The following is a 1,133,431-nucleotide window of genomic DNA, read 5'->3' on the forward strand; positions in this document are numbered from 1 at the left end:
TTTCCTGTTACAGCATTTTCTTACCCATCTAACTTTCCTTGATTTTCTAGTCATGTTTAGAAGTTAAGGGCTAAGAAGCCATCTGAAATCTATTAACCCGGCCTGGCGCAGTGGCTCACCCCTGTAATCCTAGCACTTTGGGAGGCCGAGGCAGGTGGATCACGAGGTCAGGAGTTCAAGACCAGCCTGGCCAAGATGGTGAAACCCCGTCTCTACCAAAAATACAAAAATTAGCCAGGTGCCATGGCAAGCGCCTATAATCCCAGCTACTCGGGAGGCTGAGGCAGGGGAATCGCTTGAACCCAGGGGAAAAAATATATATATATATATATGTGTGTGTGTGTGTGTGTGTGTGTGTATATATGTGTATGTGTGTGTGTATATGTGTGTGTGTGTGTGTGTATATATATATATATATACACACACACACACATAAACCCTTAGACTATGGCCTTGAATGGAAGGTGGTCTGACTGGGTCATTTCACTGGAAATACCCTTGTGGAAAGACCCTTAAGTCTTTTTCCTGGGCTGGTCAGGATCATTGGCAGAAGGTCGTCTGCAATAGTTTAGAAACAGAAGAGGGCTGGGGTGGATCACTGCTCTCAGAACATAAATGCGAGGCCAGGCACGGTGGCTCATGCCTGTAATCCCAGCACTTTGGGAGGCTGAGGCAGGCGGATCACCTGAGGTCAGGAGTTTGAGACCAGCCTAGTCAACATAGCGAAACCCCATCTCTACTAAAAATACAAAAAATTAGCTGGGCATGGTGGTGGGCGCCTGTAATCCCAGCTACTTGGGGTGCTGAAGCAGGAGACCTGCTTAAACCTGGGAGGTGGAGGTTGCGATGAGCCGAGATCACACCACTGCACTCCAGCCTGGGTGACAGAGCAAGACTCTATCTCAAAATAAATTAATTAATTAAAAATAAAAGAACTTAAATGCTTGTTTTCTTTCTTTCTTTCTTTCTTTTTTTTTTTTTAGACAGAGCTTTGCTCTTTACCTCAGCCTGGAGTGTAGTGGCACCATCTCAGCTCACTGCAACCTCCACCTTCTGGTTTCAAGTGATCCTCCTGCCGAGTAGCTGGGATTACAGGTGCCCACCAACATGCCCAGCTAATTTTTGTATTTTTAGTAGAGACGGGGTTTCACCATGTTGGCCAGGCTGGTCTCGAACTCCTGACCTCGTGATCCACCTGCCTCGGCCTCCCAAGGTGCTGGGATTACAGGCGTGAGCCACCGCACCCGGCCTGCTTGTTTTATTTCTATACAGCTCACCTGCCTTCAGATGGGCTAGTGTCCTCCACCCTCCACAACTTACACCCACTTTTCAGGTAATGCACCTCTAGTCTTCTGCAGGGTGGAGGAAGGAAGTTGTGAGATGTGCAGAGTGGGAGTCAGGAACTGAGTGTTCACTGACTTTATAATTTGTTTTAATTGTAATTTTGACATAATTTTAGACTTCATATGGAAGTTGCTAAAGTAAGTAGTGGATATTGACAAATTATAATTGCGATATGGTTTGGCTGTGTCCCCACCCAAATCTCACCTTGAATTGTAGCTCCCATAATTCCCACGTGTTGTAGGAGAAACCCAGTGGGAGATAATTGAATTATGTGGGGGGTGGGAGGTTCCCCCCATACAGTTCTCATGGTAGTGAGTAAGTCTCACAAGATCTGATGGTTTTATAAGGGGTTTCCCCTTCCACTTGGCTCTCATTCTCTCTTGTCTGCCACCATGTGAGACATACCTTTCGCCTTTCATCATGATTGTGAGGCCTCCTCAGCCACGTGGAACTGTGAGTCCATTAAACCTCTTTTTCTTTATAAATTACCCAGGTTCTGGTATGTCTTTATCAGCATCCTGAAAATGGACTAATACAAATTGTATATATTTATGGGGTACAAAATGATACTGTGAGAGTTGAATATGATATGGAATAATTAAATCAAGCTAATCAATGTATCCATCACCTGAAATACTTATCATTTATTCCTCTCGTCTGAGACTTTGAACCCTCTGACCATCCTCACCCTATTCTCCCCACTCCTATCTCTGGTAACCACCATTCTGTTCAATTGTTTTAGATTCCATGTATAAGGGAGAACATATGGTATTTGTCTTTCTGTGCCTGGCTTATTTCACTTAGCATAATGTCCTCCAGGTTCATCCACGTTGTCACAAATAACAAGATCTCCTTCCTTTTCAAGGCTGAATGGTACTCCATTGTGAATATAGATCACATTTTCTTTATTCATTCATCAGTTGATAGACACAGTTTGATTCCGTATCATCGCGACTGTGAATAGTGCGGCAATGAACATGGAGGTGCAGATATCTCTTGAACATACTCATTTCAATTCCTTTGGATATATTCCCAGAAGTAGGATTGCTGGATCGTATGGTAATTCTATTTTTAATTTTTTGAGAAACCCCTATACTGTTTTCCATAATGGTTACATTCATTTACATTCTCACCAACAGTGTACTAGCGTTCCCTTTTCTCCACATCCTCATCAGCACCTGTTAAATTTCATCTTTTGTTTTTGCTTTTTTTTGTTGTTTTTTTTTCTTTTTTGAAATGGAGTTTCACTCTTGTCGCCTAAGCTGGAGTGCAATGGTGCGATCTCAGCTCACTGCAACCTCTGCCTTCTGGATACAAGCGATTCTCCTGCCTCAGCCTCCTGAGTAGCTGGGATTACAGGTGTGTGCCACCACACCTGGCTAATTTTTTGTATTTTTTAGTAGAGATGGGGTTTTGCCATGTTGGCCAGGCTGGCCTGAAACTCCCAACCTCAGGTGATCTGCCCGTCTCGGCCTCCCAAAGTGCTAGGATTACAGGTGTGAGCCACCATGCCCGGCCAAATTTCATCTTTTAATGTAATAGCCATTCTAATAAGTGTGAGGTGATACCTCATTGTGGTTTTAATGTGCATTTGCCTAGTGATTAGTGATGTTGAGCATTTTTTCATATCTGTTGGCTATTCGCATGTCTTCTTTTGAGAAATGTCCTTTGCTCATTTTTTAAAGAGGTTACTTGTTTTCTTATGAGTTGAGTTCTTTATATATTTTAGATAATAACCTCTTGTCAGATATATGACTTGCAAATATGTTCTCCCATTTAGTAGGTTGCCTTTTCGCTCTGTTGTTTCTTTTGCTGTGCAGAAGCTTTTTCGTTTGTAAACTGAACTTTTTCGTTTGTAAGCTTTTTAGTTTATAATCCCATTTGTCTACTTTTGGTTTTGTTGCCTGAACTTTTGAGGTCAAATCTAAAAACTCATTGCCAGACCAGTATCATGGAGTTTTTCCCCTCTTGATGTGAAAGTTTAGATTATTGGTTTGAAATCTTTCACCTTTCCTGGTGTAACATTTCTCCCTATGAATTTCCTTCTATACTCTGCATGTATATTCACAAATGCTAATCTATTGTATTTTCATTATTAATTCAGTTCAAGATATTTTCCAATTTCTCTTTCCAATTTTCTTATTTGACCTGTGGATGATTTAGAAACATGTTAGTTTCCAGATATTTGGAGCTTTCCAGACATCTGAAATTTCTCATTTAATTCCCATTTAATCAGATGCTATTCTTTTAATGACTTGCATCTTTTTTGAATGTATTGAATCTTCTGGCCCAGAATATGGTCTATCCTGAAAAGGATATGGCTTTTCTGTTGTGAGATGGAATGCTCAATAAATATCAATTAAATCAAGTCGATTGATAATGTTAAATTCTTCTACATTCTTAACTGATTTTCTGTCTACTTGTTTTTTCAGTCAGGTTATTGAAAATTGAAATATTCAACTATAACTGTGGCTATAGTCATTTCTGCTTGTGTTGCTGTTAGTGTTTGCTTCGTATATCTGGAAGCTCTCTTTCTTTTATATATATATATATATTTTTTTTTTTTTGAGACAGAGTCTCTCTCTGTTGCCCAGGCTGGAGTGCAGTGGCACAATCTCGGCTCACTGCAAACTCTGCCTCCCAGGTTCAAGCAATTCTCCTGCCTCAGCCTCCCAAGTAGCTGGGATTACATGCATCACCGTGTCCGGCTAATTTTTGTATTTTTAGTGCAGACAGAGTTTCACCATGTTGGCCAGGCTGGTCTTGAACTCCCGACCTCAAGCTGTTCGCCCACCTCAGCTTCCTAAACTGCTGGAATTACAGGCATGAGCCATCGCACCCGGCCTAGAAGCTCTCCTTCTAGATGCATAAATATTTAGGATTGTTGTGTCCTCCTAAATAATTGAACTCTTTATCATTATGATAATGACCTTTATCCTGTCTGGTAATATTCTTTGCTCTGAATCTACTTTGTTTGATATAAATATAGCTACTACAGCTTTTTCTTTAAAGTTAGAATTGGCATGGTATATTTCTTTTCTTCTTTTTACTTCTTTTTTTTTTTTTTTTTTTTTTTTTGAGGCATAGTCTCACTCTGTCACCCAGGCTGGAGTGCAATGGCGCGATCTTGGCTCACCGCAACCTCCACCTCCCAGGTTAAAGCGATTCTCCTGCCTCAGTCTCCTGAGTAGCTGAGATTACAGGCTTGCACCACCACATCCAGCTAATTTTTTTGTATTTTTAGTAGAGATGGGGTTTCACCATGTTGGCTAGGCTGGTCTCGAACTCCTGACCTCAAGTGATCTGCCCACCTTGGCCTCCCAAAGTGCTGGGATTACAGGCGTGAGCACCACACCTGGCCTATATGGGCAAAACTTTCTAAGTATAAATAATGAAAGGAAGTAGAAATAAAACATTAGAAGACTAATTTTTTTTGTTTTTAATAAAGTTCCTATTTTGGAATAATTTTAGATTTTCATAGAAGTTGCAGAGATAGTACAGAGAGTTCCCATATGCCCCTCACCCATTCCCCTCAATGTTATCATTTTACATTACCATGGTAACTTCATCAAAACTGAGAAATCAACATTAGTGTGTTACTATTAACCTAATTCCACACTTTATCCCAATTTCCCCAGATTTGTTGCTAATGCCCCTTTTCTGTTCAAGATTTAACGTATCCAACCCAAGACATATTGCATTTAGAAGAGTTATATTTCGACTGTATAAAAATTACTTAATTACTTATTTGAAAATGCAAAAACAAAATAGGGGCCGGGCGCAGTGGCTCACACGTGTAATCCCAGCACTTTGGGAGACCAAGGCAGGTGGATCAACTGAGGTCAGGAGTTTGAAACCAGCCTGGCAAACATGGCAAAACCCCGTCTCTACTAAAAATACAAAAATTAGCTGGGTGTGGTGGCACATGCCTGTAATCCCAGCTACTTGGGAGGCTGAGACAGAAGAATCGCTTGAACCTGGGAGGTGGAGGTTGCAGTGAGCCGAGATTGCCCCACTGCACTCCAGCCTAGGTGACAGAGCGAGACTCTGTCTCAAAAAAATAAATAAAAATAAGAAACTAATAAACTGACAAAAAATAATAATAAATCTAGGGAACGTAAAGATCAACAGCCTAAATCAATTAGTTCTTAAAAACCAATACGTAAAATGCCAACCCACCCACAGAAAAATAGGCAAAGGACATAAATAGATAACTCAAAACATAAGAAATTTTATTAATAGGCTAATGAACATAAAGAACTTTGGGCCTTTACTAGTCCTCAAAGATTAATTTAACCTATCACACTGGTAACGATTTAAAAAATAATACTAGTCAGATGTCATTAGACAGGTCCCCTCATACGCTGATGGGGAGAGTATGTTACACAACTGTTCTGAAAAGCCTTAAAAATGCAGCTTCTTGCATCCCTAATCCATGTCTAATGCATGTCAGATTTCTTGGCCTGTTTTTGTTTGTTTTTTGTTTTTGTTTGTTGTTGTTGTTGTTGTTGTTGTTGTTGTTGTTGTTGTTGTTTTCAAGACAGAGTCTCGCTCTGTTGCCCAGGCTGGACTGCAGTGGTGCCATCTCGGCTCACTGCAACACCTGCCTCCCGTGTTCAAGAGATTCTCCTGCCTCAACCTCCTGAGTAGCTGGGATTATAGGTGCACACCACCACACCCGGCTAATTTTTGTATTTTTAGTAGAGACGGGGTTTCTACTAAACCCCGTTAGTAGCTGGTCTACTAATGGTTAGTAGTGGCTAACCATGTTAGCCAGGCTGGTCTTGAACTCCTGACCTCAGGTGATCTGCCTGCCTCGGCCTCCCAAAGTGCTGGGATTACAGGCATGAGCCACCGTGCCTGGCCCTTGGCGTGTATTAAAATTCAGATTCCCAGGCTCCCCCACCCAGAGATTCACCTTTGGTAGATCTGAGATGAGGCTCTGGAGTTTGGCCATATTCAGGAATTAATCAGAATGTTGGGCAAAAGTGGCTGAGCACACGGCCACCAATCATCCATGTGACAACCCAACTTTCTTGCCTGTTGCTACAGCCACTGGGGACACCCCACTAGTGCCTCCATCTCCCCTTGTTTGGCTTCCCCAAATTAAAAGAGAACACAGGAAGGAAAGAGAACATGAGAATAAAAGAGAAAATGGGAAATTTACATTTAAAAGAAAAAAGTCAGAAATAATCTAGATATTCACCAACAGGCAGATGTTAGATATATTATATATATATATCTCATGCAGTCATCAAAAATAGGCTTTGAAAGAATGTCTGCTGGCATAAAAAATTTCATAATAAATTTAAGTGGAAAATAGAGACTAAAAATTATCATTCCAATTTTTTAAGAGTTAAAAAGTATATGTTTGTGTAGGCATAGAAACTCTAAGCATAGTTATCTGAAGGTAATTGAATTTACTGACGTTTTTGTGTTTTTCCATATCACCTAAATATTCTACAAAAATACAACTTTAAAAACACTGAATATTTCCTTTTAACAAGTTCTAATTTCTGCATAACTTCCATGTGGCTTATGGGACTGGAAATATGTTTTTCTGGTTCAGTATCATGCTTTTGGTCCCAATGTTCCTGTCTTTCAGGAGCCTGCCTGCTGTGCAAATGATTAAGTACATAGATTTTATTTTGAACCAAAAAGAAAATGTTTTTGAAAGTTCTTAGGAGATCAATCCAGAAGAACTAAACTAATTCTCCAAAAGAAGAGCCTTCGGGGACCATCTGTGTTCAGTGGGCTCTTTCTCTCTTTCTTTCTCCCATGTCTCAGTCTTGGAACAAAGCTCAAAGCCAAGCCTGGCAGAGTAACCAGTTGACTTGTTTGGTGGGGAAAAGAATAAGCAGTGTCAAGGACACCCAGGGAATGGCAGGGAGGAATTTTTCGGAGCAATGAACAAGAGGAAGCAGGAGCAAGACCTCAGTGGGCCATCTGAGGACAACTGCTGTCCCAGGAATGGGGCTGGGCTGGACTCAGTCTTTATGAAAACCTGGAAAAGAGATTTTGCCATATACCACTTAAAGAGACATAAAGAGCCTTAAAGACACATAAAGAGCCTTTACAGGACAATTCAGGTAGTGACTGCAAAACCTACACTCCATATTCAAGGAAGCTTCTGTGTATATGTAGTAATAGTTGCTGGTTCTTTGTATCAGTGTTGCTCAAAGTGGCCTGCCGACCAATATGAGAAACCATTAGAATCTTCTGGATGGGGGACAGGCACGGTGGCTCACGCCTGTAATCCCAGCACTTTGGGAGGCCCAGGCGGGCAGATCACTTGAGGTCAGAAGTTTGAGGCCAGCCTGGCCAACATGGCAAAAACCCATTTCTACTAAAAGTACAAAAATTAGCCAGGTATGATGGTGCATGCCTGTAGTCCCAGCTATTCAGGAGACTGAAGCAGGAGAATCGCTTGAACCCAGGAGATGGAGGTTGCAGTGAGCCGATCGTGGATCATGCCACTGCACTCCAGCCTGGGTAAGAGAGAGACTCAGTCCAAAAAATAATAATAATTTTTAAAAAAAAGGGCTGGGCGCGGTGGCTCACACTTATAATTCCATCACTTTGGGGGGCCAAGGCAGGCAGATCACAGGGTCAGGAGTTTGAGACCAGCCTGCCCAACATGGTGAAACCCCATCTCTACTAAAAACACAAAAAATTAACCAGGCATGGTGGCAGGTGCCTGTAATCCCAGCTACTCGAGATGCTGAGGCAGGAGAATCGCTTGAACCCGGAAGGCGGAGGTTGCAGTGAGCCGAGATCGCGCCACTGCACTCCAGCCTGGGCAAAAAGAATGAAACTCTGTCTCAAAGAAAAAGAAAAAAAGAATCTTCCAGTGTTGCTAGTTCAAAATGCCAAACTCCAGAACCTCATCTCAGATCTACCAAAGGTGCATCTCCAGGTGGTGGAGCCTGGGAATCTGAATTTTAATACACACCAAGAAATCTAACATGCATTAGACACCAAGAATCATTTCTCCATATTCTGCTATTATTCATCAATGGAGGAAAATAGGCAAAGCTAATCAGATATGTAGAGAATTTTATTTTTTCATGCATCACTCAGTACAAATGTATAGTCACTACTATATATCAGGCAATGAGTCTAGTCCTGTTAGGTCACACTATAGGAGAAAATTAGGTCTCCTATAGGAGAAAATTGCATATCTGCTCATAGTTTGGAGCCATTAGCTTTGCTTGGGGAGGTTGTATTGGTGAAGATGTATTCAGCTGCAAGTTATGGAATATCCAACCAAAAGCAGCTTTAAATTACAGATATTTAATTGTCTATTAAATTAAAAAGTACAGCTGGATAGAGTTCTGGATTTGGTGAGCAGACCAACAGCAAGCCTCTAGCCACTTACTACCACCCTGCTTGCCATCCTCAGCAAGCTGCCAGAGTGGAGAAGATGTCACCTCCTTTGTCCTAGACATAGTATTTCTTTTAATTCAGCCTGAAGTCACATTGGCACTTTTTTCTTTTTTGGCAGCCACATCAATTCCAACTCATTTGGAGTCAACTAGTACTCTCAGTTTTTTTTAACATGCTGCTGCTGCTAAGCCACTTCCCACTGACGTGTATTTTGCACAGATTTTGCTTTATTTTGCTGTGTTGTTTTTGAGAGGTAACAATTTCCCTTGCATGGTAGCTTTGCAGAAAGGGAATCACTCTCCTGCAAAGGTGCACAAACTACAATCCAGTACAAATCCATCCTGTTCAGCCACAAGGCCTGGTTCTCAAGCCCCTAATTATGCCACAAAGGAGGAAGTGCTTCTTCAGCTATGAACTCTTACGCGGCAAATCCTGTAGATAATAATCCCAACCTACTGATTACGCCAGGGCAGGTGCTGATTCCTATTCCCCCCAAACACACATCTCAAGCTGGTAGGATGGGGCTGAACCTAAGATTCTGTCATGTCATATGGTTATTTTACCTTCTGACTACATAAAGTGCCTGTTGGGACCTAATTTTTTGTTTGTTTGTTTGTTTGTTTTGTTTTGTTTTGTTTTTTGAGACAGAGTCTCATTCTGTTCCCCAGGCTGGAGTGTAGTGGCATGATCTCAGCTCACTGCAACCCCCGCCTCCCAGGTTCAAGCAATTCTCCTGCCTCAGCCTCCCAAGTAGCTGGGACTACAGGCGGCACCACCACACCAGGCTAATTTTTGTATTTTTAGTAGAGACAGGGTTTCACTATGTTGGCCAGGCTGGTCTCGAACTCCTGACCTCAGGTGTTCCACATGCCTCAGCCTCCCAAAGTGCTGGGATTACAGGCATAAGCCACCAACCACAGCCCCTAATGTTTTTCTTATCATGCAGCTTGAAAGTCCCTCAGCTTGACAGTGTGGGGAGATGAAGGCAAACCCGCATACAGGAAAGGAGAGAGCTACACAGAGAGAGAACCCCAGAGAGCCTGATATGGTTTGGTTGTGTCCCCACCCAAATCTCATCTTGAACTGTAGCTCCCATAATTCCCATGTGTGTGGGAGGGACCCTGTGGGAGGTAATTGAATCATGGGGGCGAGCCTTTCCCCGCTGTTCTCGTGATAGTGAATAAGTCTCATGAGATCTGATGGTGTTGTTCCCCTACACAAGCTCTCTTGCCTGTCACCCCATAACACATGGTTTTGTTCCTCCTTCACCTTCTGCCATGATTGTGGAACTGTGAGTCAATTAAACGTCTTTCCTTTATAAATTACCCAACCTTGGATATGTCTTTATTAGCAGCTTGAGAACAGACTAATACAGAGCCAAAGAAAATCTCCCTAGAGAATTCACCCAAATATTGATTAGCACATCAGCATGATGAAAAGTGCCTAAGGCCAGGGGAGAAAAGCTGTCTGAAAGAAATAGATTGAACAGTGCCCAGCACTAACATAGGGCCTAGAAGGATGTCCGTTCCCATTAATCAGGCTGGAAAAAATTCATAATGCATGAGGCACTGGGTAGAGTATTAGGACAGGTCTTATCTTACACCACTCTGGTTCCACCTAAGAAATCGCTGTGTTTTTTAGGAAACAGAGTCTCACTCTGTCGCATAACCTTGGATCACTACAACCTCAGCCTCCCAGGTTCAAGCAATTCCCCGGCCTCAGCCTCCCAAGTAGCTGGGATTACAGACGCCTGCCACCACACCTGGCTAATTTTTGTTTTTTTGGTTTTTGGTGGGTTTTTTTTGTTTTTTGTTTTGTTTTGTTTGAGACAGAGTCTTACTCTGTCGCCAGGCTGAAGTGCAGGAGGTTGCTCACCGCAACCTCTGCCTCCTGAGTTCAAGCAATTCCCCTGCCTCAGCCTCCTGAGTAGCTGGGACTACAGGCGCCCACCACCACGCTCAGCTAATTTTTGTATTTTTAGTAGAGACATGTTGGCAAGGATGGTCTCGATCTCTTGACCTTGTGATCCGCCTGCCTTGGCCTCCCGAAGTGCTGGGATTACAGGCATGAGCCACCATGCCCGGCCTATATTCTTTAAGTTCAAAATGTTAAGTAGAGACATGGGAGATATTTTTTTAAGACTCTAGAGATGAAAACTACAATGTTTAAGTTGAAAAATACAATGGATGAGATTAATGGCAGATTAAACATGGCAGAAGAAAAGAGCAGTACATACACTTGAAGATTTAGCAAGAGAAATTATCCAAAATAAAACACACAGATTAAAAAACAGAATTTTAAAAAGCTAAGAGGCCGGGCATCGTGGCTCACGCTTGTAATCCCAGTACTTTGGGTGGCCAAGGCAGGTGGATCACCTGAGGTCAGGAGATTGAGACCAGCCTGGCCAACATGGTGAAACCCCATCTCTACTAAAAGTACAAAAATTAGCCGGGTGTGGTGGTGTGTGCCTGTAATCCCAGCTACCTGGGAGGCTGAGGCAGGAGAATTGCTTGAATCCGGGAGGCAGAGGTTGCAGTGAGCCGAGATTGCACCACTGCACTCCAGCCTGGGTGACAGAGCAAAACTCCATCTCAAAAAAACAAACACGAGGCTGGACGTGGTGGCTCACGCCTGTAATCCCAGCACTTTGGGAGGCCGAGGCGGGCAGATCACGAGGTCAGGAGATTGAGACCATCCTGGCTAACACGGTGAAACCCCATCTCTACTAAAAATACATAAAAATTAGCCAGGCATGGTGGCAGGTGCCTGTAGTCCCAGCTACTTGGGAGGCTGAGGCAGGAGAATTGCTTGAACCCGGGAGGCAGAGCTTGCAATGAACCGAGATCTTATCACTGCACTCCAGCCTGGGTGACAGAGCGAAACTCTGTCTCAAAAAAACAAAACCAAAAACAAAAAAACACCTGAAAACAATGTATTGTGAAGTTTACAGCATATGTAAAAGTAAAATATACGGCAGCAATCACATCAAAGTTGAGGGAGGAGAAAGAAAGTACACTATTGAAAGGTTCTTATCCTCTAAGTGAAGTTGTTTAATGTCACTTGATGTATTCAATAAACCCTGAAGCAACCACTAGAACTTTTTTAAAGTTTTACAGCTAATGAATGAGTCAATGAAGGAGGCTGAAATAGGATTATTCAAAAATACTCGTTAGGCCAAAAGAAGGCAGAAAAAATGAAAAAAAAAGAAAGGAACGAACAGTGGATAAGACAGATAGACAACACATAGCAATAGCATAGATATAAATCTAACTGAATTATCACATTAAATGTAAATTGCTCTAAGCCGGGTTTGGTGGCTCAGGCCTGTAATTCCAGCATTTTGGGAGGCCAAGGCGGGCAGATCACTTGAGGTCAGGAGTCCAGGACCAGCCTGGGAAACATGGTGAAACCCTGTCTTTACTAAAAATACAAAAATTAGCTGGGTGTGGTTGTGCACGCCTGTAATCCCAGCTACTCAGGTGGCTGAGGTGGGAGAATAGCTTGAACCAGGAAGGCAAAGTTTGCAGTGAGCCAAGATTGCACCACTGTACTCTAGCCTGAGCCACAGAGCAAGACTACATCTCAAAAAAAAAAAAAAAAAAAAAAAAAAAGTAAATTGCTCTAAATATCTCAAAAGGCAGAAGTAGTTAGACTGGTTAAAAAGAAATCAAAACCTAAAAAAAAAAAAAAACAAGACCTAATGATATGCTGCTATTAAATTGTACTTAAATATGAATAAATGAAGAGATATACTTTTTATAATAAGCAATTTGAAAATGTTGTATCATATAACAGTAGCAAAAAAAAAAATCTAAAATGGCTCTATTAATATTGGCAAAGATTTCAGAGCGAAGACTACCAAGAAGGTCTCATTATGATAAAAAGATCAATTAAGCAAGAGGACATAGCAATTCTTTTTTTTTTTTTTTTTTTTTTTTTTGAGACAGAGTCTCACTCTGGAGTGCAGTGGCGCAATCTCGGCTCACTGCAACCTCCACCTCCTGGGTTCAAGCGATTCTTCTGCCTCAGCCTCCCAAGTAGCTGAGACTACAGGCGCATGTTACCATGCCCAGCTTATTTTTGTATTTTTAGTAGAGACGGGGTTTCACCACATTGGCCAGGCTGGTCTCAAACTCCTGACCTTGTGATCCACCTGCCTCAGCCTCCCAAAATGCTACAATTACAGGTGTGAGCCACTGCGCCCGGTCAACACAGCAATTCTTAAATGAGAATATACCTAATCATAGAGCTTTAAAATACATGAGCAAAAACTGACAGATCACAAAGAGAAATCAGCAAATCCACAATTACAGTCAGAAAATTCCATGCCCTTTCTCTTAGTAACTGATAGAATAAGTAGACAGAAAATCAACAAAGACATAGTAGAGTTGAACAATATTAATTTAATCTGATTGGCATTTGTAGACCACATCATCCAACAATAGCAGACTGCATATTATTTTCAGGGGCACAGAGAACATTTAACGAGATAGACCATATTATGGGCCATAAAAACCCATCACAATAAATTAGAGGGACTGAAGTCATGAGGAGAAGGTATCAGAAATAAGTGAGGTTATATTACTACATATTCAACAGATATTACAAAGGTAATAAAGAAATATTAACAACTTCATGCTTATAAATGCAATCACCTAGACCAAACGGACAAATTCCTTGAAAATCACAAAGCTCACTCAGGAAAAATTGAGAACCTAAACTGTTTATATCAAAAAAATTAAATTTGTAGTTCAAAAACTTTACACAAAGAAACTGCTAGGCCCAGGTGGCTTTTCTGTTGAATTCTACAGAAATTTAATGAAGAAATAAAATCAATTCTACTCAATCTCAACCAGAAAATTTAACAAGAGGGAATAATTGTCAACTCATTCTATGAATTCAGCATTACTTTAATACCAAAATTAGATGAAGACACTAAAAGAAAATAAAACACAGCTCAGTATTTCTCATGAATATAGATGCAAAAACTTTTAACAAAGTTTAGAAAATTGTGTGATATAAAAAGGATATATCATGACCAAGTGAAGTTTAGCCCAGGAATGCAGGGCTGGTTTAGCATTTGAAAGCCAATCAGTGGAAATTACCATATTACAGACTAAAAAAGAGAAAACATACCATTATCCCAACAGATGCAGAAAAGCATGTGAACAATTCTAACGTCTATTCTTGATAAAAAGTCACAGCAAATTAGGCCTAGAAGGAAACTTCCTCAACCTGACCAAGAGTATCTACAAAATACCTGTAGTATTTTGCCTCTAGTATTGTATTTAAGAAATCTTTGTCTAACTCAAGGACACAGAGGTTTTTCTCCTTGTTTTCTCTTAGAGGTTTTATAGTTTGGGGTTTTATATTTAGGTCTCTGATCCATTTTGAATTAATTTTTACATATAGGGCTAGGTATGGATCAAACTCCACTTTCCTTTCTCTTTCTCTCTTTCCCTCACCACCTCTGCATATAAATATCCAATTGTTCCAGCAACATTTGTTGAAGAAGCCAGGCCCCCTACCCCCTGGCAAAACAAACAAACAAAAAAAACAAGAGTACATACTGTATGATTGATTCCATTTATGTAAAACTCCAGAAAATGCAAACTAATCTTTAGTGAAAGAAAGCAGATCACTGGATAGGGCAGGGGAGGGGGAATGAAAGGAGGAATTATAAAGGAACACAAAGAAATTTCACTGGTGGGGGTGATGCACCTGTCCACTATCTTGATTAGGGTGATAGTTTCATCAGTGTATACATATGTCAGATGTATCACTTTGCATTTTAAATATGTGCAATTGATTATAGGCCAGTTATATCTCAATAAATTCATTGGTAACAACAACAAAGTTCTCAGTCCAAAGTCTGGGGTCCTCTCCTGGAGTCTGAAGTACTCAGCAAGCCACTTGGCTATTAGCAAGTGGCTTCTTTCTGCATTGAGACATGAGAGAAGTTGTTGCTTGATTGGTGCAGAGTTCTGTGGCTTCCAAATAGGCTGCCCATCATGTTCTCAAAGTGGAGGGAGTGACAGACCTGCTCAGAAAACCTAGGCTCCTGGTTTTGCCTTAGACCTGATAAGCAGAATGTGCTAGAAATCCGAGGGATTTGAGCCTTTGTCACACAGATAATGATGGAAACAACTGGTATATGGGTTTGGAGAAGAGGGAACAGAAGCTCAGTAAGCAGTTTTAACTGACTCTATGCTCCCCATACCAGGACCAGGACATGCCGTAACCACCAAAACAGCCCAATTCAATTCAACTTTGTGTAATAAAATGGAGAGTTTTCTGTTGCCATGTACCTCCAAGTTAAAGGTCACATAATCTGAGCATGCCCAGACGAACCAACTGTGCAACCATGAGCAGAACCTAAGTGTCTGGCCCAAGGAATGAGGACTGAATTAAGAAATGGACATCACATGTCAGGATCCAATCAGATGAATCCCTGGCATCACCCCATGGCAGGATCCAGTCAGAGCACACCTCCCAGTATCACCTCATCACCTCATTTCAAGATCCAATCTGATCACACCTCACTACCCTACGCTTATAAAACCTATCCCAGCTCTCAGCTCAGGGAGACAGATCTGAACATTTCTTCCTATGTCCTTACCAGTCGACTTGCTTTTCTTTCCTCAAAAGCTTGTCCCATGGTATTGGCCACTCTGCACATCAGGAAACAAGCCCATTCATTGCCTAGCAACGATGGAAACTACTGGAAAAGATTTATTTCAAATCTTCAGTGATTTCATCTCTGTAAAGGTGTGCTCCCCTGAGTGTGGTAAGGTCCTCATCACTAGAAGTATTCAGTTATGAACTGGACAACCATCCGGTTAGGATTCTTTAGAAATAATTGAAACACTGGTTGGGTGTTTCTGGGATTTTGAAAATCTTTTCAAGCCATTGAAGTCTTTACTTTTCTACTTAAAACCTCTACACGTTTGTGTGCGTGTGGCTACTCACATGGAGGAAGGAGAATTTGCCTCTGAATTAATCCTCCCTTGAGCCTCATCCATATCAGATTTTTTTTTTTTTTTGAGATGGAGTCTTGCTCTGTCACCCAGGCTGGAGTGCAGTGGTACGATCTCAGCTCACTGCAACCTCTGCCTTCCGGGTTCAAGTGATTCTCCTGCCTCAGCCTCCTGAGTAGCTGGGATTACAGGTGTGCACCACCACACCTGGCTAATTTTTGTATTTTTAGTAGAGACGGGGTTTTACCATGTTGGCCCGGCTGGTCTCGATCCCCTAACCTTAGGTGATCCACTTGCCTCGGCCTCCCAGAGTGCTGGGATTACAGGCATGAGCCACTGCACCCGGCCCCATATCTGATTTAGAGGAGAGATGAGATTTTAGACTTCAGACATTTGAGTTGATGCTAGAATGAGTTATTAGGTTGGTGCAAAAGTAATTGAGGTTTTTGCCATTGAAAATAATAGCAAAATCTGCAATTATTTTTGCATCAACCTATAAGACTTTTGGGGCTATTAGGACGGAAGGAATGTATCTTGTAAACCTATTCCCTAATATGATAGTGGGCCTTTGGGAGACAATCACTGATTCACCAGAGAAACTTCCAGTCCTGCAAGCTCCATTCATGGCAAGTGCCTTAGACAGGTGTACCATTTTAATCTTTTTTTCTTTCTTTCTTTTTTGAGAGCAGGTCTCACTCTGTCACCCAGGCTGAGTACAGTGGCATAATCATGGCTCACTGCAGCCTCAGCCTCCCAGGTTCGAGTGACCCTCCCACCTCGGCCTCCTCAGTAGCTGGGACTACAGGTATGCACAAACATGCCCAGCTAATTTTTTTAAATTTTTTTTGTAGAAACAAGGTCTCACTGTGTTGCCTAGGCTGGTCTCAAACTCCTGGGTATCTCAAAGTGCTGGGATTACAAGCATGAGCCACCATGCCTGGCCCATTTTAATCTTTTATACCAAATTTTTACTGGACATTTTCTACGTTTTGTTTTTTGTTTTGTTTGTTTTGTTTTGGTTTGGTTTGGTTTTTGTTTTTTGAGACAGTTTTGCTCTTATTGCCCAGGCTGGTATGCAATGGTGTGATCTCAGCTCACTGCAACCTCTGCCTCCCCAGTCAAAGTGATTCTCCTGCCTCAGCCTCCTGAGTAGCTGAGACTAGAGGCGTGCACCACCACACCCGGCTAATTTTGTATTTTTAGTAGACACGGGGTTTCACCATGTTGGTCAGGCTGGTCTCAAATTCCTGACCTCAAGTGATCCACCCACCTTGCCTCCCAAAGTGTCGGGATTACAGGCGTGAGCCACCATGCCTGGACAACATTTTCTATGTTTAGATATGTTTAAATACACAAATATTTACCATTGTGTACAATTGCTTCCAGTGTTCAGTACAGTAACATGCTGTACAGGTTTGTAGCCTAGGAGCAGGAGGCTGTACCAAGCAGCCTGGGTGTGTAGTGTGCCATACATATGATCTATGTTTGTGTAAGTACACCCTGTGATGTTTGCACAATGATGAAATCACCTAACGACCCATTTCTCAGAACATAATCCAGTTGTTAAGTGATGCATGACCCTACTCAATGTGCTGAATACCTCACTCCAAACCATTTCAGAAAATTCAGATATTATCAACCCTCATTGCACTGCCTTCCATTAGAAACATGGGAAGTTGTTTTGGAAAAGATGTACCTGCCCCTCAACCAGGCCCAGGCGCCTGCTGAGCCTACGACAGAAGTTGCTACCCCTACCCCAGGTGAAAGTACAGCAGGACACTCTTTCCAAGTTTATCATGAGAAACTAAGCAAACCACCATCCGATACCCAACCCAGGCCCCTGTTCTACATAGAAGACAGATAGGAATATTCACTCAGATTGATAAGAAAAGCATCCTGCACATCTCAGGATGGTCAAACCTCCATGATTGCTATGACTCTTGAATGACACCTTCCCCCGGAGAAACAGACAAGAGGAAATGGATTGAAATTGATGATAGGCCGGGCATGGTGGCTCACGCCTGTAATCCCAGCACTTTGGGAGGCAGAGGCAGGAGGAGGATCACTTGAGGTCAGGAGTTCAAGATCACCCTGGCCAACATTGCAAAACCCCATCTCTACTAAAAATACAAAAATTAGCCGGGCGTGGTGGCACATGCCTATAATCCCAGCTACTCAGGAGGCTGAGGCAGGAGAACCGATTGAACCCAGGAGGTGGAGGTTGCAGTGAGCCCAGATGGAGTCACTGCACTCCAGCTTGGATGACAGAGTGAGACAGTCTCCAAAAAAAAAAAAGAAAAGAAAAGTTGATCATAAAAAGGAACACAATTCTCTTGGTTTTCCTTTAGAAATAACTCAATGCCTTTCAATTAATTTATAGAATCCATCTATTTATGACAAAATAGAGGAGACTCTCTCTCAAGGATGTGCTTCAGTTTCTGTGCAGAAAGGAAAGAGACCAAATCCCTCATTAATGTTTTCACATTTTGTTCTGTGGCAATGATGAGACGAGGAGATTCAGAGGCTGTCGGGACTCAAATCAGAAAAACATGAACTAATTCTAGGGCATGTTATTCCATCTAATTTCCATTTGTACCTGAACAAACATGGAATATTTTATCAGCCTGAGAGAGTGAAACCATCAGAGGAAGTTTCCAGAATCAGAGAGAGAAGTGAGTGGCTGCCCAAATCTAAGGGTGGCCGTGGAAGGGCCCTCCTAGGCTGGGGGCTTCTCCTCCCACGGTCCACAAGGACCTCGTGACAGCTGGGGCAGCGAGCTGGCTGGCCACCGGCGAGGCTGGAATAGGCATGTTGTACCAACACCTCTGTGCGTGGGCTTCTCGGGTGCCCCCTAAAGCTCAGTCAAAGGACTCTCCCGTCAGCATTGCCTAGCATGACAGTTCAGTGCAAATCTGCCATGCAAGTTTGACTTGTATGTGTTTTGAAGGTTTTTTGTTTTTTGTTTCTTTTTGAGATGGAATCTTGCTCTGTCACCCAGGCTGGAGTGCAGCAGCACGATCATGGCTCACTGAAGCCTCAACCTCCCAAACACAAGTGACCCTCCCACTGCATCCTCCCTAGTAGCTTGGACCACAAGAAAGTGCCACCATGCCTGGCTTATTATTTCTTTCTTTTAGGAGATGGGGTCTCACTATGTTGCCCAGTATGGTCTCAAATTCCTGAGCTCAAGTAATCCTTCCTCCTTGGCCTTCCACTGAGATTACAGATGTGAGCCACTGCACCAGGCTGAGAATTCTGCCTTGCAGAAGAGTACTCCAGACAGGTGCGATGGAAGTTCAGCCCTGCCTGCTAGAATGGGACCTCCCCTGCCTACCTCCTGGCACCCATTTCCCCTTTTTTTTTTTTTTTTTTTTTTTTTTTTGGAGGCAGAGTCTCCCTCTGTTTCCCAGGCTGGAGTGCAGTTGTGCGATCTTGGCTCACTGCAACCTCCGCCTCCCAGGTTCAAGCAATTATTCCCGCCTCAGCCTCCCAAGTAGTTGGGATTACAGCCACCTGCCATCACCCCCAGCTAATTTTTGTATTCTTAGTAGAGATGGGGTTTCACCGTGTTGGCCAAGCTGGTCTCAAACTCCTGACCTCAGATGATCTGCCTGCCTCAGACTCCCAAAGTGCTGGGATTACAGGCGTAAGGCACCGTGCCTGGCCCTGGCCCCCACTTTCTTTGGGGTTTGTTTTCTAACCCTCTCCTCCTGCTCCAGCTGCTGGTGAGAGTCTGGCTGAAAATGCATGACCCTCAGTGCACAACATCCAGGCCTCTGTCCTCTGAGGCTTCCATCCTCAGCTGTGTGTGCCCCCTGCCTCGTGGGGCCTGCTCAGATGCTGGGGAGTGGCCAAGCTCTGGCACTGCCATGCCTGCAGACTCCTGGGGGCCAGCCTCGGGTCTGCTTCTGGCTTCTCTCCCCAGCTGCAGGCCTATGTCACGGAGTCCCTCCTGTGGTGCCTTAAAGCCAAGCTTGCAAGAATAGGGTATGTGTGCAATGGCACAGGCACAAGTCACTTCAACCATCAGAATCAGGTGCAAGCATGGAAAGTTATAAGGCCGTTGATTTCCACAGCCCAGGATTGAAACTTCTTTCTTATTTATTTGTTTTTGAGAGGAAGTCTCACTCTGTTGCCCAGGCTGAAGTGCAGTGACACGATCTCGGCTCACAGCAACCTCCACCTCCCAGGTTCAAGCGACTCTCCTGACTCAGCCTCCTGAGTAGCTGGGATTACAGGTGCCCACCACCATGCCCAGCTAATTTTTGTATTTTTAGTAGAGATGGGGTTTCACCATGTTGGCTAGGCTGGTCTCAAACTCCCGACCTCAGGTGATCCACCTGCCTCGGACTCCCAAAGTGCTGGGATTACAGACGTGAGCCACCACACCCGGCCTGAATCTTCTCTTTTAAAATATCCAGGTATATCTCTTTAGTGAAACAAAAGCAATAACCAAAACCAAGACTTCCATGTAGGAAGGGAAGAATGAGAGATGCCAGCCCCTGGCAGAGACGTGGACTGTTTGCACTGGTTTCAATTTAACAACCTCAGAGCACACGTGATTCATCAGAATGCTGGGGGCTGGCCAGGTGCCGTGGCTGATTCCTGTAATCCCAACACTTTGGGAGGCCGAGGTGGGAGGATCGTTTGAGGCCAGGATTTCAAGGCCAGCCTGGGTTAACAAAACAAGACCCCATGTCTACAAAAAATATATAAAATAAAACATAAATTAGCCAGGGGTAGTGGCGTGCACCTGTAGTCCCAGCTACTTAGAAGGCTGGAGGCAGGAGGATTGCTTGAGCCCAGGAGTTGGAGGTTGCAGTTAACCATGATTGTGCCATGGCACTCCAGCCTGGGTGACAGAGTGAGACCTTGTCTTTAAGAAATTTTAAAAATAGACGGGCACAGTGGCTCACGCCTGTAGTCCCAGCACTTTGGGAGGCCGAGGCGGGTGGATCACCAGGTCAGGAGATCGAGACCATCCTGGCTAACACAGTGAAACCCCATCTCTACTAAAAATACAAAAAATTAGCCGGGCGTCGTGGTAGGTGCCTGTAGTCCCAGCTACTCAGGAGGCTGAGGCAGGAGAATAGTGTGAACCCGGGAGGCCGGAGCTTGCAGTGATCCGAGATCGCGCCATTGCACTCCAGCCTGGGTGACAGAGCGAGACTCCAACTCAAAAAAAAAAAAATTTATGAAAAATAACTTTTGCTGGGTTATGATGTCTGTCATGTCTCCTCACGTGTCATTGGCCACAGTAAGTCAAAAAGCCATCCCTTACACCAATGGGATGAGAAGAAAGTACACCACATTCTAGGGGAGGCAGCAGGGATGGCACAAGTGATTAGTCCAGAGAGGGGCAGTAAATATTTGGGACAAATTATCTAAACTACACTACTGCAGGCCGGGCACAGTGGCTCACACCTGTAATCCCAGCCCTTTGGAAGGCCGAGGCAGGAGGCTCACCTGAGGTCAGGAGTTCGAGACCAGCCTGGCCAACATGGCAAAACCTCGTCTCTACTACAAATACAAAAATTAACCAGGCATGGTGGTGAGTGCCTATAAACCCAGCTACCCGGGAGGCTGAGGCAGGAGAATTGCTGCAACCTGGGAGGCAAAGGCTGCAATGAGCCAAGATTGCACCACTCCACTCCAGCTTGGGCAACAGAGCGAGACTCCATCTCAAAAGATAAATAAATAAATAGCCAGGTATGGTGGTGCACCCCTGTAATCCCAGCTACTCAGGAGGCTGAGGCAAGAGAATCACTTGAATCAGGAGGCGGAGGTTGCAATGAGGTGAGATCACACCACTGCACTCCGGCCTGGGTGACAGAGTGAGACCCTGTCTCAAAAAAATAAAAATAAAAATAAAAATAAAAATAAGCTACACTACTGCAGATCCCAGGGAGCCTTAGACATCTGAAAGGGGGGCCCTGGTCTGCTGACATCACATCACAGACAAAAATATCAAAGATACAAAAATATTTTGAATCCGCTGGAAGAAAGCTGTGATATAGATATTATGACTCATTCCAAAATGTTCCCGTGGCAGATTAGTATACCTTAAAAGGATATATCAATCCTGCTCAAACTCAGAAAACCATTTAGGGCCTTTCAAAACCAAAGGAGGTGCCAAGGCATTTTGAAAGAGGCCATTAGTGAGAGACATGGCAAGTTACCTCTGACTTATTAAAAAAGCAAATGATTTTATAAATGAGCCCATTACAAAGTATTCATGAGATATTAGAGCTCTGAGAACTGGCTGAATAGGAGGGAATGGAGGATAATTAGGGCAGTTAGAAATCTGTTATTTTGGGAGTTTGCCAAAGGAAATAATTCCTACATTTGTTCTTGGGCAGATAGTTACGATGGCTTTGCAGAGGGCCTGAGTGACAAATCTGGCACTGGGAAAAAAAAAAAAAAAGGTGGTGATGACACCGTCCCTGACTCAGGGACTCACATCTGGGTTGGGGAGGGGAAGCAAATATTTACAGCAATAAACCACAATACCATGTGCTATGGTAATACTAGAAATATGGGCCAGGTGCAGTGGCTCATGCCTGGAATCTCAGCTCTTTTGGGAGGCCAAGACCAGCCTGGGCAACATAGCAAGGCCCCTATCTCTACAAAAGCCTACAAAAGTTAGCTGGGCATGGTGGTCTTCACCTGCAGTCTCAGTTACTCGGGAGGCTGAAGTGGGAGGATTGCTTGAGCCCAGGAATGGGAGGCTGCAGTTAGCTATAATCGCGCCACTGCACTCCAGCCTGGGTGACAGAGTGAGACCCTTTCTCTATAAAAAAAAACAAAAAAACAAAAAAACGGCCAGGCGTGGTGGCTCATGCCTGTAACACCTGTAATCCCAGCACTTTGGGAGGCCAAGGCAGGCAGATCAAGAGGTCAGGAGATCGAGACCATCCTGGCCAACATGGTGAAACCCTGTCTCTACTAAAAATACAAAAAATTAGCCGGGCATAGTGGTGTGCACCTATCATCTCAGCTACTCGGGAGGCTGAGGCAGGAGAATCGCTTGAACCCAGGAGGTGGAGGTTGCAGGAAACTGAGATCACCCCACTGCACTCCAGCCTGGAAAACAGAGCGAGACTCCATCTCAAAAAAAAAAAAAAAAAAAAAAAAAAAAAGCGGGTCACTCTGGCTGCAGGGAGGGTGTGGGAGGCTGAATACGATCCCCCCAAACACCCAGGTCCTAATCCTGGAAACCTGTGAATGCCACCTTACATTGCCAAAGGGGTTTTGCAGATGTGAGTACATTAGGGATCTTGAGATGGAGCAATCATCCCAGATAATCTGGCTGGGCCCAAAGTAATCACACATGTTCTTACGAGACGGGGGTAGAGAGAGATTCCATGACAGAAGAGGAAGGAGCTGACATGACAGTGCATGCAGAGAGATTTGAGGATGCTTTGCTGCTGGCTGTGAGGACAGAGGACAGGGCCCAGAGTTAAGGAGTGCAGCTCTAGAAACCAGAAAGGCAAAGAAATGGATTCTCCTCTGGACCCGCTAGGAGCATGGCCCTGAAATACCTTGGTTTGAGCCCCAGGAAACCACTTGCAACTTCTGACCTTCAGAAGGGTAGGAGGATAAATTTTTTGTCTTTTGTTTTGTTTTGTTTTGTTTGAGACAGCCTCACTCCATCACTCAGGCTGGAGTGAAGTGGCGCGATCTCGGCTCACTGCAACCTCCGCCTCCCAGATTCAAGCAATTCTTCTGCCTCAGCCTCTCAAGTAGTTGGGATTACAGGCGCCCACCATCACGTCTGGCTAATTTTTGTATTTTTAGTAGAGATGGGGTTTCACCATGTTGGCCAGCCTGGTCTCAAACTCCTGACCTCAGGTGATCCACCAGCCTCGGCCTCCCAAAGTGCTGGGATTACAGGCATGAGACACTGCACCCAGCCAAATTTTTGTTTTGTTTTTGTTTGATTTTTGTCTTTTGTTTGAGACAGAGTTTCATTCTTGTCACCCAGGCTAGAGTGCAATGGCGAGATCTCGTATCACTGCAACCTCCGCCTCCTGGGTTCAAGCGATTCTCCTGCCTCAGCCTCCCAAGTAGCTGGGACTACAGGTACCCACCACAATACCCAGCTAATTTTTGTATTTTTAGTAGAGATGGAGTTTCACCACGTTGCCCAGGCTGGCCTCCGACTCCTGGCCTCAGGCGATCTGCCCGTGTCAGCCTCCCAAATTGCTGGAATTATAGGCATGAGCCATCGTGCCCAGCCAAAAACATGGATTTTTATCCACCTCGTTTTGCATCATTTTACATGTCTATTTTGGTGAATGTTTTAGCGTACACTAGTAAAAAGTTGATGCATATGATGTATAAATACACATATATGTCCTTGGGAATGCCTCCTAGAATTTTTTTGTTTGTTTTGTGATAGGGGCGCATGATCAATAAACATGCAGAGGCCCCGGCTTAGAGGCAGGAAGAGCAATAGCAAGGCCTGCGAAGACCCAGACAGAGGAGCTAAGGGCTTGACCTGAAGGGGCGGCGGCAGCTGTCACAGACAAGTTTACCCGATCAGATCTGCTGAGCAGGAGGAGCCCGTGGGCGTCTACAGCAGTTGAATAAACAGGTTTGTGGTTCAGATGGGAAACAGGCTGGGAATATCCATTTGAGAGTGATCAGGGCCGGGTGCAGTGGCTCACACCAGTAATCCCAACACTCTGGGAGGCCAAGGAGGGCAGATCACTTGAGGTCAGGAGAGACCACCCTGGCCAACACGGTGAAACCCTGTTTCTACTAAAATACAAAAATTAGCTGGGTGTGGTGGTGTGCGCCTGTAATCCCAGCTACTCGGGAGGCTGAGGCCCGAGAATCGCTCAAACCCAGGAGGTGGAGGCTGCAGTGAGCTGAGCTTGCGCCACTGCAGTCCAGCCTGGGTGACAGTGCAAGTCTCCCTCTCAAAAAAAAAAAAGGGGGGGAGATAAATGCTACATCCATTATAAACACACCCTTTATTTTATTTGTAGCATGTTTGCGTCTGTTTCTCTGTGTGTCTATATAGCATTTTCTTATTTTCCAGTAAAATTAAATGAAGACTTATTAGCTTTAGTAAACAGAGCACAAATAAATTAGTGTGCAGGGATGAGAGGCTGTTTTAATGAAAAAGGTTTTCATCCTTCCTTTCATCCCCACTCTGCCCACTGCAGCCAGCACTGAGCTTCTACCTCCCACGGTCATCTCTGTAATATGGTGAATGACATCAGCGCCCCTTCTTCCTGGAACAATAGGCTGACTGTCTTGGAGGGGACACTGGGAAGAGTGGGACAGGATGCAATGGCCAAAGAAATGGCCAATTTGAGATTCTGAGTCATAAATTGTCATAATTAGAAGGCAGACAGAGTGTGTGGCTGTTGCTGTATTTGCTGCCTGTTCTCTGTAAAAAGCTTCGGGAATTAAAATAATAGGCTTTTAAAAGAAGCACCACGCAGGGCTTTACTTAATGGCCTGCACATGAAGCATTCGCTGCAGACAGACCCAGACAGACCGGTGGTCAGATTCAAATGTCAGCTCTGGTACTGGTCCCCACCCCTCAACCAGGGCAAAGAAGCAAATAGGGAACCCTCATTATTCACTAGAACAGGCTAGGAAAGAGTCCCCGGGAATCTGCCTGCAAGGGTTAAGGAATTAGGGTGACCTATTAAAGAAGTACAGCTTTGCAATGACAAAGTAAATCACTTGGCCGGGCACGGTGGCCCACACCTGTAATCCCAGCTCTTTGGGAGGCCGAGGCGGGCGGATCACGTGAGGTCAGGAGTTCGAGATCAGCCTGGCCAACATGGCGAAACTCTGTCTCTACCAAAAATACAAAAATTAGCCTGGTGTGTTGGCATGAGCCTGTAATCCCAGCTACTCAGGAGGCTGAGGTGGGAGGATCGCTTGAACCTGGGAGGCAGAGGCTGCAGTGAGTCAAGATCACGCCACTGCAATCTAGCCTGGAAGACGAAGCGAGACTCCATCCCAAAAAAAAATAAAAATAAAAATAAAAGAGTCCCAGGGAATCTACAAAGTAAAAGTAAATTGCTTGGTCAACGCATTGGCTCAGGCCTGTAATCCCAGTGCTTTGAGAGGCCAAGGTTAGAGGATCGACTAAAGCTAGGAGTCGAGACCAGCCTGGGCAACACAGCAAGACCCCAGCTCCACCAAAAGAAAAAAAGTCAATTACTCAAGGGCAATTACAAAGTACCCAATCCTAACCATCCATCTGTGACAGCAGGGCCTGGCAAAGACAAGGCCTTGGCAGGAGGTGGGAAGGCTCAGGAAGGAGAGAAACGGCTGAGGGGAGGGAAATTTCCTACTCTGCAAATCAGACTTCTCCATGACATTGGGAGATCCCTGTGGGGTCAGCCACACTCAGCATTCCTCATCTGCAAGAGCCTACCCTGGCTCAGCTTATCACAAGATCAGCATTTCATATTTGGATATCCCGAGAAGAGGAAGAAAAAGAAGGCAGGCTGGAGGGTGGGGGTAGGGGTAACGTCAAACCATCCTGCCTCTTAGGCCCACATGCAAATCCCCACTAAACAATCCAAGTCCTTTGATAGGCCCTGCGGTTGATCTTGCCAACCCGGTTTTCTAAGGAGTCACACTGGGTGACCCATCTCCTCTTGGCCACCCAGGGGACTTCCCCCCAGGGCATTAGAAAGTGCAAGTGAGGCCGGGTGCAGTGGCTCATGCCTGTAATCCTAGCTCTTTGGGAGGCCGAGGCAGGTGGATCACTTGAGGTCAGGAGTTCGAGACCAGCCTGGCCAGCATGGTGAAACCCCGTCTCTGCTAAAAATACAAAATCAGCCAGATGTGGCGGCACATGCCTGTAGCTACTCGGGAGGCTGAGGCAGGAGAATTGCTTGAACCCGGGAGGTGGAGGTTGCAGTGAGCCGAGATCACACCATTGCACTCCAGCCTGGGCAACAAGAGTGAAACTCCATCTCAAAAAAAAAAAAAAAAAAAAAAGTGCCAGTGAGCTCCACCTCTGAGCTGCATCCCTGCCTTCCTGCCAACTTTCCATACCTGTCACTTCTAGAATGAACCTTTGGAAGAAGAAAGAATAGAAGGGGCTGTCTTCTTGTCTGCTCATTGGTCTAAAAAGTCCTTGCCCAGTAGACATTGGCCTAGGGTGTTAGCCACTGAAGCTGTCTCCCCTTCCTCCTGATTCTGTTCAGGCACCAGGTGGAGTTCCAAACAACTCCCAGGTGGAGGATTTTTTGAGCTCAGGAATTCAAGATCAGCCTGGGCACCATAGTGAGACCCCATCTCTACAAAAAATAAAAACTGAGCCAGGCATGGCAGCACACACCTGTGGTCCCAGCTACTTGGGAGGCTGAAGTGGGAGGATCATTTGAGCCTAGGAAGTCAAGGCTGCAGTGAGTGAGCTAGGATCACGCCATTGCACTCCAGCCTGGGCAACAGAGTAAGATCCTGTCTGAAAATGAAACAAAACAAAACAAAACAAAAACGGAGCTTGCAGTGCTGCTGACATCTCTATTTTTTTTTTTTTTTTTTTTTTGAGACGGAGTTTCACTCTTTTGCCCAGGCTGGAGTGCAGTGGCATGATCTTGGCTCACTGTAACCTCTGCCTTCCAGGTTCAAGTGATTCTCCCGCCTCGGCCTCCTGAGTAGCTGGGATCACAGGCGCCCACCACTAATTTTTGTATTTTTAGTAGAGACGGGGTTTCTCCATGTTGGCCAGGCTGGTCTCGAACTCCTGACCTCATGATCTGCCCGCTTCAGTCTCCCAAAGTGCTGGCATTACAGGCGTGAGCCACCGCGCCCGGCCCGTTGCTGACATTTCTAAACAGCGAAACAAATGCAGAACAACCACCTCAGACTGGTTACCGTGTGAGAGGGTTCATTGTCTTTTGTGCTTAAGCCACTCTTGACATGGGGTTGTTACTTGTAGCCAAATGCACATGCCAAGACCTTTCTGGTCTTCATCGGTGTCGACTTGTCGGTGAGGGGGTGCACTCACTGAGTCCCCAGCCTGACGGTTCCACCTATGCCTCCTGGATCAGCCTGCTTTTTTTTTTTTGTTTGTTTTTTTTGCCAAGAGATAACACAATTTATTTAAATATATTCCAACTCAAGATGAAGGCAAGCGGTTTACCTAGAAAGGTTTACATATTTTAGCTATAGTTTTTCACTGAACCATTTTTTTTGAAATGCCATTCTTTTCATTCATGCTTCTTTTATTCTCTCTCTTTAGAAGTTCACAGTGTTATATAAGTCAAAAACAAGACAAAAACCACCCTAAACATATGGCTTTATGTACATAAAAAATTCAATAATGTTGCCATAACCCCTAATACAGTGCTGGATCAACCTGCTTTAAGAAGCAGGTGGCGGCAGGTCTCAGCATTGTAGAACCCCAATATTTAGGTCCATGTATCCGATTCACAGTAAGGCAAACATTGAAACATCAGCGCTCAGGAGCAGAGAAAGATACATTCAATTTGGCCAAAGCAAGAAGGCGGGAGACCTGAACTCTCACAACCGACTGACCTGAACTCTCACATAACTGGGGGCTTTCATGAGTGAGGTGGGTATCCGGGAGGTGACATCCCCAATGATCAACACTGTCTGCACCCCTCGGTCAAACTTCTGGATGCCATCAGGGAGGTCTGCATGACCTAAAGATCGTTGTTCTTTAGAAGAAAGACAAGTTCATTAATCATGCATGCAGCCCCTGGGGGTCAGGATATAAAATTTATCAGTGATTAGTGACTCCCCTCTACTGAAATGACTATGAAATGAATCATGCACAAAGAAACAAAAGGACAAAGAAAAAGGAAAATAAGTGAAACAAACACCTTATTTTTTTTGTTCGTTGGTTTTAAGTTCTAGGGTACATGTGCACAACGTGCAGGTTTGTTACATATATGTACATGTGCCATGTTGGTGTGCTGCACCCGTTAACTCGTCTTTTACATTAGGTATATCTCCTAATGCTATCCCTCCCCGCTCCCCCCACCCCCTGACAGGCCCTGGTGTGTGGTGTTCCCCACCCTGTGTCCAAGTGGGAACTGAACAATGTTTTTGTTTTTGTTTTTTTGACACGGAGTTTCTCTCTTGTCGCCCAGGCTAGAATGCAATGGCATGATCTTGCATCACTGCAACCTCCGCCTCCTGGGTTCAAGCAATTCTCCTGTCTCAGCCTCCTGAGTAGCTGGGATTACAGGCATCCACCACCAGGCCCAGCTAATTTTTGTATTTTTAGTAGAGACCGGGTTTCACCACGTTGGCCAGGCTGGTCTCGAACTCCTGGCCTCAGGTGATCAGCCCACCTCAGCCTCCCAAAGTGCTGGGATTACAGGCATGAGCCAATGCGCCCGGCCACCTTATGATTTTTATAACACAGGCTCGGTTGCAACAGGACTCAGACTCTGGAATGGCACTGGGAGGAACCGAACATCGTGGCAAGGCTAGCTGAGTCTGCTGGCAGGGACAGCACCCTAGGACTTCGGGTTCCAAACAGAACGTTAGTGAGAGGTTGCCACGGTGGCCCAAAGACATCCTGGCTCGAAGTCTCAATTAGTTTCCTGAATCCCCATAGCAAGGTAGAAACATCGGCTGACCCGGGGAAGTGGGGAGACTCAGGCCCTTTTCTTTTTTTTTTTTTTTCCTTTTGAGATAGAGTCTCGCTCTGTCACCCAGGCTGGAGTGCAATGGCGTGATCTTGGCTCACTTCAACCTCCGCCTCCCAGGTTCAAGCAATTCTCCTGCCTCAGCCTCCCGAGTAGCTGGGACTACAGGCGCGTGCCGTCGTGCCTGGGTAATTTTTTGTATTTTTAGTAGAGATGGGGTTTCACCATAACCAGGATGGTCTCAATCTCCTGACCTCGTGATCTGCCCGCCTTGGCCTCCCAAAGTGCTGGGATTACAGGCGTGAGCCACCACTTCCGGCTGACTCGGGCTCTTTTCTATGGAGCTAGCCAGGGACCAATGGGACAGCCCCCAAGGCAGCCCTCAGCAGGTGCACAGGTGATAAGAATGTTGTGGAAGTGGCAGCCGCCCCGTGGCTGGCATGGGGTCAGCCTCTGTATCTGAGGCACACAGTGATGCATGTTGTGACTTGAAGGGCCTCAGGAGCCCACTCCACCCCTAAGAAGTGCCCCACATAGGACAGTGCAGTGGCTCATGCCTGTAGTCCCAACACTTTGGGAGGCTGAGGCAAGAGGATTGCTGGAGGTCAGGAGATCAAGACCAGCCTGGACAGCATAGCAAGACTTCATCTTTATGAAAAAGTTTTAAAATTAGCCTGGCATGGTAGCACACACGTGTAGTCTCAGCTACTCAGGAGGCCAGGGTGGGAGAATTGCTTGAGCCCAGGAGTTTGAGGCTGCAATAACTTAAGATCACACATACCACTGCGCTCCAGCCTAGGAGACAGACCAAAACCTGGGGAGGGGAGGGGAGGGGAGGGAGAGGAGGGGAGGGGAGGGGATGGGGAAGGAAGGGGAGGGAAGAGAGAAGGAAAAAAAAAGGGGGGAGTCCCTAACCTGAAATTCCAGCACTAACAAATTATTTGATTTTAGACAATGGTCTCTTTCTGTGTCCCCTTTAAACTCTAAGTCCCCACAAAGGAACAGCATAATGAGTGTTCCGTTCCCTTAGAAGATTTGCGTGGAAGAGAAGTCACCAGAAAGCTGAAGGGAAAAGATAGGGCAAGGTCCCCAAACCTTTTCTGGAAAGGGTTGCGTGGTCTCTGGCCCACTATTCACTCTCTGCCATCACAGCATGAAAACAACCACAGACAATTCACAAATAAATGAGTGTGGCAGTGTTACAATAAGTCTTCAGTTACAGACACTGAAATCAATTTCATGTGATTATCACATGTCAGGAAATACTATGTTTCTAATTTTTTTCCAACCATTTAAACATGTAAAAGCAATTCTTAGCTCACAGTCACGAGGAAATAGGTTGCAGGATGAATCTGAATCATAGATGATAATTTACCAGTCCCCAGGACAGAAACATGCCTGTAATCCCAACACTTTGAAAGGCTGAGGGGGGAGGATCACTTGAGACCAGGAGTTTAAGACCAGCCTAGGCAACACAGCGATTTCTCATCTGTAGAAAAAAATTTAACAATTAAAATTAGCTGGGCATGATGACCTGTGCCTGTGGTCCCAGATACTTGGGAGGCTGAGGCAGGAGGATTGCTTGAGCCCAGGAGGTCAAAGCTTCAGTGAGCTATGATTGCGCCACTGCACTCCAGCCTGGCTAATGGAACAAGACCCTGTCTCGATTAAAAAAAAGAAGAAGAAGAAGAAGATAGAGAGAAAGGAAGGAAGGAAGAAAAGGAAGGGAGGGAGGGAGGAAGGAGGGAAGGAGGGAAGGAAGGAAGAAAGAAAGAAAAGGAAGAGAGGGAGGGAGGGAGGAAGGGGGGAGGGAGGGAAGGAAGGAAGGAAGGGGAGAAAGAAATGTGGAGCCGAATGATCATTTATCTAATACTAGGATAATCTTTTATTTATTTATTTATTTATTTATTTATTTATTTATTTATTTATTTGAGATGGAGTCTTGCTCTGTTGCCAGGCTGGAGTACAGTGGCATGATATCGGCTCACTGCAACCTCTGCCTCCTGGATTCAAGGGATTCCCCTGTGTCAGCCTCCCAAGTAGCTGGGACTATAGGTGCACGCCACCACACCCGGCTAATTTTTTGTATTTTAGTAGAGATGAGGTTTCACCATGTTGGACAGGATGTCTCGATCTCCTGAGCTCATGATCTACCTGCCTCGGCCTCCCAAAGTGCTGGGATTACAGCCGTGAGTGATAATAGGATAATCTTATTATGGGGGGCATAGACTCTTGGCTTCCTAAAGTTTCACTAAAAATCACTGACTTGAGGCAGTTTGATTAACAGGAGAAAAGACACACAAATTTATTTAACGTATATACAGGGGACCCTTCAAAAGGAAGACCCAATCTCCCAAGGAGTTACAGAAACTTAAATACCATCCTGATGCCACAGTAGAAAATGCAGACTCAGCCAGGCTCGGTGGCTCATGTCTGGAATCCCAGCACTTTGGGAGGCCAAGGCAGGTGGATCACCTGAGGTCCAGAGTTCAAGACCAGCCTGGCCAACATGGTGAAACCCCATCTCTACTAAACATACAAAAATTAACTGGGCATGGTAATCCCAGCGGGCGCCTGTAATCCCAGCTACTCAGGAGGCTGAGGCAGGAGAATTGCTTGAACCCGGGAGGCAGAGGTTGCAGTGAGCCAAGATAGTACCATTGCACTCCAGCCTCAGCAACAGAGCAAGATTCTATCTCAAAAAAAAAAAAAAAAATACACATGCAAATTTCCCCCAAAAAACAACTTTGCAAGGTCCCCACATCTCCCCCGACAACATTTTTTAGAGACAGGGTCTTGCTGTGTTGCCCAGGCTGCAGTGCTGTGTTGCCCAGGCTGCAGTGCTGTGGCACGATCATTATTCACTGCAGCCTCAAACTCCTGGGCTCAAGCGATCCTCCCACCTCAGCCTTCCAAGTAGCTGGGACCACAGGCATGTGATACCACACCCAGCTAATTTTTTAATTTTCTTTTTTAATAGAGATGGGATCTCACTTTTTGTCCAGGCTGATGTTGAACCCCTGGCCTCAAATGATCCTCCCACCTTGGCCTCCCAAAGTGCTGGGATTACAACTGACAGCCACTGTGCCCAGCCCAAGGCTACTTCTGTTTACTGGCGAAACAGCAGCCATTTCAAAATATGTGAAAAATATATATTTTGGGGTAAAATATGTTCATTTCCTTCACTGTTAAAAGCTCTGAAAAGCCCCAGCTGGGGCTGGCTGCCTGGTGAAGGAAACTCATCAATCCCACAGAGGTGGGAGAGGTGCTGATTTTGCCCGGCCTCGGTGCTCTGGCTCTGAGTCAGCTACTTAATGAGCTCCCTCGAGCTGACCCCGACCACAGCAGGAAGGTGTGAACACTCCCTCCCAAGAGAGTGAAAAGGTGGAGGGAGTTTTGTCACCTGCTGTAGGCTCCAGCTGCTCCCAGGGGTGATGGCCTGGGCGGCATTCACACCCCCACTTAGCTGTGGGCAGGAAACTCACAGCCAGGCTGCTGGGACGAGAAGAGCCATGTGACGGCTTGAAGTGAAAGAGAGCCAGAGGGATGTCTTTGGAGAGATGAGAAGAGACACACTAAAGCAGAATTCGCAAGGAATTATTTTCTTCCTCCTTCCAGACTCAGCAGGATGGAGGGAAAGTCTCACTGCAGACAGGGACACAGTCAGATGACGTGGCAGCCAGGCAGCAGACAGCTTTTGCTGATGATGAGCTACTACATTAGTCAAGACTTTATTGCAGGTGATAAAACCCACTTCCAATACACCCAAGTGAAAAAGAAGGTGATTTGTGTTTCCCATGACTGGGGTGTGTGGGGGCAAAGCTGTGCTCTGGAATGATTGGGACCTGACGGGATATGGGCTCCATCTCCAGATCAGCCTCTGCACACAGTCAGTGTGGACAAAAGGAGTCACACTGTAAAATATTTGAGGAGATTTATTATGAGCCAAATATGAGTGACCGTGGCCCATGATACAGCCTCAGGAGATTCTGAGACAAGTGCTCAAGGTGTTAGGCAACAGCTTGGTTTTATACATGTTAGGGAGACACAAGACATCAGTCAATACATGCAAGGTGTACATTGGTTCAACCTGGAAACGTGGGACAGCCTGAAGCAGGGGAAGCCGGGGAGGGGGGTGGGGTGATCTGAGGTCATAGGTGGATTCAGAGATTTTCTGATGGGCAATTGGTTGAAAGAGTTAAGTTATTATCAGGCCGGGCACGGTGGCTCACGCCTGTAATCCCAGCACTTTGGGAGGCCGAGGCGGGCGGATCATGAGGTCAGGAGATCGAGACCATCCTGGCTAACACGGTGAAACCCCGTCTCTACTAAAAATACAAAAAATTAGCCGGGCGTAGTGGCAGGCGCCTGTAGTCCCAGCTACTCGGGAGGCTGAGGCAGGAGAATGGCGTGAACCCGGGAGGCAGAGCTTGCAGTGAGCCGAAATAGCGCCACTGCACTCTGGCCTGGGTGAAAGAGCAAGACTCCGTATGTAAAGACCTGGAATCAATAGAAGGGAGATCTTTGATTTTTCCCAATATTGAACCCAGACAAGGGGCTGTAGAGACCAAGGATCTTATTATGTACATGAAGCCTCCCGGTAGCAGGCCTCAGAGAGAATGGATTGTAAATGTTTCTTATCAGACTTAATAAGGTGCCAGAGGCCAGGTGCAGTGGCTTGTGCCTGTAATCCCAGCACTTTGGGAGGAAGAGGCAGGCGGATCATGAGGTCAAGAGATAGAGGCCATCCTGGCCAACATGGTGAAAACTCATCCCTACTAAAAATACAAAACTGAGCTGGGCCTGACGGCACGCACCTGTAGTCCCAGCTACTCAGGAGGCTGAGGCAGGAGAATCGCTTGAACCCAGGAGGCGGAGGTTGCAGTGAGCCAAAATCGCACCACTGCACTCTAGCCTGGCGACAGAGCCAGACTCCATCTCAAAAAAAAAAAAAAAAAAAAAAAAATGGTGCCAGACTCTTAGTTAATTCTCTCCTGGATCAGGGAAAAGACCTGGAAAGGGAAGGGGATTCTGTACAGAATGTAGATTTTCCCCACAAGAGACAGCTTTGCAGGGCCGTTTCAAAATATGTCAAAGAAATATATTTTACGGTAAAATACTTCAATTTCTTTTGGGGGCTGCTATTTGTCATGTGACGCTATACTAGAGTCATGTTGGAATGTGATATCTTACTGCTCCAAAAAGTCTGTTTTGTCAGTCTTAAGATCTGTTTTAATGGTTAATGCAGGTCAGCTGTGTTGGAATTTCAAAGAGCTGAGAGTATAATGAGGTATGCCCACTTCCATCAAGATCTGAACTAGATTTTCAGGTTTACTTTGGAAAGCCTTTTGCCAAGGGCTGGTGGGGGAGGGTGGTCCATCAGTCAGTTGGGGGGCTTAGAATTTTATTTTTGGTTTATACCAGGGATAAGGGAATGGGCAGTTCTGACCTTTCATCCTTTCCAAAGAGGAAATAAAGCCCCTTTTTTCAGCGTGATTTGCAGAAATCCAGGTAGGTCCTCCAGTTGGTGCAGCGTGGGTCCTGCACACATCCAGACCATCACCATCTCCAGGGGCAGCTATAGCAGCTGACCCAAGTCACAGTGATGTGGCCAATCTCAGGGCCACGACGGTTAGGGAGGCTGAGCCCCCCAGCTTCAGTGAGTGAGTGTACCCCACAAAAGGGGATGCCATTGTAGGCGGAACAAAACAAATGCCCCGCACAGCACCCCATCCCTCCCACTATAATTCTGAAGGACATGACTGCCCTCCAAATGAAGAATCCCCACGTGGAATGAGCACAACATCTCCACTACTCTAAGAACAGCCAAAATAGGCAGTGAAGCTCGGCTTTCAGGAAGCGTTGCATTCATTCAGAGTGGGTGTGCTGATGGAGACGGGAGAAAACTCAAAAGGGGGTGGTGGTTATTGTCAAAAACAAAAGGCATTTTAAAAACTCTGGATATGCTCTTTCTACCCCTAGGCCTTAAATGGCCTTTCCTGTCTTCTTCATCTGGGAATCTCCTATGCGTCTGTTAAAACACTGCTCAAGGCCTGGTGCAGTGGCTCACACCTGTAATCCCAGCACTCTGGGAGGCCAAGGTGGGCAGATCACCTGAGGTCAGGAGTTCAAGACCAGCCTGGCCAACATGGTGAAACCCCACCTCTACTAAAATATACAAAAGTTAGCTGGGTGTGGTGGTGGGCACCTGTAATCCCAGCTACTCGGGAGACTGAGGCAGGAGAATCACTTGAGCCTGGAATGTCAAGGTTGCAGTGAGCCAAGATCGCACCACTGCACTCCAGCGTGGGTGATAGAGCAAGACTCCATCTCAAAAAAAAAAAAAAAAAGGCATTGCTCAACCATCGCCTCCTCCGTGAAGCCTGCCTTGGTTCTCCAGGACAAAGTTGGTATCTCACTGCTGCTCCAGATTCCAAGAGTAGTTTGCATTTACTTCACTGGTGTTTGTTTTTTGTTTGTTTGTTTGTTTGAGACAGGGTCTCACTCTGTGAGGCTGGAGTGCAGTGGCACCATCTCAGCTCACTGCAACCTCCACCTCCTGGATTCAAGCAATCCTCATGCCTCAGCCTCCTAAGTAGTTGGGGTTACAGGCACACACCACCACACCCGACTAATTTTTGTATTTTTAGTAGAGATGGAGTTTCGCCATGTTGGCCAGGCTGGTCTCGAACACCTGACTTCAAGTGATCTGCCCATCTCAGCCTCCCACAGTGCTGGGAATACAGGTAGAGCCGCCACGCCTGGCCTCTTCACTGGTTTTTAATCTCTGGCTCATGGGTACTGCCTCTCTCCTGGGTACTTCACTATGTGAAGTTTTTCTTCCAGCACCCCAAGCAGAAACCTAACCCTCAGCAGATGTTCCTGACCGGTTTGGTGGGTGGTTAAACTACACAGCAAGATGTATATTTCCTGTGACAGATGGTGTTCTTTACCACGTGGTTTTCTCCTAATAGAACCCACCTCCCATAATAGAGGCTGTAAATTCCACCAACTTCTGCTCCCAGCCTCCCTTGCAAATGGAGGTTGACAAGGGACTCATTTATGGTGAATAAGACTTAAGAAGTCTCCAAGGGGCTTTTCCCCCTCCTTGATATAAAGAGCACCTCAAAAGAGAGAAACTCTCTTGCCTGTCCTCTTCCTTCCTGTCTCTGAACACAACTGTGAGAGGATGTGATGCCTGGAGCTGCAGCAGTGATCTTGAGATGATGAGGCAACAGCTGTAGTGGCCATCTTGAGACCATGAGGCAACAGCTGTGGTGGCCATCTTGAGACCAGGAGGCAACAGCTGTGGTGGCCATCTTGAGACCATGAGGCAACAGCTGTGGTGGCCATCTTGAGACCATGAGGCAACAGCCTGGAGACAAAAGCCAACATGTTCAAAATGATGCAGTAGAAAGGTTGGAAGTGTGTCTTTGATTATTCATCCTTAGATTCAAGGTGGGTAACATACTTCCGTATTGCTTCAAAGAGAAAATAGAAACCTCTATTGTTTAAAGGCATTTTTAGTTAGTGATTCCATTACTGGAACCAGAGAGCATGCTAACTGACATATGCTTTCTTACTCATGGCAGCAGTTAGAGACTCCACAGTACAAACATCTTTTCCCATCTAGCACCAGTTTAGAAAAAGGAGGGCCAAAAACCACCTCAAAAATTAAAATTATGGCCAGGAGCACTGGCTCATGTCTGTAATCCCAGTACTTTGGGAGGCCGAATCAGGTGGATAACTTCTGATCAGGAGTTCAAGACCAGCCTGGCCAACATGGTGAAACCTTGTCTTTACTAAAAATACAAAAATTAGCCGGGCACAGTGGTGTACGTCTGTAATCCCAGCTACTCAGGAGGTTGAGGTAGAAGAATTGCTTGAACCCAGGAGATGAGAGATTGCAGTGAGCTGAGATCACACCATTGCACTCCAGCCTGGGCAAAAAAGTGAGCTATGATCATGTCTCAAAAAACGTATATATATATATTAAAATTATGGGTCATGTATTATGGCTCATACCTGTAATCCCAATGCTTTTGGAGGTTGAGGCAGGAAGATTGCTTGAGGCTAGGAGTTTGAGACCAGCCTGGGCAACATAAGACCCTATCTCTACCAAAAAATATTTAATAATTAAAAAAATTAAAATTATGAAGGTATTGTCCTTGTTTTGTTTCCAACTATCAATTTATTTGAAGTTAAACACTAAGTGAATAATAATGTTCTGTGGCTTGAGCATAAACTCAAAGATCGGACCTCCTGGTTGGTCACCTGAGTACATGTCTAAGTCACCTATCTATTCAGTCTTTCCCCTCATGTTTTTGTTTTGCTTTGTTTTGTTTTGTTTTTGAGATGGGGTCTCGCTCTGTTGCCCAGGCTGGAGTGCAGTGGCATGATCTCAGCTCACTGCAACCTCCACCTCCCAGGTTCAAGTGATTCTCCTGCCTCAGCCTCCCGAGTAGCTGGGATTAAAGGTGGCTGCCACCATGCCTAGCTAATTTTTGTATTTTTAGTAGAGATGGGGTTTCGCCATGTTGGCCAGGCTGGTCTCGAACTCCTGAGCTCAAGCGATCCGCCCGCCTCGGCCTCCCAAAGTGCTGGGATTACAGGCATGAGCCACACGACCTCCCCTCATGTTTGTGAAGCATCATGTCCCTCCCCAACCATCTGACCCTGAAGATGGCACCATGAATAAGGATGGTGTGCCACAAGGGTAATATTTCACTCAGTAATTTACTCAAAGCCTATGAAATATGCAAATATGCTGAAAAGCTATGTGCTGAGTTGCCTTAGGTGAAACAAAAATCAGGCAAATATGTACTTTAACCATCAAGCCAATGCAATAATCTGAATGTTAACTGCAAATCACAACTCAAAAGTTTGAGTTCAGAAGCTAAGCAGGAGCTGGTCAGGTGGATGGAGGTAGGGATGGGTATTATAGACTGAAACAGTGAGCGGTGGGGAACAGCCAAATGTCCTCAGGCTGATAAGCTATTCCACAGAACTCAGGAGTGAAATGTGTCAGAGCAAGAGGTCGGAGCATGTGGAGCCAGCCGACATGCTGAGGAGTTTGCACTTGCCCATAGGCTTGAAGGAGACATTGGAGGGTTTAGGTGGAAGAGACGTGGTCAAGTACGCATTTTAAAAGCCAGGTGCAGTGGTGCACACCTTTAATACTAGCACTGTGGGAGGCCAAGGCAGGAGGACCGCTTGAGGCAGGACTTCAAGACCAGCCTGGACAACACAGAGAGACCCAATTTCTACAAAAAAATTTGGCTCATGTCTGTAATCCCAGCACTCTGGGAGGCCAAGGTGGGCGGATCATGAGGTCAGGAGTTCGAGACCAGCCTGACCAACATGGTGAACCCTGTTTCTACTAAAAATACAAAAATTAGCCGGGCGTGGTGGCACATGCCTGTAATTCCAGCTACTCGGGAGGCTGAGGCAGGAGAATCGCTTGAACCTGGGAGGTGGAGGTTGCAGTGAGCTGAGATCACCCCACTGCACTCCAGCCTGGGCAACACAGCAAGACTCCATCTCAAAACAAACAAACAAAATATTAGTCAAGCGTGGTGGCATGTGCCTGTAGTCCTTGTTATTCTGGAGGCTGAGGTGGGAGGATCACTTGAGCTCACGAGTTTGAGGCTACAGTGAGCTATGATCATGCTTCTGAACTCCAGACTGGGTGGCAGACCCAGTTTCTTAAAAAACAAAACAAAACAAAAACAACATACACATTTATGCATTCTAGGATCATCACTCTGGAAGCTCTCTGGTGGCTGGACAGAAAAGAGGGAGATGGAATTTGGGTTTAGTCATAGAGTTATAGTTTGTTTTGGGATTTTTTGTTGTTGTGTGTTTGTTTTTTGAAACAGGATCTTGCTCTGTCACCCAGGCTGGAGTGCAGTGACACAATCACAGCTCACTGTAGCCTCAAATTCCTGGGCTCAAGTGATCCTCCCACCTCTGCCTCCTGAGTGTCTAGGACTACAGGCATGTGCCACCATGCCTTGCTAACTTTTTAACTTTTTGTAGAGACAGGGTTTTGCCATGTTGCCCAAGCTGGTCTCAAACTCCTGGCCTCTAGCAATCCTCCTGCCTTGGCCTCCCAAAGTGCTTGGATTACAGGCATGAGCCACTGCGCCTGGCTAAGTTATAGTTCTCACCAGTGTCTGCCATTTAAACCCTGAATCTAAAGCATGTGGGTCATGCACAGTGCCCGACATATAGGAAGGAGGAAGGGCTCAATAAGTAGCCACCGTTATTATTTCTATGATTATGTGTCCACCACCACCATCTGCAGAATGATGGCTAGATAAAACATATCAGCTAGAGGAGTAACTCAGCTAATACTGCAACCTCCACCTCCTGGGTTCAAGTGATTCTCCTGCCTCAGCCTCCTGAGTAGCTGGGATTACAGGCACCTGTCACGATGCCCAGTTAATTTTTTGTATTTTTGTAGAGACAGGGTTTCACCATGTTGGCCAAGTTGGTCTCGAACTCCTGACAAGTAATCCACCCACCTCAGCCTCCCAAAGTACTGGGATTACAGGCGTGAGCCACTGCGCCGCTGGCTGATACTGTTTCTATCAGCAACACCTAACACCACCAACCCCAATGACATGCCACACACACTTGCTGACGACCTGCTATGGCAGCCTTTCAACTGCGCCTTCATGCTCCATGTAGGCCCCTGTCTTTCACCACTCCACATTCTACCTGATTCACTAGGGCCTCACTTTTCACACTGAACCCCAGCTCTCCCCATCCTAACACTGGCAGTCAGAAGCTGGCTGTGTTATAGAGGAAGTGCTGTCTTCTTGTCCCTTGGGTAGGGTCTAGGTCAGAGATAAGTCATAGGATCCCAAGTCCCTAGGAAGAAATGTTTCAGGGGCCATGGGAGCCTTTCACCAGGAATTACCATTCTGTGTGTGGCAAACAAATGGTGAGAGTTCCCAGACCATCCTGTGCCCCTGCAGACATCACAAATCGATCACTGCACTCTTTCCTGCTAAACCAGATGTGCCTGAATGTCCTCCTCAACATGGTGCCCAGGCAATCATTAGTAGCAGGTCTAAGCGAGCACATGCTTTACTAGGGGCCTTAGTCTGTTTATGCTGCCGTAACAGGATACTTGAGACTGAGTGATTTATAATGAACAGAAATTTATTTTCTCGTTCTACAGGCTGAGAAGTCCAAGATCAAGGTGCTGGCATTTTGCCAGGGCCTTCTTGCTGTGTCACCACATCCATGGCTGAAGGTAGAAGGGTCAAGAGAGGGTGAGAAGCTGGGCACGGTGGTTCACGCCTGTAATCCCAGCACTTTGGGAGGCCAAGGTGGGTGGATTACTTGAGCTCAGGAGTTCAAGACCAGCCTGGACAATATGGTGAAACCCTGTCTCCACCAAAAATACAAAAAAAAATTAGCCAGGCATAGTGGCATGCAACTGTAGTCCCAGCTACTCAGGAGGCTGAGGTGGGAGGATTACTTGAGCCCAGGAGGAGGAGGCTGCAGTGAGTCAACGTTGCACCACTGCACTCCAGCCTGGGCAACAGAGTGTGACCCCATCTCAAAAAAAAAAAAAGAGAGAGAGAAGGAGAGAGGGCAAGAGAGAAAGTAAAAGAGAGCTGAACTCACCCTTTTATAACAAACCCACTCTAGCAATAACAACATTAATCCATTCACTGCACCCTCATGGCCTAATTGTCACAGGACAGACTCCAAAATTGGGGTTCATCTTGGAAGGCCACACGGATTTTTGGCTTTGTGCAGGAAGGAATTCAAGAGCAAGCCGACAGAGTGAAGTGAAAGCAAGTTTATTAAGAAAGTAAAGGAAGAAAAGGGTGGCTACTCCATAGGCAGAGCAGCCCTGAGGGCTTCTGGTTGGCTATTTTTATAGTTATTTCTTGATCATATGCTAAACAAGGGGTGGACTATTCATGAGTTTTCCAGGAAAAGAGGCAGGGAATTCCCAGAACTGAGAGTTCCTGTCACTTTCAGACCATATAAGATAACTTTTGGATGCTCCCATGGCATTTGTAAATTGTCATGGCGCTGGTGGGGCTTTCCTTTGGTATGCTAATATATTATAATTAGGGTGTAAAGAGCAGCGAGGATGACCAGAAGTTGCTATCATCACTATCTTGGTTTTGGTTGGCTTTTTTTTTTTTTTTTTCCCGAGACGAGCTCTTGCTTGCTCTGTCGCCCAGGCTGGAGTGTAGTGACGTAACTATAGATCACTGCAGCCTAGACCACCTGGGCTCAAGCAATCCTCCTGCCTCGGCCTCCCAAGTAGCTGGGACTACAGGCACATGCCACCACACCCAGCTATTTTTTTGTATTTTTAATAGAGGTGAGGTCTTGCTATGTTGCCCAGGCTGGGCTTGAACTTCTGAGCTCAAGCAATCCTCCAAGTTTGGCCTCCCAAAGTGCTGGGATTACAGGCATGAGCCACCGTACCTGGTCTTGGCAAGCTTCTTTACTGCACCCTGTTTTATCAGCAGTCTTTGTGATCTGTGTCTTGTGAAACCAGTCCTGGTGAACTCCTATCTCATAATCACGTCTCATTAGGCCCACCTACCAATACTGTTGCATTGGGGATTAACTTCCCATCACATGCTCTTTGGGGGATACTTTTTTTTTTTTTTGAGACGGAGTCTTGCTGTGACATCCAGGCTGGAGTGCAATGGCACAACCTCGGATCACTGCAAACTCTGCCTCCCGTTTTCAAGTGATTCTCCTGCCTCAGCCTCCTGAGTAGCTGGGACTACAGACATGCACCACCAAGCCCAGCTAGTTTTTGTATTTTTAATAGAGACGGGGTTTCACCATGTTGGCCAGGCTGGTCTCGAACTCCTGAGTTCAGGTGATCCGCCTGCCTCGGCCTCCCACAGTGCTTGGATTCCAGGCATGAACTGCCGTGCCCGGCCTAGGGGATACTTTCAAACCATAGCAGGGCTCTTATCTCCTATGCTCATGTTTTTCTGCTCCACTGCTCTGGAGTGAATTAGATTATGCTGACACTCCTGGGCCCTCGTCTCTATCCCCTCCTTAAGGGAGGAAGATGCTTCGTAGTGGTGAGAATGGCGTTTCCTAATCCCCATCTGATATGGTTTGAATATGTGTCTCCACCCAAATCTCATGTTGAAATGTAATCCCTGATGCTGGAGGCAGGTCTTGGTGGGAGGTGATTGGACCATGGGGGTAGTTTCTCATGGTTTAGTACCATCCCCCCTTGGTACTATACAGTAAGTTAGTTCTCATAAGACATGGTTGTTTAAAAGTGTGAGGCACCTCCCCTGTCTCTCTTCCTCCTGCTCCTGCCATGTAAGACGTGCCTCTCCTTTCTCTTCACCTTCTGCCACGATTGTAAGTTTCCCGAGGCCTCCTCAGCCGTGCTTCCTATACAGTCTGCAGAACCAGGAGCCAATTAAACCTCTTCCCTTTAAAAATTACCCAGTCTCAGGTATTTCTTTATAGCAATGTGAGAACAGACTAATACACTACCTGAGCAAGGGTTAATGTGTTGGCAGACAGCCCAAGCCCTCTGATTTACTGAGTCACAGCACAAAGGAACTGCAGGCTCCTCCCTGCAGGTGCGTAGAGGGACCCTCTCTCTTCCATCAGCATGCACACAAATCTTGCAGGGGAAGGGAGGCCCCAGTTGATTGAAAAAACTATTTTGACTTTTCAACAGTCCAAGTTATTTCATCCAACTTCTCCTAAGCCAATAATCAGAGTATAAATTTCTAGTAGTCCTCAGTAAGAGACAATTAATTAGCTACCCAGTTAATTAGCTTCCTCAGTAAGGGGGGAGGCAAAGACATTAACGGAGGCTTCAGTGTCTTTGATAAGTGTTTGCAAGTAGAATAAGCCCAGAGAATTGCAGAACGTTTGCCTGCTGCGATTTTTTTTTCTTTTTTTTTTTTTTCAGACAGAGTCTCGCGCTGTCGCCCAGGCTGGAGTGCAGTGGCGCAATCTCAGCTAGCTGCAAGCTCCGCCTCCCAAGTTCACGCCATTCTCCTGCCTCAGCCTCCCAAGTAGCTGGGACTACGGGGCCTGCCACCATGCCCAGCTAATTTTTTGTATTTTTAGTAGAGACGGGGTTTCACTGTGTTAGCCAGGATGGTCTCGATCTCCTGACCTCGTGATCCGCCCACCTCGGCCACCTAAAGTGCTGGGATTACAGGCATGAGCCACCGCGCCTGGACTGTGATTTTTTTTTTTTTTACAAAGATGCGCTGTCTTTGTTCCCCCAGAAATGTGTTGTTTCCCTGACAGTCAGATGCATCCCTGCCTGCCTTAAACAAACAAAGGTCTGTGATCACTTTCTTTAACATCAAGGCCAGAGTTCCTGAAATCAATGAGAAATTCTAAACATACCAGGATGGCTTCCAAACAGGTGGGCTTTTTGTTCTCCAGAAAATGCAATGAATTTAAAACATTGTACCAAACATCTTCAAAACCTAGTCATGAAAGTAACATGCTTTATTACATTAAATGAAATTAAATCAGTAGAGGACAAATGCACTAAGGAGGCTAATGGCCAACATGATTAGTCACTGCTAACTTGCATGAAATCAATAGTAACCAAGAGGAGTTCCATCAGTTTGCACTGAAACAAAACGTGAGAGAAGAATCCAGCATACTGGAAGAACAACGAAAAAGATGAAATAATCTTTTAGCTGGGAAAAATATGTTGTTTTGAATATTTTGAGTATATTTTAACTTCAACGATAAGCTTAATTCCAATTTCAGGATATTATTTAAGGAAAAGCTTAGAAGTGTACTCCACAAAGAATTAAGAAACACAAGTCCTCATAACTTTTATTATGTTCTTTTGATTAAAATAATACATATTCATTCCTATATGCTCCTTCATATTACAAATGATTTTTACATCATGAAGATGATGCTATTCTGTGCTCTGTATTCTGTTTCAAACTTAGAATTATACTTCATAAACATCTTCTGTGACTAAAACTTCTCCAAAAACTTTCACTGGCAGCTGGCGTTCCACTAAAAGTGTCATCAATGACCCCATCAAAGGATATTTTTCTGTCATCCTCCCAGAATTCACTTCTCATTGGCATCTGGTCCTGTCAATTCGTCTTTTTTTTTTTTTTTTTTTTTTTTGAGATGGAGTCTTGCTCTGTCACCCAGGCTTGGAGTGCAGTGGTGCGATCTCACCTCACTGCAACCTCCGCCTCCCAGGCTTAAGCGATTCTCCTTCCTCAGCCTCCCAAGTAGCTGGGACTACAGGTGTGTGCCACCACCTCCAGCTAATTTTTTGTATCTTAGCAGAGACAAGGTTTCACCATGTTAGCTAGGCCAGGCTCAAACTCCTGGCCTCAAGTGATCTGCCTGCCTCAGCCTCTCAATGTGCTGGGATAACAGATATGAGCCACCGTGCCTGGCTGATTAGTCTTTTCTTGATCCACTCTTCCCACTGGATTTCTGTGACTCCATGGCCTGGTGTCCCTCCTAAAACTGTCTTTGCAAAAAATTATAACAGTAAGGAAATTACGACAGTGAAAGATTGGGTCTCACCAATCCCCATCTTGCCTTCAACATCCAAACTGCCTTTAATCATATCTGGGCTTGGGCCAAGCAAACTTTGGGAGACATTTAGTTTATAGTTTAAATGATAATATCCCTTCTCCAAAACTCAACCGCCTTCGTAAAGCTAATGAGAGACCGCCAGGCGAGGAGGATGAGAAGAGCCTGAATTCTGCTGAGATGTAGACTAAACGATTACCAGCCATTATTCCAGAGGTCACAAGATTTGCAACCCCCCAATAACTCCTACAGATTACGTCACTATTACAGAAACTAAGATTGGCCTTTTGAGATAAGGTTTCAGGTTTGTGCATTTCTGACAACCAACGGCTCCACTTGGACCCGCCAAACTCCCTCTGGCCCCACCCAGAAGTGAACTCGGCAGACAAGGACCATTTTTCACACCCCTATGATTGCATCCCCAACCAGTTAGCAGCACCCCTACCCTAGCCCCCTGCCCACCAAATTATCATTACCTCTGAATTCTCAGGGAGATCAAGTTGAGTAATAATAAAACTCCAGTCTCTCATTCAGCTGGCTGTATGTGAAGTAAGCTCTTTCTCTATTGCAATTGCCCTGTCTTGGTAAGTCAGCTCTCTCTGGACAGCCAGCAAAATGAACCCATTGCACACGGTTACAGTCTCATCTCTACCGGCTGTAGACTTGCCTCCTCTGTTGGAGCTCATCAAGGCTGGGTCTTTCCTGTTCTCATTTTATTCTCTCTCTTTAGGTGATCTCAGCCCTCCTCTAGGCTTCGATTATAACTTACAGGATTGTGATTCACACATTTCAGTTTCCACCACAGGCCCCTCCAGACATGTCCATCTGCCTGCTGTGTTGACTTTTCCCTTTGGAGTCTTGAGGCAGCTACAAGCTTACTGACCAGAAATGAACTCAAGCTCTCCCCGAAGCCTGGTCCTCTTCCAGGATCAGCCAGCCTGGAAGATGGCACTGTCATCCACCCTGTTCTCAGGCCTGCCACCCAGGAGTCAACCTTAGCCCCATCTAATTGTCAGAGGCATCTGAACCAGAGCAACTCCATCTTGAGTAGGGGATGGGTAAAATGAGGCTGAGACCTGCTGGGCTGCATTCCCAGACAGCCAAGGCATTAGCCACAGGATAAGATAGGAGGTCGGTACAAGACACAGGTCATAAAGACCTTGCTGATAAAACAGTTTGCAGTAAAGAAGCCAGCCAAAACCCACTAAAACCAAGATGGCAACGAGAGTGACCTCTGGTCGTCCTCACTGCTACCCTCCCACCAGCACCATGACAGTTTACAAATGCCATGGCAATGTCAGAAAGTTACCCTATAGGGTCTAAAAAGGGGAGGCATGAATAATCTACCCCTTGTTTAGCATATCATCAAGAAATAACCATAAAAATAGGCAACCAGCAGCCCTCAGGGATGCTCTGTCTATGGAGTAGCCATTCTTTTGTTCCTTTACTCTCTTAATAAACTTGCTTTCACTTTACTCTATGGACTCGCCCTGAATTCTCTCTTGTGCAAGATCCAAGAACCCTCTCTTGGGGTCTGGATCGGAACCCCTTTCCTGTAACATAATCAATTTGGTGCCAAATGCATGAAGTGTTATCTTCTAGGTCTCTCAAATCCATCCACTGTTCTCCATCCAGGAGAGTGTCACCAGGGCTGGCACAGATGGTTGCATACTGCAGAAAGGTCACCACGCAAGCCATTACCTCTCACCTGTTCCATGAAAATACCAACTCATCTCCTTCCCTTTTGGCCTCTCCAAGCCATATTCCAATCCACAGCTAAAACGATTTCATTAAAATGCAAATCTAATCCCGTTGTTCCTTTGCATAACTGCCCTGGGGAGAGGCCCGGCCTCTGTCTCCCCGAGTCATCACCCATTATGTGCCCCTGGTGTCCCCGTGTGGCCTGGCTCTTCCCTTCACTTCCCACATCGCCCTTCAGCTCCAGCCACTGTGGCCTTCCTGCAGCTGCCCAGGTGTGTCACGCTCCAGTATTTGTCCATTTTCACGCTGCTGATAAAGACATGCCCGAGACTGGGTAATTTATAAAGAAAAAGAGGTTTAATGGACTCACAGTTCCATGTGGCTGGAGAGGCCTCACAATCGTGGTGGAAGGCAAAAGCCATGTCTTACATGGCGGCAGACAAGAGAGAGAGTGAGAGCCAAGCAAAAGGGGAAATCCCTTTTAAAACCATCAGATCTCGTGAGACTTATTCACTACCATGAAGACAGTATGGGAGAAAGAGTCCCCATGATTCAATTACCTCCCACCAGGTCCCTCCCTAAACATGTGGGAATTATGGGAGCTATCATTCAAGATGAGATTTGGGTGGGGACACAGCCAAATCCTATCAGCCCCAACCCCTACCCCAGGAATTGGAAGAATTCTTCTCTTAGGCACCAGCACAATCAGTGCATGCCTCCTCCCACATCTCTGACTCCATCTCTCCAATGACACAATCACCCAGAGACTGTCCCTCTCTTTTGTGGCTCTTACCATCACTTGTGTTTGATGTATAATATTTATTTCTGTGGATCTTTGTCTTTGATGAATGTCTGGCACATCATAATGATAAGAAATATCCTTTCTTTTTCCTATCCTCCTTTCTTTTACTTATCAATAAATCCCCTGTAACTAGAACAAAATTGGTATTCAGTAAACATCTGTTGAATGACTTGAATTATCTAGACAATAGGGTGTACTGTAATGATTTTGCCATGCTTTCCAGAAATATTAAATGCCTCCTGTATTTTATTTCATTATTTATTTATTTATTTATTTATTTGAGACGGAGTTTCGCTCTTGTTGCCCAGAAGAGCAACAAGTTTGCTCTTGTTGAATTTCCCTTCAAAAGTTCAGCCTGTTAACTTCCTTGTTCTTTGTTCTCAAACCTAACTTTCTTGTTCTCCATGCCTCCTTGCCCCTAGTTACTGTAAACAACTTTTCGGTCAGCTCTAATCAATAACTCACATCTGTTCCCTTGGTTACTCCCTCTGCACCCATTCCACCCTTTGAAACCACACCTCCCACACATCCCACCATTGTAACTCACATCCCCCTTCCCCCTTCCTTATTTGGGAAAACTATTCAGAAATACCCAGTTGGGTCACTTTAGATTGTGTGGTCAAACCCCAGCCCATGGGGGAGTAACACAGAGGTAGGGATTGCGTTAAGAACAAAAACCCCCATTTTCCTTTGTTCCCTGTGCTCCTGCAATCATGATTGACGCAGGCAGCACCCTTCTGCAGAAGTAAATTGCCTTGCTGAGAAAACTTTTGCCTGAGTGAGAGTACTGGTTTCACTTTGTGGCACCAAGCATTTACTTCTAACATAAATATATTTAAATACATATATATATTTTTTTGGCCAGGCATGGTGGCTCACACCTGTAATCCCAGCACTTTGGAAGGCTGAGGCAGGCGGATCATGAGGTCAAGAGATCAAGACCATTCTGGCCTACATGGTGAAACCTCATCTCTACTAAAAATACAAAAATTAGCTGGATGTGGTAGCGTGCACCTGTAGTTCCAGCTACTCAGGAGGCTGAGGCAGGAGAACGGCTTGAACCTGGGAGGTGGAGGTTGCAGTGAGCTAAGATCATGCCACTGCACTCCAGCCTGGCAACACAGCAAGACTCCGTCTCAAAAAAAAAAATATATATATATATATATGTGTGTGTGTGTGTGTGTGTGTGTGTGTGTGTGTATGTGTGTACACACATATATATATATATATAATTTTTTTCTTTAAATCATTTAACCCAAAGGTAACGATAAAAGTTCTCGGTATGCATTGTCAAACTGCTTTTGAAAAATCTGTATCTGGGCAAGTGCGGTGGCTCATACCTATAATCCCAGCACTTTGGAAGGCCAAGGTGGTTGAATTGCTTGAGCCCAGGAGTTTGAGACCAGCCTGAGCAACAAAGTGAAACCCTGTCTTTACAAAAAAAATACAAAAATTAGCCAGGTGTTGTGGTGTGCACCTGTAATCCCAGCTACTTGAGAGGCTGAGGTGGGAGCATAGCTTGAGCCTGGGAGGTCAGCGTTGCAGTGAGCCATGCTCATGCCACTGTACTGGAGCCTGGGCAACAGAGTGAGACCAAGTCTCAAAAAGGAAGTCTATATTTTATTGTAATATAATAATTTTTAAAACTTTTGCTAATTTTGTAACTGCCTGATAGGTTCTTTCTGCCCACTGCACAAACAAAATAGACCATGGCATTGCAATAAAGAAAAACTTTAACTGACACGCCAGCCACATCACGTAGGAGACAAATTTACTACTCAAACCTATCTCCGTGAAGGCTCAGAGGTTAGGGGTTTTTCAAGGATGGTTTGGTGGAGGCTGGGCGCAGTGCCTCACGCCTGTAATCCCAGCACTTTGGAAGTCAAGGCAAGCAGATCACTTGAGGCCAGGAGTTTGAGACTAGCCTGGCCAACATGGTGAAACTCTGTCTCTACTAAAAACACAAAGATTAGCTGGGCGTGGTGGTGCAAGCCTGTAATCCCAGCTACTTGGGAGGCTGAGGCAGGAGAATTGCTTAAACCCAGGAGGTGGAGGTTGCAGTGAGCCAAGATCATGCCACTGCACTCCAGCCTGGGCGACAGAGACTGCAACTCAAAAAAAAAAAAAAAAGGTTTGGTGAGCTAGGGATAAGGGTGGCTAGGCAGTGGGTGCTTGCTGCCGATTGGTGGGTGAGAGAGAAAATCCTAGGGAGCTTGGCCAGACATGGTGGCTCATGTCTGTAATCCCAGCACTGTGGGAGGCCAAGGCAGGTGGATCATGAGGTCAGGAGATCGAGACCATCCTGGCTAACACGGTGAAACCCTGCCTCTACTAAAACTACAAAAATTAGCTGGGCGTGGTGGCGGGCGCCTGTAGTCCCAGCTACTCGGGAGGCTGAGGCAGGAGAATGGCATGAACCCGGGAGGCAGAGCTTGCAGCGAGTGGAGATCGTGCCACTGCACTGTAGCCTGGGCGACAGAGCAAAACTTTGTCTTGAAGAAAAAAAAAAAAAATTCCTAGGGAGCTGAAGCTATCTTCTTGTGCTGAGTCAATTCTGGGTGTGGCCACAGGAGCAGCTGGCAGGTCCAGGCAGAGCCAGGTGTGGAAAAGATATCTCAAAAGGTCAATCTTAGGTTCTACAATAATGATGTTACCTGCAGGAGTAATTGGAGAAATTGCATATCTTGTGACCTCCAGAATAATGGCTGGCAATTGTTTATATTTACAGATAGTAGAAATCAGGCTTCTCTGTCCTCCTCGCCTGATGGTCTCTCATTAGCTTTATGAAGGCAGTTGAGTTTGGGGAAGAGCTATTACCATTTAAACTATAAACTAAATGTCTCCCAAAGTCGGCCCAGTCTAATCCCAAGAATAATTAAGGCAGCTTGAAGGCTAAAGTCAAGAGGGGGGTTGGCTAGATCAGATCTCCCCTGCTGCCATAATTTTCTTGCTGATGTAATTTTTGCAAAGGTGGTTTCAATTTGATGAATAAAATATTCTTTTAATTTGCATTTCCTTGGAGAAAGTGAACAGTTCATATTTTGTAGCCATCTGTATGTCCTCACTGATAACACTTTATGTCCCATGTCCTTTGTTCATTCAGCCAGTCAAGTCTTAACATTTTTAAAATTCAACTATATGAGGTTTTTGAGGATTCATCTATCACACTTCATACAAATTATTTCTCCCAATCTTTGCCTTTTGAGTTTATGTGATGTTTGATATATCAAATGCTTAAACATATTCTACAGTCAAGGATTTTTCGACCTTTCCTTTATGAGTTCTTACACTGGCTTTAGACCAACAATGGTTCTGAAAGTGTGGTCTCTGGGCTAGCAGCATTAGCAGCATCTAATGAAACCACCTTTGCAAAATTATGACTGAGACAGTGAAAGAGATATAACTTCACTGACTCCATCTTGCTTGCCGTCCTTGTTCATTCCTGGGCATAGGCTGAACTAACTTTGGGAGAAACTTGGTTTATAGCTTAAACAAAGACGGTAACAGCCCTTTCCCAAAGCAAAACCCTTCTTGCCTGGGGACTAGAATGCCTTTGTAGGACTAACATTAACCACAACATTAGATATTATGGTTTAGGAGTCATGCTGCTGGAGGCTACAAGATTCTGACCCTCCCTAAATTGCTCCTTAGATCAGTGCTCCAGATATTTTGCAGACGCTGCACTTGATGGATCAGCTGGTGCCACCCAGATTGATAAACTGGCTCATCTGATCTTGTGGTTCCCACCCAGGAACTGACTGAGCACAAGAAGACAGCTCCGACTCCCTGTGATTTCATCTCTGACCAATCAGGATTCCTGGCTCACTGGCTTCCCCCCACCCATCAAGTTGTCGTTAAAAACTCTGCTCCCCAAATGCTCTGGGAGACTGATTTAATAATAAAACTCCAGTCCCCCGCACAGCCGGCTCTGTGTGAATTACTCTTTCTCTGTTGCAATTCCCCCATCTTGATGAATTGGCTCTGTCTAGGCAGTGGGCAAGGTGAACCCCTTAGGCGGTTACACTAGGAGCCTTTTAGAAATGCAAATTCTACTCACTGAAGACCTATGATATCAGGATATCAGATACTCTGGGGCTGACCCCAGTAATCTGTATTAACAAATTCTCCAGGAGATTTCTTATACAAAGGAAAGTTGTGGAAGCCACTAGTCAAGAAATGGCGTCCTTACGTAAGCTTTCTTCTGAGCATTTTGTTTCTCCTGATTCCTTTTGGTATATAATAGCACTAAATGTTTTTCTCCCAAACCCCCACCGATTTAGGATGCTTCCTTTATCTTAAGTTTTACAAACATTCAGATTTGCCTCTGTGCTTTCATTCTTTTTTAACAGCTTTATGAGATAAAATTCGCATACCATAAGATTCACCCATTTAAAGTATACAACAGTAAGGGGAGCCAGGCATGGTGGCTCATGCCTGTGAATCCCAGCACTTTGGGAGGCTGAGGGTGGATCACTTGAGTTCAGGAGTTCAAGACCAGTCTGGCCAACATGGTGAAACCCTGCCTCTACCAAAAATACAAAAACTAGCCAGGTGTGGTGGCGCACGCCTATAGTCCCAGCTACTCAGGAGGCTGAGTCATGAGAATCGTTTGAACCCGGGAGGTGGAGGTTGTAGTGAGCCAGATCTCACCACTGCACTCCAGCCTGGGTGACAGAGCCAGACTCCATCTCAAAAAAAAAAAAAAAAAAAGTGTACACAACAATTTGGGGACTTTCAGTATATTCAGACTCGTGCCAACATCACAGTGTTCCCACATTCTGATTTTAGTCATTTGCATCTTCTCTTTTGTTCCTGGTGAGTCTAACTAAAGGGTTGCCAATTTTGTTGATCTTTTCAAAGAACTAACTTACTATTTCACAGATTTTTCTCCACCGTTTCCTTTTCTGTATTTCATTTATTTCCACTCTAATGTTTATTATTTTCTTCATTCTGTTTGCTTTGAGTTTCATTTGCTCTTCTTTTTCTAGTTTCTTAAGGTAGAATGTTAGATTATTGATTTGAGATATATCTTCTTTTCAATGTAAGCATTAACTATAAATGTCCCTCTAAGCATTGATTTAGTAGTATTCCATAAATTTTGGTGTTTTTATTTTCATCCATCTCAAAGTATTTCCTACTTTCCCTGGATGATCTCTTTTTTTGACCTGTCGATTCTTTAGGATTTTTTAAAATGTTTACATATTTGTGAATTTCTTAAATTTTTTTCTGTGGTTGGTTTCTAATTTCCTCCCATTGGTTGCAGAACATAACTTGTATATTTTCAGTCTTTTTTAATTTACTGAGACTTATTTTATGGTCTAACATATAGTCTATCCTGGAATGTTCCATGTGCCCTTGAGAATAATGTATTGCTAAATGGAGTGTTCTGTCATGTCTATTAGGTGGAGTTAGTTTATAGTGTCACCCAAATCTTCCATTTCTTGCTGGTCTTCTGACTAATCCTTCTATCTATTATTGGAAGTGGGGTATGTAAGTCTCTATTATCGTGGTCTTTCTCATATACATTCTGTCAGGTTTCGCTTTATATATTTTGGGGCTCTATTGTTAGGTGCATGTATGTTTATAATCATTATATCTTTCTAGTAAATTGGTCCTCTTATCATTACAAAATGTTCTTTGTTTTTAGTAGCAATTTTATCTTAAAGTCTCTACATATTTTTTTCACGCCTGTAATCCCAGCACTTTGGGAGCCCAAGGCAGGTAGATCACGAGGTCAGGAGTAATGGTGACCAAGATGGTGGTCACCATCTGACCAAGATGGTGAAACCCTGTCTCTACTAAAAATACAAAAATTGGCTGGGTGTGGTGGCATGCACCTGTAATCCCAGCTACTTGGGAGGCTGAGGCAGGAGAATTGCTTGACCCGGGAGGTGGTGTTTGCAGTGAGCCAAGATCGTGCCACTGCACTCTAGCCTGGGTGACAGAATGAGACTCCATCTCAAAAAAAAAAAAGTCTCTACATATTTTTAATATTGCTGTAGCCACTCCAGCTCTCTTTTGGTTACTGCTTTCATGGGATATCTTTTTCCTTCCTTTAACTTTCCACCTATTTGTCTTTGAATCTAAAGTATGTCTCTTATAGACAGCATATAGTTGGATTTTTAAACAATTTTATTGTCTTTTTAAAATTTTAGATTCAGTGGGTACATGTGCAGGTTTGTTACAGGGGTATACAGCATGATGCTCAGGTTTGAGGTATGATTAAACCCATCACCCAAGTAGTGAGCATAGCACTCAACAGGTTTCTCTCAACCCTTGCTTCCCTTCCTCCCTCCCCAGTTTTGTAGTCCCCAGGGTCTATTGTCCCCATATTTATGTCCATTTGTACCGGTGAAAACAATGCAGTTATTGGTTTTCTGTCTCTGCATCATTTCACTGAGTAATGGCCTCCAGCTTCATTCATGTTGCTGCAAGGGACATGATTCCATTCTTTTTTTATGGCTATGGGGTATTCCATGGTATATATGTGCCACATTTTCTTTTTCTTTTTTTTTTTTTTTTGAGACTGACTTTTGCTCTTGTCAGCCAGGCTGCAGTGCAGTGGCATGATCTCAGCCCACTGCAATCTCCCACTCCCGGGTTCAAGCGATTTTCCGCCTTAGCTTCCTGAGTAGCTGGGATTACAGGTGCCTACCACCACGCCTGGTGAATTTTTGTATTTTTAGTAGAGATGCGGTTTTACCATGTTGGCCAGGTGGTCTTGAACTCCTGACCTCAGGTGATCCACCTGCCTCAGCCTCCCAAAGTGCTGGGATTACAGACATGAGCTACCATGCGTGGCCACCACATTTTCTTTATCCAATCCACTGTTGATGGGCATCTAGGCTAATTCCATGTGGTTTGCTATGGCAAATAGTGCTGCAATGAACATAGTTAATCCATTCTTCCATCTCTGTCTTTTGATTGGGGTGTTTAATCCATCCACATAGTACAGTTACCTATAAGGTAGAAGTAATCTCTGTAATTTTTGCTACTTCTTTTTTTAATGTCTTATGATTATGCTGTTCTATTCCTCCATTACTGTCATCTTTTGTATTCAAAAGATATTTTCCATTGTATCTTTTAAAATTCCTTTGTTATTTCCTTTACCATATGTATTTTAAATGTATTCTCTTAGTGGTTAGCCTGGGGATTACACTTAACATCTTAAAACAATCTCTTTTGGATTCATATCCACTTAATTTCAATAGTGGCAGTCAAGAGTCACTCCAATATACCTTTATTCTCTCCTCACTCCCTTGTGCTATTATTATCATACAAATTACATCTCCATATATTATAAGCCCATCAACACAGTTTTATAATTATTGCTTTAGGCAGCTGTCCTTTAAAACAGAAAAGTTACAAACAAAACTGTTTATATTGTCTTTCACCATACCTACATAGTTACCCTTACCTCTGCTCTTTATTTCTTCATCTGGATGCAAGTTAATGTCTGGTGTTCTGGTCGGGCGCAGTGGCTTATGCCTGTAATCCCAGCACTTGGGGAAGCCGAGTCAGGTGGGTCACCTGAGGTCAGCAGTTTGAGACCAGCCTGGCCAACATGCTGAAACCCTGTCTGTACTAAAAATACAAAAATTAGCCAGGCGTGGTGGTGTGTGCCTGTAATCCCAGCTACTCGGGAGGTTGAGGCAGGAGAATCGCTTGAACCCGGTAGGCAGAGGTTGCAGTGAGCCGAGGTCGCACCACTGCACTCCAGCCTGGGTGACAGAGCGAGACTCTGTCTCAAAAAAAAAAAAAAAAAAATCTGGTGTCCTTTCATTAAAGCCTGAAAAAACTCCCTTTAGTACTTGTTTGGGAAGGTCTGCTAATGACAAATTCTTTCTTTGTTTATCTGGCAATGTCTTCATTTCTCCATTAATTCTGAAAAAGGGTTTAACTAGATAGAACATTTTTGGCTAACCATCTATTTCATCCTATCTTCTGGCCTCCATGTTTTCTGCTGAGAAGTCAACTGCTAATTTTACTGAAGTTCATTCGATAGATGATTTTCAGTTTGTGGTGAAATTCCGGTTTATTATCAGAATTCTAAAATTGGTTTATTTTAGTTGTATTGCGCATATTTTCATTGTTTTAGAGGGAGACAGAGTTCACTGAGGCCCCCACTCTGCCATTTTGGAACTGATCTCATTTCATTTTAATTATTTAGGTAGCATATTTTAACATCTTATAAACCAACTTTCACTTAATAGTTATTTTTTCTAAAATTTCTTAACTATTGTCTGTTTGGCTAATTTTTCAGTTAGAATCATTTTCTTAAGCTCCAAAAAGAAATTCTGATAGAACTTGGGATGTTATTTTGCAAACAGATCACCTTCTTAGAACATTCAGGTTTCCCATTCTCTCCCACTTTTATACTGTTCAGCAAACTTAATGAATGTTTTCATGTAGATTGCACTGTATTTTCCTTAGACATTTCAAATGTTCTGTTGTGACTGTGAACTGGGCTTAAAGTGTTGTTATTTTAAATATGAATCAATACATCAATATTTTCTGGGATGAAAGAAAAACACTCATCTATTGATGAGTGTCAGGAGATTGAGATCATGAGGTCAGGAGATTGAGACCATCCTGGCTAACACGGTGAAACTCCGTCTCTACTAAAAATACAAAAAATTAGCCAGGCGTGGTGGCGGGCGCCTGTGGTCCCAGCTACTGGGGAGGCTGAGGCAGGACAATGGCGTGAACCTGGGAGGCAGAGCTTGCAGTGAGCTGAGATCGTGCCACTGCACTCCAGCCTGGGTGACACAGCGAGACTCTGTCTCAAAAAAAAAAAGTTAATGGAATCAGGAGGGTTCATTCTGTAGGTAAGAGGTTTGCTTTTTTTTTTCTTTGAAACAATAAAATATCTTTGTTCAATTTAAATCTTGAGGCCACGCATGGTGGCTCACACTTGTAATCATAGCACTTTGGGAGGCTGAGTTGGGCGGATCACTTGAGGTCAGGAATTCGAGACTAGCCTGGCCAACATGGTGATACCCCCCTCCCCCCATCTCTACTAAAAATACAAAAATTCACCAGGCATGGTGACTTGTGCCTGAAATCCCAGCTATCAGGAGGCTGAGGCAGAGAATCACTTGAACCCGGGATGCAGAGGTTGCAGTGAGCTGAGATCACACCACTGCACTCCAGCCTGGGTGGCAGAGCAAGACTGTCTCAAAAAAAAAAATCTTAAGCAGCACACCAATTCATAAAAAAGAAAAGCAGACCTGTGTGGTTGAAAAGAGGTTGAGGAGTAGCACAAAGTCCTGCATGCTCTGCCTCCTTCCTCGCTCCTTAGGGCAGCCTCCGAGGTGCTTTCCAACAACTGGATGCTTTGTTAACTCTCCTGTATAAGAGCCCATCTGTGGGCTCCTTAGCATAAGCTCTTACTTTCTAACATTTCATCCTACTTGAAAGACTTTTTCCATCTCTCTTCAATGACCACTAACACATCTGTGTCTCAGTGAGACCCTGCTTCACTGACTTGGACCACCTGGCCCTGTCTGTTGCATTAAATCAGCAGAACAGGGGACTGAACAGAAGCTGAAAGATGTGGCAGGGACCAGGCATGGTGGTTCACACCTATAGTCCCAGTGCTTTGGGAGTCTAAGATGGTAGAATTGTTTGAGGCCAGGAGTTCAAGACCAGATTGGGTAACACAGCAAGACCCCATCTCTACAAAAAATTGAAAATTAGACAGGCGTGGTGGCATGTGCTGGTGGTCCCAGCTACTCAAGAGACTGAGGTGGGAGGATTGTTTGAGCCCAGGAGTTTGAGGCTGTGGTGAGCAGTGATTGCACTGCTGCACTCCAGCCTGGGTGACAGAGTGAGACCCCATCTGTTAAATTTAAATTAAATTTAAAAACAAAAAATGTTCTTAAAGACCTGGTGACTTGGGCCAATCGCAGTGGCTCACACCTGTAATCCCAGCACTCTGGGAGGTCGAGGTGGGTGGATCACTTGAGGTCAGGAGTTCGAGGCCAGCCTGGCCAACATGGTGAAACCCCATCTCTACTAAAAATACAAAAATTAGCCAGGTGTTCGTGGCACATGCCTATAGTCCCAGCTACTCAGGAGGCTGAGGCAGGAGAATCACTTGAACCTGAAGGCAGAGGTTGCAGTGAGCCAAGATCTCACCACTACACTCCAGCCTGGGCAACAGAGTGAATGAAACTCCATCTCAAAAAAAAGACCCAGTGACTTCAAGAAAGATAACACTTCTGTGCTACTTTGTCACTATCCCATCTGTGACATAATTTTATATATTTGATATTTAGTCTCTGTCCTTGGTACCTGGCACAGAGCTCTTGAAACCCTTGTAATCTCCTGAGTGCACCCAGCACGGGTGCAGCTTTTATCCTCATATTTGCTTTTTGACCCAGCTCCTGCCATTGAGCTCCAAATCTCTTGGAATGTCCTGGGTTACAGGAGCATCTTTTGTTCTAATGAAGTGGGCTTGTTTTTTGGTGGGCTCCTGGATGGAGGCTGGCCACCAGAAGGACCGACATGATTAGAAGATTGGAACTTTCAGCCCCACCCCCAATCTGCTGGGGTGCCTACATGATGAAGCTTCCGTAACCACCACTAACTATGGCACATAGGGAGCTTCCAGACTGGTAAATACATCAACTTGCTGGGAGGGTGGCACAGCTCAACTCCCCAGGGACAGAAGCTTCTCTGCCCAGGATCTTCCCAGACCTTGCCCTCTGTATCCTTTCATCTGCCTGTTCATTTGTACCCTTTGAAATATCCTAATAAATTGGGCGCGGTGGCTCAAGCCTGTAATCCCAGCACTTTGGAAGGCTGAGGCAGGCGGATCACTTGAGGTCAGGAGTTCAAGACCAGCCTGACCAACATGGTGAACTCCTGTCTGTACTAAAAATACCAAAATTAGCCAGGCGTGGTGGTTCCTGCCTGTAATCCCAGCTACTTGGGAGGCTGAGGCACAAGAATCCCTTGAACCCAGGAGGCAGAGGTTGTACTGAGCTGAGATTGTACCACTGCACTCCTACATGGGCAATGGAGCAAGACTGTTTCAAAAAAAAAAAAAAAAATCCTAATAAATCAGCAATAGTAAGTGAATTGTTTTCTTGGGTTCTGTGGGCTACTCTAGCAAATTATTGAACCTAAGAATGGGGTTCCTCTGATTTACAGACAAAGAACCTCTGATTTATGGCCATGTCAAACAAGCTGTGGGTAACCTGGGGACCTCCTACCTGCAACTAGTGTCTGAAGTGAGGGGCAGTCTTGTGGGACTGGGCATTTTTTTTTTTTTTTTTTTTTTTTTTGAGACGGAGTCTTGCTTTGTCACCCAGGCTGGAGTGCAGCGGTGCGATCTCAGTTCACTGCAACCTCCGCCTCTTGGGTTCAAGCCATTCTCCTGCCTCAGCCTCCTGAGTAGCTGGGATTACAGGCGCACAACACCATGTCCGGCTAATTTTGGTAATTTTAGTAGAGACGGAGTTTCACCATGTTGGTCAGGCTGGTCTTGAACTCCTGACCTCAGGTAATCCGCCTGCCTCAGCCTCCCAAAGTGCTGGGATTACAGGCGTGAGCCAGGGTGCCCGGCGTTGGGACTGAGCTCTTAACTCAGGGAGTCTTTGTTAATTCATTAGCATCAGAATTGAACTGAACAGTAGGATGCCCGGCTGGTGTCAGAGAATTGATTGGTATAGCAAAAAGCCCCACAAATTTGGTGTCAGAAGTGAAGGATTGAGTGGTGTGAGTACAGAGGGAAAAACGACTGGTCTTTCCTGTATTCAATGATCCATGTAACAATACAGAAAAGTATTTTGATTCTACCATTTAGAAATAAGTATGGTGGGGTGGGTGCAGTGGCTCCCGGCTGTAATCCCAGCACTTTGGGAGGCCGAGGCGGGTGAATCACAAGGTCAGGAGTTTGAGACCAGCCTGGCCAATATGGTGAAACCCAGTCTCTACTAAAAATACAAAAATTAGCCAGGCGTGGTGGCGGGTGCCTGTAGTCCCAGCTACTCGGGAGGCTGAGGCAGGAGAATCGCTTGAACCTAGGAGGTGGAGGTTGCAGTGAGCCGCGATCACGCCACTGCACTCCAGCCTGGGTGACAGAGCAAGACTCCATCTCAAAAAAAAAAAAAAAAAGAGAAATAAGTACGGTGGCCAGGTGTAGTGTCTCATGCCTGTAATCCTAGCCACTATCGGAGGTTGAGGCGGGAGGATCTCCCAAGTTCCGGAGCTCAAGACCAGCCTGGGCAACATAGTGAGACCCTGTGTCTACGAAAAACATCAAAAAAATTTAGCTGAGCTTGGTGGTGTATGCCTGCAGTCCCAGCTATGCAGGAGGCTGAGGTGGGAGGACTGCTTGGGCCCAGGAGATTGAGGCTGCAGTGAGCCGTGATTGTGCTACTGCACTCCGGCTTCAGCAACACAGCGAGACCCTGTTGCCAAAAAAAAAAAAGAAAAAAAAAAGGTGTCCAGTTTTCAACTGGGTAGGTAGATTATATATCTATGAATTTTATTTCAGCACAGAATAGAGGATAGAGTTACAAAAGGTGGGTCTAACAGGGTTTAGGACTGCAGGAGTGGTGGCTCATGCCTGTAATCCTAGCACTTTGGGAAGTTGAGGCAGGAGGATCACCTGAGGTCAGGAGTTCGAGACCAGCCTGGCCAACATGGTGAAATCCCATCTCTACTAAAAATGCAAAAATTAGCCAGGCCTGGTGGTGCATGCCTGTAATCCCAGCTATTCGGGAGGCTGAGGCAGGAGAATCAGTTGAACCCGGGAGGCAGAGGTGACAGTGAGCCAAGATTACACCACTGCACTCCAGCCTGGGTGACAGTGAGACTCTGTCTCAAAATAAATAAATAAATAAAAATAAAAAATAACTAAAAGAGTATAATTGGATTGGTTTTAGCACAAAGGATAAATGCTTGTGGGGATGGAGACCCCATTCTCCATGATGTGATTATTACGCATTGCATGCTTGTATGAAAACATCCCATGTACCCCATATATATACCTAATATGGACCCACAATAATTAGAATAAAAATTTAAAAAAACTCATGCTGCAAGTCTTTACAAAATATTATTTTATTAATTCAATTTTTGCATAAAAGACTGTTAAAAGAATTTGCTAACTTGAAAACAATTTTGAGTATTTATGATCTTTCCAACTTGAAAACACCTGAACCTTATAGAACAGATTGTGTAAAGCAGCGAGGGCCACAGGAGTCAAAGAAGATGGAGACCCGCCGTCTGGTCGTGATATGAGAGGCCCGGACAGTGACCTCACGAACAAAAAGAAATGATCCTCTTCAGTCCAAAGTGTGTTTGTGAGACTAATGACTCCATGCCCTCACATGGCCACTCCTCTTACAGCAGACAGCTTCACTCCGCTCCAGCCCCGGTACTGCGGTCTGTGGTAATTTACATGGGAATGGGATGAGATCTAGTAGTTTTAGATCCGATGCAATTTTGGGAAGGGTTAGTAATAAACCAAAACTCAATCTATGCAGTATTTAAAAAATAATTGAGAGTTGTGACAACTTCGATTCTTTTCAGGAGGTGCTGTCTTAAGACAGAAGAAAGGGATCAAGCTCTTATCTTAGAAAGCACAGACACGTTTAGCTCAGGGTAGTGCAATTCAATGCTAAGTGGCTGCTCCATGAAATCCAAGGGCCAGGTGAGGGGAAGAGGCCCAGGGATTTCTTCCTTGTCTGACACTCTCAGGACTAGCATTCTGGCAGGTCTTAGAAGTTATAATACAAAACCATCAGTTAAATTCTAATCACGACTGTGTAGTTCCTCCCCAAAATAATTTTCCTCTTAGAAGTAAAATCAGGAAAGGGGCTGAGTTCTGAAAAGAAACATCGGGGCTGTGGCCCAGGCCCTCTGAGTGTGGACGCTGTCCCCCGTGTCTCCATGTTTACTGCCTTATCGTCTCCTTTGTATGAAAGTATAATTTACGTAATTCGTCCTTGGAGAATCAGAGTGGTGTTCAAGAACCTTTTGAGGCCATCCAAGTTTTTGTCCTTCAGTACCTTGAAATCAGATAATCTCAACATCCAGAAATAGCCTTTGATTTGTTCTTTCTCTGATGTCTTGTGTCCTTGGGATCAAAGCTTCTTTCATTGGCACCAAATAATGCCCAGTGAGGAGTTCTGGCCATATAATCCTTTGCGCTGAACGTTTTTGATCCACCACTATCTTCATATTCCTGGATGAGCTCCTGGAAGCGGTTATAATCGATCCATGTCCACCATTCACCACCAATTTTAAACTGGAAAGAAAAAAATGTGTCAAGTCAGAAGTAAAAACATCCCTAGAAAAAAAAAATGAATGTTTTTAAAAATCATGAACAAGTCTGATCTTTTCTCCCTATCACGCCAAGAAAACAAAAACAAAAACAAACACAAAAAAACCTCTTCCATGTTCCAGACATGACTTCCTATCAAAGCAAGATGCGCTACAATCACAGGAGAGCTTCCTTTCCCTTGGGCCTGCAGTTTTGCTGGGCCCGGAAGACAAGTCAAGTTTATCTCAAGCAGTCCCGCTGACACAGGGTTAAATGTTTCCGTGTTACCATGTGACTAATTCAAACTCATTCTAATTCCTGCTGTTGCCGCTTTTGATCGGTTACAAATTTTCAAGGCTGTGTTAACAGCATCTCGTGGAATCCTTTTTAGACTCAACTTGGCTTGAGTTATTAGTGAAGGTTTCATCAATAACTTCTAATTCAAACATGCTAACTAAATGACTCAAACTAGCTTTTCTGGCCTAACGTGGATACAATATCTCATTAGTGGAAAGCCTGAACAATTTCAATTCAGTAAGAGGGGATAATCCAATTTGTACTCTCTTAAGAAAATTGCTTCTCAAAAGTCACGGTAGAATAATGACCTGGAATGAAGAAAACAGAAAGAAAGTTGAAGAGGCTCAGAAGGAAATACTAATTGAACTGTGAAGGCTTTTAATTCAAAGCATTTGTTTGGCATTCATTTGTGTAAATGTATTAACTAATACGCTGATACCTGACTCATAAACAGACAAGTACTTGTCATGCCACTGTCTTTTTTTTTTTTTTTTTTTTTGAGACGGAGTCTCGCTCTGTAGCCCAGGCTGGAGTGTAGTGGCCTGATCTCGGCTCACTGCAAGCTCCGCCTCCTGCGTTCACGCCATTCTCCTGCCTCAGCCTCCTGAGTAGCTGGGACTCTTGGCTCCCGCTAGCACACCTGGCTAATTTTTTGTATTTTTAGTAAAGACGGGGTTTCACCGTGTTAGCCAGGATGGTCTCGATCTCCTAACCTCGTGATCCGCCGGCCTCGGCCTCCCAAAGTGCTGGGATTACAGGCGTGAGCCACCACACCCGGCCCATGCCACTATCTTTTAAAAAACTTCGACTAATGGCCGGGCATGGTGGCTCATGCCTGTCATCCCAGCACTTTCAAAGGCCGAGGCAGGTGGATCACCTGAGGTCGGGAGTTCAAGACTAGCCTGGCCAACATGGTAAAACCCCATCGCTACTAAAAATACAAAAATTAGCCAGGCGTGGTGGTGTGTGCATGTAATCCCAGCTACTTGGGAGGCTGAGGCAGGAGAATCACTTGAACCTGGGAGGTGGAGGTTGCAGTGAGCCAAGACCATGCCACTGCACTCTAGCCTCAGTGATGAGAGTGAAACTCTGTCTCAAAAATAAAAATAAGAAAACTCCGACTAACTAAATGAACTAAGGAAAAATTTCCTGTTCTAGCCACAAAAAAAAAAAAGAAAAGAAAATACATAGGTTCCTGAATTTAGAATATTAAAATATGTTGAATTTAAATGACATCTGATTTTTTACCCACTAGCTAAGAGCTTTCTAGGGGGAAAATGCTGAATATGCGGAAAAGTTTAATTACTCTATGAATTAGAGGAAATTTTCTTGTAATAAGACCATTCTTGGAAATGGTGCCTCAAGGGCCCTGTGAACTCTACAACCCAAGATGTAAAATTTATATCTCACCATCATTCTCTCTCCCAAGACAGACTGTCCCTGAAGTGTTGTCTACTGTTGTGGAAGCAATCACTGTCATTCCCAGGCACTGAGCCTCGAAACTGCAGAGTCAAAGGTGACCTCCTTTTCCCTGGCCCTTCACACCTCCATCGATTCTCCCTGGGCAGCACTTCTGCCGCCGGTGGCGTGACTTGGTCACGCAGGCCCTTCCTCTGGGCCGCAGCCACTGTCTTCCAGCCAATTGACCTTCTGATTCCAGCTGTGGCTTCTCTCAACTTCACACAGACGGCCTGAGACTGTGCCGACAGCAGAATTGATTCCTACGATCCTGAATGTAAAGTCTGAGTATCAAATCTGCATCTCTTGGTGAGCTGTGGTCCTCTCACGTGACGCCCAAGCTGTTCCCTCTGTCTAACTCACATGTCCTTCATCCTCTGCTCTGGGGAGTCTTCCTAAATCCTGTTAGTTCGGTTGCAGTGAGAGAGTTCCCATGTTAGACAGTTTCTGTCAGTTTTCTGGCCACAGGACCTCACTGTCCTGAACTTCCACAGACACTATAATGGCCCCTGCAGTTTCCTCCTGCATTCCACCCCACCAAGCCTGCTGGCTCTGTGAATATATGACCTTAACAACGTATGCCGTCACCCAGGACATGCGAGGGCCCAGCCTCTCTTCCTCACCATTTTTTTTTTTTTTTTTGAGACGGAGTCTCGCTCTGTCACCCAGGCTGGAGTGCAGTGGCGCAATCTCGGCTCACTGCAAGCTCTGCCTCCCGGGTTCTTGCCATTCTCCTGCCTCAGCCTCCCGAGTAGCTGGGACTACAGGCGACCACCACCACGCCTGGCTAATTTTTTTTGTATTTTTAATAGAGACGGGGTTTCACCGTGTTAGCCAGGATGGTCTCGATCTCCTGACCTCGTGATCCGCCTGTCTTGGCCTCCCAAAGTGCTGGGATAACAGGCATGAGCCACTGCACCCAGCCCTTCCTCACCTCTTAACAAAGCTAGAAGACCATACAAAGAATCAAAATTCCACCTGGTCTACTGACATCTTGAGACATGATGGGATTTTGCTGCTACTGGCTCCATAGAATAGAAGGGACTGCTTCACTGTGTATTCATGACAGAGGCATGACACTCACCCTTGACTGAGCCTGGGGTGACTGACATGACATTAACATGTAATTTAACATGCATGACAGTCAAATGAGGCCAAAAATCATGATCCATCCATCAACATGGGCCAACTGGGCCAACTATGGACTTGGCCCAGTTACATACATTTAGAAAATAATTATAATACAACATAGCGTGTATAGTGGGTGAGGTTATGTACAAGGCACTTGGGGAGTACAGGGACAGGTGTGATAAATCACAGAAGCTTGGCCCCGTAGAGGAGTCTTTTTCGGGATCCCAGTGTTGCTTGCTGAAAGACAGAGATGACCATTCTCTCTTCTTCCCTATTTGTGTCCCTTTGGTGTTTCGATTTCTAGGTCTGAAGTCTGACCCCTCTGGTTCATAATCCTGATGCTCCTTCACCCTCAAACTCTAACATAATTATTTGCCATGGGTGTTCTAAGAGAGAGTAAAGGATTGGTTTGAGCAATACAATGGACTTAATTTTTTTTTTTTTAACCATACTTACAGTCAAAAATATACTTTATATCTCAATCTAGTACACGCAAATATACACACACAAGCTGGGAATACAACTTTCACAAAACTGCAGGCAATGCACTTCATAAGAGAACTGCTGGCTGCAACTCACAAAACCAACTTCCTCACTTCTAATGCAGTTTGAAAACTTCTGCACTAAAAGATCTGGTTTCTTTTGACTCTAAAACTCTGCTCTGCTTTAAAATGGAAGAAATTTCTGTTGCACAGGTAGGACAACTGTAAGCTAAAATCTGATAACTGACTGCTCTGATTCCCAAAGTCTAAAAAAACTAACTGGAAGACCAAGTAAATGCAGGACAAAGTAGGAGTATTAGCTCAGGCTGCCGTAACAAAATGCCATAGTGTGGGGAACTGAAACAACAGAAAATTCTTTTCTCACAGTTCTGGAGGCTGGAATTCCAAGGTTCTGGCTCAGTTTCTGGTGAGGGCTCTCTTCCTGTCTTGCAGGTGGCTGCCTTCTTGCTTTGTCCCACATGGCCTTTTCTTGGTACATGTACACGGAAAGTGAGTGAGCAAGTGACTTGGGCCCTCTCATGTCTCTTCTTCTTCCTTTTTTTTAAGAGATAGGTTCTCACTCTGTCACCCAGGCTGGAGTGCAGTGGTGCAACTATTGCACATTGCAGCCTCAATCTTGTGGGCTCAAGCCATCCTCCCACCTCAGCCTCCTGCGTAGCTGAGACTACAGGTACATGTCACCATGCCCAACTAATTTTTAAATTTTCTGTAGAGAAAGGGTCTAGCTATTTTGCCCAGGCTGCTCTTGAACTCCTGGCCTCAAGTGATCCTCCCACCTTGATCTCCCAAAATGCTAGGATCATAGGCATGAGCCACCGCACCCAGCCCTGATGTCTCTTCTTACAAAAACACTGATCCTATTAGATCAGGGCTTACCCCTATAACCTCATTTAATCCCAGTTGCTTCCTTTGAAACCCCATCTCCAAATATAGCCACACTGGGAATTAGGACCTCAACCTATGAACTTGGGAGGGGAGGGGGGCCACAAACATTCAGTCCTTAAGAGTAAGTTATTCTGAAATGAACAGAGCCACTAGACCCAAAAGACAAAACTGAACCACATGTGCCACCTCTCAGGGCAATCGGAGACGAATCATACTGAATAATCACAGCTCAGAAAAAATCAAAGTGTTCCATGTAAAAGGCAGAAGCTGAAAGAGCAAAACTTGGTATGACTGACACACAAACAGCGCTGAGAGACAGCTGCATAAACAGAGGCATGAAACCCCAAATCGTAAAATCTGAGGTTAAGTATCCTGAGACACGAGGTCACCCTGCTAAAAGAATCCCTCGAATCCAACAGTAAGGGAAGAACGGAATCTATGCAGAATTACAAATAAACTCAAAAGGTCATAAATGATCTTAAAAACACACAAGCGCAATAAGATACAGCCTGACTTAATAAAGCCAGGCTGCTAAGGGTCTGTGGCCTTGCTGGCTAGATGAGGCAATGCAGGCTCCCACTCTCTGCAAGAATCAAACTGCTGTACAAAGGGGCCTTGTTCTCCTTATGTTCTCCTCTTTCACACAGGGAGAATTTCACTAAACAATAATAATGGCATAGGTTCTCTGTTAGTGTAAATGTTTAAAAAGATTCCATTAAAGATGGTAGATTAAACGCATGCATTTACTATTACTTCCTCTTGAAACCCCACTAAAATGACAGTAAGAACATTTAAAAAAGATATATAACATAAAAATAAAGCTACCAGGAGAGGAGAAAACAGTATTGGACTTTCAGAAGCTGAACAGATGATGGGTGAGCAAACTGGTTTAGCAGACCCAAGAGAGCTGAATCCTAAGCCAGCAAATAGAGAAATCCAAGATTCAGCCCAAATTATGCTTTAGAATTCCTCAAAGGCTCAGAAACTGGCTGCACTAGTTCCCCCGACAGGAAGCATGGATTGAGGAGGTACCAAACCCACTCCCCACCAAAAACCCAAAGGCAGGTTTATATTCTGTTTAAGACACGATTAGAATCTCAAGTTCCTGAGCCCCCTGCATATATTCACAGCTGAGCACCTGCCCACTCCATGCCCCGACAGATGCTTAGAGGTTTCTTCTCAGAAGACAATTCAGAAAGGATCTGTGGTCTGTGGGACAGCAGGTATAGCTGAGAGCAGGGCTGCCATAATAAAACTATTTCCTTTCCTGTTTCTGGACCACCAGGGACCATTGCAAGCTGCAGAAAATGAGAAGACCCTACTGACCAGCCCAAGAAGACAGATGACAAGATACTGAGGTTGGGATTCCCTAAGGAAATGATCCAGCAGATCACTCCAAGATAGAGTCAGCCCCATACCATAAGGGTGCTCTTTATTTTTTATTATCATTTTTATTTATTTATTTTTGAGACGGAGTCATGCTCTGTTGCCCAGGCTGGAGTGCAGTGGCGCAATCTCGGCTTCACTGCAACCTCCACCTCTCGGGTTCACGTGATTCTCCTGCCTCAGCCTCCTGAGTAGCTGGGATTACAGGTGTGCACCACCATACCCAGCTAATTTTTGTATTTTTTGAAGAGATGGAGTTGCACCATGTTGGCCAGGCTGGTCTTTAGTCTCCCACTCTCAAATACAAGCATATAACCAATGACCATCAGCCACCTCAGAAAAACTTCTAACATGATAGAGGGATAAAAATAAAAAGAGGCTGGGGGCAGTGGCCAGGCGCAGACACTCTGTCACCCAGGCTGGAGTGCAATGGCATGATCTCAGCTCACTGCAACCTCTACATCCCAGGTACAAGAGATTCTCCTGCCTCAGCCTCCAGGGTAGCTGGGACTACAGGCACACGCCACCACGCCCGGCTAATTTTTTGTATTTTTAGTAGAGATGGGGTTTCACCATGTTAGCCAGGCTGGTCTTGAACTCCTGACCTCAGGTGATTCACCTGCCTAGGCCTCCCAAAGTGCTGGGATAACACGTGTGAGCCACTGCACCTGGCAAAAAAGATTTTTTTTTTTTTTTAATATTAAAGAACTAGTCCATAAGACCCAATTTAAAACTTTTCTTTTTAGTAGTTCTAGACAGAAAGGAGAAAAAAAAAATAGAAGAGAGGATATATTCGTTGAAATAATTCTGGAAATGTTAAGAAGTGAAGGACATGAGTTTCCACATTAAAGGTGTCTACAATGGATAAAACCAGACACACCGTCTGAGGCACATTATAGCGAAATTTCAAAACAATGGAGACAAAGAGAAAATCGAATGAGAAAAACATGGTCATACACAGAGGATTAGGAATCTGAATGCCTTTTGAGTTCTCAATTACTGCAAGGAAAGCTGAAAGACAGTAGGTCCAACCTCAAAGGGGGAATAGTTTCCAGCCAAGAATTCTATATCCAAATCAAATGCATAGGGAGAATGAAAACACGTTTGGACATTAAAGGTCTCAAAAAGTTGTACTTTTTACATGCCAGTTTCTTAGGAATCTCCTAGAAGTTGCGTTTCCTGTGAATGAAAGAGTAATTTTAGGAAACACGGGATCCCAGAGACATTTCACTCAAGACAGAGCTGGTGATCTCAGGATAACAGCTGTGAACTAGGTGGTAGAGAGTGAACTGTCCAAGGTAGGTGGGTAAGTAAGTGTCCTGCAGAGACTTCTTCAAAAAGATGAACCTGATAGCAAATCCAACGCATCTGAAAGTCTGAGAGGCAATATATTTGAGATGGCAGAGAGTTTGAGAGTTGTTAACAAAAGAACACAGAAATCTAGATGAAGAAAATAATAAAAGTTAACCAAAGGTGGCACTGGAAACAAATAGCAATTGCAGGAGATGGCATGGCTTGACTGTGAACAGTGTTCACGTGGTTATAATAATGCAAAAAAAATCATCTAAACAAAAATCTGGTATGTGTATGTTAGGAGGGTGGGGGAATGGGAAAGGATATTCCAGGAGAAGGTAGAAGCAAGCTCGAGCCTCATCTTCCATGGTACACAATAAAGAGATAATAAGCGGCCAGGCATGGTGGCTCACACCTGTAATCCCAGCACTTTGGGAGGCCAAGGTGGGTGGATCATTTGAGGTCAGGAGTTCAAGACCAGCCTGGCCAACAAGGTGAAACCCCATCTCTACTAAAAATACAAAAACTGGCAGCCTCCTGCAGTCCCAGCTACTCGGGAGGCTGAAGCATGAGAACTGGTTGAACCCGGGAGGTGGAGGTTGCAGTGAGCCGAGATCGTGCCACTGCACTCCAGCCTGGGGGACAGAGCAAGACTCCGCCTCAAAAAAAGAAAGATAATTAGCAAAATGGCGGGTTGGGGGTGCAGGGGCGAGCAGCAATATAAGTATGCTATTTAGAGATACGGAGATAAATACCAAATGAATCACCTAGAAAATCTGAAAGTGGTTGTTGTTTGAGAGGGGGAAATGGAGGTGTGTTTGTGTTTGAGGAGGGTACAAGGAAATGCTGTTTTTTGTTTTTGTTTTGTTTTTTAATAAACTTGGACTTTTTAACTGTCCATGTAGAATTTTGACAAAACTAAAAATAAGGTTTAAAATAGTGGTGACTGTATCCATCCAAGAAAGGAAAAAGCACATCAACAACCTCAGCCAAAAAATGTAGGGCAGAGGAAAGGAGAGGACTGGCAGGCAAACAGTAGTGACAAATCCTTGTGAAGTGTCCTACTGGGTACTAGGTGCTATGTTTGGTTCTCTATCTTGTGTAATCCACATAATAAACATGTTGTAGTCACATTCCTATCTTTAGAATGAGAGCAAAAGTCCAAAAAAAGCTAAGTGATAGATGTGCTTAGGCCATATCCTCAGGAAGTAGAAGGGCCAAGATTCAAATTGGAGGGTGTTAAAGAGACCGTGGCCATTACATGATCCCATGTTACTGGTAGCTTTCAAACTGGAAAATGACAGAACTAATAGTCATGTCTTTCAAATATTTCTCAAGGAAACGGCAAAGAGAGGCTTTTTGTTTTGTTTTGTTTTAGAGACAGGGTCTTCCTCTGTCGCCCAGACTGGAGTGCAGTTGTGCAATCATAGCTCACTGCAGCCTCAACTTCTTTGGCTCAAGGATCCTCCCTCCTCAGTCTCTGGAAGAGCTGGGACTACAGTGCATGCCACCATATCCAGCCAATGTTTTAATGTTTTGTAGAGAGACAGTCTTGCTATGCAGCCCAGGATGGTCTTGAATTCCAGGGCTCATGCAATTCTCCCATTTCAGCCTCTTAAAATGCTGGCAATATGGGTGTGAGCCACCTCACCTGGCCAGAGCATTGTTTTTTGTTTGTTTGTTTGTTTTACCCCTTATTTGTGTGCAATATCCCTAAGTTAACTCCCTTTGTTTAACTTATCTAAAACTTACAGAAAACAGTGTATATTCCAATTTTTTTTTTTTTTTGAGATGGAGTCTCACTCTTGCCCAGGCTAGAGTGCAGTGGCACAATCTTGGCTCACTGAAACCTCTGCCTCCCAGGTTCAAGAGATTCTCCTGTCTCAGCCTCCCGAGTAGCTGGGATTACAGGCATGCCCAACCATGCCCAGCTAATTCTTGCATTTTTAGTAGAGATGGGGTTTCGCCACGTTGGCCTGGCTGGTCTCGAACTCCTGACCTCAGGTGATCTGCCTGCCTCAGCCTCCTGAAGTGCTAGGATTACAGGCATGAGCCACCGCACCCGGCCTATATTCCAAATTCTTAAGGTACTTCAACTTCTGTTGGCATTCAGTCTAAACAATGAGTGCACTAAAAAGCCTACTGTCTGTTAATTATTTCTCTACTCAAGTACAGCACAAGAGGCCTTAGGCAAACGAGGGGAGCCGAAAGCTTTTTATGCAGACCTCTAAAGTCAGTGTGCTCTGCCTTTGATTTGTTTGATTTTATTTACAAGCTTCCATCCCTTCTCAGAAAATAATAACCAAAAAAATAAAACTGCCACAGTGAAGTATATTCTCCTCCCATTACATGAACTAGTTCCTAACAGTTACAGGCAAGAGGTTGCAGATGAAGAACTGACTTCCCATCGGTTTCCCTTGTAACTTCTCCGTAGAGTCATCTATATGGGAGATCCAGTCACCTCAAACTCAAAATGTCACAAAGAAAAAACTTGTATCATTCAGCTGGCCCCCAGCCACTGTCTCAAACCAGGTTCTGCTAAAAGTTGTTCCAGCTTTTGTTACAAATACTGCAGAGTCACTGAAAAAAGTTCTAATCATACAAAGGTCTCATAGTTCTACACATTCAAGAGTTGAAATAAGAAGGAAATCTTATATATGAGCTGAAAAAAGAGTATCCCACAAGCTATTTATTAGCATCAACATTGGAGGTGGTTTGTATGACTATTCCTCCACGTAACACTATACCATTCTTTATTTAAAAAGCAAATGGTCAGAACCTTTAGGAAAAAGCCTTTATTAAGAAACTGCTTGATACAGTTTGGCTGTGTCTCCACCCAAATCTCATCTTGAATTATAGTTCCCACAATTCCCATGTGTTGTGGGAGGGACCAGGTGGGAGGTAATTGAATCATGGAGGAGGGCCTTTCCTGTGCTATTCTGGAGACAGTGAATAAATCTCACAAGATCTGATGGTTTTACGAAGGGGGGTTTCCCTGCACAAGTTCTCTTCTCTTGTCTGCCTCCATGTGAGACATGCCTTTCACCTTCTGCCATGATTGTGATGCCACCCCAGCCACGTGAACTGTGAGTCCATTAAACCTCTTTTTTCTTATAAATTACCCAATCTCAGGTATGTCTTTATCAGCAGCATGAGAAAAGACTAACACACTACTATAGGCAAGGCACAATTCTAGATGCTTTTTATACTTCACTTCATTTAGCCATCACAATCACCCCAGAAAACAGAGCTACTCCCATATTGCAGTTAAGAATGAGAAATTGTGAAACGAGGATTGGAAAACACATTCACCAGCGCAAAGTTCAGGGGCCCCCAAGACCACCTCCAGATTTAACAGTTCACTAGAAGGACCCACAGAACTCTCTGAAAGCTGTTATATTCATGTATGTTTTATTATAGCAGGAGGACACACATTAACGCTAACCGAGGGAACAGGCATGTGGGACCGAGTCTAGGAGAATTCCATGCTTGGAGCTTCCAGTTGTCCTATCGCAGAGGGGTTATAGACAGAGCTAACTTCTCCCAGCAGGGATGTGTGATGATATGCACAGAGTGCTGCCAACCTTGGAAATGCACCTGAGTCTTGGTGTCCAAAGATTTTACTGCAGCTCAGTCACCTAGACACAGTTGACTGCTACATGTCTGACCTTAATTTCCAGCCCCTCCAGAGGTTGAGCCAATAACTGCATGGCCCAAAGCCCCAACCATATGAAATCATTTGGTTGGCAGAGAATATCTGGTGTGGGGGCTGGGTTTGGTGGCTCACGCCTGTAATCCCAGCACTTTGGGCAGCTGAGGTGGGAGGATCACCTGAGGTCAGGAGTTTGAGACCAGCCTGGCCAACATGGTGAAACCCCGTCTCTACTAAAAATACAAAAATTAGCCAGGTGTGGTGGTGCATGCCCGTAATCCCAGCTACGTAGGAGGCTGAGGCAGGAGAATCACTTGAACCTGGGAGGCGGAGGTTGCTGTGAGCAGAGATCGTGCCACTGCATTCCAGCATGGGTGACAGAGTGAGACGCCCATCTCAAAATAATAATAATAATAATAATAATAATAGAATAGCTGGTGTGGCCTAAGGCCTACAAATAAAGAAAGGTACTCTATCAGGCAGGACATTCCAAGGGCTTAGAGGTCACCTCCTAGAAGCTGAGGGCAAAGGTCAGCCCTTTGTTTGGGTAAAATTCATCTATCTGCACAATCAGCATTTCAAAGGCCATATATAATAGACAAAACGGAATAAAACAAAAATAAAAAAGAACACTAATGCAAAACGAATCATTCATATTATTTTCATTTCTACACTCAAGGGCTTTTATGTAATCTTAGTGTCAATTATTATTTTCTAAATGGGTCTTCCAAACATACAATCATACTTACAAGCCACAGAGCAGGGGGAGTACTGATGAAAGAAGAGAGGCTACCGGACCTTCTCACAACTCAAAATTAATGTTAACTGCGTGGGAGTAGAGGAAGTCCAGGGGTCGTCTGAGGGAGAAGTGATTTTGGAATACTGAGGGGTGATTTTTAGACTACAAAAAAGAGTGTTACTGAAACCACCCAGTGGGTTCACCTTGCCCACTGCCTAGACAGAGCCAATTAATCAAGACAGGGGAACTGCAATGGAGAAAGAGTAATTCACACAGAGCCAGCTGTGCGGGAGACCGGAGTTTTATGATTACTCAAATCGGTGTCCCTGAGCATTCAGGGAGCAGAGTTTTTAAGGACAACTTGGTGGGTGGGGGGAAGCCAGTGAGCCAGGAGTGCTGATTGGTCAGAGATGACATCATTGGGAACTGAAGATGTCCTCTTGAGCTGAGTCAGTTCCTGGGTGGTGGCCACAAGATCAGATGAGCCAGTTTATCAAGCTGGGTGGTGCCAGCTGATCCATCAAGTGCAAGGTCTGCAAAATTTCTCAAGCACTCATCCTAGGGGCAGTTTAGGGAGGGTCAGAATCTTGTAGCCTCCAGCTGCATGACTCCTAAACACTAATTTCTAATCGTTTGGCTAATTTCTTAGTCCTACAAACGCCATCGGGTCCCTAGCAAGAAGGAGGTTTGTTTTAGGGAAGGGCTATTATCATCTTTGTTTTAAATTATAAACTATAAACTAAATTCCTCCCAAAGTTAGTTCAGTCTACACCCAAGAATGAAGAAGGACAGCTTGGGGGTTAGAAGCAAGATGCAGTCAGTTAGGTGAGATCTCTTTCTTTGTCTCAGTCATAATTTTGCAATGGTGGTTTCATTACAGTGGTATCTTTTGAACTTCCCAGATTTACCAAAATTTGTTCTTGCCGGTTGTAGCTACAACTGTATAGTTTCTTCTTTGGGTAAGAAGAGGCAGAGATCACAAGGGCAGACTTGTGATTGCCTGCAATAGTGGAATGCTGAGAGCTGTTGCCACCTTCTTCTGAGTTTACTGGTAATAAGTAGGATTCACATGGTAACAGTTGCCCGTGGAACCATTTTCACAGACAAAACTATAACCATAAGATTACATTCTTGACATAGCCAAGTGCAATTCTAAAAGTTTATCTGGAAACTCATTTTCTGAAGTTTCAACTTTAATCTCCAATTTTGTTGGAGTGGAGCTAAATCCTCTGATCAGCGTTACCAAAATGCCAATTTCCTCTGATACTTCTCTAAAAGCAACTGCTGCTGGGAGCAATCAGGCCTCTGATGAGGGTGAGTTCCACATGTACCACAGTCACTAGGTTTTGCTAAGAGAATACTGTGCAAAACCTAAATGGAGATACACAAGTCCCTTCTTATTCCAAGATGGGAGGGTGTGGGGGTGGTGATAGCTCTTCTTCCCCTCCCTTCACAGACTACAAGTTTTATTATCTCCAAGGAGGAGGTCCCTGTGATCAGTGCCTAATTATCTACAGGGTCTTAATTATGGCCAGACTCTCAGAGCTAATGATCATGGAGATCAAGGAGACTGCTGTTGGCTGTGCTGGGACAGGGACTCTGTCTCCTGTTTCCAAAGGACATTTCACCTTCCCTACCTTGTCTGTACAATGTACTTGTTCAAAGTAGACTTTGTATTTGGAAACACTTGGGATTGAATTCTAGTTGTGTCCTATTTGCCCTTGGACAAGACTTGCACTTTTTTTTTTTTTTGAGACAGAGTCTTGCTCTGTCATCCAGGCTGGAGTACAGTGGTGCAATCTTGGCTCACTGCAACCTCTGCCTCCTGGGTTCAAGTGATTTTCCTGCCTCAGCCTCCCAAGTAGCTAGGATTACAGGCAAGTGCCACCATGCCCACCTAATTTTTATATTTTCAGTAAAGATGGGGTTTTGCCATGTTGGCCAGGCTGGTCTTGAACCCCTGACCTCAGGTGATCCACCCGCCTCAGCCTCCCAAAGTGCTGGGATTACAGGCATGAGCCACTGCACCCAGCTAGACTTGTACTCGTTTAAGCCTCAGTTTCCTCCTTTGGAATATGAGAAAAAATAGTATCTATGATCCAATAGACTTCTGTAAGGATTAAATGAGTTATGGCATGTGTAGTGCTTACCACGGTAACCTTAATAAATGTTACTGGTTGCTGAATTTATCAGCAGACTCCAAAACTAAGGAATGACACCAGACATTTTCTTCGTGGTGATGAAAGACACTAGAAGATAATGAAATAATTTTGTGGGAAGGCAATAGAGGAATATCCTCAAAGTGCTAATAGGAAATACCTCGATTTAGAGTTTCTACTCTGATGATCTATTATTCAAGAAAGTGAAATAAAGATGTTTTGGGGAGAAAAAAGAAGGCTAAGTTTACCACTGAGTTCAGTAAGAAGTAAACTGTGCCAGCAGGAACAGCTGGGAGTGCCAGAAACAAAGGTGAACTGAGAAAGTGGTATGTATGAGGACACATCTAAACAAGTATCGGCCGGGCATGGTGGCTCACGCCTGTAATCCCAGCATGTTGGGAGGCCAAGGCAGGTGGATCACTTGAGGTCAGGAGTTCAAGACCGGCCTGACCAACATGGTGAAACCCCATCTCTACTAAAAATGCAAAATCAGTCAGTTGTGGTGGTGTACACCTGTAATCTCGGCTACTTGGGAGGCTGAGGCAGGAGAATCACTTGAACCCGGGAGGCGGAGGTTGCAGTGAGCTGAGATCGTGCCATTGCACTCCAGCCTGGGCAACCAGAGCGAAACTCTGTCTCAAAAATAAACAAACAAACAAACAAACAAGTATCAACTTGTTTAAAAGGAAACTTGTAGGAAAAAGCACAGGAAAGTCCTTGTGTTGTGCTGAAGGAGAATAGCAAAGTTAATTTACTTCAGAATTCAACTAAGTATAAATTTTAAAAATATCCAGGTAGAGGATTCTGGGAAGATGCTGGAGTAGAAAGCACGAGGAATACTTTACCCCACCCAGACAAAAATTACACTGGCAGAATTTGTCTGATGTAACTATTTTGGAACTCTGGAGTCTATTGAAGGCTTGTAACATTCAGGGGAAGGCTTGACAGTAAATTGCAGTTATTTTCAGTCAATCTCCGCTCTTAGCTCCAAAGCCACTACCAGTCCCTGACGACTCAGCCCCATGGCAGGCAGCTGTGTACATGTTATGGGAGCAGCTTGCATGTAGCTTCTAAGAGCCAGGATAGGCAATAAGAACACTGTCTTCAAAATATTAAGGATCTGTGTTCTTGTCATGGAAGGGCGGAATAGAGGCAGCCAGTCAGGGTGCCAAGCCCCTCCCCATCTAGCTTAAGTGACTCCCTGGGGACTTCAAGGGCCAGTGCTTCCCCCATCCCTACTCTTTCACTTTTCTCTTTCCCACCTTTGGGAGGTGTACATTAAAGACTAAGACATTAAAAAATAAACATATTTATAGGGAAATTATAGTTACCATGGATGCCCAGGGAAAGGTACAGTCTTCAAAGAGAACTGAAAAGACTAAGTTCATACCTCGGGCTGATCCTTGGCACAGAGACAGCCTTCAATAATCAAACAAAACAAAACAAAGCAAAACAAAACTCCAGAAAACACTGAGAGGCAAAGAATCTGATTCCCACGGTGGCCACATGATAGGATACAAATGTCCAGTTTTCAACAAGAAAATCACAAGGCACACAAAGAAACAGTGAAGTATGGTCCATCCAAAAGAAAACTACAAATCCAACAGAAACTGACCCTGAGAAAGGGTAGATGGCAGATCCACTAGAAACAGACTTTAAAACAGCCATCTTAAAGATGCTCTAAAAACTACAGGAATATGTGGGAAAAGTCAAGAAAAGGATATATGAACAAAACAGAAATATCAATAGGCATAGAAAACCTAAAAAGAAACCAAAAAGAAATTCTGGAACTAAAAAGTATAATAACTGAAATGAAAAATTCATTAGAAGAATTCAAAGGCATATTTCTACAGGCAGAAGGATTAGTGAACCTGAAAACAGGACAATGGAAATGATCACATCCGAATAGCAAAAAAAAAAGAAAGAAAAGAAAAAAAGTGAACAGAGATTAAGGGACCATGAACACCATCAAGTGAACTGACATTTGCACGTGGCAATCTCAGAAGGAGAGAGACAGAAGACGACAGAGAGAATGCTTGAAGAAATAATGGTCAAAATTTTCCCTAAATTTAATGAAAGACATAAATATAAACATTGAAGAAGTTCAAGGAACTCCAAGGATAATGAACTAAAAAAGACACACACCAAGACACATTATAATCAAACTGTCAAAAGTCAAAGACAGAGAATCTTGAAAGCAGCAAGAGAGCAGTGACTTGTCACACATACAGGGGATACTTAATATGGTCATAGAAGATTTCTAATCAGACATTTTGGAGCTCAGAAGGCTAATAATGTTTAAAGTGCTGAAAGAAAAAAAATGTCAACCAGGAATCCTATACTGGCAAAACACGAGGAAGGAAATAAGACATTTCCAAATAAACAAAAGCTGAGGTAGTTCATCACTCTACTAGATCTTCCCTGTAAGAAATGCTAAATGGAGTCCTACAGGTTGAAATGAAAGGGCACTAGACAGTAATTTGAAGCTGCATGAAGAAGTAAAGATCATAGTAAAGGTAAATATATGGGCAAATATAAAATTGATTGTTATAGCTTTGTTTTGTAACTCTATATATTTTTTCTTTTATTTTTATTTTTTTGAGATGGAGTCTCGCTCTGTTGCCCAGACTAGAGTGTGTGTAGTGGTGTGATCTCAGCTCACTGCAACTTCCATCTCCCAGGTTCAAGGAATTCTCGTGCCTCAGCCTCCCGAGTAGCTGGGAATACAGGCGCCCGCCACAATGCCTGGACAATTTTTGTATTTTTAGTAGAGATGGGGTTTTGCCATTTAGCCAGGCTGGTCTCGAACTCCTGACCTCAGATGATCTGCCCACCTCGGCCTCCCAAAGTGCTGGGATTACAGGCGTCAGCCACCACACCCAGCCTCTATGTTTTGTTTTCTATGTTAACACACTAATGTGTTAAAAAAAAAAAAAAAAAAAAAAAAAGACAAGTATTAGTTTATGTTTTGGGGCACACAATGTATCAAAAAGGTGTTATTCTGTGACATCAACAACTGAAATGAGTGGGGACAGAGCTGTAAAGGAATATAGTTTTGTATGCTGTTGAAGTTAAGCTGGTATAAATTAAAATTAGAGTATTAAAACTTTAGAATGTTAAATGCAATGTCCATTGTAAGCACAAGGAGAATAGCTACAGCATCTACACAAAAGGAAATGAAAAGGTAATTTAAATGTTTCACTGCAAAGAATCAACTCAACACAAAGAAGACAATATTCAGAAAATGAGACAAAAAAGCTGTAAGGCATATGAGAAATAACAAAATGACAGAAGTAAATCCCTCCATATCAGTCATTACTTTCGATGCCTATTAATTAAACCCTCCCATCCAAAGACAGAGATTGGTAGAATAAACAAAAAGATATGATCCCATTCTATGCTATCTACAATAGATTCGCTTTGAACCCAAAGATACAAGTGGATTGAAAGGGAAAGGATGGAAAAAGGTATTCCATGCAAACAGTAACCCAAAGACAGCAGGAGCGGCTCTACTAATATCAAAGAAAATACGACTTTGAATTAAAAAGGTTATGAAACAAAGAAAAATATTACATATTGATAAAAGGTTCAACAGAGCAAGAACATATAACTATTATAAACATTTAGGCACCTCATAACAGATAATCAACATATACAAAGCAGATACTGATATAATTGAAAGGAGAAATGACAATTCTACAACAATACTCAGAGACTTCAATACCTCATTCTTTTTCATAGATACAACAACCAGAGAAAGATAAGCAAGAAAATAAAGCACTTGGATGGGCACGGTGGCTCACACCTGTAATCCCAGCACTTTGGGAGGCCAAGGCAGGTGGATCACCTGAGGTCCCGAGTTCAAGACCAGCCTGACCAACCCCATCTCTACTAAAAATACAAAATTAGCTGGGCATGGTGGCACATGCCTGTAATCCCAGCTACTCGGGGGGCTGAGGCAGGAGAAATTGCTTGAACCTGGGAGGTGGAGGTTGTGGCGAGCCGAGATCACGCCACTGCACTCCAGCCTGGGCAACAAGAGCAAAACTCCATCTCAAAAAAAGAAAAAGAAAGAAAGAAAATAAAGCACTTGAAGGGCACAATAAGCCAACTTGATTTAACAGGCACACAGAACACTGTACCTAACAACAACAGAATACACATCCTTCCCAAGTACACATGGGACATTTTCCAGGAAAGGCGGTAAGTTAGGCTACCAATTAGGCCTAGATTCAAAAACATAGATATCATACAAAGCATATTCTCCAAGAACAATGGGATGAAGTTAAAAATCAATAAACGAGGCCAGGCGTGGTTGCTCAGGCCTGTAATCCCAGCACTTTGGGAAGCCAAGGCGGGCGGATCACAAGGTCAGGAGATCGAGACCATCCTGGCTAACACAGTGAAACCCCGTCTTTACTAAAAATACAAAAAATTAGCAGGGCATGGTGGCGGGCGCCTGTAGTCCCAGCTACTCGGGAGGCTGAGGCAGGAGAATGGCGTGAACCCGGGAGGCGGAGCTTGCAGTGAGCTGAGATCACGCCACTGCACTCCAGCCTGGGTGACAGAGCCAGACTCCATCTAAAAAAAAAAAAAAAAAAAAAAAAAAAAATCAATAGATGAATGAAACTAAAAAATTCACAAATTTGTAGAGATTAAGCAACACACCCCTAAATATTACCAATGGATCACAGAAGAAATCACAAGGGAAATTAGAAAATGCTTACAGACTAATGAAAATGAAACCACCACATATCAAAACGTATGGGACACAGTGAAAGCAATGCTAAGGTAAAAACTTATAGCTATAAACACTGATTTTTAAAAAAGAAGACCTCAAATCAACAACCTAACTTCAAAACTTCAGGAACTAAAAACAGGACAAACTGAACCAAAAGCTAGCAGAAGGAAATAATAAAGATTAGAGCAGAGATTAACAAAATAGAGAATAGAAAAAAACAAAACAAAACCCACAAAACCCAAAGCTGGTTCTTTTAAAAGATCAACAAAATTGACAAACCTTTAGCTGGATGAATTTTTAAAAAGAGAGAAATAAGACTTGAATTACCAAAATCAGAAATGATTTTGCTACCAATTCTGCATTAAAAAAAAAAAAAACTGTAAGAGTGTACTATAAACAATGGTACGCCAACAAATGGATAACCTAGATGAAATAGACAAATTCCTAGAAACATGAAATCTACCAAGACTAAGTCACAAAGAAACAGAAAATCTGATTAGACTCATAACTATTACGGAGATTAAATCAGTAATTTAAGATCTCCCTACGAAGAAAAGCCCTGGACCTGATGGCTTCACTTGTGAATTCTACAAAACATTTAAAAGAGAACTAACACCAATCTTTCTCAAACTTTTCCAAAACACTGAAGAGGAGGGAATACTTTCAACTCATTCAGTGAGGTCAGCATTATCCTGATACCAAAGCCAGACAAAGATCGTACTGGAAGAAAACTGTATATGAATATCACTTTTGAATACTGACACAAAAATCCTCAAAACACCAGCAAGCCAAATTCAGCAGCATATTAAAAGAATTATATGCCCTGGACAAGTGGGATTTATCCCTGGAATGCAAGGATGGATCCATGTAATATACCACATTAATAGAATGAAGGACAAAAACCACATGATCATCTCAATTAATGCAGGAAAGGCATCTGACAAAACAACACCCTTTCGTGTTTTTCATGATAAAAACACTCAACAAAGAAGGAACAGCTGGAAACTATCTTAACGTAATAAAAGCCACATATGAAAAAACCTACGGTGAGTATCATACTCAATAGTAAAACATTGAAAGCTTTTCCTCTAAAATAGAGCAAGGCAAGGATGACCATCTTCACTACTTTCCTTCAAAATAATAATGGAAGTTCTCACCACAGCAATTAGGTAAGAAGAAGAAATACAAGGTATCCAAATTGGAGAGGAAAAAGTAAAATAATTTTTGTTTTTAAATGATATGATGTTATATGTAGAAAATTATAAAGATTCAACCAAAAAACTGTTTAAACTAATAAAGGAATTCAGCAAAGTGGCAGGATACAAAGTTAACATGCAAAAATGAGCTGCATTTCCACATACTAATAATGAACAATCTGAAAAGAAAAAACAAAAACAAAAACAGGTTCATCAACAATAGCCACCATAGTGAGTGGTGGCTCATGCCTGTAATCCCAACACTTTGGAAGGCTGAGGTGGGCAGATTGCTTGAGCTCAGGAGTTTGAGGCAAGTCTGGTCAACATGGTAAAACCCTGTCTCTAAAAAAATACAAAAATTAGCCAGGTGTGATGGCATGCACTTGTAGTCCCAGCTACTCAGGAGGCTGAGGTGGGAGGATCTCTTGAGTCTCAGAGGTGGAAGTAGCACCAAGTTGAGACCGTGCCACTGCACTAGAGCCTGAGCAACAGGGCGAGACTCCATCTCAAAAAATAAATAAATAAATATAAATAAAACAAAATTAAAAATAAGATAGCATCAAAAATAATAAAATACTTCAAATTAAATTTAACCAAAGAGATGGAAGACTTGTACAATGAAAAGTATAAAACATTACTGAAAGTAAAGAACACATAAATAAATAGAAATACATCCCATGTTCATGGATTGAAAGACTTAATATTAAGATGTCAACACTGGCCGGGCACGGTGGCTCACACCTGTAATCCCAGCATTTTGGGAGGCCAAGGCAGGGAGATCACCTAAGGTCAGGAGTTCGAGACCAGCCTGGCCAACATGGTGAAATCCCATCTCTACTAAAAACACAAAAATTAGATGGGCATGGTGGCAGGTGCCTGTAATCCCAGCTACTTGGGAGGCTGAGGAAGGAGAATCACTTGAACCCGGGAGGCAGAGGTTGCAGTGAGCCAAGATCACATCATTGCACTCCATCCTGGGCAACAAGAGTGGAAAAACTCTGTCTCAAAAAAAAAAAAAAAAAAAAAAAAAGACATCAACACTACCCAAAGTTACCTACATATTCAATACAGTATCTATCAAAATAACAAAAACATTTTTTGTAGAAATAGAAATCTATCCTAAAATTCATATGGATTCTCATGGGACCCTTAATAGCCAAAACAATCTTGAGAAAGAACACAAAACTGGAGGACTCACACTCCCTGATTTCAAAACTTACAACAAAGCTATAATAATCAAAACAGTGTGATACTGGCATAAAGACAGATATGTAGAACAATGGAATAGAGAGCCCAGAAATAAACCCTAACAAATATAGTCAAATTATCTTTGACAAGGGTGCCAAGACTACTCAATGGGGAAAGGGCAGCGTCCTTAACAAATGGTGTTGGAAAAACACTACATGCAAAGCAATGAAGCTGGACCCTTATCTAACACCATATGCAAAAATTAACTCAAAATGGATCAAAGACCTAAACATAAGACTTAAAATTATAAGACTCTTAGAAGGAAACATATGGCAAAGCTTCATGACATTGAACATAGCAGTGATTTCGTGGGTATGGAGAATAGGCAAGAAAAGAAAGAGTAGACAAACTGGACCTTATGAAAAATTTTAAAAGGCATGCATCAAAAGGCAGTATCAACAGAGTAAAAAGGCAACTCAGAAAATGGGGAAAAAAATTGCAAATGATGTATCTGGTAAGGGATACTACCCAAAATATATAGAGAATGCCTAAAACTCAACAACAACAACAACAACAAAATCCCAATTCTTTTCCAAAGAAGATATAGAAATGGACAATAAGCACAGAAAAAAAGTGCTCAGCATCACTTATTAGGCAAATATAAGTCAAAACTACAATAAGAACTCAGAGTATTGATAAAATTATCTGCACACCAAGCCACATAACCAGTCTCAAAAAATACTCCAGATAAATATAAGGCAGACCACTACATATGAATAAAATGCAATAAAATTCAAATCAAAATAATGAAAAATATTCATATGACAGATTAAAAGATACTACTAAATAATTCATAGATTGAATAAGAAATCATGATGGAAATTGTAACAAACTTAGATCTCAATGACAAGAAAAGTTCTATAGGGGCAAAATTTGTGGGATGCAGCTAAAGTAGTACCTAAAGGGAAAGTTATGGCCCCAAATGTCCATGTTAGCTTAGAAAAAAAGAGGTAGAGTAAAATATTATGAGCAACGTAATCAACTCAAGATAGAAAAATAACAGAGTCATTTCAAAGAAAGTAGGAAGGAAAGAAACAATAAAAATAAAAAGCATTCTAGTGAAATAGCAAACAAGAGAAATAAGCAAAAATTCCAAATGCTGGTTCTTTGTAAACACACTGAAATAGACACACCTCGTCTATGGCGGTACCACCCTGAACGCACCCGATCTCGGCTGAACTAGACACACCTCTGGGCAAGACAATTAAGAAAAGATGAGATGAGACCAATAGTGACAATGATAGGATTACAGATTTGAAATTTTTTATCATAGAGAAAATCATAAGTAACTTTTGCCAAAATTTTGAGAACTTAGATGAAATGCACAATATTCTAGAAAAATACACATTACAAAAAATGATTCAAGGAGAAAAACTTGCATCATATTATATCCATTAAAGAAAAAAATTATCTATAGAAGGCAGCAGCCCTAGATGACTTCAAAGAACAAGCAACTTCAGGGAAAAGAAAGAAAACACTCCCTATCTCCTATTATGAGCTGAATATTACCTTAAGTCCAAGGTAGATAAGGACAGTACAGAAAGGAAAAAGAACAGATTAATCTCATGAGGACAGATTCGCACATGATGGTTAATATTGAGTGTCAACTTTGATTGTATTGAAGGACACAAAGTATTAATCCTGGGTGTTTCTGTATGGGTGTTGCCAAAAGAGATTAACATTTGAGTCAGTGGGCTGGGGAAGGCAGACCCACCCTTAATATGGTGGGCACAATTTAATCAGTTTCCAGTGAATATAAAGCAGGCAGAAAAACATGAAAAGGTGAGACGGGCCTAGCCTCCCACCCTACATCTCTCTCCCATGCTGGATGCTTCCTGCCCTCGAACATCGGACTCCAAGTTCTTCAGGTTTGGGACTCATACTGGCTCTCCTTGCTCCTCAGCTTGCAGACAGCTTATTGTGGGACCTTGTGATCGTGTAAGTTAGTACTTAATAAACTCCCCTATTAGTTCTATCCCTCTAACAGAACCCTGACTAATACACATACCAAGTAAAATATTACACAACAAAATCCAAAATATGCAGGAAAAGTTGTACAGAAAAGGGAGAGATGACAGGAAGAGTGGAGGTGTCTTGAGGCCAGAGCTCTCAATGAGGCTGAAAAGCAGGTTTATGTAGAAGAAGTTTTAAAAAGTAAATGAACTGGAAGAAACATGAAGAAAAATTCATTTTGTCCAGTAATGGCTTTAGTAAGTTTAATAGCCTGAGGAGTTATTACAAGTAAGAGTGGGCTACTCAACTGGATCAAAGGGAATGGGCTGTTAAGAGTTAAACTAGGTTAATTTTGTGTTGAGAATTTGGGACTTGTGACTGCGTCAAGTGGGGGTGGGTGCTTGAGCTAATCTGGGGCTACAGCAGGTGATTTGAAAAATTAAAATGCAAAAAGAGCCCAGAGAGGAAGGAGGAAGGGATAAACAGGTGGAGGAAGACAGACAGACAGGTGGAGGTGAGGAGTGGCCTGATAGTTTCCTAGTTCCTTGTCCTAGGTGGGTTCACTGGTGAATCCTACCAAACATTTAAGAAAGGAATAACATCCATTCTCTGCAGTATCTTCATGAAAACAGAAGCAGAGGAAACACTTCCTAACCCATTCTATGAGACTGGCATTACCCTGATACCAAAATGAGATAAAGATACTACAAGAAAGGAAAACCACAGAACAATAATTGCCATAAACACAGATGTAAAATCAATAAAATGTTAGCAAATCAAATCCAACAATGTATCAAAAGAATTATATGCCATGACCAAGTGGGACTTATTCCAGGTATGGAAGACTGGTTCAACATTCAAAAATCAATTAATGTAATCCATCATATCAATAGGCTAAAGAAAAAAAAAATCACATGATCTTATCAATAGTTGAAGAAAATCAATTTGACAAAATTGTAACTGATTTATGATTAAAAACCCTCAGCAAACTAGAAACAGAAGGGAACTTTCTCAACCTAATAAACAATATATACCAAAAAGCCTTCCGCTAAGATCATACTTAATGGTGAGAAGCTAGATATTCCCCCATTAAGATCTTAATAAGGCAAGGATGTCCCCTCTCACCATTCCTATTCAAGATTATACTGGAAGTCCTAGCTAATACAATAAGAAAAGGAAATAAAAGATATACAGATTAGGAAGGAGGAAATAAAACTCTCTGTGTACAGGTGACGTGATTATACATGTAGAAGATCCCAAAGAATCAATGAAAAACAAAACCCCCTAGGAACTAACAGGTGATTATAGCAAGGTTGTAAGACACAAAGTTAATATATATATAAAATTAATTGCTTTCCTATATACTAGCAAGGAACAACTGGAATTTGAAATTCAAAACAATCATGTTTACATTAGCATCAAAAAATTGAAATATAAATCTAACAAAACAGATACACGATATATATATGTAGAAAACAAAGTCTGATTAAAAAAAAATCAGGCATATTTCAGTAAATGGCAGGATATTCCATGTTCATGGATTAGAAGACTCAATACAGTTGTCAGTTTTTCCCAACTGTGTTTGTAGATTCAGGGCAATCCCAATCAAAATCCTAGAGAGTGATTTTGTAGACATTGACAAACTGATTCTGAGGTTTATATGGAAAGGGAAAGGATGTAGAATAGCCAACATAATAGTGAAGAAGAACAAGTTAGAAGAGTGACACTACTCAGCTTCAAAACTTACTATAAAGTTACAGAAATCAAGACTGCATGGTATTGGGGAAAGAACAGACACATAGATCAATGCAGTGGAATAGAAAGGCCAGAAATAGATTCACACAAATACAGTCAACTCATCTTTGACAAAGGAGCAAAGGTAATTTAATGAAGAAATGATAACCTTTTCAACAAATGGTACTTTAACAATTGGATGTCCTCATGCAAGAAAGATAAATCTAGATACAGATCTAACTTATCTCTTTCAAAATGGATCACAGACTTAACCATAAAACATAAAACTTCTAGAAAATAGCACGGGAGGAAATCTAGGTGACCTTGAATGTGGCAATGAATTTTTAGATACACCATCAAAAGTGGGATCCATGAAAAAAAATTAGTCAGTTGGACTTTATTAAAATTGAAAACATTTGCTCTGAGAAGGGCATAATTAAGAGAATGAAGAGTCAAACCACAGACTAAGAGAAAATATTTTCAAAATACATATCTGCTAAACAATTTGCATCCAAAATATATAAAGAACTCTTAAACTCGGCCATAAGAAAATAACCAACTACCAGCCTAGGCAACAAAATGAAACCCTGTCTCAACTAAAAATAAGCCAGGCACAGTGGCATGAACCTGTAGTCCCAGCTACTTAGGAGACTGAGGTGGGAGGATCCCCTGAGCCCAGGAATTAGAGGCTGCAGTGAGCCATGACTGTGTCATGGCACTCCAGCCTGGGCGACAGAGAGAGACCTTGTCTCTTAAAAAAAAAAGGGCCGGGCGTGGTGGCTCACAACTGTAATCCCAGCACTTTGGAGGCTGAGGAGGGCGAATCACCTGAGGTCAGGAGTTCGAGACCAGCCTGGCTAACATGGCGAAGCCCTGTTTCTACTAAAAATACAAAAAATTAGCTGGGTGTGGTGGCAGGCACCTGTAATCCCAGCTACTTGGGAGGCTGAGGCAGAAGAATCGTTTGAACCCAGTGAGCTGAGATCTCGCCATTGCACTCCAGCTTGGGCAACAAGAGCGAAACTCTGTCTCAAAATATAAAAAAAAAAAATAAAAATAAACCAACCTAATTAAAAAATGGGCACAAGATCTGAGCAGACACATCATAACACAAAATACACAGATGGCAAATAAGCATATGAAAAGATGCTCATCATTATTTGTCATCAGGAAATTTCAAATTAAAGCAACAGCGATATGCCACTACAAATCTATTAGAATAGCTAAACCTCAAAAAAAAAAACAAAAAAAACCTGATATACACCAAATTCTGGCAAGGATGTATAGCAACAGGAACAGCCATTCATCAATGGTGGGAATGCAAAATGGCACAGCTACTTTGGAAGACAGTTTTTTACAACACTTAACATAATCCTACCATATGATCCAGCAATTGCACTTAGATATTTACCCAACTAATTTGAAAACATATTCACACAAAAACCTGTGCATTAATGTTTAGAGCAGCTTTGTTCATAATTGTCCCAAACTGGAAGCAACCAAGATGTCCTTCAATAGGTGAATGAATAAACCAACTGTGGTACATCCACACAATGGGAGTTTTATTTGCCAATAAAAAAAAAAAATGAGCTATCAAGCCAGGAAAATGCACGAAAGAATCTTAAATGCATATTGCTAAGTGAAAAAAAAAAAAGGTTAAAAAAAAAAAAAGAAAGAAGCCAGTTTGATAAAACTACATAGTATATACTTCCCATTATATGACCTTTGGAAAAGGCACAACTATAAATATAGAACCATAATCAGTGGCTGCCAGTAGTTCCAAGTTTGGCAGGAGGGACGAAAAGAGGAAGTGCAGGGGCATTTTTAGGGCAGAAAATTATTCTAAGTGATACTGTCATGATAAATGTATGACATTATGCACTTGTCAAAATCTATAGCATTTTATAGCTGAAATGCTGAATCTTAATGTATGCAAATTTTTTTAAATGCAGAAGTTAGGAGATCCCAGGAAGGAGTGAAGACTGATAAGATAATGGAATTCTATTACAAATGTATGAAATAATCTTGCTGAAGGGCATAGAGGGGGAAAGACACTGACCTAAGTCATTTTGGAAACGGGTGGAGTCTGCAAGACTAGAGGCAAAAGGAACTGCACATAGCGCTGTGCTCCAGGGTTAACAACTCCAGCGCCGCTATATACACTGCAGTCGAATAGTGAAGTAAATGGATGGCTGAGGGTGGGAGCCAGGTCTCTCACTGTTGGGTTGGGAATTTACAGATGAGCAAGGGGAGGAGGCTAGAATGATCCATCGGGGGATGGATTAGAGACATCGGTGTGTTCACTTGAATATAGGTATAGACAGAAATATAGAAATGTGGATACACACATGTATTTCTCTGCTTTGTCAGCTGAGAGGGCCTAAAAAGACAGCCCAACAATGAGCATACCTTCCCCAGAGCTTGATTTCTAACACCATTCTCCAATAAACCATGGCTGAGGCAGAAAATACAGATGCTCCTCAACTTACAATGGGGTTATGTTCTGATAAACCCATAATAATTCAAAAACACGTGGCTGACTGACAGCTGCAGCTTACTGCCAGTGCCCAGCATGGCAGCATACATACAGTTTCCACTGAATTTGTATCGCTTTCACACTATCATAAAGTCAAAAGACTGTAAGTTGAACCACTGTAAGTTGGGACCATCTGTGTGTGAGATAATCCTGGAGAATCTTGTAGTGCCAGAAAGAAAGTGCTCAAAACACACACACACACACACACACACACACACACACACACACACACACACACACAATGTTGATGGGGTTATGGCAAAGTAACACAGGAGCCAACTGAAAGAGATCCGAATGGCCAAAGCTGGGACAATTTGAGCAACAAAAGAAATAAGGTAGTACTGGATTATAACCCTAGGTAAAAAATAAATATTCATGCATTCACACTGATATAGACACATAGACAGACAGGCAAGCAGGCAGACACAGAAAGACAGACAGACAGATGATGGATGGATGGATGGATGGATGGATGGATGGATGGATGGATAGATGGATGGACAGATGGATAGATGATAGAAGATGGATGGATGGATAGATGGATGAACAGACAGACAGAGATTAGCTGGACAGATAGACACAGACAGATGATGGACGGACGGATGGATGGATGGATGGATGGACAGACAGACGACAGACAAACAGATGACAGATGATTGATGGATGGACAGATAGATGATGGATGGATGGATGGATGGATGGATGGATGGACGAATGGACGGATAGACAGATGATGGATGGATGGATGCACAGAAGGATGGAAAGACAGAGATGGTGATACAGATATATAACTGAATACATTAATAAATGAGGGAGAAGGGACAAGCCTTCGGTATGGAAGAATTCCAAATAACTTACATAGATACTCTGCCCTCAAGGACGGGGAGCCTAACACTGCGCCCCCTGGATATGGACCACACACGGTGATTTCCTCCCAAAGAGCACAGTATGAAAAGCAGGAGCAGAGGCAGTAATTTGACAGTGGAGAAACCTGACAAATACTGCCTCAGTTGGTGGATCGAGGTCAGCATTGTTAGTCATAAGCCATGCTGGCAGTAGGTGCGTGTCCTTGACATGATGTGATGAAAACGGCACTTCACCTCAGTGATCTTCCTCCTAAAAATTCATAACCCAAGTCTCATGAGAAAAACATCAGACAAATTTCAATAATAGGGCATTCCACAAAATCCCTCGAGTACCCCTCAAAGCTATCAAGGTCATCAAAAATAAGGAAAGTCTGAGAACTGCCACACCAAGAGGAGCCTAAAGAGAACTGACAACTAAATGTAATGGGATCCTAGAACAGAAAAAGGACATTAGGTAAAACCTAAGGAAATCTAAATAAACTGTGGACTTCAGTTAACAATCATAAATCAACACTGGCTCACGAATTGTAACACACGTACCACACCAACATAAGATGCTAATAGGACAAATCTAGGGTATATGGGAACTCTCTATAATACAGTCTCAATTTTTCTGTAAGTCAAAAACTTCTGTAAAACATAAAGTCTATTGAAAAAAATAATAATAATTGGCCAGGTGCAGTGCTCATGCCTGTGATCCCAGCAATTTGAGAGGCCAAGGTGGGTGGATCACTTGAGGTCAGGAGTTCAAGGCCAGACTAGCCAACATGGTGAAACCCTGTCTCTATTAAAAATACAAAAGTAGCCGGGCGTGGTGGCGTGCGCTTGTAATCCCAGCTACTCAGGAAGCTGAGGCAGGAGAATTGCTTGAACCCGGGAGATGGAGGTTGCAGCGAGCTGAGATCACGCCACTGCACTCCAATCTGGGCGACAGAGTGAGACTCTGTCTCAAAAAATAAAAAAATTTTTAAAAATTTTACAGGAAGAATGAAGTTTTGAAACACTGCTATGTGGATTCCGCAAGCCATATATATCACTTATCACTCAGCTTCCACTGGCTGTGACCCGCTGTACTAGGATATTGCCAATATGTGGAGGGAATTTCAGTGTTTCTGCACTAAAATTATCAAAGCTTGTTGGATTCTCATGGTCTAATTAATTTCTAGACTGATAGGACCAAGGTTACATTTAAGCTGCTAGGCTGAAAGCCCACAAACAGCTGACTGTACCACCTTGTGCCAGCCACCCCCTCCAAAGCACAGAGGCCCACCCTCCCCTGTAGGCAACTGTGGTCATCTCCTTGTCCCTCTAGCTTAACCCTGAAACTAAAACATGCAGGCTCATTTACCTGAACGTGAGTGGGATTTGTCTTTCCGCTGCTCAAAGCCAAGGTCATTGAGCTTTCTGCACCCTTCTATTACGTTGGTGCAAAAGTAATTGTGGTCTTTGCCATTGAGTCATACTTACTATCCTAGCCGCTAAGTAGCCTGCCTCTTATCAAATGCAGAAGCTCCACTCTCTAGACTCTGACATTATATCTACATGACAAAACTCAGAAGGATATTTAAATAAATCATCCATTTTCAAAAATATTTCACTACAATTAAGAAATGATTTGCATGTGGCATAGAATATGACAATGACAATATCACTGCACTGCAAACGACCACGAAGTATTCCAGGTATGAATAGGGTGATACAGATCATAAGACACTCTCCAGAGGCTATATCATGTTGTGAAAATCTTACAAATTTAATGCAGGATCTTTAAAGGTCATGTAAATGTAAATATTCAACTGATGTCTGGAATCCCTCTGGAATGTTGTGGTTTTTTTTTTGTTTGTTTTGTTTTTTTTTTTTGAGACAGCGTCTCACTCTGTTGCCCCGGCTAGAGTGCAGTGGCGCAATCTCGGCTCACTGCAATCTCCGCCTCCCTGGTTGAAGCGATTCTCCTGCCTCAGCCTCCTGAATAGCTGGGACTACAGGCACGTGCCACCACGCCTGGCTAATTTTTGTATTTATAGTAGAGATGGGGTTTCACCATATTGGCCAGGCTGGTCTCGAACTTCTGACCTCATGATCCGCCCACTTCGGCCTCCCAAAGTGCTGGGATTACAGGTGTGAGCCACCGTGCCTGGCCACATCTCTGCTTTTCAACACTAGTACCCTTAGAGTAAATTGCTAGCCATTTATTAAATGGGATCTGATGAGATCTGATTAGGATTAGGAAAAGATGTTTTCATGTAAGTGTCAGGAAATTCTTTCCAGTAACACTGCAACAGCAGCCATACAACCTTAACTGGACAACACCTTTCAATTAAATAAAGAAAATGAGTTCACCTGGAAATAATCTACCAATATCAAATAGTCCCATCTGGATTGGCATTACTGTTCACTAGGAGATGCGAACCCCAACTCTACAGTGGTATAATGTCTGGTTCTGGACAAGATGGAGTAGACGTGCCTCTCCCTATTCTGCCTGCTAAGTACAGCTAAAAACAGAGGATATTACATATAAGGCAAGCAAAAAGATTCTCAAAGGTAGAGATAAGAAGGCACACTGGCTAGGGGCCTTGGGATCTGAGGAACAACATGGTGGTGAGTTTCTTGAGTTTTATTTTTGGCTCAGATATCCTGGACTCGGCTGCAAGCCAGAAACACCAATGGCTGCAGACAACTATTGGATAAAAAAAAAAAGAGTCCCAAGTAAAGGCTGCTCTCTTAGGACAGCAGGAACAGGGCAGCCTAGGAAGACAGAAAACTTTTAGACAATAACCAACCTAGGCCATGAGAAAAACGGGCCTCATTCCCATCCGGTCAGCAAACACTGAGTGGGGAACCTAGACTCCCACCTTCACCTGGTTATAACGAGGCACCCCTCTTGACTCCTACTACCAGGGCGGTATCAGAGAAGGTGAGTGGGGAATCCTGCCCTCCTCCTCCCCTCCAGCTGTAATGTCATACAGACTACACAGAAAGCCTGGACTTTCACTCCACCTAGCAGTAACAAGGCACCTCTCCCCCATACACTCGAGTGGTGTCAGAAGAAGCTTAGTGGAGAACCAGGACTTCTGCCACCACCCAGCAGCAATAAGGCCCCCCCCCCGCCTCCATCCTATAATGTCAGTGGAGTCTAAGGGGGGAACAGTCACAAGATGGCTCTCCCTTCTTCATCAGAATGGTATAACAGGAGGCTGACGGGAGCCAGAATTTCTGCCTCTACTTGGCAGTAACAAGGCACCCTTCCTACAGTAGGTCAATAGAAGCTGAGAGGGGAACTGGACTTTTACCTCTCCCTGGAAGTAAGGAGGTAACACCCTCTCATGCCATCCCCACAGTGCAGTGTCAAAGGAGGCCGGCTAAGACAGAAGATTTATTAATAAATAAGATCCAGAGTCTCCTAACATAACACCTAAAATGTCTGAGAAACAACTGAAAATCACTTATCACACCTAGAAACAGGAAAATCTCAACTTGAATTAGAAAAGACAATCAAAAGATGCCAACGTGGTATGTGTGTTGGAATTATCTGATTAAGATTTTAAAGCAGCCATCACAAATGTGCTTCAATGGGCTATTAAAAACGGACACAATAAATAGAAAGTTGGCTGGGTGTGGTGGCTCATGCCTGTAATCCCAGGGAGGTGGAGATGGGTGGATCACTGGAAGCCAAGAGTTCAAGACCAGCCTGGCCAACATGGAGAAACCCCATCTCTAATAAAAATAAAAAAATTAGCTGGGTGTGGTGGTACACGCCTGTAATCCCAGCTACTCAGGAGGCTGAGGCAGGAGAATCACTTGAACTCAGAGATGGAGGTTGCAGTGAGCCAAGATTGTGCCACTGGATTCCAGCCTGGATGACAGAGTGAGATTCTGTCTCTCAAAAAAAAAAAAAAAAGAAAAGAAGAAGAAAGAAGAAAGAGGAGGAAGAAGAACAAGAACAAGAAGAAAGAAAAGAGAAGAAGGAAGAGAAGGAGAGAGGGAGGAAGGAAGGAAGGAAGGAGAAATAGTTAAATAGAAATAGGAAAATAATCAAATGGAAATTTTAGAACTGAAAAATACAATAACTAAAATAATAAATGGTTCAACAGAATGGAAGAGTAAAAAGACAGAATGAATCAATCTAAAGTTAGGACAAGAGTCTAAAAAACAGAGACTAAAAGAGAAACAAACAAAGCCTCAGATACCTGTGGGACCATAACAAAAAAAAAATCTAACATTTGTGTCATCAGAGATCTAAAAAGAGAAGAGAAATAAGATGAGGCTGAAAAAAGTATCTGGAGAACAACTAGAAATTTCCCCAATTTGTAAAGGGCATATACCTGCAGATTCAGGAAGCTGAGCATGCCTCCAAAACAACAGACCCAAAGAAATCCAGGCCAAGGCAACCTGTAATCAAACTTCTGAAAACTCAAGACCTGAATATTTTTAAAAATCTTGAAAGCAGGGAGAGAGAAATGTCTTACCTAAAGGAGAAAAACAATCAAATGACAAAGGATTTTTCATCAGATACCAGAGAAGTCAGAAAGAAAGAAAAGAGCTGTCAATCCAGAATACTTTACCTACCAAAAATATCCTTCAGGAATGGAGAGGAAACCAAGACAGTGGCAGATGAAGGAAAACTAAGAGGACTGGTTGCTATCACACTGGCTCTAAGAGAATTGCTAAAGGAAGTTCTTCAAACAGATGGGGAAGATTCCAAAGGAAACTTGGACCATCTGGAAGAAAGAAAGAACAACAGAAGGAGTAAGAATATGAGTAAATACAATAAACTCTTCTTCTCTTGAGTTTTCTAAGTTACCTTTGATAGTTGAAGCAAAAATTGTAATATGATGCCATGTGATTTTCACTGTGGGTGCAGGAAACACCTAAGACATTCTAAGCAAGGGAGGGAAAAGAGATTTAAGAGGGGTAAAGTTTCCACATTTCACTCAAACTGCTAACATGTTGACACCAGTAGACTGTGATATATTATATATGCATAATGTAATATGTAAATCAACCACTAAAAAGTCTATACGAAGAGATGCACTCAACAACAGTGCAGAGAAATAAAAATGGAATTCTAAAATAGATTGGCAGAGTAGACTAAAAAAGTATGACAACTGTATGTTGCCTATAAGAAACTCACTTCGAATATAATGATACACGCAGGTTGAAGGGCAAAGGACAGAAAAACATATACCATGCAAACACTGATCAAAAGAAAGTCGAAGTGGCTCTATTATTGTCAGATAGAGTAAACTTCTGTTTATATATCCTTCTTGCAATGAGAAAATTACAGAGATAGAGGAGATTAGCGGTTGCCAGAGGCTAGGGATAGTTGGTATCGGACTACAAAGGAATAGCATGAGAAAGATCTTTGTGGTGATAGAACAGTTTTCTATCTGGGTCGTGGTGATGGCTACATAAATCTACACACAAAACGGCACAGAACTAAACACACACATGTGAGTGCATTTAAAATTGGTGAAATCTGAATAAGGTCTATGGGTTGTACCAACGTCTATTTCCTGATTTTGATAACGTACTATGATCACGTAAGACGTTATCACTGGGGGAAACTACATGAAGGGTACCTGAGACCTTTCTGTACCATTTTGCAGCTTCCTGTGAATCTATAATTGTTTTAAAGTAAAGACTTGGTATTCAGTTTTCTTTTGTGGCTGTCTTGGTATAACAATAGGAAAGTAGTCCTTCATTCAACATGACTGCAGCAGCTTGCACTCTCTTTCAGAAGTCCCAGGATTATTAGTAGAAATTGAGGCTGGGCACGGTGGCTCATGTCTGTAATCCCAGCACTTTGGGAGGCCGAGGTGGGAGGGCTGCTTGAGCCCAGGAGTTTGACAGCAGCCTGGCCAACACAGTGGGACCCGATCTCAATAACAAATTTAAAAATTAGCTGGGCATGGTGGCTCATGCCTATAGTCCCAGCTACTCAAGAGGCTTAAGCAGGAGGACTGCTTGAGCCTGGGAGGTAGAGGTTGCAATGAGCCATGTTCACACCACTGCACTCCAGCCTGGGTGACAGAGTGAGATGAGACCCTGTCTCCAAAATAAAAAAAAATAAATAAATTGAGCAATCTCCTGAGAAAGCTGAGAATGATAAACAGGTATTTGATGATTTGGACCTCTCTGGTTTCAGGTCACCTGACCCAGCTCAGGAGCTTGAAGAAAGGGCCAATGGACCAGGCCTGAGAAGTGACTACTTCCTAAGAAATGGTACCATATTTTCATTTCTTTCACTAGACACTAGTATAAGAATAGAGAGGCCATGACTGGAAAATGACAAGATCTGCATACTCCGAGATCAACAACGAAAAGGAAAAGACGTGCCAGAAAACACATAATTGGAAGGAATCTAAATGAGCCTTGTTTTACTTTTTGGATGGGTTTCTGTATTATTTCCTCATGGCTGTGGTTCCCAAGCAGTGGGAACAGAGTACTCACTGGGACACTGAAGGGTATCTTGAATTTTAAAGAGGAGCGCAGTGACACTGGACATCTGTTGGGCATTTCAACAACTGCTAGCTTGAGATAGTTCCCAGTTTCAACGTTAGGCTGTGTCACACTTCTTTCAATGATGTCATAACAAATAGAACTGCTAGGTATCTCTTGACCTACAGGTCTTGTGAAAAAGCTATTGAGGCACTAGAGCACTATGAATGTGCAAGTTGGAAACCTCCACGTTAGGGTATATCTGGTGTTTAAGTAATTAATTTCAAGCATTTTGGATGCTTGACCATCTGTCTCACTCTGGGCATTCTAAGGACAACTTATAATCTGGACTCCATAATTCGATATCTATATCTTTGCTGGAATTTCTTCCTGACGTCACCGAGTCAACCCATTCACTCTCTACCTACATGAAAAATAAATATGCAAGTAACATCATCTCCATGGACGACACCATCACAATCACTCATTTCCCAGGTTAGAGGCCAGGGAGTCATGCCTGAACCTGCACACTCGTTAATGGTCCTCATTTAATACTTTGCCAGGTCTACCACTCACCACTCTCATTCATCACAGCCTTTGTCTCAGACCCCCATTTCACCCTCAGATTGCTAGACCTGAGGGTGAAACAGTTGCTGGACCTGAGGGTTATAACAGGTTTGTTGTTGTTGTTGTTGTTGTTGTTTTAGAAATGGAGGAGGGTCTCACTCTGTTGTCCAGGCTGAGCTAGAATTCCTGGACTCAAGTGAGTCTCCCGCCTCAGCCTCCCGAGTAGCCAAGACTACAGGCACACAACACCACAGCTGGCTATCGCAACAGTGTTTTAACTGGTTTCTCTGTCTTGCAGCTTTTCAATCCATCCCCTGTAATGCTGCCAGACAACTTTTTCTGAAACACAAATCTTCACTGTGGCACTCCCCTACCTAAAGCTCTTCAGTGCCTCCCCATGCCCTTTAGGGAAATAGGGAAAATGACATTTAGGATGCCATTCAATGCTATCTGTGATCTTAACCCTGCCTAATAATCTCCTTTCCCTGCAACCCTTCTCTTGACCTTCAGCCATCCCAAACTACTTGTGGTTCTCAATGTGCCATGTCTCCGTGCTTCTCCTTTGGACCTCTGCTTGTTCTGTTTCTGCTTAAATGTTTTTCCTACTTCAGCCATCATTTAAGATCCAGTTAAATGGCGCCTCCTCTGTGAAGCCTCTCCTGATGGGACCAAGTAGTCCTCAGAATGCACCCATTGAGCTCCATTCCATTCTTCCATCATAGCTCTGATTACACTTCTCAGCACTTTTTTTGTTGAGATATTTGTCTTTTTCTGTTAGCCCATTCTTGAAGGCAGGAACTGATATGGTTTGACTGTGTCCCCACCCAAATCTCACCTTGAATGGCAGTTCCCATAATTCCCACGTATTGTGGGAAGGACCTGGTGGGAGATAACTGAATCATGGGGTGGTTTCCCCCATGCTGTTCTTGTGATAGTGAATAAGGCTCATGAGATCCGATGGTTTTATAAGGAGTTTCCTCTTTCGCTTGGCCCTCTTTTCTCTCGTCTGCCACCATGTAAGACGTGCCTTCTACCATTATTGTGAGGCCTCCCCAGCCATGTGGAACTGTGAGTCCATTAAACCTCTTTTCCTTTATAAATTACCCAGTCTCGGGTATGTCTTTATCAGCAGCGTGAAAACGGACAAATACAGGGACCATTGTTTACTCATCTTTGTATTCTCAGAGTACCCAGCCCTCTGTATTCTCAGAATACCCATGTGCCTGACACACATGGGTATTCAACAAACATTATAGAGAATAATGAGGGTCTATCTCAGATTCTCTCCTTTGTCCTGGCGCACACTTGGTGCCATGTCTGCTTTTGCACTGATCACACTGATTTTCAGTCGTTTTCCCCACTAAACCACGAGCTCCTTGTGGGTGGGGAAAGACCAATAAAAGCAGCAGTAACAACTATTTATTAACTGCCTACTTCACTTCATGTTCCCTTCTAAGTTCTTTCTTTCTTCTTTTTCCTTCCTTCTTTCCTTCCATCCTCCCTCCCTCTCTTCTCTTCTTCTCTTTTTCTCTCTCTCTCTTTCTTTCTCGATGGGTTCTCGCTCTGTCGCCCAGGCTGGAATCCTTCTAGGTACTTTAAATATGTTACTTTTAATCTTGATAATGGCCTTGAAAGCAATACTATTAGTATCAATTTTGAATAAGGATAGGAGGGATTTAATTAGAGAGAACGAAGAGACAGAGAGAGAGGAACAGGGAGTCTAGAAGAGTGGTTTAAAATCAGTACAGTAATGAATAATGACCCACTGGGACAAAAAGTAGAATTCCTGAGTCCATACTGATAAATAAATATATAAATGGGAGGAAAGGGAGGGCTTTTGTTTACAATAGAATGCTGAAGGCAAATGTGGAAGGAGTGGTACACTTACAAAAATCACTATTTTACAATCAATAAAACATTTTATCAGGCAGGAACCATCAATAAGTGCTAAGTCAATGGGGAAACTTTGGTAAGAAGCGAGATACTGCATTGTCTTAAGGTACCTTTTCATAGATAGCTTATCAGGTGCAAAGGAGAGAAACAGAAGAACTGGGTCAAAGTAGTTGGCTGAACAAAATCATCACCACTAACGAGGGAGATGTGGACACCAGGTACCAAGTGTGAGACTCTGAAAAGGACACGTCGCCAACACAGTATTCCATCTGAGGACGTACAACCTCAATCTAGCCACAAGGAAAAATCAGGCAAATATAAAACAAAAACCATTTCTTTTATTTATTTATTTTTTTTTTTGAGATGGTCTCACTCTGTTGCCCAGAATAAAGTGCAATGGCATAATCACGGGTCACTGCAGCCTTGACCTCCTGGGCTCAGATGATCCTTCCACCTTAGCCCCCTAAGTAGCTGGGACTACAGGTTCGTGCCATCACACCCAGGAAATTTTTCTATTTTTAAATAGTGATGGAGTCTCACTATGTTGCCCAGAGTGGTCTTGAACTCCTGGGGTCAAGGGATCCACCTGCCTCGGTCTCCCAAAGTTCTAGGATTACAGGTGTAAGCCACTGCACCTCACCAAGAAACATTTCTATTAAAAGAAAGGGAAGGGGGGAACTGTATTCTTTTGAAATAGCAACATCATAAAAGACAAAGGAAGACTGTGGAAATGTTCCAAATTGAAGGTGACTACAGAGACTTGAGAAGAAAATATAGTATCTGCCTAGATTAGGGGTTGGGTAACTGTGGCTGGTAGGCCCAATCTGGCCACATTTAGCTCACAAACCTGTTTTAAGGACAGTCTTTGCATTTTTAAAAGGTTGTAAAATGAGTAAACAAGCAAAGAAGAATATCTGACAGAGGCTGTATGTGCCTTGCAAACCTCAAATATTTACTTTATATAAAAATTAAAATATTTACTTTATATCTTCTTTTTTTTTTTTTTTTTTTTTTTTGAGATGGAGTCTCACCCTTTCGCCCAGGCTGGAGTGCAGTCGTCCAGGCTTGACTCACTGCAACCTCCACCTCCCGGGTTCAAGAGATTCTCCTGCCTCAGCTTCCTGAGTACCTGAGATTACAGGCCCCCGCCACCACACCCAGCTAATTTTAGTATTTTTATTAGAGATGGAGTTTCACTATGTTGGCCAGGTTGGTCTCGAACTCCTGACCTCAAGTGATCTGCCCACCTCAGCCTTCCTCCCAAAGTGCTGGGATTACAGGCATGAGCCACTGCGCCGGGCCCATATTTTCTTTATAAACAAAGCTGGCTGACTCCTATAGAGTAGATCCTGAACTGGAGGGGGAAATGCTATAAAGGACATTACAAGCTGATCTGACAAAATTTGAATATGGATGGTAGATTAAAGTCATGTATCAGTTTACAATTTTGAAGTTGATAACTGTATCGTGGTTGTAAGAGAAAATATTCCTAGTTTTAAGAAATTCACACTGAAACATTTAGGGCAAAGGACCATGACCAATGCAACATTTCCTCAAATGGTTCAGAAAAGACGATGTGTGCACATGTATGCTGGGGGGGTGGGGGGCAGGGGTGGGGAAGGGAGGGAGAGAGAACGAGAGAGAACGGGAGCAAAAGAGAGAGAGCAAGAGAACAAGCAAATGGCAGAAAAATGGTAACAGGTGATTTTGCAAATCTGTGTCCTTTGTTCTATTTTTATCATTGCACTTTTTTGTAAATTTGAAATAATTTCCAAATTTAAAACAAAAGAAAAAGAAAGAAGGAAGGAAAGAAGGGAATACAGGCTCTGGAGTCAGATGCCAGGGCTTAAATCCCATTTCTACTCCTTACTGGCTGTTTCATCTTGAACAAGTTACTGAACCCCTTGATGTGTCAATTTCTCATCCATAAGACAGAGGTCAGACTGGGCATGGTGGCCCATGCCTGTAATCCCAGCACTTTGGGAGACTGAGACAGGCGTATCACTTGGGGTCAGGAGGTCGAAACCAGCCTGGCTAACATGGTGAAACCCTGTCTCTACTAAAAACACAAAAATTAAATGGGTGTGGTGGCTCACGCCTGTAGTCCCAGCTACTCAGGAGGCTAAGGCAGGAGAATCGCTTGAAGGGAGGAGGCAGAGGTTGCAGTGAGCCGAGGTTGCGTCACCACACTCCAGCCTGTGCAACAGAGCAAGACTCCATCTTAAAAAAAAAAAAAAAAGAAACACAGAGGTCTTGATAGTACCTACCTTGTAGGGATGCTGTGAGGATTTAAAAATACACTTGGCAGTGTCTGTCACATACTAAGCATTCACCAAATTAGGTGGTTTTATAAAAATAAAAATAACTGAAGCAGCAATAACTGAATCATGCTATGAGCCAGGTGCTGTGTTAACAATGTATTAACAAAGCTATGTTAACAAAGTGTTTCATAACAATGGCCTCGGCTAGCAATATACCCATTTTCCAGATGAAAAGCTAGACAGGGGCCAAGATTAAAGCCCTCTAATCAATCTGACTCCACTCATAATCTCTTCTCATTCATTACACTACAGAAAGATGAAAGGACTTGCACAAAGTCACCTAGTCAACAAGTGGCAGTGTAAGATTTGTGCCAAGTCTACTTTTCAATTAACCCTGTGGCTTTCCATTCTTCATGTCTGAGCACTGTGTCCCTTGCTGCACAGCCTGGTGTCCAGAACTCAGCAGGCATTCAATAAACACTTGAAGAACTGAATTGGCTTGAATGAGATGGTTTGCTATCTATTTCCTCTATCCTCATGGGAAAAGAGAAGAAATCTTACAGACTGAAGTAAAGGATTAGACTAAAATTAAATTGTCCTGTTTTAAATGTTCCTTTGAATACTGCCAATGGTTTTGAAAGATGCCTTGTAGTATAAAAAAGATCAATGGACTAGAGGGAGAGAAGGCTGTGATTCCAGTTTGACACAGCCATTTAAGCCAGTTTCTTCACCGTTCAGACCTCAGATTCCATACGGAAAAAGTGAGAGGGTTAAATCACATATCTAAAACACCTCAGAAGAGATCTTCTGATCCTAGGCTTGACTTGATTTCTAGAAATAATCTTCTAAATACAATGTACAGAATGCAATCACAGGTAACAACAAGGCACTGGAGAAGACAAGGCAACATGAATGAGAACCTGCAGAAATGACAGACAACAAACACACGCCCACAGGAACTTTAGTCATTGGAATTATCAGATACAAACCATAAAACAACTCACTTCCAGTACTCAAGAAGATAAAACCCAAGCTTGAAAACTTCGGCAGGGAAATAGAAATTATACAAAATAGCATTTTTGAAATAAACCAAGCAGAAATTATACAATTAAAAAAACATAAAATACAAAATTAAGAAATTAATGGTTGAATTTAATAGCACAGGAGACACAGCTGAAGCAAGACTTAGTGAACTGGAAGATGAATCAATAGAAACTACCCAAAATGAAATATGGAGAGATGGAGAGACAAAAGCACAAAAAATACAAATGAGAAGGCAAGAGATATAAAAAAATAAATATAATGACGTCTAACATATGTTTAATTGGAGTCCTAGAGGAGAACATATAATGAGAAAGAATAAGTATTTAAAGAAATAAAGACTAAGAAATTTTCCAGAACTTCTCTAGAAAATTAGCAAATTATTTTAGTGGCCCACCTCTATCAAGAACTGGATTTTTCCTTTGCTAGGAGTTATTTACTTAAGAAAGATACTAGATTCATATACTTGTTCTATCTAATAAAAGGACTAAAGGGGGAAAAATGGAAATAGTGTTATAAACTAAAATCCCAAACAAAATTCTCCAGATGCCAAGATTCAAGCAATCTAAAATTTGATAGATACCTCAATATTGCTTCTGACAGCTAGAAACCCATATGGGGACTATTTACTATTTTAGCTTTTCCCTGTCATTCCAGGAAAGGACTAGAGGTTATTACAAGGGCATTTTGCTTTTGTTTTGTTAGCATGCACCTTCTAAAATTGCAAACCAGAAAGTACTTCAAGGTGTCCAGAGGAGGGCTAAACAAGAAGCAATTTCACATGGAAAAGAGTTTATGAGCCCAGCAGACAGAATTTAGTGCTTTCTTATTTTTGTTTTGGGAAAGGTAGCAAGCACGCAGATCATCCCTATAACAACGTAAGAGGAAAATAAAGAGAGAAGAGAAGGAAAGAACAGCAGGGTCAGGGAACAGAAGATTCCATGTTTGAGTTATTCTTACCTTTCTGTGTGCTATCAGGAGGCAATTAGAGTGTTCGTGTTCACATGCAATTTCATATTCGGGGATCAGATCCACCAGCTCGCGGACAAACTGTACCACTTCCTCATGCCAGGGCACATGGGCCATGGTAAGACTGCTTGCTGAACTTTCTCTGCAGTAGGTAACGCCCTGTGGAAACAGTATAACCATCAGAGATGACTACAGACCTACCTGCATGTCATAGAAGACTTTCAGAGCCGGAAAGCCTTCTTGAGGTCAACCAATGCAATCCAGTCCGTATTTTACAGTGAAGGAAGTGAATATAGAGATGATAAAATCTGCCTAGGAGACCATACAAGTAGCTACTGACAAAGACAGCAGGCTGATGCTCTTGCTACTCTATGACATTGCTGGGGCTTAAGTACCTGCGCTTTCTACCGTTGTCACAATCTAGGCTGTCTGGTCACAATAATGTATTTGAATCAATAGCATGTCTTTTGATTCAGATTCATCTGTGCACTATAATTGAGGAATTATGAAGGGGTTATCACCCCTTAGGACAATAATGGGGGCATAGTGGACACTCATAAAAATTCACTGACCAAGTAATTGATTCACTGGGAAAATAAGCTGAGCTTCCATTTTCTAGTATAATTGAGATTGAAACTGGCAAACTTTTTCCTTAAAGTGACAGATAAGGATCCCTTTAAAATTATTACTATTATCATTATTTTTGAGACAGAGTCTTGCTCTGTCACCTAAGCTGGAGTGCAGTGGCACAATCGCGGCTCACCACAACCTCCACTTCCTGGTTCAAGAGAGTCTCGTGCCTCAGCCTTCCGAGTAGCTGGGATTACAGGCGCCTGCCACCACGCCTGGCTAATTTTTGTATTTTTAGTAGAGATGGGGTTTCGCCATGTTGACCAGGCTGGTCTTGAATTCCTGGCCTCAAGCAATCTACCTGCCCCGGCCTCCCAAAGTGCTGGGATCACAGGTGTGAGCCACTACACCTGGCCTAAAATTATTCTTTAAGGAGTTCATTTTGTAATGCACTTTGAATGTGGTTACATAAACAATCATGCCAAAAGGGAAATATATTTGTGCATGTACCTACATACCTTTACACACAACTACATATACACATGTATTTCACCAACACAGAAATTCTTAAGTACAACTGCAGAAAGTTAAATTATCTAACTCTTTTGGACTCTACCTAATAGCCAAGGCACACAAGACCCCAGAATTTCATAACTAAGTTCTTTATTTGGTAAATTACATAATGGTAAAATGATTAATTTTCTAATACTAAAAGATTTATCTTATTTCTTGAAATAAATCTTACCTCTGTGGGCTCTTCAAATACCCACAAATCAAACTTTTCTCAACAACTTGTTGAGAAAATCCCAGAAATGATTCCGCTAAGTGGGGAATAACTGGGAGGGAGTGGGGAGAAAGGCATGTGCACCTCTCATACACATTCACTCACAGACACACACACAAACACACACAAATACATATAAAGACAGGACACACACACACCACAGACAAATTGGAGAATGCAGAATGACACTGAATTTTTTTTTTTTTTTTTTTTTTTTTGTTGCCCAGGCTGGAGTGCAGTGGCCTGATCTCGGCTCACTGCAGCCTCCGCCTCCTGGGTTGAAGCGATTCTCCTGCCTTAGCCTCCCAAGTAGCTGGGAATACAGGCATGTGCCACCATGCCCAGCTAATTTTTGTATTTTTAGTAGAGATGGAGTTTCGCCATGTTGGCCAGGCTGGTCTTGAACTCCTGACCTCAAATGATCTGCCCATCTCGGCCTCCCATGTGCTGGGATTACAGGTGTGAGCCAACACGCCTGGCCAACACTTAATTTTTAAAAACCAACAAATGAGCAGAGTGACCCTGACCCTGATGACAGAGCTGGGACTTGGACGAAGACTCACATGAGCTTTGCCAAACACTCGACTCAAGACAGCTGTTCAAAAAGATGACTGGTGCACTAAACTGTGATGGCCTTTGTGGAATATAAACCACAGCCACCCAGCTTAATTACAATAAACAAGAGAATCTTCTCAGTTTGCCCAGTGATTTAGAGAATTCATTAAACGGAGTTGGAGCTGAAACTGTGCCCCACAGAGTTAAAGAAACCAACGACTAACAGAAATCCTTGTGTTTGCAGGATGGCAGTGTAAGAAAATAAACAACTTGCTAAAACTGCTGAAACTCCCTCTGCTTGTGAGATTTAAAAAAAATGGATGAAATTGGTTGGAACCAACATGGCCAATGGAGTCTGAGTAGAAAGAGCTTGCTGACGTCACAGCCCGAATTTCCACCACATTTCATACTAACTCCCCCTAAATTTGCATATGCAAACCACGAGCAAGGATGATCAAACAGACAACTGCGCATGTCCGAGGACTTTCCAGATCTCCCCTTTCCTTCCACCAATCACTTACTAATCTGAGAATCCATCCCCTAATAAAATCACTGCCTTAAAACCTGCACAGGAAGACAAATTTGAGCTGGACTTAGTGTCTCTTTATTAGTCGACTTGCAATAAAAAAGCTTTCTTTTCCCCCCTCAAAAACCCTATGTCAATTAGTATTGGCTTCCAGAGCATCAGGCAGTGAGCCCCTTTTGCTCAGTAACAGAGCTTAAGGTGAATAAAAAAGGAAAATAATGATATGGTTCAAGAAATCATTACGGGCCGGGCGCGGTGGCTCACGCCTGTAATCCCAGCACTTTGGGAGGCCGAGGCGGGTGGATCATGAGGTCAGGAGATCGAGACCATCCTGGCTAACAAGGTGAAACCCCGTCTCTACTAAAAATACAAAAAATTAGCCGGGCACGGTGGCGGGCGCCTGTAGTCCCAGCTACTCGGGAGGCTGAGGCAGGAGAATGGCGTGAACCCGGGAAGCGGAGCTTGCAGTGAGCCGAGATTGCGCCACTGCAGTCCGCAGTCTGGCCTGGGCGACAGAGCAAGACTCCGTCTCAAAAAAAAAAAAAAAAAAAGAAATCATTACGAAAGCATGGCTGAAAAACTGCTAGCCTTACCAAGTGCATAAAAAACATGAAAATTATTTATTGATAAGCATTAGTCATAAAAGTGTACTCTATCTCAATTTAAATACTGCTTATGTGTGGATTACACAAACAACCATGTATGCAGTAGCTACTTCAAAGGACTTTCTTTTTAATATTTAAAAAGTTAGTTCACTGAATCAGAGTTGTTAGATAAGATCTTGTCTTCGTGAGAACAGCTTTTGAAAATATTTTAATATTTTATTACTCAGCAAAAATAGCCATGAAACACTGAGGGGAGATTTAGTTTGGGAATGGAATGAGAGAATGCCTGCTGCGGTTCATTATCATGACTCCACCCATTCCTTACAACTCTATGATGCTTTATGGTATTTTCACATAAAAGTTCTCATTTTTGCCAGATAAAACCCTTTGAGGAGGCTAGGCACGGTGACTCATGCCTGTAATCCCAGCTCTTTGGGAGGCTGAGGCGGGCAGATCACTTGAGGTCAGGAATTCGAGACCAGCCTTGCCGACATGGTGAAACCCTGTCTCTATTAAAAATACAAAAATTGGCTGGGCGTGGTGGTGCCCGCCTGTAATCCCAGCTACTTGGGAGGCTGAGGCAGGAGAATCGCTCGAACCCAGTAGGCGGAGATTGCAGCAAGCTGAGATAGTGCCTCTCCACTCCAGCCTGGGCAACAGAGCAAGACTCTGTCTCAAAACAAAACAAAACAAAAACCAAACAACAACAACAAAACCCTCTGAGGGAAGCAGTCCTGGGTAACTTCCTGAGTCAACCGCAAAGCCAGAGGCTGCACCGTGACAGAAATGCTCTGGGCAGAAAATGTTCTTGGTGACTTAGACTGGGGGTCACCTCAGGGACCCCGAGCTCTCACTCAGAGCCCAATGGCTCTGTCTGGTTTTCTCTCTGCTGCGACTGCCCCACTTCATCCTACCCTCTAGTCTACTGATGGCTTGCCCTGACTTTATTCCTGAGCACAGAATTATCTAAAAAACTTTCCCTTCATATCACAGCTGTCTGCCACCTTCTCACCCACTCTCACCCTCACCCTCACCCTCACCCCCAACTCCATTTATCAGAAGCAGCAAGTTCTTCACCCAAAACTCTGAATAAAGAACAGTCTGAAGAAAATAGATGGGTACAGCGTGGTGATGGAAAAGCCAAGTCACTCACATCAGAATCTGCAGGCTGAGGAGTAACAAGCAGACCCCAAGAATGTTCGTGAAGAACAGGATCATTTATGCATCCTTGAGTTTGCAGTGAAAAGCATAACCCACACTTTTATAGCCTGGTAGCTTTTGGACCCACCCCCACTGCCCTAGGAGATGGGGGCTGCCATACTGTGGCTATCTGAGCGTTCAAACCTCATGCTGAAATGTGATCCCCAGTGTTGGGGGTGGAGCCCAATGGGAGGTGTTTGGGTCACAAGGACAATGTCCATCTGTCTGTCTCTCTGTCCGTCTGTCTGTCTCTCTTTCTCTGTCTTCTGCCATGACTGAAAGCAGCCTGTGGCCCTCACCACAAGCAGCTGTTGGCACCATGCTTCTTGTAGAGCCTGCAGAGCCATGAGCCAAACAAACCTCCTTTCTTCATAAATGATTTTTTTTTCCCCACAATAAACCCCAAATACTTCATTCCTTTATCCTAAAAATGCTTCAATAACTCCCCTTTAAACCAGCCTGAGCTTCTCACCACGGCACGAGGCCTTCCTCACCTGCCTCCGTAGCTTGCGCTAACAATGGACCATCAGCCATTCAAGCCCCTGTCTTTGGCCATATGCACAAGTAACTCTAGAGCTGGACTGCCCACTCAGCATCCTGTCTGCACCTGGCTAAACCGACCCATCATTTCTTTAACCTCCATTCAGGAACCTCTACGCTATCTGACCCTGATCTTATCATATCCTGTGTAGTTATCTGTTACCAGGTAACTGGTATAAAGAAGCGTCAAAACTCTGAGCCCTTTGAGGGCAGGGGCTGTGCCTTGCTCTTCTTGGCACCCCAAATCAATCTATGCTAAATGATCAAAAAATCAAGTCAGACATTCTCCTACGACATTAAACTCCACAACTCTTTTCTAATCCAATACAAAATTTCATTCACATGACTCAGGAGTTTTCTACTCTGTAACAGGTATGAACCAGCTGATAAACGCTGGTTAGGGACTGCTACGTATAAGAAAAACTGACAGTATTCCTCACCTTTGTGGGAGAGAGTGAGGCTATGCTAAGACAATCATTTTGCAGGGTGCATTCTGCAAGGATTGAGCACTACACACAGCTAGGGTGCCAACAGTAAGTAGTTTTAAATCATTTGACAACAAATAATTACTGAGCACGTCCTATTCTCAAGGTGTAATGCTAGGCAGAGAACACACAGACAGTATTTCATTTACAAATGGATTGTGTTACAAAAGTTTTCAGCAAGACAGATGGTTGTAACATGAAACCTTTTCACAAGCAAGCAAGCAAATAATGACAAGGAAGATTCTCAGGCTAGCAAATAAAGGCCTCTTTAAGCCTAATGAAGCTAAGATACATGCTAATTTACAAGGAATATAGCAGAAAAATATTTTACAAGACTGGTAAGGAAAGAAAAGAGGAAACCGATATGATAAAGCAGTAGCCTCTATTGATTTCGTTTAAATAAATGTGCTTAATGGAAAGTGATCTAAAAACTTACTGAATCTGGGCATACATTACCCCATTGAATTCTCAAAACAAACTTATTAAAGAGATATTCTTATGCTAATTTTAATATTGACAGAATTTAGGCTCAAGGAGGATGAATAACCTGTCCTAGGCTACATTGGCACATTTTACGTAGGTATCAAAACTGGGCACTGCCTCTCACCCCACATGAGACTCTAGTAAGTGCAGACTATGGGAGACCCCAGATCTGACACGCACACACGGACACACACAAACACAAACACACACACATACAGACACATACCACACACACATGCACATACACATAACACATACACATGCACACAACACACACATGCACACACACAACACACATACATGCACACATACAACACACACAAGTGCACACACCACACACATGCACGCACACAAAACACACATGCATAACACACACAACACACATGCACACACACTACACAAACACACCACACAAACACACCACGCACTCACACATGTCAGGGAGAAAAGATGCCGAGGGCATGCCTGGCCATGACGCCACTCCCGCATTTACAGTCGCCCTTCCTGACCCAAGGGTTGTTCATGCTACCACTTCTATGACCAAAGTTAAGATGATTTTTCCTTTGACTCACAAAAGAGAAACTGCACACAGGGTAGATAGAAAAAGGAAGGAAGAGTTTCCTAAATCCAATTAGGTTAGTGCTACAAGCAAAATGAGAAAAAGAAGTTGAATTGGGTGATACATACATGTTAGAAACCTTCCTCAAACTGGATTTAGAAATTTGTCAACAATTCAGTACAGTACTCTGAATGCACACACATACACATACGTGTGTGTTTCCATTTTAAAATCAAAGAACTTAATAACAAAAAGATAAGCAACTCAATTGAAATACAAAGGGTATGAACAGCATTGTGTCTGCATCTGCAGGGAGCTCCAGGCATATCTGTGAATCTAGGGCCAATTTGTATTATTGATTTCACATCTTGGGGGCATTTATATGACCTTGAGGTACCATAATACTAAATTTGAATTCCAAGGCCATTTGAGGGTAAGGCCCTGGAGAGACTTTTCCTTTTTACCAAGCGCACGGGTACAGAACAAGCCTTCCAAGTGTTACTGTGTCCGTGGGTAAGTTTTTCCCTAATCCATCCTTTCATTGAAGGTGAAAGGGCCTAGTCTTCTGTCCTTTAAACCCTAGTCCTGTCTACTAGGACCATGGAGTACTTCCAGAATGGTCTCTTTTCTTCCAGCTCCAAGAGTGTCTCCCTTACAGCCCTGACAGATATGCACCTTCCCAAACGTATGGTTTTCATAACAGATTCACTTCTAAGTGTTAATCCTTAGAGAGGTTTGAGGTTATAGCCTGCCATATTGCTAGTTCTTATCAAATGTTTTATGGAGAGGTCTTATTATTATTATTGCTGTTGTTATTTATTAATTTTTTTTTGAGATAGAGTCTTGCTCTTTTGACCAGGCTGGAGTACAGTGGCACGATCTCAGCTCACTGCAGCCTCTGCCTCCTGGATTCAAGTGATTCTCATGCCTCAGCCTCCTGAGTAGCTGGGATTATAGGCACCTGCCACCACACCCAGCTAATTTTTGTATTTTTAGTAGAGACAGGGTTTCACCATGTGGCCAGGCTGGTCTCGAACTCCTGACCTCAAGTGATCTGCCTGACTCGGCCTCCCAAAGTGCTGGGATTACAGGCATGAGCCACCAGGCCCAGCCAATGATTTTAAAAACTCCTCTATTTGAGAAATTTTTAACTTTAATTAATAAGACAACAATGACAAAAAGATGTATTTTCAGACATTCTGTAGTTTAATCCTATTGAACAGGAAAAGCATGCCTTCTCCATTTACTGATTTCATTTGTCTTTTGAATTACAAACCAATGCATGCTCGTTGTAATAATCCACACACTACATAATTACAAAAAGTAAAATTAATAAACATTTCCCTCCCCTTCTCCCAAATAGGTCACTGTAAACAATCTGACAGATATCCTTCCATACTTTTCTTACATAAATACATCTGAACATACAACATTGAAAATGTAATCAAGGATGTAAAATGCAAACTAAAATTTAAAAAATGGAACTGCATAATAAATATTATTCTAGAATTTGTTTTGCTTCTTAGTAGCAGTATGCTCTATTCTGTAAATATCCCTTTTGCGACTACAGCATCCAAGGAAGAATCTCATTAACTTGCTGGACAAATGACAGGTAAGTTCACAAAGCATGAGACTGACCTCCAGTGACCAGGCATTTGACATTCATTGCAGGACATTTCTCCCTGGGGTCTTTTATCAAAGATATGACATGACTGAATGTGCCTCCCTCTGAAGTAACATGAACTGTTATTTATTACATTATATTTTATCATCAAAATATTTATTTTAAGCCAGGCGTGGTGGCTCACGCCTGTAATCCCAACACTTTGGGAGGCCAAGGCGGGTGGATCACCTGAGCTCAGGAGTTCAAGACCAGCCTGGGCAACATGGCAAGACCCTGTCTCTACAAAAAAGTACAAAAATTGGCCAAGCGTGGTGGTGTACACCTGTAATCCCAGCTATTTGGGTGGCGGAGGCATGAGAATTGCTTGAACCCAGGAGGCGGAGGTTGCAGTGAACCGAGATTGTGCCAGTGCGCTCCAGCCTGGGAGACAGAGTAAGAACCTGTCTCAAAAAAAAAAAAAAAAATTTAATTGTGGTTATACATTTCTCCAAGAGTTTTCAATTATAAAATCTCTCAGAGTAGGTCATTTTACTTTTATAGATTTTTGCCTATTTTCAATAAAACATTCATTTCCCAAATAGCACATTCACATAAAATTTTTCATCTCCAGAGCTTTAACAAGGCCTATCACATGGAGAGAGCTCAAAAATATTGTTGAATGCAAGGACAAAATAGTAAAATGGAAATTTGGAAAGAAAACTCTGTTGTTAATAGCATCTTAGCTAGGCCAGGTGCAGTGGCTCACGTCTGTAATCCCAGCACTTTGGGAGGCTAACGTAGAAGGACTGCTTGAGGCCAGGAGTTCAAGACCAGCCTGGGCAACATAGTGAGACCCCATTTCTATAAATACAAAAATGTTTTAAATTAGCCAGGTGTGGTGGTGTGCGTCTGTCATCAAGCTACTTGGGAGGCTGAGGTGGGAGGATCACTTGAGCCCAGGAGCGGGAGGCTGAGGTGGGAGGATCACTTGAGCCCAGGAGCTGGAGGCTGCTGTGAGCCATGATTGCACCACTGCACTCCAGTCTGGGCAACCGAGCAAGACTGTCTCAGAAAAACAAAACAAAACAAAACAAAACATCTCAGCTATAGACAGAAGGCTTTATCTATTTCCTAGTGATGTTCATAGTTTGGTGAACCAAATAATACCCATCAGAGAATTATACTGTTTACCAAGTAGCTGTCTTTCTTTAAAAAATGTTGACTGATTTTTTTCAGATTTAAAATACCTGTTCTTTATAGAAAAACATGACTGCGAAAGTAAGAAAGGAGGGGGGAGAGGTGGGGCGGGGGGGGGGGAAGAAAGGAAGGAAATGAAAAAAGGGGAGATCCAGCCAAGCTGCTTTATTATAATAGAGGTTTTACTGCAACATAATTTGAGGCAGCATTCTTTAATAGCTAAATCATAAATTAAAACACCACTAATCTCTGATGTTGGCAAGGTTTGCTTAAGCTGATACATATATTTTCAGCTGCAGTTTGTATCTTTGCATCATTAGAGCTCCTGCCAAGAGTAGCCTTTTGAAATTAAGTGCAATTTCAAGAGTGTCTTCAGCCTGACCAGAGATAAAATGTTACGTACTCAGACAGCAGTATTTCATCTGTTCCCACCTCCCCACCCCTCTAGAGTAACACCAAAAGCTAAACTCACCAAAAGACAGCTGTAAAACCTCTGATATGACACAGACAGGGTTCAGTTTCAAAGCCATAAACGGAAATGAGCAGAGTTGGCTTTCCCAGACAGGGTACATTTTCTCATCACTTCTCTTGTCTTGTGGACTCTTAGTTGCCCAAAAAAGCCATTACTTCCAATCATTATTTCTAGCCCTATCTTATCCCTGAAACTTCGAGCTTATAAAACCTATGATCTATTTAAACTTCTACTTGGATATTTAAAAGATATCTCAAATTTAATGTTGCCAACAGGGAGCTCAACATTTCTCCCCAAATATGTCCCCTTTTCCCTCCTGGTTTCCTGTATCTCAGCAAACAGTTTCGCCATCCACGCAATGGCTTAAGCCAAAAACCCAGGTGCTATTCTTGATTCTTTTTTCGTTCAGCCCGTACCTATAACCTAGCAAAACGTTTTATTGGTTCTACTTCCAAAAGGAATCCTAAATGCACCCACTGCTCTCCAGCCCTAGTCCCACTGACCTTCCCCAAACCATCTCTTGCTTGGACTAACCACTCACTTTGTGACTGTTGTGCCTACTCTACTGCCCTCTATAACCAAGCCATGCTGCAGCAGTGGGGTGATCTTTTAAAATCACAAATCAGACTGCATCTCTCCCCAGCTTCACGCCCTTTCCTAGTGCACCTATATTTACAAAGCTTACCATCAAACTTAGTTTAAAATCCAATCCCCTTATCTTTGCTTGAAAGGCCTCATAAAAGCTGCCCCAGCCCACTGCTCTGATTCATCCTACGCCACTGCCAACCTCAGCCACTCCACTAGGATAGCACAGGACCTCCATGCACTAGCACCACCTGCCTGGAATGCCCTTACCCCAGGTTTCTGCTTACCATTTACGTATCAGTTTTTAAAATGTCATCTCAGGCCCGGCGCGGTAGTTCTAACCCTGTAATCTCAGCACTTTGGGAGGCTGAGGTGGGTGGATCACTCAAGGTCAGGAGTTCGAGAGCAGCCTGGCCAACATGGTGAAACCCCGTCTCTACTAAAAATAGAAAAATTAGCCAGGTGCGGTAGTGGGCAGCTGTAGCACCAGCTACTTGGGAGGCTGAGGGAGGAGAATCGCTTGAACCCGGGAGGCGGAGGTTTCAGTGAGCCGAGATCACGCCACTGTACTCCAGCCTGGGTGACAGAGTGAGACTTCATCTCAAAAAACAGTAACATAACATAACATAACATAACATAACATAACATAACATAACATAACATAACATAAATAAAATAAAATAAAATAAAATGTCATCTCAGAAAAGCTTCCCTAAAATAGTCAACCACCATATCTAGTAAAATAATATATGCATTTACCCTTTGACCCAGCAATACACTCATCGGAATCTATCCCAAAGAAACATTTGCAAAAATGTGAGAGGCAAGCAGACATTATGTGACTCCTGATTGGAGTATACAGGACCACCAGTGAAATATTCCTGAAATACAAACAAACCCACACACACATGCACCCCTGAATTTAATCAATCTTCTCTTGATCTAACTATAGGCACCAATCCACAGGACGCACAGAAACATGCAATCAACAAAATCTAAAATATAAACATAGGGCATCAGCCAAGATGCATGATCCATTTTCTACAGCAAAGTGATTTCTAAGAGGAAAAACAAAACACATGGAAGACGAAATTAAAATTTTTAGTTGAAAATTTTTAGGTATGAGCCCAGTACTCTGAATAACTGTTTCGAAAGAATACACATCAGCCGGGCACAGTGGCTCACACCTATAATCCCAGCACTCTGAGAGGCCGAGGCAGGAGGGTCGCTTGAGGCCAGGAGTTTGAGACCAGCCTGGGCAAAACAGTGAGACCTTCTCTCTACAAAAAATAGCCAGGCATAGTGGCGTGCACCTCTAGTCCCAGCTACTCAGGAGGCTGAGGCAGGAGGACTGCTGGAGCCCAAGAGTTGGAGGCTGCAGTAAGCTACGATCACAGCACTGCACTCCAACCTGGGTGACAAAGCGAGTCCTTGTCTCAAAATAAAATAAAATAAAATATGAAATAAAGTAAATAAAATAAGAGTAGAAATCTTTTAGGAATATATGCTGAAATAATTCTGGGTAAATGATATAATTTTGGTGGTTTGCTTTAAAATAATCTGGGCTAAGAGCAGAGAAAATGGGTAAAGGTATAATTGAAACAACTCTGGGTCATGAGTTGATCATTTTTGAAGGTGAGTGATGGGTGGATGGGAGTTCATTAGACCAATCTCTCTATTTCCGTCTATGTCTGAAATAAAGGTTTATGTAAAAGTCAACCAATTACTCACCACCACACTATTTTATTTCTCAGCATATTCATGTCACTACATGGTTTTTAATGACTCACTTTGTGTGGACTGTCCATCCTCCCACTAAAATACTAGCTTTATAAGAGCAAGAGCTTGGTCTTCTTGACTGCTATTATCCCCAAGGCCTAGAACAATTCCAGGTTCTTGATGAATATCGATCACGAAATGAATACATCAATAAAATTCCTGGGACCTCTAGAGTTTTACAAGGTTTTAACTCCACGATGGCCAACGAAGCACCACGATTCTTTGTCACTCCACCACGGCCACCAGAGTCAGCAGGGGCTTACCTTCACTTCGATGAAGTCAGGATTCCCCAGGGACACGAGCTGCGCGTAGGCCTGGAGCTCGTCCACGTTCCATGCTTTCACGAGCATCAGTCTGTAGACAGTTCGTTGTTGCTAAAACAAAGGAAAAGCCAACTTCGTTGTTATCTTGGTGGATGTCACCTCTTAACCTAGAGGGTTTCTCAAGCTTTTTCAACCCAGAGAACCCAGGGCAGGCAAAACTCATCATGAACTTTTGTAAACTGAAGCTATATTTTGAGGAAAGATGAAACAAAAATAAACACTATGATTCTAACATGCCTTATGGAAGGCACATGAGATACTGACATATTTCTTTTCTCTGCCCCACAACATTTAACATTATGCCAGGCACCCAGAGGTTTCTTGACACAGACACACTGAATTACATTTAGTAAGGAATGATAAACTGACCAAACAGTGTTAGGCCATAAAAAATTAATTGAAATGCCCTCTAGGCTTTCAGGTAATAATCACCCAAGTTGTTAGTGACAAGAATTGTTAGCAAGTCCTGTCTTCTTTCCTACTCCCTCATTATTTAATGATCTCTTGGCATTTCTTGCTGGCAGAAAAGGTACATGGATGGATTATCAATGTTGCCATTTGTGTGCCACATAACCACAAGAGGGACTGGCTTTCTTTCTTTTCTTCTTTATTTTTTTAGAGACAGAGTCTCGCTCTGTTGTCCAGGCTGGAGTGCAGTGGTGCAATCATAACTCACCACAGCCTCTATCTCCTGGACTCAAGTGATCCTCCTGCCTCAGCTTCCCAAGTAGCTGGGACTACAGGCACATATCATCATGCCCGGCTAAGTTTAAAAATTTTTTTAGAGATGGGGTCCTTGCTGTGTTATTCAGGCTGGTCTCGAACTCTCGGCCTTAAGTGACCCTCATGCCTGAGGCTTCCGAAGGGCTGGGATTATAGGCGCACACCGAGCCAAGCTAGATTTCTGAAAATGTAATTAGACAATAGGCATTAAAGCCTTTAAAAAGCTTACACTCTGACTTTGTAGCTCCCTTTTAGAACCCAAAACAAATGATTAAACATTCAAAAACACTAAAAAATCTCAGGACAACATTATTAATAATGGCTTAAGGCCAGGTGTGGTGGCTCATGCCTGTAATCCCAGCACTTTGGGAGGCCGAGGCAGGGGGATCACCTGAGGTAAGGAGTTTGAGACCAGCCTGGCCAACATGGTGAAACCCCACCTCTACTAAAAATACAAAAATGAGCCAGGCGTGGCGGCGTGCACCTGTAATCCCAGCTACTTGGGAGGCTGAGGCAGGAGACTCGTTTGAACCTGGGAGGTGAAGGTTGCAGTGAGCTGAGATCATGCCACTGCACTGAGACAGAGCAAGACTGTCTCAAAATAAATAAATAAATAAAAATAATAAGAAGAATGGCTTAAAATCTAAAGTGAGACCCACCCCTTGAGTAGGTGCAGGACCTGTGACTTGCCTATAACCAACAGACTATGGCAAAGGTGATGGGATGTATGTGGTTCTAGGTACATGATTACATGCATCTGTAGCAAATGCCCAGGTAACACTCAGGCTGCCAACCCTCAAACCACACCTTAAGTAGCAATGCTCAAAATACTCAAGAAAAAAAAAAACAGTAAAGTGAAAGGGATGCACAAAATGATACCAATCTTATTACTTTAGTCTATGTTTGAAGACTTCCAACATTAATAAAAAAGAAGAAACACTTGAAATCTTCATTGAAGGAAACTAAGAGGTCGTTAATAAGGAATATTAGGCAGCCACACCAGAAATTAATGTTTTCCAAGCATATTTACTCATGTGTACTCAAAAGTTCCTTCTAAAATGCAGTATATCATGCAAGGAAAGACAGAAATCTTCCAGATTCCCTTTATATACTTATAATTCAGAAATCTTCCAGATTCCCTTTACATACTTATAATCCTTCCAATGCCAAAAGCTAACAAAAATAGTAGAAAACTGCAGACCTATCTCACTCATACTTATATATGTAAAAATCTTATAGAAATTTTAGCAAGTAAAATTCAGCATTTTGTTAAAAATCCCGGGATTGCAAAAACAATTCAATATTAGGCTATACAGTAATATAATTCATTATACTAGTAGTTCAACACAGAAAAACCACATGATCATCTTCATAGATACCCAAAGGTATCTGATATAGTTTAAAAGCCATCCCTGCTTTTAAAACAAAACAGAATGAGCAAATCAAACGCCATTTGGTAAATTCAGTTAATTAAACACATCCTTAACATTAAAAAAAAAAAAATCCACAACATTCTCCAGTCAATAGTCAACACTATTCTTACTGGCTAAAAAAATAGAGGGGCCGGACGTGGTGGCTCACGCCTGTAATCCCAGCACTTTGGGAGGCCGAAGTGGGTCGCTCACTTGAGGTCAGGAGTTCGAGGCCAGCCTGGTCAACGTGGTGAAACCCCGTCTCCACTAAAAAATACAAAAATTAGCCAGGCATGGTGGCAGGCACCTGTAATCCAAGCTACTTGGGAAGCTGAGGCAAGAGAATTGCTTCAACCTGGGAAGCAGAGGTTGCAATGAGCCAAGATTGCACCACTGCACTCCAGCCTGGGCAACAGAGTGAGACTCTGTCTCAAATAAATAAATAAATAAATAAATGCATTTCTATTTAGTTGGACTAACAGAAGAATTTCTACTCTTTCTTAAAAAACACTTTTCTACAAGTTATAATCAAAGCAACAAGGCCAGGATAAGAATTACTGGAGAATATATGAAAAATAATTAATTGTAAATAATATGACTGGTTTCTTGGAAACCTAAGAGAATCAACTAAAAATGAGATTAGGCCAGTTACCAAAAAATATATATATATATAAACAAACAGCTTTCCAAGGATACAGTAGTGAGTTAAATGTGCACACAGGGGCCAGAATGAATCCCAACCCATGTACTAGGTATCATTACCTCTCTGTTCTTAGTTTCTACCTGAATGTAGCATTTAGCATGTGGAATCTAGAACCAAGCCTGGCAGCAGCGTATCATACCAAGTATTAGCTATTATATGCCAGCAATCAGCAATTACAAAATTCAAGAGAAAGCATATTCTACTTATAATTATGAAATGCCTAGTGTTTCAGCTGGGTGCACTGGCTCACGCCTGTAATCTCAGCACATTGGAAGGCCAAGATGGGAGGATTACTTGAGGCCAAGAATTCGAGACCAGCCTGGGCAACATAAAGAGACCCCATCACTACAAAAAATACAATAGCCGGGCATGGCTGAAGCAGGAGGATTGCTTGAACTTGGGAGGTGGAGGCTGCAGTGAGCCATGATCGTACCAACGCACTCCAGCCTGGGTGACAGAGCAAGACCCTGTCTCCAAAAAATATATATATATATATACGTGTATATATATATATACGTGTATATATATTATATATATTATATATATATACACGTATATATATTATATATATTATATATATACGCATATATATTATATATATACGTATATATATATAATATATATATACATATATATATAAAATATATATATACGTATATATATAAAATATATATATACATATATATATAAAATATATATATACACATATATACATATATATTATATATATTCCTAATGATTAAATTATGAAATAGCATGCAGGACAGTGAGTAAAATAAACTTTTCTAAGAGACCTAAACAAAAACCAATCTACATGGAGAGCCATGATGGATTTATAAATATAATGTAATTCCAATGAGAGTTTACAATTCATCTGAACAAATAAACTGGCAACAGTAACCATAAAAATAATAGCAGGAGTTTGCAATTACTCAGCCCTTACTATGTGGCAGCTGTTGTTATAAAGTGCTTTGTAGCTTGGCAAAGATTCCAATGTCTGTCTAATCTTTACAACAAATCTCACAAAATAGATTGGATTATTACCTTCACTTTACAGATATGAAGGTGAGGCTGACAGCTGTTAAGTAAATTGCCTGAAGTTACACAGCTGGAGGGCAGCAAAGCTGGGGTGTGAACCCAAGCAGTAGTGAGGTGGGAGACTGGCAGGACTTGTTTTCTGGTCACAACCCTGCTGACCAAAACAGGTCCAGACAGGATGAAGTGAAGAAACCAGCAGGAACCAGCAGATGGTCACTAAGGTGATCCCAAGATAGCCTTCTTGTGCATTAGCATAAGACACTCCCACCAGGGCCATGACAGTTTACAAATGCCATGCAACAACCCAGAAGTTACTGCCCCTTTCCTAGAAAGTTCTAAATAACACACCCCTTTATTTGCATTGGCCTGCCCCTTAATTTGCATGTAAATATGTGCATAAATACAGTTGCCAGGAGCCCATACAATGCCCATTCTGGGTGCGCTGCCTATGAGTTAGCCCTGCTCTGCAAGGAGCTGTACCCTTCAATAAAAGATTCCCGTCTAACACCACTGGCTTGCCCTTGAATTCTTTACTGGACAAAGCCAAAAACCCTCCCAAGCTAAGCCCCAGTTTTGGGGCTCACCTGTCATGCAACAGTAGGAACCAGAATAGGCTCTCTCTCACTTTGCTAAATCTTCTGAAACTGTGAGATGAAACACAAAGAGAAATGTACACAAAACATGAATGTATAACTCCAGGGATTATCACAAAATGCCCATCACCCAGACACCCTTCTGCTCCTCCCAGTGAATATCCACTCCCTTCACCTGACTAATATCTAATATCCTGACTTTAACATAATAGTCTAGTTTTTGCCTGTGTTTGGAATTTACGTCAGTGGAATCATACATTATTTTGTGTTTGGTGTCTATCACTCAACACTGTGTTTATAAAATTCACCTATGTTGCTCCATGTTTAGGTTTGTTCATTTTCATTATCTAGTATTGGGTTGCATGAATATACAACAAGTTATTCAACCATTCCCTAAACATTTGGATTATGTCCAGGTTTTAGCTATTATAAAACAATGTGGTTATCTCTTTGAACACCAGAGTTTAGTTTTGCCTGTTTAAGGAAATTTTATAAAATGCTACTGGGACATACATTCTTTTGTGTCTGGCTTCTTTCAGTGAATTCGATGTTTGCAAGATTCATTCATGCTGTTGATGTAACTGGAGCTCCAGTGGCCCAGTAGAGTGCATGGTACTTATGTGTCACCATAAATACATCTTTATGGCCACATTGTATGAACACACTACTAGCGAACGATTTTAACCCCCTACTTTGGGTTTCTTAGAAAATGCTGCTGCCATGAGTGCTACTGTACTCATCTCTCTCTCCCTCTCCCCACCTCCTTTTTTTTTTCTGGCTTGAGATAGGGTCTGGCTCCACCACTCAGGCTGGAGTGCAGTGGCATAAGCACGGCCCACTACAGCCTCAACCTCCCAGTCTCAAGGGATCCTCCTGTCTCAGCCTCCTGAGTAGCTGGGACTACAGGCACATGCTGCCACTCCTAGCTTTTTTTTTTTTTCTTTTTTTTTTTCTGTAGAGACAGGCTCTCACTTTGTTGCCCAGGCTGGTCTCGAACTCTTGGGCTCAAGCAATCCTCTTGCCTTGGCCTCCCAAAGTGCTAGGATTACAGGCATGAGCCAACGTGCCCAGCTGTACTTGTCTCTTGATGCACAAGAACACACATTTTCTAGGATCTACCTAAATATGGACATGCTGGGTCATGGGGGATATGTATACATTCGACCTTAGCAGATATTGGCAATCTGATTGCCAAAGACATTTTGCCACACTTTCACCCACGTTGTATCAGAGTTTTGGTTGGTTGTTATCTTCAACAACACTTAGTGTTGCTAGTTTTCACCACTTTTGCATTGTTTTGGTTTTGCATCTGCCTGCAGATGTAAGCAAGCTGAGTTCATATGTTTTCTGGCTATCTGTATCTCTGTTTTTGTGAAGTACTGGTTCAAATGTCTTGAATATGTCTCTGTTGGAATATTTGTCTTTTTTCCAACTGATTTTCAATAAATTATTTGCATTTGCTGGAAAGAAAAGCTCTGTTATAAACGTATTAGAAATAATTTCATCCACTTTATGGCTTCCTTTTTTTCACAATGTCTTCTGATCAATAAGAATTCCTAACTTTCATACATTTCCACTTTCTTTCCTTATTAGCGTTTCTTTCATATTAGTGTTTCTTATGTCTCTTTAAAGGATCATTCCATGCTATCAAGAGCATGAAGATAAGCTCTTACATTTTTTTCTAAAGTTTTATCATATTGCCACTCACATTTGTGTCAAAAATCCACCAAAACTGACTTTTGCGTGTGGTGTTGAGAAGTTAAACTTATTTAACATATGGATAGTCCACTGTAATAAATATGATAGAATCATTGTCTATGCATGTGAGGGTCTCCTTCTGGTTTTTTCTATTCTGTTCCACTGATCTAATTGTTTCTCATTGTCTCAATATCACACTTTTAATTACTGTTGCTTTACACTAAGACTTGATATCCAATAGAGACGGTTCTCAACCAGGAGCGATTCTGCACCGCAGGGGACAATTAGCAACATCTTGAGAAAATTTTTTGGTTTTCACAAATGGGGGCTGCTACTGACATCTAGTGGGTAAAGGCCAGGGCTGCTGCTGAATATCCTACAATGCACGGGACAGTCTCCCCAACCCTTTTCCTGAAAAGAACTATCCAGTCTAAAATGTCGATGGTGCCAACGTTGAAAAATCCTACAGTGGAGCAAGTTCTCTTATGTCGTCCTTCTGAAAGAGTATGGTGGCCATTCTTGGCCCTTTGCATATCCATGTACATTTTAGAATCAGCTTACTAATTTCCATAAACGTATACAACCCTTTATGATTCTGCCTGATATGGCATTGAATCTATAAGCCAGTGTTGCTCAATAGAAATATAAGTTCACAGGTGAAATTTTTAAAAATGTATTTTAACTTAACATATCCTCAAAATTATCAACTCAAGAAGAAATCAATATTTAAATATTGGGATACCTGACATTCTTTTTACCAGACTAAGTCTTTGAATTCCATCTCTTCTTGGCCTTTTGGCTAAGATCAAGTGTAGTCTTTGAATTCCAATGCGCAGCACGGCTCAATTCAGGGTAGCCATGTTTCAAGTACTCAATGGTCACATGTAGCTAGTGGCTACCATAATTAAATATAATCAGTGTATGGAGAAATGATACTTTTACAACCCTGAATCTGCCAAAATAATTACCTTTATTTAGATCCTTTAAAATTTCTCTCAATGATATTTTATAGTTTTCAATATAAAGGTCAAAAACATATTTCCATAGATTTATTCCTAGGTAATATACTTTTGATGCTTTGTTATGGTACTATCTTTTCTATTTTTCCTCTTTTAACTAATATTTAACTGATATTTTAATAGCTGGTATACAGAAATATAACTGATTTTTGTAAGCTGACTGTGTATCTATATAGCAGTCTTGTAAAATACATTTATTAAAGCGAATAATTACAAATTTTGGAAAGGATTGTTTATGTACACATTTATTTACTAAAAATGACATCTTCCTTTCCAATCATAACTTTTTCCCCTTTTTCTTGTCTTTTAGCACCAGCCAGAACTTTGATTCCATGTTAAATGGAAGTGGTGACAAATATAGTGGGTATGCTTGTCTTATTCTGCACAGTAAGATTTTAAACATTTACTCAAGAAGTATGACTTTTATGGGTAAATATCTTTATCAGATTAGGAAGTTTCCTTCTAATCCTAATTGGCTACAAGATTTTAATCATAAATAAATATTGATTTCTGTCAAATTCTTTTTATGCATCTATTAACCTTATCCTACCAGCTTTCTTTTTTATTATGACATCATAAATAGGTTGATTTTTACACGTTAAACAAAACTCGCATTCTTAGAATAAAGCCAGTTTTTCATGGTTTTATAGACTGCTGTATTTAGTTTGCTGACCTTTTCTTTAAAATAGTTGCTTCTATGCTTATGAGTAAAAATCGCTTTTGTCTTATTCTTCTTAGAATTTGGTATAAATATTCTGAACTGGCTGGACGCAGTGGCTTATGCCTGTAATCCCAGCACTTTCGGAGGCTGAGGCAGGTGGATCACCTGAGGTTGGGAGTTTGAGACCAGCCTCACCAACATGGAGAAACCCCATCTCTACTAAAAATACAAAATTAGCTGGGCGTGATTGAGCCCAGGAGGTGGAGGTTGCAGTGAGCTGAGATCACGCCATCGCACTCCAGCCTGGGCAATAAGAGCAAAACTCCATCTCAAAAAAAAATTATTCTGAACTAATGAAGTGAGATGGAAAGTGCTACTATTCCTCTCTGGAATAGTTGTGTAGGGTTGGTGTTAGTTCTCCTGATGACTGGTATCATCAAGAATTGGTATAATTCAACGATGAAATCATCTGGGCCTGGAGTTTCCTTTGGACGAGGTTTTAAATTTAAAAAAGCAATTTATTTAACAATTATAAGTCCATGTAGATCATTTCATCTAGTATTAATTTTCTTAAGCTTCATTTTCTAGGAATTTGTGTATTTCATCTAAATTCCCAAATTAATTGGCATAAAGTAATTCAAAATATCCTATCTTTTTAATGTCTATAGGATCTATAGTGATGTTTCATTTTCATTTCTAACATTACTTATTTGTACCATCTCTCATTTTATTGATTAAACTTGCCAGGTAATCATCAGTTTTGTAAGATTTTTTGAATAACCAACTTTCGCTTTTTTATAATCCTATTTTATGGATATTTTTTATTTCCTTAATTTCTGCTCTTTTTGTTTCCTTCCAAGTACTTACTCTATGTTTAATCTACTGCTCTTTTCTTTTTAAAAAAAAAAAAAAACATTGTGGGTACCAATTAACTTCTTAATATATGCATTTAGCTTATTGATTTTTAACCTATTTCCTTTACTAAGTAGGCATTTTGTCTTCTTCAAAACTTTTTTTTTCTCCTTCACTCTTGAAAAATATTTTCATTGGGAACAGACTTCTAGATTGGCAGCTCTTGGCAAATTTCAGCCCTTTGAGGCTCCATGGTTTGTGCTCTCATTTCTGTTGTGCAATCAAGTACTGGCCTATTGTTGCTCTTTTGAAAGTAATCTCTCTTTATCTCTGCCTGCTTTTAAAAATTTCATAAAATGTTTTTATTTATCCTGTTTGGGTTTATGTTTTCCTGTATTGCCCCAAATTTCTACAGTAAATGAGTAAAACTTTTGTAATGGGGGAAAAAAACACATGCAGAAATGTTAATCTGATAAGCAGCATAATGGTAAATTCAGAATATCCCAAGAGCATAGGGGAAGGGGGTCCTAATGTGACAAATGTCCCAAACAGTCTAACTACAGACATCTTGGTTATCAAACAAAAGACCAGCACTGTGCAATAGAGCTTCTCACAGTTCTCCACTAAAATACTCCCAGGAAAACCATTTGCCATTTGTATGTAAGCAAACAAAATGGGTTGTTTGTCTGCAACCCACCTGTAGGTAAGGCTGATTCAACATTTGAAAATCAGTTAATGTAATCCATCACATCAACAAGATAAAGAAGGAAAATCACGTGATTATATCAATAGATGCCAAAAAGCATATGACACCATTCACCACCCATTCATAATAAAAACTCTCAGCAAACTAGGAAAATTTTCTCAACTTAATAAGGATATCTACAAAAAACCTACAGCTAACATCATACTTAATGGCAAGAACCTGGAAGCTTTCCCATTAATATCAGGAGCAAAGCAAGGATGTCTTCTCTCACCACTGCTTTTCAACATGGTACTGGAAGTCCTAATCAATGCAGTAAGACAAGACAGGGGAATACAAAGAAAACAGATTTGGAAGAAAGAAATAAAACGGTCTTTGTTTAGAGATAGCATGATTATCTATGTAGAAAATCCACTAATCAATCTTAACAACCAGATGTTGTGTGCCACTTGATTGATGCACTAGGGAACAGTACAGCAACAATTATTAAGTATTCTTGCCAAAAACTGAATATATCGTCAATCGAGCCTTTAGTTGTAACTACCATTTTACAGGAATTACAAAGAAACACAGACTATATTAAAAGATACCAAAAGGACTCAATCAGCCAAATTTGGGATGTTGCAAATTCTAACGACAAATGACCCACCTTCTTCCACAAATAAGTAGCACACAAGAAAGGGAAACAGGATTGGAGCAATCACATTACAAGAAGTATAAACAAAGTACAATGTGAGAATCTTGTTTAGATATTACTCTGAGAAAAAAAGTTATAAAAACACATTCTTTTGGAAACTATCAGAGAAAATGAGATACATTTGAATTTTCAGGAAATGCATTAAAATGCATTGTTAATTGTATTAGGAGTGATAATGGTATTGTGTTTATTTTTTTAAATTTTTTTTAAATTTTTTGTTTTTTTGAGACAGGGTTTCACTCTGTCACTCAGGCTGGAGTGCACTGGTGCATCACCATACCCAGTTAATTTTTTTACTTTTTGTAGAGACAGGGTCTCATTATGTTGCCCAGGCTGGTCTTGAACCCCTGGACTCAAGTGATCCTCCTACCTTGAACTCCCAAAGTGCTGGGATTACAGGTGTGAGCCACCACATCCAGCTTGTTTGTTTTTTAAAAAGTCCTTCAGCTGGAAGAAGAGACATAGGAAAGACTGAAGAGAAAATTTGTGGTTAAATCATGAATACCGACTGTATGAAACAAGAATGGTAAGGTCTTAGCTGGGCACAGTGGCTCATGCCTATAACCCCAGCACTCTGGGAGGCCGAGGTGAGCAGATCCCCTGAGGTCAGGAGTTCAAGACCAGCCTGGCCAACATGGTGAAATGCAGTTTCTACTAAAAATACAAAAAAAATAGCCAGGCGTGGTGGCACGCACCTGTAATCCCAGCTACTCGGGAGGCTCAGGCAGGAGAATCACTTGAACTCAGGAGGCAGAGGCTGCAGTGAGCTGAGATTGGGCCGCTGTACTCCAGCCTGGGCAACAGAGTGAGACTCCATCTCAAAAAAAAAAAAAAAAGAATGGTAAGGTCATGTGAGGTTCAAACAATATGCAAAAGTAAAATGTACAACAAAAACAGCATAAAAGTTGGGATGGAGTTAATGGAGTTAAGTATTCTAAGTGCTATTGCTTATAAAATGATATAAACGTTAATTTACATTGACTTTAATAAGTCAAGCATGCCTGCGTCAATCACGAGGGCAACAACTAAAAGAACAATAATAAAAAAATAAATATTAAAAACCAACAGAATGGAAAACTTATAATAAAATTCCTTAGTTAAAAACAAAAGAAAGCAAAAAAATAGAGAAAAAGACAGCTGAAAAGGGGAGGAAAATAATGCAAATAATTAGATGCTAAATTTAAATTCAACTATATCAATTATCGTATTTCATGCAAACAGATAAACACTCAAAAAGATGAAAATTTTCCAAATGTTTAAGAAAACAAACCCAATTACATGTTATTAAAAAGTCCTTCAGATGGAAGCAGAGACACACGAAAGACTAAAGAGAAAATTTTTGGGTAAATCATGAATACTGACTGCATGACACAAAAATGGTAATGTCTTGTGGAGATATAACTTAAATATAAAGATACAAAAAAGGCTGAAAATAAAAACAAAAAGAAAAAAGTTGTACTATGCAAGCACTGACCTAAAAAAAAAAACTAGTGTTGCTTTACTAGTATTAGACAGACTTTAAGATGAGAAGGTGAGAAGGGCATTATAAAAAGGCCGATTCACCAAAAATATGTAACAATTCTTAACTAGTATAAACAATATACTAGTACCTAACAATATAGCATCAATATGAAGTAACAATTGACATAACTAAAATGAGAAATTAACATAGCCATAGTCACAATGGAACATTTGTACACATCTCTCTCAGTAACCAATAACATAAGACAAAAGAACTTTCTCCGTAACTAACAATTAAAGACAAAGGAGTAAAAGCACAGAACATATGAACGACATGATTAACTTAACTCTCCTCCAAGACCTAGCAAAAGAAGAGTAAATTAAACCAACAGGGTTAGGAAAGAGAAACAAAGACTAGAACAGAGGTAAAAGAAATAGAGAACAGAAAAACAACTGGGGAGAACAAAGAAACCAAAAGTCTGTTCTATGAAAAGATCAACTAAATGGACCCTTAGCTAGACTAAGAAAAAGAAGACACAGATAACTAAAATCAGAAATGAAAGTGGAGATAATACTACTAACCTCACACAAATAAAAGGAATTATAAGAAAATACTATGAACAACTATATACCAAAAAAAGTGGATAACCTAAATTAAATGGACAAATTCTTAGAAATATGTAAATTACCAAAAATGACTCAAGGAGAAATGGACAATCGGAACAGACCTACAAGTCAAGAGATTGAACAATCAAAAAACTCCCAACAAATAAAAGCTTAAGAGCAGATGGCTTCATTGCCAAACATTTTAAGAAGAATATTCTCAAACTCTTCCAAAAAAAATAGAAGAGGAAACACTTCACACCTCCTTCTCCGAGGCCAGCATTATCTTCATAACAAACCAGAAAAAGACATCACCAGAAAAGAAAACTATAATCCAATCCCTTATGATGTAGAAATTCTCAGCAGAATACTACCAAACCAAATACAACATCATATTAAAATATTTTACATTATTACCAAGTGGGATTTATTCCAGGAATGAAAGCAAGTCACATAATACATGAATCCATTTATATGAAATTTCCAGAACAGCTATATCCATAGTAACAGAAAACAGATTGGTGGTTATAAGGGACTGGTTTACGAGGTATGGGGAGTAACTGCTTAATGGGTACAGGATTTATGTTGGAGTAATAAAAATGTTTAGGAACTAGATAAAGGTGATAATTACACAAGACTGTAAATGTATGAAATGCCACTTCGTTGTTCATGTTAAAACAGTTCATTTTATGTTACGTGAATGCTACCTCAATAAAAAATTTTAAATCCCTGTTAAAGTTCCAGCTGCCTGTTTTGCAGGCTTTAAAAGCTGATCCCAAAATGCATATGGAAATGCATAGGAACCCAAAGACCCAAAATAATTTGAAAAAGAAGAAAGAAGATTCAAACACTGTGATTTCAAAACGTACTCAAAGCTATGTTAATCAAGATTATGTGGTACCACCATAAGGATAAAAGTGAAGATCAAAGGAACAGAACTGGACAGTCCACAAATAAAACCCATACACTTAGCGGCCAATTGATTTTGACAAGGGTACAAAGACAATTCAATGGGGAAAAAATAGTCTTTTCAACACATGGTACTGAGACAACTAGTTATTCACAGGCAAATGAACCTCTCACATTGTCCACCAAAATTAACTCAAAACTGCTCAAAGAGCTAAAACAATAAAACTCTTGGATGAAAACATAAGGTAAATCTCTGTCACCTTGCATTAGGCAATTAGATATGACACCAAAAACATAAGCAACAGAAGGAGGAAAAAAAGATACAATGGACTTTTCAAAGTTAAAACTTTTTGTGCTTCAAGTTGGCAGCTCCTGAAAAAGTTAAATATAGAATTACTATATGACCCAGTAATTTTACTCGTAAGTGTGAACTGAAACATATATTCACACTAAAACCTGTGCATGAATATTCCCAGCAGTATTACTCATAACAGCCAAAAGCTGGAAACAATGCCAACGTCCATCAGCTGAAGAACGGACAAAGAAAATATAGTACATATCCATCCAAGAGAATAGTATTCAGCAAAAAAGCTGAAGTTCTAGGCTGGGCGCAGTGGCTCACGCCTGTAATCCCAGCACTTTGGGAGGCCAAGGCAGGTGGATCACAAGGTCAGCAGTTCGAGACCAGCCTGGCCAATATGGTGAAACTCCATCTCTACTAAAAATACAAAAATTAGCTCGGTGTGGTGGAGGGTGCCTGTAGTCCCAGCTACTCAGGAGGCTGAGGCAGGAGAATCATTTGAACCCGGGAGACAGAAGTTGCAGTGAGCCAAGATCACACCACTGCACTCCAGCCTGGGGAATAGAGCGAGACTCCGTCTCAAAAAAAAAGATGAAGTTCTGATTCATGCTATAACACGCGCTAACTTGGAAAACATTATACTAACTGTAAGAAGACAGACACTATTGGAAGTTCTGAAATTAAATAATCCACATGATCACACTGTTTTGTAAATAAACTAAAAGCCACTAAATTATATACTTTAAAAAGTCATTTTTATGCAAAGTAAATTATTTCTTAATTTTAAAATGGAAAGGATGAGCATCTATAATTTACTATGTACAAGATGTTAAAAAGTAAGCAATAATATAAATATAAGAAAAAAGGAAACAAAAGAACAGAAATTAATAGAAGAAATGCCATAAAATAAGGATGGCAAGTATTCCAAAAATTACTTGTAAAAAAATTTAACAAGAGTTACAAATTAATGGAAAGAATAAGAAACAGGCCGGCCACAGTGCTCACGGCTGTAATCCCAGCAGTTTGGGAGGCCGATGTGGGCGGATCACCTAAGGTCAGGAGTTCGAGACCAGCCTGATCAACACTGTGAAACCTCGTCTTTACTAAAAATTCAAAAATTAGCCAGGCATGGTGTTGCATGCCTGTAGTCCCAGCTACTCGGGAGGCTGAGGCAGGAGAACCGCTTGAACCTGGGAGGCGGAGGTGGCAGTCAGCCAAGATCGCAACACTGCACTCCAGCCTGGGCAACAGAGCCAGACTCCATCTTAAAAGAAAAAAAGAAAAAAAAAAGAATAAGAAATAAAAATATGCATACTATTATTAGGAATGAGGTACTATTTGGGCTTATCAAATTGGCATTTGATATTTGATATTTGGCATTTGAATATTAGGGGCAGTTACACAAAGTCATTTTGAAAATTTAAATGAAATGTACAAAGTCTTAAAGAAAACACAACTTAATAAAATTGATAAACAGAAAATCTAAATGGTCCTACAATTATTTATGGTGTTTGATTTGAAATACTAAACTCTTCCAGAGAACAGAAAAAGAGGCCCTATTCTCCTTACTCATTTTATGAGGTCACCATAATACTGATATTGAAACTTAAAGTCATTAAAAGAAAGAAAATGACAGTTCAGCATCTCTCATGAACAGAAATGGAAACATCTTTTAAATAATAGTATACAAAAGAATCCCAAGATACACAAAAAAGATAATACATAGTAACCAAGATGAGTTTACTGCATGAATAGAATTTGGTTTGTTATTTGAAAATCAACGCAATTCACCATATTAGCAGAATAAAGGAAATCATATAATCTCAATAGACGCAAAAAAATGATATGATAAAAACCCAATAGCCATTGATAATAGATAGTCACATAAAGCTAGGAATAAAAGGAAATTTCTTCAGTATGGTGGAGTATTTATAAAAAATCAACAGTAGGTAGGGGGCTGGGGCTCACACCTATAATCCCAACACTTTGGGAGGTTGACGTGGGCGGATCACAAGGTCAGGAGTTCGAGACCAGCCTGGCCAAGATGGTGAAGCCCTGTCTCTACTAAAAATACAAAAATGAGCTGGGCGTGGTGGTGGGTACCTATAATCCCAGCTACTTGGGAGGCTGAGGCAGAAGAATCGCTTGAACTCAGGAGGCAGAGGTTGCAGTAAAATGAGATCGTGCTACTGCACTCCAGCCCGGGCGACAGAGTGAGACTCCGTCTCAATCAATCAATAAATATAAATAAATAAAAACAAATAAAAACAGACCCAAACATGTAAGGATGCTTAATTTATGACAAAACTGACACTGCAGAACAGGGCAGGAAAGGATTCTTTTTTAAAAAAATAAACAGCATTGAATCAAATGGATACCCATTGCAGTGGGGAAAAAAATCCCCACTTTAATGACTTTAAAAAAATTACAGACTTCAAAATGTGAAAGGAAGGAAAAACAACACAATGTCTAGAAAATTACATAAGAAACTCTCTTCATGACTTTCCTTTTTTTTTTTTTTTTTTTTTGAGACAGAGTCTCTCTGTTACCCAGGCTGGAGTGCAGTGCCGCGATCTCGGCTCACTGCAACCTCTGCCTCCCGGGTTCAAGCGATTCTCCTGCCTCAGCCTCCCAAGTAGCTGGGACTACAGGCGTGTGCCACCAGGCCCGGCTAATTTTTTGTATTTTTAGTAGAGATGCGGTTTCACCGTGTTAGCCAGGATGGTCTTGATCTCCTGAACTCATGATCCACCCACCTCGGCCTCCCAAAGAGCTGGGATTACAGGCGTGAGCCGCCGCGCCCAGCCATGACTTTCTTAAACAGGATAAAATGCACTCACCAGATAAAGACACCTGATAAACTGACTACATTGAAATTGGCTACTTCTTATCAAAAGTCATGAGGCAATGGAGAGAGAAGATATAGAGCAGAAAGGGACATTTACTCCTATCTAGAATACATTTAAAAATCCTATAAACCAATAAGAAAAAGACAATGCAAAAGAAACATTGACCAAAGCCTTGAATGTTCTTATATGGCCTTGCGATTGTCTGGCACTATCTACTAATGATGACTGAACGCAGAACACCCAATGAGGCAGCAATTCCACTTCCAAATACACAGTGAACATCAGTTAGTCCATGTGTATATCAAAAAACATGTACAGAAAGGTTATTAGTGCAATTATTCATCATAGCCCCAACCAGGATGCAATGTGAATATCCCTCAATAGTGGAAGGAATAAATCGTGGCATACTCATACATTGACATATAGCAATGAAAATGGGTGAATTACAGCTGCACACATCATGGATGAATCTAACATACATAAAGAAAAAACACATATATTCACAAAAGAATTTAAATTGTTAGGATTCCACAACGTTCAAAACCAGGCAAATCTACCTTACGGTGTTAGCAATCAAAATAGCAATTATTTTTAGAGAGGGGAGGGGCTGATGACCAGGAAAGAACTCTGAAGGTGCTATTAACATTCTATTTCTTGAGCTATTTGCTGGCTGTGCTCATTTTGTAATAATTCATCCAGCAGCTCATGTAAGACCTGTGCCCTTTTCTGTGTGTATGGTATACTCCAATTAAAAAACTTATTAAAAATCATGTATATATGTATTATATATAATTATATATTATATATATTACATATGTTATATGTTATATATATTATATATATAAAGTACTGGGAGGAGGCATCCAAATTTTAAAAGTCTTTTCGTTTGTTTTTTGTTGAGAGGTTCACGCTCTGTCACACAGGCTGGAGAGCAGTGGCACAATCATAGCTCACTGTACCTGGAATTCAAACTCCTGGGCTCCTCAAAAGATTCTCCTACCTCAGCCTCCTGAGTAGCTGGGACTACAGGTGCACACCACCATGTCCAGCTTATTTTTTTATTTTTAATTTTTTTGTAGAGATGGGGTGTCGCTATATTGCCAGGCTGGTCTCAAACTCCTGGCCTCAAGTGATCCGCACACCTTGGCCTCCCAAAGTGTTGGGATTACAGGCATAAGCCACTGTGCCTGGCCTAAAAAGTCTTTATTTTATTTTATTTTTGAGACAGGGTCTCATTCTGTTGTGCAGGCTGGAGTGCAGTGGCACGATCTTGGCTCACTGCAGCCTTCACCTCCCTGGCTCAAGTGATCCTCCTGCCTCAGCCCCCCAAGCAGCTGGGACTACAGGTGTGTGCCACCGCACCTGGCTAATTTTTGTAATTTTTCTGTAGAGACGAGGTTTTGCTATGTTGCCCAGGCTGGTCTCAAATACCTGAGCTCAAGCGATCTGCCTGCCTCGGCCTCCCAGAGTGCTGGGATTACAGGTGTGAGCCACCACGCCTGGCCCTAAAAAGTCTTTATATGTTGTATACGGAAGTATTCACGGATAAAATGATATTATGTCTGTTATTAGATTTTAAATATTCCAATGCCTTCCCTACTGCCAAAACTGGGAAGATAGACAAAATCAGAACTGTAGAATGCTGATGGTTGTCAAAGCTAAGATGATGGCTACAAGGAATTGGTTATATTATTCTCTCTCCTCTTGAGTATTATAAAAATCCACAATAAAAAGTTTAAAAATATATAGTCATGAGTTAGAGTTCTGTTGCTTCTAATTAGGCAGCTTTCAGTGCTACATAGACTGGATGAGGTTATTATAACCCAGGACTACAGCTTTTAATTTCAATGATTTATCTTGACAGTTGCAATTCAAGACATACTGTAGTTGAGGCTGTGTCAAAACAAGATAAAATGGTCTCCTAAAATATGGTACTGACTTACTGGTAATCAAAGAAATGCAAATTGAAGCAGTAATGAGGTACTATTTGGGCTTATCAAATTGGCAAAGATTTTTTTTAAACAGCAATATTCAGTGCTGCCTAGAGTTTAGCACGACAGGCATATTTGTTCGTTGACGGTGGGAGTGTAATTCAGTACCAACGTTTAGAAAAGTAACATGGCAAGATGATTAAAGAATCTGAAAAATATTCAAATCTGTTGACCTAGTAATTGCATTTCTAAAAATGTAGCCTATGGACATGATGAAAATTATGAACAAAGACTGATGAATAAGCATGTTTATTCTAGCTTTATAATAATGAGACATTACAAACTCAAGATGATGACAAGATGTTCAATCCCAAGGAATGGCTAGATGATTTATGATATCACCCTTTAGCTAACACTAAAGATGTTATTTCAGAACAATGGTCACGAAACCCAACATATCTGAGGAACATCCTCCTAACAATAGCAGGGTCAATCTAGATGTGACTCTCAGAAAGAGGGAGACTTATGTTTTTGTACCTCGTTCCCATTGAGAATAACTGTTTTAGAGGAGTATTTGTTGACAAGGGGTAACTTTTTTTTTTTTTGAGACAGTTTTGCTCTGTCGCCCAGGCTGGAATGTAATGGTGCCATCATAGCTCACTGCAGCCTCGACTTCCCAGGCTCAAACCATCCTCCCACCTCAGCCTCCCGAGTAGCTGGAACTACAGGCACATGCCATCACATCCAGCCAATTTTTTTTGTATTTTTTAGTAGAGATGTTTCGCTATGTTGCCCAGGCTTGTCTCGAACTCCTGACCTCAAGTGATCCACCCACCTCGGCCTCCCAAAATGCTGGGATTACAGGCCTTAGCTACAACACCTGGCTGCAAGGAGTAATTTTTATGTTACAATGATGAATTTTTTAAAAGCTGAAAACAAACTTATACATGCAGCATGGCATTAATAATATAAATATATCTACACCAAAAAAATTAAGGTTTAGAAAGAAATACAACAAAAGTTTTGGGATCAGAAAACATGTATACATATACACTTTTTAATAGTATTGATACTTAAGATGAGATTGATTGGGTTTAACAGTCTCTTGATATGCCTGATCTCCGCTATCCATTACAGTAGATACTTAAAACTCCCCTGCTCTGCCAGGCGTGGTGGTTTACGCTTGTAATCCCAGCACTTTGGGGGACTAAGGTGGGCAGATCATCTGAGGTCAGGAGTTTGAGACCAGCCTGGCCAACATGGTGAAACCCCATCTCTACTAAAAATACAAAAATTAGCTGGACTTGGTAGCGCATGCCTGTAAACTCAGCTACTCGGAAGGCTGAGGCATGAGAATCACTTGAACCCAGGAGGCGGAGGTTGCAGAGAGCTGAGATCACACCACTGTACTCCAGCCTGAGCGACAGAGCAAGACTCTGTCTCAGAAAAAAAAAAAAAAAAAAAATTCTCCTGCTTAAAGATCAGAAATTTGGTAGAGAGTAGAAAAGACATGCCTTGAGTTCAGTAGAACCTAAGAAGATCATGCACATCAACTGAATCGTAGGACAGTGTGGCCAGAGTTTGAAGAGTCATGTACTCTACAGGTTACTTACAACAGGAAAGAGAAAAACAGAGCTTGACATCCACCCGGCAACTTGGTTAGTGTGCAGGAAGATATCACCTGTGTGAAGGAGTAAGCGGAGGGTGAAACCACAAGAAGAGATGAGTGCAAGAAAGCTGAGAGGCGCAAGATGCACACAGAAGAGGCTCAGAGCACTGGCAGCAGAATGTGAAAAAGAGGTACTGTAAGCAAAGTAACCATGTAATGGCAGAAATAAAATTCCCACTGGAATTTTAGTGTAAATACTACTGTGGTATTTACACTTTGGGAAAATCAAATGAGTAGTATGGAGCAATGTTTCCTCATCCTTTGGAGGTTGGGAGAAATTAGGTGAGGGTGCTTACTGACATTTTGAACAAGACAGTCCATAGTATGAAAATGACATGTGCCCTGAGAAGCAGAACGCAGAAATTTACAACATGGGAATTGTATGGAAAAGGACAAAGAAATGAGAATACTCAAAGAACGAATGACTAGTAAGGAATACAAAATGTAAAGAGCTGAAGACAAAATAGCTGAAAGAGAATAAATAAGTGGTAAGGTTTCTAGAGAAAGAAAGATGCAACTATAAAATCCTAAGGGCTACTCTATATACTTTCCATCTGAGAGAAGAGCTTTCTGAAAAATCTAAAACCACCACCACAAGATGAACAAGAGAGGTGCCCTATCTACAGAATACTAAACAGAAATAAGAGAAACAATGTCATAAAAATCAATCAGCAGAAGATCATGTTATTGCCTAAACCAGGATGTCATCTCAGACTCCCATGACTTCAAGCAACGTACTGACTTGGATGTCCGAGGATACTGACAAAAGTAAAATCTCTGGTAATGTTCCTGCACACAAAATCTATCCATCACTCCTGCATCAAATACAAATGAATAGAAATAATTGGACTCCATGTGTGCAGAAGACAGGGTATGAGAAGGATATTTAAGACAGCCAAATTATGCTTCACAAAACGACTGAGACAAAGTAAATTTTAAAGGAATATAGGGCAGCCCAAACTATACATCTCTAAAATCAATAAGCCCTAGAGCAGGTCTATTTCTCCAGAAATATTACTTGTACCAATCTACAAGTTCCCAAAGTCCCAAATATTACAGCAAATACTCCCTCCCTGGAAAATTAATCATTCAAATGCAAAAACTCTACAGTCCAGGGATGTTCAGAATTTTTATTTTTTGAGACAGAGTCTTGCTCTGTCGCCCAGACTGGAGTGCAGCGGTGCAATCTTGGCTCAGTGCAAGCTCTGCCTGCCAGGTTCATGCCATTCTCCTGCCTCAGCCTCATGAGTAGCTGGGACTACAGGCACCCGCCACCATGCCTGGCCAATTTTTTTTGTTGGTTTTTTTTTTTTTTTTTGGTATTTTTAATAAAGACGGGGTTTCACCGTGTTAGCCAGGATGGTCTCGATCTCCTGAACTCGTGATCCACCCACCTTGGCCTCCCAAAGTGCTGGGATTACAGGAGTGAGCCACCGCGCCTAGTCCAGAATGTTTTTAACCCATCAATTAACCTCCCTGTGCCGAAGCTTGGTCTTGCAAAACAACAAAAACAAAAACCAGACTCATTAGAAGGTGACTCAGTCTGTGAAGTAAGCCCATAAAGTTTCCTCCCTGGAAAGCTTATTAGTGACAAGATGTGCCTGGGGGTACAGCACTCTACTTTATGTCTGACACATAAGAAAGTGAATCTGGAATGATAGGAAGATGAGCCCAGAAAGAAGAGTAGACCACACTTACACTAACATTAGGATGCCAAAAATTAAGCCTTCCATGCAAAATCCTTCTTTATCTAATGTGCATTATTTACTAAATAATATATATATAATGGACACATGGTCAAATAAGTGCTATAAATTCATCTCCTGAGACATCCCCACTGCAACACAGATAAAATGAAAATCAAATAAAGCTGGTTAAAACATACAATGAAACAAGCTCCTGGCCAGGAATTGGACCTAGCTGCCTGTTAGAGCACACATGCATGCAAAAATAACACCTACTCAAGATGAGCCTGTAAACCAAAATTCCAAAAGATACGTGGTAATCTAACATTTCAGAAAGAGAGCCAACCTAATCTACAATTAGAACATAGGCTTTAGTGGAAGAAAATTAAAGTGACAGGACAGGCAATTTTAAAATAAATGGAAGACATGGCTTCATAAAGATGGCAACTTTTCCATATTAACCTACAAATTCAATGCATTCTAATCAATATCTCAAAGTCGTATGTGTGTGAAAACAAAAAACTGATTCTAAAATAAATATGAAAATGTAATTAAAGGCTAAGCACAGGCAAGACCATTTTGGAAAAAAACAATTTTGAAGAACATAGCATGTCTTTTATGCTAGAAAACAAGGCTTACTATAAAGCTATGCTAACTTAGTGAGGTAATGTGACAAGAGAGAAAAACTAACCGATATAACACAGTAGAAAGCTCAGAAATAGATTCATGCATATACGGAAACTTAATTATGAGAGGCAACCATTACAAATCATGGAAGTACAGAATGAATTATCCAACAAATGATGCTGGTTCAATCATTTATCCACTTGGGGAGGGTGAAATATCCCTGTGTCTTATCATACCTTAAAAAAGAAATAGAGAGGCCGGGCACAGTGGATCACGCCTGTAATCCCAGCACTCTGGGAGGCCGAGGTGGGCAGATCACTTGAGGTCAGGAGTTCGAAATCAGCCTGGCCAACATGGTGAAACCCCATCTCTACTAAAAGTACAAAAATTAGCTGGGCATGGCGGGCACCTATAATCCCAGCTACACAGGAGACTGAGGCAGGAGAATTGCTTGAACCCGGGAGGCAGAGGTGGCAGTGAGCCGAAATCGCATCACTGCACTCCAGCCTGGCCAACAGAGTGAGACTCCAACTCAAAAAAGTTAAAAAATTTAAAAATACATAGATAAATGTGTCTACATGTATATGTATATGTATATACATACCTTAAGTCCTTAAGTCCTTAATAAAACACGTTTGCAAGTCATAAAAAATCACAAACATCTCAAAAGAAAAAACTGGCAAGGAACCAAAACAGATACTTCAAAAAGAACAGAAATTGTTAACAAAAATATAAATTATTTCAATATCACAAATGATTAAACACATATTACAATAGACACATGTAATAAAAATATTCAGAGTTGCAATGTTCATAATAGACACAAATTGGAAACAATTTTAACTAATTAATTAAGAGATAGGGTCTTGCTCTGTGGCTCAGGTTGGAGTGCAGTGGTGCAATCACAGCTCACTGCAGCCTCAACCTCCTGGGCTCAAGAGATTCGCCCACCTCAGCCTCCCGGTAAGACTACAGGCAGCAGCCACCACCTCTGGCGCAACTTAAAAATGTTTGGGGCCGGGCGTGGTGGCTCATGCCTGTAATCCCAGCACTTTGGGAGGCTGAGGCAGGCGGATCACGAGGTCAGGAGATCGAGACCATCTGGCTAACACAGTGAAACCCCGCCTCTACTAAAAAAATAAAAAACATTAGCTGGGTGTGGTGGCAGGCGCCTGAAGTCCCAGCTACTTGGGAGGCTGAGGCAGGAGAATGGCATGAACCCGGGAGGCACAGCTTGCAGTGAGCCGAGATTGCACCACTGCACTCCAGCCTGGGCGACAGAGCAAGACTCTGTCTGAAAAAAAAAAAAAAAAAAAAAAAAAAAAATTTTTGTGACATTGTTACAATGGAATTCTTCAAAGCAATGAAAAAAATTAACTATTACTACATACAACATGGCTAAATGATAGACATAATGCTACTAAAGAAGCTAGTCAAAATAAAAGACTATATTGAATGATTGGGAATAGTGGCTACCTTTGGAGGTGGGGGATGACAGGGAAGAAACAGGAAAAATGCCTTTGGAGTGCTAGTTATACTGGTGAGTTGAACTTACAGAAAGTCAGCTGTACACTTTTTATACACCTTAGTGATATAGTATACTGTAAAACATTAACATTAAAAATCAGACTTATATATGTTATTGTTTATAAAGCTGATAATGATGAAATATTAACATGTGGAGTTGTACTTCATCATGTAAGAATGTGCAAAAATGACAAGACCATGAGATGTAACCTTACTAAAGGGCAAATTCGGAAATATCTGTTAAACTTTACAACTGTAGCCTCCTATCCCTGGAATTTGCCTTCCAGAATTTAAGTAAATGATCCGAAATATGTGCAAAGGTGTACATAAATTTTTGCAGTGCTATTTAATAGTAGATGGGTTAAGAAAATCATGACAAACCCAACTAATGAATATGCAGCAATTTAAACTTGAGGTAATATAATACTTAGACAAAGGATCATGATATATTACTAAGTGAAAAAAATCAGTAATCGAATCCTTCATTTTAGGAAAGTAGAAAAACAAGAGCAATTTAAGCTAAAGCGAGCAGAGGAAAAGAAATTATAAAAGTCAGAGCAGAAATCAATAAAATAGGTAAGAGAAAACCAAAAGAGAATAATCAACAAAACAAAAATTTGGCTCTGGAAAAATAAAATTACATTAACAAACTTCTAGCCGGGCTAATCAAGAAAAATGGAGAGAAGACACAAATTACCAATATCAAAAATGAAAAGAGGGCGGGCGCAGTGGCTCACGCCTGTAATCCCAGCACTTTGGGAGGCCGAGGCGGGCGGATCACGAGGTCAGGAGATCGAGACCATCCTGGCTAACACAGTGAAACCCCCGTCTCTTCTAAAAATACAAAAAATTAGCCAGGCGTGGTGGCGAGCACCTGTAGTCCCAGCTACATGGGAGGCTGAGGCAGGAGAATGGCGTGAACCTGGGAGGCGGAGCTTGCAGTGAGCCAAGATCATGCCACTGCACTCCAGCCTGGGCGACAGAGCGAGACTCCGTCTCAAAAAATAATAATAATAATATACCTGCTAACCAGCTGGGATTTATTCCAGGTATGCAAGGCTGGTTCAACATTCAAAATTCATTCAACATCACACATTGGCAGGCTAGTACAGAAAAATAATATGATCATATCAATTGACAATGAAAAGCATTTGACAAAAGCCAACGTCTATTCATGATAAAATCCTTAGCAGGCCAGGCGTGGTGGCTCACGCCTGTGATCCCAGCACTTTGGGAGGCCGAAGCGGGTGGATCACAAGGTCAGGAGTTTGAGACCAGCCCAACCAACATAGCTGAACCCTGTCTCTATTAAAAATACAAAAATTAGCCACATGTGGTGGCGCACACCTGCAATCTCAGCTACTCAGGAGGCGGAGGCAGGAGAATCACATGAACCCAGGAGGCGGAGGCTGCAGTGAGCTAAGAGCATGCCACTGCACTCCAGCCTGGGCGACAGAGCAAGGCTCCATCACAAAAAAGAAAAAAAAAAAAAAAAAATCCTCAGCAAACAAGGAATTAAGGGGAACTTCCCCAACATAATAAAGAATATCTACAGAAAACCTACAGCTAATAGCAAACTTAACAGTAAGAAACTGCATACTTTCCCCCTAAAACATAAGTCTTTACTAATCAAAATCACAGAACTTTATAGCACAAAGAATGAGCCTTAATATATACAAATTCTATTACAGCTCTCTGGTCTTCTCCCCAAAACACATAAGCACAATTTAATCATAAGAAAAGTATCAGAAAAATCCTAATCAAGGGACATTCTACAAAATACCTGACCAGTCCTGCTCAAAACTGTCAAGGTATCAAAGACAAGGGAAGTCTGAGAAACTGTCCAGCCTAGAGAAGCCTAAGGAAGTAAGTCCATTAAATGTAAGGTGCTATCCTGAATGGGATCCTGGAATATAAAAGGGGCATCCCTTCAGCCAAACCTAAAGAAATCTAAATAAAAGTATGAATTTTATGTATTAATACTGGTTATAGGCCGGGCACGGTGGCTCACGCCTGTAATCCCAGTACTTTGGGAGGTTGAGGCGAGTGGATCACCTGAGGTCAGGAGTTCAAGACCAGCCTGGCCAATACAGTGGAACCCCATCTCTACTGAAAATACAAACATTAGCCAGGCGTGGTGGTTGACACCTGCAATCCCAGCTACTTGGGAGGCTGAGGCAGGAGAATTGCTTGAACCCAGGAGGCAGAGGTTGCAGTGAGCCGAGATTGTGCCATTGCACTCCAGCCTGGGTGACAGAGAGAGACTCCATCTCAAAAAATAAACAACAAAAAATATTGGTTCATAAATTGTAACAAATGAACCGTAGTAATGTAAGACGTTAACAATAACAGAAACGGTGTGTGCTGGGAAAGGGGGTGTGCATGGGAATTCTGTACTATCTTTGTAATTTTTCTGTAAATCTAAAACTGTCATAGGAGATGTCATCAAGATGGTTGACTAGAGGCGCTTGGTACTCACCTCCTCCACAAAGAAGGACCAGAATAGCAAGTAGATAACCACACCTCGAAAAGAGCATCTAAGAGACAATATGGGATTTTTGGCAGGGAAGTGATTGGGAATGTCTAAGACACAGAAGGAGAGGGGAAAGGTAAGTGAGAGGTCCCCAGTGGCCCACATCCCCACCACTGACACCTGCAACCCTACCCCCAGAAGAGTCCCTCAGCTCTCACAAGCCCTAAGCCTGGTACAGGAGGCTTTCTGGAATCCACATGACTAACCGTTCCAGAGAGAGAATTCACACTGGGTCCCACTCACACCAGGAGCCCCAAGCAACTACATCACAGCACCGTATTGAGCTCAACCCCCACCAGACTGCATCCTGCCCTGGAGCCCAATAGCCCCTGCATCTCCACATCCCTGGAGCCCTGCTGGCATCCCCCATGTTCTTCCAGAAGGCTGTAGCAGCACAACGCCAGCCAGACCCAGTGATGTGGCCAGGTCCCCAGCACTCTAGTCCACCCCATGTCCTATACCTTGGGAAACAGATGGCCAACACACCAAGATGACTACTCCCAGGACAAAAAGAGCCAAAACATGTGTTCTCCAAAGCCTGGGAGCTACCTGCCTAGGGCCATAGTCACCGGTAGCAACCCCTGGCAGGGCCGCCAATGTACCTGCATACACCTTCAGGTGCCCTGAAAACGTGGTTTCTCTGGGCATGAAGATGTGTCTGCCCATCTGCACACACTGTCCAGGAGCCTGGGGATCAACCCACTCCACCTGTCACCGCCCACTGTCACCAACTGCATGTCTCCCAGGGGCCTGAGGATTGGTCCACTGCCACTACTGCTAGAGCCAGCGCCATGGCACACTGCCTGGGGCCTAAGAACCCACAGGCCCAGCCCATGACTGCCACCACTATTGCATGAGCATGCCACCTGGAGGCCCAAAGACTGGCCCGACCAGGACCCCACAGCCACTACTGGCATCTTTGTCTGCCATCCAGGGCCATGCTGCCACCACCACTGACTGGCGCCTTACAAATGATTGGGCTGATATCCCCTTCCCAGCAAAGCCCTACCACAGCCTCCACTAACAACCACAGCCTATGCCACTGAGAGGAACTCTCACACACCACTGACATTGATTACAATCCAAAAAGTCATAAAAAGACTACACTGCTGCACCCACCCAGAACTACTACCCAACCAACAGTATAAATACATCTACAGGAAAAAGTCTTTGCCTCTGAAAGCTAATCCATAAAATTGGAAGAAGGGATCATTAAACCAGGTGTAAGATATCAATGATAAGGACACAAGAATGATGAGGAAGCAAGAAAGCATGATACCTCTTGTGTTAGTCCATTTGCACCACTATAAAAGAATACTTAGCCGGGCTCAGTGGCTCATGCCTATAATCCCAGCACTTTGGGAAGCTGAGGCATGAGAGTCGCTTCAACCTGGGAGGTGGAGTTTGCAGTGAGCTGAGATCGAGATCGCGCCACTGCACTCCAGCCTGGGTGACAGAGCAACTCTGTCTCAAAAAAAAAAAGAAAAAAGAGAATACCTAAAGCTGGGTAATTTATGAAGAAAAGAGGTTTAATTAGCTCACAGTTTTGCAGGGTGTACAGGAAGCATGGTGCTGCGACCTGCTTCTGGTGAGGCCTCAGGAGGCATACACTCATGGTGGAAGGTGAAGGGGGAGCAGGTGCATCACATGGTGAGAGTGGGAGCAAGAGCAAAGGAGGAGAAAGGTGCCACACACTTTTACACAACCAGGTCTTGCAAGAACTCACTCGCTATCACAAGGACAGCACCAACTCATTCCTGAGGGATCTGTCTCCATGACCTAAACACCTTCCACCAGGCCCCACCTCCAACATTGGGGATCACATTTCAACATGAGATTTGGAGGGGACAAACAACCAAACAATATCTCCTCCAAAGGAAAATCGTAATTCTCCAGTAAAAGATCTCAAAGAAAAGGAAATTTATGAAATGCCTGAAAAGAATTCAAAATAATGATCTTGGGGAAACTCAGTGGATTATAACACAGATCAACAATACAAAGATACAGATATCCTAAAATAGAACCAAATCAGAAATCTTGGAACAGAAGAATTTAATGAATGAAATAAAAAATAAAATCAAGAGCTTCAACACGAGATTAGAGTGGAAGAAAGAACTTCTGAACTTGAAGACAAGGCTTTTGAAACAACTCAGATTTTTTTAAAAAAGATAATTTAAAAGTATATAGAAAGCCTATGTGACATGCAGGACACCATAAAGCAAACATATATTTGAATTTCAGGAGTTCCAGAAAGAGAAGAAATGGACAAAGGTATAAAAAACCTATTTAATAAAATAATAGTTTAAAATTTCTCCAAGTCTTGAGAGAGAGATATAGATAACCAGATACAGTAGGCTCAAAGATCCCCACATATATTCAATCCAAGAAGGTCTTCTCTAAGGCACACTATAGTCAAGCTGTCAAAAGTGAAAGAGAATTCTAAAAACAACAAGTGTCAAGTCATATATAAGGGAATCTCCATTAGACTAAGAGCAAATTTCTTAGCAGAACCCTTATAGAACAGGAGAGAATGGGATGATACAATCAAAGTACTGAAAGAAAAAAACTGCTTATCAAAAATACTACATCCAGCAAAACTATCCTTCAGAAATGAAGGAGAAATAAAGTCTTTCCCAGACTAGTAAAAACAGATAATTCTTCACCACTAGACTGACTGTACAAGAAATGTTTAAGGGAGTCCTATATCTGGAAGTGAAAGAATATCTACCATCATAAAACTGTTCCAAAATACAAGTTTATTGAAAAATAAAAGTATGCTCAACTGTTTATAATCACAGACAAATGGAAGTAACTATCACAAAGTCGTTAAATGGGCCAGGAGCGGTGGCTCGCACCTGTAATCCCAGCACTTTGGGAGGCCAAGGCAGGTGGATCATGAGGTCAGGAGATCAAGACCATCCTGGCTAACACAGTGAAACCCCGTCTCTACTAAAAAAATACAAAAAAATTAGCCAGGTGTGGTGGCGGGCGCCTGTAGTCCCAGCTACTTGGGAGGCTGAGAATGGTGTGAACCCACGAGGTGGAACTTGCAGTAAGCTGAGATCGCGCCACTGCGCTCCAGCCTGGGTGACAGAGCGAGACTCCGTCTCAATAAAAAAAAAAAAAAAGAAAGTCATTAAAATGAATGACATATCCATGGAATAAAATGCAACTAATTTAACACTGAGGTAAAACTGCTTGTATACAAAGAGGTAAAACACATTAAAAATATTGTTACACAAACAAAAAAAGCAACTTGTAGGCAGTATGCAAAGCACGATCCAATTTGTACTTTAAAAATTCAAGTATAGTTAGTATAAACTAAACACGTCAATAAAGATGGTTTCTAAATTATAAATAGATACTCCTTCTAGGGAATGAAACTTAAGCGGGAAGGAAATGGGGGTCCAACCAGGGTGGTTTTCATTTTTATATTTCTGTATATTTTATGAGAGCAAATTTGATAAAGTAATTATTTTCCTTAAAAAGAAACTACATTATACATATAGCATGATACATTAAAACAATATGGATATGTATGTACAAATATACATCTACATATATAAACATAAGACTATTTTGTATTGTTTTGTTTTTTGAGACTGTGTCTTGCTTTGTCACCCAGGCTGGAGTGCAGTGGCACAATCTCGGCTCACTGCAACCTCCACCTCCCGTGTTCAAGCGATTCTCCTGTCTCGGCCTCCCAAGCAGCTTGGATTATAGACGTGCACCACAACACCCAGCTAATTTTTGTATTTTTAGTAGAGATGGGGCTTTGCAATGTTGGCCAGGCTGGTCTTGAACTCCTGACCTCAAGTGATCTGCCCACCTTGGCCTCCCAAAGTGCCGGGATTACAGGCATGAGCCACCACACCCACCCATAAACATAAGATTTAAAAAGCATGCATTCAGCATGTATTACCTTAATCATTAGGAAGAAAGCCCAAGAAACCTAATATAAACATCATCTAGCAACTGTGAAGGCTGGGGCTAAATGTGACAAGAACAGAAAAATGACCTCCCACCCCCGGTGTGGTGTGACTGGAGAACTACACAGCTGGAGCTAGCAAGGAGGAAGGCAGGCTTCAGAACAGAGACAATAAGCTCAGTTGTGTTCCTTTAGATTCCAAGGTGCCAGCAAAAAACTGATGAATATGGCAGGGCGTGGTGGCTCACGCCTGCAATCCCAGCACTCTGGGAGGCCCAGGCAGGTGGATCACCAGAGGTCAGGAGTTCAAGACCAAACTGGCTAACATGGTGAAACCTGTCTCTACTAAAAATACAAAAATGAGCCAGGCGTGGTGGCCCACACCTGTAGTCCCAGCTACTAGGGAGGCTGAGGCAGGAGAATCACTTGAACCCGGGAGGCTGAGGGTACAGTGAGCCGAGATCATGCCACTGCACTCTAGCCTCGGTGACCGAAGGAGACTCTGTCTCAAAGAAAAGAAAAGAAAAAAACAAAAAACTGGTGAATATGTGTAAGAGGCAAGTTGAGGTCAAAATACGGAAACAGAACCTAGGTGTGCAAACCGGGTGGTGGGGTGAGGGAGGATACAATGATATGCTCAAGCAAGATTGTCAAAAGACGAGGGGAAGATGCCAGCAAAGAAGAAAAAAACAATGAGAGCAAAATCTTCTAAAACCCCCAAAGGAGAGAGTTTCAAGAGGCAACTGATGGTGAGCAAGGTGAAACAGCACTGCATTCAGGAGGATGAACGAGGAAGCCGTTATAGATATGGCAATTCATGAGTAAAGCCTTAGCAGAGCAGTTTCCGAGTATCCTAATGGTGAGTCTAATCCAGGGGTCAGTTAACTTTTTCTATAAATAACATGTGAACATAGTAAATATTTTAGGCTTTGAGAACCAAATGGTCTCTGTGGCAGCTACCCCACTCTGCCAGTGTGGCAGGAAAGCACCACAGACAATATGTAAACAAGAATCATGGCGACCAGGTGTGGCAGCTCACACCTACAATCCCAGCACTTTAAGAGGCCAAGGTGAGAAGATCACATGAGCCAGGAGTTCGAGACCTACCTGCACAACATAGCAAGACCTCATCTCTACTAAAATTAAATTTTAAAAATTAGCCAGGTGTGATGGTGCATGCCTGTGGTCCCAGCTACTGGGGAGGCTGAGGTGGGAGGATCGCTTGAGCCCAGGAGATCGAGGCTGCAGTGAGCTGTGATTGGGCCATTGCACTCCAGCCTGGTCAAAAGAGCAAGTCCCTGTCTCCAAACAAACAAACAAACAAACAAACAAAAAAAGGAGCAGCAGCATGGCTGTTCCAATAAAACTTTATTTATAAAAACAAGTCACGCCAGATTTGGGCCCTGAGCTGCAGTTTCCCAACCCCTCACACCAGTCTCTACCATTTCTGTTGAGAAAGAACTACTTTCAGATTCTGCCATCCGACACAATGATTCTTGTTTGAACACCAGTTTCCCGTTTGCAAAATCCTGCTACTGCTTATAGATATATTCCTCTATGTATTTTCCTTAACTGTGAAGATTTAAATGAAAATATATAAGAATTCTGAATCACTCCTAAAGGAGACATTAGGAAAGAGAAAGACCTAGGTATTGGTAAGAGAGAAAGGGATATAAAATAAAAGGCAGAGCAGTAGAAGGTTCTGGATTACAGTCACAAGTAAGAATTAAAAGACAAAACAAACCCAGGCCTTAAAAATGCACTTTAGAATTAGGTTCTAATGGTGAGCCAGGCACAGTGGCTCATGCCTGTAATCCCAACACTTTGGGAGGCTGAGGCGGGTGGATCACCTGAGGTCAGGAGTTCAAGACCAGCCTGGCCAACATGAAACCTCATCTCTACTAAAAATACAAAAGATTAGCTAGGCGTGGTGGCACGCACCTTTAATCCCAGCTATTCGGGAGGCTGAGGCAGGAGAATCGCTTGAACCCAGGAGGCGGAGGTTGCAGTGAGCCAAGATCTCGCCACTACACTTCAGTCTGGACATCAGAGTAAGACTCTGTCTCCAAAAAAAAAAAAGAAGAAGAAGAAGAATATAATGGGAGGAAAAGAATCAGCTGAATAATTGGAGCAGCTCTGCTGAATTCTAGGGAGGTCTGGTGGGGGGCGGGGGGGCACTATAGGTAACTAATGTGTTAGAAACTAAGTTTGAAATAGGATACATTAAATGGATTAAATAAAATTTACCCACAGGTTTTTAATTTCAAGCACGAAATTCTCTGGGTTTCTTGAGCCCAGTGGACCCTGAAAGTCAACAGCTCAGTCATGGGTCAGACAGGGGGGAAAAAAAAGACAAGGCCTGTATTTACTATGCACAAACACAGGACAAAACAAATTTATAATTATCACGTGGATGCTGTAGGAGAATCTGAAATTTTAGTTGCAAGAAAGAAACAGAAAAGTAGAAATTCATTGAATAGTACTCATTACTAATTAAAGGTGTATAAAATGTTACTAATATTCTCTATTCAACATTATTTCCTTGGTCCTTTTGCTAAATGAACATAATATTTAGAAGGGTTTTCACTGATTGCTACAATTCCCAACTTTGATTTAAATTTTGCTTTAAAGAGCTTAATTCTTCAAACTTGACTTCCCCTATCACACAGATGTTGTAGGATATAATCTTTGTGTTTGATAATGAAATGACTGTATTCAAACTGCACCTCCACTAAGAGATGGGCAGGTGGTAGTTTTTTTGTTTTGGGTTTTGTTTTGTTTTCCTGATCTGAGAATGACACCAAAGGTGGTAGGTTTGTGTTTGTTGTGGACTCTGCTTCTCTACTTCCCTATTTCCCTTTCAGAGATTATGAGGAAGTTCTAGAAAACTAGGCAGTCTCTAGCTTTCCTCTAATCCCTGTCCTCAGTCCTACCAAACCCAAAAAATGGCAACCAGAGTCCAAAAAGAATCACTGCCTTTACGCTAGGAGGAATGGTGAAGACATGGTCATGTCATAATGGGTTATAAACAGACAAATGGACCTACAACCTGGGAATTCTCCAGTGTTTTTCAGGGTCTACCAGATATTTTCAAAGAACATAAAGGCAAAAGATGGTAATTTGCTTTCATAAGCCAGGAGAAGAAAAGAAGGGAAATGTGCTTTCTGGTGATATAAATCTTTAAATAGTTAGCTTTGAAAGTCAATGGAGTCAACAGATAACAGTGAACAAAAATAAAATGAAGTGTTCCTTCAGCCACTGGACCAGGTCGGGGTCTCCCCACATCTCGTGATGTGGTTCACGTGTTAGGAGGAGAAATGAATGATGATATATCCCTTCAGGTTTTTAATATATATATATAGATAGATAGATAGATAGATAGATAGATAGATAGATAGATAGATAGATAAATTTTTTTCCTTTTTTCACAAGCTCCAAAGCTAGAAAAATATCACATCAGAAAGATTCTAAAACTGGTAGAGAAAAAGCTAACAAACTCTAAGAGCTGCTCAAATTTTATTTACATGATTTTTAACATTTCTAACAGGCAAAACACATTTTTCCCCCCAGTGTGTGGAAGGGAAGGTGCAAATGGCTGAATATAAATGGTATTTATTTCAATCCAATATCTCAGACTATGAAGGAACTAATGGCATAATTTTTTTTATTCCTATGAAAGTGGCAAATGAGTTTTTGCCATGTACATGAGTTTCTTATGGACCCACATCAGAAGAGCAAGCCATCTTCACACTGCCATAAATCAAATAGAACCCATATAGTTTCTATTATCTTCATTTCCCAAATGCACTAATAAAGGTTTTCAAATGTCAACTTGAGAAAGTGCTTCCTTCTTTCTAGTTTCAATGAGCAAAAGAAATTAGCTTCTGATCATTCTTTTTTATTTCCCTTTCCTGTAAATTCTTTTTTTCATAAATCAAACATGATGATTCTCATAAAAAGGTTCAACTCTAATCTCCAAAATGGCAATAGCCAGGCTAAAAATTTTTAAACAAGTGGTGAGATGAATGGCCGTGAATGATTCCATGTAGAAGAAATTAAGGAGGATGAAATCTACTTGGTAATGGGGTAAAATGCCACTGGTCTCTTAGTCAAGGCGGGGGGTTGTGGGGGGGTTGGCGGCACGATGACTTCTTTGTTATCTGTTTGTGGCAATGGGTCACCATCATTTTAAATCCCAAACCACTTTTGATAAACATGAAAATGTTCCTTCAATGCTATTTGAAATTTCAAAGTAAATATCATTAAAAACAAATTGAAAGCAATGGTTATTTTTTAAAATGTCAGTTCAAACCACCCGGGTGCTCTTGGAGTGCCCCCTCCCCCAGTTCTCTGCTAGGTGAAAATCCATGATCTATGTGACCTAAAACAAATAAAAATCACTTTCAAAAGCCGGGCACGGTGGCTCCCACCTGTAATCCCAGCACTTTGGGAGGCCGAAGCGGGCAGATCACGAGGTCAGGAGATCGAGACCATCCTGGCTAACACAGTGAAACCCCGTCTTTACTAAATATATATATATAAAAAATTAGCCGGGCGTGGTGGCAGGCGCCTGTAGTCCCAGCTACTAGGGAGGCTGAGGCAGGAGAATGGCGTGAACCCGGGGGGCGGAGCTTGCAGTGAGCCGAGATCACGCCACTGCACTCCAGCCTGGGAGACAGCAAGACTCCATCTCAAAAAAAAAAAAAAAAAAAAAAAATCACTTTCAAGTAAACCTTGTTAAGTGACCTTAGTTCCAACTTGGAGTCTCGGACTCATGTTAATTTTTTTTTTAATCTTACGACACTCTGTTGAACGAGTACAAACCATTTACACATATATCACAATAACTCAAGAATCCTGAGAAACAGGTGAAACCATTATTCTAGATATTAGAAATAAAATGTATCTCTACTGAGATATATAAACATCAACTCTCTTACATCTTCTTTTCTACCTACGTGTCCATGTTCAAGTCTCCCCACTTCAAACCAACAGACCAACAACCCTCCCCTCAAAGCACCCCCACAAACCCCAAAGCCTTCTGTGACCCTTCCTCCCAAGATGACCATCTATTCTCTTTCTTGCCAAACATTATGACAATCTGCCGTCCATCTCCACCAAACCATTGAGATTACTTTGGTAACAGGCATCAATAATCTCCGATTTGTCAAATATTTGGGTTTCTTTTTTTTTTCCAAATTAATTTATTTTTTCTTTTACCTTGATTCTTTCCTTCTTCCTAATTTCCATAGGCTTATTTTGCTGTTTCTTAGATTTAATGCTTAGCTTACTGAGGTAACTAGTAGATAACTAGTTGCCCACCAATCCCTATTCTCCCCTTTGTCCTTATAAGCAAAGTACCTTGCAGACATAAAAAAGAACAAGATCATGTCCTCTGCAGGGCCATTATCCTTAGCAAACTAACACAGGAATGGAAAACCAAATACCACATGCTCTCACTTATAAGTGGGAGCTAAATGATGAGAACACATGGACACATAGAGAGGAACAACACACACTGGGGCCTATCACAGAGTGGAGAATGGGAGGAAGGAGAGGATCAGGAAAAAAACAAATGGGTAGCAGGCTTAATACCTGGATGATGAGATAATCTGTACAACGAATTCCCACGACACAAGTTTATCTATGTAACCAATGTGCATATATACCTTTGAACTTAAGAGTTTAAAAAAAAAATACAGAGCATGCTTGAGCTACTTGGTCACAGCAATATATGATCTATGGGGGATTGGTTCCAGGAACCTCATGGACGGCAAAATCCATGGATGCTCCAGTTTCTTATATAAAATGATGTCATATTTGCATTTAATCTATGCACATTCTCCAATATACTTTAAATAATCTCTAGATTACTTACAATAGCTAATACAATGTAAACGCTAGGTAGTCTTTACACTGTATTTTTTTATTGTTGTATTGTTATTTTTTTCTGAATATTTTCAATGTGTGGTTGGTTGAATCTGCAAGGACACAGCCTGTGGATACAGAGGGCCGACTCTGCTCTGCTAAAAGAACCTATTTCCCAGTCTCCCTCTAGCAAGGGGTGGCTAAGACACCTAGTTCTGTCTAACAAGATGTAAATGGAAGAGTTATGCAAATAATTTTAAAAGAAAGAAGATGTGCCCTTCTTGTACACATCTTTGTACTGTCTACTCAAAATGAAGGCTGGAATGCCAACATGATGGCTGGAGCTCTAGCAACCATTATGAACCATGAAGTAAACTGCAGAATGAAAGTCGTCTGTTCAATGTCAAAGAAGACAGGAATCTGAGTCTCTGATGACACTGAGAAGCCACTGTATCAACCTCTGGTTCACCTACAATCAGGCTTCTGTGACATTAGGAGAAAAGATATTTCTAATTTGATTAACCCACCATCTGGGGATGTTATATGCAGCTGATCTGAATCCCAAGTGATATAATTCATGTTTGGTCCAATTCTGAATATTGTTATATAATATTCTTATTTTCACTATCTTACAAGTACCTGTAATTGTAGTTTTGAATTCCCTTTCACTTAATGAAAATTAAAAGTGATTCTTCTGAATTACCAAGTGGTTGCGCTTTGTTTACACTTTTGTTGGTCTTGCTCCATTGTGTTCAGTGGCAGTAGCCTATGTTATATTTTTGTTTATTTTTTGTCTCTCCTATCAGAAAACAGGGGCCTTATCTGCCTATTTGCTTGTCCTCAGAAGCTAGAAGAATCTTTACCAGATATTAAGCACTCAATAAATATTTGTTGAGTGAATGAATACAGTTTGGACAGTTCAGATCTTTTTAACATTTGTTTATGGTCTAGTATATTAAATGTTATGCAAACATAAGAAGGCATCATAAAAATAAAAATACAAGGGAAAATGGGTAAGTACTGGAGGAAGGCAATCTATCACTATGAAGAAATAGAGCAAGATTCTATCACAGGATGGAAAACTACTTATGTTACAAAGGAGATAAAGTTATGCACATAGTATGATTATAACTATGAACCCCAAACTTAAACTTACATCTAAATAAGTACCATAAAAATAATAAAAAAGAACAAAGGCCAGGCATGGTGGCTCACGCCTATAATCCCAGTACTTTGGGAGGTCCAGGTGGGCAGATTGCTTGAGCCCAGGAGTTCAAGACCAGCCTGGGCAACATGGCAAAACTCTGTCTCTAAAAAAAATAAATAAATAAAATAAAAATTTAGCTGAGCATGGTGGCACGCACCTGTAGTCCCAACTATTTGGGAGGCTGAGGTGGGAAGATTGCTTAAGCCCAGGAGGCGGAGGCTGCAGTGAGCTGTGATTGTGCAACTATGCTCCAGCCTGGGCAACAGAGCAAAACCCTGTCTCAAAAAAAACCCAAAGAAACAAAACATAAAAATGATAAGCTAAATACTATAAATTTGAAAAATGCTACTTGAAATACAGTGGGCAGCAGGAAGGCATTCAGAAAAAAATGACCATAGGAAATATATACCCAATACATTTAAAGAACCACCATATCACTGGCTGATCTAAGATGATGAAACAATAGTAACACAGGAATCTCCTAGTTGAGAGCACCAACCTGTTCCTGAAAATGCTAAATGAAGCATATTTCACACTATTTTAATTGGGAAAAATTAAAATGTGTTACACATCAACTCAAAATCTCCAGTTTTTAAAAATGAAACCAGTCGGGCGCGGTGGCTCACACCTGTAACCCCAGCACTTTGGGAGACCGAGGCGGGTGGATCACGAGGTCAGGAGATCAAGACCATCCTGGCTAACACAGTGAAACCCCATCTCTACTAAAAATACAAAAAAATTAGCCAGGCGTGGTGGCAGGCGCCTGTAGTCCCAGCTACTCAGGAGGCTGAGGCAGGAGAATGGCATGAACCTGGGAGGCGGAGCTTGCAGTGAGCCGAGATCGCGCCACTGCACTCCAGACTGGGAGAGAGAGCGAGACTCCGTCTCAAAAAAAAAAAAAAAAAAAAGAAACTAAAACAGGGTAAAATGCCCATATGTACAATAACCATTGTATTGGTCTGTAAAATATGTAGAAGACTGCTAACAACTGAAAACAAAAAAACAAGATTCACATCAACTGCTCAGGATGGGAAAGTGGCCTCTCTCAGTGCCAGCACCAGCAAGAAGCAAATTAGTAGGCCTTTCAAATCACCCACATCTGACTCTCATCATTGACTGATTATATTTGGAGCTGGCATTCTGGATTTTTCCTGCACATGTTTTTGTTTAAAATGCTGTATTAGTTTTTGGAAATAAATATAAATGTTGCCTTTGTAAGTATCAATTTAAAACGTTGTATTGAAAGACTGCTGTGCTGTAGGAAGTTTGGATATTAAAAACAAAGAGGAGGCCAGGCGCGGTGGCTCACGCCTGCAATCTCAGCACTTTGGGAGGCCAACCCGGGCAGATAGCTTCAGCTCAGAGTTCTAGAAGAGGCTGGGCAACACGGCAAAACCCTGTCTCTATAAAAAATACAAAAATTAGCCAGGTGTGGTGACACAGGCCTGTAGTCCCAGCTACTCGGAAGGCTGAGACAGGAGGATCGCTTGAGCCGGGAGGTGGAGGCTGCAGTGAGCTGAGATCATGCCACTGCACTCCAGCCTGGGTGGCAGAGCAAGACTCCAGCTCAAAAAAACAAAACAAAACAAAGAGATGTTGTAGTGGAAAACCAGCAACACAAAGAGGTGACCTGTAGGGTATGCCTGTATTTGGAAGAGATGTCTGTTCCTATACTCTTCAGGCAATCTGATGATATATGAATCAAAAGTCAAAGGGTAGAGAAAATTCTATTCCCTTGTGGCTAGCCAGATCTTTAAAACCATTTTTCTTATTTTTTAGGTAGTTGTGTGTCACTACTATTCAAGCCATAATTTACTCAAGGTTGACCTTAACACAGCTAGTGTCACATAAAAGATACTTTCTCAAATGAAAAAAGTCTTTAAGTCACCCTCCCATGACACACACTACCCATGTATTTGGTCATCTAGGCCTCGGAGTCCTAGAAATGTCTACTGAATTAATGATCCACTGCTACATTAATGACCTACATAAAATTTCATTAAACTTTTAAAGATAAAATACAAATTGTTTTTCTGTAATGTTATCATAGATTTTGTTTGTTTTCAGTGGAAACTGGAAAACAGGAGAAAATGTCATCCATGACTCAATACTTATACACTATTATAGATGTTTTTGTTCAACCGTTTTTAAGTCAAAAAAGTAGCTAATTAGCATATATATCAAAAAATGCTTTCTCAGCTTCTGTCAAATGATTACTTGAATGTTTTTAGAATCACAGAATTATTTAAACAGCCTTTTAAAAGCTCTCTCAGTGTGCTAGGCACTATCAGCTTGTGGACAGCTAGATCGTTAAGACCATTTCCCATTTTTGGAGTAGTGTAGATTTGTTTTTTAACATGAAGGCCGAGAAAACTCCTTCTCAACACCCCAGCTTATCCACTGTCATTCCACTCCCCATCCGACCCCATGCTCTTGGACTCTGGTGGAACTGAACTGCTCCACAAGCCACACGTGCTTTCCCAAATCGCCAAACTCTGCCTGCTTCCACAAACAGGAAGGCTCTTTAGTAATCAGTGGTGGCTCTTAAGGAACACAGAGCAGCTGGAGGTCAGAGTGGAGGGAAAGCTTACTTCTAACTCCCTATCAGTCTGTGACATTTTAAGTTTATGCCAGATGAATAAAGTATGCATTAAATAACGCTAGGTTTTAAGTCTCAGTTCCGCTATCACTTCTTGCAGAATGCCTTTTCTGATGTCAATGTCAGCATCTCTCCTCATGCTCCTTGTAGCCTAGCACTTGTCACCAAGTCCTGAAACTATCTGTCTCCCACACAAACAATTCCTCTAAGGCAAAGACCACATCCCAGTTGTAACTATATCCCCCTGCCTAGCACAGAACTTGAAATATACTACACACAAAGCAAGAGTTGGTGGAAATTATTATAGTATAAACAAAGTCTCCAAAATATTGACAGTCATTTATACACAAAAATTATTCTAAGAGGCAAACAACCACTATTTAATTTTAAACTTTTTTTTTTTTTTTTTTTTTTTTTTGAGATGGAGTTTTGCTCCTGTTGTTCCAGGCTGGAATGCAATGGCGCTATCTCGGCTCATTCCAACTTCCGCCTCCTGGGTTCAAGAGATTCTCCTGCCTCAGCCTCCCAAGTAGCTCAGATCACAGGCGCCTGCCACCACGCCCGGCTAATTTTTTGTGTTTTTAGTAGAGATGGGGTTTCACCATGTTGGCCAGGCTGCTCTTGAATTCCTGACCTCAGGTGATCCACCCACCTCAGCCTCCCAAAAATGTTGGGATTACAGGCATAAGCCACTGCACCTGGCCTAATTCTGAACTAATTTTATTAATAATAGCACTGGCTGGCCAGGCGCAGTGGCTCATGCCTATAATCCCAGCACTTTGGGAGGCCTAGGTGGGCAGATCATTTGAGGCCAGTTGTTCAAGACTAGCCTGGCCAACATGGCGAAACCCTGCCTCTTAAAAAAAAAAATCAGCCAGGCATGGTGGCATGGTGGCTTGTGCCTGTAGTCCCAGCTACTTGGGAAGCTGAGGCAGGAGAATTTCTTGAACCCGGGAGGCAGAGACTTCAGTGAGCTGAGATCACGCCACTGCACTCCAGACTGGGTGATAAAGCGAGGCTCTGTCTCGGAAAAAAAATAATAATAAATAAATAACAATAATAACAGCACTGGCTGGATGTGGTGATTCACATCTATAATCCCAGTGCCTTGGGAGGCCAAGGTAGGAAAACCACTTGAGGCCAGGAGCTGAAGACCAGCCTATGCAACACAGTGAGACCCCATTTCTACAAAATAAATAAATAAATAAATAAATAAATAAATAAATAAATAAATAAAGATTAGCTGGCTGTGGTGGCACATGCCTGTAGTCTCAGCTGCTCCGGCAGCTGAGGTGGGAGGATTGTTTGAGCCCAGGGGTTCAAGGCTGCTGCGAACCATGATTGTGCCACTGCACTCCAGCCTGGGTGACAGAATGAATCCCTGTCTCTAAATAGTAATAGCACTGACATTATTGAGCCCAGGTGCCAAGCAATGTATTCAGAGTTTTCATGTGTTATCTTTTTTTGAGACTGAGTTCCACTCTTGTTGCCCAGGCTGGAATGCAATGGCATGATCTTGGCTCACTGCAACCTCCGCCTCCAAGGTTCAAGCGATTCTCCTGCCTCAGCCTCCCGAGTAGCTGGGATTACAGGCGCCTACCACCACGCCCAACTAATTCTGTATTTTTAGTAGAGAGGGGGTTTCCCCATGTTGGTCAGGCTGGTCTCTAACTCTTGAACTCAAGTGATCCACCCGCCTTGGCCTCCCAAAGTGCCAGGATTACAGGTGTGAGCCACCACGTCTGGCCTCATGTGTTATCATTTAATTCCAATTAGGAAGTACTCTTAACCCCACTTTACAGTGAGGAAGTAAAGACTTCACAGAGGTTCGGTGGTTTGGCCAAGGTTGCATAGCTATTATAGCATGGTGCCCTGGGAGTCAAACACTCGCATTCTGCTCGCTTTCTGAGGAGTAGAAAGACCCCCATGGGCTTCCAGTGAAATATTTTGGCTAGACAAACACGAACTCTAAAAATGTCTGAACACTTCCAAAAGGCGGGGGAATAAATGGAGTATGAAAGGAAACACTCAGTGCTTTTCAGTAGCCACTGTACCAAATGGTGCTCAAACAACATATTCAAGTTGAGCCATTACTAGTCTAAGACTTGGAAAATTATTTTGCGTGTTGGTTAGAATATTTAGGGAAAATAAATATACACGATGTATTTTTATTTTTATGATGGCCTCTTAGGTTTGCATAAAGCTTAATATTCCAGTCTGTAAATAAATGTTAAAAAGAACTAAACTGCACAAACTGTATTGATTCACTCAGCAAATATTTATTGAACGTTTAATATCTGGTAAAAGTTCTTCTAGTTTCTGGGGACCAGTGACTAAGGCCAACAAGGGCCCTGTTCTCTGGTCAGAGAGACATAAAATAAATGAATAAACACTTATAGGCTATTTTTCCCCAGAAAAATAACCTACAAAATAGAAAATACTAGCTTTCTAGGTTATTATTCCTTAGAAAAATGATCTTCTTAGGGGTGGCTTCTGACAGTTGTCCTTTTTAAAAATAAGTAACACTCAGAAAAGGTACAAGGAAGAATACAGCCAAAGGTCTCCCTCCACCCCCAGACACTTGGGTCAAAACCAATTCAATGTGTGGTTGAACCATAACTTATTTTAACTGGCTCCTGACTGATGGATAGTTTGCTTCTAATCTTCTGCTATTAAAAATAATGTCACAATGAATAATCTTGTATATATTTTTCTTCACATGAATGTATGTCTCAGGGTAAATTACTAGATATGAACTGTTGACTCAAAGTGCACATTTTTATTTTAACAGCTACCATAAAAGTGACCTTCAAAGATGAAGCTGAAGCAATTTATAGTCTCACCAGGTGTATGAGAGTACTTACTTCTTCACTAATATTTTTATCTATATTTAAGGGCTGTGTGGATTTCATTAAAGGATTTCTTTTCCTTATTTTTCTATTTTCTTATTTTCTATTGGCTTATAGGTCTTTATTTAATGATTGGCAGTAGTATTTTCAGTATGTTTAGGACATTTTAGTACCAACTTTAAACTTTTTTTAAAAGTGTACCAACTTTATTCACTTTATTAACTTTAATTTCTTTTAAAATTGTATTTAAAAAGTCTTTTTTTTTTTTTTCAGAACTATTCAATCTCAAAACACACCATTATGTAAGTGAGAAAAATTCAAGGAAAGAATAGGAGGCTGGATAAATATTTTATAAAGTCTAAAGGCAAAGAACAAGGTGATATGGTTTGGCTGGGTCCCCACCCAAATCTCATCTTGAATTCCCACGTTGTGGGGGGACCTGGTAGGAGGTAACTGAATCATGGGGCAAGTGTTTCCCATGCTGTTCTCGTGATAGTGAATAAGTCTCATGAGAGCTGATGGTTTGAAAAAGTGGGGTTCCCCTGCACAAGTTCTCTCATTTTTTTGCCTGCCACCATCCACGTAATAAGACGTGACTTGCTCCTCCTTGCCTTCCATCATGATTGGGAGGCTTCTCCAGCCATGTGGAACTGTAAGTCCCATTAAACCTCTTTGTTTTGTGAATTGCTCAGTCTCGGGTGTGTCTTTATCAGCAGCATGAAAATGGACTAATACCCAAGGGATTCTGTTCCTCTTACATTAACAGAGCATGAAGCAAAATGATGATTCACAAAAAAAGATAATTTTAAGAGGGAAATCTTTTTTAAATATGGTGATCATTACAGTTTGAGGACCTGAATTTATTTGGGCATACACACACAAACACACACACACACACACACACACACACACACACACCTGTATACACAGGTATGTAATATGCAGTTAGCCTTCTATATTTCTGGGTTCCTTCAGCATCTGCAGATTCAACCAACTGCAAATAGAAAGGGCAGTACTCGAGGGATGTAGGAACCTCGAATAGAGAAGGCCAACTTTTCATATCTGTGGGTTCTGCAGGGTGAACTGCAGGACAGTAACTGTAGATTTTGGTATCCATGGGGGTCCTGGAACCAATCCTCTGCAGATACTGAGAGACAACAGTATATATGTACATATATACACATATGTGTGCATGCATATGTATGTGTGCATACACATGTGTGTACATTTTGTTTCAAAGATTACAAATACTTGCTCTATTTTAGAAACTCAAGATTTCAAAAGATCCATAAATAGGCCGGGCATGGTGGCTCATGCCTGTAATCCCAGCACTTTGGGAGGCCAAGGCGGGTGGATCACTTGAGGTCAGGAGTTGGAGACCAGCCTGGTCAACATAGTGAAACCCCATCTCTACTAAAAATACAAAAATTAGCCGGGTGTCGCGGCGTGCACCTGTAGTCCCAGTTACTTGGAGGCTGAGGCAGGAGAATTGCTTGAACCCAGGAGGTGGAGGCTGCAGTGAGCCGAGATCGGCCACTGCACTCCAGCCTGGGCGACAGAGCAAGACTCCGTCTCAATAAAATAAAAAGATCCACAAATAACTACAGGTTTTGAAGTAAGGCATTAGAGAAGTTTATATACTACATATATTTGTATCAAAACTCTTTTCAGATCAGTATATCGAACACGGAAGAGACATCTGCACTCCCATGTTTATTGCAACACTAGTCACAATGGCCAAGATTTGGAAGCAACCTAAGTATCCAATGGCAGATGAATGGATAAAGAAAATGTGGTATTTATATACAATGGAGTACTATTCACCCATAAAAAAAGAATGAGGTCCTGTCATCTGCAACATGGATGGAACTGCAGGTCATTATGCTAAGTGATATTAGCCAGGCACAGAAAGGCAAACATCACGTGTTCTCACTTAATTGTGGGATCGAAAAATCAAAACAATTCAACTCATGGAGACAGACAGTAGAAGGATGGTTACCAGAGGCTGGGAAGGGTAGTGGGGGTGTTGGGAGGAAGGTGGGATGGTTAATGGGTACAAAAAATAGAAAAAATGAATAAGACCTAGTCTTTGATAGCACAACAGGTTGACTATATAGTCAAACTTAATTTAATTGTACATTTAAAAGTGACTAAAGGAGTATAATCGGATTGTTTGTAACACAAAGGATAAATGCTGGAGAGGATAGATACCACATTTTCTATCACGTAATTATTACATATTATATGCCTGTATCAAAGTATCTCAGGTACCTTATAAATATATACACCTACTATGTACCCACAAAACTTAAATTTAAAAACAAAACTCTTTTTAGAACCCTCCTCCTTCATAGAGTTATTATTTTTTTAAAAAGGTAATTTCTGGTCTAGAGAATAAACACCTGAAGCAGAGAAACCAGGAGGACTACCAGTTCAATACCCACCATTCCCTGTGGGCATCATACAGATGGCTTGCTAGGACACTGCCTAGGCTTCATAGGGGATGGTACAACCCCACTCCTCTCCGTGAAGTGTGGAGTGTCAGCAAAGCAAGCCCTTAGCCACAAGGAGGTAGCTGGCCAGCCCATTCTCAGAAAGTCACTTTAAGCATTAACAAGAGCACAAGGCCTAGTCCAGATTGGCAGCAACCTCCCAGGTTTCTTAGTCCAAAAGTCTTTTTCGGTACCCTAGGATCAAGAGGAAGAAGTGCATGGTGTGACATTGTGGGCCTCTCTCTGCTGCTAAGATGAGGTTGTTTTCGGCAGTGGCTGTGATGTCTCCTTAGAGAAACACTTACTAAGCACCACAGAGATGAGAAAACCAGGCCCTTCAGACAGGATGTCTGATGCAGGGTGTCTTCATGGATTCCTCCTATAGGTTTCATTCCAACTCAAAGATTTTTTTTTTAATTAGGTCTTAATCCACACCTCCATACACACCAATCTTTCCATATAGAGAAGCTGTAATGCTCAGCCACGCAGACCAAGTCACCCAACCACGCCTCCCAGAGCCTTGTTTAAACTGGCCACATAGTGTTGAATCATTCCACTCCAACTAAGGTTGATTCCTGTGCTTAAAAGCATTTTACCCCACGGAATTGTTTCCTGTTAGGTAGGCTATCAAATATAATCTTTTAAAAAGCACAGTTTCAAATTTTCCTTTTCTCTCTTTTTTTTTTTTTTTTTTAAAGAGATGGGGTCTTGCCATGTTGCCCAGGCTAGTCTCAAACTCCTGGGCTCAAGAGTTCCTTCCACCTCGGCCTCCCAAAGTGCTGAGATTACAGGTGTGAGCCACCATGGCTGGCTTAAAATTTTCTATACTTGTCCTTAGAAACGGATTTCTAGCCTTAGAATAAAAAGAGTACCAAAAAATAAGGGATGACTTGCAAATAAGTGGGAATTCCAAGGACCTGCTTAGAATAACTTTTAGTTCTAGCATCTTTCTTTCTAGAAAGTGCTGGAGGAAGGAGTTTGCTTGAAACAACCGATTCCCAATGAAAAACCTGTAGGAAAATGACAAAACAAAGGCCAGGTGCGGTGGCTCACACCTGTAATCCCAGAACTTTGGGAGGCCGGGGTGGGTGGATCACCTGAGATCAGGAGTTTGAGACCAGCCTGGCCAACATGGTGAAACCCCGTCTCTACTAAAAACACAAAAATTAGCCGGGTGTGGTGGCAGGCACCTGTAATCCCAGCTACTCAGGAGGCTGAGGCAGGAGAATTGCTTGAACCCAGGAGGTGGAGGTTGCAGTGAGCCGAGACTGTGCCACTGTACTCCAGTCTGGGCAACAGAGTGAAATTCTGTCTCAAAAAAATTAAAAAAAGAAAACAGGAAAACTTGCAATTTTTTCCAATCACTAAGTCAACTGGAAAAGGACAACTACACATTATTAGTTTTGACAGTCAATAGTTTTAGTATTTTTATGTTGCCCTAATACAGTGATGTCAGTATATATATATATATATACACACATATATATATACACACACACATATATATATATACACACACACACATGCACTGTATATACACACACACATACTAATATATGGTATGTGGATCTACGCTTCATCAAATTACAAACACTACTCCACAGTCATCATAGTTCATCAGCTAACACTTTAAATGTCACATTATTAATTACAATGATTAAATACAAAACAATTTTCTTCTCATGTGAAAAAAAGCCAATTTATAATAGATTATTCAGATCAGATGAAATCTTCCTCTAGTACTAATAATACCTTGGCAACAGATCATTACAGAATAATGTAATAGTTTCATAACTATTACATAATATTTCATAACTGTAATAGTTTCATACGCTAACCCATGAAAATCTTAACATCACACTACATAACATGGAAACATACTATGCTGTTCTGGTTCAAAGAATAAATAAGAGAAGGAAAAATGATAACTTTAGGTAGCAGGACTAACTTCTGTGTTCTGGAAACGGTTATGGTTAACAAACTGAAGCTCTTTGGGGCTAAACAGGGGTTCAAATACCAGTTTGATTTTAGTGGCTGGTATTCAGGTTCCCAGAAACGATCACCTCCACTTTGGGCTATGTCAAATAAACAAGTGCTAAAAGATAATAAAAATATACCATGAAGCCAAACAGCTCTGTGACCTTCAATTTCCTCGTCTGTAAAACAAGGTGAACAATATCTACGACTCATATAAAAGGTATGAAGATAAGATGATACGTACTCAGGATTAGCAGTACCAGAATTTAGTAAGAGGTTGTTTAACAGATGTTAGCTATTAGAGCTATGATTATTAAATAAAAGAACTTATGATAAGAATGTTCTCTGCAGGACCCAATGTCTGCTGTACACTATATTTAGTTCAATAATGAAACACAGCAGAGTCTCAACAGCAAACCCTGAGTGGTACAGTGACTGGCTTCCCAGGGCAGACACCAGGAACTGGTGGGGCTGCCATACCTGGGCAGGGTGGATTTGCTGGCCAGGTGCTGGAAGAGCAGCAGCCCTGGGAGTGAGCACATGCTTTATTTACAGAGAAACCCAGTTAGTTGGATGCTTCAGCATAAACCATAAAGGCTTTAAAAAAAAAAACTTTTGGCTGGACGTGGTGGCTCATGCCTATAATCTCAGCACTTTGGGAGGCCGAGGCGGTGGATTGCTTGAGGCCAGGAGTTCAAGACCAGCCTGGCCAATATGGGGAAACCCCATCTCTACTAAAATACAAAAAAATAGCCAGTGTGGTGGCATGTGCCTGTAATCTCAGATACTTGGGAAGCTGAGGTGGGAGGATCGCTTGAACCCAGGAGGCGGAGGTTGCAGTGTGCTAAGATCACGCCACTGTACTCCAGCCTGGGTGACAGAGCGAGAGACTGTCTCAAAAAAAAAACCAAACAAACCAAAAAACTGTTTTAACATCATATTCAAAAAGAAACTTGGTTGGGGTGATGACAATGTTCTCGAGTTAGGTAGTGATGATTTCACAAGCTTGTGAATATACTAAAAATCATACTTTAGAAGGGTGAACTTCTTCTTTCTCTCTCTCTGTATGTATGTATGCATGTATTCATTGATTCATTCATTCATTCGAGACAGGGTGTCACTCTGTCACCTAGGCTGGAGGGCAGTGACACAATCATAGCTCACTGCAGCCTCGGCCTCTTGAGCTCAACTGATCCTCCACCTCAGCCTCCTGAGTAGGTGGGACTACAAGAATGCCTTAGCACACCTGGTTGATTTTTTTTTTTTTGGTAGAGAAAGGGTCTTGCTATGTTGCTCAGGCTGGTCTCAAACTCCTGGGCTGAAGCAATCCTCCCACCTTGGCCTCCCAAAGTACTGGGATTACAGGCGTGAGCCACCACATCCTGAACTTTATGATATGTAAATTATACCTCAATTATAAAAAAACACATGGGCATGGAACATTTGTCTCCTGATTTCCAGGATTCTGAGTTTTTATACAGTTGAGGGAGGTTGGGAGCCCTTGGCGGAATGAAAAATGGCTACCTGTATCTTTGACAGCTTCCGCTTCCTGGCCTAGCAGAAACTTTTTCTGCTTTTCCCTGGGTTCTCCGACATGCACCCTGCTAAGGTTCACAGAGTTGTGTGGATATATGGTATCCTTTTATTTATCTTTTTTTTTGAGATGAAGTCTTGCTCTATCACCAGGCTGGAGTGCAGTAGCGTGATCTTGGCTCACTGCAACCTCCATCTCCCGGGTTCAAGTGATTCTCCTGCCTCAGCCTCCTGAGTAGCTGGAATTACAGGTGCCTGCCACCATGCCCGGCTAATTTTTGTATTTTTAGTACTGACAGGGTTTCACCATGTTGTCCAGGCTGGTCTTGAACTCCTGACCTCGAGTGATCCACCCACCTCAGTCTCCAAAAGCGCTGAGATTACAGGCGTGAGCCACCGCACCCAGCACCTTTTATTTATCTATTAGCACTTGTTTACTCCACCTAGCCCAAGGTGAAGGTAATCATTTCTGGGAACCTGAATACTAGGATGCATGAATTATTATATTAATTCTATTTTTATTAAATGCATACTACAGGCAAAGCACTATCCGGGGCACTGAGGATACTGCAGGGAATAAGAAAATGTCTCTGCTTTCACAGTTGAAAGGAAATAAAAACCAATAACATGCAAGTCTGGTGCTGATGCTGCTATGGAAAAAAACAATCAAAGAGGGATGGGCAGTGCTGCTGAGGAGGGATATTATTTTCCACAGGATGAGGAGGGGCTAACTCTCTGATAAGGTGATATTTGAGTGGAGTCCTGAAGGAAATGAGAAAACAAACCATATCAACATAGAGAAGCCCATTACAGGCAGAAAGAATGAATTCTAAGAGTCTAGACAAAGGCAAACAGCCAATGGAGAAATGGGCAAGGTATGGAAAGGCTATTAAAGACATGGCCAAACACAACAAAATGCTCACCCACTCCTGGGAGGATTATAAAATAAAACCTCAAATCAGACTGGCAAAACCTAAAACCCTGACAATGGCCAGGCATGGTGGCTCACACCTGTAATTCCAGCACTTTTTTTTTTTTTTTTTTTTTTTGAGATGGAAACTCGCTCAGCCGCCAAGTAGCTGGGACAACAGGCGCGCATCATCACGCCCAGCTAATTTTTGTATTTTTAGTAGAGACGGGGTTTCACCATGTTGGTCAGGATGGTCTCGATCTCTTGACTTCATGATCCGCCTGCCTCAGCCTCCCAAAGTGCTGGGGATTACAGGTATAAGCCAACGTGCCCGGACAATCCCAGCACTCTTGAAAGCCAAGGTAGGAGGATCACTTGAGGCCAGGAGTTTAAGACAAGCTGGGCAACATAGTGAGACTCCATCTGTACAAGTTAAAGAATCAAAAAAATTAGCCAGGCATGGTGGTGCATGGCTGTAGTCTGAGCTTCTTGGGGGACTGAGGTGGGAAGATTACTTGAGCCCAGGAGGTTGAGACTGCAGTGAGCCGTGATGGCACCACTGCATCCAGTCTGCCAATAGAGCAAGATCCTGTCTCAAAAAACAAATAAAATAGAATCAACAACTAACAAGACCAAGTATTCGTGAGGATAGAAAATAGAAATTTAATGCAGTAGTCTCATAAGTATAATCATGTAGGACAGGCTACGGCGACAAAAATCTAATCAAGTTCAAGTTTAAGATGTACATATCCTATGATCCAGCAACTTCCAACCACAGGTTAGTTCCGAAAGAAATTATTGCACATGTGCACAAAGAGACACTCTCAATAATGTTCACTGCAGAGTTAGAAACTGTGAAACAATCCAAATGCCCATCTGTAGGAGGATGAATTTCTCCTACATCAGGGAATATTTACAGGATAGAAGGCTACATAGCAGTTACAAAGTCTCAAAGGCTAAATATAACAATGTGAATACGTCACGAGCATAATATCAAACAAAAGAAAAACAGGTTGCAGGGAGGAAGAAATGAGGGAGGCTACTATTTAATGGGTATGAAGTTTCATAGTTTGGGGGAAACAATGGGGAGATGAAACAGCTCTGGAGATGGATGGTGGTAATAGTTGCATATAATATGAATGTACATGATACCACTGAACTGAATACTTTAACATGGTAAAAACGTAATTTTTTATTTTTAAAAAAATGGTCAAAAATTAAATCAAGTTGCATAAGGATACATATAGGGTTACATTATTATATAAAGTTTTAAAATATGGAAAACACTATGCTCTGTTACTTACGGAGTTATACATAAGAGTGAAGTATAAATATGGAATGATAGGCCAGGAGCAGTAGATCACCTCTGTAATCCCAGCACTTTGGGAGGCCAAAGCGAGAGGATCACTTGACGCCAGGAGTTCGAGACCAACCTGAGCAACACAGTGAGACCGTATCTCTACAAAATGCAAAAATTAGCCGGGCGCAGTGGCGGACACCTATTGTCTCTAGCTACTTGGGAGGCTGAAGTGGGAGGACTGCTTGAGTCCAGGAGTTCAAGGCTGTGGTGAGCCATGATCATACTGTGGCACTCCAGCCTGGGCAACAGAGCAAGACCCTGTGTGATGGTTAACACTGAGTGTCAACTTGATTGTATTAAAGGATGCAAAGTATTGCTCCTGGGTGTGTCTGTGAGGGTGTTGCCAAAGGAGATTAACATTTGAGTCAGTGGACTGGGAAAGGCAGATCCACCCCTCAATCTGGGTGGGCACCATCTAATCTACCCCTCAGTCTGGGTGGGCACCATCTAATCAGCTGCCAGTGCAGCCGGAATAAAAGCAGGCAGAAGAACATGGAAAAACTAGACTGGCTGAGTCTTCTGGCCTTCATCTTTCTCCCGTGCTGGATGCTTCCTGCCCTCGAACATCAAACTCCAAGATCTTCAGCTTTTGGACTCTTGGACTTACACCAGTGGTTTGCCAGGGGCTCTCAGGCCTTTTGGCCACAGACTGAAGGCTGCAATGTCAGCTTCCCTACTTCTGAGGTTTTGGGACTTGGAACGGCTTCCTGGCACCTCAGCTTGCAGACGACCTATTGTGGGACTTCACCTTGTGATAGTGCGAGTCAATTCTCCAATAAACTCCCCTTCATATGTACATCTACCCTATTAGTTCTGTCCCTCTAGAGAACCCTCATTAATACAATATGGAATGATAAACACCAAACATGAAATACTGAAGACGATATGGAACGATAAACACCAATTACAGGATACTGATTCCCTCTGAAAGAAAGAGAAGGAAAAAGAAGTATGATAGAAATGAGGTCCACAGAGACTGCAAATGAATTTGTAATATTTATTTCTTAAGCTAGACTATAGTTACAGTGGTACTTACTATCTTATTCACTGTATCTTTTCATATGTATAAAATATTTAATCATATACACAAAAATGATAGTAGAGGGCATCATTTTGTAAAATTCAAACAAAATTACCTACTGTAATGTTTCTAGGTGTTTTTGTCTAGACCCTATAAGGTAGGCACTGTTATTTACCCCATTTCACAGGTGAGAAAAGTGAGTCCCTTGCCCAAAATTACACACACAATAGGTGGCAGAGCCAGTATCCAAACCTTGGTAGCCTTGTTTCAGAGACCCAAGCTTTCAATTACTAAACCAAGCAGGTTGTTGGGAAATAACAGAATATACACCAAGAGGAGATCGGATAAATGCAATTTGCTCGTTCACCAAATACTTATGTGGCAATCATGTGTCAGTCACCGTGTTAAGGGCTTTGAATACCACAGTGAACAAAAAGGCATAACACACATCTTGCCTTCCCTAGGGGACCTTACAATTCAGAGCAAGGACGATTAAATAAGCAGTCACACCAACCCCTGCTGTCCTGGGTGGTAAAAGAAAGCACAAGTACCCTTCACCCAGAAGTGCCCAATGCAGACTGTGGGAGGGGAGGGAAGGAGTTAGGGAAGGCTGCCAAAGATAAGACTTGTGAGGCTATTTGTTAAATCCATATTAAAAAAATATTATCCAGACAGTAAGAAGAGTGTTGGAGTGTTATATTTACTTCTTTTTTTTTTTTTTTTTTTTTGAGTTAGAGTCTCGCTCTGTCGCCCAGGCTGGAGTGCAGGGGCACGATCCCCACTCACTGCAAGCTCCACCTCCCAGGTTCACATCATTCTCCTGCCTCAGCCTCCCGAGTAGCTGGGACCCACCACTATGCTCAGCTAATTTTTTGTATTTTTAGTAGAGACGGGGTTTCACCGTGTTAGCCAGGATGGTCTCGACCTCCTGAACTCGTGATCCACCCACCTCAGTCTCCCAAAGTGCCGGGATTCCAGAAGTGAGCCACCGCACCCGGCCGTCTGTTTTTTTAGATGGAGTCTCTCTCTGTCTCCCAAGCTGAAGTGCAGTGACGCAATCTCGGCTCACTGCAACCTCCGCCTCCCGGGTTCAGGTGATTCTCCTGCCTCAGCCTCCCGAGTAGCTGGGATTACAGGTACCCACCACCACACCCACCTGATTTTTGTATTTGTAGTAGAGATGGGGTTTCACTGTGTTGGCCAGGCTGGTCTCAAACTCCTGACCTCAGGTGATCCACCCACCTCAGCCTCCCAAAGTGCTGGAATTAAAGGCATGAGCCACCACACATAGCCTATAATTACTTATATAGAAAGATATGACACTCTGTTAACAAAAAAAAAAAAGTAGAAATCAACACACAGGGCATCTTCTGGGAATGGAACAGCACATATATCAAGTTTCAATACGTAGTAATGATAGCTTATCAAATCTGTACTTTAAAGATGGTTCATCAATAAATGGTACTTGGGAATGACATAAAAATGAATGCTAAGTTATATCCCAACTGGATTAAAGAGTTGAGATTTAAACAACTGGGCTAGGAAAGAACCAGAAAATATACATAAGAATTTTTATATCCTAAGGGTCTAAGCATGACACTAAAAGGAGAATTCACAAAGACAAAAATTACTAGGTCTTAAAGAAAAAAGCTGTGAGCCTTATACTATCAGATTTTACAACTTAAAATTAACCCCTACGAGCCTTCTAGTTTCCAATGCAGCAAGAAAGTTGCTTGGAAGTCATCACTGTGTCTTAACAAGTAAAAAGCTGAACAAATTGAAAAATCAACAACTGTTCTTAGATCCATCAGAGAAGTGAGGTCACAGGGCAAACCTGCTGTCCCCATAATTGGAGGGAAAAACAGGCAGGCACAGAGAATCACAACTTAACAGGAGCAGAAACCTCCACAGAGACCAGCGCCAACACAGGGAAACTGAACTGTAATTGACGAAGTGCTGGAGGCTCAGTGTGGACAAGTCTGACACATAAAAATTCCAGACAGATCCAGTCATTAGGGGCCCTACACTTTTGTGAGTTTTACCTACTGGAGCTCTGCCAGATTCTCACAGTGAATATACAGGGGGAAATCCCTTGTGCTTCTGGTAAGGGGAGGGAAACAGGAACCATTTGACATGTGTCAGAGCATTGTGTTGATAACAAGGTCTGCTCTCAGGAGAACCGATTTAACCAGAACCTAACTTGCTTGGTTTTATCAGAGCCTAACTAACCAAGTGGAAGAGAAATACCCAACTCCAGCCAGCGCCGGCCTTCCATGTAAGAAAAGGGAAATAGCCAACTGCAGCACACTCTAGCCAACCTGTCCCAACGGGGAAGAAAAAACTGAGAAGTATTTGTGAAGTTCACAGTCCAGGGGTACAGCCTCACTAAAAGACTGAGACCTAGACTGGGCGCAGTGGCTCACACCTGTAATCCCAGCACTTTGGGAGGCCAAGGCAAGTGGATCATTTGAGGTTAGGAGTTCAAGACTAGCCTGCCCAACATGGTAAAACCCCGTCTCTAGTAAAAATACAAAAATTAGTGGAGCATGGTGGCAGGTGCCTATAATCCTAGCTACTTGGAAGGCTGAGGCAGGAGAATTGCTTGAACCTGGGAGGCAGAAGTTGCAGTGAGCCGAGATCGTGCCACTGCACTCCAGCCTGAGTGACAGAGCAAGACTCCGACTCAAAACAAAACAAAACAAAACAAAACACTGAGACCTAATCATAAGACTACAGAATGCTTCCCTTCCCCATATACCATACCATCACATTATTAAAGGTCTAGTGAGAGCAGTTCCTTTTACCCAGGATATCACATTCAGTAACAAGAAGTTACAAGGCACACTAAAAGGCAAAAAGCAAAGTTTAAAGAGATAGCACAAGCATCCAAACCAGGCTCTGACACGGCAGGGATGTTGGGATAACCCGACCAGATGCAAAGGGCTCCAGTGGATAAAGTACACAGCACACAAGAACAGATGGACAATGTAAACAGAGATCAAAATCCTAAGAAAGAACAAAACCGAAATGCTGGAGCTCTAAAACACTCTAACTTTGGAAATGAAGAATGGCCTTGAGACTAGACATGGCTGAGGACGAAATCTCTGAGTTTAAGGATTCTCAACAGAAACCTCTAAAACTGAAAAGCAAAATGAAAAAAGACTGAAATAAACCAGAATGGAATATTCAGGAGCTGTGGGATAACTACAAAGGGTGTAATGTATGTGTAACAGGAATACCAAGAGGAAAACAAAGAGAGAAAAGAACAAAAGTAGTATTTGAACAAATAATGACTCAGGATTTCCCCATGTTAATGTCAGGCCCCAAACCACAGTTTGTCAGGAGGCTCCCACAACACCAAGTAGGATAAATGCCAGAAAAACTATAGATAAGCATGTAAGTTTCAAACCACAGAAAATCAAATATTTAACAAAATCCAGAAAGAAGACAGAGGGAAAAAAGCCTTATCTATAGAAAAGGAAAGAATGATTTCAACTTCTACCCAGAAACCATGCAAGCAAGGAGACGGCAGGGTGAAATATTTAAGTACTGAAAGAAAAAATCACCACCTAGAATCTGCACCCTATGAAAATGTCCTTCAACACTGAGAGAGAAATACTTTTTCAGACAACCGGAAACTGGGGGAATTTGTTGCCAGTAGATCTTCCTTGAAAGAAATGTTAAAAGAAGCTCTTCAGAGAAAAGGAAAATGATATAGGTCAGAAACTCAGATCTAAGAAAAGAAAGGAAGAACATCAGAGAAGGAGTAAAATAAAAATGTTTATTTTTCTTATTCTTAATTCATCTAACAGATAGCAATTTGGCCAAAATAATAAGATAGCAACAATATATTGATTATGCATGCCTATGTATAAGTAAAATGAGTGATGGCAATGATACAAGGACAGGAGGGAAGAATCAGGATTATTTTGTTATTGTAAGGAGGCTGGGCACAGTGGGTCAAGCCTATAATCCCAGCACTTTGGGAGGCCGAGGAAGGCGGATCACTTGAGGTCAGGAGTTCAATACCAGCCTGGCCAACATGGTAAAACCCTGTCTCTAATAAAAATTTAAAAAATTAGCCAAGTGTAATGGCGAGTGCCTGTAATCCCTGCTACTTGGGAGGCTGAGATAGGCAAATTGCTTGAACCTGGGAGGCGGAGGTTGCAGTGCGCCAAGATCAGGCCACTGAACTCCAGCCTGGATGACAGAGTGAGACTCAATCTCGAAAAAAAAAAAAAAAGAAAAAAGATTATTTTGTTATCATAAAGTACTTGTCCTACTCAGGAAGAAATATAGTGTTCTTTGAAAATGGACTTCAATTACTAGTAGACCTATATTACAAACTCTAGGGAAAACACTAAAAAAAAACAAGTGAAGTATGATTAATATGCTAAGAAAGGAGAGAAAATGGAATCATATTTAACATACTCAAAACCACAAAAGAAAAAATGTGGAATACAAAAATAGAAACAAAGAACAAGACCAACAAATAGAAAACATTAACAAATACAGTAGATGTTAATCCAACTATATCAGATCCCCTGAAATGTATGTGATATTGTTGCAAGAACAGACAAATAGACCAAAGGAACAGAATACAGCCCAGGAAAAGAGTCACACAAATGTAGTCAACTGATCTTTAGCAAAAGAGAAAAAAGTAATACAATGGGGAGAAGATAATTTTTTTCAACAAATAGTGCTGGAACTAGAAATCCACATGCAAAAAAAAAGAATCTAAACGAACACCTTATATCTCTCCCAAAAATTAACTCTAACTGGATTACAAAATTAAATGTAAAAGGCAAAACTGTAAGAGTTCTAGACGATAACACAGGAGAAAGTCTAGATGACCCTGGATTTGGAAATAACTTTTTAGATAGCAAACCAAAGGCATGACCCATGAGAGAAAAATTTAGTAAGTATTAAACATTTTTGCTCTGCAGAAGACACTGCCAAGAGATGAAAAGACAAGCTACAGACTGGGAGAAAATATTTGCAAAAGACGTATCTCATAAAGGACTCCAAAATATACAAAGAACTCTTAAATCTCAACAATAAGAAAATGAACAACCCAATTAAAAATGGGCCAAAGACCATAACAGACATCTCTTCAAAGATATATGAATGGCAAATAAGCATATGAAAAAATGTTCCACATCACCTGTCATCAGGGGAATGCAAAATGAAACAACAGTGACAGAAACTCTCATCCATTGCTCATGGGAATACAAAATGGTACAGCCACTTTGGAAGACAGTTTGGCAGTTTCTTAAAAAACTAAACAATACTCTTATGAAACTACCCAGCAACTACATTCTTTGGTGTTTACTCCAAGGAGCTGAAAATTTATATTCAAACACAAACTTGCACACAGATGTTTATAACAGCTGTGTTCAAAAATTGCCAAAACTTGGAAGAAACCAGGATGTCCTTCAGTAGGTGAATAAACTGTGGTACATCCAGACAATGGAATATTGTTTAGCTCTAAAAAGAGATGAACTATCCATGTGAAAACACATGGAAGGAACCTTAAATGCATATTGCTAAGTGAAAGAAGCAAATCTGAAAAGGCTACATACGGTATGATTCCAACTATATGACATTCTGGAAAAGGCAAAGCTACGCAGACAGTAAAAGATCCATCCATGGTTGCCAGGGATGAGGGAGGGAGAGATAAACAGGCAGAGTACAGGAGATTCTTAGGGCAGTGAAACTACCCCATATGACACTGTAATGGTGGATACATGTCACTATACATTTGTCCACACCCACAGAATGTACAACCACAACAATGAACCCTAATGTAAAATACAGACTGTGGCTGATAATGATGGATCCGTGTAGGTTCATCAGTTATAATAAATGTGCCACTCTTGTGGGTGATGTTGATAAGGAGGTAATGTATGCATGCATGGAATAGGGGGGATATGGAAAATCTCTGAACCCTCTGCTCAATTTTGTTTTGAGTCTAAAACTGCTCTAAAATATAAAGTCCATTAAAAAAAAATCCAGACCCCCTACCTTATGCAATACCCCAAATTAATCTCAGATGATTCACAGACCAAATTGAAAAATAATAATAACAACATTTCTGAAAGAGGAAAACATAAGAAACTATCTTCATGACCTTGGGGTGGGCAAAGATTTCACAAATAGGACAGGAAAAGCACTAAACATATGCTTTTTTAAAAGTGATAAACTAGACTTTGTTAAAATGAGGAGCTCTGTTTATCAAGCAATATTAAGAGTTTAAACTGGCAAAGACAGGCCAGGCACAGTGGCTCACGCCTGTAATCCCAGAACTTTGGGAGGGTAAGATGGGTGGATTACTTGAAATCAGGAGTTCGAGATCAGCCTGACCAAACTGGTGAAACCCCATCTCTACTAAAAATACAAAATTAGCTGGGCATGGTGGTGCATGCCTGTAATTCCAGCTACTTGGGAGCTGAGACAGGATAATCACTTGAAGCCAGGAGGCGGAGGGTGCAGTGAGCAAAGATCACACCATTGCACTCCAGCCTGGGCAACAAGAGTGAAACTCCACCTCAAAAAAATAAAATAAATAAACTGGTAAAGACAGACTGGGAGAAGATATATTCAGTACCTGTATCTGGACTTGTATTCAGAACCACTATTACTTGCAAAATCATGGAGGAATCTCTGAACACTATGTTGAATGTTATTATAATATTATAATTGAGTTATTATATTATAATGTTGAGAAATCAGACACAAAGGCATAAACAATCGTTTCATTTATATAAAGTTCAAAAACAAGCAAAACAAAAATAAATTCAAAAGTTCAATAATAGGCAAAATTAATCTACGATGATAAAAGTTGGCATAATTGTTCATAATATATAAACTATATAAAAATATAGTTGAAGGCCAGGCACAGTGGCTCATGCCTGTAATCCCAGCATTTTGGGAGGCCAAGGTAGGAGGATCACTTGAAACCAGGAATTCAAGACCAGCCTGGGCAACAAACAAGAACCCATCTCTCAAAAAAAAATTTTTTAGCCAGGTGTGGTGGAGCACATCTCTATCCCAATTACTAGGGAGGCTGAGGCAGGAGGATTGCTTGAGTCCAGGAGTTCAAGACCAGCTTGGGCAACAAAATGAAATCACCATCTCCACAAAAATAATAATAATTAATAACATATATATAGTTGCAAAAATATGTACAACATGATTTCAATTTTATAAGTGAAATATAGACACATATGTATGAACATGCATAAAAACTGTAGAAGATGTAATACAATATAGTAACTGTTTACCTTTGAATTCTGGTAAAGTATGAGTCATTTTCTTCAATATTTATTTTCTAAATGTAAAGTTTTTAGCAGATATGCTATGCAATTCTTTAAGCTGATGAAAGGAAATGCCTTTGACTTCTTTATTATTGATACTCTTGGTTCAAAAGGTCAGTATTCATTACATTCAGATCTATTATTTGCTCTCCCCATTTCCATCTTTCCCATTCATCCCTCCATACAATGGCTTCCACACAAAACACTGCACCATACTTTCTTTTTGACATAGTAATTAAAGACCAACTGGTAAAGCTGTTTTCTTTTTTGTCGTACCTTTACTTGGTAATCTTTCTGGAAACTCACTGTTTCCTTGAGTTGCATGGAATTGAACCAATATCTTTATCAAATTCTTCCCAGACTCACTCTCTATGTGCTTCACGTTGAAAGCTTCAACACTTTTGTTCCCGCAGGCTCCCTCTTTGCCTTCTTTAGGCACTTCTTGGGTCATCCCATCTGCTTACTTGCCTTTAACTACAATCCGTTGCTAAAGAGATGACTTTCCGATCTACCCCGGTATTCCTTCCCCAATGTTCTCCTGAGTCTCCAAACCCATAGAAGCTATTATCCACTAGACATTACCTGATGCCTCAACACGAACTTAAGATGCAATACACTTACATTTCTCTAAAACGATATTAGGTAAAAGGTCTGGAGGGAACCAGTTTACTAAGGAGTTAGCCAGCTTGCAGACACTGGCTTTAGACAACACATTTGCACAAATCAAGCACAGCAGTCTTGTCTGATTTCAGAAGTGGCTGAAAGCAGGATAACATTTTAGCTAAGCAGAGCAGGGTAAAATGGCATTAAATCCAAGCTGAATGGAATCAGCCCTGGGGGATCTATGCCTGTGGATAGGGGTCCCACGGTTTACATGAAAGTTAAAGCCTTCAAAAAAGTGGTAGGAAACAGATATCCAGATTAGCCAGATGGGTTAAGGCTCAAGAATAGACTTTGGCACCGATGATGAGAGGTGGAAATAAACCAAATAGGTCAATAAGAAGGGAAACTTGTCAGAACCATGAAACGGAGACGAGCTCATCCTAAAGGAAAGGAAAGAAGAAGATATATTTCATCGACTACAAGAAACTCTAGGATAAAGGCCATGCCATGATTTAATGTATCATTATCTTATTTTTCTCCTTTGTGAAAGTCTCAATGCCACCAATTAAATGCAACATGTCATTTCTGGCTGCATTCAATTTTCAAAATGTTCAAAAGTGACAAAATGTGCATGCTGCAACTTGGGAGTAGCTGAGACTTTGTCCTCAGTGTGCTAAGGACAGAAAATGTGACTGTCAGGCCTCTAGGATGGGAAGGATGCTGGGACATCACACACTCCTGCTGCTCCCTACTACTGGCCAACAAGCAGGAAACTGAGCAGGATGAATGACTACACTGTCTTTAACATGACAGTCATAGAGAAGTGTAATGACAAGGAAAAATACTTATGACACGATGTTAAACAAAAACAAAAGTAACATATAAGATGGAATTAAATTTGCAAAAAAGCATGCCCTCCCCCAGTGGATTAAGTAGAAGTACTTCAAATGTTAATTACTGTGTTAAGGTCCTGGAATTATAGGTATTTCTTTCCTTGCTTCTTTGTATTTCTCTTTACTTCCCCCAAATTTCCATAAGCAGCACATAATATTTTTATAATCTGATATAAGGTCAAATGTGAAATGTTTGTTTTTTAATTTGCAAATTGTGGGCCACACACATAAATTGGTTTATTTAAATATTAGATAGAGGGCTATCTCATTAATGTACAATAAGCCCTTCGTAACAATGGAACAACCATTATTCAAATAATGATGTCAGGTCAGAGTATCCTAACATCTGTAGAGAGAGGGCCAATGGTCATTGTTAAGGTGCAATGCAAGAAATTATGTTGGTCATTTTTCTTTTTTAAATATGAGGTTTCAAGAATGTTAATGCTATTACTTAAACAGAGAAAAGAATTAAATAGTTCAGTTTACTACTGGATCTTGACCTTGGCATAATCATAGTTCAGCAGAAACACATCTGGTCACATTGCTGATAAAAGTTTACTGCTAAAAGCTGGCAGTGTTTTCTTGTATAAGATATATTTCTCTTTTTTTAAAAAAAGGACTGTTTGACAAGTAGCTATCGTGGACGGAAATTGAAGCTAACACATTTTTTACTCTGGTATCTTGATGGAAGTGGTTTTTAGCCCACATACTCAAGTACCAATATATTTCTCTCCTCATATTGAAAAGGAACATTTTGACAAAGGATAAAGATCTGGAAATGTAAACACTGTACTTGCCAAGAGTTAAAAACAAAATATGCTACCTTCTTCTTTGGGTAGTACTAGATCAGAAATAGGCTGAAAATCTTGGGACAAATCAAAATTTTTTGTTTATAAAGTTTAAGAAATTCTCTTCAAATGCCTTTCCTTGCTCAGGCATAGTAAAAGTCTAATCAAATAACAGAAGATAACAGTATGGATGTTCTAATTAAAATATCTGAAATAACACTCTTATTTATAGTAATCTGGTATCATTTGAGTTTTTATTTTTTATTGTAATATATTTATTTTGAGACAGTCTCGCTCTTGTTGACCAGACTGGAGTTCAATGGTGTGATCTCGGCTCGCTACAACCTCCGCCTCCCGGGTTGAAGCAATTCTCCTGCCTCAGCCTCCCGAGTAGCTGGGATTACAGGTACCTGCCACCACTCCTGGCTAATTGTTTTTTTGTATCTGTAGTAGAGACGGGGTTTCACCATATTGGCCGGGCTGGTCTTCAACTCCTGACCTCAAGTGATCTGCCCGCCTCAGCCTCCCAAAGTGCTGGGAATACCGGCGTGAGCCACTGCGCCCAGCCAGCATTTGAGTTTTTATATGTTTGACCCTAGCTAACCCATATAACTACAAAATATATGTTTTAAGTGCTAAACAACAGTAAAACAAATCTTTCTTAATAGCATCTACTATGTCTTATAAGATCAGACATTCAGAAGGAAGTAACAGCTTGAGTCAATTTAAAGGAAAAGTTTTAAGAGCAGCATCCTGCCACACATCTTCTCTCACAAGGCAACAAAAACAATGCCAAGAACGAGAAACAACAACTCTAATTGCTACAAAATGCTCAGAAAGTCACTGCCCTAATGTGTGGGCAGTTTAAATTGCCCAAAGAAACATTCCAACAAGAATTACATAGAGACAATAATGACTTCTATTTAAGATGCTCCTGGGTTGAAATTATTTTCTAACTTTAAGTTACTGCATTACTGTCATGAGCAAACCCAGAGTGATTACAATTGAATTCATCACCCAAAGGCCAGTGACTTCAAGGTAAGAATTCAGTTTTTGGAACATTTTGACCAAAGACAGGAAGTAAACTATTAAGCTATTGTGTTAATGTTTCCTTGTCATTTTCCATACTCAAAGAACACAGCCTAGATAACAATGTCAGATGGGCCTGACTTTGCAAGCTCCTGCTGTTTACTCCCATTTAAATCCATTCTAATTTTTATGCTATGTAAATCCAAGACCGCTTAGAAACTAAAGAGGCCTTTTTGCATTTCTTAAATAACATCAGTATTAATAACCAAAGAAGGCATGGATTTAACTTCCCGGGCATAAAACAGCAAAAGAAACCCACAAAGACTTAATCGGCTGGACAACTGGTAAAACACATATAGTACTTTACAAATCTCTGTTGAGTTTCCACCCATTCATTCTTTTAAGAAACAGGCTGGGTGCAGTGGCTCACACCTGTAATCCCAGCACTTTGGGAGGTTGAGGCAGGCGGATCACTTGAGGTCAGGAGTTTGAGACCAGCCTGGCCAACATGGTGAAACCCCATCTCTACTAAAAATACAAAAACTAGCCGGGCATGGTGGTACGCACCTGTAATCCTAGCTACTGGGGAGTCTGAGGCATGAGAATCACTTGAACCCGGGAGGTAGATGTTGCAGTGAGCCAAGATCACGCCACCACACACCAGCCTAGGCAACAGAAAGAGACTCCATCTCAAAAAAAAAAAAAAAAAAAAAAAGAAGAAAGAAATAAAAAAAGAAACATTTATCAGGACTGGAGCAGTGGCTCATGCCTATAATCCCAACACTTCCAAGGCAGGAAGATTGCCTGAGGCCAGGAGTTTGAGACTGTCTCTACAAAAAAAAAATCAAAAAATTAACTAGGCATGGCAGCATGTGCCTGTGGTCCCAGTACTTGGGAGGCTGAGGCAGGAGGATCATTTGGGCCCAGGAGTTGGAGGCTCCAGTGAGCTATGATGGTGCCACTGTGTTCTAGCTTTGGTGACAGAGCAAGACCCAGTCTCCAAGAAAAAAATGGAAGCATTTATCAAATACCTTAAAGTGTACTATGCTAGACATTGTGCAGAATTCAGACATAAGGAAGGAATCCAGCTCAGGAGAGAGCAGCTAAGACAAAACAGAAGAAAAACAGTGTTTTTTAATAGATATAAAACTTAGGAAGGGAAAAAGGGGCAGCTAATTGTAATCAGAAAAGACTTTGCAGTAGTGGTAATCACAAAACTGGGTCCAGGAGGTGCACAGAATTTCTACAAGTCAAAGAATGGAAAGAAAGAACATTCCTTCCAAAATCTGGGGAGACAGTAACCGAAGACTCAGAAGGGAGAAGATGGTGGGCACGTGTGCAGAAATGGCAACGTAAGCAGGGAAGCATGGCCCTCCTGGGGAATAAGGTGAAAAATGAGCCAGGAAATGTACATCGAGGCCAGACAGTGATGGGTTAGGAATGTCAAAGTAAGCGCTGGGCACAGGAGAGAAAGGCAAGTTTTCTGGGACAGTGACTCCCATATCTGGCTGCATACCAAATGACGCCTGGGATGTCTAACAAGCAGATCTCAGATGCCATGAGGACCAGGAAACTGTCATTTTTTTAAGCTCCTGGGGTGATTCTCATTATCAGTCAGATGTCAAGAAGGCACAAAGAACGCTTAGAAAAGTGACAGAAAGGAAGCAAGGAAGGAAAGAAGGAGGATTAATGGAAAAGCAGAACCAGATGATTACTTTAGGTGAAAAAGAAAAGGAAGCTAAGTATGCCATATGAAAACACACAAGAAAGGCCAAATGTTTGCAGAAAATGACATTCAATGTGAACATTCTGAGGCTATTGATGGCTTAGGAAATTTGGTTCTAGAAATTCAGGAAAATTAACTTTATATTTAAACGTATACTATTTGCAGACATCTTTTTTTTTTTTTTTTTTTAGATAGGGGTCTCACTGTCACCCACACTGGAGTGCAGTGGCGCAATCTCGGCTCACTACAACCTCTGCCTCCCAGGCTCAAGTGATTCTCCCACCTTAGCCTCCTGAGTAGCTAGGACCACAGGTAATTTTTGTATTTTGTTTTTTGGTAGAGACGGGGTTTTGCCATGTTGCCCAGGCTGGTCTTGAACTCCTGACCTCAAGCGATCTGCCCACCTTGGCCTCTCAAAGTGCTGGGATTACAGGTGTGAGCTACCACACCTGGCCTGCAGACGCCTCTTTTAAGGTGGTTACGTACAGTCGGTCCTTCATATCTGTGGGCTCCATTTCCACACATTCAACCAACCATGGATGAAAAATATTTGGAAAAAATAAAACAATTAAAAATCACACAAATATTTAAAATGCAGTATAACAACCACTTACATGGCATTTACATTGTACTACATATTATAAGTAATGTAGAGATGATTTAAAGTATACAGGAAGATAAGTGTAGATTATGTGCAAATACTATGCCATTTTATTTTTATTATTTATTTATTTTTTTTGAGACAGAGTCTCACTCTGTCACCCAGGCTGCAGTGCAGTGGCATGATCTTGGCTCACTGCGGCCTCCACCTCCCAGGTTCAAGTGATTCTCCTGCCTCAGCCTCCCAAACAGCTGGGATAACAGGTGCATGCCATCACAACTGGCTAATTTTTTGGTATTTCTAGTAGAGATGGGGTCTGACCATGTTGGCCAGGCTGGTCTTGAACTCCTGACCTCAAGTGATCCGCCTGCCTCACCCTCCCAAAGTCCTGGGTTTGCAGGCAGGCGTGAACCACCATGCTTGGCCTATGCCATTTTATATAAACTTGAGCATCTGTGGATTTTGGTACCCATGGGGAGTCCTACAACCAATCTTCCATAGATTCCGGGTTGGGTATCTATGGGGAATTGGTTCTAGGACCAATTGTTATTAATTAACTTTGGGAGTATATATACCCCTCTCCTTAAATGAATGAAAGGCAAATGATACATACAAAGCATTGTGCTACAAACTTAAGAAGAACTCAATAATTATTTAACAAATAGTAAATGTTCAAAATTCCTTGAAGAAGTCTCTAAAAAGTTGAACGCTATATTTCATCTTTTTTTATTTTAAAGAGAAAAGAGGAAAAAGTACCTCTGTTCTTTTCTTCCATCTTTCTTTCTTCTTAACTTCAGTACACACCTGAGGGTTGTTTATTTATTTTTAAGATGTCATAATTCTTACCTTGACTGCCAAGGCTTTTAAACTGTCAAGGAATTGCTGCCAGAAATCCTTGAAGAGTGGGCGGTCGATTTTCTTCAGGCTGTCTTTGGTACTGGCATCCACACTGACATACAGCTGAGTAACTGGCTCGAGGTTCCTTAGTAATTTTTTTTTTTAAAGGAAGAAAGAAAAATTATTCCTCTATCAGGCTTTCCATGATATAAAACCTGTAATAGACATGGGTATTAAACACTTCACAGGGTCTAGAGACTTCCACTTCCCCCAAAAGACTGAACTAATGATTTTAATCATGTGACAAAATGGGACGGCCTCTGGTTGTTTTTTAAATGACTGGAAACCATCCCTAATACATTGAAAATATTGAATTACTTAAAATTGGCCCTTCTTCAAATACTAAGTTTGAATGGAAAATAAACAAAATGTGATCTAACTTCAGGTATGACAGCATCAGCCCAGCACAATTAGAGGGGCTCTCTGATCTAACTTTCCCACCCACACACTCTGCCGACCACATGGGGTCTGTGCTGCTGGGCCACCTCCCTCCATCAATCACTGACGGAAGTCTTCTAAGGAACAAGAAACAATCCCAAAAGCTCAGGCCTTATTCAAAGGACGCTGAGTCACACCTATGCTTCCATAAGCAGGACTGGGTTTCATGTCAAGCCTTGGGTGGGCAAACAATGATCCATCTGGGGAACTTTATGTAGTGCAGACCTAAAACAGTAGAAACCTCATACTTACACAGGAGCACAGCCCAGAAGAAAAAAATGAATTCTTATTTTCCTTGCCTTTACAATCAGTTTCCATGAATACCACTCATTCTCCGCTTCTCTCAAATTCACTGCCTCATTTCATAATTTCATTCCTACCTACTAGATTTCTAGTAGGTCCTTCTCCTACTAGGTCTTTTCCCCCGGCCCAGTCCCCAGACAGGATCTCATTCTCATCCAGGCTGGAGTGCAGTGGCACAATCACAGCTCACCGCAGTCTCAACCTCCCAGGTTCAAGTGACCCTCTTATCTCAGTGTCTCAAGTAGCTGGGACCACATGCATGTGCCACCACGCCCGGCTAATTTTTAAAATTTTTTTGTAGAGACAGGGGTCCCACTACGTTACCTAGGCTGGTCTGGAACTCCTGGGCTCAAGCGATCCACCCACCTCAGCCTCCCAAACTGTTAGAATTAGAGGCGTGAGCCACTGCACCCGACCCTACTAGATTTCTTGCAAGTTATACATTAAACCTAGACTATACTTTTTCTTTTCTTTTTTTTTTTTTTTTTGAGATGGAGTCTCCCTCTGCCATCCAGGCTAGAGTACAGTGGTGCAATCTCAGCTCACTGCAACCTCTGCCTCCAGGCTCAAGTGACTCTCCTGCCTCAGTCTCCTAAGTAGCTGGGATTACAGGTGTACCCTGCCACATCCGGCTAATTTTTGTATTTTTAGTAGAGAAGGGGTTTCACTATGTTGATCAGGCTGGTCTTGAACTCCTGACCTCAGGTGATCCACGCACCTTGGCCTCCCAAAGTGCTGGGATTACAGGCGTGAGCCACTGTGCCTGGCCTAGACTGTACTTTTTCTAAAGCCTCTCCCCTTCTCTCTTCAAATAGGTCTCATAATTCAATCTCTTCAGTAAATTTAGAACTAGAAAAAACAAATTCCCCCTTAATCATCTTCTGATCAAATTCTCCCAATATTCTTTTTCTATAAGGATTCCACAATTTATTCCACATTTCCACCTAGAAGTTTTATGCATTTTTTGTTTCAAAGTCCATGCATTTTTAAAAAATGAAAATATCATTCACATTCCATACAATTCACCACTTTAAAATGGTTTATGTGCTTTATATACGTATCAGTAGCAGCCTTATCAATCTTTGAGTGTAAGATCTTGAAGAGCAAGAATCCTGTTTTTCTTTTTATCCAGCCACACAGGCAGATATTAAAGCTACTTTTTAGGAGATATTGTTGATTTCAGCAGACAGAATTTTTAAGGGAATATAGGCCAAACAGATGCTTGCAATGATGTGGCTTAGTGATATATAGAAAAATCACAAGTGTCTAGACTTCTGTTCACTTCTGTTAAAAGTGGAGAGGCTCTGACCAAATGTAGGACAGAGGTGATTAAGATCCTGGCAGGCTCTCATTGCTTTAATGCCTCTGCAATACCGATGTACTAAGGGGATCCTTTGAAGTTCAGGTAATGTGTCACTACTGAGCAAAGCACGTTAATTACTGAAAATGTAAAACAAAAGCATCAGTAATAACAGCATTCTGTCTCATCACCCCTTTGCTGAGTGCCTCTTTAATAAAAGACAAGCTATGCTTCCTTAACTGGATTTCTACTTAAAAAAAAAAAAAAAAAAAAAAAAAAAAAAGGACTGTCTTAATGGTTACTGCTGGCTATCATCATCTGATAACTAACAGGACTTTGTCAAAAGCTTCCTGATGCAAAATGAGAACTGCCCTGACCTTTTCACTATGCTTCCATAACTACTTAAGATTATGAACAGTACATTCCAAAGGCCATACTCCTTTTACAAACCTCTATCATTTACAAAATAGGAAGGCCTGGACACTGATACTACTACTAAGGAATTCTAGCCTATACTAGATGTCTGAGATGCTACACCCAAGGAAGTCCAATAAGGAATTCTAGTCAATACCAGATGTCTGAGATGCTGCACTCAAGGAAGTCTACAGATCTCTCGTCAAGGAGCAGAGGAAGAATGGAGAAGAGGAAAAGGTCCCCAGGAATTACAGAGCTCATTTCTAAGGGGCTCAAAATTAGCAAAGAGACTTTTGGAGATGTTTTCTGAGCTTTAGGGATCTTATTTCTGCCTCACACTGGTCTCTATTCACCCAGAAGAGATAATGAGGCTCCCAGTAGAGTCACTTATCTGTCTCTATTCTATACAGGATAACAAATGTTCCCAAAAAGCAAAAAAGTCTTACATCATCAAAATCACCATAATAATTCCTGTATCTGAGAATCTCACAGCACTGCTGGGAGTAATTAAAAAGGATATCCTCTGCTCTCCCAAAAAAAGACAATATTTAAGATAGACAACCTTAAGCCCAATCCTCTGTACAAATGCCCCAGGATTCTTGATGTGAGTACTGTAAGGACCCTTCATCTTAATTTTAAATCTCTGAGTGAAGAATTATCATATATAAAAATGTGCTGATGAACATAAAAATCCCTCTCCCATGTTGCCTTTCTGTAGAGATTATCAGGCCTCTTTCTACCTTCCAAGGCTCAGAAGGTAGAATGAGGCCTGACATATCTGCAGGAAAAAAAAGGAGAGAGATTTATGTTTGTAAGAAATTCAAGTAAACAGTGACTTTGAAGCTCCTCCTTGGGATAAAAAAAAATAAGCAGAGTGACCCAAACAAGCAATGATATTAAAACCTAAATCTCTAAGACAATCTGGGGCTGTCAGAACAAGCCAAATAGCTCAGGAGGAAGAGAGGAGGAGGGTGAAAGAGAAGGAGAGAATTATTTACCACTCACCGAGCTGGCACACTCTGCCGTGTGCTTTACCCTTCTTGATCAGTTCACTGAATCCTCACAATAAAATGACCATGTAGTTGCTACTTATGCCCATTTTAGAGACGATGAAGCTGAGGTTCAAAAGGTTAAGTAACATGTGCAAGGATCTATAAAGAATAAGCATCAGGCCGGGCACAGTGGCTCATGCCTGTAATCCCAACACTTTGGGAGGCTGAGGCAGGAGGATCACCTGAGGTCAGGAGTTCGAGACCAGCCTGGCCAACATGGTGAAACCCCATCTCTACTAAAAAATACAAAAATTAGCCAGGCATGGTGGCGCATGCCTGTAATCCCAGCTACTCAGGAGGCTGAGGCACAAAAATCACTTAAACCCAGGAGGCGGAGGCTGCAGTGAGCCGAGATCACGCCACTGTACTCCAGCCTGGGCAACAGAGCAAGACTCCATCTCAAAAAAAAAAAAAAAGAAAGAAAGAAAGAAAAGAAAAACAGTAAGCATCAAGGAGATTCAAGTCCAGAGATGAACCCAGAGCCTTTCTCCTAACCCTGCACCATGATGGCAAAATCCACAGTGTGGCTCAGTGTTCAAGTCACAGCGGTTACATGTAACAAACAGTATTCCATAAATGAAAAATCCAAGAGAATACGGATGATCTGTGAAATGCAGATTCTGACTGCAAAGTCCTAAGAGAAGCCAAAACAACAAGTCCTCAGGAAGAAATTCTGAACTTAATTCTCTTCAGGGGCTTATGCACTTCATTCAACATTTATTCAGGGATTACTACGAACTGGACACTGAGGCCAAGAGGCTCAGCCCTTAATATTTACATTCTGGAGGGAACAGAAGATGGATGAGAGTCCCACCACGCAGCGCCATGACTAAGGTGGGGAAAATGTAATGGGTATAAATGGAGGAGTGAGTTGATTTTGCTTGGCAAAATCATACAAAAGACGTAACAAGGTCAAAGTCAAAGCTGATCTCTGAAGGACACAGAGTTCATCAGGAAGAGAATGAGATCATTTCCAGGGATGTCCAAAGAAGAAATGCAAAGGCCCGCAGCTGTGAGATGCAGCAGGATAAAGGAATCACAAACTATCCCCCCATGGCTCTAACATGGCAAATGGAATTGGGGGATGCCTGCAGCCAGGTCTCATGTCCTGCCAGGGTTAGGTTTGGCTTACTGAAGTTTTATGTAGCCAGTGACACAGTCAGATCAGTGCTGATGAAAGTCACGTGGCTCCAGTGTGATGGACGGATTAAAAAGCCAGCACAGTGCACCGTTCTGCATCTGGCTCCCCTGTGCCTCCCACTTATCACCAATCCAACAACCTCTTAACCACAATTTAAAAATCCAAAAAGCTCTAATAACCGAAAGGTTGCTTTTCTAAGTTGGGAGACATACTTACCTCAAAGTAGAATCTGACTTACAAAGCTGTTTGTATTCTTAATTTTTCTTTTCTTTTTTTTTTTTAAAGACAGAGTCTTGCTCTGTCACCCAGGCTGGAGTGCAGGGGCGTGATCTCGGCTCACCACAACCTCCACCTCCCGGGTTCAAGCAATTCTCCTACCTCAGCCTCCCAAGTAGCTGGTTCTACAGGCACGCACCACCACACCTGCCTAATTTTTGTATTTTTAGTGGAGATGGGGTTTCGCCATGTTGGCCAGGCTGGTCTTAAACTCTTGGCCTCAGGTGATCTGCCTGCCTCGGCCTCCCAAAGTACTGGGATTACAGGCGTGAGCCACTGTGCCTGGCCAAATTTTTCCATTTCTGTGACTAAGCATACTTTATTGTAGAACTAATTACATGTGTGTGGCTCTAGGGTGGTGGAGATATTCCATAAAATACAGTGGATAAACTGTATTGTCTTTCTAAAATTCTGAAACACTTTTGGGCACATGGGATAAGAGATTGTGAACTTGTAGAAATCATTCCATATCAATACATAAAGAGCTTTTACACTTTTTTTTTTTTTTTTTTTTTTTTTTTTTTTTTTTGTGAGACAGAGTCTCGCTCTGTCACCCAGGCTGGAGTGCAATGGCACAATCTTGGCCCACTGCAACCTCTGCCTCCCAGGTTCAACCGATTCTCCTGCCTCAGCCTCCGGAGTAGCTGGGATTATAGGCACCCACCACCACGCCCAGCTAATTTTTTGTATTTTTAGTAAAGACAGCGTTTCGCCACATTGGCCAGGCTGTTCTTGAATTGACTGCAGGTGATCCACCTGCCTCAGCCTCCCAAAGTGCTGGGATTACGGGTGTAAGCCACCACGCCTGGACCTTTCTTTGATTTTCTAACAACTACAAAGAATGCACTTTGTGATTTCTCTTTGATATCCTGGTTATTTAACAGTGTGTTGTTTAATTTCCACATATTTGTGAATTTCCCAAATTCTAGTTTGTGAAGTTCTTGGTCAGTATTTGTTCAAATATTCTTTCTTCTCATTTCTCTCTCTCCTGTCCTTCTGGAATTCCCTTTATAAATATGTTGGCATGCCTGAAGGTGCCCCATGGGTCTCTGAGAGACTTCAGTGATAGTCTATTTGATGAGTCATCATTTTCATACTTTTGTTTCTTTGAAAATGTTTTTCTGGCCAGGTGTGGTGGCTCATGCCTGTAATCCCACCACTTTGGGAGGGCGAGGGGGGCAGATCACTTGAGGTCAGGAGTTCAAGACCATCCTGGCCAACAAGATGAAATCCTGTCTTTTCTAAAAATACAAAAATTAGCCAGGAGTGCCACATGCCTCTAATCCCAGCTGCTCAGGAGGCTGAGGCAGGAGAATTGCTTGAATCGGGGAGGCGGAGGTTGCAGTGAGCTGAGATTGTGCCACTGCACTCTAGCCTGGGTGACAGAGCAAGATTCCATCTCAGAAAAAAAAAAAAAGAAAAGAAAATGCTTTCCTGTAGTTCTTTGAACACATTTAAAATAGCCAATGTCAAATCTTTGTCTAGTAAGTCCAACATCTAGGCTTCCTTGTAGATGGATTCTATTCTGTTTCCTTTCAACTGTATAGGACACATTCTTGTTTCTTTGTATATCTTGTCAGTTTCTTTAAACACTAGACATTTTCTTTTTATTTATTTTTTGCGACAAGGTCTCACTCTGTCCCCCAGGCTGGAGTGCAGTCGCATGATCATGGCTCACTGCAATCTTGAACTCCTGAGCTCAAGCAACCCTCCTGACTCAGCATCCTCAGTAGCTGGGACTACAGGCATGCACCAAAACACTTGGCTAATGTTTTAATTTTTTGTAGAGACAGGGTCTCACTATGTTGCCCAGGCCAGTCTCAAACTCCTGGCCTCAAACAACCCTCCCGTCCCAGCCTCCCGAAGTGCTGGGATGATAGACATGAGCCACCACGCCTGGCTATTGTTTTAAATATCATTAGTGGCAACTCCGGAAATCAGATACCTCTCAACCCAGGTTTGTTTGGTTTGGTTGGTTACTTTGGTTTTGGGCATATTGTTTCATTCATTTCTTGGTTTTCTTTTTTGCTGTTTGTTGTGTTTATTTTTGCTGAAATAATTTTGTAAATCCGATATTCATTGTTGTGTTTGGCCACTGAAGTCTCTGTTTGGTTAGCTTAGTGGTCAGCTCATTAATGGACAGAGATATCCTTAAATGCTTCCAACTGGTAAGCCTCCCAGCCTTTGTCAAGGGGCTCTGTGTTTTTGTTAGGGAATGTTCTCATCACCCAGGCAGGCAGTTTGCAACTCTGCCTTGGTTTTCGCTGCCTGCTTACTCGGTAAGAACCAAGAGCACAGGGCCTTCTCAAGTCTTCTCTGGCATGCCCACAGCCCTGATCGTGTGAGTGGGGTTGGAGATTCCCAGGAATACGATGGAGCTTTTCAAAGTCCCCTATGACATCTCATGGCCCAGCTTTTCCTTTTCCATTTATTGGTGAGCTTCTTGTTTGCCCTAGCTGTTAATGCCACTTGAGGCAGCTTTGTGAAGCTAAACAATTGTCTATAATTGTTTAGGAGAAACATCCAAAGGCTTTTTGCACCAGACAAACTTGAGTCACTTCAAATAAAGACAACCCCTGTGAGAGAAAGTTTCCAGGTTTGCCATACAAGTCATATATAATGACAATTTCCCAGGAATGAGACTTTGAAGGAGTTCCCACTCTGTTTTGCCCCCTCCCACAGCTGCCGGGCTGCTGGTTTTTACCGTGGTTGTGAGTTACTGGTTTTCTTTTTTATTTTCTTTTGAAAGGGAGTCTTGCTCTATCCCCCAGGCTGGGGTGGAATGGTGTGATTTCAGCTCACTGCAACCTCTGCCTCCTGGGTTCAAGCGATTCTCTTGCCTCAGCCTCCTCAGTAGCTGGGATTACAGGTGCCCGCCACCACACCCGGCTAATTTTTATATTTCAGTTGAGATGGGGTTTCACTATGTAGGTCAAGCTGGTCTTGAACTCCTGACCTCAAATGATCCGCCCACCTCAGCCTCCCAAAGAGCTGGGATTACAGGCATGAGCCACTGCTCCCAGCCGAGATACTGGTTTTCAAGGCTAGGGAAAGTGAGAATGGAATATAACAAGTTAACATCACAAAGCTCTTTTTTCTTGCTGAGATGCAACCATTTTTTCGTGAATATATGCTCCTCACATTGTTGCATGCCTTTGGTTAATTTCCACAGGTAAAAAAAAGTCGCTTGTGATCATTTTTGCCAGTATTCTCATTGTTTTCACAGAGAAACAAGATTTTTAAGGTCTGTGCTCTGCTATTTCTGCTGACATCCAACCCACATATTTTGTTTTCTTATCTATCATCATTCATCTATCTATCTATCTATATATATATATATATATATATATATATATATATATATATTTTTTTTTTTTTTTTGAGATGGAGTCTCGCTCTTTCTCCCAGGCCAGAGTGCAGTGGCACTATCTCGGCTCACTGCAAGCTCTGCCTCCCGGGTTCCCGCCATACTCCTGCCTCAGCCTCCCGAGTAGCTGGGACTACAGGCGCCCACCACTGCGCATGGCTAATTTTTTGTATTTTTAGTAGAGACAGGGTATCACCGTGTTAGCCAGGATAGTCTCGATCTCCTGACCTCATGATCTGCCCGCCTCGGCCTCCCAAAGTGCTGGGATTACAGGCGTGAGCCACCGCACCCAGCTTATCAGTATATTTTCTATTTCCACTGTAACTTCTTTTTGACCCACAAGTAAATAAGACGTGTGTTGCTTAAATTCCAGAATATTCTAATTATCTCTTGGTATTGGTTTCTAGTTTAATTCCATTGTGTTCAGATATCATGCTCTATACAATTTCGACCCTGTTTTGAAATGTCTATAATGTTCAGCAAATGGCCATTTGGTAATTTTTCTGTGAACAAGTTCTGTGCTCTTGAAAAGAATTTGTATTCAGACCAGACGCGGTGGCTCATGCCTGTAATCCCAGCACTTTGGGAGGCCAAGGCGGGCATATCAGCTGAGGTCAGGAGTTCGAGACCAGCCTAGCCAACATGGTGAAACCATGTTTCTCTCAGAAAATAAAAAAATTAGCTGGTGTGGTGGCGCGCGCCGGTAGTCCTAGCTACTGGGGATGGTGAGGTGGGAGAATCACTTGAATTCGAAAGGCAGAGGCTGCAGTGAGCCAAGATCTCACCACTGCACTCCAGGCTGGGTGACAGGGTGAGACCCTGTCTCAAAAAAAAAAAAAGAAAAGAAAAAGAAAAAAGAAAAAATCTGTATTCCAAAGTTTCTGGTTGGAATGCTCTATTTCTGTGATATAGGTTAAATTTGTTAACTCCATTGTTCAAATCTTCAATACTCTACTAATTTTATCAGTTTGAGAGAAATCAATTAAAAATCTACTACTGTTCCTCCCGCTTTGTAGTCTGTCATTCTTGAGACTATATTATTCAGTGTTAAAAATTTTGAGTTGTTATATGATTTTATGTTTCTGGTGGGCTTAACGTTTTATTATTAAGAAATGTCCATCTTGTCTGGGCGCAGTAGCTCATTCCTGTAATCCCAGCACTCTGGGAGGCCAAGGCAGGCAAATCACTTGAAGTCAGGCATTTGAGACCAGCCTGGCTAACATGGTGAAACCCTGTCTCTACTATAAAGACAAAAATTAGCTGGGCATGGTGGTGCATGCCTGTAATCCCAGATACTCGGGAGGCTGAGGCACGAGAATTGCTTGAACCTGGGAGGTGGAGGTTGTAGTGAGCCCAGATCGCACCACTGCACTCCAGCATAGGAGACAGAATGAGATTCTATCTTAAAAAAAAAAAAAAAAAAAAAAAAGTCCATCTTGGCCAGGCATGGTGGCTCCCACCTGTAATCCCAGCACTTTGGGAGGCCAGGGTGGGAGGATCACTTGAGCACAGGAGTTCAAGACCAGCCTGGCCAATATAATGGGACCCTGTCTCTGAAGAAAAAAAAAAAAAAAGTCAATCTTATCTCAAGTAATGGGTTTTGCCTTAAAGTATATTTTGACCAACATTACTTAGCCTGCCTTGCCAAAGGTGAAACTTCCGTGTTTCATGTCTTATCTCACATACTCGCAATGCCACCATAAGGTAGTCATTATTATTATTATTATCATTTTACAAATGAGGAAAGTGGGCACTGAAAAGTTATCCTCCAACGTCAGAAAGACACCAGGAGATCCAGTCAAGATTGAAACCTAGATCTTTTCTAGCCCAGAGCCCAAGCTTTTTGCCACCTCTCTGCACTTTCTCTCTCTCTCTTTAGCCCATCCAGACATGCATGTTTCAGAGAAATATTCCATGAATTCAAAGACAGGAGAGAAAATTAGATTTTAAACTTCATATGTTTAGTGCAAACAAGATAGGCTGGGGGGCGGGGAACTTCTATTGAAAGAATCAGGCCGTATTTACTTCTATTGAAAGAAACTTCTATTGAAAGACTCAGGCAGTATTTACCTCTATTGAAAGAAACTTCTATTGAAAGAATCAGGCAGTATTCAATCTTCGTTTCATTGTAGCTGTTTTCTGGAACCATTCTGAGCTAACTCATACAAGAAAACTGCATGTTTATTAAACTTCACTCATCTCTTCAAACATATACTATGCACCTAATACATAAAGAGACATCCAGTTTATAGAGGTTCTCTAAAAGATGGGGTGAATGTCTCAGCAAAAACTAGAGAAAAAACACAAAGCAAACAAAACAGAAATACAGAAGCAGCAGAGGAAAGAGAATAAAGTTCCTACATAGTTTCAATGAAAAGGTGTTCGAAAGTAAATGTACACAGGGATGAAATTTGGGAGCAGGAGGTGAGTCTGAGAAGTTAATCATGTCATAGTTAAATGCTGAACACAGCTCTGTCTTCTTATGATAAACCTGCTAGCAGCTAAAAAGCTTTAGATTTACAGTACTCACCAAAAAAGAGCTATGAGATTCTAAATGTAAATTTTAAAATAATGTAAAATAGATGATTATGATACATAACAGTTAACGTGGACTAAATATGAAGATAAGAGTTTGTGAGTCTACAAATGACTACAAATTTGACTCTGAACTCTGGCACACTCATGAAGTGGGAGATGCTGTTACAGGATTCAAATGTCCACAAGATAAGAACAAACCAGTTCTCTGAGGTTCCTCAGAGGGAAGAAGCTATTCAGTGTTGGGAAACATCCTCCTCAACAACTTCCTTGCCTTACAACACGATGCCATACAGAGATCTGCTTTTACAAGGTGTCGTCAGCATTACAGCGTGGAGCTATGTATAAGAAATGACTCCATGGAATCTTCCATCGCAGCAATAACATCAGCTATGATGCACCTCTCTAGGACTGCAAAGCTGAATGCACAGATGGTACAGTGTTCTGGAACAAAGTTCTAAACTCACATGTCTACAGGGACCAGGAAATAATGTGAGTCAAGTAAGCCACTTTTAAGAGGGAAAAGAATTCTTTGTGTATCAAAATGCGGATTGCATATGAAACACACATGAATATTCTCTCCGGCCAGGCACAGTGGCTCACACCTGTAATCCCAGCACTTTGGGAGGCCGAGGTGGGGAGATCACCTGAGGTCAGGAGTTTGATACCAGACTGACCAACATGGAGAAACCCGTCTCTACTAAAAATACAAAATTAGCCGGGTGTGGTGGCAAATGCCTGTAATCCCAGCTACCTGGGAGGCTGAGGCAGGAGAATCACTTGAACCCGGGAAGTGGAGGTTGTGGTGAGCCGAGATCGCACCAGTGTACTCCAGCCTGGGCAACAAGAGCGAAACTCCTCCATCTCCAAAAAAAAAAAAAAAAAAAAAAAGAATATTCTCTCCTCTCTCAAAAGTTCTTTGTGTACCAAAATGGAGACTGCATATGAAACACACAAGAATATTCTCTCCTTACTCAAAGTGATATGCTTTCTTCCATTGTTCTGGGACTATGTGGCCTCTCAGTCTACCTTTATTTCACTTTTTTAGAAATGGTGACAGGAATTTCTCTTATAAGAAAATCAACCGTGCAATTCCTCTGACAAATGGCAGATGACACTCAGCCTCAGGGCTGAAGAAACAGCAAGACAAGAGGAGTGTGGGAAACTGAAAACCACAGGGCTTCCTGGAAAAAATAACTACTCCTTGGATCTTGACAACTTTTGCCAGATCATCTTTTCAAAGTCAAAAGTCCAGATTTTATGTAAAACCTCTTGGTTTTTCAATGTTGGCTCCAAAAAAAAGTGATAAACAGGCTGTAGGAAAAGCAAAACCTACTTCTTACCAACTGAGGGTTTGAGACCTCTGGGCTTAAGGAGAAAATGGATTGCATATCATCTGGGCTATTCACATAATTATAATCATCAACTGAGTTTCTGAAGAATACTGAGCCCCAGTAGGTTCAAGGTTATACTCCTTGACAAGTGTGGTCTGTTGTGCTGTATGTAGACTGCAAATGTGGCCATCGACTCCTCCTGTCCCAGTACCCAAGTGCCCCTGCCCTGTAGATCTGAGTGCCTTCTCATTGACTTGAAGCTCCGCTGTGTGACTTGCTTTGGTCCATGGGAAGTGAGCAAAGGTGATACAAGCAAAGGCTTGAAAGATGCTCGCGCATTGGGGCTTGCCCCCATCGCTGCTCTTTGAAACCCTGCCACCCTGTGATAAAGTGCAGCATAGCTGCTGGGGGATGAGAGGTCATGTGAATAGAGGCCCCTGGGCCCCAGCCCAGCCCATCATCAACCAGCAAAGTCACCCAAGACCAAAAGACTTCCAGGCTGATCTGAAGAATTATGAGCTAAATAAATGATTGTTAGTTAGTTTGAGATGGGTGGTTGCAGCAAAAGAGAACTGACACATATTAAAATATATCAGTACCTTCCTATCAAGAAATGGCTTTTTTCTTGTCTAATCACCACCAGGCCTATTAACATGAAGTGTGTTACACATTCTTGTCACTTTTATTAACCTCTGTTTTGACAAACAAAAGCATAAAGCTACTCAGAGAGCAAAAGCTTTCTCATTTGCCTAAGGTGTTTGCTTCTACACAGCATCCACAACAAATACCTGGCTCTCCCAAAAGTCCTGGTGGACCACTCACTGTGAAAACTCCTCTAAGGGGCAGAACTGTCAGTAAAGAGTCTGATATAATTTGGCTCTGTCCCCACCCAAATCTCATGTTGAATTCGTAATGCTCAATGTTGGAGGAGGGGCCTGGTGGGAGATGGCTGGGTGATGGGGACTTCCCCCTTGCTGTTCTCGTGATAATGAGTAAGTTCTCACGAGATGTGGTTGTTTAAAAGTGTGCAACATTTCCCTTCCCCCTTCATTCTCTTCCTCCTGCTGTGTGAAGATGTGCCTGCTTTCCCCTTTGCCTTCCGCCATGATTGTAAGTTTCCTGAGGCCTCCCCTGCCGTGCTTCCTCTACAACCTGCAGAACTCTGACCCAATTAAACCTCTTTTCTTCACAAATTACCCAGTCTCAGTTAGTTCCTTATGGCAATGCGAGAACAGACTAATACACAGTTACATGCTTTGGAGCTGGAGGGAAGACTGAAACCCTTTTAGGGAAAGGTTTAGTACCCTGAAAAAGCCACTAGCCTGAATATAATACAGACTATTGACAAAGTCTAGATTCCCCTGAAAAGATACCAGAGTACAGGTGGTATTGCAGTTACTTAGAAAAAAAAATTCTAATTAAAAAACTAAAAAATACATAAGCCACCCAACCACAAGAGAACATTATTACTTCCTAGTGTATGTGTAAGGTCAAAAGCCCCTCCCAGGTTTAAAATAAACCTATTGACTGTCAAGCTGCCCTTCTTGTTTCTCTCTTCTTTAATTCTTACAGTGTGCTCAAAGATGAAATGGCTGCAAGAGGCTCAGCAAATAGCTGAACTTGCTGACTTGCTGTATGAGCTGACTTGCTGTATAGAATTAGCATTATCAACATTAAAGGAAACTTCCAAAATACATGGCCTCTGTGTCCTATTAGTTAATCTACAGCCTTATTTTTCTGAAAGAAACTGAGATACCAGAGACAGCTGGTATTTTGATTCCTCCTATCCACAGAAATAAGTAAGATTATCTCCTCTTAGAAAACTTTTTCTTTCTGTTTTCTCTTGGGATATCGGGGTTGGCAGGGAGCATCCTTAGTTTAATTCGGAGAGGCCTCAAGTCCTGAAAGAATTAGTTTAAAAGTAAAGGCTTTCTGAAGACTATCTTGTTGCACTACTCTATAGCCCAGAGTGTTTGAAACTTGTGGTTTTATGACACGTCATAATATCTAGCATGGCAATCCTAATCATTTTGTTTTTGAAATTTTTTCTAGATAATTCACATCTTTCATTGGAAAAATGTGGGGCTAGGAGGGTTGTCTTATACTTAGGACTTCCTAACATTTGGACACACATTATTCCCAAGCCAGGAGGACTGCTCTGTTTCAGAAAAAGGTAAGATGAAAGACTATGTCCTCAACCCATGTCTACCAGACTTCCATTATCAGAAATTCTTCCCATATCCTAGCAGTAATCTGCAGATCTCAGACTTGCTTTTGTTCTTCTCTTTCTAGATAGGTATTTCAATGGATAACAAAGACGTGCCCACTTTTTGAGATCTAAATCTAGAATGGCTACTTTCTACATATTCTGTCTTGTTCCAGGGAAGGACATACCCTAAAAAATGCAACACAATTTGCCTGCTTACTCCCTGAAGCACAGCACCCTTCATATTAGGAGCTTCAAGGATGCTTTAAAAATCCAAAAGCGTGGCCGAGCGTGGTGGCTCACGCCTGTAATCCCAGCACTTTGGGAGGCCAAGGCGGGCGGATCACAAGGTCAGGAGATCGAGACCATCCTGCTAACACGGTGAAACCCCTGTCTCTACTAAAAATACAAAAAATTAGCTGGGGGTGGTGGTGGGTGCCTGTAGTCCCAGCTACTCGGGAGGCTGAGGCAGGAGAATCACTTGAACCCTGGAGGCGGAGCTTGTAGTGAGCCGAGATGGCGCCATTGCACTCTAGCCTGGGTGACAGAGCGAGACTCCGTCTCAAAAACAAAAAAAAAAATTCCAAAAGCGTAACCTCTATTTCCTAAGCATTCCTTCTTTCTTGATGATTCCTGATAGAGTAAACCCATCCACTTTTTAAACTCTCATTTTCAGGATCGGAGAAATTTGCTAATCTTCCTATTAGCCCAATCCTGCCACCTTACTTCTTCCTTTTTGTCTCCCTCCTCATTTCCCAGTCAGGTTTAGTAAATGAAGAATTATTTCTTTGGAATCATATGCCATCCTATCTCATTTGTTTGTTGAAGATGGCAATCAAGGCTAGTACGAACATCTTGTCGTATTCCACGATCCCTCTGCAGGCCTGAGAAGACTCACCAGCAAGAGAGGGAAAGAGAGACTCGATAACATCTAACAAATGTGCCCGGCATTTTGCTGGACGTTTTCGGGTAAATATCTTATATCATACTCTATAATTTTCCTCAATCCATGATGGCATTCCCAGACAATTCCATTCATGATCAAACAATGAATCATCTTCTCTGGTTATCATTTTGCAAAAAATTACTATATCCTACTACTAACAGATTCCATTCTTTTTGGGGATATATGCCTTTAATTTAAGACAGACTCCCTTTCTTTATGCATATACCCCAAACACCACTCTATCCCAATGTCCCGCACATCAGCCATGTGAAAATTCAGGAATTTAAAACCCAACTAAAGTTTAAAAACAGAAATGGCAACCCTATGTAAAATAGACACATTGACTTTTAAAAAACATTTTAACTTCACCTTTTTATACAACTTCAAAAAGTAATAGCTTAGTTATCTTTATGACAATACACTGATTTTCATATTATTGCCTGGTAGCTAATAATTTTAATCAACTCTTCGATTTCCTATGACATTAAATTTCAGCCTGGGCTCGGTGGCTCACGCCTGTAATCCCAGCACTTTGGGAGGCCGAGGCGGGTGTATCACTTGAGGTCAGGAGTTTGAAACCAGCCTAACCAACATGGTGAAACCCTGTCTTTTAGCTGGTATGGTGGCGTGCGCCTGTAGTCCCAGCTACTGGGGAGACTGAGGCAGGAGAATCGCTTGAACCTGGGAAGCAGAGGTTGCAGTGAGCCAAGATTGTGCCACTGCACTCCAGCCTGGGAGACAAAGCTAGACTTTGTCTCAAAAATAAATAAACAAATATTTCAAGCTGACTCTGTGTGTGCGAATGTATGTGATCAATCTTTCTAGAAATAACCGTGGTCTTAATTTTTTGCAAATACTTTCACCTTTTTTCACATCTTTGACAGAGCAGGAGCACCGTCACCTCGGACAAACCCCGCCACTTTTAAGTTCCACCTCCCTTTCTAGCTTCATGCATTTCAAGGAAATCACTTCCAACTACAAGCAGCCAGAAACAGCAGACAGTAAAACACAGATAAGACCCCTGGGGCACAGAGGGAGGTGAGGGAAAAGTCTCTTGGGTAACTGCCAAACTTCACCCTCATACACTGGGCCCCAGTAAAACAGTGGGCCTTAATAAGCACATTCCTTTCCATTCAGGTGCACTAAGATAGGGAGGCTAAAAGCAGACTCGGGGCTATGCCTGCCGCGCAGAAAGATATATGGGAACAGACACACACCTCTCCCTCCCAGATAAGCATAAGCACCACAAAGAGACACAGAAGCAGTCCAGGCTTCTGATAAACTCTCCCGCCCTGAATCCTTGAAAACTCTTAGTCTGTAACAGAGTGTGGCTTCTGACCTAACTCAGTCAGAAGTCCCTCCCAGGTTCAGAATAAACCTGTTAACTGTTAAGCAGCCCTTCGTGTTTCTCTCCTCTTTAATTCTTTTTTTTTTTTTTTTTTTTTTTTTTTGCTCTGTAGCCCAGGCTGGGGTGCAGTGGCGTGATCTTGGCTCACTCCAAGCTCCGCCTCCCAGGTTCTCACCATTCTCCTGCCTCAGCCTCCCGACTAGCTGGGACTACAGACAACTGCCACCATGCCTGGCTTATTATTATTATTATTATTTGTATTTGTATTTTTAGTAGAGACGGGGTTTCACCATGTTAGCCAGGATGGTCTCAATCTCCTGACCTGGTGATCCGCCCGTCTCAGCCTCCCAAAGTGCTGGGATTACAGGCGTGAGTCACTGCGCCCTGCCCCTTTAATTCTTACAATCTTATACTTTATTGGCCAGTGTTTACGAAACAAACTTGAATTCAAAAAGATCTTTTTTTTTTCCTATTTCCCCAATATTTCACTACCCATGTACTGAGCACCTTTAGGGCACCAGGCAAAAAATGCACTGAGATAAATAAGCAGAGGTCTTGACCTCAAGGAACTTGCAGTCTAATCGGGGAAAACACCAATACATAACAGATGAGTAAATGTAATAATAGTTTTGGTGTTACAGCATGTGCCTAGTCCCAGTATGACACAAAAACAGATCATTTCCCCAGAGGCCCCAGGAGATGCCTTTGATCATCCCTATAAGGAGAGCCCTCCCTTAAGTCATCCAACCCAACCTCATCATCCTACCACCTAAACCTGACCCTTCCTTACAAGAGCCCTCTGCTGTTATGGGGCCCCATAATCCTAGCAATCAACATGGCTGGAACCCTCGGTGTAATTACCTAGTCCTCTTCTCCGCTAGCCTCTCAGAGCCATACAAGCAGTTTGCCAATCATACCTAGCAATCCTCCAATAGCATCTTTTTTTTTGAGTCAGAGTTTCACTCTTGTTGCCCAGGCTGGAGTGCAATGGTGCGATCTCGGCTCACCGAAACCTCCGCCTCCCGGGTTCAAGCGATTCTCCTGCCTCAGCCTCCCGAGTAGCTGGGATTACAGGCATGCACCATCATGCCCAGCTAATTTTGTATTTTTAGTAGAGATGGGGTTTCCCCATGTTGGTCAGGCTGGTCTGGAACTCTCAACCTCAGGTGATCCACCGGCCTCAGTCTCCAAAAGTGCTGGGATGACAGGCATGAGCCACCGCGCCTGGCTTAACAGCATCTTTTTTAAGACTCCCTCATTCACATTGACTTGCTTCCACCCTTATAACTCTGACCTAAGCAAACATCATCATCTCCTATCTAGGCTCCTGCTGCTTCTTGTCTCCCCAATTGCATACCATGCCAGCAGACTGCTCTGCAGGAAGCAAGATCTTTCCAAGGGACCGCATTTGAAGTCCTAGACCATCTAATCCCAACCTTTCTAACTTGACTTCCACCTGCCACTCTCTTTCACACATTCTGTGGTCTAAATAAACTACACTTACATAATGGTTATCACAAATACCCCAACTCCACGTCTTTCTCAGGAAGTTCCTTATTAACAACAATATAGTTTTCAACCTTCTCAAGTACCAATCCCAGACATAAAGATAAAAATTAGACCAGGCGCAGTGGCTCACACCTGTAATGCCAGCACTTTCAGAGGCTGAGGCGGGAGGATCACTTGAGGTCAGGAGTTCAAGACCAGTTTGGCCAACATGGTGAAAGCCCATCTCTATTAAAAAAAAAAAAAAATTAGCTGGGCATGGTGCCAGGCACCTGTAGACCCAGCTACTCAGGAGGCTGAGACAGGAGAATCACTTGAACCTAGGAGGCGGAGGTAGCAGTGAGCCATGATCACGCCACTGCACTCAAGCCGGGGAGACAGAGTGAGACTCCAACTCAAAAAAAAAAAAAAAAAAAAAAAAATCAAATGACAGCTTCTCTGGTAAGTTTTACCCTGCCTCTCCCATTTGGAAAAAAAAAATTCATTCTCTTTTCAATTCCCCTAGCGACATATCTGTGCCTCTAGTCTTTTTACTAATGTTGTTGTGCCTAATAGAACAGATTTTGAAGAGCAGGACCATCTTCACCTCCCAAAGCCCAACATTTGTATGTAGTAAGTAATCAATAAATCCTATTTGATTGCATTAATGCCTATTAGTTTTACTTTGCAGTGAAACATAGATTCAAGCAGCATCTCTCCATAGGCTGGAGAACTCACCTGATTTCCGCAGGAAATTGTGCATTTGTGACCAGGAAGCTGGAGATTTTACACTGGTGGAGTAGCTTCAAAAACCTGTTGATCTCTGGGTACATTATTGGTTCTCCCACGAGGGACAATGCACAGTGCTTTACCGTCATTCCTTCTTCAAAGCGTTCTGCTTTGACGCCCGGTACTCCTGGAGAATACAGTGAGAAGGACCCAGCTACATAAGGCACAGATAGAGGATGTCACGTTTTTCTTAATGATGCTTTGATTTTATAGAGCAAATTCATTTTTGATACCAAAGAATACAAAACAAAGGCTAAAGGGCAGGGCAGGACTAGAATTATTAAATCAGAAAAATCAGTCAGTAACCTCATTCTTAGTTTTGGTACCAGTTAAACTACATCAATACAAGCAGGCAAAACTAGCTTTGTTAGCTAATTATTTGGAATGCAGAATAAGTCCCTTTGCATAATTTGCTTAGCTTTGCATTCTTTCATGTTGATCTAAGAAAATGAACTCAGTATATCTGCATAAGAACAAGCTTCTTCTAGACCAATCATTCCTCAAGTATCCTGAACTGGGAAAGTAAATGTAGTTGGTCCAAAGCTGTACAGGAGAGAAAAAGAAGAGACCTAATCGTTCTTATCTTTGGCTTCATACTGGAATACTTCATAATTCATACTTCATACTGGAATCACCTGAGGAGCTTCAAAAAATACTTCTACAGGCCAGGCGCAGTAGCTCACACCTGTATTCCCAGCACTTTGGGAGGCCAAGGCAGGAGGATTGCTTCAGCCAAGGAGTTCAAAACTAGCCTGGGCAATATAGTGAGACCTTGCCTCTACTAAAAATTAAAAAAAAAAAAATAGCTGGGCATGGTGGCACATGTCTGTGGTCCCAACTACTTGGGAAGCTGAGGTGGGAAGATCACTTGAGTCTGGGAGATTGAGGCTGCAGTGAACCACTATCATGCCACTGCACTCCAGCCTGGATGACAGAGCAAGGCCTGTCTCAAAAAACAAAAATAGGCTGGGCGCAGTGGCTCACACCTGTAATCCCAGCACTTTGGGAGGCCAAGGTGGGCAGATCACTTGAGGTCAGGAGTTCAACACCAGCCTGGCAACATGGTGAAACCCTGTCTCTACTAAAAATGCCAAAATTAGCTGGGCGTAGTGGCGGATGCCAGTAATCCCAGCTACTCGGGAGGCTGAGGCAGGAGAATCGCTTGAACCCAGGAGGCACAGATTGCAGTGAGAGGAGACGGTGTCACCGCACTCCAGCCTGGGCAACAGAGTGAGACTCCGTCTCCAAAAAAAACCAAAAATACTGCCACCTAGGTCCACCTCTAAAGAGTCTGTTTCATCAGAGTGGGTGCAAGGCTGGGCAATAAGTTTTGTTAAAGCTTCTCAGATGGTTGTTATGTATAGCCAAGGCTAAAAGCCACTGCATGAAACCAGAGGGGCCCAACCTGTCTGCACATTGGAATCACCTTGGAATCTTAAAATTCCCACAATCCAGGCCACAGCTCAGATCAACTAAACGCCAATCTCTGGCGGAGGGGTGCAGGCAATTCGCAGTTTCTGAAGCCCCCCAGGTGATTCCAATGTGTAGACAAGTTTAGTAGCCACTAGCACACACCACTCGTTCTGAATCCTAGCTGGACACTGGGATTACCCAAAAAACATTTAAGAATCCCAATGTCCAGGCCATATCCCAAACATATTAAATCACGGTCTCTGGGGAGGGGCCTCGTGCATCAGGATTTCTAAAGGGCTCTCCGTGTGATTCCAGCATGCAGCTTGGTTTGTCAGGTACTGCTCTTGACTCAATGTAGAAGGCATTAAGAGATATGCTGTCCTAAAAGTCCTTCAGTCTAACAGAGAATGTGAAAGACTCGGAAAGAGTGTAAATAGGCAAAATTATGTATCCTAAGAACACATGAACACATAGAGGGGAATGACACACACTGGGGCCTATCAGAGGGTGGAGGGTGGGAGAAGGGAGAGGATCAGGAAAAACAACTAATGGGTACTGGGCTTAATACCTGGGTGATGAAATAATCTGTACAACAAACCCCCATGACACAAGTTTACCTATGTAACAAACCTGCACTTGTACCCCTGAACTTAAGAGTTAAAAAAAAAAACAAAGAAAAAATATATATCACCTTGACTCCTGATAGTTCTAAATCAATGATTTCTAGGTTCCTTTTGAAGAACATATTCTCTCTGCAGGATAGGGGTTCCTCATGGAGCTTGGGCCTAGGGGAGAAGCGTGTTCATGTGTCTTCTCCGACTCCTATTGGACATCTTTGTTTTGTTTGTTTGTTTGTTTGTTTTTGAGATGGAGTTGCGCTCCATCACCCAGGCTGGATTGCAGTGGCACAATCTCAGCTCACTGCAAGCTCCACCTCCTCGGTTCAAGCCATTCTCCTGCCTCAGCCTCCCGAGTAGCTGGGACTACACCGGGCTGGTGCCCACCACCATGCCCGGCTAATTTTTTGTATTTTTAGTAGAGATGGGGTTTCACCATGTTGGCCAGGATGGTCTCGATCTCCTGACCTCGTGATCTGCCCGCCTCGGCCTCCCAAAGTGCTGGGATTACAGGCGTGAGCCACCATGCCCAGCCATTATTGGCCATCTTTGAAACATAACTTTCTTAGCTGTGAATGGTAAGTACCTTGAAGAATTTTTGTTGGGATTAAATGAGATAATGCATGTAAAGGCCTTAGCGGAGTGTCTGGCACACAAGAAACGTTCATTAACAATTTGCTATTACCACCTTTATCCTAGTTTATGAAACTGATTCGATCCCAGTCACTGTCACCTTAACAACAGTAACAAAGAACGTGGGCGAAATAAAGTTAAATTTCACTGCTCAGTTGTGCCTCAGTTTTCAGAAAGTGATTTTATTTTAGACACACTGTTCCGCCAGACCCTGATTGACTTCAGTAGGGATAGCACCATGTGTGAGGGGCTGGCAAAGAGATGCAGAGCCAGTGAACGAGACATAGGGGCTGTGGCTGTTGTTGTTGTTGTTGTTGTTTTTGAGACAGAGTCTCGCCCTGTTGCCCAGGCAGGAGTGCAATGGCATGATCTCAGCTCACTGCAACCTCCGCCTCCCGGGTTCAAGCAATTCTCCTGCCTCAGCCTCCTCAGTATCTGGGACTACAGGCACACACCACCACGTCTGGCTAATTTTTTTTTTTTTTTTGTATTTTTAGTAGAGATGGGGTTTCACTATGTTGGCCCGCCTCAGCCTCCCAAAGTGCTGGGATTACAGGCGTGAGCCACCATGCCCAGCCAAGACATAGGGTTCATTGAAGGGACTCACAAACTCACAAACAGGGCAGTCCAGTGGCAGTGGGCTGGGCAGGAGAACCACAGTTGCTTGTAAAAAGCATGCAGTTTGGCTGGGCACGGCAGCTCATGCCTGTAATCCCAGCACTTAGTGATGCCGAGATGGGTGCATCAGTTGAAGTCAGGAGTTCAAGACCAGCTCGGCCAACATGGCAAAACCTCATCTCTACTAAAAATACAAAAATTAGCCAGGCGTGGTGGTGCATGCTCGTAGGCCCAGCTACTCAGGAGGCTGAGGCAGAAGAATCACTTGAACCCTGGAGGTGGAGGTTGCAGTGAGCTGAGACTGCGCCACTGCCCTCTAGCCTGGGCAACAGGGCAAGACCCTGTCTGGAAAAAAAAAAAAAAAAATCATGCAGTTTATACAGCATTTTCACTTAGTACCTCCCCCACCAGCAATCTCCACCAGGCACCACTTTATTTAACCCAAAACAACAGGCCTTGATCCCCTGTACAACCTGCATTCCACAGGAAGCGCTAGGGATTCAGATGTTCCTCATAGATAGAGAATGATCTGTCCAAAATAAAGCCTTCACAGAAAAAAACAAAGAGAATGAATCCCCGGGTTGGCCACTCCTGGATCTCCTAGTTCAGAGCTCAGAACACACATTCTTCTTAGAACATACAGTCATTCTCCGGGTATGTTTAAGTTAAGGTATTGGTGTCAGCTGTGCTTGACACACACACACACACACACACACACACACACACTCTAATTCTCTCTCTCTCTTCCTCCTACACCTTAGAAATACGAAAGTGTAAGTTACGTGAAAAAAACACTCAGCATTACTAATAATCATTTGCAGAGAAATGCAAATTAAACTTACAATGGGATATCATCTCATACTAGTCAGAATGGCTATTATTAGAGCAAAACAACAGAATTGGCGTGGATTACACACTATTGGTGGGGATGTAAATTAGTTCAACCTCTATAGAGAGATTTCTCAAAGAACTAAAAATAGAACTACCATCCAACCTAGCAATCCCATTACTGGGTATCTAACCAAAGGAAAAGAAATCATTATATTAAAAAAAACCTGTACCCACTCGTATGTTCATCGCAGCACTATTCACAATAGCTAAAAGTCATGAAACCATGACCTAAGTGTCCATCAATGGTTGACTGGATAAAGAAAATATGGTACATATACACCATGGAATACTATGCAGCCATAAAAACGAACAAAATCATGTCCTTTACAGGAACATGGATGAAGCTGGAGGCCATCATCCTAGGTGAACTAAAAAACAGAACATCAAATATCACACGTTCTCACTTTTAAGTGGGAACTAACCAATGGGTACACACGGACCTAAAGATGGAAATAATAGAGACTAGAGACTCCAAAAGAGGATGGGACGGGGCGACAGTTGAAAAATTGCCTATCAGGTACAATGTTCACTATTTGAGTAATGGGTATGCAAGAAGCCTAATTCCTGCAGTACACAATACACCGATGTAAATAACATGCACATGTACCCCAATACAAAATAATAAATAAAATGAAACACAAAGTGCAAGTAAATCCCCAAGAGATCAAAGCAACAGAGTACAGACCAAAATGAGAACAATCTAAGCATGACAGGTGATGTCTTCTTTTATGACTATGTAACTGCAATTGTAAGAATGTATTTCGTGTCAGTATTTTTGGATGGATGAATAATTTTTTAGGTTATTGAAATCTAAGATCTTAACTCAAGTAAAACAAGGTTTTTAAATAAAATTTGATCCTTAAGCTCATTCTATGTTGCCAAGACAACTCAGCATTAAGCATAACATTTGCTTTTCAAAAAGCATATCATTAACTATAATCCCCACCATGAGCAGCTGAGTAGAAAGGCAGGTTGAACCTGAACTCCAAAACCAACCTAAAACTCAGAAAGTGGAAGGAGCATCGGCTAGGCCCTGGCCTCTGGGATTCAGATGCACCGGGTTCACACTCTAGCTCCACCGCGAAGGTAGTTTTATATCCTTGGTCAAGCCTCTCCCACCCTCTCCAAGCCCATTCCCTGATCTTTAAAATGGAGATTTTACACACACACATACAGCTATTATAACAATTAAATGAAATAAGCTACATGAAATACTTAATGGGGTGCCAGGCCCAGCACATACACATGCAAAACATGCTAGCTGCAAATATTTTTATTTTGTGAACTGAAAAATAAATTCAATTATTATTATTTTTTTTTTTTTAGACAAGGTCTGCCTCTGTCACCCAGGCTGGAGTGCAGTGATGTGATCAAGCTGACTGCAGCCTCAATCTCCTGGGCTCAGGTGACCCTCCCGCCTCTGCCTCCTCAGGTGCTAGGACCACAAGCATATGCCACCACACTTGGCTAATTTTTTTTAAATTTTTGGTAAAGACGAAGTTTTGGGCCGGGCGTGGTGGCTCACGCCTGTAATCTCAGCACTTTGGGAGGCTGAGGCGGGTGGATCATGAGGTTAGGGGTTCGAGACCAGCCTGACCAACATGGTGAAACCCCATCTCTACCAAAAATATAAAAACATTAGCCGGGCATGGTGGCAGGTGCCTGTAATCCTAGCTATTCGGGAGGCTGAGCCAGGAGAATTGCTTGAACCCAGGAGGCGGAGGTTGCAGTGAACCGAGATCTCACCACTGCACTCCAGCCTTGGCAGCAGGGTGAGATTCCGTCTCCAAAAAAAAAAAAAAAAAAAAAAGAAGGTGATAGGCACGTGGAGAAGAAAAGAAAGAGCAGGGCAATGAAGATGTGGGGTGCCAAGAGGAAAAAGAGGCAGGCTGACCTGTCAATCAGGCTGGTCAGGATAAGTCTTGCTGAAAAGGGGAGTGTAGCTGGAGGAGGTGAGGGAGTAGGCCAAGAGGGCAAAGACGGAAGAGCATTCCAGTCGGAGGAAAGACCCCAAGGTGGGAGCCTGCCTGATTATGTCTAGGGAACCTGAGTCACATGGGTAGCCAATGCAGGATTTTGAGAAGAGGGTGGCATAAACTAATTTTTGTTTTAAGTAGATCACATCGGGTTCTCCGTTGAGAACAGAGGGGCAAGGAGAGAGGATAATCTGCCGACAGACTATAATATAATACAAAAAGGAAATGGTGGCTTGGACCAAGGTGGTGACACTGGAGGTGGCACGATAGTGGAGGTGGCAAAGTCAATCAGCTGGCTCTACTTTCAAGGTATCATCAAGAGGGATTTTCAAATGGATTGGATGTAGGGTATGAGAGAGTGAGAGGGCTCAATGATTTCTACAAAGTGTTTGGCTCCAGCAACATGGCTGCCATCAACTCAGACAAAGCAAGCATTGGAGCTAACAGGACAGGGAGGAGGACCACGGACTGAGTCCTACAACACTCACAGTTCTGGGGAGAGGAAGAGGGATCAACAAAGGGTACTACCACAGAGCAGCCAGGGAGGACAGGAGGAAACCTAGAAGCAAAGACACCAAAGCCATCCTTTCCAGAAAGCTACAAATAAAAATATCATAATCATATTCCCCCATTTAGACAATCACAAAAACAAACAAAATACAAGACAAAAAAAATTCTTGATGATCAACTTTTTAAAGTAATGGATTCTTAGATTTTAAAGTTATCCTGATTCTTTCACAAGTAAGATATTGAGAAGCTTATGTAAAACCTTGGTTCTCTCCTTCCTAAGAGCATGTTTCTATTTCTTGCTCTCTGCCAGAGGCTGTTACACTGGTCCTCCCAAAAACAAAGCCTCAAGGACTCCACTTCATGTCTTCTTGCACTGGCCTCAAGGAAATATGACAGAAATTGAAACAGCCTCTAAATTTCTTTATTATTATTATTATACCTTAAGTTCTAGGGTACATGTGAGCAATGTGCAGGTTTGTTACATATGTAAACATGTGCCATGTTGGCGTGCTGCACCCGTTAACTCGTCATTTACATTAGGTGTATCTCCTAATGCTATCCCTCCCCCCTCCCCCCAACCCATGACAGGCCCCGATGTGTGATGTTCCCCTTCCTATGTCTAAGTGTTCTCATTGTTCAATTCCCACCTATGAGTGAGAACATGCGGTGTTTGGTTTTCTGTCCTTGCGATAGTTTGCTCAGAATGATGGTTTCCAGCTTCATCCATGTCCCTTAAAAAAACATGAATTCATCCTTTTTTGTGGCTGCATAGTATTCCATGGTGTATATGTGCCACATTTTCTTAATCCAGTCTATCATTGATGGACATTTGGGTTGGCCAAGTCTTTGCTATTGTGAATAGTGCTGCAACAAACATACGTGTACATGTGTCTTTATAACAGCATGATTTATAATCCTTTGGGTATACACCCAGTAATGGGATGGCTGGGTCAAATGGTATTTCTAGTTCTAGATCCTTGAGGAATCACTACACTGTCTTCCACAATGGTTGAACTAGTTTACAGTCCCATCAACGGTGTAAAAGTGTTCCTATTTCTCCACATCCTCTCCAGCACCTGTTGTTTCCTGACTTTTTAATGATCACCATTCCAACTGGTGTGAGATGGTATCTTATTGTGGTTTTGATTTGCATTTCTCTGGTAATAGCCTCTAAATTTCTAATGGAAAGGATTCCTGGAGAAGAAAGAAAGAGTCCACATGAGACACAGGACATTTCAACAGCAAATCGATAGTGCTGTTTCCCATTATCTCACACTCACACACACACACACATGCACACACACACACGCACACACACACAGGCACACATACACGCACATGCACACACACGATCTGTTCTCTTCATGGTGCCCAAATCTTAACCCTTTCACAACTAAACTCTGCTTTGTTATTCTAGTTCTTTGGGTTTTTTGGTTAAGCAAGTTTTCTGACATTTTTCTTATTCTGAACATCTTTCTGATCTTGGATAATCACAATTACAGTCAGCAGAGTAACTAACAAGCGGACTTCATCTCATTGAAAGATGACAAAGCCAGAACTTAAGATCCTAAAATTTTCATTCTAATGTCATAGCGATAAACCAAATAACACACAAATAAACATGATGTAATGCTCAGTATATTCCTATTTCTAAAGTTTGGGCCGATCAGAAATAAAACATTCTCTTCTTTCTTCTCATAACAATGCAGTTCCGGGCCAAAAATCTTCCCAACAACCTGTCCTGACTAAAAGTCATAAATAATACCTGTTTGATACAGATACTCCACTTGAGGTTTTTCATAAATTAGTTTCTGAAAACAATTAACAGGTGGTGTTCTCTTCCCCACCTTCACATTTTCTTTATGATGTGTATGTTAGCATACCTAGCTTGTGAAAACCATCTGTTGGAGATCTTTTATTTCTTGCAGTACTTTGCTTCTAGCCTAAAGTATAGATAAAAACACCTAGCAATAAATGAGGTCTTTTTCATCTTTGCAGCTTTAGTACTGAGGACGTTCCTGACAAAGACAGTGCAATCACTTGATGTTTGCTGAACGAGTGGAAAACTGAGCTAAAGAAACCTCAGCCCCATTTTCTGGGAACTATTTCTCCCTGCCATGGTAGTACTTAGAAGGGGGCAGGCAGCATTTTGAATAGACACTGAGTGGCACTGAAATTCTGACCCACTTTTAATCAATGCAAAGTTAATTTTGTATGTATATAAAAGGAACGCTAATAAAGGTCAGGAAAAGAAAGATATTTTTATAACTCAGTGAAATAACTGAAAAGACAATGATTGCCCTCAGAATTAAGAACACAAAAGACAAGCATTGAAAACATCAGGAATTATCTTCCAAAGCTGCTCAGGACTGGCCACTTAGCTCCAGTTGGGGAACTCAGACAATAAGCAACAATCCCCACAGCCAGTTCCACCTTTCACACAACTGAACCAGACCCAGGACAGACGGCAGGCGTTCTTTGTCATGGGGTGGGAACTCACACTAGAAAGCAAAGGACTCTCCAAGCCAGAGTGAGGTAAATAATTAATGAGCATTCCTGTCTCAAGGCCACACCTTCCACCTGCAGTGGAGTCTTCCACACCCAGCGCTTCGACCTTTACCAGCAGGCCTCCCCACCAGATGCCCTGCACTGGATACCTAAGCCTTGGGAATGGACACGGCCGCCACCTCGAAAAGGGCCCTCCCAAAAGGCAGAGGAGCCTGGGTCCCAAGGGGACAAGGAGCCTGGTTTGCCCCCACCCCACTGAGGGAGTTCCTCTTGCCCCCTACCCCCAGGGCTTGTATATAGATTATAAATATATAAGGGGGAAAGGGGTGGCGAGGGAGGGGTTGTGGGGCTGGGGCCTCACTTCCCCTCCTTCCCTTTCCCCTGGTCCCCTGTCCCTGGGGTTATTTGTTAAAAAAAGAGTAATAAAAGGATTTAAAAAATAATAATAATTAATGAGCTAAGAGTGGACCTCCAAAAAGAGGCCAAAGTGGAGATACCAGGAATATCACAAACTACGAAGGAAATGCCTTCAAGCCTTTGAAATTGACTATAATTGCCATTTATACAAGAAATCTGTTCGTAAGCATTTCTGTTTAAGCCTGAAATTTGTATTCCCATAGATACAATATTATTAAAATGAAAATTAAGGCCAGGTGCAGTGGTTCACACCTATAATCCCAACACTTTGGGAGACTGAGGCTGAAGGATTGCTTGAGCCCAGGAGTTCGAGATCAGACTGGGCAACGTAGTGAGACCCCCCATATCTACAAAAATGTTTTTTAAAATATTAGCTGAGTTTGGTAGCATGTGCCTGTAATCCCAGATATTTGAAAGGCTGAGACAGGAGGACTGCTTGAGCCCAGGAGGTTGAGGCTGCAGTGAGCTATGATCATGCCATTGCATTCCAGCCTGGGCAACAGAACAAGACCCTATCCCTTTATGGTCTTTTTCAGTTGAAATTACTTGCTGCCAAGAGAACAGAAAATATAATCAATATTCTGAAGTACTAAAATTCTATAATGCTGTCAAAGTTATCATTTTAAAAGAAATCACATAACATTTTTTTCTTTGAAGTGTTACAGACTACCACCAGTTTTCTAGAAGGGCTCTGGATTCTTACAAATTATGCACTTTACCCTTTACTAATTAGGGTTTTTTTTTCTTTTCTATTATCATAATTTTACAGCAAGATTTACTATGACTATTATAGCAATAAGATGGATTTTCAAAAATAATGGCTTGTTTAACCTAACTTAGAACACAGAAAAAAGCATTAAACAAATAGTCACCAGGGCTCCAAAATTACAAATTAAGGGATCTCTCATTCATTGTGAAAATGTAAAACAAATGAGAGCCAGGCACAGTGGCTCATGCCTGTAATCCCAGTACTTTGAGAGGCCCAGGCAGAAGGATCATTTGAGCCCAGGAGTTCAAGACCAGCCTGGGCAATATAGGGAGAACCCATCTCTATTAAAAATTTTTAAATTAGCTGAAGCGCGGTAGCATGCATCTGTAGTTCCGGCTACTTGGAAGGCTGAGGTGGGAGGATCACTTGAGCCCAGGAGGCAGAGGTTGCAGTGAGCCAAGATCGTGCCACTGCACTCCAGCCTGGGCAACAGAGTGAGACCCTGTCTCCAAGTAAATAAATAAAGTAAAATAAAATAAAAATAAAACAAATGAGGCTCTCTTATGCCTACGTGCTGACCCGTCTACACCCTCCACACCTTCAAACATGCACCTGTTTTCTACTAGCTTCAAGAAAAACTGCTTTGCTAACCTGAAGAGCATCAATGCACAAATATCAACCAGTTCCACTCTGAAAACCCTTCCAGCAAATTTGCTGCTGATTAAATACACTGATGTTTTCCTGACATGGTAACATGTTATCAAGTCAATCCATTCAGATATGAAAAAAAAATCCATTGTAGGAATTACCAGGGTAAAATAGATATTGTATAAATACCATTTTTAAGAATGAAATTGGTGGCAGTTGTTGAATTTCTGGGGATCATTCCTTCCGTCTTATGCATTCTAATGCCTACTCAGGATTCATGCATCCATAGACGTGCTCTATTCTTTCTCTCTGCTATCCTGCATCCTATCATCCCTCAAGAGAATCTAAATTTTAAAACTCTTTTGTTTTCCTCACATCGTAAGAACCCATAGACAAACCATTTGAGATGCCTGCTGATTAACGTTTAAGCCTAAGGTCACTACTGGACACCCCTTTCTGCACAGGACAAGACCCTCAACAGGCCCAGCAGACAATGAAAAACACGTGCTCACGGAACTCACCTAACACATTTTATTAACATCAACAAAGTCTACCTCATGGTTTATTCATTACATATTTCCATTTAAAGTGCATTTGCAAAAACGCTCCTGTCAGAAAAATTACTATCCAAACTCAGATCGTCATTCTGTAGGAAGGACATCCCAGCAGAAAGAAATGAAGGTGTCTATTCTTCAGGGCAGAGCTGATTCCTCCTCACACAAACTGCCCGAGACACAGTTCATTCAGGGAGACTCCAGGATGTCCAGGAAACACACATCCTCAGTCATCGTCCCATTAGCTCCTTAAGCACTAACTCAAAAATCAACTTCACATAAAAATAAAAGTACTGGCATTTCCTGCTTCTGATATTACTATCTGTGATGGTTAATTTTATGTGTCAACCTGTCTGGGTCACGGCGTCCAGATATTTGTTCAGCCATTATTCTGGATGTTTCTGTGGAGGTGTTTTGGATGAGATTAACATTTAAATTGCTGGGCTTTCAGTAAAGTAGATTGCCCGTCATAATGTGGATGGGCCTCATCCAATCATCTGAAGGCTTTAATATAAAAAGATTGACCTGTTCCAAGCAAGAAGGAATTCTGCCAGGAGAATGCCTTTGAACTTGAACTCCCACTCTTCCCTGAGTCTCCAACCTGCCAGTCAACTCAAGAGATGTTGAACTCACCAAGCCTCCACAAATACATTAGCCAACTCCTAAAAATGAACAAATGAATCTCAATCTCAGTCTCTCTGTCTCTCTCTCTCCCCTCACACACGCACACACATACACATACACGTACATACACACACACCCATTGGTTCTGTTTTTCTGGAGAAGCCTAACACACTCTCCAAAGGAAAATACGACTTTGCCTTGAAATTAAAAAGACACATAGCTTACTTGAAGATCAACAATCAATTATTAACTAAACCAACAATGAGTCTAGGAAAAGCCAGTCAAATTCCAGATGTGGAGCTTACTAGTTCTTTACCAACAGTTTCATTTAATTTTCCAAAACACTGGTAAGAGACACTGCTTTATCCAAGTATAAGAATGTAATTTGTACCCCTACCTCCCACCATCGAAAAATGCTTGAAACTAAAAATCAAGATGAGAAATTAAAATAATCATTAGCATCTTTGTAAATGTACAAAAAAAAGTCAGCCTACCTACAGATATACACAAATATGTACAGGTCAACTTTCCCTAGAAAATTCATAAAGAATAAAAGTATAATTATTGACTAATTTTTTTTGTTTTTTTTGAGATGGAGTCTCACTTTGTCACCCAGGCTGGAGTCCAGTGGCATGTGAACTCAGCTCACTGCAACCTCTGCCTCCCGGGTTCAAGCGATTCTCCTGCCTCAGCCCCCCGAGTAGCTGGGATTAAAAGGCCCACACCACCATGCCTGGCTAATTTTTGTATTTTTAGTAGAGATGGGGTTTCACCATGTTGGCCAGGCTGGTCTCAAACTCCTGACCTCAGGTGACCCGCCTACCTCAGCCTCTCAAAGTCCTGGGATTACAAGCGTGAGGCACCGTGCCGAGCCTACTGAATAATTATCTTTTATAAATTACTACTGATCTTGAACCATTATTTGCATGACTTTTCTCCATTTCTCATAAGAATGAGAAATAAGTATGAGCCCATTTTCATACTGCTATAAAGAACTGCCGGAGACGGGGTAATTTATAAAGGAAAAGAGGTTTGATTGACTCGCAGTTCAGCATGGCTGGGGAGGCCACAGGAAATTTACTATCACAGCGGAAGGCAAAGGGGAAGCAAGGCACCTCCTTCACAAGGCAGCAGGAAGGAGAAGTGCAGAGCAAAGGGGGAAGAGCCCCTCATAAAACCATCAGATCTCGTGAGAACTCACTCACTATCACGAGAACACCATGGGGGAAATGGCCCCCACGTTTCAATTACCTCCACCGGTCTCTCTCGACGCATAGGGATTATGGGGATTACGGAGATTACAATTCAAGATGAGATTTGGGTGAGGGGGACAAAGCCTAACCATATCAAGTGGTAAGGAGTATTATAATATTACGAATGAGTGGCCAGAACAGAACAAATTTCCTTACGTGAAAGAATCACCTGATCTTCAGAATGCTAATTACTGAGGTTTCTAAAGACTCCCATATGTGCTATTAATACCTTAAGAGTGTCTATATTAAAACAGTCTTGGCTGGGACTATTTTTTAATGGTTGCATATGACGGAAAAGAAGAATACAGGAGAGAAGGAGTCACCAGTGGTAGGTAGAGACCAGAGCATACAGATTCAACAGGGAACCTAACAAATTCCAATTCATCACCTACAGCTGTTGCTTTATGAAGCCATCACATGTACAGTAGTGGTTCTCAAAGCGTGGTCCCCAGTTGAATAACATCAACACCAACCAGAAACCTGTTAGAAATGCACATTCTCAGGTGGCTCACACCTGTAATCCCAGCACTTTGGGAGGCCAAAGCAGGCGGATGGCTTGAGTCTAAGAGTTTGAGACCAGCCTGGGCAACATGGCTAGACCCCATCTTCACAAAAAATTAGCCAGGCGTGGTGGCCAGCGCCTGTAGCCCCAGCTACTCAGGAGGTAAGGCTGAGGTGGGAGGATCATCTGAGCCTGGGAAGTGAAGGTTGCAGTGAGCCAAGATAGCACCACATACTCCAGCCTGGGTGACAGAGTGAGATCCGGTCCAAAAAAAAAAAAAAAAAAAAAAGAAGAAAGACAAAAAAGCATACTCTTGCGCTTACTGACCCAATCTCTGGGAAAGGAAACCAACAATCTGTGTTTTAACAAGCTCTCCAGATGATTCCGATGCATGATAAAGTTTGAGAACCCGTAACCTCCAGTGAAGTCAATATTTGTTAATATGAGACAGAATTAAATCAGGAAATTCAAAAAAATGGAGTGGCTGAATTTTTACCACATTACTGTGCATTAGATGGAAGAAACTGTTATTTATATTATCCCTCCTTTTTTTTAAATAAGGAATTCATTCAAAACCGTTTTTCCATCACTAACTAACATTATTTAAGACTTTCCACTAACCTAAAATTTCCAATCCATTCAAAAGGCTGCTCAGCTCAACGAGACAGAACAATAGCAAAGGTTTCTAGGAAGATTGATGGTACATTCCCAGGTAAATCTTTCAAGTTGAATGCAGCATATTATAAGTTGCTAAACTTTTTATTTATTTATTTATTTCTGAGATGGAGTTTCGCTCTTTTTGCCCAGGTTGGAGTGGAGTGGAGAGATCTCGGCTCACTGCAACCTCTGCCTCCCAGGTTCAAGCAATTCTCCTGCCTCAGCCTCCCAAGTAGCTGGGATTACAGGCAACCACCATCATGCCCAGTTAATTTTTGCATATTTAGTAGAGACGGGGTTTCACCATGTTAGCCAGGCTCATCTCGAACTCCTGACCTCAGGTGATCCGCCCGCCTCGGCCTCCCAAAGTGCTGGGATTAGACAGGCGTGAGCCATCACACCTGGCCAAGTTGCTACATTTTAAATTTTTAGTTCTTCCATCATATGGGAAGTAAAAGCTAAAAAGGCAAAATATATATAATATTCCTACGAAGTTTTCACTTCCTTAGAGGAAAATTTGCCAGTGGGGACAAAATCCTACCAAAGAGGCAATTCTTCTGCCAATCTGATTCAGACTATTAACAAGTATTAGCATTCCTCTGTAGAGGGAAGATAAATACCTTTAAACTGCTTAATCATGTTCTGATGGTTTTCAATGGCTTCCTTCAAGATCATTTCAGGCTGGTCCATCTTCCACAACCATTCAGTGCCCACAGGGTTGTTGTGGTGCCTAGGAACAAGACGCAAAGTTCTAAAAGACCCTTCTGTAATAAGATCTGGGCTAGTCATTTATGATGAAGTCGTCCATTTTTAAAAAATCACAAAATCAGGACTGGTTTCCTCCTCAGAGTTCAACCACGTATAGTGGTATTTTCCAACTTATTTTAAATCGTGACACCCAACAGAGAGGGGTGAATAGAGAAATCATTCAACTCTTCCCAGAGATGTTGGGCACCTAATTCACTCAATTCCAGTTACAGGTTGACAGAACACTCTCTGCTGCTTTAACCATGTTAACTATGAATGTACACAAACAAGGCAAACTGTCACCATCATGTTACTGTCATCTACGTCGACACTTCATAAAGTGAGTGAGGACAGCTGGAACACTTGCTTGGAAATCACACTGACAGGGCCTGAGAATGAGTTTCTCCTGATGCAGGCCTGGGGAAAGGACAAGAACCTCCACCTGGGACCCAAGCAGCTACAACACAATGTCATTTTGAGACCAAAACCACTGCTAGAGTGTATCCTGCCCTGGGAGCCAAAGCCCCTGTATCTCCATATTCCTGAGGTTCCACTGCCATCACTCCATGGCCATATAAAAGATTACAATGCCATAACCCAAGCTATAACTAGCAGTACAACCATATCCAAGCACCTGAGCCCATGCAGAACCTTGTAGTCCAAAAAAAACAGGCAGCACAGTACAGCAAGGAGACCACCCCCAAGACAGACACAATGCCAGAGCCCAAGGACCAGCTCCCCAGTGTCCACCACTGCCAACCATCTCACCCTCCCGACAGGCAGAACTACCGTGTGCCCTACAGGCCCCTCAAGGCCCAAGGACCATTCTGCCCAGAAACCAGCACCACTGAAGACACTACCCCCATAAGCAGCAGAGCTACCAGAAATAGCACAAGCTCCCCTAGGGTCTAAGAACCAGCAAGCCCAGCAACACCGACCCTAGCAAAGCCATGCCACTGCCTCCACAAACACCCACAGTCCAGGCCAGTGAGGCACTCACAGGAACCACAGGCACCGATTATGGCCAAAGAAATCACATGTACACTACTATACTACTACACTACTGTACCCGTCTAGAGGACAAGTCAAAGCACCCCATTCAACCAACACTATAAAATACTTCTCCAGGAAAGTCTTTCCCTATGAAAACTACTCCATAAAAATGGAAAGGGTGACTGTTATACCAGATGTGCAGATACCAATGTAGTAAAAAACAAAAACATGAACTAGCAAGAAAACATGACACTCCCAAAGAAACATGATTAGTTCTCCAGTAACAGACCTGAAAGAAAGGAAAATCAAGGCCTGTAACAGAATTTAAAATAATGATCTTAAGGAAACTCAAGAGAGATACAAGAGAATACACATAGACAATTCAATGAAATCAGGAAAAGAATTCATGATCTAAATGAGAAATTCAACAGAGATAGATATCACAAAAAAGAGCCAAACAGAAAACTTGAAGGTGAAGAATTCGATGAATGAAATAAATACAACTGAGAGTTTCAACAACATACTAGATCAAGGAGAACAAACAATGTCTGAATTTGAAGACAGGACTTTTGAAATGACCCAGTCAGACCAAAAAAAAAAGGAAGGAAGAAAAAGAAGAAAAGGAGAAAAGAAAAAGAAAAGGAAAAGAAGAAGGAGGAGGAAGAGGAGAAGAAGAGGAGAAAAAGAAAGAAGAAAAGAAGAAGAAGGGAGAAGGGAGAAGGAAGAAAGGATAGAGGAGAGAGGAGGAGGAAGAGCAGGAGGAGGAGCAGCAGCAGGAGGCGTAGGAAAAAAAGCCTACAGGAATGATGGGACACCATTACATGAACAAATGTTTGCATTTAGGAATTCCAGAAGGAGAACAGGTGGGAAAAGACATGGAAAAGTAAACAGGTTTTAATGAAATAAAAGCTGAAAACTTCCCACATTTTGGGAGAGATATGGACATTCAGATCAAGCAAGCTAAAAATTCCTAAAATGGATTAAATGCCAAAAAAAAAAAAAAAAGCCTCCTTGAGACACATTATAGTCAAACTGTCAAAAGACAATGACAAAGCAAATTCTAAAAACAGCAATTGAAAAGCATCACGTCACATGTAAGGAAACCTCCATAAGAATAACAGCAGATTTCTCAGCAGAAACCTCACAGGCCAGGAGAGAATGGGATGATATATTCTAAGGGCTGGAAAAAAAAAAAAAAAAAAAAAAGACCACCAAGCAAAACTATCCTCTGGAAATGAAGGAGAAATAAAGCCTGTCGCAGACAAGTAAAAATTGAGAGAATTCATCATACTAGACTGGCCTTACCAGAAAAGCTTAAGGAATCCTACATCAGGAAGTGATTATTACCATCATGAAAATATGCAAAAGTATAAACTCACTGGTAGGGCAGATATACAAATGAGATTAAAAAAAGTATTCAAATGTTACCACTATGGAAGACTACCAAACTGCAAAAAAAAAAAAAAAAAAAAAACAAGAGAGTAAGAAAGCAAAAACAATATACAAAACAACATGAGTAAGTTATCATCTACCATGAATAACCTTGAATGTAAATGGATTAAAGTCCCTTGTTAAAAGATATAAACTGGCTGAATGAATTTAAAAAAAAACACCCAACTATTTGTTGCCTACAAGAAACTCACTTCACCTGTAAAGATATACACAGACTGAAAGTGAATGGGATGGAAAAATACATACCACACAAACCAAAACCAAAAGCAGCTGGGTGTGGTGGCTCACACCTGTAATCCCAGCACTTTGGGAGGCTGAGGCAGGGGGATCACGAGGTCAGGAGTTCGAGACCAGCCTGGCCAACACGGTGAAACCACGTCTCTACTAAAAATACAAAAATTAGCCAGGCGTGGTGGTGGGCACCTGTAATCCCAGCTACTTAGGAGGATGAGGCAGGAGAATTGCTTGAACCTGAGGCGGAAGTTGCAGTGAACCGAGATTGTGCCACTGCACTCCAGCCTGGGCAACAGAGCAGGACTCCATCTCAAATAAAAAAATTAAAAAATTTAAAAAAAGCAAGCAAGAGTAGCTATCCTTGTATAAGATAAAATAGACTTTAAGTCAGAAACTGTAAAACAACACCAAGGAAAAGGTCATTGTGTAACGATAAAGGAATCACTGCAGCAAGATCTAACAACTGTAAATATTTATGTACCTAACACTGGAGCACTGAGATATAAAGCAAACATTATGAGATCTAATGGGAAAGATAGACTCTACTACCATAATAGTCGGGGGCATCAACATCACACTCTCTCAGAATTGGACAGATCACCTAGACAGAAAATCAGTAAAGAAACACCAGATTTAAACCATAGGACAAACTGACCTAACAGACACTGACAAAATATTTCATACTACACCTGCAGAATACACAATCTTCTTATCCATACATAAAATATTCTCCAGGGCAGACCATATTTTAGTCTCAAAAAATGTTAAAAAATCAAAATCCTATCAAGTATGTTTTTGGACAATGGAATAAAACAAGAAATCAGTCATAAAAGGAACTTTGGAACCTATACAAAGTAATGGAAACCAAATAGCACACTCTTGAACAGCCAATGAGTCAATGAAGAAAGCAAGAAGAAAATTTAAATATGTACTGAAACAAATGAAAGTAGAAGCAAATGTCAAAACTTAAGGGACAGAGCAAAAGCAGTACTAACAGGGAAGTTTATAATAATAAACAACTATATCAAAAATGTAGAATGATTTCAAATATCAATCTAACAATGCACTTCAGGGAACTAGAAAAGCAAAAACAAACCAAACCCAAAATTACTAGAACAGAAAAAAATAATAATCAGAGCAAAAATAAATGAAGTTGAGACTAAAAGAACACAAAAATCAACAAAACAGAAAGTTCATTTTTTAAAAAGATAAACATCGACAAACCATTAAACTAACCAAGAAAAAAAAAGATCCAAATAAATATATCAGAAACAAAAAAAGAGACATTACTACTGATACCACAGAAATACAAAGAATCATTAAAGACTGTTATAACCAACTGTACACCAACAAATTGGAAAACCTAGAGGAAACGTAGAAATTCCTGTACACACACAACCTACCAAGAATAAACCAGGAAGAAAGAGAAAACCTGAACAGATCATTAACAAGATTAAATCAATTATAAAGTCTTCCAACAAAGAAAAGTACACGGCCAGATGGCTTCCCTGGTAAATTCCACCAAACCTAAAACACACACACACACACACACACACACACACACACACACACCTCTCACACTAATACTTTTCAAACTATTTCAAAAAATTAAGGGGGAAGAAATTCTTAGAAACTCAGTATTATACGAGGCCAGTATTACCCTGAAAACAAAACAGGACAAAAACACAACAAAAAAGAAAAGGAAAATAGCATGCCAATATCCCCGATGAACAAAGGTATAAAAATCCTTGGCCGGGCGCGGTGGCTCACGCCTGTAATCCCAGCACTTTCGGAGGCCAAGGCGGGCGGATCATGAATTCAGGAGATCAAGACCATCCTGGCTAATACGGTGAAACCCTGTCTCTACTAAAAAAATACAAAAAATTAGCCGGGCATGGTGGCAGGCACCTGTAATCCCAGCTACTCAGAAGGCTGAGGCAGGGGAATCGCTTGAACCCAGGAGGTGGAGGTTGCAGTGAACTGAGATTGTGCCATTGCACTCCAGCCTGGGGGACAGAGCGAGACTCCGTCTCAAAGAAATAAGAAAGAAAAAAAAGAAAATTGCATATCACTGAGGAAAGAAATTGAAGAGAGCACACACACAAAAATGGAAAGACATCCCATGTCCATGGGTTGGAAGAATAAATATAGTTAAAGTTATCATACCACCCAAAGCAATTTACAGATTTGATGCAATCCCTATCAAACCACCAAAGACATTTTTCACAGAAATAGAAAACAATTCTAAAAATCACATGGAACCACTAAAATCCCCAAATAGCCAAAGAAATCCTATGCAGAATGAACACAGCTCAAGGCATCACAGTACATGACTTCAAAATATACTATAGCCAGATGCGGTGGCTCACACCTGTAATCCCAGCACTTTGGGAGGCCGAGGCAGGCAGATCACAAAGTCAGGAGTTCAAGACCAGCCTGGCCAACATAGTGAAACCCCATCTCTAATAAAAATACAAAAAATTGGCCAGGAGTGGTGGCAGGCACCTGTAATCCCTGCTACTTGGGAGGCTGAGGCAGGAGAATCCCTTGAACCAGGCAGGTGGAGGTTGCAGTGAGCTGAGATCACATCATTGCGCTCCAGCGCAGGCAACAGTTTAAAACTCCATCTCAAAAAAAAAAAACACAACAAAAAAACTATAAACCTATTGAAACCAAAGCAGCATGGTATTGATATAAGAACAGACACATCGACTCACAGAACAAAATAGAGAACCCAGAAATAAATCCAAATATTTACAGGAAACCAATTTTCGACAAAGGTGCCAAGGTCATGCAGTGGGGAAAGACAATATACAAAAATCAACTCAAAACAGATTAACAACATACACGTAAAACCTGAAACTGTGAAATTACCTACTGTGAAAACACAGAGGAAACACTTTAGGACATTGGTCTGGGCAATGATTTTATGAATAAAACTTCAAAATTACAGGCAACAAAAGTAAAAACAAATAAATAGGATGATATCAAACTAAAAAGCTGCTGCACTGCAAAGGAAACAATCAACAGGGTGAAGAGACAACCTGCAGAATGACAGAAGATATTTCCAAACCATTCATCAAACAAGGGATTAATATCCAGAATATACAAAAAATTCAAACAACCCAACAGCAAAAAAACCCACAAATAATCTGATTTTTAAAAGGTCGAATGATGTAAATAGACATTTCTCAAAAGAACATATACAAGTAGCAAACAAATACATTTTTAAATGCTCAACATCACTAATCATCAGAGAAATGCAAATCAAAACCGCAATGAAATTCCATCTCACCCAAGTTAAAATGACTATTATCAAATAATAACAAATGCTGACAAGGATGTGGAGAAAGGGAACTCTTATACACTGTTGCTGGCAATGTAAACTACCACAGTCATTAGGGAAAACAATATGGAGATTCCTCAAAAAACTAAAGCTAGAACTACCATATGATCCAGCAACCCCACTACTGAATATACATCCAAAGGAAAGGAAATCAGTATGTTGAAGAGACAGCTGCATTCTCATGCTTATTGCAGCACTATTCACAATCGCCAAGATACAGAACCAACCTAAGTGTCCGTCAGCAGATAAATGGATAAAGGAAATGTGATATATATTCACAATGGAATATTATTTAGCCCTATAAAAAAGAATGAGGCTGGGCATAGTGGGTCACGCCTGTAATCCCAGCACTTTGGGAGGCTGAGGCCAGTGGATCACTTGAGGTCAGGAGTTTGAAGCCAGCCTGGCCAACTTGGTGAAATCCCGTCTCTACTAAAAATATAAAAAATTAAGCCAGGCGTGGTGGCACGAGCCTGTAATCCCACTTATTCAGGAGGCTGAGGCAAGAGAATCACTTGAACCTGGGAGGTGGAGGTTGCAGTGGGCCAAGATTGTGTCACTGCACTCCAGCCTGGGCAACAGCAAGACTCTGCCTTAAAAAAAAAAAAAAAAAAGGCCGAGTGCAGTGGCTCAAGCCTGTAATCCCAGGACTTTGGAAGGCCAAGGGAGGCAGATCACCTGAGGTCAGGAGTTCAAGATCAGTCTGGCCAACTTGGCAAAACTCCACCTCTACTAAAAATACAAAAATTATCCGGGCTTGGTGGCGTGTGCCTGTAATCCCAGCTACTTGGGAGGCTGAGGGACAAGAATCGCTTGAACCTGGGAGGCAGAGATTGCAGTGAGCTGAGATCAGGCCACTGCACTCCAGCCTGGGCAAAAGAGCGAGACTGTCTAAAAAAAAAAAAAAAATTCACATACCGTAACATTATCCTATTTAAGGTTTATAAATCATTGGCTTTTGCTATACTCACAGAGTTGCACATTGTTAGAAATGCTTGCTCCCCAGTGCTACAAAGAAATAGCAACTGAACAAAAATTTAATTTTCTCAGCAAGGCCATTTTTTTACTTTCTGCAGAAAGGGTACACTCGCCAGCACTTCTGCCACGAGAATACACTGAACAAAGGAGACAGGGACATTTATAACCTGACACATTCACCCTACTGCTGTTACCAGTTTCCATTGGCTGGAACAGGACCTCACATTCTGTATTTGTCCCAATTGGCTAGCAACTTAGAACTTTTCAAAAGAGGCAAAGGCAGAGAACAAAGGAAGGAGGAAGTAACTTGTGGAATGCTCAGAAAGGTAAAAACACCTCCAAAAAAGGAAGAGGAATAGGCTACGACCTAATGCTTGCTGGGACCAGTATAAGCATGCCAGGGCAAATATTTAGGCCAAATTGTGGGAGCTAAGAATACAAAGTACATTGATTTCTTTATTACGGCTAGCAGATATCTAAGAATGTTAGCACAGGTCTTTGAATAAATTTTGCTTCTAAGAGAAGTTACTATTTATTCTTAATTAGATGGGGAGGAAAATCTCTTTGAAGAGGAGCCTCTACTTCACTTTTTACATGCATCCATGACCAAAATCCATTTTAAACGTTTTGTCATTCCCAAAAAGAAACGCTATCCCCTCGGGTATTGCTCCTCAACTCCCATATTCCCTCCGGCCCTAGGCAACCACTAATCTACTTTCTGTCTCTACAGATTTGTCTATTCTAGGCAATGCACAGAAATGCAATCTTACTATAGATGCAGCCTGTTGTGATCGGCTTCTTTCACTTAGTATAATATTTTCAACATTAATCCATGCTGTAGCATGTATCAGTACTTAATTTCTTTTTATTGACAGATGACATTCCTTGGAATGGATACACCACATGTTGTTTCTCTGTTCATCAGTTAATGGACATCTGGAGTATATCTACTTTTTGGATATTATGAATATCTTTTTGAGGCACAAGAATCGCTTGAACCCAGGAGACAGAGGTTACAGTGAGCCAAGATCACACCACTGCGCTCCAGCCTGGGTGACAGAGCGAGACTCCGTCTCAAAAGAATAAAAAAAACCCCACTGTCATATACAGAACCTCACTCAAGCAATTAAGCCTTACAGCAACCCTGTAAGGAAGGTATGTTGTTTTATTCTACAGCTGAGAAACTGAGGCTCAGAGGCTATTTTAAGAATCCACTGCAAGAAAAGGACAATAACAAAAGCATTTATGTAACATTTAAATCAATTTTCAATGAACCTTTTCTGACATTCTTGTTATATATTTAATGGAAACAGATGGCAAATTCTAATTTTAAAAGCTCACATATTAGTCCTTCTTTACCAGAAGCCATGGTAAATGAAATATCTCCATTTAATTAGACCTTTCTAAAAATCTCATTAAGGAATGTGTTAATCATACTGTTTGCTTTCCAAAACTCTGGGTAAATGTACTGCTCAAGAAACTGAAAGACTGCATTGTTGGCTATGAACAGGAAATTAAGATTGAGGAGCACTACCCATTAGATCCTGTTATTTCTTTTGAATTTTGACCTGTAAAAAAACCAACTACTTATGCCAACAATCTTAAGAAGAGATTAGGATTTATACTTAGTGTAAACTGTGAAACAAGAAAAACTAGAACACAAAATACTTGATTATTTGTCCTACAACCTCAGTATGATGTGATCCCAATACTTCAGTCTACATAATCATATGGCTAACATACTTTTGTCTTGCAAGCGCTCACCTTATAATATCTCAAACTCTGTAAGCACATACTCTATTCCTAAAAAGTGGTTTTTTGGTCACATTTTACTTCTTTTTTTTTTTTTTTGAGATGGAGTAGCCCAGGTTGGAGTGCAGTGGCGTGATCTCGGCTCACTGCAAGCTCCACCTCCTGGGTTCACACCATTCTCCTGCCTCAGCCTCCTGAGTAGCTGGGACTACAGGTGCCCGCCACCAAGCCCGGCTAATTTTTTCTATTTTTAGTGGAGACGGAGTTTCACCGTGTTAGCCAGGATGGTCTCGATCTCCTGACCTTGTGATCTGCCCGCCTCAGCCTCCCAAAGTGCTGGGATTACAGGCGTGAGCCACCGCGCCTGGCCATATTTCTTTCTTTCTTTTTTTTTTTTTGAGGAGTCTCGCACAGTCACCCAGCCTGGAGTGCAGTGGCGTGATCTCAGCTCACTGCAACCTCCACCTCCTGGGTTCAAGCAGTTCTTCTGCCTCAGCCTCCCAAGTAGCTGGGATTACAGGCGCCTGCCACTAAGCCCAGCTAATTTTTTGTATTTTTTTAAGTAGAGACGGGGTTTCCCTCTGTTGGCCAGGCTGGTCTTGAACTCCTGACCTCGTGATCCGCCTGCCTCAGCCTCCCAAAGTGCTGGGATTACAGGCATGAGCCACTGCGCCCGGCCTGGTCACATTCTGTTTCAATGCTGCCATGTTTCAGCAATACCCTTCACTGAAATAGTGACTGTAGACCATGGCACACAGGTTATTTCAACCTCAGCACAATTGCCATTTTGGACTAGATAATCCTTTGTTGCGGAGCACTGTCCTATGCATTAGGGAATGCTTAGCAACATCCCCAGCCTCTACCCACCAGATACCAGCAGCACTCTCCTTGGTTCTAACAATAAAAAATATCTCGAGACATTGTCAAATGTTCCAAATCTCTGTGTGGGACAAGAAATAGCAATTTTGCCCCCAGCTGAGAACCACCGATTTAACAGGATGACCTAAGAGATACTTTTAGTGTTTTGTTTTTTGTTTGTTTTTACCACATCTCTAGATAACTAAAAGAGGAAATACATGTAAAAGAATATGGTATAGTAGCCCACGCCTATAATCTCAGCACTTTGGGAGGCTAAGAGGGGAGGATTGCTTCAGGCCAAGAGTTCGAGACCAGCTTGAGAAACATAGCGAGACCCTGTCTCTATCAAAAAAAAAAAAAAATAATAATAATAAACTGGATAGGCATTGTGGCACAAGCCTGTAGCTGGAGTTACTCAAGTGGCTGAGGCAGGAGGATCACGTGAGCCCATGGGTTCAAGGTACCAGTGAGCTATGATTGCACCACTGTACTCTAGCCTAGGTGACAGGGCTTAATATGGGATGATAGTATTGTGGCTATATTATTTTTTAACAGATCTTATTATTTACATTTTACATGATCTGTCAATTGAAGTATGTACAGATAAAACAATATGATGGCAAGGATTTGTATTAAAATAGGTAAATGGAATATGATTATCCATATGATGATAAACGTTCACCGAGGTTTAATATACTATTCTCTCTCTGCTTACGTTAAAAAAACTCTATAATAAGAATTTTTTTAAAGTGGGTAGAGAGGGGTCAGGCGCAGTGGCTCACTCCTGTAATCTCAGCACTTTGGGAGGCCAAGGAGGGCAGATCACGAGGTGAGGAGTTCAAGACCAGCCTGGCCAACATGGTGAAACCCTGTCTCTGGTAAAAGATACAAAAAATTAGCAGGGCATGGTGGCACGCACCTGTAATCCCAGCTATTCAGGAGGCTGAGGCAGGAGAATGGCGTGAACCCGGGAGGCGGAGGTTGCAGTGAGCCAAGATCATGCCATTGCACTCCAGCCTGGGTGACAGAGTGAGACTCCGTCTCCAAAAAAAAAAAAAAAAGTGGGTAGAGGGGTTAACAAAGGTCTCAGTAGGTACATGAACAACTTGCTGTTAAGAAAAAAATTATAGTTGAGGTAAACAATACACAGCTGAATGCCTGGGAAGAAGAGCTAGGCACCAAGGCTAATGTGGTGAACTGGAGCACTGAAAAGCACCTGCATGCGCCTGGGATTTAGAAAGGCACACTGGACAGGAGACATGCTAAGAAGCGGCCTAGGAAGAGTCTAAACTTTCACCTCTGCCCGATCTTTAGGCTCAGCACAAGCAGGAAGCAAAGGCTAAGGCAGAGTTGTAAATGGCCTGGCTAAACATTAAAAGAGTGTTCCAGGCCGGGTATGGTGGCTCAAGTCTGTAATCCCGGCACTTTGGAAGGCCAAGGCGGGTGGATCACTTGAGGCCAGGAGTTCGAGACCAGTCTGGCTAACACCGTGAAACCCCATCTCTACTAAAAACACAAAAAATTAGCCGGGTGTGGTGGCGGGCGCCTGCAATCCCAGCTACTCAGGAGGCTGAGGCAGGAGAATGGCATGAACCTGGGAGGTGGAGCTTGCAGTGAGCCGAGATTGCACCACTGCACTCCAGCCTGGGCGACAGAGTGAGACTCTGTCTCAAAAAAAAGAAAAAAAAATTAGCCAGGTGTAGTAGCACACACCTGTAATCCTAGCTACTCAGGAGGCTGAGGCATGAGAATTGCTTGAACCCAGGAAGTGGAGGTTGCAGTGGGCCAAGATTCCACCACTGTACTACAGCCTGGGTGACAGAGCAAGACCCTGTCTCAAAAGGAAAAAAAAAAAAGCGAAAGAAATGTTCCAAGACAGAGTCAATCTGCAAAGACTGGGAGAAGCTTTTTTTTTTTTTTTTTTCTCCAATTTTTTTCCTTTGGCTCCATGAGCTCAAGGAAATCTCTGTCAAATCATTAGCTGACCCCTGAGCTTAAGACACAGACTTCAGAGGTAATATAAAACAAAGAATAAAATCTTTACAAGCATAGTTTAGAAAACTCACTAAACAAACAAAACCCAGAGCAAGCAATAAAAAACAAACCCTGAAGAGTGAGAAAAATCTGACTTCCAGAGTTAACACATTCTAATAATCAAAATATGCAGTTTTCTTTTTTTTTTTTTTTGAGACGGAGTCTTGCTGTGTTGCCCAGGCTGGAGTGCAGTGGCGTGATCTCGGCTCACTGCAAGCTCCACCTCCCGAGCTCACGCCATTCTCCTGCCTCAGCCTCCCAAGTAGCTGGGACTACAGGTGCCCACCACCACGCCTGGCTAATTTTTTGTATTTTTAGTAGAGACAGGGTTTCACTGTGTTAGCCAGGATGGTCTCAATCTCCTGATCTCGTGAGCTGCCCACCTCGGCCTCCCAAAGTGCTGGAATTACAGGCATGAACCACCATGCCAGGCCAAAATATGCAGTTTTCAACAAAACATTTCTTTGCATACAAACCATGCAAAGAAACAAGTGTGGCCCATTCCCAGCATGTATTAGCAAAAACTCTCCCTGAGGAAGCATAGACATTAGACCAACTAAAAAAATACTTTAAGCCAACTATCTTAAACATGCTCAAAGAGCTAATGGAAACCATGTACAAAGAGATGAAGGAAACCAAGAAAACAATGTCTAAACAAATCCAGAATATCAATGAAGAGATACAAATGATAAGAAGGAACCAAACAGAAGATGTGAAAGAATAATAACTGAAATGAAGACTTCACTAGAGGGTTTCAACAGAAGATTTGAACAGGCAAAAGAAAAACCTCAGTGAAGTGGAAGACAAATCAATTTGGAATTATCTTGCCTAAGTAGAAAAAAAAAGTGTGAAGAAAATTGAACAGAGTCTTAGCACACCATCAGATTGAAAAGAGCTGGGGGACACCATCAAGCATACCAACATATGCATAATAAAAGTTCCAGAAGGAGATAAGAAGGAACAGAAAGAACATGTGAAGAAATAATTATTGAAAAATTCCCAAATTTGGTAGAAGACTTGAATTCACAGAACTAAGAAGCTCAACAAACTCTAAGTAGTACAAACACAAAGAGATCCATACCAAGATATGTTATAATCAAACTGCTGGAAGAATAAGACAAAGAAAGTAACTTGAAAGAAGCGAGAGAGAAGGCACTCATCACGTATAAGGGATCCTTAGTAAAATTAAAAGCCAATTTCTCAGCAGAAACCATGGAGGCCAGAAGGCAGTGGGAGAGTACATTTAAAATGTTACAAGAAAAAAACTGTCAGTCTAGATTTCTATATCTAGCAAAACAATTCTTCAAAACTGAAGGAGACATTAAGACACTGACAAATAAAGGCTGAGGGAGTTCACTGCTAACAGACCTGCCCTACGATAAATGCTAAAGGGAGTCCTTCAGACAAAAATGAAAGGACACTAAACAGACCCATATCATACAAATATACAAAGAACAACATAAAGGTAAAATACATAGGTAAATACAAAAGTCACCACTGTTGTATTTTTGGATTTTTATTTGTTTGTGTTTGTTTTTCATTTGTTTGTTTTGAGACAGGGTCTTGCTCTGCCACCCAGGCTGGAGTGCAGTGGCACAATCAAGGCTCATTGCAACCTCCACCTCCCAGGCTTATGATCACCCCCACCTCAGCCTTCTGGAGTAGCTGGGACCTCAGACATGCACCACCATGCCCAGCTAATTTTTGCATGTTTCGTAGAGACAAGGTTTCATCATGTTACCCAGACAGATCTTGAACCCCTGGGCTCAAGTGCTCCACCCACCCTGGCGTCCCAAGGTGCTAGTGTTACAGGCATAAGCCACTGCACCCGGCCAGTATTTTTGGATTGTAACTCCTCTATTTTTTCTCTTGATGACGTAAAAGACAAATGTATAAAACAGCAATTATAAATCTATGTTAATGGGCATACAGTATATAAAGTTGTAATTTGTGACAATGACATAAAGGAGGCGGGACAGAGCTGTTTATGGGCAAAGTTTTTGACTATTATTGAGTCAAATAATATCAATTCAAAATAGTGTTACTAATTCAAAATAGTCAATCCCATTAATAACTGATTTCATATTTGTAACATTGTCTACTTGCTAAAATTTATTTGTAATCCCCAATAATCATAACAAAATAACCCCCAAATCAAGTTATTATAAGCATTTATAATAATCAAAACAATATTTTTAATAACTGGAAAAAAAAAGAATTATAACTCTTGTGCCAATATGGAGATAAATTAAGAGATGACATTGACTAGAAAGTATTAAATCATTTTGGTTGCTAAAGGGAGAAATAATGAGAATCTGAAACATAATCAATAGAATTAGATAAGCAAATGGATATAGTGGGTTTGAGAAAAAGAGAAGAAATGTCTAGTCTGGGCCATTAGATGGCTAATAGTGCCATTACCCAAAACAGAACAAGTTAACACAAGCCTAATAAATTCCATGATAAATACATTAAGCTTGAAATGACTGTGGATGATCCAAGAGAAGATATGCAACAGGAAATTGGAAATGGAGAAGGAAAATTCAGAAAAGAGACTGAGACTGGAGATAAAGTATTTAAAGGTGTCAAACTACAGGTAAATGAAGCCACGGAAATGGTTTACTTCTCCTACCATCATAACACAGAGTCATAAAAGACGGCTGAAGGACAGAAGCAGAAAGAAGAGCTAACAGGGGAAACTGAAAAGAAACTGACAAAGGTGGGTGGGATACTAGAAGAGACTGGTATCTCTGAATCCAACAGAAGGAGTGGCGTCCCCCTTCTTTCCTAGCATGCCTCACTGGAGTTCAACTAAGATAAGAATTAAGTAGCTTCTATTAGATCTGATAGTAAGGAAGTCATTAGTGACCACAACAAAATGAGCTGCTATGAAGACATGAGTTGGCATAGAGAACTAGGAGTTGAAGAGTAAGCAGTTGTAAGTGAAGGAAAGAAATGGGTTAGTAGGCTGGGTGCAGTGGCTCACACCTGTAATCCCAGCACTTTGGGAGGCCGAGGTGGGCGGATCACCTGAGGTCAGGAGTTCAAAACCGGCCTGGCCAACATGGTGAAACCCCATCTCTACTAAAAATACAAAAATTAGCTGGGCGTGGTGATGCACACCTGTAGTCCCAGCTACTTGGGAGGCTGAGGCAGGAGAATCACTTGAACCTGGGAGGCAGAGGTTGCAGTGAGCCGAGATGACGCCACTGCCCTCCACCCTGGGCAACAAGAGCGAAACTCCATCTCAAAAAAAAAAAAAAAGAAAGAAAAGAAAAAGAAATGGGTTAGTAGCAAGCACCACCACCCCCAAAAAGAGAGAGGCAGAATTGTGCAATTTAGCCATTTTCTTTCACTTAAACTATTCCCAATTGCTGTAAAGACTCAATTCTGCATACAATGGGCTGTAACCAGCTGAAACACAACATTCACTGCTTGTATTTCCAGCAAGATAAACTGAAAAGCCTCCAATAACAAGACACCCAAGCTGATACCTTAGCATAAAACTAGTCGTAGATAGAAAAAAAAGAAAACAATGTAGGAGAGCAAGATAAACAGAAAGCACAAAAGGATAGAATAAAAATAAATTTTTATCACTAATGTATCACTATTTATCGATAATCACTATAAATAAGACAAACTAAACTCACCAGTTAAAAAAGACAAACTGTCCAAATGGATGTTTACAAATCCAGCAATTCCTCACAGTGTTTGTCCAAGAGAAACAAAAATATTTGTCTACAAAATTTTTATACACTAACATTCACAGTGAAAAAGATTAATCACCAAGACAGCAGAGCTCTTGGGTAAGTCTGAGTGTGAGCTGGGCAGATTGATTACCACAGCTCATTACATATTCGATCACCATGACCTTTCATTTTTACTTACCACCAACAGAAGACACATTTATTAGCACACGCCAAGCTCGGGGTGGTTTCCATGCAGCGATGGCTCTCATTCCATAGAATGTGTGTTTGTAACAAGCTCCTCTCCCTCGGAGCATCGACTATGACAAGTAAACAAATCACAATTTGAATAAAATCGTCAAAGCACAGAAACAAACCACCAAGGCATCATTTTTAAGAGAAACCATGTGTTTCGTAACCATGAATACTCCTACTAGTATCTGCATGACGCAGGAAATTCGCATCAGAGCATTTTAGTGTTTTGGCAGTGCTTTGGGTTTTTACTAAAGCCCAATGAAATAAACCTATGATTCATTAACTCTGAAAACTCTACAGGGAGAACCACTAATGCTTTCATTTTCAAATCCATCAGACTCCTTCAAATAATATTAGTACAATAGTATATAATGCTAGGAAACAGATAAAACAGACTCCTAAAAAATGGGGGCTGTCTGCCTATGCAAGCATATCCCTGCTCTGAGTAAAGAAGGATGGGTAAGGGAATGCATCCTGGAGTGTCGTTCTTTTGTTTGTTTTGTTTTGAGACAGGGTCTTGCTCTGTTCCTCAGGCTGCAGTGCAGTGGTGCAATCATAGCTCACTGCAACCTCCAACTCCTGGGTTCAAGCAATCCTCCTGCCTCAGACTCTCAAGTAGCTGGGACTATGGGTGTGAGCCACCATGCCTGGTTATTTTTTAATTTTTTGTAGAGATGAGGTCTCACTATGTTGCCCAGGCTGGTCTTGAACTCCTGGTCTCAAGCGATCCTCCCACCTCAGCCTCTCCAAATGCTAAGATTACAGTTGTGAGCAAACCACTGTGCCCAGCCCTGGAGCATACATATTTGAGACACTGTGGAAGCAAGCAGCAGGTATACAAGAAATACATTATTCCCATTTCCAAAAAGATCACTATTTGATGATGCAAGGGATAAAAACAAATATCACGAGTCATATAAGTTGGTACATGTAGTAAGTAGGTAATCTAAAGAAATATCTAGATCAACTAGGGATGGAATCAAGATAATATCAAGCTTTAAAAGGTAAAATCAGATCTGTCCAGAGCTCTGGGTAAGATGAGCTTGATTTCAGTACAAGTGAAAGCAGTGAAGCCTGGGAGGAGGTTATGTCAGACAGGTAATGATGACTTTCTCCTAAGGTCAGTGGAATGGGTAGGTTACTAAAGAAGTGAAATCAATGTCATTCCCCACTGAGGGGCAAAACAGAGGAAGTCATCCAAAATAACTGATTTTGAGGCCAAGTGACTGAAATAATATGGAATTAACAATACCAACAACGAACAAGCAGAAGGAAAGCAGAGACACGAATGAGTAGCCTTTACACGTGTATAGGGGTGTGTGTGTGTGTGTGTGTGTGTGTGTGTGTGTGTGTAGTCTCACTCTGTCACCTAGGCTGGAGTGCAGTAGTGTGATCTTGACTCACTGCACCCTCTGCCTCACAGTTCAAGTGATTCTCCTGCCTCAGTCTACCAAGTAGCTGGGATTATAGGCATATGGCACCACGTCCGGCTAGTATTTGTATTTTTTGTAGATACAGGGTTTTGCCATATTGGTCAGGCTGGTCTTGAACTCCTGACCTCAAGTGATCTGCCCGCCTCGACCTCCCAAGGTACTGTTATTAATATAAGCCTATCCACAGTGAAAGAACATTACATAAAAGTCTACTAGCTTATTTACTGTCAGTTGACCATGATGCCTTTTAACTATTTTTTGTTCTAATTTAAAAAAAAAAGTTTCCCTGTCCATCTTAGTACTGCATTTGAAAAAAAGGAGTGAAGGGAAAACCTGTGCCTACAAACCTCTTCCAAGTTCCTAATAAAATGTACAAGGCAGCAAACAAAACATTCAAATCTTGTAAATAGCACTGAAAACCGAAATGTCCAACAAATGCTAGTCACAGAGTAATTTCCACAAAATCTCATGCCACTAGAGAAACAAAGTTGAAGAAATGTACACTTCAATCACTATTGATTAAGAAGTTAATACGCTTTGTTCTGAACTGCCCTATGCTCCCCTGTCCCATTCAGGTTGAAGTCCTAAACCTCAATGCAATGCAATGGCATGTGGATATAGGCTCTTTAATGAGGTATTTAAGGTTAAGTGAGGTCAGGTGAGTGGGACCCGAATCTAACAGAACTACTGTCCTTATAAGAACAGGAAGAGAGACCAGAGATCTCTCTGCACGTGCACAGAGGACAGATCATGTAAGAACTAGAGCCCATAAGATGGAAGAGCAACCAAGGTAGCTTCGCGAAAGGACCAGTGAGAGCTTCCCAGAGGTGTGCGGTCCAAATCCAATACTGAAGGACTAAAAGGATTTTTCAAAAGGACTCTCTAAGACACAGGCAAAGAAGCATGTGAGAAGAGGATGGAATGTTTTTCGTTTTAAAAAATGATGTCTCCAAATGTTTAAGTCTGTGATCCATTTTGAATTAATTTTTATATAAGGTGTGAGGTTTAAGACACTCTTTTTTGTAATTTGTTGGGAGGAGCAGTATTTGGGTCTTTTATTTTTTTCTGTTGGTTTTGGCCTATGGATATCTAATTGCTCCACCAGCATTTGTTGAAAATTTCAACATGGAACTTGATATGGTTTGGCTGTGTCCCCACTCAAATCTCAACTTGAATTGTAGCTCCCAGAATTCCCACGTGTTGTGGGAGAGACCTGGGGAGGAACTGAATCACAGGTGCCGGTCTTTCCTGTACTATTCTTGTGATAGTGAATAAGTCTCAAAAGATCCGATGGGTTTATCAGGGGTTTCCACTTTTGCTTCTTCATTTTCTCTTGCCACCACCATGTAAAAAGTACCTTTTGCCTCCTGCCATGATTCTGAGGCCTCCCCAGCCATGTGAAACTGTAAGTCCAACTGAACCTCTTTTTCTTCCCAGTCTTGGGTATGTCTTTATCAGCAGCATGAAAACGGACTAATACAGAATTGCTTTTGCATTTTTGTAAAAAAAACAGTTAAACATATTTTGTGAGTCTATTTCTGGGATCTCTAGTCTCTCCCTTGATTTATGTCTATCTCTCTACCAGTAGTACCACACTGTCTTGAAAACTGTGACAGCACAGTAAGCTACAAGATCAGAGTGAACTATTCCTCCCAGTTCTTTCTTCTTTGTCAACATTGTTTAAGCTATTCTAGGGCCTGTGTCTTTCAAGTCTTGAGTAAGTTTGCCTATTTCTACAAAAGTCTTATTGGTATTTTTGTAAGAACTGCATTCAACCTACAGAATCAATTTGGGGAGAAATGACAGTTTATTATACTGAGTTTTCTAATCCATGAACATGCTATGTCTATTTGTTTAGATTTTCATTTATTTTTTTATCAGCATTTTTAAAATTTTCAGCATCCAGTCCTGTGTATGTTTTGTTAAATGTAAATCGAAGCATATTACTTTCGTTGGAGTGACTGTAAATGAAATTTTTAATTTTGGTTTTCACATGTTCATTGTTAATATGTAGAATACAGCCGGGCACAGTGGCTCACGCCTGTAATCCCAGCACTTTGGGAGGCCAAGGCGGGTGGATCACAAGGTCAGGAGATCGAGACCGTCCTGGCTAACATGGTGAAACCCCGTCTCTACTAAAAATACAAAAATTAGCCGGGCTTGGTGGCGGGCGCCTGTAGTCCCAGCTACTAGGGAGGCTCAGGCAGGAGAATGGCGGGAACCTGGAAGGCAGAGCTTGCAGTGAGCCGAGATGGCGCCACTGCACTCCAGCCTGGGTGACAGAGCGAGACTCCGCCTCAAAAAAAAAAATACAGAATACAATTGATTTTTGTGCTTTGCTATTGTATCCTGTGACCTTGCTGAACTCAGGTTCTAGGAAATTTATTTGTCATTTCCTTGAGATTTTCTACATAACAATCATGTCACCTGCAAAACAAGACAGCTTTATTTCTGCCTTTGCAACCTGTATGCATTTTCTTTTTCTTGACTAATTCCAGTGGCTAGAATTTACAATACTATGTAAAACAGGAGTGGTGAACGCAGACATACTTGTCTTGTTCCCAATCTAATGGGAAAAGCATTTACTCTCTCATATTAGGTATGATGTTAGCTGTAAGAATTTTGTAGAGGTTAATATTCCTCTATTTCTAACTTGCTAAGAGTTTTTAATGATGAAGGGTTAGACTCTGCCAAATGCTTTTTCAGAATCAATTGATATGACTGACTGATTTTTTTCTTCTTAGCATGTTTGATATGGTGGATTGCTTTGGTTTTTAAATGTTGAACCTGCCTTGCATACCTGGGAAAAATTCCACTTGGTTATGGCATATAATTCTTTCTATACTTGGCTGAATTCTATTTGCTCATATCTTGTTGAGGATTTCTACATCTAAATTCCTGAGAGATTAGTCTTTAGTCCTCTTTTAGTGCATTATCTTTGTCAGGTTTTATCAGGTTAATATTGGCCTCATAAAATGAGTTCAGAAATGTTCCCCACCTCTTGTATTTTGGGGAAGATATTAAGTAAAACTGGCATTAATTCTTCATTAAATATTTGGTAGAATTCTTCAGGAAAACCATTGAAAACTAAGATTTCACTTTGGGGAGGCTTTTAATTACAAAATCAGTTTCTTCAATGATTACAGGATTATTCCGATTATATATTTTGGTTGAGTTTTAATAAGTTATAGTTTTTGAGGAATAGATGTATTTCACCTAAGTTGCCAAATTTATCAACATAAAATTGTTTGCAGCACTCCCTTATCATCTTTTCAATGGCTGCAGGACCTGTAATAATATTGTTTCATTCCTGATATTGATGACTTGAGTTTTCTTTTTTTTGAGATGGTGTCTCGCTCTGTCACCCAGGCTGGAGTGCAGTGGCACGATCTCGGCTCACTGCAAGCTCTGCCTCTTGGGTTCACGCCATTCTCCTGCCTCAGCCTCCTGAGTAGCTGGGACTACAGGCACCCACCACCAAGCCCGGCTAATTTTTTGTATTTTTAGTAGAGACGGGGTTCACTGTATTAGCCAGGATGGTCTCTATCTCCCAACCTCGTGATCTGCCCACCCCGGCCTCCCAAAGTGCTGGGATTACAGGCGTGAGCCGCCGCACCCAGCCTCTTTCAAGTCTTAACTAAAGATTTATCAATTTTATTGATATTTTCAAAGAACTAGCTTTTTGTTTTATAGTGATTTTTTATTACACTATTTTCAGTTTCATTGATTTCTATTCTTCACTTCCTTCCATTTTCTTTTTTTTTTTTTACTTGGCTCTTCTTTTCTGTTTCTTGAGGTAGGAACTAGATTGCTGATTTGAGACCTTTCCTCATTTCTAATGTAAGAATTTAATGTTGTAAATTTTCTTCTGAGAACTGCTTGAGCTGCATCCTACAGATACGTTTAATTCTCATTTTCATTAATTCTATGTTGGTTTTTTTTGTTTTTTTTTTTTTTTTGAGACAAGGTCTCACTTTGTCACCCATCATAGCTCACTGTAGCCTCAAACTCCTGGACTCAAATGATCCTCCCTCACAGCCTCCCAAGTAGCTGGGACTACAAGACACGTGTCTGAACACCTGGTGGGGGGGTGGGTATGTGTATAATTTTTTTTTGAGATGGGGTCTTGCTATATTGCCCAGGCTGGTCTCAAACTCCTGACCTCAAGTAATTGGCCCACCTCAGCCTCCCAAAGTGCTGGGATTACAGGCGTGAGCCACTGCACCCAGCCCTGAATTCAGCTTGAAGAACTTTCTTTAGCCAATATTTAAGGGCATGTCTGCTAGCAACAAATTCTTTCCATTTTCCTTCATCTGATAATGCCATTATTCATCCTTCATCCTTAAACAATATTTTGCTGCATATGAAACTCAAAGTTCGTCGTTCTTTTCTTTCAACACTTGAAATCCTATTGTGCTACTCCCTTCTTGCTTCCATGGTTTCAGATGAGAAACGTGCTGTCATTCAAATTGGTGCTACCTTATAGGTAATAGATTGTTTCTCTCAAGGTGCTTTACATATTTTTTCCTTTTTCAGTTTTTAGATGATTAGTTATATAAAGTATTGGTATGGATTCTTTTGGTTTTATCCTGTTTGGGGTTCCCTCAAATTCATGAAGCTGTAGGTTGATGTCTTTCATCAAATTTGGGCTACTTTCAACCAATTATTTCTTCAAATACTCTTTCAGCACCACTCATGAAATTTCACTCTCCTTCTGCAACTCTGATGACATAAATATTGGATCTCTTACCACAAATTAAGCATCCCTTATCCAAAATGCTTGGGACCAGTAGTGTTTCAGATTTCAAATTTTTTCAGATATTCGAATATTTGCAATATACTTACTGGTTGTGCATCTTTAATCCAAAAATCCGACATCCAAAACATTCCAATGAGTATTTCCTTTGATCATCATGTCAGTGCTCAAAACATTTTTAATTTTGAAGCATTTCTGACTTCAGATGTTTAAATTAGGGATACTCAGCCTAAACTGCCACGCAATCTCTAAGGCTGTACTTAATGTTCTTTTCCAGTCTACTTTTGTCTATGTTGTTCAGATTGGGTAAATTCCCTTTTTTTTTTTTTTGAAACAGAGTCTAGCTCTGTCACCCAGGCTGAAGTGCGGTGGTATGATCTTGGCTCACTGCAACCTCCACCTCCTGGGTTCAAGCAATTCTCCTACCTCAGCCTCCCAAGTAGCTGGGATCACAGGTGTGCGTCAGCACACCCAGCTGATTTTTGTATTTTTAGTGGAGATGGGGTTTCACCATGTTGGCCAGGCTCGTCTTGAACTCCTGACCTCAGGTGATCCACCCGCCTCGGCCTCCTAAAGTGCTAGGACTACATGCGTGAGCCATCACACTCGGCACAGATTGGGTAAATTCTCTTGTTCTGTCCTGTTCACCAATCGTACTATTGATCTGTTAAGGTCACTGATTCTATCTTGTCATCTCCACTTGACTACTGAGCCAATCAATCAGAGATATCTTTATTTCTCTTACTGTACGTCTCAATTTTAAAATTCCCTCTTGTTTCTTTTATAACTTGTCTTTGCTGAGATTTCTTTTTCATTTGTTTCAAGACAATTTGTAACTGATGGCTGAAGCATTTTTATGACAGCTACTTTAAAATCCTTGTCAGTTAATTCCATCATTTGATTTATCTGGTGTTGCTGTCAGTTGATTATTCTTATTCAAGGTATGATTTTCTTGTTCCTTGGTATGGCAAGAGATGTTTTCTTGTGTCCTAGACATTCTGTCTATTATGTTGGAAATTCTAGACCCTGGTTCATTCATTCTTTTATTTCAGTACATTATTTCAATTTAGCATGCAGGTCCTGGCCTACTTCTATGTGCTATGGTTCCAATGGCAGTTTAATTTTCAGAACCTTTGCAGTGTAATTTTTCTTAGACTCCCACTGGTCCCTGCTGGAGCTATCTGAGGGGGAGGGAGGGGCTCCTCCAGACTGGCCCACTGGGAGTCTCTCAGTGGAGAAGGAGAATGTCAGGCCAGCTGACTTCCAAGGCCAGGCTGCTTTTGTGGCAGCTTGTCTGGCTTATGCCCTCTGGCAGCCCCAGTATCTCTGGGTAGAGAGGGAAGTCTCAGACCCACAAGGACAAAGAGGGTCCCCCAGCTGGGCCACTTGTGGTGGTGGGGCCCCTCTTGCTAGTGCCACCCAGCCAACATCATAACTCTTGGTGGGGAAGAGAGTCTCAGGCCCAGCAGGGATCGACAGCATTTCACAGGCCAGGCCACTTGAGGGGGCTGCAGGCTGGGGAGAAGGATCGTGTCTCTCTAATTAATATACAGTGACAGAAAGCAAATCAGTGGTTTCCAGGAAGGAAAGAGAAAATTTGGATTATAAACTAAGAACAAGGAAATTTTTGTATTTTGGAAATACAAAACATTCTGTATTAAGGAAATATTATCTTAACTATGGTGATAGTTTCACAGGCATATACATGTATAAAAACTTATCAGGCAGAGCAGGGTGGCTCAAGCCTGTAATCCCAACACTTTGGGAGCCCGAGGCAGGTGGATCACTTGAGGTGAAGAGTTCGAGACCACTCTGGCCAACATGGTGAAACCCTGTCTCTAATAAAAATAAAAAAATTAGCCGGGCATGGTGGCAGGAGCGTGTAATCCCAGCTACTCGGGAGGCTGAGGCAGGAGAATCTCTTGAACCTAGGAGACAAAGGTAGCAGTGAGCCAAGATTGCACCACCGCACTCCAGCCTGGGCGACAGAATGAGACTCCGTCTCAAAAACAAACAAACAAACAAACAAACAAAAAAACCTCATCAACTTGTACACTTTAAATATGTTCAATTTCTCATATGTCAATTATACAGCAATAAAACTGAAAACATTTTAAAATTTAAAAATAAGACACAGGAATCCGCTGAAAAATGTCCCACCAGCCAAAGTGTGAAAATTTGATGATCAAAACAGAAAATAACTGTAATGGATGGAGTTGATGAAAATGCATCATTACATTCAAAAACAAGGGGAAAAAGTCACCATTTGAAGCTTCAAGTAAAACAACTCCTACTTTGAAAATTGGTAATTTAAGAGAAAACAAATCAGGCATTTATCATGCCATATCAATATGAACTGTATTTCAGAGTAACTAAATATTCTTGGTTGATTAAAAAAAAAAAGAAAGAAGAGCTCGCCTTTACAGAATAATGCTAGCTAGTAAATGCAGAATAAATGACAGAATTAAAAATATGATTTTACAAACTCTAATTAGATATTATTTCAGGGAAGTATTAGTATTATCAACTGGTGGGATTTTTTTTTAAGACAAACATTCGCTTAATGGTTGACAGAAAACTAGATGTTATAATAATTCCATAATAAAGTTCTAAAGACATAGAAGAAAGCATAACTGAACAAAGGAAGCAGTAGAGTATCATTACCATGTTTCAACTGTCAATATTAGCATCGCAAATGGTGGGCTGACCAGCAAAAAGACTATGACTCGCTGAAGGCTCAGATGATCATTAGCAATTTTTTTTTTTTTTTTTTGAGACAGAATCTTGCTCTGTTGCCCAGCCTGGAGTGCAGTGGCACAATCTTGGCTCACTGCAACCTCTGCCACCCGGGTTCAAGTGATTCTCCTGCTTCAGCCTCCAGAGTAGCTGGGATTACAGGTGTGTGCCACCACGCCTGGCTAATTTTTGTATTTTTAGTAGAGACGGGGTTTCAGCACCTTGGCCAGGCTGGTCTTGAACTCCTGATCTCGTGATCCACCCATCTCAGCCTCCCAAAGTGCTGAGATTACAGGCGTGAGCCACTGCGTCCGGCCCAATCATTAGCAATTTTAGAAATAAAGTATATTTTAATTAATTATGTTTTTTAAATTACTTTTTTTTTAGACATAATGCTATTGCATACTTAACAGACTATGGTATAGTGCAAACATGACTTTTATAGGCAATGGGAAACCAAAACATTTGTGTGGCTCACTTTACTGTGATATTTGCTTCGTTGCAGTGGTCTGGAACGAAACCTGAAATATCTCCAAGGTACGCCTGTCATTTGTTGGCATGCTAGCCCTACTTCAACAAGGGTTATTTCCCTCTCTTATCACATATAAACAAGCCTGTCTTGATATTCTTGTAAAAAAATAATAACAATAACCGCTAGTCCCTCTACTTCTGTTGTTTGTTTTTTGTTTTGGTTTTGAGATGGAGTCTCGCTCTGTTGCCCAGGCTGGAGTGTGGTGGCACGATCTCGGCTCACTGCAACCTCCACCTCCCGGGTTCAAGCAATTCTTCTGCCTCAGCCTCCTGAGTGGCTGGGACTACAGGTGCCCGCTGCCACCACGTCTGGCTAATTCTTCTATTTTTAATAGAGACGGGGTTTTACCATATTGGCCAGGCTGGTCTCGAACTCCTGACTTCGGGATCTGCCCACCTCGGCCTCCCACAGTGCTGGGATTACAGGCACGAGCCACTGCACTAGGCCTGTTTTTTTTGTTTGAGACAGAATCTTGCTCTGTCGCCCAGGCTGGAATGCAGTGATGCAATCTTAGCTCACTGCTACCTCTGTCTCCCAGGTTCAAGCAATTCTCATGCCTCAGCCCCAACAAGTAGCCAAGACTACAAGCACATGCCACCATGTCTGGCTAATTTTTATGTTTTTTGAAGAGATGGGGTTTCATCATGTTTGCCAGGCTGGTCTCCAACTCCTGACCTCATGTAATCCACTTGCCTCGGCCTCCCCAAGTGCTGGGACTACAGGTGTGAGCCACTGCAGCCAGCCACTTTACCTCTGTTAAAGCTAAACTTACCCATTATAAGATGGTGCAAATAGCTAACTGCTTCCTGACACCTTCTAATGTAGTAATGCCAGACTATGTTTGTACAGAAATACATAATATTTAATATAAAGGACTTCCCTTTTTCTCTCATTATCTTATAGTTTGGGCAAAACACAAATTTTGTAAAATTATGTATGTGATATTATATTATCCGTAAATTTACTTTAACAATAGTATAGAGTATGGTATAAACAAAAGGCACTGAGTCTGATATTACTGAAAATCACTATATTGGAAAGAAGAAACTTGGGATATGCAAAGTATTAAAAATAAATAAAATAAAGTGACAGGGTTTAGCACACTGCTATCAAGAGTAGATGGAATAACAGAAGTGTCATCTGGCGGGGCACAGTGGCTCACACCTGTAATCTCAGCATTTAGAGAGGCCAAGGCAGGTGGATCACTTGAGTGCAGGAGTTCAAGACCAGCCTGAGCAACATAAGGAGACCCTGTCTCTACAGAAAAATTTAAAAATTAGCCAAACATCGTGGTGCGCACCTATAGTCCCAGCTACTCAGGAGGCTGAGTTGGGAGGATCACTTGAGCCAGGGAAGTCAAGGCTGCAGTGAGCCATGACTGCATTACTGCACTCCAGCCTGGCCGGGCGTGATGGCTCATGCCTGTAATCCCAGCACTTTGGGAGGCAAAGGTGGGCAGATCATGAGAGTCCAGGAGTTCAAGACCAGCCTGGGAGACATGGTGAAACCCCATCTCTATAAAAAATACAAATGTTAGCCAGGCGTGGTGGTGCATGCCTATAATCGCAGCTACTCCAGGTGGATCACTTAAGCCTGGGAGGCTGAGGCTGCAGTGAGCCGAGATCGTGCCACTGCACTCCGGCCTGGGCGACAGAGTGAGCCTGTCTCAAACTGAAAAAGAAGGGAAGCGTCATCTGTCAGAATATTCCTGCCCCATAGGATAAAGCCAGAGGAAAAGGAGTGAAAAACAGGAAGAAGAGTTTCTCAAATATCCACAAATAATAGCAACAGGCCTGTGGAGCAGATTGTACTAAAAAGATTCAACAGAGAAATCTGGAGAATGTTATTTTGACAATGGCAGAGGCCAAGAATCGGGTTCTTTATTAGGAAGGACCACCAAGGTAAATGAAGTATCAAGCAAAGATCAGGTGTGGATTGTGAAAACGGGCAGGGGCAGTCCAAGAGAAAAATAAAGACAAAGGGATGTTTCCTGCAAAGCCCAAGAGGGCACAATGGAAAAGGCTGGCACAGGGAGAGACAGGGCTCACACTAGAAGGAGCATGTAGAAATGGAGAGTGAAACATAGTCAGCAGAAGGGAACATAAGTATGAACCCAGGATAGAAATGTTTAAGAACAGTAATAAAGAATGTAAAAAGTCAAGCATGGTTGGAGAAGTTGGTTTAATTAGAACTGCCAGTTTATTATTTTTTTATTTTATTTTATTTTATTTTATTTTATTTTATTTTATTTTATTTTTTGAGAAGGAGCCTGGCTCTGTCGCCCAGTCTGGAATGCGGTGGCATGATCTCAGCTCACTGCAACCTCCGCCTCCCGGGTTCAAGCGATTCTCCCGCCTCAGCCTCCCAAGTAGCTGGGATTACAGGCATGCGCCACCATGCCCAGTTAATTTTTTTTTTTTTAGTAGAGACGGGATTTCACCACATTGGTGAGGCTGGTCTCGAACTCCTGACCTCAGGTGATCTGCCTGCCTCGGCCTCCCAAAGTGCTGGAATTACAGGTGTGAGCCACGACACCCGGCCTAGTACCGTCAGATTTGAGCTAACCAATATCAGTAAAGAGACTGAGTTTTGTATGGGGAATCTTGCTAGGGCAGAACAGGCTGAGAAAAGGTCTGGCAGACAGGACTGGAGGTGCTTCGTCACCAGGAACTGAGTTACTGGTAGCCTGCGGTCGCTCAGCTCCTGGAGATACAGCCACAAACAGTGACAAGAGATGCAAATCAGGTACCTGATAAAGAGCCCTTAGCCAGAATATATAAAGAACTTTTACAATCCAACAACAGACACATAATCCAATGTAAAAATGGGCCAAGGATTTGAAGAGACGTTTCTCTAAGGAAGATATACAAACATCCAATTTGCAAGTGAAAAGATGCTCAACATCACTGGTTGTTAGGAAGATGCAAACCTCTAAGAGATACCACCTGATACGCCCTAGGATGGCAATAATCAAAAAAATGAACAATAACAAATGCTGACAAGGCGGAGGAGAAATCGGAACCCTCATACACACAGGTAGGAAATGAATAAAAACGTATCTCCATGCGAAAATATGTACATATAACAATGTCGGCCAGGCATGGTGGCTCATGCCTGTAATCCTAGCACTTTGGGAGGTTCAGGTGGGCAGATCGCCTGAGGTCAGGAGTTCGAGACCAGCCTGACCAACATGGTGAAACCCTGTCTCTACTAAAAATACAAAAATTAGCCAGGCGTGGTAGCGCGCGCCTGTAATCCCAGCTACTCAGGAGGCTGAGGCAGGAGAATCGCTTGAACCTGGGAGGCGGAGGTTGCAGTGAGCCAAGATCGCACCACTGCACTACAGCCTGGGTGACAGAGCGAGACTCCGTCTATGGAAAAAAAAAAAAAAAACCAGAAATGCAAAGAATTAAGAAGAGTGGAAGTAATCTTGGCTATAAAAAAAAACAATGGAGAACTTATACTACATAATTTCAGACTGACTACAAAAGCTCACATAATCAAGACAATGTGGTATTGGCACAGGATAGACAAATACATCAGTGGCACAGAATTTGGAGAGACCAGAAATAGGCCTGCCCATATGATGGACTGACTGTCTACAATGGCCTAGAAAGCAATTCGATGGAGAAAGGAAAGTATGAAGTTATCAGAATCAATATGGAGTTACTGATGTTAAGAAAGCCCTGACAAACAGAGCTGGGGAAGGGCATGAAGAGAGGGCTATCATGCTTGTATGCCTGATAACAAAAAAAGATTCTACAAAAGCCACAACCTTGAACAAAGGCCATCACAACCTTACACAGAAATACTTCTGTAAGGACATCAGCCCAGCAACTGCCTGTCCAACCTTCAACAGCATCACCCTTGTTATTGATCTTTGTAGCTAAGAATAATGACTTCAAAACAATTCTGTAACACTCCTCATTTTTTCCTTTATAGCTGGGTGTAGGCCGGGCGTGGTGGCTCATGCCAGCACTTTGGGCAGCCGAGGTGGGCAGATCAGTTGAGGTCAGGAGTTCAAGACCAGCCTGGCCAACGTGGCGAAACCACATCTCTACTAAAAATACAAAAAAATTAGCCAGTCGTGGTGGCGTGCGCCTGTAATCCCAGTTACTAGGGAGGCCGAGGCAGGAGAATCCCTTAAACCCGGGAGGCAGAGGTTGCAGTGAGCCGAGATTGTGCCACTGTACTCCAGCCTGGGTGACAAAGGAAGACTCTCTAACAACAACAACAAAAAAGCTGGGTGTAGTAGGTACAATAGTTCCAGCTATTTGAGGGGACAAGGCAGGAGGATCACTTGAACTCAGGAGTTCAAGTGCAGCATAACAAGACCTGTCTCTTAAAAAACAAACAAACAAACAAAACCCATTGTCTTCCTGAAAGTGGACCTAATTTATTATGTTCCCATTGCTATGTTCTATTCCTAAATAAACATTTTTTTCTCTTAGAAAAAACATTTTTTTCTCTTAGAAAAAAATTTTTCTCTCTCTGTTTGTTATCTGGTTCACATAATTGGTGTCAGAAATGGGACCTGAAAGAGAGCACTAAGAATTGCTGATTCTTGGCACCACTGCAGTACTCACTTGAGCCCTTGAGCTCTCCACCACCATGATTCGCCTTTTCTGCCCTGGTATGTCTTCTCTCAGTCTGAGCCTCCTTCCTTTTAGTAGAGGCTTTTTTACTTTATTTGGAATGTGGTTTGGATAAGGCCACCTTAATAATGAATCACACATCCCTCTTGGGATGATAGACTTTTTACCTTTTCTGGAAAGTATTTTCTAGTATAAAGAAAAGTGTCTTTCTGGATTAAGTACTCTTGGTTTCTACAAAATCGACATTCTGTCTGGGAGGCATGACTTCTCTGGTTTGTGTGCCTCATTTAATATCTCATTTGATCTGCATGCCTAGGTTAAAATGTTTTTGAACACTCTTATCTTGGGTTATTTTCATTTGGTTTGACTCTTTTCCCATGCTTCTTTCGGAAAACTTTCTGAGACCAAAATAAATGTTCTGGATAATGGGCACAGAATGGCTAATTAAAAGCCACTAGGTGGCCAGGTGCGGTAGCTTATGCCTGTAATCCCAGCACCGTGCGAGGCCGAGGCAGGCAGATGACTTGAGCTCAGGAGTTCGAGACCAGCCTGAGCAACATGGCGAAACCTCGTATCTACCAAAAAATACAAACAATTAGCCAGGCGTGGTGGCACGCACACCTGTAGTCCCAACTACTCGGGAGGCTCAGGTGTGAAGATCGCTTGAGCCCGGGAGGTGGAGGCTGCAGTGAGGTGAGATTGCACCACCGTAATCCAGCCTGGGTGACAGAATGAGACTCCATCTCAAAATTTTAAAAAAGCTACTAGGGTGGTTGCCACCATCTGAAACAACAGTCTGAATTCCTCATGGAATTTACAGAATTTTCTTTGCTCTCGAGAGATTAATAAGAAATGGAATAAGATTCTCAAACATTTAGGCATGCCAGGTTTCCCAGGACTATAGAAGGCTATATATTATGGCCCATTCTTCTGCACATTTTTCAATTGATGGGCAAATTACAAGGAAAATTCAGAGCACTAAGGATCATTATTCAAAAAGACCTGCAACTATGGAGTTAACATGTTGAGTCTTCTAACTCACTATCTCTCTATTTGTTTTTCTGCCTATTTTAAATCTGCTGACTTTTCTATTGGTGTTGAGATGAAACTCACTGCTTATGGCATTCCAGCCAAGATATTCTTAAAAAGAGAGAGAGAAGTCTTTTAAAGGGCTTTCAAATTAATGCCTTTACGAATTACAACAGCTCCATGGTAACCAACAACTTTGACACCTTTTAGAAATATAAATTTAGGTTTGCCTAACTAGCAACTGTGTATGGTGATGAAACACTTAATTGAAAAATTAATCTCTAAAAGAAAAAGAACTAGATAGATGTTTATAATGCTAGACACTCAAGTCAAACAGGTCAAAATCTTGAGCTCAGAGCAATAATAAAAAGTATGTCTGTCCAGCATATACACACAAAAAAAATCTTGCTTTTTCCGGCACACAGAGGCAAAAAGAAAAAGCCAAAACAAAAAAACCCTGCTAAAGTTCTTCCCTGCCTATATTTGCTAATTAAGCAAACCAGACAGGCAAACAAAAGATAGATCTGTTACTAATCCAAGGCTACCTGGAGATTTTATTTTACTTATACAATTCAACCAGTCCTAGCTATTATGTAAATGTTGAAAATTTAAGCCTAAATTCATCTGAAACTACAAAAAAGTGGCAGGGGTTGGGGGATGGTATAAAAGATGTTTTAAAAATCAAAGTGCATGAAAACTGCTGTACCCAAAATTTTGGCCCATGGCCTTCATTAGATTAGCTATTGAGGCAAATAAAGTTTAGCCATATGAACAGGTTCCAGTTTTGCCAGAAATATAATTTGGATCCAACCGTCTTATAAACCAGTGAGTTTGTATTATAATCTCATGATGAAAATTCAAAAATGAAAACTATAAGATCTTTATTTGTGTGCATATTTATGTGTTTATACGTATGCACATGTATTGTATGTTGTGTCTACATTGTATAACTTGGCATAGTTAGTTGGCAAGAAGTCCCTTAAAGAGAAAGGAGTGCTCACATAAAATATATACTAATTAACCCAAATGCCTTTCAGTTCACATGACTTATGTAAATCTTTAATCAATAAGCTGGTTTTAAAGTTATTGGTAAAATAAAAATTAAAATATCTTCAAATTTGTCAGCAGGCATCTTTGCCTAGGTTTACTGCTCAGACAGTTTATATTTGTCTCTACTAGACATTTTAAGACATCAGGGTTTCACAACAAGGTTATAAAACTATAAACCCAGCCTACAACAGAATGATCTTCGTTTGTGTAATGTTTTGATACATAGGACTAAGTTATCACTGTTGGTTGAAAAAATAAAAACAGGTGTATATCCTGAATTATTGGACACCGGATATTCACAGGCTATAAAAATGATTAATAGAGAAATAACTTGAAATGACAACTAGCTTTGTCTAATATCTCAATTCTCATAAGAAATCTAGGTAAATTGTTAATAAATAAATTACACCAATGTAAATGGGATAAATGCTTATAAATGAATTTTTCAAGTAATTTGAAATCCTAAAGTTATGTTCAATTAAATAATAAATACTCATTAAATGTCTGGGTTATTTCCAACTAAGATTTTTAAAATTATGTTACAGGGAAAGAAACTTCTAAAAATTATAAAATGGTTCTCATCTATAAAACAGTTATAAGTGAAAAACAATTCAAGATCTTGCTTTCTAGGTTTTCACTAAAAGTAAAGGTTACGAACAGTTAAAAATTCTAATGAATATGTATAATTCTATATATAAAATGTGCCTAAAATATATAAGGTATGTTTTTAATAGGAAAAAAGTATAAGATGGGCATAAAAATGTGTTCCTTATTGAGAAAAGAATGATTTTGAGTCAGACATAGTGGCTCATACGAGGGAGGCTGAGGTAGAAGGATCACTTGAGGCCAGGAGTTTGAGGCTGCAGTGAGCTATGATTGTGCCACTGCACTCCAGTCTGGCTGACAGAGTGAGACCCTGTCTCAAAAAAAAAAAAATTAAAGTTTTTTTTAATTTAAAAATTTTTTAAAGAATAATTTTGTCTAACGTAGAGGTTATTTAAAGGCTATTTCAAAATATGGATATGGAAAGAAATAGAATACCGAAAGGGAGAGAGAGAGATGTGAAAAAAGTTATGGATATGAAGATATATTTTTTAAGAAAGGTTACAAAGAAAAGAATAACTTTGTATGAGAAAGAATCTCGTATGACACATTTTTGTTCTAAACTAAAATGACTGCTTATTTAAGTTAAGGAAGTGTAGGATAAAGCAGAAAGTCCCAGCACATCAACAATGATCTGAGAAAAGTCATGATAAGGTTCATGAAAACACAATTCATAAAAGGAATTCTGCACGTGATTAAGTTGGCTATAATTAAAAGAGATTGTTTATATTTAGTCTTTCTAAAAACTGATCTATTATGCTAAAAATACACTAATACAAAAATTTTAAAATTTGGTTACCTATATTAAAACAACATGGTTTACCTAAAGTATTTGCTTTTAATAAAATTGCAAGAGGTTTTGATTTTTAATTCTGAAATCTGTTTCTTTAACACTCATCTTCTAAACTATTTCTATTTCTTCCTGAGATGTAATTAATTTTCCTACTCTCAGGTTGGAGATGTAGTGTTTTTCATTTCACTTTGTGAGGAAAAGTTCTTTCTTTTTGAAATTTCTCAAATTTATATCAGAAGTTCAACCTTTGCTGTACCTCACTGCAAATGATTTGCAGGTCACACATCATTGCCTTCTGTTCTTTCTCCTCTTAAAAAGGTATATACCTTTTTGCTTGGCTGGGGTGATAACTCTCTCCTTCAACCTTTTTGTCAACTCCTGTAACTTTTGTTTTTCCTAGTTCTAACTCTGCTGTTAGGGCCTGAAACTAACATGTTTATCTTAAAAGCCTAGAAAGCAATGTTTTCCTTCAGTATAATTTGATTCTGTACTCTTGGCTTTTCTTGATATGTCTGAATTGTTCCCTGTAATGAGGAAACTTCCCATGCTGTTACTAAGAGTCATGTATTCCTCTACTCAAGGTACTAGGGTGTTTTTTGTTTTGTTTTTCTTTTTAGACAGTGTCCCACTCTGTCACCCAGGCTGGAGTGCAGTGGCATGATCTTGGCTCACTGCAACCTCCGCCTCCCTGGTTCAAGCAATTCTCCTGCCTCAGCCTCCTGAGTAGCTGGGACTACAGGCGCACCCCACCATGCCCGGCTAATTTTTGTATTTTTAGTAGAGATGGCATTTCACCATGTCGGCCAGGCTGGTCTTGAACTCTTGACCTCAAGTGATCCATCTGCCATGGCCTCCCAAAGTGCTGCGATTACAGGCGTGAGCCACCACACCCAGCCACAAGGTACTAGTTTTCTTTTACATTTCTCTATAATATAGTATACACTCATGACCCTCGATATACTCTTTCTGTTTCTGATTAAATTCAAGTACACTTTTAATCAGGTTTGTCTTCCAGGTTACCTAAATGGGTTTCCCATAAAGAGAGGCAATCACACCACAAAAAGTTTTCTTTGCATTTTTGGTAACTGGCCTTTAAAAAAAAAACCAAAAGATTTTATGTTTTATCAAGATAATTTCCTATGCTATCTTTATTAGATTTTTGATTACTTGGGAAAACTGAGCTTTAGAGGGTTAAGGTTTTGTTTTTTCTTTTCTTTTCTTTTTTTTTTTTTTTTTGAGATGGAGTCTTGCTCTTGTCACCTAGGCTGGAGTGCAGTGGCGTAGTCTCGGCTCACTGCAACCTCCGCCTCCTGGGTTCAAGCGATTCTCCTGCCTCAGCCTCCTGAGTAGCTGGGATTACAGGCGCCCACCACCACACTCGGCTAATTTTTTGTACTTTTAGTAGAGATGAGGTTTCACCATGTTGGCCAGGCTGGTCTCAAACTCCTGACCTTGTGATCCACCCGCCTCGGCCTCCCAAAGCACTGGGATTACAGGCGTAAGCCACCACACCCTGCCAGATTAAGGTTTTTCTATCTATGTGAATTTCCATATTGCTTTTGAAGTATTTTAATTATCACTCTGATTAAATGAGTAACTACTATTTATGAGTGACCTATGATTCTGTTTTGATCAAGTGTTTTGAACCTTTTGGCATCTCTGGCAGGTTTCCACAGAATCAAAATCCAAAATTGTTTCTGACCTAAAATTAACTTTGGCATTGTCCAGTTAGGCCCCTGAAAAGCTTCAAAGAATGTATGTCACATCTTACAGAGATATTAAATTATTTGTCTTACTTGGAAAATTATATGGAATGCATTGACAAATGGTAAGTGATATTAGATCTTCTTTCAGTTATTTCTGTGGGTATGTTATTGATATAAATATTCTAAAAAGTATATAAATTCATTAAAATATGTTATCAGTCATAATTGATTCTTTTTTAAAGTTATATTTGTATGGGGATATGTTATTAATGTGAATATTCAAAAGATTATATGAAATTTATAGAAGTCTGATGGCCCTATGATCCTGGTTGTTATCTTAAAATACTGCATGTAAGAAATAACTAAATTCCTTGTCAACTGGGAAATTTCATCGGATCTTAACCATGGCTTTCCTAAGTTGTTGTTGTGAACCACTGTTACTGTTCTGAATTATTCTCTGAAAACAACTGCAATCAGCTACATTCCAAAACTGCTTTTTATGAAAATGACTTCAACAAGTCCTTTTTTTTCTTTTAAGACAGACTCTCTGTCGCCCAGACTGGAGTGCAGTGGGGCGATCTCGGCTCACTGCAACCTCCGCCTCCCGGGTTTGAGCGATTCTTCTGCCTCAGCCTCCCGAGTAGCTGGGACTACAGGCGCCCGCCACCACGCCCAGCTAATTTTTGTATTTTTAGTACAGACAGGGTTTCACCATATTGGCCGGGCTGGTCTCAAACTCCTAACCTCGTCATCCGCCCACCTCGGCCTCCCGAAGTGCTGGAATTACAGGGGTGAGCCACCGCACCCAGCCCAACAAGTACTCTTGAACACATTTCTGATAATTTTAAGATCAATGGACTAAATGACAACTTCCAGAACTCTAATATATTAAAAAAACTGATTGGTGCATAAAACTGTTAATGGCCAACCTCACAGTACAACGGTACTGCGTCTGACTCCATAAAACTGCTAATCAAGATCAAGCAAAACTAAAATTTAATGACTTCAAATTAAGTAATTGATGATGATGATGTGTTTGTGACTTTTCATTTTTGGTTCTTTACTTAAATATTTTGTCTTACAGATTTAAGACATTTTTCTCACATAAGCTATCTATAGTATACAACAATTTGGTAAAGTATACTTTTGTGAACAAAGATGGAACCATTTGCTTTTCCTTCCTATTGGATTCCTCCCAAAATTCACAAACGTTACTATTCTTATTTTTATTTATATAAATTCAATAAAAATCTGCTCTCAAGTAGGATACAATTGGAAATATAAACATCGGTTATATACCACCAAGGCTTTGGCTGAAATGTCTTATTTGAAAATGTGCATTGAATGCCTGGCTTCCAGAGTTCCCAGACTTCCAGTGAGTCAGTAAAAATGGTCACTTCCTGGAAGGCTCACGATCCTTAAGATTGTACGTGAGATCTAAAATCTGCCCTGGTTTGGCTTCCTAGCTCAGGAGGTTTTTAAATCTGAGATTCCTGTGTGATCAATGTGGGAAGAAAAAGTTATGTCTCTATAGAAAAACTATAATATACCTATTCTTATTACAGATTGTAGCCCCATGCACTGTTTTAAAGTTCTTGTTATCTACGTGTAGACTGGACTAGATTCTGAATTCTTCTAATTTCCTCCAATACTTGGTCACAGTTCTCCAGCTGGCTTAAAAAGCTTTATTAGCTGAAACTAGATAATTTTTTTTGAGATGGAGTCTCACTCTGTCGACCAGGCTGGAGTGCAGTGGTGCGATCATGATTCACTGCAACCTCTACCTCCTAGGTTCAAATGATTCTCGTGCCTCAGCCTCTCGAGTAGCTGAGACTACAGGCACACACCACCACACCCATCTAACTTTTGTATTTTTAGTAGAGATGGGGTTTCACAATGTTGGCCAGGCTAGTCTTGAACTCCTGACCTCAAGTGATCTGCCAGCCTTGGCCTCTGAAAGTGCTGGGATTTCAGGTGTGACCAACTGGTACCTGGCTGAAACTGGATAAATTTTAAGAAACAAGCCTCATGTCTGATTTATGAACCACAAAAAAGGTTCACCCAACTGCCCAATGTCATGACCAAAGATATTCAAACTACAAACCGGAAGAAAAAGTTGCTATTTTCACACTGTAAACAACTTTCTCCAAGAGGTTGGAATAAGACTTCATATCATAATGAGACTTTTACTCCTCTTAATGCTACTTTTCTCACTTGGCAGACTTGTAATTGAAATTTTACAATCAACAGCCTCTGCTGGTAACTTAACAAAACCTAACTTAAGAAATACTTTTGTATCGATTCATTAAATAAGAAAATGTCTGCGTTATTTCTAATATTACAAGCTGTACACCTGGATAAATTCCTCTGGGAAAGCTGAAACCCATATACACAAAACAAAACAGCTCATAACGTTACAGCAGGTCTTACCTAATTCCCTGTGGTGATTTAACTTATTCAATTGGTTTTCTTTAAGCCTAGATTCACGACTCAAAGCCATTATGCAAACTGACATTGTCATATTAAGTTTACCTTTTATTTTCCCTTTTTAAACTTTGAATCTGGGCCAGGCGCGGTGGCTCACGCCTATAATCCCACCTTTGGGAGGCCAAGGCGGGTGGATCACTTGAGGTCAGGAGTTCGAGACCAGCCTGGCCAACGTGGCAAAACCCTGTCTCTACTGAAAATATAAAAATTAGTTGGGAGTGGTGGCACTTGCCTGTAATCCCAGCTACTCCGGAGGCTTAGGCAGGAGAATCACTTGAACCCAGAAGGCAGAGGTTGCCGTGAGCCAAGATCACGCCACTGTACACCAGCCTGGGCAACAGAGTGAGATTCAGTCTCAAAAAAAAAAAAAAAAAAAACATAACTACAGGGCCAGGCGCAGTGGCTCACACCTGTAATCCCAGAACTTTGGGAGGTCAAGGCAGGTGGATCACTTGAGATCAAGAGTTCAAGACCAGCCTGGCCAACAAGGTGAAACCCTGTCTCTACTAAAAATACAAAAATTACCCAGGCATGGTGGTGCATACCTGTAATCCCAGCTACTCAGGAGGCTGAGGCAGGAGAATTCCTTGAACCCAGGAGGCGGAGGTTGCAGAGAGCTGAGATCACACCGCTGCACTCCAGCCTGGGTGACAGAACAAGACTTTGTCTCAAAAAAATAAATAAATAAAAATAACTACAGGATAAATGATCAGTCATGCTTTCTGAAAAAGATCTTGATCAAAAGGAAGAAATGTAAAAGTTGTCAAAATCAAAATGGAGTCACTAATGTTAAGAAAAACAGAAGCAGGGAAGACCATGAGGAGAGTTATCTTGTGTGCCTGAAGACTCTACAAAATGAAAAAGACTCTACAAAAACCACAACCTTGCACAAAGGCTACCACAACCTTACACAAAAAAATGCTTCTCTGCCAACGTCATCTGCCCAGCAACTGCCAGCCTACCCTCGGACTGCCGTCACCCCTGTTATTGATCTTTGCAGCCAAGGATAATTATTTCAAAACAATTACATAATCCTCCTCAATTTTTCCTTTAAAAATCTTTGTCTTTGGCCAGGCACGGTGGCTCACATCTGTAATACCAGCACTTTGGGAGACCAAGATAGGTGGATCACGAGGTCAGGAGATCGAGACCATCCTGGCTAACATGGTGAAACCCATCTCTACTAAAAATACAAAAAAAAAAATTAGCCGGGTGTGGTGGCGGGCGCCTGTAGTCCCAGCTACTCAGGAGGCTGAGGCAGGAGAATGGTGTGAACCTGGGAGGCGGAGCCTGCAGTAAGCTGAGATCACACCACTGCACTCCAGCCTGGGTGACAGAGCAAGACCCCGTCTCAAAAAAATAATAAAAAAATAAAAAAATAAAAAAAACTTTGTCTTCATTGACTTATAGTAACTCATAAAAAATTAAAAAGTAAACTTTGTCTTCCTGTACCTCCCCAAAAACACAGTTTACTGTGGCTTGCATATTCACATTGCAGTGCTCTATTCCAAAATAACCATCATTTTCTTCTAGAGAGCCCCTCTCTGTTTGTTATTCAGGTTGACAAAAGTCTTCAACAAATGGTGCCAAAACAACTGGATATCCATATTGGCAGAGGTGGGATAAATCTTAACCTTTACCTCACACCATTCATAAAAATTAATTCAAGACGAATCACAGGCCCAAACATAAAAGTTAAAACTACATATGGGGCCAGGCACAGTGGCTCATGCCTATAATCCCAGCACTTTCAGAGGCCAAGGCAGGCAGATCACTTGAGTCCAAGAGTTCAAAACCAGCATGGGCAACATGATGAAACCCTGTCTCTACAAAAAATACAAAAAAAACTTTTGCCAGGCATGGTGGCACACTACTTGGGAGGCTGAGGAGAGAGGATCGCTTCAGCCCAGGAGGTGAGAGGCTGCAGTGAGCCGAAATTGCACCACTACACTATAGCCTGGATGACAGGGCAAGACCCTACCTCAAAAAAAAAAAAAATTTTAAAAAATGGCTTCTTCCATACAGGTTGCTTAGGAGGAATCCGCCCAAACAACTCTGTCCGCCCCCTCGGCCACTGACCCCCCGAAGAGCTCCTGCCACCGCTCTAGGAATACAGACATTGAAGTTTGGGGACAATATGTTTATCTAATTTCTGTATCAAAACTAAAGACCTGCTATGGCAGTGAAAAAAGAAACTGAATTTGTCATTTTCACCTAAAGAAAAACGACAGACAAAAATCAAACCTGTAGGCCAGGCGCGGTGGCTCACGCCTGTAATCCCAGCACTTTGGGAGGCCGAGGCGGGCGGATCACGAGGTCAGGAGATCGAGACCATCCTGGCTAATATGGTGAAACCCCGTCTCTACTAAAAATACAAAAAATTAGCCAGGCATGGTGGCGGGCGCCTGTAGTCCCAGCTACTTGGGAGGCTGAGGCAGAAGAATGGCATGAACCCGGGAGGCGGAGATTGCAGTGAGCCGAGATTGCGCCACTGCATTCCAGCCTGGGCAACAGAGCGAGACTCCATCTCAAAAAAAAAAAAAAAATCGAACCTGTGGTGCAGGACAGGATCCTGTGCCCTATATGACTTCTCTGATTCACAAACTCTAAGAATGGTTTACTGTGGAGCAGTTGGAAGACTATTTGAATTTTGCAAACCACCTCTTGTGGGTTTTTACACCATTAACACTTCTAATACTTCCTTACTTTACTATCTTTCTTCTCTACCTTACTATTATTTTCCTACACATTTATAAGAGAAAGAACGTATTAAAAGAAGCCTACTCTCATAATTTATGGGATGGTGCAAGGAACACGGAGGCTAGTCTGTGGGATGGGCATGCAGCAGTTTGGCATGGTAAGCGAGGATGCTTTCATCTCTGTGTTGCCATTCATGTGTGCTGCATTGGAACTGTGTTACCATGCCATTTTATTGACTGAGAAGATACTGAAAAATATAACAGAAGTGATATTTACTATTCCCTGTTATCTGTTTGCATGCATTGTGCATATGTATGTGTCTTCCTTAAAATGAGTTTTCCCACAGAGATTAGTTTCCATTAAACAGAGAACCACGCAGCACTGTAGACTATAAGCTGACATGTGAAAATGTATATTTAACACATCTAAAAGAGTAAGAGACTGATTAATTAAAACTATAGAAAACTGCTTTAAAAAATTAAAACTACATACAAAGCTTCTAGAAGAAAATCTAGAATATCTTTGTGACCTTGTGGTTGGCAGAATTCCTGTCCTGCACCACAGAAATACAAAAAACACTAACCATAAAAGAAAAATATGATATAGTGAACTGTATCCAAATTAAAATTTTCAAAAGATACCTTTATGGAAATAGAAAAGCCACAGTCTAGAGAAATATTCACAGTGCACATTCAACAAAAGATTCACATCCACAACATATAAAGAACTTCTAGAAATCAATAATATAGAGTCAAACAACTCAGTCTGAACAAAGATGTGAACAGACATTTCACAAGTATAAACAGCCAATACGCACAACACAAGATGTTCTTGGCTGGGCATGGTGGCTCACGCCTATAATCCCAGCACTTTGGGAGGCTGAGGCATGTGGATCACTTGAGGTCAGGAGTTTGAGACCAGCCTGGCCAACATAGTGAAACCCTGTCTCTACTAAAAATACACTAATTCAAAACTTAGCTGGGCGTGTTGGCACACGCTTGTAATCCCACTTACTCAGGAGACTGAGACATGATAATCACTTGAACCCGAGAGGTGCAGTGATACAAGATTGCACCACTGCACTCCAGCCTGGGTGAGACAGCGAGACTCTGTCTCGAAAAAAAAAAAAACAAAAAAAATGTTCCCAATCATCAACCATCACCAGCAAAATGTAAATTAAAACCACAATGAGGGCCAGGCACGGTGGCTCAAACCTGTAATCCCAGCACTTTGGGAGGCCTAGGTGGGCAGATCACGAGGTCAAGAGATCAAGACCATCCTGGCTAACATGGTGAAACCCCATCTCTACTAAAAATAGAAAAATTAGCTGGGTGTGGTGGTGCGCGCCTGTAGGCCCAGCTACTCGGGAGGCTGAGGCAGGAGAATCACTTGAACCCAGGAGGCAGAGGTTGCAGTGAGCCAAGATCATGCCACTGTACTCCAGGCTGGCAACAGAGTGAGACTCCGTCTCAAAAAAAAAAAAAAAAAAAGAAAAAAGAAAAAACACAATGAGGTACCACTTCACAACCATTTCACAACCATAAAAATGCCTAAAAGACAATACCACATGATGGTGAGAATGTGTAACAAATGAAACTTTCATAAATTGCTGAGCAAGTATAAAGTAGTACAACCACACTGACAACAGTTTGGGAGTTTCTTCTAAAGTTAAATATATACCTACTCTATGACTTAACAATTGCACTTCTAGGCATTTACCCAAGGAAAACTGAAATGTACATTCACAAAGTCTTGTGAAGAATGCACATAGTACTTTTTTTCATAATAGCCAAAAATTAAAAGCAGACCAAATGTCTATTTACAGCTCTTTAAAAACTGGTATATTCATACAATGGCATACTACTGAGCAATAAAAGTGAATGAACTACTGATGCATGTTACATGATATGACACGGATGCATCTCAAAAATAGGTTGAGTTTAAGAAGCCAGTTGCAAAAGACTGCACATTACATGATTCCACTCATATGAATTTCCTTTTTTTTTTTTTTTTTTTTTTTTTTGAGATGGAGTCTCACTCTTATCACCCAGGCTGGAGTGCAGTGGCACGATCTGGGCTCACTGAAACCTCTGCCTCCTGGGTTCAAGTGATTCTCCTGCCTCAGCCTCTCGAATAGCTGGGATTACAGACGCCCACCAGGACACCTGGCTAATTTTGATATTTTTAGTAGAAACGGGGTTTCACCATTTTGGCCAGGCTGGTCTCGAACTCCCGACCTCAAATGATCCGCCCACCTGGCCTCCCAAAGTGCTAGGATTACAGGCGTGAGCCACTGCATCTAGCCACTCATATAAAATTCTAAAAAGGCAAAACTAAGTAACAGTAATAGCAATTAGAACAAGAATTCCCTAGGGAAAAGGAGTTATTGACTAGAAATGGGCACAATAAATTCATTGGGGTGGGGATAATAACTTATATCTTAATTGGAGTTGGTGAATATAGGTTCTACATCTATCAAAATTTGCTGAACTCATTTTAAAGAATCATTTAAAAATCTGTGCATATTAAATGTAAATTATACCTCTAAATAGTAAATTTATTGACAGTGTATAATAATAGCTATTTAAAAGTTGCATGTAATAGACATACTGAATAAAAACAAACAAAAAAAACCTGCAAAGCTTCACCCCTGAGTGGCTCCCAATCAACTGATAACCTGAGTGGAAAAGCAGGGAACACAAAGTTGGACTGATCCAAAGCGTCATATCAAAAAGTGACATTAAAATTTAGCAAAATTTTTTTTTTTTGCTAAATTATTGCAGTCAACCAACCCATGGCTGGAAACATTAAAGATTTAATTCAGCAAGATGAGAAAACAATTTAAAATCTATATGTATCTAATAATATAGACTCAAAATACATAAAGAAATGATTTTTTTTTTTTTTTTAAAGACAGTCCCGCTCTGTCACCCAGGCTGGAGTGCAGTGTCTTGATCTCAGCTCACTGCAACCTCTGCCTCCCGGGTTTAAACGATTCTCATGCCTCAGACTCCCACGTAATTGGGACTACAGTTGTGCTTCACCCTGCCAGGCTGATTTTTTTGTATTTTCAGTAGGAATGGGGTTTCACCATGTTGGCCAGGCTGGTCTCGAACTCCTGTCCTCAAGTGATCCATCTACCTCCGCCTCCCAAAGTGCTGGCATTACAAGCGTGAGCCACCACACCCAATCATGAAACAATAAATTAATCCAAAAATTATACGAGGAGATTTTAACCTCTCTGTCTCTAACAGATCTCATAGGTAAAAACTCGGTAAAGCTCTAAAAGATGTAAGCAACACAACACATAAACTTGACCAAAAACACACAGAGCCCTGCACTCATCAACTACAGAATTTACATTCTTTTCATGGACCAGTGAAACATTTATAAAAATGAACGGTATGCTGGGCCATAAAACAAAAGTAATGATATATTTCAAATGAATGAATGGGGAGCTATCATCAGTAATCTTTGAAAGAAGATGAAGAACCAGATGTCAGTGGGAGATTAAAACAAAGTAATGTTGACCCAAAGAGAGAAAAATCCAATTCTAGGAACTACATCTTAAACGTGAATTCTCAGTAGCACTATAACCTGTCATTTCAAATTTTTGAGCTACATAGGACATGAAAAGCATGGAAAAAGCCAGGCCAAAGTAATCTCATTTCCTTTTTAAACAAACTAGTAGTACAAACAAGTAGTACATTCTGATTTCAGAAAGCATTCAATACCGTTTCTCATGAGGCTTCAGGTAATAAGCCACAATTATCATGAGTCACTCTCACAAAAAGACTCTTGCAGGCAAATAAGGCAAATGGAGAAATACAGTCTGGATGACAGCATAAGTGGATCAGTGGCTGGTTAAACATCCATATTCACACTGTGATGATTATTGGAGCAATGTCAATTTGGATTACAAGTCTCCAGAGGTAACATTTACAGGGCTTTGTCTTGTAACCTCTTCTGTATTTATGTAAACATCTTGCATATAAATAAACAAAGGACTGCTTATATATTCGAAGGTGGAACTGAGTCCAACTGAATAACTCATCTCTGATACCAAATATGCATTTAAAAGATCCCCAGAAGAAATTCTAGTTCCTCTCGTGGAATTCCATATTATACTGTTCATACTATCATAGAAATCATCCTCTATTAACTCTTTATATTTTTCTCTCCCAAGATACATAGGTTTCTATAAATTTTGCATTTAGGTAAAGAAAAAAACTGTACATTACAGAATGGAGAGATCTGTAGTTGACCACAGCACAAATATAAGCCAACAGTGTACAGTTGCTGAAAATCATAGTGTGGAATTCTGCTTCTAGCCAAGATGGAGTAACAGAGAGGATTTACAATCCTACTTGAAATACCAAAAAATGGACAAAATATATGAAACAACAGATTTCAGAACATGAGACATCAGGCAACAAAAGATGGTGATCCCATAGAGATAGGAAACACTTAAGGTGAGCCCTCCCATTACCTCAGCTTACTGTCTTGAAACCTTCCAGGCCATGTAGCAAAGAGAGACGACCCAAGCGAAGCCCAGTGGACTCTTGAGTTTGGAAAATGCAACAGAGCCTGGGGAGACAAAGGTGGCTACAGTTTGCAGGATTGAAAGCTAGAGAGATGAAACCTACAAAGAGACTCCAAGAGTCTACAGCGGATTTCTCTCAAGTATTTGCCCAAGTACTGTTCAGCACATTCACAAGAGAAACACTACCCAAGGATGGGAAAGAACCATTTTTGGAAGACTAGACATTTAGAGAAGAAACAATTACTGAACTTGAAGACACAGTGATAGAAACTATCCCAAATGGGATGGGCATGGTGGCTCACACCTGTAAATCCCAGCACTTTGGGAGGCCAAGGCGGGTGGATCACCTGAGGTCAGGAGTTCGAGAACAGTCTGACCAACATGGTGAAACCCTGTCTCTACTAAAAATACAAAAATTAGCCAGGTGTGGTGGCGCATGCGTGTAATCCCAGCTACTCGGGAGGCTGAGGCAGGAGAATCACTTGAACTCAGGAGGAGGAGGTGGTGAGCCAAGACCACACCACTGCACCCCAGACTGGGCAACAAGAGTGAAACTCCATCTCAAAAAAAAAAAAAAAAAAAGAAACAAAGAAACTATCCCAAATGAAAAGAGGGAGAGAGGAAGGGAAGGACTGAGGAAGGGAAGGACTGGGGGTAATGCCTGATGCTTACAGCAGGCTGAGAATTGTACCTGTTTCTGCCAGTCAGACTAGAAATCTAAAGATGCACAAGGCATTAGGTAGACTACATAGAAGTGTTTTGCCTCAACAGTGAAGAATAATTAGCCCTATACTGAGCCGGCTCTTGTCTCACCTAAGAAGCCATAAAAGTGAGATATAAAAGCTCATATTATTTCAAAGTAACTTAACCTTGTCCCAGGGGAAAAAAAAAAAAAAAAAAGCTTAAAACTGTTTATAAGAGTGTTTATATAAAAATATCCAGGCCAGGCACCGTGGCTCAAGTCTGTAATCCCAGCACTTTGGGAGGCCAAGGTGGGCAGATCAGGAGGTCAGGAGATAGAGACCATCCTGGCTAACACGGTAAAACCCCGTCTCTACTAAAAATACAAAAAATTAGCCAGGCGTGGTAGTGGCAGCCAGTTACTCAGGAGGCTGAGGCAGGTGAATTACTTGAGGCAGGAGAATCGCTTGAACCTGGGAGGCAGAGGTTGCAGTGAGCCAAGATCACGCCACTGCGCTCCGGCCTGGGCAACAGAGTGAGACTCCGTCTCAAAATAAATAAATAAATAATAAAAATAAAAATACCCAGTACCTAATAAGGTAAAATTAGGTCTGACATCCAATCAAAGATATGAAGCATGCAAACAGACAGGAAAACATGATGAATGAGGGAAAAAAATCCATTGATCCAAGCTGATCCAAAAATGACAAAGACATTAGCAGATTAGGACATTAAAACAGTTATAACTGTATTCTATAGGCTCAAAAAGGTAACAGATGTGGAAAATATAAAAAGACCCAAACTGAACTTCTAGAAATGAAAACTACAATGTCTAAGTTGAAAAACCTATTATATAGGATTAATGGAAGATGAGACATTACAGAAGAAAAGATAACTGAACTTGAAAACATAGCAATAGAAACTATCCAAAATGAAAAGTGAGACAGAAGAAAGAACTTTTTTTAAATGAATAGAACATGAGTGAGTTGTGGGTCAAATTCAAGCAGATTATTACATATATAACTGTAGTCTTCTAGGAAGCAAGTGGGTGGGTGGGGAGGAGAATATTTGAAGAAATAATGGCCAAAATTTGTCCGAATTTCATGAAGACCATAAATCCACAAAACCAAGACACTCGACAAAACCCAAATAAAAGAAACATGAAGAAAACTAAACTGAGGCACATTATAATTAAATTGCTCAAAATCAGCATTAAGAGAAAATCTTCCAAGTAGCAGGAGGTTGGGAGAAGGAGGATCCTATTTAAAGGAACAAACAAAAGGATGACTGCTGAACTCTAATCAGAAGCAATGTGAGCAAGAGGACAGTGCAGTAACATCTGTAAAGTACTGAAAGAAAAAACAGCTGTCAACCTACAATTCTATATCCAGCAAAAAATTACTGAACTTGAAGACACAGTGATAGAAAATGAAGGCAAAGTAAAGCCATTTTCAGATATACGAAAGCTGAAAGAATTCATCACCAACAAACCTGCACTATGAGAGATCTTCAAAAAGTCCTTGGAGTCGCCACAGGTAAGTTTAAATTAGAAAAAAAAAAAACAAAAAACAAGTAGTCCTTCAGGCAGATGGAAAAGGATACCAGACGGAACACAGACCTACATGAATAGAACATGGTAACTACATGAGTACTGAAAATGGTAACTACATAAAGTAAATATGTGAGATTCTAAGATTCTAAGTATATAAATCTTTAGTACATAATTAAATAGATGTTTTGATTGAGTTAGATATAAAAATAGATATTTTTGTTGAAGAAAAAATAATAATAAAGTGTAGGCTTTAGAGCATACGTAAAACACTCAGTGTGGTGGCTTACACCTGTAGTCTCAGCTATTCAGGGGGCTGAGGCAGGAGGATTCCTTGAGCCCAGGAGTTCAAGGCTACAGCGAGCCATGATCATACCACTGCACTCCAGCCTAGGCAAAAGAGCAAGACCCGACTCAACCAAAAAACAAAAGTAAAAGTAAAATGTGTGATAAAAATTACATACAGGTTAAGAAAGAAATAATGGAAGTATAGTACTGTACGGTTCTTCTACACATTAAGTGAGATAACATCACTCAAAGATATACTATGAAATGATAAAGTAGTATGGTGTAGGCCAGGTGCAGTGGCTCACACCTGTAATCCCAGCACTTTGGGAGGCTGAGGTGGCAGATCACTTGAGGCCAGGAGTTCAAGACCAGCATGGCCAACATGGCGAAAAAATTAGCTGAGCATGGTGACATATGTCTCTAGTCCCAGCTGCTCAGGAGGCTGAGGCAGGAGAATCACTTGAACCCAGGAGGCAGAGGTTACAGTGAGCCAAGATTATGCCACCGCACTCCAGACTGGGTGAGAGAGACTCTGTCTCAAAAAAAAAAAAAAAAAAAAAAAGAGGTATAGTGTAAAACCTTGGGCAACTATTAACAAAAATGTTATTGCTAGTAAGCAAACAAAATATAAAATAGAGCCACTTTTTAAAAATGAATTAATTTGAAAGAACACAGAAAAACAGGAAAAGGGAAATAAAAAAGCAGATGAAATAGAAAATAGCAAGATAAATTTAAATCTATAATGAAATCACATTAATATAATCTACCCTAATTAAAATATAGACATAGATATTAAAATACAAATATATATATATATTTCTCTAGTGTACCAGACCGACAGTTTCTTGAAGCAGATATAGTTTCCTGTGTTTCTCTGCATTGCCAGAACTGTCACGTAAAAGGCCTCTCATAAATATAGAGGGGAAGTGGGGAGGGGGAAGAAGGAAAGGAGGTCGGTCTACTGATTCCCATTTTACTACTCTTTCCTCCACAGGAAACTAATATTATTAATCATTCATGCAACTATAACCTCCTTAATAAGGTAAGACCACAAAAATCCAGATACGATACCTCTACATAAACACTTCTAATTAACCCAGTCTCATATCATATAAGCTTTTCTATGCATTTTTAATAGCTTTCCCAATGACAGCACTTTTGATCTGTGAACTTGACCCACACTGATAGTAATATCCCAATAAACCAAGAAAAAAGGTAACTCACTGGTGCAGGCAGCCAACAGAAGCGATCCACAGAAGTAAGAAGGTAAATCTTTAGACTGTTATATCTGCCACTATGAACAGCTGCTGAGCTAATTAGAGAGAGACTTCATTCTAGGTATCAAATGAGAATGCCTAAGACTATAGTCATATAACAACAATTCTTGAAGATTTTCACCTTGTTTAGTAAGGGCTTCTCGGAGAGCAGGAGTTATCATAGCTCTTCTTTCACCATCTTCATTCCTCCCCATGTTCCTGAACAAACCAGACTTCTCTTCCTGCTGTTCCTTTTCTCTCTGCATTAAAATAAAAGAATGAAATCCAGAATTGGCAATGTGCAATGTAAATAACAGCACAATCATGAACACCTAGCATCAATAAAAAGGTCCATTATGAGGCTGGGCATAGTGGCTCACGCCTGTAATCCCAGCATTTTAGAAGGCCAGGGTAGGCGGATCACCTGAGGTCAGGAGATCGAGACCAGCCCGGCCAACATGGCGAAACCTCATCTCTACTAAAAATACAAAAATTAGCCGGGGATGGTGGCTCACACCTGTAATCCCAGCTACTCAGGAGGCTGAGGCAGGAGAATCGCTTGAACCCGGAAGGCGAAAGTTGCAGTGAGCCAAGATCACACCACCATACTCCAGCCTGGGCAACAGAGAAAGACTCTGTCTCAAAAAATAAATAATTATAAATAATTTTTAAAAATTGTTTTAAAAAAGGGCTGTTATGAACCATGGCCCACAAAACCCATCCTCTGCAAAGTGAACACAATCCCAATGAGACAACAATCTAAAGACATGCCAGGATGCTCTTTTGTTAAGTAACTATATATTCAAACATACACATCCAAAAACCATAAATCTACAATTCACTTAACTAAGTGTCAAACATTTTCAGCAATCTGAGTACAGATAGCTGCCTAACTTTAGCAAGTTGTTTATTTTCTCTGAATTTCAATTTCCTCACCTGAAAAGGGGGAAAAATAATAATAGCAACAGAGAAGAAATATGTTGAAGGTTAAATGAAATAAAATCACAACACAACACCTGATGTACAATAGGCGTTCAACAAATTATAGCTGCTGCTGGTATTACATCTCTAAACCCCAAAAACAAATAAAAAAAGTAATCTAAGCCACCCTGAGAGCCATCAGCTCAGAGACCAAGTTACCCCACTACCACCAACAGCCATTCCAATGGTTCCCTCTCCCTTATTTTATTTTTTGAAACAGAGTCTCGCTTTGTCGCCCAGGCCAGAGTGCAGTGGCACGATCTTGGCTCACTGCAAACACCACCTCCCAGGTTCAAGCAATTCTCATGCCTCAGCCTCCCAAGTAGCTGGGACTACAGGCGTGCACCACCATGCCTGGCTAATTTTTTTGTATTTTTAGTAGAGACAGGGTTTCCCCATGTTGGCCAGGCTGGTCTGAAACTCCTGGCCAATGTCTACTTCTAGAAGATCCTATGCAGGATATTTTTCTTCAGTGATAGAAAAAGAAACACTTAAGAAATCCAAAGGATAATATAAAAATAATTGTGTTTCCTGTTGACTTTGGCCACCAGGAAATTTCACCAGCACACCTTTAATTACTGTTACAAAACCTTGCAGCATGCTGGTCTTCTATTCATTGTAACTGGCTTGATATGACAAGATGACCCTCATTCACTCTGTCCACTGATTTCTTCTTCTCTTTTTAAAAGTTTATTTGTGTATATTTTTAAGGATATCTCCCTATCTTTTTGGGAATGGCAGAGTGCTGAGTAATAATTTCAGAGACAACACACGAGATCTGTGTTACACTTTAGGGGAGATACTCATCAAATCTTACTGACAGCTGCAGAAATTCACAATAACTCATCCAGGCAGTGGCCCTACCACCAAGCCCCAGCCCACCCTTGGTCCCTGTCTATTTTAAATGTCCAGCCATCCAGCCCCCAGGTGAATAAGTGAATGGACTCACTGTAACACCATTTCTACTTTAACATGAGAATATCTCACAGATGAGGTCTGACATTTGCTTCAAACTAAAACAGAAAGGGGTATACAAAGGGTACCTAGGGGAGGATGGCCCATAAGTTGCTGGTTGATGAGGCCAGGCAATAGGTAATAAGAATTCACTATATCACTCTGTGTACTTTTGAGAACATTCGATGTCTCCCATATATAAAACAGATTAAAAATTTTAACACGTGGCCGGGCACGTTGGCTCACGCCTGTAATCCGAGCACTATGGGAGGCTGAGGCAACTGGATCACCTGAGGTCAGGAGTTTGAGACCAGCCTGGCTAACATGGTGAAACCCTGTCTCTACTAAAAATACAAAAATTAGTCAGGCATGGTGGCAGGCACCTATAATCCCAGCTACCAGGGAGGCTGAGGCAGGAAAATCGCTTGAACCCGGGAGGCGGAGGTTACGGTGAGCCAAGACTGTGCCACTGCACTCCAGCCTGGGCGACAGAGACTCTGCCTCAAAAAAAAAAAAAAAAAAAAATTAACACTCACAGAAAGTAAGTGAAATTTGGAGTCAATATCTCTACATTCTCTGTTACTTCAGGGACTTGCTCTGAAATAGGACATCAGTGAAAAAAGTACTTTAGAGAATCAAATGTACCAAATGAGAAAAAAAAAAAAAAAGCCGCATTAAGTCCTATCTGTCCTAAAAGTCAGCATTCCAAATTACTAAATATAATCAAAATGCAAGGCAAATGAACATTTTTGCTTCCAGTAATAGGGTTCTTAATTACACATTACTGGATGGAGCTGAAAAAATTCATAAACAAACATCAATCATTTGTTCTTATAATAAATGTAATTAGCTTAATGCTAGGCCTTTTATACAAATAAAAAGGCTCCAGTTATTATTTTGTTAAGATAGTTTAAAATAGAAGGAATCCTTTGCCTTTTGTTTTCTGAGATGAGGTCTCGCTATGTCGCCCAGGCTGGTCTCAAACTCCTGGGCTCAAGCGATCCTCCCGCCTCAGCTACCCAAGTAGTTTGCTTTGTTTTTTTTAATCTAAAAGCAAAGGTGTGAGCTTGATAAAGAAGTCTTGTGGTGAAGCAAAATGAACAAATCTCAACCTTGAAAGCATTTGAATTCTCTGAAGCAATTCTATATAGCGAGTCTCTATAATTCCTCTACAAATCATGTAAAAAATTGAAAAGACATGGCAGTATTTGCCCTCAAAAGCCTTGTCACCACAAAACATCACAAGCTTATTTGCTTAACCCAAAGGCCAGATAAATCCAAAACTGGACCGAGGTCCATGACACTGGCCTCTGACCACTATGCCCAAAGCTCCACAGACACCCTCTTGGGGTTTTAAACAGAGACTTCTGGCCCCTACAAAATGAACAGACTCCAAAGGACGGCCATGGAATACTGTCTCTGTCCCTTCACTAGAGAAAGTATCTATTATAAAATGTGAGTGTTGCAACCCCAGAGTCAGTCATAAGGGCTATGATTAAAGGTCTTGAGCACTCAGGACAAACAAAATTCATCACTCCTTCCCTCTAAGGCAGCTCACTCCTAACCTCCATATGCAGTAGTAATTTCGTTTCTGAAAAGAAATGTAATGGTTTATAACACTCCGCAAGGGAGTTTAATGCACCATTCAAATTCTAACTCTAATCTGCTAGGTGTAGACATTGTTTACTCTCTGCCCAGAATGTAACAATATAACAACCATGTAAGATCCATATATTTTTGTGTATTTATTCATTTATAGCTGTTACATGGCCTAAACAGAAATAAATAAGATCCCAGAATCAGCCAACCTTGATTTCTTCCTCTCCTGTACCATCCCATTTAAAGATGAGTGGCCAAGTTCTGTAACCACATAACTAGCCCAATCTGGTTCAATTATGTGCAGTAAACTAGTAAGTTGTATTTCAGTTGCCATGAACCCCCAGGTTGTAGGTCAGGTAACTCGAGCACAGATGAACCCAGTGTGCCCAACGCGTGATACCAGAGGCAATCAGAACTAAAAAGTCAACCACAAGCAGAACCAAAGGGCTCTGATCAGGGAAAAGAAAGAATTAAGAAGCAAGCCTCGGCATCACCTCAGGGCATGAGCCAATCAGATCATGTCTTGGCATCACCCCACGGCATGCTCCAATCAAATCACACCTCCTGGCGTCACTTCGTTGCAAGATCCAATCAGATCACACTTCACTAATTATATTGCCTCATGGTAATCCCTCTGCCTATAAAACCTGCCCCAGCCTCCAGCTCAGGGAGACAGATTTGAGTGTTTCTTCCTATCTCCTTGCCAGTCGACTCCCAGTAAAGCCTTTCTTTTTTCAAAAGCCAGTGCCACAGTATTGGCTTCTATATACATCCAGCAGTGAGCCCACTGCCCAGTAAAACAGTTCTAGGGTTTCATTTCCCAACATAACTGTTCTCTCCACCTACAATGCCACCGTTCTTGTCCACGGTCTTGCTTTCTCCTAAGGGACGACGGCAAAAGCCAAACTAAATGGCCTCCCTGTCTCCAACCTCTACTTCCACTCCTCCCATCTCCCATACCCATCACACTTGCGTTGAAAGAAAACTCATATCCTCGCCAAGCTGCAGTGGTCTGACATGCAAACAGGAAAGTCAATTATGAGCTAACTTCCTAAGCACTTATGAAAATGGCAATGAATACACAAAACATTCTTTATAAACTGACAGGACTACATGAATCTTATAGAATAACAGGTATAAAGCAGTGTTACTAATGTTTTTTATTTGTTTTTGTTTTAAATATCATATAATACTGGTTGGGTGCAGTGGCTCATGCCTGTAAACCCAGGACTTTGGGAGGCCAAGGCAGGAAGACTGGTTGAGCCGAGGAGTTGGAAACCAGCCTGGGCAACATAGTGAGATCCCAGCTCTACAAAAAAAAATTTTTTTTAATTAGCCAGGTGTGGTGGCACGTGCCTGTCATCCGAGCCACTTGGGAGGCTGAGGTGGCAGAATCACTTGAGCCCAGGAGTTCAAGGCTGTGGTGAGCTATGATCACACCACTGCACTCTAGCCTGGGTTACAAAGCAAGACCCTGTCTCTAAAAATAAAAAAATTTAAAAAAAATCATACAATACCACTTAATTCATTTTGATACCATCATCCCAGAAACCACAGTACCATCCAATTTTGCCTAGGATAAAAACAAGGCCGAAAACTGATTTGCTGAAGACTTTAAGGTAAAATGCTATACAGTCGGAAACTGATAAACAGGAGTTTTACAACAAACAAGCTTTTTCTTACCAAAACATACATTTCTCCTGGGAAAGAGTCTTTCTGATTGTTTGATCCTTTTTTACCATCAGGTGATTCCTTTTCTTATCAATTCCTATAGAAAAGGTTGACTAGGCCAGTTGTGGTGGCTCACGTCTGTAATCCTAGCACTTTGGGAGGTGGAGGTGGGTGGATCACCTGAGGTCAGGAGTTTGAGACCAGTCTGGCCAACATGGCAAAACCCCATTTCTACTAAAAATACAAAAATTAGCCAGGCATGGTGGCAAAGGCCTATAATTTCAGCTACTGGGGAGGCTGAGGCACAAGAATCACTTGAATCCAGGAGGCAGAGGTTGCAGTGAGCCGACATGGTGCCACTGCACTCCAGCCTGGGCAACAGACTCTGTCTCAAAGAAAAGAAAAAGAAAAGATTGGCTATAGAATGCCCAAATTCTCCAGAGGTCATTTTTCTAGACAGTTAACCTGGCTAGACCTGGAGCCATGCCAGCACAGGATGGGCATTCGGTAAATGTTGGCTGAATAAATGAAGAAATGCCTCAAAACTATCAGACAGCTATTTCTAGACCCAGACATTTAGACCACATTTCTTTCAGTAACTAATTCTAAACCTGGTAACTTTCAATATTAAAAACTCAGGTCGGACGTGGTGGCTCACGCCTGTAATCCCAGCACTTTGGGAGGCTGAGGCGGGCAGATCACTTGAGGTCAGGAGTTCGAGAACAGCCTGGCCAACATGATGAAACCCATCTCTTCTGAAAATACAAAAATTAGCCGGGCGTGGTGGCATGCGCTTGTGGTCCCAGCTATTCAGGAGGCTGAGGCAGAAGAATCACTTGAACCTAGCAGGCGGAGGTTGCAATGAGCCAAGATCACACCTGGGCAACAAAGCAAGACTTCATCTCAAAAAAAAAAAAAAAAAGAAACTTTTATTCATGTTTAATTATACATGAAGTAGAATTTTAATATTAATCTAAACTAATAAAAATCATATCACTGAAAAGGAGTCACGGTAAAAAAATTAAGTAAATTATTAATATTTAATAACTTTTGCTGCAATTTAACCCCACATTTAGATTCCTATTTCTTTAATAAATGAATCTCTAAGATATCACTCACTGGTCACCGTTCAGTTTTAAAATGACCAATTTTCACCATTACTCAAAGCTTTTGTATATACTGAGTTCTAAAAATGCCTTTTGAACTGGTGGAAAAGCAGCGTGCCCAAGCACGTCAAGAGCTTTACTCTGACACAGTAATTCTATTTTGGATAACCTACCTTAAGAAGACAACATGGGGACTCATTGTTAAGTGCTCCTAGCTACAGAGACCATGGTGAGTCAAGATGGTTTAAGGGCAGCGTATTGGGGTTGAAAGGATATCACCTCTTGTTTCTAGGTGAAGTAAACACTCCAAAGCCTTAAAAATAATTCTGAAACTAGCTTCCTGTTATTCCACTGCAATACCAACAGAACTTTATAATCAGAACTGGACATACTGAGATCCTTCTGCAATTTAAATAGCTGGCAAATGGAAATGTTTCTCCAGTGAGTAACTGTCAAGCATTTGCCATTTATTTCCAAAATTAATGATGCTGATGTTAGTCTTTGTCTGCTTAGCCAGAACATTGCTGTGGGGAGTATTTAGCAACATTTATTTACTGCAGAAAAAAAAAAAAGTAGCAATAGGCTTTACATTTACAAATCACAACATAAGAGAAAGAGAAAATAAACAATATAAAAATTATCAGGCTCCTCCTGACTCATGGTTCTCTAAACACTACAGCTTCTGAGAACCACTCCTCCCTGGGGAAGCAGCCAAGAGGAGTGACACAGACAGATGGAGTCCAGGCTTGAGGCTGTCAACTTACCAGCCATCTGATGATGGACAAATTGCTTAAACTAAGCCTCAGTTGCTATCTGTTAAATGGTAAATTGCAGATGATAATAGTTTGATCATCTCAAGGTCACTGTGAGGATTGAGTGAGATAATCTAGTTATGTATTTTGATTTCTCCTTTTTTCCTTTATTCTTTGAGACAGGGTTGTCTCAGGCTGTTGCCTAGGCTGGAGTACAGAGGCGCAATCTCGGCTCACTGAAACCTCCATCTCTCAGGCTCAAGCGATTCTCCTGCCTCAGTCTCCCGAGTAGCTGGGATTACAGGCATGTGCCACCACATCCCGCTAACTTTTGTATTTTTAGTAGAAATAAGGTTTCACCATGTTTGCCAGGCTGATCTTGAACTCCAGACCTCAGGTGATCCACCAGCCTCAGCCTCCCAAAGCACTGGGATTACAGGCATAAGCCACTGCGCCCGGCCTCCTAATATTTTAAACCTACACTGGAACTCTCCTCTCTCCCCACACCCCCTAACCCATTCTCCAATTCAATCAAATCACATTGCCTCCCACTGCCTTCAGGAGAAAGCTCAGCCCCCTCCACTGCAGGACTTGAGAAGCCTCTAGGATCCTACCCCATCTTCCTTCTCTATGTCACAGCTCCAAATATCCCTACCCCCCAGTCAACTCTAGGCACACCAAACTGTTTAGGGTTCCCCAAACATGCCACCCCTAACACCCCACTCCCCCCATATCTCCATCTGTCTCCCTAACATTCCAGTGTTTCAAACTTTAGTGCTCTAGTTCTTAGAAACCACTCTCATACTTCAAATTATCTTCAGTCCTAGAAGAAGTCTTAGATAGTACTACAGAGAGAGGGAGGTAGAATACCAAGGTGGTGTTTTGGTAGGACCAAATCTATCCTATTTGAAGACATATTCTTATATAAGTTAATTATTAATTATTATAGTTAATATATTCTAATTCTAATTATATTGGAATAGTTAATATATATTCTAATTCTAATTATATATATTAATATATAATTATATTAAATTAAAGTTATATTCTAATTCTAATTATATAATTCTAATATAATTATATAATTAATTCTAATATAATTAGAATTAGAATATACTATTATTTTATAAAAAATATATTAACTACTATACAAGAAAATACAGTGTGGCTGGATTAACTTCTTTAATCTACATAAGAACTTTATAAGGCAGATACCGTTATCTCTCACATTCCAAATGAGAAAACAGAAGCACAGAGGGGTAAAATAATTTGTCCAGATACACAAGCTGAGATGTATGACTCCATGAAAGTTAGTGAATATTACTCAAAAACCAGTCTTACAATGACAGTGCTTCGGCCCAACTCTTAAGCACTGGCACATACTACTTCCCTCGACAGTAACAACTAAGGCAATTTCATGTGGTGTGTCATGGATGATCATGCGGAAAGCACTCAGGGAATGTGTGAGCCAGCCCCAAAGAAAATGCCAGAAAAAGCCAGGCTTAGTGGCTCGCACCTGTAATCCCAGCACTTCGGGAGGCTGAGGCAGGTGGATCACCTGAGGTCAGGAGTTCAAGACCAGCCTGGCCAACATGGCGAGGCGCTGTCTCTACTAAAAATACAAAAATTAGCCGGGCGTGGTGGCGGGCGCTATAATCCCACCTACTCGGGAGGCTGAGGCAGAATTGCATGAACCCGGGAGGCGGGGGCTGCCATGAGATGATATTGTGCCACTGCACTCCAGCCTGGGCGACACAGCAAGACTGTCTAAAAAAAAAAGAGAAGAAAAAACAAAATGCCAGAAAAAGAAAAAGAAAAGCCAAACAGTAAAAACCTTCATTGCCAAGTTTAGTATCCCATATCCCCTAGAAATTGAAAACAAGATCTATTTGAACACTCTGCTGTAACCTAACAATCATGAAAAACGAAAACTGGTAGCTTATTTTTGTGTCATACTAAAATTGGGAAAAAATAGGTATCTTTCCCAAAGATCTGATGATTTTATGAGAGATTTTTATGAGAAAGCTGAAATATCATAAACCAGCTGCTTAAAGCTCATAAAGCCCAAAATCATTTCATTTCAAAAAAATAATGTACATGGATGTCTGAAATCTTCATTAGTGTTTTCTCCAGTGCCCTCTAATGGCCATAAGATGAAAAAGCAAAGAAAAATACATACCCACAAATTATCCCAAACTCTTCACCCACTATAAACAAAGTTTTTAAATTCTTTTTTCTTTTTTTTTTTTTTTTTTTTGAGATAGGGTCTCGCTCTGTCACCCAGGCTGGAGTGCAGTGGCGTGATCTCGGCTCACTACAACCTCCGTCTCCCGGGGTCAAGCAATCCTCCCACCTTAGCCTCCTAGCAGCTGGGATTATAGGCACGCACCATCACGCCAAGCTAATTTTTGTATTTTTTGTAGAGACAGGGTTTCGTCATATTGCCCAGGCTGGTCTCGAACTCCTGAGCTCAAGCGATCCACCTGCCTAGGCTTCCCAAAGTGCTGGGATTACAGGCATGAGCCACTGCGCCCTGCTAAACAAAGCTTTTAAATAAAGCTTAACCTGGTAGAAAATACAAAAATCTCTCAATCAGCTATCACATGCATCATTTTCAGACAATTTCACCAATGAAAATTACTCAGATTTTTAATTAAGAGTCATAACATTACACATTCACGTTGACCCAGTATATCAATATGGGGAATGTGTAAATGTAGGAAAACATTCATACATTTTTCAAAAGTAAGAAAGGTCTCAGACCAGTGTTAATTATAAGAGCAGAAAACTTGAAAGCACATCAAATGACCAACTCTAAGAAAATGTATAAGCAAATTTAAAATGTCTAAGCAAGACCAGGCCCGGTGGCTATCCTAGCACTTTGGGAGGCCAAGGTGGGTGGATCACTTGAGATCAGGAGTTCAAAATCACCCTGGCCAACATGGTAAAAACCCCGTCTCTACAAAAAATACAAAAATTAGGCAGGCATGGTAGCACATGCCTGTAATCCTAGCTACTCGGGAGGCTGGGATGGGAGAACTGCTTGAACCCAGGAGGCAGAGGTTGCAGTGAGCCAAGATTGCACCACTGCACTCCAGCCTGGGCGACACAGTGAGACTCCATCTCAAAAAAAAAATAGGCGAGGCATGGTGGCTCACGTTTGTAATCCCAGGACTTTGGGAGGCCAAGGCAGGTGGATCACAAGGTCAGTGGATCACAAGGTCAATGGATCAAGACCATCCTGGCCAACACGGTGAAACCCTGTCTATACTAAAAATACAAAACTTAGCTGGTCGTGGTGGCGCGTACCTGCAGTCCCAGCTACTCGGGAGGCTGAGGCAGAACAATCACTTGAAAGAGGGAGGTAGAGGCTGCAGTGAGCCAAGATCGTGCCACTGCACCCCAGCCTGATGACAGAGTGAGACTCCATCTCCAAAAAAAAGAAAAAGTAATTAAAAAATAATAAAATGCTCATTTCAATGTCTGTCCGGCTTTTCAAGATTATAAAGCACTTTCATATACAACAACTCTATGTTCCTCAGGAAAGGAGATTAAAGCTAGGGAAGGTTAAACTGTACATTTAGATCACCAAGTTATAATCTCGCTGGACCAGACCTTGTACCCATATTCCATCTACTTGTCATTCTTTTTTTCTTTTTGAGATGGAGTCTCACACTGTCGCCCAGGCTGGAGTGCAGTGGCACGATCTCGGCTCACTGCAAGCTCCACCTCCTGGGTTCACGCCATTCTTCTGCCTCAGGCTCCCGAGTAGCTGGGACTATAGGCGCCTGCCACCACACCTGGCTAATATTTTTGTATTTTTTAGTAGAGATGGGGTTTCATTGTGTTAGCCAGGATGGTCTCGATCTCCTGACCTCATGATCTGCCCATCTCAGCCTCCCAAAGGATTGGGATTACAGGAGTGAGCCACTGCACCCGGCCTCCTTGTCATTCTTAATAGCTCCTCTTCCCGGGCTTCAAAATACAAAAGCTACTAAAAATGACAAAGACCACATGGCCACATGGAAGTACAAGTTGAGTAGCTTTAGCTGAAATGCTTAGGGGATCAGAAGTTTTTCAGATTTCAGAATTTTTTTTAGATTTTCAAATACTTGCATTATGCTTACCAGTTGAGCATCCCAAATCTTCGAAGCCAAAATCTGAACTGCTCCAATGAGTATTTCCTTTGTTTTGTTTGTTTTGTTTTGTTTTTGAGATGGGAGTCTTGCTGTGTTGCCCAGGCTGGAGTGCAGTGGCACAATCTTGGCTCACTGCAACCTCCGCTTCCGGGGTTCAAGCGATTCTCCTGTCTCAACCTCCCAAGTGGCTGGGACTACAGGCATGCGCCACCATACCCGGCTAATTTTTGTATTTTTAGTAGAGACGGGGTTTCGCCATGTTGGCCAGGTTGGTTTCAAACTCCTGACCTCAGGTGATCTGCCTGCCTCAGCCTCCCAAAGTGCTGGGATTACAGGTGTGAGCCATCATGCCCGGCCACATGTTTGTATTTTTGAGACAAGGTTTTACTCTGTTGTCCAGGCTGGAGTGCAGTGCTGTGATCATAGCTCACTGCAGCCTTGACCTCCCAGGCTCAAACAATCCTCCCACCTCAGCCTCCCAAGTAGCTGGGACCACAGGTACCAGCTACCACGCCCAGCTAACTTTTTATGTTTTGTAGAGACAAGGGTCTCACTATGTTGCCCAGGCTGGTCTCAAACTCCAGGGGTCAAGAGATCCACCCACCTCAGCCTCCCAAAGTGCTGAGATTACAGGAATGAGCCACCAAGCCCGGCCTGGTGCAGACGTGAATTTATTTTGAGACAGTCTCACTCTGTCACCCAGGCTGGAGTGCAGTGGCGTAATCTAGGCTCACTGCAACCTCCGCCTCCCGAGTTCAAGCGATTCTCCTGTCTCAGCCTCCTGAGTAGTTGGGACTACATGCATGTGCCACCACGCCAGGCTAATTTTTATATTTTTTTAGTAGAGACAGGGTTTCACCATGTTAGCCAGGCTGGTCTCGAACTCCTGACCTCAGGTGATCTGCCCGCCTCGGCCTCCCAAACTACTGGGATGATAGGCATGAGCCACCAAGCCCGGCCCGAGTATTTCCTTTGAATGTCATATCAGGACTCAAAAAGTTTCATATTTTGAAGCATTTTGGATTTCAGACTTTTGGATTAAGGACACATGACATGTATTAGGAAGTAAGTAACAAAATGCTAAAACAAGAGAAAGATGCTAATTTTAAATTTAGAAAATAACTATAATGTTATAGTTAGAGTATTATATTCATCACAGTATTTTTTTAATTTTTTTTATTAATAGAGACAGAGTGTTGCTATGTTGCCGAGGCTGGTCTCAAATTCCCGGGCTCAAGCAGTCCTCCCACCTCAGGCTCCCAAAGTGCTGGGATTACAGGCAGAGCCACCACACCCAGCCTGGAATTTTTTTTTATGATAAGCTTTACAAAAGAAACCAAATAATCCAATATAAAAATAGATGAAACACAGTGTACAATAAAGAATAAGATGTCTAGCCTTTGTCCCCAGCTCCTGGAAAATTAACCTCTAAATCCTTGAACATTCTCAAGTGATAGGATTATCTTTTTTTTTTTTTTTTTTTTTTTTTGAGACAGAGTTTCACTCTTGTTGCCCAGGCTGGAGTGCAATGGTGCAATCTTGGCTCACTGCAACCTCCACCTTCTGGGTTCAAGGGATTCTCCTGCCTTAGTCTCCCAAGTAGCTGGGATTACAGGCATGCACCACCACGCCTGGCTAATTTTTTTTTTTTTATTTAGTAGAAACGGGGTTTCACCATGGTGGTCAGGCTGGTCTCCTGACCTCAGGTGATCCACCTGCCTCGGCCTCCCAAAATGCTGGGATGACAGGTGTGAGCCACTGTGCCCGGCCAGGAGTATCTTTGTTACTCATGGTGAGCCCTTCAGACTACATCTGATGTTTTATGCTAATTAGGTGTCTCATGGCGGACCCATAGGGCAATGTGGTATCAGCCCAAAATTCAGGAGGAAGAGGGGGTGCTCAAGACTGAGCCCTACCACAGAGGCAATCAATTAATCAATCATGCCTAGCTAATGATAGCTCAATAAAAACTGGGCCAGGCACAGTGGCTGACGTCTGTCACCAGCTGCTGGTCTGCCCCACTGGGTCTGGCAGCCCTCCCAGGATGGGCCCACACCCTCCTCCTCCAGTCCCTGCCCAGCAGCTGCACTTGATCCCTCTGTAGTCTCTTTGCTTCTGGCTGGTAAATGATGTCAACCTGCTGCCTTGGCTGCCAGACCCTGTACACAACTCAACTTCTGTTGTGTGACCAGTTCATGGTTTATTCTCTATTTGTCTCTCATGTCTTCCTTTTCCCCTGAAGAATCCTGTCTTCTCTTTGGCCATCTCAAATTGAAATCCTAAACTATTCCTGCAGAACTGCCTGGCTGGCACCCACAAGCAATACCTCTTGTTCCAGCACGACCAAGGGAGCCAGCCTCCAGTGAGTGACTCCAGCAAGTGCGGTCACCTCTCCCTTGAGGGTCTGGGAGCCCGGCCCCAGCAAGGGGCCCTCCTGACCTCTGGCTCTAGTGAAGCTGAATGTCCTCACTTTATGGGTCACACTCTTTCCATTTCTGTAAAGAATCTTGGCATACCTGGGGCTTACCAGTGGCCCAGGTGATTTTTGTTTCATGGACTATGGACTGTTTCAAAGGGATCTGATCCTTTTGAATTTTGCACAGCCCTAGATATAATCTCTTTTGATAAAAGGGTCTTTGCTTCTGATTAGAGGAGCGCTATGGAACGTCTGTAAACATGTTTTTATAATCCCATGTATAATTGGTATGCACTCACATAATACCAGTCCCCAGCAGCCGCTCTTCTCTGTATAGGGCCATAATAGGATTCCGAAGAAACCTTGGGGAGGGAGGGGGAGTTGGAACAAATGTCTATTCCCTGGAGCCCAGTCTGGCGCTCAGACCTTTAGACTCATTATAAGTTGCCACTGCCAACATGACACCAAAGTGTGTGAGTTGTCAATGCAGCGCGACAGCATTAAAGACTGATGCTAAACCTCAAAAAAAAAAAAAAAAAAGGAAATATCAAAACTATTCTGACCTGAGGACAATGGGAGCCTTGGACTTAAGAACAATAGAACAGGACGGGCACAGTGGCTCACGCCTGTAATCCCAGCACTTTGGGAGGCCAAGGTGGGCGGATCATAAGATCAGGAAATCGGGACCATCCTGGCTAACATGGTGAAACCTCGTCTCTACTAAAAACACAAAAAATTAGCTGGGCATGGTGGCATGCACCTGTAGTCCCAGCTACTCGGGAGGCTAAAGCAGGAGAATCGCTTGAACCTGGAAGGTGGAGGTTGCAGTGAGCGAGATGGCGCCACTGCACTCTGGCCTGGGCAACAGAGAAAGACTCCGTCTTAAACAAACAAACAAAAAGAACAATGGAACTTCCCAGGCATTGCCTTGTGCATGTCTTCCCTTAGCTGATTTTCTGTATCCTTTCCTCTATACCCTTGAGTATAAAAGCTTTCAGGGAGCTCTGTGCGTTTTTCTAGCAAATTATCAACCTGAGGATGGTCTAAGGACCGCAACAAATCTGTAGCTGGTGTCAAAAATGGGAGCAGTCTTGGAGACTGTGGTCTCAAACCTTGCAGTTTGTCTAATTTCAGGCAGACAGAAAGAAATGATTCAGGCCAGGCGCAGTGGCTCACGCTTGTAATCCCAACACTTTGGGAGACCGAGGCGGGTGATCATTTGAGGCCAGGAGTTTGAGATCAACCTGGCCAACATGGTGAAACCCCATCTCTACAAAAAATACAAACTAGTTGCGCATGGTGGCATGCACCTGTAATCCCAGCTACTCGGGAGGATGAGGCAGGAGAATCACTTGAAACTGGGAGGCGGAAGTTGCAGTGGGCCGAGATCACACTACTACACTCCAGCCTGGGCAACAGAGCAAGACTCCATCTCAAAAAAAAAAAGAAAGAAATGTTTCACAGGAAAAGAAAAAAGAAAGAAAAAATGCAAATGAACAATAAACACAAAATGCATCCAATCTCACTCAAAATTTTAAAAATGCAAATTAACACAAAGCTACTGTTTTTCAGATTGACAAGATTTGAAAGATTGGTAACATCTCAGATGTAGAGAACAAGTACTCTCATTTCTCTTCTACAATGGAAACAGAAGGGAAACTTTTTGCAACTTTTACAAGGCGATTTGGAAATATCAAAACTACAAACTCCCTTAGATGCCGGAATTTCAATTTTAGGAATTTATTCTTCAGATAAGTTTATATCAGCCACAAAAAATATGAGCAAGAGTATCCATTACCAAAATGAGAAAACACCTGAATGTTAATGAACAAGAGCCAAATAAATTGTGGGACATCATTATGAACTACCTTAAAATGAACCTTACATTGAATTCATCTAATATGACAGGACCAGAAAGTTGTCATGTTAAAGCGAAAGAAAAGCAGTCTGTAGACCAGGAGTACAAAATGATCCCATTTGTGTAGCCAAAAAACAAAATTATACCAAAACAAATGTGTTTATAAAAGGCAATAAAATACCTGCAAGAATATTGTCAAACTGAAAACTGTGGTTACTATGAAAAGCGGATCCAGGAAAAACAGGAACAGAGGACTGCTGTCTGTGAAATTTTAAAACACATGTCAACAGGGTTTTAAATTAAAGGAGGCCAGGCACGGTGGCTCTCAACTGTAATCCCAGCACTTTGGGAGGCCAAGGCAGGTGGATATCTTGAGGCCAGGAATTTGACATCAGCCCAGCCAACATGGCAAAACCCCGTCTATACTAAAAAAATACAATAGCCAGGTGTGGTGGCACACATCTGTAATCCCAGCTACTCGGGAGGCTGAGGCAGGAGAATTGCTTGAACCCAGAAGGAGGAGGTTGCAGTGAGCTGAGATCGCATCACTGCACTCCAGCCTGGGCAACAGAGCAAGACTCCATCTCAAAAAAAAATAAAAAATAAAAATAAATTAATTAATTAAATGAAACTACAAAGAGAGGATCAGATCAAGTTAAAAATTTTCGAAGAAATATCTGAGAAACAGTTTTACAACATTAAAAATGGCTCCCCTGGCCGGGAACGGTGGCTCACGCCTGTAATCCCAGCACTTTGGGAGGCCGAGGTGGGCAGATCACAAGGTCAGGAGTTCAAGACCAGCCTGGCCAAGATGGTGAAACCCCGTCTCTACTAAATCTCTACTAAACATACAAAAATTAGCCAGGCATGGTTGCAGGCGCCTGTAATCCCAGCTACTCGGGAGGCTGAGGCAGAGAATTGCTTGAATCCCAGAGACGGAGGTCGTATTGAGCCAAGATCACACCACTGCACTCCAGCCTTGGCGACAGAACGAGACTCCGTCTCAAAAAAAAAAAAAAAAATGCTCCCGCAGATCACAGAGATGAAAGAGTAGAGAGCATGGAGGTAATGAGAGAGGGTTTTTGAAGACTTCTCTAGAGAATGTTGGTAAGGTACTTTAAGTTCTCTCCACTCCCTCAAAAAGAGAGAGGCTAGAGGGAGCTGTCAGCCTCTTACCTCTAGCCCCACAAGAAAACTGCCAATCCAGCCTCTCAAAGAAGTTGCGCTGTATCCCCCGCCCTCAGAGGATTACAGATTGACGTACGGCTGCTGCCTAGGAAATTCAGAAGCAAACGGATCAGCTACTTGCATTAGCAAGTGAGCACTGCTGCTAGGTAGGAATTGGCCTGTCCCCTCCAAATAAAGAACTCAGGCGTGTTCCCCTGACAGCAGGATGGGGGCAAGGGAGATCTCAGATCTTGACCCATTGGTCAAGTAGAGCAGAGAGCAGGTGACAGACTTCAAAAGAGAAGCCAGAGGGACAGGGCACAGAGGAGGAACTAAGCAGCCATCAGTATACTTCTTGGCCAGGTGCAGTGGCTCACGCCTGGAATCCCAACACTTTGGGAGGCTCAGGCAGGAGGATCGCCTGAGGTAAGGAGTTCAAGACCAGCCTGGCCAACATGGTGAAACCCCATCTCTACTAAAATTACAAAAATTAGCCGGGCGTGGTGGTACGCACCTGTAATCGCAGCTACTCAGGAGGCTTACACAGGAGAATCGCTTGAACCTGGGAGGCAGAGGTTGCAGTGAGCTGAGATTGTGCCACTGCACCCCAGCCTGGATGAGACAGCGAGATTCTGTCTCAAAAAAAAAAAAGGTATACTTCTCTGCTGCCGGAAAATGGGCTCAAAAAAGAAGGAAAAAGAAAGACAAAGTACACTTCTCAGCTTCTCAGAGTACATTTTGCTCAGCGCAAGGGACTTGCCAGGGAGATGGTCATGGAAGATATCTCCAAAGAAGCCATGAAAACATTCCCTGGAAAGAGAGTCAACTCAAAACACATGACTAGGAGAGTGAGCACAAAGACCTCTATGACAGCAGTGATCAAGTAACAACTTCCCCACTTTTCTTTTTTTTTTTTTTTGAGACAGGGTCTAACTCCCGTCGCCCAGACTAGAGTGCAGTGACACGATCTCGGCTCACTGCAACCTCTGAATCCCAGGCTCAAGCGATTCTCCTACCTCAGCCTCCCAGTAGCTGGGATTACAGGCGCCATCACACCTGGCTAATTTTTGTTTTTGTATTTTTGGTAGAGACAGGGTTTTGCCATGTTGCCCAGGCTGGTCTCAAACCCCTGAGTTTAAGTGATCCATCCATCTCGGCCTCCCAAAGTGCTGGGATTACATGTGCAATTCAGCATGCCCGGCCTCCTACTTCTGTTTATCTGTCCTGCCTCCCCCCAGCTGCTCCCAAACCCTACGGAGATCCAAAACAGCAGCTAACAAATAGGCTGGGTGACAGAGTGAGACCCTGTCTCCAAAAAAAATAAAATAAAAATAAAACAAAAAAATCCACTGCAAATTTCCCAAAATGTCCAGACAATGGTCTTTTCTCTTTGATCCAAGACTAAAATTTACAAAATGCTTTTGGATTTTCTCATCGTCTCTTTTAATCCTAGAATGGTTATCGCCTCACCATGTTTTTTTGTTGTTATTGTTTATGATATTGACATTTACAAAGTCTAAAAGGCTTGTGGCAAATACTGGATTTGTCTCATTGTTTCCCCATGATGAGATTCAAGCTAAACATTTTTTGACGCGAAACTACAGAGATGATGTGTATGTGTCTTGCTATACATCTTATCAGCAGGAACATGGGTCACATTTTAGTAGAAATGATGATGCTAAATTTGGTTGGTTGGTGTAGGTGGGAATCACCTGATCTCTCCATTTGTAAAGGCACATTGTTCCCTCTGTAATTAGAAACTAATATGTGGGGGGTTTTCCCCACTCATTCCTCATTTCTAGTTGGTTTAGTTTGTGGGATGATATTTTGAGACACTGAGTATCTATTCCCCAAAGACATTTCACACAATCCTTGCTTAAACCAATTTGTTTTGTTTTGTTTTGTTTTTGAGAAGGAATCTTGCTCTGTTGCCCAGGGTGGAGTGCAATGGTGCAATCTCAGCTCACTGCAACCTCCGCCTTCCAGGTTCAAGTGACTCTCCTGCCTCAGCCTCCCCAGTAGCTGGGACTACAGGTGTGTGCCAACACGCCTGGCTAATTTTTGTATTTTTAGTAGAGACGGGGTTTCACTATGTTGGCCAGACTGGTCTCGAACTCCCGACCACAGGTGATCCGCCCACCTCGGCCTCCCAAAGTACTGGGATTACAGGCGTGAGCCACCATACCCGGCTGAATCCTTGCTTAAATCAATTATTACACTAGGAATTGCAAACAGCTGATTTTCTAATTCTCTCATGCCTTACATAGTTAGTATCTAGAAGCCTTCTCCTACACAACACGCCTCCTGTTTGAGCCGCACACAGACTGATTTTTTTTTTTTTTTTTGAGATGGAGTCTCGCTCTGTCGCCTAGGCTGGAGTGCAATGGCGCAATCTCAGCTCACTGCAAGCTCCGCCTCCCGGGTTCAAGTGATTCTCCTGCCTCAGCCTCCCGAGTAGCTGGGATTACAGGTATGCGCCACCACGCCCAGCTAATTTTTAGTCGAGACAGGGTTTCACCATGTTGGCCAGGTTGGTCTTGAACTCCTGACCTCAGGTGATCCACCCACCTCGGTCTCCCAAAGTGCTGGGATTACAGGCATGAGCCACCGCGCCAGGCCAACTAATTTTTTTTTTAATTTGATGTAATATAATCTATTACGTTCATTAATCTTTTTGAAGCTCAAATTGTTCCAAGTTTGGCCTGTAAGAAACCCTTCGAGTTGGTTCCTACGTCTTTTTGGCAGGTGTCCATAAGTCTCTGAGGCCCCACTTGTTCAGTAAGATGTCCCAGGGCTCATCTGTTACCCTTCTTTCACCAGTCCTGAAACCAGCCCTTTATCATAAGGAATGCTATTCAGAAAAACAAGATCTGAGTGCTTAGTACATTGATTATTTCTGGGTCTGCGGCACAATAAAGAATATATCTGGGCCAGTCATGGTACAATGGTGCAATCTCGGCTCACTGCAACCTCCACCTCCTGGGTCAAGCGATTCTCCCGCCTCAGCCTCCTGAGTAGCTGGGATTACAGGCACGTACCACTATGCCCAGCTAATTTTTGTATTTTTTTTAATAGAGATGGGGTTTCATCGTGTTGGTTAGGCTGGTCTCGAACTCCTGACTTCAGGTGATCCGCCTGCCTCAGCCTCCCAAAGTGCTGGGATTACAGGCATGAGCCACCACACCCAGCCATATATATCTGGTCTTTGACCCTGGTTCTTGGTACACAGCTTCAAAAAACCTTGGCATTTCCTAAGTAATAGATTCAGGATGAAAGCTGATCACCAGAAAGAAACCATGTGATTAGAGGATTAGAATTTAGGGCCAGCCTGACCTTTGAGGAAAAGAAGTATACTGGAGATTGAGCTTAATCAACTGCCCAATGATTTAACCCAATAGTGCTTGCATGATGGGATACCAATAAAAACCCTGGACACTGAAGCTCAGTGGGGCTTCCTGGTTGAGGAACACACTGATGTGCCTGGATTCCAAGAGGACAGGACACAGAAGCTCTGTGTCTCTCCCTCATGCCCACTCCCCAGAGTATCTCTTCCATTTGACCGTTTCTGATCTGTGGCCTTTATAATAAAACTGCAACCTAGATCAGCCTGGGCAACATGGTGAGACCTTGTCTCTAGAAAGAAATTTAAAATGACCTTTGCATGGTGGTGTATGTCCATAGTCCCAGCTACTCAGGAGGCCAAGATGGGAGGATCCCTTGAGCCCAGGAGTTCAAGGTTGCAGTGAGCTGTGATCACACCACTGCACTTCAGTCTGGATGAAGGAGTGAGACCCTGTCTCAAAAACATCAAAAAACAAAAAACAAACCTGCAATCTTAACTATAGTGCTTTCAGGGAGTTCTGTGAGTCATTCCGGCAGAAAAGTAGGTAGCCGTGAGACTTCCAGCAGGTATCTGAAGTCAGGGCAGTCTTCTATAGGACTCTGCCCTAAACATGTCCAGTCAGACACTAACTCTGGGTAGGACATATCAGAATTGAATTGAACTACAGGATACCCATTTGGTGCCACAGATCGATGTCAGAACATGCAAAGTCTTTCAGTGAACCCAGCTAGAAAATACTATTTATATATATACACACACACACACACACACACACACACGCACACACATATATACATGCATATTTAAACTAAGTTTGCAAATATAAACGCACATTTTTTTAAATCTTAAGTCCGTCTCAGCCGGCCGGGCGCGGTGGCTCATGCCTGTAATCCCAGTACTTTGGGAGGCCGAGGCGGGCAGATCACGAGGTCAGGAGATCGAGACCACGGTGAAACCCCGTCTCTACCAAAAATACAAAAAATTAGCTGGGTGCAGTGGCAGGCGCCTGTAGTCCCAGCTACTCGGGAGGCTGAGGCAGGAGAACGGCGTGAACCCAGGAGGCAGAGCTTGCAGTGAGCCGAGATCGCGCCACTGCACTCCAGCCTGGGCGACAGAGCAAGACTCCGTCTCAAAAAAAAAAAATAAGTCGATATCAGCCTCCAAATAAAATCCAACACCACTTGGAAATCACATTAATGCATATCAATCCACCATAGTATTATTCAGAGCCACACAACAATATTCCATTGTGTGGATATACCATGCTTTTTTCAACCAGTATTCGACAGAGTTGTTTGCTATGTATGCTGCAATGCATAAGCCTGTGGAAATGCTGTTTTGCATTAATGAAGCTGTATCTTTAAGGCAAATTCATACAACTGGGCCTGCTGGATCATGGATAAATGCATATGTGATTTTGGTAAAAACTGTCAAAAGCCCTTCCATACAGGCTAGACCATCCTGGACTCCCACCTGCAAGGTATGAGTGCCTGTTTACTCAGAGCCTCGCCTAACTGAGTATGTCATCCAGCTTTGGAGTTTTGTTATTATATTCTGAAAGGTGAGAAATGTTTATCAGTGTAGTTTTCATTTGTATTTCTCTTATTATGAGTAAAGTTAAGCATCTTTTCATGTTTAAATCTCTCTGTAGAGCCATTTGTGAGAAATTCTTATTCATGTGTTTTGCCAACTTTTTCTACTAGGTTTTTGGTCAGCTGGAATTACAGGCATGCACCACCACACCCAGCTAATTTTGCATTTTCAGAAAAGATGGGGTTTCACCATGTTGGTCAGGCTGGTCTCGAACTCCTGACCTCAAGTGATCCACCTGCCTTGGCCTCTCAAAGGGTTGGGATTACAGGCATGAGCCACGGCAACTGACCGGGTCTGCCTTTTTTTTTTTTTTTTTTTTTTTTTGAGACAGAGTCTTGCTCTGTTGCCCAGGCTTGAATGCAGCGGCATGATCTCGGCTGACTGCAACCTCTGCCGCCAGGGTTCAAAAGATTCTCGTGCCTCAGCCTCCCAAGTAGCTGGGACTACAGGTTTGCGCCACTATGCCCGGCTAATTTTTTTTGTATTTTTTAGTAGAGATGGGGTTTCACCATGTTGGCCAGGCTGGTCTCGAGCTCCTGACCTCAAGCGATGCACCCACCTCGGCCTCCCAAAGTGCTGGGATTACAAGCATGAGTCACCACATCCAGTCAGGTCTGCCTTTTTTTCTTTTGAGACGGAGTCTCGCTCTGTCACCCAGGCTGGAGTGCAGTGGCGCGATCTCGGCTCACTACAAGCTCTGCCTCCCAGGTTCACGCCATTCTCTTGCCTCAGCCTCCCAAGTAGCTGGGACTACAGACGCCCACCACCACACCTGGCTAATTTTTTGTATTTTTAGTAGAGACGGGGTTTCACCGTGTTAGCCAGGATGATCTCGATCACCTGACCTCGTGATCTGCCTGCCTCGACCTCCCAAAGTGCTGGGATTACAGGCATGAGCCACCGCACCTGCAGGTCTGCCTTTTTTTTAAAAGAGTTCATTGTATAGTAAAAAGATTAACACCTTGTCTGAGATATAAGGGGCAAATAGTTCCTCCTGTTTTGCCTTTTGATTTTCCTTATGGCCATATAAAACACTTTAAAGTCATTCATAAATTTAATATTTTTTCATTGCTTCTAGATTTTGAATCATACAGAAAAGCTTTCTCCAGGTTATACAATAATCCATCTGATTCTACTATGGCCATGTAAAACACTTTAAAATCATTCATAAATTTAATATTTTTTATTGCTTCTAGATTTTGAATCATATAGAAAAGCTTTCTCCAGGTTATACAATAATCCATCTGATTCTACTATCTATATAATTTTTTCAACATTCAGCATTTAGCTCGCTCATCCATTTGGAAATTATTCTGACATATATACAAGCTAACAGATGTTTCACATCTTTTTTTTTTTTTTTGAAACAAGGTCTCCCAATGTCATGCAGGCCGGGGTGCCGTGACATGATCACAGCTCACTGCAGCCTCAAACTCCCAGGTCCAAGCAATCCTTCCACCTCAGCCTCCCAAGCAGTTGTGACTACGGGCACATGCCACTACATCTAGCTAAATTTTTTTATTTCTTGTAGAGATGGGGTTTCACTATGTTGCTGAGCCTGGTCCCAAACTTCTGGCCTCAAGAAATCCTCCCATCACGTCAGCCTCCCAAAGTGCTGGGATTACAGGGTGAGCCACCGCACTCAGCCAACATAATTTATTTTTAGAGTCCCTTTTAAACTCCAGGTCTTCAGAGTCCACTTTTAATATATATGAAATTCCTACATATTCTTAGAATTTTATTCTGTTGCAAGGGTCTTTGTCTCATCATGAGCCAGTACTACAGTTTTAATTAGAGATACCTTGTGGTATGTTTCAATATGTGGGAGTCTTGACAGAGCAAGACTCGAAAAGTCAAAAAAAAAAAAAAAAAAAGGCAGACCTGGCTGGGTGTGGCGGCTCATCCTTCTCATCACTACTTTCACCAGGGTTTTCATAACTATTATTCCATGTTTATTTTTTCCACATGACTAGATCAATCTAGATCTAGGAGGCTAGAGGACCTACTAGAATTTTTATTGGGATTCCATCAAACTTATATATTAAGAGAACTGATATGTTTACCATTGAGTCACTCTACCTAAAACAAGGAATGTCTTTCCATTTGTTCGAGTCCACTTTGATATCATTCAGGAATGTTTTAAAGTTTTCCAACGTAGGTTTAAGACATTTCTTTTTAAATTAATCTGTAGGTAGGCCAGGTGTGGTAACTCATGTGTGTAATCCCAGCACCACAGGAGGCCAAGGCGGGCAGATCACCTGAGGTCAGGAGTTCGAGACCAGCCTGGCCAACATGGTGAAATCCCGTCTCTACTAAAAATACAAAAATTAGCTCAGCGTGGTGGTGTGCACCTGTAGTCCCGGCTACTCGGGAGGCTGAGGCAGGAGAATCACTTGAACCCAGGAGGCAGAGGTTGCAGTGAGCCGAGATCCCACCACTGCGCTCCAGCCTGGGTGACAGAATGAGACTCCATTTCAAAAAAATAAAAAATAAATTAATCGGTAGGTAATTATTGATCCTTTATGTAGCTAGTCTAAATGAGGTGTTCTCTTTTACTATAGCTTCTAACTGGTTATTGTTTGGAAATATAAAGTCTATTGACTTTCTACATTGTGATATCCTGCTAACCTTACTGAGTTCATTTGAATTTGTATAGGTTTTAGCATTGATTTTCTTGGATTTTCTAGTAGCTTTTTTTTTTTAAGGCTTATGGACTACATATAATTTTAATTTAGGGGAGTCTCATTTTCCAAAACTCACAGTTAAATTGAGGCTGTTATTTTTATAGTATAGTATGTACAATATTACTTCAATTTTAGATCACTGGAATCTGCATGAAATCCTACTGCATCGTACATTCTCACATTCATCTAGTCACTGAAACAGTCACATCCCAGATTGGTATTTCCTGGATTCCTAGGGGCCCCACTCATGCTGATCTCCACACCCACAGACCAGGCTGCCATCCTTAAGCCCCAACACCACTTAGTCTATACAGCAGAGAAGCAAATTTACACTGGAGTTTCACTTGGAATCTCAACCATAATAAATCCTATCATGCTGTTCATCTTCAAATAGCCCTGAATAAAATCTTTCTAACCATCTACAACAAGCTTGTCCAACCCACAGCCCACTGGCCCAACACAAATTTATAAGCTTTCTTAAAACATTATGAGATGTATTTTGCGATTTTTTTTTTTTTTAGCTCATCAGCTATCATTAGTGTATTTTATGTGCGGCCCAAGACATTTTTTCTACCAATGTGGCCCACGAAAGCCAAAAGATTGGACACCCCCGATCTACAATGTCCTCAGTCCTTGTTCTCAAATCTCCTGCTTATCCTCTGATGAGCTGACTTTCACAGGCCTGAGAGGGGAGATGCTCACCACGCTCATGAAAAATGGCAAAAAAATTATAAAACTCTCAAGACAGAAGCTAGAGAAATGAAACTCCTCTGTGAGCTCAGATGGACTACACAGTAATAAAGAAATACTAAATGTTAACCAACTGCGGGAGCCAAGTGCAACATTTCCCAAAGTAATGGTACCTTTTCTTTCTTCACGTGATCCATAATTTTGCCCAAATCTTCAACATCAACAATGGAATTTAGGCTCTGATGGTCCTCACCACCAAACTCTTCTTCACTGGAGCTCTCGAAGGGTTCTTCCTCCTGGAAGAGAAATGCTTCAGAAATACATTGTTCAAAGGGGCAAAGGCAAAGTTCTCTCACCCTCCCTCCCACACTGAGAATTCACTATGTCTCTAAATTCTTTTTTTTTTTTCTTTGAGACAGGGTCTCGCTCTGTCGCCCAGGCTGGAGCGCAGTGGCGTCATCTCGGCTCACTGCAACCTCCACCTCTCAGGTTCAAGCGATTCTCCTGCCTCAGCCTCCCAAGTAGCTAGGATCACAGGCGCCTACCACCACGCCTGGCTAATTTTTGTAGTTTTAGTAGAGACAGGGTTTCACCATGTTGGCCAGGCTGGTCTCGAACCCCTGACCTCAGGTAATCCACCCACCTCAGCCTCCCAAAGTGCTGAGATTACAGGCGTCAACAACAGCGCTCGGCTGTCTATAAATTCTTACTTTAAAAATAAAATCTAGGCTGGGCATGGTGGCTCACACCCATAATCCCAGCACTTTGTGAAGCCAAGATGGGAGGACTTTGAAACCTCAGGAGTTTGAAACCAGCCTGGGGAACATAGCAAGACCACATTGCTACAAAAAATGTATACAATTAGCCAGATGTGGTAGCACATGCCTATAATCCCAACTACTTAGGAGGCTGACGCAGGAGTGTCACTTGAAGCCAGGAGTTCAAGACCAGCCTGGGCAACATAGTGAAACCCTCATCTCTACAAAAACAACAACAACAATGAAGAAATAAATCTTAAGTCTTTAGCATCAGACTAACAACTGTGAAAGGGCATGACGGAGTGGGAACAACTAACACTTCACCTGCCCTCTCACGTCACAGTGACATGAGCTGGGCTCAGGGGAACGAGACACATGCCAAGCAGAAGTAGAGGAAATGTGACATCACTGGGAAGACACATTTGCTGAGTATCTACTACGTACCCCAACACAATGTTCATATACCCATTCATTTCATCCTTAACTACTTATGATGTAGACAGGTTCAACATCATCTCATAGATGAGGAAATTAAAGGTAGAGAAGTTAAGAAATCACGGCTAATACGTGGCAGCCTTCATCCCTTTCTCCAATGAAGGATAAGGCAGAATCAAACGTTAGAGAGATTTTTTTGTTTGTTCTTTGTTGTTGTTGAGTCTCGTTCTGTCACCCAGGCTGGAGTGCAGTGGCGTGATCTTGGCTCACTGCAACCTCCACCTCCTTGGTTCAAGCAATTCTCATGCCTCAGCCTCCAGAGTAGCTGGGACTACAGGCATGCACCATCACACCCGGCTAATTTTTGTATTTTTAGTAGAGAGAGGGTTTCACCATGTCAGCCAGGCTGGTCTCAGACTCCTGACCTCAGGTGATCCGCCCGCCTCAGCCTCCCAAATTGCTGGGGTTACAAATGTGAGCCACCGTGCCCAGCTGATAAAGAGATTTTTAAGAGGTGAAGTAGTTGTTTGTTTTCAACAGCAGGTACTTTCTCAGTAACTCAAGGGTCACTTTAAAAGAAACAGGCTGGACACAGTGGCTCACTCCTGTAATCCCAGCACTTTGGGAGGCCGAGGCAGATGGATCACCTGAGGTCAAGAGTTTGAGACCAGCCTGATCAACATGGTGAAACTCTGTCTCTACTAAAAATACAAAAATTAACCGGGCGTGGTGGCGTGCGCCTGTAGTCCCAGCTACTCCAAAGGCTGAGACAGGAGAATTGCTTGAACCCAGGAGGTGGAGGTTGCAGTGAGCTGAGATCGTGACCCTGCACTCCAGCCTTGGCAACAGAGCAAGACTCCATCTCAAAAAAAAAAAAAAAGAAAAAAATTAAATTAAAACAAACAAAGTGTCAATAACCATATGCTGGCCAATATGCCCCACAGTATAGCAGAGAGATGTCATATAATCAGATGCTGCTGATCAAGTGTTCAATACAAAATAAAACAGCCCCTCTTAGGCGAGGTCATGCCTGTCCTGCGCCAGATGATAGGATTATCACGGACAGCTATGACAATACATAAATGAATGAGCATGGCCATGCTCCCAAAACTTTTATTTTAAAAAATTAAAAAACAAGCTGGGTGCAGTGGCTCACACTTATAATCCCAACACTTTGGGAGGCCAAGGCAGGAGGATCACTTGAGCTCAGGAGTTTGAGATCAGCCTGGGCAACACAGTGGGACCTCATCTCTACAAAAAATTTAAAAAACTTAGCTGGGCATGATGGTGCATGCCTGTAGGCCCAGCTACTCAGGAGGCTGAGATAGGAGGATCACTTGAGCCCAGGAGTTAGAGGCTGCAGTGAGCTATGCACTACTGCACTCCAGCCTGGGGGACAGACTAGCCCGTCTCAAAAAAAACAGGCAATAAGCTGGATCTGGCCAGTGAGCCTGTTTGCTGATCCCTGTCCTAGACTCTCCTTGATAACTTCTCCTTAGACTCAAGTTTCTAATGGAAAGACTCATGTTGAGAATTTACTTTTTCCAAAAGGAACCTATTTCGTCTTCACATCAAATCAAATCAAAACTGCTAACTTGGTTCTGCGACCTTGGGAAACTTCAAAAGTTATCTTGAACACTGCATATACTCATGGTAGCCAGTACTGCTTGAAAATTAATTCGACACATTCCTCTGGTCCTCACAAAGATGCCAATCCAGTAAGAGACACACAGATACTACATCAAAAGGGGCAATGCTTTAATGAAAGGGTTTAGGAATACGAAAAGGAGCCATGCAGTGGGCTCCAAATCCACGGGTGGCTGCCTGAATGATCTACCCGCCTCAGCCTCCCAAAGTGCTGGGATTACAGGCGTGAGCCACCACGCCCGGCCAGATCAAAAGAATTTTAAAGGCCAGGCACAGTTGCTCATGCCTATGATCCCAGCATTTTGGGAGGCCGGGCCAGTGGATCACTTGAGCCCAAGTGTTCAAAACCAGCCTGGGCAACATGGTGAAACTCCATCTCTGCAAAAAATAGACAAATTAGCTAGGCATGGTGGCACATGCCTATAATCCCAGCTACTTGGGAGGCTGAAGTGGGAGGATCACCACTGCCTGGGGAGGTTGAGGCTGCAGTGAGCCATGATCATACCGTTGTACTCTGACTGGGGGTGACAGAATGAGACCCTTTCTCAAAAAAAAAAAAAAGGAGTGTTGTTAAAGTAGAGGCCACAGAATGAGGTCATAGTAAGCATGAGAGGAACTTGAATTTCAGATGTGCCTATGTAAGGGAGAGACCAAGGTCAGTGGAGAAATGGTTGCTGGAGGTGTGAAGGCCAAGAAACTGCAGGCCAGGGTGCTAGACAGATCATCCGCAAGGATGCCACAGCCCCAAAGAATAATGATAGGAACAGGGATGGAGAGAGAAACAATGAGTCAGAATGTAAAGTTGCTGCTGAATTATGCAACTGACCAGGTGGCCAAAAGATAACAGCTGTGAAGATGACAGGAGTGTTACAGCCTGAAGACAGGAGCTTCAAAGGAATTGGGGTATTTAAAGAAGGAAGCAAGAGAAATGCTCAGAATGTGAGGGAAAAAGCGGAATCTAGGATGACTTGCAGCCTTCAGTTTGAGTGACTAATGGAGTCATTGAAGTCAGGAGGTATGTGTGATCTCAGGATAATGAGACGTGAGCTCAGGCTGGGACAAATTTAACTTCTCTGTGGCTCCGTTTCGCAACTTGCAAAATGTGGTAAAAATCTACTTGACTCTAACAATGCAAGGATTAAAGAAGACGTTTTGGTTGTGTGTGTGTGGGTTTTTTTTTTTTTTTTGAGACTGAGTCTCACTCTGTCACCCAGGCTGGAGTGCAGTCGCGTGATCTCAGATCACTGTGACCTCCACCTCCCGGGTTCAAGCGATTCTCATGCCTCAGCCTCCCGAGTAGCTGGGATTACAGGTGCCCGCCACCACACCTGGCTAATCTTTGTATTTTTAGTAGAGGTGGGGTTTCGCCATGTTGGCCAGCATGGTCTCGAACTCTTGACTTCAAGTGATCCACCCACCTTGGCCTCCCAAAAGTGCTGGGATTACAAGCGTGAGCCACCGTGCCCGGCCTAAAGAAGAGATTCTGGAAAGCATCTAGCACGATATGGCTTAATTCCTAAGGCCTCTCTCTCTCTCTGAAACACCACCACATGAGTTTCACATCTTCCTTCTTTTTTTGTTATTTTTTCTGTCTTTGTTTTTGGGGCAGGGTCTCACTCTGCTGCCCAGGCTGGAGGGCAGTGGCATGATCACAGCTCACTGCAGTCTCAAATTCCTGGGCTCAAGCAATCCTCCCAACTCCACCTCCTACGTAGCTGAGACAACAGGCATGCACCACCATGCCTTGCTAAATTTAAAATTATTGTGGTAAAGATAGGGTATTGCTATGTTGCCCAGGCTGGTCTTGAACTCCTGGACTCAAGCAATACCCCCACCTTGGCCTCCCAAAGTGTGGGGATTACAAGTGCGAGCCACTGCACTCAGCCAGATCTTCCTTCTAACCAGAAGCCAACGAGATGGTTTATTGAGGAAGAGCTCAAGCTCGAGATCTCCAAGCAGAGGGGGAAAGCATCAAGAGATGAACACACAGGCGGTATACCTTGGTGTCTCTGTGATGCAATTCGTCCTGCTCTTGAGATCCTTCCTCCCTCTCCTCTGAGCCATGTTGGTGAGATTCACATTTGCCTTTCTTGCAGTGGCCGCCACAGGACTTCTTTCTCTCCCCTTTCTGAAGTGCCTGCAGCTGGGAGATGAACTTGGTCTTCCATGCTCTGAAGTTGGCCTCAATGCTGCCGTGCTTGCTTTTAACCACGTCGCAGTCGCCCTCCCCTCGACTCATCACACGATGCACGCCAAGCATCCAGAGCCACTTGTCAACATTTTTGCCAACCTGCGAGGAAAAGATAGATAGGCTAAAAGCACGGTTCTCTAAATCAGGGTTTTCCAGACTGCTCTGCAAAAGCCCAAAGTCCTTCTGGGGCCCCTGGTCATGGGCTACCACTAAGAAAGAGGAAATTGCTGGCAAAATGACCTTCAAGCCTTCAAGCTCCAGCCTTGACCCAGAAGAGGGTCATTTTATGTATTCTACTTTTCTGCCTTAGATTTATTGTTTTAAACAAAAGGACAAACAAACCCCCTTTATCAAATGAAGGGTTAATGACTAAAAAAAAATTTGAAACCTACCATTCTATATCATGATAAGAACAAAACAGGAGTTAACAAAATAAATGAGTTCCAAAAATGTAACAAAGCCTATGGGGCCTAAGCCTATTCCGTTATAAAATGAAAATATAATCAATTTGGCAAGATTCGTAATTTCCTAAACTCAGTAATTTATTTCACTGTGATATGAAGCAATTAAGCTGAGGAACAGGGGTTATCAGAGGCATAGTTAAGAGTTCAAAAACTTAATAAGCTTCCTGAGTGGCAAGGCATTAAACAAAATATTTACATATCTACGCCAGGCGAAGTGTCTCACGTCTGTAATCCCAGCACTTTGGGAGGCTGAGGCAGGCAGATTGTTTGAGGCCAGGAGTTCAAGAGAATTCCTTGAACCCTGGAGGCAGAAGTTGCAATGAGCCGAGATTGTGCCATTGCACTCCAGCCTGGGCAAGAGAGTGACTCTGTCTCAAAAAAAAAAAAAAAAAATTTACATATCTGAATTTTCCCATTCATAGTCTAATTTATTTGAAAATATGGGGAGAGGCCAGATGCAGTGGCTCACGCCTATAATTCCAGCACCTTGGGAGACCGGAGTGAGAAGAATGCTCAAGCCCAAGTTCAACACCAGCCTGGGCACCAAAGTAAAACCCCATCTCTACAAAAAATACAAAAACTAGCTGGATGTGTGGTGGGCGCCTGTGGTCCCAGCTACTCAGTAGGCTAAGGTGGGAGGATCACCTGAGCCCAGGGAGGTCGAGGCTGCAGCAAGCCACTGAACTCCAACCTAGGCAACACGGTGAGACCCTGTCTCAAAAAACACATAATCAAAAATGTTTTTAATGAAAATATGGAGCAAAATCTACACAACAATAGAATGAAAACAGCTTTTATTTTATTTTACTTTTTTTTTTTTTTTGAGACGGAGTTTCACTCTTGTTACCCAGGCTGGAGTGCAATGGCACGACCTCGGCTCACTGCAACCTCTACCTCCCGGGTTCAAGTGATTCTCCTGCCTCAGCCTCCCAAGTAGTTGGGACTACAGGCATGCGCCACCATGCCCGGCTAATTTTGTATTTTTAGTACAGACAGGGTTTCTCCATGTTGGTCAGGCTGGGGTCGAACTCCCGACCTCAGGTGATCCGCCCGCCTCTGCCTCCCAAAGTGCTGGCATTACAGGCTTGTGCCACTGCACCCGGCCGTAAACAGCTTTTAAAGAAAATTCCCCACCTCCACCGTCACTCACACTCCACCAGAGACAGACAGCTAGGCAGGGCCCATCCCTAGGAAGAGGTACACAATGCAAATGACCAAGAAACTGAGAGGCTCCATCGTTTCATTTTTTCAAGTGTAGAGAACAGGATGAAAAAGGAGCCAAGTTAATTTTTTCCTCCATTTCCCTTGAAAAATTCATGATTTTTTTTTTTTTTTTTTTGAGATGGAGTCTCACTCTGTCGCCCAGGCTAGAGTGCAGTGGTGAGATCTCGGCTCACTGCAATCTCCGCCTCCCAAGTTCACGCCATTCTCCTGCCTCAGCCTCCCGAGTAGCTGGGACTACAGGCGCCCGTCACCACACCTAGCTAATTTTTTTGTATTTTTAGTAGAGACAGGGTTTCACCATGTTAGCCACGATGATCTCGATCTCCTGACCTCGTGATCCGCCTGCCTCGGCCTCCCAAAGTGCTGGGATTACAGGCGTTTGAGCCACCAGGCCCAGCCGAAAAATTCATTTTTTAAAACTGAGCTCAGGCTGGACACATTCATGCCTGTAATCCCAGAAATTTGGGAGGCTGAGGTGGGTAGGACTGCTTGAGGCCAGGAGTTTGAACCAAGCCTGGGCAACACAGTGAGACCCTCATCTCTAAAAAAATTGAAAGATTAGCCAGGGGTAGTGGTGCACGCCTATAGTTCCAGCTACTAGGGAGGCTGACTTGGGAGGATCCCTTCAGCCTAGGACTTCAAGGTTCAGAGAATGCTGATCAGGTCACTGCATTCCAGCCTGGATGACAAAGCAAGACCCTGTTCTGAAAAAAATAAACATAATTAAAAAAAAATTTTTTTTAAGAGTTCACCTGCATAAAGAGCTTGGGCAGGCTGGGCATGATGGCTCACACCTGTAATCCCAGCACTCTGGGAGGCCGAGGTGGGTGGATCACCTGAGGTCAGGAGTTCAAACAGCTTGGCCAACATGGTGAAACCCTGTCTCTACTAAAAATACAAAAAAATTAGCCAGGCATGGTGGTGGGTGCCTGTAATCCCAGCTACTCGGGAGGCTGATAAATGAGAATCACTTGAACGCAGGAGGCGGAGGTTGCAGTCAGCTGAGATCACGCCACTGCACTCCAGCTGGGGGATAGAGCAAGACTCTGTTTCCAAAAAAAAAAAAAAAAACACAGAAGAGGCTGGGCACAGTGGCTCACTTTGGGCAGATCACATGAGGCCAGGAGTTCACAACTAGCCTGGCTGGCATGGTGAAACCCCGTCTCTAGTAAAAATACAAAAATTGGCCAAGCGTGGTGGCACATGCCTGTAATCCCAGCTACTCGGGAGGTTGAGGCAGGAGAATCACTTGAACCCGGGAGCTAGAAGTTGCAGTGAGCTGAGATGGTGCCACTGCACTCCAGCCTGGGTGACAGAGCAAAACTCTATCTCAATCAATCAATAAATAAAATAATAGAAGAAATGTATTTATTACTAGCTACCAAAGTTTGTGGATTATTTCACATACATGTGTGTTTATGTGTGTGTACGTGTGTGCACGTGTGTTTGTGTGTGTGTACGTGTGTGTGCGTGTGTGTGTGTGTTTATGGGGAGAATTTATTCCTATAATTCAATATAGACCTACCTTGTTGAAGTGGCTAGCATAGGCAGAATTTCCCAGGCCAAATACCGCATCTCTCATACCCTTCAGGTAAGTTTTGCCAAATCGAAAATCAATGGATGCTTCCTCTAACCATTTGCAGAACCACTCTGCACTTTCGGTTGGTAGGCCGTCAGTGTATGTCGCAACCAGGAAGACACAGACATTTTTACTAGTCACCTAACCAAGAAAGTAATTGTTTCAGTGGAACATACAAGGCATAAATTATCTCAACGAAGAAAATCCTTTGAAAAAAAGCATACTCATCTCAAAGAACAAAGGGTACCTTCATAAACATGGCTCATTTTCGAAAGTGAAGGGCCTGACTAAGAAACACAGCAAGAACAGCTTGCACGGGGGAGAAAACCCAGTCCCTTGCTCCTGCCAATATACCTCCTGGTATATTTCATCATATACGCCATTCCATTATCCAGACTATACATTCTCATCATTGCTGATTTGCCACAGTGGAAACAAAATCCAAATCAATCAAGAAAAAATACAGGCCGGGTGCGGTGGCTCAAGCCTGTAATCCCAGCACTTTGGGAGGCTGAGGCGGGCGGATCACAAGGTCAGGAGATCGAGACCATCCTGGCTAACACGGTGAAACCCGGTCTTTACTAAAAATACAAAAAATTAGACAGGCGTGGTGGTGGGCGCCTGTAGTCCCAGCTACTCAGGAGGCTAAGCCAAGAGAATGGCGTGAACCCAGGAGGCAGAGCTTGTAGTGAGCCGAGATCGCGCCACTGCACTCCAGCCTGGGCGACAGAGCAAGACTCCATCTCAAAAAAAAAAAAAAAAGAAAGAAAGAAAAAAGAAAAAAGAAAAGAAAAAATGCAGAGAGATGGCCAGGCACGGTGGCTACTAATGGAAGAACACACCTGGGGAAAATAAGGCACCTGAGTTTCAAACCTGAAGAGAAAACAACAGCTCACGTTACTGCTTCCTTAGAGTGGAAGCTGCTCTGTGGTGTCAGAAAGACGAGGAATGTGGTGACCTTGCTTATCCAATAAGAGTTGTATTTGGTGTTTGAGATTGTTTTAAATCTCTGAAATCTCCAAAGAATAGGGGAACCATGTTCTCGGTTCATTACCATCTCCTCAGGCAGGAAGCTGTGAATATCCATATCAAGGCAGTGGATGTTGGCTGGGCCCAGTGGCTCATACCTGTAATCCCAGGACTTTGGGAGGCTGAGGCGGGTGGATCACTTGAGGTCAGGAGTTCAAGACCAGCCTAAGCAACAGAGTGAAACCCCGTCTCTACTAAAAATACAAAAACTAGGCAGGCGTGGTAGTGGGTGCCTGTAGTTCCAGCTACTCGGGAGGCTGAGGCAGGAAAACTGCTTTAGCCCAGGAGGCAGAGGCTGCAGTGGGCCACAATCACACCCCTGCACACTGCACTCCAGCCTGGGCAACGAAGCGAAGACTCCATCTCAAAAAAAAAAAAAAAAGGAAAAGAAAAGAAAAAATACAGAGAGATCTCTAAAAAATTATCTAATAAATTAAAGCAATAAAAATTTTTAAACATTAAGTAATTTAACACTTGGCACCATTATCTAAACAGAACTGTTGCAAATCCCAGGGAAACAAAATACAGGCTGGGTATCCATTATCCAGAATGTTTGGGATGGGAAGTGTTTTGGATTTTAGAGGTGTTTTTTTTTTTTAAATCTGCATATACATAATGATGTACCTTGGGGATGTATCAAGTCTAAACACAAAATTCCTTTGTTTCATATACACCTTACACACATAGCCTGTAGATAACTTTATACAATATTTTTGACAATTTCATATATGAAACAAAGTTTCGACTGCGTTTTGACCTTGACCCATCACAGGAGGTCAGGTGCGAAATTTTCCACTTGTGGCCTCCTGTCAGCGCTCCAGAAGTGTAGATTTTAAAGCATTTCCAATTTGCGGTTCAGGGATTCTCAACCTGTGTATCCTTAGTCTTGATAGCCTGGTGTTTGAATTCATCTTAAGAGTTCCAAGTCATGAGGTAAGTTACAAGTAATCTCTTAGTTACAAGTATCAAAGTTTGCTAATAATTTTTCACAAATAATTTAGAGCACATTCAAGCTCACTCATGTGCACACCAATACATTTTCTTGGGGGACAAAGAAATGGACAGAGTTAAAGCTAGATATTTAACCACTAAGACAGGGCCGGTAAACTACAATCCACGAGCCACATCTTGCTTGCTGCCTTTTGGGGTTTTTTTTTTTTTTTTGAGACAGAGTCTCACTCACCCAGGCTGGAGTGCAGTGGCATGATCTCAGCTCACTGCAACCTCCACCTCCCGAGTTTAAGCAATTCTCATGCCTCAGCCTCCCAAGTAGCTGGGACTACAGGCGTGCACCACCATGGCTAATTTTTCTATTTTTAATAGAGACAGGGTTTCACCACATTGCCCAGGCTGCTCTCATATGCCTGAGCTCAAGCGATCCACCAGCCTTGACCTCTCAACTTGCTGGGATTATATAGGCAAGAGCCACCCCACCTGGCCTCTGTTTTTTTTAAAGAAAGTTTTAGTGGAACACAGCCATATTCATTCATTTACATATTATCTATGGCTGTTTTGTGCCTCAGTGGCAAAACTGAGTAGCTGCCCAGCCCACAAAGGTGAAGATACTACCTGGCCCTTTACGTGAAAGTTTGTCAACCCCAGCTCTACATACTTCTTCTTTTTTTTTTTTTTTTTTTTTGAGACAGAGATTTGCTTTTGTCGCCCAGGCTAGAGGGCAATGGCGCAATCTCGGCTCACTGCGACCTCCACCTCCCAGGTTCAAGCAATTCTCCTGCCTCAGCCTCCCGAGTAGTTGGGATTACAGGCACCCACCACCAAGCCCAGCTAATTTTTGTATTTTTAGTAAAGACGTGGTTTCACCATGTTGGCCAGGCTGGTCTCGAACTCCTGACCACAGGTGATCCACCTACCTCGGACTCCCAAAGTGTTGGGATTACAGGCGTGGGCCACCACGCCCAGCCTCTAACTGCTTCTCTAACTCTACCTGCGTCAGCATCACCAGGAGCATTGTTTAAGCTCTACAGTGCAGCCAGGCTAAGACCTGAGATTCTGCATTTCTAGCAAGTTCACAGGAGATGCTGATGCTGCTGGCTCAGGGGCCACACTTTGAGAACCACTGCTGTAGGGTGAAATCCCCTAACTGGGCATGACTGGAGAAAAAAGGGGAGGAATATTTTTCAGATGAAGAAATTAAATCTTCATAGATATTAAGTAATGCGCCCAGGCACAGTGGCTCATGCCTGTAATCCCAGCACTATGGGAGGCCGAGGCAAATAAATCACCTGATGTCAGGAGTTCGACACAAGCATGGCCAATATAATGAAACCCCATGTCTGTTAAAAATACAAAAATTAGCCAGGTGTGGTGGTGGGCACCTGTAATCCCAGCTACTCAGGAGGCTGAGGCAGGAGAATCACTTAAACCCTGGAGCTGGAGGTTGCAGTGAGCCAAGATCACACCATTGCACTCCAGCCTGGGCAACAAGAGCAAAACTCCATTAAAAAAAAAAAAAAAAGATATTAACCAATGCATTGAGGTCACACAGCTAATAAGAGATTTCTCTGATTCCGAAACCCATACTCTCTGCTCTTGACCTTTTGGTTGGATCGCCCATGGCCTACCAGCATAGCACACTGCCATCAATAACAACCCTTCCTTGATTAAGAGATTCGAAATACGGGGGAAGGCTGGGCATATCTGTAATCCTAGTACTTTGGGAGACTGAGGCCAGGAGTTCCAGACCCGCCTGGGCAACACAGTGAGACCGTATCTCTATAAAAAATCTTTTGGCCGGGCACGGTGGCTCATGCCTATAATCCTAGCACTTTGGGAGGCCGAGGCGGGCGGATCACGAGGTCAGGAGATCGAGACCATCCTGGCTAACACGGTGAAACCCCATCTCTACTAAAACTACAAAAAATTAGCCGGGCGTGGTGGCGTGTGCCTGTAGTCCCAGCTACTCAGGAGACTGAGGCAGGAGAATGGTGTGAACCCGGGAGGCGGAGCTTGCAGTGAGCCGAGATCGCGCCACTGCACTCCAGCCTGGGTGACAGAGCGAGACTCCGTCTCAAAAAAAAAACAAAAAAAACTTTTAAAATTAGCAGGGCATGGCAGCACATGCCTATAGTCTCAGCTACTTTAGGAGGCTGAGGAAAGAGGATCACTTGAGCCCGGGAGGTTGAAATTGCACCACTGCACTCCAGAGCCTGGGTGAGAGAATGAGAGCCTGTCTCAATAAAATAAATTCAAAAAAAATAAAAATAGTAGGGGTCAGGCACAGTCGCTCACGCCTATAATCCCAGCACTTTGGGAGGCCAAGGCAGGTGGATCACTTGAGGCCAGGAATTTGAGACCAGCCTGGCCAACATGGTGAAACCTCAACTCTAGCAAAAAAAAAAAAAAAAATTAGCTGGGCATGGTGACACATGCCTGTAAATCCCAGCTACTTGGGAGGCTGAGGCAGGAGAATCACTTGAACCTGGAGACGGACACTGCACTGAACTGAGATTGCACGACTACACTCCAGCCTGGGTGACACAGTGAGACTCCATCTCAAAAAAAAAAAAAAAAAAAAAAGAAAATTGTGGGAAGGAGTGAACTTCCAACCACCCAAGCTTTCTCACCTCTAGTCCTGCCCCAGGAGAATTTAACACACCTGAAGAACAAGCCCCACACCACGTGAGAATCAGTGAACCTCACCCCACATTCAGTTCTCTGATTCACACTGGAATTCAACTAACTGAAATCCCTTAGCACGAAAATTAAATTTATTCTGAAGATTCTAGTTATCTAATTAAATTTACTGTGAAGATTGCAGATCAGTTAAATTTGAGAGTTTTGATTGAAGAAAAAGACAATTACCAACCTCTTCTATCAGATGATCATCTGGATCATATTCTTTTAGATTAATAATGGCCACAGGCAGATCCAGGGACGTAACTGCTTCAGCAAGAACTGTTGCAAATCCCTAATAGGACAAAAAAAAACTTCAAATAAAGTCTTCAATGAGCCAAATATAGCCCTCATTTACCCCTGTTGGCACAAGAATGTGGCATTCCTCATGAAAAATGTTTTCAGTGACTGATATGAACCCAAATTCTATCCGCACTCTTACCATTTTCTTGGGCACCATTACCGAGATCATTCAATTGTGTTGTTCTCACCCGATCAGGGTTTACGTAGGACTGAATCTAATTTGGCTTTGGATGATCAATCTGCCTTGCCCTACTAGAATAAACATATCAGCCAGGCAAGATGGCTCATGCCTGTAATCCCAGCACTTTGGGAGGCTGAAGTGGGAGGACCACTTGAGGCCAAGCCTGGGCAACAAAGTGAGACCTCATCTTTATAAAAAAAATTTAAAAATTAGCCAGGTGTGATGGTACACACCTGTAGTCCCAGCTACTCAAGAGGCTGAGAAGGAAGGATCCCCTGAGCCCAGGGGTTAGAGGATACAGTGAGCTATGATCACACCAATGCACTCTAGCCTGGGCCACAGACTGAGATCCTGTCTCATAAAGAAAATAACATATTAAAAAACAATAAACACAGAGAAGTGCAAAAAGAAATAGTGAAGAATGGGCTGGGCACAGTGGCTCACAACTGTAATCCCAGTACCTTGGGAGGCCGATGCGGCTGGATCACTTGAAGTCAGGAATTCGAGACCAGCCTGACCAACATGGTAAAACCCCGTCTCTACTAAAAATACAAAATTAGCCAAGCGTGGTGGCACACACCTATAATCCCAGCTACTCGGGAGGCTGAGGCAGGAGAATCACTTGAATCCAGGAGGCAGAGGTTGCAGTGAGCCAAGATTGCACCATTGCACTCCAGCCTGGGCAACAAAACTCCATCTCCAAAATAAATAAATAAATAAAATAAAAGAAAGAGTGAAGAGTGAAAAGAATGGGAAACATGAAAAGAAGACGGTTGACAGACAGGAAAAAGCCCTAGGGAAGAGTTCACAGGGCTGTCAGAACCCCAGAGAAGCTCTGGGTTGGGAGCAGCCACTACAACAAAAGATGGAATGAATATCTTTTGTACGCTAATGAGATGACTTACTGGGGTGAGGCCTCAGGTAGCTTCAGGACAGAGGCTCATTGCCAGAGAAACTGATGAGAGGTTAAACTCAGCACCTCCTACCCCAGCCCCAACAGAGAACACTAAGGAAAGAAGAGGGGCTGGAGATTGAGCTTAATCACCAAGGCCAATGATTTAATCAATAGTGCCTATGTAATGGAGCCTCCAAGAAAAACCCCTGAACAATGGAGACTGTTGACTTGGTGAACATACCAACGTGCTGGGGAGAAGACACGGCCAGAAACGGCCTGGAAGCCCTGCTCAACCCCCACCCCTCCATAGCTGGCCCTGTGCAGCTCTTCCATTCGGCCGTTCCTGAGTTGCATCCTTTATAATAAACCAGTAAACATAAGTCAAGCAACTTCCTGAGGTCTGTGAGTCATCCTATAGAACCTGAGGAGGCAGTGGTGTGGAACCCTAAATTTAAAGCTGGGACTTGTGACTGGTGTCTGAAGTGGGGGCAGTCTTGTGGGCTAATGATAACTCCCAATAGTAAGCATGAGAACTGGTATAGAAAAAGGACAGGTTGGCCGGGCGTGGTGGCTCACACCTGTAATCCCAACACTTTGGGAAGCCAAGGCAGACAGATCACCTGAGGTCAGGAGTTCGAGACCGGCCTGACCAACATGGTGAAACCCCATCTCTACTAAAAATACAAAAATTAGCCGGGAGTGGTGGTGGGCACCTGTAATCCCAGCTACCTACCTGGGAGGCTGAGGGAGGAGAACTGCTCGAACCCAGGAGGCGGAGGTTGCAGTGAGCCGAGATCGTACCACTGCACTCCAGCCTAGACAACAGAGCGAGACTCCATTTCAAAAAAAAAGAAAAAAGGTATTTGGGGGTCAGAAAACAGTACTGCAGCAGGCCTCAAGGACTGATATGGTTTGGATATTCGTCCCCTCCAAATATCATTAACACGTAATCTCCAATGTTGGAAGTGAGCTCGAATAGGAGGTGTTTGGGTCATGGGGGTGGGTCCCTCATGAGTGGCTTTGTTACCAGTGGAGGGTCTTGACTAGGAGTTGTCCAGGTTCTTCACATGTTGAACAAAGAATTGAAAAAAATGCACAAGTGAAGCAACAAAAACACAGATTTATTGATGGGAAGGTACACTCTACAGAGAGGAGGCAGGCTTGAGCAAGTGGCTCAAGAGCTCCAGTTGTAATGTTCCTTGGGTTTTTATTAAGCTAGAAGAATTTGGTAACACCCCCAGGTACCCTTTGGAGGCTTCCAATTGGTTACACCCTATGCAAATGAAGAATTGGCTCATGGCCAATCAGAGGCTGCAGTGGAGTTACACCCTCTGCAAATAAAGAATTAGCCCACAGCCAATCAGAGGCTAAAGCTTTCCTTTCAGTTTAATTCAAGGAAGTCAGCCACAGGTTGGCCTTAGGCTCTGTCTCCAGACTCTACTTTCCTACCTCAGCTTGCCGCCCTCCCCTTGGTGTTGAGTTCTTGCCCTATCAGTTCATAGCTGGCTGTTAAAAAAAAAAAAAAAGCCTCACATCTCTCCCTACTCCTTTGCTCCCTCTCTCACCATGTGGTACCTATTCCTCCATGGGTGGAAGCTTCCTGAAGCTTTGCCAGAAGCCAAGTGGATGTTGGCACCATGCTTGTACAGTCTGCAGAACCATGAACCAAATAAACCTCTTTTCTTTATAAATCACAGTATTAGTCCATTCTTGCATTGCTATTAAAAAATACCCGGCCGGGCATGGTGGCTCATGCCTGTAATCCCAGCACTTTGGGAGGCTGAGGCGGGTGGATCACTTGAGGTCAGGAGTTCGAGACCAGCCTGGGCATGGTGAAACCCCATCTCTACCAAAAATACAAAAAATTAGCTGGGTGTGGTGGCATATACCTGTGGTCCAGCTACTTGGGAGGCTGAGGTGGAAGGATCGCTTGAGCCTGGGAGGCAGAGGCTGCAGTGAGCCGAGACCACACCACTGTACTCCAGCCTGGGCAACTAAGCGAGACTCCATCTCAAAAAAAAAAAAAAAAAAAAAAAGGAAAAAAGAAATACTTGAGACTGGGCAATTTATTAAAAAAAAGACGTTTAATTGGCTCACAGTTCTGCAGACTGTACAGGAAGTGTAACGACATCTGCTTCTGAAGAGGCCTCAGGGAGCTTCCAATCTTGGTGGAAGGCAAAGGAGGAGCAGGCACATGACATGGCAGGAACAAGAGAGAGAAGGAGGAGGTGCCACACACTTTTAAACAGCCAGATCTCATGAGAACTCACTCACTGTCACGAGGACGGTACAAGGGAGATGGTGCTAAACCACTCATGCGAAATCTGCCCTCAAGATCTAAGCACCTCCCGCCAAGCCCCACCTCCAACACTGGGGACTACGATTCGACATCAGATTTGGTGGGGACACAGATCCAAACCATATCAATTACCCAGCTGCAGGTATTCCTTTATGGCAATGCAAAAGAGACTAACACAAGGATAAAGTGAGATTTGAGCCAAAGCTGAAGGAACTGGGAAAACCATGAGGTTATCCCAGGCGGCAGGAACAGTGAACTGCAAAGGCCCAGTGGAGGTTATTAAGACTGAAAAAAAGGGAACCAAGGAGATGGGGTAAGAGAGTTAACAAAGAGCCACACGTGTAGGATCTCTGGGCCACTGTGAGGACTCAAGCATTGACTCTTGAATGAAGGGGTCAGCGCAGGGTTTTAAGCAGAGGGATGACATGATTTCACCTAACTTTTCAAACAGTCACTGAGGTTGCTGAGTTGAGAGTATACTGGAGTCAGAAGAGGGCCGAGTGGTACTGAATCAGAAAGACTGTCTTAGTCCATTTTGCTATAAAGGAGTACCTGAGACTGGGTAATCTATGTCTTTTATTTTTTTGAGAGAAGGTCTCACTCTGTCGCCCAGGCTGAAGTGCAGTGGCACAGTCACGGCTTACTGCAGCCTTGACCTCCTGGGCTCAAGCAATCCTCCCACCTCAGCCACCCGAGTAGCTAGGACTACAGGCACACGCCACCATGCCTGACTAATTTTTGAATTTTTTGTAGAGATAGAGTTTTGCCGTGTTGCACAGGTTGGTCTCGAACTCCTGGGCTCAAGTGATCCACCTGCCTTGGCCTCCCAAAGTGCTGGGATTATAGGCGTGAGCCACTGTGCCTAGCCCAATCTATGTTTTAAAAAGGTTTATTTAATGCAGAGAACCCCAGTGAGATATTACATAAGATGGCCATCCCCAAGACACAAAATCATCAGATTCTCCAAAGTCGAAATGAAAGAAAAAATGTTAAAGGCAACTAGAGAGAAGGGGCAGGTCAGCTACATAGGGAATCCCATCAGGGTAACAGTGGACCTGTCAGCAGAAACCCTACAATCCAGAAGAGATTGGGGCCTATATTGAGCATTCTTAAAGAAAAGAAATTTCAAGCAGGGCATGGTGGCTCACATCTGTAATCCCAGCACTTCGGGAGGCCAAGATGGGTGGATTACCTGAGGTCAGGAGTTTGCGACCAGCCTGACCAACATGGTGAAACCCCATCTCTACTAAAAATGCAAAAATTAGCCAGGTGTGGTGGCGCACACCTGTAGTCCCAGCTACTCGGGAGGCTGAGGCAAGAGAATCACTTGAACCCAGGAGGCGAAGGTTGCAGTGAGCTGAGATCGCACCACTGCACTCCAGCCTGGATGACAGAGAAAGACTCTGTCTCAAAAAAGAAAACAAGAAATTTCAACCAAGAATTTCATATCCAGCCAAATTAAGCTTCATAAGCGAAGGAGAAACAAGATCCTTTCAGGCAAACAAATGCTAAGGGAATTTATTACAACCAGACCTGCCTTACAAGAGGTCCTTAAGGAAGTGCTAACTATGTAAAGGAAAAACTGTTATGGGCCACCATAAAAAGGTTTATTTGGTTCACAATTCTGATATCTGAAAAAGTTCAAGATTGGACATCTACATCTGGTGAGGGCTCCAGGCTGCTTCTACTCCTGGCAGAGTAGAAGTGAAAGGGAGCTGGCGAGCACAAAGATCACATAGCAAGAGAGGAAACAAGAGTGCAGGAGAGGTTCCAGGCTCTTCTTACCAACAAGCTCTCTTGGGAACTAAGACAGCAAGAACTCACTCACCCCTCCCCCAGGGATTCATCTATTCAGGAGGGATCTGCCCCCAGGACCCAAACACCTCCCATTAGGCCCATCACCAATGTGAGGGATCAAATTTCAACATCAGTTTTGGGGGAACAAACAACAAATTATAGCAGAAGTCAATGGTGAGATGACTGTCCAAATCCAGACAAAATATCATGGCGGTGTCAAAGCTGTGAGAATCAACAACATGGAGTTACTTATGCGAAAATATCCCTGACAGTAAGAGCTACGGAAGACAAAGAATTCGCACACTTAGATTTTTTTTGTTGTTGTTGTTGAGACAAGGTTTCACTCTGTCCCCCAGGCTGGAGTGCAGTGGCGCCATCTTGGCTCACTGCAACCTCTGCCTCCCGGGTTCAAGTGATTCTCGTGCCTTAGCCTCCCATGTAGCTGGGATTACAGGCATGTGCCACCACACCAGGCTAATTTTTGTATTTTTTAGTACAAATGGGGTTTTGCCATGTTGGCCAGGCTAATCTCAAACTCCTGACCTCAAGTGACCCACCTGCCTCAGCCTCCTAAACTGCTGGGATTACAGGCATGAGCCATCACACCTGTCCTCACACTCAAATTCCTGATAATGAGAAAGATTCTACAAAAAATACAACCTTGCACAAAAACCACTGCAACCTTACACAAAAAATACTACTGCAAGGACATCTGCCCAGCAACTTCATGTCCAACCTTGGATTGTGTCACCTTTGTTATTAACCTTTGTAGGCAAGAATAATTATTTCAAAACAATTCTGTAATCCTCATTTTTTCCCTTAAAAATCTTTGCCTTCCTTTACTTCCCTGAATACATGCAGTTTACTATGGCAATTGTATCCCCATTGCAATGTACGTGCTATTCCCAAACAAACATCTTTTCTTTTGGAGAGCCTCTCTATGGTATTTAGGTTGACAATGGCATGGACCAGGGGAGTAGCAGTGAAGGTGGTAAGAAGTGATTGGAAACTGAATCTATTCTTAAAGTAGAACAAACAGAATCTGCTGACAAACTGGACATGGGTTGTATAAAAAGAAGTCAAAAGGTGTTTTGGACCAAGCAACTGGAAGGATAAAGTTGTCATTTACTGAAATTGTAAGGATTACAAGTAGAGCAGGCTTGGGCAGAAAATTGGGAGTTCAGTTTTGAGCAAACTGATGTTAAGATGCTTACTAGACATTCATATGATGCTCTAAGAAAGGTAACTCGATATGAAAGTCTGGAGTTGAGAGAAACAGTTAAGATTAGAAACAGAAATTTAGGGCCAGGCACGTGGCTCAAGCCTGTAATCCTAACACTTTCAGTAGCCGAGGCGGGTGAATCACTTGAGGCTAGGAGTTTGAGACCAGACTGGCCAACATGCAGAAACCCCATCTCCCCTAAAAATACAAAAATCCCAGCACTTTGGGAGGCCAATGCCACTGCACTCCAGCCTGGGTGACAGAGTAAGACCCTGTCTCAAAAAAAAAAAAAAAAAAAAAAGAAGAAGAAGAAAAAAGAAGAATAAAAAGAAAAAGTTACAAAAATATAAGAGAAAAGATCTGAGACACAGAAGACGATCCAAAAGGTAGAACATCCCACAGGAATCCCAGAAAAAAAGAAATGAAAAGGGAAAAAAAATTCATCCAAGAAATATTAACAGAACTAATGCACACAAATCGTCAAAATGCATACAAATCGTCAAAACAAAAAAATTCAAGTATACAGAACAATAGCTGAAAAAGATCCAAATAGTCACCTTCCCATAAAATTTCCAGAAATCAAGGACAAAGAAATGATCCGAAAATCTTCCAGAAACAAAATAATCAAGTCATCTACAAATTTGCCTTCTCATTAGCAATACTAACATGCTGGAAGACAATGAAGCTACGCCTTCTGAGGCAAAAGTTTTTAATAGTCTTCTATACATGACCAAATCCGAATCAATCAAATCCAACAGCAGAATGAAGAAATATTGAGATGGGCTGGGCACAGTGGCTCACACCTGTAATCCTATCCTGTAATCCTAGCCCAATATTGAGATGGGCTGGGCATGGTGATTCATGCCTCTAACCCTAGACAGAAGGATCGCTTGAGGCCAGGAGTCAAGACCAGCCTGGGCAACATAAGGAGACCCCATCTCTACAAAAAAAATTTTTTTAATTAGCCCAGCATGGTGGCACAAGCCCATATTCTCATCTACCCAGGAGGGTGGGTCAGGAGAATTGCTGAAGCCCAAGAGGTCGAGGCTGCAGTGAACTAAAATCATGCCACTGCACTCCAGCTTGGGTGACAGAGCAAGACCCTATCTCTTTTTTTCTTCTTTCCTTTTTTTTTTTTGTTTGAGACAGGTTCTCACTCTGCCACCCAGGCTGGAGTGCAGTGGTGCAATCTAGGCTCACTGCAACCTCCACCTCCCAGATGCAAGCAATTCTCCTGCCTCAGCCTCCCAAGTAGCTGGAATTACAGGCGTGCACCACCACGCCCAGCTAATTTTTTGTATTTTTAGTAGAAATGGGGTTTTGCTTTGTTGCCGAGGCTGGTCTTGAACTCCTGGCCTCAAGTGGTCTGCCCACCTCGGCCTCCCAAAGTGCTGAGATTACAGGCGTGAGCCACCACGCCGGGCCAAGACCTTGTCTCTTAAAAAATAAAAATAAAGGCCGGGCACGGTGGCTCACGCCTGTAATCCCAACACTTTGGGAGGCCAAGGCGGGCAGATCACGAGGTCAGGAGTTCGAGACCAGTCAGACCACCATGGTGAAACCCCATCTCTTCTAAAAATACAAAAACTAGCTGGGCGTAGTGGTGGGCGCCTATAGTCCCAGCTACTCAGGAGGCTGAGGCAGAAGAATCGCTTGAACCCGGGAAGCAGAGGTTGCAGTGAGCCGAGATCGCGCCACTGCACTCCAGCCTGGCGACACAGGGAGACTCCATCTCAAAAAAATAAATAAATAAAAAATAAATGAAATAAAATAAAATAAATAAAAATAAATTCAGATGGCGCAGCTTTAAGATGGAAGATGGCTATCTACCCCAAAATCAACTATGATATGGACAGCAACATTAAGCCACTGAGACTTGAGGGCTGTTTGTATAAACTAATTAATATAGTCAATAACTTTTATGTAATGTTGATAAATCTAGAAACACAGCATAAGCATCAGAGGAACTAAAAATAGAAATAGTTACAAGGTTTCTGGAGAGTACATTTCATTATTAACTTTCTGTACACCTGGATTTGTTACCATCTGCAAGTATTCGTTTGATCTTTTTGATCATTTTTTTTTAAAAAGGTAAAAACATGCATAAAGAGGCTCTGAAAAAGGTTTTTTATAAGTAACATTAAAAGGACTTTGCTTTGGCTGCTCAGACACCTTTTTGCTTTTTTTCAGGTTTCCCACCTCCACTGCTTAAGGTTTAACTTAACAACTGACCTTCGACTGTAAAATGAAGCAAAGTATCTGCACTCAAGTAGTGAAAACCTAAGAAGTACTATTCTGCGCAACTTCCACAAGAGGGCAGTAGAACCCTCTGAAGTAGTCCACAAAAATAACAGACCTTGATTTTTCCTCTAATTTATTTTCATGCTAGCCTTCCTTAAAATCTTTTCCTAGAAAGCACTAACTACCTGTGACCTGGCTAGGCCTGGTGGCTCATGCCTATCATCTCAGCACTTTGAGGGCCAAGGTGGGTGAATATCTTGAAGCCAGGAATTCAAGACCAGCCTGGACAAGATTGCAAGATCTTGTCTCTACAAAAAAATTAAATAAATTTTTTGGCTGGGAGCGGTGCCTCACGCCTGTAATCCCAGCACTTTAGGAGGCTGAGGCGGGTGACTCATCTGAGGTCAGGAGTTCGAGAGCAGCCTGGCCAATATGGTGAAACCTCGTCTCTACTAAAAATACAAAAATTAACCAGATGTGATGGCAGGCACCTGTAATCCCAGCTACTAGGGAGGCTGAGGCAGGAGAATTGCTCGAACCCAGGAGGCGGAGGTTGTGGTGAGCCGAGATCACACCACTGCACTCCAGGCTGGGGGACAGAGTGAGATACCATCTCAAAAATAAAATAAATTTTTTTTAAATAGCTGTGACCTTGTAACACAGAAACAGGTAGCATCTAGATATAATTAGAGAATGGGACTGGGCACGGTGGCTCACGACTGTAATCCCAACACTTTAGGAGGCCAGGTGGGCAGATTGCTTGAGCCCAAGAGTTTAAGACCAGCCTGGGCAACATGGCAAAACCCCATCTCTACAAAAAATACAAAAATTAGCTGGGTATGGTGGCATGCACCTATAGTCCCAGATACTCAGGAGGCTGAGGTGGGAGGATGCCTTGAGCCCGAGAGGCAGAGGTTGCAGTGAGTGAAGATGGCACAACTGCACTCCAGCCTGGGCAACAGAGAGACCCTGTCTCCAAAAAAAAAAAAAAAAGCAAAAAGGAGAAATCAAAGTACATACCAGATAATCTCACTAAATCCTCACAGTGACCCTGAGATAACCACACTATTACCATCTGCAATTTACCATTTCACAGATAAGCAACTGAAGCTTAGATGGCACTACAGCCAGACACTGTTCCCCCCCAAAAAAGAGAGAATGGGAAGCATCTTTCAACTAGATATCAGCTGTATTTACTTTAGTGTCTACCTTTAACACTTTTAGCACTATTAGAAATCAAAACAAGTTTCATTACATAGATGTGTGACGTGAGGCCAGGTGCAGTGGCTCACGCCTGTAATCCCAGCACTTTGGGAGGCCGAGGCAGGCGCATCACCTGAGCCCAGGAGTTTGAGAGCAGCCCAGCCAACGTGGCAAAACCCCATCTCTACTAAAAATACAAAGATTAGCCAGAGCGTGGTAGCAGGCACCTATAATCCCAGCTACTCGGGAGGCTGAGGCAGGAGAATTGCTTGAGGTGGAGGTGGAGGTTGCAGTGAGCCGAGATCGTGCCACTGCACTCCAGCCTGGGTGACAGAGTGAGACTCTGTCTCAAAAAACAAAATAAAAAATAAACATAGATGTGTGATGTGAAAGTCAGGCCCATATTGGAACTATTGGTGCCATCCTTTTTTCCCTATTCCCTACTTCCATACCCATGGGCATCGATAATGGACTCACAACTTTCTCTAGCCTGCTGAGGCAGAAGCAAGCTTCAGAACAAAGGCCCCCTCAAGACAGTGACCATCAGACACCACCAGTCAGCTCTAACTGGGCACAGGAGATGAAACCCGCCTACCATCGCAGAAAGGAAAAATATTTGAGGGGAAAAGGCTGGGAGAAAGAATAAAGAAGGTTAGATGACCAATTCAGTTCACTGCTAAAGGACAGTTCACTGCTAAAGTTCACTGCTAAAGGGATTTTCTTAAAATGTCAGGAAACCAAAGGAAAAGCATCATATAAACTTCTTAACTTTGCTGTTCCAGTCTGAGAACCATAAAAAATCTTCACTCCAGACACAAAGATGTCTTTCTCTCGAAGGGAGACATAACCATTTGTCATCAAATCCTGAGCTGCTTTTGGAACAGATTTTTCCTGTAAGTTCCTGCCCTTGAAGACAAATAATTACACAAAATCCATCAAGCCTAAATCGTTTCCCAACTTCAGCAGGGATGAAAGGTAGCACAGATACTGACACACTTTATTTTTCTCTTAATCTGACACACCTGTATTTTTCTCTTAAATCTTTCTGGTTGTATTCCTCAAATATTAGCCCCTTGGTATAATAAGGTCCTTTAATAGGCAGGACCCACATTTTTAAGGCTCATGATTTCCATTCCCTCCAAGAAAAAACTTTACATACTTTTATCCTATAAGGTATTTTAGTAGAATAATAGTAGGAACTTATTTTCTGATCCTTAATTAATGGAAAGAGAGGACTACTGACCCTTAAAGGTATAAAACAAATTTGTTTTTCATATAAAAGGTTCACTTTTCATTACAAAAATCTTCCTGTATCTTAAAAATGAGACACACCTATCAAAGAAAAAGTAAGTAACTTAATCCAAGATAACTTAGTCTCCAAAAACTTAGAGAAGAAATTTATTTTAGGCATTTCATTAAAATGTCTAAAGACCAAACACAAAAGTAATTAAAGGTTCCTTTTAGTGTTTAAATCCTCTATAAAATCTGATGCCTAAATACTCTATTAAAAAAAATAACTCCACTTACCTGCATCTCGATGACAATCTGGACACAAATCCAAAGGCTAATGCTAACAGCAAAGCCCAGATAAATGTAAAACCTGTTTATCCATAATGATATTAAAGGTGAGGAGAGGTCCCATGTATCCGCAGAAGGATCTAAATTTAAAATGACACACACAGATAATTTCATTTAAAGCTACATATACAAAGATATCCTTCCCGATTTTAAGAAGAAAATAAAACCAACCTTACATTCAACAACCCAGCTAAGAAATCTAATTTAAAAATCAACTGTTGGCCGGGCACAGTGGCTCATGCCTGTAATCCCAGCACTTTGGGTGGCTGAGGCGGGCAGATCACCTGAGGTCAGGAGTTCGAGACCAGCCTGGCCAACATGGTGAAACCCCGCCTCTACTAAAAATACAAAAATTAGCCGGGCATGGTGGCGCGCGCCTGTAATCCCAGCTACTCGGGAGGCTGAGGCAGGAGAACTGCTTGCACCTGGGAGGCAGAGGTTGCAGTGAGCCAAGATTGCGCCACCGCACTCCAGCCTGGGCGACAGAGCAAGGCTCCATCTCGTGGGGGGGGCGGGGGAATCAACTGTAATAAAAATAACACACTATGTAGTAACGTAATAAAATTATCATACTGTTAACACTAACTCAAAGAAAAAACAGAATATAAAACTGTATCTTCACTTCGAAATGAGCATTTAGAAGCAAGAGAAGGAACATAAAGTAAAAATACTTCATGTGAAATTAAGTTAATTGTTTTGTTGTGCTTGCTCCATAAAAAAAGCTTAAGTAGTAAAAGTATTCTTTTTACTAACTGTACTTTCAAAGGCTCACGGTTAAACTTGTAAAAGATTCTCAAGTAACTGACCTTACGTCTCATTTTTTTTTTTAAGAGAGATATGGAAGGACCTGGCTTCAAACGTTCAACCTGGCAGCAATTTCAAAAGTCGAAGCCTGAAATTTAGGCTTTACAGGTGCAAAAGTCCTAATACACGTGGGTAAAGTGGGAGGGGTAGTTTTCTGTCTAACCCCCTAGCCTCAAAAGGCAAAAGCCAGGTCAAAAGTAGGGATCGGTCCTCCTTGCTCTCAGCGGCGGCTAGCCGGTGCTGTCAAGTGCAACAGTCTCCGAAGGAAGGGGACCGAGGACGCCACTCCGCCCGGAGAGGGTCTCAGTAAAACGTTTACCTCCCCTGCCGCCCCAGGGTCCTTGCCCGCCGAGTGCCCTTACCCATCCTCCTCAGAGCCGACAGGAGACTAGGATCTCGGACCTGGAGAGCCCAAAGGTTCGCACTGGTACTGCGAGACGCACCGAGCTACCTCGCGGCGTTAGCGCCGTACCGAGTGGCTGCAGAACTGTGGGCAGCTACGACGCTGCCAGGCCCGTCCTGATTGGTTCAGAGGACGAAGAGGTGGGCCCAGAGGAAAGCCCGGAGCTCCGGGAAAGGAAGCCAGTGCCCGGTGCGCTCTCGGCCCTGCTCCGATTGGCTCAGAGGGGAAAGGGGGCGTGTCCAGAAATAAGCACCGCCCGGAGTTCCGGGCGATGAGGGCGGAGCGCTTCCGCCTCCGTTTGGATTGGCTCAGACTGGGAAAAGGCGGGTCCAGAGAGAAATGATTGGCATGGGAAAATTAAAAGAGGAAAGGAGTGGGGAGCGGGGGAAATGCTATGTGGGCCTGTTTGGATCTTAATTGAAATAAACCGACTGTAGAAAGGCATTATTTTTGGGAAACCCCGAGGGTAAACCCCGAGGATGACTTAATATCATCTAATAGATGATATTAAGGAATTGTAGTTAATCTCGTCGCGTGTATCTGTTAAGGGCTATAGGCTGAAGTATTTAATGCTGAAACCATATGATGCTTTCTTTAAAATACCCCCAACCGGCCGGGCGCTGTGACTCAAACCTGTAATCCCAGCACTTTGGGAAGCCGAAGCGGGAGGATCGCTTGAGCCCAGGAGTTCGAGACCAGCCTGAGCAACATAGTGAGACCTCGTCTGTACAAAAAATTTTTTTAATTATTTATTTAATTAAATTAGCTTGGCGTGGCCGCTCACACCTGTAGTCCCAGCTACTTGGGAAGCTAACGCTGGAAGATCGCTCGAACCCAGGAGGTCGAAGCTGCAGTGGGGCCATGACCCTGCCACTGCACTCCAGCCTGGGTGACAGAGTGAGACTGACTTTAAAAAAAAAAAGTAAATAAAAAAGCAACAAAAAAAATGAAAAAAGAATAAAACAAGGATGGCAAAATGTTGATAGCGCGGTGATGGGTACATGGAAGGTTCATTACACTTTTTTGTCTACATTTTATGTTAAAATATTTCTATTATAAAAGGGTGAGTAAATAAAAATATTTATCATAAAATAATTCCATTATAAAAAAATTTCTATTATAAAGTGGGTCTGGCCCTTGAATTCCGCGGAACGAGGTGGTGCCAACGCTGTGTTTCAACCCGGTCACTAAACATCCGCGAGCATCCTGTCAGAGCTCTCAGCTCATTGGCGAAAGTAAAACGCCAAGGAAAAGCACCTCCCTTTTTGGGCGTGGAAAGATGGCGGTAAAAGCCACAATGCGCAGGCGTCATCGCTCACTTCTCCCCTCCCGGCTTCTGCTCCACCTGACGCCTGCGCAGTAAGTAAGCCTGCCAGACACGCTGTGGCGGCTGCCTGAAGCTAGTGAGTCGCGGCGCCGCGCACTTGTGGTTGGGTCAGTGCCGCGCGCCGCTCGGTCGTTACCGCGAGGCGCTGGTGGCCTTCAGGCTGGACGGCGCGGGTCAGCCCTGGTTTGCCGGCTTCTGGGTCTTTGAACAGCCGCGATGTCGATCTTCACCCCCACCAACCAGATCCGCCTAACCAATGTGGCCGTGGTACGGATGAAGCGCGCCAGGAAGCGCTTCGAAATCGCCTGCTACAAAAACAAGGTCGTCGGCTGGCGGAGCGGCTTGTGAGTAGCCCCCTCCCTCGGGCCTGGGCCTGGGCCTGAGCCGTCACCTCCGAGGCGGCCTGTCTCTGCCCAAGTCGAGTGAATGGGCCAGGCTGGGGTGTTTGTTGGCCCGGGAGGAAATGGAACATTCCTGCTGTGAGCATGAGACGTCGCTGTCCGAGCTTGGCGCCTAAGCCAAGGGTTTCTTTATTTGGTTGGTTCCGATTGGGTTGTTGGTTTGGGGTTTTGTTTTGTTGGTGTCATAAAAGCTGCAGCCAAGAAATCTCATAATTGTGGTCCTTTTCCTAGAATAATGATGGCTGAGAACCTAGTGTTCCGAATACTGTCATAGATCTCAGTAGCCCTAGCAGTTTAAAGTGCGTAGTGTCTTCACTGCTGCCATCTAGGGACTGGCATTCCGTGGCAGCAGCTGTCTGCACCCCACCCTTGTGTTTCTTACGTCCTCCCATGACATTTTTCTCCAGTGAGCAAATGGTAGGGCAAATACAGTTCTGAGTTTTGAAAATGTTCCCTCAGGCCGATGCGGGCAGATCACTTGAGGCCAGGAGTTCGAGGCCAGCCTGGCCAACATGAAACACCATCTCTACTAAAAATACAAAATTAGCCGGGTGTGGTGGCGCATGCCTGTAATCCCAGCTACTCAGGAGGCTGAGGCAGGAGAATCACTTGAACCCGGGAGGCGGACGTTGCAGTGAGCCGAGATCGCGCCATTGCACTCCAGCCTGGGCAAAAACAGTGAAATTCCATCTAAGGGCGGGGGGGGAAGAAAACTGCCCTCTACACTAAAGGTCATCAGGGGGATTTGTTGTGTCTTGCCGTTCATGTTGTTGCCATCTCGTATTTAAATGTAAATGCATGTCCAAGTTTCAAGTATATTCACATAGGACTTTCTCTCCTGCCCTCACAAGGGAAAAAGACCTTGATGAAGTTCTGCAGACCCACTCAGTGTTTGTAAATGTTTCCTAAGGTCAGGTTGCCAAGAAGGAAGATCTCATCAGTGCGTTTGGAACAGATGACCAAACTGAAATCTGTAAGCAGGCGGGTAACAGCTGCAGCATAGCTAACCCTAATAACCATTTATAACGTATTTGTAGATATATTAAACATTAAAGGCTGTTTTTCTGGAGGAAAGACTAACCAAGCAATAATGTGAACTGCACAATATCACTTCTAATAATAAAGAACTTGGTGGTTTTGTTTTTTTGTGTTTTTTTTTTTTGCCAAAACCTCCTGAAATCAGATTTTCTACTAAATTACCTCATTTTTCTATAAATTACCTCATTTATAGAATGTGGTATACCTGAAAACTGAATTTGTTTTCAAGTATTTCATCTTTCAGACCCTTTTATTTTTTTGGCAGGGGACAGAGTCTTGCTCTGTTGCCCTTGGCTGGAGTGCAGTGCACTTCACTGCACTCAGCTCACTGCAACCTCTGCCTCCTGGGTTCAAGCGATTCTCTTGCCTCAGCTTCCAGGGTAGCTGGGATTACAGGTGCCCACCACCCTGCCCGGCTAATTTTTGGATTTTTAGTAGAGATGGGGTTTCACTATGTTGGCCGGGTTGGTCTCAAACTCCTGACCTTGGGTGATATGCCCACCTCAGCCACCCAAAGTGCTGGGATTACAGATGTGAGCCACTGCGCCCAGCCAAAAGATTCTTGCATCTTTTGGGCAAAGCTCAAACCATTACTTACATATTAATAGCTGGAGAGGATGAAATTTAATTTTCTCCCCAGTTACTCATTTTTTGTCGTTAGTTAATAAATAGTGTGTGATAGAGAAAGATAGTGATTTCTTAACTGTGTTGGCATTTTTTTAGATTTTGACTAAAGGAGAAGTTCAAGTATCAGATAAAGACACACACAACTGGAGCAGATGTTTAGGGACATTGCAATTATTGTGGCAGACAAATGTGTGACTCCTGAAACAAAGAGACCATACACCGTGATCCTTATTGAGAGAGCCATGAAGGACATCCACTATTTGGTGAAAACCAACAGGAGTACAAAACAGCAGGTGAGTGGTCTCTCATGTCATCAAAATATAGCCATGGAAATCAGTTTTCTCTGAAGAAATCATTAAAATAATGGGTCTGGGGCCAGGCACAATGGTTCATACCCGTAATCCTAGCACTTTGGGAGCCAAGATGGGAGGATTGCTTGAGGCCTGGAAACAGCCTGGGAAACATAGGGACGCCCCATCTCTAAATTTTTTTGTTTATTGTTGTTTTTTTGTTTGAGACAGAGTCGCACTGTGTTGCCCAGGCTGGAGTGCAGTGGCACGATCTCGGCTCACTTACAATCTCCACCTCCCGCGTTCAAGCAAGTCTCCTGCCTCAGCCTCCCAAGTAGCTGGGATTATAGGCACGCGCCACCACACCCAGCTAATTTTGTTATTTTTAGTAGAGTTGAGGTTTTACCATGTTGGCCAGGCTGGTCTTGAACTCCTGACCTCAGGTGATCCGTCCGCCTTGGCCTCCCAAAGTGCTGGGATTACAGGCATCAGCTACCGTACCCTACCTCTAATTTTTTTAATATAAAAAATTAAATTTAAAAAAATGGGTTTGCATGGAAGCAAGTGGGTAGAAGTTTTGTGGAAGAGATGGAGGAAAAGGACGGGGTTGTAAAGATAGGTAGTTTTTTTTTCAAGTAAACACAAATATGTATATAGGACTTTCTTCTTCCTATCCAAATCAAACTTTTAAAAACAAAACTTGAGTTTTTAAAGGGTCATTTTAACACCTCTTTTTGAATTTTTCAATTTACATATAATTCACATACAATAAATTTCACACTCATAAAGTGTGTACACTTTAAGTGGTATATTAACAAAGTTTGGGAACCTTCCCTGCTACCTGGTTTGAGAACATTTTCATCACCACAAAAAGAAAGTCAGTATCCATTAGTAGCTATCCCCCATTTTCCCCCCACAGGCCCTTCCCAACCACTAATCTCCTGTCGTTATGGACTTGTCAATTCTGGACATTTCATATAAATGGAATCATACAATATATGGCCTTTTCAGGGTTCATACATGTTGTAACCTGCATCAGCATGTCATTTCTTTTTTATGCCGGAATAATAGCCCGCTGTACAGAAAAAAACATATTTTGTTCATTCATTTATCAGTTGATAGACATTGGGTTGCTTTCACTTTTGAGCTATGATGAGCAATGCTGCTATAAAATTTCTTGTATGTTTTTGTGTAGACATATATTTTCATTTCTGTATACCTGGGGACTACCAAACCTATTTCTAAAACAGCTGCACCATTTTACATTACCACCAACAGCGTTTAAGAGTTCAGTTTCTCCACATCCTCAGTAATACTTGTCATTGTCTGTCTTTTTGATGATGGCCATCCTGGTGGTATCTTGTCGTCGTTTTGATTTGCATTTCCTTAATAATGATTTGAGCATATTTCCATGTGCTTATTGGTGCCTCGTCTGTCTGCTTTTGAGAAATCTCTGTTCAGGTTCTTTGCCCCCTTTTTATTCTCGCTCTGTCACCCAGACTAGAGTGCAGTGGCGCGATCTCGGCTCATTGCAAACTCTGCCTCCCGGATTCAAGCAATTCTCCTGCCTCAGCCTCTTGAGTAGCTGGTACTACAGGCGTGTGCTACCACACCCGGCTAATTTTTCTTTTTTTGTATTTTTAGTAGAGACGGGGTTTCACCATGTTGGCCAGGCTGGTCTCGAATTTCTGACCTTGTGATGCACCCGCCTCGGCCTCCCAAAGTGCTGGGATTAGAGGCGTGAGCCACCACACCTGGCCTTCACTTTCTTCATAATTTTTTGAAACACAAAAGCTTTTCTTCTTGATAAGTCCAATTTTTCTATTTTTTTTTAACGGTCACTTATGTTCTTAATGTTATACCTAAGAAACCATTACCTAATCCAACTACATGGAAACTACTTTGTTTTTGAAAACCTTATGAAATAATATAGTAGAAGAAATTGCATTCTCGATTTTGTCTTGGTAGGCTTTGGAAGTGATAAAGCAGTTAAAAGAGAAAATGAAGATAGAACGTGCTCACATGAGGCTTCAGTTCATCCTTCCAGTGAATGAAGGCAAGAAGCTGAAAGAAAAGCTCAAGCCACTGATCAAGGTCATAGAAAGTAAAGATTATGGCCAACAGTTAGAAATCGTAAGAGTCAAATATTTTCTTTGCTTCATGTTACCTAAATATTGTATTCTCTAGTAATAAATTTGTAGCAAACATTCAGACATTGTAAACAGTCAGATATTTTCTTTTCTTTTTTTTTTTCTTTTTTTTTTTTTTTTTGAGATGGAGTCTCGCTCTGTTGCCCAGGCTGGAGTGCAGTGGCGCAATCTCAGCTCACTGCAAGCTTCGCTTCCCGGGTTCATGCCATTCTCCTGCCTCAGCCTCCCGTGTAGCTGGGACTACAGGCGCCCGCCACCACGCCTGGCTAATTTTTCGTACTTTTTAGTAGAGATGGGGTTTCACCGTGTTAGCCAGGATGGTCTTGATCTCCTGACCTCATGATCCACCCGCCTCGGCCTCCCAAAGTGCAGGGATTACGGGCGTGAGCCACTGTGCCCAGCCAGATATTTTCTTAAGACTAAAGGTTGGTCAGCCTTGTTTACCACAAATCCTTTTATTTTTTTCCCAGCATTTATTTTTGTCATATATTATGCATAGTGTTTTAGATACATGATTTTAGCAAATTTAGCAACTATTTAAAATAAGCCACTTAAAAATTGCTATTTTAGTGGAAGATTGATAATTCCAATTACCTGAAAAATTTTGCAAAAATTAGTACAAAGCACACTATGGGAATTTATATTGAGTTTTCAGAGATAGCTCAATTGCGTGCTTTACTCCAGTGCTGATCATAATCCTAAAAGACAATCCCAAATACCACAATCCCAATGTTGAAATCATAAAAAAATCAAAATCTCTAAAGTCCAAAGCCTGAACTTCTAATATCTTGAAAATCACAGTTCCAAAAGATTGAATCCTGGCTCGGCGCAGTGGCTCACGCCTGTAATCCCAACACTTTGGGAGGCTGAGGCAGGCGGATCACCTGAGGTCGGGAATTCGAGACCAGCCTGACCAACATGGAGAAACCCTGTCTCTACTAAAAATACAAAATAGTCAGGCGTGGTGGCACATCCCTGTAATCCCAGCTACTTGGGAGGCTGAGTCAGAAGAATCATTTGAACATGGGAGGCAGAGGTTGTGGTGAGCCAAGATTGCACCATTGTACTCCAGCCTGGGCAACAAGAGCGAAACTCCATCTCAAAAAAAAAAAAAAAAGATTGAATCCTGAATGATGAAATTCTGAAAGCTGAATTCTGGCAAAAGGATTAGCACTCTTTGAGTTGTATGCAGGATAGTCGCGTCTGGTTAATTGCATCATGTGAGGAAAAGCTAGGACCTTGTTATTGTCTTCATTTGAAAATTAAAAATGGTTTAAAGAGATGAGTCTGGGTGCCAAGTTGATAAGGGGTGGAATTGTGGATGTAATTTTAGGTGTCAACTTGACTGGAAAGGAATCCCTAGAAGCCTGATAAAGGATTATTTGGGGTATGTCTGTGAGGGTGTTTCCAGAGGATATTAGTGTGTGAACCTGGTGACACTAAACACAGAACATTTTAAAGAAGCAGCGAAACCATTATGTCCTTATGACCTCACCCCACAGCTTCAAACACAGTGTAAATTCAGCTGTCTACAAATTCATGTTTTCAAGGCTTTGCAGCTTATTTATTTATTTATTCATTTATTTTTGAGACAGAGTTTCACTCTCGTTGCCCAGGCTAGAGTGCAATGGTGTGATCTCAGCTCACTGCAACCTCTGCCTCCCGGGTTCAAGCGATTCTCCTGCCTCAGCCTCCCGAGTAGCTGGGATTACAGGCATGTGCCACCTCGCCCAGCTAATTTTGTATTTTTGGTAGAGACAGGGTTTCTCCATGTTGGTCAGGCTGGTCTCGAACTCCTGACCTCAGGTGATCCACCAGCCTCGGCCTCCCAAAGTGCTGGGATTACAGGCGTGAGCCACTGCGCCCTGTCTGCAGCTTCTTTTTAAAAGTAAATGACCTGTAGAGAAGTGTTGAGTATGTGAGTATCCACTGTAGATGTGAACTAACCCATCTGACACTACTTGAAGTTCTAAAATCTTTGCAAAACTGTACACGTGGGCCAGGCACAGTGGCTCATACCTGTAATCCCAGCACTTTGGGAGGCCGAGGCGAGCAGATAACACGGTGAAACCCTGTCTCTACTAAAAATACAAAAAATAAGCCAGGTGTGGTGGTGGGCGTCTGTAATCCCAGTGTCTTGGGAGGCCGAGGCAGGAGAATCACTTGAACCTGGGAGGTGGAGGCTGCAGTGAGCCAAGATCACACCACTGCACTCTATCTCAAAAAAAAAATAAAACAAAAACATACACATGGTGTCTACGTAAGTCTTCACATTGCTTTTTCTCCTTCATACGTGGAGGTGACTTTACTGAGCTATAAAATGTAATGCTAAATTTTAGTATGAGAAGAATCAGAGTTTTCTAGTTTGTCCCTTCCATTTACAGCGGAAGAATCAGAATAAGTGTTTAAACATAGGGATTAATGCCTTGTCACAGGGGGCTACATGGATACTTGAGGGCAGAGGCTGAACTGGAACCCAGTGTGCCGCCCTACCCATTGTCTTATCTATTGCACCATAGAACTGTGGTATTAGAGATCTGGACAGCATTGTGCTTGCCTCAAAGTTAAAGCTGAGTTTATTCTGTGTCTTGCTCATCCTCATTTGGTAAACTGCTACGTTAAATGTTTCAGGTATGTCTGATTGACCTGGGCTGCTTCCGAGAAATTGATGAGCTAATAAAAAAGGAAACCAAAGGCAAAGGTTCTTTGGAAGTACTCAATCTGAAAGATTTGAAGAAGGAGATGAGAAATTTGAATGACACCCATCAGTCTCTTCACCTCTAAAACACTAAAGTGTTTTCGTTTCCAACAGCACTGTTTCATGTCTGTGGTCTGCCAAATACTTGCTCAAACTATTTGACATTTTCTATCTTTGTGTTAACAGTGGACACAGCAAGGCTTTCCTACATAAGTATAATAATGTGGGAATGATTTGGTTTTAATTATAAACTGGGGTCTAAATCCTAAAGCAAAATTGAAACTCCAGGATGCAAAATCCAGAGTGGCATTTTGCTACTCTGTCTCATGCCTTGATAGCTTTCCAAAATGAAAGTTACTTGAGGCAGCTCTTGTGGGTGAAAAGTTTTTTGTACAGTAGAGTAAGATTATTAGGGGTATGTCTATACGACAAAAGGGGGGTCTTTCCTAAAAAAGAAAACATGATGCTTCATTTCTACTTAATGGAACTTGTGTTCTGAGGGTCATTATGGTATCGTAATATAAAGCTTGGATGATGTTCCTGATTATCTGAGAAACAGATATAGAAAAATTGTGTCGGACTTAAATAATTTTCGTTGAACATGCTGCCATAACTTAGATTATTCTTGGTTAAAAAATAAAAGTCACTTATTTCTAATTCTTAAAGTTTATAATATATATTAATATAGCTAAAATTGTATGTAATCAATAAAACCACTCTTATGTTTATTAAACTATGGCTTGTGTTTCTAGACAACTTCCTAACTCCCTTTCTTTTCTCTGCCTGTGTCTGTGGTAGGGTTAGGGAGTTGTTAGGAGAACTAAATAAGTCCATATGAAGAGTGCTTAGAACAGGGCCTGTACTTGTAAACGCCTGAAAAATTTTTGCTAACACTTGGGATGTAACTGAAGTATTATTTTAGTATTTAAACACGTAAATGGACAAGGTGCAAGCTTTTAAAAATCTACTTCAAGGCCAGGGAGGTGACTCACACCTGTAATCCCAGCACTTTGGGAGGCTGAGGCAGGCGGATCACCTGAGGTCAGGAGTTCGAGACCAGCCTAGGCAACACAGTGAAACCCCGTCTCTACTAAAAATACAAAAATTAGCCAGGCATAGTGGTGCATGCCTGTAGTCCCAGCTACTCGGGAGGCTGAAGCAGGAGAATCGCTTGAACCCAGGAGGCAGAGGTTGCAATGAGCTGAGAACGTGCCGCTGCACTCCAGCCTGGGTGACAAGAGTGAAATTTGGCTCCAAAAAAAAAAAAAAAAATCTATTTCAAAAGAGATACATTCTAGAATATAAATCAAATTCACTCAAAATAAATATACAGATGTATTTCTGGACAGCAGTTTTTATTTTAACTGAAAACAGGCTTCTTGACTTGAAAAGGTACTGATTGGTTTATAAGCACACAGAACTCCCTGCTAATACAAGCTCTCAGAAATGTCCCTTTAGTTCAAAATAATTGAGATTATAAAGTCAAAATTTTTTCTTACAGTGTTAACAAAATATATTCTTGTTTGATAACATGGGAATGAACTCTTTTTCTGTTAATGCTAAAGCTAGGCTGCTGTTTTGATACAGCTACTTGTTCAATATATCAATAGCTCTATCTTTCTTAGTAAGAAAATATAAACATTTAATGAAACATTTCCTTAAGATTTTCTGGGGCCAGGCGCAGTGGCTCACACCGGTAATCCCAGCAATTTGGGAGGCCAAGGCGGGTGAATCACTTGAGCTCAGGAGTTCAAGACCAGCCTGGGCAACACAGTGAAACCCCATCTCTACCAAAAATACAAAAAATTAGGCACGGTAGTGTGCACCTATGGTCCCAACTACTTGGGAGGCTGAGGCAGGAGGACCACTTGAGCCCGGGAGGCGGAGGTTGCAGTGAGCTAAAATCACCCCACTGCACTCCAACCTGGGCAACAGAGCCAGACCCCATCTCAAAACAAAGATTTTCTGATTCTGAATATTCATTTTTTTCTAAAAAGCTGGAACTTCAAGAAATGTCAAATGTAGATCACATCTGAGTCATCATCTAAACTTATTTTTTTAATTTTATACTAATTTCATTATCAAAGAACTTAACATTTTTGGTTCATGATCATCTTCCCAGTACCACAGCCATAATGGATTATTTTAACGATTGATTGATTGGACTTTTTCAGTGCAAGCTGATGGTGTGTGCATTTGGTCACAATGACATTTCAGACTTAGGCCTCTTCTTTTACCACAGTTCTTTTCTCTGAAGCTTCCCTTGTACCCCATACAGAAGTATTTGCTCCAGTTGCTGGAACCCAGTACTCTACTTAAATTCCTTCATGGGTCTAGATTTATTCAAACTTGTATTAGAGCTGCTTAATTATCTGCCTTCAGGCTAGACTGTGAGCTCCTTAAGGGCAAGGGAGTTAGCAATGTGTGTGTATATCCCACCATGCTTTGGACCTAGTAGATGTGGAGTAAATGTCTGAAATAATAAACATGTGGGCCAGACACAGTGGCTCACGCCTGTAATCCCAGCACTTTGGGAGGCCAAAGCTGGTGGATCACTTTAAGTCAGGAGTTCAATACCAGCCTGGGCAACATGGTAAAACCCTGTCTTTACTAAAAATATAAAAAAAAAAAAAAATTATCTGAGCATGGTGGCACGCGCCTGTAATCCCAGCTACTCAGGAGGCTGAGGCAGTAGAATCATTTGAACCTGCAAAGTGGAGGCTGCAGTGAGATGAGATCATGCCACTGCACTCCAGCCTGGGTGACAGAGCGAGACTCCGTCTCAAAAAAAAAAAAATTCAAAAATCAAAATGCTCAGGGACCATTTCCTTTGAGCATTATGTTTCTAATTTGGGGGTTTTTCGGATTAAGGATACTCAACCTGTAGTTAAATGAATTGTAACATCTCCTTATTGTGGATTTTTCTTTTTTTTGAGATGGAGTCTCGCCCTGTTGCCCAGGTTGGAGTGCAGTGGTGCAATCTTAGCTCACTGCAACCTCCAACTCCCGAATTCAAGCGATTTTCGTGCCTCAGCCTCCTGAATAGTAGGGACTACAGGTGCGCACCACCATGCCTGGCTAATTTTTGTATTTTTAGTAAAGACAGGGTTTCCCTATTTGGGCCAGGCTAGTTTTGAACTCCTGACCTCAGGTGATCCACCTGTCTCAGCCTCCCAAAAGTGCTGGGATTACAGGTGTGGGCAACTGCACCCAGCCTATTGTGGAATATTAAGTATATTTTAACAAATGAGACATCTTCCCGTATGTCCTATAGCGATGTCCATGGTAATAAGTGGAGGAGGGGTAGAGACGGAAGAGGGAATAAAACTACGGAGGAATGTATTATGGTGTGATCCCATTTTTGTCACTTTTTTGGAGGAAAAACCCTAAATATGTGTGTACAGGTTTATATACGGTTGAAAGAGCATAGAAATTCTGTGGAAAAATACACATGTAACCTACACAAGCATATTACAACCAGCATGATTAGTTTTGAAATAAAGTTTTCAGCCAGTCACGGAGGCTCACACCTGCAATCCCAGCACTTTGGGAGGCAGAGGTAGGCAGATTACCTGAGGTCAGGAGTTCGAGACCAGCCTGGCCAATGTGGTGAAACCCCATCTCTACTGAAAATATAAAAATTAGGCCAGGCGCAGTGCCTCATGCCTATAATCCCATCCTTCTGGGATGCCAAGGCTGGTGGATCACTTGAGGACAGGAGTTCAAGACCAGCCTGGCCAACATGATGAAACCCCATATCCACTAAAACACAAAAAATCAGCTGGATGTGGTGGCGGGCACCTGTAATCCCAGGTACTTGGGAGGCTGAGGCAGGAGAATCACTTGAACCAGGGAGGTGGAGGTTGCAGTGAGCCAAGATTGCGCCATCGCACTCCAGCCTGGGCAACAAGAGCAAAACTAGCGAAATCTGTCTCAAAAAAAAAAAAAATACAAAAATTAGCTGGGCATGGTGGTGGTGCCACCTGTAATCCCAGCTACTCAGGAGGCTGAGGCAGGAGAATCGCTTGAGCCTGAAAGGCAGAGGTTGCAGTGAGTCGAGAGCACGCCACTGCACTCCAACCTGGGTGACAGAGTGAGACTCTGTCTCTAAATAAATAAATAAATAAATAAATAAATAAAGTTTTCAAAAGCACATGAAAATACTAATTTAATAAGCTTTTTGGAAAATTTAAAGTGAAACTGCATTTTTATACTCATTCAGATTCACTTTCAAAGATCTCTTCTGCCCTGCCCTTTAGAAATTGTGAGAGGCTTCCCTGGGTCTTGGAAGTTGAAATCTTGAACTTTTTCCCTAGCATGACCAGTGCTGTTGCCAAAATGCCGGGGATTTGGTGTAGGTCCTGCCGCTTGCTGCACAGAAAGCCAATCAGTAGTGCCAGGGAAGAAGGCTTTAATTGGGTGCTCCAGCCAAGGAGATGGGAGATCAGTTTCAAATTCGTCTCCCTGACCAACTAAAATTAGAGGTTTATACAGGAAGGAAGAAATGTAACTACATGCAGTAAGACAGGAATTAGGGAGGGGTAAGGAAGAGGAGTTGATCAACAGGCAGCAGGTGGTCTGTTAGGCCATTATGACAGATGAGGGGTCCCGCATCTCCTTGTCCAAATGCAGTGATCTGGTAAGTTTCAGTTCCTTGATACCATCTGGGAGGCCTGATGGTTGATTTCCTGAGAAAGGAACTCAGATAAGGCAAATGTCACTTTCTCAAATTTCAAGACTGGAAAGGTCAATTTGTTTCTCTTTTCGCTTTTGCTTTTGCTTTTGTTTTGTTTTGAGACAGGGTCTCACTATGTTGCCCAGGCTGAAGTGCAGTGGCTGTTCACAGGCGTGATGCCACTACTCATCAGCATGGGAGTTTTGACCTGCTCAGTCTCTGACCTGAGCTGGTTAACCCCTCCTTAAGCAACCTGGTGGTCCCCCACTCCCAGGAAGTGGATGCTAAATTTAGTGCAGACACCTGACTGGCATAGCACACTACAGCCCAGAACTCCTGGGCTCAAGGGATCCTCCCACCTCAGCCTCCCAAGTAGCTGGGAATACAGGCACACTCCACCACACCAGGCTAGAAGGATCAATTTCTATGTTTATTCAAAAGAAACCATAAACATCTGCTCTGTGAAAGAACTGAGTCAGTTTCAGTACCTTAGCAGGTGACACAGACTCTGTTGTGAGAACGGAAAGCCCAGGAAAGAATTGCAGATTACTGGTTTCAAGCTGTCTTATACCTACACCTCAGGCACTAGGAGCCATGGAGAGTTCGCAAGAAGTGATGAGGAGATTTAAAAAGAAAAGGCAGAAGAGATGGAGAGTGGATGGAAAGCTCCCAATAAAGAGAGGCTGGCCGGGCATGGTGGCTCATGCCTATAATCCCAGCATTTTCGAAGGCTGAGGCAGGCGGATCACCCAAGGTCAGGAGTTCGAGGCCAGCCTGGCCAAAACGGTGAAATCCCTTCTCTACTAAAAATACAAAAAATTAGCTGGGAGTGGTGGTAGGTACCTGTAATCCCAGCTACTAGGGAGACTGAGGCAGGAGAATCACATGAACCCAGGAGGCACAGGTTGCAGTGAGCCGAGATCGCACCACTGCACTCCAGCCTGAGCGACAGAGTGAGACGAGAGAGAGAGAATAGGAATGTTTTGAGCAGAGCAGTTACTTCTTGCTGCAGTTCCTTTTCCCCAGAACAGTCAAAATGTGCTGGCCCTTACTTTTCTTCATGTCCCTCTCCTCCTAGGCTGGGATCCAGCAGCCCCAGGACTTCGTGCCACTAAAATAACTGCCGCATTTTTTTTTGTCCTTGAGTTTCATGGCATGGATCGCAGATTTCAGCTTTGAATCTTTGAATGTTTTGAATGTTTCAGCTTTCAAATGTTTTGCTTTTCTCCAAATAGCCTAGGCTATAGTGAACCATAGAAGGGCAAATGAGCAAGCCATCATCCCCAAACATTTCTAAATCAATCCATTTTCCATCATGACTCAGTACATGTATACATCTGTAACAGAGTGCAGTGGCGCAATCATAGCTCTCTGCAGCCTAGAACTCTTAGGTTCAATCAATCCTCCTGCCTCAGCCTCCAGAGTTGCTGGAACTACAGGCTTGTGCCACCACGCCTAGCTAATTATTTTAATTTTTTATAGGGACAGGGTCTTGCTATGTTGCCCAAACTTAATCTACTATTTTGTTTGTTTGTTTGAGACAGAGTCTCGCTCTGTTGCCCAGGCTGGAGTGCAGTGGGACGATCTCTCCTCACTGCAATCTCCGCCTCCTGGGTTCAAGCGATTCTCCTGCCTCAGCCTCCCAAGTAGCTGAGATTACAGGCGCCCCCTGCCATGCCCGGCTAATTTTTTTTTTTTTTTTTTTAGTAGAGACGGGGTTTCACCACAGTGGCCACGCTGGTCTCGAACCCTTGAACCCAGGTGATCCACCCCCCTCAGCCTCCCAAAGTGCTAGGATTACAGGCGTGAGCCACTGTGCACGGCCTTAATCTACTATTTTTTGTGGCAATAATTAGATGCTTAATTCTCTAAGTAAAAATTAAATTCAATTCCAAGGTTTGCAAAGCATGCTAAGTATACCCAAACATCTTCAGAGAAACTATGCTGAGCAATTTCTTTACCGTATTTTGCCCAAACACAGTAATGAATACAGCTGAATATTCCCTGCATGTTTTGCTAATTTCATACTTTCCGTCAGTACACAGAACATGGCAACTGTGTGTCTCAAGTGTTTTTCAGACATCATCTGACTTACCGTAACTGTCTGCATAGTAGACCTGGTATTATGCATCTTACACAGATGGAGAATTTGAAGTTAAATACGGGCCCAGGTGCACAATTACATTTCAGGGCCCAGAATTTAGGTATAAATGTTGGACTTAAAGAGTGCTGTTTTATTTTTAGAACACTAATTCAGTAAATAAAGCAGCAGACATGGGCTTATGATTCATTCACCTTATTTGTGAAAAGAAAAACCTAATAACCTCAGCTTCTTTGTCAAGTGGTTTAGCAAGTCACATAAAGAGAAAAGGAAAGCGCTGGGTGCGGTGGCTCATGCCTGTGATCTCAGCACTTGGGAGGCTGAGGCAGGCATATCACTTGAGGTCAGGAGTTCGAGACCAGCCTTGCCAACATGGTGAAATGTCGTCTCTACTAAAAATACAAAAATTAGCCAGGCGTGCTGGCAGGCGCCTGTAATCCCAGCTACTTGGGAGGCTGAGGCAAGAGAATCGCTTGAACCTGAGAGGTGGAGGTTGGAGTGAGCCAAGATTTTATCACTGCACTCCAGCCTCGGTAACAAAGCAAGACTCGGTCTCAATTAAAAAAAAAAAATTTAAAAATAATTATTTTTAAAAAAAGAAAAGAAGCGGGAAAAAATTAAATGAGACCGTAAAAGTTACTAAAAATTAGCCCAAACCTTTTAACAAAAGAAGCTTTGAGGCCAGGCGGTGGCTCAGGCCTGTAATCCCAGCAAGTTGGGAGGCCAAGGCGGGCGGATCACCTGAGGTCAGGAGTTCGAGACCAGCCTGACCAACATGGAGAAACCCTGTCTCTACCAAAAATACAAAATTAGCTGGGCATGGTGGCGCATGCCTGTAATTCCAGCTACTCGGGAACCTGCTCTGCTCACTGCAACCTGCTCTGCTCACTGCAACCTCTGCCTCCCGGGTTCAAGTGATTCTCCCGCCTTAGCCTCCTGAGTAGCTGGGATTACAGGTGCCTGCCACCACGCCCGGCTAATTTTTGTGTGTTTAGTAGAGACCGTGTTTCGCCCTGTTGCACAGGCTGGTCTCGAACTCCTGACCTCAAGTGATCTGCCCGCCTCAGCCTCCCAAAGTGCTACGATTGCAGGTGTGAGCCACTGCGGCTGACCAGTCCAGAGTCTATTTGTAACAGAGTTGGAAAGACAGGAATTTAAACCTTACTAGTTGTGTAAAGTTGGTATGCAGCAGGCACATTTTAGGGTATCTGCCCAGCCCACGATTCTTCCATTTCTTCTCTAGAATCTCTGTCTCTCAACACAAGGGGGAAGAAAGAGAGAGACAGACAGACAGACACTTATGCAACCACATAAAACGAATAACCTTTGCTAAGAAGATACAATTGTCTAAGGAGTTTAGAATATGGACAGAACAATAATCATGGATTTTCGCAGATGGCTGAACCTGTCTTCTGTGACTCCAGGAGTTGTGGGGCAGCCATGCTTCTCTACAAGGATACAGATGCCAAGAGAAAGAACACATTCTGCACGTGGAGAAAAAGAGGACTCTGGGGTCTGTTACCTGAGTTTCCAGCTCTCTCCTGAGCCAGGTTCAGCACCTTCCTCTGTCTCGTAGCAAATCAGCCCCTGGATTCAGTGAGATATCCTGAGAGCCTACAACTAACTTTGGCTGCCCACCTGTATTCTTTTTCTTATTTGTTATTATTATTTTAATTTATTTAGAGACAGAGTCTTGCTCTGTCGCCCAGGCTGGGGTGCAATGGCGTGATCTCGGCTCACTGCAATCTCCACCTACCCGGTTCAAGCAATTCTCCTGCCTCAGCTTCCTGAGTAGCTGGGACTACAGGGGCCCGTCACCACGCCTGGCTAATTTTTGTATTTTTAGTAGAGACAGGGTTTCACCATGTTGGCCTGGTTGGTCTCAAACTCCTGACTTCAGGTGACCCGCCTGCCTTAGCCTTCCAAAGTGCTGGGATTACAGGCATGAGCCACTGCGTCTGGCCTAATTTTAGTATTTTTAGTAGAGATGGGGTTTTGCCATGTTTCCCAGGCTGGTCTCAAACTCCTGACCTCAAGCAATCCACCCACCTTGGCCTCCCAAAGTACTAGGATTACAGGTGTGAGCCACTGTGTCCAGCCCCACCTAACAAATCATAAAAGCAAGGATCAAAATGTTTCCAAGTTACTTAGCTGTATTCCACAAGAAATGTCATGAATATAGGATTACAAAAAATCCGGCATTTAGGCCGGGCACGGTGGCTCACGCTTGTAATCCCAGCACTTTGGGAGGCCCAGGCGGGTGGATCATGAGGTCAGGAGATCGAGACCATCCTGGCTAACACGGTGAAACCCCGTCTCTACTAAAAATACAAAAAATTAGCCGGGCGTGGTGGCGGGGGCCTGTAGTCCCAGCTACTCGGGAGGCTGAGGCAGGAGAATGGCGTGAACCTGGGAGGCGGAGCTTACAGTGAGCCGAGATCGTGCCACTGCACTCCAGCCTGGGCAACAGAGCAAGACACCGTCTCAAAAAAAACAAACCCGGCATTCAATAAGATAAAATGTACAATGTCTTGCAGCCAATCAAAGAATAGAAAGCTTGCAAAGAAGCAGGAAAACAGAACCCATCATGAGAAGAAAAGCCAGTCAATTGAAAATGACCCAGAACTGACAAATATATTCAAATTAGCAGATGGGGACTTTAAAATATTTATTATAATTATATTCTTTTTATTGTTGTTGTTGTTGTTGTTGTTGTTGTTGCTGTTTCTGAGACAGACTCTTGCTCTGTCTCCCAGGCTGGAGTGCAGTGGCACGATCTCAGCTCCCTGCAGCCTCCACTTCTCAGATTCAAGCAATTCTCCTGCCTCAGCCTCCTAAATAGCTGGGACTACAGGCACCCCACCACACCCAGTTAATTTTTTCTATTTTCAGAAGAGAAGGGGTTTTGCCATGTTGGCCAGGCTGGTCTCAAACTCCTGGTCCCAAGTGATCCACCTACTTCGGTCTCCCAAAGTGCTGAGATTACAGACAAGAGCCACCACGCCTGGCATTTTTTCCTTTTTTCCTTTTTTTGAGACAGGGTCTCACTCTGTTACCCAGGCTGGAGTGCAGTGGCGTGATCGTGGCTCACTGCAACCTCCACCTCCCTGGGCTCAAGCAATCCTCCCACCTCACCCCCATAAGGGACTACAGTGGGACTACAGGTACATGCCACCATGCCTGGTTATTTTTTGTATTATTTTGTAGACACGCAGTCTTGCCCCGTTACCCAGGCTGGTCTTGAACTCCTGGCCTCAAGTGATCCACCTGCCTGAGCCTCCCAAAGTGCTGGGATTACAGACATGAGCCACCATGCCCGGCCTATATTCTTTAAGTTCAAAATGTTAAGTAGAGACATGGGAGATATTTTGTTAAGACTCTAGAGATAAAAACTACAATGTTTAAGATGAAAAATACAATGGATGAGATTAATGGCAGATTAAACACGGCAGAAGAAAAGAGCAATACATATACTTGAAGATTTAGCAAGAGAAATTATCCAAAATAAAACACACAGATTAAAAAAAAGAATTTTAAAAAGCTAAGAGGCCGGGCATGGTGGCTCATGCTTGTAATCCCAGTAGTTTGGGTGGCCAAGGCAGGTGGATCACCTGAGGTCAGGAGATTGAGATCAACCTGGCAAACATGGTGAAACCCCATCTCTACTAAAAGTACAAAAATTAGCCGGGTGTGGTGGTGTGTGCCTGTAATCCCAGCTACCTGGGAGGCTGAGGCAGGAGAATTGCTCGAACCCGGGAGGCAGAGGTTGCAGTGAGCCGAGATTGCACCATTGCACTCCAGCCTGGGTGACAGAGCGAAACTCCATCTCAAAAAAACAAACACGAGGCCAGGCGCGGTGGCTCACGCCTGTAATCCCAGCACTTTGGGAGGCCGAGGCGGGCAGATCACGAGGTCAGGAGATTGAGACCATCCTGGCTAACACGGTGAAACCCCATCTCTACTAAAAATACAAAAAAATTAGCCAGGCATGGTGGCAGGCGCCTGTAGTCCCAGCTACTTGGGAGGCTGAGGCAGCAGAATTGCTTGAACCCAGGAGGCAGAGCTTGCTATGAACCGAGATCTTATCACTGCACTCCAGCCTGGGCGACAGAGTGAAACTGTCTCAAAAAAACAAAACCAAAAACAAAAAAACACCTGAAAACAATGTATTGTGAAGTTTATAGCATATGTAAAAGTAAAATATAGGGCAGCAATCACATCAAAGTTGAGGGAGGAGAAATGAAAGTACACTATTGAAAGGTTCTTATCCTCTATGTGAAGTTGTATAATGTCACTTGATGTATTCAATAAACCCTGAAGCAACCACTAGAACTTTTTTAAAGTTTTAGAGCTAATGAGTCAATGAAGGAGGCTGAAATAGGATTATTCAAAAATACTCATTAGGCCAAAAGAAGGCAGAAAAAATGAAAAAAAAAAATAAAGGAACAAAGAGTGGATAAGACAGATAGACAACACATAGCAATAGTATAGATATAAACCTAACTAAATTATCACATTAAATGTAAATTGCTCTAAGCCAGGTTTGCTGGCTCAGGCCTGTAATTCCAGCATTTTGGGAGGCCAAGGCGGGCAGATCACTTGAGGTCAGGAGTCCAGGACCAGCCTGGGAAACATGGTGAAATCCTGTCTTTACTAAAAATACAAAAATTAGCTGGGTGTGGTTGTGCACGCCTGTAATCCCAGCTACTCAGGTGGCTGAGGTGGGAGAATAGCTTGAACCAGGAAGGCAAAGTTTGCAGTGAGCCAAGATTGCACCACTGTACTCTAGCCTGAGCCACAGAGCAAGACTACATCTCAAAAAAAAAAAAAAAAAAAAAAAGTAAATTGCTCTAAATATCTCAAAAGGCAGAAGTAGTTAGACTGGTTAAAAAGAAATCAAAACCTAAAAAAAAAAAAACAAAAAAAAACAAGACCTAATGATATGCTGCTATTAAATTGTACTTAAATATGAATAAATGAAGAGATATACTTTTTATAATAAGCAATTTGAAAATGTTGTATCATATAACAGTAGCAAAAAAAAAATCTAAAATGGCTCTATTAATATTGGCAAAGTAGATTTCAGAGCGAAGATTACCAAGAAGGTCTCATTATGATAAAAAGATCAATTAAGCAAGAGGACATAGCAATTCTTTTTTTTTTTTTTTTTTTTTTTTTTTGAGACAGAGTCTCACTCTGGAGTGCAGTGGCGCAATCTCGGCTCACTGCAACCTCCACCTCCTGGGTTCAAGCGATTCTTCTGCCTCAGCCTCCCAAGTAGCTGAGACTACAGGCGCATGTTACCATGCCCAGCTTATTTTTGTATTTTTAGTAGAGACGGGGTTTCACCACATTGGCCAGGCTGGTCTCAAACTCCTGACCTTGTGATCCACCTGCCTCAGCCTCCCAAAATGCTACAATTACAGGTGTGAGCCACTGCACCCGGTCAACACAGCAATTCTTAAATGAGAATATACCTAATCATAGAGCTTTAAAATACATGAGCAAAAACTGACAGATCACAAAGAGAAATCAGCAAATCCACAATTACAGTCAGAAAATTCCATGCCCTTTCTCTTAGTAACTGATAGAATAAGTAGACAGAAAATCAACAAAGACATAGTAGAGTTGAACAATATTAATTTAATCTGATTGGCATTTGTAGACCACATCATCCAACAATAGCAGACTGCATATTATTTTCAGGGGCACAGAGAACATTTGTCGAGATAGACCATATTATGGGCCATAAAAACCCATCACAATAAATTAGAGGGACTGAAGTCATGAGGAGAAGGTATCAGAAATAAGTGAGGTTATATTACTACATATTCAACAGATATTACAAAGGTAATAAAGAAATATTAACAACTTCATGCTTATAAATGCAATCACCTAGATCAAACGGACAAATTCCTTGAAAATCAAAAAGCTCACTCAGGAAAAATTGAGAACCTAAACTGTTTATATCAAAAAAATTAAATTTGTAGTTCAAAAACTTTACACAAAGAAACTGCTAGGCCCAGGTGGCTTTTCTGTTGAATTCTACAGAAATTTAATGAAGAAATAAAATCAATTCTACTCAATCTCAACCAGAAAATTTAACAAGAGGGAATAATTGTCAACTCATTCTATGAATTCAGCATTACTTTAATACCAAAATTAGATGAAGACACTAAAAGAAAATAAAACACAGCTCAGTATTTCTCATGAATATAGATGCAAAAATTTTTAACAAAGTTTAGAAAATTGTGTGATATAAAAAGGATATATCATGACCAAGTGAAGTTTAGCCCAGGAATGCAGGGCTGGTTTAGCATTTGAAAGCCAATCAGTGGAAATTACCATATTTACAGACTAAAAAAGAGAAAACATACCATTATCCCAACAGATGCAGAAAAGCATGTGAACAATTCTAACGTCTATTCTTGATAAAAAGTCACAGCAAATTAGGCCTAGAAGGAAACTTCCTCAACCTGACCAAGAGTATCTACAAAATACCTGTAGTATTTTGCCTCTAGTATTGTATTTAAGAAATCTTTGTCTAACTCAAGGACACAGAGGTTTTTCTCCTTGTTTTCTCTTAGAGGTTTTATAGTTTGGGGTTTTATATTTAGGTCTCTGATCCATTTTGAATTAATTTTTACATATAGGGCTAGGTATGGATCAAACTCCACTTTCCTTTCTCGTTCTCTCTTTCCCTCACCACCTCTGCATATAAATATCCAATTGTTCCAGCATCATTTGTTGAAGAAGCCAGGCCCCCTACCCCCTGGCAAAACAAACAAACAAAAAAAACAAGAGTACATACTGTATGATTGATTCCATTTATGTAAAACTCCAGAAAATGCAAACTAATCTTTAGTGAAAGAAAGCAGATCACTGGATAGGGCAGGGGAGGGGGAATGAAAGGAGGAATTATAAAGGAACACAAAGAAATTTCACTGGTGGGGGTGATGCACCTGTCCACTATCTTGATTAGGGTGATAGTTTCACCAGTGTATACATATGTCAGATGTATCACTTTGCATTTTAAATATGTGCAATTGATTATAGGCCAGTTATATCTCAATAAATTCATTGGTAACAACAACAAAGTTCTCAGTCCAAAGTCTGGGGTCCTCTCCTGGAGTCTGAAGTACTCAGCAAGCCACTTGGCTATTAGCAAGTGGCTTCTTTCTGCATTGAGACATGAGAGAAGTTGTTGCTTGATTGGTGCAGAGTTCTGTGGCTTCCAAATAGGCTGCCCATCATGTTCTCAAAGTGGAGGGAGTGACAGACCTGCTCAGAAAACCTAGGCTCCTGGTTTTGCCTTAGACCTGATAAGCAGAATGTGCCAGAAATCCAAGGGATTTGAGCCTTTGTCACACAGATAATGATGGAAACAACTGGTATATGGGTTTGGAGAAGAGGGAACAGAAGCTCAGTAAGCAGTTTTAACTGACTCTATGCTCCCCATACCAGGACCAGGACATGCCATAACCACCAAAACAGCCCAATTCAATTCAACTTTGTGTAATAAAATGGAGAGTTTTCCGTTGCCATGTACCTCCGGGTTAAAGGTCACATAATCTGAGCATGCCCAGACGAACCAACTGTGCAACCATGAGCAGAACCTAAGTGTCTGGCCCAAGGAATGAGGACTGAATTAAGAAATGGACATCACATGTCAGGATCCAATCAGATGAATCCTTGGCATCACCCCATGGCAGGATCCAGTCAGAGCACACCTCCCGGTATCACCTTATCACCTCATTTCAAGATCCAATCTGATCACACCTCACTACCCTACGCTTATAAAACCTATCCCAGCTCTCAGCTCAGGGAGACAGATCTGAACATTTCTTCCTATGCCCTTACCAGTCGACTTGCTTTTCTTTCCTCAAAAGCTTGTCCCATGGTATTGGCCACTCTGCACATCAGGAAACAAGCCCATTCATTGCCTAGCAACGATGGAAACTACTGGAAAAGATTTATTTCAAATCTTCAGTGATTTCATCTCTGTAAAGGTGTGCTCCCCTGAGTGTGGTAAGGTCCTCATCACTAGAAGTATTCAGTTATGAACTGGACAACCATCCGGTTAGGATTCTTTAGAAATAATTGAAACACTGGTTGGGTGTTTCTGGGATTTTGAAAATCTTTTCAAGCCATTGAAGTCTTTACTTTTCTACTTAAAACCTCTACACGTTTGTGTGCGTGTGGCTACTCACATGGAGGAAGGAGAATTTGCCTCTGAATTAATCCTCCCTTGAGCCTCATCCATATCAGATTTTTTTTTTTTTTTGAGATGGAGTCTTGCTCTGTCACCCAGGCTGGAGTGCAGTGGTACGATCTCAGCTCACTGCAACCTCTGCCTTCCGGGTTCAAGTGATTCTCCTGCCTCAGCCTCCTGAGTAGCTGGGATTACAGGTGTGCACCACCACACCTGGCTAATTTTTGTATTTTTAGTAGAGACGGGGTTTTACCATGTTGGCCCGGCTGGTCTCGATCCCCTAACCTTAGGTGATCCACTTGCCTCGGCCTCCCAGAGTGCTGGGATTACAGGCATGAGCCACTGCACCCGGCCCCATATCTGATTTAGAGGAGAGATGAGATTTTAGACTTCAGACATTTGAGTTGATGCTAGAATGAGTTATTAGGTTGGTGCAAAAGTAATTGAGGTTTTTGCCATTGAAAATAATAGCAAAATCTGCAATTATTTTTGCATCAACCTATAAGACTTTTGGGGCTATTAGGACGGAAGGAATGTATCTTGTAAACCTATTCCCTAATATGATAGTGGGCCTTTGGGAGACAATCACTGATTCACCAGAGAAACTTCCAGTCCTGCAAGCTCCATTCATGGCAAGTGCCCTAGACAGGTGTACCATTTTAATCTTTTTTTCTTTCTTTCTTTTTTGAGAGCAGGTCTCACTCTGTCACCCAGGCTGAGTACAGTGGCATAATCATGGCTCACTGCAGCCTCAGCCTCCCAGGTTCAAGTGACCCTCCCACCTCGGCCTCCTCAGTAGCTGGGACTACAGGTATGCACAAACACGCCCAGCTAATTTTTTTAAATTTTTTTTGTAGAAACAAGGTCTCACTGTGTTGCCTAGGCTGGTCTCAAACTCCTGGGTATCTCAAAGTGCTGGGATTACAAGCATGAGCCACCATGCCTGGCCCATTTTAATCTTTTATACCAAATTTTTACTGGACATTTTCTACGTTTTGTTTTTTGTTTTGTTTGTTTTGGTTTGGTTTGGTTTGGTTTGGTTTGGTTTGGTTTGGTTTGGTTTGGTTTGGTTTTTGTTTTTTGAGACAGTTTTGCTCTTATTGCCCAGGCTGGTATGCAATGGTGTGATCTCAGCTCACTGCAACCTCCGCCTCCCCAGTCCAAGTGATTCTCCTGCCTCAGCCTCCTGAGTAGCTGAGACTAGAGGCGTGCACCACCACACCCGGCTAATTTTGTATTTTTAGTAGACACGGGGTTTCACCATGTTGGTCAGGCTGGTCTCAAATTCCTGACCTCAAGTGATCCACCCACCTTGCCTCCCAAAGTGTTGGGATTACAGGCGTGAGCCACCATGCCTGGACAACATTTTCTATGTTTAGATATGTTTAAATACACAAATATTTACCATTGTGTACAATTGCTTCCAGTGTTCAGTACAGTAACATGCTGTACAGGTTTGTAGCCTAGGAGCAGGAGGCTGTACCAAGCAGCCTGGGTGTGTAGTGTGCCATACATATGATCTATGTTTGTGTAAGTACACCCTGTGATGTTTGCACAATGATGAAATCACCTAACGACCCATTTCTCAGAACATAATCCAGTTGTTAAGTGATGCATGACCCTACTCAATGTGCTGAATACCTCACTCCAAACCATTTCAGAAAATTCAGATATTATCAACCCTCACTGCACTGCCTTCCATTAGAAACATGGGAAGTTGTTTTGGAAAAGATGTAGCTGCCCCTCAACCAGGCCCAGGCGCCTGCTGAGCCTACGACAGAAGTTGCTACCCCTACCCCAGGTGAAAGTACAGCAGGACACTCTTTCCAAGTTTATCATGAGAAACTAAGCAAACCACCATCCGATACCCAACCCAGGCCCCTGTTCTACATAGAAGACAGATAGGAATATTCACTCAGATTGATAAGAAAAGCATCCTGCACATCTCAGGATGGTCAAACCTCCATGATTGCTATGAATCTTGAATGACACCTTCCCCCGGAGAAACAGACAAGAGGAAATGGATTGAAATTGATGATAGGCCGGGCATGGTGGCTCACGCCTGTAATCCCAGCACTTTGGGAGGCAGAGGCAGGAGGAGGATCACTTGAGGTCAGGAGTTCAAGATCACCCTGGCCAACATTGCAAAACCCCATCTCTACTAAAAATACAAAAATTAGCCGGGCGTGGTGGCACATGCCTATAATCCCAGCTACTCAGGAGGCTGAGGCAGGAGAACCGATTGAACCCAGGAGGTGGAGGTTGCAGTGAGCCCAGATGGAGTCACTGCACTCCAACTTGGATGACAGAGCGAGACTGTCTCCAAAAAAAAAAAGAAAAGCAAAGTTGATCATAAAAAGGAACACAATTCTCTTGGTTTTCCTTTAGAAATAACTCAATGCCTTTCAATTAATTTATAGAATCCATCTATTTATGACAAAATAGAGGAGACTCTCTCTCAAGGATGTGCTTCGGTTTCTGTGCAGAAAGGAAAGAGACCAAATCCCTCATTAATGTTTTCACATTTTGTTCTGTGGCAATGATGAGACGATGAGATTCAGAGGCTGTCGGGACTCAAATCAGAAAAACATGAACTAATTCTAGGGCATGTTATTCCATCTAATTTCCATTTGTACCTGAACAAACATGGAACATTTTATCAGCCTGAGAGAGTGAAACCATCAGAGGAAGTTTCCAGAATCAGAGAGAGAAGTGAGTGGCTGCCCAAATCTAAGGGTGGCCGTGGAAGGGCCCTCCTAGGCTGGGGGCTTCTCCTCCCACGGTCCACAAGGACCTCATGACAGCTGGGGCAGCGAGCTGGCTGGCCACCGGCGAGGCTGGAATAGGCATGTTGTACCAACACCTCTGTGCGTGGGCTTCTCGGGTGCCCCCTAAAGCTCAGTCAAAGGACTCTCCCGTCAGCATTGCCTAGCATGACAGTTCAGTGCAAATCTGCCATGCAAGTTTGACTTGTATGTGTTTTGAAGGTTTTTTGTTTGTTTGTTTTTTGTTTCTTTTTGAGATGGAATCTTGCTCTGTCACCCAGGCTGGAGTGCAGCAGCACGATCATGGCTCACTGAAGCCTCAACCTCCCAAACACAAGTGACCCTCCCACTGCATCCTCCCTAGTAGCTTGGACCACAAGAAAGTGCCACCATGCTTGGCTTATTATTTCTTTCTTTTAGGAGATGGGGTCTCACTATGTTGCCCAGTATGGTCTCAAATTCCTGAGCTCAAGTAATCCTTCCTCCTTGGCCTTCCACTGAGATTACAGATGTGAGCCACTGCACCAGGCTGAGAATTCTGCCTTGCAGAAGAGTACTCCAGGCAGGTGCGATGGAAGTTCAGCCCTGCCTGCTAGAATGGGACCTCCCCTGCCTACCTCCTGGCACCCATTTCCCCTTTTCTTTCTTTCTTTATTTCTTTTTTTTTTTTTTGAGGCAGAGTCTCCCTCTGTTTCCCAGGCTGGAGTGCAGTTGTGCGATCTTGGCTCACTGCAACCTCCGCCTCCCAGGTTCAAGCAATTATTCCTGCCTCAGCCTCCCAAGTAGTTGGGATTACAGGCACCTGCCATCACCCCCAGCTAATTTTTGTATTCTTAGTAGAGATGGGGTTTCACCGTGTTGGCCAAGCTGGTCTCAAACTCCTGACCTCAGATGATCTGCCTGCCTCAGCCTCCCAAAGTGCTGGGAATACAGGCGTAAGCCACCGCGCCTGGCCCAGGCACCCACTTTCTTTGGGATTTGTTTTCCAACCCTCTCCTCCTGCTCCAGCTGCTGGTGAGAGTCTGGCTGAAAATGCATGACCCTCAGTGCACAACATCCAGGCCTCTGTCCTCTGAGGCTTCCGTCCTCAGCTGTGTGTGCCCCCTGCCTCGTGGGGCCTGCTCAGATGCTGGGGAGTGGCCAAGCTCTGGCACTGCCATGCCTGCAGACTCCTGGGGGCCAGCCTTGGGTCTGCTTCTGGCTTCTCTCCCCAGCTGCAGGCCCATGTCACGGAGTCCCTCCTGTGGTGCCTCAAAGCCAAGCTTGCAAGAATAGGGTATGTGTGCAATGGCACAGGCACAAGTCACTTCAACCATCAGAATCAGGTGCAAGCATGGAAAGTTATAAGGCCGTTGATTTCCACAGCCCAGGATTGAAACTTCTTTCTTATTTATTTGTTTTTGAGAGGAAGTCTCACTCTGTTGCCCAGGCTGAAGTGCAGTGACACGATCTCGGCTCACAGCAACCTGCACCTCCTGGGTTCAAGCGACTCTCCTGCCTCAGCCTCCTGAGTAGCTGGGATTACAGGTGCCCACCACCACGCCCAGCTAATTTTTGTATTTTTAGTAGAGACGGGGTTTCACCATGTTGGCCAGGCTGGTCTCAAACTCCCGACCTCAGGTGATCCACCTGCCTCGGACTCCCAAAGCGCTGGGATTACAGACGCGAGCCATCACACCTGGCCTGAATCTTCTCTTTTAAAATATCCAGGTATATCTCTTTAGTGAAACAAAAACAATAACCAAAACCAAGACTTCCATGTAAGAAGGGAAGAATGAGAGATGCCAGCCCCTGGCAGAGACGTGGACTGTTTGCACTGGTTTTAATTTAACAACCTCAGAGCACACGTGATTCATCAGAATGCTGGGGGCTGGCCAGGTGCCGTGGCTGATTCCTGTAATCCCAACACTTTGGGAGGCCCAGGTGGGAGGATCATTTGAGGCCAGGAGTTCAAGGCCAGCCTGGGTTAACAAAACAAGACCCCATGTCTACAAAAAATATATAAAATAAAACATAAATTAGCCAGAGGTAGTGGCGTGCACCTGTAGTCCCAGCTTCTTGGAAGGCTGGAGGCAGGAGGATTGCTTGAGCCCAGGAGTTGGAGGTTGCAGTTAACCATGATTGTGCCATGGCACTCCAGCCTGGGTGACAGAGTGAGACCTTGTCTTTAAAAAATTTTAAAAATAGATGGGCACAGTGGCTCACGCCTGTAGTCCCAGCACTTTGGGAGGCCGAGGCGGGTGGATCACCAGGTCAGGAGATCGAGACCATCCTGGCTAACACAGTGAAACCCCATCTCTACTAAAAATACAAAAAATTAGCCGGGCGTGGTGGTGGGCGCCTGTAGTCCCAGCTACTCAGGAGGCTGAGGCAGGAGAATAGCGTGAACCCGGAAGGCCAGAGCTTGCAGTGATCCGAGATTGCACCACTGCACTCCAGCCTGGGCGACAGAGTGAGACTCCATCTCAAAAAAAAAAAATTTTAAAAAATAACTTTTGCTGGGTTATGATGTCTGTCATGTCGCCTCACGTGCCATTGGCCATTGGCAAGTCAAAAAGCCATCCCTTATACCAATGGGATGAGAAGAAAGTACACCACATTCTAGGGGAGGCAGCAGGGATGGCACAAGTGATTAGTCCAGAGAGGGGCAGTGAATATTTGGGACAAATTATCTAAACTACACTACTGCAGGCCGGGCACAGTGGCTCACACCTGTAATCCCAGCCCTTTGGGAGGCCGAGGCAGGAGGCTCACCTGAGGTCAGGAGTTCGAGACCAGCCTGGCCAACATGGCAAAACCTCGTCTCTACTACAAATACAAAAATTAGCTGGGTGTGGTGGTGAGTGCCTATAAACCCAGCTACCTGGGAGGCTGAGGCAGGAGAATTGCTGCAACCTGGGAGCCAAAGGCTGCAATGAGCCAAGATTGCACCACTCCACTCCAGCTTGGGCAACAGAGTGAGACTCCATCTCAAAAAATAAATAAATAAATAGCCAGGTATGGTGGTGCACCCCTGTAATCCCAGCCACTCAGGAGGCTGAGGCAAGAAAATCACTTGAATCAGGAGGCGGAGGTTGCAATGAGGTGAGATCACACCACTGCACTCCGGCCTGGGTGACAGAGTGAGACCCTGTCTCAAAAAAATAAAAATAAAAATAAAAATAAGCTACACTACTGCAGATCCCGGGGAGCCTTAGACATCTGAAAGGGGGGCCCTGGTCTGCTGACATCACATCACAGACAAAAATATCAAAGATACAAAAATAATTTGAATCCGCTGGAAGAAAGCTGTGATATAGATATTATGACTCATTCCAAAATGTTCTCGTGGCAGATTAGTATACCTTAAAAGGATAAATCAATCCTGCTCAAACTCAGAAAACCATTTAGGGCCTTTCAAAACCAAAGGAGGTGCCAAGGCATTTTGAAAGAGACCATTAGTGAGAGACATGGCAAGTTACCTCTGACTTATTAAAAAAGCAAATGATTTTATAAATGAGCCCATTACAAAGTATTCATGAGATATTAGAGCTCTGAGAACTGGCTGAATAGGAGGGAATGGAGGATAATTAGGGTAGTTAGAAATCTGTTATTTTGGGAGTTTGCCAAAGGAAATAATTCCTACATTTGTTCTTGGGCAGATAGTTATGATGGCTTTGCAGAGGGCCTGAGTGACAAATCTGGCACTGAAAGAAAAAAAAAAGTGGTGATGACACCGTCCCTGACTCAGGGACTCACATCTGGGTTGGGGAAGGGAAGCAAATATTTACAGCAGTAAACCACAATACCATGTTCTATGGTAATACTAGAAATATGGGCCAGGTGCAGTGGCTCATGCCTGGAATCTCAGCTCTTTTGGGAGGCCAAGACCAGCCTGGGCAACATAACAAGGCCCCCATCTCTACAAAAGCCTACAAAAGTTAGCTGGGCGTGGTGGTGTTCACCTGCAGTCCCAGTTACTCAGGAGGCTGAGGTGGGAGGATTGCTTGAGCCCAGGAATTGGAGGCTTCAGTGAGCTATGATCGCGCCACTGCACTCCAGCCTGGGTGACAGAGTGACACCCTTTCTCTATTAAAAAAAAAAAAAAAGGCCAGGCGTGGTGGCTCATGCCTGTAACACCTGTAATCCCACCACTTTGGGAGGCCAAGGCAGGCAGATCAAGAGGTCGGGAGATCGAGACCATCCTGGCCAACATGGTGAAACCCTGTCTCCACTAAAAATACAAAAAATTAGCCAGGCATAGTGGTATGCACCTATAATCTCAGCTACTCGAGAGGCTGAGGCACGATAATCGTTTGAACCTGGGAGGAGGAGGTGGCAGTGAGCTGAGATCGTGCCATTGCACTCCAGCGTGGGCAACAAGAGCGAAACATCATCTCGAAAAATAAAGAAGTCCGGGCGTGATGGCTCACACCTGTAATCCCAGCACTTTGGGAGGCCAAGACGGGTGGATCATGAGGTCAGGAGTTCAAGACCAGCCTGGCCTAGATGGTGAAACCCTGTCTCTACTAAAAATACAAATATTAGCTGGGCATGGTGGCACACACCTGTAATCTCAGCTACTCAGAAGTCTGATGCAGGAGAATTGCTAAAACCCGGGAGGGAGAGGTTGCAGTGAGGTGAGATCACGCCACTGCACTCTAGCCTGGGTGACAGAGCAAGACTCCGTCTCGAAAGAAAGAAAGAGAAAGTAAATTCCCCAGGGAAGTACCTCGGCTTATTTCATGAAGAGGTACTGAAGGAAGCAGAGGCATGTAGAGGACTTCCCCACCTCGTGCAGCTATTTGGGCCATGGCATCTGAAATTTATTATTTCAGAGTCACCTCTTTGATGACCTTGGCAGTGGACTGCAGTCATCTGTTTAGGCCTTTCCATGGCCCACGTCAATGCCGGTATTTCTGTCTGTTGCACATTTGATTTCCTTGCTGTTGGCATTTAGAAGGCCCCCTGTTTCCCAGATCACACCACGGGCATGGACTGCAGAGATTGCATCTTGGGAGTCTGTAGAAACGGTCAAGTCCTTGTCCTGTCTTAGGTCCAGAGCTCAGGTTAATGCAGATTTTCCCGGCCTTCTGTGCTGAAGTCCCTGCAGGGAGGCTCCTGGCTGGTTTCCCGTAGGTAGACAGCTACACATCCTTGCCCTTCATTGGCGTCTTTTCATGAAGCTCCTGCCGTCTACAAAACATGTCTCCCTTTTCTTCTTGAATCACATCTCTGTTATTGAAACTCTAGAAGTCGACTGGGCATGGTGGCTATGCCTATAATCCCAGCACTTTGGGATGCCAAGGCAGGCGGATCACCTGAGGTCAGGAGTTCTAGACCAGCCTGGCCAACATGGCGAAACCCCGTCTCTTATACAAATACAAAAATTAGCCAAGCATGGTGGCCACTGTACTCCAGCCTGGGCAACAGAGCAAGACTCCGTCTCAGAAAAAAAAAAGAAAGAAAGAAAGAAAGAAAGTATCATGCTTTTCTGCATTCTGTGAATTGTTTTAGTGAGTTATCGAACTTGAGGGCATGGTGGGAACCTCCAAATTTGCAGCCGGTTGGTGAGAAGTACATGTGGTCTGAGGACACCCAAGCCTGCAGCTGTGTCTAAAGCGAGGGCAGCCTAGTGGGGGCTGGTGGCCTTAACCTGTGGCATTTGAGGTAACATCAGGGAGTTGACATCAGAATTGCATCACACAGGCTGGGCGCGGTGGCTCACGCCTGTAATCCTAGCACTTTGGGAGGCCGAGGCGGGCAGATCACGAGGTCAGGAGATTGAGACCATCCTGGCTAACACAGTGAAACCCCGTCTCTACTAAAAATACAAAAAATTAGCTGGGCATGGTGACGGGCGCCTGTAGTCCCAGCTACTCAGGAGTCTGAGGCAGGAGAATGGCGTGAACCCAGGAGGCGGAGCTTGCAGTGAGCCAAGATCGCACCACCACACTCCAGCCTGGGTGACAGAGCGAGACTCCATCCCAAAAAAAAAAAAAGACAAAAAAACAGAATTGTGTCACACAGGCCAGATGCAGTGGCTCATGCTTATAATCCCAGCAATTTGAAAGGCAAGGTAAGAGGATCGCTTGAGCTTGAGTCTGAGGCCGCAGTGAGCTATGACCACACCACTGCACCCCAGTCTGGGTGACAGCACAAGACCCCAACTCCAAAAATAAAAAAGAAAAATCACAAAGAATTGCATGGCAGAGTGCCTGTCTTTCACAGCTTTAACTGCTGCAGGAACTTTCTTTTTTTTTTTTGAGAGGGGGTGAGGAGACACAATCTCTGCTAGTGATTCTCCTGCCTCAGCCTCCCAAATAGCTGGGATTATAGGCTTGCACCACCACACCTGCCTAATTTTTGTATTTTTAGTAGAGACAGGGTTTCACCACGTTGGCCAGGCTGGTCTCAAACTCCTGCTGGGATCATGGGCGTGAGCCACCACGCCCGGCCACCTTTAGAGTTTTCTTACCACCTGGTTTTCCTCTCTCAATATCTTTCTCTCATTTCCTGCCTTAAAACTCTAGCTTGGCATCTGGGCGCAGTAGCTCGTGCCTGTAATCCCAGCACTTTGGGAGGCCGAGGTGGGTGGATCACTCGAAGTCAGGAGTTCGAGACCAGCCTGGCCAACATGGTGAAACCTTGTCTCTACTATTTTTACAAGTTAGTCGGACATACAGACTGGTGCCGGTAGTCCCAGCTACTTGGGAGGCTGAGGCAGGAGAATTTGTTTGAACCCCGAGGTGAAAGTTGCAGGGAGCCGAGGTTGTGCCACTGCACTCCAGCCTGGGAGACAGAGCAAGACTCTGTCTCCAAAACAAACAAACAAACAAAAAAACCCTGTAGCTTGGGATCAGCCTTCTCTTCTATTGTTTTTCTTTAAAAAATAAAAATTAAAAATAGATGTAGATGCTATGTTGCTGAGGCTGGCCTCAAACTCCTGGCCTCAGGTGATCCTCCTGCCATGACCTCCAAAACTGCAGGGATTGTAGGTGTGAGCACTGCACCCAGCCTTATGTTTTTTTCTACATAAAAAACAGCACAGGATTATCTTCCAGAGCTAATAAATATGTTCAAATAACCACAACCCGATTAAGGAAAAATATCACTGGGCAGCAAATAATCAATCCAGACCAATATGATCACAATTGCTGTGAAGGTGAGAAAAGTTCATTTTTATTATGTTTCCCCAAGAGACGCACTCTATTGTTCTCTTGAAAACACACAGCTCATGTCCTCCTTTAGCACACACATCCTCTTTAAAGTAACATACAAACATGCCAAAACAAGGTAAAAAATTACATCTGTATTCTCACATTTCAGACATATATGAAATATCAAATAAAAATTTATTTTTACAAGAATTTAAGGGAACTACTACATAGCTATAAATGTAATATATATGTTAACTAAGTATCATAGATAAAAACCATGCTCCCTTCAGCAGCATGTGTAATAATAGATACAAAGATTGAAAGGTAAAAGATTTAGGATGAAAAGAATCCTCTCTTAAAAAGGAAAACAAAATTATATGTATGTGTATATAACAGTTATAACACCCATCACACAGCTTTATAGAAACAGCATCTATTCAAAAATACCAGTATTTCCAAAATATTTAAAATAATATTTAAAGTAGTAATAATATTTAAATAAATAAATATATTTAATAAATAAATAAATAAAATAATATTTAAATAATTCTATACCCATGTTTTTCAAAATAAACCAATAAAATAGATAGTATATATTAGACATGTTAGTATATATATCTGAGACATGTTAAAAATCACAACTGAATTCTCACAATTCAGTCACAAACCTAAATAGCAAATAAAAATTTCAATCACCAGAATTATGTTTTTTTCTGGTAGGGAACTACCAATAGCTATAAATAGAAGAGATTATTATGGAAGTATCATAGATAAAAAGAGTGCTCGCTTCAGGAGCACATATAATAATACAGGAACAAATTTAAAGATAATAAAATATTTAGGATAAAAAGAATTGTCTCTTAAAAATGAAAAGAAAATTATCTTTATGTATATATAACAACTATAACTCTCATCAAAAAACTACAGGAACAGCATGTTTTCAAAGGTACAACAATTTCCAAACTATTTGAAATAAATCTATGAATAATTCAATGGCCAACATTTTCCAAACAAACCAATAAAATGCAGAGTGTGCATGAAGCTATCTGTTACAATCTGTGGCACTGATATTTCACAAAAGAATTCTGTGCCAATCTGAGCCCCTGCATTGTGCCTTCAAATGCTCCTGGACTGTGGCAACCAAGTCCGTAAGAAATAGGACCTCCAGGTTCCGCCCCAGGGAGGTTGGAATTCAGCAATATAAAAAGGGTGGTGGTGCCGCAGGAAAGGGTGGAACTGGAAACACTCCTGGTTTCTTACTTTTCTCCAAGGACTCCTAGAAGGACCCCACCCCCCTCCCCCTGCTCCTAGGTAGGACAACATGATCACTGTATTCAGCTCCATCAAGAATGGTCCAGGTTCTTCTAGATGATCTGCACAAATGGTTCCTCTCCTTCTTCCTGGTGTCTGCCATTAGCATTGGAATAAAGTTCCTGCTGAAAATCCACATCTCCCCTGGGTCCGGTGTTCTGGAAGTGAGAGAGACGATGTCACACTTCAAGGAGGCAGCTCTCTAGACAGGAAGGTTATTCACGTCCCATGTGAAGTCTAGAGTTCAGAGCAATTGAGAAATGCAATTGTATCTCCTGCCTTTCATTCTATACCCTGCTTCTGAACCATCGTGTTCAACTGTGAAACTCACACTTTGGTGACCATGACTCCAAAACTCACTTAATACACCCAAGGTCAGCCCCAGTGATGTGCTTCATAGCAAGGACTTTGGGTGGGTTTGCCTAGGGAGTAGGGCACCCTCAGAGAATGTGGCTTTGGACTTCATCACAGCTGGGGCCTTTTGTGTCACTTAAGATCTAAACTTGTAACCATGCTAGATGTGTTTTTAATGTGACAACATCACGAACCACGAGTCCAGAAGCCTGATCCTTAATCCTACCTCCTCATGATGAAGTCTCATGCTCTGTGCTCACCGTGGTTAGCTGCACAAGATGTAAACCAAAGCTTCACTGAACCCTCGACCCAAATCGGTAACTCAAGTGCGTCAATCATAATGAACCTCCCCAAACTCAGTATTTATGATTATTTTTGAGGCAGGGTCTCACTCTGTCGCCCAGACTGGAGTGCAGTGGCAGGATCAGGGCTCCGTGCAGCCCCGACCTTCCAGGCTCCAGTGATCCTCCCGCCTCAGCCTCCTGAGTAGTTGGGAGTAGAGATGCGTCCCACATCACCTGGCTAATTTTTGTATTTTTGTGGAGAGGGGATCTCGCCACGTTGCCCAGGCTTGAAGCCAGATCAAGCAATTGGGTTCCTCGGATTTCCAAAATAGACCCCAATATTCTGCCTTTACCCCGGAGGATGCAGAGGTACCTTCTCTCAGGCCGATGACCTCAGGCCTCCACGGTCCCTGGAGCTCTAGGAAAGGCGAGCGCGATCTCGCGCCCACACCCAGTGCTCTGGGTCATAAGCCTGGATCTGGAAAAACAAACGCCCTTTGAGAAGATGGGGACTCGCCAGGATACCCCTCTCTCCCCTCATCCAGCCTCCAGCCCACCCGATTCCTCCCCACATCCTCCACCTCCCCAGGCCCCACTCACCTCCTCCAACTCCTCCGGGGAAACCCAAGCCCTGCAGCTCATGGAACAGAAGAACTGGAACCGAAGTTTCTGGAACAGGACTATCTGAGAGCGGTTCTTCCTGGCCCTCGGGTTCATGCAACGGCATAACTGGAACCGACGCTTACGGAGCAAGGGTATGCGAGAGCGGGTCTTCCCATACAGGAAGTAGAAGATGTTTTGTTTGGGGTCCTCGTCGTCCTCCTCCATGTCATTGGCCAGGTAGCTGAGGACAGAAATCAGGTTGCTGCTCAGGGGCACCACCAAGAGAGGCCTCCGGCTGAGGTCAGCTTCCCAGAGAGGAAGGTAAGGGACCGTCCCTAGCTCAGGACTGGCACCCACCCTGCAGAGAGCCACGCCTTCCTCAGGAGGGCTCTGCTGGACAGAGACCTGATCAAGGGTGTCTCCCACTCCTTCAGGATGGAGACAAAAACCCAACTGGTGGCCGAGAGTGGTGGCTTACGCCTGGAATCCCAGCACATTGGGAGGCCAAAGCAGGAGGATCACTTGAGGCCAGGAGTTTGAGACGGGCCTGGGCAACATAGCAAGACCCTCATCTCTATTAAAAATATAAGAAATATGCCAGACGCGGTGGCTCATGCCTGTAATCCCAGCACTTTAGAAGACTGAAGCAGGTGGATTGCTTGAGACCAGGAGTTGGAGACCAGCCTGGTCAACACGGAGAAACCCCATCTCTACTAAAAATACAAAAATCAGCCTGGTGCGGTGGCACACCCATTAGTCCTAGCTACTCAAGAGGCTGAAGCATAAGAATTGTGTGAACCCAGGAGGCGGAGGTTGCAGTGAGTCGAGATTGGGCCACTCCATTCCAGCCTGAGAGGCAGAGCAAGACTCTGTCTCAATAAACAAACAAACAAACAAACAAACTGTCCAGGTGTGGTGGCACAGCCCTGTAGTCGGAGCTAATAAAGAAGCTGAGGTGGGAGGATCGCTTGAGCCCAGGATATGGAGGCTGCGGTGAGCTATGATCTCACCACTGCACTCCAGCTTGGGGGACAGGGCAAGTCTGTCTCAAAAAAATAAAAGAAATTGAATACATTGATATTTTGCCAGGACCCTGCCTTCTACAGGCATCTAGTCTAATGGGACTGGGAGTAATCAAGGCAGATGACCTAATCCCAGTGTCCAGGATGTAACTAGAGAGCTACGGGCATGCAGAAGTTGGAAGATGAGGGAAGGCATCACAGAGGCTGTGGGGTGAACTGACTTCAAGGAATGGGTCCTTCCCTTCAGAGCCACATGTGTGCGGGACACCCAGACAAAAACACAAACACAAAGTCGAGTGGAGGGCATTTGGAAGGAGCAGTGAAGCCAAGCCAGGAAATACCAAGATGGCGAGCCAGTGTGGTTGTAGAGATTGTAGAGAGGGTAGAATTGGCACTGTGGACCCTGGCCTCGATAGAGAAAGGCATCAGCTAAGGAAGTTGTTCAGGTGGGCAGTGAGGTTGTCGTGCTTTGGAAAGATGTTCAGGCTGCACTAGGAAGCCCCCTGGCTTGGGGAGAGACTCCAGGAAACCCCAGCAGGGAGCATTTGACAGTGGATTCGAGTGATGCGAGGGGGACCTGAACTGTGGCCTCTGTCATGGGAACCCAGAGGAGGTCGATGGCGTTTGTGGTTGATGTGGGAAGGAGAGAGAGAGAAGAACCAGAAACGTCTGCTTGCTGGAGGAAGCGGCATGTCCGCTCCTCCACTCCTTTTCTTTTCCCCTTAGGAGCGGTTTATGGTTCCTTTTGTTTTATTCTTTTATTTGTACACTGGCATTGGAGTTTGTTTTTTTGGCTTTTTTTTTTTTTTTTGAGAAAAAGTCTTACTCTGTCACCCAGGCTGGAGTGCAGTGGCTCGACCTTAGCTTACTGCAACCTCCACCTCCTGGGTTCAAAGGGTTCTCTTGCCTCAGCCTCCCGAGTAGCTGGGATTACAGGTGCACACCACAACGCCCAGCTAATTTTTCTAGTTTTAGTAGAGACGGGGTTTGACCATGTTGGCCAGGCTGGTCTCGAACTGCTGACCTCAGGTGATCCGCCTGCCTCGGCCTCCCAAAGTGCTGGGATTACAGGCGTATGCCACTGTGCCCAGCCTGAGTTTCTTTTTAGAAACAACAGTCTATGATAGTATAATCCTCTCTTTTTTGTACACAGAGTAAAGAGGACAAATAGGTAAAAGAATAAATGAAAGGCTGGAATCCCACTTCCCCCGCTGTCCCAGGGCATTGGATATCGATGGATAGGAGGCAGCAAACCACTCACAGAGCCAGGAAGAAATGAATGCATTGGTATTGCCAGGAGGGGAGGCCGGCCCGGCTGAAATACACTATGACCATAGCCAGGAGATACTGATGGAGAGAAAGGAACACAGAGAGGGAGAGGTCACATCTTGGAAGAGGAAGATTGTGGAGAGGGGGAATGAGGGTCTGGGGAGGGGCTGCCCATCAGAGAAGGGACCTCAGTGTTGGGGTGACTGTACTCATTTGGAAATTGCGGGATGGAGGGGTATTCGAAGGTCGGATGCAAATCCGAGAAGCCAGAGGAAGGGTTTTGGGTGATGCTCCCAGGATGGTGGGCTCCGATGGGATCTTTGGAGGGGGTGTGTCTAGGTCGGCTGGTGTCAGGAGGGTCTTTTGTGTGCCAGGCAGAGAACTGTCCGAAGAGCTGAGAGTAGAGGGGCCAGAAGCTTCAGGGCTGTGGCCAGACTGTGGCCCAGAGCTCAGATCCCAAAGGACCCATAGGAGAGGCAGGGGCCACTCATTCACTCTGCAAGAGACCAGCAGAATCCTGAGGGAGATGCTGACAAATCATAAAAAGACCAAGAATAGCTCGGAGTGGCGGCCCAAGCCTGTGATCCCATTACTTTGAGAGGTGGAGACAGGAGGATCACGTGAGCCCAACAGTTTGAGAACAACCTGGGCAACTAGTGAGACCCTGTTTCTACGAAGATTTCAAAAATTAGTTGAGCATGGTGGCATGTGCCTAGTCCCAGCTCCTCAGGAGGCTGAGGAAAGAAGATTGCTTGAGCCCAGGAATTAGAGGGTGCAATGAGCTATGATCATGCCACTGCAGTCCATCCTGGGGAAAAGAGCTAGACTCTGTCTCAGAAAAAAAAATTTGTGGGTGCCAAGACTCAAGACCATGGGAGCTGGTCGGGCACAGTGGCTGACGTCTATAATCTCAGCATTCTGGGATGCCAAGGCGGGTGGATCGTCTGAGGTCAGGTGCTCAGGACCAACCTGGCCAGCATGGCAAAACCCTGTTTCTACTAAAAACACAAAAATTAGCCAGGCGTGGTTGTTCATGTCTGTAATCCCAGCTGCTTGGAGGCTGAGGCAGGAGAATCACTTGAACCCGGGAGGCATCGGCTGCAGTGAGTCAAGATCGAGACACTGCCCTCCAGCCTGGGCAACAGAGCAAGACTCTGTCTCAAAAAAAAAAAAAAAAAAAAAAAAAGACTGTAGGAGCATCTGGTGGGAGGTAGTGGAGGGAGAACTGTGGGTTTGGAAGCTGCGCCCTCCCCCCAGCCATGCGTTGGAACAGGAACAGTTACATGGAGAACAACCTTACCTTGTCCGACACCCTCAGACCTTTGTCCCAGGCCAGGAATCTTTTAATGACAGGATCCTCTGTGATTAGAGATCAGATGTCAGTGTGAGAAGCAGGACAGGGTTTCCATGGGAGCAGCAGGGCAGAAAGGAGAAGTGTGCCTCCCGGGGGGAAGTCTCAGGATTGTGGCCGCGGGTGAGGTGGATGGGAGAGGGGAGAATGACTTTCACTGGGCAAGGGAGAGAGGCTCCTGCTCTGAGACTCCCCTGAGAAGAGGCCGAAGGAGGCCCTGGGTGTGAGAATCTACAGGATGTAGAGCTGGGAATCAGCCAGGACCCCCTCCAGCAGACACGGAGGGACCACTGCAGAGTCATAAAGGAATTCCCATCATTTCCTCATGAGACAGTCACATCAGGGTGTGACCATGGCCTTGGTATCCCCCACTATGGATGGAAACACTTAGGTTTAGAAAAGTCAGTAAGAAACATTAAGTTTCAGAGGGCACAGCTGAAACCACTTTTTTGATTTTTGATTTTGTTTTTCTTTATTTGATTTTTATTTTTATTTATTTATTAATTTATTTTGAGACAGAGTCTTGCTCTGTGGGCCAGGCTGGAATGCAGTGGCCTGATATTGGCTCACTGCAACCTCTGCCCCCCGGGTTTAAGCAATTCTCCTGTCTCAGCCTCCCGAGTAGCTGGGATTACATGCATGAGCTACTGTGCCCAGCCTTGGTTTTTCTTTTGAGATAGGGTTTTGCTCTGTCACCCGGGCTGGAGTGCAGTGATGTAGTCATAGCTCACTGCAGCCTCAAAGTCCTGAGTTCAAGCAATCCTCTTGCCTCAGCCTCCCAACGTGCTGGGATCTCAGGCGGGAGCCACCGCGCCTGGCCCGAAACTAAGCTTTCTTATCCCAAGCGCCGAACTTTATCAAGTCGACCCAATCCTTTATCATCTCCTAAGTGTCCCTCATGAGTGATCACTTCACAGTCCTCCCACATGGAGAGCTCACCCACTGGGGCATATTTTTCCCATTGGAAAAGTGTGGTTATTGGAAGTTTCCTCTTTTTAGAAAGAACAGGATTGGAGGTGCTCTCTGGGGTGTCCTCCTACCAAGCAGCCTGTTGAAGGCCTCGTGGTGCTCAGGGAGCACGAGCGACACTCGCCGTCGCTTCAGCTTCATCTTGAGGCCACACAGCATCTCCGCCACCCAGATCTCCTCAGGCTCAGGGGCGAGCACCTTCCGTGGCTCCTCCTCCAACGACTCCTCAGATTTGTCCCACCACTCCATCTTCCTTTTCCAGCAAAAGGACCTATGCGGGGGGCTGGGATCTACCCCAGGGGCTGAGTAAAGAAACCAGGCCACGGTGTAATGCTTCTGCAGTTGATCACACTAGAGCCCGACCCAAAACCCCAAATCACTCTCCATCCTCCCCAGCCTCCCAGACTGCTGGCTTCTCCAAGCCATCTTTCCTTCTGTCTGTCTCCTCTGCTGAGCTCCATGTGCCGCTCCTTCTCCTCCCCATTCTCCCGTTTCTCTGTCCTCAGAACACTTCCTCATATCCTTCCCTGGTCCCTGGCTTTCTGAGTCCCTTCTTTTTTTTTTTGTTGTTGTTGTTGTTGTTGAGAAACAGTCTTGCTTTGTGGCCTAGGCTGGAGTGTAGTGGTGCGATCTCGGCTCACTGCAACCTCCGCCTCCTGGGTTCCAGTGATTCTCCTGCCTAAGCCTCCCAAGTAGCTGGGATTACAGGTGCCCACCAGAACACCCAGCTCATTTTTGTCCTTCAAGAAGAGACAGGGTTTCACCATGTTGGCCAGGCTGGTCTCCAACTCCTGGCCTCAAGTGATCTGCCTGCCTGGCCTCCCAAAGTGCTGGGATTACAGGTGTGAGCCAGTGCACCCTGCCTCAGTACCTCCATTCTTCCCACACACCCTCCTCACGTGCTCCTTCCTGACTTCTGGGCCCTTCCTTCCTTCTTTTTTTTTTTTTTTTTTTTTTTTGAGACAGCGTCTCACTCTCTTACCCAGAATGGAATGCAGTGGCGCTATCTTGGCTCAAAGCAACCTCTTCCACCTGGGTTCAAGCGATTATCCTGTCTCAGCCTCCCGAGTAGCTGGGATAACAGGCATGCCTGGCTAATTTTTGTATTGTTAATATAAATGAGGTTTCGCTATATTGGTCTGGTTGGTCTTGAACAACTGACCTCAAGTGATCCACCCATCTCAGCCTCCCAAAGTAATGGGATTACAGGCATGAGCTACCACACCCGGCCTTCGTTTTTCTTTTGACTCAGGGTTTTGCTCTGTCACCCAGGCTGGAGTGCAGTGGTGCAGTCATAGCTCACTGCAGCCTCAAAGTCCTGAGTTCAAGCAATCCTCTTGCCTCAGCCTCCCAACGTGCTAGGATCTCAGGCATGAGCCACTGCACCTGGCCCGAAACCAAGCTTTCTCATGCCAAGCGCCAACCTTTATCAAGTCTAGCCTAGTCCTCTATCGTCTCCTAAGTGTCCCTCATGAGTGATCACTTCTGAGTCCTCCTGCATGGAGAGCTCACCCACTGGGGGCGTATCTTTCCCATTGGAAAAGTGTGGTTATTGGAAGTTTCCTCTTTTTAGAAAGAACAGGATTGGAGGTGCTCTCTGGGGTGTCCTCCTACCAAGCTGACTGTTGAAGTCCTTGTGGTGCTCAGGGAGGATGGGTGACACTCGCTGTTGCTTCAGCTTCATCTTGAGCCCACACAGCGTCTCCACTACCCAGGTCTCCTCAGGCTCAGGGGCGAGCTCCTACATGGGGGGCTGGGATCTACCCCAGGGGCTGAGTAAAGAAACCAGGCCACCGTGTAATGCTTCTGCATCTGATCACCTTAGACCCCGACCCAAAACCCCAAACCACTCTCCATCCTCCCCAGACTCGCAGACTGCTGGCTTCTCCAAGCCATCTTTCTGACTTTCTCCTCTGCTCAACCCCATGTGCCACTCCTTCCCCTCCCCATTCTTCTCTCTCTCTGTTCTCGGAACACTGCTTCATGTCCTTCCCTGGTCCCTGGCTCTCTGAGTCCCTCCTTTTTTGTTTTGTTTTGTTTTGACACAGAATCTTGCTTTGTCACCCAGGCTGGAGTGTAGTGGTGCAATCTCAGCTCACTGCAACATCCATCTCCTGGATTCCATTTATTCTTCTGCCTCAGCCTCTCAGGTAGCTGGGATTACAGGTGCCTGCCATAATGCCCAGCTCAATTTTGTACTTTTAGTAGAGACAGGGTTTCACCATGTTGGCCAGGCTGGTCTCAAACTCCTGGCCTCAAGTGATCCGCCTGCCTTGGCCTCCCAAAGTTCTGGGATTACAGGTGTGAGCCACTGCACCCAGCCTGAATTTCTCCATTCTTCCCACACACCCTCCTCAGGTTCTCCTTCCTGACCGCTGACCCTTCTTTTCTTTTTTCTTTTTTTTTTTTTTTTTGGAGTGCAGTAGCGTGATCTCAGCTCACTGCAACCTCTTCCTCCCAGTCTCAAGTGATTCTCCTGTCTCAGCCTCCTGAGTAGCTGGGATTATAGGTGTGCACCACTACCACTTGGCTAATTTTTATACTTTTAGTAGAGATGGGGTTTCACCATATTGGCCAGGCTGGCCTTGAACTCCTGACCTCAGGTGATCCGCCCGCCTCGGCCTCCCAAAGTGCTGGGGTTACAGGCGTGAGCCACCACACCCGGCCCCCTTCCTTCGTCTTAGTCAATCCTATCCCACCTCTTCTTCCACCAGTCCCCTCATCTGATGGTCCCAACACTTCATCATCCACCACCTCCTGGAGGGGGTACCCCGAGGTGCTCCGCTGGGGACTCTGCTCATTCTGGGGGTGCGGTTGACGGCTGGTCGTGATCTTTCCCGTAATCTGTCCCCTCTTACGGAACCTAGTCTCCGTTCTGTCCATGGCCTTCTTCTGGACACTGCTAGGATCCAGAAGAGTATGTTATCAATTCTCAAGCCTAGGAGCAGTCAGGAGTGGAGAACAGCTCTGAGAAGATACTATTGTCCAACTGATCTCCAGGCACCACGGAGTCCGGTCCCTCCAATCAGGAAGGTCGGAATCTCTGATGTCATCGTTCATGCCAACCTGGCAACCAGTTTGAAAAAAAAACACGTGTAACTGCCAGGCTGATCTCTTGTACTGGAGATCCTGGGTGAATGGTATCTCCTGCCACTGTCCCAACCTCAGACCATTGTCCAAAAGCATCTTCAGGGACTCCACATCCCTCTGTTCCCTGTCCCAGCAGAGGCTGTGTCCTCTCCACTCAAAGCCTGAAGCATATTGGGGTCTCTTCGTCTCTGTACATGCCCATTTCAGTGTCCAGTCTGGTGGGAGAGGGAACAGAGTGGGAAAGAAAACTAGGGTAAGCAGAAACGATGAAACCTTATAAGAGTGAGATTATCATGTACAAGAGTGAGATTATCATGTACAAGAGATCCCAAGAATACTGACTTGATGAAAAAGTCACATCAGAGCACTCAGTTTGGCAGAGCTTTTCTGCCGAATGTTTACTCACATTCACTCTCTGAGATTCTATACTGGGGGTACACACGTCCTCTGCCCTAAGGCAATTTTGAGTCCAAGAGACATTTTGAGGCCTAAAAATCATAGGAAACTGCCCCTGAGCTCACACATATTTCCAATGGTGTCCCCAATTTCAGGGAATCCATGGATTACCTAAGCCAGCCTCTCCAGTTCGGCTAAGAAACTCTAGTCTATATATCAAGTTTTGTATCATATGTATTGCTCTGAACTCAGAAATTTCCCTTCCATTTATGGATTCTATGAATAAAATATCACATGTACAAAAAGACTAAGTCGAAAAATTTCAGCTGTGCACAGTGGCTCATGCTTGTAATCCCAGCACTTTGGGTGGCCAAGGGAGGAAGATTGCCTGAGGCCAGCAGTTCAAGACCAGTATAGGCAACATAGCAAGAGCCCATCTCTAAAAAAACAAAACCAAACCAAATTAGCCAGGTGTGGTGGCTGGCACCTGTGTTCCAACTACTTGGGAGACTCATGTGACAGGAAGATCACTTGAGCCCAGGAGTTAGAAGCTGCAGTGAGCCATGATCTTGCCACTGCACTCCAGTCTGGGCAACACAGCAAGATATTGTGTCAAAAAAATTTTTTTTGATAAAAAATAAAAGAGTTACATGACATTCAGAGACCATCCAAAAAACCTGTGGGTTCCCAGCTTGGCTCAGTGGCTCATGCCTGTAATCCCAGCACTTTGGGAGGCCAAAGTGGGTGGATCACTTGAGGTCAGGAGTTTGAGACCAGCCTGGACAACATGGTGAAACCCCATCTCTACTAAAAATACAAAAAATTAGCCAGGCATGGTGGTGGATGCCTGTAATCGCAGCTACTCAGGAGAGGGCACTGGAGAATCACTTGAACTCATGGTGCGCAGGTTGCAGGGAGCCAAGATCGCACCATTGTGCTCCAGCCTGGGCAACAAGAGCAAAACTCCATCTCAAAAAAAATAAAGAACCTGCGAATGAGTTCCCACACGTTTTCCTAATGGGCTGCTGCTTTCCTAGGAGTCTCTCGCTCACAGAAAAGGCACACACTGAAAGAGGAAGCAGATCCCATTGCTGTGGAAGTCCCATTGTTAGGAAGCTCTGCTTTTCTGGAGTTCAAATTCGCATTCATGACGCTTTAAACCGTCAGAGCTGGGTGGGTCCTCCTACAACAAAATCGTTCGCTCTCTCTCTCCTAGTTAACAGGCTTTCAAATATTAGAAGATCAATGTTCTGACCCCATTAAAATTTCTCTTTTGTGGAATGAAAAGCTCTGATTTAACCCATCTTCAAGCCTGGTTTGCATATTCCTCTCTCTTCCGGCCACCTTGTCTAGACACACTACACTGAGGCCATGCCCATCGTAAATGATGTTGATATGTTGTCAAAAAATTGGCAAACCAGGCGCGGTGGCTCGTGCCTGTAATCCTACCACTTTAAGAAGCAGAGGCAGACAGATCACCAGAGGTCAGAAGTTCGAGACCAGCCTGTCCAACATGTTTAAATCCGTCTCTACTAAAAATACAGAAAAAATGAGCTGGGCGTGGGGGTGCACATCTGTAATCCCAGCTACTTGGGAGGCCGAGGCAGGAGAATCGCTTGAACCTGGAAGGCAGAGGTTGCAGTGAGCCGAGATTGCATCACTGCACTCCAGCCTGGGTGACAGAGCGAGACACCATCGCAAAAAAAAAAAAAAAAAAAAAAAAAAAAAAAAAAAAAAAAAAAAAATGGCTAAATAGCCCAGGTTTGGTCTGATATGTTCAGAAAAAAGCAAAACAGTCACCTCTCACCTTTTCTTTTCCCACAGTGATGCAGTTGAATACAACAATGGCTGTAGGTATGCTGCAGAAATATCATTCAAGTGAAACAGAAGGGCTTTCCTGGCCAGACACAGTGGTCACTCCTGCAATCCCAACACTTTGGTTGGCTAAGGTGGGAGGATTTCTTGCGGCCAGGGGTTCAAGGCTGCAGTGAGCTGTGATCCACCACTGCATTCCAGGCTGGGCATCAGAGTGAGGCCTCTCTCTAAAAAAAAAACCACTCCCCAAAAAAAGGGATTTGCAAATACCAGCCTTTCAGCATGAGGATCACATGGAGGAACATTAAGATACAGATGCTGCGACCCAGCCCTATTGATTGTAATTCAAAAACTAAGGTGGGGCCTGATTTAGCTCCATCATTGGAATCCATTCCGATTTGAAACTCTCTGGGTTGGACAGTTCAAGAGAGATCCTAAAGAAAGCAAAATCACTGTGGACTGAAATGAGCAGACAAGGTTTTCTGAGCATGGTGAAATATGATCTGGGCCTCGCTTGGGAGGGCTGTGGCCAGGCCTTGAGTCCTTGGCTCAGTGGGACCTTCTGAAACAGCCTCCAAGCTGCGCCCCTGCTTCCTTTGCTTTTGGATGACCCCCTCCAGCAGCTTTGGTGCTGATGGGAATAAGTCGACCTGCAGCGGAAGTTCAGCCCAAGTCTCAGCCCAGCAGCCTCCCCAAACCTGGCCAGGGTCTGGTCATGCTGCCGTCTCTGCGGTTCTCTGTGGAGTTGTGGTTTCTGTACCTTGAAGAGAACTTCCCCTTCTGGGACCCAGAAACCCAGTGAACCCTCAGGAAAAAAGGGAATGAAATTACTGAAGACAACTCTGTGGCAGGGAGAGGGAAAAGAGGCTCTTTGTTTTTGTTTTTTATTTTTTATTTTTTTATTTTTTGAGACAGAGCTTCACTCTTGTTGCCCAGACTGGATTGTAATGGCTCAATCTCGGCTCACTGCAACCTCTGCCTCCCATGTTCAAGCACTTCTCGTGCCTCCGCCTCCAGAGTAGCTGGGACAATAGGCACACACCACCACACCCAGCTAATTTTTGTATTTGTAGTAGAGATGGGGTTTCGCCATGTTGCCCAGGCTGGTCTCGAACTCCTGGCCTCAAGTAATCCACCTGCCTTGGCCTCCCAAAGTGCTGGGACTACAGATGTGGGCCACCATGCCCAGCCCTCACTGTATGGATTTTCTAAAAAAAAAAAAAAAAAGATTACATTTGTCTTACTTGCCAAAAGGGAAATTAACCTTATCTCCTCTCCTTTTTAAAGAGTATTTCCTTGATAAACCTTGTAATATAAATAACTTCTTTTGTGCCTTTGATATGTACCTAAATCTTTTAAAAAGGTAAATGAACTTCTTGCCAACATTACAACCCAGGAATTTTTTTTTTTTTTTTTTTTTTTTTTTTGGAGACAGAATCTCGCTGTCACCCAGGCTGGAGTGCAGGGGTATAATCTCGGCTCACTGCAACCTCCACTTCCCGGGTTCAAGCAATTCTCCCATCTCAACCTCCTGAGTAGCTGAGACTACAGGCGTCTGCCACCACGCCTGGCTAATTTTTGTATTTTTAGTAGAGACAGGGTTTCACCTTGTTGGTCTGGCTGGTCTTGAACTCCTGACCTCAGGTGATCCACCAGCCTCGGCCTCCCAATGTGCTGGGATTATGGGCGTGAGCCACCGTGCCTGGTCACAATCCAGGAATTTTTTTCTTAAGAGCCTAAGAGTCTTGTCTTTGAAATGTAAACCTGGAGGAAAATAGTGTCCCTATCTTCCTGTTGCCTAGGGAGTTTAGCCTAGGCAACTTGAGCTGTTACTACCTGCTTGTCAAGGAGATGTGAGAAGTTTTATTTTTTCATTGGATATAGGTAATTAACTAGCATGGATGGCCACGTTGATTTCCAGGTGAATTTAGGATGAGTGTTTAAGAATGCATAGCAGGCCAGGCACGGTGGCTCACACCTGTAATCCCAGCACTCTGGGGGAGGCTGAGACGGGCGGATCACTTGAAGCCACACAGAAATCGAAAGAAGGAGTTTGAGTCCAGCCTGGCCAGTATGGCGAAACTCTGTCTATACTAAAATACAAATATTAGCTGGGCATGATGGCACATGTCTGTAATTCCAGCTACTTGGGAGGCTTAGGCACGAGAATCACTTGAACCCAGGAGATGGAGGTTACAGTGAGCCAAGAAGATCACACCACTACACTCCAGCCTGGATGACAGAATGAGACCCTGTCTCAAAAAAAACAAAACAAAAAAAACTGCATAGCAAGTCCTTTTGCATGAGGATGAGTTACTATTTATCTTGAGAGCATGTATGCAATGGATTGTATCTGCCAGGCTATATAAAAAGGACACTTTGGCCGGGTGCAATAGCTCACGCCTATAATCCCAGCACTTTGGGAGGCCTAGGTGGGCGAATTATGAGGTCAGGATTTCGAGACCATCCTAGCTAACATAACGAAACCCCATCTCTACTAAAAATACAAAAAATTAGCCAGGTGTGGTGGCACGCACCTGTAGTCTCAGTTACTTGAGAGGCTGAGGCAGGAGAATCGCTTAAACTGGGGAGGCAGAGGTTGCAGTGAGCCGAGATCGCACCACTGCACTCCAGCCTGGGCGATAGAGCAAGATTTTGTCTCAAAAAAAAAAAAAAAAAAAAAAGGAGGGTTTATTTCTCTTTGCATCTCATTAATGGATCACCTGTGATGGGCATCACAGTCTGGTTTAATGCTTATTCAATAATAAAATTGTTTTCTTTATTTTCTGAATTTGTGGAGAGAATATTCTAGGTTAACAGAATAATCTATTTATTTACTTATTTATCTTGAGATGGAGTCTTGCTCTGTCTCCCAGGCTGGAGTGCAGTGGCCTGATCTCGGCTCACTGCAATCTCTGCCTCCCAGGTTCAAGTGATTCCCCTGCCTCAGCCTCCCAAGTATCTGGGACTACAGGCACGCACCACCGCACCCAGCTAATTTTTTGTGTTTTAGTAGAGACGGGGTTTCACCATGTTGGCCAGGATAGTCTTGATTTCCTGACCTCATGATCCGCCGGCCTCGGCCTCCCAAAGTGCTGGGATTACAGGCGTGAGCCACTGCACCTGGCCTCAGAAGTATTTATTTTTAGTCTTTTCCTTACCAGTTTTTATGAAACAACTGGGCAAGAACACTGTTAGATTTCACCAAAAAATTGTGATGAATCATTGTCTTTATGATCCCATTTTTGAAAACTGACATTTTAATTGTAAACCAAAAATAAAATTCTAAGCCCCCACAACTGACTCAGTGGACTCCCCTGTTGGCCAACAGGATCCAAAATAAACATGGAAAACTAATTTAGGTCATGATGGGAAGGAGGGGGTTGGACATGCCTTGTCATAATTCTCCTCCCGTCAGAGTTTAGGCACAGCTGACCAACATTATGATCTCTATTAGAATAGAGATCATAGGACTGACAAAACAGGCTCTTTTTATCAGTAAGATACCCATCTCCAACCAGACTCTGACATAGCATCACATGACAGATAGCAGTCCCTGAAGTAAATCACAGTATTTTACCCCATAACATATTTTCTTTGACAAATTTTAAAATAGTCCTGCAAAGCCATCTCTTTGGGGGAAATTTGCATTCTGTAGAGAATCTCTTTCCCTTACAGAAAAGACTCCAGGTCTTTTCTGGAGAGTCTGACACCTTTTAAGATCCAATAAGAGATATTTATCATCTATTCTCTCTGAAGCCTGTTCTGAGGCTTCACCTACATAACAAGAACCTTGGTTTCCACAATCCCCCTTATCTTAACTCAAACTTTTCTTTCTTTTTTTTCCCTCCCTCTTTCTTTTCCTTCCTTCCTTCCTCTCTCTCTTTTTCTCTCTCTCTCTTTCTTCTCTGTTGCCCAAGCTGGAATGCAGTGGTGCCATCATGGCTCACTGTAGCCTCAACTTCCCAGGCTCAAGCGATCCTCCCACCTCAGCCTTCTGAGTAGCTGAGTCTACAGGCATGCACCACCACACCTGGTTAATTATTTTTTTTTGTAGAAGTGGGGGGTCTCACTGTGTTGCCCAGGCTGTCCTTGAACTCCTGGCCTCAAGGGATCCTCCCAGCTCACCCTCCCAAAATGCTGGGATTATAGGCATGAGCCACCGCAATAGCCCATTTCTTTATGTAGTCTTCCAGCTGTTCAGCCAACACTTAACTCTGAACCAACTGCCAATCTTTCAATCTACTAGTGACCTGAAAGCCTTTCCTGGCTGACCCAACATATACTTCCCGTGTATTGATTTATGTCTTTGCCTGTAACTACTGTCTCCCTAAGATGCATAAAACCAAGCTGTAACCCAATCACTTTGGGCTCACGTTCTGAGGACCCCCTGAGGCTGTGTCACCAGCCATGGTCACTCAAATAGGAGGCCCAGAATAAAACTCTTTACAGACTTTGACTCTTTTTGGTCAACATAACCTAACCCTAAACATAATCCTCCTGGGGAAGGTAAGATCACAGGTATCTCTTCTTCGTTCAGTTTGTGTGTGTATGTCCTTATTTCTCTACAGTTTTTAGGCATTCGCTGTGTGATCTAGAAAAGCTATGGAGTCTCGCTTTGTCGCCAGGATGGAATGCAGTGGTGTGATCTCGGCTCACTGCAACCTCCACCTCCCAGGTTCAAGTGATTCTCCTGCCTTAGCCTCCCGAGTAGCTGGGATTACAGGCACACGCCACCACGCCCAGCTAATTTTTGTATTTTTAGTAGAGACAGGGTTTCATCATGTTGGCCAGGATGATCTCTATCTCTTGACCTCGCGATCTGCCCGCCTCGGCCTCCCAAAGTGCTGGGATTACAGGCTTGAGCCACCACACCCAGCTACAAATTCTATTTTCTTTTTGTTCCTTGGAAAGCATCGCTGGGCATTTATCCTGTCCCAGTATTTGAGTGAAACTTCTCAGCATTTCAGAGCAGTGACCATGATACACCCTTTCCTTTCCTTCTCCTTATGGGAAACTTGGTTCTAACCCAGAGGACTTGGGCTCCAGGACCCAGTAACGCAGCCCTGGACTTGACCCTAAAAGGGAGTAAAGACAAAGGTGAAGTTCAGTCTGGGGTTCAGGGCTGCCAAAGCTCATAGCCTGGAGCTTCTTAACCTTTAGGCGGGGTAGAGACATTTAAGACGGCCCCTAAACTTGGGGAGCGCGTAGGCTCATAGGAAATAGAGTCCGTTACTTGTCCTGGGAACGGCGGTGGGTGTCCCAGGAGGCGGACTTCCGGTGCACTCCTGCGCGTGTGCACCTCTCCCTGCGTGCGTGTTCGCGCGTGCGTGCTCGCACATGCGCGCCACCTCCGCACTGCCCTCGCTTCCTGCGCCTCTTCAGGTCACCGCTTGCTCTAGTTCCCAGGCTTTGGCCTCTAGTGGATGAGAATCACCGAGTCTGCGGGGCTGGACGCTGACCGCCCGGGCCAGCACCTAGGCGGGCGGGAGCTGTGCGGCCCAGGGTTCGCGCGGGCCGGGTAGAGGCTCGAGCCGGGACCCCCGAGCGTGAACCCCGGAGCCAGCGGCGCTGGGGCCAGAGGGGCCAGGCGGGAGGTGGTGGCGGAGGCGAAGGGGCGACGGGACCTGGGCCTGGCCCGTGTGTGTCCTCGGCGGCCTGGCGCCGGCCGTCGCTGTACGGTGAGCCCCAGGGAGGCGGATCTGGGCCCCGAGAAGGACACCCGCCTGGATTTGCCCCGTAGGCCCGGCCCGGGCCCCTCGGGAGCAGAACAGCCTTGGTGAGGTGGACGGGAGGGGACTTCGCGAGCAGACGCGCGCGCCAGCGACAGCAGCCCGCCCCGGCCTCTCGGGAGCCGTGGGGCAGAGGCTGCAGAGCCCCAGGAGGGTAAGTCTTGGGTTTTCGGGCCCGGAGCGAGAAGGGCCTGAGTGAAGTCACCGTGTGTTGGGGACCTTAGAGTGTGGGGCAGAGGGAGCGTCCCGATTGCTTGCCGGAGAGACATGTGTTGGGTTTGAGGGCAAGGTCCGGCTGCACCGAACAGGCGCTGCATGGGAAGATCTGGGAGGACAAGGCTTACGGAAGCGTGGAGGGTGTCACCACCCTCAGCTGCGGACGTCATCTCCACTCCCCGCTAACCCCTAACAGTCCTTCCTCCTCCTCTCTGTGCTCCAGATTTCGACCGCCTCTAAACGTCCGTCAGCACTTCTATTCTCTCACTTAAGTGTCTGCTGATCACCCCCTTATATCTGCCCTGGGAGAATCGTAGTAATGCAGGAACAGTCTGCAGGGATTCTCTGCTGCTGCCTCAGTTGCTAGGGGAAGAGACTGGGCCTTAGCAGGTGGGTGACTTGACCAGGTCACCGGCTTTGTGGGTAGAGCTGCTCATAGTAGAACCCAGGAGACTTATCTTCCAGGCCAGTGTTCTTTCTCCCGTATCCTAGTTTTCTTAATAGAAGATTATTAGGTGCAGCAATAACCAACTTCAGTTAGATAATTTAGAAACAAAACCATATTTTATACACATTCATTTCATTTCTGAGAGCTCACATACTCAATTCCTATGGCTTATTTTATTTTAAGCAGTTTAAAGAGACAATAAGAAAATGCGGGCGGGATGCAGTGGCTCACACCTGTAATCCGAGCACTTTGCGGGGCTAGGGCAAGAGTATCTCTTGAGACCAGGAGTTAGAGACCAGCCTAGACAACATGGGGAGACCCTGACTACAAAAAATACAAAAGTCGCCAGGCATGCTGGGATGCATCTGTGGTCCCAGCTACTCAGGAGGCTGAAGTGGGAGGATGGATGGAGCCCAGGAGGTCGAGGCTGCAGAGAGCCGTGAATGCACCACTGCACTCCAGCCTGGGTGGCAGATTGAGACCCTGTCTCAACCAACAAACCACAAAAAACATGAGCCGTATAATGGGAATTTTTTTTTCTTTTTGCACCTTGTATTTGATGATGATGGCAGACTATTTGTAAAAGGAGTCGTGCTACCCATGAGAGTCTAACTCATCTAATTACTACCTGATTATCTTAGAGTTACAGGCGCATGCTTCCCCTATCACTCTTTTTTTTTTTTTTTTTTTTTTGAGACAGTGTCTCTCACCCAGTCTGGAATGCAACAGCGTGGTCTCGGCTCACTGCAACTTCCACCTCCCAGGTTCAAAGGATTCTTGTGCCTCAGCCTCCTGAGTAGCTGGGACTACAGGCATGTGACACTATGCCTGGCTAATTTTTTTGTTATTTTTAAGTAGAGACGGGGTTTTGCCATGTTGGCCCAGGCAGGCGGATCACTTGAGGCCAGAATTTGAGACCAGCCTGGCCAACATGGCGAAACCCTGTATCACTCTTTTAGACCCTTCTGAGTGTTTGCAGGTTGAGTGTTCACAGGGTGTTAGCCTATTGAGCTTTCTTTTGCGGTTCTTATGCAGGTGATTTCTGCCTTTGCAGGCCGGAGCCCTCATGACTTCAGTGACCTGCTTCTGCCCCTCTAGGTCTATCAGCCACAGTCTCTGCAAGTTTCCAAGAGCAGCAGAAAATGAACACATTGCAGGTGAGTTTTCCTGCTTGTGTATATGTTCCTCAATTTTATTTTATGATGCATTTTAAGAGGTTTGTAAGGATTCATACTTTTTTTTTCTTTTTTTTGAGATGGAGTCTTGCTCTGTTGCCGAGGCTGCAGTGCAGTGGCATGATCTCGCTTCACTGCAGCCTTCACCTCCTGGGTTCAAGTGATTGTCCTGCCTCAGCCTCCTGAGTAGCAGGGATTACAGGCGTGCGCCACCATGCCCAGCTAATTTTTTGTATTTTTAGAAGAGATGGGGTTTCACTATGTTGGCCAGGCTGGTCTCAAACTCCTGACCTCAGGTGATCCTCCTGCCTCAGCCTCCCAAAGTGCTGGGATTACAGGCATGAGCCACCGAGCCCAGCCAGGATTCATACTTTAAAATGGGAAAGTGGAAATAGACATTATCCTGTAAAATACAGTTAGTGTGGCAGATCAGCACCAAAAATGATTTGTGAAGCTTGTATGTATGGGTAGTATATTTTAAGGCTGTTGAAATTGAGCCGCACCAAGGACTGATATTCTTGGCAGTCATCACAAAAGGAAAATGCCATCTGTATTAGTCCATTCTCACACTGCTATAGAGAAATAACCAAGACTGGGTAATTTATAAAGAAAAGAGGTTTAATTGGCTCACGTCTGCAGGCTCTATCATAGGAAGCATGGCTGAGGGGGCCTCAGGAAACTTACAGTCAGGTGAAAGGTGAAGGGAAAGTGGGTGCATCTTCCATCACCAGAGCAGAAGGAAGAGGGAACATTGGGGATTACAATTGGACATGAGATTTGGGAGGCGACACACACCGAAACCATATCACCATCCATGACATCGTTTGCATTGATTATAAGGAGAAACCAGTTTTGTTACTTGTGGATTTAAAAGATTTTCTAGGACTTTGAAAAATTTCTTCATTCAAGTTGGTATAATTGTGGATAGCTTTCCTAACAACAACCATTAAATTGCTGACTTATGGCTTATTCTTGGTGCTTATGTAAGCAGAGGGCCTGCTGCCCAAGGAGAACTTGGTGCATATAATTTTTCCAGGGACGGAAATATCGTGATCCAAGTAAACAATTCTGTTTTTACTGTTGAGTCCTAGATCATGGGGGGAATGAATGACGTGATCATCCGTCAAATATTTGTTCGTCTTTTTGTTCGGGTTGCACAGCAAACAATACAAACAGTTACTCTCTTGTGAAGATTTCCTCATTTCTGTTTCTCATTTCACTTCTCAGTGTTTTCGTTTTGTCCTTTTCACTTTGCTAAGTCAGTCAGTAAAGGTGACCAGTGATTTAATTGCAGTCAAATCCAGCGGGCATTTCCTAGCCCCTTCCTCACAGGACCCTTTGTCTGCCTTTGACATCCGTTACTTCCAAACTGATATTTTCTCCATGGAGTCTCTCTTTTCTTGGCTTTTAAAAAGATTCATCTGTAAGTATTTGTTTGTCTTTAAATGGTGAAGTCTGTTTTGTTTTGTTTCTTTTTTTCTTTTTTTGAGATAGGGTCTTGCTCTGTCACCCAGGCTGGAATGTAGAGACGTGATCACAACTCACTGCAACCTCAATCTCCTGGGCCCACACGATCCTCTTGCCTCAGCCTCCTGCGTAGCTGGGACTACAGGTGCATGCTGCCACACCTCGCTAATTTTTTTTGTATTTTAGTAGAGACTGGCTTTCACCGTGTCATGCATGTCGAACTCCTGAGCTCAGGCAGTCTGCCCGCCTCGGCGTCCCAAAGTGCTAGGATTACAGGCGTGAGCCACTGCTCCCGGCCTAGAAATGTATTCTCACTGTATTGCTCAGGCTGGTCTCAAACTCCTGGCCTCAAGCAGTCCTTTCACTTTGGCCTCCCAAAGTGGTAGGATTACAGGTGTAAGCCACCACACCTGGCCAATAAGGAATCTTTTTAAAAGGGGCTAGGAATAACCCATAATACTCTCTTTCTTAATACATGTGGCAGTTGGGTTAAATCTTTTAATAGTTCCCATAGTATGTCTCCTGCGTGCTCATTGTTTTGAAGAAACTGGGTTGGTTATCCTCAGTTTGGATTGTGTTACCCTTGTTTCACCTTTAGCACATTTTTTAAAAATATCTTGTATGCCTTGGTAAAATTGGTAGTTTGATCTGGAAGTCTAATCAGGTTTATGTTCAGTTCTTTTCACACAACTATACCATACGTGGCATTTGTCTACTTCTGGAGGCACGTGTTACCTTCTTTGTTTTTGTGAAGTTAAGAACTATTGACTGTTGATTATTGCTGTGATTTACTATTGCTGTGATTTGCCTTCATTAGGGGAGGCAAAATGGTGATCTGCTAATTCTACCATTTCTTCTTTATTTACTAGCCAACATACTTTTCTTTTCTTTTTTTGGAGACAGAGTCTCACTCTGTCACCCAGGCTGGCACATTTATGGCTCACTGCAGCCTCAAACTCCTGTGCTCAAGTGATCCTCCCACTTCAGCCTCCCAAGTAGCTGGGAGTATAGTCATATGCCACAATGCCCAGCGGATTTTTTAATTTTTATTAGAGACAGGTTTCTCTATGTTGCCCAGGCTGGTCTTGAACTGGGCTCAAGTGATCCTCTTCTTTGACCTCCCAGTGTTGGGATTATAGGCATGAGCCACCACGGCTGGCCTAGAATACTTTTCTAAAGATAAATTTCTATTCTCTATTTGTTTATGTAATTCATGCAGGAAAGACAGTTTCTAAAATATTGAGTAGGCTTTTAAGCAGGAGGGTATTTTGTTTTGTTACCATCATGAGCTCATGGGTTTAAACAGATAGTAAATGTTTCAGTACATAGAAGTTGTGATTCTTTTTGAAAATTAAGTGGTTCCATCTTTGGCCAGACGGAATCCCTTTAAGTTGGTTTCTGAGTCCTTTTGAAATATATTTGATATATATGATAGCAAATATATACATATAATATATATTTGATAGCAAATATATACATATAATATATATTTGATAGCAAATATATACATATAATATATATTTGATAGCAAATATATACATATATTTGATAGCATTATTTTCTATTTAGCATTTTATTTTGAAATCATTTCAGATTTTCAGAAAAATTGCAAGGATTTTACAAAGAAATCCCAGATACTTCCTTTTGTTCAGATACTTCATTCTTAACATTTTCCCACATTAATCATTTATATGCCTATATACGTGTGTGTATATATATATTTATATATATATATTTTTTTTCTGAACTATTTGAGAGTGGGTATAACGTGTCATGCCTCTTTACCCTATAAAGTTTTAGATTGTAGCTCATAAAATCAAGAATATTCTATTAAATATCCATAGCACAGTAATTGAATTCAGGAAATTTATCATTGATTTAATACTTTTATCTAAACTATAGTTCATTTTCCAGTTTTGCCAATTTTCCAATAATTTCCTTTATAGCAATTTTTAATTTTTGGTAGAAGATTCAGTCTAGGACTGTTAATTGCCTTTAGTTTTCATGCTTTTTAAGTCTGTTTAATACGGATTTGTTCCGCAGTGCCATTATAACATTTGAAGAATACAGGCCAATGATTTTATAGAAGTCTTTAAATTTAGGTTTCCCTGATCTTTCTTCATGATTAGATTTAGACTGTGAATTTTTGTCTGGAATGCTACATGGAACCTCTTAAATTTATGGCTCAGAACAGGATCTGTCTTGGGAAAATTCTGTGCATGCCTGAGAAGATGGCTTGTTCTGCTCTGGTTGGGTGGAGTGTTTGATAAATGTTAATGAGATCAAGTTGGTTGGTTGTGTTGTTCAGGTGTACTATATCCTTGTTGATTGTGTGCCCACTTGTATCAATTGTGGGGGAGAGGGGATTGAAATCTGCTGCAGTTGTGGTTCTGTTTCTCTTTGCAATTTTACCACTTTTTGCTTTATGTGTTATGTTAGATACATAAATGTTCAAGGTTATTACGTCCTGTTGATTAATTAACCACTTTGTAAAATGGCCTTCCTTATCCCTGCTAATATTCCAGGCTGTGAAATGTACTTTGTTATTTATGTAGCATTCTTTTGAGTAATACATGCATGGTATATCTTATTCCATCCTTTTACTTTTAACCTATTTGCATCTTTATATCTAAAGTATTATTTCTTACAGGCAGCAAAATTTGGATCTTGCTTGTTTTCATCAGTCTATTTCTGTCTCATAATTGGGGATGTATAAACCGTTTACATGTAATGTGATTATTGATAAAACGAGTTAGGTTATAGTCCGTTGTCTTTGCTTTCTTTTAGTCTCATCTTCTTTGTTTCTTTTTAAAATGTCTCTGTTTGTCTTCCTTCCTTTTGATTAGTTGAGAATTTTTTATGATTCTACTTTATATCTTTTGTTGAGTTTTTAGCTATCACACTGTTTTGTTATTTTAGTGAGTTAGAATTTATAGTATGCAACTTTAATTGTCATAGTTTATTCTTAAGTAATATCCATTTTTCTTAGAATAAGAGAAGCTTACAATAGGACACTTCCATTTCTCTCCTCTTGGTCTTTACACCGTTGTTCATTTTATTTTTACAGGTGGTATCAGTGCCACACACTATCTATTACGTTGTTGTTAATTAAACAGTATTTATTTATTTATTTATTTATTTATTTATTTATTTTGAGACAGAGTCTCACTCTGTCCCCCAGGCTGGAGTGCAGGGGTGCTATCTTGGCCCACTGCAACCTCTGCCTCCCTGGTTCAAGTGATTCTCCTGCCTCAGCCTCCTGGGTAGCTGGGATTACAGACACCCACCATCACGCCCGGCTAATTTTTGTATTTTTAGTAGAGACGAGGTTTCGCCATGTTGGCCAGGCTGGTCTCGAACTCCTGACCTCAGGTCACCCATCTGCCTCAGCCGCCCAAAGTGCTGGGATTACAAGTGTGAGCCAACACACTTGGCCCAGGTATCTTTTAAAGAGATTTAAGTAATGAGAGAAAATACACAGTTACCATTTCTGGTACTCCTCATTCCTTTGTGTAAATCTAAATTTTTATTTGCTGTCATTTTACTTCTGCCTGAAGGAGTTTCTTTAACATTTCTTCTAGTTGATGATGAATTATTATATGTCTGCAAATGTCTTCATTGTGTCTTTGCTTTTAAAGGTGTTTTTGCTGGATTTTTCTCCACAGTGCTTTAAATATGTTTCTCTGTTGTCTTCCTGCTTACATTTTTTTCTAAGAGAAATCTGATCTCATACTCATGTTTGTTCCCCTATATATAACATGTCTTTTTTTCTTCCCCCCTTATTGTTTTAAACTTTTTATCACTAGTTTTGGACAATTTGATTGCAATATGTCATGGTATCATTTTTTTCATGTTTCTGTTTTGGGGATCATTGAACTTCTTGGATCTTGGGTTTATGGTGTCATCACTTGGGGGAACATTTTTATCATTATCTCTTCAAGTACCCGCCACCTCCCCTCCATTGATTCTTGTTGCCTGTATATTAGGCCACTTGAAATTTTCCCACAACACACTGTTGCTCTTTATTTGCTTTTAATTCTTTTTTCTCTGTTTCATTTTATGTAACTTCTGTTGCTGTCTTTATATTCACTAATCTCTTTTTTCCACGATACTGTTCATCTTTTCCAGTATAATTTTCATCTCAGATATTGTACTATCTGTAGAAGGTTAGCGTGGGTCTTTTTTACATCTTGCCTGTCTTGATTTTTTTGAACATTTGGAATAGAACGATGAACTCTCTCAGTGCTCTGTGCCGGTTGTGAACTCTGTGTCAATTCTGGGCCAGTTTTGATGGACTGATTCTTTTCTTCCTTATGGGTTGTAATTTCCTGCCCATTTTCCCATCCCACAACTCTTTCTCCTCACATCTGCCTCGGTTCTTCTTCTCTGCTCCATGGCCTGGAAACGCTCAAGGCAGAAGTTGATTGGTTCACCTTGTTTATTTCCCATCACTCATAGATAACTCTACTGCCTGATAATCAGTGCCTTGGAAACCACTGCTTCAGCCCAGGCATGGTGGCTTATACCTGTAATCACAGCAACAACAACAACAAGGCTAAGGCGGGCAGATCACGAGGTCAGGAGTTCAAGACCAGCCTGGCCAACATGGTGAAACCCCATCTCTACTAAAAATATAAAAATTAGCTGGGCATGCTGGTGCACGCCTGTAATCCCAGCTACTCGGGAGGCTGAGGCAGAAGAATTGCTGGATCCCGGGAGACAGAGGTTGCAGTGAGCCGAGATTGTGCCATTGCACTCCAGCCTGGAAGACAAGAGCGAGACTTCATCTCAAAAAACAAAAAACAAAAACAAAAACAAAAAAACAAATCATTGCTTCGTATATGTTCTTGTTTTATTTTTCTTTCTGTTTTTGATTTTGTTTTTCTTTGGTGTGTGCTGTTTCAGGTTGGAGGGTATATCCAGTACTTGTTAATTTATCACACCTGAGGGCAGAAGTCCTCATGTCTCTGTCTATATGTTTTTTCTAATATATATATTTTTTTCTTTGTAGAGACAGGGTCTTGCTATGTTGCCAAGGCTGGTCTCAAGCTCCTGGCCTCAAGCAATCCTTCTGCCTCAGCTTTCCAGAGTGCTGGGATTACAGGCATGAGCCACCACACCTGGCCTGGATCCAGTTTTATCCATGTCCAAATTTTTTTTTCCCTGAGCTGTTTTTGATTTTCTTCCACCTCATATGAACTGTAGTGTCAGCTTATCTAGTTCCAGGAAAAAGCTTTTTGGTATTTTTATTGGGATTGCATATTTATAAAGTAATTTAGGGAAACTGGTATCTCTGTATTATTAAGTTGACCTTAATAATACAACTAATTTTGTCGTTGTTTTTGGATTTTTAGTAGAGATGGGGTTTCACCATGTTGACCAGGCTGGTCTTGAACTCCTGACCTCAGGTGATCTGCCCACCTTGGCCTTCCAAAGTGTTGGGATTACAGGCGTGAGCCACTGTGCCCAAGCACTTTTACTTTTTCTTAGTTATATTCCTCTAATTGTTTTCTCTTCTCTAATTGTAGATAATGAGCATTTTATTAATACCTTGTTCTTGATCTTAGTGGGAAGATATGTAGTTTTTCCCTGTTAAGTAAAATCCTGACTTTCGGACCGAGAAGACTGAGGCATAAGAGTGTGTGTGTGTGTGTGTGTGTGTGTGTATACACACAAACTGTATATATGTGCTTGTGTGTAATTGAAATACATATGTCACATATCATACGTACTATGGCATATTAGGGTGTAATATTTATATTTGTGTATATAATAATATTGATGTTAATGAAGTATCCATCAGTTTCTATTTTCTTTAGTTTGTTTTTTTAAATCAGCTTTTTCTGTCAAGCTTTTTCAAGTATCTTCATGGATACAAGATTTTTCTTCTTTGCTGTGTTATAGTGGCTTATCATATTAATAGATTTCCAAGTATTAAACTAGTCTATATTATTGGAATAAGTCCTATTTGTCTGTTGTATATTATGTTTTTAATCTGGTACTGGATTTTGTTTGGTTATGTTTCATTTTGGGTATTTGTATTGATGTAAGTGGTATTGACATGTAATTTTATGTTATTTATTGGTCCATCAGTCTTCTAACCCCTACCACCTCCTTGCTTTCTGGACTAACTTAACCCAGAAAGTTATTACTCTCTCTTGGTGATTTTATCAGCTCCTTTGGCCTGCCTGTGGATAAGCTTGGATGTTCTGCTTTAGTTTCTCAGCCCACCAGCCTAGCGGCTCTGCCTCTGCTATCTCTTGGGATCTACATGGTCCTAGCTGTATCACTGGGTTTGAACCCCTTGTTGATATGTTCTTTATAAATAACAGGATAATGCAACATGCTTATTGGGCACTTCCTTTTTCTAAACTACAAGTTTGGGCGGGGCATGCTGGCTCAAGCCTGTAATCCCAATACTTTGGGAGGCCAAGGCAGGTGGATTGCTGGAGCCCAGGAGCTTTGCATTTTTCTTTTTTTTTTTTTTGAGACAAGGTCTCGCTCTGTTGCCTAGGCTGGAGTGCAGTGTTGCATTCACAGCTCACTGTAGCCTTGACCTCCCAGGCTCAAGCCATCCTCCTGCCTTAGCTTCCCAAGTAGCTGGAACTACAGGCATGTGCCATGATGCCCAGCCAATTTTTAAAAAAATTTTTATTTTTAGCAGAGATAAGGTTCTTACTATGTTGCCCAACCTGGTCTCGAACTCCTGAGCTCAAACGATCTTCCCATCTCGGCCTCCCAAAGTGCTAGGATTATAGGCATGAGCCACCATGCCCAGCCCCAACCTCTTAAAAATTGAAGCTGCTTCATGTTTGCCATTGGTACTTTTACACCTCATCATATTCTTCCTCCCCTTCATCCCATAGAATACACAATTCATCTTTAAGGACTTCAAGTTAACTGAGTCTGTGAAGCCTAATCTGATGGCATAAAGTTAAACTAATTTGATCCTCTTTTGTTAAATCATTCTGCACCTTGTCTGCATTACTCTAATAACAGCTTTGGGCATTCATTCATTTAACGAATATTTATTGCTGTGAGATTGAGATGTTTGAGATAAAATCAGTCATGCAGATAGCCAGAGGCCACTGGCTATGAGAATAAAAGAGCCAAAAGAACAAGGAGCTGAAACTAGGTGAGAGCCCCAGAGCAGTGAGTTAGGAAGAAGAAGACCAGGAACTGAGTGGTGGGCACTCCAACATGAGGAGGTCCCGGAGAAGGGGAGCGCCTGGCAGCAAAGAAGACTAAAAGAAGTGACAAGGAGTAAAATGCTTGTGTTTGTTTACATGTTTATCTCCTTATTAGGTTGTCTGCTTTCTGAGAGCAGGCATGGTGTTTCACTCATCTCATATCCCCAAAACACAGTTCAGTTGCAAAATAGGAGCTCAGTTGTGTTTTGGGTTTTTATTTTTGTATATATATAAAGGACCCCAAAGGATATGTGTTTCCAATATGATTTCCCTTCCATAATCTGTAACATAAAATAAGGTATACAATGTTCATGGTTAACTTCACCAGTGAGCTTTGTAAAATGTTATCCCCCTATCCCTTTTCCATATCTCCCAATTCTGATCATGTTGCCATTACAGGGGCCAGTGTCATTCAAAGATGTGGCTGTGGATTTCACCCAGGAGGAGTGGTGGCAACTGGACCCTGATGAGAAGATAACATACGGGGATGTGATGTTGGAGAACTACAGCCATCTAGTTTCCCTGGGTGAGGATAGCTTGCTTTCTGAATGCTCTCAGTTGAATGGGGTTTTATGCTTGAGTTTGAAGAAATAAGTGACAACACCATTTAATTCCTTGTGGGCACTAGCTGCAGTGTTTATATTATTCTTCATTGAAAGGTTCTAACTTTGATAAGGTAAAAAATGGAGCATTTCTGTTATGCAGCTTATGAGGTGGCAACATCTTGTACTTCGGAGATCTGAAGCCGAGCAACTTGCCCAAGTCCTTCTTCTTTTCCCATTAACAAGATATGATATCACCAAGCCAAACGTCATCATTAAGTTGGAGCAGGGAGAGGAGCTGTGGATAACGGGAGGTGAATTTCCATGTCAACATAGTCCAGGTAAGTTAGTAGAGTATCAAATGTTAAAAAATGCTCATCCCAGACCTTTGGGAGTGACTAAAGAGTTGTTTATATGTATTCGGTACCCTCAGTAACACCTCCCAACCCCCAAATATCACTTTCCTTCCTGCACACATACATGAACTCTTTTGTTTATTTTATATTTGATTTACATTGGTAGGGATTTTTTCATTCTAACCTATACTGGGGACCCATTCACTTCCTCTTCCTCCAGCATTATCGGTCACTTATTTACTCCCTCACCATTAGAGAATTGTTGTGGGCTGTTTGTTTGTTTTTTTGTTTGGTTTTTGGAGACGGAGTCTTGTTCTGTCACCCAGGCTGGTGTGCACTGGTATGATCTCAGCTCACTGCAACCATCACCTCCCAGGTTCAAGCGATTCTCCTTCCTCAGCCTCCTGAGTAGCTGGGATTTCAGGCACATGCCACCAAGCCTGGCTAATTTTTGTATTTTTAGTAGAGACAGGGTTTCACCATGTTGGCCATGCTGGTCTTGAACTCCTGGTCTCAAGTGATCCGCCCACCTCAGCTTCCCCAAGTGCTGAGATTACAGTCCTGAGCCACTGCTCCCAGCCTTACAGAATTGTTTCATTCTGGGGCATTCAGAAGTCTGACATAAAAATTAACTTGAGACTTTTATGTTCATTCTTTTTATCTTCCAGTTTCTTTCCTTCCTTGCTTTAAAAATACCTTGGACTTATTTTCTGCCCTCGATTTTATTTATTTCTTTAGGCATTCAGATACCAAAACCTTGTCCTCCACCTGTGCTTGTGAATTGAGTCACAGCTTGTGGTGTACGTTATTTCCCCAAGTCCATGCTCAGTTGATGTGATGATGTAGCGCTCCCTCAGCTTTCCCCTCTTTCCCCAATGCTCATTTATGACCTGTCTGTGTGTTCATTTCCCCTTCCCCATAACTGGAATCATGCTCTGTCCATAGTAGACATTCAGGAAGTGTGAATTTCATAAGTGAATGTCGGTTCCTTTTCTTGCCTTTTCAGGAGTGTCCTCTTAGAACCCATTTTCCACTTTTTTGGTTTTCTTTGTATCCCGTAAAAGAGTTTATCTAATCTCAACTTCTAAGACCTTTTTTCTTGTGTATTTTTGCAGCTTGCCTCCAAATTGATATGTCTGACACTTTTAACCTAGTTGAATATTTTACTTGACAATATAGCAGTACCAGTGAGATAGTTCACTTCCTTCTTTCTCAGAATGTCTGATGATAAACTGTGCATGTTCCAAAATCATGAATTCTGTCTACCTTCCTCACCTCCCAGTATTTGATTGTGCTAGTCTTCTCTCCATGGTTTGTGTTCTTTGTCTTCTGTGAAATGCCTTGCAGATCGTCAGCACATTCTGTTTCTTTTGACATTAGTGTTCAGTATTCTCCCATACCTGGATTACAGTGGATCCATCTTCCATTCAAATGATCATTGTCCTTTTCCTTCATCTGCATTTCACTTGCCGAGATAATACATATTTTCCCTTCCTTTCTTCCTCTCTTCCCTCCCTCCCTTCCTCCCTCCCTCCCTTCCTTCCTTCCTTCCATTTTGAGATAGTGTCTCGCTCTTGTCGCCCAGGCTGGAGTGCAATGGCATGATCTCGGCTCACTGCAGCCTCCCCCTCCCAGGTTCAAGCGATTCTCCTGCCTCAGCCTCCCAAAGTAGCTGGGATTACAGGTGCACACCACCATGCCTGGCTAATTTTTATATTTTTAGTAGAGACGGGGTTTCACCATATTGGTCAGGCTGGTCTCTAACTCCTGACCTTGTGATCCACCTGCCTCGGCCTCTCAAAGTGCTAGGATTACAGGCCTGAGCCACTGTGCCCAGCCTACTTATTTATTGAGACAGAGTCTCACTCTGTCACTGAGGCTGGAGTGCAGTGGCACAATCTTGGCTCACGATAACCTCTGCCTCCCAGGTTCAAGTGATTCTTGTGCTCAGCCTCCCGAGTAGCTGAGATTACAGGCGTGCACCATCACGCCCGGCCTATTTTTGTATTTTTAGTAGAGACGGGGTTTCAGTCTGTTGGCCAGGAGTTCTCTGTTGAACTCTTGGCCTTGTGATCTGCCCACCTCAGCTTTCCAAAGTGCTGGGATTACAGGCGTGAGCCACTGCACCCAGCCCCCTTCATTTAATTTTAAATTGTGGTTAAAAACCACGTAACATGGCCAGGCACGGTGGCTCATGCCTGTAATCCCAGCACTTTGGGAGGCCGAGGCGGGCGGATCACGAGGTCAGGAGATCGAGACCATCCTGGCAAACACGGTGAAACCCCGTCTCTACTAAAAATACAAAAAAATTAGCCGGGCGTGGTGGCGGGCGCCTGCAGTCCCAGCTACTTGGGAGGCTGAGGCAAGAGAATGGCCTGAACCCGGGAGGCAGAGCTTGCAGTGAGCGGAGATCACACCGCTGCACTCCAGCCTGGGCGACAGAGCCAGACTCCATCTCAAAAAACAAAAACGTAACATACGATTTACCGTCTTAACCATTTTTAAGTGTACGGTAATGTTAACTGTATTTGCATTGTTGAGCAATAAACTTTAGCATTGTGCGTTGTGTGCCGGGTTTTGTCAAGCACGTGACAGCACGTAGTAGGTGTGGAGTGTGGCTCGTCAGCAAGCGCTCTGGCAGGTGGTGCTTTCGCCATCTTCATCCCTACTTACTGTGCTTCCGCTCCCTTGGGTCCCAGGATCCCACTCCTTCGATGAAACTCAGTCTTCCATCTCTGCCTGGTGCTTCTGCCCTGGTTTCTGCTCAACTCGGCGCCGTGTCTCTGTTCCCCAAAGTTCTGTTTCTGTTCTGTGCTGCCCCCTCCCCCTGCCCCCGTTTTCTCTTTTTTAAGAGACAAGGTCTCGGCCGGGCATGATGGCTCACACCTGTAATCCCAGCACTTGGGGAGGCTGAGGCGGGTGGATCACTGGAGGTCAGGAGTTCCAGACCAACCTGGCCAACAGAATGAGACTACGAAAAATACAAAAATTACCTGGGCGTGGTGACACGCGCCTGTAGTCCCAGATATTTGGAGGCTGAGGCACAAGAATTGCTTGAACCCGGGAGGCAGCAGTTGTGGTGAGGAGAGAACGCACCACTGCACTCTGGTGCAGAGCCTGGGCGACAGAGCGAGACTCTGTCTTAAAGAAATAAATAAATAAAGACTCTAGGCCAGGCATGGTGGCTCACGCCTGTAATCCCAGCACTTTGGGAGACCAAGGTGGGTGGATCACCTGAGGTCAGAAGTTCAAGACCAGCCTGGTCAACATGGTGAAACCCCGTCTCTACTAAATATACAAAAATTAGCTGGGCGTGGTGGCAGGCGCCTGTAATCCCAGCTAGTCAGGAGGCTGAGGCAGGAGAATCGCTTGAACCTGGGAGGCGGAGGTTGCAGTGAGCTGAGATCGTGCCATTGCACTCCAGCCTGGGCAACAAGAGTGAAACTTCATTAAAAAAAAAAAAAAACTCTTTCTAGAGAGAGAGAGAGATGAGAGAGAGAGGAGAGAGAGAGAGAGAGAGAGAGAGAGAGAGAGAGAGAGAGAGAGAGAGAGAGAGATCTCCGTCCCTGTCGCCCAGGCTGGGAGTGCGGAGGTGCTATCATGGCTTACTGCAGCCTCCAACTCCTGGACTCAAGAGATCCTCCACCCCACCTTCCAAGTAGCTGGCACTACAGGTGCGCACAGCTGACCATGCCTGGCTAATTTTAAAAGTTTTAGGTAAAAATGGGGTGTCCCTATGTTGCCCAGGCTGGAGTGCTGTGGTGTGATCATAGCTCATGGCAGCTTTGAACTCCTGGGCTCGAGCAACCCTCCCACCTCAGCTTCCACATAGCTGGGACTACAGGCCTGCCCACCACGCCCAGCTAATTTTTAAAAATTTTCTATAGAAGTGGAGTCTTGCTGTGTTGCTCAGGCTGGTCTCCAACTCCAGACCTCAAGCCGTCCTCCCACCTCCACCTTCCAAAGTGTTGGGATGACAGGCATGAGCCACAGCACCCGGCCTGTCTGTTCTGGACACACTTGGAGCACTTCTTGCTCTTCCACACCATCTCAATGACCAGGGTTGTCCAGATGGCTCCTAAAGGCTCCCAACAGGGCATATCATGTGAGGACTGCATTTCATCTGTTTGTAGGACAGTTGTATGTACCTTTTTCATACCTCAGACCCTGTCTAAATCTGAAGTGGTGGTATTTGCTTCCTCTCCCAGCCTTTCACCTCCTGTGCGTTCACTAAATTCACCAGTCACTAAGGCATGAAACTGACAGATTTTACTCTGAACGTCCTTTTCCTTCTGGGAGATGCCAGGTCCTAGACAGCTGTCTCCATTTTTCTGTTCTTTGCATTCTCACTGCTCTTCCCTGGCCCCTCCTTCTGTACTTTAAGTATTAGCTTGACTATTGCAGCAGTCTTCTCTTTGATATTCCTGATTGCCATCTCCTTCTGTCATCGTTCAGTCTACCCATTCTCTTGAGACTAATCTTCCTAAAGCATGGATCTAAATATATCATTTAGGCCGGGCGCAGTGGCTCACACCTGTAATCCCAGCACTGTGGGAGGTGGAGGCAGGTGGATTACCTGAGGTCAGGAGTTCGAGACCACCCTGGCCAACCCGTCTCTACTAAATATAGAAAAATTAGCCAGGCGTGGTGGTGCACGCCTGTAATCCCAGCTACTCCAGAGGCTGAGGCAGGAGAATCACTTGAACCCAGGAGGCAGAGGCTGCAGTGAGCTGAGATCGCGCCACTATACTCCAGCCTGGGTGACAGAGCAAGACTGTCTCAAAATGAATAAATCAATCAAATCTATCATTTACCTGCTCAAAAACTTTCAGTGGCTCCCAACTGTGGTCGGTTTAGATGCTTAGCTCATTAGAATGCCATCCAAGCTCTAGATCTGTGGCTTTCAAGCTGGGCTTTGAGACGCATCATGAGTTCAAAGGGGAGAGTAAGGGGAAGAAGCTGAATTGGGGATTTCTGGTTTTCTAGCCCGTTGTCAATCTTTGGGTTTTATTCCTTTTTCAGATTGTGCTTCCATTTAAAAAAATGAGTTCCAGTTTAAAAATATATATATATGCTGGACTGGGCATGGTGGCTTATGCCTGTAATCCCAGCACTTTCGGTGGTCAAGGTGGGCAGATCACTTGAGCCCAGGGGTTCGAGGTCAGCCTGGGCAACATAAGGAGACCTCATTTCTACAAAAAAATTTAAAAATTAGCCAGAAGTGGTGGCATGCACTTGTAGTCCCAGCTATTCAGGAGGCTGAGGTGGGAGGATTGCTTGAGCCCAGGAGGTCAAGGCTGCAGTGGGCTGTGATAGTGCCACTGCACTCCAGCCTGGGTGACAGGGTGAGACCCTTTCTCAAAAAAAAGAAAAAAAGTTAAATTAGCTGGGCATGGTGGCACGCACCTGTAGTCCCAGCTACTTGGGAATGTTGAGGTAAAAGAGGATTGCTTGAGCTCAGAGTTCTCAGGTTGCAGTGAGCTGTGATTGTACCACTGCACTCCAGCCTGGGCAAGAGTGATACCCTGATTCTGTAAAAAAAGAAAGAAAGAAAAGTGCTTGAAAACCATTGCAGTAAATGATCCATTCTAAACTATTTTTGGCCATGACTCCCACTGTTTACCCATCCCACGAAGTGTTCATTTCCTACTTCTATTAGAACATGTCACATTCATTCACAAAATATGTACTGATCATTAACTATTTGCCTGCCACTGTTAAGCACTGGGAATAAGACAGTGAACTGAACACGTTACCCTAATAATTATACACTTTATTGCAGGAAAAGATGGACACTAAAATATATGTGTCAAGGCCGGGCGTGGTGGCTCATGCCTGTAACCCTAGCACTTTGGGAGGCCGAGGTCAGGAGTTCGAGACCAGCCTGGGTAACATGGCGAAACCCCATCTCTACTAAAAATACAAAAATTAGCCAGAAATCGCTTGAACCTGGGAGTCTAAGGTTGCAGTGAGCCGAGATCGTGCCACTGTACTCCAGCCTGGGCAACAGAGCAAGACTCTGTCTCAAAAAATAATAATAATAAACAAAATAAAATATATGTGTCAAATGGTGACAATTACTGTGACGGGAAAAAAGTTCCTTGGGAGTGAGAAGTGATTACTTTTTATAAGGTGGTTGAGAAAGGCCTCACTGATAAGATACTTAGAGAGCTGAAGGAGGTGGAGAGAGAGCCATGCTTACCTCCAAAGGAACAGCATTCCAGAGAGGAATATGCATGGCATGTTTAGAACAGCAGAAAAAGCCAATGAGGCTGGAGTGAAGTTCAGCAAAGGCAAAGGTGGAGAGAGTTGAGATCCAAGAGGGAGCAGGGAGTCATGTCACGCCCTGGTGAGGATCATAAGGATTGTCTTTTACTCTGAATAAAATGGGAATCTTTGCAGGTTGAACAGAGGACTAATGAGATTCAACTTAGTGTTTTTAAAAAGATCTCTCTGGCCTCTCTGTTGAGAACAGTTCATAGGAGAACTCTGGTCAAAACAGGGGTCCTGGTTATAAGGCAGCACTCCAGGCAAAACAAGCCAGAGGTATGGATGAGAGAGGCAGCTGCAGATAGAAGTGGTCACATGCAGGATGTATTTTGAAAGCAGACCTGGCCAGGTGTGGTGGCTCAGGCCTGTAATTCCAGCACTTTGGGAGGCCAAGGCAGGAGGATCACTTGAGCCCAGGAGTTCAAGGCTAGCCTGGGAAACATAGCAAGACTCTGTCTCTAAAAAAATAAAAAATTAGCTGGGTTTGGTGGTGCGTGCCTGTAGTCCCAGGGACTTGGGAGGCTGAGGTGAGAGAATCGCTTTAGCCTGGGAAGTCATGGCTGCAGTGAGCTGTGATCACGCCACTGCACTCCAGCCTGGGCAACAGAGCAAGACCCTGTCTAGGAAAAAAAGAAAGAAAGTAGACCCAAAAGATTTGCAGATGCTTTGCATGCAGTGTGTAAGAGAAAGAGAGGAGTCAAGGATGACTCCAGGATTTTTGTTAGGTGAACTTTAAGAATGGAGTTGTTATTTATTGAGTTGGCAAAGACTGTGGGAGAAACCAGTTTGGTGGGAGAGTGCGAAATTGGGAATTTGGTCTTGCACGTGTCAGGTTTATTTTTTTCTTTAAAAACAATTTTTAATGTTTTGAAAATAAATAGACAGATGGAGTCTCACTAAGTTGCCCAGGCTGGTCTCAAACTCCTGGGCTCAAGCGATCCTCCCGTCTTGACCTCCCAAAGTGTTGGGATTATAGGCATGACCCACTGCACCTGGCTTTGCACATGTTTAGTTTGAGGTGTTAGTTAGATATCCAAATGGAAACATCAAGTAGGCAGTTGCATATGTTGGTTTTGAGTTTAGGGATGAGATTGAGATGAAGATAAAAATGCTGGAGTCAGTCAGGCGTGTTGGCTCACGCCTGTAATCCCAACACTTTGGGAGGCCAAGGTGGGTGGATCACCTGCGGTCGGGAGTGTGAGCCCAGCCTGGCCAACATGGCGAAATCCTGTCTCTACTAAAAATACAAAAAATTAGCCAGGTGTGGTGGTGGGCGCCTGTAATCCCAGGTACTCGGTAGGCTGAGGCAGGAGAATCACTTGAACCTGGGAGGTAGAGGTTGCAGTGAGCCGAGATTGCACCACTGCACTCCAGCCTGGGTGACAGAGTGAGACTGTCTCAAAAAAAAAAAAAAAAAAAAAATGCTGGAGTCTTCAATGTGGCAACAGAATTTGGACTTAAGAAACGGGATGAGATACCTGGGAAGGCGTTGTATAGTTTGTCTCCGACTGGCGAGGGTGAGTTCTTTGAGAGGAGAGGCTCTGTTTTATTTTGTGTTTCTGTGTTTCTTTTTCTTTTCTTTTCTTTTTTTTTTTTTTTTTTTTTTTTTTAGACAGAGTCTCTGTTGCCCAGGTTGGGGTGGAGTTGTGCCATCTCAGCTCACTGCAACTTCTGCCTCCTCAGTTCAAGCAATTCTCTGGCCTCAGCCCCTGAGTAGCTGGGGATTATAGGCACTGACCACTACACCTGGCTAATTTTTTTGTATTTTTAGTAGAGATGGGGTTTCATCATGTTGGTCAGGCTGGTCTCAAACTCCTGACCGCAGGTGTTCTGCCCACCTTGGCCTTCCAAAGTGCTGGGAGTACAGGCGTGAGCCACAGTGCCCGGCCTATTTTGTGTGTTTCTGATACCCGCAGCACATTTCCTCACACATAGGTAGGTGCTCAATGAGTGCTTATTACACTGAGCAGGGACTTTGTGATGCAAATGACTGTATCCCCAATACCTAGCACAGAGTGGTACCCAGCAAATATTTGACAAATAAATGTGTATTTGAATAAAGTGGAAAAATGTTAACTGCCATGGGAAATGTCGGAGACGGGTGTTCCAGATCATGATTTCTCTCAAGAGCATTCACCCGGTCACCATCACAGGATTTATTCTGCCTGCTTGATATTACATTTTTTTTTTTTTTTTTTTTTGAGACAGAATCTCGCTCTGTCGCCCAGGCTGGAGTGCAGTGGCGCACTCTCGGCTCACTGCAAGCTCCGCCTCCAGGGTTCACACCATTCTCCTGCCTCAGCCTCCCAAGTAGCTGGGACTACAGGCATGTGCCACCACGCCCGGCTAATTTTTTTCTATTTTTAGTAGAGATGGGGTTTCACTGTGTTAGCCAGGATGGTCTCAATCTCCTGAACTCGTGATCCACCCACCTCGGCCTCCCAAAGTGCTGGGATTACAGGCGTGAGCCACCACGCCTGGTGCTTTATATTAAATTTAAACGTACTTGAGCACCAGATTTTTATGATTTTCTCTACAGTCGTCATATGAGTGAAGGTGGTAATGTGGGACACAGCATTTTCTAAACCTGGCCAAGCAAGAGAACCATCTTTTGAGCTTTTGGCATTTTCAGAATATTAGGCATCACTCCAAAACCTACTGAATCAGAATCTCAGGGGTTGTGCCCTGTAGAATTATTTTTTAAAAGCTCACTAGGTGCTTCTGATTTAGCTCGTTTTCTGATGGCATTTGGATAATCAGTCCTAAGGCCCCAGGCCCTGCTCTGTCATTGACTGTCATTTTGAGTGAGTCATTTGATCTCTGGGTCTTTTTCCCACTTATAAAAAATGAGGGTGGGAGCTGGGTGCCTAGATTTGTTTGTAATATTTAATCTCATTTTGATGCATGCAGGGTCTGTGCTAATAGCCTCCCTTTTATTCCTGATGCTGGTCATTTGCATCCTCTCTTTTTGCTTTTTTTTTTTTCTTTGATTAGTCTGGCTAGGGATTTCTTATTTTTAATTGATCTTTTCGAAGAGCCAACATTTGGTTTAATTGATTTTTTAAATGTTTCTATTTTAACTTCACTGATTTCTACTCTTACATTTTTATTTTAATTTTTATTTTTTGAGATGGAGTCTTGCTCTGTCACCCAGGCTGGAGTGCAGTGGCGCAATCTTGGCTCACTGCAACCTCCACCTCCTGGGTTCAAGCGATTCTCTTACCTCAGCTTGGGAGTAGCTAGGATTACAGGCACATGCAATCACGCCTGGCTAATTTTTGTATTTTTAGTAGAGATGGAGTTTTACCATGTTGGCCAGGCTGGTGTTGAACTCCTGGCCTTAAGAGATCTGCCTGCCTCAGCCTCCCAAAGTGTTGGGACTAGAGGTGTGAGCCACCCCTCCCAGCCTGCTCTTATATTAATTCTATTTCCTTCTTTCTGTTTGTTTTGTGGTTATTTTGCTCTTTTTCTAGTTTCTTAAAATGGAAGCTCAGATTCTTAAGTTTTTTTTTTTTTATTATTGCTTCTTCTGTAAGCATTTAGGGCTATGAATTTACCTAAAGTTTACTTTGGCTGCATCTCACAGAATTTGGCGTTTTTTTTTTTAAGAGATGGCATCTCCCTTTATTGCCCAGGTCAGACTGCAGTGGTGTAATCATAGCTCATTGAAGCCTCAAACTCCTGAGCTCCAGGAATCCTCCCACCACAGTCTCTCAAATACTTGGGACTACAGGTATGCGCCACCATGCCCTGCTGACAGGTTTTTATATGTTTTATTTTTTTTAATTGAGGTGAAAGTCACGCACCTTTTTTTCTTTTTTTCTTTTTTTTTTTTTTGAGACAGGGTCTCACTCTGTTGCCTGTGCTGGAGTGCAGTGGTGTGATTATAGCTCTCTGCAGCCTTTAATTCCTGGGCTGAAGCAATCCTCCCACCTTATCCTGAGTAGCTAGGACTCAGGCTAATTTTTTTTTTTTTTGAGACAGAGTCTTGCTCTGTGGCCCAGGCTGGAGTGCAGTGGTGTGATCTCGGCTCACTGCAACCTCCACCTCCTGGGTTCAAGCGATTCTCCTGCCTCAGCCTCCAGAGTAGCTGGGATTACAGGCGCCCGCCACCGTGCCTGGCTAATTTTTGTCTTTTCAGTAGAGACGGAGTTTCACCATTTTGGCTAGGCTGGTTTCGAACTCCTGACCTCATGATCCACCTGCCTCGGCCTCCCAAAGTGCTGGGATTACAGGCATGAGCCACTGTGCCTGGCCCGACTCAGGCTAATTTTTTATTTTTAGTTTTTGTAGAGATGGGATCTCACTGTGTTGCCAGGCTGGTCTTGAACTCCTGGTCTCAAGCGATCCTCCTACCTCAGCCTTCCAAGGTGCTGGGATTACAGGCATGAGCCACCACACCCAGTCCATATACCATTTTAAAGCATACAATTCAGGCTGGGCACGGTGGCTCACATCTATAATCCCAGCACTTTGGGAGGCCGAGGCGAGCAGATCACCTGAGGTCAGGAGTTCAAGACCAGCCTGGCCAACATGGTGAAACCCCATCTCTACTAAAAATACAAAATTAGCCGGGCATGGTGGCGCATGCCTGTAATCCCAGCTACTTGAGAGTCTGAGGCAGGAGAATCACTTGAACCCAGTAGGCAGAGGTTTCAGTGAGCCGAGATCGCGCCATTGCACTCAAGCTTAGGCAACAAGAGTGAAACTCATGAAAAAAAAAACAAAAAACAAAAAACTGTGGACAGGATAGTTTCATCTACCTGTCTTCATGTGTTCAGTGGTTTCCATCTGCTCAAATGAATTCAAAATAGTCTGGTGAATTTTTCATTTCCATTTTTATACTTTTCTTTTTCTTTCTTTTTTTTTTTTTTTTTTTGAGATGGAGTTTCGTTCTTGTCTTGTCACCCAGGCTGGAGTGCAATGGTGCGATCTTGGCTCACTGCAACCTCTGCCTCCTGGGTTCAAGCAATACTCCTGTCTCAGCCTCCTGAGTAGCTGGGATTATAGGCACCCACCACCATGCCTGGCTAATTTTTGTATACTTTTCAGCTTCAGACTTTGATTCCTTTCAATAATTTCTATTTTTTTCCTTTTTTATTTTTTTCTATAAGCTTTAGTTTGTCTATAATACATTCTTTTCTTTTTTTTGAGACAGGGTCTCACTCTGTCACCCAGGCTGGAGTGCAGTGGTGCAATCTTGGCTCACTGCAGGCTTGACTTCTCACACTCAGGCAATTCTCCCACCTCAGCCTCCCAAGTAGCTGGGACTACAGGCGCATTCTACCACACTTGGCTAATTGTTTGTATTTTTTGTAGAGAGGGGGTTTCACCATGTTGCTGAGGCTGGTCTTGAAATCCTGGCCTCAGGTGATCTGCCTGCCTCAACCTCCCAAAGTGCTGGAATTACAGGCATGAGCCACTGCCCCTCACCTGTCTATGATATTTTCTATTTCTGTATCGATGTTCTGCATTTTGTTGAGACATTGTTCTCCTTGTATCCTTTAACTCTTTATTCATCGTTTCTTTTAGCTTTTTGAGCAGATTTCAGACAGCTGATTTAAAGTCTTTGTCTAGTACTTTCAATGTCTGTGCTTCCTTAAAGACAATTTGTTTCTTTTGTGAATGGGCTGTACTCTCTTATGTCACTGCATGGTTTGTAATTTTTTTTTGAAAATTGGAGTCAGGCACAGTGATTCACATCTATAATACCTTTTCCCCCCAAAAAGAAAAAAGTAAAATTAAAAAGAAAAAAAGAGGCCAGGCATAGTGCCTCACGCCTGTAATCTCAGCACTTTGGGAGGCCAAGGTGGGCAGATTGCCTGAGGTCTGGAGTTCAAGACCAGTCTGGCCAACATGGTGAAACCCCATCTCTACTAAAAATCCCAAAACTTAGCCGGACATGGTGGTATGCGCCTATAATCCCAGCTATTTGGGAGGTTAAGGAAGAGGAACTGCTTGAACCAGGGAGGTAGAGGTTGCAATGAGTGGAGATCACACCACTGCACTCCAGTCTGGACGACAGAGCGAAGACTCCGTCTCAAAAAAGAAAATCAGATATTTTGAGTATTATAATGGGGTAACTGGAAATTATTTTATCCTCCCCACCATCCCTGGGTTTGCTTTTGCTGTGGGCTGTAGCTGTTTGTTCAGTGACTTTCTAAACCATTTTTGCAAAGTTTGTCTTCTTTTACATGTGCAATCTCTGAAAGTCTCTCTGCCATTAGCTTGTGTTCAACTAGTGTTTTAACAGAGATTTCCTTGAATGCCAGGAGCCAAAAACGAGAAAAAAAAAGAAAAACCCAGCTCTTTCCCTCTTTGTGGATTGCCACTGTGCTGGGGCACTGGAGCAGTCCTTCAGGGCTTAGCCAGTCTGTGTACAACTTTTTATTTATTTATTTTTTAAGATAGAGTCTTGCCCTGTCACCTAGGCTTGAGTGCAGTGGCACGATCTCGGCTCACTGCAGCCTCTGCCTCCCAGGTTCAAGTGATTCTCTGCCTGAGCATCCTGAGTAGCAGGGATTACAGGCTTGTGCCGCCACACCTGGCTAATTTTCCACCACACCTGGCTAATTTTTGTATTTTTTAGTAGAGACGGGGGTTTCACCATGTTGGCCAGGCTGGTCTCGAACTCCTGGCCTCAAGTGATCTGCCCGCCTCGGCTTCCCAAAGTGCTAGGATTACAGGCATGAGCCACTGCACCCGGCCCAGTCTGTGTACAGCTTTGCCCTAGGCTTTACTCCCTGCCTGCAGGGAGGATGGAGAGGAGCCACAGATGAAAGCTCAGCATCCTTTCTCAGGTCTATTCTGAGAATGTGCTCTGCACTCAGCATGTGCATGGCTACTGAAATTCCATAGTACACATGGGCAGGTCTGAATTTCAGTACCCGAATTTCCCATAGAAACTCTCCACAACTTCTCCCATGCTGTTAGCACGCCTCTAGTTTGCCTCAACTGTAATCTTTTGCCTAGGCATCAGTGGGGTATGCATTTGATTTACAGTGTTTTCAAGGAATACCCTCTGTGTGGCCACTTTTCTGCCCTACGTGAGTTCTGGGTTAGGTGAAACAAAGGCAGATCAGTCCTTTTGGCAGCCCTCGGGCAGCTGAGAACAGGAAAACACAATGCTTTGAGAATAAGGTCTGCTCTGTTGCCTTCAATACCAGAAACCACGCTGGGAATGTGGGCTGCCATCTTCAAGGCTCCCACTGAACTATGGAAGGTTGTGGGGCAAGGGCAAGTAAAAAAACCCAGTTTTCCTACCATTTTGAAGTTGCTTTTTTCTTGATTCAGTGTTCATTTGGAGTATTAGTCAGTTTTCACACTGCTGGAAAGAATTGCCTGAGCCTGGGTAATTTATAAAGAAAGGAGGTTTAATTGATTCACAGTTCCACTTGGCTGGGGAGGTCTCAGGACACTTACAATCATGGTGGAAAGCTAACAAGAAGCAAGTACCCTCTTCACTGGCTGGCAGGAGAGAGGAGAGAGTGCAGGGGAAACTGCCACTTAAAAACCATCAGATCTCGTGAGAACTCCCTCGCTATCACGAGAACACCATGGGGTGAACCGCGCCCGTGATCCAATCACCTTCCACCAGGTCCCTCCTTGACCCCTGGGGATTACAATTCAGGATGAGATGTGTGTGGGGACAAAGAGCCACATCAGATGATTTGGTTATTGTAAACCTTTGATTATTTTTCTACAGTTCTCATGAAGTTGATTCAGGCAGTTTTGCTTGGTTTATCAATGTTTCTGTGGGGGGATGGGGACTTGGAGATACCTACTCTGCCATTTTTGCTGATATCAGTCAACACGTTATATTTTCACTTTTAAATAATTCAATATGTTTTCCAGTTTCCCTTGCGACTTACTCTTTGACCCATGAATTATTTAAAAGTGTATTTAATTTCCATGTGTTTAGAGATTTTCTGGTTTCTTTTTTAAATTGATTTAGTTTAATTCTTTTACGGTCACAGAACATATTTTGTATGATTTCAGTTATTTTACATTTCTTAAGATTTGTTTTGGCTGGGCATGGTGGCTCACACCTGTAATCCCATCACTTTGGGAGGCTGAGGTGGGCAGATCACCTGAGGTCAGGAGTTTGAGACCAGCCTGGCCAACATGGCAAAACCCCGTCTCAAAAACAAAAAAATTCACCAGGCATGGTGGTGCATGCCTGTAATCCCAGCTACTCAGGAAGCTGAGGCAGGAAAATTTCTTGAACCCAGGAGGCGGAGGTTGCAGTAAGCCAAGATTGCACCTCTGCACTCCAGCCTGGGCGACAGAGCGAGATTCCATCTCAAAAAAAAGATTTATTTTATGACCCAGGTTCTGGTAAATCTTGCTGAATCTTCTATGGGCGAAGAATGTGTACCCTGCTATTGCTGTGTGAAGTCTCCTGTAAATGTCAGTTAGGTTCCATTGGTCGATGATGGTGTTCAGTTACTGTATTGTTTGCTGATTTTCTTTGCTGTTTTTTTCCTGTAATGGTCTAAGCTTCCGTATATCCTGTTTCTTTGTATATTTTATAGTTTTTTGTTGAGAACGTTGCATTTTAAGTGTTACAATGTAATGACCCTCAAAATGTGATTCTCTCAGTCACCTGGGATTGCTGGGTTTTGCTTGTTGAGGTCTGGAGCTCTCGGTTTGTTACTTTTCCAAACTATTTTTGCAAAGCGTTTCTTCCTTGTGTTTGTGTGGTCACTGAAATTTCTGTGTCATTATCTCTGCAGTCAGCCAGCCACCTAACATCGATTTCCTTAAATAGGGGGCTTTAAATGGGGTGAGGCAGAGGAGGATTTTGTCTCTTTAATAAAATCTTCTGAAGGATGTCCCTGGGGAAGCCACTGTTGCTGAGAGGGCCAAATAAACCAAGGCAAGCATCCGGGCTGGTCCTCAGAGACCCATCGGACCCACCAAGGTGCAGAACCCACGGTTTTGGAGGACAGAGTTCCGCTGCTCGCCCTGGCATCAGCCAGCTGCTTCGGGAACTCAGGCTCAGGAATTGGGGAGTGTTGGCTGGTTGGCACATGCCACTCACTGGTGAAGATCAGCAGCCTCTCCCTTCATTGTTTAAGTATGTCTCTGGTTGTTAGGAGTTTCTGGTCATGTTTCAGAGTTCCAAAAGAGCTGATTCCAATCACTCTTTCTAGCTCAGTGGTTGCTTCAGTGAAGGGACTGATCTCTACACTACAGCTTCCTACTCTGCCATCTTATGTGACTATTGATATTTATTTATTTATTTATTGAGACAGAGTCTTACTCTGTTGGCTGGAGTGCAGTGGTGCAGTCACGGCTTACTGCAGCCTTGACCTCCTGGGCTTGAGTGGTTCTCTCACCTCAGCCTCCCGAGTAGCTGGGACTATAGGTATGTGCCCCCATGCCTGGCTAATCTTTTTTTTTTTCTTTTTGTAGAGATGGGGTCTCACTATCATGCCCAGGCTGGTCTCAAACTCCTGAGCTCAAGTGATTCCCCCCGCCTCGGCCCCCTAATGTACTGGGATTACAGGCATAAGCTACCACACTTGGCCATGAGTCATTTTTAAAAAAACAGATTCCAACAACCTTTTTGATTGCTGTGTTTAGAAGATTTATACTTAATTTTAGATGGGTTTTTATTATCTCTTTTCTAAGTTGTTCCCTCTGGGTTTTTTTATACCTGTTTGCCTTTTCTTGCCTTTTTATGGGGTATTTAGACATTTCTTAGTATGCCATTTAACTTCATATGCCGTGCTAAATCAATTCAGTATGCCATTTAGTATATATTTTTGTATAGGATTTTATAGGTGGCTGTAGAGATTATATTATACATACTTATGATTGTTGGCTAGTATCAACCTTTTACCAGTTCAAGTGGAATGTAGAAACTCTACTTCTTTCTAGGCCCCTTTGCCCTTTTTTATGGTATTGTTGTCTTGAATATCACCTCTACATATGTTGAGAACCACGTGAGATAATGTTATGATTTTGCTTTCGCCCATCAAATATAATTTTTAAACTCAAGAAATTATATTCACCCAGATATTTACCGTCTTATTGCTTTTTTAAATTTCTTTTTTAAAATTTAATTTGTATACTTTTTCTTCTGAAAAAAAATCTTTCTGGATTTTTCTTCATTGCTTTTTTTTTTTGAGACAGAGTCTCACTCTGTCGCCCAGGCTGGAGTGCACTGGTGTGATCTCAGCTCACTGCAACCTCCACCTCCCTGGTTCAAGTGATTCTCCTGCTTCAGCCTGTTGAGTAGCTGGGATTGCAGGCATGCACCGCCACGCCTGGCTAATTTTTATATTTTTAGTAGAGATGGGGTTTCACCATGTTGGCCAGGCTGGTCTTGAGCTCCTGACCTCAAGTGATCCTCCTGCCTTAGCCTCCCAAAGTGCTGATATTACAGGCGTGAGCCACCGCGCCCAGCCTCTTCAGATGTTTTTTGGGCACTGCACTCTTTCCTCTCCTTCTGGGAATTCAGTGACATGAATGTGAGAGCGTTTGCTGTTGTCCCATTGTTCTTTTTTTGTGTGTGTGTTTGTTTTCTCTCTGTTGGTCAAATGGGATTATTTCTATGTAATTTTTTTTCTTATGGCAAGATTGTTATGATACAGATTGGATCATTTCTGCTGCTCTATCATCAAGGTCACCAATTTTTTTCTCTGTTGTATCTCCATTCTGCTATTGAGTTCACCCATTGAGTTTTTTACTTAGTTATTGTAATTTCTAGTTCTGAAATTACAACGTAGTTCTTCTACATATCTTCAATGATGTCGGGGGAACCCGCCCCTGATAATTCAACGTGAGTCCTTTTCTATTTTCCCTAAGTGTCAGCCAGTCTGAGAAATAAAGGGAAAGAGTACAAAGAGAGAAATTTTTAAAGCTGGGTGTCCGGGGGAGACATCACATGTCGGCAGGTTCCGTGATGCCCCCAAAGCTGCAAAACCAGCAAGTTTTTATTAGTAATTTTCAAAAGGGGAGGGAGTCTATGACTAGGGTGTGGGTCACAGAAATCACATGCTTCACAAGGTAATAAAATATTACAAGGCAAATGGAGGCAGGGCGAGATCACAGGACCAGGGCAAAATTAAAATTGCTAATGAAGTTTTGGGCATGCATTGTCATTGATAACATCAGGAGACAGGTTTGAGAGCAGACAACCGGTTTGACCAAAATTTATTAGGCGGGAATTTCCTCGTCCTAATATGCCTGGGAGTGCTATGGGAAACGGGAACTTATTTCCTCCCTTATCTGCAACCGTAAAAGACAGACGTTCCCAGAGCGGCCATTTTAGAGCCCTCCCCCTAGGAACGCATTCTCTTTCTCAGGGCTGTTCCTTGCTGAGAAAAAGAATTCAGCGTTATTTCTCCTATTTGCTTTTGAAAGAAGAGAAATATGGCTCTGTTCCACCCAGCTCTCAGGCAGCCAGACCTAATGGTTATCTCCCTTGTTCCCTGAACATTACTGTTATCCTGTTCTTTTTTCAAGGTGCCCAGATTTCATATTGTTTAAACAATTTGTGCAGTTAACGTAATCATCACAGGGTCCTGAGGCGACATACATCCTCAGTTTACGAAGATGATGGGATTAAGAGATTAAAGACAGGCATAGAAAATCACAAAAATATTGATTGGGGAAGTGATAAATGTCCATGAAATCTTCACAATTTATGTTCAGAGATTGCAGTAAAGACAGGTGTAAGAAATTATAAAAGTATTAATTTAGGGAACTAATAAATGTCTATGAAATCTTCACAATTTATGTTCTTCTGCCATGGCTTTAGCTGTTCCCTCTGTTCGGGGTCCCTGACTTCCTGCAACACAGTGAGACTTTATATTTTTCAGTGTGTTTCGAGAGTGTTCATAATTACTTCTTGGGCCATTTATAAGATAGCTCATCTAAAATCCCTATGCAATAATTCCAACATCTTTGTCATCTTAGTGTTACCATCTGTTGATTGTCTTTCCTCATTCAGATTTTTTCTGGTTTTTAGTATGAGGAGTAATTTTTCTGGGTTCAGATTTTTCTGGTTCTTAGTATGAGGAATAAGTTTTAACTTTATCCTGGACACTTTGAGTGTTATGTTATGAGGCTGTATGTAGTTCCTGTATAAATATTCTATATTAGCAGGCACTCAACCTGTTTAGATTCGGGTTGCACTTTCTGTGGCCAGCAGGGCTCTGGTTCTAAGATCAATTTAGTTTTCTAAGTTTTTGCAGAGCTCTTCTGGCCTCCCACACCTGTGTGCAACCCAGAGGCCAATTTGTTTTTTTGTTGTTGTTTGGAGACAGTGTCTTGCTCTGTTGCCCTGGCTGGAGTGCAATGGCCCAGTCATAGCTCACTGCAGCTGTAACCTCCCAGACTCAGTCACTCCTTCTTCTCAACCTCCTGAGTAGCTGGGACCAGCGGTACACACTACCATGCCCAGCTAATTTTTTATATTTAGTAGAGACAAGGTCTCACTCTGTTGCCCAGGCTGATCTTGAACTCCTGGGCTCAAGTGTTCCTCCCATCTCGGCCTCCCACAGTGTTGGGATTACAGGCATGAGCCACTGCACCCAGCCCTGGAGGCCAGTTTGAAACCTCAGAGTATTCCACATTGCCGTTGAGCTCTCAAAGCTTTTGCTGTGTTGATCCTGGTTGTTTTCACACATGGGCACTTCGAGGGCATGGCCAGGACTTCTACACATATTTAACCCATTTCCCATTTAGGAAAAAAAAAGTGCAGCTTGCTGCTAGCGTTCATTTAATTTTGCATAAACACACTTTTGAGACTGAAGTAAATCTGACTGATTTTCAATGCGAAAATAAAATATGAAAACTGGGTTTGGCCTTCTTCCAAGTGTACTTTCCTTCCCTTCCTTCCTTTCTTTACTGCTTTAAAGCTTTTTAATATACTTTCACTCCTGTTCTAAAAGAAAAAAATATATATCAACTGTTCTTGGAGTTATTATTAAACAGAACTTGTCTTTAATCCGAATGTAACAGAAATGTACACGACGTTATATTAGGATTAGAGAGGAATATTCTGCGGTGGGTGGGACGGGGAACGGGAAATGGGTTGGAGAATCCTTGCTTCTAGCTCCTCACTGTCTTTGAGAGAGGATGGGGTGCCACCTTGTTACTGTGGTTCAGTCTTGTGCAGGTTGTGGATGGTCAGCAGGGCCCTTCCACACAGTCTTTCCAGTGCTTGGTGGAGAGGGGAGAGATGCCACCTCTGCTTGTGTTGGCCCAAGGTGGGGAGGGTCAACAGGTCTTTGTTCCACAGTGTCTACAGTATCTGGGGCAGGGGAAGGTGCAGCTTTTTTCAGGCTGTTTTCCTAGAGTAGGGTGTGTGTAGTCAAAAGGGCACTGTCCCGCAGGGCCGCCCTCTTCGCTGTCATTTGGCTCGAAAGATGAGGCTCCTTTTGCGGGGGTTAGGGGATGAAGGGGGCACTGGGATTTCCTGGTTGTAGACTCTGCTCTAACAGATAAGACAGGGTATATAGGAGGCCAAAGAACAAACCATCAAACCACCCCAGGAACTCACCACTGGGTCAGCCCTTCTCTTCTCTACCTTTCCAGAATTTGTTGGTTTGATTGATTGGATCGTTGCTTCATGTATTTATTTATTTGTTTTTAATTGAGATAGTCTGGCTATGTCCGCCAGGTTGGAGTACAATAGCGCAATCTTAGCTCACTGCATTCTCCACCTCCTGGGTTGAAGCAGTTCTGCCTCAGCCTCCCTAGTAGCTGGGATTACTGGCGCTCGCCACCACGCCCAGCTCATGTTTGTATTATTAGTAGAGATGGAGTTTCACCATTTTGGCCAGGCTGGTCTCAAACTCCTGACCTCAGGTGATCTGCCTGCCTCGGCCTCCCAGAGTGCTGGGATTACAGGCATGAGCCACCGTGCCCAGCTGCTTCATGTATTTTGAACAGGGGTTTTAGTTGTAATTAGAAGAGAAATGTAATGGGTGTGCTTATTCCATCTCCTATGGAACTGGAAACAACATTTGGCATTGAAAATTGTTGTCTTGATAACCTTCAGGGTGTTACTTCTCATTTTAGCGGCAATACATTTTGCTTCCGTGTGATGAAACATCCTACCCATTTGCATGTTGATTGTGTCTCATGTCCCATCTCGCAACAGGCAGTAAAACCCCATCTCCAGCCCAAAGCACCTTGCTAAAGAGCCTGCACCGCAGTCACTGTGCCTTTGCGCTCTGGCTCGTGCGACCTCTCCAGATCTTCTTCCTCATTTCGTCTGTTCACTGGGGCCCTCTTCTCCCTGTGACTCGCCTCAGCCTTTTCACTCCTTGCTGGACATGGAGTAGGACTATTGGGAGGATGAAATAGACGAATGCGTGGCAAGCATGTAGGAGAGCCTGTGGCACAGAAGCAGCACTCGGTACATGGTGCTTGTTGTTATATCCCTAGTTTTGACATAACCTCAGCCTCAAGTAAAAGATAACCCAAACTCCCACCAAAGTACAAGAGTCAGATTCCTGTTCACTTCTGTTTATAAATGAACTTTCTATTTTTTTAAGAGCAGGGTTGCACTCTGTCACCCAGGCTGGAGTGCAGTGGAGCGATCATACCTCACTGCAGCGTTGACTTCCTGGGTTCAAGGGATCCTCCTGCCTCAGCCTCCTGAGTAGCTGGGACTACAGGTTCACGCTACCATGCCCAGCTAGTTGTTGTTGTTTTGGTACAGATGAGATCTCTGCTATGTTGCCCAGGCTAGTCTTGAACTCTTGGGCTCAAGCAGTCCTCCCTCTTTGGCCTCCCAAAGTGCTGGGAGTACAGGCATGAGCCACTGCGCCTGGCCTGGATGAAGTTTTTCCTCATGCAGTACTCTGCACACCTTTAGTGAGTGCTCGCCACGCACCATATCCTATGTGAGGGATCAAAAGATAGGCGAGATACAGCCCATGTCTTCAAAGAGCCCACAGGCCAGAGTGGGAGAAATAAGACACGCAGCACAGTGCAGTAAACTGATAGGAATGTAATGAAAAGAGACACGGGAGAGAGGGGACCCCAAAGGGAGGGTGGCCATATGTTTGGGACTGAGGACAGGTTCCCAGAGGTGGTGACAGTTGGGCTGAATCTTAAAAGATAAGTGGGTTTTCTGGCCGGGCGTGGTGGCTCACACCTGTAATCCTAGCACTTTGGGAGGCCGAAGCAGGTGGATCATGAAGTCAGGAGATCGAGACCATCCTGGCCAACATGGTGAAACCCCGTATCTACTAAAACGCGCACACAAAATTAGCCAGGCATGGTGGTGCATGCCTGTGGTCCCAGCTACTTGGGAGGCTGAGGCAGGGGAATCGCTTGAACCCGGGAGGCAGAGGTTGCAGTGAGCCGAGATCGCGCCACTGTACTCCAGCCTGGCAACAGAGCAAGACTCCGTTTCAAAACAAGATCTAAGTGGGTTTTCCCAAGTTGAGTCAGGGCATTTCCCGCAGAAGCAGAATGAGCAAAACTTGAGAGCCACAGACCAGCACGGCGGGTAATTCAGTGTCCGCGTCATCAGTGGTACATGCCTACAGCCATGTCGAAATTGTGTCTGGAGAAGCACATGACGCAGACTCTCCCTGATTTACAAGGCTCTTCATCATCAGGTCCCTACTTAACTCTAATTTCATCTCTTGTCTTATCTATTATTTAGTCTGATATCATGCATTAATTATATATACTGTACATTGATACACAGCATTTATTTGAAAGATAAACCTCTTGGATGTGACTCTGGAGACAAGACCAGCAGCTCGAGACCATTCAATCCAAGGTATAAAATGGGAGAAAATCAGCTCCATCATGGTCTGAATTGAGGATGAGGCAGAAGAGCAGAGAATAGCGGATGCCCAGGTGGCAGCAACTTAACTCTTTTCCTGTGGACTTGCGGGGTCTCCCCACCTCCACTGCGTCGGGACATGCCGTGTGCCGTCTCTTTATCCATAGCTGCCTCCGGCATCAGCAGAGAAAGTCATGGGCAGATGGAGCCGTGGATTAGTTCTTTTTTCCAGTCTTCCTTTACTTTATCTGGATAAGATTGGGCAGATTGAATTTGATCTTCTATACTGGGGCCAGGGAGCAGGGTGGATCTAGACCATGCAGCTTTTCCCCACTGTCACCAGTTTGGGAGCAGGGATTGGCTGCCATTGTCCTGTCTAGCCTCCGTGTTCCTGGGACACCGCTGACTGGAGGCTGCTCCTCTTCTAAGGGAGTCTGGCATAGAAGACACGACCCAGAGCACATGGCACCTTCTCTCTTCTCCTGCACCAGTCTCCTTGCCCCTCTGTATTGTCATCATACTGAAGCAAACCATCCAACTCACCAGCGTCTCTGGACTCGTTTCATTGATTCCTCTCCCTGAAACTCTTCCTCATTCTCCTTTTAGCCCTTCACATCCTCAGCCGAAGATCTCACTTCCTCCCAGAGGCCTTTGCTGACTGACCCCTCAGGTAGGCTAAATCCCCATCCTGCGCTTCCATGACAGCCTGTAGCAGATGCTGTTTTCTGCAGGTGGCCACAGCCCTATCTCCCATCCCACACACTCCTCTCATAACATGACCGTGTCACTTCTTCCATCGCGTGGTCGGGGTTATGTCTCTTTTCTTTGAGCCTATGCACATCTTTGTGATTGCCCTGACCAATAAATAAAGTAGGACAGAAGCGACGCTATGAGATTGCCAAACTTCACTGTAAAAATGCCATGCCCTTCTGCTGTGTTGTCGTGGAATGCTTGCCCTTAGAAGTAAGCTGCCGGACTGTGATGAAGCCCAAACCAGCCCAAATGGGGAGACTGCAAGGAGGGGCCACATGGACAGGTTCTACATAGGTCAGTTGAAGTCCTGGCTGACAGCCAGTATCAGCTCCTGGTTTTGTGAATGAAGATGCCTCTAAATGATTCCAGCCCCCTCCCACTGATCACACTTAAGACTCCATGTCTTCCCAGCTGAGGCCCCACATGTCGTGGACCAGAGACAAGCCAGGCCTGTTGGAATCACAGAATCCCGGATGATAATGATTGTTTTTTGCCACTATGTTTTGGATTGGTTTCTGGTGCAATTAGTAACTGAAACAGACTTCACTTCTTTATACTCATTAAGGAATGAGACTGTGTCTTTTTTTTTTTTTTTTTAACTTTTTGTAGAGATAGGGTCTCGCTGTAGAGATAGGGTCTCGCTGTAGAGATAGGGTCTCGCCGTATTGCTGAGGATGGTCTTGAACTTCTGGCCTCAAGCGATCCTCCTACCTCAGCCTCCCAAAGTGCTGGGAGCACAGGCGTGAGCCACCATGCCTGGCCTGACACTGTCTCCAGTGTTTATTGGTGTTTCCTGTGTTGCACAAAGCAGGTGGTGGTAGGTGCACTGTCAATAGTGAGTTTGTGAGTAGAAGGTGTGTGTTTCTCCTTTTCGTGTGGGTGTCACACAGTTGGTGTCTGTGTGCCTGGAAGCACACACCTGTTTCTGCTTCCAGAGTTGTCTCTGGCCTGCAGTTCTGTGCTTCCCAGCTTGATCCGTTCCTCTCCAGGAATCTCCTCTCCCTCCCCACCCTGACCCACCTGTTGGTGAGATGCAACTGACTTTCTGCCACATTTTTTACTTACAGGTGGTACCTGTATTATTCCCTCCACCTCTGCAGGGAAGAGGGTGAAGAAATGAGAGGCTTAGGGGCTCCAAACACAAACTTGACCAGTTTTACAATTTTGTTAGCAACAATCTTGAGAGAATCAATACAAACTTTAGGTAGCTTGGTACTTTGCCCTTCAGGACAGTTCTTCCCTGGTAATGTTAGATTGTTGGGGTTAACCATTACTGTGCCATTACAGATGAGCTTCGGCTGCCCTCTAGTGGCAGCAGCAACCTGGATCTCAGGAACAAAGATCATTCTAGCATTGGGACCAGCTCTGCGTCATGAGTATGTCATCAGTGCCTAGCATATTACCTGGCATCTATTCAGAGCTAATAACTAACTAATATTGATTAACAAACTAGCCAACATGCACTGCTTTTTGTTTGTTTTTGAGACGAGTCTCACTCACCTAGGCTGGAGTACAGTGGCACGATCTCGGCTCCTCCTCCGCCTCGCACCTCCCAGGTTCAAGCAATTCTTCTGCCTCATCCTCCCTAGTAGCTGGGATTACAGGTGTGCACTACTACACCCGGCTAAATTTTTTGTATTTTTAATAGAGACAGGGTTTCCCCATGTTGGCCAGGCTGGTCTTGAACTCCTGACCTCAGGTGATCCACTTGCTTTGGCCTCCCAAAGCACTGGGATTACAAGTATGAGCCACTGCGCCCAAGCTTTTTGTTTGTGTTTTGAGACAGAGTCTCACTGTGTTGCCCAGGCTGGAGTGCAGTGGCGTGATCCAGGCTCACTGCAACCTCCGCCTCCTGGGTTCAAGAGATTCTCCTGCCTCAGCCTCCCAAGTAGCTGAGATTATAGGCGCCCACCACCATGCCAGGCTAATTTTTGTGTTTTTAGTAGAGTAATTTAGTAATTTTTGTATTTTTAGTCTTGAACTCCTGAGCTCAGGTGATCCACCCACCTTGGCCTCCCAAAGTGTTGGGATTACAGGCGTGAGCCACCGTGCCTGGCCCTTTGCCCACTTTTTGATGGGGTTGTTTGTTTTTTCCTTGTAAATTTGTTTAAGTTCCTTGTAGTTTCTGGATCTACAAGAATCTACAAGATCTGGACCTGACCTTTGTCAGATGGGTAGGTTGCAAAAATTTTCTCCCGTTCTGTAGGTTGCCTGTTCACTCTGATGCTAGTTTCTTTTGCTATACAGAAGCTCTTTAGTTTAGTTAGATCCCATTTGTCAATTTTGGCTTTTGTTGCAATTGCTTTTGGTGTTTTAGTCATGAAGTCTTTGCCCATGCCTATGTCCTGAATGGTATTGCCTAGGTTTTCTTCTAGGATTTTTATGGTTTTGGATTTTACATTTAAGTCTTTAATCCATCTTGAGTTAGTTTTTTATAAGGTGTAAGGACAGGGTCCAGTTTCAGCTTTCTGTATATGGCTAGCCAGTCTTCCCAGCACCATTAAATAGAGAATCCTTACCCCATTGCTTGTTTTTGTCAGGTTTGTCGAAGATCAGATGGTTGTAGATGTGTGGTGTTATTTCTGAGGTCTCTATTCTGTTCCATTGGTCTATGTATCTGTTTTGGTACCAGTACCATGCTGTTTTGGTTACTGTAGCCTTGTAGTATAGTTTGAAGTCAGGTAGCGTGATGCCTACAGCTTTGTTCTTTTTGCTTAGTATTGTCTTGGCTATACAGGCTCGTTTTTGGTTCCATATGAAATTTAAAGTAGTTTTTCTAGTTCTGTGAAGAAAGTCAGTGGTAGCTTGTTGGAAATAGCATTGACTCTGTAAATTATTTTGGGTAGTATAGCCATTTTCACAATATTGATTCTTCCTATCTATGAGCATGGAATGTGTTTCCATTTGTTTGTGTACTCTCTTATTTCCTTGAGCAGTGGTTTGTAGTTCTCCTTGAAGAGGTACTTCATGATTTATGAGAGTTTTTAAAAAGTTTTTGTCTGCTAAGTCCAACGTCTGGGCTTCCTAAGGGCTGATTTCCATCAATTTATTTTGTTATTTTGGATACGTTCCTTTGTCTTGGCATGATTTGTGACTGTCATTGAAACATGGACATTTGAATATTGCAAGGTAGTAACTCTGGCATTTAGATGATACTTCTCATTGTTTGCTATGTGTCTGTGAGTGAGTGTGTTTTTAATCATTGAAGGCTGTAGTAGTACATACATTTAGTGACTTCCAAACTATTTTTGCAAAGATTTATCATTTTCATGTGTGGTCACTGAAGTCTCTGATTCTTTTAGCTTGTGTTCAGCTCACATTTTGATAGAGATTTCCTTGAATACTAGGAGCTAAAAATGGAAGAAAACACCTCTCCCAGTCTTTGAAGTTTGCCTTTGCACCACAGCTTTTCTTCAGCACTTAGCTGGGCCTGCACTGACCCTCGTAATCAGGCCAAGGTGAAAGCTTAGGTCTTTCTGAGCGAGCATCCTGCCCTGGACAAAGCCCGTGTAACACCTGAGTGCTTGTGACTGCCCTGCTTTCCCAGAGGAATTCTCCCCAGCTTTTCTGCTTTCCCAGAGGAATTCTCCCCAGCTTTTCTGCTTTCCCAGAGGAATTCTCCCCAGCTTTCCTTCTCGGATTTAGGAAGTCTGTATTAGTTTGCTAGGGCTACCATCACGAAATGCCACAGACCATGTGGTTTCAACAGCTGGAAGTTATTTTCTCACAGTTCTAGAGGCCAGAAGTCAAAGATCAAGGTGCCAGCTGCAGGGACCAGCCCCACAGGGTCGGTGGGCTTCTCCCTGTGTGCAGCGATGAGAGAGTGTAGAAAGAAAGACACAAGACAAAGAGATAAAAGAAAAGACAGCTGGGCCCGGGGGACCACTACCACCAATGCGCAGAGACCGGTAGTGGCCCTGAATGTCTGGCTGCGCTGTTATTTATTGGATACAAAGCAAAAGGGGCAGGGTAAAGAGTGAGTCATCTCCAATGATAGGTAAGGTCACGTGGGTCACATGTCCACTGGACAGGGGGCCCTTCCCTGCCTGGCAGCCGAGTCAGAGAGAGAGAGAGAGGAGACAAAGAGAAAGATAGCTTACGCCATTATTTCTGCATATCAGAGACTTTTAGTACTTTCACTAATTTACTACTGCTATCTAGAAGGCAGAGCCAGGTGTACAAGATGGAACATGAAGGTGGACTAGGAGTGTGACCACTGAAGTACAGCATCACGGAGACAATTAGGCCTCCAGATAACTGCGGGCAAGCCTGACTGATGTCAGGCCCTCCACAAGAGGTGGAGGAGCAGAGTCTTCTCTAAACTCCCCCGGGGAAAGGGAGACTCCCTTTCCCGGTCTGCTAAGTAGCCGGTGTTTTTCCTTGACACTTTTCGGTACCGCTAGACCACGGTCTGCCTGGCAACAGGCGTCTTCCCAGATGCTGGCGTCACTGCTAGACCAAGGAGCCCTTCTGGTGGCCGTGTCTGGGCATAACAGAAGGCTCACACTCTTGTCTTCTGGTCACTTCTCACTGTGTCTCCTCAGCTCCTATCTCTGTATGGCCTGGTTTTTCCTAGGTTATGATTGTAGAGCGAGGATTATTATAATATTGGAATAAAGAGTAATTGCTACAAACTAATGATTAATGATATTCATATATAATCATGTCTGTGCTCAAGATCTAGTATAACTCTTGTTGTTTTATATATTTTATTATACTGGAACAGCTCGTGCCCTCGGTCTCTTGCCTCGGCACCTGGATGGCTTACTGCCCACACCAGCAGGGCTGACTTCTTCAGGGTCTTCTCTCGTTGGCTTGCAGATAGCTGCCTTCTTGCTGTGTCCTCATGTGACCTTTTCTCTGCACGTCTCTGGCATTTCTGCTTGTTTCTTCCGTGTTTTTTTGAGATGGAGTTGTCACTCTGTCTCCAGGCTGGAGTGCAGTGGCGCGATCTCGGCTCACTGCAACCTCCACCTTCCGGGTTCAAGCGATTCTCCTGCCTCAGCCTCCCTAGTAGCTGGGATGACAGGCACCCGCCACCACACCCGGCTAATTTTTTGTATTTTTTTGGTAGAGACAGGGTTTCACCGTGTTAACCAGGATGGTCTCGATCTCCTGACCTTGTGATCTGCCTGCCTCGGCCTCCCAAAGTGCTAGGCTAATTTTTTATTTTTAGTAGAGGTGGGGTTTCACCATGTTGGTCAGTCTGATCTAGAACTCCTGACCTCAGGTGATTCACCCGCCTTAGCCTCCCAAAGTGCTGGGATTACAGGCGTAAGCCACCATGCCCAGCCTTTTTTTTTTTTTTTTTTTTTTAATATGTTTCTGTTGGGTGATGGGAGCTTGGAGCTGTCTTACTCTGCCCTTTTGCTGATATCATTCCTCAATTATATTTTAAAGAGATTTAAAAAGGAAAAACAGGCATATATATTTACTCAGGTAGTTACCATTTTCAATGCCTGTCATTCCTTTCATTCCTTTGTGTAGATCCAGATTTCCATCTGGTATTTTTCTTCTGCCTGAAAGACATCCCTTAACATTTCTTATAGTGTTTGTTGGTGATGAATTCTTTCAGCTTTTTATTTATTGTTTGAGAGTCTTGCTCTGTCACCCAGGCTGGAGTGCAATGACACAATTATGGCTCACTGGAGCCTTGACCTTCCAGGCTCAAGCAAACCTCCCAGGCTCAGCCTCCCAAGTAACTGAGACTCCAGGCGTGTGCCACTATGCTTGGCTATTTTTGTATTTTTTTTAGAGACAGGTTCTTACTATGTTGCCCGGGCTGGTCTCGAACTCTGAGGCTCAAGCGATCTGCCCACCTCAGCCTTAAAGTGTCTTCCAGCTTTTATGTGTCTGAAAATATCTTTATTTCACTTCGCTAAAATATATTTTCATCACACATAAAATTCTAGGTTTGCAGTTTTTGCCTTCAGCACTTTAAAGATCAAGTTGCACTGCTGTCTTCTCACTTGCACTATTTCTGACAAGAAATTTGGTATCATTCTTATCTTTGTTCCTGTGTAAATAACATGTACTGTTTTCCCAGCTGCCTTCAGGATTTGATCTATATCATTGGTTTTGAGCAATTTGATTATGTGACTTGTTACAGTTTTCTTTGTATTTCTTGTACTTGATGTTGAGCTTTGGGTCTGTGGGTTTATATTTTTCATTATGTTTGGAAAATGTTTGGCCATTATTTCTTCTAATATTTTTCTATGTCTCAGCTTTGTAAACATGTGGGATATAGTTAAAATTAATGTTAATGTCTTTCTCTGCTTATTTTAATATGTGTCAGTTTGGGGTTAGTTTGGATCAAAATAAGGATTGATTGGTTGTTCTTATTATGGGCTGTGTTTTCTTGCTTATTTATATGCCTAGTAATACGATGTCAGGATGCCACACATTGGAAATTTTACCTTGTTTGAGTAATGGTCTTTTTTTTTTTTTTTTTTTTTTAGTTGGAGTCTGGCTCTGTCACCCAGGCTGGAGTGGAGTGGCGCAATCTCGGCTCACTGCAAGCTCCACCTCCTGGGTTCACGCCATTCTCCTGCCTCAGCCTCCCGAGTAGCTGGGACTACAGGCACCAGTCACCATCACCACGCCCAGCTGATTTTTTGTATTTTTAGTAGAGACGGGGTTTCACCATGTTAGCCAGGATGGTCTTGATCTCCTGACCTCATGATCCGCCCGCCTTGGCCTCCCAAAGTGCTGGGATTACAGGCGTGAGCCACCGTGCCCAGCCAATTTTTTATTCCTATATACATTTTCTTGAGCTTTGTTTTGGGATGTATTTAAGATCATTGGAAAGTTGGATCCTTTCAGGTCTTGTTTTTATGATTCATTAGGTGGGTCCAGAGCAGTGCTCAATCTAAGACTGATTCTTTCCCATTCCTGCGGTGCTTGAGTACTCCACACAGAGCCCTATAAATTGTGAGTTTTTCCAGTCTGACTTGTGGTGGCCCCCATCTCTACAAAAATTAAAGAGGCTGGGCACAGTGGCTCATGCCTGTAATCCTAGCAGGTCTTTGAGAGGCCGAGGTGGGCAGATCACCTGAGGTCAGCAGTTTGAGACCAGCCTGGCCAACATGGTGAAACCCAGTCTCTACTAAAAATACAAAAAAGTAGCCGAGTGTGGTGGCGGGTGCCTGTAATACCAGCTACTCTGCTGAGGCTCAGGCAGGAGAATCGCTTGAACCTGGGAGGCGGAGGTTGCAGTGAGCCGAGATCGCGCCACTGCACTCCAACCTGGGCAACGAGCAACAGGCCATCTCAAAAAATAAAAATCAGTAAATAAATAAAGAAAAGACTACCTCATCCAGAAATGCCTTTATAGACACACCCATAAATAAATGTTCAACCAAGTATCTGTGCACCCCATGGTCCCTTCAAGTTGACACTTGAAATTACCCATCACTCCAGCCTTCAGCCGTGGGTTTGTTTCATATATAGATTTCTAGAACTCCCTCTTTGCATAGTGCCCTCCTTTCTTTTTTCTGCCCCATTTCTCTGCCATTTCAGCCATCTCAGCCTGATCTCTGCCTCCTCAGCCCGGTGGGATCTCCCTACTGTGCTCAGACTCCAGCTCTCTGCACTGCAGTTGGGAAATTATCCCCAGGTAGAGGAACTAGGTGACTTTGGGGCTCATCTCACAAGTTTCCTTACACTTAGGGATCAGTCTTTTGCTTCCTGTTGTCCTCTGCCTGAAAGTAGTTGCCAAGTTGTACTGTTTTATATATCCACAACAGCATGCGTTAAACCAAAGTCTGGATCAGCAGACTGCCAGATTTTTTTAACAGCTTTATTAATCAATACATTTTGTCCATGTCTACAGTTGTTTATGGTAGGAGGACTAACCTATAGCTGGAAAGATTAATTTTCAGCTGCTTTATAGTATTTTATTATATGAATTATACCAGTTTGCCCATCCTTGTGTTGATAAACATTACCCATGAAGTGTGTTCGAATTGTCTGTGATACAAATAATGCTTCAGTGACTATCTACCCAGAATGGGATTGTGGGTTTATAGGATACATACTTCTTCACCCTTATTTTTTACTAGATATTGCCAAATTGCTTTCCAAATTGTGCTGTTTCATATATCCACAACGGCATGAGTTCTGTTTGTTCCACATCCATACCAAGACTTGATCTTGTTAAATTAATTTTTCTAGTGTGTAAATGAGTGCAAAATCCTGTTACTTTAGTCTTTACTAGATTACTAGTGAGGTTAAATGTATATGTGTATGTATATATATGCACATATGTGTATATTATTAGGTATTTGTGTTTCCCATTCAATAGCTTTTTTGTATCAATTGTCCTTTTTAAAAATTGGGTTATCTTTTTGTTATTGATTCTTTGGAGTTCTTTTTAAATTCTACTTACTAATCCCCTTTTGGTTATATGTATTAGAGTTGTTTTTCCCAGTCTTGGCTTGTCTTTTAGATGCATATCTTGTCTTTTCCCATATAGAAGTATTAACTTTTTTTGGGGGGATGGAGTCTCACTCTGTTGCCCAGGCTGGAGTGCAGTGGTGCGATCTCGGCTCACTGCAACCTCTGCCTTCTGGGTTCAAGCGATTCTCCAGCCTCAGCCTCCTGAGTAGTTGGTACTACAGGCACGTGGCACCAGGCAAATTTTTGTGTTTTTTTTTTTTTTATCAGAGACTGGGTTCTATCATGTTGCCTAGGCTGGTCTCGAACTCCTGAGCTCAAAGCGATCCGCCCACCTTGGCCTCCAAATGTGCTAGATTATGTGTAAGCCACCATGCCCGGCCCAGAAGTGCTAACTTTTAATGTAGTCATATTTATCTATATTTTCCTAAATGATTTGTGCCCTTTGTGTGTTCATCTCTTGAACTCTAAACACAGGAGTGCCCCGAGGGCTCAGGCTATGGACCTCTCTATTTACATTAATTCTCAGTCATCTTGCTTGGTTTCAGGACATCTGTACCCTGACGGCTTTTATGTGTAGCTCCTCCACTTAACTCCAGCCACACACAATAGTTTAAAGAGCCCCTACTGACCTAGACACTATGTTTCTTCTTCCCCTGTTACCCAGGTTTCTTGAGTAGGGAGTCTGCAGTCACTGCCTCCATTTCTTCACCTTCCAGTCACTGTTCAACCCAGGGCAGCCTGGCTTTTGTCCCACTAGTCTACTGATACTGAGATTTTTTTCTTAAGCAACACAGCTCCCCCCCAACCCCCCCCCCCTTTTTTTTTCAAGTTAAGTCTTATGTGAAATCGCAGTATATTAAATAGAAGCAGAATTGCTTTGGGACTGGGTTGGGGAGGATCTGGAACCCAAACTGCACTTTCTTCTCATCTCTCTGTGTTGCCCCAGAGGCATCTATACCTTTCCAACTTTTCTATCCCCCTAAACACCCTAATCTCCAGCGATACTGAACAATTCCATCTCTGGACTTCTGCACAGTGCTCCTTCATCTGCCTTGAACCTGCCAGACCTCTCAGCTCCAGGAGCACTTCCCTGTCTACCTTCCCCTTTATCATAACTTTTTTTTTTGAGACGGAGTCTTGCTCTGTCGACAGCCCAGGCTGGAGTGTGCAGTGGCACGATCTCGGCTCACTGCAACCTCCACCTCCCAGGTTCAAGCAATTCTCCTGCCTCAGCCTCCCGAGTAGCTGGGACTACAGGCAGGCGCCACCACGCCCGGCTAATTTTTTTTTTTTTTTTTTTTTTTTTTTTGAGACGGAGTCTCGCTCTGTCGCCCAGGCTGGAGTGCAGTGGCGGGATCTCGGCTCACTGCAAGCTCCGCCTCCCGGGTTCACGCCATTCTCCTGCCTCAGCCTCCCAAGTAGCTGGGACTACAGGCGCCCGCCACTACGCCCGGCTAATTTTTTGTATTTTTAGTAGAGACGGAGTTTCACCATATTGGTCAGGCTGGTCTCAAACTCCTGACCTCAGATGATCCGCCCACCTCGGCCTTCCAAAGTGCTGGAATTCAGGCACGAGCCACCGCGCCTGGCCTTCTTATTTTTTTTTCCTGTTATCACACTGATAACACTGAATTGCAATTTTTTTTTCTTTTTTTGAGACGGAGTCTCGGTCTGTCGCCCAGGTTGGAGTGCAGTGGCGCAATCTCGGCTCACTGCAACCTCCGCCTCCCGAGTTCACGCCATTCTCCTGCCTCAGCCTCCCAAGTTGCTGGGACTACAGGCGGCACGCCCGGCTAAGTTTTTTTTTTTTGGTATTTTTATTAGAGACGGGGTTTCACCATGTTAGCCAGGATGGTCTCGATCTCCTGACCTTGTGATCCGCCCACCCCGGCCTCCCAAAGTGCTGGGATTACAGGCGTGAGCCACCGCGCCCGGCCTGAATTGCAATCTTCTACTTACACATCTTCCTAACTAAACAGTTTCTAAAGATCAGAGATCCTATATTTTCCCCCTTAATCTCTTTAATGTACATAAACAATGGAATGAATAAATCAATGAATGAATGGCTGAGGAAACTGAACTACACCAAAGTGTATTGGCAGACTACCAGACTTTTTAAACAGCTTTATTAAGATATAATTCACATACCATGCAAATCATAGGGTGGTGCAATCACCACCACAATCTAATTTTAAACTATCTTTATGGTGCTACAAAAAAGCCTATAACCATGACCAGTCACTTTCTATTCCCCACCCCCAAACCCACTCCCTAGCCCTAGGCAACCACTAATCTACCTTCTCAGACCGTTAACTTTAGCATAGGTATAAGTCGATCACAGAGCCACAAAATCCACCCGATATCTGGGCCATGATGTGAAATTTGGTAGGTAATCGTCCCACGTTTTCAATTTGTAACATAGAAATGGAGGGGGGAGGGACTCACAACCGCTAGTAGCGTTTGTGAAAAGTACCTGGTAACAGGCTGTGCTGGAGGGGAATTCAGCCCCCATAAAAGATCACGGATTAGGAATTACGTAAGCATAGGTCTCGGGCCCTTTTATCTTGGACGCGATCCTTCCACGGGATCGCCTCCGGATGGATGTGGCGCTGGGAGCCACGCGGAAAACCTCAAGAGTCAGAAACAGGCGTTAAAGGCAGGCGGCATTTTCCAAACCAGTTGGGTCTCGGGCGCTGCCGGGCGGTAGCGTCTCCCGGAGTCGCGCGCGCATGACGTAGAGGGCGCGCGATGACGCGACGCGCGGCGCGGTGCACGCTGGGATATTTAAGTCTCCTCCGCGGCGCGGAGCCGCGATGTCTCCGGCGGCTGCGGCGGCTGGAGCAGGCGAGCGGCGGCGGCCCATAGCGAGTGTCAGGGACGGCCGGGGCCGGGGCTGCGGCGGGCCGGCCAGGGCGGTGCTCCTGGGCCTGTCGCTGGTTGGCCTCTTACTGTACCTCGTGCCGGCTGCGGCTGCACTGGCCTGGCTGACCGTGGGGGCTACCGCGGCCTGGTGGGGACTGAGCCGCGAGCCCCGAGGTTCGCGCCCCTTGTCCTCCTTCGTTCGGAAGGCGCGTCATCGGCGCCCCTTGTCCTCCTTCGTTCGGAAGGCGCGTCATCGGCGAACACTGTTCGCTTCGCCTCTGGCCAAGTCGACAGCCAACGGAAACCTCCTAGAGCCGCGGACCCTGCTCGAAGGACCTGACCCTGCGGAACTGCTACTCATGGGCAGTTACCTGGGCAAGCCCGGGCCGCCGCAGCCCGCCGCCGCTCCGGAGGGCCAGGACCTGCGGGATAGGCCTGGCCGCCGCCCACCTGCCCGCCCGGCGCCGCGCTCCCCACCGCCGCGCTCCCCACCGCCGCGCTCCCCCCCGCCCTCCCCGCCGACCCATCGCGCTCACCACGTTTACCCCTCTCTGCCCACTCCTCTTCTCCGACCCTCCAGGAGGCCTTCCCCACGGTAAGATGCGCTGATTTTGTCAGATCATCCTCTGGCTCGGCTGGCTTGAAATCGAGGACTTGACTTTTAAATCCGATTTGCTTTTTCATCAAGTCCCAAGGGGATTGTGTGTGGTTTTGCCCTCCTTAACACCTTGGTGTGTGCCAGCTGTCTCCTGGCCTCTGACTCTTGGAATGAGATGTTGTGTTGCCAAAACGATTCTCTTCTTTCCAGTTCTAAAAACTCCTCGAATTTTAGTGCAGCCTAGATGTAGTCTAGATTTAGATTTTCCCTCTCAAACTGTTGAAATCCATTGTTGAGACAGCTGTTAAGCAGCTGTCACTCTCTGGCCTTAGATGGAATAAGGGAAAGTTGCCATAAAAACACCGTGTTCTGTGTTGCTTAGAAAGAGACTTAAGTTCTTTGGAAAATGTCTGAACTGGTGGGTTTTTAACCGTTTAAAAATTTGACATTCTTTTTTGCTTTGGTTCCGTGATTTGTCTCGCATTCTCTGCAGGGATTGTGGGACTTTACCAAATCGGTTTGTAATAACACCTAGAAGACGCTATCCGATCCATCAGGCCCAGTATTCCTGTCTGGGGGTACTTCCCACCGTGTGCTGGAATGGTTATCACAAGAAGGCTGTGCTGTCCCCTCGCAACTCCAGGATGGTGTGTAGCCCAGTGACTGTGAGGATCGCCCCTCCTGACAGAAGATTTTCGCGTTCTGCGATGTGAGTATTATCGTTGGAAGAATACTCTCCCTTTTCGTGTCCACTTTATTCTTCTCCAGTTGTTCCTATGACATGACTACAACGCAGAAAAGAAAGGACGAAGCTGCTTATTTGATGAGAAATACCAAATTCTAGTAAACCCTTTTGTTTTTCACTTTTTGCTCTTAACGAAAAAGTAGCTTTACTTGCTAACGGGAACTGCTGTGAGTGTATAAATTATACTTTGGCCTGTTGGTTAGCTTCTGATTTCTTGTTTCTGAAGTCTGTGCTATATGGCATGGGAATTAAAATATCTTACAGCTAGAATCTTGTCTTTCATTGTAGACCAGAGCAGATAATCAGCTCAACACTGTCCTCACCATCAAGTAACGCCCCAGACCCATGTGCAAAGGAGACAGTACTGAGTGCCCTCAAAGAGAAGGAGAAGAAAAGGACAGTGGAGGAAGAAGACCAAATATTCCTTGATGGCCAGGAAAATAAAAGAAGGTAACAGGCTCAGGAGAGTACTAAGCCGGTTTCGCGCTTGGACTCCTATGGGATGAGATGTAGACATTCCCATATAGATACAGAGGCCATCTCCAGTTTATGAGCCTTCGTAGGCCCCCTTCTTTGGCTTACATGGAGGAATCTAATAACAAGGGTTTTAATGCTGCTCTTTTCAAGGCACAGGTTAGATCGATGTTGTAATTTACCTTTTCCGTGAGTAGTAGAGATAAGCTGACTGCTATTAGCCACGCTACCCTCATACTTTTGTAGAAATGTGTTAAAGTTTATTTTCAAGAAAGAAGGCTCTAAGTCTTCCCGTCGGAATTTTGTGGTGTTCAGTTACTTGGGTAACCACCAGTTCCATGTTCCAGTGTCTTAATTGTGCTGAAGGAAATGCTTGTGAAAGAAAAATGAAAACTAGAGTTTGGTAGATTTATCAGTAATGAGGTTAAAACCAATTTCCTGGCAGGGCAAGGTGGCTCAGGCCTGTAATCTCAGCACTTTGAGAGGCCGACACGGGTGGATCACCTGAGGTCAGGAGTTCGAGACCAGCCTGGCCAACATGGTGAAACCCCATCTCTACTAAAAATTCAAAAATTAGCTGGATGTGGTGGTGGGCGCCTGTGATCCCAGCTACTCGGAAGGCTGAGACAGGAGAATTGCTTGAACCCAGGAGGCGGAGGTTGCAGTGAGCTGAGACTGCCACCATACTCCAGCCTGGGTGACAAAGCGAGACTGTCTCCAAAAAAAAAAAATCCTTATGTGGTTTATAGAATAAGCTAATGAAAATGGAATAAATAAATAGTTTTCTAAGTATAGAAAGAAAGGAAGTTGAAGTGGCTGAGCATTTATTGAGCACCCACTGTGTATGGGACCCTACTCCAAGTGCTATGGATAGAGCGGTGGACAAGACAAAATCCCTGCTCTCATGGGACTCTTGAGGGAAACACCATTTTATAAGGCTGGGTGTGGTGCTGCACGCTTGTACTCCTAACACTTTGACAGGCCAAGATGGGAGGATCGCTGGAGCCCAGTTGCTCAAGACCAGCCTGGGCAACATAGTGAGACCTCGCCTCTACAAAAAATTAAGAAATTAGCCAGGTGTGGTGGTGCATACCTGTAGTCCCAGCTACTCTGGAGGCTGAGGCAGGAGAATCGCTTGAACCCAGGAGGCAGAGGTTTGTTGCAGTGAGCCAAGATCGTGCTATTGCACTCCAGCCTGGGCAACAAGAGCGAAACTCTGTCTGAAAAAAAAAAAATTTACCTTTCAGAAGCTTAGGGATTTTAAACAACCATTTTCTGGTCTATCATGGAATCTGTGCTCCATAGAGATAGTATAAGGTCCCAGAAATATGAGAATACACTTTAAAGGGACAAAAAAAGTCATGTCATTTCATTGAGACTTTTTTGATTTGTCGCAGGCGCCATGATAGCAGTGGCAGTGGACATTCAGCATTTGAGCCCCTGGTGGCCAATGGAGTCCCCGCTTCTTTTGTGCCTAAGTAAGTGGGAGTCCATCCGGATGAAATACCAACTGTTTGGAAAAAGGCCTGATCAGAGCTGTTGCCCTATAGATTTTCCTCTTTGTTTTTTGCATTGCTTAATTGGTTCAGGTTCACGTCTTTGAAATTAGGAACGTTTTGAGTAACTTGCCACAGTTAACTGCCTTCTGTCTAATTCCTTTTAATGTTCTTGCATTAATATGGATGAAATATGCTGAGACTTAAGAGGTTTTATAAATATATTTAATAACCAAGCACATACACAGAAGGATTGCAAAGTTTGTGCAGTGGATAAAACAGTATGAAACCTAAATGTTAAATTTCTACATGTCAGTTTAAAAACAAATTGGAGGAAGAATTGGGTGGAAAGGAAAGTGGCTCAAAAGTATGTGTGGAAAGACTTAGGATACCTTAGGTACCTCATCTGAGTCAGCAGTGTGATGTGGCCGCCAGGAAAGCTAAAGTGCTCCTGGTCTGTGCTGTTAGAAGAAAGACTAGAATGAGGCAGGTGGATGGTATTCCTGCCTTCCGTAGTTCTGCTCACTGTCCGTGGAGCACTGTGGTCAGATCAGTGTACTGCACTGCGAGGGAGGATGTACACAAACGGAAATTCATTCCCAGTGAAGCAATGAAGATGTTAAGGAGATTTGCAACAGCCCAAAGGGGTGGTGGTGGATGTTGGGGTTTTGGAGGTATGGAAGTATTAGCCCAGAGGAGAAAAGTCTCAGGGGGAATAAAGAAATAAGTGAGGGAAGGACAATGGTCTCCAAAAAACCAAAGGACTGTCCCTTGAAAGAAGCAAAATAACTTGCTCTGTTTGACTTCAAATAGGATCCGTGGGTGAAAGAGGAAATACACTGTAATCCACTGTAAGAATAAACTGGTTCATGGTTGACGTGGGTCACTCTAGGAGAGAGTTGTCTATATTGTAACAGGTTGGATGACTGTCCTACAGAAAAGATGCGTAGGAGATTTCTGTTTCCATTGGAGGTTTAGTAAAATGATGGGTTCCTCTTAACTCTGATTTTTTTTTAATAGCTTTGTTGAGATATAATTGACATAAAATAGACCGTACTTGTTTAAAGCATGTGACATTTTGACACACATACACCTGTGGAACCATCCCACCACTAAGATAATGAACATCCTTCACCTCCAAAAGTTCCCACATGCCTGTAATCCCTCTCTTTACTTCCACCCCTGTTCCCAGGCATCCACTGATCTGTCTTCTGTCACTGTAGATAGGTATGCATTTTCCAGAATATTCTATAAATGGAAATCATACATTTAAGTTTTAAATATTTGGCTTTTCTTACTGACTTTGTCAGATAGATTTGGCCAGATTGTTAGCAGTAAAAATTAAAAGCATTATTCTCTTCCCTTCATGTTATTAAGAAAGATGTCATGACCGTGGATGAAATCGTAAAAGAATTTTGCCTTCAATAAAGCATCTAACTGTCTTCTCTTTTATTAGGCCTGGGTCTCTGAAGAGAGGCCTCAATTCTCAGAGCTCAGATGACCACTTGAATAAGAGATCCCGAAGCTCTTCCATGAGCTCCTTGACAGGCGCTTACGCAAGTGGCATCCCTAGCTCCAGCCGCAATGCCATTACCAGTTCCTACAGCTCCACTCGAGGCATCTCACAGGTACAAGTACAGCTCTTTTAATGTGGGGGACATGAATTCCCAGCGTTCATTCATTGACTAGGGCCAGACATGGTAGCTTAGCCATGTAATCCCAGCACTTTGGAAGGCCAAAGCGGGAGGATTGCTTGAGCCCAGGAGTTCAAAACCAGCCTGGGCAATATAGTGAAACCTTGTCTGTACAAAAGAATTTTTAAAGAAAATTTTTTAAATAAAGTAATTGATTAGCAAAGGTTTACTGATCACCTTCTATCTGTCAGACATTAGAATTGTCTTTAAGCTAATAGAAAATACAGATCATTGAGTGATCAATATAGGCCAGCGGAATGGAGTAGAAAGCCCAGAATGTACAGCAGTGCATGTGTGCGAGCTGATTCGAGACAGAGCTGTGTTGTAGATAAACGGACAGAGGGTGATTCGAAAGGTAGACTGAGTCCAGCTTGTATTGGGTCGTAAAAGAGATTTATCTTATAGGCGTTTAGAATTGAAAGCGGGGTTTTTAAACAAGTGGTCATGATTTTTTGGAAAAGGGATTATCGCATAGTATAGGGAACAGGGCAGGCTTTGCTGCTGGACAGACTTAGATTCAAATCTTGGCTCTGAGGCTGGGCGGGATGGCTCATGCCTGTAATCCCATCACTTTGGGAGGTCAAGGTGGGAGAACCTCTTGAGTCCAGGAGTTCAAGACTAGCCTGTGCAACAGAGCAAGACTGTGTCTCAAAGAAAAGGAAAAAAATGCTTGGCTCTGACATCTAGTAGCTATAAGGTCTTGGGCAGACAATCACATAACATCTCTTTTTCTTATCTCTGAAGTGCTGTTGCAGTGATTGAGGGTAATATTTAAAAAGCACCTATTACAGTGGCTGTCAGTAAGTGGGTACCCAGTATACAGCAGCCAGACAAAAAGATGTAAAGCATGTATGGAGAAATGTTTTTGAGAGGAGGAAGATTTTGAGACGAGTTCATCAGCCCAGAAGGCTCTGACAGTCATATAAATGAACATTAATGACCGTAATATCATTATCCCTCTTAATAATTTAAGAGGGATAATTAATATTATTTAATATCTAGTTATTATTTTTGATATGCAAACTTTTCCAGCTTTGGACTATGGGTTCCAAACTGGCTCCTGTATCCTTTATTTTGATCCCAGCAGTCTTCGACAGATAGCTTCATTGCTTTTTGCCCACCTTCCCAAAGTCCATTTTTAGCCTATACCGAAGTTGGGTGTTTCTTCAGAAAGCTTTGGTTTCTTCCAGTTAGAACTGTAGAGACTACAGTCTAAGTTTTAGGAGAGATAAGATAGACAGATCCTCTAGAAAGGGGAATATAAATAATTCATAATATTCCAAATTCAAATTTATGATAGTAGGATTTTTTATGTAATTTATTTGATTTTATATTTTTATGTATTACACCAAAAATGTCGGTTTATAATTACTTTGATCCTAGTAACACGCAATTTCTTTTTTTTTTTTTTTGCCGGAGTCTTACTCTTGTCGCCCAGGCTGGAGCACAGTGGTGCGACCTTGACTCACTGCAATCTCCGCTTCCTGAGTTCAAGCGATTCTCCTGCCTCAGCCTCCCAAGTAGTTGAGACTATAGGTGCCCGCCACCATGCCCAGCTAATTTTTGTATTTTTAGTAGAGACGAGATTTCACCATGTTGGCCAGGCTGGCATCGAACTCGTGACCTCAGGTGATCCACCCACCTTGGCCTCCCAAAGTGCTGGGATTACAGGCATGAGCCACCACGCCTGGCCCATGCAATTTCAAAATAGCGGTATCAGTGTCATTGTTAACACTGTCATTATTAAGACGGCTGAAGTCAGTTTAAGAATTGTGATTCATTTGTCTTTATATCCCTGTGTGAATGCTACGGACATGTAATCAATATATCGTGTTTTAAAGTAATGTTAATTGTCCTTTGGGTACACCAACTTTATATACAGTGAGGTTCGTTTGTTCAGTATGTTTGAAAGTTACAGGGATTTCTGTGTTTTCCTTTTTGAAATAGTTCTGTTTTAAATTATGTAAAATCTTTGAAACAATAAGTTGTTTCAAAAAAAATACACTAAAACAAGATACACTCAAAAATTCAGTTTCCATCCCTTTCCACTCTACATTTTTCCTTCCTCTCCATTTTTATTTTTTGATTATCCTTTATTGTTTTTTAAACGGTATGCATATCAGTGTATCTGAAAACCGCCACCTTCTAACATTTAAGGTAGTAGACAGTATATACAGATTTGAACCTTGCTTTTTCACATAATAGATAGTTGAGGTCATTCCATAGCAGTACACAGAAACTCATCTTTGGTCTTAAAACTGCATAGGTACTTTAGTCCTCTGTTGACAAATGTTGGGTTGTTTCAGTCTTCTGCTATCACAAATAATGCTGCAAAGAATACATTTGTTCATATGTCATTTCATCCTTGGCAATTTTGCCTCTGGAAAGTTCCTAGAAGTCAGATTCCCAGGTCAAAGGTTAAATGCGCATGTAATTTTGCTGGATATTGTTAAATCCCCCTACAGAGCATGCACCACTCAGCATTCCCCTCAGCGTTGTATGAGAGGGACCATTTCTCCATGGCCTCACCAGCAGATTTGGTTATTGTAGCTCTGGGCTTTTACCAATTTCACAGGTTAAAAATAGTATCTAAGACAGGCGTGGCAGCTCATGCCTGTAATCCCAGCACTTTGAGAGGCCGAGGAAGGCAGATCACTGGAGGTCAGGAGTTCGAGATCATCCTAGCCAACATGGTGAAATCCTGTCTCTACTAAAAACATAAAAATTAGCTGGGCATGGTGGCACATGCCTGTAATCCCAGCTACTCAGGAGGCTGAGGAAGGAGAATATCAGGAACCTGGGAGGCAGGGGTTGCAGTGAGCAGAGATAGCGCCACTCCACTCCAGCCTGGGCGACAGAGTGAGACTCTGTCTCAAAAAAAAAAAAAAAGCCAGCCGAGCTTGGTGGCTTACACCTGTAATCCCAGCACTTTGGGAGGCTGAGGCAGGTGGATCACCTGAAATCCGGAGTTTGAGACCAGCCTGGCCAACGTGGCAAAAACCGGTTGCTACTAAAAATACAAAAAATTTAGCCAGGCGTGGTCGTGTGTGCCTGTAATCCCAGTTACTTGGGAGGCTGAGGCAGGAGAACTGCTTGACCCTGAAAGGCAGAGGTCAAGTGAGCCGAGCTCACGCCACTGCCCTCCAGCCTGGACGACAGAGTGAGATTCTGTCTCAAAGAAAAAAAGGTATCTAATTTTTGTCTCTTATGAGTAGTTTGATCATCTGTTCATATGTTGAATGATTATTTTCAGTTCTGTTTCCATGAGTCTTAGTTCATATCCTTTACCCATTTTTCTGAAGGGCTACCAGCCAAATCTCATGTTCAAGAGTTTTTCCTATAGTAGAGAAACCTATTCCAAATGAAGCAAAGTTTTGAACGTAAAATAGAAACCATAGAAGTGCAGTGTTAGAAGAAACAGGCTCCTCACGCGTTGCTGGTGGGAGTGTCAGTTGGTACAGCTCTCTAGAGGGCTTTGTGACAGGAATTGTCCACATAAGAGATACATGCACCCTTTGATCAAGCAGCTTTACCTTTAGGAAGTTATCCTACACACATACTGGGAAATGGATACAAGGATTTAATGTAACATTGTTTTAATAATAGCAGCTTGGAAACAATGTACATGTTATCTTTTCAGGGAGCTGACTGAATAACTTACAGTATTGGTGTAAGTTGGAATATACTATGTAACTATGAAAAAGAATAAGGCAACTGAAGAAGTACTCATGAGAATGATCTCAAAAAGCAATTACATAAAAACAAGGCTCAGAACTGTATAGTATCCTCTATTATTCGGGCTTTTAAAAATCTTTTAATATGCATAAAATAATTCTTACAGGATATATTAAAAACTGGCAATCATTACTGAGATAAAAAGGAAATTTACTTTTTACTGTACAGTCTTTTTTTTTTTCTTTCTTTTGAGACAGAGTCTCGCACTGTCGCCCGGGCTGGAGTGCAGTGCTGTGACCTTGGCTCACTGCAACCTCCACCTCCTGGGTTCAAGCAATTCCCCAGTCTCAGCCTCCCAAGTAGCTGGGATTACAGGCACCCACCACCATGCCCGGCTAATTTTTGTATTTTTAGTAGAGATGGGTTTTCACCATGTTGGCTAGGATGGTCTCGAACTCGTGACCTCAGGTGATCCGTCCGCCTTGGCCTCCCGAAGTGCTGGGATTACAGGCGTGAGCCACCACACCTGGCCCCAAGTTGTTGTCTTTTTCTTAGAGATTTGAATACGCTCTTTATATGTTCTAGATACAAGCTGTCTGTCATGTATGTGTTGCAACAAAAAAGTGTCCTGCTCTTGCCATTCTACTTCCTTGTGGTTAGCATACTTTGTGTAGTATTCAGGAAATCTTTGCCTACCTAACCTAAGGTCATGATAATTTTCTTCTGTGCTACCTTCTAGAAGCTTTATTATTTTATTATTACTTTTATATGTAAATCCATAAACCACCTGAAATTAATTTTTGTATATGGTGTGAGGTTGGAATCAAAATTAGTTTTTTTTGTGTTTGGTGGTGTTGGTGGTTTTTGTTGTTGTTGTTGTTGTTTTTTACTGTAGAAATACCCATTTCTCTTAGCAACATTTATTGAAAGGACCATCCTTATTTCTCTGCAGCACCGTCTTTGTCTAATTTAAGTGTCTGTATATATGTGGGTCCATTTCTAGACTCTGTTTTGTTCCATTGGTCTATTTTTCTACCTACCCTTGTGCCAGTCTTTGTTTTACCCCTAGCCTTATACTTTAAGTCTTGATAGAGTCAGTCATCCCACTTTCTCATTTCTCTTCAGGACTGTCTTGTATCTTGGCCTTTTGCATTTTCATATAATTTTTAGATCAACTTGTCAATTTCCACAAAAAAAAAAAAAAGTTCTGAGATACTGATTGGGATTGCCTTTCATCTACTGATTACTTTGGATGGAATTAACATTGTTACAATATTGACCTTGTTTACTTCTAATCTATGAACATGGAATGTCGTTATTTATTTATTTAACTTTTGAGACAAGGGGTCTTGCTCTGTGGCCCAGGCTGGAGTGCAGTGACATGATCATAGCTCACTACTGCCTTGAACTCCCAGGCTCAAGCGATTCTCCTGCCTCAGCCTCTTGAGTAGCTGGGACCACAGGCATGCATCACCACACCTAGCTAATTTTTAAAAACTTATAATAGAGACACAGTCTCACTATGTTGCCTAGGCTGGTCTCAAACTCCTGAGCTCAAGCAATCTTCCCACCTTGGCCTCCCTGAGTGCTGGGATTGTAGGCGTGAGCCACCATGTCCTGCCTCCTTCATTTATTTACATCATCTCTATTTCTTCTCTGTAGAGGTTTTACTTCTTTTTTATTAGATTTACAATCTCGGCTCACTGCAGCCTCCACCTGCTGGGTTCAAGTGATTCTCCAGCCTCAGACTTCCGAGTAGCTGAGATTACAGGCACGTGCCACCACACCTGGCGAATTTTTGTAGTTTTAGTAGAGACAGGGTTTCACCTTGTTGGCCAGGCTGATCTCAAACTCCTGACCTCAGGTGATCCACCTGCCTCTGCCTCCCAAAGTGCTGAGATTACAGGCGTGAGCCACGGCGCCTGGCCCTAGGTATATGCTATTCTAAATAGTGCCTTCATATATGCTATTCTAAATAGTGCCTTCAAAATGTGATTGGCTGTGCTGGTGTGTAGAAATACAACTGATTTTGTATTCAGAAAGTTTGCTAAATCTGTATGTTCTTTAGGATTTTAGTACATACACTCAGGTCTATGATAATGAGTTTTTCCTTTCCTCTGCAATCTTATTCTGTTTATGTCTTGCTGCACTTGGCTAGGACTTTAAGTTGAATAGACATGATAATAAACATCCTTGTCTTGTTAGATCTGAAATGAGTGTGTATGTACAGTCAATGAAGTAGAGGAGTAATACTTTTTTCCCCTAATTGTTAAACCAGTTGTTCAGTTGTCTTCCAGTCCTAGCTAATCATTACAGTCTCCTTTGGCATTTCTGTTTTTTCTTTATTTTTTCTTGGTAGAGATGAGACTTCACTATGTTACCTAGGCTGGTCTCAAAACTCTTGGGCTCAAGTGATCCTCCCACCTTGGCCTCCCAAAGTGTTGGGATTACAGGCATGCACCACCACACCTGGCTAATTTTTGTATTCCTTTTTTTTTTTGAGACGGAGTCTTGCTCTGTCTCCCAGCCATTCTCCTGCCTCAGACTCCCAAGTAGCTGGGACTACAGGCACCTGCCACCACACCCGGCTAATTTTTTGTATTTTTAGTAGAGACGGGGTTTCACCATGTTAGCCAGGATGGTCTCAATCTCCTGACCTCGTGATCCGCCCACCTTGGCCTCCCAAAGTGGTGGGATTACAGGCGTCAGCCACCGTGCCCAGCTTGTTTTTGTATTTCTAGAAGAGATGAGGTTTCACCATGTTGGCCATGCTGGTCTGGAATTCCTGACCTCAGGTGATCCTCCTGCCTCAGCCTCCTGAAGTGCTAGGATTACAGGTGTGAGCCACCTCGTCTGGCCCCTTTGGCATTTCTGACCCTTGCTTGCTCAGTGATGTGTATCCCTCAGTGTCTGGAGCACATTGTGAAGAAAAATGCAAGGTTTATGGTTTTTATTGTTTTAATTTTATTACTTTAACTACAGGTAAGGTCTTGCTATGTTGCCCAGGCTGGTCCGAAACTCCTGGGCTCAAGCAGTTCTCCTGCCTCAGTTCTGAAAGTGCTAGGATTACAGGTGTGAGCCACCGCACTCGGCCATCTATGTGCTTTTAAAGTTCCACAGGTGGCTAGGTGTGGTGGCTCACGCCTGTAATCCCAGCACTTTTGGAGGCCAAGGCAGGCAGATCACGAGGTCAAGAGATCAAGACCATCCTGGCCAACATGGTGAAACCCTGTCTCTACTAAAGATACAAAAATTAGCTGGGTGTGGTGGCATGTTCCTGTAGTCCCAGCTACTCGGGAGGCTGAGGCAGGAGAATCGCTTGAACCAGGGAGGCGGAGGTTGCAGTGAGCTGAGATCGCGCCACTGCACTCCAGCCTGGTAACAGAGCAAGGCTCCGTCTCAAAAAAAAAAAAAGTTCCACAGGTGACTGAGCCGTCCTTTGAGAACCAGTGAGGTAGTGTCAGGGATCTGAAGTGATTGAAAATGCCGCTTATATATTCAATCCTTGGATCCCTTTGATGAATTTTTGTATTCTGCTCTTTTATATGCCTGTAATCCCATGTTTTTTAAACCATTGTGCTCTGGCCTTTCTTGCTGTTTGAGCGTAACTTCAACTGTTATTGCCGTGAGCAGTCTTCTCAAGCTCCTCCTGGGCCCGGCTTCCTGATGGTGGCCTCACTGAACTGTTCTGCTGCTTACCACTTGTCTGAAGCTTCCTCTTTTCCCTTTTTGAACTCTTATTAAGCATTGCTGGCTTCCTGTTTGTACTTATATGATGTAGCTGGTACTGGGTAAGAAATCACTAGCAGCTTTTCAAGTAGGAAAGACGGTCTGAGGTGACAGTTTAGTGGCTTTGTAATTAGGCTCAGCACTTACGAGACTATTTGCAGTGTCCGCTCTGTGCCATCTACTTTGCTGCTGGTCTGTGGAGGAAGCAGAGATGAAAACACCGTCTTTGCTGTCAAGAACTCACCTGGTGGAAGAGGCAGATGTATGGATAATCATCACATGATGATAAATGCCATCGTTGTTGCAAAAGTCATAAACGTTACGACAGCATATTTTTAAAATGAAGTTAGTAAATTAAAATAGAAAATTTAATAGAAGCAAGACTAAATTAGTTTACTGGGTTATCTTCTTTAATTTACTTCTATCCTCTCCGTAGACAGTCTGGCACAGGTTTGAATGTGTCCTGGCTCTTCATTACTGAGGCTAACGTTCCACCTAATATATGCAAAAGTGTGTCCATCCCTTCTACCTTTATTCGCATTCCATTACTTTTATAGACTTTTCTTCTTTTGCTTTCATAATTAATACTGGCAGTTGACTTTCTTTTCAGGGGTCTTTCTTCACAAACAAATTTTTTTCATTTTCTTTTCTTTTTTTTTTTTTGAGACAGGGTCTCACTCTGTCACCCAGGCTGGAGTGCAGTGGGGCAATCTCAGCTCACTGCAGCATCCTGAGTAGTTGGGACCACAGATGCAAACCACCACACCCAACTGATTTTTCAGTTTTTTTGTAGAGACAGGGGTCTCGCTATGTTACCCAGGCTGGGCTCAAATTCCTGGGCTCAAGCGATCCTCCCACCTTGGCCTCCCAGCATGCTGGGATTACAGGCATGACTAACCATTTAACCATAAAGAATGTTTTTTTAGTCACTTGAAAAGAGACTTTGTCGTGTTGAGGGTCAGATGCTAAGTTATCAGCAGGCTCAGTCATGTCCCTCTTGATTTTTAGCTCTGGAAGAGAAATGGCCCCAGTTCATCACCCTTCTCTAGCCCAGCCTCCTCCCGCTCCCAGACACCGGAGAGGCCAGCAAAGAAAATAAGGTACTTGGCATTCTCCTGCAGTTTTCATTTGCTGCGTGGACAGGCGGGGGTGAGGAAAGGTGGGAAACGAACCTGGCTCTTAGGCTTTGTGCTGCTGTGACTTGGAGAATCAAAGAAACTTAAGTCCCTGAGAGGTACAATGCAGTACCCACCCGAAGTGCTGTCATCCCTACAGTCTTGGATACTGACTCCAGTGGCCTCTGGCTGTCGCCTCCCACTCCAGCATGAGGGATCGGGTGCAAGCACAGAGGCCATGCAGAGTGGAGAGCAGAGAGAGTCAAGTCAGCGGGCAGTCGCCTTCAGGTTCTTGACTCGAGCTGACCCCCTAGGTGCTTGCAGTTGGCTGGAATGCCACTCCCTCAGGGATCACATCTGTGTCTAGAACTCCCAGGGACTTGATAGGTTGTAAGTAAGGTTTGAAGATTATTGTTTTGTGCTTGTTTTAAGACAAAAGCTGTCTTCATGGCCTCTGTGAACAGCCTCCCTTCATTCTGTTGGAATTTCCTGTTGACTTTTTTTATCCTGGCATACTGAGATCTTAAATGATGGTTGTTTTAGACATTGGCCACTTGGTAGTTAGGAGGGTGTGAGAAATTATTTAATACTTCAGCCAAGAAGCCTTTCTAGACTAAATTGTTCCTTTTTTCCTGACAGAGAAGAGGAGCTGTGTCATCATTCCAGTTCTTCAACTCCATTGGCAGCAGACAGGGAGTCCCAGGGAGAAAAGGGTAGGTTGCTGAGCCAGGAGGAGGGGCTGCTGTTGGTGGTGGAGGTGTTTGTGGAGGATGTAGAGATTAATACCTATTGAAAAAAGGTCTTGAGCATTGCTATGTCTAAGGCATGTTAGATACAAAGAGAGAGATTTCCTCTCCTTCAGAAGTTTATAGTCTGATGAGGGAGAAAGGCTACAGACAGGGACTAACGATTGGATAGAGGTAAGCTCAGTTTGAGTCACCTGTGGGTGATCCCAGTAATTACTGCACAGTAAGCGGTTTGTGTGCGCGCCTTAATCTTGCAAACACCATCCAAGCAACCAAACCATAGAAGATTGAATCTTTTCAGAGATACCCATTGAAAACTCAATGTGAAATGCGAAGTGGGTAGACACAACCATCCATTTCTGGAAGAGGGAAGGAAGCAAACGAGTCTTGATTTCTTTCTTTAGCTGCAGATACAACCCCAAGGAAGAAACAAAACTCGAATTCTCAGTCTACACCTGGCAGCTCTGGGCAGCGTAAGCGGAAAGTTCAGCTGCTGCCTTCTCGGCGAGGGGAACAGCTGACCTTGGTATGGTCTTGTCCATCTACTCCTGCCCTCCCCGGCTTAGCTCTCCTAAGTATTAGGAACGCTAAGGACAAGTTTCTTCTGATTTTTTTTCTAATTTATTTTTGTTTTTGTTTTTTGAGACAACATCCCTCTGTCACCCAGGCTGGAGTGCAGTGGCTCGATTTTGGCTAACCGTAACCTCTGCCTCCTGAGTTCAAGCAATTCTCCTGCCTCAGCCTCCCAAGTAGCTGGGATTACAGGTGCTTGCTACCACGCCTGGTTGATTTTTTGTGTTTTTAGTAGAGATGGGGTTTCACCATGTTGGCCAGGCCGGCCTCAAACTCCTGACCTCAAGTGATCCAGCTGGCTTGGCCTCCCAAAGTGCTGAGATTACCGGTGTGAGCCACCATGCCTAGCCTTCCCGTTTTTTCTGATTGGCCTGACTTCTTCTTTTTCACTTTGGTAGCCTCCACCTCCCCAGCTTGGCTATTCGATCACTGCCGAGGACCTAGACTTAGAGAAGAAGGCTTCATTACAGTGGTTCAACCAGGCCTTGGAGGACAAGAGCGGTAAGGAGCACAGATTGTTGCACACTGGAGAGGTTTCAGGTGTCTGTTTTCTTTGGTTTTATTTTGGTGTTTGAAAAAATGGGTTTCTCTGGGAAAATCCCAAGTAGGGTTCCATGTTTTCTTGTGGTCTTTCTCACCTGAGATATCCGTGTTGGTCTTCACGGGAACTGGACAGCAGGGACCACTGCAATTGAGGGCAGGCATTCCTCCATGAGCTGTGCTGAGAGCCTGCTCTCCGACAGGCATGTGGAAAGAAGTCCCAGACAAGCCAGGACTGCTTCACCTTTCTTTCTTTCTTAGATGCTGCCTCGAACTCTGTCACTGAGACCCCACCTATCACTCAGCCTTCATTTACCTTTACCCTGCCTGCTGCTGCACCTGCCTCCCCACCCACCTCCCTCCTGGCCCCAAGCACCAACCCACTGTTAGAGAGCTTGAAGAAGATGCAGACTCCCCCGAGCCTGCCACCCTGCCCAGGTGAGCTGGAGTGGGGCCGTGGATCCAGCCTTCTGAGCAGCATCCCCGGCTTGAGTTGGAATAAGGGCGTCGTGCCTGTCAGTCGCTGGAGATTGCTCTGCAGGCCGAACGCACCCTGGCTCAGCACACCGGAGCGGGCCCACGTTTAACAGCGCCAGAGCCCGCATCAGGAAGTGTTAGAGAAGGGGTGCTGCGACGCTCAGGATCTGAAGCCTGGCTCGTAGCTGCCCTGAGCCTCGCCTTCCTCATCTGTCAGATGAGAATGATCTTCCCTGTGCGGCACCTCTGAAGTGTGAATGTGGTGGCGTGGTCAGGATATCCTTGCCTGTCAGAACCACTGGTCCAGAACAGCACTGCTTCCTTTCCCTCCAGCACTTCGAGGGCTGCTGGTGTTCCCGGCCCAGGCCTTCACGGCACTGCGCGCGCACACCTCTTTATCAGACGGTAACCTGGGGTTCGTACGCACCCTCCCTGCTCAAGGGCAGAGACTTCCCCATTCATAGTTGTGTGCTCTTAGCGCCTGGCAGGTGAGCTTAGTAGGCAAATAAAGTATATCTAGATTCATACGTGAACTTCAGAGTTCAGACAATTGGACTGTCTTAGTCTCTACACATTAGGCCCCCATTTAGGCCCCATTTTATCCCCTTCTGTCTGATGATCTGTGAGGTAGAAATAACACTTCCTTGATTTACTGTACAGGCCTGTAGTGTAGACTTAGCTGAGTTTATTGACTGACTCTTGGATCCCAGGCTCTGTGGTAGGCGTGGGGAGGACACTGAAATACTGAATACCATCATCTTTGAAGTGTTTATTCCAATTTCACATTTTCTATTCTTCTTCCAGAATCTGCTGGAGCAGCAACCACTGAGGCCCTCTCACCTCCAAAGACACCCAGCCTCCTACCCCCGCTGGGTTTATCACAGTCAGGGCCGCCAGGGCTGCTCCCCAGCCCCTCCTTTGACTCCAAACCCCCGACCACTTTGCTGGGGCTGATCCCTGCTCCATCCATGGTACCAGCCACTGACACCAAGGCACCTCCAACCCTTCAGGCAGAGACGGCTACCAAACCCCAAGCCACATCTGCCCCGTCCCCCGCCCCCAAGCAAAGCTTCCTGTTTGGAACACAGAACACCTCACCTTCCAGCCCTGCCGCCCCTGCTGCATCTTCAGCACCTCCCATGTTCAAGCCCATTTTCACGGCTCCACCCAAGAGTGAGAAGGAAGGCCCCACACCGCCTGGCCCTTCAGTCACAGCCACAGCGCCCTCCAGCTCCTCCCTCCCCACGACCACCAGCACCACAGCCCCGACCTTCCAGCCTGTCTTTAGCAGCATGGGGCCACCTGCATCTGTGCCCTTGCCTGCTCCCTTCTTCAAGCAGACAACTACTCCCGCCACTGCTCCCACCACAACTGCCCCGCTCTTCACTGGCCTGGCCAGCGCCACCTCTGCTGTGGCTCCCATCACCTCTGCCAGTCCATCCACAGACTCTGCTTCGAAGCCTGCGTTTGGCTTTGGCATAAACAGTGTGAGCAGCAGCAGTGTGAGTACCACGACCAGCACCGCCACTGCCGCCTCACAGCCTTTCCTCTTCGGGGCGCCCCAGGCCTCTGCTGCCAGCTTCACCCCGGCCATGGGCTCCATATTCCAGTTTGGCAAACCTCCTGCCTTGCCCACAACCACCACAGTCACCACCTTCAGCCAGTCCCTGCACACTGCCGTGCCAACGGCCACCAGCAGCAGCGCTGCCGACTTTAGTGGTTTTGGCAGCACCCTCGCCACCTCCGCCCCGGCCACCAGCAGCCAGCCCACTCTGACGTTCAGTAACACGAGCACCCCCACGTTCAACATTCCCTTTGGCTCAAGCGCCAAGTCCCCGCTCCCATCATATCCGGGAGCCAACCCCCAGCCCGCATTTGGGGCCGCTGAGGGGCAGCCACCGGGGGCCGCCAAGCCGGCCCTTGCCCCCAGCTTTGGCAGCTCTTTCACTTTTGGAAACTCTGCAGCCCCGGCTGCTGCACCCACACCTGCACCTCCGTCCATGATCAAGGTCGTGCCTGCGTACGTGCCTACGCCCATCCATCCTATCTTTGGCGGTGCCACGCACTCGGCGTTTGGGTTGAAAGCCACGGCTTCGGCCTTCGGCGCTCCCGCCAGCTCACAGCCCGCCTTTGGCGGCTCCACTGCTGTCTTCTTCGGTGCAGCCACCAGCTCCGGCTTTGGAGCCACCACCCAGACCGCCAGCAGCGGGAGCAGCAGCTCGGTGTTTGGCAGCACAACACCATCACCCTTCACGTTTGGGGGTTCGGCAGCCCCCGCTGGCAGTGGGAGCTTTGGGATCAATGTGGCCACCCCAGGCTCCAGCACCACCACCGGAGCTTTCAGCTTTGGAGCAGGACAGAGTGGGAGCACAGCCACCTCCACCCCCTTCGCAGGGGGCTTAGGTCAGAACGCCCTGGGCACCACCGGCCAGAGCACACCGTTTGCCTTCAACGTGAGCAGCACAACTGAGAGCAAACCTGTGTTTGGAGGTAAGGAGGGGCGTGGACTTGGGCTACCGGGCCGGACACTGAAAAGCTGTGCCTGCGAAGCCTGTGGTCTCGGGGAGCTTATGCTGTGGCAGTGAAGAGACAGGCACTGAATATAGAACTCAGTGAGATGCCAGGGAACGATACATGTTTTGCTAACGTAGTAATGACTGGAGGAGCCATTGTGGATTTAACTGGTCAAAGGCCTTCTGAGTAGTTAACAATTGTAAGCTGAAGGTTGGGCGCAGTGGCTCACGCTTGTAATCCCAATATTTTGGGAGGCCAAGGAGGGTGCATCACTTGAGGCCAGGAGTTCAAGACTAGCCTGGACAACTTGGCGAAACCCTGTCTCTACTAAAAATACCAAAAAATTAGCCGGGCGTGGTGGTACCCACCTGTAATCCCAGCTACTCAGGAGGCTGAGGCACAAGAATGGTTTGAACCCAGGAGTTGGAGGTTGCAGTGAGCCAAGATCATGCCACTGTACTCCGGCCTGGGTGACAGAGCAAGACTCTGTCTCAAAAAACAAACCGTAAGCTGAATATGGGGGTGGGCACAGCACAAGTGGACATGCCTTTCAGGCCCAGGATGGCGCATGCAAAGGCCCAGAGGCAGAAACATGTTTGGTATGTTGAAGAGCAGAACAAAGACAAGCATGGCAGGAGGGCAGGAGCTAAAGCAGTGGTGTGGAAGGAGGCCAAGAGGCAAGGATTGTTTGTGGCCAGGGTTGGGTGTTTGGGTCTTAAGTGTTCAGGAAAACCATTGCAGAATCAGGCAGAAGGATGCAGTGATGGTTCCTCCCATGTGGAAGATGAATGTAGATCCCATGGCTTCTGTTTGCTTCGTGAAGTAGAGAAAATCTGGGAGAGAGAGGGTCAGGATAAAGTGTATAAAAAAAGGGGTCTTTTGAAATAGTCATTTTGGACAGTGGGGGAAAGGAACATCATATTAAAAAGTGTGATCAGTTTCCAGGCAGTTTGTGGGCTGGAAAATTGTGATTGTGAAGTTAAAGTGAGGCCAGTTAGCATGGCATGTGTTTCCCAGCGACACTGTGGGTGTAGACCTAAGGTCAGCGGACAGCTGGTGCCACCCGGCCATGGAGACCCCAGCAAGCACAGCAGGAGGGGCAGCGGGTCAGTGCCCCGATGCAGCTCAGGGGGTGCAGGAGTGGAGAGCGGGTGAAGTCAGCTGCAGGAGGGGTGGTGCCTACAGGAGATTCGGGAGCCGGAGCAGTTGTGGTGACAGTGTGGCTGCAGGAGTGGTGGCAGGGGTCGGGGAGAGGAGGTCATGGGGGTGGCAGGGTTGAGGGGCTGAGAGGACCATCAGTCAGCCTCACAGGGCGAAGTCACCGTGAGTGGTGATGGGAAGGAAGCCAGTGAGCCAAGGGTCCTCTGTGAATCAGGGAGTGACCTGGCAGTTGACAGGTGACATGAGGACATGGCAGATTAAAGTGATCTGAACTTGAGTTACGGTATTTAGGGAAGGAAGAGAAACAGTGTGGAAGCAGCGTGGGAGCACAGGGAGCTTCCTCTTGTCCGGGCCGGAGGCCAAGCCCTGAGAGCAGCCATCCCTGCAGAGGGGCTGCCAGAGAGGGCCTCGGGCAGGCAGCCAGAGCCAGTCAGGGCAAGGCCGGGGAAGGGAGGGGACCACGGGGCATCACAAAAGACGCGGGACGGACAAACCAGGCTTCAGAGGGGAGGGGACGGTGGCTGGGGGAAAAGGCCTGAACAGAGGAGGTAGCCAACCCAGGTACGCTAGGAGGCGGGGGCCCCAGAGTACTCCCCTCTGCAGCGATGGTCAGGAGGCCCACGAGGTGGCTGCGGGGCAGGGGGGCTTTTTCTCTGCCCTGGCGTGGCCATTAGCGGGTGGGAGAAGCAGGCTGAGCTGGGGCACCAGGCATGAAGACTCGGTTGTCTGGCTCAGCTGCTGATGGAGGAGTGCCCCAGAAGCAGAAGTGGGGCTGAGGGTCCCGTGGGAAGTGCCCTGCGGAGCACAGGCTCCTGCCCGGCTCCTCGCTTGCCTCTGCCCTCTGCTCACTGGCCAGCTCTCTGTTCTCTTCATTCCAGGCACCGCCACCCCCACCTTTGGTCTGAACACCCCTGCGCCTGGAGTGGGCACATCAGGCAGCAGCCTCTCCTTTGGGGCATCCTCAGCACCCGCCCAAGGCTTTGTTGGTGTTGCACCTTTCGGTAAGCAGCAAGCCACCCTGTGGCCCTGCTCATCTGTCTGAGGAGGGGTTGGGCGGGGTGGCAGGTTCCTGGTCCTCTGAGGCCCGGTGAAGATCAGGTTCAGCACAGGAAAGACATTTCGGGTTAGGAGTCCAGCACAACCCAGGGATGGGAGTTGGATGGCAGAGATCAGAGAGGAGCTGTCCGGGGTGGAAGTTTGCCTCCCATGGGAAGCCAGGTAAAAATGGATTCTTGGGCCTCGCTCTGAGACTCTCTGGGAGTTTGCATTTCAGGAGGCTTCTCCCGTACAGTGTTTCTGATGCAGCGGGGAAAGCCCTATTGAGGCACCCTGTGTTTTATTACTGGCCTGGCCTTCCAGAGATTTGGGCACCCAGAGTCAGAGTCTCAGGTAGCAGCTGCCCTGATGAGGTCTTGTTGAATCTTTCCAGGATCGGCGGCCCTTTCATTTTCCATTGGTGCGGGATCCAAGACCCCAGGGGCTCGACAGCGACTGCAGGCCCGAAGGCAGCACACCCGCAAAAAGTAGCCTTTGTCCCCTGTCCCTGTTCCCCCCACCCCTTCCCTAAATCTGGACCTTGGCACCTGCTAGGAAGAGCCTTGGACCCTTCCAGTTGCGTAAAGCAAACCTACCCCGGATCTCTGGCTTCAGCCGCCAGGGGGCAGTGGCAGCCCTGGGGCCCTTTCCCTTCTGGAGGAAGCACAAGCCTCAGGGAAGGGGAAGCAGGATGCGGAGGGCCAAAGCCCGGGACCTCTACTTGAACAGTTCTACTGGGGAGGCTGGAGAACTAAGGAAACACCTGTACATAGTGTCCGCTGCCCTGACTCCCGCTTAGCACACCCTTAGGCAGGCGCCCCTTCCACCTTTCCCCGAGACCGTCGTCGCTGGAGGGGGCAGGGTCCAGCCCGCCTGGATCGGTGGTGTGCACCTGATGGGATTTGGGAAATGGGCTATCCGTAAAGCTTTATCTTGCTTGGCTTAGCTGTGAGAAGTGGTTCTCTTCCTCTGGTCCCTTCTGGGGACTCTGTTTCCCCATTTCTTGCTGCTGTGTCCCTCACCAGTTCCTTGCAGGATTCCTTCGTTTTTAAATGCCCTTGAATCTAGCTTTGCCTTGGAGACCCCAGTGGGTGCTGCTCCTGCCGTTTTCTTCCTGCCAAGCCTGAATCAATGTTTCATCTCCAACCCTCTGCCAGTTTGGCCCCTCAGAGCTTGGTGGCTCAAGACTGTTAGCCTGGCAGAGCCAGGGGTGAAGGGAGAAGCTCTTGGAGCAGGCAGGATGCCCACCGCTGCTTCAGCTGCCTCCTCGCCCAGCTACCCTTTGGCCCCATTGGGCCCTCGTCTGCCTCTCCAGGATTGTATGTTTCAAGCCTTGTCCTGTGTTCCTTTGTCTGATGCTCTGTGTATTGCTCTTTGAATCGAGTTTGGAGGAAGAGTTGAGTTGTATGAGTGGCGGCATGTTGGTAGTGCCGGACTTCCTGTTTCAAGTTTTCTGGGGCCTCGCTAATTGAATGTGGAAAGTAGCACCACTTGACGGCTACAAGTGCCGACTCCTGAATTTTCCCATGGTGTTCTGACTTCAAGGGCTGGCAGCCAGGGAGAATGGGCCCAGGGGAAGCAAAGACCTCTTCCCTCTGCCGTTTCTGTCCCACTTAACTGACCTCACTGGAGGCTACATCACCCAAAGTAGATGTTAGAAAACCTAAATTAATGAACCATATTTTTAAAATCCTATTTTTCCCAAACAGGGCCCTCTGCAGCCCATCCTTTCCTTCCGTCCTTCTGAAACCACATACCCCAGGCCCAAGCGCCTTGCTGCCACGCCCAACCTCTTTGGGAGAAGTATGAATGCGTGTGTCTAAATTAAAAGAAAAAAATATTTAAACGTTTTTTAACAAAAATTTATTTTTGTATTTAAGCTAAATTGCCTTTTAAATTCCTTCAAGCTTGGTTCATTGAGGTGGTTAAGTATAAATGCTATTAACTAGGAATTAGCTGTATAGTTAAGTTATGCCTGTGCAAAGAAGAGGCTCAAATGCTGTCCCCGGCAGCTTTCCTGGGGGACTAGAGCTCCTTCTGGCCATGTTATATGAAATGTAATTCTTATTTTATAAATAATGTGATGTAAATGTAACTGGTGCCCCCTCCCCGATGTGACTGAGGGTGAGTGAGTGGTGGCGGGGCTGCTCCTTCCCACCCCTCAGAACAGCTCTGATCCTCGTTAATACCTGGCTGCGTGTGCAGCTGAGGAGGGAGTGAACCTCAAGCCTAAATACCTGTTAGGATTGGAGGGTCTGGGTGGGCCTGGGCCTAGCAATCAAGCTTCTACCTGTACCTTATGTAAGGTAGACCCTCCTAGTGTCAGTACCTGAGCTAGTTTACCTCAGTTCCGCAGGCAGGACAGCCGGTCCGGGAACCCTGAGTGAGAATGAGTGTGGATGTGTACAGTACACGCACTGGACGGCAGCGGGAGGCTGGGACTTTCCATTACAAATAGAGACTTCATTCCTGTTGAGTCTAGTTGGAATTTTTAGTATGAATGTGAGATTTTTCTCCTGCTTGTGACATTAAGAATAAAAAACTGTGATCTATCGTAGAGTACGTTCTGCATTTTATTTCTGCAGGCAACACTTTTGCTCACCAGCAAGAACACAGCCCGAGGAAGGGACCCAATAACCTTTCAAAACGCAAACTGCTGCCTGCGGTGAGGGCCCAGGGTCTTCCACGGAGAGGACAGGCATCTTCCTTTCCCACCAGGAAGGAGTGAGCCCGGAGCCTCTGCTATGTGCAAGGCGGTGTGCAAGCACCGGCTGCAGCTTTTTGCTCTCTTCTTTCTCTTTGGGGCTGGGCTGGGTGTGCGTTCTGGTGCTGATGCTTTGGCCTGTGAGGCTGAGCTAGAGAAATGTAGATGTTAGATGTGCCAGTACCATCCTGCGCCTCCCAAGCATGCCCCCACTCACTCACGTCGGCATCTCGACCCGTTCAATTACAGCAACGAAGAAGCCACCGCTAAGCGTGGTCTTGGGGGAAGCCCGGAGGCAGTGCTCGGCACCCGGGAACGTGCTCAGGCCTCGGTGGGGCCGGGCAGGCAGGGCGGGAGCTAGCCTGCAAGAGAAACAGCCCCAATGCTGGGTAAGAGAGCAGTTCACCCCATCCCCCCCTCCACGACCCTGGCGCACGCCCTGTACCTGAAGGCGCCCGGGTTCTGCTGCAGCGCATCTTGTACCATGTCTTCATTCTCCTCCTGGCAGAGGGAGCACATGGAGTAGACGAGCCGCTGCAGGGAAGGGAAAGTGAGCGCGTGGCACAGGGCTCGCTGCTGGAACCCTGCCAGGGCATGCAGACGCACCGGGCTAGGTGTCCCTGCCCCGGGCTCCTCCAGCTGTCTGCTCGGCATACCTAAGGAAAAGCGTGTCTCGGTTACACAGCTTCACAGGCTGCCTCAGTCCTGAAATCCTCGCTCCTGAAATCCTCGCTTCACAGAGGAGAACTTTTGCTCCAGGGTCCCAAGCCCATTAAAGTGTCAGAACTAAGACCAAAACAGATGACTCCAGGTCTAAGCTGCTGTGGACCTCTGAGTCCCTCAGCCACGCCTTCTCACCATCTCACCCGAGCCACTGCAGGAAGGATCCAGCAGGACATAGTGGACCTCACGATAGCGCGGATCTAAGGGGGAGACCGCCAGGAAGTCCTCCTCAGCCAGCTCACAGCAGGAGACGCCAGCCCAGGCCAGCAGCGTGGCCATGGATGCCAGCCGCCTGGCATCCAGGTCAAAGGCAAAGATCTTCCTAGGGCAGAGGGCAGAGCAGGGGTGAGCTGAGCATGCATGGAGCAGCTAAGGGCCTGTCACAGCTGACACAGACAACCAGAACATGCAGGTTAAGCCAGGACACACAATATTGAAACAGCCTATATTTAAAGGGCCCAGGGTCAGAGGTAACTGGCCTGGGGTCTCTGCCCCAAGGGCTAAGGGATCCACATCTCACACCTGCAGTGGGGAAAGCTTAGCTTGGGGCAAATACCGTGAACTACTTTGGTGCAGCAGGAAAGAGTTAAGCGAAAGTCATCCTTTCAGCCTTCATTACCCACTGAAAGGCACAAAATCAAACCCCATGTCCTCCTCCTCCTCCTGTGGCACTCACCCTTGGTTCTTCAGAAGAGCAGCCAAGTGACTGGTCTTTATTGCCTGGGGTGGCACAGGCATCCATGACATGGGAGCCTGGCGGGGGTCCAGCAGCATGGCTGGGAGACAGCTGGCCTGGCAGGCAGAACACAGGGGCCGGGTAAACAGAGACCCCAGGCTAGGCCCTTCCCGTGCCTACACATTCTTCCCTTTTCTATTCCTCTTGCCTACCCTGTCCTGCAGAATGAGGTGTCCGGCCCGGTACAGTGGGTGTTCATGCAGATCTGTCTGGGCGGGAAACACCAGCAGCTCCGGCATCAAGGGGTCCAGGAGAAAATGCTTCCCCTTGAGGGCTCGTAAGTCATCGAGGCTGCCAGGGAAGAACCATTCATTCATCATTTCCTGAATTTCTCCCTGCCAGGCCCTATTTCAACGGTCCATTCATGCAACAAATGTTACCACAGCTATGGAGAAATCAACAGGGTGATAAGGGAATCCGGGATCCGCAGTTGAGGGAATGGGTTGTCAAGCCAGACTTATGGGTCAGGAGCCCCCTCTACTGTTTACCAGCAGTGGGAGCCTGGGCAAGTGATTCAATCTCAAGCCCCACTGGCATCTCTGTAAAATAGTAGGTGTGAGGATTCAATGAGCCAATATATCCAAGATACTTACGTGCCACAATTTAATAAATGTTAGCTATTCCTGTTGAAGCATAACCTTGGAGAAAGGTTACTTTACAGGGGGGTGAGGAGTGGGGAAGTGAGAGCTGAGCTCATTCTTGATGGATGAGGAGTTAGTCATGTGAGGCGCTTAGGTTAAAACTACATTCACTATAACTCAGTAAAGCAGTCCCGCCCACTCTCCGACCCATGCAGAAATAGGCCTAGGGAGTCACATGTCTCAGTTCAGAAATCTATCGAAGTGGCAGAGCTGGAATTCAAACACAAGCAGCCGTTCTCTGCTATTCCACCCTGGTGTCCAAGCAACATGGTAGGGCAGAAGGAAGAGGATCTTACAAAGAGTAAGGGAAAGGGAGAGGGGCAGAGGCTGCTTCTCAGAGCCACCAAAGGACAAAATAAGACAGGTGTGAGCCCAGTGGAGGAGGCACGGGGCAGAGACCAGCCACTGTTGCTGGCACGCTGGTGCACGTAGCACTGTGGCAGATGGACCTGGAGAGGAAGCAGGAGGGACAGCACAATGGAGCCAAGAAAGGACTTAGCATGGCCGGGCGCGGTGGTTCATGCCTGTAATCCCAGCATTTTGGGAGGCCAAGGTGGGCAGATCACCTGAGGTCAGGAGTTTGAGACCAGCCTGGCCAACATGGAGAAATCCCGTCTCTACTAAAAATACAAAATTAGCCAGGCATGGTGCTGCATGCCTGCAATCCTGTAGGGAAAAGAAAGAGAGATCAGACTGTTACTGTGTCTGTGTAGAAAGGGAAGACATAAGAAATTCCATTTTGACCTGTACCTTGAACAATTGGTTGGCTGAGATGCTGTTAATTTGTGACTTTGCCCCAAATTTGAGCTCACAAAAACATGTGTTGTATGGAATCAAGGTTTAAAGGATCTAGGGCTGTGCAGGACATGCCTTGTTAATAAAACGTTTACAAGCAGTATGCTTGGTAAAAGTCTTCGCCGTTCTCTAGTCTCAATAAACCAGAGGCACAATGTACTGTGAAAAGCTGCAGGGACCTCTGCCCTGGAAAGCCAGGTATTGTCCAAGGTTCTCCCCATGTGATAGTCTGAAATATAGCCTCATGGGATGAGAGGCTGTGCCCCAGCCCGACACCCGTAAAGGGTCTGTGCTGAGGTGGATTAGTAAAAGAGGAAAGCCTTGCAGTTGAGATAGAGGAAGGGCACTGTCTCCTGCCTGCCCCTGGGAACTGAATGTCTCGGTATAAAACCCGATTGTACATTTGTTCAATTCTGAGATAGGAGAAAAACCACCCTATGGCGGGAGGCGAGACATGTTGGCAGCAATGCTGCCTTGTTATGCTTTACTCCACAGATGTTTGGGCGGAGGGAAACATAAATCTGGCCTACGTGCACATCCAGGCATAGTACCTCCCTTTGAACTTAATTATGACACAGATTCCTTTGCTCACAGGTTTTTTTGCTGACCTTCTCCTTATTATCACCCTGCTCTCCTACCGCATTCCTTGTGCTGAGATAATGAAAATAATAATCAATAAAAACTGAGGGAACTCGGAGACCAGTGCTGGTGCAGGTCCTTGGTATGCTAAGTGCCAGTCTCCTGGGCCCACTGTTGTTTCTCTATACTTTGTCTCTGTGTCTTATTTCTTTTCTCAGTCTCTTGTCCCACCTGATGAGATATCCCACAGATGTGGAGGGGCAGGCCACCCCTTCATAATCCCAGCTGCTCAGAAGGCTGAAGCAGGAGAATCGCTTGAACCCAGGAGGCAGAGGTTGCGGTGAGCCGAGATCGCGCCAGGGCACTCCATCCAGCCTGGGAAACAAGAGCAAAACTCTCTCAAAAAAAAAAAAAAAAAAAAAAGGCTTAGCAGAGGAGTAATGCATCAGATCTGCCTTTAGAGCTTCCTACAGTCAACCTCAAGGAAAATGCAGTGAGACAGTCTGGAAGCAGAGAGACCAGTCTGGGAAGTTCTTGTGGTCATCCCAATAAGAAATGAGTGCTTAACCTAGGCAGTGTCCGGGGGAATTAAGAGAAAGGAGTGGAGGCCGGGCACTGTGGCTCACGCCTGTAATCCCAGCACTGTGGGAGGCCAAGATGGGCAGATCACCTGACGTCAGGAGTTTGAGACCAGCCTGGTCAACATGGTGAAACCTCATCTCTACTAAAAATACAATAATTAGCTGGACATGGTGGTGGGAGCCTCTAATCCCAGCTACGCAGGAGGCTGAGGAAGGAGCATTGCATGAACCTTGGAGGTAGTGAACCAAGATCATGCCACTGCACTCCAGCCTCGGTGAGAGTGACAGAGCGAGACTCAGTCCTAAAAAAAAAAAAAAAAAAAGGAGTGGAGCTGAGAAAGATGCTCAAGGTGGAGGAGTAAATGATTGGAGGGAGGGGAAGGAAGCACCTAGGATGACTCGGTTTCTGGCTTGACCAAATGGGTGGAAAACGGTGACATCTGTTAGATTAAACTGGGGATGTACTAAGTGTAAAGTCTGAGAGGAAAGATGAATGCAGCGACTGTGGCATCTGTGGTGCATTCATGTGAACCTAAGGAGGGAAGAATGCAAAAGGGAAGTCTACACTGGGCGGTGAGAATCACCAGGTGGGAGGCAGGAGCTAAAGTTAGAGAAAAAACGGAGAGCTCCGGAAGAATGTAGGATGGGGCTCCTAGGAGTTCGATGTTTAAGGGATGCGAGGAAAACAAACCTTGGAGATGGAGAAACTGCTGGAAAGGTAGGAACAAAGCCCAGAGAGCAAAGTCACAACTATCCAACCACTTCTCTTCCCAGTACCCCAGACACCTCCCTAGATGAGGACAGCCAGGGCTCTAAGCTCTCACCTGGAAGCCCGACCCTGATAGGAGAAACCTTGTCTCTTGAAATAACTACATAAACGGAGCAGGTCTTGAGAGTGTTCACACGCACAAATCGAGGCAGCTGGGAGGCTAGGTAGGACGCAATGAGCAGTGAGTAGGCAGGAGCAAAGTTCCCCACCTCCCCCGCCCCTCAACTCCTTCCAGCTCACCTGGACCAGGCCTGGATCCCACTTCCAACAGGTCCTCATGCCAGCTCACACCCCGAAGAACCTTGAGCCGAGCCAACTCAACACCTCGCCTGGTGCCGTCCCAACAGAGCCTTCCATTGGCCCCCACCCCCTCGAAAGCCCTTTCCCAACAACTCATACACTAGCACCTGGGGATGAGGGATCAAAGACAGAAACGCCCTAAGCAAGAAGTATGAATGCCTTAGAACTAACTCTAATAGAGCCCGGGCACTGGAATGGCTAAAGAGATCACCTGACTAGATGGTTACAGATAAAGGTGGGGTACCTTACTCAAGACCACACCAGAAATTAACTACACAACAGGATCGGAACCTGGCGTCTCGCTTCCCAGCCTTAGACCCTTTCCCCACAGATGTTCACCAGTAGACCTCTGCACCCAACTTCTTGCCAACATTACCCTTTCGTGGGTGTGGGTTTGGGGTTTTTGTTTTTTTTTAGAATGGGGTCTAGATCTGTCGCCCAGGCTGAAGTGCAGTGGCCACATCACAGCTCACTGCAGCTTCGAACTCCTGGGCTCAAGTGATCCTCCCCCCTCAGCCTTCCGAGTAGCTGGGACCACAGGTGCGCGCCGCCACGCCCGACTTCCTTACTGTCTCCGCTACTACTACTTTGTACTTCGGTTATTTAATCCTTCAAAACACTCGAAGTTAAAGCATTTTCATCCCATCTCAATTCGTAACCCAGGGAAGGTCTGCTCATACTCATTTCAGGTGAGCGACTTGCTCCAGTCCCGCCGTGCACGGCAGCGGGGCTGAAACCAGATGACAAAGCGCTGACCGTCGGGGTTCACTTCCCCGCCCCGCCCCTACCCTTGGCCAGGTGCGGCTGCAGCTTCTTCGCACTGAGGAGGCCGGCGCTGGAGATCACGGCATCCAGCACGGCGGAGTAGCGCTGCGTTTCGCACACCAGCGCGTACAGCTGCTTCACGTTCTGTGTGGCCGAGGGAGACAAGCTGGGTCGGGGGCTCCCCCGGCCCTCCTCGCCGGGCCCCACCTCCCGACCCCATCCGGGCCCGTCCCACCCCACCCCGGGTTCCTCACCCCCCACCCCTACTTGTGGCGCGCGGGCCCGCTACCTGGAAGTTGCTGGAGTACACCAGCCCCTTGATAGAGCCCTGGCGGCTCTCCACGCCGGCCAGCACGCCTGCCACCGCAGCGTACAGCCCCATGTTCCCGCGCGCCTTTACGGCTCTGTCGCAAAGCGCACCCGGCTCTGCCCCCGCCCGGACTTCCGGGGTCCAAGGGCATGCCCTTCCGGGACCGGAAGTGCCGGTCGAAGTCCCCCTGCAGGGTGTGTGTGTGATCGCGCACCTGCCGGGCTAGGGAGTGCGACGCTGCGGGCGCACCTGCTGGGGTAGGGAATGCGACGCTGCGAGCCCGTTTCGCCACTTCTTCTCCAGTTCTTCAGTCTTTGTCAATCTGATGGATAAATAATGGGATTTTACTGCTGTTTAACCGCAGTTATTGCGTTGAATATGTTCACATGTGTATTGGTCATTTCATATATATATGTGTGTGTGTATTATGTGTGTATGTGTGTATATATATATATATATATATATATTTTTTTTTTTTTCAGACAAAAAGACTCACTCTGTCGCGCAGTGTCGCGATCTTGGCTCACTGCAACCTCCGCCTCCCAGGTTCAAGCAATTCTCCTGCCTCACCCTCTGGAGTAGCTAGGACTACAGGCCCGTGCCACCACGCCCGGCTAATTTTTGTATTTTTAGTAGAGACGGGGTTTCACCATGTTGGCCAGGCTGGCCTCGAACTCCTGACCTTAGGTGATCTGCCCACCTCGGCCTCCCAAAGTTTTGGGATTACAGGCGTGAGCCCCCACGCTGGCCATAATTATGTGTCTCTGTTTATTGTCTTATCTTCCTCTGCCATGTGTCCTCCAATGGCTGTGTTCTCAGGGAGGATTTTTCTGTGTAATGGCAGAAAAGGTCCTAGCAACTCCAGGTCCACAATGTGGTTCATGATACCTGCCACTCACCCTGCACCAGTAACCACATTAGTCCCAGAGCCAAGCAAGAAAGCACACGGGGTATTTGGGTACCTGAAATGGGCCGGTTTGGCCAAATTAAATGATGTAGTTATGATCCAGGCCTCAAAGCCACAATAACGGTTTTGTTTTTGCTTTTGATGAGGTCCCACTCCGTCACCCAGGCTGGAGTGCAGTGGCACCGTCATAGCTCACTGCAGCCTCGAACTCCAGGGCTCAAGTGATCCTCCCACTTCACCCTCCAAGTAGCTGGGACTACAGACGTGCACCACCACACCCAGCTAATTTTATCTTTTGTAGAAATGCGGTCTCACCATGTTGCCCATGGATGGTCTCGAACTCCTGGCCTAAAGTGATCTTCCCACCTCGGCTTCCCAAAGCAGTGATTACAGGCATGAACCACTGTGCCCAGCGAGGATTTTGTTCTTTCATCTTGAGATAAATGGTAGTCCTCTTAAGGGTTTTAAGTCATGGAGTGCTGTGTTCATGTATACTTCTTTAAAGATCAGTCTGGCCAGGTGCGGTGGCTCACACCTGTAATCCTAGCACTTTGGGAGGCCAAGGCAGGTGGATCACTTGAGGTCAGGAGTTTGAGACCAGCCTGGCCAACATGACAAAACCCGTCTCTACTAAAAATACAAAGATTAGCCAGGCATTGTGGCAGACACCTGTAATCTCAGCTACTTGGGAGGCTGAGGCAGAATCGTTTGAACCTGGGAGGCGGAGGTTGCAGTAAGCTGAGATTGTGCCACCGCACTCCAGCCTGGGGGATAGAGCAAGCTTCTTTCCCCAAAAAATAAATAAATAAATAAATAATCAGTCTGGTTACAGTGTGGGGATATAGGATGGAGGGGACAGAGTTGAGGCAGGGAGAGACCAATGGGGGTCATGGCAGTCACCTAAACAAGAACTGGTGGCCTGGACTGAGTTGGTGGCAGTGGAGTTCGGTTGAAGTTGGCAGTGTGACCGCTAAGTTAAATCCACAGAACTTGCTCAGGAAAAAGGACAGGTCGAGAATAACTCATAGGTTTTCAGTTTGGGCAGTTGACACAATGCTGCTGTGTCTTTTGGTAGGATGGGGAAACCTGGGGTGGTGGAGTGAACAACGGCCACCCAGAGAGAGCAGGTCCTAATTCCTAGAGCCTGGAAATGTCACCTTCTATGGAAGAGATCTGTAGGAGTGATCAGGGGAAGGATTTGGAGAGAAGGTTATCCTGGATTATCTGGGCAGGTCCTGCATGGCATCACAAGTATCCCTATAAGAGAGAGGCAGAGGAAGGCCTCTCTTATAGGGAGAAGCGCAGTGGGTCACACCTGTAATCCCAGCACTTTGGGAGACTGAGGCTGGTGGATCCCTTGAGCCCAGGAGTTCACAACCAGCCTAGCCAACATGGTGAAACCACGTCTCTACTAAAAATACAAAAATTTGCTGAGTGCACGCCTGTAATCCCAGCTACTCAGGGGGCTAAGTTAAGGGAATTGCTTGAACCTGGGAAGTGGCGGTTGCAGTGAGCCGAGATCACACCACTGCACTCCAGCCTGGGCAACAGAGTGAGACTCTGTCTCAAAAAACAAAAAATAAGAGAGAAGCAGAGGAAGATTAGACCGGCACATACAGAAAAGGCCACGTGAAGATGGAGGCAGAGATTGGAATGATGCGGTCACAGGCCAGGAAACACCAGGGCATGGCAGCCACCACCTGAAGCTGAAGAGGAAAGGGGCAGGTTTTCCCCGACAGTCTCCAGAGGGAGCGCGGCCTTGCCATCATCGTGATCTTGGACATCTGGCCTTCAGAACCATGAGAGATTAAATTTGTTTGAAGCCACCAAGTTTGTGGTCATTTGTTACAGTAGCCACAGGACACCACAGCCACAGGATAAATCTCAGGGATGGGGGAGTAGGAAGATCATGAGCGCGGTTTTGGACATGCCCTTGACGTCCAGGCGGAGCTGCTGAATGGCTGGAGCGCTACTGGATGTGGCCTGTAAGGGACGGGTCTCCCGGAGAGGGAACTTCTGAGTCATCCCTGTGGAAGTGATGACTGGAGCTATGGGTGTGGAGGGGTAGACAGCCAGAAGAGGAGCCTGGAGGCCCTCAGACCATAAGTGGTGAGGACGAGAGGCTGAATCCTCAAAGGAGACCGAGGAGAGGCAGGAGGAGAGGCAGGGCTGTGGGGAGGCTGAGGGTTGCTGTTCACCCCTGCTAGGCTCCCTCATGCCCTCTCACTGGTCTGTGCACCCAGTTTGACTTCCAGTGGCCCGAGCCAGCATCTTGGTTAGAAGGCTACCCCGGAGCTTCCAGGACCCACTTAGCCTATGAGTATCGTGAATCAAAGGGTTATGGGAGGCTAAGCACAGTGGCTCACACCTATAATCCCAACACTTTGGGAGGCCAAGGTGGGAGGATTGCTTGAGGCCCAGACCAGCCTGGGTAACATAGCAAGATCCCATCTCTACTAAAAATTTAAATATTAGCTGGGTATGGTAGCAGACACTTGTCGTCCCAGCTACTCAGGAGGCTGAGGCAGGAGGATCACTTGAGCCTGGGAGGTCAAGGCTGCAGTGAGCTACAGTTGCACCACTGCGCTCCAGCCTGGGTGACAGAGCAAGATCCTGTCTCTAAAAATAAAGACTCAAGGCTGGGCACGGTGGCTCACGCCTGTAATCCCAGCACTTTGGGAGGCCGAGGCAGGCGAATCATTTGAGGTCAGGAGTTCGAGACCAGCATGGTCAACATGGCAAAACCCCATCTATATTAAAAATAAAAAAATTAGCTGAGCATGGGGTGCACACCTGTAATCCCAGCTACTCGGGAGGCTGAGGCAGGAGATCACTTGAACCTGAGAGGTGTAGGTTGCAGTGAGCTGAGATCGTGCCACTGCACTCCAGCCTGGGTGACAGAGCGAGACTCCATCTCAAAAAAAAAAAAAAAAAAAGCAGACTTGAGCATAAAGTGCTGGGATTATAGGCATGAGCCACCATGCCCGGACTTTTTTTTTTCTTGTTTTCTTTTCTTTTTTTTTTGAGATGGAGTCTTGCTCTGTCACCCAGGCTGGAGTGCAGTGGAGCAATCTCAGCTCACTGCAACCTCCACCTCCCAGGTTCAAGAGATTCTTGTGCCTCAGCCTCCCGAGTAGCTGGGATTACAGGTATGTGCCACCACACCCAGCTAATTTTTGTATTTTTCATAGAGACAGGGTTTCACCATGTTGGCCAGGCTGGTCTTGATCTCCTGACCTCAAGTCATCCTTCTGCCTTGGCCTTCCAAAGTGCTGGGATTACAGGTGTAAGCTGCTGTGCCCAGGCTCTGTGCCTTCATTTAAACCCATGTCTCCTGACCAAATTGTCTCTAAGACTAAAAGAAATGTGAGAAACAAGGAGTCTCCCATAAACAGGGAGTGAGGAAGGCTTGGGAACTGCACGTGTTCGTTTGTTGGGTCTAGAACATGGATCCGCTCTCTTCCCACAATCTGCAGAGCAAGTTTCAGGCAGGGCTGATACTGCCTGCTGCGCAAGGGTGAGGACGGTAAGCAAGGGATGCCTGGTGCTCCTGGATGTTGCTTCTGGCCATTTCCCACCTCTCCCAGCTCCCACTCCTCCTGATATCCTGCCTTACATCCAGCCACCCTGAACTTCTCATAACCAGAGTCCGCACGCCACTCCCCCTTTTACAGGACTGTTCCCTCGGCTTGCCTGGCAAACTCGGGTCCTGGGCCCTTCTCAGCCATCAGGCGTGTGCCCCTCTGCCAGGCCTCCCAGACACCTGCTCCTCCTCTAGTGTTTTGTTTTCTGAGACAGGGTCTCGCTCTGTCACCCAGGCTGGATCATGCAGTAGCATGATCATGACTCACTGCAGCATCAAACTTTGGGCTCAAGCAATCCTCCCACCTCAGCCTTATGAGTAGCAGGGACTATAGGCGCATGCCACCATGCCCAACTAATTTTTTTATTTTTGTATTTTTTGTAGAGACGGGGGTGTTACTACATTGGCCAGGCTGGTCTCGAACTCCCGGCCTCCAGCAATACTCCTGCCTTGGCCTCCCAAAGTACTGGGATTGCAGGCATGAGCTACCCTCCTCTAGTATTTCTGTAGCTTGAGTGAACTTCTGCTGTTCTAGGTACCCACAGTTCACCATCTGCCTCCCCACCTGTCTGCGAGACCCTTGAAGGCAGGGACGTGACTTTCCTCTATCTTCCCCAGGCTCAGTTATAGAGCCAGCTATAGGCAGCTGCTTGGGAGGCGCTGGTTAAGCTGAATGGAGGAACCAGTGGAGCTGAGATGCCCGTGCCCGCAGCCACCAGACCCTGGCTGAGCTCTCTCCAAGGTTATTACCTGGAGGCCATGGAGTGGAACTTCTGGAAGGCAAGAGAGAGGGAGGTTAAGGCTAGAAGGTGGGAAGCCAGGGCACTGTTGGGAAGGGGAAGGCCCTGGCGGGTATGGGGATGGGACGCCTCCCTGTCCACTCACCCAGATGAACTCATGGTGGTCCTCATTTCCGAACTGTTCCAGCACACACTCGGCTTGGGCCAGCCGCTCCCGGGTTCCCTGGGCCTGCTCCAGCTGCATGTCCAGGGAGGCCACCAGGCCACGGGTGTGACCCCCTATCCCCTCCAGGCAGCGGGCCTTCTCCTCGTCCACCGGGTGGCGCAGCTCCTGGAACTCGCGGCGGATCACCCAGCTGAAGACATCCGACTCATTCTGGGACAGGGAGGGCTGCTCACTGCAGAGTCACAGCCGAGCTGCCAGGCTCTGTCTGGCTGGCCTCGGTGTCCCCAGGGCCTTCCTGACCGGGTTGGTCCTGGGACCTGAGTCTCAGGGGAGGCTGCATGGCCTGGCGCCGGGCAGGGAGTTCACCCCATGCATGGGGAGCCCTGGCGGTGGCCGTGGGGAGGGTGGCCCCAGCTCCCATTTCAAATGGAGAGGCTCTGCTTTGGCCTGTTTTAATTTTTAATTTTTTTTTTAACAGACAGGGTCTCACTCTGTTGCCCAGGCTGGAGCGCAGTGGCACGATCATAGCTCACTGTAGCCTTGACCTCCCAGCCTCAAGCAATCCTCCCGCCTCAGCCTCCCGAGTTGCTGGGATTACAGATGCACGCCACCACACCCCACTTTGCCTATTTCAGCTATTAAATGTGCATATCCCAGAGTTCCACAACTGAAGGAAAGCAGGAAGGCCCTGGGCGAGCGGGCTTTGCTGTGAGGGAGCCAGAACTCCCTGCAGAACCCTGAGCTCCGCCTCCACCAGGCAGGGCTGATACCGCCTGCCGCGCAAGGGTGAGGAGGGTAAATGAGGGAGGCCAAGTGCTTCTGGATCTTGCTCGGCTCCTGTTTCTGTTTCACAGCCACCTCCAGGGCCGGGGCACTATGCGTCCCAGCCCCATGTGCCTCTCAGTTCAGGAGATCAGCCAGGGCCCAGGGCTGCCAGCCTCTCCACGCCTGCGCACCCAGGTACTGGGAGGGCACCATGACAGGCTGGCAAGGTCAAGCAGACACAGGTGGCACAGGGGCGGAGGAGTCACGCCCATGCTTTCAGCTGTTTACCCCCGAGACTCAAGTCCTGGGTTATCTCAGTCTCAAGGACACAGAGGGCAAAAGCCAACTTGGAGCCAGTCCTAACGACAACTGGGTTGAATTCCCCTGAGAGGATTTGCGCTTTCCCCACCCCGCCCCGGAATGCTTTGAGTTCTGGCTTTATATGGAAGGCATGGTTTTCTGTAAAGGACCAATGAGAACTGAGCTCTACAGGAAAGTGAAGGTGGCCGGTCCCAGGCAGGGGCAGAGGGAAGGGGCACTCACGACGATTCGGGTCCGGTTTTTCACCAGTTTGGCGATGAGCTCATCCACCTTCTTCTGCTCCTGCTTCAGCTCAGAGAAGAGGGCTGCGAGCTCCTCCTGGAGGCAACAGGCCATGGCCCCATGAGCAGCTGATCCCTCCCCTTCTCAGCTCCTTGGATCACCTTCTTGGGAGTATCCCAATGGCCACAAGCACTCCCAGGGAAACCAGGGCGGGAACCAGAGCCACCCAGGTACCCTTGAGTCCAAAACAGGTTAAATTGTTCAAGAATAGTCTGGGCGCAGTAGCTCACGCCTGTAATTCCAGCACTTTGGGAGACTGAGGTGGGACTTCACTTGAGGTCAGGAGTTTGAGACTAGCCTGGCCAACATGGTGAAACCCCATTTCTATTGAAAATACAAAAATTAGCCAGGTGTGGTGGCACACACCTGTAGTCCCAGCTACTTGGGAGGCTGAGGCACGAGAATCGCTTGAACCTGGGAGATTGATGTTGCAGTGAGCTGAGATCATGCCATTGCACTCCAGCCTGGGTGTCACAGTGAGACTCTGTCTCAAAAAATAAAAATAAAAAATAAGATAATTCAAGAATATTCTAAGGGCCGGGCGCGGTGGCTCACGCCTGTAATCCCAGCACTTTGGGAGGCCGAGGCTGGCTGATCACGAGGTCAGGAGATCGAGACCATCCTGGCTAACACAGTGAAACCCTGTCTCTACTAAAAATACAAAAAAAATTAGCCGGGCATGGTGGCGGGCACCTGTAGTCCCAGCTACTCCGGAGGCTGAGTCAGGAGAATGGCATGAACTTGGGAGGAGGAGGTTGCAGTGAGCCGAGATTGCGCCACAGCACTCCAGCCTGGGCAACAGAGCAAGACTCCATCTCAAGAAAAAAAAAAAAGAATATTCTAGGCTGGGCACAGTGGCTCATGCCTGTAATCCCAGCACTTTAGGAGGCCAAGATGGGAGGATCACTTGAGGCTAGGAATTTGAGACCAGACTGGGCAACACAGTGAAATCCCATCTCTAATGTTTTTTTTTTCTTCAAAGAATATTCTGGGCCGGGCGCGGTGGCTCACGCCTGTAATCCCAACACTCTGGGAGGCTGAGGCGGGCGGATCACGAGGTCAGGAGATCGAAACCATCCTGGCTAACACAGTGAAACCCTGTCTCTACTAAAAATACAAAAAATTAGCCGGGCGTGGTAGCGGGCGCCTGTAGTCCCAGCTACTCGGGAGGCTGAGGCAGGAGAATGGCGTGAACCTGGGAGGCGGAGCTTGCAGTGAGCCGAGATCGCCCACTGCACTCCAGCCTGGGCGACAGAGCGAGACTCCGTCTCAAAAAAAAAAAAAAAAAAAGAGAATATTCTGCATTGACAGCAGGAACTTCCCAGGCATAAGAGGGTCTCGATGTCACCCCTGTGCATGACATGGAGACAGTCACTAAATGTTACAGCTACCAGAAGTCACCATGTGATGCTGGCACTTCCTGGATTGAATGCTGCCTGTAGGGGACCCATCAGGTGAACTCTGTGGTCACCAGCAGATCCAGAATTAGTGGGTATTTAATCAGGAGCCATCACAAAAAGGCCGGCGCCAGGTGAGGCTAATTCTAGGGCCAGTGGTGCTCACACGGGCCTGGGTTTAACCTGGTGAATCCCCACACCTATAAACACCTGAATCCATTCCTGGTGGGCTTGGACACAGCACGGATTTGCGACCTCCCCAAGCTGACATAAATGCACTTCTCCTGGACTGCCCGGGCCCCAAATCTGACCTAGCCTTGGGGGTGCCAACCAGGACTCCTGGACCACCATCTACTCCATGACTTGACCAGAGCCCCCGTCGGTTTATACCCATGCAATGTACAGAATTTTTGGCTTGGATCGTGCCCAAGCACCAGAGAGCTGCAAGGGGCTTTCAGGAAGGGAGTTGGGTAAAGAATCAAGCACTTGCTGGCATAAACGGACAGAGTCCTTGCTCTGGAGAATGAGGCATCAGAACATCTCACAGAGGCCTAAGAACAGCATTCCAATGTCACCCTCCCCAGGCAGACAGACGGGACTCATTCCTTCCCCGTGAGAAGAACTAAGTTATGCAAATCAATGCACCCATCAATCGAGCATCTCAAGATCTCAATAAACAGGAGGCAACGGGAACACCTTAAAGAGGGCAATAAAGGAGTGCAATTTAGTTGTATTCTGTGTTGCAACAGAGAAGAGCCTCGGGATCATCAAAACCCAAATCTGGCCGGGAACAGTGGCTCATGCCTGGAATCCCAGCACTTTGGGAGGCCGAGACGGGAGGATCACTTGAGGCCAGGAGTTTGAGTCCAGCCTGGACAAAATAGTGAGACCCTGTCTCTACCAAAAAAAAAAAAATTAAGCCCAAATCTAAAACAGGGACCCAAGCTGAGCTGCTGGATCCTAACTACAAAGGACAGACAATCTCCCAGCCTGTTCCCTCCCTCCTTCCCATCAACTAATAAAACATAAACTCGGCTTCCTCACCTGCAGTTGGCTTCCACCTTCCATACTCCCCTAAACCTGCTCTTGCCAAGATAATCAGTTCTTACTGCTACATTTAACACTTTTCAGTCCTCAGAGACATTTCACACACGTGATCTCCTCCTTCAGTCTGTCTCTCTGATTTCCGGGAGGCCACACTCAGCCGGTGTTCCTGCTCTGAGGATTCTTTCTATTCCTTTTTCAGGGCTCTCTCTCTCTCAATCCAGATTTTAAGCCTGGTACCCCTTGGGGTCATCATCAGTGTCTTCCCTTATCACTATGTAGACTCTCCTGGGTTGGTCTTCTCCACCAAAGGGGACTTCAGTGACCACCAAGAGGAAGGACCCTCCACACCTCTTGCCCTGAGCCCCACCGCTGTCCTGGTCTGCACACCCCTCAACCCGACTGCACATCCCCAGGCACCTCCCGCTCCACCTGCCCACGCCGGATCCTCCCCTGCGATCACTTCCTCTGTGCAAGGGGGAATTACAGAGCTGGAGTCAACCTCCCCATCCCTCACCCTCCTTGCCACACACAGTTGTCAGGGTTTTTTTCTGTTTGAAATTTGTCTTTGGTCTGCCCCAGGCCTTTGTCCCAGTTCCCACCAACTTAGGTCCTGGCACCTTCATCTCTCACTGTCCTTTTGCCTCACCCTCAAAGCTCCCCTCTGCCAGAGAGATCTGAGCATGTCATCACTGGCTTAAAACACTCCAGCCCCCGCCTTTCTCCCTCATCCTGTGAATAAACTCCAAATCCATTCCCGGGTCACACTGGCCTCTCCATGCCCCAGCCGCAGCTTACCTCGCTGGCCCTATCTCGCCCCCACCCATGCTCCCTCCAGCTTTATGCTGGGATTACAGGAGTGGCCACTGCGCCTGGCCAACCAGGCTAATTTTGAAACTTTTGTAGAGGCAGGGTCTCACTATGTTGCCCAGGCTGGTCTCAAACTCCTGGACTCAAGTGATCCACCCACCTCGGCCTCCCAAAGTGCTGTTATTATAGGCATAAGCCACCCAGTCACGTGTTTTATAACAGGTGTTTTATATATATAACACCCAGTCAGGTATTATTATTACTCATCTTAAAGAATGATCTGCTAGGTTTGGTGATGGCCTATAAAGGCAGGAATTCACTGATTCAGCATTTTGGACATTTACAATGTGCCAGGCATGGCTCCAGGCACTGAAATACACCAGGGGACAAAATGAAGTCCCCACTCTCATGCACCAGAGAGTGCAAACAGGGGAGTGTCCAGACACAAACAAGGGGCGTAGGGCAGTGGTGCATGCCTATAATTCCAGCACTTTGGGAGGCCCAGGCAGGAAGATCGTTGGAGGCCAAGGAATTCAACACCAGCCTGGGCAACATAACCAGACCCCATTTCTACAAAATATAAAAAATGAGCTGGGCATGGTGGTGTGCACCTGTAGTCCCAGCTGCTCGGGAGGCTGAGGTGGGTGGATTGCTTGAGCCTAGGAGTTGGAGGCTGCAGTGAGCCATGATCACACCACTGCACTCCAGCCTGGGCAACAGAGTGAGACGCTGTCTCCAAAAAGAAAGAAGAAAAAGAAAGGGGGGGCGGGCGAGGGAGGGGGAGAGAGAGAGAGAGGAAGGGAAGGGGGCGGGAGAGAGAGAAAGAAAAAAAGAAAAAGAAACAAACCAGAACTGCAAACAAAAAACAGGAAGGGGTGAGCACGTGACACCAGGGAGCTCCCATCCTGTGCGTGTAGCTTCAATCCCCAGCACCTGGGTTTAGCTGCCGCTCAAACACTAAGGAATGAATGCGCCAGGGCAGGGCTGCAGGGAAATCGAGGATAGCTGGATCCGTTTTGGTGCCAGTTGATAGCGCCAGAGAGCACAGGATCCAGTCCCCGCGGGCCCCGCCGCCCCGCCTGCACCCTCACTCCCCACCTTCATGCGGCTGCAGACGGTGGAGACGGGCGTGACCGGGTGGTGTTGGTGGGAGCCCAGCAGACCGCAGAGGCCACAGATGAGCTCCTGGTCCTTCTCGCAGAAAAGGCTGAGCGGGTTCCGGTGGTGCACGCAGACCTTGGGCTCCGGGTCCCCAGGGAGCCTCAGGGCTTCGATCACCCAGGCCAGGGAGACGTTGGGCAAGGAGCTGCTGCCGTCCACCACCTGCCAGCACATGGGGCAGCGCACCTTGGTGTCCAGGTGGTAGGACAGGGAAACCAGGCAGCCCTTGCAGTAGGAGTGGCCGCACTGTAGCATTAGGGACTCCTTGAAGACCTCCAGGCAGATGGGACACTGAAGCCAGTCCTCCAGCTCCAGCAGGCTCACCTGCCAAGCCATCCACACTCACTGCCCGGGCTGAAACACAGGCATCCGACCTCAGTCCTGTCCACTCCCCTCCCCCTGTCCAGCACTCACCCACCACCCTCAACCCTAAGGAGCACCAGAATTTTATAAGAAACACTTTGAGTCCTGGATCCCAGTCCTAACCCACATGACCTTGGGCCTCAGTTTCCACAGCTGTAAAACAAAAGACTGCAGTGAAAAAACTGGTCCCTTGAAGATACGTGTGTGTGTGTGTGTGTGTGTGTGTGTGTGTGTGTCTACATTTTTTACTCAAATTTGGAGACAAGCATGAAAGGGGCCATCTGCAGGGTCATTTGCAGTGACACTAATAATGCAAGGTCCAGCCCCAGCATGCATCCGGACCTAGAACTGAACAGCAAAACCTAGGCAAGCTCCCCACCTTCTAGATCAGTTCCCAAACTTTCAGGAAACTGTTGAAAGCATAGGTGTAATAGAGATTCTAGAGGCCCACCTTCAAAGGATCTGCTTCAGGGGGTCTCCAGTGAGACCCAGAACTCTACACTTATAGGTGACACTCCCAGGTAATTCTAGAGAGCCTGGAACCTACAAGGCCTCTACCCTGATCTCCCACCTGCTCCCCTATGAAAGCTTGTCAGTGAGACAGAAGAAGCACCAGAAGCCCCCAGCGAGAGCCCGACATTGGAATACCTAGCTTCTCAGGATCCACTGGGCCTCCCACTATGGCCTCAAGCCAGCATCACTGGCTTTTCTTCTTCCCAGCAGGGAACAGCAGGCACAGAGTCAGAAGTGGGAAGTGCAGCTGGACGCCTGCACCACTGCCTGGTCTCTGCCCCTTCTCTCCTCCCCTTCCCCAGCAACACCCCTGTGTCCCCAAGGTCACCAGAATCAGGTGGAAACTGGGTTACATCACAGGACTGGGGAGGCAGCCTTTGTTGGGCCTGCTCTGATAACATTCAAGTGCTGGCCTTGGCCACTGTGGAGGAGGGGCAGAAACAGAGGGACTAGGCACACTGTCCACACCTCACGACCCCGACAGGAGCAGACAGGTGCTGGGAAACAGTTCTTTCTGAATCTCAATCTCTTGCTCTTATATCCTTTTTTGGGGGGGGTGGGGGGCTGGGGGGCAGGGGAAGACAGTGTCTTGCTCTGTTGCCCAGGCTGGAGTGCAGTGGCGTGGTCACAGCTCACTGCAGCCTCCAACTCCTAGGCTCAAGCCATCCTCCTACCTTAGCTGCCTGAGTAGCTGGGACTACAGGCACGTGCCACCATGCCAAGCTAATTTTTAAAATTTTTTTTGTAGATACCGGGTCTTGCTTTGTTGCCCAGGCTGGTCTTCAACTTCTGGGCTCAAGCAATCCTCCCACCTTGGCCTCCCAAAGTGCTGGGATTACAGGCATGAGCCTTATTGCACGCAGTCTTCCTTCTCTCTCTCTTTTTTTCTAATACAAACTGGCAGATGATGGTTCGATCTCTCGAATTTTTTTTTTTATTTTATTGTTTTATTTACTTTAGTAGAGACAGGGGTCTCACTTTGTTGCCTGGGCTGGTTTTGAACTCCTGGCCTCAAGCAATCCTCCTACCTCAGCCTCCCAAAGTGCTGGGATTACAGGTGTGAGCCGCCGAACCTGGCCTCTTTTTTTTTTTTTTTTTAAAGATTTGAAGGTATCTTTATTTACTTATTTAGATTTTTTAAATCGAGGTATAACATATACAAGTGTGCAAATCTTAACCACACAGCTTGATAAACACTTGATGTATATACGTGCACTCTCAAGAGCAAGATGTACAGTGTTTCCAGAAAGCTCCCTCCTGCCTCCTTCCAGTCATAACTCCTAACAAGGACAGCCACTGTCCTTATTACCATGTTGTCATGTGGCCTGTTTTTGAATGTCACATAAACAGCATCATATAGAATGTACCCTTTTGTGTCTGGTTTCTTTCACTCAATAATATTAAATTGTGAGTTTTTTTTTAATGTGAAGTCTTTCAACGTTTAGAAATTCAATGACACTCTGTTATACAGGTTTTGTTTGTTTGTTTGTTTATTGAGACAGAGTTTTGCTCTTGTTGCCCAGGCTGGAGTGCAGTGGTGCAATCAGGCTCACTGCCACCTCCACCTCCCGGATTCAAGTGATTCTCCTGCCTCAGCCTCCCAAGTAGCTGAGGTTACAGGCGCCTGCCACCACACCGGCTAATTTTTTGTATTTTTAGTAGAGAGGCGGTTTCATCATGTGGGCCAGGCTGGTCTCAAACTCCTGACCTCGAGTGATCTACCCACTCTGGTCTCCCAAAGTGCTGGGATTACAGGTGTGAGCCACCGCGCCCAGCCTGTTACACAGTTAATGAATATTATGGTCATAATATACTGCTGTGGTTTGAATGTATCCTCCTAATTTCATGTGTTGGAAACGTAACCCCCAATGGGGCAGTATTGAAAGTTGGCTGTAGCCTACGCCTATAATCCCAGCACTTTGGGAGGTCAAGACTGGAGGATCGCTTGAAGCCAGGAGTTCAAGACCAGCCTAGGCAACAAAGCTACAAACCATCTTACCAGCAAATTAAAAACTAAAAAATAAATTAGCTGGGCCTGGTGGTGCACGTCTGTAATCCCAGCTACTTGGGAGGCCGAGGCAGGAGGATCTCTTGAGCCCAGGAGGTGGCGGCTGCAGTGAGCTGAGATCCATCACTGAACTCCAGCCTGGGCTCAGAGCGAGCCTCTGTCAATCGATCAATCAATCAATCAATCAGTGTCTTGTCTGGGCCTAAATTCTCTAGAATACAATGGAAGAGGGAAAGTGAAAGAAGGTGGAAGTAACCCACAGCTGGGAGCCCTGAACCCTGCTGGTGGCAGGTGGCTCTCGTGTCCTCACCAGGTTGCCCTGCAATCACATGCTGCATCCTTTTTCCTGAACCTGCCCCACGTGCCCCACCACGCAGCCACTCCGAGGGCTCCTTCAAGGGCGGCAGCCCTGTCACTCACGTGTTCCAAAAGTGCTTCCCCTGTGCCCTGACGGCCTCGCCATGTGTCCCATCATGCCCCACGCGCTCCCACTGTGCGCCCCACCTCGCACCCGTGCCCCATCATGCTCTGCGTGCTCGTTAGGTGCCCCATCATTTCCCGCTCGCTCTCATTACGTACCCAGCCTCCGGCCCCTGTAAGTGCCCCATCGTGCTCTCTGTCGCTCCAGTTAGATGCCCCATCCTGCCCCGCGAGCTCCAATTACGTGCCCCACCTAACCCCCCATGTCCGTGCCCCATCATGCCCCGCACGCTCTGGTTACATGCCCCGCCTGGCGCTCCCGCACATGCCCCATCATGCTCAGCGCGCTCCCATTACGTGCCGCCACCTCGCGCCCCTGCAAGTGCCCAATGTGCCCTGTGTGGTCCCGTTACGTGTCCCATCATGTTTTGTGCGCTCCGATTACGGGCCACACCTGGCAACTCACCGTGCGACCTCTGTAGTTCCAGAGCTCGCGAGGGCCAGGGCCGTTGGCGGCGGTTGGAACGAAACGATGAGTGCCTCCTCGTGGCCCCAGAATGGAATGCCGCCGTCGGTAGGGGTCTGCCGGGCATAAAGGGGCCTTCGGAACCCCACCAGAGTCACAGCCAGGAAGGGCAGCGGGGCGCACCAGGCCGAAGGCTCACGCCACAGGGAGGGCAGCTAGGACATGGGGGGAAGCGCGTTAAACCAGGGAGTCCTGGAAGGGGACGACGCCCCCGGCCAGGTGAGGGCCCAGACGTGGGGGCGTAGACGCTGAGGGGTGGCCGGGTGGGTCTGCGGCTCTGAGGCCTGGCTTTCATTCTCCATCAGTCCCTGTACGAGCGGTTAAGTCAGAGGATGCTGGACATCTCGGGGGACCGGGGCGTGCTGAAGGACGTCATCCGAGAAGGAGCTGGAGACCTAGTGGCGCCTGATGCTTCGGTGCTAGGTACGCCCTGGGGCGGTTTGTCCGCAGGATCCATGTCATCGCACTCTGTTGGGAAGAGAGAGGCCTCATTTTCAAAAAGCATTTAATGGGGTTGGAAATGCTTTGTTTGAAGTGGATTTTTGTTTTTGAAACGGGGTCTCGCTCAGTTCCCCAGGCTGGAGTGCAGTGGTGCGAACATAGCTCACTGCAGCCTCTGCTTCCTGGGCTCAAGTGATTCTCCAGCCTCAGCCTCCCAAATAAGAGATTTACAGGCGCAATCCACCATGCCCGGCTAATTTTTAATATTTTTGTAGAGATGGGGCACTTTCTATGTTGCCCAGGCTGGTCTCAGACTCCTGGTCCCAAGTGATCCTCCCACCTCAGCCTCCCCAGTAGCTGGGATTACAAGCGTGAGCCGCTGCTTCTGCCATGAATTAGTTTTTTTAAGAGGAAAGCTAAGGACCCCTATGTCCCCTTTGCGTGATGCTTCCATGAAGCTCTTGAACCTCTGAGCCGAAGGGCAGGCTCCTAAAATGCAGAGAGATTTATTCCTGTACCTCGTGGTGTCGGGCAGCTTAAGCTCATCTGATCGCATTGTTTCTGTGTGATCATGAGAGACTCGATATTATGGAGGCGTGGGTGTTTTGGGTCCATTTTCCTTACATTCTTTCCTCTATTCTAGTGAAATAGTATGGATACCTGGAACACTTGGACAGACCCTTCGATTCTAATTACTTTAGGAAAACTCCTCGGCTAATGAAACTTGGAGAGGGTAAATTCAGAGTAGGAGCTGGAGAAGAAGGGATTGTTTAGGAGCGAGATGAGGCACCATGCCTCAGGCTGGGAAGACTGCTCAGAGCGCAGGTTCTTTGAATTGACTTTGCTGAGGCTGGGTTTTGGTAAAACAGCCATGTTCTCTCCCCTTGAGACCTAGGCATTTGGGAGATGGCTTAATGGGCAAGGTATAATCTTTGCACTCTGACTTAACTCACCACTGGGAATGTTTCTTTGTTCATTTATTAAGTAAAAATCGACGAATGCTTACTTCCCACAATACATGGTGAAAAGAGAGGTTGTACTCAGAAGATTAGAACATCTCCACCCTTAAGGACCTCACAATGTAGTAGAGGAGACTGACCTGCACTCAGCTCACTTGGTAGAATCGGATGAGTGCCTGGGAGGTGAAAGCAGTGTTGTGGGTGTGCTTAATGAAGGCATGATTAATTCTAGCTGGGAAGTTCAGGGAAGGCTTCCTGGAAGAGGGGGCATTTGAACTGAGCCCAGAAGTTTGAATAAAATTTCTATCACTAGAAGCTGGGCACAGGCTCAGGAGGAAGACATTGCAGGAAGAGGGAACTGTGTGAGGGAGACATGGAGGCCAGAGTACTGCTGACTTAGAGGGGGAAGAAACTGATAGCATTAAGCAGGATACTGAGCAAGCTTCACCCACCTTCTTTGTCCCTTCTTACAGATATTACATTGTGGGGCATGGAGCTGGGCCTTCTGAGCATGCAGAGAGGAGAGCTGGCCAGGTTTCTGTTCAAACCGAACTACGCCTATGGAACGCTGGGCTCCCCTCCCTTGATCCCCCCAAACACCACTGTCCTGTTCAAGATTGAGCTGCTTGACTTCCTAGACTGTGCTGAGTCAGACAAGTTTTGTGCTCTCTCAGCTGTACGTTGCAGAGCACAAATGTCAGCACTTTATAGAGAGACAAATGGGTTGGTGTTTTTGGTAATTCTTCTAGATGGCCTGCCCTGAGGCTGATCGTCCGCCACTGCACTCCAGCATGGGCAACAGAGCAAGACTCCATCTCAAAAAAAAAAAAAAAGCCAGCTGGGATTTTTTTTTTGAGACATGACCTTGCACTGTTGCCCAGGCCGGAGAGCAGTGATGTGATCATAGCCCACTGCAGCCTCAAACTCCTGGGCTCAAGCGATCCTCCTTCCTCAGCCTCCTGGGTAGCTGGGACTACAGGCTGGCACCACAACGCCTGGCTAATTTCTATATTTTTTGTAGAGATCATGTTGCCAGGCTGGTCTCAAATTTCTCGGCTCAAGCAATCCTCCCACCTTGGCTCTTGAAGTGCCAGGATTACAGAAGTGAGCCGCCACACCCAGCCACAGCTGGGATTTTGATAGGGATTGTGTTGAATCTGTAGATCACTTCTGAAGTAATGAAATTTTAATAATATTAAGTCTTTTAATCCATGAACATGATTTCCTTCCATTTATTTAGGTCTTCTTTAGTTTCTTTCAATGATGTTTATAGTTTCTTTTTCTTTTGGAGATGGAGTCTTGCTCTGTCACCCAGGCTGGAGTGCAGTGGCATGATCTCGGCTCACTGTAACCTCTGCCTCTCGGGTTCAAGTGATCCTTGTGCCTCAGCCTCCCGAGTAGCTGGGATTACAGGTGCACTGTACCCGGCTAATATTTGTATTTTTAGTAGAGAAGGGGTTTCACCATATTGACCAGGCTGGTCTCGAACTCCTGACCACAGATGATCCGCCCACCTCGGCCTCCCAAAGCGCTTGGTTTACAGGCGTGAGCCACTGCGCCCAGCCTTATCTTTTCTTCCACACAGATGCTTCGTCTTGGGTAAACTCCTCGACTCCCAAGGCCCCAGCCTCCATCTTTACCTCAGAGCCTCCTGAACCTCCTCCTCCAGCCTCACCTTCCTCCAGCCTCACCACTCCTCCCTGGACCTGCAGCTCCGCACCCCCGGGGGCCTCAGAACTACCCCTTCCAGGGCCTCAGAACTACCCCTACGGTTTCTCCTGCGTAACCTTCTGCCTACCTTCCTGAGAGTGGTTGGTGACAGCAGCCGGGGCTAGAAACCTCGAGGCGACTGTGCTTGAGTCCTCTCTTGCTCTTTACATCCCAAATCCCATCAATTGTCACGCCTTGTGCCTTCCGCCTCTCAAATATTCAGAAAGCAGATGTATGCTGGGCACGGTGGTGACTCAAGCCTATAATCCCAGCACTTCGGAAGGCGGAGGCAGGAGGATCGCTTGAGGCCAGGAATTTTAGACCAGCCGGGGCAACATAGTGAAACCCCATCTCTACAAAATAAAAATAAAAATTAGCTGGGCGTGGTGGCGTGTGCCTGTAGTTTCAGCTACTGGAGAGGCTGAAGCGGGAGGATCACTTGAGCCCGGAGTTCAAGGCTGCAGTGGGCTATAGTCGTGCCACTTCACTCCAGTCTGGGCAACAGAGCAAGATCCTGTTTAAAAAAAAAAAAAAAGCAGATCTAAAGAGGGGCCTGGCGTGGTGGCTCACGCCTGTAATTCCAGCACTTTGGGAGGACAAGGCGGGCAAATCACCTGAGGTCAGGAGTTCAAGACCAACCTGGCCAACATGGTGAAACCCCATCTCTACTAAAAAATACAAAAATTAGCCAGGCGTGGTGGTGGATTCCTGTAACCCCAGCTACTCGGGAGGCTGAGGCAGGGAGAATCGCTTGAACCCAGGAGGCAGAGGTTGCAGTGAGCCAAGATCGTGCCACTGCATTCCAGCCTGGGCAACAGATTTGAGACTCCGTCTCAAAAAATAATAATAATTGGCCAGGCGCAGTGGCTCATGCCTGTAATCCCAGCACTTTGGGAGGCCAAGGCGGGCAGATCACCTGAGGTCAGGAGTTGGAGAGCAGCCTGACCAACATGGAGAAACCCCGTCTCTATTAAAAATACAAAATTAGCCAGGCGTGGTGGCACATGCCTGTAATCCAAGTTACTCGGGAGGCTGAGGCAGGACAATCGCTTGAACCTGGGAGGCAGAGGTTGCGGTGAGCCGAGATTGTGCCATTGCACTCCAGCCTGAGCAACAAGAACAAAACTCCGTCTCAAATAATAATAATAATTTAAAAATTTTAAAAATAGGTATAGAGCAGGCTCGTGCCTCCAGCACCCAATTCTGCACACTGGGTAACAAGATGGGTGGCAGCCACCCAGCCCTAAGCATCGGGAGCTCAGGTGTCAACACCTGAGGCAGGTGCAGGACCAGGGCAGGAGAAGGGGCTTCTACAGAAAGCGCCTAGGGGAGGTGGCACACACTGAGCTGGTCTGAATCAGCAGAGGAGAGAAGGAAGCATTTGAGTCACACTGCACGGTGAAGATGCCCAAGTGCAGAGGTCAGGAACAGTCAGTCCTCGGGGGAAGAGGGAGAGCAGGGGAGTGAAGGTGAGAGTGGGGGGTGGAGTCAGATGAGGGGCTCAAGTTCATTCTCATCCCCCACTGCCTGCGTGACGTGGGGTACAGTACTTCCTACTGAAGCCTCGGTTTCCTTATCCGAAACCTGGGGTGTGGTGGGGTCACCTCCATTCATGCTTGTGAAAGTCCTTTGTAAATGAAATGTACAGGACAAGCTTAAGGGGGGCCCAAGGAGGGGAACGCATCTTACACCTTGCAAAGGCCACCAATACCAAGCCCAAGTGCCCAGGCTTTATTTTTCAGATGGGGTGACCTTCACTGCATGAAGGTATTCGGTGGGACTTCTTTTTTTTTTTTTTTTTTTTAGACAGGGTCTTGCTCTGTCACCCAGGCTGGAGTACAGTGGTGCCATCATAGGTCACTGCAGCCTCCACTTCCTGGGCTCAAGCAATCCTCCCACCTCAGCCTCCCCAGTAGCTGGGACCACAGGCACGCACCACCACACCTAGCTAGTTTTTTTTCTTTTCGTAAAGACAGCGTCTTGATAGGTTGCCCAGGCTGCTCTGGGACTCTTGGCCTCAAGCAATCTTCCTACCTCCACCTCCCCAGTTGTTGCGCCATGGTGCCTAGCCAAGATGAGACTCTCATTCAAACAGTCAAAAACCCGACTTAAAGTAGCTCAGACACGCATAGAATGGATTGGCTGCTGTTGTGGACTCTCCGAGGGTGGCTCCATCTGCAGGCACTGTTGGAACCAGTACCCAAGGATGATGTCCCAGCATCTGTCTCTCCGGGATCTCACCTTTGTACCCTGCCCTCACTGGCTGCGTCTCATTTCTGCTTCCCTCTGTGTGGCTTCCTGTTGGTGGCAGGGTGAGGCCCCCAGGACAGCAGGCAGCCTCAGCCTCACCCTTTCCCAGTACTGAGACCCAGAATCTCACTGCGGACTCCTTGAGACAATCCCAGGGAAGGCTTTGATTGGCTTAGCTTGAGGCATCACTGCTCATCCCTGGACCATTCAGAACCTCGGTGGTGCTCCCTGATTGACCACCTGGTTTAGTGCCGCTTCTGTGCTGGAGGTAGGAGCCATGTGAGGAAGTCCTGGAATTGGGCAAGCACGGTCTTGGGAGGCCAGGCTGGGACCTCCTTCCCTAGGGAGTCCTGGGGATTCTGAACAGAGTGATGAATCCTCTGTGAGGGGCAGGGAGCCACAGATGGAGAGGGATGATGGGGGTGGATCTGGGCTGTGCCCGGAGAGGGGACCCTGCCAGGAGTGAGTGTCTTATGGAGGCAGAACGGGCTCCTGCAGTTCCCAAGGTGCCCTTAGGCCCCAACAAGCCCCTGTCCCCAGCCTTACACAGAGTCCTGAGACTTCGGGGAAATGACTTCACTGTGCCCGTTTCACCGGTGAGGTTCAACGACTTTCCCAACATGATGGGAGTCAGAGGCCCCAGGTCGCAAATCACTAGAGCACCCAGCCGCCACTCAGTCCAGGGGGACTTCCACGGGAAACCAGCACTGGGTGTCCAGGGCCAGTGGCAGAACCATGGGCCCTTCCTTCATCGAACCAATACGTTTGGGTGGGGGCGAGCTCCTCTCGCCCTAGTTGGTGGCGGGGCTGCAGGAGAGGCACAGACCTTGCAGGGGGTGGGGGAATTGGGGCCAACAGGGGCCGCGAGGAAGGCCCAGGGGTATTGCCTGTGGGAGTCCAGCGGAACCTGGGCAGGCTTCCCAGAGGAGGCGGCCTCCGAGCCCCTGGGCACCCGTGATCCGCCAGGGCCTGGAAGAAAACGGACGGAGCAGGAGCAGAGGGAGGGGAGACGGGCAGTGGTGCGGCCCCCACCCGGGGGCTCGGGGCGCACAGGGGTCCCCGCCGCCCACCCGGCCGCCCCGCGATTCCTGCACGTCAGCAGAGCGGAAACGCGGAGCAGCGCCAGCCGGGGCGGGCTGGATGGGGCCTGGCAGCGCGGCCGGCGCTCCGCGGGTTCGGTTCCGCCCGCGTTTGTGTTGGCAGCGGCCCGCGGCTCGCGGCCGGGCGCATGAAAGGGGCCTCTGTCTGCGCCCCAGCCGCCCCGCTTGCCTTTCACTCTTAATATAATCTTCATTTTTAACCCAGCGGAGGTTCTCTTGGAATTTTTCCCCTTCTTCCAAAAATACATGTGCGTGCGTGTGTGTTTGCAAAAGGCCTTGACGGTGAAGGTCGGGATTGTCCCCGGGAAGGGAAGGGAAGGGCGAAACCTGAGGCGGGGAGGGAGACAGAAATATCTTTCTTTCTTCCTGTGCCCAGGCCTCCTCGGGGTCGCCACCGCTGCTAAGGGTCCCCCATCCTGCGCCCCCCCGGGGACTGGGGGTGCAGGACAGGATGGGGGGGTCCTCCTCCGACCACCCCCACACCCCCAACCCCGGGATGAATGAATGGGCTTTTTGGAAATTGGGGTCAGCAGGGAGGGGTGGGCGCCTCCTCCAGGGGTCCCTCCCCGGAGCTGGTCAGAGAATGGTGTCACCAGGTGTGGCCAGCGGGGGCTGTCCTCCCAGAGCGGGTAGGAAGGGAGACAGGACATCAGTCCTGCTAGGAAAGACCCTACTCTTTTTTATTTTTATTTTTTTTCTCTGAGACAGGGTCTTGGTCTGTCACCCACGCTGGAGTGCAGTGGTGCAATCATAGCTCACTGCAGCCTCTACCTCCTAGGCTCAGATGATCCTCCTGCCTCAGCCTCCCAAGTAACTAGGACTCCAGGCAGTGCCACCATGCCCAGCTAATTTTTTTTTTTTTTTTTTTTTTTTAGAGATGGGGTCTCACTATGTTGCCCAGGCTGGTCTTGAACTCCCAGCCTTAAGCAATCCTCCTGCCTTGGCCTCCCAAATTGCTGGGATTACAGGCATGAGCCACTGTGCCCAGCCCTAGACCCTACTCTGTGTTGATGCTTGCTTGCAGGCTTAAATAGCCTGCGACAGTGTCCAGAAACTGTCACCAGTCAGCCCTTTGTTCACTTGCTGGGCAGAGGAGCGTTACACCTGAGGGAATTTTCCAGATTATGCCCACAGTGGCTGTTTGGAGAGTTCTCACTTCAAACATCTCAGGGCTCATCACAGAGCTTTCCATGCATGTTCCCAGGCAAGTCTCTTGTGGTCAGGGAAGTCAAGTAAGATTATCCCCGCAGAAGGGAAAAAGAAGGCTCAGAGAAAACAACTAACTTGTCCCCAAGTTGTGGAGCATGAGGGAGCTAGGGTGGGAATGAAAAAGCGGGTGATGGGAAGCCCAGGTTCTCCCTGCTGGATGCCTGGTTTTCAAACTGTTTTCTGCAGAGCTTCTGTTCATATTGGGGGTCTTGGAAATGTATGATTCTAATTATTTAAATATATATATTTAGGCCAGACACAGTGGCTCATGCTGGTAATCCCAGCACTTTGGGAGGTCCAGGTGGGAGGACTGCTCGAGCCCAGGAGTTTGAGACCAGCCTGGCAACATAGTGAGACCCCATCTACAAAAGTAACCTTCTGCCGAGTGCAGTGGCTCACACCTGTAATGCCAGCACTTTGGGAGACTCAGGCAGCCAGATCACCTGAGGTCAGGAGTTTGAGACCAGCCTGGCCAACATGGTGAAACCCCATCTCTACTAAAAATACAAAAATTAGCCTGGCGTGGTGGCACACCTGTAATCACAACTACTCAGGAGTGTGAGGCAGGAGAATCGCTTGAACCTGGGAAGAGGAGGTTGCAGTAGCTGAGATCGGCACAGCAGTCTGGGTAACAGAGTGAGACTTGGTCTCAGAAAAAAAAAAAAAAAAGACTTATTAAAAAAAAAAAAAATAGCTGGGCATGGCCATGGTGGCACATGCTTGTAGTCCCAGCTACTCGGGAGACTGAGGCAAGAGGATCCCTTGAGCCCAGAAATTGGAGGAGGCAGTGAGCTATGATTGTGCCACTGCACTCCATCCTGGGTGACAAAGCAAGACTCCATCTCAAAAAAATATATCTAATTTGTGTGTATATTTGGACTTCTGGTGTGAGCAATATAGTAGTAAATTTGATAGCCTGAAAACCATCCTACTCTAAACGTCTTGGTTACAAAACACCAACCACATCCTGTTTTTTGTTTTAATTCCAGAGTCGGGGTCTTGGTCTGTTACCCAGGCTGGTCTCCAACCTTTTTTTTTTTTTTTTGAGACGAAGTCTCGCTCTGTCGCCCAGGCTGGAATGCAGTGGCGCGAACTCGGCTCACTGCAAGCTCTGCCTCCCGGGTTCACGCCATTCTCCTGCCTCAGCCTCCCGAGTAGCTGGGATTACAGGCGCCTGCCACCACGCCCGGCTAATTTTTGTATTTTTAGTAGAGATGGGGTTTCACCATGTTGGCCAGGCTGGTCTCGAACTCCTGACCTCAGGTGATCGCCCACCTCCGCCTCCCAAAGTGCTAGGATTACAGGCGTGAGCCACCGCACCCGGCCTGTTATTGTTTGTTGACACAGAGTCTTGCTCTGTTGCCCAGGCTGGAGTGCAGTGGAGCCATCTCAGCTCACTGCAGCCTCCGTCTCCCCAGCTCGTGATCCTCCCACCTCAGCCTCCTGAGTAGCTGGGACTACAGCCTCCACCACCACACCCAGCTTATTTATTTATTTATTTATTTATTTATTTATTTAGTATTTTTAGTAGAGATGGGGTTTCACCATGTTAGCCAGGCTGGTCTCAAACTCCTGACTTCAGGTAATCCACCCACCTCAGGCTCCTAAAGTGCTGGGATTACAGGCATGAGCCACCTCACCCAGCAGTCAGGTGGTTGGTAACTGTCTCTCTTAAAATAATAATTGGTTGCAACCAACACCAGGGAAAGGCCGTTTCCCAATAGATAGAAAGCACCTGGAACTGGTGATCAGCAGCTTCCCGATAAGATCTCAGGAGCTGGGCGAGTGGGCTCAAGCATGTGCACTAAGAGGCAACATGGTGGAGTTTAACTGGCATATGACCTGGGAGCATTTGACTGGTAAAGGAAGAATGCCTCAAGTGAGCATGCGCACTTCAGTAAACACGCTGCGCATGAGGCCCCTCCGGAGCGCTGGCAGGCCACTGCGCATGCGGACAGACCACCCCAAGGGAAGAACCAGGGGAAAGTTAACGCAAGCCCCGGAAGGATGCCAACCTATCAAACCCCAAGTCCAAGATCAAACAGTGCACTTGACTCTCTCAAGTCACCTGCTTGACCCTCTTCCAAGTGTACTTTACCTCCTTTCCTTACTGCCCTAAAACTTTTTCTTTGTTTGGTTGGTTTTGTTTTTGTTTTGAGATGGAGTCTTGCTCTGTTGCCCAGGTTGGAGTGCAGTGTTGTGATCTCGGCTGACTGCAACCTCCACCTCCCGGGTTCAAGCAATTCTCCCACCTCAGCCTCCCCAGTAGCTGGGATTATAGGCATGTGCCACTATGTCTGGCTAATTTTTGTATTTTTAGTAGAGACAGGGTTTGGCCATGTTGGCCAGGCTGGTCTCAAACTCCTGACCTCAACTGATCCAACCACCTCGGCCTCCCAAAGTGCTGGGATTACAGGCGTGAGCTACCGTGCCCAGCACCTGCCCCAAAACATTTTAATAAACTTTCACTCCTGCTCTAAAACTTGCCTCGGTCCCTCACTCTGCCTCATGCCCCTTGGTGGAATTCTTTCTTCTGAGGAGGCAAGGACTGAGGTGAATCCATATGGATTCACCACCACTAACACTTCCCCCATATATCTCCCCACTGCTGGGCCCTGCTCACCTCAGTCCCCAAGGCCTCAGTGTGAGTGAGTTTATCAGATGCATTCACGAGTGGCAGGTGTCTGGGAGCCGATTCTGATGAGGGAAGAGAAAGAGAGGGGCTTTGAATTTGAGGTTCACACTTTCTTCAAGGAACAGGTTTAGCTGGACATAATGGTATACCTGTAATCCCAGTACTTTGGGAGGCCGAGGCAGGAGGATCACTTGAGGCCAGGAGTTTGAGACCAGCCTGGGCAACATAGAGAGACCCCCATCTCTACCAAAAAAAAAAAGAAAAATAAGCCAGGCACAGTGGTGTGTTCCTGTAGTCCCAGCTACTCTGGAGGCTGAGGCGGGAGGATCACTTGAGCCCAGGAGTTTGAGGCTGCAGTGAGCTATGATAGCACCACGGCACTCCAGCCTGGGCCACAGGGTGAGACCCTGGCTCTAAAATAAATAAATAAATAAATAAATAGATAAATAAATAAATAAAGTATCCCATGTGGGTTGATGTGGGTGAAATTCAGGCCAGGCTGGACAGACAAGGGCGATTTTCAGGGCAGGCAGCCACTGTCAAACATCACCCTCTCCTCTGAGGATCCCTGGTCCCTCCTCCATGAAGTGGGGGGCACAAGCAGCTGGAAACAGGTCCCCACCACTGCTCTGCCCCGGAAGGAAGGCTGGGCTGCTTCCCTTTGAGCTCCCCGGGCACTCAGTTCCTTTGCTCAATTCAATGCAGCATCCAGTCCAGAGAAGTGGGTCTTCCAATTTGGCTGAAAGGCCGGGAAAGGTCCCTCATAGACACTCGAAGCTTCCAGGGGCCTCAGGGTTCATCTGATTGTACCCGTCAGCCACTGCCCCAGTGAGGCTGCCTAACACACCACCCCAAAACCCAGAAGCTTAAAACAAGCATTTATCACTGGGCGAATTGGCTCATGCCTGTACTTTGGGAGGCCGAGCCGGGTGGATCACTTGAGGTCAGCAGTTTGAGACCAGCCTGGCCAACGTGGTGAAACCTCATCTCTACTAAAAATACAAAAATTACCTGGTCGTGGTGGTTCGCACCTGTAGTCCCAGCTACTTGGGAGGCTGAAGCAGGAGAATAGCTTGAACCTGGGAGGTGGAGGTTGCAATGAGCTGAGATTGTGCCACACTGCACTCCAGCCTGGGCGATAGAGCGAGACTTAGTCTCAAACAAAAAGACCAAGCATTTATCTCTCGCTCAAGCTTCCAGGCTTGCTCCCAGCCACGGCTGGGTCCAGGACTGTGCCACATGCCTCTCATTCTCCCCAGGGCCAGAGGGCTAAGGAGGGGCTGGGGAGTGTGCTTCCCCTGGCTAAAGGCAGGAGCCCCGGAGGACCAGCACCAAGCACAAGCCCACTGCAAATCTCTGCTCACCTTGTCAGTTACATTCTATTGGCCAAAGCGATTCACCTGGCCAAGCCTAACAGGAATGGGTGGGGAGGTACATTCCTCCTAGAGAGGGGAGTTTGTGGGAAAGGAGTGGTTACTGCTGAGCAATAATCTAGTCTTCTAATAATCGAACTAACTGATTTTTCCTTTTTTCTTTCTTTTTGTGTTTTGTTTTGTTTTGTTTTTTGAGACAGTTTCACTCTTGTTGCGCAGGCTGGAGTGCAATGCTGCAGTCTCGGCTCACTGCAAGCTCCACCTCCCAGGTTCACGCCATTCTCCTGCCTCAGCCTCCAGAGTAGCTGGGATTACAGGTGCCCATCACCACGCCCGGCTAATTTTTTGTATTTTTAGTAGAGACGGGGTTTCACTGTGCTGGCCAGGCTGGTCTCCAACTCCTGGCCTCAGGTGATCTGCCCGCCTCAGCCTCCCAAAGTGCTGGGATTACAGACATGAGCCACTGCACCCAGCTGAACTAACTGATTTTTCAATTGCTCCCTGCACAATGGCAGAAATTCCTGGAGATTCTCTGAAAGGGGAGGGAGAAGGGGCAGGGAGGGCTTGATGTCTCCATTGAGAGCCAGAGCGCTTTTGGTTTTAAGGTGGGGAGTGAGTTGGGTGCAATGGCTTACGCCTGTAATCCCAGCACTTTGGGAGGCCAAAGCAGGTGGATCACTTGAGGTCAGGAGTTCGAGACCAGCCTGGCCAACATGGCAAAACCCCATCTCTACTAAAAATAAATAAATAAATAAGAAAATTAGCCAGGTGTGGTGGCGGGGACCTGTAATCCCAGCTACTCAGGAGGCTACGGCAGGAGAATCGCTTGAACCCAGGAGGCAGAGGTTGCAGTGAGCCAAGATCGCACCACTGTACTCCAGCCTGGGCAACAGAGCGAGACTCAGTCTCAAAAAAAAAAAAAAAAAAGTGGGGAGCGAAGGGAAGACGCCTAATGATTCATGATTCATGATGTTTCATGATGACTCTTTTGCACTTCGAAGCCATGCCCTTCGCCTTGTCAGCCTGGAGAAGACTGCGATTTGCTACAGAGGGAACACAAAGAAAAAGAGACAATTGTGGATTTCTGACATTCAAATGTACAATTTCGCCTCCTTGATAAAGAATGGACTTAACACCAATACCTCCCACTTTCTTTCTTTTCCTTTTTAAATTCTTTCATAAAGACAGGGTCTCGCTATGTTGCCCAGGCTGGTCTCAGACTCCTGGCCTCAAGCGATCCTCCTGCCTCAGCCTCCCAAAGTGCTAGGCTTACAGGCATGAGCCACTGTGCCTGGGCCAGTATCTCACACTTTGACTCAGGTCCAGGCTTCATGAACTGGAGTAGACCATAGGGTTTTCCAGAGTTTATTTATTTATTTATTTATTTGTTTATTTAGTCAGTTTGTCACCCAGGCTAGAGTGCAGTGGCGTGATCTTGGCTCACTGCAGCCTCAACCTTCCAGGCTCAGGCCAGGCGCGGTGGCTTATGCCTGTAATCCCAGCACTTTGAGAGGCCAAGGTGGCAGGATCACCTGAGGTCAGGAGATCGAGACCAGCCTGACCAACATGGAGAAACCCTGTCTCTACTAAAAATACAAAATTAGCTGGGCATGGTGGCACATGCCTGTAATCCCAGCTACTCGGGGGGCTGAAGCGGGAGAATCGCCTGAACCCGGGAGGAGGAGGTTGTGGTGAGCTGAGATCTCACCATTGCACTCCAGCCTGGGCAACAAGAGCAAAACTCCGTTTAAAAAAACAGACAAACAAAAAAACACCAAAAAAAAAAAAACCTTCCAGGCTCAAGAGATCCTCCTACCTCAGCCTCCCAAGTAGCTGGGACTACAGGTTGTACCTCCATGCCTGGCTAATTTTTGCTTCTTTTTTTTTTTTTTTTTGGTAGAGATGGGATTTCACCACATTGCCCAGGCTGGTCTCGAACTCCTGGGCTCGAGTGATCCGCCCACCTTGGCCTCCTACAGCACTGGGACTAGAGGCATGAGCCACTGTGACCTGCCTATTTATTTAATTTGTGTTTGGCTCGTCCAGTGAAGCAGTGGGAGTGGAGAAGGAACAAAAAAATCTGTAAGTCGTTGTGATCAATTAACTGTAACCACCACTGCACTCGGGCCAGCTCCATCGAGTTCATTATGAGGAAGGAGAGAAGAGGGGAGAACCTTCTACTTTCTAGACCCTGGGGTTTGTGGGGAGAGGAAGGCCGAGGGAGGAGAGGAAGAGATTGGATCCGGCGCCCTGCTATGGGTGTCTCCATCTGGGCTGCTGCTAGAAGGGGCAGTTGTTCTCTTTTTTTTCTTTTTTAGACGGAGTTTTTTTGCTCTGTCACCCAGGCTGGAGTGCAGTGGCATGATCTCAACTCACTGCAACCTCCGCCTCCCAGGTTCAAGCGATTCTCCTGCCTCAGCCTCCTGAGTAGCTGGGACTACAGGTGCCCACCACCAAGCCCAGCTAATGTTTGTATTTTTAATAGAGATGGGGTTTCACCATGTTGACCAGGCTGGTCTCGAACTCCTGACCTTAAGTGATCCGCCCGCCTTGGCCTCCCAAAATGCTGGAATTACAGGCGTGAGCCACTGCGCCTAGCCAGTTGTTCTCTTAAGAGGGGCAGGATTCTCTGGCCCTGCTGCCCTGGGGACCCATGGAGGAGACCCTTGCAGGCTGCTGCACCATCCTGGGCTGAGAAGCATCAAAGCAGATGTGGGGCCAGCATGCTTACAGCGGGGACACCACTTCCCAACAGCCTGAAAAACTCCCATTTCACCTTAAAAACTCATCAGACCTGGCTGGGTGTGGTGGCTCACGCCTGTAATCCCAGCACTTTGGGAGGCTGAGTCAGGCGGATCACGAGGTCAGGAGTTCAAGACCAGCCTGGCCAACATGGTGAAACCCCGTTTCTACTAAAAATACAAAAATTAGCCAGGTGTGGTGGCAGGCGCCTGTAATCCCAGCTACTTGGGAGGCTGAGGCAGGAGAATTGCTTGAAACTGGAAGGCCGAGGTTGCTGTGAGCAGAGATCCAGCCACTGCACTCCAGCCTGGGCGAAAGAGTGAAACTCTGTCTCAAAACAAAAATAATAAAAAAAAACTCTTCAGACATCTTTTCTGCAAGGCCCCGCTCCCCAAACTCTCATAGACAGAGCTAGCTGCTCCCCATTGTGGGTCCCCTACTCCACTGTCAGAGTCATTGAAAGGCCTGTCCCTCCAGCCAAGCAAACGCAGGGCAGGCAAGGGGGTCACACCCTAGGCTGTGCCACATGGTGTGGGGCTGTGAGAGCCCCAGGCGGAGACTCCGCGGTCTCCTTAGGGAGCCTCTGGGAAGAGGTTCTGGACAGAGAAGACGAAGGGGCTGTGGTGGTGTCAGGGCTGGGGAGGAGAGGGAAGGGCTGCACCAGGGAAGTGCCAACTCCTCTCCCTAGAACCTTCCACCGCCCACCCCTGGGCAGACACAGTCCAGGCATCATTGCTGCAGCTGTAGGAAGGACCTGCTAGGTAAGCTTATCTCTCTGAGCACTGACTGGCAAGGGAGCCCCGTTCGTAGCTAGTGTTCCTCTGAAACAGCGATGCTATCAGAGGGCTGGCTTCAAGTCCCTGGGGCCTCACCCTTCCTGGGCACTTGCTGTTTCCCCGCCTCCTCTTTCTCTGTGTGTCCAGAGAGGAGGAACCCCTGCCTTGAGGACTGGCCCCTTGCACTGCAGGGAGAGGAGTAGGGCCCTGACACCAATGGCGGGCACCTGGTGTCTGGCCTCAGGGATCCACATGTTTTGAGAACAGATATGGTCCCAACTTCAGACTGAGCCCTGCTGTTCTAAGCATATCCATATGTGGCTGGGTTGAAGTCAATATTCCAGAGAAAAAATCCATCTGTCCCTAAAATTTCGGTTTGTTTGTTGGTTTGTTTGTTTGTTTGTTTTTGAAATGGAGTCTTGCTCTGTTGCCCAGGCTGGAGCGCAGTGGCACGATCTCGGCTCACTGCAACCTCCACCTCCCGGGTTCAGGCGATTCTCCTGCCTCAGCCTCCCTGAGTAGCTGAGATTACAGGCATGCACCACCACGCCCAGCTAATTTTTGTTTTTTGGTGTTTTTTTTTTTTGGAGACGAAGTTTCACTTTTGTTGCCCAGGCTGGAGTGCAATGGCGCAATCTCCAGTCACCGCAACCTCTGCCTCCCGGGTTCAAGCAATTCTCCTGCTTCAGCCTCCCAAGTAGCTGGGATGACAGGTATGCGCCACCATGCCTGACTAATTTTGTATTTTTAGTAGAGACAGGGTTTCACCATGTTGGTCAGGCTGGTTGCGAACTCCCAACCTCTGGCGATCTGCCCGCCTCGGCCTCCCAACGTGCTGGGATTACAGGTGTGAGCCACTGCACCTGGCCACCTTTTTCCTTTTCTTTTTTTTTTTTTTTGAGACAGAGTCTTGCTCTGTCACCAGGCTGGAGTACAGTGGCACGATCTCGGCTCACTGCAACCTCCACCTCCCAGGTTCAAGCAATTCTCCTGCCTCAGCCTCCCAAGTAGCTGGGACTAAAGGCATGCGCCACCATGCTCAGCTAATTTTTGTACTTTTAGTAGAGACGGGGTTTCACCATGTTGGCCAGAATGGTCTTGATCTCTTGACCTCGTGATCCACCCACCTTGGTCTCCCAAAGTACTCAGATTACGGGCCTGAGCCACCGTGCCCGGCCAATCTCTTTTATCTTGTTTCCAAACCAAATCATACCTGAAGACAACTTCATTCTCTTGGACAAAAGAGCACCGATCTCCAGCTGATCCTAACTCACACCTCCCACCTTCTCCATGGCTCCTGCTTAGACACCAGGACACTCAAAGCTGTGGATGCCTCGGGCCCTCCCCCATCTGCCTTTCCTGAGACTTTCAGAACCCCCAGGTCAAATTGACACCCTTACCCCCACCCCAACATAGCCCACTGGCATCAGACATGCTTTGCTGTAGTGTACACTTCTTTTTTCTTTTTCTTTTTTTTTTTTTTGAGACAGAGCCTGGCTCTGTCCCCCAGGCTTGAGTGCAGTGGCACAATCTCATCTCACTGCCACCTCTGCCACCCAGGTTCAAGTGGTTCTCCTGCCTCAGCCTCCCGAGTAGCAGGAGGGATTACAGGCGTCCACCACCACGCTCGGCTAACTTTTTGTATTTTTAGTAGAGATGGGGTTTCACCATGTTGGTCAGGCTGGTCTCAAACTCCTGACCTCAAATGATCCACCTGCCTTGGCCTCCCAAAGTGCTGGGATTACAGGAGTGAGCCACTGTGCCCAGCTATACACTTCTTTTAAAGAAATAAAAATGATCAGAAACCATAAATAGGCCTGGCTTGGTGGCTCATGCTTGTAATCCCAGCACTTTGGGAGGCTGACGAGGGAGAATCCCTTGAGGCCAAGAGTCTGAGACCAGCCTGGGCAACATAGTGAGACCCTGTCTCTACAAAAAATAATAACGATAAACTAGCTAGGCATGATGGCACATGCCTGTAGTCCCAGCTACTCAGGCATGGAAGGAGGATCGCTTGAGCCCAGAAGTTCGGGCTGCAGTGAGCTATGACTAAACTGCTGCACTCTAGACTGGGCAACAGAGTGAGACCTCATCTCAAAAAAAAAAAAAATTAAAGCCTTAGTTTACAGGCATATATTATCATTGCAAAGGATGACTGCAAAAGAGAGTTCTCACTGTGACCAGTCATGGGATCTTTAAAAGTTGTCATTGATAAAAGATGACAGAGTGGGAGGAAAGAAAAAGGAAAGGAGGCTGGGCGCAGTGGCTCACGCCTGTAACCCCAGCACTTTTGGAGGCCGAGGTGGGCGGATCACTTGAGGTCAGGAATTGGAGACCAGCCTGACCAACATGGTGAAACCCCCTCTCTACTAAAAATACAAAAATTAGCTGGGCGTGGTGGCTGGTACCTGTAATCCCAGCTACCTCGGAGGCTGAGGCAGAAGAATCACTTGAACCTGGGAGGCAGATGTTGCAGTGAGCCGAGATTATGCCACTGCACTCCAGCCTGGCGACAGAGCGAGACTCTGTATCAAAAAAAAAAAAAAAAAAAAAAAAAAATATATATATATATATACACACACATATACACACACATATGTATATATATACACATATATACATATATATATATAATGAAAGAAAAGAAAAAGGAGCAGCGGGGTAGGCAGTGGGGGGGTTGGCGGGGGGTTCACCATGTTAGCCAGGCTGGTCTCGAACTCCTGACCTCAGGAGATCCACCTGCCTCGGCCTCTCAAAGTGCTGGGATTACAGGCATGAGCCACCGCGCCTGGCTGAACAAGTTATTGTTGAAATAAAAATGAAAATTTCAAATCCTCAAGGAATTTGAAGATCTCTCCAAATGCATTTTCACGTCCCTGTTTTGAGAGCCATCCCTGGGAAATCACCCCCGCCCACACACAGCAAGACCCCAGGGTCCAGGGCCACCTCATTGTATAACGTCCAGGACAGAGCAAGCACTTGGTAAATGCTAACAGGTGATTAAGTGAAGGAAGGAAAGATCTGGAGTGCAAGCAGGGGATGAAGACACATGCAAAACGTTGGTTCAGAAGGTGCCCCTTCCCACAGTGGAGTGGAGGAATCTCCAAGGCAGGGGTCCATGGTCCCCAGCTGGTCCGTGACTTGTTAGGAATCAGGTTGTGCAGCAGGAGGTGAGTGGCAGGTGAGGGAGCATTACCGCCGGAGCTCCGTCTCTTGTCAGATCAGCGGTGGCATCAGATTCTCATGGGAGCGTGAACTCTATTGTGAACTGCGCACGTAAGGGATCTAGGTTGCATGTTCCTAATGAGAATCTAATGCCTGATGATCTGACATGGAACAGTTTCATCCCCAGACCATCTGGCTAACTCCTACCCCCAACCCCACCCCCATTCGTTGAAAAATTGTCTTTTTTGAAACTGATCCCTGGTGTCAAAAAGGTTGGGGGTGCTGGGCACAGTGGCTCACACCTGTAATCCCAGCACTTTGGGAGGCTGAGGTGGGTAGATCACTTGAGGTCAGGAGTTCAAGATTAGCCTGGCAAATATGGCAAAACCCTGTCTCTACTAAAAATACAAAAATTGGCCGGGCATGGTGGCTCACGCTTGTAATCCCAGCACTTTGGGAGGCCGAGGCAGGCGGATCACGAGGTCAGGAGATCGAGACCATCCTGGCTAACACGGTGAAGCCCTGTCTCTACTAAAAATACAAAAAATTAGCCAGGCGTGGCAGCGGGTGCCTGTAGTCCCAGCTACTCGGGAGGCTGAGGCAGGAGAATGGCGTGAACCTGGGAGGCGGAGCTTGCAGTGAGCCGAGATCTCGCCACTGCACTCCAGCCTGGGAGACAGTAAGACTCCATCTCAAAATAAAAAAAAAAAATAATAATAATAATAAAATTAGCTGGGCGTGGTGGCACATGCCTGTAATTCCGGCTACTCAGGAGGCTGAGGCAGGAGAATCACTTGAACCTCAGAGGCAGAGGCTGCAGTTAGTTGAGACTGCGCCACTGCACTCCAGCCTAGGCAAGACAGCAAGACTCCATCTAAAAAAAAAAAAAAAGAAAAAAAAAATGGGGACCACTGTTCTACGGGATAGAGGACAGGGAGGTGGAAGAAAGAAAGGGAGAAGTGTGAGGGGCATTTTGTCTGCCCTGAGCTCTCTCATACCCACAGCCCAGGGCAGGCAGGGCTGGGCTTGGAGGGTGGAATGGTCTGGGCAGAGGTCAGTCCGAAACTTCAGCCCTGGAGGGAGCTGGAGCTGGGGCTTTATCTTGCTCTCTTTCCTTATTTTAACTTAATCTTGTCTTTATTAGTTTTATAGAGATAGGGTCTCACTATGTTGCCCAGGCTGGTCTTGAACTCCTGGGCTCAGGAAATCCTTTCACCTCAGCCTCACAAAGTGCTGTGATTACAGGTATGAGCCACTGCACCCAGCTCTTTCCTCCTTTTAAAAACAAGAAACCTGGCCAGGCACGGTGGCTCATGCCTATAATCTCAATACCTTGGGAAGCTGAGGCAGGCTGATCACTTGAGGCCAGGAGTTCGAGACCAGCCTGGCCAACATGGTGAAACCCTGTCTCTACTAAAAATTCAAAAATTAGCTGGGCATAGTGGCACATGCCTGTAATCACAGCTACTCAGGAGGCTGAGGCAGAAGAATCGCTTGAATCCAGGAGGTGGAGATTGCAGTGAGTCAGGGTCATGCCACTGCACTCCAGCCTGGGTGACAGAGTGAGACCCTGTCTCAAAAAAAAAAAAAAAGAAAGAAAGAAAGAAAGAAAGCCTGAGTCACAGGGAGAGGCTTCTCCCCAGCCCCTGGGAAGCCGAAGAAGCCCTGGCCAGGCCGGCTCCCAAACTCAGGGGTCCTGCTAGGCACCTGCTGTCACTCTCACTACCGACCTGGGAGAAGGCAATGGCCCATTTATGACACTGGAGGCGAGGGCCATGCACCCCCTAAGCAGGCAGCACCTCTGGAGCCATTCTGCAGCTGGAGGTTCATTTCCTTCCTGATGTCATAGTGCTCCAAGGTGGCACAGCCAGGACGGGAGCCTAGGGAATTGTCATCCACCCTGGAGCCCTTTCTGTCTCTCAGCGGCTGTCCCAGCCCTGCACTCAGGCAATTCCTGCAGGAATCGGTGGCCCCTGGGCGTCCTGGATGGGGAACCACAGCCCCTGAGGCAGAGCGGCACAAACCCTCCAGTGGATCCTGTTCTCTTCTCCCAGGGATCAATGAAGCCCAGGGTGTGGGAGCTCAGCCTTGGTGTCCCGGTCCCTGTGGTCACACAGCAGCTATTGCTATGGGGTTGGGATGCAGGGAGGAAAAGCCCAGCATCCCCCTTTCCACCCCAGGCCCCAACTTCTCTGTATTTGTTTATTTACCTTGGAAAAGGCCCCACGGCCCAGGCAGGAAATGGGCCAATTCCAGGAGGCCAAGGCGGGGAACAAGGAGCTACATTGTGCTCGGGCGGTGGCTCCCCACCCGGGCCTACTGGGAGCCCAGAAGGTGGGGGGGTCTGCATGGGGACCGGGCGGGAAGGAGGCGTGGGGCTGAGGGGCTGCCAGTGCTCCCAGCCAGCCGGCCGGCCTGTCAAAAGGCTTCTGTGCTGGGGGTGGGATGGGGGCTGTGGCTCCCTGTCCCACCTGGGAATGAACAGAGGCTGGGCAGTGGGGGAGGCAGACGCTGGGCTGGGGCTGGCCCCCAGTGGTGACCCAGGGCCCACCTGGCACCCATCTGCCTGCCCAAGGCAGACCCTGGCCTGGGAACCCCATCTCCTTGGGCTGAGATCCCACCCTGGGGCTGGGGAATGTTCCTGCCCTCCACCTTCCTTCTGGGGTCTCAACTCCTGCCAGGCAGCTGGCCTGACCTCAGATTTCCCCTAGCCCAAGGCTATGTCATCATGGGGGCGGCCTGAGGAGGGCTGAGCTCTCCCTGACCCTAGACTCTTCTTTACTGACAGGCTAGTGTCCATATGGATGGATCATTCATTCACTCATTCATTTATTTAATACACTCCCTGTCTGTTCGATGCACACTCCCCTTCTCTCCACTTCTGGCCCCGTTTCCTCTAATCCTTCATTCCTTGGTTCCCAGAGGGTTAAATGTAGATCGATATGTCACCTCTGGCTCCAAAGGTCTCTGAAGGGCCAGGTGCGGTGGCTCAAGCCTATAATCCTAGCACTTTGGGAGGCCGAGGTGGGTGGATCACCTGAGGTAAGGAGTTCGAGACCAGCCTGGCCAACAAGGTGAAACCCCATCTCTACTAAAAACACAAAAATTAGCCGGACTTGGTGGTGGGCGCCTGTAATCCCAGCTACTCAGGAGGCTGAGGCAGGAGAATCACTTGAACCTGGGAGGCAGAGGTTGCAGTGAGCCAAGATCACACCACTGCACTCCAGCCTGGGCAACAAGAGGGAAACAAAAAAACAAAAAACAAAACAAACAAAAATAAATAATTTAAAAATAAGGGTCTCTGAAGACTTCCTGCTACTTTCTGGGTCCATGCCCCTCCTCTCCGTCCTCCACTTCCCACCGGGCTCTTCAGGCTCCAGCCTAGATAACACCAGGTTAAATTTTGATCTCCCGGGGACTGGGTGTCGGGAGGGAAAGGCGGGGGGAGTGTCAGAGAGGGGATGGATTTCTCCCACCACACTTGGGGAGGCCTCCGGATGGATATGTCCTTCCAGCTGATGGACCTCAGGATTGGGAGAAAGATCGGGGACAAGAGACGGGCACAACAGTCACCTGGTTTCTTTTTCTTCCTTTATTTTTTGAGACTGAGTCTCGCTTTATCACCTAGGCTAGAGTGCAGTGACACGATCTTGGCTCACTGCAACCTCCACTTCCCAGGTTCAAATGATTCTCCTGCCTCAGCCTTCCGAGTATCTGGGATTACAGGCGTGCACTGCCATACCCGACTAATTTTTGGATTTTAGTAGAGATGGGGTTTTGCCATGTTGGCCAGGCTGGTCTTGAACTCCTGACCTCAAGTGATCTGCCCACCTTGGCCTCCCAACGTGTTGGGATTACAGGTGTGAGCCACCGTGCCCAGCCACATGGTGTCTTCCATGACAGCTCCCTCTCTGCTGAAATAGCATTTCCCACCCCCACCCATGGCATCACTCTTCTGCTGCCATTTTCATCAAAGACTGATGTCACTTGGCATGTTTTTAGGTTTTTTTCTGGTGGCTTTTATTTTTTTAATTTTAGAGATGAGGTCTCACTATGTTGCCCAGCCTAGTCTCAAATTCCTAAGCTCAAGGGATCCACCTGCCTCTATCTCCCAAAGTGCTGGGGTTACAGGCATGCACCACCACGCCTGGACCACATTGCATGCATTTTATTTAAATTTTTTTTTTTTTTTTTTTAAGACGGAGTCTCATTCTGTCACCCAGGCTGAAGTGTAGTGGTGCGATCTTGGCTCACTGCAATCCCGGGTTCAAGCAATTCTCCTGCCTCAGCCTCCCGAGTAGCTGGGATTACAGGCGTGAGCCACTGTGCCCGGCCTTTATTTAAGATTTGCCTCCTTAACCATTACACCTGTAATCCCAGCCCTTTGGGAGGCTGAGGTGGGCAGATCACCTGAGTTCAGGTGTTCAAGACCAGCCAGGCCAAGATGGTGAAACCACATCTCTACTAAAAATTCCAAAATTAGCCAGGCGTGGTGGCAGGCACCTGTAGTCCCAGCTAATCAGAAGGCTGAGGCAGGGGAATTGCTTGAACCTGGGAGGTGGAGGTTGCAGTGAGCCAAGATTGCACCACTGCACTCCAGCCTGGGCAGCAGAGTGAGACTGTCTCACAAAAAAAAAAAAAAAGAAGTGTCAGGTGCTGGCAGAGACACTGCTTTTCCCTAATTGACCCGTTTGGTCCTCACATTAACCATATTTTACAGCTACTCTCATTTACAGATAAGGAAACTGGGCCAATGAGGAGGTGAGAAATCGCTCAAGGCTGCCAGGTACAGTGGCTCATCCCTGTAATCCCAGCACTTTGGGAGGCCAAGGGAGGAGGATTAATTGAGGCCAGGAGTTTGAGACCAGCCTAGGCAACATAATGAGACTCTGTCTCTACAAAAAATTTAAAAATTAGTGGGGTGTGGTGATGCATGTGTAGTCCCAGCTACTCCGGAGGCTGAGGTGGGAGGATCGCTTGATCCCAGGTGTCTGAGACAGTAGTGAGCTACGACTGCACCACTGCACTACAACCTCGGTGATGCAATGAGATGCTGTCTCAAAAAAAAAACACACACACACACAAAACAACAAAAAAACAAATTGTTCAAGGCGAGCCTGGTGTGCCAAGCCCTTGTTCTGGGCACTTGGCTTATATTATCTCCCTTAATCCTTCCCACCACCCCAAGTGCTAGATACTGGGATTAATTTAGTTGAGCTGTAATACATCAATACTGTGTGAAATGCTATGCAACATCTAAAAGGAAGACAGGTGGAGCTTTTATTTATTTTTTATTTTATTTATTTTTTGAGACACAGTCTCGCTGCATTACCCAACCTGGAGTGCAGTGGCACAATCACAGCTCACTGTAGCCTCAACCTCCTGGGTTCAAACAATCCTCCCACCTCAGCCTCTCAAGTAGCTGGGACTACAGGCTTACACCACCAAGCTTGGCTAATTTTTTTTTTTTTTTAAGAGATGGTGTTTTGCTAAGTTGCCCACACTGATCTCAAAATCCTTTTGTTTTTGCTTTGGAATGGTCTGGAACTCCTGAGCTCAAGTGATCCTCCCACCTTGGCCTCCCAAAGGCCTGGGATTACACGTATGAGCCACCGCACCAAGCCCAGGTTGAGCTTTTAAGGTATTAAAGATCCACTAGGTGAAAAAAAAGAGTGAAAGATACATATGCCATTTAAGGGAAGCACAGGAAAACTCCTATTTTGTTTATATGTGAATAGAGGCGCATAGATGCCTAGAAAAGTGTCTGGGAGGGAATGAAACCAGATTGGCCACAAAAATCACCTCTGGAAAAAGGAAAAGAATGGGGACTTTCACTTTTTGCTTCATATGTTTCATGCACCTTTTTTTTTTTTTTTTTTTGAGATGGAGTTTCACTCTTATTGCCCAGGCTGGGGTGCAGTGGTGCAATCTCAGCTCACTGCAACCTCTGCCTCCTAGGTTCAAGCGATTCTCCTGCCTCAGCCTCCCGAGTAGCTGGGATTACAGGCATGCGCCACCACGCCCGGCTAATTTTTTGTGTTTTTAGTAGAGACGAGGTTTCTCCATGTTGGTCAGGCTGGTCTCGAACTCCTGACATCAGGTGATCCGCCCACCTTGGCCTCCCAAAGTGCTGGGATTACAGGCGTGAGCCACCGCGCCCAGCCGCTTTTTCTTTTTAAAAAGTAAAATATAACAGAGAAAACTGCACAAAACAGAAGTGTTCAAATTAAATTTTTTTTTTTTGAGACAGGGTCTTGCCCTGTTGCCCAGGCTGGAGTGCAGTGGCTCATTCATAGCTCACTGCAGCCTCAAACTCCTGGGTTCAAGCGATCCTCCCACCCCAGCCTCCTGAGTGGCTGGAAGGCGAAGGGAGGATCGCTTGAGCCCAGGAGTTTGAGGCTGTGCCACCACACGCAGCTGGGTTTTTTTTTTTTTTTTTAATTTTTTGTAGAGACAGGGTCTCGCTATGTCACCCACGCTGGTCTCAAACTCACGGGCTCAAGCAATCCTCCCATCTTTGGCCTCCCAAAGTACTGAGACTACAAACATGAGCCATCTTGCCCAGCCCCTAGAACGTGTTATCAAATAAACACCGATGCAACCCTCACTCAGCCGAGAAGTAAAACATTGCCAGCCAATCCCTAAATGCTTCTGCTTGCCGCTTCCCAATCCTAACCAATGCCTTCTCCTGACAATTATGATGGTCATGTCTTTGCATTTCTCTAATGTTTCCCATCACGATCAAACTAGTTTTGTTTTGCCTGTGTCCAAACTTTGCATAAATGAGCAGCATGTGTCTGGTGGACCTGGCTTCTTCCACTCAACATTATGATAAGAAGATTGACCATTTGGTGCCCATAGCTATTGCTCTTGCATTTTCATTGCTCTATAGATTCTTACTCAACATACCTTAAAATTTTTTTTATTCTGAAATAAGAGCGGGATGCTATTAAAAAAAGAAAAAAGAAGAGAACAAAAAAGTCCTCCAGTAAATTTAAAATATGGTAGTCAAGGCCGGGCACGGTGGCTCACACCTGTAATCCCAGCACTTTGGGAGGCTGAGGTGGGTGGATCACCCGAGGTCAGGAGTTCGAGACCAGCCCGGCCAACATGGCAAAACCCTGTCTCTACGAAAAAAATACATAAATCAGCCAGGTGTGGTGGTGTGCACCCGTAATCCCAGCTACTTGGGAGGCTGAGACATGAGAATTGCTTGAGCCCGGGAGGCAGAGGTTTCGGTGAGCTGAGAACTGCCACTGCACTCCAGCCTGGGTGACAGAATGAGACTATAAAAGAAAGAAAGAGAGAAAGAGAGAGAGAAAGGAAGGAGAGAAGGGAAGGGAGGGGAGGAGAGGGGAAGGGAGGGGAGGGGAGGGGAGAGAAGGGGAAGGGAAGGGAAGGAGAAGGGAAAGGGAAGGGAAGAAAATTAGAGATTAATTCAGGAGATTCAACATCCGCCTAATAGAAATTCTAGAAAGAGGAAGTAGAGAATAGAGAGGCCAGGTGCAGTGGCTCACACCTATAATCTCAGCACTTTGGGAGGCTGAAGTAGGAGGATTGCTTAAGGCCAGGAGTTTGAGGCTGCAGTGAGCTATGATTGAGCCACTGTACTCCAGCCTGGAAAACAAAGCAAGACCTCGTCTCTAAAAGTAATAATACGCCGGGACGGTGGCTCCCCACACTTTGGGAGCCTAAGGTGGGCGGATCACTTGAGGTCAGGCTTTCGAGATCAGCCTGGCCAACATGATGAAACCCAATCTCCACTAAAAATAAAAAAATTAGCCAGGTGTGGTGCTGCACACCTGTAACCCCAGCTACCTGGAGGAGACAGGAGAATTGCTTGAACCCGGGAGATGGAGGTTGCATGAGGCGAGATTGCCTCATTGCACTCCAGCCTGGGTGATAGAATGAGACTCTGTCTCAAAATAATAATAATAATAATAATAATAAAGTTAAATATAAATAAATAAAAGCAAATGAATATAATGAGTTTTATTCATTTGTTTTGCTGTTGTTATTGTTTTGGAGACAGAGTTTTGTTCTTGTCGCCCAGGCTGGAGTACAATGATGCGATCTGGTCTCACTGCAACCTTCGCTTCCTGGGTTCAAGCGATTCTCCTGCCTTAGTCTCCTGAGTAGCTGGGATTAGAGGCGTGTGACACCACGCCCGGGTAATTTTTGTATTTTTAGTAGAGATGGGGTTTCACCATGTTGGCCAGGCTGGTCTCGAACTCCTGACCTCAGGTGATCCACCAACCTGGGCCTCCCAAAGTGCTGGGATTACAGGTATGAGCTATCATGCCTGGCCCCATTTCTTTTAAAATCAGAAGGAAAAAATATATATAACTTTTAGGCCAAAAATGTCTTCACGTATATTAATAGATTGATCTTTTCCCAATGCAACCATAAATATCATTTTTTAAAATTATTATTATTTTAGAAACAGGGTCTCACTCTGACGCCCAGGCTGAAGTGCAGTGGTATGATCTTAGCTCACTGCAGCCTCCAATTCCTGGGCTCAAGCGATCCTCCCACATCAGCTTCTTGAATGTGACCTCAGGCAGAAGTCACCGTGCCTGGCTAATTTTTAATGTAATTTTATTTTTTTGGTAAAGATGGGTTCTCATTATGTTGCCCAGGCCAGTCTTGAACTCCTGGCCTCAAGTGATCCTCCTGCCTTGGCCTCCTAAGGTGCTGGTATTATAGGATTGAGCCACCAAGCCCGGCCCGAATATAATTTTTAATTTTTTTTTTAAGACAGAGTTTCACTCTTGTTGCCTAGGCTGGAGTGCAGTGGCATGATCTCGGCTGACCGCAACCTCCACCTCCCGGGTTCAAGCGATTCTCCTGCCTCAGCCTCCTGAGTAGCTGGGATTACAGGCATGCACCACCACACCCAAATAATTTTCTATTTTTAGTAGGGACGGGGTTTCTCCACATTGGTCAGGCTGGTCTTGAACTCCCGACCTCAGGTGATCCTCCCACCTCGGCCTCATAAAGTGCTGGGATTACAGGCATGTGCCACCACGCCCGGCCTAATTTTCTAATTTTTTTTTTTAACTGAAGAAGGACCCCAGGAAGTCAAAAGTGCCTATAACCCATGAAAGTCTAAATGAGGACAACGGAGGCTGGGCATGGTGGCTCACTCCTGTAATCCCAGCACTTTGGGAGGCCAAGGTGGGCGGATCACCTGAGGTCAGGAGTTTGAGACCAGCCTGGCCAACATAGTGAAACCCTGTCTCTACTAAAAAACACAAAAATTAGTCGGGTGTGGTGGCGGGCACCTATGATCACAGCTACTCAGGAGGGTGAGGCAGGAGAATCGCTTGAACCTAGGAGGCGGAGGCTGCAGTGGGCTGAGATCGCACCACTGCACTCCAGCCTGGGGGACAGAGCGAGACCCCGTCTCAAACAAACAAAACAAAACAAAATGAGGACAATGGGGCTTCCAATGGCAACTCGAGACGTTAGTTTACTCCAGAGTCATGGAGACAGAGAATGGAGTGTGTGTGTGTGTGTGTGTGTGTGTGTGTGTGCGTGTGCGTGAGTGAGAGAGAGAGAGAGGAAGAAGGGAGGGAGGGAGGGTTACAGGAGTGTGGGAAAGTCAACAGGAAAAGGAGGGAAGGTTCGCTGTGAACTGACAGTAACTGTGACATCACAGGCATGTGCGGAGTCCCCGCCCCCCCAGGCACTGTGCCAAGGCCAGTACCTTCATGTCATGAGACCCTCTCAGCAACTCTGTAACCTTGTCCCCACCAGAATATTCCTTTCACAGCTGAGAAAACAACAGCACAGAGAGGATGAATTAAAAATTGTCTAACATGCTGGGCGCAGTGGCTCACGCCTGTAATCCCAGCACTTTGGGATGATGAGGCAGGTGGATCACAAGGTCAAGAGATCAAGACCATCCTGGCTAACACGGTGAAAACCCGTCTCTACTAAAAATACAAAAAAGTTAGCCAGGCGTGGTGGCGGGCGCCTGTAGTCCCAGCTGCTCGGGAGGCTGAGGCAGGAGTTGCTGGGCACTGGACACAAGGATTTCTATCAGTGTGCTCTCCTGCACATCACCCAGGTCTGGAGTGCCAGGAGGATCAAAAACATAGAATCAAAGATTAGCCACCTTCCAACTCCAAGTTTCCCCCACCCCATGCCACCGTTCCTGCCTTGTACAAGTGAAGCAAGCAATCTCTCCTGGTTTCACCCTAGGAGGTGGAAGGTCCCTGGCCCTGGCTCCATGTGGCACGTGCTCTGGTCCTTCTCCAGCAGCAGGCTTGTCAGACCCTCCCAGTCCTTCAGCTGAGTCCCTGCACAGTCCCACAGGTTGTCTACTAAGTAAGCAGCGTGGTCGTGGAGCTGGGGAAGGAGGTGCATGGGGATTTAGTGATGGCATGTTAAAATACCCTAGGAAGTGGTTACTGATTAAATATCGCTCTCCTTCCTACAGTGTACACCCCCATCCTTCTCCATCTGTCTTTTTTTTTTTTTTTTTTTTTTGGTAGAGACAGGGTCTCACTATGTTGCCCAAGCTGGTCTCAAACTCCTGGGCTCAAAGGATCCTCCCACCTCAGCCTCCCAAAGTGTTGGGCTTACAGGCGTGAACCACCAACCCCAGCCCACTTGTAGGTCCTATGCACAACAGCCAGAGTTATCTCTGTGTATGTCACCTTGCTCTCCACAAAGAAGGACAGCAGAAGCTGGAAGAAAGTCCTCTGGGCACCTGGGCTCTGGCGTTGCTCTCTTCCACCCATCGTTCTTATCTCGCACTCAGGGTAGAAAAGTCTGGTGGAATGGACACAAGGAAAGGGCTCAGCACAGGAGGAAACAAGGAGGTGTAATGATGACCACAGAGGGAGGAGATGGCCCAAGGAGATGATAAAGGAAAAGGAGGTGCAGAGCTAAGGAAAGCCCCAAGGAGCTGAGAGAGGAAAAGAGACAGCAGAGAGACTTCCACGGAGATGGGGAGGCCTTAAGTAGGGCAGCAGCACATGTGGGAGAGAAACCGAGAGGGTGGTGTTAAAGAAACGTAAAAGGAGCCCCACTCACTTCCAGTACAGAAATTCACCCACAGCAGAGGCCAGGCCTCAATTAGAGGCCTACACAATGGGGTAGACGCTCTCACAGTCCACGTCCATCAGCACCCCTTCCATGTTCCTGCCCACAGAAAAGCAGAAAGAGTGTGTGAATAGGGACATTGTCTTCTGGCACAATCAAGGCTAGAAAGAAAAAGAGGCAAAAGCAACAAGGACATAACTCACAAAAAACTCCTAAATGGAGAGTGGAAGACAAGGGAGTATGGGGAGTTAGAGAAGACAGAAATATTACCCTCTCAACATACTGCAACTCAGGAATGACCTCAGTCAACCTGCACAGATGGAAGAGTCAGCTGTGACAGGTGGAGGGAGATGACCCTGGAAGGGCAAAGGTCTGAGACACTGGCCTCCCCTCTTCCCAGGACTCACTTAAGGATAAGTATCAGTAATCTGACGGCCTCCACTGCCACACTGTACTCTCTGTCCATGATCATGGAAACCATCCAGTCCTGCAGAAAGGAGAAAGTCACTCAATATCTCATTACGCCCATTCCAAATATTCTGTTCTCTTAGAATCAGAGCCTCCTAAAGAGAGTGCCTACGTAGAGGCAGATGCTGGGATAGCCAAGACATCTTAGAGCATGAAGGGTAGAAAGATACAAGGTGGGGAAACGGGAACCACGACAAAGAGCCAAGCCAAGGAGCACCACCCGTCTCACCTTGAAGCGGCCAGTGAAGAGCTCCAGGCGTGCGGTCAGGTCCCGGTTACCGTACAGCCCTTTCAGAGCCTTCACGCACTTCACGCGGACTTCTCGGTGCTGGTGAGGAGGGAAAACCAAGAGAATGGAAATAAGACCAACCACACTCTACTCGCCCCTACTGAGCGTCCAGACTCCCCTCTCCGATCCCTCATTCTAGCTTGGGTGTCCCCTCTACTGAGGACTCTAAGATGTCAGAAACAATGAACAGCTGTCTTCATACTTAAAAAAAAAAAAGGATCACAGCAGTACTCATGATGAGAAGGATCCTTTGGCTGCCCCTTAGCACCTGCATTACCATCCATCAATAACTGTCTTCCATTGTAAAGTCTCTCTCCCCGTACCTCATGTTTTGAGTCATTTCATCTCCTGGGTATGTCTCTCTCTACCTTATCCTACCCTCCCCAGTGCTAGCGGAGTTTCAAGGTTCAGCGCCTTGATGGGTTAATCATTGGTCACTAGGTAAAATATCTCAGTGGCAGGCCCAGGAAAAGGTGAAGTGTCCTAGGACAGGAAAAAGATGAAGGAAACGGAAAGGGAAACTGACTCGAATCCCACCTTATCATGCAGAGTCCAACCAATATATTTTAAATAGCTGTCGGTGAGGAAAGACGTGCTGTAGCTTTGCATCCAACACCCAATTTCCTCAATGCAGATAGCACGGATCTCAGGAAGGACATCCCTAGACACAGACAGATAAGTTGACTCTTAGAGCCACCCTCTCTCCAAACTCACTTTCCATCCTACCAGTTAACTCCCTCTCATGGAAGAATTTATTTTCTTGAAATGCCATGTACCCCATGCCTTTCATTTCTTCCTCCCGATGTAAATACTATATATATAGTAAAATACATGTAAATATTTTTTCTCTTTTTTTTAAGGGATGGGGTCTCTTGCTGTGTTGCCCAAGCTGGCCTTGAACTCCTGGGTTCAAGTCATCTTCCCACTTTGGCCTCTCAAGTAGCTAGGACTACAAAAATGTGCCATACCCAGTTAGTAAATATTTTCTTTCTGTTACCAAACCATAAAATAGTTAAACACCAGCCTTGTACAGCCTAATTCTCCACTCCACCTGTTGCCCAGGCTGGAGTGCAGCGGCACAATCTCAGCTCACTGCAACCTCTACCTCTCGGGTTCAAGTGATTCTCCTGCTTCAGCCTCCTGAGTAGCTGGGATTACAGGTGCACCACCACGCCCAGCTACCTTTTTGTATTTTTAGTAGAGATGGGGTTTCACCATGTTGGCCAGGCTGGTCTCGAACTTCTGACCTCAAGTGATCTGCCCGTCTTGGCCTCCCAAAGTGCTGGAGTTACAGGTGTGAGCCACTGCACCCGGCCTCCATACCTCTTTTAAAAACCAATTTTGAAAGTTCATTCAGGCTGGGCATGGTGGCCAAAAATTAGCCAAGCATGGTGGCGGGTGCCTGTAGTCCCAGCTACTTGGCAGGCTGAGGCAGGAGAATCGCCTGAACCCGGGAGGCGGAGGTGCAGTGAGCCAAGATCGCGTCACTGCACTCCAGCCTGGTGACAGAGCAAGACTCCGTTTCAAATAAAAAACTAACACACTGTACAACTGCATGTAAGGTGGAAAAGACAACTGGAATTAAAATGTGCTCAGGTCCTTGTAGAAGATAAGAAATCCAGAGGAAAGCAAGCAAAGGGGGAAAAAGAAACAGAAAAGATAAAATGATTGTGCCAACTCAATACTAGGCCATAAGGCTAAGTCTCCATAAATTTTTTTTTTTTTTTTTTTTTTTTTGAGACAGAGTATCACTCTGTCACCCAGGCTGGAGTGCCGTGGCACAATCTCAGCTCACTGCAACCTCCACCTCCTGGGTTCAAGCAATTCTCATGCCTCAGCCTCCCAAGTGGCTGGGATTACAGACAAATGCCACCACATGCAGCTAATTTGTGTATTTTTAGTAGAGATGGGGTTTCGCCATGTTGGCCAGGCTGGTCTCGAACTCCTGGCCTCAAGTGATCTGCCTGCCTCAGCCTCCCCAAGTGCTGGGATCACAGATGTGAGCCACTGTGCCCAGCCCCCACATAAATTTCAAACACCACATTCCCTGACTACAACACAATAAAGTTAGAAATCAAATAACGAAAATATAACTAGCAAAATTCTGTATGTTTGAAAATTTTAAATATTTTCCCAGAAACTATAAAACTACATGTTAATGTGGATAAATCTCAAACAATCTTAACTGAAATAATTAAATCACAGAAGCCTGAATAATGGATTCATTTACATAATTAAAGAACACATTCATAGTGGTAACACTATAATGAAAGATGAGAAAGATTAACGCAAAGTTCACCCTAGTGTTTACCTATGGGTAATAAGGGGACTGTGAGGTAGGGTAGAAAGAAGGTACACAAAGGATCTCTACAGCACTATTAATGTTTCATTTCTTGAGCTGGGGCTAGAGATCTGGGTGATATCTCATTTTTATTTTTTAAACTACATATACGCTTTGTACACTTTCAGATATTAGAACTTCAATAAAATTATAAAAAAAGAAACAGGGAAAAAATAATTAAGTATAATTGTCAAGATGGAGCTAAAAAATAACACGGGTGAACAAGGTGCCACCCACATCTAAGCTTCCTTCCCATGTCATGCAATGCCTCTCCTCATCTGCTCCATCAATCAATAAAGGCATAATCACTCCTGTGATACCTTTAAGAAAAGAACACGCTTTAAGAAAAGAAACGCTCTCTCGAAGCCGGGTGCGGTGGCTCACACCTGTAATCCCAGCACTTTGGGAGGCCGAGGCAGGCGGATCACCTGAGGTCAGGAGTTGGAGACCAGCCTGGCCGACATGGCGAAACCCCATCTCTACTAAAAATACAAAAATTAGCTAGGCATGGTGGCACATGCCTGTAAGCCCAGCTACTTGGGAGGCCTCAGCCTCCCAAGACCATGAGAATCGCTTGAACCCAGGAGGCAGAGGCTGCAGTGAGCTGAGACTGTGCCACTGCACTCCAGCCTGGGCAACAGAAAGAGACTGTCTCAAAAAAAAAAAAAAAAAAAAAAAGAACATGCTCTCTTATTCAAGGTTACCCTTCTATCACTCCAAGGATTCACCCCATAATCTTATCTTTCTTGATATGTTACACTCACTAAAATGTTCACATCAAATCAAGTTTGTAGACACTTGTCCTTACCACCTTACAAAAAGTGAGATGGTATCAACAGAGGTAAGACACTGCTTTTACCTGCATGTCACTTTTGGCAGCTTTCGCAGCATTGAAAAGATCATTGGCTGGTGGCTCTGACTGTTTCCGGCTATGACGATGTACCGCTTGGGACCCTTTCTTTGGATATTTTGCCACCTGATACACATAAAAAGATCAGAAATATGAAAAAAAGGTAACAGTGACATTAACACTTGGTTTCATCATTATCACACAAGTAGGCTTACGCTGCCAATTCCACAGCAGTCTGAGTTAGACTCAGTCCTGAAATAATTGATTTTTATATTATGAAGTTTATTAACTTTTTTCCCTTTAAAAAAAAAATTCCTTGAGTCTCCTTCCCGTATCTCTATAACCAAACATCCTTTTCTTTTCTTTTCGAAATTTCTCTTCTTCCTATTTCCGTCCCTTAATACTTTGTAAATCTTGTCCTTTTTTGAACCATATCACCTGAACCTCTTAGGTTTTCTCTTTTTTTTGAGACGGAGTCTCGCTCTGTCGCCCAGGCTGGCGTGCAGTGGCGTGATCTCGGCTCACTGCCAGCTCTGCCCCCGGGGTTCGTGCCATTCTCCTGCCTCAGCCTCCCGAATAGCTGGGCTGCTTCCCCCACAAGATTCAAAAACAAAAGAAAACTGGCTGACTCACCGGCGTTGTTTTCAGTGGTCGTTTTGCTGCTTTCTTCTTCACACCGCGATTGAAGCTGTCCTCAAATCATTTTCTTGTCTTCTTGTCTATTTGTATGAATTACTGAGTTACATTCTCATTGCTACTTATTTAAGCAAAGTATTCTTAGTTTGTTAAGAACAAAGAACTACAAATTGTGTTCATTTTCTGTCCTTTCCTGTTCTTAGACTAAATTACCTGAAATACATCAAAATATATGCTGTATGCTTACCTATATCAAAACTATGTTGTTTAGGTGCCGGGCACAGTGGCTCACACCTGTAATCCAGCACTTTGGGAGTTCAAGGCGGGCGGATCGCCTGAGGTCAGGAGTTCAAGACCAGCCTGGTCAACATGGCAAAACCCCGTCTCTACTAAAAATACAAAAATTAGCCAGGTGCAGTGGACAGTGCCTGTAATCTCAGCTACTCATGAGGCTGAGGCCTGAGAATTGCTTGAACCCAGGAGGCCAAGGTGGCAGTGAGCTGAGATCATGCCACTGCACTCCAGCCTGGGTGACAGAGTGAAACTCCGTCTGAAAAAAACAAAACAAACAAACAAACAAAAAACCAGACCATATTGTTTAGGGATACTTAGCTGACAAAATAATAGAGACAAGCATGACATAATTACCATAAAAATCAGGCCCTGGGGTGCTGGTGGGGAAGGTTTAAGTGGAAAGAATGGAGCGGTGACAATGTGTGTCAACCTGGGAGGTGGTGACCCTGGGGTTCGCTTTGTAATTCCTCAAAATGAGCATTTATGTGCTATTCACTTTTCAGAGGATAGAATTCTGAACTAAAATGTTTAAGCAGCCATACGCAAAAAAAGAAAAAATATGGATAGATTTTTATTTTAATTAAAACATTTAAAAAATAGAGACAAGGCAGCTGGGCGTGGTGGCTCACGCCTGTAATCCCAGCAATTTGGGAGGCCGAGGCAGGCGAATCACGAGGTCAAGAGATCGAGACCATCCTGGCTAACACGGTGAAACCAAGTCTCTACTAAAAATACAAAATAAAGTTAGCCAGGCGTGGTGGCGGGCGCCTGTAGTCCCAGCTACTGGGGAGGCTGAGGCAGGAGAATGGCGTGAACCCGGGAGGTGGAGCTTGCAGTGAGTCGAGATCAGGCCACTGCATTCCAGCCTGGGCGACAGAGCAAGACTCCAACTCAAAAAAAAAAAAAAAACATAGAGACAAGGGTCTTGCTATGTTGCTCAGGGTGGTCTCAAACTCTCCGGGCTCAAGCAATCCTCCCGCTTCGGTCTCCCAAAGCGCTGAGATTCCAGGCGTGAACCACCGCGCTCGACCAGGAAAAAAATATATATATATATAATATACAATATATTTTATAATATATTATGTCATATATTACACATAATATACAATATGTATAATACGCATAATAAAGGTATATTTAATATATATAAAGATATATATGTATATAATAATTTTTTTTTTTGAGACGGAGTTTCACTCTTGCTGCCCAGGCTCGAGTGCAATGGCTCGATCTCAGCTCACTGCAAGCTCCGCCTCCAGGGTTCAAACCATTCTCCTGCCTCAGCCTCCCGAGTAGCTGCGATTACAGGCGCCCGACACACGCCCGGCTAATTTTTGCATTTTTAGTAGACACGGGGTTTCACCATGTTGGCCAGACTGGTCTCGAACTCCTGATCTCAGGTGATCCGCCCGCCTCGGCCTCCCAAAGTGCCGGGATTACAGGCGTGAGCCACGGCGCCCGGCCTGAATAAATCTTTTAAAACATAAAAATCTGGGTGAGCCCCTGGCCGGCCGGCACAGATGCCGGGGTGGGGCCGCGAATCGGTTGGGACGCACTCTATCCGGCCTAGGGGCACCCGGGCCAGCACCCGGCCGCCGCGCGTGCGCAGTGGGCGGGGTGCCCCGCGCTCCTACCTGCAAGTGGCCAGTGCCAAGTGCTGGGCCGCCGCTCCTGCCGTGCATGTTGGGGAGCCAGTACATGCAGGTGGGCTCCACACGGAGAGGGGCGCAGACCCGGTGATAGGGCTTTACCTGGTACATCGGCATGGCGCAACCAAAGCAAGAGAGGGTGGCGCGTGCCAGACACCAACGGTCGGAAACCGCCAGACACCAACGGTCGGAAACCGCCAAGACACCAACGCTCGGAAACCGCCAGACACCAACGCTCGGAAACCGCCAGACACCAAGGCTCGGAATACACGCCAGACCACGACGGAGGGCGACCACCTCCCTTCTGACCCTGCTGCGGGCGTTCGGAAAAAAAACGCAGTCCGGTGTGCTCTGATTGGTCCAGGCTCTTTGACGTCACGGACTCGACCTTTGACAGAGCCACTAGGCGAAAAGGAGAGACGGGAAGTATTTTTTCCGCCCCGCCCGGAAAGGGTGGAGCACAACGTCGAAAGCAGCCAATGGGAGCCCAGGAGGCGGGGCGCCTGTGGGAGCCGTTGAGGGCACTTTCCCAGTCCCCGAGGCGGATCCGGTGTTGCATCCTTGGAGAGAGCTGAGAGCTCGAGGTGAGCTGGGCTCGCGGTCGCCCCTCTCGCTCGCCCTCTTTGAGAACCACGGCTTCCGACCTCCCTGGAAATGGGGGGAACATGGCCGAGGCGCGTGGGAGGCCGCCTCGTGGAGGCCCCGGAGCGGCATCCTCAGCGCCCCAGCGATCCGGTGCCCATTAGGTGCGCCTTGAAGCCGAGGCAAGCTCCTTCGGGGTGCTGGGCTGCGGGCAAAGAATTCGGCCCTGTGAAGAGTTGGGTTCGGCCTGTCTCAGGCCCTGCCCACATCCCATCACAGGGCCGTGGACTTGAAGCCGGAACGTGAAATCCCCATAGACTGAATGCATTTCCTTTCTACCTGTTCTCTCTCCCCTTTTATTTTTATTTTTATATTATTTTATTTTTAATTTTTATTTTATTTTTTTGTAGAGACGGGGATTTCGCTATGTTGCCCAAGCTGGTCTGGAACTCCGGAGCTCAAGCAGTCCGCCCGCCTTGGCCCCCCAAAGCTCTGGAATTACAGGCGTAATGCACTGTGCCTGGCCTTTTAAAAAAAAATTGAGGTTATTTTGGGGACAGTAGAGCGTCCAGACACATCCTAATTTGCGTAGCTGCTCAGTTTTAAAAAATGCAATGCATTTTTACCTCTTAGGGTATGTGATTTCTGGCTGGTAAGCTACACCGAATCTTGGCTAGCACAGTTGAATTCCATGTCAGATTTGTAAACGCAAATTTGCTCTCTGCATTTAAATATATTAGATATATTTAGGTAACTACATTTAAATGTATTGAGACATTTAAATACACTTGCCGTCTGTATCTAAATATCTGAAGTGGACCAGGTGCGGTGGCTCACACCTATAATCCCATCACTTTGGGAGGCCAAGGCAAGTGGATCATGAGGTCAGGAGTTCACGACCAGCCTGGCCAACATGGTGAAATCCCATTTCTACTAAAAATACAAAAATTAGCTGGGCGTGGTGGCAGGCGCCTGTAATCCTAGCTACTTGGGAGGCTGAGGCAGGAGAATCGCTGGAACCCAGGAGACAGAGGTTGCAGTGAGCTGAGATTGCACCACTGCAGTCTAGCCTGGGTGACACAGCAAGACTCCATCTCAAAAAAAAAAAGAAAAAAAATCAGAAGTGAACCTGTAGCCTGTAGTGTGTTGCCAAATAAACTTATTTTTAGAGATACTTCTTTCCATTTTCTGTGAGGTCATCTGCAGTTTCACATGGTAGACAGACTTAGGTGAGATTCTTAGCAACATAGAATGAACAGTAAAGAGGTTTGTTTATTTCACAAGGGTTTATTGAAGGCCTACGATGTGTTAAATGCTGTAGGAAATACCCACTGATTTCTCTTTTCATGGAGGTTTCCCGCCTTCTCTTAACGAGTGATCAATTAAACTGTTTACTGGGAACTTGCTAAGTTAATGAACACACGGGATACATTCTTTGGATGAGCAGACATTGGGCAGAGGGGCAAGAGGAGAGCAGTTTAGACAGAGACCTGCTTATACACTGTAGTGTCTAAGAGAGCTTGTGATGTTCAGGAAACAGTTGTTCACTGTGCTGCAATATAGGGGACGGCCAGTTGCGGTGGCTCACACCTGTAATCCTAGTGCTTTGGAAGGCCAAGGCGGGCAGATCACCTGAGGTCAGGAGTTAGAAACCAGCCTGGCCAACATGGTGAAACCCCATCTCTACTAAAAACACAAAAATTAGCTGAGTGTAATGGTGGATGCCTATAATCCCAGCAACTTGGGAGGCTGAGACAGGAGAATCACTTGAACTTGGGAGGTGGAGGTTGCAGTGAGCCGAGATCATGCCATTGCACTCTAGCCCAGGTGACAGGGTGAGACTCTGTCTCAAATAATAATAATAATAATAATAATAATAATAATAATAATAATAATAATGTAGGGGACTTGATGAAGGGAAAGGATCAGAGAGATTCTGAAAAGAAGGTAGTTTGGGGCCCAGTGATGACTAGATTTTAAGTTTCATATAGTAGGAAGTGGGGCACTAGTAATTTTTCAAGCAGAAAAATTATTTGACCAGATTCGTGATTTCAAAAATAGCTCTGGTGATAGAGTGGAGGATGGGTTGGAGCAGGGAATAAGGGGAAATGAAACTGTTATAAAACTCTTAAAGTGGGCTGGGCATGGTGGCTCACGCCTGTAATCCCAGCACTTTGGGAGGCTGAGGCGGGCGGATCACGAAGTCAAGAGATCGAGACCATCCTGGCTAAAACGGTGGAACCCTGTCTCTACTAAAAATACAAAAAATTAGCTGGGCATGGTGGTGGGCGCCTGTAGTCCCAGCCACTCAGGAGGCTGAGGCAGGAGAATGGTGTGAACCCGGGAGGCAGAGCTTGCAGTGAGCTAAGATCGTGCCACTGCACTCCAGCCTGGGCGACAGGGCGACAGAGCAAGAATCCGTCTCAAAAAAAAAAAAAAAAAAAAAAAAAACCTCTTAAAACAAGTACAGCAAGAACTTTGAGGGTCTTTGCTAAGACAGCAGCTGGCAGCTTCAATTTGGAGTAGGGTATCAAAGGCAACTGTGTATAAGGAATAGTTATATAACTGGTATCCAATTTCTGAGATGATTTTGACTTAAACATTGTGTATTTCCCAGCATACTGTTGGTTTTTCTAATTATGTGGGAAATTATGTTGCTTTTACTTTTTTTTTTGCTCATTGCCCAGCCTAGGGTGCAATGCTGCAATCTCAGCTCACTGCAACCTCCGCCTCCCAGGTTTAAGTGATTCTTCTGCCTCAGCCTCCCAAGTAGCTGGGATTACAGGCGCCCACCACCATGCCTGGCTAATTTTTTGTATTTTTGGTAGAGACAGGGTTTCACGACGTTGGCCAGGCTGGTCTCAAACTCCTGATCTCAAGTGATCCACCTGCCTCTGTGTCCCAAATTGCTGGGATTACAGGCATGAGCCACCGCACCGGCCATGCTTTCAGTTTTCAAGAAAGAAGACACCATTATTGCCAAAGATTTTGGTAATTTGAGAGATACAATGTATGTTTTCTCCATGTGGATACTAGATAGTAAGGATGTGTTGAATTTGAAGTGTCTATCCAGAAGTATTTTGGGTACTTGTTTAAGGATTGTAAAACAATGTTTCCATTTCTGGATATAATAAATGTATTTGTTAATATAATAAATGAATAGATTAGACCCATAAACTATTTGCAGTGTTGAGTCATTTCCCACAGTTAAAATCAGGATGAAAATATATAGCTGAATACTTGCTTTGTTTCTTGTAACTGATTTCTTTAGTACAGAACCTGCTAAGGCCATCAAACCTATTGATCGGAAGTCAGTCCATCAGATTTGCTCTGGGCCGGTGGTACTGAGTCTAAGCACTGCGGTGAAGAAGATAGTAGGAAACAGTCTGGATGCTGGTGCCACTAATATTGGTAAGTTTGGGAGAGTTTTAAGCCACAAGAAATGATCAGTGAATGTTGTTGTAGTCAAGAAACATTTGTTATTGAAATAAGACTATCAAGTGTTGATGTAGTAATAAACTATTATTTTTAAGTTAAAGTTAGCACCTATTATGTGCCTAGTACTTAGCTAGGTAGTAATAATAATAACGACAGCTTTTCTTGTGTTCTTATGGTGTGCCAGGCAGGTGTTATGCTAAGAATTGCACAGAAATATCTCATTTAATTTGCAGAATAGCTGGGCGTGGTGTCTGACGCCTGTAATCCTAGCCCTTTGAGAGGCTGAGGTGGGGGGATTGCTTGAAGCCAAGAGTTCAAGACCAACCTGGCCAACATGGGGAGACCTCGTCTCTATTAAAAAATAAAGCAGGCCGGGTGTGGTGGCTCACGCCTGTAATCCCAGCACTTTGGGAGGCCAAGGCGGGTGGATACCTGAGGTCAGGAATTCGAGACCAGCCTGTCCAAAATGGTGAAACTCTGTCTCTACTAAAAATACAAAAATTAGCCAGACCTGGTGGCAGAAGCCTGTAATCCCAGCTACTGGGGAGGCTCAGGAATGAGAATTGTTTAAATTTGGGAGGTGGAGGTTGCAGTGAACCGAGATGGTGCCACTGCACGCCAGCCTGGGGACAGAGCAAGACTCTGTCTCAAAAAAATAAAATAAAATAAAATAAAATAAATCCTGGAGTAGTGGCTCACATCTGTAATCCCAGCACTTTGGGAGGCTGAGGGGGGCTGATGCTTTGAGGTCAGGAGTTCAAGACCAGCCTAACCAACGTGGTAAAACCCTGTCTCTACTAAAAATACAAAAATTAGCCAGATGTGATGGTGCATGGCTGTAATCTCAGCTCCTCAGAAGGCTGAGGGAGGAGAATTGCTTAAACCTGGGAGGTGGAGGTTGCAGTGAGCCAAGATCGATTGTGCCACTGCATTCCAGCCTGGGTGACAAGAGCAAAAGTCCATCTCAAAAAATTAAAAAAAAAAAAAAAAAAAGGAAAGAAAAAAAAGAAAATGACAAAATTAAAAAAAAATTATTAATCTGCCAAATAACTTTATGAGATAGAACTTATTACCTCCATTTTACAGTTGAGGAAATTAAGGGACAGTAAATTTCCTTTTTTTGAGATTATAAAGCTAATAAAATAGAATCTAGGAAGTCTGATTCCAGAACCAGTTCTGTTTTTTTTTCTTTTTTTTTTTTTTGAGATAGAGTTTTGCTCTTGTTGCCGAGGCTGCGGTGCAATGGCACGATCTCAACTCACTGCAACCTCCACCTCCCAGGTTCAAGCGATTCTCCTGCCTCAGCCTCACAAGTAGCTGGGATTACAGGCATGCACCACCACGCCTGGCTAATTTTGTATTTTTAGTAGAGATAGAGTTTCTCTACGTTGGTCAGGCTGGTCTCGAACTACTGACCTCAGGTGATCCGCTCGCTTTGGTCTCCCAAAGTGCTGGGATTACAGGCATGAACCACTGCGCCCGGCCCCCGTTCTCCTTACTGGGTATGTTAAAATTATTTCTTTCAAAGGAAAAGGCTGGTCAAAGTGCAACGGTCTTTACAACTAATTGATCACAACCAGTTACAGATTTTTTTGTTCCTTCTCCACTCCAACTGCTTCACTTGACTAGTGTAAGGAAAAAAAAAAGAGGAAAGAAAGAAAATGCTAAACTATTTAATCTGGGCTAGTAAATGGCCAGAAAGAACTTTATAAAAATGAAATATACAAAATGACACTAGTATGTTTAACTAAAGGTATAGTTACGACACTTAAATTTGCACGTTATAAATAATATCAATATAAAAGCTGATAGCGTGGGTCCATTTTTAATAAATATATAAATATTTTAAACTTTCTAGATCTAAAGCTTAAGGACTATGGAATGGATCTCATTGAAGTTTCAGGCAATGGATGTGGGGTAGAAGAAGAAAACTTCGAAGGCTTAAGTAAGTTAACTTTCTAATCCTATTACAAAATAATTGGGCCACATGTCTTAGAATTTTGAGTAACACTGTCTTGGGAAACACAAAAACAGTTTTTTAAAGCCAGTTACTAGATATCATGTATATTTGTTGTTATAGCACTTGAGATATCTTAGTCCTTACTTTACAGTCTCTTTCAGCTCTGAAACATCACACATCTAAGATTCAAGAGTTTGCCGACCTAACTCGGGTTGAAACTTTTGGCTTTCGGGGGAAAGCTCTGAGCTCACTTTGTGCACTGAGGTGAGAAAATATTTTTATCCATTCACTTGACCCCTTAGAAAAACCTCTCTGAAAATTAATTGGAATCATTATTATTTACAATTTTCTATCTCAATATCTCAGCTTCTAGCTTCTGAATTCTGTTTTGTCTCACTGCCAATCTAAGTCCTAGTACTTCTGAAATGTGAGCAATAAATGAATGAAATGAAGCAAATAGTATTGTTTAAAAAATTGGTTACCCTTATTAAAACAGTAACTTCTCAATTTGAACATAACATATAGATAATAAATGATAGTTACCATTGGTTTTCATTATCAATTTTTAGGGAAACATTTCACCAAAGCACTATTTAATTACAGCACAGATACTAAATTTTTATAAATAATTACATGCACACACACATATATATACATATATATACATATATATACATATATACATATATATATACATATATATACATATATACATAAATATATACATATATATACATATATACATATATACATATATATACATATATATATACATATATATACATATATATATATATATATATTTTTTTTTTTTTTTTTTAGACAGAGTCGCACTCTGTCACCCAGGCTGGAGTGCAGTGGCACAGTCTCAGCTCACTGCAGTCTCTGCCTCCCAGGTTCAAGTGACTTTCGTGACTCAGCCTCCTGAAGAGCTGGGACTATAGCGTGCACCACCACTCCTGGCTAATTTTTATATTTTTAGTAGAGATGGGGTTTTGCCATGTTGCCCAGGCTGGTCTGGAACTCCAGGCCTCAAGTGATCTGCCCTCCTTGGCCTCCCAAAGTGCTGGAATTACAGGCACGAGCCACCGTACCCTGCCCTACATATACATTTTAATTATAATATCTTTTGGATTCTTTAAAAAAAATTTTAAAAATTTTAAAAAATTCTTTAAAAAAATTCTTTTAAAAAATTTTGTTTGAAGAGTAATAACAAAACAAATCTCTATTTGAGAATCAATAAATCTTGAGATCATTTATGGTTTTGCAATTCAACCTGAAAAATGAAGTCAAAGCTTTTATCAAAACAAAGCATGTTTAGTGCTCTCTGTCTCACTGTCTTTTAGATGCCAGACCTTAGATTTTGTGATGACTCCTCAACCGTTTAGATCTCGGTTATCTCAGAGGGATCATCAGCTTTTTAAGAAAATTTTGAGAGAAAAGCAAGTGAAGAAAAGAGTAGTCAGTGCCCAACATCATGGATCTCTCACTGAACACACCATGCCTGGTATTCTCTCACAGTGATGTCACCATTTCTACCTGCCACGTATCGGCGAAGGTTGGGACTCGACTGGTGTTTTTGATCACGATGGGAAAATCATCCAGAAAACCCCCTACCCCCACCCCAGAGGGACCACAGTCAGCGTGAAGCAGTTATTTTCTACGCTACCTGTGCGCCATAAGGAATTTCAAAGGAATATTAAGAAGGTACAGTAAATTAATCCTGGTTTTCAAGAGTATTGGTTAATGCACATGAGCAAAAGATTTACTAAAGATGTTTATTCTTCAGTTGATTCTCTTCCCATAATTTATTGAGAAATGCTTTATTTGCATTTCTCATTAAAGACTTAACTTCAGGATGATTTACTTTTTTCTTTTTATCACATAATGTTTATTAGGACTGGGAAACATAGTGAGACTCTGTCTCTATGAAAAATTAAAAAAAAAATTGACTGGGCATGGTGGCATGCACCTGTAGTTCCAGCTACTTGGGAGGCTGAAGTGGGAGGATCACCTGAGCCCAGGAACTTGAGACTGCAGTGAGCTATGATTGCGTCACTACACTTCAGACTGTGAGACAGAGTAAGACCCTGTCTGGAAAAATATATATACATATATATACATTTTTTTTATTTTTTATTTTTATCTTTTTTTGAGATGGAGTCTCACTTTGGCACCCTGGCTGCAGTGCAGTGGCGCGATCTCAGTTCACTGCAACCTCCACCTGCCAAGTTCAAGCGATTCTCCTGCTTCAGCCTTCTGAGTAGCTACCATTACAGGCGCGCGCCACCACGCCCGGCTAATTTTTGTATTTTCAGTGGAGACGGGGTTCCACCATGTTGTCCAGGCTGGCCAGGCTGGTCTTGAATTCCTGCCCTCAGGTGATCCGCCCACCTCGGCCTCTCAAAGTGCTGGGATTACAGGCGTGAGCCACCATGCCTGACCTTATGTACTTATATTTTTATGAGAATATTTCTCTTGGTTTTCTGATAAATGAGTTACTGGAACCCTTATGAATTTGAATGCAAATGAAACAGCTAAATGTTATATAATTGTTGTGTTTAAAAAGCAGATTATAAAACTGTCTGTATTATATGATTACAGTTTTATAAAAACAAAACAGGCCTAAATGTGTATAGTATAAAGACTGAAGAGTCAGCACTTCCATGTTCTCAGCGGTTATCCTTGGATGTGAGATCTCATGCACTTTTTGCTCTCTTCTTTGTGCCTTTCCATTTTGCATGCGTATTTCTTATAATCTAAAAAGTTACTTAAACATATGCAGCTAAAAACTTTTTTTACTTGTAAAGCGTTTGGTGCTAATTTTAACTTTTTTTTTTAGACGGAGTCTTCTCACTCTGTCGCCCAGGCTGGAGTGCAGTGGTGTGATCTTGGCTCACTGCAACCTCCGCCTCCTGGGTTCAAGTGATTCTCCTACCTCAGCCTCCCAAGTAGCTGGGATTATAGGTGTGTGTCACCACACCCAGCTAATTTTTGTATTTTTAGTAGAGATGGGGTTTCACCATGTTGGCCAGGCTGGTCTTGCACCCCTGACCTCAAGTGATCTGCCCACCTCAGCCTCCCAAAGTGCTGGGATTACAGGCGTGAGCCACCACGCCTGGCTTTTTTTTTTTAAAGCTTTTTTGTAAGTCAGCCAGCAAGAACACAGGAGGAAGTACTCAAATCTCCCTTACACAGCTGGGGGCTGTGTCAGGTTTTATAAGCATAGGGTAATGAGGTGTGATTTGATTGGATCTTGCAATAAAGTAATGCTGGGAGGTGTGATCTGACTGGATCCTGCCATGGGGTGACACCAAAACTCAATCTGATTGGATCCTGGCTCCTGCCTGGGGGTGTCTGGTTCTTAAATCGGTCCGGGCTCTTCAGGCTGAGCTCTTAGGTTCCACTCCACGGTGGCACGCGTGGTTAACCTGGGCATGCACAGGGTACATGACCTTCAACCTGCAGGTCGATGGCAATTGGAAAACAACTGACAACTTCATTACATAAAAGTTGAACTGATTCGGGTGCGGTGACTCACGCCTGTAATCCCAGCACTTTGGGAGGCCAAGGCAGGTGGATCACCTGAGGTCGAGGAGTTCAAGACCAGCCTGGCCAAAATGGTGAAACCCCGTCTCTACTAAAAATATAAATATTAGCCAGGCGTGGTGGCGCACCCTTGTAATCCCAGCTACCCCAGAGGCTGAGGCAGCAGAATGCTTGAACCTAGGACGTGGAGGTTGCAGTGAGCTGAGATCGTGCCATTGCACTCCAGCCTGGGTGACAAGAGTGAAACTCCATCAAAAAAAAAAAAAGTTGAACTAGATTTGGTCTGATGCAGTTACAGATTTACAAACCGCGTCCCACCCTCCTGCCAACACCTTCCACTCCTCATTCTTGAGGGATTAGGGATGGAGGTCATGCTTCTGTATCGACTTCATGCTGACCAGGGGCACTTAGTCCCCTAAAGTGAGAGGAATGAAACTCTTGGGCTTCTGAGTTCAGATGAGTTCTGGGGTCACCCGGAGTAGCTTGAAAGGCTGGTATTGTTGTAATACAAGCTGAAGGTGGAAGTGTTGGATCCTGGAGGACAAACAGCTCACCATCCATTTAAATAAATAGGACCAAAAAGTAACAGAACAGTGGCCACGAGGGGCCCCAACAGAGGAAGAAACCAGGTGAGGTGTGGTATAGTGGACTCGACTGCCTTCTAAATCTCAGTGGTTGTCCGGGTGCGGTGGCTCACGCCTGTAATTCCAGCAAAAGAAGAGCCGAGGCAGGGTGATCACGAGGTCAGGAGTTCAAGACCAGCCGGGCAAACATGGTGAAACCCCGTCTCTACTGAAAATACAAAAATTAGCCAGGTGTGGTGGCGTGTGCTGTAGTCCCAGCTACTAGGGAGGCTGAGGCAGGAGAATTGCTTGAACCTGGGAGGCGGAGGTTGCAGTGAGCCGAGATTGTGCCACTGCACTCCAGCCTAGGTAACAGAGCAGGACCCCATCTCAGTCAATCAATCAATCTCAGTGGTTGAACTACCCTTGATATGGTTCAGCTCTGTATCCCCAACCAAATCTCATGTCCAATTGCAATTCCCAGTGTTGAGGGAGGGACCTGGTGGGAGATGATTGGCTCATGGCGGCTGACGTCCCCCTTGCTGGTCTCGTGATAGTGAGTGAGCGCTCATGGGATCTGGTTGTTTAGAAGCATGCAGCACCTCCTGCTTCACTCTCTCTGTCTCTCCTGCTCCACCATGGCCAGAAACGTGCCTGCTTCCCCTTCGCCTTCTGCCGTGATTGTCAGTTTCTTGAGGGCTCCCCAGCCATGCTTCCTGTACAGCCTGCAAAACTGTGAGTCAACTAAACCTCTTTTCTTCATAAATTCCCCAGTTTCCAGTAGTTCTTTATAGCAGTGTGAAAACAGACTAATGGACCCTTCTGGTTGAAGGAATGTAGCCATTCTGCTTGTTTAAGTATTTCCTTTCTATTCATCTCTATTTCCCGGGAGGTGTTTATCCAAGTGCAATAGGAGATATTGGTGACTGCAGAGTCCCCTCAGTGTTCTGCTAGTAAATAGTTGAAGGTTGATCAGTGATCTCCAGCATTTTCAGTCTGGCATGGAAAAGCCCCCATGTAACTGGTAAAGGTATCAGTAAGCACCAGGAGGTATCTAAATCCACCAGGAGCCATAGGCATCATGTTGATGTCCATTTACCAGTCTTCCCTGGCAAGATTCTCTGAATTGTACTGCCTTGGCCAAAAGAGGTATGGGAGGGGCTGGGCACAGTGGCTCACGCCTGTAATCCCAGCATTTTGGGAGACCAATTCGGGTAGATCATTAGAGGTCAGGGGTTCAAGACCATCCTGGCCAACATGGTGACATTCCATCTCTACTAAAAATACAAAAAGTCAGCGGGGTTTGGTGTTGGGTGCCTGTAATCCCAGCTACTCGGGAGGCTGAGGCAGGATAATCACTTGAACCTGGGAGGAGGAGGAGGTGGCAGTGAGCTGAGATCTCGCCATTGCACTCCAGCCTGGGCAACAAGAGCGAAACTTCATCTCAAAAAATAAAAAAAGAAGTCTGGGTGTGGTGGCTCGTGCCTGTAATCCCAGGACTTTGGGAGGCCAAGATGGGTGGATCATGAGGTCAGGAGTTCAAGACCAGCCTGGCCTAGATGGTGAAACCCTGTCTCGAGTGAAAATACAAATATTAGCTGGGCATGGTGGCACACACCTGTAATCTCAGCTACTCAGAAGTCTGAGACAGAAGAATTGCCAAAACCCGGGAGGGAGAGGTTGCAGTGAGCCGAGATCGCGCCACTGCACTCTAGCCTGGGCGACAGAGCAAGACTCCGTCTCGAAAGAAAGAAAGAGAAAGGAAATTCCCCAGGGAAGTACCTCGGCTTATTTCATGAAGAGGTACTGAAGGAAGCAGAGGCATGTGGAGGACTTCCCCACCTCGTGCAGCTATTTGGGCCGTGGCGTCTGAAATTTCTTATTTCAGAGTCACCCCTTTGATGACCTTGGCAGTGGACTGCAGTCATCTGTTTAGGCCTCTCCATGGCCCGTGTCAATGCCGATATTTCTGTCTGTTGCACATTTGATTTCCTTGTTGTTGGCATTTAGAAGGCCCCCTGTTTCCCAGATCACACCACGGGCATGGACCGCAGAGATTGCATCTTGTGAGTCTGTAGAAACAGTCAAGGCCTTGTCCTCTCTTAGGTCCAGAGCTCAGGTGAATGCAGATTTTCCCGGCCATCTGTGCTGAAGTCCCTGTGGGGAGGCTCCTGGCTGGTTTCCTGTAGGTAGACAGCTACACATCCTGCCCTTCATTGGCTTCTTTTCATGAAGCTCCTGCTGTCTACAAAACATGTCTCCCTTTTCTTCTTGAACCACATCTCTGTTATTGAAACTCTAGAAGTCAGCCAGGCACAGTGGCTATGCCTGTAATCCCAGCACTTTGGGAGGCCAAGGTGGGTGGATCACCTGAGGTCAGGAGTTCAAGACCAGCCTGGCCAACATGGCGAAACCCTGTCTCTAATACAAATACTAAAATTAGCCAAGCATGGTGGCCACTGCACTCCAGCCTGGGTGACAGAGCAAGACTCTGTCTCAAATAAAGAAAGAGAAAGTATCATGCTTTTCAGAGTTCTGTGGGTTGTTATGGTGAATTATCAAACCTGAGGACGTGGTGGGAACCTCCAAATTTGCAGCCAGTTGGTGAGAAGTACATGCGGTCTGTGGACACCCAAGCTTGCAGCTGCATCTGAAGCGAGGGCAGCCTAGCGGGGGCTGGTGGCCTTAACCTGTGGCATTTGATGTAACATCAGGGAGTTGACATCAGAATTACGTCACACAGGCCAGGTGCAGTGGCTCATGCTTATAATCCCAGCAATTAGAAAGGCAAGATAAGAAGATTGCTTGAGCTTGAGTCTGAGCCCACAGTGAGCTATGACCGCACCACTGCACCCCAGTCTGGGTGACAGCACAAGACCCCGACTCCAAAAATAAAAAAGAAAAATCACAAAGAATTGCATGGCAGAGTGCCTGTCTTTCACAGCTTGAACTGTTGCAGGAACTTTCTTTTTTTTTTTTTCTTTTGTGATGGAGTCTCGCGCTTTCACCCAGGCTGGAGTGCAGTGGCGCGATCTCTGCTCACTGCAGGCTCCGCCTCCTGGGTTCACACCATTCTCCTGCCTCAGCCTCCGGAGTAGCTGGGACTACAGGCGCCTGCCACCGCGCCCAGCTAATTTTTTGTATTTTTAGCAGAGATGGGGTTTCACCGTATTAGCCAGGATGGTCTTGATCTCCTGACCTCATGATCCACCCACCTCAGCCTCCCAAAGTGCTGGGATTACAGTCCTGAGCCACCGCGCCTGGACTTTTTTTTTTTTTTTTGAGAGGGGTTGGGGAGACATATTCTCTGCTAGTGATTCTCCTGCCTGGTCTCGAACTCCTGCTGGGATCACAGGCGTGAGCCACCACGCCCAGCCACCTTTAGAGTTTTCTTACCACCTGGTTTTCCTCTCTCAATATCTTTCTCTCATTTCCTGCTTTAAAACTCTAGCTTGGGGTCTGGGCACAGTAGCTCATGCCTATAATCCCAGCACTTTGGGAGACTGAGGCGGGTGGATCACTTGAGGTCAGGAGTTTGAGACCAGCCTGGCCAACATGGTGAAACCTTGTCTCTACTATTTTTACAAAAGTTAGTCAGACGTACAGGCGGATGCCTGTAGTCCCAGCTACTTGGGAGGCTGAGGCAGGAGAATTTGCTTGAACGCGGAGGTGAAAGTTGCAGGGAGCCGAGGTTGTGCCACTGCACTCCAGCCTGGGAGACAGAGCGAGACTGTCTCCAAAACAAACAAACAAACAAACAAACAAAAAAACCCTGTAGCTTGGGATCAGCCTTCTCTTCTGTTGTTTTTCTTTAAAAAATAAAAATTAAAAATAGGCTTCAAGTGATCCTCCCGCCATGACCTCCAAAACTGCTGGGATTGTAGGTGTGAGCACTGCACCCAGCCGTATGTTTTTTTCTACATAAAAAACAGCACAGGATTATCTTCCAAAGCTAATAAATATGTTCAAATAACCACAACCCCATTAAGGAAAAATGTCACTTGACAGCAAATAATCAATCCAGACCACAATATGATCACACTCACTGTGAAGGTGAGAAAAGTTCATCTTTATTATGTTTCCCCAAGAGATGCACTGCACTGTTCTCTTGAAAACACACAGCTCATGTCCTCCTTTAGAACACACATCCTCTTTAAAGTAACATACAAACATGCCAAAACAAGATAAAAAATTCCATCTGAATTCTCACATTTCAAACATACACTAAATATCAAATAAAAATTTATTTTTACAAGAATTTAGGGGAACTACCACATAGCTATAAATGTAATATATATGTTAACTAAGTATCATAGATAAAAACCATGCTCCCTTCAGCAGCACGTGTAATAATAGATACAAAGATTGAAAGGTAAAAGATTTAGGATGAAAAGAATCCTCTCTTAAAAAGGAAAACAAAATTATATGTATGTGTATACAACAGTTATAATACCCATCACACAGCTTTATAGAAACAGCATCTATTCAAAAATACCAGTATTTCCAAAATATTTAAAATAATATTTAAAGTAATAATAATATTTAAATAAATAAATATATTTAATAAATATTTCAGTAAATAAAATAATATTTAAATAATTCTATACCCATGTTTTTCAAAATAAACCAATAAAATAGATAGTATATATTAGACGTGTTAGTATATATATCTGAGACATGTTAAAAATCACAACTGAATTCTCACAAGTCAGTCACAAACCTAAACAGCAAATAAAAATTTCTATCACCAGAATTATGTTTTTTTCTGGTGGGGAACTACCAATAGCTATAAATAGAAGAGATTATTATGGAAGTATCATAGATAAAAAGAGTGCTCGCTTCAGGAGCACATATAATAATACAGAAAAAAAATTAAAGATAATAAAAGATTTAGGATAAAAAGAATTCTCACTTAAAAATGAAAAGAAAATTATCTTTAGGTATATATAACAACTATAACTCTCATCAAAAAACTCTACAGGAACAGCATGTTTTCAAAAGTACAACAATTTCCAAACTATTTGAAATAAACCTATTAATAATTCAATGGCCAACATTTTCCAAACAAACCAATAAAATGCATAGTGTGCATGAAGCTATCTGTTACAGTCTGTGGCACTCATATTTCACAAAGAATTCTGTGCCAATCTGAGCCCCTGCACTGTGCCTTCAAATGCTCCTGGACTGTGACAACCAAGTCCATAAGAAACAGGACCTCCAGGTTCCGCCCCAGGGAGGTTGGCATTCAGCAATATAAAAAGGGAGGTGGTGCCGCAGGAAAGGGTGGAACTGGAAACACTCCTGGTTTCTTACTTTTCTCCAAGGACTCCTAGAAGTACCCCACCCCACCCCTGCTCCTTGGAGGACAACGTGATCACTGTATTCAGCTCTGTCAAGAATGGTCCAGGTTCTTCTAGATGATCTGCACAAATGGTTCCTCTCCTCCTTCCTGATGTCTGCCATTAGCATTGGAATAAAGTTCCTGCTGAAAATCCACATCTCCCCTGGGTCCGGTGTTCTGGAAGTGAGAGAGACAATGTCACACTTCAAGGAGGCAGCTCTCTAGACAGGAAGGTTATTCACGTCCCATGTCAAGTCTAGCTAGAGTTCAGAGCAATTGAGAAGTGCAATTTTATCTCCTGCCTTTCATTCTATACCCTGCTTCTGAACCATCGTGTTCAACTGTGAAACTCACACTTTGGTGACCCTGACTCCAAAACTTAATACACCCAAGGTCAGCCCCAGTGATCTGCTTCATAGCCAGGACTTTGGGTGGGTCTTCCCAGGGAGTAGGGCACCCTCAGAGAATGTGGCTTTGGACTTCATCACAGCTGGGGCCTTTTGTGTCACTTCAGATCTAAACTTGTAACCGTGCTAGATCTGTTTCTAACGTGACAACATCACGAACCACGAGTCCAGAAGCCTAATCCATAATCCTCCCTCCTCATGACGAAGTCTCATGCTCTGTGCTCAACATGGTTAGCTGCACAAGATGTAAACCAAAGCTTCACTGAACCCTCGACCCAAATCGGTAACTCAAGTGCATCAATCATAATGAACCTCCCCGAACTCAGTATTTATGATTATTTTTGAGGCAGGGTCTCACTCTGTCGCCCGGGCTGGAGTGCAGTGGCAGGATCAGGGCTCCCTGCAGCCCCGACCTCCCAGGCTCCAGCGATCCTCCCGCCTCAGCCTCCTGAGTAGTTGGGAGTAGAGATGCCTCCCACATCGCCTGGCTAATTTTTGTATTTTTGTGGAGAGGGGATCTCGCCACGTTGCCCAGGCTTGAAGCCAGATCAAGCAATTGGGTTCCTTGGATTTCCGAAATAGACCCCAATATTCTGCCTTTACCCCGGAGGATGCAGATGTACCTTCTCTCAGGCCGATGACCTCAGGCCTCCACGGTCCCTGGAGCTCTAGGAAAGGTGGGCGCGATCTCGCGCCCACACCCAGTGCTCTGGGTCATAAGCCTGGATCTGGAAAAACAAACGCGCTTTGAGAAGACGGGGACTCCCCAGGATACCCCTCTCTCCCCTCGTCCAGCCTCCAGCCCACCCGATTCCTCCCCACATCCTCCACGTCCCCAGGCCCCACCCACCTCTTCCAACTCCTCCAGGGAAACCCAAGCCCTGCAGCGCATGGAACAAAAGAAGTGGAACCGATACTTCCGGAACAAGGCTATCTGAGAGCAGTTCTTCCTGGCCCTCGGGTTCATGTAACGGCATAACTGGAACCAAAGCTCACTGAGCAAGGGTATATGAGAGCGGGTCTCCTCGTACAGGAAGTAGAAGATGTTTTGTTTGGGGGCCTCGTCGTCCTCCTCCATGTCATTGGCCAGATAGCTGAGGACAGAAATCAGGTTGCTGCTCAGGGGCACCACCAGGAGAGACCTCCGGCTGAGGTCAGCTTCTCAGAGAGGAAGGTAAGGGACCGTCCCTAGCTCAGGACTGGCACCCACCCTGCAGAGAGCCACGCCTTCCTCAGGAGGGCTCTGCTGGACAGAGACCTGATCAAGGGCGTCTCCCACTCCTTCAGGATGGAGACAAAAACCCAACTGGTGACCAAGAGTGGTGGCTTATGCCTGGAATCCCAGCACACTGGGAGGCCGAAGCAGGAGGATCACTTGAGGCCAGGAGTTTGAGACAGGCCTGGGCAACATAGCAAGACCCTCGTCTCTATTAAAAATATAAAAAATACGCCAGACGTGGTGGCTCATGCCTGTAATCCCAGCGCTTTGGAAGGCTGAAGCAGGTGGATTGCTTGAGACCAGGAGTTTGAGACCAGCCTGGTCAACACAGAGAAACCCCATCTATACTAAAAATACAAAAATCAGCCTGGTGCGGTGGCACACCCATTAGTCCTAGCTACTCAGGAGGCTGAAGCATAAGAATTGTGTGAACCCAGGAGGCGGAGGTTGCAGTGAGCCAAGATTGGGCCCCTCCATTCCAGCCTGAGAGACACAGCAACACTCTTGTCTTGATAAATAAATAAATAAATAAATAACTGTCCAGGTGTGGTGGTACAGCCCTGTAGTCGGAGCTAATCAAGAGGCTGAGGTGGGAGGATCGCTTGAGCCCAGGATATGGAGGCTGCGGTGAGCTATGATCTCACCACTGCACTCCAGCTTAGGGGACAGGGCAAGTCTGTCTCAAAAAAAAAAAAAAAGCAATTGAATACACTGATATTTTGCCAGGACCCTGCCTTCTACAGGCATCTAGTCTAATGGGACTGGGAGTAATCAGGGGAGATGACCTAATCCCAATGTCACATTATAATAGGATGTAACTGGAGAGCTACGGGCATGCAGAAGTTGGAAGACGAGGGAAGGCATCACAGAGGCTGTGGGGTGAACCGACTTCAAGGAATGGGTCCTTCCCTTCAGAACCACATGTGTGCGGGACACCCAGACAGAAAACACAAATGCAAAGTCAAGTGGAGGGCATTTGGAAGGAGCAGTGAAGCCAAGCCAGGAAACACCAAGATGGCGAGCCAGTGTGGTTGTAGAGATTGTAGAGAGGGTGGAATTGGCACTGTGGACCCTGGCCTCGATAGAGAAAGACATCAGCTAAGGAAGTTGTTCAGGTGGGCAGTGAGGTTGTCGTGCTTTGGAAAGATGTTCAGGCTGCACTAGGAAGCCCCCTGGCTTGGGGAGAGACTCCAGGAAACCCCAGCAGGGAGCATTTGACAGTGGATTCGAGTGATGCAAGGGGGACCTGGACTGTGACCTCTGTCACGGGAACCCGGAGGAGGCTGATGGCTTTTGCGGTTGATGTGGGAAGGAGAGAGAACAACCGGAAACGTCTGCTTGCTGGGGGAAGTGTCATGTCCGCTCCTCCGCTCCTTTTCTTCTCCCCTTAGGAGCGGTTCATGGTTCCTTTTGTTTTTTGTTCTTTTTTTTTTTTTTTTTTGAGACTATAATCCTGTCTTTTTTGTACACAGAGTAAAGAGGACAAATAGGTGAAAGAATAAATGAAAGGCTGGAATCCCACTTCCCCCGCTGTCCCAGGGCATTGGATATTGATGGATAGGAGGCAGCAAACCACTCACAGAGCCAGGAAGAAATGAATGCGTTGGTATTGCCAGGAGGGGAGGCCGGCCCGGCTGAAATACGCTATGACCATAGCCAGGAGATACTGATGGAGAGAAAGGAACACAGAGAGGGAGAGGTCACATCTTGGGAGAGGAAGATTGTGGATATAGTGGAATGGGGGTCTGGGGAGGGGTTGCCCATCAGAGAAGGGACCTCAGTGTTGGGGTGACTGTGCTCATGTGGAAATTGCGGGGTGGAGGGGTATTCGAAGGTCGGATGCAAATCCGAGAAGCCGGAGGAAGGGTTTTTGGTGATGCTCCCAGGATGGTGGGCTCCGATGGGATCTTTGGAGGGGGTGTGTCTAGGTCGGCTGGTGTCAGGAGGGTCTTTTGTGTGCCAGGCAGAGAACTGTCCCAAGGAGCTGAGAGTAGAGGGCCCAGGAGCTTCAGGGCTGCAGCCAGACTGTGGCCCAGGGCTCAGATCCCAAAGGACCCATAGGAGAGGCAGGGGCCACTCATTCACTCTGCAAGAGACCAGCAGAATCCTGACGGAGATGCTGACAAATCATAAAAAGACAAAGAATAGCCGGGAGTGGCAGCTCAAGCCTGTGATCCCAGTACTTTTTGAGAGGTGGAGACAGGAGGATCATGTGAGCCCAACAGTTGGAGAACAACCTGGGCAACACAGCGAGACCCTGTTTCTAAGAAGATTTCAAAAATTAGTTGAGCATGGTAGCATGTGCCTAGTCCCAGCTCCTCAGGAGGCTAAGGAAAGAGGATTGCTTGAGCCCAGGAATTAGAGTGAGCTATGATCATGCCACTGTACTCCATCCTGGGGAGCAGAGCTGGACTCTGTCTCAGAAAAAAAAATGTGTGGGTGCCAAGACTCAAGACCATGGGAGCTGGTCAGACACAGTGCTGACGTCTGTAATCTCAGCACTTTGGGAGGCCAAGGCGGGTGGATCACCTGAGGTCAGGTGTTCGGGACCAATCTGGCCAACATGGCAAAACCCCGTCTCTACTAAAAACACAAAAATTAGCCAGGCGTGGTGGTTCATGTTTGTAATCCCAGCTGCTTGGAGGCTGAGGTGGGAGAATCGCTTGAACCCAGGAGGCATCAGCTGCAGTGAGTCAAGATCGAGACACTGCCCTCCAGCCTGGGCAGCAGAGCAAGACTGTGTCTCACAAAAAAAAACAAAAACAAAAACAAAAAAAAACTGTAGGAGCATCTGGTGGGAGGTGGTGGACGGAGAACTGTGGGTTTGGAAGCTGCGCCCTCCCCCTGGCCGTGCGTTAGAACAGGAACACAGTTACATAGAGAACAACCTTACCTTGTCCGACACCCTCAGATCTTTGTCCCAGGCCAGGAGTCTTTTAATGACAGGATCCTCTGTGATTAGAGAGCAGATGTCAGTGTGAGAAGCAGGACAGGGTTTCCGTGAGAGCAGCAGGGCAGCGAGGAGAAGTGTGCCTCCCGGGGGAAAGTCTCAGGATTGTGGCCGCGGGTGAGGTGGATGAGAGAGGGGAGAATGACTTTCACTGGGCAAGGGAGAGAGGCTCCTGCTCTGAGACTCCCCTGAGAAGAGGCCGAAGGAGGCCCTGGGTGTGAGAATCTACAGGATGTAGAGCTGGGAATCAGCCAGGACCCCCTCCAGCAGACACGGAGGGACCACTGCAGAGTCATAAAGGAATTCCCATCATTTCCTCATGAGACAGTCACACATCAGGGTGTGACCATGGCCTTGGGATCCCCCACTATGGATGGAGACACTTAGGTTTAGCAAAGTCAGTAAGAAACATTAAGTTTCAGAGGGCACAGCTGAAACCACTTTTTTGATTTTTGATTTTGTTTTTCTTTATTTGATTTTTATTTTTATTTATTTATTAATTTATTTTGAGACAGAGTCTTGCTCTGTGGGCCAGGCTGGAATGCATTGGCCTGATCTTGGCTCACTGCAACCTCTGCCTCCTGGGTTTAAGCAGTTCTCCTGTCTCAGCCTCCCGAGTAGCTGGAACTACAGGGATGAGCTACTGTGCCCAGCCTTGGTTTTTCTTTTGACGCAGAGTTTTGCTCTGTCACCCAGGCTGGAGTGCAGTGGTGCAGTCATAGCTCACTGCAGCCTCAAAGTCCTGAGTTCAAGCAATCCTCTTGCCTCAGCCTCCCAACGTGCTGGGATCTCAGGCGGGAGCCACAGCGCCTGGCCCAAAACCAAGCTTTCTTATCCCAAGCACCGACCTTTATCAAGTCTACCTAATCCTCTGTTGTCTCCTTAAGTGTCCCTCATGAGTGATCACTTCAGAGTCCTCCCGCATGGAGAGCTCACCCACTGGGGCATATTTTTCCCATTGGAAAAGTGTGGTTATTGGAAGTTTCCTCTTTAGAAAGAACAGGATTGGAGGTGCTCTCTGGGGTGTCCTCCTACCAAGCAGCCTGTTGAAGGCCTCGTAGTACTCAGGGAGCACGAGCGACACTCGCCGTCGCTTCGCCTTCATCTTGAGGCCACACAGCGTCTCCGCCACCCAGGTCTCCTCAGGCTCAGGGGCGAGCTCCTTCTCTGGCTCATCATCAGATTCATCCAAACATTCCCTCTTCCTTTTCCAGCCAAGGGACCTACGTGGGGGGCTGGGATCTACCCCAGGGGCTGAGTAAAGAAACCAGGCCACCGTGTAATGCTTCTGCAACTGATCACGTTAGACCCCGACCCCAAACCCCAAACCACTCTCCATCCTCCCCAGCCTCGCAGACTGCTGGCTTCTCCAAGCCACCTTTCTGACTTTCTCCTCTGCTCAACCCCATGTGCCACTCCTTCCCCTCCCCATTCTTCCCTCTCTCTGTCCTCAGAACACTGCCTCATATCCTTCCCTGGTCCCTGGCTCTCTGAGTCCCTCTTTTTTTTTTTTTTTTTTTGTTTCGAGACAGAATCTTGCTTTGTCACCCAGGCTGGAGTGTAGTGGTGCAATCTCAGCTCACTGCAACATGCATCTCCCGGATTCCAGTTATTCTCCTGCCTCAGCCTCTCAGGTAGCTGGGATTACAGGTGCCTGCCATAATGCCCAGCTCCATTTTGTACTTTTAATAGAGACAGGGTTTCACCATGTTGGCCAGGCTGGTCTCAAACCCCTGGCCTCAAGTGATCCGCCTGCCTTGGCTTCCCAAAGTGCTGGGATTACAAGTGTGAGCCACTGCACCCAGCCTGAATTTCTCCATTCTTCCCACACACCCTCCCCAGGTTCTCCTTCCTGACCTCTGACCCTTCTTTTTTTTTTTTTTTTTTTTTTTTTTTTTGAGATAGCATCTCACTCTGTCACCCAGACTGGAGTGCAGTAGCACGATCTCGGCTCACTGCAACCTCTTCCTCCCAGGCTCAAGTGATTCTCCTGTCTTAGCCTCCCAAGTAGCTGGGATTGTAGGCACACACCACTACCGCCTGGCTAATTTTTGTACTTTTAGTAGAGATGGGGTTTCACCATGTTGGCCAGGCTGGTCTTGAACTCCTGACCTCAGGTGATCTGCCCGCCTCAGCCTCCCAAAGTGTTGGGGTTACAGGGGTGAGCCACCACGCCTGGCCCCCTTCCTTCATCTTAGTCAATCCTATGCCACCTCTTCTTCCTCCAGTCCCCTCACCTGATGGTCCCGACACTTCATCATCCACCACCTCCTGGAGGGGGTACCCTGAGGTGCTCCGCTGGGGGCTCCGCTCTTCCTGGGGCTGCGGTTGATGGCTCATCATGATCTTTCCCAAAATCTGTCCCATCTCACCAAACCTAGTCTCTGTTCTGTCCTTGGTCTTCTTCTGGACACTGCTGGGATCCAGAAGAGTGTGTTATCAATTCTCGAGGCTGGGAGAAGTCAGGAGTGGAGAACAGCTCTGAGAAGTTACTGTTGTCCAACTGAACTCCCAGGTGCCGACAGAGTCCGGTCCCTCCAATCAGGAAGGTCGGAATCTCTGATGTCATCGCTCATGCCAACCTGGCAACCAGTTTGAAAAAAAACACATGTAACTGCCAGGCTGATCTCTTGTCCTGGAGATCCTGGGTGAATGGTATCTCCTGCCACTGTCCCAACCTCAGACCACTGTCCAAAAGCATCTTCAGGGTCTCCGCATCCCTCTGTTCCCTGTCCCAGCAGAGGCTGTGTCCTCTCCACTCAAAGCTTGAAGCGTGTTGGGGTCTCCTCTTCTCTGTACATGCCCGTTTCAGAGTCCAGTCTGGTGGGAGAGGGATCAGGATGGGAAAGAAAAGTAGGGTAAGCAGAAACGATGAAACCTTACAAGAGTGAGATTATCATGTACAAGAGATCCCAGGAACATTGACTTGATGAAAAAGTCACATCAGAGCACTCAATTTGGCAGAGGTTTTCTGCCGAGTGTCTACTGACATTCACTGTCCGAGATTCTGTACTGGGGGTACACGCGTCCTCTGCCCTAAGGCATCTTTGAGTCCAAGAGATATTTTGAGGACTGGAAATCATAGGAAACTGCCCATGAGTTCACACATATTTCCAATGGTGTCCCCAATTTCAGGGAGTCCACGGATCACCTAAAGCCAGCCCCTCCAGTTTGGCTAAGAAACTCTATATATCAAGTTTTGTATCATATGTATTGCTCTTAACTCAGAAAATTCCACCATTTATAGCAGTGGTTTATTTATTTATACCATTGAAGGAAATGGTTTATTTATGAATCTATATTATGGATATTCTATAAGATACTGGGTGTACAAAAAGACTAAGTCGAAAAATCTCAGCTGTGCACAGTGGCTCATGCTTGTAATCCCATCTCTTTGGGTGGCCAAGGGAGGAAGACTGCCTGAGGCCAGCAGTTCAAGACCAGTATAGGCAACATAGCAAGAGCCCATCTCTAAAACAAAACAAAACAAAACAAAACAAAATTAGCCAGGTGTCGTGGCTGGCACCTGTGTTCCAACAACTTGAGAGACTGAGGTGGCAGGAGGATTGCTTGAGCCTAGGAGTTAGGGGCTGCAGTGAGCTGTGATCGTGACACCGCACTCCAGTCTGGGCAACACAGCAAGACCTTGTGTCAAAAAAATTTTTTTAATTAAATATAAAAGAGTTTCATGACATTCAGAGACCATCCAAAGAACCTGTGGGTTCCGGCCAGGCACAGTGGCTCACGCCTGTAATCCCAGCGCTTTGGGAGGCCATAGCAGGTGGATCGCTTGAGGTCAGGAGTTTAAGAGCAGCCTGGCCAACATGGTGAAACCCCATCTCTTCTAAAAATACAAAAAATTAGTCAGGCATGGTGGTGGGTGCCTGTAATCCCAGCCACTCAGGAGGCGGGGACAGCAGAATGGCTTAAACTTGGGAGGCGGAGGTTGCAGTGAGCCAAGGTCACACCATTGCACTCCAGCCTGGGCAACAAGAGCAAAACTACATCTCAAAAAAAAAAAAAAAACAAAAAAAACAAAAAGAACCTGTGGATGAGTTCCCACATGGCTTCCTAACGGGCTGCGGCTCTCCTAGGAGTCTCTCGCTCATGGGAAAGGCACAAACTGAATGCGGAAGGAAATCCCATTGCTGTGGAAGTCCCATTGTTAGGAAGCTCTGCTTTTCTGGAGTTCAAATTTGCATTCATGACGCTTTAAACCGTCAGAGCTGGGTGTGTCCTCCTACAACAAATCACTTTACTCTCTCTCCTAGTTAACAGGCTTTCAAATATTAGAACATCCATGTTCTGACCTCATTAAAATTGCTCTTTTGTGGAATGAAAAGCTCTGATTTAACCCGTCTTTAAGCCTGGTATGCATATTCCTCTCTGTTCCGGCCACCTTGTCTAGACACACTACACTGAGGCAGTGCCCATCTTAGATGATGTTGATACATTGTCAAAAAATGGGCAAACCAGGTGCGGCGGCTCACACTTGTAATCCCAGCACTTTTGGAAGCTGATGCCGACAGATAACCAGAGGTGAGGAGGTTGAGATCAGCCTGGCCAACATGGTGAAACCTGTCTGTTTTTCTGTAAAAATACAGAAACAATGAGCTGGGCGTGGGAGTGCACTTCTGTAATCCCAGCTACTTGTGGGGCTGAGGCAGGAGAATCACTTGAACCGGGAAGGTGGAGGTTCCAGTGAGCCGAGATCACGACACTACACTCCAGCCTGGGCGACAGAGTGAGACTCCGACTCAAAAAAAAAAAAAAAAAAAGTGCCAGACAGCCCAGGTTTGGTCTGATATGTTCAGAAAAAAGCAAAACAGTCACCTCTCACCTTTTCTTTTCCTGCAATGATGCCGTTTAATACAACAATGGCTGTAGGTCTGCGGCAGAAATATCATTCAAGTGAAACAGAAGGGCTTTCCTGGCTGGACACAGTGGTCACTCCTGCAATCCCAACACTTTGGTTGGCTAAGGTGGGAGGATTTCTTGCGGCCAGGAGTTCGAGGCTGCAGTGAGCTGTGATCCACCACTGCATTCCAGGCTGGGCATCAGAGTGAGGCCTGTCTCTAAAAAAACCCTTCACTCCCCAAAAAAAGGGATTTTCAAATACCAGCCTTTCAGCATGAGGATCACATGGAGGAACATTAAGACACAGATGCTGGGACCCAGCCCTATTGATTGTAATTAAAAAACTGAGGTGAGGCCTGATTTAGCTCCATCATTGGAATCCATTCAGATTTGAAATTCTCTGAGTTGGACAGTGCAAGAGAGATCCTAAAGAAAGCAAAGTCACTGTGGACTGAAATGAGCTGGCAAGGTTTTCTGAGCGTGGTGAAATATGATCTGGGCCTCGCTTGGGAGGGCTGTGGCCAGGCCTTGAGTCCGTGGCTCAGTGGGACCTTCTGAAACAGCCTCCAATCCGTGCCCCCACTTCATTTGCTAGTGGATGACCCCCTCCAGCGGCTTTGGTGCTGATGGGAATAAGTCAACCTGCAGCGGAAGTTCAGCCCAAGTTTCAGCCCAGCAGCTTCTACACACCTGTCCGTGGTCTGGTCATGCTGCCATCTCTGCGATTCTCTGCGGTTCTCTGCGGAGTCGTGGTTTCTGTACCTTGAAGAGAACTTCCCCTCTGGGACCCAGAAACCCAGTGAATCCTCAGGAAAAAAGGGAATGAAATTACTGAAGACAACTCTGTGGCGGGGAGATGGAAAAGAGGCTCTCTCTCTTTTTTTTTCCTAATATTTTGAGACAGAGTTTCGCTCTTGTCACCCAGGCTGCAGTGCAGTGGCTCCATCTCGGCTCACTGCAACCTCTGCCTCCCAGGTTCAAGCGATTCTCCTGCCTCAGCCTCCCGAGTAGCTGAGATTACAGGCACCCACCACCACTCCCGGCTAATTTTTGTATTTTAGGGTTTCGTCATGTTTGCCAGGCTGGTCTTGAACACCTGACTTCAAATGATCCACCCGCCTCTGCCTCTCAAAGTGCTGGGAATACAGGCATAAGACACTGCACCCGGCCTGTTTTTGTTTTTTAGAGACAAGGTCTCTGTTGCCTTGGCTGGGGTGCAGTGGTACAATCAGCTCTCTGTTGCCTCGGCTGGGGTGCAGTGGTACAATCAGCTCTCTGTTGCCTCCTGGGCTCAAGCAATCCTCTTCTCTCAGCCTCCCAAGTAGCTGAGACTACAGGTGCATGCCTGTAGTAGATATAGCATCTTGCTCTGTTGCCCAGACTGGTCTTGAACTCTTGGTCACAAGCGATCCTCTTGCCTTGGCCTCTCAAAGTGCTGGAATTACACGCGTGAGCCATTGAGCCCAACCAGATAAGATGATCTTTAAGGGCCCTTCCCATGGCACCATAATCCAAGTCAGCGAGACTGTGGCTATAGCAAGTTTAACATAACCAGATACGCTAGTATTATGGGCTGCATGGTGTGCCCCCCACCCCTAATTCATGTATTGAAGCCATGACCCTCCAGACCTTAGAGGTGACCTTATTGGAACCAGAGTCTTTACAGAGGTGATCAAGTTAAAATGAGGTCACTAGAGGCCAGGCACTGTGGCTCACACCTGTAATCCCAGCACTTCGGGAGGCCGAGGCAGGCAGATAATGAGCCCAAGAGACCGAGACCATGATGTCCAACATGGTGAAACCCTGTCTCTACTAAAAATACAAAAATTAGCCAGGCGTGGTGGTGTGGGCCTGTAGTCCCAGCTACTCAGGAGGCTGAGGCAAGAGAATCGCTTGAACCCGGAAGGCAGAGATTGCAGTCAGCCAAGATCATGCCACTACACTCCAGCCTGGGTGACAGAGTGAGACTCTATCTCAAAAAAATAAAAATTAAAAAACTAAAAACCTACAGTACCGCCTTTTACATAATGCAATGGTTTGGTAAGCACATGCACCCCAGGGAGGTAGTGGCAGATTCAGTCAACCTTCCCAGCAGCGTGGAGACGCAGTCAGGCATAGCAGGTGTTGATGTGGTTTGAACCCACAGCTTGGCTCAAATCCACACTCCCCTACTTAGTACCGAGTGAAGCCACTTACCCTCTAAGTGCCTTACTTTTCTTTTCTTTTCTTTTTTCTTTTTTCGAGACAGAGTCTCGCTCTGTCACCCAGGCTGGAGTGCAGTGGCATGATCTTGGCTCACTGCAAACTTCGCCTTCCAGGTTCAAGCAATTCTCCTGCCTCAGCCTCCCAAGTAGCTGGGATTACAGGCGCCCACCACCATGCCGGGCTAATATTTGTATTTTTGATAGAGATGGGGTTTCACCATATTGCCCAGGCTGGTCTCGAACTCCTGACCTCAAGTGATCTGTCTGCCTCGGCCTCCCAAAGTACTAGGATTAGAGGCATGAGCCACCACACCTGGCCACTTTTCTTATCTATATTTGTTATGTGGATGACTTGTGTTAACGCAAATAAGATGCTGCTCGTCATCTTTAAAGAAAATAGGTGGCAACCTGTTATAGCAAGTCCTGTTTTTATTTGTACTTATGAGGCTTTAATTAAACGCTAAGAATTAAAATGCACATAATAATAGACTTTACCTCACAAACTGGCTTCAAATATTCGATGAGACTTACATGTATTACTTAAATGAGGTTAAATTTAACCTTTTAAAAATGATTTATTGTGGCTGGGCACAGTGGCTCACACCTGTAATCCCAGCACTTTGGGAGGCCAAGGCAGACGGATCACTTGAGGCCAGGAGTTGAAGACCAGCCTGACCAACACGGCAAAACCCCATCTCCGCTAAAAATACAAAAATTAGCCAGGCATGGTGGTGCACACCTGTAATCCTAGCTACTCAGGAGGCTGAGACACAAGAATCGCTTGAACCCGGGAGGCAGAGGTTGCAAGGAGGTGAGATCACACCACTGCACTCCAGCCTGGGCAATAGAGTGAGGCTCTGCCTTAAAACAAAGAAAAATGATTTTGGGGGATGATGGGGTGTCACTGTGTTGACCAGGCTTGTCTCAAACTCCTTGCCTCAAGCAATCCACCCACCTCAGCCTCCCAAGTAGCTGGAACTACAGGCGCATGCCACCACGCCTGGCTAATGTGTGTGTGTGTGTGTGTGTGTGTGTGTGTGTAGAAACAAGGTCTTACTGTGTTGTTTAAGCTGCTCTCAAACTCCTGGGCTCAAGTGATCCTCCCACCTCGGCCTCCCAAAGCATTGGAATTACAGGTGTGAGCCACCTCACTGAGCCCTCCACCTTTCAGCTGAACGCAGAAAAGTACAATCTTTTAACCCAAAGCGTTCCTCACACTTAGGGTCAGGAAGAGCCCTTCATGCCCTGGAGGCAACTACTAACCCTCTGCTAAACACTCTGACTCTGGGTGTGAGAAACACACCTACTGTGCCCCACATATTTTTCCAAATACAACTTAATTTAGCCTTCACGACAACCCTGGAGTGAAGGATCATTAACTTTATTTCATAGATGTGGAAACTGAGACTCAGAGGCAGGAAATGACCTCCTTCTGGAGGCTGCAAATTCTTTGATGCTCCTTTGATCAACAGGTGGGAGCTGGCCAGAGGTGGTGGCTCACACCTATAATCCCAGCACTTTGGGAGGCCAAGGTGGGAGGATTGACTGAGGCCAGGAGTTTGAAACTAGCCTGGGCAACATAGCAAGACCTCATCTCTACAAAAAATACACAAATTAGCAGGGTGTGGTGGTGCACACCTGTAGTCGCAGCCACTCGGGAGGCTGAAGTGGTAGCATTGCTTGAGCCCAGGAGGTTGAGGCTGGAGTGAGCCATGATCAAGCCACTGCACTCCAGCCGAGGAGATGGAGATAGACCCTGTCTCAAACAACAACAAAAAAATAGGTGAGGATCAGCCAGGCATGGTGGCTCACGCCTGTAATCCTAGAACTTTGGGAGGCCAAGGTGGGAGGATTGCTTGAGGCCAGGACTTCAAGACCAGCCTGGGCAGCCTAGCAAGATCCCATCCCTTAAAAAAAAGTTTTTAGGCTGGGCATGGTCACTCATGCCTGTAATCCTAGCACTTTGGGAGGCCAAGGCAGGCGGGTTGCCTGAGCTGAGGAGTTTGAGACCAGCCTGGGCAACATGGTGAAATCCTGTCTCTACTAAAATACAAAAAATTAGCCAGGTGTGGTGTTGGGCACCTGTAATCCCAGGTACTCAGGAGGCTGAGGCAGGAGAATTGCTTGAACCCAGGAGGCAGAGGTTGCAGTGAGCCGAGAGCGCACCACTCCACTCCAGCCTGGACAACAGAGCGAGACTCCGTCTCAACAAAAAAATGTTTTTAATTAGCCAGCTGTGATGATGCATGCCCATGTCCCAGCTACTTGGGAGGCTGAAGCAGGAGGATTGCTTGAGCCTGGGAGGTCAAGGCTGCAGTGAGCTATGATTGCGCCCCTGCACTCCAGCCTGGACAGCGGAGGGAGACCCTGTCTGAAAATAAAAAAAGAGGTGGGGGCCTATGACCCCCCCTTTAATTTTGGCCCAACCTTAGTAACAGGATAGTCATTGAGTAGGGCAAAAGTGATGTTATGATGTTTTTCAGCCTCCAATTTACAGTCTAAAACATGTCTTGGGTAAACACAGCAAGACTCCATCTCAAAAAAAAAAAAGAAAAAAAATCAGAAGTGAACCTGTAGCCTGTAGTGTGTTGCCAAATAAACTTATTTTTAGAGATACTTCTTTCCATTTTCTGTGAGGTCATCTGCAGTTTCACATGGTAGACAGACTTAGGTGAGATTCTTAGCAACATAGAATGAAGAGTAAAGAGGTTTGTTTATTTCACAAGGGTTTATTGAAGGCCTACGATGTGTTAAATGCTGTAGGAAATACCCACTGATTTCTCTTTTCATGGAGGTTTCCCGCCTTCTCTTAACGAGTGATCAATTAAACTGTTTACTGGGAACTTGCTAAGTTAATGAACACACGGGATACATTCTTTGGATGAGCAGACATTGGTTGGGCAGAGGGGCAAGAGGAGAGCAGTTTAGACAGAGACCTGCTTATACACTGTAGTGTCTAAGAGAGCTTGTGATGTTCAGGAAACAGTTGTTCACTGTGCTGCAATATAGGGGACGGCCAGTTGCGGTGGCTCACACCTGTAATCCTAGTGCTTTGGAAGGCCAAGGCGGGCAGATCACCTGAGGTCAGGAGTTAGAAACCAGCCTGGCCAACATGGTGAAACCCCATCTCTACTAAAAACACAAAAATTAGCTGAGTGTAATGGTGGATGCCTATAATCCCAGCAACTTGGGAGGCTGAGACAGGAGAATCACTTGAACTTGGGAGGTGGAGGTTGCAGTGAGCCGAGATCATGCCATTGCACTCTAGCCCAGGTGACAGGGTGAGACTCTGTCTCAAATAATAATAATAATAATAATAATAATAATAATAATAATAATAATAATAATAATGTAGGGGACTTGATGAAGGGAAAGGATCAGAGAGATTCTGAAAAGAAGGTAGTTTGGGGCCCAGTGATGACTAGATTTTAAGTTTCATATAGTAGGAAGTGGGGCACTAGTAATTTTTCAAGCAGAAAAATTATTTGACCAGATTCGTGATTTCAAAAATAGCTCTGGTGATAGAGTGGAGGATGGGTTGGAGCAGGGAATAAGGGGAAATGAAACCGTTATAAAACTCTTAAAGTGGGCTGGGCATGGTGGCTCACGCCTGTAATCCCAGCACTTTGGGAGGCTGAGGCGGGCGGATCACAAAGTCAGGAGATCGAGACCATCCTGGCTAAAACGGTGGAACCCTGTCTCTACTAAAAATACAAAAAATTAGCTGGGCATGGTGGTGGGCGCCTGTAGTCCCAGCCACTCAGGAGGCTGAGGCAGGAGAATGGTGTGAACCCGGGAGGCAGAGCTTGCAGTGAGCTAAGATCGTGCCACTGCACTCCAGCCTGGGCGACAGGGCGACAGAGCAAGAATCCGTCTCAAAAAAAAAAAAAAAAAAAAAAAAAAAACCTCTTAAAACAAGTACAGCAAGAACTTTGAGGGTCTTTGCTAAGACAGCAGCTGGCAGCTTCAATTTGGAGTAGGGTATCAAAGGCAACTGTGTATAAGGAATAGTTATATAACTGGTATCCAATTTCTGAGATGATTTTGACTTAAACATTGTGTATTTCCCAGCATACTGTTGGTTTTTCTAATTATGTGGGAAATTATGTTGCTTTTACTTTTTTTTTTGCTCATTGCCCAGCCTAGGGTGCAATGCTGCAATCTCAGCTCACTGCAACCTCCGCCTCCCAGGTTTAAGTGATTCTTCTGCCTCAGCCTCCCAAGTAGCTGGGATTACAGGCGCCCACCACCATGCCTGGCTAATTTTTTGTATTTTTGGTAGAGACAGGGTTTCACGACGTTGGCCAGGCTGGTCTCAAACTCCTGATCTCAAGTGATCCACCTGCCTCTGTGTCCCAAATTGCTGGGATTACAGGCATGAGCCACCGCACCGGCCATGCTTTCAGTTTTCAAGAAAGAAGACACCATTATTGCCAAAGATTTTGGTAATTTGAGAGATACAATGTATGTTTTCTCCATGTGGATACTAGATAGTAAGGATGTGTTGAATTTGAAGTGTCTATCCAGAAGTATTTTGGGTACTTGTTTAAGGATTGTAAAACAATGTTTCCATTTCTGGATATAATAAATGTATTTGTTAATATAATAAATGAATAGATTAGACCCATAAACTATTTGCAGTGTTGAGTCATTTCCCACAGTTAAAATCAGGATGAAAATATATAGCTGAATACCTGCTTTGTTTCTTGTAACTGATTTCTTTAGTACAGAACCTGCTAAGGCCATCAAACCTATTGATCGGAAGTCAGTCCATCAGATTTGCTCTGGGCCGGTGGTACTGAGTCTAAGCACTGCGGTGAAGAAGATAGTAGGAAACAGTCTGGATGCTGGTGCCACTAATATTGGTAAGTTTGGGAGAGTTTTAAGCCACAAGAAATGATCAGTGAATGTTGTTGTAGTCAAGAAACATTTGTTATTGAAATAAGACTATCAAGTGTTGATGTAGTAATAAACTATTATTTTTAAGTTAAAGTTAGCACCTATTATGTGCCTAGTACTTAGCTAGGTAGTAATAATAATAACGACAGCTTTTCTTGTGTTCTTATGGTGTGCCAGGCAGGTGTTATGCTAAGAATTGCACAGAAATATCTCATTTAATTTGCAGAATAGCTGGGCGTGGTGTCTGACGCCTGTAATCCTAGCCCTTTGAGAGGCTGAGGTGGGGGGATTGCTTGAAGCCAAGAGTTCAAGACCAACCTGGCCAACATGGGGAGACCTCGTCTCTATTAAAAAATAAAGCAGGCCGGGTGTGGTGGCTCACGCCTGTAATCCCAGCACTTTGGGAGGCCAAGGCGGGTGGATACCTGAGGTCAGGAATTCGAGACCAGCCTGTCCAAAATGGTGAAACTCTGTCTCTACTAAAAATACAAAAATTAGCCAGACCTGGTGGCAGAAGCCTGTAATCCCAGCTACTGGGGAGGCTCAGGAATGAGAATTGTTTAAATTTGGGAGGTGGAGGTTGCAGTGAACCGAGATTGTGCCACTGCACGCCAGCCTGGGGACAGAGCAAGACTCTGTCTCAAAAAAATAAAATAAAATAAAATAAAATAAATCCTGGAGTAGTGGCTCACATCTGTAATCCCAGCACTTTGGGAGGCTGAGGGGGGCTGATGCTTTGAGGTCAGGAGTTCAAGACCAGCCTAACCAACGTGGTAAAACCCTGTCTCTACTAAAAATACAAAAATTAGCCAGATGTGATGGTGCATGGCTGTAATCTCAGCTCCTCAGAAGGCTGAGGGAGGAGAATTGCTTAAACCTGGGAGGTGGAGGTTGCAGTGAGCCAAGATCGATTGTGCCACTGCATTCCAGCCTGGGTGACAAGAGCAAAAGTCCATCTCAAAAAATTAAAAAAAAAAAAAAAAAAGGAAAGAAAAAAAAGAAAATGACAAAATTAAAAAAAAATTATTAATCTGCCAAATAACTTTATGAGATAGAACTTATTACCTCCATTTTACAGTTGAGGAAATTAAGGGACAGTAAATTTCCTTTTTTTGAGATTATAAAGCTAATAAAATAGAATCTAGGAAGTCTGATTCCAGAACCAGTTCTGTTTTTTTTTCTTTTTTTTTTTTTTGAGATAGAGTTTTGCTCTTGTTGCCGAGGCTGCGGTGCAATGGCACGATCTCAACTCACTGCAACCTCCACCTCCCAGGTTCAAGCGATTCTCCTGCCTCAGCCTCACAAGTAGCTGGGATTACAGGCATGCACCACCACGCCTGGCTAATTTTGTATTTTTAGTAGAGATAGAGTTTCTCTACGTTGGTCAGGCTGGTCTCGAACTACTGACCTCAGGTGATCCGCTCGCTTTGGTCTCCCAAAGTGCTGGGATTACAGGCATGAACCACTGCGCCCGGCCCCCGTTCTCCTTACTGGGTATGTTAAAATTATTTCTTTCAAAGGAAAAGGCTGGTCAAAGTGCAACGGTCTTTACAACTAATTGATCACAACCAGTTACAGATTTTTTTGTTCCTTCTCCACTCCAACTGCTTCACTTGACTAGTGTAAGGAAAAAAAAAAAAAAAAGAGGAAAGAAAGAAAATGCTAAACTATTTAATCTGGGCTAGTAAATGGCCAGAAAGAACTTTATAAAAATGAAATATACAAAATGACACTAGTATGTTTAACTAAAGGTATAGTTACGACACTTAAATTTGCACGTTATAAATAATATCAATATAAAAACTGATAGCGTGGGTCCATTTTTAATAAATATATAAATATTTTAAACTTTCTAGATCTAAAGCTTAAGGACTATGGAATGGATCTCATTGAAGTTTCAGGCAATGGATGTGGGGTAGAAGAAGAAAACTTCGAAGGCTTAAGTAAGTTAACTTTCTAATCCTATTACAAAATAATTGGGCCACATGTCTTAGAATTTTGAGTAACACTGTCTTGGGAAACACAAAAACAGTTTTTTAAAGCCAGTTACTAGATATCATGTATATTTGTTGTTATAGCACTTGAGATATCTTAGTCCTTACTTTACAGTCTCTTTCAGCTCTGAAACATCACACATCTAAGATTCGAGAGTTTGCCGACCTAACTCGGGTTGAAACTTTTGGCTTTCGGGGGAAAGCTCTGAGCTCACTTTGTGCACTGAGGTGAGAAAATATTTTTATCCATTCACTTGACCCCTTAGAAAAACCTCTCTGAAAATTAATTGGAATCATTATTATTTACAATTTTCTATCTCAATATCTCAGCTTCTAGCTTCTGAATTCTGTTTTGTCTCACTGCCAATCTAAGTCCTAGTACTTCTGAAATGTGAGCAATAAATGAATGAAATGAAGCAAATAGTATTGTTTAAAAAATTGGTTACCCTTATTAAAACAGTAACTTCTCAATTTGAACATAACATATAGATAATAAATGATAGTTACCATTGGTTTTCATTATCAATTTTTAGGGAAACATTTCACCAAAGCACTATTTAATTACAGCACAGATACTAAATTTTTATAAATAATTACATGCACACACACATATATATACATATATATACATATATATACATATATATACATGTATATACATATATATACATATATACATATATATACATATATACATATATACATATATATATATACACATATATATATACATATATATACATATATACATATATACATATATATATACATATATATACATATATACATATATACATATATATATACATATATACATATATACATATATATACACATATATACATATATACATATATATACATATATATACATATATATATACATATATATACATATATATATACATATATATATACGTATATATATATACATATATATACATATATATATATATATATATATATATATTTTTTTTTTTTTTTAGACAGAGTCGCACTCTGTCACCCAGGCTGGAGTGCAGTGGCACAGTCTCAGCTCACTGCAGTCTCTGCCTCCCAGGTTCAAGTGACTTTCGTGACTCAGCCTCCTGAAGAGCTGGGACTATAGCGTGCACCACCACTCCTGGCTAATTTTTGTATTTTTAGTAGAGATGGGGTTTTGCCATGTTGCCCAGGCTGGTCTGGAACTCCAGGCCTCAAGTGATCTGCCCTCCTTGGCCTCCCAAAGTGCTGGAATTACAGGCACGAGCCACCGCACCCTGCCCTACATATACATTTTAATTATAATATCTTTTGGATTCTTTAAAAAAAATTTTAAAAATTTTAAAAAATTCTTTAAAAAAATTCTTTTAAAAAATTTTGTTTGAAGAGTAATAACAAAACAAATCTCTATTTGAGAATCAATAAATCTTGAGATCATTTATGGTTTTGCAATTCAACCTGAAAAATGAAGTCAAAGCTTTTATCAAAACAAAGCATGTTTAGTGCTCTCTGTCTCACTGTCTTTTAGATGCCAGACCTTAGATTTTGTGATGACTCCTCAACCGTTTAGATCTCGGTTATCTCAGAGGGATCATCAGCTTTTTAAGAAAATTTTGAGAGAAAAGCAAGTGAAGAAAAGAGTAGTCAGTGCCCAACATCATGGATCTCTCACTGAACACACCATGCCTGGTATTCTCTCACAGTGATGTCACCATTTCTACCTGCCACGTATCGGCGAAGGTTGGGACTCGACTGGTGTTTGATCACGATGGGAAAATCATCCAGAAAACCCCCTACCCCCACCCCAGAGGGACCACAGTCAGCGTGAAGCAGTTATTTTCTACGCTACCTGTGCGCCATAAGGAATTTCAAAGGAATATTAAGAAGGTACAGTAAATTAATCCTGGTTTTCAAGAGTATTGGTTAATGCACGTGAGCAAAAGATTTACTAAAGATGTTTATTCTTCAGTTGATTCTCTTCCCATAATTTATTGAGAAATGCTTTATTTGCATTTCTCATTAAAGACTTAACTTCAGGATGATTTACTTTTTTCTTTTTATCACATAATGTTTATTAGGACTGGGAAACATAGTGAGACTCTGTCTCTATGAAAAATTAAAAAAAAAATTGACTGGGCATGGTGGCATGCACCTGTAGTTCCAGCTACTTGGGAGGCTGAAGTGGGAGGATCACCTGAGCCCAGGAACTTGAGACTGCAGTGAGCTATGATTGCGTCACTACACTTCAGACTGTGAGACAGAGTAAGACCCTGTCTGGAAAAATATATATACATATATATACATTTTTTTTATTTTTTATTTTTATCTTTTTTTGAGATGGAGTCTCACTTTGGCGCCCTGGCTGCAGTGCAGTGGCGCGATCTCAGTTCACTGCAACCTCCACCTGCCAAGTTCAAGCGATTCTCCTGCTTCAGCCTTCTGAGTAGCTACCATTACAGGCGCGCGCCACCACGCCCGGCTAATTTTTGTATTTTCAGTGGAGACGGGGTTCCACCATGTTGTCCAGGCTGGCCAGGCTGGTCTTGAATTCCTGCCCTCAGGTGATCCGCCCACCTCGGCCTCTCAAAGTGCTGGGATTACAGGCGTGAGCCACCATGCCTGACCTTATGTACTTATATTTTTATGAGAATATTTCTCTTGGTTTTCTGATAAATGAGTTACTGGAACCCTTATGAATTTGAATGCAAATGAAACAGCTAAATGTTATATAATTGTTGTGTTTAAAAAGCAGATTATAAAACTGTCTGTATTATATGATTACAGTTTTATAAAAACAAAACAGGCCTAAATGTGTATAGTATAAAGACTGAAGAGTCAGCACTTCCATGTTCTCAGCGGTTATCCTTGGATGTGAGATCTCATGCACTTTTTGCTCTCTTCTTTGTGCCTTTCCATTTTGCATGCGTATTTCTTATAATCTAAAAAGTTACTTAAACATATGCAGCTAAAAACTTTTTTTACTTGTAAAGCGTTTGGTGCTAATTTTAACTTTTTTTTTTAGACGGAGTCTTCTCACTCTGTCGCCCAGGCTGGAGTGCAGTGGTGTGATCTTGGCTCACTGCAACCTCCGCCTCCTGGGTTCAAGTGATTCTCCTACCTCAGCCTCCCAAGTAGCTGGGATTATAGGTGTGTGTCACCACACCCAGCTAATTTTTGTATTTTTAGTAGAGATGGGGTTTCACCATGTTGGCCAGGCTGGTCTTGCACCCCTGACCTCAAGTGATCTGCCCACCTCAGCCTCCCAAAGTGCTGGGATTACAGGCGTGAGCCACCACGCCTGGCTTTTTTTTTTAAAGCTTTTTTGTAAGTCAGCCAGCAAGAACACAGGAGGAAGTACTCAAATCTCCCTTACACAGCTGGGGGCTGTGTCAGGTTTTATAAGCATAGGGTAATGAGGTGTGATTTGATTGGATCTTGCAATAAAGTAATGCTGGGAGGTGTGATCTGACTGGATCCTGCCATGGGGTGACACCAAAACTCAATCTGATTGGATCCTGGCTCCTGCCTGGGGGTGTCTGGTTCTTAAATCGGTCCGAGCTCTTCAGGCTGAGCTCTTAGGTTCCACTCCACGGTGGCACGCGTGGTTAACCTGGGCATGCACAGGGTACATGACCTTCAACCTGCAGGTCGATGGCAATTGGAAAACAACTGACAACTTCATTACATAAAAGTTGAACTGATTCGGGTGCGGTGACTCACGCCTGTAATCCCAGCACTTTGGGAGGCCAAGGCAGGTGGATCACCTGAGGTCGAGGAGTTCAAGACCAGCCTGGCCAAAATGGTGAAACCCCGTCTCTACTAAAAATATAAATATTAGCCAGGCGTGGTGGCGCACCCTTGTAATCCCAGCTACCCCAGAGGCTGAGGCAGCAGAATGCTTGAACCTAGGACGTGGAGGTTGCAGTGAGCTGAGATCGTGCCATTGCACTCCAGCCTGGGTGACAAGAGTGAAACTCCATCAAAAAAAAAAAAAGTTGAACTAGATTTGGTCTGATGCAGTTACAGATTTACAAACCGCGTCCCACCCTCCTGCCAACACCTTCCACTCCTCATTCTTGAGGGATTAGGGATGGAGGTCATGCTTCTGTATCGACTTCATGCTGACCAGGGGCACTTAGTCCCCTAAAGTGAGAGGAATGAAACTCTTGGGCTTCTGAGTTCAGATGAGTTCTGGGGTCACCCGGAGTAGCTTGAAAGGCTGGTATTGTTGTAATACAAGCTGAAGGTGGAAGTGTTGGATCCTGGAGGACAAACAGCTCACCATCCATTTAAATAAATAGGACCAAAAAGTAACAGAACAGTGGCCACGAGGGGCCCCAACAGAGGAAGAAACCAGGTGAGGTGTGGTATAGTGGACTCGACTGCCTTCTAAATCTCAGTGGTTGTCCGGGTGCGGTGGCTCACGCCTGTAATTCCAGCAAAAGAAGAGCCGAGGCAGGGTGATCACGAGGTCAGGAGTTCAAGACCAGCCGGGCAAACATGGTGAAACCCCGTCTCTACTGAAAATACAAAAATTAGCCAGGTGTGGTGGCGTGTGCTGTAGTCCCAGCTACTAGGGAGGCTGAGGCAGGAGAATTGCTTGAACCTGGGAGGCGGAGGTTGCAGTGAGCCGAGATTGTGCCACTGCACTCCAGCCTAGGTAACAGAGCAGGACCCCATCTCAGTCAATCAATCAATCTCAGTGGTTGAACTACCCTTGATATGGTTCAGCTCTGTATCCCCAACCAAATCTCATGTCCAATTGCAATTCCCAGTGTTGAGGGAGGGACCTGGTGGGAGATGATTGGCTCATGGCGGCTGACGTCCCCCTTGCTGGTCTCGTGATAGTGAGTGAGCGCTCATGGGATCTGGTTGTTTAGAAGCATGCAGCACCTCCTGCTTCACTCTCTCTGTCTCTCCTGCTCCACCATGGCCAGAAACGTGCCTGCTTCCCCTTCGCCTTCTGCCGTGATTGTCAGTTTCTTGAGGGCTCCCCAGCCATGCTTCCTGTACAGCCTGCAAAACTGTGAGTCAATTAAACCTCTTTTCTTCATAAATTCCCCAGTTTCCAGTAGTTCTTTATAGCAGTGTGAAAACAGACTAATGGACCCTTCTGGTTGAAGGAATGTAGCCATTCTGCTTGTTTAAGTATTTCCTTTCTATTCATCTCTATTTCCCGGGAGGTGTTTATCCAAGTGCAATAGGAGATATTGGTGACTGCAGAGTCCCCTCAGTGTTCTGCTAGTAAATAGTTGAAGGTTGATCAGTGATCTCCAGCATTTTCAGTCTGGCATGGAAAAGCCCCCATGTAACTGGTAAAGGTATCAGTAAGCACCAGGAGGTATCTAAATCCACCAGGAGCCATAGGCATCATGTTGATGTCCATTTACCAGTCTTCCCTGGCAAGATTCTCTGAATTGTACTGCCTTGGCCAAAAGAGGTATGGGAGGGGCTGGGCACAGTGGCTCACGCCTGTAATCCCAGCATTTTGGGAGACCAATTCGGGTAGATCATTAGAGGTCAGGGGTTCAAGACCATCCTGGCCAACATGGTGACATTCCATCTCTACTAAAAATACAAAAAGTCAGCGGGGTTTGGTGTTGGGTGCCTGTAATCCCAGCTACTCGGGAGGCTGAGGCAGGATAATCACTTGAACCTGGGAGGAGGAGGAGGTGGCAGTGAGCTGAGATCTCGCCATTGCACTCCAGCCTGGGCAACAAGAGCGAAACTTCATCTCAAAAAATAAAAAAAGAAGTCTGGGTGTGGTGGCTCGTGCCTGTAATCCCAGGACTTTGGGAGGCCAAGATGGGTGGATCATGAGGTCAGGAGTTCAAGACCAGCCTGGCCTAGATGGTGAAACCCTGTCTCGAGTGAAAATACCAATATTAGCTGGGCATGGTGGCACACACCTGTAATCTCAGCTACTCAGAAGTCTGAGACAGAAGAATTGCCAAAACCCGGGAGGGAGAGGTTGCAGTGAGCCGAGATCGCGCCACTGCACTCTAGCCTGGGCGACAGAGCAAGACTCCGTCTCGAAAGAAAGAAAGAGAAAGGAAATTCCCCAGGGAAGTACCTCGGCTTATTTCATGAAGAGGTACTGAAGGAAGCAGAGGCATGTGGAGGACTTCCCCACCTCGTGCAGCTATTTGGGCCGTGGCGTCTGAAATTTCTTATTTCAGAGTCACCCCTTTGATGACCTTGGCAGTGGACTGCAGTCATCTGTTTAGGCCTCTCCATGGCCCGTGTCAATGCCGATATTTCTGTCTGTTGCACATTTGATTTCCTTGTTGTTGGCATTTAGAAGGCCCCCTGTTTCCCAGATCACACCACGGGCATGGACCGCAGAGATTGCATCTTGTGAGTCTGTAGAAACAGTCAAGGCCTTGTCCTCTCTTAGGTCCAGAGCTCAGGTGAATGCAGATTTTCCCGGCCATCTGTGCTGAAGTCCCTGTGGGGAGGCTCCTGGCTGGTTTCCTGTAGGTAGACAGCTACACATCCTGCCCTTCATTGGCTTCTTTTCATGAAGCTCCTGCTGTCTACAAAACATGTCTCCCTTTTCTTCTTGAACCACATCTCTGTTATTGAAACTCTAGAAGTCAGCCAGGCACAGTGGCTATGCCTGTAATCCCAGCACTTTGGGAGGCCAAGGTGGGTGGATCACCTGAGGTCAGGAGTTCAAGACCAGCCTGGCCAACATGGCGAAACCCTGTCTCTAATACAAATACTAAAATTAGCCAAGCATGGTGGCCACTGCACTCCAGCCTGGGTGACAGAGCAAGACTCTGTCTCAAATAAAGAAAGAGAAAGTATCATGCTTTTCAGAGTTCTGTGGGTTGTTATGGTGAATTATCAAACCTGAGGACGTGGTGGGAACCTCCAAATTTGCAGCCAGTTGGTGAGAAGTACATGCGGTCTGTGGACACCCAAGCTTGCAGCTGCATCTGAAGCGAGGGCAGCCTAGCGGGGGCTGGTGGCCTTAACCTGTGGCATTTGATGTAACATCAGGGAGTTGACATCAGAATTACGTCACACAGGCCAGGTGCAGTGGCTCATGCTTATAATCCCAGCAATTAGAAAGGCAAGATAAGAAGATTGCTTGAGCTTGAGTCTGAGCCCACAGTGAGCTATGACCGCACCACTGCACCCCAGTCTGGGTGACAGCACAAGACCCCGACTCCAAAAAGAAAAAAGAAAAATCACAAAGAATTGCATGGCAGAGTGCCTGTCTTTCACAGCTTGAACTGTTGCAGGAACTTTCTTTTTTTTTTTTTCTTTTGTGATGGAGTCTCGCGCTTTCACCCAGGCTGGAGTGCAGTGGCGCGATCTCTGCTCACTGCAGGCTCCGCCTCCTGGGTTCACACCATTCTCCTGCCTCAGCCTCCGGAGTAGCTGGGACTACAGGCGCCTGCCACCGCGCCCAGCTAATTTTTTGTATTTTTAGCAGAGATGGGGTTTCACCGTATTAGCCAGGATGGTCTTGATCTCCTGACCTCATGATCCACCCACCTCAGCCTCCCAAAGTGCTGGGATTACAGTCCTGAGCCACCGCGCCTGGACTTTTTTTTTTTTTTTTGAGAGGGGTTGGGGAGACATATTCTCTGCTAGTGATTCTCCTGCCTGGTCTCGAACTCCTGCTGGGATCACAGGCGTGAGCCACCACGCCCAGCCACCTTTAGAGTTTTCTTACCACCTGGTTTTCCTCTCTCAATATCTTTCTCTCATTTCCTGCTTTAAAACTCTAGCTTGGGGTCTGGGCACAGTAGCTCATGCCTATAATCCCAGCACTTTGGGAGACTGAGGCGGGTGGATCACTTGAGGTCAGGAGTTTGAGACCAGCCTGGCCAACATGGTGAAACCTTGTCTCTACTATTTTTACAAAAGTTAGTCAGACGTACAGGCGGATGCCTGTAGTCCCAGCTACTTGGGAGGCTGAGGCAGGAGAATTTGCTTGAACGCGGAGGTGAAAGTTGCAGGGAGCCGAGGTTGTGCCACTGCACTCCAGCCTGGGAGACAGAGCGAGACTGTCTCCAAAACAAACAAACAAACAAACAAACAAAAAAACCCTGTAGCTTGGGATCAGCCTTCTCTTCTGTTGTTTTTCTTTAAAAAATAAAAATTAAAAATAGGCTTCAAGTGATCCTCCCGCCATGACCTCCAAAACTGCTGGGATTGTAGGTGTGAGCACTGCACCCAGCCGTATGTTTTTTTCTACATAAAAAACAGCACAGGATTATCTTCCAAAGCTAATAAATATGTTCAAATAACCACAACCCCATTAAGGAAAAATGTCACTTGACAGCAAATAATCAATCCAGACCACAATATGATCACACTCACTGTGAAGGTGAGAAAAGTTCATCTTTATTATGTTTCCCCAAGAGATGCACTGCACTGTTCTCTTGAAAACACACAGCTCATGTCCTCCTTTAGAACACACATCCTCTTTAAAGTAACATACAAACATGCCAAAACAAGATAAAAAATTCCATCTGAATTCTCACATTTCAAACATACACTAAATATCAAATAAAAATTTATTTTTACAAGAATTTAGGGGAACTACCACATAGCTATAAATGTAATATATATGTTAACTAAGTATCATAGATAAAAACCATGCTCCCTTCAGCAGCACGTGTAATAATAGATACAAAGATTGAAAGGTAAAAGATTTAGGATGAAAAGAATCCTCTCTTAAAAAGGAAAACAAAATTATATGTATGTGTATACAACAGTTATAATACCCATCACACAGCTTTATAGAAACAGCATCTATTCAAAAATACCAGTATTTCCAAAATATTTAAAATAATATTTAAAGTAATAATAATATTTAAATAAATAAATATATTTAATAAATATTTCAGTAAATAAAATAATATTTAAATAATTCTATACCCATGTTTTTCAAAATAAACCAATAAAATAGATAGTATATATTAGACGTGTTAGTATATATATCTGAGACATGTTAAAAATCACAACTGAATTCTCACAAGTCAGTCACAAACCTAAACAGCAAATAAAAATTTCTATCACCAGAATTATGTTTTTTTCTGGTGGGGAACTACCAATAGCTATAAATAGAAGAGATTATTATGGAAGTATCATAGATAAAAAGAGTGCTCGCTTCAGGAGCACATATAATAATACAGAAAAAAAATTAAAGATAATAAAAGATTTAGGATAAAAAGAATTCTCACTTAAAAATGAAAAGAAAATTATCTTTAGGTATATATAACAACTATAACTCTCATCAAAAAACTCTACAGGAACAGCATGTTTTCAAAAGTACAACAATTTCCAAACTATTTGAAATAAACCTATTAATAATTCAATGGCCAACATTTTCCAAACAAACCAATAAAATGCATAGTGTGCATGAAGCTATCTGTTACAGTCTGTGGCACTCATATTTCACAAAGAATTCTGTGCCAATCTGAGCCCCTGCACTGTGCCTTCAAATGCTCCTGGACTGTGACAACCAAGTCCATAAGAAACAGGACCTCCAGGTTCCGCCCCAGGGAGGTTGGCATTCAGCAATATAAAAAGGGAGGTGGTGCCGCAGGAAAGGGTGGAACTGGAAACACTCCTGGTTTCTTACTTTTCTCCAAGGACTCCTAGAAGTACCCCACCCCACCCCTGCTCCTTGGAGGACAACGTGATCACTGTATTCAGCTCTGTCAAGAATGGTCCAGGTTCTTCTAGATGATCTGCACAAATGGTTCCTCTCCTCCTTCCTGATGTCTGCCATTAGCATTGGAATAAAGTTCCTGCTGAAAATCCACATCTCCCCTGGGTCCGGTGTTCTGGAAGTGAGAGAGACAATGTCACACTTCAAGGAGGCAGCTCTCTAGACAGGAAGGTTATTCACGTCCCATGTCAAGTCTAGCTAGAGTTCAGAGCAATTGAGAAGTGCAATTTTATCTCCTGCCTTTCATTCTATACCCTGCTTCTGAACCATCGTGTTCAACTGTGAAACTCACACTTTGGTGACCCTGACTCCAAAACTTAATACACCCAAGGTCAGCCCCAGTGATCTGCTTCATAGCCAGGACTTTGGGTGGGTCTTCCCAGGGAGTAGGGCACCCTCAGAGAATGTGGCTTTGGACTTCATCACAGCTGGGGCCTTTTGTGTCACTTCAGATCTAAACTTGTAACCGTGCTAGATCTGTTTCTAACGTGACAACATCACGAACCACGAGTCCAGAAGCCTAATCCATAATCCTCCCTCCTCATGACGAAGTCTCATGCTCTGTGCTCAACATGGTTAGCTGCACAAGATGTAAACCAAAGCTTCACTGAACCCTCGACCCAAATCGGTAACTCAAGTGCATCAATCATAATGAACCTCCCCGAACTCAGTATTTATGATTATTTTTGAGGCAGGGTCTCACTCTGTCGCCCGGGCTGGAGTGCAGTGGCAGGATCAGGGCTCCCTGCAGCACCGACCTCCCAGGCTCCAGCGATCCTCCCGCCTCAGCCTCCTGAGTAGTTGGGAGTAGAGATGCCTCCCACATCGCCTGGCTAATTTTTGTATTTTTGTGGAGAGGGGATCTCGCCACGTTGCCCAGGCTTGAAGCCAGATCAAGCAATTGGGTTCCTTGGATTTCCGAAATAGACCCCAATATTCTGCCTTTACCCCGGAGGATGCAGATGTACCTTCTCTCAGGCCGATGACCTCAGGCCTCCACGGTCCCTGGAGCTCTAGGAAAGGTGGGCGCGATCTCGCGCCCACACCCAGTGCTCTGGGTCATAAGCCTGGATCTGGAAAAACAAACGCGCTTTGAGAAGACGGGGACTCCCCAGGATACCCCTCTCTCCCCTCGTCCAGCCTCCAGCCCACCCGATTCCTCCCCACATCCTCCACGTCCCCAGGCCCCACCCACCTCTTCCAACTCCTCCAGGGAAACCCAAGCCCTGCAGCGCATGGAACAAAAGAAGTGGAACCGATACTTCCGGAACAAGGCTATCTGAGAGCAGTTCTTCCTGGCCCTCGGGTTCATGTAACGGCATAACTGGAACCAAAGCTCACTGAGCAAGGGTATATGAGAGCGGGTCTCCTCGTACAGGAAGTAGAAGATGTTTTGTTTGGGGGCCTCGTCGTCCTCCTCCATGTCATTGGCCAGATAGCTGAGGACAGAAATCAGGTTGCTGCTCAGGGGCACCACCAGGAGAGACCTCCGGCTGAGGTCAGCTTCTCAGAGAGGAAGGTAAGGGACCGTCCCTAGCTCAGGACTGGCACCCACCCTGCAGAGAGCCACGCCTTCCTCAGGAGGGCTCTGCTGGACAGAGACCTGATCAAGGGCGTCTCCCACTCCTTCAGGATGGAGACAAAAACCCAACTGGTGACCAAGAGTGGTGGCTTATGCCTGGAATCCCAGCACACTGGGAGGCCGAAGCAGGAGGATCACTTGAGGCCAGGAGTTTGAGACAGGCCTGGGCAACATAGCAAGACCCTCGTCTCTATTAAAAATATAAAAAATACGCCAGACGTGGTGGCTCATGCCTGTAATCCCAGCGCTTTGGAAGGCTGAAGCAGGTGGATTGCTTGAGACCAGGAGTTTGAGACCAGCCTGGTCAACACAGAGAAACCCCATCTATACTAAAAATACAAAAATCAGCCTGGTGCGGTGGCACACCCATTAGTCCTAGCTACTCAGGAGGCTGAAGCATAAGAATTGTGTGAACCCAGGAGGCGGAGGTTGCAGTGAGCCAAGATTGGGCCCCTCCATTCCAGCCTGAGAGACACAGCAACACTCTTGTCTTGATAAATAAATAAATAAATAAATAACTGTCCAGGTGTGGTGGTACAGCCCTGTAGTCGGAGCTAATCAAGAGGCTGAGGTGGGAGGATCGCTTGAGCCCAGGATATGGAGGCTGCGGTGAGCTATGATCTCACCACTGCACTCCAGCTTAGGGGACAGGGCAAGTCTGTCTCAAAAAAAAAAAAAAAGCAATTGAATACACTGATATTTTGCCAGGACCCTGCCTTCTACAGGCATCTAGTCTAATGGGACTGGGAGTAATCAGGGGAGATGACCTAATCCCAATGTCACATTATAATAGGATGTAACTGGAGAGCTACGGGCATGCAGAAGTTGGAAGACGAGGGAAGGCATCACAGAGGCTGTGGGGTGAACCGACTTCAAGGAATGGGTCCTTCCCTTCAGAACCACATGTGTGCGGGACACCCAGACAGAAAACACAAATGCAAAGTCAAGTGGAGGGCATTTGGAAGGAGCAGTGAAGCCAAGCCAGGAAACACCAAGATGGCGAGCCAGTGTGGTTGTAGAGATTGTAGAGAGGGTGGAATTGGCACTGTGGACCCTGGCCTCGATAGAGAAAGACATCAGCTAAGGAAGTTGTTCAGGTGGGCAGTGAGGTTGTCGTGCTTTGGAAAGATGTTCAGGCTGCACTAGGAAGCCCCCTGGCTTGGGGAGAGACTCCAGGAAACCCCAGCAGGGAGCATTTGACAGTGGATTCGAGTGATGCAAGGGGGACCTGGACTGTGACCTCTGTCACGGGAACCCGGAGGAGGCTGATGGCTTTTGCGGTTGATGTGGGAAGGAGAGAGAACAACCGGAAACGTCTGCTTGCTGGGGGAAGTGTCATGTCCGCTCCTCCGCTCCTTTTCTTCTCCCCTTAGGAGCGGTTCATGGTTCCTTTTGTTTTTTGTTCTTTTTTTTTTTTTTGAGACTATAATCCTGTCTTTTTTGTACACAGAGTAAAGAGGACAAATAGGTGAAAGAATAAATGAAAGGCTGGAATCCCACTTCCCCCGCTGTCCCAGGGCATTGGATATTGATGGATAGGAGGCAGCAAACCACTCACAGAGCCAGGAAGAAATGAATGCGTTGGTATTGCCAGGAGGGGAGGCCGGCCCGGCTGAAATACGCTATGACCATAGCCAGGAGATACTGATGGAGAGAAAGGAACACAGAGAGGGAGAGGTCACATCTTGGGAGAGGAAGATTGTGGATATAGTGGAATGGGGGTCTGGGGAGGGGTTGCCCATCAGAGAAGGGACCTCAGTGTTGGGGTGACTGTGCTCATGTGGAAATTGCGGGGTGGAGGGGTATTCGAAGGTCGGATGCAAATCCGAGAAGCCGGAGGAAGGGTTTTTGGTGATGCTCCCAGGATGGTGGGCTCCGATGGGATCTTTGGAGGGGGTGTGTCTAGGTCGGCTGGTGTCAGGAGGGTCTTTTGTGTGCCAGGCAGAGAACTGTCCCAAGGAGCTGAGAGTAGAGGGCCCAGGAGCTTCAGGGCTGCAGCCAGACTGTGGCCCAGGGCTCAGATCCCAAAGGACCCATAGGAGAGGCAGGGGCCACTCATTCACTCTGCAAGAGACCAGCAGAATCCTGACGGAGATGCTGACAAATCATAAAAAGACAAAGAATAGCCGGGAGTGGCAGCTCAAGCCTGTGATCCCAGTACTTTTTGAGAGGTGGAGACAGGAGGATCATGTGAGCCCAACAGTTGGAGAACAACCTGGGCAACACAGCGAGACCCTGTTTCTAAGAAGATTTCAAAAATTAGTTGAGCATGGTAGCATGTGCCTAGTCCCAGCTCCTCAGGAGGCTAAGGAAAGAGGATTGCTTGAGCCCAGGAATTAGAGTGAGCTATGATCATGCCACTGTACTCCATCCTGGGGAGCAGAGCTGGACTCTGTCTCAGAAAAAAAAATGTGTGGGTGCCAAGACTCAAGACCATGGGAGCTGGTCAGACACAGTGCTGACGTCTGTAATCTCAGCACTTTGGGAGGCCAAGGCGGGTGGATCACCTGAGGTCAGGTGTTCGGGACCAATCTGGCCAACATGGCAAAACCCCGTCTCTACTAAAAACACAAAAATTAGCCAGGCGTGGTGGTTCATGTTTGTAATCCCAGCTGCTTGGAGGCTGAGGTGGGAGAATCGCTTGAACCCAGGAGGCATCAGCTGCAGTGAGTCAAGATCGAGACACTGCCCTCCAGCCTGGGCAGCAGAGCAAGACTGTGTCTCACAAAAAAAAACAAAAACAAAAACAAAAAAAAACTGTAGGAGCATCTGGTGGGAGGTGGTGGACGGAGAACTGTGGGTTTGGAAGCTGCGCCCTCCCCCTGGCCGTGCGTTAGAACAGGAACACAGTTACATAGAGAACAACCTTACCTTGTCCGACACCCTCAGATCTTTGTCCCAGGCCAGGAGTCTTTTAATGACAGGATCCTCTGTGATTAGAGAGCAGATGTCAGTGTGAGAAGCAGGACAGGGTTTCCGTGAGAGCAGCAGGGCAGCGAGGAGAAGTGTGCCTCCCGGGGGAAAGTCTCAGGATTGTGGCCGCGGGTGAGGTGGATGAGAGAGGGGAGAATGACTTTCACTGGGCAAGGGAGAGAGGCTCCTGCTCTGAGACTCCCCTGAGAAGAGGCCGAAGGAGGCCCTGGGTGTGAGAATCTACAGGATGTAGAGCTGGGAATCAGCCAGGACCCCCTCCAGCAGACACGGAGGGACCACTGCAGAGTCATAAAGGAATTCCCATCATTTCCTCATGAGACAGTCACACATCAGGGTGTGACCATGGCCTTGGGATCCCCCACTATGGATGGAGACACTTAGGTTTAGCAAAGTCAGTAAGAAACATTAAGTTTCAGAGGGCACAGCTGAAACCACTTTTTTGATTTTTGATTTTGTTTTTCTTTATTTGATTTTTATTTTTATTTATTTATTAATTTATTTTGAGACAGAGTCTTGCTCTGTGGGCCAGGCTGGAATGCATTGGCCTGATCTTGGCTCACTGCAACCTCTGCCTCCTGGGTTTAAGCAGTTCTCCTGTCTCAGCCTCCCGAGTAGCTGGAACTACAGGGATGAGCTACTGTGCCCAGCCTTGGTTTTTCTTTTGACGCAGAGTTTTGCTCTGTCACCCAGGCTGGAGTGCAGTGGTGCAGTCATAGCTCACTGCAGCCTCAAAGTCCTGAGTTCAAGCAATCCTCTTGCCTCAGCCTCCCAACGTGCTGGGATCTCAGGCGGGAGCCACAGCGCCTGGCCCAAAACCAAGCTTTCTTATCCCAAGCACCGACCTTTATCAAGTCTACCTAATCCTCTGTTGTCTCCTTAAGTGTCCCTCATGAGTGATCACTTCAGAGTCCTCCCGCATGGAGAGCTCACCCACTGGGGCATATTTTTCCCATTGGAAAAGTGTGGTTATTGGAAGTTTCCTCTTTAGAAAGAACAGGATTGGAGGTGCTCTCTGGGGTGTCCTCCTACCAAGCAGCCTGTTGAAGGCCTCGTAGTACTCAGGGAGCACGAGCGACACTCGCCGTCGCTTCGCCTTCATCTTGAGGCCACACAGCGTCTCCGCCACCCAGGTCTCCTCAGGCTCAGGGGCGAGCTCCTTCTCTGGCTCATCATCAGATTCATCCAAACATTCCCTCTTCCTTTTCCAGCCAAGGGACCTACGTGGGGGGCTGGGATCTACCCCAGGGGCTGAGTAAAGAAACCAGGCCACCGTGTAATGCTTCTGCAACTGATCACGTTAGACCCCGACCCCAAACCCCAAACCACTCTCCATCCTCCCCAGCCTCGCAGACTGCTGGCTTCTCCAAGCCACCTTTCTGACTTTCTCCTCTGCTCAACCCCATGTGCCACTCCTTCCCCTCCCCATTCTTCCCTCTCTCTGTCCTCAGAACACTGCCTCATATCCTTCCCTGGTCCCTGGCTCTCTGAGTCCCTCTTTTTTTTTTTTTTTTTTTGTTTCGAGACAGAATCTTGCTTTGTCACCCAGGCTGGAGTGTAGTGGTGCAATCTCAGCTCACTGCAACATGCATCTCCCGGATTCCAGTTATTCTCCTGCCTCAGCCTCTCAGGTAGCTGGGATTACAGGTGCCTGCCATAATGCCCAGCTCCATTTTGTACTTTTAATAGAGACAGGGTTTCACCATGTTGGCCAGGCTGGTCTCAAACTCCTGGCCTCAAGTGATCCGCCTGCCTTGGCTTCCCAAAGTGCTGGGATTACAAGTGTGAGCCACTGCACCCAGCCTGAATTTCTCCATTCTTCCCACACACCCTCCCCAGGTTCTCCTTCCTGACCTCTGACCCTTCTTTTTTTTCTTCTTTTTTTTTTTTTTTTTTTTTTTGAGATAGCATCTCACTCTGTCACCCAGACTGGAGTGCAGTAGCACGATCTTGGCTCACTGCAACCTCTTCCTCCCAGGCTCAAGTGATTCTCCTGTCTTAGCCTCCCAAGTAGCTGGGATTGTAGGCACACACCACTACCGCCTGGCTAATTTTTGTACTTTTAGTAGAGATGGGGTTTCACCATGTTGGCCAGGCTGGTCTTGAACTCCTGACCTCAGGTGATCTGCCCGCCTCAGCCTCCCAAAGTGTTGGGGTTACAGGGGTGAGCCACCACGCCTGGCCCCCTTCCTTCATCTTAGTCAATCCTATGCCACCTCTTCTTCCTCCAGTCCCCTCACCTGATGGTCCCGACACTTCATCATCCACCACCTCCTGGAGGGGGTACCCTGAGGTGCTCCGCTGGGGGCTCCGCTCTTCCTGGGGCTGCGGTTGATGGCTCATCATGATCTTTCCCAAAATCTGTCCCATCTCACCAAACCTAGTCTCTGTTCTGTCCTTGGTCTTCTTCTGGACACTGCTGGGATCCAGAAGAGTGTGTTATCAATTCTCGAGGCTGGGAGAAGTCAGGAGTGGAGAACAGCTCTGAGAAGTTACTGTTGTCCAACTGAACTCCCAGGTGCCGACAGAGTCCGGTCCCTCCAATCAGGAAGGTCGGAATCTCTGATGTCATCGCTCATGCCAACCTGGCAACCAGTTTGAAAAAAAACACATGTAACTGCCAGGCTGATCTCTTGTCCTGGAGATCCTGGGTGAATGGTATCTCCTGCCACTGTCCCAACCTCAGACCACTGTCCAAAAGCATCTTCAGGGTCTCCGCATCCCTCTGTTCCCTGTCCCAGCAGAGGCTGTGTCCTCTCCACTCAAAGCTTGAAGCGTGTTGGGGTCTCCTCTTCTCTGTACATGCCCGTTTCAGAGTCCAGTCTGGTGGGAGAGGGATCAGGATGGGAAAGAAAAGTAGGGTAAGCAGAAACGATGAAACCTTACAAGAGTGAGATTATCATGTACAAGAGATCCCAGGAACATTGACTTGATGAAAAAGTCACATCAGAGCACTCAATTTGGCAGAGGTTTTCTGCCGAGTGTCTACTGACATTCACTGTCCGAGATTCTGTACTGGGGGTACACGCGTCCTCTGCCCTAAGGCATCTTTGAGTCCAAGAGATATTTTGAGGACTGGAAATCATAGGAAACTGCCCATGAGTTCACACATATTTCCAATGGTGTCCCCAATTTCAGGGAGTCCACGGATCACCTAAAGCCAGCCCCTCCAGTTTGGCTAAGAAACTCTATATATCAAGTTTTGTATCATATGTATTGCTCTTAACTCAGAAAATTCCACCATTTATAGCAGTGGTTTATTTATTTATACCATTGAAGGAAATGGTTTATTTATGAATCTATATTATGGATATTCTATAAGATACTGGGTGTACAAAAAGACTAAGTCGAAAAATCTCAGCTGTGCACAGTGGCTCATGCTTGTAATCCCATCTCTTTGGGTGGCCAAGGGAGGAAGACTGCCTGAGGCCAGCAGTTCAAGACCAGTATAGGCAACATAGCAAGAGCCCATCTCTAAAACAAAACAAAACAAAACAAAACAAAATTAGCCAGGTGTCGTGGCTGGCACCTGTGTTCCAACAACTTGAGAGACTGAGGTGGCAGGAGGATTGCTTGAGCCTAGGAGTTAGGGGCTGCAGTGAGCTGTGATCGTGACACCGCACTCCAGTCTGGGCAACACAGCAAGACCTTGTGTCAAAAAAATTTTTTTAATTAAATATAAAAGAGTTTCATGACATTCAGAGACCATCCAAAGAACCTGTGGGTTCCGGCCAGGCACAGTGGCTCACGCCTGTAATCCCAGCGCTTTGGGAGGCCATAGCAGGTGGATCGCTTGAGGTCAGGAGTTTAAGAGCAGCCTGGCCAACATGGTGAAACCCCATCTCTTCTAAAAATACAAAAAATTAGTCAGGCATGGTGGTGGGTGCCTGTAATCCCAGCCACTCAGGAGGCGGGGACAGCAGAATGGCTTAAACTTGGGAGGCGGAGGTTGCAGTGAGCCAAGGTCACACCATTGCACTCCAGCCTGGGCAACAAGAGCAAAACTACATCTCAAAAAAAAAAAAAAAACAAAAAAAACAAAAAGAACCTGTGGATGAGTTCCCACATGGCTTCCTAACGGGCTGCGGCTCTCCTAGGAGTCTCTCGCTCATGGGAAAGGCACAAACTGAATGCGGAAGGAAATCCCATTGCTGTGGAAGTCCCATTGTTAGGAAGCTCTGCTTTTCTGGAGTTCAAATTTGCATTCATGACGCTTTAAACCGTCAGAGCTGGGTGTGTCCTCCTACAACAAATCACTTTACTCTCTCTCCTAGTTAACAGGCTTTCAAATATTAGAACATCCATGTTCTGACCTCATTAAAATTGCTCTTTTGTGGAATGAAAAGCTCTGATTTAACCCGTCTTTAAGCCTGGTATGCATATTCCTCTCTGTTCCGGCCACCTTGTCTAGACACACTACACTGAGGCAGTGCCCATCTTAGATGATGTTGATACATTGTCAAAAAATGGGCAAACCAGGTGCGGCGGCTCACACTTGTAATCCCAGCACTTTTGGAAGCTGATGCCGACAGATAACCAGAGGTGAGGAGGTTGAGATCAGCCTGGCCAACATGGTGAAACCTGTCTGTTTTTCTGTAAAAATACAGAAACAATGAGCTGGGCGTGGGAGTGCACTTCTGTAATCCCAGCTACTTGTGGGGCTGAGGCAGGAGAATCACTTGAACCGGGAAGGTGGAGGTTCCAGTGAGCCGAGATCACGACACTACACTCCAGCCTGGGCGACAGAGTGAGACTCCGACTCAAAAAAAAAAAAAAAAAAAGTGCCAGACAGCCCAGGTTTGGTCTGATATGTTCAGAAAAAAGCAAAACAGTCACCTCTCACCTTTTCTTTTCCTGCAATGATGCCGTTTAATACAACAATGGCTGTAGGTCTGCGGCAGAAATATCATTCAAGTGAAACAGAAGGGCTTTCCTGGCTGGACACAGTGGTCACTCCTGCAATCCCAACACTTTGGTTGGCTAAGGTGGGAGGATTTCTTGCGGCCAGGAGTTCGAGGCTGCAGTGAGCTGTGATCCACCACTGCATTCCAGGCTGGGCATCAGAGTGAGGCCTGTCTCTAAAAAAACCCTTCACTCCCCAAAAAAAGGGATTTTCAAATACCAGCCTTTCAGCATGAGGATCACATGGAGGAACATTAAGACACAGATGCTGGGACCCAGCCCTATTGATTGTAATTAAAAAACTGAGGTGAGGCCTGATTTAGCTCCATCATTGGAATCCATTCAGATTTGAAATTCTCTGAGTTGGACAGTGCAAGAGAGATCCTAAAGAAAGCAAAGTCACTGTGGACTGAAATGAGCTGGCAAGGTTTTCTGAGCGTGGTGAAATATGATCTGGGCCTCGCTTGGGAGGGCTGTGGCCAGGCCTTGAGTCCGTGGCTCAGTGGGACCTTCTGAAACAGCCTCCAATCCGTGCCCCCACTTCATTTGCTAGTGGATGACCCCCTCCAGCGGCTTTGGTGCTGATGGGAATAAGTCAACCTGCAGCGGAAGTTCAGCCCAAGTTTCAGCCCAGCAGCTTCTACACACCTGTCCGTGGTCTGGTCATGCTGCCATCTCTGCGATTCTCTGCGGTTCTCTGCGGAGTCGTGGTTTCTGTACCTTGAAGAGAACTTCCCCTCTGGGACCCAGAAACCCAGTGAATCCTCAGGAAAAAAGGGAATGAAATTACTGAAGACAACTCTGTGGCGGGGAGATGGAAAAGAGGCTCTCTCTCTTTTTTTTTCCTAATATTTTGAGACAGAGTTTCGCTCTTGTCACCCAGGCTGCAGTGCAGTGGCTCCATCTCGGCTCACTGCAACCTCTGCCTCCCAGGTTCAAGCGATTCTCCTGCCTCAGCCTCCCGAGTAGCTGAGATTACAGGCACCCACCACCACTCCCGGCTAATTTTTGTATTTTAGGGTTTCGTCATGTTTGCCAGGCTGGTCTTGAACACCTGACTTCAAATGATCCACCCGCCTCTGCCTCTCAAAGTGCTGGGAATACAGGCATAAGACACTGCACCCGGCCTGTTTTTGTTTTTTAGAGACAAGGTCTCTGTTGCCTTGGCTGGGGTGCAGTGGTACAATCAGCTCTCTGTTGCCTCGGCTGGGGTGCAGTGGTACAATCAGCTCTCTGTTGCCTCCTGGGCTCAAGCAATCCTCTTCTCTCAGCCTCCCAAGTAGCTGAGACTACAGGTGCATGCCTGTAGTAGATATAGCATCTTGCTCTGTTGCCCAGACTGGTCTTGAACTCTTGGTCACAAGCGATCCTCTTGCCTTGGCCTCTCAAAGTGCTGGAATTACACGCGTGAGCCATTGAGCCCAACCAGATAAGATGATCTTTAAGGGCCCTTCCCATGGCACCATAATCCAAGTCAGCGAGACTGTGGCTATAGCAAGTTTAACATAACCAGATACGCTAGTATTATGGGCTGCATGGTGTGCCCCCCACCCCTAATTCATGTATTGAAGCCATGACCCTCCAGACCTTAGAGGTGACCTTATTGGAACCAGAGTCTTTACAGAGGTGATCAAGTTAAAATGAGGTCACTAGAGGCCAGGCACTGTGGCTCACACCTGTAATCCCAGCACTTCGGGAGGCCGAGGCAGGCAGATAATGAGCCCAAGAGACCGAGACCATGATGTCCAACATGGTGAAACCCTGTCTCTACTAAAAATACAAAAATTAGCCAGGCGTGGTGGTGTGGGCCTGTAGTCCCAGCTACTCAGGAGGCTGAGGCAAGAGAATCGCTTGAACCCGGAAGGCAGAGATTGCAGTCAGCCAAGATCATGCCACTACACTCCAGCCTGGGTGACAGAGTGAGACTCTATCTCAAAAAAATAAAAATTAAAAAACTAAAAACCTACAGTACCGCCTTTTACATAATGCAATGGTTTGGTAAGCACATGCACCCCAGGGAGGTAGTGGCAGATTCAGTCAACCTTCCCAGCAGCGTGGAGACGCAGTCAGGCATAGCAGGTGTTGATGTGGTTTGAACCCACAGCTTGGCTCAAATCCACACTCCCCTACTTAGTACCGAGTGAAGCCACTTACCCTCTAAGTGCCTTACTTTTCTTTTCTTTTCTTTTTTCTTTTTTCGAGACAGAGTCTCGCTCTGTCACCCAGGCTGGAGTGCAGTGGCATGATCTTGGCTCACTGCAAACTTCGCCTTCCAGGTTCAAGCAATTCTCCTGCCTCAGCCTCCCAAGTAGCTGGGATTACAGGCGCCCACCACCATGCCGGGCTAATATTTGTATTTTTGATAGAGATGGGGTTTCACCATATTGCCCAGGCTGGTCTCGAACTCCTGACCTCAAGTGATCTGTCTGCCTCGGCCTCCCAAAGTACTAGGATTAGAGGCATGAGCCACCACACCTGGCCACTTTTCTTATCTATATTTGTTATGTGGATGACTTGTGTTAACGCAAATAAGATGCTGCTCGTCATCTTTAAAGAAAATAGGTGGCAACCTGTTATAGCAAGTCCTGTTTTTATTTGTACTTATGAGGCTTTAATTAAACGCTAAGAATTAAAATGCACATAATAATAGACTTTACCTCACAAACTGGCTTCAAATATTCGATGAGACTTACATGTATTACTTAAATGAGGTTAAATTTAACCTTTTAAAAATGATTTATTGTGGCTGGGCACAGTGGCTCACACCTGTAATCCCAGCACTTTGGGAGGCCAAGGCAGACGGATCACTTGAGGCCAGGAGTTGAAGACCAGCCTGACCAACACGGCAAAACCCCATCTCCGCTAAAAATACAAAAATTAGCCAGGCATGGTGGTGCACACCTGTAATCCTAGCTACTCAGGAGGCTGAGACACAAGAATCGCTTGAACCCGGGAGGCAGAGGTTGCAAGGAGGTGAGATCACACCACTGCACTCCAGCCTGGGCAATAGAGTGAGGCTCTGCCTTAAAACAAAGAAAAATGATTTTGGGGGATGATGGGGTGTCACTGTGTTGACCAGGCTTGTCTCAAACTCCTTGCCTCAAGCAATCCACCCACCTCAGCCTCCCAAGTAGCTGGAACTACAGGCGCATGCCACCACGCCTGGCTAATGTGTGTGTGTGTGTGTGTGTGTGTGTGTGTGTAGAAACAAGGTCTTACTGTGTTGTTTAAGCTGCTCTCAAACTCCTGGGCTCAAGTGATCCTCCCACCTCGGCCTCCCAAAGCATTGGAATTACAGGTGTGAGCCACCTCACTGAGCCCTCCACCTTTCAGCTGAACGCAGAAAAGTACAATCTTTTAACCCAAAGCGTTCCTCACACTTAGGGTCAGGAAGAGCCCTTCATGCCCTGGAGGCAACTACTAACCCTCTGCTAAACACTCTGACTCTGGGTGTGAGAAACACACCTACTGTGCCCCACATATTTTTCCAAATACAACTTAATTTAGCCTTCACGACAACCCTGGAGTGAAGGATCATTAACTTTATTTCATAGATGTGGAAACTGAGACTCAGAGGCAGGAAATGACCTCCTTCTGGAGGCTGCAAATTCTTTGATGCTCCTTTGATCAACAGGTGGGAGCTGGCCAGAGGTGGTGGCTCACACCTATAATCCCAGCACTTTGGGAGGCCAAGGTGGGAGGATTGACTGAGGCCAGGAGTTTGAAACTAGCCTGGGCAACATAGCAAGACCTCATCTCTACAAAAAATACACAAATTAGCAGGGTGTGGTGGTGCACACCTGTAGTCGCAGCCACTCGGGAGGCTGAAGTGGTAGCATTGCTTGAGCCCAGGAGGTTGAGGCTGGAGTGAGCCATGATCAAGCCACTGCACTCCAGCCGAGGAGATGGAGATAGACCCTGTCTCAAACAACAACAAAAAAATAGGTGAGGATCAGCCAGGCATGGTGGCTCACGCCTGTAATCCTAGAACTTTGGGAGGCCAAGGTGGGAGGATTGCTTGAGGCCAGGACTTCAAGACCAGCCTGGGCAGCCTAGCAAGATCCCATCCCTTAAAAAAAAGTTTTTAGGCTGGGCATGGTCACTCATGCCTGTAATCCTAGCACTTTGGGAGGCCAAGGCAGGCGGGTTGCCTGAGCTGAGGAGTTTGAGACCAGCCTGGGCAACATGGTGAAATCCTGTCTCTACTAAAATACAAAAAATTAGCCAGGTGTGGTGTTGGGCACCTGTAATCCCAGGTACTCAGGAGGCTGAGGCAGGAGAATTGCTTGAACCCAGGAGGCAGAGGTTGCAGTGAGCCGAGAGCGCACCACTCCACTCCAGCCTGGACAACAGAGCGAGACTCCGTCTCAACAAAAAAATGTTTTTAATTAGCCAGCTGTGATGATGCATGCCCATGTCCCAGCTACTTGGGAGGCTGAAGCAGGAGGATTGCTTGAGCCTGGGAGGTCAAGGCTGCAGTGAGCTATGATTGCGCCCCTGCACTCCAGCCTGGACAGCGGAGGGAGACCCTGTCTGAAAATAAAAAAAGAGGTGGGGGCCTATGACCCCCCCTTTAATTTTGGCCCAACCTTAGTAACAGGATAGTCATTGAGTAGGGCAAAAGTGATGTTATGATGTTTTTCAGCCTCCAATTTACAGTCTAAAACATGTCTTGGGTAAACACAGCAAGACTCCATCTCAAAAAAAAAAAAGAAAAAAAATCAGAAGTGAACCTGTAGCCTGTAGTGTGTTGCCAAATAAACTTATTTTTAGAGATACTTCTTTCCATTTTCTGTGAGGTCATCTGCAGTTTCACATGGTAGACAGACTTAGGTGAGATTCTTAGCAACATAGAATGAAGAGTAAAGAGGTTTGTTTATTTCACAAGGGTTTATTGAAGGCCTACGATGTGTTAAATGCTGTAGGAAATACCCACTGATTTCTCTTTTCATGGAGGTTTCCCGCCTTCTCTTAACGAGTGATCAATTAAACTGTTTACTGGGAACTTGCTAAGTTAATGAACACACGGGATACATTCTTTGGATGAGCAGACATTGGTTGGGCAGAGGGGCAAGAGGAGAGCAGTTTAGACAGAGACCTGCTTATACACTGTAGTGTCTAAGAGAGCTTGTGATGTTCAGGAAACAGTTGTTCACTGTGCTGCAATATAGGGGACGGCCAGTTGCGGTGGCTCACACCTGTAATCCTAGTGCTTTGGAAGGCCAAGGCGGGCAGATCACCTGAGGTCAGGAGTTAGAAACCAGCCTGGCCAACATGGTGAAACCCCATCTCTACTAAAAACACAAAAATTAGCTGAGTGTAATGGTGGATGCCTATAATCCCAGCAACTTGGGAGGCTGAGACAGGAGAATCACTTGAACTTGGGAGGTGGAGGTTGCAGTGAGCCGAGATCATGCCATTGCACTCTAGCCCAGGTGACAGGGTGAGACTCTGTCTCAAATAATAATAATAATAATAATAATAATAATAATAATAATAATAATAATAATAATGTAGGGGACTTGATGAAGGGAAAGGATCAGAGAGATTCTGAAAAGAAGGTAGTTTGGGGCCCAGTGATGACTAGATTTTAAGTTTCATATAGTAGGAAGTGGGGCACTAGTAATTTTTCAAGCAGAAAAATTATTTGACCAGATTCGTGATTTCAAAAATAGCTCTGGTGATAGAGTGGAGGATGGGTTGGAGCAGGGAATAAGGGGAAATGAAACCGTTATAAAACTCTTAAAGTGGGCTGGGCATGGTGGCTCACGCCTGTAATCCCAGCACTTTGGGAGGCTGAGGCGGGCGGATCACAAAGTCAGGAGATCGAGACCATCCTGGCTAAAACGGTGGAACCCTGTCTCTACTAAAAATACAAAAAATTAGCTGGGCATGGTGGTGGGCGCCTGTAGTCCCAGCCACTCAGGAGGCTGAGGCAGGAGAATGGTGTGAACCCGGGAGGCAGAGCTTGCAGTGAGCTAAGATCGTGCCACTGCACTCCAGCCTGGGCGACAGGGCGACAGAGCAAGAATCCGTCTCAAAAAAAAAAAAAAAAAAAAAAAAAAAACCTCTTAAAACAAGTACAGCAAGAACTTTGAGGGTCTTTGCTAAGACAGCAGCTGGCAGCTTCAATTTGGAGTAGGGTATCAAAGGCAACTGTGTATAAGGAATAGTTATATAACTGGTATCCAATTTCTGAGATGATTTTGACTTAAACATTGTGTATTTCCCAGCATACTGTTGGTTTTTCTAATTATGTGGGAAATTATGTTGCTTTTACTTTTTTTTTTGCTCATTGCCCAGCCTAGGGTGCAATGCTGCAATCTCAGCTCACTGCAACCTCCGCCTCCCAGGTTTAAGTGATTCTTCTGCCTCAGCCTCCCAAGTAGCTGGGATTACAGGCGCCCACCACCATGCCTGGCTAATTTTTTGTATTTTTGGTAGAGACAGGGTTTCACGACGTTGGCCAGGCTGGTCTCAAACTCCTGATCTCAAGTGATCCACCTGCCTCTGTGTCCCAAATTGCTGGGATTACAGGCATGAGCCACCGCACCGGCCATGCTTTCAGTTTTCAAGAAAGAAGACACCATTATTGCCAAAGATTTTGGTAATTTGAGAGATACAATGTATGTTTTCTCCATGTGGATACTAGATAGTAAGGATGTGTTGAATTTGAAGTGTCTATCCAGAAGTATTTTGGGTACTTGTTTAAGGATTGTAAAACAATGTTTCCATTTCTGGATATAATAAATGTATTTGTTAATATAATAAATGAATAGATTAGACCCATAAACTATTTGCAGTGTTGAGTCATTTCCCACAGTTAAAATCAGGATGAAAATATATAGCTGAATACCTGCTTTGTTTCTTGTAACTGATTTCTTTAGTACAGAACCTGCTAAGGCCATCAAACCTATTGATCGGAAGTCAGTCCATCAGATTTGCTCTGGGCCGGTGGTACTGAGTCTAAGCACTGCGGTGAAGAAGATAGTAGGAAACAGTCTGGATGCTGGTGCCACTAATATTGGTAAGTTTGGGAGAGTTTTAAGCCACAAGAAATGATCAGTGAATGTTGTTGTAGTCAAGAAACATTTGTTATTGAAATAAGACTATCAAGTGTTGATGTAGTAATAAACTATTATTTTTAAGTTAAAGTTAGCACCTATTATGTGCCTAGTACTTAGCTAGGTAGTAATAATAATAACGACAGCTTTTCTTGTGTTCTTATGGTGTGCCAGGCAGGTGTTATGCTAAGAATTGCACAGAAATATCTCATTTAATTTGCAGAATAGCTGGGCGTGGTGTCTGACGCCTGTAATCCTAGCCCTTTGAGAGGCTGAGGTGGGGGGATTGCTTGAAGCCAAGAGTTCAAGACCAACCTGGCCAACATGGGGAGACCTCGTCTCTATTAAAAAATAAAGCAGGCCGGGTGTGGTGGCTCACGCCTGTAATCCCAGCACTTTGGGAGGCCAAGGCGGGTGGATACCTGAGGTCAGGAATTCGAGACCAGCCTGTCCAAAATGGTGAAACTCTGTCTCTACTAAAAATACAAAAATTAGCCAGACCTGGTGGCAGAAGCCTGTAATCCCAGCTACTGGGGAGGCTCAGGAATGAGAATTGTTTAAATTTGGGAGGTGGAGGTTGCAGTGAACCGAGATTGTGCCACTGCACGCCAGCCTGGGGACAGAGCAAGACTCTGTCTCAAAAAAATAAAATAAAATAAAATAAAATAAATCCTGGAGTAGTGGCTCACATCTGTAATCCCAGCACTTTGGGAGGCTGAGGGGGGCTGATGCTTTGAGGTCAGGAGTTCAAGACCAGCCTAACCAACGTGGTAAAACCCTGTCTCTACTAAAAATACAAAAATTAGCCAGATGTGATGGTGCATGGCTGTAATCTCAGCTCCTCAGAAGGCTGAGGGAGGAGAATTGCTTAAACCTGGGAGGTGGAGGTTGCAGTGAGCCAAGATCGATTGTGCCACTGCATTCCAGCCTGGGTGACAAGAGCAAAAGTCCATCTCAAAAAATTAAAAAAAAAAAAAAAAAAAGGAAAGAAAAAAAAGAAAATGACAAAATTAAAAAAAAATTATTAATCTGCCAAATAACTTTATGAGATAGAACTTATTACCTCCATTTTACAGTTGAGGAAATTAAGGGACAGTAAATTTCCTTTTTTTGAGATTATAAAGCTAATAAAATAGAATCTAGGAAGTCTGATTCCAGAACCAGTTCTGTTTTTTTTTCTTTTTTTTTTTTTTGAGATAGAGTTTTGCTCTTGTTGCCGAGGCTGCGGTGCAATGGCACGATCTCAACTCACTGCAACCTCCACCTCCCAGGTTCAAGCGATTCTCCTGCCTCAGCCTCACAAGTAGCTGGGATTACAGGCATGCACCACCACGCCTGGCTAATTTTGTATTTTTAGTAGAGATAGAGTTTCTCTACGTTGGTCAGGCTGGTCTCGAACTACTGACCTCAGGTGATCCGCTCGCTTTGGTCTCCCAAAGTGCTGGGATTACAGGCATGAACCACTGCGCCCGGCCCCCGTTCTCCTTACTGGGTATGTTAAAATTATTTCTTTCAAAGGAAAAGGCTGGTCAAAGTGCAACGGTCTTTACAACTAATTGATCACAACCAGTTACAGATTTTTTTGTTCCTTCTCCACTCCAACTGCTTCACTTGACTAGTGTAAGGAAAAAAAAAAAAAAAAGAGGAAAGAAAGAAAATGCTAAACTATTTAATCTGGGCTAGTAAATGGCCAGAAAGAACTTTATAAAAATGAAATATACAAAATGACACTAGTATGTTTAACTAAAGGTATAGTTACGACACTTAAATTTGCACGTTATAAATAATATCAATATAAAAACTGATAGCGTGGGTCCATTTTTAATAAATATATAAATATTTTAAACTTTCTAGATCTAAAGCTTAAGGACTATGGAATGGATCTCATTGAAGTTTCAGGCAATGGATGTGGGGTAGAAGAAGAAAACTTCGAAGGCTTAAGTAAGTTAACTTTCTAATCCTATTACAAAATAATTGGGCCACATGTCTTAGAATTTTGAGTAACACTGTCTTGGGAAACACAAAAACAGTTTTTTAAAGCCAGTTACTAGATATCATGTATATTTGTTGTTATAGCACTTGAGATATCTTAGTCCTTACTTTACAGTCTCTTTCAGCTCTGAAACATCACACATCTAAGATTCGAGAGTTTGCCGACCTAACTCGGGTTGAAACTTTTGGCTTTCGGGGGAAAGCTCTGAGCTCACTTTGTGCACTGAGGTGAGAAAATATTTTTATCCATTCACTTGACCCCTTAGAAAAACCTCTCTGAAAATTAATTGGAATCATTATTATTTACAATTTTCTATCTCAATATCTCAGCTTCTAGCTTCTGAATTCTGTTTTGTCTCACTGCCAATCTAAGTCCTAGTACTTCTGAAATGTGAGCAATAAATGAATGAAATGAAGCAAATAGTATTGTTTAAAAAATTGGTTACCCTTATTAAAACAGTAACTTCTCAATTTGAACATAACATATAGATAATAAATGATAGTTACCATTGGTTTTCATTATCAATTTTTAGGGAAACATTTCACCAAAGCACTATTTAATTACAGCACAGATACTAAATTTTTATAAATAATTACATGCACACACACATATATATACATATATATACATATATATACATATATATACATGTATATACATATATATACATATATACATATATATACATATATACATATATACATATATATATATATACATATATATATACATATATATACATATATACATATATACATATATATATACATATATACATATATACATATATATACACATATATACATATATACATATATATACATATATATACATATATATACATATATATATACATATATATATACATATATATATACATATATATATACGTATATATATATACATATATATACATATATATATATATATATTTTTTTTTTTTTTTAGACAGAGTCGCACTCTGTCACCCAGGCTGGAGTGCAGTGGCACAGTCTCAGCTCACTGCAGTCTCTGCCTCCCAGGTTCAAGTGACTTTCGTGACTCAGCCTCCTGAAGAGCTGGGACTATAGCGTGCACCACCACTCCTGGCTAATTTTTGTATTTTTAGTAGAGATGGGGTTTTGCCATGTTGCCCAGGCTGGTCTGGAACTCCAGGCCTCAAGTGATCTGCCCTCCTTGGCCTCCCAAAGTGCTGGAATTACAGGCACGAGCCACCGCACCCTGCCCTACATATACATTTTAATTATAATATCTTTTGGATTCTTTAAAAAAAATTTTAAAAATTTTAAAAAATTCTTTAAAAAAATTCTTTTAAAAAATTTTGTTTGAAGAGTAATAACAAAACAAATCTCTATTTGAGAATCAATAAATCTTGAGATCATTTATGGTTTTGCAATTCAACCTGAAAAATGAAGTCAAAGCTTTTATCAAAACAAAGCATGTTTAGTGCTCTCTGTCTCACTGTCTTTTAGATGCCAGACCTTAGATTTTGTGATGACTCCTCAACCGTTTAGATCTCGGTTATCTCAGAGGGATCATCAGCTTTTTAAGAAAATTTTGAGAGAAAAGCAAGTGAAGAAAAGAGTAGTCAGTGCCCAACATCATGGATCTCTCACTGAACACACCATGCCTGGTATTCTCTCACAGTGATGTCACCATTTCTACCTGCCACGTATCGGCGAAGGTTGGGACTCGACTGGTGTTTGATCACGATGGGAAAATCATCCAGAAAACCCCCTACCCCCACCCCAGAGGGACCACAGTCAGCGTGAAGCAGTTATTTTCTACGCTACCTGTGCGCCATAAGGAATTTCAAAGGAATATTAAGAAGGTACAGTAAATTAATCCTGGTTTTCAAGAGTATTGGTTAATGCACGTGAGCAAAAGATTTACTAAAGATGTTTATTCTTCAGTTGATTCTCTTCCCATAATTTATTGAGAAATGCTTTATTTGCATTTCTCATTAAAGACTTAACTTCAGGATGATTTACTTTTTTCTTTTTATCACATAATGTTTATTAGGACTGGGAAACATAGTGAGACTCTGTCTCTATGAAAAATTAAAAAAAAAATTGACTGGGCATGGTGGCATGCACCTGTAGTTCCAGCTACTTGGGAGGCTGAAGTGGGAGGATCACCTGAGCCCAGGAACTTGAGACTGCAGTGAGCTATGATTGCGTCACTACACTTCAGACTGTGAGACAGAGTAAGACCCTGTCTGGAAAAATATATATACATATATATACATTTTTTTTATTTTTTATTTTTATCTTTTTTTGAGATGGAGTCTCACTTTGGCGCCCTGGCTGCAGTGCAGTGGCGCGATCTCAGTTCACTGCAACCTCCACCTGCCAAGTTCAAGCGATTCTCCTGCTTCAGCCTTCTGAGTAGCTACCATTACAGGCGCGCGCCACCACGCCCGGCTAATTTTTGTATTTTCAGTGGAGACGGGGTTCCACCATGTTGTCCAGGCTGGCCAGGCTGGTCTTGAATTCCTGCCCTCAGGTGATCCGCCCACCTCGGCCTCTCAAAGTGCTGGGATTACAGGCGTGAGCCACCATGCCTGACCTTATGTACTTATATTTTTATGAGAATATTTCTCTTGGTTTTCTGATAAATGAGTTACTGGAACCCTTATGAATTTGAATGCAAATGAAACAGCTAAATGTTATATAATTGTTGTGTTTAAAAAGCAGATTATAAAACTGTCTGTATTATATGATTACAGTTTTATAAAAACAAAACAGGCCTAAATGTGTATAGTATAAAGACTGAAGAGTCAGCACTTCCATGTTCTCAGCGGTTATCCTTGGATGTGAGATCTCATGCACTTTTTGCTCTCTTCTTTGTGCCTTTCCATTTTGCATGCGTATTTCTTATAATCTAAAAAGTTACTTAAACATATGCAGCTAAAAACTTTTTTTACTTGTAAAGCGTTTGGTGCTAATTTTAACTTTTTTTTTTAGACGGAGTCTTCTCACTCTGTCGCCCAGGCTGGAGTGCAGTGGTGTGATCTTGGCTCACTGCAACCTCCGCCTCCTGGGTTCAAGTGATTCTCCTACCTCAGCCTCCCAAGTAGCTGGGATTATAGGTGTGTGTCACCACACCCAGCTAATTTTTGTATTTTTAGTAGAGATGGGGTTTCACCATGTTGGCCAGGCTGGTCTTGCACCCCTGACCTCAAGTGATCTGCCCACCTCAGCCTCCCAAAGTGCTGGGATTACAGGCGTGAGCCACCACGCCTGGCTTTTTTTTTTAAAGCTTTTTTGTAAGTCAGCCAGCAAGAACACAGGAGGAAGTACTCAAATCTCCCTTACACAGCTGGGGGCTGTGTCAGGTTTTATAAGCATAGGGTAATGAGGTGTGATTTGATTGGATCTTGCAATAAAGTAATGCTGGGAGGTGTGATCTGACTGGATCCTGCCATGGGGTGACACCAAAACTCAATCTGATTGGATCCTGGCTCCTGCCTGGGGGTGTCTGGTTCTTAAATCGGTCCGAGCTCTTCAGGCTGAGCTCTTAGGTTCCACTCCACGGTGGCACGCGTGGTTAACCTGGGCATGCACAGGGTACATGACCTTCAACCTGCAGGTCGATGGCAATTGGAAAACAACTGACAACTTCATTACATAAAAGTTGAACTGATTCGGGTGCGGTGACTCACGCCTGTAATCCCAGCACTTTGGGAGGCCAAGGCAGGTGGATCACCTGAGGTCGAGGAGTTCAAGACCAGCCTGGCCAAAATGGTGAAACCCCGTCTCTACTAAAAATATAAATATTAGCCAGGCGTGGTGGCGCACCCTTGTAATCCCAGCTACCCCAGAGGCTGAGGCAGCAGAATGCTTGAACCTAGGACGTGGAGGTTGCAGTGAGCTGAGATCGTGCCATTGCACTCCAGCCTGGGTGACAAGAGTGAAACTCCATCAAAAAAAAAAAAAGTTGAACTAGATTTGGTCTGATGCAGTTACAGATTTACAAACCGCGTCCCACCCTCCTGCCAACACCTTCCACTCCTCATTCTTGAGGGATTAGGGATGGAGGTCATGCTTCTGTATCGACTTCATGCTGACCAGGGGCACTTAGTCCCCTAAAGTGAGAGGAATGAAACTCTTGGGCTTCTGAGTTCAGATGAGTTCTGGGGTCACCCGGAGTAGCTTGAAAGGCTGGTATTGTTGTAATACAAGCTGAAGGTGGAAGTGTTGGATCCTGGAGGACAAACAGCTCACCATCCATTTAAATAAATAGGACCAAAAAGTAACAGAACAGTGGCCACGAGGGGCCCCAACAGAGGAAGAAACCAGGTGAGGTGTGGTATAGTGGACTCGACTGCCTTCTAAATCTCAGTGGTTGTCCGGGTGCGGTGGCTCACGCCTGTAATTCCAGCAAAAGAAGAGCCGAGGCAGGGTGATCACGAGGTCAGGAGTTCAAGACCAGCCGGGCAAACATGGTGAAACCCCGTCTCTACTGAAAATACAAAAATTAGCCAGGTGTGGTGGCGTGTGCTGTAGTCCCAGCTACTAGGGAGGCTGAGGCAGGAGAATTGCTTGAACCTGGGAGGCGGAGGTTGCAGTGAGCCGAGATTGTGCCACTGCACTCCAGCCTAGGTAACAGAGCAGGACCCCATCTCAGTCAATCAATCAATCTCAGTGGTTGAACTACCCTTGATATGGTTCAGCTCTGTATCCCCAACCAAATCTCATGTCCAATTGCAATTCCCAGTGTTGAGGGAGGGACCTGGTGGGAGATGATTGGCTCATGGCGGCTGACGTCCCCCTTGCTGGTCTCGTGATAGTGAGTGAGCGCTCATGGGATCTGGTTGTTTAGAAGCATGCAGCACCTCCTGCTTCACTCTCTCTGTCTCTCCTGCTCCACCATGGCCAGAAACGTGCCTGCTTCCCCTTCGCCTTCTGCCGTGATTGTCAGTTTCTTGAGGGCTCCCCAGCCATGCTTCCTGTACAGCCTGCAAAACTGTGAGTCAATTAAACCTCTTTTCTTCATAAATTCCCCAGTTTCCAGTAGTTCTTTATAGCAGTGTGAAAACAGACTAATGGACCCTTCTGGTTGAAGGAATGTAGCCATTCTGCTTGTTTAAGTATTTCCTTTCTATTCATCTCTATTTCCCGGGAGGTGTTTATCCAAGTGCAATAGGAGATATTGGTGACTGCAGAGTCCCCTCAGTGTTCTGCTAGTAAATAGTTGAAGGTTGATCAGTGATCTCCAGCATTTTCAGTCTGGCATGGAAAAGCCCCCATGTAACTGGTAAAGGTATCAGTAAGCACCAGGAGGTATCTAAATCCACCAGGAGCCATAGGCATCATGTTGATGTCCATTTACCAGTCTTCCCTGGCAAGATTCTCTGAATTGTACTGCCTTGGCCAAAAGAGGTATGGGAGGGGCTGGGCACAGTGGCTCACGCCTGTAATCCCAGCATTTTGGGAGACCAATTCGGGTAGATCATTAGAGGTCAGGGGTTCAAGACCATCCTGGCCAACATGGTGACATTCCATCTCTACTAAAAATACAAAAAGTCAGCGGGGTTTGGTGTTGGGTGCCTGTAATCCCAGCTACTCGGGAGGCTGAGGCAGGATAATCACTTGAACCTGGGAGGAGGAGGAGGTGGCAGTGAGCTGAGATCTCGCCATTGCACTCCAGCCTGGGCAACAAGAGCGAAACTTCATCTCAAAAAATAAAAAAAGAAGTCTGGGTGTGGTGGCTCGTGCCTGTAATCCCAGGACTTTGGGAGGCCAAGATGGGTGGATCATGAGGTCAGGAGTTCAAGACCAGCCTGGCCTAGATGGTGAAACCCTGTCTCGAGTGAAAATACAAATATTAGCTGGGCATGGTGGCACACACCTGTAATCTCAGCTACTCAGAAGTCTGAGACAGAAGAATTGCCAAAACCCGGGAGGGAGAGGTTGCAGTGAGCCGAGATCGCGCCACTGCACTCTAGCCTGGGCGACAGAGCAAGACTCCGTCTCGAAAGAAAGAAAGAGAAAGGAAATTCCCCAGGGAAGTACCTCGGCTTATTTCATGAAGAGGTACTGAAGGAAGCAGAGGCATGTGGAGGACTTCCCCACCTCGTGCAGCTATTTGGGCCGTGGCGTCTGAAATTTCTTATTTCAGAGTCACCCCTTTGATGACCTTGGCAGTGGACTGCAGTCATCTGTTTAGGCCTCTCCATGGCCCGTGTCAATGCCGATATTTCTGTCTGTTGCACATTTGATTTCCTTGTTGTTGGCATTTAGAAGGCCCCCTGTTTCCCAGATCACACCACGGGCATGGACCGCAGAGATTGCATCTTGTGAGTCTGTAGAAACAGTCAAGGCCTTGTCCTCTCTTAGGTCCAGAGCTCAGGTGAATGCAGATTTTCCCGGCCATCTGTGCTGAAGTCCCTGTGGGGAGGCTCCTGGCTGGTTTCCTGTAGGTAGACAGCTACACATCCTGCCCTTCATTGGCTTCTTTTCATGAAGCTCCTGCTGTCTACAAAACATGTCTCCCTTTTCTTCTTGAACCACATCTCTGTTATTGAAACTCTAGAAGTCAGCCAGGCACAGTGGCTATGCCTGTAATCCCAGCACTTTGGGAGGCCAAGGTGGGTGGATCACCTGAGGTCAGGAGTTCAAGACCAGCCTGGCCAACATGGCGAAACCCTGTCTCTAATACAAATACTAAAATTAGCCAAGCATGGTGGCCACTGCACTCCAGCCTGGGTGACAGAGCAAGACTCTGTCTCAAATAAAGAAAGAGAAAGTATCATGCTTTTCAGAGTTCTGTGGGTTGTTATGGTGAATTATCAAACCTGAGGACGTGGTGGGAACCTCCAAATTTGCAGCCAGTTGGTGAGAAGTACATGCGGTCTGTGGACACCCAAGCTTGCAGCTGCATCTGAAGCGAGGGCAGCCTAGCGGGGGCTGGTGGCCTTAACCTGTGGCATTTGATGTAACATCAGGGAGTTGACATCAGAATTACGTCACACAGGCCAGGTGCAGTGGCTCATGCTTATAATCCCAGCAATTAGAAAGGCAAGATAAGAAGATTGCTTGAGCTTGAGTCTGAGCCCACAGTGAGCTATGACCGCACCACTGCACCCCAGTCTGGGTGACAGCACAAGACCCCGACTCCAAAAATAAAAAAGAAAAATCACAAAGAATTGCATGGCAGAGTGCCTGTCTTTCACAGCTTGAACTGTTGCAGGAACTTTCTTTTTTTTTTTTTCTTTTGTGATGGAGTCTCGCGCTTTCACCCAGGCTGGAGTGCAGTGGCGCGATCTCTGCTCACTGCAGGCTCCGCCTCCTGGGTTCACACCATTCTCCTGCCTCAGCCTCCGGAGTAGCTGGGACTACAGGCGCCTGCCACCGCGCCCAGCTAATTTTTTGTATTTTTAGCAGAGATGGGGTTTCACCGTATTAGCCAGGATGGTCTTGATCTCCTGACCTCATGATCCACCCACCTCAGCCTCCCAAAGTGCTGGGATTACAGTCCTGAGCCACCGCGCCTGGACTTTTTTTTTTTTTTTTGAGAGGGGTTGGGGAGACATATTCTCTGCTAGTGATTCTCCTGCCTGGTCTCGAACTCCTGCTGGGATCACAGGCGTGAGCCACCACGCCCAGCCACCTTTAGAGTTTTCTTACCACCTGGTTTTCCTCTCTCAATATCTTTCTCTCATTTCCTGCTTTAAAACTCTAGCTTGGGGTCTGGGCACAGTAGCTCATGCCTATAATCCCAGCACTTTGGGAGACTGAGGCGGGTGGATCACTTGAGGTCAGGAGTTTGAGACCAGCCTGGCCAACATGGTGAAACCTTGTCTCTACTATTTTTACAAAAGTTAGTCAGACGTACAGGCGGATGCCTGTAGTCCCAGCTACTTGGGAGGCTGAGGCAGGAGAATTTGCTTGAACGCGGAGGTGAAAGTTGCAGGGAGCCGAGGTTGTGCCACTGCACTCCAGCCTGGGAGACAGAGCGAGACTGTCTCCAAAACAAACAAACAAACAAACAAACAAAAAAACCCTGTAGCTTGGGATCAGCCTTCTCTTCTGTTGTTTTTCTTTAAAAAATAAAAATTAAAAATAGGCTTCAAGTGATCCTCCCGCCATGACCTCCAAAACTGCTGGGATTGTAGGTGTGAGCACTGCACCCAGCCGTATGTTTTTTTCTACATAAAAAACAGCACAGGATTATCTTCCAAAGCTAATAAATATGTTCAAATAACCACAACCCCATTAAGGAAAAATGTCACTTGACAGCAAATAATCAATCCAGACCACAATATGATCACACTCACTGTGAAGGTGAGAAAAGTTCATCTTTATTATGTTTCCCCAAGAGATGCACTGCACTGTTCTCTTGAAAACACACAGCTCATGTCCTCCTTTAGAACACACATCCTCTTTAAAGTAACATACAAACATGCCAAAACAAGATAAAAAATTCCATCTGAATTCTCACATTTCAAACATACACTAAATATCAAATAAAAATTTATTTTTACAAGAATTTAGGGGAACTACCACATAGCTATAAATGTAATATATATGTTAACTAAGTATCATAGATAAAAACCATGCTCCCTTCAGCAGCACGTGTAATAATAGATACAAAGATTGAAAGGTAAAAGATTTAGGATGAAAAGAATCCTCTCTTAAAAAGGAAAACAAAATTATATGTATGTGTATACAACAGTTATAATACCCATCACACAGCTTTATAGAAACAGCATCTATTCAAAAATACCAGTATTTCCAAAATATTTAAAATAATATTTAAAGTAATAATAATATTTAAATAAATAAATATATTTAATAAATATTTCAGTAAATAAAATAATATTTAAATAATTCTATACCCATGTTTTTCAAAATAAACCAATAAAATAGATAGTATATATTAGACGTGTTAGTATATATATCTGAGACATGTTAAAAATCACAACTGAATTCTCACAAGTCAGTCACAAACCTAAACAGCAAATAAAAATTTCTATCACCAGAATTATGTTTTTTTCTGGTGGGGAACTACCAATAGCTATAAATAGAAGAGATTATTATGGAAGTATCATAGATAAAAAGAGTGCTCGCTTCAGGAGCACATATAATAATACAGAAAAAAAATTAAAGATAATAAAAGATTTAGGATAAAAAGAATTCTCACTTAAAAATGAAAAGAAAATTATCTTTAGGTATATATAACAACTATAACTCTCATCAAAAAACTCTACAGGAACAGCATGTTTTCAAAAGTACAACAATTTCCAAACTATTTGAAATAAACCTATTAATAATTCAATGGCCAACATTTTCCAAACAAACCAATAAAATGCATAGTGTGCATGAAGCTATCTGTTACAGTCTGTGGCACTCATATTTCACAAAGAATTCTGTGCCAATCTGAGCCCCTGCACTGTGCCTTCAAATGCTCCTGGACTGTGACAACCAAGTCCATAAGAAACAGGACCTCCAGGTTCCGCCCCAGGGAGGTTGGCATTCAGCAATATAAAAAGGGAGGTGGTGCCGCAGGAAAGGGTGGAACTGGAAACACTCCTGGTTTCTTACTTTTCTCCAAGGACTCCTAGAAGTACCCCACCCCACCCCTGCTCCTTGGAGGACAACGTGATCACTGTATTCAGCTCTGTCAAGAATGGTCCAGGTTCTTCTAGATGATCTGCACAAATGGTTCCTCTCCTCCTTCCTGATGTCTGCCATTAGCATTGGAATAAAGTTCCTGCTGAAAATCCACATCTCCCCTGGGTCCGGTGTTCTGGAAGTGAGAGAGACAATGTCACACTTCAAGGAGGCAGCTCTCTAGACAGGAAGGTTATTCACGTCCCATGTCAAGTCTAGCTAGAGTTCAGAGCAATTGAGAAGTGCAATTTTATCTCCTGCCTTTCATTCTATACCCTGCTTCTGAACCATCGTGTTCAACTGTGAAACTCACACTTTGGTGACCCTGACTCCAAAACTTAATACACCCAAGGTCAGCCCCAGTGATCTGCTTCATAGCCAGGACTTTGGGTGGGTCTTCCCAGGGAGTAGGGCACCCTCAGAGAATGTGGCTTTGGACTTCATCACAGCTGGGGCCTTTTGTGTCACTTCAGATCTAAACTTGTAACCGTGCTAGATCTGTTTCTAACGTGACAACATCACGAACCACGAGTCCAGAAGCCTAATCCATAATCCTCCCTCCTCATGACGAAGTCTCATGCTCTGTGCTCAACATGGTTAGCTGCACAAGATGTAAACCAAAGCTTCACTGAACCCTCGACCCAAATCGGTAACTCAAGTGCATCAATCATAATGAACCTCCCCGAACTCAGTATTTATGATTATTTTTGAGGCAGGGTCTCACTCTGTCGCCCGGGCTGGAGTGCAGTGGCAGGATCAGGGCTCCCTGCAGCCCCGACCTCCCAGGCTCCAGCGATCCTCCCGCCTCAGCCTCCTGAGTAGTTGGGAGTAGAGATGCCTCCCACATCGCCTGGCTAATTTTTGTATTTTTGTGGAGAGGGGATCTCGCCACGTTGCCCAGGCTTGAAGCCAGATCAAGCAATTGGGTTCCTTGGATTTCCGAAATAGACCCCAATATTCTGCCTTTACCCCGGAGGATGCAGATGTACCTTCTCTCAGGCCGATGACCTCAGGCCTCCACGGTCCCTGGAGCTCTAGGAAAGGTGGGCGCGATCTCGCGCCCACACCCAGTGCTCTGGGTCATAAGCCTGGATCTGGAAAAACAAACGCGCTTTGAGAAGACGGGGACTCCCCAGGATACCCCTCTCTCCCCTCGTCCAGCCTCCAGCCCACCCGATTCCTCCCCACATCCTCCACGTCCCCAGGCCCCACCCACCTCTTCCAACTCCTCCAGGGAAACCCAAGCCCTGCAGCGCATGGAACAAAAGAAGTGGAACCGATACTTCCGGAACAAGGCTATCTGAGAGCAGTTCTTCCTGGCCCTCGGGTTCATGTAACGGCATAACTGGAACCAAAGCTCACTGAGCAAGGGTATATGAGAGCGGGTCTCCTCGTACAGGAAGTAGAAGATGTTTTGTTTGGGGGCCTCGTCGTCCTCCTCCATGTCATTGGCCAGATAGCTGAGGACAGAAATCAGGTTGCTGCTCAGGGGCACCACCAGGAGAGACCTCCGGCTGAGGTCAGCTTCTCAGAGAGGAAGGTAAGGGACCGTCCCTAGCTCAGGACTGGCACCCACCCTGCAGAGAGCCACGCCTTCCTCAGGAGGGCTCTGCTGGACAGAGACCTGATCAAGGGCGTCTCCCACTCCTTCAGGATGGAGACAAAAACCCAACTGGTGACCAAGAGTGGTGGCTTATGCCTGGAATCCCAGCACACTGGGAGGCCGAAGCAGGAGGATCACTTGAGGCCAGGAGTTTGAGACAGGCCTGGGCAACATAGCAAGACCCTCGTCTCTATTAAAAATATAAAAAATACGCCAGACGTGGTGGCTCATGCCTGTAATCCCAGCGCTTTGGAAGGCTGAAGCAGGTGGATTGCTTGAGACCAGGAGTTTGAGACCAGCCTGGTCAACACAGAGAAACCCCATCTATACTAAAAATACAAAAATCAGCCTGGTGCGGTGGCACACCCATTAGTCCTAGCTACTCAGGAGGCTGAAGCATAAGAATTGTGTGAACCCAGGAGGCGGAGGTTGCAGTGAGCCAAGATTGGGCCCCTCCATTCCAGCCTGAGAGACACAGCAACACTCTTGTCTTGATAAATAAATAAATAAATAAATAACTGTCCAGGTGTGGTGGTACAGCCCTGTAGTCGGAGCTAATCAAGAGGCTGAGGTGGGAGGATCGCTTGAGCCCAGGATATGGAGGCTGCGGTGAGCTATGATCTCACCACTGCACTCCAGCTTAGGGGACAGGGCAAGTCTGTCTCAAAAAAAAAAAAAAAGCAATTGAATACACTGATATTTTGCCAGGACCCTGCCTTCTACAGGCATCTAGTCTAATGGGACTGGGAGTAATCAGGGGAGATGACCTAATCCCAATGTCACATTATAATAGGATGTAACTGGAGAGCTACGGGCATGCAGAAGTTGGAAGACGAGGGAAGGCATCACAGAGGCTGTGGGGTGAACCGACTTCAAGGAATGGGTCCTTCCCTTCAGAACCACATGTGTGCGGGACACCCAGACAGAAAACACAAATGCAAAGTCAAGTGGAGGGCATTTGGAAGGAGCAGTGAAGCCAAGCCAGGAAACACCAAGATGGCGAGCCAGTGTGGTTGTAGAGATTGTAGAGAGGGTGGAATTGGCACTGTGGACCCTGGCCTCGATAGAGAAAGACATCAGCTAAGGAAGTTGTTCAGGTGGGCAGTGAGGTTGTCGTGCTTTGGAAAGATGTTCAGGCTGCACTAGGAAGCCCCCTGGCTTGGGGAGAGACTCCAGGAAACCCCAGCAGGGAGCATTTGACAGTGGATTCGAGTGATGCAAGGGGGACCTGGACTGTGACCTCTGTCACGGGAACCCGGAGGAGGCTGATGGCTTTTGCGGTTGATGTGGGAAGGAGAGAGAACAACCGGAAACGTCTGCTTGCTGGGGGAAGTGTCATGTCCGCTCCTCCGCTCCTTTTCTTCTCCCCTTAGGAGCGGTTCATGGTTCCTTTTGTTTTTTGTTCTTTTTTTTTTTTTTTTTTGAGACTATAATCCTGTCTTTTTTGTACACAGAGTAAAGAGGACAAATAGGTGAAAGAATAAATGAAAGGCTGGAATCCCACTTCCCCCGCTGTCCCAGGGCATTGGATATTGACGGATAGGAGGCAGCAAACCACTCACAGAGCCAGGAAGAAATGAATGCGTTGGTATTGCCAGGAGGGGAGGCCGGCCCGGCTGAAATACGCTATGACCATAGCCAGGAGATACTGATGGAGAGAAAGGAACACAGAGAGGGAGAGGTCACATCTTGGGAGAGGAAGATTGTGGATATAGTGGAATGGGGGTCTGGGGAGGGGTTGCCCATCAGAGAAGGGACCTCAGTGTTGGGGTGACTGTGCTCATGTGGAAATTGCGGGGTGGAGGGGTATTCGAAGGTCGGATGCAAATCCGAGAAGCCGGAGGAAGGGTTTTTGGTGATGCTCCCAGGATGGTGGGCTCCGATGGGATCTTTGGAGGGGGTGTGTCTAGGTCGGCTGGTGTCAGGAGGGTCTTTTGTGTGCCAGGCAGAGAACTGTCCCAAGGAGCTGAGAGTAGAGGGCCCAGGAGCTTCAGGGCTGCAGCCAGACTGTGGCCCAGGGCTCAGATCCCAAAGGACCCATAGGAGAGGCAGGGGCCACTCATTCACTCTGCAAGAGACCAGCAGAATCCTGACGGAGATGCTGACAAATCATAAAAAGACAAAGAATAGCCGGGAGTGGCAGCTCAAGCCTGTGATCCCAGTACTTTTTGAGAGGTGGAGACAGGAGGATCATGTGAGCCCAACAGTTGGAGAACAACCTGGGCAACACAGCGAGACCCTGTTTCTAAGAAGATTTCAAAAATTAGTTGAGCATGGTAGCATGTGCCTAGTCCCAGCTCCTCAGGAGGCTAAGGAAAGAGGATTGCTTGAGCCCAGGAATTAGAGTGAGCTATGATCATGCCACTGTACTCCATCCTGGGGAGCAGAGCTGGACTCTGTCTCAGAAAAAAAAATGTGTGGGTGCCAAGACTCAAGACCATGGGAGCTGGTCAGACACAGTGCTGACGTCTGTAATCTCAGCACTTTGGGAGGCCAAGGCGGGTGGATCACCTGAGGTCAGGTGTTCGGGACCAATCTGGCCAACATGGCAAAACCCCGTCTCTACTAAAAACACAAAAATTAGCCAGGCGTGGTGGTTCATGTTTGTAATCCCAGCTGCTTGGAGGCTGAGGTGGGAGAATCGCTTGAACCCAGGAGGCATCAGCTGCAGTGAGTCAAGATCGAGACACTGCCCTCCAGCCTGGGCAGCAGAGCAAGACTGTGTCTCACAAAAAAAAACAAAAACAAAAACAAAAAAAAACTGTAGGAGCATCTGGTGGGAGGTGGTGGACGGAGAACTGTGGGTTTGGAAGCTGCGCCCTCCCCCTGGCCGTGCGTTAGAACAGGAACACAGTTACATAGAGAACAACCTTACCTTGTCCGACACCCTCAGATCTTTGTCCCAGGCCAGGAGTCTTTTAATGACAGGATCCTCTGTGATTAGAGAGCAGATGTCAGTGTGAGAAGCAGGACAGGGTTTCCGTGAGAGCAGCAGGGCAGCGAGGAGAAGTGTGCCTCCCGGGGGAAAGTCTCAGGATTGTGGCCGCGGGTGAGGTGGATGAGAGAGGGGAGAATGACTTTCACTGGGCAAGGGAGAGAGGCTCCTGCTCTGAGACTCCCCTGAGAAGAGGCCGAAGGAGGCCCTGGGTGTGAGAATCTACAGGATGTAGAGCTGGGAATCAGCCAGGACCCCCTCCAGCAGACACGGAGGGACCACTGCAGAGTCATAAAGGAATTCCCATCATTTCCTCATGAGACAGTCACACATCAGGGTGTGACCATGGCCTTGGGATCCCCCACTATGGATGGAGACACTTAGGTTTAGCAAAGTCAGTAAGAAACATTAAGTTTCAGAGGGCACAGCTGAAACCACTTTTTTGATTTTTGATTTTGTTTTTCTTTATTTGATTTTTATTTTTATTTATTTATTAATTTATTTTGAGACAGAGTCTTGCTCTGTGGGCCAGGCTGGAATGCATTGGCCTGATCTTGGCTCACTGCAACCTCTGCCTCCTGGGTTTAAGCAGTTCTCCTGTCTCAGCCTCCCGAGTAGCTGGAACTACAGGGATGAGCTACTGTGCCCAGCCTTGGTTTTTCTTTTGACGCAGAGTTTTGCTCTGTCACCCAGGCTGGAGTGCAGTGGTGCAGTCATAGCTCACTGCAGCCTCAAAGTCCTGAGTTCAAGCAATCCTCTTGCCTCAGCCTCCCAACGTGCTGGGATCTCAGGCGGGAGCCACAGCGCCTGGCCCAAAACCAAGCTTTCTTATCCCAAGCACCGACCTTTATCAAGTCTACCTAATCCTCTGTTGTCTCCTTAAGTGTCCCTCATGAGTGATCACTTCAGAGTCCTCCCGCATGGAGAGCTCACCCACTGGGGCATATTTTTCCCATTGGAAAAGTGTGGTTATTGGAAGTTTCCTCTTTAGAAAGAACAGGATTGGAGGTGCTCTCTGGGGTGTCCTCCTACCAAGCAGCCTGTTGAAGGCCTCGTAGTACTCAGGGAGCACGAGCGACACTCGCCGTCGCTTCGCCTTCATCTTGAGGCCACACAGCGTCTCCGCCACCCAGGTCTCCTCAGGCTCAGGGGCGAGCTCCTTCTCTGGCTCATCATCAGATTCATCCAAACATTCCCTCTTCCTTTTCCAGCCAAGGGACCTACGTGGGGGGCTGGGATCTACCCCAGGGGCTGAGTAAAGAAACCAGGCCACCGTGTAATGCTTCTGCAACTGATCACGTTAGACCCCGACCCCAAACCCCAAACCACTCTCCATCCTCCCCAGCCTCGCAGACTGCTGGCTTCTCCAAGCCACCTTTCTGACTTTCTCCTCTGCTCAACCCCATGTGCCACTCCTTCCCCTCCCCATTCTTCCCTCTCTCTGTCCTCAGAACACTGCCTCATATCCTTCCCTGGTCCCTGGCTCTCTGAGTCCCTCTTTTTTTTTTTTTTTTTTTTGTTTCGAGACAGAATCTTGCTTTGTCACCCAGGCTGGAGTGTAGTGGTGCAATCTCAGCTCACTGCAACATGCATCTCCCGGATTCCAGTTATTCTCCTGCCTCAGCCTCTCAGGTAGCTGGGATTACAGGTGCCTGCCATAATGCCCAGCTCCATTTTGTACTTTTAATAGAGACAGGGTTTCACCATGTTGGCCAGGCTGGTCTCAAACTCCTGGCCTCAAGTGATCCGCCTGCCTTGGCTTCCCAAAGTGCTGGGATTACAAGTGTGAGCCACTGCACCCAGCCTGAATTTCTCCATTCTTCCCACACACCCTCCCCAGGTTCTCCTTCCTGACCTCTGACCCTTCTTTTTTTTCTTCTTTTTTTTTTTTTTTTTTTTTTTTTTTTTTTTTTTGAGATAGCATCTCACTCTGTCACCCAGACTGGAGTGCAGTAGCACGATCTCGGCTCACTGCAACCTCTTCCTCCCAGGCTCAAGTGATTCTCCTGTCTTAGCCTCCCAAGTAGCTGGGATTATAGGCACACACCACTACCGCCTGGCTAATTTTTGTACTTTTAGTAGAGATGGGGTTTCACCATGTTGGCCAGGCTGGTCTTGAACTCCTGACCTCAGGTGATCTGCCCGCCTCAGCCTCCCAAAGTGTTGGGGTTACAGGGGTGAGCCACCACGCCTGGCCCCCTTCCTTCATCTTAGTCAATCCTATGCCACCTCTTCTTCCTCCAGTCCCCTCACCTGATGGTCCCGACACTTCATCATCCACCACCTCCTGGAGGGGGTACCCTGAGGTGCTCCGCTGGGGGCTCCGCTCTTCCTGGGGCTGCGGTTGATGGCTCATCATGATCTTTCCCAAAATCTGTCCCATCTCACCAAACCTAGTCTCTGTTCTGTCCTTGGTCTTCTTCTGGACACTGCTGGGATCCAGAAGAGTGTGTTATCAATTCTCGAGGCTGGGAGAAGTCAGGAGTGGAGAACAGCTCTGAGAAGTTACTGTTGTCCAACTGAACTCCCAGGTGCCGACAGAGTCCGGTCCCTCCAATCAGGAAGGTCGGAATCTCTGATGTCATCGCTCATGCCAACCTGGCAACCAGTTTGAAAAAAAACACATGTAACTGCCAGGCTGATCTCTTGTCCTGGAGATCCTGGGTGAATGGTATCTCCTGCCACTGTCCCAACCTCAGACCACTGTCCAAAAGCATCTTCAGGGTCTCCGCATCCCTCTGTTCCCTGTCCCAGCAGAGGCTGTGTCCTCTCCACTCAAAGCTTGAAGCGTGTTGGGGTCTCCTCTTCTCTGTACATGCCCGTTTCAGAGTCCAGTCTGGTGGGAGAGGGATCAGGATGGGAAAGAAAAGTAGGGTAAGCAGAAACGATGAAACCTTACAAGAGTGAGATTATCATGTACAAGAGATCCCAGGAACATTGACTTGATGAAAAAGTCACATCAGAGCACTCAATTTGGCAGAGGTTTTCTGCCGAGTGTCTACTGACATTCACTGTCCGAGATTCTGTACTGGGGGTACACGCGTCCTCTGCCCTAAGGCATCTTTGAGTCCAAGAGATATTTTGAGGACTGGAAATCATAGGAAACTGCCCATGAGTTCACACATATTTCCAATGGTGTCCCCAATTTCAGGGAGTCCACGGATCACCTAAAGCCAGCCCCTCCAGTTTGGCTAAGAAACTCTATATATCAAGTTTTGTATCATATGTATTGCTCTTAACTCAGAAAATTCCACCATTTATAGCAGTGGTTTATTTATTTATACCATTGAAGGAAATGGTTTATTTATGAATCTATATTATGGATATTCTATAAGATACTGGGTGTACAAAAAGACTAAGTCGAAAAATCTCAGCTGTGCACAGTGGCTCATGCTTGTAATCCCATCTCTTTGGGTGGCCAAGGGAGGAAGACTGCCTGAGGCCAGCAGTTCAAGACCAGTATAGGCAACATAGCAAGAGCCCATCTCTAAAACAAAACAAAACAAAACAAAACAAAATTAGCCAGGTGTCGTGGCTGGCACCTGTGTTCCAACAACTTGAGAGACTGAGGTGGCAGGAGGATTGCTTGAGCCTAGGAGTTAGGGGCTGCAGTGAGCTGTGATCGTGACACCGCACTCCAGTCTGGGCAACACAGCAAGACCTTGTGTCAAAAAAATTTTTTTAATTAAATATAAAAGAGTTTCATGACATTCAGAGACCATCCAAAGAACCTGTGGGTTCCGGCCAGGCACAGTGGCTCACGCCTGTAATCCCAGCGCTTTGGGAGGCCATAGCAGGTGGATCGCTTGAGGTCAGGAGTTTAAGAGCAGCCTGGCCAACATGGTGAAACCCCATCTCTTCTAAAAATACAAAAAATTAGTCAGGCATGGTGGTGGGTGCCTGTAATCCCAGCCACTCAGGAGGCGGGGACAGCAGAATGGCTTAAACTTGGGAGGCGGAGGTTGCAGTGAGCCAAGGTCACACCATTGCACTCCAGCCTGGGCAACAAGAGCAAAACTACATCTCAAAAAAAAAAAAAAAACAAAAAAAACAAAAAGAACCTGTGGATGAGTTCCCACATGGCTTCCTAACGGGCTGCGGCTCTCCTAGGAGTCTCTCGCTCATGGGAAAGGCACAAACTGAATGCGGAAGGAAATCCCATTGCTGTGGAAGTCCCATTGTTAGGAAGCTCTGCTTTTCTGGAGTTCAAATTTGCATTCATGACGCTTTAAACCGTCAGAGCTGGGTGTGTCCTCCTACAACAAATCACTTTACTCTCTCTCCTGGTTAACAGGCTTTCAAATATTAGAACATCCATGTTCTGACCTCATTAAAATTGCTCTTTTGTGGAATGAAAAGCTCTGATTTAACCCGTCTTTAAGCCTGGTATGCATATTCCTCTCTGTTCCGGCCACCTTGTCTAGACACACTACACTGAGGCAGTGCCCATCTTAGATGATGTTGATACATTGTCAAAAAATGGGCAAACCAGGTGCGGCGGCTCACACTTGTAATCCCAGCACTTTTGGAAGCTGATGCCGACAGATAACCAGAGGTGAGGAGGTTGAGATCAGCCTGGCCAACATGGTGAAACCTGTCTGTTTTTCTGTAAAAATACAGAAACAATGAGCTGGGCGTGGGAGTGCACTTCTGTAATCCCAGCTACTTGTGGGGCTGAGGCAGGAGAATCACTTGAACCGGGAAGGTGGAGGTTCCAGTGAGCCGAGATCACGACACTACACTCCAGCCTGGGCGACAGAGTGAGACTCCGACTCAAAAAAAAAAAAAAAAAAAGTGCCAGACAGCCCAGGTTTGGTCTGATATGTTCAGAAAAAAGCAAAACAGTCACCTCTCACCTTTTCTTTTCCTGCAATGATGCCGTTTAATACAACAATGGCTGTAGGTCTGCGGCAGAAATATCATTCAAGTGAAACAGAAGGGCTTTCCTGGCTGGACACAGTGGTCACTCCTGCAATCCCAACACTTTGGTTGGCTAAGGTGGGAGGATTTCTTGCGGCCAGGAGTTCGAGGCTGCAGTGAGCTGTGATCCACCACTGCATTCCAGGCTGGGCATCAGAGTGAGGCCTGTCTCTAAAAAAACCCTTCACTCCCCAAAAAAAGGGATTTTCAAATACCAGCCTTTCAGCATGAGGATCACATGGAGGAACATTAAGACACAGATGCTGGGACCCAGCCCTATTGATTGTAATTAAAAAACTGAGGTGAGGCCTGATTTAGCTCCATCATTGGAATCCATTCAGATTTGAAATTCTCTGAGTTGGACAGTGCAAGAGAGATCCTAAAGAAAGCAAAGTCACTGTGGACTGAAATGAGCTGGCAAGGTTTTCTGAGCGTGGTGAAATATGATCTGGGCCTCGCTTGGGAGGGCTGTGGCCAGGCCTTGAGTCCGTGGCTCAGTGGGACCTTCTGAAACAGCCTCCAATCCGTGCCCCCACTTCATTTGCTAGTGGATGACCCCCTCCAGCGGCTTTGGTGCTGATGGGAATAAGTCAACCTGCAGCGGAAGTTCAGCCCAAGTTTCAGCCCAGCAGCTTCTACACACCTGTCCGTGGTCTGGTCATGCTGCCATCTCTGCGGTTCTCTGCGGTTCTCTGCGGAGTCGTGGTTTCTGTACCTTGAAGAGAACTTCCCCTCTGGGACCCAGAAACCCAGTGAATCCTCAGGAAAAAAGGGAATGAAATTACTGAAGACAACTCTGTGGCGGGGAGATGGAAAAGAGGCTCTCTCTCTTTTTTTTTCCTAATATTTTGAGACAGAGTTTCGCTCTTGTCACCCAGGCTGCAGTGCAGTGGCTCCATCTCGGCTCACTGCAACCTCTGCCTCCCAGGTTCAAGCGATTCTCCTGCCTCAGCCTCCCGAGTAGCTGAGATTACAGGCACCCACCACCACTCCCGGCTAATTTTTGTATTTTAGGGTTTCGTCATGTTTGCCAGGCTGGTCTTGAACACCTGACTTCAAATGATCCACCCGCCTCTGCCTCTCAAAGTGCTGGGAATACAGGCATAAGACACTGCACCCGGCCTGTTTTTGTTTTTTAGAGACAAGGTCTCTGTTGCCTTGGCTGGGGTGCAGTGGTACAATCAGCTCTCTGTTGCCTCGGCTGGGGTGCAGTGGTACAATCAGCTCTCTGTTGCCTCCTGGGCTCAAGCAATCCTCTTCTCTCAGCCTCCCAAGTAGCTGAGACTACAGGTGCATGCCTGTAGTAGATATAGCATCTTGCTCTGTTGCCCAGACTGGTCTTGAACTCTTGGTCACAAGCGATCCTCTTGCCTTGGCCTCTCAAAGTGCTGGAATTACACGCGTGAGCCATTGAGCCCAACCAGATAAGATGATCTTTAAGGGCCCTTCCCATGGCACCATAATCCAAGTCAGCGAGACTGTGGCTATAGCAAGTTTAACATAACCAGATACGCTAGTATTATGGGCTGCATGGTGTGCCCCCCACCCCTAATTCATGTATTGAAGCCATGACCCTCCAGACCTTAGAGGTGACCTTATTGGAACCAGAGTCTTTACAGAGGTGATCAAGTTAAAATGAGGTCACTAGAGGCCAGGCACTGTGGCTCACACCTGTAATCCCAGCACTTCGGGAGGCCGAGGCAGGCAGATAATGAGCCCAAGAGACCGAGACCATGATGTCCAACATGGTGAAACCCTGTCTCTACTAAAAATACAAAAATTAGCCAGGCGTGGTGGTGTGGGCCTGTAGTCCCAGCTACTCAGGAGGCTGAGGCAAGAGAATCGCTTGAACCCGGAAGGCAGAGATTGCAGTCAGCCAAGATCATGCCACTACACTCCAGCCTGGGTGACAGAGTGAGACTCTATCTCAAAAAAATAAAAATTAAAAAACTAAAAACCTACAGTACCGCCTTTTACATAATGCAATGGTTTGGTAAGCACATGCACCCCAGGGAGGTAGTGGCAGATTCAGTCAACCTTCCCAGCAGCGTGGAGACGCAGTCAGGCATAGCAGGTGTTGATGTGGTTTGAACCCACAGCTTGGCTCAAATCCACACTCCCCTACTTAGTACCGAGTGAAGCCACTTACCCTCTAAGTGCCTTACTTTTCTTTTCTTTTCTTTTTTCTTTTTTCGAGACAGAGTCTCGCTCTGTCACCCAGGCTGGAGTGCAGTGGCATGATCTTGGCTCACTGCAAACTTCGCCTTCCAGGTTCAAGCAATTCTCCTGCCTCAGCCTCCCAAGTAGCTGGGATTACAGGCGCCCACCACCATGCCGGGCTAATATTTGTATTTTTGATAGAGATGGGGTTTCACCATATTGCCCAGGCTGGTCTCGAACTCCTGACCTCAAGTGATCTGTCTGCCTCGGCCTCCCAAAGTACTAGGATTAGAGGCATGAGCCACCACACCTGGCCACTTTTCTTATCTATATTTGTTATGTGGATGACTTGTGTTAACGCAAATAAGATGCTGCTCGTCATCTTTAAAGAAAATAGGTGGCAACCTGTTATAGCAAGTCCTGTTTTTATTTGTACTTATGAGGCTTTAATTAAACGCTAAGAATTAAAATGCACATAATAATAGACTTTACCTCACAAACTGGCTTCAAATATTCGATGAGACTTACATGTATTACTTAAATGAGGTTAAATTTAACCTTTTAAAAATGATTTATTGTGGCTGGGCACAGTGGCTCACACCTGTAATCCCAGCACTTTGGGAGGCCAAGGCAGACGGATCACTTGAGGCCAGGAGTTGAAGACCAGCCTGACCAACACGGCAAAACCCCATCTCCGCTAAAAATACAAAAATTAGCCAGGCATGGTGGTGCACACCTGTAATCCTAGCTACTCAGGAGGCTGAGACACAAGAATCGCTTGAACCCGGGAGGCAGAGGTTGCAAGGAGGTGAGATCACACCACTGCACTCCAGCCTGGGCAATAGAGTGAGGCTCTGCCTTAAAACAAAGAAAAATGATTTTGGGGGATGATGGGGTGTCACTGTGTTGACCAGGCTTGTCTCAAACTCCTTGCCTCAAGCAATCCACCCACCTCAGCCTCCCAAGTAGCTGGAACTACAGGCGCATGCCACCACGCCTGGCTAATGTGTGTGTGTGTGTGTGTGTGTGTGTGTGTGTGTGTAGAAACAAGGTCTTACTGTGTTGTTTAAGCTGCTCTCAAACTCCTGGGCTCAAGTGATCCTCCCACCTCGGCCTCCCAAAGCATTGGAATTACAGGTGTGAGCCACCTCACTGAGCCCTCCACCTTTCAGCTGAACGCAGAAAAGTACAATCTTTTAACCCAAAGCGTTCCTCACACTTAGGGTCAGGAAGAGCCCTTCATGCCCTGGAGGCAACTACTAACCCTCTGCTAAACACTCTGACTCTGGGTGTGAGAAACACACCTACTGTGCCCCACATATTTTTCCAAATACAACTTAATTTAGCCTTCACGACAACCCTGGAGTGAAGGATCATTAACTTTATTTCATAGATGTGGAAACTGAGACTCAGAGGCAGGAAATGACCTCCTTCTGGAGGCTGCAAATTCTTTGATGCTCCTTTGATCAACAGGTGGGAGCTGGCCAGAGGTGGTGGCTCACACCTATAATCCCAGCACTTTGGGAGGCCAAGGTGGGAGGATTGACTGAGGCCAGGAGTTTGAAACTAGCCTGGGCAACATAGCAAGACCTCATCTCTACAAAAAATACACAAATTAGCAGGGTGTGGTGGTGCACACCTGTAGTCGCAGCCACTCGGGAGGCTGAAGTGGTAGCATTGCTTGAGCCCAGGAGGTTGAGGCTGGAGTGAGCCATGATCAAGCCACTGCACTCCAGCCGAGGAGATGGAGATAGACCCTGTCTCAAACAACAACAAAAAAATAGGTGAGGATCAGCCAGGCATGGTGGCTCACGCCTGTAATCCTAGAACTTTGGGAGGCCAAGGTGGGAGGATTGCTTGAGGCCAGGACTTCAAGACCAGCCTGGGCAGCCTAGCAAGATCCCATCCCTTAAAAAAAAGTTTTTAGGCTGGGCATGGTCACTCATGCCTGTAATCCTAGCACTTTGGGAGGCCAAGGCAGGCGGGTTGCCTGAGCTGAGGAGTTTGAGACCAGCCTGGGCAACATGGTGAAATCCTGTCTCTACTAAAATACAAAAAATTAGCCAGGTGTGGTGTTGGGCACCTGTAATCCCAGGTACTCAGGAGGCTGAGGCAGGAGAATTGCTTGAACCCAGGAGGCAGAGGTTGCAGTGAGCCGAGAGCGCACCACTCCACTCCAGCCTGGACAACAGAGCGAGACTCCGTCTCAACAAAAAAATGTTTTTAATTAGCCAGCTGTGATGATGCATGCCCATGTCCCAGCTACTTGGGAGGCTGAAGCAGGAGGATTGCTTGAGCCTGGGAGGTCAAGGCTGCAGTGAGCTATGATTGCGCCCCTGCACTCCAGCCTGGACAGCGGAGGGAGACCCTGTCTGAAAATAAAAAAAGAGGTGGGGGCCTATGACCCCCCCTTTAATTTTGGCCCAACCTTAGTAACAGGATAGTCATTGAGTAGGGCAAAAGTGATGTTATGATGTTTTTCAGCCTCCAATTTACAGTCTAAAACATGTCTTGGGTAAACACAGCAAGACTCCATCTCAAAAAAAAAAAAAGAAAAAAAATCAGAAGTGAACCTGTAGCCTGTAGTGTGTTGCCAAATAAACTTATTTTTAGAGATACTTCTTTCCATTTTCTGTGAGGTCATCTGCAGTTTCACATGGTAGACAGACTTAGGTGAGATTCTTAGCAACATAGAATGAAGAGTAAAGAGGTTTGTTTATTTCACAAGGGTTTATTGAAGGCCTACGATGTGTTAAATGCTGTAGGAAATACCCACTGATTTCTCTTTTCATGGAGGTTTCCCGCCTTCTCTTAACGAGTGATCAATTAAACTGTTTACTGGGAACTTGCTAAGTTAATGAACACACGGGATACATTCTTTGGATGAGCAGACATTGGTTGGGCAGAGGGGCAAGAGGAGAGCAGTTTAGACAGAGACCTGCTTATACACTGTAGTGTCTAAGAGAGCTTGTGATGTTCAGGAAACAGTTGTTCACTGTGCTGCAATATAGGGGACGGCCAGTTGCGGTGGCTCACACCTGTAATCCTAGTGCTTTGGAAGGCCAAGGCGGGCAGATCACCTGAGGTCAGGAGTTAGAAACCAGCCTGGCCAACATGGTGAAACCCCATCTCTACTAAAAACACAAAAATTAGCTGAGTGTAATGGTGGATGCCTATAATCCCAGCAACTTGGGAGGCTGAGACAGGAGAATCACTTGAACTTGGGAGGTGGAGGTTGCAGTGAGCCGAGATCATGCCATTGCACTCTAGCCCAGGTGACAGGGTGAGACTCTGTCTCAAATAATAATAATAATAATAATAATAATAATAATAATAATAATAATAATGTAGGGGACTTGATGAAGGGAAAGGATCAGAGAGATTCTGAAAAGAAGGTAGTTTGGGGCCCAGTGATGACTAGATTTTAAGTTTCATATAGTAGGAAGTGGGGCACTAGTAATTTTTCAAGCAGAAAAATTATTTGACCAGATTCGTGATTTCAAAAATAGCTCTGGTGATAGAGTGGAGGATGGGTTGGAGCAGGGAATAAGGGGAAATGAAACCGTTATAAAACTCTTAAAGTGGGCTGGGCATGGTGGCTCACGCCTGTAATCCCAGCACTTTGGGAGGCTGAGGCGGGCGGATCACGAAGTCAGGAGATCGAGACCATCCTGGCTAAAACGGTGGAACCCTGTCTCTACTAAAAATACAAAAAATTAGCTGGGCATGGTGGTGGGCGCCTGTAGTCCCAGCCACTCAGGAGGCTGAGGCAGGAGAATGGTGTGAACCCGGGAGGCAGAGCTTGCAGTGAGCTAAGATCGTGCCACTGCACTCCAGCCTGGGCGACAGGGCGACAGAGCAAGAATCCGTCTCAAAAAAAAAAAAAAAAAAAAAAAAAAAACCTCTTAAAACAAGTACAGCAAGAACTTTGAGGGTCTTTGCTAAGACAGCAGCTGGCAGCTTCAATTTGGAGTAGGGTATCAAAGGCAACTGTGTATAAGGAATAGTTATATAACTGGTATCCAATTTCTGAGATGATTTTGACTTAAACATTGTGTATTTCCCAGCATACTGTTGGTTTTTCTAATTATGTGGGAAATTATGTTGCTTTTACTTTTTTTTTTGCTCATTGCCCAGCCTAGGGTGCAATGCTGCAATCTCAGCTCACTGCAACCTCCGCCTCCCAGGTTTAAGTGATTCTTCTGCCTCAGCCTCCCAAGTAGCTGGGATTACAGGCGCCCACCACCATGCCTGGCTAATTTTTTGTATTTTTGGTAGAGACAGGGTTTCACGACGTTGGCCAGGCTGGTCTCAAACTCCTGATCTCAAGTGATCCACCTGCCTCTGTGTCCCAAATTGCTGGGATTACAGGCATGAGCCACCGCACCGGCCATGCTTTCAGTTTTCAAGAAAGAAGACACCATTATTGCCAAAGATTTTGGTAATTTGAGAGATACAATGTATGTTTTCTCCATGTGGATACTAGATAGTAAGGATGTGTTGAATTTGAAGTGTCTATCCAGAAGTATTTTGGGTACTTGTTTAAGGATTGTAAAACAATGTTTCCATTTCTGGATATAATAAATGTATTTGTTAATATAATAAATGAATAGATTAGACCCATAAACTATTTGCAGTGTTGAGTCATTTCCCACAGTTAAAATCAGGATGAAAATATATAGCTGAATACTTGCTTTGTTTCTTGTAACTGATTTCTTTAGTACAGAACCTGCTAAGGCCATCAAACCTATTGATCGGAAGTCAGTCCATCAGATTTGCTCTGGGCCGGTGGTACTGAGTCTAAGCACTGCGGTGAAGAAGATAGTAGGAAACAGTCTGGATGCTGGTGCCACTAATATTGGTAAGTTTGGGAGAGTTTTAAGCCACAAGAAATGATCAGTGAATGTTGTTGTAGTCAAGAAACATTTGTTATTGAAATAAGACTATCAAGTGTTGATGTAGTAATAAACTATTATTTTTAAGTTAAAGTTAGCACCTATTATGTGCCTAGTACTTAGCTAGGTAGTAATAATAATAACGACAGCTTTTCTTGTGTTCTTATGGTGTGCCAGGCAGGTGTTATGCTAAGAATTGCACAGAAATATCTCATTTAATTTGCAGAATAGCTGGGCGTGGTGTCTGACGCCTGTAATCCTAGCCCTTTGAGAGGCTGAGGTGGGGGGATTGCTTGAAGCCAAGAGTTCAAGACCAACCTGGCCAACATGGGGAGACCTCGTCTCTATTAAAAAATAAAGCAGGCCGGGTGTGGTGGCTCACGCCTGTAATCCCAGCACTTTGGGAGGCCAAGGCGGGTGGATACCTGAGGTCAGGAATTCGAGACCAGCCTGTCCAAAATGGTGAAACTCTGTCTCTACTAAAAATACAAAAATTAGCCAGACCTGGTGGCAGAAGCCTGTAATCCCAGCTACTGGGGAGGCTCAGGAATGAGAATTGTTTAAATTTGGGAGGTGGAGGTTGCAGTGAACCGAGATGGTGCCACTGCACGCCAGCCTGGGGACAGAGCAAGACTCTGTCTCAAAAAAATAAAATAAAATAAAATAAAATAAATCCTGGAGTAGTGGCTCACATCTGTAATCCCAGCACTTTGGGAGGCTGAGGGGGGCTGATGCTTTGAGGTCAGGAGTTCAAGACCAGCCTAACCAACGTGGTAAAACCCTGTCTCTACTAAAAATACAAAAATTAGCCAGATGTGATGGTGCATGGCTGTAATCTCAGCTCCTCAGAAGGCTGAGGGAGGAGAATTGCTTAAACCTGGGAGGTGGAGGTTGCAGTGAGCCAAGATCGATTGTGCCACTGCATTCCAGCCTGGGTGACAAGAGCAAAAGTCCATCTCAAAAAATTAAAAAAAAAAAAAAAAAAAGGAAAGAAAAAAAAGAAAATGACAAAATTAAAAAAAAATTATTAATCTGCCAAATAACTTTATGAGATAGAACTTATTACCTCCATTTTACAGTTGAGGAAATTAAGGGACAGTAAATTTCCTTTTTTTGAGATTATAAAGCTAATAAAATAGAATCTAGGAAGTCTGATTCCAGAACCAGTTCTGTTTTTTTTTCTTTTTTTTTTTTTTGAGATAGAGTTTTGCTCTTGTTGCCGAGGCTGCGGTGCAATGGCACGATCTCAACTCACTGCAACCTCCACCTCCCAGGTTCAAGCGATTCTCCTGCCTCAGCCTCACAAGTAGCTGGGATTACAGGCATGCACCACCACGCCTGGCTAATTTTGTATTTTTAGTAGAGATAGAGTTTCTCTACGTTGGTCAGGCTGGTCTCGAACTACTGACCTCAGGTGATCCGCTCGCTTTGGTCTCCCAAAGTGCTGGGATTACAGGCATGAACCACTGCGCCCGGCCCCCGTTCTCCTTACTGGGTATGTTAAAATTATTTCTTTCAAAGGAAAAGGCTGGTCAAAGTGCAACGGTCTTTACAACTAATTGATCACAACCAGTTACAGATTTTTTTGTTCCTTCTCCACTCCAACTGCTTCACTTGACTAGTGTAAGGAAAAAAAAAAGAGGAAAGAAAGAAAATGCTAAACTATTTAATCTGGGCTAGTAAATGGCCAGAAAGAACTTTATAAAAATGAAATATACAAAATGACACTAGTATGTTTAACTAAAGGTATAGTTACGACACTTAAATTTGCACGTTATAAATAATATCAATATAAAAACTGATAGCGTGGGTCCATTTTTAATAAATATATAAATATTTTAAACTTTCTAGATCTAAAGCTTAAGGACTATGGAATGGATCTCATTGAAGTTTCAGGCAATGGATGTGGGGTAGAAGAAGAAAACTTCGAAGGCTTAAGTAAGTTAACTTTCTAATCCTATTACAAAATAATTGGGCCACATGTCTTAGAATTTTGAGTAACACTGTCTTGGGAAACACAAAAACAGTTTTTTAAAGCCAGTTACTAGATATCATGTATATTTGTTGTTATAGCACTTGAGATATCTTAGTCCTTACTTTACAGTCTCTTTCAGCTCTGAAACATCACACATCTAAGATTCAAGAGTTTGCCGACCTAACTCGGGTTGAAACTTTTGGCTTTCGGGGGAAAGCTCTGAGCTCACTTTGTGCACTGAGGTGAGAAAATATTTTTATCCATTCACTTGACCCCTTAGAAAAACCTCTCTGAAAATTAATTGGAATCATTATTATTTACAATTTTCTATCTCAATATCTCAGCTTCTAGCTTCTGAATTCTGTTTTGTCTCACTGCCAATCTAAGTCCTAGTACTTCTGAAATGTGAGCAATAAATGAATGAAATGAAGCAAATAGTATTGTTTAAAAAATTGGTTACCCTTATTAAAACAGTAACTTCTCAATTTGAACATAACATATAGATAATAAATGATAGTTACCATTGGTTTTCATTATCAATTTTTAGGGAAACATTTCACCAAAGCACTATTTAATTACAGCACAGATACTAAATTTTTATAAATAATTACATGCACACACACATATATATACATATATATACATATATATACATATATATACATATATATACACATATATACACATATATACACATATATACATATATACATATATATACATATATACATATATACATATATATATACATATATACATATATACATATATATACATATATACATATATACATATATATACATATATACATATATATACATATATATACATATATATATACATATATATGTATATATATATATATATTTTTTTTTTTAGACAGAGTCGCACTCTCTCACCCAGGCTGGAGTGCAGTGGCACAGTCTCAGCTCACTGCAGTCTCTGCCTCCCAGGTTCAAGTGACTTTCGTGACTCAGCCTCCTGAAGAGCTGGGACTATAGCGTGCACCACCACTCCTGGCTAATTTTTGTATTTTTAGTAGAGATGGGGTTTTGCCATGTTGCCCAGGCTGGTCTGGAACTCCAGGCCTCAAGTGATCTGCCCTCCTTGGCCTCCCAAAGTGCTGGAATTACAGGCACGAGCCACCGCACCCTGCCCTACATATACATTTTAATTATAATATCTTTTGGATTCTTTAAAAAAAATTTTAAAAATTTTAAAAAATTCTTTAAAAAAATTCTTTTAAAAAATTTTGTTTGAAGAGTAATAACAAAACAAATCTCTATTTGAGAATCAATAAATCTTGAGATCATTTATGGTTTTGCAATTCAACCTGAAAAATGAAGTCAAAGCTTTTATCAAAACAAAGCATGTTTAGTGCTCTCTGTCTCACTGTCTTTTAGATGCCAGACCTTAGATTTTGTGATGACTCCTCAACCGTTTAGATCTCGGTTATCTCAGAGGGATCATCAGCTTTTTAAGAAAATTTTGAGAGAAAAGCAAGTGAAGAAAAGAGTAGTCAGTGCCCAACATCATGGATCTCTCACTGAACACACCATGCCTGGTATTCTCTCACAGTGATGTCACCATTTCTACCTGCCACGTATCGGCGAAGGTTGGGACTCGACTGGTGTTTGATCACGATGGGAAAATCATCCAGAAAACCCCCTACCCCCACCCCAGAGGGACCACAGTCAGCGTGAAGCAGTTATTTTCTACGCTACCTGTGCGCCATAAGGAATTTCAAAGGAATATTAAGAAGGTACAGTAAATTAATCCTGGTTTTCAAGAGTATTGGTTAATGCACGTGAGCAAAAGATTTACTAAAGATGTTTATTCTTCAGTTGATTCTCTTCCCATAATTTATTGAGAAATGCTTTATTTGCATTTCTCATTAAAGACTTAACTTCAGGATGATTTACTTTTTTCTTTTTATCACATAATGTTTATTAGGACTGGGAAACATAGTGAGACTCTGTCTCTATGAAAAATTAAAAAAAAAATTGACTGGGCATGGTGGCATGCACCTGTAGTTCCAGCTACTTGGGAGGCTGAAGTGGGAGGATCACCTGAGCCCAGGAACTTGAGACTGCAGTGAGCTATGATTGCGTCACTACACTTCAGACTGTGAGACAGAGTAAGACCCTGTCTGGAAAAATATATATACATATATATACATTTTTTTTATTTTTTATTTTTATCTTTTTTTGAGATGGAGTCTCACTTTGGCGCCCTGGCTGCAGTGCAGTGGCGCGATCTCAGTTCACTGCAACCTCCACCTGCCAAGTTCAAGCGATTCTCCTGCTTCAGCCTTCTGAGTAGCTACCATTACAGGCGCGCGCCACCACGCCCGGCTAATTTTTGTATTTTCAGTGGAGACGGGGTTCCACCATGTTGTCCAGGCTGGCCAGGCTGGTCTTGAATTCCTGCCCTCAGGTGATCCGCCCACCTCGGCCTCTCAAAGTGCTGGGATTACAGGCGTGAGCCACCATGCCTGACCTTATGTACTTATATTTTTATGAGAATATTTCTCTTGGTTTTCTGATAAATGAGTTACTGGAACCCTTATGAATTTGAATGCAAATGAAACAGCTAAATGTTATATAATTGTTGTGTTTAAAAAGCAGATTATAAAACTGTCTGTATTATATGATTACAGTTTTATAAAAACAAAACAGGCCTAAATGTGTATAGTATAAAGACTGAAGAGTCAGCACTTCCATGTTCTCAGCGGTTATCCTTGGATGTGAGATCTCATGCACTTTTTGCTCTCTTCTTTGTGCCTTTCCATTTTGCATGCGTATTTCTTATAATCTAAAAAGTTACTTAAACATATGCAGCTAAAAACTTTTTTTACTTGTAAAGCGTTTGGTGCTAATTTTAACTTTTTTTTTTAGACGGAGTCTTCTCACTCTGTCGCCCAGGCTGGAGTGCAGTGGTGTGATCTTGGCTCACTGCAACCTCCGCCTCCTGGGTTCAAGTGATTCTCCTACCTCAGCCTCCCAAGTAGCTGGGATTATAGGTGTGTGTCACCACACCCAGCTAATTTTTGTATTTTTAGTAGAGATGGGGTTTCACCATGTTGGCCAGGCTGGTCTTGCACCCCTGACCTCAAGTGATCTGCCCACCTCAGCCTCCCAAAGTGCTGGGATTACAGGCGTGAGCCACCACGCCTGGCTTTTTTTTTTAAAGCTTTTTTGTAAGTCAGCCAGCAAGAACACAGGAGGAAGTACTCAAATCTCCCTTACACAGCTGGGGGCTGTGTCAGGTTTTATAAGCATAGGGTAATGAGGTGTGATTTGATTGGATCTTGCAATAAAGTAATGCTGGGAGGTGTGATCTGACTGGATCCTGCCATGGGGTGACACCAAAACTCAATCTGATTGGATCCTGGCTCCTGCCTGGGGGTGTCTGGTTCTTAAATCGGTCCGAGCTCTTCAGGCTGAGCTCTTAGGTTCCACTCCACGGTGGCACGCGTGGTTAACCTGGGCATGCACAGGGTACATGACCTTCAACCTGCAGGTCGATGGCAATTGGAAAACAACTGACAACTTCATTACATAAAAGTTGAACTGATTCGGGTGCGGTGACTCACGCCTGTAATCCCAGCACTTTGGGAGGCCAAGGCAGGTGGATCACCTGAGGTCGAGGAGTTCAAGACCAGCCTGGCCAAAATGGTGAAACCCCGTCTCTACTAAAAATATAAATATTAGCCAGGCGTGGTGGCGCACCCTTGTAATCCCAGCTACCCCAGAGGCTGAGGCAGCAGAATGCTTGAACCTAGGACGTGGAGGTTGCAGTGAGCTGAGATCGTGCCATTGCACTCCAGCCTGGGTGACAAGAGTGAAACTCCATCAAAAAAAAAAAAAGTTGAACTAGATTTGGTCTGATGCAGTTACAGATTTACAAACCGCGTCCCACCCTCCTGCCAACACCTTCCACTCCTCATTCTTGAGGGATTAGGGATGGAGGTCATGCTTCTGTATCGACTTCATGCTGACCAGGGGCACTTAGTCCCCTAAAGTGAGAGGAATGAAACTCTTGGGCTTCTGAGTTCAGATGAGTTCTGGGGTCACCCGGAGTAGCTTGAAAGGCTGGTATTGTTGTAATACAAGCTGAAGGTGGAAGTGTTGGATCCTGGAGGACAAACAGCTCACCATCCATTTAAATAAATAGGACCAAAAAGTAACAGAACAGTGGCCACGAGGGGCCCCAACAGAGGAAGAAACCAGGTGAGGTGTGGTATAGTGGACTCGACTGCCTTCTAAATCTCAGTGGTTGTCCGGGTGCGGTGGCTCACGCCTGTAATTCCAGCAAAAGAAGAGCCGAGGCAGGGTGATCACGAGGTCAGGAGTTCAAGACCAGCCGGGCAAACATGGTGAAACCCCGTCTCTACTGAAAATACAAAAATTAGCCAGGTGTGGTGGCGTGTGCTGTAGTCCCAGCTACTAGGGAGGCTGAGGCAGGAGAATTGCTTGAACCTGGGAGGCGGAGGTTGCAGTGAGCCGAGATTGTGCCACTGCACTCCAGCCTAGGTAACAGAGCAGGACCCCATCTCAGTCAATCAATCAATCTCAGTGGTTGAACTACCCTTGATATGGTTCAGCTCTGTATCCCCAACCAAATCTCATGTCCAATTGCAATTCCCAGTGTTGAGGGAGGGACCTGGTGGGAGATGATTGGCTCATGGCGGCTGACGTCCCCCTTGCTGGTCTCGTGATAGTGAGTGAGCGCTCATGGGATCTGGTTGTTTAGAAGCATGCAGCACCTCCTGCTTCACTCTCTCTGTCTCTCCTGCTCCACCATGGCCAGAAACGTGCCTGCTTCCCCTTCGCCTTCTGCCGTGATTGTCAGTTTCTTGAGGGCTCCCCAGCCATGCTTCCTGTACAGCCTGCAAAACTGTGAGTCAATTAAACCTCTTTTCTTCATAAATTCCCCAGTTTCCAGTAGTTCTTTATAGCAGTGTGAAAACAGACTAATGGACCCTTCTGGTTGAAGGAATGTAGCCATTCTGCTTGTTTAAGTATTTCCTTTCTATTCATCTCTATTTCCCGGGAGGTGTTTATCCAAGTGCAATAGGAGATATTGGTGACTGCAGAGTCCCCTCAGTGTTCTGCTAGTAAATAGTTGAAGGTTGATCAGTGATCTCCAGCATTTTCAGTCTGGCATGGAAAAGCCCCCATGTAACTGGTAAAGGTATCAGTAAGCACCAGGAGGTATCTAAATCCACCAGGAGCCATAGGCATCATGTTGATGTCCATTTACCAGTCTTCCCTGGCAAGATTCTCTGAATTGTACTGCCTTGGCCAAAAGAGGTATGGGAGGGGCTGGGCACAGTGGCTCACGCCTGTAATCCCAGCATTTTGGGAGACCAATTCGGGTAGATCATTAGAGGTCAGGGGTTCAAGACCATCCTGGCCAACATGGTGACATTCCATCTCTACTAAAAATACAAAAAGTCAGCGGGGTTTGGTGTTGGGTGCCTGTAATCCCAGCTACTCGGGAGGCTGAGGCAGGATAATCACTTGAACCTGGGAGGAGGAGGAGGTGGCAGTGAGCTGAGATCTCGCCATTGCACTCCAGCCTGGGCAACAAGAGCGAAACTTCATCTCAAAAAATAAAAAAAGAAGTCTGGGTGTGGTGGCTCGTGCCTGTAATCCCAGGACTTTGGGAGGCCAAGATGGGTGGATCATGAGGTCAGGAGTTCAAGACCAGCCTGGCCTAGATGGTGAAACCCTGTCTCGAGTGAAAATACAAATATTAGCTGGGCATGGTGGCACACACCTGTAATCTCAGCTACTCAGAAGTCTGAGACAGAAGAATTGCCAAAACCCGGGAGGGAGAGGTTGCAGTGAGCCGAGATCGCGCCACTGCACTCTAGCCTGGGCGACAGAGCAAGACTCCGTCTCGAAAGAAAGAAAGAGAAAGGAAATTCCCCAGGGAAGTACCTCGGCTTATTTCATGAAGAGGTACTGAAGGAAGCAGAGGCATGTGGAGGACTTCCCCACCTCGTGCAGCTATTTGGGCCGTGGCGTCTGAAATTTCTTATTTCAGAGTCACCCCTTTGATGACCTTGGCAGTGGACTGCAGTCATCTGTTTAGGCCTCTCCATGGCCCGTGTCAATGCCGATATTTCTGTCTGTTGCACATTTGATTTCCTTGTTGTTGGCATTTAGAAGGCCCCCTGTTTCCCAGATCACACCACGGGCATGGACCGCAGAGATTGCATCTTGTGAGTCTGTAGAAACAGTCAAGGCCTTGTCCTCTCTTAGGTCCAGAGCTCAGGTGAATGCAGATTTTCCCGGCCATCTGTGCTGAAGTCCCTGTGGGGAGGCTCCTGGCTGGTTTCCTGTAGGTAGACAGCTACACATCCTGCCCTTCATTGGCTTCTTTTCATGAAGCTCCTGCTGTCTACAAAACATGTCTCCCTTTTCTTCTTGAACCACATCTCTGTTATTGAAACTCTAGAAGTCAGCCAGGCACAGTGGCTATGCCTGTAATCCCAGCACTTTGGGAGGCCAAGGTGGGTGGATCACCTGAGGTCAGGAGTTCAAGACCAGCCTGGCCAACATGGCGAAACCCTGTCTCTAATACAAATACTAAAATTAGCCAAGCATGGTGGCCACTGCACTCCAGCCTGGGTGACAGAGCAAGACTCTGTCTCAAATAAAGAAAGAGAAAGTATCATGCTTTTCAGAGTTCTGTGGGTTGTTATGGTGAATTATCAAACCTGAGGACGTGGTGGGAACCTCCAAATTTGCAGCCAGTTGGTGAGAAGTACATGCGGTCTGTGGACACCCAAGCTTGCAGCTGCATCTGAAGCGAGGGCAGCCTAGCGGGGGCTGGTGGCCTTAACCTGTGGCATTTGATGTAACATCAGGGAGTTGACATCAGAATTACGTCACACAGGCCAGGTGCAGTGGCTCATGCTTATAATCCCAGCAATTAGAAAGGCAAGATAAGAAGATTGCTTGAGCTTGAGTCTGAGCCCACAGTGAGCTATGACCGCACCACTGCACCCCAGTCTGGGTGACAGCACAAGACCCCGACTCCAAAAATAAAAAAGAAAAATCACAAAGAATTGCATGGCAGAGTGCCTGTCTTTCACAGCTTGAACTGTTGCAGGAACTTTCTTTTTTTTTTTTTCTTTTGTGATGGAGTCTCGCGCTTTCACCCAGGCTGGAGTGCAGTGGCGCGATCTCTGCTCACTGCAGGCTCCGCCTCCTGGGTTCACACCATTCTCCTGCCTCAGCCTCCGGAGTAGCTGGGACTACAGGCGCCTGCCACCGCGCCCAGCTAATTTTTTGTATTTTTAGCAGAGATGGGGTTTCACCGTATTAGCCAGGATGGTCTTGATCTCCTGACCTCATGATCCACCCACCTCAGCCTCCCAAAGTGCTGGGATTACAGTCCTGAGCCACCGCGCCTGGACTTTTTTTTTTTTTTTTGAGAGGGGTTGGGGAGACATATTCTCTGCTAGTGATTCTCCTGCCTGGTCTCGAACTCCTGCTGGGATCACAGGCGTGAGCCACCATGCCCAGCCACCTTTAGAGTTTTCTTACCACCTGGTTTTCCTCTCTCAATATCTTTCTCTCATTTCCTGCTTTAAAACTCTAGCTTGGGGTCTGGGCACAGTAGCTCATGCCTATAATCCCAGCACTTTGGGAGACTGAGGCGGGTGGATCACTTGAGGTCAGGAGTTTGAGACCAGCCTGGCCAACATGGTGAAACCTTGTCTCTACTATTTTTACAAAAGTTAGTCAGACGTACAGGCGGATGCCTGTAGTCCCAGCTACTTGGGAGGCTGAGGCAGGAGAATTTGCTTGAACGCGGAGGTGAAAGTTGCAGGGAGCCGAGGTTGTGCCACTGCACTCCAGCCTGGGAGACAGAGCGAGACTGTCTCCAAAACAAACAAACAAACAAACAAACAAAAAAACCCTGTAGCTTGGGATCAGCCTTCTCTTCTGTTGTTTTTCTTTAAAAAATAAAAATTAAAAATAGGCTTCAAGTGATCCTCCCGCCATGACCTCCAAAACTGCTGGGATTGTAGGTGTGAGCACTGCACCCAGCCGTATGTTTTTTTCTACATAAAAAACAGCACAGGATTATCTTCCAAAGCTAACAAATATGTTCAAATAACCACAACCCCATTAAGGAAAAATGTCACTTGACAGCAAATAATCAATCCAGACCACAATATGATCACACTCACTGTGAAGGTGAGAAAAGTTCATCTTTATTATGTTTCCCCAAGAGATGCACTGCACTGTTCTCTTGAAAACACACAGCTCATGTCCTCCTTTAGAACACACATCCTCTTTAAAGTAACATACAAACATGCCAAAACAAGATAAAAAATTCCATCTGAATTCTCACATTTCAAACATACACTAAATATCAAATAAAAATTTATTTTTACAAGAATTTAGGGGAACTACCACATAGCTATAAATGTAATATATATGTTAACTAAGTATCATAGATAAAAACCATGCTCCCTTCAGCAGCACGTGTAATAATAGATACAAAGATTGAAAGGTAAAAGATTTAGGATGAAAAGAATCCTCTCTTAAAAAGGAAAACAAAATTATATGTATGTGTATACAACAGTTATAATACCCATCACACAGCTTTATAGAAACAGCATCTATTCAAAAATACCAGTATTTCCAAAATATTTAAAATAATATTTAAAGTAATAATAATATTTAAATAAATAAATATATTTAATAAATATTTCAGTAAATAAAATATTTAAATAATTCTATACCCATGTTTTTCAAAATAAACCAATAAAATAGATAGTATATATTAGACGTGTTAGTATATATATCTGAGACATGTTAAAAATCACAACTGAATTCTCACAAGTCAGTCACAAACCTAAACAGCAAATAAAAATTTCTATCACCAGAATTATGTTTTTTTCTGGTGGGGAACTACCAATAGCTATAAATAGAAGAGATTATTATGGAAGTATCATAGATAAAAAGAGTGCTCGCTTCAGGAGCACATATAATAATACAGAAAAAAATTTAAAGATAATAAAAGATTTAGGATAAAAAGAATTCTCACTTAAAAATGAAAAGAAAATTATCTTTAGGTATATATAACAACTATAACTCTCATCAAAAAACTCTACAGGAACAGCATGTTTTCAAAAGTACAACAATTTCCAAACTATTTGAAATAAACCTATTAATAATTCAATGGCCAACATTTTCCAAACAAACCAATAAAATGCATAGTGTGCATGAAGCTATCTGTTACAGTCTGTGGCACTCATATTTCACAAAGAATTCTGTGCCAATCTGAGCCCCTGCACTGTGCCTTCAAATGCTCCTGGACTGTGGCAACCAAGTCCATAAGAAACAGGACCTCCAGGTTCCGCCCCAGGGAGGTTGGCATTCAGCAATATAAAAAGGGAGGTGGTGCCGCAGGAAAGGGTGGAACTGGAAACACTCCTGGTTTCTTACTTTTCTCCAAGGACTCCTAGAAGTACCCCACCCCACCCCTGCTCCTTGGAGGACAACGTGATCACTGTATTCAGCTCTGTCAAGAATGGTCCAGGTTCTTCTAGATGATCTGCACAAATGGTTCCTCTCCTCCTTCCTGATGTCTGCCATTAGCATTGGAATAAAGTTCCTGCTGAAAATCCACATCTCCCCTGGGTCCGGTGTTCTGGAAGTGAGAGAGACAATGTCACACTTCAAGGAGGCAGCTCTCTAGACAGGAAGGTTATTCACGTCCCATGTCAAGTCTAGCTAGAGTTCAGAGCAATTGAGAAGTGCAATTTTATCTCCTGCCTTTCATTCTATACCCTGCTTCTGAACCATCGTGTTCAACTGTGAAACTCACACTTTGGTGACCCTGACTCCAAAACTTAATACACCCAAGGTCAGCCCCAGTGATCTGCTTCATAGCCAGGACTTTGGGTGGGTCTTCCCAGGGAGTAGGGCACCCTCAGAGAATGTGGCTTTGGACTTCATCACAGCTGGGGCCTTTTGTGTCACTTCAGATCTAAACTTGTAACCGTGCTAGATCTGTTTCTAACGTGACAACATCACGAACCACGAGTCCAGAAGCCTAATCCATAATCCTCCCTCCTCATGACGAAGTCTCATGCTCTGTGCTCAACATGGTTAGCTGCACAAGATGTAAACCAAAGCTTCACTGAACCCTCGACCCAAATCGGTAACTCAAGTGCATCAATCATAATGAACCTCCCCGAACTCAGTATTTATGATTATTTTTGAGGCAGGGTCTCACTCTGTCGCCCGGGCTGGAGTGCAGTGGCAGGATCAGGGCTCCCTGCAGCCCCGACCTCCCAGGCTCCAGCGATCCTCCCGCCTCAGCCTCCTGAGTAGTTGGGAGTAGAGATGCCTCCCACATCGCCTGGCTAATTTTTGTATTTTTGTGGAGAGGGGATCTCGCCACGTTGCCCAGGCTTGAAGCCAGATCAAGCAATTGGGTTCCTTGGATTTCCGAAATAGACCCCAATATTCTGCCTTTACCCCGGAGGATGCAGATGTACCTTCTCTCAGGCCGATGACCTCAGGCCTCCACGGTCCCTGGAGCTCTAGGAAAGGTGGGCGCGATCTCGCGCCCACACCCAGTGCTCTGGGTCATAAGCCTGGATCTGGAAAAACAAACGCGCTTTGAGAAGACGGGGACTCCCCAGGATACCCCTCTCTCCCCTCGTCCAGCCTCCAGCCCACCCGATTCCTCCCCACATCCTCCACGTCCCCAGGCCCCACCCACCTCTTCCAACTCCTCCAGGGAAACCCAAGCCCTGCAGCGCATGGAACAAAAGAAGTGGAACCGATACTTCCGGAACAAGGCTATCTGAGAGCAGTTCTTCCTGGCCCTCGGGTTCATGTAACGGCATAACTGGAACCAAAGCTCACTGAGCAAGGGTATATGAGAGCGGGTCTCCTCGTACAGGAAGTAGAAGATGTTTTGTTTGGGGGCCTCGTCGTCCTCCTCCATGTCATTGGCCAGATAGCTGAGGACAGAAATCAGGTTGCTGCTCAGGGGCACCACCAGGAGAGACCTCCGGCTGAGGTCAGCTTCTCAGAGAGGAAGGTAAGGGACCGTCCCTAGCTCAGGACTGGCACCCACCCTGCAGAGAGCCACGCCTTCCTCAGGAGGGCTCTGCTGGACAGAGACCTGATCAAGGGCGTCTCCCACTCCTTCAGGATGGAGACAAAAACCCAACTGGTGACCAAGAGTGGTGGCTTATGCCTGGAATCCCAGCACACTGGGAGGCCGAAGCAGGAGGATCACTTGAGGCCAGGAGTTTGAGACAGGCCTGGGCAACATAGCAAGACCCTCGTCTCTATTAAAAATATAAAAAATACGCCAGACGTGGTGGCTCATGCCTGTAATCCCAGCGCTTTGGAAGGCTGAAGCAGGTGGATTGCTTGAGACCAGGAGTTTGAGACCAGCCTGGTCAACACAGAGAAACCCCATCTATACTAAAAATACAAAAATCAGCCTGGTGCGGTGGCACACCCATTAGTCCTAGCTACTCAGGAGGCTGAAGCATAAGAATTGTGTGAACCCAGGAGGCGGAGGTTGCAGTGAGCCAAGATTGGGCCCCTCCATTCCAGCCTGAGAGACACAGCAACACTCTTGTCTTGATAAATAAATAAATAAATAAATAACTGTCCAGGTGTGGTGGTACAGCCCTGTAGTCGGAGCTAATCAAGAGGCTGAGGTGGGAGGATCGCTTGAGCCCAGGATATGGAGGCTGCGGTGAGCTATGATCTCACCACTGCACTCCAGCTTAGGGGACAGGGCAAGTCTGTCTCAAAAAAAAAAAAAAAAGCAATTGAATACACTGATATTTTGCCAGGACCCTGCCTTCTACAGGCATCTAGTCTAATGGGACTGGGAGTAATCAGGGGAGATGACCTAATCCCAATGTCACATTATAATAGGATGTAACTGGAGAGCTACGGGCATGCAGAAGTTGGAAGACGAGGGAAGGCATCACAGAGGCTGTGGGGTGAACCGACTTCAAGGAATGGGTCCTTCCCTTCAGAACCACATGTGTGTGGGACACCCAGACAGAAAACACAAATGCAAAGTCAAGTGGAGGGCATTTGGAAGGAGCAGTGAAGCCAAGCCAGGAAACACCAAGATGGCGAGCCAGTGTGGTTGTAGAGATTGTAGAGAGGGTGGAATTGGCACTGTGGACCCTGGCCTCGATAGAGAAAGACATCAGCTAAGGAAGTTGTTCAGGTGGGCAGTGAGGTTGTCGTGCTTTGGAAAGATGTTCAGGCTGCACTAGGAAGCCCCCTGGCTTGGGGAGAGACTCCAGGAAACCCCAGCAGGGAGCATTTGACAGTGGATTCGAGTGATGCAAGGGGGACCTGGACTGTGACCTCTGTCACGGGAACCCGGAGGAGGCTGATGGCTTTTGCGGTTGATGTGGGAAGGAGAGAGAACAACCGGAAACGTCTGCTTGCTGGGGGAAGTGTCATGTCCGCTCCTCCGCTCCTTTTCTTCTCCCCTTAGGAGCGGTTCATGGTTCCTTTTGTTTTTTGTTCTTTTTTTTTTTTTTTTTTGAGACTATAATCCTGTCTTTTTTGTACACAGAGTAAAGAGGACAAATAGGTGAAAGAATAAATGAAAGGCTGGAATCCCACTTCCCCCGCTGTCCCAGGGCATTGGATATTGATGGATAGGAGGCAGCAAACCACTCACAGAGCCAGGAAGAAATGAATGCGTTGGTATTGCCAGGAGGGGAGGCCGGCCCGGCTGAAATACGCTATGACCATAGCCAGGAGATACTGATGGAGAGAAAGGAACACAGAGAGGGAGAGGTCACATCTTGGGAGAGGAAGATTGTGGATATAGTGGAATGGGGGTCTGGGGAGGGGTTGCCCATCAGAGAAGGGACCTCAGTGTTGGGGTGACTGTGCTCATGTGGAAATTGCGGGGTGGAGGGGTATTCGAAGGTCGGATGCAAATCCGAGAAGCCGGAGGAAGGGTTTTTGGTGATGCTCCCAGGATGGTGGGCTCCGATGGGATCTTTGGAGGGGGTGTGTCTAGGTCGGCTGGTGTCAGGAGGGTCTTTTGTGTGCCAGGCAGAGAACTGTCCCAAGGAGCTGAGAGTAGAGGGCCCAGGAGCTTCAGGGCTGCAGCCAGACTGTGGCCCAGGGCTCAGATCCCAAAGGACCCATAGGAGAGGCAGGGGCCACTCATTCACTCTGCAAGAGACCAGCAGAATCCTGACGGAGATGCTGACAAATCATAAAAAGACAAAGAATAGCCGGGAGTGGCAGCTCAAGCCTGTGATCCCAGTACTTTTTGAGAGGTGGAGACAGGAGGATCATGTGAGCCCAACAGTTGGAGAACAACCTGGGCAACACAGCGAGACCCTGTTTCTAAGAAGATTTCAAAAATTAGTTGAGCATGGTAGCATGTGCCTAGTCCCAGCTCCTCAGGAGGCTAAGGAAAGAGGATTGCTTGAGCCCAGGAATTAGAGTGAGCTATGATCATGCCACTGTACTCCATCCTGGGGAGCAGAGCTGGACTCTGTCTCAGAAAAAAAAATGTGTGGGTGCCAAGACTCAAGACCATGGGAGCTGGTCAGACACAGTGCTGACGTCTGTAATCTCAGCACTTTGGGAGGCCAAGGCGGGTGGATCACCTGAGGTCAGGTGTTCGGGACCAATCTGGCCAACATGGCAAAACCCCGTCTCTACTAAAAACACAAAAATTAGCCAGGCGTGGTGGTTCATGTTTGTAATCCCAGCTGCTTGGAGGCTGAGGTGGGAGAATCGCTTGAACCCAGGAGGCATCAGCTGCAGTGAGTCAAGATCGAGACACTGCCCTCCAGCCTGGGCAGCAGAGCAAGACTGTGTCTCACAAAAAAAAACAAAAACAAAAACAAAAAAAAACTGTAGGAGCATCTGGTGGGAGGTGGTGGACGGAGAACTGTGGGTTTGGAAGCTGCGCCCTCCCCCTGGCCGTGCGTTAGAACAGGAACACAGTTACATAGAGAACAACCTTACCTTGTCCGACACCCTCAGATCTTTGTCCCAGGCCAGGAGTCTTTTAATGACAGGATCCTCTGTGATTAGAGAGCAGATGTCAGTGTGAGAAGCAGGACAGGGTTTCCGTGAGAGCAGCAGGGCAGCGAGGAGAAGTGTGCCTCCCGGGGGAAAGTCTCAGGATTGTGGCCGCGGGTGAGGTGGATGAGAGAGGGGAGAATGACTTTCACTGGGCAAGGGAGAGAGGCTCCTGCTCTGAGACTCCCCTGAGAAGAGGCCGAAGGAGGCCCTGGGTGTGAGAATCTACAGGATGTAGAGCTGGGAATCAGCCAGGACCCCCTCCAGCAGACACGGAGGGACCACTGCAGAGTCATAAAGGAATTCCCATCATTTCCTCATGAGACAGTCACACATCAGGGTGTGACCATGGCCTTGGGATCCCTCACTATGGATGGAGACACTTAGGTTTAGAAAAGTCAGTAAGAAACATTAAGTTTCAGAGGGCACAGCTGAAACCACTTTTTTGATTTTTGATTTTGTTTTTCTTTATTTGATTTTTATTTTTATTTATTTATTAATTTATTTTGAGACAGAGTCTTGCTCTGTGGGCCAGGCTGGAATGCATTGGCCTGATCTTGGCTCACTGCAACCTCTGCCTCCTGGGTTTAAGCAGTTCTCCTGTCTCAGCCTCCCGAGTAGCTGGAACTACAGGGATGAGCTACTGTGCCCAGCCTTGGTTTTTCTTTTGACGCAGAGTTTTGCTCTGTCACCCAGGCTGGAGTGCAGTGGTGCAGTCATAGCTCACTGCAGCCTCAAAGTCCTGAGTTCAAGCAATCCTCTTGCCTCAGCCTCCCAACGTGCTGGGATCTCAGGCGGGAGCCACAGCGCCTGGCCCAAAACCAAGCTTTCTTATCCCAAGCACCGACCTTTATCAAGTCTACCTAATCCTCTGTTGTCTCCTTAAGTGTCCCTCATGAGTGATCACTTCAGAGTCCTCCCGCATGGAGAGCTCACCCACTGGGGCATATTTTTCCCATTGGAAAAGTGTGGTTATTGGAAGTTTCCTCTTTAGAAAGAACAGGATTGGAGGTGCTCTCTGGGGTGTCCTCCTACCAAGCAGCCTGTTGAAGGCCTCGTAGTACTCAGGGAGCACGAGCGACACTCGCCGTCGCTTCGCCTTCATCTTGAGGCCACACAGCGTCTCCGCCACCCAGGTCTCCTCAGGCTCAGGGGCGAGCTCCTTCTCTGGCTCATCATCAGATTCATCCAAACATTCTCTCTTCCTTTTCCAGCCAAGGGACCTACGTGGGGGGCTGGGATCTACCCCAGGGGCTGAGTAAAGAAACCAGGCCACCGTGTAATGCTTCTGCAACTGATCACGTTAGACCCCGACCCCAAACCCCAAACCACTCTCCATCCTCCCCAGCCTCGCAGACTGCTGGCTTCTCCAAGCCACCTTTCTGACTTTCTCCTCTGCTCAACCCCATGTGCCACTCCTTCCCCTCCCCATTCTTCCCTCTCTCTGTCCTCAGAACACTGCCTCATATCCTTCCCTGGTCCCTGGCTCTCTGAGTCCCTCTTTTTTTTTTTTTTTTTTGTTTCGAGACAGAATCTTGCTTTGTCACCCAGGCTGGAGTGTAGTGGTGCAATCTCAGCTCACTGCAACATGCATCTCCCGGATTCCAGTTATTCTCCTGCCTCAGCCTCTCAGGTAGCTGGGATTACAGGTGCCTGCCATAATGCCCAGCTCCATTTTGTACTTTTAATAGAGACAGGGTTTCACCATGTTGGCCAGGCTGGTCTCAAACCCCTGGCCTCAAGTGATCCGCCTGCCTTGGCTTCCCAAAGTGCTGGGATTACAAGTGTGAGCCACTGCACCCAGCCTGAATTTCTCCATTCTTCCCACACACCCTCCCCAGGTTCTCCTTCCTGACCTCTGACCCTTCTTTTTTTTTTTTTTTTTTTTTTTTTTTTTGAGATAGCATCTCACTCTGTCACCCAGACTGGAGTGCAGTAGCACGATCTCGGCTCACTGCAACCTCTTCCTCCCAGGCTCAAGTGATTCTCCTGTCTTAGCCTCCCAAGTAGCTGGGATTATAGGCACACACCACTACCACCTGGCTAATTTTTGTACTTTTAGTAGAGATGGGGTTTCACCATGTTGGCCAGGCTGGTCTTGAACTCCTGACCTCAGGTGATCTGCCCGCCTCAGCCTCCCAAAGTGTTGGGGTTACAGGGGTGAGCCACCACGCCTGGCCCCCTTCCTTCATCTTAGTCAATCCTATGCCACCTCTTCTTCCTCCAGTCCCCTCACCTGATGGTCCCGACACTTCATCATCCACCACCTCCTGGAGGGGGTACCCTGAGGTGCTCCGCTGGGGGCTCCGCTCTTCCTGGGGCTGCGGTTGATGGCTCATCATGATCTTTCCCAAAATCTGTCCCATCTCACCAAACCTAGTCTCTGTTCTGTCCTTGGTCTTCTTCTGGACACTGCTGGGATCCAGAAGAGTGTGTTATCAATTCTCGAGGCTGGGAGAAGTCAGGAGTGGAGAACAGCTCTGAGAAGTTACTGTTGTCCAACTGAACTCCCAGGTGCCGACAGAGTCCGGTCCCTCCAATCAGGAAGGTCGGAATCTCTGATGTCATCGCTCATGCCAACCTGGCAACCAGTTTGAAAAAAAACACATGTAACTGCCAGGCTGATCTCTTGTCCTGGAGATCCTGGGTGAATGGTATCTCCTGCCACTGTCCCAACCTCAGACCACTGTCCAAAAGCATCTTCAGGGTCTCCGCATCCCTCTGTTCCCTGTCCCAGCAGAGGCTGTGTCCTCTCCACTCAAAGCTTGAAGCGTGTTGGGGTCTCCTCTTCTCTGTACATGCCCGTTTCAGAGTCCAGTCTGGTGGGAGAGGGATCAGGATGGGAAAGAAAAGTAGGGTAAGCAGAAACGATGAAACCTTACAAGAGTGAGATTACCATGTACAAGAGATCCCAGGAACATTGACTTGATGAAAAAGTCACATCAGAGCACTCAATTTGGCAGAGGTTTTCTGCCGAGTGTCTACTGACATTCACTGTCCGAGATTCTGTACTGGGGGTACACGCGTCCTCTGCCCTAAGGCATCTTTGAGTCCAAGAGATATTTTGAGGACTGGAAATCATAGGAAACTGCCCATGAGTTCACACATATTTCCAATGGTGTCCCCAATTTCAGGGAGTCCACGGATCACCTAAAGCCAGCCCCTCCAGTTTGGCTAAGAAACTCTATATATCAAGTTTTGTATCATATGTATTGCTCTTAACTCAGAAAATTCCACCATTTATAGCAGTGGTTTATTTATTTATACCATTGAAGGAAATGGTTTATTTATGAATCTATATTATGGATATTCTATAAGATACTGGGTGTACAAAAAGACTAAGTCGAAAAATCTCAGCTGTGCACAGTGGCTCATGCTTGTAATCCCATCTCTTTGGGTGGCCAAGGGAGGAAGACTGCCTGAGGCCAGCAGTTCAAGACCAGTATAGGCAACATAGCAAGAGCCCATCTCTAAAACAAAACAAAACAAAACAAAACAAAATTAGCCAGGTGTCGTGGCTGGCACCTGTGTTCCAACAACTTGAGAGACTGAGGTGGCAGGAGGATTGCTTGAGCCTAGGAGTTAGGGGCTGCAGTGAGCTGTGATCGTGACACCGCACTCCAGTCTGGGCAACACAGCAAGACCTTGTGTCAAAAAAATTTTTTTAATTAAATATAAAAGAGTTTCATGACATTCAGAGACCATCCAAAGAACCTGTGGGTTCCGGCCAGGCACAGTGGCTCACGCCTGTAATCCCAGCGCTTTGGGAGGCCATAGCAGGTGGATCGCTTGAGGTCAGGAGTTTAAGAGCAGCCTGGCCAACATGGTGAAACCGCATCTCTACTAAAAATACAAAAAATTAGACGGGGCCAGGTGCCATGGCTCATGCCTGTAATCCCAGCACTTTGGGAGGCCAAGGAGGGTGGATCACGAGATCAGGAGATCGAGACCATCCTGGCTAACACCCCATCTCTGCTAAAAATACAAAAAGTAGCCAGGCATGGTTGCGGGCACCTGTATTCCCAGCTACTCAGGAGGCTGAGGCAGGAGAATGGCGTGAACCCAGGAGGCGGCACTTGCAGTGAGCCAAGATCATACCATTTGCACTGTAGCCTGGGCTATAAGAGTGAGACTCCGTCTCAAAAAAAAAAAAAAATAGCTGGGTGTGGTGGCACGCACCTGTAGTCTCAGCTACTCGGGAGGCTGAGGTGAGAGAATCGCTTGAATCCAGGAGGCGGAGGTTGCAGTGAGCCGAGATCGCGCCATCGCACTCCAGCCTGGGTGACAGAGTGAGACTCTGTCTCAAAAGAAAGAAAAAGAAAAAAAAAGAATATGCCGCAGTGCATTTGTTCATTTCTCCTGCTGGTGGACACTTGGGTCCTTCCAGCACCACTGTGAACATTGTGATGAACGTTCCTGCACACACACCTCTCTAGAACAGTCACCAGGAGCGGAGCTGCTGGGTCATGGGGTGTGGCTGAGTCCATTGCTGGTGCTGGGGTTTCCTTGGTGTTTGTACACCTTGCATTCCCACCAGCACATATGAGAGAATACTTTGTTTCAAATCTCTGCCAACACCGAGTATTCATGACACTGATCTTTTTGCAAGTGTAAATCAGATCATGTCACTCTCCCGATTTAAGCCCTATTTTTTTTTTTTTTTTTTTGGAAACAGAGTCTCACTCTGTCACCCAGGCTAGAGTACAGTGGCATGATCTCGGCTCACTGCAACCTCCGCCTCCCGGGTTCGAGCGATTCTCTGATCTCAGCCTCCCAAGTATCTGGGACTATTGGCGCACGCCACCACGGGTGTCTAATTTTTTGTATTTTTGGTAGAGACGATGTTTCACCCTGTCGTCCAGGATGGTCTTGAACTCCCAAGCTCAAACAGTCTGCCCACCTCGGCCTCCCAAAGTGCTGGGGTTACAGGTTGGAGCCACCCAGCCCAGCCTAGATTTTTAGCTTGATGAAAATCCTGGTTTGGGAACAGAGTCAGCTCCACAGCGGGTCATCTGATTTTTTTTTTTTTTTTTTTTTTGAGACGGAGTCTCGCTCTGTCATCCAGGCTGGAGTGCACTGGGCTCACTGCAACCTCCGCCTCCCGGGTTCAAGCGATTCCCCCACCTCAGCCTCCCGAGTAGCTGGGATTACAGGCACCCACCACCACGTATGACTAATTTCTGTATTTTTGTAGAGATGGGGTTTCACCATGTTGACCAAGCTGGTCTTGAACTCCTGACCTCAGATGAACCACCCGCCTCAGCCTCCTAAAGTGCTGGGATTACAGGTGTGAGCCACCACACCTGGACTGTTCTTTTCTCTTACGTTTGGTCACCTGGTGCCTCTGAACTCCCTCTTCCACTCTCTCTACATCCTGATGCACAATTTATTTGAAAAGGAGGAAACATTTTCCGTCCCAAGTCCCTTTTTACTCCTTTCTTTCCCAACAAAACCTGTACAGAATCCTCACACTACTGTGTTCTGTAGAGGAGCGGAGAGGGAGACCAGTTCTCCACTCCCCTGGCCCTGCTGACACCTGGAGGGTGCCAGGCATGTTCATGGAAACAGCAGCATTGCAGCCTTCCTTCCTTCCCCACAGCTGTATCCGTGTGAGTCTGGACAACAAGGACTTGTCAACACGAATCTCTCTCTTCTCCTGGTGTAAGACAGAACAAAAACAAAAGACGTTGGAGTAGAGATCAGAAAAGGGTGGGTTTGCGATGTTTGGGAGGGTTGAGTGGGCATTTTGACAACTTAGCTTCTCCTTGGGTGGTATTTAGCAGATGCCCTTGTGGTTTAAACTGTAGCTTTAGATATAAAATCCACTCCTGGTCAGGTGCGGTGGCTGACGCCTGTAATCCCAGCACTCTGGGAGGCTGAGGTAGGCAGATCACGAGATCAAGATCAGCAGATCGAGACCATCCTGGCTAACACGGTGAAACCCCATCTCTACTAAAATAATAATTAAAAAAAATTAGCCAGGCATAGTGGTGGGCACCTGAAGTCCCCGCTACTGGGGAGGCTGAGGCAGAAGAATGGCATGAACCCAGGAGGCGGAGCTTGCAGTGAGCCAAGGTCATGCCACTGCACTTCAGCCTGGGCGACAGAGCGAGACTCTGTCTCAAAAAAAAAAAAAGAAAAAAGAAAGAAAATCCACTTCTAATGCTACCTGGGGCCCTGCTGCTTGATGGAGAAACTGAAGAACGTAAAGGATCTTGTTTGAGGGTTTGTGTTGTTGTGTTGTTGTTGTATATTTGTTTGTTTTGAGGCAGGGTTTTGCCCTTTCACCCAGGCTGGAGTGTGGTGGCACAATCACAGCTCACTGCAGCCTCGAACTCCTGGGCTCAGATGATCCTCCTGCCTCAGCCTCCCAAGTAGCTGGGATCATAGGTGTGCACTGCCATGCCTGGCTAAATTTTGTTATTTTTTTTAGGGACGAGTTTTGCCATGTTGCCCAGGCTAGTCTTAAACTCCTAGGCTCAATCTAGCCTCCCACCTCAGCCTCCCAAAGTGCTGGAATTATAGGCATGACCCACTACACACTACACCTAGTTTTTGTTATTTATTTATTTCTTAGAGACAGAGTCTCCTCTGTTGCTCAGCCAGGCTGGAGTTGAGTGGTGCCATCATAGCTCACTGCAGCCTTAAACTCCTGGGCTCAAATGATCCTCCAGTCTCAGCCTCCCAAGTAGCTGGAACCATAGGTGCACATCACCATGCCAGGCTAAATTTTAAAATTTTTTTGTAGAGATGGGGTCTCTGATACTGCCCAGGCTGGTTTCAAGCTTCTGGGCTCACATGATCCTCCTGCTTCAGCCTTCCAAGTAGCTGGGACCACAGGCATGTACCACCATGCCTGGCTTCTATATTTTTGTAGAGTTGGGGGATCTTGCTACGTTGCCCAGGCTGATCTCAAGCTCCTGGGCTCAAGCATTCCTCCCGCTTCAGCCTCCCAAAGTGCTGCAATTACAGGCATGAGCCACTGCACCCAGCCTCAGCCTAACAGATTTGTTTTTTTTTTTTTTTTGAGACAGAGTCTCGCTGTGTTGCCCAGGCTGGAGTGCAGTGGTGCAATCTCGTCTCACTATAACCTCCACCTCCCAGGTTCAAGTGATTCTCGTGCCTCAGCCTCCCAAGTAGCTGAGAGTACAGGGCATGCCACCATTCTCGACTAATTTTTGGGTTTTTTTTTTTGTTGTTGTTGTTTTTTAAGATTGAGTCTTGCTCTGTCGCCCAGGCTGGAGTGCAGTGGCACGATCTCAGCTCACTGCAAGCTCCGCCTCCCGGGTTCATGCCATTCTCCTGCCTCAGCCTCCCGAGTAGCTGGGACTACAGGCGCCCGCCACCACGCCCGGCTAATTTTTTGTATTTTTAGTAGAGACGGGGTTTCACCATGTTAGCCAGGATGGTCTCAATCTCCTGACCTCTTGATCCACCCGCCTCGGCCTCCCAAAGTGCTGGGATTACAGGTGTGAGCCACTGCGCCCGGCCTAATTTTTGTATTTTTAATAGAGACAGGGTTTCACCATGTTGGCCAGGCTGGTCTTGAACTCCTGACCTCATGTGATCTGCCCCTGCTTAGCCTCCCAAAGTGCTGGGATTACAGGCATGAGCCACCATGCCTGGCCAGATCTTATTTGGAAATGGTATTCTGCATTGTAATTTTTGTTCTGTTTTATTTTTACATTTTCTTTTTATGACATATCTAGGATTTGCTTTAAAACATCCCAGCCAAGAAAAAGAGGGGAAGGGGAGGACAGTTTGGAGCACATTGGCAAAATCCTGATTGCTATTTAAGCTGGGCAGTGGGTCCATGGGGGTTCACTGTACTCTTCTGTCTACTTTTGTAAATGTTTAAAAATGTTTGTTGTAAAAAGTTCCTTGGTTTTCCTTATGTTTCTCCAGAGAGGAAAAAAGATGTTCAGTTTTATATCTTAAAATGTACAAGCTACCTTGTTAGAATAAAACTAAATGTGTATGCTGCTGGGCACCAGGGCTCATGCCTGTAATACCAGCACTTTGGGAGGCCAAGACAGGTGGATCACCTGAGGTCAGGAGTTCGAGACCAACCTGGCCAGCATGGTGAAACCCCTGTCTGTACTGAAAATACAAAAATTAGTCGGGAGTGGTGGTGCACTCCTGTAATCCCAGCTGCTCAGGAGGCTGAGGCAGGAAGATCACTTTAACCCTGGAGGAGAAGGTTGCAGTGAGCTGAAATCGCACCACTGCACTCCAGCCTGGGCGACACAGCAAGACTCTCTGTCAAAAAAAAAAAAAAAAAAAAAAAAGCCAGGACTAGTTCATCAAGAAGCAAAATAATATGACAAACCCTACTTAAATGATTTCATCTGGTTTCAACCACTGCCAGCTGGTTTGATCCAGTTTCAGCTGGTTTCAAATGACTTCATCCAGTTTCAGCCAGGTTAATTCAGCTTCAGCTGGTTGTGAACAGTTTGTGGCTCCTTTCAACCAGTTTCAGGTGGTTTCAGCCAAAGTCATCCAATGTTGGCTGGCTCCAACTGGTTTAACTCCTGTTTCAACTGGATTCAGCTGATTTCCACTCTCCTTAAGGCTGTGCTGTCCAATTCAGTAGCTCCTAGCTACATGCAGCTCTTTACATTTAAATTGATTAAAATTAAAGGAAGGCCAAGTTCGCTGGCTCACCCTGTAATCCCAGCACTTTGGGAGGCCGAGGTGGGAGGATCACTTGAGGTCAGGAGTTCGAGACCAGCCTGGCCAACATGGTGAAACCTTGTCTCTACTAAAAATACAAAAAACATTAGCCAGGCATGGTGGTGGGTGCCCATAGTCCCAACTATTCAGGAGGCTGAGTCAGGAGAATCATTTGAACCTGGGAGGTGGAGGTTGCAGTGAGCCGAGATCACGCCACTGCACTGCAGCCTGGGCAACAGAGCAAGACTCTGTCTCAAACAAATAGATAAAATGAAATCAAAATTTCTTTTCTAGTGTTACAGGCAGAATGTTTGTGGACTCTCCAAAATTCATATGTCAAACTCCTAACTCCCAATGTGTTGGTATTTGGAGGCGAGAAGTTTGGGAGGTGATCACGTTGAGAGGAGGTTATAAGGGTGGAATTCACTTGATGGGATTAGCAGCCTTTTGAGAAGAGTCATCAGAGAGCTTGCTTCCTCTCTCCCTGTCTTGGTCCATTCTGGCACTGCTATAAAGAAAAACCTGAGACTGGGTAATTTATAAAGAAAAGAGGGGTGTTTTGTTTTGTTTTGTTTTTGGAGATGGAGTTTCGCTGTCATCACCCAGGCAAGAGTGCAATGGCACGATCTTGGCTCACTGCCACCTCCATCTCCTGGGTTCAAGCCATTCTCCTGCCTCAGCCTCCTGAGTAGCTGGATTACAGGCGTCTGCCACCACGCCCAGCAAATTTTTGTATTTTTAGTAGAGACGGGGTTTCACCATGTTGCCCAGGCTGGTCTCGAACTCATGACCTCAGGTTATCCACCCACCTTGGCCTCCCAAAGTGCTGGGATTACAGGTGCAAGCCACCACACCCAGCCAAGAAAAGAGTTTTAATTGGCTTACATTCCATGGGCTGTACAGGACGCATGATTCTGACATCTGCTCAGCTTCTGGGGAGGTCTTAGGAAACTTACAATCATGGCAGAAGGTGAAGGGGAAGCACGCACATTTCACATGGTCAGAGCAAGAAGATGAGAGAGAGGTGGGGAGGTGCTACTCACTTTTAAACAAGCAGAGCTCATGATAACCTTCTACCATGAAAACAGTACGGAGGGGATGGTGCCAGCCCATTCATGAGAAATCCGCCCCGTGATTTAATCACCTCCTACCAGGCCCCACCTCCAACACTGGGGATTACAATTTGACATGAAACCTCTTTTTTTTTCTTTTTTTGTTTTTTTTTTTTTTTGAGACACAGTTTCACTCTGTCGCCCAGGCTGGAGTGCAGTGGTGCCATCTGGGCTCACTGCAACTTCTGCCTCCCAGGTTCAAACGATTCTCCTGCTTCAGCCTCCCGAGTAACTGGGATTACAGGTGCCCACCACCACACCCAGCTAATTTTGTATTTTTAGTGGAGACAGGGTTTCACCATGTGGTCCAGGCTAATCTCGAACTCCTGGCCTCAGGTGATCCGCCCGCCTTGGCCTCTCAAAGTGCTGGGATTACAGGTGTGAGCCACTGTGCCCGGTCTCGGCATGAGATTTAAGCAGGGGACACAGAGCCAAACTATATCACTCCCCATCATGTGAGGATACAGGGAGAAGACAGCCATCCACAAACCAGGAAGTGGGCCCTCACCAGACACCAATCTGCTGGTTCCTCAATCTTGGAATTGTGAGAGAGAAATGTATGTTGTTTAAGCCACCCAGCCTATGGTTTTCTGTAACAGAAGCCCAAGTAGACTAAGATACTCAGTCACGCTGCTCACAATTCCAGTGCCTACAAGGGCCAGGACCACATGTGTTCAAGTGGCCAGCATATTGGATGGTGCATTCATAGAACATTTCCATCACCACAGATGGTCCTTCTGGGCAGCTCTGCTCTCGGGAGGAGTTCAGATGTAGAGATCATGGCAGCAAAAGTCTCTCAGAGTCAGGTGAGAGGCAAAAAGATAAGTCTGTTATTGGCTGGGTGCGGTGGTTCACACCTATAATCCCAGCACTCTGGGAGGCCGAGGCGGGCAGATCACAAGGTCAGGAGATCGAGACCATCCTGGCTAACATGGTGAAACCCTGTCTCTACTAAAAATACAAAAAATTAGCTGGACGTGGTGGCAGGCACCTGTAGTCCCAGCTATTCAGGAGGCTGAGGCAGGAGAATGGCGTGAACCCAGGAGGCGGAGCTTGCAGTGAGCCAAGATCGTGTCTCTGCACTCCAGCCTGGGCAACAGAGGGAGATTCTGTCTCAAAAAAAAAAAAAAAGGAAGTCTGTTATTAACACCAGGAATGATCATTGTCACTTTTTTTTGAGACAGAGTTTCACTGTTGTTGCCCAGGCTGGAGTGCAGTGGCCCACTGCAACCTCCACCTCCTGGGTTCAAGTTGTTCTCCTGCCTCAGCTTCCTGTGTAGCTACAGGTGCCCACAACCACACCCAGCTAATTTTTGTATTTTTAGTAGAGATGGGGTTTCACCATGTTGGCCAGGCTGGTCTCGAACTCCTGACCTCAGGTGATCCACCCGCCTCAGCCTCCCAAAGTGCTGGGATTACAGGCATGAGTCACGGTGTCCAGCCCATTGTCACTTTTTACTGAGCACCTGCTATCTACCAGGGAGTGTCAAATGTGTAAAAATGCTATCAGTATGCCTTCCAACAACTCTATAGGGTGGGCATTATCACCCATATTAACAGAGAAGGAAAATGAGGGTTTTTTCCTTTTTTGTTTGGTTGGTTGGTTTTGGTTTTGGTTACTGAGACAGGGTCATACTCTGTCTCCCAGGCTGGAGTACAGTGGCAAGCCTCATAGCTCACTGCAGCCTCAACCTCCCAGGCTCAAGTAATCCCCCCAAGGAGCTGGGACTACAGGCATGCACCACCATGCCTGGCTTTTTTTTTTTTTTTTTTTTAGAGGTGGAGTCTCACTATGTTGCCCAGGCTGGTCTCAAACTCCTGTTCTCAAGCGATCCTCCTGCCTCAGCCTCCCAAAGTGCTGAGGTTACAGGCGTGAGCCACTGCACCTGGCTAGGAAACTGAGTTTTTTCAGTGGTAGAGGCTCCTAGCCAGTGGCCAAGGGAAAGAGAGAGTTCTGGGTTCAGGGGCTGGCAGGAAGTTAGCAAGACACCAGGGACTCAGCTACACTGGCTGGATCTCAGAGAAGAGCAACTGCCACAGTGGGGACCTGGAGCACAAGGGGAAACTGGGGCAGCAGCTGCACCACAGGGTTGGCGGTACCTGATAAGGGAAGAGGATGACTTCCATAAGTAGGCCCACAGGTGCCCAGGGCTCCCCATACCCACTGGGTGCCAGGTCTAAAACCATGAGACCAGTACCAGCACCAACCACTCAAGGAGCTGAGACGGCTGACCCACTCTCTGCCCTGGCTAGGACTGGCCCCAGCACCCCCAGTGGGGAGGCCTCAATGATCCCAGCTGCCAGGGGCCCAGGAACACTAGCAACAGAAGAATGGCCAAAGTGACAGGGAACCCTTGAGACCCTAGAGCAGCAATGCCTGGGCCGGGCCTGATCCTTCCCACCAGCCCCCAGCCATTCCTGGCCTTCTGCCATGCTTCCTGGTTGGTCTGCAAAGTGCCTGGGGCAAATACCTTCTGGGAGAAGAGTAGAGAGGGTATCCAGGCTCCATGGGCCTCAGGATTCCTGAAGTAGGAGGCTCTGATGGGGCCACCCTGCTCTGGACAGAAATTCCCTAGCCTCAGGGACATGTTGAATCTTGTCACCCAGAGGAACCAAGTGGCTGGGTGGTAGCCCAGTGCAGTGGCTCATGCCTGTAACCTCAACACTTTGGGAGGCCAAGACAGGCAGATCACGAGGTCAAGAGATTGAGACCATCCTGGCTAATATGGTGAAACCCCGTCTCTACTAAAAATACAAAAATTAGCTGGGTGTGGTGGTGGCAGGCACCTGTAATCCCAGCTACTCGGGAGGCTGAGGCAGGAGAATCGCTTGAACCTGGGAGGCACAGGTTGCAGTGAGCTGAGATAGCGCCACTGCACTCCAGCCCGGGCAACAGAGTGAGACTCCATCTGAAAAAAAAGAAAAAGAAAAAAAAAAGAAAGAGGCTGGACAGCAAAATAAAATGGTTCCCCAGTTCAGCCTTTGGAGGTACCAACCGTCTGTTAGCAGAGCTCTAAGACCAAATGGGCTCCCACTCCAGGAACGTCCCCCTTCCCACAGGGGCTGGGGAGATGGAGTCCGGGGCTGTGCTGCCCTCTGGAGCAGCAGGTGGAGGCCAAGGCAGCCTCACTGTTCTCCGGGGCCCTGGGAAGCCATGCAGAGAGGCAGAGGTCCTTTATGTGCCAGATGAGGCTGCTGTCAAGGGACTGCAAATCTGCTTGAGGTGTGACATATCTGTTTTTAGAACAAGAACATCACATCAGGAGGAGCCGGTGGCCAGAGCTTGGGGAAAGGGGGGATCCAGGTCCAATTCCCATGTATCTAGGGCACATGTGCACAGCACTGAGGGCCACTCCAGCCCCTCCCCAGCTCTCAGAGGACCCTGCTCCCACCTGCCTTTTGCTCTGCTATCGGGCAGATGGCATTGTCTCTGCTTTGCAACTGATGAAATAGGAACTCTGGCTTCTGGGCTAGGCTGAGAGGGTGCTTGCTGCTGCCATTCCTGGCCCAGGTGAGACATTCGGTCATGAGCATCTGTAGCTCTTGCCTGAGCCTCTGAGCCTGCCAGGGCAGAGCAGAAGCAAATGCATGAAGGCCCCTCCCCCAGGGGCTGCTCTTAGCCAGTGACTGATGAAAATGGGTGTGTAAACAGCTTAGCCACATGACCCCACACAGGTGGGACAACCATGGGTTTCCACATTCTGTACTGCCTCCCAGAGGTCCCCACCAGGTTTAAGCTCAATTGCCCACACTGGTAACTGGTAACTTCCTTGATAGCACTCATTTCTTTTTTCATTCTTTTGGTGTTTTTTTAGATGGAGTTTTGCTCTTGTCGCCCAAGCTGGAGTGCAGTGGTGTGATCTCAGCTCACTGCAACCTCCGCCTCCCAGATTCAAGCAATTCTCCTGCCTCACCCTCCTGGGATTACAGGCATGTGCCACCACACCTGGCTAATTTTATGTTTTTAGTAGAGAGGGAGTTTCCCCATGTTGGCCAGGCTGGTTTTGAACTCCTGACCTCAAGTGATCTGCCCACCTCAGCTTCCCAAAGTGCTGGGATTACAGGCATGAGCCACTGCGCCTGGCCATTTCCTTTCTCTCTCTCTCTCTCTCTCTCCCTCTCTCTCTCTCTCTCTCTCTCTCTCTCTCTCTCTCTCTGGCTGGAGTGCAATGGTGCGATCTGGGCTTACTACAACCTCTGCCTCAAGAGTCCCTCTGCTGGGACTACAGGTGCACACAACCACGTCCAGCTAATTTTTGTGGGGTTTTTTTGTTTTTTTGTTTTTTTGTAGAGATAGGGTTTCGCCGTGTTGCCCAGGCTGGTCTCAAGCAGTCCTCCTAGGTTCAAGCAATCTTCCGGCCTCAGCCTCCCAAAGTTCTGGGCTTACAGACCTGAGCCATTGTGCCTGACTAACACCCCTTTCTTGGCAGCCTTCCTGTCCATATCTGGCCTCTCTACTCCCCTACCTGGGTTTCTGGGATGACTTGCACTTAAGTCCTTGGAGGGAACTTTAAGCAGAAGGATAGAGGAGAAAACTCAGAAATGGTGTGGGACCAGCAGCTTCCCCATTGTCTGGTCTGGAGTGGAGGTGGTCCAGGGATCCGGGGAGCCTGGCTCAAGCAGGATAGAAGTGACATCCAGGCTGGCCATCAGGGGGTGCAGTTCAGCAGCAGAGTCTCCAGGCCTGCTCACACTTGGACTGGTGCAGGATTCTCTTCTGGATAGCCTGTTTAGATTGCAGTAGGACCTGAAGACTTGAAATTGGTGTTCAGCCCTGGGAGAGGGGTCTGGCCAGGCTTGCACAGCTGGGTCCAGGCTCAGGACTGAGGTAGAAGCATAGTATTCATCACAGCTGGAGCAAAAGTCCAGAAGAATGGACTTAACACTCCCAGTGGGTCAGAGGAGAGGCTAGCACGGGGTACAGACAAGATTCTGCAGACAGAGGCCAGAAGATTTTGTAGGCTACAAGATTCCGTAGACAGAGGCTCATGCCTATAATCCCAGCACTTTAGGAGGCCAAGGCAGGTGGATCACTTGAGGCCAGGAGTTCAAGACCAGCCTGGCCAACATGGTGAAACCCTGTCTCTACTAAAAATACAAAAATTAACCAGATGTGGTGGCGCATGCCTGTAATCCCAGCTACTCAGGAGGCTGAATCAGGAGGATCGCTTGAACCCAGGAGGCGGAGGTTGCAGTGAGCCGAGATCACACCACTGCACTGCAGCCTGGGTAACAGAGCAAGACTCTGTCTAAATAAATAAATAAATAAAGAAATAAAATCATGCAGACCTCATCCCCAGGAGGCAGTCTGAAATGGCTCAGGAAAAAAAAAACAGCAGGTGAAATTTGTGCAGGGGGATCTCACCTGAACAAGGATCAGAAAGACAAGGGGTTGTCCCCAAACCTACCCACCCTCCTAGTGGCAGCTGGACCCTGGACCCCCTCACCACCACCAGCCTACCCCATGCTATCCATCACCGGCCAGCTCATGTCCTAAACATCTCTGCATCCCTCCTCTCTCTCCATCCACGCTGCTGCCTCACTGGTCCTGGCCACCACGGCTCTCTCAGCTAGGCTGCAGTCACTTCCAGGCTGGATTCCCCACCCCTGCCCTTGACCTCCTCCTGTCCTCTACTCCACAAGGCAGCCAGAAGAATCTGCCAATGTATCCAGTCTTCTCTTGGGCTAGAGCCTTCTGGTGGCTTCCAATCTGCACCCATCCAAGCCCTTTGTGTCAGGCACCATCTCATCTTCATAAATCCTGTTTCTATTGCCTGGAGGACTCCCCCAGCCCTAACTTCCCCTGTTCCTAAATGACATTTCACCACCCTTCAGATCTCAATGTCACTTTTGACAGAAACCTTAGCCAGGCATGGTAGCACACACCTGTGGTCCCAGCTACTCTGAAGACTGAGGAGAAATGATCTCTTGAAGTCAGGAGTTGGGGGTTGCAGTGAGCTAGGATTGCACCACTGCACTCCAACCTGGACAACAGAGCAAGACCCTGTCTCTAGGCCAGGTGCAGTGGCTCACACCTGTAATCCCAGCACTTTGGGAGGCTAAGGCAGACAGATCACCTGAGGTCAGAAGTTCGAGACCAGCCTGGCCAACATTGTGAAACTCCATCTTTACTAAAAATACAAAAATTAGCCGGGTGTGGTGGCATGCACCTGTAATCCCAGCTACTTGGGAGGCTGAGGCGGGAGAATTGCTTGAACCTGGGAGGCAGAGGTTGCAGTGAGCCAAGATTGCACCACTGCACTCCAGCATAGACAATGAAGCAAGAAAAAAAAGAAAAGACCTTGTCTCTAAAAAGAGAGAGAGAGAAACCCTGCATGGACCTCCATTCATATGGCCGTTCTGTTACTAGAAGGGTCCAGACCAACACAAGAGCACTAGGAGCCAAAGATGAAATTCACAAAAGAGCAATTATGAGAAATGGGAGAAAGATGGAGGGACTGCAACATAGGGCTAATGGAAGTTTTAGAAAAACAGCAGAAAATCACAGAGAAGCAATATATGATGGACAATCAATGAGAATTTTCAAAAACTAGGCTGGGCGTTTTGGCTCATGCCTATAAACCCAGCACTTTGGGAGGCTGAAGCAAGTGGATCAACTGAGGTCAGGAGTTCCAGACCAGCCTGGCCAATATGGTGAAACCTCGTCTCTACTAAAAATACAAAAATTAGCCTGGCGTGGTGGCGTGCACCTGTAGTCCCACCTACTCAGGAGGCTAAGGCAGGAGAATCACTTGAACCCGGGAGGCAGAGGTTGCAGTGAGCCAATATTGTGCCACTGCACTCCAGACTGGATGACAGAGCAAGACTCCATCTCAAAAAAAAAAAAAAAAAAAAAAAGGAAAAGAAAGAAAAAAGAACTAAAGAGTCATACAAGTCCTCAAATCAAAAACATACTCTAAGAACAAACAGCATAAATTAATATGTCTATATAGGGTTCTATCATTATTAAACCACTTAACATCAAGGATAAAGAGGAATTTTTTTTCTTTTTTTTTCTTTTTTTGAGATAGGGTCTCACTCTGTCACCCAGGCTGGAGTGCAGTGGTGCAATCATAGCTCACTGTAGCCTCAAACTCCTGGGCTCAAGCAATTCTCCCAAGTAACTGGGACTACAAGCCTGCAAGCAGGCACCACCATGCCTAGCTAATATTTGTATTTTTTTAGAGATGGGATCTTGCTATGTTGCCCAGGATGGAAATCTTTATTGTTGTTGGTGGTTTTTTTTTTTTTTTTTTTTTTTTTGGAGATGGAGTTTCACTCTTGTTGCCCAGGCTGGAGTGCAATGGCGCCATCTCAGCTCACTACAACCTCCACCTCCCGGGTTCAAGTAGTTCTCCTGCCTCAGCCTCCCGAGTAGTTGGGATTACAGGCATGCACCACCACGCCTGGCTTTTTTTTTTTTTTTTTTTTTTTTTTTTTGTATTTTTTTAGTAGAGACAGGGTTTCTCCATGTTGGTCAGGCTGGTCTCAAACTCCCGAAGTGAAGTGATCAGCCTGCCTCGGCCTCCTGGAGTGCTGGGACTACAGGCCTGAGCTACTGCGCCCAACCTCAGGATGGAAATCTTAAAAGTTACTAGGCCAGGTGTGGTGGCTCATGCCTATAATCCCAGCACTTTGGGAGGCCGATGTGGGCAGATCAGCAGAGGTCAGGAGTTTGAGATTATCCTGACCAACATCATGAAACCCTGCCTCTACTAAAAATGAAAAAAAAAAAAAATTAGCCAGGCATGGTGGTGTGCGCTTGTAATCCCAGCTGCTTGGGAGGCTGAGGCAGGATAATCACTTGAACCTTGGAGGCCAAGGTTGCAGTGAGCCAAGATCACGCCACTGCTCACCAGCCTGGGCAACAATCTGTGAAGAAGGAAAAAAGAGAAGAGAAGGGAAGGGGAGGGGAGGGGAAGGGGGAGAGGAAGGGGAAGGGGAAGGGAATGGAAGGGAAGACAATTAAAAAAAAAAAAAAAAAACAGGCAAAGAATATGAACAGGCAATTCACAGAAGGAAAACCCAAATGACCCACAAACATGAATAGATGTTCAACCACAATGACAATCAGAGAAATTGTAAAAATAAAGCAGCAACAATATATCATTTTACATTTATCAGCTAAGCAAAAGCTAAAGTCTGATAATCCCAATTATTGATGGGTGTGTAGAAAAAGGAGATTCTGACACATGCTGGTAGAGTGTCAGTTGGTATAAGCCCTTGGAGAGCAAAACAGAGATATTCACCACCCTCTTATCCCAACCATTCCACATACTATTCTACGTAAATATCTTGCAGAGAGATTCCAGCACTAGTGCTATAGAATACATTTACAGGAATGTTTATTGCAACATTGTTTAAAACAAGAGAAAAAAACAGAAACAAAGTAAATGTTCACCAACAGGAGACTGGATAAACAAAGTATAATGTATAATGGAATATGTTGTAGCAGTTAAAATAAAGAAAGAAAAGCTACATATATCATTATAGTCTACGTAGTATCAACTTGGATAAACCTCAAAAGTCATTAGTAGTGAGCAAAAAAAGCAGGTTGCAGAAGGATACATACAATATGATACCAGTTATATACAATGTTTATGGTTCAACTTTTCCAGTCTGGTTTATTGAGCTACAATTTGCATACAGTGAAATTGACTAGTCTTTGTGTACAGTTTTGTGAGTCTGGCAGAATGCATACCTTTAGGTAGACATCATCACAATCAAGATATAAAAGGGTTCCATCATTCCCCAAAATTGCACACTGCCCTATTGTAGTCAAGTCTTACCCCCACCTCACATCTCCTGTAATCATGGAGCACATAGCATTTTGAGTCTGTCTTCTTCCACTTAGCATAATGCCTTTGAGATTCATTCATGTTGTTGAGTATCTCAACGGCTTTTTTTTTAACTGCTGAATAGTAGTCTACTGTATGGATGTACCAATTTATCCATTCTGTAGTTGAAGTGCATTTGACTTGTTTGTACTTTGGGGCAATTATAAATAAACTGACCATAAATATTTGTGAACCGACTTTTGTTTGAATACAAATTTTCATTTCTCCTGGTTAAACACCTAAAAATGGGATTGCTGGGTCATGTGGTAAGTGTATGTTACATTTATTTATTTATTTATTTATTGAGACCAAGTCTCACTCTGTCGCCCAGGCTGGAGTGCAGTGGCACCTTCTCGGCTCACTATAGCTTCTGCCTCCCAGGTTCAAGTGATTCTTCTGCCTCAGCCTCCCAAGTAGGTGGGATTACAGACACCAGCCACCATGCCGGGCTAATTTTTGTATTTTTAGTAGAGATGGGGTTTCACCATGTTGGCCAGGCTGGTCTCAAACTCCTGACCTCAGGTGATCCACCTGCCTAAGCCACCCAAAGTGCTGGGATTACAGGCGTGGGCCACCATGCCCGGCTGTATGTTCACTTTAAATTTTTTTCTTCTTCTTTTTAATTTAAAATTATTTTTATTTATTTATTTTTTGCTGAGGCTAGAGTGCAGTGGCACAATCACAGTTTGCTGCAGCCTCAACCTCACAGGCTCAAGTGATCCTCCTACTTCAGCCTCCTGAGTAGCTGGGACCACAGGAACACACCACCATACCCAGCTATATATATTTTGTAGAGACAAGGTCTTACTGTGTTGCCCGGGCTGGTCTTGAACTTCTGGACTCACGCGATCCTCCTGCTTTGGCCTCCCAAAGTGCTGGGATTACAGCCATAAGCCACTGTGTTGGACTTTTTGGTCATTTTAAATTTAGTTATTTTCTTACTACTGACTTTTGAGGATTCTTTACATTCTCAATAAAAGTCCTTTATCATTTATGTGCCTTGCAAACATTTTTTCCCGGTTTGTGGTTTGTTTTTCCATTTTCATAAGAGTGTCTTTTGAAAATCAGATGTTTTTAATTTTTATGAAATCTAGTTTAGCATATGTTTTTGTTTATGCTTCATGGATATAGAAGCTATATCTAAGAAACTTTTTTCCTAATCTAAGCTCACAAAGATTTTCTGCTATGTTTCCTTCGGGAAGTATTTTAATTTTGAGGTTGGATTTAGGTCTATGATCCATTTTGAAATAACTTTTGTTAAGTTGTAAGGTAGAGGTGGTCAAGGTTCTCTCTTTTTTAAAAAAACATATGCACGACTAGTTATTCCAATATCACTTGTTGTTTGTTTGTTTGTTGTTGAGACAGAGTCTTCCTCCGTCAACCAGGCTGAATAGAGTGCAGTGGTACAATCACAGGTCACTGCAGCCTCAAACTCAAGCAATCCTCCCACCTCAGGCTCCCAAGTAGCTGGGACTACAGGCACATAGCACCACACACAGCTGCTGCTTCTTTTTTTTTAGTGACAGGGTCTTGCTATGTTGTCCAGGCTGGTCATGAACTCCTGGCCTCAAGCCATCCTCCTGCCTCAGCCTCCCAAAGTGTTGGGATTACAGGCGTGAGCAGCCATGCCCAGCTGCAACACCATTTGTTGACATGACTACCATTTATCCATTTGATTGTCTTTGCCATTTTGTAAAAACCAGCTGACCCTGAGGTGGGCAGATTGCTTGAGCCCAAGAGTTCAAGACCAGCCTGGGCAACATGTTGAAACCCTATCTCTATTATTAAAAAAAAAAAAAAAATCAACTAACCATGTATGTGTTGGTTTATGGAGTTTCAAAACATGGTTAACAGGATAGAGCTTTTCGTGTTAGGGAGAAGGAAAGGGGAATTTAGATAGATAAAATTCTTTAATTTTTTCAAGATTTTGTTTGTTTTATTTATTTAGTTAGTTTAGTTTAGTTTTTGAGATGGAGTCTCACTCTGCTGCTCAGGGTGGAATGCAGTGGCACAATCTTGGCTCATTGCAACCTCCATCTCCTGAGTTCAGGCAATTCTGCCTCAGCCTCCTGAGTAGCTGGGATTACAGGCATGTGCCACCACACCTGGATAATTTTTGTATTTTTAGTAGAGACAAGGTTTCACTACATTGGCCAGTCTGGTCTCAAACTCCTGACCTCAAGTGATCTGCCTGCCTCAGCCTTCCAAAGTGCTGGGATTACAGGCATAAGCCACTGCACCCAGCCTGTTTTGTTTCAATTGCAAATAAGAATTGCACATATTTATGGGGTACCTAGGGATGTTTTGATACATATGCACAGGTTGTATGTGCAACCTCACAGATGACGTTCCCCATGAAACGCTCTGAGATGGATTGAGCAAGCAGGATATTTATTAAGCAGTGCCCTTGAAGGCCAGGCACAGTGGTTTATGGCTGTAATCCCAGCACTTTGGGAAGCTGAGGATTGCTTGAGCCCAGGAATTGGAATTCAAGACCAGCCTGGGCAACATAGCAAGACCCCCACCTCCACAAAAAATAAAAAAGCTGGGCATGATGGTGCATACCTGTAGTCCTAGCTACTCAGGAGGATGAGGCAGGAGGATCACTTGAACCCAGGAGTTAAGAGGCTGCAGTGAGCCATGATTGCACCACCGCACCTCCAACCTGGGTGACAGAGCAAGACACTGTCTCTTTAAAAAAAAAAAAAAAAAAGGTGTTCTTGAGAGCAAGAGGCCAGAAGGAAGCAGGAGCAAGCAATGGAGAAATGGTGAGAAGGTAAGCTTCCACTGAGCCCAGGAGAACAGGAGCTGAAACAGCCATTCACACTTGTCCAGGCTTGGCCAAGGTGGTTGGACCTCCACCCTTCCACGGCCATGGGATATTGGGAGAAGGAGTTCCCTGTAGTTGAGACAGTTCCTGTGGACAGCATTCACAGAGGGGCCACAAACCCTTCATGGAAGGTGGTGTGAACCATGTGCCTCTGCACTCTGCCACAGTAGGGCTGTACTTTGTGCTTTCTTTTTATTTTTCTTTTTCCTTTTTGAGACAGAATCTCACTCTTGTCACCCAGGCTGGAGTGCAATGGTGCGATCTCGGCTCACTGCAACCTCCACCTCCCAGGTTCAAGTGATTCTCCTGCCTCAGCCTCCCCAGTAGCTGGGACTACAGGTGTGCACCACCACATCTGGCTAATTTTTGTATTTTTAGTAGAGACGAGGTTTCATCATGTTGGTCAGGCTGGTCTCAAACTCCTGACCTCAAGTGATCCCCCCACCTCAGCTTCCCAAAGTGCTGGGATTACAGTCACGAGCCACCACACCTAGCCTTACGCTTTGTGTTTTCATCTGCATCTGCCATGAATGAGGAAGAATGCCTTTTCATATTCTTGGAGGGAAGTTCTAGAGAGGGTGACCAAGTGGCTCCAGGCCTTCGTGAGACAAAAGGGAACCCCTCTGGAGCAGCCTCTAGAGTAGTGGAAGGCCAGGCAGACCTGGATCTAATTTTAGTCTTTTGTGACCTAACTCTGCACTCCGAAGGGAGTGACTCAACTCCTCTGAGCCTCAGTTTCCCTCTCATAAAATGACAGAGATTGTGATTGTAGTGGAGGATAAAAAAGGAAGGGAAGGAGATGTCCTCACTTTAATCTAAACTCTGATCCTGTCCACAGAATTTAAGGACATTTAGTCAAATTCAGAGGCCCAGCAAAGTTGTTCCCATGGGTCAGTTTGCAAGAGGGACCCAAGAGCTAGGAAGAGGCTGGGCACAGTGGCTCACACCTGCAATCCCAGCACTTTGAGAGGCCAGGGTGGGTGGATTGCTTAAGATCAGGAATTCAAGATTAGCCTGGGCAACATAGCAAGACTCCATCTCTAAAGAAAATGAAAAAAACTAGCCAGGCATGGTGGTATGTGCCTGTAGTCCCAGCTACTCGGGAGGCTGAGGCAGCAGGATCCCTTGAATCCAGGATTTTGAGGCTGCAGTGAACTATGATCACATCACTGCACTCTAGCCTGGGTGACAGGGCAAGACCCTGTCTCAAAAAAAAAAAAAAAAAAAATAGATCTGAGGACCATTGACAACATGCTGGGTTCAGTGTGGCCTCCTGAGCCTGGTTCCAGCCTTCTATCTCCTTAGGCCTGGGGTGCGGATGATGCCTTACCCACTCACTCTGTTTGGGAGTTGAACAGTAAATTAAAGTGCTTCGTTATCTCATTTGAGAGTGGCGTAAAACACTTTGGAAAGGCTGGAGCATTCACAGCAATCAAGCTCTGAAAGGTTCTCAGTTGCTGGAAGGAATATCCTCTGATAGATTGCTCTTTTCTCTGAAACGTGGCTTACATCTCATGAGCAATTCCAGCAGTGTCCACTGCAGATGTTTTTGGCATCTTCACAAAGGAGTTAAAGAGATCAGACTCGTTCCCAAGAGAGAAAAATCATCTTTGCAATGTCCAAAAAGATTCCCTGGGCACAGCTCCCTCTGCTGTGACCTGCCAAGAAATTTTGGGGCTGCTTAGGACATGGGGTCATTCTCTAGCTCCAGTATACTCACCAGTGGTCAGTCACCACCTATGCATCGTGAGTCACTCCACAAACCTTAAATGAACATCATGTTGGGGAAGGCCATGCTTCGTCTCAGCCCTGCCCTCCCTGGGCTTACCATCCAAACTTGGCCCTGTGTAAATTCTACAGGATTCACCCCTGGTTTTCCTGTCCACTGACTCAAATGACCAACATCTCAACACCTTCCTGGGGGTCAGACATGCAGAGACTTGCATTTTCGTGATCATAAAATTGAGGTACAATGTATCCAAAATAAACCTTCAGAATCTCAGACTCCAGTCCTCTCCAGAATTAGTTTCCAGATTTTTAAACATTTAATTTTATTTTTAGAGAAGGGGTCTCACTATGTTGCCCAGGCTGTTCTTGAACTGCTGGGCTCAAGCAATCCTCCCATCTCAGCCTTCCAAAGTGCTGAGATTACAAGCATGAGCCACCATGCCTGGCCACTTAAAAATAATAATAATAATAATTTCTTGCTCTGTCACCCAGGCTGGAGTGCAGTGGTGCCATCATAGCTCACAGCAGCCTCAAACTTCCAGGCTCAGGTGATCCTCCCACTTCAGCCTCCCAAGCCACTGGGGGACGACAGGTGCTCACCACTGTGCCTGGCTACTTTTTTATTTTTTCATAGGGAGAAGGTCTTGCTAGGTTGCCCAGGCTGGTCTCAAACTCCTGGGCTGAAGTGAGCCTCCCACCTTGGCCTCCCAAAATGCTGGGGTTATAGGTATGAGCCACTGTGCCATCCCAGTTTCCAGAATATTAAAGAGCTTCTGTTGGGTTAGGCTTAGGAACAGGCAAAATAATAACAACAACAATTTTCCTCTGTTGGGCACTTCCCATTGGCCAGAACTGTACTCAGAACCAACACACATCACCCAGAATCCTTATAACAACCCCAATTTATAGATGGAAAAGTTGAAGCATGGAGGTATGAGTAGCAGGGGTGTGGAGGGCCTGCAACCTCTATCTTCCACCAGGTCAACCTTTTGGTTCTTAGAAACTGTGCAGGCAGGCACGTATGTTTATTGCGGCACTATTCACAATAGCAAAGACTTGGAACCAACCCAAATGTCCATCAATAATAGACTGGATTAAGAAATCCATTTATGGATTATGCAGCCATAAAAAAGGATGAGTTCATGTCCTTTGTAGGGACATGGATGAAGCTGGAAACCATCATTCTGAGCAAACTATCGCAAGGACAGAAAACCAAACACCGCATGTTCTCACTCATAGGTGGGAATTGAACAATGAAAACACTTGGACACAGGGTGGGGAACATCACACACCAGGGCCTGTTGTGCGGTGGAGGGAGGGGGGAGGGATAGCATTAGGAGATATACCCAATGTAAATGATGAGTTAATGGGTGTAGCACACCAGCATGGCACATGTATACATATGTAACAAATCTTCACATTGTGCACATGTACCCTACAACTTAAAGTATAATAAAAAAGAAAGAAAGAAAAAGAAAGAAAGAAAGAAAGAAAGAAAGAAACCGTGCAGGCAGGACAGGCATAATGGCTCATACCTGTAATCCCAGAATTTTGGGAGGCTGAGGCGGGCAGCTCACTTGAGGTCAGGAGTTCAAGACCAGCCTGGCTGACATGGCGAAACCCCGTCTCTACTAAAAATACAAGAATTAGCCAGGCTTGGTGGCATGCACCTGTATTTCCAGCTAGTTGAGAGGCTGAGGCAGGAGAATTGCTTGAACCCAGGAGGCGGAGGTTGCAGGGAGCCAGGATCATGCCACTGCACTGCAGCCTGGGCAACAGAAACCGCACAGGCAAGTCCTCAGCCATGGATTAAGACCAAAAAGAAAGAAAAAAAAAATGCTGAAAGGGCACAAGCTGAGGAGTGGGGAGGAGAGGAGAAGAGGCAGATGGAAGTGAGCCCAGGTGCAGAGAGAGATAGGAGGGAAAGACTGAGTGGCCTCTTGTCCTGCTGCAGCCTTGCCTATGGACAGCCTGGAGCTGTCATCCTCACCATGGTGCCTAGTGTTCCCTCACTGATCTGACTCATAGGTGTTCCTTCACCACCTCTGCCTGCTCAGCCCTGGGGCAGCCCTGGGGAGACCCAAGGAAAGCTGGGTCCACGTGCACCTTTCCTCCTAACCTCCTCTAGCCTCAGTCTCCCCATCTGTAGAAAGGGCACATGAATCCCTACCTCTCCAGAGGATCAGACGCAACAATGTACCCACGGGCACCAAGGAGAAGCCCTGGACACACACCCGTTTCCTTCCTTTCCTCCTTCATAAGTCAGGAAAGAGTACAGAATACAAGCCACAAAGGGAGCCTGCCCTTAAGCAAGACTGCCAAAGAATTGCTTTGTCCACGCATTCATTCATTCATTCATTCATTCATTCATTCATTCAACAGATACTTCCTGAGCATCTACTGTGTGCCAGGAAGAGCATTGAGGCTTTCCTTTCCTAAAGGCATTCTCTTTTCTTTCTTTTCTTTTTTTTTTTTTTGAGACAGAATCCCACTCTGTTGGCCAGACTGGAGTGCAGCGGTGCAATCTTGACTCACTGCAACCTCCGCTTCCTGGGTTCAAGAGATTCTTGTGCCCCACCACTCGAGTAGCTAGGATTACAGGCATGCATTGCCATGCTTGGCTAATTTTTGTAGCTGGGACTACAGGCACCTGCCACCATGCCGGGCTAATTTTTTGTATTTTTAGTAGAGACGGGTTTTCACCAAATTAGCAAGCATGGACTCAATCTCCTGACTTCGTGATCCCCCCACCTCGGCCTCCCAAAGTGCTGAGATTACAGGCATGAGCCACCACCGCACCCGGTCTTTTTTTTTTTTTTTTTTTTTTTTTTGAGATAGAGTTTTGTTCTTGTTGCCCAGGCTGGAATGCAATGGCGTGATCTCGGCTCACTTCAACCTCCACCTCCCGGGTTCAAGCAATTCTGACTCAGCCTCCCAAGTAGCTGGGATTATAGGCATGCGCCACCACACCCAGCTAATTTTTGTATTTTTAGTAGAGATGGGGTTTTACCATGTTGGCCAGGCTGGTCTTGAACTCCTGACCTCATGTGATCCACCTGTCTTGGCCTCCCAAAGTGCTAGGATTACAGGAGTGAGCCACTGTGCCTGGCCTATGTCTTTCTTTCTTTCTTTCTGTTTTTAATTTATATTTGTTTGAGCCCCTCCTTTGACATCTGTTTGTTTTTGTTGTATTGGTTTTTTTTTTTAGAGATAGGGTCTCATTCTGTCACCCAGGGTGGAGTGCAGTGGTGTGATCACAGCTCACTGCAACCTCCAATTCCTGGCCTCAAGTGATCCTCCTGCCTTAGCCTCCTGAGTAGCTGGGATGCAGGTGTGTGCTGCCACACCCAACTAATTTTTTTTAAATTTTAATATTTTCTTTTAGAGATAGAGTCTGGCTGTTTCACTCACGCTCCAGTGCAGTGGCAGGAGCATAGCTCGCTGCAACCTCAAATTCCTATGCTTAAGCAATCCTCCTGCCTCAGCCTCTTGAGTTGTTGAGGCACCTGTCATCACAACCAGCTGATTTCTTTTTTTATTATTACATTTTGTAGAGATGGGGTCTTGCTTTGTTGCCCAGGCTGGTCCTGAACTACTGGTTTCAAGTGATCCTCCCACCTCGGCCTCCCAAAGTGCTGGGATTACAGGCATGAGCCACTGCACCCGGCCTATTCAATAAACATGTATTCAGTCTGTACCTACTGTTCTAGGGACTGTGGACAGAGCACTGAGCAAGATAGGAAAAAACCAGCATGCACTCTGGGTGAGTGTCAGCAGAGCCGGTCTCAGGGGGCATGAGCCATGCAATTACACACTCGGTTTCATGCTGTACGGTGGCCATTTTGAAATCCTTAATAATTTTTCAACAAGAGCCCTCAAGTTTCATTTTGGAACGGGCCCTGCAAATTATGTAGCCGGTCCTGTGTGTCAGGCCAAACTAGCAGATAAGGAAATGAGGCACAGAGAGGGAAATAACTCCACCAAGGTTCACACAGGATGCAAGCCACACAGCTGGGATTGAAACCCAGGTTAGACTGGGTGCAGTGGCTCATGCCTGTAATCCCAGTACTTTGGGAGGCCAAGGTGGATGGATCATCTAAAGTCAGGAGTTCAAGACCAGCCTGACCAACACGGTAAAACTCCATCTCTACTAAAAATACAAAAATTAGCTGGGTGTGGTGTCTCACGCCTGTAATCCCAGCATTTTGGGAGGCCGAGGCGGGTGGATCACGAGGTCAGGAGATTGAGACCATCCTGGCTAACACGGTGAAACCCCGTCTCTACTAAAAATACAAAAAATTAGCCGGGCGAGGTGGCAGGCGCCTGTAGTCCAAGCTCCAAGCTACTTGGGAGGCTGAGGCAGGAGAATCGCTTGAACCTGGAAGGCAGAGGTTGCAGTAAGCCAAGATCGTGCTGCTGCACTCCAGCCTGGGCAACACAGTGAGACTCCAAAAAAAAAAGGAAAGAAAGAGAGAGAGAAAGAAAGAGAAAGAAAGAAGAGATGAAAGAAAGAAAGAAAGAAGAGATGAAAGAAAGAAAGAAAGAAAGAAAGAAAGAAAGAAAGAAAGAAAGAAAGGAGAAAGAAAGAAAAGAGAAAGAAAGAAAGAGGAGGGGAGGGGAGGGAGAGGGGAAGGGAAAGGGAGGGGGAGGGGAAGGGGGAGGGGAGGGAGAGGGGAAGGGGGAGTGGAGGGCGAGGGAAAGGGGAGGGGAAGGAGAGGGGAAGGGGAGGGGAAGGAGAGGAGAAGGGGAGGGGAAGGAGAGGAGAAGGGGAGGGGAAGGAGAGGAGAAGGGGAGGGGAAGGAGAGGAGAAGGGGAGGGGAAGGAGAGGGGAAGGGGAGGGGAAGGGAAGGGGAAGGGGAGGGGAAGGGAAGGGGAAGGGAAGGGGAAGGGAAGGGACCCAGGCTAACAGACTCCAGATACCAGCAGCAGCCCTTGAGCCATGTTGCCTAATTGTCCCCAAGGAGAAAACTTCCCAGGTCTTCGGAGGCAGCAAAAGCTTTCCTGGCACAGAGCTAGAAAAGAAGATTCTCATGGTGTCCCATGTGGCAGGAACTACAGGAGCTGGGGTGGGTAATCCATTTAGGCCACTTGACAAACACCTATTTTTAGGTCAACTCTGAGAATAGAAAGATGAAAAAGGAGTGGCCTCTGCCATCCTGGAGCTAAGCAACTGGTATAAGGGAAGTGACAGCCCCCATGGAATCGGACCATTTCAACTTCATGCGATGAATGACAGGTCAGGGCTTCTGGGCATGACCATAGGAATGACCACAGCTAACATTGACCATGGGCCTAATTTGTGTGCTGTTTGCTTTTTTTTTTTTTTGAGACAGAGTCTCACTCAAGTCACCAGGCTGGATGGAGTGCAGTGGTGCAATCTCAGCTCACTGCAACCTCCGCCTCCCAGGTTCAAGCGATTCTCCTGCCTCAGCCTCCCGAGTAGCTGGGATTACAGGCGCGCACCACCACGCCCAGCTAATTTTTGTATTTTTAGTAGAGACGGGGTTTCACCATGTTGGCCAGGATGGTCTCAATCTCTTGACCTCGTGATCCACCCACCTCACCCTCCCAAAGTGCTGAGATTACAGGTCTGAGCCACTGCGCCCAGCCATGCTGTGTGCTTTTTAGCATTTTCTTCAGTTTTTGTTGCAACCTATGAGTCAGGAACTCTTATTATGCTATTTTACCTAGGAGGAAAAGAGCATTCACAGAGATTAAACAGTGTGTTCAGGCCGGGTGTGGTGGTAATCACATCCATGACCGTAATCCCAGCACTTTGGGAGGCCAAAGCGGGAGGATTGCTTGAGTCCAGGAATTCAAGACCAGCCTGGGCAACTTAGTAAAACCTCCATCTCTTTTGTAAAAAAATAAATAATAAAATACTTTAGGAGGCCAAGGCAGGCAGATCACTTGAGGTCAGGAGTTCAAGATCAGCCTGGCCAACATGGTGAAACCCCGTCTCTACTATAAATACAAAAATTAGCTGGGTGTGGTGGCATGCGCCTGTAGTCCCAGCTACTCAGGAGGCTGAGGCAGGAGAATTGCTTGAACCTGGGAGGCAGAGGTTGCAGTGAGCTGAGATCACGCCACTGCACTCCAGCCTGGGTGACAGAGCGAGACTCTGTCAAAAAATAATAATAAAAATAATCATAAAATAAGATAAAAATATAAATAAAAAATAAACAACATGCCTAAAACCACGCAGCTAGAAGAAGGCAGTGTCAGAACTCAGCTATGTCTGACATCAGAGACCACGATTTTTTTTTTTTTTTTGAAATGGAGTCTTGCTCTTGTCACCCAGGCTGGAGTGTAATGGGACGATCTCAGCTCACTGCAACCTGCGCCTCCCAGGTTCAAGCAATTCTCCTGCCTCAGCCTCCCAAGTAGCTGGGATTACAGGCGCCCGCCACCACACCTGGCTAATTTTTGTATTTTTAGTAGAGACAAGGTTTCACCATGTTGGCCAGGCTGGTCTCGAACTCCTGACCTCATGATCTGTCCACCTCAGCCTCCCAAAGTGCTGAGATTACAGGCATGAGCCACCACGCCCCCTGGCCTTTTTTTGTTTTTGTTTGTTTGTTTGTTTTTTGTGTTTTTTTTTTTCTTTTGAGGTGGAGTCTCCCTCTGTTGCCCAGGCTGGAGTGCAGTGGCGCGATCTCGGCTCACTGCAAGCTCCATCTCCTGGGTTCACGCCATTCTCCTGCCTCAGCCTCCAGAGTAGCTGGAACTACAGGCACCCACCACCATGCCCAGCTAATTTTTTGTATTTTTTAGTAGAGACGGGGTTTCACCGTGTTAGCCAGGATGGTCTCGATCTCCTGACCTTGTGATCTGCTCGCCTAGGCCTCCCAAAGTGCTGGGATTACAGGCGTGAGCTACAGCGCCCGGCCTTTTTTTTTTTTGAGACAGTCTCTGTCGCCCAGGCTGTAGTGTAGTGGTACAATCTCCACTCACTGCAACCTCCGCCACCTAGGTTCAAGTGATCAAGTGATTTTCCTGCCTCAGCCTCCCAAGTAGCTGGGATTACAAGCATACACCACCACACCCAGCTAATTTTTGTATTTTTAGTAGAGGGGTTTTGCCATATTGGCCAGTCTGGTCTTGAACTCCTGGCTTCAAAGTGATCCGCCAGCTTGGCCTCCCAAAGTGCTGAGATTACAGGCATGAGCCACCATACCTGGCCAGAGACCATGATCTTAACGAGCATATGGCCCTGCCCCAAAGAACTGTGGACATACAGATGAGAGGCAGGTACCCCACACTGCTGGGAAAAATCACAGAAAGCTTCCCGGAGGAGGTGATGACAGAGGTGAAATAAATATGGATCTGTCAGCCTGTACAAGGGTCAGAGGCCATGAGAGAGTATGGAAGAGGGAGAGAGATCTTTCACTGGAGGGTAAAGTACTAGGCTGGGAATGGTGGCAGATGGGACCAGAGATATAAGCAAAGACCACACCACAGTGAGCCTTGAATGCCAAGTACATCAGTTATGGGTCTTAGCTGCAAGCAACAGAATCCATTCTGGTCAGTCTACATAGCAAAGAAATGAATGAATGAATTTATTTATTTATTGAGATGAATTCTTGCTCTATCGCCCAGGCTGGAGTGCAGTGGCACGATCTTGGCTCACCGCAACCTCTGCCTCCAGGGTACAAGCCATTCTCCCGCCTCAGCCTCCCGAGTAGCTGAAATTACAGGCATGTGCCACCATATCCAGCTAATTTTTGTATTTTTAGTAGAGATGGGGTTTCACCATATTGGCCAGGCTGGTCTCGAACTCCTGACCTCAAGTGATCCACCCCCCTTGGCCTCCCAAAGTGCTGGGATTACAGGTGTGAGCCACCTCACCTGGCCAGAAATTTATTTTTAATATGTCAAGTAAACTGACCAGGTGTGGTGGCTCACAACCGTCATCCCAGCTCTTTGGGAAGCCAAGGCAGGAGGATCACTTGAGGCCAGGAGTTTGAGACCAGCCTGGGCAACATAGCAAGACTCCATTTCTACCACACACACACACACACACACACACACACACACACACACACAGACAAAATTAGCCGGCGTGAGGCTTGAATGCCAACTGCATCAGTTATGGGTCTTAGTTGCAATCAACAGAATCCATTCTGGTCAGTTTACATAGCAGAGGAATTTATTTTTAAAACATCAAGTAAACTGGCCAAGTGTGATGGCTCCTACCAGTAATCCCAGCACTTTGGGAGTCTGAGGCGGGCAGATCACCTGAGGTCAGATCACCTGCGGTCAGGAGTTCAAGACCAGCCTAGCCAACATGGTGAAACCCTGTCTGTATTAAAAATATGGGAGGCTGAGGAGGGAGGATCACTTGAGCCCAGGAGATTGAGGCTGCAGTGAGCTATGATCACACCACTACTCTCCAGCCTGAGTGACAGAGTGAGACTGTCTCAAAGAAAATTAATTTTTTTTTGTACACTATCACAGCCAAGAAGAGCCCAAGAAGACATTACTACTAACTGTCACATGGTGTCACGGATGGGATCTTCGGACAGAAAAAGGAAATTGGGCCAGGCGCGGTGGCTCACGCCTATAATCCCATCACTTTGGGAGGCTGAGGTGGGTGGATCACCTGAGGTCGGGAGTTCAAGACCAGCCTGACCAACATGGAGAAAACCCCGTCTCTACTAAAAATACAAAATTGGCCAGGGTGGTGGCGCATGCCTGTAATCCCAGCTGCTCGGGAGGCTGAGGCAGGAGAATCACTTGAACCCGGGAGACGGAAGTTGCGGTGAGCCAAGATCGCGCCATTGCACTCCAGCCTGGGCAACAAGAGTGAAACTCCGTCTCAAAAAAAAAAAAGAAAGAAAGAAAAAAAAAAGAAAAGAAAAAGGAAATTGGTAAAAATTAAGGAGATCTAACTAAAGTATGGACTTAAGTTAATTACAATGTATTAATTTCAGTTCATTAACGGTAACAAATATACTATACCAGTGCAAGATGTTAATAAAAGGGGGAAATGGTACAGGATATATGCGAATCCTACTGTCTTAACAATTTTTCTGTAAATTTAAAACCATTGTAAGATGAAGAGTCTATTTTTAGAGTACTGAGTAAATTGTATGGAACTAAACACACACGCACAATTACATGTAAAACTGGTAGAACCTGGATAAGTTCAGTGGATGGTATCAAAGGCAATTTCCTGGTTGTGAGATTGTACTACAGTTTTGCAAGCTGTTACCATTGGGGGAAATTGCATGAAGGGCACGAGGGCTCTCTGGGTATTAATGTCTTACAATTGCAAGTGAATCTACAATTATCTTAAGATAACAAGCCTAATTTTATTTATTTATTTTATAGAGACAGGCTTTCACTGTATTGGCCAAACTTGTCTCAAACTCCTGGCCTCGAGCGATCCTCCCACCTTGGCCTCCCAAAGTGCGGAGATTACAGACATGAGCTATATAGTACCCGGCCAAAAAGCTTAATTTTAAAACATTGAACAGAGAACAGGATCTTTTGGAAAGCTGAAGAAATAAAGTCTAGGCTTAAAGTTATAGGACCCTTACCCAGCACCATGGGGCAGAACTGTCCTGATAAGAAAATGAAGCTGTGGGCCAGGCACAGTGGCTGATGCCTGTAATCCCAGCACTTTGGGAAGCTGAGGTGGGTGGATCACTTAAGGTCAGGAGTTCGAGACCAGCTTAGCCAACATGGTGAACCCCCATCTCCGCTATACAAAAATTAGCCGGGTGTGGTGGTGGGCGCCTGTAGTCCCAGCTACTTGGGAGTCTAAGGCATGAAAATCACTTGAATCTAGGAGGCGGAGATTGCAGTGAGCTGAGATCACACCACTGAACTCCAGCCTGGGCAACAGAGCAAGACTCTGTCTCAAAAAAAAAGAGAGAGAGGGAGGGAGGGAAGGAGAGAGGGAGGGAGGGAGGAAGGAAGGAAGGAAGGAAGGAAGGAAGGAAGGAAGGAAGGAAGGAAGGAAAGAAGGAAGGAAGAAAATGAAGCTGTGGCAGCTTCCACAGCCACACCTTCTGCAGGACTTCACCTTTCTAAATGTCAAGTTGTATTTTCCCAAAATGGCTACAAAAGTAACTTCATCCAACATGCTCTTCTGCAAAGTAACTTTGTCCTCCTCCATCAAGAAGCAGGGTCTATGACCCTGTCTTAGTCTGTTTTTGTTGCTATAAAGGAATACCTGAGGCTGGGTGATTTATAAAGAAAAGAGGTGTATTTGGCTCGTGGTTCTGCAGGCTGTACAAGAAGCATGGTGCCAGCATCTGCTGCTAGTGAGGACCGCAGGAAGCTTCCTATCATAGTGGAAGATGAAGGGGGGCCGACAAGATCACGTGGTGAGCAACAGACATGCCAGGTTCTTTCAAAGATCCAGCTCTTTGAAAGAATGAGTGAATAGAGCAAGAATTCACTCATTACCACAGGGAGGGCACCAAGCCATTCATGAGGCATCTGCCCCCATGACCCAAACACCTCCCACTTGGCCTCATCTCCAATACTGGGGATCACATTTCAACACGAGATTTAGAGGGGACAAATATTCAGACTATATCAGCCCCCTCCCCTAACTCAAGCTGGGGTTGTACCTGTTTCAACCCAGAGAATACCATGCAGGTGACATCCCTATGATTTCTCTTTTTGTGTGTTGTTTTGAGATGGAGTCTTGCTCCGTTGCCCAGGCTGGAGTGCAGGGGCGCAACCTCGGCTCACTGCAACCTCTGCCTCCTGGGTTCAAGCAATTCTCATGCTTCAGCTCCCGAGTAGCTGAGACTGTAGACATGCACCACCACGCCTGGCTAATTTTTGTATTTTCAGTAGAGACAGAGTTTCACCATCTTGACCAGGCTGGTGTCAAACTCCTGGCCTCAAGTGATCTGCCCACCTCAGCCTCGCAAAGTGCTGGGATTATAGGCACGCACCACCACACCCAGCTAATTTTTGTATTTTTAGTAGAGACGGAGTTTCACCATGTTGGCCAGGCTGGTGTCAAAATCCTGGTCTCAAATGATCCACCCACCTCAGCCTCTCAAAGTGGTGGGATTACAGGCTTGAGCCACCGCGTCCAGCAGCCACCGCACCCAGCTTGATTTCTGAGGTTAGGTCATAAAAGGCCATGTGGCTTCCAGCTGACTTTCTTGGCACATTTGCTCTCCAGACTCTCCCTGCGATATCCTCTCTGGGAATCCAGCTGCCAAGCTGTGAGAAGCCCTAGCCCCATGGAGAGAGGCACCCGTCAACCAGGCTTCAGACACAGAGTAAAGAAGCTTCCAGGCGACCCCAGCCCCCAGGCATCCAAATCACCGCCAGCATTCAGGTCTTTCCAAGTAAAGGCCAGATACCACAGAGCAAAGACAAACTGTTCTCACAGGCCCTGTCTGAATTAGCAACCTATAGAATTTGTGAGTTCAGGCCAGGCATGGTGGCCCACACCTGTAATTCTAACACTTTGGGAGGCAGACGTGGGAGAATCACTTGAGATCAGGAGTTTGAGACCAGTCTGGGCAACATGATGAAACTCCATCTCTACCAAAAAATACAAATATTAGCCAGGTGTGGTGGTGTGTGCCTGTAGACCCAGCTACTTGTGAGGCTGAGGTGGGAGGATCGTTTGAGGCTGCAGGGAACCGTGATGACGCCACTGCACTCCAGCCTGGGTAAGAGTGAGACCCTGTCTCAAAAAAAAAAAAGAATTCTCCCAGCACTTTGGGAGGCCGAGGCGGGAGGATCACCTGAGATCAGGACTTCCAGACCAGCCTGGCCAACATGGTGAAACCCCGTCTCTACTAAAAATACAAAAAAAAAATTAACTGGGCATTGTGGTGTGCACCTGTAATCCCAGCTACTCGGGAGGCTGAGGCATGAGAATTGCTTGAGGCAGAGGTTGCAGTGACTGAGATTGTGCTACGGCACTCCAGCCTGGGTGATGGAGTGAGGCTTCGTCTCAAAAAAAAAAAAAAAAAGAAGAATTAATGAGTTAATATAATGTCATGTCCTATTTTCCTTCCTTCCTGCTTTTTCTTTCTTCTTTCTTTCTTTCTTTCCTCTTTCTTTCTTTCTTTCTTTTCTTTCTTTCTTTCTCTTTTTCTTTCTTTCTTTCTTTCTCTTTCTCTCTCTCTTTCATCTTTTCTTTCTTTCGTCTTTCTTTTCTTTCTTTGGCCTTTCATTTCTTTCTTTTGTCTTTCTTTTCTTTCATTCTTTCTTTTTGACAGGGTCTTGCCTGGCTGCCCAGACAACAGTGCAGTGGTGCAATCACAGCTCACTGCAGCCTTGAACTCCTCAGTTCCAGTGATTCTCCTGCCTCGGCCTCCCAAGTAGTTGGGACAACAGACGTGCGCCACCATCCCCAGCTATTTTTTTAAAAAAATGTTTTAAGACAGGATCTTGCTAGTCTCAAACTCCTGGTCTCAAGCAATCCTCCCATCTCAGCCTCCCAAGTTGTTGGGATTACAGGCATGAGCCACCGTGCTTAGAGGCATAAGCCACTGCACCGGGCTATTTTGTCATTTTTCTCCACTAAGTGTGAGCTATGTAGTATACAGTAATTGTTACCAGACAAATCCCTGCTGCCTTCTCTGAAATCCCATCCATGAACCTTGTGCTCACTTCTGAACCTGAGCCATACACAGTTCTGATGTGCCTGCATCTTAGCCACAGGGAGGCTGCAGAAGCTCACCTTGTGAAGACAAGGCTTGTGACATGGGAAATCATCAAAATCTATGCCGGGCGGCCGCCATGCACAGAAGGCCACTAGGTCAGACCAAGTGTGGACTAACGGTAGCCTGTAACAGAAGAGACCTCCCCTCATCGCACCCAGCCCCATCATGATTTGAACCTCTCTAGAACCTGCCATGTTGAATTGGGTGCTGACTTCACTCTGCTATTTTTTTTTTTTTTTTTTTTTGAGACAGAGTCTCACTCTGTCGCCCAGGCTGGAGTGCAGTGGCATGATCTCGGCTCACTGCAACCTCTGCCTCCCAGGTTTCAGCAATTCTCCTGGCTCAGCCTCCTGAGTAGCTGGGATTATAGGCGCCCGCCACAACACCAAGTTAATTTTTTTGTATTTTTAGTGGAGATGGGGTTTGGTTTCACCATGTTGGCCAGGCTGGTCTCAAACTCCTGAACTCAAGTGATCCGCCTGCCTCGACCTCCCAAAGTGCTGCCAAAATATTAGCATTTTGACCAGGCACAGTGGTTCACATCTGTAATCCCAGCACTTTGTGAGGCTGAGGCAGGCAGATCACCTGAGGTCAGGAGTTCGAGACAAGCCTGGTCAACATGGTGAAACCCCGTCTCTACCAAAAATACAAAAATTAGCTGGGCATGATGACGCGCGCCTGTAGCTCCAGCTACTCAGGAGCCTGAGGCAGGAGAATCGCTTGAACCCGGGAGGCAGAGGTTGCAATGAGCCAAGATGGTGCTGCTGCACTCCAGCCTGGGCGAGGGAGCAAGACTCCATCTCAAAAAAAAAAAAAAAAAAAGTTGGTGCGGGGGCTCACGCCTGTAATCCCAGCACTTTGGAGGCCGAGGCGGGCAGATCACTTGAGGTCAGGGGTTCCAGACTAGCCTGGCCAACACAGTGAAACCCTGTCTCTGCTGTAAAAAAAAATTAGCTGGGCGTGGTAGCGCATGCCTGTAATCTCAGCTACTCAGGAGGCTGAGGCAGGAGAATCACTTGAACACAGGAGGCAGAGGTGGCAGTGAGCCAAGATTGCACCACTGTACTCCAGCCTGGGTGACAGAGTGAGACTCCATCTCAGAAAAAAAAAAAAAAGTGTTTCAACATATAATCAATATTTTTAAATTATTAATAAAATACTTTGAAGTTTTTTCATAATAATCTTTGCAATCCAGGGTTCATTTTACACATGATAGCACATCTCAGTTTGGATGCTTAATTTTCATTCACAATACTCGATCTGTATTTAGAGTTCATAGATTTACATAAGTAAATTGTTTCAAAGTCCTGTGACCAATTTGTCTTCCTGGAGAATGTCCTGGTTTCAAAAATGAAAGTCTTACATCTTGAAATTCTCCTTGGTCCCAGGAAAATCAGGGCAGTTGGTCAACCTCTTCCAAACATACTTGGAGATTTTTCTTTTCTTTTTTTTTTTTTTCTTTGAGACATAGTCTCACTCACTCTGTCACCCAGGCTGGAGTGCAGTGGCGCCATCTTGGCTCACTGCAACCGCCATCTCTCAGGTTGAGGTGATTCTCCTGCCTCAGCCTCCCTAGTAGCTGGGATTACAGGCACATGCGACCATTCCCAGCTAATTTTTTTGTAATTTTAGTAGAGACGGGATCTCACCATATTGACCAGGTTAGTCTCGAACTCTTGACCTCAAGTGATCTGCCCAACTCAAGCCCCTCAACATGCTGGGATGACAGGCGTGAGCCACTGCACCCAGCTGGGTTTTGTTTTTTGGTTTGTACTGTGTTTGTTTTGTTTTTTTGAGATGGAATCTCACTCTATTGCCCAGGCTGGAGTCAGTGGTGCAATCTCAGCTCACTGTAACCTCCGCCTCCCAGGTTCAAGCGATTCTCCTGCCTCAGCCTCCCGAGTAGCTGAGATTACAGTCACTCACCACCATGCCCTGCTAACTTTTGTATTTTTAGTAGAGGCAGGGTTTCACCACGTGGACCAGGCTGGTCTCAAATTTCTGACATCAGGCGATCCACCTGCCTCAGCCTCCCGAAGTGCTGGGATTACAGGCATAAGCCACCATACCTGGCCTGTTTTTTGTTTGTTTGTTTGTTTGTTTGTTTTTTGAGACAGAGTCTAGTTGCCCAGGCTGGAGTGCAATGGCATGATCTTGGCTCACTGCCACCTCCGCTTCCCCGGTTCAAGCGATTCTCCTGCCTCAGCCCCTCAAGTAGCTGGGATTACAGGTGCATGCCACCATACCCAACTAATTTTTTTTTTGTATTTTTAGTAGAGATGGGGTTTTCACCATGTTGGCCTAGCTGGTCTCAAACTCCTGACCTCAAGTGATCTGCCTGTCTTGGCCTCCCAAAGTGCTGGGATTACAGGCATGAGCCATCATGCCTGGCCAGCAAGCAAGACATAGGGTTTATTGAGGGGACTTACAGGGTAGTCCAGACATGGCAGGTGGAACAGGAGAACCACACCTGCTTATAAAAAGCATGCAGTTGGGCCCAGCACGGTGGCTCATGCCTGTAATCCCAGCACTCTGGGAGGCCAAGGCGGGTGGATCACAAGGTCAGGAGATCGAGATCATCCCGGCTAACACAGTGAAACCCCGTCTCTACTAAAAATACAAAAAATTAGCTGGGCGTGGTGGCGGGCACCTGTAGTCCCAGCTACTCAGGAGGCTGAGGCAGGAGAATGGCATGAACCTGGGAGGCGGAGCTTGCAGTGAGCCGAGATGGCGCCACTGCACTCCAGCCTGGGTGACAGAGCAAGACTCCATCTCACAAAAAAAAAAAAGCATGCAGTTTATAGAGCATTTCCACTTAGCACCCTCCCCCTAGCACCCTCCCTCTGGCAACCTTCATTTAACCCCAAACAAAGGCCACCATCCCCTAGATGGTCCAGGGGTTCAGATGTTCCTCATAGATAAGAAATGAATCTCCGGGTTGGCCACTCCTGGATTCCTTAGCTTAGAACTTTCAACACATACTCTTCTTAGACCATGGGGTCATTTTCAAGGTATGCTGATGTTACTGTTGCCAGATGTGTTTGCCATGCATCATAGCTAACCACTAGGAAGTTCTATAAGTGAGGGAGGGCCTTAAGAACATACTCTGAGCTGGAAGTGTCAAGTTGGAGGCCCTTGACATTAGAAGCCAGAGACTGGGTACACCCACATAGTGAGAGAAGGTGAGGGCTGCGGGGATGTGTCAGCTATATCCATTGCTACCCAACAAACCATTCCAAGTCTTAATGACGAAAAATAACTTTTTTTTTTTTTTTGTCAGAGGCAGGTTCTCACTCTGTCACCCAGGCTGGAATGCAATGGTGCAAACACGGCTCACTGTAGTCTCAACCTCCTGGGCTCAAGTGATCCTCCCACGTCAGCCTCCGAAGTAGCTGGAACTACAGGCGTGCGTCACCATGCCCAGGTAATTTTTGTATTTTTTTGTAGAGAAGGGGTTTTGCCATGTTGCCCCGCCTGGTCTTGAAGTCCTGACCTCAAGGGCTCCACCCGCCTTGGCCTCCCAAAGTGCTGGGATTACAGGTGTGAGCCACTGTGCCCAGACAACAGCTATTTTTTGGGGGGGCGGGGGACAGAGTCTCGCTCTGTCACCCAGGCTGGAGTGCAGTGGCGCAATCTCAGCTCACTGCAAGCTCCACCTCCTGGGTTCATGCCATTCTCCTGCCTCAGCCTCCCAAGTAGCTGGGACTACAGGTGCCCGTCACCATGCCCGGCTAATTTTTTGTATTTTCAGTAGAGACGGGGTTTCACCATGTTAGCCAGGATGGTCTCAATCTCCTAACCTTGTGATTCACCTGCCTTGGCCTCCCAAAGTGCTGGGATTACAGGCGTGAGCCATTGTGCCCAGCCAACAGCTATTTTTTTATTCATCGTGTTTCTATTGGTTGGCTGGATAGTTCTGGTTTCACCTGGGCTCATGTGTGTGGCTGCACTCAGTTAGACAGTCAGATGCAAAGTCCAAGATGGTCTCGTTCACATCTTAGCATGCTCTAGTAGTTGGTGCTAGCTGTTGGCAGAGGCCTGACACAGCTGGAACACCTGGACCTCTTCATGTGATCTTTCTTGCAAGCTTCTTTACAGCGTGATGGTCTCAGGGCAGCATTCTTTCCGAGAGGGCAAGTCCCAATGCACAGGACTTAGGGAGCAGATTTGCCAATACCCCATTGGCCAAAGCCGTGAAAATCACATAGCCAGACCTAGAGTCAATCAGTGAAAGACCAGAAAAGGGCAGTGCTAAGGAACCCAAAGAGGAGGGAATTCTACCAGGACGGTGCCCATCCAACACTTGTGTTACCTTGGGAGCCAGTACCTCCTTAAATTCAGGGCCCAAAGTGCCTCAACTTGCTTCACCCCAATTCCAGCCTGAATCCTCAGGACTTGGCAACTCAGAGGTCAATTTCCTTAACACCCCAACATGAATTTCGGAAGTTAGTTTCACAGAAATCTTAAGCACCAAATACAACTGAGCGAAAGCAATTCTGCAAGTCAAAAACAAGGTGGTCTAAATTTGCAAACTTTATGGCAGTCTGGCTTGATGAAATATAAAGCCCACAATGCTTTTAAACAGTTTTGGCCAGGCACAGTGGCTCACGCCTGTAATCCCAGCATTTTGGGAGGCTGAGGCGGGCAGATCACCTGAGGCCAGGAGTTTGAGACCAGCCTTGCCAACATGGTAAAACCCCGTCTCTACTAAAAATACAAAAATTGGCTGGGCGTGGTGGCTCACACCTGTAATCCCAGCACTTTGAGAGGCCAAGGTGGGTGGATCACGAGGTCAAGAGATCAAGACCATCCTGGCCAACATGGTGAAACCTTGCCTCTACTAAAAATACAAAAATCAGCTGGCATGGTGGCACATGCCTGTAGTCCCAACTCCTCGGGAGGCTGAGGCAGAAGAATCACTTGACCCTGGTAGGAGGAGGTTGCAGTGAGCTGAGATCATGATGCTGCACTCCAGTCTGGCTACAGAGTGAGACTCTGTCTCAAAAACAAACAAAAAAATACAAAAATTAGCCGTGGGTGGTGGCGCGCGCCTGTAATCCCAGCTACTCGAGAGGCTGAGGCAGGAGAATTGCTTAAACCCAAGAGGCAGAAGTTGCAGTGAGCTGAGATCATGCCATTGCACTCTACCCTGGGTGACAGAGCAAGACCCTGTCTCAAAAAAAAAAAAATATATATATATATATATATATATATATATATATATATATATTTTTTTTTTTTTACCAAGACCCACAGTAAAACATACCTTTATATCAAGTTCTAGTGCACATAGGCAGACACACACAGGCACGCACCCCTTACACACATGGACAAGATTAAAGTGCCCTGGGGTATAGAAAAGATGATAGTAACCTACCCATTTTATATGCAACACTGTGTCATTTTCTAGTCTATTTAAAATTTTTTTTGTGTTTTTTTTTGCCGGGAATTTTTCCATTTTGTTGAAGAGACGATGTCACTCTGTTACTCAGGCTAGAGTCCAGTGGTACAATAATAGTTCACAGCGGCCGGGCACAGTGGTTCACGCCTATAATCCCAGCACTTTGGGAGGCCGAGGCAGGTGGATCAAGAGGTCAGGCGTTCAAGACCAGCCTGGCCAACATAGTGAAACCCCGTCTCTACTAAAATAAAAATAAAAATAATTAGCTGGGCATGGTGGCAGGCACCTGTAATCCCACCTACTTGGGAGGCTGAGGCAGGAGAAATGCTTGAACCTGGGAGGCAGAGGTTGCAGTGAGCCGAGATTGTGCCACTGCACTCCAGCCCGGGGAACAGCGTGAGACTCCATCTCAAAAAAAAAAAAAAAAAAAAGAAAGAAAGAAAAAAAAAAACAATAATAGTTCACTGCAGCTCCGAACTCCTGGGCCCAAGGGATCCTCCCACCTCAGCCTCCTGAGTAACTAGGACTACAGGTGCACGCCACCACATCTAGCTAGTTTCTTATATTTTTATTTTTGTAGAGATGAGCAGTCTTGCTATGTTGCCCAGGCTGGTCTCAAACTCCCGGCCTCAAGAGATCCTCTTGCCTTGGCCTCCCAAAATGCTGAGATTACAGGCATCAGCCACTGTACCCAGCCTGTTTAATTATTTTTTTAAATAATTGCCATGCCCTGCTAAATTGATTTCACCATCCACTACATGGGTCATACACAGTCTGCAGATTGAAAAATGCTACCTTAGGCCATCCAGAGCAGAAGTCAGAAAACTAGCCAAATCTTGCCTTTAGCCTTGTTTTGTTTCACCTGCTTTTTTTTATTGTTGTTGTTTTGTTTTTTGTGTTTTTTTTTTTTTTGAGGCAGAATCTCATTCTGTCGCCCAGGCTGGAGTGCAGTAGTGCAATCTTGGCTCACTGCAACCTCTGCCTCCCAGGTTCAAGTGATTCTCCTACCTCAGCCTCCCAAGTAGCTGGGATTACAGATGCACACCACCATGCCTGGCTAATTTTTGTATTTTCAGTGGAGACGGGGTTTCACCATGCTGGCCAGGCTGGTCTTGAACTCCTGTCCTTGTGATCTGCCTGCTTTGGCTTCCCAAAATGCTGGGATTATAGTTGTGAGCCACTGCACCCTGCCAGTTGTTTTTTTTTTTTTAAGAAACTGAATTTTATGCCTTCAGGCAGACTTCCCTTCACCTGTACCATTTCCAACATTTTTTTTTTTTTGAGATGGAGGCTCACTCTATCACCCAGGCTGGAGTGCAGTGGCGCGATCTCAGCTTACTGCAGCCTCCACCTCCTGGGTTCAAGCGATTCTCCTGCCTCAGGAGAAGGCACCACCATGCCCAGCTAATTTTTTTGTGTTTTTAGTAGAGACGAGGTTTCACCATGTTTGTCAGGCTGGTCTCAAACTCCTGACCTCAAATGATCTACCCTCCTTGGCCTCCCAAAGTGCTGGGATTACAGGCGTGAGTCACCGCGCCCAGCCACATTTCCAACTATCTGATAGCCAACTGCTTCACACATCTGTGTAATCTGTCTGGCCCCTGAATGCATTTCTGTTTGGGATTTCTGGATCTCTAGATTCTAAAGGCATAGATAGGTGCATTGATGCATTCCACAAATATTGAATGAGTGTCTCTCATAGGCCAGTCACTATTGCTGACAATGGGAACACAGCGGAGAACAGACAAAAATCACTGCCTTTGTGGAGTTGAGATTGTGTAGGGGAGAGACAGATAAGCTTTAAAAAAAAAATGCTGAGGCTGGAGGATCACTTGAGGCTGGGAGTTCGAGACTAGCCTGAACAACATAGTGAGACACCCCTCTCTACAAAAAGTAAAAAAAAAGGCCGGGTGTGGTGGCTCACGCCTGTAATCCCAGCAATTTGGGAGGCCGAGGCGGGCGGATCATGAGGTCAGGAGATCGAGACCATCCTGGCTAACACAGTGAAACCCTGTCTCTATTAAAAATACAAAAAAATTAGCCGGGTGTGGTGGCGGGCACCTGTAGTCCCAGCTACTCGAGAGGCTGAGGCAGGAGAATGGCGTGAACCTCGGAGGGGGAGGTTGCAGTGAGCCGAGATCGTGCCACTGCACTTCAGCCTGGGTGATGGAGCAAGATTCCGACTCAAAAAAAAAAAAAAAAAAAAAAAAGGCCAGGCATGGTGGCTTATGCCTGTAATCCCAGCAGTTTGGGAGGCCGAAGTGGGTGGATCACCTGAGGTCAGGAGTTCAAGACCAGCCTAGGCAACATTGCGAAAAATACAAATATTAGCCAGCCGTGGTGGCCAGCACCTGTAATCCCAGCTAGCTGGGAGGCCAAGGCACGAGAATCGCTGAACCAAGGGGGAGGAGGTTGCAGTAAGCCAAGATCGCGCCATGGCACTCTAGCCTGGGCGACAGAGCAAGACTCCATCTCGGGGGGGAAAAAAGAAAGTTAAAAAAAAAAAAAAATTAGCCAGGCATAACTGTAGTCCCAACTGCTGGGGAAGCTGGGGTGGGAGGATCTTTTAAGCCCAGGAGTTCGAGGCTGTAGTGAGCTATGATTGCGCCCCTGCACTCCATCCTGGCCAACAGAGCAAGACCCTGTCTCTAAAAAATAAATAAATAAAAGAAAAAGAGTAAAAGAAAATAAAGTGGGAGGGGGATATGCATGCTCTAAGATCTATCTACCACAGATTACAGGCTTTTCACCCTTTTGTGGAAATGACAAAACCTAGTATGTTCCTACCTAACAGAGGAGGGCTGAGGGAAGGTGAGGGAGCACAACTGCAATTTTCCCCTGAAAAAGAGTTCTCAGCCTGCCCTGGCAGATAGATCTCACCCATCGCGTCCCCAGATTACTCTGCCAAAGGTGGAAGCACCAATCACTTTAACCCAGAACATTTCAAAACCAGACAGCCATGAAGGAGGAACCTCTGTGGTCCGGGCGCGTGGGCCCTGGGGTTGGAAGTGCCTCAGACGCACTTTACATTTTCCCCGAATTCACCCTTCGCAGTCCCCATCACCCCCTCTCCAGTGGGATAAATGGCCACCTCATTAGCTCTGCACACATGACCCTCCCGACCTGACTCCTGGTGACTATGCCTGCCTTATCTCTTTTCTCTCCTCCCTCACATTTTCCGCTGCAACAAAGCCAAACACAGCACCGTGGGGGCTTTCACGCTTCTGTGCCCTAGGACACGCTGTTCCTGCAGCTTGGAAGGCCTCTGTCCTCCATCCGCGCGCCCTCACTCTCTTGCTAGGAACTCCCATTCATCCTTCAAAACCCAGCCTGAGTGTCCCCTCCCCCGGGTCACCCCCTTTGACCTGTCAATCCCCTCCCTCCGGGTCCCCAGCAAGCTTTTCGGTTTGGCTTCTCCGCACTCTCATGACCGATTGCCCTACATCTTGGCGCTCCCAGACTCGGGCCTTCTCCAGCACCGGAGTCGTCTGGTTTGCTCGCTTTACACTCCAAGCACCTAGTACCGAGCCTGACTGGGTGCCAGAGGGCGCGCCTAGGCTCAGGCTGGCTCCACCCGCCCCGTGCCTCCCCTCGGCCTTCCCCTTAGTCCTGAGGGTGCCCGCGCTCCTGCATTTCCCGTGCACCGGGCTGCCGGTAGCTCCGGCCGCCCAGCCCCCGCGGCAGCAACAGCAGCAACAGCAGCAGCAGCAGCAGCACCGGGGGAGCCCCCCCAGGCGGACTACAAGTCCCGGCAGGCCGCGCGCGGGCCGCGCATGCGCAGCGGGGACCGGCGTTTGAGTGGCAAGTTGTTTGTTACAGCGAACACCAGCTGCTCCCCCCGCGCCGGGCGCCGCGCGCCGCTGCTCCGCCGCTCGGCCCCTCGGCTGCTGCTCTGCCGGCGCTGCCTCCCTCGCCCCGCGGCTCCCCCTTGCAACTTGGCGGGCCTCCTCCCTTTTGTCCGGCCCGGCCCGGCCGCCGCCGCCCCCCGCGCCCGGCGCCGAGCTCCCGGGTCTCCGGGCCGGCTGTCGGTGCCGGCAGGGCGCGGAGGGGGCGGGGGCCGCGGCTCGTCCCCCCGCGGATGAGCCGCCGCGGACGGGGCGCGGGCGGACGATGGAACTCCACATCCTGGAGCACCGGCTGCAAGTTGCCAGCGTCGCCAAGGAGAGTATCCCGCTGTTCACCTACGGCCTGATCAAACTTGCCTTCCTGTCCTCCAAGACCAGGTAAGCGCGCGGGGACGCGGCGCCGGCCGGGGACAGACAAAGGGGGCGCACCCCGGGCCGCTGTCCTCGCCGCCGCGCCTCGGAAAACAACTTCGGGCCCCGGGAGCGCCCCCGCCCCGCCCCCGCCGCCGCTTCGCTCGCGTCTGACAAAGCCGGAGCCGCAGGGTCCTGGCTCCCGGACCCCTCGCAACCTTCCACCCCCCGGTGCGCCACCCCCCACCTCTGTCGTCCCCCCATCTCCCACCCCCTCCCCCATCGCAGCCCCCTCCCCGAAATCCGGGGGGCTGGGGCGGCTGCAGTGACGGATCCGTGAATGGATGAAGGAACGAACGAATGAATGAATGAAAAACAGGTGTGGGGACGAGGCCGTGGAAAAAACAAACGCCCCCATCCCCCCATCCCTCGGTTGGGCCGGCCCCGTCGCCACGGCGGGGGGAGGGATTCCGCTGAGCGCGGTTACCCAGAGCAGAAAATCATAAAATCATTAGTGGGTGTTTATCTCAAGGTGCCTACGAGGCTTGCTGCGGACGGCCTGGAATTGCGGGGGGGAAACGGGGGGTGGGCGAGGGCCAGGGAGGGGCTGCAGAGGACGTGATTCTTTCTCCTTGGGGTCCTGGAAAGGGGGTGGGGGGGTGTTTTGCCCAACCGTAGAAGGGGAGGAGCAGGCATGTTTATGCATCTGCCTTGAGGCTGGGCTTGGATGCTGCAGGGGGAAAAATAGTTGAAGGCCTTGGAAGGTAAAAGAGGGAATCACACACACACACACATACACACACACACACACACACACACACACTCTCTCTCTCTCTCTCTCTCTCTGTCTGTCTCTCTCTCTCTCTCTCTCTCTCTCTCTCTCTCTCTCTCTCTGTCTCTCTCACTTGGATTTTCCCTATGCCAGGTAAGGGTTTGACATTGTGAGCCCCGGTGGGTGCTTGCATTAGGGTTTTGTTGTTGTTGTTTAAGGAGCCTGAGCCGAGGGGAGTGTGAGTGCCAGCTAGCTGCTGTAACTTAAGTCTCATTTGCCCACCATTGTGACTGTTAAAAAGGAATGATAAAGTTGTTACTGGTTGGTTTTTCGCGGTTTGGGGCGGTGGTGGCTCTCCCTCACTGCAAAATGAATGAATACTTTTCGGGTCAAGGTTAGCGTGAAAATGACAGCCCCCTTAGGCTGCCCCCTTTGGCACTGAGCTCTAGGGACACAGGGAAATAATTCCAGCCTGTTATCTGCCTGTGAAAAGTTCTTGCTTGGAAATCTCACTTTGATGTGTGTGTCTGAGCCGGGTGCTCAGTCCGGCTATTGTTTGCGAGATGGAGCCAGACCTGCCGGTGGCATCTTGTTTACTTTCGTCTCCGGCTGCTCAGTAGGGGATGGAGATTTGAAATAGTCGCCAAGCCTCTGCCACGGAGCCTGTGCTCCCCGTTGATTGCAAAGGGTAATGATTAAACAGGTCATTTGAAAACAAAAGCCAACAGCTCGGATTCTGAACCGCGCCCCCACCCCTCACACAAAGCCCCCTCTGGCTATTGACACCTTCAGATCCTGCTTCTGCCTGCCCTCTGCCCCCCACTCCCTAGCCGGGCTTGACGTTCCAAAGCTTGGAGGTAACAGAACAGCCTTGTTTTTCCTAGCCTTGGCCCTCAGCCCTGGGCAGCCCCCTGGCTGATTTCTCGGCCACCATTCAAATGAGAATGATGACTCAGGCTGCGGCTGTGCACAGGGCCTGGGTGCTGGAAGCGGGGGGCATTTGGGGGCTTCTTAGAAAGGCAGCAAAGGGCAGGGTCCCTCAGCCCCTTTCCCTTGGTGGAGAGACTGGCCTTCTTCCAGCCCCCAACTCAGGATCCCCTTTGGGTACTCATGGATAGGCGTGTCTCTGGGGTCAAGCCCCCCTGCTGGCCTCTGGGAACACAAGAAGACCTGTCCCTCAGTGGGTCCCCCTTCCTCCCTCCTGCAGAAAGCAGCCTGTCCTGTCCCAGGCCCAGGTGACCCAGCTGACTAGTCCAGTTTCAAGATGACTCAGAGGCCAAAGGCCATCGCTGTGTTTCCATGGTCCGGCCTCAGAAGGTGCGGAACATTCGTCAAATGCCTGAGGACCTGCCACCCCATGCACTCTGAGCCCAGATCATGGCTTCAGGTCATGTGTGACCACAGCCCCCTGCCTGCCTGGCTGAGGCGAAGTCTGTCTCCTCTGGCTCACACTTCGTCCGTCTGTAAAATAGAGATAGCACTATTTGGCCCCCTCATGGACACAGAACTGCTGTGTGGATGGTGTGGGACGATTGTGGGAAATGGCTTTTTAGCAAGTGTTAATGGGTTGCAGCCTGCCGACATAGCATTTAAACTGTTTTCAATAATCAGCCATCCAGGTAGAACCCCTTAGATTGTTCCTGCAATACCTGCCCCTAGGTGGTGACCCATAGCTCTGTCACCTCCCTCTCCAAAACCTAAGTTTAGCCCAGACTAGCACAGCATGCCCTGAGGGTCCCTGTGCCACCTGTTTACTTTTTTTTTTTTTTTTTTTTTTGAGACTGAGTTTTGCTCTTGTCCGGGCTGGAGTGCAATGGCGCCATCTCGGCTCACTGCAGCCTCCACCTCCTGGGTTCAAGTGATTCTCCTGCCTCAGCCTCCCGAGTAGCTGGGATTACAGGCATGCGCCACCACACCTGGCTAATTTGGTGTGGAGACGGGGCTTCTCCATGTTGGTCAGGCTGGTCTTGAACTCCCGACCTCAGGTGATCCACTGGCCTCGACCTCCCAAAGTGCTGGGATTACAGGCGTGAGCCACCGCGCCCGGCCCGTTTACAGTTTTGTCAGTCACTCTATAGCATCAAATCATTGACATGGCATTCGAGGCCCTTTGGGATCTAGATCCTGAATCCTCATCTTTATTTTTTTTATTTTTTATTTTTCTCTTTTAGAGACAGAGTCTTGCTCTGTCGTACAGGCTGGAGTACAGTGGCGCCATCATAGATCAATACAGCCTCCAACTCCTGGGCTCAAGCAATCCTCCCACCTCGACCTCCCAAAGTCCTGGGATTACTGCTCCTGGCCTTGAATCCTCATCTTTAGCCCTCCCCCAGCAAATACACAATTTCCCTTATTGTTCCCTACATACCTCTGTGCCTTTGTATCTACCTCTCTTCCATTTGCCTGGAATATTCTCCCCCACCCACCCCTAGTAAATTCCTATTCAGTCCTCAAGAGCTAATGATAGCGCTAATGATAGCATGCTGAAACCTTCCTGAACTTTTCCCTCCGCTCCTTAGCAGGCTTAAGTCACTTCTCTCTCGTGGAGTGGAGTTGTGGAAAGGGAATGGCATTAGGAAACATTCACTCTGTGTTGGGGTGTGGCTGGGTCCAAGGGATGCAGAGATACCTTGCCCCTTCCTCTGCCAAGCCCTAGAGCCTGGTGGAAGAGAAAGAAAGAGGCCATCATTCTACAGCAGGGTGGAGTCAGGGAAGGGCTGGTCTAGCAGGGTACCTAGAACGCCGGGTGCCTACCTGTAGGAGGTGGCACTAGATCTTAGAGCTTTTTTTTGTTTGTTTTTAAGAGATGGGGTCTCTGTTGCCCAGGCTGAAGTACAGTGGCACCATCATAGCTCACTGCAGCCTCGAACTCCTAGGCTCAAGCAATCCTCTCACCTCGGCCTCCCAAGCACCTGGGACTGCGGGTGCGCACCACCACACTCAGCTAATTTTTAAATTTCTTGTAGCGATGGGGGTCTCACTGTGTTGCCCGGGCTGGCCTTGAACTCCTGGCCTCACATGATCCTCCCACCTCAGCCTGTCAGAGGTGCGTGCGGACATAACATTTAAACTGTTACAGGCATGAGCTTACAGGCATGAGCCATTGGCCCTTAGGGCTTTTGAAGTAGGAAAGCCAGTGGCTCACATTTGGAGTTAACTAGTTGGAAGAGAGGATCTAGACCCCAGGACCCCCAGGTACGTTCTGTGTATTAGGTATTAAACCTGCTTTGCAAACCAGGAAGCTGGGGTTCAAAGATTAAGTGACTTGCTCAAGGTCAGGCAAGAAGTGATAGATCCGGGATTTAAATGTGCCAATCTGCACCTTTCTGGCACAAGCTCTGAGATTTTGCTATTGTAGGTTGCAAGAGATGCCCCCATTGAATGGTTATGTCCAGCCCTTCTGTCTACAGCACAGTGTTCTGAAAGGCTTAGGAGCACAGAACTGAAATGCTGGCCTTTCTGTATTCCTGCCTATTTGGCTTTGGTGGGCCTTTTCTTTTTTTTTTTTTTTTTTTGGAGATAGGGTCTTCTTCTGTCACCCAGGCCGGAGTGCAGTGGCGTGATCACGGCTCACTGCAGCCTACACCTCCCGGGCTTGAGTGATCTGCTACCAGAGCTGTTTTCTTCTCCCAGGGATACTTGGTCCTTATCACTCCCATCTAGACGGTTACTTCCTTTTTTTTTTGAAACGGAGTCTTGCTCTGTCACCCAGGCTGGAGTGCAGTGGTGTGTTCTCAGCTCCCTGCAACCTCCACCCCAAGAAGCTGGGATCACAGGCGTGCGCCACCACGCCCGGTAAATTTTTGTATGTTTAGTAAAGACTGGGTTTCGCCATGTTTGCCAGGCTGGTGTCGAACTCCTGACCTCAAGTGATCCACCCACCTCGGCCTCCCAAAATGCTGGGATTACAGGCGAGAGCCACCGCGACCTGCTTAGACATTCTACTTCGTTAGAGCCTTAGAGCCTATCTCAGATACTTTCTTCCGGGCACCTTGCGTATTTCTCAACTTTTGCCGATAACAACATGTTATTGGCTTGTCTTTTTCTCTTACCTAGATTATCAACCTTCAAGTTTTTTGTGCATGATTTGATCCACCCCTTCCCACCACATCACCACAGTACCTACCAGTGGTGATGAGAGCTACCGTTGACTTTGCCATATTTTGCAGAGCGGTGAAGACACTAGCTTTGGAGAAGTACAATGGCAAGGTCGCACAGCTGGAAAGAAACAGAATTGGGATTTGAACTAGGTCCCGTCTCCGCTGCGTGTAGCACCCTGCTTTGTAGGCACTTAGTAAACGTCTGTTTGATGGATTTCTGACCATCAGAGTGACCCAGATTTCAACCCAAGTATTTGCCAGAGTCTCATAGGAGTGCCCTGGGGCTGGAAGATATGTCGTTGTAGAAGGCAGGATCACACCTGCTAGAAGCAGAGCCCAGCGACCCTGTCCCGGGTCTGCTGAACCAGGCCTCTGCCCAGGACCTTTGGAGGAGCATCTGGGTGTGGCTGGACTAGGCGAGGAATGTGCTTACTTATTCTCAGCATAAAGCCAGAAGGCAAGACCCTGGGTAGGTCTGTCCGATGAGCTTCCCTTGTCCTCTGTGGTAACCCTGAGGCTCTGTGACCTAGCTGAGGGCCCTCTGTGGCCCACCTCACCTTGTCTCTCCAGCCTCACCTCGAAGCTTCCAGCCACACCCTAGCGTGCCTCCAGCCTTCAGGCCTTTGTTCTTTCTGCCCAGAGTATTACTTCTTGCCTTACCCCTTTCTTCCCCGTGCATCCTTCTAGATTCCATTTCAGCTTCCCTGAGGGCACGTTGGGCTCACTCTTCTTCTGGTAGGACGGGCTTAACTCAAAACGATAAGGCCAGACCCAGTGGCTCCTGCCTATAATCCCAGCATTTTGGGAGGCTGAGGTTGGAGGATCCCTTGAAGCTAGGAGGTTGAGACCAGCCTGGGCAACAAAGCAAGACCCCATCTCCACAAAAAAAAATTTTTTAAAATAACTTTTTAAAAAATAGCCAGGCATGGCGGTGCACACCTGTCTCAGGAGGTTTGGGTGGGAGGATCACTTGAGCCCGGGAATTTGAGGCTGCAGTGAGCTATGATGGTGCCACTGCACTCCAGCCTGAGCGACAGAGACCCTGTCTCTGAAAAATAATAAAAAAAGAAGAAGAAATGTAACCAGGGGCTATCAACAAGGATGCTTTGTGGTTTTTGTTTGTTTGTTTGAGATGGAGTCTCACTTGGTCACCCAGGCTGGAGTATAGTGGTACAATCTCGGCTCACTGCAACCTCCGCCTCCCTGGTTCAAGCAATTCTCCTGCCTCAGCCTCTGGAGTAGCTAGGATTACAGGCACCCACCACCATGCCCGGCTAATTTTGTATTTTTAGTAGAGACGGGGTTTAGCCGTGTTACTCAGGCTGGTCTCGAACTCCTGACCTCAGGTAATCCTCCCTCCTTGGCCTCCGAGAGTGCTGAGATAACGGGCGTGAACCACTGCGCCCAGCCAGCAAGGATGCTTTGAGCTACAAACAACAGAAAGCCAGGACATAACCAATAAGAAGTTTGAACTTTGTGTGATCAGAGTTTATGGGTTGGGCTGCCCCAGGCTTGGATAACTTAAAGGCTTGATGAGGTCATCAATTTATGCTTGGCTACCCATGGCACAGAAGCATAGCCCCACTGTGATGGCTGGGGTGGCTCCGGGCATCCTGGGCAGTCAGGAGGAAACTCCATGAAGGAAGGAGCTAACCTTTCTGGGGGTACCCCTATCCCAGCACAGACTTCCTCATCTCATTGGTCAGAACTGGGTCACATGAACATGCCTCAGCCTATCACAGGCACAGGGAATGAGACCATCATGGACCAATCAGGATTCACCACTCAAGGTGGGGCCTGCCATCCGGATGGATGCTCTCCGCCACAGGGAGGTGGGGGACCCAGAAGCTGTGGGCAATGGCCATGTGCACAGTAGGACTGAGGCACTCAGTCCCGTAGCTGACCTACCTGGGACAGGCCTGGAGGCTGACTTAGGTGTGAGGGGCAGAGAGATTACTGTGCACAGACCGCTGTGTGACCCCAGATCTAGGTGGGATCCCGGTGTGCCCCATCTGCCTGGCTTACCCCAACCCCTCTGGAACCTGAACCTACTCCCAGAGTCCCCTCTGTTTTTTTATTAATATTATTATGGAGACATCTCTTTATTTATTTATTTTGGAGACAAGCTCTATTGCCCAGGCTGGAGTGCAGTGGCACCATCATAGCTCACTGCAGCCTCAAATTCCTGGGCTCAAGGTATCCTCCTGCCTCAGCCGCCCGAATAGCTGGGACTCCAGGCATGCAGCACCACACCTGGTTAATTTATTTTACTCTGTTTTTAGTAGAGACAAGGTCTCACTGTGTTGTCCAGACTGGTCTTGAACTCCTGGCCTCAAGCAATCCTCTCACCTCGGCCTCCCAAAGTGCTAGGATTACAGGTGTGAGCTACCATGCCTGGCTAATTTTTGTATTTTTAGTAGAGATGGGGTTTCAACATGTTGGCCAGGCTGGTCTCGAACTCCTGACCTCAGACGCTCCACCTGCCTTGGCCTCCCCAAAGTGCTGAGATTACAGGTGTGAGCCACCATGCTCAGCCAAGCAGCACTCTCCTTTTTGCCCATGAAATGCTGTTATCTTTAAATTCCATTCTAGAAAGTCCATTGGATTGGCAAAAACTACACAGGCAAGTATGCAGTAAGCATGGGCCCATGGAAACTTCCTGCTGCCTTCCTGGGCCGGATCTGCTGAATGCAGGTCTCTGGTTTGTTTTGGCCTGCACTGGGTCATTCGTGTTCCTACATGCAGGAAATCTTGCAAACGAGCCATGGTGAACACTAAAGTCTTTTGTTTTTTTTTGTTTGTTTGTTTGTTTTTGAGACAGAGTCTTGCTCTGTCGCCCAGCCTGGAGTGCAATGGCGCAATCTCGGCTCACTGCAACCTTCGCCTCCCAGGTTCAAGCAATTCTCCTGCCTCAGCCTTCCGAGTAGCTGGGATTACAGGCGCATGCCACCACACCCAGCTAATTTTTGTATTTTTAGTAGAGACGGGGTTTCACCATGTTGGTCAGGCTGGTCTCGAACTCCTGACCTTGTGATCTGGCCGTCTGGGCCTCCCAAAGTGCTGGGAGGCGTGAGCCACCATGCCCGGCCAGTGAACACTAACGTCTTACGAGGTATTTATGAGAGAAAAGCTTAAAATTGCAAAAAGTCCATGCAGAGCCCTCATTCCTCGCAACACATTGGGCTGAGGCCACTGTCTAATTGCAGTTTAGGGAAAGACAGGCTATCCCAAGGGAGTTAGAGCCCTGGGACACCTGGGCTGGAATCCCAGCACTGCTCATCCTGGCTGTGTGACCTTGGGCAAGTTGCTTGACCTCTCTGTGCTATGTTTCTTACCTGTAAAACAGAGATGATGATCATGCCTGTAACGTAAGTGGTTGTGAGGGCTTGATGAGATAAACCACGTCAAGCACTCTCAAGAGTATCTGGTCCACTAGAAGCTCCAGTAAGCTTTTTTTTTTTTTTTTTTTTTGAGACAGAGTCTTGCTCTGTTGCCCCGGCTGGAGTGCAGTGGCATGATCTCAGCTCACTGCAACCTCTGTCTCCCAGGTTCAAGCGATTCTCCTGCTTTAGTCTCCCAAGTAGCTGGGATTACAGGTCTCTACCACCATGCCTGGCTAATTTTTGTATTTTTAATAAAGACACCTGGAACTCCAAAAGTGCTGGATTACAAGTGTGAGCCACTGTACCCAGCCATTAAGCATTAACTGGGAAGGCCCTGGGGCCACTGGCCAGCACCAGTTTGTGAGGGCAGAGCCAGAAAAGCCCAGGCTTAGAAGACTACACACACACATAATCGCATCCTGATTCTGGAAAGTGGAGATGCTGTCACTGCTCTCGCAGAATTAAGCCAAGGACCTCACCTGTCATTTAGGTGTCAGGCCTCTGGCAGGGGCAGCCAAAATGCTCTAGGACCACAGAGCTGCAAGCCAGTAAGGCTTCCTAGAGGAGGCAGCACCATCTGAGCCAAGAATGGGGTGATGGCTGGCATGAGAAAATGTCAGGAGGTGCTGGGGTTAAAGCAAGATGAGCAAGCAGGGAACAGGAGTGGGTGGCTACAGATGGATCAGGGGAGGGGTATAGGTGAAGAGGGTACGGGGTGAGCCCCAGAGCCTTGCGTGTGCCCACTCAGGACAGCCATAGTCTGCTGCTGCCCAGAGAAAGGGGCTGGCTCAACCCTAGCTCCCAAATCTTTTTCCTATGCCTTTTTCCTTTTTCCTCATCTCTTTCCTGAACTATCCAGATATCTTCCTGCCTCCTGCCTCCTGCTTCTAGGGCGGCTCAAATGCTCATTGCTGCCCCATCCCTCTGGGCTGGAGGAGCAAACGCCTGGAGGCTGAAAGAGTAAGTTGTCTGCAGGGAACAAGCCACTGTCCTGTGGCGGGTGCAAATTGGTATGCTCTGTTCACTGAGAAACCCCGCAGTGTATACCTGCGGTAGGCAGGGCCTGATAGGAAGCGCGAAAGGAGTTTCTGTCCCATGGGAGGAAAAGACGTGAGTCCTGTATGTTCTCCAGCAAAGGTAGAGGGTGAGAGGACCAGAGGCCCACACAGGGGGCATGGCTGGGAGTGCAGGGGCAGGGGGTAGTCTGGGAGGATGGAGGGACACAACTGGAGTGGGTGCTGGGTGGACTTCATGCATTCCTTCAGAAGCCCTGGCCACATCTCTGCCTTGTTGGTTTTGTTTGTTTTTTGAGACAGGGTCTCACTCTGTCACCCAAGCGGGAATGCAATGGCGTGATCTCAGCTCACTGCAACCTCTGCTTCCTGGGTTCAAGTGACTCTTGTGCCTCAGCCTCCTGAGTAGCTGGGATTACAGGCGTGCACCACCATGCCTGGCTAATTTTGTGTATTTTAATAGAGACGGGGTTTTGCCTTGTTGGCCAGGGTGGTCTCGAACTCCTGACCTCAGGTGATCCACCCACCTTGGCCTTCCAAAGTGCTGGGATTACAGGCGTGAGCCACCACTCCCGGCCTGAATCTTTCTTGATCAGATGTCTTCTGTCTATCCACTCTGGCTCTGTCTACTCCCTTCCCAACACATGCCCTATTTTAGGTAACCATGGTAGTTTTGTTTTGTTTTGTTTTGCTTTTGTTTTTGGAGATGGAGTTACACTCTGTTGCCCAGGATGGAGTGCAGTGGCACGATCTCGGCTCACTGCAACCTCTGCCTCCTGGGTTGAAGTGATGCTCCTGCCTCAGCCTCCTGAGTAGCTGGGGTTACAGGTACCACCACCATGCTCAGCTAATTTTTTGTATTTTTAATTTAGATGGGTTTTCCCAGGTTGGACAGGCTGGTCTTGAACTCCTGACCTCAAGTGATCTGCGCGCCTTGGCCTCCCAACGTGCTGGGATTACAGGCATGAGCACTGCGCCTGGCCAACCGTGGTAGTTTTTAGATTTTTTGTACAGAGGGGGTCTCACTCTGTTGTCCACGCCGGTCTCAAACTCCTGACCTTAAGTGATCCTCCCGTCTTGGTTTCCCAAAGTGCTGGGATTACAGGCATGAGCCACTGCTCCCAGCTGCTGGTGGTTTTAAAAGCTAGGATTGGCTGGGCGCAGTGGCTCACGCCTGTAAGGTCAGGAGATCGAGACCATCCTGGCTAACACGGTGAAACCCCGTCTCTACTAAAAATAGAAAAATTAGCCAGGCGTGGTGGCGGGCGCCTGTATTCCCAGCTACTCAGGAGGCTGAGGCAGGAGAATGGCGTGAAGCCGAGATCGCGCCACTGCATTCCAGCCTGGGCGACAGAGCCAGACTCCATGTCAAAAAAAAAAAAAAAAAAACCTGGGATCCCTCCACCCCCCTCTCCTTTAAATGTCTGTCTTGGCTACTTTCTTCTAAGTCACTAGGAGATGGTAAAAGCAATACCATGAGACTTCCGAGGCTAGGGCACGAAAGGATGGCTTCTGCGTGGTGCTCCCTCTCTCCCAGATCCCTTGCTCTGTAGGAAACCAACCCCCAAGGCCTGAAGACACCCAAGCAGCCCCATGGAGAGGCCCATATGGAGAGGAACTGAGGCATCCCACCCCCAACCGGCAGCTCGGGGCTTTGAAAACAGATCCTTCCGCCCCAGGCAAGCCTTCCAATGGATTGCAGCCCCAGCCAATGCCTTGAACTGCCAAGTTCAGCCACACCTAAATTCCTAACCCATAGGAACTGTGAGAGATAATAAAAGTTTGTTGTTGTTTCAAGCCACTAAGATCTGGGGTAATTTGTTATGTAGCAACAGATAAGGAATGAAATGACCCTGCCATTTATCATTGAGATGGGAATAAACTTTTTTTAGAATAGCAGGAAGTACTTTAAATAATTACTAGATTGGCCAAGCACAGTGGCTCACGCCTGTAATCCCAGCACGCCTGTAATCCCAGCACTTCAGGCTGATCGCTTGAGCTCAGGAATTGGAGACCAGCGGAGGCAACATGGTGGGACCCCGACTCTGCAAAAAATACAGAAAAATTAGCTAGGCATGATGGCGCCTGCCTGTGATCCCAACTACTCAGGAGGCTGAGGTGGGAGGATTGCTTGAGCCTAGGAGGTAGAGGTTGCAGTGAGCCGAGATTGCACCACTGTACTCCAGCCTGGACAACATAATGAGACCCTGTCTCCTCCTCCTCCCCCTCCTCCTCCCCCTCCTCCCCCCCCTCCCTCTCCTCCTCCTCCTCCATCGCCATCATCACAATAATAACAACAACAACCTGCAGACAATAAGGCAAACCTGACCATGTGATCACCCTACCTTTAGTCCAGCCAGAGAAGTCTTGTGAGTCCTTAAACCTAACACAGACACTTCTTGAGGTCGGCTTCGGCATCCTCTCCTCCAGGAAGCCACCCTGGTGCCTGGTGAGTGGCTTCCTGGGATCACCCATGCCTCAGTGTGCAGGATGAGAGGGCTGGTCCTGATCCCCTTCTGTCCTCACCCCCAGGTCCATGTCCAGGGCTTAGGACTGGTCGTCCCTTGGTGTTGACTCATCTCCCAGGGATCAAAAAAGTCAGTTGTAGCTGGGCGCAGTGGCTCACGCCTATAATCCCAGCACCTGTGGGAGGGCCAAGCGGGTACATCGCCTGAGGTCAGTAGTTCGAGACCAGCCCGGCCAACAAGGTGAAGCCCTGACTCTACCAAAAATACAAAAATTAGCCGATGTGGTGGTGGGCGCCTGTAATCCCAGCTACTGGGGAGGCTGAGGCAGGAGAATCGCTTGAACCTGGAAGGCAGAGGTTGCAGTGAGCCGAAATCGTGCCACTACACTCCAGCCTGGGTGACAAGAGTGAAACTCCATCTCAAAAAAAAAAAACAAAAAAACACCTTGTAAAAGGTTTAATTGGTCTCTCTTCTGAGCCTGCACACGGCTGGAAAGGTTTTCTCTTATAACAGATCTGCAGTATGAGAAACCAGCCCAGTTGCATCCGTTCTGGGCCAGTGGGATTCTGGGTGTCCAAGGTCCCTGTGGGCCATCTACGGTGCTAAATTGAAACTTTTTGAAAAGCATTTTTTTTTTGAGATGGAGTCTGGCTCTGTCACCCAGGCTGGAGTGGAGTGGTGAGATCTTGGCTCACTGCAAACTCTGCCTCCCGGGTTCACGCCATTCTCCTGCCTCAGCCTCCCGAGTAGCTGGGACTACAGGCACCTGCCACCACGCCTGGCTAATTTTTTTGTATTTTTAGTAGAGACAGAGTTTCACTGTGTGAGCCAGGATGGTCTCGATCTCCTGACCTTGTGATCTACCCGCCTCAGCTTCCCGAAGTGCTAGGATTACAGGCATGAGCCACCGCACCTGGCCTGAAAAAAATTCTTGAGACAGGGTCTCACTGTGTCACCCAAGCTGGAGTGCAGTGATGCAATCTCAGCTCACTCCAGCCTCGATTTCTCAGGCTCCAGCAATCCTCCCTGCCTCAGCCCCACTGAGTAGCTGGGACTGCAAGCACTCGCCACTACACCCAGATAATTTTTGTTTTTTTTGTAGAGATGGGGTCTCGCTATGTTGCCCAGGCTGGTCTCGAACTCCCGGGCCCAAGTAATCCTCCTGCCTCAGCCTTCCAAAGTGCTGGGATTACAGGTGTGAGCTACAGCGCCTGGCCTAAATGGAAAACTGGTGTCTAGGTGCCATATTCTCAGGCTTGCCCTCACCATAACACATTGAACATACTCCAACCTCTGAGCTAGATCTCTGCATCTCTGCTTAAAAGCCTGAGGTTTTGCTTGCACACCCCAATTTTTTTTTTTTTTTTTGGAGACAGGGTCTTGCTGTCACCCAGGCTGGAGTGCAATGGTGCGATCTTGGCTCATTGCAACTTCCATCTCCTGGGTTCAAGCAATTCTGGTCCCTCAGCCTCCCGAGTAGCTGGGATTACAGGTGCACGCCACCACGCCTGGCTAATTTTTGCATTTTTAGTAGAGACGGGGTTTCATCATGTTGCCCAGGCTGGTCTTGAACTCCTGACCTCAAGTGATCCACCAGCCTCGGCCTCCCAGAGTGCTGGGATAACAGGCATGAGCCACCGCGCCTGGCCATGCACCCACATTTACAGCAACCTTATTCACTAAGGCCTAAAGATGGAAGTGACCCAGGTGTCTACTGATGGATGAACAGATCAACAAAGTGGGATGTATTCACACAAAGGAATATTATTCAGGGGGGAAAAGGAAGGAAATTCTGACACATGCTACAACATGAATGAACCTTGAAGACATCATGCTGAGTGAAATAAACTAGTCACAAAAGAACAAATACTGCATGAGATCCCACTTGTATGAAATACCTGGTGTAGCCGGAGTCATAGAGACAGAAAGAATGGTGGTTGCCAAGAGCTGGGGAGTTGGTGTTTAGTGGGTATGGAGTTCCTGTTGGGTAAGATGAAGAGTTCTAGAGATGGATGGTGGCAATTGCTGTCCGTATTGAAAATGTGCTTAACACGATTGAATTGCACACTTAAAGATAGTTAAGATGGTAGGTTTTGTTGTGTGTATTTTACCACAATTAATAAAATTTGAGGCCAGGTGTGGTGGCTCATGCCTGTAATCCCAGCACTTTGGGAGGCTGAGGTGAGTAGATTGGTTGAGCTCACAAGTCGGAGACCAGCCTGGGCAACATGGTGAAACCTCATCTCTACAAAATATACAAAATGTAGCTGGGCTTAGTGGCGTGCACCTGTGGTCTTAGCTACTCAGGAGGCTGAGGTGGAAGGATCGCTTGACCCCGGGAGGTAGAGGCTGCAGTGAGCCGAGATTGTGCCACTGTACTCCAGCCAGGCAGTAGAGCCAGACCTTGTCTCAAAAAAATAAAAATAAAAATTAATGTTTAAGATTTTATTTTATTTTAGATTCAAGAGGTACATGTGGATGTTTGTTACATGGATATATGGCATACTGGTAGGGACTGGGCCTCTAGTACGCCCATTACCCAAATAGTGAACATTGTACCCGATAAGTAATTTTTTTAACCTTCCTCCCCTTCCCAACCTCCCCTCTATTGGAATCCCCAGTGTCTGATGTTCCCATATTTTTTTTTTTTTTGAGACGGAGTCTTACTCTATTGCCCAGGCTGGAGTGCAGTGCAATCTCGGCTCAGTACAGCCTCTGCCACCTGGGTTCAAGTGATCCTCCTGCCTCAGCCTCCCGAGTAGCTGGGACTACAGGCATGTGCCACCACACCCAGCTAATTTTTGTATTTTTTAGTAGAGATGGGGTTTCACCATGTAGGCCAGGCTGGTCTCAAACTCCTGACCTCAGGTGATTCGCCTGCCTCGGCCTCCCAAAGGGCTGAGATCATACGCGTGAGCCGCTGCTCCCGGCCATGGCAGATCCTTCTTGAACACCCACTATGCATGAGGCCTCCGCTGGGAGTTCCCATCATTCACCCTCATAGCAGCTCTACAGGAAGGAGCTGTCTGCCCCCAAGTCACACAGTGGACAACAGCAGTTTGGGGGTCAGCCTTGGCCCCCCCACTCCGAACTCCTCGCCGCCTATGCCCTCCACTCCTTTCCACTGTTAACCCAAGATGGAAAAGCTTATGCCAAGGGTCATTTCTCAGGATATGCACATAACAGGAAAATGTGTTTTTATCCAAATTCCCACAACCCACCAGCCATGTGATCTTGGGCAACTTAGAACCTCCAAGGAGGGTCTGGCTCTGTTATCTATGCTAGAGTGCAGTGGCATGAGCATAGCTCACTGCAGCCTCAACCTTCCAGGCATAAGCAATCCTCCTGCCTCAGCCTTCCAAGTAGCTGGGACTACAGGTGTGCACCGTCATGCCCAGCTAATTTTTAAAAAAGATTTTTAGTAGCAACAGGGTCTTACTATGTTGCCCAGGCCAGTCTCAAACTCTTGAGCTCAGACAATTCTCCTGCCTTGACCTTCCAAAGTGGTAGAATTATAGGCGTAAGCCACCACACCGTGGCCTGGTTTCATCTTTAAAATAGGGATAAGGTGAGGCATGGTGGCTCACACTTGTAATCCCATCACTTTGGCAGGTCGAAGCGGGAGGATTGCCTGAGCTCAGGAGTTTGAGATCAGCCTGGACAGCATAGTGAGACCCCATCTCTACCAAAAAATAACTGAAGATAACACTATCAACATCTTGGGTGGTTGTGAGAATTAAATGGGGAATTTTATGTTAGGGACTTAGTGAGGTGTTGATTACATAGTGAACCTATTATTCACAGAAATTCAATGGATGTTTTGAGGTGCCCTCTACTTGATGCAAGCCTCAGCGAGGTGGCAGTGGTGGCCTCTGTCCCCATGGCACGGATGGTCTGTTCTGCTTTGGAAGCACTGGAAGGGCACATCTGACAATTGCAGGATGGCTGGTTTTTATTGGAGGAAGGGAAGCTGTTTATTTGTTTCAGATTGGCTGAGCTGTGGGGATGCGGGAGGCTGGCAGGAGGGGAGGGGTCTATAGTAAGGAGACTGGAGAAACTCTGGGGACCAGGCAGGCAGCCCCCTGGTAAGAGCTGCTTCTTGGAACACAAAGAGCCGTTGCGTCCTCCAGCCGGCCTTGAGGAAGGTGTGACTTCTCTGCTCCCAGCAATGTCTTGGGCACCCTTCTCTGCCCTGCACACCAGCTCTGCCTGCAGGGTGCCTGGACACTCTGGGTGTCTACTGTGTCCCCATATGGTGCTTGCAAGTCTTCCTCCCAGACTGCCCCCTGCTTCTGTGTCCCCTCCCTGGTGCACAGCACCACATCCAGCCCCCCTCCCACCCAGCCCACCCAGGTCCTGCCCACGTGACCCCCAGTCTTTCTCCAGTCGCACCTCCTCTGCACGCTGACCGCCATGTCTTGTCCTCTTTTTCTTTTTTTTTGAGACAGAGTCTTGCTCTGTCATCCCGGCTGCTGGAGTGCAATGGCGCAATCTTGGCTCACTGCAACCTCCGCCTCCCGTGTTCAAGTGATTCTCCTGCCTCAGTCCTCCCTGGGACTACAGGGGTACACCACCATGCCTGGCTAATTTTTATATTTTCAGTAGAGTCAGGGTTTCACCATGTTGGCCAGGCTGGTCTCGAACTCCTAACCTCAGGTGATCCACCCGCCTCGGCCTCCCAAAGTGCTGGGATTACAGGCGTGAGCCACCGTGCCCAGGCTGTGTGCTTCTATTCTAGCTCCCCGACTCCTGATCCCCTGACTCTGAGGCCTCAGGACGAAGGTCTCATCCCCTCCAGGCAGGCCCTCCTTGGCAGGGCAGCTTCAATTTGTATAGGAATCAAATCCATCCTGTTGGGGTTTTACCATGTTCCCCAGGCTGGTCTTGAACTCCTGGGCTCAGACAATTCTCCTACCTTGGCCTCCTAAGGTGCTGGGATTACAAGTATGAGCTACCATGCCGGGCCTATTTTTTTTTTAATAATTTTTTTTTTAATGTGGGAGAGTTCAAATGTGAAATCAAGGCCCGGTGCGGTGGCTCACGCCTATAATCCCAGCACTTTGGGAGGTGGAGGCAAGAGGATCGCTTGAGGCCAGGAATTCAAGACCATTTGGGGCAACATAGCCAGACCCCGTCTCTACAAGAAATTTTAAAAATTAGCCAGACGTGGTAGTGCACACCTGTAGCCCCAGCTACTCTGGAGGCTGAGACAGGAGGATCACTGGAGCCCAGGAGTTGGAGGCTGCAGTGAGCTATGCTCACACCATTGCACTCCAGCCTGGTTGACAAAGTGAGACCCAGTCTCAAGAAAAAAAAAAAAAAGTGGGAAGAAGCATACCCCACCACACTTCTTCTTTGGGGTTAGAATTTTGGGCCTGCACTGGAATGTGGAACGCTGATAGGGGATGGGGACAGGTGGAGGTGTCAGGGGCGCCCTCAGACTCTACCCTCCTTCATTGCCTTAGAGGTGAGGCTGGGGAACGACCCTGGGGTAAGGGGTTGCCCGTGCCCACTCCCCTGCATGCAGGAGCTGGATCTCTGCTTCACTCTTCCCCTTTCCTGATGGGAACTTGCTCCTGCATTTGGCCCCTGGGCCTCTGGGTAACCTGCCCCAGCCACCGAGGGCTTGGCCCCAGGCGAGTGCATCTGTAAGGGCAGATCCCGCGGCGAATTTCCTGGGTGACTCCTTTGCACACACCCAGGCTGGACTCCCTCCACCCCCTCCCAACTGAGCAATGCTTTGGGGCTGTTTCGTCCACTAGAGCAGCACAGTCAAGAATGAGGGGGTGTATGGGCTGGGCGTGGTGGCTCACGCCTGTAATCCCAGCACTTTGGGAGGCTGAGGCAGGCGGATCACAAAGTCAGGAGTTCAAGACCAGCCTGGCTAATATGGTAAAACCCTGTCTCTACTAAAAATACAAAATTAGCCGGGTGTGGTGGTGCATGCCTGTAGTCCCAGCTACTCGGGAGGCTGAGGCAGGAGAATTGCTTGAACCCGGGAAGCGGAGGTTGCAGTGAGCAGAGATCACACCACTGCACTCCAGCCTGGGCAACAGAGTGAGACTCTGTCTCAAAAAAAAAAAGAATAAGGGGGTGACACCTCAGAGAACAAGCTGCAGGCCTGGTGTCACCTGCAGATGACAAGGCTACCGTATCCATTCCTCAAGCCAGGCCTCTGAGGAGCCCTGGTGGGTAGGGTGCTGGAGGGAGAACTCGAGCTTGCAGGCAGTAAAACGCATTTTTTTTTTTTTTTTTTTGGTGGCGGGGACAGAGTCTCACCCTGCCGCCCAGGCTGGAGTGCAGTGGCGCAATCTCAGCTCACTGCAAACTCTTGACTCCTGGGTTTGAGCGATTCTCCTGCCTCAGCCTCCCGAGTAGCTGGGATTACAGGTGTGCACCACCACACTCAGCTAATTTTGGCGTTTTTAGTAGAGACAGGGTTTCGCCATGTTGGCCAGGCTGGTCTCAAACTCCTGACCTTGGGTGATCAACCTGCCTCAGCCTCCCAAAGTGCTGGGATTACAGGCGTGAGCCACTATGCCTGGCCACATTTCTTTCTTTCTTCTTTTTTTTTTTTTAATCTGTGCTTTTCTCCACCCTCTTCAGACTTTGTTCTAGTCTACAATTTCCCTCCTGCAGCTTCTCTCTGATGACGTCCCCACCCAGCCCGTCAGTCCAAATTAGCCTGGTTTAACTGCGTTTGTCAGTTTCTGTAGAAGAATGAAGAAGGTGATAGCACCCACGTTATAGGGCTGTTCACGGGAGGTTGAAGTGAGATCTTACAGAGAAAGTGCTTAGCAGGTGCCCCAGGTCCAGAGTGTGGGGTTGGCTGGGAGTCGTGTGCATTTCCTGCCCTGACCCCCTCTGCAAGCTTGGTTCCTGAGTGCTTGAGTGAGGCACACTTGACCTGCTTATGTGATTCCCATGGCACCATGGTGTGGGGAATGTCTCCCAACAAGACACCTTATCAAGCGCTCTCTCTCCACTCTGCTGTTCCTACCACATATTCCCAGGCAGGTCACCCTACCTTTCTTGTTTTCTTTTGAAGACAGGGTCTCGCTCGGTCACCCAGGCCAGAGTTCAGTGGCAAAATCATAGCTCACTGCAGCTCCTGGACTCAAGGGATCCTCCTGCCTCAGCCTCCTGAATAGCTGGGGCCGCAGGTGTGTGCCACCACACCTGGCTAATTTTTACAATATTTTGTAGAGACAGGGTTTCACTTTGTTGCCCAGGCTGGCCTCAAACTCCTGGCCTCAAACGATCCTCCTGCCTCGGCCTCCAAAAGTGCTGTGATTTCAGACGTGAGCCACCTCACCTGGCCTGACCCGGCCTTTCTGAGCCTTCAGCCCTCATCTTTGTCTGGGGGCATTCTAAAAACCAAGGAATAGAATACCAGGGTCAGACTCAGACTTTGCGTTCAGTAGGCCATGAATACTTGGGTTTTCGCTCAGTTTCTGGGGCATTGAGACTGATAGAAGCAACTGACCCCCTTAGCTAAGGCAGGCAGGCAGGTATTGTCACCAAGAGACCCTGGAGATCAGGAGAGGTTATTTGGGGTTGGGGATCTCCAAGGAGGGGCAGGGAAGTTAGTACCATCGTCGGGCTGGAAATGGGAAGCGTTTGGCTCGTTGGAAGTGGTGAGGCTGGGGTGTGGGACCCTCGCCATGTGACCTACGTGGGGTGATCTCAGTAGAAATTGGGACCTGCCAACCATGGTTGCCTGGGAGAGTTGCCTGGGCACCTGCCTGTGATCCCAACTACTCAGGAGGCTGAGGTGGGAGGATTGCTTGAGCCTAGGAGGTAGAGGTTGCAGTGAGCCAAGATTGCATCACTGAACTCCAGCCTGGGCAACAGAACAATTCTCTGTCTCAAAAACAAAAACAAAAACAAAAACAAAAAAACAAAAAAAAACTATTTACCCAATTTCCCTTGCTTATGCATGCTTAAATTTTGTATAAGCTTAAATATCTTTTCCATCTAAGCTGTACTCTATCCCCTTTTATAACTTTAGGTGGCTGTCTTTATTAAAAGTTTTTTCTTGAAAGTCTTAAAACAATATAGTTCTTGGCAATTTGAAAGTTATTTGAGAAGGGGAAATTTATAATGACAATTCAAATGAAGCAAACTAAAAAATAATGAAGAAAGACAGAGGAAAAAGCAGTATTCACTTGAACACATCCCAAACAAAGAAAATTTCAAATGTAACAAGGAAAAAGCCTGCTAAAGCTCACAATACAGAAATAACTATTGATACTCAAAATAGCTTTAAAGCCCTGCTCACCTTTTGAATGTTGGGAATTGACCAGGAGGTGACTGTAACTGTAAGATGGTTCTTCCAGTAATGACCATTTTCTTTTTCAAGATGATGATTATTCTCCACCGTCTAAGAGACCAAAGGCCAATGAGCTACCGCAGCCACCAGTCCCGGAACCCGCCAATGCTGGGAAGCGGAAAGTGAGGGAGTTCAACTTCGGTAAGTTCTCAGCGAACGACGTGACCTTTTCCTTCATCTTCTGGATTCTCAGTGTGACTGATAAATGTTGCAACATGCTCTGCAGGGGGAAAATGCTTTAGCGTCTATTACTGCATCATAATCTCATCTTTGGAAAGCCAGGAGCATTTTGAAAATTACATTACAGACATTGTTTAAACATAGTTTGGATTTACCAAAGCATAGGACATTGTCTTGTCTGATGTTAATTAGTCAGCTCAAGATTAGTGCTAAAGACTTAGTAATTTAGTTATTTCTCTTAGCTTTAAAATCTTTATTTCAGAACTATTTCACCTCTTGGTTTTCTTTTTTTTTTTTTTGCTCTGTGTTACTGCAGCTGCTAATCTGTGAGCTCTCAATGGATGATGTATCCTAGCAAGGGACTGAATGAGATATTAGCGGCAAATTATGTTGATGATTCATATTTTGAATAAATGGAATATTAAGCTTGTATACATCTTGAAAATAGTACTTTAATATTCTACTGTGTCATAGTCACAATGATTGGATATGAATTGAATTTTTGTACTTTTTAAATATGTTTTTGTTCTTTATTTTTAATTTTTATTATTATTTTTTTGAGACAGAGTCTTGCTCTGTCACCCAGGTTGGAGTGCAGAGGCACGATCTCAGCTCACAGCAACCTCCGCCTCCCGGGTTCAAGTGATTCTTCTGCCTCAGCCTCCTGAGTAGCTGGGATTACAGGCGCCCACCACCATGCCCAGCTAATTGTTGTATTTTTAGTAGAGATGGGATTTCACCATGTTGGCCAGGCTGGAATCGAACTCCTGACCTCAGGTGATCCGCATGCCTCAGCCTCCCAAAGTGCTGGGATTACAGGCATGAGCCACTGCACTTGGCCTGTTCTTTAGCATTTTAAGTTGCAACTATATATCCGTAAAGTCTTATTTCCACACAACTAACACATGTTTTAGGAAGTTTGCTAAAAGACCCCTGGAGACCTTTATCGTGGTCTCCCTTTTGTCGTGTTTCATTTGCTTGATCTTTTCTGCCCTCCTGCTTTTCAGAAATTAAAAGGCTAAAAAGAGGTGCTAAATGTTAAAACTTCTCGTGTAGTCTCCCATGAGACTATTAAAAGTAATGGCAAAAGCCACAGTTACTTTTGCACCAACCTACTAATTCTAAGAACCACCAAAAAGGGGAAAGTTCTTGGAAAGCAGTAAAATGATATGGACAGTTGGGATGTAAAAATGTAGAAAATATGTCATTGTATGTTCAGTCATCCCAAGACCCTAGTGCTGCCCCGATGGTAGGGACTTCTTAATGAGAATTAACTTTTGCTCAATTTTCAGAGAAATGGAATGCTCGCATCACTGATCTACGTAAACAAGTTGAAGAATTGTTTGAAAGGAAATATGGTATGTCTAAATAGGAAAATTCCTGTAATACTTTGTTCATGAGCATTTACACAATGGCGTTACTGTTCATCATGGGGGTGATGTGGACAAGCCCAGCCCAGGGCTGCCAGTGAACCGTGCCACACTTTCTTACACGTCTCTCATTGTAAGGTCCTTAGTAGTGTCTGTCTAAATATTAGAAACAGTCTTTGTTTCTAGATTACAGTAAAGCTAAGGAAAAGTTGTATTTCTGTAGTTATCAGCTAACATTTCTTTTAAACTTCCAGCATGGATATTTGGGAATTTATTTACATATTTATTACAAAGCTCTGGATCTTGGGGGTTTCATTAAAAATTATTTTTTTAACTGATAGTTTCTGTTAATCTACTTTGTTAAATCCAGTATTTGCTGAGATCCCCCTATTGTCTCTACTTTTATCTTTTTTTTTTTTTTGAGACGGAGTCTCTGCATTGCAGTAGTACGATCTCGGCTCATTGCAACCTCCGCCTCCCGGGTTCAAGCAATTCTCCTGGCTCAGTCTCCCAAGCAGCTGGGACTACAGGTGCCCGCCACCATGCCCTGCTAATTTTTGTATTTTTAGTAGAGACAGGGTTTCACCATGTTGGCCAGGCTTGTCTCAAACTCCTGACCTCAAGTGATCCTCCCGCCTTGGCCTCCCAAAGTGCTGGCATTACAGGCGTGAGCCACCCTTCCCGGCCACTGCTTTTATCTTGATGTATAACTGAGTTGATGCTAGATTTCAATTCCTTCTTTGTCCTTTTACTATTCTGTCCTATAGCCACCTTTATATAATGATCAAAGAAATTCACAATTTGTTATCATTTTTATTTTTTATAAAATATTTAAAATGATTTAAAATAAAAATCATTTTATTTTTATCATATTTATTATCATCTGTTATCATTTTTATTTGGATGACTATTTACTTTGCCATTAACTAGCAAGCGGTAAAATTGTATGATATGCAGTTTTAACTGAATTGCTATAAGTGAAAATTTAAATGCAATAAACCATATTGATGGTATTTGTGTTAACAAACTTAAAATGAGCATTTTTTCTTCATCATGAGTAATATAACCTACCCCTCAATGAAAATCTACAATTAGAGTAAATTTGCTAATGAATTCAGTAACTTTTCCATATTTTTAGTGGTTTACTTAAGGTTCTCTTAGTGTTTCTCCCAGTTTTTAATAGCTTACACCTTTTTTGCCCGTGGTTTTTTGTTTTTTGTTTTTTTTTTTTTTTTTTTTTTTGAGATAGAGTTTTGCTCTTGTTGCCTAGTCTGGAGTGGCACGATCTCGGCTCACTGCAACCTCTGCCTCCCAGGTTCAAGCAATTCTCCTGTCTGAGCCTCCTGAGTAGTTAAGATTACAGGTGCCCGCCACCATGCCCAGCTAATTTTTGTATTTTTAGTAGAGACAAGGTTTCACCATGTTGGCCAGGCTGGTCTTGAACTCCTAACCTCAGGTGATCCACCCACCTCGGCCTCCCAGAGTGCTGGGATTACAGGCGTGAGCCGCTGCGCCCGGCCTCATGTTTTCTATTGGTTCATTATGAAGCAAAAACTTCATAGCATGTGCTACCTGGAAGCACTGTGACCTAGTGGTAAGATCATAGGCTCTGGGGACACAGTGCCTTGCCACGTCTCTTCTCCTGTCTGAGTCTTAGTATCCTCTTTTGTGGTCATGAGAACTGAAGATCTATCCTGGAGATTGATAAGATAGTAAAGTGCTTCACGTAATACCTGGCATACATGTAATAAATGCTTCCTGTGTGTATATATATACACACATATACATATATATGTATATGTACATATACACATATACATATATATATATATACATAAACACATATACATATATATATAACACAGTGAAACCCCCGTCTCTACTAAAAATACAAAGAATTAGCTGGGCGTGGTGGCGGGCACCTGTAGTCCCAGCTACTCGGGAGGCTGAGGCAGGAGAATGGCGTGAGCCCGGGAGGCAGAGCTTGCAGTGAACCGAGATCACGCCACTGCACTGCAGCCTGGGAGACACAGCAAGACTCCATCTCAAAAAAATAAAAAAAAAGTTAAAGAGCACTACAGATTCAATGATTTATTATTCTTTTCTACAAATTGTGTTTAAATGATATCTCTTTCTCTTTTTGTCCTTATAGCTCAAGCCATAAAAGCCAAAGGTCCGGTGACGATCCCGTACCCTCTTTTCTAGTCTCATGTTGAAGATCTTTATGTAGAAGGACTTCCTGAAGGAATTCCTTTTAGAAGGCCATCTACTTACGGAATTCCTCGCCTGGAGAGGATATTACTTGCAAAGGAAAGGATTCGTTTTGTGATTAAGAAGTAAGACTCTTGGATTCCTGTTGAACTCTTGTCTCTTTTCTGAGTAATACGTCTTTTTTATTGTTGACCAATATTCATTCACCACTAGGGTTCTATGTGATGAAGTTTGAGTTATTTTATGTATTTTTATCTTGCACTTTTTAATTTATCTGGGTCCAGCATTGCATCAGTCATGCAGTGTTGGCATTCGAAGCATGAACAGTGCCCGCACTGGATTGGCATGCAACTCACATTTTCTTTCACAATTTTCTGCTACTTTTGCTAAAGAACATAGAATCCACGCCTTGTTTTTAGGCCTGATATATATATATATATATATTTTCGAGATGGAGTCTCACACTGGAACCCAGGCTTGAGTGCAGTGTCGCAATCTCAGCTCACTGCAACCTCTGCCTTCCAGGTTCAAGCGATTCTCATGCCTCAGACTCCCGAGTAGCTGAGATTACAGGCGTGCGCCACCATGCCTGGCTAATTTTTGTATTTTTAGTAGAGACGGTGATTCACCATGTTGGCCAGGCTGGTCTTGAACTCCTGACCTCAGATGATCTGCCAACCTCGCCCTCATAGGCCTGAGATTTTTAAAGCATGCGTGGGAATATATGATTGTTTTTATAGATGTGCAGAGGAAGATAGTCTTGAATGCAATATGACATTAAAGGATCCCATTTAAGATTTTTGTAATATGCTTCAAAGACCTGTGGGTTGCAAAGTTACCTCTTTACTTGTGAGGATACATGCTCCATGAAGCACCTTATGAGACAACTTGCAATTATTAGTTTGCTTTTTACTCTGTAGAAACCTCAAATTAAGATTTAGTTGTGGGCTGGGTGTAGTGGCTCACACCTGTAATCCCAGCACTTTGGGAGGCCAAGGCGGCTGGATCACCCGAGGTCAGGAGTTCGAGACAAGCCAGGCCAACAATGGTGAAACACTGTCTCTACTAAAAATACAAAAATTGACCAGGTGTGGTGGTGGGCGCCTGGAATCCCAGCTACTTGGGAGGCTGAGGCAGGAGGATTGCTTGAACCCGGGAGGTGGAGGTTGCAGTGAGTCGAGACTGCGCCATTGCACTCCAGCCTGGGAACAAGAGCAAAACTCCGTCTCAGGAAAAAAAAAAAAAAAAAAAAAGATTTAGTTGTGCTCAAGCATCCAGATTATCTTTTCTTTTCAAAACCAGCCTTACTGACTAAATGTTAAATATGTACTAGTCGTTATTAGTTTGCTGAATATTACCTAGTGATTATTGAGTATTTATTCTCACCTTTCAGACATGAGCTTCTGAGTTCAACACGTGAAGATTTACAGCTTGATAAGCCAGCTTCAGGAGGTAGGTCTTCAATCTCGAGGCAGATCAGAAGATTATGTGCAATAATTATTTCACGCTTAACATTGATTTCTTCTTTATGTTACCTTCCACATGAAATAATATGTCTCTAACTATTAATTATGTGCCATTACAGGAGAATTCATGTTGTCAAAATTCTAATAATTTCTAGAAGAATAAACGCATCTTCTTTTTATTAACCCATTGTAAATACTTATAAATATTGCATTTATGGGTAGACAGAAGTAAAAGAACAATATTTGTTCTACTTTTGATGCAAGATTTATCTGGCATAATGCATTGAACAGTTTATTATTGAAGTCTACACGAGTCAATGGAACAAGCATTCATTGAATGTCCATGATATGCAGGACATAAGAAGGTTTCCTTTTAGAGCATGGAGCCATTTATATCATCTCTTAATTGTTAGATGTATTTTGTTTTGTTTTGTTTTGTTTTTTGAGAGGGAGTCTTGCTCTGTTGCCCAGGCTGGAGTGCAGTGGTGCGATCTCCGCTCACTGCAACCTCCCGCCTCCTGGGTTCAAGCAATTCTCCTGCCTCAGCCTCCCTGTAGCTGGGATTACAGGTGCCTGCCACCATGCCCAGCTAATTTTTGTATTTTTCGTAGAGACAGGGTTTCACTATGTTGGCCAGGCTGATCTCAAACTGCTGACCTCAGGTGATCTGCCCACCTCGGCCTCCCAGAGTGCTAGGATTACAGGCATGAGCCACCGCGCCCAGCCTGTTAGATGTGTTTTAAAATAAATAGAAATATAATTGATTTTCTTGCTTGCTTTTGCTCTGGAGTGGAGTGGAGTGAGGATAAAACAGAATGGAATCACCCTGTTGATATTTACTAAGATAGAAGGACTGCAGCAAGATCATAGCCCTAATCTTCCTGTAGCAAGTGTTACCTGCTAGCTGTTCCTGAATACACTGAGTTTTGCTTTTTCCTAGCTCTAATGAATGTTTCGTTCTTCCTCTTTTTGTACAGTGTCAGCATTGTTTTAGAAATAAATACATTCTAGAATCTTAGGAATAATTTTATTATTGTCTTTTTTTTTTTTTGAGACGGAATCTCATTCTGTTGCCCAGGCTGGAGTGCAATGGCGCAATCTCAGCTCACTGCAACCGCTGCCTCCTGGGTTCAAGCGATTCTCCTGCCTCAGCCTCATGAGTAGCTGGGACTACAGGCGTGCGCCATCACGCCTGGCTAATTTTTGTATTTTTAGTAGAGATGGGGTTTCACCATGTTGGCCAGGCTGGTCTCAAACTCCTGACCTCAAGTGACCCGCCTGCCTCGGCTTCCCAAAGTGTTGGGATTACAGGTGTGAGCCATTGCACCTGGCCACGAATCTTAGAAATAATTTTGGCCATAGGAAAAGGAAAAGTTATACCTCTTATTTTATAGTAATAATGTTTAATAATCAAGTTATTAAACCCATTAAATTGAGAACACTTGTATTACTGTTATTTTGACAGTAAAGGAAGAATGGTATGCCAGAATCACTAAATTAAGAAAGATGGTGGATCAGCTTTTCTGCAAAAAATTTGGTAAGTCTGTTTTTTTTAATTACCCCTTCAACTAAAATGTATTACTGAGTAACATTTTTTTAAATGTTGTTTTATTTTAGGAAAGTAAATACAGTGAATAGGACTCAGCTTTAGTTTTCCCTGTTTTTTTTTTGGGTTTTTTTTTTTTTTCTTGAGAAGGAGTCTTGCTCTGTTGCCCAGGCTGGAGTGCAGTGGTACGATCTCAGCTCACTGCAACCTCCTCCTCCCGGGTTCAAGCAATTCTCCTGCCTCAGCGTCCCAAGTAGCTGGGATTACAGGTGCCCGCCACCACGCCTGGCTAACTTTTGTATTTTTAGTAGAGATGGGGTTTCGCCATGTTGGCCAGGCTGGTCTCAAACTCCTGAATTCAGGTGATCCACCCGCCTCAGCCTCCTAAAGTGCTGGGATTATAGGCGTGAGCCACCGCGCCCGGCCCCCATTCTATGAATTATCTGTGGAAAGTTATTTCCTTTAAAATGGCATGCTCGTGAGGTTGAAGGGGTAAAGAACATTGATCTGGTTGCCACGCAGATGAAAGTGTAGTCGGAAATGTGTTACCAGTTTGCCATAGCCGATGGAGGAGGGTAATTACGGTCCTGAACAGTTAGTAGCAAAAGGCTGCTTCCAGATAGTATTTAGGTTGTGTCCTCTATTGTCCATGATGATTTTCTTTCTCTCTTTTCTTCCTAAGGATATTGAAAAACAAACTTTAATCTTTTAAAGATCTCAGAGCTATTAAGATTGTCTTAGGACCAGGACACTTAAATCTGCCCAAATCTGGCTGTTGATGATCGGTCATCTCTACTTGTCTTTGCTGTATTAAGTCTATTCAATAGTTAATAAATATGTTTCTAGAAAGAGTTTTTTTCAAGTAAAACAAAATTGACCTGTGCCTTTCTTTGGATTGTACTAAAATCTGATTTCAATACAAATGTAGTCTCCCGAATTGCTTTGATTTTTGTCCAGCGGAAGCCTTGGGGAGCACTGAAGCCAAGGCTGTACCGTACCAAAAATTTGAGGCACACCCGAATGATCTGTACGTGGAAGGACTGCCAGAAAACATTCCTTTCCGAAGTCCCTCATGGTATGGAATCCCAAGGCTGGAAAAAATCATTCAAGTGGGCAATCGAATTAAATTTGTTATTAAAAGGTAAGATGATAATCTGTAGAAATAGTTTCAGTGTCTTCCCTGAGAAGAGGTTAATTTGATGAAGAAGGGCCTTTTGTTTACCTTATGACTTATTTCTATTGACAATGAAGGCATTAATATTTAGATTCACTTAGTGAACAAATATTAGTATAAGCATCAGATGTGCAAAATTGGGTCTAACAAGAACACTGTCCTTGGGGCCTTCATACAAAGAAAAATGCACTGAAGGCCGGGCGCGGCAGCTCACGCCTGTAATCGCAGCACTTTGGGAGGCCAAGGCAGGTGGATCACTTGAGGTCAGGAGTTCAAGACTAGCCTGGCCAACATGATGAAGCCCCATCTCTAGTAAAAATACAAAAATTAGCTGGAAGCGGTGGTGCGAGCCTGTAGTCCCAGCTACTCGGGAGGCTGAGGTTGGAGAATCACTTGAACCCTAGAGGCGGAGGTTGCAGTGAGCCGAGATCGTGCCACTGCACTCCAGCCTGGGCAACAGAGCGAGACTCCATCTCAAAATAATTAAAAAAAAAAAAAATAGAAAAATGCAACGAAGTGTTATTGAGCGTTTTTAAGGGAGAAGGCAAGGATGGCACACCTAGCTCGGTCACTTGTGCATCCAGAAGAGATGGAAGGTGTTTCAAGTGAAGGAAATCATATGAGTAGGGGGAGGAGGTGGCAAATATGCCTGCGTATCCACAGAACTCACCCACCGTGTGTGGAGTGAGGACTGCCACGTGGGCGTGGTGGGGTTGCATGGATCGACTTGGGTGGGCAAGTGGAGGAAGGCCTGAGATCCTACGAACACAGAGGCAGTCACGAAGTGGTCTCGAGGCAGATGCCTCTGAAAATAATGTGGATCCGCCCTTTAGAAAGGTAATTCTGGCTTGATTTTGAAGGATAACACAATGGTTAGTTTGGGTGCGGGGTTAGGAACAGAAGGCCTCTCTCCACTCATTGACGGGATGTGGAAGGGTAAACCTTCCTTACTGATTGGGGTCATGCCTCTGTGTGTTTGTTGGGACTGAGTTATAAGGGATAGGAAACGTTTAAGATGCTACAGCGAGCTGCTTCTGGCTGTGCTGTGGGACAGTTCATCTAAGATTCAGAAACAGAATTGAGCTGGTTTGGGGGAAAAGTGACTTTCGCCTGTTTATCTTAAATATAGGATGATTTTGAAGGTCTCACCCGAATATCTGAAAATTGCCATTTTCAAAATAAACTCGTCACCAAAATGATTTTTTTTTCACTATAAAATGAAGGCAGGATGAACCATATTTATAACTAATTGGCAATGAACAGCTGGTGAGAAAGGCCTGTGAGTTGCTTCTAAATGCTTTATTACTAATATCAACTCTGTTTCTACAGACCAGAACTTCTGACTCACAGTACCACTGAAGTTACTCAGCCAAGAACGAATACACCAGGTAAACTAGTTGTGAAATCCTTTTTTAAAAACACAGATCAGCCAGGCTCGGTGGCTCACACCTGTAATCCCAGCACTTTAGGAGGCTGAGGCGGGCAGATCACAAGGTCAGGAGATCAAGACCATCCTGGCTAACATGGTGAAACCCCATGTCTACTAAAATACAAAAAAATTAGCCGGGCCTGGTGGCGGGCACCTGTAGTCCCAGCTACTCGGGAGGCTGAGGCAGGAGAATGGCATGAACCCAGGAGGCGGAGCTTGCAGTGAGCCGAGATCACGCCATTGTACTCCAGCCTGGGCAGCAGAGCAAGACTCTCTCAGAAAAAAAAAAAAAAAAAAGCACAGATCAATACTTTGTAAGCTTTTAAAAGTTAATCTTTTAAAATTATGGAAGTCCCCCTTCCCCTGCCTCCCCAAAAAATCATTTGCAGAAGCTCAATCCAGCCACTCCTTGATTTATCAATGTGAACACCTGCAGTGCACAGATAACTCAAGCTTTGACCGTAGACCACTGCTATCCATGAGAAAGGCAGTGTGCCCCACAAATGCAAGCCACATGTGTAATCGTCCACGTTCTAGTTCAGCCTGTAATCATTATAAAGAAATACACAGGGAAGTATTTCACGGTCTTTATCCCATGTTCTTTATTTGACAGTTGGCGCGTCTTTCATACTCACAGCATATTTCAGTTCCAAGTAGCCACATTTCAAACATTTCAACTGCTCGGGGATAGTACCTGCTATATGCATTTAGACCTTAATGTTTATTCATATGTATCGTGTTCCTAAAATGGCAAAGACTGTAACTCTGACCTGCACACAAATATCACAGCCTAATAGGGAAGATCTAAGAAGTCTCTGTTCAATGAATGATGTTATTTTCTTTATTAGAGCTCTAAGTGTGCCTTTATTTCTTTCCTATCTTTTTTTTTTTTTTTTTTTTTTGAGACGGAGCCTCACTCTGTCATCCAGGCTGGAGTGCAGTGGTGCAATCTCGGCTCACTGGGGCCTCCGCCTCCCGGGTTCAAGCAGCTCTCCCGCCTCAGCCTCCCGAGTAGATGGGACTACAGCTGCACGCCACCACACCTGGGCTAATTTTTGTATTTTTAGTAGAGATGGGGTTTCACCATGTCAGTCTGGCTGGTCTTGAACTCCTGACCTCAGGTGATCCACCTGCCCTGGCCTCCCAAAGTGTTGGGATTATAGGCATGAGCCACTGCACCTGACCTCTTTCTTTTTGTTTGCCGTTGTGTAATGTCAGAGGAAGTGACCACACTCTGTAGATCATCAGCCACCTTAGGAACTTCTGTTGCCAAGAACCAATAAATGCCCATACCCTGTAGTGTGTAAATGCCCATACCCTGTAGTGTGAAGTTTTCTGTTGTTAGAAATAAGTGTTAGGAATCAAGTATGAAATTTGTGTGTGTACTAGGTGTATACAGATTGGTGCAGTTAATCATGCTCACGACTACTAAGGTGAACAAATGTTTCAAGTTGGGTTCCTGGGTGTGCCCTAAAATACTTCTCCTTCAGCTCTCACAGCACCTTGTGGACATGAGTGAAGGTCAGTCAGTGTGCCAAATAGATTTTGTGTGGATTATGGCATGGAAAGTGGCTGAGAAATTCTGTAGCAGGGTAACAAAATTATCTTGGTCCAGGAGTCCTGTAGTGGAGAAGATAAAAGTCAATGCTTAACTCATAGGTTAACCTCAGCATGCTTTTGATTTGGTCAAGCAATCAAAGTACTGGTGAAGAATTGAAGATTGGAAGTGACACATTTTTTGCTCAGGGAAGTAATGGAGAAAGAAAAATCTTCCTGGAGGTAGATCTTCAGTTTGGATTAGTCTGAACATGATGAAACCTGTAGAAACCTTCATTTCTCAAGACAAAGCTCAAATTCAAGGTTGTGAGGAATGCAGTCACCACTTTTGTTAGGGGCAGTTGTGACAGTGAGTGACTGCAAAAACTGAGAATGCGAAGCCTCTATTGTAAAAAGAATGTGCAAGTGCCATAGAAGTCACTGCAAGGATTGGGTGCTGGAGCAGTGCCGGACCTGCCATCGTCACCAGAGTGCAGCAGATTCACCAGAAGGAGAATCTCCACTCTTGTCGTCACTAACAGCACTTGACTTTGTCCCATTCATAAAAGATCTTGGAAGGAATTAAAGGTGCTTGGTGGTTCCTCATTCCAACAACACCTTACTTGGCCTGCCCGTGGAACATGCGTTAGTCTTTGGACAGGACAACTCGAGTCACAGACCACAAGAGAAAAGAATTTTGTGGCCATCAGAATTGTCTGCTTAAACACACCACGGGTGCACAGTGTCCTCAGCTTGGTGAAAGGGAGATGTCACACGCGAGAAGGCAGCGGAGCCAGGCATGTGATGGAGTGGGAGGTGGCACCTGGCTCTGTGAGGAGGCTGTGAAGTCCTGCATGGGAGGAGCAAGGTGGGGGAGGAGGGGGTGGGGGTGGGGCAGAAGAGGAGGCTGAGCAGTTAATAGAGGCGCTCGACCTTAGAGGAGGAGAGTCCGAGGTCTTTATTGGTAGTATTCAAATGTGGTTCATCCAGAGTTATTTTCTGTGGCTGAATGGCCTACTCTGAAATCCACAGGGAAAAAACAACTCACATTCAACCCTTGAGATGCTAAGTTTTCTTTTAAAGTAAAGGAAATGTTATAAGATTTTCTGAAACCACCAACCTTTAGCGATATTGTCAGACCTTCTCCAACATTTTCCACTGCATTTGTCAGCAATCAGAGATGACCTCCACACCGAGGCGAACCCTCCACCCCCCGACCCGTTTCCTCTTTCTCTCTTTCCCTCCTTTGCTCATCCAGAAACACTTCAGTCATCCTGCATTGTCTCCAAGTTGACCTCCCTCCTCATCCGCACCTTGTCCACACCTGAATACTCTGTCCACATCAGTGATATTCTACATGTCTTTATAATAGCTTTTTTGTTTGTTTGTTTGTTTGTTTTTTAAATTTTGATGCTTAAAAGGCAATGGTTGTCTTAGGGATAGGAAAACACACCCCACTGTCACTGTGAGTGAAGCTGAATAACGTCTCTAGGTCTTTTACCATTGCTTTCTTTTTTTTCTGAAGTGATTTTTCCTTTTATGTCCATTGCTTTAAGCCATTCGTGAAATTGCACAGTGATTTCTGGAGTGGGGACAGAAGGAAGGCGGTAGTAAAAGTCATTGGTGCTGTGGCCCAGTTGGCTGGAGGAGGTGCAGGGCAGGGCGGCCTGCGCTGGGGCAGCTGGAGGAGCACAGATGTCCCCACGGGCAGGTGGATGAGTTCTGAGAGCTGGAGGGCCGGTACAGTGTCCTCCATGGTTCCAGCTTGTGGGCTTGATCAGGCCGTCACCTGCGGTGGCCACTGAGCTGGCGATGAACTCCGTGGCCTTGGAGTCGCCCTCGGCAGAGATGATGGCCGCCGTCTTCTGCTGCTCAGCCCTTGCCACCACAGATCTGGCCCTCTCTTCTTCCTGCTGAGCCACCTCTTTGGTTCCACTGCTTCTGCAAATTCCTTCCCGAAGGTCAGATCCAAGGTCACAGCATCCAGGAGGAACCCAAAGGTTGCTGCTTGCTCCGAAGTTAATTGCTCACCTGTCTGGAGCCCAGCTCTCCCTGCGTGATCAGTTCTCCAGCGTCAGCCTGAGCCGCCCCCAGCTTGAGGAGCTCCGCAGTGATGGATGGCAGCACATTCTTCATTGGCTTCTCCAGTAATTGGAAGATGCAAGGACCTGGCCAGCAACAAGGCGGGAAGAGGACGCCCAGTGTGATGGTGACAATCTTTGCTCACAGTGATGATTGGTGCATAATGTGGTCAAGAGCAGCAGTCAAAAATAATTGGTTTCTTTTCCCATGGGATGAGAAAGTGCGTTCCTTCCCCTATCACAGTGTCCTGAATGCCATGGAATTGGTCGAAGATGACAGACAGCTCTCTGTGCAGCATCACATTGTAGAAGGCAGAGTTCCCCACACCTCCTGCAGAAGCTAAGGACAGGGCAGACTTGGCAGCTGTGTTTCCATCTGCTGGACCCACTCACGCCTGCGTCCACTCCAACCCCCCACATGAATTCCGTCCCTTTATCATTGATTTCTGATGCGAAAAGTCACTTTGATTAGTGAAGTGTTGCTTTATGTAGATTTTTAGGCACACATCTGTTAGATAAAACGAGGATTGCCTGTAGAGAAAGCAAATAAAAGCAAAGTCCCTCTTGTTGAAACTGGTGTGGGAGCCCTTGAACCTCATGCAGCTGGCCTCCCTGCTCTGACCGAGTTCCCTGAGGGACTTCTCCAAGGAGGAATGTGTGAGAAGCACTGATTTTGAGCACTCTTTCATGTGGACAAATTTCACTTTATTTACAATGTAAACTTAAATTTAAATTCTGTCTTTCTAGGCTGGGCACGGTGGCTCACGCCTGTAATCCCAACACTTTGGGAGGCCGAGGCGGGCAGATCACTTGAGGTCAGGCATTCAAGACCAGCTTGGCCAACATGGTGAAACCCTGTCTCTACTAAAAATATAAAAATTAGCCGGGCGTGGTGGCGGCTACCTGTAATCCCAGCTACTCGGGAGGCTGAGGCAGGAGAATCGCTTGAACCCAGGAGGCGGAGGTTGCTGTGAACTGAGATCACGCCACTGCACTCCAGCCTGGGCGTCATAGCAAGACTCTTTCTCTAAATAAATAAATTAATTCTGTCTTTCTGCAGTTTTTCTGATATTTGGCAAGTACTGGAAATTATTATTTTCCTTAAGACCCCAAATTTTCACACCAACATGGCACATGTATACATATGTAACAAACCTGCACGTTGTGCACATGTACCCTAGAACTTAAAGTATGATAAAAAATAAATAAATTAATTAATTTAAAAAAAAGACCCCAAATGTTTGCTTTTAACAAAACTGAATTAAGAGAATCACTGCAGGCCGGGCATGGTGGCTCACGCCTGTAATCCCAGCACTTTGGGAGGCCGAGGCGGGCAGATCACGAGGTCAGGAGATCAAGACCTTCCTGGCTAACACCGTGAAACCCCATCTCTACTAAAAATACAAAAAGAAATTAGCTGGGCATGGTGGCGGGTGCCTGTAGTCCCAGCTACTCAGGAGGCTGAGGCAGGAGAATGGCGTGAACCTGGGAGGCGAAGCTTGCAGTGAGCCGAGATCGCGCCACTGCGCTCCAGCCTGGGCGACAGAGCAAGACTCTGTCTCAAAAAAATAAAACAAAACAAACAAAAAAGAATCACTGCAAACAAGAGTACTTTCTAGCAAAATCCATTCTGATTTGCAACAGCACTGATAAATAACATGGTTATTGGGTTTCTTTTTGTTTTCCAGTCAAAGAAGATTGGAATGTCAGAATTACCAAGCTACGGAAGCAAGTGGAAGAGATTTTTAATTTGAAATTTGGTAAGTAAAAGCCAGTATTTATGTCTTTAATAACATATCAACAAAGGGCCATGTCTGAATGAAGTATAGAAGTTCGGGACCAGCCGGGTGCAGTGGCTCACGCCTGTAATCGCAGCACTTTGGGAGGCCAAGGCGGGCGGATCGGGAGGTCAGGAGATCGAGACCATCCTGGCGAACACGATGAAACCCCGTCTCTACTAAAAATACAGGAAAATTAGCCGGGCGTGGTGGCGGGCGCCTGTAGTCCCAGCTACTCGGGAGGCTGAGGCAGGGGAATGGCTTGAACCCCAGAGGCGGAGCTTGCAGTGAGCCAAAATCGCACCACTGCACTCCAGCCTGGGCGACAGAGTGAGACTCTGTCTCAAAAAAAAAAAAAAAGAAGGAAAAAAAGTTCAGGACCTAAAGAAGGAAGGTCCCAGAAACTGGGTTTCTGTTTCTTTCTACCACTACACTTGCTACTGAAACCAAGCAGATGACTTCATTTCTCTTGGATTCCACTTTCTCACGTGTCAGAATGGGAGAGGAAGGGAGGTGTTGGGATAAGTTTCAGTTCCACTGTTTGTACTTCTCGTCTGGCTAACACCCATGTGGCAAATAGGTTTCATCATTTGTTTCAGCTTAGATTTGTTGACAGCGGTTTCCTGGAGTGCTGTCTTGAGAACGATTCTGAGGAGGCTCAGCAAGAAAGAGTGTTTCAGTTGATTGGGTGTGTCTGTCATGGAGAAGGAAGTAAGGAGTGGGCAGTGCTAGCAAAATTCCCGGGGCACTTCTGTCCATTATCTCAATACCTGGGGTTGACATTTCCTGTCTCAGATCAGGAGTCCTGACTACCCTGCCTCTGACCACTCGAACTGAGTGCTGCTTAGCTGTATCGTAGACACCGCCTGTTTGTGAACAGACACCCTGCTTCTTGATAACACAAAGGCCAGCAGGGTCCACTGCTGTGTGGAATGGCCTTCGGTCATTTCTGCCCAGAGCATAGAGGTCATTTTCACTAATAACATAACTCTCCTTTTGATTGAAAGTGTTAAAATGTTCCTCCTAAAAGCACTTATTTTTTAGGCTCGTTCTTCAGATTTGCCCCATATCCTAAGCAAAATGCCTTCAATATGAAGTGGATATTGCTTGACCGTAGGGAGCTTGTCCATACTGTACTCGAGAATGTAGACACAAAGAAAGAATGTCTGTGTCAAATGTTATCCTCCGCAACTTAACGTTCTCTTGCACTTTCAGCTCAAGCTCTTGGACTCACCGAGGCAGTAAAAGTACCATATCCTGTGTTTGAATCAAACCCGGAGTTCTTGTATGTGGAAGGCTTGCCAGAGGGGATTCCCTTCCGAAGCCCTACCTGGTTTGGAATTCCACGACTTGAAAGGATCGTCCACGGGAGTAATAAAATCAAGTTCGTTGTTAAAAAGTAAGTTCTTTTTGCCACTGTAGTCGTTTCTGGAATCAAAACAATAAAATGACATTTCTGTTAAGATGTTTTTCAAGCTAGAGGTGACAGGCGTGGCTGTAAGTCCTTGATGGCAAAGCCTGGCTGTGAGCTGCAGTCCGGGTACTGTCCATTGCCCCTGCCCATACTCAATCATCTTCATCCGTGCAAGGAAAATAGTGACAATCGCCTCCGCGGAGTCACCGTGAGGCCCCGTGGTGACTCGCAGTATGCCTGAGTACTTGAATGGAAGTTTAATTTGCTGGTTTTTATCTGCTCTGTTATTCCTGGTCAATCTTGAGAGCGACTAAATATTGATGATTGAGTTTCTTTCTTTTTTTTGAGACGGACTCTTGCTCTGTCGCCCAGGCTTGAGTGCGGTGGCGCAATCTGAGCTCACTGCAACCTCCGCCTCCTGGGTTCGAGCAATTCTCGTGCCTCAGCCTCCCGAGTAGCTGGGATTACAGACTTGCACCGCCACGCCTGGCTAATTTTTGTATTTTTAGAATAGATGGAGCTTCACCGTGTTGGCTAGGCTGGTCTGGAATTCCTGACCTCAGGTGATCCACCCGCCTCAGCCTCCCAGAATGCTGGGATTACAGGCATGAGCCACCGTGCACGGCCTAATGATTGATTTTCTTATCTACATTTCTGCAGAATTTTAGTGGCTAAAGAAAGTACACTAGTGTTTTTTTTTTCTTTTTTAATGAAAATAGTCACTTATTTACTCTTCATAAAATGGCTTACCAGTCATGGGAAGGAAAAGTCAGGGTCTTTTGTCCACAACACTAGGAATTATTGTGTTACAGGATGATTCTGTGAATGCCTTTAGAAAAAAAAACCCTGATCACATCACGACCGTTTTACTAGCTGTGAGGCCACCACTGTACTGGCTACTGTAACACTTCTTGGTTTTCTTTCTAGACCTGAACTAGTTATTTCCTACTTGCCTCCTGGGATGGCTAGTAAAATAAACACTAAAGGTAAGAGACTACGTGTACTCCGTATCCTATTTGAGCGCATTAAGACACTCTTTATCCGCATTCCTTAAATCATACGGAATCGGCCAATATCTCTGTGGGGCTTGGAGTTGTTTACTTTGCTTTCTAAGGTATTTTATTTAATGGAACTATTTTTCTTTTTTTTTTTAAAAAAAACAAAACATTTCATTGGAAATGTCACATTTGCAATCCCAGTTCATTCATGTTTTCACAGCTTTGTTGAGCCCCTGTGGAGGATTACACTACAAGTTTAATTCTGCAGGTTTCTTTGAAAAGAACCAAACTGTATGAATTTTAATACTCTGCTCTTATAAAGCATCTCCTTCTGTATTTTTTTTTCCCTACAATATACAAAAGGAACTCTGCTTATTTTACAGCTTTGCAGTCCCCCAAAAGACCACGAAGTCCTGGGAGTAATTCAAAGGTTCCTGAAATTGAGGTCACCGTGGAAGGTAAGGGCCAGTCCTCGGTATGTTTCTGTTCATTCTCTAGTTTACTAATTATGTCAGTTCACTAGCTATGTGTTTATACAGGTTTATACAGATGACGTTAACCAAACTAGCTTTTAACTGTGAACAGCTGCCTGTGATAAAGCTAAATTTCTGAATGCTTCTAATTGAAAATTTTTAAATCCTTAATAGAAAACAGATAACATGGATCACATCATAAACTTCCCCCAAGAAAAGTCCTAAAATGCTTTTCCTTTATCATAACAAATAAGGGTGCAGAGTCATGTGGAATGTTTTATCTTTTTTTTCCTCTTCATTTTTTTCTATTCTTTTAAGGAAAGAAAGTTTAGGGTGGTTTAAACAGCAGTGCCTTGAATAAAAGTATTTTCTTTTTCTTTTTTGAGACAGAGTCTGGCTCTCTTGCCCAGGGTGGAGTGCAGTGGCACAATCTCGGCTCACTGCAGCCTCCGCCTCCCGGGTTCAAGTGATTCTCCTGCCTCAGCCTCCCAGGTAGCTGGGATTACAGGCGTCCACCACCAACTCCAGCTAATTTTTATATCTTTAGTAGAGATGGGGTTTTACCACGTTGGCCAGGCTGGTCTCGAACCCCTGACCTCAAGTGAGCCACCACGCCCAGCTGGTTCTTGTCTTTTCAGGCTCACAGTGTTAAAATACTGCATACAATACTAAAGACAATCTCCAACCAACTGTCAAGTATGGATATTTCTTCCATCTCTTCATAAATGCAGAAGGAAATCACTGCATTAGGATCATTCTCTACATCCCAGGTGTCAAGTTTTTAAATAAGAGTTTGCCGTACTGGTGTTGAGTGGCGCAGAAGTCCCTATTTAGTCATGTGGCACACTTTCAGAGAGCCTGCTTTCTCATAAGATAGCCAACAGGCATCCATGGACAACTTACACCTGATTAATTATTTCTGTTCAAAAATGCCAAGAATTAAAAATATATTGAACCCTTGACTTTCCTCCTTCCGGAAGAGATCAGAGGAAGATCTCTCTTATATACAAGATGCCAGCCTTTCCTAAAGGGCAGAGCCAAGTTCACGGGGCCTGGGAGGCCTGCTTTAAGAATACAAAATTAGGGCCAGGCGTGGAGGCTCACGCCTGTAATCCCAACACTTTGGGAGGCCGAGGCAGGCGGATCACCTGAGGTTGGGAGATCGAGACCAGCCTGACCAACATGGAGAAACCCCATCTCTACTGAAAATACAAAATTATCTGGGCCTGGTGGCGCATGCCTGTAATCCCAGCTACTCAGGAGGCTGAGGCAAGACAATCGCTTGAAACCAGGAGGCAGAGGTTGTGGTGAGCCGAGATTGTGCCATTGCACTCCAGCCTGGGCAACAAGAGCGAAACTTTGTCTCAAAAAAAAAAAAAAAAAAGAAGAAGAAGAAGAGAAGAAAAATGGGTTTCTGTAGAAATAGAAAAATGGTTTCTGTGGAACTCGCCGGAATGACAAGAATACCCATTTCAATTTGAACCTAGCTTTGTTTTCTGGCACAGGCTGGACTTGAAGATTGTAACCTAGAGACACTTACGTCATTAAATGTGTGTTGATTATCATTATTTTTTCTGTCTTTTAGGCCCTAATAACAACAATCCTCAAACCTCAGCTGTTCGAACCCCGACCCAGACTAACGGTTCTAACGTTCCCTTCAAGCCACGAGGGAGAGAGTTTTCCTTTGGTAAGTAAGCGTTTTATTTTTCTTTCTTTCATAGTTTTAAATAGAATACGTTCATTATGTTTCATTTTACCAGGTGAATTGTTCCTATTGGTGAGTCAGTATATATCAAAGGTTAAAGGAATAGCCCGTAGAGCCAGGCTGCCTGAGTTCAGATCTGAGTTCAAATCCGATGCCACTTGGGCAGGCGAATACACCCTGCCTCAGTTTCCCTTTGTGCAAAATGGTAATAACATTACTTTCTTTCTCATGAGGTTATGGTGAGGATTATAAATACTGTCATTTAAAGTACTTAGAACCATACCTCGCATGTAGTAGAGACTATAATTTGTGGGGGCATTTTGGGGGTTTTCATTTGTTTTTTCTTTATTTTAGCATTTGTTCACTTATTTGTAGTCAACATAAAAACAATGTACTAAAACAGTTTGCTTATGTATCAGGATGGGAGTAGTTGTCAAGTCATATCATGGTAAAAGATTATGCATTTTTTATTTCTTCTTAAAGATGCACAAATAAGGCCAGGCGCAGTGGCTCACGCCTGTAATCCCAACACTTTGGGAGGCCGAGGTGGGCGGATCACCTGAGGTTGGGAGTTCGAGACCAGCCTGACCAACATGGAGAAACCCCGTGTCTACCAAAAATACAAAATTAGCCAGGCATGGTGGCGCATGCCTGTAATCCCAGCTACTCAGGAGGCTGAGGCAGGAGAACTGCTTGAACTCAGGAGGTGGAGGTTGCAGTGAGCAGAGATCGCACCATTGCACTCCAGCCTGGGTAACAAGAGCGAAACTCTGTCTCAACAAAAAAAAAATAAGATGCACAAATAAGATGAAACACTCCTGCCTGTGAATGTGTATTGATAAGTACTGTGATAAGTATTGCAATTTAACTCTCTTATGTTTTATATGCAGAGGCCTGGAATGCCAAAATCACGGACCTAAAACAGAAAGTTGAAAATCTCTTCAATGAGAAATGTGGTAAGTCTATTTTGAAACCTTCTTACTGCCACGCAGGGTGCCTTCATGGGAGTAGGAGGGAGCAGAGTGGGATACTGAGCGTTGGAGTATCCCTGTCATTGGCAACGTGTGGGTTTTTCGGGATTGAATGGCGTCATTTCGCCCATGTTCTGTTTCGTGTACGCGGCTGTTTTGCAGGGGAAGCTCTTGGCCTTAAACAAGCTGTGAAGGTGCCGTTCGCGTTATTTGAGTCTTTCCCGGAAGACTTTTATGTGGAAGGCTTACCTGAGGGTGTGCCATTCCGAAGACCATCGACTTTTGGCATTCCGAGGCTGGAGAAGATACTCAGAAACAAAGCCAAAATTAAGTTCATCATTAAAAAGTAAGGAAACTGGATGAAGTGGGATTAGCATGAGTTGATTGTGTTTGACACTGGGAGATGGGTATGTGGGTTTGTGTTTGTGGCAGGGCTGAATTAGCTCTGGAGTCAGAAAAACTGCTTTTTAAGCTGCACTCTTGTATATGTTTAAAACTTCTGGCCAGGTGCGATGGCTCACACCTGTAATCCCAGCACTTTGGGAGGCCAAAGCAGGTGGATTACCTGAGGTCAGAAGTTCAGGACCAACCTGGCCAACATGATGAAACCCATCTCTACTAAAAGTACAAAAATTAGCTGGGCGTGGTGGCACGTGCCTGTAATCCCAGCTACTTGGGAGACTGAGGCAGGAGAATCACTTGAACCCAGCAGGCAGAGGTTGCAATGAGCCAAGATCGTGCCACTGCACTCCAGCCTGGGCAGCAAGAGCAAAACTCCATCTCAAAAACAAAAAAAAAAAAAAAAGAAGAAGAAATTTTCCTTATGCTGCTGGTAGAAGGGAAGGAGGACTCCACCATACTAGAGAGATAACGACTTTTAGTTGCTAAATCTACACAGCTATGTTGTTACTATTTGATGCTGCTGGAATCTGAGCAGCTGTTTAGTTTTTCAAGTCCTTTTATTTCTCCAACTTAATAGAATATTTTCAATTTCTCCTGTTTGCTTGAACATCTGTGGATTAGGCTAACATAATTGAAATAGATAGGAATGGGCCGGGTGCGGCCATAAATCCCAGCACTGTGGGAGGCTAAGGCAGGCAGATCACTTGAGGTCAGGAGTTCGAGACCAGCCTGGCCAACATGGTGAAGCCCCATCTCTACTTAAAATACAAAAAAAAAAAAAAAAAAATAGCCAGGGGTGGTAGCTGGCACCTATAATCTCAGCTACTCAGGGAGGCTGAGACAGGAGAATCACTTGAACCCAGGAGGCGGAGGAGATCGTGCCATTGCACTCCAGCCTGGATGACAGAGTAAGACTCTGTCTCAAAAAAAATTAAAAAAAGAAATAAGAATAATTGGAATTTTATAGTACATGCTAATGCACATGAATTATTTGAAATCAATTGAAATGAATTTTAGGTTTCATTTGCTTGGTGTCAGGCTTAATTTTGAGTCACCCAGGGATGCTCTCAAGCAAAGCTGGCCACTTTTTTTTTTTTTTTTTTTTTTTGAGACAGAATCTCGCTCTGTACCCAAGACTGGAGTGCAGTGGTGTGTGATATCGGCTTACTGCAAATTCCGCCTCCTGGGTTCAAGCGATTCTCCTGCCTCAGCCTCCAAAGTAGCTGGGATTACAGGCATGTGCCACCATGCCCAGCTAATTTTTGTATTTTTAGTAGAGAAGGGGTTTCACCATGTTGGTCAGGCTAGTCTCAAACCCCTGACCTCATGATCCGCCTGCCTCGGCCTCCCAAAGTGCTGGGATTACAGGCGTGAGCCACCGCGCCCGGCCAATGGCCACCTTTTATGCTTTTGGCCAGGTCTGCAGAGGTTTGGCAGCCTCTAAGCCCTCTGCTTCTGCTTCCGGAGTGAGAGCCTCAAGTGCTCCTGTTTTCACAGCCCATCTTGTGTTTCCATGCTGCGTTTGTGGGGCGTTTTCTCTTTCCATCCTCAATTCTGGCGCTGATTCTTTTCAGGATACATTCTAACCTTGGAAAGAAGATGCCAATAAAACCAGTGTAGGGGAAGGGCAGCCAATGAGAGGCAGCAATGGATGTTAAATTTACAATTGTGGTTTGTCTTTTTGGCTGTGGTTCTTTAGATAAGCATGTGATTTCTGTTCTTCATGACTAAGAATTGAATTTAGACTTTACAGAGTTACTGGTTTGTAAATCTTTGAGTTGTTTAAATTTTAATGTTAGAGTTTTACTGTTTGATCAGCACATTTTTTTTCTCTTTTGTCTATAGGCCCGAAATGTTTGAGACGGCGATTAAGGAGAGCACCTCCTCTAAGAGCCCTCCCAGTGAGTGTATTTTCTGTATTTTCATTGCTATAGAACACACGCTCTTAGGCATGCATTGTGCAGCTGTGGTTTACAAACATTGTTTAAAGAATAGCCATTGAGGCCAGGCATGGTGGTTCACGCCTGTAATCCCAGCACTTTGGGAGGCTGAGGTGGGTGGATCACCTGAGGTCAGGAGTTTGAGACCAGCCTGGCCAACACGGCAAAACCCTGTCTCTACTAAAAATATAAAAAATTAGCCAGGCGTGGTGGCAGGCGCCTATAATCCCAGCTACTCAGGAGGCTGAGACAGCAGAATCACTTGAACCCGGGAGGCGGAAGTTGCAGTGAGCCGAGATCGCACCACTGCACTCCAGCCTGGACAACAGAGCAAGACTCATCTCAAAAAGAAAAAAGAAAACCCATTCAAAGTTGTAGTTCAGGCTATTTCACAATTTTTAGTTATTTAATAATTGGGTGGCTCTGTGAGTGTGTGATGATCTCCTAAGTACCCCCAGGAAGAGAAAAACAGTGAAAGGCAGCCCTTCAGGGGGCATCATGTCTTCTTGAAATGATCTACCATGGAAAGAAAGAACCTTGAACAGGACTGAGATAAAACAGTCTCAGACAGCATGATTATTAGAGATGTTGACCGTGTTTTCTACAAATTCTGATTTTAAATGTATATTTTCAGGAAAAATAAATTCATCACCCAATGTTAATACTACTGCATCAGGTGTTGAAGACCTTAACATCATTCAGGTGACAATTCCAGGTATGATTTCTCTGCTTCCATCAGAGTTTTTGGGGGTCTCTTCAGGGCCTCTTGGACTTTCCCAACTAGAGAGGTTTGCTCAGCTCATCCGGGGACTCGGATACATTACACGTTGCCTGGTGCTCCTCCCAGACTCCTACAGCAGTTGCCTTCCAAATACAGTTGCTCTCCAAACAGCAACGGCAAGTTTTGGCACTTGGCATGAGCTAAATCCTGTTAACCACCCAAATGTCTAGTCTGTTCCTTAAAAAAAGTCTATATGAGACCGGGCACGGTGGCTCACGCCTGTAATCCCAGCACTTTGGGAGGCTGAGGCAGGAGGATCGCTTGAGGTCAGGAATTCAAAACCAGCCTAGCCAACGTGGTGAAACCCTGACTCTACTAAACATACAAGAAAAATTAGCCAGGCCTGGTTGTGTGTGGCTGTAATCCCAGCTACTTGGGAGGCTGAGGCAGGAGAAGTGCTTGAACCCGGGAGGTGGAGGTCGCAGTGAGCCGAGATGGGGCCAGTGCACTCCAGCCTTGGTGACAGAGCCATACTCCATCTGGGAAAAAAAAAAAATCTATATAAAACAGCAGGTAAAGGTCTTTATAACAAGAATAAATTTGTAGCATTTTTAGTTAGGCATTATTTTAAACAATTTCAAATTTAATTAGCTCAAAGTGCTCAAATACTTAAATCATTAAAAAATGGAAAATGCTTGAAAACATTACACAGAGCTCCTAAAAATTGGGATTAAAAGTGCATCATTGAGCAGCGGCTTGTACCTGTAGTCTCGGCTACTTGGGAGGCTTAGGCAGGAGGATCGCTTGAGCCCAAGAGTTCAAGGCCAGTCTGGGCAACATCGTGAGATACCATCTCTTTACCATAAAAAAAAAAAAAGTAGTATTTAAGTTTTGGGTTTTCTCTGAACTGTTTCAGATGATGATAATGAAAGACTCTCGAAAGTTGAAAAAGCTAGACAGCTAAGAGAACAAGTGAATGACCTCTTTAGTCGGAAATTTGGTAAGTTTTGCATTTGCAAAGTACAGTTGCTATAAGCAAAGAGATTTGTTTTAATAAGATCTTTTCAGCAGATGATGGTTAGATGGTTGTAATCCTATATAAAAGGAGTTAAAATTTAAAAGTGAGTTGTTTGTGCTAAATTTATTTAATAAGATACCATTAGTGTTACACTATTGATTGTCAGTATGAAAGTTAATGAATTTAAGGTTCACCATCTGGCAGTGTGGCTCACACTTGTAATCCCAGCATTTTGGGAGCCCGAGGCAGGTGGATCAGTTGAGGCCAGGAGTTCGAGACCAGCCTGGCCAACATAGTGAAACCCTGTCTCTACTAAAAAATTCAAAAAATTAGCCGGGTATGGTGGTGCACACCTGTAATCCCAGCTACTCAGGAGGCTGTGGCACGAGAATTGCTTGAACCTGGGAGGCAGAGATTGCAGTGAGCTGAGATCAAGCCACCACACTCCAACCTGGGTGACAGAGCAAGACTCTGTCTCAAAAAAAAAAAAAAATTTAAGGTTCATATTTAAATTTGTTTGAAGTGTACAAAGACCTTAGTTAACAGCAGAGACAGTCTTTAAAATAAATGTTGATCTTGTGCTTTTGACAGGCTGTTTAAGGCGGTGGGTTAATCTGTGCTGTTGTGCTGTTTGTCTCACTGTCCCTGTAGGTGAAGCTATTGGTATGGGTTTTCCTGTGAAAGTTCCCTACAGGAAAATCACAATTAACCCTGGCTGTGTGGTGGTTGATGGCATGCCCCCGGGGGTGTCCTTCAAAGCCCCCAGCTACCTGGAAATCAGCTCCATGAGAAGGATCTTAGACTCTGCCGAGTTTATCAAATTCACGGTCATTAGGTAAGTGAGAGTTTCCTGCTTAGTCACAGGAGCGAATCTGGAGCTCATGAGGCTGACTCTTCTAAAATGCAGCCACAGGTAGTCATCGAATCCGGCTTCCTATGCTGTGCAATCAACAAATCAAAATAACTTGTGTCATCATTAGAATGTCAGATGTGCTTCTACGAACTAAGCTGACTCTTTTAATTCTTTGGCAAAGGGTTGGCAAACTAGGACTGTTTGCCAAATTCAGGCTGCCTCCTATTTTTAGAGTCTTCCTGAAACACAGCTACACCCGTATTATCCATGGCTGCTTTCCTGTCACAGTGAGTAAGTAGCTGGGACTGAGAAGGCATGGCCTCCAAAGTCTAAAATATTTACTCTCTAGCACTTTGTAGAAAAACCTTAGCTAGGCACAGTGGCTAACGCCTGTAATCCCAGCATTTTGGGAGGCCAAGGCAGGCAGATCACCTGAGGTCAGGAGTTCCAGACCAGCCTGGCCAACATGGTGAAATCCCATCTCTACAAAAATAAAACAGTTAGCTGGGCATGATGGCGGGTGCCTGTAATCCCAGCTACTCGGGAGGCTGAGGCAGGATAGTCGCTTGAACCCAGGAGGTGGAGGTTGCAATGAGCCAAGATCATGCCACTGCACTCCAGCCTGGACGACAGAGTGAGACTCCATCACAAGAAAAAAAGAACTTTGTCAACCTCTGTCTTAGGGCGCCTTGTCACAGGCTTCGGGTCAGACGGATTCAACCTCGCATCAGCCATTTGTTAGCCAGGTCACTCTGTTCTTTGTCTGTAAATGAGATTGATCGTTGTTCCCACTGAGAGTGTCAGCTCCTTCCCATAGAGCAGGCATGATGATTGTACTCACCTCTGACACCATTGTGAGTGCCACATTCCTTCCCACGTCCTTGTCACCGTAAGAGATGCCCACCTGAGCACCAACCCCAGGTTATCTTCCCCTTTGTCTTCCAGCCCCCCAGAAACAGCTACGACTCAACCTACCCAATCATTTCATCATCAGATTGCCACTGTCTCTAGTTCAGGTCTCTTGGGACTGGCACTCAGAAATCTCATAATAAATCCTCTTGAGGCTTCTCATACACTCGTCTTCTTCCAATCTTCTTTCCCTCAAAATCTCATATTTTGGTTCCACTTCACCCACGGTCATTCTCCATATCACTCCCAGGAGTTAGGCAAAAAGCCCCTTCCGTTCTTCCGTATGTTAAACTTAGAATCACTCTGTTCCCTGCTCTGCGTTTCTATTTTTTGTTTTTCCTCCATTTACTAGTAGCTTAACACTTTCTAACAGTGTTCTTATTATTGATACGTATCTATCTCTTCCATAAGCTTATAAGGTCATGGATAATACTTCTCATTGTAGTACGTAAATGACGTGGGCTAGATATGAGTTGAATAAACAGTTATACCTGTAAATTCTTACAGAGTGAAAATAAATTGTTATACTTTACAATTTGTTTCTCTCTTTAGACCATTTCCAGGACTTGTGATTAATAACCGTGAGTATTTTGTGAAGTGTTTTGTTTTTGTTTTTTCCTGGGGTCTGACGTGTGTGCGTGTGAGTGTGTATACATGCTTAACGTATATCACGTTACTTCACCTATGTCAGTAACCAGGCCAAATACTTGTTTTAGCCCTCAGTAAAAACACCAGGCACTTCCTAGTTGTAAAATTATTCAAGCTTCTTAACTTCCTATCCTCGATGCACTTAATCATAAAATGGTAATAATAGCACCGATTTTGGGGGAGTCGTTCCAGTAGATGGAAAGCATCTGGAACAGGTGTCAGCAAGCTCCTGCCGACGTGTATGCATAAAGTTTTATTGAAACCACCATCGTGTCCATTTGTTTATGGCAGAACTGAGAGATGGCAGCAGCAAGTGTGTGCCTGCAAAACCTAAAATATTTACTAATTGGCTCTGCAAGAAAAGAGTTTGCATCCCCCTAACCTAGAACAGTGTCTAGCCTCTAGTATGTGTTTAGCCTACAGTATGTGCTCAGCGAATACAATCTATATTTATTACTGCTTTTATGACTGTTATAATTACTGTGCTTGGATTTCGTTACAAAGTAAGTCACAATGTGCCTGCTTCTGTTAGTATTTCAGCACAGTGCCTGGCACACATGGGGCTCTCAAATATTGCTGAGCGAGTGAACAAATGTCCTTTCAATTCCTTAACGTTGATGTCATTTTCAATAGTATTTTGAGCCAAACTTAATTTTGCGAGTGTGTTTTGTTTTCTTAACTTTATTATTAAAAATGTATAAAAGTGAGGCCAGGCGTGGTGGCTCACGCCTGTAATCCCAGCAGTTTGGGAGGCTGAGGCAGGCGGATCAGTTGAGGTTGGGAGTTGGAGACCAGCCCGTCCAACATGGTGAAAGCCTGTCTCTACTAAAAATACAAAAATCAGCTGGGTGTGGTGGCGCGTGCCTGTAATCCCAGCTACTCAGGAGGCTGAGGCAGGAGAGTTGCTTGAATCCTAGAGGTGGAGGTTGCAGTGAGCTGAGATCGTGCCATTGCACTCCAGCCTGGGCAACAAGAGCAAAACTCTGTCCCAATAAATAAATAAATAAAATGTTCTCTTTTGTTCCTGTTCTTGTGCGGTAGTGTGGTATAGAGTTTTATGGTAATTACTGTGAATTAGTGATTCTGAGGGACATATCAGAACTCTGAGGTTTGTTTCCTTCTCATCTTGAGGGAAACAGCAAATGTATGTTAAAATGCTTTTCCAAGGGAACAACACATCCTTACATTATTTAAACCAATCTGCTTCATTTTCAGAGCTGGTTGATCAGAGTGAGTCAAAAGGCCCCGTGATACAAGGTGAGCGAGGCAGGGGAGGGCCCGGAGCTACTCCTGCCTGCACAGTGGCACACATGGCGTGCCTGCGTGTGGCTTTGGCTCTCAGTCACCTGCCCTGAGGGGACTCAGTTACACAGCACACACATGCTTCTCTGTGGTTTTCACTCCTGGGTTTGACAGCTGATCAAAACATAAATTCAAGCTGTGGGTCCTGATTGAGAACTGGGGGCTGCAGACCATTTGCACCCCCTATCCCAGCTCAGGCCTAACATCAGGAACCCCAGGATTAATGGGTAGGATGAAATGGCAGAGCAAGAGGGCCGTCACTTTAACCTGACTCTGCCATCCATTTCTAATGTCTGCCATAAGTCAGTGAGCAAAATGTTCTTCAGTAGAAATGTACAGATTGTGCTCTTAAAAAATTCCTTAAAAAACAAGTGGAATGGCCTGGTGCTGTGTGAGTCATTGAAAGTAATGAGACTGGGCGCGGTGGCTCACGCCTGTTATCCCAGCACTTTGGAAGGCTGAGAAGGGTAGATCACTTGAGATCAGGAGTTCGAGACCAGCCTGGCCAACATGGTGCAACCCCGTCTCTACTAAGAATACAAAAACTAGCCAGACGTGGTGGCGTGTGCCGGCTACTCAGGAGGCTGAGGCAGGAGAACCGCTTGAGCCTGGGAGGCGGAGGTCGCAGTGAGCCAAGATCGTGCCACTGCACTCCAGCCTGGGCAACAGAAAGGAGATTCTGTCTCAAAAAAACAAACATACGAAGAAAAACAAAAAAAGTAATGAAAAGCTTTTATTAAAGGGAGTAAACAGAAGGATAAGGGAGAAAGCATAACTAAGGAGCTTGTTTTCATGGTAGAGCTATGTTAAGACTCTGCTCTTTCAAACTTCAGTTGTATATGTGAACTTAGGACCACATTTGAAAAACAGAAATTTGAAAGTACACTTGGATAATCGTGTGCTCCATCTCAAGACCGTGAGCATTGTTTCATCATGCACCTGTGTTTGTACAGAGTCTAGAGGGCTTTTCTCCTCTTCCTCCTCCTGGGTTCTTTACATAGTATAAAGCAGCTGTTGAACAATGTGGAAATCAGTCTCTGTGTTTCTCTTTAGAATCAGCTGAACCAAGCCAGTTGGAAGTTCCAGCCACAGAAGGTAAAAGGGTGGGGTGGTCCTGCAAGTCCTTAAGACTTCTTCTTTCTTCTTCTTCTTTTTTTTTTTTTTAAAGACAGAGACTTGCTCTGTCACCCAGGGTGGAGTGAGGTTGCGCGATCTCTGCAACCTCCGCCTCCCGGGCTCAAGCAGTTCTCCTGCCTCAGCCTCCCGAGTAGCTGGGATTACAGGCCTGCACCACCATGCTTGGCTAATTTTTGTATTTTTAGTAGAAACGGGGTTTCACCATGTTGGCCAGGCTAGTCTCAGACTTCTGACCTCAAGTGATCTGCCAGCCTTGGCCTCCAAAGTGCTCGGATTACAGGCGCGAGCCACCTTGCCCAGCCAAGACTTTTTTATCAGGACAAAGGATTGTGCATTTAAACTATTTCACTAGAACTGGGTGGTGGTTTTGCTCTCTTTCTTCTGGGTGAATTGGATTTGCAGGTTATGCTGTTGAGTGATGACGCATAGCTGCTTTTGCTCCATTTTCCCCAGATGACTTGGTAAATTCTCCGTGAATGACTCTGCTACATAACCTAGATAACCTAAGTGTGTCCTTTAAATGCATGTAAGCCAGAAGATGTATGTTACTTTGAAAACATAAGTAACAAAATTTTGAATGTATTGCTAAAGAGATGTCTCTCTGAAGCTCTTTTGATGTTTGGTGTCTTGTCCTTCTTATTAAACCATATCTTAGTAAATAGTTTGGTACGAATGGATTTATCACTGAGCAGGTCTGCAAAATAATTAATCGGTACCGTTTTGTTTCTGTTGATAGAAATAAAAGAGACTGATGGAAGCTCTCAGATCAAGCAAGAACCAGACCCCACGTGGTAGACCTCTTCCCTCCTAGGGTAAATCAGCTTCTGTGTCAGGGATGCTGTGTGGCGTCCATCTGAACCCCCTGCATACGCGTAGCTAATGTGATCTCCCCACTTTCACATAAGATGGTGGCCCTGCCTTCAGGGAATGTGGGAGCCAGGTGGGAGCCTTCCCGGATATTTAAGCTAGAAGATTCTACAGGGAGATTCTCCTTGGATCAATATATGTCTCTCAGTCAAAGATGTAAAAGCACTTTTGCCTTAAAAAGAATGTTCTGTTTCTAAATAGAGTCAACGTTGTCCTCCTCATTGGAATTCACTATGAGTCAGAATCATTAGACTGACTTTTTTTTTTCCATAGTAATAGTATTTTGCAGAGTCTCACAGAGCTGCAGATCTTTTGTTCATCTTGCAGAGTTAACAAGTCTGATCCTGTTAGTCCAGATTTCTTAAATTTGGCCAAGTTATAATAGGAGCAGTAGCTTGAGACCCGAAGTCAGGAAACTTTGACAATGGATTTTTTTTTTTTAATCCAGAGACTTGTACTGGAATTTGCCTTACCCTGTCAGCTCATGGACTTAAGGTTTCATCCCGCTTTATGAGTGCTTCTGAATCCAAGTCATTGTTACCTGAATTTGCAAATTAAGTTGTGATATTCGTGACTGTTAAATTCCTGTAATTAGATTAACCTCTTTGCTTGCTTGTTTGTTTTCTCTCCTATTTTAGCTTAAAGTATCAGTGGTTGAGAAGAGCTTTTCGGACCTGTTACTACCCCAAGCTGTGTAATATACTTGTATAACAGAAATACCTTCTATACAAACCTTTTTTTCTACTTTTAGATAGAAATGTCTACTTTTTCAGCAGTTCTGTGAATTAAAGAGCAGAGTGACTGTGGGTCTGGAATGGCTGGTGTACTTGGGAATGTACTATCAGGATTTTACAGCAATGCTGGGAAATGACAGGGAAAATGACAGGAATGAATCTCACCAGATTTTTTATGTACTCAGCAGAGCCTTGAGTTACGGTGTTTATTTTCCAATCAAGTGAAGATATCTCCTACTTCTCCTACTGGAACATCTCAGCTTCTGCAGTGAAGAAAAATTCCTGTGATAGTTCAGTTCTTTAGTTTTTCTATTTGAAAAAAAAAAATCATTTAAATGATCCTTTGTTCACGGCTCTCCTTAATGACTGAGTGAACAGTTCCTATCTGTATATTTGACTAAACCTTTTCCTAAGCTATCTCTCATGGTTCCTATGTTTTTTTATCATAATTAAAAGCAAAACCATCTGGATCACCTAACAGTCAGAGGTCAGTATCTCAGCGTGTGAATTATAGAGGAAATACAGAGAGAACCTCTTCCACTTTTACTTTTCGTCCAAATAAAATGCATGGTGTACCAGAAGTTGAAGATCGGGTTGAGGATTGGGGCTAGCTCGATGACACTAAGGCCCCAACATCGCGGGACCTGCTGTGGCGCGGATTCTTAGGAACGCTGTTCTAGCCGGCCCCCTCTCCAGGGGTCGCCGTGGCCGGCATTATTTCCTAGTTCTTCTTGTAACCCTGAGGTGCCAGCGCGGGGAGTGAGGAGGGGTCAGGGGGCTAAGGATGCAACCTCTGACGTTCTGCGCCTTCCTAGGAGAGTCTTACATGTGTTGAGATTTCACAAGCAATGCGAGTTGTAAAATACCAGCTCTACAAGAAGCTAGGCTCTGTGACGGCATAGTTTTCAGTAGCTTTATCACAATATTCACAATGGAGAATTATATGACATGGTAGCAGAAATAGGCCCTTTTATGTGTTGCTTCTATTTTACCTCAAATTGTAGATATAGGGTAATCAATAAAATCCATCCATGCCTTTCACACACTAAGTCATTGCTCTCTCGGCTGTTTTCATGGTCCTGTCTGGGGAAGCTTGGGGGTGGCTCGGCGTAGGTGGGACGCAGACCAAGGCCGAGGCTGGCGCTGGGCAGAGCCCGCCGGGCCTCCCGGGGACAGCGCCACTTGCGGTGTTTCTCAGACCGCTGCTGCCCATCTCCTCTGAGCGGGCCAGGGCCCCCACCCTTCCATCTGGGCCATGCCAGCTGTGTATGGAGAGCCGCTCACATACGACATTGGGTGCCAAAAGCCCCTGCCATCGAGAGCTCATGCAGCAGTCCCTCCTGCCTGAGCCCACACACTGACTCTGAGGCTCTTCTGTTCTCAGCGTGGTCCCTGCCTCTGCCGTGCCCTATCCGCGTGTGCCAGAAAGGGAAACTGATCTCACGATTCACCTGCCTGCTAACCTGGGAGGAGACTGCTTCTCTGATAGCATCTCACAGTTCTTTTAACATGTTCTTAAAATGTGTCCTGCCGCGCCACCCTCAGCCACACCTCCCAGCACCCATCCTGGAGAATCAGGGCCATGGCAAGGCTGCCGTTGGCAAAAGCCCAGCTCTGCCATGAATCTCCGTTCAGTTACTGGTTTCACACTCATTTGTGAGGTCACAGACTTGCCAAGGATATTCATGATTCAATCCATTACAACAATTCTGTGTGTACATAACACATTTTTTCCTTTCTTTTTTTTTTTTTTTTCCTGAGACAGTCTTGCTCTGTTGCCCAGGCTAGAGCACAGTGGTGCAGTCTCAGCTCACTGCATCCTCCACCTCACAGGTTCAAGCAATTCTCCTGCCTCAGCCTCCCGAGTAGCTGGGATTGCAGGCACCCACCAACACACCTGACTAATTTTTGTATTTTTAGTAGAGACGGGGTTTCAGCATGTTGGCCAGGCTGGTCTCAAAATCCTGGCCTCAGGTATATACACATATTTTTACACACACACACACACACACACACACACACACACATAAAGGATTTAAGCCAGGTGCTGTGGTGTACAACTGTAGTCCCAGCTACTAGGGAGGCTGAGGTGGGAGGATCACTTGAGCCACTGCAGTGATTACACCACTGCACTCCAGACTGGGTGACAGTGAGACCCTGTCTCTTAAAAGAAAAAAGAAGAGGCCTTAGCTGCCTGCATTAATTAATGAACAGGCAGTGTATTTCTGTTCTTTTTTTTTTTTTTTTGAAGACGGAGTCTCACTCTGTTGCCCAGGCTGGAGTGCAGTGGTGCAATCTTGGCTCACTGTAACCTCCGCCTCCTGAGTTCGAGATTCTCCTGTCTCAGCCACCCCAGTAACTGTGATTATGGCCACCTGCCACCATGCCCGGCTAATTTTTGTATTTTTAGTAGAGACGGGGTTTCCCCATGTCGGCCAAGCTGGTCTCGAACTCCCAACCTCAAGTGATCCACCTGCCTCGGCCTCCCAAAGTGCTGGGATGACAGGTGTGAGCCACCAAACCCAGCCTCAGGCAGTGCATTTCTAAAAGGCAGATAGTGTGATTGTTCAGAGGGTGAAGGGGAAGTTAAACTTGTCCAGTAAAATCTTCGTTAGCCCGGTATTCTGGATTGAAAAAGCAAAATATAGTTCAAGTAGGTCTCTTCAGTGTATCTAATAAGCTCTTGTTTCTGAAACAACTGATTCCTTGGCCGGGCGCGGTGGCTCACGCCTGTAATTCCAGCACTTTGGGAGGCCAAGGAGGGCAGATCACTTGAGGTCGGGAGCTCAAGACCAGCCTGGTCAACATGGTGAAACCTCGTCTCTAGTGAAAATACAAAAATTAGCCGACTGTGGTAGTGCACACCTGTAATCCCAGCTACTCGGGAGGCTGAGGTAGGAGAGAATTGCTTGAACCTGGGAGGCGGAGGCTGCAGTGAGCCAAGATCACACCACTGCACTACAGCCTGCGTGACAGAGTGAAACTCTGTCTCAAAAAAACAAAAACCTCCTGATTTTTTTTTTTTTTTTTTTTTTTGAGATGGAGTCTGGCTCTGTCGCCCAGGCTGGAGCGCAATGGTGCGATCTCGGCTCACTGCAACCTCTGCCTTCTGGATTCAAACGATTCTCCTGCCTCAGCCTCCAGAGTATCTGGAACTACAGGTGCCTGCCACCACGCCCAGCTAATTTTTTGTATTTTTAGTAGAGATGGGGTTTCACCATGTTAGCCTGGATGGTCTCGATCTCCTGACCTCGTGATTTGCCCACCTCGGCCTCCGAAAGTGTTGGGATTACAGGCATGAGCCGCCACACCCGGCCGCCTCCTGATTTCATAATAATTCAAGGGACAAACATAATTACTTCCCAGGTAAGGCAGTAGAGTGACTAAGAACAAATCCACTTCTGGACAGCCATTATATAGGGGACATTTTTATCAGAAAAACAGTAAAAGCAAGGAAATGTCTCCCTCCCAGGACTGTATGAATTAAACCCTGCCTGCTGATTGCCAAGTGACAACTCCCATTCCAAGCCCCTGGTCCTCAGTGGGGAGGAAACCAAAGCTTTGTCCCTGGAGGGAGGTCCTGCGGGAATGGCCAGGGACGCATCCGCTCTCAAATGCTAGAGCTGGCAGTTGTCATCTGCTCGTGAGAAGGTTTCGCCTTTGCCTGTCCCCACCCCCGTCCCTCCCAGGCCATCAGCGCACATCAGAGTTAGCACATTACATGATGCCTTAATCTTCTAATTGGTTTAAGTCAGCTGACATGTAAAGTGAGGTCTGGGAGACTGTTCTGGAACTGTATAGATGAGGACGTTGTTGCCCCAGTCTTATTCAGAAGCTTGAGGATGCAACTTGGACCTGGGTCTGTGGTCCCCTAGGACCTGAAACTCATATAGAGCCAGCCGCCAGTTCCATTTTGAAGTAGGTTGGTCTCTCTCTCTATTTTTTGAGACAGAGTTTCGCTCTTGTTGCCCAGGCTGGAGTGCAATGGCACGATCTCAGCTCACCGCAACCTCCACCTCCCAGTTCAAGCGATTCTCCTGCTTCAGCCTCCCGAGTAGCTGGGATTACAGGCATGTGCCACCACACCTGGCTAGTTTTGTATTTTTAGTAGAGATGGGGTTTCTCCATGTTGGTCAGGCTGGTCTGGAACTCCTGACCTCAAGCAATCCGCCCGCCCCAGCCTCCCAAAGTGCTGGGATAACAGGCATGAGCCCCTGTGCCTGGCTGTAGTTTGGTTTTTCTGAGCCTCCTCCTGGTTCCCATTTCTGTTTTTTTGTTTTTGTTTTTGTTTTTTCTCCAAAGACCAAAAGTTCCACCAGAGAGGAAGATCGAGGGACCAGGCCTTTCTAGTTTCCACATTACACTCTAAGTGCTGGTCTTAGTAAATTCAAGGCACCTGGTGGGCTTGACCATTCGGGGGCAGATAATTGTTACACACCAAAGGGGCATCTTTTGGAAAGTCACTGCCCAGTAACCACTTCCATCTTCTGGAAGGTCGCTGCTCATCTTCCTAAATGGAAGCCCCAGTTTCTGGACTTGGATGTGTTTTGAGGATCTGATGTTCTCCCAAAGTGCCTCAGTTTCCCTATGATGGGGAAAGAGGAAGGGGACGGATTTTAGGAATGGAGGTGACCTGGAGGCCGCTGTCCCTGTCCTTAGACCTGCGAGTCCAGGGGGATGACCGCAAACAGGGCTGTGGGGCCTTTCTTTACTCTCAAAAGCATCACTTCCCCTGCCTGGAGTTCAGATCCTGCCTGGATCCACGGTGGGAAGGGAGCCCTGGCTCTCTGTACTTCACCCACGGCTGCCCACTCACCTGGCTCACAGGGCAGACTGGATGCAGCTTTCAGCCAGTTGTAGAAATCACAGGTCCCTGGCCGGGAACGGTGACTCAGGCCTGTAATCCCAGCACTTTGGGAGGCCGAGGCGGGCGGATCATGAGGTCAGGAGATCGAGACCATCCTGGCTAGCACGGTGAAACCCCGTCTCTACTAAAAATACAAAAAATTAGCCGGGCATGGTGCTGGGCGCCTATAGTCCCAGCTACTCGGGAGGCTGAGGCAGAATGGCGTGAACCTGGGAGGCCAAGCTGGCAGTGAGCCGAGATCGCACCACTGCACTCTAGCCTGGGTGACAGAGCGAGACTCCGTCTCAAAAAAAAGAAATCACAGGTCCCTAGGGTCCTAGTGGCCCATCGGTGACAAAGGGCAGGTGGACCTGGTGTGGCTGCACCAGAGGGGCCTTCTCATCCTGGGAACTGGGCTAAAAACCAAGCCCAGACTGAGGCCCATGCTTTTGTCCCCCCAGCCGCCTCGAGGTCCCTCCTTACCTGCCCCCTGCACCCCTACCCCATCTTAACTCTTTTTTTTTTTTCCAAGATGGAGTCTCGCTCTGTGGCCCAGGCTGGAGTGCAGTGGTGCAATCTCTGCCCCCTGCAACCTCTGCCTACCAGGTTCAAGCTATTCTCCTGCCTCAGCCTCCCGAGTAGCTGGGATTACAGGTGTCCACCACCACACCCAGCTAATTTTTGTATTTTTAGTAGAGACGGGTTTCCCCATGTTGGCCAGGTTGGTCTCGAACTCCTGACCTCAAGTGATCCACCTGCCTTGGCCTCCCAGAGTTCTGGGATTACAGGCGTGCGTGAGCCACTGCGCCTGGCACCGCACCTTAATTTTGAGGAAGTGTTGGGAAAGCTGGCTCTGACATCTCTTGTGAGGCAAGCCCAGCTGGGGAAGGTGTTTCCTGCCTGACTTCCTCCCCAGAAGCAATAGCAGGGCTTGCTGTGGCATCCGCTTCCTGCGGGGGCTCAAGGTTGCTCGTTCCTCAGGCTACATAAAGCAGTAAGGACCCACCCAGGAGGACCCCTCCAGAGGTGTGAGGGCGATTTGGTGGACACAGGTAGGGCCAGCGACAGAGCAGAGGGCACACCTCCCAGAGCCCCAAATGCCACAGGCTGAGAAGGTCTAGCTCTAGCTGCATCCAAAGGACCTGTTGAACTCCTGTCCCGATTGACACTAAAACTGTCCCCTCCTGTATGGTGCCCACACCCTTCAGGGGAAACCCCTGGATAAACAGCAGTCACTGCAGGTCTCCAAAAAGACAAGGCCGGAACAGGGAACCTGGGGTGCATGTTCAGGAAGCTGTGGCAAGTGTTGACACCACAGCCCCAAGTTTCTTTTTCTGGCCCGCGGAAGATGAGCTTCAGTCCCATGGAGGTGACAAGGTTGTCCTCCTGCATGATGGGGCTCTGCGGTGCCTCTGCGCCTGGGTAACCCCTCACCGAGAAAGCCACGTCTACAGGTCCCACCTGTCTGCAGGTGTGCCGCCCCCAACTCCAGGCCTGTGTGACTTAGCGACTGTCCCAGATCTCTCCTGGGAAGTGGCACAGGGGCCTGGCCCTCAGTGAGTCCCAGAGGGACCGCACCACCACTGACTTCACTGTGCTGCTTGGAGCTGGGGAGATGTGGAAACGGCCACTCCAGACCCAGTGACTGGCTGGTGCTTAGGATGTGATTTCCTCATTACTGAAATTTGTTTCAAGTGTACAGAAATCACCATCGGCCACGTGCAGTGGCTCACGCCTATAATCCCAGCACTTTGGGAGGCCGAGGCGGGCGGATCACCTGAGGTCAGGAGTTCGAGACCAGCCTGGCCAATATGGAGAAATCCTGTCTGTACTAAAAATACAAAAATTAGCCGGGTGTGGTAGCGGAAACCTGTAATCCCAGCTACTCAGGAGGCTGAGGCAGGAGAATTGCTTGAACCCAGGAGGTTGGAGGTTGCAGTGAGCCGAGACTGCGCCATTGCACTGCAGCCTGGGCAACGGAGTGAGACTTTGCCTCAAAAAAAAAAAAAAAAAAAATTTCACCAAAGCCCCTGGGGGTGGTGGTGCACTGCGGAGTTTATAGCCTTCCTGGGTGGCAGAGGGCAACTGGGCCCCTGAGCACAGAAGTGGGGCTCCCGCGGGGGGTGGGGCTGGCTTGGAAGGTCCCCATTCCTGTGGTGCATATTTGATGAGGGCCCATGTCGTGCCTGGAGCTGGGCCAGAAGCCACAGTGCAGTGCAGTGGGGACAGACCCAGCCTGTCCATGGGCTTGGTTACTGTCAGCCTGGCCGTGTCAGGGAAGGCTTCCAGGCCACCCACACAGCTGCACCACACCCAGACAAGCTCTCCAAGGGACATCATGAGACTGCTCCACTGTCAGAGCCCCGGGCCGGTGGTCCCAGCAACTTGGGGTGCCTGCTGTCCTTCATGTGACATTTTCTTCATTCAAAGCTCAATTTAAACAGCAAGAAGCCTCCCTGCCTCCTACCTGGCAATTTCCCTGCCCCGCACCTTGGAGGCAGCCCCTGCGCAGTTTGCATCTGGTGATGGCCAACGTTTGCCACCCTAGTACTTGACCCTATTTAATCCTCACGGCAGCCCATGAAGTGGGTACAGTGGTCAGTGCCATTTCACAGATGAAAAGACAGAGGCTCAGGGAGCTTCAGCCACGTGCACAGCTCAGCCGTCAGCCTGCACGTCTCCCCACGGGGCCTGGGTCTCCGTCTGACTCCCCTGAGTTGAATGCCTGGGGCCTGGAGCCCATTCTCTTGTGTCCCTAGGCCAAGGGCTGGAGATCAGGTCTAGGGGAGAAGGGAATTCCCAGGGGTGTGGTTCAGGTGTGTCCTGGGACAGTCTCCCAAGGGCAGGTCCCTGATTCCCCTCTGCCGAGGCCTCAGGGTCCACCCCTGCCAAGCAGAGCCCAGCGCAGGTGATTTGGCTGATAAAGGAAGATGGGTCTCTGGGGAGGCAGCGAGTGGCCCACTTTCTTCTTTGCTTTTTTTTTTTGAGATGGAGTCTCACTCACTCTGTCTCCCAGGCTGGAATGCAGTGGCACGATCTCGGGTCACTGCAACCTCCGCCTCCCGGGTTCAAGAGAGTCTCCTGCCTCGGCCTCCTGAGTAGCTGGGATTACAAGCACCTGCCACCATGCCCAGCTAATTTTTGTATTTTTTGTAGAGATGGGGTTCACCATGTTGGCCAAGGCTGGAGTGGCCAGCGTTTCTGCCTATTGACACCTGCCTGCCAATACAGGGTCGGTCACACAGAGCCAGCGTCATAGGTACCTTGGGGCCCATCCTGCTGCCCTAGGCAGGAGGGAGAGCTGGTCCTGTGGGCTGGCCCAGGAGACGGTCACCCAGGGCTGTCCAAGGGGATGGATCCTGGCTGTCACTCGCTCAAGAAGAGGCAGCAGGAGAGGCTTAGGTTAGATCTGGGAAAGAACTGTCCCACCCAAAGGCTGATTTGCTCCAGTCCTGGGAACTGCTAGATTCCCTCTCCTGATAAAATGTCCCAGAGGGCACTGCGTGGGTCCCATGCCCTGATGCCAAGTCGCCTTTCTCCTGATATGGTACCCACTGGCCTGGCCTTGGGGATTTCCTGGTTAAAGAAATAGCGAGCTCAGCCCATCTGGGGAAAGCCAAGTGGCCTGAGGGCGGAGAAGGTGACATTTGGAAAAAGGCCAGGACTGGCAGCTCAGACCTGGAAGCCCCCACTCCCTGCCAGCCTGGCTTGAGGTGAGAGCCTTCCTCATGAGCCCCCTACCCCCACTCATTCATTCATTCATTCATTCACATTGTTCAAGGGCAAGGCATGAGAGTGCAACAGTTAAATCATGGGCCTGGGTCCAGACTGCCCAAGTTCAATCGCGGTTCTAGCCTGGCGCGATGGCTCATGCCTGTAATCCCAGCACTTTGGGAGGCCGAGGCAGGCAGATCACTTGAGGTCAGGAGTTCGAGACCAGCTTGGGCAACATGGTGAAACCCCATCTCTACAAAAAATACAAAAATTAGCCGGGCGTGGTGGCACGAGCCTGTAATCCCAGCTACTCGGGAGGCTGGCACAGAATTTCTTGAACCAGGGAGGCGGAGGTTACAGTGAGGCAGGATTGCGCCACTGCACTCCAGCCTGGGTGACACAGCAAGACTCTGTCTCAAAACAAAAACAAAACAAATCCCAGTTCTGCATATACCAGCTGTGGCAATCTGTTTTCCTCTCTGTTTTCCCATCTGTGAAGTGGGGAAAATTGTACCCACTCCCTGACAGCCTCCTTGTGAGGAGAAGATACGGTCATAAATAGAAAGCACCTAGAATAGTGCCTGACGTAGGGCAGGGCGGCGGGGTGCGGGGGGCCCTTCCTATTAGCACTCGGGACGTGGGGGAATTCTTGGGGCCCTGGTATTGTTCTAACACCCAGTGATGGTTCACCAGCTGTCTCCTTTATAATAATTAGGTAAGAGATGTGGTTTTCTACATATTTCACAATACAAACATTTTTAGAAATTCTATTTCCTTCCCCTGAAAAAACTCTCTTATCTCTTTATTACTTCCTTCCTTAACTTTATTTTATTTTATTTTATTTATTTATTTTTTGAAACCAAGTCTACTCTGTTACCCAGCCTGGAGTGCAGTGGTGTGATCTCGGCTCACTGCAACCTCTGCCTCCCAGGTTCAAGCGATTCTTCTGCCTCAGCCTCCCAAGTAGCTGGGATTATAGGCTTGCAATGCCATGCCTGGCTAATTTTTTTATTTTTAGTAGAGACCCGGTTTCACCGTGTTGGCCAAGCTGGTCCCGAACTCCTGACCTCAGATGACCCACCCACCTTGGCCTCCCAAAGTGCTGGAATTACAGGCATGAGCCACTGCACCTATCTTTTTTTTTTTAATTAAAAAAATTATTTGGTACCTTGTTTCATCCATGCATTAAATTAAATCCTGGCCAGACACAGTGGCTTATGCCTGTAATCCCAGCATTTTGGGAGGCTGAGGTGGGAGGACCACTTGATACTGGAGCTTGAGACCAGGCCGAGCAGCATCTCGAGACCCCGTCTCTACAAAAAAAAAAATAATAATAATAATAATAATAAATAAAAAGTGGAAAAAATCCTATGTCATCCTGAAAAAAGGCTGTAAGCCTGCTTACAGAGGTCATTACAAGGTCAAACTCAAGTTCAGAGCGCTTCCTGCCTCTGCTCATCCAACAAACTTGCTGGATACCTCCTGTCTGCAGAGCACTTTGAGGGAACATAACAGGGTCTTGGGAGGCCACAGGAGGAGAGTTGAAAGATCACAGCCAGGGGCTCAGGGTGTCCACAGGACAAGTACCCTTGGCCAGGCAGTTACGCAAGTGTGGAAAGACCGCTAGAGGAAGGGAAGGAAGTGCCGAGAGCCCACAAAATTCTCTGCTTACAACCAGCCCCACTAGAACCTTCCTCTGCCCTGCCTCGACATGCCCAGGAGAGCACCGCTGCAGGTCTGGCCTCTGTGCTGAGCCTTTTTTTTTTTTTTTTTCCTGAGACAGAATCTCACTCTGCTTCCCAGGCTGGAGTGCAGTGGCAGGATCTCGGCTCACTGCAACCTCCACCTCCCTGGTTCAAGTGATTCTCCTGTCTTACCCTCCGGAGTAGCTGGGATTACAGGTGTGTGCCACCATGCCCAGCTAATTTTTGTATTTTTAGTGGAGACTGGGTTTCACCATGTTGGGCCAGCTGGTCTTGAACTCCTGACCTCAGGTGATCCGCCCACCGTAGCCTCCCAAAGTTCTGGGATTAGAGCTATGAGCCACCATGCCTGGCTACCATGCTGGGCCTTTCGAGGAGGCATTTGACAGGGAAGATGAGAGACAAATTGAGTGTCAGGGAAGGGGTGTTGATAGAAAAATTACAGGAGAGCACACAACTTTCAGCGGGTGAGCCCAGTGCCTGAGCTGCGGGACCACCCTACCAATGACCTTGAACTTATCTGACTGCAGCCTTGAACTCCTGAGCTCAAGGAGTCCTTCTGCCTCAGCCTCCTCCCAAGTAGCTGGGACTACTGGCACATGCCACCATGCCCAGCTAATTATTTTATTTATTTTATTTTATTTTATTTTATTTTATTTTATTTTGAGATGGAGTTTTGTCCTTGTTGCCCAGGCTGGAGTGCAATGGTGCAATCTCAGCTCGCCGCAACTTCTGCCTCCCAGGTTCAAGCGAATTCTCCTGCCTCAGCCTCCTGAGTAGCTGGGATTACAGGCATGTGCCACCACGCCTGGCTAATTTTGTATTTTTAGTAGAGACGGGGTTTCACCATGTTGGCCACGCTGGTCTCGAACCCCTGACCTCAGGTGATCCACCTGCCTCGGCCTCCCAAAGTACTGAGATTACAGGCATGAGCCACCGCACCTGGCCCCACTTGTGGAACTAGCATCTATCTGGAGAGGAGGCAAACATCGCCCACCACCTCCCGCTCTCTCCTGTCACCACTGTCCCCACCATCATTCCAGAGGTCACCCTGGCTTCCAACACCACAGCCTGGCTTGGGCAGTTTTCAAGCCTCGTATAAATGACATCCTCCAGAACATGTGCTCTGTGCCTGCCTTCCTTCCGTCAGTGATGTATCTGGAAGATTCCACTGTGTCGCCCTGTGGGACAGGTCCTTGTCATTGCTGAGTAGATCCTGTTGCAAATGCCTATCTCTCTTCATGGAAAGATCCAAGATACACAGATGGAAATCATCATAGGAAGGGCTGGCAAGGCCGTTCACACCCAGGGCTGGGGACCTCAGGGTGGAGGTGGGGGACAGTAAGGACCAGAAGGAGCAGGTGCCGGCGGGTGATGTGAGCTTTCTTCTCTATAGAGAAGTGAAGGCCGGGTGCAGTGGCTCACTCCTGTAATCCCAGCGCTTTGGGAGGTCGAGGCGGGCAGATCACTTGAGGTCAGGAGTTCGAGACCAGCCTGGGCAATTTGGTGAAACCCCATCACTATAAAAATACAAAAAATTAGCCGGACGTGGTGGTGCACGCCTGTAATCCCAGCTATTTGGGAGGCTGAGGCAGGAGAATTGCTTGTACCCGGAAGGTGAAGGTTGCAGTGAGCCGAGATCATGCCACTGCATACCAGCCTGGGGGACAGAAAGAGACTCTGTCTCAAAAAAAAAAAAAAGAAAAAAAGAAGTGAAGCACTTGCCAAGCAAATCTTTCAGAGCAGGTGGAGTGGACCCTACACCTCTTGGATAATAAATGCACTGGATAATAAAAGCAGGAACAGGCCAGGTGTGGTGGCATGTGCCTGTAGTCCCAACCTACTGGGGAGGCCAAGGCAGGAGGACTGCTTGAGCCCAGGAGTTGGAGGCTGCAGTGAGTTATGACCAGGCAACTGCACTCCAGCCTGGGTGACAGATAGAGACCCTGTCTTTAAAAAAAAAAAAAAAAAAAAAAAAAAGGGCCAGGCACAGTGGCTCATGCCTGTAATCCCAACACTTTGGGAGGCTGAGGCGGGTGGATCTCCTGAGCTCAGGAGTTCAAGACCAGCCTGGCCAACAGGGTGATACCCCTTCTCTACTAAAAATACAAAATTAGCCAGGCGTGGTGGCGCACACCTATAATCCCAGCTACTTGGGAAGCTGAGGCAGGAGAATCGCTTGAACCTGGAAGGCAGAGGTTGCAGTGAGCCGAGATTGTGCCACTGCACTCCAGCCTGGGCAACAAGAGCGAAACTTCGCTTCAAACAAATAAATTAACGCCCAGCATGTCTTGGCTTTCATCTGCCAGACCTCAACCCTCACCCCCAGGAGATCAGGTCCGGACCACGAGCTGACCCTGGACTCAGGCAAGGGTGAGTTGGTGCAGCCCTGGCCTGCTGGGAGGCACAGGCTGCAGCAGGCTGCCTGGGGCTGAGGCCCACCACTCATGAACTCATGACCTTGAATGAGCTCCAAAAGCTCTGGGCCTCCCAGGCTCTAGGGGGAGTGGGAGAGAGAGGCCTCAGCCTGTCCCTGGGCATGCTGCCCCCTCCTCACCTCTTTGTCCCAAATCCCCTTCCTGGCAAAGCTGACAGTCTTAATATCACTCTGGAGAAAACTGAGTCAGCCCTAAGGAACAATTCAATGAACCATTTGCTTACTTGAGGATTGGAACTCAAGTCTCACTCAAAGTCTGTGCCATTTTCGTCCCAGCTGTCACTGGCCCTCATCCACACACACCCAAGGATGAGCATCTAACGCTTGCATGCACACTCCCATGCCCGCGTTCATTCACTCATTCATTCATTCATTCACTCATTCATTGACTCATTCATTCATTCACTCACTCATTCATTCACTCAGTGAATGTTGCAGTCACGATCCAAATATTTATGGCCTCTGTGTGCCAGGCACTAGCTGGAGGGGCTGGGGCTAGAGCCCCTGATAACCCGGTCATGCCCTAGCTTTCCTGGGACACACATTGTGGTAAGGGGAGACTAAAAAAATTAAGTCAGGCCAGGCACGGTGGCTCATGCCTGAATCCCAGCACTTTGGGAGGCCGAGGCGAGTGAATTACCTGAGGTCAGGAGTTCAAGACCAGCCTGGCCAACATGGAGAAACCCAGTCTCTAATTAAAAAAAAAAAAAAAAATTAGCCAGGTGTGGTGGCACATGCCTGTAATCCCAGCTACTCAGGAGACTAACGCAAGAGAATTGCTTGAACCCAGGAGGCAGAGGTTGCGGTGAGCCGAGATCGCGCCATTGCACTCCAGCCTGGGAAACAAGAGCGAGACTCCATCTCAAAAAAAAAAAAAGTGGGAGGCAGAGGCAGGAGGATCACTAGAGGCCAGTAGTTTGAGACCATCCTGGGCAACATAGCAGGACCCTGTCTGTACAAAAAAATTAAAAAAAATTTAACCGGGCATGGTGGCACACACCCGTAGTCCCAGCTACTCCAGAGGCTGAGGCAGGAGGATCGCTGGAGCCCAGGAGTTGGAGGCTGCAGTGAACTGTGATCCCACCACTGCGCTTAAGCCTGGATAACAAAGCAAGACCCTGTCTCAAATAACAATAGCAATAATAATAAAGAAAAATTAAATGCAATTTGCGATGCATCAGTGATAAGTGCTCTGCAGAAAAAGGAGGCAGGAAGAGGCTGAGAAAGGTATGAGGTTTGCTATGCAATGTGAAGTTATCAAGGAAGGCTTCTCGGAAGAGGTGACATTTGAGCAGAGAAATGGAGGAGAGTTATGGAGGGAAGATGGTGAATGGGGGGAACATGGTCAAGACCAGGAATATGGTCAAGGGGGGAAAGATGGTCAAGGGGACGCAGCAAATGCAAAGGCCCTGAGGCAGGAGCAGCTTGATTCACCCCCAAAACCCGTGGGGCCCGTGCAGGCGACGGGAAGGACAAGTGTAAACCCTTTTCCTTGTCCCTGCAGGTGTGTGTGAACATGAGTCTGCCCATGTTTACACCCTGCAAGCCTGAAGAGTCCCCAGAAACTGAAAGAAGAAGCAAAGCCCTTTCTGTACCCTCCCTGCCCCCTGTCCCGACCGCGACAAAAGCGACTTCCTCTTTCCAGTGCATTTAAGGCGCAGCCTGGAAGTGCCAGGGAGCACTGGAGGCCACCCAGTCATGGGGGACACCTTCATCCGTCACATCGCCCTGCTGGGCTTTGAGAAGCGCTTCGTACCCAGCCAGCACTATGTGAGTAGCTGGTGGAGGGCATCCCGTGGGGGGAATACGGGAGGGACAGCACGGCCACCCTTGCAGTCCCAGGGCCAACCAGCTCCAGTGAGGACTAACGGGGCAGGGTCTTGGGCACCTGGTCCCTGGTCTTTGAGCCTGGATCTACCCCTCTGATCCCTGGGAAGACAGTTCCCTTGGACCCGCCCTGGGCCCCAGCCCTTTACTGTCCCCGCCTGTGTCCCCAGCCAGGCCCTCAGCCTTAGCCAGGAGTCCTCTTTCTGCTCCCCTGCCATGGCCAGGCAGCCCAGCGCTCTCTCAGGTCCGAGGCCCACTCCTCCAGGAAGCCTTCCCTGACTAGCCCAGCTATCAGAGAGTGGCCCTCCCAAGAGGGAGGCCTGGAAACTAAAGCTCTCTCTCTCCCCAGCTGCCTGTAGTGTCAGTTAGAGTCTTATCCTCTCCAGTAGGGTGACACCATGACAGGGGCCAATAGAGTCCTCCCATCTGTCCCCAAGGAGGCTGGACAAATGCCTGCTCAGACACACAAGTCCACTGGGTCCCCTAATCCCATAGGAAGGCCAGGGAGGAACTACATTTAGGAAATTGAAGCTTGTATGGAACATTTAGTCCTATGTGCCAAGACCTTTCTCTTTTTTGTTATTTTTTTGTTTTTTGAGACAGAGTCTTGATCTGTTGCCCAGGCCAGAGTGCAGTGGCACGATCTCAGCTCACTGCAACCTCCGCCTTCCAGGTTCAACTGGTTCTCCTGCCTCAGCCTCCAGAGTAGTTGGGATTACAGGTGCCCACCACCACGCCTGGCTAATTTTTGTATTTTTAGTAGAGACAGGGTTTCACCATGTTGGCCAGACTGGTCTCAAACTCCTGACCTCAAGTGATCCACCCACCTGGGCCTCCCAAAGTGCTGGGATTACAGGCATGAGCCACCGTGCCTGGCCTGTTTTTTTGAAATGAGGTCTGGAGTGCAGTGGTGCGATCATAGTTCACTGCAGCCTCGACCTCCCAGGCCCAAGTGATCCTCCTGCCTCAGCCCCTTGAGTAGCTGGGGCTACAGGCGCACACCACCATGCCTGGCTAGTTTTTAAAATTTTTGTGGAGATGAGGTTTCACTATGTTGTCCAGGCTAATCTTGAACTCCTCGGCTTAAGCAACCCTCTGGTCTCAGCCTCCCACAGTGCTAGGATTACAAGCGTGAGCTACCGTGCCTAGTCACTTTTCTCCTTTTCTTTGTAACTTTCAGTTTTGAAATTTCAAATTTACAGAAAGGCTACTGGGTGTCAAAACGGTACCAGTCACTCCAATAGTCTTTCACTCACCTTCATCCACACCTCTCTTTCTGGGGATATTTTCTGAATTATTTGAGAGTGAGTTGAAGACGTGTTTCTTTACCTCTAAATACTAGTTGTTGGGCATTTCTTAAAATCAAGGCATTCTCTTACATAATCACAACACACGTGTCAAAATCAGGAAATTAACATGGACAAAACACCATTATCCACCCACAGACTTTACTGAGGTTTCCCCGATTATCCTGCTTGTCCTCTGCAGTGAAAACTTTTTTCAGGTCTAGGATCCAGTCAAGGATCAATGTCATAGCCTTTAACCTTCTTTAATCTGGATCAGTCTTTTTTCTTTTTCTTTTTCTTTTTTTGGACACGGAATCTCACTCTGTCACCAGACTGGAGTGCAGTGGTGCAATCTCGGCTCATTGCAACCTCTGCCTCCTGGGTTCAAGAGATTCTCCTGCCTCAGCCTCCTGAGTAGCTGGGAATACAGGTGCGCGCCACCACGCCCAGCTCGTTTTTGGTAGAGACAGGGTTTTGCCATTGATTCTGGATCAGTCTTTTTTTTTTTTTTTTATGAGATGGAGTCTTACTCTGTCACCCAGACTGGAGTGCAATGGCACAATCTCCACTCACTGCATCCTCCGCCTCCCAGGTTCAAGCAATTCTCGTGCCTCAGCCTCCCGAGTAGCTGGGATTACAGGCATGCGCCACCATGCCCGGCTACTTTTTGTATTTTTAGTAGAGACAGGGTTTCACCATGTTAGCCAGGCTGATCTCGAACTCCTGACGTCAGGTGATCTGCCCGCCTCGACCTCCCAAAGTGCTGGGATTACAGGCGTGAGCCACCGTGCCAGCGGATTCTGGATCGGTCTTAATCAGTCTTTGTCTTTTGCAACTTTGATGTTTTGCAGAGAGCAGACCAGTTACCTTGTAGAATGTCCCTTAGTTTGGGTTTATCTTCATTAGATTCAGTTTGTGTATCCAGGGCAGTGGATCTTAGATGCAATTCTGTCTTCTTTTTAATTTTTTTGAGAGGGAGTCTCGCTCTGTCACCCAGGCTGGAGTGCAGTGGCACAACCTCAGCTCACTGCAGCCTCCGCCTCCCGGGTTCAAGCAATTCTCCTGTCCCAGCCTCCCAAGTAGCTGGGATCACAGGTGCCCATCACCACTACCGGGTAATTTTTGTGTTTTTAGTAGAGACAGGGTTTCACCATATTGGTCAGGCTGGTCTTGAACGCCTGACCTCAGGTGATCCACCTGCCTTGGCCTCCCAAAGTGCTGGGATTACAGACGGGAGCCAACATGCCCAGCCTTCCTGCCCCTCCCGTCCCCTCCCCTCTCCTCCTGTCCCCTCCCTTCCCCTCCCCTCCCCACCCAAGCTGGAGTGCAGTGGTGCAATCATAGCTCACTAAAGCCTTGACCTCCAAGTCTCAAGCAATTCTCCTGCCTCACCTGGGGCCACAGGTGTGCGGCACCACACCCGGACAATTTTTGTGTTTTTAGTAGATATGGGGGTCTCGCTATGTTGCCCAGGCTGGTCTCAAACTCTTGGACTCAAGCGATCTTCCCACCTCGGTACTAAAAAGTGCTGGGATTCCAGGTGTGAGCCACCGTGCCCAGCCTAGGTCCTACTTTTATCTCCAATTTACAGATGAGTCCATTTGAGAGAAGCTGACCCTCTTGCCCTGGGTCTCAAGGCTGGGGCGTGGCAGCACTTGGGTCCACGTTTGTGCCCTTTCTGCAATCCAGGACAACTGCAAAGATGGTCCTCACCCCAATCCTCTGGGCTTCCTCCAGTGGGTAGTGGGATCCTGGGTGCACACAGCAAAGCCTCTTTGGAGGCTGAATGGGGTCCCCCGACTCTGGCTTTCCCCCAGGTACATGTTCCTGGTGAAATGGCAGGACCTGTCGGAGAAGGTGGTCTACCGGCGCTTCACCGAGATCTACGAGTTCCATGTGAGTGTGGGGACGGAGGAGGGACAGGGACCCACCGTTCCAGCTCCACCCTTTGGGAAGGACCTTAGCCCAGGTGATGGGGAAACTGCAGAACCCAGAATCCCCTCCCAGACCACAGTTAAAGGGGATTTATTTATTTATATAAATTTTTGTGACAGGGTCTTGCTCTGTCACCCAGGGTCTTGCTCTGTCACCACTCTGAACACCTCATGTTCTCTGATTACAGGCATGAGCCCCCACGGTCGGCCTTTTAGGTGGTTTTGAGAGGTATTTAGGTTTGCAGTGCAGGGGCGCAATCATAGCTCACTGCAGCCTCAACCTCTGGGGCTCAAGCGATCCTCCTGCCTCAGCCTCCTGAGTAGCTGGGACTATAGGTGCGCATCACCATGTGTGGCTAATTTTTGTATTTTTTATAAAGATGGGGATCTCACTATGTTGCCCAGGCTGGTCTTGAACTCCAGACCTCAAGTGATCCTCCTGCCTTGGCCTCCCAAAGCTAAGGGGGCATTAAAAGAAAAAAACATTTTTCCCCCTGAAACATTTAAGTAGTCTTACTGAAAACAATAAAACACAGAAACACCAGATTCTCATTTTAAAGTAAAACAGACAGGATCTCCCAGAACCTTCCTAGAATGGAACCATTCTTGTCGCTTTTGAAAAACAAAGCCAAGTTCTAGATCCCAAATAAATGCACCTGCTGGTGAACATTCTCCTTGTGGTTCTCGTCCCTATGTTAGTTATTTTCCTAAATTTTACATTTGTACCTTTTTAAGAATGAGTTATCAGTTTTTTTATATTTGCTTTTCTTTTGAGATGGGGTCTTGCTCTGTCACCCAGGCTGGGGTGCAGTGGTGCAATCACGGCTCACTGCAGCCTCAACCTCCAGGGCTGAAGCGATTCTCCCATCTCAGCCTCCCATGTTGAGATCACAGGTGTGCACCACCACACCTGGCTCCTTTTCCTGATTTGTTTTTTGTAGAGATGGGATTTCGCTATGTTGCCCAGGCTGGTCTCTAACTCCTGGACTCAAGTGATCCTCCCGCCTCAGCTTCCCAAATTGCTAGGATTACAGGTTTGAGCCCCTGCACCTGGTCAACCTGAGTTTTAAGAGGATCCCTTTGGCGACTGGATTGAGGACAGACAAGAGTGGACGGGGGACACAAGGAGGCCATTTTCGTTATCCAGGCCTGGTAGTGGCTAGGGCCAGGAGGGTGGGGTTGGTGGGAAGCAGTCAGATCCCAAAGAGATTTGGGGATTGGAAGCAAAAGGATTTGCTGGTGACTTGCACATGGGAGGGAGAGAGGTCAGTGCCTCTGTTAATCAAGGAATCCAGATTGCCACCGAAATTTCTAGGCCCGAGATATTTAGGTAGTGTCTCACTCTGTCACCCAGGATGGAGTGCAGTGGCGCCATCTCGGCTCACTGTAACCTCCGCCTCCCAGGTTTAAACGATTCTCCCACCTCAGCCTCCTGAGTAGCTGGGATTACAGGCATGTGCCACCACTCCCGGCTAATTTTTGTATTTTTAGTAGAGACGGGGTTTCACCACGTTGGCCAGGCTGGTCTTGAACTCCTGACCTCAAGTGATCCACCCACGACAGCCTCCCAAAGTGCTGGGATTACAGGCGTGAGCCACCATGCTCGGCCTTTTAGGTGGTTTTGAGAGGTATTTAGGTCACTTCCAATCTCGTGCTTTTCCAAGTGTTGTAAACTACAAATATTCCTTCACGTCTTCTTGTCTTTTTAATGTTTAGAAAACCTTAAAAGAAATGTTCCCTATTGAGGCAGGGGCGATCAATCCAGAGAACAGGATCATCCCCCACCTCCCAGGTGAGCACGGGGCTGAGCCGCCTGTCAGGGGGTCATTGGCGGGGGCTCACCTGCCCTCCCAGCACCTCTCGGGCTTGACCTCATGTTCTCTGGTGCCAGCTCCCAAGTGGTTTGACGGGCAGCGGGCCGCCGAGAACCACCAGGGCACACTTACCGAGTACTGCGGCACGCTCATGAGCCTGCCCACCAAGATCTCCCGCTGTCCCCACCTCCTTGACTTCTTCAAGGTGCGCCCTGATGACCTCAAGCTCCCCACGGACAACCAGTGAGTGAACTTTTCACCCTGCCAGGTGGGAGAGGGAAGGAGGGGTGGGACTTTCTGTGTTTTGCAGATGAGGAAACCAAGGCTCAGAGAGGGAAAGCCACCTTCCCAGAGCCACACAGCCAGAAAGAGGAGGCAAATTCCACCTCCGGCCCCTGTGACCCCGCCAAGCCTCCACCTTAATCTTTCACACCTCAGGGCACTGGGGGAAGCACTCGGGGCTGGAGGTTCAAAGTCCTGGGTCCTCATCCTGACATTATGGCCACCTGGCTATGGGACCTGGAGCCAGTCACCACTGCTCTCTGAATGCAGGTTCTCCATTTCTATAATGGGCAGTGAGGATCAGATGAAGCATTGGGTGTCTTGCGGAGCCCCCCAGAAGGATGTGGGGTTGATGCCTCTGCTAAGTGCTGAGCATGTCTGGGGTCTCCTGTACCCAGGACCCTGTGTGGAAGGCACCTGAGAGGCTGAGGGAGCTCCAGGCAGGCTGGGGAAGTCCCCTTCTCCACTCCTCTCTGGTCACTGAAGCTCGAAGTGGGGAGCATGAGGACAGGACGTTACCCCTTGTCAAGGCACCCAGGCTGCCAAGACAGAGACAAGCAGCATTGCTCCGGCCAGCACTTATTGACGCTTGAAGGTGTCCCCTGGCCCAAGGAAGGGCAGTTATCATCAGCCCGGGAGGCGGGGGAAGGATGGACTCTGCAGTGGGGTCCGCTCCTCATTGCCTGCTCTCTCAGGGCTCCAGAAGGAGGAAGAGGCCGGGCACAGTGGCTCACACCTATAATCCCAGCACTTTGGAAGGTCGAGGTGGGCAGATCACCTGAAGTTGGGAGTTTGAGACCAGCCTGGCCAACATGGTGAAACCCCATCTCTACCAAAAATATAAAAATTTAGTCAGGCATGGTGGTGTGCGCTTGTAATCCCAGCTACTTGGGAGGCCGAGGCAGGAGAATCGCTTGAACCCGGGAGGCAGAGGTTGCAGTGAGCTGAGACTGCGCCACTGCACTCCAGCCTGGGTGACAGAGCGAGACTCTGTCTAAGAAAAAAAAAAGAAAAGAAGAAAGAAGATGGCCTGGGAGCCCGCAAGAGCATTTTCCAGGCTTAGGGCATCCTTTGGGTCTGCAGAAGGCTATGCAGTGTCCTCCTCATGTCCCTCCCTTGGGCTGCCCGAGCAGATCCGCCCGCCCCCATCACTTCCTGAAGCCCTTCCTCAGCCAGTCCAGTTGCTGTCTTCTCTCCGCAGTGCCCCTTCCCTTTCCCGGGTCCCTCTTCTCTTGGGAAGTTCTTCTGCAGGTCTACCCAGTGCCTCTTCTTCCTCCATGGGAAGCCAAGGGTCTCACCCAGACTGTTCTCTCCTCAGGACAAAAAAGCCAGAGACATACTTGATGCCCAAAGATGGCAAGAGTACCGCGACAGGTGAGAGGACGGGGGGCAGCCGGCGGGGGGGGACACCCTGAGGAGACCCAGAGTGTTCAGGGAATGGAGCAGGGGCTGGGAGCAGGCTGGGAGGGCTCACAGCTACCCTGCTGAAGAATTGGGTCTTTGGGCCGGGTGCGGTTGCTCATGCCTGTAATCCCAGCAGTTTGGGAGGCCGAGGCAGGTGGATCACTTGAGGTCAGGAGTTTGAGACCAGCCTGGCCAACATGGAGAAACCCTGTCTCTACTAAAAATCCAAATTAGCCAGGCGTGGTGACAGGTGCCTGTAGTCCCAGCCACTTGGGAGGCTGAGGCAGGAGAATTGCTTGAACCCGGAAGACGGAGTTTGCAGTGAGCCGAGATCGTGCCACTGCACTCCAGCCTGGGCAGCAGAGCCAGACTCCATCTCAAAAAAAAAAAAAAAAAAGAAGAATTGGGTCTTTGGAAGGTCCCTGGAGACTGAAAGGAGCCCTTTGCAGGTGGCAGTGCAGAGACCAGCGCAGACCCTTGCTACTGGCAGCCGGGGGAGTGTTTGCGGCTGAATGAATGAACAGGTTTTGGAGGGCAGCGTGGCCTTCAGAGGCGATGCAGGGCTGTGGCAGTTTCTAATACTTATTGCACAGTCACTGCTAATAACAATAATAATAATAATACCTAACATTAATGGAGTGCTTACTCTGTGCCAGCCACTATTTTGTTTTTGTTGTTTTCAGTGACAGGGTCTCGCTCTGTTGCCCAGGCCAGAGTGAAGTGGTGTGATCATAGCTCACTACAGCCTCGACCTCCTGGGCTGAAGCGATCCTCCCACCTCAGCCTCCCAAGTAGCTGGGATTACAGGTGTGTGCCACCATGTCCAGCTAATTTTTAATTTTCTGATAGAGATGGGGTCTCACTACATTGCCCAGGCTGGTCTTAAGCTCTTGGCCTCAAGCAACCCTCCTGCCTCAGCCTCCCAAAGTGCTGAGATTATAGACATGAGCCACTGTGCCCGGCTTTTTCTTCTTCTTATAAGGACATGAGGCCTGTTGGGTTAGGGCCCACTCTACTGACCTCATTTTAACTTAATTACCTCTTGAAACGTACTTAAGAGTACCTTTCTCTTAATATACCCACGCTGTAAGGTACTGGGTGGTTAGGACTTCAACATATGAATTTTGAGAAGGCAGATGTCAGCCAATACCAAACAGCATCAGCACCTCCACGGTTGGATGAAGGGCTGGTCAGAAATGCACACTCAGGTCCCACAGTGGACCTACTGAACAGGATAGGCATTTTAGCAAAATCCCAGGTATTCGGGTGCACCTTAAAGTTAGGAAAAGGTCAGGCACTGTGGCTCATGCCTGTAATCCCAGCACTTTGGGAGGCCGAGGCGGTTGAATCACCTGAGGTCAGGAGTTCGAGACCAGCCTGACCAATATCGTGAAACTCCATCTCTACTAAAAATACAAAAATTAGCCAGGTGTGGTGGCAGGTGCTTGTAGTCCCAGCTACTTGGGAGGCTGAGGCAGGTGAATTACTTGAACCTGGGAGGTGGAGGTTGCAATGAGCCAAGATTGCACCACTGCACTCCAGTGACAGAGCGAGACTCCATCTCAAAAAAAAAAAAAAAAAAAAGTTGGGAAAAGGCCAGGTGCAGTGGCTCCACGCCTGTAATCCCAACACTTTAAGAGGCTGAGGTGGGAGAATCCTTTGAGCCCAGGAGTTCGAGACCAGCCTGGGCATTGTCCCAAGACCTTGTCTTTACAAAAAATTAGCCGGGTGTGGTGGCATACGTCTGTGGTCCCAGCTATTCGGGAGGCTGAGGCAGGGAGATTGCTTGAGCCTAGGAGTCTAGGGCTGTAGTGAGCTGTGATCACGTCACTGTACTCTAGCCTGGGCAACAGAGCAAGACTCTGTCTCCAAAAAAGAAAATAAAGTTGGGAAAGGCTCACTAACTTCATCAGATGAGAACAAAGACATGTTTGAAGTGTGAGGCCGAAGCCTGGAGAACGCTATGCGCCCAGGAAATGCAGGGCAGCAGAGACTCAAGATGCCAGCGCCTGTTCTGGAGGCCCAGATGGGCCCTGCAATGCCCACTCACCCTGCCCTCCCTCTTGCCCCAGACATCACCGGCCCCATCATCCTGCAGACGTACCGCGCCATTGCCAACTACGAGAAGACCTCGGGCTCCGAGATGGCTCTGTCCACGGGGGACGTGGTGGAGGTCGTGGAGAAGAGCGAGAGCGGTCAGACCTCCCACCTTACGGGGCTCCTTCCCCTGGTGCTCAGGAACCCACAGCCACAAGCCCCCTGCCAAGGCTCAGGCAGCCTGGCCCCTGGGAGGACTCCGGCTCTGTTAGGGGCCCTAAATGTCCTCCCCACACTGTGGGTCGCCTTCTCTCTTAGTGTGCACCCTGTGGTGGCTGTGGGCATCTGTGCATGGCAGGCCGGGGCGGGGCATGTCTGCGTGTTCTGTCTGGATGGGTATGGGACCGTCTGTTCATTATGAAGTGGGCTCAGAGCTGTGATTCTGTGAGCATGTGTGCATGCATGCATGTGACCTCATTGTCCAGTGTGGTGAAGGTGACATTTCCAAATCTGAGCATTGGACATCAGTGTGTCTGTGTCCCTGTGTCCTCACCATCCCTGATGGCTGCAGGGAGCCGCTGGGCCCTGCCCCTCAGTCACATTCCCGCACCTCTGGCACAGGTTGGTGGTTCTGTCAGATGAAAGCAAAGCGAGGCTGGATCCCAGCATCCTTCCTCGAGCCCCTGGACAGTCCTGACGAGACGGAAGACCCTGAGCCCAACTATGCAGGTGCCCCCTGCCCTCCGAGGCTGTAGGGGTGTGGGAGAAAGGGGCAGGCAGGGCTCAGGGATATTGAGTGACTGCTTTGGAGTCTGGGCTGGTTGCTGGCTTGGCAGAAAAGTCAGGGCTAAGATCTCATCGTCTCTGGCTTGGGGGCCCTGGCAGGTTGTGATGCCCTTGGTCTGGACAGGGAACCAGGAGGAGGAGCAGACGACTCGGGAGAGTGGGAGGCCAGTGGTGTCTGTGGATATGTGGCCAGGTTCAGTGGGAAGCTGAAGGATGAGCAGACCTTAGGCTCAGGAAGGAGGGCTGCCTGGAAGTGGGGGCATCATCACTGACCAGAAAGGGAAAACTGGCAGTGCCAGGGCTGGATGGGGCCTGCATTGAGCTTGAAAAAAACTATAATAGAATTGGTTACCATTTTATTTTATTATTTATTTATTTATTTTACTTTTTTGAGATAGAGTCTCACTCCCTTGCTAAGGCTGGAGTGCGGTGGTGCTATCTCAGCTCACTGCAACCTCTGCCTCCCAGGATCAAGTGATTCTCCAGCCTCAGCCTCCCCAGGTAGCTGGGATTACAAGCATGCACCACCATGCCTGGATAATTTTTGTATTTTTAGTTGAGACGGGGTTTCACCAGGTTGGCCAGACTGGTCTCGAACTTCTGACCTCAGGTGATCTGCCTGCCTTGGCCTCCCAAAGTGCTGGAATTACAGATGTGAGCCACTGTCCCTGGCCTGGTTACCCACATTTTAAAATGGAGTGATTTCACCCTTTTATGTGGATTTACAGCTTTTTTTTTTTTTTTTTGAGACAAAGTCTGGCTCTGTCACCCAGGCTGGAGTGCAGTAATGCAATCTCAGCTCACTGCAACCTTAGCCTCCTGGGTTCAAGCAATTCTCCTGCCTCAGCCACCTGAGTAGCTGGGATTACAGGCATGCACCACCACGCCAGGCTAATTTTTTGTATTTTTAGTAGAGATGGGGTTTCGCCATGTTGGCCAGGCTGGTCTCGAACTCCTGACCTCAGGTGATCCGCCCGCCTTGGCCTCCCAAAGTGCTAGGATTACAGGTGGGAACCACCTCGCCCAGCCTGTGGCTATCGTTTAAACACTGGGAAGGCCTGCAGCCCCCAGGCCGACAGTTAGCTGCAGCTGAGCAGTTCCCAGTGCCAGGTAGACGGATGCTCCACCCACCTACTCATGGCTGATCTCTTGTCATAGTGAAGTGTCTGGACAGACCTTCATCGTTATGGGATCTCTGGTCCCCAGAGTGGGTGGCAATGAATGGGAGTGGACAAGCTCACCTGGGTGTAGGGGGCAGAGGGCCGAAGTCCAGAGTGTACCCCCAGAGTGGGTGCCAGCAGGAGCTTGCCGAGGGATCTGGGATGGAGCAGGAGGGTGGAGGGAGGAGACCCAGAAGAGGGGGAACTGTGGGCCCTGGGTGGGTCTGGAGTGCCTGGAGGAAGCCCAGGCGCAGAGAGGAGAAGATGGGATGGGTGGCGAGCCCCAGGCTGGGCCGACCTCACACTGTGCTCTGTGCCCCTGCCGTGGACCAGGTGAGCCATACGTCGCCATCAAGGCCTACACTGCTGTGGAGGGGGACGAGGTGTCCCTGCTCGAGGGTGAAGCTGTTGAGGTAATTCACAAGCTCCTGGACGGCTGGTGGGTCATCAGGTAGGAGGGCCCCTCTCCATCCAGAGCACCCATCTGAGTCAGCCCCAGCCAGGACGGGGTGTTTAGGGATCTGGGGTGACTTGTCCCTGGGACTCTGGGTAAGCCACTGCCCCTCTCTGGGCTTAGTTTCCATCTCAGTAGCAGGGAGGGATGAGCCCACCCTTGCCTGTCTTGTGGGGATCCAATGTCCTTGTCCAAGTGGGTGCATTTCTCCTTTGTGATTTAGGGTCTCTTCCCAACCATCTATTATTATTCCTTCTCTGGCAACATGGTGAACTGTTGTATAAATAATTACATTCCTAGCTAGGCGCAATGGCCCAGGCCTGTAATCCCAGCACTTTGGGAGCCCAGGGCAGGACGATCACGTGAGGTCAGGAGTTCGAGACCACCCTGGCCAACATGGCAAAACCCTATCTCTACTAAAAACACAAACATGAGCCGGGTGTTGTGGTGGGAGCCTGTAATCCCAGCTACTCGGGAGTCTGAGACAAGAGAATCGCTTCAACCCGGGAGGCGGAGGTTACAGTGAGCCAAGATCGCGCCATTGCACTCCAGCCTGGGCAACGAGAGCGAAACTCCGTCTCAAAAAAAAAAAAAAAAAAAAGATTACTTTCTTTTTATCATTCCTTTATCTTTTAAAGCTTTCTTGCAGTCAGGTGCAGTGTCTCATGCCTGTAATCCCAACACTTTGGGAAGCTGAGGTGGGAGGATCACTCAAGGCTACAAGTTCAAGACCAACCTGGGCAATGTAGGGAGACCTCTGTCTCTACAAAAAAAATTAAAAAATAGCTGGATGTGGTAGCACACACCTGTAGCCCCAGCTACTCAGGAGGCTGAGGTGAAAGGATCACTTGACCCCAGGAGTTGGAGGCTGCAGTGAGCTATGACTGCACCACTGCACCCCAGCCTGGGTGATGGAGCAAGACCCTGTCTCAAAAAAAAAAAAAAAAAAAAAAAAGCTTCCATTGCAATTCCCATCTGTTTATCCTCCAAATGAATGCAGAAATACTAATTATCTTTTTTCTGGTTCTGGGGAACACAGAATTCTAGCGGCTTGTGGAGCCATTTCCCTGGAGCCATGGGGCCTCCCAGGTCCTTTCCTGTGTCTTCATTTTTTACGAATTTTTTCATTTTTTGAGACAGGATCTTGCTCTGACTCCCAGGCTGGAGCACAATCATCGCTCACTCAAGCGATCCTCCCACCTCAGGCTCCCACGTAGCTGGGACTACAGGTGAGCACCACCACATCTGGCTAATGTTTTTTAATTTTTTTGTAGGGGTGGGGTCTCACTATGGTGCCAAGACTAGTCTTAAACTCCTGGCCTCAAGAGTTCCTCCTGCCTTGGCCACCCAAAGCACTGGGATTACAGGAATGAGCCTCCATGCTGGGCCTTTGCTGGCGTCTTCAGAGCCCTAGGTCACAGGGCCAGCCTGGCGCCCTGCCGCAAGCTTATCTTAAAGCTGGGACCACAACATGCATACCTGCAGCCGGGCCCGGGGCCAGAGGGCTTTGAGGCAGCATTTCTCAGCCTTTTAGACACACACTCTGTTAACCCCCATCCTGTGTCTCTGATAATCTTCTTGTGATCCTCCCACCAGCCAAGAATTGGGTTTTATGTGAACCTTGTATTATGCAAAGTTTTCTTTTGTTTTTTTTTTCACTCCCAAATATAATATTGAGAATAGAAAGAAAGTCTTTTCAACAAATGGTGCTGGAACAGATGGATTTCCATACTGGAAAAAAAAAAAAAGAGCAAAAAACAAACCTAGACCCCTTCCTCACACTGTACACATATGTTTACTTCAGATGGATCACAGGTTTATCCCAGAGTAAAACCTGAAACTAAAAACCATTTGGGGCTGGACAGGGAGCTCACGCCTGTAATCTCAGCACTTTGGGAGGCTGAGGCAGGTGGATCACTTGAGGTCAGGAGTTTGAGACCAGCCATGACCAACATGGTGAAATCCTGTCTCTACTAAAAAAATACAAAATTAACCAAGTGTGGTGGTGCATGCCTGTAATCCCAGCTACTTGGGAAGCTGAGGCAGGAGAATTGCTTGAACTTGGGAAGCAGAGGTTGCAATGAGTCGACATCATGCCATTGCACTCCAGCCTAGGCAACAAGAGCAAAACTCTGTCTTGGGGTTGGGTGGGGGAAAAGCATTTGGAAGAAAGCATAGAATTTGGTGGCTTGGAGGTAGGCAAAGGTTCGTAGGAGACAGAAGGCAGTTAACATAAAAGAAAAATTGGCAAATATAATCTGCCAGTGTCTTCTTTTTTCTTTAATTTTTTCGGGAGGTAGAGATAGGGGTCTTGCTATGTTACCCAGGCTGATCTCCAACTCCTGGCCTCAAGCGATCCTCCCACCTAGATCCCTCAAAGTACTGGGATTACAGGCGTGAGCGACCGTGCCCTGCCCATTCTTGCCAATGTCTTATAGCAAATACCTGTCCCCTGCGGTGACCTGGATCTGCTAACCTCCACCCCTGCCTAGACTGTGGAAGGATTGCTGGAAGGGTCTCAGTTGCACAGACCAGGAAACTGAGGCCCACAGAGGCAGGTGTCCGGTTGTTTGCAACCTCTCAGCCTGTGCTAACCCCAATTGTTCAGAGAGAGCCCTGAAACCCTCTCCTCTGGGCGCCCCCAGGTGACTGCCCCAGCCTCAAGGGCTGCCTCTGTTGCAGGAAAGACGACGTCACAGGCTACTTCCCGTCCATGTACCTGCAAAAGTCAGGGCAAGACGTGTCCCAGGCCCAACGCCAGATCAAGCGGGGGGCGCCGCCCCGCAGGTAAGCGGGGGTCCCCGGGGCTGGGCGGGGTCGAGCGGGGCGCACCACGGGTTCGCTCTGTCTAGGCCATAGCTTGGCAGTGCCGGGGCGGGGGCTCTCAGCCTGGCAGGAGAGGCAGGACCCTCACGGGGGAAAGGGGCTGGACGCGCCTGGCCGCGGTGTGGGGCTGGCACGGGGGCGGAAGGAAAGCGGCGATGCCCGGGGGCTTTGGGGATGGGCAGTCCAGGGGGGCTCCCCGGAGAGGGGGACGACAGACCGAAGGCTGGTGAGGGGCGTGGAAAACCGCCCAGGCTCTGCTGCAGGGCAAGGGTCCTTGTCGTGACGGGGGCAGCCGCCTCTTGTCCCGCCGGGGTCGTGCAGACTACCGGCCCCCTACTGCCCCCCACTTCCTCGGACCAGGGGTGCCCATCTGAGTCCCTGGGGGCAGGGGCGCCCTCGGGCTTTGACGACGCCCCGTCCCGCTGGGCCAGGTCGTCCATCCGCAACGTGCACAGCATCCACCAGCGGTCGCGGAAGCGCCTCAGCCAGGACGCCTATCGCCGCAACAGCGTCCGTTTTCTGCAGCAGCGACGCCGCCAGGCGCGGCCGGGACCGCAGAGCCCCGGGAGCCCGCTCGGTGAGTGCAGCGGGAGAGGGCAGGAAGGGCAAGCCCTAGGGGCGGAGTCAGCGGGAGAGGCGGGGCCAGAGGTAGGGCCAGAGTAGCGGGGCGGGACCAGAGGGCGGAATCAGAGGGAGAGGCGGGGACTGGAGGCGGGGGCAGAGGAGGAGCCAGCGCTAGGGGGCGGAGCGATCCCTAAGAGGCGGAGTCAGAGGGAGAGGCACAAGCGGGAGGCGAGGCCAGAGCGCGGAGCAGGAGTTGGAGACCGCGGCGGGGCGAGGCCAGAGAGCGCTGTGGGCGGGGCCAGTGTGCGGGGCGGGGCGTCTGACTCGGCCCCGCTCTCTGCCCGCAGAGGAGGAGCGGCAGACGCAGCGCTCTAAACCGCAGCCGGCGGTGCCCCCGCGGCCGAGCGCCGACCTCATCCTGAACCGCTGCAGCGAGAGCACCAAGCGGAAGCTGGCGTCTGCCGTCTGAGGCTGGAGCGCAGTCCCCAGCTAGCGTCTCGGCCCTTGCCGCCCCGTGCCTGTATATACGTGTTCTATAGAGCCTGGCGTCTGGACGCCGAGGGCAGCCCCGACCCCTGTCCAGCGCGGCTCCCGCCACCCTCAATAAATGTTGCTTGGAGTGGACCGAGGCTCTGCAGGAATGCAGGGAGGGCCGGGCTCCGCCCCAGGGTTATTTCTAAGTTGAGGACAGGAGGTTGTGAGTTCTGCTGGGGGGAAGTTGCAAGAGCCGAGGTCTGGTTGCATGTTGCCCTGGTCTTGGCCAAGAACAGGTTTGCACAAGGCCAAGTTCAAGAGGAACTCCCGGTTTCCTGCTGACCGTTTGGTCAGAAACCACCTGCTTGGACTCTGGCGGAAGAGTCCTGAAGATGGGTGCACACAGTGCAGCAGGGCAGCCCTGTCTCATGGCAGGAGACAGGCTGCCGTCCAGGGTGTAGGAGTGACCTCATAGCTGGGATAAAAAATATATTATAACTTAGGTTCGGGCGCGGTGGCTCACGCCTGTAACCCAGCGCTTTGGGAGACCGAGGTGGGAGGATCCGTTGAGCTCAGGAGTTCGAGACCAGCCTGGCCAACATGGTGAAACCCCATCTCTACCAAAAATATAAAAATTAGCTGGGCGTGGTGGCATGCATCCATAATCCCAGCTACTGGGGAGGCTGAGGCATGAGAATCGCTTGAACCGGGGAGGCAGATGTTGCAGTGAGCCGAGACGGCGCCACTGGACTCCAGCCTGGACAACATGGTGAAACCCCATCTGTACCAAAAATATAAAAATTAGCTGGGCGTGGTGGCATGCATCCACAATCCCAGCTACTGGGGAGGCTGAGGCATGAGAATCGCTTGAACCGGGGAGGCAGATGTTGCAGTGAGCCGAGACGGCGCCACTGCACTCCAGCCTGGACTACAGAGCGAGACTCCATCTCAAAAAAAAAAAAAAAAAAAAGTAACTTAGGTGCAGGGTGTCCTCTGTTATTCACTGAGACCGTGCCCCGGTTATGAGGTTGTACCAGAAAGCAAGTATTCACTATGCACACTATTCACCGCTCACCCTAGCATTGAAGCCAGCCTGTAGCCTGAAAGCCTTTGCTTTGAGGGCAGGTCTTTCCCCAAAATGCAGACACGAAGGTGCAAAGTGAAGCTGCCAGTCTTGCAAAAGATGTAACTTGTCACGAAGGCCACGAGTGGCAGGGAGAGCTGTCCCACATTTGCGGAAGTGGCTATGTGAGGACGGGGGAGGCGGGTCCCTTAGAGATAAGAGACAATCATAAGGGGAGATATCAGAGAAAATCGTAAGGGGAGCAGATGGTTGTCAAGAGAATAGGCTGACCATCGAAGGACTGGCAGAAGCTTTCAGAAAACCACTGGACGGCTGGGCACAGTGGCTTAGGCCTGTAATCCCAGCACTTTGGGAGGCTGACGCGGGTGAATCACTTGAGGTCAGGAGTTCCAGACCAGCCTGGCCAACATGGTGAAACCCCATCTCTACAGAAAATATAAAAATTAGCCAGGCGTGGTGGCACAAGCCTAGAATCCCAGCTACTCGGGAGGCTGAGGCAGGAGAATGGCTTGAACCCAGGAGTCAGAGGCTGCAGTGAGTCGAGATTGTTCCACTGCACTCCAGCCTGGGTGACAGTGCAAGACTCCTTCTAAAAAAAAAAAGAAAAAAAAAGAAAACCACTGCAGCTCTAAACTAGTTCTGCATTTTTGCCGACCCTGGTTTGCTGGAAAAGCCCAGCACCAAAGGCTATCATACAAAGCTGTGGGAAATTGAATCACCAACCTCACCCCTTCTGCTTGTTCAGTTGCAGTTATAACCCTTTTATTAAATACAGTATAAAATACCACGCCTCTAATCCGAGTGCTCTGGGAGGCCAAGGTGGAAGGATTGCTTGGGGCAGGGAGTTCAAGACCAGCCTGAGCCACACGGTGAGACCCGTCTAGACAAACATTTTAAAAAATTAGACAGGTGTGGTGGTGTGCACCTGTAGTCCCAGGTTGGGTGGGAGGATCGCTTGAGCCCAGGAGTTTGAGGCTGCAGTAAGCTGTGATCGTGCCACTGTACTTCAGCCTGGGTGACAGAGCAAGACCCTGTCTCTTAAAAAAAAAACAAATTAAGGCCAGCCACAGTGTTTCACGCCTGTAATCCCAGCACTTTGGGAGGCCGAGGCAGGCGGATGACTTGAGGCCAGGAGTTCGAGACCAGCTTGGCCAACATGGTGAAAGCTTGTCTCTGCTAAAAATACAACAACAACAAAAAAATTAGCCGGGTGTGGTGGTACACGTCTGTAATCCCAGGTACTCAGGAGGCTGAGGCGGAAGAATCACTTGAACCCGGGAGGCAGAGGTTACAGTGAGCCGAGATCACGCCACCACACTCCAGCCTGGGCGACAGAGCATGACTCTGTCTCAAAAATAAATAAATAAATAAATAAAAATTAAAAAAAATACATACATATAAAAAAGAAGACAAAATACTTATTTTCATGATTGTTTCATTTTTTTCCAAGCTGAGGTCCTGACCAAATGTTTCCCCGTGGTTTTTGTATATTTCTGATCCCCTTAAAGTGGCCCTTGCAGCGTGCTGGGGAGGAGGCCTCTCGGTGGGTGGGTGATTGGGAAGCCACGCCCACAGGGAAGGGAGAAAAAAACTGAAGTTGCCTGCTCTAAGGGCTGCACCTCTGTTTAGCCAACAATTTTCTTGAGGCCAGTCATAGTGCTGGGCTCATTCCATCATCTCCAGTTCTGAGACCAACACTGTCTGGTAGGTGTTTTATGGATGAGGAAACCAAAGCTCATAAAATTAATTAAGTGGTTTGCTTATGAAATAATGCAAGAAAGCAACAGTGCTGGGAGGTGGAACTGGGTTTTTCTTTTCTTCTTCTTTTTTTTTTTGATGGAGTTTCGCTCTTGTCACCTAGGTGGAGTACAATGGAGCGACCTCAGCTCACTGCAACCTCTGCCTCCTGGGTTCAAGTGATTCTCCTGCCTCAGCCTCCCGAGTAGCTGGGATTACAGGTGCCCGCCACCCTGCCCGGCTAATTTTTTGTATTTTTAGTAGAGATGAGGTTTCACCATGTTGGCCAGGCTGGTCTTGAACTCCTGACCTCAGGTAATCCGCCTGCCTTGGCCTTCCAAAGTGGTGGGATTACAGGCATGAGCCACTGCGGCTGGCCCAGGCTTTTCTTTTTGATTCTAAGGCCTTCCAGATCCAGTACTTTATCCTGACCCTGCAGAGCTCAGGATCTGTGGTTCAGGCCTGTGGCTCAGAGGAGGGAATACGGCACACAGGTACGTGCCAGGCCAAGTGTGAGGGGGTCTGGCTTCCAGGGCCCTCTGCAGACCCCTAGTCCCAGGGCCTGTGTTGGAGGAGAGATTGGCTCTTTCCTCTGTCCATCCTGGGATGAGAAGTCGGGGACTTGGGATAGATGCAGTGCAATCCCTGCCCCTGAAAATTGACAAAGACCCACCAAATCTAGCCCCTACTCCTAGGCTGGGCCCCTGCCCATCTCCCTGGACCACACCACTCTCAAGGGCTCTCGTTTGCAGACACCCCATTGCCCTACTAAAAACCTCTCCTGGCCAGGCTTGGTGGCTCACGCCTGTAATCCCAGCACTTTGTGAGGCTGAGTTGGGTGGATCACCTGAGGTCAGGAGTTCCAGATCAGCCTGGCCAACATGGTGAAACCCCGTCTCTACTAAAAATACAAAAATTAGCTGGGTGTGGTGGGGGGCGCCTGTAATCCCAGCTGCTCGGGAGGCTGAGGTAGGAGAATTGCTTGAACTCGGGAGGCAGAGGTTACAGTGAGCTGAGATCGTGCCACTGCGCTCCAGCCTGGGCAACCGAGCAAGACTCCGTCTCAAAAAAACAAACGAAAAACCTTTCCCAGCCATTCAGTCATTCCCACAGTCTCAACTCAGTCCTATGAGTGACAGTGCATGTCAGTGGCCATCATATCTCAAGCCATCCTGGTCCCAACACACATTCCTGGGGCCTTGGGAATTGATTCAAAGCAGAACAGCTTCATGAATGGTCCGGCCAACAGGAGGCAGCTTAGGCTGAGCCCTACTGTCCCCTCCCTATCATCTGATTGGTGGACCACCAGGGAGCCACACACATGACAGATGATGAGGGCAGAGGCTGCATGACAGATACCTGCTGGGTCTCCATGTCAGGCACAGTGGCTGCTTAGGAATGAAGCACATGGGTCAGGTGTCGTGGCTCACACCTGTGATCCCAGCACTTTGGGAGGCCAAGGCGGGTGGATCACTTGAGGTCAGGGGTTCAAGATCAGCCTGGCCAACATGGTGAAACCCCGTCTCTACTAAAAAATACAAAAATTATTCGGTTGTGGTGGCGCATGCCTGTAGTCCCAGCTACTCGGGAGGCTGAGGCACGAGAATCACTAGAACCCGAGAGGCGGAGGTTGCACTGGGCCAAGATCACACCACTGCACTCCAGCCTGGGCGACAGAGCGACACTCCATCTCAAAAACAAAAAGTGAAGCACATGGACTTTGGAGTCACATGGACCCTGGTTTGAATCCTGACAACTCCTATAATGGCTGCGTGACCTGGAGCGAGCCACTTAGCCACTCTGAGCTTCAGCTTCCCGTCTATGAAAGGGGGCTGCTCTGGTCCTGCTGCTCGGCCACACCTCTGATATGTGGTGTGAACGAGTGCTCACTTCCACCAAGACCTGGACTCCCCTCCAACTCCCGTTATAAACCAGCCTATCTGGGATTCCTTCTCCAAAAGAGCGCTGAGCTTGCCAGAGCCAGCTGTACCTGAAGTCAACGACAGGAACTGCCTGGAGTGGGGTCATTTCCCTGTGTCTAAGGATAGGCACCTGGGCTCCAACTGGGCTCCTGGCCTGGGGGTTGCTCTCTCCCTCCTGCACCCCCTGTCATTTTTATCAAAGTCCTTTTCTCCATTGCTTCCTGAGTGGGTCATTAGGTGGAGATCCACAGCCTTCCTCCACGCTGGTCGCGTGAATTCCCCCAATCTGGAAAGTATTCACAATTTTGTGTCACTAATTCCAGTGACTAATAGAGATTACACACACACACACCTTCAAATGACAACCTGCCAGGAGAAAAATGCTATAAAGGGAAAGATATCACTTTGGGAAGCTGAGGCGAGTAGATCGCTTGAGCCTGGAAGTTTGAGACCAGCCTGGGCAACAAAGGGAGACCCTGTCTCTACAAAAAAAAAAAAAAAAAACTCCACAAAAATTAGCTGGGCATGGTAGCATGCACCTGTAGTCCCAGCTACTTGGAAGGCTGAGGTGGGAGGATCACTTAAACCCAGGAAGCAGAGGTTGCAGTAAGCCAAGGTCGCACCACTGCACTCCAGCCTGGGTGACAGAGCGAGCCCATTTCCTTGTTTCCAAAAATAAAAAAGGGAAAGATATTATTGGGTCAACAGGGAAAACTAGAGTATGAACAGTAAACTGGATAAAATAATTGCAACAACGTTCAATTTACTGAAGTTGGTAAAGGAAAGGTTATTGTGTAAGAGAATATCCCTGTTCTCTGAAAATACTCACTGAAGTATTTAGGGGTAAATGATATACGTAACTTTCCCTTGAACGGTCCAGGAAAAAAATGCACATCCATTTATACACATATCATAGATACTCATAGACATTTGCTTATACACACTTACCATAGGTACTGATTATAGATACACATACACACATATGAGTGAGAGGGAGAAGGAGGGAAGGGGGTAGGGAGACAAAGTGATCCAATAATGAAACAAGGGTGAAATGTTAACAATTGAGAGTCTGGCTAAAGGGCATGTGAGTATTTTCCATACTATTTTTATTTTTGCAACTTTTCTTTTTTTTTTTTTTGAGACAAAGTCTCACTCTGTCACCCAGGCTGGAGTGCAATGGCACAATCTCGGCTCACTGCAACCTCTGTCTCCTGGGTTCAAGTGATTCTCCTGCCTCAGCCTCCTGAGTAGCTGGGATTACAGGCACGTGCCACCATACCCGGCAAATTTTTGTGTTTTTAGTAGAGACAGGGTTTCACCATGTTACCCAGGCTGGTCTCGAACTCCTGACCTCAAGTGATCCACCCACCTTGGCCTCCCAAAGTGCTGGGATTACAGGTGTGAGCCACATGCTTGGCCACAACTTTTCGGTAACTATTCATAGTAAAAAACAAACAAAAAAAACCCTCTAAACCTTAACTTACTTTGTCTAACTTTTATAGACAAAGTCTACGTTATTTGCTCTGGGGCTTTCCATTTTAAACCTGACCTTTCTGGCTCTGGGTTTTTCCATTTTAAACCTGACCTTTCTGGTTCCAGGTGAAGGCAGAGACAGATAAAATAGGATTATTGTATGTCAGTATGTTTTCAACTATTTCTCCTGAAACTTGGAAACGTATTAGACCATGTGGGATACCACGCGGACGGGAACGGGGGATAAATGTGTGTTCATATATACTCCTCCACAAATATACATGTCTCAGGCTGGGCGCAGTGGCTCACGCCTGTAATTCCAGCACTTTGGGAGGCCAAGGCCGGCAGATCACTTGAGGTCAGGAGTTTGTGACCAGCCTGGCCAACATGGTGAAACCCTATCTTTACTAAAAATACAAAAATGAGCCGGGCGTGGTGGTGGGCACCTGTAACCCCGGCTACTCGGGAGGCTGAGGCAGGGGAATCACTTGAACCCGGGAGGCAGAGGCTGCAGTGAGCCCAGATCGCCCCATTGTACTCCAGCCTGGGTAACAGAGTGAGACTCCGTCTCAAAAAAAGAACCCCCAAAACCAAAAAGCAAATATACACGTCTCTCTCCCTATTTCTCTGTTGATTGATTTAAACTTCAAGATGCCAACTACAGTGCCTATCAGGGTGGCAGGCAGGTAATGTGAATGAATGAAACAAGCCAGGCATAAGAAAAGTCAACTACCAATAATACAATAAAACTTTCTTGATTTTTAATGAATAGTGAGGCATACAATGTAATATAAACAAGTATGATACTGCAGATTATATTTCTGATTCAAAGTGGAAAAAAAACTGAAAAAAAAAAAGTTTAAGAACTCATTTCGTCAGCTGGGCACAGTGGTTCATGCCTGTAATCCCAGCACTTTGTGAGGTCGAGGCAGGTGGATCACCTGAGGTCAGGAGTTGGAGACCAGCCTGGCCAACATGGTGAAACCTCATCTCTACTAATACAAAAATTAGCCGGGCATGGTGGCGCACGCCTGTAGTCCCAGCTGCTCGGGAGGCTGAGGCAGGAGAATCGTTCGAACCCAGGAGCTGGAAGTTGCAGTAAGCCGAGATCACGCCACTGCACTCCAACCTGGGCGACAGAGCAAGACTCCATCTCAAAAAAGAAAAAAAAATTCATTTTGTCATCTCCCAATCCCTTGGGACTAGAAGACTCCAGCCTTTCCCACCATAGGGCCCTGCCAGGAGTTTTCTCTCCATCGCGTTGCGATGTGGAGTACAGAATCCCACTGGGAATCCTTTAACTGGGAGCAGTATTTTGTTTTGCTCAGTTTCATAATGGAGAACAGCTGTTCGCAGATGTAGGTGCTCCCGAACATGGAAAGAATCTTTGCGCAATGGTGCTTGTATTTCGGGTAGCTACCCCAGAGGTACTTGTAGAATTCTGGTATTCCCACCTTGTCGTATTTCGTCTTCAGGACCGCGTTGCATTGCAGGTCGATAACCTCCATCTGGAGCTCCTCGTGCACACTGTCGATCTTCGTGGAGAACGGGGAGCTGAACAGAGTCAGTTCGCTTTCGTAGAGTTTGAAATCAGACAGCCTTTTCTGGAATTCGGTCTTGAGTTCCGCGATTTTGGGAATGTAGTTCAGGCCATCGCTTTCATTTCTGGAAACCAATTTCAGGGTGGGAAAGTGGGCCAGATTATTCCTCGTCAAGTGAGTCTCCCAGAGGCACAGTTTTGCTAGGAACACCCGGATCAGGTCATACATCTGCGTGACGATTTGGGAGTGTCCTTGGAGAGAGATGTTCAAAGTGTTCAGATGCATCGTCATGTCAACCAAGAAGGCCAGGTCTCGGATCCAATCTATGGAGCTCAGTTGAGGCAGGGGTTTCCCTCTGGATGACATGAAGGAGTCGATTTCTTCCAAGGATTCGAAAAATCTCTTTAGCACGAGCCCGCGACTGAGCCACTTAATCTCCGTGTAGTACAGGAGGCTACCATACTGGCTGTCCAGCTCATAGAGCAAGGTTGTGAACTCGCTGTGGTTCAGTCCCCGGGAGCATATCCAGTTCACGGACTTCACTACCACGTCCATGACGTGGTCCATCTTCAACTTCTGAGCACAGAGTGATTTCGGATGAATTATACAACAGATGGACTTCAGTTCCGCACCCTTGCAGAACGTCGCCACCCTGGACTTCAGTTTTGTAACAAGCCCGTTATTGGCATCCACCATCGCTGGGGTGCCAGTGGAGGCCACGCTTACTAATTTCGACCAGTCGATACAGAACTTTTTCAGGCTCTTCTCAACACGCGAAAAGATCTCGTTTCCAGATTTTGTACCCGTCGTGGGCACCGTATCCAGAAGTTCTTCGGACACATCGAAATTCTCATCGACACCACGGATGAATATGGCCAACTGGGTGGTATTATTTATATCGGTGATCTCATCGATTGCGATAGAATATGCCACAAAAGACCTGATTTTTTCACGTAACTTCTCCCATAAGTTCCCAGCTAGGTCCTCTACAGGCTGCACGGGGGATTTCTGGGTTGGACTTGGGTTTGCAAACACTTGTTTTTGCTCGGGACACTCGGTGTCTGACGAGCCTAAGAGATACTTCCTGAGCCCTTTTTTCAGCTCGTGAAGCTTCTCGTCACGCATTCTTTCCGTATACTGGTCATAATGCTTGCTGTGATTGGTTTGATAGTGGCGTCTTAGGTTATATTCTTTGGACACAGACATGCTTTGTTTGCATATGAGACATGTTGGAATATTCTGTACTTCCACGAAGAAAAATGCTCTCTCCCACTTTTCTTGAAACACACGGCCCTCCTGGTCTATCTTGCATTTTCCCACTTTTGACAGAGACAGGGAGACAAAGATATTTCACTTTTCTCTTATCACTACTATGAGGAAAACAACAGCAAATGCTTGATGACGCACGAGAGGGAGGAAGCGGGGCGGGGCAGGGCGTGGTTAACAGGAGGGTGACCCACCCTGCAGAGGGACGGCTGACCATCAACTCCAGCAAACCGCTGCCAGGACGCCAGCTGTGGCCAGATCTTCAAGTTTTCTAAAGAAAACCTGAAGACTGAATTTTTGTTGTCGTTGTTGTTGAGACGGAGTTTTGCTCTGTCACCCAGGCTGCAGTGCAGTGGCGCAATCTCGGCTCACTGCAACTTCTGCCTCCTGGGTTCAAGCGATTCTTCTGCCTCAGCCTCCTGAGTAGCTGTTATGACAGGTGCCTGCCACCACGCCCAGCTAATTTTTGTATTTTTAGTAGAGATGAGATTTCACCATGTTGTCCAGGCTGGTCTCGAACTCCTGACCTCAGGTGATCCGCCCACCTCAGCCTCCCAAAGTGCTGGGATTACAGGCATGAGCCACTGCACCCAGCCAGATCTTCAGGTTTTCTAAAGAAAACCTGAAGATTGACTTTTATGAAAGAGTGCCTGGTTTGTGGTGATAATGGCTCACTGCAGCCTGGAACTCCCTGGGCTCAGGTGATCCTCCCACTTCAGCTCCCAGTTGCTGGGACTACAGGCATGCACCACACTGAGCTATCTTTTCTTTCTTTCTTTCTTTTCTTTTTTTCTTTTTCTTTTTTTTTTTTTCTTTTTTTGTAGAGCTGGAGTCTTACCTTGTTGCCTAGGCTGGTCTGAAACCCCAGGCTCAAGCGATCCACCCGCCTTGGCCTCCCAAAGTGCTGGGATTATAGGAGCCACTGTGCCAGGCCTCATCCTTATTTTCAAAAGTACATGAGCCAAACAAAAGACACCTTTGATGAGGTTCAGCATGTAGCTGTGCTTGTTATGTCCAGTTTAAACAGGAATTATTTGATAATATGTTTGCATTTTCTTTTTAGAGACAGGGTCTTGTTCTGTCACCCAGGCTGGAGTGTAGTATTGCAATTATGGTTCTCTGCTGTCTCAAACTCCTGGGTTTAAGTGATCCTCCTGCTTTAGCCTGCCAAGTAGCTGGGGCTACAGGTGTGAGCCACTGTGTCCAGCTAATTTTTAAATTTTTTGTAGAGATGGGGTCTTGCTATGTTGCCCAGGCTGGTCTCAAACTCCTGGCCTCAAGCAATCCTCTTGCCTTGGCCTCCAAAAGTCCTGGGATTATACGTGTGAGCATTTTAATATATTTTCTCATTTGATTCCCAAGAAAACTTTGTAATAACAGAGATGGGAATGAGCACAGAAAGGCATATGATTTTTACCTACTGTGAGTCTCAAATGACAAGGGTGACGGCCACAGATCCACACAAAACTCATTCATATAAGTGTGTTCGAGTGTACAGGGGCTAGTGTTTTAGATTTAAAGAACCTGGCCACGCTGCAGGTAATCAAGGTATTTCCAGAGTACACACACATAAAAGTGCACCTTAAGAAAATGTAGGCCATGTACAGCGGCTCATGCCTATAGTCCCAGCACTTTGGGAGGCTGAGGCAGGAGGATCGCTTGAAGCCAGAAGCTCAAGGCCAGCCTGGGAAACATAGTGAGACCCTGTCTCTACAAAAAAAAAAAAAAAATTATCTGGGCATGGCAGTGCTGTCCCAGCTACTCGGGAGGTGAAGGTGGGAGAATCACCTGAGGGCAGGAGTTCCAGGCTGCAGTGAGCTATGATCATGCCACTGCACTCCAGCCTGGGTGACAGAGTGAGACCTTGTCTCTAAAAAACCCCAATAATAATACAATAAATAAATAAAGATATTATAAAAGATCAAAAAATCATTTAGCAATCAGATGCGTTTGGGAATAAAAATGGAGCATTTTAATAGGATACTTTGGTTTTCTTTTCTTTTCTTTTTTTTTTTTTTTTTGAGACAGAGTCTTGCTCTGTCACCAAACTGGAGTGCAGTGGCACGATCTCGGCTCACTGCAACCCCCGACTCCCTGGTTCAAGTGATTTTCCTGCCTCAGCCTCCCGAGTAGCTGGGATTATAGGCACGCGCCACCATGCCCGGCTAATTTTTGTATTTCTAGTAGAGACGGAGTTTCACCACGTTGTACAGAAGGGTCTCCATCTCCTGACCTCATGATCCGCCCGCCTCGGCCTCCCAAAGTGCTGGGATTACAGGTGTGAGTCACCGCGCCCAGCCTACTTTGGTTTTCAAATGTTACATTAGGAGGTTCCCTGGTGACTCATGCTCGTGAGAACACCTCTCCGTATTCTACTTGACAGGATACTGACTCACTTGCAAGGGCTCCGGGGAAGACATTAAGAATATTTAACAGGGTGGGGGCGGGTAGGGGGAGGGAGAGCATCAGGAAGAATAGCTAATGCATGCTGGGCTTAACACCTAGGTGATGGGTTGATAGGTGCAGCAAATCACCATGGCACACATTTACCTATGTAACAAACCTGCACATCCTGAACATGGACCCTAGAACTTAAAATAAAAGTTGAAGGGGAAAAAAAAGAGAATATTTCAGAAGCAGAGTGCCTGGGCATTGCTCAATCAGAACAGATGCTGAGCCAGGTGCAGTGGCTTACATCTGTAATCCCAGCAGTTTGGGAGACCAAGGAGGGTGGATCACTTGAGGTCACGAGTTTGAGACCAGCCTGGCCAACATGGCTAAACCCTGTCTCTACTAAAAAATACAAAAAGTAGCTGGATGTGGCGGCACGCACCTGTAATCCCAGCTAATCGGAAGGCTGAGGCAGAGAATCGCTTGAACCCGGGAGGCGGAGGTTGCAGTGAGCCGAGATCTTGCCACTGCACTCCAGCCTGGGTGAGAGAGCGAGACTCTGTCTCAAAAAAAAAAAAGAACAGATGCTAGTCTCAGCACTGGAAGGGTTCTAGGGGCCTCTGCTGTGCCAGGTGGAACTCCTTTTGCTTCAGCACTGTAGGGAGGTCAAGCCACGGTCGGAGGGTACTAGGGTGGGACTGCATGGCCAGGCAGGCACTATTTACCAACACAGAGGAGATCGGTACTGTGATCCTGAGTGCAGCTGTGCGGGTGGCCTCAGGGGAGCCCCCACCACAAAGCACACTTGAATAGTGTGCCACATCAGCCATGCGTGGTGGCTCATGCCCGTAATCCCAGCACTTTGAAAGGTGGAGGCGGGCGGATCCCTTGAGGTCAGAAGTTCGAGACCAGCCTGGCCAACATGGCAAAACCCCATCTCTACTAAAAATACAAAAATTAGCCAGGCGTGGTGGCACACGCCTATAGTCCCAGCTACTCGGGAGGCTGAGGCAGGAGAATCACTTGAACCTGGGAGGCGGAGGTTGTGTGGTGAGCCGAGATTGTGCTGCACTCTAGCCTGGGTGACAGAGCGAGACTCTGTCTCCAAAAAAAAAAAAAAAGAGTGCGCCACATCACACGTCACACTCATGGTGTGATATAGATCACTCTCCTTCAGACTGGTTAATCAAACTCAAGTAACAGAGTTATCTAACTTTATCACATGCAGGAAAAATAAAGCATGCATCGAAGGCTGCATACTTGGGTCCCAGGCTCACGGAAGCAAAAACCCCGTGGTGAGCGCCCACCAAGACACTTCCCATGGCCCAACATTGCCGGAACGTTCTTCTCACCTGTAGAATACTCACCATTACTGAGCTCAAGCCCTGGAAGCGGCCTGAAGAGAAAGACACATTGATAAATGCGACAAGCTCACGTTTCCTCTTTTGCCCACTTAGTTTTATTTTTTTTTAATTTTTACTTATTTATTTTTTTACAGAAGAATATTTATTTATTTGTTTGTTTTGTTTTTGTTTTTTTTGAGACAAGAGTCTCGCTGCGTCACCCAGGCTGGAGTGCAGTGGCGCGATCTCGGCTTAGCGCAACCTCCGCCTCCTGGGTTCAAGCCATTCTCCTGCCTCAGCCGCCTGAGTAGCTGGGATTACAGGTGCCCGCCACCACGCCCAGCTAATTTTTTGTATTTTTAGTTTCACCATGTTGGCCAGGCTACTCTTGAACTCCTGACATCAGGAGATCTACCTACCTTGGCCTCCCAAAGTGCTGGGATTACAGGCATGAGCCACTGCGTTGAGCCTTTTGTTTTTGTTTTTTTTGAGACGGAGTCTCACTCCATCACCCAGGCTGGAGTGCAGTGGTGTCATCTGGGCTCACTGCAACCTCCGCATTCCAGGTTCAAGTGATTCTCCTGAGTAGCTGGGATTACAGGCACGTACCACTACACCCAGCTAATGTTTATTTTTAGTAGAGATGGAGTTTCACCATGTTGGCCAGGCTGGTCTCAAACTCCTGACCTCAAATGATCCACCTGCCTCAGCCTCCTAAAATGCTGGGATTACAGGCCTGAGCCACCATGCCCAGCCTATTTATTTATGTTTTGAGATGGAGGCTCATTCTGCTGCCCAGGCTGGAGTGCAGTGGTGCCATCTCAGGTCACTGCAACCTCCACCTCCCAGGTCAAGTGATTCTCACGCCTCAGCCTCCTGAGTAGCTGGTATTAGAGGCGCACGCCACCACACCCGACTAATGTTTGTATTTTCAGTAGCAACGGGGTTTCACCATGTTGGCCAGGCTTGCCTCATACTCCTGACCTCAGGCGATCTGGCCCGCCTCAGCCTCCCAAAGTGCTGGGATTACAGGCGTGAGCCACCGTGCCTGGCCCCACTTAGTTTTATTGGACAAATTTTTGCAGAGTGTTAACTCTACGCTAGGTGCTGGGTGAGCTAAAACTGGGACGGGCTGCCCATGATCACCGAGGAACAGGGACATGGACACATCTCAAGGAAGCAGAAGATGATGAAGTCAGTGTGAGAGGCAGCATGGCCCAGCGGTCAGCTGCGGGAACAAACCCCCAGCCCAAGTCATGGGACAGACATTCCTGGGCAGCCACATGCCCACCTCGGGCAAGTCAGAGTCTCCAGATTCCTTCTCTTGACTCACTTACCTGATGACTGTGAATTTGATAAACTCAGCTGCCTCCAAGATCCTCCTCATGGAACTGATTTCCAGATAGCCGGGGTCCTTGAATACCACCCCCGGGGGCATGCCATCAATCACCACACAGCCAGGGTTGAATGTGATCTTCCTGTAGGGAACTTTCACAGGGAAATCCACGCCAATTGCTTCACCTGTGACGGGATGAGCAGCATAAAACCAGCTGAGTTTGGCTGGGCACGGTGGCTCACACCTGTAATCCCAGCCCTCTGGGAGACTGAGGCGGGTGAATCACTTGAGGCCAGGAGTTCGAGACCAGCCTGGCTAACATGGTGAAACCCTGTCTCTACTAAAAATACAAAAATTAGCTGGGCGTGGTGGCGCATGCCTGTAATCCCAGCCACATGGGAGGGACCCAGGAGGCAGAAGTTGCAGTGAGCCGAGATCGCCCCACTGCACTCCAGCCTGAGAGACAGAGCGAGACCCTGCCTCAAAACAAAACAACACAAAACAAAACAACAAATTAAAAAAACAACAACACAAATAAAACTAGCTGAGTTTGTTCCTTACATTTCCTAAACCAGGATTTATCTTTAATGTCAGGATTTAGAAGCATCAAATGACAATACTTATGATCAGTCATTTTATTTTCCAGTGCTACTATGATGTGTGAATATAATTTTAAAAGTTTGGAATTAGCATGGGTAGTAGGCAAACTCAGTTTCTCCATCCATTACACAGGGTTATCATGGCGCCTACCTGAAAGGTTTTATGTAAGGATTAAATGATCAAACACATGTTGAGCACAAAAAATAATACACAAGGTAAGCACTCAGTAAAACAAAGATAGCTATTATTATTATTATTGTAATTAGTCAATGATACCATGCAAAAGCTCTTCTGTAAAAAGACATATTGACTAATTTTTATCATAGCTCTTTCACAAAAAGATCAATTTCTTTTTTTTTTTTTTTTTTTTGAGACAGGGTCTTGCTCTGTCGCCCAGGCTGGAGTGCAATAGCGCGATCTAAGCTCACTGCAACCTCTGCCTCCCAGTTACAACCAATTCTCGTGCCTCAGCCTCCTGAGTAGCTGGGATTACAGGTGTGCGCCACCACACCCGGCTAATTTTTTGTATTTTTAGTAGAGATGGGATTTTGCCATGTTGGCCAGGCTGGACTTGAACTCCTGGCCTCAAGTGATCCACCCACCTTGGCCTCCCAAAGTGCTGGGATTAAAAGTGTGAACCACTGCGCCCAGCCAAGATCAAATTCTTATAAGATAAAGTTTTGTTTTTTTTCCTTTTGTAGACCTGGGGTGTCACTTTGCTGCCCAGGCTGGTCTCAAACGCCTGGGCTCAAGTGATTCTCTAGCCTTAGCCTCCTAAAGTGCTAGGATTACAGGTATGAGCCAATGCACCTGGCCAAGTATTCTTTTAAAAAGAAGTATTTTAGGTATATGAATTCTGGATATAAAAAGATATAAAAACTTACCAAATTTTCGGCTAAAGAGGTCATTAACTTGTTCTCTTAGCTGTTTAATCTTTTCAATGCTTGATAATCTTTCCTTCTCATTATCTAAAAATAATTAAACAAATAAACAAACCAAGGTTATTAATGTATTTTCTCCCAAGAAAGCTGTTGGGAGAAATGCCTGTTAGCACCCGAGAAAGTGCTTTACCTGGATTGTTATTCAGTCTACTTTTAGCAATAATTAAGCATCTTGGAAATTTGGAAATGGAAGCCATTACAGACAATAGAGAATTTTCCAAATTATAACCCTATATAAACATACTACATACTACTTTTAAGGAATATTTTCAATATCATACAAGACAAGGATGTTTAGGGCCAGGCGCGGTGGCTCACGCCTGTAATCCCAGCACTTTGGGAGGCCGAGGCAGGTGGATCACGAGGTCAGGAGATGGAGACCATCCTGGCTAACATGGTGAAACCCCGTTTCCACTAAAAATACAAAAATTTAGCTGGGCATGGTGGCAGGCGCCTGTAGTCCCAGCTACTCGGGAGGCTGAGGCAGGAGAATGGTGTGAACCCAGGAGACGGAGCTTGCAGTGAGCCGAGATCGCACCACTGCACTCCAGCCTGGGTGACAGAGCAAGACTCCGTCTCAAAAAAAAAAAAAAAAAAAGACAAGGATGTTTACTTTCACCACCACTTTTCGGCCTTAAAATAGAAATCTCAGCCAATGAAATATGACAAGTAAAAGGAATAAGAGGTACTAGGATTAGAAGGTAAGGTATATTTTTATTTTCTTTCCTTTTTTTCCTCTCTTTTTTTTTTTGTTTGTTTTGTTTTGTTTTGTTTTGAGGCTGAGTTTTGCTCTTGTCACCCAGGCTGGAGTACAATGGTACAATCTTGGCTCACTGCAAACTCCTGGGTTCAAGCAATTCACTGCACCCCTCCTGGGTTCAAGCAATTCTCCTGCCTCAGCCTCCCAAGTAGCTGGGATTACAGGCACCCACCACCACACCCAGCTGATTTTTGTATTTTTAGTAAAGATGGGGTTTCACCATGTTGGCCAGGCTGGTCTCGAACTCCTGACCTCAGGTGATCCACCTGCCTCAGCCTCCCAAAGTGCTGGGATTACAGGTGTGAGCCACCGCACCCGGTCTGTTTTTCTTTTCTTTTTGTTTTTTAGAGACAGAGTCTCACTGTGCTGTGCAGGCTGGTCTCAAACTCCTGGGCTCAAGTGATCCTCCTGCCTCAGCTTCCCAAAGTGCTGAGATTACAGGCACATGCCACCATGCCTGGTCCTTTTTTTTTGTTTTTATTTTTTAGATATTTTTCAACACTTTAAAACTTTATTTACTTTTGAATAACTAAAGCAATCACATGGCTCAACATTCAAGAGGAGTAATATACAGAAACATCTCAAACGTCTCTCTCCTATCCCTATCTCAGCGGTCAGTTTCCTTCCCTGGAGGAACTATGTAATTAGATTCTCTTGTATCTTTCCAGATATATTTTACATACAAATATTCAGAAAAGAAGATTATTATTATTATTATTATTTATTTTTTTGAGACAGAGTCTCGCTCTGTCGCCCAGGCTGGAGTGCAGTGGAGTGATCTCCGTTCACTGCAAGCTCCGCCTCCCAGGTTCACGCCATTCTTCAGCCTCAGCCTCCCGAGTAGCTGGGACTACAGGTGCTCGCCACCACACCCGGCTAATTTTTTTTGTATTTTTAGTAGAGACAGGGTTTCACCGTGTTATCCAGGATGGTCTCGATCTCCTGACCTCGTGATCTGCCCGTCTTAGCCTCCCAAAGTGCTGGGATTACAGGCGTAAGCCACCGTGCCCGGCCAGAAGATTGTTAATGATGAGCAACAAAACATTTCACCTCTGTGGCCAATTCCAATTCAACCATAGCTGGTGCTCCATGCTGCCTGCTCTGAGATGCATTTTCCAGGTAATGCCCGGGCTTGTCCAGGAGAAGCAAAATATCCGATTAATAATGTCTGATGTGAGCAAGATGCTCGTTGTGTAGCAACTTGCAGAATATTTTATATTCCCAAAATGTCATTTCTTAGCTATCAGGGTGAACTAAGTGAAAAATGACAGGTCCAAGAGACCACCCTATGTCAAAAAATAATTAAGACAAAAGGAAAAATGTAACATTAGTCCATACCTGGAACAGTCACTTGAACGATGTTAAGATCTTCAACACCTGCTGCAGAATTTGTAACACTGGATGAATTTGTGTTTCCTTAAAACAGAAGTTGAAGTTTAGAATTTACCAAGAATAAGACCAATTCTCCTTTAAATATGTCTAAGTGCTGCTTTGATCAGAAGCCCAGACTGAATTTTTTTTTTCTTTTTTTTTTTTTGAGACAGGTTCTTACTCTGTCATTCAGGCTGGAGTGCAGTGGTGTGATCCTAGCTCACTGCATCCTCGACCTCCCATGGTCAAGTGATCCTCCCACCTCAGCCTTTTGAGTAGCTGGGACCACAGACATGCACCATCATGCTTGGCTAATTTTTTTTTTTTTTTTTTGAGACTGAGTCTATCACCCAGGCTGGAGTGCAGTGGTGTGATCTCGGCTCACTGCAACCTTTGCCTCCCAGGTTCAAGTGATTCTCGTGCCTCAGCCTCCTGAGTAGCTGGGATTACAGACACCCACCACCATGCCCAGTTAATAATTGTATTTTTTTTTTAGTAGAGACGGAGTTTCACCATGTTGGTCATGCTGGTTGAGAACTCCTGACCTCAAGTGATTCACCTACCTGGGCCTCCCAAAGTGCTGGGATTACAGGCTTGAGCCACCACGCCCGGCTCTAATTTTTGTATTTTTAGTAGAGACAGAGTTTCGCCATGTTGGCCAGGCTGGTCTTGAACTCCTGGCCTCAAGGGATTCACCCACCTGGGTCTCCCAAAGTGCTGGGATTACAGGTGTGAGCCACCCACCACGCCAGCCTTAAATCACACTTTCAACTTCACTTCCTTTAGATACTTGCACTTCAACTGAGTTCACCGGCTGCAGGCCTGCGGAGTTACCTTTGATATTTATCTGTCCACTCCAGTAGCAAAGGGGCTATGTCTGAGTGAATCGTCCTTTTCTTTCCATTCTCCCCCCTTATGTACCCTCAACCCTTCATTCTTTCCTCACGTGAACACAGCACAGTTGAGGCCCAGTTGTGGGTCAGTGCTAACGTGCAAGACTTAAAAAAAAATTTTTTTTTAATTTTTATTTTTAGAGATGGAGTCTTGCTCTGTTGACCATGCTGGAATGCAGGGGCATAATCACAGCTCACTGCAGCCTCAAAATCCTGGGCTCAAGCGATCCTCCCACCTCAGCCTCCCAAGTAGCTGAGACTACAGATGCATGCCACCATCCATGGCTGATATTTTTGTTAGTTTGTTTCGAGGCAGGATCTCACTCCCATCACCCAGGCTGGAGTATTGTGGCACAATTATGGCTCACTGCAGCCTCGACTTCCCTGGGCTCAGGTGATTGGCCCACCTCAGTCTCCCAAATAGCTGGGACTACAGGTGTGTGCCACCATGCCCTGCTAACTTTTTGTATTTTTAGTAGAGACAGGGTTTCACTATGCCCAATTTGGTCTCAAACACCTGGGATCAAGTGATCTGCCCACCTCAGCCTCCCAAAATGCTGGGATTACAGGCGTGAACCACTGTGCCTTGCCTAACTTTTTCTTAATGTTTACTTTTTGCAGAGATAGTCTCACTATGTTGCCCAGTCTGATCTAGAACTCCAGGGTTCAAATGATCTTCTTGCCTTGGCCTCACAAAGTGCTGGGAATACAAGCATGCACCATCATGCCTAGTTATTATTTTTCTTTTCTTTCTAATTTTTTTTTGCACAGCTAATTATGTTGTCTACAACACCTCAAAGCACTGGGCCCTAATGGGAATGGCTGCTCTATTATATATACACATTATACTACATCAGAGATTTCAATCTCTTCCCCACAATTTTTTTTTTTTTTAGATGGAATCTCGCTCTGTCACCCAGGCTGGAGTACAGTGGTGAGATCTCAGCTCACTGCAACCTCCGCCTCTCAGGTTCAAGCGATCCTCCTGTCTCAGCCTCCCAAGTAGCTGGAAATACAGACATGCACCACCACGCCTGGCTAATTTTGTATTTTTAGTAGAGACAGGGTTTCGCCATGTTTCCCAGGCTGGTCTCAAACTCCTGGGCTCAAGCAATACACCTGCCTTGGCCTCCCAAGGTGCTGGGATTACAGGCTTGAGCCACTGAGCTCTGCCATCCTCCCTGCAATTAATCCTGTTAGAAAGAATGAAAACCATACTTGGCAATGGGGCTTTGGGCAACTAACCTTCGATTTTCACCTCGGCTTCAGGGTCCTCATTTGGTTCTTCTGAAGGGACCAGCGGAGTGGAATCTTGAAAAAAAAATGTCTAAAATGACATTCATTATTAAGTATTCTCCTCATATTCCAACACATTAATGCTCCTATACCAAAAAAGTAGCTTATCCTGGCATTTTAAATATATTTCATATATAAATAATATAAACATAATTTTAATTTTATAAGCAATAATAATAGGATAATAAACAGTAACTGGGCCGGGCACGGTGGCTCGCACCTGTAATCCCAGCACTTTTGGGAGGCCGAGGTGGGCGCATCACTTGAGGTCAGGAGTTGAAGACCAGCCTGGGCAACATGGTGAAACCCCAACTCTATTAAAAATACAAAAATTATCCAGGCGTGGTGGCGCACACCTCTAATCCCAGCTACTCAGGAGGCTGAGGAAGGAGAATTGCTTCAGCCCGGGAGGTGGAGGCTGCAGTGAGCCAAGGTCGCGACACACTGCACTCCAGCCTGGGTGACAGGGTGAGATTCTGTCTCAAAAAAAAAAAAAAAACAGAATCATTTTGGTAGTCCATGTGTCACTATCTCTCTAAGGCAGATATTACAACTAAAAGTAAGATCACATTGCCTGTAAATGGCAAAGATGTCCCACGCCACTAGGTTTGGAAAGGAAATCTTTATTATTATTATTATTATTATCATTATTGAGACAGTCTCACTCTGTCACCCAGGCTGGAGTGGAATGGTGCGATTTCGGCTCACTGCAGCCTCCGCCTCCTAGTTTCAAGCAATCCTCGTGCCTCAGCCTCCCGAGTAGCTGGGATTACAGGTGCCTGCCACCACGCCTGGCTAATTTTTGTATTTTTAGTAGAGACAGGGTATCACCATGTTGGCCGGGCTGGTCTTGAACTCCTGACCTCAGGTGATCTGCCCACCTCAGCCTCCCAAAGTGCTGAGATTACAGGCATAAGCCACCATGCCTGGCCCTTTTTTAAAATTATTAATTTTATCTTGGACATACACAAACCACCGTAGGAATTTAGGCTTTATTCATATGATGCTCAAGATTTATATATGAATGGAGGGAAGTATTATCAAATTTTACTTCTAATGCAAGGATTTCCTAAAATACTATTCGACTCTGTCCAAAAGAATTATGTCATGCCATCCAAAAGACAAAGCAAGAAACAGCACCACTGCAAAGTTAACTTCCATATTCGGGTGCTTTAAGTAGAATCACTCACAGATCAGAAGCACAAGAAGTGATAGAGCCCTTCATGTTATATCTTAGGGCAAGAGCTCAACTATTCATAGTTTTCTGAGAAGACAGGCATGCCAGAAAGTCACCTTCCTTATTTTCCAACTTACATGTATAAAAGAGTATGTTCTCTGTAAAATACTATAAACTTTCAGGTGGGCATGGTGGCTTACGCCTGTAATCCCCGCACTATGGGAGGCAGAGGCGGACGGATCACTTGAGGTCAGGAGTTCGAGACCAGCCTGGACAACATGGTGAAATCCCGTCTCTACTAAAAATACAAAAATTAGCCGGGCGTGGTGGCACGCGCCTGTAATCGCAGCTACTCAGGAGGCTGAGGCACATGAATCGCTTGAACCCAGGAGGCAGAGGTTGTAGTGAGCCGAGATTGCGCCACTGCACTCCAGCCTGGGTGACAGAGCGAGACTCTGTCTCAAAAAAGAAAAAAAAAGTATGTTCTTTGTAAAATACTATAAACTTCTATAAACTTTTCTTAAAAGAGAGAGAAAAAATGCTGCATTTTTCTAACCTTCCATTGGTAATTCCATTTCTATTACTTCATTGCTTGTGGAAGAAGGGTGGCTTCCTGAAAGAAAAATAAATAATATATAACAAAGGAGAAATACAAAAATGTAAAAAGAAATCACTGAATACAATGCAAACAAGTCAATACCCACACAGGAATACACCTGAAATACTTCTACCCCTTGAAATAAAACTGGCTGCGCGTGGTAGCTCACGCCTGTAATCTCAGCACTCTGGGAGGTGGAGGCGGGCAGATCACCTGAGGTCAGGAGTTCGAGACCAGCCTGGCCAACATGGTGAGACCCCTTCTCTACAAAAAAATACAAAAATCAACCGGGTGTGGTGGCACACGCCTGTAATCTCAGCTATTCTTGAGGCCGAGCCAGGAGAATCACTTGAACCTGGGAGGTGAAGGTTGCAGTGAGCCATGATCACGCCACTGCATTCCAGCCTGGGCGACAGAGCGAGACTCTGTCTAAAAAAAAACAAACAAAAAAAACATAAACCAATTAATTTCTCTGAGTTTCTCACATTCTGGATTTTATTGACTACATCCTTGTGGTGATGTTTTCATATGTGCCTGTATTCCATGCATCTCCTAAAAACTGCTGGTTAGATCTAAATGCTGGATCAGACTTAGGTCTGATTGTTTTGTTTTGTTTTGTTGTTGTTTTGAGAGAGAGTCTCACTCCAGCACCCAGGCTGGAGTGCAGTGGTATGATCACAGCTCGCTGCAGCCTTGACCTCCCAGACTCAAGCGATCTTCCCACCTCAGCCTCCCAAGTAGCTGGGGCTACAGGTGTGTGCCACCATGCCCGGCTACTTTTTGTATTTTTTGTAGAGACGGTGTCTCACCATGTTGCCCAGGCTGGTTTTGAACTCCTGGGCTCAAGTCATACACCTGCCTTGGCCTCCCAAAGTGCTGGGATTACAGGTATGAGGCACTACACCTGGCCAGGTTTGATTTTTTTTTTTTTTGGAAGAATCCTTGACAAAGGTGGTGTGGTGTACTTCCTACTGGATACCGTCAGACCAGTGACCAGTCAGTTCAGGAACTGTCAGTCAGGTCTGCCCATGATAAAGTCCCCATCAGACTTTTATAAAATGGTTTTAATGACCACTGACAATTATTGCCAAGATGCACTGCTTCATTAGGTGGTGCAAAATCATGACAGTCGTGACAATTTATGACTTCTTTTTAAAAGCCTTATGGGTCAGGTGTGGCGGCTCATGCCTGTAATCCCAGCATTTTGGGAGGCCAAGGTGAGTGGATCACCTGAGGTCAGGAGTTCGAGACCAGCCTGGCCAACATGGCGAAACCCCGTCTCTACTAATAATACAAAAAATTAGCCAGGCGTGGTGGCACACGCCTGTAATCCCAGCTCCTTGGGAGGCTGAGGCACAAGAATCATTTGAACCCAGGAGGCAGAGTTTGCAGTAAGTGGAAATAGTGCCACTGAACTCCAGCTTGGGCAACAGAGTGAGATTCTGTCTCAAAAAAAAAAAAGAGTATGTGGATTTAGCCCAGGCATGGTGGCTCACGCCTATAATCTCAGCACTTCTGGAGGCCAAGGCTGGAGGACTACTTAAGCCCAGGAGTTAGAGACCAGCTTGGGCAACAAGGTGAGACCTCATCTCTGTAAAAAAACAAACAAAAGAGTACATGGATTTAGGCTAAATAGAATCTATTTTATAACTGTAGGATTATTTACTCTAAATGGCAGCATGCTTGATCCTAGGTAAACACACATGGGTGCTCGCCAGTTTTTCAGACAGGTAGTAATTAAAATCTTCCATCCCAAATAACTTTTGGGGAAGAAAATTATTATCAAACAGTATTACCTTGCATATTATATTGATAGTAATTAGGATCTTCTGATTCTTTCTTGACTGAGACAGCTTCTGCTTTCAGTGAAATGCCTTGGAATGTAATGGAAATGATAAAATTGTATGTTAGGTTAAGTTTGCCAACAAAGAAATACGACTAGCTAATATAAGTTGATTAATACAGCAATGTTACAATCAGCAAAAGAACTTGTAGCTCACTCACTATGAACAAATTTGACCTCTTGATACAAAAATAGAAATACTATAAATTAAAATAATATACATATAGAAAACATACATTTGTGTATTTATGTATGTTTATATAAAAATAATATCAATTGTAAAATCAATAGAAAAGGAAAGAAGGAAGGAGGGGACCGGGCACGGTGACTCACGCCTCCAATACCAGTACTTTGGGAGGCTGAGGCGGGCAGATCACTTGAGGTCAGGAGTTTGAGACCAACCTGGCTAACATGGTGAAACCCTGTCTCTACTAAAACTACAAAAATTAGCTGGGAGTGGTGGCGGACGCCTGTAGCCAGCCACATGGGAGGCTGAGGCAGGAGAATTGCTTGAACCCAGGAGGTGGAGGTTGCAGTGAGCTGAGATCGAGCCACTGCACTCCAGCTGGTTGACAAAGCGAGACTCCATCTCAAAAAAAAAAAAAAAAAAAAAAGAAGGAAGGAGAAGAGGATGAAGGAAGGCATCGTGAAGATGGGAGAGCTTAGTTCTGATTCTAGTCCTAGTTTTGGGAGATTTTCCCCTTCAGGGTGGCTGAATATCCACGTGCATTTACATGAAATGCTGTGAAGATTCTTCTGTCATGAAGCCTGAACTGACATATATAACCATTTTTTTTTTTTTGAGACAGAGTCTCACTCTGTTGCCCAGGCTGGAGTGCAGTGGCATGATCTCGGCTCACTGCAACATCCACCTCCCAGGTTCAAGTGACCCTCCTGCCTCAGCCTCCCAAGTGGCCCACGCCACCATGCCTGGCTAATTTTTGTATTTTCAGTAAAGACGGGGTTTCACCATGTAGGCCGGGCTGGTCTCAAACTCCTGACCTCCGGTGATCCACCCACCCACCTTGGTCTCTCATAGTGCTGGGATTACAGGCATAAGCCACCGTGCCCGGCTAGGCACTTATAATCTTAACTTACTCACTATAATGGAATGGATTTCAAAACCTGGAGAAGCTATATCAGTACAACCTAACGCCTTTATCAGAGAAGGGTGCGGTTGGCTGCAAAAATTAGCTCAAGACCTCTCCCATCCCAGGATGTACATCCCTTTGCAATGTGACTATCCCATGCTTCTTTTCTAGAAGTAAAGTCTGTTTCTATGCCATTTTGTTATTATTTTTTGAGACAGAGTCTTGCTCTGTTGCCCAGTGGAGTGCAGTGGCATGATCATGGCTCACTGCAACCTCTGTCTCCTGGGCTCAAGTGATCCTCCTGTCTCAGCCTCCTGAGTAGCTGACTATAGGCATGCATCACCACGCCTGCCTAATTTTTGTATTTTTTGTAGACATGAGGTTTCACCATGTTACTCAGGCTGGTCTCGAACTCCTGGACTCAAGCAATTTGCCTGCCTTGGCCTCCCAAAATGTTGGGATTACAGCTGTAAACCACGGCGCCAGGCCATTCTCTGCCCTTTAAATCTGGCCCTGGCTGTGTGACTTGCTTTGGTCAATGCGACATCAGCCGATGGGATGCAAAGAGAGGCTTGAGAAGAGCTTGATCATCTGTGCCTGCTGCTTCTAGAACTTCATCACCATGGGAGCCAGCCTAGGGTGCCTCCAAAGGGTATGAGGCCACAAGGAGAGAGACCCTGATGTCCCAGCCGGGGCCTCAGACACACAGCCATCCGGCCCTTGCTGAGCCAGTCCAGCCAACACACAGAAATGTAGGAAAGACTAAATATTCCATTCCATTCCATTGGAGCCCTTCCCCTTCTCTTTCCAGCCCAGGTTGGAGTGCAATGGCATGATCTTGGCTCACTGCAGCCTCCACCTCCCAGGTTCAAGTGATTCTCCTGCCTCAGCCTCCCAAGTAGCTGGGACTACAGATGCGCACCACTACGGCTGGCTAATTTTTGTATGTTTAGTGGAGACAAGGTTTCACCACGTTGGCCAGGCTGGTCTCCAACTCCTGACCTCAGGTGATCCGCCTGCCTTGGCTTCCCAAAGTGCTGGGATTGCAGGCGTGAGCCACCACACCCAGCCTCATTTCAGGGGTACTTTTAAATACAGCAATAGATGACTGATACTAAAATGTACATGTAATTTAACCATGAATGTTTGTAATAGCAAAACAAAAAAACTGTGGCATAGCTTGGGGTTCATTGTTTAACATAATTTATAAGTTCTGAGGGGTCGTCTGAAAACCTTTAACAGCTCTGTTGGTATAAGGACAGTGAAGCTAAACATTTAAAAATCTGATTTTCAGCTGGGGACAGTGGCTCAGACCTGTAATCCCAGCACTTTGGGAGGCTAAGGTAGGCAGATCATTTAAGGTCAGGAGTTCGAGACTAGCCTGAACAACAGGGTGAAACCCCGTCTCTATTAAAAATACAAAAACCAGCCAGGTGTGGTGGTGGGCACCTGTAATCCCAGCTACTCGGAAGGCTGAAGCAGGAGAATCACTTGAACCCGGGGGGCGGAAGTTGCAGTGAGCTGAGATCACACCACTGTACTCCAGTCTGGGCAACAGTGAGACTGTCTCAAGAAAAGAAAAAAAAATTGGCCTGGTGCGGTGGCTCATGTCTGTAATCCTAGCACTTTGGGAGGCCGAGGAGGGTGGATTACCTGAGTTCAGGAGTTTGAGACCAGCCTGGGCAACACGGTGAAACCCTGTCTCTACTAAAATACAAAAAAATTAGCCAGGTGTGACGGCGTGCACCTATGATTCCAGCTACTCAGGAGGCTGAGACAGGAGAATCACTTGAACCTGGGAGGCAGAGGTTGCAGTGAGCTGAGGTCGTGCCACTGCACTCCAGCCTGGCAAGACAAGAAAGAAAGAAAGGAAGGAAGGAAGGAGAGAAAGAAAGAAAGAAGGAAAGAAAGAAAGAAGGAAAGAAAGAAAGAAAGAAAGAAAGAAAGAAAGAAAGAAAGAAAGAAAGAGAAAATAAATTAAAACCAGGGAGATGGTTTGTTTTTGTAGCAAATGCTACACACATATCACAAGAAATAAGGACCAATTGAGGACCAGCTCTCAGGAGCCTGCTGGCAGCTGGTAGCAATCCATATCGCTTTATAAAGTCTACAGTAGGAAGTTTTGTGAATAAGGAAGCATATTTTTGTTCAAATGAAACCACATCTCCAACAAAGGCACGTGAGAACCACAGATCTAGCCCAACAGCTGGTGAGGAAGGAAACTCAGCCCCTGGGGACACTGATCACTTCTCACTCTCACCCCCTTCATCTTCCCAGGTTCTTTCTTTTTTCTTTTTTTCTTTTCTTTTTGAGACAGTCTTGCTCTGTCACCCAGGCTGGAGTGCAGTGGTGCCATCTTGGCTCACTGCAACCTCCGCCTCCTGGGTTCAAGCAACTGTCCTGCCTCAGCCTCCTGAGTAGCTGGGATTACAGGCATGCACCACCACGCCCAGCTCATTTTTGTATTTTCAGTAGACATGGGGTTTCACCATGTTGGCCAGGCTGGTCTCGAACTCCTGACTTCAGGTGATCCGCCCACCTTGGCCTCCCAAATTGCTGGGATTATGGGCGTGAGCCACCGTGCCTGGCCTCATCTTCCCAGTTTGTATGTGGAGCCTGTGGCTTGGGGTATTCTTTTAATTCTCTGTGACCAGGTAAGACACAGGCAGAAGATATCTGAGCTCTGAAAACATCCAAGGCTAATATTGAGTGGGCAAGAGTTTGAGGCCTGTCACGTCAGAAACGAGACCAAGATTCCACAGCTGACCTGTGCTCACAGCTGAATTGTGCTGAGCTGAAATACTGCGCCCGTTTCTTTCCATTCAACTTGTCTTGGTTTGACCTAGAACCACACTGCACAGGAGAAGCACCATTTTTTGTTCAGACTCTCATCTGAAGCTGGAGCTTCTGCTAAGCACTTGTTTGCATGGGAGTGGAAGGGGACATGCGCACCCACAGTTGTGGCGAAAAGATCCTTGGGTGTGACAAAGGAGGAGGCGGGCCAAGGAGACCCATCCACTGTGTCCCTGGACCCTCCCAAGGAATCCCAGGAACTGCGAAGCATAAACCACATCTTCACTGTCTTAGAGACGCTGCTGTCCTTCCTTCATTTTACTCATGCTAAAGGCTCTATTTTTCTTTTCTCTAGAACTTTCTTTCTTTCCTTTTTTCTGAGACGGAGTTTCACTCTGTCACCCAGGCTGGAGTGCAATGGCGCAGTCTCGGCTCACAGCAAACTCTGCCTCCTGGGTTCAAGCGATTCTCCTGTCTCAGCCTCCCAAGTAGCTGGGATTACAGGCGTGCGTGGTGGCGCCTAATTTTTGTATTTTTAGTAAAGACAGGGTTTCACCATGTTGGCTAGACTGGTCTCAAACTCCTGACCTCAGGTGATCTGCCTGCCTCCGCTTCCCAAAGTGCTGGGATTACAGGCGTGAGCCACTAGACCCAGCCAGGTCTTTGTTTCTTAACACAGAATATTGTTTTTCTTTTGGATTATGATTATTATTCTTTGAAGCCAGGGTCTCGCTCTGTCACCCAGGCCGGAGTGCAGTGGTGCAATCATGGCTCACTCCAGCCTTTATCTCCTGGGCCCAAGTGATCCTCCAACCTCAGCCTCCCAAGTAGCTGGGATTATAAGTGCGTGCTACGATGTCTGGCTAATTTTTTATTTATAAATATTTTTTGTAGAGACAGGGTCTCGCTTTGTTGCCCAGGCTGGTCTCAAATTCCTGGACTCAGGCGATCCTCCTGCTTCAGCCTCCCAAAGTGCTGAGATTACAGGCGTGAACCTTTCAACTTGTAATGCTTTCAGTATTTTCCCATCCCTTGATTGAACATTTGGGTTTTAAATTATTTTTGTTGTTGTTTCTTTTTGAGACAGAGTCTTGCTCTGTCACCCAGGCTAGAATGCAGGGGTGTGATCTCGGCTCACTGCAACCTCTGCCTCCTGTGTTCAAGCGATTCTTGTGCCTCAGCCTCCTGAGTAGCTGGGATTACAGGCGCCTGCCATGATGCCCAACTAATTTTTTGTATTTTTAGTAGAGACAGTGTTTCACCATGTTGGCCAGGCTGGTCTCAAACTCCTGACCTCAAGTGATCCGCCCACCTTGGCCTCCCAAATTGCTGGGATTACAGGTGTGAGCCACTACACCCGGCCTAAGCTTTTTTTTTTTTAATCTTAACCTGTTAACATTTTTCCTCTAATTAATGCTGGTTTTCTTTTATTGAGGAGTGAGGAGAAGCAAGAATGGGGTCAACCCCATTGAAGAGGGATTTTTTTTCCAGTATACACTGTCATAGTAATGTACCTATATTGTAAAACATTTAGAAATGACAGAAAAGTCCAAAAAAGCAGTAGTATATGTCCAAAAATGAAAACACTGCTCTATTTGTGAGTCAAGTAATAATTCCAAATTTATATTCAAAATGTTTTACTCATTTCAAATTCAGGTTCTCATTCAACTATAAATAAAATAATATTCTGTCCAAAAGTATGTGTATTTAATAACATCTTAGTCCCCATTTATGTACTGAATTAGAAGGCTCCCTCTCTCTCTCTCTCTCTCTTTTTTTTTTTTTTTTTTTTGAGACAACGTCTCTCTCTGTCACCCAGGCCGGAGTGCAGTGGTACCATTACAGCTCACTGCAGCCTCAACCTCCTGGGCTTAAGCGATCCTCCCACCTCAGCCTCCTGAGTAGCTAGGATCACAGGCATGCACCACCATTTTTTATATGTTTTGCAGAGATGAAGTCTCGCCATGTTGCCAGGCTGGTCTTGAACTCCGGGGTTCAAGCAATTTGCCTGCCTCGGCCTCCCAAGGTGTTGGAGTTACAGTCATGAGCCCCCACACCCTGCCAAGGCTTGTTTTCTAGATATTTGAGTAAAATAATGGTTCTTCTGCAAATGAGGCTCCACTGAGGTTAATTCACGCCCTGGTCTTTATTTATTTATTTATTTGATAAAACAAAAGAAAGGTGTCAAATGATAACCTGCTAGATACTTGGTTCTTTTTTTTGTTTGTTTTTTTTTTTTGTTTTTGTTTGACACAGAATCTCACTCTGTAGCCCAAGGTGGAGTGCTGTGGTGCGATCTTGGCTCACTGCAACCTCCACCTCCCGGGCTCAAGCAATTCTCATGCCTCAGCCTCCCAAGTAGCTGGGACTACAGGCGCACACGACCATGCCCAGCTAATTTTTTGTATTTTAGTAGAGACAGGGTTTTACTATGTTGGCCAGGATGGTCTTGAACTCCTGAGCTCAGGCGATCTGTCCGCCTCAGCCTCCCAAAGTGCTGGGATTACAGGCGTGATCCACCGTGCGCAGCCTTGTTTGTTTTTTTGAGACAGGGTCTTGCTCTGTCACCCAGGCTGGAGTGCAGTGGCGCCATCTCAGCTCACTGCAGCCTCAGCCTCCCAGGTCCAAGCAATTCTCCTGCCTCAGCCTCCCTGGTAGCTGGGATTACAGGCACGCACAGCCACGCCTGGCTAATTTTTGTATTTTTAGGAGAGACGGGGTTTCACCATGTTGGCCAGGCTGGTCTTGAACTCCTGACCTCAAGTGATCCGCCTGCCTCGGCCTCCCAAATTGCTGGGATTACAGGCGTGAGCTACCACGCTTGGCCGATACTTGATTCTAAAAGCATCTTGGTACCCACCAGAATCTTCCATGGGTTCAGTTTTCACATTGATGGGGCCGCAGCTGCAAGGAGAAGGGAACCCTGGTCAGATGGGCAGGGTGAGGACCAGGCACAGCCGCCTGGACACGATGAGCTCAAATGCCCTGGATCTCCGCAGCACCAAATCCCCCTCCTCCCCTCAATCAAATGCAACAATGCCTCCATTTTAACATTAATGTCTTAATAAGTTGTTCCCAAATTAAACGTGTCTACCGAAAATAGTCTTCTAATTCCAAAGGTCCTTTTGGACAAAGAATAGGATAGAAAATAAGGAAGGGAAGAAGCACATTAACCCTTTACACTCCACTTAAATGCTGTAAGGAGGCCTTTCTGTCATCCAAAAACGAACACTGTGCATAGTTGTGGATTTTGGTTGCTGTGATTTATCTTTTACCTTTCACTTGGTGATACTATGGATCTCTCCGCATCTGTTACCATCCCAGGGCCACCTGTAGAGGAATGAAAAAACACACACCAGCCCCTTTTAGCACCTCGGAAAATGACTAACATCCAAAGGCATAGAAATTGACAGCAAATACACAGAAAACGGAACTCCCAGATCGAAGCCAACGTGGAAAAGTCATCGAGAGAGAAACTGACTCAAAGCAGCCGCTGTGTTCCGGGGCCATTTGTGTGGGCAGGATGGGGGTTACCGAGGAGTGTTTTGGGGCCAGAGCACGGTCGTGCGGCTGAGCCTCAGCTCACCAGCTGGGCTGCCTCCAGCAACTCACTAAACCTCCCTCTGCCTCCGCTTCCTCGTGAACACGGTGGTTGTGGGAGGATTCATGAATATACGCAAAATGACTAGAACAGTGCCTGCATGTTGTAAGCACTAAGTTAGAGCTGCTATGACACGAGCTCCCCCTTGATCTGTGGTTTCGCGGTCCTCGGTTTGCTCCCCAAGGTCAACCAAAGTCTGCAAAGAGTAAACGGAAAATTCCAGAAATAATTCAGAAGTTTGAAATCACACGTTGTTCTGAGCAGCGTGATGAAGTGTCGTGCCGTCCCGCCTGGGACGTGACTCATCCCTTTGTCCTGCAATCCACGCTGTCTACACTACTCTCCCACTAGTCACTGAGTAGCTGGCTCTGTTATCAGACTGACAGTCCTGGGAAGGCCAGGGTGCTTGTGCTCAAGTCACCTTTATTTGACTTCATAATAGCCCCAAAGTGCAAGAGTAGTAATGAAGGCATATTGTTATAATCATTTTATTTTATCTTTAGTTATTGCTGTTAATCTCCTACTTTGCTTGATTTATTGATTTATTTACTGAGATGGATCTTGCTCTGTTGCCTGGGCTGGAGTGCAGTGGCACGATCTCGGCTCACTGCAACGTCTGCCTCCCGGGTTTAAGCAATTCTCCCGCCTCAGCCTCCCGAGTAGCTGGGACTACAGGCACGCACCACCACGCCCGGCTAATTTTTGTATTTTCAGTAGAGACAGGGTTTCACCATGTTGGCCAGGCTGGTCTCAAACTCCTAACCTCAGATGATCCACCCGCCTCGGCCTCCCAAAGTGTTGGGATTACAGGCGTGAGCCACCACACCTGGCCTGTGCTTGATTTATAAATTAAACTTTCTCTTAGGTATGTATGGCTAGGGAAAAACATAGTATATGAAGGGTTCTGTACTACCCATGGGTCCAGGCATCCACTGGGGGTCTTGGAGCATATTCCCCGAGGATAAGGGGGGACCACTGTATTATTGTTTTTCTATGATGATGATACAAGTCAGTTGGGACAACAATCCATGGCCACCTGCCACCCTGCCCCTCTCATTTGTCCTTTAATGTGAGTTAGAGGATGACAGGAACTCACCAACCCTCCCGAAACAGACTTTCCACTGTGTTTAGTCCCCGGCTAAGAAGAACTGAAGCATGTCATACACCCAGCAGGTGCCTTGTGAACTGTGCCACCCCCCACCCCTGCCGTCTCCTTACTCCACTTAGGCAGTCTCAGCAAGACATCTTCTTTTATTCTTCTTTATTTATTTATTTTTGAGGCACAGTCTCATTTTGTCACCCAGGCTGGAGTGCAGTGGCACAATCTTGGCTCACTGCAAACTCTACATCTCGGGTTCAAGTGATTCTCCTGCCTCAGCCTCCCGAGTAACTGGGATTACAGGCACCCGCCACCATGCCTGGCTAACTTTGGTATTTTTAGTAGGGATGGGGTTTCACCATGTTGACTAGACTGGTCTCGAACTCCTGACCTCAAGTGATCTGCCCACCTCTGCCTCCCAAAGTGCTGGGATTACAGGTGTGAGCCACTGCGTCCGGCCAATTTTTTTTTAATAGCTACAAATGTATTTTTCTTTTTTTAAAAAATATTCTTTATTTCTTCTAAAAAAAAAAAAGGGGGGGATACATCTGCAGAATGTGCAGGTTTGTTTCCTAGGCACATGTGTGCCACGATGGCTTGCTGCACCTATTGGCCTGTCCTCTAAGTTCCCTCCCCTCACCCAAATTCAAGTTTTGTTTTTTTTTTGAGACGGAGTCTTGCTCAGTCGCCCAGGCTGGAGTGCAGTGGCGCGATCTCCGCTCACTGCAAGCTCCACCTCCCGGGTTCACGCCATTCTCCTGCCTCAGACTCCCGAGTAGCTGGGACTATAGGCACCCGCCACCATGCCCGGCTAATTTTTTTTTGTATTTTTAGTACAGACTGGGCTTCACTGTGTTAGCCAGGATGGTCGCGATCTCCTGACCTTGTGATCCACCTGCCTCAGCCTCCCAAAGTGCTGGGATTACAGGTGTGAGCCATCACGCCCGGCCCCCAATTCAAGTTTTAATGAAGAAGAAGTGGTTCAGCAGCTCAGAAGAGCCACCAAACCTGAGAAGCTGTCACTTACCCAGCTGACTCTCTGGTCCTAGGAAGGGTCTGCAAGAAAAGCAACACCATTACCCAGCACGGACCAATGAAAAAAGCATGACACATCTGAACAGTCAGCTCTGAAACGCAGCAGGCGGGATGCACGAGTGAATTAAAATTAGGCTATTGGTTTCATCTTTAAATGAACTGAAGGGGCGGGGGTGCAGAGTGTGTCACCTATTTATGATGAATGAAATCCCTGCTTTGTTCTCCAAAATCCATTTCAGGGTTGCAAGGTCGTAATTCTCAGGGTGTTGAAAGGCAACGCCTTCCGGAAGCCCCTGCACTACCACAGCCGACTGGTCTCGCAGCATCTTCTCATAGGGAACAGACACCATCACTGTTGTCCCTAAGGCTTTACCTACAAGAAGATGCAAACGTCTTTGGATGGTGTGAACCTAACGTTCTACCAGTTTTTTTTTGTTTGTTTTTTGTTTTTTGTTTTGTAGAAACAGAGTCTCGCTCTGCCACCCAGGCTGGAGTGCAATGGCAAGATCTCGGCTCGCTGCAACCTCCACCTCCTGGGTTCAAACAATTCTCCTGCCTCAGCCTCCCGAGTAGCTGGGACTACAGGCACACACCACCATGCCCAGCTAATTTCTTTTGTATTTTAGTAGAGATGAGGTTTCACCATGTTGCCCAGACTGGTCTCGAACGGCTGAGCTCAGGCGATCTACCCACCTTAGCCTGCCAAAGTGCTAGGATAACAGGCGAGCCACTGAGCCCAGCCTAGTTTTTTTTGTTTTTGTTTTTGTTTTTAATTAAGAGACAGGGTCTCGACTGGGCTCACTGCAACCTCTGCCTCCTGGGTTCAAGCAATTCTCCTGCCTCTGCCTCCTGAGTAGCTGGCATTACAGCCGTCTGCCACCATGCCCGACTAATTTTTGTATTTTTAGTAGAGACGGAGTTTCACTATGTTGGCCAGGCTGGTCTCGAACTCTTGATCTCAGGTGATCCACCCACCTCAGCCTCCCAAGTAGCTGGTGTGAGTCACCGTGCCCAGCCTGTTATCTAGCTTTTTAAAACACTGCAAAGGATTTTTGAAAATTATTTTTATTTTATTTTGTAGAGACAGGGTCTTACTATGTTGCTCAGTCTGGTCTCAAACTCCTGGGCTCAAATGATCCTCCCACCTTAGCCTCCCAAGTAGCTGGGATTACAGGCTCAAGCCACCATGCCCAGCGTATTTTTTTTTTTTTAATTCCCATCTTCATGCCTATGGAAAGACATGGGTAGGTGGAGTGACAACTGAGGGGTGAGGGAGGTGACTGAGCCAACATTGACTGTCTTTAGCAATACACTGGCCTTGATGCGGGGCTCTCTAAAATGGGATCAAGGAAGAAAGAGTGATCAATACAGAAGTTTCCACAGAGCAGAAGATCCAAGATCCACATCATCTTCTATAAGAACACTTAATCTGGTAATTAAGAACTGGTGGGCCGGGCGCGGTGGCTCACGCCTGTAATCCCAGCACTTTGGGAGGCCAAGGTGGGTGGATCACGAGGTCAGGAGATCGAGACCATTCTGGCTAACACAATGAAACCCCGTCTCTACCAAAAAATACAAAAAAAGTTAGCCGGGCGCGGTGGTGGGTGCCTGTAGTCCCAGCTACTCAGGAGACTGAGGCAGGAAAATGGCAGGAACCCGAGAGGCGGAGCTTGCAGTGAGCCGAGATTGAGCCACTGCACTCCAGCCCGGGCAACAGAGCGAGACTCTGCCTCAAAAAAAAAAAAGAACTGGTGGCCAGGCATGGTGGCTCACACCTGTAATCTCAGCATTTTGGGAGGCCGAGGCAGGAGGATCACCTGAGGTCAGGATTTCGAGACCAACCTGGCCAACATGGCAAAACCCCATCTCTACTAAACATACAAAAATTAGCTGGGCAAGGTGGTGGGCACCTGTAATCCCAGCTACTTAGGAGGCTGGGGTGGGAGAATCGCTTGAACCCAGGAGGCAGAGTTTACAGTGAGCTGAGATTGTGCCAATGCACTTCAGCCTGGGTGTCAGAGCAAGACTCCTCTCAGAAAAAAAAAAAAAAAAGAACTAGCTCCTCGCTTGATAAGCATATGGGTTTTGAAATGTTCAAACATTCTAAGTAGTCATGGCAATAAGACTGTCTGTGACACTGTCCTACTCCTGGGTGAACCACTTAGAGAATTCATGCTTGGCTGGGCGTGGTGGTTCACGCCTATAATCCCAGCATTTTGGGAGGCCAAGGCAGGCGGATCACAAGGTGAGGAGTTTGAGACCAGCCTGGCCAACATGGTGAAACCCCATCTCTACTAAAAATACAAAAATTAGCTGGGTGTGGTGGTGGGCGCCTGTAATCCCAGCTACTTGGGAGGCTAAGGCAGGAGAATTGCTTGAACCCAGGAGGCGGAGGTTGCAGTGAGCCGAGATCGCACCACTGCACTCCAGCCTGGGTGGCAGAGCAAGACTCCATCTCAAAAAAAAAAAAAAAAAAAAAATAGAATTAATGCTTAAAGTGAACGTTACCATGACAAAAGCAGAAATAGTCCTCCACTGCCTTCCTGAGTATTTCCGTTTCGCCCGAGTGGACCTGCATCCCGTTCACAGGGCAGGGAGGTTTCACCTCACACAGTCCCTCTGCAACGCCTGCAAATGGATGATTGGCATTAGGTCAGTTTCTAAGCATTTGTGCTGTACACTTCCGTACTTTGTTTCTGGTATTGAAAGAAAAAAGGGGAAAAAAGTGGATAAATATAAAACAAGATCTTTTAAAGAAAAACAAGAAAAAATTGTATTTATGATAAACAGGTTAATGAACTATAAAAAAATCAACATATAAAGAAATAGTAGTAGTTTAAGGAAATTATTATTTTTAGAGACGGTTTCACTCTGCTGCCCAGGCTGGAGTGCAGTGGGATGATCGAAGTTCCCGGCAGCCTCAAATTTCTGGGCTTAAGCGGTCCTCCCACCTCAGCCTCCAGGAGTGCCCCATCACACCTGGCTAACTTTTAAATTTTTTTTAGAGATGGGATCTCACTATGTTGCCCAGGCTGGCCTCTAACTCCTGGCCTCAAGTGATCCTCCCATCTTAGCCTCCCAAAGTGTTGGGATTACAGATGTGAGGCACTGCACCCATCCAGAAATTATCTTTATAACAGAAATTTGATTTGCTATACAGTTGAAACGTGGCAATAATTGTATAGGAAGACTATACCCCTGAACCCATTCAAGACCAGCCCCAGAATCAATTGCTCCTCCAAAAGTTTTAAAACTGATTGTTTTCATCAGTCTAGTCAGAAGAGAGAAACCACATAGTAATTTGAACACAGAAAGGTTTTTTTTTTTTGTATCAATGTAAGGGGCACAAGTATAGTTTTATTTCTTTCTTCTTTTTTTTTTGAGACAGAGTCTCGCTGTGTCACCCAGGCTGGAGTGCAGTGGCATGTTCTCCACTCACTGCGAGTTCTGCCTCCCGGGTTCACGCCATTCTCCTGCCTCAGCCTCCTGAGTAGCTGGGACTACAGGTGCCTGCCACCACGCCCGGCTAATTTTTTTGTATTTTTTAGTAGAGATGGGGTTTCACCACGTTAGCCAGGATGGTCTCGATCTCCTGACCTCGTGATCCGCCCGCCTCGGCCTCCCAAAGTGCTGGGATTACAGGCGTGAGCCACCACACCCCGCCAAGTATAGTTTTCTTGCATGGATATACGGTGTTGTTGGTGAAGTCTGGGGTTTTAGTGTACTCATCACCCAAATAATGTACATTGTACCCATGAAGTAATTTATCATCCCTTACCCACCTCCTGCCTCCCACCCCTGAGTCTCCAGTGTCTGTTATTTCACACTCTATGACCATGTTTTTGTTTGTTTGTTTTGAGACAGAGTCTCACTCTGTCGTCTAGGCTGGAGTGCAGTGGCGCAATCTCAGCTCACAGTAATCTCTGCCTCCTGGGTTCAGGAGATTTTCGTGCCTCAGCCTCCCTAGTAACTGGGATTACAGGCACCCGCCACTACACCAGGCTCATTTTTGTATTTTTAGTAGAGACAGGGTTTCACCATGTTGACCAGGCTGGTCTCGAACTCCTGGCCTCAAGTGATCTGCCCACCTCGGCCTTCCAAAGTGCTGGGATTATAGGAGTGAGCCACTGCACCTAGCCTCACATTCTATGTCCATGTGTACCTATTATTTAGCCCCTCTTGTAAGTTAGGACATGCCGCATTTGCCTTTTTACGTCAAATGATAAAGACAATAGCCCCCAATCCCATCCATGTTGCTGCAAAAGACATCATTTCATTCTTTTTTTTTTTTTTTTTTTTTTTTTGAGAGAGTCTTACTCTGTCGCCTAAGCTGGAGTGCAATGGCATGATCTCGGCTCACTGCAACCTCTGCCTCCCGGGTTCAAGCAATTCTTGTGCCTCAGCCACCTGAGTAGCTGGGATTACAGGCATGCACCACCACCCCCGGCTAACTTTTATATTTTTAGTAGAGACGAGGTTTCGCCATGTTGGCCAGGCTGGTCTAGAACTACTGATCTCAAGTGATCCATCGCCTCAGCCTCCCAAAGTGCTTGGATTATAGGCGTGCACTACCATGCCCGGCCATTTCATTCTTTTTTATGGCTGAATAGTATCCCATAGTGTACGTACCACATTTTCTTTGTCCCGTCATCTGGTGATGGATGCTTAGCTTGATTTGCACATCTTTGCTATTGTGAATAGTGCTGTGATAAACGTTCAAGGCAGGTGTCTTTTTGATAGAATGATTTATTTTCCTTTGGGTAGATGCCAAGTAGTGGGCTTGCTGGATTGAATGGAGGTTTATGTTTAGTTCTTTGAGAAATCTCCATACTGTTTTCCATAGAGCTTGTACTAATTTACACCAACAGGTGAAGTTTCCTAGAAGAGTCGTCAACTGGTAACATGGGATTAGCTGCTAGAGGGACTGAGGACTCTAAAGAGAACATAAGCAGCAAATTGCAAGAGCATCTGTGACTGCTGGGCTAAGGCAGGGGACCCAGGAGGGAGCAAATCCAGGAATGGGGTGGCTCCCCAGGGCCGAGATCCAGACCTCATTAAACAGGATTTGGTCACGGCCCACTGGATAGTGGGGAAGCCTGTGGGGGTGTCCATGTGGTGGCTGGCAAGCAGGGGCCTGCTTTCTGGGGGTGCTGGTGGAAATCACTAGACAGTTACCCTGTGGGTGCCTGCAACACTTTCTGGGCGTTATAAGGAAGATGGCCTCTAGTGTGCTAGTGGAACTCTCTGGAAGCTACCTGGAGGGTGATGCCAAGAGAATTTGCTGGGAAGCCATGCTCTGGGGAACTGGTGGAACTCCCTAGGAAACTGCCTGTGGGTATGGTGCCACTGAAATTCACTGCGAAACCTCCTTCTGGAATTTTCTTTCTTCCTTTTTCCTTTCCCTTTTTTTTTTTTTTTTGTCTTGCTCTGTCACCCAGGCTGGAGTGCAATGGCACGATCTTGGCTCACTGCAACCTCCACCTCCTGGGTTCAAGTGATTCTCCTGCCTCAGCCTCCCGAGTAGCTGGGATTACAGGTGCATGCCACCACGCCCAGCTAATTTTTGTATTTTTAGTACAGATGGGGTTTCGCCATGTTGGCCAGGCTGGTTTCAACCTCCTGGCCTCAGGTGATCCGCCAGCCTCAGCCTACCAGAGTGCTGGAATTACAGGTGTGAGCCACCACACCCAGCTGATATATATATTTTTAAAATAATAATAAAAAAGAAAAAAGGCCAATGTAAAAATGTATATATATATATGTATTTTGTAGAGACAGGGTCTTGCCATGTTGCCCAGGCAGGTCTCAAACGCCTGGGCTCCAGCGATCCTCCCACCTCAGCCACCCAAAGTGCTGGGATTACATATGTGAGCCACTGCACCTGGCCCCTTCTGGAATTCTCTGGGACTTCGATAAGACTTGCTGGGAAGCCAGCTGGAGTATTAGTGGAAGTGACTGGGAAGCTGTGTGTGGTGAGGGTGTCACTAAAACTCACTGGAATGAGTGCCACACTGGGTATCCCAAATGCTGTTGGTCATCACAGGCAGGTGAGAGCTCACTGCAACCTCCGCCTCCCGGGTTCGAGCGATTCTCCTGCCTCTCCCTCCCGAGTAGCTGGGATTACAGGCTCCTGCTACCACACACCTGGCTAATTTTTGTATTTTTAGTAGAGACGGGGTTTTCCCATGTTGACCAGGCTGGTCTCGAACTCCCAACCTCAAGTGATCTGCCCGCCTTGGCCTCCCAAAATGCTGGGATTACAGGCGTGCCTGGCCCCAAGTGGAATTTATTCCTCAAATACAAGGATGGTTCAACATATTTACATCAATCAATGTAACATACCACATTGACAGAATAAAGGACAAAAGCCACATGATCATCTCAATTGCCACAGAAAAACATTTGACAAGATTGAACATCCTTTCATGATAAAAGCACTCTACCAACTAGAAGTGGTAGGAAATGACCAATGTAATAAAGGCCATTTATAAAAAGTCCATGGCTAATATCACTCAACAATGAAAGACTGATAGCTAAGATCAGAAATAGCAAAGATGGGCCAGGTGCGGTGGCTCACCCCTGTAATCCCAGCACTTTGGGAGGCGGAGGCAGGCAGATCACTTGAGGTCAGGAGTTTGAGACCATGCTGGCCAATGTGGTGAAACCCCACCTCTACTAAAAAAATACAAAAATTAGCCAGGTGTGGTGGCACGCACCTGTAATCCCAGTTACTCAGGAGGCTGAGGCACGAGAATCACTTGAACCTGGGATCCGGAGGTTGCAGTGAGCAGAGATCAAGCCAGTGCACTCCAGCCTGGGCAACAGAGCAAGACTCCATCTCAAAGAAAAAAAAAAAAAAGAAATGGGAAAGATGCCCTCTCTCCCCACTTCTGTTCAACACAGTTTTGGAAGTCCTAGCCAGAGCAATTAAATTAGGTAAGAAAAAAAAAGGCCTCCAAATTTGAAAGAAAGAAGTAAAATTATCTCTGTTCATAGATGATACATGATTTTGTATGTAGAAAATCCTAAAAATTCCACACAAAAATCTATTCGAACTCCAACATATTCAGCAAAGTTGCAGGATACTACATCAACACAGCAAATCAACTGCATTTCTATACAGTAACAATGAACAATCTGCAAAGGAAATAAAACAATTCCATTTACAATAGCATCAAAAAGAATAAAATCCTTAGGGATAGACCTAATCAAGGAAGGGAAAAATCTGTATACTAAAACAATAAAACACTGCTGAAAAAAATTAAAGAAGACAGGCTGGGCGTGGTGGCTCACGCCTATAATCCTATAATCCCAGCACTTTGGGAGGCCAAGGCAGGCAGATCACTTGAGGTTAGGTGTTCAAGATCAGCCTGGGCAACATGGCGAAGCCCTGTCTCTACTAAAAATACAAAAATTAGCTGGGTGTGGTGGTGCATGCCTGTAGTCCCAGCTACTTGGGAAGCTGAGGCAGTAGAATCGCTTGAACCTGGGAGGCAGAGGTTGCAGTGATCTGAGATCAAGCCACTGCACTCCAGCCTGGGCAACAGAGCAAGACTCCGTCTCTCAAAAAAAAAAAAAAAAAAAAGAAAGAAAAGAAATTAAAGAAGACACAAACAAATGGAAAGACATCTCATGTTCATGGATTGGCAGGCTTAATATTGCTAAGATACCTGTACTACCAAAAGCCATCTACAGAATTATTGCAATCCCCATCAAAATCTCAAGTGCATTTCTCGTACAAATTAAGAAATCCACTCTAAAATTCACATGGGGCTGGGCGCGGTGGCTCACCCTGTAATCCCAGCACTTTTGGGAGGCTGAGGAGGGTGGATCACGAGGTCAGGAATTCAAGACCATCCTGGCCAACATGGTGAAACCCTATCTCAAAATACAAAAAAAAAAAAAATTAGCTGGGCATGGTGGCATGTGCCTGTAATCCCAGCTACTCGGGATGCTGAGGCAGGAGAATGGCTTGAACCGAGGAGGCAGAGGTTGTGGTCAGCCGAGATCTCTCCACTGCCCTCCAGCCTGGGCGATAGAGAGAGATTCTGTCTCAAAAAAAAAAAAAAAAAAAAAAAAAAAAAAAAAAAAAAATTCATATGGAACACCAAGGGACTCTGAATAACAGAAATAATCTTGAAAAAGAGCAAATTTGGAGGTCTCATACTTCCTGATTTCAAAACATATTATAAAGTAATCAAAACAGCATGATACTGGCATAAAGACAAATAGATCTACGGAATAGAGTAGGGAGTCCAGAAATAAACCCTTGACCAAATATTTAGCATGCATGCCAGGTGCAGATCTCAGCTACTTGGGAGGCCAAGACAGGAGGATCACTTGAGCCCAGGAATTTATGACCAGACTGGGTAATATAGCAAAACCCTGTCTCAAAAAAAAAAAAAAAAAAAAAAGCTGGGCACGATGACTCACGCCTGTAATCCCAGCACTTTGGGAGCCAGAGGCAGGCGGATCACCTGAGGTCAGGAGTCTAAGACCAGGCTGGACAGCATGGGGAAACCCTGTCTCTACTAAAAAATACAAAAATTAGCCGGCTGTGGTAGCAGATGCCTGTAATCTCAGCTATTTGGGAGGCTGAGGCAGGAGAATGGCTTGAACTCAGAAGGTGGAGGTTTCAGTGAGCCAAGATCATGCCATTGCACTCCAGCCTGTCCGAAAGGGCAAAACTCTGTCTCAAAAAACAAAAACAAAAACGAAAAACCTGCAGCCATAGAAAAGAAAGAAATCATATCCTTTGCAGCAATGTGGAGGCAGCTGGAGGCCATTATCCTATGTAAATTAATGCAGGGACAGAAAACCAAATACCACATGTTCTCACTTGTAAGTGGGAGCCAAACCTTGGGTACACATGGACATAAAGATGGGGATGGGAACAATAGACACTGGTGGCTCCTAGAGGAAAGAGGGAAGTGGGGGCAAGGGTTGCAAAATGAACTACGGGGTACTATGCTCACTACTGTACCCCAAACCACAGCATCACACGATATACCCATGTAACAAATCTACACGTGTGCCCCCCGAATCTAAACTAAAAGTTGACATTATTAAAAGAAAAGAAAATATAAAAAGATTATCACACCAATTTCAGAACAGTTTCATTACAAGATGAATACTAGAGAAAATATTTGCGACAACAAAATTAACATGCAACTATGAATCTTAAAAAAATCTACAAGTAAATTTCAGTGATTAGAAATTCAACTGGCATCTGACATTAATGAATTGAGAATACCCTTCTTGTGTATCAATTACATACTGTATTATTTAAAGATGGCTTCATTTTTTAATCTGTCTTCTTGATAGTGGAGACCTTAATTTGGGATCTCGGAAGTAAATTTGAATCAATCTATCACTCAATTCTCCCCTCTCTCATCTCTCTCTCTCTCTCTCTATCCATTCATCTAATCTATCTATATACATATATATATATATATAATTCCTGTCTCCCTTATCTATCTATCCATCCATCTAAGCTATCTACATACATATATATATATAATTCCTCTCTCTTATCTATCATCTATCCATTTATCTAATCTGTCTATATACATATGTATATAATTCCTCTCTTATTTATCTATCTACCTATCTATCTAATCTACTTATACACACACAGACACACACACACACACACACACTTTATATACCTTCTGCCAATCCATAGAGACCCCTCTCTCTGTACATACATACACACACACACACACACACACACCCTTATACCCTCTGACGAACCTTTCTGATTTTTATCCTTTCATGGTTACAAGGAATATTAAATTGCTATATCAATACTTGGTAAATAACCTACAGTGTTAGAGATTACCACCATAAAAGGTGTAGTTTTTTGTCTGGTTTTGTTTTGTCTTGAGACCGGGTCTCGCTCTATGGTCCAGACTGGAGTGCAGTGGTGTGATCACGGCTCACTGCAGCCTTGACCTCCCGGGCTCAAGAGATCCTCTCACCTGAGCCTCCTGAGTAGCTAAGACAACAGGCGAGTGCCACCACGCCCATCTAATTTTTTTTTGTATTTTTTAGTAGAGATGGAGTCTTGCCATGTTGCCCAGCTTGGCCTCAAACTCCTGAGCTCAAGTGATCCATCTGCCTTGGCCTCCCAAAATTTTGGGATTACAGGAGTGAGCCACCGAGCCCGGCAGAAGGTGTAGTTTTTAACACTGTAGAGTAGTTCCTTGACATATGGCCACATATACTCACTCACACTGGATGCTTGCAGCACACCGTGGCATATTGAAGGCTCTGAAATTGCCATACTAAGAAAAGGAAAAAACGGCCAGGTGCAGTGGCTCACACCTGTAATTCCAGTACTTTGGGAGGCAGAGGTGGGCAGATCACTTGTGGTCAGGAGTTTGAGACCAGCCTGGCCAACAGGGTGAAACCCTTTCTCTACCAAAAATATAAAAATTAGCTGGGCATGGTGGAAGGTGCCTGTAATCCCAGCTACTCGGGAGGCTGAGGCAGGAGAATCGCTTAAACCTGGGAGGCGGAGGTTGCGGTGAGCCAAGATCGCACCACTGCACTCCAGCCTGGGTGACACAGTGAGACTCTGTCTCAAAAAAATAAAGAAAAAAAGAAAAAAGGAGTAATTGTATAATGGCTATTAATAGGCAGTAATACACAACAAGCTCTGAAAAAGTTTTTCCCCCTTCCTTTGGAAAGGACTAAAGAGTATTTTGTAAAATGGTGTTTATTTTAGGAATTAAAGATAATTTGTTCTATGTCCTTGAAATTTATTCTAATAAACCAGAGTACTGCTGAGGACCTAGTATAAAATAAAATGACCATTTGTCTTGGACTCTGCAGTGTTAAGCAGTGTTTATTTGGTAAGCTGAATCCAAGAAGATGTGTTAGGATCGTTTCTAGGAGAATGCTTATGATAGCTTAGAAGAAAATACTGTGGAAGTCTTGCCTGCGATCCTTTTGAGATTGGGAATACAAAGGATAAAATTAAAACGCCTACAGTATTTTGCAAAATCTTTCTGAAAATCCGTCCTGGCATTAACAAAAGCGCATCCTCTCTCGGTTCCGACGACAAACACGTCTGTTTCGTACACTGCGATGCAGGCCACTTCTGCCTTGGACTTGGCCAGTTCTTTACACTGAAACAGAAACAAAAAGCGATGTATTATCTACAAGGGCAGATCCAAGTTTCTGGGGCCTGGGAGGCCTGATTTAAGAATACAAAATTAGGTAGCAAAAGGAATATTTATTTATTTATTTATTTTTGAGACGGAGTCTCGCTCTGTCACCCAGGCTGGAGTGCAGTGGCGCAATCTCGGCTCACTGCAAGCTCCGCCTCCCGGGTTCATGTCATTCTCCGGCCTCAGCCTCCTGAGTAGCTGGGACTACAGGCGCCTGCAACCACGCCTGGCTAATTTGTGTGTGTGTGTGTGTGTGTGTGTGTGTGTGTGTGTGTGTGTGTGTGTGTGTATTTTTAGTAGAGACGGGGTTTCACCATGTTAGCCAGGATGGTCTCGATCTCCTGACCTCATGATCCGCCCACCTCAGCCTCCCAAAGTGCTGGGATTACAGGCGTGAGCCACCGCGCCCGGCCTCTGGATATGTCCTTCCAGCTGATGGACCTCAGGATTGGGAGAAAGATCGGGGACAAGAGACGGGCACAACAGTCACCTGGTTTCTTTTTCTTCCTTTATTTTTTGAGACTGAGTCTCGCTTTATCACCTAGGCTAGAGTGCACGATCTTGGCTCACTGCAACCTCCACTTCCCAGGTTCAAATGATTCTCCTGCCTCAGCCTTCCGAGTATCTGGGATTACAGGCGTGCACTGCCATACCCGACTAATTTTTGGATTTTAGTAGAGATGGGGTTTTGCCATGTTGGCCAGGCTGGTCTTGAACTCCTGACCTCAAGTGATCTGCCCACCTTGGCCTCCCAACGTGTTGGGATTACAGGTGTGAGCCACCGTGCCCAGCCACATGGTGTCTTCCATGACAGCTCCCTCTCTGCTGAAATAGCATTTCCCACCCCCACCCATGGCATCACTCTTCTGCTGCCATTTTCATCAAAGACTGATGTCACTTGGCATGTTTTTAGGTTTTTTTCTGGTGGCTTTTATTTTTTTAATTTTAGAGATGAGGTCTCACTATGTTGCCCAGCCTAGTCTCAAATTCCTAAGCTCAAGGGATCCACCTGCCTCTATCTCCCAAAGTGCTGGGGTTACAGGCATGCACCACCACGCCTGGACCACATTGCATGCATTTTATTTAAATTTTTTTTTTTTTTTTTTTTAAGACGGAGTCTCATTCTGTCACCCAGGCTGAAGTGTAGTGGTGCGATCTTGGCTCACTGCAATCCCGGGTTCAAGCAATTCTCCTGCCTCAGCCTCCCGAGTAGCTGGGATTACAGGCGTGAGCCACTGTGCCCGGCCTTTATTTAAGATTTGCCTCCTTAACCATTACACCTGTAATCCCAGCCCTTTGGGAGGCTGAGGTGGGCAGATCACCTGAGTTCAGGTGTTCAAGACCAGCCAGGCCAAGATGGTGAAACCACATCTCTACTAAAAATTCCAAAATTAGCCAGGCGTGGTGGCAGGCACCTGTAGTCCCAGCTAATCAGAAGGCTGAGGCAGGGGAATTGCTTGAACCTGGGAGGTGGAGGTTGCAGTGAGCCAAGATTGCACCACTACACTCCAGCCTGGGCAGCGGAGTGAGACTGTCTCACACAAAAAAAAAAAGAAGTGTCAGGTGCTGGCAGAGACACTGCTTTTCCCTAATTGACCTGTTTGGTCCTCACATTAACCATATTTTACAGCTACTCTCATTTACAGATAAGGAAACTGGGCCAATGAGGAGGTGAGAAATCACTCAAGGCTGCCAGGTACAGTGGCTCATCCCTGTAATCCCAGCACTTTGGGAGGCCAAGGGAGGAGGATTAATTGAGGCCAGGAGTTTGAGACCAGCCTAGGCAACATAATGAGACTCTGTCTCTACAAAAAATTTAAAAATTAGTGGGGTGTGGTGATGCATGTGTAGTCCCAGCTACTCCGGAGGCTGAGGTGGGAGGATCGCTTGATCCCAGGTGTCTGAGACAGTAGTGAGCTACGATTGCACCACTGCACTACAACCTCGGTGATGCAATGAGACGCTGTCTCAAAAAAAAAAAACCACACACACACAAAACAACAAAAAAACAAATTGTTCAAGGCGAGCCTGGTGTGCCAAGCCCTTGTTCTGGGCACTTGGCTTATATTATCTCCCTTAATCCTTCCCACCACCCCACGTGCTAGATACTGGGATTAATTTAGTTGAGCTGTAATACATCAATACTGTGTGAAATGCTATGCAACATCTAAAAGGAAGACAGGTGGAGCTTTTATTTATTTTTTATTTTATTTATTTTTTGAGACGCAGTCTCGCTGCATTACCCAACCTGGAGTGCAGTGGCACAATCACAGCTCACTGTAGCCTCAACCTCCTGGGTTCAAACAATCCTCCCACCTCAGCCTCTCAAGTAGCTGGGACTACAGGCTTACACCACCAAGCTTGGCTAATTTTTTTTTTTTTTTTTTTTTAGAGATGGTGTTTTGCTAAGTTGCCCACACTGATCTCAAAATCCTTTTGTTTTTGCTTTGGAATGGTCTGGAACTCCTGAGCTCAAGTGATCCTCCCACCTTGGCCTCCCAAAGGCCTGGGATTACAGGTATGAGCCACCGCACCAAGCCCAGGTTGAGCTTTTAAGGTATTAAAGATCCACTAGGTGAAAAAAAAGAGTGAAAGATACATATGCCATTTAAGGGAAGCACAGGAAAACTCCTATTTTGTTTATATGTGAATAGAGGCACATAGATGCCTAGAAAAGTGTCTGGGAGGGAATGAAACCAGATTGGCCACAAAAATCACCTCTGGAAAAAGGAAAAGAATGGGGACTTTCACTTTTTGCTTCATATGTTTCATGTACCTTTTTTTTTTTTTTTTTTTTTTTGAGATGGAGTTTCACTCTTATTGCCCAGGCTGGGGTGCAGTGGTGCGATCTCAGCTCACTGCAACCTCTGCCTCCTAGGTTCAAGCGATTCTCCTGCCTCAGCCTCCCGAGTAGCTGGGATTACAGGCATGCGCCACCACGCCCGGCTAATTTTTTGTGTTTTTAGTAGAGACGAGGTTTCTCCATGTTGGTCAGGCTGGTCTCGAACTCCTGACATCAGGTGATCCGCCCACCTTGGCCTCCCAAAGTGCTGGGATTACAGGCGTGAGCCACCGCGCCCAGCTGCTTTTTCTTTTTTTTTTTCCTATTTTTATTTTTATTTATTTATTTTTTTAATTTATTTTTTTTTATTGATAATTCTTGGGTGTTTCTCAGAGGGGGATTTGGCAGGGTCATGGGACAATAGTGGAGGGAAGGTCAGCAGATAAACAAGTGAACAAAGGTCTCTGGTTTTCCTAGGCAGAGGACCCTGCGGGCTTCCGCAGTGTTTGTGTCCCTGATTGCTTGAGATTAGGGATTGGTGATGACTCTTAACGAGCATGCTGCCTTCAAGCATCTGTTTAACAAAGCACATCTTGCACCGCCCTTAATCCATTTAACCCTGAGTGGACACAGCACATGTTTCAGAGAGCACAGGGTTGGGGGTAAGGTCACAGATCAACAGGATCCCAAGGCAGAGGAACCTTTCCTAGTGCAGAACAAAATGAAAAGTCTCCCATGTCTACTTCTTTCTACACAGACACGGCAACCATCCGATTTCTCAATCTTTTCCCCACCTTTCCCGCCTTTCTATTCCACAAAGCCTCCATTGTCATCCTGGCCCGTTCTCAATGAGCTGTTGGGCACACCTCCCAGACGGGGTGGTGGCCGGGCAGAGGGGCTCCTCACTTCCCAGTAGGGGCGGCCGGGCAGAGGCGCCCCTCACCTCCCGGACGGGGCGGATGGCCGGGCAGGGGGGCTGACCCCCCCCACCTCCCTCCCGGACGTGGCGGCTGGCCGGGCGGGGGGCTGACCCCCCCACCTCCCTCCCGGACGGGGCGGCTGGCCGGGCAGAGGGGCTCCTCACTTCCCAGTAGGGGCGGCCGGGCAGAGGCGCCCCTCACCTCCCAGATGGGGCGGCTGGCCGGGCGGAGGGCTGACCCCCCCCACCTCCCTCCCGGACGGGGCGGCTGCCCAGGCGGGGGGCTGACCCCCCCACCTCCCTCCCGGACGGGGTGGCTGGCCGGGCTGAGGGGCTCCTCACTTCCCAGTAGGGGCGGCCGGGCAGAGGCGCCCCTCACCTCCCGGACGGGGCGGCTGGCCGGGCGGGGGGCTGACCCCCCCACCTCCCTCCCGGACGGCACGGCTGGCCAGGCGGGGGGCTGACCCCCCCACCTCCCTCCCGGATGGCACGGCTGGCCGGGCGGGGGGGCTGACCCCCCACCTCCCTCCCGGATGGGGCGGCTGGCCGGGCGGGGGGCTGACCCCCCCCCACCTCCCTCCCGGACGGGGTGGCTGCCGGGCGGAGATGCTCCTCACTTCCCAGATGGTGTGGCTGCCGGGCGGAGAGGCTCCTCACTTCTCAGACGGGGCAGCTGCCGGGCGGAGGGGCTCCTCACTTCTCAGACGGGGTGGTTGCCAGGCAGAGGGTCTCCTCACTTCTCAGATGGGGCGGCCGGGCAGAGACGCTCCTCACCTCCCAGACGGGGTCTCGGCCGGGCAGAGGCGCTCCTCACATCCCAGATGGGGCGGCGGAGCAGAGGCGCTCCCCACATCTCAGACGATGGGCGGCCGGGCAGAGACGCTCCTCACTTCCTAGATGTGATGGCGGCTGGGAAGAGGCGCTCCTCACTTCCTAGATGGGATGGCGGCCGGGCGGAGATGCTCCTCACTTTCCAGACTGGGCAGCCAGGCAGAGGGGCTCCTCACATCCCAGACGATGGGCGGCCAGGCAGAGACACTCCTCACTTCCCAGACGGGGTGGCGGCCGGGCAGAGGCTGCAATCTCGGCACTTTGGGAGGCCAAGGCAGGCGGCTGGGAGGTGTAGGTTGTAGTGAGCCGAGATCACGCCACTGCACTCCAGCCTGGGCACCATTGAGCACTGAGTGAACGAGACTCCGTCTGCAATCCCGGCACCTCGGGAGGCCGAGGTTGGCGGGATCACTCGCGGTTAGGGGCTGGAGACCGGCCCGGCCAACACAGCGAAACCCCGTCTCCACCAAAACCAGTCAGGCATGGCGGCGCGTGCCTGCAATCGCAGGCACTCGGCAGGCTGAGGCAGGAGAATCAGGCAGGGAGGTTGCAGTGAGCCGAGATGGCAGCAGTACAGTCCAGCTTCGGCTCCGCATGAGAGGGAGACCGTGGGGAGACAGAGCGAGAGGGAGAGGGAGAGGGAGAGGGAGAGGGAGAGGGAAAAGTCACACTTCTTAAAGTTGCAGTCTCACCAATGCACCACCCAGATATTTTTATAAATGAAAATAAAAGGAGAATCATATGGTTCCAGATGACATTGCTAATAATTTGGTATATCATTTTACAGATTCATTCTTCATGCTTATTTTTCATAAATTAATACACATGCATTTTATTTTACAAAGTAAGAATAATACTATACATTGGGGTCCCCAACCCCTGAACCATGGACCAGTACCATCTGTGGCCCATTAGGAACCAGGCTGCACAGCAGGAGGTGAGCAGCCTGCTTTTTCTTTTTAAAAAGTAAAATATAACAGAGAAAACTGCACAAAACAGAAGTGTTCAAATTAAATTTTTTTTTTTTTTGAGACAGGGTCTTGCCCTGTTGCCCAGGCTGGAGTGCAGTGGCTCATTCATAGCTCACTGTAGCCTCAAACTCCTGGGTTCAAGCGATCCTCCCACCCCAGCCTCCTGAGTGGCTGGAAGGCCAAGGGAGGATCGCTTGAGCCCAGGAGTTTGAGGCTGTGCCACCACACGCAGCTGGTTTTTTTTGTTTTTTTTTTTTTTAATTTTTTGTAGAGACAGGGTCTCGCTATGTCACCCAGGCTGGTCTCAAACTCACGGGCTCAAGCAATCCTCCCATCTTTGGCCTCCCAAAGTACTGAGACTACAAACATGAGCCATCTTGCCCAGCCCCTAGAACGTGTTATCAAATAAACACCGATGCAACCCTCACTCAGCCGAGAAGTAAAACATTGCCAGCCAATCCCTAAATGCTTCTGCTTGCCGCTTCCCAATCCTAACCAATGCCTTCTCCTGACAATTATGATGGTCATGTCTTTGCATTTCTCTAATGTTTCCCATCACGATCAAACTAGTTTTGTTTTGCCTGTGTCCAAACTTTGCATAAATGAGCAGCATGTGTCTGGTGGACCTGGCTTCTTCCACTCAACATTATGATAAGAAGATTGACCATTTGGTGCCCATAGCTATTGCTCTTGCATTTTCATTGCTCTATAGATTCTTACTCAACATACCTTAAAAATTTTTTTATTCTGAAATAAGAGCGGGATGCTATTAAAAAAAGCAGTATCAGTGTCATTGTTAACACTGTCATTATTAAGACGGCTGAAGTCAGTTTAAGAATTGTGATTCATTTGTCTTTATATCCCTGTGTGAATGCTAGGGACATGTAATCAATATATCGTGTTTTAAAGTAATGTTAATTGTCCTTTGGGTACACCAACTTTATATACAGTGAGGTTCGTTTGTTCAGTATGTTTGAAAGTTACAGGGATTTCTGTGTTTTCCTTTTTGAAATAGTTCTGTTTTAAATTATGTAAAATCTTTGAAACAATAAGTTGTTTCAAAAAAAATACACTAAAACAAGATACACTCAAAAATTCAGTTTCCATCCCTTTCCACTCTACATTTTTCCTTCCTCTCCATTTTTATTTTTTGATTATCCTTTATTGTTTTTTAAACGATATGCATATCAGTGTATCTGAAAACCGCCACCTTCTAACATTTAAGGTAGTAGACAGTATATACAGATTTGAACCTTGCTTTTTCACATAATAGATAGTTGAGGTCATTCCATAGCAGTACACAGAAACTCATCTTTGGTCTTAAAACTGCATAGGTACTTTAGTCCTCTGTTGACAAATGTTGGGTTGTTTCAGTCTTCTGCTATCACAAATAATGCTGCAAAGAATACATTTGTTCATATGTCATTTCACCCTTGGCAATTTTGCCTCTGGAAAGTTCCTAGAAGTCAGATTCCCAGGTCAAAGGTTAAATGAGCATGTAATTTTGCTGGATATTGTTAAATCCCCCTACAGAGCATGCACCACTCAGCATTCCCCTCAGCGTTGTATGAGAGGGACCATTTCTCTATGGCCTCACCAGCAGATTTGGTTATTGTAGCTCTGGGCTTTTACCAATTTCACAGGTTAAAAATAGTATCTAAGACAGGCGTGGCAGCTCATGCCTGTAATCCCAGCACTTTGAGAGGCCGAGGAAGGCAGATCACTGGAGGTCAGGAGTTCGAGATCATCCTAGCCAACATGGTGAAATCCTGTCTCTACTAAAAACATAAAAATTAGCTGGGCATGGTGGCACATGCCTGTAATCCCAGCTACTCAGGAGGCTGAGGAAGGAGAATATCAGGAACCTGGGAGGCAGGGGTTGCAGTGAGCAGAGATAGCGCCACTCCACTCCAGCCTGGGTGACAGAGTGAGACTCTGTCTCAAAAAAAAAAAAAAGCCAGCCGAGCTTGGTGGCTTACACCTGTAATCCCAGCACTTTGGGAGGCTGAGGCAGGTGGATCACCTGAAATCAGGAGTTTGAGACCAGCCTGGCCAACGTGGCAAAAACCCGTTGCTACTAAAAATACAAAAAATTTAGCCAGGCGTGGTCGTCTGTGCCTGTAATCCCAGTTACTTGGGAGGCTGAGGCAGGAGAACTGCTTGACCCTGAAAGGCAGAGGTCAAGTGAGCCGAGCTCACGCCACTGCCCTCCAGCCTGGACGACAGAGTGAGATTCTGTCTCAAAGAAAAAAAGGTATCTAATTTTTGTCTCTTATGAGTAGTTTGATCATCTGTTCATATGTTGAATGATTATTTTCAGTTCTGTTTCCGTGAGTCTTAGTTCATATCCTTTACCCATTTTTCTGAAGGGCTACCAGCCAAATCTCATGTTCAAGAGTTTTTCCTATAGTAGAGAAACCTATTCCAAATGAAGCAAAGTTTTGAACGTAAAATAGAAACCATAGAAGTGCAGTGTTAGAAGAAACAGGCTCCTCACGAGTTGCAGGTGGGAGTGTCAGTTGGTACAGCTCTCTAGAGGGCTTTGTGACAGGAATTGTCCACATAAGAGATACATGCACCCTTTGATCAAGCAGCTTTACCTTTAGGAAGTTATCCTACACACATACTGGGAAATGGATACAAGGATTTAATGTAACATTTTTTTAATAATAGCAGCTTGGAAACAATGTACATGTTATCTTTTCAGGGAGCTGATTGAATAACTTACAGTATTGGTGTAAGTTGGAATATACTATGTAACTATGAAAAAGAATAAGGCAACTGAAGAAGTACTCATGAGAATGATCTCAAAAAGCAATTACATAAAAACAAGGCTCAGAACTGTATAGTATCCTCTATTATTCGGGCTTTTAAAAATCTTTTAATATGCATAAAATAATTCTTACAGGATATATTAAAAACTGGCAATCGTTACTGAGATAAAAAGGAAATTTACTTTTTACTGTACAGTCTTTTTTTTTTTCTTTCTTTTGAGACAGAGTCTCGCACTGTCGCCCAGGCTGGAGTGCAGTGCTGTGATCTTGGCTCACTGCAACCTCCACCTCCTGGGTTCAAGCAATTCCCCAGTCTCAGCCTCCCAAGTAGCTGGGATTACAGGCACCCACCACCATGCCCGGCTAATTTTTGTATTTTTAGTAGAGATGGGTTTTCACCATGTTGGCTAGGATGGTCTCGAACTCGTGACCTCAGGTGATCCGTCCGCCTTGGCCTCCCGAAGTGCTGGGATTACAGGCATGAGCCACCACACCTGGCCCCAAGTTGTTGTCTTTTTCTTAGAGATTTGAATACGCTCTTTATATATTCTAGATACAAGCTGTCTGTCATGTATGTGTTGCAACAAAAAAGTGTCCTGCTCTTGCCATTCTACTTCCTTGTGGTTAGCATACTTTGTGTAGTATTCAGGAAATCTTTGCCTACCTAACCTAAGGTCATGATAATTTTCTTCTGTGCTACCTTCTAGAAGCTTTATTATTTTATTATTACTTTTATATGTAAATCCATAAACCACCTGAAATTAATTTTTGTATATGGTGTGAGGTTGGGATCAAAATTAGTTTTTTTTGTGTTTGGTGGTGTTGGTGGTTTTTGTTGTTGTTGTTGTTTTTTTTTACTGTAGAAATACCCATTTCTCTTAGCAACATTTATTGAAAGGACCATCCTTATTTCTCTGCAGCACCGTCTGTGTCTAATTTAAGTGTCTGTATATATGTGGGTCCATTTCTAGACTCTGTTTTGTTCCATTGGTCTATTTTTCTACCTAGACCTTGTGCCAGTCTTTGTTTTACCCCTAGCCTTATACTTTAAGTCTTGATAGAGTCAGTCATCCCACTTTCTCATTTCTCTTCAGGACTGTCTTGTATCTTGGCCTTTTGCATTTTCATATAATTTTTAGATCAACTTGTCAATTTCCACACAAAAAAAAAAAAGTTCTGAGATACTGATTGGGATTGCCTTTCATCTACTGATTACTTTGGATGGAATTAACATTGTTACAATATTGACCTTGTTTACTTCTAATCTATGAACATGGAATGTCGTTATTTATTTATTTAACTTTTGAGACAAGGGGTCTTGCTCTGTGGCCCAGGCTGGAGTGCAGTGACATGATCATAGCTCACTACTGCCTTGAACTCCCAGGCTCAAGCGATTCTCCTGCCTCAGCCTCTTGAGTAGCTGGGACCACAGGCATGCATCACCACACCTAGCTAATTTTAAAAAACTTATAATAGAGACACAGTCTCACTATGTTGCCTAGGCTGGTCTCAAACTCCTGAGCTCAAGCAATCTTCCCACCTTGGCCTCCCTGGGTGCTGGGATTGTAGGTGTGAGCCACCATGTCCTGCCTCCTTCATTTATTTACATCATCTCTATTTCTTCTCTGTAGAGGTTTTACTTCTCTTTTATTAGATTTACAATCTCGGCTCACTGCAGCCTCCACCTGCTGGGTTCAAGTGATTCTCCAGCCTCAGACTTCCGAGTAGCTGAGATTACAGGCACGTGCCACCACACCTGGCGAATTTTTGTAGTTTTAGTAGAGACAGGGTTTCACCTTGTTGGCCAGGCTGATCTCAAACTCCTGACCTCAGGTGATCCACCTGCCTCTGCCTCCCAAAGTGCTGAGATTACAGGCGTGAGCCACGGCGCCTGGCCCTAGGTATATGCTATTCTAAATAGTGCCTTCATATATGCTATTCTAAATAGTGCCTTCAAAATGTGATTGACTGTGCTGGTGTGTAGAAATACAACTGATTTTGTTTTCAGAAAGTTTGCTAAATCTGTATGTTCTTTAGGATTTTAGTACATACACTCAGGTCTATGATAATGAGTTTTTCCTTTCCTCTGCAATCTTATTCTGTTTATGTCTTGCTGCACTTGGCTAGGACTTTAAGTTGAATAGACATGATAATAAACATCCTTGTCTTGTTAGATCTGAAATGAGTGTGTATGTACAGTCAATGAAGTAGAGGAGTAATACTTTTTTCCCCTAATTGTTAAACCAGTTGTTCAGTTGTCTTCCAGTCCTAGCTAATCATTACAGTCTCCTTTGGCATTTCTTTTTTTTCTTTATTTTTTCTTGGTAGAGATGAGACTTCACTATGTTACCTAGGCTGGTCTCAAAACTCTTGGGCTCAAGTGATCCTCCCACCTTGGCCTCCCAAAGTGTTGGGATTACAGGCATGCACCACCACACCTGGCTAATTTTTGTATTCCTTTTTTTTTTTTTTTTTTTTTTTTTTTGAGACAGAGTCTTGCTCTGTCTCCCAGCCATTCTCCTGCCTCAGACTCCCAAGTAGCTGGGACTACAGGCACCTGCCACCACACCCGGCTAATTTTTTGTATTTTTAGTAGAGACGGGGTTTCACCATGTTAGCCAGGATGGTCTCAATCTCCTGACCTCATGATCCACCCACCTTGGCCTCCCAAAGTGGTGGGATTACAGGCATCAGCCACCGTGCCCAGCTTGTTTTTGTATTTCTAGAAGAGATGAGGTTTCACCATGTTGGCCATGCTGGTCTGGAATTCCTGACCTCAGGTGATCCTCCTGCCTCAGCCTCCTGAAGTGCTAGGATTACAGGCGTGAGCCACCTCGTCCGGCCCCTTTGGCATTTCTGACCCTTGCTTGCTCAGTGATGTGTATCCCTCAGTGTCTGGAGCACATTGTGAAGAAAAATGCAAGGTTTATGGTTTTTATTGTTTTAATTTTATTACTTTAACTACAGGTAAGGTCTTGCTATGTTGCCCAGGCTGGTCCGAAACTCCTGGGCTCAAGCAGTTCTCCTGCCTCAGTCTCCGAAAGTGCTAGGATTACAGGTGTGAGCCACCGCACTCGGCCATCTATGTGCTTTTAAAGTTCCACAGGTGGCTAGGTGTGGTGGCTCACGCCTGTAATCCCAGCACTTTTGGAGGCCAAGGCAGGCAGATCACGAGGTCAAGAGATCAAGACCATCCTGGCCAACATGGTGAAACCCTGTCTCTACTAAAGATACAAAAATTAGCCGGGTGTGGTGGCATGTTCCTGTAGTCCCAGCTACTCGGGAGGCTGAGGCAGGAGAATCGCTTGAACCAGGGAGGCGGAGGTTGCAGTGAGCTGAGATCGCGCCACTGCACTCCAGCCTGGTAACAGAGCAAGGCTCCGTCTCAAAAAAAAAAAAAGTTCCACAGGTGACTGATGAGCCGTCGTGTGAGAACCAGCGAGGTAGTGTCAGGGATCTGAAGTGATTGAAAATGCCGCTTATATATTCAATCCTTGGATCCCTTTGATGAATTTTTGTATTCTGCTCTTTTATATGCCTGTAATCCCATGTTTTTTAAACCATTGTGCTCTGGCCTTTCTTGCTGTTTGAGCGTAACTTCAACTGTTATTGCCGTGAGCAGTCTTCTCAAGCTCCTCCTGGGCCCGGCTTCCTGATGGTGGCCTCACTGAACTGTTCTGCTGCTTACCACTTGTCTGAAGCTTCCTCTTTTCCCTTTTTGAACTCTTATTAAGCATTGTTGGCTTCCTGTTTGTACTTATATGATGTAGCTGGTACTGGGTAAGAAATCACTAGCAGCTTTTCAAGTAGGAAAGACGGTCTGAGGTGACAGTTTAGGCTTTGTAATTAGGCTCAGCACTTACGAGACTATTTGCAGTGTCCGCTCTGTGCCATCTACTTTGCTGCTGGTCTGTGGAGGAAGCAGAGATGAAAACACCATCTTTGCTGTCAAGAACTCACCTGGTGGAAGAGGCAGATGTATGGATAATCATCACATGATGATAAATGCCATCGTTGTTGCAAAAGTCATAAATATTATGACAGTGCTTTTTTTGTTTTTGTTTTTGTTTTTTGTTTCTTTTTGAGACAGAGTCTCACTCTGTCACCCAGGCTGGAGTGCAGTGGCACGATCTTGGCTCACTTCAAGCTCCGCCCCCCAGGTTTACGCCATTCTCCTGCCTCAGCCTCCCGAGTAGCTGGGACTACAAGCACCCGCCACCACGCCCAGCTAATTTTTTGTATTTTTTTGTATTTTTAGTAGAGATGGGATTTCACTGTGTTAGCCAAGATGGTCTCCATCTCCTGACCTCGTGATCCACCCCCCTTGGCCTCCCAAAGTGCTGGGATTACAGGTGTGAGCCACCACGCCTGGCCATGACAGCGTATTTTTAAAATGAAGTTACTAAATGAAAAATCGAAAATTTAATGGAAGCAAGACTAAATTAGTTTACTGGGTTGTCTTCTTTAATTTACTTGTATCCTTTCCGTAGACAGTCTGGCACAGGTTTGAATGTGTCCTGGCTCTTCATTACTGAGGCTAATATATGCAAAAGTGTGTCCATCCCTTCTACCTTTATTCACATTCCATTACTTTTATAGACTTTTCTTTTTTTGCTTTCATAATTAATACTGGCAGTTGACTTTCTTTTCAGGGGTCTTTCTTCACAAACAAATTTTTTCCATTTTCATTTTCTTTTTTTTTTTTTTTTTTTTTTGAGACAGGGTCTCACTCTGTCACCCAGGCTGGAGTGCAGTGGGGCAATCTCAGCTCACTGCAGCCTCCTGAGTAGTTGGGACCACAGATGCAAACCACCACACCCAACTGATTTTTCAATTTTTTGTAGAGACGGGGGTCTCGCTATGTTACCCAGGCTGGTCTCAAACTCCTGGGCTCAAGCAATCCTCCCACCTTGGCCTCCCAGCATGCTGGGATTACAGGCATGACTAACCATTTAACCATAAAAAATATTTTTTTAGTCACTTAAAAAGAGACTTTGTCATGTTGAGGGTCAGATGCTAAGTTATCAGCAGGCTCAGTCATGTCCCTCTTGATTTTTAGCTGTGGAAGAGAAATGGCCCCAGTTCATCACCCTTCTCTAGCCCAGCCTCATCCCGCTCCCAGACACCGGAGAGGCCAGCAAAGAAAATAAGGTATTCGGCATTCTCCTGCAGTTTTCATTTGCTACGTGGACAGAAGGGGGTGAGGAAAGGTGGGAAACGAACCTGGCTCTTAGGCTTTGTGCTGCTGTGACTTGGAGAATCAAAGAAACTAAGTCCCTGAGAGGGACAATGCAGCACCCACCTGAACAACTATCATCCCTACAGTCTTGGATACTGACTCCAGTGGCCTCTGGCTGTCGCCTCCCACTCCAGCATGAGGGATCGGGTGCAAGCACAGAGGCCATGCAGAGTGGAGAGCAGAGAGAGTCAAGTCAGCGGGCAGTCACCTTCAGGTTCTTGACTCGAGCTGATCCCCTAGGTGCTTGCAGTTGGCTGGAATGCCACTCCCTCAGGGATCACATCTGTGTCTAGAACTCCCAGGGACTTGGTAGGTTGTAAGTAAGGTTTGAAGATTATTGTTTTGTGCTTGTTTTAAGACAAAAACTGTCTTCATGGCCTCTGTGAACAGTCTCCCTTCATTCTGTTGGAATTTCCTGTTGACTTTTTTTATCCTGGCATACTGAGATCTTAAATGATGGTTGTTTTAGATGTTGGCCACTTGGTAGTTAGGAGGGTGTGAGAAATTATTTAATACTTCAGCCAAGAAGTCTTTCTAGACTAAATTGTTCCTTTTTTCCCAACAGAGAAGAAGAGATGTGTCATCATTCCAGTTCTTCAACTCCATTGGCAGCAGACAAGGAGTCCCAGGGAGAAAAGGGTAGGTTGCTGAGCCAGGAGGAGGGGCTGCTGTTGGTGGTGGAGGTATTTGTGGAGGATGTAGAGATTAATACCTATTGAAAAAAGGTCTTGAGCATTGCTATGTCTAAGGCATGTTAGATACAAAGAGAGAGATTTCCTCTCCTTCAGAAGTTTATAGTCTGATGAGGGAGAAAGGCTACAGACGGGGGCTAACGATTGGATAGAGGTAAGCTCAGTTTGAGTCACCTGTGGGTGATCCCAGTAATTACTGCACAGTAAGCGGTTTGTGTGCGCGCCTTAATCTTACAAACACCATCCAAGCAACCAAACCATAGAAGATTGAATCTTTTCAGAGATACCATCATTGAAAACTCAGTGTGAAATGCGAAGTGGGTAGACACAACCATCCATTTCTGGAAGAGGGAAGGAAGCAAACGAGTCTTGATTTCTTTCTTTAGCTGCAGATACAACCCCAAGGAAGAAACAAAACTCGAATTCTCAGTCTACACCTGGCAGCTCTGGGCAGCGTAAGCGGAAAGTTCAGCTGCTGCCTTCTCGGCGAGGGGAACAGCTGACCTTGGTATGGTCTTGTCCATCTACTCCTGCCCTCCCCGGCTTAGCTCTCCTAAGTCTTAGGAACGCTAAGGACAAGTTTCTTCTGATTTTTTTTCTAATTTATTTTTGTTTTTGTTTTTTGAGACAACATCCCTCTGTCACCCAGGCTGGAGTGCAGTGGCTCGATTTTGGCTAACCGTAACCTCTGCCTCCTGAGTTCAAGCAATTCTCCTGCCTCAGCCTCCCAAGTAGCTGGGATTACAGGTGCTTGCTACCACGCCTGGCTGATTTTTTGTGTTTTTAGTAGAGATGGGGTTTCACCATGTTGGCCAGGCCGGCCTCAAACTCCTGACCTCAAGTGATCCAGCTGGCTTGGCCTCCCAAAGTGCTGAGATTACCGGTGTGAGCCACCATGCCTAGCCTTCCCGTTTTTTCTGATTGGCCTGACTTCTTCTTTTTCACTTTGGTAGCCTCCACCTCCCCAGCTTGGCTATTCGATCACTGCCGAGGACCTAGACTTAGAGAAGAAGGCTTCATTACAGTGGTTCAACCAGGCCTTGGAGGACAAGAGCGGTAAGGAGCACAGATTGTTGCACACTGGAGAGGTTTCAGGTGTCTGTTTTCTTTGGTTTTATTTTGGTGTTTGAAAAAATGGGTTTCTCTGGGAAAATCCCAAGTAGGGTTCCATGTTTTCTTGTGGTCTTTCTCACCTGAGATATCCGTGTTGGTCTTCACGGGAACTGGACAGCAGGGACCACTGCAATTTAGGGCAGGCATTCCTCCATGAGCTGTGCTGAGAGCCTGCTCTCCGACAGGCATGTGGAAAGAAGTCCCAGACAAGCCAGGACTGCTTCACCTTTCTTTCTTTCTTAGATGCTGCCTCGAACTCTGTCACTGAGACCCCACCTATCACTCAGCCTTCATTTACCTTTACCCTGCCTGCTGCTGCACCTGCCTCCCCACCCACCTCCCTCCTGGCCCCAAGCACCAACCCACTGTTAGAGAGCTTGAAGAAGATGCAGACTCCCCCGAGCCTGCCACCCTGCCCAGGTGAGCTGGAGTGGGGCCGTGGATCCAGCCTTCTGAGCAGCATCCCCGGCTTGGGTTGGAATAAGGGCGTCGTGCCTGTCAGTCGCTGGAGATTGCTCTGCAGGCCGAACGCACCCTGGCTCAGCACACCGGAGCGGGCCCACGTTTAACAGCGCCAGAGCCCGCATCAGGAAGTGTTAGAGAAGGGGTGCTGCGACGCTCAGGATCTGAAGCCTGGCTCGTAGCTGCCCTGAGCCTCGCCTTCCTCATCTGTCAGATGAGAATGATCTTCCCGGTGCAGCACCTCTGAAGTGTGAATGTGGTGGCGTGGTCAGGATATCCTTGCCTGTCAGAACCACTGGTCCAGAACAGCACTGCTTCCTTTCCCTCCAGCACTTCGAGGGCTGCTGGTGTTCCCGGCCCAGGCCTTCACGGCACTGCGCGCGCACACCTCTTTATCAGACGGTAACCTGGGGTTCGTACGCACCCTCCCTGCTCAAGGGCAGAGACTTCCCCATTCATAGTTGTGTGCTCTTAGCGCCTGGCAGGTGAGCTTAGTAGGCAAATAAAGTATATCTAGATTCATACGTGAACTTCAGAGTTCAGACAATTGGACTGTCTTAGTCTCTACACATTAGGCCCCCATTTAGGCCCCATTTTATCCCCTTCTGTCTGATGATCTGTGAGGTGGAAATAATGAACACTTCCTTGATTTACTGTACAGGCCTGTAGTGTAGACTTAGCTGAGTTTATTGACTGACTCTTGGATCCCAGGCTCTGTGGTAGGCGTGGGGAGGACACTGAAATACTGAATACCATCATCTTTGAAGTGTTTATTCCAATTTCACATTTTCTATTCTTCTTCCAGAATCTGCTGGAGCAGCAACCACTGAGGCCCTCTCACCTCCAAAGACACCCAACCTCCTACCCCCGCTGGGTTTATCACAGTCAGGGCCGCCAGGGCTGCTCCCCAGCCCCTCCTTTGACTCCAACCCCCCGACCACTTTGCTGGGGCTGATCCCTGCTCCATCCATGGTACCAGCCACTGACACCAAGGCACCTCCAACCCTTCAGGCAGAGACGACTACCAAACCCCAAGCCACATCTGCCCCGTCCCCCGCCCCCAAGCAAAGCTTCCTGTTTGGAACACAGAACACCTCACCTTCCAGCCCTGCCGCCCCTGCTGCATCTTCAGCATCTCCCATGTTCAAGCCCATTTTCACGGCTCCACCCAAGAGTGAGAAGGAAGGCCCCACACCGCCTGGCCCTTCAGTCTCAGCCACAGCGCCCTCCAGCTCCTCCCTCCCCACGACCACCAGCACCACAGCCCCGACCTTCCAGCCTGTCTTTAGCAGCATGGGGCCACCTGCATCTGTGCCCTTGCCTGCTCCCTTCTTCAAGCAGACAACTACTCCCGCCACTGCTCCCACCACAACTGCCCCGCTCTTCACTGGCCTGGCCAGCGCCACCTCTGCTGTGGCTCCCATCACCTCTGCCAGTCCATCCACAGACTCTGCTTCGAAGCCTGCGTTTGGCTTTGGCATAAACAGTGTGAGCAGCAGCAGTGTGAGTACCACGACCAGCACCGCCACTGCCGCCTCACAGCCTTTCCTCTTCGGGGCGCCCCAGGCCTCTGCTGCCAGCTTCACCCCGGCCATGGGCTCCATATTCCAGTTTGGCAAACCTCCTGCCTTGCCCACAACCACCACAGTCACCACCTTCAGCCAGTCCCTGCACACTGCCGTGCCAACGGCCACCAGCAGCAGCGCTGCCGACTTTAGTGGTTTTGGCAGCACCCTCGCCACCTCCGCCCCGGCCACCAGCAGCCAGCCCACTCTGACGTTCAGTAACACGAGCACCCCCACGTTCAACATTCCCTTTGGCTCAAGCGCCAAGTCCCCGCTCCCATCATATCTGGGAGCCAACCCCCAGCCCACATTTGGGGCCGCTGAGGGGCAGCCACCGGGGGCCGCCAAGCCGGCCCTTGCCCCCAGCTTTGGCAGCTCTTTCACTTTTGGAAACTCTGCAGCCCCGGCTGCTGCACCCACACCTGCACCTCCGTCCATGATCAAGATCGTGCCTGCGCACGTGCCTACGCCCATCCATCCTATCTTTGGCGGTGCCACGCACTCGGCGTTTGGGTTGAAAGCCACGGCTTCGGCCTTCGGCGCTCCCGCCAGCTCACAGCCCGCCTTTGGCGGCTCCACTGCTGTCTTCTCCTTCGGTGCAGCCACCAGCTCCGGCTTTGGAGCCACCACCCAGACCGCCAGCAGCGGGAGCAGCAGCTCGGTGTTTGGCAGCACAACACCATCACCCTTCACGTTTGGGGGTTCGGCAGCCCCCGCTGGCAGTGGGAGCTTTGGGATCAACGTGGCCACCCCAGGCTCCAGCGCCACCACCGGAGCTTTCAGCTTTGGAGCAGGACAGAGTGGGAGCACAGCCACCTCCACCCCCTTCGCAGGGGGCTTAGGTCAGAACGCCCTGGGCACCACCGGCCAGAGCACACCGTTTGCCTTCAACGTGGGCAGCACAACTGAGAGCAAACCTGTGTTTGGAGGTAAGGAGGGGCGTGGACTTGGGCTACCGGGCCGGACACTGAAAAGCTGTGCCTGCGAAGCCTGTGGTCTCGGGGAGCTTATGCTGTGGCAGTGAAGAGACAGGCACTGAATATAGAACTCAGTGAGATGCCAGGGAACGATACATGTTTTGCTAACGTAGTAATGACTGGAGGAGCCATTGTGGATTTAACTGGTCAAAGGCCTTCTGAGTAGTTAACAATTGTAAGCTGAAGGTTGGGCGCAGTGGCTCACGCTTGTAATCCCAATATTTTGGGAGGCCAAGGAGGGTGGATCACTTGAGGACAGGAGTTCAAGACTAGCCTGGACAACTTGGCGAAACCCTGTCTCTACTAAAAATACCAAAAAATTAGCCGGGCATGGTGGTACCCACCTGTAATCCCAGCTACTCAGGAGGCTGAGGCACAAGAATGGTTTGAACCCAGGAGTTGGAGGTTGCAGTGAGCCAAGATCATGCCACTGTACTCCGGCCTGGGTGACAGAGCAAGACTCTGTCTCAAAAAACAAACCGTAAGCTGAATATGGGGGTGGGGTGGGGGTGGGCACAGCACAAGTGGACATGCCTTTCAGGCCCAGGATGGCGCATGCAAAGGCCCAGAGGCAGAAACATGTTTGGTATGTTGAAGAGCAGAACAAAGACAAGCATGGCAGGAGGGCAGGAGCTAAAGCAGTGGTGTGGAAGGAGGCCAAGAGGCAAGGATTGTTTGTGGCCAGGGTTGGGTGTTTGGGTCTTAAGTGTTCAGGAAAACCATTGCAGAATCAGGCAGAAGGATGCAGTGATGGTTCCTCCCATGTGGAAGATGAATGTAGATCCCATGGCTTCTGTTTGCTTCGTGAAGTAGGAGAGAAAATCTGGGAGAGAGAGGGTCAGGATAAAGTGTATAAAAAAAGGGGTCTTTTGAAATAGTCATTTTGGACAGTGGGGGAAAGGAACATCATATTAAAAAGTGTGATCAGTTTCCAGGCAGTTTGTGGGCTGGAAAATTGTGATTGTGAAGTTAAAGTGAGGCCAGTTAGCATGGCGTGTGTTTCCCAGCGACACTGTGGGTGTAGACCTAAGGTCAGCGGACAGCTGGTGCCACCCGGCCATGGAGACCCCAGCAAGCACAGCAGGAGGGGCAGCGTGTCAGTGCCCCGATGCAGCTCAGGGGGTGCAGGAGTGGAGAGCGGGTGAAGTCAGCTGCAGGAGGGGTGGTGCCTACAGGAGATTCGGGAGCCGGAGCAGTTGTGGTGACAGTGTGGCTGCAGGAGTGGTGGCAGGGGTCGGGGAGAGGAGGTCATGGGGGTGGCAGGGTCGAGGGGCTGAGAGGACCATCAGTCAGCCTCACAGGGCGAAGTCACCGTGAGTGGTGATGGGGAGGAAGCCAGTGAGCCAAGGGTCCTCTGTGAATCAGGGAGTGACCTGGCAGTTGACAGGTGACATGAGGACATGGCAGATTAAAGTGATCTGAACTTGAGTTACGGTATTTAGGGAAGGAAGAGAAACAGTGTGGAAGCAGCGTGGGAGCACAGGGAGCTTCCTCTTGTCCGGGCCGGAGGCCAAGCCCTGAGAGCAGCCATCCCTGCAGAGGGGCTGCCAGAGAGGGCCTCGGGCAGGCAGCCAGAGCCAGTCAGGGCAAGGCCGGGGAAGGGAGGGTACCACGGGGCATCACAAAAGACGCGGGACGGACAAACCAGGCTTCAGAGGGGAGGGGACGGTGGCTAGGGGAAAAAGGCCTGAACAGAGGAGGTAGCCAACCCAGGTACGCTAGGAGGCGGGGGCCCCAGAGTACTCCCCTCTGCAGCGATGGTCAGGAGGCCCACGAGGTGGCTGCGGGGCAGGGGGGCTTTTTCTCTGCCCTGGCGTGGCCATTAGCGGGTGGGAGAAGCAGGCTGAGCTGGGGCACCAGGCATGAAGACTCGGTTGTCTGGCTCAGCTGCTGATGGAGGAGTGCCCCAGAAGCAGAAGTGGGGCTGAGGGTCCCGTGGGAAGTGCCCTGTGGAGCACAGGCTCCTGCCCGGCTCCTCGCTTGCCTCCGCCCTCTGCTCACTGGCTAGCTCTCTGTTCTCTTCATTCCAGGCACCGCCACCCCCACCTTTGGTCTGAACACCCCTGCGCCTGGAGTGGGCACATCAGGCAGCAGCCTCTCCTTTGGGGCATCCTCAGCACCCGCCCAAGGCTTTGTTGGTGTTGCACCTTTCGGTAAGCAGCAAGCCACCCTGTGGCCCTGCTCGTCTGTCTGAGGAGAGGTTGGGCGGGGTGGCAGGCTCCTGGCCCTCTGAGGCCCCGTGAAGATCAGGTTCAGCACAGGAAAGACATTTCGGGTTAGGAGTACAGCACAGCCCAGGGATGGGAGTTGGATGGCAGAGATCAGAGAGGAGCTGTCCGGGGTGGAAGTTTGCCTCCCATGGGAAGCCAGGTAAAAATGGATTCTTGGGCCTCGCTCTGAGACTCTCTGGGAGTTTGCATTTCGGGAGGCTTCTCCCGTACAGTGTTTCTGATGCAGCGGGGAAAGCCCTATTGAGGCACCCTGTGTTTTATTACTGGCCTGGCCTTCCAGAGATTTGGGCACCCAGAGCCAGAGTCTCAGGTAGCAGCTGCCCTGATGAGGTCTTGTTGAATCTTTCCAGGATCGGCGGCCCCTTCATTTTCCATTGGTGCGGGATCCAAGACCCTAGGGGCTCGACAGCGACTGCAGGCCCGAAGGCAGCACACCCGCAAAAAGTAGCCTTTGTCCCCTGTCCCTGTTCCCCCCACCCCTTCCCTAAATCTGGACCTTGGCACGTGCTAGAAAGAGCCTTGGACCCTTCCAGCTGCGTAAAGCAAACCTACCCCGGATCTCTGGCTTCAGCCGCCAGGGGGCAGTGGCAGCCCTGGGGCCCTTTCCCTTCTGGAGGAAGCACAAGCCTCAGGGAAGGGGAAGCAGGATGCGGAGGGCCAAAGCCCGGGACCTCTACTTGAACAGTTCCACTGGGGAGGCTGGAGAACTAAGGAAACACCTGTACATAGTGTCCGCTACCCTGACTCCCGCTTAGCGCACCCTTAGGCAGGCGCCCCTTCCACCTTTCCCCGAGAGCCGTCGTCGCTGGAGGGGGCAGGGTCCAGCCCGCCTGGATCGGTGGTGTGCACCTGATGGGATTTGGGAAATGGGCTATCCGTAAAGCTTTATCTTGCTTGGCTTAGCTGTGAGAAGTGGTTCTCTTCCTCTGGTCCCTTCTGGGGACTCTGTTTCCCCATTTCTTGCTGCTGTGTCCCTCACCGGTTCCTTGCAGGATTCCCTCCTTTTTAAATGCCCTTGAATCTAGCTTTGCCTTGGAGACCCCAGTGGGTGCTGCTCCTGCCATTTTCTTCCTGCCAAGCCTGAATCAATGTTTCATCTCCAACCCTCTGCCAGTTTGGCCCCTCAGAGCTTGGTGGCTCAAGACTGTTAGCCTGGCAGAGCCAGGGGTGAAGGGAGAAGCTCTTGGAGCAGGCAGGATGCCCACCGCTGCTTCAGCTGCCTCCTCGCCCAGCTACCCTTTGGCCCCATTGGGCCCTCGTCTGCCTCTCCAGGATTGTATGTTTCAAGCCTTGCCCTGTGTTCCTTTGTCTGACGCTCTGTGTATTGCTCTTTGAATCGAGTTTGGAGGAAGAGTTGAGTTGTATGAGTGGCGGCATGTTGGTAGTGCCGGACTTCCTGTTTCAAGTTTTCTGGGGCCTCGCTAATTGAATGTGGAAAGTAGCACCACTTGACGGCTACAAGTGCCGACTCCTGAATTTTCCCATGGTGTTCTGACTTCAAGGGCTGGCAGCCAGGGAGAATGGGCCCAGGGGAAGCAAAGACCTCTTCCCTCTGCCGTTTCTGTCCCACTTAACTGACCTCACTGGAGGCTACATCACCCAAAGTAGATGTTAGAAAACCTAAATTAATGAACCATATTTTTAAAATCCTATTTTTCCCAAACAGGGCCCTCTGCAGCCCAGCCTTTCCTTCCGTCCTTCTGAAACCACATACCCCAGGCCCAAGCGCCTTGCTGCCACGCCCAACCTCTTTGGGAGAAGTATGAATGCGTGTGTCTAAATTAAAAGAAAAAAATATTTAAACGTTTTTTAACAAAAATTTATTTTTGTATTTAAGCTAAATTGCCTTTTAAATTCCTTCAAGCTTGGTTCATTGAGGTGGTTAAGTATAAATGCTATTAACTAGGAATTAGCTGTATAGTTAAGTTATGCCTGTGCAAAGAAGAGGCTCAAATGCTGTCCCCGGCAGCTTTCCTGGGGGACTAGAGCTCCTTCTGGCCATGTTATATGAAATGTAATTCTTATTTTATAAATAATGTGATGTAAATGTAACTGGTGCCCCCTCCCCGATGTGACTGAGGGTGAGTGAGTGGTGGTGGGGCTGCTCCTTCCCACCCCTCAGAACAGCTCTGATCCTCGTTAATACCTGGCTGCGTGTGCAGCTGAGGAGGGAGTGAACCTCAAGCCTAAATACCTGTTAGGATTGGAGGGTCTGGGTGGGCCTGGGCCTAGCAATCAAGCTTCTACCTGTACCTTATGTAAGGTAGACCCTCCTAGTGTCAGCACCTGAGCTAGTTTACCTCAGTTCCGCAGGCAGGACAGCCGGTCCGGGAACCCTGAGTGAGTGTGAGTGTGGATGTGTACAGTACACGCACTGGACGGCAGCGGGAGGCTGGGACTTTCCATTACAAATAGAGACTTCATTCCTGTTGAGTCTAGTTGGAACTTTTAGTATGAATGTGAGATTTTTCTCCTGCTTGTGACATTAAGAATAAAAAACTGTGATCTATCGTAGAGTACGTTCTGCATTTTATTTTTGCAGGCAACACTTTGCTCACCAGCAAGAACACAGCCCAAGGAAGGGACCCAATAACCTTTCAAAACCCAAACTGCTTCCTGCGGTGAGGGCCCAGGGTCCTCCACGGAGAGGACAGGCATCTTCCTTTCCCACCAGGAAGGAGTCAGCCCGGAGCCTCTGCTATGTGCAAGGCGGTGTGCAAGCACCGGCTGCGGCTCTTTGCTGTCTCTTCTTTCTCTTTGGGGCTGGGCTGGGTGTGCGTTCTGGTGCTGATGCTTTGGCCTGTGAGGCTGAGCTAGAGAAGTGTAGATGTTAGATGTGCCGGTGCCATCCTGCGCCTCCCAAGCACGCCCCCACTCACTCACCTTGGCACCTCGACCCGTTCAATTACAGCAACGAAGAAGCCACTGCTGAGTGTGGTCTCAGGGGAGGCCCGGAGGCAGTGCTCGGCACCCGGGAACGTGCTCAGGCCTCGGTGGGGCCAGGCAGGCAGGGCGGGAGCTAGCCTGCAAGAGAAACGGCCCCAATGCTGGGTAAGAGAGCAGCTCACCCCGTCCCCCACTCCCCACGACCCTGGCGCCCGCCCTGTACCTGAAGGCGCCCGGGTTCTGCTGCAGCGCATCTCGCACCACGTCTTCATTCTCCTCCTGGCAGAGGGAGCACGTGGAGTAGACGAGCCGCTGCAGGGAAGGGAAAGTGAGTGCGTGGCACAGGGCTCGCTGCTGGAACCCTGCCAGGGCATGCAGACGCACCGGGCTAGGTGTGCCTGCCCCGGGCTCCTCCAGCTGTCTGCTCGGCATACCTAAGGAAAAGAGTGTCTCTGTTACATAGCTTCACAGGCTACCTCAGTCCTGAAATCCTCGCTTCACAGAGGAGAACTTTTGTCCCAGGGTCCCAAGCCCATTAGTGTCAGAAGTAAGACCAAAACAAATGACTCCAGGTCTAAGCTGCTGTGGATCTGCGAGTCCCTCGGCCACGCTTTCTCGCCATCTCACCCGAGCCACTGCAGGAAGGATCCAGCAGGATGTAGTGGACCTCATGGTAGCGTGGATCCGAGGGGGAGACCGCCAGGAAGTCCTCCTCAGCCAGTTCACAGCAAGAGACGCCAGCCCGGGCCAGCAGCGTGGCCATGGATGCCAGCCGCTTGGCATCCAGGTCAAAGGCAAAGATCTTCCTAGGGCAAAGCAGGGGTGAGCTGAGCACGCATGGAGCAGCTAAGGGCCTGTCACAGCCAACCAGAACATGCAGGTTAAGCCAGGACACACAATATTGAAACGGCCTACGTTTAAAGGGCTCACAGTCAGAGGTAACTGGCCTGGGGTCTCTGCCCCAAGGGCTAAGGGATCCACATCTCACACCTGCAGTGGGGAAAGCTTAGCTTGGGGCAAATACCGTGAACTGCTTTGGTGCAGCAAGAAAGACTTAAGCGAAAGTCATCCTTTCAGCCTTCATTACCCACTGAAAGGCACAGAATCAAACCCCATGTCCTCCTCCTCCTCCTGTGGCACTCACCCTTGGTTCTTCAGAAGAGCAGCCAAGTGACTGGTCTTATTGCCTGGGGCGGCACAGGCATCGATGACATGGGAGCCTGGCGGGGGGTCCAGCAGCATGGCTGGGAGACAGCTGGCCTGGCAGGCAGAGCACAGGAGCCAGGTAAACAGAGACCCCAGGCTAGGCCCTTCCCGTGCCTACACATTCTTCCCTTTTCTATTCCTCTTGCCTACCCTGTCCTGCAGAATGAGGTGTCCGGCCCGGTACAGTGGGTGTTCATGCAGATCTGTCTGGGCGGGAAACACCAGCAGCTCCGGCATCAAGGGGTCCAGGAGAAAATGCTTCCCCTTGAGGGCTCGTAAGTCATCGAGGCTGCCAGGGAAGAACCATTCATTCATTTCCTGAATTTCTCCCTGCCAGGCCCCATTTCAACGGTCCATTCATGCAACAAATGTTACCACAGCTATGGAGAAATCAACAGGGTGATAAGCTAGAGATGGGCGGAATCCGCAGTTGAGGGAATGGGTTGTCAAGCCAGACTGATGGGTCAGGAGCCCCCTCTACTGTTTACCAGCAGTGGGAGCCTGGGCAAATGATTCAATCTCAAGCCCCACTGGCATCTCTGTAAAATAGTAGGTGTGGGGATTCAATGAGCCAATATATTCAAGATACTTATTTGGCACAAATTAATAAATGTTAGCTATTCCTGTTGAAGCATAACCTTGGAAAAAGTTTACTTTTTTTTTTTTTTTTTTTTGAGACGGAGTCTCGCTCTGTCGCCCAGGCTGGAGTGCAGTGGCGCGATCTCGGCTCACTGCAAGCTCCACCTCCCGGGTTCACGCCATTCTCCTGCCTCAGCCTCCCGAGTAGCAGAAAAAGTTTACTTTACAGGGGGGTGAGGGGATGCAGGGAGGTGAGAGCTGAGCTCATTCTTGATGGATGAGGAGTTAGTCATGTGAGGCGCTTAGGTTAAAACTACATTCACTATAACTCAGTAAAGGAGTCCCGCCGACTCTCCGACCCATGCAGAAATAGGCCTAGAGAGTCACATCTCTCAGTTCAGAAATCTGTCAAAGTGGCAGAGCTGGAATTCAAACGCAAGCAGCCGTTCTCTGCTATTCCACCCTGGTGTCCAAGCAACATGGTAGAGGCAGAAGGAAGAGGATCTTACAAAGAGTAGGAGAAAGGGAGAGGGGCAGAGGCTGCTTCTCAGAGCCAACGAAGGACAAAACGAGACAGGTGTGAGCCCAGTGGAGGAGGCACGGGGCAGGGACCAGCCACTGTTGCTGGCACACTGGTGCACGCAGCACCGTGGCAGATGGACCTGAGAGAAAGCAGGAGGGACAGCACAGTGGAGCCAAGAAAGGGCTTAGCATGGCCGGGCACGGTGACTCACACCTGTAATCCCAGCACTTTGGGAGGCCGAGGCGGGCAGATCACCTGAAGTCAGGAGCCTCGAGACCAGCCTGACCAACATGGAGAAACCCCGTCTCTACTAAAAATACAAAATTAGCCGGGCGTGGTGCTGCATCCCTGTAATCCCAGCTACTCAGGAGGCTGAGGCAGGAGAATTGCTTGAACCCAGGAGGCAGAGGTTGCAGTGAGCCGAGATTGCGCCATTGCACTCCAGCCTGGGCAACAAGAGCAAAACCCTTGTCTCAAAAAAAAAAAAAAAAAAAAAAAAAAAAAGCTTAGCAGAGGAGTAACAGCATCAGATCTGGCTTTAGAGCTTCCTACAGTCAACCTCAAGGAAAATGCAGTGAGACAGTCTGGAAGCAGAGAAACCAGTCTGGGAAGTTCTTGTGGTCATCCCAATAAGAAATGAGTGCTTAACCTAGGCAGTGTCCGAGGGGCTGAAGAGAAAGGAGTGGAGGCCAGATGTGGTGGCTCACGCCTGTAATCCGAGCACTTTGGGAGACCAAGGCGGGCAGATCACCTGAGTTCAGGAGTTTCAGACCAGCATGGCCAACATGGTGAAACCTCATCTCTACTGCAAATACAAAAATTAGCTGGACATTGGTGGTGGGAGCCTCTAATTCCAGCTACTCAGGAGGCTGAGGCAGGAGCATCGCTTGAACCCGGGAGGCAGTGAGCCAAGATCATGCCACTGCACTCCAGCTTGGATGACAGAGTGAGACTCAGTCTAAAAAAAAAAGAGAGAAAGGAGTGGAGCTGAGAAAGATGCTCAAGGTAGGGGAGTAAATGATTGGAGGGAGGAGAAGGAAGCACCTAGGATGACTCAGTTTCTGGCTTGACCAAATGGGTGGAAGATGGTGACATCTGTTAGATTTAACTGGGGATGTACTAGGTGTAAAGTCTGAGAGGAAAGATGACAAATGCAGCGACTGTTAGCATCTGTGGTGCGTTCATATGAACCTGAGGAGGTAAGAATGCAAGAGGGAAGTCTACACTGGGTGGTGAGAATCACCAGGTGGGAGGCAGGAGTTAAAGCTAGAGAAAAAACGGAGAGATCAAGAAGAATGTAGGATGAGGCTCCTAGGAGTTCGATGTTTAAGGGATGGCAGGAAGACAAACCTTGGAGATGGATAAACTGCTGGAAAGGTAGGAAGAAAGCCCAGAGAGCAAAGTCACAACTATCCAGCCACTTCTCTTCCCAATACCCCAGACACCTCCCTAGATGAGGACAGCCAGGGCTCTAAGCTCTCACCTGGAAGCCCGACCCTGATAGGAGAAACCTTGTCTCTTGAAATAATCAACTACATCATCGGAGCAGGTCTTGAGAGTGTTCACACGCACAAATCGAGGCAGCTGGGAGGCTACGTAGGACGCAATGAGCAGTGAGTAGGCAGGAGCAAAGTTCCCCGCCTCCCCCACCCCCCAACTCCTTCCAGCTTACCTGGACCAGGCCTGGATCCCACTTCCAACAGGTCCTCATTCCGGCTCACACCCCGATGAACCTTGAGCCGAGCCAACTCAGCCTTGAGCCTCGCCTGGTGCCGGCCCAACAGAGCCTTCCATCGGCCCCCACCCCCTCGAAAGCCCTTTCCCAACAACAACTCATACACTAGCACCTGGGAATGAGGGAACAAAGACAAAAACAAAAATGCCCTAAGCATGAAGCATGAATGCCTTAGAACTAACTCTAATGGAGCCCCGGCAATGGAATGGCTAAACAGATCACCTGACAAGATACAGGTGGGATACCTTATCCAAGATCACACCAGAAATTAACTACAGAACAGGATCGGAACCTGGCGTCTCGCTTCCCAGCCTTAGACCCTTTCTCCACCGATGTTCACCAGTAGACACCTCTGCACCCAACTTCTTGCCAACATTACCCTTTCGTGGGTTTGGGTTTTCTTTTTAGAATGGGGTCTAGCTCTGTCGCCCAGGCTGAAGTGCAGTGGCCAGATCATAGCTCACTGCAGCTTCGACCTCCTGGGCTCAAGTGATCCTCCTCCCTCAGCCTCCCGAGTAGCTGGGACCACAGGTGCGCGCCGCCACGCCCGACTTCCTTACAGTCTCCGCCACTACCACTTTGTACTTCGGTTATTTAATCCTTCAAAACACTCAAAGTTAAAGCATTTTCATCCCATCTTAATTCGTAACCCAGGGAAGGTCGGCTCATACTCATTTCAGATGAGCGACTTGCTCCAGTCCCGCCGTGCACGGCAGCAGAGCTGAGACCAGATGACAAAGCGCTGACCGTCGGGGTTCACTTCCCCGTCCCTCCCCTCCCCTCACCTTGGCCAGGTGCGGCCGCAGCTTCTTCTCCGCACGGAGGAGGCCGGCGCTGGCGATCACAGCATCCAGCACGGCGGAGTAGCGCTGCGTTTCGCACACCAGCGCGTACAGCTGCTTCACGTTCTGTGTGGCCGAGGAAGACAAGCTGGGTGGGGGCTCCCCCGGCCCTCCTCGCCGGGCCCCACCTCCCGACCCCACCCGGGCCCGTCCGACCCCACCCCGGGTTCCTCACTCCCCACCCCTACTACTCGCGCCCAGGTCCGCTACCTGGAAGTTGCTGGAGTACACCAACCCCTTGATAGAGCCCTGGCGGCTCTCCACGCCGGCCAACACGCCTGCAGCTGCAGCATACAGCCCCATGTTCCCGCGCGCCTTTACGGCTCTGTGGCAAAACGCACCCGGCTCGGCGCCCGCCCGGACTTCCGGGGTCAAAAAGCACGACCTTCCGGGACCGGAAGTGCCGGTCGAAGTCGCCCTGCAAGGCGTGTGTGTGATCGCGCACCTGCCGGGGTAGGGAGTGCGACGCTGCAGCCCGTTTCGCCACTTCTTCTCTAGTTCTTAAGTTTTTGCCAATCTGATGGGCAAATAATGGGATTTTACTGCTGTTTAACTGAAGTTACTGAGGTTAAATATCTTCACATGTGTATTAGTCATTATATATATATATATATATATATAATTTTTTTTTGACACAGAGTCTCACTCTGTCGCGCAGTGTCGCAATCGCGGCACACTGCAACCTCCGCCTCCCGGGTTCAAGCAATTCTCCTGCCTCAGCCTCCCGAGTAGCTGGGACTACAGGCCCACGCCACCACACCTGGCTAATTTTTGTATTTTTAGTAGAGATGGGGTTTCACTATGTTTGCCAGGTTGGCCTTGAACTCCTGACCTTAGGTGATCTGCCCACCCTGGCCTCCCAAAGTTCTGGGATTACAGGCATGAGCCCCCGCGCTGGCCATAATTTTGTGTCTCCGTTTATTGTCTTATCTTCCTCTGCCATGTGTCATCCAATGGCTGTGTTCTCAGGGAGGCTTCTGTGTAATGGCAAAAAAGGTCCTAGCAACTCTAGGTCCACAATGTGGTTTACAATACCTGCCATTCACCCTGCACCAGTAACCACATTAGTCCCAGAGCCAAGCAAGAAAGCACGTGGGGTATTTGGGTACCTGAAATGGGCCGGTTTGGCCAAATTAAGTGATGTAGGTATGATCCAGGCCTCAAAGCCACAATAACGGTTTTGTTTTTGTTTTTGATGAGGTCCCACTCCGTCACCCAGGCTGGAGTGCAGTGGCACCGTCATAGCTCACTGCAGCCTCAAACTCCAGGGCTCAAGCGATCCTCCCACTTCACTCTCCAAGTAGCTGGGACTACAGGCATGCACCACCACTCCTAGCTAATTTTATCTTTTGTAGAGATGTGGTCTCACCATGTTGCCCATGGATGGTCTCGAACTCCTGGCCTAAAGTGATCTTCCCACCTCGGCTTCCCAAAGCAGTGATTACAGGCATGAACCACTGTGCCCAGCGAGGATTTTATTCTTTTATCTTGAAAGAAATGGTAGTCCTCTTAAGGTTTTTAAGTCATGGAGTGCTGTGCTAACATATACTTCTTTAAAAGATCAGTCTGGCCAGGTGTGGTGGCTCACACCTGTAATCCTAGCACTTTGGGAGGCCAATGCAGGCAGATCACTTGAGGTCAGGAGTTCAAGACCAGCCTGGCCAACATGACAAAACCCCGTCTCTACTAAAAATACAAAGATTAGCCAGGCATGGTGGTAGACACCTGTAATCTCAGCTACTTGGGAGGCTGAAGCAGGAGAACCATTTGAACCTGGGAGGCTGGGGTTGCAGTAAGCTGAGATTGTGCCACTGCACTCCAGCCAGGGGGATAGAGCAAGATTCTTTCCCCAAAAAATAAATAATCAGTCTGGTTACAGTGTGGGGATATAGGATGGAGGGGGCAGAGTTGAGGCAGGGAGAGACCAATGGGGGTCATGGGAGTCACCTAAACAAGAACTGGTGGCCTGGACTGAGTTGGTGGCAGTGGAGTTAGGTTGAAATTGGCAGTGTGACCGCTAAGTTAAATCCACAGAACTTGCTCAGGAAAAAGGACAGGTCGAGAATAACTCGTAGGTTTTCAGTTTGGGCAGTTCACACAATGCTGCTGTGTCTTTTGGTAGGATGGGGAAACGTGGGGTGATGGAGTGAACAACGGCCACCCAGAGAGAGCAGGTCCTAATTCCTAGAGCCTGGAAATGTCACCTTCTATGGAAGAGATCTGTAGGAATGATCAGGGGAAGGATTTGGAGAGAAGGTTATCCTCGATTATCTGGGCAGGTCCTGCATGGCATCACCAGTATCCCTATAAGAGAGAGGCAGAGGAAGGACAAGCGCAGTGACTCACACCTGTAATCCCAGCACTTTGGGAGGCCGAGGCTGGCAGATCCCTTGAGCCCAGGAGTTCGCAACCAGCCTGGCCAACATGGTGAAACCCCATCTCTACTAAAAATACAAAAATTTGCCAGGTGTGGTGGTGCATGCCTGTAATCCCTGCTACTCAGGAGGCTGAGGCAAAAGAATTGCTTGAACCTGGGAGGCGGAGGTTGCAGTGAGCTGGGATCATACCACTGCACTCCAGCCTGGGCAACAGAGCAAGACTCTGTCTCAAAAAAAAAAAAAAAAAAAAAAAAAAAAAAAAAAAAAATAAGAAGCAGAGGAAGATTAGACCGGCACATACAGAAAAGGCCACGTGAAGACGGAGGCAGAGATTGGAATGATGCGGCCACAGGGCCAGGAAACACCAGGGCATGGCAGCCACCACCTGAAGCTGAAGAGGAAAGGGGCAGGTTTTCCCCGACAGTCTCCAGAGGGAGCGCGGCCTTGCCGTCATCGTGATCTTGGACATCTGGCCTTCAGAACCATGAGAGATTAAATTTGTTTGAAGCCACCAAGTTTGTGGTCATTTGTTACAGTAGCCACAGGACACCACAGCCACAGGATAAATCTCAGGGATGGGGGAGTAGGAAGATCATGAGCGCGGTTTTGGACATGCCCTTGACGTCCAGGCGGAGCTGCTGAATGGCTGGAGCGCTACTGGATGTGGCATGTAAGGGACGGGTCTCCCGGAGAGGGAACTTCTGAGTCATCCCTGTGGAAGTGATGACTGGAGCTATGGGTGTGGAGGGGTAGACAGCCAGAAGAGGAGCCTGGAGGTCCTCAGGCCATGAGTGGCCAGGAGGAGAGGCTGAATCCTTGAAGGAGACTGAGGAGAGGAGGGAGGAAAGTCAGGATTGTGGGGAGGCTGAGGGTTGCTGTTTGCCCCAGCTAGTCTCCCTCAGGCCCTCTTATTGGTCTGTGCACCCAGTTTGACTTCCAGTGGCCAGAGCCAGCATCTTGGTTAGAGGGCTACCCCAGAGCTTCCAGGACCCACTTAGCCTGTGGGTATGGTGAGTCAAAGGGGCATGACAGCCTAGGCACAGTGGCTCACACCTGTAATCCCAGCGCTTTGGCAGGCCAAGGTGGGAGGATTGCTTGAGGCCCAGACCAGCCTGGGTAACATAGCAAGATCCCGTCTCTACTAAAAATTTAAATATTAGCTGGGTATGGTGGCAGACACTTGTTGTCTCAGCTACTCAGGAGGCTGAGGCAGGAGGATCACTTGAGCCTGAGAGGTCAAGGCTGCAGTAAGCTACAATTGTGCCACTGCTCTCCAGCCTGGGTGACAGAGCAAGATCCTGTCTCTGAAACTAGACTCGAGGCTGGGCACGGTGGCTCACGCCTGTAATCCCAGCACTTTGGGAGGCTGAGACAAGTAAATAATTTGAGGTCAGGAGTTCAAGACCAGCCTGGCCAACACAGCGAAACCCCATCTCTACTAAAAATACAAAAATTAGCTGGGTATGGGGCACATGCCTATAATCCCAGCTACTCGGGAGGCTGAGGCAGGAGAATCACTTGAATCCGGGAGGTGTAGGTTTCAGTGAGCCTACATCGTGCCACTGCACTCCAGCCTAGGTGACAGAGAGAGACTCCATCTCAGGAAAAAAAAAAAAAAAAAAAGACTCGAGCATAAAGCAGTATGTATAGCAACTAATATGTGCAAATCATTTAAAGAGAAAGAAATAATGTCAAATTTATTATCCTTGATAGTAGTTGAAAGTTCACAGTAATATGGAAAAGGTATACATGGGACTATTTCTGCCCTCGGAAGCGTCTGCGCAGATAGCATGGTTAGCAAGTGGCAGGAACCATGGGGATTTCAGTGTGTCCCTGGCTGCCAAGGCCTGGGGGCCGAAGTTTACAAATACACCCTTGGCTGAGGGGAAAGGGACTGGGGTCCTGTTCCCTATCATTACATGTTCCAGGGACACACAGGCCTGAAGACCTTCCTAAACAGTGACGATATCACCTCAGGCGGGACCCAGCAGAAGCCCGCGAGTCCCCGGTGCCCCGCCGGGATGGGCCTGTGGGCCGGCAGGACTCCGGGCGGCCCTACAGCTTGGTGGGCTGCTCGGGGCTGAGGGGGCCAGGCCCGCTGGGCGGGGGCAGCACCATGGGCAGCGAGTTGCTGCCCCTCTCGTGCCAGCAGGTGTCCAGGATGGGGTAGAGCTTGCCCTGGAAGTCGGCCTGGAAGGTGTAGAGCGGCCGCAGGTCATCGGGGCGGTCGGCATCGAAGAAGGTGAGTTCGCCCTGCTCATAGTGCAGGTAGAGCCCGATGCGGTGGGGGTGGCCGGCCACGGGCAGGGGTACCCGGGGGCAGGCAAAGGCTTCGTACACCCGGCCCTCCTTCAGGCCGATCAGCCACACGCCGTGCTCGGGGGACCTGTTCAGCTTGCCCTTACGGCTGGCTGTGCCCTTGATGACCCCCAGGCGCCAGTCGCTCTTGCTGCCCACCACCACCTCCCAGTAGTGGCGGCCGCAGGAGAAGCCGCGGCTGGCCAGGACGCAGGTGCTGTAGTCGAAGCGCTCAGGCTGGCTGGCTCGCCGCTGGGCCAGAAGCCCGCACTGCACCACCGTGTTGCCCTTGGAGAGCTCCAGGAGTGGGTGGGCAGTGGCAGGGTCCAACTTGAGAGGCTCCGGGGCTGGGAGGGAGATCACAGAGGGTCTGTGAGGCCACGTGGAGGGCAGCAGACCCGGCCCACAGAAGCTGATGGAGGCCCTGAACTCCCCAAGGAGAGGGGCTGTGTCTTCCTCATCTCTCTAGCCCCAGGGTCTAGAAGGGGCCAGTACAGGGCTGCTCCCTGAATGAATGAATGAATGAATGAATGAATGAATGAATGAAGTTTTACATAAGGAAGATCAATCACAGACTGATTGCATCCACCCAAGGCAAAAACAGTGTTTATATAAAAGGGAGCAGCTTGGTGGGCTGTGGGGGGCTGAGGTGGCTGGAGAAAGAAATGGACACTGGGCTCGGGGTTCTGGCCTGCCTGCCTGACACAGAGGTGTTGTGGGAAGGACCCGGAAGACACCTGTCCTGTGAGCCTATAGCTCAGCCCTCAGGGATTTCTGGAGAACCCATAACAACTGCAGCTGTTGGATTTGCTAGCCTAGTCAGCCTATTCAAGGACGAACTAGCCCACCTGAGCTTTTTGCTAGTTACCAGCTGATCCGTTTACCCCAGAAATGTGAGATGTGCTCCCCCCTGCCCGCCTCCCACCCCTTCCCGCCACCCAAGTTGCCGCAAGGAAAGAAGGCCAAGGGGAAGAAGGTGGCTCCGGCCCCTGCTGGCGTGAAGAAGCAGGAGGCCAAGAAAGTGGTTTATCCCGTTTGAGAAAAGGCCTAAGACTTTTGGCACTGGACAGGACTTCCAGGCCAAAACGGACCTCGCCCACTTTGTGCAATGGTCCTGCTCGGTCAGGGTGCAGTGGCGGACAGCCATCCTCTATAAGTAGCAGAAACTGTCTCCTGCTATTAACCAGTTCACCCAGGCCCTGGACCGCCAAACAGCTATTCAGCTGCTTAAGCTGGCCCAGAAGTACAGACCAGGGGCAAAGCAAGAGAAGAAGCAGAGACTGTTGGCCCTGACTGAGAAGAAAGCTGCCAGCAAAGGGGATGTCCCCACTAAGAGGCCACCTGTCCTTGGAGCAGGAATTAACACCGTCACCACCTTGATGGAGAACAAGAACGCTCAGCTGGGCCAGGCACAGTGGCTCATGCCTGTCATCTCAGCACTTTGGGAGGCTGAGACAGGCAGATCACTTGAGGCCAGGAGTTTGCAAGCAGCCTGGCCAACATAATGAAAAACCCCGTCTCTACTAAAATACAAAAATTAGCCGGGCGTGGTGGCACACGCCTATAGTCCCAACTACTCAGGAGGCTGAGGCAGAAGAATCACTTGTACCCAGGAGCCAGAGGTTGCAGTGAGCTGAGATCACACCACTGCACTCCAGCCTGGGTGACAGAGACTCTGTCTCAAAAAAAAAAAAAAAAAAAGGAAGGCTCAGCTGGTGGTGACTCCACGCAACATGGGTCCCATCAAGCTGGCTGTCTTCCTGCCTGTGCCTGTGTGTAAAGTGGGGTCCCTGACTGCATCATCAAGGGGAAGGCAAGACTGGGATGTCTAGTCCCCAGGAAGACCTGCACCACTGTCGCCTTCACACAGGTTAACTTGGAAGACAAAGGAGCTTGGGCTAAGCTGGTGGAAGCTACCAGGACCAATTACAACAACAAATGTGATGAGATCCGCCATCACTGGGGAGGCAGTGTCCTGGGTCCCAAGTCTGTGGCTCACATTGCCAAGCTCAAAAAGGCAAAGACTAAAGAAACTACCACTAAACTGGGTAAAACGTACACTGTTGAGTTTTCTGTACATGAAAATAATACAAATTTTCCTTCAAAAAAAAAAAAAGAAATGTGAGATGTACAAACAGGATTCACAGTTCACAAACTGCAATTTTTTTCCTTCTTATCTTTCCTTTTTTTTTTTTTTCATTCTTTTCTTTTTTACTGATGAGGTCTCCTCTGTCACCCAGGCTGGAGTGCAGTGGTGCAATCATAGCTCACTGCAGCCTCCCAACTCCTGGGCTCAAGCAATCCTCCTGCCTCAGCCTCCTCAGTAGCTGGGCCCACAGGCACATAACACCACACCCCACTAATTATTTTTTGTAGAGATGGCGTCTCACTATGTTACCCAGGCTGGTTTTGAACTCCTGGCCTCAAGCAGTCCTCCCACCTTGGCCTCCCAAGGTGCTGGGATTGCAGGCGTGAGCCGCCGTGCCCAGCCCCTTCTTTTATATAAACCCTATTTTTGCTTTTGGTGGATGAAATCGCTCTGTTAGCAGTCTCCCTTATGTACAAGACAGCATGCTAGTAATAAAGGAATGAAATGTGTTTGAGTTGTTTTTGACAGAGAACAAGAATAGGTTGGTTCAAAAGTAATTGCGGTTTTTGCCATTACTTTGAAGACCACTTGTCCTTTGAGTAGGAAGGACATTTTTAAAAGGATATTACTTTTTTTTTTTTTTTTGAGACGGAGTTTTGCTCTTGTTGCCCAGGCTGGAGTGCAATGGCACGATATCAACTCACTGCAACCTCCACCTCCCTGGTTCAAGTGATTCTCCTGCTTCAGGCTCCTGAGTAGCTGGGATTACAGGCGCACACTACCACGCCCAGCTAATTCTTGTATTATTAGTAGAGACGGGGTTTCACCATGTTGGCCAAGCTGGACTTGAACTCCTGACCTCAGAAGATCCGCCCTCCTCAGCCTCCCAAAATGCTGGGATTACAGGCATGAGCCACTGTGCCCAGACAAAAAGTACATTACTTTTAAAAGTAATGGCAAAAACTGCAATTACTTTTGCACCAACCTAATACCATTTATGAAGCACTAAGCTGCAACACACGTATGTCTATATACAAGCTCTGCAGCCTGGCCGGGTGGGTGCAAATAGCCCCACTTTACAGATGAGGAACCTGGGCTCAGAAATGACACAACTTGCCCAGCCAGCAGCTAGGAAAGGAAAGAGTAAGCAGGAACCCAAGCTGTTCGGAAACTCAGTCCCATGCTCTCACTAGGACCCTCCACAAACCTCCATCTGAGTTCTCTGTAGCTTATTATCTCTCTGATACAATCGATGAACTGCCACCTGCCCTGGGCGGCAGCCCTCAGGAAGGAGGACGGGTCAGGGCCTCACCTGGCAAAACTTTCCGGAAGAGCCTTTTCCACACGGTCAGCTTGATGTCAGCCTGGTGGAGGCCTGGCTTGAAGGAGATGGGGCTGAATGCGCCTTCTAAGGGCCGGGCCTGCGGCATCTCTGCTCTGCAGGTGACAGTTCACAGTACAAGAGAGTGAGGTATCACGTGGCCCACCCCACCCCTCCATCCTATCTATGTTTGCCCAGCCAGATCCACAGTGCAGGACTGCAGTCACAATGCCCATCAATGCCCATCATCCCCTCCCCTGCACAGCCCCTTCAGGGAGGACCCATCTCCTTCCTAGAAGGGGAAACGCTCTATAGTGGTGCTTCTAGAGTGCAGGTTTGGGGACCAGCAGTGTTGGTTGGAAAATGGTCCAACCCATTCCCAGTAGAAAGTCAATGGTCCACCTGGGAAATGGTCAGAAATGCAGGTTCTTAGACCCCACACCAGACCTGCCAATCAGAAACCAATTATGGGGGCCAAGTAATGTGTCTTTTTTTTTTGAGTCAGAGTTTCACTCTGTCACCCAGGCTGGAGTGCAGTGGCATGATTTCGACTCAGTGCAGCCTCAACCCCCTGGGCTCAAGTGATCCTCCCACCTCAGCCTACCTAGCAGCTGGGACTATAAGCATGTGCCACCATGCCCAGCTAATTTTTTTCTATTTTTGGTAGAGACAGTTTCACCATGTTGCCCAGGCTGGTCTTGAGCTCCTGAGCTCAAGCAATCCACCCACCTTGGCCTCCCAAAGTGCTGGGATTACAGCTATGAGCCACCATGCCAAGACTTTTTTTTTTTTTTTTTTTTTTGAGATGGAGTCTTGCTCTGTCGCCCAGGCTGGAGTGCAGTGGGGTGATCTTAGCTCGGTGAAACCTCTACCTCCCAGGTTCAAGTGATTCTCATGCCTCAGCCTCCCCAGCAGCTGTGATTACAGGTGCCTGCCACCACACCCAGCTAATTTTTGTATTTTTCATAGAGACGGGGTTTCACCATGTTGGCTGGGCTGGTCTCGAACTCCTGACCTGAAGGCATCCTTCTGCCTCAGCCTTCCAAAATGCTGGGATTACAGGTGTAAGCCGCCATGCCCAGCCTCTGTCCCTTCATTTAAACCCATGTCTTCTGACCAAATTGTCTCTAAGACTAAAAGAAATGTGAGAAACACGGAGTCTCCCATAAACAGGGAGTGAGGAAGGCTTGGGAACTGCACGTGTTCGTTTGTTGGGTCTAGAACATGGATCCACTCTCTTCCCACAATCTGCAGAGCAAGTTTCAGGCAGGGCTGATACTGCCTGCTGCGCAAGGGTGAGGAGGGTAAGCAAGGGATGCCCGGTGCTCCTGGATGTTGCTTCTGGCCATTTCCCACCTCTCCCAGCTCCGACTCCTGGTGATATCCTGCCTTACACCCAGCCACCCTGAACTCATAACCAGAGTCCACATGCCACTCCCCCTTTTACAGGACCGTTTCCTCGGCTTGCCTGGCAAACTCAGGTCCTGGGTCCTTCTCAGCCATCAGGCCTGTGCCCCTCTGCCAGGTCCCCCAGACACCTGCTCCTCCTCTAGCATTCTGTTTTGTTTTCTGAGACAGGGTCTCGCTCCGTCACCCAGGCTGGATCATGCAGTAGCATGGTCACGACTCACTGCAGCATCAAACTTCTGGGCTCAAGCAATCCTCCCGCCTCAGCCTCATGAGTAGCGGGGACTATAGGCACATGACACCATGCCCAACTAATTTTTTTATTTTTGTATTTTTTGTAGAGATGGGGTCTTACTACATTGGCCAGGCTGGTCTCGAACTCCTGGCCTCAAGCAATCCTCCTGCCTTGGCTTCCCAAAGTACTGGGATTGCAGGCATGAGCTACCCTCCTCTAGTATTTCTGTAGCTTGAGTGAACTTCTGCTGTTCTAGGTACCCACAGTTCACCATCTGCCTCCCCACCCATCTACGAGACCCTTGAAGGCAGGGACATGACTTTCCTCTGTTTTTCCCAGGCTCAGTTATAGAGCCAGCTGTGGGCAGCTGCTTGGGAGGCGCTGGTTAAACCGAATGGAGGAACCAGTGGAGCTGAGATGCCCGTGCCCGCAGCCACCAGACCCTGGCTGAGCTCTCTCCAAGGTTATTACCTGGAGGCCATGGAGTGGAACTTCTGGAAGGCAAGAGAGAGGGAGGTTAAGGCTAGAAGGTGGGAAGCTAGGGCACTGTTGGGAAGGGGAAGGCCCTGGCGGGTATGGGGATGGGACGCCTCCCTGTCCACTCACCCGGATGAACTTGTGGTGGTCCTCATTGCCGAACTGTTCCAGCACACACTCGGCTTGGGCCAGCCGCTCCCGGGTTCCCTGGGCCTGCTCCAGCTGCATGTCCAGGGAGGCCACCAGGCCACGGGTGTGACCCCCTATCCCCTCCAGGCAGCGGGCCTTCTCCTCATCCACCAGGTGGTGCAGCTCCTGGAACTCGCGGCGGATCACCCAGCTGAAGACATCCGACTCATTCTGGGACAGGGAGGGCTGGTCACTGCAGAGTCACAGCCGAGCTGCCAGGCTCTGTCTGGCTGGCCTCGGTGTCCCCAGGGCCTTCCTGACCGGGTTGGTCCTGGGACCTGAGTCTCAGGGGAGGCTGCATGGCCTGGCGCCGGGCAGGGAGTTCACCCCATGCATGGGGAGCCCTGGCGGTGGCCGTGGGGAGGGTGACCCCAGCTCCCGTTTCAAATGGAGAGGCTCTGTTTTGGCCTGTTTTAATTTTTTTTTTTAAGAGACAGGGTCTCACTCTGTTGCCCAGGCTGGAGCACAGTGGCATGATCATAGCTCACTGTAGCCTTGACCTCCCAGCCTCAAGCAATCCTCCCGCCTCAGCCTCCCGAGTTGCTGGGATTACAGATGCACGCCACCACACCCCACTTTGCCTATTTCAGCTATTAAATGTGCATATCCCAGAGTTCCACAACTGAAGGAAAGCAGGAAGGCCCTAGGCGAGCAGGCTTTGCTGTGAGGGAGCCAGAACTCCCTGCAGAACCCTGAGCTCCGCCTCCACCAGGCAGGGCTGGTACCGCCTGCCGCGCAAGGGTGAGGAGGGTAAATGAGGGAGGCTGAGTGCTCCTGGATCTTGCCCGGCTCCTGTTTCTGTTTCACAGCCACCTCCAGGGCCGGGGCACTATGGCTCCCAGCCCCATGTGCCTCTCACTTCGGGAGATCAGCCAGGGCCCAGGGCTGCCAGCCTCTCCACGCCTGAGCACCCAGGTACTGGGAGGGCACCATGACAGGCTGGCAAGGTCAAGCAGACACAGGTGGCACAGGGGCGGAGGAGTCATGCCCATGCTTTGAGCTGTTTACCCCCTGAGACTCAAGTCCTGGGTTATCTCAGTCTCAAGGACACAGAGGGCAAAAGCCAACTTGGAGCCAGTCCTAACGACAACTGGGTTGAATTCCCCTGAGAGGATTTGCGCTTTCCCCACCCCGCCCTGGGAATGCTTTGAGTTCTGGCTTTATATGGAAGGCATGGTTTTCTGTAAAGGACCAATGAGAACTGAGTTCTACAGGAAAGTGAAGGTGGCCGGTCCCAGGCAGGGGCAGAGGGAAGGGGCACTCACGACGATTCGGGTCCGGTTGTTCACCAGTTTGGCGATGAGCTCATCCACCTTTTTCTGCTCCTGCTTCAGCTCAGAGATGAGGGCTGCGAGCTCCTCCTGGAGGCAACAGGCCATGGCCCCATGAGCAGCTGATCCCTCCCCTTCTCAGCTCCTTGGATCACCTTCTTGGGAGTATCCCAATGGCCACAAGCACTCCCAGGGAAACCAGGGCGGGAACCAGAGCCACCCAGGTACCCTTGAGTCCAAAACAGGTTAAATTGTTCGAGAATAGTCTGGGCGCAGAAGCTCACGCCTGTAATTCCAGCACTTTGGGAGACTGAGGTGGGACTTCACTTGAGGTCAGGAGTTCGAGACTAGCCTGGCCAACATAGTGAAACCCCATTTCTATTAAAAATACAAAAATTAGCCAGGCGTGGTGGCATACACCTGTAGTCCCAGCTACTTGGGAGGCTAAGGCACGAGAATCGCTTGAATCTGGGAGGTGGAGGTTGCAGTGAGCCAAGATCATGCCACTGCACTCCAGCCTGGGTGACACAGTGAGACTCTGTCTCAAAAAAATAAAAATAAAAAATAAGATAAATTAATTCAAGAATATTCTAGGCTGGGCGCAGTGGCTCACGCCTGTACTCCCAGCATTTTGGGAGGCCGAGGCGAGTGGATCACCTGAGGTCAGGAATTCGAGACCAGCCTCAACATGGAGAAACCCTGTCTCTACTAAAAATACAAAATTAGCCAGGCGTGGTGGTGCATGCCTGTAATCCCAGCTACTCGGGAGGCTGAGGCAGGAGAATTGCTTGAACCTGGGAGGCAGAGGTTGTAGTGAGCCAAGATCGCGCCATTGCACTCCAGCCTGGGCAACAAGAGTGAAACTCCGTCTCAAAAAAAAAAAAAAGGAATATTCTAGGCTGGGCACAATGGCTCGTGCCTGTAATCCCAGCATTTTAGGAGGCCAAGGTGGGAGAATCACTTGAGGATAGGAGTTTGAGACCAGCCTGGGCAACACAGTGAGATCCCATCTCTAATTTTTTTTTAAAGAATATTCTGCATTGACAGCAGGAACTTCCCAGGCATAAGAGGGTCTCAATGTCACCCCTCTGCATGACATGGAGAGAGTCACTAAACGTTACAGCTACCAGAAGTCACCATGTGATGCTGGCACTTCCTGGATTGAATGCTGCCTGTAGGGGACCCATCAGGTGAACTCTGTGGTCACCAGCAGATCCAGAATTAGTGGGTATTTAATCAGGAGCCATCACAAAAAGGCCGGCGCCAGGTGAGGCTAATTCTAGGGCCAGTGGTGCTCACACGGGCCTGGGTTAAACCTGGTGAATCCCCACACCCATAAACACCTGAATCCATTCCTGGTGGGCTTGGACACAGCACGGATTTGCGACCTCCCCAAGCTGACATAAATGCACTTCTCCTGGACTGCCCGGGCCCCAAACCTGACCTAGCCTTGGGGGTGCCAACCGGGACCCCTGGACCACCATCTACTGCACGATTTGACCAGAGCCCCCGTCGGTTTGTACCCATGCAATATACAGAATTTTTGGCTTGGATCGTGCCCAAGCACCAGAGAGCTGCAAGGGGCTTTCAGGAAGGGAGTTGCGTAAAGAATCAAGCACTTGCTGGCATAAACGGACAGAGTCCTTGCTCTGGAGAACGAGGCATCAGAATATTTCACAGCGGCCCAAGAACGACATTCCAATGTCACTCTCCCCAGGCAGACAGACGGGACTCATTCCTTCCCCGTGAGAGGAACTAAGTTATGCAAATCAATGCACCCATCAATCGAGCATCTCAAAATCTCAATAAACAGGAGGCAACGGGAACACCTAAAAGAGGGCAATAAAGGAGTGCAATTTAGTTGTATTCTGTGTTGCAACAGAGAAGAGCCTCGGGATCATCAAACCCCAAATCTGGCCGGGTACAGTGGCTCACACCTGGAATCCCAACTCTTTGGGAGGCTGACGCGGGTGGATCACGAGGTCAGGAGATCGAGACCATCCTGGCTAACACGGTGAAACCCCGCCTCTACTAAAAATACAAAAAATTAGCCGGGCATGGTGGTGGGCGCCTGTAGTCCCAGCTACTTGGGAGGCTGAGGCAGGAGAATGGCGTGAACCCGGGAGGCGGAGCTTGCAGTGAGCCGAGATCGCACCACTGCGCTCCAGCCTGGGCGACAGAGCGAGACTCTGTCTCAACAACAACAACAACAAAATTAAGCCCAAATCTAAAACAGGGACCCAAGCTGGGCTGCTGGATCCTAACCACAAAGGACAGATAAGCTCCCAGCCTGTTTCCCTCCCTCCTTCCCATTAACTAATAAAACATAAACTCGGCTTCCTCACCTGCAGTCAGCTTCCACCTTCCATACTCCCCTAAACCTGCTCTTGCCAAGATAATCAGTTCTTACTGCTACATCTAACACTTTTCAGTCCTCAGAGACATTTCACACACGTGATCTCCTTCAGTCTCTGTCTCTCTGATTTCCGGGAGGCCACACTCAGCTGGTGTTCCCGCTCTGAGGATTCTTTCTATCCCTTTTTTCAGGGCTCTCTCTCAATCCAGATTTTAAGCCTGGTACCCCTTGGGGTCATCATCAGTGTCTTCCCTTATCACTATGTAGACTCTCCTGGGTTGGTCTTCTCCACCAAAGGGGACTTCAGTGACCACCAGGAGGAAGGACCCTCCACACCTCTCGCCCTGAGCCCCACCGCTGTCCTGGTCTGCACACCCCTCGACCCGACTGCACATATCCAGGCACCTCCGGCTCCACCTGCCCACGCCGGATCCTCCCCTGCGATCATTTCCTCTGTGCAAGGGGGAATCACAGAGCTGGAGTCAACCTTCCCGTCCCTCACCCTCCTTGCCACACACAGTTGTCAGGGTTTTTTTCTGTTTGAAATTTGTCTTTGGTCTGCCCCAGGCCTTTGTCCCAGTTCCCATCGACTTAGGTCCTGGCACCTTCATCTCTCACTGTCCTTTTGCCTCACCCTCAAAGCTCCCCTCTGCCAGAGAGATCTGAGCATTTCATCACTGGCTTAAAACCCTCCAGCCTCCGCCTTGCTCCCTCATCCTGTGAATAAACTCCAAATCCCTTCCCGGGTCACACTGGCCTCTCCATGCCCCAGCCGCAGCTTACCTCGCTGGCCCTATCTCACCCCCACCGATGTTCCCTCCAGCCTTATGCTGGGATTACAGGAGTGGCCACTGTGCCTGGCCAACAAGGCTAATTTTGAAACTTTTGTAGAGGCAGGGTCTCACTATGTTGCCCAGGCTGGTCTCAAACTCCTGGACTCAAGTGATCCACCCACCTCGGCCTCCCAAAGTGCTGTTATTATAGGCATAAGCCACCCAGTCACGTGTTTTATAACAGGTGTTTTATATATATAACAGCCAGCCAGGTATTATTATTACTCGTCTTAAAGAATGATCTGCTAGGTTTGGTGATGGCCTATAAAGGCAGGAATTCACTGATTCAGCATTTTGGACATTTACAATGTGCCAGGCATGGCTCCAGGCACTGAAATACACCAGGGGACAAAATGAAGTCCCCACCCTCATGCACCATAGAGTGCAAACAGGGGAGTGTCCAGACACAAACAAGGGGCCTAGGGCAGTGGTGCATGCCTATAATTCCAGCACTTTGGGAGGCCCAGGCAGGAGGATCATTGGAGGCCAAGGAGTTCAACACCAGCCTGGGCAACATAACAAGACCCCATTTCTACAAAATATGAAAAATGAGCTGGGCATGGTGGTGTGCACCTGTAGCCCCAGCTGCTCGGGAGGCTGAGGTGGGAGGATTGCTTCAGCCTAGGAGTTGGAGGCTGCAGTGAGCCATGATCACACCACTGCACTCCAGCCTGGGCAACAGAGTGAGACGCTGTCTCCAAAAAGAAAGAAAAAAAAGAAAGGAGAGAGGGAGAGGGAGAGGAAGAGGGAAGAGGGAAGAGGGAAGGAGAAGGAAGAAAAGAAAAAGGAACAAACCAGAACTGCAAATAAAAAAACAGGAAGGGGTGAGCACGTGACACCAGGGAGCTCCCATCCTGTTCGTGTGGCTTCAATCCCCGGCACCTGGGTTGAGCTGCAGCTCAAACGCTAAGGAATGAATGCGCCAGGGCACAGCTGCAGGGAAATCGAGGATAGCTGGATCCTTTTGGTGCCAGGTGATGGCACCAGAGAGCACAGGATCTGGTCCCCGCGGGCCTCTCCAGCCGCCCCTGCACCCTCACTCCCCACCTTCATGCGGCTGTAGACGGTGGAGACGGGCGTGACCGGGTGGTGTTGGTGGGAGCCCAGCAGACCGCAGAGGCCACAGATGAGCTCCTGGTCCTTCTCGCAGAAAAGGCTGAGCGGGTTCCGGTGGTGCACGCAGACCTTGGGCTCCGGGTCCCCAGGGAGCCTCAGGGCTTCGATCACCCTGGCCAGGGAGACGTTGGGCAGGGAGCTGCTGCCGTCCACCGCCTGCCGGCACACGGGGCAGCGCAGCTCGGCATCCAGGTGGCAGGACAGGGAAACCAGGCAGCCCTTGCAGTAAGAGTGGCCACACTGCAGCATCAGGGGCTCCTTGAAGACCTCCAGGCAGATGGGACACTGAAGCCGGTCCTCCAGCTCTGGCAGGCTCACCTGCCAAGCCATCCACACTCACTGCCCGGGCTGAAACACAGGCATCCGACCTCAGTCCTGTCCCCTCCCCTCCCCCTGTCCAGCACTCATCCACCACCCTCAACCCTAAGGAGCACCAGAATTTTAGAGGAAACACTTTGAGTCCTGGATCCCAGTCCTAACCCACATGACCTTGGGCCCCAGTTTCCGCAGCTGTAAAACAAAAGACTGCAGTGAAAAAAACTGGTCCCTTGAAGATATGTGTGTGTGTGTGTGTGTGTGTGTGTGTGTGTGTGTGTCTACATTTTTTACTCAAATTTGGAGACAAGCATGAAAGGGGCCATCTGCAGGGTCATTTGCAGTGACACTAATAATGCAAGGTCCAGCCCCAGCATGCATCCGGACCTAGAACTGAACAGCAAAACCTAGGCAAGCTCCCCACCTTCTAGATCAGTTCCCAAACTTTCGGGAAACTGTTGAAAGCATAGGTGTAATAGAGATTCTAGAGGCCCACCTTCAAAGGATCTTCTTCAGGGGGTCTCCAGTGAGACCCAGAACTCTACACTTATAGGTGACACTCCCAGGTAATTCTAGAGAGCCTGGAACCTACAAGGCCTCTACCCTGATCTCCCACCTGCTCCCCTATGAAAGCTTGTCAATGAGACAGAAGCAGCACCAGCAGCCCCCGGGGGAGCCCGACATTGGAATACCTGGCTTCTCACAATCCGCTGGGCCTCCCACTACAGCCTCAAGCCAGCATCACTGGCTTTCCTTCTTCCCAGCAGGGAACAGCAGGCACAGAGTCAGAAGTGGGAAATGCAGCTGGACGCCTGCACCACTGCCTGGTCTCTGCCCCTTCTCTCCTCCCCTTTCCCAGCAACACCCCTGTGTCCCCAAGGTCACCAGAATCAGGTGGAAACTGGGTTACATCACGGGACTGGGGAGGCAGCCTTTGTTGGGCCTGCTCTGATAACATTCAGGTGCTGGCCTTGGCCACTGTGGAGGAGGGGCAGAAACAGAGGGACTGGGTACACCGTCCACACCTCATGACCCCAACAGGAGCAGATAGGTGCTGGGAAACAGTTCTTTCTGAATCTCAAACTCTTGCTCTTACTCTCCTTTTTTTGGGCGGGGGGGCTGGGGGGTGGGGAAAGACAGCTTGTTGCTCTGTTGCCCAGGCTGGAGTGCAGTGGCGTGGTCATAGCTCACTGTAGCCTCCAACTCCTAGGCTCAAGCCATCCTCCTACCTCAGCTGCCTGAGTAGCTGGGACTACAGGTGCATGCCACCATGCCAAGCTAATATTTAAAAAATTTTTTTAGATACCGGGTCTTGCTTTGTTGCCCAGGCTGGTCTTCAACTTCTGGGCTCAAGCAATCCTCCCACCTTGGCCTCCCAAAGTGCTGGGATTACAGGCGTGAGCCTTACTGCACCCAGCCTTCCCTCTCTCTCTCTTTTTTTCTAATACAAACTGGCAGATGATGATTCAATCTCTCTATTTTTTTTCATTTTATTGTTTTATTTATTTTAGTAGAGACAGGGGTCTCGCTTTGTTGCCTGGGCTGGTTTTGAACTCCCGGCCTCAAGCAATCCTCCTACCTCAGCCTCCCAAAGTGCTGGGATTATAGGTGTGAGCCACCAAGCCTGGCCTCTTTTTTTTTTTTTTTTAAGATATTCAAAGGTATCCTTATTTACTTAGATTTTTTAAATCAAGGTATAACATATACAAGTGTGCAAATCTTAACCACACAGCTTGATAAACACTTGATGTATATACACCCACTCTCAAGAACAAGATGTAGAGTGATTCCAGAAAGCTCCCTCCTGCCTCCTCCCAGTCATAACTCCTAACAAGGACAGCCACTGTCCTTATTACCATGTTGTCATGTGGACTGTTTTTGAATTTCACATAAACAGCATCATATAGAATGTACTCTTTTGTGTCTGGTTACTTTCACTCAATAATATTGAATTGTGAGTTTTTTTTTTAATGTGAAGTCTTTCAACGTTTAGAAATTCAATGACACTCTGTTATACAGGTTTTGTTTGTTTTCTGAGACAGAGTTTTGCTCTTGTTACCCAGGCTGGAGTGCAGTGGCGCAATCTGGCTCATTGCAACCTCCGCCTCCCGGGTTCAAGTGATTCTCCTGCCTCAGCCTCCCAAGTAGCTGGGGTTACAGGCGCCTGCCACCATGCCCGGCTAATTCTTTGTAATTTTAGTAGAGATGGGGTTTCATCATGTGGGGCAGGCTGGTCTCAAACTCCTGACCTGGAGCGATCCACCGGCTTTGGCCTCCCAAAGTGCTGGGATTACAGGTGTGAGCCACCGCGCCTGTCCTGTTATACAGTTAATGAATATTATGGTCATAATATACTGCTGTGGTTTGAATGTATCCTCCTAATTTCATGTGTTGGAAACTTAACCCCCAATGGGGCAGTATTGAAAGTTGGCTGTAGCTTACGCCTATAATCCCAGCACTTTGGGAGGCCAAGACTGGAGGATCACTTGAAGCCAGGAGTTCAAGACCAGCCTAGCAACAAAGCTACAAACCATCTTTCCAGCAAATTAAAAACTAAAAAATAAATTAGCTGGGCCTGGTGGTGCAGTTCTGTAATCCCAGCTACTCGGGAGGCTGAGGCAAGAGGATCTCTTGAGCCCAGGGAGTGGCGGCTGCAGTGAGCTGAGATCCATCACTGAACTCCAGCCTGGGCTCAGAACGAGCCTCTGTCAATCAATCAATCAATCAATCAATCAGTGTCTTGTCTGGGCCTAAATTCTCTAGAACACAATGGAAGAGAGAAAGTGAAAGAAGGTGGAAGTAACCCACAGCTGGGAGCCCTGAACCCTGCTGGTGGCAGGTGGCTCTCGTGTCCTCACCAGGTTGCCCTGCAATCACATGCTGCATCCTTTTTCCTGAACCTGCCCCACGTGCCCCACCACGCAGCCACTCCGAGGGCTCCTTCAAGGGCGGCAGCCCTGTCACTCACGTGTTCCAAAAGTGCTTCCCCTGTGCCCTGATGGCCTCGCCATGTGTCTCATCATGCCCCACGCGCTCCCACTGTGCGCCCCACCTCGCACCCGTGCCCCATCATGCTCTGCGTGCTCGTTAGGTGCCCCATCATTTCCCGCTCGCTCTCGTTACGTACCCAGCCTCCGGCCCCTGTAAGTGCCCCATCGTGCTCTCTGTCGCTCCAGTTAGATGCCCCATCCTGCCCCGCGAGCTCCAATTACGTGCCCCACCTAACCCCCCACGTCCGTGCCTCATCATGACCCGCACGCTATGGTTACATGCCCCGCCTCGCGCTACCGCGCGTGCCCCATCATGCTCTGCGCGCTCCCATTACGTGCCGCCACCTCGCGCCCCTGCACGTACCCAACGTGCCCTGCGTGGTCCCGTTACGTGTCCCATCATGTTTCGTGCGCTCCCATTACGGATCATACCTCGCACCTCACCGCGTGGCCTCTGTAGTTCCAGAGCTCGCGAGGGCCAGGGCCGTTGGCGGCGGTTGGAACGAAACGATGAGTGCCTCCTCGTGGCCCCAGAATGGAATGCCGCCGTCGGTAGGGGTCTGCCGGGCATAAAGGGGCCTTCGGAACCCCACCAGAGTCACAGCCAGGGAGGGCAGCGGGGCGCACCAGGCCGAAGGCTCACGCCACAGGGAGGGCAGCTAGGACATGGGGGGAAGCGCGTTAAACCAGGGAGTCCTGGAAGGGGACGACGCCCCCGGCCAGGTGAGGGCCCAGACGTTTCGGGGGCGTAGACGCTGAGGGGTGGCCGGGTGGGTCTGCGGCTCTGAGGCCTGGCTTTCATTCTCCATCAGTCCCTGTACGAGCGGTTAAGTCAGAGGATGCTGGACATCTCGGGGGACCGGGGCGTGCTGAAGGACGTCATCCGAGAAGGAGCTGGAGACCTAGTGGCGCCTGATGCTTCGGTGCTAGGTACGCCCTGGGGCGGTTTGTCCTCAGGATCCATGTCATCGCACTCTGTTGGGAAGAGAGAGGCCTCATTTTCAAAAAGCACTTAATGGGGTTGGAAATGCTTTGTTTGAAGTGGATTTTTGTTTTTTGTTTTTGAAACGGGGTCTTGCTCAGTTGCCCAGGCTGGAGTGCAGTGGTGCGATCATAGCTCACTGCAGCCTCCACCTCCTGGGCTCGTGATTCTCCTGCCTCAGCCTCCCAAATAAGGGATTTACAGGCGCGATCCACCATGCCCGGCTAATTTTTAATATTTTTGTAGATATGGGGGACTCTATGTTGCCCAGGCTGGTCTCAGACTCCTGGACCCAAGTGAGCCTCCCACCTCAGCCTCCCCAGTAGCTGGGATTACAAGCATGAGCCGCTGCTTCCGGCCTGAATTAGTTTTTTTAAGACGAAAGCTAGGGACTCCTATGTCCCCTTTGTGTGATGCTTCCGCAAAGCTCTTGAACCTCTGAGCCAAAGGGCCGGCACCCAAAATGCAGAGAGAAGATTTATTCCTGTACCTCGGGGTGTCGGGCAGCTTAAGCTCATCTGTTCACATTGTTTCTGTGTGATCATGAGAGACTCGATATTATGGTGGCGTGGGTGTTTTTGGTCCATTTTCCTTACATTCTTTCTTCTATCCTAGTGAAATACTCGGGATACCTGGAACACATGGACAGACCCTTCGATTCTAATTACTTTAGGAAAACTCCTCGGCTAATGAAACTTGGAGAGGGTAGGTTCAGAGTGGGAGCTGGAGAAGAAGGAATTGTTTAGGGGCTAGATGAGGCACGATGCCTCAGGCTGGGAAGACTGCTCAGAGCGCAGGTTCTTTGAGTTGGCTTTGCTGAGGCTGGGTTTTGGTAACACAGCCATGTTCTCTCCCCTTGAGACCTAGGCATTTGGGAGATGGCTTAACGGGCAAGGTATAATCTTTGCACTCTGACTTAACTAACCACTGGGAATGTTTCTTTGTTCATTTATTAAGTAAAACTCAATCGAATACTTACTTCCCACAATACATGGTGAAAAGAGAGGATGTACTCAGAAGATTAGAACATCTCCACCCTTAAGGACCTCACAATGTAGTGGAGGAGACTGACCTGCACTCAGCTCACTTGGTAGAATCGGATGAGTGCCTGGGAGGTGAAAGCAGTGTTGTGGGTGTGCTTAATGAAGGCATGATTAATTCTAGCTGGGAGGTTCAGGGAAGGCTTCCTGGAAGTGGGGGCATTTGAACTGAGCCTGGAAGTTTGAATAAAATTTATATCAGTAGAAGCTGGGCACAGGCTCAGGAGGAAGACATTGCAGGAAGAGGGAACTGTGTGAGGGAGACATGGAGGCCAGAGTACTGCTGACTTAGAGGGGGAAGAAACTGATAGCACTGAGCAGGATACTGAGCAAGCTTCACCCACCTTCTTTGTCCATTCTTACAGATATTACACTGTGGGGCATGGAGCTGGGCCTTCTGAGCATGCGGAGAGGAGAGCTGGCCAGGTTTCTGTTCAAACCGAACTACGCCTATGGAACGCTGGGCTGCCCTCCCTTGATCCCCCCAAACACCACTGTCCTGTTTGAGATTGAGCTGCTTGACTTCCTGGACTGTGCTGAGTCAGACAAGTTTTGTGCTCTCTCAGCTGTAAGTTCCAGAGCACAGATGTCAGCACTTTATAGAGAGACGAATGGGTTGGTGTTATTGGTAATTCTTCTAGATGGCCTGCCCTGAGGCTGATCGTCCTCTCCAGGGTACCCCCGCGGCTCCTGTGCGGTGGCGGCGGAGTTCCTCTGCTTCCTAGTCTGTGTTTGTCTTAGTAATGGCTCTCATGTGTAGATAAATGTGCTGGGCAAGGTAAGGCTGTGAGTTTAAGGATTAGTGGTTTGAACTGATTTTTCAGTCATCCTTTGCCTAGTTCTCCCTGTGAGACAGTGAACACTTGCTTTTCATCGTTTGGTTTCCAGCAAGGCAGGCATTGGTAGCTCATAACTAGGGTGACTGAATAATTGATTGTCCAGCCCAGCACAGGTGAGAGTAAAAGGGGCTGTTCACTGGAGGGGTTACCCATGACATCGGGTTTAAACTGAGACAGTCCCAGGCAAACTGGGATGTATGGCCACTGTCCTCACCACTTAAGTCTTGCCTCCTCTTTGTAGCCTTTCACTTAACCCTGTCCCGTAGATGCAGGGCTTCTGACCCCGTCAGCAGTCACAGGCACTGTCTTTATCATGCTGTCTCACACTGACTCCATCTGTGGCCTTAGAGGTCCATGCCAGGGTTTATATCTTCACATGGAGTCTCCCCAGCTAAACTGTCAGCACTCCAAGTGAGGGAGCTCACCCTTTTTCATCATTCTGAGATTCGAGTTTCTTGCAAATGCCTCGTCCCACCTGTGGTGAACTCATTTAGGATCTGGGGGGTGGGGCCGGGACCAGAGAGGCTCTATGGGTGACTCTGAAGATGGCCAGGGCAGAGCATCATGACCATAAAGACTGCCAGGGCCCTGAGCAAACCAAGACCTGTTCAGTGCTTGGTGGCCAAATAGTGGTTTTGAGCACTGACTTCTGTGCTTGGCAAGTTCCGTCAGTTTTTGATTCCATGGGACACTGCTTCCTCAGAGAACATCAGGGGAAGACTGAAGACGTAGACTTCCTTCTGGCTCTAGGGTGTAAAATGGGACAGGTTATAACACTGGTGTGGCTTCTGTCAGATTCAGAGGTGACTCCAACACAGAAGGCTGTAAACAGAAGTGCATGATCTGAAAAAGAAGAGCTCACAGCTGTAGTAACACTTCCTTTCTTTCAATTACTATTTTTTTAAATGGAGACATGTTCTCACTATGTTGCCCAGGCTGGTCTCGAACTCCTGGGCTCACGTGTACTAACACTTCCATTGTGGCATTACTGCTTTTGGTTTCCTTGCTGAATATTCCTGTCTCTGGTCCTCAGGAGCAGCAAGACCAATTTCCACTTCAGAAGGTCCTGAAAGTGGCAGCTACGGAACGGGAGTTTGGCAACTACCTTTTCCGCCAGAATCGTTTCTATGATGCCAAAGTGAGATATAAAAGGGTGAGAATGCTTTGAAAGTTAAGTGTAAGTTTAGATCCTGAAAACTTCCTTGTTTAAAAAACACAGATTTTGTTTTGTTGTGATTTTTGTTTTGTTTTGTTTTTGAGACAAGAGTGTCGCTCTGTCGCCCAGGCTGGAGTGCAGTGGCGCAATCTCAGCTCACTGCAAGCTCCGCCTCCTGGGTTCACGCCATTCTCCTGCCTCAGCCTTCCAAGTAGCTGGGACTACAGGCACCCGCCACTTCACCTGGCTAATTTTTTTGTATTTTTAGTAGAGACAGAGTTTCACCGTGTTAGCCAGGATGGTCTCAATGTCCTGACCTCGTGATCTGCCCACCTCGGCCTCCCAAAGTGCTGGGATTACAGGTGTGAGCTACCGCGCCCGGCAAAAAACACAGATTTTTGTCTTTCTCCCTACTTTCTATGAGCAGCCATTAAGAAAAATCTCATTTAAAAAAATCCTCATGCCAGGCCAAGGCAGGTGGATCACCTGAGGTCAGGAGTTTGAGACCAGCCTGGCCAACATGGTGAAACCCCGTCTCTACTAAAAATACAAAATTAGCCGGGCGTGGTGGTGGGTGCCTGTAATCCCAGCTACTTGGGAGGCTGAGGCAAGAGAATCACTTGAACCCAGGAGGTGGAGGTTGAGGTTGCAGTGAGCCGAGATTGTGCCGTTGCATTCCAGCCTGGGCAAGAAAGGCAAAAAAACTCCCATCTCAAAAAAAAAAAAAATCCTCATGCCAAAGGGATAAGTACTGGAGAGGGGACTAACGGGGGGATAAGGGCTGAAGAGGGGACTCTCGAGGGGATAAGGGCTGGAGAGAGGACTCACGGGATTGGGAGGCACCTGGGAATGTTCTGTGTTTTGACGTGGTTCTTGGGTACATGGGTGTGTTCAGGTTGTGAAAAACATTTGCCTCTGTATATGTACTTGAACTAGAAGTGTTTAGAATTTCCATCTCACTGCTCTAAAACAATTCAGTTTATTAACTTTTAAAAATTCTCATCCCAGTGCTTATTAGGTCCTCCACCAACCGATTTCTCCACCCCTTTGCCATCATCATTTCATGTCTCTGACAGTGGAGGCTCATTTGGCGATTCTAGCCTGAGGCAATTGCAGCCTCATCAAGCCTCCTGTTGTGATTTTGCTTCTTGTGTAGGTTATGCTGAGCTGTTTTCTGTTTCCTTTTTAATTTTATTCATTCAACAAACATGGCTGGACGCAGTGGCTCATGCCTGTAATCCCAGCACTTTGGGAGGCTGAGGCGAGTGGATAGCTTGAGGTCAGGAGTTTGAGACCAGCCTGGGCAACGTGGCGAAACCCCGTCTCTACTAAAAATACAAAAATTTGCTGGCATGGTGGTGGGTGCCTGTAATCCCAGCTACTTGGGAGGCTGAAGCAGGAGAATCACTTGAACCCAGGAGGCGGAGGTTGCAATGAGCCAAGATCGCACCACTGCACTCCAGCCTGGGCAACAGGGCAAGATTCTGTCTCCAAAAAAAAAAAAAACAAAACACCACACATGCGTGTGCTGTCTCTGGAACATACTCATATAGGCCAAATGTTGCCGACCCTGTCACCCAATATCTATTCCCCCTTCTCCTAACAGAACCTCCCATTTCACTCAAAGCATCAGTGTACTAATTAAAAAACTACATCTTCCCAGCTTCCCATGAGCTTAGGGTGTCCCTGTAACAAGGGTCTAGCCAAGGAGACATAAAGGGAAACCTCTGGAGGGTCTTCCAGAAAGCTCTTAACATAACACAAGCACCAGACTCTTCTCCCCTCCCTCCTTCCCACCCAGGTGACCCCGCAATGCGTGGCCAGGGGAGAATCTCCCTGGGGCCCGCCACACAGCTCTTGTCCTGGGGCTGCCCTATAATGCTAGTTTGTGGATTTCCTGTTTTTTTCTCAACTTACTCCTTTGTTTTAACAGAGTATGTTGATGTATGTCTAAAATATTCTTGGTTTTTAAATACATATTTGTCTAGAGTTGTTATTAAAAAGTCTTTTGGCTGGGCACGGTGGCTCATGCCTGTAATCCCAGCACTTTGGGAGGCCGAGGCGGGTGGATCACCTGAGGTCAGGAGTTCAAGACCAGCCTGGCGAACATGGTGAAACCCCGTCTCTACTAAAAATACAAAAATTAGCTGGGCGTGTTGGTGGGTGCCCATAGTCCCAGCTACTTGGGAGGCTGAGGCAGGATAATTGCTTGAACCCGGGAGGTGGAGGTTGCAGTGAGCCAAGATGGCATAATTGCACTGCAGCCAGGGGAATAAGAGTGAAACTCCATCTCAAAAAAAAAGGTCTTGCTAGTTCTGAGCTCAAAGCTAACAACAACAACAAAAAAATCTTACTACTACTTAGGTTCTTTATTCCTTTCTACGTGACCTGTTTTTTCTTCTGTAGAGACGAAGATCGTTTTTCCCCGGCATTCCTAAATTTTACGGTGATGTGCCTCTGCGTGTGTGTATCTTTTCATTCAGGAAACTTTTCCTCCACTCTGGGAAACTTTCTTGAGTTATTTCTTTGATAATTTACTCTTGTTCCCTCTGCCCTCTTTGTCTGGAACTCCTATTATCAGACCTCCTGCACTGAGCTTCTGGCTGCTGTCCCTCCCCCCTCCCCACCTAGTTTCCATCTTTTCTCCTGTTTGTGTCATGTATGGAAGCTTTCCTTGACTTTTTGCCACCTCTTCTGATGAATTTTTCATTTAAAACTGGGGGGCCAGGCACAGTGACTCACACCTATAATCCCAGCACTTCAGGAGTCCAAGGTGGGAGGATTGCTTGAAGCCAGGAGTTAAAGATCAGTCTGGGCACCATAGCAAGATCCCATCTCTACAAAAAATAAATTTTAGAAAATTGAAGGGCTATTTGTTCTTCCCCTCCCTAGCATTCTGTTCTTGTTTCATGTGTATATTATTTTATATATTTAGACTGTCGATTATAATTTAATCTCATTCTTTTTCTGTTTGGTTTTTCTACATATTGGGGACTGTGTCCTTTTGCACTAAGTTTGTCAATGACCTAAAGATGGTTTATTTCTCACTCATGTAAAAGGCTAGAGTAGAGGCATGCAAGCTAGGGCCAGTTGGTGACTCTGCTGCAGATATTTTCAGATACCCAGTTCTCATTTCTGGGGTGAGACTCTGGCCTTGTAGTCCAAGATGAGGGTCTCTGAGTTCTAGCAGCAGAAGGGAAGAAAGGCTGAAGGCATGTACAGCTCTGTTAAGGAAGGTCCTTGTCATATGATGCTTCTACTGAATTATGTTTTCCAGAACCTGTTCTCCAGGCTTTGCCTAGCTGCAAAGAAGCCTAGCAAATATCTAAATTCTGGTTGTACGTGTTCCTGGCCAAAAAAAAAAAAAAAAAAAGTCCTATTACTGTGAAGGAAGGGAGGGCAGCTGCTGGGAGGCAGGAGGCCACCTCTTTCACAGAGGGTTTCCTCAAATGGCTGGTGATCTTTGACCACTAAGATTTAAAAGAGACATCACAAAGCTGATTGGGAGCTCCAGGTGCTTGGTGGGGCAGGTTGCAGTGTGGTCAAAGACAGCCTGCACACATTAGAGTATGTAGGTGTTTCCTCAGGGTCCATTGAGTCCTCCTCTTTCTGCCCCGTGTGTGTGCCAAGGGACCGGCATTCTGGGAGCCAAGCTGGGCAGCAGGACAGAGGTTCTCACTGTCTGGTATTGAGATTCCTTTTCATAGCCGCGTTACCAGTATACCACCTTCCTGCTGTCTGCTCCAGCCTGCCCCCAAGTCAAGGGCCTCTTTGGTTCCATTTTCCCAGAAAGGAGACCTCGTGATTGCTGAGGCCATCTGGACACATAGGGGCAGTGGACGGGGTGGGGAACATTTGACCTGACCTCCTTTATTCAGCCCCACCAGATAGCTCTAATTCCTGGTTCCATCAGTTCCTAGGTCTCTCCAGGCTCTGAGGGGCAGACCGGTCCCTTTTACATTGGCACCACTCTGCCAAATCAGTCATCACACTGCCACCCACCCTGAACCTTTGGGTTTATTGGTCCTTTTCCTGTCCTTTGCTTGTGTTGGAGTACTACCTGTCTTAGTCCCTTAGGGTTGGAGAAAGTAGGGATGTGTGTGGAGCCTGCCTTGCTGAGCCAGAGGTTTTGCACGTCTTTTCCTAGTGGAAAGTTTCTCCGTCTTTGGAGCAGCGGACTGACATTGTCAGCACCACTGTGTCTCCACCTTTTGCTCAGCATTGTCTGGGTCACACAAGTATGGGGTTTCCTGCTTTCAAGGGATTTGAATCTAGTTAGGGAGTTAAATGCAGCTCCAACAGCTAACCAATACCTATGGTCTGAATGTTTGTGTCTCCCCAAAATGTGTATGTTGAAACCTAATCATCCATGTGATATTAAGAGGTGAGGCCTCTGGGAGATGATGAGGTCATGAAGATGAAACCCTCTTACATGGAGTTAGTGGCCTTATAAAAGAGGTCCCTGAGAGCTGTCTTGTCCTTTCCACCATAAATTCTCGGCAGGAAAAAAGATGAACAAAGTGATCAGAACCTATTCAGGCCACAGTTGGTAGATTCCTAGTCAGAAACATAGGTTACATCTAAGGAATCATAGGTGATAGGAGGCGGCCAGATTCAGGAAGACATTCAAATATGTGTGGATGGATTTGGACTTGATGAAGTGGATGGCAGGGAACCACTGAGGAAGAGTGTGTTGATAAAAGTCATATTCGGGGAAGAGGCAGTAGTTGTGCTGGAGCTCGTGAAAACTCAAAATTTCAATTGTAAAATTTTCAGGAGTTTTGTGCCCTCGTTAATGTCACTTTGGTAGTTTGAAATCAGCTCTGGGAGGAATATTTACAGCATAGGAATAGGCAAATGCTACAAACAGGGGTCCACCTCCCCCGAGAGCTGGCTATTAAACATGTACCAGCACACCACTGTGTGCAGGACATGTCAAATGACAAACTTCATTTTAATGAGGCTCTGTTTCATGTTAGGCACCGTGCTGGGTGTGCTGCGGCTGAACCTGTTAACAGGGTCCAGGAATGTGTTAAAGCAGCTGTGAGTTGTGCAAATAGAAGAAAAAGCTCTGGAAGTACTTCCACAAAATGGATGGTTAGACTTGATGACGTTGTATATGATGAAGTTGTATATATAAGAGATCAAGGAAACAGAAGAAGGGAATGACTTGAAACTTCCTGGTCTGAGAAAAAAATTTAAACCAAGGAATAACTGGGAAAGAAATGTGTTACTTTCAATTTTGATTACTCATGGGAATGAGCAGGTAAGCAGGGCCTGTAGAAAACTGTTTCCAGCTGACAACTTGCTTCACAATTTCATTTGGGTATGAGAGCAGGGTTCAGGCGTGAGGTTCCAGCTGGTGATGTGAATGGGAGCTGAATCCATTCAGAAGGTATGGAGACAGTTGATGGGAACTTGCCTGGTGAATGCCCAGAGTTTAGAGATGGAAGGGAGGACCAAGGAAGGCTCATGACTTTCTGCCTGTGCTGCCATCTCCTGACACATTTTCTCCAGTTCTTCCATGTTCTTTTTTTTTTTTTTTTTTTTTTGAGACAGAGTCTCACTCTATCACCCAGGCTGGAGTGTACTGGCGCCATCTCGGCCTCACTACAACCTCCGCCTCCCAGGTTCAAGGGATTCTCCTGCCTCAGCCTCCCAAGTAGCTGAGATTACAAGCGCCTGCTACCACATCCAGCTCATTTTTTGTATTTTTAGTAGAGGTGGGGTTTCCATGTTGGCCAGGCTGATCTTGAACTCCTGACCTCAGGTGATCCGCCCGCCTCGGTCTCCCAAAGTGCTGGGATTCCAGGTGTGAGCCATCGTGTCCGGCCTTCCAGTTCTTCCATTCTACTTGCACCTTCCAAATGGAGTTCCAGGGAGTGCAGGCTCTGCCTTCATCCATTTTTTTTTGTTTTACTATTTTTTTTCTTGTTGTTGAGATATGATTCACATACCATAAAATGTGTGCTTTTAAAGTGTCCAATTCAGTGGTTTTTAGTATATTCACAAAGTTGTGCAGCCATTGCCACTATCTAATTCCAGAACATTTTCCTCACCCCGAAATGAAACTCACAATTCTTTGGCCTCAGATAGCCTCTGTTCTCCTTTGTTTCTATGGATTTGCCTATTCAGGACATATTTTGTAACTAGAATTGTCAAATATGTGTCATTTTGTGGCTGTCTTATTTCACTTAGCATGTTTTTGAGGTTTATCCATGTTGTAGCTTGTACAAACCTCATTCTTTTTTTGTTTTTTGTTTTTTATGAGACAGAGTCCCTGTTGCCCAGGCTGGAGTGCAGTGGCACGATCTCGGCTCACTGCAACCTCTGCCTCCCAGGTTCAAGCGATTCTCCTGCCTCAGCCTCCCAAGTAGCTGGGATTACAGGCACCTGCCACCACACCTGGCTAATTTTTGTATTTTTAGTAGAGACAGGGTGTCACCATGTTGGCCAGGCTGGTCTTGAACTTCTGACCTCAGATGATCCGCCCACCTCAGCCTCCCAAAGTGCTGGGATTACAGGCATGAGCCACCGCACCCGGACCCTCGTTCTTTTGTAAGGCTACTTTTCCGTTGGATGGCTCTGCTGCTTTTTGTCCATTCATCAGTTGGACATGTGGGTTGTTTCCACTTCGTGATTATTATGACTGATGCAGTGAGCGTTTATGTACAAGTTGTCGTGTGAACACGTTTTCAGTTTTCTTGGGTATGTGCCTAGGAGTGCAATTGCTGGATTGTGTGGGAACTGTCAAAATTTTTGAGGAACTGCCAAACTGCTTCCTACAGCAGCTGTACCATCTTACATTCCCACGAGTAATGTGCGAAGCTTCCAATTTCTCCACATCTTCACCAACACTTATTTTATATTTTTAAAGTTAGGCATCTTAGCGGATGTGAAGTGGTATCTCACTGTGGTTTTGATTTGCATTTCCCTGATGACTGATGACATTGGACATATTTTCATGCATTTAATGACTATTTGTCTATCTTCTTTGGAAAAATGTCTATTCGGAGTCTATGCATATCTGAAAGTTGGGTCATCTGTCTTTGTACTGAGGAGTAAATGTTGCTGCTGTGCTCTGGATACTACACCCTCAACAAACACAGGATGCGCAAATGCTCTATGCTGTTCTGTGGGCTGTCTGCACTTTCTTTGCAGTGTCCATTGAAACACAAAAGTTTTACATTTTGATGAAGTCTAATTCTTTGCTTATTTGTGCTTTTGGTGTTATATCTAAGAAACCATTTTCTAATCCAGGGTCACAAAAATTTACACCTATTTGTACTTCTAAAGTCTGATAGTTTTTTAAAAAAATATATGAAATGCTTTATGAATTTGCATGTCATCTTTGCACAGGGGCCATGCGATCTTCTCCCTGTCTTTCCAATTTTTAGTATATGTGCTGCCGAAGCCAGCGCAGAGTCTTAGAGTTTTAACTCCTACTTTTAGGGCTATGCTCCACTTTAGTTAATTTTTGCATCTAGTGCAAGGTAAACATTCTTTTGCATGTTGATAGTCTCTCGTCCCAGCATTATTTGTTGAAAAGACAGTTCTCTCCCATTGAATGGTCTGGACACCCTTATTGAAAATCAGTTGACTGTAGATATATAAATCTATTTCTGGACTCTGTGTTCAATTTCATTGATCTACATGTCTGTCCTTATGCCGGTGCTACACTGGCGTAATTACTGTAGCTTTAGGAAGTTTCGTGTTTTTTGTTTATTTTTTGTCTTTTAGTAAGTTTTGAAATGGGAAATATGAGTTCTCCAGCTTTGTCCTTTCTCAAGAGTATTTTGGCTATTCAGGGTCCTTTGAATTTCCATGTGACTCTTTTTTTTTTTTTTTTTTTGAGGTGGAGTCTTGCACTGTCACCTAGGCTGGAGTGCAGTGGTGTGGTCTCGGTTCACCACAACCTCCGCCTCCCATGTTCAAGTGATTCTCCTGCCTCAGCCTCCAATGTAGCTGGAATTACAGGCACCTGCCACCACACCCAGCTGATTTCGTATTTTTAGTAGAGATGGGGTTTCACCATGTTGGCCAGACGGGTCTCGAACTCCCGACCTCAGGTGATCTGCCCGCCTCAGCCTCCCAAAGTGCTGGGATTACAGGCATGAGCCACTGTGCCTGGCCACCATATGAATTATCTAATCAACTTGTCTGTGTCTACAAAAAAGGCTGTTGAAATTTTGGTAGGGTTGCATGAATATGTTGACCAGTTAGGAAAATATTACCATCTTAATATTGTCTTCCAATTAATGAACATGAGATATTTTTCCATTTTATTTGAATCATCTTTAATTTCTTTCAACAACCATTTTGTAGTTTTCAGTGTGCAAGTCTTTCAGTTGTTTTAAGTTTATTGCTACTTACTGTATTCTTTTTGATGCTATTGTAAATGGAGTTGTTTTCTTAATTTCATTTTTGGGTAGTTCGTTGCTAGAGCATAGAAATATACCTGACTTTTGGCCGGGCATGGTGGCTCACGCCTGTAATCCCAACACTTTGGGAGGCTGAGGCAGGTGGATCACGAGGTCAGGAGATCGAGACCATCCTGGCCAAAATGGTCATATTAAAATATGAAAAAATTAGCCGGGCATGGTGGTGCACACCTGTAGTCCCAGCTACTCAGAAGGCGGAGGTTGCAGTGAGCTGAGATCACTCCAGCCTGGCGACAGAACAAGACTCCGTCTGAAAAAAGAAGAAAAAAGAAATATACCTGACTTCTTATGTTGATCTTGTGTCTTGCAACCTGTAACAGCCGATTTTTAGCTCTGATAGTTTTTGCGTGTGGATTCTTTAGGGTTTTGTACATAAGACTGTTACTCCTCTTGACCATCTGCCTTCCCTCTCCACAGGCCCTATTGCTTCTGCGCCGGCGATCAGCACCCCCTGAAGAGCAGCACCTGGTGGAGGCCGCCAAGCTTCCTGTTCTCCTGAACCTGTCCTTTACATACCTGAAGCTAGACCGACCCACCATAGCCCTGTGCTATGGAGAGCAGGCTTTGATCATTGACCAAAAGAATGCCAAGGCCCTCTTCAGGTGTGGACAGGTGAGTTGGAAGCCAGTGACTTGGGAATAAACACCCAGGAAAAGGTAGTAGCAGTGCTCAACTCAGCTACTGCAAAAATGCTGTCTTTTTTTTTTTTTTTTTTTTTTTTAGACAGAGTTTTGCTCTTGTTGCCCAGGATGGAGTGCAGTGGCGCAAATTCGGCTCGCTGCAACCTCCGCTTCCTGGCTTCAAGCAATTTTCCTGCCTCAGCCTCTCAAGTAGCTGGGATTACAGGCATGCGCCATCACACCCAGCTAATTTTTGTAGTTTTAGTAGAGATAGGGTTTTGCCGTGTTGGCCAGGCTGGTCTGGAATCCCTGACCTCAGTTGATCCGCCCGCCTTGGCCTCCCAAAGTGCTGGGATTACAGGCATGAGCCACCGTGCCCAGCCAAATGATATCTTTTCTAACTGTGCTTTTAAAGTTCTCTCCTTGGGACAGGCTTGTCTTCTCCTGACTGAGTATCAAAAGGCCCGGGATTTTCTAGTTCGAGCCCAGAAGGAGCAACCCTTCAATCATGACATCAATAATGAGCTGAAGAAACTGGCTAGGTGAGCTGTGTTTGCAGGAGCATGAAGAGAGATGGGTGGGGTTGTGACTCTGGTCTGTCCCCCCACCCCCCCCAACAAAGGACAGTCTGGCGGTGTTGCCCAGAGTGTTAGGAGGCCGCCCCCTCTACAGCTGGGTTTCTGAAGTGCTCGGCCGTGCGCTGCACCAGCAGTTCCCAGCAAGCAGGTGAGACAGACTGCCAGACTATACATCTCCATCATCGCCCACCTTTCTGTTTCCCCTACCGCAAATAAACAACCCCTAGAGAGGTGGGAGGGTGTCACTTTTTTTTTTTTTTTTTGAGATGGAGTCCCTCTCTGTCACCTAGGCTATAGGGCAATGGCATGATCTCGGCTCACTGCAACCTCCGCGTCCCGAGTTCAGACGATTCTCCTGTCTCAGCCTCCAAGGTAGCTGGGATTACAGGCGTGTACCACCACATCTGGCTAATTGTTTTTGTATTTTAGTTGAGACAGGGTTTCACCGTGTTGACCAGGCTGGTCTCAAACTCCTGACCTCAGGTGATCCCCCCACCTCGTCCTTCCAAAGTGCTGGGATTACAGGCACAAGCCACCACAACTGGCCCCGGTGTCACTTAAAAAGAGTCTTCTGGTGCGCTCTTCCCTGCGTGCTCCACCAAGAACCACTGCTCCTAACCAAGTGCAGAAAGGCCCCTCGTAGGTCCTCATGTGACCAGAAACAGGCGTTTCGGGTCTGACTCATACCCATGGATTGACCTCCTTGTTACCCACGTGACTAAGCACACCAGTCTTTTAGTGATGTAATTTTTTCTCATTATAGAAGTTTTGTGTCCATTGTAGAAAACCTTGAAAATGTCTACCTATAAATAGGAGTCCCCCATAACTCCATCACTTGGTAATAGGTCCATGGTTTTTAAGGTATATCTTCTTCTGTAATGGTGAAATTCTCTACTTGTCTTAATATTAAACATTCGGTCCAGATTGCTAGTTAAAGCTTGCTTGGCATTAGTGTCTGAGATGTGAGTATCTCTTAGGTTACATTTCAAGCCTTTTAGGACTTGCCAGCAATTTCCTTTCTGGTATTTAAAAGTATCCTGTCAGATCTGGTCATTCTTTAGTGAGAAAATCAGGAGAGGTTAGAGGCTGCTGAGGGTGAGGGGTCGTTTGGCGAGACTCAGCCCGGAGCCTGGTGGCCAGAGGCACCTGCCCTTCAAGGCAGCTGTCCTTTCCAGTTAGGGGGTTTTGTCCAGGGGCTTGGCTCCTTGGCCAGCTGTGGGAGCCTTCCCTGCCTCCCCACCTCTCCAGCTTACTTCCATCCCTCCCAACTCAGTTTGAGTCCTGATAAATTTTCAGTGTTTCTGGATGTGAGTGGAGAATTCCAGCCACCAGATGTCACCTCCTCCAAACACAGACCTCCTCTAACAAGTGTGTATTTCCCTCTCCAGCTGTTACAGGGACTATGTGGATAAAGAGAAAGAAATGTGGCACCGCATGTTCGCGCCCTGTGGCGATGGTTCTACAGCAGGAGAAAGTTGAAGGTAATCAAAGGGCCAGGGTGGCACACAGGCTTCCGGATGGAGAAGCGTGCTGCTCTCCTCCACCCCCAAGTGAATGGTGGCTGTCTGCAGCTGAGGGTGGACGAGGGGTAGACAAGTTCCTTGCTGTAAAGAACAACACAACGGTAGTGCAGGATGCACGTGCTGCACGCCTACCTTTCCCGTGAGAAGAAAGTTCGCCCAGACCTGTGGGTTAAATGTATAGGTTCAGGGGGCCTTGAGCTATTTATTTATTTATTTGTTTGTTTGTTTGTTTGAGGCAGAGTCTCACTCTGTTGCCCAGGCTGGAGTGCAGTGGTGCGATCTCAGCTCACTGCAAGCTCCGCCTCCCAGGTTCAAGCGATTCTTCTGCCTCAGCCTCCTGAGTAGCCGAGATTACAGCTGTGAGCCGTGGCGCTCAGCCTAAATTTATTTTTTAAAAAACCTTTTTTTTTCATGTTTTATGTGAAACTCTCCTTGCAGTTGCTTGGAACATGAGACTGAGTAGAGTCATGAATGTGATGGTTGATAGAGCTGGGCTTTGACGTGTCAAGCTTCTGTTCATCTTCTTTCTCCTGAGAACTCGAAAGCCTCCAACTTGACTGTGTCTCTAACACATTACTAAAGCAGACAAGATCGCAGGGTGGGGATGGGCTGTGGCTCTTAAATTCTACTTTCTATTAGACTTAGAGATTTGAAGATGCTGAAAGCAACAGGGAGCGGAATATAGCATTCCTCCCAAGATCACACCTAGTAATTTTGCAGGCACAGGGCGGGAGTTCCCAAGCACATGAGATAACCCTCCAGTCTGAACCCTCCAGTCTGGTCTACTATTTAATAAAATTAATGGAAACAAAATCACCTGCCTGAAACACCTGCTTAGCTGCACAGATAACTCTGCTCTCTCGGAGAAGTCAAACAAGGAACAACAAGAAAACAGCTGCTGAACGGGCTCATGGTGATAAATCTCTCCTTTGTTGCTTCCTCCATCTCCCTACAAAAGGGGCTTGAGAGGAGGAGGCAGTGAAAAGGCCTATTCATCCCCGACATTTTCATAGCGGTCCATAAACTGCTGCTATCTGCACTTTCAGATGCGCCCACCAGCATCACAGGTAAATGTTGCCTTCGTCACTGATGCTGGCCATGTGAACCCTGGCCTTCAGGTCTTTCAGTGGCCTTTGGAGTACATATTTGCAGGTCTTCAGAACTGAGATGTGAGCCAGAGGACTTCCCTTGTTTGGTCACTTCTAGTATCCAGTAAAAATGAAGGGCAGTGACTGTTTGCCAAACATTTTGGACTGTGACCCCACAAGTCCTGTCATGAATGAAGACCCAGGTCTGCCAGGGTCCATCCCAGACAAGGGCTTGGGCAGCCCAGCTGGGCAGCAGTTTTCCTCGCCATCATGTTTGCTTCCCAGCCTTTTCAGTCTGTAGGACTGGAGGCTGCTGATCTTCAGATGCTTTCCCCCAGATTTCCAACTCCAGCATTTATCTTACCATCAGCAATGACTGTATTTGTGTTCTAAAGTAGCCACCACTGTCATATTGCCACTGCTGTCACAGTTGTGATAAGTTTTAGCTTTTGTGTCTTTGCTCTCCCTGCTCCCCTTTTTTTCTGTAGTATTTGAGGCCTAGTCATTTAAAAGAAGCTAAAAATCCAGTCATCTTGACAACCTAGTTGTCACTAACCAGGACAATTTTTTTTTTTTTAAGGGTCTCCCTCTGTCACCCAGGCTGGAGTGCAATGGCACAATCTTGGCTCACTGCAGCCTCTGCCTCCCAGATTCAAGTGATCCTCCTGCCTCAGCCTCCCGAGTAGCTGGGACTGCAGGTGTGAGCCACCACGCCTGGCTAATTTTTGTATTTTTAGTAGAGACAGGGTTTCACCATATTGGTCAGGCTGGTCTCAAACTCCTGACCTCAGGTGGTCCTCCCGCCTTGGCCTCCCAAAGTGCTGGGATTACAGGCCTGAGCCACTGCACCTGGCTTAGGACAATTTTAACTTTTGTTCTTTTCATCTTAGATGTTAGATACCACTGACTTGTAAGATTACTTCTGGAGGAATGAGTGTTCTCTTAAGTATTAGTTATGTGCTCTAAGCCTCTGACTATAGTAGACAGTATGCCTTTTCCATCTTTGCATTTTCTAGCTTCTGGAGCCATGCCAGGTGCACGATTGGTGCTCAGGAAATGTTGGTTGGACTAAGTGTGAAATAGCCGAAGCAACAGACCAGCCTCTAATAAAACATCCTCCAGGCTGGCTCTGGGATTGGCTGTTGGACCCTTGGTATTGCCAGGGACAGAAACCTATCTTTAGCATCAGCCAGAAAAAAAAAAAAAAAAAAAAAGATTTGCAGAAGGGGTCCTGGGAGTGGCTCACAGAGTTGAGGAGGAGTTTGGCAGTCCTTGGGCAGACAGTGACCAGGCAGCTCTGAGGGCCTTAGGGACTCAGTCTCCCCTCGGCTTTGTTTTCTCCCCCTGTAGGGAGTGCCCATACATCCCTTTCTGCAACCTCCTCCCTAATGGAGTGAGAGTTCTGTACCCTAAAAGTCCCTCCTCTTCCTGCCCCAAACATAACTCTTCAGTTTGAAAGATCCTGGGCAGGACTCCGGCCTGGTTGGGGGTATGTAGAACCCCATGAATGGGAGTTTGTGTTTTGTCCTTCCTATCCTGACATGCTGGTATCTGAGGCCCTTGTGATCATTTTACTGTGTCTGGAAAGGAGCTGTGAAGGGAGCTCTATAGCTATTTTCAGGCATTTAAATGGTTAACATACAACAGGTGAAATTTGTTCTGTGGTTTCCAAAGGTCAGCACCAGTAAGCTGACACAATAGGAAGACAGAATCTGACCTGATAGGAGATTTACCAGTCAAATGTCCTGCCATGAGTTCTCCCACCATGGAGTACACAGTGGAAGGGGCCACTTTTGACTGCTTTTGGGGAAACATCTGTTCCCGGGCCACTCCACTTTGTTCCACGGGGCTGTGGGGCATCTCGGGAGCTGGTGCAGTCCCTGTTAGGGTCTATCCGAGCAGAGCTGGAGGGCCTGAGAGGTGGTTAAAGGGAGAAATTAGATCACCTTCCTGGTCGTTTTTACCATCAGGTAATTGCAGACCTTCAAGGCAGAGGTAGCAGCTCCCATCCCCAAGGCACACAGCAGAGATGAAATATGACATCCTATACTTAGCATCAAAAAACACCACCCGAGGAAAGGAAGTAGCAGGAGGGGCCTCGTTCAAGAGCAGACAGATTTTGTTGCCTGCTGTTCCCAAACATACCAAATGCAAGGAATGGCTGCCAGAGGAAAGTGTTCCGAATGGGGGAAAGCCATGCCTGCCCTGCCCCGCGTGGCCCGCCTTCACACTGTCTCCTGCCATCCCTGTGGGGAGCCGACTGTTGGTGGGCACTCTAGATGCTATGTGGCATATAGAGAGAGTTCCAGTACCACTTCTGCAGCCCTGACCTGCAGGGATTGGGGGTCTAAACAGGGACAACAAGATAAGTCCATTAAATCACAGTGTTCAAGAGTGGGCTGTGAGGGAGCACCCCTGATCAGAAAGAGGCTTTGCTGAGCTAGGCCTGGGGCATGGGCCCAAGGGGCCCCAGGAGGGAGTTGTGAGAGGTCCTGATATTGTCCTTTCATTTGGGGCCTCCTTGGAATGTGGGTGGCATTCTATAGGGCATTATAGAGGAGGAGAAGACCTGGCCAGAGCTGAGCTGCTCTGAGGGGCTAAAGGGGCAGCGTGGGGACACATTTAAAGTGGCAGGACCATCAGGTGGCAGGTGTCTGAGTAAGAGGTGATGGCAGCCTGGACGTGAACCTACTGGCAAGAGCGGAAGGGTGGCAGGAGTATGCGGCCTCCCATCTGGAACTGACAGGAGGGTATTCTCTGTGAAGAGTTCTCCTGACAAACCAGACCTTACCTGAGGGAGCATGACCATAGTGCCTGAGGGGCTGAAGATGCCCTAACCGAAGTTACTGATTGTGGAGGAGGGCAGCTTTAGTGACATGTCAGCCATCTGCTAACAGAGGTGGGTGGGCAGAGGCCAGAACCAGGAGTCCAGGGCTGGTCCCCATGTACCAGGAGTGACTGGGAAAACTCCATGAGGGGCGGCCAGAACTTGAGGGAGTCTTGGGTTACCTGGCAGGACCAGGGGTGCAGGGCGAGGTGACCACCCACACGGTCAGCTTACCTACGCGTGGCTTTCATTCTTTTGCTCTTGGTTTATCATAACATTTTTCTTCTAGGTTGTTTTGCTAGTATTGCCTAGCATTTATACTGTTTTCTTAGTGTATTTTTATTAATTTTGGTCAAAATTTTTATTCATATTTTAAATGCCAGGTATTCTTCTACATGTTTCACATGTGTTAATATTTTTAATGTAAGATCTGCATAATGTAGATATGATCCCCATTTTACAGTTGATGAATTAGATGTGAAGAAGCTATGTAATTGCCAAGGTTGCAGAGCTCCTAAGTGATAGAGCCAGAGTCAAACGCTGCATATACACAGGGAACCCGAACTGAATTTCAGTTTCTTCTGGAGAGTCTTCCACAGGGCTCAATACTATGTTTCTATTACCACTTCTTGATTTATGTTTTGGATATTTATCTGTTGACTTCCTGCTATAATATAACTCTTTCTTCTCTTACATTACTACTTGTAGATCCTCTGTTAGATTATTATAACAAAAATAATTCAATACTGATGTTCTTGGCTTCATACAGCTAAAGACAGTATTTCTTGTGCTCCACTTTGTTTTTAGAGACAGAGTCTCGCTCTGTCACCCAGGCTGGGGTGCAGTGGCATGATCATAGCTCACTGCAGCCTCAACTTCCCAGGCTCTAGCAATTCTCCCTCCCCAGCCTCCTGAGCAGCTGGGACCACAGGCATGTGCCACCACGTCCAGCTAATTTTTTTATTTTTTGTTGCGACAGGGTCTCACCATGTTGCCCAGGCTGGTCTGGAACTCCTGGGCTCAAGTGATCCTCCCTCCTTGGCCTTCCAGAGTGCTGAAATTATGAGCGTGAGCACAGCACCCAGCCATATCTGTTTATTCTTGATTCATCTAAAATTACACAGTAGCATGTCCAGGTACTCCCTGTTGCTCAAGTCCTTTAGATAGGTCCCTTACTTCTAGAGGCTTAAGCTTTTAAGAGCCGAGAAATTCCTCTATACTATTTCTTAAATCACGTCTTCCTCGTTATTCCCTGTCATCTTGTTATGGGACACCTATTGACTGGAAGTTGGACCTCCTTCTATTCTGTCTCCTTAAAATCTTTTTTTTCTCCCTTGTGAAATGTTCTTAATTTTCCAACTCTTCCATCTTCATTTCATCAATCAAATATTTGAATCTAAGAGCTCTTCTCAGATTTGTCTTTTTCATAATGCCACACCTTTCCCCCCCTTCTTTGAAAAATCTCAAAGTTACATAACGAATAATACTAAGATTCCCCGATGTGCTCAACGTCTGGCTTTAACAATTACCAAGGTAAAGCCAAGGTTTCCTTCTAGGCTTCCGTCCACATCCTCCCTGTATAGCAGGGAAGCCTATTTCCTTCTATACTCTCCTTCGCAACACTCAGGACTTCCAGAACATTTCACTTCTGACACCAGACATGTAGGGATTTTCCCCACACCAACCAATTCTGAAAGCAGCTCAGTGTCCTACATTACAGCTCTGACACTTGACCTGGACTTAGTGCATACTCCACAGGTTAAGGGCTCATTTCCACAAGACTGACCCCATTTCAGACTCCAGTGACAATTCCAGGTTGTCCCTGTGCTTCTTACTAACTGGTTATACATCAGAGGTTCCCATACCTGTTCCTTTGGGTTGAGTCATCTGGAATGGTGCTCAGAACTCAGAAACACCTACTTATAGTCACTAGTTTATTACAGAGGTTTTTAAAAGGATACAAATGGGCCAGACATGGTGGCTGAGGCCTGTAATCCCAGCATTTCGGGAGGCCAAGGTGGGCAGATCGCTTGAGGTCAGGAGTTAAAGACCAGCCTGGGCAACATGGTGAAACTCCTTCTCTACCAAAAATGCCAAAATTACCTGGATGTGGTGGTGTGTGCCCGTGGTCCCAGCTACTTGGGAGGCTAAGGCAGGAGGATTGCTGGAGCCTGAAAAGTCAAGGCTGCAGTGAACCCAGATCACGCCACTGCACTCCAGTCTGGGTGACAGAGTGAGACCCTGTCCCAAAAAAAAAAATTTAAAAAGGGTGGCCAGGTAGGGTGGCTCACGCCTGTAATCCCAGCACTTTGGGAGGCTGAGGCAGGTAGATCACCTGAGGTCAGGAGTTCGAGACCAGCCTGACCAATGTGGAGAAACCCCGTCTCTACTAAAAATGCAAAATTAGCCAGGCGTGGTGGCACATGCCTGTAATCCCAGCTACTTGGGAGGCTGAGGTAGGAGAATCGCTTGAACCCAGGAGGTGGAGGTTGCGGTAAGCTGCACACCACTGCGCTCCAGCCTGGGCAACAAGAACGAAACTCCATCTCAAAAAATAAATAAAAAGGCCAGGTGCAGTGGCTCACGCCTGTAATCCCAGCACTTTGGGAGGCCGAGGCAGGCGGATCACGAGGTCAGAAGATCGAGACCATCCTGGCCAACATGGTGAAACCCCGTCTCTACTAAAATACAAAAAAAAAAAAAAAAAAAAATACAGGCGTGGTGGCGCACATCTGTAGTCCCAGCTACTTGGGAGGCTGAGGCAGGAGAATCTCTTGAACCCAGGAGGCAGAAGTTGCAGTGAGGTCAGATTGCACCACTGCACTCCAGCCTGGCAACAGAGCAAGACTCCGTCTCAAAAAAAAAAAAAAAAAAAAAAAAAGATGAAGAGCCACATGGGGTGGCGCACAGGGCATGGTGTGAGGGAAGGGATGCGCCAGCACCCACACGTGTTCAGCAGCCTGGAAGCTCTCCAAACCCTGTTCTTTCTGGCACAATTGGTTGAATGGTTGGCCATTGGTGATTGCCAGTTGAAGGTTGCTTCGGCCCTTCCCTTGTCCCATGGTTGGTTCCCTGGCAACCAGCCCCCATTCTGAGGCTGTCCGAGAATCCCCAGCCACCAGTCATGTCATTAGCATACAAAGAAACACCCATCATTTCAGAGATTCTGGGGGTTTTAGGAACTGTGTGTCAGGAAATGGATAGAGACCAAATATATATTTCTGACTATGTCACAGTCCACCCCCTGCTGTCCGGCCACAGACCCCTTAATAGCAAAACGATGTGCAGCTTAAGAGGTACTGGCATATTACTAGAATCCCATGTAGCCATGAATAAAGAGTCCAGTCCATCGTCATGTGGGCCCAGAGTGGAAGTGTCATCCCCTGTCTTTAGTGCTTTATCATGTCTGTAAACCCACTTAACTTTCCTGACATTCTTGTGAGGAAGAATGATTGTTTCTGCCTCAGATTGGGGAAGGAGTAAAGCTTAGAGAACCAGGACCCTTTCCCTGAGGAGGCCTCTGTGTGTATAAACAACTGAGTGTTTTCATTGGATTTGAAATGTTAAGCCCCAGATGATGCCTGAAGCCTCAAACATATTCAGCTGCTGTATTCAGGTGGTGCGTGACCCCGAAGCGGCCATGCACTTTTATCCTTCTCTCAGATGTTGAGGAAATTCCCCCCTCCTTTGCTTTTTCCGTTGAAGAGAAGCTGAAGCCTTTGGGCTGTAGAGTATTGAGCCCTGCTACTTGGCCAGCCTTGGGGAAAGAGGATCTTAACAGACTAAAAACAATGTTTTCTGGAAAGTCAGGAGGCCCAAGTGGAAGTAAAGGCAAGGTTGTGGAGAGTACTCTCTGGTTGGTCGAGATTCTGGGATTTGGTCCTGGCTCAGAGCTGGCCTGAGGTGAGCCCCGGAGCAGCGGGCCCTCAGCCCAGTGCCAATGCCGAGGCCACAGGAGGCCTCTGGGGCCAGGGGTTCCCTGGTTCCAAAATAGCTTTCCTGTGACCCGGCTGTCCTGCTCAGTTGCCAGGAAACCCCGGGAGCAGATCATCATCTCTCTCGGTATGTGACTGGATCTAGGCAGGGAATCTGTTTGATCCCCTTCTTCCCAAAGAGATTAAGAAATATCTAGTGGTGAGTCTCTCAAAGTTACTTCGTGCATCCAGTGAGACACTGCTGAGTCCTGAATAAAGACTTGTTTAAATATATTTTTGTAATTATTTTTTTTTCCTTAATTTTTTTAGATGGAGTCTTGCTCTGTCACCCAGGCTGGAGTACAGTGGCGCGATCTCAGCTCACTGCAACGTTCGCCACAGACATGCGCTACCACTCCCAGCTAAATTTTGTAGTTTTGGTAGAGACGGGGTTTCACCATGTTGGCCAGGCTGGTCTCGAACTCCTAACCTCAAGTGATTCATCCGCCTCAGCCTCCCAACGTGCTGGGATTACAGGCGTGAGCCACCGCACCTGGCAATTTTTGTAATTAATTTTTCTGACTTTCCTTCCCTATGCCTCTACTTTTTTTTTTCCCCTCCTCTAAATGGCGTTGCATCTTCTGCCGGGCATCTGGGCCAGGAAGGCATTCTCTTATTGTCAGATGAAGGCCATGCCCTGTTCCAGGCAAACTGTGTGACCTGGGCTCTTAATCTTCCACGTACCTGTGAAGTGCCTTTTCTCCCAGCTCTGGAGGTGTCCCTGAAGTCATCCCTTTGTTGTGTGGCTATAAATACCTCAACTTCGGTGGCTGCCTTTTCATCATACCCCTTCCTGGGAAGGCATTTCCTCTGGAAGGGTTGCTTTGGCCCTTCATTCCCTCTCCACATCCTCTCTTGGCAGCCGTAATAGGCCTCAACCCTGCTTCCTGCTAAGATTTACTGTTGTGGATTCTGTGTTCTTTGCGGATGAGGTACGAATGACAGCTACTAAGTTCAATCCTGGAGATAACTGGGTTCCTTTTGCTGATCGTCCACAATCATGGAAGTGCCCTTTATGATTCATGATGGGGTTGAAAGACAGAACATTTGGATCCTCAGTTTCATCTCTTGCTATGACATTAGCCAAGTCATTTCACCTCTCTGGGCCTTGGTTGCATTGTCTGCAGGGTGAAGCTGAATCACTTTTTTATTTTAAAAGAGAAACAAGGTCTCCTATGTTACTCAGGCTAGAGTGCAGTGGTGCAGTTATAGCTCACTGCAGCCTCCTGGGCTCAGGCAGTCCTCCTGCCTCAGCTTCTTGAGTAGCTGGGACTACAAGTGTGTGCCAGCATGCCCTGCTGATTTTTTTTATTTTGTAAGATGGGGTCTCATTATATTTCCTAGGCTGATCTCGATCTCCTGGCCTCAAGCGATCCTCCTGCCTCGGCCTCCCAGAGTGCTGGGATTATAGGCATGAGCCACCGCGCCCAGCCATGGAGCAGTCACATCTTTAAGATCACTGTGGAGTTGTTTATGCTTCATGAAGACCGTCAGATATCGGCTTAGTCTGTTTTTAATTTCTTGCGTTCATTAGGTGCATAAGCCCTGCCTCCAAGCATACATAATCCCAAACACCAACCTGGATAATTAAGTGTACAGGTAGTGAGTGAAAGAAGTGAGCCTAAGCAATAAGGAATTGACATCAAGCCAGTGCCTTGTACCTTCTAGGGAGAGCATGAGTCCCCGCCAGCTTTGCTGGCTGACCCCCATTCTGCAGGTGCTGATCCTGTTCTCAAGACCTTTGGTTGTAGCTGTTATTGACTGTCATACTTTTGATGCTCCCCTACGCTCCCAAGCAGCCACCGACCCAGGGTGAAGCTGAGATGAACTGGGGTGAGCCTCAGAGGTTCAAGAATCCAGAGAAGGGTTTTCAAATCTAATAGATAAGTGAAGAGCTATGAGCAAAAGTTCTCTCTAGCTCAGAGGTCACTCAGACATTCACAAGGTGAGAAGGATGTGGTCTGCCGTCACTGTGAGGGCACCCACAGCAGTCATTGTCAGCATCAGTCCAAACAGAAAAGGCAGCAAGAGGCAGACAGAGGGGCATCTCCAGGATGTTTGGCATCCTGAGGTCATACAGCTTCATTTTTTTGGTGAGCTGAATATCATGGCCATGAATGCGAGCAAATCTGCACTAACTTCCTTTTGCTTCTCCAAGAAATGGCCTAGAGAGGCTGCCTGCATTTCTTGGCTAGTGGCCCCTTCCTCTTCTTCAAAGACAGCGGCATGATATCTTCCAATATTTCTCCCTCTCTCCCTTTCTGTCTCTCCCTCTCTCTCACCCTCTCTGTGAATCTCTCATTCAGCCCCTCTCTCCCCTCTGCTTCTGTCATTTTGTCTCCTCCTTTTTCTGACCCTCCTGCCTCCCTTTTACGAGGATCTGATTACATTGGGCTGACCAAGATAATCGCCCAGCTCAAGATCCTTCATTTAACCACAGAATCCCTTCTGCCATGTATGGTAATGTATTCGTGGGTTCCGGGAATTGGAACAAGGATATCTTGGGGGGCATTTTCCCATCTCTCATACTCTGTTACAGATCAGCATCTGTGAGGGACTACACATCTTGCCAATGCAGAGATAACTCAGCACTCTGCATCCTCAGCATTCTCGGCTTAATCCTTTCCGTCCCAGATGAGATCATCCTGACAGCCGTCTTTCAGAACATTTCCTTTCTCGTGCTCCCTTCTGGTGGCTGGGGCCTGATGGACACAGCTCACCTCATCTTTCTGCTGTTTGTTTACTGCACTTGAGGGTTGCTGTACTGTTTACATTGTTAACAAATGCTAGGTTTGCTACAACCCCACATCAAGCAAGTCCGTTGGTGCCATTTTTCCAACAGCATGTGCTGAATTTATTTCTCTGATTTACATTTTGGTAATTATCACAGTATTTCTTTTTTTCTTCTTTTTTTTTTTTTTGAGGCAAAGTCTCGCTCTATTGCCCAGCCTGGAGCACAGTGGCACGACCTCAGCTCACTGCAACCTCTGCTTCCCAGGTTCAAGCAATTCTTCTGCCTCAGCCTCCCCAGTAGCTGGGATTACAGGCGTGCGCCACCACGCCCGGCTTATTTTTGTTATTTTTAGTAGAGACGAGGTTTTACCATGTAGGCCAGGCTGGTCTCAGACTCCTGGCCTAAAGTGATCCTCCTGCCTTGGCCTCCCTAAACCTTGTTTTTAAACAAGCGTGGCAGTTTGGATGGCACTTTGACCCTTCTTTGACCATGTATCACAGCACAGTGGCAGCTGGTGGTGGTGAGCTGCAGTTGTTGGAGGAAGTGCAGCAGAGCCATGCTGTGAGGCCTGGCCCACCCCCAAAACCGGGAGGTACCTGCAGGCGCTCTCATTCCATGTCAGCCTGGAAAGGGTGGGCTCCAGACCACTCAGCTCCATGCGCATTCTCATGGGACTAGGTGGCCAGTTGTGACAGTGGGGAAGTAATCGCACTCCCTGCAGAGGGACGTGGCCAAGGGAGGAGCAGAGAGCTGGGCTGGTGGAGCACGAGGGTGGCTGCAGGAAGTGCAGCAGTCAGCATGGAGTGGCCGCCAGAGAGCCAGGGCCACAGGTTGGGTGGGGAGAAGCAGGTCAGGGAGTCCCTGCAATGAGGGTTGGCTCTGAGAAGCCGCCTGGCAGGAGTGGAAGGGGCAGGTGGAGGACCCAGCAGGCCGGAGGACTGCCGCCTTGCGGGCTGGCCAGAGTGTCACAGCAGAGTCCCAAGGGGTGAGGACTCCTCAAAAAATTTTCCCCCTCAGTTGATATTTTTGGAGATATCCAGATTAGGTTCTTAAGATTGGCTGAGTAATGCATTTTGGGAAGGGGAACCAGTTGAATGGTTTCAGGAAGGTCTTTCATTCTCCACGTTTACTATGTACAGCCTTGGTTCATCTGCTGGGATTTTGAAGAGGCAGCCATAACTTTGATCAGTGTTTTTGAAGGGCTGAGTGACCCATGCAGGGTTCCAGGGTCTTCTCACCAGATGATGTTCATGGCTGAGTTTACTCTAGTTCCCCGTTGCAGGGTACAGGGAAGTGCTTGAGGCTGGGGCTGCGAGGCAGGGCTGGCACACGACACCCACCGCCACCGTGGGAACGGCACCTGCTGAGCCTTGATCCTCAGCTCTTTGTCCTCCGATTTCCGACAGAAACATCCTGGGCTCTACAGCCTCCAGCCCGTGGCTCCGCGATTACATCACTCCTCTGTCTTCTCTGTTACATTTCACACCCTTCTTTGATTACTGCTTATTATGTTGTGCGATTATGGTGGACACCACTGGCATTGCTGCTTGGGTTTCTAGTTCACAGTCCCTGTGCCTTTTCCGAGGCCTGGGGCCCACCCGCCGTGGAAGCAGCCTGGTTCGTAGGAATGGATTCAGCTGGAGTCGGCTGTGGACCTTTGTCTGTGTTCGCTGCCTCAGCCTGACTGCCATTGTCTTTGTCGATCTCCGGACTTATTTCTCCTTGAGCCACGGATACAGCTTTTTTCTGACTTTGCACCTCTGTGCGATACATGTATTGGGTTTTCAAAATGAAATGTGAGCTGAGCTTTCCTATGTTGGCGCATTCTCGTTTATGCTAAAGTGTTACTTTTTATTGGCTCCGATTTGAAAATTCAACTACCTGAACCTCGTGGGATCCCTTCGTCTGTAGGGAGCTTGAAGTTGATCTCCCCCCATCTGCATTCATGCCTGGAGAATATTGATTTTAGGGCTTATTCCTAAAGTCATTTCATGGGACACACCCTAGATCAAAACTTTCTTTTTTCACTTGATTATTATTAAACTTGTCATTATGGACATTTTCAAACGTCTCCAAAGGTAAAAAAAAAAAAATGATAACATGATCACTACCCATGTATCATTACCCAGGCTTGACAGTGAACATCTTTCTGCTGTTCCTGTACCCACTCTCCAATTTTTTGGTAGTACTTAATTTTGAATTATAAAAATGCCACATGCCAGCCGGGTGCGATGGCTCACACCTGTAATCCCAGTACTTTGGGAGGCCGAAGCAGGCAGATCACGAGGTCAGGAGATCGAGACCATCCTGGCTAACACAGTGAAACTCCGTCTCTACTAAAAATACAAAAAATTAGCTGAGTGTGGTAGCGGGCGCCTGTGGTCCCAGCTTCTCGGGAGGCTGAGGCAAGGAAGTGGCTTGAACCCGGGAGGCGGAGCTTGCAGACAGCAGAGATCGTGCCACTGCACTCCAGCCTGGGCGACAGAGCAAGACTCTGTCTCAAAAAAAAAAAAAAAAAAAAAAAAAAAGTGAGTGTATATGTAACTTGTCCACAAAAAGAATTATACATTTTGTACTAGAATATATTTTTATTGCATTTTGAGTGTTTTCTAAGTTAACACAAAGAGAACTACGTCGTTTTTAAGAAGTGGCTGGATAGCATTCCATCCTGTCAGGATATGGAAATGGTTTTCACAGTGATTAGTAGGCAGGTAGGTAGGTAGAGATTAGATAGACACACAGAAACATGGTCATGGAGCTATCCTCACGCCTGACTTTCCTGTGACAGTCAAAGTCCTATCACTGGTTGTGATGGGTGTGTCTTTGCCTGAACTAGGTCATGCTAAACTGACCTCTCCAGTGGCTGTACCAGTTTGTTCTTGGTAGTGTCTGAGAGATTCCATTCCGTCGCTTTGCCATCATTTGGATTGCTAGACTTTTTAATATTTGCCAGGTTGGTGTATCTCAAATAGGATCTCATTACTAGCATTAGCAGTTCCCTGACCAGGTCTCTGTTCACATGTTTCCAGACTGAGGTGGCCTTTCTGTAAATTGCCTAATTGTTTCTCTATAACCAAACACCTTTCTGATGTTTTTAAGTTATTTTTGATAACTCTGTCATTAATTCTGTGAGTTCTATCAGCAGTTTCACTGCATGCATCAGGTATGTGATACCATATGCCGGTAATGGTCATTTTGTCTTCTCCTCTTGTATCTTTTTTGTTTCCCCTCACAAGACAGAGTTTCACTCTTGTCACCCAGGCTGGAGTACAGTGGCGTGATCTCGGCTCACTGCAACCTCTGCCTCCTGGGTTCAAGCGATTCTCCTGCCTCAGCCTCCCGAGTAGCTGGGATTACAGGTGCCTGCCACCACGCCCAGCTAATTTTTGTATTTTTAGTAGAAACGAGGTTTCACCATGTTGGCCAGGCTGATTTTGAACTCCTGACCTCAGGTGATCCCCCCCAGCTTGGCCTCCCAAAGTGCTGGGATTACAGGCATGAGCCACTGTGCCTGGCCCTCCTCTCATGTCTTATTCAGAGCCTGATGGTGCGGTGCATGCTTCTAGAACAGTAGCGATGGGTGTGCCTCATGACCGTAATGGAGCTGCTGCTCGCTCCACCGTTAAACACCATGCTGACTTTGGCTGAGCTGTATTTTTTTCTTATCATGTTATGGAAATGTTTGTTTGTTTTTGTTTGGTTTGGTTTTTTTTTTTTTTTTTTTTTTTGAGACGGAGTCTCACTCTGTCACTCAGGCGATCTTGGCTCACTGCAACCTCTGCCTCCCGGGTATAAGCAATTCTCCTTGCCTTAGTCTCCCAAGTAGCTGGGATTACAGGCACCAGCCACCACGCCTGGCTAATTTTTGTATTTTTAGTAGAGATGGGGTTTAATCATGTTGGCTAGGCTGGTCTCGAACTACTGATGTCAAGTGATCCGCCCGCCTCAGCCTCCCAAACTGCTTTGATTACAGGTGTGAGCCAATGCGCCTGGCACCACCTCAGTCTTTACTTACTTCTGTCCCGTTGCCTGTGGTTCTGGAAGTCTGACTGGAAAGGGGTCTGTTCCTGACACCCCACCTCCTCTTCCCTCTCTCAGGTGCTGGCTCCTTTGGTTGTATTGGGGTAGGGAGGAAAGAGAAGGGAAAGGGTAGCTCACGCCTGTAATCCCAGCACTTTGAGAGGCCGAGGCAGGCAGATCACTTGAGGTCAGGAATTCGAGACCAGCCTGGCCAACATGACGAAATCCTGTCTCTACTAAAAATGCAAAAAAAAGTATCCAGGCGTGGTGGTGCGTGCCTGTAATCCCAGCTACTCAGGAGGCTGAAGCAGGAGAATCACTTGAACCCGGGAGGCAGAGGTTGCAGTGAGCAGAGCCTGTGCTACTGCACTCCAGCTGGGTGACAGAGTAAGGCTCTGTCTCAAAAAAAAAAAAAAAAGTTTCCCAGAGCCCATCTAGTAGGGCCACACGGTGATGGCATCTGTCTCTTGGCTCCTGTGTGGTCACCGGCCATGCCCTTCCCTGACCTCAGCTGCTAGCCCTCAGCACATGTGACTGTGACGTCGTGTGGCAGCTGCTGAGTCCTGAGATGTTTTTAATGGCTGTTTGATTCCCAGGTTCTTCACCTACCAACGAGGGGAGAGAGCTGTGGTTCTCCATCATTGGGGGAGTGGAAGGGAGCTCCCAGCGCAGCCGTGGCAGCCACCTTCCAGGAGCAGGGGCTGGAATGTCCTGTGGCCGCATCTCTCATGGACGCGGCTGAAACGTGTTTTCACAGGTGCTGTTTTCTGTTTTCCGTGTTCGTAACAGAAGGGAGGGGAAAGCGCAGCTACTGACAAGTAGAACACTGCTACTTTTTTTAAGGCAGTTTCTTGTTTTTTTAGACGGAATTAGTCCTTGGCTTCCCTCCCAGTCCCAGCCCTGCTTCCGGCTGCGAATGTCCCTGAGTCAACACCAATAGAGATTGCTTTGTGTATTTTGTAGGGTTCTCTGTTTTGAAGACAGAATTATGTTACAAATGTTTTTGTTGTAAATAAATAAAACACTTCCTTGTCCTTGCAAGATCCAGTATAAGTGAATTGCGTGGACTCAGCTAAGCTTCCAGAGTCCCCAGGTGGGCAGGGGGAGGCCATTTGCCAGTGGGGCTGGGGCTCAAGCTCTGGAGCCAGCGGTTCTGATTCACCTGATAACGAAACGCTGCACACCAGGCTTGGGGTTCCCTAAGCCCGCTCCCAGTGTGGGGAGCTGATGCCAGCAGCTTAATGGAAAGTTGAAGCTACTTCACCCTCCCATACCCCGACACCCCGGGATCCTTGTCCCACACAGCCCTGAGGCCACCTCACCCTCCTGCGCCCCGACACCCCGGGCTCCCTGCCCCACACGACCCTGAGGCCACCTCACCCTCCTGTACCCCGACACCCCGGGCCCCCTGCCCCACACAGCCCTGAGACCACCTCACCCTCCTGCACCCCGACACCCCGGGCTCCCTGCCCCACACAGGCCTGAGGCCATCTCACCCTCCTGCACCCCAACACCCCGGGCTCCCTGCCCCACACAGGCCTGATGCCACCTCACCCTCCTGCACCCCAACACCCTGGGCTCCCTGCCCCACACAGCCCTGAGGCCACCTCACCCTCCCGTACCCCGACACCCCGGGCTTTCTGCCCCACACAGGCGTCTCTGAGCCTTTCCCAGGGTCCCACGCTCCCTCATGGGGCTGAGGCAGGAGGCTCCCCTCCCCTGTTCTGCCCCACCTCTCAGCCTCCATGAGTACCCACAGCTGTGCCTCCAGGTCTCCCCCACAGTGCCCACACTGCCCCGAAGCCTTTCTCGACCCCGTGTCCCCTCTCATTAGCCTCCCTGACCTTGGTCACCCTCCTTCCTCAAGGGTGCCGTCTACACTGGCTTCTCCACTCTCAGCCAGTGACTCCTTGCCCCGCTGCCGTCCCATCTCGCTGCTGATCTGCTCGGGCCATGGGATCCAGCAGGCATTTCTTTGTCCCGATCGGACCTGACTTTACTACTCTGAAACTTCCTCCTCCCCAAGACACTGTCTTCCTTGAATTTCCAAGCTTCCAGCTCCGGGATTTCCTGGCTCCTCTTTTGGGAAGGCTGCCCATTGCTTGTACTCTCTTCACTGCCTGCCTCCCGCCACCCCAAAAACACTTCAGAGCATTTCAGATATAACCCAGCGGCGAAGGGCTGGGAAAGGGACCCATCCAGGCCATGGGTCCTTCTCGAGGGCTGGGCGTGCTGCCTGGCCTAGGAGGCCCCCGGCCTGTGCCCCCACCTACCAGGGCCTCACCTTCTGACAGAATCGGCTTAGAGAGCAGAAACCAAGTCCTGGGGGAGCAGGCTGCACTGCCTCTCTTTGTGGAGGAGGAGGGCGGGTGATGCCACCAGGGGACCAGGGTATCATCAAGAGGCCTCCCCTGGAAGTGCCTGCCCTCCCCCAGTGCTCCCTTCAACCCGCGTTGCTGGAGTGGTGGCTCTAGAAGAGTGGCTTTCTCAGAGGTCACCAGGAACTTGGCGATGTTTGCCACATCTACACCTCCAGACCTCATGACCACGGTCTGGCTTCATCTGGCATGAGACGTCCCTTAGTCCCTCCTGATTCAGGAAGGCCCAGACCCCACACCACACTCTGCCTGCTGCTGAGCCCTGCATCAGCCACCAGCACTGTCACCTGCCCAGCTGTCTCTTTTCAGCCTTCTCTAACATGCCCATACAGCCAGAACAGTCTTTTTAAAAGTTTGTCAACCCCATCAAAAAGTGGGCGAAGGACATGAACAGACACTTCTCAGAAGAAGACATTTATGCAGCCAACAGACACACGAAAAAATGCTCATCATCACTGGCCATCAGAGAAATGCAAATCAAAACCACAATGAGATACCCTCTCACACCAGTTAGAATGGCGATCATTAAAAAGTCAGGAAACAACAGGTGCTGGAGAGGATGTGGAGAAATAGGAACACTTTTACACTGCTGGTGGGACTGTAAACTAGTTCAACCATTGTGGAAGACAGTGTGGCAATTCCTCAAGGATCGAAAACTAGAAATAACATTTGACCCAGCCATCCCATTACTGGGTATATACCCAAAGGAATATAAATCATGCTGCTATAAAGGCACATGCACATGTATGTTTATTACAGCACTATTCACAATAGCAAAGACTTGGAACTAACCCAAATGTCCATCAGTGATAGACTGGATTAAGAAAATGTGGCACATATACATCATGGAATACTATGCAACCATAAAAAAGGATGAGTTCATGTCCTTTGTAAGGACATAGATGAAGCTGGAAACCATCATTCTCAGCAAACTATTGCAAGAACAAAAAACCAAACACTGCATGTTCTCACTCATAGGTGGGAATTGAACAATGAGAACACTTGGACACAGGGAGGGGAATACCACACACTGGGGCCTGTTGTGGGGTGGGGGGAGGGGGGAGGGAAAGCATTAGGAGATATAGTGTAAATGATGAGTTAATGCATGCAGCACACCAACATGGCACATGTATACATGTGTAACAAACCTGCACGTAGTGCACATGTACCCTAGAACTTAAAATATAATAAAAAAAAAGGAAAGGAAAAACATAAAAAACATCACAATTGTAAATAAGGACCAAAAAAAAAAAAGTTTTGTTTGTTTTTGATGGAGTCTCATTCTGTTGCCCAGGCTGGAGTGCAGTGCTGCAATCTCAGCTCACTGCAACCTCCACCTCCCGGGTCCAAGTGATTCTCCTGCCTCAGCCTCCTGAGTAGCTGGAATACAGGTGCACACCACTGTGCCCAACTAATTTTTTAAAATATTTTTAGTAGAGATGTGGTTTCACCATGTTGCCCAGGCTGGTCTTGAACTCCTGTACTCAAGCGATCCTCCCACCTTGGCCTCCCAAAGTGTGCTGGGATTATCAGCATGAGTCACCACACCCGGCCCCCGGAATGGTCTTTCTAAAGTTCGGCCCCGTCATCTCTAAATGGTGCTGTGGTTACCTTCCTGGACCTCCTCTGCCTCATTTCTTGTGGCCTGGCTCCCTGTCCCCAGCCCAGCCTCCTGCCCCACAGCATAGGCATGCCCCCTGCAGCCTGCAGTGGTGGGAGCTGACTGATCACTGCCTGCCCCCTGTCCAGCCTCCTTTCTAGGCTTTTCCTTGGAAGAGGGTTTTTGGAAGGACTTCAGCACAGAAGTGCCGTGAAGAGATGGGTGTTTCAGGAAGTCGCTCTTCTGACTTAAGAATATTAAAAATGGAAGAAAACACTGCACGCAGCACTTCTGCTCGTAGGACTCTGCCTTCAAAGACATGCACACTTGTGGACTAAGAGGATGTTCATTCATTGCACCATTGCTGATGAGGTCATAAAATTGGAGGCCGCTGTGAGGCCTTCAGAGGGACTGGTGAAAGAGACCCCAGCACAGCGGCCTGGGGAGGACTCTATGGCTTTTTTTTTTTTTTTTTTTTCTTGTGAGACAGAGTCTCGCTCTGTCGCCCAGGCTGGAGTGCAGTGGCACAATCTCAGCTCACTACAACCTCCACCTCCCAGGTTCAAGCAATTCTCCCATCTCGGCCTCTCAACTAGCTGGGATTACAGGTGTGCGCCACCACGCCCAGCTAATTTTTGTATTTTTTGTAGAGACGGGGTTTTGCCACATTGGCCAGGTTGGTCTCAAACTCCTGACCTCAGGTGATCCACCCACCTTGGCCTCCCAAAGTGCTGGGATTGTATACAGGTGTGAGCCACCGTGCCTGGCCCCCATTACATCTTTTTCAAATTTAACACACGTGTATGTAAGGGGGGTATTCAGTGAGCACTTGAGGAAGGTACAGACCCCCTAGCCCTGCGCTGCACTGAGCTTTTGACAGCCCCAGTGCCTGGCGAGATGAAGCTGCATGGTGTTCCAAACATTTCTTCCAGTCAGTTCTTCTCTCATGATAAGTGCTTTACCTGTTACTCTGTTACCTTTGTTAAATAAAGTTAGTATGTTGCATTTTAAAAATAATAAGAGGCTGTAATCCAGCACTTTGGGAGGCTGAGGTGGGCGGATCACCAGGTCAGGAGTTCGAGACCAGCCTGGCCAACATGGCGAAAACTTATCTCTACTAAAAATACAAAAAGTTAGCCAGGCATGGTGGCTGGCATCTGTAATCCCAGCTACTCAGGAGGCTGAGGCAGGAGAATCGCTTGAGCCTGGGAAATGGAGGCTGCAGTGAGCTGAGATTGCGCCACTGCACTCCAGCCTGGGCAACAGAGTGAGACTCTGTCTCAAAAAAAAAAAAAAAAGAGGCTGATGCAGGAGGATCCCTTGAGGCCAGGAGTTTGAGACCAGCCTGGGCAATATAAAGACACCCTGTCTATACAGAAAATATTTTAGAAAATAAGCCAGGCATGGTGGTGCGTGCCTGTTGTCCCACTACTCGGGGGGTTGAGGTGGGAGGATCACTTGAGCCCAAGAGTTGGAGGCTGTGTGAGCTGTGACTGCACCACTGCACTCCAGCCTGGGTGACAGAGCAAGACCCTGTCTCAAAAAAAAAAAAAAAACATGGAGACTCGTGTGTGTACACAGCACCAGAGGACACAGGCTCAAACGTACTGTCATTATGGCGAGCACAGCACCGAGAGGGGAAAGGGGTCCCGTGTTTTCTCCTGGGTGCTTCTATACAATTTGAGATGCATCCATGTATTGTTAGTGCACTTTAGAAATGAGAAGGAATGTGACTTGCCTGCCTCGTGGACTGTGGGGTTGGAGCTGGGGAGCGCAGGAGTGCCGTGGGGTCCTTCTGCCGCAGCTCGCCCGAGCCTTGTGCTGGAGGCACGTGCAGGGAGCACCAAGGAGGAAGGCAAGCTGGGTGCCCCTAACCCATCGCGCAGGAGGTCAGTGGGATGGTGGTGTGCCCTGTGTCTGCCAAGGAGACGCGTGGTCCCTGAAGCACATGAAACCAAATTCCACGCTGGAGGTCCATAGACCAGCTGCCGAAGAGGCCCCCACGCAGGTCCCCAGGTGGCATTGACCTTGTCCAGGGCATCACAGTTCTCAACCTTTCCCCTGAGGTGGATTTCGGGGTTGAGTGCCCCCTTTTTAAGCTCAGATGCAGAGCATGGAGTTGATGACGCCCCACAGTCATGCACAGCACCGCATCCGTCCACGACACCCTCATTATTCTAGTCCTGTACACTCTCCCACAGGCAGCCGTGCCCACGTGCTTCGTGTATATCTTTGAGAGTGTTCTTGCAAAACGTGTCCACCGTGGATGTCCTGAAGCCAGCCAGCCTCCCGGTGGCCTGTGGGATGGTATGGTGCAGGAGTGACAGCGCCTCTGCCGGGGCTTCCCTTCATTCCCCCAGCAACACTGGAGACCACTGAAGTCTCTGCACTTTGCAAGGACGGAGGAGGCTGGCTCAGAGGGGCCCAGAGGCTTCCCAGAGACCCCCTACTTGTCAGATCCCGGCACCGGGGGCTGCCTTTCTGGCCTCACCCGGGGCATAGTGGGCTGGGTCCGCCCTGGGGGCCTGCTTTGTGGCGCCCCACCTCTCCCCGCGGTGGAATCTCCACGGTCATTTCAGAGGGAAGGTCATGAGACCCTGGGCAGGAAGGACTTGCCCCGGGGGACAGAGGCACGCTGAGGGAGACCCCGGTTGCAGCCTGGAGCCGCAGGCTTTTCCCACTGGGCCCTCGAGTCCTCTCCTCCCCGAACCTGGGTCCTTCTCTTGAAGAGAGGATTCGGGCTCAGGGTAGGCTGACCTTTGCTGAGCAGATCCGGCAATAGGTGGTGACATAACCCACTCCTTGCTTTCTGGGCAAGCCTGGTGGCCCCAGGGAACTTCATCACCCTCCTCGGCCCCCTGCCTATGGCCTGAGCCTGGGTGCCAGGGCGCTGCTGAGAAGGGCACTTGGCCTCTCTCTGCCACCCAAATGCTAGACACAGTCCCCAGGAAAGGGCACAGTCCCCAGGAAAGGGCTGACACAAAGACCACCCTTGCCCTCCGAGAGTAGGAAAGGCGGCGGGCACGGTCACGGGCAGTCCTCCAGGCACAGTGGCAGGAGCCCGGAAATGTTGGCAGCCAGCCCCTCTTGTCTGCAGAGGGGAGCCCTAGGGGGCCCTGAGCCTCCGGGGAAAATCAGTGCTAGAGGCCCCTTCTTTTATGGGCTCGGGAACCGGGCTGGTGCGGAGAAGAGGTGGAGCTGCTTTCCTGGCACCTGCTCTCTCCTGGCAGGTGAAGAAGCTTCCCTTAAGCACTCTGACTGCTGTGACCACCGCAGTCGTGATAAGGTCGCAGTAATGCTCAGCAGAGGGACTTCACCCACGGCGACCGCTAAGCCAGTGTGTGTGTGTGTGTGTGTGTGTGTGTGTGTGTGTGTGTGTCCAGGAGGCAAACACTCTAGAAAGAGACAGAAATGTCAAATGTCAGCAGATAAATAACAATATATAATATATATAATATAAATATTGTAATAAACCAAAAAGTGTTTCATCTTATATATGTGATATTCTTTAATTCCCAACCATTCAAACTGAAAGTGCAGCTGAGGCTGGGCACAGTGGCTAACGCCTGCAATCCCAGCACTTTGGGCGGCGAAGACGGGAGGATTGCTTGAGCCCGGGAGTTTGAGACCAGCCTGGGCCACAGAGTGAGACCTCACCTCTATATATTTTTTTAAATAACAAAATTTTTTTTGTTTTTTGTTTTGTTTTGAAACAAGGTCTCACTCTGTGGCCCAGGCTGGAGTGCAGTGATGCGATGTCAGCTCACTGTAATCTCCACCTCCTGGGTTCAAGCAATTCTCCCACCTCAGCCTCCCGCGTAGCTGGAACTACAGGCATGCGCCACCACACCCAGCTAATTTGTGTGTGTGTGTTTTTTGGTAGAGATGGGGGTTTCACCTTGTTGGCCTGGCTGGTCTCGAATTCGTGACCTCAAGTGATCCGCCCACCTCGGGCTCCCAAAGTGCTGGGATTACAAGTGCGAGCCACGGCGCCTGGCCAGAAAATATTGTTAAAAATAAAAATGAAAGCCAGGCACATTGGCTCACACCTGTAATCCCAGCACTTTGGGAGGCTGAGGTGGGTGGATCACGAGGTCAGGAGTTCGAGACCAGCCTGGCCAACATGGTGAAAACCCGTCTCTACTAAAAATACAAAAAATAGCTGGGTGTGGTGGCGGGTGCCTGTAATTCCAGCTACTCAGGAGGCTGAGGCAGGGGAATTGCTTGAACCCAGGAGGCGGAGGTTGCAATGAGCCAAGATCGCACCACTGCACTCCAGCCTGGGTGACAGAGCAAAACTCCATCTTGGGGGAAAAAATGGAATTAATAAAAATATAAATGTGCTGCGGAGGGGCATTGGTGTGGGGGGGCTTGAGTCAAATCTCCATTGTCCCGTCCTGCCCCTCTTCCCACTCCCTCCTGCTGAACTTACCCCACTGCTCAGGTCAAGGCAGAACGGCCCCTCTAGTTAGGAGAACCATTCAGACCCAGACAGTCACCTCCCAAAAAGGGAAAGAGCTTGGGGGTGCTGGAGGTTTAGTAGCTGCTTTTGGAGAAATCCCAAAGACAGGAGCAGCACCAGGAGGCCAGTCTCTGGAAAACAAGTACAGTGGAAAAGGTAGATTCTGGAAAAGGGGCCATATGGCATTCCAGAAAGAGCCCTGAACTTTCTCCTGCCAGGTGACAGCCCCAGCATCACTGCAGTGGCGCCCATGAGGGCTGTCCCAAGGGAGCTTCTGTCACTCTGTGCTGGGCGCGCTGTGGGTGCTCAAGCAGTGCCAGTGGAGTGTGAAGTCGCTGACGCTGACCTTCATGTGGGCTCTCACATTGAGGTGGGCGATGAGATGGAGAAGTCTCAGAGGTGGCTGCAGTCGCGGTCTGTTCCTGAACAGGCTCGCCAAACTTGGGTTGGTTGGTTTTTTTCAAAACGCCTCCTACACAGGTCAAGAGACCGCCACACACACAGTGTGGACCTCAGTACCCTCCACACAAGGTACAGGAAAGTCACTTATCAGCCAGGCATGGTGGTTCACGCCTGTAATCCCAGAGCTTTGGGAGGCCAAGGCGGGAGGATCGCTTGAGCCCAGGAGTTTGAGACCAGCCTGGGCAATATAGGAAGACCTTGTCTCTATAAAAAAAAAAATTGTTTTAATTAGCCAGGGGTCGTGGCGTGTGCCTGTGGCCTGGGTACTCGGGAGGCTGAGACAGGAGGGTCACTTGAGCCCAGGTGGTTGAGGCTGCAGTGAGCTATGATTGTGCCACTGCACTCCAGCCTGGGCGACAGACCGAGACCCCGGCTCAAAAAAAAAATGGTCGTTTATCTCCACCTGCTGCCCAGCCCCTGAGCCAGACTCTGTCCTGCTGCCCCTCCTCCCCACAGCCCCATCCGACTTGAGGCCTTGGGCTTTGTGGCTTCAGGTACCCACTCCTCCTTTCCATCTCCCTGCCCTGCCCGGATGGGATGCTAACACTTCTCACCTAGATTGATTACTGCCAAACTGTCCCCACGGCCTCCCCTCTCCACCTGCCAGCCCTGCCTCCCGCCAGCTGGAAGTCCTTGAGTCGCCTCAGTAGCCTTTGAGACCAAGACCAAACTCTCTATTTAGCACAGAAGCCCACCTGCTACCCCCCACAACAGCTGCTCTCTGCCTTCCAGCCGCACTGAACCACTGCGGGTCCTGAATGTCCACAGCGGCCACCCCCACCCCGTGCCTTCCCGCCAGCGGCTCGATCCTCCTGGACTGCCTCTCCGCCTCTTTCCAAAACAGCAGAGGCCCCACAGTTCACAAGCCTCAGGGGGCAGGACCCAGGAGTCCAGGCACCATTGCCCCAGTAGCCATGGAAAAGGGGCCCCTCAGCACAGGAGTGAACTCTTTCCCAGTCCAAACAAAACTACAGGAACTCTCCTCTTTGCCTGGTATTAAAATATTCCTTTCTCATGTTTTCAAAGAAATACTTTCATTTCCTTATACAAAAACCACGCATAGAAGGTAGTTAAAAATACATGCATAGGCCCGGCACGGTGGCTCACACCTGTAATCCCAGCACTCTGGGAGGCCGAGGCAGGCAGATCGCCTGAGGTCAGAAGTTCGAGACAAGCTTGACCAATATGATGAAACCCCATCTCTACTAAAAATACAAAAATTAGCCAGCGTGGTGGCATGGGCCTGTAATCCTAGCTAGTCAGGAGGCTGAGACAGGAGAATCACTTGAACCCAGGAGGTGGAAGTTGCAGTGAGCCGAGATTGCGCCACTGCACTCCAGCCTGGGCAACAAGAGCAAAACTCTGACTCAAACACACACACACACACACACACACACACACACACACACACACACACACAAACCTGGACAGAAAAAAACAGCTGAAGCTCCACCTCCTCCTCCGGGCAGCCTTCTTTGACCACCATCCAGGTTGGTGGTGGCCCCTGGAGTGTGCCAGGTCACACTCCTGCCACGGGACCCCAGGCAGGCCTGCAGGCTGCCGTTCTGAAGACAGTCACCAACCCAGGGAAGTGCCGGGGGGCACATGGAGTGAACAAAGTCATGCTCTGTGGCTTTTCTCCACCGGGGGCAACGGGGCTCCCTCCTTTGATGCTGTTTGTGGCCCTCAGATCCGATGACACCCTCAGGTGCACCTGCGCATTGCCAGACACACAGAGGGGGTGTCGGGAGAGCCCCAGGGCCTCCAAAAGCAACCCGTTGGCTAGAAATGCAGGGAGGTTTTGAAACATAGTTGTGAATAATTGTCAGAAAAACCACAGTTGAGGCCAGGCACGATGGCTCGCGCCTGTAATCCCAGCACTTTGGGAGGCCAAAGCAGGTGGATCACTTGAGGTCAGGAGTTCAAAACCAGCCTGGCCAACATAGTGAAACCCCGTCTCTACTAAAAATACAAAAATTAGCCAGGCTTGGTGGTGCGCACCTGTAGTCCCAGCTACTCGGGAGGCTGAGGCAGGAGAATCGCTTGAACCTGAGAGGTGGAGGTTGCAGTGAGCGGAGATCACAACATTGCACTCCAGCCTGGGTGACAGAACTAGACCCTGTCTAAAAAAAAAAGAAAAATCACAGTTGACTGGAAGAATTGAAACCCTAAGCCATGTCACCTACCTCTTCTACGTCCTCTAACCAATTTGGGTCCCTAACCCAGGTTGGTTTTTGTTTTGTTTTGCTTTGTTTTTGAGACAGGGCCTCGCTCTGTCACCCAGGCTGGAGTGCAGTGGCAGGATCTCTGCTCACTGCAACCTCCGCCTCCCAGGTTCAAGCGATTCTCATGCCTCAGCCTCCTGAGTAGCTGGGATTACAGGTGTCCGCCACCACGCCCAGCCAATTTTTATATTTTTAGTAAAGACGCGGTTTCACCAAGTTGCCCAGGCTGATCTTGAACTTCTGACCTCAGGTGATCCACCTGCCATGGCCTCCCAAAGTGCTGGGATTACAGGCATCAGCCACCACGCCCAGCCCCCAACCCAGTTTAGAGGAGGAGCCATCTCAGGGGGCACCCCTGACCCTCATGGACACTGTGCACCTCTGCCTGGGCCAGGCACCTCCATCCCCTCTTCACACACACACGTGGCCCTGCCTCCTGGCAGCAGCTCCTCAAAGGGCACTGGAAGGTCCACTTGCCCCACCCCACCTGGCATTTGGACTATAAAGCAGGCGCCTAGATGGGCGACCCTGTGTGGACACAGTCCATAGCTCACAGCCATCAATAGCACAGTGTTCCACGGTGCGTACAGAGAGCCTCACTCCGGCTCCATGGAATAGACGTGAAAGTCACCGAGGTGCGTTTCCAACCTCAGAATTACTCAGCAGCCCTTTCCTGCGTCACTGGCTCCTTTTTGATTCTGCAAGGAGGCCCTTCCCAGCTTCCCTCTTGATGCCCACATCCCCCTTCCCTTCCAGGCAGCCCCACGCCTCTCCAGGCCCAGAGAAAATAAAAGCCACCAGGTGGGAAATAAGCCCTCCCACGGGCCAAAGACCCCTTCCCTCACACCTCCTCCTACTCCTGAATCTTCACCCACCCTCACTGCCTCCTCTGGGTCCTTGAGGGGCAGACATGCCTCTTCCTCTGTGCCAGTGACACTGGCCCCACCGGCTCCATTGCCATCCTCTACCTGCAAGCACAGCCCCGTGCCTCCTTCCAAATGTGACAGTCCTCCAAGCCTGCCTCTTCCTCTCACCCAGAGCCAGATCCGTTCATTTTATTCCACTTATTTATGTCTTGAAAATGTAATCCATTCACACAATTCAAAACTGAGGTTCAACAAGTGCCCTCCCACTCATCCTTGTGTCTCACCCATTCTAGGCCCTTCTCACTGTTAGCATTTTCTTAGTCATGCCTCAAGGAGAGTGAGTGACTTTTTTTTTTTTTTTTTTTTTTGGATACGGAGTTTCACTCTTGTTGCCCGGGCTGGAGTGCAATGGCGTGATCTCGGCTCACCGCAACCTCCGCCTCCTGGGTTTAAGCGATTCTCCTGCCTCGGCCTCCTGAGTAGCTGGGATTACAGGCATGCACCACCACACCCGGCTAATTTTTTGTATTTTTAGTAGAGAGCAGGTTTCTCCATGTTGGTCAAGCTGGTCTCGAACTCCCGACCTCAGGTGATCCACCTGCCTCGGCCTCCCAAAGTGCTGAGATTACAGGCGTGAGCCACTGTGCCCAACCCAATTTATATTTTTTTAATGGAGTCTAGCTCTGCTGCCCAGGCCGAAGCGCAGTGACGCAATAATACTTCACTGCAGCCTCAAACTCCCAGGCTCAAGTGATCCTCCCACCTCAGCCTTCCAAGTAGCTGGGACTAGAACTGTGCACCACCACACCAGGCTAATTTATTTTATTTTACTTTTTGGAGAGATGAGGTCTTGCTATGTTGTCCAGGCCGGTCTCAAACTTTTGGCCTCAAGCAGTCCTCCTGCCTCAGCCTCCCAAAGTGCCAGGACTACAGGCGTGAGCCACTGCACCCAGCTGAGAGTGAGCAATTTTTACATGACAATATCTTTATATATTCTTCCCTATTTAAAAAAAAATTGAGGGCTGGGCGCGGTGGCTCACGCCTGTAATCCCAGCACTTTGGGAGGCCGAGGCAGGCGGATCACGAGGTCAGGAGATCGAGACCATCCTGGCTAACACAGCGAAACCCCATCTCTACTAAAAATACAAAAAATTAGCCGGGCATGGTGGCGGGCATGTGTAGTCTCAGCTACTCAGGAGGCTGAGGCAGGATAATGCCGTGAACCCGGGAGGCAGGGCTTGCAGTGAGCCAAGATCACGCCACTGCACTCCAGCCTGGGCGAGACAGCGAGACTCCAGCTCAAAAAAAAAAAATTGAGATACTGGCTGGGCACAGTGGCTCACACCTATCATCCTGGCACTTTGGGAGGCCAAGGCAGGAGGATCATTTGAGGCCAGGAGTTCGAGGCTGCAGTGAGCCATGATTGCACCACTGCATTCCAGCCTGGGCAACAGAGCAAGATTCTGTTTCAAATAAATAAATAAAATGAGATATTCACATACCCTGAATTTTACTCTTTTAAGGTATACAATTCAGGGAGTGTGTTTTTTAAGTACAGTGCAACTATCACCCTATCTAATTCCAGAATATTTTCATCACCTCAAAAAGAAACCCTCACCCCACAACAGTCACTCCCCAACTCTGACTCCAGATATACTTTTTTTTTTTTTTTTTTTTTGATACAGAGTCTCCCTCTGTCGCCCAGGCTGGAGTGCAGTGGCGCAATCTCAGCTTACTGCAGCCTCTGCCTCCTGAGTTCCAGTGATTCTCCTGCCTCACTCTCCCGAGTAGCTGGGATTACAGGCACACGCCACCACGCCCGGCTAATTTTTTATTAGTAGTAGAGACGGGGTTTTTATCATGTTGACCAGGGTGGTCTCAAACTCCAGACCTCAAATGATCCGCCCGCCTCTGCCTCCCAAAATGTTGGGATTACAGTCATGAGCCACCGCGCCCGGCCCAGATTTGCCTTTTCTATGGTTCATAGAAATGGAATCATATTTGGCCAGACGCAGTGGCTCATGCCTGTAATCCCACCACTTTGGAAGGCCGAAGCAGGTGGATCACCTGAGGTCAGGAGTTTGAGACCAGCATGACCGACATGGTGAGACCTCATCTGTACTAAAAATACAAAAATTAGCTGGGTGTGGTGTTGGGCGCCCGTAATCCCAGCTACCTTGAGGCAGGGCGCGGGGGGTTGAGGCATGTGAATCACTTGAACCCAGAGGACAGAGCTTTCAGTGAGCCAAGATTGCACCACTGCACTCTAGCCTGGGTGACAGAGCCAGACTGTTTCAAAAAAAAAAAAAAAAATTGAATCATTAAATACGTAGACTTTTGTGTCTGGCTTCTTTCACTTAGCACAATACTGTCCAGGTTCATCCATGTCCATATGTCATTCCGTCATTCCTTTTTTTTTTTTTTCTGAGATGGAGTCTCATTCTGTCGCCCAGACTGGAGTGCAGTGGCACGATCTCAGCTCACTGCAACCTCTGCCTGCCAGGTTCAAGCAATTCTCTTGCCTCAGCCTCCAGAGTAGCTGGGACTACAGGCGCCCACCACCACACCCGGCTAATTTTTTGTATTTTTATTAGAGACAGGGTTTCATCATGCTGGCCAGGCTGGTCTCGAACTCCTGGCCTTGTGATCCACCCACCTTGGCCTCCCAAAGTGTTGGGATTACAGGCATAAGCCACTGCACCTGGCACCCCCCCAGCTTTTTTTTTTTTCTTTTTTAAGAGGGTCTCACTGTGTCACCCCGGCTGGAGTGCAATGATGCAATCATAGCAGACTCCAGCCTCGACTTCCCCGGCTCAAGCCATCTTCCTGCCTCAGCCTCCCAAGTTGCTGGGACCACAGCCACGTGCCACCACGCCTGGCTAATTTTTGTATTTTTTGTAGAGACAGGTTCTCCCGATGTTGCCCAGGCTCGTCTCGAACTCCTGGGCTCAAGCAATCTGCTTGCCTCAGCCTCCCAAAGTGTTAGGATTACAGGTGTGAGCCACCACGCCCAGCCTGTCATTCTTTTGTATGGCTGAATAATATTGCATTATATGGCGCTACTCAACATCTTTTATCTGTTCATTCGTTGGTGAACATTTGGCATGTTTGCACTTTTTGCCTTTTATAAAGCTCCTATGAACATTTGTGTATGTTTTTATTTAAACACTTATTTTCAGGCTGGGCGTGGTGGTTCACACCTTTAATTCCAGTACTTTGGGAGGCTGAGGCGGGTGGACTACCTGAGGTCAGGAGTTCGAGACCAGCCTGGCCAACATGGTGAAAACCCCATCTCTACTAAAAATACAAAATTTAGCTGGGAGCGTTGGTGGGCGCCTGTAGTCCCAAGCTACTTGGAAGGCTGAGGCCAGAGAATCGTTTGAATCTGGAAGGTGGAGGTTGCAGTGAGCCGAGATCTCGCTACTACACTCCAGCCTGGGTGACAGAGCGAGACTCCATCTCAAAAAAAAAAAAAAAAAGGCAGCTGGGATGTTTTTTTGAGACACGACCTTGCACTGTTGCCCAGGCCGGAGAGCAGTGACGTGATTATAGCCCACTGCAGCCTCGAACTCCTGGGCTCAAGCGATCCTCCTTCCTCAGCCTCCTGGGTAGCTGGGACTACAGGCTGACACCACCACCCCTGGCTAATTTCTATATTTTTTGTAGAGATCATGTTGCCAGGCTGGTCTCAAATTTCTTGGCTCAAACAATCCTCCCACCTTGGCTCTCAAAGTGCCAGGATTACAGGCATGAGCCGCCACACCCGGCCACAGCTGGGATTTTGATAGGGATTGCGTTCAATCTGTAGATCACTTCTGAAGTATTGAAATTTTAATAATATTAAGTCTTTTAATCCATGAACATGATTTCCTTCCATTTATTTAGGTCTTCTTTAGTTTCTTTCAATGATGTTTGTAGTTTCTTTTTCTTTTGGAGATGGAGTCTTGCTCTGTCACCCAGGCTGGAGTGCAGTGGCATGATCTCGGCTCACTGTAACCTCCGCCTCCCGGGTTCAAGCGATTCTCGTGCCTCAGCCTCCCGAGTAGCTGGGATTACAGGTGCGCACCACTGTACCCGGCTAATATTTGTATTTTTAGTAGAGAAGGGGTTTCACCATATTGACCAGGCTGGTCTCGAACTCTTGACCTCAGATGATCCGCCCACCTCGGCCTCCCAAAGTACTGGGTTTACAGGCGCGAGCCACTGCGCCTAGCCTCATCTTTTCTTCCACACAGATGCTTCGTCTTGGGTAAACTCCTCGACTCCCAAGGCCCCAGCCTCCATCTTTACCTCAGAGCCTCCTGAACCTGCTCCTCCAGCCTCACCTTCCTCCAGCCTCACCGCTCCTCCCTGGACTTTCAGCTCCACACCCCTGGGGCCTCAGAACTACCCCTTCCGGTTTCTCCTGCGTAACCTTCCGCCTACCTTCCTGAGAGTGGTTGGTGACAGCAGCCGGGGCTAGAAACCTCGAGCCTACTGTGCTTGAGTCCTCTCTTGCTCTTTACATCCCAAATCCCATCAGTTGTCACGCCTTGTGCCTTCTGCCTTTCAAATATTCAGAAAGCAGATGTATGCTGGGCACGGTGGTGACTCAAGCCTATAATCCCAGCACTTCGGAAGGCGGAGGCAGGAGAATTGGTTGAAGCCAGGAATTTTAGACCAGCCGGGGCAACATAGTGAAACCCCGTCTCTACAAAAAATAAAAATAAAAATTAGCTGGGCGTGGTGGTGTGTGCCTGTAGTTTCAGCTGCTGGAGAGGCTGAAGCGGGAGGATCACTTGAGCCCGGAGTTCAAGGCTGCAGTGAGCTACAGTCATGCCACTTCACTCCAGTCTGGGCAACAGAGCAAGATCCTGTTTAAAAAAAAAAAAAAAATTGGCCAGGTGAGGTGGCTCACCCCTGTGATCCGAGCACTTTGGGAGGCCGAGGCGGGTGGATCACGAGGTCAGGAGATCAAAACCATCCTGGCTAACACGATTAAACCCCGTCTCTAGTACAAATACACACACACAAAAAAAAAGAAAGAAAGAAAGAAAGAAAATTAGCCAGGCGTGGTGGCTGGGGCCTGTAGTCCCAGCTACTCAGGAGGCTGAGGCAAGAGAATGGCCTGAACCCGGGAGGCGGAGTTTGCAGTGAGCCGAGATCGTGCCACTGCACTCCAGCCTGAGTGACAGAGCGAGATCCCGTCTCAAAAAAAAAAAAATTTAAACCAGATCTAAAGAGAGGCCTGGCGTGGTGGCTCACGCCTGTAATTCCAGCACTTTGGGAGGACAAGGCGGGCAAATCACCTGAGGTCAGGAGTTCAAGACCAACCTGGCCAACATGGCCAAACCCCGTCTCTACTAAAAAATACAAAGATTAGCCGAGCGTGGTGGCGGGTTCCTGTAATCCCAGCTACTCGGAAGGCTGAGGCAGAGAGAATCGCTTGAACCGAGGACGCGGAGGTTGCAGTGAGCCGAGATTGTGCCACTGCATTCCAGCCTGGGCAACAGACCGAGACTCCGTCTCAAAAAATAAGAATAATTGGCCAGGCGCAGTGGCTCACGCCTGTAATCCCAGCACTTTGGGAGGCCAAGGCGGGCAGATCACCTGAGGTCAGGAGTTCAAGGGCAGCCTGACCAACATGGAGAAACCCTGTCTCTACTAAAACTACAAAATTAGCCAGGCGTGGTGGCACATGCCTGTATTCCAAGTTACTCGGTAGGCTGAGGCAGGAGAATCGCTTAAATCTGGGAGGCGGAGGTTGCGGTGAGCCGAGATCGTGCCATTGCACTCCAGCCTGGGCAACAAGAACAAAACTCCGTCTCAAATAATAATAATAATAATAATAATAATAATTTTTAAAAATTGTAAAAAGATGTATAGAGCAGACTCTATTTGGTGCCTCCAGCACCCAATTCTGCACACTGGGTAACAAGATGGCTGGCAGCCACCCAGCCCTAAGCATCGGGAGCTCAGGTGTCAACACCTGAGGCAGGTGCAGGACCAGGGCAGGAGAAGGGGCTTCTGCAGAAAGCGCCTAAGGGAGGTGGCACACACTGAGCTGGTCTGAATCAGCAGAGAGGAGAAGGAAGCGTTTGAGTCACGATGCATGGTGAAGAAGCCCAAATGCGGGGGGTCAGGAACAGTCAGTCCTCAGGGGAGGCAGGAGAGCAGGGGAGTGAAGGTGAGAGCGGGGGGTGGAGTCAGATGAGGGGCTCAAGTTCATTCATATCCCCCCCACTGCCTGCGTGACGTGGGCTACAGTACTTCCTACTGAAGCCTCGGTTTCCTTATCCGAAACCTGAAGTGTGGTGGGGATCACCTCTATTCATTCTTTGTAAATGAAATGTGCAGGACAAGCTTAAGGGGGGACCAAGGAGGGGAACGCATCTTACACCTTGCAAAGGCCACCAATACCAAGTCCAAGTGCCCAGGCTTTATTTTTCAGATGGGGTGACCTTCACGCAGTGAAGGTATTCGGTGGGACTTCTTTTTTATTTATTTATTTATTTTTGAGACAGGGTCTTGCTCTGTCATCCAGGCTGGAGTACAGTGGTGCCATCATAGCTCACTGCAGCCTCCACCTCCTGGGCTCAAGCGATCCTCCCACCTCAGCCTCCCCCGTAGCTGGGACCACAGGCACGCACCACCACACCTAGCCAGTTTTTTTTCTTTTTGTAAAGACAGCGTCTTGATAGGTTGCCCAGGTTGCTCTGGGACTCTTGGCCTCAAGCAATCTTCCTACCTCCACCTCCCCAGTTGTTGCTCCATGGTGCCTAGCCAAGATGAGACTCTCATTCAAACAGTCAAAAACCCGACTTAAAGTAGCTCAGACAGGCACAGAATGGATTGGCTGCTGTTGTGGACTGTCCGAGGGTGGCTCCATCTGCAGGCACTGTTGGATCCAGTACCCAAGGATGATGTCCCAGCATCTGTCTCTCTGGGATCTCACCTTTATCCCCTGCCCTCACTGGCTGCGTCTCATTTCTGCTTCCCTCTGTGTGGCTTCCTGTTGGTGGCAGGGTGAGGCCCCCAGGACAGCAGGCAGCCTCAGCCTCACGCTTTCCCAGTACTGAGACCCAGAAAATCCCAGGGAAGGCTTTGATTGGCTTAGCTTGACTCATCACTGCTCATCCCTGGACCAATCAGAAGCTCGGTGGTGCTCCCTGATTGACCACCTGGTTTAGTGCTGCTTCTGCGCTGGAGGTAGGAGCCACGTGAGGAGGTCCTGGAATTGGGGAGGCAGGGTCTTGGGAGGCCAGGCTGTGACCTCCTCCCCCAGGGAGTCCTGCGGATTCTGAACAGAGTGATGAATCCTCTGTGAGGGGCAGGGAGCCACAGATGGAGAGGGATGATGGCGGCGGATCTGGGCTGTGCCCGGAGAGGGGACCCTGCCAGGAGTGAGTGTCTTATGGAGGCAGGACGGGCTCCTGCAGTTCCCAAGGTGCCCTTAGGCCCCCACAGCCCCTGTCCCCAGCCTTACACAGAGTCCTGAGACTTCGGGGAAATGACTTCACTGTGCCCGTTTCACCGGTGAGGTTCAATGACTTTCCCAACATGATGGGAGTCAGAGGCCCCAGGTCGCACATCACTAGAGCACCCAGCCTCCACTCAGTCCAGGGGGACTTCTACGGGGAACCAGCACTGGGTGTCCAGGGCCAGTGGCAGAACCAGGGGCGCTTCCTTCATCACACCAATACGTTTGGGAGGGGGCGAGCTCCTCTCGCCCTAGTTGCTAGCGGGGCTGCAGGAGAGGCACAGACCTTGCAGGGGGTGGGGGAATTAGGGCCAACAGGGGCAGTGAGGAAGGCCCAGGGGTATTGCCTGTGGGAGTCCAGCGGAACCTGGGCGGGCTTCCCGGAGGCGGCGGCCTCCGAGCCCCTGGGCACCCGTGATCCGCCAGGGCCTGGAAGAAAACGGACGGAGCAGGAGCAGAGGGAGGGGAGACGGGCAGTGGTGCGGCCCCCACCCGGGGGCTCGGGGCGCACAGGGGTCCCCGCCGCCCGCCCGGCCGCCCCGCGATTCCTGCGCGTCAGCAGAGCGGAAACGCGGAGCAGCGCCAGCCGGGGCGGGCTGGATGGGGCCTGGCAGCGCGGCCGGCGCTCCGCGGGTTCGGTTCCGCCCGCGTTTGTGTTGGCAGCGGCCCACGGCGCGCGGCCGGGCGCATGAAAGGGGCCTCTGTCTGCGCCCCAGCCACCCCGCTCCCCTTTCACTCTTAATATAATCTTCACTTCATTTTTAACCCAGCGGAGGTTCTCTTGGAATTTTTCCCCTTCTTCCAAAAATACATGTGCGTGCGTGTGTGTTTGCAAAAGGCCTTGACGGTGAAGGTCGGGATTGTCCCCGGGAAGGGAAGGGAAGGGCGAAACCCGAGGCGGAGAGGGAGGGAGACAGGAATGTCTTTCTTTCTTCCTGTGCCCGGGCCTCCTCGGGGTCGCCACCGCCGCTGAGGGTCCCCCATCCTGCGCCCCCCTCCGGGGACTGGAGGTGCAGGACAGGATGGGGGGGTCCTCCTCTGACCACCCCCACATCCCCAACCCCGGGATGAATGAACGGGCTTTTTGGAAATTGGGGTCAGCAGGGAGGGGTGGGCGTCTCCTCCAGGGGTCGCTCCCCGGAGCTGGTCAGAGAATGGTGTCACCAGGTGTGGCCAGCTGGGGCTGTCCTCCCAGAGCGGGTAGGAAGGGAGACAGGACATCAGTCCTGCTAGGAAAGACCCTACTCTTTTTTATTTTTATTTTTTTCTCTGAGACAGGGTCTTGGTCTGTCACCCACACTGGAGTGCAGTGGTACAATCATAGCTCACTGCAGCCTCTACCTCCTAGGCTCAGATGATCCTCCTGCCTCAGCCTCCCAAGTAACTAGGACTTCAGGCAGTGTCACCATGCCCAGCTAATGTTTTGATTTTTTTTTTTTTTTAGAGATGGGGTCTCACTATGTTGCCCAGGCTGGTCTTGAACTCCTGGCCTTAAGCAATCCTCCTGCCTTGGCCTCCCAAATTGCTGGGATTACAGGTGTGAGCCACCGTGCCCAGCCCTATAGCCTACTCTGTGCTGATGCTTGCTTGTGGGCTTAAATAGCCTGCCACAGTGTCCGGAAACTGTCACCAGTCAGCCCTTTGTTCACTTGCTGGGCAGAGGGGCGTTACACCTGAGGGAATTTTCCAGATTATACCCACGGAGGCTGTTTGGAGAGTTCTCACTTCAAACATCTCAGGGCTCATCACAGAGCTTTCCATGCATGTTCCCAGGCAAGTCTCTTGTGGTCAGGGAAGTCAAGTAAGATTATCCCCGCAGAAGGGAAAAAGAAGGCTCAGAGAAGACAACTAGCTTGTCCCCAAGTTGTGGAGCATGAGGGAGCTAGGGTGGGGATGAAAAAGCGGGTGATGGGAAGCCCAGGTTCTCCCTGCTGGATGCCTGGTTTTCAAACTGTTTTCTGCAGAGCTTCTGTTCATATTGGGGGTCCTGGAAAGTATGATTCTAACTATCTAAATATATATATTTAGGCCAGGCACAGTGGCTCATGCTGGTAATCCCAGCACTTTGGGAGGTCCAGGTGGGAGGACTGCTCGAGCCCAGGAGTTTGAGACCAGCCTGGCAACATAGTGAGACCCCATCTACAAAAGTAACCTTCTGCCGGGTGCGGTGGCTCACACCTGTAATGCCAGCACTTTGGGAGGCTGAGGCAGGCAGATCACCTGAGGTCAGGAGTTTGAGACCAGCCTGGCCAACATGGTGAAACCCCATCTCTACTAAAAATACAAAAATTAGCCTGGCGTGGTGGCACACCTGTAATCACAACTACTCAGGAGTGTGAGGCAGGAGAATCGCTTGAACCTGGGAAGAGGAGGTTGCAGTAGCTGAGATCGGCACAGCAGTCTGGGTAACAGAGTGAGACTTGGTCTCAGAAAAAAAAAAAAAAGACTTATTTAAAAAAAAAAATAGCTGGGCATGGCCATGGTGGCACATGCCTGTAGTCCCAGCTACTCGGGAGACTGAGGCAAGAGGATCCCTTGAGCCCAGAAATTGGAGGAGGCAGTGAGCTATGATTGTGCCACTGCACTCCATCCTGGGTGACAAAGCAAGACTCCATCTCAAAAAAATATATTTAATTTGTGTGTATATTTGGACTTCTGGTGTGAGCAATATAGTAGTAAATTCGATAGCCTGAAAACTATCCTACTCTAAACGTCTTGGTTACAAAACACCAACCACATCCTCTTTTTTGTTTTAATTCCAGAGTCGGGGTCTTGGTCTGTTACCCAGGCTGGTCTCAATTTTTTTTTTTTTTTTTGAGACGAAGTCTCGCTCTGTCGCCCAGGCTGGAATGCAGTGGCGCGAACTCGGCTCACTGCAAGCTCTGCCTCCCGGGTTCACGCCATTCTCCTGCCTCAGCCTCCCAAGTAGCTGGGACTACAGGCGCTCACCACCACACCCGGCTAATTTTTTGTATTTTTAGTAGAGACGGGGTTTCACCATGTTAGCCAGGATGGTCTCGATCTCCTGACCTTGTGATCCGCCCACCTCAGCCTCCCAAAGTGTTGGGATCACAAGCGTGAGCCACTGTGCCCCGCCGGTCTCAAACTTCTAATTTCAAACAGTCCTCCCACCTCAGCTTCCCAAAGTGCTGAGATAACAAGCACGTGCCACTTATTTCTTAATTTAAAATAATGCAGCTGGGAGTAGAGGCTCAGGGCTATAATCCCAGCTCTCCTGGAGGCTGAGGTAGGAGGATTGCTTGAGCCCAGGAATTCCAGGCTCCAGTGAGCCATGATCGAACCACTGCACTCCAGCCTGGGCAATAGAACGAGACCTCCATCTCAAAAAAATTAAGAGGCTGGGCATGGTGGCTCATGCTCATAATCCCAATACTTTGGGAGGCCAAGGCGAGCAGATCATTAGAGGTCAGCGTTTGAGACCAGCCTGGCCAACATGGTGAAACCCTGTCTCTACTAAAAATACAAAAATTAGCTAGGCGTGGTGATGCACACCTGTAGTCCCAGCTACTTGGGAGGCTGAGGCAGGAGAATCACTTGAATATGGGAGGCGAAGGTTGCAGTGAGCCAAGATCGCACCACTGTACTACAGCCTGGGCAACGGAGCGAGACTCTGTCTCAAAAAAACACAAACAAAAAACAAACAAAAAAAACTAAAGTAGGGATTGAAATGGTGACATCAACTAAAATGAGGCTATCCAAGCTATCCCCTCAGTGAAACAAATGCTTGAGAAAGAAGATTTTTAGGCATAGAAAGATAAGAAAGAAATTTGCCTGTCTCAACCTGAGCTGGTGGAGTTTGTTTTTAAAAAAAATCCCTCCCATAAAAGGCTGGGCACGGTGGCTCACGCCTGTAATCCCAGCACTTTGGGAGGCCGAGGCAGGTGGATCACTTGAGGTCAGGAGTTCGAGACCAGCCTGGCCAACATGGTGAAACCCCATCTCTACTAAAAATACAAAAATGAGCCAGGCATGGTGGTAGGAGCCTGTAATCCCAGCTACTCAAGAGGCTGAGACAGGAGAATCGTTTGAACCCGGGAGGCGGAGGCTGCAGTGAACTGAGATCACACCACTGTACTCCAGCCTGAGCGACAGGGTGAGACACCATCTAAAAAAAAAAAAACTCTCCCATATTAAAAAAGAAAAAAATTTCTCCTGCAGATTTGTTACCGTGGGCCAGTGCTCACATGTTTCAGATTCAAATGAACTCCACCCTTTTCATCCTAAAACTCAGAAATCGACATAAATATTGATCCTGGACTAATGATATCTGTGTGGGGCTCCCACTGATAAAGCCCTGTTGATGTGGACAGAAGGAAGCAGGCATGACGAAAACTCAGGAGGTACACTAACAGCAGAATAAAGACCCAAGAACAATCTCATAGAGACGATGAACTGATCAAAGAAGTCAAAAACACAAGAGCGAGAACTAACACTAGGAAAGAAGAATGGGTTTGGCCGATTCTTCTTTACAGAAGAAGGCTCATGCCTGTAATGTCAGCACTTTGGGATGCCAAGGCAGGAGGATTGCTTGAGTTCAGGAGTTCAACATCAACCTGGGCAACATGGTGAAACTCCGTCTCTACAAAAAATACAGAAATTAGCTGGGCATAATGGCACATGCCTGTAGTCTCAGCTACTTGGGTGGCTGAGGCAGGAGAATTGCTTGAAACTGGGAGGCAGAGGTTGCAGTGAGCTGAGATGGCACCACTGCACTCCAGCCTGGGCAATAGAGTGAGACCCCATCCCAAGGAAGAAAAAAAGAAAAGAAAAAAGAATAGATTTGAGAAAAATCAAATGGAACTTCTAGAAATGAATAATATAGTAATCGAAATTAAACATTTGAGTGCATGGTTAAACACCACATTGACCATAGCTGAAGAGAGATTTAGTATACTAGAAGACAGATATGAGATGATTTCCCTACAAGGAAGTACAGAGTTTAAAAAAAAAGTACCCATGACAGAGAGTATGGTAGATAGCATGCAAAATTGGCCAAAATTCCACTCTGATCCCAGAGTTTGTTTGTTTATTTATTTATTTGAGATGGAGTCTTGCTCTGTTACTTAGGCTGGAGTGCAGTGGCGCAATCTTGGCTCACTGCAACCTCCAACTCTCAGGTTCAAGCAATTCTCCTGCCTCAGCCTCCTGAGTAGCTGGGATTACAGGCACCCGCCACCACACCTGGCTAATTTTTGTATATTTAGTAGACATGGTATTTCGCCATGTTGGCCAGGTTGGTCTCGAACTCCTGACCTCAGGTGATCCACCCACCTTGGCCTCCCAAAGTGCTGGGATTATAGTCTTGAGCCACCGTGCCCAGCCTGATCCCAGAGTTTATGATCTAAACCACTGTCACATATAGGCCACCAATACAAAGGTGTAATAAATGTCACTTTCTTATTTTATAAAATTCAGTTTTCCACCATGTGATTTTAATGCTTCTAACATCTAGAAATAGAGTCTTCTCCTCCACCACCTTGCAACTTGTTTGACCAATAAAAGTGACAGAAGTAAAGCTGGGCATGACGACTCACGTCTGTAATCCCAGCACTTTGGGAGGCTGAGGCAGGAGGATCACTTGAGGCCAGGAGTTTGAGACCAGCCTGGGCAACATGGCAAAACCTCTCTTTACAAAAAATACAAAAATTAGCTGGGCATGCTGGCGTGTGCCTGTAGTCCCAGCTATTCAAGAGGCTGAGGTGGGAGAATCACCTGAGCCCAGGGGTTCGATGCTGCAGTGAGCCGTGATCACACCAATGCACTCCAGCCTGAGCAATAGAGCAAGACCTTGTCTAAAAAAATAATTAATTAATTAATTTATATAAAAAGATTAGCTAGATGTGGCAACACACACCTGTGGTCCCAGCAGCAGGGGATGCTGAGGCAGGAGGACCTCTTGAACCCAGGAGGTTTAGACTGCAGTGAGCTGTGTTCAATTCACTATACTCCAGCCTGGGTGACAGAGTGAGATCCTGTCTCAAGAAAAGGAAAAAAGGAACAAAAAAAAAAAAAAAAAAACAGAAGTGATGGTTTCTGAGCCTTGGCTGCAAGAGGCTTTGCACAACTCTGCTCATTCTCTTGAAACCCTTAGTGAGTACGTTCAGACAAGCCCGCTGGAGGATGAGAGACTATGTGAAGCAAAGAAAATTCCAACTGAGGCCAACCTAGACCAGCCAGCTCCCAGCTGACCTGGAAACTGCCTGTGTATGCATGAGTGACCCCAGCCAACCAGCCAAGAACAGAAGAACCGCCCCGCTGAGTCTAGCCCAAACCAATGATCCACAGAATCATGAGATAAATAAACAGTTGTTATTTTAAGCTTGTAAATGTTGGATGATTTGTTACAGAGCAAAAGCTTGCTGATACAGAGAGAATAAAAGACATGAATAGAATGAGAAATTCCAACATACATCTACAAGGAGTTCTATAGAAGGGAGAAGAGGCAAATGGTGGAGAGGACATATCCAAAGAGATGATGTCTACCAAGTCCCAGCTTCTGTGAAAAATATCAGTCCTCAGTTTCAAAAAGTACTGGTTCTAGGTGAGATAAATATAAATAAATCCACACCTAGACACATCACTATGAAACTGTCAAACATCATAAAGATCTAAAAGGCAATCAGAAAGAAAAGACAGACTAGGCACAGTGGCTCACACCTGTAATGACAGCACTTTGAGAGGCCAAGGTTGGCAGATCACCAGAGGTTGGGAGTTCAAGATCAGCCTGACCAACATGGAGAAACCCCGTCTCTACTAAAAATACAAAATTAGCTGGGTGTGGTGGTGCATGCCTGTAATCCCAGCTACTCAGGAGGCTGAGGCAGGAGAATCACTTGAACCCAGGAAGTGGAGGTTGCAGTGAGCCAAGATCGTGTCACTGCACTCCAACCTGGAGACAGAGCAAGACTCCCTCTCAAAAAAAAAAAAAAAAAAAAAAAGAAAGAAAAGAAAAGAAAAAGAAAAGACTGGCCCGGTACAGTGGCTCATGCCTGTAATTCCAGCACTTTGGGAGGCTGAGGTGGAAGGATCACTTGAGGTCAGGCGTTTGAGACCAACCTGGCCAACATAGCAAGACCCCGTCTCTATTTTTAAAAAGAAAAGAAAGATTGCCTTCAAAGAAATGACAGTTATTCTGCCAGTAGATTCATCAATAGCAACATTAGAAGTCAAAAGACTGTCGGCCAGGTGTGTTGGCTCATGCCTGGAATCCCAGCACTTTGAGAGGCCGAGGCGGGCAGATCACCTGAGGTCGGGAGTTCGAGACCAGCCTGACCAACATGGAGAAACCCCATCTCTACTAAAAATGCAAAATTAGCCAGGCATGGTGGCGCATGCCTGGAATCCCAGCTACTCGGGAGACTGAGGCAGGAGAATCGCTTGAACCCAGGAGGCAGAGGTTGTGGTGAGCTGAGATCTCGCCATTGCACTCCAGCCTGGGCAACAAGAGTGAAACTCTGTCTTAAAAAAAAAAAGGAGTCAGAAGACTGTCTTATAAATAAAATGTGGAATACTATTCAGCCTTTAAAAATAAGGAAATCTGGCAGGGTGCAGTGGCTCATGCCTGTAATCCCAGCACTTTGGGAGGCCGAGGCAGGTGGATCACCTGAGGTCAGGAGTTCGAGACCAGTCTGGCCAATATGGTGAAACCCTGTCTCTACTAAAAATACAAAAATTAGCTGGGTGTAGTGGTGCATGCCTGTAATTCCAGCTACTCAGAAAGCTGAGTCAGGAGAATCACTTGAAGCCAGGAGGCAGAGGTTACAGTGAACCAAGATTGGGCCATTGCACTCCAGCCTGGGTGACAAGAGCAAGACTCGTCTCAAAAAAATAAATAAATAAAAATAAAGTAAATAAAAGGAAATCCTATCATTTGTGACTACCTGGAGGATATTATATTAAGTGAAATAACGAAGCACAGAAAAGTAAATACCACATGATCTCCCTTATATGTGAAATTTTAAAAAGCAGAACTCATAGAAACAGAGTAGAATGGTAGTTACCACAGGCTGTGGGAAAGGACTGGGGAGATGTTGGTCAAAGGATACAAAATTTCAACTAGACCGAAGGAATAAGTGCAATAAATCTATTGTTCAACATAATGACTATTTTATTTTATTTTGAGACAGAGTCTCGCTCTACTGCCCAGGCTGGAGTGCAGTGGCAGAATCATAGCTCATGGCAGCCTCCGCCTCCCAGGCTCAAGCAATCCTCCTGCCTCAGCCTCCCAAGTAGCTGGGACTACAGTCACACTCTACCACACCCAATTTTCTTTTTTCTTTTTTTTTTTTTTACTTTTTGTAGAGATGAGAGTCTCACTATGTTGCCCAGGCTGGTCTCGAACTCCTGGGCTCAAGCAGTCCTCCCTACTCAGTCTTCCAAAGTGCCAGGATTACAGATATGAGCCACAACACTCAGCTGTGACTTTAGTTAATAACAATGTATTGGATACTTGAAACTTGCTAAGAACGTACGTTTTAAGTATTACCACAAGAAAATGATATGCGAGGCAAAGGATTTGTTATTAACTTCATTTAGATATTCCACAATGTATGTATATTTCAAATCATGTTGTACACTATAAATATAGACAATTTTATTTGTCAATTACAAATAAATGAATAGCCAGTGGCATGCACCTACAGTCCCAGCTACATGGGAGGCTGAGGCAAAAAGATTCCTTGGCCCCAGGAGTTTGAGGCTGGAGGGCACAGTGGCTGCACCTGTAAATGGCCACAGTAGTCTAGCCTGGGTAACATAGCAAGACCCTGTCTCAAAAGACAAAACCCAGGGCAAGGGTTGGACAGGGCACTTGAATCTCTCAAGTCACCCACTTGGCCCTCTTCCAAGTGTACTTCCTTTCATTCCTTCTCTAAAACTTTAAAAAAACTTGGCCAGGCGCGGTGGCTCACGCCTGTAATCCCAGCTCTTTGGGAGGCCGAGGCGGATGGATCACCTGAGGTCGAGAGTTCAAGACCAGCCTGGCCAAGATGGTGAAACCCCATCTCTACTAAAAATACAAAAAATTAGCCGGGTGTGGTGGCAGGTGCCTGTAATTCCAGCTACTCAGGAGGCTGAGGCAGAGAACTGCTTGAACCCGGGAGGCAGAGGTTGCAGTGAGCCAAGATTGTGCCACTGGACTCCAGCCTGGGAAACAGAGCAAGACTTGTCTCAAAAAAAAAAAAAAAATTCTTTTTTAAAAATAAAGACTATCCTGAAGAATTATCTTTAAAGTGCTAAGAGAAAATAAGAATGAACTTAGAATTATTTATTTAACTAAATTATTACTGAACAGCAAAGGTAAAAATTAGATTAAGGCCAGGCATGGTAGCTCACACCTGTAATCCCAGCACTTTGGGAGGCCGAGGTGGGCAAATCACTAGAGGCCAGGAATTCGAGACCAGCCTGGCAAACAAGGCAAAACCCCATCTCTACTAAAAATACGAAAATTAGCCAGGCATGGTGGTGGGTGCCTGTAGTCCCAGCTACTTGGGAGGCTGAGGCAGGAGAATTGCTTGAACCTGGGAGGTAGAGGTTGCAGTGACCTAAGATCATGCCACTGCACTCCAGCCTGGGCGACAGAGTGGGACTCTGTCTCAAATAATAATAATAATAATAATAATAATAAAGTTACTATCTTGAGTCATTTTCTTCACTCAATACAGCTTTCCTCCCACTCATCTCCTTTGCACTGTTATTGGCAAATATATTACATTTCCATATGTCATAGGCCCAATAATACATACTATACAGATGTATACTTTTGCTTTTTAAAACAGTTAAGAGAAGAAAGAAGAAGGAATATGACTTTATTTTTATTTTTTTCATTTTTTTTGAGACGGACTTTTGTTTTGTTTCCCAGGCTGGAGTGCAATGGCATGGTCTTGGCTTACTGCAACCTCTGCCTCCCAGGTGCAAGCGAATCTCCTGCCTCAGCCTCCCAAATAGCTGGGATTACAGGCACATGCCACCACACCCAGCTAATTTTTTTGTATTTTTAGTAGACACAGGGTTTCACCATGTTGGCCAGGCTGATCTCGAACTCCTGACCTCAAGTGATCTGCCTGCCTTGGCCTCCCAAAATGCTGGGATTACAGGCATGAGCCACTGCACCCGGCCAAATATGACTTTATACTGTCTTTTATAGTTATATAATTGTCTTTATTGATTTTTTTTGTTTGTTTTTTATGTGATTTACTGTCTGGGGTCACTTGCTTTCAGCCTGAAGAACTTTCTTTAGTATTTCTTATAAGGAAGGCCTGCAAACAACTAATTATCCCAGTTTTTTGTTTATTTGGGAATGTCTTTATTTTGCTTTCGTTTTCAAACAATAGCTTTGCTGGATAAAGGATTCTTGGTTGACAGATTTTTTTTTTTTTCCCTAGAGCATTTTGAATATTTTTTATCTATCTCAGTGCCTTTTGGCCTTCATTCTTTTTGTTTATTTGTTTGTTTGTTTGTTTGTGACAGAGTCTCACTCTGTCACCCAGGCCTGAGTACAGTGGCATAATCATGGCTCACTGCAGCCTAGAACTTCTGGGTTCAAGCAATCCTCTGCTTCAGCCTCTTGAGTAGCTAGAACTACAGACATGTGCTACCAGCCAATTTTTTTATTTTTCTTTTGTAGATATACAATCTTGCTATGTTGACCAAGCTGATTTTGAACTTCTGGCCTCAAGCAATCCTCCCACCTCAGCCTCCCAAAGTGCTGAGATTATAGGCATGAGCCACGATACCTGGCCTAGCTGTCATTCCTGAGGTTCCCTTATAGGTGATGAGTTGTTTTCCTCTTCCTGTTTTCAAGATTTTCTCTTTGGCTTTGGCTTTCAATATTTTCACTACGACATGCCTATTTGTGGATCTCTTTATCCTATTTGGAGTTTGTTGAGCTTCCTAAAGACGTAAATTAATGTTTTTCAATAGATTTTGGTGGTTTTCAGCCATTCTTGCTTTAAATATTTTGTTTTGTTCCTTCCTCCCTCTCCTCTCTTTCTGGTACTGCCATTGTGTTCAATGATGTCCCACATTTCTCTGAGGCTTTGTTCATTTCTCTTCACACTTTTAAAAAATCTCTGTTCTTCAGACTGCATAATCTTTATTAAGCTATCTTCAAGTTTACTAATTGTTTCTTCTGCCAGTTTAAATCTACTGCTGTACTTCTAGTGTATTTTTCAGTTTAGTTGTTGTATTTCCAATTCTAGTATTTCCATTTTTTTTTTTTATAATTTCTATCTCATTATTGATATTCTGTACTTGATGCAACTTTGTCATCATACGTTCCCTTAATTCTTTAATCATGGTTTTCTTTAGTTCTTGTTATAAATAAAGTTTCGGTGCCGCAAAAGAAACAGCACTCAAATATAAACTTTTCTTTTTAATTCTTAGCAAGGCAATGTACTTCTATAGAAGGGTGCACCCTTACAGATGGAGCAATGGTAAGTGCACACTTGGACAAGGGAGGGGAAGGGGTTCTTACCCCTTACGCACGTGGCCCCTGCTGCTGTGTCATTCCCCTATTGGCTAGGGTTAGACCACACAGACTAAACTAATTCCGATTGGCTAATTTAAAGAGAGTGACGGCGTGAGTGGTTTGGCGGGAAAAATTGTTATGGCAGAGCAGGAAATCGGAATGAGTCAGGGTGGAGAATGAGCAGGTAATCGGAATGATTCAGGGTGGAGCAGGTAATCAGAATGAGTCAGGGTGGAGCAGGTAATCGGAAAAGGTTGCTTTACAAGGAATTTAAGTTTAAAAGTAGAAAGCAAAGAATTGAACATACTGACATATTGATTCTTTTTTTTTTTTTTTTTTTTGAGACAGAGACTCCGTCTGTCGCCCAGGCTGGAGTGCAGTGGCGCGATCTCTGCTCACTGCAAGCTCCGCCTCCCAGGTTCACGCCATTCTCCTGCCTCAGCCTCCCGAGTAGCTGGGACTACAGGTGCCTGCCACAGCACCCTGCTAATTTTTTGTATTTTTAGTAGAGATGGGGTTTCACCATGTTAGCCAGGATGGGTCATATTGATTCTTTGAAGAGAAATTTAGAACTCACATCTGACAGTTCTTTTAACACATTTTTAACAGCTTTTTTGAGGTCTTTGTTAAATCTGACATCTGATCACTCTCACAGGCAGTTTCTGTTACCTGCTTTTTTCCTGGTGTATGGGTCATACTCATCTGTTTTTTTGCATGTCTCATATATTTTTGTTGGAAACTAAACACTTTAGATAATATAGTGTAGCAACACAGTACTGATCATCCACTTCCAGGGGTTATTTTTGTTACTTGCTTATTTGTTTAATGACTGGATGGATTTTTTTTCCTTTTGAGACAGGGTCTCACTCTGTTGCCCAGGCTTGAGTGCAGTGGTGCAATCATAGCTCACGTCAGCCTCAACCTCCCTGGCTCAAGTGATCCTCCCAAGTCAGCCTCCCAAGTAGCTGGAACCATAGGCATGCACCACCACACCTGGATAACCTTTTTTCTTTCCTTTTTTTTTTTTTTTCTATAGAGACAGGGTCTCTCTGTGTTGCCCAGGTGAGTTTAAGCAGATCCTCCTCCTCAGCCTCCCAAAGTGCTGGGATTACAGGCATGAACAACCACAGCTGGTCTGGATGGATTATTTTAGCATAGTCTATTCCACCCTCTTCCTCTCCTAAGCATGTGGCCTCTGATGTTGCTTCTTAGGGGATGCAGCCTTGGATATGCCCCAGTCGCCCTGAGATGACAGTGGTCTGGGAAGGTCTCTATTTGACCATCTTTTTCCCTGACCACACCCAGTTGTTAAGCTCTACTAATTGTTAGTTGATTGCTCTATTGTTCTCTCTGTCTCTCTCTCTCTCTCTCTCTCTTTTTTTTTTTAAATAAAACCTATACCTGATAGAGCTCTATTGTTCTCAACATTCCCCTGGGACATAAATTGTCCCAATCAGACTAATCCAATAAAATTCAGGCTCATTTTTAAAGAAATAAGTCCCAAGGTCAGTGTTTGAGATTTGTTCTGACCCCAGAAGGACACCTCTCAGTGGTCTCCTTCCCTGGCTGTTTCCAGAAAACTAGCCAGCCTAAAGTTTAGCCTACCTCTCCAATGAATCTACCAATCTCTTTCCAATTATCTTTCACCACAACCTCTACTGTTTTTGAGAGCACCCTTAGGCTTCAACCTTTCTACATTCAGTTGCCAATGAAGTCAGTTCCTTTGGGAAGAGACTTGGAAATCTCTGTGCTACAGCCCACCTCACTTTCTGGGCAAAATCTCTGTGCCATTGCTGTATAGCTGGGGGATGGGACAATCTATGCTTCTCTCTGAATGACACTCCTGCTTTAGGGGCTGAGCACTCAGTGGAGGAGAAGTAGCCTCAGGTCTTTTTGGCTTGCTTTTCCCACCATAGAAACTGTCTTTTTTTTTTTTTTTTGAGACGGAGTCTTGCTCTGTCGCCTAGGCTGGAGTGCAGTGGCATGATCTTGGCTCACTGCAACCTCCGCTTCCTGGGTTCAAGCGATTCTCCTGCCTCAGCCTCCCAAGTAGCTGGGACTACAGGCGTCCGCCACCACGCCTGGCTAATTTTTGTATTTTTAGTACAGACGAGGTTTCACCACATTGACTAGGCTGGTCTCGAACTCCCAACCTCAGGTGATCCGCCCGCCTCAGCCTCCCAAAGTGATGAGATTACAGGCGTGAACCACCACACCCAGCCAAGTGACTTCTGTCTTACAAGCCAGAACAAAGAGGCTGAGGACCCCAGTAGCCTCAGTGGTGCCATGCCCACAGCAGAGTAGGGGCTGCGTGGAAGGTGGGAGACCTCACCTCTTGGGCATGAAACTGCCTTTGCAAAATTATGACTGAGACAGTGAAAGAGATCTAACTTAATTGACTCCATCTTGCTTCTAACCTCCAAGCTGTCCTTGTTCATTCCTGGGCATAGGCTGAACTAACTTTGGGAGAAACTTAGTTTATAGTTTATAGTTTAAAACAAAGACAGTAACAGCCCTTTCCCAAGGCAGACCTCCTTCTTGTCTGAGGACTAGATTGCCTTTATAGGACTAACATTAGCTATAAGATGAGAAATTATGGTTTAGGAGTCATGCAGCTGGAGGCTACAAGATTCTGACCCCTCTCCAAACTGCTTCTAAGATCAGTGCTTGGGATATTCTGCAGACCCTGCACTTGATGGAGCAGCTGGTACCATCCAGTTCGATAAACTGGCTCATCTAATCTTGTGGCCTCCACTCAGGAACACACTCAGCACAAGAAGACAGCTCCAACTCTCCACGATTTCATCCCTGACCAATCAGCACTCCTGGCTCACTGGCTTCCCCCCACCCACCAGGTTGTCCTTAAAAACTCTGCTCCCTGAATGCTTGGGGAGACAGATTTGAGTAATTAATACAACTCCAGTCTCCCACACAGCTGGCTCTGCATGAATTACTCTTTCTCCATTGCAATTCCCCTGTCTCAGTAAATTGGCTCTGTCTGCAGTGGGCAAGGTGAACCCCTTGGGCGGTTACAGGCATACTTGCCCAGAACAATGTTTCACCGACCAGTAGCTGGGGACAAGGTGAGAAATTCTGATTTCCTGCCCCTCCTGGGAGGAAATCTTTCCTACTGGGAGCAGGAGGGAGGGGACCTTTAGTGTGGAATGGAATTTCCATCTATTTGAGCTCAGGGGGTGGGGAGTGGGTCTTAATTTCAATACCACAGACTCTCACTGTTCTCATTAAATTTGAGTAGATTTGTTGAATAAATGTTTATTCATCTTTTGAAATGCCTTTAGGACCATTTCCAAAGGGTGTTTGAGTGCTGTGGTGAGCTTTCCACCCCCGGTGGACAAGAAGCGTGAGGAAGAACTATTTCTTTGCTGTGTTAAGCCCCTTAGAGAGTTTTCGATACGACAGCAAATCTAGCTCAGTGCTTCTCAAACTTGAGCATTCATTAGAAACATCGAGAAGCCTTGTGAAAATTGGGCCCTACTCCCAGAGTTTTTGATTCAGCAGATCTGGGTTGGTGTCTAAGAATTCACATTTCTGGTCTTATTCTTTGTTGGTGGGAGGGACAGAGTCTTGCTTTGTTGCCCAGGCTGGAGTTCAATGGCATGATCTCAGCTCACTGCAACCTCCGCCTCCCAGGTTCAAGCGAGTCTCCTGCCTCAGCCTCCCAAGTAGCTGGGATTACAGGCACCCACCACCATGCCCAGCTAATTTTTGTATTTTTAGTAGAGATGGGGTTTTGCCATGTTGGCCAGGCTGGTCTCAAACTCGTGACCTCAAGTGATCTGCCCGCCTCGGCCTCCCAAAGTGCTGGAATTACAGGCATGAGCCACTGTGCCCGGCCAGAATTCACATTTCTAACAAGTTCCCAAGGGAAGTCCATGCTGGGGGTCAAGGGATCACGCTTTGAGAACCACTGCTCCAGCCCATCCTCTCTGATACTGGGGGATAAATAATAGTACAATAGTGTTTATTTCATAAAACAGTTACAAGTTATTGCATTAAGATCTGAAAAGCATTTAGAATAGTGTCTGGCACACAGGCAGTCTTAGTATTGTTAATATGTCCCAAGATTTTCTTAATGTAAAGATTCGCTCTGGTTTTTCAGATTTAATACTATCTGCCCTTTTACTGGAAGAGCCCAGATGACTAGATTTTCCAGCATTTTCAGCTGTCTCTTATAAATTTTTTTTTCTTCTTTTTCTTTTTAAGAGACAGGGTCTCCTTCTATTACCCAGGCTGGAGTGCAGTGGTGCACTCAAAGCTCACTGCAGCCTCAACCTCCTGGGCTCAAGCGGTCCTCCTGCCTCAGCCTCCCAAGTAGCTGGGACCACAAGCATGCGCCACCACACCTGGCTAATTTTGTGGGGGGTGGGGGCCTGTGTGTGTGTGTGTGTGTGTGTGTGTGTGTGTGTGTGTGTGTGTGTGTGTGTGTAGAGACAGGGTCTCACTATGATGCCCAAATTGGTCTCAAACTCCTGGACTCAAGTGATCCTCCCACCTTAGTCTCCCAAAGTGCTGGGATTACAGATGGGAGCCACCACACCTAACCTTTCTTTTATTACTTTTTGATCCACTTATAGCTCAGACCAATTGCCGAAGACAGTCAGTCATCGGGACAGGACTGTTAACTGGACACCACACTCTTACGTGCTTTTTTTTTTTTTTGAGATGGAGTCTCGCTGTGTCGCCCAGGCTGGAGTGCAGTGGCGCGATCTTGGCTCACTAGAAGCTCTGCCTCCCGGGTTCATACCATTCTCCTGCCTCAGCCTCCCGAGTAGCTGGGACCACAGGCGCCCACCACCACGCCCGGCTAATTTTTTTGTATTTTTAGTAGAGATGGGATTTCACCATGTTAGCCAGGATGGTCTCGATCTCCTGACCTTGTGATCCACTCATCTTGGCCTCCCAAAGTGCTGGGATTACAGGCATGAGCCACTGCGCCCGACCTCTTACCTGCTTTTCTAAGTCAGCATGCTGGCCCCCGCAGAGCTGAAAGGAGCTCTGTCCTGTTTGCATACAGACACGGGGCCTTGCTACTATAGATCCCTCTCTTCCCATTGGGGCTGGACTAGGGGTTTTGCTTCTTGGGGAACCGACAGACCTAAGTCACGTTCCCAACATGATGCTAATGGGAAGCAAGCAGAAGGTAAACAACTGTCAAATGTCTACTTGTGAACAGATTGTATAAACAGAAATATAAAAACTGAGCCACGTCAGGCAGAAGGAGATATCTGTGTTCTCTGCTGAATCCCAAGCCCTTCTTCCAGTTGCATAAGCGTTTGGGAGGTTGTCAATTGTGGTCCCAAAGGAAACAATCTGGGGAGAAGGTCAGGGCGGGTCCTTTTGGTTTTTTTGTTTTTTGTTTTTTGAGACAGAGTCTCACTCTGTCACCCAGGCTGGAGTGCAGTGGCACTATCTCAGCTCACTGCAACCTCAGCCTCCCGGGTTCAAGTGATTCTGCAGCCTCAGCCTCCCAAGCAGCTGGGATTACAGGTGCACGCCACCACGCCCAGCTAATTTTTGTATTTTTAGTAGAGATGGGGTTTCACTATGTTGGCCAGGCTGGTCTTGAACTCTTGACCTCAGGTGATCCATCCTCCTCGGCCTCCCAAAGTGCTGGGATTACAGGCGTGAGACACTGTGCCCAGCATTGATGTTCTCTAGAATGTAAGTGCCAGGTGTACAGGGACCTTGCCTGTCCTGTCCCCTGCTCTACCCCCAACCCAGGAATAACGCCTTTCCCATAAGAGGTCCTCCATGAATGCCTGTAGAATGAATGAGAGAATTCCCAGTTTAGAACTGGATAAGAGGGGCCTGTCTGTGGGTTCTGTGCTCATCAAGTGTTGTTTGTGTTACCAGAAAGGGGTCCAGATCCAGAGCCCAAGAGAGGGTTCTTGGACCTTGCACAAGAAAGAATTGGAGCAAGTCCAGCAAATGAAAGCAAGTTTATTAGAGAAGTAAAGGAATAAAAAAATGTGATGTGGTTTGTCTGTGTCCCCACCCATATCTCATCTTGAATTGTAACTCCCACAATTCCCGCATGTGCTGGGAGGGACTCGGTGGGAGGTAATTGACTCATGGGGGTGGGTCTTTCCCATGCTGTTATCATGATAGTGAATAAGTCTTACAAGTCTGATGGTTTTATAAAGGGGAGTTTCTCTACACAAGTGCTCTCTTGCCTGCCACCATGTAAGACATGGCTTCCACCTTCCACCATGATTGTGAGGCCTCCCCAGCCACGTGGAACTGTGAGTCCATTAAACCTCTTTTTCTTTATAAATTACCGAGTCTTGGGTATGTCTTTATCAGCAGTGTGAAAACAGACTAATACAGAATGGCTATTCCATAGGCAGAGCAAACCCCAGGGCTGCCGACTGGCTATTTTTATGGTTATTTCTTGATCATATGCTAAACAAGGTGTGGATTATTCATGACTTTTCCAGGACACGGGCAGGCCATTCCCAGAAATGACGGTTCCTCCCCCTTTTAGACCATATAGTGTAATTTCTGGACATTGCCATGGCATTTGTAAACTGTCATGGGGCTGGTTGGGAGTGTCTTTTGTATGCTAATATATCTGTGTGTGTGTGTATATATATATTTTGTTTTTGAGACGGAGTCTCGCTCTGTCACCCAGGCTGGAGTGCAGTGGCACGATCTCGGCTCACTACAATCTCCACCTCCTGGGTTCAAGCGATTCTTCTGCCTCAGCCTCCCGAGTAGCTGTGACTACAGACGCGTGCCACCACGCCCGGCTAATTTTTGTATTTTTGGTAGAGATGGGGTTTCACCATATTGGCCAGGCTAGTCTTGAACTCCTGACCTCGTGATCCACCTGCCTCAGCCTCCTAAAGTGCTGGGATTACAGGAGTGAGCCACTGTGCCTATACGCCATGCTAATATATTTTAATTACCATTAATGAGCAGTGAGGGTGGCCAGAGGTCACTTTAGTCGCCATCTTGGTTTTGGTGGGTTTTGGCCAGCTTCTTTATTGCATCCTGCCTCATCAGCAAAGTCTTTGGACCTGTATCTTGTGATATCGGACTTGCCGACCTCCTATCCCATCCTGTGACTTAGAATGCCTTAACCGCCTGGGAATGCAGCCCAGCCAGTGTCAGCCTCATTTTACCCAGCTGCTCTTCAAGGTGGAGTCACTCTGGTTCAAACGGCTCTGACAGTTACACAAAGGAAGCTCAGAGAAGAGTAACTCCTCCGAGGTCTCCTGGGGTGTGGTGTGGCCAGAACCACCGCTGAAGTCCAATTAAATGAATTACGTGCCTGCAGCCTCTGCCAGGACGAGAGCCTCTACCCTCAGCGCCCAGGGCATGGTGATGTTCTGCCAGGCAGAGGCCACTGCCCTGGAAGAGGGCCGGACTCCAGGACTCCAGAGAGGGTGGAGAGGGCACCTTGCCACCCGCTGGTTGGGCCGAGGCTGGACGCCCACACCCTGGACATTATGGGAGAGAGACGCTGGAGGCAGCTGTGTGACAGTCCTGAGCTTGGACACAAAAGGAATTTGGAGTTTTCCACTGTGATCTAGACCCTGGGTTGTGGTTGGAGAGACCCCAGTTCAAATTCCAGTGTGTAAAAACAGAGATAATAATAGCTGCTGCAAACACGTGTTGTGTGGATTGAATGAATGTGCTTATGAATGGCCCCTAGCAGGTCCTTCCCTACCGGCCCTTCCCAGACCTGACCCGGGGCCTGATCCCTAGGAAGGTTGCATCCCTGCACCCCCAACCAGGAATGGATCCTTCAGAGAGAGGCTGGGACACGGGAGAACTGGGTGACCAGGGCAGAGTGTGATCATGCCCCAAATAGGTTGCTTTTCCACCCGGTCACTTTTTCCCACGGTTGTTGACCTAGAGACAGCTGGAAAACTGGCTGGCCCAAGGGGAAGGGATGGCAGGGAGGGCACAGAGGGACACCTTGACCCTGTCCTGCCTCCCACCTCCCAAGGCGCCAGTCTTCTGGTGGGGGCTGCATCAGAGTGGAGGTCGGGAGGGCCTGGGATACTTAAGGCAGGGACAGTGGCTCTTGGAGCTGCACGGGGATGGGGAGTTGTTTAAAATGTAGCTCTGGGGCCAGGCACGGTAGCTCATGCCTGTAATCTCAGCACTTTGGGAGGCTGAGGCGGGTGGATCACCTGAGATTGGGAGTTCAAGACCAGCCTGGCCAACATGGTGAAACCCCGTCTTTACTAAAAATACAAAAAAATTAGCCAGGCATGGTGGCACATGCCTGTAGCCCCAGCTACTCAGGAGGCTGAGGCAGGAGAATTGCTTGAACCCGGGAGGCAGAGGTTGCAGTGAGCCAAGATCATGCCATTGCACTCCAGCATGGGCAACAAGAGCAAAACTCTGTCTAAAAAAAAAAAAAATGCAGCTCTGCACCAGATGCAGTGGCTCATGCCTGTAATCCCAGCTACTCAGGAGGCTGAGGCAGGAGGATTGCTTGAGGCCAGGAGTTCAAGACCAGCCTGGGCAATATAGCAAGACTCTGTCTCTACAAAAAAATTAAAAATTAGCTAAACATGGCAGCATGTGCACCTGTGGGCCCAGCTACCGCGGAGGCTGAGGTGGGTGAATCGCTTGAGCCCAGGAGGTCAAGGCTGCAGTGAGCCATGATCACACCACTGCACTCCAGCCTGGGCAACAGAGCAAGACCCTGTCTCTTAAAAAATACAAATAAATATAAAATGATCAATTAAAAAAATAAAATGTAGCTCTGGCCCCAACCCCAGAGAGTCTATGTCTTGGGGGGCTCAAAGCAGGCCCTGGAGCCTTTATCATAAGGAGCCTCCCCAAATGACCCTGCTGCAGACCCCAGGCTACACCGGCAGAGGGGTCTCCTCCCAGCTCAACCCTGGTTCCAGGTCACCCTGAGCTCCTCCCTTCCCTTCCGCCTCAGTTTCACCTGCTGTCAGATCACAGAGGAGCGAATAGCGCACTCGGATGCTTTTTAGGGGCTTTCAACTGAAGTCTCTCCGCCTCACAGTCCGCAACCGCTGCCGCCTCTGACTGTTTCTCCATCTTGACTTTGCCCAGGGATCTGTCCTGTCTCCTCTGCAGCTGGCCTGAGCCAGCCCAAGTCAGCCGTCTCTACCGGGCCCCTCTTCTCCAGCAGCTCAGTTTGGGAGGCAGCACCCGTCTTGGGAGACGCAGGGCAGGCAGTAAGCCTGGTGCTGGAGGAAGAGAAGGGGGAAGAAAAGGAGAAGGGGGAGGAGAAGGAGAAGGGGGAGGAGAAGGAGAAGGGGGAGGAGGAGGGGAGAGGGAGGAGGAGAAGGGGAGTGGGAGAGGGAGGAGGAGTAGGGGAAAGGGGAGGGGAAGAGTGAGGAGGAGGCGGGGGGAGGGGAGGGGGAGGGGGAAGAGGAGAAGGGGGAGGAGGAGAGAGGAGAAGAAACCTGGTCCAGATGGGCAAATGGGGCTTGACCAGCGGGTGGGGCCTTGTTGGGGGTGGGGGGCGGGTGCAGGGTTGGCTGGGCCATCTCTGCTCCACGCACAGCCATGTGCAGGATGCCATGTGGCTATTTTTACCCCTGCCAAGGAAATAGCCTGATTTATGTGAGGCATGGTCCCATTTGTTCGGGCCTGTGTTATAAATACACCTGGCCCCACACTCGTGTTCACTTGGACAGAGAACTCAGGTCCTGGCCTGCACAGCCTCTCTCTGGCCTCCCTCCCTGCCTCACCCTGCTATGCAGCCTTGTTGAGAAGGCCTTCTGTTACAGTAGGGAGCTAGTCACACAGGAGCAGGGCAAGACCCCCACAACCAGGAATGTCAGGCAGCCACCAGGTGATGGTCAGATGGTTGAGTTTTTGTTGTTGCTTTTTGTTTTTTTGTTTTTGAGACGGAATTTCTCTCTTGTTGCCCAGGCTGGAGTACAATGGCGCGATCTCGGCTCACAGCAACTTCCGCCTCCCGGGTTCAAGCTGTTCTCCTGCCTCAGCCTCCCAATTAGCTGGGATTACAGGCATGTGCCATCACGCCTGGCTCATTTTGTATTTTTAGTGGAGACAGGGTTTCTCCATGTTGGTCAGGCTGGTCTCAAATTCCCGACCTCAGGTGATCCGCCTGCCTCAGCCTCCCAAAGTGCTGGGATTACAGGCATGAGCCACCACGCCGGGCCTGTTTTTTGTTTTTGAGACGGAGGCTTGCTCTGTTGCCCAGGCTGGAGCACAATGGTGTGATCTTGGCTACTGCATTCTCCGCCTCCCAGGTTCAAGCGATTCTCCTGCCTCAGCCTCCCGAGTAGCTGGGATTACAGGCGCCCACCACCATACCCTGCTAACTTTTGTATTTTTAGTAGAGACGGGGTTTCACCATGTTGGCCAGGCTGGTCTCGAACTCCTGACCTCAGGTGATTTCCCACCTCGGCCTCCCAAAGTGCTAGGATTACAGGTGTGAGCCACCGCACCCGGCCTGTTGTTGTTTGTTGACACAGAGTCTTGCTCTGTTGCCCAGGCTGGAGTGCAGTGGAGCCATCTCAGCTCACTGCAGCCTCCATCTCCCCAGCTCAAGTGATCCTCCCACCTCAGCCTCCTGAGTAGCTGGGACTACAGCCTCCACCACCACACCCAGCTTGCTTATTTATTTATTTATTTATTTATTTAGTATTTTTAGTAGAGCTGGGGTTTCACCATGTTAGCCAGGCTGGTCTCAAACTCCTGACTTCAGGTAATCCACCCACCTCAGCCTCCTAAAGTGCTGGGATTACAGGCATGAGCCACCTCACCCAGCAGTCAGGTGGTTGGTAACTGTCTCTCTAAAATAATAATTGGTTGCAACCAACACCAGGGAAAGGCAGTTTCCCAATAGATAGAAAGCACCTGGAACTGGTGATCAGCAGCTTCCCGATAAGATCTCAGGAGCTGGGCGAGTGGGCTCAAGCATGTGCACTAAGAGGCAACATGGTGGAGTTTAACTGGCATATGACCTGGGAGCATTTGACTGGTAAAGGAAGAATGCCTCAAGTAAGCATGCGCACTTCAGTAAACACGCTGCGCATGAGGCCCCTCCCGAGCGCTGGCAGGCCACTGCGCATGCGGCCCCTCCCGAGTGCTGGCAGGCCACTGCGCATGCGGACAGACCACCCCAAGGGAAGAATCGGGGAAAGTTAACGCAAGCCCCGGAAGGATGCCAACGTATCAAACGCCAAGTCCAAGGTCAAACAGTGCACTTGACTCTCAAGTCACCTGCTTGACCCTCTTCCAAGTGTACTTTACCTCCTTTCCTTACTGCCCTAAAACCTTTTGTTTGTTTGGTTGGTTTTGTTTTTGTTTTGAGATGGAGTCTTGCTCTGTTGCCCAGGCTGGAGTGCAGTGGTGTGATCTCAGCTCACTGCAACCTCCACCTCCCGGGTTCAAGCAATTCTCCCACCTCAGCCTCCCCAGTAGCTGGGATTATAGGCGTGTGCCACTATGCCTGGCTAATTTTTGTATTTTTAGTAGAGACAGGGTTTGGCCATGTTGGCCAGGCTGGTCTCAAACTCCTGACCTCAAGGGATCCACCCGCCTCGGCCTCCCAAAGTGCTGGGATTACAGGTGTGAGCTACCATGCCCAGCACCTGCCCCAAAACTTTTTAATAAACATTCACTCCTGCTCTAAAACTTGCCTCAGTCCCTCACTCTGCCTCATGCCCCTTGGTGGAATTCTTTCTTCTGAGGAGGCAAGGATTGAGGTGAATCCATACGGATTCACCACCACTAACACTTCCCCCATATATCTCCCCACTGCTGGGCCCAGCTCACCTCAGTCCCCAAGGCCTCAGTGTGAGTGAGTTTATCAGATGCATTCACGAGTGGCAGGTGTCTGGGAGCCGATTCTGATGAGGGAAGAGAAAGAGAAGGGCTTTGAATTTGAGGTTCACACTTTCTTCAAGGAACAGGTTTAGCTGGACATAATGGTACACCTGTAATCCCAGCACTTTGGGAGGCTGAGGCAGGAGGATCACTTGAGGCCAGGAGTTTGAGACCAGCCTGGGCAACATAGCGAGACCCCCATCTCTACCAAAAAAAAAAAAAAGAAAAATAAGCCAGGCACAGTGGTGTGTTCCTGTAGTCCCAGCTACTCTGGAGGCTGAGGTGGGAGGATAGCTTGAGCCCAGGAGTTTGAGGCTGCAGTGAGCTATGATAGCACCACGGCACTCCAGCCTGGGCCACAGGTGAGACCCTGGCTCCAAAATAAATAAATAAATAAATAAATAAAGTATCCCATGTGGGTTGATGTGGGTGAAATTCAGCCCAGGCTGGACAGACAAGGGCGATTTTCAGGGCAGGCAGCTACTGTTGGACATCACCCTCTCCTCTGAGGATCCCTGGTCCCTCCTCCGTGAAGTGGGGGCACAAGCAGCTGGAAACAGGTCCCCACCACTGCTCTGCCCCAGAAGGAAGACTGGGCTGCTTCCCATTGAGCTCCCGGGGCACTCAGTTCCTTTGCTCAATTCAATGCAGCATCCAGTCCAGAGAAGTGGGTCTTCCAACTTGGCTGACCAAAGGCCGGGAAAGGTCCCTCGTAGACACTCGAAGCTTCCAGGGGCCTCAGGGTTCATCTGATTGTACCCGTCAGCCACTGCCCCAGTGAGGCTGCCTAACACACCACCCCAAAACCCAGAAGTTTAAAACAAGCATTTATCACTGGGCGAATTGGCTCATGCCTGTAATCCCAGCACTTTGGGAGGCCGAGCCGGGTGGATCACTTGAGGTCAGCAGTTTGAGACCAGCCTGGCCAATGTGGTGAAACCTCATCTCTACTAAAAATACAAAAATTACCTGGTTGTGATGGTGCGCACCTGTAGTCCCAGCTACTTGGGAGGCTGAAGCAGGAGAATTGCTTGAACCTGGGAGGTGGAGGTTGCAGTGAGCTGAGATTGTGCCACACTGCACTCCAGCCTGGGCAATAGAGCGAGACTTAGTCTCAAAAAAAAACAAAAAACAAAAAACAAACAAAAAAAACCCAAGCATTTATCTCTCACTCAAGCTTCCAGGCTTGCTCCCAGCCACGGCTGGGTCCAGGACTGTGCCACGTGCCTCTCATTCTCCCCAGGGCCAGAGGGCTAAGGAGGGGCTGGGGTGTGTGCTTTCTGTGGCTAAAGGCAGGAGCCCCGGAGGACCAGCACCAAGCACAAGCCCACTGTAAATCTCTGCTCACCTTGTCAGTTACATCCCGTTGGCCAAAGCGATTCACCTGGCCAAGCCTAACAGGAATGAGTGGGGAGGTACGTTCCTCCTAGAGAGGGGAGTTTGTGGGAAAGGAGTGGTTGCTGCTGAGCAATAATCTAGTCTTCTAATAATCAAACTAACTGATTTTTCCTTTTTTCTTTCTTTCTTTTTGTGTTTTCTTTTGTTTTGTTTTGTTTTGTTTTTTGAGACAGTTTCACTCTTGTTGCGCAGGCTGGAGTGCAATGCCACAGTCTCGGCTCACTGTGAGCTTCGCCTCCCGGGTTCACGCCATTCTCCTGCCTCAGCCTGCAGAGTAGCTGGGATTACAGGTGCCCATCACCACGCCCGGCTAATTTTTTGTATTTTTAGTAGAGATGGGGTTTCACCGTGCTGGCCAGGCTGGTCTCCAACTCCTGGCCTCAGATGATCTGCCTGCCTCGGCCTCCCAAAGTGCTGGGATTACAGACGTGAGCCACTGCACCCAGCTGAACTAACTGATTTTTCAATTGCTCCCTGCACAATGGCAGAAATTCCTGGAGATTCTCTGAAAGGGGAGGGAGAAGGGGCAGGGAGGGCTTAATGTCTCCATCAAGAGCCAGGGCACTTTTGTTTTTAAGGTGGGGCGTGGGTTGGGTGCAATGGCTTACGCCTGTTATCCCAGCACTTTGGGAGGCCAAAGCATGTGGATCACTTGAGGTCAGGAGTTCAAGACCAGCCTGGCCAACATGGCAAAACCCCATCTCTACTAAAAAAAAATAAATAAATAAATAAATAAGAAAATTAGCCGGGTGTGGTGGCGGGGACCTGTAATCCCAGCTACTCAGGAGGCTACGGCAGGAGAATTGCTTGAACCCAGGAGGCAGAGGTTGCAGTGAGCCAAGATTGCACCACTGTACTCCAGCCTGGGCAACAGAGCGAGACTCCGTCTCAAAAAAAAAAAAAAAAAAAAAAAAAGTGGGGAGAGAAGGGAAGACGCCTAATGATTCATGATTCATGACGTTTCACGATGACTCTTTTGCACTTCGAAGCCATGCCCTTCGCCTTGTCAGCCTGGAGAAGACTGCGATTTGCTACAGAGGGAACACAAAGAGAAAGAGACAATCATGGATTTCTGACATTCAAATGTATAATTTCGCCTCCTTGATAAAGAATGGACTTAATGCCAATATCTCCCACTTTTTTTCTTTTCCTTTTTAAATTCGTTCATAAAGACAGGGTCTCCTATGTTGCCCAGGCTGGTCTCAGACTCCTGGCCTCAAGCGATCCTCCTGCCTCAGCCTCCCAAAGTGCTAGGCTTACAGGCATGAGCCACTGTGCCTGGGCCGGTATCTCCCACTTTGACTCATGTCCAGGCTTCATGAACTGGAGTAGACCATAGGGTTTTCCATAGAGTTTATTTATTTATTTGTTTGTTTATTTAGTCACTTTGTCACCCAGGCTAGAGTGCAGTGGCATGATCTTGGCTCACTGCAGCCTCAACCTTCCAGGCTCAGGCCAGGTGCGGTGGCTCATGCCTATAATCCCAGCACTTTGAGAGGCCAAGGAGGGAGGATCACCTAAGGTCAGGAGTTCGAGACCAGCCTGACCAACATGGAGAAACCCTGTCTCTACTAAAAATACAAAATTAGCTGGGCATGGTGGCACATGCCTGTAATCCCAGCTACTCGGGGGGCTGAAGCGGGAGAATCGCCTGAACCCGGGAGGAGGAGGTTGTGGTGAGCTGAGATCTCACCATTGCACTCCAGCCTGGGCAACAAAAGCAAAACTCCGTTTAAAAAAACAAACAAAAAACAGACAAACAAACAAAAAAAACAAAAAAAAACACCAAAAAAAAAAAAACCTTCCAGGCTCAAGATATCCTCCTACCTCAGCCTCCCAAGTAGCTGGGACTACAGGCATGTACCTCCATGCCTGGCTAATTTTTGCTTCTTTTTTTTTTTTTTTTTTTGGTAGAGATGGGATTTCACCATATTGCCCAGGCTGGTCTCGAACTCCTGGGCTCGAGTGATCCGCCCACCTTGGCCTCCTACAGCACTGGGACTAGAGGCATGAGCCACTGTGACCTGCCTATTTATTTATTTATTTGTGTTCGGCTCGTCCAGTGAAGCAGTGGGAGTGGAGAAGGAACAAAAAAATCTGTAACTGGTTGTGATCAATTAACTGTAACCACCGCTGCATTCGGGCCAGCTCCATGGAGTTCATTATGAGGAAGGAGAGAAGAGGGGAGAACCTTCTACTTTCTAGACCCTGGGGTCTGTGGGGAGAGGAAGGCCGAGGGAGGAGAGGAAGAGATTGGATCCGGCGCCCTGCTATGGGTGTCTCCATCTGGGCTGCTGCTAGAAGGGGCGGTTGTTCTTTTTTTCTTTTTTAGACGGAGTTTTTTTGCTCTGTCACCCAGGCTGGAGTGCAGTGGCATGATCTCAACTCACTGCAACCTCCGCCTCCCATGTTCAAGCGATTCTCCTGCCTCAGCCTCCCGAGTAGCTGGGACTACAGGTGCCCACCACCACACCTGGCTAATGTTTGTATTTTTAATAGAGACGGGGTTTCACCATGTTGACCAGGCTGGTCTCGAACTCCTGACCTTAAGTGATCCGCCCGCCTTGGCCTCCCAAAATGCTGGAATTACAGGCGTGAGCCACTGCGCCTAGCCAATTGTTCTCTTAAGAGGGGCAGGATTCTCTGGCCCTGCTGCCCTGGGGACCCATGGAGGAGACCTTTGCAGGCTGCTGCACCATCGTGGGCTGAGAAGCATCAAAGCAGATGTGGGGCCAGCATGCTTACAGCGGGGACACCACTTCCCAACAGCCTGAAAAACTCCCATTTCCCCTTAAAAACTCATCAGACCTGGCTGGGTGCGGTGGCTCACGCCTGTAATCCCAGCACTTTGGGAGGCTGAGTCAGGCGGATCACGAGGTCAGGAGTTCAAGACCAGGCTGGCCAACATGGTGAAACCCCGTCTCTACTAAAAATACAAAAATTAGCCAGGTGTGGTGGCAGGCGCCTGTAATCCCAGCTACTTGGGAGGCTGAGGCAGGAGAATTGCTTGAAACTGGAAGGCCGAGGTTGCTGTGAGCAGAGATCCGGCCACTGCACTCCAGCCTGGGCGAAAGAGTGAAACTCTGTCTCAAAACAAAAATAATAAAAAAAAAACTCATCAGACATCTTTTCTGCAAGGCCCCGCTCCCCAAACTCTCATAGACAGAGCTAGCTGCTCCCCATTGTGGGTCCCCTACTCTACTGTCAGAGTCATTGAAAGGCCTGTCCCTCCAGCCAAGCAAACACAGGGCAGGCAAGGGGGTCACACCCTAGGCTGTGCCAGACATGGTGTGGGGCTGTGGGAGCCCCAGGTGGAGCCTCCGCAGTCTCCTTAGGGAGCCTCTGGGAAGAGGTTCTGGACAGAGAAGACCAAGGGGCTGTGGTGGTGTCAGGGCTGGGGAGGAGAGGGAAGGGCTGCACCAGGGAAGTGCCAACTCCTCTCCCTAGAACCTTCCACCGCCCACCCCTGGGCAGACACAGTCCAGGCATCATTGCTGCAGCTGTAGGAAGGACCTGCTAGCTAAGCTCATCTCTCTGAGCACTGACTGGCAAGAGAGCCCCCTTCGTAGCTAGTGTTCCTCTGAAACAGCGATGCTATCAGAGGGCTGGCTTCAAGTCCCTGGGGCCTCACCCTTCCTGGGCACTTGCTGTTTCCCCGCCTCCTCTTTCTCTGTGTGTCCAGAGAGGAGGAACCCCTGCCTTGAGGACTGGCCCCTTGCACTGCAGGGAGAGGAGCAGGGCCCTGACACCAATGGTGGGCACCTGGTGTCTGGCCTCAGGGATCCACATGTTTTGAGAACAGATATGGTCCCAACTTCAGACTGAGCCCTGCTGTTCTAAGCATATCCACATGTGGCTGGGTTGAAGTCAATATTCCAGAGAAAAAATCCATCTGTCCCTAAAATTTCGGTTTTTTTGTTTATTTGTTTGTTTGTTTTTGAAACGGAGTCTCGCTCTGTCGCCCAGGCTGGAGCGCAGTGGCACAATCTCGGCTCACTGCAACCTCCACCTCCCGGGTTCAGGCGATTCTCCTGCCTCAGCCTCCCTGAGTAGCTGAGATTACAGGCATGCACCACCACGCCCAGCTAATTTTTGTTTCTTTGGTTTTTTTTTTTTGGAGACGAAGTTTCGCTTTTGTTGCCCAGGCTGGAGTGCAATGGCGTGACCTCCAGTCACCGCAACCTCTGCCTCCCGGGTTCAAGCGATTCTCCTGCTTCAGCCTCCCAAGTAGCTGGGATGACAGGCATGCGCCACCATGCCTGACTAATTTTGTATTTTTAGTAGAGACAGGGTTTCACCATGTTGGTCAGGCTGGTTGCGAACTCCCGACCTCTGGCGATCTGCCCGCCTCGGCCTCCCAAAGTGCTGGGATTACAGGTGTGAGCCACCGCACCTGGCCACCTTTTTCTTTTCTTTTTTTTTTTTTGAGACAGAGTCTTGCTCTGTCGCCAGGCTGGAGTACAGTGGCACGATCTCGGCTCACTTCAGTCTCCACCTCCCGGGTTCAAGCAATTCTCCTGCCTCAGCCTCCCGAGTAGCTGGGACTAAAGGCATGCGCCACCACGCCCAACTAATTTTTGTACTTTTAGTAGAGACGGGGTTTCACCATGCTGGCCAGAATGGTCTTGATCTCTTGACCTCGTGATCCTCCCGCCTTGGCCTCCCAAAGTGCTGGGATTACAGGCGTGAGCCACCGCACCCGGCCAATCTCTTTTATCTTGTTTCCAAACCAAATCATACCTGAAGACAACTTCATTCTCTTGGACAAAAGAGCACCGACCTCTAGCTGATCCTAACTCACACCTCCCACCTTCTCCATGGCTCCTGCTTAGACACCAGGACACTCAAATCTGTGGATGCCTCGGGCCTTCCCCCATCTGCCTTTCCTGAGACTTCCAGAACCCCCAGGTCAAATTGATCACCCTTACCCCCACCCCAACATAGCCCATTGGCATCATACATGCTTTGCTGTAGTGTACACTTCTTTTTTCTTTTTCTTTTTTTTTTTTTTTGAGACAGAGCCTGGCTCTGTCCCCCAGGCTTGAGTGCAGTGGCACAATCTCATCTCACTGCCACCTCTGCCACCCAGGTTCAAGTGGTTCTCCTGCCTCAGCCTCCCGAGTAGCAGGAGGGATTACAGGCGTCCACCACCATGCTCGGCTAACTTTTTGTATTTTTAGTAGAGATGGCGTTTCACCATGTTGGTCAGGCTGGTCTCAAACTCCTGACCTCAAATGATCCACCTGCCTTGGCCTCCCAAAGTGCTGGGATTACAGGAGTGAGCCACCGTGCCCAGCCGTGCACTTCTTTTAAAGAAATAAAAATGATCAGAAACCATAAATAGGCCTGGCTTGGTGGCTCATGCTTGTAATCCCAGCACTTTGGGAGGCTGACGAGGGAGAATCCCTTGAGGCCAAGAGTCTGAGACCAGCCTGGGCAATATAGTGAGACCCTGTCTCTACAAAAAATAATAACGATAAATTAGCTAGGCATGATGGCGCGTGCCTGTAGTCCCAGCTACTCAGGCATGGAAGGAGGATCGCTTGAGCCCAGAAGTTCGAGCTGCAGTGAGCTATGACTAAACTGCTGCACTCCAGACTGGGCAACAGAGTGAGACCTCATCTCAAAAAAAAAAAAAAAAAAAAAAATTAAAGCCTTAGTTTACAGGCATATATTATCATTGCAAAGGATGACTGCAAAAGAGAGTTCTCACTGTGACCAATCATGGGATCTTTAAAAGTTATCATTGATAAAACATGACAGAGTGGGAGGAAAGAAAAAGGAAAGGAGGCCGGGCGCAGTGGCTCACGCCTGTAACCCCAGCACTTTTGGAGGCCGAGGTGGGCGGGTCACTTGAGGTCAGGAATTCGAGACCAGCCTGACCGACATGGTGAAACCCCCTCTCTACTAAAAATACAAAAATTAGCTGGGCCTGGTGGCCAGTACCTGTAATCCCAGCTACCTCAGAGGCTGAGGCAGGAGAATCACTTCAACCTGGGAGGCAGATGTTGCAATGAGCCGAGATTACGCCACTGCACTCCAGCCTGGCAACAGAGCGAGACTCTGTCTCCAAAAAAAAAAAAAAAAAAAAAAAAAAATATATATATATATATACACATATGTACACATATATATAATGAAAGAAAAGAAAAAGGAGCAGCGGGGTGGGCAGTGGGGGGGTTGGCGGGGGGTTCACCATGTTAGCCAGGCTGGTCTCGAACTCCTGACCTCAGGAGATCCACCTGCCTCGGCCTCTCAAAGTGCTGGGATTACAGGCATGAGCCACCGCGCCTGGCCGAACAAGTTATTGTTGAAATAAAAATGAAAAATTCAAATCCTCAAGGAATTTGAAGATCTCTCCAAATGCATTTTCACGTCCCTGTTTTGAGAGCCATCCCTGGGAAATCACCCCCGCCCACACACAGCAAGACCCCAGAGTCCAGGACCACCTCACTGTGTAACGTCCAGAACAGAGCAAGCACTTGGTAAATGCTAACGGGTGATTAAGTGAAGGAAGGAAAGATCTGGAGTACAAGCAGGGGATGAAGACACATGCAAAACATTGGTTCAGAAGGTGCCCCTTCCCACAGTGGAGTGGAGGAATCTCCAAGGCAGGGGTCCATGGTCCCCAGCTGGTCCCTGACTTGTTAGGAATCGGGTTATGCAGCAGGAGGTGAGTGGCAGGTGAGGGAGCATTACCGCCGGAGCTCCATCTCCTGTCAGATCAGCGGTGGCATTAGATTCTCACCGGAGCGTGAACTCTATTGTGAACTGCGCACGTGAGGGATCTAGGTTGCATGTTCCTAATGAGAATCTAATGCCTGATGATCTGACATGGAACAGTTTCATCCCCAGACCATCTGGCTAACTCCTACCCCCAACCCCACCCCCATTCGTTGAAAAATTGTCTTTTTTGAAACTGGTCCCTGGTGTCAAAAAGGTTGGGGTGGCTGGGCGCAGTGGCTCATGCCTGTAATCCCAGCACTTTGGGAGGCTGAGGTAGGTAGATCACTTGAGGTCAGGAGTTCAAGATTAGCCTGGCCAATATGGCGAAACCCTGCCTCTACTAAAAATACAAAAATTGGCTGGGCGCAGTGGCTCACGCTTGTAATCCCAGCGTGATTACTTTGGGAGGCCGAAGCAGGTGGATCACGAGGTCAGGAGATCGAGACCATCCTGGCTAACACGGTGAAGCCCTGTCTCTACTGAAAATATAAAAAATTAGCCAGGCGTCATGGCGTGGGCCTGTAGTCCCAGCTACTCGGGAGGCTGAGGTAGGAGAATGGCGTGAACCCGGGAGGCGGAGCTTGCAGTGAGCCGAGATCGCGCCACTGCACTCCAGCCTGGGAGACAGCAAGACTCCATCTCAAAATAAAAAATAATAATAATAATAATAAAATTAGCTGGGCGTGGTGGCACATGCCTGTAATTCCGGCTACTCAGGAGGCTGAGGCAGGAGAATCACTTGAACCTCAGAGGCAGAGGTTGCAGTTACTTGAGACTGCGCCACTGCACTCCAGCCTAGGCAAGACAGCAAGACTCTATCTAAAAAAGAAAAAGAAAAAAAAAAAAACTGGGGACCACTGTTCTAAGGGATAGAGGACAGGGAGGTGGAAGAAAGAAAGGGAGAAGTGTGAGGGGCGTTTTGTCTGCCCTGAGCTCTCTCATACCCACAGCCCAGGGCAGGCAGGGCTGGGTTTGGAGGGTAGAATGGTCTGGGCAGAGGTCAGTCTGAAACTTCAGCCCTGGAGGGAGCTGGAGCTGGGGCTTTATCTTGCTCTCTTTCTTTATTTTAACTTATTCTTGTCTTTATTAGTTTTATAGAGATAGGGTCTCACTATGTTGCCCAGGCTGGTCTTGAACTCCTGGGCTCAGGAAATCCTTTCACCTCGGCCTCCCAAAGTGCTGTGATTACAGGTATGAGCCACTGCACCCAGCTCTTTCCTCCTTTTAAAAACAAGAAACCTGGCCAGGCACGGTGGCTCATGCCTGTAACCTCAATACCTTGGGAAGCTGAGGCAGGCTGATCACTTGAGGCCAGGAGTTTGAGACCTGCCTGGCCAACATGGTGAAACCCTGTCTCTACTAAAAATTCAAAAATTAGCTGGGCATAGTGGCACACGCCTGTAATCACAGCTACTCGGGAGGCTGAGGCAGAAGAATCGCTTGAATCCAGGAGGTGGAGATTGCAGTGAGTCAGGGTCATGCCACTGCACTCCAGCCTGGGTGACAGAGTGAGACCCTGTCTCAAAAAAAAAAAAAGAAAGAAAGAAAGCCTGAGTCACAGGGAGAGGCTTCTCCCCAGCCCCTGGGAAGCCGAAGAAGCCCTGGCCAGGCCGGCTCCCAAACTCACGGGTCCTGCTAGGCACCTGCTGTCACTCTCACTACCGACCTGGGAGAAGGCAATGGCCCATTTATGACACTGGAGGCGAGGGCCATGCACCCCCTAAGCAGGCAGCACCTCTGGAGCCATTCTGCAGCTGGAGGTTCATTTCCTTCCTGATGTCATAGTGCTCCAAGGTGGCACAGCCAGGACGGGAGCCTAGGGAATTGTCATCCACCCTGGAGCACTTTCCGTCTCTCAGCGGCTGTCCCAGCCCTGCACTCAGGCAATTCCTGCGGGAATCGGTGGCCCCTGGGCGTCCTGGATGGGGAACCACAGCCCCTGAGGCAGAGCGGCACAAACCCTCCAGTGGATCCCGTTCTCTTCTCCCAGGGATCAATGAAGCCCAGGGTGTGGGGGCTCAGCCTTGGTGTCCCGGCCCCTGTGGTCACACAGCAGCTATTGCTATGGGGTTGGGATGCAGGGAGGAAAAGCCCAGCGTCCCCCTTTCCACCCCAGGCCCCAACTTCTCTGTATTTGTTTATTTACCTTGGAAAAAGCCCCACAGCCCAGGCAGGAAATGGGCCAATTCCAGGAGGCCGGGCCGGGGAACAAGGAGCTACATTGTGCTCGGGCGGTGGCTCCCCACCCGGGCCTGCCAGGAGCCCAGAGGTGGGGGGGTCTGCATGGGGACCGGGCGGGAAGGAGGCGTGGGGCTGAGGGGCTGCCAGTACTCCCAACCAGCCAGCGTGTGAAAAGGCTTCTGTGCAGGGGGTGGGATGGGGGCTGTGGCTCCCCGTCCCACCTGGGAATGAACAGAGGCTGGGCAGTGGGGGAGGCAGACGCTGGGCTGGGGCTGGACCCCGGTCTTGACCCAGGGCCCACCTGGCACTGATCTGCCTGCCCAAGGCAGACCCTGGCCTGGGAACCCCATCTCCTTGGGCTGAGATCCCACCCTGTGGCTGGAGAATGTTCCCGCCCTCGGCCTCCCTTCTGGGGTCTCAACTCCTGCCAGGCAGCTGGCCTGACCTCAGACTGCCCCTAGCCCAAGGCTGGGGGCTGGAGAGCCCTGTGGTCAGAGCCCTCCCCTCCATGCCCAAGCCCAGGCTGGCACTGGGGCTGATGTCATCATGGGGGCGGCTTGAGGAGGGCTGAGCTCTCCCTGACCCTAGACTCTTCTTTACTAACAGGCTAGTGTCCATATGGATGGATCATTCATTCACTCATTCGTTTATTTAATACACTCCCTGTCTGTTCGACGCACACTCCCCTTCTCTCCACTTCTGGCCCCGTTTCCTCTAATCCTTCATTCCTTGGTTCCCAGAGGGTTAAATGTAGATCGATATGTCACCTCTGGCTCCAAAGGTCTCTGAAGGGCCAGGTGTGGTGGCTCAAGTCTGTAATCCTAGCACTTTGGGAGACCGAGGTGGGTGGATCACCTGAGGTCAGGAGTTCGAGACCAGCCTGGCCAACAAGGTGAAACTCCGTCTCTACTAAAAACACAAAAATTAGCCGGACTTGGTGGTGGGAGCCTGTAATCCCAGCTACTCAGGAGGCTGAGGCAGGAGAATCACTTGAACCTGGGAGGCAGAGGTTGCAGTGAGCTGAGATCACACCACTGCACTCCAGCCTGGGCAACAAGAGGGAAACAAAAAAACAAAAAACAAAACAAACAAAAATAAATAATTAAAAAATAAGGGTCTCTGAAGACTTCCTGCTACTTTCTGGGTCCATGCCCCTCCTCTTCATCCTCCACGTCCCACCGGGCTCTTCAGGCCCCAGCCTAGATAACACCAGGCTAGATTTTGATCTCCCAGGGACTGGGTGTCGGGAGGGAAAGGCGGGGGGAGTGTCAGAGAGGGGATGGATTTCTCCCACCCACACTCGGGGAGGCCTCCGGATGGATGTGTCCTTCCATCTGATGGACCTCAGGATTGGGAGAAAGATCGGGGACAAGAGACGGGCACAACAGTCACCTGGTTTCTTTTTCTTCCTTTATTTTTTGAGACTGAGTCTCGCTGTATCACCTAGGCTAGAGTGCAGTGACACGATCTTGGCTCACTGCAACCTCCACTTCCCAGGTTCAAGTGATTCTCCTGCCTTAGCCTTCCGAGTATATGGGATTACAGGCGTGTGCTGCCATGCCCGACTAATTTTTGGATTTTAGTAGAGATAGGGTTTTGCCATGTTGGCCAGGCTGGTCTTGAACTCCTGACCTCAAGTGATCTGCCCACCTTGGCCTCCCAACGTGTTGGGATTACAGGTGTGAGCCACTGTGCCCGGCCACATGGTTTCTTCCATGACAGCTCCCTCTCTGCTGAAATAGCATTTCCCACCCCCACCCATGGCATCACTCTCCTGCTGCCATCTTCATCAAAGACTGATGTCACCTGGCATGTTTTTAGGTTTTTTTCTGGTGGCTTTTATTTTTTTAATTTTAGAGATGAGGTCTCACTATGTTGCCCAGCCTGGTCTCAAACTCCTAAGCTCAAGGGATCCACCTGCCTCTACCTCCCAAAGTGCTGGGGTTACAGGCATGCACCACCATGCCCAGACCACATTGCATGCATTTTATTTAAATTTTTTTTTTTTTAAGACGGAGTCTCATTCTGTCACCCAGGCTGAAGTGTAGTGGCGCAATCTTGGCTCACTGCAATCCCAGGTTCAAGCAATTCTCCTGCCTCAGCCTCCTGAGTAGCTGGGATTACAGGCGTGAGCCACTGCACCCGGCCTTTATTTAAGGTTTCTCTCCTTAACCATTACACCTGTAATCCCAGCCCTTTGGGAGGCCGAGGCGGGCAGATCACCTGAGTTCAGGTGTTGAAAACCAGCCAGGCCAACATGGTGACACCGCATCTCTACTAAAAATACAAAAATTAGCCAGGCGTGGTGGCAGGCACCTGTAGTCCCAGCTACTCAGGAGGCTGAGGCAGGAGCATTGCTTGAACCTGGGAGGTGGAGGTTGCAGTAAGCCAAGATCGCACCACTGCACTCCAGCCTGGGCAGCGGAGTAAGACTCTGTCTCAAAAAAAAAGGGGGGGGGGCGCCGGATGCTGGCAGAGACACTGTTTTTCCCTAATTGACCCATTTGGTCCTAACATTGACCGTATTTTACAGCTACTATCATTTACAGATAAGGAAACTGGGCCAATGAGGAGGTGAGAAATCGCTCAAGGCTGCCAGGTACAGTGGCTCATCCCTGTAATCCCAGCACTTTGGGAGGCCAAGGGAGGAGGATTAATTGAGGCCAGGAGTTTGAGACCAGCCTAGGCAACATAATGAGACTCTGTCTCTACAAAAAATTTAAAAATTAGTGGGGTGTGGTGATGCATGTGTAGTCCCAGCTACTCCGGAGGCTGAGGTGGGAGGATCGCTTGATCCCAGGTGTCTGAGACAGTAGTGAGCTATGATTGCACCACTGCACTACAACCTCGGTGATGCAATGAGATGCTGTCTCAAAAAAAAACACACACACACACAAAACAACAAAAAAACAAATTGTTCAAGGCAAGCCTGGTGTGTCAAGCCCTTGTTCTGAGCACTTGGCTTATATTATCTCCCTTAATCCTTCCCACCACCCCATGTGCTAGATACTGGGATTAATTTAGTTGAGCTGTAATACATCAATACTGTGTGAAATGCTATGCAACATCTAAAAGGAAGACAGGTGGAGCTTTTATTTATTTTTTATTTTATTTATTTTTTGAGACACAGTCTCGCTGCATTACCCAGCCTGGAGTGCAGTGGCACAATCACAGCTCACTGTAGCCTCAACCTCCTGGGTTCAAACAATCCTCCCACCTCAGCCTCTCAAGTAGCTGGGACTACAGGCTTACACCACCATGCCTGGCTAATTTTTTTTTTTTTTTTTTTTTTTTTTTAGAGATGGTGTTTTGCTAACTTGCCCACGCTGATCTCAAACTCCTTTTTTTTTTTGGCTTTGGAATGGTCTGGAACTCCTGCGCTCAAGTGATCCTCCCACCTTGGCCTCCCAAAGGCCTGGGATTACAGGTATGAGCCACCGCACCAAGCCCAGGTTGAGCTTTTAAGGTATTAAAGATCCACTAGGTGAAAAAATAGAGTGAATGATACATATGCCATTTAAGGGAAGCACAGGAAAACTCCTATTTTGTTTATATGTGAATAGAGGCACATAGATGCCTAGAAAAGTGTCTGGGAGGAAATGAAACCAGATTGGCCACAAAAATCACCTCTGGAAAAAGGAAAAGAATGGGGACTTTCACTTTTTGCTTCATATGTTTCATGTACCTTTTTTTTTTTTTTTGAGATGGAGTTTCACTCTTGTTGCCCAGGCTGGGGTGCAGTGGTGCGATCTCAGCTCACTGCAACCTCCGCCTCCTAGGTTCAAGCGATTCTCCTGCCTCAGCCTCCCGAGTAGCTGGGATTACAGGCATGTGCCACCACGCCCGGCTAATTTTTTGTGTTTTTAGTAGAGACAGGGTTTCTCTATGTTGGTCAGGCTGGCCTTGAACTCCCAATCTCAGGTGATCCGCCCGCCTTGGCCCCCCAAAGTGCTGGGATTACAGGCGTGAGCCACTGTGCCCGGCTGTATTCAATACTTTCTTTTCCATTGCACAAGAACAGAATGCTAGGGAGGGGAAGAACAAATAGCCCTTCAATTTTCTAAAATTTATTTTTTGTAGAGATGGGATCTTGCTATGGTGCCCAGACTGATCTTTAACTCCTGGCCTCAAGCAATCCTCCCACCTTGGCCTCCCAAAGTGCTGGGATTACAGGTGTGAGCCACCGCGCCCGGCCGCTTTTTCTTTTTAAAAAGTAAAATATAACAGAGAAAACTGCACAAAACAGAAGTGTTCAAATTATTTTTTTTTTTTTGAGACAGGGTCTTGCCCTGTTGCCCAGGCTGGAGTGCAGTGGCTCATTCATAGCTCACTGCAGCCTCAAACTCCTGGGTACAAGCGATCCTCCCACCCTAGCCTCCTGAGTGGCTGGAAGGCCAAGGGAGGATCGCTTGAGCCCAGGAGTTTGAGGCTGTGCCACCACGTGCAACTAGTTTTTTTTTTTTTTTTTTTAATTTTTTTAGAAACAGGGTTTCGCTATGTCACCCAGGCTGGTCTCAAACTCACGGGCTCAAGCAATCCTCCCATCTTTGGCCTCCCAAAGTACTGGGACTACAAACATGAGCCATCTTGCCCAGCCCCTAGAACGTGTTATCAAATAAACACCGATGCAACCCTCACTCAGCCGAGAAGTAAAATATTGCCAGCCAATCCCTAGATGCTTCTGCTTGCCGCTTCCCAATCCTAACCAATGCCTTCTCCTGACAATTATGATGGTCATGTCTTTGCATTTCTCTAATGTTTCCCATCATGATCAAACTAGTTTTGTTTTGCCTGTGTCCAAACTTTGCATAAATGAGCAGCATGTGTCTGGTGGACCTGGCTTCTTCCACTCAACATTATGATAAGAAGATTGACCATTTGGTGCCCATAGCTATTGCTCTTGCATTTTCATTGCTCTATAGATTCTTACTCAACATACCTTAAAAATTTTTTTATTCTGAAATAAGAGCGGGATGCTATTAAAAAAAGAAAAAAAGAGAACAAAAAAGTCCTCCAGTAAATTTAAAATATGGTAGTTAAGGCTGGGCACGGTGGCTCACACCTGTAATCCCAGCACTTTGGGAGGCTGAGGTGGGTGGATCACCCGAGGTCAGGAGTTCAAGACCAGCCCGGCCAACATGGCAAAACCCTGTCTCTACGAAAAAAATACAAAAATCAGCCAGGTGTGGTGGTGTGCACCCGTAATCCCAGCTACTCGGGAGGCTGAGACATGAGAATTGCTTGAGCCCGGGAGGCAGAGGTTTCCATGAGCTGAGAAGTGCCACTGCACTCCAGCCTGGGTGACAGAATGAGACGAAAAAGGAAAGAAAGAGAGAACGAGAGAGAGAAAGAGAGAAAGGAAGGAGGGAAGGGAAGGGAGGGGAGGAGAGGGGAAGGGAGGAGAGGGGAGGGGAGGGGAAGAGAAGGGGAAGGGAAGGGAAGGGGAAGGGAAAGGGAAGGGAATGGGAAGGGAAGAAAATTAGAGATTAATTCAGGAGATTCAACATCCGCCTAATAGAAATTCCAGAAAGAGGAAGTAGAGAATAGAGAGGCCGGGTGCAGTGGCTCACACCTATAATCTCAGCACTTTGGGAGGCTGAAGTAGGAGGATTGCTTGAGGCCAGGAGTTTGAGGCTGCAGTGAGCTATGATTGAGCCACTGTACTCCAGCCTGGAAAACAAAGCAAGACCTCGTCTCTAAAAGTAATAATACGCCGGGACAGTGGCTCCCCACACTTTGGGAGGCTAAGGTGGGCGGATCACTTGAGGTCAGGCGTTCGAGACCAGCCTGGCCAACATGATGAAACCCAATCTCCACTCAAAATAAAAAAATTAGCCAGGTGTGGTGCTGCACACCTGTAACCCCAGCTACCTGGGAGGCTGAGACAGGAGAATCGCTTGAACCCGGGAGATGGAGGTTGCATGAGGCGAGATCGCATCATTGCACTCCAGCCTGGGTGACAGAATGAGACTCTGTCTCAAAATAATAATAATAATAATAAAGTTAAATATAAATAAATAAAAGCAAATGAATAGAATTAGTTTTATTCATTTGTTTTGTTGTTGTTATTGTTTTGGAGACAGAGTTTTGTTCTTGTCACCCAGGCTGGAGTACAATGACGTGATCTGGGCTCACTGCAACCTTCGCTTCCTGGGTTCAAGCGATTCTCCTGCCTTAGTCTCCTGAGTAGCTGGGATTAGAGGCGTGTGACACCTCGCCCGGGTAATTTTTGTATTTTTAGTACAGACGGGGTTTCACCATGTTGGCCAGGCTGGTCTCGAACTCCTGACCTCAGGTGATCCACCCGCCTCAGCCTCCCAAAGTGCTGGGATTACAGGTGAGCTACTGTGCCCGGCACGGTAGCTCACTTTTTATCGTTTTTTGTTGTTGTTGTTGTTTTGGTTTTTTTTAAGACACAGTTTTGCTCTTGTTGCCCAGGCTGGAGTGCAATGATGCGATCTTGGCTCACCGCAAGCTCGGCCTCACAGGTTCAAGCGATTCTCCTGCCTCAGCCTCCCGAGTAGCTGGGATTACAGGCATGCGCCACCACGCCTGGCTAATTTTTGTATTTTTAGTAGAGTGGGGGTTTCTCCATGTTGGTCAGGCTGGCCTTGAACTCCCAACCTTAGGTGATCCACCTGCCTTGGCCTCCCAAGGTGCTGGGATTACAGGTGTGAGCCACGCGCCCAGACTTTATTGTTTAAATGCATATATACTGTAATTTAAAGTTTGCACAAAACATTATGCTTGTTATTTTTAAATATGTGATTATAGGCCGGGAACAATGGCTCACACCTGGAATCCCAGCACTTTGAGAGGCTGAGGCGGGCAGATCAATTGAGGCCAGGAGTTCCAGACCAGCCTGGGCAATACAGTGAAACCACATTTCTACTAAAAATACAAAAATTAGCTGGGCATGGTGGCTTACACCTGTAATTCCAGCTACTTGGGAGGCTAAGGCAGGAGAATTGCTTGAACTCAGGGGGCAGAGTTTGCAGTGAGCCGAGATCACACCACTGCACTTCAGCCTGAGTGACAGAACAAGACTCTGTCTCAAAAAAAAAAAAAAAAGGTGATTATAAGTGAGATGTATTATATTTCTTTGTCCTTAAGAAAAGTAAGCACAAAGCCACAGTCAAGAAGGGTATAGCCAGCAGAGGGACTGTCTTGGGCAAAGGTGTGAGCCAAGCACTGGGCTTGCTGGTGTGTCTGGGCTGGGTGAGAGACACAGGTGTTGGGAACCCAGGCTCTATGAGTGGGGCTGGGAGAGCAATGGCAGGTCACTAAGGCCCAGCAAGCCCTGATCACCAGGCTGACCCGTGTGGGTATGACACTAAGAAGATGAGAGCCAGTGAAGGCTTTGGAGCGGGGTAGAGGCGATGTCGGGCATCAGAAAGACCTGACCTCTCCTACTGGGTGGCTGGGGTTGAGACACAGGGGAGGGGGCTGTAGCCAAGGCACCCCCGGCTGGCTCAGCCACCCGGGAGGGAGAGGGGAGCCTGAGCCCAGAATACTGGAGATTTCTCCTCGGCCGAGGATGTGGGAAGGACTGCAGGGCTCTCGTGGGCCAAACCTCCCACTTTTATAGGAGGAAGCATTCTTTACCCAGGTGCAGGGAAGAAGGAAGGGAATTCCAAACAAGACAGAAACTCCAGTCAGTGTGTCCGCCCACTTGGGGGAAGCAAACCTCTGTGCAGAGGGAATGAGGCTCCACCAGGCAGCCAGGGCTGCCTACCCAGCAGGCACAGGGGACACCATGCCCAGAGCCCACCACGTGCTCAGGGGCCCCCAAAGGCTGGCTTGCTCTTTCTTCTTCCTTCCTTCCTTCCTTTCTTTCCTTCCTTCCTTCCTCCCTCCCTGTCTCTCTCTCTCTTTCTTCCTTCCTTCTTTTCTTCTCTTTCTTTCCCTTCCTTCCTTCCTTCCTCCTTCCCTCCCTCCTCCTCCTCCTCCTCCTCTTCCTTCTTCCTCTTCCTCTCTCTCTCTCTCTTTCTTTCAGACAGAGTCTCGCTCTGCTGCCCAGGCTGAAGTGCAATGGTGCGGCCTCAGCTCACTGCAACCTCCACCTCCCAAGTTCAAGCAATTCTCCTGCCTCAGCCTCTGAATAGCTGGGATTACAGGTGCCCACCACCACGCCCGGCTAATTTTTATATTTTTTAGTAGAGACAGGGTTTCACCATGTTGGCCAGGCTGGTCTCGAACTCCTGACCTCAGGTGATCCACCTACCTGGGCCTCCCAAAGTGCTGGGATTACAGGTATGAGCTATCATGCCTGGCCCCATTTCTTTTAAAATCAGAAGGAAAAAATATATATAACTTTTAGGCCAAAAATGTCTTCATGTATATTAATAGATTCATCTTTTCCCAATGTAACCATAAATATCATTTTTTAAAATTATTATTATTTTAGAAACAGGGTCTCACTCTGACGCCCAGGCTGAAGTGCAGTGGTACGATCTTAGCTCACTGCAGCCTCCAATTCCTGGGCTCAAGCGATCCTCCCACATCAGCTTCTTGAATGTGACCTCAGGCAGAAGTCACCGTGCCTGGCTAATTTTTAATTTAATTTTTTTTTTTTTGGTAAAGATGGGTTCTCATTATGTTGCCCAGGCCGGTCTTGAACTCCTGGCCTCAAGTGATCCTCCTGCCTTGGCCTCCTAAGGTGCTGGTATTATAGGATTGAGCCACCAAGCCCGGCCCGAATATAATTTTTAATTTTTTTTTTGAGACGGAGTTTCACTCTTGTTGCCTAGGCTGGAGTGCAGTGGCACGATCTCGGCTGACCGCAACCTCCACCTCCCGGGTTCAAGAGATTCTCCTGCCTCAGCCTCCTGAGTAGCTGGGATTACAGGCATGCACCACCACACCCAAATAATTTTCTATTTTTAGTAGAGACAGGGTTTCTCCACATTGGTCAGGCTGGTCTTGAACTCCCGACCTCAGGTGATCCTCCCACTTTGGCCTCATAAAGTGCTGGGATTACAGGCATGTGCCACCGCACGTGGCCTAATTTTCTAATTTTTTTTTTTTTAACGGAAGAAGGACCCCAGGAAGTCAAAAGTGCCTACAACCCATGAAAGTCTAAATGAGGACAATGGAGGCTGGGCGTGGTGGCTCACTCCTGTAATCCCAGCACTTTGGGAGGCCAAGGTGGGCGGATCACCTGAGGTCAGGAGTTCGAGACCAGCCTGGCCAACATAGTGAAACCCTGTCTCTACTAAAAAACACAAAAATTAGTCGGGTGTGGTGGCGGGCACCTATGATCACAGCTACTCAGGAGGCTGAGGCAGGAGAATCGCTTGAACCTAGGAGGCAGAGGCTGCAGTGGGCTGAGATCGCACCACTGCACTCCAGCCTGGGGGACAGAGTGAGACCCCGTCTCAAACAAACAAAACAAAACAAAATGAGGATGATGGGGCTTCCAATGGCAACTCGAGACATTAGTTTACTCCAGAGTCATGGAGACAGTGAATGGAGTGTGTGTGTGTGTGTGTGTGCGTGTGTGTGTGTGTGTGTGTTTGTGTGCGTGTGTGTGAGTGAGAGAGACAGAGAGGAAGAAGGGAGGGAGGGACGGTTACAGGAGTGTGGGAAAGTCAACAGGAAAAGGAGGGAAGGTTCGCTGTGAACTGACAGTAACTGTGACCTCACAGGCATGTGCGGAGTCCCCGCCCCACCAGGCACTGTGCCAAGGCCAGTACCTTCATGTCATGAGACCCTCTCAGCAACTCTATAACCTTGTCCCCACCAGAATATTCCTTTCACAGCTGAGAAAACAACAGCACAAAGAGGATGAATTAAAAATTGTCTAACATGCTGGGCGCAGTGGCTCACGCCTGTAATCCCAGCACTTTAGGAAGCTGAGGCAGGTGGATTATCTGAAGTCAGAAGTTTGAGACCAGCCTGGCTAACATGGTTGAAACCCTGTCTCTACTAAAACTACAGAAATTAGCCAGGCGTAGTGGCAGTCACCTGTAATCCCAGCTACTCGGGAGGCTGAGGCACGAGAGTCGCTTGAATCCAGGAGGTGGAGGTTGCAGTGAACCGAGATCACACCACTGCACTCCAGCCTGGGTGACAGAGTGAGATCCTGTCTCAAAAAAAAAAAAAAAAAATTATCTGACGTGACACAATCGTGGGGCATGATTTGAATCTGGGCATCTGACTCTACAAGCTGACTCAGCCCTTCTGTGACATTGCTTCCCAGGGCCTGAACCCCAAAGTAGCACCTGAGGTTTTTCCTTGCATGGGTGCCCAAGGAAATGGTGATAGAACTGACTGAAAAGGGGCCGGGTATTATAGCTCATGCCTGTAATCCCAGCATGTTGGGAGACCGAGGCAGGAGGATCACATGAAGCCAGAAGTTCAAGACCAGCCTAGGCAACATCTCAAGACACTATCTCTAGAAAAAATTAAAAATTAGCCAGGCATGGTGGTGGGCGCTTATAGTAGCAGCTACTCAGGATGCTGAGGCTGGAGAATCACTTGAACCCGGGAGGCAGAGTCTGCAGTGAACTGAGATTGTGCCACTGCACTCCAGCCAAAAAAAAAAAAAGAATTGACTGAAAAGGGGCTGGGTGTGGCAGCTCATGCATATAATCCTGGCACTCTGGGAGGCCGAGGCAGGAGGATACATTGAGGCCAGGAGTTCGAGACCAGCCTAGGCAACGTCTCAAGACACCATCTCTACAAAAAATAAAAAATTATCCAGGGCCGGGCACGGTGGTTCATGCCTGTAATACCAGCACTTTGGGAGACCAAGGCGGGCAGATCTCTTGAGGTCAGCATTTCGAGACCAGCCTGGCCAACATGATGAAACCCCATCTCTACTAAAAAATACAAAAATTAGCCAGGCCTCGTGGCACACGCCTGTAGTCCCAGCTACTCCGAAGGCTGAGGTGCGAGAATCACTTGAACCCGGGAGGTGGAGGTTGCAGTGAGAAGAGATGGCACCACTGCACTCCAGCCTGGGCGACAGAGCAAGACTCCATCTCAAAAAAAAAAAAAAAACAACAAAAACACTTAGCCAGGCGTGGTGGTGGGCTCGGGCTCTGTAGTCTCAGCTACTTGGGAGGCTGAGGTGGGAGGATCATTTGAACCTGGGAGATCGAGACTGCAGTGAGCCATGATTGCACCACCGCACTCCAGCCTGGGCAACAGAGTGAGACCCTGTCTGAAAAAAGAAAAAAAAGCACCTGTTTCTGCGGGGATGTCAGGGGCCTCCTTGCAGGCCTGGCCCCACCCCCAGGCCCACACCCAGGCCCTGGTTCCACAGATCATGGCACATGGCAGGCAGGAGAAGGGACAAAGAGGAATAGAGGGAGGAGGAGGCCCGGAGCTCCAGGATAATACAGTGGGGGGACAACAGAACCCCAAATGGCCATGAAGTTAGCAGATCGAGGACCCAGGTGAGTGTCTCCTCCTTGGGGTGTCCAACTCTCATTTCTAGAGGACTTCATTCAACAGATACGTACTTAGCACAGTGCTGAGGGCACGGCAATGAATTGGACCCAGCCTGGGGGACAACGGGGTGGGAGATGACAAGGCAGGTTAGGTGGGTATGCCCTGGAGGGGGTGATGACCAAGTCAAGTCCTAGGACTGAGTTAGCTCGAACTAGGTTAGGTACAGCTCGGGCATACCAGGTGCAGGGGCCTCTTGAGGAGTGAACGGCAGACTTTGGGTCCTGCCCGCAGTCAGTGGGACTGGAGTACAGTTAAAGACTGGGTGTGGGATGTGCCGTGGGGAACCCCCGGGAGGCTGGATCTGCCATGTGCTGGTGTAAGGAGGACCAAGGGCTGCTGCTTACAAGTCAAGCAGGGGTCCCCGGGTGACCTGGAGATAGGGTGCAACTCTTCTTCTTCTTTTTTTTTTTTGAGACGGAGTCTTGCTCTGTCGCCCAGGCTGGAGTGCAGTGGTGCAATCTCCGCTCACTGCATCCTCCACCTCCCCAGTTCAAGCAATTATCCTGTCTCAGCCTCCCAAGTAGCTGGGACTACAGGTGTGCACCAACAGACTTGGCTAATTTTTGTATTTTTAGTGGAGACAGGGTTCCCCCATGATGGCCAAGCTGGTCTCTAACTCCTAACCTCAAGCGATCCACCCACCTCAGTCTCCCAAAGTGCTGAGATTACAGACTTGAGCCACCGCACCTGGCCAGTTGCAGATTTTTTTTTTTTTTTTTTTTTTTGAGATGGAGTCTTGCTCTGTCACTCAGTCTGGAGTGCACTGGCGTGATCTTGGCTAACTGCAACCTCTGTCTCCCAGGTTCAAGCGATTCTCCTGCCTCAGCCTCCTGAGTAGCTGGGATTACAGGCGCACGCCACCATACCCAGCTAATTTTTGTATTTTTAGTAGAGATGGGGGTTTCACTAGGCTGATCTCCTACTCCTGACCTCGTGATCCATGCGCCTCGGCCTCTCAGAGTGCTGGGATTACAGGTGTGAGCCACCACGCCTGGCCCAGGTGCAGCTCTTTTAAAGTTCCTGCTGGGCTGGGCACAGGGGCTCACATCTGTAATCCCAGCACTTTGGGAGGCCAAGGCAGGAGGATTGCTTGAGCCCAGGAGTTTGAGACCAGCTTGGGCCACATGGCAAAACCCCATTTCTACAAAAAATATTTAATACAAAAATTAGCTGGATGTGGTAGCTTGAGCCTGTGGTCCCAGCTACTTGGGAGGCTGAGGTGGGAGGATGGTTTGTGAGTCCAGGAGACAGAGGTTGCTGTGAGCCAAGATCGCGCCTCTGAACTCCAGCCTGGGCGACAGAGTGAGACCCTGTCTCAAAATAAAGCTCCTGCTGTGACCAGGTGGGGCCACTAAGCACTCATAGGAGGCTGGGAAAAACTTAGTGTAGGGCTGGGGGCAGGGAGTGGCACCCCCCACCCTAAAGACGTCCTGCCAGAGCAAGGGTAGTGGAGACAGGTACCCTTGTCCCCGCCCCGGCACACATCACTGGGGCAAGGTGAGGGGCTGGGCCAAGTGCTACCTGCCCCTTGGACCAGGGACTGACTGCTACCTGGGGGGACTGAAGGGAGACAGTAGGGAGGAAGAGGCTGTGCCAGTGGGGGGCGGGGAGGCCCACTCCTATCCTGCACACATGCCCCAGGCTGAGAGAGGACGTGGTCTGCGGAGGCTGAAGGTCACAGCCCCACCTGCCCCGCCGTGCTGGGCTTTGCCCCTCATACCTGGAGAGGCGGGTGGGCCGGGAGCCAGGGTCCTGCGTTGGCTGCAGTGGCCCGCCTGCGGCTGGGCCAGCCAAGCAGGGTCAAGAAAGTCCCCAGAACACCTTGGGGACCATCTCTCCCAGAGCCTCCCCCAGGCAGGGGCCGGGCACAGTGCAGCTTGCTGGCCTCAGGGGCTGGCCCAGGAGTCAGGTGACATTCCCTGGGGACCCCCCTGGGACCAGCACAGCCTCCGAGAAGGTGGGCTCCCGGCCCGGCCCGGGGCTGGGGCAGGGCTCTGCGCCTGCGCCGTCTGAGGCCCAGGCTGCAGGGAGCTGGGACCCCGGGTCCTTCCAGGTTCCCTGGCCCCTCTGTGGGCCGGACAGGCCGGCGGGAAGGAGGGTGGGGGTGGGGGACGCTGGGGCCTCTTTCCTGGTCGCCCGGCGGCAGCTGAGGTTATTTTTTCCCCCTCGCCGCTGCAGAATTTCCCTCCGAGTTGGATAAATAAGCAGCAGAGTCCAACGTCAACGAAACAGGAGCTCGCTGGGCCGCACAAAAGCGGCTTTCAGCAGCGGCGGCGCCTCCGGGCCTGTCCCGTGGCCGGGGCTCCCCGAGCAGCGCAGAGAGCGGGACTGCCCTTGGCCGACGCTGCGATCACGGCCTCAGAGGCCTCCAGGGCTCCGGCGCTTGTCCACTTCTCTTTTTCATTTTTATTTTTAATTTAAATTTTTTTTTAAGAGATGAGGTCTCGCTCTGTCTCCCAGGCTGGAGTGCAGTGGTACAATCACAGCTCACTGCAGCCTCTACCTCCCGGTTCAAGCGATCCTCCCGCCTCAGCCTCCCGAGTAGCTGGGACTACAGCTGTGAGCCACTGGGCTTGTGTCCTCTTCTGTCCTCTCTTCTGGTCCCCACCTGCTCCCTGCAGAACCCATGCTTGCCATTTGCCCCCACAGCACTCTGTGCAGCCCCTATTAAGGACTCCCTCCCTTAAAACCTGTGGCTCCGCCAGGCGTGGTGGCTCATGCCTGAAATCCCAGCACTTTGGGAGACAGAGGCCGGCGGATCACGAGGTCAGGAGTTCGAGACCAGCCTGACCAACATGGTGAAACTCCATCTCTACTAAAAATACAAAAATTAGCCGGGCATGGTGGCGCAATCCCAGCTACTCCGGAGTCTGAGGCAGGAGAATCACTTGAACCCAGGAGGCAGAGGTTGCAGTGAGCTAAGATCGTGCCATTGCAGTGAGCCGAGATCGCGCTATTGCACTCCAGCCTGGGCAACAGAGCGAGACTCCGTCTAAAAAACCAAAAACAAAACAAAATAAAACAAACAAGAAAAACCTTCTAAGGCTCCTCATTGCCCGAGGGAAGATCCTGGCTTTCCAGACCCGCAGCATGAAGTGGGCTACTTCCTGTTTCTCGCCAGTGCTTTTGCAGAGGCTGGTCCCTCTGTCAACAACACCCTTCCCTCTCTTCTACCTGGCTCCCACTGGGTTTTGAGATTCAGCTCCTGCATTGTTTTTGCTGACTCCAGCCCCCACAGCTTCTCTCTCTAATCATGGGCATCAGCTGACACCAGAGTGGTCACTGCTCTGTCTGTCACTCCAGCTGATCTTGAGCCACCCTAGGGCAGGAGCTGAATCTTTTTTTGTTTTTGAGAGAGATGGGGTCTTGCTCCATGCCCAGGCTGGAGTGCAGTGGCGCGATCATAGTTCACAGTAGCCTCAACCTCCTGGGCCCAAGCCATCCTACCGCCTCAGCCTCCCGAGTAGCTGGGACTCCAGGCATGTGCCACCATGCCCTGCTAATTTAAAAAATATATATAGAGAGATAGGGTCTCACTATGTTGCCCAGGCTAGTCTCAAACTCCTGGCCTCAAGTGATCCTCCCACCTTGGCCTCCCAAAGCACTGGGATTCAGGCATGAGCCACTATGCCCGGTCCCAAATTTGGCTCATCTTGTGTCCCCCGAACCCAGTCTAGTCTGTGCTGTGTGCTGCAGAGGCACAAAAGGGCCATTGCCTGGCATGGAGTAAGTGCTCACTTAATGTCCCCTATTAAAAAGTGACATAAAATCAGGCAGAGGTTATAGTGAGCCGAGATCGCGCTACTGCACTCCATCCTGGGTGACAGAGCAAGACTCTGTCTCAAAAAAAAAAACAGTGACATAAAATCATAACATTATATTCTATATAACAAATGCAAACTAATCTGTCATGACAAAATGTAGTGCAGTGATTGGCTGCCTGACTATAGATGCAAGGAAGGGAGGGAGGGCACAAGAAAACTTTTGGGGTGATAAATATACTCGCTGTCTTTTTTTTTTTTTTTTTGAGGCAGAGTCTCACTCCGTCGCCCAGACTGGAGTGTAGTGGTGCGACCTTGGCTCACTGCAACCTCCGCCTCCTGGCTTCAAGCAATTCTCCCGCCTCAGCCTCTGGAGTAGCTGGGACTACAGGCACGTGCCACCATGCCCAGTCATTGTCTTAAAAAAAAAAATCCTGGCATTATCACTTGCCCAAGTTGCTTCAATTCTCTCTAAATATCAATGTCCTCATCTAAAAATGAGAATAAAAAATAACCACCAGCCAGGTGCAGTGACTTATGTCCGTAATCCCAACACTTTGGGAGGCCGAGGTGGGTGGATCACTTGAGGTCAGGAGAGGCCAACATGGAGAGACCAGCCTGGCCAACATGGTGAAACTCCGTCTCTACTAAAAATACAAAAAATTTAGCTGGGCGTAGTGGCGCATTCCTGTAATCCCAGCTACTCAGGAAGCTGAGGCAGGAGAATCACTTGAACCTGGGAGACAGAGGTTGCAGTGAACTAAGATCACGCCACTGCACTCCAGCCTGGGTGACAAAGCGAGACTCTGTCTCAACAAAAATAAATAAATAATCACCTCATAAGGTATTGTCAGGATTAAATGACATACAAATTAATATTTAATAAATGGTAGTTATGATTAAGCTCCTTTCACACTATACTGTAGTATGTACTAGTTATTAATTTTTTTTTGGACAGGGTCTCTGTGCCCAGGCTGGAGTGCAGTGGTGATTGCAACCATAGTTCACTGCAGCCTCGACCTCCTGGGCCCAAGTGATCCTCCTGCCTCAGCCTCCCAAGTAGCTGGGACTACAGGTGTGTGCTACCATACTCGGTTAATTTTTTCCTTTTTTTGTAGACATGGGGTCTCACTTTGCTGCCCAGGCTGGAGTGCAGTGGCAAGATCACAGCTTACTGCAGCCTCGACCTCCCAGCTCAACCAATCCTCCTGCCTCAGACTCCCGAGTAGTTAGGGCCACAGTTGCACACCATTACACCTGCCTAGTTTTTAAATTTTTGGTAGAGATGGGGTCTCGCTATGTTGCCCAGTCTACTCTCAAACCCCCAGGCTCAAACGATCTTCCCACATCGGCCTCCCAAAGTGCTGGGATTACAGGCGTGAACCACCAAGACTGGCCAGTTATTAACATTTTAATGTGCTACTTTCCAGTAAGATATTTGCATTTTAACTGGAATATGTTCATTATGTGGACCAATCCTGATGAAGACTGCATACATATAATCCATAGGTCAAAAATCATCAAATTGGGACAGGTGCAATGGCTCACACCTGTAATCCCAGCACTCTGGGAGGCCGTGGAGGGTGGATCACCTGAAGTCAGGAGTTCGAGAACAGTCCGATCAACATGGTGAAACCCCGTCTCTATTAAAAATACAAAAACTAGCCAGGTGTGGTGGCGCACGCCTGTCATCCCAGCTACTCTGGAGGCTGAGGCAGGAGAATCGCTTGAACCCAGGAGGCGGAGGTTGCAGTGAGCCGAGATCATGCCACTGCACTCCAGCCTAGGCAACAGAGTGAGACTTGGTCTCGAAAAAAAAAAAAAAGAAAAAATGGAACAGACAGTCTAGTATAGCCCTTGATAGCTCATAAAGGGAAACTCAGTTAGAACCAGGGCTCAAGCTACAGAAGGGAAAATATTCCCTGAGCCACACCCGGGGTCTTTCCAGCCCCGCCCCTGTGCACAGCCTGTGTACCTGGGCACAGGTGCACACACAGGAGTAAACAGGCACCTGCATGGACCCTGTGTGTACACCTAACCTACACACACAGAGACACACACACACACACAGACGCACACACACACAGACACACACACAGACAGATGCGCACACACAGACACACACACAGACACAGACACATAGAGACACACACACAGAGACACACATACAGAGCCACACAGACACACACAGAGACACACACAGACACACACACAGAGACACACACAGAACCACACACACAAAGACACGCACACACACACAGAGACACACACATACACACAGAGACACACACACAGACACACAGATGCACACACAGACACAGACACACACAGATACACACACATACACACATAGAGACACACAAAGACATACACACACACACAGAGATACACACAGACACACACACAGACACACACACAGAACACCCCCACACACAGACACACACACACAGAGACACACATACAGAGACACACAGACACACACACACAGAGACAGACACACACACTCAGAGACACACATACACACACAGAGACACACACACACACACAGAGACACACACAGAGACACAGACACACACAGAGACACACACACAGAGACACACACAGAGACACACACACACAGACAGACACACAGCCCCCCACCCAACACACACACACTAACTGGCACCTGCCTCCGCAGGAACACACTGGTGCTCCTGCCCATCCTGCCCCAGGGAGCAGGTGTGTCGGGTGGACCTGCTGGGTACCCCGAGACCACAGACAGCCTCTCCTGTAGGGCAGCCCAGGCACCTGAAGGAGGCGCAGGATATTCCCCTTTCTGGTCCCTGCTTACTCACACCGCCACCTCTCTCCCCCAGAATCCAATCAATACCCCTTCCCCAGCCTTAGGCCCCACAAGAGTTCAGCCATTCCAGAAGGATCTCTGCTCCTCTTCTCATTCTGACATTCTTTAGACACAACAGATATTTATGGGGGCCCACTCCAGGGCAGGCTCCCAGACGCTGCAGAGCACAGCCAGGGCCCTGACCTCCCCAGGCTCATGGGGATGAAGGCACAGGTGCAGCATGGTGGCTGCAAGGCACAGAGGTGGGCACGAGGGTCCGCAGGGCGCTGAGTGGGGGTCATCCTGGAGGAGGCAGGAAAGGAAGGGGAGGGTGTACCCTCTAGGGGTTGACATGTGTTCGGGGAGGGGAGGGTTGGGGATGCAGGGACACAGGTCAGGAGGGCGTCCCTTCCCACATATGCAGGACAACTACTGGCCCCAGCCAGGGGTCCCAGGAGGGACGGCTTCTCCCCAGGGGGAGGAGGAGTTAGGGGGGCCCCTCGGCCCAGGGAGGGGTGCCGGAGATGGGCATTGATAGTGACCTCCCTCCTCCCGGCCCCTCCGGTCCTCCGGTCCTCCGCATAGTCTCCCTTTCAGTGAGCTCCAGGAGCATTGTTCCACCTTTGTAAAGAGGGAGATCGGGTGACAAAGCCGGGTGGGTGGGCAGGAGGCCAGAGGCCTCTTCTCTCCCAGGCCGCATCTGCGTGGGGGCGGAGCTCATCCACTCCCCTCCTCTGGCTTCCCAGGCGCGGCCGTTGCCATGGTGACAGGCCTGGCATCCCACGGCCCCTGGGGCGCCCTGCCCACCGAAGCTGCCAGAGGAAGGGCCCCCCGACGCTTCTCCACCCTGGCAAGATGGGGGCGGGGGCCCACAAAACCTGGCTCTTAGGCTAGCCCCAGCACTGGGAGGTTTCTAGCAGCCTGAACCTCCCAAGTCTGTGGGAGGGGAGCCCCACCTCCTGGCACCCTGACAGCTGGGGGCTCAGGAGTTGGGGCCACACATCACTATCATCTGTGCACCTAGGCCTCCTTGGGGCCAGATACAGAGAAATAATATGGTTGTTTTTTTGTGGGTTTTTTTGTGGAGAGAGGGGGTCTTGCTGTGTTGCCCAGGCTGGTCTTGAACTCTGGGCTCAAGCAATCCTCCCACCTTGGCCTCCCAAAGTACTAGGATTGCAGGTGTGAGTCATTGCACCCGGCCAATATGTTATTTCTTGATGTTATTCCATGGCCCTTGAACAGTGGCTGGCATGGGGCCGAGGGAGGGCACGGATGCAGAGGCCACAGTGTGCTGGACAGATGGGCTGGCCTGGACCCTGGATCCACAGAGCAGAGCCTCCAGCCCCAGCCCAGCTCTGCTGGGCTGGCCCTGGGAGGTGATGCTTCAATCTGGGGTGCCAGATGGAACAGAAGAGGAGGAAGACCTTCAGAGCTGGGGAAACAAGCCTGGCAAAGGCCTGGAAGCATGGCTTTGCAGGGTGTTTCTGGGGAGGAGTAAGAGTGGGGTGTCGGGTGTGACAGGAAATGAAGAGGTGAGGCGGGGTCTCTGCTTGGAGGAACTTCCACTGCCATCCCTGAGAGCATGCACTTTATTCTGGGCAGCTGCTGCTGAAGTTTTGGGACCCTCCATTATCAATGCCCAGGTGATCAAAGCTGGGTCCCTTCCCTTCCCTGCAGTGCCCTGCCCTGCCCTGCCCTCCCTTCCCCCCCGCTCCCCTCCCCCTCCCCCTCCCTCCCTCTAACCCCTCCCCCTCCCTCCCCTTCCCCTCCTCCCCCTCCATCCCCTTCCCCTCCTCCCCCTCCCTCCCCTTCCCCTCCTCCCCCCTCCCCCTCCCCCTGCCTCCCCTCCCCCTCTCCCTGTCTTTCTTTTTATTTTTTTTCTAGAGATAGGGTCTCACTCTGTTGCCCAGGCTGGAGTGCAGTGGTGTGATCATGGCTCACTGCAGCCTCCCAGGCTCAAGGGATTCTCCAGCCTCAGCCTCTTGAGTAGCTGAGACTACAGGCGCATACCACCATCCCTGACTTTTTTGTTTATTTTTGTTTTAGAGATGGTGGGGTCTTGCTATTTTGCCCAGGCTGGTCTCGAACTCCTGGGCTCAAGTGATTCTCCCACCTTGGCCTCCCAAAGTGCTAGGATTACAGGCTTGAGCCACGGTGCCTCACCTGGGTCCCCCAGGGTCACAGGTACCATACTCCTGCCTTACCTCTTTGGGAACTTCAGGACGTCTCATGGCCCACATGTGGCTGAGTACTATCCTGTGCTGGACACAGGGCTGGCTGCGTCTCCTTGGTGCCCCATCTCCCGATCCTCTTGAGGAGCGAGGGGCTGAGTGTATGCACGAGATGGCATGTCCCCTGCCTGGTCCCCTCCCTGCTCCAGCACAGCTCTAAGGGTAGCAGAGTACTAATTACAGGGATGTGTGGGAAATGATGGCCCCATTTTCTCACCATTGCCACCACCACTGCTGACTCCTTCCCAAGTCCCTACCACAGGCCAGGCTCTAGTGCAGGCAGGTGTGGCTGAGCTGGGCCGGCTGGGCTGGTGTCCTGCCTCTGGTGGTGTTAACAGGCAGCCTCTTGCAATGGAGGAGCCTGGATGCCAATCTTGACCCTTACGAGCTGCGTAATCCTGGGCAAATATTTGAGTTTGCTAAGCCTCAATTTCTCATCTGTATATGGGTACGGGATTCCTTGTAGCACTGTGATGAGGGTGAACAAATGATCACTGTAAAATCCCTGGCCCAGAGCCCAGGAGGCTCACAACAGGTCCTCGGTCAGTTTCTGTGCCTCCCTGAAGTTCTAGGTTACTCACTCATTCATTCACTCACCATCCCTGGGCTCAGCCAGGGTGCCTAGCCCTGTACTAAGTGCTCGTATGAAACAGTGCTAAATGCTCACGTGCAACAGTACTAAGTGCTCACGTCAAACAGTACTAAGTGCTCATGTGAAACAGTGCTAAGTGCTCACGTGAAACAGTACTAAGTGCTCACATGAAACGATGCTAAGTGCTCACGTGAAATGATGCTAAGTGCTCACGTGAAACAGTACTAAGTGCTCACATGAAACGATGCTAAGTGCTCACATGAAACAGTACTAAGTGCTCATGTGAAACATTCTGAGTCCTCCAGGTGTTTCCAGGCCAAGAGAATAGGAACAGTTGGGTGAAAGGGGGATGGCCTTCTCTAAAGAGTCCCAGATCAGGGCCCCTTGCCCCTTGTGTGGCCTGCCGGTGGCACTTGGATTTCACCCACAGAGCTACCCAGGAACCATGGCAGTTTCTAAGCGGGTCCCAGGAGTCTCAAGGGGGCAGCCTAGAGAGAGGTGAGAGGGTGATGGCGACACTCCCCAGAGGAGCACGGTGGCCTTGTGAAATGGGTATGGGTTCCGGAACAGACAATCACAAATGGAACACTTAGTAGCTCTATGCCCTTGGGTATGTCATTCCTCTCTGAGACTCAGTTTCCCCACCTGGGAAATAAGGATAACGTAGCATTCTTGGATTGCTGAGAAGATACAATAAGGGCAAGTATGAAGTGTGATCGATCAGATTCAGGTGCCCAACACGTGTTGTTGATTTTCTTTTTTTTTTTTTCTTTTTTTTTTTTTTCAGGCCAGGCACCGTGGCTCATGCCTGTAATCCCAACACTTTGGGAGGCCGAGGTGGATGGATCACCTGAGGTCAGGAGTTCGAGACCAGCCTGGCCAACATGGTGAAACCCCTGTCTCTACTAAAAGTACAAAAATTACCCGGGAGTGATGGTGGGCGCCTGTAATCCCAGCTACTTGGAAGGTTGAGGCAGGAGAATTGCTTGAACCCGGGAGGCGGAGGTTGCAGTGAGCCAAGATCGCACCATTGCACTCCTGGGCGATGAGATGAGCCTGGGCGACAAGAGCGAAACTCCATCTCAAAAAAAAAAAAGCTATTTTTTTTTCTTTATTAGAGACGAGGTCTCACTATGTTGCCCAGGCTGATGGGGCAAGATGGGGGTGGGGGTGAGCCACTGCGCCTGGCAGAACTGTTGATTTTAACAGTAGGATTATCTGCCTGCATTACAGAAAAGCAAGCTGAGGCTCAGAGAGGAGCCCCAAGTCACATACACTGAGGGGAGAGGCAGACGCTGTATTTGAGCTGCCACTGGGTACAAGGCAGACTTCCACACGTGGGAAGCCTTAGAAATGGTCTCCCCTGGCCGGGCACGGTGGAGCACGCCTGTAATCCCGGCACTTTGGGAGGCAGAAGCGGGAGCATCCCTTGAGCCCAGGAGTTCAAGACCAGCCTGGGTAACATAGTGAGACCCTGTCTCTACAAAAACATTTTAAAATTAGCCGGGAGTGGTGGTGCCCACCTGTAATCCCAGCTACTCTGGTGGCTGAGGCGGGAAGGTCGCTTGAGCCCGGGAGATGGAGGCTGCAGTGAACTATGGTCGTTCCACTGGACTCCAGCCTGGGCGACACAGAGAGACCCTGTCTCTAAAAAGAAATAACAATTAAAAATAAAAATAAAAAGTCTTCCAGCTGGGCGCGGTGGCTCAAGCCTCTAATCCCAGCACTTTGGGAGGCCGAGGCAGGTGAATCACCTGAGGTCAGGAGTTCGAGACCAGCCTGGCCAAAATGGTGAAACCCCGTCTTTACTAAAAATACAAAAAATTAGAGGGGCGTGGTGGCAGGAGCCTGTAATCCCAGCTACTCGGGAGGCTGAGGCAGGATAATCGCTGGAACCCGGGAGGCGGAGGTTGCAGTGAGCCGATATCGCGCCACTGCACTCCAGCCTGGGCGACAAGAGCAAAACTCCGTCTCAAAAAAAAAAAAAAAAAAAAAAAAGTCTCCCTCCTAGAGTAAAATGAGGCGACCCAGTCTGAGAGTGTGGGTACGGGGACTTCCCGCAGCCTCTCCCAGGCAGCAAGGGAAGGGAAGAAACCGAGTGTAAGCGGAGGGCAAGCGGGCGGACACCCACCAGGCCCGGCCCCACCCCGTGCTCCGCGTGGCCGGGAGACGCGGCGCCTTTAAAGCCCAGTGGGAGGCGTGTCCCTGGGCGTGTCCTCCCGGAGCCCCGCCCCGGGGGCTGGTAGCCTCGGCCCCGGGAGGTTGCGCCGGCTCTGGCTCAGCGGCGGCTCCGGTGGCAGCGGCGGTGGCGGCTAGGCGGGCTCGGCGGCTCCTGTCCCTCGGGCGGCTGCCCGCTCGCTGCCCAGGGCGCCCGGACACACGTGGGCGGCTCAGCGATGGCCCGCGCCCCGCGACGTGGCGGGCAGGCACCGGGGCGCGGGACCGCTGAGCCCGAGTGAGCCGGGGCCGCGCTCCCGCCTTCGGCCCGGGCCTCCCGGGATGGCCGTGGCGCCTCTGCGGGGGGCGCTGCTGCTGTGGCAGCTGCTGGCGGCGGGCGGCGCGGCACTGGAGATCGGCCGCTTCGACCCGGAGCGCGGGCGCGGGGCTGCGCCGTGCCAGGCGGTGGAGATCCCCATGTGCCGCGGCATCGGCTACAACCTGACCCGCATGCCCAACCTGCTGGGCCACACGTCGCAGGGCGAGGCGGCTGCCGAGCTAGCGGAGTTCGCGCCGCTGGTGCAGTACGGCTGCCACAGCCACCTGCGCTTCTTCCTGTGCTCGCTCTACGCGCCCATGTGCACCGACCAGGTCTCGACGCCCATTCCCGCCTGCCGGCCCATGTGCGAGCAGGCGCGCCTGCGCTGCGCGCCCATCATGGAGCAGTTCAACTTCGGCTGGCCGGACTCGCTCGACTGCGCCCGGCTGCCCACGCGCAACGACCCGCACGCGCTGTGCATGGAGGCGCCCGAGAACGCCACGGCCGGCCCCGCGGAGCCCCACAAGGGCCTGGGCATGCTGCCCGTGGCGCCGCGGCCCGCGCGCCCTCCCGGAGACCTGGGCCCGGGCGCGGGCGGCAGTGGCACCTGCGAGAACCCCGAGAAGTTCCAGTACGTGGAGAAGAGCCGCTCGTGCGCACCGCGCTGCGGGCCCGGCGTCGAGGTGTTCTGGTCCCGGCGCGACAAGGACTTCGCGCTGGTCTGGATGGCCGTGTGGTCGGCGCTGTGCTTCTTCTCCACCGCCTTCACTGTGCTCACCTTCTTGCTGGAGCCCCACCGCTTCCAGTACCCCGAGCGCCCCATCATCTTCCTCTCCATGTGCTACAACGTCTACTCGCTGGCCTTCCTGATCCGTGCGGTGGCCGGAGCGCAGAGCGTGGCCTGTGACCAGGAGGCGGGCGCGCTCTACGTGATCCAGGAGGGCCTGGAGAACACGGGCTGCACGCTGGTCTTCCTACTGCTCTACTACTTCGGCATGGCCAGCTCGCTCTGGTGGGTGGTCCTGACGCTCACCTGGTTCCTGGCTGCCGGGAAGAAATGGGGCCACGAGGCCATCGAGGCCCACGGCAGCTATTTCCACATGGCTGCCTGGGGCCTGCCCGCGCTCAAGACCATCGTCATCCTGACCCTGCGCAAGGTGGCGGGTGATGAGCTGACTGGGCTTTGCTACGTGGCCAGCACGGATGCAGCAGCGCTCACGGGCTTCGTGCTGGTGCCCCTCTCTGGCTACCTGGTGCTGGGCAGTAGTTTCCTCCTGACCGGCTTCGTGGCCCTCTTCCACATCCGCAAGATCATGAAGACGGGCGGCACCAACACAGAGAAGCTGGAGAAGCTCATGGTCAAGATCGGGGTCTTCTCCATCCTCTACACGGTGCCCGCCACCTGCGTCATCGTTTGCTATGTCTACGAACGCCTCAACATGGACTTCTGGCGCCTTCGGGCCACAGAGCAGCCATGCGCAGCGGCCGCGGGGCCCGGAGGCCGGAGGGACTGCTCGCTGCCAGGGGGCTCGGTGCCCACCGTGGCGGTCTTCATGCTCAAAATTTTCATGTCACTGGTGGTGGGGATCACCAGCGGCGTCTGGGTGTGGAGCTCCAAGACTTTCCAGACCTGGCAGAGCCTGTGCTACCGCAAGATAGCAGCTGGCCGGGCCCGGGCCAAGGCCTGCCGCGCCCCCGGGAGCTACGGACGTGGCACGCACTGCCACTATAAGGCTCCCACCGTGGTCTTGCACATGACTAAGACGGACCCCTCTTTGGAGAACCCCACACACCTCTAGCCACACAGGCCTGGCGCGGGGTGGCTGCTGCCCCCTCCTTGCCCTCCACGCCCTGCCCCCTGCATCCCCTAGAGACAGCTGACTAGCAGCTGCCCAGCTGTCAAGGTCAGGCAAGTGAGCACCGGGGACTGAGGATCAGGGCGGGACCCCGTGAGGCTCATTAGGGGAGATGGGGGTCTCCCCTAATGCGGGGGCTGGACCAGGCTGAGTCCCCACAGGGTCCTAGTGGAGGATGTGGAGGGGCGGGGCAGAGGGGTCCAGCCGGAGTTTATTTAATGATGTAATTTATTGTTGCGTTCCTCTGGAAGCTGTGACTGGAATAAACCCCCGCGTGGCACTGCTGAGTCCTCTCTGGCTGGGAAGGGGGGAAGGTAGGAGGGTGAGGGCCCTGCAGGAGTCTTTCTTGTAAGCAGAGCTGGCAGTGGGTGCTGGCACCCCCCAATCAGGAGGAAGTCCCCCCGGAACAGCTGTGCATTGCAGGAGTCCCAGACACCATGTGTGCGTGTTTTCCCCTCCCGCCCGTCTCTGTGCTTCCAAATGGAGACAGGGACGCCTGCGGATGTTCAGGGAATTCCCCAGGGTGACACTGCCACCTCTGGCCCCAGGGAGTCCAGTTTGAGGCTATGGATGAGTTTTCCTTCTCTGGGAACTTGCTCTCCTTATTGGCGTGGAAAGTAAAGGTGTCAGCCTGTGTCAATGTTGTCACGAGGACCGCCTCCCTGGGGCCTTGGAAAATTGCTGGTGCGTCTGCCTGGCTCCTCGGGGCCCCCACCAGGGCAGCCCCCACCAGGGCAGCCCCAGCCTGCTCCCTGGCGTCTCCAGGTGGGGTGAAGAGGTTGTTCTGGTCTGTGGGCCTCTGGGTAGCACAGACATGCACGTGGAGCTGGGAAGCCCTTGAGTAGAGTGGGAATTGGGCCCCTAGCTCCTAAGCTTGTCAGATTTGAGTTGCTAATGGCAGCGGTGGGAATGAGGCAGCTCAGGTGGCTGTGCAGAGCTCCACACTGGGGCAGGTATGGGGAAAGGTCCCATGTCCATCTGTGTGCTGGGGTAGCTTAGGGCTGCTAGGGCCTGTCCTGTTTCTGCGGACTGGGTAGCTGGGCACGTGTGGCCATCTGGAGACCCCTATTGGCTTGGGGTCAGACCCCAGGGCCCCATCTTGGCTGCTGTGACTCCAGCCAGGTGAGAGTATTAGTTACTAGTGTCCCTGGGTGCCTACTATACACGGCCGGCATTTGGTGTCAGTGCCAGGAGATCCCAGCGGTCCAGCCCTGCTGCCAGCCTCACTTTAGAGCCACGGGGAGGCTCCAGGAGGGGAGACGCTCAGGTGCTGAGGATGAATGGTGAGGCGGAGCCCCAAACCTAGGGCCTCTCGGGCTGGAGCCCTGTGCCCTACCCCAACCACCAATCCTACAGGGACAAGAAAAGTCCAGTGAGAATCAAACAGGTTGGGTCACGCTCCCAGGAGACAAGACCATGGCAGGCTGAGGGGGTTAAGGGGTATTCCTCACCACAAGGCGCAGTGGTGCCCCAGGGAAGCTTACAGCCCTTGCACCTGTTCTTAGGCCGTTTATTGCACGGGGAACGCCCTCTCCATCTAAATCCTTCCCTTTGCGCAGAGCACACATTAAGTAAGTCCCCATGTGCCTCTGACCAACAAAGCCAAGTGACCCTACCTCCTTGTAATGCTGCACGAGGGTTTTTTGTTTGTTTTTTGTTTGTTTTTGTTTTTAATTTAAGGCAGAGTCTCACTCTGTTGCCCAGACTGGAGTGCAGTGGCACGATCTCAGCTCACTGCAATCTCTGCCTCCCAGGTTCAAGCAATTCTCCTGCCTCAGCCGCCTGGGTGGCATCCGCCACCATGCCTGGCTCATTTTTGTATTTTTTTGTAGAGACGGGGTTTCACCATGTTACCCAGGCTGGTCTTGAACTCCTGGCCTCAAGTGATCCACCCACCTTGGCTTCCCAAAGTGCTGGGATTATAGGCTTGAGCCACTGCACCTGGCCATGCGAGGGTCTTTGAGTGGGAAACAGAATGAGCTCGTTAGAGGCAGTAAAGTGCCCACACTGGGCGTGGGAGGGGCAGAGGCTTCAGGGAGCTGGGCTCACAGGCAGTGGAAGGGAAGATGGGAAGGGCCTATACCAGGGCGGGGGCAGCTGGAGCGAATGGAGAGGATTCCACAGACTTGGGAAGAGCAAGGCAGGCGGGGTGTGGGAAAGGCAGGGGGAGGATGAGCATCCAAGGGCACCCACCTGCCCCTTCTTTCTTCCTTGCTGTCAGTGACCATGTCCTGCTCAGCAGACACCAGCCTGCTGCTGGTTTTCAGGGCAGCCCAGATGGGAGCGCAGAGAGGGGCAGTGCAGGGTCAGGACAGGCCCCGGGGGCTGTGCTTTGAGGCCAGGACCTGGGAGGGAGGGCAGGGCCCTGCCAGCTTTCTCAGACCTGGAAGATGCTATGGAAATAAGTCCTAGGCCCTGGAGGAAAGGGAAAAAGGAAACACAGCCCTCTCATGTGATCTGCTCGCCTCACGTTTCGGACGGGAAGTGTTTAGATTGGTTGGCCGCTACAGCACATAGCCACGCAGTTTGAGGCCAAGCTGGGAGTTGAACCCAAGTCTGCCTCCAGAACTTTTGTGCGTTCCACACCAGGGATCCGATTAGGTCCTGGTGGGGAAAGGCAGGGTGTATGCCTTGGCAAGTTTATGTCCCCAGAAGCTGGGCAAAGCGGGTGGGGAGGAGACAAACACCCCTACCACTGCCAGACCTCTCCCCACGCCCATTAAAGAACCCTCCAGGGCCAAACAAAAATACCTCGGAAACCCACACGTGCTGGCATGTGCATCGCGTGCCCAGGCCCGGGCCTTCCCCTTAGTGGTCCTGGTGCCCAGCATTTGGGTCTTCAGAGTGCGGCACCACACGCCCGCAAGCCTCTTGGGAGGCTGAGCCTGTCCCTGTGGGTTTGCGCTTGTGTGTGGTGAGCCCAAGATCCTCCTGCTCCCAGGAAGTTGCCCGCTCAAGGAAGCAGCTCCTGAACACAGCAGTCCCAGGTGTTGAAAAGCCAGGAGGCCCAGGGCTGGGGTTAGGAGAGCGCAGTTAATGGGAGGTGAGTTCCTCAGTGTCCTCCAGAGACACCCTAGCCCCTGGCCAGCAGGAAGAGATGCCCCCTCTGAGTGGCTCTGTTGGAATCCAGATGCCACCTGTTAACCAAGTCTACTGACCATGTCACCTCCCCAGAGACAAAACTTGAGAAGAGTGTGCAGGACAAGGACAGGCCTCAGCTGACTCCCAGGTCATGACTCAGGCCCCTGTCCTCAGAGATGGAGTTCCCATGCCCCCATTTGCAGTCATCAAAGTGGCTGCCCCACAAGGTCACAGCCTGGTAAGGCAGTGGCTAAGAGTGTGCTGAGACCAGGACACGACCAGAAGTGACCACCCCAAGGCAGTATCCTAGTGTGTGCCTGGGGAAATTACTGGAGGAGCAGGACTTCATAGAGGAAGGCTGGGAGCCCCAAGTGTCACTGTCGCCATGCAGAAAATGTCCAGAAGGAGCATGGTTCTCTTCTCCAGAGCTGGAGGCTGGAGCGGATGAGCAGGAAAATTCAATCTGCTGTTGGGGCAAGCCCGCTTCCTCCAGGCAGGACAAAAATTCCCCAAGTGTTCTGTGTAGGACCTGGCTCGCCCGTGCTTACCAAGGCCGCAAAGCTGCTCAGCAGCAGAACCTGCGCCCAAGGCTCAGGCCTCAAAGGCTCTTCCCATTACACCAGCTTCACCTCGTTCAGCTGGTCAGGAATTGGCAGTTTAATTTCTCAGTAATTGGGCCCACAGCAGTGGCTCAGCAAAATCTCTGTATTCCATTGGCGGGTGGCTGCCTAGCAGCACCCTACGCATATCAGCCAGTCAGACTTTAAAAGATAAATGAAGGCATAAATAAAACAAGATTAGACATGTGGTAGAACCGTCAAAGCCGAGTGCATGGGAATTCATTATACTTTTCCACTGTTTGTGTGTTTGAAATTTTCCTTGAGGCTGGGCGCGGTGGCTCACACCTGTAATCCCAGCACTTTGGGAGGCCAAGGCGGGTGGATCATCTGAGGTCAGGAGTTCGAGACCAGCCCGGACAACATGGTGAAAACCTGGCTCTACTACAAATACAAAAACTTAGCCAGGCGTGGTGGCATGTCCCTGTAACCCCAATTACTCGGGAGGCTGAGGCAGGAGAATTGCTTGAACCCAGGAGATGGAGGTTGCAGCGAGCTGAGACCACGCCACTGCATTCCAGCCTGGGTGATGGAGTGAGACTGTCCCCACCGCCCCCCTCCCCAAAATTTTTTTTCCCTGAGAAAGGTTTTAAAATGGCAGAATTTCCCCATAGTGAAGGCTTAAAAACCTATTTTCACCGTAATTCCTAGTTTCAAATGAAGTTTTTCAGGGTTTTAGACGGAGACAGGGCCAGGAGAGGCTTGGAGGGAGTACTTCTTTCTGTGGTTAAGAACACTGAGAGGCCCTGACTCTGGAGGCCAAGCCTTCAGAGGACCCGGCTCCAAGGGTCAGTGGGAAAGCAGCACTCGGGACAGCACTACCCACCCCCACCCACCAAGAAAGAGCACAAACAGCCACCAGAGTGGTTTCTTCTTTATAAACACAAGTACATGAGGTTTATTTGAAATTCCAATTTATTACAAGTTCACCCTTTAATGGGGCCCTTCCTCTTTGAAGACAATAAAAAAAAAAAACAACAACAAACAATTCAGGTGTCACTGAAGTGGGAACACAGGATTCTCACTATGAACAAGAACAGACTGGATGTAGGAGGCAGGGGAAGCTGGCGGTGGTGGGGTTATGAAGCTGTGATGTCAGTGCCAACTCCATGCCTATAGAAGGGACGGTAAACTACCCAGCAGCCCTGGAGCAATCCTCGTCGTCCTTGGGCAGGAGGACGGAGGAAGCAGAGGCCACATTCCGCAGTTTAAAATTAAGAGGCTTGATTCTCATGTTCTAGGAGCTGCAGTCCCCTTGGTGGACTTTAAATAGGTACAGAAGAGCTTGGGTGCTCAAAATTTCCAAATTCAAAGGTGATAAAAAAGAAAAACCCTGTTTTGTACTTTTATCAAAATCCATCATAAAAGGGAAAGAAGACTACAAAGTTTTGCCTAAATATAACAACTAGAGCTAGATTTGTTGTGGGGGAAGGGGCTCTCAGAGCTTCTCTGCCGCTCTCTCCTCCCACCCCCCACCGACACTGACCACTGGAATCTTCAGGTTCTTGAGGAGTTCCAAGGCTGAGGTCAGAACGGGCATGGGAGGCAGCAGACACAGCACTGCCCTGCTCCCCCTCCAATGTTGCTGCTTGCCTCAATGAGCCTCCAACCCAACTGCTCTAGAGGAGAGTGGATGGGCTGAAGGAGAAGCCAGGGAAGTTAGAGCAAACACATTATCATAGAAACTGTACTGTACATGTGCTAAAGCAAGATGTCAGGAGTATCTTACAAGATGTTCTTTATACAATATCACTGCTGAAACAAGCAACTTTTAATAACTAGAAAAGTCAATTTAAAAAAAAAATTAAACATTTAAATTCTTCCTGCTTTTCTTCTGCTCCCCTAAGAGCTTGACTGGTATGTGGGTGGGCTGGGCTCCAACACCCCTCTGGCCAGATCCATCAAAGTAAAGGTTATATGCATGATTATAAGCAGGACTCCAGTCTCTAAGTGAAGTGCCTTAGTTTTGTTTTTTTGTTTTTTGTGGTTTTTTTATTTTTTGGGGGGGTGGGAGGAGCTGTCACAAAGAAGGGGAGATTCAGGAATGGCTCCAGGACACGTCCCTTTACTCTGCCAAGATCAACTCAAAAGACCACAACTGTTTCATGATGCTGGTGAATACACAATTCTGTATGGCACTCACTGATACTGTCACCTGAGAGGAAGACGGGGGAAGAGACAGAGTATGGGCTTAAAGAAACAAGACTGTATAATAAATACAGATTAAAAAAGAAAAATCGCCACCATCTCCCCTGTTGGCCTGATTACCCCGATCCTGCTATGTAACACAGCAATCCCTCCCCTGGAGACCAGAGGGGCTTGGCACTGTGGTGGAAGCCAGAGCGAGCAGGCCCTTAGGAAAGAAGGCAGGAACAGGAACTGGCTTCACCAGAAAAGCTAGACCCTCGGACTCCTCCTGGAAACTCTCAGAAGGGAGGGTTATGGCCCTCTTTGTCCCTTCATATTTCTGGACAAAGACCACCAACCCAATATCAAGCCCCATAAAGAGCTTTTAGAAAAACAGCATAAGCTTGGGATGACAGGCGTTTCTGGACTCCCTGTGATCTCTTCCAGGTTCTTGGTCTTCCTCGCTCGCCTCCCTCCCACCCTCCCTAGCTGTCCCCCCACCTCAGCTCCCTTACCACGGCCCTGCCTCTCTACTTCTTCTGTCTTCGTCCCCTGGACTGTCCAACGGCCTCTGGCTCACTGTCCCCTTCATCTTCAGCAAGCCTATCAGGAAACTTCTTGCGCTTCCTGCGGACATATGGGTGGCCAGGAAGGTGTTTATGCAACAGAGCCACTAGACACTGTTCTGTCTTCACCATGCAGCTTAGCACATGGCTGCCACGGCAGTTGTAAACCTCAGCATTGGTAAACACTTGCTTCATGTCAGTAAGAAACTCCTGCACAGAGCGGTAGCTCCCACAGGAACATTTGTTCTGCACTGTCTGAAAGTCCATGGGGTGCGTGATCACATCATAGTAGTCCTCGGCCTCATCTCTGGTCACAGGCTCCCTGTGGAGAAGAACCAAATGGAGAATCTGCACAGCCTTGACGGCAGTGCCCCTGCCACTGAGACACGTCCTGAAAAGCAAGGGCTTGGCTGAGAGCCCCTCAGGGGCTCTGGAAGCTTTTAGAACCAGCCAGGCCACTCCTCTCCCCTGCACCTGAGAACACAGCACTCACCTGAAGGGCCAGCTGAAGCGGTACTTCACGATCTTGTGGAGGATCTCTTCACACTTCTGCAGCTCCAGGCTTTGCCTCCGGGAGCTCCGCTTGGTCTGAAGCACCTGGCAGGAAAGAAAGAACAATGTTATTACAGATTCAAGACAGGAGGAAGAATGGACAGGGCAGAAAATAAGTGTATCTGCTCAAAAAAGGAAGAGAGTTCAACTATTTCCTTGGCGCAGAGGTGCTGAAACCTTCTGATATTCAAGTCAGGGAGCACCCTCGGCCCAGGTGGCAGGCATCTTCCCAGTAGTCCACTCACTCGCCTCCCCCGGGGCCACGGCAATCAAAGCAGCAAAGAGCAGGCAGCGGGGGCCGCCTTTACCAGCAGTCCTGCTGGAGGTCGGCTGAAGGGGGCTACTGTCAACAGGACACTAGCTCTCAGAGAACAGGTGGACCTGGGGTTACAGTGACACCATGGAAGGGCATCAACAAGCCACTGCAGAAAGCAAAACATGCTATCTGGGCCAACAGCAGCCAATTCTGTGGGGGTGGGGTGCCTCTGGTAAGAAAAGCAAGAGGTCCAATTCCCTTCCTGGGCTCTTCCACCGTAGACATGTGAGGGTTAAGTGGCTAAAGAGAAAAGGGGCGGGGCCTCCATTCCAGGTAGCCATAACAAAAGCTGTGATTCACAGCAGAGGCCACAGAGCCCAAGGCTGTGGCAAACCGAGCATCTTCTAATGCCTTATGATCTCCCAAATGGCCTGCCTTAAGCCCCTAACTCCAATTTGATCTGTCAAAACAAGCACCTTTTCAAGAGTTTCTTTTTTGTTCTTTAAAGCTCAAGTGAGATCTAAAAACTACTAAAATTACATTGGTTAAGGAGCAGAGGGGAGGGTAATGTCCCTCCCATAACAACTGTCGACTCAACAGTAAGTGAGGCTCCAGCATTGCTGACATTCCCACAATGAAGACCCAGCCCCTCTGAGCCCACTGGAGACACATGGATACTATTTTTAAATCCTTAATAAGTTGCAGGCTGCCCGCTAACTAGTTTGCAGGCTACAGCAGGGGAATGCCGGACATAGCTGTTCCTGGAGGCCTTGCTGCTTCTGTCTGCGTACAGGCTCACCCATCTGCCTCCCCAGCCTCCCAAGTTTGGTAAGAAGGAGGAGGGGGGAGGCTCCCCTCCCACCTGTTGCCTGATGAATTCCTAATTGCTGGGGTAGGGAATAAGAAACAGAAAGGTTAGAGAAGGGATGATAAATAATTCTCACCAGCTCATCCACCTCAGCATCATCCACAGGTGGTGCCTTGGGCTGAGACCTCCTGGTAGAGTGTGGCTTCTTACCCGGGCGCCGGCCTGACCTTGCTGCAGGGGGGATGACGCTGTGCTTGCCCCGGATGGTCTTTCGAGGTCTCACTGAAAGAAAAACTATGGATTCAGCAGAGAACAACGGAAGGTGAAGGGAGGAGCATCTTCGAAATGGGGGAAAGGGATGCAGGGAGAATCCTTTTCCTGGACAAGGAAAGCAGTGGCCTCCTTTGGTTTTAAGGTGCTCTTGCTATTTTATCTTGCCTTACCTAACAGGACACTAAAAGGCAGTGGCAGCCGATGAAGAATGGGTGCCTTTCATCCACTGCCAAAGCCCTTCAGAGGGCTAGGTCCTTCAGTACTTCTGTCCTGCCCCGTCCTGCAGTTACTCCCAGCCATAAGGCCCCTGCAGGAATCAACTGTAAACTCTCACTCATGAGAAGCCATTTGCTAATAGGTCAGCCTGGATTTCCCACAGCCCAAGCTCAGCCTGAGCGAGTGGATGTATTTACATGTAAGATGGAACTGGATTGTAAAACAAACCCTATGTTGTAATTCCCAGAGTTATTCTACACTTACCATCAGAATCTTTCCAGAGAAAAGCTGGTACTTCCATGAAGGGCCACAAGGCTCCTCATTAAATACAATTTAGGGCTAGTCCCCTCCATAAGAGCCCTGCCCAGGATCCCCAATGAGAGAATAAAGAATATAGGCCGGGCGTTGTGGCTCACACATGTAATCCCACCACTTTAGGAGGCTGAGGCAGGTGGATCACCTGAGGTCGGGAGTTCAAGACCAGCCTGACCAACATGGTGAAACCCCGTCTCTACTAAAAATACAAAATTAGCAGGGCGTGGTGGCACATGCTGGTAATCCCAGCTACTCAGGAGGCTGAGGCAGGAAAATCGCTTGAACCTGGGAGGCGGAGGTTGCAGTGAGCCGAGATCACGCCACTGCACTCCAGCCTGGGAAACAAGGGTGTAACTCCATCTCACAAAAGAAAAAAAACACACACACACACACACACAAAGGCACTGAGACTACTTGTGTCTCAGGTTTACAACAGGTGCTCACCATCAAGCCAACTGGCATTCCTCAGTGAGCCCTGGGAAACAATGCCATGAGGATTTAGCTCCAGGCTCTCCACCACCTTCCCTTGGGGAGTGGGGAGATGACACTGGACACAGAGGTCTAGGAAGGCAGTGACACGAATAATCCAGAAACACTACTTTCCATTCTATTTCTGGATCACGATAACCCTTTCTTGGCTACTTTAGCGTCTCTAGCTCAAGCCCAGGCTAGTAAGAAAGGGTAAGAATCTGATGCTTAGGTGCTAGAACCTTGAGCTGCACTGGGGAACCACATCTTTGGTGGTCTGAAAGATAGAGTTGACAAAAAGCTCTGAAGTACCAAATACTTCCCAGATCCTTTTGGCAAGTCGAGGCCGTAAAAACTTAGAAAAGCAATTCCTTGGAAAGAGAGCTACAACGTAGAAGTGGAAAGCAATCACTAGCTTACAAATAAACAGAATCAGTATACTACCATATTCAGGATCTGCCCTCAGAGAGATCAGGCGCAGTGGCTCACACTTGTAATCCCAGCACTTCGGGAGGCCAAGGCAGGAGGATCACTTGAACCCAAGAGTTCAAGACCAGCCTGGGAAACATGGCAAGACCCTATCTCTACAAAAAAGCCGGGCATGGTGGCACGTGCCTGTAGTCCCAGCTGCTCAGGAGGCTGAGGTAAGGAGGATTGCTTAAGCCTGAGAGATCGAGGATACAGTGAGCAGTGATCATACCAGTGCACTCTAGCCTGGGCAACAGAGAAAGATACCCATCCCCCGCTCCGCCAAAAAAAATATGTTCCCAAACAAAGGTGTGCCCAAGTCACTGACTCTGACCAACAGAAGAGGATATTCCTGAATGCAGGACTGATGGGCCATTTGTTCACTTACCCTAGGATACCTGAAAAATCAGGCGTAGTGAACAAACAAAAAGAGCCCATACGTATGTGAGAGCTTAAGGTGTCCCACATCACACCTCTGAAGTATGGGGGGGAAAGTGGGAGGACAGGAGAAGACGGGCAAGCCCAAATCATTAGGTTTTGGCAGTCTCACTACAGTAAGAGACTAGTCATGCCAGGCATCCTCTCTCTCACTCCTTATACCAAGTATGACCATTCAGAGCTGCTATGATCTTGGGAACTGTACCACTGCTTCAAAAGCTCATTAGAATTTTGATCTGTGGTCTGTTTTCTACGAACCTGTAAAGAAAAGTGTATTGGCCGGGCATAGTGGCTTATGCCTGTAATCCCAGCACTTTGGGAGGCCAAGGCAGGCAGATCACTTGAGCTCAGGAGTTCGAGACCAGCCTGGCCAACATGGTGAAACTCCATCTCTACTAAAAATACAAAAATCAGCCAGGTGTGGTGGTGGGTGTCTGTATACTCGGGAGGCTGAGGCAGAGACTGAGGTAATCTGAGGTCATACCACTGCACTCCAGCCCAGGCGACAGTGAGACCATCTCAAAAAAAAAAAAAAAAAAAAAAAAGTGTATTTTGGAAAGAGGGAGGCTGCTAAAAGAAAGGCTAGACTGGAGGACATTAGCCACAAACACCAGACTCTCCAACACTCATGAGAAATGAACATGAGAGAATGAGAGTCAATGCGGTGAACACAAAAGATGATGCCTTTTTTCCTACTGGCATCTAGTGAGAACAGATCTGAATCTTCCTAACATCCTTCCACCTAAGCCTTCAAATAATCAGTCGTCTCTTTTCAAACCAGCAAAGCTATAACCCTGCACACTGCAGGGAGGAGAAAATCACTGTAACCAGACAGAAAAAGTCACTCTCTGAAAGCAGCGATAAAACAACAGCCAAAAGAACTGTCAGGAGATGGCAATGGGCCAAGATCTTCCTTCCCCATTGTCCCCATATGCCGAGGAGCTGAGAATCAGCAGCCTTGGCATAAATATACTTGGGACCATGAATTCTACTAAATCTTAGAGCAAGTGGGTTGATGTTACTGAGATCAAGCCACCTTCTCTCCCACCAGGCAGGAAGTTAAACGCCATCTTGGAAACCCATTTAAACCCATGGCAGCTAAGTTACGCCACAGTCACAACACAAGAGAAAAGGAATAGGGCAAGCCGGCCACACTACCTACTGCCAAGCCAGCCTTTCCAAGCGTTCCAAGCTTAGAAGACTGTGAAATCAACTACAAAGGCAGACAAAATACTTACATCGCAAACCAGCCACCTCATAATCTTCTTCCTCCTCCTCCTCTTCTTCCTCCTCCTCCTCTTCATCACTCTCATCATCTTCACTGTCCTCAGAAGCAGACTCTTCAGTATAGTTCCTGTGGGTAGAAAAAATAATGTAGGGAACACAGTTTTAGCCCAAAGTGGTCCTAAGAAGGGCTCAAATCCCACAGGGATCAGGAAACTTCTCTTCACAGACTACATATGTATAACGTATGATAATTCAGGGAGGGAACCTGAATGTAAGCCAGGAGAGTTTTTCATAAAAATGAAAAACCAAGTTTCAACAGCATGCCTCATGCCTCCTTCTGCCAGGCCACAGACAGTTTGGACAAGATACCAAAGGCAACAGAAATTAAGACCAAAATGCAATCCTACCCTTCCCCACACAAAGCAATACAAAACACTGTTTCTTTTGTCTCACAAAAAGAGCCAGATAATGTAATACATCAGTTACTAAAAGCTGTCCCCACCTCTGAGGTAGACTGAAAAGAATAAACAGAGCCCAGACAGGTGTGACTTCACCTTGATGGCCCCCTTCCAGGAGCTGAAACAGCTTGCAGATGACCATAATATCAAAGCAGTGGTAATCCCAGCTCGGAACAGCTGGTCCAAAGCCCCACCATTTCAGAGCAACATGTCTCATCTCTAAGTGCAGCTGGGATGGAGTGCAAAAGAACCTGCTAATACTGTTAAGGTGGGGTCAGGATCAAACAGCTCTGCCCCTTAGAAGGAAGCCCAGGCCGGGCACCGTGGCTCACGCCTGTAATCCCAGCACTTTGGGAGGCTGAGGCAGGCGGATCACCTAAGGTCGGGAGTTCGAGACTAGCCTGACCAACATGGAGAAACCCCATCTCTACTAAAAATACAAAATGAGCTGGGTGTGGTGGCGCATGCTTGTAGTCCTAGCTACTCGGGAGGCTGAGGCAGCAGAATCGCTTGAACCTGGGAGGTGGAAGTTACAGTGAGCCGAGATCGCGCCATCGTACTCCAGCCTGGGCAACAAGAGCGAAACTCCGTCTCAAAAAAGAAGCCCAAGCCAGAGTACCTATAAGCTGCACATTTTACAACCCCAAATTTCAGTGTGGAAAACAACAGTATTATCTTGGCAAGTACAAGGTGTCTCCTCTTTACAAGGCCCGGTATTTGGCCTTATTGAGATTCAAGTAAAAAAACAAAGCACCACCTCTACTCTCAGGGCATTCATAATCTCATGGGAGACAGACATGTATAAAACCAGAGACAAGATCCATGCACCAAAATACTACTTCAGAGAATGGAGGTTCAGCTGAACACAGAGGAGAAACCATGAAGCCTAAGGATGCAAGCACTTTTCAAAAGCGCAGTGAAATTTTAGCGAAGCCATGGGCAGTTTACCCACTGGGAATTCTGGGCAGAGAATGTTCCCAGCTGGGAGAAAGGCACAAGAGGCAAGGATGAACAACAAACGGTCTGTAACAAGTACACAAATATGGGATCTAAAGCTAATAAAAACCCAAGCTGGTATTGTGTAAGAGTCTCAGAAGTGAGGCCAGGAATTGGGATGTTATTCTAGAGGCAATGGGAAGACTAGAAGTTTGTGATCAGGAATGTGAGCAGATCTTTGCTTTGTGTACAGCATTCTGGTGTTGCAATAGTTGGGTGGATAAGAGGGGAGAAGACGTGATATAAGAAAGAGGAGTTGAGAAGCCACCAAAGGAGCCCAGGTGACAGATGTAGAAGGGACAAATGATAGCGGAGACCACGGAGAATGGAGAGCAAGAAACTGGATCATCAAACATCTGGGCATTGGATTGATATCATGGCAAATTAATGGGTTTGTAGGATGAGGGAGAGATGTTCATTTCCAAGTTGACACCCAAGTTCTACTCATGATAGGGAAGAAAACATTATGTATCGGTAAGGAAGGTAATGAGTGTGAGATTTTTAGCAGTGGGTGATAGCAGAAGTAATCATGAAGACACAGGAAGTGGGCAACAGGAGGCTAAAGGCAGAGAGAGAGATTTCATTACTTGAGAAGAAGGTATGATCAAGAAGACAGAGAATGTGGCTGGCAGTGAAAACTAGAAATGTCAACATTCAGCTAAAATTAGCTCAGAGTCCTTTGAGCTCCTATTGAAGTACTGTAAATGATCAGGCTCTGTACCCAAAAGATGAACTTAAAGCTCCTTAGATTCATTCTGTTTGAATAACTCAAGCTTAATTATAACAGCTATTCATATTTATTCATTCAATTATTTTTAAAAGAAAAGATTCTCACCTGCCACGGGAGTTGCGCCTGGCAGTAGCGGGCTGGCAAGCTGGGCACTGCCACTCACCATCTGGTACTTCATAGAGGGCCGGCCTCAGACAAAACAGGTGGAAGGCTTTATTACACTCATCACACAAGATCAATTTGTCATCCTCACCTGCAGAGAGATAAATGTGAATAGCATTGTTGGGAGCACAGCAGCAGTCAATGAGCTGTAAGGAAGAGGCAATCACCCTACAATTCAAGGCACACGAGGAGACATGTTCCATAGAATGCTACCCAGTTGTTGCTTTGTAAATGCAGGCATTTTCTAAAAAGAAATGAAGCATAACTTAGATTACAGATAATTTGGGAATCAGGTCTCCTAATTTATATCCCAAAACTTACCCATGGCTATGACAGAACAGTTAACAATTACTAAGAGGCACAAAAAACCCAAGTGAGAGTAGGAAATTTTGCTGCTTTTTCGACCTCCCCAAACGTTTCTCAACTTATGCCTGATGAGTGTTCTCTCTCTCTCTTTTTTTTTTTTGGAGACAGAGTCTTGCTCTGTCACCCAGGCTGGAGTGCAGTGGCGCGATCTCGGCTCACTGCAACCTCCGCCTCCCGGGTTCAAGTGATTCTCCTGCTTCAGCCTCCCAAAGTGCTGGGATTACAGGCGTGAGCCACCGCGCCCGGCCCCTGATGGGTTCCCTTAAACCATGTGGTTTCTTACATTTGAAAAAGTGTTGTGCTGAGTCAACTTAATATGGTAATCTCTCCTTCCAACCTTCATTCTAGAGCGATTGAACGCTTTACAGCAACTGAATGATTTTACGTAGATCTTTTCATCTCTAACCTAACTCAGAAAATAACTCTAGCCACTGAAAAGCCAATCAGCAAGGGGCTTCTAACCATGAAGTTCCTTTTGCACATATGAGACTGCATGCCACCCTCTGTACCCGGACTGCCTCCTGCTGAAAGCACATATCTTACTTCACAGATGACTAAAGTTCTGAGCCAATCAAAGGATTTAAAACTAAACTAACTAAAATAGTTACAAGGATTAACTAATTTTGTTTTCTGTAAAAAATCAGAAGATTGAAGAGATCAATTGCTTTTATGTTATGCTCTAAACCGAGGAACAAAGGGCCTGCTCTGATTCCCTGGCACGACATTTCAAAGACTGGCATGTTACAGACCTGCAGGAGAGTAAAATCTATACCACACTTATATTCTGTGTACACAAAATTCTTTTGGGTAGAAATGAAGATCTTGGGAATAGAAATCCTACTCCCTAATATACCCACATAAGCAAATTTGATTTAAATATACCTTTCTTTCGACAAACTTTGCACCTAGCATTTTCTGCGGACATATCCCACTTGATACAGGCATCAAGCATCCCAAGCAGCACGTGCATCCTGGAGAAAGTCTGAGCTTCCCGGATTGCTGTCTTCCATTTCTCCAGTGCAGATGCAACCTAAACAGAGACCAAACCAGGCCAGCATTACTACACTGACCAAAGACACTGAGAGAGAACTAGGAACAGGGGACAGTATGAGAGAATTCTGAGGACACTTGCCTCCTAGAACTTCACTAATCTAAACCATTTATTCTTATAAAAGGCTCCAAAGGGGGAAAAAAACTTGCCAAAGGTCACACAGAGATGCAGTGGAGTGGGTGGATGACTGGGGACAAGCATCTTCTAGGGAAATCCACCTAACAACTCAGTATAATTTAAAAATAGGATCACCTGTATGCTGTAAATGCTATAATGCAACAATTTTAGACAGCTAATAAAACTCCGATTTAAAAGATAATCAATAACCTACCACAACACCACCAATCCAATACCACAGCTGGATTTCAATGCCCTGCCCGAAGCAAAGAAGTCCTTGTGAAGTAATGAATCTCCTAAAGGAAAACAGCCAGTTATCCTGGAAGGTCATGGGCTTTAAAATACAGGTGCCAAGGAACAAAGATAGTTGATTCTGTTCCGAAGTGGGGTACTAAACAGACTGGGGAGAGGGATGAGGGGAACAGGGCTGCTTTTTCTCTTTCCTATAGAAACAGAGAATCACAGGGAGCCTTGTGTGTATAAATTTATGAATAACAAGGATAAGTAATATAAACACACATACAAAAATCTACATTTAAGAAGCTGCTAAAGTTCAACTGGAAACTGACTGACTCTGTTGTAGATATTTCAACATCTGCTTTGAAAAACAGCAATCTCCTTCCTTACTTTTGCAGAGCTCCTCAGTAAACTGAGGTCCACAATCACAGCTGCCTTGCTGTCTTCTCCCCTGATAAAAAGAGAGCTGACAGACACTACTGCAGATTCTCTTCTTGAGAGGATAACCCAAATCTTTTCAATGGAATATCAATGTAAGAATTTCAGGTTCGGTTCTTTAAAAGTGCTTGAGAACTGGCAGGGAATGACTACCAATGGGCTTTGCTGTCCTCTAGTGGACATTCACATGTAGTGCACACAGTATGGAAGAAAACAGTCATGGGCAGTCCTGCTTTTTACTATTTCCTATGAATTATAAAATCTGAGCATCCAATAGCTCATCTGACCTCATTAAAACTTTTTTTAAATTTGAAGGTGTTTTGGGAATAGGCTTATTTAACCTCGTTTTTTTAAAAAACAGATTTTAAATAGTATCATACAATAATAGGTAGCCCTTGTAACTGGCTTCTTTCACTGAGCATGTTTCTAGGTTCATTCGCAAAGCATGTAACAGTACTTTCATCAGTTTTACTGCTGAACAATATCTCATTGAATAGACATTGCACATGCTGTTTATCCATTCATCAGCTGACAGTTACCTGGGCTGCTTCCGTATTTTGGTTATTCAGAATCACCCCATCTTACGATGGGTCAAACCTATGACTTCACAATGGTGCAAAAGTGATACACGTTCGGCCGGGCGTGGTGGCTCACACCTATAATCCCAGCACTTTGGGAGGCCGAGGCGGGCGGATCACAAAGTCAGGAGTTCGAGACCAGCCTGGCCAATATGGTGAAACCTGGTCTCTACTAAAAATACAAAAATTAGGCGGGTGTGGTGATGTGTGCCTGTAGTCCCAGCTACTCGGGAGACTGAGGCAGGAGAATTGCTTGAACCCGGGAGGCGGAGGCTGCAGTGAGCCGAGATTGCACCACTGCACTCCAGCCTGGGTGACAGAGCAAGACTTCATCTCGAGAAAAAAAAAAAAAAAAAAGTGATACACATTCAGCAGGCTCCTCGACTTATGATAGGGTTAAACCCAGATAAAACCATCATAAATTATAAATACTGTAAGTCAAACAATGGGTTTATTGGGACATAGCCCCATCCTAAATTCAGGAGCATCTGTAATCAGGATGTCCGGACAAACGCCACCAAAGTAAACAATCAAACAAAACCCAGGATTTTGCCAAACAATATATCAGTCTTTTCTATTTAATTCAATAAAACAAAATAAGCATTAAAAACCGAAATCAACCACTATTACAAAAAGAGATTTGAGAGACAATCCATTTTTATAAATAAGGAAGCTGAATCCTAGATTAGAGACTGATAAAAGCTCATGCAACAGCCTAGTGCCAGTTGAAAAAACTTTGGCCCTTGCTAAGTGGAAACCTTCAAAGCAAAGAGCAGTGGAAAATTTCAAAGCTGTGGCTGAGTTGACCTCTGGTGGGGAACCACGAGGCATAATGCCATTTTAATGCAGAACACTGCTGAACTACTTAGTAGGCAACCTAGTTGATTTTCCAAGAAACTCTTCCATGCTTTCCATTTATGTACTGTGTCTGGACCTGCAAACTTCTCACATTTTCCTCCCCAACTAAGCTAAGAACAAGTCTCATCTGACAAACTAAAATGAGTTTACTTCACTGTGGAACACAGTACTTCAGAAGTTAATGAGAACCCTACAGTGATGGGTGAGTTCTCAATGAGAAGGAAGCACTGTTGCAGGAAAAGAAATGGAAAGGACAGACGTGACTCTTGGACAGATCACATCAAGAAAGAGACTCTTCTGTATTGAACTTGAGTTAAAAACAAAACCTATGTAGTAGTAAGACTAAAACTTAAGCCTAATGAGAAGAGATTTAGCTAAGGAGACTAGTTAACTGTTTAATATCTTAGACATCTAAAAGGTTACCTAGGTGCTATACACAGTCATTTAAAAGGAACACAGGGCCAGATGCGGTGGCTCCTGCCTGTAATCCTAGCACTCTGGGAGGCCAAGGCAGGTGGATCACTTGAGCCCAGGAGTTCAAGACCAGCAACATGGTGAAACCTTGCCTCTACAGAAAAATACAGAAAAAGCCGGGTATGGTGGCACATGCCTGTGGTCCCAGTTACTTGGGAGGCTGAAGTAGAAGGACACCTGAGCCCAAGAGTTTGAGGCTGTAGTGAGCCAAGATCACACCACTGCACCCACCAGCCTGAGTGACAGAGTGAGACCCTGTTATTCATTCATTCATTCACAAATAAAATAAAATAAGCATAGGCTGGGCATGGTGGCTCACGCCTATAATCCCAGCACTTTTGGAGGCCAAGATGGGAGGAGCACTGGAGCCCAGGAGTTCAAGATCAGCCTGGGCAATGTAGGGAAACCCCTTCTCTATAAATAAATAAATAAATAAATAAATAAATAAAAATTTAAAAATTAGCCAGGAATGGTAGCAGGCACCTGTAGTTCCAGCTACTCGGGAAAGTGAGGTGGGAGATCACAAGCCTGGAGTCTGAGGCTGCAGAGAGCCTGGGCAACACAGTGAGACCCCATCCCAAAAAGTAAAGACATTTTTAAAAATAAAAGAAACACAGGAAGGTGAAAACTAAATCCCAGCAAGATAATGACACACCACATAGTAAGTGTCTCAGCTTAAGTCATGAATTAAATCTTTATCTAAACTGAATTTTCTTTCTCCACCCTGCTTACCTCTTATCCAAAATTATCTCCCCCATATCACATATCATCCTCGGCCTCAGGAAGAAATGTAGGGGGAACATGACAACTATGTATAAACATTTGATAAGCTTTGGAAAGGACAGCAGACTCACTCTATGTAAATGGGGAGGACAAACAAGAACCAGCTGTCAGTGACAAAGAGCCCAATTTCAGTTCAATCTGAACAGGCCTATGCTGCCCCTCCCATGACCTGATCCACTCCTACACATTCTTCAAAACCCATCCTCTCTTCCCTCTGGTAAGTTTTCTCTAGTGTGCCCTGGGTATCCCTCACAGTGAGCCTGAGTACTGCTGTTTCTCATCATTACTGGTCACACCACAGTAAGCGTCCCCTGCCGGTCTCTCACACTCAAATTGAGTTCCCCGAAGGCAAGAACTTAAGGCTTTTTTTTTTTGAGACGGAGTCTCGCTCTGTTGCCAGGCTGGAGTGCACTGGTGCGATCTCGGCTCACTGCAACCTCTACCTCCCGGGCTCAAGTGATTCTCATGCCTCAGCCTCCTGAGTAGCTGGGACTACAGGCTCGCGCCACCACACCACCACACTCGGGGTGTGTGTGTGTGTGTGTGCATTTTTTCTTTTTTTTTTTAGAAGAGACCGGTTTTCACCATGTTGGCCAGGCTGGTCTCGAACTCCTGACCTCAAGATCCGCTAGCCTCAGCCTCCCAAAGTGCTGGGATTACAGGCGTGAGCCACCGCACCTGGTCCTGAACTTAAGGCTTTTTTACTCATCTCTATAAAACCTCCAAACTTACTAGCGACTGGCACAAGCAGGGCTTTACCAGATCTTTGTGAAAAAAAAGGAAAGAAGGCAGGGAGAGGCAAATCTAAAATTAGGGACAATATTCTGCACTAAATAATGGTTAGGACCTCTCCCATAATGTAATGTTCTCAAATTCTTTTCTTCACAAGTAATCTTAAGCAGAAATCTAATACGCAAAACAGACAAAAATGGAGCTGCTAGTTATTCTATTAAGTTTCATATTTATTAATAAGTAATACAAAATTAAAAGACCAAATGTGGCTGGGCGAGGTGGCTCATGCCTGTAATCTCAGCACTTTGGGAGGCCAGGGTGGGTGGATCACTTCAGCCCAGGAGTTCAAGACCAGCCGGCCAACACAGCAAGGCCCCGTCTCTATAAAAAATTTAAAAATTAGCTGGGCATGGTGACACTCGCCTATAATCCCAGGTACTCAGGGCAGGCTAAGGTGGGAGGATTGCCTGAGCCCAGGAGTTTGAGGCTGCAGCGAGCCATGACTGCACCACTGCACTCCAGCATGGACAGTAGAGACCCGTTTCTAAAGAAACGCAATAAAATCAGAAAAGAGCAAATATGACATCAGGTAGATCTGTGTGGACTAACGGGACGGAGGGGACAGATGTTTAGAATATACTGGTAAGTGAGAAACTGAAGACTGTTGTGCACAGTATAAGTTTCCACTTTTAATAAATCCAACAAATCTTTGTATATACATAAAAAGGACACCAAACTATTAAAAAAGTGACATCCTTGGGCAGTGAAACTAGGGTGGGAGTTATATATTTTACTTACCTCTCATTTTATTTACTTACAATAATAAAGCATGCTACATTTAAAAATAAAAAGTGAGGAAACTGGGTATCTAATATGAAAAAAATGAAGCTGAAGCCTTACCTTCTACCACTGACAAAAATTAACTCAAATGATCAAAGACCTAAATGTAAAAGTTAAACTATAAAATATCTAGAAAAATACAAGAGAAAGAAACGTTCATGACACTGAATCTGGCAATGATTTCTTGGACATGACACCAAAAGTGGAGGCAACAATGGAAAAAAATAGGTTAAGTTAGACTCCATGCAAATGAAATGCTTGTATGCAAAGGACACTATCAACAGAATGAAAAGGCTACCCATGGAACTGGAGAATATATTTGCAAATCATGCATCTGAAAAAGGGTTATTATCAAGGACATATAAAGAACTCCTACAACTCAACAACAAAAAATCCAATTGAAAAATGGGCAAAGGACTTGAATATATATTTCTCCAAATAAGGTAGACAAATGGACAATAAGCACATGAAAAGATGCTCAACATCATAAATCATTAGAGAAAAACAAATCAAAACCACAATGAGATACAACTTCATATCCATTAGGATGGATACTATTAAAGAAACAGGACATTAGTATTGGCAAAGGCTGGGCGTGGTGGCTGAGGCCTATAATGCCAGCACTCTGGGAGGCCATGGCCGGCGGACCACCTGAGGTCAGGAGTTTGAGACCAGTCTGGCCAACATGGTGAAACCACGTCTCTACTAAAACTACAAAAAAAAATTAGCCAGGAGTGGTGGTGCACGCCTATAGTCTCAGCTACTTGGGAAGCTGAGGCAGGAGAATCGCTTGAACCCAGGGGAGTTTGCAGTGAGCCAAGATCACACCACTGTACTCCGGCCTCGGCGACAGAGACTCTGTCTCAAAAAAAAAAAAAAAAAAAAAAAAAAAAAAAAAAAAAAAAGTATTGGCGAGAATGTGGAAAAACCAGAACCCTCATGAGTTGCTGGAGAGAATGTAAAATTGTACAGTCACTATAGGAAACCATAGAGTGGTTCCTCAAAAAGTTAAACACTGAATTACCATATGATGCAGCAATCCCACTACTGGGTATACACTGAAAAAAAATTAGAAGCAGGGACTCAAATATTTGGCTTTTTTGGTTGTTTTTCTTGTTTTTTTGAGATGGAGTTTTGCTCTGTTGCCCAGGGTAGAGTGCAGTGGCTCCATCTCTGCTCACTGTAGCATCAGCCTCCTGAGTTCAAGCAATTCTCCTGCCTCAGCCTCCCTAGTAGCTGAGAATACAGGTGTGCGCCACCACGCCTGGCTAATTTTTGTATTTTTAGTAGAGATGAGGTGTCACCATGTTGGCCAGGCTGGTCTCAAACTCCTGACCTCAGGTGATCTGCCCACCTCAGCCTCCCAAAGTGCTGAAATTACAGGCGTGAGCCACCACGCCCGGCCGGGACTCATTTGTACATTCATGTTCACAGCAACATTATTCCCAATAGCCAAAAGACGGAAGCAACCCAAGTGAGTGGATCAACAAAATGTGGTACATAGAGACATGATATAATAAATATATTTGGTCCTTCTCCGCAGACTAAAACCTTAATAGGAGTGTCTTTTGTTATTCAGAGGAGCCCCTTTGGATCACACCTAAATTTATGCTAATGAGGCTTTCGGTGAGACCTCTAGTTATGGGGCTGGCCACCAGAAAGACCAGATGATTAGAAGACTGGAATGTTCAGCCCTACCCACAAGCTCCTGAAAGGCAAGAGGAGGGGAGACTTCGGAGATTAAGCTCTACGAAGATACTGGAACAAGATCTGATCAGCTTCAGGTAACACACTCAGAAGCTGGAAGGAAGGAGTGTTCAGAGAACACGTGAAAGCCCCACGTACCCCTGCTCCGCCACCTTCCTTGTTCCACACGTCTCATCCATCTGGCTGTTCCTGAGTAGTATCCTTCAAAATGACCCGGTTAACCTAAGTAAAATGCTTTCCCGGGTTCTGTCAGGCATTCTAGCAAATTATCATACTTAAGGAGAGGGTCATGAGAATCCTCAATGTATAGATGGTACAGGTGGCAACGTGGGGCTTGCGACTGGCATCTGAAGTGAGAATAGTCTCGTGGGACAGAGCACTTTAACTTGCAGGATCTGACACAAACTCCAAGTAGAAAGAGTCAGAATTAAACTGAATTTTAAGAGTAGTTGGTATCAGCAGAGAACTAGAGAGTTGCTTAGTGTGGTAAAAACCCATGTATTTGGTGTCAGAAGTGTATGAAAAAGTTTTGAAGGCTGATGGTGGTGATGGTTGCAAAACAACGTGAATATACTTAATGCCACAGAATCGAACACATAAAAATGGTAAATTTGGGCTGGACGTGGTGGTTCACACCTGTAATCCTAGTACTTTGGGAGGCTGAGGTGGGCAGATGACCTGAAGTCAGGAGTTCGAGACCAACCTAGCCAACATGGTGAAACCCCGTCTCTACAAAAAATACAAAAATCAGCCAGGCATGGTGGCATGCACCTGCAATTCCAGCTACTTGGGAGGCTGAGGCAGGGGAATTGCTTGAACCTGGGAGGTAGAGGTTGCAGTGAGCTGAGATTATGCCACTACACTCCAGCCTAGGCAAGAGTGGGACTCTTTCTCCAAAAAAAAAAAAAAAAGTAAATTTGTATGTTATGCATATTTTTACCAAAATTTAAAAAATATCTAGAGCAAGCATGGCTGGGCGCAGTGGCTCACGCTTACAATCAAACTTTGAGAGGCCAAGGTGGGAGGATAGCTTGAGGCCAGAAGTTCAAGGTTACAGTGAGTTATAAGCAAATCACCGCATACCAGCTTACACAAGAGCAAAACCCTGTATCTAAAAATTAAATAAACAAATTGTTAATGTGTTTAAAAGTCACCACCACCTTTTTAAAAAAGAAAGTAAACTGGTAGACCAGGAGTGGTGGCTCACGCCTGTAATCCCAGCACATTGGGAGGCCGAAGCGGGTAGATCACAAGGTCAAGAGATCGAGACCACTCTGGCCAACATGGTGAAACCCCGTCTCTACTAAAAAATACAAAAATTAGCTGGGCGTGGTGGCACGCACCTGTAGTCCCAGCTACTCGGGAGGCTGAGGCAGGAGAATCGCTTGAACCTGGGAGGCGGAGGTTGTAGTGAGCTGAGATTGCACCACTGCACTCCAGCCTGGTGACAGAGCGAGACTCCATCTCAAAAAAAAAAAAACAAAAAAAAGAAAGTAAACTCTGGTAAAGGTGGGAAGGCCACATCCACTGTGACCATCACCCAATGACCAAGAAGCAGGGCTGCACTCCACAGGCCAGTGTGAAAACCACAGAAGGGGTAGAAAGTGATTAAAAAAAAAAAAAACACACACACACACAAAAACACTCACTCAGGGCACAGTGCCTATAGCAGCTAAAATGCATAGGGTTAGATTATTTTAAAACCAAATCAACTCATCTACGGAATCATAAACTACAACTTATAACAACAAAATACCTTTGCTTCCTCTACCATTTTCTTCTCTTCATCCACTTCCTCAGTTTTTGCTGAATCTTCACTTTGGAGTTTTCTTCTCTTTTGCTTGGGAGCCATGAAGCCTTGGAGAAATTTCTTTATGACACTGGCCTGAAGGGCAATCACACACTCACCAAAATCCTTCAATTTCTCTAATGAAATGACCTATAGGAAAGGATTTTAAAACCAGACTGAGAAAAGGCCCAGAGGAAGACGAAAGGAATCCAACCTCAAATTCAAATAAATCTAGACTCAAATGCCACATAACATTCATTAAACAAAATCGAGAGCCACATACCATTAATTTAACTGTGCTCCTCAGTTCACTGCATGGCTCATGCATTTAAAAGTACTTGACTGGCCGGGTGCAGTGGCTCACGCCTGTAATCCCAGCATTTTGGGGGGCCAAGGCGGGCGAATCACCTGAGGTCAGGAGTTCAAGACCACTTTGGCCAACATGGCAAAACCCCATCTCTACTAAAAATACAAAAATTAGCCAGGCGTGGTGGCACGTGCCTGTAATCCCAGCTACTCGGGAAGCAGGAGAATCACTTGAACCCGGGAGGAGGAGGTTGCAGTGAGCCAAGATCGTGCTACTGTACTCCAGTCTGGGTGACACAGCGAGACTCCGTCTCAGGGAAAAAAAAAAAAAAAAAAAAAAAAAAGTACTTGACTACTTCCCTTTTCCCAGCTAAGGGATCCACTAAATGGCAGAAGCCCCCCCACATAAAGGAGTTACATAGTTGATTCATTCAATAATGACTGAGTGCCTACTATGTGTAAAATACAATTTTAACGCAAAGACACACTAAGAAAGTAAAATAAAAATTCACTGACTTTCCATCTTAATGTTTTTTTAATTTTTTTCTTATTTCTAACTTGCTTCCAGCATGTAACTAACTATATGTAAGGTAGTATGTTTTACAAACTTGATCTCCTTTTTTTTATTTTTAAAGAGATAGGTCTCACTGGGTCACCCAGGCAGAAGTGCAGCAATCACAACTCACTGCAGCCTTGAACTCCCAGACTCAAGTGATCCTCCTGCCTCAGCCTCCCCATTAGCTGGGACCACAGGTACATGGCATCACGCCTGGCTAATTTTTTAAATTCTTTTTAGAGACAGGGTCTCACTATGTTGCGCAGGCTGGTCTCAAACTCCTGGCCTGAAGCGATCCTCCTGCTTCACTGATCTCTTTTTAAGCTTCACATCTACCTGATAGATGAGGAAACAGAAGTTAAATCACTTCATCAAAATCATGCACCCAGCCAGGTGTGGTGGCACATGCCAGTAGTCCCAGCTACTTGGGAGACTGAGGCAGAAGGAGTTTGAGGCTGCTGTCAGCTATGATCTGTGAATAGCCACTGCACTTCAGACTGGGCAATATAACAAGACCTATCTCTCTCTTTTTTTTTTTGGTTTTTTGTTGTTGTTGTTTTTTGAGACGGAGTTTTGCTCTTGTCGTCCAGGCTGGAGTGCAATGGCGCGATCTCAGCTCACTGCAACCTCCGCCTCCCGGGTTTAAGCGATTCTTCTGCCTCAGCCTCCCGAGTAGCTGGGATTACAGGCATGTGCCACCATACCCAGCTAATTTTTGTATTTTTAGTAGAGACGGGGTTTCTCTATGCTGGTCAGACTGGTCTCGAACTCCCAACCTCAAGTGATCTGCCCACCTTGGCCTCCTAAAGTGCTGGGATTACAGGCGTAAGCCACCGCGCCCGCATGAACAAGACCTATCTCTTAAAAGATCAATTAATTTAAAAATAAAAAGAAAAGAAATAAAAAATGTCCTTAAATACTATCTTGTCAATCACACAAGACATGCCAATTAGAAGATAACGTTTTAATAGTCACAAAGAAAACTAAGAAAAATGACAACCTAACGTCAGCAAGATATAGGCCTGAATTTGGCACAAAGTAGGCAATTAATGAACATTTGCTACACAAAAAAGTAAACATGTAACATCTGAAACCTGCAAGATCCTTTGGGTTCAATAATTCTTTTTAAAAAAATCATTAAGAACCATAAAGATGTTTAAATCCTTTTCCCCAGGAAATGTACCAAGAATTCATCACAAGATTAATTAAAAAGAAAAAATGTGCATATGTAAGATACACATATTATTTGCTTATTCCAATAGCAAAGAAAAACAAGCTAAAATAGTTGAAAAGTACTTATAAATTAGGAAAAATGGCATGGGGGAATGCAAATGAAACTGTTCATAAAAATCACAAAACTATAAGAGCACATATGTTGGCTGGGTGAGGTGGCTCATGCCTATAATCCTAGCATTTTGAGAGGCTGAGGTAGGAGGATCTCATGAAGCCTGGAGTTTGAGATCAGCCAGGGCAACATAGTGAGATTTTGTCTCTACAAAATTTTCCATGTGTTTGTGTGTCAAACAGGGTCTTGCTATGTTGCCCAGGCTGGTCTCGACCTGCTGGGCTCAAGCAATCCTCCTGCCTTAGCCTCCCAAAGTGCTGGGATTATAGGCGTGAGCCAACATGCCCCGTCTCTACAAAAAAATTCTAAAAATCAGCCAGGCATGGTTGCTTGTACCTGCAGTCCCAGCTACCTGGAAACCTGAGATGGGAGAATCACTTAAGCCCAGGAATTTGAGGCTGCAGTGAGCAATGACTGTGCCACTGTACTTCAGCCTGGGTAACAGAGGGGACTTCATTTCTTTAAAAAGAAAAAAAAGACAAAACATCATAGTGCATGAGGAATTTGAAAAGACCCACAAATATTAATATGTCTAGAATTATGTGGACTTATTGATTTAAAATCAGTAAAAAACGGTTTATAATAGTAATTGATGGATACTATTCACCAATCTTTGATACCTAAACCTACCTGTTACGGGGTATGGGATCTTTTGAAAAGTTTCACCTATACCACTTAAGGGTCCCTCTGAGCAATAAAGGACAGGACTGTAATGACAGCACACTGGACAACATGAGTGATGCCCAACATAAATAGAAATCTGAGCTGACTGAGTGTGAAGAATGGGCAAGTGCAGGATATGCAAGCATGTTTCACACCTGAAAGCACAGGCATCGCAAGGTAAAGATGTTAAATGATGCTATACGACTGGAGCCTCTACAACCAGTTTTCATTCACCTTAGTAGTGAAGCTCTTTTCATACCAAGGTTGTAAGCCAATTACTAAGTTTTTCTGGATAGCAGCAAAAGATAACAAGGAAAAAATACATATACATAAGGTATTTTTGGTTCCATACATGTCTTCCAAGACAAATCCAAACATCTGATTTCCAGGAGGGTCATGTTGGGAAGTCAAGAACAGCACCAGGGAAGAACTTCAGATTGAGTTGCCATGAGTAATCTAAGGGGGATTTTCTTATATTCCTACCCGGGCTTCAAATTCTGATGTTTCTTCCACATATCCAAGTCCTCCTTTTTGTAACCTTGTTGCAACTTCAATGAGATCACTACGAAGGAAGTTTAAAAGCTCCTGGTTGCCATCACAAGATTTTAGACCCAAATTTGGCTTCCGTGCTAGATGAATAGAGTGAATAATGTCCTGGTACCTAGAAGATTTGGGACAAGAGAATGGGGAAAGAAACAAACTTTTGAAGATGTTCTTCAAATTTCAATTACTTAACATGTTTTATTTCTAGAAAACTTACTTAGATCTCTTTCACCTCTCCCTGGTGTTTTTTCTTTTTTCTTTTTTTTTTTTTTTTTTCCCCCGAGACAGGGTCTTGCTCTGTCACACAGGCTGGAGTGCAAAGGTGCCATCACAGCTCACTGCACCTTCAAACTTCTGGACTCATGCAATCCTCCAACCTGAGCCTACAGCTGGGACTACAGGAATACCCCTCCACACCTGGCTATATTTTTAATTTTTTGTAGGGATGGGGTCTTGCTATGTTGCCCAGGCTGGTCTCAAACTCCTGATTTCAATTCAAGCGATCCTCTCCCCTAGGCCTCCCAAACTGCTAGGATTACAGGTGTGCACCACCACACCCAGCCACTTCTAAGCTTTTAATGGAAGGATTCGATCTTCATATTTAGTGAACAAAACAGGTCTTTTCAATTCAACACACATAGCTATCAAATGCTCTGCCCAAAGAGAAGGAACATCATAGAACTATATTTCTTTGTGGCTCTGTATACCGACATTTTCCTTTGTCTTTTTTTTTTTGTTGTTTTTGAGATGGAATGTCGCTCTGTTGCCCAGACTGGAGTGCAGTGGTGCGATCTTGGCTCACTGCAACCTCCACCTCCCGGGTTCAAGCAATTCTCCTGCCTCAGCCTACCTAGTAGCTGGGACTACAGGCACCCGCCACCATGCCTGGCTAATTTTTGTACTTTTAGTAGAGACAGGATTTTGCCATGTTGGCCAGGCTGGTCTCGAACTCCTGACCTTGTGATCCGCCTGCCTCTGCCTCCCAAAATGCTGGGATTACAGGCGTGAGCCACCGCGGCCGGCCCTCCTCTGTCTTTCTTAATTTGCCTAGACACATCTGTATTCAGACAACACAATTCTGAATACAGTTTTACTTAATTTACACATTAAGCAGTGGGCTAACATCAATATAATGTACCTATTGTCCTTCGCAAAAGTCTGGCAATGGTGTAGAGTATGTACTGAATCATATTTTCCTTCTCTCTTCCATCAAACCTAAATTCAACCGTGAAATTGAGCACAGAGTCAGCAATGAGAGGAGGCATTAAGCCAAAATCTTGTCCTGGCTTTGATAGAAATAATGTCTACAACAAATATGGCAGTCGCAAATTTGATGCTACTTTGTAGACAGAACAGGGTTTTTTGATTCTTTTTAATTCATATGACATGAAATTCACCAACTTGAAGCATGTACTTCAGTTTTTTGTTGTAGAACCACACATGTAATTCCAAAACATTTTCATCACCCCAAGCAGGAATCTCTTACCTGTTAGCAATCATCACTCCTATTCTCCCCTTCCCCTATCCTCTGGCAACCACTAATCCACTTTCTGTTTGAAATAGATTTGCCTATTCTAAGATGTTTCATTTGAATGGAATCATACACCACATGGCCTTTGATGTCTGACTTCTTTTGCTTAGCATGTTTTCTAGGTTCATTCATGTTGTAGCACAGAACAGTACTTCATTTCTTTTTGTGGCTAAATAATATTCCACTATTTGAATATACTAAATTTTGGGGGTTTTTTGTTTCATTTTGTATGAGACAGCATCTCGCTCTCTCACCCAGGCCAGAGTGCAGGGGCATGATCTTGGCTCAATGCAACCTCCGCCTCCTGGGCTCAAGTGATCAACTCAGCTCAGCCTCCCAAGTAGCTAAGACTACATACACAAACCACCACACCCAAGATAATTTTTGTTTTGTTTTTTTTTTTCAGAAACGGAGTTTCCCTATGTTGCCCAGGCTGGTCTCAAAACTCCTGGATGCAAGACACTGGCCTGCCTTTACCTCTCAAAGTGCCGGGATTACAGGTGTGAGCCACCGCACAAGGCCTGGATATATACTAACTTTTATTTATCCGTTCCATCAGTTGATAGTCATTGCCGTTGTTTCCACCTTTTGGCTCTTCTGAATATTGATAGAATACTTCTGGACACCCACCCATCTGGGCCTCCATCTGCAAAGCTGTCTGACAACCATGAGGCTCACAGCTTGGTGCTGGCAACTGTTCTTTAGTGCATAATAATCCTGCTACTCTATATATAGATGGCCAAAGGTATATTTTTCCAATAAGCATAATATGCCAAGAAAATACCAGGCAATATGAACACAAAACGGTTACACATTTAAAATATTTTACTTTAGTAACTTAAATGGATAAGAAAAAAAACCCTCAGATATTTATATCCAATGCTAAAGAGAAGTAAGATGTGAGGAGTAAGATGAAAACCTCTTACCTCTTCTCTAGTCTCTCTTTAAGTTGACTTTCTCTTATTCCCTGAGGGTGAAGACAGTTTAGCAACTCATCCAGCTCCTTTTGACTATCACATAAAAACCTGTAGGGGCAAAAGAGACCTGATAACTCTGAAAAAAAAAAAAAAATTCAAAATCAAACACTAAGCAAGGGATCTAGAGTTGGTGGTGGGACTTGGGAGAACAGAATTCCAAATGTGTTCACAATCTACTATCTAGAAGTAGAATAAGTAATTTACTATTTTCATGATGCCTAATGTTAATTCTGTACTAGGACACCAGAGCCAATATGGTTCCTATTAAAATATTATATGAAATTTTATAAAGTTAATTGGCATACTTGTCCCTTTCCCTCCAGAGAGTAAACCTATACCCAAAATTCAAAAATGAAAGGTCATTAAATCACAGGTGATCACAGTTAAAGCCGTAGAATGGATCCTCTAAAACCTAGCTCGCTGCCTAAAAGCAGAAATGCGCATAAAGGAAACGAATAGCTATGCATACAATTTGTTAATTAATAAAATTTAAGGAAAATCTTAAATACTTCTATTCCCAACCAAATTTAAGCTACATTTCTACTGCTATATAAGATCTATCACATAATATACAAAGTTATATTACAGGGGGGAAAAAATCAAAATTCCAACCCTTAAAAAAACAAGTATCTTCTTAACAAAAAATCAGGTCTGCTAATGCAAGAAGTTTTGATATCCAAAATATCAGTCACACAAAGTATCCTGCGCAAATAATTATTAACTCACTGGCATCACTATACTAAATACTTTCTTCCTTAACAATTAAAAGGAAAAAGAAAGAGCAACCAGATGAATGCTCACATTACCATAGGTTCTGTCCTTGTTTGGGTGTGGTTGTCTCTACAGCAACTTCTGTTGCTGTTCCATGTTGTGTGTTCATGCTTGCATTTTTACCTAAGTTTGCTTTCTTACCTAAGAAAAATTGAGACATTAGGTTGACTTTAGTAAATACCCAATTGCTAGTTTCAAATCTAAGCAGTACACAGTGCCAAACTCAACAATTTGTAACAACACAGATACTTCCTGTGAAATATATCAAATATATCTTCATGTATAAAAGATGCTAATTTCTCTTAAATATCTTAAACACAGCATGTTATCTCAGATATTTGCTCTCTGAAGTGGAATCGTTACACAGTTCCAAAGTTTAGGGGTACTGCAACTTAGAATGAAGAATGACTAAATATCTTTATATCAAAGCAAAATAAAGAATTTACTCCTTTTACATGATGTTAAGAGCAAAGGCATCTGTAGTGAAGCAGAGGTAATGAGAACATATAAATACTATAGACTTATCCTTGGAGGCTTCAAGTGTCAAATAATACAACTAACTTTTTTGTAAATCAGTTCCTATATACTGATACGTGACTTTAACATAGATATATCTTGAGCCAATTTATCAAAGCCTATCTTAGATCATCACAATATTTGGTTTTTTGTTTTGTTTCGTTTTGTTTTTTGAGATAGAGTCTCGCTCTGTCGCCCAGGCTGGAGTGCAGTGGTACAATCTCAGCTCACTGAAACCTCTGCCTCCCAGGTTCATGCAATTCTCCCTGCCTCAGACTCCCGAGTGGCTGGGATTACAGGCACACACCAACACACCTGGCTAATTTTTCTATTTTTAGTAGAGATGGGGTTTCACCATGTTGGCCAGGCTGGTCTCCAACTCCTGACCTCAGGTGATCCGCCCGCCTTGGCCTCCCAAGTGCTGGGATTACAGGTGTGAGCTACCACGCCCGGCCAGTCACCACAATATTTGAAGCCTTACCTCATACTATGATTGTTTATCTTCTCTTTCCCATTCTCCCCACTTTAACCTGAAACATCTCTGCAATACTAACACATAACTTTGTTTAGTCTTTTCAATTGGGTAATTTATTTATTTTTTTTAATTTTTTGAGACAGAATGTTGCTCTGTCACCCAGGCTGCAGTGCAGTGGCGCAATCTTGGCTCACTGCAACCCCTGCCTCCTGGGCTTAAACAATTCTCTTGCCTCAGCCTGCCAAGTAGCTGGGATTACAGGTGCCCGCCACCACACCCGGCTAATTTTTGTGTTTTTTGTAGAGACGGGGTTTCGCCATGTTGGCCAGGCTGGTCTTTTAACTCTTGAGCTCAAGTGATCCGCCTGCCTCAGCCTCCCAAAGTGCTGGGATTATAGGCATCAGCCACTGCATCCAGCCTCAGTTGGGTAATTTTAAATAAAAACTGCCATTCTAGAACTGGAAAACACGAAACAACATCCACCAGGATGCTCTAGAAGTGAAGGGTCTGGCTCCCCAATCTTGTCTCGGGGACACATTATAAAGTAACACTCCTTCATCCCACTGGAATCTCTTCCAAATCTAAACATCCAGGCTCCACAGTTACTGCTCTCAAACCTAACTGCCCTCACCTGAGTATTTATGAAGTCTAACGAAACCAGATTCTTCTATAAAGTGACATAATCTATGCTCGATATAATTCAACATGCAAACACCTTAAATCTGAAGTTTTATTTGAAGGAATGTTTATTTTTGTAAATCAGTATTATTCTTATTTAACAATTTTGTGAGTTTCAAGCTTGAGTTAGGAATTTCTCTAAAATGAATTACTTTTTAAAAAATAAAGATTTATCGAAGAAGCACAATAACCTAGTACTCAGGAAGCAACTTCTTTTATTTCTTTATCTCCCACATGACACCAACACATAAGCAATTTTCATTAGGTTACAGACAGCAGAGCTGAAAGAAGCTTATGGATCATTTAACCTAGTGGTTCTCGAAAGGGAGCACTGCTGCCTGCCACATGTATCTGGCAGGATTTAGAGACATACTTGGTTTTCACTGCTACCACCTAGTGGGTAGAGGGGAGCTCCCGAATAACCTATAATGCACAGGACAGCTCCCAGTACAAAAAACTATCTTCCTCATCAGTGTCATGGTGGGAGGAAAAAAAAAAAGATTCATCTAGCCCAAAATGTCAGTAACACTGAGGTTGAGAAAACCTGACCTAACCTAACCATCTTATTTTTTTAATTAAAATTTGTTTTATTTCTTTCTTGAAATATACTCAATACATACACTTTAAGAAAGAATATGGATATATATTCAGAAAACTATTCAGTGTGTGTTTCTTTTACAAACTGAACACATATACCCGGCACCCAGATCAAGAGAAAGAATATTACCAGTGTCCCTACATGATCCCCTCTCAGTCACTCATTTTTCGTTAGGTATTTGCCATGTTTCTCCTCACAAGAATTTTAAGAACCTTATCTGTCTTGTTTGCTGCTATACCCCTAGCGTATGACAAACTGCTTCACAAATAGAGATTCAGCATAAACACTGAATAAATTAATTTTAAAAGTAGAAGAAGAGGGTCAGGTGCAGTGGCTCACACTTGTAATCCCCAGCACTTTGGGAGGCCGAGGTGGGCAGATCACCTGAGGTCAGGAGTTTGAGACCAGCTTGGCCAACATGGCGAAACCCCGTCCCTACAAAAAATACAAAAATTAGCCAGATGTGGTGGCACACACCTGTAGTCCCAGCTACTCGGGAGACTGAAGTAGGAGAAGTGTTTGAACCCAGGAGGTGGAGGTTGCAGTGAGCCGAGATCACGCCATTGCTCTCCAGCCTGGGCAACAAGAGTGAAATTCCGTCTCAAAAAAAAAAAAAAAAAGAAGAAGAAGAAGAGGACATCTAACACTGCCCTTCTTAGACCCCATACCTCAATTTCAGCCCTTGAGGCACCTACAAAGGCTTCCAAGGGACAAAGTTTGAAAACTGCTCCTATAAAAGCTAATACCCAAATATCCTCATATTCAAGCTCTTCATCTTCTCACACTATGCTTAGAACAAAGGTGGTAATCAAACGTGGGTTTCTCTCCTTCTTTCTACACATTTCACATCTACCTACTTCACTCAAATAGATCTAAGACCACAATAAAGAAATTCTGCAAATGGAAAACGTGACAGAGGAAAAGCAGTCCTTAATGTTGAGCCCACTTGAGCAGGGTGAAATAACTCTTAGATATACAGATATACTCACTGCGAGGACAGTAATCCTCATCACCAGAGACTGTGTGGTCTTTGCAGTGATGGTTGAATCGGTAGTCAATGCTGTCATGTACCCAGCCTTTTTCAATGAATAATCCTGGAACTTCATCTGAGAAGAGCCAGTATCTACAAATCACAACCAGTATTAATAAGACAGTGAATAGATCAGGATTGCAGGATGATTTTACTGCTGGAGAAGATAATACAGAGTATCACTGAGCATTCAAAACCACAGTTTACAGAATTCTTCCTCTTCAGAACTCTAGACAGATAAAAATTGCAAGGTAAATCAAAGTATACGAGAAATGTTGAAACTGGAGACTAGCTTAATGTTCGTAATTTGTATAATTTCTTTCTTTTTTAAATTGAAATGGGGTCTCGCTATGTTGGCCGGGCTGGTCTTGAACTCCTGGCCTCAAGCAATCCTCTCGACTCAGCCTCCCAAAGTGTAGGATTACAGGTGTGAACCACCACGCCCAGCCCTAATTTGTGTAACTACTAATATTTCTCCTTTAGGTTTCACAAAATGTATGTATTTAAAACCTACTGCCATTTTTAAAGACTTGGATTACATTTCACCTATCACCATCATGTAAGCTTCCTACTTGTGGTATATGCAAGGGCAGGAATATGTCTTACTTAACTTTGCAACTCTAGCATTTGGCAGTTAATATTCAATAATCATCAACAATTCTGTTTCCAAAAAGAATTGGAAAACTGAAGAGAGAAGCTTGTCTATTCTTGTACTTTAGAAAATTTTCCTAACTAATAGCAATGTAAATAGTCCTAAAGAAAACAAAAATTTGGTTTAGGAACTGACCTATTATGGTTTCGATCTGTGCCAATAGGAGTCCTGCGCATGACTAGTTTGGCCTTGGCAATCCCTTCCTGGAAAGCTTTCTCAGCAGCTGCTTTGTGCTTCCGTATTCGTTCTTCTTCAGCTTGGCGTTCCAGTTTCACTGTTAAAAATAAAAAGACTCAAATCAGATATTTTCCTAGTAAATCCCACTCTTACAAATTAAATAAAATATGGAGTAAAAAGTGCCTAGTATACAGTAGTTATCAAATCTTAGTTTGCTTTCTCTAATTCTAATCTGTTACAAGAAATTACATGTAAGGCAGCAACATCTAGTCCTCCTACACTCCTTGAATTTGTGGTGACATCTCATCCCTCAACTCAATGCAAAATCTTTTATCTCCAAAATATCACTTCTTTTTGTTTTTGTTTTGAGGCAGAGTCTTGCTCTGTCACCCAGGGTGGAGTGCAGTGGTGCGATCTCGGCTCACTGCAACCTCTGCCTCCTGGGTTCAAGCAATTCTCCCGCCTCAGCCTCCTGTGTCGCTGGACTACAGGCACACACCACCGTGTCCAGCTAATTTTTACATTTTTAGTAGAGACGGGGTTTCCCCATGTTGTCCAGGCTGGTCTCGAACTCCTGACCTCAACTGATCCACCCGTCTCGGCCCCTCAAAGTGCTGGGATTATAGGCGTGAGCCACCACACCCAGCCAAAATATCACTTCTTAATATATTTTAAACAATCCTGAAGAAACAGTTAACAGTCCATAAATAGGACTAACTGAAACATCTTCTGACAGGTGCACCTACAGGATCCTCAAAAAGATCACGATAAATCAAACTAGTAAAATAACTATTTCAAAATAAAACATATTTCAGTCCTGAGGAATCTGACAGTAATTTGGCTTAATAGCCCTGATGACAAGAAAACAAACCTGAAAAGCAACAGCAGGGACGCACTTGTGGATAATAATTATTTTACATTGAACACCTATTTTTCTAATTATTCTGCAAGTTACTGTTAATGATAAAAATTTTATTTCTGATCATTCATTAATTAGGTTTATTCAGTTAGAAATTTCCCTCAACAAAAGCAGCCCGCTAATTTTGTTAAGTTTTTCCATAATTGTCACAAACCTTGACACCATAGGGTACATGGCAATGCTATTTACAATGTCACAATTTTTAAGAAGTGTTTATTATTTTTTTAGAGATAGGGTCTTACTATGTTTGCCCAAGCTGGTCTCAAACTTCTGGGCTCAAGCGATCCTCCTGCCTCGGCCTCTCAAAATGCTGGGATTAGAGATGTGAGCCACTGCACTCAGCCCCAATAATTTTTAACCCTGATTGTCTATTGACAATAACATCTACAATAAGATGTAAATCTGGAAAATGCATCTGTCTAAAGATGTTACTTTAAAAACTTAAGATAAATTCCATTTATTTAAAACATGGAATTTGTTACCTTTGATAAACAGTTTTCTAGCCCAAGTGAAACTGTGTATTTGTAACAATGGTTATAGTAGAAAATAGCACAAAGGTAAATGATTAAAAAAAAAAAAAAGCGAGAGAGTGAGTGATGGCCCAATTACAATCAAGGAAAAGTTCAGTCTCCCAAGACTACAAACAAACATAAACCAACTTAGGACAAGTCACCAAAGGAAGACCAAATTCTGTCTCAGAGGTTACAGCACTGAACTAGTTATCCAAAGACCTGAACTCTAATCCAAATACTGATCTTGGTAAAACACTAATATTCTGTCTCTTGTTTCCATACAAATAACAGAGTATCATCTTCTTTTCCTTCTCTTAAGATAAATATAAAACACAGTGGAGCAGTCCAAAAATGCAAGAAGAAATTATTACGTTTCAGATAAAATAGAGCTGAAGGTTTTAACCTACATTCTGCTTCATCTGGAACACAGTTATACTTTTTTTTTTTTTCTTTTTTTTGAGACAGAGTTTCTCTCGTGTTGTCCAGGCTGGAGTGCAATGGTATGATCTCGCCTCACCGCAACCTCCGCCTGCCGGGTTCAAGTGATTCTCCTGCCTCAGTCTACCGAGTAGCTGGGATTACAGGCATGTGTCACCACGCCCGGCTAATTTTGTATTTTTAGTAGAGACAAGGTTTCTTCATGTTGGTCAGGCTGGTCTTGAACTCCCAACCTCAGGTGATCCGCCCACCTCAGCCTCCCCAAGTGCTGGGATTGTAGGTGTTGAGCCACTGCGCCCGGCCGCAGTTATACTTTCTTGATAGGTATTGTTTTGTTTTGAGACGGAGTCTCACCCTGTCACCCAGTCTGGAGTGCAACGGCATGATCTCGGCTCACTGCAACCTCTGCCTCCCAGGTTCAAGCGATTCTCCTGCCGCAGCCTCCCAAGTAGCTGGGATTACAGGCGTGTGCCACCACAGCCAGCTAATTTATTTATTTATTTATTTATTTATTTATTTTGAGATGGAGTCTCGCTCTATCATCAGGCTGGAGTGCAGTGGTGTGATCTCGGCTCTCTGCAACCTCCAACTCCCTGGTTCAAGCGATTATCCTGTCTCAGCTTCCCGAGTAGCTGGAATTATAGGCCGAGTAGCTGGAATTACAGGCACCACCACACCCAGCTGATCTTTTTTTTTTTTTAAAAAAGACAAGAGTCTCGCTCTGTCCCCCAGGCTGGAGTACGGTGGCCGATCTTGGCTCACTGCAACCTCAGACTCCCTGGTTCAAGCAATTCTCCTGCCTCAGCATCCTGAGTAGCTGGGATTACAGGCATGCGCCACCATGCCAGGCTAATTTTTGTATTTTTAGTAGAGACAGGGTTTCACCGTGTTGGCCAGAATGGTCTTGATCTCCTGACCTCGTGATCTGCCTGCCTCAGCCTCCCGAAGTGTAGGATTACAGGCTGTGAGCCACCGAGCCTGGCCTGTTCATATGTCTTTAAAATGTTAATACAATGGCCAGGGGCGGTGGCTCATGCCTTTAATCCCAGCAATTTGGCAAGTTGAGGCAGGCAGTTCATTTGAGGTCAGAGTTTTGGGACCAGCCTAACCAACATGGTGAATCCCCATCTCTACTAAAAATACAAAAATTAGCTGAGTGTGGTAGCAGATGCCTTGTTATCCCAGCTACTCAGGAGGCTGAGGCACGAGAATAGCTTGAACCTGGGAGGTGGAGGTTGCAGTGAGCCAGATCGCACCATTGCACTCCAGCCTGAGCGACAGAGCGACGCTCTGTATCCAAAAAAATAAATAAAATGGAAAGTACACATTACATATGTATACTCAGGCACAGTATGCATACATATGCAAAAATATTTCAATGGCCTTAAGTAGTGTAAACTAAAATTTGTTTTAAAAGGAATATACATTTTCTAATGAAAGAACTATTCAAGCCGGGGTTTGGTGGCTCAGGCCTGTAATCCCAGCACTTTAGGAGGCTGAAGCAGGAAGATTGCTTGAGTTTAGGGGTTCAATACCAGCCTCCACAAATAATAAAAAGATTAGCCAGGCGTGCTGACACATGCCTGTAAGTCCCAGCTGCTCGGGAGGCCGAAGTGGGAGGACCACTTGAGCCCAAGAGGTCAAGGCTGCAGTGAGCTGAGATCACACTGCTGCACTCCAGCTTGGGTGACAGAATGAGACCTTGTCTCAAAATAAAATAAAAAAGAAAATGTTGAAAAAGAACAAGCTGGAAGATCAACACTTCCCTATTCCGAAACTTACTACAAAGCAAAGTTATCAAGACAGTGTGGCTTTTACATAAAGACAGACATACAGATCAGTGAAATAGAATTCAGAGTCCAGAAATAAGCCAACGTATCCTACAGTCATATGATTTTTGACAAGCGTATCAAGGCCATTCAATGGGGAAAGGTTTGTCATTTCAAAAAACGGCACTAGGACAACTGGAGAGCCACATGCAAAAAAAAATAAAGCTGGACTTTTACCTTACACTATAAAAATTAGCTGAAAATAAAAGACCTAAATTTCAGAGGCAAAACTATTAAGACATTTGGAAGAAAACAGGAGTAAATCTTCATGACCCTGGATTTGGCAAAAGATCCTTAAATCTAACACCAAATCTATAAGTAACAAAAGAATAAATAGATAAAATGAACCTCATCAAATTTAAAAAACTTTTGTGCTTCAAATGATACTACTAAGAAAGTGAAAGGACAGGCCAGGTGCAGTGGCTCACAGCTGTAATCCCAGCACTCTGGGAGGCCAAGGCGTGCGGATCACCTGAGGTCAGGAGTTCGAGACCTTGCCTGGTCAACATGGTGAAAACCCACCTCTACTAAAAATATAAAATTAGCCAGGTGTGGTGGCACACGCCTGTAATCCCAGCTACTCGGGAGGCTGAGGCAAGAGAATCACTTGAACCCAGGAGGCAGAGGTTTCAGGGAGCTGAGATCACGCCACTGCACTAGCCTGGGCACAAAAAAGAGCGCAACTCCGTCTCCCCCAAAAAAAGTAAAAGGACAACACGCAAAATAGATGAAAATATTTGTAGACCAGGTATCAGACAGAGAATTGTATCTAGAATATATACAGAACTCTTACAACTCAATAATAATCAGATAACTCAATTTAATAATGGGCAAATGATCTGAATACTTCGCCAAAGATACACAGGTGGCCAGGAGACACATGAAAAGATGGTTCAACATCATTAGCCATCAAAGAAATGCAAATCAAAACCACAATGAGATACCATTTCACACCCACTAGTATGACTATCATCAAAAAGTCAGAAAATAACAAGTATTGATGAGGAAGGAGAAAAGTCAGAACCTTTAATTCACTGCTGGTGGGCATGTAAAATTGTGCAGCCACTTTGGAAAACAGTCTGGCAGTTTCTCAGATGGTTAAACATAATCATATGACCCAACAATCTTATTCCGAGGTATTTACTCTAAAGAAATTTAAGTATATGACTACTCAAAAACTCATACATGAATATTTATGGCAGCATTGTTCATAATAGGTAAAAGATGAAAACAATCTAAATGTTTATCAAGTGATGAATGAGAAACAAAACGTGGTATATCCAAACAATGGAATATTATCCAGCCATAAAAGGGAATGAAGTACTAACACATGCTACAACATGGATGAACCTGGAGAACATGCTAAGTGAAAAAAGCCAGCCATAAAAAGGCTACATATTATATGATTGCATTTACATGAAATATCCAGAATAGGTAAATCCATAGATGCAGAGAACAGATTGGTGGTTGCTGGGGGATGTGGACAAGGGAGAAGAGTGAGTGACTTTTGGGTTTTCTTTTAAAAATGTTTTGGGGCCAGGCATGGTGGCTGGCCCGGCATGGTGGCTGGCCGGGCACAGTGGCTCACGCCTGTAATCCCAGCACTTTGGGAGACTGAGGCGGGTGGATCAGGAGTTCGAAACCAGCCTGGCCAACACGGTGAAACCCCATCTCTACAAAAACACAAAAATTGGCCAGGCATGATGGCGCATGCCTGTAATCCCAGCTACTCGGGAGGCTGAGGCAGGAGAATCGCTTGAATCCAGAAGGCGGAGGTTGCAGTGAGCCAAGATCAAACCATTGCACTCTAGCCTGGGTGACAGAGCGAGACTCCATCTCAAAAAAAAAAAAAAAAAAATGTTTTAGAACTAAATAGAGGTGGTCTATTTTGTGACTGGCTTCTTTCACTTAGCATAATGTTTTCAAGATTCATTCATGTTGTAGCATGTAAAACATTATGCTAAGTGAAAGTCACAACAGACTATTTATTATACAATTCCATTTAGAGAAAATGCCTAGAATAGCAAATCTATAGAGACAAAGTAGACTAGTGGTTGCTCAGGGCTGGGGAGGATGGGCGAATGGGGTAATGACAGTTCATGGGTAGCAGGTTTCTTTGAGATGATAAAAATGTTACAAAATTGGCAATGGTTGTACATTATCTGTGACTCTACTGAAAACACTAAATTATACACAATAAGTGAACTAATTATACTGTATGTCGATTATTTCTTAATAAAGCTGCTTTTTAAAAGTTCAGATTCGATGGAGCCATCAAAGCCCAAAATTTTTAAGTTCTTAAATCTTAAAGGACAGATTACTATCTGAGTTGGTGACCGTGCTAGGGGCTTCAAATACCTTGTCAATCAATTTTACAACAATCTTATCAAGCATATGAGGAAAGTGAGGCACGGATAAGTAATCTGCCCAAAGGAACACTGTACAGCTAAGTCAGAGCTAGAACCTGAACCCAGGTCAGTCAACTCCCAAGTCCTATGTTGTTTCCACTATTTCTATTTGTAGATTTGGTCCTTTACTGAACCCAGAAAAGATGCCAACATCACATTAACTTATTAACTAATCAGAATGCCAGGCTGAACACTCCAGCTGAAATATGAAATTATCAACAGAACTAATAAAAAATAAAATACATACCAATAGGTGCTGGGTTATTACATACAGAAATAAGTAAACAAACAGAGACCCTACCATTACCTCAGTAATTTCCTTTCTTTTACTATCTTCTACAGAGCTTCCCCTTTTCTCTCAGCATGAAATTTTACCTTTCATTTCTCTTTCCTGGATTTCCCGTTCCTTCTTAGCTTGAATGGCAAGCAACCTTCTGCTCTTCACAGCACTAATCATGTCTTCAGCTTCTGTATCTACTTGGGGCTCAAACTTCACAATTTCTTTTTTCCTATCAGTTTTGCCTAACCCATTCTCAACTTTTCCATTTTCTTTATTTTTGGCTTCCATTTCTTTCCGTTTCTGTTTCTCTGCTCTCTTCTTATCATTTTCTTCCTTCAACACAGCAAGCCGTTCCTTCCACAACTCTGCAGACATCTGCTGTCTGGTCTCCATGTGGTCTTGCACTGAGTATGTCATGAGGATCCGGTGGCACAGTGCTGTCAAGATCTGTAGCTTCTCCTCTGACGTCAGCTCAAAAAATTCAGAGGTCTCCAGCTTTTCTAGGAACTCATCTTGTACCTCATTATCCTCAAATGCAGCTGAATCTTTATTGTCATCTGTGTCTGAGCCCTCGCTTTCCTCCTGAACATCAGATCTGCGCAAGCAGAGCCGCACCAGCTCTGAAACAGAATGCAGAGTCAAGGGGATTTCCGACAGCTTCATTCCCAATTCACCATAGTCTTCTGCTATCTCATCTTGTAGGAGGGTCTGTAAGAGGATGACCAACACCCTGTTAAGGTATAAAAAGCCACCCTTATCTGCACTCAAGGCTTCCATAAGGGACACAGCAGTAATAGGATACTGAGCATCTGGTAAAAGTAGCCCAGAATAACAGCTCAAGAATTCCACCACCATGGCCACATCCCCAAACAGCGTGTTGGGCAGCCCTTCAGGGGTATCCACCAATCTGAATGCTGGAAGGTTTTTGCCAGTTAACTCTTGGTCCTCATACCGCTTCTGTTTTTCTAATCTCTCAAGCATTTCTTTCTCTCTTCGTTCTTTGGCTTTTTCCTTCAACTTCTTTTTCAGCTCCTCCCGTTTCTTTTTCAAATATTCTTTCCGTTGTTCTTCAGACATAGAAGCCCACCTCTTTTTGTGCTCTAGAAGTTCATAGCGTTTTTGAACAAGACTTCGCAATTCTTCTGGGAGACGAGCTCTATCTTCACTAGAGAGAAGACGAGCTGTTTTGGAGATAACACAGGACAGGGCGCTCCTCTTGTCCTCCCTGTCTTTGTTTTCTTTGTAGTATGCAATGAGGTGTAGGGCTGCAGGAGGCAGATGTTTATGAGGTTTACTAGAGGTCCTAGGTGTACCCCCAGAATTCCGTGGGGCTCGTGTCATCTTCTGCGTGCCTTTGGCCATATCCAACAAAGTCATCTGCTTCATTTTGGTTTTAGGAGTCTTCAGTCCTTTTTTGGGAGATTTGGAATTCCCTGTGGATTTCTGTCCATTCAGGATGCCTTTGCTTCTGCCCTTTGCCTTCAAAGGCTTGTCACTGTGCTTCCCTGGTTTCTTGGCAGGTGGGCCTTTTTTAGGAATGTGAAAGTTAGTGTGCAGCTTATTGGGCGACATCATCTTCATCATTTCTTCTAGATGTTCTTCAGGAGATTTGGAATTCTTTGAGTTCTTCACTTTGAGTGGCGAGCCACTCAATGACTTCTTCAAGTGTACGTGACACCATAACTTAGGATTTAGTGGTGAACTAAGAGAAGAGTTGTCTGTCTTGGATTTCTTTGAGGGCTTCCTGTCTGGGGATCCAGTATTCTTCCTCTTAGTAGAAGGGTTGAGAGTCATATACTAGAATTTAAGAATAGGAGCAAAATTAATTTTAAAATCTAAAACTAACTTAAGCAACATTTAAGCATCTTAAAGGCCCTCTTCCCCAGCTATTCAGGTAAAGCTACATATTCATATCTCTTCATAGATACTTTGTCCCTGAAAAAACAAAGACATGAATGTTAGCTAATGTTTTTGTCATGTCAACACAAAATTCCCTTGACATCCAGACTTAATACTAGACATTTTTGCTATGTAACTAGTTCTGTTTATGTATATTAATGATTCTTAAATATTTAAACAAAATCTGTGAACCCCTCCAGCAGAAATAGTAGACAAAAACTATGCATACAATTTCAGAGAATCCATCCATGGACCCCAGATTAAGGATATCTGATCTACAAAATGGCAATATCTGAAAAGTTTAAAAAGCACTGTTCTTGAAACAAGACTGAATTTTCATCCTTTCACTGTTGGTTCCTATTCAGGGCATTTTATGCTTTTAAGTAGAAATGATACTGTTTAAAGTACTTTTGTCTTAACTCTGAGGTACATTTTCTTATAGAAGCATCAGTGAGTGTAAGAACAACATGAACACTGCTCATAGATAAAGACACCTCCTGACCTGGGCCTCAAACTCCCCTTTGTCCTCACCCAACACTTTTAAGAACTCATTCTGGCCAGGCGCAGTGGCTCACCCCTGCAATCCCAGAACTTTGGGAGGCCGAGGCAGGCAGATCACTTGAGGTCAGGAGTTGGAGACCAGCCTGGCCAACATGGTGAAACCCCGTCTCTACTAAAAATGCAAAAATTAGCCAGGCATGGTGGCACATGCCTGTCACCCCAGCTACTCGGGAGGCTGAGGCTCGAAATTGCTTGAACCCGGGAGGAGGAGGGTGCAGTGAGCCAGGATCACACCACTGCACTCCAGCCTGGAGGACAGAGCAAGACCCCCGTCTCAAAAAAAAAAAAAAAAAAAGAACTCATTCCCACAACTAATTTCACACCATCCTCTCTTTGAACATACCCTCTTATGTTCCAAATCCACTCCCTCCAGTCCCACAACTCTACAATCCTTCAATCTCACCAGAACCTTAAATCCATTAATTCTATTACATTTTCACCATCCTAACCCCCATGTCTTGCTTTACCCAGATTAAATTTTAGTCAATCATGATAATTAATCTCACATAAACCTATAGTTCCCTTGTCTCTCTTATTCTATTGTATCTACTTGGAAAAACCATAACCCTGATTAACTCACTCTATTTACTCCTGCCCTGCATATGTTCAGCTGAAACACGGCTAAAATAAAAGATAAATAAAAGTGGGTGGTCTCAGCTGGGTGTGGAGGCTCACACCTGTAATCCCAGCACTTTCGGAGGCCAAGGCGGGCTGATCACAAGGTCAGGAGATCGAGACCATCCTGGCTAACACGGTGAAACCCAGTCTCTACTAAAAATCAAAAAAATTAGCCAGGCATGGTGGCGGGTGCCTGTAGTCCCAGCTACTTGGGAGACTGAGGCGTGAACCCGCAAGGTGGAGCTTGCAGTGAGCCGAGATCACGCCACTGCACTCCAGCTTGGGCGATGGAGCAAGACTCTGCCTCAAAAAAAAAAAAAAAAAGTGAGTGGTCTCACTTTAAATTCATTGCCAGGCACCTCAAACGGGTCCTCCATATCACCTAGCAAACACAGTATGTTCCTTTAGTCCACTCATGTTCCCACTCTCCTGATACACATCTCATCTCCTCATACCTCCCATGCCTCATCTCCATCATATACAATCAGTTAACAGGTTACAGTCCGGTCCATTTGTCATGATACCACTGCTTCTCTTTTTAAATGTGTATTGAAAAAAAGAAAAACCAAACTCTTTGAGTGGAATGCTTTAAAAAAGATAATTACAAAGAAAAATGCCTGGTAGCTAAAATGCAAACTAATTGAAATAACCAAGTCAAGTAATCCAAAATACAGCCCATTTCAGAAGAAAACTGTTGCTTTATGTGATTAGGGAAAAGACTAGATCAACTCTAGAATACTTGATTTTTATTACCAAAATCAGCTAAGTACATCAATGGCACTCACAGATATGAACATCCAGTTTTTCAACAGAAGGGACTAACCAGAAAAGAGCAACATGTAAAGAAGAAGTCTAAAGACAAGTAGGTTAGGCTAGTTTGAGATGAGACTACAGGCAAGAAAACAGCTAAGGATTACTGAATAACGAAATTATGAGCCCCTTAAAAAAGGGTACAGGGAAATGGCTAAGGTGAGATAAATCCCAGGGATCACACAGTAAAACACCTATGCTCTTGTTAGGAGAAAAGCAAATAGGTTTAGTAAAATTAAATAAGCTGTACTATAAAGCCATTTAAATTTTTATTTTTTATTTTTGAGATGGAGTCTCGCTCTGTCTCCCAGTCCGGAGTGCAGTAGCGCAATCCTGGCTCACTGCAACCTCCACCTCCCAGGCTCAAGCGACTCTCCTGCCTCAGCCTCCCAAGTATCTGTGATTACAGGTGTGCGCCACCATACCTGGCTAACTTTTGTATTTTTAGTACAGACAGGGTTTCACTATGTTGGCCAGCCTGGTCTCTAACTCAAACAGGTGATCTGCCCACCTCCGCCTCCCAAAGTGCTGGGATTACAGGCATGAGCCACCCAGCCAGACCCCAATTAAGATTTAAACATTAGGGGCTGGGCGTGGTGGTTCACGCCTGTAATCCCAGCACTCTGGGAGGCCGAGGCAGGCGGATCATGAGGTCAGGAGATTGAGACCACAGTGAAACCCCATCTCTAGTAAAAATACAAAAAATTTTAGCCAGGTGCGGTGGCGGGCGCCTGTAGTCCCAGCTACTCGGGAGGCTGAGGCAGGAGAATGGCCTGAACCTGGGAGGTGGAGCTAGCAGCGAGCCGAGATGGCGCCACTGCACTCCAGCCTGGGGAACAGAGCGAGACTCCATCTCAAAAAAAAAAAAAAAAAGATTTAAACATTAAAGATACAATGAGAGAAACGAGCCCACAGAACCATGGCTACACGCAGAGGAAAAAAATATGGCCTACACTGAGTAGGATATACTTAACAAATCCCTCTTTTGGCTAAGCTATCTAACTTCAAAGGCCAACTGGCCTTTGAAGAGTTCCAGGCAACTGCAGGTTATTGTTCCTCTGCCCTTTTTGTTGCCTGATTAAAACTGTAATGTGTTGCCGGGCGGGGTGGCTCACGCCTGTAATCCCAGCACTTTGGAAGGCTGAGGCGGGCAGATCACGAGGTCAAGAGATCGAGACCATCCTGGCTAACACAGTGAAACACCATCTCTACTAAAAATACAAAAAAAATTAGCCTGGCGCGGTGGCGGGCGCCTGTAGTCCCAGTTACTCGGGAAGCTGAGGCAGGAGAATGGCGTGAACCCGGGAGGCGGAGCTCGCAGTGAGCCGAGATCCCGCCACTGCACTCTGGCCTGGGAGAAAGAGCGAGACTCTGTCTCAAAAAAACAAACAAACAAACAAAAAGAAACTGGAATGTGTTGTTCCCCAATCTCCAATAACCATCCTTAGAATGGGCTGACAAAGAGGCTTTATAGCTTTACAACATATAAACCCTATCCATGACTCCGGGATTACTTTCCCTAGATGCAGAATTTCCTCATTCTAGTTTCCCAGAACTGTATTTCAAAATGCTAGGAAGAATAAGCCAAGATAACTTATTTAAGACTCCAATCTCTTCATGCACAGTAATTACTATCAGTACTCCAAAGAGAATATGGCAGAGACCATCCAAATTGCAGAGCAAGACCCATTACTACCCTGGCAGGAAATAAGAACAAATGTGTGCCCCCAAAAAGTTAACAACCTTCTTCAGTCAGCCTTGGAAAATCTTCAGAGTACACACATACAGGCGGACATTTTTTCTAATGCTCAGAACAACAGATTATATATTTAAAGTCATCCTAAAATGAAATTTATCGCTAAAAAGGAGACTAAGTTTCATTTTTAGCATTTTAAATAGGTATGTTTTAATAGGGTCTGTTACAATAACTGGGACACTTCTTTATTTACTGATTATAGTTCTATTTTAAAAGAAAAATCACTCACATTTTACATGAGGTTCTTTAAACTTCTTCCACTTAGAAGCATAGTAGTATGAAGAAATGATACAAGAAAATGGTGGGATGGCTTAGCCATGAGGGTCTAGCAACCCATTTTTATTCGTAAGGTGTGTTTTTGTGCCAAGCCACACCATGTTTTTGTTTGTTTTTTTCTTAAAAATGAAAGAAATGAACTCACCCAACCCCCTCCCAATAGGCCGGCTCCCCACGTGAGCAGTCCTTCAGTAACTGGATCATCTCAGCATGGGGCATGCTGGGCAGTCACAGCCAAATGGGAGCCGGCATGGCTGGACTCAGGGGGATCTGAAAAAGTATAAAACCACTTATGTGCTAACAGTGCTCCCTATCCCCCACTCAGCACAGTTAATCTACCAGACTAGCAGATGGGGAGGGAGAAGAAAGGACACCTGGATTACCAGCAGTATAATTTTTGCCAAAGGCCCTTCCTAATTGCTAAACAGAAAAAAATATTTATGACTGTCTCGGCAACATGGAAGGTTGAAAGAAAAAGAGAGCGTCCACAATTTTACATTTGTTCCTGTCACTTGAAACTCACCACAACCACAAATATCTGTCTGCAACTCCTGTTTCTTGATTAAAAAAAGGATAAAAATTAAAGAAATTACTTGTAGCAGCTCATTCAGATGCTGCACACAACTTAATAATAAGCAATATAATCTAGGCAGCAAAACCCTGAATTAGCAAACCTTGGCAATCCATATTGATTCTTATCTCACTGTTCTCATTCACCCAGGGCAACATGTTAGAACTCTGAGGACAACACTCAAATAGTGGGCTTTTCTCAATTTCCACATGCCTTTATTAGCAAGTTTGCAAAATTTGTTACTATAAAATATATTTAAAGTGTTCTCAAAATAATATAACTTACTTTTCATTTTTTTTCTTCTAGCAACCATTCCTTCAACAATATAATTTACCTTTTAAAGTACTTCTGTTCTAACCCCTAACTCACAAACTTTTTTTTTTCCTCCACCCAAAACAGGGTCTCACTCTGTCTGTCACACAGGCTGGAGTGCAGTGGCATGATCACAGCTCACTGCAACCTTGACCTCCTGGGCTCAAGGGATCACCCTGCCTCCATCTCCAAAGTAGCTTGGACTAGAGGCACACGCCACCACACCCAGTTAATTTTTTGTGTATGTAGAAACAGGGTCTCGCCATGTTACCCAGGCTGGTCTCAAACTCATGGGCTCAAGCAATCCTCCCACCTCAGCCCCTCAAACTGCTGAAATTACAAGCAAGAGCCACTACGCCCAGCCATACACAACAAACAAACTTTAAGAGCGAGACTTTAAAGAAAAATCAGGCCGGGTGTGGTGGCTCATGCCTGTAATCCCAGCACTTTGGGAGGCCGAGGCTGGTGGATCACAAGGTCCAGGGATTGAGACCATCCTGGCCAACATGGTGAAACCCCATGTCTACCAAAAATAGAAAAATTAGCCAGGCATGGTGGTGGGTGCCTGTAGTCCCAGCTACTCGGGAGGCTGAGGCAGGAGAATCGCTGGAGCCCAGGAGGCAGAGGTTACAGTGAGCAAAGACTGCACCACTGCACTCCAGCCTGGCGACAGAGCGAGACTCTGTCAAAGGAAGGAAGGGAGGGACGGAGGGAGGAAGATAGATAGATAGATAGATAGACAGACAGACAGACAGACAGACAGATATAGATAGATAGATCAGCCAGGCATGATAGCTCACACCTGTAATCCCAACACTTCAGGGGTCGAGGCGGGGAAGGATTGCTTGAGCCCAGGAGTTTGAGACCAGTCTAGGTAACATGGCGAGACCCTGTCTCTTCAACAAATTAAAAATAAAAATTAGCTGGGCTTCATGGTGCACACCTGTGGTCTCGGCTACTCAGGAGGCTAAGGTAGGCGGATTGCTTAAGCCCAGAGGTCAAGACTGCAGTGAGCTATGATCACACCGCTGCACCTCCAGCCTGGGCAGAGCAAGAGCCTGTCTCAAAAAATAAAAAAATAAATAAAATATGTAATACTATGAGTAATGGACAAAATTATGTCACTGCCTTCTTAAATGATGCACTAAGAATACATCAATTCTTAATGTCCAAATATTCATAACCTGAATCTAATCATGAAGAAATAAACCAAAATCAAAGAGCATTCTACAAAATAACCGGGTTCTATTATTTCAAAACGTCAAGGTTTTGAAAGACAAAGAAAAGCTGAGGGACTGTCCCAGATTAGAAGAGACCAAAGAGACAAGTAAATGTGAACATGTGACACATGGTAGCACAATGGATCCTATTAAAGCAAAACAAAATTGTTTTTTTGGTTAAAAGATTACTGAAGAACTGGGAAAATGTGAGTAAAAACTATAGATTAGATAATAGAGTTATTTCAATGTTAACTTCCTGATTTTGACAACTGTACTGTAGTTACGTTGGAAAATATCCTTGATTTTTTTGTTTTGTTTTGTAGAGATGGAATCTCTCCATGTTGCCCAAGAAGGTCCTGAACTCCTGGACTCAAGTGATCCTCCCACCTCAGCCTCCCAAAGTGTAGAATTACACAGGTGTGAGCTAGCAAATATCAATGTTTTTAAGAAATTCATATTCCAGTATTCTGTAAAAGGGCATCCTGTCTGGAAAATTACTTGGCTCAGGAAAAAATAATTCGTGTGTATATAGACAGCAGATTAGGCCAGATGCAGTGGCTCACGCCTGTAATCCCAACACTTTGGGAGGCTGAGGCAGGAGGATCACTTGAGACCAGGAGCTCAAGACCAGCATGGGCAAGAGTGAGACTCCATCTTTACAAAAAATAAAAAACACAAAAATCAGTTGGGCATGGTGGTGAGCACCGGTAATCCTAGCTAGTCAGAAGCATGAGGTGGGAGGACTGCTTGAGCCAGAAGTTCCAGGTTACAGTGAGCTATGATCATTCCACTGCTCTCTAACCTGGGAGACAGCATAAGGCCTACCTCAGAAAAAAAAAAAAAAAAAGAGAGAGAGAATGATAAACAAATATGATAAATGTTAACATCTGAGGAAATCTAATTAAAGAGTACACAGAAATTTGGTAGTGTTTTGTCAATTCTCCTGTATAAAATTATTTAATAAAATATTAAAATGTGTTAAGAACAAGGCTAAATTCATGCAGGATTCCAAATGCCTTAAAGTATTATTTTCTTCTTACATCTCTAATCCAAAGGCTTCCCTACTAGGATTTATCAGTCTAAAATAAGAGCTCAAACATGATGGAGACTAACAAAATAGGGCTGCAATGTATTACAAGAGGAAAATGAGCTAGAGATTTCATCTTAGATGACAGTTATCACCCAATTGCCTTGTAAATCATTCCTCCAAGTCATTGGGCCTACAAAAAATTACGCTGCCCCTAAAGCCCAAATGTCAGTGGCATTTTTCTCCAACAAATGGAACTTCAAGAAATGAATAGCCAGTTACCTATTATATGCAACATACTATGCTAAACGTTACAAGATATAAAATAAGCAAGGTAGTTCTTATTCTCAAGTAATTTATATTCTACAAAGATTTTAGAAAACCACAAACACACCCTCATCATCATATTAGGTACTCAGGTAACAATCCAAAATTCCTGTATCTTTACATAATTTTCCTCTCTCCCACGTAAGCCCTCACTATGGGTCCTTTGGTAAAACTATTTTATTTATTTATTTATTTGAGACAGAGTCTCACTTTGTTGCCCAGGCTGGAGTGCAGTGGCGTGATCTCGGCTCACTACAAGCTCAGCCTCCCAGGTTCATGCCATTCTCCTGCCTCAGCCTCCCGAGTAGCTGGGACTACAGGTGCCCGCCACCACGCCCGGCTAATTTTTTGTATTTTTAGTAGAGACGGGGTTTCACCATGTCAGCCAGGATGGTCTCGATCTCCTGACCTCGTGATCCGCCCAACTCGGCCTCCCAAAGTGCTAGGATTACAGGCGTGAGCCACTGCGCCTGGCCTGCTAAAACTATTGCTCAGAACTCACTCTCTTTACACCTGGTCTCACTCTACAGTAAATGTACTCAGAGCCTGACAGAACATTACATTCTACAAAAACCAAAGAGTATACAGAGAGAGAAAACATCCCATGCCTTTGGATGGATGGGTCCTATGTGATCAACTTTAATCCTCAACAGATTATTTTAAATTTCTTCTAGAAAAAGAAAGAAAACAAAGCAATGTTTTAGGTTCTACTTATCATCTGTGTTACTATGTTTTGCCCTGGCTGAGAAGCCAAAGTCCTAATTTTATAAATAGGAAAAACACAGCTTATATACAGAAAACAATCAGTGACATGTCAGATAGTATTAGGAAATAAGAAATTATTGTTTAAGGTAGGGAAAACAAATAATAAACCTGAGTATATGCCTTTAACTTTGTAGACCAGTATTTTACATGAGTCTTAAGTTTTCTGAGTAAAATCACTGCCATCTTCCAGCACTTTAAGCAAGCTTCCATTTCCTAGTCTTAACCTAAATTATAGCCAAATTTCATAACATTAGTAAGTTAAGCCCCCACTAGAAATTCTGGGAGAAGCTTATTTCTTCAGAAATTGCCTTTCAGGTTTTAAGTTCCTGGAGTTCTAGTCTCTCTCTCCTACAAAAATTGTGGATCAGCTGGGCGTGGTGGTACGTGCCTGTAGTCCCCAGCTACTAGTGAGACACAGGGAGGAGGATCACTTGAGCCCAGAAATTTCAGGCTGCAGTGAACTGTGATTGTCCCACTGCACTCCAGCCTGGGTAACAGAGCAAGACCCTGTCTCTAAAGTAAGAAATAAGTGTGGATCAGCTTTTATGTCTTAGGAAACTCAAAAAATATTTTACCCATAAAAAGAGTCTTTCACATTATTCACATACTTGAATCACTAAACTAAAATACATAAAACAGAGCTGTAAGATTAGAAAAGAGGAAAATATTAAGGACTCAAGTAATCCAAGAATTAGTCTAAAACCCATTTAGAGATGGTTTCATGGAGTTCTCATATAGCGAAGATAGGAATCTCATGTGAAGACCACAGAAAGCTGAATCATGGTTCCAAACTCTGTGGCAACAAAATGACAGTGAACTCAAAATTTCTCCTCAACAAACAAAAACAAACATCTGAGAAAAAAATTATAGTTCCATGGAAAATTTAGTCCTGATCTAGAAAAAGCCAATTACTTTCTAAATTTTTCCTTTTAAGCAAATAATAATAATTTAAAGAGCATAACAGAAGACACCACTTATCTTGCTGGTCTAGAATAAGAAAATCTGCTAAGTGCTAAAACCATGACTGGAGGTCTTTACTAATGTTTTGGAGAAATAAAATTACTTTTCAATATGCTTTTGTCACCATAATCAACTTAAGATAATTGAACAAATTTAGTTGTTATGACTTCAGATGTCTTTATATTTTCATAATTAAATGAAATGGGAAAAAAAGAAATCCTGGAAATGTGACCTAGTTTTAATGGATCAAGAGCCCTTTTCTGGTTCTACGCTGGCCCAGAGACCAAGATGAAAATTATCAGCCAGTATGCTGCGTTACATTTACCAATGAAAGAAGCATTAAGTACTTTCAAAACCTACATTAAAAAACCACTTTAACAGGTAAAGCTTGAAATGGAAAAGAAAATCAGAAATCCTAGGCCAGTGTCTTAAGTCTTGTCATCACTTTCTGTTGGTTCTGATTAGACTAGGCCTCAGATACCCCATCTGTAAAATGAAATATATATATGTACCATATAACTTCATAAAAATATTTGGAAAATCAAAAGTGAGGATTTTAAAAATTACTCCTTCTCGGCCAGGCATGGTGGCTCACATCTGTAATCCCAGCACTTTGGGAGGCCGAGGCAGGCGGATCACTTGAGGTCAGGAGCTCAAGACTAGCCTGGCCAACACGGCAAAACCCCATCTCTACTAAAAATAGAAAAATTAGCCAGGTGTGGTGGCACATGCCTGTAATCCCAGCTACTCAGGAGGCTGAGAAGAAGGAGAAGGAGGTTGCAGTGAGCCGAGATCGCACTACTGCACTCCAGCCTGGGTGACAGAGCGAGACTCCAACTCAAAAAAAAAAAAAAAACAAAAAAAACTTACTCTTCAAGAGGAAAATACTAGGTTTTCCACTAATCTATCACACACACTGCTCCTCATTCCAGGTTCTTTTCAAGGCTGCCACTGTATGTGATCATCTTGTCCGACATGCAAAATCAGTTTTCATTCTTGGTAACTGGTTAACAAAATACTTTTTATATTTATACCATACCTCATTCCAAAAAGGGTCTGAGGCACAAAAGCACATGTATATAGACTTTTAAAATTATGCTAGCATAATAAAAAATAAATTGAACTGGGGAAGATATTAAATGTGGCCTCTCCCCTACCAACCTCACATAACAACCTGTATGTAACAGATATACCTGAAAAATTTTTAATTCATTATCTGATGTTAGAGTTCAAAACCTGCTATAAATATAAATATACTGGAGCCATCAGAGAAATAATGATGCTTTATCCTGCTGTCCAAAAATTAACAGTGACCTTACCTTGTATGGATCAAGTAAAAAGTCACTGAACTTGCTGGGCAGAGAGTATTTCTTCACCAATTCATCTTCTACGACCCAAGGTGCATTTTCACCAGTACCAGCTCGTAATGCATTATGCCGTATAAAGTATCGAACTATCTCCTTATTTGGTGGGCGCTCTGTACGAATCAAGCTGTCTGCTGGCACGTTACTGATGATCTAGGTTAAAAAGAAACAAATAACTCACCACTGGGGTAAAAAGTAATTACCCAAATGAGAACAAGCAATATACGTTCTCTCCAGAAAAATCAAAATTCCATCTATATCAACAGGGCTACAAATTAGAAAGAAAAATATATAGGCCAGGGATGGTTTCTTACACTTGTAATCTCATCAACTCAGGAGGCCAAGGTATAAAGATTGTTTGAGGCCAGGAGTTACAGATCGACCTGGGCAATATAACAAGACCCTCTGTGTACAAAAATCAAAATACGCCAATAGTCCTAGCTATTTGGGAGGCTGAAGCAGGGGAATTACTTGAACCCAGGAGTTCGAAGCTATAGTGAGCTATGGTCACACCAATGCACTCTAGCCTGGGCAACAGAGTGAGACCCTATCTGAGAGACAGAAAACGGAGAATAATTTTCAGAGACAGAATGTCAATTTAAAAATATCCTTAGGCAATATGTCAATATGTATCAAAGTTTTCTAAAAATATGTATACCCTTTCAGCAATTCCTCTCGTTAAGAATTTATCTTAGGAAGTAAATGGACAAAGTTGTCATCAAATGCTTGTAATAGCAAAAAAGTGAGGAATGGGTTGAGAGTTATTACCTAAAGGTACACCAATAAGGGATTTGTTAAATGAAACTATGTACATATAATGGACACTGCAGTCCTATGAAAAAACTTTCTCAATCCAGAAAAATTCATCAGAATCATCTAGGGTACTATTAAAATGCAGATGTTTGGGCCTCACCACACACTTAATGAATCTTATGACTCTCTGGCAGTAGAGGTTAGGAATCAACATATCTAATCACCTCCCCTGGTGACTATCACACACATTAAAATCTGAGAACACTGTTTTGGAAGAAAATTTAATGACATTACAGATGTTTAGCACACAATAAATGAAAAAATTAAGTTATAAAATAATATAAACAGAATAGTTCTACTTTTAAAAGTCACTTAATAGCAGGAAACAGAGAAGGAAGGAATACAAAAAAATTTTTTTTAAAAAGTCACTTAGGAGCTACCTACCATTCACTAAATCTATATTCACCAATTATCTCTGAGCATGACATCAGATACTATCTCTTTCTTATTTGCATTTTCTTTCTTCCTGTAACCAATACTTATATTTGTGAACAAAATACTTATACTCATCAATATGAATACAAGGGATACTTAGGGAAGTGGTTAAAACTAAGCATTTTTTTTTTTTTTTGAGATGGAGTTTCACTCTTGTTGCCCAGGCTGGAGAGCAATGGCGCAATCTCTGCTCACTGCAACCTCCGCCTCCCTGGTTCAAGCTATTCTCCTGCCTCAGCCTCCCTAGTAGCTGGGATTACAGGCATGTGCCACCACGCCCGGCTAATTTTGTATTTTTAGTAGAGATGGGGTTTCTCCATGTTGGTCAGGCTGGTCTCGAACTCCCGAGCTCAGGTGATCCACCTGCCTCGGCCTCCCAAAGTGCTGGGATTACAGGCATGAGCCACCGTGCCTGGCCTAAAACTAGGCATGTCTTAATCAGCTACCTTGCTGAATGAGAAGAAACTCTGTGAAAAATTGTATTTAACAATATCCAATATTCAAATATAAAAAAATCCTGGCCAGGTGCAGTGGCTCATGCCTGTAATCCCAGTACTTTGGGAAGCCGAGGCAGGCGGATCACAAGGTCAGGAGTTCAAGACCAGCCTGGCCAACATAGTGAAATCCCGTATCTACTAAAAATACAAAACTTAGCCGGGCACGGTGGCGGGCACCTGTAATCCCAGCTACTTGTGAGGCTGAGGCAGGAGAATCGCTTGAATCCGAGAGGCAGAGGCTGTAGTGAGCCAAGACCGTGCCATTGTACTCCCGCCTGAGCGACAGAACAAGACTCCGTCTCAAAAAAGACAAAAAAACAAAACAACAACCTAGGCCGGGCGTGGTGGATCACGCTTGTAATCCCAGCACTTTGGGAGGCCAAGGGGTGGTAGACCACCTGAGGTCAGGAGTTCGAGATCAGCCTGACCAACGTGGTGAAACTCTGTCTCTACAAAAAACACAAAATTAGTCAGGCATGGTGATGCATGCCTGTAATCCTAGCTACTTGGGAGGCTGAGGCTGGAGAATCACTTGAACCCAGGAGGCAGAGGATGCAGTGAGCCGAGATTGCGCCATTGCACTCCAGCCTGGGCAACAAGAGCAAAACTCCATCTCAAAAAAAGAAAAGAAAAGAAAAAAAAAATCCTAACAACCCAGCCAAGGCTTCTGATCACGAACCATAACACCAACAGTCAGAATGGAATCGGACTTGTCAGCATTCTGAGGCAGGAACAAAACAATGTAAATAAAGAAGCAAAAGATTTGGGTTACAATCCTTCCCATTTTCATTTACTGAATCAAGAATTTTGACAGTTATTAAACTTCTCAGGTCTTAGCTGTTTCTTCTGTAAAATGGTTATACCTGAAGACAAATGTGCATTGCCTTCCACACCCAGTCTCCTAATCCACCTTTCTAAGATTCTGCACATACAGGTGGTGTAGGAATACCTGAAAAGTAACATTCCATATTTCTTAGAATCTTAGTTCCAATCAGCAAAACGCTTTTTTTTTTTTTTTTTTTTTTGAGACGGAGTCTCGCTCTATGTTGCCCAGGCTGGAGTGCAGGGGCGCAATCTCAACTCACTGCAACCTCCGCCTCCCAGGTTCAAGCGAGTCTCCTGCCTCAGCCTCCTGAGTAGCTGGGATTATAGGCGTGCGCCACCACACCTGGCAAATTTTTTTTTGTTTTGTTTTTTGAGAAGGAATCTTGCTCTATCGCCCAGGCTGGAGTGCAGTGGCGTGATCTCCACTCACTGCAAGCTCCGCCTCCCAGGTTCATGCCATTCTCCTGCCTCAGCCTCCTGAGTAGCTGGGACTACATGCGCCCGCCACCACGCCCGGCTAATTTTTTGTATTTTTAGTAGAGATGTGGTTTCACCATGTTAGCCGGGATGGTCTCGATCTCCTGACCTCATGATCCGCCCACCTCGGCCTCCCAAAGTACTGGGATTACAGGCGTGAGCCACCACGCCCGGCCTGACTGCTCTACTTTTAACTGGGAAGAGTGATTTCCTTGGAAAGTCCATAACTGCTGGGAACAGATTCTTAATTTTCAAACTGAATTTCAAGCTCAAATGTAAATTACTTACACTCTACTAATTCCTATAAGAAAGAGGAAAAGCATGGTATCTTCTAGGAAAGAAAATATAATTTACATTAACTTGAAGTCATTAATTACTGTAACTACAAAACCACTCAGAATCTGCTGTACATTCATTTACATTTTTCTTCAGCACATTTTCTCCAACAAAAGCAACCCTATGATATTTTCTTAAAGAACATCTATCACATGTAAAAAGTAAAGTGTCAACTAACCTTATCTTCATTTTGTAGTTTCACATCATATTTGTGAGGCAGAAATTTTGGAGGAGCCCATTTCCTTTCTCCTTTTTTTAATGAAGTAGGAAGTTTTCGTGGCGATCTACGTGCTCTGTCATCTAGTCAAATCATAGAAAATTAGTGAAAAACGTAATTATTTTAATCCTTTTCATTCATTCATTAACAAGTCTTAACTGAACGTCTGCTCTTCACTAGGCACTGGGTGATGCAGTACAAAAATGAATCATAATGTCCTTAACTTCAAGGAGCTAAAGTCTATGAGGAGAGTCAGCAAGTAAATAACTACAATGTACTATAAATAACTACAATGTAGTAAACAGTGTAATAGAAGTTGGTAAAGAAAAACACTATGAGAGGCCGGGCGTGGTGGCTCACGCCTGCAATCCCAGCACTTTGGGAGGCTGAGGGAGGCGGATCACCTGAGGTCGGGAGTTCGAGACCAGCCTGACCAACATGGAGAAACTCCATCTCTACTAAAAATACAAAATTAGCCGGGCTTGGTGGTGCATCCCTATAATCCCAGCTACTCGGGAGGCTGAGGTAGGAGAATCACTTGAACCCGGGAGGCAGAGGTTGCAGTGAGCCAAGATCACGCCATTGCACTCCAGCCTGGGCAACAGAGCAAGACTCCGTCTCAAAAAAAGAAAAGAAAAGAAAAATACTATGAGAATACAGAGAAGGAATACCTAACTTAGTCTGGAAGGTAGGTAGAAAGATGAGTAAGAATATGACTTGGGCCAGGTGTGGTAGTTCACGCCTGTAATCCCAGCACTTTGGGAGGCCAAGGCAGGCAGATCCCCTGAGTCCAGGAGTTCGAGACCAGCCTGGGCAACATGGTGAAACCCTGTCTCTATAAAAAATACAAAAAATTAGCCAGGTGTGGTGGCACATGCCTGTAGTCACAGCAACTTGGGCGGCTAGGGTAGGATGGCTTGAGCCTGGGAGGTCAGGGCTGCAGTGAGCCCTGATCTTGCGACTGCACTCCACACTAAGAGACAGAGTGAAACCCTGTCTCCAAAAAAAAAAAAAAAAAGAGAGAGAGAGAGAATACGATATGACCTGTTCAGAGATTGCAGATTGCAAGCAATAAGGTGTGGTTAAATATGATGTATACTACAGTGAAAAAAATTCAAAAAGGTAAGCCAGGGCCATATTAGAAAGGGCCTTGTATACCATTTAAAGAGATTAGAATTTGTCTTGCTAGCACTAGAGAACCAATGACAGACTGTGGCTGTAACTAACTACGGTGCATTTTGGAAAGATCAATATAAAATGGGGCCCATCACAGTGGCTCGTGCCTGTAATCCCAGCACTTTGAGGAGCCAAGGCAGAAGGATCACTTGAGCTCAAGAATTCGAGACCAGCCTGGCCAGCATGGTGAAACCCTGTCTCTACAAAAAATAGAAAAAATTAGCTGGGCATGGTGGCACGTGCCTGTAATCCCAGCTACTCGGGAGGCTGAGGCAGAAGAATTGCTTGAACCCGGGAGGTGGAGGTTGCAGTGAGCCGAGATCATGCCACTGCACTCCAGCCTGGGCAACAGAGCGAGACTCTGTCTCAAAAAGAAGACGAACATAAAATGGAAAGTTGATACTGAAGATAAGGAAATTGGAAGATACAATGCTAAACATCTGAATTAGGCTGGGCACACAGGCTCACACAGGTAATCCCAGAACTCTGGGAGGCTGAGGTGGGGAGACTGCTTGAGCCCAGGAGTTTAAATCAAGCCTTAGCCACATGGTGAGACCCTGTCTCTAAACAAACAAACAAAAAAAATTAGAAAGGTGTTGTGATGCACACGTGTGGTCCCAGCTACTCAGGAGGCTGAGGCAGGAGGATCACTTGAGCCTGGGAGGTTGAGGCTGCAATGAGCTATGATCACACCACTGCACACCAGCCTAGACAACAGAGCAAGACCCTGTCTCAAAAATAAACAAACATCTGAACTAATGTAACTGTAATACAGAAGGAAAGAGAGTCAAAATTCTTCCAGTTCGTGACCAACTAGACGTGAGAATGTTAAAGGTATTTTAACTTTTCTGCCTTAGACACTAGGTGGATGGACGGTGAGCCAAGTAAAAGAATGAGAGAACAATTCTTGTTTACCTGCCTTGGGATACAAGAAGAGTGAAGTCAATTCAGCTTTACACATGTTGAATCTAAACTGCATAAAGGAGGGGCCAGGCGTGGTGACTCACGCCTGTAATTCCAGCACTTTGGGAGGCCAAGGTGGGCAGATCACCTGAGGTCCAGAGTTCGAGACCAGCCTGGCCAGCATGGTGAAACCCCGTCTCTACTAAAAATACAAAATTAGCTGGTTGTGGTAGCGTGCTCCCATAGTCCCAGTTACTGGGGAGGCTGAAGCAGGAGAATCACTTGAACCCATGAGGCGAAGGTTGCAGTGAGCCAAGATCGTGCCACTGCGCTCCAGCCTGGGTGACAGAGCGAGACTCCGTCTCAAAAATAAATAAATAAATAAATAAATTGCATATAGGACAGGCAAGTAAAGATCAAGTCTACAGTTAAAAGTCTGACCCAGGCTTGGAAATCACCAGGCTACAAACAGTTAAGAATTCAAACTGTGCCATGAATAGCATATAACATTACACTATGCAAACTGAAAAACAGAAGGCAAAGAATAGAATCCTATGGAAAAAGTCAAAGGAATGGCAGGGAAGGAAGGAAGTAAAGAAACCGAATAGCTGGAGCACTAGGAGACAGTGGTATCAAGCTAAGAGATATGAGTGACCAACAGTATTAAATGTAACAGATACAGCACTATTCACAATAGCAAAGACACAGAATCAACTTAAATGCCAACAATGGACACAAGAAAGAAAATGTGGTACACATACACCATGGAATACTATGCAGCCATAAAAAAGAATGAGATCATGTCCTTTGCAGCGACATGAATGAAGCTGGAGGCTATTATCCTTGCAAACTAACACAGGAACAGAAAACCAAATACTGCATGTTCTCACTTGTAAGTGGGAGCTAAATGATGAGAACACATGGACACATAGAGGGGAACAACACACACTCAGGCCTTTTAAAGAAAAACAACTAATGGGTACTAGGCTTAACACTTGGGTGATGAAATAATTAATCTATGCAACCAAGCCCTATGACACAAGTTTACCTATGCAACAACCCTGCACTTCTACCCTTGAACTTAAACGTTAAAAAATAAATAAATATTAATAAATATAACAGAAAAGTCCAACACAGGCCAAGAAGAAATCTCTGCTTTTGACAATTAAGAGGACACTTGTAAACTTAATAGGAACTATTTCAGGAATATAGAGGCAGAAGTAAGACCACAATAAAACTGATGTTCGGAAAGCAGAGAGAATATTCCTAACCAAAACACTTCTCAACCTCAAGGAATTGCAAGTAATGCCCTTATTACAAAACTTCAGTATCAAAAAGAAGAGGGAAACTGGAAAATACAGACGTTAGCATTCACAATACAGGAGAAAACAAACTGAAGTATCAACAACTTGGGATGGACCAACTACAATGACACTCTCAGAAGTTTGCTTCGAACTACATTAAGAAAGTACCTCAAAAACCATCTGCACAGATCCAAAACATCTAGACACACAAAATAGAATGGGAGACAGACAACATCACATTCTAATGCAAAGTTTGTACCAGTTAAATAGTAAGCTAACATTTGATCCTCTAATACTCATGCGGAGGGAGACCAATACACACCAAACACTTGGTGCACCTACATTTTTGGAGACAACAATAATCAAGTCCAGTCAAATTCTTTATTAATGAAGGCCTCAGAGGCTGAACGGTCTTCCCAGTGAGCCAAATCTCAATTGTTCAAATTTAAAAACATTATTGTTAGAGTCTCCAGGTCCCTAGGACATCATAGTTTCAGGATTTTACCTGCTCCCGTGTGAGAGGGACTTAGATTACAGATTATGGAGAGAAAAAAGTGCAACTGACCCTTGAACAGCATGGGGGTTAGGGCTCTGACCTCTCCTCCTCTCGCAGTCAAAAACCTGTGTATACAGCCAGGCACAGTGCGTCATACCTGTAATTCAGCATGAGGCCGAGGCCACAAGGAGGTCCAGGCTGCACTAAGCTGTCATCACAACACTCCACTCCAGCCTGGGGGCAACAGAGTAAGACCCTGTTTCAAAAAAAAGAGGTCAAGGCAGGAGGATCGCTTGAACTCACGAGTACAAGACCAGCCTGAACAACATCGTGAGAACTGACCTCTACAAAAAAAAAAAAAAAAAACCTACAAAAATTAGCTGGGTGTGGTGGTGCATGCCTACGGTCCCAGCTACTTGGGAAGCTGAGGTGGCAGGATCGCTTCGGCCAGGAATGTCGAGGCTGCAGTGAGCCATGATCGTACCACTGCACTCCAGCCTGGGTGACAGAGCAAGACCTTATCTATGAAAAGCCAAAAAAGGACACTAGGACAATTAGCACTTTACTAGAGAGATGAACTAGCATCACATAAAATGACTGAGGTCACTTCAACAGCAACAGGAGGTCATTAGGAAATGATTACAGTAGTATAGTACGTACTACAGTTCATTTTATTGTTATTATTTAATACTGAATCTTCATATTTTTCTTGACTGAGAATGGTGCCAGGTATGGTCTGTGTAAGTTTTGATAAATTTTAACTTTTTATAATAGATTTCTGTATATATTTTATGGTAGCAAATGATAGACTAGTATCTACATGTATTTTATGCATTTATGACATACCTAACTCTTTGTTCTTTTTTTACAATATTTCTAGGTTACTCAGTTCGTCTCTGAGTTTCTTCAAACTGTCACAAGCCTCCAAAGAATTTTCCAATACATTCATTGAAAAAATATTGAGAGATGGGTTAAGTGCCATAAAAAAAAGAAAAAGAAAAATTCCATTCATATGTGGACCTGTACAGTTCAAACCTATGTTGTTCAAGGGTGAGCTGTACCTAAAACCATCACATTGGCTTATAATGTGAAGATCAGGGTTAGAATTTGCTCTTCCTACCTTGATCACCCCCCAATACATAAATACATATTTCCACTTCAAGACGAAAGGAAAGCAGACTTTCCTTGCCATCTTGAGTAGCTAGCAATGTGCACACAGCTTTTGTGTTTTGTTTTTTTTTTTTTGAGATGGAGTTTTGTTTTTGTGGCCCTGCTCTTGTGGCACAGACTAGAGTGCAATGGTGCGATCTCAGTTCACTGCAAACTCCACCTCCTGGGTTCAAGCGATTCTCCTGCCTCAGCTTCCCGAGTAGCTGGGATTATAGGCACCCACCACCACAAGCCGCTAATTTTTGTATTTTTAGTAGAGACAGGGTTTCACCATGTTGACCAGGCTGGTCTCGAACTCTTGACCTCAGATGATCCACCCTCCTCAGCCTCCCAAAGTGCTGGGATTACAGGCATGAGCCACGGCACCCAGCCCTGCATAGAGCTTTCTAAGCAACTAGAGGAAACGACTTCCCAATGGTCTTAATTATTTAGGGATATTCAAGTGTTTCATGTTGTGGACATTTTAGTTGTTCTATGAATCATAAATGAACAAAATCATGTCTACATAAAAAATCACACATTTAGTTGCTAGAGAACCCTAAAAGATGTGTTCATAATAAAATAAACAGGATCTCATAAAACACTAAGGAAAGCTAATATCAAACATACTAATACTCTCTCTCCTTCCTTCATCCTCTTTCACAACTGTCTCCTTCTTCTGATGGTCCTGAGCAATCTGACTGGAGTTCTCTTTGTCACTTGATGGAGAATCACAGGCACCATCAGATTTCTTCTCAGTGGCCTCTTCATCCACTTTCTCCAAAGGATGAATCTTCACAATCTTCACCTTGAGCATTTTCTCCTTCCCAACCTATAAAGGAGGTAGTAGAGAAAATCAGAGATAATAAACACCCAGAAACCTGAAGATGTTTAGAACATATCATCCAATATACATGCCTCCTCAACTAACAAAAGGTGATTGAAACAGTAAAGTATCCAAGTACAATGAAGTGTTTTCAACTTTTTTTCTCAGACTTCTAGGTTGAAATATGACAGCCTAAAAAAATGAAATAAATGATCACAATCTAGGTTCATGATTCATGTAAAATGCCAATATACAAGGCCAAAGGGCAATCACTGTACCAGCCTAAAATATGTGAATACAGTTCAAGAATTTACATTTTTGTATGTATTTACTTATTATTATTTTTTTTTTGAGACACAGTCTCTCTCTGTCACCCAGGCTGAAGTGCAGTGGTATGATCTCGGCTCACTGCAACCTCCGCTTCCTGGGTTCAAGCCATTCTAACCTGCCTCAGCCTCCGGAGTAGCTGGGACTATAGGCACGCACCATCGTGCCAGGCTAATTTTTGTATTTTTAGTAGAGACGAGGTTTCACCATGTTTGCCAGGCTGATCTCAAACTCCTGACCTCAACTGATCTGCTTGTCTCAGCCTCCCAAAGGGCTGGGATTACAGGCGTGAGCCACGGTGCCTGGCCTACATTTTAAAAAAAAGAAATCAACTGTATATGGATATACAAATGTTCCAGAACCATTTGTTGAAATAACACCTTTCTCTACTTAATTACCTTTCCACCTCTATCAAAAATCAACTGTGTAGGGCCAGGATTACAGGCATGAGCCACCATGCCCGGCCAGACCCAGGAATTTGAGGCTAGCCTGGGCAATATAGGGAGACCCCATCTTTACAAAATAAAATAAAATTAGCCAAGCATGATGGCGTGTTCCCATAGTCTTAACTACGGAGGAGGCTGAGGCAGGAAGATCGCTTGAGCCCAGGTTTTTGAGGCTGCAGTAAGCTATGACAGTGCCACCACACTCCGGCCTAGGTGACAGGGTGAGACCCTATCTTGGGGCATTAGAGGGCTGCGAACCACTGCTATGTCCTCTTGACAAACTGACTCATTTTTTTCATTATAAAATGACTTGCTACTTCTTTATCCCTGGTTATATTCTTTAATCTGAAATCTATCCTCTGATACTTACATAGCCCCTTCAGATTTCTTTTGACTTATGTTAACATGGCATGTATTTTTCCATTCTTTCACTTTTATTCTATGTGTTTCTCTCTTATACACAGCAATACCATTTGGTCTTGCTTTTTCTGCCCAAAATGAGTATTTCTACTGTTCTGTTATTGTTTTAAAGAAATGAGATTTTTGTTATGTTGCCGAGTCTGGCCTTGAACTTCTGGGCTCAAGCAATTCTCTCGCCTCAGCCTCCTAAGTAGCTGGGACTACAGGCACACACCACACCTGGTCAATGTCTACCCTTTAATTGAAATGTTTAGATTACTTATGTTTAATATAATTATAGATATATTTAAGGTTTATTTGCTTTTCTATTCAGCCTCAACAAAACTAAAAACTGCTCTTCAAAAAATACTGTTAAGAAAACAAAAACACTGGCCAGGCATGGTGGCTCATGGCTGTAGTCCCAGCACTTTGGGAGGCCAAGGTGGGTGGACTGCTTGAGCCCAGGAGTTCAAGACCAGCCTGGGTAACATGGTGAAACCTCATCTCTACAAAAAACACAAAAAAATTTGCCAGGCGAGGATGTGGTGCATGCCAGTGATTCCAGCTACTAGGGAGGCTGAGGTAAGGGGATCACTTGAGCCTGGGACGTTGAAGAAGAAGGGAGTTATGATTGTGCACCGCACTCAAGCTTGGGCAACACAGCGAGACCTTATCTCACAAAATAAAAATAAAAATAAAAAAACTCTACAAAGCTTTTCCAATGCTCATTAAGAGTTCAAACCAAGCCGGGCACAGTGGCTCATGCCTGTAATCCCAGCACTTTGGGAGGCTGAAGTGGGTGGGTCACCTGAAGTCAGGAGTTTGAGACCAGCCTGTCCAACATGGTGAAACTTCGTCTCTACTAAAAATACAAAAAGTAGCTGGGCATGGTGGCGGGCACCTGTAATCCCAGCTATTCAGGCAGCTGAGGCAGGAGAATCAGTTGAACCCGGGAGGTGGAAGTTGCAGTGAGCCGAGATCGCGCCATTGCACTCCAGCCTGGGCAACAAGCAAAACTCTGTTTATAAAAAAAAAAAAAAAACAGAGTTCAAACCATTTTTGCAAAGCAACCCTTATGATAAATCCAAAACCAAAAACAACAGAGTTCAAGGCCGGGCGCAGTGGCTCACACCTGTAATCCCAGCGCTTTGGGAGGCCCAGGCAGGCGGATCACCTGAGGTCGGGAGTTCGAGACCAGCCTGACCAACATGGAGAAGCCCCGTCTCTACTAAAAATACAAAATTAGCTGGGTGTGGTGGCGCATGCCTGTAATCCCAGCTGCTCGGGAGGCTGAGACAGGAGAATCGCTTGAACCTGGGATGCGGAGGTTGCGGTGAGCCAAGATCACGCCATTGCACTCCAGCCTGGGTAACAAGAATGAAACTCCGCCTCAAAACAAAACAAAACAAAACAAAAACAAAAACAACAGATTTCAAACCATGACCTAACCTTTGACAACCTGTACAAGATCTAGCCCTTGGCTACCTGATACTACCATTCCCACCATCCTCCCTCCTTCTGTAGTCCAACCACACTGATTTTTCTCTGTTCTTCCAGTACAATGGTTTTCCCAGTACAGTACAGGGGTAATTATGTCATACCTCTTTTCCTTTCTTTCCCCGAGACATATGGCAATGTCTGATTTTCACAGCTGAGAGGGTGCTACTGGCATCTAGTGGATAGAGGCCAGGTATGCTGCTGAATACCCTACAATGCACAGGACAGCACCCACTAGAATCATCTGTCCTAAAGTTTGTAATGCCAACGTTGAGAAACCCCGTTCCTGACCATCAAGTTCCCTTCTGTCTAAAGGCCTTCACACACCCTGTTCTCTCTCCCTGAAATACTCAATGCCCCCTTCTCCCATGGATATATCCTACTCAACCTACAGGCTTCACCTTAAATGTTGCCTCCTCAGAGGAGCTTTACTGGATCAACACCAATTCTGGTTCTAAGCTAGATTCCCCTGATTATAAACTTTAATAAATACTCTGTGCTTTTCTTTCATAGTTCTTATCAAGAATTTTTTTTTTTTTTTTTTTTTGAGACGGAATCTCACTCTGTCACCTAGGCTGGAGTGCAGTGGTGCAATCTTGGCTCACTACAACCTCCACCTCCTGGGTTCAAGCAATTCTCCTGTCTCAGCCTTCCAAGTAGCTGGGACTACAGGCACGCGCCACCATGCCTGGCTAATTTTTGTATTTTTAGTAGAGACAGGGTTTCACTATGTTGGCCAGGCTGGTCTTGAACTCCTGACCTCGTGATCTGCCTGCCTCGGCCTCCCAAAGTGCTGGGATTACAGGTGTGAGCCACCGCACCTGGCCTCATCACCAATGCTAAACACACAGAAACAACTGTGGATTTTGGTCACTACTGTTTTTCCAGCACCCAAAACATGCTATCTACATAGCCGGTCATCAATAAATATCTGGGATAAACCCCTCTATATTGGGACAATGTTTGTGGCACGCTTCCAATGTCCATCATATCTACTTTTTTTTTTATCACACTTAGAGTGCAAAACATTTTTATAAATAATGAACACCTGTGTACCCACCATACAGGTTAAAATACTTAACATTAATAGTGGCCAGACCCAGTGGCTCACACCTGCAATCCCAACACTTTGGGAGGCCAAAGCAGGAGGACTGCTTGAGCTCAGGAGTTCAAGAACAGCCTTGGCAACTTGGTGAAACCCCATCTCTACAAAAAATACAAAAATTAGCCAGTGCCTTTGGACTGTAGGATGAGGAAAAAAAAAAAAAATACAATTAGCCAGGCATTATAGCTACAGTCCCAGCTACTTGGGAGATTGAGGTGGGAGGATGGCTTGAGCCTGGGAAGTGGAGGTTGCAGTAAGCCAAGGTTGTGCCTCTGCACTCCAGCCTAGGCGACAGAGCCAGACCCTGTCTCAAAAAAGAAAAGAATATTAACAGTACCTCAGAATCTCCCAGTAAGCCTACGCACAGGTGGAAACAACTCTCTCCTCTCCTCCTGACAGTGATAACAAACATTCTGAGTTAGTTTTGCCTGCTTTGAGCCTTCTATAAATGTAATCATACTGTATTCTTCTGCGACTTCTTTCAAGTTCACATTTTTTCTGCTATAGAGTATTGTGTGGCTTAACAATTTGTTTATCCATTCAACTACTGATGGCTACCTGGGTTATCTCCTCATTGGACTACTATGAACAATTCTATTAATATACTTACACAGATTTCCTGCGGCAAAACTGAGGGTAAATACTCAAGCAAAAATCCTTAGTCAAAGGGTATGTATAATAACCAATTGTATTCAGCAATGCCGAGTGCTTTCCAAAATATATGTGCTATTTACACTATAAGCAATTCCACATTCCTGTCAAAACTTGGCAGCAAGTTTTTTTCTTTATTAATCTGATGTGTATACATTATCTCACTATGGTTTCGATTAGATTTCCTGCATTATTGATGAGTTTAAACATATTTTCATGTTTATGGACATACATACTTCCCTAGTATCTCTTCCCTTTCCTCTTTTTTTTGTTTTTGAGACAGGGTCTTGCTATGTTGCCCAGGCTGGAGTACAGTGGTGCGATCATAGCTCACTGCAGCCTTGAACTCCTGAGTTCAAGCGATCCTCTTGCCTGTCTTCCAAGTAGCTGGGACTACAGAAATGCACCACCATGCACGGCCAATTTTTATTATTTTTTGTAGAAACAGGGTCTCCCTATGTTGCCCAGGCTGGTCTCAAACTCCTAGCTTCAAGCCAACCTCCCGCCTCAGCCTCCCAAAGTACTGGGATTACAGGCAGGAGCCATTGGGTTCAGCCCATCTTTCCTCAAACATTTCTTCTTTCACCTTGCAGATGTGTGCAAAATATTTTCGTTTTGCCATGTCAATTCCATTTCCATCCTTCTCTACCTGGCTCTATGCTTAAATAGGCTGACCTTTACAGCCTCCACCAAGACTCCCCTTGCCCTCTAGATTCTGGTGAGTTCAGTTCATAGGGAGCATGAGCAGAAAACCAGGAGATGGAAGTAAAGCATCCTTGGGGTGTTTATTTCCAAATGCCTCCCTAGGAGGATGGTTACAGTTACAGTTTTCTCTCACTACCATAGTACTCTTCAACAACAGCAGCTACTCTTTTCTAGTTCCTGTACCCACTCCCTCCCTCTGCTTCCTTGGGGTTTAGAAATGATAAAGTCTTCCCCAACTGCTGATAGGTATGAGGCACTCAACCTTTCCTTGTTAAGTTTTCCTTAACCCTGATCAGACTGCTGTCTGCTGTCAACAGCCCCTTTATTAAACTCAATTCAATTACATTTGAGTATGCCATCTGTTTCCTGCCAGGACACTGACTGATATAAAGTATGTGATTAGAACCCACTAATGGTCAGCCACAGTGATTCATGCCTGTAATCTCAGCATTTTGCCAGGCCAAGGTGGGAGGATCATGCAAGTCCAGGAGTCTGAAACCAGCCTGGACAACATGGCAAGACCCTGTTTCTCTATAAAAAATAAAAAACTTAGCTAGGCGGCCAGGCGTGGTGGCTCACATCTGTAATCCCAGCACTCTGGGAGGCCGAGGCGGGTGGATCACGAGGTCAGGAGATCGAGACCATCCTGGCTAATACGGTGAAACCCCGTCCCTACTAAAAATACAAAAAAATTAGCGAGGCATGGTGGCAGGTGCCTGTAGTCCCAGCTACTTGGGAGGCTGAGGCAGGAGAATGGTATGAACCCGGGAGGCGGAGCTTGCAACGAGCCGAGATCGCGCCACCGGACTCCAGCCTGGGCGACAGAGCGAGACTCTGTCTCAAAAGAAAAAAAAACTTAGCTAGGCATGGTTTTGAGTGTCTACAGTCCCAGCTACTCGGGAGGCTGAGGTGGGAGGACTGCTTGAGCCTGGGAGGCTGAGGCTGCAGTGAGCTATGATCACACCACTGCACTCCAGTCTGGAAGACACAGCAAGACCCTGTCTCAATAAAAAACAAACAAAGAAACAAAAACCCCACTAGTACTGCCAGACATGACAAATAAAAAAGAACTAGCTAGGAGATAGAAAGGAGTCAGAGTAAATTATTGAAACAAAGAAAGAACAAGAACTTTGAAACCAGAGAGACAGGTGTGAATCTTGGCCCCATCAAGTACTGGCTATTGTAGCACAAACTGCTGCTGAGCTAGCTACCAAGCTATTCCCTCCCTCTTCTCTCTTGCCAGCCTGTCTCTTTTGAGACTTAAATACAAAGGAAGATACTCTCTTTCTCAGCCCCCGCTGCAGCTCTGGGTGGTTATGTAAGCCAAGGTCTAGCCAATAACATGTAAAGATAAAGGGTGGAGCTTTCTATTTTATGCTTCAAGAAAGATTTTTCCAGATATGCTTCTGGAAAGATTTTCTTAGCCTGCTTTGATAAGTATTCCCTCACTCTGAATACAGTCACATTTTTTCACAACTCAGGGGACAGCAAAGCTAAGGACCAGAACTCAACACACTGAGAAGAACAGAACAGAAAGACAGAGAAAGTCTAGGTCTTGACAATAGTATTCAGCCTCTATACCAAACTTGGAACTATCTAAGACTTACTACATGAGATAATCACGTCTGTCTTGTTTAAGCCAGTACTACTAAAGTGTTGTACCTCATGTAACAGCATCACTACCACCCTGCAGACTGTTAGAACTGAAAAATGTTAGGTCTATCCTAGACCTTCTGAACTCTCAAGGAATGGGCTGAAGAACAGTTCAAGCATGATGGAGAAGCAAATTAAACATTTGTCCTGAGAGGGAAAAAAAAAAAACAGTTCAAGCAATTCTCCCACTTCGGCCTCCCGAGTAGCTGGGACTACAGGCATGCACCACCATACCTGGCTAATTTTTGTATTTTTTGGAGAGATAGGGTATCGCCATGTTGGCCAGGCTGGTCTCAAACTCCTGACCTCAGGTGATCTGCCCACCTTGGTCTCCCAAAGTGCTGGTACTACAGGCCTGAGCCACCATGCCCAGCCAAGAACGCATTTTCAGTAGCTTAAGTATCACACCAAAGTTTGAGAACTACGGACTATTATTACAATTTCGCTACATAACGGCTGAAAGCACTCATAACTAGTATGTATCAACCTCAACATGTCATTTAAATGTACAAGGCTACCTACCACTTCAAGATTTCCGTGCAAATTCTGCAAGACATTATGTAAAGCAATTAGCCCAGTGTCAAGTACATACAGATAGATATTTAACAACTGTTTAGTTTTTTCTCCTGAATCTTACTTTCAGCTGTTACAAGATTATACAGGGATTGCTTTAGTGTTCGGTATCACTTTTGTAATAGTTATCCTTTAGCTATTTTGACTGGATAATTAAAAAACAAATAAGGCCGGGCGCACTGGCTCATGCCTGTAATCCCAGCACTCTGGGAGGCCGAGACAGGTGGATCACAAGGTCTGGAGATTGAGACCATCCTGGCTAACACAGTGAAACCCCGTCTCTATTAAAAATACAAAAAAATTAGCCGGGGGTGGTGGTGGGCACCTGTAGTCCCAGCTACTCGGGAGGCTGAGGCAGGAGAATGGCGTGAACCCAGGAGGCGAATCTTGCAGTGAGCTGAGATCATGCCACTGCACTCCAGCCTAGGCAACAGAGCGAGACTCCATCTTAAAAAAAAAAAAAAATTTAAGTAGAAAAAGTCCAACTCTCATTACAGCGAGGACTTGGATTAAACATGTCTGAGGCCGGGCGCAGTGACTCACGCCTGTAATCCCAACTCTGGGAGGCTGAAGTAGGCATATCACCCGAGGTCGAGAGTTCAAGACCAGCCTGACCAACATGGAGAGAACCCGTCTCTACCAAAAATAAAAAATTAGCAGGGCATGGTGGCAGGCGCCTGTAGTCCCAGCTACTCGGGAGGCTGAGGCAGGAGAATCACTTGAACCAGGGAGGCGGAGGTTGCAGTGAGCCGAGATCACGCCATTGCACTCCAGCCTAGGCGACAAGAGCGAGACTCCACCTCAAAGAAAAAAAAAAAAAAAGTCTTAAAGTCTTTTTTTTTTTTTTTGAGATGGAGTCTTGCTCTGTCCCCCAGGCTGGAGTGCAGTGGCACGATCTCGGCTCACTGCAACCTCCGCCTCCCAGATTCACGCCATTCTCCTGCCTCAGCCTCCCGAGTAGCTGGGACTACAGGCGCCCGCCACCACGGCCGGCTAATTTTTTATATTTTTAGTAGAGATGGGGTTTCACCGTGTTAGCCAGGATGGTCTCGATCTCCTGAACTCGTGATCCACCTGCCTCAGCCTCCCAGAGTGCTGGGATTACAGGTGTGAGCTACCACGCCCGGCCTGCAAGTCTTTTCAACATAGTAACAATTATGTGCTCACTTTGTCAGCACATATAATGAAACTGGAATAATATGGAGAAGATTAGCATGGTCATTGCATGGGTTGGGCACAGTGGTTCATGCCTGTAATCCCAGCACTTTGGAAGGCCAAGAGAATAGTTTAGGAGTTAGAGACCAGCTGGGGCAACATGGTGAAATCCCATCTCTACAAAACATACAAAAAATTAGTCAGGCATGGTGGCGCACACCTGTGGTCCCAGCTACATGGAGGGTGACATGAGAGGATCGCTTGAGCCCAGGAGGTAGAGGTTGCAATGAGCCAAGATCGCGAAACTGCACTATTCCAGCATGGATGACAGACTAAGACCCTGTCTCCGAAAAATAAAAAAAGAAAAGAAAAATCAAAACCAAAAAGACAAAATAACAGAATTATCAAAAAAGGATGAAAAAGACAAAGGACAGACCAGTACAACAAAGTGTTGCAATTATTACAATACTAAAACATTCTCAGTGATGAATGTGGTTCTAAAATTTGGTTCAAGGCCAAGAGTGATGGCACATGCCTGCAGTCCCAGCTACTCAGAAGGCTGAGGTGGGCGGACGGCTTAAGCCAGGGAGTCCAAGGCTACATACAGTGAGCTATGACTGCACCACTGCACTCTAGACTCTGTGACAGAACAAAACCCTGTCTCTAAACAAATAAATAAAAATAAAATTTAGTCCTTATAATAATTGATGGGAGGCCAAGGTGGGTGGATCATCTGAAGTCAGGAGTTTGAGACCAGCCTGGCCAAAATGGTGAAACCCTGTCTCTACCAAAAATACAAAAAACTAGCCGGGCGTGGTGGTGCACACCTGTAGTCCCAGCTACTCAGAAGGCTGAGGTGGGAGAATCACTTGAACACGGGAGAATGAGGTTGCAGTGAGCCAAGATTGCGCACTGCACTCCAGCCTTGGCGACAGAGTGAGACTCCATCTCAAAAAAACAAAACCAAGAAAACACACAAGTATTAACGTAAAGTATTAATACTTAACATTAAATATAATACTAAATATAACACAGTTTTACACACATAGAAATGTGTTCTGTAACCTACGATGACAGCTCTAATTCTGATGGTAAGTCAAATCAGAAACGAACAGGCACTCACCTCGAAGTCACACTCTTCTCCCACAGCATATTTGGTCATGATCTCCAACCAAGCAGTATCTACTAACTTCTCTAAGGAGGCTGTGTTATGGTGAACCATTTCCAGAACAAGCTTCTCATACCAGGCAGGAAACTCCTCCTTCAAACTAAATAAATGTAATTAGTTATCAAGAAAACACAGAAACACCTACCCAGAGATTTAATTCAAGTCAATTCAAACATTTCTTTCTTTCTTTTCCAAACATTTCAAACATTTATCGCTCTGTCACCAAGGCTGGAGTGCAGTGGCACAATCATAGCTCACTAGCCTCCACCTCCTGGGCTCGAACAATCCTCCTACCTCTCAGGTAGCTGGGACCACAGGCATGCACCACTGCACCTAACCTCTTTTAAGACTTAACTTTTGGGCAGGGCGCGGTGGCTCACGCCTGTATTCCCAGCACTTTGGGAGGCCGAGGCGGGTGGATCACGAGGTCAGGAGATCAAGACCATCCTGGCTAACACGATGAAACCCCATCTCTACTAAAAATATAAAAAATTAGCCGGCCATGGTGGCTGGTGCCTATCGTCCCAGCTACTTGGGAGGCTGAGGCAGGAGAATGGCATGAACCCAGGAAGCGGAGCTTACAGTGAGCCGAGATCGCACCACTGCACTCCAGCCTGGGCGACAGAGCGAGATTCCATCTCAAAAAAAAAAAAAAAGACTTAACTTTTGGCTGGGCGTGGTGGCTCACACCTGTAATCCTAGCACTTTGGGAGGCCAAGGCGGGCAGATCACCTGAGGTCAGGAGTTCAAGGCCAGCCTGGCCAACATGGCGAAACCCTGTCTCTACTCAAAATACAAGAATTAGCCGGGCGTGGTGGCACATGCCTGTAATCCCAGCTACTCGGGAGGCTGAGGCAGGAGAATCACTTGAACACGGGAAGCGAAGGTTGCAGTGAGCCAAGATCACACCATTGCACTCCAGCCTGGGCAACAGAGAGAGACTCAGTCTCAAAAAACAAACAAACAAAAAAAAACACTTAACATTTTACGAGTTTTAGGTTCACAGCAAAACAACACTGCTTTAGCAAATATACGTAAAGCACTGGGGAATACAAAGATTAAAAAAAAACATGCAGTTTGCTGGACACAGTGGGTCCCAGCACTTTGAAAGGCACAGGTGGGAGGATTGCTTGAGCCCAGGAGTTTGAGACCAGCCTGGCCAACAGAGTGAGAACCTGCCTCTATAAAAAACTAAAATAATTAGCTGGGTGAGGTGGCATGCACCTATAGTTCCAGCTACGTAAGAGGCTGAGGCAAGAGGCTGGCTTGATCCCAGGAGCTATGTGCATACCACTGCACTCCACCCTGGGCAACAGAGCGAAACTGTGCCTCTTAAAAAAAAGGAAACCAGGAAGCGTTAACATGTTGGAAACGTGACTTGAACACCAGAGCTGTTGCAAAAGGACAGCAATGATTTAACACTTTTCACTTATTAAACTAGCAAAAAAAAAAAAAAATTTAATTATCATACCCGGTTGGGTGCAGTGGTTCACGCCTGTAATCCCAGCACTTTGGGAGGCCGAAATGAGCAGGTCGCTTGAGGTCAGGAGTTCGAGACCAGCCTGGCTAACATGGTGAAACCCCATCTCTACTAAAAACACAAAAATTAGCCAGGCGTGGTGGTGAGCGCCTGTAGACCCAGCTACTCAGGAGGCTGAGGCACGAGAATCACTTGAACCCAGGAGATAGAGGTTACAGTGGGCCGAAATCGTGCCCCTGCATTCCAGCCTGGGCAACAGAGTGAGACTCCATCTCAAAAATAAAAATAAGAATAAGGGCCAGGCGCGGTAGCTCACGCCTGTAATCCCAGCACTTTGGGAGGCCAAGGCGGGAGGATCACGAGGTCAGGAGATTGAGACCATCCTGGCTAACATAGTGAAACCCCATCTCTACTAAAACTACAAAAAATTATCCGGGCTTGGTGGCGAGCACCTGTAGTCCCAGCTACTTGGGAGGCTGAGGCAGGAGAATCACTTGAACCCGGGAGGCGGAGCTTGCAGTGAGCCGAGATCGTGCCACTGCACTCCAGCCTGGGCGAGAGCGAGATTCCGTCTCAAAAAAAGAAAAAGCAAAAAAGAATAAACCACATTACCAGAGTACTTACAAGGTCAAAGTATGGAGCAGGAACACTCAAAGGCCTGGTAAATACCTAAACAAGTGCACCTATAACTAAATAAATATTCCATATTGCTACTGCAAAATGCCATTAGGCAAAGGAACCCAGAAACCCATACAGTACACTAATGTAATATAGTCTAATTTGTGCCCCATAAACTTAAATACACATACTGCTTTAGGGTTAATATTCCCTCCTTTCCTAACAATGTGAAGATGGTGGCAAAGAGCAATACTTCCATTACTTACAGCTCAGCAACTTCCTGTTCTTCCTCCCAGGCTTCCTTGTGTGTTAGCTGACTGCTTCCAGTACTCTTGCACGTCCAAATGCGCTCACTGTACCTTTCCAAGCGGGCTTCATACTCTCTGTTGGCAGTAGTTCAGGAAAACAATATGCAAGCAACAGAGACGACAAACCCATACCCATAAGATACTTATATACAGAAAAAAATCTAGTCTCCTTTTTAAAATGTGTAGCATGAGAGGATAAAAATGGAATTGGAGGCCGGGCGCAGTGGTTCACGCCTGTAATCCCAGCACTTTGGGAGGCCGAGGCGGGCGGATCACGAGGTCAGATCGAGACCAGCCTGGCTAACACGGTGAAACCCCGTGTCTACTAAAAATACAAAAAATTAGCTGTGAGTGGTTGTGGGCGCCTGTAGTCCCAGCTACTCAGGAGGCTGAGGCAGGAGAATGGCGTGAACCCGGGAGGCGGAGCTTGCAGTGAGCCAAGATCACGCCACTGCACTCAAGCCTGGGAGACAGTGCGGCTCCGTCTCAAAAACTAAAAAAAATAAAAAAAAATGAAAAAAATGGAATCAGGGCCCAAAGCAAGATGACTAAGACTGAAGTATAATGAGAATGGATTGTCATGGGCTGGGCACCTGCATGGGATTTACAGACTGGGATGATCACGTCTCTAATCTCAGCATTTTGAGAGGCCACGGCAGGACAATCACTTGAGACCAGGAGTTCGAGACCAGCCTGGGCAACATGATGAGACCTCATCTCTACAAAAAATAAAAATAAAAAATAATAAAAATGGTTTTTCGTGTTTTACAAAAAAAATTAATATTTTAGTACAAATGTGATTTCCTCAATTCACCAAAGTTTCATTACACAAGACTTACGCTGTACCAAAAACTCATAAGAAAAAGTAAAGGTACATTAAAACACAAGTCATAAAAAATAACAATGTAAGGTAAGCAAAATTTTCAGAAAACTCAGACAAGTTTAAGAGTCAGTCCACCACTGCCAGGCGTGGTGGCTCACGCCTGTAATCCCAGAACTTTGGGAGTCCGAGGCAGGCAGATCACCTGAAGTCAGATGTTCGAGACCAGCCTGAGCAACATGGAGATACCCCATCTCTACTAAAAATCAAAAAAAAAAAAAAAATTAGCCGGGCTTGGTGGCACATGCCTGTAATCCCAGCTACTCAGGAGGCTGAGGCAGGAGAATCACTTGAACCTGGGAGGCCGTTGCAGTGAGCCGAGATGGCACCACTGCACTACAGCCTGGGTGATAAGAGCGAAACTCCACCTCAAAAAAAAAAAAAAAAAAAAAAAAAAAAAGGAATCAGTCTACAGTAAAATGAGGTGACTAGGCCACAGTCTCACAGGCAGTTTGGAATAACCTTGAGCATACATTAATGATCCATTTACCCACAGCCCTCCAGTCCACCTTGGAAACATGTTACTTCTTAGGGTTTACAAGCTTGTCCAACCTTTGTCCAACCTGCGGCCCAGGACGGCTTTGAACACAGCCCAACACAAGTTCATAAAGTTTCTTAAAACATTATGAGTTTTTTGTGTGATTTTTTTTTTTTTTAGCTGATCAACTGTTTTTAGTGTTAGTGTATTTTATGTGTGGCCCGAGACAATTCTTCTTCCAATATGGCCAAAAGATTGGCTACCCTGGTTTAAAAAATAAATTTCATAAAATACTTAGAAGTATTCCGGAAAGTACTTTTGATATAATATTTATCCAGTCTCTATGATGTCTCCAATAATACTGAGATTCAGAAGATCATTTACTAGCCGTTTAGACAGTCTTCGTGAGGGAGACGAGGGAAAGAAAAACATCAAGTTGGTAGTGTAAATATGGCAACTTTCCACACAAAACCAACTGGAATTCACCATCAGCCAGCCACTTCCAAATTCAAACGGCAAGTAACTAATTTACTTTTAAGCACAGCAACAGATGCTATGTAAGAAAATCAACTGACATAAGTAGAAAGTTAGTGAACAATACCTGTATATTCCAAGTGACACATTTTATAGTGGTTGAAATAAAAGTATTTAAACAGTTTCCTCTACAATACTATCTAACAAATAAACAAATATTCTAATTTTTGTTTTTTGGAAACAAGGCTGGCCTGTATCTCCTGAGCTCAAGAGATCCTCCTACCTTAGCCTCCTGAATAGCTGGGATTACAGACTTACACTGCAGCATCTAGCTCATTTTTATCTATTTATGTATTTATTTTTGACACAGGGTCTCACTCTGTCACCCAGGCTGAAGTGCAGTGGTGGGATCATGGCTCACTGTAGCCTTGACCTCCTGGGGTCAAGCAATCCTGGGCCTCAGCCTCCTGAGTAGCTAGGACTACAGGTGCACACCACCATGCCCACCTACATTTTTTATCTTTGCAGAGTCAGGGTCTCACCACATTGCCCAGGTTGGTCTTGAACTCCTGGGCTCAAACAGTCCTCCTGCCTCAATCTCCCAAAGTTATGGGATTACAGGTGTGAGCCACCACGCCCAGCCGCATGTTTAATAAATATAGATGCTTGGTTTTCCAAGGTTATGATCAGCAAAAACGCAAACAAGAACAAACCCACAGGTAATCCAAAATAGTAACTTTATGCAATAGTATAAGCACCTTTGCTCATTGTGGATCTTTCCCCAGATCTGCTAAAACTGAGTAATAAATCCATTTTCCTTACAGGGGTGGTGCTAATATCTAAGTGATTAAACAAAATATATAGAATGTTTGAGTAAAAACCTGAGTCAGACTTCCATATACAGATATGTAAATCCAATCACCGAAAAATTTTCAAACTTATACCCAGAGAAGAGCAACGGAACGGCTTCCAGAGGACATTATCCCAAGACGGATTTGTCTTATTTTTGTCTACTGAACTAGGGGAGTGGAAGGGATGGGTAGTAAAATAAGGACAGAGGAGGAATCAGTAAGTGGACTTATTTAAGCTTTCAAAAAGCTTGATAACATTCTAACACATTATTTAGCCATATTTAAGAAGCTCCAACAGGCATGGTAGCTTACACATGCAATCCCAGCATTTGGGAGGACAAAGTGGGGGGATCTTGAGCCCAGGGGTTCAAAACCAGCCTGAACATAGCGACTTTACAAAAAACTATTAAAAGAAAAAAAAAAACTCACTGTGTCATCAGAGAGAATGTAAGAGAAATACATTAACAAATATGTCTTAAAGAGAGAACAGTAAGTTTTTATTATTACAGGTTGAGGATCCCTTATCCAAAATGCTTAGAACCGGGAGTATTTTGGATTTTGAATTTCTTTCAGATTTTGGAGTATTTGCATTATACTTACTAGTTCAGCATCCCAAATCCAAATATCCAAAATGCTCCAATGAGCTCTTCCTTTGACGATCATGTTGGGGCTCAAAAACTTTCAGATTTTGGAGCATTTCTGATTTATGGATTTGGGATGTTCAACCTAGAGTTGTTACTTTAAAAAGCAGGGGCCAGAAAAAAACAAAACAAAAAAAAGTAGGGGCCGGCCAGGCACAGTGGCTCATGCCTATAATCCTGGCATTTTGGGAGGCCAAGGCAGGTGGATCACCTGAGGTCAGGAGTTCGAGACCAGCGTGGCCAACATGGTGAAACCCCCGTCTCTACTAAAAATACAAAAAATTAGCCAGGCGTGGTGGCGTGCGGCTGTAATCCCAGCTACTCGGGAGGCTGATGCAGGAGAACTGCTTGAACCTTGGAGACGGAGGTCGCAGTGAGCTGAGATCATGCCATTGCACTGTAGCCTGGGCAACAAGAGTGAAACTCAGTCTCAAAAAAAAAAAAAAAAACTGCATAGTGGCAGTTTATGAGGCCCAGGCACGAACATCGCTCAAGCCCAGGAGTTCAAGAGCAGCCTGGGCAACATAGCAAAACCCCATCTCTATTAAAAAAAAATTAGTTGAATGTGGTGGCACAGGCCTGTAGTTCCAGCTACTCAGGGATCTGAGGTGGGAGGATCACTTGAGCCCAGGAGGTGGAGGTTGCAGTGAGCTGTGATGGAGAGCAACAGAGGGAGACTGTCTAAAAAAAGAAGATTAGCCCGGGCATGGTGGGTCACGCCTGTAATCCCAGCACTTTGGGAGGCTGAAGTGGGTGGATCACGAGGTTAGGAGTTCAAGACCAGCCTGGCCAAGATGGTGAAACCCTGTCTCTACTAAAAAACTAGCCACGCATGGTGGCGGGCGCCTGTAATCCCAGCTACTCGGGAGGCTGAGGCAGAGAACTGCTTGAATGAGGAAGGCGGAGGTTGCAGTGAGCCAAGATCACACCGCTGTACTCCACCCTGGATGACAGAGTGAGAATCTGTCTCAAAAAAAAACAAAAAACCTCCAAACTCACACAATCACGACGAACTCATCACACCTTCTCTGCCAAGAATATACAGTCCTCTATTATTCGTCTAAATTCTAATCATCCTTTAGATCTCAAAAATAACTTTTCCCAGAAAACATTCATTGAACCTTCAAATATGATAGATTGTATTAGTTTCTAACTATTCACCTCCTTTCCATAAGAGGATTTTTACATCTCCACCCACTGCCATGTGGCTTGTCTACAAGGTCCCTGAAGAGGAATGTACCTCCCCTCTTCATTAACATCAAGCTTGACCCCGTGACTGGTTTCGACCAATAGATGTGAGCAGATGTAATATATGTCACTTCCCGGAAGAGGCTTAAAGTCATGATGTCTTCTAGCTCTTTCTTTGTGCCACTAGCAAACTAGCAAGCAAGACATGTCACACACAGGGTCTGCCCCTCCAGCCTTGTTCCTTTTTTTTTTTTTTTTTTTTTTTTGAAGCAGGGTCTTGCTCTGTCACCCAAGCTGGAGTGCAATAGCACCATCTCGCTTCACTGCAACCTTTGCCTCCTGGACTCAAGTGATCCTCCCACCTCAGCCTCCCAAGTAATTGGGACCACAGGCAAACGCCAGCATGTCCAGCTAATTTTTCTATTTTTTTTGTAGAGACAGGGTTTCATTCACTGTTGTCCAGGCTGACCTCAAATTCCTGGGCTCAAGCAATTCACCTGCCTCAGCCTCCCAAAGTGCTGGCATGAACAACCATACCAGGTGTCAGCCTTGGTCTTAAAATGAGAAAAATGTGGAAGGGTGTGGTGGCTCACGCCTGTAATCCCAGCACTTTGGGAGGCAGAGGGGAACGGATCACTTGAGGCCAGGTGTTCGAGACTAGCCTGGCCAACACGGTGAAACCCCGTCTCTACTTAAAAAGTGCAAAAAAGGAGCCAGGTGTGGTGCACGTGCCTGTAGTCCCAGCTACTCGGGAGGCTGAGGCAGGAGAATCACTTGAACCCAGGAGGTGGAGGTTGCAGTGAGCCGAGATGGCACCACTGTACTCCAGCCTGGGCTACAGAGCGAGACTCCACTCAAAAGCAAAGAGAAAAATGTGGTTTTCTTTTTTATTATTTATTTATGTTTTTGGAGATGGTGGTCTCACTACATTGCCTTGTCTGGTCTCAAGCTTCTGGGTTTAAGGAATCCTCCAGCTTTGGCCTCCTGAGTAGCTGGGACTACAGGCGCACACCACCACATCCAGCTGTTTTCTTTTTTCCCACCATTTTTTTCTTTTTTTAATATGAGAGTACTACAAAATTTTAAATTACATATGGCTTACATTATACTTTTGTTGGACAGCACTGAAACCTGAAGTATACATCTCAGAAAATGTCCTCTGACAGTATTAACTTAAAATTAATTGCCTAGTCAAACTGATTATAAAATCTGGGGCCAGGCGCGGTGGCTCACGTCTGTAATCCCAGCACTGTGGGAGGCCGAGGGGGTGGATCACTGAGGTCAGGAATTCGAGACCAGCCTAGCCAACATGGTGAAACTACTAAAAATACAAAAAATAGCCAGGCATGGTGGCAGGCGCCTGTAATCCCAGCTACTTGGGAGGCTGAGGCAGGAGAATTGCTCGAAGTTGGGAGGCGGAGGTTGCAGTGAGCCAAGATTGCACCATTGCACTCCAGCCTGGGCGACAGACTGTGACTGTCTCAAAAAAAAAAAAAAAAAAAAAAAAAAACAACTGTAAAAGAATTTCCTACAACCCCTAACAACGGCTATTTTAAGTTTGTGTAACTGTTCTGGTAACTGTTCTGGTAATTATATTAAGAGAAAGCAAGGCTGGGCATGGTGGCTCACGCCTGTAATCCCAGCACTTTGGGAGGCTGAGGCCGGTGGATCAACTTGAGGTCAGGAGTTCGAGACCAGCCTGGCCAACGTGGTAAAACCCCATCTCTACTAAAAATACAAAAAATTAGCCAGGCGTGGTGGTGGGTGCCTGTAATCCCAGTTGCTTGGGAGTCTGAGGCAGGAGAATTGCTTGAACCCAGGAGGCGGAGGTTGTAGTGAACCAAGATCGCACCACTGCACTCCAGTCTGGGCGACACAGCAATAACCCAGCTCAAAAACAAAAAAAAAAGAGAGAAAGTAAGGCCACACACAGTGGCTCATACCTGTAATTCCAGCACTTTGGGAGGCTGAAGCGGGAGGATCACTTGAGGCTAGAAATCCAAGACCAGCCGGGGCAACTTTGCAAGACCTCGTCTCGTCTCTACAAAACATACAAAAATTAGGCGTGGTGGTGTGCACCTATGGTTATAGCTACTCAGCAGGCTGAGTGGGAAGAATCACTTGAGCCTGGGAAGTTGGAGGCTGCAGTAAGCCATGATCACACATCACTGCACTCCAGCCTGGGCAACAGAGTGAGACCCTGTCTCAATAAATAAATGAATAAGAAAAAAAGGGAAAGCAAGAAAAAAAATGAAAATGAAAAGGCAAAAAGGCCCATCAGAAGGATATTGAGTCAGCTGCCTCTAAATCCTATTTCAGATTTTAGGTTACCAAAATAAGTCACTCACTCTCAAATAACCTCTCAGAGCAAATGCCAATTGAGGTTTTTATGTTCCAGCAACTGCTGCACATATAATTGCAGACAAAATGTCAAAGCAATTCTCCAAAGGTTGTGTAAGCTATAAAAGATAAGATATTTTCGAATCCTAGACTATCTCATTATGTATCTACTTTGCCATCAGCTACCTCCTTATCACAATATGCTGCTGCTTTGTTCTCTTCAGTCTTGCAGGGATTGTTTCTTTCAATTAAGTACTTGATATCCTGAAAAGATGTGGCCCAGATAAGTATAGAGTCAAACAAGCATAACTGTAACTAACCTAAGTGCTCTAAGTCAGAAGATGGCAAAGAGTGAGCCAACTCAAGATTTGCTTTTTACTCGATATTCTCTCTTACTCGATTTTTTCTCTTAAAGACTCCAGACTGTCTTTAAGTTAAAAACAAGTCTAATATGGCATAACGTATTACTTTAAAGAATGTATAAAAATCAGGCTGGGCGCAGTGGCTCACGTCTGTAATCCCAGAACTATGGGAGGCCGAGGCGGGCGGATCATAAGGTCAGGAGATCAAGACAATCCTGGCTAACACAATGAAACCCCATCTCTACTAAAAATACCAAAAAAAAAAAAAAAAATTAGCCAGGCGTGGTGGCGGGCGCCTGTAGTCCCAGCTACTCAGGAGGCTGAGGCAGGAAAATGGCGTGAACCCGGGAGGCGGAGCTTGCAGTGAGCCTAGATCGCGCCACTGCACTCCAGCCTGGGCGACAGAGCGAGACTCCGTCTCAAAAAATAAATAAATAAATAAATAAAAATAAAAATAAAAATAAAAATCAACGTAAGAGCTCAGTATTCCAAATGTCCAGTAAAACTCTATCTTACAACTACAACTTAACTCCATCTATAGCTACTCAACTCTTAACACATGCTCTAAGGCAGACGCAGTAGTGCGTGCCTGTAGTCCCAGCTACTCTGGAGGCTGAGGCAGGAGGATCTCTTGAGTCCGGTTCAAGGCTTCCCTGTGCTACCACCTCGTCTGTGAACAGCTGCTGCACTCCAGCCTGGGCAACACAGCAAGATTCCATCTCTTAAAACAAAACAAAAACATGCTCTAGTCACACTTGTGTAGAGCCAGATTAACAGTATGAATAAGCCCCTCATTATCATACCCTCAATAAATTCTCACATAATGATGCTACAAAGGTCGTGAACTAGTTATTTCTAAGCTTTAGAAACTATGACAGTTGAAGTAACACAACAAAAATACTCATCTACAACACGCTGCTTGTAGCTCCAATTCCTGCCTAAAACCTATCTTGACTTAAATACAGTCAGTGTCACATCAAGAACTGATTCTGATAAAGTTAGTGTTTTCCAAGATCTAGTGTCCTGCCTGTGGGAATACCTTAGGAAGTAATGTACCATACAAAGCTACAGTACAATCAACATAATCACCAATATTTAACACCTAGTCATTAAATGTGTGCATTACTCACAACTTCCACTAAGTTTAATGAAGATTCACAATATACTCCAAGAACATACCAACATACAGCTTTAAGTCAGTAAAATATCACACAAAGTTCTGTGATACATGCAATCAAAAGGTAGGTATTAAAAGAAAATTAAAATATCAAGTCCCATTAAAAACATAATTGTAAATATAAGTTGAGAACTGGGAATACTACTTCAAAGGCAGCTGTTACCTAACCACATATTTGTTCTCCTCTATGAAACCACTAATAGCCTAATAAAGAAATATGCCAATCTGCCAACCATACAGTACAATTGTTTAAAAACCATCCTCAAAGTGCTTCCACTTGCAGAAATTCCCGAAAGAGCAATTTCCCCCCAATATATAATATGTTTTAAGACTTCTTTTGTTAAAACAGTTTTAAATGCTGTTATGGGAAATTAAAAAATGAAGAATGTTTATTAAATACATACCACTTAAAATGTTTCCGGTTTCAGTTTTAAATTGTTACCATCAAAACTCTTCATATATATATTTCAATTTCATTCATTCAATAATATGAAAAAGCCTGCGTTGCCAGTCCTAAATTAACTTCCTACAGCCATTTTTTACATAGCTCAGTACCTGAAATATACTTAGAAATTGTCTCTTCTCTATGGCATGTTTCTTATACTCTGCTAGAACCAGACCTGAGAAAGTATCATCTGAAAGTGTGTGAGCATCCATCAACGGCTCAAAACATTAATGACATTGGAAAAGTATATGTCGGATTCTCACAAGTTGCTACTCCACTGCCGATTCGAATGTATTAAAAAGTAGGGTACTGGCCAGGCGCGGTGGCTCACGCCTGTTAATCCCAGTACTTTGGGAGGCCGAGATGGGCGGATCACCTGAGGTCAGGAGTTTGAGACCAGCCTGGCCAACATGGTAAAACCCCATCTCTACTAAAAACACAAAAAGTTAGCCGGGCGTGGTGGCACGCGCCTGTAATCCTAGCTACTCAGGAGGCTGAGGCAGGAGAATCACTTGAACCCTGGAGGCGGAGATGGCAGTGAGCCCAGATCGTGCCACTGCACTGCCACCTGGGTTAACAAGAGGGAAACTCCGTCTCAAAAAAAAAAAAAAAAAAAAGTGGGGTACTTCGGTATAATGCAGTATTTGGTAGAGCTAGTGGAACTTCTCCAGAACATTCCAAGTCTTCACAGGACAAGAAAAAAACCAGATCACCACCCCTCCACTTTAAAGTGCCTTACCTTATACCATAATGACAAAAAAGTGAGGTAATATTTAAATTAATTGAAAGTGAAGGAGTAACATTCCACCTTCTTCTGTTGATTGACTTACAGGGATGAGGTAGGAAGAGCGGTGGATTCTACTCCTCTTTCATCATTTGACCTTCAACAAGTCAACCTCCACTCTCTGGGCCAACTCAGCAAACCAAGCCCGAGGACCCGACCACCTCCAAGATCCACTTCAGCTCCAAGATGCTACAGCTCTATTTCTCCAAGAGCCTTCCTCCAGCATGGACTGATTTTCCAGGCCCCTTTGTGTGTATACTCCCCACAAAGGGACACTCACAAATTGCACTCCAACAAGAATGAGATTATCCTCTAAAGTACTGCGTTAAAGTGAGGATCAGGGAGAAATGAAATAACTCTGAGAGACACTTCCTCCTATACAGAAGCAAGCAAGAAACTGAGAAATGAAGTCCTTCCGAACAGAAGGGGCTGAGAAAACTCATAACACATTAGCCTTCACTCTTAAAGCTTTCAGTCACCAAAGAAATGCTTGATTCCGAAATCGTTTTTGTTTTTTTTACAGATAAGCCTCAAAAACGATTCTTCTGGCACCCATTAAAAAAAAGCAAATAAAAGCTGCACAACTTTTCACTAAAAGATAATGCTTATGCAAGAAATCTTAGTCATGACGAGAGGATGCTTCCTTTGTAAAACATCCAATTTCATGTTCCTAAAATACAACATAAAAACTTCACGTCTTGGTTTTTTTGTTTGTTTAATTTTAACAAATACCAATCTCCTTCTAAACCTTCAAAATTTCAAACCTGTGTCTGCCCAGGGAAGGCAGGCATCAGCTCCTCCACAGGCAGTTTCCTTCCCTCCCTTTCCTCTAAGCGGGGAATCTCATTCCTAGTTTTCTGCCCCAGGGTCCTGTCAGTTCATCCCCGGCCTAAAGTCCCCTCGGGAGACGAAAAAAACGCCAAGTATCCCCGCAGAGATCGGGGTAAGACGCAGTTGAGTCTTGCACACGCCGCATCACGAGGCCGCGCGAGTACAATTTCAAAACTTAAGCTGCAGGTTTCATTTAAATTTTTAAAAAATTTTTGTAAAAATTAAAGGAGAAAACCTAGCTCCCCCTCCCCACGCCTCCTCCTCCCTCTCGGGTCCTCAAGGCCTAAAGCCAACCCGGGGAAGGTAATGGGGATGGGGGATGCGCTCCTCGCCGGCGAGGCCCCGGGACAAAGTGCGGGGCCCCGGGGGCGGCCGAAGCGGGCCCTTCTCCTTCCAGGGCCGGTGCGCGCCCCCCGCCGGATCCCCTGGAAGGATCGGCGGGCGCAGGCTGAGACTCAGCCTCCAGGCCCGCGAGCGGCCGGGGCGCGCTGACAGCTGCCCCGGGCCGGGGATGCGCGGCTGACCTGGTCTCGCGAGCCCCAGGCCCTACCCCGGCCCAGCCCGGCCCAGCCCGGCCCGCGCGGCTGGAAAAGGATACTCCCGGGTGCGGAAGGCCTCCTGAGTGTGCGGGATGGTGAAGAGCGGCTCCTCTCCGGGCAACGGCTTCACCAGCGGGAAGGGCTTGCGGCCCAGGAGCGGCGCCATCGCGGCGGCGGCGGTGGGGACTGGCGGCTGCTGGGGCCGGCCCCGCGGCGCAGCACTAGGCCCCGCGGCCCGGAGCGAGCGCCAGGCGCCCGGGGGTGGGGTGGGGGAAGGGAGGGGTGAGAGGGCGGCGCGAACTCCGGCTCCCTCACCGCCGGCGCGGCCGCGCGACAGTCATGGAGCGGAACGCCACGGCGCAGAGCTCCCGCGCACACCGCCGCGCCTCCCAGCAGCCCCCCGCCGACCTCCGCTTCGGGTCCCGGCGGCCGGCAGTCACGACTCCTCCTCAGCAGCACCGGAGGAAATTATTGAAAAATGGCGGGAGATTCCCCTCCTCCCCCGGGCCCGGCCAACGCACACACTAACTTGCTCCCCCGTGGCGCCGGTGGCGAATGCTCCAATAGGCGGAGAGCTGGTCAGCGCTCACAGCCTATTGGCTCGGAGGAGCTGCCGCTCCGCGCCTGGGTCCCGCCCCCCTGCCCCTGTCGCGTAGTTGGGTTGCAGCGCACTAGAGGGCAGTCTGAAGAGGTGAAAGGTCACGTTATGTAAGCGCCCGTGATAGGCGTGCGGGCCTCCGACGGCAGAGTTAAAAGTGGGGGACAGCGGGGGATGGAGAGGACGAGAACTCAAAGAGGTCAAGCCGGAGAAGCCCCTCGCATATACAGATACTGCGCCATCTGTCACCGACGGCGACACCGACATCCGGGCACCACTGTCCGTGTGGTGCGCCGGAGGGGGAGGGTGAGCGCGCGGCCAGGGGCTTTGTCTTTCCTCTTGGGCGCCTCCCCCTTCTTAAAGGCGCCGTGCTCGGCCACGCCCGGGGATGCGCGGGTGGGGCTGGGCTGCAGGGAGGGGTTGGCGGGAAGTGGCCCCGGGAGCTTACCCTACCAAAGGTTCTGCGGAAGGACAACGTGGGGGCCAGCTTTGCTCACCCCAGAGTTAACTTCTGGGCGGGAGTGTGGTTGAGATCTGGGTAGAAGTATACTGCTTGTTTCTAGGGGCTGGCTGGAAAGTAGAATATAGAAGCTTCTTTGGAGAAATAGATTAAAAGACGTACTTAGTTTTTTGGTTTTTGGTTTTTGTTTTTTTTGAGACGGAGTCTCGCTCTGTCGCCCAGGCTGGAGGGCAATGGCGCGATATCGGCTCACCGCAACCTCCGCCTCCCGGGTTCAAGAGATTCTCCTGCCTCAGCCTCCCAAGTAGCTGGAATTACTGGCGTGCACCACCACGCCCGGCCAATTTTGTATTATTAGTAGAGACGGGGCTTCTCCATGTTGGTCAGGCTGGTCTCAAACTCCCGACTTCAGGTGATCCGACCGCCTAGGCCTCCCAAAATTATCATTATTTTTTTTTTTGAGACGGAGTTTCACTCTTGTTGCCCAGGCTGGAGTGCAGTGGTGCAGTCTCGGCTCACTGCAACCTCTCCCTCCCGGGTTCAAGCTATTCTCTTGCCTCGGCCTCCCGAGTAGCTGGGACTACAGGTGCGCGCCACCACACCCGGCTATTTTTTGTATTTTGTAGAGACGGGGTTTCACCATGTTGGTCAGGCTGGTCTCGGACTCCTGATCTCAGGTGATCCACCCGCCTCGGCCTCCCAAAGTGTTGGGATTACAGGCGTGAGCCACCACGCCCTGCCAGAGCTGTGACTCTGGCTTTTTTTTTTTTTCTCCCATGATACTCAGCACCTGGCTCGGAACATTGTAGGTGCTAGTGAATACTATTTGAATGAATTGGATCTACCTTTTATTTTTTATTTTTTTTGTAGAGACAGGGTCTTACTTTGTTGCCCAGACTGGTCTCGAACTCTTGGCCTCAAGCAATTGTCCCGCCTCTGCCTCCCAAAGTGCTGAGATTAGGCGTGACCCACTGTGCCCAGCCAGGATGTCTCTTTAATAGGTACGTCTGGGCCGGGCGCAGTGGCTCACCCCTGTAATCCCAGCACTTTGGGAGGCCGAGGCGGGCGGATCACGGGGTCAGGAGATGGAGACCATCCTGGCTAACACGGTGAAACCCCGTCTCTACTAAAAATACAAAAAATTAGCCAGGCGTGGTGGCGGGTGCCTGTAGTCCCAGCTACTGGGAAGCTGAGGCAGAATGGCGTGAACCCGGGAGGTGGAGCTTGGAGTGAGCGGAGATCGTGCCACTGCACTCCAGCCTGGGCGACAGAGCGAGACTCCGTCTCAGGGAGGCGGGGGGGGGGGGGAAATAGGTACGTTTGGTCGGGCACGATGGCTCACGCCTGTAATCCCAGCATTTTGGGAGGCTGAGGCGGGCGCCTCACCTGAGCTCGGGAGTTCGAAACCAGCCTGAGCACCATGGAGAAACCCTGTCTCTACTAAAAATACAAAATTAGCCGGGCGTGGTGGCGCATGCCTGTAATCCCAGCTATTCGAGAGGCTGAGGCAGGAGAATCGCTTGAATCCGAGAGGGGGTGGTTGCGGTGAGCCGAGTTTGTGCTATTGCGCTCCAGCCTGGGCAACAAGAGCAAAACTCCGTCTCAAAAATTATAATAATAATCACAGTTCTATACAAAGTGCAGAATAAGAAAATAGCATCAACTATTTTAATGCTATTAAATGGGGAGCATTTCAGTTGCTTCTCCAAGCAGACAACACCCACATCCAGAATTTGTTTGGCTTTCCAGTACAATCAAAAACACACTCATTAAGTTATCTCCCTATTAAACTGTCTCCCTTAGTTTAAAGAACTTCACTTTAAAGTTTCCCAGCCTGTACCTTCCCAGCTGTACCTTCCCAGCCTGTCCTTCAACGGGGCTAGACTGCGAGGTGTCTCTAAATGCAGTCTCCTAATGTCAGACCTCTATCTCCTTTTCTTCTCACCTCAAGGATCTCCTATCCCCACTAGGAGGTCTAGGTCAAAAGCTACCTCTGTGAAGTTTCCTCTGATCACCTAGCAGAAAAGATCTCGGTTCCTTTTCCTTGAGGCAGTAGACTTTTCTCCCAAGAACAGCAGGAGAAGCCTTGCCAGAGCACATAGCGTTTGAGTTAATTGAGAAAAGAAAAGAGTTCTCTAGACAGAGAAGGAGGGACGAACATTATAGACAGAACAGCAGAGTGAAGCCTGGAAGTTCAAGATCGTGTGCCCAAAATGTGAGGATTTGAGGCAGAATATATCAGATGAGAATGGTAAAGGAAGTGACCATCCTGATATATTCTGTAATGGCTGAATCGGAGTGACTACTTAGAAGGGAATTACAGGGCTAGGCATGGTGGCTCACACCTGTAATCTCAGCACTTTGGGAGGCTGAGGAGAGAGGATACTTTGCGGCCAAGAGTTTGAGACAAGTCTAGGCAACATGGCAAAACCCCGTCTCTGCTAAAAATACAAAAATCAGCCGGGCGTGGTGGCGCATACCTGTAATCCCAGCTACTTGGGAGGCTGAGGCAGGAGAATTGCTTGAACCCGGGAGGCAGAGGTTGCAGTGAGCTGAGATGGTGCCCAGTCTGGGCGATAAAGCGAAATTCCATCTCAAAAAAAAAAAAAAAAAAGCAAAAGAAAACAATTTGATATTTCAGAACAGCATCTCACTTTGCACATGTGAACTGGGCACCATAATCATTTCAGCGCTTGGGTCCGCTGTGGGCTAGAATCCATTGCTGGGATTGGTGAAGATGGGATCTGAGATGGGAAAATCGGTAATGGGCTTGGTTTCAGCCATGTGAACTCCAGGTACCCTGAAGAGCCATCCAGAACACAGCCGGAAATTCTGAGGGAGGAAGTGGGAGCTGGAGGTGGGGCTTGGTGGTCACAGTACAGAAACTTGAGCTTCAGGAACCATATAGAGCTTATGAAGAGACCCCAAATAAAGAACAGTGCTCATCTCGGGGAAATGGATTTATGGTTTTTGCGTTTTGTCTCATTTTGAGACAAGATCTTGCACTGTCGCCCAGGCTGGAGTGAGTGCAGTGGGGGATCACAGCTCACTGCAACCTCGACCTCCTGGACTCAAGATCCTCAGCCTCCAGAGTAGCTGGGACTACAGGCACACACCACCATGTCCTGCTAAGTATTTTCTTTTTTGTAGAGACGGTGACGGGGATGGGGTCTCACTGTGTTGCCCAGGCTGGCCTCAAGCCCCTGGCCTCAAGGTTTCCTCCCTCCTCAGCCTGTCAAAGTGCTGGGATTACAGGCATAAGCCACCGCACCAGGCCTGGAATTACAATTTTTTTTCTTTTCTTTTTTTTCACCCCTCCTTTTTCACTGGAATTACAATTGATGTGATTTTCTTCTTTATATTTTTCTATATTTTATGATTATGTTTTTATAATGACTACATTATTAGTTTGTTTTTGAGATAGGGTCTCACTCTGTTGCCCAGGCTGGAGTGCAGTTGCACAATCTCAACTCACTGCAACGTCCACCTCCCAGGCTCAAGTGATCCTCCCACCTCAGCCTCCCAAATAGCTGGGACCACAGGCACACAACACCATGCCCAGCTCTTTTTTTGTGTTTTTGGCAGAGACAGGGTCTCACCATGTTGCCCAGGATGGTCTCAAATTCCTGAGCTCAAATGATCCACCCACCTAAGCCTCCCAAACTGCCAGGATTACAAGCGTGAGCCACCACTCCTGGCTCTTTTTCTTTCTTTCTTTTTTAAAATACATTTTAAAAACTATTTTAGGCCGGGCAGGGGTGGATCATGCCTGTAATCCCAGCACTTTGGGAGGCCGAGGCGGGCAAATCACGAGGTCAGGAGTTGGAGACCAGCCCGGCCAATATGGTGAAACCCTGTCTGGCTCTACTAAAAATATAAAAATTTAGCTGGGTGTGGTGGTGTGTGCCTGTAGTCCCAGCTACTCGGGAGACTGAGGCAGGAGAATCGCTTGAACCCAGAAGGCGGAGGTTGCAATGAGCCGAGATCGCGCCACTGCACTCCTGCCTGGGTGACAGAATGAGACTCCATCTAAAAAAAAAAAAATATATATATATATATATATATATATTTTAATAAAGACACGTCTCACTATATATTGCCTGGGCTATTCTCAAACTCCTGCCTCCTGGGCTCAAATGATCCTCTCACTCTGGCCTCCCAAAGTGCTGTAATTACAGTCATGAGCCACCGCACCTGGCCCTGGTTTTATTTCTCTTAATGGCTTCGCCTTCCTGTTTAGCCCACAGGCTCAGCCTCTGACCTCTCTCTTGAGCTCCACAGCCTCAGGGGCAACTAGATAACATCCATTCTAGCAGCCTAAAATCTTGAACTGTTTCCCCTTCCTGTCTTTCCACAGCACCTGCTTCAGGCCTTTATTATTTCTGCCCAAAATTGCTATGATACTGACTTGTTGCTTAAAAAAATGTTTTCAGTTGCATTCAAATTATGTATTATCATGGTAAAATGAAAACAGTTCCAAAAAGAAACATATATCAGTGTGCAGATGGATGGATTTTTAAAAAACATAAAAACATAGTTCCAAAGAAAATCAAATACTCCTACAAAAAGCAGCCCAGCCACACTCCTCTAACCACTTCCTGCTCCCCTTGGGCATCCATTTCCAACTCCTTAAACGTTTCCTCTAGTCTTTAGCTCTATATTTTTAATAATTCATATACTGCTATTTTCAGTTTCAGTTTTTTTTTCCTTTTTTTTTTTTTTTTTTTTTTGAGACAGGGTCTCACTGTGTCACCCAGGCTGGAGTGCAGTGGTGTGATCAAAGCTCACTGCAGCCTCGAAGTCCCTTTCTCAAGCAGTCCTCCCACCTCAGCCTCTAGAGTAGCTGGGACCACAGGCATGTGCCACCCAGTTGATTTTTGTATCTTTTTTTTTTTTTTTTTTTTGAGACCAAGTCTCGCTCTGTTGCCCAGACTGGAGTGCAGTGGTGCAATCTTGGCTCACTGCAACCTCCACCTCCCGGGCTCAAGCGATTCTCCTGCCTCAGCATCCCAAGTAGCTGGGATTACAGGCTCCTGCCGCCACCCCTGGCTAATTTTTGTATTTTTAGTAGAGACAGTATTGCACCATGTTGGCCAGGCTGGTCTCGAACTCTTGACCTCAAGTGATCCACCTGCCTCGGCCTCCCAAAGTGCTGGGATTACAGGCATGAGCCACCGCACCCAGCCTAATTTTTGTATCTTTTGTAGAGACAGGGTCTTGCTCGCTGTGTTGCCCAGGCTGGTCCTGAACTCCTGAGCTCAAACAATCCACCCACCTCGGCCTTCCAAAGTGCTGGGATTACAGGCGTGAGCCACCGCGCCTGGCCTAGTTTTTCAGTTATAAATATTAGCTATTGACTTTCTTCAGTGGAAGATGAGAACTTAGCCCCACAAACACCACGCACATATGCAAACATATTCCCAAAAGAATTATATTGCAATTGGCTAAATCAGCATGCAGCGTATAACTTATGATTATGCATTATTCAGATGATTCATGTGGTAAACTCATTACATTTCCTTTCTTTTGTTGTCTCTGGATGACTTCAGTCTGTTTTTACTTCGTTTTCTCTGGACCTATCTCTGCTCTGTCCCCAGACTGACAGAACTGTAACTCTTCTCTCAATATATGCAAACACATCCGGCAGGCACTGTCCTTCCCATCTGTCTCCCTGCCTCCCCTCTCTTTCCTCTCCATGGTATCCAGCACACCGTGGCACTCTAATGTTTACAGCTTCCAATGGATGGCTCCTTAAAGCAAACAGAATTAAACCAAACTGTGGCCTAACCTTCAAGGCCCTCCACAATCCATCCACCATCTTGGTACTTCTGCCCTCAAACTCCTTATGCTATCAAAACCTAGGTTTATCTAGGTTTTTTTTTTTTTTTTTTTTTTTTTTTTGCGACGGAGTCTCACTGTATTACCCAGGCTGGAGTGCGGTGGCGCAATATTGCCTCACTGCAACCTTGCAACCTCTGCCGCCCAGGTTCAACCGATTCTCCTGCCTCAGCCTCCCAAGTAGCTGGGATTACAGGTGCCTGCCACCACACCAAGCTACTTTTGTTTTTTAGTAGAGACGGGGTTTCACCATCTTGGCCAGGCTGGTCTTGAACTCCTGACCTCGTGATCCACCCACCTCAGCCTCCCAAAGTGCTGGGATTACAGGTGTGAGCCACTGCACCCAGCTGGTTTTTTTCTTTCTTTTTTTTGAGATGGAGTTTCGCTCTTGTTGCCCAGGCTGGAGTGCCATGGCGCGACCTCTGCTCACCACGACCTCCGCCTCCTGGGTTCAAGCAATTCTCCTGCCTCAGCCTCCAGAGTAGCTGGGATTACAGGCATGTGCCACTATGCTCAGCTAATTTTGTATTTTTAGTAGACATGGGGTTCCTCCATGTTGGTTAGGCTGGTCTCGAACTCCCAACCTCAGGTGATCCGCCTGCCTCGGCCTCCCAAAATGCTGGGATTACAGGCGTGAGCCACCATGCCCGGCCAGTTTTTTTGTTTTGTTTTGTTTTTTGTTTTTCTTTTTTTTTGAGATGGAGTTTCCATATTGTTGCCGAGGCTGGAGCGCAATGGCCCAATCTCAGCTCACCGCAACCTCCGCCTCCCAGGTTCAAGCAATTCTCCTGCCTCAGCCTCCCAAGTAGCTGGGATTAATGGTGCCTGCCACCATGTCTGGCTAATTTTTTGTATTTTTTTTTTAGTAGAGACAGGGTTTCACGATGTTGGCCAGGATGGTCTCCAACTCCTGACCTCAGGCAGTATGCCCGCCTTGGCCTCCCAAAGTGCTGGGATTACAGTTGTGAGCCACTGCACTGGCCTATCTAGGTTTTAAAATACTACGCCAGCCAGGTATGGTGGCTGTTGCATGTAATCCCAGCACCTTGGGAGGCTGAAGCAGGAGGATTGCATGAGCCCAGAAGTTTGATACCAGCCTGGGCAATATAGTAACATCCTGTCTCTACAAATAATTTTTAAAATTTACCCAGGCATGGTGCCATGTACCTGTAGCCCCAGCTACTCAGGAGGCTGAGGTGGGAAGATCACTTGAGCCTGGGAGGTCAAGGCTGCAGTGAGCTGTGATTGCCCCCCTGCCCTCTAGCCTGGATGACAGAGTGGGACCCTGTCTCAAAATATAAAAAAATTAAAAAGATTCCCCCCTAAAAAGATCCAGGGCTCCTTGAAAAAGGGCTGGGGCTGGACAAGTTCGGGGCCGGGCACAGTGGCTCACGCGTGTAATCCCAGCACTTTGGGAGGCCAAGGTGGGTGGATCACCTGAGGTCAGGAGTTCAAGACCAGCCTGGTCAACATGGTGAAAACCCGTCTCTACTAAAAATACAAAAATTAGCTGGGTGTGGTGGTGCATGCCTGTAATCCCAGCTACTTGGGAGGCTGAGGTGGGAGAATTGCTTGAAGCCGGTAGGTGGAGGTTGAAGTGAGCCGAGCCTGGGTGGCAAAGTGAGACTCCGTCTCAAAAAAAAAAAAAAGTGAGTCTGGAACATTTCGTACCTGACAGTAAGGCACTGCTGAAATCATGATGCAGAAATGTCAAAGGGCACAGGCGCTAACTGGCCCAATCTGGAACAATTTGGACATTTATTTTATTTTATTTTATTTTATTTATCTATTTAGAGACAGAGTCTCACCGTGTCACCAAGGCTGGAGTGCAGTGGCATGATCTCGGTTCACTGCAACCTCCACCTCCTGGGTTCAAGCTATTCTCTTGCCTCAGCCTCCCAAGTAGCTGGGATTACGGGCATGTGCCACCACGCCCGACTAATTTTTGTATTTTTTGTAGAGATGGGGTTTTGCCATGTTGTCTAGGCTGGTCTCGAACTCCTGAGCTCAAGCAGTCCACCCACCTCGGTCTCCTAAAGTGTTGGGATTACAGGCATGAGACACTGTGCATGGCCGTTAAATTTCTTGGGTGTGATTTGGTAGTCTAGTTGTGTTAGGGAACGTCTTTGTTCTTGGGAGATAGAAGCTCAAGTATTTAGGGGTAAAATGTCTTAGTCCATTTGTGCAGCTCTACCTAAATCCCTGAGTCTGGGTAATGTACAAGGAACACAAATTTATGTGGCCACAGTTCTGGAAACTGGGTAGTCCAAGATCAAGGTGCTGGTTTCATTATCTGGTGAGGGCTGCTCTCTGCTTCCAACATGGTGCCTTGATGTTGCAATCTCCTTGTGGGGAGGAACCTGTATCTTCACATGGCAGAAGGCAGAAGGGCTAGAGAGCCAAACACTGCTGAAACCTTTTATAAGGGCCTTACTCCCATTCATGATGGAGAAGCCCCATGGCCTAATCACCTCTTAAAAGCCCCACCTTTTGGCCGGGCGCAGTGGCTCACGCCTGTAATCTCAGCACTTTGGGAGGCTGAGGCAGGCGGATCACGAGGTCAGGAGATCAGGACCATCCTGGCTAACATGGTGAAACCTTGTCCCTACTAAAAATATGAAAAATTAGCCAGGCATGGTGGCGGGCGCCTGTAGTCCCAGCTACTCCAGAGGCTGAGGCAAGAGAATGGCGTGAACCTGGGAGGCGGAGCTTGCAGTGAGCCAAGATCGTGCCACTGCACTCCAGCCTGGGCGACAGAACGAGACCCGTCTCAAAAAAAAAAAAAAAAAAAAGCCCCACCTCTTAATACGATCACAGTGGCAACACCTGAATTTTGGGGAGGACACATTCAAACCATAGCAGAGTCATAATGTTGCAACCTATTTTCAAGTAATTCAGCCAAAAAGCTGGGGGGGGGGGGGAATATCTGTAGGCCGAGCACAATGGCTCATGCCTGTAATCCCAGCACTTTGGGAGGCAGAGGTGGGAGGATTGCTTGAACCCAGGAGTTTGAGACCAGCTTGGGCAAAATAGTGAGATCTCATCTCTACAAAGAAAAATTTTTTTGGCCTGACGTGGTGGCGTACGCCTGTAATCCCAGCACTTTGGGAAGCCGAGGCAGGTGAATCACCTAAGGTCAGGAGTTCGAGACCAGGCTGAACAACATGGCAAATCCCCATCTTCACTAAAAATACCAAATTAGCTAGGCATGGTGGCGCATGCCTGTAATCCCAGCTACGGGAGGCTGAGGCAGGAGAATCACTTGAACCCGGGAGTTGGAGGTTGCAGTGAGCCAAGATTTCACCATCATACTCCAGCCTGGACAAGAGCGAAACTCCATCTCAAAGGAAAAAAGAAAAAAAAGATCTCATATCCAAATTTCTCAAGGCCCAACTCAAACACCACCTATTTTATAAACTTTTTTTTTTAAGATGTCTCACTCTGTCGTCCAGGCTGGAGTGCAGTGGCATGATCTCAGCTCACTGCAACCTCCACATCTCAGGTTCAAGTGATTCTCCTGCCTCAGCCTCTGGAGTAGCTGGGACTACAGGTGCCCACCATGCCCGGCTAATTTTTGTGTTTCTAGTAGAGATGGGGTTTCGCCATGTTTGCCAGGCTGGTCTCAAATTCCTCACCTCAGGTGATCTGCCTGCCTTGACCTCCCAAAGTGTTGGGATTACAGGCGTGAGCCACCACGCCCAGCTCTATAAACTTTCTATGATCTCAAAGCCTCCAAGATTCTTCTCCAGACCCTAATGGTATTCCACCTTCACGACCCCTCATGGCTCCTACTTCTCCACCTTCTCTGCTGCATCAGACCATAAGCTCCTTAAAGGCAGTGACCATGTGTTTACCAGTTATACTTTACAAAGAACCTACCAAGATTATGTTTGCAACAAATACAGTTGTCCCTCAGTATCCACAAATTCAACTGGTAGTGGATCAAAAATACCGGATTCAAGAGATGCAGAACATGGCCTACTGTGGGACTTGAGCATCTGCAGGTTTTGGTATCCACCAGGGTCCTGGAACCAACCCCTCCAGATACCAAGGGACAACTGTATTTGTAAAATATTTTTATTTATTTATTTTTTTGAGACATAGTGTTGCTCTGTCGCCCAGGCCAGGCTGGAGTGCAGTGGCAAGATCTCGGCTCACTGCAACCTCCACCTCCAGGGCTCAAGCTGGGATTACAGGTGTGTGCCACCACACCCAGCTGATTTTTGTATTTTTAGTAGATGGGGTTTCACCATGTTGGCCAGGCTGGTCTCGAACTCCAGGCCTCAAGTGATCCATCTGCTTCAGTCTCCCAAAGTGCTGGGATTACAGACATGAGCCACCACGCCTGGCCAATATTTTTATTTTTTAATAAGACAAGGTCTCTTTCTGTTGCCCAGGCCGGAGCGCAGTGGTGCAATCATGGCTCACTGCAGCCTTGACCTCCAGGGCTCAGGCAATCCTCCTGCTTCAGCCTCCAGAGTACATGGGTCCAGAGGTGTGCACCACCACACTCAGCTAACTAAAAAAAAAAAAAAATTATTTGTAGAGATGGAGTCTCCCTTTGTTGCTGAGGCTGGTCTTAAACTCCTGGACTCAAGCAGTCCTCCTCCTCAGCCTCCCAAAGTGTTGGGATTACAGGCATGAGCTACTGCACCCAGCCCATTATACTTTCCTTTGTTTAAACACATTAAAACAGTTATGTTGGCCAGGCATGATGGCTCACGGCTGTAATCCCAGCACTTTGGGAAATGGAAACCGAGGTGGGTCCAGCCTGGGCAACATAGTGAGACCTTGTCTTTACAAAAAAAAAAAGGGTCAAGCGCAGTGGCTCACGACTGTAATCCCAGCACTTTGGGAGGCTGAGGTGGGTGGATAACGAGATTGGGAGTTCGAGAACAGCCTGGCTAAGGTGGTGAAACGTCGTCTGTACTAAAAATACAAAAATTAGCCAGGCACAGTGGCAGGCACCTGTTATCCCGGCTACTCAGGAGGCCGAGGCAGGAGAATTGCTTGAACCTGGGAGGCGGAGGTTGCAGTGAGCCAAGATCACGCCACTGCACTCTAGCCTGGGTGACAGAGAACACTCTGTCTCAGAAAAAAAATACGTATTTTGTGTACCACATACAATCACATTATCTGTAAAATTCATTTGACAATTTGATTTTATATGTCTCTTTTTTTGAGACTCCCTCTGTCGCCCAGGCTAGAGTGCAGTGTCATGATCACGGCTCACGACAGCCTTGACCTCCTGGGCTCAAGAGATCCGCCCACCTCAGCCGTCGAGCAGGGGATGCTACAGGCATGCACCAACATGCCCAGCTAATTTTTGTTTTTGTTTTAGAGATGAGGTTTCACCATGTTGCCCAGGCTGGTCTCGAACTTCTGGGCTCAAGCGATCTTCCCAAAGTGCTGGGATTACAGGCATGAGCCACTGTACCTGGCTGTTACATTTTTAAAAGATTATTACTTATTTTTTTAGAGACAGAGTTTCACCCTGTCGCCCGGGCTGGAGTGTAATGGCGCAATCGGGCTCCCTGCAACCTCCGCCTCCCAGGTTCAAGAGATTCTTGTACCTCAGCCTCCCAAGTAGCTGGGATTACAGACATGTGCCAGAACGCCCGGCTAATTTTTTGTATCTTTGGTAGAGATGGGGGTTTCACCACGCTGGTCAGGCTGATCTCGAACTCATGACCTCGTGATCCGCCCGCCTCAGCCTCCCAAAGTGCTGGGATTACAGGTGTGAGCCACCACGCCCGGCCTACATTTTTGTATTTGTTAATGAGACAGGGTCTTGCCATGTTGCCCAGGCTCGTCTTAACTCCCAGGCTCAGGCAATCTTCCTGCCTTAGCCTTCCAAAGTGCTGGGATTACAGGCCACTGTGCCCAGCCCTATATATATAAAAATATTTATATATATATATATATTTTGAGATGGAGTCTTGCTCTGTCGCCCAGGCTGGAGTGCAGTGGCGTGATCTCAGCTCACCGCAAGCTCCGCCTCCTGGGTTCACACCATTCTCTTGCCTCAGCCTCCCGAGTAGCTGGGATTACAGGCGTGAGCCACCGTGCCCAGCCCCAGCCCTATTTATATTTTGTAAGAAAAGATAAAACAGGGGCCGGGTGCGGTGGCTCATGCCTGTAATCACAGCACTTTGGGAGGCCGAGGCGGGCAGATCATGAGGTCAGGAGATCGAGACCATCCTGGCTAACACAGTGAAACCCCGTCTCTACTAAAAATACAAAAAATTAGCTGGGCGTGGTGGCAGGCGCCTGTAGTCCCAGCTACTCGGGAGGCTGAGGCAGGAGAATGGTGTGAACCCGGGTGGCGGAGCTTGCGGTGAGCCGAGATCCCGCCACTGCCAGCCTGGGTGACAGAGCGAGACTCCGTCTCAAAAAAAACAAAAACAAAACATAGAACAGTAGAACTTGTATTATAGTCTCATCCATGACACCTGGAGCCCCTGTGAGAAATGAGGGGAATCACTCCGGGAAATAAACAGATCTGTGGCTGCCAGGGCCCGAGGGGAGGGGAAGAAATGGTGAATGATGCTAACTGGACATGAGGTTTCCATTTGGGATAATAAAAAAGTTCGGAGCTGGACTGTGAGGACTGCCCAGCACTGTGAATGTACTCAGTACTCAGTACCACTGAAATGCACACTTCACAATGGTGACAAAAGTAACTCTTGGCCAGGTGCAGTGGCTCACACATGTAATCCCAGCACTTTGGGAGCCTAAGGGGTTCGAAACCAGCCTGGCCAACATGGTGAAACCCCACCTCTACTAAAATTACAAAAATTAGTCAGACGTGGTGGTGCACGTCTGTAATCCCAGCTACTTGGGAGGCAGAGGTTGCAGTGAGTTGAGAACACACCACTGTACTCCAGCCTGCTGGGTGACAGAGTGAGACTCTGTCTCAAAAAACAAACAAACAAAAACCTTTTATGTTACGTGTATTTTACCACAAGGGGGGAAAAAAAGAACTCATGAATCCCTCCGAACTACATGGACCTGTGGAAAACACATCCATGGGCTGCATTTGGTGTACACAGGGATGGAATTTGGTTTTGTTTTTTGAGATGGAGTCTCGCTCCGTCACCCAGGCTGGAGCGCAGTGGCGCAGTCTTGGCTCACTGCAACCTCCACCTCCCAGGTTCGAGCAATGCTCGTCTCAGCCTCCCAAGTAGCTGGGACTAAAGGCGCCTGCCACCATGCCTGGCTAATTTTTGTATTTTTAGTAGAGATGGGGTCTCATTTTGCTGGTCAGGCTGGTCTTGAACTCCTGAGCTCAGATGATCCACCCACCTCAGCCTCCCAAAGTGCTAAGATTACAGGCGGGAGCCACTGCGCCTGGCCTGGTTTTTATGTTTTAATTTAAAAATATTGTTTAGATAGAGATAGGGTCTTGCTGTGTTGCCCAGGCTGGTCTCAAACTCCTAGCCTCAAGTGATCCTCCTGCCTCGGCCTCCCAAAGTGCTGGGATAAGAAGTATGAGCCACCACGCCCAGCGAGAAGCATAATTTGAACTACGTGACAGCTTCAAAGGGAGGCTAGAAATCACTGTCATGAAGTCCACACTGTGGGAGTGAAAGGATGGGCAGGCCCAGCCCACAGTGACCCCACAAGCACTCAGCCACCACCCCCACCCCGGCCCGCAACCTTCAAGAAGGAAGCACTCAGATACCAACAGGACATATTTCAAATAGTTTAATTTTAAAAATATTCTATTCAGTGCTAAAATATGTCTTCACTCACTGTTGCCCATTTCCATTTTCTTAAACTTTTTTGAAACAAAAAATAAAATCACAAAGTTCAATTCAACATGCAGATTTCAAAGAAAAGGGAGCTTTCTAGAAACTGAGCTGAAGGGGTACTGTGGGGGATGGGTACTGTTGTCAGAACCTCAAATTCTTGCTGGGGCAGTTTGTGACAAGAGGCAGGGATGCTGGAATGACAGGTAGAGGTGAGAACAAAGCTGCGTGTGTGCAGATGTGTGTGCTGAGGGCAGGGGATGGGGACGGCGGCCACAAAGGGCTGTCAGCAGCTAGGGTGCCCGTGAGAGGTAGGACCACCTCAGGCATGGGCAGAGCTGGCAGGACAGCAAGAAATCTAGACGGACTCTCTGCCCTTGTGTGGAGAAAAGCCCTTCCCTTCCCTCCAATGTCTCTACCCAGTCCTCCAACAGCAGCCTACAGGGCCCCCAGTCCTAGGGGAAAGTCCGGGAGTCTACAGTCTCCGTTCAAGTTCAAGTAACCTGAGGCACGCTCTCTTCTAGAAGGTGCCTTCCACATCTCTCTCTTCTCGCAGAAGCTGCCAGCAGCTCCGTCCAGAGATTCTGGAGCAGAGACTGCTGCCTGGAGGTCACAGATGAATCTTGGGGTGGCCGATGCTCCAGCCAACTTGGGGTGCAAAAAAGACATGAGCGCTCCTCTTCTCGGGAGCAAGTAGACACAGGTGCCAGGGTCAGGAAGATGATGCTACAGCCCCAAGTCCTACGCCAGCCTTCCAGCCCGGAAGGCTCATGTGTGCAGGCTCTTGACCCCAGTGCTTGCCCTTACCCCAGCAACGCGGCGCGGCCAGAACCAGAATGCAATAAATAGAGGCAGGGCCAGGAGGCGGAGGGCCGGGATGGTGCTAGCTTTCTGACGCCGTCTGCGGCACTGTGGGTTGGTCCACACAGAAGCGCTTCAGGGGCGGGGCACCTGAGTCTTCCTCTTCCTCAACGACCTAGGAGCAGGCAGAGCATGGAATGCCAGGGCCACCCCTCCCAACCAGAACCTTCCCACCCACCCGAATTATAATGGGATGTCCACTCTGCTCCTTCCAGCAGATGATCAAACATCCTCCCCTGCCTACAACCCTGGGACTCATTTCCGGCGCTGCAGATCCAACCCCACATCCACAGTCTTTCCTGGTTTTTTGACTTAGAAACTGGGAAGCCTGGCCGGGCACAGTGGCTCACACCTATAATCCCAGCACATTGGGAGGCTGAGATGGGTGGATCACTTGGGCTCAGGAGTTCGAGACTAGCCTGGCCAACATAGTGAAACCCCATCTCTACTAAAAATACAAAAATTAGCCAGGTGTGGTAGTGGGCGCCTGTAATCCCAGCTACTCAGGAGGCTGAAACAGGAGAATTGCTTGAACCCAGGAGGCAGTGGAGGTTGTAGTGAGCCAGGATCGCACCACTGCACTCTAGTCTGGGCAACAGCGAGACCCTGCCTTAAACCAAAAAAACAAAAAACTGGAAAACTCAAAGTGATTGCTTACCTGTGTCTCTAGTGGAACTGGTTCTTCCTTGGTGAGGGTAGGAGGTTCATCAGCAACTTCCGAGGAGGGCAGGGAGGGCTCTGAAAAGGCAGTAGGGTCGGCCTGAGGGCAGGGCTCCCCTGAGGCCTGGACCTGGGGGAGCTTCCTTAGAGCTGTGTGGAGGTGGCTTGGTGAGGAGGGGAGAATACTGGCCTGAGAAGCAAACATTCATTCAGGGCCCAGCTGGACCAGGTCACAGCCAAGAATGGTGGAAGGGCAAAATACGGCTAGACTGCAGAGGGCCATCTCTGCTGGGCTGGAGATATCTGGAACCGACAAAGCAGCTCATCTTGTCATCCTCTAGCCCAAACATCACAACTCTAACTCAATCTCCCAGTTTTCTGAGAGTTGCTATGAGGACGAGATGAAGTAATAAAACACAGGAGCTAAGAACAGCACATGCCAAATAGTAAGAACACAATAAATATTAACTACAATTGGCATTTCCCATGGAGAAACAAGTTCCATTTTGTAGTTGGCTGTTAACAGGTCACAGCACAGGAGAAGGTAACAAGGGCCTAAGACACATCTATATATCCATATTATAACAAGAAACCTGGGTCGGGCATGGTGGCTCACACCTATAATCCCAGCTACTCTGGAGGCTGAGGTGGGAGGATCACTTGAAGCCCAGGAGTTCAAGACCAGCCTGGGCAACATAGTGAGACTCCATTTCTACAGAAAATTAAAAGAAAGCCAGGCATGGTGGCAAAGGCTTACAGTCCTACTACTACGGAGTCTGAGGCAAGAGGATCACTTGACCCCAGGAGTTCAAGACTGCAGTGAGCTAGGATTCAGCCACTGCATTCTAGCCTGGGCAACAGAGCAAGACCCTATCTCTTTAAAAAAAAAAAAAAAAAAAAAAAGAAAAGAAAAAAATTTAGCATGTAATGCAGACAGCATAAATGCTGAAAATAGAAGGACTTAAAGTGACATTCATTCCAACAGTTACTAGACTGGCTATGTGATCTCAGACAAGCGATTTAACCTTTCTCTGTTTTTTTTTGAGATGAAGTCTAGCTCTGTCGCCAGGCTGGAGTGCCCTGGTGCGATCTTGGCTCACTGCAACCTCTGCCTCCTGGGTTTAAGTGATTCTCCTGCCTCAGCCTCCCGAGTAGCTGGGATTACAGGCTTGCGCCACCATGCCTGGCTAATTTTTGTATTTTTAGTAGAGATGGGGTTTCACCATGTTGGTCAGGCTGGTCTCTAACTCTTGACCTCAGGTGATCCACCCACTTCGGCCTCCCAAAGTGCTGGGATTACAGGTGTGAGCCACCGCGCCAGGTCTTTTTTTTTTGAGATGGAGTCTCACTCTGTTGCCCAGGCAAGAATACACTGGTGTGATCTCAGCTCACTGTAACCTCTGCTTCTTGGGTTCAAGTGATTCTTCTGCCTCAGCCTCCGGAGTAGCTGGGATTACAGGCACATGCCACCACGCCCAACTAAATTTTTTATGTTTTTAGTAGAGACGGTTTTGCCATGTTGGTCAGGCTGGTCTTGAACTCCTGGCCTCAAGTGACCCGCTCACCTCGACCTCCCAAAGTGCTGGGATTACAGGTGTGAGCCACCATGCCCAGCCCAATTTAACCTTTCTAAGCTTTGAATGTCCATTTTCCTCATCTGTAAAAGAAGACAATAGCTGCCACCTCACAGGATTTTTGAGAGAATTATAGCAGGCGTCAAATACTCAAGTTCCTTCCACACAGCCTGGCACGCAACTCTAATGCTTGTTTTCTCCCTTCCCTCTGTGAAAGGGGAAACTATAATCATTCCTAAGCTATCGAGAAAGGGCTTGGTGCTGCCTGGCTCTGAGGTGCTCTCTCGAGCCTGTTACTCTAAAGACGAGACACAACAAGAGCAGAAAGCAAGGCCCTTCTAGGAAACTCATCCTCGGCCAACCACGACTCACCCTCCAGGATCTCCTGGCCCAGCGTTGGGGGCTGGGAGTCATCCGTGCGGAAGTCGGAGGTGTGTGCTGGGCTCAGGGACTCACTCTGCTGGGGGCTGGGGCTTGAGTTGGTGCTGCTGTCCACCTTAAGCTGATAGACGTCAGACACGGAACTCTGGTTGCTGTTTTCGTCTGAAAACCAAACAGAACAAAGGCAGCAGCTGAGCGTGGTCATTTTCCTCAAGAGGAACTCTGGACAGAGCCAAGGGCCTGGCATCACTTTAGGCAGCCAAGGATACAACTGAGTATAATAATCATTGTGCCCGGCCTACACGACATAGATTCTAAGCACCAGAGGCAGCCAGAATCTTTATGTTTATGCAACATTACACTTTAGGAAGGTCAGGATATGCTTATTAAACTCTTCTTTATTATCCACTGATTGCAGCTTGTGGAAGGGAGGGATGTAGCTGTGTCTCTGGTCAGTACTTCTCAATCCTTCTCACATCATAAGATGTGTAGAAAATGACATTTGTCAGGCATCCTTGGGCATCTGAAGGAGGCTGGTGGTGTCTGAAGGTGGTGAGCTCAGGCTTCGGCTGCCGGACTGACGGATTAGCACCTGGGAGTTCTGCCTGAAGGCTTAAAGTCACCATCAAGGTGCAAAACTTAAGAGTTACCAGGCCGAGGCCAGGCACGGTGGCTCACGCCTGTAATCCCAGCACTTTGGGAGGCCGAGGTGGGCAGATCACAAGGTCAGGACATCGAGACCATCCTGGCTAACACGGTGAAACCCCGTCTCTACTAAAATTACAAAAAATTAGCCGGCTGTGGTGGTGGGCACCTGTAGTTCCAGCTACTCAGGAGGCTGAGGCAGAAGAATGGCATGAACCTAGAAGGCAGAGCTTGCAGTGAGCCGAGATCGCGCCATTGCACTCCAGCCTGAGCAACAGAGCGAGACTCTGTCTCAAAAAAAAAAAAAAAAAAAAAAAAAAGAGTTACCAGGCCGAGTGCAGTGGCTCACGCCTGTAATCCCAGCACTTTGGGAGGCCAAGGTGGGCGGATCACTTGAGGTCAGAAGTTTGAGACCAGCCTGGCCAACATGGTGAAACCCCGTCTCTACTGAAAATACAAAAATTAGCCGGGCATGATAGCACGCGCCTGTAATCCCAGTTACTTGGGAGGCTGAGGCAGGAAAATCGCTTGAACCCGGGAGGTGGAGGTTGCAGTGAGCTGAGATCGTGCCATTGCACTGTAGCCTGGGTGACATGGCGAGACTCCGTCTCAAAAAATAAAAATTAAAATTAAAAAAAAAGAAAAAAAGTAAGAGTCACCAATGCATTCCTCCGCTGCACCTACAGTAGCCAGTCACCAAAGTGTTTCCCCCTCCTGCTCTGGTATCATTTGTGCTCATTCCTTCCTCTCCTACTGCTTCAGTTCAAGCCTCATCATCTCCAGCCTGGCCTCCTGCAACAGCCACATACCTCACTGCCCTGCCTCCAGTCTCACGTACCTTAAACTGAACTGCAAACCACTGCCAGAGAGACCTTTCTAAACCCTTCGACGCTCCACTGCTGCCTAAGGGAGAAATGTCATACCCAGTACTTTTTTTTTTTTTTTTTTTGAGACCGAGTTTCGCTCTTGTTGCCCAGGCTGGAGTGCAATGGTGCTATCTCAGCTCACCACAACCTCTGCCTCCTGGGTTCAACTGATTCTCCTGCCTCAGCCTCTTGAGTAGCTGGGATTACAGGCTTGCGCCACCACGCCTGGGTAATTTTGTATTTTTATTAGAGACGGGGTTTCACCATGTTGGTCAGGCTGGTCTCGAACTCCTGACCTCAGGTAATCCACCTGCCTCAGCCTCCCAAAGTGCTGGGATTACAGGCATGAGCCACCACGCCCAGCCATACCCAGTACTTCTTAGGAGAGGCAGGAGCTGGCCTTATCGCAACATAGGAAGTCCTTTCTGATCTCTGGCCTCAGTGCCTACTGTTCTCCTACAAGCATCCTCAGCTCCAGGCAGACTGGACCCTAACCCAAGAGCTTCGTCATGCATGGGTGCTTCTGCCCAGCTGTTCCTTGGCTAGGCTGCCTTCTCTTGTCCTGGAAAGCCTCAGACCTCCCAACACAGCCCCGACATCACTTCTTCCGCGGAGCCCTACCTCCCTGGCTCGCATAGGTGGAAATGCCCACCCTCTCTTACTCTCCTGTGATAGCCTGTGCACGCCTGCATTTATCATTTCGCACACGTGCTTCCTCCCATGAGCCTCTGTGGACAGGCTCTGTGGCTCACTTGTCCTTGACTCCCCAGTGCAACGCACGGTACCTGCATACAGTGGGAGTTCATTAAGTGTTTACTAAATGAAAAGGAGGAGATGGTGGCCAGACTGAGGAAATGGAGCCTCATATGTCTCCCAGAGCCTTCTGACTACTGAACACACGTTGGTGTTCCCTTTCCAACAGCACATGGTTGACCTTGGTGGGGCCTGGGAAAGAGGTGGGGAAGGAATAACTACACGCTGGGTTAGCTCCAATCTGGTTTTGAAGAGAAAGTCATAAACTCATGCTAGTCTTGACTCCTATAAAGACCTTTAATACCCACACTAAAATGGAAGTAGCATTTTGTCACCAAATGAATAAAACTGTCACTTTTGAGCTTAGACAAAACACTGTTCCTCCCTGAGCATCAGTTTCCTTAAATAGGGATGATAATAACTGCCTGGTTTATATCACAGGCTGATACATGGGTAAAAATGAGAAAGTAAAGTAAAAGTGCTTCGTAGACAGTACCTAGCAGGTAGGTGTAAAAGGCAGTATCATGACTACGGTGATGATCCGGCGGGATTGGTTTAGGAGGCAGAACATGTCCTAACAGTGGGTAAGCAGAAGCTTCGGCTTTGGGTAGCCTACTCTAAGCGACTATGATAAAACATACAGTCTAGGCCAGGTGCAGTGGCTCATGCTTGTACCTTGGGAGGTCAAGGCTGGGGGACTGCTTGAGGCCAGGAGTTCACAACCAGCCTGGACAACATAGCCAGACTCTGTCTCTACAAAAAATAAAAAATAAAAAATGAAGTACAATCTAAAAAAAAGCTTCTGATTCGGACAACCAGGACCTGACATGGAGTCTGTCACTTACAAGTTATGTAACTTTAGACACGTAACTTAACCTCTCTGAGCCTCAGTTTCCTTAACTGGAAAATGAGAATACCATTACCTATCTTGCAGAGTTATCGTGAAGTTTAAATGAAAAGATTTAGGTCAAGTGCCTCGCAAAATACCAGCGAAACAGCAGGCACTGAATTGATACACAGAATTCTTTTTTTTTTTTTTTGAGACGGAGTCTCACTCTGCAGCCCAGGCTGGAGTGCAGTGGCGCAATCTCGGCTCACCGCAACCTCCACCTCCTGGGTTTAAGCGATTCTCCTGTCTCAGACCCCCGAGTAGCTGGGATTACAGGCACGCGCCACCACGCTCAGCTAACTTTTTGTATTTTTAGTAGAGACTGGGTTTCACCATATTGGCCAGGCTCGTCTTGAACTCCTGACCTCAGGTGATCTGCCCGCCTCAGACTCCCAAAGTGCTGAGGTTACAGGTGTGAGTCACTGCACCTGGCCAATTCTTCTTATTAATGCATTCATCCAAGTTTTCATTCTCCTGCAAGGAAGACACAGAGATGCAACTCACCCTGGAATTCAAGAAGGAGAGAGGAATTGGCTGAGGCATCAGAAGGAAAGCCATTAGGTTCTCGGGCTGCTGAACTGTTCGATTTTGACTTTTCTTTCTAGAAAAGGAAAAAAAGAGGAATATGACAGAGCCAAGCAGGAGACTCACAGAGAGGGAGGAGGGTGCTATGTGACAGACCACAGAGGTCTGGATTAGGACTGAACAGGAAAAACGACAGCAGCGTGAGAATCCAAGGACCCAAGGAAGAACAGAATCCTGGACAAGCAACTTCTCCTCAAGCCTCAGAAAAATGAACCCTTCCAGCAGGAATACTGTGAATCATAAGCAACAGGCAGATACATACACTTCGACTAGAACATCCCATAGTATCCCTCTCCTGCCCTGATCAAATTGCGCCAGGCAACCCTTCTCTATACGAATGGGCAAGAAATACAAAACACTCATTTGAGAAAGATTCCTGTTTCAGTAGCAGAGTGGGGAAAAAGTGAGAGAAGAAGGAACCTCATGTAACACAGACAGTGACAGGACAAATGGGCCCAGGCTGGCTCTATTCCTGATCCGTCATCCTCATCCATTCAAAACGACCACCCCAGCCGGGCGCACTGGTTCACGCCTGTAATCCCAGCACTTTGGGAGGCCAAGACGCATGGATCACCTGAGGTCAGGAGTTCAAGATCAGCCTGGCCAACATTGTGAAACCCTATCTCTACTAAAAATACAAAAATCAGCCGAGTGTGGTGGCATGTGCCTGTAATCCCAGCTACTTGGGAGGCTGAGGCAGGAGAATTGCTTGAGGTGGAGGTTGCAGTGAACCAAGATGGCACTACTGCACTCCAGCCTGGGCTACAGTGCGAGACTCCATCTAAAAAAACATAAAATAAAACAAAAAATAAAATAAATAAATAAATAAATAAATAAAAATACAAAAATGAGCCTGGCATGGTGGCATGTGCCTGTAATCCCAGCTACTCTGGAGGCTGAGACAGGAGAATCGCTTGAACCTGGGGGGTGGAAGTTGCAGTGAGCCAAGATTCTGCCACTTCATAACAGCCTGGGCGAAAGAGCGAAACTCCATCTCAAAAAGAAACAAACAAAAAAACCCAAAAAACAAAATGATCACCCCATGTTTATTTTTACCTATAACATTTGTTTCAAGAAAGATGTAGGTTATAAGTGCAGGGCAACCACAGTGGGCAGGTAAGCACCAGCTTGCAACAAGAAAGCCCAAGGGCCAGGCACAGTGGCTCATGCCTGTAATCCCAGCACTTGAGGAGGCGGAGGTGGGAGGATCCCTTGAGCCCAGGAGTTTGAGACCAGCCTGGGCAACATAGTAAGACCCCATCTCTACAAAAAAATAAAAAATGAGCCATGTATGGTGGCATAGGCTGGTGGTCCCAGCTACTGAGAAGGCTGAGGTGGGAGGATCGCTTGAGCCTGAAAGTTTGAGGCTGCAGTGAGCTATGACTGTGCACTCCAACCTGGGCAACACAGTTAGACCCTAACTCAAAAAAAAAAAAGCCCAGAGTAAATCCAAGCATATGAAAATGAGAGCATCCCAAAAGCCAAAAGTTTAAATCTGAGTAGCCTCAAATTTACCAGTTCACACTTTTTATACATTTCCGGTAGATGCATTATATTAGTAACGTAATTTTTGTTAATAACTCAATTTTTTGTTTGTTTTTTGAGACAGAGTCTTGCTCTGTCACCCAGGCTGGAGTGCCATGGCACAATCTCGGCTCACTGCAAGCTCCACCTCCCAGGTTCACGCCATTCTCTTGCCTCAGCCTCCCGAGTAGCTGGGACTACAGGCGCCCACTACCATGCCCAGCTAATTTTTTGTATTTTTTAGTAGAGATGGGGTTTCACCATGTTAGCCAGGATGGTCTCGATCTCCTGGCTCCAGGATGGTCTCAATCCGCCCGCCTCAGCCTCCCAAAGTGCTGGGATTACAGGCGTGAGCCATCGCACTCGGCCAAGGAAAGGGGGTTTTCTAGCAGCATCTACTCCTGTCTATACACAATGCCCAAGAGATTTAACTGCTTGACCTTTGACCCCTGTGGGTAATGGCCAGAGCCAGGCTGGATGGGGGAATAAACAGTTGCTCCAGAACCACGCCCCATCAACTCCATGAGTTTGGCATCCTAGAACTTCTTGGGATGGCTGCTCTCAGATAAAGGCAGAGTCCATACAGTTGGTGCTAGGAGGTTCCCTGGAGCCAGAGAGGACAGCAGAGAGCAAAAGGGAGAGGCTGAACCCTGAGGCTAACCTCAACCTCCTAAATTCATTTACAGAAAGGAAAACTGGCCGGGCGCGGTGGCTCACGCCTGTAATCCCAGCACTGTGGGAGGCCGAGGTGGGCCGATCACGAGGTCAGGAGATTGAGACCATCCTGGCTAACACGGTTTTCACCCGCCTCCACTAAAAATACAAAAAAATTAGCTGAGCGTGGTGGCGGGTGCCTGTAGTCCCAGCTACTTGGGAGGCTGAGGCAGGAGAATGGCGTGAACCCAGGAGGCAGAGCTTGCAGTGAGCCAAGATCGTGCCACTGCACTCGAGCCTGGGTGACAGAGCGAGACTCCATCTCAAAAAAAAAAAAAAAAAAGAAAGAAAAACTACGGATCAGGCTTCCGTCCTCCTCGTAGTTACACATTACCAGCCAATGCAATTGAGAGTCCCAAGGGAATAAAAGGTGAGTGCACGCATAAAACTCACCAGAGATTGGAGGAACACAGGCACCCTGATAAACAGAACAGTCTGTACCAGAAGGAGCAGAATAACTGAAATTAAACATGGATTTGCTCAGAAAGATAAGGATAATATTGAAAAGTTGTTTTAGCCAGGGGCAGTGACTCACAGCCTGTAATCACAGCACTTTTTGGGAGGCCAAGGTAGGCAGATCACTTGAGGTCAGGAGTTCGAGACCAGCCTAGCCAATATGGTGAAACCTGTCTCTACTAAAAATAGAAAAAAATTAGCTGGGCATGGTGGCACATGCCTGTAATCCCAGCTACTCAGGAGGCTGAGGCAGTAGAATCATTTGAACCTGCAAAGTGGAGGCTGCAGTGAGATGAGATCATGCCACTGCACTCCAGCCTGGGTGACACAGCGAGACTCTGTCTCAAAAAAAAAAAAAGTCGTTTTGAGGAAGAACCAATTGAGGCAATTTGTTATGAAAAATACAATTGCTCAAATAAAAATTAAGTGAATGAGGTTAATTGAAATACATACAGCTAAATAAAAGATTAATGAGCAAAAACTGCGTTGAGAAACTCAGAATGCACCAGGAAAGACAAGAAATGAAATGAATGAGAGAAAAGTTAAGAAATAAAGCAGTTGGCCAGGCGTGGTGGCTCACGCCTGTAATCCCAGCACTTTGGGAGGCCAAGGCGGGCGGATCACCTAAGGTCAGGAGTTCAAGACCAGCCTGACAACACGGAGAAACCCCATCTCTACTAAAAATACAAAAGTAGCTGGGCATGGTGAGGCAAGCGCTACTCGCGAGGCTGAGGCAGAAGAATCACTTGAACCTGGTAGGTGGAGGTTGCGGTGAGCTGAGATTGTGCCATTGCACTCCAGCCTGGGCAACAAGAGCAAAACTCCATCTCAAAAAAAAAAGCAAGCAAGCAAGCAGCTGCGTGGGTGCAGTGGCTCACACCTGTGATCCCAGCACTTTGGGAGGCCAAGACAGAAGGATCGCTTGAGCCCAGGAGTTTGAGACCAGCCTGGGAAATACAGCAAGACCCTGTCTCTACAAATAATTTAAAAGTTTGCCAGGCGTGGTGGCACGTGCCTGTAGTCCCCGTTACTTGGGAGGTGGAGACATAACTATTTCTTGAGCTCAGGAATTTGAGGCTACAGTGAACCATCATTGCACCACTGTACTCCAGCATGAGCTATGGAGTGAGACAGTCTCAAAAAAAAAGGAAAAGAAATATTACAGGATATTTTGAGGGAATTCCTAGGAGATCAAATATAGAAGAAATGCTAAAGTTTCCAGGAAGCCAAGTAGATCACCTACAAAGACTCAAGCATGGGAATAACATCACATTTCTTAACAGCGACACTGGATGTACAATTCAGTAATAGCTTCAAAGTGCTGAAAGAAAATAATTTTGAACCTAGAATTTCATATACAGGTAAAATCATCAATTTTCAACATGAAAGTGAAACAAAGATATTTTCAGAAAGTTTTCCCCACAGAAGCTCTCTTTGACAAAACTCTTGAAGGATGTATTCTAGCAAAAAGAAAAACAAATGTAGGAGAAAACAGTAAGAAGTCGGTGCATGAGGCTGAGCACAGTGGTTCACACCTGTTACCCCAGCACTTTGGGAGGCCTAGATGGGCAAATCACTTGAGGTCAGGAGTTCAACACCAGCCTGGCCAACATCATGAAACCCCGTCTCTACCAAAAAATACAAAAATTAGGCTGGGTGTGGCAGCATGCACCTGTAGTTTCAGCTACTGGGAGGCTAGGCACCAGAACTGCTTGCACCCAGGAGGCGGAGGCTGCAGTGAGCCAAGATTACGTCACTGCACTCCAGCCTCAGAGTGACACCCTGTCTCAAAAAAAAAAATGTAGGTGCATGAAATTTTAGGCGAGCCTGGGCGCAGTGGCTCACGCCTGTAATCCCAGCACTTCGGAAGGCGGAGGTGGGCAGAACACGAGCTCAGGAGATCAAGACCATCCTGGCCAACATGGTAAAACCCTGTCTCTACTAAAAATACAGAAATTAGCCGGGCCTGGTGGTGTGTGCCTGTAATCCCAACTACTCTGGAGGCTGAGGCAGGAGAATTGCTTGAACCCGGGAGGCAGAGGTTGCAGTGAGCTTAGATCGCACCACTGTACTCCAGACTGAGCAACAGAGTGAGACTCTGTCTCGAAAAAACAAAACAAAATAAGGAAACAACAACAACAAAAATTAGCTGGATGTGGTGGCATGTGACTGTAGTCCCAGCTACTCAGGAGGCTGAGGTGGGAGGATCACTGGAGCCCAGGAGACAAAAGTAGAAGTAAACCGAGATTACATCACTGCATTCCAGCCTGGGCGACAGATTGAAACCGTGTCTTACAAAATAATAATAATAATAAAAAAAGGAGCAGGCCGGGCACAGTGGCTCACGCCTGTAATCCCAACACTTTGGCAAGCCGAGGCGGGCGGATCACCTGAGATCGGGAGTTGAAGACCAGCCTGACCAACATGGAGAACCCTAGTCTCTACTAAAAATACAAAATTAGCCAGATGTGGTGGCGCATGCCTGTAATCCCAGCTACTTGGGAGGCTGAGGCAGGAGAATCGCTTGAAACCAGGAGGCAGAGGCTGCAGTGAGCCGAGATTGCGCCACTGCACTCCAGCCTAGTCAAGAGAAGCGAAATTCCGTCTCAAAAAAACAAACAAACAAACAAAAAAAACTCCAAAAAACAAAACTCCTGTTTCTGGTGGGAATATAAATTGGTACAACTACCATTTCAGCAAATAGTTTAGCATCAGCTAATATAGGTCAAAACATACATACCCTAAGACCCAGCCACTTCCCTTCCAAGAATATATCCTAGGAAAACTCATGTACATGTTGATGTGGATTCTGAACAAGAATGCTCACAGGGGCATTGTTCCTATTGGCCCTAACTGTGGACAACCTCAATATCTACAGGAGAACCAGAAAAATAAACTACACTTAGCCATGTGATGAATATGCAGCAAAATACAGCAGAGAGAGCAATGGAAAGGAATGGGTAACTCCAAGGACAACATGGATGCATTTTACAAACATAATGCTGAGCAAAAGAAACAAGACACACGAAAATAGATACTTTATCATGCTGTTTCCATAACACTCAAAATGTTAGAGGCTGGTGCAGTGGCACATGCCTGTAATCCCAGCTATTTGGGAGGCTGAGATAAGATCCCTTGAGCCCAAAAGTTCAAATCCAGCCTGGGCAACAATGAGACCCCCCACCATCTCTAAAAAAGGAAAAAGCGTGGGTACGATGGCTCATGCCTAAAATCCCACCACTTTGGGAGGCCGAGGTGGGAAGATCATTTGATCCCAGGAATTTGAGACCTATCAGCCTAGGTTGACATAGCAAACTCCCATCTCTCCAAAACAAACAAAAAAAAGAAAGAAAAAAAATTAGCTGGGCATGATGGCATATGCCTGTGGTCCCAGCTTCTCAGGAGGCTGAGGTGGGAGGATTGCTTGAGCCTGGGAGGTCAAGGCTCCAGTGAGCTGAGATCATGACACTGCACTCCAGCTTCGGTGACATAGTGAGATTTTGTCTCTGGAAAAAAAATCTCAAAAATAATAATAAAGGAAAAACTGTTTATGAATGACTAGACAAGTGGTAAGAAAAGCAAAAGTAGGAGAGTCATTACCTTTAGAGGGACAGGAGGAAGAGGATGGGAAGAGCTGCAGAGAGGTCTGCTGGGGTCTTGGCAAAGCTGTGTTTTGCAGAGTGGTTCTCACAAGAGTGTTAGCTTTATATTTATTCATACACTGTACATTTATGTTTTATATACTTCTCTGTATGTGTTTTATATTTGAAAATTTAAAAAACAATTAGAAAAAATAAAGTTGGAAACAATCTGGGTATTTATCACCCAGAAAATATGTAGATAAAGGTACTCACTGCAAATAAGAAAATGCAATGCATGAGTCAAAGGTAATAATTCTATTTATATTTACAGATACATGGAGGGTTCTCAAAACAAGGTTGGGCCAGGCACGGTGGTTCATGCCTGTCATCCCAGCACTTTGGGAGGCCAAGGCAGGCGGATTACTTGAGGTCAGGAGTTTGGGACCAACCTGGCCAACATGGTGAAACCCGTCTCTACTTAAAATAGAAAAATTAGCCAGGCGTGGTGGCAGGCGCCTGTAATCCCAGCTGCTCAGGAGGCTGAGGCAGGAGAATTGCTTGAACCTGGGAGGCAGAGGTTGTAGTGAGCTGAAATTGCACCATTGCACTCCAGCCTGGCGACAGAGCGAGAGTCCGTCTCAAAAAAACAAAAAAGCAAAAAACCCCAAATTAAAAAACCAAAGTTGAACCACAGAGAATACAAAGAGGTTCTGGCAAAATACTGTACATATTTTTTTTTTGTTTTTTTTTTGTTTGTTTGTTTGGTTTTTTTGAGATGGAGTCTCACTCTGTCGCCCAGGCTGGAGTGCAGTGGTGCGATCTCGGCTCACTGCAAGCTCCGCCTCCTGGGTTCACACCATTCTCCTGCCTCAGCCTCCCGAGTAGCTGGGACTACAGGCGCCCACCACCATGCCCGGCTAATTTTTTGTACTTTTAGTAGAGACGGGGTTTCACCATGTTAGCCAGGATGGTCTCGATCTCCTGACCTCGTGATCCGCCCGTCTCGGCCTCCCAAAGTGCTGGGATTACAGGCGTGAGCCACCACGCCCGGCCCACATATTTAAGTTTTGTTTAAACACAAAAATACACATATGAAACAATGCTATGTATTTTTAAAGAATATACAGGTATCCAAATACATCCAACAAAGATGAAGCACAAAGGTCTACACCAGAATTAGAAAGATGTATATACATATGATACACACAATACAGTGGGGGACTAATCGCATAAGAGCAAGTATCAGCAAACTTTTTCTTAAAGGGTCAGATGATAAATATTTTAGGTTTTACGGGCCATTTGGCCTTATGGCAACCACTCAATCTGCCACTGTAATTCAAAAGCACCACAGACAATAAGGAAATCAGTGGGCATACTTATGTGTTTGGTTTTTTTTGTTTGTTTGCTTATTTTCGAGATGGTGTGTCACACTGTTGCCCAGGCTGGAGTGCAGTGGCGGGATCTTGGCTCACTGCAACCTCTGCCTTACAGGTTCAAGCGATTCTCCTTGCCTCAGCCTCCTGAGTAGCTGGGATTACAGGTGCCTGCCAGCAGGCCTAGCTACTTTTTTTGTATTTTTAGTAGAGACAGGGGTTGCACTATGTTGGCCAGGCTGGTCTCGAACTCCCGACCTCAAGTGATCCGCCCACCTTGGCCTCCCAAAGTGCTGGGATTACAGGCGTGAGCCACCACGCCCAGCCAGTTATGTTCTAATAGAACTATACTGACAAACCTAAGGAATACGCCAGGGCTGTAGTTTGTCAAGCCCTGGAAAAGAGGCTTGGGTTAAGGGAAAGGAATAAAGTAGGAAAATAATAAAGAGAGGCCTTGCATGGACCAATAACAGGGTACCTTGAAGTATTTTCCACTCAATTCTGGGCAAATAAATTCCTTTAATTAAAAGGCAATTAGGCCGGGTGCAGTGGCTCACGCCTGTAATCCCAGCACTTTGGGAGGCTGAGGCAGGTGGGTCACGAGGTCAGGAGTTCAAGACCAGCCTGACCAACATGGTGAAACCCCGTCTCTACTAAAAATACAAAAATCAGCTGGGTGTGGTGGCAGATGCCTGTAACCCCAGCTACTTGGGAGGCTGAGGCAGAGAACTGCTTGAACCCAGGAGGTGGAGGTTGCAGTGAGCCAAGATCATGCCACTGCACTCCAGCCTGGGTGACACAGCGAGACTCCGTCCCAAAAAAAAAAAAAAAGAGGCAATCAAATAAAGAAATAAAGAAAATGGTATCTTTTGATTTTCTTCCACACTTACCTCCTTGCTGTCTGTCACAGGAACCCACTTAAATATCCTCAGGGACGTGTCACCCACAGTCACCCACTTCTTCTCCCTAAAAGAAAGACACTTCTTAGAACGGATAAAACAATGCAATGTGTTTTCTGTTCATCACTTGTGTTTTTCTACTACTCAGCAGATCATTCCTTCAATCTGGAATCCTTCTGAACTTCCTCTTGGTGGGGTATGGTAGCTCACACCTGAAATCCCAGCACTTTGAGAGGCTGAGGCAGGAGGATCACTCAAGCCTAGGAGGTTGAGAACAGCCTGGGCAATTTAGCGAGACCTCATCTCTAAAAAAAAAATACAGGCCAGGCGCAGCGGCTCACGCCTGTAAACCCAACACTTTGGGAGACTGAGGTGGGCAGATCGCTTGAGGTCAGGAGTTCGAGACCATCCCGGCCAACATGGTGAAACTCTGTCGCTACAAAAAAAAAACAAAAAGTAGCTGGGCGTGGTGGCGTGTGCCTGTAATCCCAGCTACTCCGGAGGCTAAGGTGGGAGGATCCCTTGAGCCCAGGTGGCAGAGGTTGCAGTAAACTGAGATCACGCCACCACACTCCAGCCTGGGCAACAGAGACCCTGTCTCAAAAGAAAGAAAGAAAAAAAAAAGGATGTGGGACATAAGGCTGGAAGGTAGCACACACAGCACCATATTCTTTTTTACTTGCATGCGAGTTACTTTGAGTGCTTTTCTCTTTACCAAATATATGAGTTCTATTACTACATTCCTTTTCTTTGTTTGTTTTAGTGAGACAGGGTCTCGTTCTGCCTCCCAGGCTGGAGTGAAGTGGCACAATCATAACTCACTGCAGCCTTGACCTCCTGGGCTCAAGCAATCCTTCCACCTCAGCCTCCTGAGTAGCTGGGACTAGAGGCGCACACCACCACGCCCAGCCAAATTTTTATTTTTTGTAGAGATGGTTGGGGTGGTGGGGTGGGGGTGGGGGGTCTCTCTTTGTTGCCCGCGCTGGTCTTGAACTCTTGGTCTCAAGCAGTCTGCCCACCTTGGCCTCCCAAAATGCTGGGATTACAGGCATGAGCCACCACACCTGGCCTCCTGTGTCCATTTAAAGACCCTTCCAAGGGGCAAACAATCTCAGGAGAGACACCTGCTGCTGGGGGGTATGGCCTGGTGGGTGTGAAATGTTAGGAACCTTTCCCTTTCTGGGTTACTAAGACTGCATAAAGAAAAAGAAAACTAGGCCAGGCGCGCTGGCTCACACCTGTAATCCCAGCACTTTGGGAGGCCAAAGTGGGCGGATCACGAGGTCAAGAGATCGAGACCATCCTAGCTAATACGGTGAAACCCTGTCTCTACTAAAAATACAAAAAATTAGCTGGGTGTGGTGGCACGCACCTGTAGTCCCAGCTACTCAGGAGGCTGAGGCAGGAGAATTGCTTGAACCTGAGAGGCAGAGGTTGCAGTGAGCCGAGATTGCGCCAATGCACTCCAGCCTGGGTGACAGAGCGAGATTCCGTCTCAAAAAAAAAAAGAAAGAAAACTAGTCTAAAGAAATTTTTAAATTTCAACTTTGAAGTTCAAAGCTTTGTAGAAATCCTGTCTCTTGCTGTGTTCCAAAGGGGTAAAAATGGCAGAGTTTATCAGTCCACTACGCTCACGAAATAAGCAAAGGGATAAGCCTTGCACAAGGTCACTCTCTAAATGACTAAGGACCCCCAACTATCTACACCAGATTAGAATGCCACTGTTCTGAGCTTACCCACAGAGTGCCTTCGAGGTCTGCAAACAAATGTGTGGAGGAGATAGAACAAAGGAGACTTTTTTTTTTTTTTTTTTTGAGATAGGGTCTCCGTCACCCAGGCTGGAGTGCAGTGGCGTGATCACCACTCCTTGCGGCCTCAAAATCCCAGGCTCAGGTGAATCTCCCATCTCAGCCTCCCAAGTAGCTGGGACTACAGGCCACCACGCCCAGTTAATTTTTTGTATTTTTAGTAAGGATAGGGTTTCACCATGTTGCCCAGGTTGATCTTGAACTCCTGGGCTCAAGCGATCCTCTTGCCTCAGCCTCTCGAAGTGCTGGGATTACAGGTGTGAGCCACCGTGCCCAGCCTCTCCTTCATTCCAAGAAGGTTATTCCCTAAGCGTGCAGGCAGAGAACAAATTTGCTTATTTTAAGGTCCACCAATACCTTAAGAGGTACTTGCTGTCAGTAGGAACAAGGGTCAAATGCAGGGAACTGCTTTGTCACAGATCTGAGCCAACTTCTCAAAGAGTCAAGTCCAAATATGAAGTCACGAAAAAGCAAAAAAAAAGCAACTGCTGTTGTAGTTGTTGATGCTGTTCAGCAAATGATGACATAATAGGGCCGGGCACGGTGGCTCACACCTGCAACCCCAGCACTTTAGAAGGCTGAGGTGGGTGGATCACTTGAGCCCAGGAGTTCGAGACCAGCCTGGGCAATATGGTGAAATCCTGTCCTCACTAAAAATACAAAAATTAGCCGGGCATGGTGGCGCACACCTGTAGTCCCGACTACTCAGGAGGCTGAGGCGGAAGAACTGCTTGAACCCCAGAGGCGGACACTGCAGTGAGCCAAGACCACGCCACTGCACTCCAGCCTGGGTGACAGGCAAGACTGGGTCTCAAAAAAAAAAAAAAAAAACAGATGACATACTGGGAGTGTAAAGAGACTGTGATGTAACAGAAGGAGCGAATTAAAGTCTTAGAAAATAACTAAAATTAATTCCTGAACAGACCACTCCATTTTCTCATTTATTCAACCAATTAGTATACAACAGGCTGTGCTAGGCCCTGGTGATGCAGGGAACAAGATCCACAGTCCCTGCCCTCACAGACCCTGTCTTATATCTGGAAACAGACATGAATAGCTCAATTCAAGATTAGTCACTTAATCATCAGGTTCAACCATATCAAATTGCCATTTTTGTAGGTTAATTAGTCAAATACAGGAGGCCAGGCACAGTGGCTCACATCTGTAATTCCAGCACTTTGGGAGGTCATGGTGGGAGGACCACTTGGAATTCAGGAGTTCAAGACCAGCTTGGCCAACATGGTGAAACCCGGTCTCCACAAAAATACAAAAAATTAGCTGGGTGTGGTGGTGTACACTTATAATCAGCTACTCGGGAGGCTGAGGCAGAATTGCTTGAACCCGGGAAGCAGAGGTTGCCGTGAGCCAAGATCGCACCATTGCACTCCAACGTGGGTGACAGAGCAAGACTCTGTCTCAAAAAAAAAGAAATCAAATATAGGAAATGTCTTATGAGTCCATCTAATACAACTGTGGAAAGGTCTATGAAGGAGACTTGATCTAGATTGGGAATCTCAAGTGGTAAACCTAAGGAAGCAACTTTTGAGCTGAGCTAGGAGTTAACTCGGCAAGAGGGAGGAGAGGAGAGAGGAAGAAGAATGCCAGGCGGCAGGAAGAGCAGAGTGACTTCATTGGTAAGACAGCGGGCATCCTGGGAAAGAGCCAGCCAAGTGAGGCAGGAAGGAGGGCCTTCTTCAGTATTTATCCTAAAAGCAAGAAGGGAACCACTGAAGCATTACTAGGGGTGCTAGGATAAGATGCACATTTTATATATTTTTTTACAGATGGGGTCTCACTGTGTTGCCCAGGCTGGAGTGCCATGGCATGATCATAGTTCACTGCAGCCTCAACTCCTGGGCTCCAGCGATCCTCCCACCACAGCCTTCCAAATAAGGCTGTGCACTTTAAAAAGGTCACTCCGCTACTCGGAAGAGAGAAAAATAAAATCACTCAGTGCAAATGAACAGACTGGGGAATGAGCAAGAGCAGAAGCAGAGAGTTTACAGGGAGGCTGGTACAGAGTTCCAGGTGACAGGGGATGGCCCTTCAGCCTAGCCTGCTAGGGGCGGGGGGGTCAAAAATGGGGAGAAGAGAAAGGTGTACCTGTTCTTAGGTTTCACCAAAACCTCGGAGGATTAAAGGTGGACGAGGAAAACCATGAGTATGTTAAACTAATATTTATACTGAAACCCAACTATATATGAAGCCCTCAGACATAAAAAAGAGAAGGAACTTCCCTCTTGTGGGGAAATGGACAGATAAACACACAAATAAAGTCCAACGTACCAACGACCTTAAAGGAGGTAAAGGGATGGGAGGAGTTAAGGAAAGCTTCCTGGCGGGAGGTAACATCTACTTGAACTTTTATTTTCTGTAGAGACGGGGTCTCACTATGTTGCCCAGGCTGGTCTCAAACTCCTGGCCTCAAGCGATCCGCCCACCTCAGCCTCCCAAAGTGCTGGGATTACATGCCTGAGCCACCTCACCTAGCCAGACCTGGGTTTTTAAATTATTAGTAGTAATTGGCTATACAAAAGAGCTGACGAAGTTGGCTGTGAAAGTTTAATGTGATGACTCCGATACACACCGATATAGTATGTATCGGAGTTCCGGATACTAAACAGGGGCTCAATCGGCATCTTCCATGAACATTTTAGACACGGGGTCTCTCTCCGTAGCCCAGGCTGGAGTGCCGTGGCACGATCATAGCTCACTGCAGCCTCCAACTCCTGGGTCCCAGCAATCCTCCCACCACAGCCTCCCAAGTAAGGATGTGCACTTTAAAAAGACCACTCTGCTACTTGGAAGTGAGAAAAATAAAATCACACAGTGCAAATGATGAACGGACTGGGGAATGAACAAGAGCAGAAGCAGGGAAATTAGAGGGAGGCTGGTACATAGTTTGCAAAGGACTCTCCTGACAGCCGCCGGGGCAGCAAGAGAAAATGCCTACCAAGCTCGCGGCGCAGGGGCCGGTTACTGGGGGAAAGGGAGGGGTATCCCTCTGGATGACACCAGGCTTGCTCCCTTGACAGATGGACTAACCCAGAAACTCACCCAACTTCAACGCCTGAATACGCAGAGCGCTCAGCCTGGCGGGCTGACACCACTCCAGGGCTACTCGCTATTATCAAGAGGAAGCCTGGAAACGCAGGCGGGGCCACTGCCCAGGAAGAGGGGAGGGCGGGCCCCGGGCTGGGCCGGGCGCGGGCACCGACGCCAGGCAGCTCCAGTCCGGGCCGGAAGCCGGAATCCCCTCCCAGGCGGCGCGCGGCAGCAGCCGCAGCAGGTGGGCGGGCCCGCGAGCCGGGAGGACCGCTGATTGGCCGCGGCCGGCGCGCCCTCTGACCTCACGCCGACGCCAGCGGCGCCCTCCTCCCGCCTTCTCCCGCACCCCCCTCCCCCAGCGCCGGCCGGTCGGCTCCCACCTGACCCGCCAGTCCCACGCTCCTCAGGGCCTGGATCCGCGACCCCCGCCAGCCCCCTAAGCTCCGGCCCCTCACCATTTCCGCACTTTCTCGATGGCCGCCATCACCTTCTTGATGTCGTCCTTGGCCCGGCTGCGGGTCTCCGCCCGGACCGACCGGCCCGACATGGCGGCGGCGGGAGCGGCGGGGGCCGGGGCACTGCTCCCAAGACACCGGGGATCGCGCGCCTCACGCGCCGCCGCCCGCCCGCCGCCGCCGCAGCGTCACAGCGGCCGTCGCCCCCTCCGTGCGCGCGTGCGCGAGAAAGCGCGCGCACCCGCCCGCCCCTTGGGGCTCACGGCCTCAGCGCGCCTGCGCGCCCCGCCCGGGGCGTCCCTCCTGAGTGCCCCGGGAGTCCCCTGAGCCCCCTACCCGGGCCGGGGTGCGAGGCGGGTTGGGCGCACGTGCTTGTGGTCAGGGCGAGGTGCGAGGTGCCGCCGGTGGGCAACCTGGTTCTCTTCCCTGAGAGTTTGGAGGTCGGCTCCCTGCTCTGGCCAGCGTGTTAGGAACCTGACCCTGTGGAACCGCACTCCTGCGCCATCTCTGTCCTCCCGCCTCTCCTGCCCAGCACCTTTGCCCTCTGGCTCCTACGCTGTGCTCCAACCACGCCTTTCTTAAGGATGGCTTCCGGTCTTTGCACACACCTGTTCCTCACCTGGAATCCCCTCCTCTCTTTACCAGATGAACTGCTTTCCCAGCATTCAGACCACATTCTTGCCTTTTCTCGAGTATCTAGTAGTCCCAAGTATTTGGGAGGCTGAAGCGGGAGGATCACTTGACCCCAGGAATTTGAGGCTGCCGTCAGCTATGATATGATCGCACCTGTGAATAGCCACTGCACTCCAGCCTGGGCAACATATGGAGACCCCATGTCTAAACGAGACCCCGTCTCTAAAGTAAATAAATAAAAAGATGTCTATTTTGTGCAAGACTCTGTACCTAAAGCTGAAGACATACGTGGTTTTGGTTTCAAAGAGCTTCCAGTTTGTTTATTTATTGAGACGGAGTCTCGCTCTGTGACTCAGGCTGGAGTGCAGTGGTGTGATCTCCGCTCACTGCAACCTCCGCCTCCCGGGTTCAAGCGGTTCTTCTGCCTCAGCCTCCTGAGTAGCTGGGATTACAGGCGGGTGCCACCACGCCCAGCTAATTTTTGTAATTTTAGTAGAGACGGGGTTTTATCATGTTGGTCAGGCTGGTCTGGAACTCCTGACCTCGTGATCTGCCCGCCTTGGCCTCTCAAAGTGCTGGGATTACAGGCGTGAGCCACCACGCCTGGCCTTTTTTTTTTTGAGACGGAGTCTCGCTCTTTTGCCCAGGCTGGAGTACAGTGGTGTGATCTCGGCTCACTACAATCTCCGCCTCCCGGGTTCAAGCAATTTTCTGTCTCAGCCTTCCGAGTAGCTGGGATTATAGTCGTCCGCCATCACACCCAGCTAATTTTTTTATTTTTAGTGGAGATGGGGTTTCACCATGTTGGTCAGGCTGGTCTTGAACTCCTGACCTCGTGATCCACCTGCCTCGGCCTCCCAAAGTACTGGGATTACAGGCGTGAGCCACCGCACCCGGCCCAGTTTATTTATTCATGTGGAGAGGGGATCTCACTATGTTGTCCAGGCTGGTCTTGAACTCCTGGTCTCAAGGGATCCTCACAAAGTGCTGGGATTACAGGCATGAGCCACTGTGACTGGCTGAGCTTCCAGTTTAGTAGAACATTCAGACGAAAAAAAAATATTTATTTTTTACTTTTACTTATTTTTTGGTACAGGGCCTTGCTCAAGTGATCCTTCTGCCTCAGCCTCCTGTGTAGCTGAGACCACAGGCGAGGGCCACCATGCCTCGCTGACATTTTTTTTTTTTTTTTTTTGGTAGAGACAGGGTCTTCCTATGTTGCCCAGGTTGGTCTTGAACACCTGGACTCAATTGATCCTCCTTCCTCGGCCTCCCACAGTGCTGGGATTGCAGACGTGAGTCACTGGGTCCAGCTTCCCAAAGCATATTTAAAATGCTATTTGATAAATGCTAGCCTAGGCGGAGCATGGTGGCTCACGCCTGTAATCCCAGCACTTTGGGAGGCCAAGGTGGGTGGATCATTTGAGGTCAGGAGTTTGAGATCAGCCTGTCCAACGTGGCAAAACCCCATCTCTACTAAACATACAGAATTAGCTGCTTGGAAAGCTGAGGCAGGAGAATCGCTTGAACCCAGGAGGTGGAGGTTGCAGTGAGCCAAGATCGCACCATTGCACTCCAGCCCGGGCAACAAGAACAAAACTCCATCTTGGAAAAAATAAATTAATTAAACAAATAAGTAAAATGCTATTTGATAAATGCCAGCTTAAGTAGGGGAGGGGAGGTGTAAGATGCTATGGCTTTTATTCCTAGTCTGCAGCAAAGAAAAAAGAGGTGTTATGACAACCTTAATCTTGAAGCTGACCTCTAAAAATAGGGTAGGTGCTGTTACTCCCAGGGCAGTGTTCACAGATGCTACAGATGCTCAATAAATGTTTGCATGAATGTTGAATCCAGTGCAAGCTCTTGTCCTCTTTGCCCCCACCCAATTGCAGGCAGGTGTCACCCACGCTTGCAGTATGCGGAGAGGGTCCTGTAGCAGCTGTTTCAGGACACAGCTTGGGACAGAAAGCAGATTGGTAGTGGCTGTTCTCACCTATAAAGAAACTAATTTCCATGTGCTCCAGAGAAATGCCTAGCTAGCCCTGAACTTGAGACAGCCTCTGATTATGAGTCAGCCTTTCATGATCAAGCAACATAGGGCAAGCATATGTCATCTTACTGGCGAGGGGGCCAGAAATAGCTTCTGCCTGACTGAGGAGTGCAAAAGCTGAACCAGCATGTGGAGTGAAAAGATGATTCTAGAAATAACGGGATCAAAGGTGGCACATTTGTTGTTCAGACCCAGCCGATCCAAAATAACCGCAGATTGCCTAAGCACCTGCTGTACGCCCTAGCACAGTGGACACTGCAGGTGATGTGAAGTTGAGTAAGACACACTCCTTGTCCTTGGGGTGAAGGTGAGGAAAGCAGTAGAAAGGCAGAACATACGTGCCAAGAGAGAGGCCAGCCCTTGAGACTTCTCCAGTTCTGCCCATAGATCCCCCTGGTTGAGGCACACAGCCCCTGTGTCTGTCTCACCCTTGTCCAAATCCTCCCACGTGAGGTTTCTTGTCTGTAGCTTCCTTCTCGTCCACAGCCCAGCGCTCCTCCCAGCTGCACAGGTTCCCTGCACACATGTCTCCCCCAGCTCACCCAGCCAGTCGTCTTCCTGGGGCAAAGTCCCAGAGACCCCCCCAACCTTGTTTTCTCCCTACATTTGTCCACCTAGTCCTACATTCCCCACCTCATCTTCCACTGGGGCTCGGTCTGTGTAAGAGAGTGATCAAAGTGGGCACCTACCACCTATTCCTCATAGCCTACCCAAATGCTCTGTGTTGATACCCTTTTTTTTTCTTTTTCTTTCTTTTTTAGACAGAGTTTCGCTCTTGTCACCCAGGCTGGAGTGCAGTGGCGCAGTCTCGGCTCACCGCAACCTCCGCCTCCCTGGTTCAAGCCATTCTCCTGCCTCAGCCACCTGAGTAGCCGGGATTACAGGCATGCGCCACCACGCCTGGCTAATTTTGTATTTTTAGTAGAGACGGGGTTTCTCCATGTTGGTCAGGCTGGTCTCGAACTCCCGACCTCAGGTGATCCGCCTGCCTCGACTTCCCAAAATGCTGGGATTATAAGCATGAGCCACTGCGCCCAGCCTCTTTTCTTTTTTTCCCTTAAGACGGAGTTTTGCTTTTGTTTCCCAGGCTGGAGTGCAGTAGTGCGATCTTGGCTCACTGCAACCTCCGCCTCCTGGGTTCCAGTGATTCTCCTGCTTCAGCCTCCTGAGTAGCTGGGACTAGAGGTGCCCACCACCACACTCGGCTAATTTTTTGTGTTTTTAGTAGAAACGGAGTTTCACCATGTTGGCCAGGCTTGCCTCGAGCTCCTGACCTCAGGTGATATACCCACCTCGGCCTCCCAAAGTGCTGGGATTACAGGCGTGAGCCACCACACCCAGCCTGACACCATTTTCTTAAAATAATAATAATAATAATAATAATAATAATAATCAGGTCCGGCACGGTGGCTCACACCTGTAATCCCAGCACTTTGGGAGGCCGAGGCTGTTGGATCAGAAGGTCAGGAGTTCGAGACCAGCCTGGCCAATATGGTGAAACCCCGTCTCTACTAAAGACACAAAAAATTAGCTGGGTGTGGTGGCGCGCGCCTGTAATCCCAGCTACTAGGGAGGCTGAGGCAGGAGAATCACTTTAACCCAGGAGGCAGAGGTTGCAGTGAGCCGAGATTGTGCCACTGCACTCCAGCTTGGGTGACAGAGCGAGATTCTATCTCAAAAAGAAAAAAAAAATCACATCTTGTCATTTTCTAGGTGAAAGGCTTGTGCTAGATGAGATGCCGAGGTGGATACAGAGGAGCCACCCCAGATCTCTGCATTGGGCGACCTGCATTCAAGGGCTCAGCTTCCTTTCTCACTTTGAGTACAAGCTACAGCGGCTGACAAGGCCCCATCCATCCCCAGGCATCATCCTGTTAATTCTCTGACCTCACCTCCTACAACTCTACCCGTGCTGTCTCTGCTCCAAATCCACTGGCCTCCTTGCTCGTCTGAAAGCACAGTCCAGCTCCTGCTTCAAGTCTCTGCACTTCCGCTTCCTCTACTGCAGCACCCATCAACCATATATTTACATGGCTCCCTCCCTTACCTCCTTAAGGTCTTTATTCAAATGTTATCTTCTTGGCCAGGCACAGTGGCTCACGCCTGTAATCCCAGCACTTTGGAAGGCCAAGGTGGACGGATCACGAGGTCAGGACCTCATGAGGTCGAGACCATCCTGGCCAACATGGTGAAACCCCATTTCTACTAAAAATACACAAATTAGCCAGGCATGGTGATGCATGCCTGTGGCCCCAGCTACTTGGGAGGCTGAGGCAGGAGAATCGCTCGAATCCGGGAGGCGGAGGTTGCAGTGAGCTGAGATTGCGCCACTGCACTCCAGCCTGGTTTGGCAAGAGTGAGACTGTGTCTCAAAAAACAAAAAAGCAAATGTTATCTTCTCAATGCAGCCCTCTCCGCCCACCCTATCTAAGACTGCGGTATCCATCCCCACACACACGCTATATCCTCCTTCCCCTATTTATTTCTCTCCAAAACAGTCATCACCACTGTGATAGTTAATACTGAGTGTCAACTTGATTGGGCTGAAGGATGCAAAGTATTGATCCTGGGTATGTCTGTGAGGGTATTGCCAAAGGAGATTAATGTTTGAGTCAGTGGGCTGGGAAAGGTAGACCCACCCTTAATCTGGGTGGGCACCATCTAATTAGCTGCCAGTGCAGCTAGAATATGAAGCAGGCAGAAAAAATGTGAATAGACTGTCCTAGCCTCCCAGCCTACATCTTACTCCCGTTCCAGATGCATCTTGCCCTTGAACACTGGACACCAAGTTCTTCAGTTTGGGGACTTGGACTGGCTCTCCTTGCTTCTTAGTTTGCAGATGGCTTATTTTGGGACCTTGTGATTGTGTGAATTAATACTTAATAAACTCCCCTTTACATATATATATATATATATATATATATATATATATATATCTCCTATTAGTTGTGTCCCTTTAGAGAACCCTGACTAATAAAACCACTTAATATCCTATTTTATTTTTCTAGCCAGGCGTGGTGACCCACACCTGTAATCCCAGCACTTTGGGAGACTGGTCGGGGGGGTGGATCATTTGAGGTTAGGAGTTCAAGACCAGCCTGGCCAACATGATGAAACCCCATCTCTACTAAAAATTCTAAAATTAGTTAGGTGTGGTGGCATGTGCCTGTAATCCCAGCTACTAGGGAGACTGAGGCAGGAGAATCACTTGAACCTGGGAGGTGGAGGCTGCAGTGAGCAGAGATCGCACCACTGCACTCCAGCCTGGGAGACAGAGTGAGACTCTGTTTCAAAAAAAAAAAAAAAAAAACAACAACACAAAAAAGCCAGCTGATTAGCAACCTTAATTCCATCTGCTACTGTAATTCCCTGTTGGCATATCACCCAACAAATTCCTGAGTTCCAAGGATTAGGATGTGGATATCTTCAGGGAATCATTATTCTGTTACCACATCATAGAAATCTGTCCACACTAGTGGAAAAACAAAGCATATCATATATGTATACATATATGAATATATATACACACATATGTACATATATACAAATTATATGTTTAAGAGACGGAGTCTTGCTCTCTTGCCCAGGCTGCAGTTCAGTGGCACAATCATAAGTCACTGCAGCCTTGAACTCCTGGGCTTAAGTGACCCTCCTGCCTCAGCCTCCTGAGTAACTGGGATTATAGGTGCGCGCTAACATGCTTGGCTAATTTTTAAATTTTTTTTAGAGATGGGGGGGGGGTCTCACTATGTTACCCAGCCTGGTCTTGAACTCTTGGCCTCAAGCAGTCCTCTCGCCTTAGTCTCCCAAAGTGCTGAGATTGTAGGAATCAGCCATAAATGGGATTACAGGCATGAACAACCATGCCCAGCCACCTAGTGCTTTTGATTACCCAGTAAACCACACAGAATCCTCTGTTTCCAGCTGGCAGAAAAGAGAGTATGGAGAGCCTCAGGAGGGTTTTTGTTTGTTTATTTTATTTTATTTTTTTGAAATGGAATCTCTCTCTGCCACCCAGGCTGGAGTCCAGTGGCACAATCTTGGCTCACTGCAATCTCTGCCTCCCGGGTTCTGGGTTGAAGGGATTCTCTTGCCTCAGCCTCTCAAGTAGCTGGGACTACAGGCGTGCACCTCCACGCCCACCTAATTTTCATATTTTTGTAGAGATGGGGTTTTGCCATGTTGGCCAGGCTGGTCTCAAACTCCTGACCTCAGGTGATCTGCCCGCCTCAGCCTCCCAAAGTGCTGGGATTACAGGGGTGAGCCACCGTGGTTTTTAGAGGCAGCCCTCAGGAGGGTTTTTAGAGGCAGCCAGAGACTCAACAGATCACTTCTGCACACATTCCATTGGCCTGAAGTCATCAAAGGGTCTCACCTAACTGCAGGGAAGCCTGGGACATGTAGTCCAGCTTTGTACCTAGGAAACTGAGAAGCGGAGTTGGGGAACATAGCAATCTTTGCCACTGTGGGCAAGTCCCTGGCAGTCATGACACGCTCAGTGAATTAACGTGGGGTTGAGGAAATTTGGGGTGCAGCACATCAAGAAATTCACTTTTGCCCTGGGTTCTTTTTTGTTTGCTGTTAGTTTTGCTTCTTATTCTAGAGAGATGCCCTAGGTTCTAGATCACAAAAGGCTAAAATATGCAGGGCAGAGGCCATTATTATGGTGAAATAAAGACTCAAGGGCCAGAGACCAACACAGTTATTACCAACATAATTATCGCCTTCCGTATCATCATCATCAACTTTATCATTTTGGGGGTTGTTGTTTGGTTGATATTTTTCCTGCCTCTGGGCTCCAAAAGCAACTGAAACATACCTGGGCTGTCAAACCTACTAGCTGGCTGGGCACGGTGGCTCATGCCTATAATCCCAGCACTTTGGGAGGCCAAGTTGGGCCGATGACTGCAGCCTCAACCTCTGAGTCTCAAGCAATCCTCCCATCTCAGCCTCCTGAGTAGCTGTGCCACCATATGCCCGACTAATTTTTGTGTTTTTTGTAGAGATGGGGTCTCCCTGTTTCCCAAGCTGATCTCAAACTCCGGAGGGTTTTTGTTTATTTTCTTTCATTTTTTTGAGATGGAGTCTCCTGGACTCAAGTGACCCTCCTGCCTCAGCCTCCCAACGTGCTATGATTATAGCCGTGAGCCACTGTGCCCAGCTGGCACTCTTTTATTTGTATTTTTTCAAGAGGTGGAGTCTCACTCTGTTGCTCAGGCTGGAGTGCAGTGGCATGATCATGGCTCACTGCAGCCTCCAACTCCTGGACTCAAGTGATCCCCCTGCCTCAGTCTCTCAAGTAGCCCAGTAGCTGGGACTACAGAGGTGTGACACCATGCCCAGCTGATTTTAAATTTTTTTGTAGAGATGGGGTCTCACCACATTACTCAAGATGGTCTCAAACTCCTAGTCTCAAGTGATCCTCTCACCTTGGCCTCCCAAAGCACTGGGATTATAATCATGAGCCACCCTGCCTAGCCCAGTTTTGGAATTTTGATCATCTCCTCACTTTGGAACCATTAGTCCCTGGGAGAATCACACTGAAGTGTATGAACTCACAAGATGCAGTGACTTTTGAAAGTAATAGAATGATTTCTGCTGCCAATGCAACTGCGTGGTGGATGCACAAGTGGTGGTCAAAGTGAGCTCATTTGCTGTTGGGCAATCAGTATACAGGTTCGTCTTATTAGTCAACAAATTGAAATAGTGGCTACTGTGTGCTCACTTGCATGGGTGCAACAGAAAGAGATACAAGACGAATTTCTAACACTATAAACTCCCTGCCCTCAAAGAGCTTATTTTCTGGATGGCAAGGTCAGAGGCTGTATGGGGTCACACTAGGAACCAGCTCGAGCTCTGTACTCAGACCCAGAGTTGAATTCCTGCTTGCCACTTAACTTCCACAAACCTTGGTTTTTCCAATGGGGATAATAATTGCTACTTCACAAGAGCTGCTATGAAGTGAAAGTGAAAGAGTATGTATCACGGGAGGCTATCGTTAATGCTTTCAATATATCATGTTACTGATTTTTTCTAAGAGACAGGGTCTCACCGTGTTGTCCAGGCTGTGATCATAGCTCATTGCAGCTTTGAACTCCTGGGCTCAAGCAATCCTCCCACTGCAGCCTCCAGAGAGGCTGGGACTACAAATGTCCATCACCATGCCCCAATTTGTGCGTGTGTTTGTGTATAGACAGGGGTTTCAGTATGTTGCTCGGGCTGGTCTTGAACTCCTGGCTCCAAGTAATGCCCCTGCCTCGGCCTCCCAAAGTGTCAGGATTACTGGTGTGAGCTACCACTCCCAGTACCTGTTATTTAATTAATGAATTTTAAGTTCCAGGGTCCATGTGCAGGATGTGCAGGTTTGTTACATAGGTAAATGTGTGCCATGGTGATTTGCTGCACCTATCAACCCATCACCTAGGTATTAAGCCCAGCATGCATTAGCTATTCTTCCTGATGCTCTCCCTCCCCCAACAGGCCTCAGTGTGTGTTGCCTCCTCTCTGTGTCTATGTGTTCTCATTGTTCAGCTCCCACTTATAAGTGAGAACATGCAGTGTTTGGTTTTCTGTTCTTGGGTTAGTTTGCTAAGGATAATGACCTCCAGCTCCATTCATGTCCCTGCAAAGGACATGGTCTTGTTCTTTTTGTGACTGCATAGTATTCCATGGTGTATATGTACCACATTTTCTTTATCCAGTCTATCATTGATGGGCATTTGGGTTGATTCCATGTCTTTGCTATTCTGAATACTGCTGCAATGAACATTACATAAGAATTGCACATTCATTGTAGATAACACAGTAACAAAACTTTTTGTGCCTTTCCCAAGCTGTCAGTCTCTGAAATGTGACTTTACTGGAGTAGCTATAATTGTGAAAACATGTCCATATGCAAGACACTATCCAGGGCTTCAAGTTATCACAGATAAGCAAATTAAAGAGTTGGTTTTCCTCATGCGCCCGAGTGTTGGATGCAGGTGGTGGAAGACCCACTTGCAACCAAACCCCAGGAAAGTAGCCAGGAGGAGGGTGGACTGCACTGAGGAAGGAAGACTCCCTGGGAAGTGGCAGGCCACTGTTGAGATGGCACCACCATCTTAATCTGTGTATTGCATGGTTTAAACGACTGCAAGCCCCAGCCTGGGCAACACAGTAAGACCCCCATCTCTACACAAAACAGACAGGTGTGATGGCATGCGCCTGTGATCCTAGCTACTTGGGAGGCTGGGGTGAGAAGATCACTTGAGCCCAGGAAGTCGAGGCTGCAGTGAGCCATGATGGCACCACCACACTCCAGTCTGGATGAAGGAGTGAGACCCCAACTCTAAAACAAACAAAACACCAAAATAGGCTATACACCGCCATTTAAAATATTTCCCCAAATTTTTTTTTTGAAAAATTTCACACCCACAGATGTTGAAATTATAATATTAAGATACAATTACTGCCTTCACATGCAGGATTTTTGATTAAAAAAAAGAAAAACCTTGGTGGCCTCTGCTCTATGTTAATATCCAGACACCTTCTCTGTGGTTACAAGAGAAGCTTGAGTGAGGGCACTTTCTGTCCTCAGAAGTCTGTGGAATGACTTTTTGGTAGTGTTTTCTCGTCTCACTGAAACACAACATGGCAAGGTGGGTAGCACAGGATTCATTCTTATTTTGCAGCTGAGGAAACAAGCTCAGAGAGGTCAACGGACCTACTATCTGCTCTCCAGCTGGAACTGGAACTGAAGACATCTGACTTCAGTAACTCAACATTCTACTGCCACTTCCTGTCCTGGATACACAACGGGAGTAATGCCAGAGCTGCTTCTAAGAACAGGTGCGCAAAGGAAGTGTTTTAGTCTCATTCTTCTGACAATTGCCAAGGAAATACTCCTCAGGCCTTGTGTGCACAGCATTGCCAAAAGTCTGTGGTTAGGAACATACAAAACCACAATGGAGACTGGGAGTGGGAAGATGCGCGGAGAAGATACTGGGAGGTCTGTGGCTTGCCCCTGGCTTGAGTTTCACATTGAGTGCTTACACTGTCCCAGGTACTGTGCCTGGACCACAGAGCTGACAGTGGGATGGTCCAGGAGTCTGCCCGGTGGTGCTCTCATTCCAGTGGGTTCAACAGTGAGCCAGAAGCTGCCAATAAGAGAGTAGTGGACTGCATCGGGCCGACCTTAGTGTTTTGTTTGGTCCAGATAGTGTTTAGTTATTTAAGTTGCTCACTTCTAGCTTCTGTGAAGCAATTTCTGCTGGATTCCTGAATAAGTAGCAGCCACCCCCCATCCTGCAGGCAGGACACAAGCCCGCCCTCCAGCTCACTTCTGTCCCCACCTTCTACTGCCTTACACCCAGGTAACTGACCCTTCACACATTTACGGTGCCCATCTGACATTCATAGCATTTAGAGGGGGGACGAAGCCAGGTTACACAGGACCTTGCAGGCCATGGTAAGAATTTTGGATTAAGTGTTTTTAGCTAGGCACGATGGCTCACACCTGTAATCCCAGCACTTGGGGAGGCCAAGGGGGGTGGTGGATCATTTGAGGTCAGGAGTTCGAGAGCAGCCTGGCCAACATCGTGAAACCCTGTCTCTACTAAAAATACAAAAATTAGCCAGGCGTGGTGGCACATGCCTGTAATCCCAGCTACTCTGGAGGCTGAGGCAGGAGAATCGCTTGAACCTAGGAGGCGGCGGTTGCAGTGAGCCGAGATTGCGCCATTGTACTCCAGCCTGGGTGACAAGAGATTGTCAGAAAAAAAAAATTGTTTTTACTATTTTTGGTTTAGAAAAATTCTTTTGGATTTTATTCCAAGTGTGATGGGAAGCCTTGGGGGGTTTTAACTAGGGAATAATGTGATCTGGTTCACATTTTCAAAAGATCATTCTGCTATATAGAAAAGTAATGAGGCAACAGAGGAAGCAGGAAGATCCATTAGGAAGCCATATTATAGTGGCCCACTAGGTGACAGTAGCCAGGACCAGGATGGTAACAGAAAAGCTGGAGAGAAGCAACAGCCTCAGGATGTCACATGGAGTGTAACCAAAAGAACGTTCTGGTGAACAGATGACAGCTGTGGTGGTGGGACAGAAGGGATAATGAATGGGGAGTCATCAAGGATAACTCCACGGTTGTGGCTTGTTCCAACATTGAGAGGTCAGGGGCAACCAGGGGGGGTCATAGTTTTCGTGAGAGAGATCAAGAGTTTGACTTGGGATGAATAAATTTGCCTACACTCAAGCCTTCCCAGATACCTCATTTCCCTTACCTGCCACACCCACGCAGCCTTCAAATTCACAAATTTAAACTTCTCAATACCGACTCTCTTATCAAATGTACCCCTTCAACTTCAATACCCATTGCCTCTGTCCTGCTCTGGTCCTCTCTTGCCTTGACATATATAACAATAGCTATGAATAAACTAACACAAAGCACTTAATAAGGGTGTATCTCTCTCTCCCACCAGCCATCTTTGATGGCAGAAACCATGTCTTATTCGTATTTAATCCCCAGCTCATATTTATTTGGGCACAGAGTGGGCACTCAAATATCTGATGAACTTGATGAACTGAAAAGAGGTCTCCTTAAACAAGATATCATCTCCCGAAGAGAGAAGTCCCAACCATATAAAATGTATGATCAAGTCCCAGAAAACTTTGCCTTCCCAAGGAATGTGTTTCTAATTTGGTTTCAAAGCACACTGGTTCCCACTTTTACCACTTTCATGACATTGGACAATAGTACTACTCTTTTCTACTTTTCTTCCAGACCTGGGGACTTGATATTCTCTTAGCCTCATATCATCTTTGCAAGGAGTTCACAGAGAGGATTATTCTCCATCTTACAAATAGAACTGAGGCCCAGAAGGAAATCCCTTAGTGTCTTTTTGATGGAACACAGTTCTGTGATGGGAAGCTATCCCAGTCTCCCATCCTTGCAAAACTGCTGCTTAGTACTCAGGTGTTCTCTAGGTTGTTCTGGAACATTTACAAACTTCTTTGGGTGTGAGGATGTGCTGCCACAAGGCCAAAAATCACATTCTCTCTCTCTCTCCTCTCCTCTCTACCATTCTCCTCAGTGCCAGGTGGGGACAGATTCCACCCACTGGGCCTGGGAGGAAGAAAAGCACCTTGGCCACTAGTCAGGGAGGAGTCACAGCCAGCAAGAAGAGAGAGACCTAAGTAGACAAGAGTAGTTTCAATGGGAAGAAGCAGGGCCACCAGTAAGAAAACCAGGAGACTCCTTCTGAAAGGCTTCCACCTGGGAGGAAAGATGGCAGCAGTGCCATGAGGAGGCCAGATCCCTCCTCCTCAATCCTCTGCGCCGGGCCCTCCCAGAGTCACTTCTTCAGGGCACCCAGGCTCTTCAGGGTCTCTTGGGCCTGGGTCAGCTGCTGCTGCAGCCTCTGGCGGGTGCTCTCGTTGGAGGCCCGCTTCAGGTGGCCCTGCATCTCCTCCACCATGGCTCGGTGGCCAGGAGTGTTGTGAAACAGCCGCACCGCCCGGTCCCCACAGGAGGCCAGAAAGCGGCCAGTGATGTCAAAGGACAAGTTGGCGATACACTCGCCATGGACCCGCTCAAAGCACTCCTCCTTCTCGCCCCGCCGGGTATTGTAGAGATGAATACTACTGCCACTGGCCAAGGCCAAGACCTGGGCGTTGGGGGAGAGGGCCAGGCGGCACGGCGCGGCACCCGCCGCCTCTTCAAAGCGGCCTGTCTTCAGCAAGTAGGGGTCCTGCTTCTTCTTGTATTCCACATCTGTGTCCCACAGTTTCCATGTACCATCCTTGGAGACAGAAGCCATCCTGCAACACAGAAAATCACAGCTCAAGCCCCAACACACCCTGGCAGGGTAAGCACTGGCCCAACTTGAGCAGCTCCAGCTAGGAAGCTAAGTCAGCTTCCTGCCGAGGGCCAGGCACCCCACCCTCTTCAGAGCCATGGCACAAACAGACAGAAGGACCCTGGTTGTCAAGAGGGGCCAAGAGCCACTGGTCAGACATCAGAGCGGATTCACTCACCTCCGTGAGTCGTTGGAGAAAGCAAACGAGTGCACAGCCGCGGAGTGGCCCTTTAGTTCGAAGGCTCGCACCACCTCCTGGAACTCCCCCTTCTTTCCAAAGCAGACTTCCCAAACCTTCACATCTGGGGTGAAGCCACACGAGGCTACAAATCTGCCATACAACCCAGAAGCCTTTAAAACTTCATTTTCGGAGCATGTTGTTCCTGTAAAACCCCTCAATCTCTTTCCTGAGAAAGTTGATAATCCTCATATCTGGATAATATAAACCTTTAAAGAGTTATTTTGGCCGGGCGCGGTGGCTCACGCCTGTCATCCCAGCACTTTGGGAGGCCGAGGTGGGTGGATCACCTGAGGTCAGGAGTTCGAGACCAGCCTGGCCAACATGGTGAAACCTCATCTCTACTAAAAATACAAAATTAGCCAGGCGTGGTGGCGCATGCCTGTAGTCCCACCTACTGGGAAGGCTGAGGTGGGAGAATCACTTGAACCTGGTAGGTGGAGGTTGCAGTGAGCTGAGATTGAGATTGCACCACTGCACTCCAGCCTGGGCAACAGAGTGAGACTGTCTCAGAAAAAAAAAAAAAAAAAGGCCGGGTGTGGTGGCTCATACCTGTAATCCCAGCACTTTGGGAGGCCCAGGCGGGCAGCTCACCTAAGGTCCGACAGTTTGAGACCAGCCTGACCAACATGGAGAAACCTCACCTCTACTAAAAATAAAAAATTAGCTGGGCATGGTGGTGCATGCCTGTAATCCCAGCTACTTGGGGGAGGCTGAGGCAGGAGAATCGCTTGAACCCGGGAGACGGAGGTTGTGGTGAGCCAAGATCCTGCCATTGCACTCCAACCTAAGCAACAAGAGCGAAACTCCATCTCAAAAAACAAACAAACAACCACAACAAAAAAGTTCTTTTATGTATGTGACCTCAGTTTATCTTCTAGCCTTGTTCTAAGATATGTAACATCCCCGCCCAAAGGTGGCTTGGCACAGTGGCTCACGCCTGTAATTCTACCACTTTGGGAGGTCGAGGCAAGAGGATCACTTGAGGCCAGGAGTTCAGGACCAGCCTGGGCAACATAGTAAGACCCCATCTCAACAAAAAATACAAAAATTAGCCAGGTGTGGTAGTGCACGCCTGTAGTCCCAGCTACTCGGGAGGCTAAGGTGGGAGGATGGTCTGAGCCTGGGAAGTCAAGGCTACAGTGAGCTGTGATTGCGCCACTGCACTCCTGCCTGGGCGAGGGTGAAACCGTCTCAACAAACAAACAAACAAAAAACAAAAATTAGCTGAGTACAGTGGCACATGCCTATAGTCCTGACTACTCAGGAGGCTGAGCTGGGAGAATAGCTACAACCCAGGAGTTTGAGGCTGCAGTGAGCTATGATCGCACCACTGTGCTCCAGCCTGGGTGACAGAGTGAGACTAATTTTCTAAAAAACAAAAACACTGAAGATGAAGAAATAGCGACTAAGGACATGGGGCGACCTGCATGAAATCCCACTACTGCAAGTGGGGAGAGCTGAGACTTGAAGCTCGGGTTCCTGACCCCACCCCGTATGCTCTTCCCACGCGATGAAGCTGGCTCTCTGTTCTGTGCCTGCTCCCCAGCCCCAGCCTCTCGTGGTCCCAGACGCCAATACCCCTCCTTGCCCACCTGCCACAGGGAGATACAGCAGCGTGTGTGTTGTTCATCTGGTTGGTGTTGATGGTAGACAGCACTTGACCCTTCAGGCTCCAGATGAGGACAGTGGTGTCACTGGAGGCAGTCATGATAAACTTCCCTGAGCGGGAAGGGAGTGATGTGGGTCACGGGCAGTGACCTGACCAACTGTCACTCTCCAAAGACACTTACAAGGCCTCTGCTGCCCGAAGTATACATGTCTCCTCCCAGGCCAAGGGTCACTACAGATAAGGACTCTGCTGAAGACTGTGGCCCTTCCCCACCTTCCCTAGGGACCTGGTGTGGCCCAGGGACTCCAGGGGAGCACAGAGCCAGGCTGTTCAGAGCCAGGGACCCCTTGTTCCTCTCAGGTTGAGCAGAACTTTCAGGCAGCATTAACTCATTGAGGAAATAGAACTGGATCTTTCCTTCATGCTTTGGGCAGGCGCCACCCTCTGAATGCCTCTTACCTGTGTTAGCAATGCCAATGTCGATGACAGGCGCCTTGTGCTTTTTAGGGAAGTCCTCTGGGGTGGCTGTGAAGGTGTAGCCCCCATCCTCCCGCTTGGTCATCTTGAAGACACGGAGGGTGTCCCCGTTGGCCAGCCAGACGATGAAGGCTCTAGAGACAGGCAGCAGACAAGTCACGCTCTCACTGGACAAAGAGGCTCTGTGTTCCAGGTCCTGTGCTGGGTTCTCGGGGAAGTCAAGATCTCTCCTCATGCCCCACAGTCTAGCCTTAAAACTTAAGCCCCTGGTTCCAAATCTCATAAAACTCCTCAAAAGGTAAGATTCTGATAGCTTTGGCTCCTTTAGTTTCTCTCTAGGGTTTAGAAACTAAGGCTCATCTGGAAGCCAGGCCAAGGTATTTCCAGGTAGGAAGAGACCTCCCCCTGTTTCCTTGCTGTATAGCAGCCCAGATCTCCAGGGAGCCCCAGGCAGCGCGCAAACTATGTGGATGCTCTTTCTGGCACCCCAAGGGAGGCCCTGGGTCCAGGTCCCTCCTCACTACCTCAAAGCAGATATGGGAAGGCCAAAGCCTGGGACTAGGCCTCTGCAGGCAAACCTGAGGCTCCGTCTTGTCCCACCTGCAGTCAGGGCTGAAGCGCACCAGGGTGGCGTGGTCCAGCTCCACGTTGGCTCTCATGCTGCGGTGCTCTCGCTGCAGGAAGTCCTTGGTGCTCCAGATGCGGATGGTGCGATCATCTGCACAGGTAGCCAGGTATTTGCCATTGCTGCTAAAGTCCATGCAAGATATGTTCCCGCTGTGGCTCTAGGGGAAGGGTGGCAGGAAGTGTCAATAGGAGCTCCTGGGGGAGATGGGGAAGCCAAACCTGGAGCCGGGGAGATGGGGCCCTGTGGCCTGGATTAACAGCAAGCTGAGATTGGGCTGCGATGAGAGGGGACAGAATTAAGCACCCCCGCTGATTCTGATCAGAGGCAGGAGAGCCTGTAACATGCATGGAATACTCCAGAGGAAAAGCCTGTGGGGCTGAGTCTCAGGGTGCACGCTGTGCCAGGTACCCCACGTACCTTCAGAGCTGCAGCCAGGAGGCGGTGGGTGAAGTTGTGTTGTTGAGGCTTCTCCTTCCGAATCCGCTGATATTGTTTCTGCTTCTTGGATCCCGAAGATTTGTCAGGTGGAAATCCATTTGCTTTTTGGCCTATAAGGAAGGGCCATGTTGTTCTCCAGTTACTCACTGATAAGCATTTACTGCCCACCTATGATGAGCCAGGCATTGAGTGGAACAGCAGGAGATTAACCAGATATGGCCCTTGTCTTCTGGAGGAGAATGAGTGTGATATGGGCAAAAACAGAGGCTTTGGCTGGCTGGGTATGGTGGCTCATGCCTGTAATCCCAATGCTTTGGATCATTTGAGCCCAGGAGTTCGAGGCTGCAGTAAGCTATGATCACAACACTACTGCATTCCATCCTGAGTGACAGAGCAAGACCCTGTCTCAAAAAAAAACAAACAGAAAACAGAAACAAAACAGAGGCTTTGGAATCAGACCTGGGTTTGGATTCTGTCTCTACTACTGACTGACTACTGAGGAGGCTGTTTACAGTAAGTCCACAGAGCACCTTCATGTAGAGTGGAAAAGGCGCACTCTCTGGGTTGGGTGATGCTGCTGGGCGGGTACACAGCACGGCCAGTGGAGTGTGGATCCTTGGCCAGACATCCCTATGTAGGGAGTAATGTGCACAACCATCTCTAGCGGCCCTGCTTTGGGTAAGTTAGTGAATTGCTCTGGACCTTGGTTTTTTTTTTCTTTTCTTTCTTTCTTTTTTTTGGAGACAGAGTCTTGCTCTGTCGCCCAGGCTGGAGTGCAGTGGCGTGATCTCCGCTCACTGTAGCCTCTGCCTCCCAGGTTCAAGCAATTCTTGTGCCTCAGCCTTCCAAGTAGCTGGGATCATGGGCGTGCACCACCATATCCAGCTAATTTTTTTTTTTTTTTTCAGATGGAGTCTCGCTCTGTCACCCAGGCTGGAGTGCAGTGGCGTGATCTCAGCTCACTGCAAGCTCTGCCTCCCGGGTTCACGCCATTCTCCTGCCTCAGCCTCCCAAGTAGCTGGGACTACAGGCGCCCGCCACCATGCCCGGCTAATTTTTTTTTGTATTTTTAGTAGATGTGGGGTTTCACCACATTAGCCAGAATGGTCTCAATCTCCTGACCTTGTGATCCACCCGCCTCGGCCTCCCAAAGTGCTAGGATTACAGGCGTGAGCCATGGCACCTGGCCCCAATTTTTTTGTTTTTTTAGTAGAGATGGGGTTTCACCATGTGGGCCAGGCTTGTCTCCAACTCCTCACCTCAAGTGATCTGCCTGCCTTGGCCTCCCAAAGTGCTGGGATTATAGGCGTGAGCCACTGTGTCCGGCCCAGCCTTGGTTTTCTTAAAGAGAGGTTGAGAACTGGGGGCGGTGGCTCATGCCTGTGATCCCAGCATTTTGGTAGGCTGAGATGGGAGGATTGCTTGAGCTCAGGAGTTCGAGACCAGCCTGGGTAACATAGTGACACCCCATCTCTACAGAAAACTTTAATTAGCTGGGCATGGTGGTGTGCGCCTGTGGTCCCAGCTATTCGGAGGCTGAGGAGGGAAAATTGCTTGAGCCCAGGAGTTCAAATGCAGTGATCGTGCCACTGTATTCCAGCCTAGGCGACAGAGTGAGATTCTGTCTCAAAATAAATAAATAAATAAATAAATAAAAATAAGGGAGATTGAATTGGATGAGATATCTACAAAGTGACAAGCAAAAGTACCGAACACAAGCATTAAAGGCTCTATGGAGGCCGGGTGCGGTGGCTCATGCCTGTAATCCCAGCGCTTTGGGAGGCTGAGGCAGCTGCTGGATCATTTTTTTTTTTTGTTTGATACAGAGTCTCGCTCTGTTGCCTCAGTCTCGATCTCCTGACCTTGTGACCTGCCCGCTTCGGCCTCCCAAAGTGCTGGGATTACAGGCGTGAGTCACCATGCCCGGCCCGGCAGCTGGATCATCTTGATGCCCAGGAGTTCCACCAGTCTGGCCAACATGGTGAAACCCCGTCTCTACTAAAAATACAAAAATTAGCCGGGCGTGGTGGCAGGCGCCTGTAATCCCAGCTACTCAGGAGGCTGAGGCAGGAGAATCACTTGAACCCAGGAGGTAGAGGTTGCAGTAAGCCAAGATCGCACCACTGCACTCCAGTACCTGAAAGAACTCGGGGATGAGAAGTCAACATCTGTTGAGTCCTGTGCGGGGGAGTGGAGCCAGTCACTTTTGTAAAAGATACTTAATTGAGTCACAAAGCTGGCATGTGGTAAATGACTGCAGATGCTCCCCAATTCCAACAGGAAAAAAGCTCCTGGGCCCTGCAAACAAACACAGCCACAATCTGTCCTCTGCTTCCTTCTCTCCAGGCATGTCTAACAAGCCCCCCTCCTCACACTTAAGTCATACCAAATGCTGTTTGGGGACTCCTTGCCTTCTCGGGTATTGCCATTGGCAGGAATGTCTTTTTTCCTTGGCCTTCTGGCAAACTCTTCTTCTAGAACCATCCTTTGAGACCCCACACTACCTCATGTGCCCCCTATTCTCAGTAATGATTTCCCTAACAACCACCTCCCCCATAAAAGAACAGGACTCGGCCAGGCAGGGTGGCTCACGCCTGTAATCCCAGCACTTTGGGAGGCCGAGGCAGGTGGATCACAAGAGGTTAGGAGATTGAGACCATCCTGGCTAACACAGTGAAACCCCGTCTCTACTCAAAAAATACAAAAAATTAGCCGGGTGTGGTGTCGGACGCCTGTAGTCCCAGCTACTCAGGAGGCTGAGGCAGGAGAATGGCGTGAACCCAGAGGCGGAGCTTGCAGTGAGCCGAGATCCCGCCACTAGACTCCAGATTGGGCGACAGAGCAAAACTCCGTCCCCCTGCAAAAAAAAAAAAAAAAAAAATGCAGGGCTGGCCGGGCACAGTGGTTCACGCCTGTAATCTCAGCACTTTTGGAGGCCAGGACGAGTGGATCACCTGAGATCAGGCGTTCGAGACCAGCCTGACCAACGTGGCGAAACCCCGTCTACTAAATATACAAAAATTAGCCAGGCGTGGTGGTGTGTGCCTGTAGTCCCAGCTACTCGGGAGGCAGAGGCAGAAGAATCGCTTGAACCTGGCAGGCGGAAGTTGCAACGAGCCAAGATTGTGCCACTGCACTCCAGCCTGGGCAAGAAGAGCGAAACTCTGTCTGAAAAATAAATAAAAAGAGCAGGGCTGCCCACTGACTCTCTGGTGTTTCCCATTTCTAGTACTAACCTCTTCTATGAAACTTTTCAGAGACAGGCTCTTGCCGTCACCCAGGCTGAAGTACAGTGGCGCGATCTATCACAACTCACTGCAGCCTTGAATTCCTGGACTCACGACACCCTCCTGCCTCGGCCTCCCATGGAGCTGGGACTACAGGGGCGTGCACAACCACACCCAGCTAATTTTGCGTAGAGATGGGGTCTTGCTATGTTGCTCAGGCTGGTCCCAAACTCCTGGGCTCAAGCGATCTCCCTGCCTCGGCCTCCCAAAGTGCTGGGAATACAGGCGTGAGCCACTTCGCCTGGCCTCAGTGAAACTTATTTCACCGTGTTTTTCACTTACATATTTAGGTGTTCATAATACAGATGTACTTCTCCTTTACTGGACTCCTTACAGAAAAAGACCCCAAAGCCTATCACAGGGTCATAGATGCCCAGTAAATGCTGCTGCACATCACAGAATTGGTGCTTTTTCCGAGATCGCGGCCACGGAGCAGGCTGAAGAGTTTACGGTGCTCTCCTGGCCACCCCGGGGACGGCCTGGCCTCGGCCACAGAGAAAGCCGCAGTAAGGGGCCCAGGTTGGAGCCAGTCCCGCCCCAGGAGGTGCGCCTAACCCGGCAAGGCGGGTCCCCGTCTCTGGAAGCGAAGCTCACGTTACCAGAGGAGAAACTGAGGCCCATGGAGTCGCCGGGCCCCACCAGCCGCGGGCCCAAACCGCAGGTCGGACCACGAGGAGGCCGGGAGCCGGGACACCGCGGGCCGCCCCCACCCGACCCGGCCCCACTTACAGGCGGGCCGGCCGCTCCTCTCCTCCCCCGCGCGCAGCCACCCCCGCGCTACCGCCGCCGTCGCCATCAGGGCCAGCAGCCCAAGCAACACCGACAGCCCCATGAGCTCCGACATCTGCGAGAGCTCCATGTTGGTGGAACCACTGCCACCTCAGCTAGTGAGTACGCGGGCGCCCGCACGGCTCTGCCGGGCCGCGCACGCACGCGGGGGCGCGGCCTGGCCGTTGGGGAGCCTCAAGCGGCTGGGCCTGGCCGTTAGAGCGCCTGGGGGCGGAGCCTGGTTGTTACAACGCCTTCAGGGCGGGGCCTGGCCGTTAAAGCACCTCAAGGGGTGGGGCCCGGCTGTTGTGGCGCTCGAGGGGCGGGGCCTGGAGTTAGAGCATCTCCACCCGCCGAGCCTAGTTATTAGAGCGCCTCGAGAGGCAGAGTCTGGAGTTAGCGCGTCTCGAGGGGCGGGGCTGGGTTGTTAGAGCGTCTCGAGGGGCAGAACCCGGAGGTAGAGTGTCTCGAGGGGCGGGGCCTGGAAGTAGAACATCTCGAGGGGCAGGGCTCGACCCTTGGTGCGTTTCGAGGGGCGGGTCGCCTGGCGGTTGAGATTGCAGGGCTGCGGAGGGCGGAGGAAGGCGGGATTTGCGATCACTGCTCACGCCTCCTCCTGAAGAACTCACTGATAATTGTTTATTAAAGGCATTATTCCAGCCATCACCACACTGGATCCTTTCAAGGAAGCGGGGCGGGGATTATTATTACCATTTAACGGATAGGAAACTCAGCATCAGCGAAAGTTCAGATGGGCTTTTAAGGAAGAGTAGGCCAGGCGCGTGGAGTGGAACAGCCTCCGCAAAGACCTGAGAAGCTGGGATGTGGGAAATGGCTAGAGGGGCGGAAAGGTCTGGGGGACGTTGAGCGCTGGCTCCATCCAACAAGCTGCTCATTACAGGGAGAGGTGGGGCAAAAGCTGTGTCTGAGGATTCCCTGGATGGACCTTTGTGTGAAAAGACCAAAATCAGAAAACCGGCAGTGGCTTCAAGGATCCGAGAGGGAGGTGACGAGGGCCTGGATTTGGGGCTGGCCTGGCAAGTCGAAAGTTAAAAGGGAGAATTTTTAATAGAAAACTTATTTTATTTATTTATTTATGTATTTACTTTTGAGACGGTTGCCCAGGTTGGAGTGCAGTGACGCGTCTCGGCTCACTGCAACCTCCGTCTCCCGGGTGCAAGAGATTCTCCTGCCTCAGCCTCCAGAGTAGCTGGGATTACAGGCGCGTGCCACCATGCCCTGCTACTTTTTGTGTTTTTTATAGAGACGGGGGTTTTGCCATGTTGGCCAGGCTGGTCTCGAACTCCTGACCTCAGGTGATCCACCTGCTTCGGCCTCCCAAAGTGCTGGGATTACAGGCGTGAGCCACCATGCCGAGCTGGGAGATTATTTTTATTTTTTATTTTTTGAGATGGAGTCTCGTTGCACTGTCGCCCAGGCTGGAGTGCAATGGCGCCATCTCTGCTCACTGCAACCTCTGCCTCCCGGGTTCAAGCGATTCGCTTGCCTCAGCCTCCCGAGTAGCTGGGATTACGGGTGCCCGCTAGCATGCCCCGCTAATTTTTTGTATTTTTTAGTAGAGACGGGGTTTCGCTATATTGGTCAGGCTGGTCTTGAACTCCTGACCTCGTGATCCGCCCGCCTCAGCCTCTCAAAGTGCTGGGATTACAGGTGTGAGCCACCGCGACTGGCCCAGACCAGGAAATTTTTTCATAGAAAACTTATTTTTTTTTTTGAGACAGAGTCTTGCTCTATTGCCCAGGTTGGAGCGCAGTGGCGCGATCTCGGCTCACTGCAACCTCCGCCTCCTGGGTTTATGCCATTCTCCTGCCTCAGCCTCCCGAGTAGCTGGGATTACAGGCGCCCGCCACCACGCCCGGCTAATTTTTTAAAAATATTTTTAGTAGAGACGGGATTTCACCGTGTTAGCCAGGATGGTCTCGATCTCCTGACCTCATGATCTGCCCGCCTCGGCCTCCCAAAGTGCTTGGGGGATTACAGGCTTGAGCCACCGCGCCCGGCCAGAAAACTTCTTTTAAGGCCGGGTGCGGTGGCCCATGCCTGTAATCCCAGCACTTTGGGAGGCCGAGGCGGGAGGATCACCTGAGGTCAGGACTTCGAGACCAGCCTGGCCAACATGGTGAAACCCCGTCTCTGGCCAACATGGCGAAACCCCGTCTCTACCAAAAGTACAAAAATTAGCTGGGCGTGGTGTCCCACGCCTCTAATCCCAGCTACTCGGGAGGCTGAGGCAGGAGAATCACTTGAACCTGGGAGGCAGAGGTTGCAGTGAGCCAAGATTGCTCCACTGCACTCCGGCTTGGGTGATAAGAGTGAGACTCCATCTCAAAAATAAATATAAAATAAATAAAAAAAGAAAGAAAGAAGAAAACTTCTTTTAAAATAATTACAGCCGCCAGGCACAGTGGCTAAAGCCTGTGATCCCCAACACTTTGGGAGGCCAAGGTGGGAAGATTGCTTGAGCCTAGCAGTTCAAGACCAGTCTGGGCAACATAGCAAGACCCCATCTCTATAAAATAAATAAATAGGCTGGGTGTGATTGCTCACACCTGTAATCCCACCACTTTGGGAGGCCCAGATTTTAGCCCAGGAGCTTGAGCCCAGCCTGAGCAACATAGTGAAACCCCGTCTCTACCAAAAACTACAAAAATTAGACGAGCGTGGTGGCACATGCCTGTGGTCCCAGCTACTTGGGAGGCTGAGGCAGAAGGATCACTTGGACCCGGGAGGTGGTTTTGCAGTGAGCCGTGATTGCATCACTGCACTGCAGCCTGGGTGAGGGTGAGACTCCGTTTCAAAAAAAAAAAAAAAAAAGTTAAGGCTGGGCACGGTGGCTCATGCCTGTAATCCTAGCACTTTGGGAGGCTGAGGCAGGCGGACCACCTGAGGTCAGGAGTTCGAGACCAGCCTGGCTAACATGGTGAAACCCTGTCTCTACTAAAAATACAAAAATTAGCCTGGCATAGTGGTGCGCACCTGTAATCCTAGCTACTCAGGAGGCTGAGGCAGGAGAATCGCTTGAACCTGGGAGGCGGAGGTTGCAGTGAGCCAAGATTGTGCCACTGCATTCCAGCTGGGGCGACAGAGTGAGATTCCGTCTCAAAAAAAAAAAAATTAGCCAGACATGGTGACATGTGCCTATAGCCCCAGCTAACTGGCAGGCTGAGGTGGCAGAATCACCTGAGTCCGGGAGGTCGAGGCTGTAGTGAGCTGTGATCGTGCCACTGCACTGCAGCCTGAGCAACAGAGTAAGACCCTGTCTCAAAAAAAAAAAAAAAAAAAAAAAAAGATATAAAGATGCACAGTGGTTTGAAAAAGTGAACAGGGAGGTCTCATGGACTCTTCCTCTCAGTTTCCTCCAGTAGTAACATCTTGCATAACTGCAGTGTAATATCAAAACCAGGAACTTGACATTGATGCTATCTACAGAACTTATTCAAATTCCACCAACAAGGAGACAATCTGAAAGACTTATTGGTAGAATTTGGGTTGAACAGTCATGCTCCGTGGGTGTCCCAGTCCCAAAGCCCAGAGTGAGTCGAAGTACCAGAGTTGGAGATTCCTGCTGCAAACATTTCCATCCCCACCCAGGAGCCTGCCTTCCTGACAGTCCAGGCCCTTCGGCAATAAAGGACCCTCTGAGAACAGTGGCCGCTGCAGAGGCTAGATGACAGACAGACACACCCACAATCTTGGGGGAGGAAATGGATCCAGTCAGAGAGCAAATGGAGCAGCCTCATTTCCTTCCCTTTTGTCCTTTGCGGGAAACTGGCATTGACTCAGCTGTGGGCAGTGGGGTAGGGAGGGGTGCGAGGGGGTGTCTAGAGCATCCTGAGGCTTGTCCTCCCTATCTTGCTACTTAGGACTGTGGGCCCAGCCATAAGCCACTTTCTTCACACCATCTACAGACAAGCTACACTTTTCAAAGTATTTATTTATTTATTTATTTTGAGACAGAGTCTCACTGTGTTGCCCAGGCTGGAATGCAATGGCATGATCTCGGCTCACTGCAACTTCCGCCTCCCGGGCTCAAGTGATCCTTCTGCCTCAATCGATCATCCTGCCTCAGCTCCCAAGTAGCTAGGACTACAGGCATGCACCATCACACCCAGCTAATTTTTGTGTGTGTGTTTTGTAGAGACAAGGTTTCACCATGTTACTCAGGCTGGTCTCGAACTCCTGAACTCAAGTGATCCTCCCGCCTCAACCTCCCAAAGTGCTGGGATTAAAGGCGTGAGCCACCAAGCCTGGCCAAAGATGCACTTTTAAGAAGAATTTCATTTACCAAGCATTTTGCATGTGACATTTATTGATCCAGGAGCATTTTTTTAATAAAGAGAGTCTCACTGTGTCGCCCAGGCTGGAGTGCAGTGGCGCAATCACAGCTGATTGCAGCCTGAAACTCCTGGGCTCAAGCAATCCTCCCACCACATCCTCCCAAGTAGCTGGAACCATAGGTGCTCACCACCACACCCAGCTAATTTTTGAATTTTCTGTAGAGACAGGGTCTTGCTATGTTGCCCAGGCTGGTCTCTAGAACTCCTGGCCTCAAGCAATCCTCCCGCCCTCAACCTCCCAAATTGCTGGGATTACAGGAGTGAGCCACTGCACCTGTTTGATCCAGGAGCTTTGCGTTTCATTTCACTTGCTCACATTCCCTTCTCACAGATGAGGAGACTGATGCTTTAGGAAGTTAAGTGACTTTCCCAAGGTCATACAGGTGGAGAGTGAGCCTGGGGACAAATACATGTCCTGTCTGGCTGCAATCTGTGGATGTGGGGTAAGAGGAAGAAAGAGTAGCCTCTCTTTGTACAGCTCAGTTGAGGCTACCAAATTCTTTCATATCCTTGAATTCAGTTGGCCTTTAAGACAGGCCATGTTATAATTTTAATTTTTAAGCAGATGGAGAGAAACACTAGGCTTACATCAAATAATATGCCCAAGGTCAACAAGGAAGCAAGGGAAATAACCCAGGTCTACTACAGGATCCATACTCGGGCAGGGCACTGTGGCTCACGCCTGTAATCCCAGCACTGTGGGAAGCTGAGGCAGGAGAATCACCTGAGCCCAGGAATTTGAGACCAGCCTGGCCAACAAAGTGAGACCCCATCTCTACAAAGTAAAAAAATTAGGCGTGGTGGTGCATGCCTGTAGTCCCAGCTACTCAGGAGGCTGAGGCAGGAGGATTGCTTGAGCCCAGGAGTTTGAGGCTGCAGTGAGCTGTGATCACACCACTGCACTCCAGCCTGGGCTACAGAGTGAGATCCTGTCTCAAAAAAGAAAAAAAAAAAATCCATGCTCCTCCCAGCAAGCCACTCTGGCTGTGGCGTGGCCTTGCTCTTACTCTCAAGTTTTATGTAGCCCAGTTGGAAGCCAAGACTGATACGTGGAAGGACAACTGAGGACACACAGCGGGACTCAGGAAAGCTGAATGCATCAGGAAGCAGGGGACTTGCCAATGGATCTTGAGGGGCAGTGAGACTTGACTGTAGCTTCAGGGATGGGCATTTAGACAGGTGAAACAGCACGAGGGAGTGCTACATGGAAAGCGAGAACCAGCCGAGGTACGGAGGTGGAAGTAACTGATTCTGACTGGGCACGGTGGCTCATGCCTGTAATCCCAGCACTTTGGGAGGCCGAGGTGGGTGGATCATCTTGAGGTCAGGAGTTCAAGACCAGCCTGACCAATATGGTGAAACCTTGTCTCTACTAAAAATACAAAAATTAGCCAGGCGTGGTGGTACGCGCCTGTAGTCCCAGCTACTCAGGAGACTGAGGTGGGAGAATCACTTGAACCCAGGAGGAAGAGGTTGCAATGAGCCAAGATTGTGCCACTGCACTCCAGCCTGGGCGACAGAACAAGACTCCATCAAAAGAAAAAAAAATAGAAGTAAATAAGGAGACAGGAGGCCAGGCACAGCGACTCATGCCTATAATCGCAGCCTGTGGGAGGCTGAGGCAGGAGGATCACTTGAGGCCAGGAGTTTGAGACCAGCCTGGGCAAAGTAGCAAAACTCCATTTGTATAAAAAAAATTAGCCAGGTGTGGTGGTGCACACCTCTAGTCCCAGCTACTCAGGAGGCTAAGGCAGGAGGAGGATCGCTTGAGTCCAGGAGTTCAAGGCTGTGGGTAAGCTATGATCATGCCACTGCACTCCAGCCAGGCAACAGACCTGTCTCAAAAAAAAGAAAATTGAGAGGCCAAGGCAGGCAGGTCACTTGAGGCAGGAGTTCAAGACCAGCCTGGCCAACATGATGAAACTCTGTCTCTACTAAAAATACAAAAAGTTAGCCAGTCATGGTGGTGCACATCCGTAATCCCAGCTACTCAGGAGGCTGAGGCAGGAGAATCACTTGAACCCGGGAGGTGGAGGTTGCAGTGAGCTGACATTGCATCACTGCACTCCAGCCTGGGTGACAGAGCGAGGCTCTGTCTCCAACAAAAGAAAAAAAAGCAAAAAGAAAAGAAAAAGAGACAGGAATCCCTAAGCTTGCCTCCCTCATGGGTTGATCACACCTTTCAAGAGCAAAGCAAGATGAGTCCCAGGTACCACTGGAGATTGAAGACTTTTAGGGATGTGAGGGGAGGGAGGCTATGGAGAGAAATGAGGCTGGAGGGAAAGCAGGGTTGGATCACAAAGCACCTCGAACACCTGCCCTGAAGCCTGGCCTTGTCAGAGGCAAACAGTAGCCAAAGAAACAACTGAAGCACACGAGCTCCAACTTGTATTGTCTGGAGTCCTCCCTACCTCTGGCCTCTCTACATTAGGTGAAATGGTAACTTTCCACCTTGTTTAAGTAGTGGTTCTCAAAGTGAGGTCCCTGGACCAGCAGCACTAGGAATGCAAATTCTGTTTTTGAGACAGCGTCTCACCCTGTGGCCCAGGCTGGAATGCAGTGGTGCAATCATAGCTCACTGCAGCCTTAAACTCCTGGGCTCAAGTGATCTTCCTGCCTCAGCCTCCTGAGTGGCTGAGACTACAGGCCACCGTACCCAGCCAGGAATGCAGATTCTTAGACTCCATCCCAGACCTGTTACTTGGTCAGAAACTCTGGAGGTGGGGCCCAGCAAGCTGTACTTTTTTTTTTTTTTTTTTTTTTTTGAGACAGTCTTGCTCTGTCGCCCATGATGGAGTATATTGGTGTAATCTCAGCTCACTCCAACCTCCACCTCCTGGGTTCAAGCGATTCTCCTGCCTCAGCCTCCCAAGTAGCTGGGACTACAGGCACACACCACCACACCCAGCTAATTTTTGTATTTTTAGTAGACAGGGTTTCGCCAAGTTGGCCAGGCTGGTCTTGAACCCTTGACCTCAGGTGATCCATCTGCCTCGGCCTCCCAAAGTGTTGGGATTACAGGTGTGAGCCACTTGCCTGGCCCTCTAGCTGATCCTTAACAAGCTCTCTAGTTAATCCTGATGCATGGTACAGTTTAAGAAGCACTGATTTAAACTAATTTGAACCCCTACATGTAATTTGCAGCTCAAAGCCTCTATTACAGTGGTTCTTGACCATGGCTCCATATTGGAATCACTTTGAAGATGCTGATGTCTAAACATCATACTGGCTGGGCATGGTGGCTCACATCTGTAATCCCAGCACTTTGGGAGGCAGAGGTGGGAGGATGGCTTGAGGCCAGATGTTCGAGACCAGCCTGGACAATATAACAAGACAAAAAAAAGTCTGTAGAGTCTCTACGAAAAATTTAAAAATTAGCCAGGCCTGGTGGTGCATGCTTGTGATCCCAGCGTTTGGCAGGGGCTGAAGTGAGAGGATCACTTGAGCCCAGAAGGTTGAGGCTGCAGTGAGCTGCGTTTGCACCACTGCACTCTGGTCTGGGTGACAGGATGAAACCCTGTCTCAAAAAAAAAAAAAAAAAAAAAAGTAAAGCCACCACGTTTATTTTATTTTATTTGTTTTTGAGACAGAGTCTCATCTGTCGCCCAGGCTGGAGTACAGTGGCGTGATCTCGGCTCACTGCAACCTCCGCCTCCCAGATTCAAGCAATTCTTTTGCCTCAGCCTACTGAGTAGCTGGGATTACAGGTGCCCACCACGCCAGGCTAATTTTTTTTTTTTTTTTTAGATGGAGTCTCGCTCTGTCGCCCAGGCTCAAGTGCAGTGGCGCAATCTCAGCTCACTGCAAGCCTGCAAGCTCCGCCTCCCGGGTTCACACCATTCTCCTGCCTCAGCCTCGCGAATAGCTGGAACTACGGGCGCCTGCCACCAAGCCTAGCTAATTTTTTGTATTTTTAGTAGAGACAGGGTTTCACCATGTTTTCCAGGCTGGTCTCGAACTCCTGACCTCAGGTGATCCACCAGCCTTGGCCTCCCAAAGTGCTGGGATTACAGGCGTGAGCCACCATGCCTGGCCCACATTATTAATAATTAATGCATGTTTAAGTTTGAGAAGCTGTTCACTGTAAGGGATACAGGAGGCTAATGCACATGTATGGAAGAGGCGATGTCCTATTGGACCAGGGCGGTGGCTATGAAGGTAGATGTTCAATTGGCCAGGCTTCCGTCCTCAGTGACAGCTAGCGCAGGGCAGCGGGGTGTGTGGAGGAGCTGAAGATGATGGTTTCCAGCTTGCACAAGTGTCCGGGTGGTGGTGCCTGTGCCAGGGCTGGGGCACACTTGGAGGACCAGGTTTGAGTGGGAAGATTATGGAAGTGGTGAGTTCTGTATTGGGATCCGTCAGTGTTAAGGGAGCTGCGGAGCGCTCAGAGGGAGAAGTTAGGGTGATGGTCGGACATGTAGTTGTGTAGCTCTGGGGAGACAGCGAGGCAGATACAGAGTCGGGGTCCTCTGCAGAGAGGCTGAAGGGGATGAGATGGCCTGGGGCTTGCCAGAGAGCAAGAAGGGAATGGCTAAGGAAGGGACAGGCCTAGAAAGAGGCTCACACAGCAGGACCTGGGAGGGCATTGGCAGGGAGGAGGAAAGGAGAGCTTGGCAAGAATTCTGTTTTGTTTTTTGTATTTTTGAGACAGGGTCTCTCTCTGTCGCCCAGGCTGGAGTGCAGTGGCGCAATCATAGCTCACTGCAGCCTCGAACTCCTGGGCTCAGCCTCCCGAGTAGCTGGGGGTACAGGCCCATGTCATAACACCCAGCTAATTTTTTTGTAGAGATGGGGTCTCACTATGTTGCCCAGGCTGGTCTCTAACTCCTGGCCTCAAGCAATCCTCCCGCCTTGGCCTCCCAAAGTGCTGGGATTACAGGCATGAGCCACCGAGCCTGGCCGAGAATTCTGGACTCCCAGGGAAAGAGTGGTTTAAGACGGAGGCCCAAGGGCCGCAGAAAAACCAGAATAGCACTATGAAGCAGGCACTGGATTTCGCAAGGAGCGGGTCAGTCAGAGGTGAGCTCAGTGACAGCAGAGTCAGCGCAGGGGTGAAGCTGGGGTGTGAGGGTGGAGGAGGAGCCCAAACGTGGGGAGCCAAGAGGGGAGAGGGAAGAGAGGAGGGAGAGTGAGCACGTGTAGATGACTCTTTCAAGGGAAGAAGCCATCTGGAAGGGACACGGGGTCAAGGGGATGTTTGATGGGGAACTTCTGGCCGCGTGGGAGTGAAAACAGCAGCGTATACACTGCCTGGACCCTCCCTTGCGGTGAGCCACGGCCAGCCTGTCTGCAGCAGCAAAGAGCATGCGTGAAAGGCTGGGCGCACCTGCCACCGTCACAGCAGAGAAGCGGCCAACGGCAGACGAAGGCAGTTGGGTGGGCACTGCTGGGCTGCTTACCAGCCCAGCAAGCTGAGTCAAGGGACCGAAACTGTCTGTGTCTCAGTTTCTCACCCGTAAAATGGGGATGCTGATAATTATTACAACTCATTCTCATTCTTACATAGTGTTATATATTTATAATATATATTATATATAATGTATATAATTATATAATATATATAAAATATATATAATGCCCTGTAGCTTCCATGCCTCGGTTCCAGCTCTGCCTTCTTCTAACTCTGAATAATAACTATATATTATATATATTATAATATATAATTATATATTATATTATATATTATATTATATATTATATATAATTTATATGATATATATTATAAATTATATATATTATCTATTATATATAATTATATTTATATGTATTTAATACGTATATATAATTATATTGTATATTTATAATATATAATTATATATTACATATTATATATTATACATATATACTATATTATAATTATGTATTTATATCGTAATATATAATTATATTAATTATAATATATAATAAATTATATTATATATTTATAATATATTTATACATTATAAACAAATATGTACTTTATTTGTTAAAGTATATATTATATATAATTTATAGATAAATTAGATATAAATTAAATATAATATATTTAACTTATATATTATATATAATCTATATATTATAAACAATATATTTTATATATTTATATATTTATATTTATTATATATTTATATTATAAATGTATTTATATTATAAATACATTTATAATATAAATATAAAATACATTTATAATATAAATACATTTATAATATAAATATAAAATACATTTATAATATAAATATAAAATACATTTATATTATAAATATAAAATACATTTATATTATAAATATAAAATACATTTATATTATAAATATAAAATACATTTATATTATAAATATAAAATACATTTATATTATAAATATAAAATACATTTATATTATAAATATAAAATACATTTATATTTATTAATATAAAAATAAAATATATTTATATTTAATATAAAAATAAAATATATTTATATTTAATATAAAAATAAAATATATTTATATTTAATATAAAAATAAAATATATTTATATTTATTATAAAAATAAAATATATTTATATTTATTAATATAAAAATAAAATATATTTATATTTATTAATATAAAAATAAAATATATTTATGTTTATTGATATAAATATAAATATATTTATATAGTTTTATTGATATAAATATAAAATATATTTATATAGTTTTATTGATATAAATATAAAATATATTTATATAGTTTTATTAATATAAATATAAAATATATTTATATAGTTTTATTAATATAAATATAAAAATATATTTATATGGTTTTATAAATATAAAAATATATTTTTATAAAATGTAATATATTTATATATTATAAATATAAAACTATATAGTTATAAAATGTAATATATTTATATATTATAAATATAAAACTATATATTTATAATATATAAAGATTATATATAATATATAAAGTATATTGTATATAAAGATTTATATAATATATAAAGTATATTGTATATAAATATTATATATAATATATAAAGTATATTGTATATAAAGATTGTATAGGTTATACAAATTGTAATATATAAATTAATGTAATATTATATATTATATATAAAGATTATATAGATATGGCTGGGCGCAGTGGCTCACGCCTGTAATCCCAACACTTTGGGAGGCCAAGGCAGACGGATCACGAGGTCAGGAGATCGAGACCATCCTGGCTAACACGGTGAAACTCCGTCTGTACTAAAAATACAAAAAATTAGCCAGGCGTGGTCGTGGGCAACTGTAGTCCCAGCTACTGGAAGGCTAATGCAGAAGAATGGTGTGAACCCGGGAGGCGGAGCTTGCAGTGAGGTGAGATCCCGCCACTGCACTCGAGCCTGGGTGACAGAGCGAGACGCCGTCTCAAAAAAAAAAAAAAAGATTATATAGATATATAGATTAACATATAATTATTTAATCTTTATTCTCTATATAAAAATTTATATATAATCTATATCTTTATATGTAGAATATATATTAACTCATACATATTTTATATAAACTATAAATATAATATAATATATAAAAATATATTAAATATAATGTATAAATATAATCTTTGTATATTATTAAACATAATATACAAACATAATATATATATAATATATAATTATTATCCCCATTTTACAGATTTATAAATATATGTATAAATCTGTAAATCTCTATATGTGTATATTTACCCTTTTAGGTTCTCACAGCAAGCCTACGAGGTAGGTGTTGTGAGGATTAAGTGAGTTAATATACATAAAGTGGCCAGGTGTGGTGGTTCATGCCTGTAATCTCAGCACTTTGGGAGGCCAAGGCAGGAGGATCCCTTGAGCTTGGGAGCTGAAGACCAGCCTGGGGAACTTAGTGAGAACTTGTCTCTACTAAAAATAAAAATAACAACAACAACAAAAATCTAAAGTGCTTATAGGAGTGCTTGGCACATAGTCCATACTAGATCTGCGGGCAGCGATTCTCCTTCTTCTTATGCACGAACGAGAGAAACTGAAAACCTATGGAAGATACTTTAGGCTGTTTAAATCCTGCAAATGGGCCAGGCACGGTGGCTGCCACCTGTAATCCCAGCACTTCAGGAAGCCTAAGGCCAAGGTGGGAGGATCACTTGCGGTAGGGAGTGTGAGACCAGCCTGGGCAACATAGCAAGACCCTGTCTCTATGAAAAATAAACATGAATACATCAGTCCTGCAAATGTCTCCAGAAGGTCTGAAACGTGAGAGGATTCCAACATGCCAGGCTGGAATGTCAGCTCCACAAAGAGAGAGATACTGTAGTGAACAGCATCTGCAGAGCCAAGACCACAGCCTAGTCCATAGCAGGCACTCAGTAAATATTGGGGCCTCTGAGGCCTTCTACCCCAGCCCCATCTGAAGGATCAGTTTTTTTATTTTTTGTTTTTATGTTTTTTTGAGATGAAGTCTCACTCTGTCACCCAGGCTGGAGTGGAGTAGCGCAATCTCTGCTCACTGCAACCTCCACCTCCTGGGTTCAAGGGATTCTCCTGCCTCAGCCTCCCGAGTAGCTGGGTTACAGGCACCTGCCACCATGCCCGGCTAATTTTTTTTGTATTTTTAGTAGAGACGGGATTTCACCAAGTTGGCCAGGCTGGTCCGGAACTCCTGACCTCAGGTGATCTACCCGCCTCGGCCTCCCAAAGTGTTGGGTGGCGTGAGCAACCGCACAGGCCGCTGTCAGTTTTTTCTAAGACATCCCAACTAAGTGGCCATCCACTCTCTGCATGCATACCTCTCATAGCGGGGAGGTCACTACCCTCCATACCTGCCCCGCCAAGGGAGCACATTCTCCTTCTGGGTGGTTCCAGTGGATGCCCTGTCGGTTCCACTCCTTGGTCCCAGCTCTGCCTTCTTCCAACTCTGAAGGTAGCGAGCCTCTCCAAACTGTCTCCTGGCCATGGAGGGAGGAGCTCCAGGAAGCAAATCTATCACCTCTCACCTGGATGACTGCAACTGTCCTCTAACTGGTCTCCCTGCATCCACCTAGTCTCAACTCAGCACCCAGGGGATTCCTGTAAAAAAGTTACATCTGGCCAGACGCCATGGCTCATGCCTGTAATCCTGGCACTTTGGGAGGCCAAGGCGGGAGCATTGCTTGAACCCAAAAGTTCAAGACCAGCCTGAGTAGCTGGGATTACAGGCGTGTGTCAGCACATGTGGCTAATTTTTGTATTTTTAGTAAAGACCGGGTTTTGCCATATTAGCCAGGCTGGTCTCGAACTCCTGACCTTGTGATCCGCCTGCCTCGGCCTCCCAAAGTGCTGGGATTACAGGCGTGAGCCACCACACCCGGCTGCTGACTCTATTCTTATAAGAAAAATTTTTTTGTCTGGGCGCGGCAGCCTCACACCTGTAATCCCAGCACTTTGGGAGGCTGAGGAGGGCAGATCACAAGGTCGGGAGTTCAAGACCAGCCTGACCAACATGGTGAAACCCCGTCTCTACTAAAAATACAAAAATTAGCTGGGCATGGTGGTGCGCACCTGTAATCCCTGCTACTCAGGAGGCTGAGGCAGGAGAATCGCTTGAACCCGGGAGGCGAAGGTTGCAGTGAGCCGAGATTGCGCCACTGCACTCCAGCCTGGGCAACAGAGCGAGACTCTGTCTCAAAAAAAAAAAAATTTTTTTTTTTAAAGTTACATCTGGCAGGGCGCGGTGGCTCACGCCTGTAATCCCAGCACTTTGGGAGGCTGAGGTGGGTGGATCACAATCGTGGTCAGGAGATCGAGACCATCCTGGCTAACACGGTGAAACCCCGTCTCTACTAAAAATACAAAAAAAAAAAAAATCAGCTGGACGTGGTGGCGGGTGCCTGTAGTCCCAGCTACTTGGGAGGCTGAAGCAGGAGAATGGCATGAACCCAGGAGGCAGAGCTTGCAGTGAGCCGAGATCGGGCCACTGCACTCCAGCCTGGGTGACAGTGCGAGACTCCGTCTCAAAAAAAAAAAGTTACATCCGATTTTCTTTTATTTATTTTTCTCTTTTTTATTACTGAGATGAGGTCTATGATCCTCCCGCCTTGGCCTCCCAAAGTGCTGGGATTACTGGTGTGAGCCACTGTGCCCAGCCTTTTTTGTTGTTGTTATTTGAGACAGGGTCTCACTCTGTTGCCCACTCTACAGTGCAGTGGTGCTATCATAGCTCACTGCAGCCTCGAACTCCTGGGCTCAAGCGATCCTCCTGCCTCAGCCTCCTGAGTAGCTGGGACTACAGGCGCTCGCCACCACTACATCTGATCTTGTCCCACCTCCACTCAAAGCCCTCCAGCTGCTTCCAGCTCAGAGTAAATGCCCAGGCCCTCTGCAAAGCCACTTCCCACTGCCAACAGGCTCTCTCTCCATCCCAGTGTGAGACACTGACCAGCACACCAACAAACCAGCAGACAGTTTTTGCTTTTATTGGTCAAGAATTCTTTACAAAACCCACACACACACATCCACACACACACACACACATGATGCCTGCCCTGCTGTGGTCACTCTGGCCCTGGTGTCTCCTGGGATCAGGCCCTCCTGGCCTCTCCCAGGGGAAACCATCCTGCAGCCCCTCTGGGTCAGCAGTGAAGGAGCAGAGAGAGGGAACCTCCTTTTCTGCTTCTCTGCTCAGGAACAGAGGTCTGTGCCCCACCTGTCGGGGAGCAAGTGGAGGTGACAGAGAAACAGCATCCTCCTCTTTCCACCGTTGAGCCCCCGGAGTTGCCAGCCTAGGCCCCCAATGTCACAGCTGCCAAGGCCTGGGGGTCATCTGCTGATTGAACCTTCCCCATCCCCATTTTGCAGATTGAAACACAGCGGTCCAAAGACAGCGGACGAGTCACCCAAGGTCACGGTGCTGGAGCACAGTGGCAGAGCAGGGACGGGGACTCTGCTCTTCTTGACCTCCAGGAGGTGGCAAGTGTGAAACCTGGACCCTGCTCCACCCCCCAGGGAAGGGCAGAGCCAGGGCCTGGGGCAGGAAGGGAGTGCCCAGAGATGATCCCTGGAGCCCGTGCCCAGGGAAAGCAGCCCCCAGGGCAGCTGAGTGAGCAGCAGGGTCTGGCCAGGACTATAAAGGTTTGCCAAGGGTGCCCTCTGTGACTGCCCGTGTGGCTTGCTCAGGGATGCGGCCCGGGTCGGTCAGGATACTGGTAGATGTGCCCAGCTGGCGTAGGGAGTTCAGGACAGCTGGGTGGGAGACAGAGAGAGAGAGACAGACACTTCCTGGGGTCAGGGCCCTACCCTTGGATGTGGAACCAAAGGGATAGGGGGAGGTATTAGTTGGCAAGACTGTCACCCCCTCCTAGAACCTCTGTCTACAGGCGTCTGGTGGCCAGAGGACCATCTGGGGGATGCGGGGTGGCCACAACCCTAGGCTGTGTTGATGGCAAGCTGGATGTGGGATCTAAGCAGGGTGGAATGCTCCCTCCACCCCCGAGGCTGGGTCCCTCTAGCAGGCAGGGAGATGGCTCACGTACTTGGCCGGAGAGCGGGCAGAGAGCAGTACTGGTCCAGCCAGGCCAGTGAGGTCTGGCGGAGGGTGTGCACACTTGCCGTGGACACCATCCCGTTGAAGGACTCAAACAGAGGCCGGATGAGGATGCTGAACTGGGCCCAGGTCAAGGAGCTGCCTGTGGTCCAGCTGGTCCCCCCACACCACGTGGAGCCCTGATGCCCAGTTCAAACCAGGGGAAGAAAGGGCCTGGACACTGTCTAACGTTGAACCCCAATGACTCATGTTGCAGCCCCTACTTCTTCTTTTTTTTTTTTTGAGACGGAGTCTCGCTCTGTCACCCAGGCTGAAGTGCAGTGGCACGATCTCAGCTCACTGCAACTTCTGCCTCCCAGGTTCAAGCAATTCTCCTGCCTCAGCCTCCTGAGTAGCTGGGATTACAGGTGTGCGCCACCACACCTGGCTAATTTTTGTATTTTTAGTAGAGACGGGGTTTCGCTATGTTGGTCAGGCTGGTCTCGAACTCCTGACCTCGTGATCCACCCACCTCAGCCTCCTAAAGTGCTGGAATTACAGGCGTGAGCCACTGTGCTCGGACTTTTTTTTTTTTTTTTTTTGACAGAGTCTCACTCTGCTGCCCAGGCTGGAATGCAGTGGCACAATCTTGGCTCACTGCAACCTCCACCTCCCAGGTTCAAGCTGTTCTCCTGCCTCAGCCTCCCGAGTAGTTGGGATTACAGGCACATGCCACCACGCTTGGCTAATTTTTGTATTTTTAGTAGAGATGGGGTTTTGCCATGTTGGCCAGTCTGGTCTTGAACTCCTGGCCTCAAGTGATCCACCTGCCTCGGCCTCCCAAAGTGCTGGGATGACAGGCGTGAGCCACCGCACCTGGCTTGCAGTCCCTACTTCTGTCCTGCCAAGACCTTCCCAGCTCTCTGCCTCTCAGTCCCCTCCTCCTTGCCCCTCCACGGCCCTTACTGTGTGCTGAACCATCCCCCATCCCTGAGCTCCCTGCCTGGGCTCAGTCAAGAACTTGACCCCTGAGCCAGATCAGGGAGTGGATTCCAAGTCTTCTGTAGTCCTCACTCCAGAGTTCAGATTCTCCCAAACTGCCCTCGGGGCTTCCTGAGGTCAGGGCCAAGGCTCCCCTTACCCAAGGACTCCTCCCTCAGTTTCCCTCTCTGCTCCCAGCCCCCCATCCCTGGGCAATTTTGCTGGCCAAGATGGCCAGGGCATGGAAGCAGGGGGCAGAGCCAGAGCCTGTCACCTGGGAGCAGCTCTGAGCCTGCCCGGCCTGGAGAGCTAGGCCTCCATCCCAGGCCCAGCCTGGTCTCACCCTGCCACAGCCCCTGCAGCCCCCCAGCCATGGGCTTGAGGGAGGATACCACCCAGAACTTCCAGTTGTGCAGCGTACGGGTTCGGACGTAGTCATCAAACATGTCTCGCATCTGGTCAAAACGCTGGTGTGTGATGGGTACCCCTGTGGCGGGCAGCTGCTGCTGGCACAGGCTGGGGGCAGGGCAGGGGTCAGGGGCTGGGGGTAAGGCGGCATGGCCCCCTGGTCCCAGCACCCGCCTGGACCCTGCCTACTTAATGGCGGCATTGAGCTCCTCAATCTCATCCCGCAGCTGCTGGGCCTCCTCCTGCAAGCCCGCACGCTCCTGCTGTAGCATAAGGATGTACTCAGCTGTCTTCTGCAGCGTGGTAGCTTTGCTCACCTGCAGACGCCACCAGGGGGGCTCAGGCAGGTGCTAGAGGCTGTACCCTGGGACCCACTGAGGCACTGGGATGGGAGGAGGCAAGAGTGTCTGGAGCACTCCCCTGCAATTGAGTTTTGGGTGGGGGGGGTCCAGAAAGGGGCCCTGTGGTTTTGGGGGTGCCAGCCTGGGCCCGGGGCTCACCTTGAGGCTGGGCTGGGCACTGAGTGTGCTCACGAGCCCATGAAGGGTGTCAAACCCCAGCTTGATGTTGAAGCGCCGCTTCTGCTCCGCGGAGATGTGTGTGATACGCCGGTTCTCGGTCTCGGGGAGCAGAGAGTTGGGTGAGCCTAGGAAGGAGCCCAGGAGGGCCTGGGGGTAGCAAACCGATCTTGGGGTGGGGGATGGTGCCCACCTTGTTGCTGTCTGGACGGCCCCGGCTGAGGATGGGTTGCGGGGGAGAGACACGGACGCTCAGAGTCCCAGGGCCTGGCATGGAGCTGAGGTCCCCTGACAGCCGCCGTTCACTGCCTGTGGTAGGGACAGACAGACCCACAGAAAGACCGACCCAGGGGAAAGGGTCCCCATTGCCCCCTTCCTCTCATCTGGCCCCAGACCCAGTCCCCTTCTTCTTCCTCCTCTTCCCCTCATCCCCTAGATTCCCCCAATCCCTGCAACCCCTCTCTTTACCGCTGGGCGCTGGGGGTGAGAGCCGCTCCGCTTTGGGGACAAGCAGGGGCCTGGAAGGGGCCAATGTGGCCGGGCCTGGAGGTGGCCGGGGCGGTGTAGGGGCCGGGGTCGGGGGAAGGAATGTGCAGGGGAATTCAGGGACTGTCTCCTGCTGGGGTGGAGAAGGGCGGAGAGTCGGGTTGAAGGCCGTGGGCACAGCCCCACCGCCCAGTGCCCGAGATCTTACCGGGGACCCTGGGGACCGGAGGAGGGTGCTGGATACAAGTGGTGGCTCCAGGGCTTGCTCCGGCTTAGCTGTGCACGGGCAGAACCGTGAGGCTACTGGGGCTGGCCCACCCCCGGCATCTATCAAGACCCCATCCTGCCCCTCCCAAGAGTCCACACCCCTTTTAGGTACAGGCCCCACATCCCTCATTCCTTGCCACTCTGTCCCTTGAACTGGACCTGCCCCTTCACCTTCATCTTCTGCTCCCAAAACCCCCTGTCCTCCCCACCCCCTGGCCTCCCTCCCCAGGCTTTCCTCTCCCCGTTGCTGGCCCTCACCTGCTGTGAGCAGCTGTGTGAGGCAGGGGTTGTTGCTCCCCGCAGTGGTGGGGGGACTGGCAGTGGCAGGGGCTAAGGTAGGGGGGCTGGCTTTCTGTCCCCTAGGGGATGGGGCGGGGGGCTTGCCTCTGGGCATGGAGAAGCAAGGCCCAAAGGCAGGCTCCGAATACCCCAAGGGTAGAAGCTCTATGGGGAAGGGGGTGGGGGCTGGGCTGGGGACAGACTGTGGGGTGGGTGGGAAGGCTGCAGGAGCAGGCAGCGGAGACACTCCTGGGGCAGGAGGGACGGTGGGGAAGGGAAACCTGGGAGAGAAGAGAGGCTCTTCCTGCAGCAAAGCAGTGGGTGGTGCCATGGGAGGGAAGGGAGGTGGGGGGCAGGGCTCCAGGCCTGGCACCTTGGCAGGGGGAGGGTAATGCAGCAGAGGTGGGGGTACAGGAGGGGGTGGGAGCCGGGGCTTGGGGTCTTCAGGAAGGAGGAAATCAGAACTCAGGAAGGCGCTGGAGTCCAAGGGGCCAGGGCAGCTGTTCCGAGCCTGGTTGGGGGGACAGACAGACACTCAGAGAGCAGGGGAGAGAGCTGCCCCTGGCAGCCATCTGGGCCTCCCCTGCCCTGCCTTGCCCTGGCCAAACTCTAGACTGGGGCCCTGGGGAGAGATAGGAGAAATGAGCCCTGCCTTCCAACACACACAGGTGTGCGAACATATACATGCAGCAGGGAAATTACAATGAGAGGAGGGAGTCGAGTACATTTATGCAAAAAGCAGGAACAGCGGAGCATCAATCTTCCTGCCCGTCCATTTGTCTCCCAAATAACTTATTCATCCATCCATCCACTAACTTGTCCACCAATCCATCCACCAACCAACTCACCCATCCATTCATCATCCATCCATCCACTAACTTGTCCACTGATCCATCCACCAACCAACCTACCATTCCTTCATCATCCATCCACTAACTTCACCAATCCATCCACTAACCAACCCACCCATCCATTCATCAATTGTCCATCTACTACTTCATCCACCAATCTCTCCATCCATCCGTCTTCCATCCATTCACCTACCTATTTATCAATCTATGAACCAGCTCATCTACCACTCTCTCCACCAGCCTACCAGATATTAACATATTAACTAATCCATCCAACCATCTATACTTCCATCATTCATCCACCAACCCATCCATAATCCTTCCATCCATCCACCATCTATACATTTCCAGCCACTTAACCACCAATGAACCCATTCACTAATCCATTAAACTATTCATCTATGTATCCATCCACCAGCCCACCCATCCACCCAACCACTCACCTACCCATATATCCACCAACCCACGTGTGCCTCCACCGCAGTCTAAGATGCATCTATCCATTCACCAGCACGCCCATTCATCTGCACACTTGCTCATTCATTCAGTCACTGACTCACTCATTGGACAACCATTCACTGAGTGCTGTTATGTGCCTGAGCTGTATTAGGTATAGAGAATGCAGTGGTGAGCAAAACATAACCCTTTCAGTAAGGAGCTCACTGTCTGATGGAGGAGAGACACCCCTCAGCAACCGATTAGAATTAGCACCTGAAAAGTCTGATGATGGAGGGAAAAGGCCTATAACCAAGCAGCAGGAAGCAACTTCTGAACTGCACCTGGGGGCCAGGTGTGGTGGCTCACACCTGTAATCCCACCACCTTGGGAGGCCGAGGCGGGCGGACTACTGAGGTCAGGAGTTTGAGACCAGCCTGGGCAACATGGTGAAACCCTGTCTCTACTAAAAATACAAAAATAAGCCGGAAATCGCTTGAACACGGGAGGCGGAGGTTACAGTGAGCCGAGATCATGCCACTGCACTCGAGCCTAGGCGACAGAGTGAGACTCTGTCTCAAAGAAAAAAAAAAAAAAGAATTGCATATGGGGAATTGATGAACCAAAATGGTAGATTCACTGTTTCCTAAACATCCACGCTCAGCTTTCTGCCTCGAAGCTTTTGTTCCTGCTGTTCTCCCATCTGGCTTGAGGTCAGCCAGTCCCTTCTGTCCAAAGCTGACCTATTCTCTAAGGCCCAGAAACTCCCCTTCTCCAGGAAGCCTTCCACAAGCAACTGGCCCTTGGTGGAGCCCATTCCATGGTCTCCATGCCCTTAGCTTTCTCCCACAACCGTTTTGTCCAGTTCTGCTTCACGGGGTCCCTCCCAGAGGGCAGAGATGGGGTCTTTCTTTCCCTCCAATCTCCAAGCAGAAGACTGGGCACTCAGGGAGTGTCTGATACCTCCTGGACATGAACAGGGCAGGAACAGCTCTCAAGTGAGCTACACAGGGCTGGACGGGGTGGGGTGAGCTCACCTGCAGACGGCTGTGTCCAGAGAGGTGGGTCATGGCCGAGGAAGCCGGGGGCACCTCTGGGCCCAGGGTCCCACTGCTGAAGAGGGAGTCAACCACGGGGCTGAAGCTGGGGGGCTCTGGGAAGTTTGAAGGCATGGGCGGCTGTGGGAGGCGGGAGTTGGTAAAGAAATCTGTAATTCAGACACACAGGGCAACAGCAGTTAGGGCCAGGGCTATGGCTGGGAAACAGCTGAGAGGAGAGTGGCCTGTCCCCAGCCTTGGCGGGTGGGGACATGGGGACTGGCGGGCAGAGGGTGGGGGTCCCTTCCACAGAAGATTGTGAAACTGGGAGGGTTTCTGTCTCGATTAGGGGAAGCAGCAACCGTCTTGGGTGGAATGAGCTTGCGTGGGAGAGAGCAGGGGACTGTGGATGTGAACAGGGACCCCAGGAAGGAGCCCCCTCCCCTCCCCAGCCCCAGGCTTAGCTCAGGAAGTCCCCCTCCCCACCCCCTGGTGGCTCCCCTTCCCTGATCTGCTGGAGGTGCAGAAAGGGGGTGCCCAGAGCGAGTGCCAGGGTGGAAAAGGGGTACGGTGCTAGGGGAGGAGGCCTGGCATGGGAGGGGCCCCAGGGTGGCAGAAGTTCAAGAGGGTGAGTTGGAGATGAGGGGGAACGTGAGGTCACTGGGTCCGGGACAAGCTTGGTTTGTTGGAAGGTCAACAGGTGGAGCCTAGGAGTGGGGTGAAGAGTGTAATGGGGCGAGAGGGGCCTAAGGCTGGGCTCCGAGTGGGGTGGGGGCGAGAGGGGCCTAAGGGTGGGCTCTGAGTGGTGTGTGGGCAAGAGGGAGATATGGGTGGGCTCTGAGTGGGATGGGGGTGAGGGGGGTGCCTAAGGCTGGGCTCCAAGTGGGGTGTGGGCAAGAGGGGCTAAGGGTGGGCTCTGAGTGGGGTGGGGGCGAGAGGGGCCTAAGGGTGGGTTCTGAGTGGGGTGTGGGCAAGAGGGGGATACGGGTGGGCTCCAAGTGGGGGGGGGGTGAAGGGGGACCTAAGACTGGGCTCCAAGTGGGGTGGGGGCAAGAGGGGCTAAGGGTGGGCTCCAAGTAGGGTGGGGATGAGAGGGGGCCTAAGGGTGGGCTCCGAGTGGGGTGGGGGCGAGAGGGGCCTAAGGCTGGGCTCCGAAAGGGGTGGGGGCGAGAGGGGCCCTAAGGGTGGGCTCTGAGTGGGGTGGGGGCGAGAGGGGCCTAAGGGTGGGCTCTGAGTGGGGTGGGGCAAGGGGTCTGGGAAGCCTGCGAGAGCTGGGGGAGGCAGTAGCGGATTGTTTGGGGTGCGGGTTGTGTAAGTCCTGGGCTATTCTGGTTTTGGGAAGCAGCTGGCCACGGCCTGACCACATCCCGGGCCTGGGCGCCGCCCGCCCACCCGCTCCCTTCCGGGCACCTTTCTCTGACCCTGACCAGCCTGTGATCCGTGCCAGCTCCTGAGGCCTCTTAGTCTGGGCAGTTCCGACCCCACCGTGACAACTCCCCACAGACCTGGGTGGGCCCCAGCTCCCAGTTTTTTCCCTCCCACCCCCCTGCCAGGAGAGCTGCTCAAGTCTGCCTCCCAGGAGCCACCTCCAAGGAGACCAGGAGTCAGTTAGATAAGGTCACCCCAAACCCAGAACCCACTGCAGGGTCAAGTGTGTGTGTGTGTGTGTGTGTGTGTGTGTGTGTGTGTGTTTGTGTCTTCACCCCCAACCCCATCCCCCAGAGATAGAATCGTGCTATGTTGCCCAGGCTGGTCTCAAACTTCTGGCCTCAAGCCATCCTCCTGCCTCAGCCTCCTAAAGTGCTGGGATTATAATGAGCTTGCGTGGGAGACAGCAGGGGACTGTGGGTGTGAACAGGAACCCCAGGAAGCAGTCCCCTCCCCTGCACAGCACCAGGCTTAGCTCAGGAAGTCCCCCTTCCCATCCCCTGGTGGCTCCCTTTCCCTGATCTGCTGGTACAGAAAGGAGGTGCCCAGAGAGAATGCCAGGGTGGGAAAGGGGTGCAGGGCGAGGGGAGGAAGTTAGCCACCGTGCCTTGCTGTCACCCAGGTTGGAATGCGGTGGCACCATCTCGGCTCACTGCAACCTCCACCTCCTGGGTTCAAACGATTCTCATGCCTCGGCTTCCCGAGTAGCTGGGATTACAGGCATGCACCACCACACTCAGCTAATTTTTGTATTTTTTAGCAAAAATGGGGTTTTGCCATGTTGCCCGGGCTGGTCTCAAACTCCTGAGCTCAAGCGATCCTCCTGCTTTGGCCTCCTAAAGTGCTGGGATGACAGGAGTGAGTCACCGCGCCCGGCCCTGTGTGTCGTCAGTGGCTTTGCTTTGCAGGAGGGTGCAGAGCCTGTGTGTTGCAGTCGCTGAACCCTGGAGTCTCAGCATGGGGTCTGCACGCAGCCTCTGCCTACCCTCTGGGTGTCTGTCGCTCCGTCTGAGGCCATGTGAACCTGTCCTGCCATGATAGCATGGTGCACGTGCGTCTGCTCTGTGCCTGTCCGCGTGTCTAACCTCATGGCAAAACGGTGTCTTCTTGCTGTCCACCTGCCTGCCTGCCTGCCTGCCTGCCTTCCTGCCTGCCTGCCTGCCTGCCTGCCTGCCTGCCTTCCTTCCTTCCTTCCTTCCTTCCTTCCTTCCTTTCTTTCCCTCTCTCTCTTTCTTTCATCTCTCTCTCTCTCTTTCTCTCTTTCTTTCTTTTTTTTTTTTTGAGATGGAGTCTCGCTCTGTAGCCCAGGCTGGGGTACAGTGGCACGATCTCGGCTCACTGCAGCCTCCCAGGTTCAAACAATTCTCCTTGCCTCAGCCTCCTGAGTAGCTGGGATTACAGGCCCCCCTGCTGCCTTTCTTTAAAAGGGGGACCAGGCCAGGCGCGGTGGCTCACGCCTGTAATCCCAGCACTTTGAGAGGCTGAGGTGGACGGATCACCTGAGGTCAGGAGTTCGAGACCAGCCTGGCCAATGAGGGGAAACCCCGTTTCTACTAAAAAAAAAAAAAATACAAAAATTAGTCAGGCGTGGTGGCGGGCGCCTGTAGTCCCAGCTATTCTGGAGGCTGAGACAGGAGAATTGCTTGAACCCGGGAGGTGGGGGTTGCAGTGAGCCAAGATGATGCCACTGCACTCCAGCCTGGGCAACAGAGCAAGATTCCATCTCAAAAAAAGGGGGACCAGGTGGGAGATGGCGAGTGGTCACTGCTGCTCCCCCATCTCCCAGGGTCCACAGTTCCTGTCACTAGGTCCCCGAGGCCCTGGCTCTAGAATCAGCCTCATGCTGTGCCTGGCCCCAGGCCGCTGAGGGCCTAGGGCTCCTCCCTGCTCACAGCTGCTGCCCACTCCCTGGGTCCCGGGCAGGGGTCATGGGGCCGCAAGGCCCTCTCATCCCTGAGTCACCAGCCACCCGCTTACCATCGTTGCCCAGGCCTGTCCCCACCCTGCCTTGAGAGAAGTTGCTTCCCAGCCCGAGCTGCTCACCAGGGCCCAAGTCCCTCCCTAGCCTCTGTCCCCTCCACGGACCTGACCTGTCATCCCCTCCCTGAGCTCCTCTGCCTCTGGCTGCCTCCCTGAGCACCCCTCACTAAGCCTCCTGCCTCCATAGAGTTCTGGTCCCCTCCCTGGGTTTCCAGCCAGACCTCCCCAGTGGGAGGCTCTTGGGGGCAACGAGAGCTGCCGTCTTGGTGGTACCAGTGCGCTCTGCCCTCTGGGTACACGGAATGTTTGATAAGAGAGGGCCACACGAGCCACCTCCTCTGTGTGGCCCACACTTTTTCCCCCATGCGCCAGCAGCCACCCGGGCTTGCCAGACATCGCCTCCTAGCCCCAGTCCCTGCTGGTCTTGCCCAGACCCCAGGTGGGGGTGGCTGGGCTCCTACCTGTGGCCGGGCGCTGTGTGCCCAGACAGGGCCGCTGCCCTCCCAGGCTGGCCTGCTCCCAGGGCACTGCCATGCACACTTCTGCCCCTGGGCAGCCCCCACCCCCTCCCGGGACTGGAACAGGGGTGGGGGTGGTTCCTCATTCCCTAGTTCCCGCCCCATAGGCCTCCACCTCTTGATTGACAGGCCCAGGACCCCGTGGGGAAGGAATTAGGAGGTCACTAAGACTAAGCTTTATCCCAGGGACCCTCTTTCTGTCCCCAGGGGCTTCGATGAGACGGGCTGAGCCTGGATATCTACCTGGCCCGCACATAGCTCCGGGGGTCCCTAAATGTGTGGCTATCGGGAATAACCTGCAAGACCTACAGCGAAGTGAGGAAGGCCACTTGGAAAGTCAATTGTGAAAACAGAGACATTTGTCCACATGTGCTTCTACTGACAGGAGCATCTCTGGGAGGACACTGAGGAATCAGTAACTTGGTGGCCCTGTGGTCAGGAGAGGGAGGCAGGGACACTCATGACTTACAAAAATTGCTTTAGGCCAGACGCGGTAGCTCACACCCGTAATCCCAGCACTTTGGGAGTCCGAGGTGGGAGGATCGCTTGAGGTCAGGAGTTCAAAACCAGCCTGGCCAACATGGCAAAACCCCGTCTCTACTAAAAATACAAAAAGTAGCTGGGTGTGGTGGCACATGCCTGTAATCCCAGCTACTCAGGAGGCTGAGGCACAAGAATCGCTTGAACCTGGGAGGCGGAAGCTGCAGTGAGCTGAGATGGACTCACTGCATTCCAACCTGGGTGACAGAGTGAGACTCCGTCTCAAAAAAAAAAAAAAAAAAAAAAAAAAAAGCTTTACAAGATATGATGCATGCCTGGGATTTTCTTTAAAATAACGCACTGGGCACGGTGGCACACACCTGTAATCCCAGCACTTTGGGAGGCTGAGGTGGGAGGATCTCTTGAGCCCAGGAGTTCTAGACCAGCCTGGGCAATACAGGGAGGCCCTGTCTCTTCAAAACATAAAAAAAATTAGCCAGGCATAATGGTGCGTGCCTGTGGTCCCAGCTACTCGGGAGGCTGAGGTGGGAGGATCACTTGAGCCTGGGAGGTTGAGGCTGCAGTGAGCTGTGATTGTGCCACTGTACTCCAGCCTGGGCAACAGAATGAGACCCTGTCTCAAAAATAAATTAAATTAAAATAAAATAAAATAGAAACATAACAGAAGAGAAGGAATGTTCTCGGATAAAAGACTGGCCAAGAGTTGATAAGTCGGTGACATCAGTGATGGTGACTTGGGAGGTTTTTGCTGAGCTACTCTTTCTCTACTAGTGTGTGCATGTTTGAAATGTTCTCTAGTAAATAGTTTTATTTTTTATTTTAATTTTTTTGAGACAGAGTCTTGCTCTGTCACCCAGGCTGGAGTGCAGTGGCGCGATCTCGGCTCACTGCAACCTCTGCCTCTCAGGTTCAAGCAATTCTCCCACCTCAGCCTCCTGAGTAGCTGGGATCACAGGTGCCTGCCACCACGCCCAGCTAATTTTGGTACTTCTAGTAGAGATGGGGTTTCACCATATTGGTCAGGTTGGTCTCGAACTCCTGACGTCAGGTGATCTGCCTGACTCGGCCTCCCAAAAGTGCTGGGATTACAGGTGTGAGCCACCATGCCCAGCCTAGCAAATAGTTTTAAAATGCATTGTGTGAAAAATAAATAGACCCAAATAATTCAAAGTTCTTCTCTCCCCTGAGAGAGTCCCAGCCTTCACTGCTTTCTTGGGAGCCCCTGGTTCCCTGGCCAGGTACTCTCTTGGGCCCTGCCCCCATTGGAGGCCACACCAGCTGGACAAAAGGAGACCAGGAAGAACCCTCAGAAACCACCCAGACCTGCCAGGCATGGTGGCTCATGCCTGTAATCCCAGCACTTTGGGAGGCCAAGGCAAGAGGATGGCTTGAGCTCAGGAGTTTGGGACCAGTCTGGGCAACATGGTGAAACCCATCTCTACCAAAAATACAAAAAAAATTAGCCGGGTTTGGTGGTGCACACCTGTAGTCCCAGCTACTCAGGAGGCTGAGGCGGGAGGATCACTTGAGTCTGGAGGGCAGAGGTTGGCACCACTGCACTGCAACCTTGGTGACAGAGTGAGATGCCATCTCAAAATAAATAAATAAATAAAAAGACAGAAAAAAAGAAACGACCCAGACTATCAGCCCTCCCAGAGGGGCCTGGGATGGGCTCATCGGCCTTCCTCACACAGACCCTGCCCGTCCACCCGACCTGGGGAGGGGCTCGCCCCACCTGAGATGTCCATGAAGTCATCCAGGCTTGGCTGCAGTGGCGTCAGGTCCGGCTGGATCATGTCAGCATTGCCGACGTAGGCTGGAGGCAGCAGTGGCGACATCAGCAGCAGCAGGCAGGGAGGAGCAGGGTCCCCACCCCCATCCCCAGCCATCCCTCCCTTGGCCTCCTGGAATCTCACAGGCCTTCACCCCTCTCCCCTGCCCTTTCTCAGACCCTCACCATCCTCAGGCGGCAGCTGCAGGGGCGAAGGGCCGGACTGAGTCATGGTGAAGAGAGTGTCTGAGATGTCGGACAAAAAGCAATTGAGGTCCAGGAGCTGCCGCCCACCCGGCTCCTCCTCTGGGTCCCCCAGCAGCACGGGGACCACACTGGAGAAGAGCTGTTTGCACCATTGCTCCGGCGGCGGCCACCTGCCTTCCGCCTAGGGAGACAGAGCCGTCAGCAGCCGCTAGAGAGCTCCCACTGCCCCGATCTTCCATATCACCCCTCTCCAGGGTCAAGTGGTCAGCAGGACAGAGGGTCTGTCTGTTCACACCTCTGTCACCTTTCCCTAGTGGACCTAGCTTGCTGCTTGAAAGGCCAAGATCACTCCATTGGCCTCTAAGAACTTCCCCCAGGAGATAGACCAGGATGCAGATACAGGGGTCCCCTTCCTGCTCTTTAGATTTTTTCCTGTCTGGGACCCCAGTTCTTTGGTCCCTCTGGTTTTTTTTTTTGTTTGTTTTCTTTTTCTTTTTCTTTTTTTTTTTTTTGGAGACGGAGTCTCACTCTGTTGCCCAGGCTGGAGTGCAGTGGCGCAATCTCAGCTCACTGCAACCTCCACCTCCCAGGTTCAAGCGATTCTCCTGTCTCAGCCTCCTGAGTAGCTGGGATTGCAGGCATGCGCCACTATGCCCGGCTAATTTTTGTATTTTTAGTAGAGACGGGGTTTCACCATGTTGGCCAGGCTGGTCTCGAACTCCTGACCTCAGATGACCCACCCGCCTCGGCCTCCCAAAGTGCTGGGATGACAGGCGTGAGCCACCACGCCCGGCCTGGTCCCTCTGTTCTCCCATGCCTCCCACCACTTGCTCAATGACCTGGGGTCTTCTCACCACCTCACCCTCACCCCCCAAGAAGAGAAGAGCTCAACAAATGAACCACAGGATGGCAGTAACATCCCACATTCCACCCTCATGCCCAGCCACTGTCTTGCCCACTGAGGCGGAAACTGTCAACTCTGCCTCCCATCTACTTGGGGGGCAAAGGGATGCCCTTGCCTGCTGGACTTACAGAGCACCCACCTGCTTAGGGGCCAGGAGGTCATCTTCCCTGCTGGGCTTACGGAGCTGCAGGGACACACAGAGTTGGACACCGGATCCCTTGCCCCATCCTCCATCACTTTCCCCCCAAAGTCTCCTCTACTCACAAGCGATGAGATCCCCCATTTCCCATCAGGAGCTCACCCGACCCCTAGGTAAGGAGGCCGCTAGGAGACGCTGTGGCCACACGGTGGCGCTGTCGGCCCGGGACTGAATGGAGGGCCCGAGGGGCGCAAGCTCGGGGGTCAGGATCCCCTTTCCAGGGATCTTCCGAGGCGGGCGGTAGCCGGCAGCCGCAGGAGGAAAGCTCTGGGGCCTCCCTGGCCCTCCCCCACTGACCCGCTTCTTGTAGTAGATGCGCCACTTGTGGTATTCCCGCATCACCACCTCGATGCGCCGCTTCCAGTAGTTCCCCTCCAGGACCACGGCCTGGGGTAGGGGCCGGGGGAGGGGGATCAGTAGAGAGGGGAGCACCGCACACCCATCTCCCACCCTTCACCCCATCCCTGTCTGCTCAGCGCAAGGCTACAGGAGGCAGGGGCTGGTCTTGGTGGGTGGGCAGGTGGGCAGGTGGGCAGGCGGTCCAGAACCCAGCTACCTCCGGCTTCCGGTGCGCATCAGCCTCAGGCCCCTGCAGGGGGGTCACGAAGCCACACACGGGGCTCTTCCTCCGCTTCACATCTGAGAGAAGGGGGCCAGGTCAGGGGCACCCAGCTTCCTCATCCCCCACCTCACCCCAGGGGACTGGGACTCAAGTGACACCCTGCGAAATCCTGCTTGGCCTTTGACGTTCAGATTAAGTGCCCATGCTGCCTCCTCCAGGAAGTCTTCTCGGATGATGCTCTAGCCTCCTAGATCTTCCTTTTTTTTTTTTTTTTTTTGGAGATAGGGTTTCACTCTTGTTGCCCAGGCTGGAGTGCAATGGCGTGATCTTGGCTCACTGCAACCTCCACCTCCTGGGTTCAAGCGATTCTCCTGCCTCAGCCTCCTGAGTAGCTGGGATTACAGGCGCCCACGACCAGGCCCAGCTAATTTTTGTGTTTTTAGTAGAGACGGGGTTTCACCATGTTGGCCAGGCTGGTCTCGAACTGCTGACCTCAGGTGATCCACCTGCCTCGGGCTTCCAAAGTGCTGGGATTACAGGCTTGAGCCACCTCACCCAGCCTGATCTTCCTCTACAGGGCACTGTGAATCCAACCTCCCACACCTTCTCTGGGTTCCTCTGGAGCCCCATAGGTACACTTGCAAAGACTGCTGAATGGATTGTGGGGCCATAGGCCACAGAGAGTGAGCTGCCTCCAGAAAGTCCTGGTTAGGGCTGGGTGCGGTGGCTCACACCTGTAATCCCAGCACTTTGGGAGGCCTAGGTGGGTGAATAACGAGGCCAGGAGATCAAGACCAGCCTGCCAACATGGTGAAACCCCGTCTCCACTAAAAATACAAAAATTAGCCGAGCATGGCGGCACATGCCTATAGTCCCAGCTCCTTGGGAGGCTGAGGCAGGAGAATCGCTTGAACCTGGGAGGTGGAGGTTGCAGTGAGATCACGCCACTGCATTCCAGCCTGGTGACAGAGCAAGAATCCATCTCAAAGAAAAAAAAAAAAGAAAAAAAGAAAGTCCTGGTTAGACTGGCAGGCCAGGGGCCTAGAGCCTTGGGTCCTCTGCCTCAGAAGGCTAGGCACTACCCACTTTCATTGCAGAGAACCACCCTTGGTTCACTTCTGACCACCAACATGTGTCCTCTTCCAGGCCTCCACCTCCCCTCCCAGTCTCTAATTCTGACCTCTCCCCAGGCTCTTGCCCTTGGCCCCAACACACACTCCAGGCTCTTTTTTGTTTTTGTTGTTGTTTTGAAACAGGTTCTTGCTCTGTTGCCCAGGCCAGAGTGCAGTGGCGCAATCATAGCTCACTGAAGCCTTGACCTCCTGGGCTCAAGCGATCCTCCCGCCTCAGCCTCTGGTGTACGCCACCATGTCTGGCTAATTTTTAAATTTTTTGTAGAGACAGGGTCTCCCTGTGTTGCCCAGGCTGGTCTCGAACTCCTGAGGTCAAGGAATCCTCTTGTCTTGGCCTCCCAAGGTGTTGGGATTACAGGCGTGAGCCACTGTGCCTGGCCTCTTCCTTTTTATTACTGTTATTTTTAATTTTTTGGTAGAGACAGGGCCCCACTATGTTGCTTTGAGGACTGGCCTCAAATTCCTGGGCTCACGAGGCTTTTCTTTATCTCCTAGCTTCCCTGGCCACTTTTTTTTTTTTTTTTTTTTTTTTTGAGATGGCGTTTCACTCTTGTTGCCCAGCCTAGAGTGCAGTGCCACGATCCCAGCTCACTGCAACCTCCACCTCCCGGGTTCAAGCGATTCTCCTGCCTCAGCCTCCCAAGTAGCTGGAATTACAGGCACGCGTTACCACGCCCAGCTAATTTTTTGTATTTTCAATAGAGACGTGGTTTCACCATATTGGTCAGGCTGGTCTCAAACTCCTGACCTCAAATGATCCCCCAACTCAGGCTCCCAAAGCACTGGGATTACAGGTGTCAGCCACCTCACCGGGCCCTGGCCGCTTTGTGTGTGTGTGTGTGTGTGTGTGTGTGTGTGTATGCTTGAAACAAGGACTGAATCTGTTGCCCAGGCTGGTGTGTGTGTGTTTGAGACAAGGACTCAATCTGTTGCCCAGGATGGAGTGTGTGTGTGTGTGTTTGAGACAAGGTCTCAATCTGTTGCCCAGGCTGGAGTGCAGTGGCAGGGATCTTGGGTACTTCGATCTCCGCCTCCTGGGTGCAAGTGATCCTCCTACCTTAGCCTCCAGAGTAGCTGGGACTACAGGTGTATACCACTGCACCCAGCTAATCTGTGAATTTTTAAAAAAAATTCAACATGGTTTCACCATGTTGCCCAGGCTGTTGTCAAACTCCTGGGCTCAAGCGATCTGACTGCCTCAGCCTCCCAAAGTGCTGGGATTGCAGGCGTGAGCCACCGCTCCCAGCCCCTGACCACTTTTCACTGACTCCTTTGCAATGCCCACCCTGCAGCCTCTCTCACTCTGGCCCTTTCCTGCTCTAGCCTCATATCCAGCTGCCTGGGGACCCTCCCTAGGATGTCCCAAAACTTGCCACAAAAACCCCACTGACTCCCAGCATTCCAGGTCTGACTGTTATATTCCGGGTCTAATTGAGAAAAAAATCTCAATCTCATAGGATCTGTGACATTTCTCCCGCTGTCCCCTCCCCTCCATCCTCTCTCACTGTGTCACCCCTTGGCCTGGTGTCATTTCTCACAGGGACCTCCCTGACTCCAGTGTCACACTCGGAGCTCATCTTCCAGTTGCAGCCAGGACAATTCTTTCTAAAGTGCAGTTCAGGTCTGGAACCCTCCATGGCTCCCTACTACCTCTGGGACAAAGTCCACACTCCTTGGCTTGGCTTCCAAACCCGTCCCCCTCCTCCATGACTGGGCCACCACTTGCTTCTCTCAGCATCTCATCTCCTTTTTTTGAGACAGGGTCTCACTCTTGTCACCCAAGTTGGAGAGCAGTGGTACAGTGCTACGGCCTTGGCTCACTGCAGCCTGCACCTCCCAGGCTCAAGCGATCCTCCCACCTTAGCCTCCCGAGTAGCTGGGACTATAGGCATGTGCTACCATGCCCAGCTGGTTTTTTGTATTTTTGGTAGAGACAGGGTTTCGCCATGTTGCCCAGGCTGGTCTCGAACTCCTGAGCTCAGGCGATCCACCTCCCTCGGCCTCCCAAAATGCTGGAATTACAGGCATGAGTCACTGTGCCCGGCCTCCCTGTCTCCTTTATACACCTCACCTTGAAGCCACACAGCCCACCTTTTCTTTTCCTTTTTTTTTTAAGATGAAGTCTCACTCTGTCACCCAGGCTGGAGTGCAGTGGCCTGATCTTGGCTCACCACAACCTTTGCCTTCTGGGTTCGAACAATTCTCCTGCCTCAGCCTGCCTAGTAGCTGGGATTACAGGTGAGCGCCACCACGCCCCACTAATTTTTGTATTTTTAGTAGAGACAGGGTTTCTCCATGTTGGCAAGGCTGGTCTCGAACTCCTGACCTCAAGTGATCTGCTCGCCTCGGCCTCCTAAAGTGCTGGGATTACAGGCGTGAACCACCACATCCGGCCCTTCTGGTCTTATTCTAACAGGGAAGCCCCTCTTACCTTCCCTCCTCTGCCCACAATTCAGGATAGCGCCTCCTCCAGGAAGCCTTCCTGCCTGCCAAAGCCCACAGCGCTGCCCACCTCCCCTCCACCCTGGCCTGTCAGGTCTTTACATGCTCGCCTTGCTGCAGGGAGTAAAAGCAGCTCCTGCCTTTGGCACAGAGCTTGACACACAGCTGGTCTACTTAGAGGCAACCTGAGACTTTTCCTGGCTGCTCTGACAAAGAGAACAACTGCTGACCCTTCCTGCCCCAGCCAACTTCCTCTGGGACAAACGAGGACACAGAGGAAGGGGGACCACTGGAACATGAAATTTACTAGGGCTTTTTAGCATCATTTACAAAGTTCTGTCCTAAAGAACATTCTCCAAAATCTGCTGGGCACGGTGGCTCACGCCTGTAATCTCAGCACTTTGGGAGGCTAAGGCCGGCGTATCACTTGAATCTAGGAATTCAAGACCAGCATGGGCAACATAGTGAGACCCCATCTCTACTAAAAATACAGAAATTAGCCAGGCGTGGTGGCGCATGCCTGTAATCCCAGCTACTTGGGAGGCTGAGGCATGAGAATTGCTTGAACCCGGGAGGCAGAGGTTGCAGTGAGCTGAGATTACACCACTGCACCCCAGCCTGGGTGACAGAGTGAGACTGTCTCAAAAAAAAAAAAATAAAATAAAATAAAGCATTCTCCAAAATGGACACTGATAGGATTGAAGGAGGGGTTTTGTCCTGGTTTCTGAGCCCAGATTGGACAGAAAACAAAGGGCTGGGTCCTTGGGTGCATAGACTCCCAGGGGGCTAGATAAGGAAGGAGGGTCTCAAAGTGTGTCTGCCCCTGGCTTTCCAGATGAGGAAATGAACACCAGCAAAGATGAAGTTTGTCCTGGTACGGTGTGGTGGCTCACGCCTGTAGCCCCAACATTTTGGGAGGCTGAACTGAGAGGATTGCTTGAGGCCAGGAGTTTGAGACCAGCCTGAGCAACCTAGTGAGACCCTGCCCCTACAAAAAATTAAAAATAAAAAATAGCTGGGTGTGGGGGCGCATGCCTGTAGTCCCAGCTACTAGGGAGGCCGAGGTGGGGGAATTGCTTGAGCCCAGGAATTGGAGGCCGCAGTGAGCTATGTTGGCTCCACTGCACTCCAGCCTGGGTGATGAAGTGAGACCCTGTCTCAAAAAATAGAATAAAATTAAGTTTGTTAGGCCAGGCGCGGTGGCTCACGCCTGTAATCCCAGCACTTTGGGAGGCCGAGGTGGGCGGATCACCTGAGGTCGGGAGTTCGAGACCAGCCTGACCAACATGGAGAAACCCTGTCTCTACCGAAAATACAAAAAATTAGCCGGGCGTGGTGGTGCGCACCTGTAGTCCCAGCTACTCAGGAGGGTGAGGCAGGAGAATCGCTTGAACCCCGGAGGAGGAGGCTGCAGTGAGTCGAGAGCACACCATTGCACTCCAGCCTGAGCAACAGAGTGAGACCCCCATCTCAAAAAAAAAAAAAAAAAGTTTGTCCAGGGCTCTCAGAAAGTCAGGGCCAAGTGAAGCCCCCCTCCCCAGCCCAGAGACCCCATCCTCTGGACTGTTTCTCATGGAAAGGCTGTAACCATGTGGCTTCCTGGGGGCTGGGGCAGGCTTTGTTTAACACTGATAAGTTCTTCCCTTCACTCAGCCGCGGAACCCTTTGCACCTATGCTGAGACAGATACTGGGACAGGACACATGGATGAATCAGGCAGGGTGCCCACAGCTTAGCGGGAGAGATAAGGAAAGTAAACAAACAACCCGAGACAATGCAAAGTGGAAAGTCCTTCTTGCCCCAGGAGCGGTGCAAAGTGCCAGGGAGCTCCCAGGACACCAAGACGATTTCAGAGTGTGGGAGTATGACTGTTGGATCAGGAAAGGAAGAATCTTAGAGGATAGGAGCCTGCAGGGGGTGGCAGAGCCCTTCCTGCTTGAGCCCTAAGGCCCGACATTAGTGGCGTCAAGCCAAGTAAGCCCTTCTCCTCCCCACTCCCGTGAAGCCCACCTTCAAACCTTTGGCGTTTAGGGAGGAGGAGGGGTCTTGACATTTGTTGTATGTGTGTCACGTGCTGCTATGACTATGACAGTGAGATACAGATGATCTCACTGAAAACTCAGTGAACCTCAGAAATAGGACCTATTGGCCGGGCGCGGTGGCTCATGCCTGTAATCCCAGCACTTTGGGAGGCCGAGGTGGGCAGATCACTTGTGGCCAGGAGTTCAAGACCAGCCTGGGCAACATGGTGAAACCCCGTCTCTACTAAAAATACAAAAATTAGCCAGGCATGGTGGCATGCGCCTGTAGTCCCAGTTACTTGGGAGGCTGAGGCACAATAATTGCTTGAACTGGGAGGTGAAGGTTGCAGTGAGCCGAGATCGTGCCATTGCACTTCAGCATGGGTGACAGAGCAAGACTGTTTCAAAAAAAAGAAAACCAAGAAAAAACAAATAGGACCTGTCATTCCCATTTTCACAAATAGCAAGCTTCGACTCCGGGAGGCTAGAGAATTTCCCAAGCCCACACAGTTAGGACATGCTAGGGCTGGACTGAAACCTCACTCTGTCTGATTCCGAACCTGGGGTCCTTCCAGCAACTTGTGCAATAGCTGGAGATCAGTGTGTCTGGGTGAGGACCCCAGGTGACATCATGCCTCAGCTGCCATCAGAAATTTCTTCTGCAGGCTGGGTGTGGTGGCTCACGCCTATAACCCCAGCTCTTTGGGAGGCTGAGGCGGGCAGATCATCTGAGGTCAGGAGTTCGAGACCAGCCTGGACAACATGGTGAAACCCTGTCTCCACTAAAAATACAAAATTTGGCGGGTGCCTGTAATCCCAGCTACTTGGTGCCCACAGCTTAGTGGGAGAGATAAGGGAAGTAAACAAACAACACGAGACAATACAAAGTGGAAAGTTCTTCTTGCCCCAGGAGAGGTGCAGGAGGCTGAGGCAGGAGAATCTCTTAAACCAGGGAGACGGAGGTTACAGTGAGCCAAGATCACGCCACTGCACTCCAGCATGGGCAACATGAGCGAAACTTCGTATTAAAAAACAAAACAAAACCAAACAAACCCCCCCCACCGCCATAATTTGGAGTTGGGGAACTGTGGACTTCCAGCCAGCCCCAGCTCTGCTTCTTTTACGCTCTGTGAACCTGAATATGTCACTTGCCTTCTGAGCCTCAGTTGCTCATCCATAACATGGCGGTAATAAAACCTATCTCCCAGGGTTGCTAGGAAGCCTTAAATAAGGTGATTCACGAAAGTGCCTGGCATGTAGATAAATGGAAACCAGAAAACACACCCTCTCCCTGCTTGGATGAAATCCAGCGGGGCGAGGACAGAGAATACTGCGTGTGGTCTCTCCTGGGCTTTGCATTCCCAGCTCAGTGCAGCCTTTGATCCTGCAGCAGAACCTGACCTGAATGAGGTCCCAACACAGGGCTGGCGGATCCAAGTCCTCTCTGCCTCTGCTGCCCTGCCATGGGGAGTGGGGTGTTCCCAAATGAATGAGAATGTGACCTCCTTAAGGATACATCATGTATTGGATACCAACTTAGTGGCAACACCCTGGAATACCTGTTATCTCCACACCAACCATGAAAGTTAGGACTATTGGCCTCGTTTTTTGTTTTGCCCTTTTTTTTTTTTTTTTTTTGAGACGGAGTCTCGCCCTGTCGCCCAGGCTGGAGTGCAGCGGCGCGATCTCAGCTCACTGCAAGCTCCGCCTCCCAGGTTCACGCCATTCTCCTGCCTCAGCCTGCCGAGTAGCTGGGACTACAGGCACCCGCCACCACGCCCAGCTAATTTTTTGTATTTTTAGTAGACACCGGGTTTCACTGCGTTAGGCAGGATGGTCTCGATCTCCTGACCTTGTGATCTGCCCGCCTTGGCCTTCCAAAGTGCTGGGATTACAGGTGTGAGCCACCGTGGCCTCGTTTTTATAGATAAGGAAACAAGTTCAGAGAGGCTAGGCAACTAGCCTGAAGTCACACAGCCAGCAAGGGGCAGAGACGGGGTGGAGGAACTAGCTCTGGGCAACTCTAAGTCCAGAGTTCCTTCCACGAGATGGCATGGCCTCTCTGGATCCCCTCTGCCCAATTGGCCATGGTGGGCACCTACTGGATATTCAGGAAGGACTTCAATGAAAGGCTGGTGGAGACCCATGCGGGATCCTCAGTTTCTCCATTTACAAAGTGATGCAGTTGGCCCCGCTAGTGTCTAATGGCCCTTTTTACCCTCGCATTCAAGGCACCCAACTATGCTAATGGGATGCAAAATGGGCTTTGAACTGTACCTCAAATCTCAGCCTACCCTAGTGCTACTGAGGGGTGACCTCTGCTGTGCCCAGCTTCACAGTGGAAACACCCTTTGGGACCTATTCCCCGAGACCCGCTGGAGGTCAGGAGCTATTCAGGAGTCCTGGTGCTGGGGGCCTGGTCTCCCCCTAAAAGGCTGTCAGGGTCAGGCGTGGTGGCTCACGCCTGTAATCCCAGCACTTTGGGAGGCCAAGGTGGGCAGATCACTTGAGGTCAGGAGTTCAAGACCAGCCTGGCCAACATGGTGAAACCGTCTCTACTAAAAATACAAAAATTAGCTGGGAGTGGTGGTGGGTGCCTGCAGTCCCAGCTACTTGGGAGGCTGAGGCAGGAGAATGGCTTGAACCTGGGAGGCGGAAGTTGCAGTGAGCCGAGATGGCACCACTGCACTCCAGCTTGGGCAACAGAGCAAGACTGTGTCTCAAAAAAAAAAAAAAAAAAAAAAGGTTGGCAGAACTCTGCTAGTGCTGGCCTTGAGGACCCCGGGGATTTTCCTGGGCAGCCACCATGTAGAACCCTCTGGCAGGAGGGTTGGAGGGGGCAGTCCCTCCCGGCTTGGGAGGCTGGTGGTAGCCACTCACACTGGATATACCAGGCCCTCCAGATGGCGTTGTTCAGGCGGATCTTGTCTCTGCAGAGCAGCTTGAGGCCTTTGAAATTCTTCCACTTGGGAGACACCAGCTTGCCACTGTCAAAGGGGAGAGGAGTAGGGTTAGGGAGATGCAGTGCTGCCACAGAGGCTGGTCCCCATATTCCCCATGCACTAGGCATCCATCTATGGTTGGCATTTGAGGGGCCCCTCCAAATCTGGCCCCCCAACCCAACCTGCCTGAAATTCCTATCCAGAGAGTCAGACCTTCAAAATCCCCTTCCAGACTCCCACCAGCGGCCCCTGTGTTCCCTGGGGAGACCTGTTTGTCAGTCTACTGCAGAACAAAAGCCACGCTGAAACCTGTGGATCAGCTCGGCCCTGGAAGCAACAATGTCCAGTGGCCTCACAGGTGTGTCTTGGAGGCTGGCTGGGGACAGTGCTCAGGCCCATTTCTCATTTAAGAGAATAAGAAATGACCTTCCTGGGCTGGGTGCAGTAGCTCACGCCTGTCATCCCAGAACTTTGCGGGGCCAAGGCGGGTGGATCGCCTGAGGTCAGGAGTTCGAGACCAGCCTAGTCCAACATACTGAAGCCCTGTCTCTACTAAAAATACAAAATTAGCTGGCTGTGGTGGCGCACACCTGTAATCCCAGCTACTCAGGAGGCTGAAGCAGGAGAATTGCTTGAGCCTGGGAGGCGGAGGTTGCAGTGAGCTGAGATCACACCGTTGTACTCCAGCCTGGGCAACAAGAGTGAAACTCCGTCTCAAAAAAAAAAAAAAAAAAAAAAGACCTTCCTGAGAGTCAGGGAGGAAAGGGGCAGGTCCGAGGTCACTCAGGCCTCCTTAGGCCCAGGAGAGGCAAAGGGGATGGCCATGGTTTGCCTGGTAGAGAGGGAGCCTCTGTGTTTTGTTTTGGTTTGGTTTGGTTTTTTTTGGTTTGCTTTTGGTTTTGAGACGGAGTCTCAGTCTGTCATCCAGGCTGGAGTGCAGTGGTGAGATCTCAGCTCACCACAACCTCCATCTCTTGGATTCAAACAATTCTCGTGCCTCGGCCTCCCGAGTAGCTGGGATTACAGTTGTGCGCCACCACGTTCAGCTAATTTTTTTGGTATTTTTAGTAAAGACGGGGTTTCACCATGTTGCCCAGGCTGGTCTCAAACTCCTGACCTCAAGTGATCTGCCCACCTTGGCCTCCCAAAGTGCTGGGATTACAGATGTGAGCCACCATGCCCAGCCGAGGGTGCCTCTTTATAGAGAGTGGCAGTCACTGCCTTCATGGTACAGTCCTTTTGGTGTCTGCCATGCCCAGAATCCCAGGGTGGCAACCTGGACTCAGCGAGAAGGTGTGCTCTTCTCAGGGCTGCACAGAAGACAATGAACCAACAGATCCCAAAGGAAGGCCGCTAGGATGAGCAAATGGTATTCATGGAGACAGAGCACCCTCACTCTAACCCTAGCTGTCCATCAAATCCACAGGATGGGCTGGGCGCGGTAGCTCACGGTTGTAATCCCAACACTTTGGGAGGCCAAGGCGGGAGGATCGCTTGAGCCAAGGAGTTTGAGACCAGCCTGGGCAACATAGCAAGACCCTGTCTCTACAAAATAATTTTAAAATTAGCCGGGTGTGGTGGCATGCACCTATAGTCCTAGCTACTAGGGAGGCGAGGTCAGAGGATTTCTTCAGCCCGGGAGTTTGAGGCTACAGTGAGCTATGATCACGCCACTGCACTCCAGCCTGGGCAACAGAGCAAGATCCTGTCTTGAAGGAAAAAAAAATCCACTGGATGGAAGAGCTTACACTGGTGAGGGTCCTGCTAGGCACAGGCCAAGTCTTCTGCCTCCAGGAAGCTGAGCCAGGAGGCCAAGACATTCAGGGTCTTAGACCCCCTGCTAGTCTCTCCCTCCCTCTCTCGTCTCCATCCACAAGCCAGGGTTGTGTACCAGTCCCCTCTAGCCCGCCTTTTGCATCCCTTACTCAGATCTCAGATGGGAAGGCTGAGGCCCCAAGTCTTAGCCATTTTTTCATTTTTTTGAGATGGAGCCTCATTCTGCCACCCAGGTTGGAGTGCAGTGGCATGATCTTGGCTCACTGCAACTTCCGTCTCCCAGGTTCAAATGATTCTCGTGCCTCAGCCCCCTGAGTAGCTGGGATTACAGGCATATGCCATGACACCCAGCTCACTTTTGTATTTTTAGTAGAGACGGGGCTTCATCATGTTGGCCAGGCTGGTCTCGAACTCCTGACCTCAAGTGATCCACCCACCTTGGCCTCCCAAAGTGCTGGGATGACAGGCGTGAGCCACCGCACCTGGCCCCCAAGGCTTAGTCTTTCAGAAAACCATACCTGCTTCCTCCAGGGGTCTTTCCTACATTCTGGGGGTGAAATGTGGGTGGGTGCCAGTCTGACTCCGCAGCCTCTCCCTACTTGAGTGCATTGGTCATTGGGCCCTCTCTCCTCCCTGGTCTCCAAGTTCCTGTGTTTGCTTTGGGGTGGGGGTGGGGGACTGCCCCCTCCCCACCAGGGACAACAGGCCTCATTACCCAAATAAGATACACAGCCCAGCTCTCTGGGCCACTGGCTGGGCCCCTCCCTCTGAGAATTAGATAAACACCATCTGTTTGGTAGGGAGACATGGAGGTGGGGGTGGGGGGAGACTCTGCTACCTCCTGGGCCAGCTTCTTCTGTGGCACCTGGTGGGGGACTCCTGAGTCTGTTGTCCCTGTCTGTATCCCAGCAACCTCCCAGCCCATTCTGATCACCCCGTGTCGCACCCTTGACCTGCCTGCCTTCTCTCCCGCTTCCATGCTAAGGTTATGACGTTCATGGCCCAGGCAGGGTTAGAGCAGATGTGACAGTGACAATATCCAAGCCCAGGAGGAAGAAAAGGATTTGGGGCTGTGAGAGAAGAGACTCAGCCTGGAGGAAGAGCGTAACGCTAGGGTTCAAGAACTTTTTATGACTGGCTGGGGATGGCTCACACCTGTAATCCCAGCACTTTGGAAGGCCGAGGCAGGAGGACTGTAGGAGGCCAGGAGTTTGAGATCAGCATGGGCAACATAGTGCAACCCTGTTTCTACAGTTAAAAAGTTAGCTGGGGCCAGGCACAGTGGCTCATGCCTGTAATCCCAGCACTTTGGGAGGCCGAGGTGGGTGGATCACCTGAGGTCAGGAGTTCGAGATCAGCCTGGCTAACAACGTGAAACCCCGTCTCTACTAAAAATACAAAAATTAGCCGGACGTGGTGGCAGGCGTCTGTAGTCCCAGCTACTTGGGAGGCTAAGCCAGGAGAATGGCGTTAACCCGGGAGGCGGAGTTTGCAGTGAGCCGAGATTGTGCCACTGCACTCCAGCCTGGGCGACAGAGAGCGACTCCATCTCAAAAAAAAAAAAAAAAAAGTTAGCTGGGCATGGTGGTGCAAACCTCTAGTCTCAGCTACTCAGGAGGCTGCAGTGGGAAGATCGCTTGAGCCCAGGAGTTCAAGGCTGAAGTGAGCTGTGATCACACCACTGCACTCCAGCCTGGGCAACAGAGTGGGAACCCGACTCATAAAAAACAAGTAAATTCTGGTTGGGCGCAGTGGCTCAAGCCTGTAATCCCAGCACTTTGGGAGGCCGAGATGGGTGGATCACAAGGTCAGGAGATCGAGACCATCCTGGCTAACGCAGTGAAACCCGGTCTCTACTAAAAATACAAAAAATTAGCTGGGCGTGGTGGCAGGTGCCTGTGGTCCCAGCTACTCGGGAGGCTGAGGCAGGAGAATGGTGTGAACCCGGGAGGCAGAGCTTGCAGTGAGCCAAGATCGCGCCACTGCACTCCAGCCTGGGCGACAGAGCAAGACTCCGTCTCAAAAAACAAACAAACAAAACAAAACAAAACAAAAACTTGTTATGACCAATAGAAAAGTCTGATGAGGAGCAGTGGTGGGCCTGTAACCTAAGCACTTTGGGAGGCTGAGGGGAGAGGATCGCTTGAACCCAGGAGTTCAAGACCAGCTGGGCAATACAGTGAGACCTTATCTCTATTTAAAACTATTAATAGGGCCAGGCGCGGTGGCTCACGTCTATAATCCCAGCACTTTGGGAGGCCAAGGCAGGCGAATCACCTGAGGTCAGGAGTTCAAGACCAGCCTGGCTAACATGGAGAAACCCCGTCTCTACTAAAAATACAAAAATTAGCCGGGCATGGTGGTGCGTGCCTGTAATCCCAACTACTCGGGAGGCTGAGGCAGGAGAATCGCTTGAACCCAGGAGGCGGATGTTGCAGTGAGCCGAGATCATGCCATTGTACTCCAGCTTGAGTGTCACAGCGAGACTCTGTCTCAACAACAAACAAAAAACAACAACAACAACAACAAAAACTATTAAAAGAAGAAAAGAGCTGGGCCCAGTAGCTCACACCTGTAATCCCAGCACTTTGGGAGGCCGAGACGGGTGGATCACAAGGTCAGGAGTTCAAGACCAGCCTGGCCAACATGGTGAAACTCCACCTGTACTGAAAAAAAAAAAAAAAAAAAGCCGGATGTGGTGGCAGGCGCCTGTAATCCCAGCTACTCAGGAGGCTGAGGCAGAGAATTGCTTGAACCCGTTGGGTGGAGGTTGCAGTGAGCTGAGATTGCGCCACTGCACTCCAGCCTGGGCGACAGAGTGAGACTCCGTCTCAGAAAAAAAAAAGAAAAGAAAGAAAAAGGCAGGACACGATGGCTCATACCTGTAATCCCAGCACTTTGGGAGGCTGAGGTGGGCAGATCACTTGAGGTCAGGGGTTCGAGACCAGCCTGGCCAACATGGTGAAACCTCGTCTCTACTGAAAATTAAAAATTAGCTGGGGATGGTGGCACATGCCTGTTACCTCAGCTACTCTGGAGGCTGAGACATGAGAATCGCTTGAACTCAGGAGACGGAGATTACAGTGAGCTGAGATCATGCCAGCGCACTCCAGCCTGGGCAACAGAGTGAGACTCTGTCTCCAAAAATAAATAAATAAATAAATAAATAAATAAATAATAAGAAGGAGAAGAAAACTCTGAGACTTAGAGAGGGGGTTGAGAAAACCCCAAGTTCAGCTGCCCACCTCCCACCTTTCAGGAATTCCTTTTAGATTGCCCCCTAACCAGGTCCTGTTTGCTCCCCTGCACCCTCAAGGCCACTCTTCCTAAAGCTAGCCAGCTCTGACCATGAACAAGTGCTTCCTTGAAGCTTCCAGAAACTACCTCCCTGGGGCTTCCACCCACGGAGCCATGGAAGACGGCCTCCTCGATCCTCCCTCTGCCCACGCTAACCTGCAGAGGGTGAAACCTTGCCAGGCCTCTGCAGGCTGGTCTCTGGGTCAGGCTGGTCCCTGATTCAGGTGGGTCCCTGGTCAAGCTCGCTGTTCTTCCCACCACCTTCTGAACTCTCTGCCTTACTGTCTCTTCCCATATAGTCACTCCCCTGGGACACTCAGCTCCTGTAATCTGCTCCCCTCCAGGGGACCCCTGGAACTGGGGGTCTTTGAGGATGAAAACACTGTCCCAGTTCAAGCCTCAGGGCTTTTCCACTACCAAATGGGGAAATCTAGAAGCTCTCCTGGTACCGAGCCAACCCTCCATCTCCCTCCATCTCCCTCCCTCCCTCCATCTCCCTCCCTCCCTCCATCTCTCTCCAGCTCCCTCCCTCCCTCCATCTCCCTCCCTCCCTCCCTTCCTCCCTCTCTCCCTTCCTCCCTCCCTCCATCTCCTTCCCTCTCCCTCCCTCCATCTCCCTCCGTCTCCCTCCCTCCATCTCCCTCCCTCCCTCCTTCTCCCTCCCTCCTCCATCTCCCTCCCTCCATTTCCCTCTATCTCCCTCCCTCCCTCCATCTCCCTCTCTCCATCTCCCTCTCTCCATCTCCCTCCCTCCTTTATCTCCCTCCCTCCTTCCATCTCCCTCCCTCCCTTCCTTCCTTCCTCCCCCCATCTCCCTCCCTCCCTCCCTCCCTTCCTTCCAACAAGGTCTCACTCTATCACCCAGGGTGGAGTGCAGTGGCACCATCATGTCTTACTGGAGCCTCAACCTCCTGGGCTGAAGTGATCCTCCCACCTCAGACTCCCCAGTAGCTGGTACTAGGAATGTGCCATCACACCTGGCTGATTAAAGAAAATTTTTTTTGGCCAGGCATGTTGGCTCATGCCTGTAATCCCAGCACTTGGGGAGGCCAAGGCAGGTGGATCACCTGAGGTCAGGAGTTTGAGACCAGCCTGGCCAACATGGTGAAATCTCGTCTCTACTAAAAATACAAAAAATTAGCTGGAGGTGGTGGGCGCCTGTAATCCCAGCTACTCAGGAGGCTGAGGCAGGAGATTCTCTTGAACCCGGAAGGCAGAGGTTGCAGTGAGCTGAGATGGCACCACTGCACTCCAGCCTGGGCAACAAGAGCAAAACTCTGTCTCAAAAAAAAAAAAAAATTTTTTTTTTTTTGGTAGAGACAGGTTCTCAGTATGTTGCCCAGGCTGGTCTCCAACTCCTGGGCTCAAGCAATCCTTGGATGAGAACCTTGGCCTCCTAAAGTGCTGGGCTTACAGGCAGGAGCCACTGTGCCCAGCCAGAGATTTACTATTAATATTTGGGTATTTGGGAAGAAAACACAGTCCTCTCTACCCCAGCTATCTCTGACTGGGGTTACATCAGCCTTGAGTCAGCCTCTGGGTGGGGGGGCAATTTTGGGGGTGCGCTCTGTCCCTTACCTTGCCAGCTCCCCAGAACCTCTCCTCTTTGGTCACCCATCGTCAGGGTTGGAAGTGAGGCCCCCTCCCAAATAGAGTGATGTGTAGTATATAATGAGCAGCCAAAGTTGGGGTTGGGTGGGAAATGGGAGACCCTTAGGAGGAGGAGTGCCGGCATCCGGTGTACCAGGACCTTAGATGCCCTGTCCCAGGCAGTCGCGTGACATTTGGGGAGGGAGGGAGAAGGGACGGGAATTTGAACTTTCCACACGGGTCCGACGCCCTGGCCGATCGGGTTGCAACATGACCTGGGCCAGGGGCCAGAGCTTGTGGGCCAAGGTTACTCCGCCTCCAGCCAATGGGGTCGCAGCTGGGCGGCTGCGGTTGGGGGCAGGCAACACTCCCCTCACAGTCCCCACCCCAGCTCCTGCTCCCCCGCAGGGCGGCAGGTGCCGATCTGTAGCCAGCGGTTCTCAGAAGGGGAGGAGGCGCCGCGGAGGAAGAGGAATATTTGCACAGAGAAAAGATCAAGGCCGGCCGATCCCCCTTTCTCCCCTACGGGTTTTCGGTTGATAATTTATACTGGCCCCTCAACTCCGGGGAACTTTGCTCCAGGGCACTGGGCCAGGCCTCGGGTTCGCGCCCTCCTCTGGGACGCGGGGCGTGGAGCGGCAGCGGGGCGCGGCCTGTGCGCTCTCGGTGGCACTAAGCGGGGGTCCCAGGCAGCGACGGGCGCTCAGCCTAGTGTGGCGACGTGGGTAGGCGAACCCAGGCCTCCCGGGCACCGGCGTAACCTCTGCGAGCTGCGCCTCTTGGACATTTCTGGGACATCCTCCTCCCGCCACCCTTAATGTAGCAGATCAAGAAGAGGTGTCTCAGCAATTGCGGGGAGGTGGACGTGAGAGTGGGCCAGTTCCAGTCCACTTTGGTTATGAACTGGGACAATCAGGGGCGCTGGGAGTATCTCAGGGTCCAGGAATAGGGCGGGCTTGGGCCGGGGCTGCTGGGGAGAAGGCCGAGGCCTGCAGGGGGTCGGGTGGAGTGGCTCCAGAGTGGAGAGTGGGGATGGGCGCGGGTGGCCTAGGGACCAGGGGCGCCTGGCATTTTTGTAGGGACGGAGGGGCTGGGACCAGAGAGAGGGGACCAGAGGTCCAGGTAGAGGTGGGGCGCAGGCGGTCTGCGCTTCGGGGAAGAGGGAATGGGGGAGGAATGGGAATCAGAAATGCGTGGGTCCGTCAGGGGCCAGCGGGCTGGGCCGCTGTAGGAGGACCTCGGGGCTGGGAGAAAGGGGGTGTCCAGGGCGTGATCGGAGCCTCCGGGAGCCGCAGGACCGGGCTCGGGTGGGGTGTTGAGGGCCCCAGCGCGCAGTCCTGCCCCGGACCCCCCCCCCATCCCCACCTGGAAGCCAAGGCCGTCAGGGCCCGGAACCGCCCTCACCTGTAGGCCAGGCTCAAGCACTCGAAGAGGCGTGTGAGTGTGGGGTCGATACTGCGCGGCCCGAAGTCGGAGGGCCCCACGGACCCCTCCTGGTCGCGCCGCCGGGGCAGCGAGTCGCTGTGCGGCGACGACACCATGAAGTGACCGCTGTGGATGACCTGCGAGCGGAGCAAGCCGCCCGCGCTGCGCCGGAGACTCGGGTCCTCCGAGTCTGTGTCCGAGTCCGAGTCTGGGCTGGGCGCGACCCGCGGGACCTGCAAGCCCGCGGCCAGACCTGCCAGCGCGCCGGCCATGGCTGTCGCCGCCGCAACCGCCTGGTCCCTGCTCCGCGCAGCGCGGGGAACAGCTCTTGGCCAGCCGGGCCTCATTAACATAGCCCCGCCCCCACACCATAGGCCGATCGGGTGGGCGGGGCCTGGGACGGGGCGGGGCTTGTATTAGCATAATCCTTACGCCAGGTGAGAACCCGGTGCTCTGGAGCTCTGGCGGGTTGGCCCCATCTCCCTTCCCGTCTTTCCTTGGAGTCCTGATAGAGCCGCCCCTACTTTGCTCCAAAGGGATATTAAGAAAGGTCAGGCCGGACGCCAGGGGCTCTTGCCTGTAATCCTAGCACTTTAGGAGGCCAAGGCGGGAGGATGGCTTGAGGTCAGGAGTTCGAGACCAGCCTGAGCAATATGGCAAGACCCCCATCTCTACCAAAAAAATGCAAAAATTAGCCGGACATAGTGGAGAAAGCCTGTAATACCAGCTACTGGGGAGGCTGAGGTGGGAGGATTCCTTGAGCCCAGGAGTTCGACAATATGGCAAAACCCTGTCTCTACCAAACATACAAAAATTATCCAGGCATGGTGGCGTGTGCATGTAGTCCTAGCTACTCCGAAGGCTGAAGTGGGAGAATCGCTTGAGACCAAGAGGTTGAGGCTGCAGTGAGCGGAGATCGCGCCACTGCACTCCAGCCTGGATGACAGAGTGAGACCCTGTCTCCACAACAAAAGGGTCCCCTATCACACCTGAGCCTGAAAGCGCCTCAGGACCTGGGGTTTGTTCTTTCAGGGGCACCCTCCTGTGAGGCCAGAGATCACCATCTCCCCTCACCTAACTCCTGCCCTTCACCTCCAACCCCCGCCCCCCATATTAGCTCTTCTGGGTCCTCCACATAGGTAGAAGCCCCCAACTCTCAGGGGCCTGATGTGGTAAGCCCAAGGTAATGCCCCTGAAGGGCCTGGCCCACAGGAGGTTGCTAACACCTCTAGTTAACATGGTGGCCAACACGGTGGCCGGGCGCGGTGGCTCTCGCCTTCAATCCTAGCACTTTGGGAGGCCATGGTGGGTGGGTCACTTGAGGCCAGGAGTTCGAAACCAGCCTGGCTAACATGGAGAAACCCCTTCTCTACTAAAAATACAAAAATTACCGGATGTGACGATGCGTGCTTGGCTTATAATCCCAGCTACTCGGGAGGCTGAGGTGGAAGAATCACATGAGCCCAAGAGGTGGAGGTTGCAGTGAGCCGAGATCGCGCCCTACTGCACTCCACCCTGGGCAACAGTGAAATCCTGTTTCAAAAACAAAATAAAATACTTAAGAAAAAATATATATTAAAAAAATTGTGATCATTACTTCACCTGCACAGAGAGGCCCAAGGGGAGCCTCGAGGGACTGTTACTGGTAGGGATGGGTGGCTCACTGGAAGGTGGACATCCCCTAGGCAGGCATCTACCCAGGAGCTCTGAGCCCCTTCTCTCACTGACACTGAGGTCCAGCTTTTGTTCCTGCTTCTTTGTATTTTTATTTATCTATATACTTCTATTTATTTATTGTTTTGAGACGGAGGCTCACTCTGTCACCCAGGCTGGAGTGCAATGGCACGATCTCGGCTCACTGCAACCTCTGCCTCCCTGGTTCAAGCGATTCTCCTGCCTTAGCCTCCTGAGTAGCCGGGATTACAAGTGCCCGCCACCATGCCCAGCTAATTTTTGTATTTTTAGTAGAGACGAGGTTTCTCCATGCTGGCCAGGCTGGTCTCAAACTCCTGACCTTAAAGCGATTTGCCCACCTCAGCCTCTCAAAGTGCTGGGATTCCAGGCATGCGCCACCGTGCCCAGCCTATTTATATATTTTTAGAGACAGGGTCTCGCTCTGTCACCCAGGCTGGAGTGCAGAGGCACGGTCATAGCTCACTGCAGCCTCAAACTCCTGGGCCAAAGCGATCCTCCCACCTCAGCCTCCCTAGTAGCTGGGACTACAGGCTCATGCCACCAAACCTGGCTAATTTTTTTTTTTTTGTAGAGATGAAATCTGCTTCAGCCTCCCAAAGTTTTGGGATTACAAGTGTGAGCCACTGTACATGGCCTTTCTGCTTCTGAAGCCTCTTTTCTCACCTTGAGGACAGAAACCAGACTGAGGCATTCACACCTGACACCTCACTGGAGCGTTTAACTAACAGCCTCAAAGATGGGTTCAGAGGCACAGGAGAGCAAAAACACACCCAAGCATCTCTGAGGGGCAGCAGCAAAGCCTGGTCTAGTAGATTTCCAGATTTCCCCCAAGGATGTCCCTAGTGGGTGGGGACAGGAAAGAGTTGTAGGCACATGCTAAGCTCTGCTGGCTTTCTGACAGGTATCCTGTGTGTGGTCATGTTAGGGAAAGCGGAGGAGGTGGTTTCCCATGTGTGGCAGCCTTGGAAAAGGTTGACATGCAGCACTTTCTTCCAGCCCACAGGAGGATCACACAGCACCTAGGATCACAATGGCAGTGCCCTGAGGGCCCCAGCCACTGGCTGTGGGAGGAAAGTGATTATCCAAGGCTGCTCACAGGCCAGCCCTTCCACCCACCTCCCTTGGCCGGGTATCTTCTGTCTCTGCCAAATGTTCGCATCACATTCCCAGGAGCCCCAGCTGTTCTGCTCCATCCTCCCTGCTGCCCTCTGTAGGATGTGCATTCTCTCTGCCCATCCCTGCCAGGTTAGGAAAGGGGGTTCTGATGCTCACCCCACTCTCCCTCCTTTGGAGGGGCTCTGCCCTGCTTCAGAGAGCCATCCCCAAGTGGCCCTCTTTTTTTTTTTTTTTTTTGAGCCAGTCTCAGTCTGTCACCCAGACTGGAGTGCAGTGGCATGATCTCAGCTCACTGCAACCTCCGCCTCCCGGGCTCAAGCGATTCTCCTGCCTCAGCCTCCCAAGTAGCCGGGATTACAGGCGTGTAACACCATGCCCGACTAATTTTTGTATTTTTAGTAGAGATGGGGTTTCACCATGTTGGCCAGGCTGGTCTTGAACTCCTGACCACAAGTGATCCACCTGCCTCAGCCTCCCAAAGTGCTGGTATTACAGGCGTGAGCCACCGTGGCCAGCTCTCAGGTGGCAGTTAACCGTCTTTTGAGGCCCTTGGTACAGAGGCTGACAGGATCATTACTTACCCCTATATGCCTGTCTGGCTTCTCCCCCTATTCCTCCGTAGGCCATTGAGGCAAGACTGTGTCCTAGCATCTCTGAACCCCCACACTGGGTACCTGGAGACTTGGGGGATGCTTGAAGAAAGGGGCATGAGACTAAGAGGAGCGGGTGGGGTGCTGTGGAGGAGGTTGGATAGGAAGTGTCAGCTCCGCCCTCGCCTCTGGCTTGGGACCTCCTGGCTCCGGGGACCCTGGCTCAGGTGAAGACCGGAATTGATCCTTGCTCTGCTGCTAATTCCATGAGTAACACTGGGGAGATCTCTGTCTCTCTGTCTTACTGGCGATCTGTCTCACTACCTGTAAAATTGAGGGCCAAACTCAGTGCTTTCTTTCTTTCTTCTTCTTTTTGCTGTTGTAAAGATGAGGTCTCACTATATTCCCCAGGCTGGTCTCGAGCACCTGGGCTCAAGCGACCCTTCCACCACGGCCTCCCAAAGTGCTGAGACTACGGGCATGAGCCACTGTGCCTGGCCTGAATTCAGTGATTTGTTGGGGATCCAGGAATCTTGGCTCCAAGTCTCTGCTGGCCGTGTCTCCAGATCACCCCACCGTGCTCTCCCCATGCTCTGAAAACATCAGAGTTGTCTCCTGCGGTTTCAGGGACTTTCCTCTGAGCTGGATCTGAGCGGGTGGGAAGATTATGAGTGAATTCTCTCCTTCACCCAACATCCCTCCTTCCCCAGCCATGAATTGCCCCTCAACAGGCATCTGCATCTCATTTCTGCCCTCCTCCAGGGCTTAATAACACCTCTAGAAGCCTAACCGCTGAAAAGACAAACCCTGACTGCACAATGCAAAACATCCAAACACTAGAGTGTCCAATAAATGCAAGGACGTCCACAGATTCTGATTTCTCCTGTGTTTAGAGACAGGGTCTCGCTGTGTCACCCAGCCTGGAGTGCAGTGGCACAATCATAGCTCACTGCAGCCTCAAACTCCTGGGCCAAAGTGATCCTCCCACTTCAGCCTCCCAAAGTGTTGGGATTAGAAGTGTGAGCCACTTGTAATGGGACCACAGGCGCCGCACCCCCTGTTCAGGGCACCATTGCCCAGATAATAGCACAGCCATGTACATGTAAGCTGGCTCACGCTCTTGCTGCTTCTCTAGCCTCTGTTACTATAGCCAGCAGTTTACAGCCTCTGTACAAACAAGTCTTGTTCATGGTCCATGGAGATGCAAGACAAGATCCTAACTGTGGTGTGAATACCTGGCTGTCCCCAGCCATCCCACCTGATGTCACATCCTCTCTGCCTTCCAGTCTTGGTCCTCAGGGCTCTTCACCCAGCCTGCCCTTCCTTGTTGGGAAAGCCCACCTGTCCTTGAAGTCCCACCTATGACATCTTCCCCAAGTTCTCCAGGTTATTTCTGAGTTCCCACCACCCTTGTTCTTTTCTTTTCTTTTTTTTTTTTTGAGACCAAGTCTTGCTCTGTCGCCCAGGCTGGAGTGCAGTGGCGTGATCTCAGCTCACTGCAACCTCCACCTCCCGGATTCAAGCGATTCTCCTGCCTCAGCCTCCTGAGGAGCTGGGATTACAAGGGTGCACCACCACGCCTGGCTAATTTTTGTATTTTTGTAGAGACGGGGTTTCACCATGTTGGTCAGGTTAATCTTGAACTCCTAACCTCGTGATCCACCCTCTTCAGCCTCCCAAAGTCCTGGAATTACAGGAGTGAGGCACCGTGCCTGGCCGCACCACCCTTGTTCTAATATAAGTCTAATTTCATTCAGCTTTGCATTCACAGTGATGACGCACGTGCTTTTCCTCCCCACTAGATGGCAAATTCCTTGAGAGCAAGAATCACTGCTGGGCGTGGTGGCTCATGCCAGTAATCCCAGCACTTTGAGAGGCCAAGGGGAGGATTGCTTGAGCCCAGGGGTTCGAGACAAGCCTGGACAGCATAGCAAGACTCTGTCTCTACAAAAAATTAAAAAATTAGCTATTTGTGGTCTTGTAGTTCCAGCTACTTGGGAGGCTGAGGTGAGAGGATCGCTTGAGCTCAGGAGTTGGAGGCTGCAGTGAGCTATAAACATGCCACTGTACTCCAGCCTGGGTGACAGAGTGAGAACCTGTCTCTTAAAAACTAAAAGGCACGTTCATAAATTATTCCATTTACTAGTGAGCCTGTCAACTGTGTGTATATGTGGGTGTGTTAGAATTTTCATTGCCATTTTACAGATGGGGAGACTGAGACTCTGAGAGGTGAAATGATCTGGCGGATTGTGGTGAGAATTAGCTATATAAAGCTAACCTTTATGGAGCACTTACCACCTAGCAGGTCCGCAGGATCTTCACAACAGCCCCTTGGCTTGTCTTTTTTATTATTTTTATTTATTTATTTATTTATTTATTTATTTATTTATTTATGAGACGGAGTCTTGCACTGTTTCCCAGGCAGGAGTGCAGTGGCACGATCTCAGCTCACTGCAAATTCCGCCTCTTGGGTTCACGCCATTCTCCTGCCTCAGCCTCCCAAGTAGCTGGGACTACAGGCGCCCGCCACCACTCCCGGCTAATTTTTTGTACTTTTAGTACAGGCGGGGTTTCACTGTGTTAGCCAGGAAGGTCTCGATCTCTTGACCTCGTTATCTGCCCGCCTCGGCCTCCCAAAGTGCTGGGATTACAGGCCAGCTTGTCTTTTTTTTTTTTTTTTTTTTTGAGATGGAGTCTCACTCACTCTGTCACCCAGGCCAGAATGCAGTGGCATGATCTTGGGTCATTGCAAGCTCTGCTTCCTGGGCTCAAGTGATCCTCCCACCTAAACCTCCCGAGTAGTTGGGACTACAGGCGTGTGCCACTATGCCCACCTAATTTTTGTATTTTTTGTAGAGATGGGATTTTGCCATGTTGGCCAGGCTGGTCTTGAACTCCTGAGCTCAAGCAATCCTCCTGCCTTGGTCTCCCAAAGTGCTGGGATTACAGGCGTGTGCCACTGTGCCCGGCCTACCCTTTGATTTTCAACACATTTTGCAGATAAGAAAACAACCTTTGCTGAAGGTCACATGATAAGAAGAGAACTGGGATTCAAACGCAGACAATTGAATGCCAGCCTGTTCCACAAGTACCTATGTTCTCAAACTCAAAGGGCTGGCCATTGTGCAGGAGGATGTGGTACGAGCAGACACTCATCTACTGCTCCTGCCAGTGGAGGCAAAATCACTTTGGAAAGGTATTTGGCAGCATCTACTAGCATTGAGCATCTCCCACCTTAGTTAGAACCCAGCAGTGTGCACACATGTGCACCAAAACACAAGACTATTCGTGGCAGCACTGATCTTACTAGCCCAACACTGGAGATGCCCCGGATGCCTATCAACAGGTGAATGGATAAATACATTGCAGAACAGTCACACTAGGGAATACTTTTTTTTTTTTTTTGAGACGGAGTCTTGCTCTGTCACCCAGGCTGGAGTGCAGTGGCATGATCTCAGCTCACTGCAAGCTCCATCTCCTGGGTTCATGCCATTCTCCTGACTCAGCCTCCCGAGTAGCTAGGACTACAGGTGCCCGCCACCACGCCCAGCTAATTTTTTTTGTATTTTTAGTAGAGACTGGGTTTCACTGTGTTAGCCAGGATGGTCTTGATCTCCTGACCTTGTGATCTGCCTGCCTCGGCTCGGCCTCCCAAAGTGCTGGGATTACAGGTGTGAGCCACCGCACCCGGCCCACACTAGGGAATATTAATGCAGCAATGAGAATGAACACTCTACAGCTAAGTGCAGCCCTATGGGTGAATCTCACTGATTATGTATTAAACAAAAGAAGCCTGACACGGAAGTGTATATGTTGTAAGATTTCATTCATATAAAGCTCCAAAATAGGCTCATCTATGGTGTTAGGAGTCAGGGTTGCATTTAGCCTCAGGGTGACTAGAAGGGCTCAAGAAGAGAGCTATGAAGGATGTTGCTACTTTTTTTTTTTTTTTTTTTTTTTTTTTTAGGTAGAGATGGGGTCTGCTATGCTGCCTAGGCTGGTGTCAAACTCCCAACCTCAAGTGATCCTCCCACCTCAGCCACTCAAAGTACTGGGATTACAGGCACGAGTCACTGTGCCTGGTCAAATTTTCTTCCTTTCCTTCCTTCTTCCTTTCCTTCCTCTCTCCCCTTCTCCCTCTCTCCCTCTCTCCCTCTCTCTCTCTTCTCCCCTCCCCTCCACTCCCTTCTCCTCTCTTCTCTCCAGTCTTGTCTTGTCTTTTTTCTTTTCTTTCCTTTTCCCTTCCCTTCCCTGCCCTCCCCTCCACTCCCCTCTCCTGTCTTTTCTTTTCTTTCCCCTCCCTCCCCTCCCCTCCTCTTCTTTTCTCTTTTCTTTTCTTTTCTTTTTTCTTTTCTCCTCTCCTCTCCTTTTCTTTTCTTTTCTTTCCAGACAGGGTATCCCTCAGTCACCTAGGTTGCTGGAGTGCAGTGATAGAATCATGGCTTACTCTAGCCTCAAATTCCTGGGCTCAAGCCATCCTCCTGCCTCAGCCTCCTAAGTAGCTGGGACCACCACACTCAGCTAATTTTTTAAATTTTTTTATTATTTATTTATTTTTTTTGTAGAGGTGGAGTCTCATTATGCTGTCCAAGCTGGTCTTGAACTCCTGGGCTCAAGTGATCCTCCTGCCTCAGTTTCCCAAAGCACTGAGATTATAGGCATGAGCCACTGTGCCTGGCCACATTTTGTTTCCTTATCTGGATTCTGGTTATATGGGGATGTTCTCTGTGAAAATTCATGGAGTTAGATACTTATGACATGTGCACCATTTACATGTATGTTAGACTTAGTGGTTTTATTTGAAAACGAAACCGACTTTGCACCCATATACATATATGAAATCAGCCATTCTACATCCTGATTCGCCCTTACAAGGTAGTGTGAGAGGTGTTCCATGGGTTATTTCCCTCGGCCACAACCATCTTCACTGATGTCCTAGTGCAGATCCAGGGCCCAGCCCTGTTCCCCTCCTCACCTACCCTGTGTTCCTGTGTGTGCCTCAGTGTGACAGTCTGGGGCTTGTCACAGACTGTCTTCCTGTGGGAAGGAAGACAAGGGGCTTGTCACAGACTGTCTTCCTGTGGGAAGGAAAGTCTTCCTTTCCCTTTCATTCCTTCCTTCTTTCCTTCCTTCCTTCCTTCCTTCCTTCCTTCCTTCCTTCCTTCCTTCCTTCCTTCCGACGGAGTCTTGCTCTGTTGCCCAGGCTGGAGTGCAGTGGCGCGATCTCAGCTCACTGCAACCTCCGCCTCCTAGCTTCAAGCGATTCTCCTGCCTCAGCCTTGTGAGTAGCTGGGATTACAGGTGCCCACCACCACGTGTGGCTAATTTTTTGTATTTTTAGTAGAGATGGGGTTTCCCTATGTTAGCCAGGCTGTTCTTGAACTGCTGACCTCAGGTGATCTGCCTGCTTCGGCCTCCCAAAGCGCCGGGACTATAGGAGTGAGCCACCCCACCCTACCTTTTTTTTTTTTTTATTTGAGATGGAGTCTTGCTCTGTTGCCCAGGCTGGAGTGCAGTGGCTCGATCTCGGCTCACTGCAAGCTTCACCTCCCAGGTTCATGCCATTCTTCTGCCTCAGCCTCCCGAGTAGCTGGGACTACAGTCACCCGCCACCACGCCCGGCTAATTTTTTTTCTATTTTTAGTAGAGACGGGGTTTCACCGTGTTAACCAGGATGGTCTCAATCTCCTGACCTTGTGATCCACCTGCCTCGGCCTCCCAAAGTGTTTTTTTTTTTTTTTAAGATGAAGTCTCACTCTGTCACCCAGGCTGGGGTACAGTGGCCAGATCACATCTCACTGCAGCCTTGACCTCCTTGGGCTCAAGCAGTCCTCCCGCCATGGTGTGTGCCAACGTGCCTGGCTAATTTTTGAATTTTTTTGTGGAGACAGGGTTTCGTCATGTTGCCCAGGCTGGTTTTGACCTGGGCTCCAGCCATCCTCTTGCCTTGACCTCGCGAAGTACTGGGATTACAGGTGGGAGCCACCATGCCAGGCTAATTTTTATTTTTTTTGTAGAGACAGGATCTTGCTATATTGCCTAAACTGGTTCCGAACTCCTGGGCTCCAGCAATCCTCCTGCCTCAGCCTCCCAAAGTTGCTGGGATTCCAGGCGTGAGCCATGGTGTCTGGCTGATAGTCTGGAGTTTGATGGTGCCCTAAACAGCCTGAGCACCTCAAAGTGAGAAACATGCCTCTGCCTCTTTTCACTGACCCCTCAGCTCCTCTCACCAGCTTACATACTCAGGAAGCCACTACTGTGGCTAGGGGTAGATTGGCATCTAGGTGCGGGGACGAGGGAGATGATGTATCAGGCCTACGGAAGGACTTGGCAAAGTTAGCTTGGCAAGATTAACTTGGCAGTTAGCTTCTCACAAAGCTCACTGAGTGAGAAGAGGATGGAGAAGCGGACAAGAGTGAGAGAGAGGAGTCTCGAACTGTGTCTTTAACTGGCGGCAAGTTGGGAAGTCACTTCCCCTGTCTGGATCTCAGTTTCTGTATCTGTAAAATGGGTGAACAAACCATGAACGAAAATTGGATAAATATGACTATATCGAAGTGAAGAAGTTGGACCAGACTTGTTTTCATATCAGAAGTACCCCAATTGTTCTACCAAAAATTACGAGTTTGCCAGGAGCAGTGGCTCACACCTGTAATCCAAAACACTTTGAGAGGCTGAGGTGGGAGGATTGCTTGAGGCCAGGAGTTCAAGACCAGCCTGGGCGACGGAGTGAGATCTCATCTCAAAAATAAATAAATAATTATTTACTTTAAAAGGAAAATTTTTTTGAGACAGAGTCTTACTCTGTTGCTCAGGCTGGAGTGCAGTGGCTCGATCTTGGCTCACTGCAACTGCCACCTTCCAGGTTCAAGCAATTCTCCTGTCTCAGACTCCCAAGTAGCTGGGACTACAGGTGTGCACCACCATGCCTGGCTAGTTTTTGTATTTTTAGTAGAGATGGGGTTTCATCATGTTGGCCAGGCTGGTCTCGAACTCCTGACCTCAAGTGATCTGCCTGCTGCCTCGGCCTCCCAAAGTGCCGGGATTACAAGCGTGAGCCACTGTGCCTGGCCAATAATTTTAACTTAATTTTTTTAAATTATGAATTCAACATATTAGGAACGAAAAACCCACTTTTCTTTGCAAGAAGTACACTTTTATAGGCTTTCTGCTTCTATATGTATTTATTATTATTATTATTATTATTATTTTGAGACGGAGTCTCATTCTGTCGGCCAGGCTGGAGTGCAGGGGCGGGATCTTGGCTCACTGCAACCTCTACCTCCTGGGTTCAAACGATTCTCCTGCCTCAGCCTCCCGAGTAGCTGGGACCACAGGAATGCACCACCACGCCCAGCTATTTTTTTTTTTTTTTTGTATTTTTAGTAGAGATTGGGTTTCGCCATGTTGGCCAGGCTAGTCTTAAACTCCTGACTTCAAGTGATCTGCCCACCTCGGCTTCCCAAAGTGCCAGGATTACAGGCGTAAGCCACTGTGCCTGGCCTATATTTATGTTTAATAATACTATAAATATCAGTCATATTGCTCATACATTTCTAAATTATACAAATACCAAGTCCTGTGTAGGACAAAAAGTCCTGTGTAGATTACCTCTGGTCTCAACTGAAAATCATTGATCTTTGTGCTCTGAGGCTATGAGAGTGGAGGAGGAGGTAGAGAAAGAGGAGAAGAAGGGGAGGAAGGACAGCAGGGTAGAGATCAAGTGAGTATCTAGTCATCCGTCCAGCCATCCATTCATCTGTCCATCTAGTTATTTACCTATTAATTCATCTATACTCTAATAGTCAGTCTACCCACCCATCTGTCTGTTCATCTACCTGTCTATTCATTTACAATCTGTCCATTCACCTTACTATCCACCCATCTCTTCTTTCATCCACCCATCTCTTCTTCCATCCATCCATCCATCCATCCATCCATCCACCCATCTCTTCTTCCATCAGTCCATCTCTTCTATCTATCCATCCATCCATCTCTCTCCATCCACCCATCTCTTTTTCCATCAATCCATCTCTTCTATCTATCCATCCATCCATCATCCATCCATCTATCTCTTTATCCACCCATCCATCCATCCCCCTCTCTATCTATCCATTTCTTCTTCCATCAGTCCATTCATCTACCAATATGTCTATCTGTCCATCCATCGTTCCATGTATACACCTACCTAACTTTCTATTCATCCAACCATCCACTCAAATACCCACCCATCTGCCCACCCAGTACACATATTAACCGCCTGCTGATGTCATGCCCTCTGTTCAGGCAGAGGTGGGGAATGCTCAGATGCTTGCAACATGGCTCCTGCCTTTGTGCAGCTCAGTATGCAGAGTGAGGCATGCCCTCCAGCAACTAGAGGGGGCCAGTCCCAGTTCCTGGGACTGTGGAAGTTCAGTTAAGGGCGGCCGGACTTGCAGCCCAGGGGGTTAAGGAAGGCTCTCTAGAAGAAACTGTGCTTGAGGGGGACCTCAAAAGACAAAGTGGAGGCCGGGCACCGTGGCTCACGCCTGCAATCCCAACACTTTGGGAGGCCAAAGTGGGAGGATCACTTGAGGCCGGGAGTTTAAGACTAGCCTGGCCAATATGGTGAAACCCCATCTCTACTAAAAACACAAAAATTAGCCGGATCCGGTGGTTTATGCCTGTAGTCCCACCTACTCAGGAGGCTGAGGCACAAGAATTGCTTGAACCTGGGAGGTGGAGGTTGTGGTGAGCCGAGATTGAGCCACTGCACTCCAGCCTGAGCGACAGAGTGAGACTCTGTCTCAAAAAAAAAAAAAAAGACGAAGTGAGAATTAGTCACACAGAGAGGGCAGAAGGTATTCTGGGAGGGAAGAGCTGGAGAAACAAAGGCGGGGGCTGGGGAACCAGAGTAATGAGTCATTCAACTGGCTGGGGTGCCAGCAGGGTGCCAGCAGCCTACATAGCTGCCATGTCCCCAGCTCCCTCGGAGCACAGGCAGCCACCCTGTGACTCCATGCTAGGCTTGGCTCCAGTGGGCACCGAGGTATCTGTATTTCTCAGAGAGTAGCCCATGGACAACTGCCAGGCTGGGGATTCTGTTATGAGTTTGCAACAAGATAAACACAAAAATTCAGAGTGTCTAGAAGCACTTATATCAATTAAAAAAAAATTTAGGTTGGGCACGGTGGCTCACGCCTATAATCCCAGCACTTTGGGAGACCAAGGCGGGTGGGTCAAGAGGTCAGGAGTTCGAGCCCAGCCTGGCCAAGATGGTGAAACCCCGTCTCTACTAAAAATACAAAAGTTAGCTGGGCATGGTGGCGGATGCCTGTAATCCCAGCTACTCGGGAGGCTGAGGCAGGAGAATGATGTTAACCCGGGAGGCGGAGCTTGCAGTGAGCTGAGATGGTGCCACTGCACTCCAGCCTGGGCAACAGAGCGAGATTCCATCTCAAAAAAAAAAAAAGAATAACAAACTGGGCATATAATTTACATATTTCCTTCACTTCAATTTTTCTAGTAATTCATTTTCTGTTGTATTTTGCATACTCACAAGTCTATGTAGATTGAAAATAAAAAAGCAAAAAGGGGCCTTGTGCAGTGGCTCATGCCTGTAATCCCAGCACTTTGGCAGGCCGAGGCAAGAGGATCACTTGAGGTCAGGAGTTCCAGACCAGCCTGGCCAACACGGCGAAACCCCGTCTCTCCTAAATACAAAAATTAGCAGGCATGGTGGCACACGCTTGTAATCCCAGCTACTCAGGAGGCTGAGGCGAGAGACTTGCTTGAACTTGGAAGGTGGAGTTTGCAGTGAGCTGAGATCACACCACTGCACTCCAGCCTGAGTGACAGAGTGAGACTCTGTCTGGAAAAAAAAAAAAAGAAAAAACAAAAAGGGGCTTTTCAGTCAGTTTGAGAAGCACTGATACGCAAGACAGCTTACACTCATATGTCCTTTGCCAATGTGGCTTCATGGTCATTATCTCATTATGAGCCAGACAGAGCAAGGACCATGGTCCCCATTGCCCCGTTGTATAGGATACCTGGCCCAAGGTTCTTACTGATGGTAGATGGCAGGGCTGAGATTTGAACCCACAGCTGTTCCCCATCAGACAGCAACTTCCTGTGAGCTCATGTTCCAGGCTAGGCTGAGCTGGGGTGTGGGACAGGGAGGACACAGGAGAGGAAGAGAGAAGTACCTGGAAAAAGAATGTCAGGCAGGGTGAGAGGTCGGGTCCGGGGCCTGCCCTTTATGCTAAGGGCACTGATGGAGGTCAGTGGGGGATTCCCAAATGGCCCTAGAAGGACCAGGCAAGTCCTCTGGGCTCTCTGTTGGGGAACACGCAGTGGCACCACTGCCAGGCTCAGCCTGTCTCAATCCTTCTCTATGTTCTTCCTACCTCTTTTCCTTTGGCCTCCCCCATTAACCAAGCCCTGAGCTCCCCATGGCCAGGGTCTGGTCTTGTCCCATCCATCTGTACACCCAAAGCTGGCCCAAAGTTCAACCAACAAAACCACCAGTCTCTGCCTGGCCCTTGGCAGGAACCATAGCACCCTCGGACACCATTTTCTCCTCCTGTCCCTGAGGGAGACTAGATGAACAGGGATTTTGATCACTCCATGCTACTGATGAGGGAACAGGCTCAGAGAAATTAAGTCACTCGCTTGAGGTACCAGAACAGGTCATCTAACACTTTATATTTATTTTATTTTTTGGGGACAGAATCTCACTCTGTCACCCAGGCTGGAATGCAGTGGCACAATCTCGGCTCACTGCAACCTCCACCTCCCAGGTTCAAGCGATTTTCCTGCTTCAGCCTTCCAAGTGGCTGGGATGGCTAATTTTTGTATTTTTAGTGGAGACAAGGTTTCGCCATGTTGGCCAGGCTGGTCTCAAACTCTTGACCTCAGGTGATCTGCCCACCTTGGCCTCCCAAAGTGCTGGGATTACAGGTGTGAGCCACCACACCTGGCCTCAACTAAGGCTTTAATTCCCAACCCAGTACTTTTGTTTGTTTGTTTGTTTGTTTTTCCAAGACAGGGTCTCACTCTGTGGCCCAGGTTGGAGTGCAGTGGTGCAATCTCAGCTCACTGAAACCTCTGCTTCCAGGGTTCAAGCGATTCTCCTGCCTCAGCCTCCCTAGTAGCTGGGATTACAGGCACCTGTCACCATGCCCAGCTAATTTTTGTATTTTTAGTAGAGACAGGGTTTCACCATGTTGTCCAGGCTGGTCTTGAACTCCTGACCTCAGGTGATCCACCCACCTCGGCCTTCTGGGATTTCGGGCATGAGCCACCATGCTGGGGCTCATTTAAGTCTTTCATTCCCAACCCAGTACTTTTTGACTAGAGGTTAAATTAAGTAGAGAGGAGAAAAAAAATAGTAGAGAGGAGAAAAAAAAATAGTAGAGAGGAGAGGGAAGACTTTCCCTTAGTGCTCTGGGCTGCAGCCTGTGGTGAGGCTGAGGATGAGTGGACGGTGGGGAGGAAGAACTCGGTGGCACAATGTTATTTGCTCAGAAACTTCCCCTTCTGTACCACTTTGGCTGCTTCCGGGGGAGGCTTAAAACCCCATCCCAGGCCAGGAAGAAACAGAAATGCCAGGAGGGGCCAATAGGCCATTTTCCTAATCTGTGGATGATAAGTAACATGGGACTGTATTTTGGAAAAATCTATTAAACAAAAAATGTAGGTACTCTTTGACCCATCAAATTTACTTCTAGGAATTTGTGCTATAAAATATTTCCAGGAGTGTGCAAAGATGAACAAAGATATTCCTCACAGCACTGTTTATAATAGTGAAAAGCAGCATGGTTGGATACATTTTGATAAATCCCTATAGGGAAATACTATGCAGGTGTTAACAGAACCTCATCTGTGAAATGGAGATAGCTGGATGTGGTGGCTTGAACCAGTAATCCCAGCTACTCAGGAGGCTGAGGCAGGAGGATCGTCTGAGCTCAGGAGTTCAAAACCAGCCTGGGCAACATAATGAGACCCTATCTTTAAAAAAAAAAATGGAGATAATAATCTCATAATTTTTATGAGGATGAAGTGAATTAATACCTGCAAAGTGCTTAGATAGTAAATGCCAGCTCTCATTATTATTATAGGTGTAGGAATAGGAAAAGATAACTAAGATGCAATGCTAATTTAAAAAGAAAGTTATGGGCCGGGCGCAGTGGCTCACGCCTGTAATCCCAGCACTTTGGGAGGCTGAGGCGGGTGGATCACGAGGTCAGGAGATCAAGACCATCCTGGCTAACACGGTGAAACCCCGTCTCCACTAAAAATACAAAAGAAAAATAATTAGCCAGGTGTGGTGGTGGGCGCCTGTAGTCCCAGCTACTTGGGAGGCTGAGGCAGGAGAATGGTGTGAACCCAGGCAGAGCTTGCAGTGAGCCAAGATCGCACCACTCCACTCCAGCCTGGGCAACAGAGCGAGACTCCATCTCAAAAAATAAATATAAATAAATAAAGTAAAGTAAAATAAAATAAAATAAAAAGAAAGTTATGGGCCGGGCATGGTGGCTAATGCCTGTAATCCCAGCACTTTGGGAGGTGGAGGCAGAGTGATCACTTGAGCTCAAGAGTTCAAGACCAGCCTGGGCAACATGGCGAAACCCTGTCTCTTAAAATAATAGCAAAATTAGCCAGGTGTGGTAGCAAGCACCTGTAGTCCCAGCTTCTTGGGGTGCTGAGGTGGAAAAGTCACTTGAGCCAAGGAGGTGGAGTCTACAGTGAGCCAAATTTGCATCACTACACTTCCTGGGTGACAGAGCAAGACCCTGTCTCCAAAAAAAAAAAAAGAAAAAGAAAAAAAGAAATGGCAAAGAACCCTCAAAAACAGTAAAGAAAATAAGAAGAGGCAGTAGAATAGATGATGGCGGCCGGGCGTGGTGGCTCACGCTTGTAATCCCAGCACTTTGGGAGGCTGAGGCATGTGGATCACTTGAGGTCAGGAGTTCGAGGCCAGCCTGGCCAACATGATGAAACCCTGTCTCTACTAAGAATACAAAAATTAGCTGGGCATGGTGGTGCACACCTGTAATCCCAGCTACTCAGGAGGCTGAGGCAGGAAAATCGCTTGAATCCGGGAGGCGGAGGTTGCAGTGAGCCAAGATTGCACCACTGTACTCCAGCCTGGGCGACAGAGCGAGACTCCATCTCAAAAAAAAAAAAAAAAAAGGAGAAAAAAAAGAACAGATGATGGCATGGGAACCCTCTCCCTCTTCTTGAGGACCCCAAAGTCCAGAGATTAATGCTCTCCAACAACAGGAAAAGGCTCTCTTTTTGATTGACCAAACCAGAGTCTGTCCCTGAGCAGACACTGGGAAGACAGAGGCACAGCTTCCCACCCTAGCTTGTCTGCCACTCACAATCTCATTCTGAGGGGCCTAAAGATCTGTAGGGGGCCAGGCACAGTTACTCATGTCTGTAATCCTCGCACTTTGGGAGGCCGAGGCAGGAGGATCACTTGAGCCCAGGAGTTTGAGACCAGCCTGGGTGACATGGCAAAATCCTATCTCTACCAAAAATTAGCCAGGTGTAGTGGCGAGTGCCTTAGTCCCAGCTACCAGGGAGACTAAGGCAGGAGGATTGCTTGAGCTGGGGAGGGTGAGGCTGCAGTGAGCCTTGATTAAAAAACAAAACAAAACCCTATAAGGGACTTTCCTCTTTCCCCAGGAGGTTGGCTCACTGGGGACCCATGGATCACCTCAGGCAAGACATTTGTCCTCCCTGGGCCTCAGTTGCCCTCCCTGTAACATGGGAGGAATTCACCTAGCCTCTTGGGTATGTTGTGAAGAGCCAGGGGAGGATCATGTGCTACCAGCATCATAGCAGTGCAGGGCACAAAGGTGAACCTGGAGGTGGTGTTTCACCAAGATGAGCCACTGTGCCAATGGTCTGTCTGTAAAAATTCCGATAGCCACCGTATACCAGCAAATGGTGTTTACTCACACTTATGACACCATTTCTCAATTCTCTGACACCAGCTGTGTGTCCTGCGATTCAATTCTGACACTTTTTTTTGTTTTTGAGATGGAGCCTCGCTCTGTCACCCAGGCTGGAGTGCAGTGGCGCAATCTCAGCTCACTGCAACCTGCAACCTCCACCTCCAGGGTTCAAGGGATTCTCCTGCCTCAGCCTCCCAAGTAGCTGGGATTACAGGCATATGCCATGACGCCTGGCTAATTTTTGTATTTTTAGTAGAGATGGGGTTTCACCATGTTAGCCAGGCTGGTCTCAAACTCCTGACCTCATGATCCGCCCACCTCAGCCTCCCAAAGTGCTGGGATTACAGACGTGAGCCACTGTGCCAGGCCAATTCTGACACTATTTACCTGGAGTTAGCATCCGATTTCACAAGTTATGGGCTTATTCCCACAAGCCTGCCTCTACTTCAGATAGCAGTCACAAGTACTAGGCTGCCACTTGAACTTCTGATTGACCAGCTATAAATCAGGGGTTCTCATGACTTTCTCCTCAGTGTCAATAATTTGGTAGAATGGCTCACAGCACTCAGTAAATCATTTTACTTACATTTATCAGTTTGTTATCAATGATACAACTCAGGAACAGCCAGATGGAAGAGATGCATGGGCTAGAGTATGGGGGTGGTGCACGGAGCTTCCATGCCCTCTCTGGGAGCATCACCCTCCTAGCACCTTGATGTGTTCACAAACTCAGAAGCTCCATGAAGCCCAACATTTAGGGGTTTTTAATGGAGGTTTCTATTTATTTATTTATTTATTTTTGTGTGTGATAGAGTCTCACTCTGTCACCCAGGCTGGAGTGCAGTAGTGCGATCTTGGCTCACTGTAACCTTCACCTCCTGGGTTCAAGAGATTCTCCTGCCTCAGCCTCTGGAGTAGCTGGGACTACAGATGAGCACCACCACCCCTGGCTAATTTATTTTTGTATTTTTAGTAGAGACAGAGTTTCGCCACCTTGGCCAGGCTGGTCTCAAACTCCTGATCTCAGATGATCCACCCGCCTCAGCTTCCCAAATTTCTGGGATTACAGGCGTGAGCCACCATGCCTGGCCCTTTTTTAAATTTATTTATTTTATAAGACAGGGTCTTGCCATGTTGCCCAGTCTGGTCTTGAACTTCCAGGTTGAAGCACTGCTCCCACCTTGGCCTCCCAGAGTCCTGGGATTATAGGCGTGAGCCACCTTGCCTGGCCACTGCAAGTTTCATTACGTAGACATGATTGATTATGTGACTGAACGCATTCTCCAACCCTCTCTTCTCCCCCAAGTTTGGGGAGGCAGGGAGCTGAAAGCTCCAATCCTCTAATCATGCCTTGGTCTTTCTAGTGAACAGCCCCCATCCTGAAACTCTCTAGGGGCCTCCAGCCACCAGTCCTCTTAATAGCTTTCAAAAGACACTCTTAGCATTCTGGAGATTCCAAGGGTTGTAGGAGCTGTGTGCCAGGAGCCACAGTCAAAGACCACAAATATATTTCCCCTTGCACCACAGCCAGGGATGCCAGTGGGCTGCCTGGCCCTGTGTATTTGCTATTGAGTCTCATCCATCAATCTGCTCAACCAGCCCGTTGCTCAGGGCTGAGGGTCCCTATTGTACACAGCACATCAAGGCTCAGAGACATGTTTATTTGATTCTCTCATGTAGTGAGATATGTTACAAAGATTAGGACATTGGGAGGCCGAGGCGGGCGGATCACGAGGTCAGGAGATCGAGACCAGCCTGACTAACACAGTGAAACCCCGTCTCTACTAAAAATATAAAAAATTGGCCGGGCATGGTGGCGGGTGCCTGTAGTCCCAGCTACTCGGGAGGCTGAGGCAGGAGAATGGCGTGAACCCGGGAGGCGGAGCTTGCAGTGAGCCGAGATTGCGCCACTGCACTCCAGCCTGGGCGACAGAGCGAGACTCCGTCTCAAAAAAAAAAAAAAAAAGAAAGATTAGGACAGTCATCCAGGTTACACAGTTCATGAGTAGTTCAGCCCAAATTTGAACCCAGTTGTGTCTGATGGCAGAGCCCAAGTATGTCTTTCTGCTGGGCTGCTTGGTGGAACTGAAGGATGACCCGTCCCTTAGGCCTCCTTGCAAACATCATGTGTCAGGTAAATCCACCCAAGACTGAGCTAATCAGCAGGTACTAGGACAGAGGGGACAGCTGGCACATAGTAGACACTTTATTTTATTTTTTGGAGGCAAGGTGTTGCTCTTTTGCTTAGACTTCAGTGCAGCGGCACCACCATGGCTCACTGCAACTTTGAACTCCTGGCTCAAGTGATCCTCCCGCCTCAGCCTCCCAAGTAGCTGGGACTACAGGTGTGCATCACCACCCCTGGCTAATTTTTAAAAATTTTTATATAGATGGGGGGTCTCACTATGTTGCCCAGGCTGGTCTCAAAGTCCTGGGCTCAAGCAATCCTTCTGCCTCAGCCTCCTGAGTGGCTGGGACTATAAGCTTGTGCCACCATGCTTGGCTAATTTTTTTGTAGAGACAGGGTCTCACTAGGCTGCCCAGACTGGTCCCAAACTTCTGGTCTCAAGCAATCCTCCTGCCTTGGCCTCCCAAAGCTCTGATATTACAGATGTGAGCCACTGCACCTGGCTGAGGACTGGTTTTGTCTTTTTTTTTTTTGAAGCTGAGTTTAGCTCTTTCTCCCAGGCTGGAGTGAAGTGGCTTGATCTCGGCTCACTGCAACCTCCACCCCCAGGCTTCAAGTGATTCTCCTGCCTTAGGACCTCCCAAGTAGCTGGGATTACAGGTGCCCGCCAACATGCCCGGCTAATTTTTGTATTTTTAGTAGAGACAGGGTTTTGCCATGTTGGCCAGGCTGGTCTTGAACTCCTGACCTCAGACGATCCACCCGTCTCAGCCTCCCAAAGTGTTAAAATTGCAGACACGAGCCACTGTGCCTTGCCGGTTTTCTCATCTTTAAAATGGCTATGACTATGTGATGTTATTGTGCAGTTGTTGCAAAGATGAAATGAAATATGTAAGTGAGAGCCAGTGGTACCTGGTAAATGTGGGTTTTCTTCTTCTGTCCCTCTTTTCCTCCCCCCAGCCCGCCCTTTCTTCTTTCCTTCCTTCCTGGTCGACATCTCTGATTACAATGTCAGAGAACCAGGAGCTGTAGGACAAAGAAGATAGGGCGACAATCTCCTCCAGGGGACTCAGGGATGGAAAACGCTTCTCAGACTGTTGCAGCAGGTGACAGTCATCTGCTCTGCCCAGAATCTCCTGGCCTCTCCCCTGCTGGATAACTGGCCCCATGCCGGCCCCATCAGGGCATCAGGCCCCTGGACTGAGATAGAAAGTGGATCCCAGGAAGCATATCTCTCGCCCAAAGTCACACTGCTAATGGGGCTGAATATGGGACAAGAACTTTTGTGACTACCCAAGCCAGCTAGCAGGGGGTGGCCTGGGATTCTGGGTAGAGCATTTTTTTTTTTTTAAGAGAGGGGTTCTTGCTCTGTTGCCCAGGCTGGAATGCAGTGGTGACATCATAGCTCACTGCAGCCTCAAACTCCTGGTCTCAAGTGATCGTCCTGTGTCAGCCTCCTGAGTAGCTATGACTATATGCCTGTGCCACCACACCTGGCTAATTTTTTAATTTGTTGCAGAGACACAGATCTTTCTATGCTGTCCAGGCTGGTCTTGAACTCCTGGCCTCAAGCAACCCTCCCACTTTGGCCTCCCAAAGTGTTGAGATTACAGGCTTGAGCCACTGCCTCTGGCCCTAGGGCAGTAGTTGTCTGTCTCTTATTTATCAGTGCCAGGACCTACCCTGGGAATATTCTGTTCACTCTTCCCTTGTTGGGGGCCCCCTTCTCCAAGGTCAGCTTAGCTAACTTCAAAGAGGAGAGACAGAGCCACCTTGCCCCTAAGTTTCAGGAGTGAGAAAGATGGGTGGGGAGGGGGTGGAGGTGGGTGAGGTGGGCGCAGGACACATGGACACCCATGAGCTGACCTGGGAGGTTGGGGGTCAGCCAATGTAATCCCCTCTTGTGTGTTTCTCCCTGAATGCAGAGAATGCACCACCCATGTTGCTTCCAGACCTCCTCCCAGCTCTGCTCAACAGTCCAGGCGAGCCCATTTAACCCCAGGTTACAGGTGTGCAGAGTGAAGCCCGGAGGAGGACAGGGCTTGCCAAGGTCACTGACAGTAGTGGGAACAGAAACCAGGGCTTTGGAGCCAAGATGCTTGGGTTTGAATATCAGCTTTGCCGTTCCCAGGCTGTGTGACCTTGAGCCAGAGCCTTGACCTCTCTGAGCCTGTTTCCTCATCTGTAAAATGGAGATCTTTTCCTTCTCTGGTTATCAGGAAGAAGGAAACAGTGCCAGAAAAGCTTGTGCAGTGCCTGGCTTGCAGTAAATGCATAGCAAACCCCAGTTCCTCTTCCTCTTCTCCTATCTGAACAGCAATCCTAAGCCTGCACGTCCCCTCTCTCTTCCCTCCTCTGCCCCACATCTGTAGCCAAAACTTTTTCTTTGGCCCTAACCAGAGAGTGAGGACTGCACTAATGATGGCCTCTCCCAGCCCCTGACAAACCCAACACATGTCTAAGCTTGCATTTAGCCACCACAGGGCTGGCAGCAGGGCCAAAGACAGCCCCGGGGAGGGTACCCAGGGAGGGCCATTGCCTGAAGGCACTAGAGACTCTGGGCAAGTGTGGCTGCAGGAGCCTCGGAGACATGACCTCTCCCACTTCCACGCTTCCAGTCCACTCTTCCATCCCACTCTACAGCCTGCAGAAGCTCATATGCCAGCCCTCCACTTCAGCTGACAAACATCATCTCCACCAGTGCCACCCCTATATCGGCCAGAGGATTTCAATCACAGGATTCCAAGACACCAGGCGGATGCTTCCTGGACCCTGGCTCTGAGCTGCCCTCCCATGTGGTCCCCAGGCTGAGTCCCAACCCCAGCCTGAGCCCCAACCCTGATTCTAAACTGAGCCCTGGCCTGGCTCAGCCAGCAGACTGTGTCCTTAGGGGGCAATTAGGGAGAAGTGAGATGGGTCATCTTCTCAAGATGGGGAAACTCCTGGCTACTACAGCTCAGACCTCTTCTGGTATTACAGAATCTTCCTCCTCTCCCAGAAGCTACCCTAGGCTGAGGAGCTGAGCTTCCCTGGGGCGGACCTGAGATTCCCAGACCTGTATTCTGAGACTTCTCCTGCATCTGAGGGCCTGGGCAGGACATGGGGCAGGGGAGTTGCTGAGTGTAAGATAAGTTCTTGGGCAAAGTGGGGACCAGCTCAGCTCTCATAGATCCCTGGTCCCCCTGACTTCCTGACTCAGCTGACCCTGTAACACCATCCCCCTTGTGAAGGCCCAGAGGGACTTGGTTGGAGTGGGCCACACTGTCCCCCAAAGCAACCTGGTGTTCCGTTTTACTCTGTCCCCATCTCCACACGAGTGGCCCAGGAACAGTAAACCTTCCCATGTCACGGAGGGAGAGCCAGGCCCAGAGACGGAAAGTCGTGCGCCCAAGGTCACACAGTCAGACACAGACAAGAACCCAAAGCTCCCAAACCCAGCCCAGAGGTGGGGGCAGGGTGGCTGGGAGGAAGCCCTGGCTTTCCCCCCTGGGCAGAGCAGCAGGAGTGCCGGCCACCACTTCTGTGGCCCCCACCTGTTGGCTAGAAGCCTAGGGGCCAGAATCCACATACCCCACCCTGCCATCTCCCTTCTTTCTGTCCCAGCCAGGGGCAGTTTTGGTCCTCCTCATCCCAGGGCCCACCTGGACAGGGTTTCTCCACTGGCATGTCACCTGCCCAGGGCAGGGAGAGCCAGAGGGAGGAAGGCCCTCCCTCCTGACTCCCTGGGCCCCCTCTCAGCTCCTGGGAGAACCTCCCAGACCAGGATGGAAGCCCAGCCCAGTCCAGCCAGTGGGAGACACGGGGCTTCCAGGACCCGTGT

At 46.6% G+C, this 1,133,431-nt stretch overlaps 15 protein-coding genes, 2 long non-coding RNA genes, 1 other non-coding gene and 20 pseudogenes across 117 annotated transcripts in view, besides 82 other annotated features; 18 read left to right on the forward strand and 20 right to left on the reverse strand.

Moving 5' to 3' along the window:
• Positions 1–60,431: 60,431 nt before the first annotated feature.
• Positions 60,432–314,119, reverse strand: TYW1B (tRNA-yW synthesizing protein 1 homolog B). 5 transcript variants are annotated; one of them, NM_001145440.3, is made up of 14 exons: positions 313,991–314,119; positions 312,774–312,904; positions 301,299–301,400; positions 296,390–296,584; positions 292,985–293,275; positions 288,319–288,441; positions 263,335–263,452; positions 230,403–230,520; positions 214,741–214,850; positions 199,540–199,717; positions 180,606–180,741; positions 114,806–114,916; positions 102,591–102,758; positions 60,432–61,638 (listed from the first exon to the last, which is right to left on the reverse strand). In NM_001145440.3, the coding sequence occupies exons 1-14, from the start codon at positions 313,992–313,994 to the stop codon at positions 61,417–61,419; spliced, it is 2,007 nt and encodes a 668-aa protein (NP_001138912.2). In that variant the 5' UTR covers positions 313,995–314,119; the 3' UTR covers positions 60,432–61,416. The 5 variants fall into 5 exon arrangements, with proteins under 5 accessions (NP_001138912.2, NP_001399108.1, NP_001399109.1 ...); NM_001412179.1 differs by lacking the exons at positions 214,741–214,850; positions 230,403–230,520; NM_001412180.1 differs by lacking the exons at positions 114,806–114,916; positions 214,741–214,850; positions 230,403–230,520.
• Positions 108,713–109,212: an enhancer, noted in NCBI's record as "H3K27ac hESC enhancer chr7:72087779-72088278 (GRCh37/hg19 assembly coordinates)". NCBI's record gives its function as "activates a minimal SCP1, AML or CMV promoter by ChIP-STARR-seq in primed H9 embryonic stem cells {active_cell/tissue: H9 hESC(primed)}" and the evidence as "EXISTENCE:reporter gene assay evidence [ECO:0000049][PMID:30033119]".
• Positions 141,347–141,863: an enhancer, noted in NCBI's record as "H3K27ac-H3K4me1 hESC enhancer chr7:72120413-72120929 (GRCh37/hg19 assembly coordinates)". NCBI's record gives its function as "activates a minimal SCP1, AML or CMV promoter by ChIP-STARR-seq in primed H9 embryonic stem cells {active_cell/tissue: H9 hESC(primed)}" and the evidence as "EXISTENCE:reporter gene assay evidence [ECO:0000049][PMID:30033119]".
• Positions 168,713–168,862: an enhancer, noted in NCBI's record as "active region_26118". NCBI's record gives its function as "activates an Ori minimal core promoter by ATAC-STARR-seq in GM12878 lymphoblastoid cells {active_cell/tissue: GM12878}" and the evidence as "EXISTENCE:reporter gene assay evidence [ECO:0000049][PMID:35858748]".
• Positions 177,385–177,585: a silencer, noted in NCBI's record as "peak6582 fragment used in MPRA reporter construct". NCBI's record gives its function as "represses an SCP1 promoter by STARR-seq MPRAs in K562 erythroleukemia cells {active_cell/tissue: K562}" and the evidence as "EXISTENCE:reporter gene assay evidence [ECO:0000049][PMID:32103011]".
• Positions 183,822–183,897, forward strand: MIR4650-2 (microRNA 4650-2). Its single transcript, NR_039794.1, has one exon. It is a non-coding gene; the product is annotated as a microRNA 4650-2 (primary transcript).
• On the forward strand, positions 254,720–256,678 carry LOC107986723 (transmembrane protein 68-like; annotated as a pseudogene).
• Positions 306,503–307,004: an enhancer, noted in NCBI's record as "H3K4me1 hESC enhancer chr7:72291163-72291664 (GRCh37/hg19 assembly coordinates)". NCBI's record gives its function as "activates a minimal SCP1, AML or CMV promoter by ChIP-STARR-seq in naive H9 embryonic stem cells {active_cell/tissue: H9 hESC(naive)}" and the evidence as "EXISTENCE:reporter gene assay evidence [ECO:0000049][PMID:30033119]".
• Positions 307,005–307,504: an enhancer, noted in NCBI's record as "H3K4me1 hESC enhancer chr7:72291665-72292164 (GRCh37/hg19 assembly coordinates)". NCBI's record gives its function as "activates a minimal SCP1, AML or CMV promoter by ChIP-STARR-seq in naive H9 embryonic stem cells {active_cell/tissue: H9 hESC(naive)}" and the evidence as "EXISTENCE:reporter gene assay evidence [ECO:0000049][PMID:30033119]".
• RN7SL377P (RNA, 7SL, cytoplasmic 377, pseudogene) lies at positions 308,813–309,090 on the reverse strand (annotated as a pseudogene).
• Positions 314,029–314,288: a silencer, noted in NCBI's record as "silent region_18239". NCBI's record gives its function as "represses an Ori minimal core promoter by ATAC-STARR-seq in GM12878 lymphoblastoid cells {active_cell/tissue: GM12878}" and the evidence as "EXISTENCE:reporter gene assay evidence [ECO:0000049][PMID:35858748]".
• Positions 314,029–314,383: a biological region, named in NCBI's record as "Sharpr-MPRA regulatory region 3958".
• Positions 314,089–314,383: an enhancer, noted in NCBI's record as "tiled region #3958; HepG2 Activating non-DNase unmatched - State 1:Tss, and K562 Activating DNase matched - State 1:Tss". NCBI's record gives its function as "activates a minimal TATA promoter and a strong SV40 promoter by Sharpr-MPRA in HepG2 and K562 cells {active_cell/tissue: HepG2 | K562}" and the evidence as "EXISTENCE:reporter gene assay evidence [ECO:0000049][PMID:27701403]".
• Positions 314,619–314,668: an enhancer, noted in NCBI's record as "active region_26119". NCBI's record gives its function as "activates an Ori minimal core promoter by ATAC-STARR-seq in GM12878 lymphoblastoid cells {active_cell/tissue: GM12878}" and the evidence as "EXISTENCE:reporter gene assay evidence [ECO:0000049][PMID:35858748]".
• On the forward strand, positions 315,292–323,318 carry SBDSP1 (SBDS pseudogene 1; annotated as a pseudogene). Of its 4 annotated transcripts, NR_024110.1 has the most exon segments (5): positions 315,292–315,702; positions 316,611–316,732; positions 317,521–317,717; positions 319,683–319,847; positions 322,496–323,318. The product of NR_024110.1 is annotated as an SBDS pseudogene 1, transcript variant 1 (transcript).
• Positions 323,747–323,890: a silencer, noted in NCBI's record as "fragment chr7:72308407-72308549 (GRCh37/hg19 assembly coordinates)". NCBI's record gives its function as "represses an EF-1alpha promoter that drives an FKBP-Casp9 reporter gene in an ReSE screen in K562 erythroleukemia cells {active_cell/tissue: K562}" and the evidence as "EXISTENCE:reporter gene assay evidence [ECO:0000049][PMID:32094911]".
• On the reverse strand, positions 327,356–327,646 carry RN7SL625P (RNA, 7SL, cytoplasmic 625, pseudogene; annotated as a pseudogene).
• On the reverse strand, positions 347,443–359,213 carry SPDYE7P (speedy/RINGO cell cycle regulator family member E7, pseudogene; annotated as a pseudogene). Its single transcript, NR_168484.1, has 9 exons — positions 359,092–359,213; positions 357,317–357,922; positions 356,232–356,389; positions 354,689–354,919; positions 353,598–353,656; positions 352,290–352,375; positions 350,004–350,247; positions 349,777–349,881; positions 347,443–348,923 (listed from the first exon to the last, which is right to left on the reverse strand). The product of NR_168484.1 is annotated as a speedy/RINGO cell cycle regulator family member E7, pseudogene (transcript).
• Positions 355,049–355,236: a silencer, noted in NCBI's record as "fragment chr7:72339695-72339882 (GRCh37/hg19 assembly coordinates)". NCBI's record gives its function as "represses an EF-1alpha promoter that drives an FKBP-Casp9 reporter gene in an ReSE screen in K562 erythroleukemia cells {active_cell/tissue: K562}" and the evidence as "EXISTENCE:reporter gene assay evidence [ECO:0000049][PMID:32094911]".
• Positions 365,096–365,596: an enhancer, noted in NCBI's record as "H3K27ac hESC enhancer chr7:72349748-72350248 (GRCh37/hg19 assembly coordinates)". NCBI's record gives its function as "activates a minimal SCP1, AML or CMV promoter by ChIP-STARR-seq in primed H9 embryonic stem cells {active_cell/tissue: H9 hESC(primed)}" and the evidence as "EXISTENCE:reporter gene assay evidence [ECO:0000049][PMID:30033119]".
• Positions 365,096–365,601: a biological region, named in NCBI's record as "H3K27ac hESC enhancer GRCh37_chr7:72349748-72350248".
• POM121 (POM121 transmembrane nucleoporin) lies at positions 365,276–437,378 on the forward strand. Of its 24 annotated transcripts, none has more exons than NM_001387688.1 (17): positions 365,276–365,804; positions 366,090–366,256; positions 367,369–367,471; positions 376,546–376,672; positions 376,852–377,029; positions 412,181–412,396; positions 412,721–412,882; positions 414,304–414,384; positions 415,859–416,030; positions 424,509–424,600; positions 425,255–425,328; positions 425,766–425,887; positions 426,333–426,435; positions 426,736–426,912; positions 427,756–429,441; positions 431,505–431,627; positions 432,056–434,218. In NM_001387688.1, exons 6-17 carry the CDS (start codon positions 412,332–412,334, stop codon positions 432,151–432,153), a joined length of 2,955 nt encoding a protein of 984 aa, NP_001374617.1. In that variant the 5' UTR covers positions 365,276–365,804; positions 366,090–366,256; positions 367,369–367,471; positions 376,546–376,672; positions 376,852–377,029; positions 412,181–412,331; the 3' UTR covers positions 432,154–434,218. The 24 variants fall into 24 exon arrangements, with proteins under 24 accessions (NP_001374617.1, NP_001374626.1, NP_001374629.1 ...); NM_001387697.1 differs by lacking the exon at positions 366,090–366,256 and adding an exon at positions 399,684–399,747 and having other exon boundaries at positions 367,413–367,471; NM_001387700.1 differs by lacking the exon at positions 366,090–366,256 and adding an exon at positions 386,955–387,047 and having other exon boundaries at positions 365,276–365,599; positions 367,413–367,471.
• Positions 365,342–365,441: a silencer, noted in NCBI's record as "silent region_18240". NCBI's record gives its function as "represses an Ori minimal core promoter by ATAC-STARR-seq in GM12878 lymphoblastoid cells {active_cell/tissue: GM12878}" and the evidence as "EXISTENCE:reporter gene assay evidence [ECO:0000049][PMID:35858748]".
• Positions 365,462–365,601: a silencer, noted in NCBI's record as "silent region_18241". NCBI's record gives its function as "represses an Ori minimal core promoter by ATAC-STARR-seq in GM12878 lymphoblastoid cells {active_cell/tissue: GM12878}" and the evidence as "EXISTENCE:reporter gene assay evidence [ECO:0000049][PMID:35858748]".
• Positions 365,972–366,101: an enhancer, noted in NCBI's record as "active region_26120". NCBI's record gives its function as "activates an Ori minimal core promoter by ATAC-STARR-seq in GM12878 lymphoblastoid cells {active_cell/tissue: GM12878}" and the evidence as "EXISTENCE:reporter gene assay evidence [ECO:0000049][PMID:35858748]".
• Positions 410,600–411,161: an enhancer, noted in NCBI's record as "H3K27ac hESC enhancer chr7:72395219-72395780 (GRCh37/hg19 assembly coordinates)". NCBI's record gives its function as "activates a minimal SCP1, AML or CMV promoter by ChIP-STARR-seq in primed H9 embryonic stem cells {active_cell/tissue: H9 hESC(primed)}" and the evidence as "EXISTENCE:reporter gene assay evidence [ECO:0000049][PMID:30033119]".
• Positions 410,600–411,208: a biological region, named in NCBI's record as "H3K27ac hESC enhancer GRCh37_chr7:72395219-72395780".
• Positions 411,099–411,208: a silencer, noted in NCBI's record as "silent region_18242". NCBI's record gives its function as "represses an Ori minimal core promoter by ATAC-STARR-seq in GM12878 lymphoblastoid cells {active_cell/tissue: GM12878}" and the evidence as "EXISTENCE:reporter gene assay evidence [ECO:0000049][PMID:35858748]".
• Positions 411,162–411,722: an enhancer, noted in NCBI's record as "H3K27ac hESC enhancer chr7:72395781-72396341 (GRCh37/hg19 assembly coordinates)". NCBI's record gives its function as "activates a minimal SCP1, AML or CMV promoter by ChIP-STARR-seq in primed H9 embryonic stem cells {active_cell/tissue: H9 hESC(primed)}" and the evidence as "EXISTENCE:reporter gene assay evidence [ECO:0000049][PMID:30033119]".
• Positions 412,156–413,355: an enhancer, noted in NCBI's record as "BRD4-independent group 4 enhancer chr7:72396775-72397974 (GRCh37/hg19 assembly coordinates)". NCBI's record gives its function as "activates an origin of replication core promoter dependent on BRD2, P300/CBP, MED14 and CDK7 cofactors, and independent of BRD4, by STARR-seq in HCT116 cells {active_cell/tissue: HCT116}" and the evidence as "EXISTENCE:reporter gene assay evidence [ECO:0000049][PMID:35650434]".
• Positions 419,986–420,176: a silencer, noted in NCBI's record as "fragment chr7:72404605-72404795 (GRCh37/hg19 assembly coordinates)". NCBI's record gives its function as "represses an EF-1alpha promoter that drives an FKBP-Casp9 reporter gene in an ReSE screen in K562 erythroleukemia cells {active_cell/tissue: K562}" and the evidence as "EXISTENCE:reporter gene assay evidence [ECO:0000049][PMID:32094911]".
• On the reverse strand, positions 434,212–440,682 carry NSUN5P2 (NSUN5 pseudogene 2; annotated as a pseudogene). Its single transcript, NR_033323.3, has 11 exons — positions 440,544–440,682; positions 440,278–440,398; positions 439,430–439,596; positions 439,245–439,349; positions 438,071–438,214; positions 435,977–436,115; positions 435,765–435,880; positions 435,232–435,410; positions 434,811–435,021; positions 434,587–434,727; positions 434,212–434,516 (listed from the first exon to the last, which is right to left on the reverse strand). The product of NR_033323.3 is annotated as an NSUN5 pseudogene 2 (transcript).
• A 33-nt stretch (positions 440,683–440,715) lies between these two features.
• On the forward strand, positions 440,716–443,297 carry LOC124901671 (uncharacterized). Its single transcript, XR_007060381.1, has 2 exons — positions 440,716–440,821; positions 441,047–443,297. It is a non-coding gene; the product is annotated as an uncharacterized LOC124901671 (long non-coding RNA).
• On the reverse strand, positions 440,787–455,600 carry TRIM74 (tripartite motif containing 74). 11 transcript variants are annotated; one of them, XM_011516190.3, is made up of 7 exons: positions 455,511–455,549; positions 452,065–452,094; positions 451,678–451,902; positions 447,269–447,364; positions 445,940–446,170; positions 445,805–445,827; positions 440,787–440,886 (listed from the first exon to the last, which is right to left on the reverse strand). In XM_011516190.3, the coding sequence occupies exons 2-7, from the start codon at positions 452,074–452,076 to the stop codon at positions 440,787–440,789; spliced, it is 687 nt and encodes a 228-aa protein (XP_011514492.1). In that variant the 5' UTR covers positions 452,077–452,094; positions 455,511–455,549. The 11 variants fall into 11 exon arrangements, with proteins under 11 accessions (XP_011514492.1, XP_047276308.1, XP_047276309.1 ...); XM_047420352.1 differs by lacking the exon at positions 455,511–455,549 and adding an exon at positions 455,204–455,385; XM_047420353.1 differs by lacking the exon at positions 455,511–455,549 and adding an exon at positions 452,752–452,872.
• Positions 446,889–447,441: an enhancer, noted in NCBI's record as "H3K4me1 hESC enhancer chr7:72431501-72432053 (GRCh37/hg19 assembly coordinates)". NCBI's record gives its function as "activates a minimal SCP1, AML or CMV promoter by ChIP-STARR-seq in naive H9 embryonic stem cells {active_cell/tissue: H9 hESC(naive)}" and the evidence as "EXISTENCE:reporter gene assay evidence [ECO:0000049][PMID:30033119]".
• FKBP6P1 (FKBP6 pseudogene 1) lies at positions 455,601–459,062 on the forward strand (annotated as a pseudogene). Its single transcript, NR_104007.1, has 4 exons — positions 455,601–455,789; positions 455,876–455,993; positions 457,444–457,504; positions 458,556–459,062. The product of NR_104007.1 is annotated as an FKBP6 pseudogene 1 (transcript).
• Positions 459,063–477,480: 18,418 nt separating this feature from the next.
• Positions 477,481–483,435, forward strand: LOC124901672 (uncharacterized). Its single transcript, XR_007060382.1, has 2 exons — positions 477,481–479,852; positions 483,326–483,435. It is a non-coding gene; the product is annotated as an uncharacterized LOC124901672 (long non-coding RNA).
• STAG3L3 (STAG3 cohesin complex component like 3 (pseudogene)) lies at positions 483,214–491,862 on the reverse strand (annotated as a pseudogene). Its single transcript, NR_040582.2, has 9 exons — positions 491,495–491,862; positions 489,564–489,649; positions 488,940–489,056; positions 486,277–486,400; positions 485,680–485,778; positions 485,390–485,469; positions 484,974–485,081; positions 484,595–484,709; positions 483,214–484,283 (listed from the first exon to the last, which is right to left on the reverse strand). The product of NR_040582.2 is annotated as an STAG3 cohesin complex component like 3 (pseudogene) (transcript).
• Positions 491,235–491,743: an enhancer, noted in NCBI's record as "NANOG-H3K27ac-H3K4me1 hESC enhancer chr7:72475839-72476347 (GRCh37/hg19 assembly coordinates)". NCBI's record gives its function as "activates a minimal SCP1, AML or CMV promoter by ChIP-STARR-seq in naive H9 embryonic stem cells {active_cell/tissue: H9 hESC(naive)}" and the evidence as "EXISTENCE:reporter gene assay evidence [ECO:0000049][PMID:30033119]".
• Positions 491,380–491,439: a silencer, noted in NCBI's record as "silent region_18243". NCBI's record gives its function as "represses an Ori minimal core promoter by ATAC-STARR-seq in GM12878 lymphoblastoid cells {active_cell/tissue: GM12878}" and the evidence as "EXISTENCE:reporter gene assay evidence [ECO:0000049][PMID:35858748]".
• Positions 491,744–492,252: an enhancer, noted in NCBI's record as "NANOG-H3K27ac-H3K4me1 hESC enhancer chr7:72476348-72476856 (GRCh37/hg19 assembly coordinates)". NCBI's record gives its function as "activates a minimal SCP1, AML or CMV promoter by ChIP-STARR-seq in naive H9 embryonic stem cells {active_cell/tissue: H9 hESC(naive)}" and the evidence as "EXISTENCE:reporter gene assay evidence [ECO:0000049][PMID:30033119]".
• Positions 491,999–502,294, forward strand: PMS2P7 (PMS1 homolog 2, mismatch repair system component pseudogene 7; annotated as a pseudogene). The gene is made up of 6 exons (NR_130940.1): positions 491,999–492,093; positions 495,363–495,502; positions 497,388–497,474; positions 497,641–497,753; positions 499,011–499,196; positions 502,248–502,294. The product of NR_130940.1 is annotated as a PMS1 homolog 2, mismatch repair system component pseudogene 7 (transcript).
• Positions 502,295–505,637: 3,343 nt separating this feature from the next.
• On the reverse strand, positions 505,638–515,685 carry SPDYE8 (speedy/RINGO cell cycle regulator family member E8). The gene is made up of 8 exons (NM_001382525.2): positions 515,564–515,685; positions 513,756–514,338; positions 512,554–512,772; positions 511,462–511,520; positions 510,149–510,234; positions 508,200–508,443; positions 507,973–508,077; positions 505,638–507,119 (listed from the first exon to the last, which is right to left on the reverse strand). Exons 2-7 carry the CDS (start codon positions 513,883–513,885, stop codon positions 508,018–508,020), a joined length of 798 nt encoding a protein of 265 aa, NP_001369454.1. The 5' UTR covers positions 513,886–514,338; positions 515,564–515,685; the 3' UTR covers positions 505,638–507,119; positions 507,973–508,017.
• On the forward strand, positions 523,292–526,723 carry PMS2P8 (PMS1 homolog 2, mismatch repair system component pseudogene 8; annotated as a pseudogene).
• On the reverse strand, positions 533,781–543,830 carry SPDYE11 (speedy/RINGO cell cycle regulator family member E11). Its single transcript, NM_001351349.3, has 8 exons — positions 543,709–543,830; positions 541,901–542,483; positions 540,693–540,911; positions 539,601–539,659; positions 538,288–538,373; positions 536,343–536,586; positions 536,116–536,220; positions 533,781–535,262 (listed from the first exon to the last, which is right to left on the reverse strand). The coding sequence occupies exons 2-7, from the start codon at positions 542,028–542,030 to the stop codon at positions 536,161–536,163; spliced, it is 798 nt and encodes a 265-aa protein (NP_001338278.1). The 5' UTR covers positions 542,031–542,483; positions 543,709–543,830; the 3' UTR covers positions 533,781–535,262; positions 536,116–536,160.
• Positions 551,448–563,272, forward strand: PMS2P14 (PMS1 homolog 2, mismatch repair system component pseudogene 14; annotated as a pseudogene).
• On the reverse strand, positions 561,891–571,957 carry SPDYE9 (speedy/RINGO cell cycle regulator family member E9). Of its 2 annotated transcripts, NM_001382554.3 has the most exons (8): positions 571,836–571,957; positions 570,028–570,610; positions 568,807–569,025; positions 567,715–567,773; positions 566,402–566,487; positions 564,453–564,696; positions 564,226–564,330; positions 561,891–563,372 (listed from the first exon to the last, which is right to left on the reverse strand). In NM_001382554.3, exons 2-7 carry the CDS (start codon positions 570,155–570,157, stop codon positions 564,271–564,273), a joined length of 798 nt encoding a protein of 265 aa, NP_001369483.1. In that variant the 5' UTR covers positions 570,158–570,610; positions 571,836–571,957; the 3' UTR covers positions 561,891–563,372; positions 564,226–564,270. The 2 variants fall into 2 exon arrangements, with proteins under 2 accessions (NP_001369483.1, XP_047276664.1); XM_047420708.1 differs by lacking the exons at positions 561,891–563,372; positions 571,836–571,957 and having other exon boundaries at positions 563,690–564,330.
• Positions 579,563–582,869, forward strand: PMS2P6 (PMS1 homolog 2, mismatch repair system component pseudogene 6; annotated as a pseudogene).
• On the reverse strand, positions 589,927–641,350 carry SPDYE10 (speedy/RINGO cell cycle regulator family member E10). Of its 3 annotated transcripts, NM_001382504.2 has the most exons (10): positions 641,242–641,350; positions 620,521–620,613; positions 601,276–601,757; positions 598,042–598,624; positions 596,841–597,059; positions 595,749–595,807; positions 594,436–594,521; positions 592,486–592,729; positions 592,259–592,363; positions 589,927–591,405 (listed from the first exon to the last, which is right to left on the reverse strand). In NM_001382504.2, the coding sequence occupies exons 4-9, from the start codon at positions 598,169–598,171 to the stop codon at positions 592,304–592,306; spliced, it is 798 nt and encodes a 265-aa protein (NP_001369433.1). In that variant the 5' UTR covers positions 598,172–598,624; positions 601,276–601,757; positions 620,521–620,613; positions 641,242–641,350; the 3' UTR covers positions 589,927–591,405; positions 592,259–592,303. The 3 variants fall into 3 exon arrangements, with proteins under 3 accessions (NP_001369433.1, NP_001369434.1, XP_047276663.1); NM_001382505.2 differs by lacking the exon at positions 620,521–620,613 and having other exon boundaries at positions 601,276–601,461; XM_047420707.1 differs by lacking the exons at positions 601,276–601,757; positions 620,521–620,613; positions 641,242–641,350 and having other exon boundaries at positions 589,939–592,363; positions 598,042–598,623.
• Positions 639,944–640,716: an enhancer, noted in NCBI's record as "H3K27ac-H3K4me1 hESC enhancer chr7:72568113-72568885 (GRCh37/hg19 assembly coordinates)". NCBI's record gives its function as "activates a minimal SCP1, AML or CMV promoter by ChIP-STARR-seq in naive H9 embryonic stem cells {active_cell/tissue: H9 hESC(naive)}" and the evidence as "EXISTENCE:reporter gene assay evidence [ECO:0000049][PMID:30033119]".
• Positions 640,843–640,952: a silencer, noted in NCBI's record as "silent region_18244". NCBI's record gives its function as "represses an Ori minimal core promoter by ATAC-STARR-seq in GM12878 lymphoblastoid cells {active_cell/tissue: GM12878}" and the evidence as "EXISTENCE:reporter gene assay evidence [ECO:0000049][PMID:35858748]".
• On the forward strand, positions 640,843–693,215 carry GTF2IP4 (general transcription factor IIi pseudogene 4; annotated as a pseudogene). Its single transcript, NR_003580.2, has 24 exons — positions 640,843–641,262; positions 661,334–661,444; positions 662,776–662,841; positions 665,006–665,189; positions 666,458–666,516; positions 667,996–668,067; positions 669,034–669,217; positions 670,580–670,638; positions 675,985–676,056; positions 677,290–677,473; positions 678,416–678,474; positions 678,870–678,944; positions 680,545–680,646; positions 681,555–681,620; positions 681,798–681,981; positions 683,883–683,938; positions 684,612–684,692; positions 685,615–685,698; positions 686,368–686,551; positions 688,031–688,059; positions 689,342–689,383; positions 690,482–690,523; positions 691,302–691,377; positions 692,071–693,215. The product of NR_003580.2 is annotated as a general transcription factor IIi pseudogene 4 (transcript).
• Positions 643,030–643,733: an enhancer, noted in NCBI's record as "H3K27ac-H3K4me1 hESC enhancer chr7:72571197-72571900 (GRCh37/hg19 assembly coordinates)". NCBI's record gives its function as "activates a minimal SCP1, AML or CMV promoter by ChIP-STARR-seq in naive H9 embryonic stem cells {active_cell/tissue: H9 hESC(naive)}" and the evidence as "EXISTENCE:reporter gene assay evidence [ECO:0000049][PMID:30033119]".
• Positions 650,321–650,824: an enhancer, noted in NCBI's record as "H3K4me1 hESC enhancer chr7:72578487-72578990 (GRCh37/hg19 assembly coordinates)". NCBI's record gives its function as "activates a minimal SCP1, AML or CMV promoter by ChIP-STARR-seq in naive H9 embryonic stem cells {active_cell/tissue: H9 hESC(naive)}" and the evidence as "EXISTENCE:reporter gene assay evidence [ECO:0000049][PMID:30033119]".
• Positions 650,788–651,402: an enhancer, noted in NCBI's record as "H3K27ac hESC enhancer chr7:74642901-74643515 (GRCh37/hg19 assembly coordinates)". NCBI's record gives its function as "activates a minimal SCP1, AML or CMV promoter by ChIP-STARR-seq in naive H9 embryonic stem cells {active_cell/tissue: H9 hESC(naive)}" and the evidence as "EXISTENCE:reporter gene assay evidence [ECO:0000049][PMID:30033119]".
• Positions 666,472–678,380: a non allelic homologous recombination region, noted in NCBI's record as "sub-region SSN1-SSN3, recombines with sub-region SSN1'-SSN3' within the WBS medial block B recombination region". NCBI's record gives the evidence for it as "EXISTENCE:restriction fragment detection evidence [ECO:0001124][PMID:12796854]".
• Positions 666,472–765,893: a biological region, named in NCBI's record as "Williams-Beuren syndrome centromeric block B recombination region". NCBI's record gives its function as "recombination_partner: LOC106029312".
• PHB1P5 (PHB1 pseudogene 5) lies at positions 673,888–674,655 on the reverse strand (annotated as a pseudogene).
• Positions 676,085–677,118: a meiotic recombination region, noted in NCBI's record as "meiotic double-strand break mapped by DNA meiotic recombinase 1 chromatin immunoprecipitation followed by single-stranded DNA enrichment and sequencing in the germ cells of some male individuals with the PRDM9 AA genotype". NCBI's record gives the evidence for it as "EXISTENCE:chromatin immunoprecipitation-seq evidence [ECO:0000229][PMID:25395542]".
• Positions 678,381–724,706: a non allelic homologous recombination region, noted in NCBI's record as "sub-region SSN3-SSN6, recombines with sub-region SSN3'-SSN6' within the WBS medial block B recombination region". NCBI's record gives the evidence for it as "EXISTENCE:restriction fragment detection evidence [ECO:0001124][PMID:12796854]".
• Positions 695,332–695,833: an enhancer, noted in NCBI's record as "H3K4me1 hESC enhancer chr7:74598481-74598982 (GRCh37/hg19 assembly coordinates)". NCBI's record gives its function as "activates a minimal SCP1, AML or CMV promoter by ChIP-STARR-seq in naive H9 embryonic stem cells {active_cell/tissue: H9 hESC(naive)}" and the evidence as "EXISTENCE:reporter gene assay evidence [ECO:0000049][PMID:30033119]".
• Positions 695,685–696,908: a meiotic recombination region, noted in NCBI's record as "meiotic double-strand break mapped by DNA meiotic recombinase 1 chromatin immunoprecipitation followed by single-stranded DNA enrichment and sequencing in the germ cells of some male individuals with the PRDM9 AC genotype". NCBI's record gives the evidence for it as "EXISTENCE:chromatin immunoprecipitation-seq evidence [ECO:0000229][PMID:25395542]".
• Positions 701,992–702,491: an enhancer, noted in NCBI's record as "H3K27ac hESC enhancer chr7:74591815-74592314 (GRCh37/hg19 assembly coordinates)". NCBI's record gives its function as "activates a minimal SCP1, AML or CMV promoter by ChIP-STARR-seq in primed H9 embryonic stem cells {active_cell/tissue: H9 hESC(primed)}" and the evidence as "EXISTENCE:reporter gene assay evidence [ECO:0000049][PMID:30033119]".
• Positions 702,492–702,993: an enhancer, noted in NCBI's record as "H3K27ac hESC enhancer chr7:74591313-74591814 (GRCh37/hg19 assembly coordinates)". NCBI's record gives its function as "activates a minimal SCP1, AML or CMV promoter by ChIP-STARR-seq in primed H9 embryonic stem cells {active_cell/tissue: H9 hESC(primed)}" and the evidence as "EXISTENCE:reporter gene assay evidence [ECO:0000049][PMID:30033119]".
• Positions 704,284–704,785: an enhancer, noted in NCBI's record as "H3K4me1 hESC enhancer chr7:72632401-72632902 (GRCh37/hg19 assembly coordinates)". NCBI's record gives its function as "activates a minimal SCP1, AML or CMV promoter by ChIP-STARR-seq in naive H9 embryonic stem cells {active_cell/tissue: H9 hESC(naive)}" and the evidence as "EXISTENCE:reporter gene assay evidence [ECO:0000049][PMID:30033119]".
• NCF1B (neutrophil cytosolic factor 1B (pseudogene)) lies at positions 706,558–721,864 on the forward strand (annotated as a pseudogene). The gene is made up of 8 exons (NR_003186.1): positions 706,558–706,636; positions 709,797–709,875; positions 713,328–713,383; positions 715,486–716,179; positions 717,730–717,809; positions 720,533–720,637; positions 721,108–721,253; positions 721,588–721,864. The product of NR_003186.1 is annotated as a neutrophil cytosolic factor 1B (pseudogene) (transcript).
• Positions 721,341–721,390: a silencer, noted in NCBI's record as "silent region_18245". NCBI's record gives its function as "represses an Ori minimal core promoter by ATAC-STARR-seq in GM12878 lymphoblastoid cells {active_cell/tissue: GM12878}" and the evidence as "EXISTENCE:reporter gene assay evidence [ECO:0000049][PMID:35858748]".
• Positions 724,706–729,190: a non allelic homologous recombination region, noted in NCBI's record as "sub-region SSN6-SSN7, recombines with sub-region SSN6'-SSN7' within the WBS medial block B recombination region". NCBI's record gives the evidence for it as "EXISTENCE:restriction fragment detection evidence [ECO:0001124][PMID:12796854]".
• On the reverse strand, positions 728,670–766,038 carry GTF2IRD2P1 (GTF2I repeat domain containing 2 pseudogene 1; annotated as a pseudogene).
• Positions 729,191–735,883: a non allelic homologous recombination region, noted in NCBI's record as "sub-region SSN7-SSN9, recombines with sub-region SSN7'-SSN9' within the WBS medial block B recombination region". NCBI's record gives the evidence for it as "EXISTENCE:restriction fragment detection evidence [ECO:0001124][PMID:12796854]".
• Positions 733,483–734,471: an enhancer, noted in NCBI's record as "H3K27ac-H3K4me1 hESC enhancer chr7:72661597-72662585 (GRCh37/hg19 assembly coordinates)". NCBI's record gives its function as "activates a minimal SCP1, AML or CMV promoter by ChIP-STARR-seq in primed H9 embryonic stem cells {active_cell/tissue: H9 hESC(primed)}" and the evidence as "EXISTENCE:reporter gene assay evidence [ECO:0000049][PMID:30033119]".
• Positions 735,884–765,893: a non allelic homologous recombination region, noted in NCBI's record as "sub-region SSN9-SSN11, recombines with sub-region SSN9'-SSN11' within the WBS medial block B recombination region". NCBI's record gives the evidence for it as "EXISTENCE:restriction fragment detection evidence [ECO:0001124][PMID:12796854]".
• Positions 770,364–770,954: an enhancer, noted in NCBI's record as "H3K27ac hESC enhancer chr7:72698447-72699037 (GRCh37/hg19 assembly coordinates)". NCBI's record gives its function as "activates a minimal SCP1, AML or CMV promoter by ChIP-STARR-seq in naive H9 embryonic stem cells {active_cell/tissue: H9 hESC(naive)}" and the evidence as "EXISTENCE:reporter gene assay evidence [ECO:0000049][PMID:30033119]".
• POM121B (POM121 transmembrane nucleoporin B (pseudogene)) lies at positions 779,414–789,154 on the forward strand (annotated as a pseudogene).
• Positions 783,600–784,100: an enhancer, noted in NCBI's record as "H3K4me1 hESC enhancer chr7:72711681-72712181 (GRCh37/hg19 assembly coordinates)". NCBI's record gives its function as "activates a minimal SCP1, AML or CMV promoter by ChIP-STARR-seq in naive H9 embryonic stem cells {active_cell/tissue: H9 hESC(naive)}" and the evidence as "EXISTENCE:reporter gene assay evidence [ECO:0000049][PMID:30033119]".
• NSUN5 (NOP2/Sun RNA methyltransferase 5) lies at positions 788,435–794,745 on the reverse strand. 5 transcript variants are annotated; one of them, NM_001168347.3, is made up of 10 exons: positions 794,617–794,745; positions 794,350–794,472; positions 793,502–793,676; positions 793,313–793,421; positions 790,878–791,016; positions 790,666–790,781; positions 790,149–790,327; positions 789,745–789,955; positions 789,519–789,659; positions 788,435–789,443 (listed from the first exon to the last, which is right to left on the reverse strand). In NM_001168347.3, the coding sequence occupies exons 1-10, from the start codon at positions 794,707–794,709 to the stop codon at positions 789,317–789,319; spliced, it is 1,413 nt and encodes a 470-aa protein (NP_001161819.1). In that variant the 5' UTR covers positions 794,710–794,745; the 3' UTR covers positions 788,435–789,316. The 5 variants fall into 5 exon arrangements, with proteins under 5 accessions (NP_001161819.1, NP_683759.1, NP_001161820.1 ...); NM_148956.4 differs by having other exon boundaries at positions 788,435–789,448; NM_001168348.3 differs by having other exon boundaries at positions 788,435–789,659; positions 793,502–793,562.
• Positions 794,746–798,454: 3,709 nt separating this feature from the next.
• Positions 798,455–814,001, reverse strand: TRIM50 (tripartite motif containing 50). 7 transcript variants are annotated; one of them, NM_001281450.1, is made up of 7 exons: positions 813,819–814,001; positions 810,308–810,724; positions 806,066–806,161; positions 804,741–804,971; positions 804,606–804,625; positions 802,484–802,608; positions 798,455–799,429 (listed from the first exon to the last, which is right to left on the reverse strand). In NM_001281450.1, the coding sequence occupies exons 2-7, from the start codon at positions 810,704–810,706 to the stop codon at positions 798,840–798,842; spliced, it is 1,461 nt and encodes a 486-aa protein (NP_001268379.1). In that variant the 5' UTR covers positions 810,707–810,724; positions 813,819–814,001; the 3' UTR covers positions 798,455–798,839. The 7 variants fall into 7 exon arrangements, with proteins under 7 accessions (NP_001268379.1, NP_835226.2, XP_011514091.2 ...); NM_178125.3 differs by having other exon boundaries at positions 804,606–804,628; XM_011515789.2 differs by lacking the exon at positions 813,819–814,001 and adding an exon at positions 811,384–811,494.
• On the forward strand, positions 800,026–801,132 carry RPL7AP77 (ribosomal protein L7a pseudogene 77; annotated as a pseudogene).
• Positions 804,463–805,356: an enhancer, noted in NCBI's record as "H3K27ac-H3K4me1 hESC enhancer chr7:72732543-72733436 (GRCh37/hg19 assembly coordinates)". NCBI's record gives its function as "activates a minimal SCP1, AML or CMV promoter by ChIP-STARR-seq in primed H9 embryonic stem cells {active_cell/tissue: H9 hESC(primed)}" and the evidence as "EXISTENCE:reporter gene assay evidence [ECO:0000049][PMID:30033119]".
• Positions 805,357–806,249: an enhancer, noted in NCBI's record as "H3K27ac-H3K4me1 hESC enhancer chr7:72733437-72734329 (GRCh37/hg19 assembly coordinates)". NCBI's record gives its function as "activates a minimal SCP1, AML or CMV promoter by ChIP-STARR-seq in naive and primed H9 embryonic stem cells {active_cell/tissue: H9 hESC(naive and primed)}" and the evidence as "EXISTENCE:reporter gene assay evidence [ECO:0000049][PMID:30033119]".
• Positions 814,080–844,544, forward strand: FKBP6 (FKBP prolyl isomerase family member 6 (inactive)). 7 transcript variants are annotated; one of them, NM_003602.5, is made up of 9 exons: positions 814,080–814,404; positions 814,494–814,611; positions 815,279–815,368; positions 816,069–816,271; positions 817,576–817,695; positions 826,557–826,751; positions 827,192–827,301; positions 828,726–828,818; positions 844,100–844,544. In NM_003602.5, the coding sequence occupies exons 1-8, from the start codon at positions 814,348–814,350 to the stop codon at positions 828,814–828,816; spliced, it is 984 nt and encodes a 327-aa protein (NP_003593.3). In that variant the 5' UTR covers positions 814,080–814,347; the 3' UTR covers positions 828,817–828,818; positions 844,100–844,544. The 7 variants fall into 7 exon arrangements, with proteins under 7 accessions (NP_003593.3, XP_047276940.1, NP_001128683.1 ...); XM_047420984.1 differs by having other exon boundaries at positions 817,576–817,680; NM_001135211.3 differs by having other exon boundaries at positions 814,080–814,233.
• On the reverse strand, positions 825,013–825,119 carry RNU6-1080P (RNA, U6 small nuclear 1080, pseudogene; annotated as a pseudogene).
• Positions 828,034–828,978: an enhancer, noted in NCBI's record as "H3K4me1 hESC enhancer chr7:72756115-72757059 (GRCh37/hg19 assembly coordinates)". NCBI's record gives its function as "activates a minimal SCP1, AML or CMV promoter by ChIP-STARR-seq in primed H9 embryonic stem cells {active_cell/tissue: H9 hESC(primed)}" and the evidence as "EXISTENCE:reporter gene assay evidence [ECO:0000049][PMID:30033119]".
• Positions 852,360–852,469: an enhancer, noted in NCBI's record as "active region_26121". NCBI's record gives its function as "activates an Ori minimal core promoter by ATAC-STARR-seq in GM12878 lymphoblastoid cells {active_cell/tissue: GM12878}" and the evidence as "EXISTENCE:reporter gene assay evidence [ECO:0000049][PMID:35858748]".
• Positions 881,307–881,807: an enhancer, noted in NCBI's record as "H3K4me1 hESC enhancer chr7:72809718-72810218 (GRCh37/hg19 assembly coordinates)". NCBI's record gives its function as "activates a minimal SCP1, AML or CMV promoter by ChIP-STARR-seq in primed H9 embryonic stem cells {active_cell/tissue: H9 hESC(primed)}" and the evidence as "EXISTENCE:reporter gene assay evidence [ECO:0000049][PMID:30033119]".
• Positions 881,808–882,308: an enhancer, noted in NCBI's record as "H3K4me1 hESC enhancer chr7:72810219-72810719 (GRCh37/hg19 assembly coordinates)". NCBI's record gives its function as "activates a minimal SCP1, AML or CMV promoter by ChIP-STARR-seq in primed H9 embryonic stem cells {active_cell/tissue: H9 hESC(primed)}" and the evidence as "EXISTENCE:reporter gene assay evidence [ECO:0000049][PMID:30033119]".
• Positions 885,567–885,676: an enhancer, noted in NCBI's record as "active region_26122". NCBI's record gives its function as "activates an Ori minimal core promoter by ATAC-STARR-seq in GM12878 lymphoblastoid cells {active_cell/tissue: GM12878}" and the evidence as "EXISTENCE:reporter gene assay evidence [ECO:0000049][PMID:35858748]".
• Positions 909,928–910,087: a silencer, noted in NCBI's record as "silent region_18246". NCBI's record gives its function as "represses an Ori minimal core promoter by ATAC-STARR-seq in GM12878 lymphoblastoid cells {active_cell/tissue: GM12878}" and the evidence as "EXISTENCE:reporter gene assay evidence [ECO:0000049][PMID:35858748]".
• Positions 914,481–915,202: an enhancer, noted in NCBI's record as "H3K27ac-H3K4me1 hESC enhancer chr7:72842892-72843613 (GRCh37/hg19 assembly coordinates)". NCBI's record gives its function as "activates a minimal SCP1, AML or CMV promoter by ChIP-STARR-seq in naive H9 embryonic stem cells {active_cell/tissue: H9 hESC(naive)}" and the evidence as "EXISTENCE:reporter gene assay evidence [ECO:0000049][PMID:30033119]".
• Positions 919,510–919,799: a silencer, noted in NCBI's record as "silent region_18247". NCBI's record gives its function as "represses an Ori minimal core promoter by ATAC-STARR-seq in GM12878 lymphoblastoid cells {active_cell/tissue: GM12878}" and the evidence as "EXISTENCE:reporter gene assay evidence [ECO:0000049][PMID:35858748]".
• Positions 919,510–920,389: a biological region, named in NCBI's record as "H3K27ac-H3K4me1 hESC enhancer GRCh37_chr7:72847927-72848800".
• Positions 919,516–920,389: an enhancer, noted in NCBI's record as "H3K27ac-H3K4me1 hESC enhancer chr7:72847927-72848800 (GRCh37/hg19 assembly coordinates)". NCBI's record gives its function as "activates a minimal SCP1, AML or CMV promoter by ChIP-STARR-seq in naive H9 embryonic stem cells {active_cell/tissue: H9 hESC(naive)}" and the evidence as "EXISTENCE:reporter gene assay evidence [ECO:0000049][PMID:30033119]".
• On the forward strand, positions 919,697–922,039 carry FZD9 (frizzled class receptor 9). The gene has a single exon (NM_003508.3). The coding sequence runs from the start codon at positions 919,927–919,929 to the stop codon at positions 921,700–921,702; it is 1,776 nt and encodes a 591-aa protein (NP_003499.1). The 5' UTR covers positions 919,697–919,926; the 3' UTR covers positions 921,703–922,039.
• Positions 921,338–921,632: a silencer, noted in NCBI's record as "tiled region #10074; K562 Repressive non-DNase unmatched - State 7:EnhWF". NCBI's record gives its function as "represses a minimal TATA promoter and a strong SV40 promoter by Sharpr-MPRA in K562 cells {active_cell/tissue: K562}" and the evidence as "EXISTENCE:reporter gene assay evidence [ECO:0000049][PMID:27701403]".
• Positions 926,325–1,008,212, reverse strand: BAZ1B (bromodomain adjacent to zinc finger domain 1B). Of its 3 annotated transcripts, NM_032408.4 has the most exons (20): positions 1,007,746–1,008,212; positions 996,655–996,771; positions 994,246–994,390; positions 984,416–984,617; positions 978,719–978,840; positions 975,113–975,310; positions 962,787–964,488; positions 956,264–956,402; positions 955,436–955,569; positions 952,215–952,320; positions 951,358–951,456; positions 948,841–949,018; positions 945,455–945,637; positions 936,766–936,913; positions 935,461–935,608; positions 933,183–933,298; positions 929,903–930,048; positions 928,644–928,747; positions 928,100–928,472; positions 926,325–927,612 (listed from the first exon to the last, which is right to left on the reverse strand). In NM_032408.4, exons 1-19 carry the CDS (start codon positions 1,007,850–1,007,852, stop codon positions 928,115–928,117), a joined length of 4,452 nt encoding a protein of 1,483 aa, NP_115784.1. In that variant the 5' UTR covers positions 1,007,853–1,008,212; the 3' UTR covers positions 926,325–927,612; positions 928,100–928,114. The 3 variants fall into 3 exon arrangements, with proteins under 3 accessions (NP_115784.1, NP_001357331.1, XP_047276972.1); NM_001370402.1 differs by having other exon boundaries at positions 926,325–928,472; XM_047421016.1 differs by lacking the exons at positions 926,325–927,612; positions 928,100–928,472; positions 928,644–928,747; ... (3 more) ...; positions 936,766–936,913; positions 945,455–945,637 and adding an exon at positions 950,039–950,115.
• Positions 928,539–929,509: an enhancer, noted in NCBI's record as "H3K4me1 hESC enhancer chr7:72856950-72857920 (GRCh37/hg19 assembly coordinates)". NCBI's record gives its function as "activates a minimal SCP1, AML or CMV promoter by ChIP-STARR-seq in primed H9 embryonic stem cells {active_cell/tissue: H9 hESC(primed)}" and the evidence as "EXISTENCE:reporter gene assay evidence [ECO:0000049][PMID:30033119]".
• Positions 993,127–993,193, forward strand: RNU6-1198P (RNA, U6 small nuclear 1198, pseudogene; annotated as a pseudogene).
• Positions 1,001,742–1,002,241: an enhancer, noted in NCBI's record as "H3K27ac hESC enhancer chr7:72930153-72930652 (GRCh37/hg19 assembly coordinates)". NCBI's record gives its function as "activates a minimal SCP1, AML or CMV promoter by ChIP-STARR-seq in naive H9 embryonic stem cells {active_cell/tissue: H9 hESC(naive)}" and the evidence as "EXISTENCE:reporter gene assay evidence [ECO:0000049][PMID:30033119]".
• Positions 1,007,456–1,008,335: a silencer, noted in NCBI's record as "silent region_18248". NCBI's record gives its function as "represses an Ori minimal core promoter by ATAC-STARR-seq in GM12878 lymphoblastoid cells {active_cell/tissue: GM12878}" and the evidence as "EXISTENCE:reporter gene assay evidence [ECO:0000049][PMID:35858748]".
• Positions 1,008,396–1,008,555: an enhancer, noted in NCBI's record as "active region_26123". NCBI's record gives its function as "activates an Ori minimal core promoter by ATAC-STARR-seq in GM12878 lymphoblastoid cells {active_cell/tissue: GM12878}" and the evidence as "EXISTENCE:reporter gene assay evidence [ECO:0000049][PMID:35858748]".
• Positions 1,008,686–1,008,825: a silencer, noted in NCBI's record as "silent region_18249". NCBI's record gives its function as "represses an Ori minimal core promoter by ATAC-STARR-seq in GM12878 lymphoblastoid cells {active_cell/tissue: GM12878}" and the evidence as "EXISTENCE:reporter gene assay evidence [ECO:0000049][PMID:35858748]".
• Positions 1,011,639–1,011,708: an enhancer, noted in NCBI's record as "active region_26124". NCBI's record gives its function as "activates an Ori minimal core promoter by ATAC-STARR-seq in GM12878 lymphoblastoid cells {active_cell/tissue: GM12878}" and the evidence as "EXISTENCE:reporter gene assay evidence [ECO:0000049][PMID:35858748]".
• On the reverse strand, positions 1,022,275–1,043,609 carry BCL7B (BAF chromatin remodeling complex subunit BCL7B). 5 transcript variants are annotated; one of them, NM_001301061.2, is made up of 7 exons: positions 1,043,406–1,043,609; positions 1,039,467–1,039,588; positions 1,038,086–1,038,161; positions 1,029,467–1,029,563; positions 1,025,801–1,025,971; positions 1,023,853–1,023,932; positions 1,022,275–1,023,309 (listed from the first exon to the last, which is right to left on the reverse strand). In NM_001301061.2, exons 1-7 carry the CDS (start codon positions 1,043,406–1,043,408, stop codon positions 1,023,217–1,023,219), a joined length of 642 nt encoding a protein of 213 aa, NP_001287990.1. In that variant the 5' UTR covers positions 1,043,409–1,043,609; the 3' UTR covers positions 1,022,275–1,023,216. The 5 variants fall into 5 exon arrangements, 4 of the variants coding, with proteins under 4 accessions (NP_001287990.1, NP_001698.2, XP_047276985.1 ...); NR_036682.2 differs by lacking the exons at positions 1,039,467–1,039,588; positions 1,043,406–1,043,609 and adding an exon at positions 1,042,960–1,043,155; NM_001707.4 differs by lacking the exon at positions 1,039,467–1,039,588.
• Positions 1,042,945–1,043,394: a silencer, noted in NCBI's record as "silent region_18250". NCBI's record gives its function as "represses an Ori minimal core promoter by ATAC-STARR-seq in GM12878 lymphoblastoid cells {active_cell/tissue: GM12878}" and the evidence as "EXISTENCE:reporter gene assay evidence [ECO:0000049][PMID:35858748]".
• Positions 1,043,415–1,043,464: a silencer, noted in NCBI's record as "silent region_18251". NCBI's record gives its function as "represses an Ori minimal core promoter by ATAC-STARR-seq in GM12878 lymphoblastoid cells {active_cell/tissue: GM12878}" and the evidence as "EXISTENCE:reporter gene assay evidence [ECO:0000049][PMID:35858748]".
• Positions 1,043,485–1,043,594: a silencer, noted in NCBI's record as "silent region_18252". NCBI's record gives its function as "represses an Ori minimal core promoter by ATAC-STARR-seq in GM12878 lymphoblastoid cells {active_cell/tissue: GM12878}" and the evidence as "EXISTENCE:reporter gene assay evidence [ECO:0000049][PMID:35858748]".
• Positions 1,043,645–1,043,884: a silencer, noted in NCBI's record as "silent region_18253". NCBI's record gives its function as "represses an Ori minimal core promoter by ATAC-STARR-seq in GM12878 lymphoblastoid cells {active_cell/tissue: GM12878}" and the evidence as "EXISTENCE:reporter gene assay evidence [ECO:0000049][PMID:35858748]".
• TBL2 (transducin beta like 2) lies at positions 1,053,456–1,064,498 on the reverse strand. Of its 12 annotated transcripts, none has more exons than NM_001362662.2 (8): positions 1,064,339–1,064,498; positions 1,062,460–1,062,620; positions 1,060,302–1,060,432; positions 1,059,880–1,060,041; positions 1,059,239–1,059,390; positions 1,058,763–1,058,889; positions 1,057,108–1,057,260; positions 1,053,456–1,056,891 (listed from the first exon to the last, which is right to left on the reverse strand). In NM_001362662.2, exons 5-8 carry the CDS (start codon positions 1,059,339–1,059,341, stop codon positions 1,056,426–1,056,428), a joined length of 849 nt encoding a protein of 282 aa, NP_001349591.1. In that variant the 5' UTR covers positions 1,059,342–1,059,390; positions 1,059,880–1,060,041; positions 1,060,302–1,060,432; positions 1,062,460–1,062,620; positions 1,064,339–1,064,498; the 3' UTR covers positions 1,053,456–1,056,425. The 12 variants fall into 12 exon arrangements, with proteins under 12 accessions (NP_001349591.1, NP_001349589.1, XP_006715986.1 ...); NM_001362660.2 differs by having other exon boundaries at positions 1,059,857–1,060,041; XM_006715923.5 differs by having other exon boundaries at positions 1,059,857–1,060,041; positions 1,063,892–1,064,498.
• Positions 1,064,110–1,064,749: a silencer, noted in NCBI's record as "silent region_18254". NCBI's record gives its function as "represses an Ori minimal core promoter by ATAC-STARR-seq in GM12878 lymphoblastoid cells {active_cell/tissue: GM12878}" and the evidence as "EXISTENCE:reporter gene assay evidence [ECO:0000049][PMID:35858748]".
• Positions 1,065,080–1,065,149: an enhancer, noted in NCBI's record as "active region_26125". NCBI's record gives its function as "activates an Ori minimal core promoter by ATAC-STARR-seq in GM12878 lymphoblastoid cells {active_cell/tissue: GM12878}" and the evidence as "EXISTENCE:reporter gene assay evidence [ECO:0000049][PMID:35858748]".
• Positions 1,073,489–1,073,989: an enhancer, noted in NCBI's record as "H3K4me1 hESC enhancer chr7:73001900-73002400 (GRCh37/hg19 assembly coordinates)". NCBI's record gives its function as "activates a minimal SCP1, AML or CMV promoter by ChIP-STARR-seq in naive H9 embryonic stem cells {active_cell/tissue: H9 hESC(naive)}" and the evidence as "EXISTENCE:reporter gene assay evidence [ECO:0000049][PMID:30033119]".
• Positions 1,073,990–1,074,490: an enhancer, noted in NCBI's record as "H3K4me1 hESC enhancer chr7:73002401-73002901 (GRCh37/hg19 assembly coordinates)". NCBI's record gives its function as "activates a minimal SCP1, AML or CMV promoter by ChIP-STARR-seq in naive H9 embryonic stem cells {active_cell/tissue: H9 hESC(naive)}" and the evidence as "EXISTENCE:reporter gene assay evidence [ECO:0000049][PMID:30033119]".
• MLXIPL (MLX interacting protein like) overlaps positions 1,079,121–1,133,431 on the reverse strand; it is a 54,706-nt gene continuing 395 nt past the window's right edge. The window contains exons 1-17 of one of the 16 annotated variants that reach the window (XM_047420435.1): positions 1,110,119–1,110,441; positions 1,101,990–1,102,096; positions 1,093,509–1,093,591; positions 1,093,250–1,093,339; positions 1,092,893–1,092,937; positions 1,091,829–1,092,030; positions 1,091,607–1,091,687; positions 1,085,445–1,085,614; positions 1,083,101–1,083,632; positions 1,082,784–1,082,851; positions 1,082,558–1,082,705; positions 1,082,283–1,082,398; positions 1,082,072–1,082,191; positions 1,081,761–1,081,834; positions 1,081,556–1,081,679; positions 1,080,193–1,080,322; positions 1,079,121–1,079,902 (exon numbers count right to left, since the gene is read on the reverse strand). In XM_047420435.1, coding sequence (XP_047276391.1) covers positions 1,079,784–1,079,902; positions 1,080,193–1,080,322; positions 1,081,556–1,081,679; positions 1,081,761–1,081,834; positions 1,082,072–1,082,191; positions 1,082,283–1,082,398; positions 1,082,558–1,082,705; positions 1,082,784–1,082,851; positions 1,083,101–1,083,632; positions 1,085,445–1,085,614; positions 1,091,607–1,091,687; positions 1,091,829–1,092,030; positions 1,092,893–1,092,937; positions 1,093,250–1,093,339; positions 1,093,509–1,093,591; positions 1,101,990–1,102,096; positions 1,110,119–1,110,411 — 2,502 coding nt within the window. In that variant the 5' untranslated portion in view covers positions 1,110,412–1,110,441 and the 3' untranslated portion in view covers positions 1,079,121–1,079,783. Of the gene's footprint in view, positions 1,079,903–1,080,192; positions 1,080,323–1,081,555; positions 1,081,680–1,081,760; positions 1,081,889–1,082,071; positions 1,082,192–1,082,282; positions 1,082,399–1,082,557; positions 1,082,709–1,082,783; positions 1,082,852–1,083,100; positions 1,083,633–1,085,444; positions 1,085,615–1,091,606; positions 1,091,688–1,091,828; positions 1,092,031–1,092,892; positions 1,092,938–1,093,054; positions 1,093,340–1,093,508; positions 1,093,592–1,101,989; positions 1,102,097–1,108,702; positions 1,109,984–1,110,118; positions 1,110,442–1,133,431 lie in introns of those variants that run through there. The other 15 variants (XM_047420433.1, NM_032954.3, NM_032953.3 and 12 more) reach the window with 15 other exon arrangements.
• Positions 1,087,758–1,088,052: a silencer, noted in NCBI's record as "tiled region #5103; HepG2 Repressive non-DNase unmatched - State 18:Pol2, and K562 Repressive DNase matched - State 8:EnhW". NCBI's record gives its function as "represses a minimal TATA promoter and a strong SV40 promoter by Sharpr-MPRA in HepG2 and K562 cells {active_cell/tissue: HepG2 | K562}" and the evidence as "EXISTENCE:reporter gene assay evidence [ECO:0000049][PMID:27701403]".
• Positions 1,088,749–1,089,285: an enhancer, noted in NCBI's record as "H3K27ac-H3K4me1 hESC enhancer chr7:73017160-73017696 (GRCh37/hg19 assembly coordinates)". NCBI's record gives its function as "activates a minimal SCP1, AML or CMV promoter by ChIP-STARR-seq in primed H9 embryonic stem cells {active_cell/tissue: H9 hESC(primed)}" and the evidence as "EXISTENCE:reporter gene assay evidence [ECO:0000049][PMID:30033119]".
• Positions 1,088,778–1,089,072: an enhancer, noted in NCBI's record as "tiled region #11638; HepG2 Activating DNase matched - State 18:Pol2". NCBI's record gives its function as "activates a minimal TATA promoter and a strong SV40 promoter by Sharpr-MPRA in HepG2 cells {active_cell/tissue: HepG2}" and the evidence as "EXISTENCE:reporter gene assay evidence [ECO:0000049][PMID:27701403]".
• Positions 1,088,778–1,089,072: a silencer, noted in NCBI's record as "tiled region #11638; K562 Repressive non-DNase unmatched - State 14:Gen5'". NCBI's record gives its function as "represses a minimal TATA promoter and a strong SV40 promoter by Sharpr-MPRA in K562 cells {active_cell/tissue: K562}" and the evidence as "EXISTENCE:reporter gene assay evidence [ECO:0000049][PMID:27701403]".
• Positions 1,093,458–1,094,041: an enhancer, noted in NCBI's record as "H3K4me1 hESC enhancer chr7:73021869-73022452 (GRCh37/hg19 assembly coordinates)". NCBI's record gives its function as "activates a minimal SCP1, AML or CMV promoter by ChIP-STARR-seq in naive H9 embryonic stem cells {active_cell/tissue: H9 hESC(naive)}" and the evidence as "EXISTENCE:reporter gene assay evidence [ECO:0000049][PMID:30033119]".
• Positions 1,121,492–1,122,341: an enhancer, noted in NCBI's record as "H3K27ac-H3K4me1 hESC enhancer chr7:73049903-73050752 (GRCh37/hg19 assembly coordinates)". NCBI's record gives its function as "activates a minimal SCP1, AML or CMV promoter by ChIP-STARR-seq in primed H9 embryonic stem cells {active_cell/tissue: H9 hESC(primed)}" and the evidence as "EXISTENCE:reporter gene assay evidence [ECO:0000049][PMID:30033119]".
• Positions 1,122,298–1,122,592: an enhancer, noted in NCBI's record as "tiled region #8994; K562 Activating DNase unmatched - State 20:ReprD". NCBI's record gives its function as "activates a minimal TATA promoter and a strong SV40 promoter by Sharpr-MPRA in K562 cells {active_cell/tissue: K562}" and the evidence as "EXISTENCE:reporter gene assay evidence [ECO:0000049][PMID:27701403]".

The sequence above is a fragment of the Homo sapiens genome, chromosome 7 (genome assembly GCF_000001405.40).
Source record: "Homo sapiens chromosome 7, GRCh38.p14 Primary Assembly".
Taxonomy (NCBI): Eukaryota; Metazoa; Chordata; class Mammalia; order Primates; family Hominidae; genus Homo; species Homo sapiens.

Coding starts and splice junctions, on each gene's coding strand:
- TYW1B (NM_001145440.3), bottom strand. Junction 293,276..296,389: donor ATGCTAGCCACTTCAACAAG/GTAGGTCTATAT, acceptor TTTTCCTCGCAG/GTTGGCAAAAATGTTGACAA. Junction 61,639..102,590: donor TCCTGATAGCACACAGAAAG/GTAAGAATAACT, acceptor TTTTCTTTCCAG/TTTAAAATTGGTGGTGAATG.
- POM121 (NM_001387691.1), top strand. CDS start 411,041: ATGTCTCCGGCGGCTGCGGCGGCTGGAGCAGGCGAGCGGCGGCGGCCC. Junction 425,888..426,332: donor GAGGGGAACAGCTGACCTTG/GTATGGTCTTGT, acceptor TCACTTTGGTAG/CCTCCACCTCCCCAGCTTGG. Junction 429,442..431,504: donor GAGCAAACCTGTGTTTGGAG/GTAAGGAGGGGC, acceptor TCTTCATTCCAG/GCACCGCCACCCCCACCTTT.
- TRIM74 (XM_011516187.4), bottom strand. CDS start 452,076: ATGGCTTGGCAGGTGAGCCTGCTGGAGCTGGAGGACTGGCTTCAGTGT. Junction 447,365..451,677: donor CCGTCTGCAGCCGCATGAAG/GTGGGGAGTGAG, acceptor TGTTGCCTCCAG/GAGGAGCTCGCAGCCCTCTT. Junction 446,171..447,268: donor AAAACCGGACCCGAATCGTC/GTGAGTGCCCCT, acceptor TCCCTGTCCCAG/AATGAGTCGGATGTCTTCAG.
- SPDYE8 (NM_001382525.2), bottom strand. CDS start 513,885: ATGGGACAGATTTTGGGAAAGATCATGATGAGCCATCAACCGCAGCCC. Junction 511,521..512,553: donor GGCCTTCAACAGGCTGCTTG/GTAGGAGGACAC, acceptor CTCTAATCACAG/AGGATCCTGTCATTAAAAGA. Junction 508,078..508,199: donor CCCTGGAGGAGTTGGAAGAG/GTGGGTGGGGCC, acceptor TTGTTTTTCCAG/ATCCAGGCTTATGACCCAGA.
- SPDYE11 (NM_001351349.3), bottom strand. CDS start 542,030: ATGGGACAGATTTTGGGAAAGATCATGATGAGCCATCAACCGCAGCCC. Junction 540,912..541,900: donor TGAAGTGTCGGGACCATCAG/GTGAGGGGACTG, acceptor TTCTTTACTCAG/CCCCTGGGGTAGATCCCAGC. Junction 536,587..538,287: donor ATTCATTTCTTCCTGGCTCT/GTGAGTGGTTTG, acceptor TTCTGTCCTCAG/CTATCTGGCCAATGACATGG.
- SPDYE9 (NM_001382554.3), bottom strand. CDS start 570,157: ATGGGACAGATTTTGGGAAAGATCATGATGAGCCATCAACCGCAGCCC. Junction 566,488..567,714: donor ATCTGAGGGTGTCGGACAAG/GTAAGGTTGTTC, acceptor TCTCTCCATCAG/TATCTCCTGGCTATGGTCAT. Junction 564,331..564,452: donor CCCTGGAGGAGTTGGAAGAG/GTGGGTGGGGCC, acceptor TTGTTTTTCCAG/ATCCAGGCTTATGACCCAGA.
- SPDYE10 (NM_001382505.2), bottom strand. CDS start 598,171: ATGGGACAGATTTTGGGAAAGATCATGATGAGCCATCAACCGCAGCCC. Junction 595,808..596,840: donor GGCCTTCAACAGGCTGCTTG/GTAGGAGGACAC, acceptor CTCTAATCACAG/AGGATCCTGTCATTAAAAGA. Junction 594,522..595,748: donor ATCTGAGGGTGTCGGACAAG/GTAAGGTTGTTC, acceptor TCTCTCCATCAG/TATCTCCTGGCTATGGTCAT.
- NSUN5 (NM_001168347.3), bottom strand. CDS start 794,709: ATGGGGCTGTATGCTGCAGCTGCAGGCGTGTTGGCCGGCGTGGAGAGC. Junction 794,473..794,616: donor TGTACTCCAGCAACTTCCAG/GTAGCGGACCTG, acceptor TCGGCCACACAG/AACGTGAAGCAGCTGTACGC. Junction 793,422..793,501: donor GGGATCCAGGCCTGGTCCAG/GTAAGCTGGAAG, acceptor CGTCCTACGTAG/CCTCCCAGCTGCCTCGATTT.
- TRIM50 (NM_178125.3), bottom strand. CDS start 810,706: ATGGCTTGGCAGGTGAGCCTGCCAGAGCTGGAGGACCGGCTTCAGTGT. Junction 806,162..810,307: donor CCGTCTACAGCCGCATGAAG/GTGGGGAGTGAG, acceptor TGTTGCCTCCAG/GAGGAGCTCGCAGCCCTCAT. Junction 799,430..802,483: donor CTTCCGGAAAGTTTTGCCAG/GTGAGGCCCTGA, acceptor TCTCCCTCCCAG/CCCCGGAGCCTCTCAAGTTG.
- FKBP6 (NM_003602.5), top strand. CDS start 814,348: ATGGGGGGAAGCGCGTTAAACCAGGGAGTCCTGGAAGGGGACGACGCC. Junction 814,612..815,278: donor GCCTGATGCTTCGGTGCTAG/GTACGCCCTGGG, acceptor CTTCTATCCTAG/TGAAATACTCGGGATACCTG. Junction 816,272..817,575: donor AGTTTTGTGCTCTCTCAGCT/GTAAGTTCCAGA, acceptor TCTGGTCCTCAG/GAGCAGCAAGACCAATTTCC.
- FZD9 (NM_003508.3), top strand. CDS start 919,927: ATGGCCGTGGCGCCTCTGCGGGGGGCGCTGCTGCTGTGGCAGCTGCTG.
- BAZ1B (NM_032408.4), bottom strand. CDS start 1,007,852: ATGGCGCCGCTCCTGGGCCGCAAGCCCTTCCCGCTGGTGAAGCCGTTG. Junction 975,311..978,718: donor AACTACAAAATGAAGATAAG/GTTAGTTGACAC, acceptor TTTTTAACCTAG/ATCATCAGTAACGTGCCAGC. Junction 956,403..962,786: donor CCAGGAAAGAGAAATGAAAG/GTAAAATTTCAT, acceptor TATTTTTAACAG/TGAAACTGGAACGCCAAGCT.
- BCL7B (NM_001301061.2), bottom strand. Junction 1,038,162..1,039,466: donor CTGAGTAGCTGGGACTACAG/GTGCGTGCCACC, acceptor TCTTTCTTTTAG/GGAGAAGAAGTGGGTGACTG. Junction 1,025,972..1,029,466: donor TCTCCTTCTTGAATTCCAGG/GTGAGTTGCATC, acceptor TTTGGTTTTCAG/ACGAAAACAGCAACCAGAGT.
- TBL2 (NM_012453.4), bottom strand. CDS start 1,064,468: ATGGAGCTCTCGCAGATGTCGGAGCTCATGGGGCTGTCGGTGTTGCTT. Junction 1,060,433..1,064,338: donor GAGGAGCGGCCGGCCCGCCT/GTAAGTGGGGCC, acceptor CCTTCCTTATAG/GCCAAAAAGCAAATGGATTT. Junction 1,058,890..1,059,238: donor CATTGGCATTGCTAACACAG/GTAAGAGGCATT, acceptor CTTCCCGCTCAG/GGAAGTTTATCATGACTGCC.